The sequence below is a fragment of the Carcharodon carcharias genome, chromosome 7 (assembly GCF_017639515.1).
Source record: "Carcharodon carcharias isolate sCarCar2 chromosome 7, sCarCar2.pri, whole genome shotgun sequence".
NCBI lineage: Eukaryota > Metazoa > Chordata > Chondrichthyes > Lamniformes > Lamnidae > Carcharodon > Carcharodon carcharias.
In genome coordinates, this window is record NC_054473.1 from 109,352,763 (window position 1) to 110,501,084 (window position 1,148,322).

Below are 1,148,322 nucleotides of genomic sequence, written 5' to 3' on the forward strand. Positions count from 1 at the left end.
GCTTTGACACACTAGCCTCTCTATCATTGCTGTCAGCTACAATGTGACACCACTTGTGTCCTTTTAGTCTGTCCCTGCAAGTTACAATGTCCCACATCCAGCTCCAAGATACTTGCTGGGTTGGATGCCTCCCTCCCTTCACAATAGAAAACAGAAATCTCCCCGTCACCCTTGTAATTCAGCAGCCGTGATTATCAAATGCATAACCAATCAGCAGGCAGCATTTCTATTTCTCCGTTCTATTCCTCTCCTGCTGACTAAAGCAAATCAAGAACAATCCTGGGACTCTTAAAACCAGCAATTATAAAAATTCCATCAAAGAGCCTGTCTCACTAAGCCATTAATCCAGCCTCACATGGGAACTTTGGACCTACTCCAACCAGGACTCAAGAGAAAAACAGACCCAAAGCATTTTGAATGTGGAGGAACTAACATGGGATAAAGTGCCATAAAGAATAATAGGTAATACAAGTTTCAGATTAATGCTGTACTAATTGAGAGATTAAATACATTCTTGAAATTTCCTGAGGGAGATCAGCTTTTTCTGAAGCTTTTTGTTCGTTTTTAGATCAGGAGATAATGAGATTGCAGGATTAATTTCAAAACAAGATATTGATGAAAGGTCCAGGCAGGAAGAAAGTTTTAGTCGTTTCAAAAAGGGAAAATTCACCCTGGGAGTGTAACAAAATGAAAGCTGGAGTGAGGTATCTTTCACTGCTGGAGCACGTGAAGTAGCACAAATAGAGTGGGAGACCATGAGGAAATTCTAGGGACATTGGAGTAGATTTTTGACTTGCTGCCTAAAACTGACACCCATGGCTTGCTGGTCCATTATAGGAGTCACCCAATTTCCACTTGCAATTGTGTCCAAATATAGATCAGCTGGTTTCTGTAAACAGCAAGAGCAGGCAGTAAGTTGAAATTAAATCAACTGTGTGCAGGTCTGGTCTCCTTATATAAGGAAGGACATATTGGCCCTAGGGGGCAGTTCAGTAGACTGGTTCCTGGAATGAGGAGATTGTCCTATGAGGAGACACTAAGTAGGCTAGACCTAATTTTCTTGGTGATTAGGAAATGAAAGCTGATCTAATTGAAACACACAAAATTCTTGACTAGGAAATCTCGAACATGGGGTCACAGTATCAGGATAAGGGATCAGCCATTTAGGACTGAGAAACTTCTTCACTCAGAAGGTTGCCATTGTGGTTACTCTTTGTAGCCTATGCAAAGGCTTTTGGCTTGGTCCACCATGCAGAGCTATGGAAAATCCTAAGTGGGGTTGGACTATCACTTCTTCTGGTTCATTCAAAGGGCAGAATTTAAGGTGGAGTGAGTGGGTCCCGTGGGTGGAAGCAGGAGTGGGCGTAACTTCCACTCCTGCCCAGTCCCAACTTCCCCATTTCAATCAAGCACTGGCCGGTCAGTTAATGACTGGTCAGTGGGAATCACGGAAACAGACAGAGCTTGGAGGCGATGATGGGGGTGGGCTCAAGGGCAGGAGATGTTGTCGGCTGGAGGTTGAAAGGGATGTCAACAGTGTCAGTCAGCACAAAAGGGGTCCTGGAGGAGAAGGCCAGGGGACAGTGCAGAAGAAGGCAGTGAAAGGCAATTTGGACAGGGGGTCAGTCCGATTGCTTCCAAATGACTGTGAGCCACTGGAGGCTGAGTATAGAAGATCACACACTGCAAAGGCTTGCAGAGAGTCAACCAAAACCTTCATCCATCAGCAAAGGCAGAGGACCATACATGGACAGCCTCAGGGCTCAAGACTCCCTCCGCACCCTCCTCCAGGGTGTCAGTGAATGGTGGGAGGTTTTCCTCCCATGGGATGGCAAGAGGAGATTTCCTCATCTGACAAGGAAAGCCTGGATGGAGGTGGCAGAAGGTGGTCAGTTGCTGTGGATTCATGCATTGGATCTGGCTACAGTGCAGAGAAAGAGTGAATGATCTTCTGTAAGAGTGAGTGAGGAAGTTGCCAATGCGCCTGCACAACTATTGGAGGGTCTGCATGTAGTTTATGTGGGAGGTGCCCATCAGAGATGTATGGTCCCTGCACGCCCAACTTGCTAACTGAAGTCTCGGCAGCTTCCAGGACTTTGGGGACTGTGGCATGTTGGCTGGGAAGGTTACCTTCAAGTGGAGCAATGCCACAATGTGCAGTGCAGGAGGACCAGAGATAATGGGTTCCTACCTGAGGAGTTGACCCATCCAGATCTGGAAGCCATCAATCACCAGTTGTCACCGAGGAAAAGGAGACCCACAATGCCTGCAAAAGACCGAGACCAGGAGCATCAAACCTGGCAGTGCTGATGAAGGTGGAGGAGGACATCCTGGATCTGAGCAGTCAGCAGGGGCCAGGTTGGTTGGCAGTGGAGAGGCCGGAGTTACTGCTGGAGCTGGTGAGTTTCATAGGGACTCTCTCAGTAATGGGGATGAAGGGTGTAATGGGAGAAGGATTGGGTATGTGTGGAGCAATAGATGGAGATCACCACATCTGAAGCATGTAGAGCATGTTGCATGCCTGTGTCCGAGATGAAATTACTTTTATGCTATGTCCTTTCTCATTGTTGAGTTCTTTCGAAGTCTCAAAAAAGGAATGAAACTGGACAGACCACCTGGCATTAACTGAGGCACCAGAAACAACAATGGCAACTCAGCCCTGTCAACCCTGTAAAGTCCTCCTTACTAACATCTAGGGGCTAGTACCAGAATTGGGAGAGCTGTCTCACAGACTAGTCAAGCAACAGCCTGACATAGTCATCCTCATGAGTTCCTCAGGGTTGCGTCCTCGGCCCAACCATCTTCAATTACAGGTAATGTCTATCGTCAGCATCTCGAGGTATATCCTGCCCTACTGGCAGGACAGACTCAGCAGAGGTGGTGGCACAGTGGCATACAGTCAGGAGGGAGTTGCCCTGGGAGTCCTCAACATCGACTTCGATTCCCCTTGAAGTCTCACGGCATCAGGTCAAACATGGGCAAGGAAACCTCCTGCTGATTACTACGTGCCACCCTCCCTCAGCTGATAAATCAGTGCTCCTCCATGTTGAACATCACTTGGAGGAAGCACTGAGGGTGGCAAGGGCACAGAATGTACTCTGGGTCGGGGACTTAAATGTCCATCACCAAGAGTGGTTCGGTAGCACCACTACTCACCCAGCCGGCTGAGTCCTAAATGATATAGCTGCCAGACTGAGTCTGCAGCAGGTGGTGGAAGAAGCAACAAGAGGGGAAAACTTACTTGATCTCATCCTCACCAATCTGCCTGCCGCAGATGGATCTGTACATGACAGTATCGGTCGGAGTGACAACCGCACAGTCATTGTGGAGACGAAGTCCTGTCTTCACATTGAGGATACCCATTTCGGGTTGTGTGGTACTACCACCATGCTAAATGGGATAGATTTCAAGCAGATCTAGCAACTCAAGACCGGGCATCCATGAAGTGCTGTGGGCCATCAGCAGAGCAGAATTGTACTCGAACACTCGAAAATGAGGTGTCAGCCTGGTGAAGCTATAACCCAGGACTATTTGCGTGTCAAACAGCTTAAGCTGCAAGTGACAGAGCCAAGTGATCTCACAACCAATGGATCAGATCTAAGCTTTGCAGTCCTGCCACATCCAGTTGTGAATGGTGGTGGACAATTAAACAACGCACTTGAGGAGGAAGCTCCACAAGTATCCCCATCCTCAATGATGGAGGAGCCCAGCACATCAGTGCAAAATGTAAGGCTGAAGCATTTGCTACAATCTTCAACAAGAAGTGCTGAGTGGATGATCGATCTTGGCCTCCTCTGGGGGTCCCCAGCATCATAGATGCTAGTCTTCAGCCAATTCAATTCACTCTACGTGATATCAAGAAATGACTGAAGGCACTGGATACTGTAAAGGCTATGGGCCCTGACAAAATATTCCTGCAATAGTACTGAAGACTTGTACTCCAGAACTTGCCGTGCCCCTAGCCAAGCTGTTCCAGTACAGCTACAACACTGGCATCTATTGGCAATGTGGAAAATTGCCTAGGCATGTCCTGTACACAAAAAGTAGGACAACCCCAACCTGGGCCAACTACTGTCCCACCAGTCTACTCTCGATCATCAGTAAAGTAATGGAAGGAGTCATCAACTGTGCTATAAAGTGGCATTTGCTTAGCAATAACCTGCTCACTGATGCCCAGTTTGGGTTCCACCAGGGCCACTCAGCTCCAAACCTCACTACAGCCTTGGTTCAAACATGGACAAAAGAGCTGAACCTCCAAGGCGAGAAGAGAGTGACTGCCCTTGACATCAAGGCCGCATTCAGACCGAATGTGGCATCAAGGAGCCCTAGCAAAACTGGAGTCAATGGGAATCAGGGGGAAAACCACCCCTTGGTTGGATCTATACCTAGCACAAAGGAAGATGGCTGTGGTTGTTGGAGGTCAGTCACCTCAGCTCCAGGACATCGCTGCAGGAGTCCCTCAGGGTGGTGTCCTCGGCCCAAACATCTTCAATTGCTTCCTCAATGACCTTCCTTCCAACATAAGGCAATGACTAACCATTGCCCCTTGACGTTCAATGGCATTGCAATCACTGAATCCCCCACTATCAACATCCTGGGCATTACCATTGACCAGAAACAGAACTAGACTAGCCATAGAAATACAGTGGCTACAAGGGCAGGTCAGAGGCTAGGAATCCTGTGGTGAGTAACTCACCTCCTGACTCCCCAAAGTTTGTCCACCACCTACAAGGCTCAAGTCAGGAATATTCCCAACTTGCCTGGATGAGCGCAGCTCCAACAACACTCAAGAAGCTGGAAACCATCCAGGACAAAGCAGCCCACTTGATTGGCACCACATCCACAAACATTCACTCCCTCTACCACCGACGCACAGTACAAACAGTGTGTACCATTTACAAGATGCACTGCAAGAAATCACCGCGGCTCCTTAGACAACACCATCCAAACCTACAACTGCTACTATCATAGAAGGACAAGGGCAGCAGATAGGTGGGATCACCACCACCTGGAAGTTCCCCTCCAAGTCATTCACCATCCCCACCTGCAAAAATATCACCGTTCCTTCACTGTCACTGGGTCAAAAACCTGGAACTCACTTCGTAACAGCACTATGGGTGTATCTACACCACATGGACTGCAGCACTTCAAGAAGTCAGCTCACCACCACTTTCTCAAGGGCAACTAGGGATGGGCAATAAACACTGGCTCAGCCAGCGAAGCCCATATCCCGTGAACGAATAAAAAAACTCATTTCCTCAACAGGTCACTCAGTGGCCTGAAGGCCCGGTTTTAGCCTCTGAGGAAGAGGAGGGGACCTCAGAGGGTACACCATCCCACCTTTCTTTTGCACCTAGCACCAGCTCAGATATTGGCACCTTGATGGGGATGTGAGTGTCAGTAGAATGTTGGCACCTACTGGTCTGAGCACTGCACAGTCACTGCACCAGCTACTGAAGGCTGTGATAGTCCAGGCCCCTGAGTCTCAGAGGAGTGTGGGAGACCAGGGTTGATGGACCTCAGGAGTCATCCATGTGGCGGAAGGTGCTGGACATCTAGCTGGCTGTGCACAATGATCTGATGGAGATTCCAGGTACCTGTGCCCTGTCAAGGATAGGGGAGTCCAGGCCATGACCACTGCAATCACCCTTGGTAGGCGATTCTCATGGAGAGCCGGATACCTAATGTATTGTGGATAATTATGACATAAGGTTGTGAATCTTTGGAATTTTCTACTCCAGAGAGCTGTTGATGTTCAATCATTGAGTATATTCAAGCCAATGATCAATAGACTTTTGGATACTCAGGGAATAAAGGGATATGGGACAGTGTGGGAAGGTGAAGAACAGCCATTGTTAAATGGTGGAACAGGCTTGATGGGAAGAATGGCCTACTCCTGCTTCTATCTGTTATGTGTTTATGACTCCATCAAGTCCTTAATTATAAAGGTTGAGATTCCAATGAAGAAATACCATGGGATACAATTTATTTGTAAAGCCTAATCTAATGGAAGGAAGTACAGTCCAGGCTAAGAAAAGTTGTTATGTAAATATTGTAAAGGCTGAGTGGTTGGATATTAATTTCTCCATTAGTAGGGGGTGGGGAGGCCTCTGGGACAGATGAATGGTTTTCATCTGTCATGAGGAATGACTGATTCAGATCTACTGTCCTGTCTGTTGGAAATGGAATGATGTAAGTGACTCTGACCTATTCACTAAAACAATGCATTTTCCATTTATATGGCCAGTTCAATGGAAGTCAGTGAGGATCTTTTTAACCTAATGGATTTGAATGCAGTTTTACATTAACTGATTTAATGGAGAGTGAAATAGAGCTGGGTGTAAATCAGTGTTGTACCCAATCCAATCTGTTTCCTGATGGGTAGCTTGGTTAAAATTACATCCAGGGTGTTCAACAGATCAAAGGGGGAAAGACTAGAGAGTCATTTAGTCAGATCCACTTCATGAAAAGAAACTGTTTATTATGAGCAGTTACCAGCCTGATCATGAGCCTTGCTTCCTTTGGAGAAAGAGGGAAATATTCTCACCATAGTGATCATGTCCTAAATATATCACAGAAGGAGGCCACTCAGTCCATTGAGTCCATGTACCAATCGATAGAGTGATCCTGGTGTGAGACTGAGCTGTACCAAACTAGGGGTCTTAAATCTGTGCTGGGTGATGGAGTCAGTGAGAGAGCTGGGCTGTGATGCAGGGAGGTCTGCTGGAGAACTGCAGATGGAGTAAGTAAGCTCCAGGTTATAAAAGGGGGAAAAAAATGAGTCAAAGGTTTTCTCCACTGATCAACATCCAATGATTTCCAATCAACACATATGTATTTGGACACTGCCAGGGCAGGGTCAGACGCAGCTGTGATGACCTCTGCTGTGTACTAACAGCCTGATGACACTGGCTGTCTGGGTTCCCACATGAAGAATGTTGTGTGGAACAGGTAGCAGAGAATTGACCATCAGAACTCATGGAATTGGCAATCCAGAGTCAACACCTTTAGGAAAGGAGGGGAAAGAAGTGCATGTGTGTGTGCATGTGTGTGCATGCATGTGTGCGTGCATGTATATGTGCATATGTGTGTGTGCGTGCATGTGTGCGTGTGTGTTTGTGTGTGTGGTGGTGGGAGGGTGGGGGGAGGTGTGGTGGGAGATGGGGTGCTAATTGAAATTAGCAATGGTCTATCATTCAGGCCAGTTTTGGAGCAGTGTGGCTATGAGATCCTGTGTTTAGCAGCGAGAAATTGAAGACAAGGAATAAGAGCAACTCCCTAGAGGATAGGGAGTGGCTCCAATTTAGCTTTTCCGTGGAAGGACTGAAAGTGAGATTTTGAATTTCAGGATGAAATGAAAAAAAACCTTTGTACTCGACATACAAACCATTCAAATCACAAGGAAACTCCAACTGCTCTTCACAATGCTGCAGTTTCAAACAATTCACTGAATTGAAGCCAATCACATCAGTGAGCTTCTAATTTGCATCCTCCAAGATCCCCAATTCAGGCTACACGGATTGTAAGATCCATGAATATCATTATGGAATCTTCTTCCACCCACCTGAGATATCTCAGTTTAACAGGTCATCCCATGGCACAATTTGAAGAGCAGGGGTTTTTTTTCCCAGTGTCCTGTCCAATATTTATCTCTCAACCACAATCACTAAAAGAGATTAACTGGTCATTGTCTTGGCTGTATGCAAATTGGCTGCTGCATTTCTTATCATTATCATCGAATCATAGAAAGTTTACAGCACAGAAGAAGGCCATTTGGCCCATTATGTCCATGCTGACTCTCTGCTAGGCCAATCCAGCTAATTCCTCTCCCTGTCTTTTCCCCCTAGCCCTGGAATTCTTTTCTTGCAGATACTCATTCAATTCCCCTTTGAAAGCCACAATTAAATCTGCCTCCACCACACTCTAAACCAGTGCATTCCAGATCCTAACCATTCACTGCATAAAAAATATTTTCCTCATGCCATCTTTGGTTCTTTTGTCAATTAACTTAAATCAGCGTCCTCTGGTTCTTAACCCTTCCACCAGTGGGAACAATTTCTCCCTATCTACTCTGTCGCCACACCTCACTATTTTGAACAGGTCGATCAAATCTCCTCTCAACCTTCTCTTCTCAAAGGAAAACAACCCCAGCTTCTCCAGTCTATCCAGGTGTCCACTATAACTGTGGTAAATTTTCAAAAATATGTCATTGGCTGTAAAGTGCCTTGGGGTGTTCTGTGTTTGTGAAAAGTATTATACAAATACAAGTCTTTCTCTATTTATAAAGGCCTTATATATTTGAGAGCCTTTTTATGAAGGCCTCCACAGTTTGGATGCCTCAGCCACCAGTGGTACATATCTGGATTTTCAGACTCCCAGGATTTCCTGATCTGTGGTCTCACTGGGAAAGGTATCTCACCAAGAGCAGCATTCGTAGAGGCTAAATTTCCTATTAGATCCACACCCCATCTGCTGTGACATCAGTGGGCTTTTGGTGGGAAGTCTTTGTATATGTGCAAAGCTATGGCAGCAGGGCAGAAGGCCAAAGGGAATTCACTGCTCCAGCAACAGCCCTGTGAGTTCCTGACACTTTGCACTTATTGACCAATCTATACAATGTGTTATAATGCAGCATGTACGCTCTGGATTTATGTTCTGCAATTTGTCTCAATTACCTCTAGCTGGGGGGGCAGAGGATGGAGGAAGAAAGAAATTTTGTAGAACCACCCCTGAGGAGATGAAGCAAATTGGGAGAACGATTGTGCCAATTGTACACAGTCTGTGGAATGAACAGATGAAATAATCTTAAAAAACACCCTGTGTCTTTCATATGTTTTCAGGTGAAAATGAAGCACATTTGTATCCTCTCTTTAGATTACACATTCTCCATATCGATCCTTTGTTCTGAATAAAACCAATTATTGATTTTAAAAGAAGGGAACTGCAGTCATGATTACACTGAATGGAGAGATGAGTGGCGATTTGGCTGCAGAACTATTATGGGGAGACTGTGCCATTGATTTTTTTCATAATAGAAATTTCAGCTCTGGTTACATTTCAGACTTTAGAGTTATACCTCAAACAGACAGTAATCTGTCTGTAGAGAAGTTAAATGGGGACATAAGCTATTGGTAACAAGGTGAATAGCTGGACTGCAGCATTTGGGTGGGGTACTGACCCTGGCCATTTAAAGCACCGGCTATGAATCTGTATATCTGCACAGAACCATCGGCCACTGGAGGAGCTGGGAAGCAGTCAGTGAATCTTAAAGGAAGATTTGTGTTTGAGACACAGCCAAAGTGTTGTCCTGACTGCTGCCAGCAGGCAGGAACAGGACAGACTTGGGTAGGAAGAAAACAAAAAATGGCGGAAAAGCACAGCAGGTCTGAACAGCATCTGGGAGTGAAAAACAGAGTTAATGTTTCAAGTCCGTTTGACCAGACTTGAAACGTTAACTCTATTTCTCTCTCCACGGATGCTGTCAGACCTGCTGAGTTTTTCCACCATTTTCTGTTTTTCTTTCAGATTTCCAGCATCCGCAGTATTTTGCTTTCATTTTGGGTAGGAGGCATGTTTTATACCACACCTGATTTTACTCTCAATGGAGATTACAATTAAATAGGATACACAATGGGCATCAGACCTGAACCCACCCTGTTCCTGGAAGCACTACGAAATGTATCTGAATCATCCAGAAGAAATCGCAAGAGATTTTGAAGATACCCAAGAACAGATTTATGAAGATTGCCATCCTCTGACTGACACTCACTGTCCAGGCTTGTGCATGGAAGAAAATCACAGGACAGTAACTCGGGCATTTAGCACAGGTCACTGAGGCTGCTTGTGGAATTGGAAAGAGCATTTGAAATGCTTTCAGGGCTGAATATTTATGGGGTGTTTTGACACAGCAGTTGGTAAAGGCCAAGTTGTTTAAATCTCAGAGGGAAACTTGAACAACTATCACAACCTATATTTTCAATTGGTATGTTTGAGATGCAGCTCTGAATTCAGGAATAAAACCACCAAGCCTCAAGAGATTTTTTAATGTAAACTAAATTAAGCATTTATTAATTTAACAAGAAATTAAACACATACACATGTCTAAAAATTACTACCATTATAACTTTTAAACAAATCCCCAAATTAGTCACTCCCGGGTAAACCTTCACCAAGGCAACAATAACCCATAGACTTTAAACAGACACCAGACAAAGCACATTTGACATTATGAATTCAAAATGAGGTCCCTTGCAGTTTGGTTCCTTTGCAGACACAGTTGTAGGGCTTACAGGCTGCTTAGATCTTACATTTTCTGACCTGTAGAAACAAAACTCCTTTCTATTTATACCTAGCCTTCCCTTTGAATGTAACTTCTCATTGTATCACTAGGTCTTCGAACTCCACCTCTCCTAACAATAAAACCCCTTTCATAGCATCAATTTTATTAGTAATATAAACACATTGCTTGGTGTCTCCTAGCTAGGTGCAAGATTTTACTCCCTACTTCTGAATGGTTTATTCAACAAATGCAAATATACTCTTTACCTTCTAGCCTTCTGTTTATCCAATTAACATCTCAAACTACTATACATCAAAGCACCCAGTCTAGCTGGCTTTAATCCAATTAAACTACACACAGACACAGACCCTACTACAATTCCAATTTCAAAATAATTTCCAGTAATATTATACACATTAATATCTCTTCATGACAGGGGACAGAGCTGGATAACAGCCAGAAGCCTGCAGGAAGCTATGAAATTTACAGTACACAGAAGTCCTGCCAAATTTAAATCAGGATTCAATTTGCCTGTTTTTCTTTCATTTCTTGTCTGTCAAATGGTCAGTTTGAGAGGTGGGGGGTGGGGGGGTGTTGGGGTACACAGCTGGGGATCGAAGGAGAGTGAGGGAAGGAGAGAGAGAGAGGCTGCATGGGGGTGGGGGAAATCGTGGTGGGGTGGGGAGAAAGATTGGGGTGGGGGGAGGTTGCAGTCAGGAGATATTGGATTGCAGAGAGGAAGGCAAATGGTGTCAGGTTGAATCAGAAGGCTGGGGAGGGAGAAGTACTCCTCCAGGCCCACAAGCAGCACTGGAAAAGCACTTAGCATGGCTGTAAGTGGTAGTTCTTTCCTCCCTTTATCTGTCAGGTTTCTCAAGCCCTGTGAAGTCTGACCCTCAGCTGTTAAATGAAAATGGCTGTTAAACCTGAATCATGCAGTTTCATTATAATTATTGATCAACCTCTTGAGAGCAGGTTACTCACTCAGAACTCAGTCCAACCAGAAGTCGACACATTCACAACAGTCCATTCTCAAAATTGTAATTTCACAGCATTATATTCTTCATCTCTGAGAACTTGGTGGACAAATGATCAGAAAAACCAAGACCTTGACTCCTAGAATTCCAGGTGGAAGAGCTTTTTGCAATGATCCTTTAAATTGAATATTGGGAGCCTGTGGTCTGTAATACTGACTCTAGTATTCTGCTTTTTGAGTTACACAGATGAATTAATGTAGCAGCAAAGAGGCTATTAACTGGTTTCTGATGCTGGCTTCCCAGAATCTGGTTTAAAAAATCAATATCGAAATTAGAGACAACTAGAATGAACACAGAACAGAGCATTCCTGGTCATCAGCAAGAACCTCAGAGACTGTGACTCTATTGGCTTAATGAATGCTTTTATTACAGGGAATATAACCAAAGTTCTTGTCACAGAGTGGAGTCTCGGATGTAGCTGATACAGTTGTTCTAGGGTGGGGTGGAGGGGTGTTTGTGAGGGCAGGTTGGTCGTTAGCATGCTTTGACCTAGATTATTTTGACCTTCCTTCACTGCTGCAACAAAATAGAAGAGAGCAGACGTTGAATTGCAGAGATAAAAACAAAAAAACTGCGGATGCTGGAAATCCAAAACAAAAACAAAAACAGAATTACTTGGAAAAACTCAGCAGGTCTGGCAGCATCGGCGGAGAAGAAAAGAGTTGACGTTTCGAGTCCTCATGACCCTTCGACAGAACTTGAGTTCGAGTCCAAGAAAGAGTTGAAATATAAGCTGGTTTAAGGTGTGTGTGTGTGTGGGGGGGGGGGGGGGGGGGAGAGAGAGAGAGAGAGAGAGAGAGAAGTGGAGTGGGGGTGTGGTTGTAGGGACAAACAAGCAGTGATAGAAGCAGATCATCAAAAGATGTCAACAACAATAGTACAAAAGAACACGTAGGTGTTAAAGTTAAAGTTGGTGATATTATCTAAACGAATGTGTTAATTAAGAATGGATGGTAGGGCACTCAAGGTATAGCTCTAGTGGGGGTGGGGAGAGCATAAAAGATTTAAAAAAATTTTTTTTAAAAATTTAAAAAAATTTTTTTTTTAAAAAGAATAATGGAAATAGGTGGGAAAAGGAAAATCTTTATAATTTATTGGAAAAATAAAGGAAGGGTAAAACAGAAAGGGGGTGGGTGGGGGAGGGAGCTCACGACCTAAAGTTGTTGAATTCAATATTCAGTCCGGAAGGCTGTAAAGTGCCTAGTCGGAAGATGAGGTGTTGTTCCTCCAGTTTGCGTTGGGCTTCACTGGAACAATGCAGCAAGCCAAGGACAGACATGTGGGCAAGAGAGCAGTGTGGAGTGTTAAAATGGCAAGCAACAGGGAGGTTTGGGTCATTCTTGCGGACAGACCGCAGGTGTTCTGCAAAGCGGTCACCCAGTTTACGTTTGGTCTCTCCAATGTAGAGGAGACCGCATTGGGAGCAATGAATGCAGTAGACTAAGTTGGGGGAAATGCAAGTGAAATGCTGCTTCACTTGAAAGGAGTGTTTGGGTCCTTGGACGGTGAGGAGAGAGGAAGTGAAGGGGCAGGTGTTGCATCTTTTGCGTGGGCATGGGGTGGTGCCATAGGAGGGGGTTGAGGAGTAGGGGATGATGGAGGGGTGGACCAGGGTGTCCCGGAGGGAGCGATCCCTACGGAATGCCGATGGGGGGGGTGAAGGGAGGATGTGTTTGGTGGTGGCATCATGCTGGAGTTGGCGGAAATGGCGGAGGATGATCCTTTGAATGCGGAGGCTGGTGGGGTGATAAGTGAGGACAAGGGGGACCCTATCATGTTTCTGGGAGGGAGGAGAAGGCGTGAGGGCGAATGCGCGGGAGATGGGCCGGACACGGTTGAGGGCCCTGTCAACGACCGTGGGTGGAAACCCTTGGTTAAGGAAGAAGGAGGACATGTCAGAGGAACCGTTTTTGAAGGTAGCATCATCGGAACAGATGCGACGGAGGCAAAGGAACTGAGAGAATGGGATGGAGTCCTTACAGGAAGCGGGGTGTGAGGAGCTGTAGTCGAGATAGCTGTGGGAGTCAGTGAGTTTGTAATGGATATTGGTGGACAGTCTATCACCAGAGATTGAGACAGAGAGGTCAAGGAAGGGAAGGGAAGTGTCAGAGATGGACCACGTGAAAATGATGGAGGGGTGGAGATTGGAAGCAAAATTAATAAATTTTTCCAAGTCCCAACGAGAGCATGAAGCGGCACCGAAGTAATCATCGATGTACCGGAGAAAGAGTCGTGGAAGGGGGCCGGAGTAGGACTGGAACAAGGAATGTTCCACATACCCCATAAAGAGACAGGCATAGCTGGGGCCCATGCGGGTACCCATAGCCACACCTTTTATTTGGAGGAAGTGAGAGGAGTTGAAGGACAAATTGTTCAGCGTGAGAACAAGTTCAGCCAGACGGAGGAGAGTAGTGGTGGATGGGGATTGTTCGGGCCTCTGTTCGAGGAAGAAGCTAAGGCCCCTCAGACCATCCTGGTGGGGGATGGAGGTTTAGAGGGATTGGACGTCCATGGTGAAGAGGAAGCGGTTGGGGCCAGGGAACTGGAAATTGTTGATGTGACGTAAGGTGTCAGAGGAATCACGGATGTAGGTGGGAAGGGACTGGACAAGGGGAGAGAGAAGGGAGTCAAGATAACGAGAAATGAATTCTGTGGGGCAGGAGCAAGCTGAGACGATCGGTCTACTGGGGCAGTTCTGTTTGTGGATTTTGGGTAGGAGATAGAAGCGGGCCGTCCGAGGTTGGGTGACTATCAGGTTGGAAGCTGAATTGCAGTCTGAGCTTCCACTGACAAAGGAAATGTGGTTGGTTGGTGGAGGCACAGTGGGATGACATCTACCAATCACTCATTGTTCACTTATGTATAATTTGGTGGCATCAGTCTAAAAATTTGTCTCTGGTCATTCTCCAGTGCCTCAGTTGGTTCAGGCCTGTAAGTGACGGCTCCCAAACTAATCTTCCGTTCTGAGCAAGGAGTAGTAGCGGGGATGCTGTAATGGATACAGCACCCTGGGCACCTGCTCCTGCCCATTATCCAGTGCCCAGTGCTGAAAAATGCACATGGATGTCAAGCATAAAACAGGATCTGGCTGGACTATGATCCCTTCCATGGGCAAACAGCCAGCGCCCATGGTCTTACCTGTAGGCTACTAATACCCCTGGAGCTCTATCCCGGGCAGGAGGTGAAGTCACTGCTTTTACTCACAGTGTAACATTTCATGGCTCAATTGGTAGCACCCTCACTTCTGAGATACAAGGTTCCAGGTGCAAGTCCTACTCCAGGACTTGAGCATAAAAATCAAGGCTGACAATCCCGTGCAGTACCGATGGAGTACTGCACTGTCAGAGTTGTGCTTTGGATGAGATGTTAAACCAAGACCCCATCTGCCTGTTTGAGTGGATATAAAAGACCCCATGTCACTATTTTGAAGAAGAGCTGAAGGGTTATCCTAGCCAATATTTATCCCTCAACTGCGCAAAAAATAAGGTTACCTGGTTATTATGACAAATACGTGGGAATTTGCTGTCACATTTTCTACGTTGCAACAGTGACTATAGTTCTAAAATACCTCATTGGCTGTAAAGCACTTTGAGATGTCAGTGGTCATGAAAGATGCTATATAAATGCGAGTCTTCCTTTCTTCCATTTGTACTATGCTTTGTGCTGGATTGGCTGGATATTACCTTGTGCCTAAACTGCTCTCTTGTCTTATCTTCACATTTTTGTGGTTCAATCTGAAATAAATAACATTTTATACACACATAAAACAGTCAGTACCTTCTGGGGAGGAAGGCAAAGAAACAGAACAAATCAGCCTCTGCCACACCAGTGCTAGCTGGTTGACAGAAACCTAGACTTTTCTAAATAGTCCACTAATTGTGAAATGATGTTTTCAAATGTTTGTGTTCATAAGGTTGAGGGATGCAAGTGCTGCAGAATAGAGCTCCTGTTTTAGACACAGTACTCCCAGATCAGGAATAGCACATGGCGGTTACATAGTATAGCACTATGCTGCCCCATTGACAACGTATCTCAGCCCCAGGCTGAGAAAATGAACAACAGTTTGATATCCATTTCATTTCCCACACTTGCCATCTATGTGAACTAGTGCCAAATCTGGGGAAGTTTGTGCTCATGAGGAACTACCTTAAGAATTGACCAAACTCATTCCCGATAAGATGCTGATAACTAACCAACCAGAGGAGGCTTTGAATATATTAGTCTGGGTTGTGTTAAAATCCTGATCCCAGAGCAGAAGGACTAGTATTGCTAAAAAAAGAGGCATTTTTTTTGTTGAAGCTGGTGCATTCTCATGGCAACGCCTCGACCAATTAGAGTTCACTTGCCAACCAATCAGCACTTATTTTTTATTCTTTCATAGGATGTGATCGTCATTGGCAAAGCCAGCATTTGTTGCCCATCCCTTATTGCCCTTGACCTGGCTAGGTCATTTCATGGGCAGTTAATAGTCAACCACATTGCTCTGGGTCTGGAGTCACATGTAAGCCAGACCAGGGGCAGAATTTTACCCTTGGCCAGCAGTCTTGGCGAGGGTGGTTGGGAAGCTGCTCACTGCCCGCAATCAGGCCTGGAAGGCAATTTCACGCTGGTGGGCCAATTAAAGCCCACCCAGCATGAAAAGTGAGTGGCAGCGCTGGGAGCTGCCTATGTGGATGTGGGGAGGAGTGCAAGCCAGGCAAACATGAGTGCCGCTACATAATCTCCCTGAGCACAAAGCTGCTTCAGGGAGATGAACTGATTTCAGATAAAAAATTAAGGATCTTACAAATGTTATGAAACATGTCCCCTCGTGTGACTCTTGTCACGTGAGCAGGGATATGTTTTTAATTCAAGTGTAAAATTTTTACGTGGTTTTTAATTTCCTTTAGGAAATCTCATCCTGCCCATGGATGAGGCTTCCTAAAAAACGTAAAGGCCACTTAGCGTTTTTGCCTGCCCACCAACCATTAAGATGGGTGGGTAGTGTAAATTGAATTTAGTTAACTTTTTAATGGTCTTAATAGGTTTTTAATTGTCAGTGGGCGTGCTGCTGACCAAATGAAATATCATGGGGCTGTGCAATGATGTTGGGACACTTGCCTGGGTTGTGCACACACATGCTTGCTGAGTGTAATTTTCTGCCCCAGGTAAAGATGACAAGATTTCCTTCCCTAAAGGACATTAGTGAACCAAATGGATTTTTGTGACAATTGGTGATAGTTCCATAGCCATTATCACTGAGACTAGCTTTCAATTCCAGATTCATTAAGTGAATTCAAATTCCACCAGCTGCCATGGTGGGATTTGAACCCATGTTCCTGGAGCATTAGCCTGGGTTTCCAGATTACAAGTCCAGCAACATTACCACTACACCACCATCTCCCCTCCTCTGCCTCTTCTCTTACAGTATAAATATGTTATTTCCCCTGACATTGGTATTTCCTTGTGAATTGTCTGGGTGAGTACAAGACAAAAATCTTCAACAAAAAATGTCTCTTTTTTCAGCAATACTGAAATGCTGTGCTACCAAACAACTATTAGAAAGGCTAAACTCCAACTCTCTTTCTCCCAATCATATAATTGGGATTGCCTACTGCAAATAAATGTATTCCTGCAGTTCCATCATAGAAAACATAGAAAATAGGAGCAGAAGTTTAGAAACATAAGGGCCAAGGGAACATTTGCATTTATTAAATAAACCAGACTAGATTGTTTTCAAAGGAAGGGTGAAATGTGCCATATAACCAGGTGATGTTTGGAAACAGTGTTTATTTTTCCCCAAGATTACTAGTAAAACTTAGTGCTGTGAGAGGTTTTTATTATCAGGAAGATAAAGTCCAAAGACATAGTGAAACAGTGGCTATTTGCATTCAAAGAGGAAAATATGTATAAAGGAGACAAGACTGTTTGTAAGGGAATGCAGTCTAAGATTCAACAAATGCGAAAAGCCTTCAGTACATATGCCTCAAGCTGCTGCCTCCAGGACTGAAGTTAAGAGAACTCACTTTGCATTCAACTGTTCAGGGTATCGTTTACTTTGTCTGGGTCTTTTAAAATCTATGTGTTTTACTGTTGCCTTAACAAAGGTGTAACTGGGAATCAGATTAACTAGGGGATTTAAAAATTATTGTAGCAGTGTAATTTATAGACATATGTATGTGCTTACAATCTTTTCTTTTATTAATAAATGTCTAATTTAGTTTTACATTTGTTTCCCTCATCCAAATCATTGATATATATTGTGAATAGCTGGGGCCCAAGCACCGATCCCTATGGTACCTCACCAGTCACCAGTGGTTATCGGGGGAGTTGAACTCACTCAAGTTCTGTCGAAGGGTCACGAGGACTCGAAACGTCAACTCTTTTCTTCTCCGCCGATGCTGCCAGACCTGCTGAGTTTTTCCAGGTAATTCTGTTTTTGTTTTGGATTTCCAGCATCCACAGTTTTTTTGTTTTTACCATTGGTTCTCCCCTATCTATTCTATTAGTTACATCCTCAAAAAACTCCAGTACTTTTGTCAAACATGATTTCCCTTTCATAAATCCATACTGACTGTCTAAAACAAAAACAGAACCACAACCACACCCCCCCTCCACTTCTCTCCCCCCACCCAACCCCCCGGCCCCCCCACCCCCCACCTCCCCACACACACACACACACACACACCTTAAACCAGCATATATTTCACCCCTTCCTTGGATTCATCTAGTTCTGTTGAAGGGTCATGAGGACTCGAAACATCAACTCTTTTCTTCTCCGCCGATGCTGCCAGACCTGCTGAGTTTTTCCAGGTAATTCTGTTTTTGTTTTGGATTTCCAGCATCTGCAGTTTTTTGTTTTTATCTGACTGTCTAATCCTGCTGATCTTTTCTAGGTGTCCTGTTATCACATCCTTTATAATAAACTCTAGCATTTTCTCTCCTAGTTAGGTAACTGGTCTGTAATTCTGTTTTCTCCCTCCCTTCTTTTTTAAATAGTGGGGTTACATTTTCCACCCTCCAATCTGCGGGATTGTTCCAGAATCTGCAGAATTTTGGAAGATGACAAACAATGCATCCGCTATTTCAATGGCCACCCCCATTAGTACACTGGGATATAGATTATCAGGCCCTGGGGATTTATCAGCTTTTAGCCCCATTAATTTCTCAAGCACTATTATTTTAGTAATACTAATTTCCTTCAATTCCTCCTCCTCACTCACCCTTGGTTCCCTAGCATTTCTTGGGAATCATTTGTGCCTTCCCTCATGAAGACAGAATTAAAGTAGTTGTTTACTTGCTCTGCCATTTCCTTGTTCTCTATTATAAATTCTCCCATTTCGGACTGTAAGGGACCTACATTCGTCTTCACTAATCTTTTTCTTTTTACATACTTATAGAAGCTTTTACAGTCTGCTTTTATGTTCCTTGCAAGTTTACTCTCATTCTATTTTCCCCCCTTAATCAATCTCTTGATCCACCTCTGCTGAATTCTAAACTGTTCCCAATCCTCAGGTTTGGTACTTTTTTGAGCAACTTTATGTCACTCCTCTTTGGATCCAATATGATCCTTAATTTATTTTGTTAGCCATGGTTGGGCCACTTTTCCTGTTGTGTTTTTGTGCCAGAAAGGAATGTATAACTGTTGCAATGCATACATTTGTTCCTTAAATATTAGTCATTGCTTATCCACTGTCATGCCATTTAATGAAGCTCTCCAATCTATCTTAGCCAATTTATGCCTCATACCTTCGTAGTTTCCTTTGTTTAGATTTAGGATCCTAGTTTTGAATTGTACTTCACTTTTCATCCTAACAAAGAATTCTATCATGTTATGCTCACTGTTCCCTAAAGGATTTCACACAACAACTTGCCCCACACTCCAGCCAATACATCCATCCTTATAAGGCACTGCCTTCCTATGCCAATTGAAAAGCAAAAAGACTCATTATCCAACTGGATGATGTTTGACTGTCAGTCAAACAGCCTTTCTTCCAATTTTAAATATTTTTATATCTGGTAAAGAGAAATGTTCAAAGAAAATGGGGGAAAAATCTTTCTTAATGTCCTGATGATACTTCTCCAAGGTTGTACATGGCTGTGTCCTGAAGATTGATCTTGAATTCCTAGAGACCCCAGGCTAATCCTGGAGGATTGGCAACCTTGCCTATAATGTTTATCCCTGAGGGATTTGCAACTGCAACTGGATAACCTTGTGGTTCACTTGTCAGGCGTCTCCTGTCTGGGTTCTGAACCAGATGGACCAAAGCTCCCAGGTCAGGCCTGCGTCTCCAAACCTCTTGAGAAAAAGTCATCCAGTGAGAATTTCCTCCAGGCTCCTCCTATTTCATAACCTGTGTAAAAGGGGTTTACATTGATGTTACACTGTTAATCAGGAGAAATGTCCCGGAATCACTTTCAAGCAAAAACATATCCTAAAATAGATCGAGCGGTGGAGGGGGTTATGATGATATGTTTCATGGCCTTGCAGAGTAACATTAAGTATAACATCATCAAGTGGGTCCAGAACCTAATCTTGCCAGATTTGCACTAAGTATAGTAGTGGGCAGGAAAAAGAATGTTTCACCCGCTGGCTGTAATGGTGGGTTTTCACGCAGTATCATCCCAATCCCGCCTCATTAATCATGCACTTCCAGGAAACACGCCGTCTTGCTGACGGGCAGCCTCCCATTCGCCTGCCACACAGTCACCACACTGCGTCCTCATGCCGGGCGCTATATTTAAAGTGCAGCTGCATGCACAACTCTCAGTGCTTCTAGGGCAGGACTGCTGCACAGAAGTCATGGCGCCGATTAAGTGATGCATCCCTGGAATGTCTTTTGGAAGCCCTGGAGGGCTGCCGTGATGTCCTCGACCCTCACTTTGGGTGAAGGCCAGCAAGAAAGGTCGGTCACCAGTCTTGCATGAGAGGCAGTGGCAGCATTGGTCAGCACCAACGCCCTGCAAGAGGACAGTCACCCAATGCAGAACGAGGATGAATGATCTCCTCCGTCCCACCAGGGTAAATCACTCTTCTCTTCACTCTCAACTCTCACACTCACAAACCCATCACACATCCACATAGATCTCACACCTCAAGGGACAACACCACTGACTCTCACACACACCCTCACATCTCCATCAGGCTCATATCCTCTGGCGCTTGTGTTCTCTTCCCATCCATGGCTCTGTTCACCACACAAACACTCCATGCCGTGCCATGTGCCCTGCTCACACTCTCTCCATCTGTTTTCATGCAGGTGAAGCTGGCTCATAGCAGCAGGGAGAGGTCCAAGACTAGGGGTGGAGTGGCCCAAATTAGGCTCCTCACTCATTTTGAGGACTGTGCCTGCAGCGACGGTGAGGTCAGCAGCGAACATCCATGTGAGGATCCTGCACTACTCCATCCCTCTCTCAGTGCAAATGTGAGTGCTCTCTCTCTCTCTCTCTCTTTCGACTCTGCTGCCATGCACTAAATATCCCTACTTTGGTTCACAGGGAACTCTGCCAAGCGACCGTCACTCTCAGCCAGACAGTCCTTCAACTCCATCCAGGTCCTCACCTCCACACGTCCATTATTGAAGAGCTGGAAAAAAGCAGCCTGGAAGACCCGTCACAGTGCTTACCCACACCCTCCACCAGCACAGAGACACACACCTCGGTGGGACCTGGATCTAGAGCAGGCTTGGGTTCACAATCTGGTCGTCACCACGCAGACATGTGCCCTCAGCAGGAGGAGGCAGGTTCAGCCGAGCTCCCCAGCACTCGGAGGACTGCTGGGGAAGAGGCGTCTGTGAGGTCCGAGTCAGATGACAAGCCTCTGGATTCAATCTCATAACTCATCGTGGGAAGTCAGTAGAAGGCAGGGGAACATCATGCAGAGCTGTTGGAAGCCCTCAACAGAGCGGCATGCAAGTCAGAGGAGTGTGTCTGCCTACTCTCTGATGAAGTGTGTGTATGGAGATCTCCATGGGAAGGTGGCAGACGCCATGGAGACCCTGGTCCATCAGAACACGGAGATGTGTGCAGACCTGCATTCCATTGTGGTAACCATGGGTGAGTTCCAACGCAAGAGGGAAATGGGGCACCTTGACATCCCTCAGGTGCACCTTCCCCTCAAAGAGTCAGGCCGGGGCCCTTGGGCACCTGAAGAAAGGAGGTGTGGCAGCTAGACACCCGAGTTGGATGCTCACGAATCTCAAAGGCTCTCCTCTCCCTCCGAGCCCCTTTGCCTGTGAGACCCTCAACCTTGTCCTCTGTCACCACAGAGGGAGCAGCTGGCTCACAGGAGGACAGCCAAAGCAAGTCAGGGCCCTCAAGGCTTCGACTCTCCAGAGGACCGATGCCAAAGTCATCAGAGGCAACAGGGCCAACCATTGGACAGGCTGTCTCCACCCCTGCTGCGGATGTCAGGGCAGCACCCTAGAACAAATGGTAGGCCTAGAAAAGTTAAGAATTTCTGATCACAATTGGTTACATGGTTAAACACATTTTGTCACTTAATAATCTGGAAATATATACCCTTTCAATGAAAAGTTTGTAATGGTGTCTTTCAGATTCATTTATAGGCTTCATGAGTCCTCCCCCTGCATTCCCCCGCATCTTCCCTCTCCCCACCCCGCCCTTAGCAGTTCGGTTGAATGCAGCTCGCCCAAGAGCGATTCTGGAGGGAGAGGTGTGTGCATGTGTGTGTTTGTGTGTGTGTGTGTGTGTGGGGCAGGGCCTTTCGGAGCCTCGTGCAAGAACTGTCCCACACATGAGAATCCTTCCTCCAGCACTCTCAGCTCAATGTCCTGAGCATTTTCAATGCTGCATGTTGGGGGTCTCTTTCAGTTGTCTATCTGAGCTGACCTGCATCCACCCATTGATCGCACTCTCATGCAGCACCTGTTCCCGTCCAACACAAGGCTCCTTTCACTTTTGATTTTGCAAAATGGTCCTGGTGAAGAATGTCTTTAGTTCCCCCGTCCTTTCCTCTCCCCCAGTCACCCATGTCCTTTACCCCAACACTGTTGACTCCCCTGGCATCACATTCCACCTCCACACCATCATCTACCAGCCAGAACCCTTTTCTTTCTGGGTTGTCTATGTGAATGTGCATATTCCCTACCTTCCTGAGAATCCCATCCCCATCCACATTGACCGTCTGACCTCCTCCTTCCCATCCCCAGGGTCTTTGTCGGCCTCTGAGGCCCCACCAATCACCCTTGGCATCCTTTCTATTGCTACCATCGCACCGTCACCTTTCCACCATACCGGCCCGCTCTGCTCCCTCTCATTTTTACCATTCCCTCCTACCATACCCATCCTCAGTTTGGTCCCTGGAAGGCAGTCATCGACTCCACAGACTCCTCTCCCTTGCACATGGGCAACCCCACTTACTCCTTCCCCCACCCTTACTCTTTCCTCCCTCTGGACTCCTTCCCCAATGAACTCCTTCCTCCCCACTGCAGTCCTTCCCCACTCTGAACTCCTTCCCCACACCTTCCTCCCCCCCACACCTACCTCCCCAATTGTCACATTCTCCCTTGTTACATCTTCCTCCCCTGTACTCCCTCCCTCTCCCAACCTCAACCCCTGACACCATCATTCCCCCTCCCAACCTTACCCCTTCTGACACCATCGTTCCCTCCCCCAAACTTATCCTGAGAGAATCATTGCCCCCCCCTCCCAACCCCCTACCCACTCCCCTATACACCTTCATCTCCCAGTCAAACCTGGACATTCCTCTCCCAATCCCCCTAGCCCGGTACGCCTTCCTCTCCCATTCACAGCCGGACCTTCCTCTCCATCCCCTCATGGCCAAGACATTGATGTGATCTGAAGCAGACCCTCAATGGTTACCTTCCACCTTCTGTGAGCTGCTTCGCGGCAGAGCCATGTCCATGAAAATCTAGCATGCAATGCACATGTTCCTCCAGGGTCCAGTAGTAGTAGAGCTCCAACATCTTCTGCTCCTTGGATGTCCACAATGTGAGCAAGGCCCTGACGGTAAGTCCTGACTGCTGCACATCACACTTGTCAAGGTGTGTTCTGCACTGGCATGTTTTCCCGCCAACGTGGCCGGTAAATTTGACTTGGGGGAATGGTTCCAGCGAGCAGGGCTTTTAATGATATGCTGATGTGCAGATGTATTAAAATGAATTTCCCGACATCCGGTGGAGGGAAAGGCCATTGACGGGTGGAGCGGGTGATCGCAAACTGGTTTCACTATGTCGTAAAACCGACTTTTGGCTTTCCCACCAAATTGTCCACTCATACCCGCCGTGATGTCCAACACCAACACGGGCATGGAAGTGTTTCACATTTATCATTTGGTTAATGGTCACTATGGAACCCCTAAAGGTGAGGAAGTCATTGCTGTTTTAATATTTAACATTTTGTGTGGTTCTGGAATGCAATTGATTGATTCTTTTAGAAAGACTGTCCAAAATTAAACCCACTACTGTGCGTTAGATGCCGGGAACATGCTGGTGCCCTTTACTTCCAGTGTTGTTATGGTCATAACAACATCACTACACTTATTACTGCAATATTTGAACACATCTGCCAGTTTTGGACCTTTGTGTTCAACGGCTGTCATGGCTTCTGGTCAAACATTGCAGAAGCAATGGCAACTGCCAGTGGCCCACTTCACCAGATGATTTCTCAGGCCCAGCAGTTCCTTCCAGCAGTCCTGTAACAGTGGGGAGCTCTCCTGATCCTTATCTAAAAGTAACTCTCTTCTGAACCAGATTCCCTATCCACAGCATTATTACTAAACTGTTTCAATAAAAGGTATTCAAAGGTTTGGCCATCTGGAGAAGATTTCTTTTGAAGTCTGATGTTTAAAAAAGGGGCGGCCAAAGGCGAGATTCCTCCCCTAAATAATGTTCAAGTAATAGCCTTTATCACAGTGAATCCTTTCCCAGCTACAAGGGATGTGACAGATCTGAGATTTCTGGAGCTAAAAAAACAGAAGCAACAAACACAAAGATGGACTTCAATTTTTTCAGTGCCATTTTCTTCTTCAAATTGATATTTGAGGAAGAATAGGTTTGTTTTATTATTCAATGGGGAAGGGATGGGGAGAACAAATAAAAAATCTACATACAGTATTTTCTAATGTTTCTTTCATTCTTTATGTATAGAAATTATGATAAGCAGGAAGCCTATAAGACACCTAGAATATTGCATTTCTTGTGCCTTGGTGCTGGTGATGTGCTACCTGCGCTGTTTACATTGGGCTAGAAAGCTAAAGTGGTTTATATTGGGTCAGAGCCAGGACTCCCTCCAGGTGTGCACAGAACCCAGGGCTTCTATAGTCCTCTCTGCAGTGCCTTGGTTACGCTAGGCACTGCCGAGAGGAATCTGGAATAACACTCATTACTTTGAGTCTTTGTCCCATTTAGGTAGCCCCAGGATTTCCAGGGGTTTTCCAAATGTGAAGAATAAGGCCAGTACCTGTGAGACATAAGCCCAGTGCTGCCACATTGGTGAGCCAGGAGGAGCATTCCTAGCCCTCATTTCCCATTTTGTTCCCAGTGTAACAATGAAACATCCACTTGCAGTGACATTATGGGAAGCCGCTGCAAAGCTTTGCACGTGAATTCACTCTGCTCAGAGGATTTGAGGGGCTGAAACCCTGGACAAATAGGGCCTTCTAGGTAATCTTTAAATCTCTCCTCAAGGTGCTGGCTGGATCTTCAGCCTGTACCTGCTAATAGCCAGGAGTACTGAGGTCAGCCAGGTCTTTGCACCAACCTCTAATTCCTAGTGCGAGGTTTTTGTGGTGGGGTTTAGGGCTCATATCTTTTGGTGTGTCACAAATCCTCTGGAGGCAGAAATCCAATCTCAAACATTACTGCAAACCCATCAAAGTAACCGTAAAGTACATAACAAATTTCCTATTTCTGGTACAGTTGCCAGGTAGCAGCCAAGATGGCATCCCAAGGGATCCTGGGGAAACAATGTTAAATGGATTCCCACACTCTCTCTGCACCACTCTCTTATTCATTTTACCCACTGCCACCATTCATATTGGAAACCAGAAACATGCAATTCCCATGGCTACAAGCAGCGAATCTGTCATCACACACTTCCGGTTTGATGGAGACTCAAATGTGAGACCCATGAAGACCCAGGTCTCTGTTGCTGTGGAACCATGAAGGCTGTGCTTGGTTCTATTTAAAGTGCTGCTGACAGCAGACAGTTTTACCATTGGTTGTACTTTACACACTGATTTTGTCTCCAGTGACTCAGATCTCAGAGCTCCAATTGTCTGAATCTCAGTCTGAAACTACAAAATGGCATTCAGTAACTACCTGATAAAACAAATCCACAGGAGTTCAACCAAAAGACTGAGCTTTATTCAAACATGCAAAATTTCCCCTTTATCCCCCCCGACCCTAACGCCACCACCACCACCACACCCCCCCCCCCCCCCCGCCCCCCCCACAACCACCCCATCCCCGATCACTATACTTGGGCAATATGTAGTCACATTCGTCCCTAACTTTACCTCTCAACTCAAACATTAAAATTGTCCTTGGCAACACCTAAATTCTCTGATAGTACATTGCATTACTGAGCCAGCTACCCATCAGTCACCAGTTGCTGGTCAGCCATCTTGAAATTGAACCAATGAAGTGATGCCATTTTTGACTTGGTGAACTTTTGAAGGTAATACCAAATTAGCAGCTGTTCTGTTTTCTTCATTCAAGTTCTGTTTGATTTTTCAACATGATAAAAAAAAGTTCACTATATGATTAAGGGGTAATTGTCACATATCCACATGGTGAGGAGAAACAGCAAATTATTGTGAAGTCCACGTCCTCCTCTTAAAAAATATCAACTGCATAATTAACTTTTTTGTCAGTTTCCTCGGAAAACTTTGATTTTTCCAGATTCAGCCAGCAAATTTATTACTTTTGCCTCAAAATCTGCATCATGCACTCCGGTCTTTCGGAATTCTCCAGCGTATCTGTTGTTCTCCCAGTAGTGGTGCCAGTTTCCTCTGCTATCAGCACCAAATCCATACACATTCACCTGTGGAAGCAAACATAAAGGAATTCAATAAGGCCTGTGCCAGACAACTTTCAATCCCTGCAACCTCAATGAATTTCCCCAACCTGCCTGACCAAAGAGGCTGATATTTGATAATCTCTTTTTCACCATATATATGGTGTCCAATCCCACTTGAATAACACAAGCCCGGACAATCAGTCAGAGTAGGAAATGCACTTTGATTCTTCTTTCTGAATGTGAGAGATCTGTGCTTGATGGAACCTAGCCTCCCCCTGATCCATGGGGTACACTGTTGTGTTACGATGGTTGTGAAGAAAGCGGTTTCTGTCCCTCTAAGTTATAGATCTGCTTCCAGCAGTAAAGGTTCTGTGCTGTGGTGTCTCTCTATATATAGAACTGGCCTAATTATACTGTGGGACAGATTATACTGTGGGACAGATTAAGCATTAATAAGATAATTATATATTATTGACTTGGTCATTCTGGATTAGAATCTAAAGGGCCTGTACAGGCCAGTTGTGGTAATAGTGGCATCAGTGGCTTCTACAGATGGGTTGAAATATCATTCAGATTGCTGAATTTAGCAGAACACAGTAGGGTAGGGATTATGGAAATGTATCAGGCTCTTACAACATTGAATTGTGTGTCATTTCTAGGTGGGATCTTTAAAAAATAGTTGTATTGTGCTCTTGTAGGTGAACTTCGCCAGCTGGAATTTCTACTGCACTGTGATTGTAGGGCGCTGAAGTTTTATCAATTATATGTTATGGTATCACTAACTCTTTATAAAACAGACTTGTCTTCAGATTCTTTGTTTACACCTACACCTGGCTGCCTTCTTGGACGCATAGCTCACATGCAGACATGACTTTCTCCTGAGATTAGTCAAACTGCAAATACATTCGTGTTTTTGGAAATTGTGCATATATTAACAGAATGTTAGAACTACGCAGAAAAAGTCAACAAAAAGGAGCAATTATTAATAGCAAAACACATCAATGTGAAAACCGACCAACATATGGAATATAATGGCTTATTTTCCAGCCCTACTGGAACAGATGAATCATTCTCTGTCTCATGTAATCTGAACCTGCCTGTATTTCCTGGTTCAGCTCATTAATATAGCCTCCATGTAGCCTTTGGCACGAGACTGAGCCCAGGATCAAACATGAAATCCAGCAGCTGTTGCAATCCTGATAATATCTGCTGGCTGCTGGATGGTCTCCAGACTCCATAGCCCATGGGAGAATCAATTACTGATTCTGGAGCCTGTCACTTCTCCACTCTTCCAACAGGTGAGGCCAAAACTATTCCCGTATTATACACCAACCTAATGTAACAGCAGGAAAATGAGGCAAGAAGTGCTGCAAGTCCCCTGGACCTGATGACCTGCATTCCTAGGGTTTTAAAAGAAGTGTTTTTTTTATTCATTCACGGGATGTGGACTTTGCTAGCTGGGCCAGCATTTATTGCCCATTCCTAATTGCCCTTGAGAAGGTGGTGATGAGCTGCCTTCTTGAACCGCTGCAGTCCATGTGGTGTAGGTACACCCACAGTGCTGTTAGTGTAGTTGTTAAGTGGTTGCAGAGACAGTGGATGCATTGGTTGTAATCTTCCAAAATTCCCTGGATTCCTGAAAGGTACCAGCAAATTGGAAAACCGCAAATATAATGCCTATATTCAAGAAATTCTTTGGGCACCTAGGAAAGAGAAACTACAACATCTGGTAAAACTGAGGGTAGGGTAGCAGAGCATGAGGGAGACAAAGAAGGAAGTACAACCACAGCTTAAGAAGCAGAACAGGTATAATATTTGAGAGCAACACCAAGATGTTTGCTGTTATCAAGCACTGTGAAAGTTGGAGAACCATGTTTGCTAATGTTATAAAAGGGGACAGAAAGCAGGAAACTAAGGAAGGGATCCCTGATGTCACACAGGACAACAGTCAAAATGCGGGACAATCCATTATAATATGGGACAGTTGGTGCCCCTTAGCCTAACATCTGTCATTGGGAAAATGCTGGAATCCATTGTTAAGGAGAGAGTAGCAGGACTTTTAGATAATCATAATACAATCAAGCAGAGTCATCATGGTTTTGTGAGACCGAAATCGTGTTTGACTAATCTGTTAATCTTTGAGGATGTAACAACCATGGTGGATAAAGGGGAACCAGTAGATGTCGTGTATTCAGATTTCCCAAAAGAAATTTGATAAGGTGCCCCATAGAAGGTTACTGTACAAGATAAGAGCTGGGGTAATATATTTGCATGGATAGAAGATTGACTAACTAATAGGAAACAGAGTCAAGATAAATGGGTAATTTTCAGTTGGCAAACTGTAACCAGTGGAGAGCCACAGGGATCAGTGCTCAACTATTTGCAATCCATATTAATGACTTGGTTGAAGGGATCGAGTGTATTGTAGCCAAATCTGCTGACAATCCAAAGTTAGGTAGAAAAACAAGTTGTAAGGAGGACACAAAGGCTTGGATTTTCGTCCATGAGTTGGTTGCGCAGAGTCCGGAGAATTCCCAGCTCCGTGAACTCTACTTTTAAAAATGGCTGCCTGGACATCAAATTTTCAGTCCTGCGAGGCAGGCTATAATGTATGGTGGGGCGGGCGACCATGGAAGTAGTGAGGCGAGGCTAGGAGGGGAGGTGGGCTGGGTAGAAGGCTTGCCTCGTGGCTCTGGCACTTTGTCCAAAAATTTTTAAAGGAGAATAAAACATAAAACATCCCTCCAGCCCTCACACCCCTTCATCCCCCACACACTCCCCATGCCCAATCCATGCCAACCCATGCCACCTTATTCACTGTACCCACATCCCATGGTCCCTCATATGCTCCATGCCAACCTATGCCCCTGTGTCCACACCCCACGGTCATTTACAATCCCCATGCCAACCTACTGCCAACTCATGCCAACCCATGCCCCATCACCCTTTACCCTTATGCCTATCATGCCAACTCACCCAGTATCCACAATGGGTAGACCTCAGGACCCATGCATAGATGAGATAAAATAAAGTTCTAAGTGTCTGTTAAAGACTTCACTAAACACTGTCATTCATAAAAAGCCATTTACTGCACTTACATTCCTTCAACTACATAAAGCCTTAAAAAACATTTCATTCAAGTGCACAATCCCTTATAACAACAGGCATTGGAAATCATAGTCCCACTTCAAAGAGTATATAACCACTTGTAGCTGTCAATCAAACTGTGAAATGGCAGGCACCTTACTGTGATAATGGATGGTTGTGAAATCAGCCATGCAGCGGTAGTCCAGTAATGGAAACCTTCAAAGGTATGTCAACAGACAGAGTGAAATAGCAAGCAATTTTTTTTAACACTCCAGGCATTTTTTTCAAAGGTTTAAAATGTTGGACTTTTAAATGCCTTGACAGTTTAACAGCATCCTTTGACAGATGCTTTTGACAGTTCCTCTTGCCGATTTTGACAGGTCCTCTTGACAGGTCCTTTTGACAGCTTTAACAATTGATTTTGAAAGGTCTGTTGACAGTTCCAATGAGCTTGACAGTTAATCAGTTTATGCACTTATTACACACATTCATGCCTAATTTTAACAATTCTAAAGGGCACCTTACTTCTCCCAAAGGACACCTGACCTCCCCCAAAGGTGTCCTGGGACCAGATCCAATGGGGTACCTTATCTCTCCAAAGGGATACTCTAGCTATACAAAGAAATGCACAAAGTTCAGACCTCCTCTTACCAGGTCCACTCTGCACACTCCTGGGGCACAAGAATCTGACTTCACTACAGGAAGTTGTTGAGTTAAATGGCCAGCTGCCTCCGTGAACTGCGCAAGTGCGAAACATGAATCGCCCCCATTCCTGCCCCCGCAGAAATGGGAAGTGCTATATTCAGGAGTGGGACTTACCATTTTTGAGCACTTCTGCCATTTTCATCACAATGGAAAGGCTTTCCATTGTGGTGAAAATCTGGGCCAAAGAGTCTACAAAGGGATATTAATAGGTTAAGTGAGTGGGTAAAAAATTGGCAGATGGAGTATACCATGGGAAAATGAGAGGTTGTCCACATTAATGGGAAGAATAGAAAAGCAGAATATTATTTAAATGGAAAAAGACTACAGAATGCTTCAGTACAGAAGAATCTGGGTGTGCTTGTACATGAATCACAAAAGTTTAGGGTGCAAGTAATTAGGAAGGTAAATGGAATGTTGGCCCTTATTGCAGGGGAGTGGAGTATAAAAGTAGGGAAGTCTTGCTACAACTGTACAGGGTGTTGGTGAGACTGTGGCTATAGTACTGCATATGGTCTCCCTACTTAAGGAGGCAGTTCAGAGAAGGTTCACTAGATTAATTCCTGGGATGAAGGAGTAGTCTAACAAGGGAAGGTCAAGCTTGTTGGGCTGATACTCATTGGAGTTTAGAAGAATATAAGATAATCTAATTGAAACATAAGGTTTTGAAGGGGCTTGACAGGGTAGATACATGGAAAATGTTTCCCTCTTGGGGGAATCTAGAACTAGGGGGCTTAGTTTCAAAATAAGGGGTCTCTCATTTAAGACTTAGACGAGGAGGAATTTCTTCTCTCAGAGGGTAGTTAGTGTTTGGAATTCTCTATCCCAGAGAGCAGTGGAGGCTGGGTCATTAAAGTCAAGGCTGAGTTAGACAGATTTTGATGTGCAAGGGAGTCAAGGATTATGGGAGGCAGACAGGAAAGTAGAGTTTTCTCTTTATTCTTTCATGGGATGTGGGTGTTGCTGCACCAGCATTTGTCACCCATCCCAAATTGCCCCAGGACTGAGTGGTTTGATAGGTCATTTCAGAGGGATATGAATCGCCCCCATTCCTGACCCCGCAGAAATGGGAAGTGCTGTGTTCAGGAGTGGAACTTACAATTTCAGGCCATTTCAGAGGGGATCGCAATTAGATTAGCCATGATCTTATTGACTGGCGAGGCTGGCTCAAGGGGCAAAGTGGCCTACTTCTGCTCCTACTTCTTATGTTGAAGGGTTCTCTTGCCTCACTTGTGTAGTTGTCCCATGTTTGAACCTTATCCAGAAATCCCCAGGTAATACAGATGGGGCGGAGCCTGGCTGAGGAGAACGTGTCCTGATTCCCACCCTGCTGTTGCTGTCGTCCCCAAAAGGATTGAGATTAGGAAATTACACAGTGAGATATCATTGGTACAAATCTGCTTTCTACACTCTGGCAGTGTGTGCCAGATTTACAAGTACCACACGGTTGTAAATACAACAATACTTTTGTTTAAAAATATAAATTCTGTTCTTAGCTTGTTAGTCTAACATGACTTGTATTATGTGATATGCTACGTCTGTCAGCAGTGTTTGATTGACCACTGTCCATATCTTTTGCACTGATGTGTTGGGCTCCTCCATCATCGAGGATAGGGATATTTGTGGAGCCTCCTCCTCCAGTGAATTGTTTAATTGTCCACCACCATTCATGCTTGGATGTAGCAGGACTGCAGAGCTTAGATCTGATCTGTTGGTTGTAGGATTGCTTAGCCCTATCAATTGCTGCTTATGCTGTTTGGCATGCAAGTAGTCCTGTGCTATAGCTTCACTACGTTGACACTTCATTTTTAGGTATGCCTGGTGCTGCTCCTGGAATGCCCTCCTGCACTCTTCTTTGAACCAGGGTTGATCCCCTGACTTGATGATAACGGTAGAGTGGGGCATATGGATATAGGTTATGTTCAAGTACAATTCTGCTGCTGCTGATGGCCCACAGTGCCTCAAGGATGCCTAGTCTTGAATTGATAGATTTGTTCGAAGTCTATCCCATTTGGCACGATAGTAGTGCCACATAACACGATGCAGGGTATCCTCAATGTGAAGCCGGGACTTTGTCTCCAAAACATCTGTGCATTGGTCACTCCTACCGATACCGTCATGGACAGATGCATCTGCGGCAGATAGGTTGGTGAGGATGAGGTCAAGTATGCTTTTCCTTCTTGTTAGTTCCCTCACCACCTGCCACAGACCCAGTCTAGCAGCTATGTCATTTAGGACTCGGCCAGCTTGGTCTGTAGTGGTGCTACTGAACCACTCTTGGTGTTGGACATTTAAGTCCCCTACCCAGAGTACATTCTGCGGCCTTGCCACCCTCAGTGCTTCCTCCAAGTGGTGTTCAACTTGGAGGAGAACTGCTTCAACAGCTGAAGGAGGGCGGTATGTGGTAATCAGCAGGAGGTTTCCTTGCCCATGTTTGATCTGATGCCATGAGACTTCATGGAGTCGATGTTGAGAACTCCCAGGGCAAGTCCTTCCCAACTGTTTATCACTGTGCTCCCACCTCTGCCCTGCTGGTGGGACAGGGATGGTGATGGTGGTGGTGTCTGGGACATTATCTGTAAGATATGATTCTGTGAGGATGACTATGTCAGGCTGTTGCTTAACTAATCTGTGAGACAGCTCTCCCAATTCTGGCACTAGCCCCCAGGTGTTAGTAAGGAGGACTTTGCAGTGTTGACAGGGCTGAGACTGCCGGTTGTCGTTTCCGGTGCCTAGGTCGATGCCGGGTGGTCCGTCCAGTTTTATTCCTTTTTTGTGACTTTGTAGTGCTTTGTTACAACTGAACGCTTGCTAGGCCATTTCAGAGGGCATGTAAGAGTCAACCACGTTGCTGTGAAGCTGGAGTCATGTGTAGGCCAGACCAGGTAAGGACGACAGATTTCCTTCCTTGAAGAGTATTAGTGAACCAGATGGGTTTTTACAACAATCGACAATGGTTCCATGGTCGTTGTTAGACTTTTAATTCCAGATTTTTATTGAATTCAAATTCCACCATCTGCCGTGGTGGGATTCGAGTCCCCAGAGCATTACCCTGGGTTTCTGGAACACTAGTTCAGCGCATGCCATAACCTCCCCATAAAGTCTTTTGACATTTCTCTCGGTTCTGAACTGGATACAAGATGAAGTTAGTTACAAAGCAGGCAATCCCTCTCCACTTTAACCCCTCTTCCTCCATCAAGTTTTTCTTGTTATCTTTTATCAAAACTACTTTTCCCACTGATTTGCTGTCTGCTCCTCCTTTGTTTCAGATATATTTTTCCACATATTTTTCTTCCTTTCAGATTGTTGATAGAAACAGTTATCATAATCTTACTTTCATTCATCCCCAGGACTTCAGACTGTGGAACCTCTTACCTGCCTCAGCTTTTTCTTTGAACAGTCTTCAATCTTTAAAATCAAGCTTGTCATCATCTAATCTTCGTCTCCAGATATATCCCTATTCATGTTCAGTATTCACAACAGTGAACTGTGAGGTTAATGACTGAGAGGATGTAACAAAGAGGCCGATTAAACTTAATCCTCTCTCCTCCAATATTAAGGGTGTTGTGCATTTTGGCCTTTGACCCTTCAACTTGGCCTCTCAATTGAAATTACAGTTCCTGCTTTAGACTGCAGCACTTACCTCATCACAGATATGGAGAGCAAAAAACAGGACCAGCATTCCAGTGGACGGATATCTCCCATGATGTTCTGTCCACTTGTCATGGATATACTTGAAAAATGCTGGGTTGTAGATTTGCACCTGAGTGAAGATTGGGGGTCAGACTTTAAACAGCAGTTTTTAAACAGTTTAACCGTTGAAATCGGGGGTCAGACTTTAAACTGCAGTTTTTAACCAATTTAACTAGTGAAGACCCGGGGTCAGATTTTAAACTGCAATTTTTAACCAATTTAACCAGTGAAGATCGGGATCAGATTTTAAACTGCAATTTTTCACCAGTTTAACCAGTGAAGATGGGGGTCAGATTTCAAACTGCAATTTTTAACCAGTTTAACCATTAAGATCAGGGGTCACACTTTAAACTGCAGTTTTTAACCAGTGAAGATCAGGGGTCAGATTTTAAATTGCAATTTTTAACCAGTTTAACCAATGAAGATTGAGGGTCAGACTTTAAACAGCAAATTTTAACCAGTTTAACCAGTGAAGATCAGGGGTCAGGTTTTAAACTGCAGTTTTTAACCAACTTAACCAGTGAAGATCGGGGTCATATTTTAAACCACAGTTTTTAACAAGTGTAATTACTGAAGGATGAATATACTTTTATTTTTCCTTTTTTTTCCCTGCCTTCTCTGAAGTCTGAGTCTCCTGCACGGATGCAGTTCCACAGGTGCTGGTAGCTGTCCAATGCCTTGCCCAAGTCACTCTTCATATGTCAGGTTATTCGCCCAAACAGGGCATCAGAGATGAACTCGATGCTGTCCTCACCTGAAGCCTACACAGGCAGGACACTTTCCATCCGGGATCATTGGATCAGAAGTGGGAACCCTGGCTGGCTTTCAACTCACAGGCATAGTGGTGCGGAGGCCTTCCTGCCATACGCTGAGATCAGATGCCTCAACATAAACTGGGGATGAAACTCTGCTTTAAACAGCTCCACTGAGTGGTGAATTTAGCAGCACACCATCAAATGAAATACTTCATCTTCAGATTGCTGGGCATTACTAAGTCTGGTAATACAGAGTGATTTGCTCACATTTATTGGGGACTAGTGGTACAACAGAGAATGAAACAGTTCCTCAACATCAAGGATCATGATTTCAAGCTAGCTCAAAATGATGGGATGAAAGTTTTGTCTAAGTGCTGTGGGAGATTCTATATGAAATGAGCTTTGGCATTTTCAGCCTAGCTTTTAGATTGTGGACCTAAAGCAAACTTGGCAAACAGGAACTTGGCAATCTATTTCATAGAGGCTGATAATTAAAATGTCGATTTGTGGGGAAATTCAGGCTGATGCAGCAGAGACACTGAGATAACGCTGGAACTAAGACAAAATAAGGTTGATTTTCCACTTATCACCTGGGCATTAAACCAGTACTGTTGATTGGTTCCCTGCTTTTCAACCAACTGATTTGGGTTGTTTCTTTGGGGATGGCCAATTTAATGTGCAGGTGGCAAGCTGAAAGTTGAATCTATGTTGGGAAGAGCAGAGGGAGCTTTGCCCTGCCTTTGGCTTGCAATATAACTGATCAATATGATGGATGGCACACTACCAGCAAGGAAGTATGTGTGCTTAGTCACCTACCTCATTTTGGACACTTTGGCACCCATTTTACACTTTGAAATTTGGTGGTGCGGGGGTGCGGTTGGCACATCAACCAATTTCTAGACCATCTTTTCAAATTCAGCTCAGGTTTCAAAACATTCATTGTCTAAATATCCTATCTGTTGTTTAAAGGTGATAAGCGAAGTCGATTTGGTCAGTGGCAATACAGTTTTGAAGGATGTAAAGGTACTGCTAACATGGCTTTAGATTGTCACTCTCAGAGAAAGCAGCTCAAGGAAATAGTGAAAAGGTACCGTTCAGGGCACTGAATTGTACTGAGGATTAACATTGCCTTTTTGATTCTCTGATCTATGTTTAAATCCAGGCCAGTCGGATAATATGGAATTCTGACCTGCAAGGTGTTTGACGGCTGCCAGTGAAAACGTTTCTGCAAATGCCTTACTAAGGTCAGGAGCTTCCTTTTGTGAGATGAAATTGTTACAAAATCCCCAGCTCTGGGTGTACACTGGGCTGCATGCATTTAGTGGATGGGAATAGAAGCAGATCAAAGTACAGTTTTTTTTAATAAATATAATTGTTCCATTACTAGGTCCTTCACATGTAGATTGTCTCCCAAAATGCTGTTGCCTGTAACTAACCATTCCGTAATACATAGAAATTCATAGACTTAACCATTACTTGCTTAACCAGGATTAGAATCATAGAACGTTAAGGCATACGAGGAGGCCATTCAGTCCATCATGCCTGTGTCACATGAAAAAGAACTATCCAGCCTCATCCCTGTTTCCAGCTCTTGGTCCATAGCCTTCTAGTTTACAATACTTCAATTGCATATCAAAGTACTTTTTAAATGGGCTGTAAATTTCTGCCTCTATCACCCTTTCAGGTAGTGAGTTCCAGACCCCCAACCTCTGGGTGAAAAGATTTCCCCACAACTTCAATCTAATCTTTCTGCCAATTACTTTAAATCTATGCACCCTTGTTACTAACCTCTCTGATAAGAGAAATTGGACCTTCCTACACACTCTGTCTCGATCTATCAACTTTAAACACCTCTATTAAATCTTCCCTCAGCCATCTCTGTTCCAAAGAAAACATATGATGATTAATACTGTGCCTCAGAACTTTTTCCAATAATTTTCCCACCACTGCGGTCAGGCTAACTGACCTGTAATGACTTGGTTTATGCCTTTCTGCCTTTATAAACATTGGTATAACATAAGCATTCCTTTGGTCCTCTGGCACCACACCTTCGGCCAGAGAGGATTGGAAATAACTGCCAGAGTTTCCACCATTTCCTCCCTTGTTTCTTTTAACCGGCTGGGATACATTTAATTCCAGCCTGGCAGTTTAACTATTATCAATGATGTTAAACTGCTTAATATTTTCTTTCTCACTATGTTTATCCCAATGAATATTTCATACTGCTCCTCCTTAGCTACAATGTTTGCATTGTCCCTCTCCTTTCCTGAAGCCTATATTAGATTCAATGAAACCTGGTTATAATCATTCCAAAATTTTCTCTGCTGGCACCAACCATTCGGGTATAGTTTGGAGCCTCAAGTCCTTCCAATAATTACATCCAGCTGCACCTTATTTTTGTCACCCAATGTCCCAATAAAAATGCAATACTAGACTCTGACTCACCTTGTCTTTATCCACCCGTAGAAACTGTTTGACAGGTGCATAGGTGCTGCAAATAAAAGAAACACAGACAGGTCAAGAGAAGCTGAATCCTGAATCTCTGAAGAAGAGGTTTTTATTAAAAAGTGCCCCCAGTTTTCATCATCCTATAAGTGCTGACTATTGTTAGAGCTGTTCTGCTGGAACTACCAGCTCTCTGATACCTTAATCAAGTGGCCATTCTTCATGTGTGGGCTGAGATAATGAGTGTCAGCAGGATATTTGACTGTGGATGGCATCACAGTCAAGTTCAATCTTGTCTTCACCCATTACCTATACACCAGTGTTTCCCACGACAAAGCACTCAGTGCTGACTGGCAATGGAACCTGTGCCCCTCTGGTCCGTGTGACTTCTTGCTATATGCACCAGGTCAGTGGAGGAAGGCACTGTACTGATGCCAAAATATTACTGTTTCCAGTGAAACAGGGGGAATAGAAGATTAACAGCTCTAATTAAATAGGCAGCTTGAGAAAACCAGCAGTATGAATGGAGAGCACTGTTAGGGATAGGAGTCATTTGGAAAAACATACTTGTCTTAGGAGAGCCCGTATGTGAGTCACTGTAGCAATTAAAGCATACAGGCCCTGACAGACAGTATTTGGGTGATTCTGGACCAGATTCAGTCTAGATTTTGAGCGAATTTAAGCCAAGTGCCCACCTCTAGCCTTGATCATGCCTAGTTAGAGGACATAGCAAAAAAATGGCAGGGATTTTCTGGTCCCGTTCGTGGCAGACGTCATGGCAGGTGGAAACAGAAAAGAATGTAATGAATAGGAACAAGAGGAGAGCATTCGGCTCCTCGAGCCTGTTCTGCCATTCAATAAGATCATGGCTGATCTTCTGTTTCAATTTTCACATTGTCATCTAACCTGATAACCTTTGATTCCCTTGCCTAACAAGAATCTCTCCACCTCTGCCTTAAAAAATATTCAGTGACCCCGCTTCCACTACCTTCTGAGGCTGAGAGCTCCAAAGTCGCACAACCCTCTGAGAGAAAAAATTCTCATCTCTGTCCTAAAAGGGCAACTGCTAATTTTAAAACAGGTCTGAACTCACCCACAAGAGGAAACATCCTTTCCACGTCTACCTTGTCAAGGCCATTCAGGATCTTGTATACTTCAATCAAATCACCCCTCACTCTTCTAAACTCCAGTGGAAACAAGCCCAGTCTGTCCAACCTTTCCTCATAAGATAACCCATCCGTTCCAGATACCAATCTAGTAAACTAACGTGAGAATGCCAAAAATTGGTTTTATGTCATTGTAAAACCAGGTCATGATTTTGTGCTCCAGCTTTCAATGGCGGGCCGGGTTACCCACCGTGGCAATTCTGGAATGTAATTTCAATACATTTGCATTTCATTATAAGGACCCCATGCCGGAATAATCTCCCCTCGCTGGATCATCCCGGCACATCGGCATGCAATTAGAATGATGTGTTTCGCAATGGTACATAAGCGACATGAACCTGGCAACCTGCACTTCACTCGTGGCTTTGAGGTTAGTTTGGTGACGCTGCATCACTCACAAGAATCAGCACCAGGATTCGCAGGCAGCACCACATTGCTTTCAGGGGGTTGTCACAGGCAAGTCTCCACCTACCAGACCAGTGGTAAGGCAAGGGTATCTTTTAATGGACTGTAGTGCTACGGCTGTACTGGGGAAGGAGGAAACTGGCCTTAGGCAGGAGAGTGGACTGAAGGGCAAGGGCTCTAACTGGGAGGTATGAGTTGGGAAGATTGCACTCAGACACATGACTGGGGGGAGGATGCTGGGGGGTTAGTGTCCTCAGCACCAGGATGGGGAGAGAGAATGTTACAGATTAACAGAAACCACTTGGGGCCAGAATGGGAGCTGCACTGAGTGAAGAAGCACTTCAGTTTACATTATTGAGCTCGCAAAGACTGTCCTTGTCCTAGTCCAGGGAGAGGGAGGGCATGTCAGGCCAGTCTCAGTCACACCCAGCAGAGTGTTGCTGTAACATTACGCGCCTTGGTCCGTGAGGTTTCTTGCATCACACTGGGCCGCAGGTGGCACACTCAGTCAGGGGAGGCATCTGCAGCCTACAGATGGGGAAAAGGCATTGTGGGGGTATCCAAGGATGCGGCTAATGACGCCTGTGCAGCGGCCTCAGACTCCAGCAGAGAGAAGGTACAACAAAGCTCATGCCGCTACCCGAGCATAGGTGGAGGATACCATAGACATCCTAAAGATGTGATTCCAATGCCTTGCAGATCTAGTGGAGCACTCCAATACAGTCACCAGAGGGTCTCACGGATTACTGTGGCTTTCTGTGTGCTGCATAACCTGGCGCTGCAAAGAGGGGTGGACTTGTCAGATTGGAGAAACTGCACATCTCCTCTAATTAGGAGGACCTCTAAGAGGATGAGGGTGATGAGTTCGAGGAAGTCGAGGCTACAGGGGAAGAGGCCACAAAATGGGCCAGACGAGGCAGGCATGCGCATGAGGCCCTTATTGCCACCAACTTCACCAGGAGGATGACATGTTGTGGGGAGTACCCTCTTGGACAAGTGCCCTCCATCATGGGTCAGAATGAACACCACCGTTGCTATTCCTCTCATTTCACCCATGCACTTCAATATGAAAGTGAATAGTTACACATCAGGCTCACATTGTCCTGATCCTTTGAACGATGATGAACCTTCGGCAGCATGTGTCGAAGCTGAGACGAGGTGCTAACTGGAGAATGGTGACCCGACATCAGGTGTCAGGAGGTGCTGCCTCTTCAAGTGTCTCTCCAGCATCCCAGTCGCAACGGCAGCTTACAAGAGGCAGGAGATGTTGCATGATCCTCAGTGAGCTCATAACTGTATGCCTTCAATCTGACAAGGCTCCTCAAGGAGATCCATCTATTGCAACAGAACAATGCACTCTATGTAATATCAATGGTGAGTTAGATAATTCACACAAGGGACAAGGCAGCCAATGACATTCCGCTGCTGTGGATCCATTTAAAGATGACTCAGGCGCCTGTGCTGCAATCTCCTCAATCCCACTGACACCCGGCACTCTCAGTTAGGGATCCTGGGCTGTATTTATCCTCAACGTAATATGGATGCAGACCACCTGAGCATGATGACATCAAACACTTGCCTTCCAGACATAAAAATGCCTTCTCTTTAATGCAGACATTGTGCCCTCATGACTAGCCCTGGCCCTTGTCAAGTCAAAATGCTCAGGCACCATGAAGCCCTCAAGGGCACATGTCAGTGCTAATAAAGAGCACACTTCAGCTTCAGTACATCCTGGCTCCCATTACTCCTCTCCACATTGTCTAAAGCAATCATGTGCGCTTCCAGAGCATGCTCAAAGGCTCTATTGCCCACCAGAAATCATTATTTGGAATCAGCATCAGTGACCTTGGCGAGTGCTTAGGTGAGGGGATGCACAACGTTGCATCCTGACTTTGTGACGAGAGCCCTGTCCTTGCAATAGACACAACTACAGGGTGAGAGATGCTCAAGGTTAGATGTTTGAGTGCCAGGACAATAATGAGGCAGAGCTTCGTCAACTTGAGGTGGCAAGGTCCTCCTACTTAATGATGAGCTTAGCAGACGTACACTCTGAAAGTGGAAACGCGGTTGGCTGATAGCAGTGCACACAAGCTCTGAATATAGGCTCATAGCATGAAAACACTGCCGAGAGACAGTGAGCACATGGGCCAAAATTTTACATGATCGGGCAGGCGCATTCAGTCCAAATGGACATGAAATTACGCGAAAGGACATTGGGCGTACGCCCTGACATCATTGTGCATGTGAGCAATATTGAGGTCGGTGGCGTGTGCGGGAGTCGGAGCCATGCCTACCGGTAATTAAAGGGCTAATTAAGGCCCTTAAAAACCCTATTGTCCATGATTTTACATTGCCTGTGCGATTTCACACTTGTCGCAAGGGCAAAATGGACAGGCGGACAGCCCGGTTTTAACAAAACCTCATACAAGTGTGGGATGAAATGTCCAGGGTGAAATATAATAGAAGAGATATCTGGGGACCGACGATTTTTGAGTTCTGCTGTCATATGCTTGAATGCGTCGAACAGACACAGTTTGGTGTATTTTTTTCTTGTAATTTAATCTGTCTGCAACAGCTGTCTGCCTTCAGGGAACTCGCTAGAAATGCCCACCTGCACCCTCATTTTTGTTGGTGCCCGCCCTCTTCCCACTCCCCTTGGCAGCACTAATTGGCCAGCCAGCGTGAAATTGCGTTCGAGGGCCGGTCGCGGGTGGAAGCGCATTTTGCATCTGCTTCTGGACCTGCCTACTTGGCATGCACGCCAAGCGTGAAATTCAGGTCATGGAGTTGCACGACATATGATCCTTCTTCATGTATGAACACAACACTTTCATCTTTCATGAATGCAGGTGAGATAGGAGAACACCTCTGCCTCGATCATACACAGCCAAGAATAAACATGACTTGACTCTGCTAAGCACGTGAACGGGGTTTGTTCCAAAGCACACTTGACATTAAAGTTGAGGCATCATTGATATCGAGAATGATCTGGAAAAGGGCCACACACCGTGGTGATATGGAATCACACTACATAGATGAGAGGCCCATGCTAGCGACATTTGCTTAGGCAGCACCTTCCAAACCCACGACCGCTACCACCTAGAAGGTCAAGGGCAGCAGATAAATGGGAACACCACCACCTGGAAGTTCCCCTCCAAGTCATTTACCATCGTGACTTGGAAATATATTGCCATTCCTTCACTGTCGCAGGGTCAAAATTCTGGAACTCCCTCACTAACAGCACTGTGGGTGTACCGGCACCATATGGACTGCAGTAGTTCAAGAAAGCAGCTCACCACCACCTTCAGGGCAACTAGGGATGGACAATAAATGTTGGCCCAGCCAGCGAAGCCCACATCCTGTGAATGAATAAAAAAAAGAATCAGCGATAAGTGTGTGGAGGCACCATGGTATCACACCTAATTGAAAGCAACACAGCTCATCATAAAAAGGAGGCATACACAAGAGATGTGAAATGGGTGCGATTCTACTTACATTTGTGTACATTATATACATGTTGTGAACACCCGTGCTATGATTGTGCTCCTAAATCTTTTTAACTTTCCCTGTTTCCCTGGCATCCACAGTGGAGGTGGAGGCAGCCTGCTGATTGCTATGCCCTATTGTGTGCGATGACTTTGGATGGTGTTCTCTCGAGGGCCGAGAGCTGGAGGGCCCCAGCCTGCTTTGGGTGTCCGGCTGTGGGGGACCCTCCTCAGCTTATGGATCTGGAGGTGATGGGGCCACAGGGGGAGGGGACTTGCATCAGCCAGAGACCCCTGGAGTCACCTGGATGGATGGTCCTGGGGTGTGCAGCTGCTGGTCCTCCTCCCTATTGGTGCTCGAGGGCCCCTGGCTAACTCCTTGAGCAGAAGGGGTAGCTGGTGTGAGATAGAGGTGCCCCGTACCCTGCTTGACCTCACATGGCCACCAAGGGCTACAGTGATGTAGTGCTGCTCCTGCATAGACCATGTCCTGGACCAAGGTCTACATGTCACTCAGCATCCGACCAGTGTTGACTCACTGAGTTGGCATGCCCACACAATCATCTCAGACTGAAGGTGGAAGAACTCCTCATCGTCTGTTGCAATCTGAGGAACGCTTCCATGATGGTCACTGCAGCTCCAGCAACTGATTTAGGATTGGATCCAGAGGCTCATCATCTGACTCGGACTTAGCAGAATCCTGGCCTCCAGCAGTTCTCCGAGTGCTGGCAACCTTGGATATTCCTTCTTCTGCTTGCTGTGGACCAGATCGTGTGCTATGTTCAGTAGATTGTGACCCCGAGCCTGCTCTAGAACTAGGTCAAACCGAGATGTATGTCCTGCGCTGGCGGAGGGTGTGGGTGAGCACTGTGTTGGGTTTTCTGCTGTGGTGTCCTCATGTTCCTCATCCAAAGTGTTGTTGGTGCTGGAGCTGAGAGCCTGGCTTGTGGATGCGCTCGGAGCTTTCCTATGTGAAAGAAAGGAGAGATAATTAGTGCATGGTAGTCGACTCTAAATCAGGACAATGCTCTCACAGTATGGTTGTCTGAAAGCTGAGCTGGTGCAGGATCCCCAGCCACCTCACCATCGGTGCAGGCATGTCCAATGTCCTCTCTAGTTGTCTCTGTGACTTGGTTTTTGAATTGAGAGAGGACCTCGACTTCTAGCACTCAACCCATGATCTGAGAGCTCTCCTTGAGATTATGCATGAGCCTGTCCTGACGAAAGTCAGATGGAGAGAATGTGAGCAAGATGCATGCCAGGGCATATGACAAGGATGCCTGGCATGTGTGGGTGGTAAGTGGAGCCATGGACGGACTGAGGACGCAAGTTCCAGAAGAGATGAGGCCAGATAGAGATGTAAAGGCATGTGTGAGAAAGTGAGTGGTGATAACCTTGAGCTGGCAGTGAGTGAGATGCCAGTGAATATGTGATGGGCTTGTGAGTGTCTGTGTTGAGAGTGATGAGATGGTTGACTTATCCTGGTGACACAGATGAGATCATTCATCCTCTTCCTGCACTGGTTGTCTGTCCTCTTCTGTACTGTGTTGGCACTGACCACTGCTGCCACTGCCTCCCAAGCCGAATTGGTCTCTTTGCCAGACCTCCTGCAGACAGAGTGGGGATAGAGGACATGATGGCGTCCTCGACTGTGCCTTGCAGGTGCTCCAGTGAGGCATCATTGAATTTGGGGACTGCCATCATCTTGGGTTTCAAGGCCACGTTGTCAGTGGAACAGTCCTGTGCTGCAGACATTGAGAAGGCCATGACCAGCTGCAATTTAAACATGGTGCCCGGAGTGAGGAAGCGATGAACTGACAACAGGGCGGATGAATCAGAGATCACCCGCCAGTGGTCCAGTATGTTTCCCATGCCTGCATAATTAATATAGTGGGGAGCAGACGATACAGTGCAGAAAATCACCATTGTCGTTTTTCAGGCCCACTCCTGCACTTAGAGCAATGGGGGGAGAATTCCACCTAATGGCTATCCCTTGCAAACTTCAACCAACCAGGGTTAGACATTAGAATGATAAGGAGTTATGATTTGCTCCCTTGTGATTTCTCCTCCTCTATCCACTCCAGATGCTGACTGTTTCAGGATAGTTCCAGGATGAAATTAGTCTTCCTGCAAGTGGTTATTCCTCCTCTGTGAATGTAGTCTGTCAAATGTTAGTGTGGTGCTAACCCCCATTGTTCCCATCCCCAACAATTGGACCAGTAAGAGCAATCCCCAGGTCTTCACTGCTGCAGCAGCCCATGAAACCACAACCTGGAATCCGTGCCTTTACTTCAGCGATGTCACTTTCTGCTCACATTCACAAACCGACAAGAAGAAGGACTGTTAAAAGGCAGGAGTTTTGATGCTTGGCAGTTAAATCAAATCATTGAAAATGTCCATCTGTTTTGTGTCATTAATTGATATTCATAAATATGCAAATTATGCATTTGGAACGTAGAATTGAGGTACTTGAGCTGAAATATGCAGGAATGAAATGATTTGTGAAGCAACATAAAGTATGAATTTATGCTTAAGTATAATATTTTAATGTTAATTATATGGTGGGCTGTATTGTCTTGTGACAGAAAACAATATTCATGGTACTAATGTTTATTATACAGCCACCTGTAAAGACAGTCACTGTCCTTCTCCATTTTCTCACCTCTTCTCCTCAAGGCACTGAATCTGGATAGGCAACAGACCTCAAGTAGTTTACTAAAATGGTCATGAATTATAGAAGACTCTAAACAGCGAATTTTGATCGGCTGTTTGATTTTGTAAGCATCACGGTCGAGCTGTGCTCACATTAAGGTCTATACATAAGCACTTTCCAGAACGTGATTCTTAATAGTGATTGGCATCAGAAACCCTGGCTGATTTGCTTCTCCCTATTGTAACACCCCAGCTGCTGCCAAGCTAATATGAACCAACTTGAGGGCTGTGGCTCAGTACCACACAGGTTGGCGCATCTGTCCATTGAGTTGCACATTGAAAGCTTAAACATTTAACCTGTTATGGAAATGTTTTTGTGACATCACTAGTGTTGCAAGTGAACTTACTAAAGCAAGGAGACCAAACAAGCCAAGTAAAACTGTCCGTGCACTCAGCCATAATAAGAATAAACATCACAATGGCGTTACATGCAATACTTAACAATCTGGCAAGGTCACTTTTAGTTTAATTATGTATATAAAATTGCACAGAATTTTACAGCGCAGAAGCAGGCCATTCAGCCTAATTGGCCTATACCAGTGTTTATGGTCACAAAAACCTCCTCTCATCCTACCAACATAACCTATTAAATTCTCTCTCATGTACTTAACCAGCTTTCCCTTAAATGTATCTTTGCTATTCACCTCAGCTACACCATGTAGAACTTGTTATCACATTTTGAATAAAGAAGTTATTTGTAAGGAACTTATTCATGGCATTTTGTCTTTCATTTTGTTGATAGAATTCAAAATCCTTCAGGTTAGCAAAGGAAAATTAATTGGCCAGTCAACCTAGTCCATTCTTTGTTTTAGAAGGATAAGAGATGCTGAGGTTGAAATGTCGTCCTGTTCGGAGTTCCCCTAATGACCTTGCCCCATTTCATTTTAAAATTCTCATCCTTGTTTTCAAATCACTACACGGCCTCATCCTTTCCTGTCTCTGTAACCACTTTCAGGCCCACAACCCTCCACAATTTTGCACTCGTCCAATACTGGCTTCTTGTGCATCCCTGATTTCTATTGCTCCACCATTGGTGTCTGTGCCTTCAGTTGTCCAGTTCTTAAGGTCTGCAGTTCCCTTCCTAAATCTCTGCCCCTTTTCTTCCATTGGACACTCTTTAAAACCTACCTTTGTTACCTGTCTTCATGGGCAGGATTTTGTCTTCGGCCACTGGATCCAATGGTGACCCGGAGGCCGGTTTGAAAGTGCCCCAGCCCCTGGAAGGCTGCCATGGAGGACATTCCCTGAGCTAGCACTATGGACCCAAGTGCAGCTGGACACAGCAGGCAGGAGAGCAGGTCGGGTGGGCACTTGGCCCCGTTTCTCTGATGAGTGCCTCGCTGTTCTCCTGGAGGAGGTGGTTGCCAGGAGGGACATCTTTGTCCCAGGGATGGGAGGAGGAGGCCACCACGCCTCACCAAGAGGGCATGGGGAGGAGGTGGCAACATTGGTCAGCACCCATGATATGGTGCAGCGCTCCTCAGTGCAGTGCTGGAAGTGCTTCAATGACCTGCTGTGCTCAGGAAGGGTGAGTACCATGTTGGCATGGGTCAGTGTGCAGTTGTGTTAAGGTCTGGCAGTGCCCCCCCATGACCTCAGGGGTGCTAGAGTCTGAGTGCCAACTGCCATTCATGCAGAAGCTAGCCAAGGGGGTGAGCCAGGTATTCCTCACCAGGGGTTGGCTAGGCTTCAGTGGTGCTGCACGTACAGAGTGGACTAATCAATGCTCCTCTGTTGTTGGAGGAGAAAATGGCCCACAACAATATAGAAAGGTCATGGACCGGCAGAGGTCCCTTTAGCCTCCTAATTCTCTCGAGGTACGAGTAAGACGCCCTAGAGCTCGAGAGCCCCACATGCAACTGGGTGTGGAGAGGGGGCGGTGCCAGGTGAAGATAAGAACGCAGTGCACAAAGGGACACTTGCCTGACGTCTTCGCACAATATTTTACTCCTGTTCAGGTTGGGTGCGCGCCTGCACTCAGGATGAAAAATTCTGCCCCATATTCGTTGGTCAGTATCAAATTTTGTTTGATAACACTCTACTGAGCCATTCTGGAATGGTTCACTATGTTAAAGGCACTATATAAACGCAAGTTGTTGTTGGTAAAAGTTGGAACATAAGTAAGCATTCAGCCCCTGAGCTTGGACTTCCATTTAATGAGATCAAGACTGGTAGGTTCCTTAACTTCATCCACCTGCCTTAATAAATTTAGTCAACAAAGATTTCAGATTTGGCATGATAAATTAGCTAGCATCTACTGCTTTTTGTGGAACAGAGTTCCATACTTTTATCACTCTGCATGAAGTGTTTCCTAACATTATCCTAAATAGTCCAGCTTGGATTGTAAGGTTATCTCCCCTTGTCCGACTCTAGTGGAAAATAATACTCTTTATCTAACCTATTAATCCCTTTCAAGTCTAAAAATTCTCAATTTAATCACCCCTTGACCACCTACATTCTAGTGAATACAAGTATAATTATGTAATCTTTAAATTCTAGCCTTTATAACTAGAGGGCTAACATTCCATTAGCCTTTTTGATTAATTTTTATACCTGATTAATATATTTTAGTGATCTGTGTACCTGGACTTACATTTTTTTGGACATTCACGTCGCCATTTAAATAAAATTCAGGTCAATCCTTCTTTGTTCCAAAGTAGATGATACCACATCTACTTGCAATGAAATCCATCTGCCAGTTTTGTGCACTCACTTAATCCATCAATGTCTCTTTTAAATTTTATGCTGCCGCCCATGCACCATGAATCTATGTGATATTGGCAAAGTTATCCAAGTCATTAATAAATATACATTTATGCAATGACCAGCTGAGTCTCCAGCACAAATCCTTTTGAGGCACAACTAGTCACTTCCTTCCAATTCAAGTTACGTCCTTGTTCTGTCTTCTATTACTTAACCAATCCTCTAAGCAAGTCTGTAATTTTCCTTCAATTCTGTTACTTTAAATTTTAGCCAGCAGTTTCCCATCTGGAGCCTTATCAAATGCCTTCTGGAAGTCCATATAAACACATTCACCGGCATCTCACTCACTGCCATCTCAAGAGACATCACCACTCACTCTTTCACACACACCCTCATATCTCCAACTGACCTCATCTCATCTGGAGACCTACCAGACCAGCCGTAAGGCAGGATGGCTTTTCAACAACTGCAACTAGGCTTTCAACTAGGGTTTGCTTGGGAATGGGTGAGAAGTGGCCTCAGGCAAGGAAAGAGGCTGCAGGACGAGGGCTATATTGGGGAATGGGGGTATCCTCAGATGTGTGTGGGGGAGCATATGTTTATCTGTGCAAGTTGCCTCAAGATGGTGAGGGCTGAGGAGGCAGTCTCCAGAGGAGATGAGGCCAGATAGAGATGTGAGGGTGTGTGTGAAAGAGTGAGTGGTGATGTCTCTTGAGATGGCAGTGAGTGAGATGCCAGTGAATGTGTGATGGTCTTGTGAGTGTGTGAATTTAGAGTGATAAGGTGGTTGTCTTACCCTGGCAGCATGGATTCATCCACTTTCTGCACTGGATGGCCAACCTCTTCTGTGCAGCACTGGCACTGATCATCATTGCCACCACCTCCCAATCAGGAGTGGCGAGATTGCTGACCTCCTGCGGCCAGAGCGGAATGGGGGACATCAAGGCGGGCCTCCAAAAGGCATTCCAGTGATGGGTCACTGAGCTCTTCCTGGCTCTCTGGGCCATGTCTTCACTGGAGCAGTCCTGGGCTGCAAGCATTGAGAACTGAGTGCGCAGCTGCAATTTAGATATGGCACCTGGAATGAGGAAATGGTGAGGTAACAGCATGGTGGGTGGTTCAGAGGCCACCCACCAGTGAGACGGCTTGTTTCCTTTGGTTGCATAATTAATGAGCTAGGAAGTGAACGATACAGTGCGAAACCCCACCATTGCGACCGGCAGGTAAAATGCCATTTTTCACGCCCACTATCGCAACTTAACGCAAATCTGGGGCGATTCCGCCCTATGGTTAAAGATTCTGTAATTTCCTCATCTACTTCCTTTAAAACCCCACGGTGGAAATCATCATGTCCTGAGACTAATCAGTCTTTCATGCCAGTTTTTTTTTCAAATATGGTGTCTTTGAGAGAGAAGTGATTGGAGCCACTCAAGGGGCGACTATTCTTTTACTTCCTATATAACTCTTAACTGCCCACCATCCAGTCAGCAGAATTGCTGAAGGGCTTAATGTTATCTGACCAAGTACATTTCCTGTCTATACACACCAGTACTGCCAATTTTGTTATTGAGCTCGATCTTAAAAAGCAGGGTTAACAATAAATTGAATGAATAATACACGTTTACTTTTAGTAGAGGGGCAGTAAATTCTGCTTTTAATGGAAGAGGAAATGATGGCTGATTGCTATCATGCTATGGTATAATGTAATTAATGTTCTTTGAGGAATTAGTGCCACAGATTAATGTCGCTAATAACAAGGTCTGCATCCAGTTCAAATTGAGAAATCAAATATTTTTATATGAGGGGAGTGTTGCAGAATATGAAGCGTTTGTTATAGAAATTACAATTTTTTTTTACACAGTATCTGACGGATACTCAGAGTGGAGAACCAAGAACTTCTGCCAGATGATGAAATACAGGAAGATTATTACCCTTATAATTAAGATCAATGAAGCTATGCCCTGACTTTTCAGATATAATCAAACAGATTATGCTACCCCACCAACAGGAAAATACGAAGACATCTTACCCCATCTCCATTATCCTGGCTGAGGTCAGCTACCTCAGTAGAATAGGGATAGAGTTCAAAACTTTTCTGGTCTCATGCTGAGCTGTGCTTTATCAGCTGAATGACTGGAGATAGGGGGTAACAGATTGGTTTTCTTTATTGCCTTCAGGCAGGGCTGCAATATTTCATCACTGAACAGATACAAGCTGTGAAATGCCAGCAGTGACATGTAGGGCAACGTGTCTTGGGCACCTCTCCTACATTGTTTCCAATTTGTTTCACTCAGCTTAGATGAGACTCTGTATCCAAGTCAAGGATTTGCAATCCATCAGAGCGATAAGAATAAAAATTGTAAATGTTAGAAATCTAGAAATGAACAGAACGAGTAGTAGGCATGCTCAGCAGGGTCGATCAGCACTGAGAGACAGGTTGAAGTATCAGTTAGAATCCGTCAAGAGCAGTGATGAGTGGAAAAATGTAGGTCAATTTTTATCTTGACTTTGCCTCCTCGATTTCTTTCTGGTTATAAGCCCATTGCCTATCTTTCAGAATGCAAGTTGGGCACTCTGCAAAGGTTGGGGTTATTAGCAAAGAGAACCATAAGGAAAAGAAAATTAATTTACATTTATATTCACATTCACAGGAAATCCCAAAGGATTATTATCAACATCTTGGGGGTTACCATTGACCAGAAACTGAACTGGACTAACCATATAAATACTATGACTACAAGAGCAGGTCAGAGGCTAGGAATCCTGCAGTGAGTAACTCACCTCCTGACTCCTCAAAACCTGTCCACCATCTACAAGGTACAAGTCAGGAGTGTGATGGAATATTCTCCATTTGCCTGATGAGTGCAGTTCCAACAACACTCAAGAAGCTTGCCACCATCCAGGACAAAACAGCCCACTTGATTGGCACCTCTTCCACAAACATTCATTCTCTTCACCACCGACGCACAGTGGCAGCAGTGTGTACCAGTGTACCATCTACAAGATGTACTGCAGGAACTTACCAAGGCTCTTTAGATAGCACCTTCCAAACCACTACCAGTTAGAAGCTCAAGGGCAACAGACACATGGGAACACCACCGCCTGCAAGTTCCCCTCCAATTCCACTCACCTTGGAAATGGAAATATTGGATTTGGAAATATATCGCTATTCCTTCACTGTTGCTGGGTCAAAATCCTGAACCTCCCTCCCTCCCTAAGGCACTGTGGATGCACCTTCACTATGTGGACTGCAGCCGTTCAAGAAGGCAGCTCACCACCACCTTCTCTAGGACAATGAGGGATAGGCAATAAATGCTGGCCCAGTCAGGGAAGCCCACATCCCACAAATGAATAAGAAAAAAATGTTTCAAAAGTCACTGTTGTTTTGTTGGTATATAATGTCATGTTCCTCAGGAATATTGACTGGGACTTCAGCTTTTCGCTATATTTGTCAGTGACTTGAATGGAGAGAGTTTTATCTTGAACTTTGCAAATGACACTCAGTTGGAAGCACAGAAAATTGTCTAGTTTGCAGCAGGAAATTACAAAGAGACACACATAGATTAAATAACTGGAAAAAACTCCAACAGAAGAAGGTCAATGGCCGGATTTTTATCTCCCAATGGAGGTGCGAATCGGGTCACAAAACAATTAATTTAGGTTTTCTTTGCTGGAAAGACAATGTTCCTCTGCCTTCTTGACCCCAGTTCATTTTTCTGTGGCCTTTTGGCAGTTTGGGAGGGGTGCAAAAAGCACACACACCTCTTCCAAGATTGGGGTCCCCATTGTGAGGACCACAGGAAAATTGGATTTCCTGCTGCACACTATTTTTGTATGCTGGTGTGAGTTTTGTAAGCCCTAAAAAAAGTGCCTCCTTAGAGAGCTTATGACCACTGGGGGAAATCTGCTGAGGGGTCACGAACATTCGGAAAGGTAAGTGTAAAATGTTTTGACAACTTCAGATGTCACTATTAGATGCTGTATTGTAATGTAGATGTGTTTTTAATACCATGATCCATCATAGGGTCCTGTCCTGCAAAGGTAAGTTGACCCTTACATTGACCAGTATTGTGTAATTGTTGTCACACATTACAGTACTTTTCCAATTGTAAAAAGTGCCATAATGTATTTTAAAAATGTTAAAAATGCCCTGTCATCCTCTGCTGTCATGTTTTGTGCTGTAATTTAGATTGAGTGACAGCTCTGGCTGTTTATAAAAAAAAAAACCTTGCTTTTGAAAATTGAAAAAAAATCTCCGCACCTGCTACCCTCCATTCATTGACAGGTGCTTTGCTTTGAAATGGAAATGGGACATCATTCTGTCAGTTTCAGGCAATGTAGCTGGGAGCTTCTGTTACGATAGCTGTAGCGATTGTGAATACTTGGCTGGGTTTTAAAAGCTTTAATGGCTTCAGGTCAGCAGGTGGTCTATTAATCCAAGAATAATTGAAACTTTTAATAGGTTGTAATAACACAATATGTCTTTGATGTAGTTTCTTGTTTGTTTACAAACCCAATAGGCACTTAAAGAATTATATTTTTTGAATGAAGTATTTTTTTTGTTTCCCAGTACCATCTTCAGCTTCCACTCAATGCCATATCTCTGGATAAGAACGAAGAGGAAGCTGAAGATGGTACTGGGAAACAAAAAAACACTTCATTCAAAAAATATAATGAAAAGGTTGTCAAATCCAGGACAATTTCTGCATTGACAAATGTCACCGGCCCCTGCATTACCTCTGGCCCTGTATTGTGGAGCTCCTTCCTAGACAACCTTATTCTGCAAGAGAGAGGACTTGATTGTGTGACACTGAGCTTGAGTAATGTACCTGCCATAGCTGATTAACTGCAGCGTGCTGAGGCAGGAAGAGGTGATTGTGATGTTGATAGCATTGGTAGATGGATGTGAGTAAGGTGGAGTATGTGGATTTTAGATGTGAGCCCTGAATGTCAGTGAGTGGTACTGGATGAATGATAGGATTCTGTTGCTTTGAGCAGAGTGAGTGGTTGTTGGTATGGTGGGTATGTTCTATGCATATGGCTAACAGTAAACGATGCATTCATTCACTTTGACCACCCCTTGTACTTATATTGTGCCTTTCACAACCTCAGCATGTCCCAAAGCATTTTACAGCCAATGAAGTACTTTTGAAGTGTAGTTACTGTTGTGGTGTAAGAAACGTGATGGCTAATGTGTGTTCCAAGCTCCCACATTTAATGACTAAAATAAAAGCAAAATACTGTGGATTCTGGAAATCCGAAATAAAAACAGAAAATTTTGGAAAATCTCAGCAGGCCTGGCAGCATTTGTGGAGAGAGAAACAGAGTTAACATTAAGTCCGTATGACTCTTCTTCAGAGCTGACGTTACATCTTGTTTCTCTCTCCACAAATGCTGCCAGACTTGCTGAGTTTTCCAGCATTTTGTTTTATCCCACATTTAGCAAAGTTGGTTTAGGGATAAATATTAACCATTTCCTGCACTTCCACCGTGCCAGACTCCTGGCACTCACCACTCACTGGGCAAAGTGCTCCCATTCCCTCTTCAGGCTGTGTCTTGAGAGCTTCTTTCCCACCTGGGGAAACATCGCCTACTTTCCAGAGTCCAGCTCAGTGACCAGGGCATTCAGTGTGGCGTCACTAAAGTGGGGAGGCCTCTTGCATGCCTGCTGAGACACCCTTCCAATTTTCCAGAATGATTTTTCATTAACCACAATTTCAGGTGTGCATCCTCCCTTCAATAGGCAGAGGGCCTTTAAAAGGAGCAGGCTGCCTGGAGCACATGATTGCCAAACAATGCTGTCGTTCCCCTTTGTTGTGTGCAGACACTGCATGCAGCATGGATAGCAACAGAGCAGAGTAGGAGTTGCTTGGCCCAATTTTATGATTAGCCATATGAGATGGGTAAAGGAAAACTGCGCTCTGCCCACCTCAATTTGAACAGGTGGGGACAGGTCACAAATCACAACCAAAAAAACCAAGGCAGACCAAATTCTAGCCTGTTGTCTTTGGTCAGTTGAAAATGTCGTAATTTCTGTAGCAAGTGGGACATTGGTAGATACAAGTACTAAAGAAGACTCTAATATTGGTAAATGGTTTCATATTAATAATGGATGTAATGAAATTAATAGAAGCCAAGAGAGAGGAAAACCCCAGCTAAGCGAAGGAAGCAGAAGTCAAATCCATAGATAGTCCATCAGGAAGCAGATTTCCCACATGAGATAAACAGTTCAGCCAGTCCCTGTACCAATTTCTACTCCAACAGGAGCTAGAAATACTATAAACAATGGAGGAAAAAGTCAGAAGTATATGTTTTTCATTCATGGAAAGGCAATGTCTGGAGTTCCAGTTACTAGTCAATTGTCAAACCCAATTGCTAGTCAATTGTCAATTATTTGTCAATTGCCAATTGCAAGTGTACACAACCACAGAACTTAGCCTAAATAGCTAAGTGGTTATGGTACTGGGTTTGTAACCCTAAGATCAAGAGTTCAAATCTCACAATGGCAGAGCTATGAAATATCATCAAGAGATCATGAGTTCAAATCTCACAATGGCAAACTATGAAACAATGTAACTTCATCTGAAACAGATGGAAACGGGTTTGTACTTGAAAGAGTTACACAACCACAGAACTTAGCCTAAATAGCCAAGTGGTTATGGTACTGGGTTTGTAACCCCAAGATCAAGAGTTCAAATCTCACAATGGGAAACCATGTAACTTCATCTGAAACAGATGGAAATGGCTTTGTACTCGAAAGAATCAAAAGATTATCAAGAGTTCAAATCTCACCAATGGCAAACTATGTAACTTCATCTGAAACAGATGGAAACGGGTTTGTACTCGAAAGAGTTACTTAGCCTAAATAGCCAAGTGGTTATAGTACTGGGTTTGTAACCTCAAGAGTTCAAATCTCACAATGGCCAATGGCAAACTATGTAACAATATAACTTCATCTGAAATAGATGGAAACAGGTTTGTACTCGAAAGAGTTACACAGTCACAGTAACTTAAATCTGATCATCTTGCAGCAGTGTTCCTGGCTGATGCAATTCAGCATGGCTCAGGGCTGTGCCCACTATTCCCACTCATGCACCAAAAATCAAAGAAAGGGTAGTGATATCTTTAGATAAAGCAAACATTAATGTTTTTAATTGCTCTTCCAAGCACACACTGAACACTGTAGAGATGCAATGCTTCTGGCCCAAATCCTGTTGCTGAAGCTGATTATAAATAATTTATCTGGGCACTGGAAATAAGTATAAAGGAGAACAGTTTTAGAGCAATAAATCAGACTGTTGCCAGATCACAAAGGGTTCATTACTTAAGTCTAAATGGCAAAGAAATGTAGTGTTAATTCGGGATTGTCATTGCTTATTTTAGGGTTGGAGACATAATAATTACCTTCTCATGATTTTAGGTATGAGGGAAGCAGCACAAAAGGCTCAGGAAATTCTGATGTGGCACAAGTCACCTAATCCATAATTTCCTCTTTGTGCCCTATGATGCAGGTATCCCATTACATTAGTGCAAGTTTCCAGGAAATTCTGGGTCAATATTTTAATGAAGTTCCTGCCTGTTTCAGGTCAGGTTAACTTGAGCTACCTTGTAAAACTCTCAAATCAGGCAAAGATAACAAAGTTCAAACTTTAAAGCACCTTTATTGATGAATGAATATTTACTAGCAGGTTAACTGCACTCTCCAAATAAGTTGAATTTTCAGTTCTATTTTGACTGTTGAAAACTTTTCCTGTAGCCCTAGGGGGAATGAGGGTTGCAAGAGGGTCTGCTGTTTTAAGAGGTAGCAATGCGTATTTGAGTAATAGAAGACATTATCCCAAAATAGTGAATAACTCAGGGTGACAACATCACTTCCTCCTCCCATCCACTGCATAAAAATCTGAATACATCCATCAGCACATTCAAAAATAGTAGGTTTGAATTTGACAGATCATTAGCGACGTAGGGAACATCCAGCTTGAGATCAGTGATGGTCTCATCTGCAATTTGTTTATTATGTATAGAAGCAATGCACATATACTGATCCCTGGAGTTTAACATCACACACTGAGCCTTAGCATTCACTGTCACCAGTAACATTCACAATCTTGACACCCAGAGTTAACATCTAATTATCAGTACTAGTGAAAGATCTTCATCATCCAAACTGGAGTTGTGTCTGAAGAGAGGGCTTTGAGATGCATCCTGTTATGGTGAAACACGGATCCAAGTCTGTCACTGGGTGTGGTAATGGTTGGTTTGCAAAGCTTTGGTACTAAGAGACCAAATAGGATCAGTAACAAATACAAATGCATATACGGAAAAGGAAGTCGAAAGTTTAGGGCTATACTCACAATCTGATCTCACCCATTGACAGGGCACTGGTGATCCACAAGAGATCCAAAGTCTTAAAGGGAACCAAGACAAAGCTGATGTTTGCTGGGAGATTTTTTGCACTCTCTGGGTACATGAAGTGATGTGTTGTGCGGCTTCCCACGTCTGCTTCAAAGCCGATTGTTGGAGCTTGGTTCATTCTGTAATAGATGGGCACTTTGAGTTTACTAATAACAACCAGAAATTTGCTCTCAAAAATTCTTTGAATATAAAGCCAGAGGGAGACTAAAGCTGGAGTTAGATAACACAGAATGATTCACATGGAGGTCACATCAAATATATCGTCATGAAACCTTCCATCAGCTAAGTTTGGTTTTGAATCAAGTTTGGGCTCATAAATGGCAAGCAATAATCATGTCACTTAAGTGCCAGGCAATGACCAGCTCTGAATCAACCACCATCAACAACCTGAGGCTCACCATTGACCAGTAACACAACTGTACCAGCCACATAAGCACTGTGGCTACATGTGGAGGTCAGAGGCTGGGAATTCTTCAGTGAATAACTCACCTCCTGACTCCCCAAAGCCTTTCCATCATCTATAAGGCATATGTCAGGAGTGTGATGGGTACTGTCTACTTGCCTGGATGAGTACAGCTCTAACAACAATCAGGAAGCTCGACACCATTCAGAATAAAGCTGCCTGTTTGATTGGCACCCCATCCACAAACATTCGATCCCTCCACCACTGACACACAGTGGAGCAGTGTGTACCATCTAAGAATGGCCACTTGGGCAAAGTGCTCGAGGCCTATTACTGCCCACTGAGTAGAAATATCTGTCTTTTGAACCTCCAGCAGAAAAATAGCCCCCACCCCATTCCAACAGAAAAGCATAATATTCCCCATGTTTACTGAGCAGAAAAGTAGGGCCTTATCTCACACCCAAAAAGTAGAGAAATGTCTGTGATTGAGCCAAAAATTAGACTCTCTTTTCTCTTCCCCTACTGCAGACACAAAACAATCCTTTTCTCTGACCCACAACAACCACTCTCCCCACACCCCATATACACACACAGAATAGCACAATAGTCCCTCTGGTTAGAACCTCCTGTTCCATAGAGTCAAAACTCCAGCTTTGTTGCGACACATTGGATTGTGATAGGGGAGGGAACTCTCTGTAACACTGGCCCTCTCTGCTATGATGAAATTCCTTGCCTGTTCAAGGGAAGGGGATCCCTCCCTCTCTTGAGGTTGTTCCTCAACCTTTGTGCTCCTGTCCCCAACCTGGTCTGCTTCTCCAATTTCTTAACATCCGACTCTTGCCCACTCCTACAGTCTTTTTCTCTCCCCTGCCTTATCCCCCTCCTTCCCATCCTTCTATCTTTCATTCTTCTCTTCTTCGCCTCTTGCCTTTTCCGCATCACTCTTCAACTCTTGGTCTTTTCTTCCACCTACTATCTTCCGTTCAAAGTTCTTTCTTTCCTCCTCCCTGTCTGAAACTCTCCCAGGTATCCATTTTTCTACATATAAATCACCTGAACCCCTTGATTATTTCCAGCCTGTAACTCACTGCCACGTATCCATTATTTTATACATAAACCATTTGAATCTCTCGATTAGATTCCAGCCTGTAACTCACTCCCGGGTATCCATTAGTCTATATATAAACTATCTGAGCTACTTGATTAGATTCCAGTCTGTAACACTCCTGGGTACCCATTAATATATATATAAACCGTCTGAACCCCTTGATTAGATTTCAGTCTCTAACTCATGCCCGGATATCCATTATTCTATATATAAACCATCAGGACCCCTCGATTAGATTTGAGTTAGTAACATACTTTAAGATATCCAGTACTCTATATATAAACCATCTAACCCCTTGATTAGATTCCAGTCTGTAACTCACTCCTGAAGATCCATTATTCTAGATATAAACCTCCAACAGTCCCGCTCCCTCCATTAGATTTCAGCCTGTAACTCACTCTCAGTTATCATTTAAACCATCTGAATCCTTCAATTAGATCCCAGTCTGTAACTCACTCTCAAGAATCATCGTATTTCCATACATAAATCATTTGATCCTCTCAATTATATTCCACCTGGGACTCACTCCTAGATATCTATTATTTCATAACTAAACAATTTGAATCCTTTGATTTGATTCTAACCTGTAGCTCACCCTGGATATCAATTGTTCAATATATGGACCATCTCAACGCCTCAATTAGATTCTGGCCTGGAACTCACTTGAAGCATCTGTTATTCTACATACAAACCACTACACCTCATGGATAAATTTCCAGCTTCAATCACTCCTGGGTACTTATTATTATTCTGTATAAATAAACCATCCTAACATTTTGATTAGATTGCAGCCTGTAACACATGCTGATGTATGTTAATCTACATATTGTTCATCTAAATGCTTCGACTAATTTTCAGCTAGTGACTTATTCCCATGTATCAGTTACTTATAGTCAGAATAATAATACACATTACACTGACATGTCTATACTTTAGCACAAAATGTGAGAATTTGAGCATATTGGTTGAAGAAAACATGAATTCAGCATGACAGTTGCTCGTGTTCCCTTGACAACAGAAATAAAGAGAGAAAAAGAAGAAAAGAACATGACCCTTTGCTGAAATAGGCAGGGAACAGCAACACAGCTGAAACATTAATCTGTCAATTTTCCATTCCTTAAGAGAAATACCGATAACCTAGTTTCCACAGAAACACCTCATCTTGAGAAAAATACATCTGAGCTTGTAAAGACTGCTCTTTGTTGATTTTGAATGATTGGTCTTTATAAATGTTATACACGATGACCTGGTGCAAACTATCTCCGGAACTCTACTCTTAACACAATAATGCAATCTCTGTGATTTACATCATCATTATTTTAAGTTTTCTGAGCATCACCAGAAAAAGCTATCAATTTCCACTATTAGCCCAATATTAGGAAGTGAGTGAGTGAGTGCATGTGAGTGTGTGTGTGTCGTGGTGAGTGTGTGTGTGAGTGTCAGTGTGATTGTGTGTGTGTGTTAATCTGTTTGGATCCCCATCTGTGCCCAAAGTTGAGTCTGGAACAGAGTTTTATGTGACTGGGACTGAGGAATTCTACGTATATGCTTGGAGTCTATTTGCGCTGGAGGATGAAGCTATGATCAGTCTCTTTTCTCCCTGGTGCTGTCACCCTTTGCCCAGTCAAAAAGGGTGGTGCAGATCATGAACATGTATTGAACACATTTATGTTCAACCTGATTACACATGCTTTGACATTAAGAAAGGGGAATAGGGTTGCCAACTCTCCAGAATTGTCCTGAAATCTCCAGGAATTGAAAATTAATTTCCAGGACACAGCTGCGAGCAAACCAGGAGAAAAATCATAGGAGCTTTAAAAATATTCTTGTTCATATTCTTTGAATTCTTTTATTTTATTAATTATAGAAACATTGGAAATGAGGAAAAAGACTGTTTGATTATACAAGGGATGGGAAGTCTCTGGGAATATAACCAAGCAGAGTTTTAACCTTAGGCCAGCATTTTATAAAATGCAGAAATTTGAAACTGTGCTTTTATTGTCCAAACGATTCAACAGACACCCCCGAAATTAAACTGTTGGGTTCAAAATGGGCCAGGAGCTAACACATTTCCCTCCCTCATTTATTTTCTCTTCTCCTCTGCATGTTCCCCTCACTTCACACACCATTTTTTGACAGCCCTGGCATTTAAACTAGTGAGCTGATGCACGAGAGTCAAATGTTGGAACTGCCTTCCCAGATATTCTTTGCTTTTTTCACTTGCAAGAAACGGAAAGGAATAAAGGACTTTCAGTGCTTCTTGTTAATTAGAGCTTTGCAAACAGACTCACATGATGGTATCTCTACCTCAGCAACAACAACCTCAAAGAGACATGTTGCTTTGGTAACAGCTGTTCCCTGAGTGCTTTAGTTGCATCTTAAACAAGTCAAGCAGCTCAGAGAAATGGCCAAGGCTCAATACTTTCAACAACTTGGGAGGAAATTCTGTGTGATTCACCCTTGCTTGTTCTCACATTATTTGCTGCACATGATCCCTGTGTATCATTGCCACTGGTCAACAATTTGAATTGAATTGAATTGAAACTGCAGTAGGACAGTTTCCATAAGCAGACTGAACTCCTTGAAATTTGTACCCTTATACTTGCCATGAGTGAGTATTGTGCTACCAGAATAACGACTGCAAAGAATTACATAAGGATTACAGCACAGAAATAGGTCATTCAGCCCAACTGGATAATTGTGTAGCAACAACATGGAATTCTTGTCATGTAAGGAGATTAACAGAGGCCCTTTGCAAGGATCACTCCTACAAGCTGTAGTGATGCTACTGTGCCATTCTTGGTGATGGACATTTTTCTTATTCACTCATGGGATGGGATGTGGGCATTGCTGGTCAGGCCAGCATTTATGGGCCATCACTAATTGCCCTTGAGAAGGTGATGGTGAGCTGCCTTCTTGAACTGCTGAAGTCCATGTGGTGTAGATACATCCACAGTGCTGTTAGGCAGGGATTCCAGGGTTTTGACCCAGCAACAGTGAAGGAACAGTGTATTTCCAAGTCAGGATGGCTTGGAAGGGAACTTCCAGGTGATGGTGTTCCCATCTATTTGCTGCCCTTGTCCTTTTGGGTGGTAGCAGTCGTGGGTTTGTAAGGTTAAAGCAAAATACTGTGGACACTGGAAATCTGAAATAAAAACAGAAAGTGCTGGAAAAGCTTAGCAGGTCTGGCAGCAAGTATGGAGAGAGAAATAGAGTTAATGTTTTGGGTCCGTATGACTCTACTTCAGAGCTAGGTTTGTAATGTGCTGTTTAAGGAGCCTTGCTGAGTTCCTATAGTGCATCTTGTAGATGATACACACTGCTGCCACTGTGATTCCTCTCTGAACTGCCAACAACGCATGCCTTGTATAACTGACCATTAGTGATGGCCCATAACTGAAGCATAACTTCCCTACTTTTGTATTCAATTCCCCTTGCAATAAATGAGAACATTCTATTAGCTTTCCTAATTGCTTCTGTGCTTTTTGCGATTCACTAGGACACCCAGATCCCTCTGCATCTCAGAACTCTGCAATCTCCCACTATTTAGAAAATATGCTTCTTTTTTATTTTTCCTGACAAAGTGGTCAATTTCACATATTCCCACATTAAGTATAGAAACATAGGGCAAAATTTTTCAGTTGGCCTGCAGGGGTGGGCCGGACACACCAACCTGTAAAATGACACGCGATGACGTCAGGCGTGCGTCCCAATGTCACCATGCACCATTGCGATATTTCATTTAGCGGGCGTGCACAGGAGTCGGCCACGTGCCCGCCAAAATGTAAACGGCCTCTTAAGGCAATTAAGGAATTAATTGAAGCACTTGTGAATGCTGCCCAACCAATTTTAAGGTTGGCAGGCAGGCGAAAACCCCAAGCGGCTTTCGCGTTTTTCAGGAAACCTCATACACGAGCGGGATGAGGTTTCCTGAAGCTTTTATTAAATAAGTAAATAAATTTTCATAAATATAAAAACATGTCCCAACTCAAGTGACACAGTCATGCGCAAAAGAGCGCTGGCCCCGACTCTCCCTCCTCCCCCTGCCCATACAGTTAGCGCTAAGCACTACCGGTTGCATATTACGCTGGGTGGGCCTTAATTGGCCTGCCCACATAAAATGGTAGTGCGGAGCCAATCGCAGGCAGCAATCGGCTCTGCGCCCATCCCTACCCAGCCTGCCTGCCATGTGAAAAATCCTGTCCATAGAAAATAAGAGCAGGAGTAGGTCATTTGGCCCTTTGAGCCTGCTCCGCCACTCAATTTGATCATGGCTAATCCTCTATTTCAACACAGTACCCCTGTGCTCTCTCCACACCCTTTGACACCTTTAGAGTCCAGAAATCTATTTTCTTCTTAAATATATTCAATGACTTGGCCTCCACAGACTTCTGTGGTAGAAATACTCGATGTACCAGTTCTTTACCAACTTACTTAAAATATCTATATCCCTTTGTAGCCTCCTTGTGCCCTCTTCGCATCTTACTTTGCTACCTATCTTTGTGTCATCAGCAAATTTAGCAACCATACCTTCGGTCCCTTCACCCAAGTCATTTATATAAATTGTAAAAAGTTGAGGCCCCAGCACTGATCCCTGTGGCACACTGCTCGTTACATCTTATCAACCAGAAAAAGACCCATTTATGCCTACATCTATTTCTTGTTGGCTAGCCAATCTTCTATGTATGCCAATATGTTACCTACATACCATGGGCTTTTATTTTTTGCAATAACCTTTGTGTGGCACTTATCAAATGCCTTCTGGATGTCTAAATACAGTATATCCAACATTTCCCCATTATCCACAGCATCCTATACTTCTTCAAAGAACTCCAATAAATTGGTTAAACATGATTTCACTTTCACAAACCCACATTGACTCTGCCTGATTATGATTAATTTTTCGAAGTGCCCTATTACATCTTTAATAATAGCTTCTGAAATTTTCCCTATGACAGATGTTAAGCAAACTTGGCCTGTAGTTTCCTGCTTTCTGTCTCCCTCCCTTTTTGATTAAAGAAGTTGCATTCACTATTTTCCAATCTAATGGAACCTTCCCCAAATCTGGGGAATTTTGGAAAATTAAAACCAATGCATCAACTATTTCACATGTCATTTATTTTAAGACTCGAGGGTGAAGTCCATATTATTTATTATTAAAATATTATTTCTTCACTATTATATATTCTTTTTTCAAACTTTAATAAAAAAGAAATTTATAAAAAAGACTAAACTTCACAGCAAATCCATTCCACACAACTGATAAATCTGCAACCAGCTCCTGCTCACTGATGCTCAGTTTGGGTTCTGTTTGGGCCACTCAGCTCCTGACCTCATTACAGCTTTGGTCCAAACAAGGGCAAAAGAGCTGAATTCTGTAGGTGAGGTGACAGTGGCTGCCCTTGACACCAAGGCAGCAATTGACCTAGTGACCATACTCAAGGAGCTCTAGTAAAATTAACGTCAATGGAAATCAGGCAGAAATCTCTCCACTGTTTGGAGTCATAACTAGCACAAAGGAAGATGGTTGTGGTTCTTGGCGGTCAATCATCTCAATCCCAAGACATCACTGCAGGAGTTCTTCAGGGTTGTATCCTAGGCCCAACCAGCTACAGTTGCTTCATCAATGACCTGCCCTCCATCAGAAGTTCATAGTGGGGATGCTTGCTGATGATTGCACAGTGTATAGTCCTATTTTAATTCCTCAGATAATGAAGCAGTCTGTGTTCATATGCAGCATAAAGTTGGACAACATTCAAGCTCAATCTGATAAGTGGTAAGTAACATTTGCGCCATACAAGTACCGGGCAGTGACAATTTCCAACAAGAGATGATCTAACCATCTCTCCTTGCCATTCAACAGCATTGCCATCACCAAATCCTCCACCATCAACAGCCCGGGGTTCGCCATTGATCAAAACCTTAACTGGACTAGCCATATAAATATTGTGGCTACAGGAGCAGGTCAGTCGCTGGGAGTTCTGTGGTGAGTAACTCATCCCTGATTCCCCAAAGACTCTCCACCATCTACAAGGTGAAGTCAGAAGCGTGATAGAATACTCTCCACTTGGCTGAATGAGTACAGCTCCAACAACATTCAACAAGCTCAACACCATACAGCACAAAGCAGCTTGCTTGACTGGCACCCCATTCACCACCATAAACATTCACTCCCTCCATCACTGGCACTCAGTGGTAGCATTGTGTATCATTTACAAGATGTACTGCAATAGCTCACCGAGGCTCCTTCATCAGTAGCTTCCAAACCTGCACCCTCTACTATCAGAAAGACAAGGGTAGCAGTGGCATGGGAACACTACCACCTCCAAGGTCTCCCCCACACACTTTCCTGATTTGGAATTATATCACAGTTTCTTCATTGTCACTGTGTCAAACAGCACCACCTGCTATGGTTCAAGAAGATGGCTCACCACAATCTTTTCAACAGCAATTATGGATGGGTAATCTAGCATTGCCAGCGATGCTCACAATTTTTTCTTCTTTTATGGGATGTGGGCATTGCTGGCCAACATTTCTTACCCATCCCTAAATGGGCTTGAGAAGGTGATGGTGAACCGTCTTCTTGAACTGCTGCAGTCCATCTGGTGTGTATACTCCCACAGTGCTGTTAGCAAAGGGACTTCCAGGTTTTGATCCAGCAACATTGAAGGGATGGCAATATAGTTCCAAGCCAGGATGGTGTGTGGCTTGGAGAGGAATGTGCAGATAATGGTGTTTCCAGGCACCTGCTGCTCTTTTCCTTCTAGGTGGTAGAGGTCGCAGGTTTGGAAGGTGCTGTCGAAGGAGCCTTTGTGAGTTGCTGCAGTGCAGCTTATATATGATACACACTCCTGCCAAAAAAATGTGTACATTGAATGTTTACATTGGTGGATAGAATGCAGACCCAGCAGGCTGATGTTGAGTTTCTTGACAGCTGAGGAGCTGCATTCATCCAGGCAAGTGGAGAGTATTCCATCACACTCCTGACGTATCTTGAAGCCACTGGATAGGCTTTGGCGAGACAGGCGATGAGTTACTCACCTCAGAATTCTAGTCTCTGACATGCTATTGTAGCCACAGTATTTACAAGGCTGGTGCAGTTCAGTTTTTGGGCAATGGGTACACCCAGGGTTTTGATAGTGGGGAATTAAGTGATGGTAATGCATTGAATGTCAAGGGAAGATGGTTAGATTCTGTCTCATTGCAGATGGTTATTGTCTGCACGGCACTTGTGTGATGTGAATATTACTTGCCACTTAGCTGCCCAAGCCTAAATGTTGTGCAGGTCTTGCTGCATATATACATGGGCTTCTTCAGTATCTGAGTAGTGAATGGTACTGAATATTGTCCAATCATCAGTGAATATCCTCAGTTCTGACCTTATGATGGAGGGAAGCAGCAGCTCAAGATGATCTAGGAAACTACCCTGAGGAACTCCTGCAGCAATGCCCTGTGGCTGAGATGATTGGCCTCTAACAACAACAACCACCTTCCTTTGTGCTAGGTATGACTCCAACCAGTGAAGGGTTTCCCCCCCTGATTCCCATTAACTTCAATTTTGCCTGGGGTCCATGATGCCACGCTCAGTCAAATGATGCCTGGATATCAAGGACAGTCACTTTAACTTTGCTCCTGGAGTTCAGCTCTTTTGTCCATGTTTGGACCAAGGCTGTAATGAGATCAGGAGCTGAGTGGCACTGGCGGAACCCAAACTGAGTGTCAGGTTATTGATATATACAAGTAAAGTAATAATGAATAACAAATGAATAAATTAATTAACAAATAAAAAAATCGTGTCACTTTAAGATTGTTGTTTTATTATTTTAATAATTTGTGTATTCAGTCTTTTCTAAGTGGTATTAAATAAGACACGTTGAGACCATTATGTTCAGGCTAACACTGGTACTCGAATTTATTTGCAAGCAGCATGTTATACAGAAAAGTACTACATCTGTGAGCCATTGCCCACAGTTAGTTCAGTGTTTTTTTTAGCCTGGCAACATGTATACCCAGTGTTGTCTTGGTCATCAGATTGCAGTGAGCTATAGATAGTTGGCTCTTGGAATCCAAAAGAAAAATATATAAAAACAGCTTTTGGGATGCCACTGCAGTGTATTTCTGGAATACATTTGGCTTGTCTATCTAAAGTCAGTTAAAAATATAATACAGAAGTCACCCAAATTGCTACATTCCCTAACTACAACTTCATTTCTTAATTTTGACTAGTTAAAGTTCAAACCAATTCGCTCTGGTGAAAAAGTGAATATGCCCCAGTTAAAAACAATGCCATTATATCCAACCCTACACAGGAGGAGACACACATCTCACATGCAGCAGAGGCACAGTCTTATTAGCATAAAATCACTACGCAATCCATTTCAGTCAGAACGGTTTCCACAGGAGAATGAGTAATGGTCTCATTCAGTCAGATAAGCATGATAGCCCTAAAACTGCACTGAGTTGTAAAGTGCAGCTGATAATCCAGTGGACAGGGAAGATTGCACCTGGTTATGAGATATATCCTGCATGCAATAAATGACCATGCTATGTTCAGAGATAACATGTTAATGGATTGCTGTAATTGTCAAGAGGAGTATCAGAGGTACAATTAAGCATGAACCCTTGCAGGCACACGTGCCGGGATGGAAACCCTGCATCTTCCTCGTTGTGAGTCGGGAGTCTGAAAACAGTGGGAGTAGAAAGGCAGTTGGGAGATTGGAAACAGCACAAGTGGAGGGACAGTCAGGAGTCTGAAAAGAGTGCGAGAGGAAAGGCAGTTGGTAGATTGGAAACAGCGCGAGAGGAGAGGCAGTTGGTAGGTTGAAAACAGCGCGAGAGGAAAGGCAGTCAGGAGATTGAAAACAGCTTGAGGGGAGAGGTTGTTAAGAGATTGAAAACAGCGCGAGAATAGATGCTGGCAGGAGATTGAAAACAACGTGAGAGGAGAGGCAGTCTGGAGGTTGAAAGCACCGGGAGTGGAGAGGCAGTCCGGAGGTTGAAAACAGCGTGAGTGGAGAGGCAGTCGGGGGTCTGAAAACAGTGTGAGTGGAGAGGCAGTCGGGAGATTTTTAAAATTAATTTGTGGGATGTAGGCATCACTGGCTAGGCCAGCATTTATTGCCCAACCCTAATTGCCCTTGAGAACGTGTTGGTGAGCTTCCTTCTTGAACTGCTGCAGACCCTGTGCTGTAGGTACACCCACAATGCTTTTAGAGAAGGAATTCCAGGATTTTTGACCCAGCGACAATGAAGGAACAGCGATATATTTCCATGTCAAGATCATGAGTGGCTTGGAGGGGAACTGCCAGGTGGTAATTTTCCCATATTTTTGCTGCCATTGTCCTTCTTGATGGTAGCGGCTGTGGGTTTGGAAGGTGCTGCCTAAGGAGCCTTGGTGAGTTTCTGCAGTGCATCTTGTAGATGGTACATATTGCTGCCACTGTTCATCAATGATAAAGGGAGTGAATGTTTTTGGAAGGGGTGTCAATCAAGCGGGCTGCTTTGTCCTGGATGGTGTTAAGCTTCTTGAATGTTGTTGGAGCTGTACTCATCCAGGCAAGTCAAGAGTATTCCATCACACTCCTGTCTTGAATCTTGCAGATGGTGGACAGGCTTTGGGAAGTCAGCGGGTGCGTTACTCTTCGCAGTATTCCAAGACTCTGACCTGCTCTTGCAGGCACAGTATTTATGTGGTTAGAGCAGTTCCCTTTCTTGTCAATGGTAATCCCAGGATGTTGTTAGCGGGGATTCAGTGATGTTAATGCCATTGACTATCAAGGGGCGATGGTTAGATTCTCGCCTGTTGGGGATGGTCATTAACTGACACTTGTATGACACGAATGTTACTTGCCACTTGTCAGCCCAAGCCTGGATATTGTCCAGGTCTTGCTGCATTTGGACAGAGACTGCTTCAGTATCTGAGGAATTGCAAATGGTGCTGATGTGCAATCATCAGTGAACATCGCCACTTCTGACCTTATGATGGAAGGAAGGTCATTAATGAAGCAGCTGAAGATGGCTGGACCTAGGACACTACCCTGAGGAACTCCTGCAGTGAAGCCCTGGAACTGAGATAATTGACCTCCAACAACAACAACCATCTTCCTTTGTGCTAGGTATGACTCCAACCAGCAGAGAGTTATTCCCCTGATTCCCATTGACTCCAGTTTTACTAGGACTCCTTGATCCACACTTGGTCAAAAGCTGCCTTTACGTCAAGGGCAGTCACTCTCACTTCACCTCTGGAGTTCAGCTCTTTTGTCCATGATTGAACCAAGACTGTGTTGAAGTCAGGAGCTGATTGGCCTTGACAGGGCCCAAACTGGGCAACAGTGAGCAGGTTATTGCTATGCAAGTACCGCTTAATAGCATCATTCATGACCCCTTCCATCATTTTACTGATGATTGGGAGTAGACTGATGGGGTGGTCATTGGTCAGGTAAGATTTGTCCTGTTTTTTGTGTAAAGGACATACCTGGGCAATTTTCCACATTCTTGGGTAGATGCCAGTGTTGCAGCTGTACTGGAACAGCTTGACTTGGGGCACGGCAAGTTCTGGAGCACAAGTCTTCAGTATTATTGCTGGAATGTTGTCAGGGCCCATAGCCTTTGCAGTGTCCAATGACTTCAGCTGCTTCTTGATATCACGTGCAGTGAATTGAATTGACTGAAGACTGGCATCTGTGATGCTGGGGACCTCTGGAGGAGGCCGAGATGGATCATTCACTTGCCACTTATGGCTGAAGATTGCTATGAATGCTTCAACCTTATCTTTTGCACTGATGTGCTGGGCTTCTCCATCATTGAGGATGGAAATATTTTTGCAGCCTCTTCCTCCAGTGATTTTTTTTATCGTCCAACACTATTCATGACTGGATATGGCAGGACTGCAGAGCTTAGATCTGATCCGTTGGTTGTAGAATTGCTTAGCCCTTGCTATCACTTGCTGCTTATGCTGCTAAGCACCCAAGTACTGCTGTGTTGTTAAGCTTCACCAGGTTGACTCCTCATTTTTATGCATGGTTCTGCTCCTCCTGAACTCTTCATTGAACCAAGGTTGATCCCCTGGCTCGGTGGTAATGGTAGAGTGGGGAATTGCACGAGTGGAGAGGCAGTGGGGAGTCTAAAAACACCTGGAGTGGAGAGGCTGTCAGGAGATTGAAAACAGCGTGAGAAAATAAATAGTGGCATCACAGCAAAGAAGCAAATCGATTGGTTGGAGAAGAAGCTAGCTGTTTAGTGAGTATCTGGTGAGTGTCTAGTAAGTGGTTACAGTTTATTCTGTTCCTAGGGTTTAAAATAGTATAGGTACTGTACTTTTGTAAGTTGATAGTAAGTTGATTGGTCAGTAAGTGCTTAGTGTTAGGGACAGTATGTTAATAGCCAGCTTAGGACACAGGGGGCGAAAGTAAATCTATAAATAACAGAGAACTAAAACTTTAAAATTAAAATTAAATAATTGAACAACTAAAACACATACCCGTGTAGTTAAGAAATGTGTAACTTTTAGTTGTCAGTGGTACTAGCAGTTAATAAACACAATAAATTATAGCATACATAGGAAGTACTCTAAGTTATTTAAAAAAGTAATTCAATTAAATTAACTAAATAACATAAATAACAATGGCAGGACAGATGTTATGTTGTAGTTGTAGAATGTGGGTACGTTTGGACACCAAGGCGATCCAGGACAAACAGGTCTGCAGAAAGCGTAAGCAGCTAGAGGAATTCCAGATCAGGATTATTGGTCTGGAAGCCAAACTGCAGACATTGCGCAATATAAGGGAGGGTGAGAAATACCTGAGCACCTTGTTCTAGAAGAGTCACACCTCTTAGAATAGGATTGTCTGTTTTGGTCAGCAGTGAGGGACAGGAGGACGTGACTGTCAGTGAGTCAGGTAAAGGGACTGAGCAGACAGTAGTTGATGAGCCTCAGACTTTGCAATTCTCAAACAGGTTTGAGGTGCTCTCAAACAGGTTTGAGGTGCTCTCAAACAGGTTTGAGGTGCTCTCAAACAGGTTTGAGGTGCTCACAACCTGTGTGCATGAAAGCTAAGGTCTACAAGGTGGATGAACAGACTGGCCATGGCACCATGGTACGGGAAGCCACTCAAGAGGGGTGAGCAGACAGGAATATAGTGGTAGTGGGGCACAGTATAGTGAGGGGGATCGACACTGTTCTCTGAAGACAAGAGCGAGAGTCCAAACGGCTGTGTTGCCTGCCCAGTGCCAGGGTTTGGGACATCTGCTCAGGGCTGGAGAGGGACTTGCAATGGGAGGGGGAGGGTCCAGTCATCGTGGTTCATTTAAGTACCAATGACATAGGTAGGACAAGGAAAGAGGTTCTGCATAGTCAGTATGAGGAGTTAGGTACCAAATTAAGAAGCAGAAGCTCAAAGGTTCTAGATTATTACCTGAGCCACGAGCAAATTGGCAAAGGGCAAAGGGGATTAGAAAGATGAATGCATGGCTCTAAGACTGGTGTGGGAGAAGTGGGTTCTGGTCCGTGGGGCACTGGCACCAGTTCTGGGAGAAAGTGGGGGCTGTACTGTTGGGACGGTCTACACCCCAACCGTGTTGGGGTGAGTGTTCTTTTGAATTGCATTAGGGAAGTAGAAAGGCTTTTAAACTAACTCGTGGGGGCAAGGAATCAAATGTGGAAAGATGTGATAAATTAAAGAGTAGAGGCAAGGTAAGAGTGGGAAATGATAAACAGATCATGACAGGAAGGGACAGAGAATACAAGTCTAAGAGTAAACCAATAGATAAGGCTAGAGGTTACAAAAATAATAAATGGACAAAACTTTAGGCTCTGTATCTGAATGCATGTAACATTTGAAACAAAACTAATGGTGCAAATAGAGATAAGTAAGTACAATATAAGTCATTACAGAGATATGACTTTAGGATGGGATAGACGGGGACCTAAGCATTGAAGGTTTTGTGACTTGTAGGAAGGATAAGAAGTTAGGAAAAGGTGGAGGGGTGGCTCTGTTAATTAAAAATGACATTAACTCATTAGAGAAGGATGGCCTAAGTGCAGGAAACCAGGATATAGAAGTGGTTTGGGTAGAGGTGAGGAATGATAAAGGTGAGGTCGTTTGTGGGAGTGGTGTACAGGCCCCCTAACAGTAATCACACGGCAGGACGAGGTATCAAAGAAGAAATAGTGGGATAAAAGCAGAAAACTGCAGATGCTGGAAATCTAAAACAAAATCAGAAACAGAAATATCTGGAAAAACTCAGCAGATCTGGCAGCATCAGCGGAGAAGAGCACAGTTGTTGAAGGGTCATGGGGACTCGAAACATCAACTGTGCCCTTCTCCGCCAATGCTGCCAATCCTGCTGAGTTTTTCCAAGAAATAGTGGGAGCTTGTCAGAAAGGTACAGCGATTATCATGGGGGATTTTAATCTATATATAGTCTGGAACAACCAGGTGGGTAAAGGTAGCATAGATGAAAAATTAATAGAATGTTTTCAAGACAATTTCTTAGATCAGCACATTCTGCAGCCAACCAGGGAGCAGGCTACACTGGACCTGGTATTGTGCAATGAGATAGGATTAATTAATGACCTCATAGTGAAGGCACCTCTAGGCAGCAGTGATCATAATATGATTGAATTTTACAATCAGTTTGAGGGAGAGGAGACTGGGTCTAACACTAGTGTTTTAAACTTAAATAAGGGCAATTATGTGGGCATGAAAGCAGAGCTAGTGAAACTGAACTGGTAATTTAGGTTAAGGGGTAGGTCAATAGAGATCCAGTGGCAGACAGTTAAGGAGATTTTTCAGAATCATTCCAACAAGAAAGAAAAATTCCAAAGGGAGGATCCACCATCTGTGGTTACCTAAAAAAAGCTAAATATAGTATCAAACTTAAAGAAAAAGCATATAATTGTACAAAGTTGGGTGGCAGATCAGAAGATTGGACAGAATATAAAAAACAGCAAAGAATGACTAAAAGATTAATAAGGAGGGAAAAATTAGAGTACAAGAGAAAGCTAGCTAGAAATACAAAGACAGACGGTAAGAGTTTCATTAGATATTTAAAAAAGAAAAGAGTTAACAAAGTGAACATTTGTCCTATAGACAGTGAGCTTGGGGAATTAATTATGGAAAATAAGAAGATGGAAGGTGAATTGAACAGGTATTTTGCATCTGTCTTCACTATAGAGGGTACATGTAACATTCCAGGAATAGCTGTAAATTAAGAATTGGAAGGGAGGGAAAAACTCATAGAAATTACAATCACCAGCGAAATGTTATTTAGCAAATCATTGGAACTGCGGGTTGACAGGCCCCTGGGTCCTGATGGATTTCCTCCTAGGGTCTTAAAAGAAGTGGCTAATGAAATAGTTAATGTGTTGGTTTTAATTTCCAAAACTCCCTAGATTCAGGGAATATTCCATTAGATTGGAAAATAGCTAATGTAACTTCTTTATTTAAAAAGGGAGGGAGACAGAAAGCAGGAAACCTTAGGCCAGTTAGTTTAACATCTGTCACAGGGAATATGTTAGAAGCTATGATTAAATATGTTTTAACAGAGTACTCAGATAAATTCAAATTAATCAGGCAGAGTCAGCATGGTTTTCTGAAAGGGAAATCATGTTTAACCAAGTTATTGGAATTCTTTGAATAAGTAACGTGTGTTGTGGATAAAGGGGAACTGGTGGATGTACTGTACTTAGGCTTTCAGAAAGCATTTGATAAGGTGCATCATCAAAGGTTATTGCAGAAAATAAAAGCTCATGGTGTAGGGGTTAACATATTGGCATGGATAGAAGATTAGTTAGCTAACAGGAAACAGGAACTAGACATAAACATTTTCTGGTTGGCAGGATGTGATGAGTGCTGTGCCACTGGGATCTGTGCTGCGGCCTCAATTCTTTACAATTTATATAAATGATTTGGATGAAGGGTATGATATGCTAAATTTGCTGATGACACAAAGATAGTTAGAAAAGTAAGTTGTGAAGAGGATGTAAGGAGGCTACCAAAGGTGAATGGGCAAAGATCTGGCAAATGGAGTATAATGTAGGAAAATGTTGGGCTGTCCATTTTGGCTGGATGAATAAAAAAGAGGCATATTATCTAACGGTGAGAGATTGCAGAGCTCTGAGATGCAGAGGGATCTGGGTATCCTAGCGCATGAATTGCAAAAGGTTACTATGTAGGTGTAGCAAATAATTAGCAAAGCTAATAGAATGTTATCGTTTATTGCAAGGGGAATTGAATACAAGAATAGGGAGGTTAAGCTTCAGTTATACAGGGCATTGGTGAGATTACATCTAAAGTACTATGTACAGTATTGGTCTCCTTGTTTAACAAAAGATTTAAATGCATTAGAAGCAGTTCAGAGAAGGTTTACTGGATTAATACCTGGAATGGGCAGGTTTTCTTATGAGAAAAGGCTGGACAGGCTAGGCTTGTATCTGTTGAAGTTCAGAAGAATATGAGGTGACTTGATTGAAACATTTAAGATCTGGAGAGGACTTGACAGGGTGGATGTGTAAAGGATAATCCCTCTTGTGATGAATCTAGAACGCAGGGTCACTTTTTCAATATAAGGGGTTGCCCATTTAGGACAGAGATGAGGAAATTCTTTTTCTTTCAGAGAGTTGTGAGACTTTGGAATTCTCACCCTCAAAAGATGGTTGAAGCAGAGTCCTTGAATTAATTTAAGGCGTAAGTAGATAGATTCATGATAAGCAAGGGAGTGAAAGGTTATTGGGGGTAGGCAGGAATATGAGACTAAAATCAGGTCAGCCATGATCTTACTAAATGGCGGAGCAGGCTTGAGGGGTCAAGTGGGCCATTCCTGCTCCTAATTCGTACATTCCTATGTTTACAAAATACTCTGGTCTCATCTTTCAACCATATGATCTATTTTCTTGGGGTTAGGTGTTGCGAGGGTATTGTTATATCATATTTTATGTACTTGGACAATCAAAAGATAGTTCTAAATGGGATTGCTGCAGTTTTAAATTTCAATACAAAAGTACATAGAAAATGCACAATAGATCTGCCAGTATCTGAATCAAGAAATAACACATTTTTATTAATGAAATGAAACTAAATTAGAATTAATCACAGTACAAATTTTGAGCTGCATGTTCCTTTCAGAAGCTGACAGACCTGCTCTGTATTCCGAACATTTTTATAATACAATTGAAATCATATTAAGCAACATTTTAATAATAAATCTGCTGCCATATGTACAAAATCTTTGCCTGATAGTGTAATAGATGTGTTAACACATTGGTTATAATAGTAGACAAGGGAATTTTATATGGAGCTTTAATACATGCATTACTAATATCACATATGTAATTTCAAACATTAGATTGCATAGGAACAGGGGTTGGCCATTCAGCCTCATGAGCTTGTTTGCTCATTCAATTAGAACATTTCCAATATTTCTATGTCTTTTTAAAAATAACTCTGTGCTAGTTTTAACATCTGTATGATACATTGTCAGAAATTATGATGATCTAAGTACGTTTAGCTTGAATCAGTTCTAATCCCTGAGTCAAAAGATTTTAGGTTCGATCCCCACTCTAGGACTTGAGCACATAATCTTTGCTGTATTTCATGGTAGTGCTGGGGAGAGCTGCACTATCAGAGGCACAATTGTTTGGTTGAATTATTAAACTGGAGGCCCTGTTTTTCTCTTTAGGAGGATTTGGCACTATTGAAGAAGACTAGCAAATCCCCCAAGTGTCCTAACCATCTCTAATCAAATGCCATTAAAAATAGATTAACAGGCTTTTTATTTCATTTATTGGTTATGATAAAATTGGCTGCCACATTTCTCCACATAACAACAGTGATTATACTTCAAAAATAATTGTGAATCATTTTGCAACATGCTGAGAATATAAATATTATAAATTACTCTAGGTTCACAAAATATTACACGATATTATATGCTTAATTATATGCACCAGAAAGTCTTTTTGTCCAAAAGCTTATCTCAAAAGTTACTATTTTTTACATTAGCTAAAATGGCTTGAACAACAAGTAACTTTGACAGATCTAAAGTTTAGTACCTACCACTCAGTCTTTACCAGAGGAGAGTTTCCCTTTTAACAGACACTGAAAGCACATTTTTTCTTTATTCTTTCATTGGGATGTGGCAAGGCCAGCATTTATTATCCATCCCTAATTGTCCTTGAACTGAGTGGTTTGCTACGCTATTTCAAAAGGCAGATAAGAGTCAACCACATTGCTGTGGGTGTGAAGACACATGGAGGCCAGATAGGGTAAGGATGATAGATTTCTTCCCTAAAGGACATTAGTGAACCAGATGTGTGTTTACAACAATCAACAATAGAAGTCATGGTCACTATTAGTGAGACTAATTTTATATTCCATATTTATAAATTCAATTTAACTTCCACCAGCTGCTGTGGTGGGATTTGAACACACGTCCCATGAATATGAGCTTCTGGATTACTCATTACCACTATGCCACTGTCTCCCCAGCTCTAAGCTTTTGGTTAAATATACCAATCAGTGAGGTACTGAACTGTACAGATTAGAAGGTACATCGGGCTACGGTGAGGAATAATGGACTGCAGCGGTTCAAGAAGGCAGCTCACCACCACTTTCGCAAAGGAAACTAGGGATGGGTAATAAAAGCTGGCCCAGCCAGCGAAGCCCACATCCCATGAATAAATTTTTAGAAATCAGCCTGTGGGATACAGGTGATGGCAGCATCATCAGCAAAGATGCTCACATATGAAAGGATGTCACATGGGTGAGCCCTGAGGGTTGTCAATGCCCTTCGAACTGTCTCCTGGGGAGTGCAAGTATTCCTCGGGAAATGAGCTGGGCGAAGGAGAGAAAATCCAGAGTGAGCCATGCCTTGCCACTCTTTGCGGTTTGCGTTATCTTGGTGCAGAAGCATTAGCTAAATGCTGGCTGTCAGCATTGCTGCTCAACAGCACACAGGTGTCAGCTGGCAAGTGACTCGCAGTCTCCAGGGTTGGAAGAGTTAAAGTTACTAAATGATTCTGACAAGAGAAACAAATGGTTTTGAATGTATGCTTGGATCAGAAAGAGCTCTTTGTTACTGACTGATCAAATGGTAATCACTTTCATTTTCTCTCATTACAAGAAATGAAATTTCAGGGCAGCTTTGCATCACTGCTCTCATCAAATGAAAAGAAGCAACCTAAAATTACATTTCACGGAATTTTAGTTAGATTATAAAAACTGACGATGCATATAATTAAGAAGTAATTAACCTGAATTGTTTTTATAAATGGTCAGTGATCTGAGGCCCGAACTGCACTGTTATGTTGAATTAGCCTTTTTAGCTCTGAGATGGGGCTCCTTGGAGGACGTGAAGAATGGAGGAAAGTAATTCGCTCTGTATTAATGCATCAAAAGGTCTTTCTCATGCTATGGTATGGAACGACTGGGTACAGCTTCCACAACTCACACCCACAATTCACCATGACTGACCTGTGCTATGGATGTGTTTAAAGGGAAGCTAGAAAAGTACATGAGAGAGATATACTGATAGGATTAGCTGAAGAGGGATGGGAGAAGGTGCATGTGGAGTATAATCACTGGCATAGACCAGCTGGGCTGAATGGCTTGTTTCTGTGATGTAGATTCTATGTAAGTCAATGGAATATCTTCACGACGAGACAAGTTTACAAAGGTTTCTCGTGGAGAAAAGCAGTGACAGATCTATTTCCTTAAAGATACCTGGCTGCAAAGTGGCAGTTATGAACAGTCCCAAAAACATGAATTCAAAATAGGCTGGGAAACTACAGTTATGCAGAGAGGTTCGAGTTACTGCGATTACTTACACCAGGGCTGAGGAGGCTAAGAGGAGATTTAGTCAAGGTTTTCAAATTAATGAAGGATTTTTATAGAGTGAATAGGAACAATTATTTTTTCTGGTTGGGGAGACAGTTTAAGCTTGACAACAGAAAGAACTGTGGAGAGAGGTTAGGAGAAATTTCTTTACAAAGAGAATTGTTGTGAAATATAGAGTGCTTTGTCAAAAGGAAAAAAAAGACTTACATTTATATTGTGCTTTTCATGACCAATGGGCATTTTAAAGCACTTTACAGCCGATGAAGCACTTTTTGTTGTAATGTAGGAAATGCAGCAGCCAGTTTGCACACAGCAAGAACCCACAAATAACAAGGTGATAATGACCAGATAATATGTCTTTTGATGGATAGCTATTGGCCAGGATATCATGGATAACTCCCCTGCTCTTTTTCAATTAATGCCATGGATTTTTTTATATCCACCCAATGCAGGCATTGGTTTAATGACTCAGCTGAAAGACAGCACCTCTGAGAGTGCAGTACTTCCTTGATTTTTATGCTCAAGTGCTGGAGTGAGACTTGAACCCAGAGCCTTATAATTCAGGGGCAAGAGTGCTACCAACTAAGCCACGGCCAACACATAAGGAGCTTGAATATTGCTATGTAAGGGTCCCCAAAGCCTACCTACAGCAGGAAGCTCCTCTAATGGTCCTGCTAAGCTCAGGAGCTGTAATATTGTTCCATGTTCCATCGTTCCATGGTGCAGTGTTTTAATAAACAATTGGATAAAAATTTAAAGCAGAGAAAGGTGCAGGGCAGAAGAGAAAGTTCGGGGAAGTGGAATGGTTTTGGATTGCTTGAGCAAAAGCCAGTCTACTGGTCTATATCTTTCGTGTCACATCTGGTGGTGCATTTATTTACAGAGCTGTTGGGATCAGACAATACCTCTTAAATGCCAAGTGTTTGAAGAAATAAGAAAGGCTAATGGAGGGATCTAAAGAAGTCAAGTTTCTAAAACTATCAGATCTTCCATTCTAAACTGAAGCAAATGAAAACTGTCACTTTCCTGCATTTGTTTGCTCACAGTATGTGTCACAACATTAAAGTAACATGGCTGAAAACTAATAGATAAGAATTAGAATACAGCCTCTATTAATTATAGTGAGTGAAGGTTTGTTACTCAAAGCTAATTGTCCAGACGTTAGACGGTGACACTTAATTTACCAGTGAGATAAAAGCAAAAAACGGCGGATGCTGGAAATCCAAAACAAAAACAAAAATACCTGGAAAAACTCAGCAGGTCTGGCAGCATCTGTGGAGAGGAACACAGTTAACGTTTCGAGTCCACATGACTCTTCAACAGAACTAAGGAAAAATAGAAAAGGCGTGAAATATAAGCTGGTTTAAGTGGGGTGGGGGGGTTAGGACAAGAAGAGCTGGATAGAGGGCCAGTGATAGGTGGAGATAACCAAAAGATGTCACAGACAAAAGGACAAAGAGGTGTTGAAGGTGATGATATTATCTAAAGGAATGTGCTAATTAAGGGTAGAAAGCAGGACGAGCAAGGTACAGATAGCCCTTGTGGTGGTGGGGTGAGGGAATCGAAAAAGGCTAAAAGGTAGAGATAAAACAATGGATGGAAATACATTTAAAAATAATGGAAATAGGTGCGAAAAGAAAAGTCTATATAAATTATTGGAAAAAACAAAGAGGGGGAGACCAAACACAGACTGGGTGACCGCTTTGCAGAACACCTTCAGTCTGTCCGCAAGCATTACCCAGACCTCCCTGTTGCTTGCCATTTCAACACTCCACCCTGCTCTCATGCCCACATGTCCGTCCTTGGCTTGTTGCATTGTTCCAGTGAAGCTCAACCCAAACTGGAGGAACAACACCTCATCTTCCGACTAGGCACTTTACAGCCTTCCGGACTGAATATTGAGTTCAACAATTTTAGATCATGAACTCTCTCCTCCATCCCCATCCCCTTTCTGATTTTCCCCCTCCTTTTTGTTTTTTCCAATAATTTATATAGATTTTTCTTTTCCCACCTATTTCCATTATTTTTAAATGCATTTCCATCCATTGTTTTATCTCTATCTTTTAGCATTTTTCGATTCCTTCACCCCACCCTCACTAGGGCTATCTGTACCTTGCTCGTCCTGCTTTCTACCCTTAATTAGCACCTTCCTTTAGATAATATCACCACCTTCAACACCTCTTTGTCCTTTTGTCCGTGATAACTTTTGGTTATCTCCACTTATCACTGGCCCTCTATTCAGCTCTTCTTGTCCCAGCCCCACCCCCTCAAACCAGCTTATATTTCACCTCTTTTCTATTTTTCCTTAGTTCTGTTGGTGAGTCATGTGGAATGTTAACTGTGTTCCTCTCCGCAGATGCTGCCCGACCTGCTGAGTTTTTTCAGGTATTTTTGTTTTTGTTCTTAATTTACCAGCATTGAGCCAAATTGACTTCAGAAGATTGTCATAAAAAACACAAGTATTTCAGGAAGTTAGGAGTTCAGAAGTTTTGCAGATTAACAAATGAAACCCCAGGCCTCAAATCTGGGGTTTAACAAAATTTCTCAGCTTTGATGCGACTGGTGCAAAACTCTGAAGATGCTAAATAAAGGCCTGCTTTAGTGGAGATCATTTTCTTCCTCATTGTGGAATGTAATGGAGCAGGCAGAGATCCTCCAATGAGCCAGATGAGGGAATACATTTTTAAAAAGGCATTTTTATTCTTCCAATTTTATCTTTTCTGCTAACAACTCTGAATCTTGCTGGGGTGCCTGACACTGGTGCCGATAATTCATCTCTAGCCCATATTGACAGACTGTTTGGGAGGCATCATAGCTCATCATAAACCTGTCTTCACTTGATGGGCAAAACATTATGGAGGCGACAGGGGTCTCATACGCCAGTTGGAAAGCTAGTGAGCCTCTTTTCGAGAAGACCTGCTGCATCTTGTGCCACTCAGGCACTTAACAGGCCAGCGCTGGACCTTCCCCCAGGATCAAGGACCCCAGGGCCAGACATCCAGCAGGCCCACCAAGAGCTGCCAGCCAATCAGAGGCCTGAAGCTCTTCCGTACACAGCAGCATCACTGGGGCAAGTGGTTGTGGCTGCCAGTGCTATATCCTCTGAGACCTCAGATCAAGGCAGAGCCCAGGCACAAGGGAGTGATGGTGGGAGGGAGGGGTTGTGGGGCAGGGGTCATTGAGGGAGGGGTAAGGGGTGTCGGCAGCAAAGGCTTTCAGCAGGCCCCCATCTTCCTGATGCCAGGTTCCTCAATCAGGCACTGAGTGACTTTGGATGAGATCCTGCCCCCCCCCCACCCCCCAGGAGCCTGTAAGCAAATGCACCAGAGTTTGATTGTCGTGATCCCCGCATGGTAAGTCCCTCGCCTGCTGCTGGGTAACACCAGTGGTGCCCGGATGAGGCCCTTAATTGCTTACTTAAGGCCCTCAGTTGACATTGATGGAGGGAAGGCTGTCCAGGAGCTTTCCTGCCCTGGACTTAATCGGGGTGGAGGCAGGAAGGCCTCCCCGCAACCGAAGTTGCCAGCAGGGCACAAGATACCGCCCAATGTCCACAATATGAAATTTTCAGAAAAAGTCACTGGATAGAGACAGGGAAGTAGGATTGATCTGATTTTGATAGGAAACCATTCATTCCTCTCTTCTAACTGTATCTTGTCATAATTGAATGCATTTCAAAATAAAATGTCTGCCTGGGAACAGCTTTTGAAAGTGTTGAATAATTAAATATCAAAATGTTATCAGCAATTGATCCTGGTTTATATTTTTCTCAAATTAAGCTTGCTGACTATATTTAAAAAAAAATATCTTCCTCTCCCTCCAATATTCATCAAGGTGGTTCAAGCAAAATTGAGGTCAGTGGAGCTCAAAGAGAAAATCATCCAATGGCTAGAGGTTTATCTGACATAAAGGAGGATGGTTGTAGTTGTCTATGGTCAACCAATCTCCAGAAGTTCTTCAAGACAATCCAACTATCTTCAGCTACATCATTTATGAATTTCCTTCCAACATAATGTAAGGAGTAGGCTGCTCACTCAAGATTCCACAGTGTTCAACTCCATTCTCTGCCAGTAATAAAGCAGTCCATACTAGCCTAGTACTAGCCTAGTTACAGAACCTGGGTGACATCCAGGCTTCATTTGACAAGTGGCAAGTCACACGTGTGCCACACGAGTGCCAGGTGGAATCTTCTCCAATAAGAGAAAACCCAAGCACCTCCCCTGGCCTTCAATGAAACCACCCATAATCCGGTCCCCTACCAGCAAAATTATGAGGTCATCATAGATAAGAAGCCAAACTGAACCAATTATACCAACACAGTTACTATAAGAACAGGGCAGGGGAAGAGCACTGTCACAAGCAGTTCACCAGCTGACTCCTCAGAACTACTTTATCTTCCACAAGGCTCAAGTCAAGACTCACCTGTTTCCTAAAACTCCTAACCGGGTCAATAAAGAACAAAGAAAAGTACAGCACAGGAACAGGCCCTTCGGCCCTCCAAGCCTGCGCTGATCATATTGCCTGTCAAACTAAAACATTTTGCACTTCCTGGGTCCGTAGCCCTCTATTCTCATCCTATCCATGTATTTGTCAAGCTGCCTCTTAAACACCACTATCGTACCTGCTTCCACCACCTCCTCTGGCAGCGAATTCCAGACACTCACTACACTCTGCGTAAAAAACTTGCCCCGCACATCTCCTCTAAAGTTTTCTCCTCTCACCTTAAATCTATGTTCCCTAGTAATTGACTCTTCTACCCTGGGAAAAAGCTTCTGACTATCTACTCTGTCCATGCCACTCATAATTTTGTAAATTTCTATCAAGTCGCCCCTCAATCTCCGTTGCTAGTGAGAACAATCCGAGTTTCTTCAACCTCTCCTCATAGCTAATAATCTCCAGACCAGGCAGCATCCTGGTAAACCTCCTCTGCACCCTCTCCAACGCCTCCATATTCTTATGGTAATGTGGCGACCAGAATTGCACACAATATTCCAAGTGTGGCCTAACCAAGGTTCAATACAGCTGCAGCATGACTTCCCAGCTCTTATACTCAATATCCCTGCCAATGAAGGCAAGCATGCCATATGCCTTCCTGACTACCTTATCCACCTGCGTTGCCACTTTCAGTGACCTATGGACCTGTACACCCAGATCCCTCTGCCCGTCAATGCCCTTAAGGGTTCTGCCATTTACTGTATAATTCCTGCCTGTATTAGACCTTCCAAAATGCATCACCTCGCATTTGTCCGGATTAAACTCCATCTGCCATTTCTCCGCCCAAGTCTCCAACCGATCTATATCCCGTTGTATCCCTTGACAATCCTCTTCACTATCTGCAACTCCTCCAATCTTAGTGTCATCTGCAAACTTACTAATTAGCCCAGTTACATTTTCCTCCAAATCATTTACGTATACTACAAACAGCAAAGGACCTAGCACTGATCCCTGCGGAACACCACTAGTCACAGCTCTCCATTCAGAAAAGCACCCTTCCACTGCTACCCTCTGTCTTCTATGACCAAGCCAATTCTGTATCCATCTTGCCAGCTCACCTCTGATCCTGTGCGACTTTACCTTCTGTACCAGTCTGCCATGAGGGACTTTGTCAAAGGCCTTACTGAAATCCATGTATATAACATCCACTGCCCTTCCATCGTTGATCATCTTTGTCACTTCCTTGAAAAACTCGAGGAAGTTAGTGAGACACGACCTCCCCTACACAAAACCATGCTGCCTCTCACTAATACACCCATTTTCTTCCAAATGGTAGTAAATTCTGTCACGTAGAATCTTCTCCAATAATTTCCTTACCACCGACGTAAGGCTCACGAGCCTGTAATTTCCGGGATTATCCCTGCTACCCTTCTTAAACAATGGAACTACACTGGCCATTCATAATTTGCCTTTAATCTCGTGCACTTTAATTGTAGCTAACATTCTATTATGTGAAACATTACTGAATGCATTCTGGAATTCTGTATAAACAACACCAACAGACGATCCCCTGTCTAATACTTGAGTTAGTTCCTCAAAAAATTCAATTACGCTCAGTAGACATGACCTATCGTTTACAAATCCATGTTGGTTCTCTCTAATCAGCTCAAATTTCTCTAAGTGTTCAGTCAGCTTGTCCAATAATTTCCCACACCAGGGGCTGAATTTCTGCCATGGAGATGGGAAACAGGAATTGAGTTTATTTTCAGCTCAGAATCACACCGCCAAGGGCGAAATTGATTGAGATTAAGATTTTCATGTAGGTATGCCCTTAATTGACATGGAGGCGGGTTTCCTGTCTAATTAAGGGAGGCAATGGTCTTATAAGGCTAATCAAAGGCCTTCCAGCTTCAGAGGAGCACCAAACTGTAGTACAAAGTAAGTAATTGGGAATGCGCTTCAGCAAGAAGATGCCCTCTCTTGCACGTTCTGAAAACTTTAATTTAAAAATAGAAAAAGCAGCCAGGCCACCATATCCTTTAAGGGGGGAAACCATTAGGTCCGAGGGATTTGTCAGTTTTTAGTGCCATTATTTTATTATATTTTTCCAATACTGTTTGTTGCTATCGTTAAACTTTGGTTCCTACAAATTCCTTTTATATGAGCACTTTCCAATGCTTCAGTGTACAGTAATAACATCCCTTACTTCAGAATCCCATATAATTCATTGCATCTTCTTGCTATTTATGCATGAATAGTTGTCCTGAATTTGTGTCATGAACAGTTGTCAAAACAATGGTTTTGCCATTGAATTAGAAGTAATTCATCATGTGAAGTACTTTGACCTGTTTCAACAATGTGATAGGGCATTATATTAAGCGAAACACTTAATACTTATAAAAGACTAGAGGGATAGTGTCCATTGAGTGTAAAATGAAAGTTTTATATTGATATCTTAATAAAATTACTCCCAAACAGAGTAAAACATAACCCTAGGCTGTTTGTAACCCTACTTGAGAAAGATATAAAAAGAACAGTGCTTTCACAATGCCCCTCAATTCCATGCCAGGCCGATTTATGAGTCTTATCCTACAAGTTTCTTATATTATTTCAATGTATGAGGAGACTATATTTCAAACTTACAAAGCTAGCTACAGTGAAAATGGCTGTTTTTACACAATTTGAGCAAAGTGCTGTACCAGTTGCATGCTTACTAAGCAGAGCCACATTTTTTTGTAAAAACTGAGATTGATTCATACCTTGCAATGTCTTCAAAAATAGAAAGCTACAAGTTCTTCTTAGGCCTGTGATTTGTGAGGAGGCAGCTCAATGAGATTCATGCTCCTACTAGATTCTGACCACATTTCAAGCCTTGCTAGTGCTGGGGGAATTAAATTTCTATTTTTAGCATGTTTTCAAATCAAATTTGGTTTCTCCTCATCGTCAATGTTATAGTAACTTATGTTCATTATGGCAACCAGCGACTGTAAGCTACTGATATACTTATTTCAAAAGTTTGTTATAGATACTAATATATTTATTTCTTTAAATGGAGGAGGTAGTGGCATAGTGGTATTGTCACTGGACTAGTAATCCAGAGACCCAGAGTAATATTCTGGTGGACCCAGGTTCGAATCACACGACCATAGTGGAATGTGAATTCAATAAAAATCTGGAATTAAAAGTCTAATTATGACCAGGAAACCATTGTTGATTGTTGTTAAAACCCATCTGGTTCACTAATGTCCCTTAAGGAAGGAAATCTACCATCCTTACCTGGTCTAGCCACCAGAAACACAGCAACATGGTTGACTCTTAACTCCCCTCTGAAATGGCCTCGCGAGCCACTCAGTTGTATCAAAGCGCTAAAAAGGAATGGAACTGGATGAACCACCTGGCATCGACCTAGACAGTGGAAACAACAACGGCAAACTCAGCCCCTTGTTGACCCTGCAAAGTCCTCCTTACTAACATCTGGGGGCTTGTGCCAAAATTGGGGGAGCTGACTCACAGACTAGTCAAACAACAGCCTGACAGTCATCCTTAGGGAATCATACCTTACAAATAATGTCCCAGACATCACCATCCCTGGGTATATCCTGATCCACCAGCAGGACAGCAGAGGTGTGGCACAGTGGTGTACAGTCGGGAGGCTGTTTCCAGGGAGTCCTCAACATTGACTCTGGATGCTATGAAGTCTCATGGCACCAGGCCAAACATAGGTAAGAAAACCTCCTGCTGATTATCATGTACTGCTCCCCACCCTGCCTGTTGATGAATCAGGACTCCTCCATATTGAACACCACTTGGAGGAAGCACTGACAGTAGCAAGGGTGCAGAATGTACTCTGGGTGGGGACCTCAATGTCCATTGCCAAGAGTGGCTTGGTAGCACCACTACAGGTCAAGCTGGCTGAGTCCTAAAGGACTCCAATCATCACCCCTCGATGTTCAATGGCTTTACCATCACTGAATCCCCCGTTATCAACATCCTGGGGGTTACCATTGACCAAAAATTGAACTGGACTAGCCATATAAATACTGTGGCTACAAGGGCAGATCAGGGGTGATGAATAACTCCCCTCCTGACTCCCCAAAGCCTGTCCATCACCTACAAGGAGCAAGTCAGGAGCGTGATGGAATACTCTCCACTTGCCTGGATGAGTGCAGCTTCCACAACACTCAAAAAGCTTGACGCCGTCCAGGACAAAGCAGCCCGCTTGATTGGCATTGCATTCACTCCCTCCACCACTGACGCACAGTAGCAGCAGTGTGTACCATCTAAAAGATGCACTGCAGGAATTCACCAAGGCTCCTTTGACAGCATCTTTCATGATCACTACCACCTAGAAGGACAAGAGCAGCAGATAGATGGGAATACCACCACCTGCAAGTTCCCCTCCAAGCCACTCAACATCCTGACTTGGAAATATATCGCTGTTCCTTCACTGTTACTAGGTCAAAATCCTGGAACTCACTTCCTAACAGTATTGTGGGTGTACCTACACCACTGTAGATTTGCATTTGTTAAAAGAAACCATTCAAGACTGTGGGTGAGATCTTACACCTAGCTAGAAGACGCTAAGCAATGTGTTTATTTTTTTCAGCTTACTAATAAAATTGGTAGGATGAAAAGATGTTATTGTTAGAAGAGGTAATGTTAAAAGCCCAGTAATACAATGGAAAATTTACATATAAAAGGGAAAGATATGTATAAAGGAGAAAGGAGATTATGTGTAAGGGGGAGGCATTTTAAGATCCAGCAAGTGTGAGAAACCTCCAGCTTGTAAAGCACAACTTGCTGTCTGCAAAGACCCAAAGCTGAAAGAAACTCATTTTGAATGTGACTGTCCAGGGTGTGCTTTGCCAAAAGGCTGCTATATCTATGAGATTTATTGTTGCCTTAATGGGGGTGTAACTGCGAGTTAGATTAACTGGGGGAATTTTGTAGTTATTATATTAGTAATTTTGTACAAGTATATATGTGTTAACAATCTTTCTTGTATTAATAAATGTTTAATTTAGTTTTATAAAAATCTCTTGAAACTCAGTGGTCTTATTACTACCAAATTCAAAGCCTTCATCTCGAAACATGCAAATTGCAAAAATGGGTTATGACATTTGTTTCAAGTTTCCCTCAGGGGTTTCAACAACTCAGCCTTTACCATCGGCTGTGTCATAATACCATGAGACTATCAGTAGGAACGGCCACTGCACAATCATCGTGGAGACGAAGTCCCATCTTCATATTGACGATACCCTCCATCATGTTGTGTGGCACTACCACCGTGTTAAATGGAATAGATTTTGAACAGATCTAGCAACTCAAGAATGGGCAACCATGAGGCACTGTGGGCCAGCAGCAGCAGAATTATACTCAACCACAATCCTTAACCTAATTGTCCAGCATATCCCCCCACTCTACCATTATCGTCAAGCCAGGGGATCAACCCTAGTTCAATGAAGAATGCAGAAGGGAATGCCAGGAGCAGCATCAGGCATGACTAAAAATGAGGTGTCAACCTGGTGTAGCTACAACACAGGACTATTTGCATGCCAAACAGCATAAGCAGCAAGTGATAGACAGGGCTAGGCGGTTCCACAACCAACGGATCAGATACAAGTTCTGCAGTCCTGCTATATCCAGTTAGGAATGGTGTTGGACAATTGGAGGAGGCTCCACAAATATCCCCATCCTCAATGATGGGGGAGACCTACACATCAGTGCAAAAGATAAGGCTGAAGCATTTGCAACAATCTTCAGCAGGAAGTGCCAAGTGGCTGATCCATTTCAGCCTTCTCCAGAGGTCCCCAGCATCTCAGATGCCAGTCTTCAGCCTTCAATGCACCCCACGGGATATCAAGAAATGCTGAAGCCACTGGATACTGCAAAGGCTATGGGTCCTGACAATATTCTGGCAATAGTACTGATTACTTGGGCTCTAGAACTTGCCAAACCGCTAGCCAAGCTGTTCCAGTGCAGCTACAACACTCAACACTGGCATCTACCCAGCAATGTGGAAAATTGCCCAGGTATGTCCTGTACACAAAAAACAGGACAAATCCAATCGGGCCAACTACCGCCCCATCAGTCTAGTCCTGATCATCAGTAAAGTGGCAGAAGGGATCATCAACAGTGCTATCAAGCAGCAAATACTTAGCAATAACCTGCTCACTGATGCTCAGTTTGGATTCCACCAAGGCCACTTGGATACTGACTTCATTTCAGCTTTGGTCAAACATGGACTAAAGAGCTGAACTCCTCAGGTGAGGTGAGAGTGACTGCCTTTGACATCAAGGCAGTATTTGACCTGGGTGTGGCATCAAGGAACCCTAGCAACACTGGGGTCAATGGGGGAATCAGGGGGAAAACTTTCCACTGGTTGGAGTCATACCGAGCACAACGAAGATGGTTGTGGTTGTTGGGGGTCAGTGATCTCAGTGCCAGGACATCAATACAGGAGTTCCTCAGGGTAGTGTCCTAGGGCCAACCATCTTCAGCTGTTTCATCAATGACTTTCCTTCCATCATTAGATCAGAAGTGGGGATGTTCGCTGGTGATTGCACAATGTTCAGCACCATTCGCAAGTCCTCAGATACTGAAGCAGTCCATGTCCAAATGCAGCAAGACCTGGACAATATCCAGGCTTTGGTTGACAAGTGGGGAGTAACATTCGTGCCACCCAAGTTCCAGGCAATGACCATCTCCAACAAGAGGGAATCTAACCATTGCCCCTTGACATTCCATGCCATTATGATTGCTGAATCACCCACTATCAACATCTTGGGGGTTACCATTGACCAGGAACTGAACTGGACTAGCTATACAAATACTTTGGTTACAAGAACAGGTCAGAGGCTAGGAATCCTACTGCGAGTAACTCACCACCTGACTCCCCAAAGCCTATCCACCATCTACAAGACACAAATCAGGAGTATGATGGAATACTCTAGGTGTCAACCTGCTGAAGCTATAACACAGCTCTGCTTGCGTGGTAAACAGCATAAGCAGCAGGTGATAGAGCTAAGCGATCCCACAACCAACGGATCAGATCTAAGCTCTGCAGTCCTGCTACATCCAGTCGTGAATGCTGGTGGACAATTAGCAACTCACTGGAGGAGGAGGCTCCACAAATATCCCCATCTTCAATGATGGAGGAGCCCAGCACAGCAGTACAAAAGATAAAAGCAAAATATTGCGGATGCTGGAAATCTGAAACAGAAACAAACATAGCTGGAAAAACTCAGCACGTTTGACAGCAACTGTGGAGAGGAATACAGTTAATGTTTCGAGTCTGTATGACTCATCAGAACTAAGGAACTAATTTTGATGAAGAGTCATATGGACTCGAAACGTTAACTGTATTCCTCTCCACAGATGCTGTCAGACCTGCTGAGTGCAAAAGATAAGGTTGAAACATTCGCAACAATCTTCAGCCAGAACTGCCTAGTGGATGATCCATCTCGGCCTTCTCTGGGTGTCCCAGCATCACAGATGCCAGTCTTCAGCCAACTCAATTCACTTCTCGTGATATCAAGAAATGGCTGAAGGCATTGGATACTGCAAAGGCTATGGGCCATGACAATATTCCAGCAATAGTACTGAAGACTTGTGCTCCAGAACTTGCCGCACCCCCTAGCCAAGCCGTTCCAGTACCGCTACAACACTGGCAGCTACCTGGCAATGTGGAAAATTGTCCAGGTATGTCCTGTACACAAAAAGCAGGACAAATCCAACCCAGCCAATTACCGCTCCATCAGTCTACTCTCGGTCATCAGTAAAGTAATAGAAGGGGTCAACAGTGCTATCAAGTGGCACTTGCTTAGCAATGACCTGCTCACTGATGCCCAATTTGGATTCTGCCAGGACCACTCAGCTCCTAACCTCATTACAGCCTTGGTTCAAACATGGGCAAAAGAGATGAACTCCCAAGGTGAGGTGAGAGTGACTGTCCTTGACATCAAGGCAGCATTTGACCAAGTGGGCATTAAGTAGCCCTAGCAAAACTGGAGTCAATGGGAATCAGGGGGAAAACTCTCCACTGCTTGGAGTCATACCTAGCACAAAGGAAGGCGGTTGTGGTTGTTGGAGATCAGTCATCTCAGCTCCAGGACATCACTGCAGGAGTTCCTCAGGGTAATGTCCTAGGGCCAACCATCTTCAGCTGTTTCATCAATGACCTTCCATCATAAGGTCAGAAGAAGGGATGTTCGCTGATGATTGCACAATGTTCAGCACCATTCATGACTCATCAGATACTGGAGGAGTCCATGTCCAAATGCAGCAAGACCTGGCTTGGGATGACAAGTGGCAAGTAACATTCACACGACACAAGAGTCAGGCAATGACTATGTCCAACAAGAGAGAATCTAACCATTGCCCCTTGATGTTCAATGGCATTATCATCACTGAATACCCCATTTTCAACATACTGGGGGTTACCATTGACCAGAAACTGAACTGGACTAGCCATAAAAATACTGTGGCTACAAGATCGGGTCAGAGGCTAGGAATCGTGCGATAAGTAACTTACCTCCTGACTCCCCAAAGCCTATCCACCGTCTACAAGGAGTAAGTCAGGAGCGTGATGGAATACTCTCCACTTGCCTGGATGACTGCAGCTTCCACAACACTCAAGAAGCTGGACACCGTCCAGGACAAAGCAGTCCGTTTGATTGGCACCACATCCACAAACATTCACTCCCTCCACCACCGACGCACAGTAGGAGCAGTGTGTACCATCTACAAGTTGCACTGCAGTTCCTTAGACAGCACCTTACAAACCCAAGTTCACTACCACCTAGAAGCACAAGGGCAGCAGATAGATGGGAACAGCACCACCTGGAAGTTCCCCTCCAAGTCACTCACCATCCTGAGTTAGAAATATATCCGTTCCTTCACTGTTGCTGGGTTAAAAACCTGGAACTCCCTTCCTAACAGCACTGTACGTGTATCTACGCCACATGGGCTGCAGCAGTTCAAGAAGGCAGCTCATCACCACCTTCTCAAGGGCAACTAGGGATGGGCAATAAAAGCTGGCCCAGCCAGTGAAGCCCACATCCTGAGAATGATTAAAAAAGAAACCTCTCCACCTGCCTGGACGAGTGCAGCTTCAAAAGAACTGAAGAAGCTTGACACCACCCAGGACAAAGCAGCTTGCTTGATTGGCACCCCATCCACAAGTATTCACTCCTTACACCACCCTACAGTGGGATTAGATGTTTATGAGTGCTGGATCACATGGGCAAAGTGAAAATCAGCAAATTGGCTGGATTTCCTGCTGAATTGCGGAAAATCAGGCTAGTTCCCATAGGTAGGTGCTCCGATCTGCCCAAGTATACAATACTTGCATTCAGGGATCCAGTGCATCCTGGCCCTGATCCAGGAAAATCTCCCCTCTAATGCATACTGTACACATCTGAAAACTGGTTGAGAAATTGTGTCAACTGTCAATTTGCCCTCCTGTCATGTGCTGGGGAGCTGGTGGAAAATATCAGTAACTGATTTCAGAATAGGAGAATATTAAGATGAAAGACATAACAAAAACCTTAACCCAGAATATTAATATAATTAAAATTGGTCAGCAATTATACGCAGTTACTATCTCAGATTTCCTATGTATATATTGTCGGTGAGAAATCTTACCCAATGTCAGTATATATTGGAAAATCATGGGCATGCTGCCCACAGGTTTGCATCTATTTATCATTCTTACAGTTTCAAATAATATGTTTTCAGCATTAAATTCCAACAAAAAACTAGATTTTCTCCTCCACTCATAAGCATGATGAATTTAATATTCTCCACCTACAGTTATGGTGTATATTATGTGAAATAGAGTGGGATACAGAGACAGATTGATAATTGCATTGGTGTTAGACTTGGCAAATGCTATATTTTAACCTTATCACTCCACATGCATTATACTGGTCTCACCATCAATAATGAGTCATAAGTCTCAGCAAATATTCTCACCCCATTAGATTGAATTTCAATGGACCAAATACCTACATATCCATTTCCATTTACATGGGCAGAATTTTCTGGCTGGCGGGCAGAGTGGCAGTGGGCGCAGGTGGGCGTGGATCGGGCCTGCGCCATCATTTTACATGGGCGGGCCAATAAAGGCCCGCCCAGCTTGAATCACGGCCTCCAAGGATAGTGGGAGTAGATGGGCGGCGGCGGGTCTGCAATGACCCCCGGGTCCAATGGTGACCCAACAGCCTATTTAAAAAAAGCTGCTGCAGCCTTTCAAAGGCTGTCAAACATGGCTACTGGAAGGGCTCCCAACAGTGCTGCTGGTGAACAGACCAAGCTGGAGGGTAGGGCAGGAGGGTAGGGCAGGGGAGAACTGTGCCCCTTGTTTATTGGACGATTGCCTTGCTGCCCTCCTCAAGGAGGTGGCAGCATGGCAGGAGGTCCTCGATCCCCAGGATGGGAGGAGGAGGCCCCACCAAAATGACCAATCATGCCTGGGAGGAGGTGGGGAAGATAGTGAGCTCCCACGACATGGTGAGGCGCAGGTGGATCCAGTGCCGCAAGCACTTCAACGACCTCTTGTGCTCGGGAAGGGTGAGTATCATGTTGGCATTGGTCAACCCAGTAGGTAGGCTTTCCCCCCTGGTGCCCCCCCCCTCCCTTGATTGCATTGAATTATTGATGGCATGTGTCCTTCGCTGGGTGAGCCAACAGATATTGCCCATGCCTAGGTCACCCTGACAGGGTGATGAGATGGGTTCTGCACCCACAGCAAGTGGTACACTGAGACCCACATTACTGTTTTGGGGGCAACCTGCAGGAACTGCACTTAGGCGCAGTGCTGGAACTTGCCCTCTGCACACCACGTGTTTGCGCCTCCTTGCTATGGAAGGTTAGACTGTGTGATGCCAAATGTGATATAGGGCAGCATTTGGCCAAGTTGAGGGGGGACAGGCCTGGCATCTTTGTGTGAATGTTCGGCAGCAGCAGGGTGAGGAGGCACTGGAGCCCTGCAATGTCCCACTCTGGTTGGAGTGGGCCACCCGCGAAAAGAATCCAGGTACTAGGAGCACCAATCAATGCTCTACTCTCCTTTTCAGAGGAAGAATGCACATAATTCAGCAAAGGAGGACCAAGGGATTGATTAAGAAGGGGAAAATAGAGTATGAGAGTAAGCTTGCGGGGAACATAAAAACTGACTGTAAAAGTTTCTTTAGGTATGTGAAGAGAAAAAGACTGGTGAAATCAAATGTAGGTCCCTTACAGTCAGAAGCAGGGGAATTTATAATGGGGAACAAAGAAATGGCTGACCAACTAAATACACACTTTGGTTCTGTCTTCACAAAGAAGGACAAAAATAACATACCGGAAACATTGGGGAACACAGGGTTTAATGAGAGGGAGGAACTGAAAGAAATCAGTATTAGGGAAATGGTGTTGGGGAAATTGATGGGACTGAAGGCCAATAAACCCCCAGGGCTTGATAACCTACATCCCAGAGTACTTAAGGAAGTGGCCCTAGAAGTAGTGGATGCATTGGTGGTCATCTTCCGAGATTCTATAGACTCTGGAACAGTTCCTACAGATTGGAGGGTAGCTAATATAACCCCAATACTTAAAAGGGAGGTAGAGAGAAAACAGGGAATTATAGACCAGTCAGCCTGACATCGGTAGTGGGGAAAATTCTACAGTCTATTATAAAAGGTTTAATAGCTGAGCACATGGAAAACAGTGGCAGAATCGGACAGAGTCAGCATGGATTTACGAAAAGGAAATCATGCTTGACAAATCTACTGGCATTTTTTGAGGATGTAACCAGTAGAGTTGATGAGGGGGAGCCAGTGGATGTGGTTTATTTGGACTTTCAGAAGGCTTTCGACAAAGTCCCACATAAGAGATTAGTGTGTAAAATTAAAGCGCATGGGTTTGGGGGTAGTGTATTGAGATGGATAGAAAACTGGTTGTCAGACAGGAAACAAAGTGTAGGAATAAACGGGTCTTTTTCCAAATGGTAGGCAGTGACTGGTGAGGTACCACAGGGTTCGGTGCTGGGACCCCAGTTATTCATATTCTATATCAATGATTTTGATGAGGGAACTGAATGTAATATCTCCAAATTTGCAGATGACACAAAGCTGGGTGGGAGGGTGAGCTGTGAGGAGGATGCAGAGATGCTTCAGTGTGATTTGGACAAGCTGAGTGAGTGGACTATGCATGGCAAATGCAGTATAATGTGGATAAATGTGAGGTTATCCACTTTGGTAGCAAAAACAGGAAGGCAGATTATTATCTGAATGGCTATAAATTGAGAGAAGGGAATGTGCAACAAGGCCCGGGTGTCCTCGTACACCAGTCGCTGAAGGTAAGCATGCAGGTGCAGCAGGCGGTAAAGAAGGCAAATGATATGTTCGCTTTCATAGCTAGGGGATTTGAGTGCAGGAACAGGGATGTCTTGTGGCAATTGTACAGGGCCTTGGTGAGACCACACCTGGAATATTGTGTGCAATTTTGGTCTCCTTATCTGAGGAAGGATGTTCTTGTAACAGAGGGAGTACAGCAAAGGTTTACCTGACTGATTTCTGGGATGGTGGGACTGATATATGAGAAGAGATTGAGTGAGTTAGGATTATATTCACTGGAGTTCAGAAGAATGAGGGGGGATCTGATAGAAACCTATTAACTTCTAACAGGACTAGAGAGGGTAGATGCAAGAAGGACGTTTCCGATGATGGGGGTGTCCAGAACCAGGGGTCACAGTCTGAGGATAAGGGGTAGATCATTTAGTACTGAAATGAGGAGCCTGTGGAATTCGTTACCACAGAAAGTAGTTGAGGCCAAAACACTGTATATTTTCAAGAATGAGTTAGATATAGCTCTTGGGGCAAAAGGGATCAAAGGATATGGGGAGTAAGTGGGAGCAGGCTATTGAGTTGGATGATCAGCCATGATCATAATTAACGGCGGAGCAGGCTCGAAGGGCCAAATGGCCTACTCCTGCTCCTAGTTTCTATGTTTCTGTGTTTCTAATGCCGCCGAATGAGTGAGTACTGGTGGAGGGCCAGCCCAGATGATGATGCTCAGCTAGTTCAAGCAGGAAGCCCTAGATCTAGAAAGGCGCCATGCACCCAGGTCCACCAGTGTTGGTGAGGCTGGGTTGCCTCAGGCAGGTATGTTTGCCTAGCACTGAGGTCACCATTGTTCTCCCAACAGTAATGGCAGTGCTGAACGTTCAGTGATTGAAGTTTGCAACATGGCTTGACCATTGCTTATGGAAGGATGAGCTGGGAGACAGGGATGCATATTGACATTGTCTCCACATTAACTATTCAAATGTCCTTGTTCTTCCTTTCAGCATCTGCAGAGCAAGGCCAGGAGGAGGAGCAGCAGGGGCCCCCTCTCACATCTGAGGGCCTTGTAGTCTCGGACTCACCAGTGTCACACCATCTTTGCCAGGTAGGCATCAGCGTAGATACTAGCACTTGGCTAGTGTCCGGGGGCACAGCAGTGAGAGCACTTCACAGTCGCTGGAGGAGCTAGCAGAGACAGGGAGTGCCCATGGCGCCAGAAATCGGAGGAATGCAGGGGACCAGGCACATGTTCAGTCAGTGCCTGATGATGTACCTCTGGAGTCGTCCAAGATGTAGCAAACACAGGAAATGCAGCAGGATGTGTAGGACCATCTGGTGGAGAAACATGGGGCTATGCTTTGCTTGGTGTCCATGGTGGAGGAGTCTATCCGGACCATTGCCAATGCAATGAGCCTCATGGCCGAGCACCATGCATCCTCCATGGAGAGAATGGCGACTCTTATGGAGAGGCTCCTCCAGGAGACCAATCAGGGCTTCCTGGGGATGCACTCGGACCAGCAAGCCCTCACATCGGCATTGGCCTCAGCTGGTCAGTGCCAGTGTGGGAGAAGGTCTGGGCACCAAGTTTCCCAGCTCAATGCCCATCCATCCACGATGAGCAGGGAGGTCTGAAACAAGCTTACATTGACGCAGCAGCTGCCTGTTATCGCTGCGAGCTCCTCTCAGGGCGCTCCAGATGAGGGCGGTAGCTCCTCCGCCTCTCTGTCAGTGACTGTTGCATCTGATGAGGCTGCAACGACTGGGGAAATGCCAGCTGCGGAACAGGCAGCTCCCTCCAAGGCGGGGCCAGCACAGGCTCCATGGGCCAGAGGACAGCCGCCAAGGTAATCGAGGCCAACAGGACAGCTGAGTGAGCAAGCTGTCTCAGATGCCAGTCCCAGTGAGGGGCAGCACTAAGACGTAGCAGCCGAAAACTTAAACAAAAGGCACCTTAGGCACACCACGGGTTTATCACTAGTGCTTTTGTGTTGGCCCGCAATGAGGTCTTTATGAGTTGGTGTGATGCTGAACACCTTTGTCATTTTGTTCTCTTAAGTTCCTTTTGTTACATTATTAAATTCAGACATGTCACCTTGGCTGAAGGTGCCCCTTTTCTTCTGCAGGTGGATGGTTACCAATAATGCTATGAGTGATCTGTGGGACATTCAGCTTTATTGACATTAGTTAATGTTCCTATGCAGGCAGATTTTACACTCAGGTATCAAGTATGGAGCCTACAGCCCAGGCTTGTCCTGGAGGTCCATATGTGGTGTGCTAGCTGAAGGTTCATTGGGTTAAAGCCTCATGTGTCCCTGCCTCCCTGGAGTACGCCCAGGTCAGTGTCTACCCCTTCAGCATTTCCCTGTGCGTGTTCATCCTCTGACTCATTGCTGGACTCATCGTGTGCAGCCACAGCCACTGCATCTACATCTTCTTCATCCACAGCGTCCCCCCCTTTCCAGTGCAAGATTGTGGAGAGTGCAGCATGCAACCACTATCAGTGACACACGATCTGGTGGGTACTGGACTGTGCCCCTTAAACGGTCCAGGCATTGGAAGCGCATTTTGAGAAGGCTGATGGCTCTCTCGGCCATAGTCATTGTGGAGGCGTGACTCTTATTATACCACTGCTCAGCTTCTGTTCTTGGATGGTGGAGAGGCATCATGAGCCATCTTCTGAGGGGATAGCCCTTGTCACCCAGCAGCCATCCATCCAGCTGGGCTGGAGCACTGAACAGCCCCGGCACCTGGGAGTGTTTGAGGATGTAGGCGTCATGGGAGCTGCTTGGCTATCTTGCACAGGCTTGTAGAATCAGCATCCTGTGATCACACACTATCTGCACGTTCATGGAGTGGAAGCCCTTCCTGTTGACGAAGGTGCCGGGCTCACCTGCTGGTTCCTTGATGGCCACATGTGTGCAGTCTATTGCACCCTGGACACGGGGAAGACAGCATTGGCTGCGATGCCTCTAGCTCGCTGTGTATGGCTTGCCTGGTCCCAACAGTGAAAGTCAATGCACGTCTGAATAGGGTGTCTGTAACCTGCTTGACACAAGTGTGGACAGCTGATTGGGAGACACCACAAAGATCACCCACCGACCCCCGAAAGGAGCCAGAGGCATAGAAGTTGAGGGCAGCTGTGACCTTTTGACCCATTGGCATGGGGTGTCCACCCACACAGTTAGCAGAGATCTCAGACTCAATCATCTGACAGATATAGTTGATTGTCCCCTTTGAGAGATGGAGCCTCCTTTGGCACTGCACCTCAGACATATTGAGGTAGCTGCTTTGCCACCTGTATACCCTGGCAGCAGGATAGTGGCATCTTCTGCGGCCCCTTTTGCCTTGGACTACCTCTTGGCCCTGCGACCCTTGTGCCTGCGCCTCTCCTCCCAAAGGTGGCTTCCCTGGAGGCTGAATGTGCACACCTGGCCTCCTCCCCCTTCTAGCCCTCGCATCCTCCTCAGAGGAGGTACCTCCAGTGGAGAGTTCAACTCCCATTCCCAGGCTAAAGGAAGGCTTCCTGAAAACCGCGGGCCCAAAAACGATTCTTCACTGCAGAGTACTGACCTGAAGGCTGTGAGTCCAGTCCAAGCAGCTGGTATGCATTTTGAAGTATTGCAGCTCACACAGGCAAGCATCAGTAGCTTTGAAAAATAAATATTTGACAGAGCACACTCGCGACCCCACTGAGCCCTCTTATCCCACCTGTGGATGAAGTTTACACAAATGTCTCCTACCCTGTTGTGCCCATGCGACGACCTGAAGATCACATGGATGCTGAAAAATCGCACTCAATTGGCGTCTCAAGGGCTTTAAGTGGCCCATTAATTAATGGCAGGTGCGCATCAGAGATCATCGTGCGCCCGCCCAAAAAAATATTGCGATGGCGTGCGGTGACGTCGGGATGCTTGCCCGACATCACTGCACGTCATTTTACGTGTCGGCGTGTGGGTCTCGCCCCCGCATGCCAATGGGAAAATTCTGCCCACAGAATTCTGACAAAACCAATTCTGTTCCCATTCGCTCTTATAGCAGTGAATTGCACTGAAACAAATCCCCCCCTCATTCGTTCACATTGTATTGAACTCCAATGGATTTCACTTTCCCATGTAATCAGTGGTACAGAGTTCCAAAGGAACAAACCTGTTCACTCCTGTTTACACAATTTCAACAGGTCAACCCTTTTCTAATTAATTATTATTGTATGGATGGCAAGTGCTTGATGACAGAGACTTTTCCACTTGGATCTGACCAGAGTTGTTTTTTTGCCCCCCCCCACCCCCCACCATGTGTTGGGGTCCAATTAACAGGCTCTAAGATTGGCTTTCAGGGCGTCTTTGTATCTGAGTTTGGGACTTCCAACAGTGCAGGTTCCCATGCTCAGCTGTGTACAGAATACCATCTTTGGTACATAGGAATCCTCGATGCAAACCACATGTTCAACTCAGTGGAGTTGAGCTCTGTTGAGCATGCTCTTGATACCAGCTATGTGGCACCATGCAAGAACTTCAATGTTACAAGTTTTGTCTTGTCACGTCATGTTGCAGGTAGAACCAGAGTAACAAACTTAAAACTGGGGCAGAGTGTAAACGTGTATCTCTGTCTAGATATCCATATATTTACTCACATGGCATTTGCTTAATTACATATTTTTAGTACAATCTTAACCACCTCCCAGATATTAATAAAAAGGTTTGCTCTGAAAAGTAGTTATTTTAAGAAGGAATGCACAGTTGTTGATGCAACGATTTTGTGTCTGCTCTCCTTTCAAAAGGTTGAACTAACAGCACAAAATACTTTCTTTGGTACTTCTGTCAATTCTTTTATATATATATATATATATATTTAGACTGTCTCACTTCAGTAAGCTTTTACAAATTAGTTTTCTGTCAGCAGTTTCACAGCAGCTCCTGTAAGTGGACCATATGCCCTGCGACTATGCTTTTAGCATGGATCTGACCTTTGTCATAAGAATTGCATGACTGAAAGATTAACAAAACACCCTACTTGCTTACTTCAACAAACATAGACTTGTGTTGCACTACAAACTTCACTTCAGATTGGTGGATGTTAAACTGATCTTATTTTACAGGCTAAGACAATTATGATTAGATTTTGCAGGACTTCACACTGCCAGTAGGGAATCACATACAGTGGGTACGATTGAAATAAATTATATACACACACAGCCTGTAATTTTCCATCCATTGATTTTATGGTTGAAGTTTTGTGACCCCCGCTAACTGCATATGAGGCTTGCTGACAACATGTGTATCACAGAATTTACCCCATATTATATTTGCAATTATATAGAAATATAGAGCACGAAATGTTCAGCAGAATGCTACAAGCACAGTGTGAAACACAAATATGGCGAGAAAAACTTGTGAAGGGTATATTAAAAGATAAAAAAGGCTATATTATTTATCGCAAAAACTTTGTTTCTGAAAGACAAATTCCACCCATTTCAAAGTTTCCAGTGCCTGCATAACATTATTAATTGCAACAGGATGTGCATAATGCAGCCTACACATATAGAATGATGCAACACCTCTTGTCCCACCTGATATGGGATCTCAAATCAAAAACAGAATTATCTGGAAAAACTCAGCAGGTCTGGCAGCATCGGCGGAGAAGAAAAGAGTTGACGTTTCGAGTCCTCATGACCCTTCGACAGAACTGTTCTGTCGAAGGGTCATGAGGACTCGAAACGTCAACTCTTTTCTTCTCCGCCGATGCTGCCAGACCTGCTGAGTTTTTCCAGGTAATTCTGTTTTTGTTTTGGATTTCCAGCATCCGCAGTTTTTTTGTTTTTATCTCTGGGATCTCAAATAATTCCCAAATTGAAGTGAACATTTTTTTTTCTTCAACTGATAAAATAGATCATGAGACAAAGTTCACAATATTATCTTCAGATCTTACAATGAAGGATAGTCCCTACAATATATAAGGAAGAGAGATTCTCTAAATGTGATGCTTGACAGGATTCCCACAGGCCATTCTGCAGGAAACTATATGTGTATTTATTAAGAAGCAAACCTCATTAATGAGTTTCCAGCCAAACACATTTTCTGCAAGAATTTCACAATATGGAAGCAATTAGCTCAATCAGATTACAGGAAACACCTGTTAATTACTGCAGTACAGCTATTAGCAAATTAAATCAATGAACCAAACAGGATATATGTTCAAACAATGCTTTTGCTTTCTTTCATTAAATATAAAACTGATGCAGAAATAGAAAATTGTGACTCAATTTCAAGTAGATTGACCTTTCCTTTGCCAAGTTTCTTTTTTCCTCTTCTAAAAGTGTTGACTTTTTGTTGGGGTATAATTGTGTGTGTAAGAGAAAAAGGAGAGAGAGAGAGAGAGTGTATATGTATGTGTGTGTGAAAGTGAGAGCGAAAGAGAGTGAGTATGAGATAGAGAGAGAGAAAGGAGATTGTGTGTGTGTGTGTGTGTGTGTGTGTGTGTGTGTGTGAGAGAGTCCGGCTTACTCCCAGTCTCAAGGTTCTCATTCATCCTCACCTCCACAAACCAACACACACTCATGCACACTCACAATGGGTGAGGGTGAGTGAGCACCCTGAGACTGGAGGTGAGTAGGACACACACTTTCACCATCTCACACTCTAATGGCCATCTTTATACTCATTTTTAAAATGATCAATCCTTTTACATGGTATTTCTTTTCCCCAGCTAGTTGTCTCTTTCCATATCTCAGCTTTATGTTTTTTGAAATTGGTGTTTAATATCGTGCCAAACCTGATCTTTCCAAAATTTGCTCCTTGGCCCCTTGTGTGAGGAAAAGTTGAAATGTGGACCCACGCGAAAAGGTTGGACAAGCCTGTTCGAAATCATTGAGTGTCACACACAATCTCCTCTGTGTAATTGCATGGAGGTTCAAAATTGAGTCAAGGTCAGGAATTCTACAAACATATAAAACATTCCTGGCACCAGTTACAAATCAAGAATTGAAATACTGGAATAAAAACAGAAAATGCTGGAAAAACCCAGCAGGTCTGGGAGCATCTGTGGAGAGAGAAACAGAATTAATGTTTTGAGACGGTATGACTCTTCAGAGTGGAAATACTGCTGCTATTTTCACTTCATAGCCCAAGGCCAATTTGTGGTGCCCTCAATTCTGTTCAAGCTAAGGGTAACTAACTTAGAAATCTTTATTGTACATGGGCAGAGGCATTTACTCAGTAGGGGAGCAAGAGATTAATTTTGTGGGACATGAAAATGTTACATTGCTAGATGTTGATTTCTTGATTTTGAGGAAACAGAAATTAGGAGCAGGAGTAGGCCATTCAGTCTTTCGAGCCTACTCCGCCATTCATTATGATCATGGCAGATCATCCAACTCAATAGCCTGCTCCTGCTTTCTCCCCATATCCTTTGATCCCTTTCACCCCAAAGCTATATCTAACTCCTTCTTGAAAACATACACCGTTTTGGCCTCAACTACTTTCCGTGGTAGCAAATTCCACAGGCTCGCCACTCTCTGGGTGAAGAAATTTTTCCTCATCTCAGTCCTAAATGGTCCACCCTGTTTCCTCAGACTGTGACCCCTCGTTCTGGATTCCCACCATTGGGAATATCCTTCCTGCAACCACCCTGTCTAGTACTGTTAGAAGTTTATAGGTTTCTATGAGATCCCCCCTCAGTCTTCTGAACTCCAGCGAATATAATCCTAACTGACTCAATCTCTCCTCATATGTCAGTCCTACCATCCCAAGAATCAGTCTGGTAAACCTTCGCTGCACTCCCTCTATAACAAGAGCATCCTTCCTCAGATAAGACGACCAGAATTGCACACATTATTCCAGGTGTGGTCTCACCAAGGTCCTGTATAATTGCAGCAAGACATCGCTGCTCCTGTATTCGAATCCTCTCGCACTGAAGGCCAGCATACCATTTGCCTTCTTTAACGCCTGCTGCACCTGCATGCTTACCTTCAGCAACTGGTGTACGAGGACACCCAGATCTTGTTGCACATTCCCCTCTCTCAATTTATATCCATTCAGATAATAATCTGCCTTCCTGTTTTTGTTGCCAAAGTGGATAACCTCACATTTATCCACATTATACTGCATTTGCCATGCATTTGCCCACTCACTCAGTTGTCCAAATCGCACTGAAGCATTTCTGCATCCTCCTCACAGTTCACCCTCCCAGGAACAATGGGCAGAACTGAATAGAAATAAGAAAATAACATTTCAGTCATCCGAGCAGCATGACTTTCCTCTCAAGGCGCACAGAGTAGAAGCTTGTGAATGGGAAAACTACACGATGGAAGTAAATTAAATAAAAAGGGTTGGTGTGGGTTAAGTATTAAATTGTTAAGAAGAGGAAGAACAATTACAGAAATAACTGGAACTTTGAGTTCGGCAGTAATGAAGCTGCCAGCTACCCCACAGGGGCATAGAATTCCGGACTGAATATTGAGTTCAGCAATTTTAGATCATGAACCCTCTCCTCCATCCCCACCCCCTTTCCGATCCCCCCCTTTTTCCAATAATTTATATGGATTTTTCTTTTCCCACATATTTCCATTATTTTTAAGTGTATTTCAATCCATTGTTTTATCTCTACCTTTTAGCCTTTTTCGATCCCTTCCCCCCACCCCACCCCCACTAGGGCTATCTGTACCTTGCTCGTCCTGCTTTCTACCCTTAATGTCACCTATTAGCACATTCCTTAGATAATATCACCACCTTCAACACCTCTTTGTCCTTTTGTCTATGACATCTTTTGACTATCTCCACCTATCACTGGCCCTCTATCCAGCTCTACCTGTCCCACCCACCCGCCCCCCCCCCCCACTTAACCAGCTTATATTTAACCACTTTTCTATTTTTCCTTTGTTTTGTTGAAGAATCATATGGAATCAAAATGTGTTCCTCTCTGCAGATGCTGTCAGACCTGCTGAGTCTTTCCAGGTATTTTTATTTTTGTTTAGGAGATCAGGATGTCAGAGTGGACTCACCTACTGTGGGGAAAGTAAGTTTGAAGATTTTTTTCCGCTATTTTGGCATCCTATTCTTGGGAGTGCAAATCAATTGATATAAAGGCTGCGTTTTTACAGGGGGAGAAGTTTCAAAGAGAAGTTTTTTGAAACCGCCCAAAGAAGCCGGGGATGTAGAAGGAAAGCTATGGAAATTGAACAAGTGTGTTTATGGGTTGAATGATGCGTCAAGTGTATGGTATTTTTCTGTGAGGTCTGTCCTGTTGAAAACAGGTTGCATTCAGTTAGAGGCAGGCCCTGCGATTGTTCTACTGGTACCACAAGGAGAAGCTAGCTGGAATATTTATCATGCATGTTGATGATTTCCTGTGGGGAGGCTCTGTAGAATTTGAACAATGGGTAATCAAGAAGATTAAAGAAGGAATTCAAGGTCGGAAGTCAGGCTTCAGGGGCCTTTGAATACATAGGTTTAAACATTAAACAGAGCAAGTTAGGAGTGACATTGAATCAACAATCTTTTCTAGAAAATGTTAATCATATCCCAACAACTCACAGTGGATCCTACTATTATGGAAGAAACAGAACAGTTGAGAAGTCTGATTGGGCAGTTGAACGGGTTATGCACTCAGACTAGGCCTGACGCTAGTTATGATGTGTTGGAGCTGAATACCATGATGAAACATGCTACAGTTGAGCATGTTCTGAGAACAAATAAAACACTTCAAAAATTAAATTCTGAGGGATGTGCGCTCAAGTTTCCAGCTTTGGGTGAACCAGAAGATATGAGATTGGTAATTTTTAGCGATGTTTCACATGCCAATCTTCTAGCACAGCAGGGTTTGTCATATTCTTGTTGGGAAAGAATGATAAATGTTGCCTGCTGGTTTGAGAGGCTAAGAAAATAAAGGGTAGTGAAAAGCACCTTAGCTGCTGAAACGCTGGCCTTAGTAAAAGCATTAGATATGGAGGTTTACTTATCCAATATACTGACAGAAATATGAGAGAAAAGTTTGCACATAGAATGTTATGTTTATAACCAGTCTCTTTGGGATAATGTTCATTCCAAAAAGTATTGCCGAAAGATGGTTAAGAATAGGCCTAGCCAGCATAAAAGAAATGGTAGAGAAGAGCAATCTCTAAGATACAATGGGTTGACACAAGTCACCAACTATCAGACTTATGAAAAGTGCCTGCTCTAAGAAATTATTAAATGTATTGGAAGAGGGGTGTCTTATGTTATAATGATGCAATGAAAAAAATACTTTAGTGTTTTATAATTGTGTGTATATGTGGAAATATGGGAATTATAGATGTGGAAATACATGACATTATTTCCTTCTGTTTGTTTTAAACAAAAACATTTTTAGGTTTTTCCAGTTTTAATTTAAGCAAAGAGGGGAATCTGTCAATGTATAAATAATCTTACTGCATAACAATCAACTTGTTAAAGACACTTGCTAGTTAAACGGGTGATTGATTATCCCATCTAAATAGAATAAAAAGATACAGCTGGAACACTTTGTGTGGAAGCTACTGGAAGTTAGTAGTATCGAGGCGCTGTCTTGAAAATAAACCAGCTTGGATTAATTCTTCCGCCACAACCTCTTATTGTGAGTAACACTCCGCCAGTGCAGCACCCCCTCAGCACTGCAATGAAGTGTCAGCATAGATTACATACTCAAGCCCTTAGCAATAGAGGTTCTACTAAACCAAGTTGACACTGAGATGAAAGTCTCCACTGTCCGCTGGCTAGAGGGGTCCTTTGTGAAATGAGTTTGGACAGTCTCAACCTAGCTTCTAGTAAACATCAGCCCATAGTACAAAACTGCTCTTTTGTAACAAAACTCCATTTTAACACTAAATTTGTCAGTCTCACTTACAATAGCCACAGGATGGCTGGTGGAGAATAAAAATGCCATACTAGAAAAGTAGAGAGGACCCCTCAGAGATTGAGGTAACACAGCAGAGAGCTTTACTCTGTATTTAACCATTCTTTACCTGACCTGGGACTGCTTGATGCTGACAGGGCTGGATTTTCAATTGTCAGTGGGCTCAATGAAGTGTGGGTGTGATTCCTAGAGGTTGTCTCTGGATCCTGATGCTTCCAGGATGCACTGAGGTTTGATGTGGAATGGGAAACATGCTTACCTCCAATTAACAGTCCATTACACTCTGAGGATTGGGCTGGGGAGAATGAGGACTGGGATTTTTAATGGTCAGTTCAATGAACCCAAACAACTTAGTACCTGTTAGTGCTCATCTGTTGTGTGCATTACAGGGGGAATCTGAAAGTTTGCTTTTAAAAGGTGTCAGCTCATGGGCATCTTGCACTGGGTTGGAGGGCATTACCTTTACTTTGTCTGAATGACCACTTTCCTCTGCCTTAGCACTGCTGGCCCTTTGAGGAGCTTCCTGCTCTTTGGCAGGCGCCATCATGGCTGCCATCTGCCTTGCTGCTTGTTATCTGCAGGCAGCTCCAGCCTTCTGGAGAAGGTAGTGGTGCAGAGCTTGCCTCCTAGCTAATTAGAGTGGTGTGGGGTCAAGACCTGGAATTCATCTGGACATTGGCTTCCTGACCCTGCTTTGAAAATCCAGCCCTGAAATTGCAAGAATTCTATTTCCCTGCACTTTTTTTTAACTTGAGCACAAAATTTGTGGTTTATCATCGGTTTATTCTCTCTCAGACTAGATTTATTTCTAGGCTCTTCAGGTAGATTTGAAGGTGGAGTGTGGTGATTGGGTCATGATAGCAAATAAAAAAAAATAAAAATTGCACAGAATTGTTACAGTACTGCACAGGCCATTCTTCCTGTTGGCTGTGCTAGCTCTCTGAGCAATTCACCTAGTGCTATATTGCTGCCTTCACCCCATAACCCTGCACGTTCTTCCTTTTCAGATAATCGCCCAATTCCCTCTTGAATGCCTCAATTGATCCTGCCTCCCCCACACACTCAGGCACCCCATTCCAGATCTTAACCACTCACTGCGTGATAAAGTTTCTCCACATGTCTCCACCGCTGCTTTTGCCAATTACCTTTAAATTTGTGCCCTCTTGTTCTCGATTCCTCCACCAGTGGGAACCCCTATCTACTTTGTCCAGACCCCTCATGATTTTGAACACCTCTATCAAATCTCTCTCAACCTTATCTTCTCTAAGGAAAACAGTCCCAACTTCTCCAATCTATCTACATAACTGAAGTTCCTCATCCCTGGAACCATTCTTGTGAATCTTTTCTGCAACCTCTCTGTCTTCACATCTTTCTGAAGTGTGGTGCCCAGACTGGAAGCAATGCTCCAGTTTGAGGCCAAATCAGTATACAAATGTAGCATAACTGCCTTGCTTTTGTACTTTGTGCTCCTATTAATACAGCCTAGAATGGTGTATACTCTAACTGCTCTCCCAACCTGTACTGCCACCTTTAATGACTTATGCACATATATACCCAGGTTGCTGTGCTTCTGCACTCTCTATCGACTTGTACCCTTTATTTTATATTGTCTCCTGTGTTCTTCCTACCAAAATATCTTTCGTGACCACTGGATGTTTCAATGCTTTACAGCTAATTGAGTATTTTTGAAGTGTAGCCATTGTTGTAATGTAAGGCAAAAGCCCCAATATGCTGTGCCACAAAAGTAGAAATACTAGATTTACCTCCCAAACTGACAACATTTCAACTTTTCATAGTTGACCTTGTTATTAGTATAGGGCAAGGGGCGTTAGTGGAGGATGAAGCTAATTACAGATTATAACTGGGTGAGGTATAGAGATGTTAACATATATGGAACAGAAGACACACCTTGCAATTGTATAGCATCTTATAACATGCCTAGGATGATTACTTTTCGAAGTGAAGTCACTGTTACCATGAACGTAGACGCAGCAGACCATTTGTGCACAGCAAAGTTGCACTGAAAGCAAACTAATTAATGAGCAGATGACTTGCTTTTAATCATTTTGTCCAAGTTCAGGTCAAAGCCTCCCTGTACATGGACTATGTCGCTGTCTTCTGCTCAGATCCGCTGTCGGTGCGCAGACTGATCCATATCTGCGACCAGTTCGAACTGGCCTCGGGAGCCAAGGAAAATCGTGGGAAGAGCGAGGCCATGTTCTTTGGGAAGTGGGCTGACCGATCCTTTGTCCCCTTCACCGTCAGGGCTAACGGCCTGAAGGTACTGGGGATATGGTTCGGAGGGACAGGGGCATGTGTTAGAAACTGGAAGGAGCGAGTGTCTATGGTGAAAAGAAAACTGGTCATGTGGGAGCGACACTCCCTCTCCACTGGTTATCAGGTGTGAGGCACTCTCGCTGTTGCTGTACGTGGCACAGGTCTGGCCCATTCCAGACTCCTGTGCGATGGCGATCACCCGAGCCATCTTTCGCTTTATCTGGAGGTCGCAAATGGATTGCGTCCGCAGGGACACGATGTACAAGCCTCTAGATAAAGGGGGAAAAAACGTGTCCAACATCGCCCTCATTCTGATGGCCAACTTTGTGTGCGGCTGCATCAAACTGTGCATAGACCCTCGGTACACAAACACCAAGTGTCGCTACGTGCTGAGGTTCTACCTGTCCCCGGTGTTGCGAAGGATGGGCCTGGCCACGCTGCCGCAGAACGCTCCAAGCAGTTGGACTGTGCCATACCACCTGTCCCTTGTGGAAAAATTTATGCAGAGAAACACCTTTGACCACAAGTCCATCAGGCAGTGGTTGGCACATAACGTCTTAGAGGCCCTGTGGGAAAAGGAGAGGGTGGATCCTGTGGGATGGTTCCCCGAACAGACTGTCAAAGTCATTTGGCAGAATGCCTAATTGCCAGAACTTTCCAACAAGTACCAAGACGTAGCTTGGCTCTAGGTGAGAAAGACCCTCCCCATCAGATCCTTCCAACACACCAGGAGTCTCACCCCCTCTGCACGTTGCCCTCGAGGTGGCTGAGGTGGGGATGAGACCATTGTTCACCTCCTTGTGGATTGTGCCTTTGCAAAGAAGGTCTGGAGAGAGATGCAGTGGTCTCTGTCGAGGTTCATCCCGAGCAATTCTGTGACACAGAACTCTGTGCTCTACGGGCTGTTCCCAGGGACACACACCAAGACAAACATCAACTGCAGCTGGAGGAACATCAGCTCATTGAAAGATGCTCTTTGGTCTGCCCGAAACTTGTTGGTCTTTCAGTGCAAAGAGTTGTCCCCAATTGAGTGTTGCAGACTGGCACATTCCAAAGTCCAGGACTACATGCTGAGGGATGCACTAAAGCTTGGGGCAGCCGCCACTAAGGCACAATGGGGAAAGGTCGCTGTCTAAGACGTTTCTGCCACAGTGCACCGAGGGGCTGGGAACTGTTGAGAGCCCCTCGGGCTGTACAGCTCAAAATTAATGTCTGCATTGAATACTAATTGTATTATAAATGTATTGAAGCACCTCAGAGTGCAACATGATGTATGTTGATAACTCCAATACCATTGTCTGCATTGACCATATTGAAATAATGGTAATATTCATTGATTGTATTGATGTACTTTGTGATCCATGTGTAAAAATTGAATCTGATTGTACTTTTGTGATGGTGATTTTGAAATGGTTTGGAATGTTCTTCCAGATATTTTATGAATAAAGTATATTTTTCAAAAAAAAAATGTTGTCCAAGGTCATCACTGCTTAAGACCTTTCTGCCATTATGCACCGAGGGGCTGGGAATTGTTTAGAGTCCCTCGGGCTGTACAGCTCACAATGAATGTATGCACTGAATACTAATGGTATTGAAGCACCTCAAGAGTGCAACATGATGTATGTTGATAACTCCAATACCATTGTCCGTAATGAACATATTGTAATGATTGTAATATTTATTGATTGTATTGAAGCACCTCGTGATCCATGTGTAAAAGTTGAATCTGATTGCACTCTTTGTGATGGCGATTTTAGAAATGTTTTGTAATGTTCTTCCAGATATTTTATGAATAAAGTATATTTTTCCAAAAAAAAATTTTGACCAAGGTAATTATCAATCGGGTCAAGTCTGCTCTGGAGTTGGTGATCCACGCTGACCAGACCTGCGCTGTACCCAGCAGGAAGATCTCTGACAGCCTTGCACTGCCGTACCACCTGTCCCTTGTGGAAAAGTTTATGCAGAGAAATACCTTTTGACCACAAGTCCATCAGGCAGTGGTTGGCACGTAACGTCCTAGAGGCCCTGCGGGGAAAAGGAGATGGTGGATCCTGTCGGATGGTTCCCCAAGCAGACTGTCAGTCATTTCTAGTGATGAGGCATTCTGCCAACTTTCCAACAAGCACCAAGATGTAGCTTGGCTGGTGATGAGAAAGGCCCTCCCTGTCAGATACTTCCTACATGCCAGGGGTCTCGCCCCCTCTGCATGTTGCCCTTGAAGTGGCTGTGGCTGGGAAGAGACCATTGTTCACCTCCATGTGGAATGTGCTTTTGCAAGGAAGGTCTGGAGAGTGGTTTTTGACGAGGTTCATCCTGAGCAAAGCACAGGACACTGTGCTCTATGAGCTGGTCCCAGGGACACAACTGAGACAAGCATCAGCTGGAGGATCATCAACTCTGTGAAAGATGCTCTTTGGTCTGCCCGAAACTTGTTGGTCTTCCAGTGCAAAGAGTTGTCCCCTACCGAGTGTTGCAGACTGGCACATTCCAAGGTCCAGGACTATGTGCTGAGGGATGCACTAAAGCTTGGGGCAGCCGTCGTAATGGGGAAAGGTCACTGTCTAAGACCTTTTCTGCCATAGTGCACCAAGGGGCTCAGAATTGTACAGACCCTTCAGGCTATACAACTCTCAATGAATGTATGCATTGAATAATAAATGCGTTCTAATTGTATTGAAACACCTTTGAGTACAACATGATGTATGTCAATAACTGCAAAACCATTGCACTGTTATGACTATATTGAAATGATCAACATTCATTGATTGTAGAAAGGGCGCCTGGGTGTCTTCGGGCTGGCATGGACAAGTTGGGCCGAATGGCCTCCAACTATGCTGTAACTTTTCTATGGCTCTATTGAAGCGCCTCGTAATTAATGTATAAAAGTGGAATCTGATTGCACTTTTTGTGATGGCCATTTAGAAATGCTTTATAATGTTCTTTCAGATATTTTATAAATAAAAATTTTGATCATAGGGAAAATATTGAAGTGACGTTGGCTGAATATTTTCAGCACTAAAGAGGTGCCCAAAATAGAGGTTATAAGCTGAAAAGCCAGTTTAGTCCACGTTTTAATGTACAGCACCACGTTGGTAAAGGAGTTGACATGCACACTAGGAACGGTTGCCTGAAGACTTGTTAGGGTGCTGATTGACAATTAGTTTGCTTGCGATATCACTCTTTAAAGAGGGTGCATGACATTTTAGTGAATAATGCTTCATTTAACAACCTTCCCTAACAGTGACCTGCTGACTGTGAGTATGCATCATAACTGAGAATTTCTAGCTCGACTTAAAGGTACAGCACCATTTATAGTTCACCTGCTGCTGTGAAACACACCAGGAGATGTTCTGGGACCATTTGTCATGACTTCAACACCTATCAACATTTCTTTTGGTAATTCACTGGTGACTTCACCTAAAAAGAATAAGTGCTGTGCTACTCCACCTTTTTGGTCACCTTTATAAGGGTTACAATAAGAAAGTGCTTGGTCACAGGTATCCTGCTAGGAGTCCTCTTTGCACTGCAAAAAGAATAGGAGGGGGAGATGAAGCACCAGCTGCTGCAGGAGAAAGGGACAGGAGGGTGAAGTGGATTCCTGCCCACCCTCTCATGGTGGACATCCCTCCTCCTCTGGACCTCTGCCAGTACCACGTCTGAGAAGCTATGTGCTTTCTACCTCTGTCCCTGAGCCATCCTGAAACCTGCTGCTGTGTGTCAGCTAGCATACTCCACAGCTTCAGTGGAAGTTGGTGCATGAAGCCCAAATATTCTCCTCCAAAATTTGCTTCCAATCAGCACTTGAGTGCTAAACATGCAGCTTTCTGTATTAGCACCTTTTAAGTTCAAGTTGTTAATTGCCATTTAGGACCAAAATTGTTTGCTGAAATCAGACTTTCAAACAGGTGTGTTTTACTAGCACAGTACTTGTGTACTGCCTATATTCACCCTTTCACCAAAATAACCCCCTTGTTTTGAACAATAGGCAAACTCCTTGCACTGGAGTACCATAGATCATTTATATCCACATCAGCAGCCAGAGAAGATTTTGGTGCCATCTCTAATCCAAAAGACAGCGCTGATAATACACAGGCTCCCATACTGCACTGAAGTGTTAGCTTACATTATGTTTAAGTTCACAACCCACTGATTTGAGGTGAGCGCTACCAATTTAGTCAAGCTGACATGCATACACATGGATGTATATAAGACTGGAACTTCCTGTTCTGGCCCCCTGAGGGAGGTGTGGGGCATGGATGGTGCTCTAACTCCATCCAAAATCCCAAGAAACATTTTTCACACAAGCAGGTCAACTACTTCTATGATATCAAAGGTGGGGTATTGTAGCAGTATTTTCCTGCAGAGTAAATGGATTGGTGGTGTCGACTGAAGATCTTAAAGTATTTGGAAAGGCAACATTTTCAAGCTTGCCAATAGGGAAACTAGCTTTGGAAATTACAGCATTTGAGACAAAGGAGGTGGAACTGGTGAGAATTTCGGTGAGGGTTCCAGTGGATCTGGTTGAAATTCAGATGGATAATGTCTTTGCTTCTTTCTGTGATGCTCACATGGTAAGGGAGTGGGTGCAAGAAGTACCTACCCTCACTCCTAGCTGGAATTTCCAAATCGGATGGGGTATGATCCAGCAAAATCACATGCCTCTCAGATCATTCTCTTGTCTACGTGGATTGCACAATCTTTCTGTCCTCCAGAATGGAGGATTTTCAGGCATTTTAACATCTATTGAGGATTTTGCTTTTCATAAGTTTTTGTCTTTTTTTCCCCCAAATACTATTGTGAACAATTCTCCTCTGAACTCTCCCTGATCTTCCTAAACTGTCCTAAATACTCCTCCTTCTAAGATCAGAACAAATAGGAACAGATGTAGGCCATTTCACCCAATGAACCTTGCTTTAGCTTTCAATAAGTTCATTGCTGATCTGATTGTGGCCTCAACTCCACTTTCCTGCCTGCCCCTTGACAACCTTGTAAGATCAAAAAATCTGTCTAACTCAGCCTTGAATATAATCAATAACCCAGCCTCCACTCCTCTGAGGAAGATAATTCATCAGACTAATGACGGTCTGAGAAGAAATTCCTCCTCATTTCCATCTTAAATGGGAGACAACTTATTTTGAAACTGTGCCCCCTAGCTCTCGATTTCCCCCCATGAGGGGAAACATCCTTTCAGCACCTACCCTGTCAAGCTCCCTCAGGGTCTTTTATGTTTCAATAAGGCACCTTTCATTCTTATAAACTCCAATGACTGCAGACTTAACCTGCTCAACCTTTCCTCAAAAGACAACCTCTTCATTCCAGGAATCAGGCTAGTGAACCTTCTCTGGACTGCTTCCAATGCAAGTATATTAAGTTAGGAGGCCAAAACTGTACACAGTACTCCAGGTGGAGTCTCTCATATATCTTGTACAGATGTAGCAAAACATCCCTACTTTTATACTCTGTCCCCCTTGCAATAAGGGCCAACATTCTATTTGCCTTTCTAATTACTTGCTGTTCCTGCATGCTAACTGGTGATTCTTATACAAGGACAAGCAGGTCCCTCTTGTTCTGTAGCAATCTGGAGTCTCTCTATGTTTAAATAATTTTCTTTTATATTCTTCCTGCCAAAGTGGACAACTTCACATTTTCACATATTGTGCTCCACCTGCCAAATTTTTGCTCACTCACTGTTAAGGGTCTGGCATAGAAAGGGTTAAAATGGGACTGGGTATGGTATTGCCCACACTGTGATGTAAAGGAACACATGATCTGAGTCTAGAGGGCAGTCTTATACTGGACAGAGGCATGTGTAGAGGCAAGCATGGAGTCAGCTCCTAGCTTAGACCTTATACTGTATATATGAATATAGTTATGAGTAGATAAAATACTTACTGTTAAAGCATACAAGACTCAGAACCTCTGTGAGGTCTGCTGAACTGCACACAACATCTTACAACTTGGTGGCAGCTATCAGAACAACCCAGGATCTCACAGAAGCTGGAGAAGAAATTTAAAACTTAGAAGGTTGAAAAAGCAACATTCTGACTTGACAAAGTATCAGGAGCAAAGGTGCAGAAGGAAATTGCCAGAGAAAGCTCCAAATCCAGATTGGAATCAGAAGGCAGAAATAAAACTCTACACTGCAGCAGAAGACTCCGTTGAATCCTGTGGAAGCCCAGTTCCATACCCAAAGACTATAGAGCCAGAAGACCTAGCAGGGGTGAGCTAAAGAACTTAAGTTCTTGGCCAGAATTAGCTTAAAAAAGCTTTTAAGTCAGCAGCAGTTAGAATTGCCATTTTAAAAATGCATCATGAACAGCCCGAGTTGGCATCTGACATTGTGGTGGTCAAGCTTGTGTCAATCAAAAAAAAATTAAATAATTGGCAGTGAAAAAAACCCATCAAAAGCTGGGAATCGACAGTTTCATGACCCAAAAACATTTAGATATTGCGCTGAAGTCTTTAAAAGGTTGATCCAGAGTCGGAAATTGAAGCCATCATTACTGCAGGAACCTGCCAAAACCGTCAAGCACAGAAAACCTTGTGGGGTAGAAGTATACTGCAGTGCCATCATCGATTTCCTAATAGCTTTACACTTTAAGTTTAAACAACCATGGATCAAAAATCCACCTCATCAGACCAGTTTGGACACATCCAAGGCCCAGACCAATCACAAAATTGGGGCCATTGGAGAAAGAGATTCCTTAGATTCGTGATTGTTTGTTTCGGGTCTAGATAAAAAAACAAAAACTGAACAGGTTAACACTGCTTTATTCGTTAGGTCCAAAAGCCAACAGTATAATAGCAAGACAAGGGATTAACGAAACCTTAGCAAAATGTAATGAAGTTTTAAAATCATTTGACACATATTAAATTTGAGTAGTAACAAAATCCTTAACAGCAAAGTTTAACAAACATGTCCAACAGCTGGGAGAACCTGTTCATTAATGAGCTGTATAGAATGGCTGAAGGCTGTGACTACAGTGACCTGAAATCGGAGAAGAATTGTTGTCCGGGTGATGGATGATGCACTCTCAGGCATACTTCAAGCTAAAGAAGATTTGATCCTTGAAAAGACCATTCAAATTATCAGACAATCTGAAATCTGTTTACAGTACAGATCCATCTTAAGAGGAGAAAGCAAGCCATGGTACAGAGCAATCCCCACTGTCCAGCTAGCAAAACAGATGAGCAGGGACACTCCAGGCCAGGGGATGTAATACCCTAATTGACCACTGTGGAGCCAAGCAACCCCACAGCTGTAATCAATGTCTGGCAGTCTCCACATTGTGTTTTAATTGCAACTGCATAGTACACTTCGGAAAGCTATGCAAAGCTAACACGATCAGATGCACAGATGATCCCTAAATGATTCATGAGGTTGAGATACCACACCAAGAGGAAACACACATATGCTTCTTAGTGAGGTCAAAGATCAAGGATTTTTGTTCTGGGACGCAGACATCTTGGTTAATGGTTATTTTTACAAACTTTAGATTGGACACGGGAGCCAGTGTTACGGTTCTCTTGGACAAGGAACCGTGGCTGAGACCTTTGGCTACAACCAACAGATATAGCATGTTATGGGCTCGGAGGAATCTGACTTCCGGTTATAGACATGATTCTGGAATCATTAAGGTAAGGTGGCAAAAAAATCTTTGAAGTCACGTGTGTCATCTGTAACCAGTCTTTTTCCCCTTTGAGCAGAGATACATCTTACAAGCTTCAGAGTTGAAACTGCTTAAAACTGCAGAAGACGTCAAAACAACCTCTGTCGTCAATTACACAAACTGCACACAAGATCTTACAATATCCAAATCTCTTTGGATCTTCCTTACAACTTGCTTTTCTACCTATTTTTCTATTTTCAGCAGATTTGGCTGCAGTACACTCGGTTCCTTCATCCAAGTCACTAATATAGATCATAAATAGTTGAGGTCTGAGCGCTGACCCCTGTGGCAGTCCACTTGTTACAGTTTGCCAACCTGAAAATGATCCATTTATCTTGACTGTTTCCTGTTAACTGCTAATCCTCTATCCATGCTAAAATATCACCCCTAGCACCATGAGCTTTTATCTTGTGCAGTAACTTTTTATTATCGAATGCCTTTTCAAAATTGAAATACACAACATTAACTGGTAACCCCTAATACTTCCTGCTTGTTACATTCTCAAAGAACTCCAATAAATTTGTTAAACACATTTACCTTTCACACAATCAAGCAGATTCAACATGGTTTTATTATGATTTTCTAAAGGCCCTGTTGCTACCTCCTTAATAATGAATTCTAATATTTTCCCAACGACAGATGTTAAGCTAATTGGCCTATAATTTCCTGCTTTCTGTCTCTCTCCTTTCTTGAATAGAGGTGTTTTAACTTCCAGTTTTCCAATCCGCAAGGACCTTTCCAGAATCCAGGGAATTTTGGAAGATGATAACCATTATCTCTGTTGCCATTTCTTTTAAGACCGTAGCATGCAGACTGGCAGGTCTAGGGGACTTATCAGCCCCAGTAGCTTTCTGGTCTCTCTCTGAAACCCCACTGTATTGAAATTCAGACTTATTGGGCAGAATTTTGCCCTCGGGTGGTGGGCGGGCCCCACCAGCTCGGCGGCGGGCGGGAGTTTACTGACAGGTAAGAAAAGTCAAAAAAATAGAGATGGGACATGTTAATAAGAAACACATAAAGTTAATTAATTTTTTAAAAAACGGACATGGAACTTCATCCCGTCAGTGGATGAAGTTTCATGAATAATCTGGAGCCCGCTGGGGCTCCTGGCCTGCCCGCCAACCTTAAGCTTGGACAGGCAGGGTCATTAACAAGGTTAATTGGCCATTGACAGGTTGGCAGGTGGACAGCGAAATCAGCTGTCCGCCCACCTTCCTGAAGATTTAAATTGACTGGGATGATGTCGGGGGTTCCTCCCGATGTCATCCCACGTCATTTTCCCCTCGGCGAGCGGGCTCCACCCCCAAATCGTCGAGGGGAAAATCCTGGCCATTGAATTACCTCTTTCACTCAAAAATGTGAGATAGTATAACTCCCCAGTCTCTCCTTCCTCTACAATCATTGGGCTTTCAGAACCTAAAGATTCAGAACCCTTGGCTTCGCTGAATCACTCTTTCTTGATTTCCATCATCTTCAACCTTGGTTGTGTCCTGCAATGTAGGCCTCAGTACTTCAAATGGTTTTCTCAATTAAAAAGCACAGTCAGTAAAATAAATAAAATGCAGGAAAAAGACCTTTGCTTTTAAATTTGATATCATTTAAAACAGAGTAAAATAACACTTGTTGCTGTCTTTTTCGTCCTAATTAATTACTGCTTTGTAAATCAGACTGGATAATCAGTGACACTATCATCATTGTTATGAGGTGTAGTGTCATGCTTCCCAGAAAATGATTAGCTCCCAGGAATATCCTTCAGTGCAGTGTCAGTTTATAAAGTCCCAGCGGTACCCTACACCCGCACCAAACAATAAGCAAAAACTGTCACTACAGCAACAAAGCAAACCCATAAAACATGGTTACGCTGATTCACAGATATTGTCTGAGACACAGTAGCTGTACCAGTCTCTACAAAGTAAACCACAGGATTGCACAGACATTAATTCTTTTAGAACGCATGTCCAGAGGGCTCTAAACCTCAACATTAATATCCTCCTGATGACATTACAGAATAATACAGCAGTACTCTTTTATGAGTCACCACACATTTGACATAGGGAACACTTCTCCCAGTAGCGTTGCTTACCTTCCAGGGATGTCCTGAAGCCTCCAGGGCAAAAAAAAGACTTACATTTATATAGCAATTTTCACGATCACTGTACATTTCAAAATGCTTTAGAGCCAATTAAGTACTTTTGAAGGGTAGTCACTGTTATAATGTAGGAAACTTGGCAGCCAATATTTGCACAGCAAGCTCTCACAAACAGCAATGTGATAACGAACAGATGATCTGTTTGTGTGGTAAATATTGACCAGGACATTAGGGATAATTCCACTGCTCTTCTTCAAAACAGAGCCATGGGATCTTTCATATCCACCTGATCAGGCAGATGGGGCCCTCAGTTTCACATCGGATCTGAAAGATGGAACGTCTAACAGTGCAGCATTCCCGCAGTTCTGCACTAGAGTGTCAGCCTTGATTTCTGTCCACAAGTTCTGGATGTGATTTGAACCCAGAATCATGTGATTCAGAAGCTGGAATGCTACCAACTGAACCACCACTTAATTAAAGAGTAATTGCTTGGACACTACTGCAAGGGATCAAAGAGAAAAGTTATAGAGGAAGCATTAAAAAAAGTGTTTTTAATCCATTTTCATTGAACAATTTAATTTATAGCTGATTATTAGTTTTGAAGACATTTGAGATGGGAGAAAATAGGCTGTTTGACTGGACAGACAAGTGAAGTTGGGAGTTCATGTGATGAAACTCCAGCAGTATGTCCAATGATAGCTGGTAAGGTTCTCTCACAGTGTCTTTATTGGTAATTGTGTGATTTGTTACTGGCCTATAGAAACCACACAATGTCCCAGGTTCTATTACTGATTTCTGCTGAGCCAGTTGATAGAAGCCCAGAATCATTGGTGTCAACATTGGCCTCAGTGTTCCTGATTCAGAGATAGTCCCCCACTCCTGATTGACATCTTTCACTGGAAATGAAATGGAATGGGTGAAGTCGGTTGAACTCATCTGTATTGCCCTCAACCATCAAAATAGCCTACAACTCATGCTTGTCTGGTCTTTGACATGAAAAATGGCTACTTGAATTGCCTTTGCCCACAGAAACATCCCCAGCAAGAATCAATGCCTTCATAAGAGTGGAAGGATAAAATAGGGATAATAAAAATAATGACAGAGTTGATATCATTACAGATGTAGCAAATATCTAGTTCATAGTTCATGTGTTTCAAAATATAATTTTTAGTTTTAGGAATTAAAGCTTAATTGTATGGGTTAAATGCAACTAAAGCAAATTTGGGCCCAGATTTTTGCCCCTGGGTTGGGAGCGCAGAGACAGGAGTATTTCCAGATCTGTGAACATGATGTTTAAAAATGGCTGGCCACAGGTTGGATTTTCGTTTGGGGGTGGGGGCATGCGTGGACAGACTGGATTGGAAAGCAGGCCTGCTTCCCCCAGAACAAATACAGAGGCTGCCGGGTGCAGAGACAGGCTGGGTGGAAGGCCTGCCTCTGTGCTCCGACATTGTTGAATCAAATATATGAAAAGAATAAAACAAAAAAACAGCCCTCCAGCCCTCACCCCCTCATCTCACACTCCCTCCCAAGCCCCGCACACCCTCTATGGCCCATATTTGCCAACCTATGCCACCTTGTGCCCCTGACCCAGCCCCCATGGCCCCTCATACCACCATGCCAACTTTTATGAATGTCACACTTGGTTCGTTGGAGAGCAGGATGTTGGGAATTCCAAGTCCCAACAGACCTTGGAGTTTCCACACGTGCGCAGACCTCAAGCAGGCTGCAGTAGCGCAGTTCTGTATTTTTAAGTTCTGTGGGCCAAGAATGGACGCCATTCGCATGAGCGAAAAGGGAAAATGGTGCGAACACCCATGTCATGTGACTGGGGAGCAGAGCGCCATTGCAGATAAGTGTCCCAGGGAGAGGTCCCAAAGTGGACAGGGAACAGGGAGAAGTCCCAGGCAGGGGACAGGGATAGGAAAAGGTCCCAGTTTAGTTAAAAAGAGAGGAGCAGAGAATGAGACTCCAATCAGTGAAAGGGCTGCGGTTAACAGACTTTAAGTGAAGAGGGCTTAAGAGAAGCACTGTCAACTGAGGAAGGCTCGGGAGAAGCCCTAAAGATCCAAGAAGGCAGAAGGTTGGTGGCTCTGAGCTGCAGGCCGTTGGGGTGAAGTGTGAAGAGGCGGGGGTCGGGGGGGTGGAGGGGGCTGGTGGGAGAGACATTTTGGAATATCCTGATCAAGCAGGATGGGGAAATTGCCTCAATCAAGTTAGGAATGTGGTAAAATTGTGGCGGGAAGTGGGGTACTCCACTGGTTCTTGTGGGAGGGGGGGTGGTGATCCAATTGTGGTTGGGAGGGGTGTCTACTGGTGGTCAGGGGAAGGTCTCATGGTGTTTGGGGGATTTGATGTTGATCGGGGAGGTCCAATGATGTGGTGGAGGGGATAATAGATGGTGGTTGGTGGCAGGTCCAATTGTCGAGGGCTGGAGGAAAACAGGTGATGGTCTGGACTGGGGCGAGCAGACAGATTGCTGGGGTGTGTGGGGTTTACTGCACAGTGTTACTGCACTCATAATCCAGAAGCTTGGGCTAATGCTCCAAGGACGAGAGTTCAAATCCAAACACTGCAGCTTCACCAATTTAAATTCAATTAATTAGTAAATTTGGAACAAAATGCTAGTTTCATACTGATGATCATGAGAGTAAAAATTCATCTTGTTCACTAATGCCTTTCAGGCGACAACGTCTGCTGAACTTAACCAATCTGGTCTTTATGTGACTCCAGACCCACAGCAATGTGTTTCACTCTTAACTTCCCTCTGAAATGGCCTAACGAGCCACTTGGATGTATCAAATCACTACAGAAAAGTTGAATAAGAATGGACCAGCTAGCATTGACCTAGGTACCAGAAACAACTAAGGCATGCTTTGCCCAGTTGACCTTGAAAAGTCCTCCTCACTAATATTTGGGGAGTCATGCCAAAATTGGAAGAGCTGTCCCACAGAGTAGTTGAGCAACAGCCTGATATAGTCATTGTCACCAAATCCCACCATATAGCCAATAACCCAGACTCTTGCATCACCATCCCTGGATATGTCCTTTCCCACCAGCAGTAGAGATCTAACAGAGGTGGTCAGGGCCTGGAAAAGTGGGGTGCACATGGTGCTAATCACTGGGGACCATGCTCTAGAGGGGGTCCTTACTCATTGGCAGAGTAGCCTATCAATTTGGATGGCCACTGTCCAAAGCAACCAATCAGGTGCAGAGACCATCCTTAGTGACTGGCTACTCAGCCAATGATTGCTCTTGTTCTGAACAGCAGCATTCATTGGCTGAGTAGGAGGTGCCAGATTCCCCAGTACCTGCTTTCTTGCTTGCCTTGTGGAATATTCTGTTTGGGCCTTGTTAGGTGCTGCTTTCTTCAGTCTTCCAAGTTCAGACCTGGCTAGATTGCTGCAGTGCAACAAAATTAGCCTAGTGCTCCATGTTTTGTTAACCCCCACAAGGCCTTTGGGTACCCAAACTCACCTCTGAGACCTCCCTCAGTTGATGGTCTCCGTGGCCCTTGGACCTTCCCTTCCTGACCGATCCATAGTCGCTCAATGGTGGTGCGGCCCTGGTCCTGGCTTCTCCTGTGTGAGTGAGTGGGAGAGTGAGTGTGTGAGAGAGAGAGTGAGTGTGTGTGTGACAGGTTGAACAGGGTCGACCTGTTTTATATAAATTTAGCAAAACATCTTAGCTTTTGTACTCTATGCCTCTATATATAAAGACCCTGGGCAGGATTTTGAGGTTGTCGGATGGGCGCGGTGGGTGGGCCCAGGAGTGGCCGGGATCAGCCCCCAACCGCAATTTCATGTTGGCGGGCCAAATAAGGCCCGCTCAGTATGAAACATGGTTCCACACTGGTCGGGAAAGGCCAAGTGAGGATGGGGGCCTGTCGGCCATTGGGTCCAATGGCACCCCGGAAGGCTGCCATGGATGGACATCTCCTCTGCATTCCCAAACCAAAGTTATGGACATGGCAGGCAGGAGGGCAGATCGGATGGGCACTCGGCCCCCCACTTTTTCAACAAGTGCCTCGCCATCCTCCTGGAGGAGGTGGCTGCCAGGAAGGACACCCTTGTCCCCAGAGATAGAAGGAGGATGCTACTGCACCTCACCATGATGGCATGAGAGGAGGTGGCAGCCTGGGTGAGCAGCCATGATGTGGTGTGGCACACATGGGTGCAGTGCTGGAAGCGCTTCAATGACCTGCTGCACTCAGGAAGGGTGAGTACCGTGTTGGCATGGGTCAATGTGCATGAGCGTTAAGGTGTGGCTGTCCCCCCAGTAGACCTCAGGGATGCTAGAGTCTGAGTGCCAAATGTCAATGACGCCAGAGCTGGCCAAGGGGGTGAGCCCTGGCTGCATGAACTGAGTGCCTTGCAACTTGAAGGCCACTACTTGTATATGCCCTGCGAGGTGTTCCTCAGCTGGGGTTAGCCAGGCTGCAATGGCACTGCAGGTAGAGAGTGGACTAATCAATGCTGCTCTGTCCTTGCAGAAGAAAACAAGCCATAACCAGGCAGAGAGAGCAGCCCAACCTCCTGCTGCTCAGCAGGTTCCAGCAAGGTGCCCTGGAGCTCGAGAGCCTGCACGCTCCCCATGCAACCAGGTGTGGAGAGGCTGAGTTGCCAGACAAAGATAAAAGTGCAGTGCACAGAGGTAAGAGTTTCGGATTGTGCAACCATTCTAGTGTAATCTCTTCATCGATGGGAGCCTCAAACATGGAGTCCCCATCAATCATTGGAAGATGATGGCAAAGTGATACAGATCTCCATTGTTTCACAAGGGTGCCTGGCATGCACAGTGCCAGTGAGATGATTTTAACTAATGACGTGTCCTTGTTCTCCCTTTTAGGAGTGGTTGCTCTGTGGACCTCGAAGGGGCACCCATGACACTGGAGGACCACTGAGCTTCTGTTGCATCTGCGTCACACATGCTCCATGAAGCAGGCACCAGTACAGACACCAGCACCTTGGTGGGCATTAGTTCGGCGACTAGTATCTTGGTGCACGTTGGTGAGGGCACTTTACACTTGTTTGTGGCACAGGAGGAGGCAGAGAGTACCCAGGTTGACAGCAGTCAGAAGACTGCTGGGGACCAAGGACGATACTCAGTGGAAGGCTGATGATGAGCCTCTTGAGTCATCCATTAGGCGACAGATGCCGCATGTCCAGCGAGATGTCCGGGAGGGTCTGATGGTGATCCATGAGGGTATGTGTGCATTATGCAGGAGTTCATGCGGAGCATGAGCACTGCATTGACCCTCATGGCCATGTGCACTGCCTTCTTCGTTGAGAGCATGGCGACTCTCATGGAGAGGCAGTTCTAGAGACAGAATCAGGGGTTCCTGGGATTGCGCTCGGACCTGCAATCCCTTACACAGGTACTGAGCTTAGGTGGTCAATGCCAGTATGGGAGATGGATGAGACACCCAGTAACCCAGCTAGGTGCCCGTACATCAATGGTGAGCAGGGAGGTCCACAGTGACCTCATGTTGGCGCACGAGCTGCCTGTCGTCTCTGTTGGCTCTTCTCTGGGTGCTCTTGGATGATGCCAGCAGCTCCTCCGCCCTTCTGCCAGTGACCGTGGCATCTGATGAGACTGTGATGCCAGCCCTGTTACTGGTTGTTCCCTCCCAGGTGAGGCCAGCACAGGCTCCACTGACCACAGGACGACCAACAAGGTCATCAAGCCCAACAGGATAGCAGAGTCAGCAGGCTGTCTCCAATGCTGGTACCAGCGAGGGTTGGGGGGCACCAAGATGTAGCACTTGCAAATGTAAGTTAAAGGCACCTTGAGCGCAAGAGGGACAGCTCATGGGCAATTTTATGTTCATTTATGATTACTTTATCTATACTGGCCTGGGAATGAAGACCAGAGAAGTTTATATAAACAGTTTGGAATTGTAAAAATGAGATAAATGTTGCTTTTATCATCATGGCCTGAGTATGCTTCACCTTTATATTTTATTGGTGCAAGTTACACCAATGTGTAATGCTCGACGTAAGTGGCTCTGAACTTTATTGCACAGGCACTGGGTGTTCTTTGTGTTCAAATGAAAGGGTCCTTCCAGACATCCAGGATGGAGGCGGCAGCCCTGGCTTGCATTTGAAGCTGATCTTTGGTAGCCTAGCTGAAGAAGGCGTCCCCGGTGTCCCTGCCTCCCTGGAGGTTACTGAGGTCTGCCTCCATGCTCTCAGCATTCTCCTCACCGTGCTCCTCTTCTGACTCACTACTGGACTCACCATCTGTGGACTGTGCAGCTGTGTCAAGATCCTCTTCCTCCAGTGGGTCCCCACTTGCCAGTGCCAGATTGTGGAAGGCACAGCATGCAACCATGATCAGTGACACCCGCTCTGTGGGATATTGTAGTGCACCCCCTGAACGATCCAGGCATCAGAAGCGCATCTTGAGAAGACCTATGGTCCTCTCTACCACAGCCCTTGTGGAGGCATGACTTGTATTGTAATGCTTCTCTGCCGCTGGTCTTGGGTGGCGGAGAGGCGTCATGAGTCACCTCTTCAACAGATAGCCCTTGTCACCCAACAGCCATCTATCCAGTCGTGCTGGAGCACTGAAGAGCCTCGGCACCTGGGAGTGTCTCAGGATGTATGCGTCATGGGGTTTGCCAGGGTACCTTGCACAGACTTGCAGAATCTGCATCCTGTGGTCACACACCATCTGCACGTTCATGGAATGGAATCCCTTCCTGTAAATGAGACACCCAGCTGACCTGGCATCTTGATGGCCACATGTGTGCAGTCGATGGCACCCTGGACGCGGGGGAACCCAGCAATCGCTGCATAGAGCTTCTGTCACCAGCTTGACGCAACTGTGGACAGCTGATTGGGAGACTCCACAAAGATCCCCCGCTGACCCCTCGAAAAAGCCGGAGGCATAGAAATTGAGGGCTGCTGTGACCTTCAAAGTGGACATGGGGTGTCCACCCACACATTTGGAGGTGATCTCAGGCCCAATCATCAGACAAATGGAGGTCATAGCCTCCCTTGAGAGGAAGAACCTCCTTTGGCATTGCACCTCAGGCATATTGAGGTAGCTGCATCGCCACCTGTAAACCCTGGCAGCAGGAGAGTGGCATCTTCTGCGGCCCCTTTGCCTTGGACTTCCTGCTGGCCCTGTGCCCCTTGTGCCTGTGTCTCTCCCCCCACAGGTCCCTCCCCTGGAAGCTGCATTGAGAGACCTGGCCTCCTCTTCCTTCTGTCCCTCTCCTCAGAGGTGATGGGCGTTGATTATCCCATCTAAATAGAATAAAAAGGTACAGCTGGAACACTCTAAGTGGAAGCTACATGGAAGTCAGTAGCACTGAGGAGTTGTCTTGAAAATAAATCAGCTTCAACCAAAAGATGAGCCTGGATTAATTCTTCCACCACAACCTCTTATTGTGAGTAACATGGTAGCAGAGGACGCACTTTAAGCTTTGCTGATTGATTGCTGCGTATGAAGATTTCTGTCTTAATCCTCTGAGGGAAAAGAAGTGTACTGTTGCTGACAATTTAGGTTACGGAATGGCGGATGGATGGTGCAAAATTGCAAGCTTTGACTATCCAACAATTTTTTCTGACTCTGAACCTTATCAGCAACGGAAGGCTGAAGTTGAAATATGGATCTGGGTTACTGCTATACCCCAGAAGAAGCAAGGTATGGCTTTGGCATTATCATTACCTGCCAAAAGTAAGGTAAGGAGTAAGGTATTTTCAGAGTGGAAAGTGGATGATTTGGATCATGAAGAGAGATTAAACCTTCTGTTAAAATTTTTGGATAAGTTTTACAAGAAGGATGAGTTATTGGAAGTGTATGAAGCTTGGACGATCTTTGATAGGTTTAGGAAATCAGATGATCAGTCCATCAAAGAATATATCATGGATTTCAATAAACAGTACAGGAGACTACAGAGATTTGAACTTGAAATTCCAGAATTGGTATTGGCATTTAAATTACTGGACTGTGCTTGCATTTCCCACATTGGTAGTCTTTTGGTACTAACAGGGGTTCAGTTCCGGGGGAGAGGATCTCTTTTAGATCATATGGCTGCTGCCCTAAAAAATTTCTGGGGAAACAGTCATTCCCAGCTACGTTTTTTATTAAATGCGAACAACTATGCTGTAAAACAAAGGATGGAGGATTAAGTGGTGGCTGGATTTTGTGGTCGACCTAATATTAGATGAGGATTCCAATACAAAGATGGGGTTAATGACAAGAGGTCTGAAAATGGTCATAACCCTAGCCAATTTGAAAGTCGGGACAAAAAATATGTCTGGGACGGTGACTGTAGGCGTTTAAACCCAAAAATTGCACTGGGAATGGCTAATCGGTGTTTTCAATGTGATTCCCAATATCGTTATGTGATGAACTGCCCACAGCGAAGGAATCGCGTTTTTGAAGTGACCCACGAGACGGATTCATCTGAAACTGAAAATGATGATGGTGACTGCCATGATGGAATTGTATTGATCACTGAGAGTTTGAATCCAGTGATGAGTATCTTGATGGTAGATTCCTTCAACTGTGCAGTTCTGGACAATGGTTGCACTTCTATGGTGTGCGGCATGGACTGGCTTGACTGCTATCTGGAGCCTCTCGATGAGGCAGACCAGCAGAAGGTCAAGGAGTATGAAAGCTCTGCCTGTTTCAGGTTCGGAGATGACAAGACATTAACATCCTCCAAATGGGTGGTCCTCCCTTGTAAGATAGCAGGGATCAATCTGTTTATCAGTAATGATGTGGTTTCTAGTGAGATACTGCTATTGGTGAATCGATCTGAGATGAAGAAGACTGATATGAAGAAGTCGTGTTTGTGGATCTACATTTAACTCGGTCAGGCCATTACTGCTTGCCATTAAGGAAGCCAGAGATTACTCATCAAAAAGTTCATGAAGTTTTGTTAACTGCTGAGAATAAGAATTTGGTGGACAAAAAGAAGATCATTTGGAAATTACATAGACAGTTTGCACATCCAGTGCCACAGAAGCTGAAGACTCTACTTCAAGATGCGGGAGTGGTCGATAAAGGATATGATGACCTTATTGAACAAATCACTGCTCAGTGTGAAATTTGAGTTAAATATCAAGACACCACCATTCTTGTTGTGACCTTGCCACTAGCCAGGGAATTTAACAATGCAGTGGCAAAGAACTTGAAAGTTTGGGACAAGGACAGGATTTTTTTTTACTACAATTCATAGATATGGCAACCAGATTGAGCCTATCCACTGTGATACATAGTAAAGACAAAAGGACCATTCTGTCGAAGGATCATGAGGACTCGAAACGTCAACTCTTTTCTTCTCCGCCGATGCTGCCAGACCTGCTGAGTTTTTCCAGGTAATTCTGTTTTTGTCCTGAAATGAAGCCTGGAAATGCTATGAATGAAGCCCTGAACAGAGATAAAGCTGCCAAGTACCAATAAGTCACCAGCAGCAAACTATCTACTAAACTGCTCACTAATCACATTGAATGAGGTTTTTGAAAATGTTGGCTGGCTACCTGCTCATTTTGTGATGAACGCAACATCACATGGGCAACAAAAAATCATCGTCAATTGGACTGTTAATGGCCTTAAGTGGCCTGTTAATTAATTTCACTCCCACCGAGTGAAATATCACGTGAGCGCGTGATGACATCAGGTCACTCACCCGACATCATCGCACGCAATTTTATGGCCGATCGGGTTGGGCGTGCACCCACCCACGGGACGTAAAATCCTGCCCTATGTGTGAGAGAGTGCTGAGATTGGGAGACACACACACACACACATAGGTGTGCTTGGAACTTTTAATGGTCATTTTCGAGAATTACTCATTTTTAAAAATTATCATTTTATTGCTTTGACATTGATTTTTTTGTTTGCTCAGCAAGTTTTTTTGTTTTATTCACACTTTGACTTGTTTTTATAAAATTATTTATGCTTAAATGTTGTCCCAAACCAGATCTTGTTCAGCTGCTGCTGGGTTTCTTTCTGAAGGGGAGGCTCACAAGAAATCTTATTGCATTTTGGCGGGCTGGAAAAAGGGCTTATTTTTGCTCCAATAGAAATTGCAAGTGTTGGAAATGCACAGTACATCTGGTGGCATCTGTGTAGAGAGAAACTGAAGTCAAAGACCCTTCATCAGAGCTAGTGCAGATTATGGACCTAAAGGGTTTACTCTGTATCTTTCTCCACAGATGCTGTCTGGCCTGCTGAGGTCTCCAATTATATGCTCCATGCTGGGCATTTGTAAATGTGGTTAGTTTCAATTTAAAATAAGAAAAAATGTATCACTCAATGCAAAGTGTAAATTTTCTGTTAACAAAGCTCACTTGTGTGGATAGAAACAGCACATGATTGCAGGTGAATTGGTTGGTGCTAATTTATTAGAAGATTTTGCCATTTTTAAACTTGAAAGTGAAACCAAGAGTTATGCACCAATAGAATATGTCACTGTTAGTTCAAGATATTCTCATTTGTGTAAGGATTGTTCAAGGTTTTTTGTATATTGCTGTTCGGATATTGTATAAGGCCAGATTAAAGTACCAGAGCTGGTTGCATAATATGAACGACCAAGTTGTGTGTAATTGTCTGACAAAGCCATGTTCTTAAAGTGTATCAAACTGAAACCTGAGCTTTTGATGGGCTTTATATAGAGAAGCACAGAGTACAAAAGCCAGGAAGTTTTGCTAAACCTATATAAAACAGTTCGACGCCACTGTGACTATGATTCCCAACTCTTGGCATCCTAAGGATATGAAATAGTGGGGAGGGAGTTTGGGGTAAATAAGTTGCTCAGAAACAGGAGAAGCATTTCTTTCCCTGGCCCCAGAAGTGGTGGCACTGTGGTATATAGGCAGGAAAGTTGGGAATCCTCAACGTTGACTCCAGACCCCATGAAGTATCACAGCATCAGGTCAAATACCTATTGCTGATGTATCAGTACTGCTCCATATTGAACACTTCTTGGAGAAGCACTGTGGGTAGCAAGGTCACAGAAGGTACTCTGGGCTGGGGACTTTAATGTCCATCACCAAAGGTAGCTTGGCAGCACAGCTACTAACCAATCTGGCTTAGTCCTGAAGGACATATCTGCCAGACTGGGCCTGTGATAGGTAGTGAAATAATCAACAAGAGGGCAAAACCTGATTGATTCATCCTCATCTGTCATAGATGCAGCTGTCCTTGACAGTATTGGTAGGAGTGACCATAGCATAGTTCTTTAGAGACAAAGTCCCATCTTCGCATTGAAGATACCACCCATTATGTTGTGTGGCACTACAGTGTCAAATGTGGTAGATCAGAACAGACCCAGCAACTCAAGCTAGACATCCATGAGGTGCTGTGGGCCATCAGCAGAAGCAGAATAGTATTCAATCACAATTTGTACCCTCATGGTGTGGCATGTCCCCCACTCTACCATTACCATCAAGCCAGGGAATCAACCTGTTCAATGAGTACAGGGGAGGATGCTAGGAGCAGCAACAGACATACCTAAAGATGTAGCACCAACCTGGTAAAGGTACAACATAGGACTACATAAATGCAAAACAGCAGAAACAGCATGCGACAGACAGGGCTAAGCAATTCCACAACCGACGGATCAGATCAAAGCTCTCCAGTCCTCATATCCAGACACGAATGGCCGTGGGAAATTAAACAACTGACCAGAGGAGGAGGAGGCTCTACAAATATCCCCATTCTCACTGATTGGAGAGCCCAGCATGTCAGTTCAAAAGACAAGGCCGAAGCATTTGCAATCACCTTCAGCCAGAAGTGCTGAGTGGATGATCCAGCTCAGCCTCCTCCTAAGGTACCCCATCACAGATGCCAGTCTTCAACCAATTTGATTCACTCCACATCAGGGGACAAATCTGGGTGGCAGAAGATCATCTAAGCACAATAAAGGCCTGGAGCAGTGACCTGATGATAATGTAATATGTATGTATAATGCAAATGTATAATATTCGTCATAAAGGATTTTATCAAACCATCTTTGCCATGCAGTTATTTGAATGAGCAAATAATAAGGATGTTTAATTAGCATGGTTCACATTTTCCTTCAGGTGAGGCAGACTGCTTTGCAAAAATTTAGGAAAATGAGTTTTGCCTGAGTGTCAATACATTACAGGAACATTAATAAAGGTTTAGAAACAGCTCAGGAGGACTGTAGTTCTTGACAGTACAGCCTCAGACTCTGCTCCAAATAGATCAGATTTAGCAGTAGAGGCTGGCAGTGCATAACCACAGTGGCCTGCAATTTCTCCACAATCTTTCACTAGCTAATTACAACAAGCCCATGTTCCGCTGCACTTTCAGTGCAACTACAGGCTTGCTGATGCTTGGCCTAAATAGCCAAGTGGTTATGGTACTGGGTTTTGTAACCCCAAGATCAAGAGATCAAATCTCACAATGGCAAACTATGAAACAATGTAACTTCATCTGAAACAGATGGAAATGTGTTTGTACTTGAAAGAGTTACAGGCTTGCTGATAATTCAAAAGTGTTTTAGCATTAAAAATATTATCCAACAATTTGCATTAGGGAAAGTAAGCAACACAATGGGAATTTCACAATGAGAGTTAAAAACGACAACTGACTGCATAGACAGATGATTGGAACTGTTTGTCAGGTTATTCTGAAGTTGTTTGTCAGTTTATGCTAATTTTTAGATTGATGCCTATATGCATCATACACTGCAAAGTTCTAAAATGTATAGTATATGATGCATGCATATGCTAGTTCAATGTGTTATCGATTTGATAAACATAAATGCTTGGCAAACTTGATATAGATCTTTCTCAATCTTTACTCAATATTTGCAGACATAGTCTGTTCCACAGGATTACTCAAGCATGACTTTTATTAGAAATAGCAACATCCATCCCAACTCCAATCAGGGCTTTCTCAAATTTAATTACTTGCAGCAGCCCAAATAGATGACATGGCTGTTTGACTAAAACACTACTGTGTAGTTTCCAGCAACTGCTGCACTGGTAGGTTGCAACAGTATCATTCAATTTAGAGGACAATGAGCAAGTGATTCAAAGTCTGCTCAATTAGGATTGGAAGGCTAAATTTAAGGAGGGTGGATATAAGCAATGCCAAAAATTTGGGGCATGAGGAAAGGAAACATATTCCTTCAACTCTACCCTCAGATTGCAGCTCTCCCTGGAAGCACACCAACAACTCATTTGACCATTTCATTCAGCAGAATGAGGGTGCAAAGAAAAATAATATGAAGAACAATAGCGACTGATTGTCATATTTCTTACTGAATTCAGTTTACAATGGCCACTATAAGAAATGAAACAATTGTAGGTATGGACGGTAGTTCGCCCTGTAGCTCAGTGGGTGAGGGCATTGCCAGATGTGGTACACAGTCATGCAACATAGATTTGATCCCAAGTTTATGCTGAGTTAGCTCATCTCAGCCGGGCAGAAACGTGGTACTACAGTTGGTCTCAATGTCACTTGGCTAGCCAAGTGAGCAATTGGACAGGATTTCCATGCCTGATTGCTAGAAAGTGCTCAGATGAAATTTTACGGCCCCATCATGGCGGGAACAGGGCAGTAAAATGCAGCAAGCCGTTCAAAAATCCATTGACTTCAGCGGGACCAGAAAATCTCGTTGGCGGGAGGGGCCATAAAATTCCGCTCCATGTGTCAGCCATTGGCTGTGGATCATACCATTCATAGATGAATAGTCTTCCTAGGGTTGCAAATTGAGTGAGATTCTGAAGAGCTGCTACATCTGTGCAAAACCCTTACCAAGGCCTTCCGGAGGAGGAGGAGGGAAAAGGGGGAGAACCCCAAAGATAAACATTTAAATCAGGTAGTAAAAGTCTTATTTCAACAACATTCACCTTAAAATTGAGGTACATATTTTCTAATTTCAGATTCTACAGATATTCTGGTGATAGAAATCATCTGCTTTTAAAAGGACATTAAACGTTTGCCCCCTACTGCTGTTTCTCTAACGATACATCAAAATCCTGTTAAATTCCAGGCACCAGAAACTTGAAATGTTAACTACCAATAGGAATAGTGAAATGTGGGTTCACTGCAGCAGTCCCACTGGGCACAGCTGTATCATTTCTTTTTTAAGAAGAGGACAATTCCATTAACCATTACTACTTATGAAACTACCGAGGAACAGTTCTCTCATCAAAATATCTCTCATCACGGATATAGTCTGCTGATTTCCATTAAGTGCAGAAGCTGTGATTTCGAAAGCATTTTGTTCCCCAATTGTAATATGTACTTTTATTTGCATAGCACCCTTGGAAAGAAAATACATTTCACAACATCAGAGCATCCCAAAGCACTTCACAAAAGTACATTCACTGCTGCTATGTAGGCAAATTCAGCAAGATAAATGTTGGCCAGGTCACTGAAGAGGATCCCCTTCACTCTTTGAGTAATCACAGAATCACAGAATGGCATTCCAGACCTTAACCACTCGCTGTGTGAAAAGGTTTTCTCTCATATCGTCTTTGCTTCTTTTGTCAATTATTTTAAATCTGTGCCCTCTCATTCACAATCCTTTCGTGAGTAGGAACAGTTTTTCCCTATCTACTCTGATTTTGAATACTCTATCAAATCTTCTCTCAGTCTTTTCTTCACCAAGGAAAACAGTCCCAACTTCTCCAATCTATCTTAATAACCAAAGTTCCTCATCTCAGGAACCATTCTTATGAATCATTTCTGCACACTCTCAGGTGCCTTCACGTCCTTCCTAAAGTGCGCACACAGATCTGGACGCAATGCTCCAGCTGAGGCCAAACTAGTGTCTTATACAGATTCAACATAACCTCTTTGCTCTTATACACTATGCCCCTATTAATAAATGCTAGGGGATCCACATTAACAAACAAGATAGGACATCAGTTTAACAGTTCATCTGAAAGACAGTACCTCTCAGTGCTCAAATCTGGGACAGGGACTTGACCCCACAACTATTAACTCAGAGGTAAGTGTGCAATCAGATAACCGCATAGTAAAGCATCCCAAAGCAGTTTGCAAAGGAGACCGATGGCTCGACTTCTGAAAGGAGGTTAGGGAAGTAACTGAAGGCATGTTCAGTGCTAGGGTTTGACTTGGGGTGGAGGAAGGTAAAAAAGGGCAGAGAATTAGGAAGAGAGAAGTGTGAGACCAAGATAACAGAAGGCATTGCCAATAAAGGTAGAGCGCACAAAGAGGTGTGGGGATGGCGGAGAGGGCAATGTTGCAAAGGAGTCTAGGGTTTGGAAAAGTAGATGATTCATGCTGGAACTGATTTTCTATTTCTTTCTCATTCCAGTTTTATGTTTTCATCTCCGGAAGGTACCAATTTTTACTTGTGACAGTTCCATAAGTGCTGGCAGTCACTCAAAAGCATATTCCTTTTTGTGAGAACCAAATCAGTGAGTGTTGGTGGGGTGTTTGATGGTGGGGGCTACGAGTGGCCAGCAGGATTGTTGCCTCACCCACTCATACATTTTCCAGTTCCAGTTCCTGATGATGATCAGGAATGGAAACCCTGGCTGATTTTTAGTCTTTCTAACCTAATGGTTTGTAGGATAATCATACTGTCCTACAGCCACCCTGACTAACATCATCTAACTCTACACAAGTATGGGATCAAACTGGGTCTTTCTGGTCTGTAGGGTGCCACTAACCATTGGTAGAACCTAAATTAAAATTCTTGTCGATTTTTGGTTTATAATCAAAATAGCAGATAGTTCTCCTCAGGTACTGTCACATTCATATTTGTGTGACTCGTTGAAAAAGAGTGTTCCTTACATTCACATGAATAAATCTAGCTCTCTTCTTCTAGCTGTACATTAACATTTAATTTCATCAGCATGGGGAAGTATTGGTCACCCATGGTAAACAAAACAACCAACTGTGCAACAGTGCCTCTAGATTGTCCCTTTAAGCTTGCCTCTACCACAACTGCTCCCACAATATGTACATATAAAAAGAATGGCAGTTGAATTATGTATAACATTGGGCTTCAATCTAGTTTCAAGTAAGCACTTTCTAAATACCAGCAGGATGCCTCCAGCCACATTTTAATCAACCCTTTGATGCTATTCTGGCTCAGCATGTCTGACACAATTAAAGGGGATTAAAAGGAAATAACTATACAAACATTTTTAAGTTCCATTGTTGAGAAACTTCACATACATCTCAGGTTTGCACACTTGACAGAAGCAAACAAGCTGGAAATAAGCTTTATATAGTACAGTAAAACTGAAGCCTTGTCTGCCTTCAATTGGATGCAAAAGATCACATGGCATTACAGTATTCAAAAGAGAGCAGGGAAGTTTTTCCTGGTGTCATGGCCAATATTTATCCCTCAACCAACATTACTAAAATGGATAAAAGCAAAACACTGCGGATGCTGGATATCTGAAACAAAAACAAAAATAGCTGGAAAACTCAGCAGGTTTGACAGCATCTGCGGAGAGGAACACAGTTGACGTTTTGAGTCCGTATGACTCTTCATCAGAACTAAGGAGATTATCTGGTCATTATCATGTTGGTGTGTGTGGGTGCTTGCTGTGCACAAATTGGCTGCTGCTTTTCCTATATTTCAACAGTGCGTAAATTAAAAGTTGGCTACAACATGCTTTGGGATATCCTGAGGTTGTGAGGAGTGCTGTACAAATGTAAGTCTTCTTTCTTTCCATTAATGAGTTTTTGAAACGATCCCTCCTGGAATGTGACTTTTCCTATCTGGTTTGCTAACATTGCAATTGTTAGTAGTGACCCCAGAAGTGGACTATCCAGTTCAAAAGCAATTGGGTAGCCTGGATCAACAAAATAGAACTGCTAAATCCACAGATTTTTTTGGGAATTTAAAGAAACATAACAGCATAATTTCTGAAACTCTGTTCACAGCCTCCAGTTTGGCCTCTGTGACACGTCAAAATATCCCCTTTCTCTCCAGAGACAGGAAACCTTGACATTCGAATCAGACCAGACTGTGGCTAGAAATGAAGTCTCTTGGTAATCTCAGATTGCACAACAATCCTTAAAAGGGAAACAAAAACAGAATTACCTGGAAAAACTCAGCAGGTCTGGCAGCATCGGCGGAGAAGAAAAGAGTTGACGTTTCGAGTCCTCATGACCCTTCGACAGAACTTCACTCAAGTTCTGTCGAAGGGTCATGAGGACTCGAAACGTCAACTCTTTTCTTCTCCGCCGATGCTGCCAGACCTGCTGAGTTTTTCCAGGTAATTCTGTTTTTGTTTTGGATTTCCAGCATCCGCAGTTTTTTTGTTTGTTTTTTTTTTAATCCTTAAAAGGGTCTTGATGATTGAAGGTCCTTTTTAAATTGGAGATCTCCTGCAGTGTCCTTTTAAGTGCTGTTTCATTGTGCATTCCCCTCTCAGTATAGCAGAAAGTACTGAGCCTTACAGAGTAATTTCTTCAGTAGCAAAAGACAGATCAGCTTCAAACATAAAAACTGAAGTAGGCCATTGAGCTCATTGAGCCCATTCTGAGGTGATATGATTGCTGCTTTTATGATTCTAAAGGGGCTAGAAAATACAGACCATGACAAACTGATTCACCTTAACTGTAGAACCTTGAAGGGGAGAAATTCAAAACTAACCCATGGAAACGAATGGCCCAGGATTTGCTGAAAAAATAATGGTGTGTGAACAATATATGTTCTTATTAATGTGAAAACTGGCCAACTAGTGTTGAGATAGCAATATCCTGTGAATTGCAAGTTGCCACAAGTTGCTAGATTGCTCTACTGTTAGTTTCGGGAGAACGGCATCTCACCCTTAATCTTCGCATGATTTTCATGAATTGCTGCATTTGGACATTAATTACCCATGAAACCTGCCAAAGAAAGTTAAGTGTAGTCATTAATATCATAATTGCCCTTAAACAATGACATAATTGTTCATATTTGCCAACCTCTCTGGCCTAGAAAGTGAACCACGAAAAGTATGGAATTTCATTCTTTCAAGCTGTGAGTTATTGGAGATTTTTGAAATATCAAATTTTAAAATGTAATTTTTTTCTCACATTTATTTCTGTCCCTTTTTTCCCTGTTCTTAGTCCGATTTTTCTTTCCCACTATTTATTTCTATACCAGATTTAACAGTGAATTCACCCTCCATGTCAGACCCTCTGTTTACTTCTTAACCCTCAACCCTCATTGGTTAAGGAGATACACCGTTTGTTCCATTGTTCACCATGGTCGCCCGATCCCCCATTGCCATGACCGTTAGGTTGCATTTTTTAGTGCTGCAACACTAGAAGCAGCACTTCTTGCACATGCACAGTTACAGAGATGCAGCAGTTATAGTGTTGAATCTACTGCATGCTCCATCCTAAAAGTATGTATACCTGAAAATAAAGACCAGGATAGCAAAATCATCACAGATTAAGAGGGGAGAATGCCAGTGAGAAAGTAGGGGCAATGCCAGCAACAATAACTGGTTCTCTAGGTGCTCCATCCAAATGCTCCATCCAATGAACGTGTCAGCTACAACATTTCATAATGTAAACCTTATTAGTCAAAGAACTGTGCCCAAACTACCTTGTCCAAAAGTTTTTTGCTCAGTTAATTGAGTACGATTTATTACCTTCTTAGATAAAACATCGAATCAAAAATCATCATACAATTTGGAGCTCGAGACCATGAAAAATTAAGAGTCCCATTAACAACCAACTGAGCTAGCTGGGCTGCACAGGAACTTGCTCCACAAAGCCTTTCCAACTTGGGTGATAGCTCCACCACTCACAGCCCGAAACATTTCAAACTTTTGCCTCCATGCTGGTCTGAACAAGAAACTTTCGGACATGGTAGTTTTTGCACAGTTGTTTGTGGTCTTCAGAATTTCAAGCTTCATCAATTATCCTGCTGCCTGCCGACCAGAAAGGCATTAGATTGGTGTATGTGCCAGTGGCCGCAGTGTAAATATGCAACTGTTCCTGATGTCTTTCCAGTCAATGGCAGGAGTTACCATTGTCAGATCACATGTCCAGCAACCTAATAGGCAAAGATTTTAAAATGTAAAGGTACATAAGCTAGATTAACTAACAAGCAAATTCTGGCCCAATATTTCAGTGAGGGATCAACCTAATGCTCTAAGATCCCTTTCTAAGGAGATGGTGGAAGCAGTTAGTATTGATTCATACAAATGCAAATTAAATTTCTTTCATAAATTAACATTTTGGGAGACAATATGTAAGTAATTTGAGACATAATGTACAGTAAATGTAGCATGTTCGGGCATGTTTCCTCACCTAATGTCTGGGTCTGTTATAGACTCATTGATAGAGACTTATGGCTGTGATTAGTCAATAATTCCATTATCGTTGTATCAGAGTGGTTGAAGATGAATTAAATGGACTGTGTGGATGTTTTCGTATTCTAATACCTATCCTATATGCTGAGAATATGAAACAAAAAGAGAAAATGCTGAAAACACATATCAGTTGAAAGAAAGTGAGTTTCAGGTCAAGAGTATGCACTCAAAAGATGTGTTGTGTTGTGTTTTTCCCTCAAATGCTGACTAACCCGCTTTGTATTCCAATGTTTTCTCTTCTTATTTCAATTTCTTCAGTATCAAACAGTTAACATGGATTCAAACATTATCTTATTCTCACTGGGAAACAGAGACCTGGCATTTAACCAGGAATTTAAAAAAATGCTAGTTATAAAGGATTTCCCACCATAGCCCCTCAGTGTTCTGCAATCTTAGAGTTTACCTCATGATGAAATCATGTGAGTTAATGTCTGCTCCATAATGAGATTGATGTAGATTTCCAGAGTTCCCCACCACTGCACAGCGCCGACAGCGGGAATGGTTCCATGAGCTGTATGGATTCTCTCCGGGCACAATGAGGAAGAGTTTAGACAAAACATCCTTCAGGTTGTGTGGTTTGAACTGTGGCTGAAGCATCTGGAAGGTGCAGGGGAAGAAAAAGACATAATGGGGTTTGAAATAAAGTAGTCAGCGGATGAAAAACCAGACTAATGTGCTTTAGTAAGAGAAGGAAACACCACTTCATTTATCAAACTATCCAGCTGTGATTCAATCCCTATGTCAACCCTCTCATTGTACTCCCAATGTATTTATTTAGCACTCACTTTTTCAGACACACACACACACACAAACACACACGTGCGCGCAGAGGCTTCCATTGTAACAACAGGAACCTTCAGGACAAATACCAAAAGAGCTGTAAAGGGGGAAAATATACTTTTTGATGGTTTTCAATAATTAATCATAAACAGAAACATCTGATTGCAGTAGGACTTCCAGGCACTGGTCTACACTGCAATATAACCCTGTGCATGCATTTACAGTAACATACAGTCAGATCTCCATAATGCACAGTTATTTAGTCCATTCTTATGGGTCTGAATCCAATCCATGGCTTTCGATATAGATAGAAATATGGATACCTGGCAGTAAATCTGATTGATGTGTTCAGATAGTTTATATATAGAGTGATGGATACCCAGGAGTGAGTTACAGACTGGAATCTAATCGAGGTGTTCAGATGGTTTATATATAGAATAATGGCTACCAGAGAGTGAGTTACAGACTGCAATCTAATCGAGGGGGTTCAGGTGGTTTATATATTGAATAATGGATATCTGGGATTGAGTTACAGGCTGGAATCTAATCGAGAGGTTCAGATGGTTTATATGTAGGATAATGGATACCCGGCAGTGAGTTACAGGTTGGAATCTAATTGAGGTGTTCAGATGGTTTATATATTGAATAATGGATACTTGGGAGTGAGTTATAGGTTGTAATCTAATTACATAGAATTTAACAAAAAATATAGCATGAAGGGTTGGACCAATCTGTTTTTGTCTATTCTCCGTATGAGCAGTTGTCCCAAACCTATGTGTCCACCCTTTTCTCATATTCCTTTATACTGCTTCCCTTCAACCACTTATTTAATTTATTCTTAAATGTCACGGTCTTTGGTCCAATCTATAACTTTACTAGTGTAAGCCACAGTCTCACAACCCTATGGGCAGCATGCAGCATTTTCCCATCGGCGAATGGGGAACGGGGCCCGCTCGCCGATGCATAAAATGACGCGTGTTGATGTCGGGCAGGTGTCCTAACGTCACCGCGCGTCATTTAGATTTTCAGTTCGACGGGTGCACAGCCGACTCAGCTGTGTGCCCGCCAAACTGTCAAAGGCCTTATAAAAACTAATTATAACAATTAAATGAGCTTCCCGTGCAACCTTAAGGTTGGCGGGCAGGCAAAGAGCCCAGGCGGCCTTTGCATATTTCATGAAACCTCATCCAAGTGTGGGATGAGGTTTCATGAAGTGTTTAAAAAATCAGTAAAGTTTTTTTTACAAAATTTCATTAACATCTCCCAGCTCATGTGACACTGTCACATGAAGGGGCATGTTGCAAAAGTTTAAAAATCCTTTATTTAATACTTTAGCACTGAAACAAATCTCCCTGAGGAACCTCCATGCCTGAGGGAGATCTTTTGCGCGCATGAGAGTGCATGGAGCCACTCAGGGAAACCACCACCCCCCAGCTCGCACAGAGAGTGCCCAGCACTTCCAGGCACACGTCGCAATGAGTGGGCCTTAATTGGCCCACTCATGTAAAATGGCAGCGCGGACCCAGTCGGGGACACCGAATGGGTACGCACCTGTCCTCGCACAGCTCCCCCCACAACGGGGGGGAAGTTTCTAGCTTATGCATAAAAACATTTCTGCGCTTAGAATCAGACTCATAGAATTGTTACTCTTTGCCCTAAAACTCTTACATTTAGGAGTTCAGATGTCTTATAACAATAGACGCCCCAGTACGGAATCCAATCATAAGAACCACAAGAAGGGCATAAAGGTCATTATGCATCAATATCAAAAAGTCTTCATTTCAATTTTTGCTCACTAAAAACACTTCTAATAGCCTTTTAAATCCAGTACATGGAAGTTGTTGCCCCTCGAATGAAGAAGAAAAAGCTATGCAGTATAAAAATGTCTTAACCTGCAATGCCTCACTGTCAATTTTATTCGAATTTTCTGGACTCTACTGACATCTCTAGTAACCCATTTACCTAATTTACCTCTTTTCAGCCTTGGCAGTGCCCTGAAGGATGGAACTTGGACTTTTGCAAGTTATTAAAAGAAGATTTTTTACAAACTCATTTGCATTTCTACTTGACTCCACCTAAATAAAATGGGGCTCAACAGGTGGAACAGCTCAGCTTGTGTCTATTTGTACATTCTGTGCACAGAGCAGAGACATCTGCCATTGTAACTTTCATTCTATAAGGCAATGAAAAGTAAGCTCAACCCTCTTTCTAGTGGCGTTATGCACACAGATAATCACATTAGGCACATAGCTCATATTATTCAATGTTGAATTTAGCAATCAATCAAGCAACCTGCACCTTCATAACTACAGAAGAATTCTGCTCCAAAATTTACAGGAGAAAAGTAACAATTAATCAAAGTTGGGTGAAAAAACTGATTTAATGATTTATCTCCTAATTTCTAGGGAAAGATGCCTTACACATCCTCAGAATGTTGTAAAGCACTTCACAAACAATTAGATAAAAACAAAAAAACTGCAGATGCTGGAAGTCAAAACAAAAACAGAATTACCTGGAAAAACTCAGCAGGTCTGGCAGCATCGGCGGAGAAGAAAAGAGTTGACGTTTCGAGTCCTCATGACCCTTCAACAGAACTTGAGTTCGAGTCCAAGAAAGAGTTGAAATATAAGCTGGTTTAAGGTGTGTGGGGGGGGGAGAGAGAGAGAGAAGTGGAGGGGGTTGGTGTGGTTGTAGGGACAAACAAGCAGTGATAGAAGCAGATCATCAAAAGATGTCACCAACAATCTTTTGATGATCTGCTTCTATCACTGCTTGTTTGGCCCTACAACCACACCAACCCCCTCCACTTCTCTCTCTCTCTCTCTCTCTCTCTCTCTCTCCACCCCCCCACCCCCCCCCACCCCCCAGACACCTTAAACCAGCTTATATTTCAACTCTTTCTTGGACTCGAACTCAAGTTCTGTCGAAGGGTCATGAGGACTCGAAACGTCAACTCGTTTCTTCTCCGCCGATGCTGCCAGACCTGCTGAGTTTTTCCAGGTAATTCTGTTTTTGTCACAAACAATGAGTTGCTTTTGAAGTCCAGTCACCTTTGTGTAGGCAAAATACAATGGTTATCAGGTCTAATTCTCCATGTTCAACTATTTTCCGCTTGCAAACCACTAATAGCAACAGTGAGTGCATTGAACTTTTCCACTCGTTTAACAGTTTTCAGCTGGGCAACATTCAGATGTAACTCGCTCAGAGAGAAGTAAAGTCAATAACACAGGATCCTTGTTGTTACTTTATCAACTGCTTCTCTGTAAGTGTAGTGCTTTTATTGGGCCAGGTGGCTCAGTCGGTAAAGCACCAGACTTTTAATCTCAGGGTCCAGAGTTCAAGACTCTGTTCAGGTGCTGTGTTTAGGTCCTGGCAGTGGCCAGTCAAGGGGGTTGTCCGACCCAACTATCTGCCCCTTTTCCGTGGCTATGTTCATGGCCGGGTGTCCCCTGAGAGGGATCACGTCGTGTCTACGTGAACTGTCAAGGCCTTTCATGCTTGGTGAGCACGGCGGGGACTTGAATGTTTTAGTGACCCTCTTAATCACATTTTAGTTTAATCTTTGTAAGTTTCCTTTAAATTCTGTCTTTGTTTTTGCAGTTTCCCTTTAAGGGGCTGCTTTTTAATTTGTCTCCAATTTTATTAATTTAGTTTATTTGGTTGATTGAAAAGAGTTACAGCACAGGGAAGACAATAGCTACTGTTTATTGCCTGGGCTGTTAATTTTCTCTTGATGTTTGTTACACTGGCTGATCTCCCATGATGATGCTCATAAATGGTCTTGGAGTCTAGAGCACAGTTGTGACATCTTGATGCTGCAAAAGAGCTGAGTTTGCCCCAGTCTCTCTCTTAAAGATCATAGCTCGAATAAAGCTTTGTGGGTGGTCTAAATAGGCACATGCTAAAGTCAATTAGATCCTAATTGCTGAGGGGTTTTTTCTGTGGACATACAGTAGTTTATAAATACCAGGCTCTGCGTAAGGTCAGGAAAAGCTATAGAAAAGGGTGCCTTTCTTCTTAAACTTTTGATACTTCTGGACGTCTGGAAGTGATTTGTGAAATATTACAGATGGAGCTGGATAAAAGTGCTCAGCTTTTCCTGTACATGGAGCAGGAGATAGAATGTTGACATTTTTTTTGGTGGGTGAGAAGGTTCTGTCAGTGTGCTGCTGAATTCTGCTGGGAGACTCGGAGATGCTCTTCAGAATTTCAAGGCCATTTTGGTTCAGTTGGTAACACTCTCAACCTGTGGGTTCAAGCTCCACTCTGGGTCGTGAACACATAACACAGAGACAATTTCGGAATTGTTGTCCTTTGGATGGGGCACGAAATTGAGGCCATGTTTCTCTGCTCAGGCAGACATTAAAGATCCTGGTGTTGAAAATACAGAATGCCCTCTTGACAGTGTTAGAATCATAGCTCTCAAGACTGAAGTTTTCTTTCACAAAATGGAAGGATTTGGCTTGATCTGGTCATCTGGATGTTAACCTGGGATTTTTTTAAGAAGATTAAAAGTTCACCTTGGAACTGTAAACAAGCAGGCCACTTCCAAGAAATCAGCTATATGGTACTTGAGAAAGAGATGTTTGTTTGTTGAACTGCAAAGGACTTTAATTAATAAAAGCTGGGAAACAAAAAGGCAATCACATGGCAGAGGAAAAAAGCTTAAATTGTGAACCTGCTTGTTTGGAAGGCAGTCTTGTTGGAGAATAAGCTGGGGAAAGAAGGCTACCTTGACTGGCTCCCTTTCTCTCTACCTTGCCTAAAATTGTGTGTGGCTATCAACCTGTAGCCAGAGAACCCTCATCTGAGTGTAACCAATCAGCATTTGCACCTGCAAAGCTGAGACCAGTAGTAAGAACGTCCAGGCATCCACCAGAACCACTGGCTCGTCTTCACATGAGAGCACTCCAGGTTGACAGTGTCAAGACCCTGTGAGCTTTAACCTTTATTTTATAACGCTCATCCTCCAAAGTCCATCTCTGCAGAGAGACTCTATCTGCTTGTCCTTTGTTTGTCTGTGTATGTGCCTGTGTGTGTGCTGGGGGGCTTCTTTAGGAAGAGATAGACAGTTATACTTCCTGATTACAATTGTGTGTTAAAAGAAGTTTTGTTTTAAAATAAACTAATCATTATGAGTTTTTGAAAGAAGCCTGGTCAGAGTCTCTTTACTTCTGGGTACTAGAGGTATAGGTTCGCAATTGGCCATTTTGGTGAGAAAATTAAACATTTAAGTTAATGGTATGGCTTGTGGAGTAGTGGGGCTTGATAATTCGCGCATTCTTCCCATCCCGGTCGTAACAACAAGGTTACATCAGGGTGTGGGCTTCGCCCTCTGGCTGATTAATCCCTATTCCTAGAATCAATGCCATCACAATATTTAAGGAGGCATCTGCATCTGTAGCAGCATCACAGTATTTCTGAAGTATATTTGCAGTTGTAATGGCTCCCCAAAGCCTGTCCACCATCTACAAGGTACAAGTCAGGAGTGTGATAGAATACTCCCCACTTGCCTGGATGAGTGCAGCTCCCACAGCACTCAGGAAGCTTGACACCATCCAGGCCAAAGCAGTCCACTTGATTGGACCCACATCCACAAATATTCATTCCCTGCACCACTGACGCACAGTAACAGCAGTATGTACCATCTACAAGATACACTGCAGCAATTCACCAAGATCCTTAGGCAGCACCTTCCAAACCCACAACCTCTACCACCTAGAAGGACAAGGGCAGCAGATAGATGGGAACACCACCACCTGGAAGTTCCCCTGCAAGTCACTCAACATCCTGACTTAGAAATATATTGCCATTCCTTCACTGTCAGTGGGCCAAAATCCTGGAACTCCCTTCCTCACAGCGCTGTGGGTGTACCTACACCACATAGAATGCAGCGGTTCAAGAAGGCAGCTCACCACCACCTTCTCAAAGACAGCTAGGGATGAGTAATAAATGCTGGCCCAGCCAGCAAAGTCCATATCCCGTGAATGAATAAAAATGTAGGAAATGCGGCAGGTGATTTCAGCAAATACAAGATCCACAAAGATCAGGTAAATAAACAACTGGATCATCTGCTTCAGTGACGTTTGCTGAGGAATAAATGTTGGCCGAAACATTAGAAAAACTTTCCTGTTCTTCTTCAACATAGTATCAAGGGATCCTTAATGTAGACCTGACCAGGCAGATGGTTTTGGTTTTCATGTCTCATGGAAAGACAACAGTACTCTCTCAATACAGCATTGAAGCACCAGTCTGGATTATGGGCTCAAATCTCTGGAATGAGCCTTGAAACCACCTTCTGACTCAGAGGCAAGAAAGAGTGTTACCACTGAGTCAAGACATCCAGACATCCAGGTGTATCCATCTGCCCCCCACCCCGCCCCCCCACTTAATTCTGCTTCTCTCGTTGTAAGATTTGGCAAAGTTGCATGCCCTAGGAATGAGTCAATGAGACTGGTTTAGACATACGTCTTATATGTGCGGGCTTCTTCTACATTGAAACTTTTCTATAGCTGCAGGAAATCAAGACCAAATCTTTCCTTATCTCTTCTCAGTGTGCTGTTTAGGAGCAGTGTGCCAAAGGTAAAGTTGGCATTGCCTAGAACTCCCAATAGTAAAATAAAAAGCTAGAACAAATGAGGCAGAATTTTTTTTGCATCTTCCAAACAGCATCTTCAATATAAGCTGGAACACACATCCATTACAAAGTTCAAGATTCAGTCAACTACTCCCGGAGCTTCCAATTCTTCATGACAGCTATTATGACACTAAGACTATAAACAGCCTTATGAGCATTGATGAAAACAATGCAGTTAGATTTTCATTGAGCTTTGCAAAATTCCATGACCTCATTAAAATTAAAATCTTCCCCAAAAAATAAATGCAACCAGTTCTTTCCGACTGCAGCATGATGAGCCAAATAGCAAGATTCCTTTTCTGGTCTCCCTGGGCTCCAGCTTATTGTGGATTTGTGAGCCTCAAATAGAATCCTACACCTAGCCTCAGAATGGCAGCTCTGAGATGAGTCAGTGGTTCTTGGCGCTGATCTCTGAATAACATTACTTGTATTTATTCAGTTTACAAGCAGTAGGTGGAGGTCAGACTCCTAGCTGAATCCAACCTTCATTCCTTACTATAAATGAGGTATTAGTCAAAGCAGCTAACCAGTAAAAAGGCAAAGACATGGTATCATGTTAACACAGATTTTTCATTGCAACTTGTTGAAAAAGCTAAGGGCTCTCGCTTCCCTGGACGTAACAGAACAGCCTGTGTGCAGAGACTGCTAAATGGGCTGTAGGCAGGAGCCTTTCCATTCTGTGGGTAATTATAGTTCAACTTTAGAAGAGTCCAGTGCCATTTAAAAAGAAAAGCAACAATGCATGTTTTTAATGAACCCTTAATAAAATGTCAGTCGCCATATTTCCTGCACTGGCTGTGAGGATTACTGGTTTATTCAGCAGTATAAGGTTTACATTTGGAGAAAACTGCCTGATGGGCTCTCTCCACAGCAAGGAAGCCAAAATAAGAGGTAACCAATCTGGGGACCATTTGTACATGTGCCAAGAAGCCAGCTGATCAGTGGCACTGGCAAGGAATCAGTTAAGAGATTGCTCTCTCTGGAGATGAATGCATGGAACATGGAGGCATGATAAATAGGGCTGTGTGGGAGGAAACTGACCTTTGTTTAAAAGGGAGGAATTTTATAGAAAGATAATTAAAAGTGCGTGTTGGAGTGCCAGTCCATGCAGGTCATGGATTCACCCTAACGAATCCCCACATGCTTAGCTGAGTGAGCCTGGTGAGATATCCAGGTACTTCACTACAGCAATGGAGGGAAAAATCAAAAGAATAATCACTCTTGATTTTGAAACTTAGATTCTTGGGTAAAATGCCAAGACACCTCATGAGGGACACAAATGAGGATGAAAAGTGTAGGACAGAAATTAGATAAATCAAGAATTAATGATCAGATGGTACCAAGCTTTGCTTTAAAAAATTATGAAGGTTATATGAGGGAAAGAAGGCTAACAGAGGAAAGGGGACATTGTCCTTCTGCATGTTGGCTTAAAATCCCATCGAAAGCTTGATGAGGAGCGTATTTACCTTTTCAGGGAGGTTGCCATCTTCTAGGGGAATTTAGAAGGTTAAATTTGACGCGCTTCCCCCTCCAGAGTATTGATAAATCTTGCCCCACTTTAGGCATCCTGGAAACAAACTCATTCTTCCCAGATCTGATCAGGTTGTCTTTTATAAACACATGTCAGCAGCTGACAACTCAGACTGGCAACCCTCCCACCGTGTGCGTGGCAACAGAGAAGCGGAACTACTGACGGCAGGTGGTGAGATAACTGTCTGTTGAATAAATGCATAGTTTCTGCCTGAAGCTGTTACCCGTCCTCTGACCCTGTCTCCATTTCCGTAATATTGCAATCTGCTACCACAGATCATGTAGTGCTGGAATGAATTAGTATCAGAGTTATTGTTCCACAGATCAATCCTCATGCAACAGCAGTGCCAAAAGAGAAAGTGAAAGTTAGAATACTGGGATGCGAAATGCAAGGAAATAACTGGGTGGGGATTAGGTGCAGGCAGAGCTAGATCAATTAAGTCAGAGTGGCCCATGGATAGGTAGGAGAAATTAACCAGGATTCTTGCTACCCAGTGAACTCTGGTGGAGAGCACGGCATGTGGAGTAGATGAAATCAGGATCAAACAGCCTGTTTGTACTAGCTGTCTCAGTTCACAATGAAGAATGGCTACTTGGTGTGATCTCGGAACTGCATTGGAACTGTATCACAGCAAGGGTCAGCGCTTTCAAGACATTAGAGGAGATAGCAGGGGAAAAATGTACAAAACAACAAAGAAAAACCACAAAACTATTCCAACATCTCCTATAGTCACTTTCCCTTCCTCCAATTGCCTATTACCTTGGTCCCTTTGTCACAATAAACCCAGTAAAATGCCAGCATGAAACAGCACTTAAGCTGCACTGTTATGATTCATTAACGTACAATCAATAACAGCTCACAGCTGCATACCATTCTGTGAATGAGAAACACATAGACCATGCTGTTTGATAAAGGCTTTTTAACTCTGTTCGACTATGAAAGACAGTACCACAGGCTGCCAGCAGACTTCAGCAATTAAAAATTCTTATTCCTACCCCCTCCCATAACCAAGGCAAATTCGATGATCTGATTTGACCTATTGATGCTCCTGCTTTCACATCTTCTCTCAACTATGAAGGGAAACTTTGAGTTGACTGGGTTGAAGGATGGGAAATTTAAGATTTTCCTTTCCAGGTACCCACTGTATGAAGCACTCTCAAAACAGAATCACAATATGCTACATAACAAGTAAAGCTCCCTCCATTTTGGCCCCAAAATGTGGCATGACCTCGGATCAGCACCCATACTGCAACAGGATGACATGCAATATTTTTCTATTTCACATGTCACACACCCTATAGCCCCTCTGATTGAGTTTGCCAGATGAGTGATGATTAGCTTGTGCTATGCAATCAGGTGTGGTTCCAGGGGCACAGTCTCCCTACTTAGTACCTTGTCCAACTGATTGGCCTGTGTGAGCCTAAACAGTGAATTTTTTTTTATTCACTGTGGTAGCCCCCGGGATGTTGACTGTGGGGGCTTCAGCAATGGCAATGTTTTTCAATGTCAGTAGGAGATGGTTAGATTCTCTCTTGTTGGAGACTATCATTGCCTGACACTTGTGTGGGGTGAATGTTACTTGCCAATTATCAGCCCAAGCCTGAATTTTGTCCAGATCTTGCTGCATGTAGGCATGGACTGCTTTATTATTCTAGGAGTTATGAATGGGACTGAACACTGTGCAGTCATCAGTTGACATCTTCACTTCTGACCTTATGTCGGAGGTAAGGTATTGATGAAGCAGCTAAAGATGGTTGGGCCTAGAACACTACCCTAAGGAAATCCGGCAGCCATGTCCTGGGGCTGAGATAATTGGCTTCCGACAACCACAACTGTCTTCCTTTGTGCTAGCTATGATTCCAGCCAGTGGGAAGATTTCCCCCTGATTCCATAGAACCATAGTAAAGTTACAGCACAGAAAGAGGCCATTCTGCCCAAAGTGCCTTCACAGGCCAAAAAAGAAAAAAAAACAGCTGCCTATTCTAACCCCACCTTCCAGCAACTGGTCATTATCCTTCGGGTTACAGCACTTCAGGGGCAGATTCAGGTGCCTTTTAAATGAATTGAGGGCTCCTGCCTCCACCACCAAATCAGATAGCGAATTCCAGACACCCACCACCCTCTGGGTAAAGTTTTTCCTTATGTCCCCTCTAATCCTTCTACCAATCACCTTAAATCTAGGCCTCCTGGTAATTGACTTCTCTGCCAGTGGAAACAGGTCTTTCCTGTCTACTCTATCTAGGCCCCTTCATAATCTTGTACACTTCAACTGAGTCACCTCTTAGCCTCCTCTGTCCCTAGAAAAACAATCCCAGCCTAACCAATCTTTCCTCATAGCTGCAATTTTCAAGCCCTGGCAACATTCTTGTAAATCTCCCCTGTACTGTCTCCAGAGCAATTATGTCCTCCCTGTAATTTGGTGACCAGAACTGTACTCAAAATTCCAGCTGTGGCCTAACCAGCATTTTATACAGTTCCAGTATTACACCCTTGCTTTTGTATTCAATACTTCGTCCAATAAAGGAAAGCAATCCATTTGCTTTCTTCACCACCTTATCTACCTGTCCTGTCACCTTCAAGGGTCTGTGGACCTGCACTCCAAGGTCTCTCATTTCTTCTACACCTCTCAATATCCTCTTGTTTATTGTATATTCCCTTGCTTCGTTTGTCCTCCCCAATACATTACCACATACTTCTCTGGATTGAATTCCATTCCCATTGATTTCAGTTTGACTAGGGTGCCTTGATACCATACTTGGTCAAACACTGCCTTGATGTCGAGGGTATCATCTCATTCACCTCTAGAATTCAGCTCTTTTGTCTATCTTTGGACCAAGTCTGTAATGAGGTCTGTGGCCCAATGGTCATGGCAAAACACAAACTTAGTATCAGGGAGCAGATTATTGCTGAGTAAATGACACTTGATAGCACTGTCAATAACACCTTTCATCACTTTGCTGACGATTGAGAGTAGACTGATTGGGCAGTAATTGGCTGGATTGATTTGTCTTGCTTTTTGTGGATGAGACATATCTGAGTGATTTTCCACATTGTTTGGGAAGATACCAATGCTGTAACTGCATGGCAGCAGTTCAGCTAGGGTGAGGCTAGGTCAGGAGCAGAAGTCTTCAGTACAATTGCCAGGGTGTTGTCAGGCCCCATAGCCTTTGCAGTATCCAGTGGCTTCAGCTATTTCCTGATATCATATTGTGTGAATCAAACTGGCTGAAGACTAGCATCTGGAGGAGGCCGAGATGGATCAGCCATTCAATGCTTCTGAATGAAGATGGTTGCAAATATTTCAACCTTGTCTTTTGCACTGACATGCTGTATTCCACCATCATTAAGGATTAGGATGTTCAAGGAGCCTCCATCTCCCATTAGTTGTTTAATTGTTCACCACCATTCATGACTGGATGTGGCAGGACTGCAGAGCTTAGATCTGATCTGTTGATTGTGGGATTGTTTAGCTCTGTCTATCGTGTCCTCCTTCCATTGTTTAGCATATTGGTAATCTTGTGTTGTAGCTTCAATAAGTTGTTATCTCATTGTTAGGTATGGATGGTGCTGCAGTTGGGATGCTCTCCTGCACTCACCATTGAACCAGACAGCGAATTCCAGACACCCACCACCCTCTGGGTAAAGTTTTTCCTTATGTCCCCTCTAATCCTTCTACCAATCACCTTAAATCCACGCCCCCTGGTAATTGACCTCTCTGCCAGTGGAAACAGGTCTTTCCTGTCTACTCTATCTGGGCCCCTTCATAATCTTGTACACTTCAACTGAGTCACCTCTTAGCCTCCTCTGTCCCTAGAAAAACAATCCCAGCCTAAACTGACTGAAATGGTAGAGTGAGGGATATGTCAAACCATGAGGTTACAGATTGTGTATAATTCTGCTGCTGATGATAACCCATAGTGCCTCATACTCTCTCGCTGGAGATGGTCATTGCCTGGCACTTTTGTGGCGCGAATGTTACTTTCCACTTGTCAGATCAAGCCTGGATATTGTCCAGGTCTTGCTGCATTTGGCCATGGACCGCATCATTATCTGAGGAGTCAAGAATGGTGCTGAACATTGTGCAATCATCAGTGAACATTCCCATTTCTGACTTTATGATGAAAGGAAAGTCATTGATGAAGCAGCTTAAATGGTTGGGCCAAGGACACTACCATGAGGAACTCCTGCAGTGATGTCCTGGAGCTGAGATGACTGATCTCCAACAACCACAATCATCTTCCTTTGTGTTAGGTATGAATCCAAACAGCGGAGAGTTTTCCCCCTGAAAAGTTTTGCTATGCTCCTTGATGCCACACTCAGACAACTATGGCCTTGCTGTCAAGGGCAGTCACTCTCACCTCACCTCGGGAGTTCAGCTCTTTTGTCCATGTTTGAACCAAGGCTGTAATGAGGTCAGGAGCTGAGTGGCCCTGGCGGAACCCAAACCAGGTGCCAGTGAGCTGGTTATTGCTAAGCAAGTGCTGCTTGATAGCACTGTTGATGGCCTCTTCCATTACTTTACTGATGATCGAGAGTAGACTAACAGGTGGTAATTGGCCAGGTTGGATTTGTCTTGCTTTTTGTGTACAGGACATACCTGGGTAATTTTCCACATTGCCTGGTTGATGCCAGTGCTGTAGTTGTACTGGAACAGCTTGGCTATGGTTGCGGCAAGCTCTGGAGCACAAGTCTTCAGTGCTATTGCCGGAATATTGTCCGGGCCCATAGCCTTTGCAGTATCCAGTGCCTTCAGCCGTTTCTTGATATCATGTGGAGTGAATCAAGCTGGCTGAAGACTGGCATCTGTGATGCTGGGCAACTTCCCGAGGAGGCCAAGATGGATCATCAACTTGGCACTTCTGGCTGAAGATTGTAGCAAATGCTTCAGCCGTATCTGAATGCGCATCATTGTGGATGGGGATATTTGTGGAGCCTCCTCCTCCAGTGAGTTGTTTGATTGCCCACCACCATTCACGACTGGATGTGGCAGGACTGCAGAGCTTAGATCTGATCTGTTGGTTATGGGATCGCTTAGCTCTGTCTATCAGTTGCTGCTTATGCTGTTTGGATGCAATTAGTCCTGTGTTATAGCTTCATCAGGTTGACACCTCATTTTAGGTAAACCTGTTGCTGGTCCTGGCATGCCCTCCTGCATTCTTCATTGAACCAGGGTTGATCCCCTGGCTTGATGGTAATGGTAGAGTGGGGGATGTGCTGGACCATGAGTTTACAAATTGTGTTCGAGTATAATTCTACTGCTTCTGGTGGTCCACAGTGCTTCATGGAAGTCCAATCTTGAGTTGCTTGTTTGAAATCTATCCCATTTAGCACAATGTTAGTGCCACAAAACATGATGGAGGGTGTCTTCAATGTGAAGGTGGGACCTCGTCTCTACGATGACTGCGCGGTGGTCACTCATACCGATACTGTCATGGACAGATGCATCTGTGGCAGGCATGGTTTGTTCCCTCACCACCTGCTACAGACTCAGAAGTCCCCCCCACCATGAGTACATGCTGTGCCCTTGCCACCCTCAGTGCTTTTTCCACGTGATGTTCAATGTGAAGCAACACTGAATTCATCAGCTCTCGGGGGGGGCGCGTGGGTGGTGGTACATGGTAATCAGGGGCAGGTTTCCTTGCCCATGTTTGAGCTGATGCCATGAGACTTCATGGGGTCTGGAGTTGATGTAGAGGACTCTCAGGGCAACTCCCTCCCATATACCACTGTGCCGCCACCTCTGTTGGGTCTGCCCCGCCGGTGGGACAGGACAGACCCAGGAATGGTGGTGTCTGGGACATTATTTGTAAGGTATAATTCCATGAGGATAAGCTCTCCCAATTTTGGCACAAGCCCCCAAGTGTTAGTAAGGAGAGCTTTGCAGGGTCAACAGTTTGCCATTGTCTTTTCCAGTGCCTAGGTGCCAGGCGGTCTGTCTGGTTTCATTCCTTTTTTGTGACTTTGTAGCAGTTTTCTACAACTGAGTGGCTTGTAAGGCCATTTCGGAGTCAACCATATTGCCATGGAGTCAGGTAAGGACAGCAGATTTCCTTAGTGGAGCAGATGGGTTTTTACAACAATCGACAATGGTTTCTTTAGACTTTTAATTCAGATTTCTATTGAATTCAGTTCCACCATCCACCATGGCAGGATTCAAACCCAGGTCCCAAGAGCATTACTCTTGAATTACTAGTCCAGTGACAATACCACTATGCCATTACTTCCCCTTAGACACTGAGTATCTTCAGAGACTCCCATGTGCCGAGGCTCTTCAGTACTCCAGCCTGACTGGATGGATAGCTGCTGGGTGACAAGGGCTATCCATTGAAAAGGTGGCTCATGACATCTCTCCACCATCCAAGAACAGAGGTAGAGCAGCGTTATAATAGGAGCCATTCCTCCACCAGGGCGGTGATAGAGAGGACCATAGGTCCTCTGAAGATGCACTTCCAATGCCTGGACTGTTCAGGGGGAGCACTACAATACTCCCCAGAGCGAGTGTCACTGATAGTGGTTGCATGCTGCACTCTCCACAATCTGGCCCCGGCAAAGGGGGACCCACTGAAGGAAGAGGATCCTGAAGCAGCTCCCCAGGCCACAGAAGACGAATCCAGTAGTGAGTCAGAAGAGGAGCATGGTGAGGAGAACTCTGAGGGCACGGAGGCAGACCTCAAGGCTCTTCAAGGAGGCAGGGCACCAGGGACGCCTTGATCCAACACTCCTTCAGCTAGGCTACCAAAGATCTGCTTCCACCTCATGCCACGGCTGCCAGCTCCATCCCATATGTTGGAAAAGGCCCTTTCATTTGAACCAAAAGTCCACTCAGTGCCTGTGCAATAAAGTTTAGAGTCACTCATGTCCAGCATTACATACTGGCATCCCCCATACCAAAAAATAAAAAGGTGAAGCATTCTCAGACCATTATGACAAAAGCAAAATTTATGTCATGTTCACAATCCAAACAAATTAACACAACCTTCTCTAGTCTTCATTCCCAGACCAGTAAACATAAACAAAACATTACAGAAGAGAAGATCACCCGTGACCAGTCCCTCTTGTACTCACCGTGCCTTAAACTTATGTTTATGAGTGCTACATTTTGGTGCCCGCACCCCTCGCTGGCAGCTGCACAGGAGGCAGCTTGCTGACTCTGAGGGCTTGTTGGCCTTGATGACCTTGGCGGTTGTCCTCTGGGCAGTTTAGCCTGTGTTGTCCCCGCCTGGGAGGAAACGGCCAATGCCATGGCTGGCATTTCCCCAATCATTGCAGCCTCATCAAATGCCACAGTCACTGGCAGAGGGATGGAAGACTCATCATCTGGAGCGCCCTGACAGGAGCCCGCAGGGATGACAAGCATCTCGTACGCCAATGTGAGGTCGTTCTGGACCTCGCTGCTCGCCACTGATGGACATGAACCTAGCTGGGATACAGGGGGCTTCATCCACTCCCAACTAGCACTGATCACCTCAGATCATTGCCTGTGTGCAGACTTGCAGGTCCAAGTGCAAACTCAGGAACCTCTGATTCTGTCCCTGCAGCTGCCTCTCCATGAGAGCTGCCACTCTCTCCATGGAGGAGGCAGTGCACTCGGCATGAGGGTCAATGCAGTGCTTATGCTCTGCATGGACTCCTCCACAACAGAGACCATGGCACAGATACCCTTATGGATCTCTGTCAGATCCTCCCACACATCCCGCTGGACATCCAGCATCTGCCATCTAATGGATTGCTCCAGGAGCTCCTCATCTGCCTTTGACTCAGCATCGTCCTGGTCTCCAGAAGTCCTCTGACTGCTGGAGCCCTGGGCACTCACTGCCTCTGCCTGCTCCTCAAGTGAGTGTGATATGCCCTCTGAGCTCCAACATTCTAGCCGAAGATCTAACGCCCACCAAAGTGCTGATATCTGTGCTGGTGCCTGGTTTAGACAGTACGTGTGATGCAGGTGCAGCTGAAGCCCAGCTGTTCTCTGGTGTCAGGGGTGGTGCTTCGGGGTCCTTGAACCTTTTGCAGCCCTGCACCCATGTGTGCTGCACAACATCGAGGCTGCTGACCTGAGCTGCCACCTCCTCCCAAGCTTTTTTTGTCAGGTGCGGTGTCTTCCACCTTCCTTGTCTGGGGATGAGCCTGTGCCTCTTGGCAGCCACCTCCTCGAGGAAGATCATGAGGCACTCGTCCAAAAAACGGGGGGGCCGAGTGCCCACCTGACCTGCCCTCTTGTCTGTGTCTCCAGCCACATTTGAGGCCATAGCTTTGGTCTCTAGCACGCAGAAGAAATGTTCTTCCCTGGTAGCCTTGAAGGAGCTGCCTGTGCCGTTTTTAAACTGGCCGCCGGGTTGCCATTGGACCCAGCGCCCAACAGGCCCCCACCCCACCCAGCCCTTCCCAAACATTGGGAGGACACGTTTCATGCTGGGCGGCCTTAATTGGCCAGCCAGTGTGAAATCGCGGTTGAGTGCTGATCGCGGGTGTGGGCCCGTTTCCCAATCGGTTCCGGGACTGTCGATTGCAAGCACAAGGGTAAAATTCAGGCCAGGGCCAGAATTTTACACTCCTCCACCAGCGGGTTTTTAGGCGGGGGTGGGTGGGGCAGAGTGTCAACTTGAAGGGATGGGATTCTTTCCGGGTTCCCACCTGCCCTGGCTGCGGAGTGATTTTACACTGAGGTAGGCAAGGCCTTGGACAGGAAGCCTGCCCTCGCCCCATTTGAGGCCCTTAAGTGGTTAATTATTGGTCACTTAAGGGCAGTTTCTCACCCAGCCTCAATTTTTAGGCTGATGGGAGGATTGACCTGGCGTGGAGGAAGCCTGAAAATCAACAGGCCTGGATCTTGGGCGAGAATGATGGTAGGTGTCAGGCGGGGTGGAGTGCCTCCATCAGAAGCCCCCTTCTGACTGGGGGCACCCCAACACCCCTCTCCTGAAGAGCTGGTGGCATCTGGACCTCCCTTCCCCTCCTCCCCAGCCTCTCATCCAACACCCCAATCACCCCCTTCACACCCCCCAGGCCTTCCCTACCCTGCCCACCCTAGGATCCCTTAAAATTACCTGGGTCTCCACTCTCCGCAATTAGGCTCTGACGTCTTCCTGAACTTCCTCCTCTTCTGTCCACTGCAGCACTGTTGCTGCAGGGACCAGAGAGCTGCCAGCCAATCTGATTGGTTGGCAGCTCTCTAAGGCAGGACTTCCTCCCCAGTGGGGGGGTGGGGGGGGGGCCCGCCTGCAGCGAAGTGATGCTTATTCAAGTATAAATTGACTGCAGGGCACCTGGAGTCAGCGGGGATGTTTTCCCCGCCGACTCTTCAGATGGCGGGAAGGGAGATCTGCCATCTGAAAAATTCAGGCCATGATTTCCCATTCCCTGTGTAACTGATCCCTACCATGTTGCTGTGGGGATATATTATACAAAGGCCAGCCTCACCTTGCAGGAGAGAGAGAGGGACTGTTACCCAAATCTGCTGCTTTGTGCCTTTCAGAGGCACATCTGCAGAGGCATTAGAGCAGTTTTTCGGCTTCCCCAGTGGAGAGTTTAATTGGATGGGATGTAAAATGGGCATCCAACTCAAACCAATTCACTTCCTGCCCTGTGGATTAGGTTAAAATTCCACCTAAAGTTACCACATTATGAAGTGGGATTGGGTGAGATACTGGAGAGTTGCTGCCACCTATACAGCTGCACCCCAGCAGAGTCGGCAACTTTTATGATTTCTTCTTTCCCTATGGAATTTATCCCTACACTTTCAGTTGTCCTTGAATAACTGAAGTTTCTCCCATTGATTTTTCAAATATTTTACAGAAATATTGAATTAGACACCACATCTGATTTGGACACAATGTCGCTATTGATTTGTGCAATTGCTGTCAGAATTGTTTAATTATATAGCACTATGAAGCCATAGTATCCCTGACTCGCCAGGAATCTGTACTCAATTAGCAGTAACCCACATCGCTAAGAACTGGATCATACAATACAAAGGAACAGTTAATACATAGGAGAATTTTCATCCAGTATGTTTTAGCTGGATAGACATGGTCATTACCTCAATCACTGAAACAATATACCATGCTTGTGCTAGCTTCTACTCAATATATACAGCATCACATTAGTCTCTATTCAAAATATATAGTGCCAATACTTGTCTCTATACAAGGTATATACTGCCAGTACCTGTTTCTATTTGTTATGTAAAGTGCCTGCCTCTAATCAATTCGTACACCATTTATGTTCATCACTATCTAAAACTTCCTGCATGTGAGCTTGGGCAATTGTTTGGGTGCCATGGGTGCTGTTCAGAAAGCAAAATGGCACCCGTTGCATGCGTGCACTCTTACGCCATGAATTGTGCATGTGCCATATTGGCAAAGGCAATCGTATGTGCATAGCTAATGCCGGTAAATTTGTAGAGAAGACAGACCATGATGTCAAACAGTGGACAACACTGATTTGGCCTCATTTTGGAGTCCAACAGTCCAGTGAATGCCCTCATTTAAGCTTGCACAGCTGAACACACATTATGCAGAAGGAAAGGCCTGCATAGCACTATTTGAAGGGATCATCAACAAAATGGGGGACAGAGTTTACGGTCTGAAATTGCTGAACTCAATGTTGAACTAGTCAATTGCCTTGCTCAAATCCTATTACATCTGTAACTTTTTCCAGGTCTGATGAAAGGCTTTTGGCCTGAAACAATAATTCTGTTTCTCTCTCTACAAATGCTACCTGATCTGCTGAGCGTTTCCAACATTTTCTGTTTTTATTTCAGATTTCCAGCATCCACAGTATTCTGCTTTTCAATTAGTGAATAATCTCACACATCCCTACATGATACTCCATCTGCCATCTTGTTGCCTGTTCACTTAAACTGTCTATACCTCTTTGCAGCCTCTCTGTGTCCTCCTCACAACTTACATTTCTACCTAGCTTTGTATTGTAAGAAAACTTAGACACATTACTCTCTGTCTCTTTGTCTAAGTCATTAATATAGATTGTAAATAGCTGAGGCCCCAACACTGATCCTCATGGCACTCCACTAGTCACATGGAAATGCCCCATTTATGCCTATTCTTTGCTTTCTGTCCATTAACCAATCCTCTATCCATGCTAATATATCACCCCAGCTCCATGAGCCTTTATCTAGTCTTACCTTTTGTGTGGCACCTTAATGAATGCCTTTTGGAAATAAGGGAATATGGGAGGTCACTGAGACTCTCTATTTAAAGAGAAATTATGTTCTCTTGTCAGAAACAAGTGGACAGAATTAGCACTAGGGGGTGCTCCAATTGCAGGCTTCAAATGGCAGAGAGCACCATTGACTGCATGTTCCCCAATATAAAACCTGGATGAATGCACTCACAACAAAAATCTATATTTATATAGCACCTTTAACATGATAAAATATCCCAAGGCTCTTCACAGCAGTGTTATAATACAAAGTATAACACCAAGCCACATAAGGAGATATTAGGACAGATAACCACAAGCTTGGTCAAAGGGGTAGCTTTTAAGTACTGTCTTAGGAAAGCGAGGTGGAGAGGTGAAGGGAGAGAATTCCAAAGTTTAGGGGTATAGGCAACTGAAGGCACAGCCATCAACTAAACCCACACAGGTGGGAATCCACATAATTGGGTGGGAGTGGGGACTGGAGGGGGGTGGAGGGGAAGGTGTTTGGGTGGGGCGAAAGGGACAATATTGTCTGTAATGATCACCTTTTTACAACAGTATCCTCTGTCTCTTTCAAAAGGATACTGTAAACAGATGGGAATTGATGGTTCTGTACATCATTTAAAAATGTACAAATGACATTAACCCACTCCTCGGTGTACTCTCTGTGATCTTATGTGAATATTACATCAATTATTGATTGCCCCTTCTAAACCAGGGAGGCTGAGTTATTCACTAGTGATGTTTTCAGACTGAATTTCACTGTATGCTTATGGCAAAATATTAGATCCAGGACATAAGAGTTATCTGTTCAGCCCTTTCACATCTTTTATTGCTGCATGCAATATATTGTCATAGCTAAGAATTGAGTGTTGCAATGGGTTAACAATTTGTCGTTTTGCCCCACACAAGCACACACTGAGGAAAGAAAGATTCCTTTCTGCTGGCTGCTAGAGTCCCATGTGAAAGGAGCATTTTTAACTCAGTAGTTTCAAATTTGGATTCTCATTCAGAAAGGTCTCCAAGATGGTTAGTGCGGAACTAGAAGTGGTGCAGTGGGGGGATTCTTCTGAGGCATGTTGTTGGGGATGGGCAAACCAGAAGGAGTTTTCCTCTGCATCTAGTCATTCTACACTTGTCCTAGGAATGCAACATGCTGGACCTCGATGGCTGAACTGTGGAGGCCCATTCCACAGTACTGACATTCTGGTTGTGAAGAGCAGAATGTTCATGAAAAAGAGAATGTCAGTATTTAAACAGGGATCTATCGTGACCTCTCTTAAAAAGATGGTCATAAAAACATCTAGGATGAACTTTATTCGCCTTACTCTTATTGTTTAGAAACTTTATTCAGTAGGTAGGTGAGCCATACAGAACAGGGTTGACTCTTGGTAAGTGCTGAATTTGTTGCATTTGCAGTTGTGAGTGCTGGGGACAATATAAATTGATTTCTGGTCATGACAACAACAACATGTATCTATATCTGGTTGCTGGAGGAACTCCGGCTCAGAATTGATGAGCTGGAGTCCGAGCTCCCTGAAGCTGTGGCACATCCGGGAGGGGGAGGGTTACCTGGACGCTTTGTATCAGGAGACGGTCACACCCGGTAGATTAAGTACCTCAAGTCCGGTCAGTGGTCAGGGTCAGCAGGGTGTGACTGAAAGTGAGGCAGGTAGAGGGATCCTGTGTTCAGGAACAGAGGAGCCTCAGCTCTTGACCTTGTCCAACAGGTACAAGGTACTTGCTCCCTGTTTGGATGAGGAAGAGGGCTGTAGGGATGATGAGCCAGCTGACCATGGCATCGTGGCACAGGAGGCCATTCAAGAGGGGGCAGCAAAAAGACAAGTGGTAGTTGTAGAGGATTCTATAATTAGGGGAATTGATAGCTTCCTTTGTAAGCAGGATCAAAAGTCCCGCATGGTATGTTGCCTGCCCAGTGCCAGGGTGAGGGACATCTCTGACCGGCTTGAAAGGATATTGGAGAGGGAAGTGGAGGATCCAGTTGTTGTGGTCCATGTCGGGACAAAAAACATAGGTAAGACTAGGAAAGAGAACCCATTTGGGGATTATCAGGAATTAGGAACTAAATTAAAGAACAGGTCCTCAAGGGTTATAATCTCTGGATTACTACCTGAGCCACGTGCAAATTGGCATAGGGACGCGAGAATAAGGGAAGTAAACACGTGGCTAAAGGAGTGGTGCGGAAAAGAGGGGTTCCATTTTGTGGGGCACTGGCATCAGTATTGGAACAAGAGGGATCTGTACCCTTGGGACGGTCTCCAGCTGAACCGATCTGGGACCAATGTTCTAGCGAAAAGGGTAAATAGGGTGGTTAACAGGACTTTAAACTAGAAAGTTGGGGGGGGGAGGGGGAGCAGGGGAGGGAAGGGTAAAACTCCAAGAAATATGACTAATGGGAAACAAAGCAGCAGGTTAGCGTGTGTGTGTGTGTGTGTGTGTGTGTGTTTGGGGTGGGGGGGGGCATTCAACTTCATGGAAAATTATGAAAAAACTGAAAAGAAACGAGAGCCCAAGGGAGGCTATTAAAGTCTCCAGAACACAAAATAGGAGAGAGTATTTGGAAAGGGCCAGGAATCTAACTTTAAGCACATCAGATAAAGGGACGACAATGAGAAAGGGGACGGGAAATACAGGACTGAAGATGTTGTATCTGAATGCACGCAATATACGAAATAAGGTAAATGAGCTTGTGGCGCAGATTGAAATTGGCAGGTATGATGTGGTGGGCATCATGGAGACATGGCTGCAAGGGGATCAGGACTGGGAGCTAAATATCCATGGATATACATCCTATCGAAAAGATAGGCAGGTTGGCAGAGGGGGTGGGGTTGCTTTGTTAGTAAGAAATGAAATTAAATCGATAGCAAGAAATGATGTAGGGTCAGATGATGTAGAATCTGTGTGGGTAGAGTTGAGGAACCGCAAAGGTGAAAAAAACCATAATGAGAGTTATGTACAGGCCTCCGAACAGTAGTCAGGATGTGGGGCACAAGATACACCAGGAGCTAGAAAAGGTGTATAAGAAAGGCAAGATTACAGTGATCATGGGAGATTTCAATATGCAGGTAGACTGGGAAAATCAGGTTGGTAGTGGATCCCAAGAAAAGGAACTTGTGGAATGTCTACGAGATGGCTTTTTGGAGCAGCTTGTGGTGGAGCCCACTAGGGAACAGGCAATTCTAGATTTAGTGATGTGTAATGAGGCAGATTTGATAAGGGAGCTTAAGGTGAAGGAACCCTTAGGAGGAAGTGACCATAATATGATAGAATTTACCCTGCAATTTGAGAAGAGAAAACTAGAATCAGATGTAACGGTATTACAGTTGAATAAAGGCAACTACAGAGGCATGAAGGAGGAGCTGGCCAGAATTGACTGGGAGATGAGCCTAGCAGGAAAGACAGTGGAACAGCAATAGCAGGAGTTTTTGGGAGTAATTTGGGAGACACAGCAAAAATTCATCCCTAGGAAGAAGAAGCATACTAAAGGGAGGACGAAGCAACCATGGCTGACAAGAGAAGTCAGGGACAGCATAAAAGCTAAAGAGAAAGCATAAAATGCGGCGAAGAGCAGTGGGAAACCAGGGGATTGGGATGCCTACAAAGACCAACAGAGGACAACTAAAAAAGAAGAAAGGAGGGAGAACATTAAATATGAGGGTAAACTAGCCAGTAATATAAAAAAAGATTGCAAGAGTTTTTTTTAGATATATAAAGGGTAAGAGAGAAACAAAAGTGGACATTGGGCCACTGGAAAAAGACGCTGGAAAAGTAGTAGTGGGGAACAAAGAAATGGCGGAGGAACTGAATAGGTAATTTGCGTCAGTCTTCACAGTGGAAGACACGAGTGACATCCCCACAGTTCAAGAGAGTCGGCGGGCAGAGGTGAGTATGGTGGCCATTACCAAGGAGAAGGTGCTAGGAAAACTGAAAGGTCTGAAGGTGGATAAATCACCTGGATCAGATGGATTACACCCCAAAGTTCTGAAGGAGATAGCTGAAGAGATAGTGGAGGCGTTAGTGGCGATCTTTCAGGAATCACTGGAGTCAGGGAGAGTCCCAAAGGACTGGAAAATCGCTAATATAACCCCCCTGTTTAAGAAGGGAGTGAGGCAAAAGATGGGAAATTACAGGTCGATTAGCCTGACCTCTATCGCTGGTAAGATTTTAGAGTCCATCATTAAGGATAAGATTTCAGAATACTTGGCAGTTCATGGTAAAATTGGGCAACGTCAGCATGGTTTCATCAAGGGGAGGTCATACCTGACAAATCTGTTAGAATTCTTTGAGGAGGTAACGAGTACGTTAGACAAAGGACAGCCAATGGATGTTATCTACTTGGACTTCCAGAAGGCCTTTGACAAGGTGCCGCACAGGAGGCTGCTCAGTAAGATAAGAGCCCATGGTGTTAGAGGCAAGGTGCTAGCATGGATAGAAAATTGGCTGTCTGGCAGGAGGCAGAGAGTGGGGATAAGGGGGTCCTTCTCAGGATGGCAGCCGGTGACTAGTGGAGTTCCGCAGGGGTCAGTGTTGGGACCACAACTTTTCACTTTATACATTAATGATCTAGATGAAGGAACTGAGGGCATCCTGGCTAAGTTTGCAGATGATACAAAGATAGGTGGAGGGACAGGTAGTATTGAGGAGGTGGGGAGGCTGCAGAAGGATTTGGACAGGTTAGAAGAATGGGCAAAGAAGTGGCAGATGGAATACAACGTGGGGAAGTGTGAGGTCATGCACTTTGGTAGGAAGAATTGAGGCATAGACTATTTTCTAAATGGGGAGAGAATTCAGAAGTCTGGAGTGCAAAGGGACTTGGGAGTCCTAGTTCAGGATTCTCTTAAAGTTAACTTGCAGGTTGAGTCGTTAGTTAGGAAGGCAAATGCAATGTTGGCATTTATTTCGAGAGGACTAGAATATAAAAGCAGGGATGTACTGCTGCGGCTTTATAAGGCTCTGATCAGACCACATATAGAATATTGTGATGAATTTTGGGCCCCCTATCTCAGGAAGGATGTGCTGGTCCTGGAGAGGGTCCAGAGGAGGTTCAAGAGAATGATCCCAGGTATGAAAGGCTTAACATATGAGGAACATTTGAGGACTCTGGGTCTTTACTCGATGGGGTTTAGAAGGATGAGGGGGGATCTGATTGAAACTTACAGAATACTGAAAGGCCTGGATAGAGTGAACGTGGGGAAGATGTTTCCATTAGTAGGAGAGACTAGGACCCGAGGGCACAGCCTCAGAGTAAAGGGAAGACCTTTTAGAACAGAGATGAGGAGAAACTTCTTTAGCCAGAGAGTGATGAATCTATGGAATTCATTGCCACAGAAGGCTGTGGAGTGTATTTAAGACCGAGATAGATAGGTTCTTGATTGGTAAGGGGATCAAAGGTTACGGGGAGAAGGCGGGAGAATGGGGTTGAGAAACTTATGAGCTATGATTGAATGACGGAGCAGACTCGATGGGCTGAATGGCCTCATTTCTGCTCCTATGTCTTATGGTTTTATATAGTGCCTTTAAAATAGTAAAATGTCTCAAGGCACTTCACGGAAGCGTCATCAAACAAAATGCGACACTGAGTTACATGAGATATTAGTGTAGATGACTAAGAGCTTGGTCAAAGAGGTAAGTTTTAAGGAAGTTCGTAAAGGGGGGGCATTGGAGAAGATGAGATATTTAGGAAGAAAATTCCAGAGCTTAGAGAATTAGCAGCTGAAGGTGGGGCCATCAATGGCGGAGTGAGTAAACTAGGGGTTGCTCAAGAGGCCAGAATTTGAGGAGCGCAGTTATCTCGGAGGGTGGTAGGGCTGGAGGAGATTACAGAGATAAGCAGGGGCAAAGCCAAAAAGGAATTTAGAGATAAGTTTGAGAATTTAACCGGGAACCAGTGTAGGTCAATGAGCATAGGGGTGATGGGTGAACAGGACTTAGTACGAGTTAGAACAGGGGCAGCAGGATTTTGGATGACCTCAAGTCTATGGTGCGTAGAATAAGAGAGGTCAGCCAGGAATGCATTGAAATAGTAAAATCTAGAGGTAAACAAAGGCATAATGAGGGCTTCAGCAGCAGGTGAAGTGAGGCACTATCTAATGACCCTTATTGGAACTGTTGGTGTGAGGATATTTGGTCAGGACATTATCAGAGTTGGTTGTGACTTTCCCCATGACATGCTGGTGTTCATTGTTAAGGGTCACACATGAAGGGCACTCAGTGCTAATGCAACTGTACATGGAGTCAACAACTTCAAGAAAGGAGAACTGATGAGAGAGAAGAAAAAAAATCCTCTGTCATTTGTTTCTGTACTTACCCTCCAACAATTTTCTTTGAATAATGTAATTGTGGGGGATGGATCATGGGATTGGTAACAGTTATTAAAAAGGAGTTGAATTCAGATTGTTTGGTGGATAGTGCTCCATAGTTGAGAATGAGATTGTAGCCGTTATTCACCGTGTTTGTGCTTTACAACATTTAACAAGTGGAACTTTTCCATTTTCTTCCATTTTTTTCCCCTCCCCATTCACAAGATATTTTTTGCGCTAATTTGCATTCATGGTTTCATTGTGCCTGTTGGCTTTGCACAAAATATCTCTCTTCTCTCCACATCATCATAAGGGCTTGAATCCCACTTTACTCTGCTTTAGGTTTAATTTCCTCAGTGTTTCTTTCCCTGTCTGATTGGAATTGCAACCGTCTATTACACATTATTAGCACAGAAAATGTTGTATTGTTTTCTCGTGTATTATTTTGATTTTTTTTGGATCCAGATAAGTAGAACCAATATAGCTCAGGCAACCCACACACAAGGTACTGTTAGAAGAACATAGCTGTCTTAATTGGTCTCCTGCTGATCGAATGCTGGTTTCCTGTTCAAATGTGAGCCAGCTTTGCCTTCCAGAGTTTTTAAACTAATTGAACCAGATTCCAATTTCCTGTACACATGTCATTACAATTTGAACAAACTGGGAAGAATATGTGCATCCAAGAGAAAGCCACTACGCTACCAGCTGAGACACTGCTGGGCACTGCTTGTTTAATGTTTAATATGTGTACCCAGAGTTAGAAGTATTTAACAGAGGAGACAGAGCTTGATCCCGGATACTTTTAGTGTAATAAAATATACTGAGTAGCAAATCATTATACATAAGCAATGTGTGGAATTTAATGATGGCGACACCAGTCTCACCTGCCAACTGGGGCCCTGTCTCGCCTTCACTGCGGAGGACCCACCGGAAGTAAGTGCCCTTCAGACACTTAACTAGCCAGCAATGGGCCTTCCTGGCATTTAGGACCCGGCAGCGGGAGCGTCCCCCGAATCTGGAGACGTATTATCGGGCGTGATGGCGTTGGGCGGCGTTCCCGACCTCATCACACCAATTTTGTACACTACAGGCGGGCGGGCTTAAAAGTCGGAACCTTGTCTGCATTATGTAAATATCAATTAAGGGGGTATTTAAAGTTGTTAACAACCAAATTGACTGCCATAATATGGTGTGAATAATACGATAATATGCCTTTAAAGTCAGATTCATGCCGTGTGTTTTTTCCTTTTTTAAGGGAAAGCTTGTTAGGGCGGGTTTAAAAGCTAAAGCTCAGCCCTGAGTCTCAGTTTAGCAGTCAGTAGATCTGTAATTGCCGGAAGTGCTTATTTGAATGAGCAGAGTATCCATTTTAAAATCAGACAAGTTAGAGGCCTTTACTTGGCTACTAAGTGGTCTGCTGAGTGCTATTTTTTGTTCCTGGCTAGAAAGTATCTGAGAGAGATCAGCATTGTGGTCTTGGTGGGAGACACAACCTCCAGTGAGGAGGAGAGGAGGGTGAGGAGGAGGAGGAGGAGGAGGTGAGAGTGGGAGGAAGAATAGCAGAACAGGAGGTCCAGAATGCAGTGGTTGTGCATGAAGGGACCAGAGCTGTGCCAGACCCCAAGGGCCATGAGGGCGTCAGACATACTCAGCGGAGGTGCAGAAAATCTTATGCAGCCCCTCAAGTCTACAGGCAGAGACTGAGGCCAAAGTTTTCCAGCCCCCTTGGCATCGGGCATCATGGCGGGTGGGGGATGGCCAAAAATCGGTTTCATGCTGTCGTGAAACCACTTTGCAACTGTCCGCTCCACCCGTCAATTGTGGGCCGCGTTTCCCACCACCACACATCAGAGACCTAATTTCAATACTTTAGCATCTCATTATAAGTCCTGCTCACCAGAATCACCCCCCATGCTAGATCATCCGGCATGTCGATGTATTCCACCACGGTACATAAGTGATGTGTACCTGGTGAGCTCGGGACTTCGAGGTTTGTTTGCCTACTTTGCTTCAGGCAGCACTCGTGGTCATCTGCACCAGGCTTCGCAGGCAGCATCACATCACTTTTGGAGGGGCTCACGGACAAGTCTCTACCTACCAAACTAGCATAAGGTTTTTTTCAACGGTTGCTGGGTTAGGGCTTGTTTCGAGAAGGAGGAGAAGTGGCTTCAGGCAAGGTAAGAGGCTGCAGGGCGAGGGCAGTACTATGGAAGGGAAGGTATCCCAGGTGTGTGTGGAGGCACATTGATCTATGCAAGTGGCCTCAAGATAGTGTGAGCTGAGGAGGCAGTCGCTGGAGGACATGAGGCCAGATGGAGATGAAAGGGTGTGTGTGAGAGAGTGAATGGTGATGTCCCTTGAACTGAGTAAATATGTGATGGCCTTGTGGGTGTGTGAGTTTAGAGTGATAAGATAGTTGTCTTACCCTGGTGGCAAGGATGAGATCATTCATCAGTTTTCTGCATTGGATGGTTTACCTCTTGTGTGCAGCATTGACACTGAACACCTTTGCCACCACCTCCCAAGTGGTAAGACTGATGGGCCTCCTGTGGCCAGAGTGGGGGACATTGCGACAGGCCTCAACGGTGTCCAGAAGGCAACCCAGGAATGTGTCACTGAATCAGGGGGACAATCCTCTTGGGATTTTGGGGCCTTGTCTTCACTGGAGCATAACTGGGCTGCAAACATTGAGAAATGTGTGTGCGGCTGCAGTTTAAATATGGCGCCTTGCGTGAGGAAGTGGAGAGGTAATGGCCTGGCAGGCAAATCGAAGATTGCCTACCAGCAAGACGATGTGTTCCTGTGGCTGCATAATTAATGAGGCGGGAATGGGACGATATGGCGCGAAAACCCGCCATTGCGGCCAGTAGGTAAAACTACATTTTTCCTCCTGCGACTGCACTTCGTGTAAATCTGGGACAATTCTGCCCTGAGTTAAGTGCAAATATTAGAGACTCAATGTAAGAGAAGGCTTAGGCTATCAAGAGCTGCAGTCACATCACTCTGTGACATGCTTGCAGGAGAGATCTCCTTCAACTGCGTAGGAAGGCACTCAATACCTGTGGCTCTGAAGGTTACTGTTGCACTTAACTTCTTCGTGACAGGATCCTTTCAGGCAATCTAACGCAGCCTGCTGCACACCACTGTATCAAGGTTTTCACTGATGCTATATTTCAATAGGCAGGGAATTACATCACTCACAATGGACGACCAGAGTCAACACGAAATACCCAGAGGGTTTGTGGCAATAACAGCTTTCCCCAGGGCTTAGGGAACCATTGACTGTATGCACATCGCCATAAAGGCCCCTGCTGGACAGCCCTGCACTTTAACAGGAAGGGCTTCCACTTGTTAAACGACCAGCTGGTCTGTGATCATCATTGACAGCTCATGCAGGTATGTGCCAAGTACCCGGGCAGCAGCCACAAATCTTTCATTCTGCGAAACTGACAGGTGACAGACCTATTCAGCGGCCCTGATGCCTGGATTGATGGTTTCTGGGTGACAAGCGTTACCCATTGAAGAGATGGCTCATGTTGCCAGTGATGGCATCCAGAACAGATGCAGAGAGGAGATACAATGACAGCCATGGAACCATTCTTGTAAACCTCTTCTGCACTCTCCCCAATACACTCACATCCTTCCTATAGTGTGGTGCCCAGAACTGTACAGAATACTCCAGCTGAGGTCTAACTAGTGTCTTACATAAATTCAGCATAACCTCCTTGCTCTTGTACTCTATGCCCCTATTAATAAATCCCAAGATACTGTATGCTTTATTAATTGCTCTCTCCACTTGTCCTACCACTTTCAGTGATCTATGCATATATACGCATAGGTCCTTCTGCTCCTGCATACCCTTTAGAGTTGTACCCCTTTTTTTATATTGTCTCTCCATGTTCTTCCTACCAAAATGCATCACCTCACACTTCTCTGCATTGAACTTTATCTTCCATCTATCTGCCCACTCCACTAACTTGTCTATGTCCTCTTGAAGTTCTACACTGTCCTCCTCACAGTTTACAATGCTTCCAAATTTTGTGTCATCTGCAAACTTTGAAACTGTCCCCTGAACACCAAGATGTAGATTATTAATATATATCAAGAAAAGCAAAGGTTCCAATAATGACTGCTGGGGAACTCCACTACAAACCTTCCTCCAGCCTGAAAAATCATTAATCTCTCTTTCCTATAACTCAGCCAATTTTGTATTCACGTTGCTACTGTCCCTTTTATTCCATGAGCTATAACTTTTCTCACAAGTCTGTTATATGTCATTGTATCAAATGCCTTTTGAAAGTCTATGTAAACCACATCAACAGCATTACCCTCATCACCCTCTCTGTTACCTCTTGAGAAAACTCCAGCAAGTTAGTTAAGCGCAACTTTCCCTTAAGAGATCCATATTGGCTGTTTCCAATCAACCCATATTTTTCCATGTGACTATTAATTCTATCCTGAATAATTGTTTCTAGAAGCTTCCCCACCACTGAAGTTAAACTGACTGGTCTGTAATTGCTGGGCTTATCCTTGCAGCCTTTATTGAACAAAGGCATAATATTTGCAATTCTCCATTCCTCTGGCACCTTCCTTTTGTCTAGGGAAGACTGAAAGATTATGGCCAGTGCCCCTGCAATTTCCACTCTCACTTCCTTTAATATCCTTGGGTGCATCTCATCCAGTCCTGGTGCCTTGTCAACTTTCTCTACTGACAGTTTGTCTAACACTTCCTCCTTATCAATTTTGATAGTGACAGAGTTTCCTCCTCTGTCACCATGGCCTCAGCAGCATCTGCTTCCTTGGTAAAGACAGATGCAAAGTATTCATTAACACCTCAGCCATGCCCCCTGCCTCCATGCGTAAATCCCCCTTTTGGTTGTTAATCGGCCCCACTTCTCCTTTTATCACCCTCTTACTATTTATGTGCCTATTGAAGATTTTGGGATTCCCCTTTATGTTGGCTGCCAGTCTTTTCTCATACTTCCTCTTCATTTCTCTAATATGCTTTTTCACCTCCGCTCTGAACTTTCTGTATTCAGCTTGGTGCTCAATTGTATTTTCTACCTGACACCTGTCATAAGCGTAATTTTTCTTCTTGATCTTAGTTTCTATCTCCTTTTTCATCCAGGGAGCTCTGGATGTTTTTGGCCTACCTTTCCCTTTTGAGGGAAAATACCTTGACTGCCTGAACCATTTCTTCTTTAAAGGCAGCCCATTGTTCAGCTACAGTTTTAGTGGTCAACCTCTCATTCCAGTCTATCCAGCCCCATGTTCTTGCCCCACTGAAGTCAGCTCTCCCCCAGTTAACCAACCTTACTCTTGATTGCCTTTTATCCTTTTCTACTGTCATCCTAAACCTTACGATACAATGATCACTGTCTCTTAGTTGGTCTCCCACTGACAATTCATTTCCAAGAACCAGGTTCAACAGTGCGTTCTTGTTGGACTGGATATATACTTCTGTAGAAAATTCTGAACACAATCTAGGAACGCTTGCCTCTCTCTGTCCTTTACACTACCATTGTCCCAGTCTAAATTCAGGTAATTAAAGTCCCCCACTGCTCTATAATGTTTGCACCTCCCTGTAATTTTCCTGCAGATATATTCCTGTACTAGTTGGCAGTCTATAGACTACACCCAGCAATGTAATTACAGCCTTTTTGTTCCTTAGCTCTAGCCAAATTAATTCTGTCCTTGAACTCTCTGGGACATCCTCTTTCTCCAGCACTACAATGCTCTCCTTAACCAATACTGCCATCCCTGCTCCTTTTCTTCCTCTCCTATCTTTTCCAAACACCTTTACCCAGGAATATTTAACACCCAGTCCTGCCCTTTCTTGAGCCAGGTCTCTGTTATCACCACAACATCATATTTCCACATGGCAATCTACGCCTGTAACTCCTCAATCATATTTACTATACTCTGTGCATTCACATACATGCACAGTAACCCGGATTTAGAATCTATGACTTTCTCCCTTACTCCAACTCCACCTATTAACTCACTATTCTCTATACTAGTACTATTTGTCTCTCCCAGTATTTTGTGCAACTTGGTATTCCGGTCTAATATTCTATCCTGGTTCCCGCACCCCTGCTGAGTTAGTTAAAAGCCCTCCCAACAGCACTAACAAAATGCCCGCAAGGAACTCAGACTTGTATAGGTGCCATCTTCCCCAGGGCAAGTCCCAGTGTCCCATGAATCTAAATCCCAACTTCCATCTTTCCAGCCATGCATTCATCTGCCTTATCCTCCTACTTCTGTACTCATTGTCAATAAAATTGCTCACAGTAACATGGTAATGTTTTGGGCAGGGAAGGACTAATGATCCATCTTGGCCACTCTTTTGAATTTCTAACTTGTTCCTTACTTTTTCTAAGTAAGGAACAAGGTAGAAATTTTTAATTCAAGGTGGAGAGCCAAGATAATTCTTTTTAAACTATTAAAACTCTGATTGCCTTAGCTCTATTGTAAAAATTGCAAACTTCCATTTCAGTAATGTTGTCTGAGTCCGATCCTAGCTCAGATCACCTGCTGCTGAAAATGTCACCCATGCCTTTGTTACCTCTAAACTTGACAATTCCAATGCTCTCTATTCCCATCTTCTACCCCGCATAAACCTGTGCTTATCCAAAACTCTGCTGCCTGTATCTTAACTAGCACCAAGTACCGTTCATCCATCAACCTTGTGCTCATTGACCTACATTAGTCCCGCATCTGGCAATGTCTCAGTTTTAAAATTCTCACCCTTGTTTTCAAATCTCTCCATGGTCTCACCCCTCCCTAACTCTTTAATCTCCTCCAATCCTCAAGATATCTGTTCTCCTCCACTTCTGGCATCTTGAATATCCCTGATTTTAGTCAGTCCTCCATTGGTTGCCAGATTTTCAGATGGCTAGACACTAAACTCTCGCATTCCATTTCTAAATCTCTCCACCTCACACTTCTCCTTTATATCCGTTTTGATATCTCCTTTTTCACTAGAGGGGTTATGAGTCTTTGGATTTTGTATCCTAGAGGCCTTTGGATGCTGAATCTATGAGCAGATTCAATATGGAGAGCCAAAGGCTTTTTGGGCATGAAGGAAATCAAAAGATATGGGTATCAGGTGGGAAAATGAAGCTGGAGCTGAAATTCTGCCATGATCTTACTGAATGATGAAGCAGGCTTGATGCACCATATGGCCTATTCCCGCCTCTATTTCTTATATTCTTAGGTTTGGTTTAGTGTTAAATTTTGATTGATAATGCTTTTGTGAAGTGGCTTGGAATGCCTTGCAACCATTAAAGGTGCTATATAAATGCAAATTGTTATTGTTTCACACTCCTGCTGGTAACTTGGTCCACAATTCTATTACCCTTTTACTAAAAACATGGGCTGAAATTCCATGCTGCTGATCTTCTGCCCAATGTAATGCTAGCAGATGCTAACAATACCCCAGAAGAATGACAGAAACCTGGTAACTTGGGTTTCCAGGAGTCTCTAAATTGACTTGTAAATGGCAGAACTTCCAGCTGCCCCTTATTACTCAAATGATGTGCTGGGGCACAGACTCCACAAACTGGGAATTCTCACTCCTATTCCACAGTAGGGGCCCAGCTTTTTGTGTGGCAACCGGTAATGAGAGGTGAGGTGTAACGGACTCCAGCAGGTTGTATAAGCGTCACATCAGGCAGGTTGAAAGTAGTCTGGACCCCCAAGAATTGAATGTTTTTGCATTCTTAAAACATGCTGCACTGTCAGAGGTGCAGTCTTTCAGTTGTGACACTAAGATTAAGACCTGTCTAACATCTCGGGTGGATATAAAAGAACTTGTGGCACCAGTTGAAGAAGAATAGGGGAGTTCACCTTCAACTAACACTTAAAAGCAGATCATCTGGTCATTTATTTCATTCATGTTTGAGGGAGCTTGCTATGCACAAATTGTTTGCAGCATTTCCAAAATTTCAACAATGGCTACACTTCAAAAACACTTAATTGGCTGAGATTGTGAAAGGCACAATATAAATGCAGAGATAAAAACAAAAAAACTGCGGATGCTGGAAATCCAAAACAAAAACAGAATTACCTGGAAAAACTCAGCAGGTCTGGCAGCATCGGCGGAGAAGAAAAGAGTTGACGTTTTGAGTCCTCATGACCCTTCAACAGAACTGAACGTATAATGTGTAATTCATATTTTCACTTCTTCCTAATCTCCTGAGTTTACCATCATTCATGCTGAATTCCATCATGAACATGTAACATATTCAAGTCTCCTTGCATTATTACACATTGGTTAGCACCATTGGCCACTATAACCAATTTGGGGTGATCGAGGTACCTTAGGCAATGTTTTGTTTTCTTTGTTTTCTATAAAAATTATGAACACCAGCAGTCGCAACACCAAATTCTGAGCTCAATGCTTTACACTCTGACACCCCGCGCCCCCATAACAATACCTTTTGGCCACATATCAGTTCTGCCAAGTATTTTGCCATCTCGCTCAGGGACATGGACGGTGGGAGTTGGTCCATTATGTAGAACAATCTCAAATGCCTTACTGGAAACCTGGTAAGCAATGCCCATTGTCTCACTCTTATCCATCAATCTGTAGGCTCCTCGAAGAACTCCAATACACTTATCAGACATGACCTGTCCATACTGAACTGATGCTGGCTTTCTCCAATCAGACCCCATCCTTTCAGACAATCCAGTATGCAATCCTGCATCAAAGTTACAAACATGCAACACTTTTTTTAAAACTACAGTTTGATACATGAAGGGATCAAGAAGCAGCATGAACAACTAGATATGAAAACACTGGGGAATAGAAGAGGCAGGCTTGTTTCCATGCCTTCACCAAATGATTCTTTATTTGAACCATGATATATCATATGGTATACCATGTGTCCTCACAGTGTCACCTCTTTATCCTCAATATAAAATTCATTATTTCTTCCTCAATGTTTCCTCTTCGGTTTATCTGAATTTGCAGGAATGAAGAAACACATTTGTACCAAGTGCCAACAGCCATTCAGTACCTTATCCTTCAAATGTAAACCTCAACAGTGAGCATAAGCATGATACTTGATTGTAGGGAATCACAGCTAAGCCTATTTTTGTAAAAGAAAAGGCCATTAAAAACAGCAAATCAAGCACTAGGCTTCATTTCTAGAGGACTAGAATTGGAAAAGTAGGGCAGGTATGCCAATCTGTCTCGAACCTTGTTTTGGCACAGCTGATGGTAAATGCTGAGTTGTTCCCAGAGGGAAACTTGAAACAACTGCCACAACTTGTTTTGTAATTTATATAAATTTCGAGATATGTGCCTTGAATTCAGTTGTAATAAGACCACCAAGTCTTATGGGTTCTTACAAAACTAGACTAAACATTTATTAACAAGGAAAATGATTTTTAAGCACATACATATGTCTACAAATTACCACTATAATAACTTCTAACCCCCCTACTTAATCTGACTCCCAATTACACTTTTGTTAAGGAAATGGAATTTTCATGCATTCCCAGGAAACACATTGTTTCAATGGCGGGTGAGCTCTCATTTGTCCACCGTGCCATCACGTCACTGCTTCATCACACTGGGCACCATACTTGAAGTGCAGCTGCGCACGCACCTCTCAGTACTTCCAGCCCAGGACTGCTGCAAAGGCAAGAAGACTGCAGCCCCCAGTTTAATTATGCATCCCTTGAGTGCCTTTTGGATGTTGTAGAGGCCTGTCATGACATCCTCCACCCCTGCAGGAGGAGCAGCAACATCACTAGTCCAGCATGGGAGGCGGTGGCGTGGTGGTCAGTGCCAATGCCCTACAAGTGAGGATAGCCACCTGGTGCCGAAAGAGGATGAATGATCTCCTCCATTCCATCAGGGTAAGACACTTCTCTCATCACTCTCAACTCACACACTCATAAACCCATTTCATATCCACAGGGGCCTCACTCATTGCCAGTTCAAGGGACATCACCATTCACTCTCACACACAACTTCAATGCTCTCATTCCGCTCATGGGACAACTCACACATGCCAGGCATGCTTATCATTTGGCCTGGCAGGTGTCCTGCTTACACTCTCTATTTATGCAGGACAAGCTGGCACACAACAACAAGGAGAGGTTGCAGACTGGTGGAGGAATGCCTGGAGTCAAGGTCCTCATGGACTTTGAAAATAGAGCCATCCAGCTGGCTGGGGAGGATCTGGACTGTTCCTGTGCTGACCGTGAGGTCGGCGATGCCCTACCAAATGGGCATCCAGCATTGCAACATCCATCAGACAACCATCTGTGAGTGATGTTTCCTGTTCCGCCGTCCCCTGCCATGCATTAATTATCTCTCCTTGCTTTTGCATGCATATCTGGGAAACAGCCGAGTGAGTCCACAACCCAGGGCCTCCAATCAAGCCCCAAAGAAACCTCAGAAGAGGACTCTGAAGGCGCCCTCATTGAAGACCCATCACAGCACTCACCCACACCTTCCACCAGTGCAGAGACACACTCCTTGGTGGGGCCTAGCTTTAGAGTAGCCTAGGGATCACACTTTGGTGAGGACATTGCACTGTCTGATCCACAGCAGGCAGCGGCAGGCACTCCCCAGGTCTCCGGCACTCGGAGGACTGCTGGTGGCCAAAAATTTGCTGAGTCCGAATCAGATGAAGAGTCTCTGGACTCAGTTATGTCTCAGTTGCTGAAGCTGCAAAGGTAAGCTCAGGAACATCAGGAAGGGATGTCCACTGCAGTCCTCAGATTGCAAGGCACGATGGAGGAGTCCATCTGCCTTCACTCTGAGACGATAGCACCAGCATGCCAACACACCAATTTCAACACTGGTAGGATGGCGGCTGCCATGGAGACCTTGCTCCAGGACATCGGTCCTGCACTGTTCTGTGGGCTGAACTCCATCACTGACACCATAGTTGGCCTCCAACAGTGTGTATGTGAGAGGGGTGCAGGGTAGCTCAATCTCATTCCAGCTACTCCTTCTCCTCAAGGAGTCAGCCAGGGGCCCTTGGGCATCCATAGGGAGGAGGATCAGCAGCTCCACACCCTGGGGCTTCAACCAAAGTGACTCCGGGAGTGTCAGACTCATTCAAATCCCCTCTTCCTGTGACCCCAACAGCTCCAGATTCACAGGTCAAGATGGGTCCCATTGCCACCCAGCAGGATCCCGAAAGCAGGCTGGGCCCTCCATGTCTTGGCCCTCCAGAGGTCTCTCGCTAAGGGCATCACAGACAGGGTGTAGCAGTCAGCAGGCTGCCTCCACCTCTGCTGTGAATGTCGGAAGAGCACCAAGACGTATTGGCCGGATTAGGAAGTTTAAGAAGATGTAATTGCACATCCTGGATATGGGTATTAATCACTTGTACATAATGTTCACTATTGTAAACAAACTCCCAAGAATTTCTCCTTGCCTACGGCTCCTTGTTCTGATGAGCAGTGTTCATGTCACTCAGATGTGCAACCTTGGTCCCTGCACAAATTAAAAGTCTCAGTCCAGGGCCTCTTCCCTGTGCTTTGTGCAACCTTCAGACCAAAGCGATGGTCTGGCTTCACATTCACTGGACACATTACTTGATGCCTGCACCTTTATGGTACTTGTCGTTACTGCTAGAATGTTGTGGGCAGATGTCACAGAGTCCTGTCATTCTCTCTGTGTGCTCTCAGCACCTTTGAGGTGGGACTGGCCCCCATCTTGTCAGCATCTGTGACCGGTGACGCTGTGCTCTTGAAGGGCTCAGGTGCTGAAGGCTAACAAAGGATCAGGTGCATTTAAAGTTTCACAGCTACGTCTCCATGATGTGACCCTGATCACAGAGTGCAAGCAAGCTGCCAATGACCAGACAGGAGTCAGGCATTCAAAGAAGCTATGTGAAAGTCTATGGAGTGTCCTCACTGCATATTGTCATCTTCCTCCTACAATCAAGCAACTATTTGGGCCCCCGCTGCATCTCCATGTATGGCAAGCGTATGTGCACTGCCATCAGCCAGACTGGAGTCAAACATCTACAGATGCAATGTGGGGATCTATGGAGTCTCCTCACAGCATGTCATCATCATCCTCCACAAATCTAGCAGCTATGAGGGCCTCCCAAGTCTGCCTGCCTCGTCTGGCCAGTGCGAGGGCCTCATCGCCATCATCCTTGCCTTCAAGGGCCTCCTCATCCTCATCCTCATTGACGTCCTCCTCATCGGAGGAGATGTCCAGCTCCTCCATCTTCTCCTCAGCCAGCTCCTCTCCGTGTTGCAGCGCCACGTTGTAAAGGGCGCAGCAGGCGATGACGTTGCATGACACTCTCTGTGGACTATATTCTAGAGTTCCACCAGACCAGTCCAGGGCCTGGCACCTCATTTTCAGCATCCTGATGGTTTGCTTCATCAAGTTGCGAATTGCAGCATGAGTCTCGTTATACCTTCACTCTGCTGCAGCCTGAGGCCGCTGCACAGTTGTCATCAGCCATGTCCTCTGCGTCCTCTCCGAGAGCCATCCCTGCAGCCTCTGTGGACCCTGGAAGACATCAGGTATCTGAGACTGACTGAGAGTGTAGGAGTCGTGGACACTTGCTGGGAACCATGTGCAGACCTGCAGGATGCATTTGTGGCGATCGCACACCAGCTGAACATTCAGCAAGTGGAAGCCCTTGCAGTTGTCATAACTGACTGCTTGTTGCCACATAGATCTGAGTGTGAGTGCAGTCAATGGCATCCTGCACCTGTGGAAACCTGAGATCTGGGCAAATCTCATCGCTCTTGCATCCTGGCTTTACTGGTCCCAGGAAAAATACACAAAGTTGTGTGCCTTCGCGAAGATGGCATCCGTGACCTCATGGATGCATTTGTGGGTGGATGCTTATGAGGTCCCATAGAGGTCACCTGTGGAACCCTGAAAGGAGCCACTGGTGTTAAAATTGAGCACCACAGTCATTTTCACGGCCATGGGCAGTGGATACCCTCCATGTCCCTGTGGAGCCAGATCCTGCAACAGGTGGCAGATGTGACTGACCAATTCCCCGGACACGCGCAGTCTTCAGTGACACTGGTTCTCAGTCATCTGCAGGAATGAAAGGCGGTGTCTTTTGACCGTGGGTCTAGCTAGGTGCCCACCAGCAATAGCCCACTGTGGCTCTTCAGCGGTGTGTGCAGGAGCCCCAGCCGCTTCTTCTTCCTGAGGGTGTTGCTCCTCCTCTGACCTGCTAGATGCCTCTGTCACTGTCTTCTCCTTCACCTCCACTCTCTCTAAGCCATGAGGCATACAGCTAGGTCACCAGGCTCCATGCTCCTGATGTAATCCTCCCGCAGGATGAAAGAGAGAGATGTTTGGGTTAGCTTAGGTATTCTAAGAAACTGTCTTGGTTAAGTCTGAAGGCCCCTTAACGTATCCTGGAGAGTGCTGGCCACCACTTGGATGGCCAGAGTTTAGTGCGCTGCATGACTGTTCACCCACCTCTGCCCCGCTCCACCTGACCGAGTGCCGGCAGCTTTGGCCACTGGACTGCAAGCTGTGCTCTCAGCTCAGGCAAAGGCATTCTCCTAACCAGCACTGTAAGGCTGCACTGTTTGGTTGCAACATGGGGGAGACTGGTCCAAACATGAGTGGTGACATTGCAAGGGGCTGTGAGCGCCTCCATCAGTGACTGCTCCATGGCCAGCTAGCAAGGAGATTGTACAATGTGCGCAGCTGACCAATTGTTCTGCAGTCCACTAAAATGCTCATTAGTTTGCAGTCTGTGCCCAAGGGGTAAAAAGCTTTGGAGGATTTGGTGGCAATTTCATGCCTCTGTGTTGCTTGAGTAGACAGATAAGCTACAGGCTGGCTCCAAACATGTCAATTTGGCTGCACCTGGACTATCTCAGCTGTAGAAGGGTGATGACTTTATGCAAGGTTTTCCTAATGCATGGCTGCTTCCCTCCTCCCCACCTCGCATGTGGTTGTGCACTACCATCAACCGCAACAGTGCAGCCCTTGCCCCCCACCCCTGAGTCACCTCAATCACAGGGCAGCCCTTGCCCCCCAACAAGTCACCACAACCACAGTGCATCCCTTGCCTCTTGCCTCCGCCCCTCCCCATGTCACCTCAAAGGCAGTGCAGCCCTTGCCCCAGGACCGCATTGTCAGCTAGCTGGGAAAAAGCGACTTGCTTGTGACCTTGAAAAAACTCAGCAGGTCTGGCAGCATCGGCAGAGAAGAAAAGAGTTGACGTTTCGAGTCCTCATGACCCTTCGACAGAACTTGAGTTCGAGTCCAAGAAAGAGTTGAAATATAAGCTGGTTTAAGGTGTGTGTGGGGGGGGCGGAGTGAGAGAGAGAGAGGTGGAGTGGGGCTGTGGTTGTAGGGACAAACAAGCAGTGATAGAAGCAGATCATCAAAAGATGTCAACAACAATAATACAAAAGAACACATAGCTGTTAAAGTTAAAGTTGGTGATATTATCTAAACGAATGTGCTAATTAAGAATGGATGGTAGGGCACTCAAGGTATAGCTCTAGTAGGGGTGGGGAGAGCATAAAAGATGTAAAAAATAAATAAATAAATAAATAAATAAATAATTTTTTTTTTCCTTTTTCTCTTTTTATAATGGAAATAGGTGGGAAAAGGAAAATCTAGATAATTTATTGGAAAAAAAAGAAAAGGAAGGGGGAAACAGAAAGGGGGTGGGGATGGGGGAGGGAGCTCACGACCTAAAGTTGTTGAATTCAATATTCAGTCCGGATGGCTGTAAAGTGCCTAGTCAGAAGATGAGGTGTTGTTCCTCCAGTTTGTGTTGGGCTTCACTGGAACAATGCAGCAAGCCAAGGACAGACATGTGGGCAAGAAAGCAGGGTGGAGTGTTAAAATGGCAAGCGACAGGGAGGTTTGGGTCATTCTTGCGGACAGACCGCAGGTGTTCTGCAAAGCGGTCGCCCACTTTACATTTGGTCTCTCCAATGTAGAGGAGACCACATTGGGAGCAACGAATGCAGTAGACTAAGTTGGGGGAAATGCAAGTGAAATGCTGCTTCACTTGAAAGGAGTGTTTGGGTCCTTGGACGGTGAGGAGAGAGGAAGTGAAGGGGCAGGTATTGCATCTTTTGCGTGGGCATGGGGTGGTGCCATAGGAGGGGGTTGAGGAGTAGGGGGTGATGGAGGAGTGGACCAGGGTGTCCCGAAGGGAGCGATCCCTACGGAATGCCGATATGGGGGGTGAAGGGAAGATGTGTTTGGTAGTGGCATCATGCTGGAGTTGGCGGAAATGGCGGAGGATGATCCTTTGAATGCGGAGGCTGGTGGGGTGATAAGTGAGGACAAGGGGGACCCTATCATGTTTCTGGGAGGGAGGAGAAGGCGTGAGGGCGGATGCGCAGGAGATGGGCCGGACAGGGTTGAGGGCCCTGTCAACGACCGTGGGTGGAAAACCTCGGTTAAGGAAGAAGGAGGACATGTCAGAGGAACTGTTTTTGAAGGTAGCATCATCGGAACAGATGCGACGGAGGCAAAGGAACTGAGAGAATGGGATGGAGTCCTTACAGGAAGCGGGGTGTGAGGAGCTGTAGTCGAGATAGCTGTGGGAGTCGGTGGGTTTGTAATGGATATTGGTGGACAGTCTATCACCAGAGATTGAGACAGAGAGGTCAAGGAAGGGAAGGGAAGTGTCAGAGATGAACTACGTGAAAATGATGGAGGGGGGAAATTGGAAGCAAAATTAATACATTTTTCCAAGTCCCGACGAAAAAAGCAGTTGGGGCCAGGGAACTGGAAATTGTTGATGTGACGTAAGGTGTCAGAGGAATCACGGATGTAGGTGGGAAGGGACTGGACAAGGGGAGAGAGAAAGGAGTCAAGATAACAAGAAATGAATTCTGTGGGGCAGGAGCAAGCTGAGACGATCGGTCTACCGGTCAACCTCGGACGGCCCGCTTCTATCTCCTACCCAAAATCCACAAACAGAACTGCCCCAGTAGACCGATCGTCTCAGCTTCCTCTGAAACCTTACGTCACATCAACAATTTCCAGTTCCCTGGCCCCAACCGCTTCCTCTTCACCATGGACGTCCAACCCCTCTACACCTCCATCCCCCACCAGGATGGTCTGAGGGCCCTTAGCTTCTTCCTCGAACAGAGGCCCGAACAATCCCCATCCACCACTACTCTCCTCCGTCTGGCTGAACTTGTTCTCACGCTGAACAATTTCTCCTTCAACTCCTCTCACTTCCTCCAAATAAAAGGTGTGGCTATGGGTACCCGCATGGGCCCCAGCTATGCCTGTCTCTTTATGGGGTATGTGGAACATTCCTTGTTCCAGTCCTACTCCGGCCCCCTTCCACAACTCTTTCTCCGGTACATCGATGATTACTTCGGTACCGCTTCATGCTCTCGTTGGGACTTGGAAAAATTTATTAATTTTGCTTCCAATCTCCATCCCTCCATCATTTTCACGTGGTCCATCTCTGACACTTCCCTTCCCTTCCTTGACCTCTCTGTCTCAATCTCTGGTGATAGACTGTCCACCAATATCCATTACAAACCTACCGACTCCCACAGCTATCTCGACTACAGCTCCTCACACCCCGCTTCCTGTAAGGACTCCATCCCATTCTCTCAGTTCCTTCGCCTCCGTCGCATCTGTTCCGATGTTGCTACCTTCAAAAACAGTTCCTCTGACATGTCCTCCTTCTTCTTTAACCGAGGTTTTCCACCCACGGTCGTTGACAGGGCCCTCAACCGTGTCCGGCCCATCACCCGCGCATCCGCCCTCACGCCTTCTCCTCCCTCCCAGAAACATGATAGGGTCCCCCTTGTCCTCACTTATCACCCCACCAGCCTCCGCATTCAAAGGATCATCCTCCGCCATTTCCGCCAACTCCAGCATGATGCCACTACCAAACACATCTTCCCTTCACCCCCCCTATCGGCATTCCGTAGGGATCGCTCCCTCCGGGACACCCTGGTCCACTCCTCCATCACCCCCTACTCCTCAACCCCCTCCTATGGCACCACCCCATGCCCACGCAAAAGATGCAACACCTGCCCCTTCACTTCCTCTCTCCGCACCATCCAAGGACCCAAACACTCCTTTCAAGTGAAGCAGCATTTCACTTGCATTTCCCCCAACTTAGTCTACTGCATTCGTTGCTCCCAATGTGGTCTCCTCTACATTGGAGAGACCAAACGTAAAGTGGGCGACCGCTTTGCAGAACACCTGCGGTCTGTCCGCAAGAATGACCCAAACCTCCCTGTCGCTTGCCATTTTAACACTCCACCCTGCTCTCTTGCCCACATGTCTGTCCTTGGCTTGCTGCATTGTTCCAGTGAAGCCCAACACAAACTGGAGGAACAACACCTCATCTTCTGACTAGGCACTTTACAGCCATCCGGACTGAATATTGAATTCAACAACTTTAGGTCGTGAGCTCCCTCCCCCATCCCCACCCCCTTTCTGTTTCCCCCTTCCTTTTCTTTTTTTTCCAATAAATTATCTAGATTTTCCTTTTCCCACCTATTTCCATTATAAAAAGAAAAAAATAATTATTATTTATTTATTTATTTATTTTACATCTTTTATGCTCTCCCCACCCCCACTAGAGCTATACCTTGAGTGCCCTACCATCCATTCTTAATTAGCACATTCACTTAGATAATATCACCAACTTTAACTTTAACACCTATGTGTTCTTTTGTATTATTGTTGTTGACATCTTTTGATGATCTGCTTCTATCACTGCTTGTTTGTCCCTACAACCACACCCCCACTCCACTTCTCTCTCTCTCTCTCTCACCCCCCCCCCCCCCCCCCCCCACACACACACACACACACCTTAAACCAGCTTATATTTCAACTCTTTCTTGGACTCGAACTCAAGTTCTGTTGAAGGGTCATGAGGACTCGAAACGTCAACTCTTTTCTTCTCCGCCGATGCTGCCAGACCTGCTGAGTTTTTCCAGGTAATTCTGTTTTTGTTTTGTTTTGGATTTCCAGCATCCGCAGTTTTTTTGTTTTTATGCTTGTGCCCTTGCCTGGACACACAGCGGCACTTCCTTGAAGTCCAACAGGTGAACCTCATGAGCGGTGTACAACATTACTGTGCACTCACCTCCGAGTTCCCATTAAAATGCAGCTTGTCAGGTACACGCCTTTTATGTACTGTTGTGAAACACCTCTGTGTGATTGCAGGCGCTTGGATGCTCAGAGGGATGATTCTGGCGAGCTGGGCTCATAATGATATGCAAATCTATTACAATGGAGTTCCCGATATCTGACGGCATGAACCACAGTCCGCCATTGACAGGCAGAGTGGACGATTGCAAACTTGTTTCACGACATTGTGAAACCGATTTTTGGCTTTCTCACCATTTGTCCGCTTACGCCACCAAACATGCCTGATCCAGCAGGCATGGAAAATTCCACCTCAGATAGGGGTCAATTAATGGTGATTTTACCCAAAAACCAGGGATTAAATCTTGGATCTCCTTGGTTATATTGCTCATTGTTGGATTGCTTTCTTCTTCTATTTTCTTTTGTTACTTTAAACAAAGCCGTTAGTTGTAACAACCACAGATTCAGATCTTTGCCTTTAACAAACTCATGCTACATAATCCAACATAAGTACTCAATTAAATCATACAATACAATTCCTATAATTATATGATGCTTTAATATTGAGTTCATGACTCACTATAAGAACTTAGGTTCCATACTTTATAACTCCAGAGTGACTACAGCAAACAGTGGTCTACTCAAAGCACTTATACCAATGGTACCTTTTGAGGCAGAGTCTTCTGCTCCCAACAGTAGCAGGAATCGTGGCGGGCAGGGAAGCAAGATTTGATGGGAGACCAAAAATCAGTTTCCCGACAGCAGGAAATTAGTTTGGAATTTTGTTCTCCCCACTTTATTGGCAGCTTAAAGGCTGGTCAAGTGTCCCATGGAGCTATGTTGGGAACCCTATTTGCATCTCATAAATGCTCATTATTAGGCCTTCATACCAGAAACCTTGTTCCCCCTCCAAATTAAGCGCCCCGCTAGCAAGAATTTATAACATTCACTTTGAAGACTGTACATAAGTGGCATGCACCTTGTGAGGTAGACTTCTTCCTGGACTTTGAGGTCAGTAGATGCTGCTTTCGCTTTCCTTTCATGCCATCACTGAGAGATATTGGCTGCTTGTAGCACAAGTTGCACCAAGGCTGGGCATAAGGGAGGGGTGACGCTGAGACAGGACTGGGGAGGGGGAGTCAAAGAGCAGAGTGAATGGCTGTCAGTGTGCTGTTTAAATGTGGCACCTGGAGGTTGGAATCTATGAGGTAATGGTGGGGCGGGCCACTTCCTGCCCACAAAGCCACGAGATTCGACGCGCTCCTCGCGGATGCATAGTTAATGAGCTGAGCAGTGCAAGATTTCATGTGTTAAGCCACCCGCTCTCCAGCAGAAGTCACTTTGACTTCTGCTCCCGCCACTGGACTTAGTCTTCAAAGCGGAAGATTCCACACTCCCTCTATAACCCATACATATAAAAACTAAACCATAACACATCAAAAACCAAACAATGCAGACTTCAGATAACATGAACCCAAGAAGATACACTCATGATCATCTCAATCTCTCCCACTGATTCTTTTACCATGGTTACATGGTCCACTTTAGCTCTTCAATCACTTTACTTCTACAAACACTGACCAAAAAACATGCCCCAAACTCTCAAGACATGGAAAAGTGACCTGCCCAGATCTTCAGCTTCTCATCCTTTACAAAGCATACCTATTCAGCAGAGCTGAAAACAGTTATAACTCATTGTGTGTTAAACGCACAAACATCCCAAGACATCGAGATACCTGGGTAGTGTGAACCAACTTTCTCACACTCATTACCACTCCTGGGATTTGACGATTGATTTTCTTACATATTTTGCTATTCATAATGAAGCCACTGAGCTGAGTGCTGCCAGCACTGGGAAAAGGGATGTTTTTGGTACCTGTTATCAACTTCAAGCAATCCTACATCAGATACAAACTAATCATTACAATTTTAAAGGGCGTGCAAGAACAGAGAGGTCTAGAGATTTATGCACATACATCTTTGAAGGTGGCAGGACCAGTTAATAAAGCTGTTGTAAAGTAAGTGGGATCATTATAAACAGAGGTATGGAATACAAAAACAAGAAAGTTGTTCTGAATCTTTATAAATCATTTGTTAGGCCTCAGCTTGAATATTGTGTTCATTTGTGGGCATCTCACATTAGAAAGGATGTCAAGGCCTGAATAAGTGTGGAGATGATTTATTAGAATGAGACCAGGAATCAGTGACTTCAGCTGTTTGGAGAGACCAAGGAAGCTGTGGCACTTCGTCTCATCCGACGCCTCAACAAGAAACTTTTTCTCTTTCTCTCAAGTGCTAAGGAGCGCGAGCTCCCGCAACTCATCGACACCAATACCCATCTAGGACACTCCACCCCTGCCTGTCACTCCGTCCCCACCCCATCTTCCAATCCCAGCTCCAGCCGTGTATTCACTATACCCCCTGACCTTCCCCTCTCCGACGCTGAACATTCAGTGCTCAGCAAAGGACTTAGTTTCATACCTTTACGCCCTCACCTCAATGAATTTCGGGCTCGGCACGACGCTGAACTCTTCTTCTGCCGTCTTCATTTCCGGGCTCACTTCTTTGGGCAGGAGTCCTCTCCCCGTTCAACGGATCCTTTTACCCACCTCCAATATTCTACGTCCACCTGGACCCCTCCCTCTGGATTCTTACCTTCTCCTGATCTTTTCATTGAGAACTGTCAGCGCGACATTAGTCGTCTCAATTTCTCTGCTCCTCTCACCCATTCTAATCTGTCTCTCTCTGAACTTACTGCAGTCCGTTCTCTCAGGTCCAACCCTGACATTGTCATCAAACCCGCTGACAAGGGTGGTGCTGTTGTTGTCTGGCGCACTGACCTCTACATCGCGGAGGCTGAGCGTCAACTCGCAGACACTTCCTCCTACCTCTCCCTGGACCATGACCCCAGCCCTGAACATCAAGCCATTGTTTCCAGGACTGTCACTGACCTCATCTCCTCTGGGGATCTTCCTCCCACAGCTTCCAACCTGATAGTCGCCAAACCTCGGACGGCCCGCTTCTAACTCCTACCCAAAATCCACAAACAGAACTGTCCTGGTAGACCGATCGTGTCAGCTTGCTCCTGCCCCACGGAACTCATTTCTCATTATCTTGATTCCCTTCTCTCTCCCCTTGTCCAGTCCCTTCCCACCTACATCCGTGATTCCTCTGAAACCTTACGTCACATCAACAATTTCCAGTTCCTTGGCCCCAACCGCTTCCTCTTCACCATGGACGTCCAATCCCTCTACACCTCCATCCACCACCAGGATGGTCTGAGGGCCCTTAGCTTAATCCTCGAACAGAGGCCCAAACAATCCCCATCCACCACTACTCTCCTCCGTCTGGCTGAACTTGTTCTCACACTGAACAATTTCTCTTTCAATTCTTCTCACTTCCTCCAAATAAAAGGTGTTGCTATGGGTACCCGCATGAGCCCCAGCTATACTTGTCTCTTTATGCGGTATGTGGAACATTCCTTGTTCCAGTCCTACTCCGGCCCCTTTCCACAACTCTTTCTCCGGTACATCGATGATTACTTCGGTGCTGCTTCATGCTCTTGTCGGGACTTGGGAAAATTTATTAATTTTGCTTCCAATCTCCACCCCTCCATCATTTTCACGTGGTCCATCTCTGACACTTCCCTTCCCTTCCTTGACCTCTCTGTCTCAATCTCTGGTGATAGACTGTCCACCAATATCCATTACAAGCCTACCAACTCCCACAGCTACCTCGACTACAGCTCCTCACACCCTGCTTCCTGTAAGGACTCCATCCCATTCTCTCAGTTCCTTCACCTCTGTTGCATCTGTTCCAATGATGCTACCTTCAAAAACAGTTCCTCTGACATGTCCTCCTTCTTCCTTAACCGAGGTTTTCCACCCACGGTCGTTGACAGGGCCCTCAACCGTGTCCAGCCCATCTCCCGCGCATCTGCCCTCACCCCTTCTCTTCCCCACCAGAAACATGATAGGGTCCCCCTTGTCCTCACTTATCACCCCACCAGCCTCCGCATTCAAAGGATCATCCTCCGCCATTTCCGCCAACTCCAGCATGATGCCACCACCAAACACATCTTCCCTTCAGCCCCCCTGTCGGCATTCCGTAGGGATCGTTCCCTCCGGGACACCCTGGTCCACTCCTCCATCACCCCCTACTCCTCAACCCCCACCTATGGCACCTCCCCATGCCCACGCAAAAGATGCAACACCTGCCCCTTCACTTCCTCTCTCCTCACCGTTCAAGGGCCCAAACACTCCTTTCAAGTGAAGCAGCATTTCACTTGCATTTCCCCCAACTTAGTCTACTGCATTCGTTGCACCCAATGCGGTCTCCTCTACATTGGAGAAACCAAACGTAAACTGGGCGACCGCTTTGCAGAACATCTGTGGTCTGTCCACAAGAATGACCCAAACCTCCCTGTCGCTTGCCATCTTAACACTCCACCCTGCTCTCTTGCCCACATGTCTGTCCTTGACCTGTTGCATTGTTCCAGTGAAGCCCAACGCAAACTGGAGGAACAGCACCTCATCTTCCGACTAGGCACTTTACGGCCTTCCGGACTGAATATTGAATTCAACAACTTTCGATCTTGAGCTCCCTCCTCCATCCCCACCCCCTTTCTCTTTCTTCCCCCTTCCTTTTGTTTTTTTTTTCTTTTTTTTCCCCAATAATTTGTATAGATTTTTCTTTTCCTACCTATTTCCATTATTTTTAAATCTTTTATACTCCCCCACCCCAACTAGAGCTGTACCTTGAGTGCCCTACCATCCATTCTTAATTAGCACATTCGTTTAGATAATATCACCAACTTCAACACCTGTGTTCTTTTGTTCTTTTGTCTGTGACATCTTTTGATGATCTGCTCCTATCCTAACACCCCGCGCCTCCACTTCTACCCCACCCCCCCAACACCCGCCCCTCCCCCACCTTAAACCAGCTTATATTTCCCTCTCCTTGTAAAGAAAGATCAGTTCTGTTGAAGGGTCATGAGGACTCGAAACGTCAACTCTTCTTCTCTGCCGATGCTGCCAGACCTGCTGAGTTTTTCCAGGTAATTCTGTTTTTGTTTTAAGCTGTTGCCCATTCTCTTTGGAGCAGAGAAAGTTAAGGGAAACTTAATAGAAGTGTTCAAAATTACTAAGGGTTTAATGGAGTAAATAACGAGAAACTGTTTCTGCTAGCGGGAGGTTTGTTAATCAGAGGGTTTAAAATAATTAGTAAAAGAACCAAATGTGAGGTAAGGAAAATCACTTTGGTGCTAGGTTGTAATCTGAAAAGTGGGAGCAGGGAAGCAGTTACAATCGTAATTTTAAAAAAGGAAATTGGACATATACATGAAAAGGAAGAATTTACTTTAAGGAACAAATCCTCACAGGTTTGATTGGCTGAATGGCCTCCTTCTGTGAGGTCAGATCCAAGATTCGATACACATGGTTAAAATGAGAATAATTTTCCTCTACTTTGTCACAACTGCCTTAAACAAAATCTCAGAATAGCATCTTCAAACACATCAATGTGAGATTTCAATTTCCAATAGAAGGTACCCTTCTGGTCTCTCTGTGTGAGATTGCCAACTTAGCGATTTAGCTGATACCAGCCAGGTAGTGTATGAGATATAATTGGCCTCAATGCTCTCAGAAAAGGGTGAGTGGGCGGAAGGTGAAACCAGCCAGTGTTGCAGCTCCTGATTACTATGCATTTGCGTGGTGTCAAGGCCTTGAAAAAGGTGCAGAGGAGATTTACTAGAATGACACTAGGAATCAATGACAGTTATGTGGAAAGATCAAAGAAACTCTTGGTTGTTCGTGCTGCCTCCATATTCAAATAGCTTGCTGACACTAACTGCCTAGGCTCACACACAAACAATGGCCATTCAGGTGAGAGCCTGGAGTGTTGTCAGCAACATGGATGAGTCAATGCCTTCAGAAGATCAGGGAAAAAAATTGTAAAACATTAATATTTAGATCACAACTCCTTTCAGTTTAAAGATACTCACCACCCACCAGTTGTATACATCGGGGTCCAACTTCATGTTTGCTTTTGTCCAAAGCGGTAGAATATCCTGATCAAAGTGTTTATCAAACCACTGTGACACACCAGGGTCACCCACACAATGATCACAAGCACACGTCTTCTGACCCACAAGATCCTTGCTCAACTTCTGCATGCCCAAGTAGCTGGGCACTAGCTTGACCCGATGGGCATCTTCCACACCCTGGGTCTCCAGGTAGGCCATGTTGGTCACACCTGTCAGCGTGTAGGTGAAAAACAGTGAAGTCAGAAAGGCAACGAGCAGCACAAGGAATAGGATAAATACCCGAAGTGAGCACTTCATTGTCACCCTGATGTACTTTGGGCTTGGACCTTTGGTTGTGACAAGAAGTCCTCGTTGCTGATTCTCATGTATTGTTGAGTGACTTCAGCAGAGAGGGCAGAGGTCAAAAGTGGAAGAATGCCAAAAATCAACTGCACTGTTTATCCCTGTCTAATTTAATGGAGGCTTGCTGTTGGTTTTAATTGGAGATCCACAGAGAATGCTTCAGCTTTTCCACTAAACACTGGCACGAAGCACATAAACATTCTCAACAGAGACTGCTTGCTGGTAATTCCTCTTTCAGTCAGACATTCAGTCTCTGCTTTTACTTACTTCTCTCCTCCCCTTTGCAATCACAGTTGAAGGTTCTGCTAAATCTCCTTTTGCCTCAGATACAGTGACAGTTAAAAAGAAGCTCCACCATCGTTTGGAACAAGCTTGACAGAATCAGACTCCTCGAATCAGTGGCCAGCTCACTCATTAGTTCCTCAGTCCTCAGAGAGATTAAGCAAGCAGCTTGATTTCTCCATGATAGGGTATTCGATTAATTCGGTTAAACTGCTGTTTGATTTAATCTCACACTGTGAGCCACAAACCAAATCTCTCAAAAAGTCTTGTTTTGTATTAACCGGAGCCCAGATATCTGCTTCAGAAATTTATAGCATCTCTTGTGCGTCTCTTATTTTCATGAAGAGGTATGTCTGCGAGAGAGCTGTTGCCAAGGTGACTATTGATATGTGCTCAAAAAAAAAGAGGTAAATCAAGACGTGCAGATGAAAGCACTGTCTGCTCACAAGACCTCCATACGTTCGTAGATGCCATTCAACTTCCTTAATACACTTTCAAGCAAGAGATTACAACAAGGCTAAAAAACATTTTTCTCCTCCATGTGCAGCAGAACTAATTAGACGGATGTGTTCTGCTTTCTAAACCCACGCCAGCTTTTCTTCTGGGTTTTGCTGTTTGGCCAGTTACTCGGGACTTGCTCAGGCAGACAGTGTGTTTCGCTCCACATGAAAAGCCTGGGATAACAAAATAAGAGCAAAAAAAGAGTTCAGTCTACATAGTCCATAAACAAATCAAAACAAAGTGCCCTGCTCTTTTCTCCTGTGAGGTTCAATCAATTCAAAGCCCTGGATTAGGAAACAAACCACAGTTAACTGTATTACTAGGCATTAGTGTCCCTCCTTAATTTGAAAATCACTGTGGCCAAAATAAAATGTTGTCTTCAATCCTCTCCCCTTCTCTCTTAACTCAGGTTTGGATTAAGATTCAGGAGTACCAGCAGCCCTGTGGTATCAAAGCCCAGTGCTCATTCTTTATTTGTGAGTCTGCATAATGGTTGGCACCAGGTTATTCAACTGTGGAGGGCATCAAATAAAACTCAATCCTTGCCTCATCTTACATTCATAACCAAGTACCTTGCAGCAGGGTTCATAAGATAGAAATCAGGGGTCAGATCGTTAGCTAAATTTTAGGTTCGCTAGCCCAGTGGTGCTGAAATCAACTGGCTATCATAGCTGAGACCAGCCTACAGCATAGACCAAGATTGGACTTGGCATCTTCTGGTTTTCGTGGCTCAGTACAGCACCAAATCATACAACATTCAGCACATCACTAAGACAAGGGGCAGGAATAGGCCAGCAGCTCATTCAAGTGCATTTGCATGCAAATCAATGATACAGACCCAGGTTTTCTTGGAGTTGGGGTGACTCTGGAGGTATTTAAAAATAGTGGGTGGGACCCGCTTCCATAATTCCCAGCCCCAACAATTTTTGCCAGCGGGTTATAAGGGTGAGGCAGCAAGCCTGCACTGTGCACTCCAGACCTGGCTGGTTCCATTATGGGGGTAGGCATCTCATACACCCTCTGCAATTTTTATCTGGTTAGCATAGTCGTGAACCAATGGATTTGGAAACCTTTTGAAAGGCAAGTTTAAAAGCTTTTAGTCTTGCCCCCTCATATTGTCCAAGCTTCTTCCATGCCCCCTCATATCACCCATGCCCTCCAATATTTCTCATGTCTTTTCCATGCTCCCCCATATCCTCCATGCCATGGCAAGTGCTCAAATGCTCATGAAAAAATACCCATTCAGAAATCTGCTTTGAAAAAGCTACTGCTCTTGCAACCTTATAAAAGTATCAATCAGACACTGTCATCAATAGTTCCAGTAACAGAAGCTTTACCCCACTCCACGCTTCTTAATCATGTGCAAATAAACATACAGACATTGAAAAATAGATCAAAGAAAAATAACTTTTTATAACCTTATAAAGATTCCAATCAATCAAAACTTACACACCACTTCAGCCTGTTTAGACAGACTCCTGCTGAGCTGATTCCATTAGTGATTCTTGGAGCTCAACTAAGCATTCATAATACGGCCATCTGGAGAAACAGATGTCTGGCCATCTATTTCTGTTGATAGTTGCCAGATGCCCTCATTACACAGGCTGAAGTAGTGTTAGCTTTGATTGGTTGACATCTTTATGAGTAGTAGTTTTTTTCAAAGAAGATTTCTGAATGGATGTTTTTTCATGGGCATTTCAAGACTTGCCATTATTATTATATGGTTCATTGGTTCTGTACATGGTGCTTATTGGGAGGACGCAGACGGGCATGGAAGGTGCACGGAAGATATGAGGGGGAATGGGAGGTATGAGGGAGCATGGATTTGCATGGGGGATATCATGGGGAGCGGCTGAGGGTTGAGTCGGGAAATTTCCCATCTCAAGCTTCCCACCTCGTTAGTAAAAATCCATCCCATAGTATGCTAGAGCACAATCCTTCACAAGCTGGCTGCAAGCTGAATGCACATAGAGGGGTTAATAGTATTTCCTCCATCAGGGAAAGAATGACCTTTTGATGAGCCATATTTTCAGGATTGTCATATTGGAGTGGATTGTTATGAGTGCAAGTCCTAGGGTAGCATAAAATACATTGTTACTTTAAATAATATTTACTCTTGTTGGGGGCGGTGGGGCTGTGGTGGCGGGGGGAGGGAGGGTCACTGCTTTACTGGAACGTTGTGTCTTACGGAATAATTATCACTTCATCAATCATTGTTAATACAGGCAGTAGAAAGATGGAGTGTACAGTTCCAGCAAGGTAATATATTATAACAATTGCTTGAATTTATTATAAAGACACAACTGTCAAGAAGCAGAGAGATACCTGCAGTGGGAGCTCCCACCTAGGCACACTCCATTTCCATGGCAACTGTCCTTTGATTCCAGCACTCAACTAATTAAAAATATAATAAGAACAAAAAAAATGCTTCAGGTGGACTTCTGATCAAGGTACAAGATGGAGTTGAATGAAATTTACAGAATCAATTAATGACATCCTAAGATACTTATTGCAGATGGGAGAATAGATGCACACAGCATGATCTCTAAGAAAAATATCTATTGCTCAAAACCATAGAAGATACAGAAATGACCTGAAATTCAGATGATCAATAATAAAGTTGAATATCATTATCCAAAGGACTAAAGTAGACAGAAGAGATTCAGAGGCATGGAGAAAAGGTAGGTATGTGGCTAGATAAAATGACATCTGAGCTGTTCAAGATACTCCATGATGGGAAAGTTGATTTCAGGGGCCCAATTTTAGAAAGCGTAGACCACACTTTGTTTTACAAACAATCGATTAGAATGGATAAAAGTAGTTGTGAAGCATTGTGTCCAACATCGTAATCTGCTTGCCTAAAATCTTTGATACACATCTAGGTCATTCTTTGCCAAGTACTTTACAGTGGTACCTATCCATGTAAATTATTCTTTGCCTGTGTGACATCTGTGGCAGTGTTTATAATTTTGTAATGTATATGCAATCTCTCATATCTTAAATTGCATAATTTCTTCTCACCTCTACAGGGGGATCTGTCTTAATCAAGCTCCGCCACAACTATCAATGGGATCACACTTAGAAAGGAGGTATTTAGGGTGAAGAATCTACTGGTAATAGAAAAATTATTTATAATAACTGAGCATTCTTTGGCAGGAGTTTTTTTGACAATAATATATAAATCATCATCGGTGGTTTACTTAAGGCATTTTGTAGCTCAATTTACTCTTTGACTTGTGCTTCTCTATTCAAATCTCCAAATCTCCATACAATTTCCCATTCTTCAGATGGTCCCGAAGCTTTCCCCCACTCTTTGTCTTGTTTCTTCTATCCTTCCTTCTAATGCCTCTATCAACACCTTATGCTCTCTCAACACATGCCCAATTCCATTCATTTGTTTTTACCTGATAACCTCAGGCAAACTGCACCCCTCTTGTGCCATTGCCAAAACCTCCCAGTCATTTTTCTTATTCATGGGTTTCCAACCAGCTATCTAGAAGGTTTCTGGGGCCTCCATGATACAGTACTACACCCTATAACAAAACCTTCACTCATCTTTCCTTATTCAGTAATCTAGTCAATATCCTCTACCTTCCATTAAATGGTCTCATTTTCTCATTGTATTTCTAGTTCTGACCTCCTTGGTACATCCGCCATTTTCCGTTGCTATATTTCCCTGATATTTCAGTATTCCCACCTGTTCCAACTATTTCTTGATTATTATAATTCTCACTGTTTCACTTGCACTCCATAGAACCTTGGGTCTGATCCACTTTGACGTTAATTCCATAATCCATTGCTTCAGTATTGGGGTTATCAACCAACAATGTACATTCATGATATCTGCAACCAAAGCTTAGCCATCAGCAAGTTTAACAGCTTTCTCTATCAGACCTCCAAATTTCACTCCTACCTCTACCCAATCAAATTAATCCCTTACCATTGCTGCTATAAACACATTAAACAGCATAAGTGACAAGTAGCACCCTTGTCATGCTCATTTCTAATCACTCTTGGCACTGACTTTTCATCCGACACCCTACGCTTGCATTTCATCTCATATCAAAGTCTTCATCAGGTATTTATCTCTCTAATTTTCCATTGTACCTCTATTAATTGTATTTATTTCACTGTATTGAAGATGTTGAAAACTCCAGAAAGTAAATGTACATTTTTTGATTATGTTCTATTCTCCTCTTACACAGAACTCTTTCTATTCCTTTTGTCTCATTTTTCATATCTTCTATGAAATTCAAATTGATCTTAGCCAAGATCAGCTTTTGCTCCTGCAAGGAATCTGAGCACAATCTTGGAGGCATGTGGAATCAAACTGATACATGAAACTCATCACATTTGCAAGCATTTGGCTCTTTCCTCCCCACCCCAGAGGTATTAGGGCTAATATTTCCATGAAATCGACTGGCCATTCTCCTTTGAAGTACATGACTTTACATAAATCAACAAATTGTCAGCTGCCTTGTCTTCCAAGTTTTTAATTATTACTGCTGGCATCTTACTGTACATTTGGGATTAAAAACCAAATTCATTTGCTGAAAACTGTCCAGCTTGCTTTGACGCAACTGCTGCAGAATATGGACATTGGACCCTGAATTTCATGATCTCATTCCACCACTGTAATTATGGGAGACAGAATTGCACCCCACACCAGTGACCCAAGAGCCTGACCATGTCGAAGTTCCTGGGGTCAGGCCGCTTTTGGCACCCACATGGCATTGTCGCCTCTTGGCACTCTCACCAGAGGGGAAAGAATAAAGCAGTGTTGGATAGTTGCTTGCAGTCTGCCTGGAAAGTGTAGATAACATGTGAAATTGGTCTCTTTACAAAATAGCAGATTTCACTGGAGCAGAAGTTAAGTCTCGAAGTGTTTCGAGAACCTCGACTTACACCATTCCAAAGTTTCTTACGCCTTTAGCTCATCATTGTACAGCACACTGGGGCACAAAAGGAGGGGCCAGTGGGTTTTCCAATGGCTAACATAATTTCACCAGAGCGGATTCCTTACAGTACACCAGTCTACATTCGGCTAATCTCAATTTATGCCAGCCTAGCCCAAGGGGATAACCCACACCAGTTTCTGGAGATCTGGTGTTACTGTGTTTCACTCCATTTTCTGTCCCTAACTGTCCTTGCCCACCTTTTTTTATTAAAATTGGGTGTCTGTCTGAAGTCATTATCCACCAGGAGGGATAGGTAAACTTGTATCCAATGTAATTATATGTCATCATTTTTGTTCACCTATTAATTTACTTGTTAAGAAATCTATTTAACAATTTAGAATTTAAGCTACTATTGGAGGGGTTGAATCTGACCTTGTACAATAGTGTAAACTGGGTGACAGCACATTTGCAGTCAGTTGAAATAAAAATCATGAGAGATGTATAATGGACTGCCATTTCACAATCACACAGTCAAAATCTATCCCAAAGTGCTTATTGTATTTCAATCAAAGTATGTGATACAACTAGCAGCCAAAATACAGTAATGAAGATTTTCTGTCCAATCCCTCGAAATGCTACACATTACCCAGATAGTTTGCAGGTTATGGTATTTTCCTGGTAATAGGGAATGAGGACTCAACTACGGGAGAGGTCTGAGACCCTGAACATGAAAAAAATATTTAGAGTAAGAACTCAAAATTCAACCCACAGTCAGCCACTGAGTGCCAAGATAATTGCAAGATTTGGTTTGCTGAGGCAATGTAGTTTGGTGACATGGTGTGCAAAGACAATCTCAATGTTATCTTCATATTGAAGGTTTCTGGACTATACCCCAGTTTCAACACTGTATTTTTCTCCCATACAGATAGGTTTCAGTTGTACCATCTTATAACATGTGCATTCAGAAAAATGCAAACTCATTGTACAGTGAGTCTTTTGTACATATTCTGAGGTTCACTAAGAGCAATGAGAAAGTTTTATTTTGAAAGAACAATCAGCTGTTGCTTGACTTTGCTGACACTATCCATCTACTTGTTTTCCCCAATGTGTGGAGGAAAAAAATCACCAGAAAATAAACAGAAAAAAATTAAAAAGGACATTAAAGTTAATCCGATTTCTTTGTTACAGTTGAATTTTCTTGAAAGGGTGAAATTTCATCTTTCAAAAGCCAATGATACATATTGTAATCCAGGACACAAATCCTGGATTAGCACACCATGTGATTACACCAGAAGCACTATTTATTCAATAGGCGGAGGAAAGATTATTTATTCCTCTCCTGAGTGAATATCTCTTTCATGTCTGGCATCTATAATTTCACACGGCAGGTGTTCTTGTCATATGCATGGAATTAATGAAAAGGAATCAGAGCTACATCTTTTCCACAGGTTGAAGTAATGTGGGAATGTCTAATTAGCCCCAGTCAGAAACTCCAAACCGGGATGTTTAATGTACACAGAAGAATTCTACAATACATTTCATTAAAATTAATGCCAATATTTACGCCATTTGTTTGTAATTTCTGTTGTTACTTCTTTTATCTGCTGTACACCAATGGGGTTTGCTCCTGTAAACTAGATTGAGAAAGAGGACTAGAGTAGATTTCTCAAAAGTGGGTGGGTTGGTGGGGTGGCGGGGGTGGGTACTGCAACAAGGGGCAGAATTTTCCATGCCGGCTGGCATCGGGCATCATGGCAGGCGTGAGCAGACAATATGACGGGAAGGTCGAAAGTCGGTTTCATGACGTCGTGAAACCAGTTTGCAATTGTCCGCTCTGCCTGTCAATGGCGGGCCACGTTTCCCACTGCCGCACTTCGGGAACTTCATTGTAATATATCTGCATATCATTATAAGCCCAGCTCGCCAGAATCATCCTCCCACGCTGGAACAACTGAGTACGTCGGCGTTCCACAACAGCATTTATAAGGCATGCATCTGACCAGCTGCACTTCGAGGGGAACTCAGAGGTAAGTGCACAGTAATGTTGCACAGCGCTAGCAAGGGTCACCTGTTGGACCTCAGAGTTGAGGTGCTGCGCATTCAGGTAAGGGCACAGGAAAGTCACATTTTCCCAGCAGGCTGACAGTGCAGTGTTGGGGCAAGAGCTGCACTGTGGTTGAGGCGAGTTGGGGAGGAGCAAGGGCTGCACTGCGGTTGAGGCGAGTTGAGGGGGGCAACATAGCACTTGCAGGGTGGTGGGGGGGAGGGAAGTGATCACGCATTAGGGAAACTAAAGTGACCATTCTTCCGCAGCTGAGACAGTCCAGATGCAGTCATTTGACATGCTTGGAGTCAGCCTCTAGCTTATCTGCCCACTCAACCAACGCAATGGCATGAAAGTGCCACCAAATGCTCCAGAGGTTTTCACTCCTCAGGCACAGACTGCAAACTAATAAGCGTTTTAGTCAACTACAGAACAATTGGATGACTGGGCACGTTGTACAATCTCCTTGCAAAGGCTGGCCATGATGCAGTCACTGTTGGAGGCACTCACAGCCCCTTGTAATGTCAACATTCAGGTCTGGACTAGTCTCCCCCATAGTTCAAGTCAACAGTGCAGACTTGCAGTGTTAGTTAGGAAAATGCCTGAGCTTGAGCTGAGAGCACAGCATGCAGTCCAGTGTGAAAAGCTGCCACCAATCGGTCAGGTGGAGTAGAGCGGTGGTGGGTGGGGTTTCAGGCAGCCATGTAGTGCACTAAACTCGCCATCCAAGCCTTGGCAGTCAGCACTCTCTGGGATGCGTTAAGGGGTCTTCAGACTTAACCAAGAGAGGTTCATGGTACACCCAAGCTAACCCACGCATCTCTCTCTATCATCCTACAGGAGGAGCACATCAGGAGCACAGAGCCTGGTGACCTAGCTGTACGCCTCATGGCTTACACAGACTAGAAACAAAGGAGAAGAAAACAACGGAGGCGCCTGCTGGGCAGAGGGAGGAGCAGCACCCTCAGGAAGAAGGGGCGGTGGGGCTCCTGCGCACACTGCTGAAGAGCCACAGCGAGCTGTCGCTGGTCAGTGCCTAGCTAGGCCCAGGGGCTATAGATGGCGCTTCTCATTCCTGCACATGAATGAGAACCAGTGTCACCGAAGACTGCGCATGTCCAGGGAACTGGTCAGTCACATCTGCCACTTGCTGCAGGATTTGGTGCCATGGGGAGATGGAGGGCATCCACTGCCAGTGGCCATGAAAGTGACCATGGCACTCAATTTTTATGCCAATGACTCCTTTCAGAGCTCTACAGGTGACCTCTGTGGGATATCGCAAGCCTCCACGCACAAATGTGCCCATGAGGTCATGGAAGACATCTTTGCAAAGGCACACAACTTTGTGCATTTCACCCAGGACCAGGAATGCCAGGATGCAAGAGTGCTGAGATTTGCCCAGATCTCAGGCTTTGCACAGGTGCAGGGTGCCATCGATTATATTCACATGGAGTTCAGATCTCCGTGGCAACAAGCAGTCAACTACATCAACCGCAAGGGCTTCCACTCACTGAATGTCCAGCTGGTGTGAGACCATCACAAACATATCCTGAAGCTCTGCGTATGGTTCCCAGGGAGTGTCCACAACTGCTACATTCTCAGTAGGCTTCAGATCCCTGGTGTCTTCCAGGCTCCAGAGAAGCTGCAGGGTTGGCTTCTCGGGGGCAAGGGCTACCCACAAAGGGCATGGCTGATGACACCTCTGCAGCGGCCTCAGAGTGCAGCAGAGAGAAGGTACAACAAGACTTATCCTGCAACTCGCACCTTGGTGGAGCAAACCATCGGAATATTGAAAATGAGATTCCAGTGCCTGGACCAGTCTGATGGAGCCCTGCAATACAATCCACAAAGGGTGTCACACATCATCGTAACCTGCTGTGCCCTTTACAAGTTGACGCTGCAATGGGGAGAGGAGCTGGCTGAGGAGGATATGCATGTCTCCTCTGACAAGGTGGACGTTGACAGGGATGAGAGTGAGGAGGTCCTCCAAGGCAAGAATGACAGCGATGAGGCCATTGCACTGGTCAGAAGAGGCAGGCATGCTCAGGAGGCCCTCATAGCTGCTAGATGCATGGAGGATGATGACTCCTGTCTGGTTGATGGCAGTGCACATACCCTCTGTGATAAGGCTCCTGTCATGGAGACGCAGCGGAGGTCCATAGTCCGTACGTTCCTGGAGGACGATGATGACATGCAGTTGGGTACTCCATTCATCCTCACATAGCTTATGTGAATGTCTGACTCCTCTGGCTCATGGTACGTCGCTTGCGCTCTGTGAACAGGGTCATATCCTGGAGATACATCAGGGAAACTCTAATTTCTCCTGATCCTATGGCACCCTTCGTGAGCTGAATCCTTCCACACTATCACCGGACACAGATGCTGATAGAATGGAGGGGTGCCAGCTGCACATCAAAGGTGCTGGAAGCACACAGAGAATGACGGAACTCTGTGCCGCCGGCCCAGGATATTCTGGCAGCAATAATAAGCCCCATCGAGGTGCAAGCATGACTGATGTGACCAGTGACAGAGAAGGCACACCATCATGTGCACAAAGCACAGGGTGGAGGCCCTGGACTGAGACACATGCCTTTGTCTTGTGCAGGGACCAAGGTTTCACATCTGAACGATACAAACACTGCTCATCAGAACAAGGAGCCATAGGCAAGAAGACATACACAGGACTTTATTAACAAAGTAAACATTATGTACAAGTGATTAACACCTTTGTCCAGTCTGTGCAAATACATCTTCTTAACCTTCCTAACACTGCCGCTACGCTTGGTGATCCCCTGACATCCCCAGTGGAGTTGCAGGCAGCCTGCTGACTGCTATGCCTTGTCTTTGATGACCTTGACAGGCTTCCTCTGGAGGACCAAGACCTGGAGGGCCTGCTTTTGGGGTCCCGCTATGTGGCAGTGGCACCTCCTCTGCCTGTGGAGCTGGATTTGCTGGGGTCAGGGAAGAGGGGATTTGGATGTGCCTGATACTTCTGGAGTCACCTGGGTGGATGACCCCGGGGTGTGCACCTGCTGATCCTCCTCCCCATGGGTGCCCAAGGGCCCCTGGCTGACTCTTTGAAGAGAAGGGGAAGCTGCAGCACCCTCCTCTTGTGTTGACGCTGTTGGAAGCCAGTATTCAGCCCACACAACAGTGCAGGACTGGTGGCCTGGACCAAGGTCTTCATGGCATCTGCCATCCCACCAGTTTACTTGTTACAATGGCATACTGGTGCTATCACCTCAGACTGAAGGCAAATGGACTCCTCCATTGTGTCTTGCATTCTGAGGAGTGCAGCGGACATTCCCAGCTGATGTTCCCGAGCTTGCCCTTGCAACTCCAGCAACTGAGGTATGACCGAGGCCAGGGGCTCGTCATCTGACTTGGACTCAGCAGGTTTCTGGTCTCCAGCAGTCCTCCAGGTGCCAGAAATGTGAGGGGTCCCTGCCTCTGCCTGCTGTGGATCAGATAGTGTGATTTGCTCACCAGATTGTGATCTCCAGGCTACTCTAAAGCTTGGTCCCACCGAGGTGTGTGTCTCTGTGCTGGTAGATGGTGTGGGTGAGCGCTATGACGGGACTTAAATGAGAGTTTCAACAGATTCCTCTTCTGAGGTGTCTTTGGGGTTTGAGTCAAGGCCCTGGGTTGTGGACTCCCTCAGCTGTTTCCCAGATGTGCCTGCGAAAGCAAGGAGAGATAATTAGTGCATGGCAGTGGCCTGTGAAGCAGGACACATCACTTACAACATGGTTGTCTGATGGATGTTGCACTGCTGGATCCTCACTTGGTTGAGCACTGCCAACATCACTCTCAACACAGGGATGTCCCAAATCTTCACCGGCCAGCTAGATGACTCTATTTTCAAAGTCCGTGAGGATCTTGATTTCAGGCATTCCTCCTCCAGTCTGTGACCTCTCCCTTTTGTTGTATGCTTTGCTTGTCCTGCATGAATAGAGGTGGAAAGAGTGTAAGCAGGATGCCTGCAAGGCCAGATGATATAATGCTTGGCATGTGTGGTAGTGAGTGGTTCCATGGATGGGATGAGGACAATGAAGGTGTGTGTGAGAGAGTGAATATTGATATTCCTTGAACTGGCAGTGAGTGAGATCCCTGTGGCCATGTGATGGGTTTGTGAATGTGTGGGTTGAGAGTGATGAGAAGAATGACTTACTCTGGTGGAATAGAGGAGATCATTCATGCTCTTTTGGCAATTGGTGGCTGTCCTCTTTTGCAGGGTGTTGGCACTGACCACCACTGCCACCGCCTCCCAAGCCAGATTGGTGATGTTGCTACCCCTCCTGCAGCCAGAGCGAGCATATAGGGCATCACGGCAGGCCTCCATGGTGTCCAAAAGGCATATCAGAGATGTGTCACTGAAACCAGGGGCTGCTGTCTTCTTGCCTTTCAGGGCCAAGTCTCCTGTGCAGCAATCCTGGGCTGGAATCATGAGAGATGTGTGCGCAGCTGCACTTTAAATAGGGCGCCCAGCGTGAGCAAGGTGATGGCATGGTGGGCGAATTGGAGGCAGCCCACCAGTGAAATAGCATGTGTCCCAGGAATGCATGATTAATGTGGCAGGATGTGGCGTGAAAAGCCGCCATTGTGACTGGTGAGTAAAATGTTCTTTTTCCTGCCCACTACTGCATTTAGTGCAAATCTGGGATAATTCTGCCTAAGGACATAATGGCTGTGATACTCCTTTGATCTGTTCCCGCTTTCCAGGCATGAAGTGTCGTGGAGGCTCTGTTTGGTGTTTCAACAGGATTCCTGCCATGCTCTGGCAAAGCAATGCCAGCAAAACAGGAGCAGGTCTGAGGAAGTTGCCAATTATTGAGTTCTAATGATAAAATAGAACTTCATATTAACAATCAAAAATTACCCATTGCCTTTGAGTCTTGTAAATGTTTCACACTGCTGCTACTGTGCGGTGGAGGGAGTGAATGTTTGTAGATGTGGTGTCAGTCAAGTGGGTTGCTTTGTCCTGGATGGTGTCAAGCTTCTTGGGTGTTGTGAGAGCTGCATTCATCCAGGCATGTGGGGAGTATTCCGTTACACTCCTGATTTGCGCCTTGTAGAGTCATAGAGGTCTACAGCACCGAAAAAGACCCTTCGGCCCATCGAGTCTGCGCCGGTCAAACAAGTACCTAACCGTTCTAATCCCATTTTCCAGCACTAGCCCATAGTCTTGTATGCCATGGCATCGCAAGTGCACATCCAAATACTTCTTAAATGTTATGAGAGTTTCTGCCTCTACTGCCCTTTCAGGCAGTGAGTTCCAGATTCCTGCCATCCTCTGGGGAAAAAATTCTTCCTCACATCCCCTCTAAACCTCCTGCCCCTTACCTTAAATCTGTGCCCCCTGGTTATTGATCCCTTCACCAAGGGGAAAATTTCCTTCCTGTCTACCCTATCTATGTCCCTCATCTATATATACCTCAATCTCCTGTGCTCCAGGGAAAATAACCCTAGTCTATCTATCCAATCTCTCCTCAAAACTAAAACTCTCCAGCCCAAGCAATATCCTGGTAAATCTCCTCTGCACTCTCTCTAGTGCAATCACATCCTTCCTGTAATGCGGATTCCAGAACTGCATGCAATACTCTAGCTGTGGCCTAACCAGCATTTTATACAATTCCAGCATAACCTCCCTGCTCTTATATTCTATGCCTCGGCTAACAAAGGCAAGTATCTCATATGCCTTCTTAACTACCTTATCTACTTGTCCCGCTACCTTAAGGGACTGATGGACATGCACACCAAGGTCCCTCTGATCCTCTGATTCCCATCACCCTCTGGGTGAAAAAATTCTTCCTCACATCCCATCTAAGCCTCCTGCCCCTAAGCCTCCTGCCCCTTACCTTAAATCTATGTCCCCTGGTTATTGATCCCTCCACCAAGGGGAAAAGTTCCTTCCAGAGTACTTTCCAGGATCCTGCCATTCATTGTGTATTCCTGTGCCTTGTTTGTCCTGCTCAAGTTCATCACCTCACACTTATCTGGATTAAATTTCATTTGCAACTGATCAGCCCATCTGAACAGCCTGTCTATATCCTCCTCTAATCTAGGCTATCCTCCTCACTATTTACCACCCCACCAATTTTCGTGTCATCTGCGAACTTACTGATCAATCCTCCTACGTTCAAGTCTAAATCGTTTATATATACCACAAACAGCAAGGGATCCAACACCGATCCCTGTGGAACCCCACTGGACATAGGCGTCCAGTCACAAAAACATCCCTCGACCATTATCCTCTGCTTCCTGCCACTCAGCCAATTCTGGGTCCAATTTGCCAAATTGCCTTGCAGTACCTGAGTGAATGAAGACCTCTAATAGCAGTTAACATAGAAACAGGAAGAGGCCATTTGGCCCCTCAAGCCTGCTCCAATTTTCAATTAGACCACGATTTATCTGTATGTCAACTCCATTTACACCCCCCACACCCCTTTAGCTCCATATCCTTTGATACCTCAAACTAACAAAAGCCTATCAATTTCAGTCTTGGAAGCTCCACTCATCCTCTCCAGCGCCCACAGTTTTATTGGGGAGAGAATTCTGGATTTCCACTAAGCTTTGTGTGTGAACTACTTTCTGATTTCACTCCTAAATCGCCTGACTCTAACTTTAATTTTATGCCTCCTGGTTTTTAATTTCTTTACAAGAGGAACTGGCTTCTCTCTATTGGCTCTACTGAATCATTTAATCATTTTCACTACCTCGATCCGGTCATCTTTCAACCTTCTAAGCTGAAAGGTTTCAAGACACAACCATAATTCAACCACGATAACTAACAAATAAATATTAGTTCCCTCCTCACTGCTGCACTTGTCCTATTCTAGAAAAAGCCCATCCCCTAACACAGTCTACAAAAGACATGTGTGGGAAGACTCTTTTGTAGATGGTGGACAGGCTTTGGAGAGTCAGGAGGTGAGCTACTCGTCGCATGATTTCTAGCCTCTGATCTGCTCTTGTAGTCACAGTATTTATATGGCTAGTCCAGTTCAGTTTCTGGTCAATAGTGACCCCCAGGATGTTGATAGTGGGGGATTCAGTGATGGTAATGCCATTGAACATCAAGGGGCAATGGTTGGATTCTCTCCTGTTGGAGATGTTCATTTCCTGACACTTGTGTGGCACGAATGTTACTTGCCATTTGTCAGCCCAAGCCTGGATATTTTTTCCAAGTCTTGCTGCATTTGGACGTGGACTGCTTCAGGATCTGGGGAGTTGCGAATGGTGCTGAACATTGTGCAATCATCAGCGAACATCCTCACTTCTGACCTTATGATGGAAAGAAAGTCATTGATGAAGCAGCTGAAGATGGTTGGGCCTAGGACACAACCCTGAGGAACTCCTGCGGTGATGCCCTGTGACTGAGATGATTGACCTCCAATAATCACAACCATCTTCCTTTGTGCTAGGTATGACTCCAACCAGTGGAGAGTTTTCCCCCTGATTCCCATTGACTCCAGTTTTGCTGGGGTTCCTTGATACCACACACTGTCAAATGTTGCCTTGATGTCAAGGACAGTCACTCTCACCTCACCTCAGGAGTTCAACTCTTTTGTCCATGTTTGAACCAAGGCTGTAATGAGATCAGGAGCTGAGTGGCCCTGGCGAAATCCAAACCAGACATCAGTGAGCAGGTTATTGCTAAGCAAGTGCCACTTGATAGCACTGTTGGTGACCCCTTCCATTACTTTACTGATGATCGAGAGTAGACTGATGGGGCAGTAATTGGCCGGGTTGGGTTCATCCTGCTTCTTGTGTGCAGGACATACCTGGGCAATTTTTCACATAGCTGGGTAGATGCCAATGTTGTGGCTGTACAGGAACAACTTGGCTAGGGGCATGGCAAGTTCTGGAGCACAAGTCTTCAGTACTATTGCCGGAATATTGTCAGGGCCCATAGCCTTTGCAGGAATTTACCAAGGCTCCTTTGACAGCACCGTCCAAACCCACAACCACTCCCATCTAGAAGGACAAGGGCAGCAGATAGATGGAAACATAGCCACCTAGAAGTTTCCCTCCAAGTCACTCACCATCCTGACTTGGAAATATATCGCCATTCCTTCACTGTCACTGGCTCCAAATTCTGGAACTCCTTTCCTAACAGCACTGTGGGTTTACCTACACCACATGGACTGCAGCAGTTCAAGAAGGCAGTTCATCACCACTTTCTCAAGGGCCACTAGGGATGGGCAATAAATGCTGGCCCCGTGAATGAACTTTTAAAAAATTATAAAATCCTTAAGGGGACACTGGGTTATCCTAGCATCATCAGACAAAACTAACAATGTTCTTCATTTTAGAGGGGCACAACTAAGTTACTTAATGGAAGGACAAAGAAAGCTTTTCAAATTAAATAATAATATTGCCACTCGTGTACAATGTGCTCCAGTCTGTGTGGTGTCCACCAGTATTGGAAGGCCTCAAGTGTACCAGGTTCATTACACACTCCTGTTACGAAAGTATAATAATTTTCATAATATTATTCTGGTTTATTGTAAAGTAACTTTATGGTTGTGAGTGTAGATGGTTCTCTTTGTGTGATTTAATTATATTTGGAGTCAGGTGGGCTGCAAGCTTGAAATTATCAAAAGAAGTTAGGTGTAGAAATGTACTTGAAATGCTAATCAGTAAACATGGATGGGGTCTTAGTATGTAAGGTGTGAAGCGAATTTGCATTTTTAGATAAGTGAAGGGGTTGTTTGGATTTCAAAGGGATGTTAGGATGTTTACAATTAGCCAGATAAGCAAGGCTAAGCAGTGTGTTTACTTTTCTCAAAGGCTACTGACAATATTAGCAACATGAAAGATTTTTGTTATGGGAAAGGTAAAGTTCCAAAGACATTTGGAACAATGGAATTTATATATTGAAGAGAGAGAAACATATATAAAGGAGAATGAAAGGCTATGTTGGGGAGCCATGTAAGATCTGACAAGAGTGTGTGAAGCAGCCATCAGAAAGCCTTCAGCCACTTGTGCATACGTCTGCTGTGTCCAGTAACTAAAGTTGGAGACAAGCTGTTGGAATTCCACTGGCAAGTGGGTACTGTGGTGACTTGTTGGCTTTTTTAAAAAAATCTAAAATCTATTTTGGACTTAAAGGAGGTGTGTAATTTAGAGTCAGGTTAATTAGGAATTTTAGGATTTTGTTATAGTATTAAGTAACTGTAGTCTTATGTAATTGCTTGAAATCTTTTCTTTTGTTAATAAATATTTTAATTTAATTTTTAAAACACTCTAAAGATCTTAGTGGACTCATTACTTCTGAATTCAATGTACACATCTTATAATAAATACAAATTGAAAAACCGTTGTGGTAGTGTGGCCAAGTTTCCCTTGTGATTTTGGTCAACCTGGCGCACATCATCTGCCACGTCATAACACTCCTTCTTCACGATCAGCCGAATGCAAAGATGCAGAATAGAGACCAGAGTGACCACTTCCAAGGGCCACTTTAACTTGGACCTGTAGATGGCCAGCTTGGTCAGGACCAAGAGCAAACCCATGAGGACTTCCTCCACCTTTCCCTCCCCTCCATACAGGAAGTGCAAAGATCAGTACCAACAGGCTGAAGTGGAGTCAGAGTTTGAGGAGCAGTCCCTTCAAAGGATGGAAGAGGGGCTGCAATCTCTAATGTTCCCTGTAAATAAGAAGTACTAATTCAGCCAGGGTGCAAACTTACAGGTTGAGATGATGGAAAGATTGGTATTCTGAAACAATGAGATGAAAAGGGCTGAAGAAATCTCTTCATCTGAACCTATTATGTAAACTTGTGGAACTTGTTGCTTAACAATGTGGAAATCCATACAAGTTGTATTTACCTTCCCACAGTGTATTTTTTTATTCTTTCATTCAATGCAGATATCGCTGGCTATGCCAGCATTCATTGCCATCCCTAATTGCCCTTGAGGAGTTGGTGTTGAGCTGCCTTCCTGAACAGCTGCAGTCCCTGTGGTGTAGGTACACCCACAGTACTGTTAGGGAAGGAGTTCAGAAGAAGCATTTTGACCCAGTGACAATGAAGAAACAGGAATATAGTGGCAAGTGTAGCTTGCAGGGAAACTTGCAGGTGGTGGTGTTTCCAGGCATCTGCTGCCTTTGTTTTTCTAGATGGCAGATGTCGCGGGTTTGGGAGGTGCTGTTGAAGGAGCTTTGATGAGTTGTTGCACTGTATCTTGTACATGCCACTTTGCGTTGGTAGTGGATGGAATGAATGTTGAAGGTGGGTGATGGGGTGCCAATCAAGTGGGCTACTTTGTCCTGGATGGTATCGAGCTTCTTGAGTGCTTTTGGAGCTGCACTCTACCAGGCAAGTGGAGAGTACTCCACCACACTCCTGACTTTTGCTTTCTAGATGGTGGGCAGGCTTTGGGGAGTCGGGAGGTGAGTTACTCACCGCAGAATTCCCAGCTTCTGACCTGCTCTTGTAGCTACAGTATTTACATGGCTGGTCCAGTTCAGTTTCTGGTCAATGATAATCCCCAGGATGTCGATAGGGGGGATTCAGCAATTGTAATGCCATTGAATGTCAAGGGAAGATGGTTGGAATCTCTCTTGTTGGAGGTGGTCATTCCCTGGCACTTGTGCGGTGCAATTGTATCTTGCCACTTATCAGCCCAAGCCTGAATATTGTCCAGGTCTTGCTGCATATGGACATGGACTGTTTCAGTTTCTGAGGAGTTGCAAATGGTGCTGAACTGCAACAGTTCAAGAAGGCAGCTCACCACCATCTTCTCAAGGGCAATTAGGGATGGGCAGTAAATGCTGGCCGAGCCAGCGAAACCCACATCCCTTAAATAAATTTTATAAAAATTTTGTGCAATCACCAGCAACATCCCCACTTCTGACCTTAAGACGGAGGGAAGGTCATTTGATGAAGCAACTGAAGATGGTTGGGCCGAGGACACTATCCTGAGGAACCTCTCCAGTGATGTCCTGGGACTAAGATGATTGACCTCCAAGAGCCACAATTATCTTCCTTTGTGATAGGTATGACTATAACCAATGGAAGTTTTCCCCTGAATCCCACTGACTTCAGTTTTGCTTGAGCTCCTTGATGCCACATTCAGTCAAATGCTGCCTTGATGTCTCACCTCACCTTTTAAGTTCAGCTCTTTTGTCCATGTTTGGAAACAGAATGTAATGAGGTCAGGAGCTGAGGGACCCTGGCAGAAGCCAAACTAAGCACCTGTGAGCAGGTTATTGCTGAGTAAGTGCTGCTTGATAGCACTATTGATGATCCCTTCCATTACTTTGCTGATGACCGAGAGTAGACTGATGGGGTGATAATTGGCCGAGTTGGATTTGTCCTGCTTTTTGTGTACAGGACATACCTGGGAAATTTTCCACATTGTCGGGTAGGTGCCAGTGTTGTAGCTGTACTGGAACAGGTTGGCTAGGGGTGTGGCAAGTTCTGGAGCACAAGTTTTCAGTACTATTGCTAGAATTTTTTCAGGGCCCAAAGCCTTTGCAGTAGATGTGGAGTGGATTGGATTGGCTGAAGACTGGCATCTGTGATGCCGGGGGCCTCAGGGGAGGCCGAGATGGATCATCCACTCTGCACTTCTGGCTGAAAATGGTTGCAAATGATTCAGCCTTTTCTTTTGCACTGATGAGCTGGATTCTTCCATCATTGAGGATGGGGATATTTGTGGAGCTTCCTCCTCCTCCTGTTGTTTAATTGTCCACTGCCATTCACTGCTGGATGTGGCAGGACTGCAGAGCTTAGGTCTGATCCGTTGGTTGTGGGATCACTTAGCTCTGTCTTTTGCGCGCTGCTCATGCTATTTGGCACGCAAGCAGTCTTGTGTGTAGTTTCACCAGGTTGACACCTCATTTTTAGGTATGCCTGGTGCTGCTCCTGGCATGCCTTCCTGCTCTCTTCATTGAACAAGGGTTGATGCCCCTAGTTTGATGGTAATGATAGTGTGGGGGACATGCCGGGCCATGAGGTTACAGATTGTGGTTGTGTGCAAATCTGCTGCTGCTGATGGTCCACATCACCTCATGGATGCCCAGTCTTGAGTTGCAAGATCTGTTCAAAATCTATCCATTTAGTACAGTGGTAGGGGACACCACACGATAGAGGGTATCCGCAATGTGAAGATAGGACTTCAGCTTCACAAGGACTGTGGTCACTCCTATCAATATTGTGATGGACAGATGCATCTGTGAGAAGTGGATTGGTCAGGACAAGGTCTGTAGGTCTTTCCCACTTGTTGGTTCCCTCACCACCTGCCCTAAGCCCCGTCAGGCAGCTAAATCCTTTAGTACTCGACCAGCTTGGTCAGTAGTGGTGCTACCGAGCCACTTTTAGTGATGGACATTGATGTCCCCCAACCAGGGTACATTCCATGCCCTTGCCATCTTAGTGCTTTTTCCAAGTAGTGTTCAACATGGAGGAGTACAGATGATGGTGGAGACGTGGTGGTGGCAATCAGCTGGAGGTTTCCTTGCCCATGTTTGACCTGATGCCATGAAACTTCATGGCTTCTGGAGTCAATGTTGAGGACTCCCAGGGCTACTCTTTCCCAGCTGTATACCAGTGTGCTTCCACTTCTGGTGGGTCTGTCCTGTCAGTGGGACAGGACATACCCATGGATGATGGTGGTGGTGTCCGGGACATGATCTATAGGGTATGATTCCATGAGCATGAATATGTCAGGCTGCTGCTTGACTAGTCTGTGAGACAGCTCTCCCAATTTTGGCACAAGCTCCCAGACATTAGTAAGGAAGGCTTTTCAGGGTTGATAGGGCTGCGTGTGCCATTGTTGTTTCCAGGTGGATGACGGGTGGTCCATCCAGTTTCATTCCTTTTTTAAGGCTTCATAGAAGTGACTTGCTGGGACATTTCAGAGGGTGTTTAAGTGTGAAGCACATTGCTGTGGGTCTGGAGCCACTTGTAGGACAGACCAGATAAGGATGGCGGATTTCTTTGCCTAAAGGACATTAGTGAACCAAATGGATTTTTATGACAATCATTTTATGGTCACAATAACTGAAGCTAGCTTTCAATTCCAGATTTATTGACTGAATTTAAATTCCACCAGATGCTGTGGTAGGGTTTGAACCTGTGTCCCCAGAGCTTTAGCCTGGGCCTCTGGATTATTGGTCCAATGACATTACCACTATGTCACTGTCTCCACCGCCTCCCCTGTGTATATGCGCACTATTTTCTTGTCTGCCAACATCAAGTCCTCTGTGCTTCTGTGAGCCACTTATTGTAAATTAACCAGCTGAAATGTGGCTCAACAGATTAATGGTCCAGTAACATGGAATAATGGCCACCAGTTCTGTGTGTCCAGATGCAGAATTTTCAGAGCTTGTTACTTTTAATTGCGAAATAGACAAGTTGGTGGAATGGACAGACACGTGACAGACGAAGTTCAATGCAGAAAAATGTGACGTGATTCATTCTGGTGGGAAGAACATGGTGAAACAATATAAAAGAAAGGTTACAACTCTAAAGTGGGTACAGGAGCAGTGTATATGTGCATAAGTCATTGAAAGTGGCAGATCAGGTTGAGAGAGAGGTGAAAAAAGCATACCGTATCTTAGGCATTATTAATAGGGGCATAAAGTACAAGAGCAAAGGGGCTATGTTGGACTTGTATAAGACACTAGTTTGGCCTCACCTGGAATACTGCATCCAGTTCTGAGAGCCACACTTTAGGAAGGATGTGAAGGCACTGGAGACAGTGCAAAAAAGGTTCACGAGAATGGTTCCAGGAATGAGAAACTTCAGTAATCAAGATAGATTGGAGAAGTTAGGACTGTTTTCCTTGGAGAAAAGAAGACTGAGAGGAGATTTGATAGAGGTATTCAAAACCATAAGGAGTCTGGACAGAGTAGATAGGGAGAAACTATTCCCACACATGAAAGAATCGATAACAAGAGGACAAAGATTTAAAGTAATTGGCAAAAGAAGCAAAAGTGATATGAGAAAAAACCTTTTCACACACCAGGTGGTTAAGGTCTGAAATGCACTGTTTGAGAGTGTGGTGGAGGCAGTTTCAATTAAAGCATTCAAAAGTGAATTAGACTGCTTTCTGAAAATGAAGAATATGCAGGGTTACTGGGAAAAGATAGGAGAATGGCACTTAGTGAATTGCTCATTAGAGGTGACAGTGTAGACACGATGGGCTGAATGGCCTCCTTCTGTGTTGCAACACCTCTGTGATTCTATGAAATCTAGGTGAAGGGCCATGCCCATAGAACTGGCACAATAAAAGTCATTAGCAAACAGGTGACAAAGGGCATAGATTCAGGATTATTAGTAGAGGAATAAAGAAATAAGATAGAATATTTCTTAACATAGAAGGTCATTAGAACACTTCCTAGTACTTTCCAGCAGATAAGGGCTATATGCGTCGCCTGATAAATTGAACACCTGATTTCAATCTTGTACATGTGGACAAACACAGGAGGGAGAACAGTGTATTCTCACAAGGAGGGCAAGTTCTGCCAACACATCTGTCAGGATACTTCCTGGTAGTAGGTTGGGTTTCTGTTGAAAAACCCATCCAACAGTTACTTGTGGAAGTTACACAGAATGGGAGATTTGGGTCAGAACTGCAACAGTATAGAATATAAAACAATACTAGAAGTCCCAGGACTCTTAAGCCATGGACCTTGTGATATGGAGAGTTTTAGCTTAGTTCCATTCTCTTGGTTGTCAGGATTGGTGGGCTGGAAAGACCATACGAAGGTGAAGTGAATGGAAAATGAGCAAATAACAAGTGCCCTTGGTCTTTTCCATTCACAGCTTTACTCCCTGCTATCCAATACATTTTATAAATGTGATCTACAAGAAAAGTCTCATTTTGATTCCATTTATGTTATCGTGTTTATTCGTTTTATGAGTTCAAGAAAGCACTTTTGGTCATATATATAACCTAGATTTTAATAGTTTGCAATCTGCAAAACTCTTAACATCCACCTGCATCATTTTTCTTATACAGTAGTTGTCTATAGGATCCTTTACCTTCATGTATCAGGGAAAATGGTGCTACTGTCTAATGTTTACACTGCCTTGTTCTGGTCTCTTTTGGTCAGGCTTGTCAGACACCAGTTCACTGGGCAGGCCTGAGGAACATAGCATGATAATCCATGCTATTGCAAAGAAACCTACTCAGTGACAGGCCTGCATACAGATCAGATGTGGCTGTCTGACCTTAACAACCAAAATGGACTTTCCATAGGATCCTGGCAAACAGAGAAAATCAAAAGATTGCTTCAAATAAATAGATCAAATTAACAAATGATATGGCAAGTGGAGTAGGGGAAGGGGAGGATATTCCTGCACAGTGAAGATTCTTCCCTCTCTTCCACTGAAAATACTTCTTTTACAAACAGGAAGATATGGTAGGGTTGGATTGAGTATTGTTTCTGTAGTAGGGGGGACTGGTGTATACAGGGTTAATGTGGGGCTGTGTAATAGTACCGCCTGCACAGTGATGTAAGAAGGCACATGACCCAGAGCCAGGGTCAGTCTAGGGATGGACAGAAATGGATAAAAACCTAGAATGAAGTCAACTCCATACCTGTACCCTCTACTGTATATATGTATATAGTTATGAGTTGTTAATAAAGACTTGCTGTTAATACACTCAAGACTACAAAGTCTATTTCATGGTGTCCGAAGCAGGATTCTTCAGTTTCCACCCCACAATTCCATACAATGTTGAGTTCTGAGATTTTAGACATTACATTGAGGAGCTGCAAGGCAGGGGATTAGGCATGTTGTAAAAGCCATGGAGCTAACACTAGAAAGAGAATTGCCCTGGACAACTTCAACAAATTGCATTCATATAGTACCTTTAATGTTGTAAAACATCCCAAGGTGTCTCATAGGGGCATTATCAAACAAAGTTTGACACTGATGGAAATAGGGAAATATTATAGTAGATGACCAAAAGCTTGCTCAAAGAGGCAGGTTTTAAGGAGTATCTTAAAAGAGGAAAAAGTGGTGCAGAGCTTAGGGCTTCAGCAGATGAAGGCATGGTAGAGCAATTAAAATCAGGATTGTGCAAGGGGCCATAATTAAAGGACTGGCCTATAGGACATCCTCCCATCCATCCAGTACTTATTCTGAGAGAAGGTATCATGCAGGAAATTATTATAAATATTAAGTGGAAAAAAGAGAAGGGTTCTTTCTTGACTGAATGGGTAAAGTTGTTATGCCTTAGAAAACCAGGCAATGAACAATAGAACTAGAACCAACATTCACACACTTTTATCAGCATTTATTTACAGAGGTGCAGATTATAACCATGCACCTCCCAACCCAATTACCCCAGTTTATAATTCTTTTGTGAACCCATTACTAATTAAGTGCCCCATTTGAAAGGGACACTACTGACCTATTATAACAAAAACAAACAAAATAAAAATAAACCAAAACTTAAGGAAACTTAATAACTTAAATTAAACTGTTATTCCCAGTGTTGATAATACACTTCTGTCTCCCCGGTGCCCGCCAGTGGCAGAAGGCATCAGGCATACCCCTGGACACTGCGTGCTCCCTCTCCAGGTGCACCTGGGTGCAGATATAACCATTGAAGGGAGACAGGCCATCAGGCCAAATGATCTTCTCAACCACCTGCTGTTGGACCTGTTAATGGCCACCTTGGACAGCCACAGAAGTATTACAACAAAGAGGTCCGCTGATCTGCAAGTCTATATTCATCGGAGTTCAGAAGAATGAAAGGTGATCTTATTGAAACGTATTAAACTCTGAGGGAACTTGACAGGATGGATGCTGGGAGGATGTATCCCATTGTTGGGGTATCTAGAAATAGAGGGCATATTTTAAAAATAAAAATAAAGGGTCTCTTATTTAAGACGGAGATGAACAGAACTTTTTTCTCTCAAGGAATCATGGACTTTGGAATTTTCTTCACCAGAGACCAGTGGAGATTGGGTCATTGAAAACATTGAAGGCAGAGTTAGACAGATTTTTGACCAGTGTGGTATTTTCTCTCCCATTATTTCCCATTAGTCTTTCTGAGATCACCAATAATTAGTGCCAAATAGTGCTGTGAGCCCAAATCTACCAGAAACTTGGTCAAGATTGTCTAAATTCTTCTCACATAAGATGCTTCCATCCAGTGAAGATAGGAAGCTTTCATCTTTAATTAGTCCTTAACAGTATTTAAAACCAACACAAAAGCAAGTTATTTTTGTGATTAGCTAATGAATCTCTGACATCATTGCCCCACCAACCTGCATCTGCAGGGAACAGCACTTTCACCCATAAAGGTAATTTGCTGGTGCATTCAGATAGGTCTGCGGCTATGTACAGCATCATTGAACAAATTAGGAGCAAATTGAATCTCTTAGATCAACTTTTTACATTGCAGGCACCATAGTGTAATCAAACAGTTTGGAGAATGATTTTCTGCAGAGTCTATCATTAATATGCCTACATTACTTTCTACAAGAGTTGACGTTTCGAGTCCTCATGACCCTTCGACAGAACTTGCGTTCTCGCAAGTTCTGTTGAAGGGTCATGAGGACTTGAAACGTCAACTCTTTTCTTCTCCGCCGATGCTGCCAGACCTGCTGAGTTTTTCCAGGTAATTCTGTTTTTGTTTTGGATTTCCAGCATCTGCAGTTTTTTTGTTTTTATTTTTTACTTTCTACAATGTGTTCAGGAAATTACCCAATTAAGATAGTTCCCTGTTGCTGCCATCCATCCCTTCTTGTGCATTTGTTCTTTTTGTTCTTTCACATAGGTTTAGATTAACAACTAATTTCATTGTTTATTTGTATTTAACCTGCAGTGTTACTACTAGGATTTCAAGAAGTGTAATGGTGGATAGGTGAAATCTCTATATGACATGTCTACTAGCACAGTGGAAAATATACAGAAGTAGAACTATAGAATGCTGTCAGTCATTGTCCAGTGGTCAGAAAATTGCAGATTTAAGTCCTACTCCAGAGACTTGAGCACAAAAGTTAGGCTAAGTACTGAGGGGTGCTGCACTGTCAGAAACGCTTTGATGACATGTTAACCGAAGCCCTTCTGCTCTCTCAGGTGGACATAAAATATCTCATGGCACAACATCATTGAAATAAGTTATCCAATTGTGATCTCATTGCTAATTGTGGGACATTGCTATGCACAAATTACCTACCATATTGCCTACATTACAACTGCAAATACACTTAATTGGCTGTAAACTACTTTGGGATGTCCTGAATTTTGGAAAGCACTATATAACTGCAAATTCCTTCTATCATTCTATAGGTTCAGTCTTGGTTTGTGTTTTAGAAAGGCTTTTAAGCTGTATAGCATTAGGATAATATCCTGTGAAACTACACGGCAAAGGCATCAAGAACATGTGATGCTAAATGTACACACCACCTCCTGGGAGCATTGCAACATTTCTTCAACCACCCTGTCAATAAATCACAGCAGAAAAGCCATAAAATAATCAATGATTGAAAAATTAACCACGGTGCAACTGAGCATCGGTAAACATTATTTGGATTTTTATTTTTAAATTTTTAAAATGTATTTGTTCACAGGGATCACTGGTTAGGCCAGTATATTTGCTAATCCCTAAGTACTCTTGAGAAGGTGGTGGTGAGCTGCCTTCCTGAACTGCTGCAGATCATGTGGTGTAGGTACACACACAGTGCTGGTAGGAAGGGAGTTCCAGGATTTTGACCCAGTGACAGTGAAGGAATGGCGATAAATTTCCAAGTCAGGATGGTGTGTGGCTTGGAGGGAATTTCTAGATGATGGCATGCATCTGCTGCTCTTGTCCTTCTAAGTGTTAGAGGTTGCAGGTTTGGAAGGAGCCTTGGTGAGTTACTGCAGTGCATCTTGTCGATGGTACAAACTTCTGCTACTGTGCATCGGTGGTGGAGGGAGTGAATGTTTGTGGATCCAGTGTCAGTGGTGGAGTAAAGCTGCACATAGAGAGAATAGATTCTTAATCGCTAATCCCCCGAACCTTCCTCACTCATAAAATCCACATGGTCTCATTGCACACATCCTGATATAGTGGCCACAAATGCTGCACCCTAACCCTTCTATCTCTATCATTTCATGTTCCCTGGACTTGAAGGAAATAACTTGCAGGGCTGTGGGGATCGAATTGGGGATTGTGACGAACTCTGGATCGCTGTGGGGAGTCAGCATGGAATCGATGGGTTGAATGACCTTCTTCTGTGTCTCAATTGACTCTATAACCTTTGCCTCCATCCCCAGCCACAGAAAAGAAGAGAAGGAGGAGTGTAAAGAAAAAAGCACTGCATCAATCATAGTCACAAGCACTAGCTCAGAGACTGCACATAACAGAGGTTAGGGTAGAGGACAAATCCTCACTTGCATGGTGTTTCAGCTGCCCAGAAATCTGTCCTTTAGCAGATCACTGGCTGAACAGATGCCCTCTAGTGGGAGAGGGCAGTGTGAGAATTAGAATGCAAGAAACTATAGGCCTGCCTCTGATGAGAGCTTCGTCCCCCACCACTCCAACAGTGCCCTTACAGCTACCAGTCAGTCAGTCCAGGCTGCTGAAGCCACTGTTGAGATGGTGGAGTCTGAGGTGGGGCTATCATGGAACAGCCTTTCAGAGCATACAGGAGAACATTTGAACTGCTCTCCATCAAATACCTTTGGGACCAATGACTGCCTCATTATAAAAGCTTTGTGACAGCTCTCTGGATAACAGGTATTTACTTGCATGATACAGTGTCAGTGGTGGCAGACAAGCTGCACAGTGAGAGAGTAGAGCTCCTTTCTGTTTCTGAATAAGTTGGAGTTTGAATTAAGAAAATTAAGAACACATGGCCACATGCGTACAGTGAAAAGCTACCCTGATCCATGGGAAATACTGCAGTATATGTTGAATCCTAAAGCTTTCTGCCTATGGCCTTCTCTGGCCATACAGAATGATAATAGTCATTCCTCAGATAGTATAGAGCCTCAGATGCCTCCCTTATATGTGTAGAAATGTGATATGTGACTGATATCACCTGTGACAGCCTGGGAGGTTCTAGTATCATAAGCAGTCCATATCCAAATGCAGCAAAACCTGGACAATATTCAGGCTTGGGCTGACAAGTAGCAAGTAACCACACAAGTGCCAGGCAATAACCATCTCCAACAAGAGAGAATCTAACCATCACCCCTTGACATATCCTATTTGTCCTTTCTGGTCACCACATTACAGGAAAGCCATAATTGCTCTGGACAGAGTATAGAGGAGACTACAAGAATGTTGCCGGCTTGGCCTAAATAGCCAAGTGGTTATGGTACTGGGTTTGTAACCCCAAGATCAAGAGTTCAAATCTCACAATGGCAAATTATGAAACAATGTAACTTTATCTGAAACAGATGGAAACGGGTTTGTACTCGAAAGAGTTACAAGAATGTTGCCAGGGCTTGAAAATTGCAGCTAAGGGGAAAGATTGAATAGGCTGGGGTTGTTTCTCTTAGAACAGAGGTGACCTAATTCAGGTGTACAAAATTGAGGGGCCTAGATAGGGTAGACAGGAAAGACTTGTTTCCCCTAGCTGAGGGGTCAATTACCAGGGGGAATAGATTTAAGATGATCGGTAGAGGGAACAAGGGAAGAAACATTTTCGCCCAGAGGGTATAGGCATTTGGAATTCACTGCCTAAATTAGTAGGAGAGGTGGAAATGCTCAACTCATTTAAAAGGTACCTGGATCTGCACCTGACATGCTGTAACCTACAAGGCTATGGACCAGATGCTGGAAAGTGGCATTAAAAATGAGCGGCTAGTTTCTTTTTTCTCTTTTTTTGGCTGCGCAGACACGATGGGCTAAATGGCCTCTTTCTGCACTATAACTTTTCTATGGTTCTAAATCACTGAAGATAAAGACCCACTGCTGAATTTTGACTACGGAGATGGGTAGATCAAGTCAGGAAATTTTCTTGGTTAAAAAATTCCCTGGATCTGGAAGTAGACCTTAGGTGGCCACATGGGAAGGTGCATGTCGAGGCAGGTTCAGGTCTCATCTCAGTTCTCTGGGATTTTATCCCAGTTGTTTTAGAAAATTTTAGGCCCTCTAGTCCTCACCCCTCACTCCCCCCACCCCCAACCCAACCTGATGGCTCCTCATACCTTCCATGCCAATTCCATAGCCACTCATCCACGATAAGCAGACCTCAGGAACAATGTGGAAAGGAAAAAACAACAACTCCTAAAAATCTAATATAGTTCTCACTATGCAGATAGTGAAAAAAGCTCCCATTCATGAAAGTATCAAAGCTCTGATAAAAACAAACTTCTGTTCCTACCCCTAGTCCTTTAATAACCTCTTTAAGTTGTCAATCAAACTGTGAACTCAGAGCCCTCAATGAGAATTTTATCTTTTGAAACTCAGCCAAGCATTCATAATGAATAGCCCTTAGGGAGATGTCAACAAAGAACTCTATTGAAACTGCTCAAACAGATGCTACACTAGCTGGCCTGTCAATTGAAGCAGTCCAGAAGGTTTTTTTTAAAACAATCATTGACAGCACAGCCAGTTTTCTTTTACAGTTTAAGAGACAGCGGAATTAAAAAAAATTTCGGATCATGACAGTTAACAGACCTTATTCGCCCTTCAAAAGCATTTACGTCTACTCCATAAATTTGTGACTCTCACCCTGTGGGTTAAGGCCTTTGCAACAGCCAAAATTGGGTCTGTTTGAACTCAGCACTAAGTTCAAACAGTCCTGCTGAGTTCAGGACCTCATTCCCTTTCTGCTACTGGCAAAAATTGGATCTGTCAGAAATGGGGGGTGGGACTTCAGCATCTGGATCCTGCCCACCATTTTTAAAGATCCGTGGAGTCTTCACAACTTCATGAAAAACCAGCCCTCACTCTCAGGACCAAAGATAGCTATGTAACTTGGGCATTAGATAACAATTACGTTAAAGGAGCAATGGGAGAAGTGGAAGTAATGCTGACAGAGGAGAAGGCAGAGAGGCCATGGTGGGGTCTTGGTGATGCCAGTCATGCATCACTGTGATGATTTAGATAAGTAAATTGATGATATAAAGTCCAGTTTTGTCCTAAGGATGTGCTCCAAGACTGGTGTAGTGTTCCTGGGCCAGGCCTCATGGACAGACAGGAATTTTGACTAATATCACAGAATTGTTACAGCACAGGAGGCCATTTGACCTGGTTCCATTCTCCCTCCTTCTCCCCATAACGCTGCACATTCTTTCTTTTCAAATATCAGTCCAATCCCTTTTCAATGTTTCAACTGAAGCTGCCTCCACCAAGCTCTCAGGCGATGCATTCCAAAGCCTAACCACTCGCTGCATGAAAACGTTTTTCCTCACATCACTATTGCTTCTTTTACTAATTACCTTAAATCTGTGCCTTCTCGTTCTCAATCCTTTCACAACTATTTCTCCTTATCTATTCTGGCCAGACTCCTCATGATTTTGAATACCTCTATCAAATCTCCTCTCAACCTTCTCTTCTCAAAGGAAATCAGTCCTAGCTGCTCAAACATATCTTCATAACTGAAGCTCCTCATCCCTGGAACCATTCTCATGAATCTTTTCTGCACTTTCTCCAATGTCTTCACATCCTTCTAAAGTGTAGTGCCCAGAACTGGGCTCAATACTCCAGCTGAGGCCGAAATAGTGATTCATACAAGTTCAACATAACCTTCTTGCTCTTGGACCCTATGCCCCTATTAATAAAATTACTGTATGCTTTATTAACCAATGTCTCAACCTGTCCTGCCACCTTCAGTGACTTATGCACATATACACCCAGGAGCCTCCGCTCTTGCACCCCCTTTGGAGTTGAACCCCCTATTTTATACAGGGTCTCCATATTCTTTCTGCCAAAATGTATCACTTTATATTTCTCTGCATTGAACTTTATTTGCCACCTGTCCACCTATTCCACCAACTTGTCTATGTCCTGTTGATAACTTCTTTTCTTTCTTTTTATTCTGTCTAGTTTCCACATTTCCAATATTATTATCTACCATTTTGAAGATCTTGGTCTTAAATCCCTTTCTTCTTGTCTCCTTTGATTTCCCTTTTATTATTATTCTCTATGATTCTGCATACATGCAGGTGATGATTAGTGCAGATAACATCAATACTAGAGACCATTTGGTGTGAAGCAGTCCATGTCCAAATACAGCATGATCTGGGCTATATCCAGGCATGGGCTGAAAAGTGGCAAGAAACATGTGCGCCACACAAGTGCCAGGCAACGTCCATCTCCATAAAGAGAGAATCTAACCATCACCCCTTGACATTCAATGGCTTACTATCGCTGATTCCTCCATTATCAATATCCTGGGGGTTACCATTGACCAGAACTTGAACTGGACTAGCCAAATAAATACTGTGGCTACAAGAGCAAGTAAGAGGCTAGGAATCCTGCAGCAAATAACTCACTTCCTGACTCCCCAAAGCCTGTCCACCACCTACAAGGCACAAGTCAGGAGTGTGAAGGAATACTCTTCCAGGCAAGTGGAGAGTATTCCATCACACTCCTACCATTTACAAGGCATAAGTCAGGAGTGTGGTGGAATACTCTCCATTTGCCAGGATGAGAGCAACTCCAACAACAATCAAGAAGCTTGTTACCAACCAGGACAAAGCAGCCTGCTTAATTGGCACCCCATCCATTCATACCCTCCACCAACGATGCACAATGACAGTAGTGTGAACCATCTACAAGATGCACTGTCAGAACTAAACAAACCTCCTTAGAAATCACCTCCCAAATCCACGACCGCTACCATCTAGAAGGACAAGAGCAGCAGATGCATGGGAACATCATGACCTGGAAGTTCCCCTTAAAGCCTCCTCTTTTTCCTCCACTCTCACACAGCAAAGCCACCTGTGATGTCACAAACCTGGCTCTGACTGCACTCCTCCAAGGAACCAATGCCCTCACCAGTATCCAAAATGGGAAACCAACTGGCAAACAGGTCCCCAGCGCACCCCTGCACTACCTGCCTAATTCTCTTGAGCAGCCTTGCAGTTACCCATTCCCTTTCTGCTTCCAGGCTCCTGAATTGCGGTGTGACCACCTCTCTGAACATGCTATCAATATAGCTCTCAGCCTCACGGATGCATCCCAGTGACTCCAGCTGCCGCTCAAGCTCCGAAACCCAGAGCTCAAAGTTATGCAGCTGGTGACACTTCCTGCATATGTGATCATCTAGGACACTGGTAGCATCCATGAGTTCCCACATATTACAGGACACGTATTCCTCATGACCGAGCTGTCCTGCCATGGCTTCAACATACTTATGTTAACTTATGTTATTTTGGTTTACTAATACTGCTTTATTTTACCTGGCCTTGACTTTACTTCACTATTGCTTGTGCTTTTTTTAATGAAATCTAAGTAGCTCCTTCTGCTGAAAAGATTTGTTTGTCTAATTTTCAGCTACTGGAAGACCTACCCTAACAACAGTTTCTCATCAACCAATGAACTTAAATTTCTCCTGTGATATCACTCTTGGATGTTTTCAAAATTCAACTCTCTTATGCAGCTTTTCAACTCCAGGTCTTCTGCAGGCTGAGAAAGATCAAGAAAGAGAAAGAAAAGAGCACCTCCCTTTCCTCTGCACCAAACTCAAAATAATTCCACTCTGTACCAGTGCACTCTGCGACAGTGCACTTAACCTCTCTTATTTATATTAATGAGATTCAGATGATCTATCTGGCAGTTACAGAACCAGATTAGGCCAGTTACTTAATTTGCGGATCCCAGCAGCTCTCAAGCAGAGGGCTTGATTTGCTTGATTAGTCCTGCCCATGCCTAAAAGAAACTTAAAACAGTAAATTTAAGTAAAATGCTAAATTACAAGCAATCCGTACTATATTTTATAAAAGATCAACCCTTAAAATTTAAAATTTCACTCCCTTCTCACAAAACCCACAGTAATTCCACTCGGTACCAGTTGCACTCTAAATTCCCCATGACTTCCGTTCCAACTTTTCTGTTCCCCCCGTCTTTATTCACTGTTTACATTTTAAATTTCCCCACCTAAACCCATACTGTACCCTTCAACCTTGCCATTAAGTTTCGATCATGTGCAAGGCCACCTTTTATCAATTCTCCAGCTCCTACACCATCCACAGCTCCCTGAGCTTCTCTAAATTCACTATCCTCACCTTGCATCCTTCAAAAAATTCCTCACACAGCATCCACACCTTCTAACTCCCAGGACAGGGAGCTTTACACTACACCTAGTCATGCTATGCCTGACCTGGGAGTGCCCCATGCTGACTCCAGATATCCAAAATTGAATTTTCCATTCATGAGAAAAGATATTGATAAGGATGAAAAATAGAAAGGGTGACAAAGGAATGAGGAAATAAAAACGGATTCTCAGAGTGCTGTAATTATTCTTCTGGGTGACAATGAGAGTTGAAAGAAAAGAGAAAAAACAAGTGCAAATTTGCAATTCTTGAGCATTTGTTTAAAAAAAGTTATTACACTCCATGGAAACCATTGTGGTGTGGTGACATTTGCTTAATGTGAGGGTTTGTGCCCACTGGAATTTTTCTTTGAAAGCTTTATGTTTAATTCCCAATGCAATGTGACTGTCACAATTTCCAGTGCTAAGATTACATCAACTCATTATTAATAGATAGGTCTATTAATAAATTTCTGGCCATTTCCAGGTCAATTTCATATTTTATTTTAAAAGAAATATCCTTATTTTGCTTGCAGAGTGCAGGCAGCTCATGAGAGGTAAATAACATTTAAAGAATAAGTGATTGCTCATGCTGTGGTGCTTATCATGTACAGTTCACCATGTCTGGCAAAGTGATTGAGACACATTGGGAGTCAGGCATTTGACTTTAAATGCTCCCTTCCTTGTAAAATAAAAGCAGGCCTCGAGGTATATAAAATGCAATGGATTCACAAGCTTCAAATATTCATTAAATGAGTAGCTGTACAAAATTTAAGACTTTAATTAAAGGAGCAGGGGTTTTTCTTTTTTAATTGTCAGACAAGTAGCCTATTTTTCATCACCTCATAGCTGCTTGCTCCTTTCCTATTATCGCCAAATTTCTCCCTCGTACAAGTGAAGGGGGTGACTCCTTGCTTGGGTACAGTGTTCCTCAGTCACCAGGTGCCCTTCACTATCACGTGTGGGCCGAGGAAGCTAGTATCCAAGTTGAGTAGGGAGTGTCACAAATTCAGGCTTGATCCTGTCCCAACACATATACTTATGACAAGACTTACTAAATAATGATGAGGAACCAAAGCTGATTTATCTATCAATAAACTAAGGGTGATGAAGCCTAGTGCATCAGCTAACTCAGCAGAGACCAGGCATTGAATGGTTTAAGCACCATTGGGACAGCACAGTGACACAGTTTTGGCCTGATTGTTCTTAAAAGGATAAAAACCTCTTTCTAAACTAAAGAAGGTTGCCAGGGCTTAGCACAAAAATCAAGGCTGACGTTCAAGCGCAGTACTGATCAAGTGCTGCACTGTTGCTGTTGCCATCTTTTGGGTGAGATGTTAGAAAGATCCCCATCTACCAGTTTGGGTGGCTGGCTGTAAAAGATCCCAAGGCACTATTTCAAAGAAGAGTCATCCCTGATATCCTCCTGGCCAATATTTATTCCTCATTCAGGCTGAGGGATCAAAAACAGATATCTGGCCATTATAACATTGCTGTTTGTGGGAGTTTGCTGCATGCAAATTGGCTGTCATACTTCCTACAGTGTAACAGTGACTATACTTCAAAAATACTCAATTAGTTGCAAAGCACTTTAAGATGTCTGGTGGTAGTGAAAAGTGCAATATAAATTCAAGTCTTCCTTTTTTTCTAATGGATAACTATTCCTGTTACTGTGATAGAATCTGACTCATAGACGTTTACAGCACAGAAGGAGGCCATTCAGCCCATGGTGTCCATGCCAGTCAACAAAGATCTGACTACACTAATTCCATTTTCCAGTGCTTGGCCCATAGTCCTGGAGGCAATGGCAAGGCAAGTGAATATCTAAATACTTCTTAAATGTTACGAAAGTTTCTGACTCAACCACCCTTTCAGGCAGTGAGTTCCAGATTCCCACCACTCTCTCAATGAAAAAATTTCTCAACTCTCCTCTTAGCCTTCTACCTCTTAACTTAAATCTATGCCCCCTAGTTATTGACCCCTCTACTAATGGTAAAAGTGTCTTCCTATCCACCCTATCTATGTCTCTCATAATCTTATACACCTCTATCAGGTCCCTTCTCAACCTTCGCTGCTCCAAGGAAAATAACCCCAGCCTATCCAATCTTTCCTCATAGCTCAGACCCTCCAGCCCAGGCAGCATCCTGGTAAATCTCCTCTGTACCCTCTCCAGTGCAATCAAATCCTTCCTATAATGTGGTGACCAGAACTGCACGCAGTACTCCAGCTGTGGCCTAACCAGCATTTTATACAGTTACAGCATAATCTCCCTGCCCTTGTATTCTATGCCTCGGATAATAAAGGCAAGTATCCCATATGCCTTCTTAACCACCTTGTCTACCTGCCATGCAACCTTCAGGGATCTGTGGATATGCACACCAAGGTCCCTCTGATCTTCGGTACTTTCCAAGGTCTTACCATTCATACAGTAAGCCCTTGCTTTGTTAGCCCTCCCCAAATGCATTAACTCACATTTTCCAGATTGAATTCGATTTGCCACTGCTCTGCCCACCTGACCAGTCCATTGACATCCTCCTGCAGTTTACGGCTATCCTCCTCACTAATAATCACCCTACCAATTTTTGTGTCATCCGCAAACTTCTTGATCATACCCCCTATAATTAAGTCCAAATCATTTATGTGCACCACAAACAGCAAAGGCCCCAGCACCGAGCATTGTGCAACCCCACTGGAAACAGACTTCCAGTCACAGAAACATCCTTCCACCATCACCCTCTGCTTCTTGCTTCTCAACCAATTTTGGATCCAAAGTGCCACTTTGCCTTGGATCCTGTGGGCTCTTACTTTCTTGACCAGTCTGCCAGGAGGGACCTCATCAAAAGCTTTGCTAAAGTCCATGTAAACCACATCAATTGCATTATCCTCATCAACACTCCTGGTTACCTCCTCAAAAAATTCAATCAAATTTGTCAAACACGACCTTTCCTTAACAAATCCATGCTGACTATCCCTGATTAACCCGTGTCTCTCCAATTGCAGATATATTCTGTCCCTCAGAATTCTTTCTAGTAACTTTCACCGCTACTGAGGTTAGATCGACTGGCCTGTAATTTCCTGGTCTATCACTTCCTCCCTTTTTTAATAATGGGACAATGTTAGCAGTCCTCCAGTCCTCTGGCACCTCACCTGTGGCCAGAGAAGATTTGAAAATTACTGCCAGGGCCCCTGATATCTCTTCCCTTGCCTCCCTCAACAGCCTGGAATATATCGCTTCCAGGCCTGCGGATTTATCCACTTTTAAGGCTGGTAAACCCACTAGTACCTTCTCTCTCTCTCTATGTTCATTTCCTTTAATATTTCACAGTCCTCCACCCTAATGTCTATATCTGCATCGTCCTTTTCCATTGTGAATATTGATGCAAAGTATTCATTGAGGACTGTACTCACGTCTTCCGGGTCCACACACAGATTACCATTATGGTCCCTAACTGGCCCTACTCTTTTCCTAGTTATTCTCATGCTCTTTATATATTTAAAAAAAACCTTTTGGGTTTTCCTTCATTCTACCCACCAATGCTTTCTCGTGCACTTTCTTAACTTTCCTAATTTCCTTTTTAAGTTCCCTCCTGCACTTTTATACTCGTCTAGGGACTCTGCCTTATTGAGCCCTTGGTATCTGCCATAAGCTTCTCTTTTTTCTTAATCCTAACCTTTATGTCCCTTGACATCCAGGGGTCTCTGGACTTGGGGCCCCCCTTGTCTTTACAGGAACATATTTGCCCTGTACTCTTGCTATTTCTTCTTTGAATGCCTCCACTGCTCTGATACAGTATTATCTGCAAGTAGCTGTTCCCAGTCCACTTGGGCCAAATTGTATCTCTTAGTAAAATTAGCCTTTCTTTCCCGGCCCAACCTTATGCCTTTTCAAAACTATCCTAAATCTAACTGAGTTATGATTACTATCTCTGAAATGCTCCCCTACTGATACGCCTTCCACCTGCTCAGACTCATTTCCAAATATTAGGACCAGAACCGCCCCCTCCCTTGTTGGACTTTCTACGTACTGGCTAAAAAAGTTATCCTGGATGCAACTTGAGAATTTTGCTCCCTCTCTACCTTGCACACTAAAACTATCCCAGTTAATATTTTGGGTAGTTAAAATCACCTACTGTTACTGCCTTATTATTCTTACACCTCTCTCTCTCCCTGACTGTTTAGGGGCCTATAGTACACACCCAACCGCATGTTTGCCCCTTTTGTGATTTTTACTTCTAACCATATGGCCTCATTTGATGATCCTTCCAAGATATCATCCCTCCTCACTGCTATAATTGATCCCTTGATCAATATTGCGACCCCCCCCCTCCTCTTCTATACCCCTCTCTATCTCGTCTCGTGGAAAACAGTGGCATAATCGGACAGAGTCAGCATGGATTTACGAAAGGGAAATCATGCTTGACAAATCTACTGGAATTTTTGAAGGATGTAACTAGTAGAGTTGATGAGGGGGAGCCAGTGGATATGGTTTATTTGGACTTTCAGAAGGCTTTCAACAAAGTCCCACATGAGAGATTAGTGTGCAAAATTAAAGCACATGGGTTTGGGGGGGTAGTGTATTGAGATAGATAGAAAACTGGTTGGCAGACAGGAAACAAAGAGTAGGAATAAACAGGTTTTTTTCCGAATGGCAGGCAGTGACTAGTGGGATGCCGCAGGGATCGGTGCTGGGACCCTAGCTATTCACAATCTATATTAATGATTTAGATGAGGGAACTAAATGTAATATCTCCAATTTGTAGGTGGCACAAAGCTGGGTGGGAAGGTGAGCTGTGAGGAGGATGCAGAGATGCTTCAGTGTGACTTGGACAAGCTGAATGAGTGGGCAAATACATGGCAGATGCAGTATAATGTGCATAAATGTGAGGTTATCCACTTTGGTAGCAAAAACAGGAAGGCAGATAATTTTCTGAATGGCTATAAATTGAGAGAGGGCAATGTGCGACAAGACCTGGGTGTCCTCGTACACCAGTTGCTAAAGGTAAGCATGCAGGTGCAGCAGGCAATAAAGAAGGCAAATGGTATGTTGGCCTTCATAGCTAGGGGATTTGAGTACAGGAACAGGGATGTCTTGTGGCAATTGTACAAGGCCTTGGTGAGATCACACCTGGAATATTTTGTGCAATTTTGGTCTCCTTATCTGAGGAAGGATGTTCTTGCTATAGAGGGAGTGCAGCAAAGGTTTACCAGACTGATTCCTGGGATGGTAGTACTGACATATGAGGAGAGATTGAGTCAGTTAGGATTATATTTGCTGGAATTCAGAAGAATGAGGGGGGATCTCATAGAAACCTATAAAATTCTAACCGGACTAGATAAGGTAGATGCAGGAAGGATGTTCCTGATGGTGGGGGGAGTCTAGAACCGGGGTCACAGTCTGAGGATCCGGGGTAGACCATTTAGGACTGAGATGAGGAGAAATTTCTTCACCCAGAGAGTGGTGAGCCTGTGGAATTTGCTACCACAAAAAATAGTCGAGACTAAAACATTGTATGTTTTCAAGAAGGTGTTGGATATAGCTCTTGGGGTGAAAGGGATCAAAGGATATGGGGAGAAAGCAGGAGCAGGCTATTGAGTTGGATGATCAGCCATGATCATGATGAATGGCGGAGCAGACTCAAAGGGCTGAATGGCCTACTCCTACTCCTATTTTCTATGTTTCTATGTCTGAATACCCTATAACCAGGAATGTTGAGCTGCCAATCATGTCCTTCTTTTAGCCAAGTCTCGGTCATAGCTACGTGCCTATCTGTGCCCTCAGCTTTCCGTCTTATTCCTCAAGCTCCTTGCATTAAAATATATTCTATTTAGCCTTGCTAAACTCACTTCTTTCTTATCTAGCCTTTGTTTCCTCTGCCTTCCAGACTCACTTACTAGCATTTTAACTTCTAATTCCATCTCAGCTTCTCTCCCCTCTGAACTGCTTTTCAGGATCCCATCCCCTGCCAATTTAGATAAAATCTGCCCCAACAGCATCAGCAAACCTCCCTGCAAGAATGTTGGTCCTATTCCTGTTCAGATGTATCCCGTCCAACTTGTACAGGTCCCACCTTCCCAAAAAACAGTCCCAATGCCCCAGGAATCTAAAACCCTACCTACTGCACCATCTCTCCAACCATGCATTCATCTGCTCTATCCTTCTGTCCCTATACTCACTACTGCGTTGCACCAGGAGTAATCCAGAGATTACTACCTTTGAAGTCCTGCTTTTCAATTTCCAACCTAACTCCCTAAAGTCTGCTTGCAGGACCTCATTTCTCTTTCTTCCTTTCATCCCAACATGGACCATGACCTGTTCACCCTCCCCCTTCAGAACGCCCTGCAGCCATTGCATGACATCCTTGGCCCTGGCAGCTGGGAGGCAACATACTATCCTGGAATCACGTCTATGGCCGCAGGAGCACTTGTCTACTCCCCTCACTAATGAATCCCTAACCACTATTGCCCCTCCAGACTTCTTCCTCCCCCCCAGAGCAGCTGGACCACCCATGGTGCCATGGCCTTGGCTCTGGTTGGCCTCCACAGAGGAACGGTCACTCTCACCATTTTCCAAGGCCAATCAATGGTTTGCGAGCGAGATGCACTAAGGGGATTCCCTCACTATCTGCCTGGTCCCCTTCTCCTGTCTGGCGGTCACCCATTCCCTCTCTGCTTGCGCTTTCTTAAGCTGTGGGGTGACCACGTCCTGAAACATGCTATCCACGGCCCTCTCAGCCTCATGAATGCACTGTAGTGCCCCATGCTGCTGCTCAAGCTCTAAAGCCCAGAGCTCGAGTTGCTCCAGTCAGAGGCACCTCCTGCACACATGGTCATCCAGACTGCCAGGAGTGTCTAGGATTTCCCACATAGCACAGGATGTGCAAATCATGGGACTGAGCTCCCCAGACATATATTAACTAAACAGAATATGGACCCTTGCTCTTGTTTTACCCTTATCCCTGCTTGAGTATAGACTAGATGTTAGATCCTCATGCACTCTCTTCTAGGTGCTACTGACTGCCTGTCCCAGGGCCCTCATCTTGCACTCTCCTCTAGGTGCTGCTGACTGCCTGTCCCAGGGTCCTTCTCATGCACTCTGCTCTAGGTGCTGCTGAGTGCCTGTCCCAGGGTCCTCCTCTTGCACTCTCCTCTGTGGGCAAAGCTTGTATTTTTTGAGACAGACCCTAATTGAAAGGGAAACTGAAAAAGGAAACTGAGAAATGAAACCCTCCAAGTTGCTAAGGAAACTGAAACTAAGATTGGAAACTAAAACTTCTGGTTGTAACTATATCAAAGTTTCTGTAGCCATCAGAGCTCCAGATGATGAGTCCAGTGGTGCACTACAGGTAGGCTCACGAAAAGAGTCTAGATCCAGAAGCTAAGAATACGCAGAGATATAGGCCAGAATTTTCTCGTTGGCATGCGGGGCCCACCCCTGCACGCCAATGCATAAAATGACGCGAGGTGAGGTCAGGCGAGAGTCCTGATGTCACCGCGTGCCATTGCGATATTTAGGTGGGTGGGTGCACGATGTTCTTGGATGCGTGTCAGCCATTAATTAACCAACTAGTTAAGGCCCTTGAGGCAGCAATGGTCTGCAATTTTTCGGGGCCCGTGCGATCTTCAGTATGTCGCATAGGTGCAACGGGCAGGCGGGTAGGAGACATTTGTATAAACCTCATCCACGGGTGGGATAAGAGGGGTGAGTGAGATCGTGAGCAGTATCTGTTAGATATTTAATTGTGAAAGTTACTGATACTTGCCTGTGTGAGCAGGAATACTTCAAAACCCTTCACAGCTGCTTGGACAGGAGTAACAGCCTTCAGGTCAGGACCCAACAGTATAGATCATTTTTGGGGACCTACAGGTTTCAGGAAGCCTTCCCTTAGCCTGGGAATGGGACTTCTGCTATCCACTGGAGGCAGCTCCTCTGAGGAGGAAGGGAGGGCCAGAAGAGGGAACAGGCCAGTCCACATTCAGTCTCCAGGGGAGCCACCTTTGGGAGGAGAGGCGCAGGCACAAGGGGCGCAGGGCCCAAAGGAACTCCAAGGTAGAAGGGGCCGCAGAAGATGTCACTATCCTGCTGCCAGGGTATACAAGCGGCAAAGCAGCTACCTCAATATGTCTGAGGTGCAGTGCCAAAGGAGGCTCTGTCTCTCAAGGGAGACAGTCACCTAAATCTGTCAGATGATAGGCCCGGAGATCTGCGCCAACTGTGTAGGTGGGCACCCCATGCCAGTGGCACTGAAGGTCACGGCTGCCCTCAACATCTACACCTCCGGCTCTTCTCAGGGGTTGGTGGGTGATCTGTGCAGAGTCTCCCAGTCAGCTGTCCACACTTGTGTCAATCAGGTGACAGACACTCTGTTCAGGCGTGTATTGACGTTCATCCACTACCGCTGGGACTAGGCCAGCCAGATAGAGCGAGCCAGAGGCTTTGCAGCGATTGCTGGCTTCCCCCACATCCAGAGTGCAATCAACTGTACATATGTGGCCATCAAGGCGTCAGCAGGTGAGCCTGGTGCCTTCGTCAACAGGAAGGGATTCCACTTCTTGAACGTGCAGATAGTGTGTGATCACAAGATACCAATTCTGCAAGGTACCCAGGCAGCTTCCACGACACTTACATACTCAGACATTCCCAGGTGCCAAGGATCTTCAGTGCTCTAGCACAGCTGGATAGATGGCTGCTGGGTAACAAGGGCTATCCCCTCAAAAGGTGGCTCATGACGCCTCTCCACCATCCAAGAACAGAGGCTGAGCTGCGGTACAATAGGAGCCATGCCGCCACAAAGGCTGTGGTAGAGAGAACTATTGGTCTTCTTAAGATGCACTTCCGATGCCTGGACCATTCAGGGTGCGCACTCCAATAACCCTACAGATCAAGTGTCGCTGATAGTGGTTGCATGCTGCGCTCCCCACAATCTTGTGCTGGAAAGGGGTGATGCAGTGGACAAAGAAGATGTAGACGCAGTTGCTCCGGTTGCACAGGATGAGTTCAGTAGGGAGTACGAGGATGAGCATACACAGGAGAACACTGAGGGGGTAGACGCTGACCTGGGCATACTCCAGGGAGGCAGGGACACCTGGGAGGCTTTAATCCAAAGAACCTTCAGCTAGCCCGCCACAGATGGACCTCCAATACATGCCAGGGCTGCAAGCTCCATACTTGATACCTGAGTGCAAAATCTGCCTGGATAGGAACATTCACTAAGGGCCTTGTCAATAAAGCTCAATGACAAACAAGCCACTCATAACATCATGGGTTCCCTTCCACCTGCAGAAGTAAGGAATCACCCTGCGCCATGCTCACGTATCAAAATATAATGATATAACAAAATGAAGTTTAGAAACAAAAAAGAAAGGGTGTTGCAAATCACACCAAGTGGTCATGAACTAATAGTGGGGCAACATAAAAGCACCAGTGAGAAACCCGTGGTAAGCCTAAGATGCCTTAAATTTACTCTTACGGGTGCTACATCTAGGTGCTCCCCCTCGCTGGCACTGGCATCGGAGACAGCATGCTCACTGTGCTGTCCTGTTGGCTTCACTGACCTTGGCGGCCATCCTATGGCCCGTGGAGCCTTTGATGGCCCCACCTGGGACGGAGCGGCCAGTTCGCCGCAGCCTCATCGGATGCCATGGTCACTGCCCTCATCTGGAACGCCCACAGAGACAGCAGGCAGCTCCTGCGCCGACATGAGTCTGCTTCAGACCTCCCTGTTCACCGTAGATGGATGGGCACCGAGCTGGGATACTTGGTGCCCAAACTATCTCCCACACTGGCACTGACCAGCTGAGGTCAATGCCGCTGTGAGGGTTTGCAGGTCCGAGCACAACCCCAGGAGGCCCTGAATAGTCTCCTGGAGGAGCCTCTCTACGAGAGTTGCCACTCTCTCCATGGAGGAAGCATGACACTCGGCCATGATGCTCATTGCATCGGTGATGCTCCCCATGGACTCCTCCAGCATGGGCACCATGCCACGGATTGCTTCATGTATCTCCGCCAGATCCTCCTGCAAATCCTGCTGCACTTCCAGTGTTTGCTGTCTCACGGACGACTCCAGAGGCACATCATCAGCCACCGACTGAGCATGTGCCTGGTCGCCTGCAGTCCTCCAACTGCTGGCACCATGGGCACTCTCCGTCTCCAGCCACACCTCAAGCAAGTGTGAAGTGCCCTCACCGCTGTGCCCTGGGACACTAGCCGAAGATCTAATTCCCACCATGGTGCTAGTGTCTGCGCTGGTGCCTGCCTGGCTGAGATGGTGTGACACTGGTGAGTCGATATGTTCAGGGCCCTCAGGTGAGAGAGGTGGCCCCCTGCCTCCTCCTCCCAGCCCTGCTCCGGTGATGCTGAAAGGAAGAACAAGGACATTTGATTAAAGTGGAGACAATATTAATGTGCATGCCTGTACCCCGGATCATTATGTGCTCATCCTTCCATAATCAATGATCAATCCATGTTGCAAATTTCAATCGCTGAGCATTCAGCAGTGCCATGGCTTCTGGGACACACATGGTGACCTGAGTGCTCAGCAAACATACCTCCCCGTGGCACCCCAGCCTCACCGCCACTGGTGGACCTGGGCACATGGCGCCTCTCCAGATCCATGGCCTGCTGCTCGATTGAAGTCAAAAAGGCCAACTGGGCCTGGCCTCGGCCAGTCCACCTTCGCCCGGCGGAATTGTGTGCAGTCTTCTCCTGAAATGGAGAGAAGAGCATTGATTAGTCCACCTGTACCTGGATTCCCATCGCATCCCTGCCAACTCAACCAGAGTGGGACACTGCAGGGCTTTAGTTCTTCGTTAGCCTGCAGATGCAGCACACTCACACAAAGAAGTCAGGGCTGACCCTCCCTTGCCCAAATATTGCCTTCACCACATTTGGCAGCACATGGTCTAACCTTGCAAAGCTAGGAGGTACAAGCACATGGAACGCAAAGGCCAGCTGATGGATTGGTGTCCCGCCACCTGGAAGCTCCCCTCCCAGCATGTTAGCATCCTGACTTTGACATGCTTCGCAGTTCCAGCACTATGCCTAGGTGCAGGTCCTTGAGTTTGCCCCCAAACCTATACTCTGGGTGTCAGTGTCACACATGCTGTGGGTGCAGAGGCCATCTCAGCACAACCCTCCCAGGGTGAATTAGGCATGGGCAATATCTGCTGGCCCACCTAGTGAGGGAAACAGGCCGTGAAGGATTCAATGCTGTAACTGCACTCAGAGTTGTTGCGGGAAGGGGTGCCTTGGGAGGAAAGACTGACAGCTGCATTAAGTGAGCTCAGCCAACGTGGTACTCACACTTCCCCAGTGCAGGAGGTCATTGAATCTTTTGCGGCACTGGACCCACGTGCGTTGCACCACATCACAGGAGCGCTCACTCTCAGCCACCTCCTCCCAGGCATGTTTGGTCTGGTGGGGGGAGCCTCCGCCTCCCGTCTTTCGGAAGCAAGATCTCCTGCTGTGCTGCCACCTCCTCCAGGAGGGCAGCTGCGCACTCATCTGAAAAACGAAGGGCACACTGCTCCGCTGGCCTACCCTCCATATTTACCTGCTCACCAGAAGCCCTCTGGTGAGCCTTTCTACCTGCCATTGTGAGCAGCCTTGCAAAGGCTGCCAGCGCTTCATTTAAACAGGCTGCCGGGTCGCCATCGGACCCGGTGGTCAGTGCACTCCCACTGCCACCCGCCCACTCTCGCTATCCTCGGGAATTGAGAAATACCCTGGGCGGGCCTTAATTGGCCCACCTACGTAAAATGGTGGCATGGACCCGTTCGCAGGTGGTAATCGGGTCTGCGCCTGCTCCCGCTTGGCCTGCCTGACATGGGGAAAATTCTCCCCTTAGTTACTGCAGCTGTTTCTGCTAGTTGAAGATTACATTATTGGATCTACGCCATCCAGACCACTGTAAGCAGAGTTGAGGAGGTGCACCATTTTTGGTGAAGACTGCACCTGTGGAGCTCAGGCTGTTTTCGCACTTGTGAAAATATAATAATTCTCATAATGTTATTGTGATTTATTGTAAAAGTAGGTTAATAATGGGGTTTGGATAGTTTCGCTGTGTGTGTGTGGGATTTAATTGAATTCGAGAGAGTAGGTCTGGAAGCTTTGACTCATCAAAAGAACCTAGGTTTGAAATGCTAAAAATGTAAACATGGCTGAAGTCTTAGAATGTAAGGTGAGGAGAATTTGCATTTTTAGATAAATCAGGGCAGTTTGAATTTCAAATAGATTGTAGGATGTTTACACCTAGCCACAGAAGATAGGCTATGCAGTGTATTTATTTTTCCCAAAGGTTACTGACAATGTTAGCTACATGAAAAAATTGATATAATGAGAAAGGTAAAGTTCCAAAGACATATGGGAACAATGGAATTTACATTAAAAGGGAGGAACATGTATAAAGGAGAATGAGGCTATATGTCAGGGGGGGCATTGTAAGATCTACCGGAATTGTGAAAAGCCTCCAGTTTTTGTGCATTAAGCCTGCTGTCTACAGAAACCAAAGCTGAGAGAAGCCACTTTGAATTTTACTATCTACGGTATTATGGTGACATGCCTGGATCTGTTTAAAATCTATTTTTTTTACTGTTGCCTTAATGGGGGCATAACTGCAAGCTAGATTAATTAGGGGTTTTAGGATTTATTATAGTAGTAATTGGTAGACCTATGTATGTGCTTGAAATCTTTTATTTTGTTAATAAATGTTTAATTTAGCTTTTAAAAAAATCTCTGAAGTCTTGGTGGACTTATTACTTCTGAATTCAGGGTTTGCATCTTAAAATAAATACAAATTGCAAAACCGTTGTGATAGCGTGATCAAGTTTCCCTCATGGATTTGATCAACTTGGCACATATCATCTGCCATGTCATAATACACTGCAGTCAGATGAGCATCAAGTTAAATCCCAGAAGAAGAGCCCAAATACTTTGTGAGGAAGACAAAATTTTGAAGAACTTTGTGACTGAAATTGATATCTTATATGCTGAATGGGCTGTTGAGTCTTTCGTAAGATCTGTCTTGGCTATATCTACCATTTAATACATAATCTATAGTTTATAATCGACTGCAAATTGCCTATTGATTTACTGTTAACTTACATTGATTCTGGGTTTTAGGGTATAGGTTGTTACCTAAGATAGTATTTAATGCTTGCTTTGTTTGACTCTTGCACAGACTCTAGTGGCTTCATTCTTTTAGTAAATAAGTGGGATTTTGGATTTCTTTGTCTTTAAAAACTTATGGGTCTTGTCTAGGATTGTAATAAAATTGGGGTCTTGTATGGGATTGTAACATTACAGGTGATGGCATTGTGGTATTGTTGCTAGACTAGCAATCCAGAGACCCTGGGTAATGTTCTGGGGACCCAGGTTCAAATCCCACCATGGCAGATGGTGGAATTTGAATTCAATAAAAAAAAAATCTGGAATTAAAAGTCCAATGATGACCATGAATTGATTGTTGTAAAAACCCATCTGGTTCACTAATATCCTTGAGGGAAGGATACCTGCTGTCCTAACCTGGTCTGGCCTACATGTAATTCCAACCCACAGCAATGTGGCTGGCCCTTAAATGCCCCCCTCTAAAGAAGGGCAATTAGGGATGGGCAATAAATGCTGGCCTAGCCAGCGATGCCCACATCCCATGAATGAATAAAAAAAACAGCCACCAGTCTGGAATGATTTTCTCTCCCTCATTGCAGGAAACCTACATTACACCTTCACTTGGTATTCCTTTATGGTGACATGACGGACAAATGGAAAGTTTTGACGCCAAACCCTGGATACGCAAGATAGGTTCTCATCTACAGCATCACACGGGCAAGGAAAGAGCATGGTGGGGAGGGGGAGGAAAAAAGTGCTGGATATAGAATGATTGGTTTTACATTTCTAGATTTTGTGACCATTTTCCCACAGAAAGCATCTAGATATGGGTTACCTTAAAAATGTTTTATTAAGTAATGCCAATTATACCTAAATCTCTGTACATTCACCTTGCTGTGAAACAAAATAGCTTATGAATGGAACCAAACTTGTTTCATCTAATGTTAACTTGGTCCATCTTCAGAGAGATTGAAACATCAAACACACAAAAGTCATGCATATTTAGTCCAGATAACAAGGGGATTTTCCGGGAGGAAAAAAGTGCTGGATATAGAATGATTGGTTTTACATTTCTAGATTTTGTGACCATTTTCCCACAGAAAGCATCTAGATATGGGTTACCTTAAAAATGTTTTATTAAGTAATGCCAATTATACCTAAATCTCTGTACATTCACCTTGCTGTGAAACAAAATAGCTTATGAATGGAACCAAACTTGTTTCATCTAATGTTAACTTGGTCCATCTTCAGAGAGATTGAAACATCAAACACACAAAAGTCATGCATATTTAGTCCAGATAACAAGGGGATTTTCCAGGCTTACATCGGGTTCTGTCGAAGGGTCATGAGGACTCGAAACGTCAACTCTTTTCTTCTCCGCCGATGCTGCCAGACCTGCTGAGTTTTTCCAGGTAATTCTGTTTTTGTTTTTTTTTTACATCGGGTGGATGCTGGAAGGGGAGCTGCTCCACCTACCAGATGTTATCAGTGGTACACCTGATCAATTTTCACAGTTGGACCTCATTTAAATACAATAGGTAAGCTGCCAGCTCTAATTGAACAGTTTATAAGCAGTTTGTCGCTATTTGGGAAATTTAGAGAGGCCCTACCATTCTTAAAGAAACAATGCACTGTCAGAGGTGGTACATGGAGAGTGCATTACTGAGGCAAAAGGCATCATCCAGGGCCCCTGATTCTTCAGTGCAGCCGTGGAGGTACTTAGGGAGCAAGTGAGAAATAGGGAAGAGGTTCTCTTTTCCTTTGATGCTCAACAAATGTCCCGACCAGAGTGGAGGGAGGTAGATTAGCAGGTCAATGCCACCAGCACAGTTCCAAGGATGTGGCCGTAGCACAGGGAAATTTCATGACCTCACCAGGTCTGTCCAAATGAAAATGACATTGAGGTGGTAACTGGGGTCATTTAATATCTATTTATGTGTGTAAATGAGGCCCCCTGCCTGTTTCAGGCAGGTGCGCATGTTGCCTGAATTGAGGTCTACCCAAAAACCTGAGCTGTGGGGAAAATCACTGGCACTTTCCCTCTCAAGTTTCGCCTCGTTACTGTTGTATTTTTAAGCATAAATAAAATGGTAGTGAGCTACCATGGTAGTTTTCTGGGGTTGAAGGTTTATGTTACTAGTGGAAAAGAACCACCATTCCCATACCATGAGGAGGATATACAGAAAGGAGAGGACATAGGACAGCAAGACCAGCCGCCAGTAGCTAAAATAAGGAGTGCGATTATAGACTAACGCTTTTAATGAACAAAAGGTTGACACTAAATAAAGTCACTGCAGACCTGCCTGTTCCTCCTCCAACCCTACCCTCACAAAGTCCTTCACTAACAAAGAGCTCTGGCTATTCCCTTAATAAGACAGGATTTTAAAATTCAATTGCTACCATTCAACCCCAAAAAGTTGTAAACATACACAGAAATAAGGCCTGAGGTCTTTGTGGTCAAGTCATGTTTACGTTTCAAAACAAATCCATACACCCTAATTCTAACTTCTCACCACTATGTCGGCCCTTTATGCCAGCTACCTCAATTACTTTAGCTCTTAATTTACTACTCTTACGAAGTGTACCCTTAGTGAGAAAAGCTTATGCAGTTGGTAGCTTGAGTTGACTCTTGTCTCAGTGAAGCAACAGTTTCCATAGGGGCATTATTTATGGCAAATCTTGTCAAGCCTTTACCAATCTTCTTTTGCCATTTCACTTCCAATTTTGAGCCTCTCTCAGGACTGCTCCACAGCTCCATTTGGTATATATTGTGTACAAATTTGTATTTTGAAAGCTAGCATGAAAAATAAGGATACCCCAGCTGTATCCATTTATACACACCCATACATCTGATGCCATTTTATGAGGTTTTTATGTTCTCTGGTGTATGATTTTATTGGTCTTGTAATTTATCACAATACTAACAATAATAATGATTTTAAAAAGTGGCAAACTATTCAGACATTAAAACCAAATTCTGACATTCTAATTTCCATTTGGACGCAGATTCAGTTTCCCCACAATTGTTGCATTTCCCAACTGTCAGACGCCACTTTCTGCAACATTGAGGAACTGGGAACGCAAACTTTGGGAATAATTTCTACATGATTTCTGAATTATATTAGCAACATGATCATCAATCATGCACAGCAAGGTAGCAAACCATTTACAAAAGGATTTGTAGGTCCTTAACACTGTACGCCCAGATTTTATCTGCCGATCACAAGCTCATCCATGTTTCTGTGCTTTTCATTCGTAAATAGTGGATGTGCTTCTTACTATGGTTGCTTATCTCTAACATATTCCAAGAGATAACAAGTACACAATCTCCTTACAACCATTGCAGAGTAAGGTGATAAAGCAAAAACAAAAACAGAATTACCTGGAAAAACTCAGCAGGTCTGGCAGCATCGGCGGAGAAGAAAAGAGTTGACGTTTCGAGTCCTCATGACCCTTCGACAGAACTTGAGTTCGAGTCCAAGAAAGAGTTGAAATATAAGCTGGTTTAAGGTGTGTGTGTGGGGGGCGGAGAGAGAGAGAGAGAGAGAGAGGTGGAGTGGGGGTGTGGTTGTAGGGACAAACAAGCAGTGATAGAAGCAGATCATCAAAAGATGTCAACAACAATAATACAAAAGAACACATATGTGTTAAAGTTGGTGATATTATCTAAACGAATGTGCTAATTAAGAATGGATGGTAGGGCACTCAAGGTATAGCTCTAGCAGGGTTGGGGAGAGCATAAAAGATGTAAAAAAAAATAAAATAAATAAATATTTTTTTTTTCTTTTTCTCTTTTTATAATGGAAATAGGTGGGAAAAGGAAAATCTATATAATTTATTGGAAAAAAAAGAAAAGGAAGGAGGAAACAGAAAGGGGGTGGGGACGGGGGAGGGAGCTCACGACCTAAAGTTGTTGAATTCAATATTCAGTCCGGATGGCTGTAAAGTGCCTGGTCGGAAGATGAGGTGTTGTTCCTCCAGTTTGCGTTGGGCTTCACTGGAACAATGCAGCAAGCCAAGGACAGACATGTGGGCAAGAGAGCAGGGTGGAGTGTTAAAATGGCAAGCAACAGGGAGGTTTGGGTCATTCTTGCAGACAGACCGCAGGTGTTCTGCAAAGCGGTCGCCCAGTTTACATTTGGTCTCTCCAATGTACAGGAGACCACATTGGGAGCAACGAATGCAGTAGACTAAGTTGGGGGAAATGCAAGTGAAATGCTGCTTCACTTGAAAGGAGTGTTTGGGTCCTTGGATGGTGAGGAGAGAGGAAGTGAAGGGGCAGGTATTGCATCTTTTGCGTGGGCATGGGGTGGTGCCATAGGAGGGGGTTGAGGAGTAGGGGGCGATGGAGGAGTGGACCAGGGTGTCCCGGAGGGAGCGATCCCTACGGAATGCCGATAGGGGGGGTGAAGGGAAGATGTGTTTGGTGGTGGCATCATGCTGGAGTTGGCGGAAACGGCGGAGGATGATCCTTTGAATGCGGAGGCTGGTGGGGTGATAAGTGAGGACAAGGGGGACCCTATCATGTTTCTGGGAGAGAGGAGAAGGCGTGAGGGCGGACGCGCGGGAGATGGGCCGGACACGGTTGAGGGCCCTGTCAACAACCGTGGGTGGAAAACCTCGGTTAAGGAAGAAGGAGGACATGTCAGAGGAACTGTTTTTGAAGGTAGCATCATCGGAACAGATGCGACGGAGGCGAAGGAACTGAGAGAATGGGATGGAGTCCTTACAGGAAGCGGGGTGTGAGGAGCTGTAGTTGAGATAGCTGTGGGAGTCGGTGGGTTTGTAATGGATATTGGTGGACAGTCTATCACCAGAGATTGAGACAGAGAGGTCAAGGAAGGGAAGGGAAGTGTCAGAGATGGACCACGTGAAAATGATGGAGGGGTGGAGATTGGAAGCAAAATTAATAAATTTTTCCAAGTCCCGACGAGAGCTTGAAGCGGCACCGAAGTAATCATCGATGTACCGGTGAAAGAGTTGTGGAAGGGGGCCGGAGTAGGACTGGAACAAGGAATGTTCCACATACCCCATAAAGAGACAGGCATAGCTGGGGCCCATGCGGGTACCCATTGCCACACCTTTTATTTGGAGGAAGTGAGAGGAGTTGAAGGAGAAATTGTTCAGCGTGAGAACAAGTTCAGCCAGACGGAGGAGAGTAGTGGTGGATGGGGATTGTTCGGGGCTCTGTTCGAGGAAGAAGCTAAGGGCCCTCAGACCATCCTGGTGGGGGATGGAGGTGTAGAGGGATTGGACGTCCATGGTGAAGAGGAAGCGTTGGGGCCAGGGAACTGGAAATTGTTGATGTGACGTAAGGTGTCAGAGGAATCACGGATGTAGGTGGGAAGGGACTGGACAAGGGGAGAGAGAAGGGAGTCAAGATAACGAGAAATGAGTTCTGTGGGGCAGGAGCAAGCTGAGACGATCGGTCTACCGGGGCAGTTCTGTTTGTGGATTTTGGGTAGGAGATAGAAGCGGGCCGTCCGAGGTTGACCGGTAGACCGATCGTCTCAGCTTGCTCCTGCCCCACAGAACTCATTTCTCGTTATCTTGACTCCCTTCTCTCTCCCCTTGTCCAGTCCCTTCCCACCTACATCCGTGATTCCTCTCACACCTTACGTCACATCAACAATTTCCAGTTCCCTGGCCCCAACCGCTTCCTCTTCACCATGGACGTCCAATCCCTCTACACCTCCATTCCCCACCAGGATGGTCTGAGGGCCCTTAGCTTCTTCCTCGAACAGAGCCCCGAACAATCCCCATCCACCACTACTCTCCTCCGTCTGGCTGAACTTGTTCTCACGCTGAACAATTTCTCCTTCAACTCCTCTCACTTCCTCCAAATAAAAGGTGTGGCAATGGGTACCCGCATGGGCCCCAGCTATGCCTGTCTCTTTATGGGGTATGTGGAACATTCCTTGTTCCAGTCCTACTCCGGCCCCCTTCCACAACTCTTTCACCGGTACATCGATGATTACTTCGGTGCCGCTTCATGCTCTCGTCGGGACTTGGAAAAATTTATTAATTTTGCTTCCAATCTCCACCCCTCCATCATTTTCACATGGTCCATCTCTGACACTTCCCTTCCCTTCCTTGACCTCTCTGTCTCAATCTCTGGTGATAGACTGTCCACCAATATCCATTACAAACCCACCGACTCCCACAGCTTTCTCGACTACAGCTCCTCACACCCCGCTTCCTGTAAGGACTCCATCCCATTCTCTCAGTTCCTTCGCCTCCGTCGCATCTGTTCTGATGATGCTACCTTCAAAAACAGTTCCTCTGACATGTCCTCCTTCTTCCTTAACCGAGGTTTTCCACCCACGGTTGTTGACAGGGCCCTCAACCGTGTCCGGCCCATCTCCCGCGCGTCCGCCCTCACGCCTTCTCCTCTCTCCCAGAAACATGATAGGGTCCCCCTTGTCCTCACTTATCACCCCACCAGCCTCCGCATTCAAAGGATCATCCTCCGCCATTTCCGCCAACTCCAGCATGATGCCACCACCAAACACATCTTCCCTTCACCCCCCCTATCGGCATTCCGTAGGGATCGCTCCCTCCGGGACACCCTGGTCCACTCCTCCATCACCCCCTACTCCTCAACCCCCTCCTATGGCACCACCCCATGCCCACGCAAAAGATGCAATACCTGTCCCTTCACTTCCTCTCTCCTCACCATCCAAGGACCCAAACACTCCTTTCAAGTGAAGCAGCATTTCACTTGCATTTCCCCCAACTTAGTCTACTGCATTCGTTGCTCCCAATGTGGTCTCCTCTACATTGGAGAGACCAAACGTAAACTGGGCGACCGCTTTGCAGAACACCTGCGGTCTGTCCGCAAGAATGACCCAAACCTCCCTGTCGCTTGCCATTTTAACACTCCACCCTGCTCTCTTGCCCACATGTCTGTCCTTGGCTTGCTGCATTGTTCCAGTGAAGCCCAACGCAAACTGGAGGAACAACACCTCATCTTCCGACCAGGCACTTTACAGCCATCCGGACTGAATATTGAATTCAACAACTTTAGGTCGTGAGCTCCCTCCCCCGTCCCCACCCCCTTTCTGTTTCCTCCTTCCTTTTCTTTTTTTTCCAATAAATTATATAGATTTTCCTTTTCCCACCTATTTCCATTATAAAAAGAGAAAAAGAAAAAAAAAATATTTATTTATTTTATTTTTTTTTACATCTTTTATGCTCTCCCCAACCCTGCTAGAGCTATACCTTGAGTGCCCTACCATCCATTCTTAATTAGCACATTCGTTTAGATAATATCACCAACTTTAACACATATGTGTTCTTTTGTATTATTGTTGTTGACATCTTTTGATGATCTGCTTCTATCACTGCTTGTTTGTCCCTACAACCACACCCCCACTCCACCTCTCTCTCTCTCTCTCTCTCTCTCCGCCCCCCACACACACACCTTAAACCAGCTTATATTTCAACTCTTTCTTGGACTCGAACTCAAGTTCTGTCGAAGGGTCATGAGGACTCGAAACGTCAACTCTTTTCTTCTCCGCCGATGCTGCCAGACCTGCTGAGTTTTTCCAGGTAATTCTGTTTTTGTTTTTGTTTTTGTTTTGGATTTCCAGCATCCGCAGTTTTTTTGTTTTTATCAAGGTGATAAAGCATGCTGATACAACAATGCTGGTAAGCCTGTAATTCCCCTGTTGTTAGAGGAGGTACAAACCAGACATTAACTGCTTTCTCTCAGAATACTTTGTTGAGCAGGTTGTACAGGTCATTTTCTGTTCATAAGATAATAATGGATAAGGAGAGCCATTCCACAGATCTTAATTTATGTGTTCAAAATGATTCAAATGACCCTCTGGTATAACCAATTCTTGCTTCAATGGTTCCAGGTTCATACTCCATCTGGACATTTGTTCCAGAAGTCCATCATTGTGCGAAGAAAGATTTTCTGGTAATCAGTCCTGAGTTTACCTTTCATGAGTTACTTAGCTCTAACATACTCCAGGAAATACAAGTCACCTAGTTCTACTCCTGTAATTTAATTTGAAGTAATTATCTGGATTTACCTTTTTCATACCCTTAGCCATGTTGTGTAACTTGTTAAGATCACCTGTTAGGCACATCTTATACAATTTGAAAAGCCCAGTCTTCTCCAGTCTCTCCTCATTACGCAGACTCCTACAATGGCTTGTGACTCTTTTCTGCATTGTCTCCAAAGTGTGAATGTCTCCCTTATATTTTTGTAACTCAATGGACATGATACTTCAACTGTGATCTCATCAGAGCATTGTACCATTTGGTCACAGGTCATTCCCATGATTTGAACTCTACTGTTTAGGCGATATGGTGCAACATTCCATTGGCTTTATTGATTGTTGCTCAGCATTGTTGAGTATGTTTGGTATTGAGTTTAATAATAACTCCTATGTCTCTTTCAGCTTCACTCTTAGCTACTTTTTTATTTGTTCTTGGGATGCAAGTGTCATTGGCAAGGCCAGCATTTGCTGTCCATCCCTAATTGTGAGTAGTTGGAATAATTACATAACACAAAGTACCTTGGATGCCTTCCCAGGTGGGTCATCAGATTTATCCAGTGAACAGTTGAAAGCAGGATGGTCTCAGGCATAATATTGGTAAGGATGCTACAGTTCATCTAAATTAGCCATGGTTCCTGCTCCTTACTGCCATTCTGTGACTTCTGTTTGAAAGTGCTTGTGTGTGGATATGAGATCAAGGAATTTACGGGAAGAGCAGAATGAGGCGAAAGAGGTGAGTACATGGAATGGAAGCAGGAGGGAGGGAGAAGAGGCAACAATTCCTTTTTCACCATTCAAGAGCAGCCATCACTCAACATCAATCATTAACTTAAATAAAAGCAAAATACTGCGGATGCTGGAAATCTGAAACAAAAACAGAAAATGCTGGAAAAACTTTACCTTTAAGTGTACCTTTGGGTCATAAGGACTCGAAACATTAACTTTGTTTTTTTACTCTCTCCACAGATGCTGTTAGATCTGCTGAGTTTTTCCAGCATTTTCTGTTTTTGTATCAATCATTAACTCCCTGTCTGAAAGGAAAGATAGCAAGAAGCACAAGGTAGATCAAAGGTGAGAGAAACAAAAGTGAAAAAGAAACAGAGAGGAAGAAGGACAGTGCATGAGAGAAGCATCAGCACAAGGACAAAAGAGAGACTGAGTTATCATGACCAATACCATGGGAGAGTCATTAGTAATATTAGGAAAGAAACTGACTGAGACCCCATAAGCTATTGAAGGTAAGCACTTCTCCTTTGAAGTGACAGAGATGTTGATTATCTAGAGAATCCACTGGGCCCATGCGGTAATTATGGTTTTATCTAATGTGTGGTATACCTTCAAGTAGGATGTTATAAAGGAATAAAAACAAAAAACTGTGGATGTTGGAAATCCAAGATCAGATGATCTTATGTGATCAATAGGGGAGTAGCGCGGGCTACCTCTGTACTCAGTAGTCTGTAGTCAGCAGTATATGGAGATAGAGTTTGAGTTGAAAGCACACAAGTGTGGCTGCTGATTACTTTTGTAAATAAACAGAATGTGTTCCATCTAAGAAGTATCTGCTGATCAACTCTATCTATTGTGCCAACTCTGCCATCCCACAACAAGCATGCAACCTGGATCCATGGGCTGAATCTTTGGCTCGAGCGGGGGCTGGGCCCGCTCGCCGAGGTGTAAAATGACGCATGGTCACGTCAGGTGTGGGTCCCGACGTCATGGCACATCATTCAGACTTTCAGCTCCACAGGTGCACACCCGAATCGGCTGTGTGCCCACCGAACTGTCAAAGGCCTATTAAGGCCATTTAATTCTCAATTAAAGTAATTTATGGAACTGCCCATCCAACCTTAAGGTTGGCGGGCAGGCGAGCCCAGGCGGCCTTCGCATTTTTCATGGAACCTCATCCACGGGCGGGATGAGGTTTTGTGAATGATTTTAAATTTTGATAAAAAATTTTATTGAAATTAATGCACATGCCCCAGCTCAAGTTTCACATGAGGGGACATGTCATAAAATTTTTTTCACCACTTTATTAAAGATTTTGGGCTTAAAACTAATCTCCCTGAGGCACCTTCCGACTCAGGCAACCTCCCCACAGGGCTTCCGGGTGCACGACACGCTGGGCGGGCCTTTAATGGCCCACCCACGTAAAACGGCGGCACGGACCCAATCGGGGGCGCCGATTGGGTCCTTGCCCACCCAGCCTGTGCCCACCCAGCCCACCTGATAGGCAAAAAATTCTGCCCCATAAGTCCCAACAAATTAGTGACTAGGATCCAACAACCCAGGTGCAGAAAGTTGTTTGTTTTCACAATTAAAATTAAAATCAAAAACTCTGCAGATAAAATTTTCTCCTTTCAGACACCACCTCAAAAGTTACAGAGTTGTTGTTATGCTCACTGCTCCTTCTATCTGGCAATAAATGGTGTCTGATGCAACACAAAGCGAAAAATAAACCCATTCCACCTGCTCCCTACAGTTACACAAGCTGTTCTAACTCAAACATAGTTGCACTGTCTAAATCTGCTAAGTTATATACTGCATCAAGTAGTGAACTCCTGAGTCATCTGTAATGCAATTTGTGGGCTGCAATTGGTCTCAATGTTCCAGGGCTCAGAAGGGGAAAAACAGCCAGAATTCCGGATCTTGAATAATTTTGAGTAAATCCTATTGGGAAATGTTTGCGGATCTTGGGCAAGAACCACATCAGATTTTGCTTGATGCATTCTCTGATTGGAAACCAGATAACGCTCAGCATCTGGGCTGACACTAGGAATGGCTGCATTGGTGCAGTACTGAGGGGTCTTGGTTTTCTGCAAGACTATACCCCAGCAGGAATCAGCATTGTCAGGAGAGGGAGGGGGAGAGTAAAAGTAAAAATGGCTCCTGGATTAGAAAATGAAAACTGACAAATCCCAAAAAAGCATGATTTGAAGAATTTTTTGTTGTTAAATGTTGGAAGGAATCCATTTTGGCAGAACAGAGACTGTTTTTGGGAACTACAAGTGTTTATACCCATTAAAAGCACAATTGGCTAATTTTAATATTGACACTAGATCATTGGGAGTTTATGTTCAGTGAATTTATTTTCTACATCTACCTATGATTCTTAATACGAATAAGGTTACATGGATAAAAACAAAAAAACTGCGGATGCTGGAAATCCAAAACAAAAACAGAATTACCTTACATGGACACTGGATTCATACAGGGGTAGTAATCATGGCTGCTGGATTCATACTGGACTAGTTCCCTATGGGTTCCAGAGTCACACTGAAGTAATATTCAATGGATGTTGGGGTAGTGCTGGGGTAGTGCTCCATGGATTCTAGAATTAAATTGGGTCAGGTTTCATGGGCATTGGAGTCATACTGAAATAAGATTCCATGGTTAATGGACAAAATGGGCATAACTGTTGCAGGTGAATTGTAATACAGGCAATAGATGTCATCTATTTTGGGCCAAAAAAGGGATAGGTCTGATTATTTTTTAAATGATGAAATAATTGGAACTGCAGTGGTTCAAAGAGATTTAAGGGCCCAAGTGTATACATCAGGGATAAAAAATAATCAGGCTCAAGGGTCTAAATGGCTATTCCTGTTCCTATCATAGAATGATACAGCACAGAAGGTGGCTATATGTGTCTGTATCAGTTCTTTGTCGAACTCTGCAATTAGTCCCCTTATTTCCTTTCCCCATTTCCCTGGACTGTAACTGTAAATTATTTCCCTACCAGCATTTATCCAACTCCCTTTTGAAAGTTACCACTGAATCTGCTTCCACCACCCTTACAGTGGGGCACACCTGCACACAACATATCGCTGTGTAAAAAAAGTTTCATCTTGTTGCCTCTGCTTCTTTTGCCAATCACCTAAACTCTGTATTCTATCATTGCCAACTTTTCCACCACTCTTCCTTATTTATTTTATCAAGGTAGTTCATGATTTTGAGCACCCCCATTAAGTCTAGTTTTAACCTTCTCTGCCCTGAGAACAAGCACTGCTCCTCCAGTCTCACCACGTAACTGAAGTCCCTCATTCCTTACTATTCTAGTAAATCTCCTCTGCAGCCTTTCTAAGGCTTTGACATCCTTCCTAAAGTGTGTTGCTCAGATTGCTCACAATACTTCAGCTGAGGCCTAACCTGTGGGTGCAAAATTCGGATCCATAGCATCTGTTTTTCAGGGAGTGGCCTTAGAAGTCCAAAATGGTGCTCGCGGTGCATACACATTTGCCTCGTGTAAGTCATGCCAGACTCCTACTGGAGAGAATGTTAGCTCGTGAGCATCGAGTCATCACCAGAAATATGCAGCGAAAGCAGGTAATGACATGCCATTCTGAAGATCAACAACCCAGCCAACTCTGAAGCTTACACAGCTGAACACGCATTCAGCAGTAGCAAGGATTCCCCCCACCACCCTTCTCAATCGGTGCTATTTAAATGGATGATCAACTGCTTGCAGGTTAATTACTGATTGATTTCTAATGGTGTTGCTGCAATTGAACAAGTTTTTGGTGCTTTCTAGAGTTCTTTGACAATGCTAAGGTCTACAACTAGTCATGAGGCAGGTGCCAAAGGACTTTCTCCCAAGTTCAAGGTTCTGCATGAACCACTTGCTCCCAGGTATGGATGCTGTAGCAGATCCTCCCCTTATAATAAAGCATGACTGGGAGAATGAGCAGATGCCATACAAGCAGGACAAGCTGCTAGAAGAGGAAGAGGGAGAAGGATGGGGATAACGACTCTCATGTTAGGGAGGAATTCTCCTACCTGAACTGGGTGAGGTGTGTGAAGTGGATGGTGGGTTGGAGGGTAGCCAGGTCAGGTTGGGAAGGGTTGTCAGGTCAGGGGCTAGTCAGGTTGGGCTTGGTGGAGAGGGTGTGGTGGAGGCTAGTCAGGTCAGGTCAGTGAGGGAGAGTTGGGAACTCAAGGGGTAGCTGGATGGTGGGAGCTAGTCAGGTTGGGTCGGGGGATGGAGTCGTGGGGTCGGGAGGTGGCGGGTGATGGGGGCTAATCAGGTCAGGTTGTCGGGGGGAGTCGGAGGGTCAGGGGGGAGAGTTGGGTGGTGAGAGAAAGTCAGGTTCGGTTGGGAGGATTCAGGGGGGCTCGGGGGAAGTTAGGTAATGGGGAGGTAGTCAGGTCAAGTCAGAGGGGATCAGGCGGCGTGTTGAGTGGTTTGGGCTAGTCGGGTTGGGTGGGGGGGAAATAGTGGGGTTAGGACAGGGGAGTCAGTGGGTTGAGGGGTGCGGGGGACCCAGTTCTGTAGTTATCCAGGAGTTAGACTAGGATCTTTCTGTCTAGCATTTCACAGAATCACACAGTGCAGAAGAAGCCCTTCGGCCCATCAAGTCTGCACCAACACGTTAGAAACATCTGATCTACCTACCTAATTCTATTTACCTGCACTTGGCCCATAGCCTTGAATGTTATGACGTGCCAAGTGCTCATCCAGTTACTTTTTAAATGATGTGAGGCAACCCCCATCCATCACCCTCCCAGGCAGTGCATTCCAGACCGTCACCACCCTCTGGGTAAAAAGGTTTTTCCTCACATCCCCACTAAATCTCCTGCCCCTCACCTTGAACTTATATCCCCTTGTGACTGACCCTTCAACTAAGGGGAACAGCTGCTCCCTATCCACCTTATCCATGCCCCTCAATAATCTTGTACACCTCGATCAGGTCGCCCCTCAGCCTTCTCTGCTCCAACGAAAACAACCCAAGTCTATACAACCTCCCTTCATAACTTAAATGTTTCATCCCAGGCAACATCCTGGTGAATCTCCTCGGCACCCCTTCCAGTACAAGCGCATCCTCCCTAAAATGTGGCGACCAGAACTGTACACAGTACTCCAGCTATGGCCTCATAGGTTATATACAACTCCAACATGACCTTCCTACTTTAGTAATCAATGCCTTGATTGATAAAGGCAAGTGTCCCATATGTCGCCATGTGGACACACACGCCAAGGTCCCTTTGTTCCTCAGAACTTCCTAGTGTCATGCCGTTCATTGAATGCTTCCTTGTCAAGTTACTCCTTCCAAAGTATATCACCTCATACTTTTCAGAGTTAAATTCCATCTGCCACTTATCTGCCCATCTGACCATCCCGTCTATATCTTCCTGTAGCCCAAGACACTCAACCTCACTGTTAACGACCCAGCCAATCTTTGTGTCATTTGTAAACTTACTAATCCTACCCCCCACATAATCATCTATGTCGTTTATATAAATGACAAATAATAGAGGACGCAGCACAGATCCCTGTGGTATGCCACTAGACACTGGCTTCCAGTCACTAAAGCATCCCTCTGTCATCACCCTCTGTCTCCTATAACTAAGCCAATTTTGAATCCACCTTATCAAATTACCCTGTCTCCCATGTGCATTTGCCTTCTTTCTAAGTCTCCCATGTGGGACCTTGTCAAAGGCTTTGCTTAAATCCATATAAACTACATCAACTGCACTACCCCCATCTACACACCTGGTCACCTCCTAAAAAAATCAATCAAATTTGTTGGGCATGACCTCCCTCTGACAAAGCCATACAGACTATCCCTGATCAAACCTTGACTCTCCAAGTGGAGATAGATTCTCTCCTTCAGAATTTTCTCCAATAATTTCCCTACCACTGACATGAGACTCACTGGCCTGTAGCTCCCTAGCTTATTTCTACAACCCTTCTTAAATAGCAGAACCACATTAGCTGTTCTCCATTTCTCTGGCACCTCCCCCGTGGCCAGAGAGGAATTAAAAATTTGAGTCAGAGTCCCTGCGATCTCCTCCCTTGCCTCCCTCAGCAGTCTGGGACACAAATCATCCAGACTTGGAGATTTGTCCACTTTTAAGCTTGCTAACACCTCCAATACCTAGTCATTTTGGAACCAACTAGGGAGGAAGCTATCTTTTAGATCTAGTATTGTGTAATGAAGCAGGGTTAATTAGTAATGTCGTAATAAAAGATCCACTGGGAAATAGTGATCACAAAACCATTGAATTCCAGGTTAAATTGGAAAATGATATACTCCAACCACAAACAGGAATCTTAAACTTAAACAAAGCCAATTACATAGGTATGAGGAGAGAACTAGCTCAGGTAAATTGGGTAGATAGACTAAAAGGTTTGGCCTTAATGAACAATGGCAAACATTTAAAGAAACATTTCAAAATGTTCAACAAAAATACATTCCATGGAAAAACAAAAACTTAGCAAGAAAGACCCATCCATGGCTCACTCAGGAAGTTAGGGATAGAATTAGATTAAAAGAAGAGGATTACAATATTTAAAAAAAAAGTAAAAAGTCTAAGTTTTGGGATTGTTTTAGAAACCAGCAAAAAGAAACCAAAAAGTTGTTAAAAAGGAAAACAAAAATGGAATGGAGTAAACTAGCCAGTAATATAAAAACAGGTTATGAGAGCTTTTATAATACATAAAAAGGAAGAGAGTAGCTAAAGTTAACGTTGGTCCGTTAGAATCAGACACAGGAGAAATTATTATTGGGAATGTGGAAATGACAGAGTCATTGGATAAATATTTTGTATCTGTCTTCACAGTAGAAGGCACAAGTTTCATTCCAGAAACAGGCCGTAAACTAGGGGCTAAAAAGAGTGAGGAAATTAGAGAAATCAATATCAATAGAGAAAAAGTATTAAAGAAACTTAAGGGGCTAAAATACTACAAATCCCCCAGACCTGATGGCCTACAGCCTAGGGTTATAAAGTAGATAGCTGCAGAGATAGTGGATGCACTGGCTGTGATTTTCAGAATTCATTGGATGCAGAAATGGTCCTATCAGGTTTGAAGTTGGCAAATGTTACTCCACTTTTCAAGAAAGGAGGGAGAGAGAAAACAAGGAACTACCGGCTAGTTAGCCTAATATCAGTTGTTGGGAAAATACTGGAATCTATTATTAAGGGAGTGTTAACACTGCACTTAGAAAATCAGAGTCAACTTGGTTTTACGAAAGAGAAATCCTGTTTAACAAGTTTATTGGAGATTTTTGAGGATGTAACTAATAAGGTAGATAAAGGGGAACCAGTAGATGTAGCATACCTGGATTTTCAAAAGGCTTTCGATAAGGTGCCATACAAAGGTTAACAGGAAAGATAAGTGTGCATGAAGTTGTAAGTAATATATTAGCATGGATAGAGGACTGGCTAACAGAAAGGGAGCAGAAAGTGGGCATAAATGTGACTTTTTCAAGTTGGCAGGTAGTGAATAGTGAAGTACCACAAGGGTCAATTCTGGGGCCTCAGCTATTTAGAATCTATATTAGTGACTTCAATGAAGAGATAGAGAGTAATGCATCTAAGTTTGCTGATGATACAAAGCTAGGAAAGGTGAGCTGTGGGGAGGACAAAGAGAGGCTGCAAAAAGATATAAACAGGTTAAGTGAGTGGGCAATAAGATGGCTGAGTGTGCGACCTCAATGGAGTGTGAGAGTTTCATGAGTTGAGGGAAACTTAAATATCTTTTCAAAAATCTAATATTGTTTGTATTTAACATTTAATTGCAAGTACTGTTTAAATTCTACGTCTCATCCAGGGGCCTGAACAGGGAAATAGAAGCTATCCACTGGCTGCAGCTGAAATAGTTAATGAAGGAAAATAGCTTGAACTGATCTTGGTGTACCTGGGCCCAGCTACTCTCTTTGCTTAGAACATATAAATTCAGACATTCTCAGTGCAACCAGAGGGCAGGAGTGCAGGAATATCAGCTTCCGCAATTGTCCAACAAATTTGAGGTCCTTTCAGCTTGTTTGGATGTGAGTAGGAGCTGCAGGATGGATGAGTTGACTGACCATGGCATTGTGATTCAGGAAGTCATTCATGTGGGGCGAGCACAAAGGAGTGTAGTGGTAGTAGGAAACAACATAGTGAGGGGGATTGACACTATTCTCTGTAGCAAGGAACAAGAGTCCAGATGGCTATGTTGCCTGCCCAGTGCCAGGGTTTGGGACATTTGCTCAGGGCTGGAGAGAAACTTGCAGTCGGAGAGGGGAAGTTCCAGTGGTCGTGGTCCATGTGGGTACCAATGACATAGGCAGGATGAGGAAGGAGGTTCTGCATAGTCAGTATGAGAAGCTAGGCACCAAATTAAGAAGCAGAACCTCAAAGGTAATAATTTATTGGCATAGGACAAATTAGATTAGAGAGATGAATGCATGGCTCAAAGACTGGTGTGGGAGAAGGGGTGCCGGTTAGTGGGGCATTAGCACCAGTATTGGGGAAAATGGGATCTGTACTGCTGGGACGGCCTGCACCTGAGCCATGCTGGGGCTGATGTCCTCGTGAACTGAGAGATGTGCACATGGCTGTACTTTAACTATGGCACCTGGCGTGATGAAGCAGCGAGGTGATGCATGGCGGACAAATCTGAGCCCGCCCGCCATGGAAACGGCGTGTTTCCTGGGAAGGCATAATTAATACAGTGCGTTTGGGACAATATGGCGTGAGAATCTCCCATTTCACCTGGCGAGTAAACGTCGTTTCCCCCACCCACTACTGCACTTAGCACAAATCTGAGACGATTCTGGCTGATGTTTCCTCTTGTGGGAAAATCTAGAACTAGAGGTTACTGTTTAAAAATAAGGGGTCGTTCATTTAAGACAGAGATGAGGAGAAATTTTTTCTCTCCAGAAGGTTGTGAGTCTTTGGAACTCTCTTCCTCAAAAGGCGGTGAAAGCAGAGTCTTTGAATGTTTTTAAGGCAGAGCTAGATAGATTCTCAATTAACAAGGGGGTGAATAGTTATCAAGGGTAGACAGGAATGTGGGATTGAGGTTACAATCAGATTAGCCATGATCTTATTGAATGTTGGAGCAGGCTTGAGAAGACGAGTGGCTTCGTATGTTCATATGTATGGCAGATGGATTATAACGTAAGGAAGTGTAAAGTCATTCAAAACAAAAACAGAATTACCTGGAAAAACTCAGCAGGTCTGGCAGCATCGGCGGAGAAGAAAAGAGTTGACGTTTCGAGTCCTCATGACCCTTCGACAGAACTTGAGTTCGAGTCCAAGAAAGAGTTGAAATATAAGCTGGTTTAAGGTGTGTGTGTGTGGGGGGCGGAGAGATAGAGAGACAGAGAGGTGGAGGGGGGTGGGGGGTGTGGTTGTAGGGACAAACAAGCAGTGATAGAAGCAGATCATCAAAAGATGTCAACGACAATAGTACAATAGAACACATAGGTGTTAAAGTTAAAGTTGGTGATATTATCTAAACGAATGTGCTAATTAAGAATAGATGGTAGGGCACTCAAGGTATAGCTCTAGTGGGGTTTTTTTAATTTTTTTTTATAATGGAAATAGGTGGGAAAAGGAAAATCTTTATAATTTATTGGAAAAAAAAAGGAAGGGGGAAACAGAAAGGGGGTGGGGATGGGGGAGGGAGCTCACGACCTAAAGTTGTTGAATTCAATATTCAGCCCGGATGGCTGTAAAGTCCCTAGTCGGAAGATGAGGTGTTGTTCCTCCAGTTTGCGTTGGGCTTCACTGGAACAATGCAGCAAGCCAAGGACAGACATGTGGGCAAGAGAGCAGGGTGGAGTGTTAAAATGGCAAGCGACAGGGAGGTATGGGTCATTCTTGCGGACAGACCGCAGGTGTTCTGCAAAGCGGTCGCCCAGTTTACGTTTGGTCTCTCCAATGTAGAGGAGAGGCACCTTGAGTGCCCTACCATCCATTCTTAATTAGCACATTCGTTTAGATAATATCACCAACTTTAACTTTAACACCTGTGTGTTCTATTGTACTATTGTCGTTGACATCTTTTGATGACCTGCTTCTATCACTGCTTGTTTGTCCCTACAACCACATCCCCCACCCCCCTCCACCTCTCTGTCTCTCTATCTCTCCGCCCCCCACACACACACCTTAAACCAGCTTATATTTCAACTCTTTCTTGGACTCGAACTCAAGTTCTGTCGAAGGGTCATGAGGACTCGAAACGTCAACTCTTTTCTTCTCCGCCGATGCTGCCAGACCTGCTGAGTTTTTCCAGGTAATTCTGTTTTTGTTTTGGATTTCCAGCATCCGCAGTTTTTTTGTTTTTATCTCTGTGTAAAGTCATTCACTTTGGTTGAACGAATAGTAGAGCTGAATATTTTTTTAAAAGTGAGAAACTTGTAGCTGTGGATGTTCAAGAAGAATTGGGTGTGTTCATACAAGGAATGCAAAAAGTTCACGTACAGGTACAGCAAGCAATTAGGGACTCAAAGCATGTTGGCCTTTATTGCAAGGAGATTGGAATGCAGGAATAAAGAGGTCTTGCTTGAATTGTACAGGGTTTTGGTGAGACCAAATCTGGAGTACCGAATGCAGTTTTGGTCTCCACATTTAAGAAAAGATATACTTGCATTGGAGGTGGTACAGCGGAAGTTCACTAAATTGGTCCCTGGAATGAGTGATTTGTCCAATGATGAAAGGCTTGAGAGTCTATTTTCTCTGCAGTTTAGAAAAATAAGACCCCTTCTCATTGAAATACACCAGATTCTGAAGGGGCTTGTTAGGGTAGACGCTGAGAGATTGCTTCTGCGGTCCGGAATCTAAAGCGCAGGGGAATCTAAAACAGTCTCAGGATAAGGAGCCAATCATTTAGGAATGAGATGAGGGGAAATTGCTTCACTCAAAATGTGAATCTTTGGAATTCTCTGCCCAGAGGATTGTGGATGCTCCATCATTGAATACATTTAAGGCTGGGATAGACAGATTTTTGGACTTTCAGAGAAACAAGGGATATGGGGAATGAGCAAGGAAATGGATTTGAAGCTCAAGATTAGCCATGATTGTACTGAATGGCAGAGCAGGCTTGGAGGGCCAAATGGTCTCATCCTGCTCATATTTCTTATGTTCTTGTGTTCAAGCAGACTTCTACCAATTCATTAGACCCATGAAAAAGTGTAAAAGAGAGAGAGAGATATGGAGGGAGAGAGAGAGAGAGGGAGAGCAGGCAGGCGTTGCCATTGAATGTCAAGGGGCGATGATTTAGATTGTCTCTTGTTGGAGATGGTCATTGCTTGCCACTTGTGTGGCGGGAATGTTGCTTACCACTTATCAGCCCAAGCCAAAATGTTGTCATTAATGCTTGCTGCATATAAACACAGACTACTTCAGTATCTGAGGAGTCACGAATGGTGTTGAACATTGTGCAATCATTGGCGAACGTCCCCACTTCTGACCATATGATGGTATGAAATTCACTGATGAAGCAGCTGTAGATGGTTGTGCCTAGAACACTACCCTGAAGAACCCCTGCAGCAATGTCCTGGGGCTGAGATGATTGACTTCCAACAACCACTAACATCTTCCTTTGTGCTGGATATGGATCCAACCAGTGGAAAGTTTTCCCCCTGATTCCCATTGACTCCAGTTTTGCTAGGGCTCCTTGATGCCACACGTGGTCACATACTTCCTTGATGTCAAGGGCAGTCACTCTCACCTCACCCCACCCCACTTCTTCAGTTCAGCTCTTTGGACAAAAAGCATAATCCCCCGTAACGCCCTCACTCCCATGCCCACTCAAGCAATATCTTCTATGTCCAGAACTCTTGAGCCCTATAATATCATTGGAGCCTTCGATATGCTCATAAAACAGTCAAGGTAAACAGTCATTCAAAAACCACTTACATACATTACTCTATAAAAAGGTCATAAAACTGCCAAGGTAAACAAATTCACAACCCCCTTGACAGCTGTATCAACAACCCCTGCTAAATTGAAACCATTAATGGGATTTGGAGCTCTGCCAAGCAATCATAATAATATTCCACTGAATGACCATGTCAGCAATCCCTGCTACACTAAACACATTAGTGGGGTTTGGAACTGAGTCAAGCATTAATAAAGGGATTCCATTGCACAACTGTGTCAACAAAACCTTCAAAGCAGAATACATTAAAGCCTTTGATGTCATTGAAATAGTTCAGCCATCTGTTCAAATTTTTAAACAGTGGAACAAGTGGCTGAGCTGTCAATCAAAGAGCTCAGCCATCTACACAAATGTTAAAGCAGTGGAACAGATGACTGAGCGTTCATTGAATCAAAATAATAAATCAATGGGGACAAATGACACAGTTAAATCTGAATATCACTATTGTTCAATGCAGGGGAACACTTTATCCATTAGATAATGCACTATAATGCAGCTGAACACTTTTCCACTTTCATAATGCTGGTCAATTTAATGGTCACTTACCTTTTAAGAACAAGGCCCTATCATCAATCACTGCATCAAAAACATATTTAACTTAGCATTACATTATAATATGTGAAATTGGCAACACGTTTGAACTTACCTGTCAAAAGGTTCCCAATCCAGATGACAGCTCCCTCATGGTTCACAATGTCTCTGAGTCAGTGTAAACCATGTCGGCATTCAGAAGTAGCCCAAATCCACTGAAATTGCGGGGCATTAAAATTGCCCACTCCACAGCGGAACTAACAAGATTGGGACTGCTGTATGTGGGCTTGAGACCCGGTCCATTTCCCGTGCTGTTCAAAATTACTGGCAATGGGAATGGAGGCGGGATTTCTGCATGTGGAACCCGCCTGCCAGTTTTTCCACCCTCCTGAAGTAGGTTTGCCCTTTGTAGGGACAAAAATCTGGTCCCAGGTAAGAGCACATAATATAACCAGTAAGTCAAATATTGTAACAAAGTTTTCTGTTCAACACCTGGACTCATTATAATTGTATAGATATTAGATATGTAAAGCACACTCTACCTCACAGAGAAGCAGCATTTGTCTTTGATCACAACGAAAATGTCCAAGATAAAAGTCTAAAAGCAGTTAACTCCAGCTTCTTTTTCAAAGATATTAGGATAAATTGCAAAATCGGAGTGTGATTTTGATCGAAATTTCTTATGTCAATGGAAACTTTACATGCACGCAGAGAAATACTGTATACACATACACACAAAGAGTTGTCTGCCTTTTTGCCAATAATATATACTAAATCTTGCAAATTAACCATGGCCTGAATTTTCAACCCAGTGAGTGGGCACAATTGGTGCGTCCGGGAGCAGTCGGGAAACAGACCACTAACCCCAAGATCAGGAGTTCAAATCTCACAATGGCAAACTATGAAACAATGTAACTTCATCTGAAACAGATGGAAACGGGTTTGTACTTGAAACAGTAAAGCACCTGCTCTTTAGGCTTGGCCTAAATAGCCAAGTGGTTATGGTACTGGGTTTGTAACCCGAAGATCAAGAGTTCAAATCTCACAATGGCAAACTATGAAACAATGTAACTTCATCTGAAACAGATAGAAACAGGTTTGTACTCAAAAGAGTTACAATTTCACACTAGCTGGCCAATTAATGGTCAGCCAGCGTGAAGTGCACATTGAAAAGCTCAGTGCTGCAAGGATGGGGCAGGAGGAGGGCGGGTGATGAAGCAGGCAAGCGCTGACAGAAAGCTCCCTGAAAGCAGAGCTGCCTCAGGGAGCTGAAACCCAGGAAATAAAGTTTTTAGAATCAGGAAAAAATGTCCAAGCATCACAATCAGGCACCTGAGCTTGTGGATTATAAAATTGCTGTCCACAGATTTCTATTTTTATTTTATGCAATAACAGAAACCTCATCCCGTTCTTGGATGGGGTTTGATGAAAAATGTAAAGGCCGCCTAGCCGTTTCGCCCATCCACCAAGGTTGGACGGGCTTTGCAAAATGACAGACAATTGCGCCGTTAATGGGCTTAATTGCCCTCTTAATTGTCGGCAGGCACACTTCCGACTTTTGCACGCACCCGCTGACCAAAATATTGTACAAGCAGGATGACGTCGGGGTGCTCACCTGACGTCATCTCACGCGATTTCACACCCGATCGGGTCAGTGCGTGCCTGCCTGATCAGTGTAAAATTAATCCCCATGTATCAATTTCCATCCATACAATGAACAATCTAAATTTTAAAATATTTAAGAATTGGAGAGCATAAAGGTTTGTTGTTTTTCTAGAAAGTGTCACACTAATGACAGTTGTCATTGTCAAGGAGTTCAGTTGAGGAGGCACTTTCTGAGAAAAACCTTGTACTTAATTAAAACATCGATTAAATGTTTTTACCTTTTCCATGCTCCCAGGAGCACTGAAGCATGTGCACTGCTTTGTTACTCGGGGACTTTCAAACTCCACAACAGTTTAATCAGTCACACATGATGATTGTACAAAGGCTGTAAAGAAGGTTACCGATCAATCTTAACCTAATTGGAAAAGCAGAGAAGCCCAAAACTCCTTTGCTGTCTTTGCCAGTATATTTCATTTGTATTCAGTGGCTTAATGATCCAAAGGCTCCAATCTGAAATGCATCAGGAATATCTTTGACTTTCATCAATGATTACTCATTCCGTTTGGTGATTTCTCTTTACTGCAAAAAAAAGAACAGCTCTCAAAATGTAAAGTACTACTCCATCTGGGTTTGAATTAATTTGTCCTGAAGCCATACTAATTGTTGTAAGACTTTGATGGCCTCATTCTGTACTCAGATTCAGTTCCATTGCAACAGTGTGACTCATATGCTGACAAAACAGATGTTTAGAGAGGAGCACTTGGAACAGAAGCACTGTTGAGCTCTAAATTCATTGTGAAACTAAGAGTAGGAGCATGGGAACAGGCGTAGATGATTCAGCCCCTCCAACCTGTTCCAACAATCAATTATACCATGGATGATCTGTGTTAATTGTATATTGCATTTATTTGAATGCAGGTGGTTGATGTCAACTAGGGTTTCAATTGAGCTCCGGTAAAAATAGACACAAGACAAAAACTATGGGAAGTATATCCTTGTACTGTGTAACTCTAAATAAATATAAAATTGTGTAAAGATTGGCTCCAGTTCTATCCTCCATCAACTGCCATGGCACCTCCTGGGAGTTGTAAAATTCCAATTTATGGGTGAAATCCCAAATTGCCTTCTGTGGTCTATGATAGTCACCTTGCTCTAGAATCTACTGCATATAGTTCAATTTTTCTGCACATTTGATGCAGGGAGACAGGCTTTCAGCAGCTGAGGTCTTGGAGAAAACTCAGAGAGTTTTGAGGCATTACATAAAACCATCTAAGATAGAATTTAATCCAGGAGATTTGGTGTATTATAAAGGAGATGATCATAAGTGATGGAAAGGTAATAGGTCATGATAAGACAGCATTTATTGAACATGCAATCAAACTGTTACATCCATTCCTCAAAATTAATCAAAATTGATTACAAAATCTGGGACTCTAAGCAGCTAATAGGAATAAACAAGACTCCTTGTATCTCAGCTGCTCATGCAATCAAGGTCCTGAGGAACAGAATACAGAAGCTCAAGGACTGGATAGTGATAAAATGAGTGTTCATGACATATAGGATAGACCTATCACATCCATAGACTAATAGCCCAGAGTGGGTACTCTACTCCAGAACACTCTAGTGAACGGAGGGATGTGACAATTGTGGGAAATGCAGGAAAAGCTACTGGCAAGTTTAAATATTGGTTGAATGACGGCCAAGAACTGAAGTCCATGAACAGGCAGAATGGGGTGAAAGAGTGCAGTATAAGAAAACACAGTGCAAGTACTGATTGTGGTCCTGTAGTGACTCTATCATCAGAAAACAATCACATGCAAGAGGAAGTAGTCCTGACAGACAATGCAAGTAGAGGTTGCAGCTTGAGTAGATTAAACAATAAAATAAATGCCAAAGAACAGTCCCTGAACAGAATTAGAAGCAGAAATCCTAACGATCATGATGGTGGCTGCCAATAAACTTGAGGCTAAACTAACAACAGTAAAAATGAAGGGAATTAGATAATTGGAGGGAATTTAGAGTTTACTCTGAGATACCAGATAACAGTCAACCAGCTTTATCACATAGATAAAAGCAAAAAATTGCAGATGCTGGAAATCCAAAACAAAAACAAAAATACCTGGAAAAACTCAGCAGGTCTGACAGCATCTGCGGACAGGAACACAGTTAACGTTTCGAGTCCGTATGACTCTTCAACAGAACTGTTCTTTTGAAGAGTCATATGACTCTTCAACAGAACTGTTCTGTTGAAGAGTCATATGGACTCGAAACGTTAACTGTGTTCCTGTCTGCAGATGCTGTCAGACCTGCTGAGCTTTATCACATAAATGGATTTGTACTGAAAAAGTCCTTGTGGAATAAGACTTCTAGGACTAAAGCATGGATAGTGCTAGGTGTTTTGAACATTGACTGAGTGATACAGATATTAGGGTTGATACTTGCAGAACTTGAAAGTAATCTTGAAAATCCTTTTAGGTCTTTGACCACATATCCACAGGGGAGTACAGATCAATTGACATATAAGCTGCATTTCTGCAGGGCAATGTTTTGCAGGCAAAAGTATTCCTAAAATCTTCTAAAGAGATAGCAGCTGTAGAAGGAAATTTTTGGAAACTAAACAAATGATACTTCCAAGGGGTGGTATTTTTCAGTGAGATCTGTTTTGCTGAAAGTAGATTGTGTTGAACCAAAAGCTGATCTCACAATGTTTTGTTGCTATCATTAAAGAAAACTTTAAGGATCTTCATGATGCTTGTTGATGATTTCTTGTGGGGTGGTACTGCAGAATTTAGAAATATGTTATTAATTAGATTATTGTAGAATTTAAAATTGGGTGTTAGGCTTGTGGGGCTTTTAAATATATTGGGCTTAGATATTAAGCAAATTAAGTCTGGAATAATTATAAATCCTATGTAGTGAGTATTACTCCCATCCCAGTTAATCCTGCTAGGTTATCACAAAAAGATTATGTTATATCTAAAGAAGAGACAGAGCAATTGTGAAGCTTGATTGGGCACTGAGAGTAGACTAGATACTAGTTTTTAATATGTTGGAGTTAAGTACCTACAATGGAACACCCTAAAGTAGAGAATGTTTCAATGGTAAATAAAACATTAATGCCTGAATTTTCGCCACGAAGGAAAGCCTCTCTGTTGTGGAGAAAATGGTGGAAGAAGCCCAAATCCAGACATCCCACCCCTGAACATGGCATCTACCATTTTCATGGGAGCAAGAATGGGCCGGTCAGGATTCATGCATTCGCATAGAGGCAGCTTCCCATAGAAATCAGCAGCTTCCTGCACTGGCGCGATTTTGGTGCAAGAGGTGTCTAAAACCTGACATGCACAGATTAGACCTGGGAGGAGCAGGTCTGAACTTTGTGGATTCATTTGGATAGTCAGGGTTACCTTTTAGAGAGGTAAGAAACCCCTTTAGATATGGTCCTGGATCACCTTTGGGGTAGGGTCAGGTGCCCTTTGTGAAGGTCAGGTGCCCTTTGGCAGAAGTCAAGTGCCCTTTGGGGTTTTTAAAATTAGGTATGAATGTGCATAAAAAATGTATGACCTCATCGGAACTGTGAAGCTCATTGAAACTGTCAAAAACAACTGTCAAAAGTGTCAAGATGAACTGTCAAAGAGAGCTGTTAAACTATCAAACTACTTAAAACGCCTGCCCTTTAACTCTTTTGAAAAAACTGTGTTAATTGCTTGCTATTTCAATCTTGTGTTGGCATTAGCCTCAGGGTTTCCATTTCTGGATTAGTGCTGCATGACTGATTTCACAACTGTCCATTATCACAGAAGGTTGCCTAATATTTCACTGTTTGACAGCTCCAAGTGGTTATGAACTCTTTGAAGTAGAACTATGAATCTCAATGCTTGTTTTAGAAGGGATTATGCAATTGAGTTAAAACTTTGTTGTTGTAAAGGATAATGTAGTTTAAAGAATGTAAATGTAGTAAATGAATTTTTATGAATGAAAGCATCTTTTAAAATAAAGTTTGTAATAGATACTTGGAACTATTTTATTTAATCTCAGCATAGATATTGCGGTGGATACTGCATGAGTTGACACGTTAGGTGGAAGGAGAAAGGGTGGTGGGATGGGGGGTATGGGTTGGCACTAAGTTGGTATAGCAGCTATAAAAGGTCATGGGGTTGGCAGAGAGGCAATGTTAGTATGGAGTGTATGAGGGGCCGGGGTAGGCAAATGGGCATGGGTTGGTATGGAAATATGAGGAGACATGGGAGTGGGTAGGTCATGGGTTGGCATGGATGGGGCATGGGGAGTGTGTGGGGGGTGTGAGAGGTGAGGGCTGTTTTATGTTTTTCTGGTCCTTTAAATTCAAATTCAACTCAATGTTGGAGCACCGGGGCTTGTCTCCGCACCCAGCATCCTCTGCTCTCGTTCTAGGGTCTTCTGGCCTGACTCCCAGGCAACCCCACAACCCTAGAACAGAAATCTGAAATTTATTTTTAGAAGTCGGGTTCGCAGAGTCGGGAATCTCCCCAACTCTGTGCACCCAATATGTAGACAAAAATCTAGGCCTAAAAGTTTAAATTTGGAGAAATGCACACTTAAGTTCCAAACCTTGGGTGACCCAAAGAACATGAAAATAGTAATTTTTTTCACAATGCTTAACGTGCTGATAGACGGAGTGCAACAAAGGTTTACCAGACTTGTTTCCAGGATGGCAAGACTGTCCTATGAAGAGAAATTGGGAAAACTGGGCCTGTATTCTCTCGAGTTTCGAAGAATGAGAGGTGGTCTCATTAAAAGCTTCAAAATGCTTAAAGGGACAGACAAGGTTGGGGAGTCTAGAACCAAGAGACATAATTTAAAAATAAGGGGGAAGATACTGAGATGAGGAGAAATCTTTTTACTCAGAGGGTTGCGAATCTTTGGAATTCTCTACCCAAGATGGCTATGGAAGCTCAGACATTGAGTATGTTTAAAGCAGAGATTGACAGATTTCTAAATACCAATGACATAAAGGGATATGGGGATAGTGTGGGAAAAAGGCTTTGAAGTGGATGATCAACCATGATCATATTGAATGGCGGAGCAGGTTCAATGGGATGAATGGCCTCCTCCTGCTCCTATGCTCCTAGGTTCCAGCAGGTTTCATAATATTTCTTATGGGTGAAAATGGGAAATATTGATCTTTAGTCTGGGAGCTAAGAAAATAAAAAAAGTTTGTTGAAAATGCTTCAACAGTAGCAACACTGGCTCTTGTGGAGGCAGTGAATTTTTTTTACTCATTCATGGGATATGGATGTCACTGGCTAGGCCAGTATTTATTGCTTATCCCTATTTGCCCTTGAGAAGGTGGTAGTGAGCTGCCTTCTTGAACACCTACAGTCCATGTGGTGTAGGTACACTCATAGTCCTGTTAGGGAAGGAGTTCCAGAATTTTGACTTAGCCATAGTATTTCCAAGTCAGGATAGTGAGTGGCTTGGAGGGGAACTCCAGGTTGTGGTGTTCCCATGTGTCTGCTGCCCTTGTCCTTCTAGGTGCTAGTCGTTGTGGGTTTGGAAAATGCTGTTGAAAGAACCTTGGGGAGTTCCTATAGTTGGTACATGCTGCTGCCACTGTGCGTCAGTGGTGGAGGAAGTAAATGTTTGTGGATTAGGTGCAAATCAAGCAAGTTGCTTTGTTCTGGATGGTGTCAAGCTTCCTCAGTGTTGCTGGAGCTGTATTCATCCAGGCAAGTGGAGAGTGTTCCACACCCCTCACATCTGTCTGCTCTTGGAACCACAGTATTTCTATGGCTAGTCCAGTTTAATTTCTGGTCAATGTAACCCCCAGGATGTTGATAGTGGGGAATTCAGTGATGGTAATACCATTGAATGTCAAGGAGCGATGGTTACATTCTCTCTTGTTGGAGATGGTCATTGTCTGGCACTTGTGTGGTGCGAATGTTACTTGCCAATTGTCAACCCAAGCCTGGATATTGACCAGGTCTTGTTGCATTTGTTATGGGCTGCTTCAGTATCTGAGGAGTCGCGAACGGTGCTGAACATGTGCATTTATCAGTGAACATCCCCATTTCTGACATTATGATGGAAGGAAGGTCATTGATGATGCAACTGGTTGGGCCAAGGAGACTATGCTGAAGAACTCCTGCAGTGATGTCCTGGAACGGAAAGGATTGACCTCCAATAGTCACAACCACCTTCCTTTGTACTAGGTATGACTCCAGTCAGTGGAGGGTTTCCCCCCCCGATTCCCATTGACTCCAGTTTTGCTAGGGCTCCTTGATGCCACGCTTGGTAAAAGACGGCCTTGATGTCAAGGGCAGTCATTCTCACCTCACCTCTGGAGTTGAGCTCTTTTGTCCATGTTTGAACTAAGGCTGTAATGAGGTCAGGAGCTGAGTGATCCTGGCGGAACCCAAATTGAGCAACGATGAGCAGGTTATTGCTAAGCAAGTGCCACTTGATAGCACTGTTGATGACCCCTTCCATCACTTTACTGATGACTGAGAATAGACTGATGGTAATTGGCTGGGTTGGATTTGTCCTGCTTTTTATATACAAGACATATCTGGGCATTTTTCCATATTGCCGGGTAGACCAGTGTTGTAGCTGAAACAGCTTGGCTAGGGGCGCGGCAAGTTCTGGAGCAGAAATCTTTCATACTATTGCCAGAATATTGTCAGGGCCCATAGCCTTTGCATAGAATTTGCAGGGTATGGAATTCTATTTATCAAATATATTAAGTGAGATTCTGTGCAATGTGTGTACTGCATATAGTATACCATTGGATGCCATGTGGATAATCATTAAAGTAAAACTCCTGAGTATCGATCTATCCTCAGCACTAACCAACCCTTTGTCTGCTGTCTTCCACAGAAAACATAAGGGTTCACTTCAGCTCCCTGTTGTTGCCAATACAATATAATGATACAGGTATAATGCACAGATACTAACAAAGTACACTGACATATACGATAAGCTGATAGAGATATAATATATCCTTTGCAGCTATTATACAAAATACAGGTACAAACCTGCAGATACATGCATTATATACTAATACTGAAGCAATGACTCCTAAGCTCCTGGGATCTGATCCACTACTGTAAGTGCAACTGACTGAAACCCAGCTCTCTCACACAGGGAGCCATAGACCCACCCGAAATCCCATAGTTGTGGCCTAAAGAATTGTATCAGTGGCTTCCGACTCTGGAAGGCACAGCAGCCCAGTGTTCTTCTACCTGGGAACTCCTGAACCCAAAAAGATTGGGAAAAAAATAATTATTTTTCACCCTCTTCTTGAAAAGCAGATCCTGCTTCCAGTCAAGGTGCACTCTGGGATTAATTACCTCAGTCTATTAAAAGTTTGGGGCCTTTAAAAGGCCTCAGGGGATGATGTGAGTTCAGTTGAGGCATTTCAAAGGATAAGATTCTCGACATATTCCTCTGATGATGTGGGTCAGGGATGTGGTGATAGGAAGGGGATGGTTGGTAGTACATTTGGAATTTAAATGGCCAGGGCAAACATGACAGAGGAATTGGGGGTCAGGTCCCTAATCTGATACCCCTCTTCGGGCAGAAGTGAACTGTTCCACCCTCTTCAGCCCCAGGAATTTCAGGGTTGAGATGCTGATACCAATACAAATGGTACTTGGATACTGATACAGAAAAATACCTGGAAGTACAAATTAGAGATTTTGTAACTATAATTGAAGTACAGTAAGTGATTTGAGGGTCATAGACATTAATAACTGCTTTATGTCTTTTTCACATAATGCGATGATCTCAAACTCTTTTCTCTACGATTTTAATGGAGGCATTAACTATTTAAAATAAATAGGTTAACATCGCTGATAAAATAGAAGAGAGATTATTTTAAGTAAAGTCTTATATGGCCTCAGTGTTCCTTGAAGTAGAGGATTAAAGGGTGGTGGGAGGTAACTCCATGATGTAATAATTGTACAGGAGCTTTAGGTTCTATACTTTGTCCTTAAGCCATTGTGAAGAATATTTGGAACCGTATAAGAATTGAATGAAACATATCAGTCGCAGGAGGTGGCAGTGAAAGCAATTTGAATTGATTAGTTAAGCGCATCATAGAGAAAACTCTAGCTAAGGGTGAGTTGCTGATTGCACAGCTCCTCTATGTTCTGTCATGTCCATCCACATACCTGAATGGCATGTCACCTAATGTGCTGCACCCCTTTTCACTCTAGATTTTGTTTAGTACATACATTAAATATCTGCAGTTTTACCTGTGTGATCTCCCACTTTTCAGAGTGCAGCAAACTATTCTGTACTGCTCCACGCTCTATCACTGTTACACCCAGATGGGTGGCTCGGAGCTATCGTTGGGTTAATCAGGGACAAGCCATCTGTATGGCCCTATGGAGAAACAAAGAGAGGGAGAAGAAAATGTCATTTTTCTACATTATGACACTCCTTTGTACAACTTCCTGATATACCTCAGCGCCTCCTTACAGCCTTTGTGTGCTCTGCACTACATGCCTTGCTTCTTCACTTAAGCTTCTCAATTAGACGAAAAACTAAATTTGGAATAAGGACATTGGTATTCAAAGCTGAGTTAAAAAATGTCACTACCTTGGCACTACTGAGAACTTGGCTGCTGCAATTAGCCTTTGAATGTGATAGTTCTGTCCTGTGTGTCATGCCCCTGCCCTACAGTATTCTATTCCTCAGGACCTTCTGATTATCACAAAACATACAGGCATTTGAAATACTAGGAGCCTCATTTATTTCTATTAGCTGCTCAGAATTCAAGATATTGTAATTAATTCTGTATAATCACGAGGAATAAACCTGAACAGCTTGATTGCCATATTTGCTACGTACAGTCTAACCATCATTACCTAACCTGAGCCTTTTCATTCTCTATGATCATCTCTTTTATAATACACCAAATCTCCTTAATTAAGTTCTGTCTCAGATGGTTTTACATGATGCCTCAGAGCTCTCTGAATTTTCTCTGAGACTTTAGCTTTGTCTCCCTGCATGTAATGCACTCAAATGTGCAGAAAGCTGGAACTCATTCTGTTATGTTCTAGAGCAGGAGGGCTATCACACATCATAGAAGGCAATTTGGGATTTATTCCATAAACTAATTGACAGGGACTATACCTTGCAACCATCTACCTATGTCAGGGTAATTGTCAACTTGCAGTCTGGTTGCTCAGCTAAACTTTGATGCAGGATTTCATCAGTCACTGCATGATTCCTTTCACAGAGTCCATTTCTGAAAGGACTTTTAACTGTGGTTTTCATGATTATGATGATCAGGTTTTCACACGTCTCGGAATTCGCAATTGAAAAATTCCCTCCATTATCAATCAGAATCTTCGCTGGTATCCCAGGTCTGGGTCCTATTCATTTCTCTATGATATTATATGAGATAACTCTTTTGACCTTACTATGTACTATTGTAGAAAGACTAAATGTGGTGGCAGATCTACAAAATGTAGAATGAAAATATTTCTGTCTTTGTCCTATACCATTAGATCCATTGCAACTACCTTGTTAAAATCATGTACCAATGGAAAGATTTCACTCGGACATGGCAGCTTTCTCCAATACTTTATACTGATTTCACACTTCTCACTAATCTCTTCTATTAGCTTGTACACACTTTATCAACCACACCTGCAACTCGACAAATAAGGTGAGCAAATTTTCTGTGTAACTTTAAGATAATTTGCTTTTTCTCTGATTCCTATCCCCTGATGTCACTAACACTTGTATAACACGCTGTTGAGAAACATGAGGCTTTGCTAAGGGAATACAATAAAGTCCTGATTGGGTAAACTGCAGATCCACTGAACTTCCAAAAATCATTGCCTGTTATGCTCCATGTCAAATTTCATTTGTGCCTGTTTCATAAAAGGTTTACTCAACAAAATAGGTAGCTTACTATTGAAGGTCCGAATCTTCCACTGGACTCGGGAAAACTTGAAATGTGCACTTTTGCAGCTCACAAACTGCACACCTAACCCATGTGTGACTTCACACGCCATTCTTTTTCACACCAGGGTTGGATCTGCAGTGCAGTTGTGAACCAGTGCTGGAGGAGCGTGGGTGTGGAGAGAGGCTGGTCAGAAGGCCCACCTTGGTTCTCCAACATAGTATCCCAGCTCCCAAAGCTGTTTAAAGGCCCTCCAAAATCTCACACTCCACCTCCCTCAACCCCTATTCATCCTCTTGCAAATCTATGCCCCTTAAGAGCGCCCATGTTAGCCCTACGCCCCCTCCAAGTATCTTCAATGTCCCTTCAGATTACCCATGTCACCTCTTTTCCTCAAATGTATCCTCCAGAGCCACTCACCCAGTATGCATTATGTACAGTTCTCATATTAAATGGAATATCAATGGAAAATATTTTACATTCCTTGGGGAAAAAGGAACCTCTTACCATCTAAAAAAAGCACGCATGTCATTGACAGCGAGAGAAAAATTGAATTCCACCATGTGTCAAAAAATCTTGTACGGCTTGTGTCAACAAACCAGAAATCACATCAAAGGCATAATCTGTTATTACAACCTCTTAAAACTGTCATTCATTGTCAAATGAATGGAACACCTACTTGTGCTGAAACCTATTAGCACTATAAGTTCAGTCAAGCATTGATAATGGCCACAGCTGTCCAAACAATAGACTGCGCTCTAGGAAAAAAAGAACAGGTTTAATTTTAATTTCAAAGCAGAATAGGCAAGCAGATGGTTGGATTTTTCAAGTGTCAAAACCAGACTTTTTTTTTAATTAGCCAGAGCCATTCAAATCACAGTAGAAAAGATGACAACATAAGCTGACAGGATAATTTGATACATTTTTCATTGCATTATGGTGCTTTGGAAGAGCACTTTAATACATGTGAACAAATACACAAGGCAGGTTAATGTAAGGGTCAACATAGCTTTGAAGGAAAGATCCCTAAGATGAATCATTGCATTAAAACAGATCTACATTACAGTTCTGCACTTTGTAGTAACATTTGAAAGTGTGAAAACACTTTACACTTACCTTTCAGAATACAAGAAAACAAGAGACAGCAGCAAGATTCAAAAGGTTCCAGACTCCTCAGTAGGCTTTCCATTTTCTTCACAAACTGTCAAACCTGGTGTGCTTTTAATGAGCTTTCAAAACCCCGCACCACCAGATAAAAATGGAGTGCGGAAGGAAATCTAATTTTTGTCTCCCATTTAAAATGGGAAACCTGACCTCAGTGGTGGCATGTGTGCGTTTTGCACACCTGGCGTTCCTGACTCGCAAAATGGCTAGAGAAAACGGTGCAGGGTCAGGAATGCAGAGGATTCCCTCCAAAATAAACTAAGTGTGGCCATTCGCACACTGAAATACACCTCTGAACCCTGGAAAAAAATTTAGCTCTACCTGATTACTTATAAAATGACTTATTCCAGCTACTCCAGGAATTATATGAAACAGGATGCTCAATATGTTGTCAGTGCCAAGCCTAAAGCAAGTAGTACTTTTTTATTATTTAACTTCGTGTTGATCCTCACTACTTTGTGAATCAGATTTTAACAAATCTGTTCCACATACTGTTGAAGTGCAACACTACCTACACAGTACAGTCAAACGAGTTTGGATTCATCATTATCTTCATTTTCATTTTGAGGACCCCATCTTCCTGCTTTGGGCAGTCCATTGCATAATGATACATTGAGTCACACCTGAAGCACCGGTTAACTTGGGCATTCCTGGAATTCATTCACCGGTCATTGTTGCTCCAGTTTTGTCTTCTACTGCAATAGCCAGATCTGTTAAACGTGCTTTCATCCTCATTCTGCTTACCTTTAATTCTCCCATTTTATTGATGCCACCAACCAGTCATTTCAAAATCTGGCAATCTTTGAGTCCTTTTTTTGTGCCATTGCAGAATGTCCCATCTCTTCCACAAAGGCTGAAAGAAATGACTGGTGCCCCAGGAATATTTTTCAATGCAGCAGACATCCAACAAATTCTCCCTTTCTGAGAGCCGAACACCTATTACAGTAGAACCAGGAGCCTGTCCATGAGACACCTTAGCATAATTCAGCAACTTAAATGATGGTACTAATCCAGGGGTTCCCAAATTGAACTTTGTCAATCTTTTATAAAATCTGTTAAAGCCTATGATATAAAAACAAAATACATGGTTGCTGGAAATCTGAAATAAAAACAGAAAATGCTGAAAAACTCAGCGGGTCTGGCAGCATCTGTGGAGGGAGAAACAGAGTTAACGTTTCAAGTCCGTCTGACTGCTCTGAAGAACAGTCATACAGACTCAAAACGCTAACTCTGTTTCCCTCTCCACAGATGCTGCCAGACCTGCTGAGACTTTCCAGCATTTTCTATTCTTATTTTATATTTATTACTAAAGCCCATGATATGTTCCTTTATGGAATGACCATCTATTTTCCAAAAGTCTATCAATATTTCTAGCATTAGAGTGCCTCTTAGGCATTTAGCAGATTATCTTTCTTGTAAGTTTCATCCAAGAACTCCAAAAGAGATCCAAATGTTTATCATTATCCAACTCAAAAAATGCTTTACTTCTGGTATGGAGCAACAACACCAAGGCCATGGGGAGGTAACATGTTTCCCATATCCACTTCATCCTTTCACTGGTCGTGTGGTTCAGGTTCCAAGCACAGCAGCAACTTACTCTTGCTTTCTGCCATTTTTCACAATGGCTACTGTGGCTGTAGTTTCTTTGTCTGATTTTTTTTTTCCCTCGATTTCCAACCTTCATCTTAAAGCAACCGTTCTCTGTTACCATATTCTTTTCCAGAGAACTAGTTAGTCAACTGGGGCCAATCTTTGCACACTTTTATGTTTAGCCACAGAATTACATATGACTAGCATACACCTCCAATCTCAACCACTAGAGTTTTAAAAACAAAAAACTGCGGATGCTGGAAATCCAAAACAAAAACAGAATTACCTGGAAAAACTCAGCAGGTCTGGCAGCATCGGCGGAGAAGAAAAGAGTTGACGTTTTGAGTCCTCACGACCCTTCAACAGAACTGAGTGAATATTAGGAGAGGGGTGAAATATAAGCTGGTTTAAGGTGGTGGTGTTGGTGGTGGTGTGGTTGTAGGGACAAGCAAGCAGTGTTTTAGTCTGTGTCTATTATAAGTAAGCTCAAGTGAATGCCCAGTTAATGCCCCCGCCTTATTATTGAGTTATTGTTCCTGTTTTACACACTCTGTAACTGTGTTAGTCTGTGAATTACCCACCTTGCATCATTTTGGCACTGATTTTTGTTTACCTTTCTCAGCATTTCTCCACGCTTTTTTTTTGGCAAATGTCTTGTCAGAGGGTGCTAGTCTGTGTCTTCTCCAGGGCCCCAAGGTTAATGAGAATCTGTATTGGCTGAATGTGTGCTCTGGGCTTGGATCAAACTTCCCTCAATTACTGCTTAAAAAGCGTAACGATATTCTTGACAGATAATGAGCTGGATTTTCATCCTAGAAGCAGGTAGCGGGAATTGGGAAATTTCCCGGCTGGGCTTGCCTTGGGAAAAAGTGCCTGCAATGACAGGACTTTTGTTCCAGGGGAGTGGGTACTAACTGGAGCTGGGCCCACTGCCTCCATAAATAGTTCCACGGCAGCCACAGGGGCTGGCAAGTGTCGAAATAGGTTGTTTCAAAGATCCACCTCCGTTCTCTGGGACTTCTTCCCAGTTGCAATAATGACGGCAAAACAAAGAACAGCCCTCTAACCCTCAACCCTCACCCCCCTTATCCCCCACACACTCCCCATGCCCCATCCATGCCAACATATGCCACCTCATGTTCCCTCATTCCCTCTTTGCCAAGCTATGCCTTCCACCCACCCTCCATGGCCCCTCATACACTCCATGCCAAGCTATGCACCTCTGCCCAACCCTCATGGCCTCTCATACTCTCCATGCCAAGCTATGGCACTTCCATGCCCATTCACCCATTGTACACTCCGTACAGAACCAATGAGCCCTATAGTAACAATAGATCATGTGAAAAGGCTTTTAAAAAGTAATTTATTCACAACTTTCTACTTTCTTAAAAAAACTCCTTTCACTACAGACCTATAAATGTTTTAAAGAATCAATAGCTGAAACTGCAAGCACGGAAAGCCTCTTTATCTTGTGTAAATAAATACTGTGCAATTAACAGAATAAATTTCTCAGTCAATCAAGCAATGTTTTCATTGGGGTGTAGCTGCTTGAACAGTATAATGGATGTCTGGGCTCTCAGCCAAGAATGCATGATGAGGCTATGAGGGGTGGGGTGAATGGGGTCATAGCTTGGCATGGAGGGGCCATGTGTGATGTGAGAATCACCAACATTTATTGCCCATCCCTAATTGTCCTTGAGAATGTGGTGGTGAGCCGCCCTCTTGAACCACTGCAGTCCATGTAGTGTAGGTACACCTACAGTGCTGTTAGAGTGGGAGCTCATGATTTTGACCAAGCTACAGTGAAACAATGGCAATATAGTAAAGATGGCGAGTGACCTTGGAGGGGAACTTGCAGGTGATGGTGTTCCTATGAGTCTACTATCCTTGTTCTTCTAGGTGATAGAAGGCATGGAATTGGAAGGTGCTATCAAAGTAGGCTTGATGAGTTGCTATAGTGCAACTTGTAGGTGGTACACAATGCTGCCACTGTGCGTTGGTGGTGGAGGGAGTGAATACTTATGTTGGTGGATGGGGTACAGATCAAGAGGGCTGCTTTATCTTGGGTGGTGTTGAACTTCTTAAGTGGTGTTGGAGCTCATCCAGGCAGGTGGAGAATATTCCATCACATTCCTGACTTGTGCCTTGTGGATGGTGGACAGGCTTTGGGGAGCCAGGAGGTGAATTACTCACCACAGGATTCCCAGCCTCTGACCTGCTCTTGTAGCCACAGTATTCATCTGATCCAGTTCAGTTTCTGGTCAACAGTGACCCCTTGAATGTTGATTCTAAGGGATTTAGCGATGGTAATGCCATTGAATGTCAAGGGGAGATGATTAGGTTCTCTGTTGTTGGAAATGGTCATTGCCTGCACTTGTGTGGCATGATTGTTACTCGTCACTTATAGCCCAAACCTGAATGTTGTCCAGATCTTGCTGCATGTGGGCATGGACTGCTTCAGTATCTGCGGAATTGCATTTATGTCTAGCCATGGGGTTACAGATTTCAGCTGAATATAATTCCGCTGTTGCTCATGGCCTACAGCGCCTCATGGGTGCTTAGCTTTGAGCTATTACTCAAAGAAGAGCAGGGAAGTTCTCCCCAGTGTCCTGGAATATATTTATCCCTCAACCAATATGATGAAAATAGATTATCTGGTCATTATCACATTGCTGTTTGTGGGATCTTGCTGTGTGCAAATTGGCTGCCATGTTTCCTACATTACAACAGTGCTTTATTAGCTATAAAGTGCTTTGGGATAGCCTGAGGACATGGAAGGTGTTATATAAATACCATTTTTTCTTTCTAATCCTTCGTTGTCCCAACATCACACTGGTACATTCCACCAGGGGTCACTGGATGGCAGTCAGGAGCAAGGTGATAGTTCAGGGACATAGTCCCATTGTAACGTCTCTACTGCCACCCTAAATGGGCAAAGGATGCGCATTGGGAGTTGTGCCTTGAATCTTGCTGAGAAAGCCGTTTTATTTAAAATTTTCTTTGAAAGCCTGAAAAATAAAACCAATACTACATACTTCTAGATTGAGAAGGGTTAAATGTTCCATACTAACTGCAGTTTCAGCACAACCTGGGACAATTTACTGCCAAAAGTAGAATCTCAGTCCAAGAATTGCAGCTGAGAATCCTCAGTGGAATCCATTTCAAGAGCAGCTTAGCGGCTTTCCAGGAACAAAATGAAACAGAGCATGATGTGCTCTGCACTGACTTAACATAGTCAGTACCATAAATCAGTGATCCCATGCCTCTACAAGAGACTCACAAGGCACCTAATACAGGGTCGACAGGACTATATATCGATGGGACTGTAGTTGCCTAAAGCGGCTGGGAAAATAGACTAAGGGGAAGGTCGGTGGATGAGCAGTGGCAGACATTTAAGCAGATATTTCATAATGCTCATCAAAAATTTATCCTGTTCAAAAAGAAGAACTTGATCATAAGGATGAACCACTCCAATCAAAATCTAAGGCATACAAAGCAGCGAAAAGTAGTGGTAGGCCAGAGGATTGGGAATTTTTTTTAGGAACCAGCAGCAGATGACTAAAAAGCTAATAAAGAGAGAAAAAATTGATTATGAAAGTAAATTGGCAAGAAATATAAAAACAAACAGCAAGAGCTGCTACAGGTATATAAAAAGAAAGAGAATGGCTAAAGTGAGCGCAGAGGATGCAACTGGAGAATTGATAGGGAAATGGTAAATAATTTAAACCGATATTTTGCATCGGTCTTCATGGTGGAGGATACCATAAACATCCCAAAGATATTAGATAAGCAAGGAGCTAATGGGAGGAAAGGTCTTGTAACAATCTCTATTATGAGGGACAAAGTATTTGACAAACTAATGGGACTAAAGGCAGACAAGTTGCCTGGACCTGATGGCCTGCATCCAAGGGTTTTAAAGGAAGTGGCTGCAGAGATAGTGGAGGCATTGGTCGAAATATTCCAGAACTCACTGGGTACTGGGACGGTCCCAGCAGATTGGAAAACTGCCAATGTGACACCCCTGCTCAAGAAGGGAAGGAGACATAAAGCAGGAAACTATAGGCCAGTCAGCCTAACATCTGTCGTTGGGAAAATACTAGAGTCCATTATTAAGGAAGAAATAGCAGGACATTTAGAAAAGCTTAACACAATTAAACAGAGTCAACATGGTTTTGTGAAAGGGAAATCATGATTGACAAATTTGCTAGAGTTCTTTGAGGATATAATAAGCAGAGTTGATAAAGGGGAATCGGTAGATGTAGTGTATTTGGATTTCCAGAAGGCATTTGATAAATTGCCACACAAAAGGTTATTATACAAGATAGGAGCTCATGATATTGGGGATAATGCATTAGCATGGATTGAGGATTGGTTAACACACAGAAGACAGAGAGGTGGGATTAATGAGTCTTTTTCAGGTTGGAAAGATGTAACTAGTGGAGTGCCACAAGGATCAGTCCTAGGGCCTCAATTATTTACCATCTATATTAATGATTTGGAGGAGGATGCAGAGTGTAATGTATCCAAATTTGCTGACAATACAAAAATAGGTGGGAGGGCATGTTGTGACGAGGACATATGGAATCTGCACGGGGATATAGATAGGTTGAGTAAGTGGGCAAAAACTTGGTAGATGGCGTTCAATGTAGGAAAGTGTGAGGTCATGCACTATGGTAGGAAGAATCAAAAGGCAGACTATTACTTAAATGTAAAGAGACTCCAAAAACGTGCAGCACAGAGGGATCTGAGTGTTCTTGTGCATGAAACACAATAAGTTAGCATGCAGCTGCATCAAGTAATTAAGAAGGCAAATGGAATTTTGGCCCGTATTACTAGGGGATTTTAAGTTTAAAAACAGGGAAGTCTTGGTATGACAATACAGGGTGTTGGTGAGGCCGCACCTGGAGTACTGTGTACAGTTTTGGTCCCCGTATTTAAGAAAGGATGTACTGGCATTGGAGGCTGTTCAAAAGAGATTCACTAGGCTGATTCCTGGGATGAAGGGGTTGACTTATCAAGAACATCTGAACAAGTTAGGCCTTTATTCATTAGAGTTTAGAAGAATGAGGGGTGATCTTATTGAAACGTACAAGATTCTGAGGAGGCTTGACAGGGTAGACGTTGAGAAGATGTTTCCACTGGTGGGAGAATCTCGAACTAGGGGACATAATTACAGAATAAGGGGACAATCATTTAAAACTGAAATGAAAAGAATTTCTTCTCTCAGAGGGTAGTGAATGTCTGTAATTCTCTACCCTAGAGAATTGTGGAGGCTAGATCCCTGAAAGTATTTAAAGAGGAGCTAGGTAGATTTTTGAAATATTGAGGAGCTGAGGGCTATGAGAAGCTAGCACAAAAGCGGAGTTGAGGCCTGGGGCAGATCAACCATGATCTTATTGAATGGCGGAGCAGGCTTGAGGGGCCGAATGGCCTATTCCTGCTCCTATTTCTTGAGTTTTTATGTTCTTATATGCACAACCAAACTCTTTTTGCAAATTGATTGGACGCTGCACTGAAACTCTGATCTTGTGGTATATACAAAACAAGAGAGCATTTAGATACCAATGCCATTTACCAGAATCAGTCATCGAGGTCATCATATTCACCATTACAAAAGGCTGTGTCCAAGGATGCTGCATTACATTCACTCACTTGTAAGTATGTCAGGGCAACGTAATTATTGTTTAACAACTTGTAATTAACCAGTTGCAAATTAACAAAAGTTATGTGGAAACATTTCAAACAATTTCAGGGATTGAGAATATGTTTCAAAGATTATAAAATGTCACACCTCAGGCTCTGCCAGGAAATGTGGTGAGAGAGACGGAGCCAATGCACCCACATGGGTTCCAGCACAGCTCTGATGAAAGGTCATTGACCTGAAATGTTAACTCTATTTCTCCCCACAGATGCTGCCAGACCTGCTGAGTATTTCCATCATTTTCTGTTTTTATTTCAGACTTCCAGCATTCACAGTACTTTGCTTTTGTATTAGGGCCAGAATATCGTTGTGATAAAGAGACTGCATTCACAACATGGACTGGGCCTAAGTGATAGACTTGCACAGGTTAGTTAGACATAAACCGATAGAGAGGCTGGGCCAAATAGTACTCATGCCAGTGTTCTGTGAACTAAAACTGCTCTTCCCAACTGGTCCTTCAGCCACATATTCATTTTCCTATATTTTTGTTGCTATGCAATTAGCACTTGGTTTGGGTGACTTGATGGTCACATTCTCACCTCTGAGTCAGAAGGTCATGGATTTAAGTCCCTCTTCAATGACTTGAACACAAAATCTAGACTAACACTGCAGTCCGTTATGGAGGGAGCTCTACACTGTTGGAGATGCTTTCTTTCCAATGAGATGTTAACTGGAGATCCTCTCTGCCTGCTCAAGTGGATGTACAGGGTAAAACATCCCTAAGCACAATTTGACAAGCAGGAAATTTCTCCCGGTACCCTTTTATCCCAAAACATTTATCCCACAGCTGGACATGAGGCAAAGCTCCAAACTGTTTGGACACACTGCTCAATTTATGTTTCCTTATGCTCCTAGATTTTTACATTGAAATCCAGCCGTTCCTTTCTTACCCAACCTTCTAACTCAGGCTGGGTGAGAACTGTGTAGTGCAGTTATGTCGAGGGTGGGAGAGTTGGAGGTAAGGAAGCCATGCCCCTTTTTTTGCAGCACTGGCCAAGGAGGTTGGGTGGTCAGTGTGGGGATCGGGTGGTTGGGGTGGGAATTAGGTGGCCAGTGGCAGGGGTTGGGCGGTATTGGACGGTGGGGGGTAGGGTTGAGTGGTCAGGGGGTGGACATTGGGTAGTCAGTGGGGGTGTGCAGGTTTAGGGGTCAGGTGGGGGTTTGGGTGATGGGTGGGGAGGGTGTTGGGTGGTTAGTGGTCGGGGGGGGTGGGGTCAGGTGGTTGGGTAGTCAGTGGTGAAGGGCTTGGGTGATCAGTGGTGGACGGTGGTGATCAGTGGGGTGTGGGAGTCAAGTGGTCAGTGAGGGGTGGTCAGTGGGGGCATGGGGGTCAGGTAATCAGGGGGTCAGGTGGTAATGGGTTAGTGGGGGGTGGGGCTGGATGGTCAATAGTAGGAGAGACTTGGTGGTCGGGGGGATCAGTGGGCATGTGGTGAGTGGAAAGGTGGTCAGTTGGAGGGTGGTCATTGTGGGTGTCAGGTGGTCAGGGGGTGGTCAATGAGGGGTCAGGTAGTCAGTGGGGGGTGGTCAGTGGGGGGAGTGGAGTGGGGGGAGTGGCGGGTAGCTGGGAGGGGGTTCCTGTCAGGGGTCAGGGATGTGGGGACATCCCATGGTGGGGGGGGTTGGTGCGACTAGTCAGAGGGTCTCATGAAGGGGTCGGGTGTTTGGGGGAGTCCTGTGGAGTGTTGGGTGGATAGTTGGGAGGGGTCCCATGGGGTGTGGAGAGATGGGGAGAGTCCTGTGGGGGGTTCGAGGTAATGTTGGGGGAGGAGGTAGTAGGGGGTGCTGTGAGGGATTTGGGGGGAGTGGGGGGAGTCCCGCATGGTGTCGGGGTGGATAGTCAGGTGGTCCCTTGGCGGTCGGGGTGAGAGGGGTTGGGGGGGGTTGCTGTGGAGAATCTTCTGGGGGGTCATTTGTAGCCGGCGTGAGGTGCTGGGGGGCTAATGGAGGGGGGGGGTTGGGCAGTAGCCCTTGGGGATGGGGTCCAGCTGGGGGAGGGGCTAGGGATTCCAATGGGGGTGGTCAGTTACCCAGAAGTTTGAAGTGGTTTTAATTTTTCTAATTTTTTCTGGGTAACTATTCCTGTAATGCAGTTGAAACCATCTGAAGTTTGCGATTTATATCATACTTTCGGATGGTTCCCAATGCAGGACAGAAGTTTGAACTTCCTAGACAATTGCCGTGTAATCCTTACATGGGGACTTCTTGGGGGGGCGATGGTGTGCCCAGAGCCTGGAGGTTACAGGCTAATGTGTTTCCTAATGGGATAAATTCAATGCTGCATCTTCAAACGTCAACCACCTAAGGGCATTATATTTACATATGTCACAGACACTAGTATTGCAACATTACAGAGCTACCCATGGTTTCCACTACCAGAATTCTCTGGCCCCCTCTCCACAAAGCGGAATCCGGGCAGATCTCTGTTTTGCCCCACCTGCTGCTTTCTTCCTTCTGTAGCCAGGAAAACACCAGAATATGTTCTCCCTTTCCTGCTGAAGATCGCGCCACCATATCAGTGTGCGGTTCCACAGACTCCAGTCACCTATTGGTTAAATGTCCAAACTGTGAGCCTTGGTACTGTGGTTCGAGTGCAGGTAATGGTGGTGGGAGGGAAATCATTACAGCTGACACTGGCATATGTACATGTTCCAGAAGAAGTCAATGATCAATGCTAGGTACCCAGGCTGATCTTTCTTCTCCTTGTCCTAAGAATGCTGAGGTCAACTGTACAGTCTTTAATACCAACCATGCTGAGATACGTTAACTGAGCATTGCTGGAGGATAGAACCTGGGATTATTCTGATCTTTATTTCAGTCATACCCAGCCCTTGTTCCTCTTCTTATTCACCTAAGATATCGCTGTTCATCTCTAACCATGGCCTGCTCTGCCAATCATTGCTTCCAGATGTTGCTAAGGTATACAAGACAGGGCCCATTCCTGTTGGGAAGTTCTTGGCCTTACCAGAACAAAGTTGGGGAGGATCACAAGCACTAACCCACACCTTAGCATTCTCCAGTGTATTGTTAATTTGAAACTCAATACCATGGTGTTTCTAATTTCAAAACCAATTTATGTTATAATTATAGAATATCTGCTGTGAAACTTCACACATTGCAGCTCCTGCCTGTGGAACTTCACCTGAAAGTCTGCTCTAGGGTTTAAAAGCTGAAAGGTATTTTTGTGACAAGCCTGGGTGAAGGCAAGGCCCAAAATTCAGCAAACATCCATGGGTTGAAATACAGGACACAAGATGATGCAAATCAGATTAAGAAATTTGAAGATAAGCACCAGAGCAGATCAGACAAGCAGAATGGCCTGCTTCTGGGTCAGTAAATTCCAGAGCTCATATGGAAGCTCCATTGACAGATAATGAAGGGGGGTTTCAACTATTCATGACCAACTAACTTTGATATGGAAGAGTCAGGCTGGCTCTATAAGTAGCACTCTTACCTCTGAGTTAGTAGGTATTCTCACCCCACTATATACTTGAATGTATATTCCAGGTTTGCTTAAGTGTAGTTTTTTTAATTTGTTCATGGGGCATGGGAAAGGCCAGTATTTATTGCCTATCCTGAATTGTCCTTGAAAAGAGGTTGTTGAGCTGCGTTCTTGAACCATGGCAGCCCGTATGGTGTAAGTCTTTTGTTGTGGTTTGATGCAGCTGGATGACTTGCGAGACCATTTGAGAGGGTGGTTAAGAGTCAACCACATTGCTGCAGATTTGAGAAGAACAGCAGATTTTCTTCCCTAAAAGACATTAGTGAACTAGATGTGCTTTTATGGCAATCAATAATTTTATAGTCATCATTACTGATATCAGCTTTTTATTCCAATTTTATTTAAATAACTGAATTTAAGTTCCCCAGTTTATGTGGTGGGACTTGAACTCAGATCTCTGGATTACTCAACCAGAAACCTAAACATTTTACTACCGTATCCACTGCTAGACAGTGTTGTATTGTCAGAGGTGCAGCATTTCAGGTGGGACACAAATATGTAGCAGTCTCATAAAGTGGATATAAAACTCCCACAGTAGCACCCAAGTGATGTGGAGATTTCCCGATGTCCTAAACAACATGCTCCCAAAAAACAGATTATCTGGTCATTCATTCAATTGCTTTGCGGGGCCTTGATATGTCCAAATTGGCTGTCTTTTTTGTTTACAAAACACCAAGAACTACAATTTAAAATGGGATGTCCAAGAATGTGATAAGGCATTGTATAAATACAAGCTTGTTCCCCTTTTTAACAGAATGGTACATTTTGCACCTTAAATTATTCAGGATTCAACAGAACATTAAAGACTTGAAAGAAACAAGTTCAAAGTATTCCTTAGGCAATGCCAAGAGCTTCTTTTGAGAAGAAATGAACAAACGATGCAATATATTATTCTTTTGGTCTATTATAACCCTTGTGCAGAATATGGAATGAGGGGTATGTTGCTTGTTATCTCTGTTGCTCCTATTTATCCTATTGAATAAGCCATATTTTACCCATCACTCCAGGTGACTTTACCCCTGTTTACAGAATGAGGTTTTTGGTTTTTACATTGGATATTTTCTCAAATTCAGCATCATCAGCCACTCCATAAGCAGGTACTAGTCTTCCTATGATTTACAGTGCATTTTTAACTGCCCAATATCTAGATCAGTGTTGTCCAAGACAAATCACTGGCTAGCCACACATGTGACTTTCCATAACACTGTTTTAGCCACTTGCACTGATTCTAGTCAAAAAAGCTTCTCACATAGTATAGGTATATGCACTTTAAAACATCTACCACCATTCACCGTGAAACTTTTAGATATTCTCATTCAACAAAGATTTGAGTTCTGGAATAACATTTTCAGACACATCACATCTCAGTACAGTTTCTAGGTTTTTGTCTGGCTGTTGTGAGCAGTAATTTGACCATCAGAGTGATTGCTCTCCTTCCAGACCTGGCTCTCCATCCAGACATTGTTCTCCATCCAAACTTGGTCTTCATCCTGACCCTGATCTCTATCCAGACGAACATGTAAAGAGAACATAAATTGGAGTTGCAGTCTTCAGCCGATTCAATTCACTCCACATGATATCAAGAAATGGCTGAAGGCACTGGATACAGTAAAGGATATGGGTCGTGACAACATCCCAGCAGTAGTACTAAAGACTGATCTAGAATTAGCTGCTCCCTCAGCCAAGTCATTCCAGTACAGCAACAATGCTGACATCTACCTGACAATGTGGAAAATTGCCCAGATAAGTCCTGTCCACAAAAAGAAAGACAAATCCAATCCGGCCAACTACGGCCCCATCAGTCTACTTTCAATCATCAGCAAAGTGATGGAAGGTATCATCGGCAATGTTATCAAGTGGTACTAACTCAGCCATAACCTGCTCACTGATGTTCAGTTTGGGTTCCGCCAGGGCCACTCAGCTCCTGACCTCATTACACCATTGGTCCAAACATGGACTAAAGAGCTGAACTCAAGAGGTGAGGTGAGAGTGACTGCCCTTGACATCTAGGCAGCATTTGACCGAGTGTGGCATCAAGGGGCCCTGCAAAAATTGTTATCAATGGAAATCAGGGAAAAACTCTCCACTAGTTGAAGTCATACCTAGCATAAAAGAAGATAATTGTGCTTGTTGGAGGCCAATCATCTCAGTCCTAGATCATCATTGCAGGAGTTCCTCAGGGTAGTGACCAAGACCCAGCCATCTTCAGCTGTTTCAGCAACAATTTTCACTCCATCATAAAATCAGAAGTGAGGATGTTTGTTGATGATTGCACATTTTCAGTATGATTCGCAACTCAGACACTGAAGCACACCGAGTCCATGTACAGCAAGATCTGGACCACATTCAGGCTTGGCTGATAAGTAGCGAATAACATTCGCACCACAAAAGTGCAGGCAGTGACCATTTGCAAGAAGAGAGAATCCAACCATCTCCCATTGACTGCTATGGCACGGCCAATGTTAAATGCTGAGTTGTTCAAATCCCAAAGGGAAACTTGAAACAACTGCCACAAGTTGTTTTGTAGTTTGTATAAATTTCGAGATATATGCCTTGAATTCAGTAGTAATAAGGCCACCAAGTCTTATAGGTTCTTAACAAAACTAGATTAACATTTATTAATAGAAGAAATGCCTTTAAGTACATACATAGATCTACATATTACTACTATGATAACTTCTAAACCCTCTACTTAATCTGACTCCCAGTTACACTTTCATTAAGGCAACAGTAAGACACATATTTTTTAAAAGATCCAGCCACCGTAAATGATACCCTGGACAGTCAAATTCAAAGTGAGTTCTCTTAACTTCAGTCCCTGGAGGCAGCAGTTTGGTACATACAGGCTGAAGGCGTTTCACGCTTGTTGAATCTCAGACTGCTTTCCCTTGAACACAGCCTTCACTCCTTTATACATATTTTCCCCTTTGAATGCAAATACCCATTGTTTCACTGTGTCTTTGGACTTTACCTTCCTGATAATAAAAATCTCTCCTAGCACTATATTTTAGCAGTAATCGATGGGAAAAATAAATAAACATACTATTTCTTACTACTTCTGCTGGCTAGGTATACATTACATCCCCACTCTTGAATTCAAGCCACAATAGTTCGTCTAAAAATGCAAATTGCCCCCTTTACACTTCACATTCTAAAACTTCCCCTAATTAAAATTTCAAACCTAACTTTTCTTCTTAAATCCAGGCACCCAGACCAGCTGCCTCTAATTCAATTAAGACACACACACACACACACAGGGTCTCTGGGGAGAATACGTCGGCATGCAGGGGCAGGCCTGACAAAGCAACGAGTAAAATGACATGTGGTGATGTCGGACGTGCGTCCTGACGTCACCGCGCGTCATTCAGATCTTTTGTTTGACGGGCACGCGGCAGAAGCGGTTGCGTGCTCACTGAACTGTCAACAGCCTTTTAAGGCCATTAAGAAACCTATTATAGTAATTATCAATACTGCCCATCCAACCTTAAGGTTGGCGGGCAGGCGAAGAGCCTAAGCGGGCTTCGTGTTTTTCAGGAAACCTCATCCATGGGCGGAATGAAGTTTCCTGAAGATTTTCACAAATTAATAAATATTTTTGTCACAATTCATAAAAATGTCCCAGCTCATGTGACAGTGTCACATGAGGGGACATGTCTAAATAAGTTATACCTTTCTTTATTTAAATATTTCAATGTGGACTTAATCTCCCTGAGGCAGCTCCGTGCCTCGGGGAGATTTCTGCACTCTTTCGCACACATGCGCAAAAGAACACAGGCCCCAGCTCTCCCTCCTCCCCTGGCCCGCACAGGTAGCGCTCGCACTACTGGCTGTGCATCACACTGGGCAGGCCTCAATTGGCCTGCCCACATAAAATGGCAGCACGCAGCTGATTAAGGGAGGCGATCAGCTCCGTGCCTGCTCCGCCCACTCTCGACCGGCCTGCCCGACAAGCAGAAAATTCTGCCCTATTTTACAATAAATTCTCATAACATTATGGACATTATTATATCTTCCTGACATTGACATTCAGTGGCATTGTCATCACTGAATCTCTCACTAACAACATCCTGGGGGTTACCATTGAACAGAAACCGAACCAGTCATATAAATACTGTGGCTACAAGAGCAGATCAGAGACTGGGAATTCTGCAGTGGGTGACATACCTCCTTACTCCCTAAATCCTGCCCATCATCTACAAGGTCAGGAGTGTGATAGACTACTCTCCATTTGCCTAGATGAGTGTGGCTCCAATGACACCCAAGTTTCTTGACATCATTCGGGACAAAGCAGCCCACTTGATTGATGCCCCACCCACTAACATAAGTATTCACTCCCTCCATCACTGTGTACCATATACAAAACACACCATAGCAACTCATCAAGGCTCTACTGACAGTATCTTCCAAACCTCCATTTTTATTATCTGGAAGGACAAGGGTAGCAGACACATGGAACACTCTTGGAGTGTCACAAGAATGCCAAAACAGTTTTGCTTTCACGCGAGGAATGTTTGTAGCTCAGAATGATAGCCGGATGCTTGGTAAGCCTCCAGTAGAAAGTAAGGACGAGCATATATATAGTGCCACTCACAACCTCAGAATGTCCCAAAGTGATTTACAGCCAATCAAATATTTTTAAAGAGTAGTCATTGTTGCAAGAAAGGATATGTACCAGCCAACCTTCACACAGAGCAAGAACTCAGCAATGAAATAAATGACTAGGTAATCTGTTTTAGTGATGTTGGTCAAGGGTTAAATGTTGACCAGGACAATTTTAGGAATAGTACTATGTGCTCTCATATATGTTGGTTCCCCTTCAAGCCACACACCATCCTGACTTGGAACTATAATGCTATTCCTTCACTGTCGCTGGATCAAAATCCTATAACTCCACTGGATCAAAATCCTAGAACTCCCTTCCTAATGGAACTGTGAGTGTATCTGCAACAGACAGACTGCAGTGGTTCAAGAAGGTGGCCCACCACCACCTTCTCAAATGCAGTTAGGGATGGGCAACAAATGCTGGCTTTGCCAGCAACACCCACATCTCATGAAAGAATAAAGAAAAAATTAAGATGATTGACAAGGACCAACAGCAACATGAGGAAAAACCTTTTTATGCAACTGGTTAGGATCTGGAATGCACTGCCTGAGAGTATGGTGGAGGCAGATTCAATAATGGCTTTGAAAAGGGAATTGGATAAGCACTTGAAGAGAAAATACTTTCAGAGCTACAGGGAAGGGCATGGAGTGGGATTCGCCGAGTTGCTCTTGCAGAGTGCTAATACTGACATGATGGGCTGAGTGGCCTCCTTCCATGCTGTAACCATTCTATGATTCTCTTTGGTTTTTGCCCTCCTTAATTCTTAACCAGACCAAAGCAACTATAGGGCAACAATGAAGGCAAAAAAGTCAGTCAGAATGGCAAATGCATACCCAGTAAAATCCATCCAGAAGTGACAATTATTCAATGAATTCCCTTTAAATGTCTGCATGATGCCACCCAGCCCCCCATCTTCTTTTTTAAGGCTTTCCTTAAAACCATTTCTTTGACTATGCTTTCAGGCATGTCTCCCAATATCTTGATCCTTTACGCAGTGTCTATTTTTGTCTGGTAAGCCTTTTGTGAAGTACCTTGGGACATTTTTCTACATTATTGGCGCTATAAAGATGCAAAGTGTATTTTGTTAAAAGCAAAGCTAGTGCCCTCGAACATTTGAATTTACAAACTAGACAGGAGTTTTTCCTGCTTTTGCGTTATGGGATGTTTTGTAGTTTTCCACCAATACTGTTCATGGGTGGCTGTCATCTTGTTACGTATGTGTTGTCTTCCCCACCCAACCCCGGCTATGCTGCAGTTAAAACAAAAAAAACTATGTAATTCACTCCTCTAACTCAAACTTGCTTAGTACACACGCACACAAACACACATGTCCTATCAAAACAAAAATCAAATTTTCCCTCTGCTCAACTAACAAAATGATGAGGCAGCTACCTTGTGAGATCAGATAGGTCAGTTCAAAACTGGACAGGTAGTCATAATCTCTATCACTGAGCTCATTCCCTTGTAGAAAGTAGTAACTTACACTTAACTGCAATGTACAGGCCTCCATTCTCTTGTCCCTCTAATGTACCGGTACACTCGTTAAAAAAAAGGTATTTATTTGTGCAGCAATACTAGTGAAAGCACTTCCTACACATGCACAGGTGCAGTGTCAGCCTGTAATTGTTTAAAATGTGAGATGCTTTTCTGCTTTCTGCAGCTCTGCTTTCTGTCGCCGAATTAAGTAATTTTTTGCAAGCTAGTGTCTTATACTGTCTCCTTTACAACAAAATCGGCTAATGGAAAATATTGCAACTACTCAGAGAGCAAACATTTTCATGTCTGTTCAAATAGCTTCAAATAATTATTCAAGTAATGAATATAAGATGTGTGGTAGTGACAGGTAGATATTTCTTCCCCAGCAGTGCTCTTAACTGTGGAGTTTCACCATGGGTAAAATTCAATAAATTAAATACTTAAGAAAAACATCATCATCCAATGTGGGGCTCAAACCCATGATCCTGAGATTAAGAGTCCCAGTATCACAGAATAGTTACAACACAGAAGGAGGCCACTCAGCCTGTCAGAAAGAGTGGAAAAGTCTGGGTAAAGTGATAGGGTGTGATGGGAAGACAGTAATTCTTCAACATGGTAGGCTAACTATTAGGGTACATTCATTTAGGTTAATTGGGATCGATGATAAACTTGCAGAATCTGAGCAACTAATAGAAGATGATGAGGCACCCTGCACTTCACATGCTCAAACACCTCATAGTTATGAAGAGCAGAATATGGTAGATAGAAGGCTGAATAATGATAGACCGATGCAAAAGATAGGGCTATATATCCCAAAGGACAACTGCCGAAAGTCAGCACAATGGTAACGTACATACCAGAAGGGGCCACTGAATGGAGAGATGCGACCAATTTAGGGGGAGCATGTTAAGTCACTGGCAAATTCAAACATTGGCTAAATGTCCAAGCTGATGGGCAAGCCGTAAGATCTATGAATTGGTAAAATGAGGTGAAAGTGTGGAAAACTAGAAAATACAGTGCGAGTTCCCATAGGGGATCTAGAAGTGACTCTGGCCTTAGGGAAAGATCACGTACTGGCAACAGAACCTCTGAGCGCAAGATGGAGAGGTCATGTAGCTGTAGTCCAGAACAATATAGGAGAGAAAATAGAGGCCTTAGTTTGACTCGAACAAGGAATATAGAACAAATTGGGAATGCCACCAGAAGTAAAATTCTTTATGACTGGAAGGTTTTGATGGCTACAAACTAGAAGATATTAGAAGAAATATCAATAAGAAGTGCTGAACAAAAATACTTGGATAGTTGGAAGGAATTTAGTGTAAGATAAAAAGGGAATTTAAGATTGGAAGTCAGGCTTTGGGGGCTTTTAATATCTACGGTTAGGCATTAATCAGATTAGGTTGGGAGTAATCTTGAATCAACAATCATATCTAGAAGGTGTTAATCATATCCTGATAAATTGGGCAGGTCATCACGGAGGGATGATCTTGCATCTAAGGCAAAATAGACTAGTTAAAAACAAAAACAAAAATAGCTGGAAAAACTCAGCAGATCTGACAGCATCTGTGGAAAGAAAGACAGTTAACGTTTCGAGTCCGTATGACTCTTCTTCAGAACCAGTTTAGAAGTTTGATTGGACAGTTAAACTGGCTGTGCATTCAGACATGACCCAATACCAGTTATGACGTATTGTAACAGAGCACAATGATGAAAGACACCATAGATCATGAAGTTCTAATGGCAAATAATACCTTTAAAAAATTAAATTCCGAGAAATGCGCACTCAAGTTTTCAGCCTTGGGTGACCCAAAAGATATGAAGTTAGTCATTTTTAGTGATGCTTCCTATGCCTATCTTCTGGATGGATATTCGAGTATGGCTGCGTTTATCATATCCTTGGTAGGCAAAAATGGAAAGTGTTGCCCTTTGCCTGGGAAGCCAAGAAAATTAAAAGCATGGTTAAAAGCGCCCTAGCTGCAGAAACAGCAGATGGGATAGATATGGGATTGTATTTATCTCACATTTGAAGGACAGCCTATACAAGGGGCATTCTGAGAAAAGTTTGCCCCACAGAATGATATGTGGATAACTGTTCTCTTTGAGATAATGTTCCTTCAACAGTGTCACTGAGAAAAGGTGGGGGATTGACCTCCCTAGAATAAAGGAAATGTTGGAACAAAAAGAGATTTCTAAAATAAAATGGGTCGATGCAACTCACCAACTATAAGACTGTTTTACGAAGAGAAATGCTTGATCCAAGAAATTATTGGATGCCCTAGAAGAAGGCTATCTTGTGGCATGATGAGTGATAAGAATTATGGGAAATGTTTTTTTCTTTGATTGCTTCGTATGTTAAGTATGTCTAAGTATGTTATAAAGTTATTTTGTTAAAAGAAAGGGGAATCTGTTAATGATGTGTTGACTATGTTGTTAAAGATACACAAATGATGGGCAGTGTTTGATTAAGGACTGGAATCACATAGAAAGAGAGTCAGCTGGGACACTGGGAAGTATTTAGCAGAGATCTGTAAGGATGCATATTGTAAATAAACTACTATCAAGGAAAAAAATTGCATCTTGTTTCATCCTTCACCATCTGGATGGGATCCATTTAACAGGAGATACCATAATTCATCTGAGGCAGCACAGGTGTAAACTGTTCAGCAGCTTTTCTTGGCTTGCATAAGTTGTCCATGTCACGCTACTTTAAAGGAGGGTACTGAGAACACAAGCCTGATGCACACAGAACTTTGTATTTTCAGTTAGTTTGCTGTTGACCACATGTGACTTCTCAACTTTAATATGACCGCTGCGGACTTGATAATCCTGGTGCTGATTTCAACATCAAGCGACAGATTGCTGGTAATTGTTCATCTAAGGTATATGAAGCTGTCGGCAACCTCCAAAATGAGGTTGTCAATGTTGGTGAAAGGTGGAGTCTCCATCCTGGCCCATAACTTAGTCCAATCTCCTGCATAATGCCAGGGTCTGCAATCTGGTCAGAGCAGCGCGAGCAATAACCTTCCCCACAATACTTAACAAGGAGATGCCTCGGTAATTGTTGCAGTCACTGTGATCCCCTTTGTTTTTGTAAAAGGTGACATTTTTTGCATCATGCATGTCTTGAGCCACAAATCTTTGCTTCCAACAGAAACCCAAAAGTGCATGGAGATGCTGCAGCAGTGTTGGTTTTCCAAATTTGATGATTTCAGGTGGAATGCCATCATTTCCTGGGGCTTTACCACTGGCAAGATGGTCAATAGTCTTGTTGAACTCTACTATGGTGGGCTTGCTGTCCAGCTCCTCTATGACAGGGAAGTCTAAGAGCTTAAAAGCAAAATACTGTGGATGCTGGAAATCTGAAACAAAAACAAAAAAAGCTGGGAAAACTCAGCAGGACTGACAGCATCTGCAGAGAGGAACACAGTTAACATTTTGAGTCCAGATGACACACCGGACTCGAAACATTAACTGTGTTCCTCTCCGCAGATGCTGTCAGACCTGCCGAGTTTTTCCAGCTTTTTTTGTTTCAGTCTGAGAGCTTCTTCAGTGACAATGTTCTCCAACGCGTAAAGTTCGAGATAGTGTTCCAAACATTTTTCCATCTTCTTGCTAGTTCAGTGATGATCGTGCCAGCATTTGTCTTCAAGGGGGCTGATATGGTTGTTGCTGGGCCTGTTGCTTTCTTGATTCCTTCATGCATCCCTGGATTCAGCAGCAGATTGTACGCTGTTGCAGAGTTTCAACCAGTATTGATTGGCGTAGTTCTGGGCAGTCTGCTGAGACTTGATTCTGGCAGCTCTTAGAGCATCTGGAATTTGTTTGCTAGAGAGTTGTTTGTAGTTCATGAGGGCTCTCCTCTTGGTTGCAGTAACTGGCTCCATTTCAGTCCAATAAGCTTCAAACCAGTCAGCATTCCTCTGATCTCTTTTCCTGTATGCAGTGGGTGCAGAGGTACGGATGGCGTTGTGCAGATGATCCCACTTTGACACCGCCCTCTAGCCTCCAGTGTTTTCTGAAAGAGTCTGATCGAGGATATTGATGAACTCCTGGGTCCTTTCTAGGTCAGCGGTATCATTGTGAGCAGTGATTTTTATTGCAAAACCTGCTCCTTGCTCACATGTTGCCTGTTGGGTTTGCCCCTGCCAGAAGAACAAATAGAGTGCTACCCTTTAAGGAATCCACTTGGAGGGAGCCTAGTTTCCTGCAGCACAGCAATGTCCACAATGAGCCTTGTAAGTTCTTTGTCAATCATAGCTATCTTACATGCATCATCAACCTGCAGAAGGTTGTTGGTAAAGCCAGGATACATGGTCCTTACCTTCCAGCTTGCAAGGTGAAAGACTGGTGTTTTTTTTGTTGAGTTTGTCTTGCCTGGTGCATAGATTAGCGATCCATCTGTCAAGAAATGACTCTAAGCTCAAGAAGGCCATGATGGAACAGCACCTAACTGACTGGGGCTGCCCAGCTTGAAGTGAGCGGTAGCTATCCAATGAGATGCAATGATCTCTCTCACCATTGGAAGTAACCCTTGGCATTCGTGCTCTACGCCATTTGAGCAAGAGCATATAACTGATAACTGTTGCTTCCTGTGTTGTGCCAACGTAAACCATGAAGCTGGAGCATCCTCTCCAGAGCACAGGCCTGGACAAATAGTATGGGAACCCTGAGTTCCCCAAGCATCAGGGACCCCTCTCAGCCTTGCTGGTATTATCTAAAGGCAAGGATGAAATCAGTACTGTATGGTATCAGATCTGCTGCAGGAGCTGCCAGAAAGCTGCCTGAAAGATGACAGATTACTCCCTATGGAACTCCACTCCAGATTTTCTGTCAGGGTTTACTCCCTTAGCCACCTTCTCTCCTGAGACACCCACAATGCAGTGGGGTTATTTACCAATAGCTGGGGGTCTGGTTCGTGGGCACCAGGGTGTAACCACACACCAATGGGCCTTATGCCACACATCTGAGGTCCTCCTCCAAGTCCCCTGTAATTTAGTCTGGGTTCGCGAGGTACCCTGTTTAAGTATGTTGCCATGGGGATTCACTACATAGGGCTTGCTGATGAGGTTATGTACTGGTGGGAGAGGCTTACACACTCTGCTCTCTTCTTGCAATAAATTGCAGTGAAAGCTGAAAGCAAGAGCTGCCAAGAAGACTAACCACTACACACCACCCACTATGCCAACACACTTGACATATTGCAACAACAGGAGACAAACACAAGATCAGTGAAATCTCCAACGAAACAAAATAAAAGACTGAAAACAGATGTTCACACCATTTCCCTGGGGTTGGGGGATGGTGTGTGGGTGAGGGGTGTGGTGTCTTGTGGCCTCCCAAAAGCAGAAGACTTGGAGCCTGCAAAATTTCAGGACCAGTCAAATGTCCTACACATGTGACTGGCTATCACAATCCAATGCTTCCATTAATATTAATCCTTCCTTCTGTCTAATAAATTTTAAAAGTTATAAATATTGATTGACATACATTTACCAGGATCGCTCTTACTGAGCTTGGGCTGAATTTTTTGTTGAGCAGGCAGGCTCGCACCAGACCCGCTTGAGCGTAAAATGACGCGTGATGATGTCGGGCGAGCATCCAGACGTCATTGTGCACTCACGCGATATTTCAGTTGGCGGGCATGCACAGGAATCAGAAGCAAGCCCGCCAACAATTAAAAGGCCTATTAAGGCCATTAACAATGTAATTGATTTAAATTTTTTGCTGCCCGTCCAATCTTATGGTTGGCGGGAAGGCAAAAAGGCCAAGCGGTCTTTGCATTTTTGGCAAAACCTCATCCACAGGCAGGATGAGATTTCAACCAGTCATTAAAAAAAATGTAAACTTTTAACACTTGTATTTAACATATCCTTGCTCATGTGGCAGAATCACATGAGGGGACATGTTTTATAACATTTCAAAAATCTCTATTTTTTATTTTGAAAAATGTTCATCTCCCTGAGGCAGCTCTGTGCCTCTGGGAGATTTTCAAGCACACCTACGCACATGAGAAAAATTCGCGCTTGCCCTCCCCCTCCCCCGCATGTCCAGAGGCTGCCAAAACCTCCATTGGTTTTTTAAAAATTAGTTGAGGTGGTGGCATAGTGATTTTGTCACTGGACTGATAATCCAGAAACCCAGGGTTCAAATCCCACCATGGCAGATGGTAGAATTTGAGCTCAACAAAAATCTGGAATTACAAGCCTACTGATGACTGTGAAACCATTATCGTAAAAACTCATCTGGTTCACTAATGCACTTTACAGAAGGAAATCTGCCGTCCTGGTCTAGCCTACGTGTGACTCCAGACTAGCGATGCCCACATCCCATGAACGAAAATTTTTTTTTAACAGGATGTGGGTGTCGCTGGTTAGGCCAGCATTTATTGCCCATTCCTAATTGCCCTTGAAAAGGTGATCGTGAGCTGCCTTCTTGAACCGCTGCAGCCCATGTGGTGTAAGTACACCCAGAGTGCTGTTAGGGAGGGAGTTCCAGGATTTTGATCCAGTGATAGTGAAGACTTGCGATATATTGATGTGAAACAGTAAAGCTTATTATATTATATTATTTGTGCTGTAGCTCAATAAAGATAGTTGTGTTTTCTTTTTAATGGGGGTTGCATATTTTGTACTGTCCAAAAACCAGATGGGATGGAAGATACAGATAGAATAAACTGTAAAATCTAGGGAGCAAAAACTTCCCCTTAATCGCCGGATTTTAGATAAAAAAATGACTGCGTGTTCGCCCTACCCCTGGAAGAGGACTGTGTGGCTTAAAGCCAGAAAGATGTAAGACCACAATTCAAATTGAGCTTTAATTGAGCTGCTTTTGCAGCCACTGGTAGAAACGAACAGCCAAATAATTCTTTCAGCTGACTGTGATCATATTTTGCCTAGTCCAAAATGAATGGAGACAAGCTAGGCTAAATCCAGATTAAGGATTTAGCCCTAAACACAGCATGAAATTGAGAATTCCTCTCACTAGCCTTCAAATCCGCCTTTAAGCCTAGTTCAACACCCTAAACTAAACATTACAGCTCTATTCAAAAGAAAAAGTTTTGTCATATTATCCATTTAATTTTCAGCTTGATGCAAAACTATCAAACAAGAGGTAATTCAAACAATAGATCATTGAAACACAGACACACTGCTGTAATATATGAGCATCACAAAACAAAATGGGCAATATGAGTTTTCCTTAAACCCACCCAGGCACTATTCTCCTTTTATTTTCCCTAAACACAGCTCATTTAAAGAAATTAACTACAAGGAGCGCTCCTCTTTAAAGTAAGTATACATTAACAAGTAAATGCCAACCATTGCAAGTGGAATCAGCACTTTGGCTGCCTGGTCAGCAGTCCAATGTTTGCTAACGCCACCTTTGGTCATTGGCTTCGTACATAGAGCTTTGGTTCCCAATGTACTAAGGCATCATATAATGATAAAAACAAAAAACTGCGGATGCTAGAAATCCAAAACAAAAACAGAATTACCTGGAAAAACTCAGCAGGTCTGGCAGCATCGGCGGAGAAGAAAAGAGCTGACGTTTCGAGTCCTCATGACCCTTCGATAGAACTAGGTGAATAAGGAAGGGGTGAAATAAAAGCTGGTTTAAGGTGGGTGGGTGGGGGAGGGGGGGGTGGAGAAGTGGAGGGGGGTGGTGTGGTTGTAGGGACAAACAAGCAGTGATAGAGGCAGATCATCAAAAGATGTCACGGACAACAGAACAAAAGAACACATAGCTGTCGAAGTTGGTGATATTACCTAAACGAATGTGCTAATTAAGAATGGATGGTAGGGCACTCAAGGTATAGCTCTAGTGGGGGTGGAGGGAACATAAAAGATTTAAAAATATTTAAAAATAATGGAAATAGATGGGAAAAAGAAAAGTCTATATAATTTATTGGAAAAAAAACAAAAGGAAGGAGGAAGAAACAGAAAGGGGATGGGAATGGAGGAGGGAGGTCAAGACCTAAAGTTGTTGAATTCAATATTCAGTCCGGAAGGCTGTAAAGTGCCTAGTCGGAAGATGAGGTGTTGTTCCTCCAGTTTGTGTTGGGCTTCACTGGAACAATGCAGCAAGCCAAGGACAGACATGTGGGCAAGAGAACAGGGTGGAGTGTTGAAATGACAAGCGACAGGGAGTTTGGGTCATTCTTGCGGACAGACCGCAGGTGTTCTGCAAAGCGGTCGCCCAGTTTACGTTTGGTCTCTCCAATGTAGAGGAGACCGCATTGGGACCAACGAATGCAGTAGACTAAGTTGGGGGAAATGCAAGTTGCTTCACTTGAAAGGAGTGTTTGGGCCCTTGGACGGTGAGGAGAGAGGAAGTGAAGGGGCAGGTGTTACATCTTTTGCGTGGGCATGGGGTGGTGCCATAGGTGGGGGTTGAGGAGTAGGGGGTGATGGAGGAGTGGATGAGGGTGTCCCGGAGGGAACGATCCCTACGGAATGCCGACAGTGGGGGTGAAGGGAAGATGTGTTTGGTAGTGGCATCATGCTGGAGTTGGCAGAAATGGCAGAGGATGATCCTTTGAATGCGGAGGCTGGTGGGGTCACATCTGTTCCGATGATGCTACCTTCAAAAACAGTTCCTCTGACATGTCCTCCTTCTTCCTTAACCGAGGTTTTCCACCCACGGTCGTTGACAGGGCCCTCAACCGTGTCCGGCCCATCTCCCGCGCATCCGCCCTCACGCCTTCTCCTCCCTCCCAGAAACATGATAGGGTCCCCCTTGTCCTCACTTATCACCCCACCAGCCTCCGCATTCAAAGGATCATCCTCTGCCATTTCCACCAACTCCAGCATGATGCCACTACCAAACACATCTTCCCTTCACCCCCACTGTCGGCATTCCGTAGGGATCGTTCCCTCTGGGACACCCTGGTCCACTCCTCCATCACCCCCTACTCCTCAACCCCACCTATGGCACCACCCCATGCCCACGCAAAAGATGTAACACCTGCCCCTTCACTTCCTCTCTCCTCACCGTTCAAGGGCCCAAACACTCCTTTCAAGTGAAGCAACATTTCAGTTGCATTTCCCCCAACTTAGTCTACTGCATTTGTTGCTCCCAATGCAGTCTCCTCTACATTGGAGAGACCAAAAGTAAACTGGGCGACCGCTTTGCAGAACACCTGCGGTCTGTCCGCAAGAATGACCCAAAACTCCCTGTCGCTTGCCATTTCAACACTCCACCCTGCTCTCTTGCCCACATGTCTGTCCTTGGCTTGCTGCATTGTTCCTGTGAAGCCCAACGCAAACTGGAGGAACAACACCTCATCTTCCGACTAGGCACTTTACAGCCTTCCGGACTGAATATTGAATTCAACAACTTTAGGTCTTGACCTCCCTCCTCCATTCCCATCCCCTTTCTGTTTCTTCCTCCTTCCTTTTGTTTTTTTTCCAATAAATTATATAGACTTTTCTTTTTCCCATCTATTTCCATTATTTTTAAATATTTTTAAATCTTTTATGCTCCCCCCACCCCCACTAGAGCTATACTTTGAGTGCCCTACCATCCATTCTTAATTAGCACATTCGTTTAGATAATATCACCAACTTCGACACCTATGTGTTCTTTTGTTCTGTTGTCTGTGACATCTTTTGATGATCTGCCTCTATCACTGCTTGTTTGTCCCTACAACCACACCACCGCAGCACCCCCCCTCCACCCACCTTAAATCAGCCTATATTTCACCCCTTCCTTATTCACCTAGTTCTGTCGAAGGGTCATGAGGACTCGAAACGTCAACTCTTTTCTTCTCTGCCGATGCTGCCAGACCTGCTGAGTTTTTCCAGGTAATTCTGTTTTTGTATCACATAATGATCCCTCAATCAATAACTGGTAGGAACATGGTGATCTCTGTACCAACGTTCCTCTGCAGCTACGAATTTCATACCCTCACTCTGCATTGTCCGGGTTAAAACAGCAGCTAATTAACAAACAAACCCTTTCCCAGCTTTTAGAACATGTGCACATTTACAGCAATGAGAAACACTTATTTTGCTTTACCAACCCAAAGCAGCTGCTGCCCACATGACAGCTTGAAGCAGGGATTAAACCTGATACTTTGTTTCTGGATAGCTCAGTGCTACACTGGGAATGCCTGTTTGAAAGTAGCTTTTTCCATAAAGTTTTTTCTGCTGGGTTTGGGTTTCTCATATGTGCGATCACATCCAGCCCCCTTCCCCAACTGCACCACCCCCTCCACCCCAGAAAAAATAGAATCTATGGGAAGCAGGGGCGTAGCTTCTGGAACCGTGGTCCCAGTGCCATTTTGGCCAAGGCTTAGAGTTTCCATGACTCCATGAGTTTATTCCCTTTCCAATTGGCATTGGGATAACAGTGTGACGAATGTCAGGAGTGGGCAGGTTGAAGCAGAAAATCAGTAATGAAATTGTCAGGAATACACCCAACATAAGTTGCCATCTCTAATTGTAATAGGGAGGATAATTGTAAGCTAAGCTCAAGACTTGTAATAAATATGAAGCATGTATGACAAGTGAATATGAATATGAATAAAAGTGTACAGACGGTAACCAAGACAGCACATGGAGATTCAAAAATGTTTCCGTACCAAGTCTTTGCCTCGACACATGGTCCAGTTTCTTGGGTCAATTTCACTCATGCCCAAGCATTTCTGCTCAGTGTGAATCTTTTTACATTCCATGCCATGTCAGCTGCACTGAAAAGGCAAGGGTTTGTTTAGGGGGTCTCACCCCTGCTGTAATTCTGTATTCTACATATATTATTAAACTGCAGGTGGTCAGTCCTAGGAGTGAACTGACATTGGCTGGGAAACCACACTACAAAACAAATTGCACACTCAGGTTCAGGAGCACAGCTTGTCAACCCCTGTATGCATTGAAATGCTTTTTCCTGGCTTTTAAAGAATGAGCCACAACTCTGCTAAATATCACCATTAAAAAAGATTTCAAATAAAGTGATCCGATACACTTATGATTCTGAATATGAAATACTTGTATCATACAACTACTCCCCTGAGGTCAATTAACTCAGTATAGAATGGGAAACAAACCTGCCTCCCTCTGGTGTGTACTTTGCATACTGAGTTCATGAAGTGGCAAACCTGCTGCGTTAAACACTGCCCAGAGTTGCTTTGTAACTCAGCAGGCCCAACAATGCAAGCCCTGTAAAAAAAGACTCTGTCATTTCTTCTACATTATATGCCCAATTATCTACGTACTGTAATTGTGCAGGTGTCACACACTCCTGATCACGTGAGCCCTGTAAAAGAAATGGTCAGAGCTTTTCCAGCCCTTAACACAAAATAAATCCTCAGTGGTAATCCTTGGAGTGCTGAAATGGAATTCTGTTCCCAGTGGACCAGACTTTATTTTGAAGTCAATATGCTTTCTGAATCACAATATTTGGTATAGTAATGAAGCAGAGGTGTTGAGAACAATTTGTTGCTATAATATTAATTTATATACATAGGGCGAATTTTCTCCCCGTCGGGTGGGGAGCGGGCATGGAGACAATCACCGCCATTTTACGTGGGAGGGCCAATTAAGGCCCACCCAGCATGAAGCGCAGCTCCCAGGATAGCGGGAGTGGGCAGGCGGCGGCGGGAACGCAATGACCTTTGGGTCCAATGGCGACCCAATGGCCTGTCAAAATAGAGCATTGGCAGCCTTGCAAAGGCTGTTCATTATGACCAGTAGAAGAGCTCCCCAGAGCGCTGTGGGAGTGCAGGCCAGACAGGAGGGTAGGCAAGCAGGGCAGTGTGCCCCTTGGTTTTCTGATCAGTGTCTAGCTGCCCTTCTGGAGGAGGTGGCAGCATGTTGGGAGGTCCTCGTTCCGAGGGACAGGAGGCGGAAGCCTCCCCACCTGATCAAACGTGCCTGGGAGAAGGTGGCAGACATCGTCAGCTCCCACGACATGGTGTGACCCATGTGGGTCCAGTGCCTCAAGTGATTCAACGACCTCTTGCACTCAGGAAGGGTGAGTACCATATTGGTACTTAACACAGCAGGTAGGCTTTCCCCGCAAGCTCCGCAACCGCACACCCCCCCCACCCCCCCCAACCCCTCAACAACTCTGAGTGCAGTTAAAGCATTGAATCCTTCACGGCATGTTTCCCTCGCTGGGTAGGCCAGCAGATATTGTCCATGTGTAGTTCACCCTGAGAGGGTAATGCTGAGATGGGTACTGCATCCACAGCATGTATGACACTGACACCTAGAGTACTGTTTTGGGGGAACCCTCAAGGATCTGCACCTAGGTACAGCACTAGAACTGCAAAACATGTTAAAATCAGGGTGCTGACATGCTGTGAGGGGAGCTTCAAGGTGGCGGAGCACGAATCCATCTGCTGCCTTTGGGGTTCCATCTGTTTGTGCCTCCTTGCTTTGCAAGGTTAGATTGTGTGGTGCCAAATGTGACGGAGGCAGCATGTGGGCAAGGGTGGGTCAGCCCTGGCTTCTTGGTGTGAGTGTGTGGTAGCTGTGCGGTGACAAAGAACTGGAGCCCTGCAATGTCCCACTCTGGTTCAGGTGGCAGGGATGCAATGGGAATCCAGGTACAGAGTGGACTAATCAATGCTCTTCTCTTCTTTTCAGGAGAAGATTGCACACAATTCTGCCGAGTGGATGCAGACTGGCGGACATCAGGCCCAGTTGGCCATCATCACCAGATACGAGCAGGAGGCGATGGATCTGGAGAGGCACCATGCGCCCAGGTCTACCTATGGCAGTAAGGCTGGGGTGCCACATGGAAATAAGATTGACAAGCACTGAGGTCACCATCTGTGTCCCTGCAGCCATGGCACTCCTGAATGTTCAGTGATTGAAGTTTACAACATGGGTTGACCATTGATTATGGAAGGATGAGCGCATACTGATCCAGGGACAGGCATGCACAGTGACATTGTCTCCACTTTAACTAATCAAATGTTCTTCCTTTCAGCATCACTGGAGCAGTGCCGGGAGGAGGAGGCAGAGGGGTCACCTCTCACACCTGAGGGCCCTGAACAATTGGACTCACCAGTGTCACACCATCTCTGCCAGGCAGATACCAGCACCGATATTAGCACTTCAGTGGGAATTAGATCATCAGCTAGTGTCCTGGGGCACAGCAGTGAGGGCACTTCACACTTGCTTGAGGTGCGGGCAGAGAGAGAGAGTGCCCATGGCGCCGGCAGTCGGAGGGTATGTGGGAGAATCTGGCGAAGATATATGAGGTAATATGTAGCATGGTGTCCGTGCTGGAAGAGTCCACGCGGGGCATCACAGATGCAATGAGCCTCAAGGTCGAGCGTCATGCTTCCTCCATGGAGAGAGTGGCGACTCTCACGGAGAGGCTCCTCCAGGAGACCAATCAGGGCCTCCTGGGGTTGCGCTCGGACCTGCAAGCCCTCACGGTGGCATTGACCTCAGCTGGTCAGTGCCAGTGTGGGAGATGGTTTGGGCACCAAGTATCCCAGCTCGGTGTCCATCCATCAATGGCGAGCAGGGACGTCTGAAACAAACTCACATTGGCGCAGGAGCTGCCTGTTGTCTCAGCGGGCGCCTCTCAGGGATCTCTGGATGACGGCAGCAGCTCCTCCGCCCCCTGCCAGTGACCATGGGATTCGATGAGGCTGCGGCAACTGGGGAGATGCCAGCTATGGAACTGGCCGCTCCCTCCCAGGTGGGACCATCAAAGGCTCCACAGGCCAGAGGACACCTGCCAAGGTTATTAAAGCCAACAGGACAGCACAGTGAGCAGGCTGTCTCAGATGTCAGTGCCAGTGAGGGGAGAGCACCTAGACGCAGCATCCGGAAATGTAAACTTAAAGCACCTTAGGCACACCACGGGTTTCTCACTGGTGGTTTCATGTTGGCCCGCTATTAGTTGATGACCACTCAGTGTGATGCATAACACCTTTGCAATTATTTTTTTTTTGTGCTTCATTTTGTTACATCATTAAATTTTGATGTCAGTGTGGCTCAGGGTGATTCCTTACATCTGCAGGTGGATGGGAACCCATGATGTTATGAGTGAGTATTTTGACATTGAGCTTTATTGACAAGGCACTTAGTTAATGTTCCTACCCAGGCAGAATTTGCACTCAAGTATCGAGTATGGAGCCTGCAGCCCTGGCTTGTTTTGGAGGTCCATCTGTGGTGTGCTACCTGAAGGGTCGTTGGATTGAAGCGTCCTGGGTGTCCCTGCCTCCCTGGAGGATGCCCGGGTCAGCTTTTACCCCCTCAGCATTCTCATGTGCGTGCTCTTCCTCGGACTCCCTACTGGGCTCATCGTGTGCAGCCGGAGCAACTGCAACAACATCTTCTTCCTCCACTGCGTCGTCTCTTTCCAGCGCAAGATTGTGGAGAGTGCAGCATGAAACCACTATCAGCGACACATGATCTGGGGAGTATTGGAGTGCCCCCTGAATGGTCCAGGCAACAGAAGCGCATCTTGAGAAGACCAATGTTTCTCTCTACCACAGTCCTTGTAGAGACGTGGCTCCTATTGTACCGCTGCTCAGCCTCTGTTCTTGAATGGTGGAGGGGTGTCATGAGCCATCTTTTGAGGATAGCCCTCGTCACCCAGCAGCCATCCATCCACCGGGCTGGAGCACTGAAGAGCTTCGGCACCTGGGAGTGTCTGAGAATGTAAGCGTCGTGGGAGCTGCCTGGATACCTTGCACAGACCTACAGAATCAGCATCCTGTGGTCACACACTATCTACCCATTCAAGGAGTGGAAGTCCTTCCTGTTGACGAAGCACCAGACTCACCCGCTGGTGCCTTGATGGCCACATGTGTGCAGTCAACTGCACCCTGGACGCGGGGGAAGCCAGCAATCGCTGCGAAGCCTCTGGCTCGCTCTGTCTGGCTGGCCTTGTCCCAGCGGTAGTGGATGAAAGTCAATGCACGCCTGAACAAAGCGTCTGTCACCTGCTTGACACAAGTGTGGAAACTCCACAAAGATCACCTAGCGACCCCTGAGAAGAGCTGGAGGCATATAAGTTGAGGGCAGCCGTGACCTTCAACGCCATTGGCATGGGGTCCCACCCACACAGTTGGCGCAGATCTCCAGACCTATCATCTGACAGATGGAGGTGACTGTCTCCCTTGAGAGACAGAGCCTCCTTCAGCACTGCACCTCAGACACATTGAGGTAGCTGCTTTGCCGCCTGTAAACCCTGGCAGCACGATAATGGCGTTTTCTGCGGCCCCTTCCATCTTGGACTTCATGTTGGCCCTGGGTCCTTTGTGCCTGCACGTCTCCTCCTAAAGGTGGCTCCCCTGGAGGCTGAATGTGGACCCCTGGCATCGACCCACTTCTGGCCCTCCCTTCCTCCCCAAAGGAGGTGCCTCCAGTGGATAACACAGCTCCCATTCCCAGGCTAAGGGAATGTTTCCTGAAACTAGCAAGGCCCCAGAAATGATGTTTACTCAGAGTCCTGACTTGAAGGCTGTTTCTCCTGTCCAAGCAGCTGTGAAGAGTTTTGAAGTATTCCTGCTCACACAGGCAAGTATCAGTAACTTTAAGCATTAAATGTCTGACAAATAACACTCCTGACCCCACCCACCCTTCTTATCCCACCCATAGATGAGGTTTATACAAATGTGGCCTACCCGCCTGCCTGTTGCGCCCCTGCGATGACCTGAAGATCGTACGAGGCCTGAAGAATTGTCATTAATTGCCGCCTCAATGGCCTGACCCCGCACACCAACGGGAAAATTCTGGCCTATATTACACAATATATCGCATTAATTTATATTACAAAAGTTATTCGCGGAATATACCATGGGTTGTCTTTCCCTAAGGAAATGCATTTTTAGGAGAGGACAGGTGAGAAAGTTGTCAGCCAGGTGAAGGAAAATGTGTCAAAGTCATTCCTCTTATATGATTAGCCTGAGAAGCATTTCAAGCATTTAGCTTTGCACTGCCTTAACTAATTCTGCTATATATAGGGTTAAAAGGCAGCTTCACTCACAGGAATCATGCCCCAGCTCAACTTGACAAAATGGTGACATAATTAATTTATTTAGACATCAGCCATGTTCAACTGGTAGCACTCGTGACTTTAAGTCAGAAGGTTGTGGGTCAAAGTCCCATTCCAGAGACTTGAGCACAAATGGCAAAGTTGATACTCCTTTGCAGTACTGAGGATGTGCTGTGCTGTCTTTTGGATGAGGCTTAAAAATGAAGACTCGTCTGCCCTCAGAGATGGACTAAAAGATCCTATGATTTCAAAGGAGTGCAGAGGAATTATCCTTAATGCCCTGACCAATTTTTGCATTCAATCAATATCACAAAAAAACAGATTATCTAGCCATTACCACATTGTTGTGGGTAAATTGGCTGCCGGGACTACAGGAGAAAGGGAAGATCAAGGCCTATGGATTCCTGCAGCAGGTAATCTGGGTCTTGGACTGAGGGTTTGGGTAGGTTAGGGAAAAGGGGGGGAGGGGCTGGGTTTAAGGGAGGGAGCGGGTAGAAAGGAAGGAGGCTATTGACCTAAGGGGAGGCAGGGTGGGGACTGCCCGCGAACAACAAAGGACAGCCACCGAACAGCGACCCAACCCCCCTTCCTTAAAGCCCTTAAAGACTTTGATTTTAAAAAATCGGGCTTCCTGCAAACATTTTATGGCATGGGCAGCGTATTTTCAGGATCAATTGGCTTGATAATGAGAATGAATGTTTGTGGATGGGGTGCCTATCAAGCGGGCTGCTTTGTCCTGGATAATGTCAAGCTTCTTGAGTGCTGTTGGAGCTGCACTCATCCAGGCAAGTGGAGAGTATTCCATCACATTCCTGACTTGAGCCTTATAGATTGTGGACAGGCTTTGGGGAGTCAGGAGGTGAGTTACTCACTACAGAATTCCTAGCCTCTGACCTGCTGTTGTAGCCACAGTATTTATATGGCTAGTCCAATTCAGTTTCTAGTCCATTGTAAACCTCAGAATGTTGATAGTGGGGGATTCAGTGATGGTAATGCCATTAAATGTCAAAGGGTGATGGTTAGATTCTCTCTTGTTAGAGATGATCATTGTCTGCCATTTGTGTGGCACAAATGTTACTTCCCACTTGTCAGCCCAAGCCTGGATATTGTCCAGGCCTTGCTGCATTTGGACATGGACTGATTCAGTATCTGAGGAGTCACGAATGGTGCTGAACATTGTGCATTTATCAGCGAACATTCCCATTTCTAACCTTATGATGGCAGGAAGGTCTTTGATGAAGCAACAGAAGGGGCTGGGCCTAAGACACTACTCTGAGGAACTCTTGCAGTGATGTCTTGGAAGTGAGATGATTGACCTCCAACAACCACAGCCATCTTCCTTTGTGCTAAGAATGACTCTAACCAGAGGAGCATTTTCTCCAGATTCCCGTTGACTCCAATTTTGCTAGGGCTCGCTGATGCCATGCTCAGTCAAATGATGCCTTGATGTCAAGGGCAGTCACTCTCACCTTACCTCTGGAGTTCAGCTCTTTTCTCCATGTTTGAACCAAGGCTGTAATGAGGTCAGGAGCTGAGTGATCCTGGCGAAACCCAAACTGAGCGTCAGTGAGCAGGTTATTGCAAAGCAGGTGCCACTTGATAGCACTGTTGATGACCCCTTTCATCACTTTGTTGATGATCGAGAGTGGACTGATGGGGCAGTAACTGGCCAGATTGGATTTGTCCTGCTTTGTGAGTACAGGGCATACCTGGGCACCATTGCTGGAATATTGTCAAGGCCCATAGCCTTTGCAGTATCCTGTGCCTTCAGATATTTCTTGATCTCATGTGGAGTCAATCAAATTGGCTGAAGACTGACATCTGTGATGCTGGGGACCTTCGAAGGAGGCCGAGAAGGATCATCTACTCGGCACTTCTGGCTGTAGATTGTTGCAAATGCTTCAGCCTTATCTTTTGCACTGGCGTGGTGGGCACCCCTATTATTGAGGATGGGGATATTTGTGGAGCCTTCTCCTCCAGTGAGTTGTCCACCACCATTCACAACTAGATGTGGCAGTATTGCAGAGCTTAGATCTGATCGGCTGGTTCTGGGATTGCTTAGCTCTGTTTATAGAATGCTGCTTATGCTGTTTGGCACACAAGTAGTCTTGAGTTGTAGCTTGGCCAGATTGACACATTTAAGGTGTGCCTGGTGCTGCTCCTGGCATGCCCTCCTGCACTCTTCATTGAACCAGGGTTGATCCCCCCAGTTTGATAGTAATGATAGTGTGGGGGATATGCTGGGTCATGAGGTTACAGATTGTGGTTGTGTGCAATTCTGCTGCTGCTGATGAACCACAGCGCCTCATGGATGCCTAGTTTTGAGTTGCTGAATCTATCCCACTTAGCATGGTGACATGCCTCACAACACGATGGAAGGTATCCTTAGTGTGAGGACTATGCGGTGGTCACTTCCACTGATATTGTCCTGGACAGATGCATCTGCAGCTGGCAGATTGGTGAGGATGAGATCAAGTATGTTCTTCTCTCTTGTTGTTTCCCTCACCACCTGCCGCAGACCCAGTCTAGCAGCTACATCCTTTAGGACTCGGCCAGCTCAGTCAGTAGTGGTGCTACCGAGCCACTCTTGGTCATGGACATTGAAGTCCCCCACTAAGAGTAAATTTTGCGCCCTTGCAACCCTCAGTGCTTCCTCCAAGTGGTGTTCAACATGGAGGAGCACAAATTCATCAGCTGAGGGGGAGTGGTACATGGTAATCAGCAGGAGGTTTCTTTGCCCATGTTTGACCTGATGCCATGAGACTTCATGGGATCCAGAGTCAATGTTGACGACTCCCTGGGAAACTCCCTCCTGACTGTATATCACTGTATACCATTATGCTGGGTCTGTCCAGCTGGTCGGACAGCACATACCCAGGGATAGTGATGATGGTGTCTGGAACATTAGCTGTAAGGTATGATTCCATGAGTATAATTATGTCAGCCTGTTGCTTGATTAGTCTGTGGGACAGCTCTCCCAATTTTGGCACAAGCCCTCAGTTTGCCATTGTTATTTTTGGTGTCTGAGTTGATGCCAAGTGATCTGTTCGGTTCCATTCCTTATAGACTTTGTGCCAGTTTGGTACAACTGAGTGGCTTGCTAGGCCATTTCAGAAGGCATTTAAGAGTCAACCATGTTCCTGTAAGCCAGACCAGGTAAGGACATTCATGAATCAGATGGGTTTTTACAATAATTGATTCATGGTCAGAATTAGACTTTTATTTCCAGATTTTTTAAAAATTGAATTCAAATTCCACCACTTGCCAAGACACCAGCTCCCCTGTTAAGGCTCAAAATCATGCATAGAGACATAACAGCATAGAAGGAGGCCATTAGTCCCAATGACTACTCTGAGACATTTAAACCAAAAATGCCTAGAATTAAAATAATTTAAGCTGACACATTGTCAGCACAAAGCAGAAGAAGATAATAATCACCACTTTATACATAATGTGCTAGAGTCTACCGATTGGAAAAATTGTTTGAATCTGGTTCATTAGAAATTTTCTAACTTTTACTCTTCTCCTTTCGAAAACTTTTTTTCCTCTTTATTCTTTCATGGGAGATAGGCATCTCTGACAAGGTCAGCATTTGTTGCCCATCTCTTAATTGCCCTTGTACTGAGTGGCTTGCTAGGCTATTTCTGAGGGCAATTAAAAGCCAATCCATTGCTGTGGGTCTGGAGTCATAAGTAGACTGGACCAGGTAAGGATGACAGATTTCCTTCCCTCAAGGGCATTAGTGAATCAGATAAGTTTTGAATGACAATCAATGATAATTTCATTGTCACCATTACTAAGGCTAGCTTTCAATTCCAGATTTTATTAATTCATCCGCAGCCCTGGTGGAATTTGAATCTATGTTCCCTGGGTATTAGCTTGAGCCACTGAATTACTAATCCAGTGACATTACCACTACACCTCTGTCTCCACACCACCAACTTCAAATGAATGGCACCATTCATTGTCCTTTGTCAGAAGGATGAAATGTTCTAGGATATGAACTAAATTGAATTAGCATAATTCAAATTGGGTAAACAAAATCTTCGTCTCCCCAGTGACCTGATGGTGAAACTCTATGCTTTCATGTAGTTGATAACCCAATGATCTTTGAAACAAGAAATTCACCTTAGAAAGCCTAAAGAGTTTATCTGATCCCAGAGCTCAGGTTGTAACATATGCACCACTCCACCTCTCCTTCCCATCTCAGTGACACTGAAGCCAATTGTAGTGCCCTTACTGCTGCCCTCGCTGAGAACAAGTAATTCAGCACAGCCTGGAAATCAAGTTTAGGATCTTCCTGATCTAAATAGGGACTGCACTGAACATTCCTTCATCCACTGAGCAGTCGGAGGAGCTAAATTGATATTTTGTGGTCCTTGTTATCAGCTACAAATAATGAAACATGTCACACTCTCGATAATGACTTATACATGTTTAAATCCTATTTTCAACCTGCACCAGCCTTTTTGTTCATATTAGTTATTGATAGAAAAGATACCCATAGGTTTGTAAATAGAACAGCTCCATACCAGGTATAACTGGGGGTGGGTGATGCTGGTGCACAAGGTGCAAAACACCAGGTTCCATGCTCTAGGGGGGCCTGGGCTCATTGGCTGAGTGGCCTGTCAATCTAGATGGTCTATATGTCAGATTGGCTGCTTTGAACATTGTCAGTGTACAACAACAACTCTAGATGTGCCAGGAATTTGAGAAAATTCATCCCATATCCCAAGATACCATACTATCACTATAGCAGCAATACAACCAACATTCACTTCCCAGGATTGAACTGTAGGGGTAGGTTTCTGCAGAGATTATGGTTGACAACAATTCCATTACGGAAGTCAAAATTTATCCCTTGACCAAAAACAAATTCATTGGTTATACATCATGGGTTCTGCTTATAGAATCTCACTATGTATAAATTCAACAGCAATTTGGATTTATATAGCACTTTTAACATGGCAAAACTTCCCAAAGCACTTTGAAGAAGTATAATCTGACAAAAATTGGCACAGAAACAAAAAAGGAAACATCAGGATGTTTGACCAACCACTTGATCAAAGAGGTAGTTTTTAAGTAGCATTAAAGAAGGAGAAAAAGAGATGGAGAGGCAAAAAGAGGCCTAGATGGCTGAAGACACAGTAAACTGGTAGAGCGAAGGGATTGGAAAATGCACAAGGTGTTGGAAGAACCCATTGTAGTTGCAGGGATGTAGGGCTGGAAGAAATTCCAGGGAAAGGAATGGGGGATCATGGGGGCATTTGAGCATAAGGATGAGAAATTTAAAATTGAAGTGTTAGACTAAGAGCCAATGTAGGTTAGCAAGCACAGCTATGATGTGGACTCAGCACAAGTTTGTGTGTGGGCAATAGAGTTTTGGATGAACACAAGCTTATAGAGAGTGGAAGAAGAGAGGTCAGCCAGGAGAGCTTTAGAACAATCGAGTCTAGTTCTAATGAAATTATGGACGCATGCTTCAGCAGGAAATAGGTGGGCTTTGTGATGCAGAGGATATGGGTCGGAAGAAAATTTCCGGGTCAAATGGGATGCTGAGGCTGTAAGCAATCTGGTTCAGATTGAGGCATTGGCTGAGGAGGGAGAATGGAATCAGTGGAACGGAGTTTGTGGTGAGGGCCATTCGGGCCTGAGAAAGGGGGGAATGCTCAAGGTGCAAAACAAGTTCTGTGCTCTGGGGCAGCTGGGCTCATTGGCTGAGTAGCATGTCAATCCAAACGGTCTACACGTCAGATTAGCTGTTTTGGACATTGTAAGTGTACAAAACAGCCAATCTGGTGACAAAAACAAAAATACCTGGAAAAACTCAGCAGGTCTGACAGCATCTGTAGAGAGGAACACAGTTAACATTTTGAGTCCGTATGACTCTTCAACAGAACTAAGGAAAAATAGAAAAGAGGTGAAATATAAGCGGGTTTAAGGGGGGGTGGGACAAGTAGAGCTGGATAGAGGGCCAGTGATAGGTGGAGATAAACAAAAGATATCACAGACAAAAGGACAAAGAGGTGTTGAAGGTTGTGATATTATCTAAGGAATGTGCTGATAGGTGACACTAAGGGTAAAAAGCAGGACGAGCAAGGTACAGATAGCCCTAGTGGGGGTGGGGTGGGGGAAAGGGATCAAAATAGGTCCTGGCTCTGGCTTCCCCTATGTGAGAATGTGAATGTGAGAGAATGTATGTGTGTGACAGTGAGTGTGTGAATGAGTGCATGAGTGACTACACCTGAGTGAATGCGAGTGTGCAAGTGCATGTTTATATATGAGTGAGCGTCTGTGAGAGTGTGAGAAAGATAACTCTGGTGACTGGGAGTGACCTGACCACACATACATGCTCTCACTCTCTCGGTGTGGTGCGGGGGAACACTCTCATCCTCCTACTCCCGCCCAAAAACTTATCCACACACTGCCGGGAGAGGAAGAAAACCCAGGCTGAAAGGCAACCCGCTTCTGACCCCCATTTTTCTATGAAATCCGCCGAAGTCAGCTCAGAGTGTGCACCACCATAGGTGAAAACAAGGTCGGTATTAGTTAAGCCCACCTCCTTAGCTTGGCCCTGGTCCCCATCCCCTTTCCAGGTAACCAGGACTTTGGCCTAGTCTGTCTCTCTCTCTCATCAACTCTGCTTCTTAAGTGAAAAAGCAAAAAAAGGTTTTATTAGTTAGCTCTGCTGCTTGGCACTTTTTAATGATCATTTTTATTAGTTACTCATTTTTTAAAATTATCAATTTATTGCTTTGACATTGAGTCTTTTTTCGCTCAGCAAGGTATTTATGTTTTCTTCATACCTTAACTTCTTTTTTGAAATCCAAGTTTAAAGTTGTGCCAAACCCGATCTCAGGCAGCTTTTTAAAAATTAATTCACAGGATGTGGGCTTCACTGGCTGGGCCGGCATTTATTGCCCAACCCTAGTTGTCCTTGAGAAGGTGGTGGTAAGCTACCTTCTTGAACCACTGCAGCCCATGAGGTGTAGGTATGCCCACAGTTCTGTTGGGAAGGGAGTTCCAGGATTTTGACCCAGTGACAGTGAAGGAACAGCAATATATTTCCAAGTCAGGATGGTGAGTGACTTGGAGGGTAACTTCCAGGTGATGGTGTTCCCATCTATCTGCTGCCCTTGTCCTTCTAGATGTGAGTGGTCGTGGGTATGGAATGTGCTAGCTAAGAGCCCTGGTGAATTCCTGCAGTGTATCTTGTAGATGGTACACACTGCTGCTACTGTGCATCGGTAGTGGAGGGGGTGAATGTTTGTGGATAAGGTGCCAATCAAACGGGCTGCTGCTAGGTTTCTTGCTGAAGGGGAATGTAAGGCTCACAAGAGTCTGATTGCTTTTGGGAGGACTGGTAAATGAGGTTATTTTTGCTCCAATAGGAATGCGAAATGTTAGAACTGCTCAGCACATCTGGCGGCATCTGTGCACAGGGAAACAAAGTTCAGTGACCCTTTGTCAGAACTAGTGCAGATTATGGACCTGAAGTACAGATTGTGGACCTGAAGCGTTGGGTACAATTTTCCCATCTGGGACTAAGTCCTGTGGCGGGGACGGAGAAGGGGTGTTTCCTACCACGGAGGCCAATGGAAATTCGCGGGGTATTGCATGCCCCAGCCTCATTAATTATGAAGTCGGGAGTTTCCTCATGTATCACGCAGCAGAGCGGACTGGATGGCGTGCCCTCTGCCATCAGATCTGAACGCCATATTGAAAAGACGCCTGGATAGCAACTTACTAACCAAGTCGATTTGAGATGGCAAGAAGGGGACAAAGACCTTCGGCAACTCCACGCTGGGCATCCACCTTGATGCAGTGGAGGCCAGGCGGGACGCCCTCTACCAAGCTGATGGGAGAAGGAGGCTGAGCAGGGAGACCAGCCCTGCATGGGAGCAGATCTCCAGGACAGTCAAATGCCCAGGGCCTCTAGCACAGGTCAGCCCTCGAATACCACAAGAAAATGAACGACCACATTCGGGCCACCAGGTTAAATGAACCCTCAGCTGCTCACACTAACCACAATGAATGGTACAGGGGATATGGGCCTCAGTGGCAATGAAATAAGGTCATGTCTCATAGCCCCGCTGCAGTCCATCCACTTTGCAGGTGGAGAGGCCACCGTGGCTTCCTCACCCTTCCACACAGAGAGCCCCACATGCTGTCTGGAGGGGGCTGGGGAGGGGAAACCTTTTCCTTACATCTGGTTCACTGCACTGGAGGGTACCAGAACCCTTCTGGACAATCTGTAATCACATGCCAGACAATCCAGCAGGTTATCTCTAAGACTGGAGACAAAAGAAATATATTTGAAATTGCCATGTACAATTGGATGTTAAATACAATTCCTCTCAACCCTGTCTTCTTTGTTCTCTTTGCATAGAAGAAGTTAAGCCATAATTGCTGAGAGAGGGAGAAGACAGGATGGTGTTGGTCACACTTGAAAGAGTAACTGAATTCAAGGAGCAGGCAGCTCAGCTGGTAGGGGTGGTGCGGGACAGGGTCATCAGAGATGGGGATACTGGCTTTGGGCCTTCATCCTGTAAGGATCCATGCATGTCACAGAAACCTCAAGGCCAAGGGTGCCTTCATGTTGGAGGCAGTTCATGCTGTCATTCACTCTCTCTTCTCTCTCTCACTTACAGGTGCTACCAGGAAGAGGGCAAGGGCCAAGCCACAGGAAGCCCTGTCCAGCTCCAACACAAGCCGGGAGAGGAGCAAGAACATCACAGATGACCAAAGTGCACCGGTAGAGGTGACACAACAGGCACCTACACCCTCTACCAGCCCAACGACACTCAGTTCTCAGTGGGTATTAGCTCTTGTGTAGGAACGGTCTTATACACTGGTGGTCATCGCACGGACATATGTCCGTAGCTGGAAGAGGCAGGGTCAGCTGTGCTCACAAGCACTTGGAGGAGTGCTGGGGAAGAGGCTTCTGCTAGGTCCAAATCCGATGACAGGACTCTGGAAGTAGCCTTCCAACTGATGGTGGTGAGTCAGCAAGGGCCGGGGGAACATCAGGCAGGGGTGTCTGAGGCCCACAACAGGGTGGCACGCAAAGCAGAGGAGGCCGTCTGTGGGTTAGCTAATGAAGTGGTGCCAACATATGCACATATTGAAAATCTCCATAGGGGAGGATGGCAGACTCCAGAGGTCCTAGTCCAGCAGATCCTGCTGGAGATGCGCGCATACCTACACTCCATCACGGTAGCCATGGGGAACCTTCTGAAGTGGCTCTGTGAGGGGGGACAGGGCCCCTCGATCTCCCTCCAGGTGCCCCTTCCCCTCAAGGAGTCAGGCAGGGACCTTCGAGCACCTAAAGGGAGGAGGAGCAGAAGCTGAACCCCGGGACCTCCACTCAGGTCTCTCAGAGGTTGTCCAGCCCTTCCAAATCCCCTTTTTCTGTAACCCTTCAACCTTGTCCTCTGTGACCACAACAGGACAGCCAAAGTAAGCCAGGGCCCTCCAATTCTTGGGTCTCCAGAGGATGGCTGCCAAGGTCATCCAAGGCAACCGCTGGCATCGCAGATGATGGGTGTGGGGGGGGGGGGGGGCAGTCGAGCAGGGGTGGGGGGGTGGGGGTGTGGTTGGTGATTCTGGTCAGGCCTTTATCAGCATCCAATTAGTGGGATGCAAATTGGTTTCATGTCAGCCTCTAGTGGGGAACGCGACCTGCCACGGCGGGTGGTAGCAGAAGATCCCGCCGTCATTTTAAGTTGGTGTGAAACTGATTTTTGGACTACCCGTTGACTCTTTCCACAGATGCTGCCTGGCCTGGTGACTATTTCCTGAATTTTCTGTTTATATTTCAGATTTCCAGCATCTGCAGTAGTTTTCCCTCCCATTATATACTCTATGCTGGGCGTTTGTAAATGTAGTTACTTTCAATGTAAAATGAGAAAATATTAATCACTCAATGCAAAGTGTAATTTTTCTGTTAACAAGTGTGTGGATAGAAATAGCACATTATTGTGGGTGAATTGGTTGGTGCTAATTTACTTGAAGCTTTTGCCATTTTTAAACTTGGAAGTGAAGCCAGGAGTCATATGCCAATAGAATATGTCACTGTTAGTTCAAGATATTCTCATTTGTACATGGGATTATTGTTTGCAATGTGAACTTCAAGTCTTTTGGATGTTGGTGTCTGGATATTGCATAGGACCAGGTTCAAAGAAGCAGAGTTGGTTGCAGAATATGAATGAACAAGTTGTGTGTAATTGTCTGACAAACCCGTGGTTGTAAAGTGTATCATATTGAAACCTGATTTTTTGATGCGCTTTATAAATAAAGGCATAGAGTATAAAAGTGGACAGGTTGAGAGAGGGGGTGGTGAGGTAGAATTGGCTATCGGCAAAGTATATATAGAATCTGATGTTGTCCAATAACTCCATAGCAGTATGTAGATGAGAAATAGAATGGGGCCAAGGATAGATCTGTGGGATTAAGTGCTGCATCTGTCTGTAAAATATGATAGCTAGTCCTGATTTTAAAAGTGATTAACTGGCTAGGAACACTGTAGGATAATCTGAACAAGTGGGAGATACAATATTGGGACAAGTTAAGAGTGTCTACATTTCTACAAATCTAACAGTGAGTACATCTCCAAAGATCTAACACATAATAATTTCCAAGCCTGACTCTTCTTCTCCTCTATTCAGCATGTGTTTGCATGTTTGTTGGTCACAAATTGTACTTTAGCAGAATAGATTACTCCAGTAGTAGGTACATAAAGGTTAATGCGGGACTGAGTACAATAGTGCCCACACAGTGATGTAAGATGGCACACGACCCAGATCCAGGGTCAATCTAGAGATGGACAGAAAAGGGTAAAGACCTAGGCTGGAGTCAGCTCCATGCCTTACCCTCTACTGTAAATATGTATGTAGTTACGAGTTGTTAATAAAGACTTGCTGTTAATTTACTCAAGACTACAAAGCCTACTTTATCGTTCCAAAGCTGGAGTCTTCAATTCTCAGGTGCTAAATGTTACCTGAATGTTGCAGAATATTCTGAAGTGTGCTTTGACAACTTAGTATTCAATAGCTACAGCCTACAAAATGGTAAGTAGCAAGAAGTTAAATTACAGAAACACTAGACCTTTTCACTGATCCATAAATAGCCTCAAATTGCTTTATGATGGTGATGTCTTCCAACAATTGAACTAAAAAAGAAACTGGGCAGCCTCAAACTAGGTCAGTTGAAAAATAATGTTGCAAGTCTTGGATTCTATGACCAATGCAGTGTCATGATTGCATCATGTATATCACTGTGGGATTAAGGGGAGGAACAGCATCCCTTTAGCCTAGCATGGCTTCATTACAAAGTGCCATCAGCAGCAGCTCATTCAAGTTGCATACAGTGTCTTGGGTGAATGTTGCTTTTGTTAGAGCACATTATAAAATCCATATCCATTCCCAACAGCCCAGCTGTAAAAACAGGTCAAATACAAGCTGAAATGAACTAAATACTTGGCTCTTTGCAAATTGTTCTTTGGCCAATCCATTATATGAGCATTGTTCTTGGCTCACTTAACTATATAACAAGGTCAAAGACGTATTTCTGGGGGAAAATGTTAATATTTCTAAATGGCCCAACACTGTACCATATAACAAATTTTTTAAGTGAGCCTTCGGGAGAAGTTGAACATCTTAAAGACACACTCTATTCCATGTTCAGTGATGAATATATCTGTTCCCTTGGCTTTTATTTTGTATAAGAGCAATACAGACAAAGAAGGAGAGATGGAAGAGATTCAGGTTCAGGGAGCATGATATTGAAATGTGCTGATAATATAAAAATAGCATCTTGATAATGAGAACAGGGAGGAAAGAAGGAAAAAGAAAGTAAGAAACAAAAAAGAAACAGAAAAATTTGCACTTAAATAGCATTTTGGGATGTGAAAGATGCTACCACAGATAAGTGAAGTACTTTTGCTGTGTAATTACCAATGTACTCTTTTTTTTGGTAGTGTGTTCATGATTATTTAAGTGCATGGACACTTGGAGTTTTTTTGCACCACCACATTCGTACACGCATGGTGACTTAAAGGGGCCAACTTGTGCTGGACTTACACGGGCATTTTCAGATTTCTGCATAACTGTGTGGCTGTGTAGCTCACCCGAAACATTGGTAGTCACAGTTGTAATGTAGGAAATGCAGCAGCCAATTTGCACACAGCAAGCTCCCACAAATGACAATGTGATATTGGCCAGATAATTAGTTTTAGTGATGCTGATTGAGGGCTAAATATGGGTCAGGACACCAGATAGAACACCCCAGTTCCTCTTCAAATCATGCTGTCGGGTCTTTCACATTCACATGAGAGGGAAGTCAGGAGCTAGCTTAATTCCTCATCCAATAGTGCAGCATTCCTTCAGTTTGCATTGAAGTGTTACCCAAATTTTGTACAGTACTCAAGTCTCTGGAGTAAATACTTGAACCTACAACTCTCTGACTCAAAGGTAAGAGTACTAATACTGAACCATGGCATCCTGTGGTTGGGCAGTAACAATGGTTATCAATTTAAAATTGTTGTTATAAGATTAAGGAGAGCAGTTCAGAATAATCTCTTTATGCAGAAAGTTCTCAAAGCGTGGAATGATTTTCCTTAGACAATAATTGAGCAAGGACTATTTTAAAGAAAGAATGGATAAAAATATGAAGTGGAATATGTAGGGCTTTGAGAAGAGAACTGGGCAGTGGAATTAGTCTGTCTATTCCAACAGCGAACAAATACAATGGGCTCAATGCGTTTCCTTCTGTGGTGTAAGTTTCTATGGTTCCATTTTACATTATTCTAAAAAATAGCCTGCTGGGTGGAAAGTACGTAGAGAACGGCATGAATGGTGAACCTACTGATAGAGGATGCTGATATGAATAACATATGTATTGTGTTTTTATAGTTTTGAACAATAGTGTGTCCTCAATTCATTACGGACACCACTGCTAATTCACAAAGATTTCAATAACAGTGAAAATGGAGTACACTGGAAAGTTTGCAGAAAAACCATTATGGTATAATAAATAGAAATCTTAGTCAATTGAGGCACTGCTGTTCAACACTGCCCTATGTGAATAGGTTTATTCTCTGCTCTGATCTATTGCTTCTAACAGTGTTATAGTTCACTTCAAACCTTTTTGTTAGACACTGATAGATCTGCCCTGAATATCCAGCATTTCTATTTTTATTTAGGATTGTAGTGAGATCAAGGTAGTTCAATTTTAAGTAAATCTGTTTCTAGTAACCTTAATTCATATAAATTCATGTAGATTGTAATTCATATTAATTACAAGGTTTAAAAAGAAGTGGAACTCTAAATATAGGGACCTCCTTAAACTTTCACTACCACACATAAATGACAACAGTGGTAATTGTTGAAAAATCCCTGTGCAGTTTAATCTCACACATTTAGTTGAATGGGCAAGGAGGGGGAAATAAATTCTCATCCTTGTTTTCAAATCCCTCCATGGTTTTGCTCCTCCCCTCTAAACTCCTCCTGCCCTATACAGCCATCAGGATATCTGTGCTTTTCCAATTCTTGCCAATTCAGCATCCCCAATTTTATATTATGCCACCAATTGGTAACTGTGCCTCTAGGCCCCATGCTCTGGAATTCCCTTAAACCTCTCAACTGCTCTACACTTAAAGATGTTCATCAAAACCTATGTCTTTGACCAAGCTTTTGGAGAACCCATACTAACATCTTTGGTGATTTGGTGTCAAATCTTGTTTGATAATGCCCCTGTGAAGTACCTTGGAATTTTTAACCATATTAAAAGCACTACATAAATGCAAGCTGCTGTTGTTGTCAAAACTGGCAAGGCCATGTGTTGCTTTATACTGACACGAGTCCCTCTTGTTCCTTTTCCCAGTGGCCATTTGTTATTATGTAAGCCTAGATAGTTTTACACATTCAAATTTGATAAATCTGTTATCCCTGTTTTCTAAAAGACTAATGTAATAAGGTGTAAATGTCAATTTCCTTTTAAGAGTCAGAGGTAAAATAGCTAGAAAATGAAAATGCTGAATTATCCTTTTTCCCCACTGACCTTTTTGTCAATTGAAGGTCAATTTCATCAATTCATTATCGATAACTCATCCCTCTTCTGATATAATTGAACAAATGTTCAATGACTGCACTACTGCAGTAACATTTAAATCACTCTCCTTGAATTAATGCAATGTAAGAATTGAGGAGCTCAAATCTTGTATTTGAATTGCAATGCATTGTCGATCTGACCAGATCGACCACCCCTTTCCAGCTGAAAGTATCATCTTCACACCTTGTTTTCCTGTTTTGAATTTAAAATGTTGAAGTTGCTGTTGGAAAAAGACATTAATTTTCTGTCTGTCTCCTGCTGGTCTTGTAGTGGATCTAGAGCAGATACAGGGGGAAGCTTGTTCAAAGATTCACTCTGCCATGTCGCCATCTCCCACCGTTTCCAGGTGGGCAGATTTGGTGGCCTAAAATATGCCAATAAATGGGCAGATACATAGACATTAGATTGAAATGAGAGAAGCACTTTGTTTAATCCCAAAATAGTCACCGCCATGTTCCTCGATTAAATGCCTGTAAGGTCCTGGCAGCTGGTGTTAAAAGGCTGACCGATGCAGTCTCAGAGGAAGAGCTGTCAGCTGCCACTGCCAGTACTCTTAGACGGTGGCCATGCACAAACCCAGCAATCGCACCCAAAATTTTAAATAGGCAGCTCAGCAGGTGCCTTCCTCTTCCTGAGGACATTACATCCCCAGTCTAATGCAGCACATGGCAGAATCCAGAAAGTCCATCCTCCATATGCATGTGGCATCCCCATTGTCTAGACCACTATTTACTCCTTTAAATAAATGTAATGCTTGGACTGGGTCAGGCACCAAACAGGCACTACAATGAGCCTCAGCTCGCTTGTCTAAGGAAGGAGGCAAAGTAAAATTAGCTAGAATTCCTGGTGCTCACTGCTATCCAGTTACCTCTGCTGCTAAGTGCTTTAATATGGGCATCAGGGGATGAAGTTTTGTCAAGGCTTGGAGGCTGATTTCAATATGTGAATGGCCAAACTCCACATTCCCAACTACACACCATTTCCCGTGGGCTTTTTGCTGGGTCAGGAATGGCTAGCACATCCGCCCCTGTTGAGGCCGGGTTCTCCATTTTAACTAGGGGACGAAAATCAGATTTCCTCCTGCACACGATTTTCATCTGGTGTTGCGGGGTTTTGGAAGCCCCTTAAAAGCATACCAGGTTTGATAGTTCATGAGGAAAATGGAAAGCCTGCTGAGGAGCCTGGAACATTCTGAAAGCTAAGTGTAAAGTGTTTTCACACCTTCAAATGTCATTGTTAGGTCCCAGATTGAAATGTAGATGTAATTTTAATGCAGTAATTCATTATAAGGATATGTCTTTTAAAGTTGACCCTTACATTGACGAGCCTTGTGTATTTGTTTACATGTGTTTCCAATAGAAAAAGTACCATAATCCATCACTCTCAGACAGTGCATTCCAGATCCTACCCACTCACTGTGTGAAAGTTTTTCCTTATGTTGCCATTGCTTCTTTTTCCAATTACCTTAAATCTGTGCCCTCCTCAATCCTTCCACCAATGAGAACACTTTTCCCTATCTGCTCTGTCCAGGCCCCTCATGATTTTGAATACCACTATCAAATCTCCCTCAACACTCTCTTCTCCAAGGAAGACAATCGCAACCTCTCCAATCTACCTACATAACTGAAATTCTTCATCTCTGAAACCATTCTCGTGAATCTCTTCTGCACTCTTTCTAATGCCTTAATATCCTAAAGTGTGGCACCCAGAACTGGGCACAATACTCCAGTTGAGCCCAAAGCAGTGTACTATACATGGAGATGGCATGGGGTGTCATGGGTGATCTGAGGTGGCATGGGCTGGCATTTGGTTGGGTAGGAGGTGAAGTTTAGGAGGCCTTTAAATACTGTTGGGAGATGGGATACTGAGTTGAAGAACAAGGTGAGCCTTCTAATTGGCCCACCTCCACATCCTCAATTTTCCTGCTTGTAAACAGCACTGTGAACCCAAACCCGGTATGAAAAGGAATGGTGTCTGAAGTCCCACCTGGGTTAGGTGTGCAGTTGGCGAGCCATGAATATGCACAGGTCAGGTTTTCCCAAGCCCAGAAGGAGGTTCGGCCCCAAGTAAGCAGAGGATCAGGCTCTGTGTTGATGCTGTCCTCCAGGATAGAATAGCCTGAACGTCCAGCTCAGATGTGACGAAGGGTCATCTGCTTCAGATACTGAAGCACTTGGGTCAATAACTCATCGCAAATCAGTCAGGAAAAAGCGGTTGCTGGGGCCCGAGGGATATGGTGAGAAGATGACATTGATTAAAAAAGGTACAAACATTTGTTATTCCTTTCTCTTGCTAATATTACCCCATGCAGGGGTACCAGGAGTGTCCAAGTTGCCATTATTTATGTCTGAGCTTCAACAGTGAGTATTGGCTGTGGGGGAATCACAGCTAAATTTAATCTGGGACAGCAAAGTTGGACCCAATAATCTTCTGCTATTCCTAATGATTCTACTGTTCGTATTATTCAATAATAAATACTTAACATTCCAGATGCTTGTCTAAAATGCAATACTGTGTTTAGTAGAGTTAAAACTGTTTTATAGCTATTAGCCCAGGATTAAATCTCAATAAAGATTTGATCTTAAATTTATTCAGCTTCATCAACTATACTGTCAACACTTTGAAGTTGGGGAATAAAGACAAAACCTTATGAAAAGTCCATTCTCACATTTTCCCCTCAACATATGCTCCAATTCTGATAAAATAATACTAGTTTGCCAAGAAATGTTCTTTCTGCTTAGTTTAGTTTTTCTAAAATGTAAATAAAAGTGAACCATTTCCTAGTCATTTTCCACAGCTTCCAAAACTAAACAGAGGACACACAAAGTTAATTTTAAATAAAAAGTGATCCAATTGCAAAAATGCAACTATTTGCGTAACAGTTGACAGTAAAAATGGTAAATAACTGCAGAACATTCAGTGTTTTGGATAATCTTAAGTGACCTAAGAATAGGTGCCTGGAGGAGAAATGCCATATAGCTCACAGGTATTTCTTAAATTGTAAGTTTATGGAAAGGGGTTTCTTAAATTGGAATTACCGAGAATAGGTCTGAATGGGAAATTGTTGAATTTGAATTCTGCATCATGGGAGGCAAAAGTGTTAGCTCAAGTGGAATTCACTAAATTTGAAGTGAATGAAGACAGGTTACTACCATTGGAATTCCCTACAATAGTAGTAATGGCAAGGCATTTGGCACATTAGGAGTACCTCCAATGAAAGTGGACTCTTAAACATTGTTTAAAGGCCAAGCATCTTATATAATAAAATGAGGGGTACATTATGTCACATGCCCTAAAAAGCCATAAAAACAGAACATGAAATGTTTCGGAGTCTAGGTTCAGTGATGAAGGACCAGTGGGAAGTTTTGCTTTGGGGTTCTGACTGATTTCACCTTAGACTCACGGGATGAGAGATTGGTTTATGATTCCCTACATGCTGTGTTCTCATTCATGGATGTGTCACTGCAGGGAGTCAAAAACTCTATTATCCAATGTGGGGCGATGAGGTGAAAATTGAGAAACTTGTACTGAGCTACTCTCATGTATCTTGTTTGGGCCAAGGCATCAATCAGGTTCCCGCTTCTGATTACTATCTAGAGATTCCTGCTGGAAAGTGCATTTGTGTTGGGTGAGAATAGTAACAGGCTTGTCTATTATGCTACTCACAGATGAATAGCCTGTCGTGGTCACTGTCTAATCTCATGCATGAAGAATGGCCACATAGGCAAAGTATTGTTACATGAGTTGCAGGAGCTTGGGGAGGGTGGCTAGGGATAGGGAGGGAGGGAAGAAAAATTGAAGAGTGAAGTTTCTGGTGATGGACATTACTCTATTTCTAGCTTTTGAAAACAACCAATTTCTCTGCTGTGCCATTTTTCTGCGATTTGGACATTTCAGCCAATATCCTGGCTAACATTCTTCTCTTAACCAATACCACTACACATATTATCCGCTCAGTCATCCAATTCCTACTTATGGAATCTTGCTATTTGCAAGATGTCTGTTTCATTTCCTTGCACATCAATACTGACCGCAACTCAGATTTTATTCATTAAAGCACTTTGCTACATCCCTCAAAAATGTCTCAATGAACTATATAAATACATGTCCTTAACATCTAAACCTCTCTGCCTTCAGCTCTTGCAAAACAACCTTACCACTCCCCCTCCAAAAAAGTCTCCCAATCTCCAAATCTCTCTCTGGTAACATGACTGCTGCTATAGGCCTGCTCAACAGTTCACAGAATCACAGAATTTTAAGGCACAGAAGGAAGCCATTTGGCCAATCGTGTCTGCAATGCTTTCCAAATGAGAATTATCACCTAATGGCATTGCCCTGCCTTTTCCCTGTACTCCTGCACATAGTTTCTATTCACATAATCATCTAATGCCCTCTTGAATGCCTTGATTGAACCTGCCTTCACCACACATCCAGGCAGTACATTCCAGATCCGAACCAATCATTGTGTGAAAAAACATTTCTCACATCGCATTTGCTTCTTTTGCAAATCACTTTAAATCTGTGCCTTCTCGTTCTTGATCCTTTTATGAGCAGGAACAGCTTCTTCCTATCTACTCTGACCAGCCCCCTCGTGATTTTGAACATCTCTATCAAATCTCCTCTTAGCCTTCTCTCTAAGGAGAACAGTCCCAACCTCTCCAATTTATCCTCACAGCTAAAGTTTCTCATCCATGGAGCCATTCTTGTAAATCTCTTCTGCTCTCTCTCCAACATGTTCACATTCTTCATAAAATGAAGACCCAGTATTGTACACAATACTCCAGCTGGAGTATAGTGAGTGTCTTATATAAATTCAGCATAACCTCCCTGCTCTTGTACTCTATGCCCATTTTAATAAAACCCAGGATAATATCTGCTATATTAACTGCTCTCTCCTCCTGTCCTGCCACCTTCAATGATCTATGCCCATATACACCCAGGTCTTTCTGTTCCTGCGCCCCCTTCAAAATGTCATCCCTCATTTTATATTGTCTGTTCATGTTCTTCCTTCCAAAATGCATCACCTGATACTTCTCTGCATTGAACTTCATCTGCCACCTATCTGCCCACTCCACCAACGTATCTATGTCTTTTTGAAGTTCTACACTGTCCTCCTCGCAGATTACAACACTTCCAAGCTTTGTATCATCTGTAAACTTTGAAATTGTCCCCTGCACACCAAGATCTAGATCATTAATATATATTAGGGAAAGCAAGGGTCCCAATACCTACGCCTGGGGAACTCAACTACAAACCTTCCTCCAGCCCCAAAAATATCCATTGACTCTGTTTCCTATTACTCAGCCAATTTTGTATCCATGTTGCTAATGTCCCTTTTATTCCATGAACTATAACTTTTCTCTCAAGTCTGTTGTGTAACACTGTATCAAATGCCTTTTGAAAGTCCATGTACACCACATCAACAGCATTACCCTCCTCGGCCTTTTCTATTACCTCTTCAAAAAACACCAGCAAGTTAGTTAAACAGGATTTCCCCTTTAGAAATCCTCGCTGGCTCTTCCTTATCAATCCATATTTTTCCATGTGACTACTAATTCTATTCTGAATAATTGTTTCTGGAAGCTTCCCCATCACTGAAGTTAAACTGACTGGTCTGTAATTGCTGGGCTTATCCTTATAACCTTTTTTCAATAAGGGCATCATGTTTGCAATTCTCTAGTCCTCTGGCACATCCCCTGAGTCTAGGGAAGACTGAACAATTATGGCCAGTGCCCCAGCAACTTCTAATCTTGCTTCCTTCAATATCTTTGGATGCATCTCGTCTGGTCCTGGTGCCTTGTCAACTTTAAGTACTGAAAGTCTATTCAACACTTACTTCTTATCAATTTTGAACACTTCCAATGACAGAGTTTCCTTGTCTGTCGCCATGGCATGGGTAGCATCCACCTCTTTGGTAAAGACAGATGCAAAGTATTCATGTGTAAATTCCCTTTTAGGTCCTTAATCGGCCTACTCCTTGTACCACAATTTTACTATTTATATACCTATAGAAGATTTTGGGATTCCCCTTTCTGTTGGCTGCCAGTCTTTTCTAATGATCCCCCTTCGCTTCTCTAATATGCTTTTTCACCTCCCCTCTGAACCATCTGTATTCCTCTTGGTTCTCAATTGTATTTTCTACCTGACATCTGTCACAAGCACACTTTTTCTCCTCTATCTTAATTTCTATATCCTTTCTCATCCAGGGAGCTCCGGGTTTGTTTGCCCTACCTTTCACTTTCGATGGAATATACCTTGACTATGCCCGAAACAATTTTTTTTGAAGGTAGACCATTGTTCAGCTACAGCTTTTCCAGCCAATCTTTTGTTCCAGTCTATCTGGCCCAGCTCCGTTGTTGCCCCATTGGAGTTGGCTCTCGTCCAATTAATTATTCTTACTCTGGACTCCCTATCGTCATTTTCTATCATCATCCTAAGAAGTACAATATAATGATCACTGTCTCCTAAATGTTTCCCCACTGACACTTGGTCTACTTGACCCACCTCATTTCCATGAACCAGGTCCAACAGTGCATCTTTTCTTGTTGGACTGGACACATACTGCTGTAGAAAATTCACCTGAACACAATCTAGGAATCTTTGCCCTCTCCATACTTTACACCACCCACTGTCCCTGTCTACATTCAGGTAATTAAAGTCCCCCATTATAACACTCTATAACGCTTGCATCTCTCTGCAATTTCCCTGCAGATTTGTTCTTCTACATCCTTCCCACTAGTTGGCGGCCTATAGACTACACCCTTTCATTTGGCTTTGTTGCCCTCATCCCTTTTGAGTTCCTCACAGTCCCCTGTTCCACCGTTCTTCCAGCAAAATCTCCAGCTCCGCACTGTTAAATCTGAAGGTCTTGCAACTGGCAAAAGACTTGCCTGGTTGTTCACTGCCAGAAAAGGTTCGATGACCATACGCCATATTTTGTCTCCCTTTCCAAGTTAAAATCCTTTTACCATCCCAGGATTATCCAGGATTATCCGGGATAAAAGATAATCCCCTCCTTCTGCTTTGATGCCAGATGTGCACAACCGGTTCACTATTTTTTAGCTAAAAGACCAAGGGCAAAATCTTCCGCTCTGATGTCTAAGTCCAGTGGTGGGTAAGGAAATCGGAGTGACTTCCTTTAGAGAGCCGGGGGCTGAGCATGCCAGATCTTCCAGATCCCATCATAAAAATGTCCAGGAGAAGACAGCAAACTTAGGCCCCATGGTTCAGCAAGCCTCCCTGGAGATTCTACTACAGATGGTTGAGGAAATGCTGGAGGTCCTTTTTCCGAGGGATAGGAGCAGGAGGCCCTCCCATCTGACCATGCCAGCCCGGGAAGAAGTCGCCATGGAGGTGAGCAGCTGTGAGGTCCAAAGAAGGACCACCCTGCAGGCAGAAAATGGATGAATGATCTCATCCACTCTGCCAGGATGAGTTAAACATCTACTCACTGTCTCATAAGGGCATCAGGCAGTCCAAGGATTACAGTCTTCAGGGATGTCACACTCAATCAGCAGATGACTCATCAGCACTCTGTGTCATAGCCACTTAAAGATCACCATCTCATGTAAGATCCTGCACAAACGGCATCTTAATCCCTTACTGGGGAGGGCTTAGCACACACAACAAGTATGCAAGCTTCTGAACTGCTGTTTCATCTGCAGTGCTCACACTCAATCCATCTGCCTTTATGCAGGACAAGATAGCCCACAACAAGAAAGAGAGATCCCAGGCTGGCGGTGGGACCCTGGAGCTCAGGACCCTTCTTCCATATGAGGAGCAGGCTGCGGAGCTGGCAAGGGAGGATACTGACCATGTATGCACAGAAGGCAAGATCGGCCTCCCTAACAACCCAGTGAGAAAGCATCCATTATACAGTGATAACAGGCGGATGATGATGGTAAATGATGTGTAATGTTTGAGCCTGCCTAGTCAATCACCAATTCTCTCTTTTCTCCATTCCAGGTATCAGCAAGAAGAGGGAGACAACATTGTCCTCCACAATGGGAAGACCCAGGCCATCTCAGAGGAGGAAGGAGAGGATCCTGCGCTTGTACAGCTGTCACTGTGTTCACCTGCACCCTCTACCAGTGCACATGCATTCACCTTGGTGGATCCTAGTTCTAGAGCAGCCTTGAGTTCACAATCTGATGATTACCTCACAGAAATGGGTCTACAGCAGACAGAGACAGTGACAGTCGAGGTCTCTGGCACTCGGAGGACAACTGGAGACCAGGCCCCTGCAGAGTCTGAGTTGAATGACGAGCATCTGGAATCGGCCCTAGGACAAATGTTGGGAGATGCATAGAGGGGCAGGGAAAAAAGGCAGAGTTGTCAGAGGCCATCACCAGGCTGGAACGAAGGATGGAGGAGTCCATCCACGTTCTGTCTGATGTTGTGGCTCCGGCATGCGAGTGCATCCAAGTCTCCATGGGAAGGGTGGTGGCCACCTTGGAGACCCAGGTCCAGCAGTTTCTGCTGGATTTGAGCTTGGACATGTATTCCATCATGGGTGGGATCCAGCACTGGCTATGCAAGAGGGGTTGGGGCATCATGACGTTCCCCAGGGTGCCCCTTCTCAAGGTGTCAGGGAGGAGCCATTGAGCATCCACAAGGAGGAAGAGCTGCAGCCAGGCACCCGGGGGCATCCACACAGGACACTCCAATGGTTCCCTGCTGCTTCAACTCTGTCAGTGACTCCACTGCCTGCAGCAGGTCAGGCCGAGGAGGGCACACCTGCCCCAGAGCAGGAGACCCTGAGTAGGCCATGTCCCTCAAGGCCTTAGGCCTCCAGAGGATGTCTGCCAGTCATCTCAGGCAACAGGCATAGCAGTCAGAAGGCTACCTCCAATTCTACTGTGGATGTCGGGGCTGCATCTAGATGTAGCAATTGGGTTCGCAAAATTAAAAAATTTTGAATGCACATGGGGGGCACGGGTGGAATTCATCATATGTACTTTGTATATATATTCTGTTTTATTCCTTCTCCAAGTCTCATGGATTTGATGGATATTCAAGGGATGCAACATTCCATGCACATTCAGGGGTCAAACATGTCCCCTACTAATTTCCTCCCATCTGGAACTTCAGCTACATTGATTCCCACACAATCTCACAACAGTGAGTAGCCTTTATTTGCACATCGGTGCAATCAGCAAAGGCACATAATATGCGACCAAGATGGCCATTCAATATACCTGTCACCCTTAAATCCTAGAAACACATCATTTGGGCACAGGAGAATTGCTCATCAGGCTCGTTGATTATCCTACTGATGTTGCCCTTTCCAGGTAAATGACATCCTGGAGGACCAGGGATGGATGTTCCTCCTGTTTACACATGGATGCATACGGAAACAATGCATTTTGACCAGGGTGATGACAGCCATGTGCAAGAAGCCTCATGCAAATACTTATCTGCTTGTCTCCACCACCCTCAAAATTATATAGAGGAAGACCACTGCCTTGGCAGCATAGAATACCAACCGCATGATCACTTGTCAGCCATGACTATTCACCTGGGAGGATGAAGGTTTGGAGTCACGAGTTGGATGGCTACCACCAGCCCTGCCCCTTGGAAGTATCCACCTCCCACCCTCCCTTTAACTCTGTGTCTGACTGTAGCTGATGGCAAATAGTTAAGTCTGAACTGCAGCTCCATACCTTGCTGGGATCTTGATGTTCTGAGACCCATGATTTGGAAACGAACCTACTGCTGCGTGGGCTTCACCAGTGACGATCACAACTGAGCATTGATCTTATACGGTTTTTTCATGGTTGTTCGGGTGTCCATTTAGTCGGCCAAATATGTTGACCTTGAACTCCACCCAGCTGAAAAGACCCTCCTCCCACTTCAAAGTATCGCAATTTTACATCAAGGGCGTTGCCTTGCTACTGCTGGAAAAACGAAGCATGTTTCCATTCAAGTCTTGCTCCACCACCTTTTACTCCTCCCTGTAACCCAACAACACTCCGCACCACCCCCCCGCCCCCCCACCCAGCCATTATCATTGACTCACCCGATGTCACCTTTATTGTGCTTCTGTCATCCTTGAAGCCCCCCCTCCCCCCCACCGTTACCCTGGACCCTATCACTACCCACCTCCTCATGCCTTTCCTCCTCTCTGAGCCCACACCTGTTACCATCCCTATGCCCACCTTAACCCTGCTCCCTCCTAATATTCATGACACCTTTCTTGTCCCCCTCCATGACCCATCCAATGACACCTATACCTGCCAGACACACACTGAATCTCCCGCCATACTACATCCCACTTCCCCCTCTGATTGTCAATGTTCCCTCCTCCCACCAGTTCCAAGTTCTTCCCTCCCCCAGGATCCCACCATCAACACCACTAACCCTGCCCTCTAACACATTTCCCTCTCCATCTCACCTTTTCCCGGACACATTCTGCACCCCTTCCCCGGACACACACTCCCCACTTCCAGCCTTCGACTGCCTCCTTGCCCAGCCTCGCCTCCACCCTTCCACCCCCACTTTCAGTCTTCATCTTCCTCCCCTCCCCAGCCTTTACGCCACCCTTCCACCCTCCACCCCCTTTCACCTATGTATCCTTTGTTGCCTTGGTGCAGCTTTGGCTACTGGCACCCAAGAGCGGTCCCCAAGAAGGCAAAAGCAGCGTCAACTGACCTGAAAGTCCAGGAAAGTCCTCGCCAGGTGCAAGCCACTTTTGTACAGTCGTGAAACAGAGCATTCTACATTCCCGCTGGCGGGGCTAAAAATTTGGAGGGGGAGCAAGATTCCACTGTGCTGGCCTTTTAATGAGCATTCATGGGATGCAAATGGAGTTCCTGACATAGCTCCACAGGATACACGACCGGCCTGTAAGCTGCCATGAAAGTCGGGAGAACAAGATTCCAAACTAATTTTCCATCATTGGGAAACTGATTTTTGGCTTTCCGCAAAATCTTGCTCCCCCCAACCACCACAATTCCTGCTGCTGGTGGGAGTGGAAAAGTTTATCCATGCAGTTACTTCAGCCTTTTCCTCCTCTCCTCAATTCCAGTTCATCCTGTCCTGTTTTATTTGTGCTAATCTACATGCTACATCATGGCATAGGGTCATACATATGCTGACAACGTCTAGCTCTATCCCTCCACCGCCACCACCACTTACTCTACATTCACCACTGTGCTGTCCAACTCTTTACACTTCAAGTCAAAAATTAGCAACACCTTTCTCCAAATGAACACAAGCAACACTGAAGAAAATCTGGCTCAGATACCATCAGAAACTTCTCACCCTGGATCAATTCCATTGTCTCCTCAGTTTGCTCAGGCTGAACTTGATGGTCAGTAACTTGTTGGGTGGAATTTTCTGGTCCCGCCAGCAGTGGGCATTATGGTGGGCAGGACTGGAAAATTCAGAGTGTAGTCAAAAGTCAGTTTTCTGCCAGCGTAAAAATGGATTGCAATTTTCCACTCCCGAGTTTCATGGCAAGTTGATTGCCTGCTGTGCCATGTCGGGAACTGCATTTGCATCTCATGCATGCTCATTAAAAGCCCAGCTCGCCAGAACTGCACTCCCCCTCCAGATCAAATGACCACACCATCAGCACCAGTGTGGATCACAACCTGATATAACTGATGTGCACCTGGTGAACTGCATTACATTCGCGACCTCGAGGTCTGTGCGCAGTGGTCACCTATCTTTCACTGCACTGCACTTGCAGTTGTTCCAACTCTGTGCCAAGGCTGCTCAGGCAAGACCAGCGGGAAGGGAAGGGGCTGGAAGGTACATGCTTGACACGGTGGAGAGGGCGGGGTGGGATTGTGAGACAAGACAGAGGCATGGAAAGGGGCTGGAAGACACAGGTTTGACTTGGTGGGGGGTTGTGAGACAAGACCGAGGCAAGGAAAGGGGCTGGAAGGCACACACTTGACTGGGGTAGAGTTGGGGATATTTGCCTGAGGCCTGGGTGGAAAGGGGTGGATAGAGATGCATGACGTTGGGGGGGTGGGGTGCGGTGGTATTTGTTCGGAGCACAGGAGGGAAGGGGTGGGCTGAGACACATGACTGGGGTCTGAAAGGAAGAGGGGGCATAAGTTGGGGCCAGAAAGCAAAGGCAGTCCTGGGGCTGTGCACACCATGCTACATGGCTTTTTAAAAATTCATTCATGGCCTGTGGACATCGCTGGCTAGGCCAGCATTTATTGTCCATCCCTAATTGCCGTTGTTCAGAGGGCATTTAAGAGTCAACCACATTGCTGTGGGTCTGGAGTCACTTGTAGGCCAGACCAGGTAAGGGCAGCAGATTTCCTTCCCTAAAGAACATCAGGCATAGGCTCTGTCTGGCACACCTGTCCTGGTCTCAGTTCAGGGATGGGGAGGGCCTGTCCGTGCTGTGTTAGTCATGCATGGCGTGATGTGCAGGGCGTGGTCAGTCCCTCACACATTTGGGTCCTTGGGGTTGGTGCCTTGGTCCTGGGCCGCAGATGGCACAATCACAGTCAGGGGAAGCATCTGCAGCCTGTAATCGGGGATCAAGTAATTAAGAGCGGGGCACTCAATGGCCTCATGGGGCAAGGAGAGTCTCGGAGGTCACTGTGCATAGAGCCTTAAGATGGGGAGGGCCAACATGGGGCATCAGGACATCCATAGAAAATGGTTCAGGACAGGACAGGGAAATCTACAAGAATTACGATGGGCTCCAGGATGAGAGGGGGAAGCAGGAGAGTGATCGAAGGGAGAGAAACCTCCACATGATGTTCTTCCAGGATGATAGGAAGGTCTTGGATGGTCATGGGGGCGGTCATGGGTTCTACTATGGCCTCATAGTAGAAGCAGAGCAGCACCATTTTGACAGCCAATGGAATGACTCAGTGAAAGATAACCTCGAAAGAAAATCACCTGGAGAGAGATATGAGGGACTCAGAGGTCTTGTGGGAGGAGTCAACTACTGCATTTTTGGGCTAATTGAAGAGGCACCCTAATAATTTCCGCTTCAGGACATGGAGAGCAAGGCTCAGCTGAGGCATGTTAGGAAGACTCAAATGCCAATTAAAGGATTTGGGCACCTTAGCTCATGGTGTGCATTATTGCGAGAATCTATTAAGGCTTGGGACCAAATGTTGATCCCATAGGAATGCGCAAAGGTCAGAAGTATCAACTGTAAAGGGGCAATGGCTAAAGTACATATGCAAAATGCTCCAAAGACCCCTACACATTGCAGGTTCAGGCTTTACACGCCTTAATAATTACAGTCATTACATTAGTACAAGGCTGGGCTCTAGTCTATTCCAAAGGAGGCAGCCTAACAGTGCCCTGACTGAGGCTGACAGTGCCTAGTTGTACTCATCCAGATCCAACCCCCTTTGTGAAAGTGCTGTCATGTCTGGGATGTTGCAGGGGTGGGTGGGTCAGCTTCCAGTGATTCTTAAGGCTGTGCAACAGCTGCAAGGGAGGATCTGGAGATGGAATGCCTGGAATGAGGGCACCCCAAGGACTTCACAATGACTCCCTTGCTTGGCAGTGGAGGGTCATCATTGCAGGGTTACGTTCAATCATGTCTCTATTCAATTTTTTCACAGAGACAAGAAGGAGTGCAGAATAGAGGCAGCAGGCAATGATGTCTTTTTCATGGCTGTCATGCAACTGAGGAGGAGAAGAAGGGCCTGTTGTGTCAGGCAGGGCAAAGGGAAGAGCCGTACCCTGAGGATCATGGCCCAGCGGGGCCCCATGAGGACCCAGAAGCTGAGGTGGAGACACCAATTCCATGGAAGCATTTGGCATGACCCAGAGCGTATCAAAGATATCTCTCATACTTGCAGATGAGTGGGGGACAGTGCCATAGATGCCTTCACTTGTCAAAGACTGTGGTAGCTCACATCTGCCACATTCTTCAAGAAGATCTGATGCCCTACAGCTTGGGAGGCTGTCCATTGCCAGTGGCTCCAAAGGTGATCGCCACACTCAACTTTTTTTGCGAATAGCTTGTTCCAGGAGTCCACTGGGGACCTCTGCAGAATATCACAATCCTCTGCTCATAAATGCATCCGAGAGGTTACCGGCGCCCTATTTAATAGGGCATGCAGTTACATCCAGTTCTCCCTGGTTGAAGCCAGGCAGGCTGTCAGAGCAGTGGGATTTGCAGCGATTTCTGGCTTCTCATGGGTGCAGGGTGCCATCGTCCGCATATATTTGGCATTAAGATCTCCCTGGCAGCAGCCATGATGATTCATCAAAAGAAAAGGCTTCCACTTGCTCAATGTGCAGCTGATCTGTGACCACCAAAGTAAATTATGCAGATCTGTGCAAGATATCCTAGGAGCTTGCATAACATCTACGTCTTGAGTCACGCACAGGTGCCGCAGATCTTCGAGGGCCCTCAGCACATTCAGGATTGGCTCATCGATGATAAAGACTACCCCCAAAAGATTTGACTAATGATGCCCGTCTGGCAGCCACAAAGCGCTTCAGTGGAGTAGTACAATGAGGCTCATTCCACAACACGCTCCTTGATTGACCATTGGCATGTTGAAGAAGCCTTTTCGATGTCTGGACCGATCAGGCTCCAGTACTCTCCCCAGAGTGTGTCCTGCATCATCGTGATCCACTGCGCTCTACACAACCTGGCACTCCAAAGTAGGGGGGGGTGGTGATGATTTCCAGATAGAGAAATGGAAGGGCTGCACATCTCCTTCGATGAGGAGCACGTCAAGAGGGATAAGCTCGATAAGGGACAGAATGTTGAGGCCCAAGATGAAGAGGCCTTGGCACAGGCCAGACATGGCAGATGTGCCCATTAGATCCTTATAGCCACAAGGTTCCAGGACGATGAAGATGACTAGCTCATACAAGCCTCTTTCAACTGTGCCCTCCATACAGGCTCGACATTAGCACCTTCTTTCATATCCTCAGTATCTCAATAAGGGCATCAATATCAGAATGAATAGTCACAATCTTGTGTAATGATGGCCTCATCTTTGGAAGGCTAGGCAGTTTCTGGAGCATGTGGCCATTCTGCTATGAGATAAGAACTCCACCAGTGCGCACTGTGAAGAATTTATACATGGTGCAGTCTTTTGAAGTATCGTGCCAGCATTTCACCACCTATGGCAGCCTTCGAGAGGCAGGAGCAGCACTGCAAACCTCAGCACACTCATGGTAGTATGCCTGGAGCATTGCACGGCACCTCAAGAAGGACAATCATCAATCACTGGTTCTCGCATGAACGTATGAGGACTGATTTGAATCTGGACTGCAGCATCTCTCCACAGGCTGACTCTCATGGAAGAATAATGTTCTGGCCTCATCCTCATACTGAGTTCCCCAACATGAGATCATTCTTTAGGAAGCTCTGATCTGTCACTCTCAGTCATGGATGCGAGCCCGCGAGTCAAGTCACCTTTGTATGCACAGAGAGAGCTTCAGCAGCACCATCGTCTCCAGCCTTCGTCTGGAACTCCCCAAGTTCACTTCAGCATTGGCTTGGCATCCGGGTGTGAGGTGGCCCAATAAATGTCGACACTGCATTGAGGCATTACTTAGTAACTTTGTTGATAATAAAGCACACACATCAGATGTAGTGGAGCTTCATTCTGATCCCATTTGAGGCCTCCATATTTTCATTCCAGCAGTTTCAGATATGCACAAGGAAACCTGGGACACTGATGGCACTGACATGATCAGCTAACCATGTCAATTGCCCATCAGACAGGTAGCTCAGGGATTATCACACTAGCCAGATCTTCAGGTCCAAAGCAGCATCCTCCCATTTCATAGTGTACCATCAGGAGCCTAAACATTCACCTCTAATCTCGGATAGTCGTGGCCATCTAGCAGACATTTCAGGAGTCACCAAGTGCTAGCTAGATCCATAGCTGTGCATCATGCAGGTGGAGAGTGGGAACTGCTATAGGGATGTCCTCTAGCTGTACACACGGTTACAACGTCATGCTACTGGCCACCACGAGTGACTAAAGGCCCCAAATATTACTTGAAATGTAAACCATACCCAAGTCTGAGAGACATCACATGGAGGCCATTGAAGGATGTACCAAGTTAGAACAACTCCAGGTGAGTCGCCATTAAAAACTATAAGATCCACATAGGCCAGTGATCAGTGCAACACCATCAAGAGCATAAACAAAACTGCAAAATCTATACTAATAGGGCCACATGATATGATCCTCTGACTCAAGTCTAAGATATGCATTGCCCAACCACCATGTTGATAGAGCAACAAGCTTTGTTAATATTGCTGCTGTGGACAGAAAGGTGACTCACTATACTGAGATAGTGCACAGACCTGTCGGATATGATGGGAGATAAGTGAGGAGAGGAGGCATCTGTTACAATTGTATGACCTCTGAGCATTGCAACAGATAGAAGAGCCATTCACTATATGAGACTTTCAGAGAAACACAATATATATTTACAGATGTGCAAAATATATACAGTGAGTAAATACCTGTGCCACTATTGTGTTCTCAATATTCTTAATTTTTCTATCCCTATCATTATGTCAGGTGCATCCCCGACATCCGCAGCAGAGATGGAGGCAGCCTGCTGATGCAATGCCCCATTTTCTGTGATAACCTTGGCAGGCGTCCTCTGGAAGGCCTCAGACTGCTTTGGGTTTCCTGCTGTGCGGCAGGTGCACCCTCCTTGGTCTGAGCAGCTGAAGTTGCTGAGGTCACAGGGAGAGGAGATTTGGAGCAGCTAGACAGCCAAGGAGAGTCGTAGGTGGATTGCCCCGGGGTGTCCGGCTGACTCTCCTCCTCCCCACTGTGGATGCCCGAGGCCCCCCCTTGACTTCTTGAGAAGTGGCTCCTGGAGGGAGATAGAGGTGCCCCATACACCTCTCACATAGCCACTGATGGATCCCACTCAGGGATATAGCAATGGTGTGTAGGTCCAAGCGCATTTCCGGGAAAAACTGCCTGATCAAGGTATCAAGTTGCCATCCTTTCAATGGTGACCTCGGTACGCTGGCAAATCGGTGCCATGACATAAGACAGAATGTGGACGGACTCCTCCATCCTCCGTTCTAATCTGCTGACAGCCTCTGACAACCCTGTCTGCTGTACACTTGCTTGTCTTTAGAGCTCCAACATCTCTCTAAGGGCCAATTCTCAAGGCTCGTCAGCAGACTCAAGCTCAGCAGGAGCCTGGCCTCCAGCAGTCCTCAGAGTGTTGGTGATCTTGGCTGTCACTGCCTCCGCCTGCTGTGGAACAAAATCTGTGCTGCGCTCACCAGATGGTGACCCTGAGCCTGCTCTAAAATTAGGTCCCACTGAGGTGTGTCTCTCTGCACTGGTGGAGAGCACAGGTGAATGCAGTGATGGCTCTACATCTAGTGGATCCTCAGGATCCTCATCTGAGGTGAATTAGGGGCTGGGGCTGATGGGCTGACTGGCGGTGTACCTCCTCCTTTTCTTGCTGGTTGCCGTAATGGAAGAGATAATTAGTGATTGGCTGGATCGTCACTTACATTGAAGAGCACTCACACTTTCTCCAGGTGGGTGAAGACTAATGGATGGGGCCACACTGGCTTGTTGGGAGATGTCAATCTTACCTTTGGTACAGGAATGGACCCTGTCCTCACCAGCCAGCTCTGCTCTTCGCTCTTCAAAAGTGGCGAGCGGCCTGAGCTCCAGCATCCCCCCTCCTCTCTGGGATCTCTCAAGTCCTGGGCTGCAGAGACCGAATGTGTATGCAGGTGCTGTTTAAATATGGCATCTGGAAATATGACCCGATAAGGTAACGGTGGGGTGGATGAATCCCTGTCAACCCCACTACGAGATACAATGTGCTGCTCATTCATGTATACATAATGAGGTGAAAAGCAGAAGATCTGGTGCGGCAACCCACCACGTAAGCCAGCGGGAACCACACTGACTTTCCCCCCTGCCATCGCACATAGTCTTCAGAGCAGAAAATTCCACCTGTTATCTTTTTGACTTTAAAATAATAAGAATGAAGAAATAAGAGTACGCCATTTGCCTCTAAAGCATGCTCAATCATTTAATAAGATCATGACTGACCTTCTATCTTAAATCTATATTCCTGCACTGTCCCCATACCCCTTGATTTCTTTCGTGTCCAAAAATCTAGTGATCTCAGTCCTAAAGATTGAGCATGCTCAGTCCTCTGGAGTAGAGAATTCATCAATTGACAACTCTCTGAGTGAAGAAATTTCTCATTATTTCAGTCCTAAATGGCTGACCCTTCATCATGAGACAATAACAATGAAAACAGCCTCTCAGCCTCTATCCTACCAAGTGCCCTAAGGATTTGATACATTTCAATGGATCGTTCATTCTTTTAAACACCAGAAAACATAGGCATAATCTATTAAATTGCTCCTCAAAGAACAAACCTCTGATCCCAGAATGAACCTATTGAGTCTTCATTGCACCCCTCAAAGTCAAGTAAATCCTTCTTTGGGTAAGAAAACTGTACACAGTGCTCCAGATATAGTTTCAATAAAATCCTTTATAAATACATTATTGTTATATTTAAGCCCTACCTTGCAATAAAGGCTAACATGCTGTTTGCTTTCCTAATGGCTTGTTGTACAGGCATACTAACTTTTTGTGATTCATTTACAAAGACATCGAAATCCCTCTGCATAGCAATATTTACAACTTTCTCACTTTTCAAAAGTACTGTAGATCGTGGTGTATAAGTGGACCTTGAATCTTCGAAAAATCTTTCCATAAATAGGGGTCAACTTATATGCTAAGTATAAAATGTGAACTGCTGGCATTGGTGAAGGAGGACCCATGTGCAGTCTGCTCTATGTGGGTGTGTCTTAAACTCCCTCTTCTTGGCAACAAGGCCCATATCACCTGCTTGATCCAATGTGCCAACCTAGAAAATGAATATAACCATAAACATGTATCTCTCAGCTAAAAAAACTGAGTCTGACTCCTAATATGCATATATGCCTAAACATGCATTTATTAGCTGACAAAAGGTCAGTTGAGTATATGCCTAAACATGCAATTTGGTGCCAAAAAAATGGGGTTACCTTATATGCTGGTCACATATATGCCGCGATCTATGATATTCCATGTTTCTATCCATCCTGGCAAAGTGGATAATTCCACATTTTCCCACATTTTTCTCCGTCTGCCACATTCTTGTCCACTCGTTTAACCTGTCCACATCCTTTTGCAGCCTTTTTGTGTCCTCACAGTTTACTTTCCTCCCCACCTCGCTTTATACCATGAGTAAACTTTGATACATTACATTTGGTCCCCTCATCCAAGTCATTGATATAGATTGTAAATGGCCGAGGCCCCAATACGAATACTGTGAACACCACTGGTTACAACCCGCCAACCCTGAAAATTACTCATTTCTTCCTACTCTCTGTTTTCTGTCAGTTAGCCAGTTTTCAATACATGCTAATGTATAACCACCAATCCATGTGTCCCAATCTTGTGTAACAACCTCTTGTATGACAATTTATAAAAATGCCTTTTGAAAATTCAAATATGCAACAGCCACCAAATTCCTTTCCATCTGCTCGTGACACCCTGTTAAAATGTAATAGATTTGTCAAATGTCATGAAGCTATTAATATATATAATATTATTAGAAAATATTTTTCTTTTAAAATAGAGGTTTAGTCTGTGGGTGTGTCTTAATTGGATTAAAGCCAGCTAGTCTGGGTGCTTTGATGTGTACCAGTTGTGATATGTAAGGGAGATAGAGTGCATTTGCAGTTTTTTGAATAGACCATTCAAGAAATGGGGTGAATTCTGGCACTTAGCTAGCAGAGACCAAGCAATGTGTTTATATTACTAATAAAATTGGTATTATGAAAGGGGTTTTATTTATTAGAGAGGTGGAGTTCAAAGTGGCTGGTGATACAATGAGAATTTACATTCAATGGGCTGTGCTAGGTATACCAAGACAACTGTTTTGGGTGTGTAGAGCAGAGGCAATGTGAGATCAAAAGGCAGCTGTAAGCCTCCAATTGTCTCCACAGGAACCAAAGTGAAAAGAACCTCATTTTGAATTCGTAAGGTGAAAATGTTTTGCCTGGTGTCTGGTTAAGTCTGTGGGTTGCTGTTGCCTTAATTGAGATTAGTTTGGGAATTTGGTAAAAGTTATGATCGTGGTAATTTGTAGCCATTTGTATATATTTAACTTGTGTAAATTAATAAAATGTTTCATTTAGCTTAATATAGAACCTCTTGAGAACTGGTGGTATGATTCCTGAATTTAAAGTTGCATCTCAAACATAACACTTAAAATTATAGGTTGTGAAAGTTGCTTAAAGTTTCCCTCTGGGATTTTTAAAAAATAACTCAGCTTTACCAGCTGCTTGGTCATAACAATAACATGATCTTCCTTTCATAAAACAATGTTGACTCTGCCTGATTTTGAGTGCCCATTACCCCACGCCACTAATATTGGGCTCTAACTTAGCTTTGAACTGTACACCCTGGCCACCAACATTCAATTTCTAACTTCCATTTTCATGACATCATATTATTTGATTTTATCTCACTTCCAGTTGCTGCTGAAATGTCATCCAAGGCTTCATCAGGTCCAGCTCTCACTACCCCATGAGTTTCTTCAATGGTCTAATAAAACCTAAGGCATTGTCCCACCTTCACTCAGGCTCCATCCTAGGTAGATATGCTCTTCGAACTCTGGTCTTATATGAATCTCCTCCATTCTAGAACTTTCAGACAAAGTAACCCTACATTCTGGAACACTCTACCTTAACTCTTATCTCTTGCCACCTCTCTCCCCTCTTTGTCAGAAGCCTCCTCAAGGATTTCACTCGCTTCTATCACCGGCAATGGGATGAGGCCCAACTGAGGCCTTAATAGGCCACTTACATGCCTCAGTTGGACTCTGGGTGTGGGTAATCCTGAGAGGGAGAGGGGGAGATTGTTGGGGGGAAGGCCAACCTTGACTTAATCGACAGGAGTCAGGAAGGCAAAGGGCTCTCAGCCCTGCTCCTTGAATGTGCTTTTGCCTCTCAAATCCCTGCCCATCTTTCCTAAAACTCCATGTTTGAATCCCTTCAATCAGGTTTTACCCCTGCCACAGCAACGAAAGAGCTCTTATCAAAGTCATAAGTGACATTGTCTATATCTACGACAAAAGTAAACCACCACTCCTCATCCTTTTTGACCTGTCTACAGCTTTTGATATAGTTGACCATGAGGAGGAGGTTCCACAATATCCCCATTCTCAATGATGGGGGAACCCAGAACATCAGTGCCAAAGACAAGGCTGAAGCATTTGCAACAATTTTCAGCCAGAAGTGCCAAGTGAATGATCCACCTTGGCCTTCTTCAAAGGTCTCCAGCATCACAGATGCCAGTCTTCAGTCAATTCGATTCACTCCACGTGATATTAAGAAATAACTGAAGGCACTGGACACTGCAAAGGCTAAGGGCCCTGACATTATTTCAACAATAGTGCTGAAGATGTGCTCCAGAATGAGCTGTGCCTTTAGCCAAGCTGTTCTCGTACAGTTGCAACCATGGCAACTACTTGGCAATGTGGAAAACTGCCCAGGCCTGTACACAAAAAGCAGGACAAATCAAACCTGGCCAATTACCGCCCCATTGTCTGCTCTCAATCATCAGCAAAGGGATTGAAGGGGTCGTGAACATTGCTTGCTATCCAGTGGCACTTGCACAGCAATAACCTGCTCACTGATGCTCAGTTTGGGTTCTGCCAGGACCATACAGCTCCTGACCTCATTACAGCCTTGGTTCAAATATGGACTTGACATAGAGGCTGCATTTGACTTGAGTGTGGCATCAAGGAGCCCTAGCAAAGATGGAATCAAAGGGAAAATTCTTCACTAGTTGGAGTCATATTAAGCATAAAGGGAGATGGTTGTGGTTGTTGAAGGTTAATCATTTCAGTTTCAGGACATAACTGCAGGAGTCCATCAGGGGAGTGTCCTAGGCCCAACCATCTTCAGCTGCTTCAGCAATGACCTTCCATCCATCATAAGGTCATTATCATCACTGAATCCCCCACTATCAACATCATGGGGGTTATCATTGACCAGAACCTGAACTGGACTAGCCATATAAATACTGTGGCTACAAGAGCAGGTCAGAAGCTAGGAATCCTGCAGTGAGTAACTCACCCCCTAACTCCCCAAAGCCTGTCCACCATCTACAAGGCACAAGTCAGAAGTGCAATGAAATACTTGTCTGTGTGAGTGCAGCTCCAACAACACTCAAGAAGCTTGACACCATCCAGAACAAAGCAACCTGCTTGATTGGTACCCCACCCACAAACATTCAATCCCTCCATCACAGACACCCAGTGGCAGCAGAATGTACCATCTACAAGATGCACTGCAGGAACTCATCAAGCCTCCTCAGACAGCACCTTCTAAACCCATGGCTGCCACCATCTAGAAGGACAAGGGCAGCAGACACATAGGAACACCACTACCTGGAAGTTCCCCTCCAAGCCACTCACCATCCTGACTTGGAAATATATCACTGTTCCTTCACTATCACTGTGTCAAAATCCTGGAACTCCCTCCCTAACAGCGTACCTACACTACGTGGACTCCAGCGCTTCAAGAAGGCTTCTCAAGGGCAGCTAGGGATGGGGAATAAATGTTGCCTCGCCAGCGATGTCCAAATCACATTAAAATGATTTTTTTTAAATTGGCACCTGATCCTTACAGAGACATGTCAGAATGTATGTAGAGTCAAACAATCAAGGGCCACATCTGCTGCTCAGAGGGGGCATAGACCTTACAAGCCTCCATGTTCCCAGCGCACTGGTCATGGCATTCAAGGCACCGTGCTAGCAGTCATGACATAGTGCAAGGATTGGGCATTGGAAATTATCGTCAAGGCCACTGGAGATCAAGCACCAGAAGCCTGACAGTGGATCGTAGGTTTGGGTCTTTTTGACCCTAATTAGGACCTTAGTTGTGAATGTGTAGTCATGTCTGAGGAGAAAGATCAATCACCTGTTGTCCTTCAGAATGATATCATCCTGCATGGAGTGGCATTGGTATAGACTGAGGGCAAGCCAGTGCTAGAGACTGCATTGCTGGCTTGCATATGGTAGGAGACCATTCAAGGGAACTACTATTGACTGTTCAATTTTATCTGTTCACTGGAAGAAGGAGGAGCTGAGAACGCAGGCTGCAGGGCAATGCTGCCTTCTTGATGGCTTTGACTAGGATGAAGAGAAGAAGGGGATGTTGCTGATTAGCACTGCCAAGGGAAGACCATCACCCTGAGGAACAAGAGCCAGCTGGGCCCCAGGATGTCCCAGATGCTGATGAGGAGGGGCCAAATCCATGAAGCCATTGGTGCGGCCAAGGATCTACAGAAGATGCAGCTCATACATGGAGATAAGCAAAAGGTTGTGCCACAGGTGCCTTCCCTTGTCTAGGAATGTGGTACATCATATTTGCAACATTCCCCGTGAGGATCTTACACCACACGAACTTGGGGTGCATCCAATGCCGGTTGCTCTGAAGGTCATCGCCGCACTGAATGTTTTTGCCAATGGCTACTTCCAGGGCTCCACTGGGAACCTTTACCGAATGTCACAATCGGCTACACATGAATGCACAAGGGAGGTGACAGATGCTCTTTTCAGTAAAGCTCATCGTTATGTGCAGTTCCACGTGGAGCAAACCTAGATGCTAGAGCTGTGGGATTTGCTGTGATCTAAGGCTTCCTGCAAGTGGAAGGTGCCATCGACTGCAGACATGTGGCCTTGATAGCTCCCAGGCAGCAGCCTATGAAATTTATTAATAGAAAATTATTTAAATCTCTGAACATTCAGCTCATTTGTGACCACAGGAATTCGATCCAACATGTTTGTGCTAGCTACCAAGGGAGCTCACACAACTCATACAATCTGAGTCACGCCCAGGTGCCAGAGATAGTTGAGGAAGCCCAGCGCATAGGGTTGGTAGAGATATGTTGCCAGAAGTAGATATGGAGGAGCTAGACATCTCCTCAGATGAGGAGGACTTGGAAGGGGATGAATCTGAAGAGCGCCACGATTCAGACGAGGCACATGAGGATGCCATTGCATGGGCATGACGTATGGCAGACATGCCTGTTACAGCATCATAGTTACAAGTTGTCAGGGGGAACAAAGTGAAGAAAAGTTTTCACAATTGAAGTTCTCTTCAGGCTTCGATGCAGGGGAATAACAAAACCTTCACTGTCGGTGTCAATATATCACAAAAGGTCATCAATCTCACAATGACAACAGTGGCAGCATAAGTCATCTTCAAACCTGATGATGGCGACATCCTTGGAAGGCTCAGTAGCCTAGAGAACATTTGGCTGCTGTGGAATGTGATCAGCACTCCACTAGCATGCCTCCTTTAACAACTACACATAGTGTAGTCCTTTCAACCATGGTTTCAACATGTTAATGGGCATGGCATCCTTCAAGTGGCTGAAACGCTATTGCACACATTGGTGCACTCATGTCAGTATGACAGCAGCTTAGCAAGGCAGCTCTAACAGGAAAAACATTCAACGGTTCGGTCTTGAACATCTCAAGAGGGAGCAGCATCAGGACAGCACCATCTCTCCAAATGCCAGCTTTTATGCATGAATAATGCAGAGGCCTAAACTTGCTACTTCAGCCCTAAAATGTCATCTGATATCACGACGCAGTGACCTGTTACTCGACAGCATGCACCCAAAGTTGCGAGTTACATTGGCATTGTCGTCACACAGAGTGGCTCAGCAGGATCCTCGTTTGATTATTGACAAAAACTTACGACCCTGCAATCGTTGGAAGCCTGCCAAGTCTCCATCCTGCATTGCATTGGCATTTGGGAGAAATGTGGCCCAGTCAGTATTGACACAGCAGTGAAAGACAACTTCTTCCCTTCATAGATCCTGCTGGGTACTCAGAAAATGTGCTGAAGCATTGTTTTCATAGTATTACAGTCCTCGACATTGTCCATCTCACAAAGGCCAATCCCTTCCATCTACCTTAAGTCATTGAGTGCACAGTCATGCAATGAATTCCACATCGATTTGCATACTGTGCCTTTCCAGAAGGATTCCGTAATGCACTGCTAGGCAGCCGTTCAGGAGCAAAGTACGATCCTCACAGATAAGTAGGCGGCTTCATCAGGATGAGTACACACCACTGACATCACGCACTCATTCCCCTCGAGCAGACATTTCCAATGTCACTTACATCATTCAGCATTATGCATGAGGAGAGTGGGAACTATGAAAGGAATAACATTCAGTCTTAAATGCGGATACAAAAACACTCTGCAGGGAGGCTCGAAAGGCTATGGTGCTCAACGGTGAGTTATACTTTTCCCAAAAACTCAGTGATATAATAACCACCATTGCAAAGTACACTTGGGAGGAAAGACTCCAGCATTGGTCACAGCAAATACTTGTAGCATCCACAAACCACAGAGTTCAATGCAACAGCATCAGGGTAATCACTAACCTTGATGACCAATTCTCATGAGACCAAATTATGTCTGCCAGAGATGCAAGAGACACATGTATATTGTCTGGTCATCATTTTCACATATGAAGTGCCTTTGTTCATGTCGCAGATGTGGAAATAAAGGCAAATCACTGCGATGAGATTGAGTGTGACTTAATGGAACTTGACATCTCTGTGGATTCTAACCTTTAGACTACCTGATGCCCTTATGAGAGTGAATTTGGAGTGAGAAAAAGTTTCACTTACACTGATGGAGTGCATCAGGTCATTCATTCTTTTCCTGCACTGCAGGGTGGTCCTTTTCTGTTGGCCACGGGCACTGATCTCCCTGGCAACCTCCTCCTGGGCCAGTGTGGTCAAGTGGGGGACATCAGAATCCCATTCCTCGGAAAGAGGACCTCCCACCTTTCCTGGACGACCTGGAGGAGAATCCCCAGGGAGGCCTCACTGAACGGTGGAGGGGAGAGTTTTGTCCTCTTGGGCATCATGGTGAAGCAGGACTATACTACATACCTGGCCTGCAGTGAGTGAATGTCTGTGCGGGTGCAGTTTAAATATGGCGCCAGGACCTTCGAACCATGAGGTAACAGCAGGGCGGACGATACCCTGACCTCCCTGCCAGGCGATTTGACGAGCTCCTCGTTGATGCATAAATAATGAGCTGGAAGGCACAAAATTGGTCAGATAAATCTGACCCGCTGCCATGCAGAAACCACACTGACTTTCTGACGCACCATCCTACTTAGTCTCCAGAAAGGAAAATTCTGTCATAATTCCAAGTCAGGATGCTGTGTGGCTTGGAGGGGAACTTGCAGGTGCTGTTGTTCCCATGCACTTGATGTTCTTGTCCTTCTAGGTAATAAAGGTCGCAGGTTTAGAAAGTGCTTTCGAATGTGTATTGGTGAGTTGTAGCAATGCAACTTGTAGATGGTACATGCTGCCACTGTGTGTTGGTGTAGCGGGGTTGAATGTTGAAAGTGGTGAATGGGGTGCAAATCAGATGGGAGACTTTGTTCTGGATGGTGTTGAACTTCTTGAGTGTTGTTGGAACTGCAGTCATCCAGTCAAGTGGAAAATATTCCATCACACTCCTGACTTATGCTTTGTAAATGTTGGACAGGCTTTGGGGAGCCAGGAAGCAAATTACATACTGCAGAATTCCCAGCCTTTGACCTACTCCTGTAGCTGCAGCATTTATGTGGCCAGTCCTGTTCAGTTTCTGGTCAATGGTAACTCTTTCAAGTACAAACACGTTTCCAACTGTTTTTCAGATGAAGTTACATTGTTTCATAGTTTGCCACTGTGAGATTTGAACTCTTGATCTTGGGGTTACAAACCCAGTACCATAACCACTTGGCTATTCAGGCCAAGCCTGGTCAATGGTAACCCCCAGCATGTTGATAGTAATGATAATGACATTGAATGTTAAAGAGAGATGGTTAGATTCTCTCTTGGTGGAAAAGGTTTAAAAAAAAGTGGAAAGGGCTCCCCCATTTTTAAACCCTGTCTCTTACTTACTCTCCATCAGTCTGCTGGTCCACTCTAGCTAGAAGGCCTCTGATTGGCCTTGCAGCTTTGAGAGCACATCCACTGTCCTTAATGGGCAATTAAGGAGGGGTGCCCCCTTGAAAATTTTAATTAGAGATTGTTTCCCCCTCCCAACAAAGTTTGGGACTTAGAAATAGAGTTGATCTCATTCCCCAACCCTAGAGAGAAAATCCAGCCCATCTTTAGTATTAGCAGGAAGGACTTCTGGATAATCCTATGCTTATGTTGTACAGTCATTATTCCATATGGTAAAAATAAATTATCTTGGGAAAAGTTATTGGTCTAATTTCAAGCACAAGTTCACACTAAAAGGGGATTTCACTGATAATTAAAAGTGTCAAACAAAAACATGCAGCTCGTTTAGTTGAAATCTGTATTTTAAGCCTCATTTGAAAACATACCTGTCAGGTAATGATCCTTTGCTTCTCCTGCAACATGTCCAACCTTTCTGGCATTCGGAACCTGCATGTAAATCAGAAGAATGTCTTATATTACATGAGTACTGCTTCAGCAATCTATCAGAATTGTAAGTATTTCTCTGGACGACAGGAGGATTTACAATAGTCTGCATTCCTTCCTTTGTTTTCATTTTAATTTTTGCAAATTTTGCTGCATCCATCCCTCCCCTTCACGACTATTGCTTTATGCTGGTTTATGTTTCATTACTGCTGACACATTCCTTTATCTCACTGGGTTGTCATTCTTCATGTGTGATCCCAGACAATGACTACAGGCAAGCTATTTAACTGTGGCAGGAGAGCAGCCAAGCTCGATCATGTTCTCAACAAAAACAGAATGACTTGGAAAAACTCAGCAGGTCTGGCAACATCGGCGGAGAAGAAAAAAGTTGACGTTTCGAGTCCTCATGACCCTTCAACAGAACCGAGTAAAAGTAGGAGGAGGTGACATATAAGCTGGTTTAAGGTTGGGGGGGCGGGGGGAGAGAGAAGTGGTGGGGGGGTGGCGGTTGTAGGGACAAGCAAGCAGTGTTAGGAGCAGATAATCAAAAGATGTCACAGACAAAAGAACAAGGAGGTGTTGAAGGTGGTGATACTATCTAAATGAATGTGCAAATTAAGAACGGATGGCAGGACACACAAGATACAGCTCTAGTGGGGGTGGTGTGGAATAAGACTAACAGGGCATACAAGGTATAGATTTTAAAAATAATGGAAATAAGTGGGAGAAGAAAAATCTATATAAATTATTGTAAAAAACAAAAGATGGGGGAAGAAACAGAAAGGGGGTGGGGATGGAGGACGGAGTTCAAGATCTAAAGTTGTTGAATTCAATATCTTAGTCCGGAAGGCTGTAAAGTGCCTAGTCGGAAGATGAGATGCTGTTCATCCAGTTTGCGTTGAGCTTCACTGGAAAAATGCAGCAAGCCAAGGACAGACATGTGGGCAAGAGAGCAGGGTGGAGTGTTAAAATGGCAAGCGACAGGGAGGTTTGGTTCATTCTTGCGGACAGACGCAGGTGTTCTGCAAAGCGGTCGCCCAGTTTGCGTTTGGTCTCCCCAATGTAAAGGAGACTGCATTGGGAGCAACGAATGCAGTAGACTAAGTTGGGGGAAATGCAAGCCAAGGACAGACATGTGGGCAAGAGAGCAGGGTGGAGTGTTAAAATGGCAAGCGACAGGGAGGTTTGGGTCATTCTTGTGGACAGACCGCAGGTGTTCTGCAAAGCAGTCGCCCAGCTTGCGTTTGGTCTCTCCAATGTAGAGGAGACCGCATTGGGAGCAATGAATGCAGTAGACTAAGTTGGGATAATGCAAGTGAAATGCTGCTACACTTGAAAGCAGTGTTTGGGCCCTTGGACGGTGAGGAGAGAGGAAGTGAAGGGGCAGGTGTTACAACTTTTGCGTATGCATGTGGAGGTGCCGTAGGTGGGGGTTGAGGAGTAGGGAGTGATGGAGGAGTGGACCAGGGTGTCCCGGAGGGTAAGATCCCTACGGAATGCCGCCAGGGGGATGAAGGGAAGATGTGTTTGGTGGTTGTCATCATGCTGGAGTTGGCGGAAATGGCGGAGGATGATCCTTTGAATGCGGAGGCTGTTGGGGTGATAAGTGAGGACAACGGGGACCCTATAATGTTTCTGGGAGGGAGGAGAAGGCCTGAGGGCGGATGCGCGGGAGATGGGCCGGACACAGTTGAGGGCCCTGTCAACAACCGTGTGTGGAAAACCTCAGTTAAGGAAGAAGGAGGACATGTCAGAGGAACTTTTTTTGAAGGTAGCATCATCAGAACAGATGCGGCGGAGGCGATGGAACTGAGAGAATGGGATGAAGATCTTACAGGAAGCGGGGTGTGAGGAGCTGTAGTCGAGGTAGCTGTGGGAGTCGGTAGGCTTGTAATGGATATTGGTGGACAGTCTATCACCAGAAATTGAGACAGAGAGGTCAAGGAAGGGAAGGGAAGTGTCAGAGATGGACCATGTGAAAATGATGGAGGGGTGGAGATTGGAAGCAAAATTAATAAATTTTTCCAGGTCCCGACGAGAGCATGAAGCAGCACCGAAGTAATCATCGGTGTACCGCAGAAAGAGTTGTGGGAGACGGCTGGAGTAGGACTGGAACAAGGAATGTTCCACACACCTCATAAAGAGTCAGGCATAGCTGGGACCCATGCGGGTACCCATTGCCACACCTTTAATTTGGAGGAAGTGAGAGGAGTTAAAGGAGAAGTCGTTCAGTGTGAGAACAAGTTCAGCCAGACGGAGGAGAGTAATGGTGGGTGGGGATTGTTTGGGCCTCTGTTCGAGGAAGAAGCTAAGGGCCATCAGACCATCCTGGTGGAGGATGGAGGTGTAGAGGGATTGGACGACCATGGTGAAGAGGAGGCGGTTGGGGCCAGGGAACTGGGAATTGTTGATGTGATGTAAAGTGTCAGAGGAATCACGGATGTAGGTGGGAAGGGACTGGACAAGGGGAGAGAGAAGGGAGTCAAGATAACGGGAAATGAGTTCCGTGGGGCAGGAACAGGCTGACATGATTGGTCTGCCGGGACAGTCCTGTTTGTGGATTTGGGTAGGAGGTAGAAGCGGGCCGTCTGAGGTTGGGCGACTAACAGGTTGGAAGCTGTGGGAGGAAGATCTCCAGAGGAGATGAGGTCAGTGACAGTCCTGGAAACAATGGCTTGATGTTCAGTGGTGGGGTCATGGTCCAGGGAGAGGTAGGAGGAAGAGTCTGCAAGTTGACGCTCAGCCTCCACGAGGTAAAGGTCAGTGCGCCAGACAACAGCACCACCCTTGTCAGCGGGTTTGATGACAATGTCAGTGTTGGACCTGAGTGAACGGAGTGCAGTAAGTTCAGAGAGAGACAGATTAGAATGGGTGAGAGGAGCAGAGAAATTGAGATGACTATTGTCACGCCGACAGTTCTCAATGAAAAGATCAAAAGAAGGTAAGAATCCAGAGGGAAGGGTCCTGGTGGAGGGAGAATATTGGAGGTGGGTAAAAGGATCCTTTGAACGGGGAGAGGACTTCTGCCCAAAGATGTGAGCGCGGAGACGAAGACAGCAGAAGAAGAGTTCAGCATCATGCCGAGCCCAAAATTCATTGAGATGAGGACGTAAGGGTATGAAACTAAGTCCTTTGCTGAGCACTGAACGTTCAGCGTCAGAGAGGGGAAGGTCAGGGGGTATAGTGAATACACGGCCAGGGCTGGGATTGGTAGATGTCCTCACCTGACATTGCTGCATTTTACAGCAGCACTTACTGGACATTCAGTCAGGAACAGGACAACTGGCTGACATTTTCCCTCCTTTTCTCAGGAGCACTGCAATCAATTATAACTCATCTCCACGACGTTGGCTGAGATCAGCTATCTCAGCACCAAGTGGGAGCCGAACCTAGGACTTCCCTTCTCATCGCTCTCACCATCTGAGCCAACAGAGAAGGAAGATTAAAAACAAAAACAAAAATACCTGGAAAAACTCAGCAGGTCTGGCAGCATCTGCGGAGAGGAGCACAGTTAACGTTTCGAGTCCGAATGACCCTTCAACAGAACTAAGTAAAAATAGAAGAGAGGTGAAATATAAGCTGGTTTAAGGGGGGTGGATGGGACAAGTAGAGCTGGGTAAAGTGCCAGTGATAGGTGGAGATAACCAAAAGTTGTCACAGACAAAAGGACAAAGAGGTATTGAAGGTGGTGATATTATCTAAGGAATGTGCTAATTAAGGGTAGATAGCAGGACAAGCAAGTTACAGATAGCCCTAGCGGGGGTGGGGTGAGGCGAAGGAATCGAAAAAGGCTAAAAGGTAGAGATAAAACAATGGATGGAAATACTTTTAAAAATAATGGAAGTAGGTGGGAAAAGAAAAATCTATATAAATTATTGGGAAAAAAGGGGGGGGGATCGGAAAGGGGGTGGGGATGGAGGAGAGAGAGTTCATGATCTAAAATTGTTGAACTCAATATTCAGACCGGAAGACTGTAAGGTGCCTAGTCGGAAGATGAGGTGCTGTTCCTCCAGCTTCATTGGAACAATGCAGCAGGCCAAGGACGGACATGTGCGCATGAGAGCAGGGTGGAGTGTTGAAACTTAGTTTCATACCCTTATGCCCTCATCTCAATGAATTTCGGGCTTAGCACGAAGCTGAACTCTTCTTCTGCTGCCTTTGTCTCCGTGCTGACTTCTTTGGCCTGGAGTCCACTCCCCATTCAACGGATCCTTTTACCCGCCTCCAATATTCTCCCCCCATCTGGACCCCTCCCTCTGGATTCTTACCTTCTCTTGATTTTTTCACAGAGACCTGTCGGCGTGACATTAGTCGTCTCAATTTCTCTGCTCCTCTCACCCACTCTAACCTGTCTTCCTCTGAACTTGCTGCACTCCGTTCTCTCAGGTCCAACCCTGACATTGTCATCAAACCCGCTGACAAGGATGGTGCTGTTGTTGTCTGGCGCACTGACCTCTACCTCGCAGAGGCTGAGCGCCAACTCGCAGACTTTTCCTCCTACCTCTCCCTGGACCATGACCCCACCACTGAACATCAAGCCATTGTTTCCAGGACTGTTACTGACCTCATCTCCTCTGGAGATCTTCCTTCCACAGCTTCCAATCTCATAGTCTCCTAACCTCGGACGGCCCGCTTCTACCTCCTACCCAAAATCCACAAACAGGAATGTCCCGGCAGACCGATCATGTCAGCCTGTTCCTGCCCCACAGAACTCATTTCTTGCTATCTTGACTCCATTCTCTCTCCCCTTGTCCAGTCCCTTCCCACCTACATCCGTGATAACTCTGACACCCTACATCATATCAAAAATTTCCAGTTCCCTGGCCCAACTGCCTCCTTTTCACAATGGATGTCCAATCCCTCTACATCTCCATCCCCCACCGGGATGATCTGATGGTTTTCCACTTCTTCCTCGAACAGAGGCCCGAACAATCCCTATCCACCACTACCCTCCTCCGTCTGGCTGAACTTGTTCTCCCACTGAACAATTTCTCCTTAAACTCCTCTCACTTCCTCCAAATAAAAGGTGTGGCTATGGATACCTGTATTGGCCCCAGCTATGCCTGTCTCTTTATGGGGTATGTGGAACATTCCTTGTTCCAGTCCTGCTCCGGCCCCCTCCCACAACTCTTTCTCCGGTACATCGATGATTACTTCGGTGCTGCTTCATGCTCTCGTCAGGATCTGGAAAAATTTATTCATTTTGCTTCCAATTTCCACCCCTCCATCATTTACACATGGTCCATCTCTGACACTTCCCTTCCCTTCCTTGACCTCTCTGTCTTAATTTCTGGTGATGGACTGTCCACCAATATCCATTTCAAGCCTACCGACAAGCTACCTCGACTACAGCTCCTCACACCCCGCTTCCTGTAAGGACTCCATCCCATTCTCTCAGTTCCTTCGCCTCCGTTGCATCTGTTCTGATGATGCCACTTTCAAAAACAGTTCCTCTGACATGTCTTCCTTCTTCCTTAACCGAGGTTTTCCACCCACGGTGGTTGACAGGGCCCTCAACCGTGTCCGGCCCATCTCCCGTGCATCCGTCCTCACATCTTCCTCTCCCTCCCAGAAATATGATAGGGTCCCCCTTGTCCTCACTTATCACCCCACCAGCCTCCGCATTCAAAGGATCATCCTCCACCATTTCCGCCAACTCCAGCATGATACCACCACCAAACATATCTTCCCATCAACCCCCGGCGGCATTCCGCAGGGATTGTTCCCTCCGGGACACCCTGGTCCACTCCTCCATCACCCCCTACACCTCAACCCCCTCCCACGGCACCTTCCCATGCAATCACAGAAGGTGTAACACCTGCCCCTTCACTTCCCCTCCCCTCACTGTCCTAGGGCCCAAACACTCCCTTCAAGTGAAGCAGCATTTCACTTGCACTTCCCTCAATTTAGTCTACTGCATTCCTTGCTCTCAATACGGTTTCCTCTACATTGGAGAGACCAAACACAGACTGGGTGACCGCTTTGCACAATACCTTCGGTCTGTCCGCAAGCATTACTCAGACTTCCTTTCGCTTGCCATTTCAACACTCCAACCTGCTCTCATGCCCACATGTCCATCCTTGGCTTGCTGCATTGTTCCAGTGAAGCTCAACGCAAACTGGAGGAACAGCACTTCATCTTCCGACTAGGCACTTTACAGCCTTCTGGTCTAAATATTGAGTTCAACAATTTTAGATCATGAACTCTTTCCTCCTTCCCCACCCCCTTTCTGATTTCCCCCCCTTTTTTTTCCAATAATTTATATAGATTTTTCTTTTCCCACCTATTTCCATTATTTTTAAATGTATTTCCATCCATTGTTTTAGCCTTTTTTGATTCCTTCACCCCACCCCACCCTCACTAGGGCTATCTGTACCTTGCTTGTCCTCCTTTCTACCCTTAATTAGCACATTCCTTAGATAATATCACCACCTTCAACATCTCTTTGTCCTTTTGTCTGTGACATCTGTTGGTTATCTCCACCTATCACTGGCCCTTTATCCAGCTCTACTCGTACCACCCACTCCCCCTTAAACCAGTTTATATTTCATCTCTCTTTTATTTTTACTTAAAGGGTCATTCGGACTTGAAACGTTAACTGTGCTCCACTCCGCAGATGCTGCCAGACCTGCTGAGTTTTTCCAGGTATTTTTGTTTTTGTTTTGGATTTCCAACATTCACAGTTTTTTGCTTTTAACTTAGAGGAGGAAGATTGCTTTTGATTTTAATAAACGTTAACTGAGAAACTAATTCAAACCTACAGACTTGAAAATGTACCATTCACAGAATCACAGAATCTTAACGGCACAGAAGGAGGCCATTCAGCCCATCATGTCTGCACCGGCTTTCCAATTAGCATTATAACCTAGTGCCATTGTCCTGCCTTTTCCCTGTACTTCTGCACCTTGTTTCTATTCAAATAATCATCTAATGCCCTCTTGAATGCCTCAATTGAACATTGACCCGAACCATTTGTTGTGTGAAAAAGTTTTTTCTCATGTCACGTTTGCTTCTTTTGCAGATCACTTTAAATCTGTGCCCTCTCGTTCTTGATCTTTTTATGAGTGGGAATGGCTTCTCCCTATCTACTCTGTTCAGCCCCCTCATGATTTTGAAAACTTCTATCAAGTCTCCTCTCAGCCTTCTCCCCTTCAAGGAGAACAGTCCCAACTTCTCCAATCTATCCTCATAGCTGAAGTATCTCATCCCTGGGACCATTCTTGCAAATCTCTTCTGCACTCTCTTCAATGTGTTCACATCCTTCCTATAGTATGGTACCCAGAACTTACACAATATTCCAGCTGAGGTCTAACAAGGGTCTTATATAAATTCAGCAAAACCTCCCTGCTCTGGTACTCTAGGCTCTATTAATAAAGCCAATATGCTTTATTAACTGCTCTCTCCACCTGTCCTGCTACCTTTCTAACAGAATCAAGAACAAGAATCAGCATTCTGGAAAATATGCATTTTTGAAAGATAGAAAGTTTCAGCAATGTCCGATCCAGGAGAAACCCCTGGTATAATTGGGCTTAAAAAGGGTTTGTGCAAACTAACTGGATTTATTACCTGTGAGCCTGGAGTACATCCACATATAGTTACTGGGCTATTTAAAATAAAGAAACTGTGTGCCAGAGTAAGGGGAATTATGTTGAACAGTTCAATGTCACTTGTTCTTTTTGAAACCACATTGAATTGGAACTAATCTTGCTCTTCCCATTCTCTCCTCTTTCACTCATCATTCATTAAAACACACACGTAGTTTTGCCAATAACTGGGGTGTGTCAGCCCCTTTAATTTGGGTATACTGAGCTTCTTCATTAGATGTGTTTGTTAATGAAGGAAATAAAATAAATTAGAATCCCTGATTCCTATTCTTCCTGCAGCATGACCTTTGCCAGTCTGCCTTTCACATTTTGTTTTTCCCAACTGCCCTCATCTTCTGAAAGGGCTGATTATAGCTGCTGTTTGTTTCCTTTGCTCCCGGATATTATGTACTACCCTAGCCAAGGCATACCTCCATCACCCTCCACTCCTCAACCCCCACTTACGGCACCTCCACATGCATACGCAAAAGATGCAACACCTGCCCCTTCACTTCCTCTCTCCTCACTGTCCAAGGGCCCAAACACTCCTTTCAAGTGAAGCAGCATTTCACTTGCATTTCCCCCAACTTAGTCGACTGCATTCGTTGCTCCCAATGCGGTCTCCTCTACATTGGAGAGACCAAACGCAAACTGGGCGACTGCTTTGCAGACCACCTGCAGTCTGTCCACAAGAATGACCCAAAGCTCCCTGTCGCTTGCCATTTTAACACTCCACCCTGCTCTCTTGCCCACATGTCTGTCCTTGGCTTGCTGCATTGATCCAATGAAGCTCAACGCAAACTGGAGGAACAGCACCTCATCTTCCGACTAGGCACTTTACAGCCGTCCGGACTGAATATTGAATTCAACAACTTTAGATCTTGAACTCCCTCTTCCATCCCCACCCCCTTCTAGATCCGCAGTTTTTTGTTTTTATTGCACGCCGACTGAAAAATCCTGCCCCATGTGGCTAACTGTATGAAGTTTGTTTCTTCCTTGAAATTAGCTGATCAATTAAGGATTAAGCTGAAGTGCTGGTTTACAATTTCATAAAGAGCATCCCATTTGACCATATTAGGTTCTGGTTAGAAAATTGGCTAATGATATATTATGATATTGAGGATTGTGGTAGTGGACTCCAGTATTAGGCAATATACGGTACTCTCTAAGAGGAATGGTGTCTCCTGACCTGGTGATTGAAGGTCAGATAGCACAGGTTGGAGCCTGTCTTGATAGAATTCAGTTACTGCAGAGATATGTGTTTATGTTAGGAAAATGCGTTATCAATAAAGTTAGCTCAGCTACAATGTTGACGGCCTGTGTACATTGTTGAAACAAAAAACAAGACAGCAAGTGATAGAGAGTCAGGATAATGGGCAGATACTTTAATAGTAGAATGTGTCTTGCGCTGTCCCACAGGGATCTATGTTGGGTCCTCAAATACATACTGTATTTATTAATGACTTAGATGATGAAATAGAAAGCCACACACTCAGGTCTACCAATGACACAAAGATAGATGGCATTGTAAGCAGTGTAGATGGAAGCATGAAATTACAAAGGGCTATATAGATTCAGTGAATGGGCACAACTGTGATAAATGAATTTCAATATCTGGAAAAGGGAGGTCACCCACTTTGGAACTAGGAAGGTTAAAACAGGTTACTTTCTTAAATGGTGAAAAGTTAGGAACAGTGGAGGTCCAAAGAGACTTGGGAGTCCAAGTACATAGATCATTAAAGTAGCACGAACTGGTTCAGAAAATAATCAAAATGCTAATGGAATGCTGGCCTTTAGATCCAGAGCACTGAAATACAATGGGGGAAAAGTCATGTCTCAGCTATATAAAGCCCTCGCTAGTCCACACTTGGAGTTACTGTGAGCTGTTCTGGACACCACACCTTAGGAAGGATATACTGGCCTTGGAGGGAGTGCAGTTAGATTTATCAGATTGATACCTGGATTCCAAGAGTTAAATTGCAAGGAGATATTACATAAACTAGGGTTGTATTACCTGGAATTTAGTAGGTTAAGTGTTGATCTGATCGAAGTTTTCAAGATATTAAGGGGAATAAGTAGGGTTAATGGAGAGAAACTATTTCCGCTGGTTAGGGAGACTAAGACAGGGAGCACAGTGCAAAAATTAGAACCAGAGCTCTCAGGAATGAAATTAAACATTTCTACATACAATGGGTGGTAGAAATTTAGAACTTCTTCCACAAACAGCTATGACGCTAGATCAATGGTTAAATCAGCAATTGATAGATTTTGATAACCAAAAATATTAAGGTATATGGGCAAAGGCAGGTATGTAAAGTTAGGCCACAGATCAGCCCTGATCTCATTGAATGAGGGAACAGACTTGAGGGGCTAAATGGCCTACTTCTGTGCTTATGTCCCTATAGTTTCCTGTGCCACTTAGTAAGTTGATATATTGGAAGACCAATGACAGTGACACTGACTGATCAAACCTAGTGCTCTGCTGAGTTCCCATTTGATACCTCTGCGGTGCCAGGCAGCTCCAACATCAGAAGAGGAGGGGGAAAATCAAATGGAGGTTTTCCAAAGGATAATTCTTGTGCATCTGCAGGCAGCATCCATTGCTGAGGGCCGGGGGGGTGGGGGGGGTTCGGGATCTGATGGAAAAATGGTGAAGTACCACCAAAAATGAAAACAATGTTCACAAGGTGAATATACAGCAGGAAAGAATGGTCCTTAAATTGGGAATGACTCCTCTGCTCTCTACATTCATGATGTTCAAACTCCTATTATTTCATCCAAGTTAACTTGGCAATAATGTCAAAGGTATTGCTTACTGAAATTTGATAAAGGAGCTGTTTGGATTTGACATCTGATCAAGTTGAAAGTTTATGCTATTCAACACTTTTTAAGCCGTAAAAACAAGAAATGCTGAAAATGCTCAGCAGGCCAGGCAGCATTTGTGGAGAGAAGAAAGGGTTAATCCAATGCCTTTTTTGTCTCTTTCTAAAGATGCTGCTTCACCTGCTGAGTTTTTCCAGTAATTTCCATTTTTATTTAAGACTTTAATCAACTGAAGTATTTCACTCTGCTAAGTTAGATGTTGGAGCAGGGTTCTGTCAGACACTGAAGGGTTTATTTTGCAAATGCCTTTGGCCAAAGTATTTACAAACTTTTGTGTTCCACCCAGAATTTGGTATTTCTTTCCACTTAAGTCTAAGTAGAAATGTACCGAAACTCAAATTAGAGTGAGAACAATGTAAAATGTGCTTTAACTGTTGTGCCACTCGATCTCTGATCGAGAGATTGGATCAAACTGAGAAAAAAGCTTAACATTTTCAATTCACTAGAAGGCTTTATACAACCAATTAAAGTGGGAAAATTTGAAACAATAGATTTAGAAGACATTTTAATTCAATAATTTCCCAAAATTATTGCCCTTTTAAAAAATTGACCGTATTTACTGAACTATAGGCTGCACCTCTATAGCATAAAGTTTTAATATGGACTCTAATTGGACATTGTGAAGGTTATTATTAACTTTTCCTGAGAAAATGGCCTATATGTAGGAAAAACCTATATGCATTTTATAAATTCATTATTAAGATGTGAACATCATTGGCAAGGCCAGCATTTATTGCCCATCCCTAATTGCCCTTGAGAAGGTAGTGGTTAGCCATCTCTTGAACCGATGCTGTGGGTATATTAACATTCAGAGTGTTGTTAAGGAGAAAGTTCCACGATTTTGACTCAGTGGCAGTGAAGGAATGGCAATATAGTTCCAAGTCAGGATGGTATGTGACTTGGAGGAGAACTTACGGGTGCTGGTGGCCCCAAATCTGCAATCCTTGTTCTTCTAGGTGGCTGAGGTCACCAGCTGCCACCAGGTTGTAATGGTGCTGGTAATGAAGTCTTTGTAGTCTTCTGTATGTTAACGGTGAGTCTTTATTAACTACTTGCAATTATATACATATATACAGTAAAGGGTACAGGTAAGAAGCTACCTCCATGTCTAGATCTTAACATGTCTCTGCTCAACACCACACTGATCCTAGGTCTGAGTCATGTGCCTTCTTACATCACTGTGTAGGTAGTACTGTACTCAGTCCCACATTGTTCTATGTTCATTCATAAGTCAGTTCTGCCATATTGCCAAAGCTTCTCATGCAACAGAATCTACTCAGTTAACACTACTTATTTTGAAATGTCATGATAAATCTGTCTTCATCACTTGAGTAGTAATATGGTAAAGCAGATTGTCCACCTTTCTAAAACCTGCCAGTTATAGAACCTACCCAATTTTAATTCAATTGAAATGAACTCTGCAGATTATGGCCTAAGTGAAGATGAAAATATAATCCAAGCTGCTTTATACTGTACTCAGAGATGTCCTCAGTTTCTGTACAGTTGACAGCAACATCAAAGCAATCTTCCATCTCATTCCCACTCTGAACTCTCTATCCTCAACTTCAAACACTGTTTCAACGTTGCTCAATGAAAGTTTGAGGAACAACACTACAGATTTTCCTGCAAGCTTTAGGACCCTGCCAACAGGTTCAAATAAGGGTCAGAAGACTGTATGAGAAGAACATTCACTCATATGTAATTTTCCCTGAATTTGCCAATTAATGGCCAAAAGGCAGGCTCACTGACTTTGTGGGCTCTGTTACGATCCGGTTAGGGACCAGTAACTTTTTGTTTAAAGTAGACGAAGTTTGAAATCCAAGTTACCCACTAGGAGAATATAGCCATAAGATTCCATGGTTTTAACTTAACAAAATAAACTTTATTATACAAAGTCAGAAAATAAAACAATTTACATTATCCATGTTATACTCCAACATTTAGAACTAACATGAGGTAAATCTGAATTAACAGGCAAACTGTAGTCAAACACACGAGCAGCACATTAAATGGCAGCTGTATATCTCAGCACCACCCAGATGTCAGTGACCATTGAAAGTCACAAAATTTCTTTAAAACTCTGTCTCCCTCACAAAAGATTTCAACTCTTCACTTTCAAAGATCTAACCTCTGAATTCCCTCAAAAATCTCTCTGTCTTAGACTGCCCCAATGACTGATCACCTCCCAATGGTTCAACCTCTCCTCTTGAGACGGCGTTTCTCGGGATTCAAAAAGCTGCACTCCAATCTCTAATTATCGGCACAATTCTAACTCTTTCGCAAACTGCTAGCTTCACTAAGATGGCACTGCCCCAGAGTTTCTCTGAAGTTCAGTTTCCCAGCTGTACCAAGGTATAAATGGCTTCCAGGGCTTCTTCCGAGCCCTAATGATGTCCAGCATGGAACCAGTGACCTTCCACCACCTTCTCGGCTTCCCAGGGCTTCTCTGAGCCCTAACGGCCTGGAGCCTGCTACCAGCAACCCTGTGAGCTACAAACCACGTGAACTTCAAACTGCAACCCCAACTGCACTGAATTACTCCCAGGGCTTTACTGAGCCCTAACTTCCTGAGACTGCTAACAACACCTTTTCGGTATGGCCTCTTTCCTTGCTGCAGAACATTCAGATGAACCAGAGAACCTTCTTGGGCTCCACCCATCTCCATGACGACGTAGTCTTTCAGGATTCACTGAATGCTTTTAAACTAATTTAGACCTAACTCCCAAAATAAAACAACTCTGGAAAAAAAAACAGAATTACCGGGAAAAACTCAGCAGGTCTGGCAGCATTGGCGGAGAAGAAAAGAGTTGACATTTAAGGTGAGGGTGGGGGAGAGAGAGAGAAGTGGAGGGGTGGGGGGTGTTGTTGTAGGGACAAGCAAGCAGTGATAGGAGCAGATCATCAAAAGATGTCACAGACAAAGGAACAAAAGAACACAGAGGTGTTGAAGTTGGTGATATTATCTAAACGAACGTGCTAATTAAGAATGGATGGTAGGGCACTCAAGGTATAGCTCTAGTGGGGGTGGGGGGGGCATAAAAGTTTTAAAAATAATGGAAATAGGTTGGAAAAGAAAAATCTATATAAATTATTGGAAAAAAAACAAAAGGAAGGGGGAAGAAACAGGAAGGGGGTGGGGATGGAGGAGGGAGTTCAAGACCTAAAGTTGTTGAATTCAACATTCAGTCTGGAAGGCTGTAAAGTGCCTAGTCGGAAGATGAGGTGCTGTTCCTCCTGTTGGCATTGGGCTTCACTGGAACAATGCAGCAGGTCAAGGACAGACATGTGGGCAAGAGAGCAGGGTGAAGTGTTAAAATGGCAAGCGACAGGGAGGTTTGGGTCATTCTTGTGGACAGACCGTAGGTGTTCTGCAAAGGGATCGCCCAGTTTACGTTTGGTCTCTACAATGTAGAGGAGACCGCATTGGGAGCACTGAATACAGTAGACTAAGTTGGGGGAAATGCAAGTGAAATGCTGCTTCACTTGAAAGGAGTGTTTGGGCCCTTGGACAGTGAGGAGAGACGAAGTGAAGGGGCAGGTGTTACATCTTTTGCGTGGGCATGGGGTGGTGCCATAGGTGGGGGTTGAGGAGTAGGGGGTGATGGAGGAGTGGACCAGGGTGACCCGGAGGGAACGATCCCTATGGAATGCCGACGGGGGGGGGGGGGGTGAGGGATGATGTGTTTGGTGGTGGCATCATGCTGGAGTTGGCGGAAATGGCGGAGGATGATCCTTTGAATGCGGAGGCTGGTGGGGTGATAAGTGAGGACAAGGGGGACCCTATCATGTTTCTGGGAGGGAGGAGAAGGCGTGAGGGCGGATGCGTGGGAGATGGGCCGGACACGGTTGAGGGCCCTGTCAACGACCGTGGGTGGAAAACCTCGGTTAAGGAAGAAGGAAAACATGTCAGAGGAACTGTTTTTGAAGGTAGCATCATCGGAACAGATGCGACGGAGGCGAAGGAACTGAGAGAATGGGATGGAGTCCTTACAGGAAGCAGGATGTGAGGAGCTGTAGTCATTTCTCATTATCTTGACTCCCTTCTCTCTCCCCTTGTCCAGTCCCTTCCCACCTACATCCGTGATTCCTCTGACACCTTACATCATATCAACAATTTCTAGTTCCCTGGCCCCAACCGCTTCCTCTTCACCATGGACGTCCAATCCCTCTACACCTCCATCCCCCACCAGAATGGTCTGAGGGCCCTTAGTTTCTTCCTCGAACAGAGGCCCGAACAATCCCCATCCATCACTACTCTCCTCCGTCTGGCTGAACTTGTTCTCACACTGAACAATTTCTCCTTAAACTCCTCTCACTTCCTCCAAATAAAAGGTGTGGCTATGGGTACCCGCATGGGCCCCAGCTATGCCTGTCTCTTTATGGGGTATGTGGAACATTCCTTGTTCCAGTCCTACTCCGGCCCCCTTCCACAACTCTTTCTCCGGTACATCGATGATTACTTCGGTGCTGCTTCATGCTCTTGTCGGGACTTGGAAAAATTTATTAATTTTGCTTCCAATCTTCACCTCTCCATCATTTTCACATGGTACATCTCTGATACTTCCCTTCCCTTCCTTGACCTCTCTGTCTCAATCTCTGGTGATAGACTGTCCACCAATATCCATTACAAGCCTACCGACTCCCACAGCTACCTCGACTACAGCTCCTCACACCCCGCTTCCTGTAAGGGCTTCAACCCATTCTCGCAGTTCCTTTGCCTCTATCACATCTGTTCTGATGATGCTACCTTCAAAAACAGTTCCTCTGACATGTCCTCCTTCTTCCTTAACCGAGGTTTTCCACCCACGGTCGTTGACAGGGCCCTCAACCGTGTCCGGCCCATCTCCCGTGCATCCGCCCTCACGCCTTCTCCTCCCCCCCAGAAACATGATAGGGTCCCCCTTGTCCTCACTTATCACCCCACCAGCCTCCACATTCAAAGGATCATCCTCCGCCATTTCCGCCAACTCCACATGATGCCACTACCAAACACATCTTCCCTTCAACCCCCTGTCGGCATTCCGTAGGGATCGTTCCCTCTGGGACACCCTGGTCCACTCCTCCATCACCCCCTACTCCTCAACCCCCACCTATGGCACCTCCCCATACCCACACAAAAGATGTAACACCTGCACCTTACCTTCCTCTCTCCTCACCATCTAAGGGCCCAAACACTCCTTTCAAGTGAAGCAGCATTTCACTTACATTTCCCCCAACTTAGTCTGCTGCATTCGTTGCTCCCAATGCGGTCTCCTCTACATTGGAGAGACCAAACGTAAACTGGGCGACCGCTTTGTAGAACACCTGCGGTCTGTCCACAAGAATGACCCAAACCTCCCTGTCGCTTGCCATTTTAACACTTCACCCTGCTCTCTTGCCCACATGTCTGTCCTTGGCATGCTGCATTGTTCCAGTAAAGCCCAACGCAAACTGGAGGAACAGCACCTCATCTTCCGACTAGGCACTTTACAGCCTTCCAGACTGAATATTGAATTCAACAACATTAGGTCTTGAGCTCCCTCCTCCATCCCCACCCCCTTTCTCTTTCTTCCCCCTTCCTTTTGTTTTTTTTTCTTCTTTTTTTTCCCCCAATAATTTATATAGATTTTTCTTTTCCCACCTACTTCCATTATTTTTAAATCTTTTATGCTCCCCCACCCACACTAGAGCTGTACCTTGCATCCATTCTTAATTAGCACATTTGTTTAGATAATATCATCAACTTCAACACCTCTGTGTTCTTTTGTTCTTTTGTCTGTGACATCTTTTGATGATCTGCTCCTATCACTGCTTGCTTGTCCCTACAACAACACCCCCTCTCCACTTCTCTCTACCACCAACCCCCCCATCCCCACCAACCCCCCCCCCACCGCCCCGCCCCCCCAACCTTAAACTAGCTTATATTTCACCCCTCTCATTGTAAAGAAAAATCAGTTCTGTTGAAGGGTCATGAGGACTCGAAACGCCAACTCTTTTCTTCTCTGCCGATGCTGCCAGACCTGCTGAGTTTTTCCAGGTAATTCTGTTGTTGTTTTGGATTTCCAGCATCCGCAGTTTTTTGTTTTTAACTCTGGAAAACATCTTCTTTGCAGCAGTGCAGATATCACATCTCCAGTTCTCCAGCTAAATAAGCCCACCTGCTGTTTTATGTCTCCAGCTCTTCTATTCTGACACTATTAAACAACTATGGGCAACTTTCTGAACTGCCATTTTCTTCTAAGTATTCTGGCAATTTCTAAACCCCAGCATTTTAATACCTTGCCTCCACAACAATAATATTCCCAGAACTAAACATTACTTCTAAAATATTAACATGAACCATGAATAGACATTTATTGCAGCTCCTGAAGCTGGAGGGAGGCCTTCCAGCTTGAAAGCACCAGCATGGCAGGTAACTGAGGGAGAGGGTGTCCCAAAATGGAGGTGTCCTCTCTCCAATTGTTTTAAATATTTAAAAAACTGTTTAAGGTTTATTCTTTCATGGATGAGGGTGTCACTGGAAAAAGCAACATTTGTTGCCCATCCCTAGTTGCCCTTGAACTGAACATTTCAGAGGGCAGTTAAGGACATTGCTATGGGTCTGGAATCACATGTAGGCCAGACCGGGTAAGGACTGCAGATTTCCTTCCCTAAAGGACATTAGTGAACCAGCTGGGTCTTTATGACAATCAATGATAGTTTTGTATTCATCATTACTGAGACTAGCTTTATATTCCAGATTTATTAATTGAATTCAAATTCCACCAACTGTTGTGGTGGGATTTGAACCTATGCCACCAAAGCATTAACCCGGGCCTCTGCATTACTACTAGTCCAGTGATATTACCACTGTGTTTCCATCTCGCCCAAAGGGCTAGAAAATTTGTAGAACCCCTTGGGATGTTTGCCTGACTTTGAATGTACTTTGCAAATATCAAGTGTATTGAAATTGCACTGAGGTACCTCAGAGAGGAACATGCTGTATGAAGGAAAGTTGAATTCTATTGCACTTTCTGTAATTTTTCAATTTGAAATGTTTTTCCCTTAGGTTTTATGCCTGACATGGAATATATATTGTAAATATCAAGGGAATTACAAACGTATGGAGGCACCAAGGACTGGAACATAATGTATGAAGACAAATCGAATTTTATTGCACTTCCTGTAATTTTTAAGTTGAAATGCTTTGTAATGTACTTTTACAAATTTTAAGAATAAAGTTTATTTTTGGGGAAAAATATGCATAATTTCTCTGCTGGCCATCCTTGGCTATGGAATTCCCTAAGTTCCGAAGCAGGTTGCTCTAAATTGTGCCTTTCGCGCTCATTTTGAGCTGGGCCAACTGTTAAAGAAACTTCTTAGTTCATAAAATGAAAACTATATGATCTTTTACATTAACAATAGTTTGTTTTCTGAATATTTCTCAAGTGATTATCACTGTGAATATTGTACTTGTCTGTGTGAAGGAATGCGGGTCAAATAATATGGAACTAATACAGGAAAATTGGGTTAAAAGTTATTTTGGGTTTACTCATAGTAACACATATTTTAACAAGAGTCAATCTAGCTTGCAAACACGATTTGGTTAACTCCTGCAGTGATGTCCTGGAACTGAGATGATTGACTTCCAACAACTGCTACATCTTCCTTTTTACTAGATATGACTTCAACCAGCGGAGAGTTTCCCCCCTGATTCACATTGATTCCACTTTTGTTATGGCTCTTTGATGTCACAATTGGTCAAATGCTGCCTTGATGTCAAGGAAAGACACTCTCACCCCACCTCTGGAGTTTGGCCCTTTAGTCCATGTTTGGTCCAAGGCTGCAATGAGGTCAGGAGCTGAGTAGCCCTTGTGGAACTCAAACTGAATGTGAGTTAGCAGATTATTGTGAAGTAACTGCCACTTGATAGCATTTTTGCTGACACCTTCCATCACTTTACTGATGATCGAGAGTAGGCTGATGGGTAGACTGATTGGCTGGGCTGGATTTGTCCTGCTTTTTGTGTACAGGACATATCTGGGCAATTTTCCACTTTGCCGATAGATGCCAGTGTTGTAGCTGTACTGGAACAGCTTGGTTAGGGGCGTGGCAAGTTCTGGAGCACAAGTCTTCAGTACTATTGCTGGAATATTGTCAGGGCCCCCGTAGCTTTTGCAGAATCCAGTGCCTTCAGCCGTTTCTTGATATCACGTGGCGTCCATCAAATTGGCTGAAGACTGGCATCTGTGATCCAGGGTACGTTGGGAGAGGCCAAGATGAATCATCCACTCAGCACTTCTGGCTGAAGATTGTTGCAAATGCTTCAATCTTAACTTATGCAGTACTGTGCTTGGCTCGCCCATCATTGAGGATGGGGATATTTGTGGAACCTCCTCCTCCAGTGAGTTGTTTAATTGTCCACTATCATTCACGACTGGATGTGGCAGGACTGCAGAGCTTAGATCTGAAGTGCAAGTGAAATTCCCCACCTTCTTTTCTAAAGATGCGACTGTCAAAGTTCCAAAGGTGACAATGCCCTGGTAGCTTTGTCCTGCTATCATTCTTTGTGTAATTGTTACAGCTGGGTCCTATTGTGTTTTCATTAAAGTGTATGGGATTGGGAGTAGTGTATTGAGATGGATAGAAAACTGGTTGGCAGACAGGAAACAAAGAGTAGGAATAAATGGGTCTTTTTCCGAATGGCAGGCAGTGATTAGTGGGGTATCACAGGGATCGGTGCTGGGACCACAGCTATTCACAATACGTTTTAATGGTTTAGATGAGGGAACTAAATGTAATATCTTCAAATTTGCTGATGACACAAAGCTGAGTGGGAGAGTGAGCTGTGAGGAGGATGTAGAGATGCTTCAGCGTAATTTGGACAAGCTGAGTGAGTGGGCAAATGAATGGCAGATGCAGTATAATGTGGATAAATGTTGGGTTATCCACTTTGGTAGCAAAAACAGGAAGGCAGATTATTATCTGAATGGCTATAAATTGAGAGAGGGGAATATGCAACGAGACCTGGGTGTCCTCTTACACCAGTTGCTGAAGGTAAGCAGGTGCAGCAGGCAGTAAAGAAGGCAAATGGTACGTTGGCCTTCATAGTGAGAGGATTCGAGTACAGGAGCAGGGATATCTTGCTGCAATTATAGAGGGCCTTGGTGAGACCACACTCAGAATATTGAGTGCAGTTTTGGTCTCCTTATCTGAAGGATGTTCTTGCTATAGAGGGAGTGCAGCGAAGGTTTACCAGACTGATTCCTGGGATGGCGGGACTGACATTTGGGGAGGTATTGAGTTGGTTAGGATTATATTCGCTGGAGCTCAGAAGAATGAGGGGGAATCTCATAGAAACCTATAAAATTCTAACAGGACTATACAGGATAGATGCAGGAAGGATGATCCCGATGATGGGGAAGTGCAGAACCAGGAGCCACAGTCTGAGGATATGGGGTAGACCATTTAGTACTGAGATGAGGAGAAATTTCTTCATCCAGAGAATGGTGAGCCTGTGGAATTCGCTACCACAAAAAGTAGTTGAGGCCAAAACATTGTACATTTTCAAGAAGGGGTTAGATATAGCTTTTGGGGCGAAGGGGATCAAGGGATATGGGGAGAAAGCAGGAGCAGGCTATTGAGTTGGATGATCAGCCATGATCATAATGAATGGCGGAGCAGGCTCGAAGGGCCGAATGGCCTACTCCTGCTCCTATTTTCTAAGTTTCTATGTTCATCCTGCATCAATGCACACAGATTATTCAACAAGGGTGTTTTTTATTCTTTTTTGGAGTGCGGGTGTCGCTGACTAGGTCTACATTTTTATTGTCTACCCCTAGTTGCCCCTTAGAAGTTGATGGTGACCTATCTTCTTGAACTGCTGCAGTCCATGTGGTGTCGGTACGCCAATGTTCAGCACCATTTGTGACTCCTCAGATACTGAAGGAGTCCGTGTCCAAATGCAACAAGGCTTGGACAATATCCAGGTTTGGGCTAACAAGTGGCAAATAACACTTGCGCCACACGAGTGCCAGGCAATGACCATCTCCAACAAAAGAGAATCTAACCATCGCCCCTTGACAATCAATGGCAGTACCATCGCTGAAGCCCCCACTATCAACATCATGGGGGTTACCATTGACCAGAAACTGAACTGGCCATATAAATACTGTGGCTACAAGAGCAGGTCAGAGGCTAGGAATCTGCAGCGAGTAACTCACCTCCTGACTCCCCAAAGCATGTCAATCATCTACAAGGCACATGTCAAGGAGCGTGATGGAATACTCTCCATTTGCCTGGATGAGTGCAGCTCCAACAAACCCTGGGAGCTTGACACCTTCCAGCACAAAGCAGTCACTTGATTGGCACCTCATCCACAAATATTCACTCCCTCCACCACTGATGCACAGTGGCAGCAGCATGTACCATCTACAAGATGCACTGCAGGAACTCACCAAGCCTCATTAGACAGCACCTTCCAAACCCGCGACTGCTACCATCTAGAAGATCAAGGGCAGCAGACACATGGGAACACCACCACCTGGAAGTTCCCCTCCAAGCTACTCAACATCCTGACTTGGAAATATATCGCCACTCCTTCCAAAGTCCCTGGGTCAAAATCCTGGAACTCCCTCCCTGACAGCACTGTGGGTGTACCGACATCACATGGTCTGCAGCGGTTCAAGAAGGCAGCTCACCACCACCTTCTTAAAGGCTATTAGAGATGGGCAATAAATGTTGGCCTAGCCAGTGATGCCCACATCTCATGAATGAACAAAAAAAAAATTTAGGGTAAATAAACTTTTAACCAAGTTGGACATTTCTTGTCATGTGAACTAAGGTTTGAAATATTCAGAAATAACATCTAAAATCAGTTTTGTTATTATCCAGAAGTTCAAATAATTACTTGTTCTGTCACTGGAAATTCCCCTATCAAGACCTGTCGCCCACCACCTCTCCATCTCTATTTGCAGATGACATCCAGGCATCTTACTGATGGCTATGGAAGCCATTCAACACACCTTGTCAGAACCAGGCCACTGAGAAAAATGAAAACAGAATTACCTGGAAAAACTCAGCAGGTCTGGCAGCATCGGCGGAGAAGAAAAGAGTTGACGTTTCGAGTCTTCATGACCCTTCAACTGAGAAAAATGCCTGTTTCTATTGCAGTTGTCCATTTGGCATAAAAGCATGAATATCCCATAAAATCATTAATTACCACCTTAAAGTGCAGTTGCATCCTATAAAATACCATTAAATTTTTGATTCAATAACTCGTTCCATAGACTATGTGTAATAGAAAGAATGACTTGAACCTGAAACATTTGGTTGAGAGGTGAAAATACTAACAATTCAGTCAAGCTGAAGCCAATGACACTTGAAAGTGAAAAAATAAACATAAATTAGCAAATTTCTCTGTTGCAACCTCATTTAAGGTAGATTGGAAACTTTAAATGCTATATTAAATAGAATATGATTTTTAAAATTAGTTGTCATGTCCATGTACAGAATATGCAGGAAGCACAATATTCCCATTGCTTAACAATGAAGACTCACATTAATTGGGAAACACCTTTAGGCTTGGGGACAGGCGGGCGCATTGTTCAATTGAAATTCTACACATTGGAAAATAACTGAAGGGGTTTGGACTATTTTTATTCTATGCTGGGTCTGTGGAAGGAAAGGTGGGTGGTGGTGGGGAAAATCAGGAGAGAAAAGCCCAGTTGATTTTGCCCTCTAGAAACCACATCACATTAATCGCTTCACTGGCTGAGATCAACCAAATTTTGAATCTGGGTCTTTCCTGCTCTGTGGCTCTCTGCTGTTCACACTGAAAACCTGCTGAGCTATTAAGATGAGTATAAACTTATATAGAAATCAGCTTTTGCCAGTGCTGGAGCTATAGGACACACTGTATAACCACAGATACCTACCTGCTTGCAATGTTCTCATAGACACACAAAGTGGTGCAACATAACTGGAACACTCATGCTATTGTGGTCATTGGGCGACCATTTTTTTAAAAAATTGTATGTAAAACCAATTTTAAACAAATTATGATTAATAAGAAAAGAATGATCTTGTCAACTTATCCATTTGAGTAAGCGCACGGCTTGGTATGGTAGTTAATCACATATAGTTACAAAAATTGTAGACTTATTCTGACTTGAGCTTGATCTCAGACAAGGCAGCAATTTTGGGTGCTATAATTGATCTTAATACCATTAGCCCTTGCAGATTAAAAATCTAAAAAAGAAGAGAACATGAGGAAGGAAGGGAGAAAAAAAGAAAAGAAAATCTTACCTCGAAAGATAATGAGATGTGTGATGCTGAGGTCTCACACAAAAGCAGCCCTCTACAACTATACAGAGAAGGAATTAGGTGGTGTGATGTAAGTAAACACTTTGCAACATGAAGCAGAGCTTCTAAATAGATATTAGAATATGCACAACTGACATTCATTTAAGATGGACTAAATTCCCGATGTGATGCAAACTGCTGCTGGAAGAGACAACGCCTCATTTGCAAAATGCAGCAGTAAAATAATACTGTCTTTGATAACATTGCTGATGCTGCACACATAACCAATACTGATATCCTTGGCTCCAACACATCCTATTCAAAGCCCCCTGAATTGGGCACAGTCACCAGTCTATCTTGTGAACCTTGTATTTTTATTCATTCAAGGGATGTGGGCTTCTCATTTATTGCCCATCCCTAGTTGCCCTTGAGAAGGCAGTGGTGAGCTGCCTTCTTGAACCGCTGCAGTCCATGGAGTGTAGGTATACCAACAGTCCTGTTAGGGAGTTCCAGGATTTTGACCCAGCAACAGTGAAGGAATGACGATATATTTCCAAGTCAGGATGGTGAGTGATTTGCAGGGGAACTTCCAGGTGGTGGTGTTCCCATCTATCTGCTGCCCTTGTCCTTCTAGATGGTAATGGTCATGGGTTTGGAAGTTGCCGTCAAAGGAGCATTGGTGAATTCCTGCAGTTCATCTTGTAGATGGTACACACCGCTGCAACTCTGCGTCGGTGGTGGAGGCAGTGAATGTTTGTGGATGTGGAAATCAAGTGGGCTGCTTTGTTCTGGATGGTGTGAAGCTTCTTGAGTGTTGTGAGAGCTGCACTCATCCAGGCAAGTGGAGAGTATTCCATCACACTCCTGACTTGTGCCTTGTAGATGGTAGACAGGCTTGGGGAGTCAGGAGATGAATCATCATATGATTCCTAGCCTCTGTCCTGCTCCTGTAACCACAATATTCATATGACTAGTCCAGTTCAGTTTCTGGTTAATGGCAATCCCCAGGATGTTGATACTGGGGGATTCAATGATGGTAACGCCATTGGGCATCAAGGGGTGTTCGTTGGATTCCCTCTTGTTGGAGATGGTCATTACCTGACACTTGTGTCGTGCAAATGATACTTGCTACTTGTCAACCTAAGCCTGGATGTAGTCCAGGTCTTGCTGCATTTGGACATGGACTGCTTCAGTATCTGAGGAGTTGCGAATGGTGCTGAACATTGGGCAATCATCAGCGAACATCTCCACTTCTGACCTTATGATGAAAGGAAGGTCATTGATGAAGCAGCTGAAGATGGTTGGGCTGTGGACACTACCCTGAGGAACTCCTGCAGTGATGTCCTGGAGCTGAGATGACTGACCTCCAACAACCACAACCATCTTCATTTGTGTTAGGTATGATTCCAACCAGTGGAATGTTTTCCCCCTGATTCTCATTGACTCCGGTTTTGCTAGGGCTCCTTGCTGCCACACTCGGTCAAATGTGGCCTTGACGTCAAGGGTAGTTGCTCTCACCTCACCTCGGGAGTTCAGCTCTTTTCTCCATGTTTGAACCAAGGCTGTAATGAGGTCAGGAACTGAGTGGCCCTGGCAGAATCCAAACTGGGCTTCAGTGAACAGGTTATTGCTAAGCAAGTGCAGCTTCATAGAACTGTTGATGACCCCTTCCATTACTTTACTGATGAATGATAGTAGACTGATGGAGTGGTTATTGGCCGGGTTGATCCTGTTTTTTGTGTACAGGACATATCTGGGCAATTTTCCACATAGCTGATAGATGCCAGTGTTGCAGCTGTACTGGAACAGCTTGGCTAGGGGCGCAGCAAGTTCTGGAGCACAAGTCTTCAGTACTATTGCCGGAATATTGTCAGGGCCCATAGCCTTTGCAGTATCCAGTGCCTTCAGCCATTTCTTGATGTCACGTGGAGTGAATCAAATTGTCTGAAGACTGGCATTTGTGATGCTGAGACCTCCGCAGGAGGCCGAGATGGATCATCCACTCAGCACTTTTGGCTGAAGATTGTTGCGAATGCTTCAGTCTTATCTTTTGCACTAATGTGCCAGGCTCCTCCATCATTGAGGATCAGGATATTTGTGAAACCTCCTCCTCCAAAGAATTGTCCATCACCATTTGTGACTGGATGTGGCAGGACTGCAGAGCTTAGATCAGATCTGTTTTTTGTGGGATTGCTTAGCTCTGCCTAACACTTGCTGCTTGTGCTGTTTGGCACACAAGTAGTCCTATGTTACAGCTTCACCAAGTTGACACCTGATTTTTAGGTATGCCTGGTGCCGCTCCTGGCATGCCCTCCTGCACTCTTCATTGAACCAATGTTGATCCCCTGGCTTGACGGTAATGTAGAGTAGGGGTTATGCCGGGCCATGAGGTTACAGATTGTGTTCGAGTACAGTTCTGCTGCTGCTGATGGCACAGAACGCCTCGTGGATGCCCAGTCTTGCATTGCTAGATCTGTTCAAAATCTATCCCATTTAGCATGGTGGTAGTGCCACACAACACGATGGAGGGTATCCTCAATGTGAAGGCGGGATTTCACCTCCACAACGACTGTGCAGTGGCCACTCTGACCAATACTGTCATGGGCAAGTCCATCTGCAGCAGGCAGGTTGGTGAGGATGAGGTCAAGTATGTTTTTGCCTCACCACCTGCCGCAGATCCAGTCTTGCGGTTATGCCTTTTAGGGCTCGGCCAGCTTGGTCAGTAGTGGTGCTACCAAGCCACTCTTGGTGATGGACATTGAATTCCCCCACCCAAAGTACATTCTGCACCCTTGCCACTGTCAATGCTTCCTCTAAGTGATGTTCATCATGGAAGAGCACTGATTCATCAGCTGAGGGAGGGTGGTCCGTGGCAATCAGCAGGGGTTTTCCTTGTTTGTATGGGACCTGATGCTATGAGACTTCATGGAGTCCAGAGTTGATGTTGAGGACTCCCAGGACAACTCCCTCCTGACTGTATACCACTGTGCCGCCACGTCTGCTGTGTCTGTCCTCCCAGGGAAGGTAATGGTGGTGTCTGGGACATTATCTGTAAGGTATGATTCCATGAGGGTCACTAGTCTGTGAGACAGCTCTCCCAATATTGGCCTTAGCCCCTAGATGTTAGTAAGGAGGACCTTGCAGGGTCAACAGGGCTGTGAATGCCATTGGCGTTTCCAGTGACTAGGTCAATGCCGGGTGGTCCATCTGGTTTGATTTCTATTTTGTGACTTTGCAGTGGTTTGCTACAACTGAGTGGCTAGGTCATATCAGAGGGCTTTTAAGAATCAACCACATTGCTGTGGGTCTGCAGTCACATGTAGGTAAGTTTGATAGATTTCCTTCCTTAGTGAACTAGATAGGTTTTTATTGTCATCATTAGACTTTTAATTCTAGAATTTTATTCCATTCAAATTCCATCATCTGCCATGGTGGGATTCAAACCCAGGTCCCCAGAACATTACCCTGGGTCTCCAGATTACTAGTCCAGCGACGATTCCACTAGGCCATTGCCTCCACTGCGAGTGTGAATGGATACCTGCAGAGGGGAGACTCCAAATGTTGGGCTCAAGCGAAATAAAGATAATAAATTTAGCAAAGAAAAATATTCCATCAGGCTCTTCGATGGGTCAGTGGGCAAAGACATTGTCAGTTACTACATGTAGGCTGACAACACCCAGCTTCACATTACATCCATTCTTGATCCCTTCGCTCCTCTACGCTCCAACTGTCTAACATTCAGTCCTGGGTGAGCCAAATTTCCTCCAATTAAATAAAAATAGAAAATGCTAGAAATATGCAACAGGTCTGGCAGCGGCTGCGGAGAGAAAAACAGGGTTCACGTTTCGGGTTCTGACAGGTTCTGACTTTTTATCATAACCTGAAACGTTAACTCAGGGCCAAATTTTTGCAGAAATGGAAGGGCTCTGCGCCTTAGCCAAAATTGCAACAGCGCCCCAAATCCAGAAGCCCAGCCTCCATATCTGGCACCCACTATTTTTGATGGTATTTTGTACATGCATAGTTCATAGAGACAGTGGTACATTTAAGAGTGCAGCTGCCTTCACTCAGAAGCAATTTTCATCACCAGGGTTTGTGAAACATGACCAAATGGAATTTATGAATTTGAAGAAAAGGTCTAAAACTACAGGATTCATTGGAGAGGTCAGTTTGGGGAAGTCAGGTACCCTTTTGGAGATCCTTTTGGGACTTTTAAGGGTAGACATTAATGTGCACAAAAGATGGATAAGGTCTGTGGGGTGTTCAAGCTGTTAAGTTATTTAAATCCCCTGCTCTTTAAATTTTGATTTAAAAAAAACCCAGCCGGCTGAGGCTATCAGTTGTTTGCAATTTCAATAGCTGTTTGCTGACATATAACCTGAGGACTATCGTTATAGTATTATTATGGCTTGACCGTTTCCACACCTTTCATTGTTACAGTGTGGGGTTTGTAAGTTCACAGTTTGACTGACAACTCCAATGGGTTATTAAGGGATTATCTGTCTTTGATGTGGGGCTATGTATACAAATGCTGCTTTTATATGGGATTAAATACTTGAAGGGATTTAAATGTATTGAATGGTCTCAATGAGAGTTTCTTTTTATATATAGTGAAGCCTGTAATAGATACTTAGAACTTTATTTTATTTCATCTCAGGATGGCTCCTGAGATCTGTCCATAGTGGATACTGGGTGAATTGGCATGGGGGTGTAAGGCCAATGGGTGTTGGATGGGGACCATGGGTTGACATTAGTTGCCACTTAGTTGACACAGGGGCTATAAGGTGCAATGGAGGGTGGAAAGAGATGCTAGGTTGGCATGGAGGTTATGCGGGGATATGGCGGTGTGGGTTGGTGGCATGAGGTGGCATAAATGGAGCATGGGGAGGGTCTAGCTACTTTTATTACAACTGAGAGGAAGTACTAGGGCACTGAAGCGGGCCTCTTAAAAGCTCTTACTGGCACTTTGCAGCCCCTGAGGCTGTTTTTGCAGTTTCCAGGGGCTGTTGGTCCAGCATGCACTCCCACCCACCACATCCCCCACCCTCGGAGATAAAATCTGGCCATTCGGCGAAGTTTCTTCTGAGTTGGGCTCAGCGAGTTAGGAAATTTCCTAACTCTGCACACTCGACTTGGGAGCGAAAATTCGGGCCTCTGTTTCTCTTTCCATGGATGATGCCGCCCGGCCTGCTGAATGTTTCCAGAATTTTATGTTTTTATTTCAGATTTCCAGCATCCACAGCATTTTGCTTTACCTCCAATTAAACATTAGTCTGAAGCCATTGTCATCAGCTCCTGCCTCAAAATCTGTTCCTTTGCCATTGATTTCAACCTTTTATCCTGACTATTGTCTACGGTTGAACCAGGTTGTTGGCAATCCCAGTATCCTATCTGACTTGGAGCTGACCTTCCAACCCCATATCCATTCCATTACAAAGACTGCAAACACATTTAATATCATTTGTCTCCAGCGCTGATCCAGCCTGTGTGTTGTCAGTACTTGAATCCATACCACTGTTCCCTCTATGCTCAACTATTTCAATGCTTTCCCATGTATATTACTCCAGAAAGCTAGGTGGGGAAGGATGGAACTGGACCCAATCTTTACACACTTTTGTAAACATTTATTTATAGTGTTATACATTACAAATATGGACCTCCTTACTTTGCCACCAATGTCATTTTATTTATTATCAACCTATTTATAAGAACACAAGTGAATCATCAGTTAATACCCACACATGCATACAATTAGGTACGATTAAATTTAACACCATTTACCATCCTCCATTACCTTAAAGCTCATCCAAAACATGCTTTTCCCATTCCAGCTCAAATCAAATCCCATTTATCCATCACCCCATTGCTTGCTGACCAAGATTTGCTCTCAGTCTTGCAACATCTTGAATTTAGAACTTTCATCCTCATGTTCAAATTTCTCCATGGCCACTCTCCTCGCTATTTCTGTAACCTCAGCCAGACTTACAATCTTGCACTTCAAGTGCCGTAACCTGCAGGGCTAAGGAACAAATGCTGGAAAATGACATTGGGCTGGCTGGCTTGTTTTTTCCTGCTGGCGCAGACACATTGGGCCTCTTTCTATGCTGTAAACTTTCTATGACTTTATCATAACCCTTTGAGAACTATTTACTCCTCCAACACTGGCCTCTTGTGCATCTCCCCCACTTTCTTTGCCCTACCTTTAAAGGCCATGCCTTTAACTGCCTAGGCTTAAACTCTGGAATTCCTTCTCTAGATCTTTCTTCCTCTCTGCTTCATGTATATTAGCATGCTTGGAGGACTGGCTAACTAATAGAAGATAGAGAGTTGGGATAGGGGGCATTTTCAGCATGGCAACCTGTAAGTAGTGGAGTGCCACAGGGATCAGTGCTTAGGGCCATAATTATTTACAATATATATTAATGACTTGGATGAGGGAAATGAATGTACTATCGCCAAGTTTGCAGATGATACAAAAATAGGTGGGAAGGCAAGTGGTGAGGATGACACAAAGAGTCTACAGAGGGATATAGACAGGTTAAGTGAGTGGGCAAAAATGTGGTAGATGGAATATAATGTGGGAAAAGGTGAGGTTATGTATTTTGGCAGGAAGAATAGAGAAGCTGAATATTACTTAAATGGAGAAAGAATGAAGAAAGCTGAAGCACAGAGGGATTTGGGGATCCTCATGCATGAATCCCAAAAAGCTAGCATACAAGTTCAACAGGTGAGGCAAATGGAATGTTGGCCTTTATTTCAAAGAAAGTGAAGTATAAGAATAGGGAAGTCTTGCTAAAACTATACAAGCCACTAGTTAGACCACACCTAGAATACTGTGAACAGTTTTGGTCCCCTTATCTAAGGATAAGGCATTGGAGGCAGCCCAGAGAATGTTCACTAGGTTGATCCCAGATATGGAGGGATTTTCTTATGAGGAGAGGTTGAGTAGGTTGGGCCTGTACTCATTGGAGTTTAGAAGATTGAGAGGCGACCTTATCGAAACATATAAGATTCTTAGGGGGCTTGACATGGTAGACACTGAGAGCTTGTTTCCCTTTGTGGGTGAATCTAGGACCAGAGAGCATCTCAGAGTGAGGGGTCGCCCATTTAAGACAGAAATGAGGAGGAATTTCTTCTCTCAGAGGGTTGTTAATCTGTGGAAATCTTTAGTGCGGAAGGCTGCAGAGGCTGGGTCGTTAAGTATATTCAAGGCTCAGCTAGAGAGATTTTTAATAAGGGAATCAAGGGTTACGGGGAAAAGACAGGAAAGTGGAGTTGAGGATTATCAGATCAGCCATGATCTCATTGAATGGTGGAGCAAACTCAATGGTCCAAATGGGCTACTTCTGCTCATAACCCTTATTGTCTTATGGTCCTGTTTTGAAGAGTCAGTCATGATTCCTGCTCCTGACCATGATGTGTGGCTCCTATTAGAAAGCACATACATGTGGCTGTTGGGTGAGAACAGGGTTGAGTTTGTGAGACATCCTTTGAGGTGAAATAGTCTTACAACATTTACTGCCTGGAATAATACATATATAATGGTTATTTTGTAGGTAAGAGTTCAGTTGCATAGATAGATTGATTAGAGAAGCTGGGACCATTCTCCTTGAAAATAAGGTTGAGAGAAGATTTGATAGAGGTATTCATGTGGGGTCTGGACAGAGTAGATAGGGAGAAACTGTTCCCACAGGTGGAAGGATTCAGAACCAAAGGGCAAAGATATAAGGTAATTGGCAAAAAAAGAAATGGCGACATGAGGAAAAGCTTCTTCATGCAGTGAGCAGTTGGAACCTGGAATGCACTGCCTGAGAGTGTAGTGGAGGCAGATTCAATTGAGGCTTTCAAAAGAGAATTGGATCATTATCTGAAATTAAACATTTGTATGGCATTGGGACAAAAACAGGGGCGTGGGACTAGATGAATTGCTACTTCAGAGGGCCAGCACAGACACGATGGGCCAAATGGTCTTTTCCTGTGCTGTAACTATTCCATGATTGAATGAAGAGCGAGTCATCAGCACCATAGAAATGTAGCACTATAAAATTCAGCACTTAAGCAAGAAGAGTTAAAAAGGAGAAGCTTTGTACCTAATGTGTGTTTTAAATGGACTGCTGGATTTAGAATGAAAGTGTAATCACAAGGCAGATTTATCCTGTTTTATGTTGATGTATGTTTAAGATAGGGGCTATAAGTTTCTTGGCTAAAATACTATGTTGACTGGAAAACCTTGAATTGTAGCTGATTTTATAATTATTATTGGAATTTGTCCAACTCAGAAAATAGACTGCACCCAGAGTGTATGTCACTTCTGTATTGAACATTATCTGTTTTGGCTGTTGAGGCTGATTCATAAGTGCAATCCCTTCCACAGCTGATACTGATGAATAGCATTTGCCTGAGATTGAGTGATGTTTTCTCCTGCGGGGTGTTTTCTCTTTTGTGCCACCCGGTCATTTCTTTTGTCCTCTGCTTTTTCCATGCCCTTCCTGACTGTTTGTCTAGCAGTTTATTTGCTATTACCTAATACTAGCAGTTTAGAACCATAGAAACACAGAAAAATTACAGCACAGAAGAGACCCATTCAGCTCACCGTGTCTGCACAGGCCAAAAAAGATAAAATAAAAAAAAACTAGCTGTCCATTCCAATCCCACCTTCCAGCATTTGGTCTGTAGCCTTGCAGGTTACAGCAATTTAGCTGCAGATCCAGGTGCCTTTTAAATGAGTTGAAGGTTTCTGCCTCCACCAAGCCAGGCAGTGAATTCCAAACACACACTATCACCTTGGTGAAGAAGTTTTTCCTCATGTCTCCTCTAATGCTTCCGCCAATCACCTTAAATCTGTGCCCCCTGGTAATTGACATCTCTGCTAGGGGAAACAGGGCATCCCTGTCTACTCTATCTCGGCCCCTCATAATCTTGTACATCTCAATCAGGTCAACCCTCTGTCTCCTCAGTTCCAAGGAATACAACACCAGCCTATCCAATCTTTCCTTATAGCTGCAATTTTCAAGCCCTGGCAACATTCATACATTCTTGTAAATCTTCTCTGTACTCCCTTCGGAGCAATTATGTTCTTCCTGTAATGTGGCGACCGGAACTGCACACAAAAGTCCAGCTGTGGCCTAACCAGCATTTTATACAGCTCCATCATTACACCCCTGCTTTTTTAGTCTATACCTTGCCCAATAAAGGAAAGCATTTCATATCCTTTCTTTACCACCTTATCCACCTGTCCTGCCACATTCAGGGACCGGTGGACATACACACCAAGGTCTCTCACTTCCTATACACATCTCAATATCCTTCCATTTATTGTGCATTCCCGAGCTTTTTTTCCCTCCCCAAATGCATTATCTCACACTTCTCAGAATTGAATTTCAGCTGCCACTTTTCCACCCAGTCAACCAAACCATTGATATCATTCTGGAGACAACAACTATCCTTTTCACTATCAACTACACAGCCAAATTTTGTGTCATCTGCAAATTTCTCAATCATGCCTCCCACATTTAAGTTCAAATCATTATTATATACAACAAACAGCAAGGGACCCAACACTGAGCCCTGTGGCACGCCACTGGAAACTGTTTTCCATTTACAAAAACATTTATCAACCATTAACCTTTAGTTCCTGTCGCTGAGCCAATTTTGAATCCAACTCACCACATTCCCCTGTATCCCATGGGCTTTTACTTTTCTGACCAGTCTGTGATGTGGGACCTTGTCAAATGCCTTACTAAAATCCATGTGGACAAAATCCACTGCACTACTGTCATCAATCCTCCTTGTTACTTTCTCAAAAAATTCAATAGAATTAGTAAGACACAACCTTCCCCTAACAAAACCATGCTGACTATCCCTGATTAATCTATTCCCTTCTAAGTGACAGTTTATCCTGTCTCTCAGAATTGATTCTAATAATTTGCCCGCCACAGAAGTCAGACTGACAGGCCTATAATTATTTGGTCTGTACCACTCAGCCCTTTTAAAAAAATGGTACAACATTCGTAGACTTCCAATCCTCTGGTACCTCACCTGTATCTAATGAAGATTGGAAAATGATCATCGGAGCATTCACTATTTCCTCCCTGGCTTCCTTTAACAGCCTGGGATACAATCCATTGGCCCTGGTGACTTATCCGCCTTCAAGGATGTCAGTCCCTCCAGTACATCTGCTCTCACTATGTTTATTGTATCTAATATTTCACGATCCTCCTCTTTAACTAGAATATCTGCTTAGTGAAGACAGAGACAAAGTACTCACTGAGAACACGGCCCATATCTTCAGCAACAGGGTTTAATGATCTCTTTAAATAAACAATCCCCTGACATCCAGTACAGGGGTGTGTGCGTGTGAGACAGCATGGCTGCTCCCACCCTTTCCATCCTTCCAACCAACTGTGATGCAGGAGATGTGTGCATTTTTAAGTGGCTAGATGTCAACCCTGGGTAATGAGACAACAAGCTGATATTCTGGAAGGAAATAAGCATAACTCCACTCTCCTGTTAACTGGTTGGTCATATGTCTAAACTATCAATTTAAGAAGTTTATAGTTCCAATGAATTCCTGAAAGATAATGACCAATTATGGGAAGAAAGTATACAAAGGAATCATCAGTTACAAAAGCAATCTGACAATGCCACATCTGTAAAAATAATCTGCCTAGGTGATAACGAAATAATACTTGTTCCAGTTGGATAAAGATCCATTAATTTCACCATTTCAGAGTGTTTGTTCTGCAACTTTGCTACAGCATAATGATATAATAGACAGATGTATCAATAATCACATAGGCTGCATTTTTCAGGGTTTAAATAGAAGGGCAGCTTGTAGTTTACTTAAGAGTCTGCTCCACAGGTTATAGATAGCTGACAGTTACAGTTAAGGTGGAACACATTCTGGTGCATTTCAGCTTTTGTAACTATCAATTTGTTTAGTTTCCAAACACAGATTGTTAGATGAAAAACTTGACTGTACAACTGTGATGATGGATTCTTCTGTCACTTTGATGGATGAGATTTCACCAAAAAGATCAGTTGTTCACCATCTAGTTTGGTGTTTTGTTATGTCTGAAGTTAAAACAAATCTTGATTTGCAGGTCCAATTGCAAATATTACATATGAAGTCACTGTTGGAGGGGTGGGTGAAGACACTGGCGTTGTGGAATGTTCACTAGTCCTGTAGGGACCTGACTTTTCTCAAATGTTGGAATTGCTTGATGACAGGGACTTCTCCATTTGGATCTGTCCAGGGTTGTTTTTTTTTCCTATGTGGTGGGCTCCAACTTACAGACTCAGATTGACTTTCAGAATGTCTTTGTATCTGAGTTTGAGATGTCCTATGGTGTGTGTTCCCATGTTCAGCTGTAGAATACCATCTTTGGTATGTGGGAATCTTCCATACGAACCATATGTCCAACCCAAGGAAGCATGCAAGAACTTCAGTGTTAGGGGTTTTGTCCTGCCACTTGATGCTGCTGATAGAACTTAAGCAACAAAGGTGGAATGCTTTTCATAGCTTTATGTGATGCCAGTAGGTTGTCCATGCCTCACAGCCAGAGAGAAGTGATGTGAGATACACTGCCAAGTGGACTTTGATCTTTGTTTTGAGACAAATGCTCTCCATGCTCTCTGAAAAGCTTGTGGATAAACCCACTGAATGTCAAGCTTACTTTTGCCAGGCAATGGGCAATTTCATCATCCAACATTGTATTTGTTGCAGACGAAACTCCCAAGATAGCAGAACTTCTGAACTGAATTGAGGGGTGTATTGTTGACTGTGACTATAGGGATTTGTGGCCAGAGGCAAGTTGTTACAAATCCTCTCTTTTTCAGACTTATTGTAAGGCTGAAGCATTCGGAGGCTTGGGCAAAGCAGTCAACAAAAAGCTGGATGCCCTCTGGAGTGTGTGCTTTGAGAGCACAGTTGTCAACAAACAAGGGCTCACTTAACAGTTGTTCTGTGATTTTTGCACAAGCATTGAGTCTTTGCAGATTGAAGAGATTGCCATCTGTGCTGAACTTAATGTGTATTTCAATGTCGAAATCTTTCAATGCATACAAGAGCATGGCTAGAACGTAGATGGTAAAAGAACTGGTGCCTTTACGCATCATTGCTTGGTGCCACTGGTGACAGGAAAGGCAACTGATGAGGCATCCTACATCAAACTGGCCATCATGAAATGAGTGGATGACCCGAATCATCTTTTCAGGGCAGCCATATTTGTACAGCACCTGTATTGTAGGCCTTGGTAAGGTTGAAGAACACCATGTAGGGGTCCTTGTTCTGTTGGCAAGACTTTTCCTGAATTTGACACACCACAAAGGCCATGTTGACCATTCCTAGTCCAGCATGAAAGCCAAATTGATTTTGGATTCAATGGAATTGTTGCACACTGTAGGTTCTTGGTTTGGGAGATTGTTTAAGTGTTCTGCCCAACAAGAATCTCTTGCCTTTTCATTAGGAGCTGATTGCCATCTGCTGAGAGGACAGGTGTCAAATCATTGGCTTTGGGGCCATAGGCAAATTGGAGACCTTCATGGAAAGTCTTTAGGTCATGCCTATAGACAGCTTCCTGAAGTTCTGTAGCCTTATACTCCCACCATTGGTTTTCATCTCTCTAGTTTGGCATGTAGTATGTTTTGCTTCCTGGTTATGTTGCTGGTGATTTTTTTTGTCAGATGTATTGGACTTGTAAGCATCATGCACATCATCCAATAGCTTGGCTGTATTTTGGTCTTTCCTGTCAAACCAATCTTGTTGCTTCCATTTGACAAATCCAGGAACCTCAGCATGACATTTCTTAACTTCTTCCAAATATCTTCAATGTCTATGTTACCTTCTGGAAAACCAGCAAGCTATACAGCTAATTTTTGTTCCAGTTCTTGTCACTTGGCTGATTCTTTTACTACAGTTATGTCAAGTTTCCTGTGTGTTTTGACTCTGTGTCGTAGTGCTTTAGGTGTTGTTTTCAAGGATCTGATGCTCTTGACAAGTCAACAGTCTAACTACTATTCAGCAAGTCTAAAGAAGTGGGAAGAGCGTTCACCTTTGAGGTCCCTCTGTCTTGCAAAAATGTAGTCCAACATGTGTCAATGTTTAGATCGGGAATGCATCCATGTTGTTTTCAGTTTATCAGCTTGTTGGAAGATTGTGTTTGGTCTGATGAGGTCAAATATTTTTCTTTATTTTTTCATAGGATGTGGGCATCGCTGACAAGGCCAGCATTTGCCCATCCCTAATTGCTCTTGAACTGAGTGGCCTGCTAGGGCATTTCAGAGGACAGTTACAGGTCAACCACATTGCTATATGTCTGGAGTCACACGTAGAGCAGACCGGGTAAGGATAACAGATTTCTTCCCCTAAAGGGCATTAGTGAATTTGATGGGTATTTACAACAATCAATGAACTTCTCATGGTCATCATTACTGAGACTAGCTTTATATTTCAGATTTATTAATTGAATTTAAATTCCACAGGCTACTGTGGTGGAATTTGAACCCGTGTGCCCAGGGCATTAGCCTGGACCTTTGGATTACCAGTCCAGTGATATTACCACAGCGCCATCAATTCACTATACTTAGAGAGAAGAAGCTAGCCTTTAGAGTTTACTCTACCAAGGACATGGTGTGTCAGTAGTCCCCTCCATGGATTAGTCTGTACCAACACAGGCATCGAAATAACCAAGGATGATGAGTTTATCCTGGTGTGGTATTTTTCTGCCGATCTGGCTGAGATCATTATAAAATGCATCTTTGACCCCATCTACACATGTCATTGTTGGTGCATAGGTCCAGAGTAGTATTGCACACTGGCTTCTAGCGAGACTCATTTGAAATACTGTGAGGCAGTCATTGATAGCCTTGGGAAGTGAATCAAGCTTACATGCCAATTCAGATTGAATGGCAAAGCCCACACCTCAATGTCAAGGCTGGTCCTTGGACTTACCAATCCAGTAGAATATGTAGCTTGTGTCTACTTCCTCAAGGTGAGACTGCCCTGCAAACCTTGTTTCACTTAGAGCGGATACATCAATATTGTACCCGCTCAGCATCCTGGCTATGCAGGCCGTTCTGTGCTCTGATCTTGTATTATTGTCTAGAAGTGATCTGACATCCTATGAGTGAATATCATCTGGTAGTTAGCTATCCTTTGAGTTCGAGTTATCTTTATGTTACGACCAAAATGATTGGTGACCCGGCAGGTGCAAGGAGGGCAGGCTGTATGTAGGGTTCTTTTTTTCCTGTTTCCTGAACTGGGGACAGCGAGACTGTGCCTAAAAGGGTCTGCTCTTCGCCTTAGAAGGATACGAGTTCCACATCTGCCCCAGTCTGTGGAGAGCAACCATCACCCTAAGGCTGTCTGTGAGCAGGGTTATGATTAAAGACTGCCAGTAGCATTCGCTACATAGCTCCATCAGAACTTTCTCACTGCCACAGGGCTTGGTAGTATGATATGTTGATTCTGCTGAACAATCTGCACATTGTGTACATTTAAGTGCATGAGGTTTGTACAGAGCCGTGCCACACTTTCAACCGAGACAGCTAATGCTGCACTGGTGTAGCATATGTCACAAGCACAGCAGTTGAAAGGATGCAAGTTTTAATTTTGGAGTGGTCCTTCTGCTAGGTGAGCTGCTAAACAACCCAAAAAGCCTCACCTGCCCTTTCTACATCGCCACCCAGTCTATTGCACTGTAATATTGCATGAATATTATGCTAAATATTACTGTTAGAATCTCATATAATAAATATTCATTCTCATTTAGTATTTAAGTTGAATTATAGTCCATGCATGTTGAATGTTTCATTGAAGTTCTTGAATATAAACAGAAATGATCTTAACAGCTTCTCCAGGAACTCTGATACATTGCGCCATTGATGTGGCATCATGTGTGTGTCTTTAAAAGCTGGGTCAGAGCACATTCATGCAGGCTCACAATCCTTGTAAGTATATTGCACTCCTACAGCCTCACAATCCCTCCAGGTACATCACAGTCTGAGCAGAATCACAATTCCTGCAGGTACATCACGCACCTACAGGTTTGCAATCCCCGCAGATACAGCACAGTCCTACTGACTTTCAATCCCTGCAGGCACATCATACTCCTACAGACTCTCACTCCTGCAGATTCGCAATCCCTGCAGAAGGTGATTTAGTCAAGTTTAAAACTACAGTTTTGAATCCAAACAAAGCAAACCATGTAGGTATGAGAGGCACGTTGGCCAAAGTAGATTGGGAAACTACATGAAGAGATGTGGTGGAAGGTAAGCAAAGAGAAACATTTAAGTTAATTAATAACTTGCAATGAATATTCATTCCCTTAAGTAATAAAAAGCCTGAGAAAAAGTGATCCAACTATGGCTAACAAGAGGACTTAAATCTAATATTGGGCTAATGTTGCCAAAAAGAATAGTAAGCCTGAGGGTTGGGAGGATTTTAGAATTGAACAAAGAATAAGCAAGAAATTAATAAGGGAAGAGAAAAAAGAATATGAGAATAATTTTCCAAGAGACGTAAAGCAGAGTTTCTATGGATATGGATTAGCGAAAGTAAACATGACCCATTAGAGGCACAGACAAGTGAAATTATAAATGGAGAATAAGGAAATGGCAGAGACTTTTTAAATTAATACTTAGAGCTGTATTTTATTCGCCTCCCCAAACCCCACCCACGGCAGGAGTGGATTCCCCACCATCCCCTCCATCCCTAGTTCTCCTCCCCCACTGACATGTTTACCCTAGACTCTCCACATCGCTCACCAGGCACTTCTAAGCTAACCCCCACCTTTACCTTTCACTTCAGCTCCATAGCTCCTCACAATCGGGGGCTAGTTGCAGTCCCAGCAGTAGCCGTCACTCCTGGTAGTATTTCTGGGACCAGACAGCAGGCGGCCATTTCATTGGCCAACTGCTCTCAGGGGTGGGGCTTCATTCCAAGATGGGTTAGAAGTCCTGCCTTAAACCAATGAATGACCCAACAGCTGGGGTGCAACCTGCCAGATGGAGGGGAAACTCAACACCACACCACCACCACCCCCCACCCCCCCACCCTCCACCACTTTTTCACCAGTGGGGCAGGGACACCGGTGCACTGTTAAATCTAATCCTTAGTATGCAGATAATGAACGTTAACCAGACTTCACTGTGTTCCTATAAATATGAACAGACAGAAACTGTGATTAAAGCAAAAAACTACAGATGCTGGAAATCCAAAACAAAAACAAAAATACCTGGAAAAACTCAGCAGGTCTAGCAGCATCTGCGGAGAGGAGCAGTTAATGTTTCGAGTCCAAATGACCCTTCAACAGAACAGACCCTTCTGTTGAAGGGTCATTCGGACTCGAAACGTTAACTGCGCTCCTCTCCGCAGATGCTGCCAGACCTGCTGAGTTTCTCCTAAAGCTGTGATTGTTAGGTTAGGAAGTACATGTTTGTAATGCTTGACTCTATAAATAAATGTTTATAAGATTGCATAAAGATTGGCTGCAGTTCTCGTTCACCATCTGGCTTTCTGGATTAGAACAAGATAGCAGAGAATAGTCGACTAAAGGTGAAGGTTAGAAATTATGAAAAAAAAGGATAAAACACTAAAATCCTAGAGGCTATTTAGGAAAATGGCGGAAAGTAAGTTTAAATAAGGCCATAATACGTAGGAGCAGAAGTAGGCCATTCACGTCTGCTCCGCCATTCTATGAGATCATGGCTGAACTAATAATCCTCAACTCCGCTTTCCTGTCCTTTCCCCATAACCCTTGATTCCCTTACTGATTAAAAATCTCTCTATATCAGCCTTGAATATACTTAACAACCCAGCCTCTACAACCCTCTGGGGTAAAGAATTCCACAGATTCACTACCCTCTGAGAGAAGAAATTCCTCCTCACCTCTGTCTTAAATGGGTGACGCCTTTCTCTGAGATTATGCCCTCTAGTCCTAGACTCTCCCACAAGGGGAAATAACCTCTCAGCATCTACCATGTCAAGCCCCTTAAGAATCTCAAATGTTTCAATAAAGTCACCCCTCATTCTTCTAAATTCCAATGAGTACAGGCCCAACCTACTCAACCTCTCCTCATAAGAAAATCCCTCCATACCCAGGATCAACCTAGTGAACCTTCTCTGGGCTGCCTCCAATGCCAGTATATCTTTCCTTAGATAAGGGGACCAAAACTGTTCACAGTATTCTAGGTGTGGTCTAACTAGTGCCTTGTGTAGTTTTAGCAAGGCTTCCCTATTCTTATAATCCATTCCCTTTGAAATAAAGGCCAACATACCATTTGCCTTCCCTATTACCCTCGCAGTATTGTGACTTATGCACAAGGACCCCAAAATCCCTCCGTGCTGCAGCTTTCTGCAGTCTTGCTCCATTTAAATAATATTCAGCTCCTCTTTTCTTCCTGCCAAAGTACATGACCTCACATTTTCCCACACTATATTCCATCTGCCAAGTTTTTGCCCACTCACTTAACCTGTCTACATCCCTCCATAGACCCTTTGTGTCATCCTCATTACTTGTCTTCCCACCTGTTTTTGTGCCATCCACAAACTTGGCAATAGTACATTCACTTTCCTCATCCAAGTCATTAATATATATTGTAAATAATTGTGGCCCCAGCACTGATCCCTGTGGCACTCCACTACAGGTTGCCATGCTGAAAATGCCCCCCTATCCCAACTCTCTGTCTTCTATTAGTTAGCCAATCCTCTATACATGCTAATATACAACCTCCAATACCATGGGCTCTTGTCTTATTAAGTAGCCTTATGTGCAGTACCTTATCGAACACCTTTTGGAAATCCAAATATATTACGTCTACTGGTTCCCCTTTATCTATCTTGTTTGTTACCTCCTCAAAGAATGCTAATAAATTTGTCAGGCATGATTTCCCCTTCATGAAGCCATGCTGATTCTGCTTGATTATATTTTGCACTTCTAAAAGCTCTGCTATTACATCCTTTATACCAGACTCTAACATTTTCCCAAGGTCTGATGTTAAGTTAACTGGCCTATAGTTACCTGTTTTTTGTCTCCCTCCCTTTTTGAATACAGTTGTTACACTAGCAGTTTTCCAATCCTCTGGACTTTTCCAGAATCTAAGGATTCTTGGAAGATTACTACCAGTACATCCACTATCTCAATAGCTACTTCATTTAATATCCTAAGATGCAACCCATTAGGTCCAGGGTTCTTATTCACCTTTAGCCGCATTAGTTTCCCTGGTATTTTCTCTCTATTAATAATTATTGTATTTATTTCCTCCCCCCCTTTTGCTCCTTAATTATTTAGTATTTTTGAAATGCTATTCATGTCTTCTCCTGTGAAGACTGATGCAATGTATTTATTCAACTCCTCTGCCATTTCCAGATTCCCCATTACTTTTATTTATTCCCCATTATTAAACTGGTGGGGTAGATTTCCCTCCGATGTTGTCAAAGCCTGATCCAATTGAACACTAGAAATCAAGTGGATATGTGGACACAGATTATGTCCTACCATAGAGAAAACAAAACATGGGCTTGGTGTTGTCCCTTACTATAAGGGGTAAATCGGAAGTAAAATATTTTTGGAGATAGATGCCAGTCAGTTGGACAGTGATGAAGGCTTGGACAATGTCAGCCATGGCTCAGTTGGTAGTGCTCTCAGCTCTGAATCAGAAGGTTCTGGGTTCATGTCCAACTCCTGGACTTGAACACAAAAATCAAGGTTGATGGTCTAGTGTAGTACTAAGGGAGTCCTGCGCTGTCAGAAGTGCTGATTTTTGGTGAGATGTTAAACTGAGGTTCTGTTCACTCTCTTAAGCAAGGCTACAAGAACTTAAAGATCTCATAACATTGTTTCTTTGGTAGGGACATAATTTGTGTCCACATAGCCACTTCATTCTTCTAGTGTCCATTTGGTTCAGACTTTGACAACATTGGAGGGAATATTCATTCCTCAATCAATATTACAAATAAAACAGATCATCTGGTCCTGGTCACATTGGGTGGAATCGTCCCAGATTTGCACTAAGTGCGGTACCAGATGGAAAAAGAATGTTTTTCCTGCCGGCCGCAATGGCCGGTTTTTGCGCTATATTGTCCCAATCCCGCCTCGCTAATCATGCATTCCCAGGAAACACACCTTTTCAATGGCAGGCGGGCTCTCATTTGCCCACCACACCATCACTTCGCCGCTTCCTCACAGTGGGCACCATATTTAAAGTGTAGCCACACGCACACCTCTCAGTGCTTCCAGCCCAGGTCTGCTGTACAGTAGACATGGCCCTGAAAGGCAAGAAGAGTGCAGTACCCCGGTTTAATGACACATCCCCCGAGCGCCTTTTGGATACAGTGGAGCCCCGCTGTGATGTCCTCTACCCCCGGCTGGCTGCAGGAGGGTCAGAAACATCACCAATCCAACTCGGGAGGCGTTGCCAGTGGTGGTCAGTGCCAACAGCCTGCCAAAGAGGACAGCCACCCAGTGACGCAAGACGATGAATGATATTCTCCATTCCGCCAGGGTAAGTCACTCCTCTCATCACTTCCAACTCACACACTCACAAACCCATCACACATCCACAGGGATCTCACTCACTGCCAGTTCAAGGACATCACCATTCAATCTCTCACACATATCTTCATTGTCCTCATCCCATCCATGGGACCACTCACCACCCACACATGCCAGGCATACTTATCATCTAGTAGGCATCCCGCTAACTCCCCCCATTTCTATTCATGCAGGACAAGCTGGCGCACAAGGAGGGGTTGCAGACTGGTGGAGGAATGCCTCAAATCCAGGTCCTCACAGGCTTTGAAAATAGAGTCATCCAGCTGACCGGCGAAGATCTGGGCCGTTGCTGCTCTGACGGTGAGGTCGCCGGTGCTATACCAAGTGAGGATCCAGCAGTACAACATCAGACAACCATGCCGTGAGTCATTTCCCCTGTTCTGCAGTCCTCTGCCATACACTATTTATCTTTCCTTGTTTCGCAGGTACATCTGGGAGACAGCCAACAGAGTCCATGGCCCAGAGACTCCAATCAAGCTCTGAAGAAACCTCTGAAGAGGAATCTGAAGGCACCTTGATTGAAGACCCATCACAGCGCTCACCAACACCCTCCAACAGTGCAGAGGCACATACCTTAGTGGGAGCTAGCTTTAGAGTAGCCTTGGGATCACAATCTGGTGAGCACATCGCACTGTCTGATCCACAGCAGACGGCAGCAGGGAATTCCCAGGTCTCCAGCACTTGGAAGACTGCTGGACACCAGAAATCTGCTGAAGCCAAATCAGATGATGTGCCTCTTGACTTGATTATACCTCAGTTGCTGCAGCTGCAAAGGTAAGCTGGGGGAAGATCAGCTGCACTCCTCAGATTGCAATGTACAATGGAGTCCATCCACCTTCAGGCTGAGGTGATAGCACTGGCATGCCAATGCACCGAGGTCAACACTGGTAGGATGGCAGTCGCCATAGAGACCTTGGTCTTGGACATCGGTCCTGCCCAGGCTGAACTTCATCACTAGCACCATAGTTGGCCTCCAATAGTGTGTACACGAGAGGGGTGCAGGGCAGCTCAATCTCACTCCAGCTTCCCTTTCTCCTCAAGGAGTCCGCCAGGGGCCCTCAGGCTCCCATTGGGAGGAGGACCAGCAGCTCGACACCCCAGGGCCATCAAACCAAGTGACTCCAGGAGTGTCAGGCCCATCCAAATCCCCTCTTCCTGTGACCCCAGCAGCTCCAACTTTACAGGCCAACAAGGGTGCCACTGCCACACAGCAGGACACCAAAAGCAGGGTGGGGCCCTCCAGCTCTTGGCCTTCCAGAGGACGCCCACCAAGGTCATCACAAATAGGGCATGGTAGTCAGCAGGCTGTCTCCACCTCTGCTGTGGGTGTCGGGGGAGCACCAAGACATAGCAGCAGGGTTAAGAACGTTAAGAAGATGTAGTTGCGCAGCCTGGGCACGGCTGTTAATCGCTTGTACATAACATTCACTATTGTAAATAAGCTCTCAAGAACATCTCCCTACCTATGGCTCCTTGTTCTGATGAGCAGTATTCATGTCACTCAGATGTGAAACCTTGGTTCCTGCACAAGATAAAGACAGATGTCTCATTCCAGGGCCTCTTCCCTGTGTTCTGTGCAGCCTTCAGACTGCTTTATACTCACTGAACACATTACTGATGCCTGCACCTAGGTAGTGCTTGTCCTTGCTGCTAGAATGTCGCGGGCAGGTGTCATAGTGTTCCATCATTCTCTCTGTGTGCTCTCAGCACCTTTAAGGTGGGGCTGGCACCCATCTCATCAGCATCTGTGACCAGTGATGCTGTGCTCCTGAAGGGGTCAGGTGCTGAACGCTGACAAAGGATCAGGTGCATTTAAAATTTCATGGCTGCGTCTCCATGATATGACCCTGATCACAAAGCGCAAGTGAGCTGTCCTTGGTCAGACAGGTGTCAGGCATTCACAGAGGCTATGTGAAAATCTATGGAGTGTTCTCACTGCACATCATCATCATTCCCTGTGGAATCAAGCGACTATTAGGGTCTCTACAGCATCTCCATGACAGGAGCCTTATCACAGAGGATGTGTACGCTGCCGGCCAGGCTGGAGTCAAACATTCCCAGATGCAATGTGAGGATCTATGGTGTCTCCTCACTCCATGTTGTCATCATTCTCCACAAATCTAGCAGCTATGAGGGCCTCCCGAGTGTGCCTGCCTCATCTGGCCAGTGCAATGGCCTCATCACCTTCATCGTTACCTTCAAGGAACTCCTCACCCTCATTCCTGTCAACGTCTTCAGCATCAGAGAAGACATGCATCTCTTCTATCTCCTCGGACAGCTCCTCTCCCCTTTGCAGCAGCAGGTTGTTAAGGGCACAGCAGGCAATGATGATGCGTGACACCCTCTGTGGACTATATTCTAGAGCTCCATCAGACCAGTCCAGGCACTGGAACTTCATTTTCGGTTGGTTTGCTCTACCAAGGTGCAAGTTGCAGCATGAGCCTCGTTATACCTTCACTCAGCTGCCATCTGTTGTCATCAGCCACGCCCTCTGTGGGTAGCCCTTGTCACCGCGGAGCCAACCCTGCAGCCTCTGTGGACCCTGATAGACATCAGGAACCTGAGACGTGCTAAGGATGTAGGAGCCGTGGACACTCCCTGGGAGCCGTGCACAGACCTGCAGGATGCATTTGTGGCAGCTGTGCACCCGCTGAACATTCAGTGAGTGGAAGCCCTTGTGGTGACATAGTTGACTGCTTGCTGCCATAGAGACCTGAGTGTGAGTGCAGTTGATGGCACCCTGCACCTCTGGGAAACCTGAGATCTGGGCAATTTCCATCGCTCTTGTATCCTGGTTTTCCGGTCCCGGGTGAAATGCACAAACTTGTGTGCCTTCGCGAAGTTGGCATCTGTGACTTCATTGATGCATTTGTGGGTGGAGCCGTGAAAGGAGCCACTGGCATAAAAATTATGCAGTGGATGCCCTCCGTGTCCCTGTGATGCAAAATCTTGCAGCAGGCGGCAGCTGTGACTGACCAGTTCCCTAGACATGCGCAGCCTTAGGTAACACTGGTTCTCAGTCATCAGCAGGAATGAAAGGTGTCATCTATAGACTCTGGGGCAAGCTAGGCGCCAACCTGCGATGACTCACTGTGGCTCTTCAGTAGCATGTGTTGGAGTCCTAGCCACCCCTTCTTACTGAGGGTGCTGCTCCTCCCTCTGCCCAGCAGGCACCTCTGTCGCTCTCTTCTTCTTCGTCTCCGCTCTCTGTACACCACAAGGCATGCAGCTAGGTCACCAGGCTCCATGCTGCTGATGTGCTCCTCCTGCAGGATGAAAGAGAGAGACTTGTGTGTTACCTTGGGTGTACTATGAACCTCTCTTGGTTAAGTCTGAAGACCCCTTAATGCATGCTGGAGATTGCTGGCCACCAGACAGTTGGCCAGAGTTAGTGCCCTGCATGGCCGCCTGAAACCCCACCCCACCTCCACCCCACTCTACCTGACCAATTGGCGGCAGCTTCAGCCACTGGACTGCACTGTGCTCTCAGCTCAGGTGCAGGCATTCTCCAAAACTGCACTGCAAGGCTGCACTGTTAGCTTGAAGCATGGGGGAGACTGGTCCAACCCTAAATGATGACTTTGCAAGGCGCTGTAAACATCTCCACCAGTGACTGCTCCATGGCCAGTTGTCCAATTGTTGTACTGTCCACTAAAAAGTTCATTAGTTTGCAGTCTGTGACCGAGGGGTGAAAAATTCACAAGCATTTGGTGACACTTTCATGCCTCTGTATTGCTTGAATGAGCAGGTATGCTAGAGACCCAACTCCATGCATGTCAAAACAAAAACAGAATTACCTGGAAAAACTCAGCAGGTCTGGCAGCATCGGCGGAGAAGAAAAGAGTTGACGTTTCGAGTCCTCATGACCCTTCGACAGAACTGGGCGGAGAAGAAAAGAGTTGACGTTTCGAGTCCTCATGACCCTTCGACAGACCCACCTGCTGAGTTTTTCCAGGTAATTCTGTTTTTGTTTTGGATTTCCAGCATCCGCAGTTTTTTTGTTTTTATCTCCATGCATGTCAATGTGGCTGCATCTGAACTGTCTCAGCTGCAGAGGAATGGTCACGTTATACAAGGCTTCCGTAATACGTGGCCACTTCCCTTCTCCCCACCCTGCGCGTACTTGTGTTCTACTATCAACTGCAGTGCAGCCCTTACCCCCTCCAAGTTGCCTCCATCTTGAAGCCCAACAGACGACCCTGGTGAGCGCTGTGTAACCTTACAATGCACTGGCCTCTTAGTTCCCCTCATATTGCAGCCTGCCAAGTGCATGCCTTATATATGCTGTTGTGAAACACGTCGGCATGATTGCTCGGATGATCCAGAGTGGGGAGATGATTCCGGCAGGCTGGGCTTATAATGATATACAGATGATTTACTTCTAGGTTCCCGACGCCTGACAGCGGAAGCGCAGCCCACCATTCACCGGCGGAGCGGACAACTGCAAACTGGTTTCACGATGTCGTGAAATTGAATTTTGGCCTTCTCCCTATATTGTCCACTCACGCTTCTGGACACGCCCAATCCCAGCGGGCACGGAAATGTCCCCAATTGTTTTTGTGGGAGCTGGTGGTGTGAAAATTGGCTGCTGTGTTTCCTACATTACAACAGTGACTTCACTTCAAAAATACTACATTTGGCTGTAAAACTCTTTGAGACATCCAGGGGTTGAGCAAGATGCTATATAAATGCAAGTTTTTCTTTTCTTTTTTCATTTAACATTTTTGGATGAAATCAGTAAGAAAGATAACCTGTTAAAAGCCAATGAGGCATTGTCAGAATTTGATATCTTGATACATTTCAGAAAACATATGGTCATTCCATGCACGAATATATCATGGAATTTAACAGATTGTATTAAAGATTGACAAAATTCAATTTGGGGATCACTTGGACAGTACTAGCTTTTAAATTACTGGATTGTACCAAGTTGTCTCATGTGGACAGGCAACTGGTTCTAGGTGGTGTTCTGTTCTTGGTTGAGACCCTAATGGATCAAATGTCTACTGACTTAAAAGTATTCCTGGGGAAACAATCATTTCATTTAGCCTTCATGGAATAAATTCTGCAGTGACACAAAGAATAAAAGACTCAATGATTGCCAGATTTCAAAGTAATCCATATACTGGACGTGGCAGTCAATATAATGGAAGAATTAAAGATAAGCAGAATGAGGAAAAAAGCACTTTTAGCAGGTCTGGCTATTACAGTGGAAAACAGAACTGGATCAGCAATAATATGTGAATGAATCCGAGAAATGCCGAAGGAAGAGTAAATGGGTGCTTCAGTTGTGACTCAAGTGTCTTTGTGCAGTGAACTGTCCCAAGCGAAGAGGCAGGGTCCTCAAAATGACACATGATGCAGGGGATTCTGAGGAAGAGGATGAAAACAATGATAAATCTGAACAAATTGTACTGATGACATGCAGCTTTAGTCCTGTGCTGACTGTTAGTCACAAACTCCTTTAACAGTGCAGTACTAACTTTAATGGTACTTTAAAGCTTGTACTTTAATGGTATGTGGGACAGATTGGTTAAAGTATTACCTTGATTCAAAAAATAGTAAGGATCGATGCAAGGCTAAGGAATATGAAAGTATTACTTTTAAGTTTTGAGATGACAACAAATTGAGTTCACTTAAGAGAGTTGTAATTCCAAGTAAAATAGCTGGAGTAAGCCATTTTATAAATACTAATATACTCTCTAGTGAGATACCTTTGCTGTTGGGTAAATCTTCTCTGAAAAAAGACACAAATGACCACTAGACACAGAGCATGAAAAGGCAATTATTTTTGGGAAGTTAGTTAATCTGTAGTTTATACTGTCAAGGCATTCCTGTATCTCCTCAACAAAACTGATGTTTCAGGGTGTTAGAGAAGTATTAACAGCATTAGGTGATATGAATCAGAGGGAAATAAATTGTCTTCAAGTCATATAGAAAATTTGATCATCCTACTTGACAAAGGTTAAAAATTCTGCTCAAAGATATAGGTGTGGTTGATGAAGAGTATACAAGGCTATTAGAAGAGATTAGTGAGAAGTGTGAAATCTGCCAGAAGTAATGAAGTATGCTGCCATGTTCTGTTGTAAGCCATCCATTGGCATGTGACTTTAACAAGGCAATTGTCATGGATCTAAAGATATGGGGCATATCATTCTACATTTTATTTATTTTTTCTTTATTCTTTCATGGGATGTGGTAAGGCCAGCATTTGTCACCCATCCCTAATTGTCCTTGAACTGACCTTGCTAGGCTATTTCAGGCCAGACTGGGTAAGGATGGCAGATTTCCTTCAAGCACATTTATGAACAAGATGGGTTTTTACAACAATCAATGCTAGTTTCATGGTCACCATTACTGATTCTAGCTTTATATTCCAGATTTATTAACTGAATCTTAAATTCCACCAGCTGCCATGGTGGGATTTGAATCCATGCTCCCAGAGCATTTCTGGATTACTAGTCCAATGGCATTATCACTACACCACCATAGTAACTTAGCAACCAGACACAGGGTGGAATCTTATGGCTCCCGTCACAGCCGGGGTGGGACCATGAACTGCAGCGAGCCATTTAGAAGTCCATTGACTTCAGTGATTCTAGAAAATTCCGCCGATGGGAGGGGCCATAAAATTCCACCCTTGGTCTTTCTACAAAGTAAGAGCAAAAGGGTTATCATAGATAATGAAGGAAAATTTGGCAGTGTCGACTTCAAAGATGAGTATTACGATCCTTGGCCGGACCCCAGGACATGGGAGGAGATCTGGTTAGGGACCAATAATGTTTTTTTTAAAGTAGATAAAGGTTGAGATTCAAGACACCTGCTTTTGGGATAAAGCCACAAAATTCCACAGTTTTGAACAAACAAAAGTTTGTACAAGTTCAGAAAAATTAAACAATTTACAAAACTGTCTTTTCCTCTAACATTCAGGGTAAGTATGAAATCCAATTACATGGATTTCTCAACACCACTTAACATTAGTCCCACTGTGAGTCCACCAAGCTTGCTAAAACGTCGTCTTTCTCACGAGGGTTTCCAATCTCTACCTTTGAAGATCTCTCCTTGGAATTCTCTCCAAAAGTCACTTGCACTCGGATGGCTTTAACAATGACCCACCTCACAGGGTTTCAATCTTGCCTTCTGTGGATTCCCAGGTGCACTCTAACACTAGCTCACAAACACACTTTCAGATCTAAGGCTGTGCCAAGCAGAACACCACTGCTCTAAAGGGGTACCTTTGACCTAAAGGCCCTCTTTATTTAAAGTCTGCTCCCCACAGCCCTTTCTCTAAATTTTTTAACTCAACTTAACTGGGACCTCTGCCTGTCCCTGACTTGTTGGCTGTCAGACTCCCCGAAACTGACTGCCTCAAGAAGAGCTGCTTACTGACTCTTGAACTGCTCTGGTGACCTATCAAAACACACTTAGAGGGTCCCACCCTTTTTACTAGGCAGGAACCAATGTAACATGTATTGGAACATCCTGAACCTTAAATGTCACAATCTTCACAGACTGCTAACTTAACACAAAGGGACACACAAATCAATGGATTTCATGACACATGTGAAAACATGAACATCATGGTCATAAATACTACAGCAGAAAGTCCTTTCAGCAATGGACTCTGTGAAAGGAATCATAAGGTGATCAATGAAATGCTGCATGAAATTTTAGCTGATCAACCAGATATAAGTTAACACCATCCTGACATGGCCTGCTCATGCAAAAAAATTCAGTTCAGATGGTTGAAGGTTATAGTTCCTATCAATTATTACATGGGCAATATCCAAAATTGTCTTCTGTTCTTTGTGATAGTCATCCTGTGCTGGAAGGTGCTACAACTAGTTCAATTTTTTCTGCACATTTCAATGCTTTACTTGTAGGGAGACAGGTTTTCATCAAGGCTGAGAGCACTGAGGCCATCATGTAAGGCCATCTGAGAGATAAACTTTAATTCAGGAGATTTAGTAAACCATAAAAGAAAGGATCATAGGGAATGGAAAGGCCCTGGAAAGGTTTAACATTGTGATAGTAAGGCAGGATTTATCAAACATAGCAATCAAACTGTTAAGTTTCATTCTTCACGATTAATCAGAATTAATGACAAAATCTCAAACTCTGAGCACGCAATAGAAGTAAATGAAGCACCTTGTATCTCAAATGCTCATGTGTTTTCGGGTGAAGGTCATGAGAAACAGAATGCGAATAGACCAAGGGCTGGATAGTGATAAATTGAGTGGTTATGACAGAGCAATTTCATTCACAGGCTAATTGCACAGAGTGGGTGCTGGGGTGACATATGGTTCAGAAGTGCCCAGTGAAAGAATGGCTGCAACCATTATGGGAGGTGCCAGAAAAAACATTGGCAAGTTTAAATATTGGTTGAATGTTTAGGATGATGGTCAAGAATAAGGTCCAGGGACATGCAAAATGTGCTGAAAGAAAGTGCAGTGCAAGCAATGTTAGTGACGCGAAAGTAACTTTTGCGTCAGAAAACTATTATGTACTGGAGGAAGTGCCTCCAATAGTGAGAGGGGGTGATGTTGCAGTTGTAGTCCTGACAGACATAAAAGTGCAAGTAGAGGCCACAGCTTGAGTAGATTGTACAATGAAATAAGAGCCACAGAACAAACTCTAAACAGAACTAAAAGCTGAAGTCCTCATGATTTTGAAGTGGCTGCCGATAAACTAGTTGTGATGTTTTGGAGTTAAGTGCTATGATGAAACACTTTAGAGAATGTTTCATGGGCAAATAAATATCAAAAAAATTAAATCTGGATAAATACATACTTAAGCTCACAGCTTTATGTAACCCAAAGAACATGAAGCTAGTAATTTTTAGTGATGCTTCACATGCTAATCTTCCTGATAGTATTCTAGATTTTTTTTACTCATTCATGGGATGTGAGCATCACTAGCTAGGCCATTTATTGCCCAACCCTAATTGCCCTTGAGAAGGTGGTGATGAGCTGCCTTCTTGAACCACTGCAGTCCATGTAGTGCAGGTGCACCCACTGTGCTGTTAGGGATGAAGTTCCAGGGTTTTCACCCAGAGATAGTGAACAAACGATGATATATTTCCAAGTAGGATGGTGAGTGGCTTGGAGGGGAAGTTCCAGGTGGTGGTATTCCCATGTGTCTGCTGCCCTCGTCCTTCTAGATGGTAGTGGTCGTGGGTTTGGAAGGTGCTTTGGTGAGTTTCTGCAGTGTGTTCTGTAGATGGTACACACTGCTATCACTGTGCGTTGGAGGTGGAGGGAGTTAATGTGTGTGAATGGGGTGCTAATCAAGCGGGCTGCTTTGTCCTGGATGATGTCACGTTTCTTGAGTGTTGTTGGAGCTGCACTCATCGACTCATCTAGTGCAATTGATTTCATTATATTTCTGATAGGCAAGAATGGGAAGTGTTGTTCTTTAGATTGAGAAGCTGAGGAAATAAAATAGGTTATTAAAAGCACTCTAGCTTTTGTTGAGGTAACGGTTTAAAGATTTCATTTGTCAATTATTTTAAGTAAGATTCTGTAACAATGGGCAAACTGAAGATAGTATACCCATTGAATGTTATGTAGTTAATCATTCATTGTGGGATAATCTACGCTCTACGAAAAGTGTGAGTGAGATGAGTTTAACGGATTGATTTTGCTGGCTTGAAACAAATGTGGAAAAGAAAGGAAGTCTTTAGAATAAATGGGTGGCATATACCTTGGACTGTTTTGTGAAACAAATACGAGCATGAAGATACTGTTAGGGATCTTAGTCAAGGGGCAATGTAATGCTTTGCACTGAATATGGAGGTATTTGATTTCATCTGTTCTGAAATTTTGATTGTACTTGTAAACTCCAATTTTTATTTCAAGAGATAAGGAAATCTGTTAACTGTTCATTAGTTGTGATTATTTTTATGCAGGTGGTGGGCAATAACTGAGAATTCACTTTACATATAAATAAGAACAGACTGAAATTGTATTATTGGGTTAGACATTGCATGTTTGTAATGCGTGTCTCTGTAATATTTTTTGTAAATGTGTGTAAAGATTGGTTCCAGTTCTATTCTTCACCACCTGGCTTTCATGATTAAAACAAAAGACACAAAAAAATTCCACAAATAGCAGGGAATTAATGTTTAGTGATAAGGGGGAATCTATTGATATTAGGATTGTTAAAGAAATAGTGCTGGGGAAATTAATGGAACTTAGGGCAGAATCTTATAGCCCCGCCGTGGTGGGGGCGGGGCCGTAAAATGCAGCGAGCCATTCAAAAGTCCATGGACTTCAGCGGGACTGTAAAATCGCGCCGGTGTAAAAATTTGCCCTTAAAGTTGACAAAGCCCCTGGATCTGGTGGTCTAATTGTAAGGTTTTAAAATAAGTAGCTACAGTGATAGTGGATGCTTTAGTTCTGATTTTCCAGAATTGCCTAGATTCCAGAACAGTCTCCATGAATTGGAAGGCAGCTATTGCAACATTGTTATACAAGAAAGAAGACAGAGGGAAAACAGGGAATTATAGGCCAGTTAGCCTGACATCTGTGGAAGAGAAATCTATTATTAGGGATGTGTTAGCAGGACACTTAAAAAATCATAACATGGTTAGACAGAGTGAACATGCATTTATAAAAGGGAAATAGTGCTGGAAAATTTGTTCAGAATTCTTCGAGGTTGTAACCAGCAGGGTAGATGAGGAGGAGCCAGTGGACATAACGTACACGTGGATTTTCATAAAGCATTCAATATGGTGCCTCACAAGAGGTTATTATACAAAAATAGGGCTCATGGAATTGGGGGTTATATATTAGCATGATTGAGGATTGGTTAATGGACAGAAAACAGTGTAGGCAGAAAAAGGTCATTTTCAGGTTGGCAGGCTGTAACAGTGGGGTACCACAAGGGTCAATGCTTGGGCCTCAGCTATTTACAATCTGTGTAAATGGCTTAGATGAGTGGAGTGAGTGTATTGTAACAGGATTTGTTGACAATATGGTGAGAAAGTAAGCCATGGGGAGGACACAAAGAGGTTGTAAAGGTTGAATGAGTGGGCAAGAAAATGGCAGATGGAACAAAATGAGGGGGAGCATGGAGTTATCCACTTTAGTAGGAAAAATAGAAGACAGAGTATTTTGTAAATGATGAGAGACTGGGAAATGTTATTCACAGGGTCCTGAGCACCCTTGTACATGGATCTCAAAAAGTTAGTAGGCAGATGTAGCACACATTTAGGAAGGGAAATTGAGTGTTAGTCTACAAAGGGACTGAAGTATCAGTGTAAAGAAGTCTTAGTACAATTATATAGTGTCTTGGTGGAACTCACATGGAATACTGTGTGCAGTTTGGTCTCCAGTTCAGGAAATCTACAGATAACTTAGAAGGAGTGCAGTGAAGATTCACTTGACTGATTCCTGGAATGAGGGGATTATCCTATTAGGAGAGATTGAGTAGACTAGGCCTACAAGCTCTAGAATTCAGAAGAATGAGAGGTGGTCTAATTGGAACATGTAAAATTCTTCAATGGTTTGACAAGGTTGATGCTAGGAGGATGTTTCCCCTGGCTAAGGAGTTGAAAACCAAGGGTTAAGTAGTCATACAGAATAAGGGGTTGGCCATTTGACACTGAGAAGAGGATAAATTTCCTCACTTAAAGGGTTGTGAATCTTTGGAATTCTGCACCCCAGAAAGCTGTAGATGCTCAATTAAGTATATTCAAGACAGAGATCAATAGATTTTTGAGTATTAGGAAAATTTAAGGATATGGAGATAGTGTAGGAAGGTGCAGTTGAGGTAGATGATCAGCCATGAGCAACAGAGCAGGCTTAAAGAGCCAAATAGCCTCCTCCTGCTCCCACTTCTTATGTCCTTATGACTCACAATCTTTGTAGGTACCTCACATTCCTGCAGATTCATAATCCCTGCAGGTACATCATACTCCTACAGGCTTGCAATCCTACAGGTACATTATTCCCTGACAAGCCCACAATCCTCTGAAGGATAGCATATTCCTGGGAAGCACAATCCTTAGAAGAACAGCTCACACATGAGGTGAACATCTCACAGTCAGAGACAGCACTGCTCTGATCTCTGAAAGTACATAGGAGTGTTCCAGACAATAAATTAGCATTATGTCAGTACCTACTAATATTCTTTGAATAAAGTGTAACAAACACTTTTGTTCCTCAATCGGAGGCTAGGGAGCATGGCTGTCCCACTTCATGCTCCAACAACCCTGATTTAGCAGGAGGTGGGCAAGTTTTTTTCAGCTCTCTCCCAGTTATTGTTTCAAACTTTGCCTTTTACACCCCAAAGTTAAAATGCAGACATAGTATTTGCCCCCAGTATGTAGTACCGCGTTTTAGGATTGATACAGAACATGTAACTCCAACAACTTGTGTTGCAACATCTTAGTTTGGCATTCACTGTCATGAAAGGCAGGTCCCTGAAGCTTTCTATTCTTTGAGAGCTAACTATATGTTATTCTCTCCTGTTCTCTCCTGTCAGAGAGTAGCAGTCGGAATGACAATGTGGTGCAGGATGCCATTGACTCAATGCACAACACTTTGTGGGTGCTGCAGGTCTATTCTTCCCTATAGTGAAACTGAAAGGGATTCCAGACCCTTGATGTCCAGCTGCTGTGTGACACAGAAATCATGCCGATCAATGCACGGTATCCTGGCTGCAGTCCTGATGCCTTCGTTCCCTGGCACTCCACTGTACCAGCTGCATTTGAGTCACCATTACACACTCAAGTGGTTACTAGGCAATAAGGGCCAGCAGTTGAACATATAACTGATGAATTCAGTGTGCAACCTATGCACATGTGCAGCATGCAAACAATGTAAGCCATACTGCCATATGAAATGTGATAGAGCAGACCACTGGCATGCTAAAAAAAACACTTCTACTGCCAGCACCAAGCTGGGGGAGCTCTACGATACTCAACAGAATGGATGTCAAGATTTATAGTGGTCTGCTGTATGCTGCATAACTTCCACCATGCTCCTTGACATTGTGCACATGCTTTCTGGCAGACTTCTTGTTACGGCGAGCAGCTGAGGAGCAGAAGCAGGAGGAGGAAGAGGAAGAGGCAGAGAAGGTAGTGGAGGCAACCTGGACAGGCCTTTTGGACCAGGGAACCTTGAAGAACTCATTCGAGTGCAATACCAATTTCCCATTCACCAACAGCCCCAGACGTCACAATCTCACTGTCATTGACCATCACAGCACCTGCTTGGCCAAATGCAAAAATAAAAGTCACCACAAAATTAACATTCTGGACCAAATTTATAAATGAAAGCATGCCTTATTGTATGCAAAAAGTCAAGTAATTCCCCTTGTGCTTTTCCTTAGTGTCTGTCTTGCAAGTGTCTTTACCTGTCCGAGTGCTATTCCAGTGACTGCCCTATGGCTAGGGGAAGGCTGTTGACTTTCAGTGGGGGAGACTGCAGATGGCCTTGGGGAATGACCTTGAGCAGCTCTGGGCTAACAAGGCCCTATTTTGGACTGCACCATCTTGGCATAACAACAGTAGTCTGGGCTGGCTAACAGACATCAGAAAGGGTACTGACAGAGTGGCAGGAGTGGGTGGATCCAATCTGTTTTTCTGAGAAAGAATAACAGGCTCATGTTCCATGGAGCCACTGCAGCTCCCACACCCCAGAGGCAACTCATCAGCAATCCCACTAATCTGTGGGAGGACAGATTTCTGCACTGCCTCGATAGCCTGCAAGGTCCTCTGCACACTGTAATCCACAGCCATGACAGCACACAGTCTCACCTTGTATGGCAGCAAGCTGCCCTTCCCTGACAATAGTCTGAGCTTTCGCTATAGCACTCAGATGTTGGGTGCCTATTGCTTGTGCTGCAATTGAAGCTGCACCGTCAGGCTTTGCATCATGGATGGGCCCACAAATGTGATGATGGAGTTGGACGCCATACCCTTGCTGGAAAGGATAGGTTCCAAGCTTTGTAAAAAATAATGTGACAAGTTGCTGCCATACTCCACCATGCTCCTTGACATTGTGCACAAGCTTCCTGGCAGACTTCCCGATTCACCAAGCATTGAAAGGAGAAAGGCACAAGGATAAGTTTGTGCTAAGGTGGCGTGGTGGGGTGTTGGGGGGGGCTTACATCAGGATGGGGATTAGGAGAATACTGTCAACTTCAATGATTTAAACCCCACTGCTAGCCACAGCCTTAGCAATGGCTGTCACAATAATGGTCAGACCATCTCCTCCATGGGAGTGAGGACATGCAAACTAACCTACTCCCTCCGGTTAGCTCCAGTTGCCTCTGGTTGTACACCACTTGGCCAGCAAGAGAGAGGCAAGTAAGTCAGTGAATGCCGTGCAATTCATTTAGGTGATGTGGTCAGCATAGATAGATAGCTAGCATTGTGAGTACCCTGTAAAATGGGAGTGTGAGGCTGGCTTCTAGAAGTGCTAAGTATGTGAGGGTGCAGTCAAGCATATGAATGTCATGTATGAGTCCTGATTGAAAGAGATTGTTGGTAGGTGATAGGATTGGGGGGGAGGGGTGGTGGTGCAGTGATGTGGTGGTTGAAAGGATATGGCAATTGCACATGCATTCACTGAACATAACCACTTGTGTCAGGTCATTGAACTTCTCGTGCCACTGCATCCAGGTCCGCGGGGCTTCTCCTGGCGTTGATCTCCATGGTCAGTTGCTTCCAGTGCCTTCTAAATGTTTGTCTGGAAGGCCGCTGGCCCCCTGCAGATAGAGGACATCTCTCTTCCTCTTCATCTCCTCTATCAAGGTCTCTAATGCAGCATCTGTAAACTTTGGAGCCCACACTCCCCCATGCTATGCCATTCTTCAATATTTCCCAGATCAGAGTCACATCCTGCGTGACAGTCAGCAACTACCCCAGCCACATTGCACTTTCCCTTTAACATGTGCAGATTAGTTTTAAATGGTGCTAGCCATCCATGATATTGACCCCCCTATTGAGGTGTATGGACAATTAGCAGCACAATTAGCACTAGTTCAGTGCTGAAATCCTTGAAATGAACAAGCAGTATGAGATTGGTGTGCTTGTACATCAATCAATGGGCATGAGTTAATTGTGCATCATGATTCCCCCTGCACGTTTTTGGCCTAATTTAGTCACCACTTAGTTCTCCCCCACTCTTCCCAGTTCAGAGTGGAACTTTTCTGCTTCAGTTCAAAGTGGCACTGTTCTAGTATCATCTCCTCCCCACCTCCACCCACCATTTTCACATCTGGTTCATGATGTTTTGGAGTTGAGCCTGGAGCAACTCTAAGTTTGATTGATAAATGCACTGTCCTGAAAACACAGATGGTTGGAACGGACACTGATTAATTGAGTGGAGTTTTGCTCCCAATCGTGGATCAAGTAAAGGACTTGGACTTGGGCCATACCTTCTTTCACTTCATGGACCCTATCTGCTCCCTTCATCTACCAGGGTAAATGATATCAGCATATGCAAGGATGGTCATTGCTTTCTGGTTGGGACTTAGGATATAGTTTGCTTAGTCTCTTCCCTGGTGGCCAGTAAGGCACCACCAGGTGCAACAGAGAGCCACACAGACCAGGAGGATCCAGGTTCAGTTCTTGGACTGTTGTGAGTTAGCCGATCTTAATAGAGGCAGCAATAAAAGTGGTACAAATGGCCTCAGTGATACTAGTTCATGGCTATTCACTTTACAGTCACATATGAAGGAAAGTGCACATGTGAACTGTGGATGAGTACCAGCACTTCACAGTCAAACACTTTGTCATTATTTATGGCCTTGATTGAAAATGAAAAATAACCATTCTGATGAAATAACAGAACAGTAACAGGGCCTGTGGAATTTCACAACAGTAAGAATCTGCAACTCCAATGCCAAAATATTCTTTCTGTAGCATAGCAACAAACAGTGTACACTGCTGTATTCTTCAGGGATTTTCCTTCTATTCCTGTGGCTACATTTCCCAGTATTTGTCTAGCTTTCCTTACTGCTGTCACATGTTGTACTGTACTCTCCGCCCATAACCCCAATCAATCTGTATTGTGTCAGTGTCATATTCACACTGATAATTTCCCATTTCTAATTAAATAATATTTTCCACTTATCAGCCAACATTTCCAAACTTTCCTGTGTTTGTTTCTTCCGTACTGGGTCATCTGCAAACTTACACATGCTCATTTCTGCCTCCACCTAAGTACAATAACCTCATCGATGAAGTCTGTAGCACTTAATAGTGATCCTTATGGCCCAGACAATTGAAGGCACAGTTGTTAATGGTGGGGGTGGAGGAAATAGGGGATGACAAGTTTAATCAACATTTAATCCAAGTTTGTCCCCTATTCCATGCCTTCCTACTATTTAGGCTATCACATATTTGGCATAACCTTGCTGAAATATGAATATATCAAATACATTAGGTCCATAGAATTTCATACATGAGTTTTGCAAAATTGGCTACAGAACATTACTTCCAGACTTGCTAGCTGCAGGTTTCTGGTCATCTGGATCCCAGTCCTTTTTCTGTTGAATAGTACTTAATACATTTTCTGCAGAGTCCAACTGAGAGGATACCAGTGCTCTTAGATGTATGCATTGACCCAACATGGTTGTAACTTGTTGAGCCTTAAACTGTCTTGCAATAATCTTAGTTTAAAGTTATTTTGTCCCCATCTGTGTATTACAGTTTACACAATTCTTACACCTGAAAGAGGATATTATATTATTTATTGTAAAGGCATTAAAAATTATCAGCCTTCTAACTGCTTACATACTTTCTTCAATACTTTCACCACCATTTATCCAAAATTATTCTAGTGTGTAATTGTAGCACAGTTACAATCATTGATGTCAGCAATGGGAGACTTGCGTGTTTTGGCTCTCATTTTTATTTGCTTTTTGTTCTTACATTGGACATGAACCTAAAACACAGCAATGCAGCACTTAAGTAATCTGTGGGTTTCATCCGAAAAATAAACCATTTAGGGAACACTGGAACATCCAAATCTGTAAAAACGCTGGGAGGGACAATGGAAGATTTCCAAAACATACCAAGTTTCTGCAGCTTAATTTAAAACACATTGTATAAATTTAAAACTGCCTGTTCTAGCTCATTGTTAACCCTGTCTCCTCAAGGTCATGGCAAGATGAAGAAGAGAAATTATTTCACTCAAAGGGTTGTGAATCTTTGGAATTCTCTACCTCATAGGGTCATGGATGCTGTATTATTAAACATGTTTAAGGCTGGGATAGAGAGATCTTTGGTCTCTCAGGGAATCAAGGGATATGGGGCGTGAACGGGAAAGTGGAGTTGACACCCAACATCAGCCATAATCATATTGAATGGCAGAGCAGGCTTGACAGGACATATGTTTTTTCCTGCTCCTATTTCTTCTACTTTTAAAGAGCTAATGGTGAGATGAAGAAAACTTTCTTACACAACGAGTGGTTAGGAACTGGAATGCTATGCCTGAGTGCCTGGTGGCTTTCATAATGAGGAATTGGATGAGCACTTGATGGGGAAAAAGGTGGGGCTGTGGGACTAACTATGTTGCTCCTGCAGAAAGATGGACATGAAGACGAGGGGTTAAATAGCCTCCTTCTGTGCCATAACCATTCTATGATTCTATTATGGATGTTGGGAATCTGAAATAAAAGCATAAAATGTTGGATATGCTCAGCAGGTCTGGTAGCATCTGTAAAGTTAGAGACAGAGATAATGACCTGAAGCATAAACTGTTTGTGCACAGAGTGCCACGAGACATGCAGATGATTTCCAGCACCTTCTTTATTTAGCCCAATATTCTTACTCTGGTTTCAAGCATATATAATAAATTCAGCAATAAATCATTAATTGCTGCTGTCATCAAGTGATTAAAAGCTTGCATTTATGATAACAAAAACAACAGGATGGCAAATATCAAATTAGTAAGGAAAATGACATACAGGAAGATGAAGAAATATCACAGACCAAATTTTTTTTTGTCAAATAGTCACATCCTTTCCTTAAAGATTTATGATTGATCTGAGGTAGCTCACTGTTAACCTCACAAGCCTAAAGTCAGTAAACTCAAGCAATATTTGCACTCAACTTCCCACCTTGTGAAGATTGCCATTTATAATCAACATGTTCTAGAGCAGAATGTCAGTTCAATTTGCCACATTCACCTGGAATCTCCACATTAAAGGTAGTAAGATACATTGTTGGTTTATCTTGCTCATTCTACATTGGACAGTACATTTTCTCACTGAGCCACAAAGAGACCCAAAAGGGAGGAATTCAGTGACAATGATAGGTGAGATGTTTGTCATTGTTTCATGTCCTTCTATCTGTTGTATTTTGGTAGTCACTTTAGTATTGCCACAATGACAATAAGTCACTTTACATAGATTGCTTCAACAACGGAAATAAAAAAACACCATTCACCAGCATCCACAGCCTTCAATCCTCATTCAGGCCAGGAAATTGCCTTTGCTTGTAAGCTGGTTTATAAAGACAGAGCATCCTTCTTATATGATTATGTTCTGATCATTTTATTCTGTGCATAGTCAATTGAAACAACAGAGGTTTTCAAATAGTTTTTAAAATAGACTTACTTCCATCATCCACTCTTGGCTTAGACCAGGCCATTCAAGTGCCATTTCACCTTCAGCATGTGTGTTGGCCGCTGCAATTGCCCCTGGGAATGGCACTGAATTGCAGAGTTTTGATTCACAGAATGGTGCTAAGTGGAGCTAGCAGATGTGCAAATATTTACAGCAGCCTGGGTGTTGTTCTTGTTCCATGGATGTAAAAGTGAATACCTGAAAGCTTCATGGAGGTAGATTCAAATTTGTTATGGATACTGGATTCGAGGTTCAATGTTACTGAGAGAGTTGGTGCACAGTTGTGCCTTTCATTATTTTATGAACGGAATGCTACTGAGTAAAGACAGGGAAATGGGACTAGGTGAGTTGCTCTGAGAGCCAGCACAGACACAATGGGCTGAATGGCTTCCTTCTGTGGTAACCATCCTATGATTCTGCTCTATGAGCTAAATGTTGTAATCTTACGAAATTTGTCGTTTGATCTTTAATAAACCTGATTCATAGATGACAACTCAAGCTAAGTGATCAATAGAATGATTATCCTTCTGCCAGTTGAAGAATAGACAAGCCTGTGTTAATGTGAGATGGCATAAGAGCTTTGGTTAATGTCACATTGACCAGATATCGTGCACATCAAGGTCAAACATCTGTTTACAGAGAGTGAAAGCTAGTCAAGGGAGCAGTCCTTAGTCAAGAGCAGGAAGGAATAAGTGGGAGTGCTCGAAATATGGAAGATCGAATTATGAGAATTCCGATTTGTCAGCTCCATGCAAACAAGTACCTTGTTCAATAAATCATCAGCAGAGCTCAAAAAGGACAGATTAGGTAGGAGTTTTTATATTCATTTATGGGATGTGGGCATTGCTGGCTAGGTCAGCATTTATTGCCTATCCCTAATTGTCCTTGGGAAGGTGGTGGTGAGTTACCTTCTTGAACTGCTACAGTCCCTGTGCTGTAGGTACACCCATAGTGTTGTTTGGGAGGGAGTTCCAGAATTTTGACCCAGCGACAGTGAAGGAATGGCGATATATTTCCAAGTCAGGATGGTGTCTGGCTTGGAGGGAAACTTCAAGGTGGTGCTTTTCCCATGCATCCACTGCCCTTGTCCTTCTAGGTAATAGCGGTCGTGGATTTGGATGGTGCTGTCTAAGGAGACGTGGTGAGTTGCTGGAGTGCATCTTGTAGATGTACACACTGTTACTATTGTGTGTTGGTATTGGAAGGAGTGAATATTTACGGATGGGGTGCCAATCAAGTGGGCTGCTTTTTCCTGGATGATGTCAAGCTTCTTGAGTGTTGTTGGAGCTGCATTCATCCAGGCAAGTGGAGTATTCCATCACTCCTGACTTGTGCCTTGTAGATGGTGGACAGGCTTTGGGGAGTCAGGAGGTGAGTTACTCACTACAGGATTCCTAGCCTCTGACCTGCTCTTGCAGCCACAGTATTTATATGGCTAGTCCAGTTCAGTTTCTGGTCAATGGTATGCCCTAGGATGTTGACAGTGGGGGAATTCAGCAATGGTAAGGCCATTGAATGTGAAGAGGCGATGGTTGGATTCTCTCTTGTTGGAGGTGGACATTGCCTTGCACTCGTGTGGCACATATGTTACTTGCCACTTGTCAGCCCAAGACTGGATTTGTCCCGGTGTAGCTGCATTTGGGCATGGACTGCTTCAGTATCTGAGGAGTCATGAATGGTGCTGAACATTGTGCAATCATCAGCGAACATCCCCACTTCTGACCTTATGATGGAAGGAATGTCATTGATGAAGCAGCTGAAGATGGTTGGGCTGAGAACACTGCCCTGAGGAACTCCTGCAGTGATGTCCTCGACATCCCAGACTGCTATCATCTAGAAGTGCAAGAGCAGCAAATACAATGGAACAGTACCACCTGAAACTTCCCCTCCAAGCCACTCACCATCCTGACTTGGAAAGATATTGCTGCTCCTTCACTGTTGCTGGGTCAAAATCCTGGAACTCACTCCCTAACAGCACTGTGAGTGTACCTACAGCACAGAGACTGCGGTGATTCAAGAAGGCAGCTCACCATTGACTTCTCAAGGGCAATTAAGAATGGACAATAAATGCTAGCCTGGCCAGTGATGCCCACATCCAATGAATGAATTAAAAAAAAGCTATAACAAAAACAGAATTACCTGGAAAAACTCAGCAGGTCTGGCAGCATCGGCGGAGAAGAAAAGAGTTGACGTTTCGAGGCCTCATGACCCTTCGACAGAACTTGAGTTCGAGTCCAGGAAAGAGCTGAAATATAAGCTGGTTTAAGGTGTGTGTGTGGGGGGCGGAGAGATAGAGAGACAGAGAGGTGGAGGGGGTTGGTGTGGTTGTAGCGACAAACAAGCAGTGATAGAAGCAGATCATCAAAAGATGTCAACAACAATAGTACAATAGAACACATAGGTGTTAAAGTTAAAGTTGGTGATATTATCTAAACGAATGTGCTAATTAAGAATGGATGGTAGGGCACTCAAGGTATAGCTCTAGTGGGTTTTTTTTTTATTTTATATAATGGAAATAGGTGGGAAAAGGAAAATCTTTATAATTTATTGGGAAAAAAAAGAAGGGGGAAACAGAAAGGGGGTGGGGATGGGGGAGGGGACTCACGACCTAAAGTTGTTGAATTCAATATTCAGTCCGGAATTCAATATTCAGTCCATCCATTCTTAATTAGCACATTCGTTTAGATAATATCACCAACTTTAACTTTAACACCTATGTGTTCTATTGTACTATTGTTGTTGACATCTTTTGATGATCTGCTTCTATCACTGCTTGTTTGTCGCTACAACCACACCAACCCCCTCCACCTCTCTGTCTCTCTATCTCTCCGCCCCCCACACACACACCTTAAACCAGCTTATATTTCAGCTCTTTCCTGGACTCGAACTCAAGTTCTGTCGAAGGGTCATGAGGACTCGAAACGTCAACTCTTTTCTTCTCCGCCGATGCTGCCAGACCTGCTGAGTTTTTCCAGGTAATTCTGTTTTTGTTTTGGATTTCCAGCATCCGCAGTTTTTTTGTTTTTAAAAAAAAGCTATGCCTGGTGCTGTTCCTAGCATGCCCTCCTGCACTCTTCATTGAACCAGGGTTGATCCCTCGGGTTGATGGTAACAGTAGAGTGGGGGATATGCTGGGCCATAAGTTTTCAGATTGTGGTTGTACACAATTCTGATGCTGCTGATAGCTCACAGCTCCTGATGGATGCCCAGTTTTGAGCTGCTAGATCTGTTCGAAATCAATCCCATTTAGAATGGTATTAATGCCACACAACATGATGGAGGGTATCCTCAATGTGAGGGCGGATCTTCATAAGGCCATAAGATGTAGGAGCAGAAGTAGTCCATTCAGGCCATTGAGACTGCTCCGCCAATAATGAGATCATGGCTGATCTGGTAATCCTCAACTCCACTTTCCTGCCTTTTCCCCACAGCCCTTGATTCCCTTACTGATTAAAAATCTCTCTATCTCAGCCTTGAATATGCTTAATGACCCAGCCTCTACAGCCCTCTGCGGTAAAGAATTCCACAGATACCTCAGCCCTCTGAGGGAAGAAATTCCTTCTCATCTCTGTCTTAAATGGGTGACCCCTCACTCTGAGATTAGGCCCTCTGGTCCTAAACTCTCCCACAAGGGGAAACAACTTCTCAGTGTCTACCATGTCAAGCCCCCTAAGAATCTTATATGTTTCAATAAGGTCACCTCTCATTCTTCTAAACTCCAATGAGTACAGGCCCAACCTACTCAACCTCTCCTCATAAGAAAATCCCTCCATAACCAGGATCAACCTAGTGAACCATCTCTGGACTGCCTCCAGTGCCTGCATATCTTCCCTTAGATAAGGGGGCCAAAACTGTTCACTGTATTCTAGGTGTGGTCTAACTAGTGGCTTGTATAGTTTAGACAAGACTTCCCTGTTCTTGTACTCTATACCCTTTGAAATAAAGGCCAACATTCCATTTCCCTTCCCTATTACCTGTTGAACACGTATGCTAGTTTTTTTGCGATTCATGCACAAGCACACTCAAATCCCCCTGTGCTGCAGCTTTCTTCAGTCTTTCTCCATTTAAATAATATTCCGCTCCTCTATTCTTCCTGCCAAAGTGCATAACCTCACATTTTCCCACCTTATATTCTATCTGTCATGTTTTTGCCCACTCACTTAACCTGTCTATATCCCTCTGTAGACTCTTTGTGTCATCCTCACCGCTTGCCTTCCCACCTATTTTTGTGTCATCCGCAAACTTGGCGATAGTACATCCATTTCCCTCATCCAAGTCATTAATATATATTGTAAATTGCAGTCCCAGCACTGATCACTGTGGCACTCCACTACTTACAGGTTGCCATCCTGAAAATGCCCACTCGTAACCTAACTGTCTTCTATTAGATAGCCAGTCCTCTATCTATGCTAATATACTACCCCCAACACTATGGGCTCTTATCTTATTAAGTAGTCTTATGTGTGGTACCTTATCGAACGCCTTTTGGAAATCCAAATATATTATACTAGTTCCCCTTAATCTATCCTGCTTGTTACCTCCTCAAAGAATTCTAATAAATTTGTCAGGCATGATTTCCTTTCATAAAGCCATGCTGACCGTCTCCATAAGGATAGTGCGGTGGTCACTCCTACCAATACTGTCATGGACAGATGCATCTGCAACAGGTAGATTGGTGAGGAAGAGGTCAAGTAGGTTTTGCCCCCTTGTTGGCTCCTTCACTACCTGCCACAAACCCAGTCTCTGGTGTCTTGGTCGATGCCGGGTGATCCATCAGGTTTCATTCCTTTTTGTAGATTTCGTAACCATTTCATACAACTGAGTAGCTTCTAGGTCATTTCAGAGGGCATTTAAGAGTCAACCATATTGCTGAGGGTCTGGAGTCACATGTAGGCCAGACCAGGTAAGGACATCAGGGCTAAAGGTTATTAGTATACTAGGTGGGTTTTTACAACAATCAATAATGGTTTCATAATCACTATTATCGAGACTAGTCTTTCAATTTCAGATTTATTAACTGAAATTAAATCCCACCAGCTGCCGTGCTGCGATTCTAAGCCATGTCCCCAAAACATTAGCCTGGGCCTCTGGGTTACTAGTCTGGTGACATGACCACCACGCCACTGTCTCCCCCTACTACCACAAATTCTGGACCAATCTCTTTTTTAAGAAAATGGTTGTGCAAGTAATCATATTGAAACATATCAAGTTGGCAGGTTTCTTTTTCATGGTGAGGTAATTATTTTCACAAAATAAAAAGAAAATGAAGTTTATTGGAAATATTGGAGAACTGAATGGACTGCAAATTTTATACAGGTTTACGCATTGTTTGAGTCATTTTTATGCACAACATGCAGAAGATTGCATTGCCCACAGGCGACATAGCAACAATCGTTGGAAAGATTGTTGACACTTAGGAACGTATGCTGGACTCACCAAGGCCAAAAACCAGGAAAAGTCTTTTTTTATTGGGTCCTCCTGGCAAGTTTACCCTACTGCTGCCACCTGCTGTGTAAGATTCATGCATCAAGAACTGGCAGCACTGACATAGCACCAGTTCTTTGCTTACATTGCCAAACATTGCTTACATTGAAGTCTTGTAAAAAAGAATGAAAGCCAGAAAGGAACAGTGATGCCTAACACTAAAATGATTGACACTCACCGTCCATCTTGCACTTAAAGAATGGCCAGTTAGGTGAGATTCCTTGTTGTTTGAGTATCCAGTAAATGATTTCATCATCTTCTGTGGGTCCTTTCATGATTACAGAGTCTGATGCAGGAGCAAGATAGACTTCCAGGGAACTGGCAGTTTATATCTTCAATGTTGGTGCTTGGGGGAACTTCTGCAGCTGTGCCACCTCTGGCCATGTCAAATGTTGCAAGCTTGGTATGGATGGTCCTCAAACATACTAAACCAAATTTTAGTGCTTGCCTCAACGTGGGCTGGTTGGCTGCATGTTTTCCCAAGAGAGTCTGCAATGCAGTAGTTTGTAAGGTTCTTTTTAGGGTGTCTTTATATCATGTGTGCAAACCACTATTTGCACTGAGACAGTTCCAGTAGAAGATCTGCTTGGGGATTCTGCAATCATCCATGCAAGAGACATGGCCTCCACATCTAAGTTGAATTATCTGGAGAATGGTCTCCTCGTTGTTGAGCCCAGCACGATGGAGGACCTTGTTGTTTGTAATTTTGTCCTGCCGTTGAATTCTAATGATGGACCTCGGGTGTCTTTGGTAGAAACTTTCCAGAGCTTTGATGTGGCTTCTACAGCAAACCCAGGTTTCAGCAGCATACAGCAGGATGGTAAGGACAATAGCCTGGTAGGGTTTGATTGTAGTCTTCATCTTAATGCCATCCTGCTTCCAGATATGATCGTGGTGTTCGCCATAGGCAAAACTTGCTTTCTGGATTCACCTTCAGATATCTTAATCAATAGTGGCATCCTTAGAGGGCACACTACCAAAGTATGAGAAATTCTTGAGTGCTGCCAAAAACTTTGGTCTCCAAATCAGTGTCTCCAAAACAGAGGTTTTGTTTCAACCAGCAACAGGTACATATTATGGGTGAGATACCAGAGAGTGGGGATGGCATCGGTGAAGCTAAACTTCAACAAGACTCAGCCTCTTCAGCTGAAGAGAGGAGGAAAATTGACAACAAAGAGCCAAACTCACTGACAAACCAAGAAAAATCACACTTATTGCACTTTTCAAAGGTACAAAGGAGTTAATATGCTACTGGCACACATAGTGAAATGAACATTACACAGCACACAGCCTTCAGGGTAATAATATTTTCAGGATTAGGATTATGAAAGCACTAAAAGTGGCTGCACAAGTGCAGAAGTTCCGCCAAGCATCAACATTAATCCCAGAAATTCCTTATGCACAATTTAACAATGTGACTGAACCCCAAGCTGGTGCTTGAGGATACATTCAAGAGCGAGATATTCCTGATATATGAAAAGAGGAGAATTTTGTAACATGTTTCCATACTTTTTTTGCTTGTGGTTCCTGCATTTAAATTTGTTTGATATAACAAGCAATATATTGAAATTTACCTGATGGATACTTTGAATGTTATGGAATTTGTACACTGTATTGACACGATCAACCACAATTTCTTCACTTTTCACCATGCTGCTTTCTGTCAGCGAAAGCAAAAGCTTGCCAAAGATGGGGTAATGGTGTCCACTTCCTTCTCCCCCAGTTCCACTTGTACATATAAATTACACAGGGCCACCAAGAAATATTTCACCACAACTGGGAACAGATGGTTCTTGTTGGGAAAAAATGTTTTACAGTGATGTCACTTGATGGCAATTCAGTCGCAATTAATCCTTAAAGCTAACACTGAATTTTGAATTCACTGTAAGCTTAAGCTCATCCAAAACTCTTACTTCTTATATTCTAACTGCCAGTAAGTCCTGTTCATCCATCATGCTGACCTACATTGGCTCCCAGTCTGGTAATGCCTCAATGTAAAAAAATGTTATCTTTGTTTTCATTCATTGGCCCCAACTCTTCCTTTCTCTGCAAGCTCCTCCAGATCTACAGCCCTCCAGGATCTCTGTGCTCTTCTAATTCTGGCCTCTTGTATGCTCCCAATTTTCATTGCTCCACCATTGCCTTCAACTGCTTAGGCCCTAAGTTGTGGAATTTCCTCCTAGTAAATAGTGGAGGCTCTGATCATCATTTTCGAATCCTCTCTGACTACAAGCATGGAGCTAGAGGACTAGGGGGCTGTTAACATTGAACTATTGCTTAAAAAGGGGGAAAAGGAAAGACTAAATGATTCCAAGCTAGACAGTCTAACTTCAGAGGTGGGCAAATTATTGAAAAAAAATTCTGAGGGACAGTGTTGATTTTCAAGTAGAAAGGCATCAATTGATCAAGGACAGTCAACATGGATTTGTTAAGGGGAGGTTGTATCTGACTAACTTGATTCAATTTTTTGAGGAGCTGGCAAGAAGGGTCAAAGAAGGTGGCATGTTTGATATAGGGCGGAATTTTCCATGCCCATTGGTGGCAGGTGTCTTTGGCAGTGTGAGCAGACAATATGGCGAGAAGGCCATAACTCGGTTTCACAACGTCATGAAACAAGTTTGCAATTGTCTGCTCTGCCCGTCAATGGTGGGCCGCGTTCCCCGGACATCAGGAACTTCATTGTAATACATCTGCATATCATTATATGCCTAGCTAACTGGAATTGCCCCCCACCCCACCCCCACGCTGGATCATCTGAGCATGTCGGCTGTACATAAGCAACGTGTACCTGGTAAGCTGCACTTCACTTGGGACTTCGGGGTTTGTTTGCCTACCTTGCTTCGGGCAGCACTCACAGTCATCAGTTCCAGGCTTCACAGACAGCACCACAGCACTTTTAGGGGGGCACATGGGCAGGTCTCTACCTACCAGACCAGCCATAAGGTGGGGGTGGCTTTTCAATGGCTGCAAGGCTAGGGTTTGCTTGGGGAAGGCAAAGAAGTGGCCCCAGGCAAGGGAAGATGCTGCAGGGCAAAGGCTGTACTGGAGAAGGGGGTATCCCAGGGTGTGTGTGTGGGCACAAGTTGATCTGTGCAAGTGGTCTCGAGACGGTGAGGGCTGAGGAGGCAGTCTCCAGAGGAGATAAGGCCAGACAGTGGTGTGAAGGCATGTGTGAGAGAGTGCGTAGTGAGTTAGCAGTGAGTGAGATGCCAGTGAATGTGTGATGGGCTTGAGCGTGTGAAATTTAGAGTGATGGGATGATTGCCTTACCCTGGTAGCACAGATGAGATCATCTATCCTCTTTGTGCATTGGATGACCAACCTCTACAGTGCAGCATTGGCACTGCCATCGCCTACAAAGCTGGAGTGGTGAGATTGCTGGACCTCTTGCAGCCAGAGAGGGGGTAGAGGACATCACAGCAGGCCTCCATGGCATCCAAAAGACGTTCCAGGGATGCACCACTGAATCGGGGGCTGTAGTGTTCTTGCCTTTCAGGGACATGTCTTCTGTGTAGCAGTCCTGGGCTGCAAGCACTGAGAGGTGTGAGTTTGGCTGCACTTTAAATATGGCACCCAGCGTGAAGAAGCGGCAAGGTGACAGCGTGGTGGGCATATGAGAGCCCGCCAAACATCAAAATTGCGTACTTCCCAGGAATGCATGATTAATGAGGTGGGAATGGGATAATACAGTGTGAAAAACTGCCATTGCAGCTGGCGGGTAAAATGTTCTTTTTCCTGTCCGCTACCACACTTGGTGCAAATGGGTGCAAACGATTCCACCCATAGTCTACATGAATTTTAACAGCAGAAAATAGATAGAGCTAAGCCAATGGATCAGATCAAAGCCCTGAAGTCCTGTCACATCCAGTTGTGAATGGTGGTGGAAAATTAAACAACTAACCAGAGGAGGAGGCTCTAAAAACATCCCCAAGCTCAATGGTAGCGCAGCCAAGCACACAAATGCAAAAGACAAAGCTGAAGCATTTTCAACTATCTTCAGCCAAAAGTGCCGAGTGGGTCATCCTCTTGCCCTCTTCCTGAGATCCCCTAAATCATAGATGCCAGTTTTAAGCCAGTCTGATTCACATGATACCAATAAATGGCTGAAGGCACTGGATACAGTAAAGTCTATGAATAACATCCTGGCATTCGTACAAAAGATTTGTGCTCCGGAACTAGTCACTCCCTAGCTAAGCTGTTTCAGTACAGCTACAACACTGGCATCTACCTGACAATGTGGAAAATTACCCAGGTATGTTCACTCCACAAAAAGCAGGACAACCCTATCTGGTCAATTACTGCCCCATCAATCTACTATTGCTCATCAGCAAAATGACAATGCTATCAAGTGGCCATTACATAGCTATAACCTATTGACCAATGCCAAGTATGGGTTCCACCAGGGCCACTTGGTTCATGACCTGGTTACAATCTCGGTTCAAACATGGACAAAAGAGCTGAATTAAAGTGGTGAGGTGAGAGTGACTGCCCTTGACATCAAGGCAACATTTGACTGAATGTGGCATTCAAGGAACCCTAGCAAAATTGAAGTCAATGGGAATCATGGGGAAAATTATTCACAGGTTGGAGTCATATCTACCACAAGGGAAGATCCTTATGGTGATTGAAAGTCAATCATCTCATCCCCAGGACATCATTGCAGGAGTTCCTCAGAGTAGTGTCCAAGATCCAACCATCTCCAGCTGCTTCATCAATGGTCTTCACTCCTTCACAAGATCAGAAGCGTTTCCTGATTATTGCACAGTATTCAGTATCATTCACAACTCCTCAGATACTGAAGCAGTCTGTGTCCTTATCTAACAAGGCCTGGACAACACCTGGTTGAATGTGACTTGAACTGAATGTGAAATTAGGAGTTTGGTGAGTAAGGAAGTTCAGTGAGGGGGGAAGGAGGTGTTTCTTTCTTTTTCTACACTTTTTTACCCTCCAGTATTTGATTCTTTCTTCATGCAGCAGAAGAAGATGATTAGTGTGTAATTGGCAAGTTATTCTACTTATATTAAATAATTTGTAAAGTAAAGGTAAGGCAGGACAGCTCGGCGAATCGCAGGTTGGGGGTATGCAGGCAGGAAGGGAATGGATGACCGCCAGGCAGTCTACGAGAACCAGACAGGTACTGTCGGAGTCCCTTGAGTCTTTCTTATCGGTAACTGCTTTTCCATTTTGGTTCCTCAGAGGAGTGCACTAAAAGCCAAGTCCATATTGCCATGGGTGGCTCAGCTGCACAGGAAGGGAGAAAGAAGAGTGCAAGAGCAATAGTTATAGGGGGTACATTCATTAGGAGAAGAGACAGGCATTTCTGCGGTCATACACATGACTCCGGGATCACAGAATCTCACAGTGCAGAAGAGGCCCTTTGGCTCACTGAGTCTGCACCGACACGTGAGAAACACCTGGACTACCTAGCTAATCCCATTTACCAGCACTTGGCCCATAGCCTTCAATGTTATGATGTGCCAAGTGCTCATCCAGGTACTTTTTAAAGGATCAATCCACCTCCACCACCCTTCCAGGCAGTGCATTCCAGACTGTCACCACCCTCTAGGTAATAAAGTTTTTCCTCACGCCCCCACCAAACCTCCTGCCCCTCACCTTGAACTTATGTCCCCTTGTGACTGACCCTTCAACTAAGGGGAACAGCTGCTCCCTATCCACCCTGTCCACGCCTCTCATAATCTTGTACACCTCAATCAGGTTGCCCCTCAGTCTTCTTGCTCTAACAAAAACAACTCAAGCCTATCTAACCTCGCTTCATAACTTAAATGTTTCATCCCAGGCAACATCCTGATGAATCTCCTCTGCACCCCCTCCAGTGCAATCACATCTTTCCTATAATGTGGTGACCAGAACTGCACACAGTAGTCCAGCTGTGCCCTCACCAAGGTTCTATACAACTCCAATATGACCTTCCTACTTTTGTATTCTATGCCTCGATTGATAAAGGCAAGTGTCCCATATGCCTTTTTCACCACGCCATTAACATGCCCCTCTGCCTTCAGAGATCTATGGACACACACGCTAAGGTCCCTTTGTTCCTCAGAACTTCCTATTGTTATGCCGTTCATTAAATAGTTCCTTGTCAAATTACTCCTTCCAAAGTATATCACCTCACACTTTTCAGGGTTAAATTCCATCTGCCACTTATCTGCCCATTTGACCATCCCGTCTATATCTTCCTGTAGCCCAAGACACTCAACCTCGCTGTTAACCATCCGGCCAATCTTTGTGTCATCCGCAAACTTACTAACCCTACCTCCGACATAGTCATCTATGTTGTTTATATAAATGACAAATAATAGGGGACCCAGCACAGATCCCTGTGGTACGCCACTGGATACTGGCTTCCAGTCACTAAAGCATCCCTCTGTCATCACCCTCTGTCTCCTACAACTAAGCCAATTTTGAATCCACCTTATCAAATTACCCTGTATCCCATGTGCAATTGCCTTCTTTATAAGTCTCCCATGTGGGACCTTGTCAAAGGCTTTGCTTAAATCCATATAAACTACATCAACTGCACTACCCTCAGCTACACAACTAGTCACCTCCTCAAAAAATTCAATCAAATTTGTTAGGCATGACCTCCCTCTGACAAAGCTATGCAGACTATCCCTAATCAAACCTTGCCTCTCCAAGTGGAGATAGATTCTCCCGTTCAGAATTTTCTCCAATAATTTCCCTACCACTGACATGAGACTCACTGGTCTATGGTTCCCTGGCTTATCTCTACAACCCTTCCTAAATAGCAGAACCACATTAGCTGTTCTCCAGTCCTCTGGCACCTCCCCCGTTGCCAGAGAGGAATTAAAAATTTGGGTCAGAGCCCCTGAGATCTCCTCCCCTGCCTCCCTCAGCAGTCTGGGACACAAATCATCTGGACCTGAAGATTTATCCACTTTTAAGCCCGCCAACATCTCCAATACCTTGCCACTCCCTATATCAATTTGCTTAAGAACCTCGCAGTCTCTCTCCCTGAGTTCGATACCTTCATCCTCATTCTCTTGGGTGAAGACGGATGTGAAGTATTCATTCAACACTCTAGCGATGAAATCTGGCTCCACCCATAGATTGCCCCCTTGGTCCCTTATGGGCCCAACTCTTTCCCTGGTTATCCTCTTCCCATTGATATACTTATAGAATACCTTGGGATTTCTCCTACTTTTACCAGCCAGAGCTTTCTCATTACCGCTCTATGCTCTCCTAATTGCTTTCTTAAGCTCCACCCTGCACTTCCTATACTCCACTAATGCCTCCGCTGATTTGCTTCCCTTGTACCTGCTAAAAGCCTCTCTTTTCCTTTTCATCGTAACCTGAATATCTCTGGTCATCCATAGTTCTCTGGGCTTGTTACTCCTTCCTATCATCCTAGAGGGAACATGTTGAGCCTGTACCCTCCCCATTTCCTTTTTGAACGCCCCCCACTGTTCCTCTGCACTGTAGGGTGGTTTGTTGCCTTTCTGGTGCCAGGGTCAAGGATGTCACAGAGAAGCTGCAGAACATTCTTCTGGGGGAGGGTAAACAGCCAGAGGTCATTGTCCACAGTGGTACCAATGACATAGGTAGGAAGAGGGACGAGGTCCTGAAAGCAGATTTTAGGGAGGTAGCAAAGAAGTTGAAAAGCAGCCTCAAAAGTAGTAATCTCAGGATTCCTCCCAGTGCAATGTACTAGTGAGCTTAGGAATAGGAGCACTAAGCGATTGCACAGGTGGCTTAAGAATTGTTGTAGTAGGGAGGGCATCAAATTTCTGAGGCATTGGGACTGGTTCTGGGGCAGGTTCAAGATGGACAGGTTGCATCTTAGCAGCACCTGGTCTAACATGCTCACAGGGAGGTTTGCTAGTGCTCTTGGGAGGGTTTAAACTAGATTGGCAGGGGGTTGGGAACCTCAGAAGGAGCTCAGATTGGAGGGAAGCAAAATTGGTAACAGGAAGACGAAAAATAGTATGCAAAATTAGAAGACAGACAAAACAAAGGTAAGCATCAAATAGGATCAGGATGTGAAACAATATTAAAAAGACAAAGTTAAGTGCACACTATCTAAATGCATGCAGCATTCGCAACAAGGTAGATGATTTGAAGGTGCAAATAGAGGTAAATGGTTATGATTTAATTGCCATTGCAGAGATGTGGTTACAGGGAGACCAGGACAGGGAAATGAATATTCAAGGATGTTTGTCATTTAGGAAGGATAGGTGGAGGGGAAAAGGAGGTGATGTAGCATAGTTAATAAGGGATGAGATCAGTACATTAGTGAGATAGGGATCAAGATGTAGAATCAGTTTGGGTAGAGCTACGAAACAGCAAGGGGCAGCAAACATTGGTGGGAGTTGTTTCCAGCCACCAAACTGTAGGAGTAATGTTGGGCATGGTATAAATCAGGAAATTAGAACTGCATGTAAGATTTTTCTTTATTCTTTCATGGAATGTAGGTGTCATTGGCAAGGCCAGTATTTGTTGCCCATTCCTAATTACCCTTGAACTTGCTGCGCCATTTCAGAGGGCAGTTAAGGGTCAACCACATTCCTGTGTTTCCGGAGTCACAGGTAGGCAAGACCAGCTAAGGATGGCAGATATCCTTCCCTAAAGGACATTAATGAACCAGATGGGCTTTTTTTTACAACAATTGATGGTAGTTTCATGGTCACCATTATTGTTATTTATTGAATTTAAATTCTGTCAACTGACAATGGTGGGATTTGAACCCTTATCCCCAGAAAGTTAGCCTCTGGATTCTTGGTCCAGTGACATTAAAACTACACCACCAACACCCAATGGGTTATAAAATAATAAGGGTGTGTCAAGAAACTATCGTACTTTTCCTGATATTATTGTGGGATATTTGAAAGCAGGCTTGTGTGTGTGTGTGTGTGTGTGTGTGGGGTGGGGGGGGGGCTAATTTAATTAAACTCGCGACGATTAGACTGCAAGGTTTAAATTATCAAAGAAGTGAGGTGTAAAACAGACGTTTGAAAGGAAGAGGAGTAGAGCTAAGGTGAGGTCACCAGATACGGTGTGAATGAAATTTGTATTTTTAGATAAGTGGGAAAGGTGTTTGATTTTCAAAGGGACATGGCAGGATTTTTAAAACTGCAAGATAAATTAGGCAAAGTTATTACGTTGATTTTTCCCAAAAGTGCTGTCCATAATGAAAGCATAAAAAGATTTTTATTTTCTAGGAAAAGTAACTTCCAAAGATAAGTGGAAACAATGGGATTTACAAATCAAAAGGGATAAAATATGTTCAAAGAAGGGTGGAAGGCTTGTGAGGTGTGGCTGTGTGGGATCTTGAAAGGTGACTGTGTGAAACAGACTTGGGGGGAAAAGCCTCTAGCCACCCTGCAGAAGTTTGCTGTTCCAGTAACCAAAGTTGTATTAAAAGCCTTTGCAAGTCCATTGTTCAGTGGGTGCTTGTAGTAAAATTGCTCGATGACTTTATAAATTGGGAATCTATTTGGACTGTTGCCTTAAACCTTAAAGGGGGTGTGTAGTTAGGTGTCTGGTTAGGTAGAAATTTTGAGAACAGTTACAACTGTGTAACTGTAATCTTATATGTGTTTAAGTTCATTCTTCTTTTGTTAATAAATGTTTTAATTTAATCTTTAAAATCTCTAAAGGTGTTAGCGGACTCATTAGTTTCCACTTCAGTGCACAAGCCTTGTCGCATTGCAAAATCGTTGTGATAGCGTGGACAAGTTTCCCTTGTGGATTTGGTCAGCTTGACAAATACCACCTTCCATATCATAACAGGTATCACAGTCATAATGGGCGACTTCAATTTACATATAAACTGGGTAAATCTAATCAGCAGTAATGCTGTGGAGGATGAATTCCTGGAGCGTGTGTAAGAGATGGGGTTCTGGAGCAGTACGTTGAAGAACCAACTACGGATCAGGCTATTTTGGATTTAGTATTATCTAGTAAAAAAGGTGAAATAATAACCTTGCTGTAAAGGTGATATAGTTCATTCTGAAACTGGGAAACTAAATCTGAACAAAGGAAATTATGGGTATGAGGAGAAAGTTGGTATGGTGGATTGGGGAAATACATGAAAAGATTTGATGGTTAACAGACAATGGCTAGTATTTAAAGTGTTACATGGTCTACAACAATATGCGTTTCTCTAAGACACAAAAACCCAACAGGAAAGATGAATCAACAGCAGCCAACAAAAGAAGTTAAAGATTGCATTAGATCAAAGGAAGTGGCTTATAAGGTTGCCAAAAAAAATGGTAAGCCCGAGGATTGGGAGCAATTCAGAATCCAGCAAAGGATGACCAAGAAACTGGAAAAGAAAGTGAAAAGAGAATATGAATGCAAGCTAGTGAGTAACATATGCAAGAGCTTCTTTAGGTATGTGAAAAGGAAAAAATTAGCAAATGTGGGTCTATTACAGGTGGAGACAGGAGAATTTATAATGAAGAATATGGAAATGGCAGAGAAACAAAACAATTACTTTGTGTCTGTCTTCATGGAGGAAGACACAGAAAATCTCTCAGAAATACTTGGGAACCAAAGGGCTAGTTCTTGAAAAATTAATTGGATTAAAGGCTGATAAACCCCCTGGACCAGATGAGCTGCACCCCAGAGTGTTGAAGGAGGTGGCTATGGAGATAGTGGATGCATTGGTGGTTATCTTTCAAAATTCTGTAGACTCTGGAAATGTTCCTTTAGACTGTAAAGTAGCAAATGTAACCCCACTATTTAAGAAGGGAGAGAGAGAGAGAAAACTGAGAACTACAGACCTGTTAGATTGATGTCAGTAATAGGGAAAATGTTAGAATCTATTATAAAGGATGTGATAACTGGACACTTAGAAAATAATGATATGATTGAGCAGAGTCAACAAGGATTTATGAAAGGTGTTATGGACTGGAGGGGGTTTAATTTAAACCGCCCTGATTTCTTCTCTCACCACCTGTTCATAAACAGAAAGGTGTTTTGTTTTTGATTTCCCCCTTTATAAGTGACAGCATATTTCCCATCCCCTCAGTTTTGGTGAGATCCAATTCCTATTAATAACCCCACAGCAAACTTGTGACAGGGTGAACTAAAAGAGTTAGTTTATTTGCACACACAAGATGCAGGAGGAGTGTTGCCACGTAGCCCCCTGTAAGCTCATGCAAGATAAGGGGGATAGGGAAAGAAAGATTTACAGGGCAAAGACAACAGAGAAAAGAATTATTGTTTCACACGTGTCCAGAGTCCAGAATCAAAGTCCAATGGTGTATTACTTCACAAAGGTCAGCAAGCTGAACTGATGCTAGATAATTCACTTTTCCAGTTGAGTTAACTTCCACGATAAGACAGGCACATGGAGATGAATCAGTCTTGTAGCGATGGTACAGAAGTTCCAATAGAAACAGTGTAGGTGAGGCCAGGCATTTAAACTTGGACAGAGCCCCGTTTCTGTGTTGCTGCTTGGAAGATGGAAAGATGGCAGACTAAGCTTTGCAGCTCCAATAGACAATGTTATTAGTTGCACAAGCTAGGGTGGGTCATGTCACATGACTCCCATCTCTTCACTTTGGCTTTTGAGAGTGTTATTGTTCCAACCATTAAGTCTTAAAGGGAGGTTGCGGGGTCCTTTGTCCTAGCAGACAAATTGGCTCCTGGCTTATGAAATGTAGATTGTCTTTGTATAGCTCCCTTTGAATTTGGTCTTTGCAGCCCACAGGCTAGATAGGATCTCTTCAGAGATAGCGAAGTGAAAATTTCTTCGATGCTGCCAAAATGCCCCTTTTGTTCAGGGTCACAGATAGACTACAGATAATTTCAGTCATTTTAAAAAGTCATTGTCCAGTTTTTAAAATTTTAGAAATTAGCCGTGAGGATGTATACATATATTATATATATATTTTATAAAAATATAGAGTGTAAGGTCTCAGCCCCCTGACAAAGGGAAGTCATGTTTGACAAACCTGTTAGGAGTTTTTTGAGGATGTTACTTGTAGCATAAATAAAGGAGAACCAGTACATATGGTGTATTTGGATTGTCAAAAGGTTTTCCATAAGGCCCCACACAGGGGGTTACTAAACAAAAATTAAAGCCCATGGAATTGGGGGTAATATACTACTATGGATTGAGGATTGGTTAACAGACATAAAACAGAGTAGGAATAAATGGGTCATTCTCAGAATGGCAGGCTGTTACTAGTGGGGTACTGCAAGGATCAGTGCCTGGGCCACAGCTGTTCAAAATCTATATAAATGATTTGGATGTGAGGACCAAATGTAATTTTTCCAAATTTGCTGATGACACAAACATAGGTGGGAACGTGAGTTACGACAAGGATGAAAGGGGTTTGGACAGGCTCAGTGAATGGGCAAGAACATGGCAGATGGAATATAATGTGAATAAGTGTGATGTTATCCACTTAGGTAGAAAAACAGAAAGGCAAGGTACTTCTTAAATGGTGAGAAGTTGGGAAGTGCTGATGTCCAAAGGGACCTGGCTGTCTTTTTTCATGAGTCATTAAAGGTTAGCATGCAGGTGCAGCAGGCAATTAGGAAGGCATATGGTACATTGGCCTTTATTGCAAGAGGATTTGAGGACAGGAGTAAAGATGCCTTGCTGTAGTTGTATAGAACCATGGCAAAGACTGCATCTGGAGTACTGCGTACAGTTTTGGCCTCCTTATCTAAGGAAGGATGTACTTGCCATAGAGGGGGTGCAATGGAGGTTCACCAGACTAATCCCTGGGATGGTGAGATTGTCTTATGAGGACAGATTGAGGAAACTGGGCCTGTATTCTCTAGAGTTTCGAAGGGTGAGGGGTGATCTCATCGAAACTTACAAAGTTCTTACAGGGTGTGACAGGGTAGAGGTGGATAGGATGTTTCTCCTGGCTGGTGAGTCTACAACCAGGGGACTCAGTCTCAGAATAAGGGGCAGGCCATTTTAGACCGAGGTGAAGGAGGAATTTCTTCAGTCAGCGGATGGTGAATCTTTGGAATTCTCTATCCCAGAGGACTGTGGAAGCTCAATCATTGAGCATATTCAAGACAGAAAATGATAAATTTCTGGATACTAATGACACCAAGGGATATGGCGATAGTGGGAAAAATGGCATAAGAAATGGATTGTCAGCCATGATCTGTTTGAATGGTGGAGCAACTTGATGGGCCGAATGACCTATTCCCATGGCACACAACCATCTCCAACAATAGAGAATCCAACCATCTCCGCTTGATATTCACCAACATTACTATCATTGAATCACCACAACAATATCCTGGGGGGTTCCCATTGACCAGGAACTTAACTGAACTACCTATCTAAATACTGTGGCTACAAGAGCAACTCAGAGGCTGAGAGTTCTGTGGCGAGTAACTCACCTCCTGACTCCCCAAAGCCTGTCCGGCACCTACAAGGCACAAGTCAGGAGTGTGATGGAATATTCCCAAATTGCCTGGCTGTGTGCAGCTCCAACAACACTCAAAAAGCTTGATATCCCATTTGATTGGTACCCATCCACCACCTTAAACATACATTCTCTCCACCTCCAGTGCATAGTGGCAACAGTGTGTACCGTTTACAAGATACACTGCAGCAACTCACCAAGTCCCCTTCAACAGCACATTCTGAACCCACGACCTCTACAACCTAGAAGAACCAGGGCAGCAAATGCATGGGAACACCACTACCTGCAAGTTCCCCTCCAAGTAACTCACCATTTGAACTTGGAACTATGTCACCGTCTCTTCACAATTGCTGGGTCAAAAACCTGGTACTTCCTCCCTAACAGCACTCTGGATGTACCTACGCCAGATGGACTGCAGCCATTCAAGACAACAGATCACCACCGCCTTCTCTAGAGCAAATAGGGTTGGGTAACAAATACTAGTCTTGCCAGAGACACACACATCCCATGAAAGAATGAAAAAAAAGCAAGGCTTTTGACAAGAGAGGTCCCTACATGGCAGCCTAGTCAGAGTTGTAAAAGCGCATGGGATCCAAGAAATAGTGACAAGTTGGATCCAAAATTGGTTTTATAGCATGAAGCAAAGGGTATTGGTCAATGGATGTTTTGTGATGGAAGACTGTTTCCAGCAGAGTTCCGCAGAGCTCAGTTCTAAGACCTTAGCTTGCTTTTCATGATGTATATCAATGATTTAGACTTAAACGTAAGAGATACGATTAAAACATTTGCAGGCAATTTACAAATTGGCTATGTGGCTTATAGCGAAGAAGAAAGATGTAAGACTGCAGTAGCATATCAATGGGCTGGTCAGGTGGGCAAAAAAGTGGCAAATGGAATTTAATCTGGGGTCGTTTTTGGTAATGCATTTGGCAAGGGAAACAAGGCAAGGGAATACACAATAAATGGTAGGATAATGAAAAATGTAGAGGAACAGAAGGACCTTGGAGCTTATGTCCACAGATCTCTGTAGGTAGCAGGACAGGTAGGTAAAGGTGATTAAAAAGGCATACAAGATACTTTCCTATATTAGTCGAGGCATAGAATACAAGAGCAGAGAGGTTATGTTTGAACTGTATAGAGCACTAGGACACAGCTAGAGCACTGAGTACAGTTCTGGTAGTCGCATTACAGGAAGGATGTGATTGTACCAGAGAAGGTAGAGGGGGGATTTAAAATCATGTTGCCAGGACTGGAGATTCTTGCTAAGAAGAAAGATTGGATATGCTGGGGTTGTTTTCTTTGGAACAGAGGATGCTGAAAGAAGTTTCAATTGAGGAGTATAAAATTATGAGGGGCCTTGGTAGAATGGATAGGAAGGACTTATTTCCTTTAGCAGAGAGGTCAATAACCAGTATTTATAGATTTACACTAATTAGTAGAAGGATGAGGGTGGAATTGTGGAGAAATATTTTCACCCAGAGGGTGGTGGAGGCATGGAACTTAGGCCGGAATTTTCCAGCCCAGTTGGCGTTGGGCATCATGGAAGGCGGTGGAAGGGGGGAAGGGCAATATGGCGAGCAGGCAAAAAATCAGTTTCATGCCATCGTGAAGCCAGTTTACGATCATCTGCTCCATCCATCAATGGCAGGCTGCCTTTCCTGCCACCACACGTTGGGAACCTAATTTCAATACTTTAGTATCTCATTATAAGTCCTGCTCATCGGAATCATACCCCCATGCTGGATCATTTGGGCACGTCGGCGTAATTGCACACTGACTTGTATCAAAACTGTACATAAACAACGTGCACCTAGCAACCTGCACTTCGCTCAGGACTTTGAACCTTATTTGCCTACCATGCTTCGGGTAGCACTCACAGTCAGCAGCGCCAGGCTTCACTGATAGCACCACATCACTTTTAGGGGGCGCACAGGCAGGTCTCTACCTACCAGACCAGCCGTAAGTTGGGGGTGGCTTTTCCACAGCTGCAGGGTGAGGGCTTGCTTGGGGAATGGAGGAGGGAAGTGTCCTGAGGCTGCAGGACGAGTGTTGTACTGGGGAAGTGGGGTATCCAAGGGTGAGTATGGGGGCACATGTTGGTCTGTGCAAGTGGCCTCAAGATGGTGAGGGCTGAGGAGGTAGTCTCCAGAGGAGATGAGGCCAGGTGGACATGAGAGGGTCTGTATGAGAGAGTGAGTGATGATGTCCCTTGAGCTGGCAGTGAGTGAGATGCCAGTGAATGTGTGATGGCCTTGTGAGTCCGTGAGTTTAGAGTGATGAGAAGTTTGCCTTACCCTGGTGGCATGGAGGAGATCATTCATCCTCATTCTGCACTGGATGACCGACTTTTTGTATGCAGCATTGGCACTGGCCACCTCTGCCACCACCTCCCAACCTGAAGTGGTGAGACTGATAGGCCTCCAGTAGCCAGAGTGGGGGTAGAGGACATCGAGGTGGGCCTCCACGGCATCCGGAAGGCGTGCCAGGAATGCGTCACTGAATCAGAGGGCTGCACTCTTATTGGCTTTTGGGGCCGTGTCTTCACCGGAGCAGTCCTGGGCTGCAAGCATTGAGAAGTGTGTGTGTGGCTGCAATTTAAGTATGGCGCCCTGCGTGAGGAAGCGGTGAGATAACGGTGTGGTGGGGAAATCAGAGGCCGTCTGCCAGCGAGACGGTATGTTTCCTGTGGCTGCATAATTAACGAGGCTGGAATGGGACGAAACGGCGTGAAAACCTGCCATTGCAGCCGGTGGATAAAACAACATTTTTCCCCGCCTTCTTTGTGCAAGTTTGGCACGATTAGTCTGAAAAGGTGGTAGAGGCAGAAAAATTTATCACATTTAAAAAGTACTTTGATATGTATTTAAAGTGCCTATAAAGCTCAGGTCAAGAACTGGAAAGTGGGATTTGGCTGGATAGATTTTTTTGGCCAGCACAGACACCATGAGCTGAATGGCTTCCTTCTGTACACTAAGTTTCTATGATTCTAAAGCTCTCTCTCTCTCTGTCTTTCTCTTCTCCTTTAAGATGCTCCTTAAAATCTACCTTCTTGGTCAGGCTTTTTGTCACCTGTCCCAATATTTGTCTCTGTGGCTTTAAGTCAAATTTCATTTGATAACGCTCTTGTTAAAGCACCTTGGGATATTTTACTATCTTAAAGGCATAATATAAATGCAAGTTGTTGTTATTTGAGTTATCAGAATACCTCAGTCATGGGTTATGAATATTCCCCCACAATTCCAAATCAACAGAAGAGGCTGAATAAAGTTTTAATTGAGGTGCATAGAATTAAGAGGGGCCTAGATAGAATAGATAGGGAGAAATTATTTCCTTGGGATATTTCACTATTTTATTGACATCTTACTGCAGTCCTACACTTTAAGCCACACAGCCAATTTGTATATGTAAATGTTTAAATCTTGTATGAAATCTGAATTCCCAATATGTTGCAACGTAGTCACTTGTTTTGTAGTTGGAAGCAAATTGGTAAACCGTGATATTTCCACTATAGTTTTGCCATCACAACCCTGATGCATTATTCTTTCACTCACTGTTAGACTGTGGTCTCCATGTCACTTTCTAGCACACTGCTAATTTTCCATGATTGTGAGAAAATGATTGGTCATCCAGCAACTCTTTGTGGCAGCACAATTGGGATCAAGAACACAGTCAAAGATTATGAGAACATATCCCACTATAAACACACGGGGCTCCAATGTACCATCTTTATTTATCAATTCAATGGCAATATGTTTCCATGGCTAGCTCTTGCTTAGGTGTACAGATTTCTCCATCCATTTTCTTGATGCTTGTGTTGTATTACACAAATGTGAAAACAATAAACTGGCTATGTTTTCTTACTATTTAAAAAAAAAATAATTCCTCCTAGCTGGGACAAGGGGTTCCCAAAAAGCTATTGGTGCCAATTTAATAGCAAGTCCCCTGCATTGAAATAAAGGTGCCCTCTCTTTCCAATGTATATTCAGCAGAGGTACTACCTGATGCAGTAGAGCTATATTGATCAAAAAGAGTGTAACCCAGTGTCAAATAGAATGCTCACATTAATTTGATTACCTTTCCTTGTTTCTAGTAAATTACTCTATGACTCTATGTTTGCGGACACCGATAACCTTTCCTTATCCCTTCTCTTTCAAAATTGCTGTCAGCACCTCCTTAAAAAAGTGACACTTCTTCCATCTGTACTGTCAAACTACCACTCCGTGTCGGACTCCTTTTCCTAAGGAGGAAGAATAGGAATATTTGCAATAAGACAAACTGCAGTGTGCCGAAGAAAAGAAAAACTACCCTGTATATTTGCTGTACCTTTGCAGTACAGAAAAGATAGTCAGCAATGATTTAAATACTCAATATTACACAAATTGCATGGCAGTACTGAAACCTACTAACCATAAGAACTCATCTCAATTCCTGGGATGTGTTAATTTAAAAAGAAAGACTTGCATTTAGATAGCATAGTTCATTACCACCAGACAGCTCAAAGTGCTATACTACCAATGAGTATTTTTTAAAGTGTAGTCACGGTTATATTACTGGAAATGTGGCAGCCAATACACACACAGAAACCTCCAACAAACAGCAATGTGATAATAACCAGATAATCTGCTTTTTGTGATTTTGATTGAGGGATAAACATCGGCCAGGATAACCTAAATAGTACCATGGGATCTTTAACATTCAATGAGCAGGCAGATTGGGCCTCGGTTTAACATCACATCCAAAAGACAATAACTCTGACAGTGCAGCATTCCCTCAGTACCTCACTGGAGTGCCAGATTTGATTTTTGTACTTAAGACCTGGAGTGGGACTGGAGCCCCGGAACCTCGTGACTCAGACGTGAGAGTGCTACCCACTGAGCCATGGCTGACACACTAAATTTATCTGACCTCAGTCGGGACAAACATTAACTTCAATGCCTCTGGACTAGTTGGGTAGGGGAAAAGATAAGTCAGAGTTCCTGATCATGATCCACTGATTCCATCAGGGAAGTGAACACATGTGGACATCAGATCAGAACAGGAAGGTTGGGCTTATCATCAATAATGCCATCCCCAAAACAACAGCCTGTCAAAGTGCTGTTTGAAATGCTGGTCAATGTATAGCTGGTCAATACCGTAGAAGTCCAATAGATGTTAATCAACCACAACTCCTGGATAACCTGCAGGTTTAATTCTCATGAATTTTGGGAAACAGGATTTAAGATAAGATTATATCTGCGTGACATAGCCATCACTACAAGCAGATTTCACTGTATTACATGTTGGGGGAAAAATCAGAGAATAGAAATTAATGATAACATTATCAAAGGAGTGAAAGATTAAAAATATCTCAAGTTACAGATGTTTGAAAGTATTTTTGTAGACGGAGAAGGTTATATGAAGGGCAAAACGGATAATAAGTTTTATATTTAGGGGACACTAAAAACATCAGCAAGAAGGTGATGATTAAATCTGTGCAAGATATGGATGAGATCACAGTTGGAACATTTTTTTCACTTTGGGACATTCCATTTTAGAAATATTGAAACAATGGAAAAGATGCATTGTGGATTTATTAGGGTTATTCCAGAATAAAAGGATAAGTTATGATAAGAGACTTGGTAAAAATAGAACATATTACAGCACAGAATGTTAAGCATGGATCTGGTAGAAGTGCTAAATACTGTAACAATTTGAGAGGTAATAGTGAAACATTATTCTCACAATAAATAGATGATTAGGGACAAAAATCCAGCGATAAAAGCAAAAAGATGTCTGGGTGAAATTTTTCGTGTAAAGGGTTATTAGAATATCAAATACATTTCTCCAAGTGGCCCCCAAAGCTGAGCCAATCGTAGCTTTTTGGATCCACAGATGTTCACAACACAGAAGGCCATTTTATCCATCAAGTCGGTGCCAGCTCTTTGCTGTATCAATCCAAAACTAATCCCACTGCCCTGCTCTTTTCCAATTGTCATGTTTCAAGTATTTATCCCCTTTTCCCTTAAACGGGGCAGTGCTCTCTGTCTTGATAATTTTACAACCAGAGTCTTTACCTAGTCGAACTATTGACTAATTTAAAAAATCTCACCTTAGCCTCCAGTGCTGCAATGGAAACAGTCTCATTATCTCAATGAAGTCTCTCTTCAGATTGGCAGCTTTTCTTTCCTGCTATCAACCTGTTGTAAAAATGGCTTTACTCTCTTTTTTATAATGGGGCATCCATAATGTCACACAATTATGGCTGAAGCATTGCTTTGTATAAGTGCATTCCCCAGTAGTTTCATTGTCTGTGCTATTGTTGGCAGGCCTGATAAGCTGATAAACAGGTTAGAGAGTGATTTATGATGTCTCATTCCCAATATTTCCACATAATAAGAAGGAGAAAAGCAGAAAAAGAGGAGGCACATCTTACTGGAGAAAGATATCCTGCCCATGTGCCCAAAGATACAGATCTTAAAATATTATGGGTTGGATTTTCCGGCCCCGCCTGCCACTGGGATCATCCTGTCCTGTGAAAGTCAAAGGACATTTGGCTGGACCACTGAATCCCCCACAGCGGGTCCTGCCACGAAAGGGTGCCCTCACGCCTTCTCCTCCCTCCCAGAAACATGATAGGATCCCCCTTGTCCTCACTTATCACCCCACCAGCCTCCACATTCAAAGGATCATCCTCCGCCATTTCCACCAACACCAGCATGATGCCACCACCAAACACATCTTCCCTTCCCCCTCCATCCCTCCCCGGCGGCATTCTGTAGGGATCGTTCCCTCCGCGACACCCTGGTCCACCCCTCCATCACCCCCTACTCATCAACCCCCACCTATGGCACCTCCACATGCCCACGCAAAAGATGTAACACCTGCCCCTTCACTTCCTCTCTACTCACTGTCCAAGGGCCCAAACACTCCTTTCAAGTGAAGCAGCATTTCAATTGCATTTCCCCCAACTTAGTCTACTGCATTCGTTGCTCCCAATGTGGTCTCCTCTACATTGGAGAGACCAAACGTAAACTGGGCGACCGCTTTGCAGAACACCTGCGGTCTGTCCGCAAGAATGACCCAAACCTCCCTGTCGCTTGCCATTTTAACACTCCACCCTGCTATCTTGCCCACATGTCTGTCCTTGGCTGGCTGCATTGTTCCAGTGAAGCCCAACGCAAACTGGAGGAACAGCACCTCATCTTCCGACCTTACAGCCTTCTGGACTGAATATTGAATTCAACAACTTTAGATCTTGACCTCCCTCCTCCATCCCCACCCCCTTTCTGTTTCTTCCCCCTTCCTTTTGTTTTTTCCAATAATTTATATAGATTTTTCTTTTCCCACCTATTTCCATTATTTTTAAATATTTTATGCTCCCCACCCCCACTAGAGCTATACCTTGAGTGCCCTACCCTCCATTCTTAATTAGCACATTTGTTTAGATAATATCACCAACTTCAACACCTCTGTGTTCTTTTGTTCTTTTGTCTGTGACATCTTTTGATTATCTGCTCCTATTACTGCTTGCTTGTCCCTACAACCACACCACCCCCCTCCACTTCTCTTCCCAGCCCCCCCCACCCCCCCCACCTTATATTTCACCCCTCTCCTTGGATTCACCTAGTTCTGCTGAAGGGTCATGAGGACTCGAAACTTCAACTCTTTTCTTCTCCGCCGATGCTGCCAGACCTGCTGAGTTTTTCCAGGTAATTCTGTTTTTGTTTTGGATTTCCAGCATCCGCAGTATTTTTGTTTTTATCTTTTTGTTTTTATCTCTTTGGAAAATCCCGGCCTATGTATTTTTGAGCTGGAGTCTCAAACTCACAAGCAAGTCCATTTGTAAAATTCCATGACCAAAGCAACAGTTAAACTCCGAATGACCATAAGTTCTATACAGGTTTGAGGATAGTTAAATTTTATGGCCTTAGAAGGACAATCACACACCTTATTAGCGGAATGATACATTGTGCATTTCATGATGTACCACTTACCTTATAAAGCTGGCTACCATCAAACTACCTGTGAGTGACACTATAAGTTAAAAACAAAAACAGCACATGTAGTATGTGTTTGTCTGTTACATCTGTGTAGAACCCTATTTGCAAATGCCTGTGCCACAGTTATACTTGATTGGCTCAAAGTTTATATTCACAAAACAACAAATCATAACTGACAGCCAGCATACCAACTGCTAGGCCAGAATGAAGTCCAGCAATCATGACATTCAAAACAGTACAAATCAAAAATGGGAAGTCAGCAACAGCTAGCAAAAACGTACATTTAGCTATCATCTTAGGTTCTCAATTAAGCTAAGTGTACTACTGAAGTAAGGCCAGTAACGTTTAAACATTTACAACATTTACAAGAAAATGGACTTCATTTTGCTCTGAGCAATGAAAGTGTAGCACCAGCTGTCCATTAGACTTTCAATTGGCTCTGGCGTGGCAGGTTGCTGTCAGCCAAATGTCTAAAAACTCAGCATCCTCTGCAGGGTATCCAGAACCTGTGTGAACATGGCAAGGAACTGTGCATCACCTCAACAAATCACTGAAGAATCGTTAATGAGCAATGCAGAACCTGAACCGGGAATTATCAGTTAGAATATTGAATTCAATATCAAACCAAGTATAGAAAGTGAAATAAAAAGAGGGAAAGGAAGTTTGGATTAAGAGAAATCAACGAAACAGAAAAAAGTTATAAAGTTGTTAAAAAAATCTCAAACAATAATTAAAAGTTGAAGGAAGGTTGAACTCTTGTAAAGTTAATTTTTCGTGCCAGAAAGGTTATTTGACAGTAGTACCCACATACTATTACAGGTGTACTTAGCCTAGACTGGAATAGCCCAAACATTTTTGGCAAGCAGTCCACAGAACAACTTCACATTGTTCAATACATTTGAATGGTCAGAAGGAGAAATACCATCTACATGTAGTTTTGAAGGAGGACAATCTTGGACACTAATATCTGTAATTCCACACTTAACTGTGCATGCGCAGTCACTGTAAAGTTGCTGGCCAGTTTGCAAATAAACAATAGTTAGTACTATTAGCTTCACCATTAATTTTAAATTTACAATCCCATTCTCTATTGTACCCTGACGCCAACTCATGCCTTCCATCCCTCAGGCACCCTCATACCCTTATGGAATCTCTATGCCAACATATGCCCCTATCTCCCATGACCCTCATAGCCCCCCATGGACCCTCCATACCAGTTCATGCCTCTCACCCACTCCTATTCCCCCTCATATCTTTATGACCCCTCCATGCCAAATCATGACCTCTCCCATGTCCCCCCTTACTCCCTATGGCTGCTCATATCCCCATGCTATTTCCATAGCCATTCACACAGGGTCCACCATGGGCAAACCTCAGCAGCCATGTGGAGATGGATTAAAAAAACCTCTAACATCTAATACTGCTGTCACTCATGCACACTGATAGTGAAAACAATTCCATTCATGAAACCCATTAAAAGATTTTAAGTACCCTCAAGTGGTTAATCTCTCATAAAAACAAACAAACTTGTATTCAGACTCCTTACATCAAATACAGCTAATCCTTTAATAGTCTCTTTTAAACTGTCAATCAAGCTATGAGCTCAGAACCCCCGATGAGGTAATAATCACTTTAAAACTCAGTCAAGCATTTATAATCTTAGAATAATAGCCCTTGGGAAATGTCAACAAAGAGCTCTAATTGAAACTGCACGAACATATGGCAATTTTTTTTTCTAATCTACTGTAGATGGCATATCAATTAAAGCAGTCCAGCAGAAAGTGTTATTTCAACTTTCCCTGACAGCTTCAGCCTGTGTTTATTCACATTTAAAGAGAAGGAGCTTAAAAAATCTTCAGGTCATGACACGTAAATAGACATTCACTCTTCAAGACTGCTTATGTCTACTCTATCAATTCCTGACTCTCACACTGAGAGTTAAGACCCTTGGAACAGCCAAAATGGGATCTGTTTGAACTCAACACTAAGGGAAGACTGCTCCCCTCATCAGGAGGAAAGTGCAGGAGCGGGTGTGGGCAGGCACGCTGATCAGGGGTGCACCGCCAATTTAAGTGGGCGGGCCAATTAAATAATTTCCTCAGCTGGGAGTGCACTCTTTCACGCATGCACATGAAAGAGCACACTGATCGCCCTGAGGCTAAGTGCTGTCTCAGAGAGATCGGCTCGAAATTAAAACAAAAAATTTCCCTGACATGTCCCCTCATGTGACACTATCACATGAGTTGGGACATGTCCATCAATTTAACTCAAACCAACTTTGTAAAAACCCTCATGAAACCTCATCTCACCAGGACTCCCAGCCTGCCCACCAGGTTGGACGGGCAGCCCTGTCAATGACCTAAATTGTTTTATTAATGGCTTCAATAGGCCGTTGACAGGTCGGCGGGCGCACAGCTGACTCGGCTGCGCCCCCGTCGACCTGAAAATGGAAACGACACGGAGCAACGAAATTACTGAGACTGAACCCCCCCCCACTATTTTATGGTGTGGGTCGTGGAAAGCCATTTTTGGAATAATGAAATAAACTGGAGTTTGCTTTTATGCAAAATATCAAACACAAATTAAAGAATGAGCTCAGGTAATTTTTCTGAAGAAACTATACTCAAGCAGTGATTTACAGCATTAGAAACAAATTTTCAACAACACTAAATTTTCAAAATGGAATCTTTAAATGCTGTAATGTATTTTAAGTTTATTTACAGCATCTGCAACTTTGTAACAAAGATATAAAAAAGATAAACTTTACAATAATTTGATTAAAACATGCCTACAATAGAATCATGCATCTGAAATGCCTCCAGCTTCCTCTATCAGGGAAATGTGTCTGTTTGAGAAGCCTGAGTGTAGAGTTTACAGTGTTTCCTGTAGCCTCAGCTGAAAAGATTCAACAAAGTTACTGCTCTCAGAATGCAGTTCAGAACATAACATAAGAACTAGGAGCAGGAGTAGGCAATTCAGCCCCTCGAGCCTGCCCTGCCATTCATTACGATCATGGCTGATCTCATTTTGGCCTCAACTCCAATTTCCTGCCCTCTCCCCATAACCTTTCAACCCATTACTAATTAAAAATCTATCTCCTCCTTAAATTTATTCAGCATTCCGGCATCTACTGCACTCTGAAGTAGTAGATTCCACAGATTCACGATCCTTTGAGAAAAGTGATTCCTCCTCATCTCTGATTTAAATCCATCCCTTAGCCTAAAACGATGGCCTCTCATTCTAGAAAGCCCCACAAGGGAAAACATCTGCTCCATGTCTACTTTGTTTATCCCCTTTAGCATCTTATATAGCTCAATTAGATCACCTCTCATCCTTCTAAACTCTAGCGAGTATAGGCCTAAACTGCTCAATCGCTCCTCATAAAACAAGCCCCGCATCTCTGGAATCAATCTAGTGAACCTCCTCTGAACCGTCTCCAGTGCAACTACATCCTTCCTCAAGTAAGGGGACCAAAACTGTGCACAGTACTCCAGATGTGGTCTCACTAATGCCTTGTACAGTTGCAACAACACTTCCCTATTTTTATACTCTATTCCTTTAGCAATAAATGCCAAAATTCCATTTGCCTTCCTTATTACCTGCTGTACCTGCATACTAGCTTTCAGCGATTCATGCACAAGGACACCCAGATCCCTCTGCATTGAATTATTCTGAAGTTTCTCTCCATTTAAATAATAAGTTGCCTTTTTATTCTTCCGACTAAAATGGATAACCTCACACTTATCCATGTTAAACTCCATCTGCCAAATTTTGGTCTATTCACCTAACTTGTCCATATCCATTTGTAAATTTCTTATTTCTTCATTGCAACTCACTTTCCCACCTATTTTGGTGTCATCTGCAAGTTTAGCTATAGTATCTTCTTTCCCTGAATCCAAGTCATTGATATAGATTGTAAATATTTGGGGCCCAAGGACCGAATCCTGTGGCACCTCACTGGTTACATTTTGCCAGCCAGAAAAAGACCCATTTATCCCGACTCTCTGCTTTCTGTTGGTTAGCCAATCCTCTATCCAAGCTAATATATTAGCCCTAACTCTGTGTGATCTTATCTTATCTTGTGTATTAATCTTTTGTGCAGCACCTTATCAATTGTGACTGCTGCATCCAGATTTTCATTTCTGTTACAATATGCTTTTCCCTCTGGAACTCTCTTCCAAAAATATTCTTCCTTGCTATCTCTCACAGGTTCAAAAGCCTAAAAAAACCTTATTGATACTTTGTTGGTCTCTCTCCTCCCCTCCCCACCACACCACACCTCCTTCCTCCCCCTACCCCTATCCCCCTTCCCCCACCTTCCCCACAATAAACTGCATCACTTCCCACTAGGTATCCACTTCTCCCTCCTTGAGAATCTCTGAGATGGTTGTCTATGTCGGAGTACCATGTAAATGCGAATTGTTGTAATTCTCAGTGCCTGCGTACAGTGGGTTAAACTAGCAATCATTTCCTATTGTTTAGTTTATCAGTCAACTCCACTTACATAAATTTCCTGTCAAGGGAGTGGAAAGTAAAAGTTTGTAGCCCTGATAACACCCATCTGGTTTCACAGCCATAAAATAGAATAATTTTAATCACAAGTTCACTGAATCTGTATCTTTTAGGTCCAGCTTACACACTTGACTAAGTTTACAGTCAAGTATGCACAATGCCATTTCAACAACCTACCAGTAATAGAAGAACTTAACAGTTTATTTTCCAAGCTATTCATGCTACAATTGGAACAAGTGATGTACTTCAAATTGGTGTTTGGTGTTTATTACTTTTACTGCCAATTAAAAATGTAAGTTTCTAGATTATGTATATATATATATATAATATGAAATTCGAAGACTTGCCTTCACATTTATCCATTACCCCGTGCTCATTGGCTCCTAGCTGAGTAACGTCTCAGTTTTAAAATTCTCATCCTTATTTTCAAATCTCCATGGCCTTGTCTCCTCTCTTTTTCTGTAATGTCCTCCAGCCCCACAAGTCTTTGAGATCTCTGCACTTGTCTAATTCTGGCCCTCTAGAACTTCCTGATTGTAAGTGTTTCACCATTGCTGGCTGTGCTTTCAGCTGCCTTGCCCCTATTGAATGCAATGGGACTGAATATCAGTCACAGCGTAAAATGGGTGGCTGATCCAATGTCACCCATTTTGTGTCAAAGCTCAAGATGTACTTCTATTCCTAGAACTTAAGTTGCACTACTTGTGGAGGTACTGGCCATAATCCTTCAATCCTCCTGATATATGGGAGTGGTGCCTTAGACTTGGAGAACTGAAAATGTTACACCTTTCTTCAAAAAAGGGGAGGTAAGGCTAAGCCTAGCCAATACAAGCCAGTCAATTCAACCTTGGTGATGGGAAAGTTTTTAGAAACAATAATCCAGAACAAAATTATCAGTCACTTGGGTGACTGTGAATTAATTAAGAAAATTCAGCATGGATTTGTTAAAGACAAATTGTGTTTAACTGACATGATTGAGTGTTTTTGATGAGGTAGCAGAGATGGGGTAATGCAATTGATGTGGAGTATATGGACTTTTGAAAGACGTTTGATAGGTGCCACATAATAGGCTTTCCAGCAATGTGGAAGCCCATGATTAAAAGGGACATTGGCAGCATGGATATGAAGTTGGCTAAGTGAAAGTAGTGGTGAATGGTTTTTTTTGGACTGGAGTAAGATATATAGTGCAGATTTCAAAAGGAAATAGGATAAGCATCTGAAGAGAAAAAAATTCAGGGCGATGGGGAAAGTGTGGGGGAGTGGGACTAGCTGAGTTGCTCTTGCAGCAAGCTGGCACAGACACAGCAGCCTTCTGTGTTGCATGGCTCTATGATTCCATCTATCTTTTCCACACTATTTGTTATTTTACATTCTATGTAAGGTAATCTCAGTTGCACCCTTCCACAGCTGAAAACTCTAGTTTCTTCAATCTTTCATCATAAAACTGTTTTCTGAGGTTTGGGATCAGAATTGGGTGCCTTGGTTGTGGACCTGGCAATGTTGAGGAGTGATCATTTCAATAAGTTTCCTTTCATGAGATTGTTCTGGGTAAATGTGATGTATACTGTGGTACTGAGCCATGCATGGAAACAACTTGCGTTTATAATACCTTTAACATAACAAAACATCCAAAGCAAGAACTGTACTGAATCCAACAGCCCACGGAACAATGGTTTGTGGTACATTGTCAGGCAGCCCATGCCAATTATCCTGTGTGTTATGGCAGCCTAGGAAGTTGGAACAGTATCTCATCATAATGAAGCACTTTCAAAACAGTGGGGAGAATTAGGGATGGGTAGCAGGTAGATTCACTTGAGCAGTTGTGGGTAACCATATTCTAATGAGTTACCATCTTCAAAAAAGGCAGAAAATTAGAAACAAAAATCTTATAAGTTAAAAAGAAACATATTATCTAGGGGGCATATGGACATTAAATAGGTAATATTTCAAAGATTTTAGCAGTCAAAGCTCTTTTTTAACTCAGTAACATATATAGAACTGTCTTCCAAAAGATAGTCACATCTGAATTCCTTTTCTCTCCCTCGTTCCACCTCCCCTGCCCCGCAAAAAGATTAATAGCATGAAGATGCCACCACGTTCCATCCTGACCTGCTGAATTGAACAGGATTTGATGATACTTGTTGCAATCTTTCGTGATTCTGTTTTGATGCTGTTAGTTACTAGCAATCAATATTTCTCAAAGTGTCACAGTGAGATTGACAGGCAGAAAGGGGTGTGTGCACGTGAGATTACACCTGAGTGAGACATAGATTGAGTGAGGAGTTGGGAATTTGGTTCAGGTGGGAATTAGGGATAGATGGGAAAGAGGCACTCCTTATGCTACTTTTTTTCAGCCTCCAGTGGTTGGTGAATTTCCTTCCTTGCCTCCAAGCTAGGTGAGTGCAGCTTTCTATTGCTTTATTAAATTGTTAACTAGTGGATTAATTAAATAAATAAGGTTGGACAGAAATGGCAGGCCTGGTGATGTGCTGTGACTACAGTATATGGGAACCTGAGGGATGCACTGCAATCCCGTAGAACCATATCTGCTGAAAGTGTCTGCAGCTTAGGCAACTGCGGCTCTGAGTTGCTGAGCTGGAGTCTGAGTTGCGAACATAGCGGGGCATCAGGAAGGGGGAGAGATACCTTTGCACTTTTTTCCAGGAGACAGTCATTCATCTTAGGTTAGGCAGAACTTTACAGTTAGTCAATGGTCAGGACAGGAGGATGTGACTGAAGTCAGGCAGGTAAGGGGAACCAGCATGTAGTGACAGTGGAACTTCAGCCCCTGTCTTTGTCCAGCAGGTATGAGATGCTTGCTAACTGTGTGAATGAGGAGATGGACTTCACGGTGCATGAGTGGGCTGACCATGCACCATGGTAAAGGATGCCATTCAAGTGGGGCGAACAAAGAAGAATGTGATATTGATAGAAGACAGTCTAGTCAGGGGATAGATACTGCAATCAAGAGTGTGAGTCCAAACAGTTATGTTGCTTGCCTGGAGCTCAGGGCTGGAGAAGAATTGCAGTGGGAGGGGGAGGATACAGTGGTTGTGGTCCATGGAGGTATCGGTGACATAGGTAAGACGAGAAAGAGGTTCCGCATAAAGAGAATGAGGAGCTAGGCACTAACTTTTAAAAAAGCAGAACCTCAAAAGGTAATAATCTCTGGGTTATTACCTGAGCCATATGCAAATTGGCAAAGGGTGAATAAAATTAGAGAGATGAATGTGTGGCTCAAAGACTGCTGTGGAAGAAGTGGGTTCCAGTTCGTGGGGCACTGGAACCAGGGGAAAGTGGGGGCTATACTGTTGAGACAGGCTACACCTGAACCATGCTGGGACCAGTATTCTAGTGAGCCACATAACTTAGGAAGTGGAGAAGGTTCTAAACTAAATATGGGGGCAGGGGATCAAATTTGTGAAGATGTGGTAAATCAAGGAGTAGAGACGAGGCAAGAGAGAAAGGTACTAATATGGGAAAGGATACACAGACCATGACAAGAAGGGAAAGTGTACAAATCTAATAGTAAATCAGCAGATAAGGCACGAGGTTACAAAAATAATAAAAGGACAAAACAAAAGGCTCTGTATCTGAATGCATGTAGCGTTCGAATTAAAACAGCGCAAATAGAAATAAATGAGTATGATCCTATAGCCATTACAGAGACATTGCTGCAGGATGACATAGATTGGGTCCTGAATATTGAAGGGTACATGATATTTAGAAAGGACAAGAAGCTAGGAAAAGATAGAGGGGTGGCTCTCTTAATTAATGATGGTATTAGCACAATAAAGAGGGATAACCTAAGTTTAGGAAACCAGGATATAGAAGCAGTTTGGGTAGTGATGAGAAATGATAAAGACAAGAAGTCACTTATGGGAGTGGTGTGCAGGCCCCCTAAGAGTAACCACATGATAGGATGGGGTATAAAGGAAGAAATAATGGGAGCTTGTCAGAAAGGCACGGCAATAATCATGGGGATCTTTAATCTAAATATAGACTGGAAAAATCAGATGGGGAAACGTAGCCTAGATGAGGAATCTCAGAATGTTTTTTGGATAGTTTCTTGGCGCCAACCAGAAAGCAAGCTATACAAGATCTGGTATTGTGCAAGGAGATAGGAATAATTAATGACCTTGTAGTGAAGGCGCCCCTAGATAGCAGTGATCATAATATGATTGAAGTTTACATTCAGTTTGCAAGAGAGAAGAGTGGGTCTAAGACTCGTATTTTAAACTTAAATCAGGGCAATTACGATGACATGAAAGCAGAGCTAGCTAAAGTGAACTGGCAGTTTAGGTTAAGGGATAGGTCAAAGAGATGCAGTGGCAGACATTTAAGGGGATATTTCAGAATACACAGAATATATACATTCCAGCGAGAAAGAAAAAGACATAACGAGTCTACAAAGGGATATAGATTGGTTAGGTGAGTGGGCAAAGAACTGGCAAATAGAGTATAATGTGGGAAAATGTGAAATTGTCCATTTTGGTAGGAAGAATAAAAAAGAAGCATATTATATAAATGGTGAGAGATTGCAGAGCTCTGAGATGCGGAGGGATCTGGGTGTCCTAGAGCATGAATCGCAAAAGGATGTATGCAGGTATAGCAAGTAATTAGGAAAGCTAAGAGAATGTTATTGTTTATTGCAAGAGGAATTGAATACAAAAGTGGAGAGGTTATGTTTCAGTTACACATGGCACTGGTGCGAATACATCAGAAGTACTGTGTACCATAATAATCTCCATATTCAAGGAAGGATGTAAATGCATTGGAAACAGTTCAGAATAAGGTTTACAAGACTAATACCTGTAATGGGCAGGTTGCCTTATGAGGAAATGATGGACAGGCTAGGCTTGAATCCTCTGGAGTTTAGAAGAGTAAGAGGCGACTTGATTGAAATATAAAAGATCTTGAGCGGTCTTGACAGGGTGGATGTGGAAAGGATGTTTCCTCTTGTGGGAGAATCTAGAACTAGGGGTCAATGTTTAAAAGTAAGGGGTTGCAAATTTAAGACTGTGAAAAGGATAATTTTTTTTCTCACAGAGGGCTGAGTCTTTGGAACTCTCTTCCTCAAAGAACAGTGGAAGCAGAGATTTTAAATATTTTTAAGGCAGAGGTAGATCAATTCTTGATAACCAAAGGGGTGAAAGGTTATTAGGGTTAATCAGGAATGTGGATTTGAGGTTACAATCAGATCAGCCATGATCTTATTGAATAGCGAAGCAGGCTTGAGGGGCCAAGTGGTCTACTCCTCGTATGTTCATATATCAGGGCTGGACCGTCACGGTGAGATTGAACGGGTTGGACTGTCACAGTAAGATTGACAGATTTGGACTGTCACAGTGAGATTGACCAGGCTGGACCGTCACAGTGAGATTGACGGGGCTGGACCGTCACAGTGAGATTGAACGGGGCTGGACCGTCACAGTGAGATTGAACGGGACTGGACTGTCACAGTGAGATTGACCGGGCTGGACCGTCACAGTGAGATTGACAGGGCTGGACCGTCACAGTGAGATTGAACGGGGCTGGACTGTCACAGTGAGATTGAACGGGGCTGGACCGTCACAGTGAGACTGAACGGGGCTGGACCATCACAGAGAGATTGACAGGGCTGGGCATCACAGTGAGATTGACAGGGCTGGACTGTCACAGTGAGATCAACAGAGAGCTGGACCATCACAGTGTGACTGACAAGGCTGGACCGTCACAGTTTGATTGACAAGGCTGGACCATCACTGTGAGATTGACAGCACTGGACCGTCACTGTAAGATTGACAGGGCTGGACCGTCACTGTAAGATTGACAGGGCTGGACTAACATAGTCAGATTGACAGAGGTGGACAGGCCTGGGCATGGTGAAATGGGGCAGGGTGGAATGTCATAGTAAGCTTATTCCAAATAAATTAAATGATTGATGTAGATGGTGCGATGGGAATTGTAAGCATTTATGCAGAAGTCAGTTCTGGGTTAGTCACATGCTCATCCCAGATCAAAATCCCAATGAGAAATCATTGCTTACATATACGTACCCATAATTCATTGAGTCTCTCTCCTCACTACCTTTCAAGGCTGTAGCATATACCAGGTTCCTTTCCATTTTGGCTCCTTGTCTAGTAAAATGAGCATATCATACAGCAATGTACCAGTACAGACACAAAAGACTCATTGGTATTGAAGAACAGCTTGAATGAGATATGCAATTTCACGTTTGAACATCTGACACCAGAAGTGCAAAACTGTGCGAAGATAATCAAATTTTGTCTTTATAAAGTAATAACATGCAATTTGCAGGAATATAATTTTCAGAAAAATACAGGAAAATAAAGTACAACAAAAAAGCTTATTAGATTCAAAGTAAATTTCAGGATTTTAATGGTATGTGTATACATCGTATTACATAAGTTTACAAAACACCATGTCCAATTCCAAGTTCTTTTTTCTGGGGAGCTTCCGGAGACTGGATCCATTTTGTTAGTTTACATAAGAGATACAAAATCAAGTCAGAAGGATCCAGTCACCTACATCATTAAAGTCACACTTACTCTATCAACATGCTGTGACTATGTTCTTTCAGTGGAATATGGCAAAACTAAAATGAGGCAGTGTGCCATCACACAATGGAGATAGGAGTTTGCACCTGTGATTACTACAAACGCTTTATGCATGATAACAATTTACATCCTCTAACATATTTGCTGGTCAAAGTGCAGGCCCCTTTATGATGTAGAGTTGGGATCACAGAATGGATAATCACTCTGCCAAACATCTCCAATTGCTTTGTTCAAGATAAACTGACATTTCTGTGCTTGCCACTTCCAATTTCCTCCTTCAGTCCTATCTACATTGTTCCAATCAACACAGCTTTAATGTAATGTGTGATACTCTTAATTCGTTGCTACCTGATGTGGCAGCCCTGTAACCACTGGCATTTCAGATCAGTCTTACACTGATCAAAATGCTCTTTCCAGCCACACCCCAAAGAATGGAAGAAGGGCAAGAAAATTTCATTTACCCACCCACATTACATTTATTGAAAGATAGTCACAACGTTGTTGATGTTCAGGGATGGGATATCCTACCAGTGGTTGAAGTGGACAATGGATGGAGGTCAAAGTGCACTGTTGCACTGTGATTTGACAAAGTGCTGCCCTTTACCGCTCTTTCCTCCATTTTATAATCTGTTGATGCAGTATCTGCCTCTTTATAAAAGCAACCAGCATATCTGTACTCATGACTCCTACCTATTGGGTGATCAGTAAATGGACCTTCCTGTCTGATTCAGAGTCAAGTATGTTAGCAATGAATTAAGGCTAAATAAACCGCCCCCCCCCCCCCCAAACCAGCTTATATTTCATCCCTTTCCTATTTTCACTTAGTTCTATTGAAGGGTCATGAGGACTTGAAACTTCAACTGTGCTCTCCTTCGCCGATGCTGCCAGACCTGCTGAGTTTTTCCAGGTATTTCTGTTTCATTTTTGTAACTGACACATATGTGTGGCACCAACAATAAATAGCAATGGCTTTTGAGAAGGGGACACCTCATGTTACAGGTCAACACAAGCATTAGGAAATAAAAGCAAAAAACTGCGGATGGTGGAAATCCAATACAAAAATAAAAATACCTGGAAAAACTCAGCAGGTCTGACTGCATCTGCGGAGAGGAACACAGTTAACATTTCGAGTCCATATGACTCTTCAACAGAACTAAGGAAAAATAGAAAAGAGGTGAAATTTAAGCTGGTTTAAGGGGGGGTGGGGTGGGACAAGTAGAGCTGGATAGAGGGCCAGTGATAGGTGGAGATAGCCAAAAGATGCCATAGACAAAAGGACAACGAGGTGTTGAGGTTGGTGATATTATCTAAGGAAAATAGGTGGGAAAAGAAAAATCTATATAAATTATTGGAAAAAAGGGGGATCGGAAAGGGGATGGGGATGGAGGAGAGAGTTCACGATCTAAAACTGGTGAACTCAATATTCAGTCCGGAAGGCTGTAAAGTGCCTTGTCGGAAGATGAGGTGCTGTTCCTCCAGTTTCCCTTGAGCTTCACTGGAACATTGCAGCAGGCTAAGGACGGTCACGTGGGCATCAGAGCAGGGTGGAGTGTTGAAATGGCAAGCGACAGGGAGGTTTGGGTTATGCTTGTGGACAGAAGAAGGTATTCTGCAAAGCGGTCACCCAGTCTGCGTTTCGTCTCTCCAATGTAGTGGAAACCGCATTGGAAGCAGCGAATGCAGTAGACTAAATTGAGGGAAGTGCAAGTGAAATGCTGCTTCACTTGAAAGGAGTGTTTGGGTCCTTGGACGGTGAGGAGAGGGGAAGTAAAGGGACAGGTGTTGCACCTTCTGTGGTTGCATGGGAAGGTGCCGTGGGAGGGGGTTGAGGTGTAGGGGGTGAAGGAGGAGTGGACCAGGATGTCCCAGAGGGAACGATCCCTGCGGAATGCCGCCGGGGGGGTGAAGGGAAGATGTGTTTGGTGGTGGCATCATGCTGGAGTTGGTGGAAATAGCGAGGATGATCCTTTGAATGCGGAGGCTGATGGGGTGATAAGTGAGGTCAAGGGGGACCATATCATTGTTCTGGGAGGGAGAGGAAGTTGTGAGGACGGATGCGCGGGAGATGGGCTGGACATGTTTGAGGGCCCTGTCAACCACCGTGGGTGGAAAACCTCGGTTAAGGAAGAAGGAAGATATGCCTTTTGGTGGTGGCATCATGCTGGAGAACCCCCTCCCACGGCATCTTCCCATGCAACCACAGAAGGTGCAACACCTGCCCCTTTACTTCCCCTATTCTCACCATCCAAGGGCACAAACACTCCTTTCAAGTGAAGCAGCATTTCACTTGCACTTCCCTCAATTTAGTCTACTGCATTTGCTGCTCCCAATGCAGTTTCCTCTACATTGGAGAGACTAAACACAGACTGGGTGACCGCTTTGCGGAACACCTTCGGTCTGTCCGCAAGCATGACCCGGGCCTACCATTTCAATACTCCAACCTGCTCTCATGCCCACATGTCCATCCTTGGTATGCTGCAATGTTCCAGTGAAGCTCAACGCAACTGGAGGAACAGCGCCTCATCTTCTGACCAGGCACTTTACAGCCTACTGGACTGAATATTGAGTTCAACAATTTTAGATCATGAACTCTCTCCTCCATCCCCACCTCCCTTCCGATCCCCCTTTTTTCCAATAATTTATATCGATTTTTCTTTTCCTACCTATTTCCATTATTTTAAAATGTATTTCCATCCATTGTTTTATCTCTACCTTTGAGCCTATTTCGATCCCTTCCCCCCACCCTATCCCCACTAGGGCTATCTGTACTTTGCTCATCCTGCTTTCTACCCTTAATGTCACCTATTAGCACGTTCCTTAGATAATATCACCACTTTCAACACCCATTTGTCCTTTTGTCTATGACATCATTTGGCTATCTCCACCTATCAGTGGCCCTCTATCCAGCTTGACTTGTCCCACCTCTCCCTTAAACCAGCTTATATTTCACCTCTTTTCAATTTTTCCTTAGTTTTGTTGAAGAGTCATACGGACTCGAAACATTAACTGTGTTCTTCTCCACAGATGCTGTCAGACCTGCTGAGTTTTTCCAGGTATTTTTATATTTCTTTAGGAAATAAAATCTCCCTGTCTCAGTGACTGTTTCAGACTCAGAACCTACTTTAGACAACCTTCTACCAATGAGAGAGGAAGCAAAAGATGCCCTTGGCCCCTTCCAGCTCTTTATGTTGAGCGTAGCCACAGTCACAGTTGTGGTTGGACAAACAAGGAAAGGTGATTATCTGCTCTGATTTCCAAATCTCTCTCATACCCCATTTGCATTATAGAGCCTTTATATCAATGAGGTGCCTCTGGAGGATGGGACTGCAACTCGTGGTGGTTTCTTCCTCTCACTCCAGAAACAAAGCATGACAGCAATTATAAATCACTGCCATGGCCTTCTTGTCATTGAGTCAAGTTTGAATATTGAGGGAATTAAAATGGCTAACTCACCCCTAAATTCATTTTTTAAATAACTTCTGGGTTATACAGACTCTTGCCCAATATCCACGATGATACTGAGAAGGAACCAGAATCCTAATTGATTTTCATTCCCCAGTCCAAAAGTGCTATGCAGCGGTTCAAATCTGTCTCAGCTGAGATCAGCTAATTGAATACAGATTGGGTATTGTTTTCAGGATCTTACTGCTCTGCATGATGTAACTTCACAATTGACAATGGTTTTAAAAGCTGTACACCCTATGATACTTCAAACAAAACCCCAGAAAACAAAGAAGCCCTGTCAATACAGCTGTATCTGTGCATACCTATACTGCTAGGTTTAGTAACTCCAAGCTAGTTGTCCTAATTTTGTTATCAACAACATTTAGCTCCCCTTAAACAATATTATTAATTTAAAAAGGTGCAAAATCATAATTCACCATAACAACTTGATTCTTGAAAGAGAAAGAAGAGCCATGAAATAGTTTCTTGAATTAGTGAATCTGTTATAAAACAGCATAATGTGAAATTCTGAGATTATGTCCACATGAACTGTGAAAAACACCATGTAGTACAACAATAAATCTTGTAACTTCAAACTTGATGCTTATCTAGCAAGTATTTTGAGTCATATAATACATTTTAAAACATTGTTCATGGGACGGGAGTGTCACATTTATTGCCCATCTCTAATTGCCCTGGAGAAGGTGGTGGTGAGCTGCCTTCGTGAACTGCTGTAATGCATGTGGTGTAGGTACACGTGCGGTGCTGTTAGGGTGGGAGTTCCAGGATATTGATGAAGGGGTAGTGATATAATTCGAAGGCAATATGATTTGGAGGGGAACTTGTAGGTGATGCTGTTCCTGTTCTTCTGGGAAGTAGAGGTCACATGTTTGGAAGTTGCTATCAGAAGAGCCTTGGCAAGTTGCTGCATTGTATCCAGCAGTAGTGCAGCAGTAGTGGAGAGAATGAATGCTTAAGGTGGTGGATGGAGTGCCATCAAAATAAGTTGCTTCGAGATTCTTGAGTATTTTGGAACTGCACTCATCCAGGCAAGTGAAGAGTATTTTCTAATACTCCTGACTTGAGCCTTGTGAGGGGAGGAAAGGCTTAGGGGTGTAATATAATGAGTTGCTCACCATCTCGGCCTCTAACCTGCTCTCATGGTCACAGGACAGAGCATACAGGAATTACTAAATGAGGTATGTAAGAAAGGTACTGCAACAATCCTGGGTGACTTTAATCTACATGTAGATTGGGAGGATTGGTGGCCTGGAAAATGAGTTCATAGAGTGTTTTCGGGACAATTTCTTAGAGCAGTACATTTGAGAGCTAACCAGGGAGCAGGCTATCCTAAACCTGGTAATGTGCAACGAAACAGGATTAATCAATAACCTCAAGGTAAAGGAGCCTCTAAGTGACAGCGATCACATGATAGAATTTCATGTTCATTTTGAAAGCGAGAAGTGTGGGTCCATGAATAGTGTTTCAAACCTAAATAAAGGTAATTATGATGGTATGGAGGCAGGGCTGGCTAAGGTAAACCGGGAAACTCAGTTGAAAGGTAGATAGTAGAGTTGCAGTGGCAGACTTTTAAGGAGATATTTAATAACTCAGCAAAGATTTATCCCAGTGAGAAAGAAAAACTCTGCATCATCCATGGCTAAATAAGGAAGGTTATGATGGTATTAAATTGAAAGAAACACTGTACAAATCTGCAAAGATTAGTGGTAGATCAAAGGATTGGACAGATTTTAGAAATTAGATTTTAGAAAAGACAGAAATAAGGAGGGAGAAGATTAAATATGAGGGTAAACTAGCCAGTAATATAAAAGAAGATTGCAAGAGTTTTTTTAGATATATAAAGGGTAAGAGAGAGGCAAAAGTGGACATTGGGCCGCTGGAAAATGACGCTGGAGAAGTAGTAGTGGGGAACAAAGAAATGGCGGAGGAACTGAATAGGTACTTTACATCAGTCTTCATGGTGGAAGACACGGGTAACATCCCCAAAGTTCAAGAGAGTCGGGGGGCAGAATGAGTATGGTGGCCATTACCAAGGAGAAGGTGCTAGGAAAACTGAAAGGTCTGAAGGTGGATAAATCACCTGGACCAAATGGATTACACCCCAGAGTTCTGAAGGAGATAGCTGAAGAGATAGTGGAGGCATTAGTGGTGATCTTTCAGGAATCACTGGAGTCAGGGAGGGTCCCAGAGGACTGGAAAATCGCTAATGTAACCACCCTGTTTAAGAAGGGAGTGAGGCAAAAGACAGGAAATTACAGGTCGATTAACCTGACCTTGGTCATTGGTAAGATTTTAGAGTCCATTATTAAGGATGAGATTTCAGAATACTTGGAAGTGCATGACAAAATAGGGCAAAGTCAGCATGGTTTCATCAAGGCGAAGTCATGCCTGACAAATCTCTTAGAATTCTTTGAGGAGGTAACAAGTAGGTTAGACAAAGGACAGCCAATGGATGTTATCTACTTGGACTTCCAGAAGGCCTTTGACAAGTGCCGCACAGGAGGCTGTTCAGTAAAATAAGAGCCCATGGTGTTAGAGGCAAGGTACTAGCATGGATAGAAGATTGGCTGTCTGGCAGGAAGCAGAGAGTGGGGATAAGGGGGTCCTTCTCAGGATGGCAGCTGGTGACTAGTGGAGTTCCGCAGGGGTCAGTGTTGGGACCACAACTTTTCACTTTATACATTAATGATCTAGATGAAGGAACTGAGGGCATCCTGGCTAAGTTTGCAGATGATACTAAGATAGGTGGAGGGACAGGTAGTATTGAGGAGGCGGGGAGACCGCAGAAGAATTTGGACAGGTGAGGAGAATGGGCAAAGAAGTGGCAGATGGAATACAACGTGGGGAAGTGTGAGGTCATGCACTTTGGTAGGAAGAATAGAGGCATAAACTATTTTCTAAACGGGGAGAGAATTCAGAAATCTGAAGTGCAAAGGAACTTGGGAGTCCTAGTCCAGGATTCTCTTAAGGTTAACTTGCAGGTTGACGCGGTAGTTAGGAAGGCAAATGCAATGTTGGCATTTATTTCGAGAGGACTAGAATAAAAAAGCAGGGATCTGCTGCTGAGGTTTTATAAGGCTCTGGTCAGACCACATTTAGAATATTGTGAGCAATTTTGGGCCCCGTATCTCAGGAAGGATGTTCTGGCCCTGGAGAGGGTCCAGAGGAGGTTCACGAGAATGATCCCAGGAATGAAAGGCTTAACATATGAGGAACATTTGAGGACACTGGGTCTATACTTGATGGAGTTTAGAAGGATGAGGGGGGATCTGATTGAAACTTACAGAATACTGAAAGGCCTGGATAGAGTGGATGTAGGGAAGATGTTTCCATTAGTAGGACAGACTAGGACCCGAGGGCACAGCCTCAGAGTAAAGGGAAGACCTTTTAGAACAGAGATGAGAAGAAACTTCTTTAGCCAGAGTGTGGTGAATCAATGGAATTCATTGCCACAGAAGGCTGTGGAGGCCAGGTTATTGCGTGTATTTAAGACCGAGATAGATAGGTTCTTTATTGGTAAGGGGATCAAAGGTTACGGGGAGAAGGTGGGAGAATGGGGTTGAGAAAGTTATCAGCCATGATTGAATGGCAGAGCAGACTCAATGGGCCGAATGGCCTAATTTCTGCTCCTATGTCTTATTTTAAGAACCAGCAAATAATGACTAAAAAGATAATAAAAAGGCAGAGAGCAGAGTATAAGAGAAAACTAGTTAGTAATATAAAAACAGATAGTAAGGGTTTCTAGAAGTATTTGAATAGGAAAAGAGTAACTAAAGCTAGTGTTGGCCCTCTAGAGAGTGAGTCTGGGGAATTGATAATGGAAAACAAAGAAATGGTGCAGGTTGAACAGGTATTTTGTGCCCACCTTCATGGTAGAAGACTTAGGGAGGAATTGTCCCAGAATTGTACTAAGTGAAAAACAATGTTTTTGCGCCATGTTGTCCCATTCCCACCTCATTAACTATGCAGCCACAGGAAACACGACGTCTCAATGGCTGGCAGCCTCTGAATCACCCTCACCGTGTCCTCATTCCAGGTGCCATATCTAAACTGCAGCCGTGCACACAGTTCTCAATGCATGCAGCCCAAGACTGCTCCAGTAAAGGCATGGCCCTGAAAGCCAAGAAGAGTTCATTGACCCATCACTGGAATGCTTTTTGGAGGCCCGCCTTGATGTCCCCCACCTCCACTCTGGCTGCAGGAGGTCCAGCAATCTCAACACTCCAGCTTGGGAGCTGGTGGCAGTAGTGGTCAGTGCAACGCTACACAGAAGATATTGGCCATCCAATGCAGAAAGAGGATGAATGATCTCATCCGTGCCACCAGGGTAAGGCAACTGTCTCATTACTCCAAACTCACACACTCACAAGGCCATCAACATTCACTGGCATCTCATTCACTGCCAGCTCAAGGAACATCACCACTCACTCTCACACACCCTCGCATCTCCATATGGCCTCATCTCTGGAGACCACCTCCTCAGCCCTGACCATCTTGAGGCCACTTGAACAGATCAACTTGTGTCTCCATGCATGCCCTGGGATCCCCACCTCCCAAGTACAGCCTGAGGCCACTTCCCCTCCTTCCCCAAGTAAGCCCTCACACCGCAGCCATTAAAAAGCCACCCCCACCTTATGGTTGGTCTGGTGGGTGGAGAGCTGCTCATGAACCCCCCTTGCCTAAAAGTGATGTGGTGCTGCCTGCAAAGCCTCGGGCTGATGACCGAGTGCTGCCTGAAGCAAGGTAGGCAAACAAACCTTCAAGTCCCATGCGAAGTGCAGCTCGCCAGATGTATGTCACTTAAGTACAGTTGTAAAACACATCAGTGTGCAATCGCGCCGATGTGTCTGGACGATCCAGCATGGTGGGGGGGGGGGGGGTTAATTCCAGTGAGCAGGGCTTATAATGAGATGCTAAAGTGTTGAAATGAGGTTCCCGACATGTGGCGGTGGGAAAGGCGGCCTGCCATTGATGGGTGGAGTGGATGATCACAAACAGGTTTCACGATGGCTTAAAACTGAATTTTGGCCTTCTTGCCATATTGTCTGCTCACTCCACCAAACACACCCAACTCCAACGGGAGTGGAAAATTCCACCCTTAGAAAACTTCCCAAAGATAATTGAAAATCAAGAGTTGATAGGGAAGGATGAACTTAAAACAATCACCATCATGACGAAAAGGTAATGGAAAACTATTAGATCTAAAGGCTGCCAAGTCCCCAGGACCGGGTGGCCTGCATCCCAGAGTCTCAAAGAAGTGGTGGCACAGGTAGTAGATGAATTGGTTTTCATCTTCCAAAATTCCTTAGATTCTGGAAGGGTCTCAGAGGATTGGAAAAGAGCTAATTTAAGGAGGAGGGAGAAAGGATGGAGGCAGAAAGCACAGAACTATAGGCTAGTCAGCCTAACGTCTGTCATAGGGAAAGTGCTAGAATCCATTATTAAAGAGGTTATAGCAGGATTCTTAGAAAAGCATGATGTGATCAGATAAAGCCAACATGGCTTTAGGAAAGGGAAATAGTTTTTAGCTAATCCATTTGTTTTTTGACAAAATAACATTCATGGGTGTGGTGTAATTGGATTTCCAAAAGGCTTTTGATAAAATGATACATCAAAGGTTACTATATAAGAGCACATGGTGCAGGGCAGTGATCTTCACTGTTTTTCAAGAAAGTGCCACTATAGGAAAAAAACAGCAATGTGAGCCACATCGACTACTGTAATAGAAGCCATTTCCTGATTCGTTTCTGTTTGCGATAATGCAAAGGAAGAAAAGACATTAATCGAAAAGCAGAATACATTGTTTTTTCAGGGGCAATGCAGGCTTGAAGTGGACTGACTTGGTCACACCTCAGTGCTAGGGTGAGGAATATACCTGCAGAATATGCTTCTCTCTCCTGATGAGCTGGTAGTGCACTCCTGAGTGCCACATCCTACTGTGATGGCAGCTGCCCCTTATAGCCAACTGAAATGCAGCTGGCGCCTCCCCAGGTGAAGGTGCTGTCAGGATCAGTCACTCCTGAAGGAGCGGGCCCATTTCCTGGACAAACAGATCACACATACACACGCACTCACTCTCAGTCACAACACACATAATCAGTCACACACACACACAGTCTCACACACAAGCACTCACTCTCTCACTCCCACAAATAAGCACTCACTCTCACTCCCACTCCCACACACACACTCACTCATACACACACACATACACTCGCTCTCTCACATACACACTCACTCACACACATGCACTCACTCACTCACACAAACACAGTCTCTCACTCCCACGTACACACACAGTCTCTCACTCCCACGTACACACACTCTCTCACTCCCACGTACACACACACTCTCTCACTCCCACGCACACACACACTCTCTCACTCCCACGTACACACACACTCTCTCACTCCCACGTACACACACACTCTCTCACTCCCACGTACACACACTCTCTCACTCCCACGTACACACTTCACTTTCTCACTCCTACATACACACTTCACTCTCTCACTCCCACATACACACTCAGGGCAGGATATGCTCAGCATGCGACCATGCGCCCGACATGCCCGAACGTAAGATGACACGCAATGACGTCGGGCGTGCGCCCCAACGTCATCATGCACTCATGCGATATTTCATTTGGCGGGTGTGTGCCGGAGTCGGCTGAGCACCTGCCGATAATTAAAAGGCCGATTAAAGCCATTAACAATCCAATTAAATTCAAATCTACGTTGCCCGTCTAATATTACAGTTGGCAGTCAGGTGAAAAGGCCAAGCGACCTTTACATTCTTTAGGAAACCTCATCCACGAGCGGGACAAGGTTTTCTGAAGCAAATAAAAATTAAATAAAAACTTTACTTTGGAATTAAAACCATGTTTCATCTCATGTGACAGAGTCACATGAGATGGGACATGTTTTGTTAAATTTTTACTGTCTTTATTAATTTTTTAAACAGTGCTTCAATCTCCCTGAGACAGCTCCATGCCTCAGGGAGATTGAAGCGCTCTTTCACACACATGCATGAATTGCACTCAAGGCCCACTCCCCCTACTCCCACCCGCCCGCACAGGCAGCCGCGATCCACGCAGGGCGGGCCTTAATTGGCCCGCCCGCGTGAAATCGCGGTGCGGAGCCGATCGCAAGCAGAGGTTGGCTTCCCAATCAACCCCGCCCACCCCCACTGAGCAATCATCACCAAGAGCAAAATCCTGCCCTCACTCTCTCACTCCCACACATACTCACTCACTCTTTCACCTAACACACACACACACATTCCCACTCACTCCCACACACATGCACTCACTCCCACACACATGCACTCACTCTCAATCCCACACATGCACTCACTCTCTCTGTCTCACTCACTCCCACACACATACACACTCACTTAATCCCAAATACACACTCATTCTCACTCCCACACACGCACTCAATCTCTTCCACTCATTCATACACACTCGCTCATTCATACACATACACAAACTCACTCGTAGAGTCATATAGAGTCATAGAGATCTACAGCACAGAAAAAGGCCCTTCAGCCCATCAAGTCTGCACTGGTCAAACAAATACCTAACTATTCTAATCCCATTTTCCAGCACCAGGCCCATAGCCTTTTATGCCATGGCATCACCAGGGCATATCCAAATACTTCTTAAACGTTATGAGGGTTTCTGCCTCTACCACCCTTTCAGGCAGTGAATTCCAGATTCCCACCGCCCTCTGGGTGAAAAAATTCTTCCTCACATCCCCTCTAAACCTCCTGCCCCTTACCTTAAATCTATGCCCCCTGGTTATTGATCCCTATACCAAGGGAAAAGTTCCTTCCTGTCTACCCTATCTATGACCCTCATAATTTTATACACTTCAATCATGTCCCCCCTCAATCTCCTCTGCTCCAGGAAAAATAACCCCAGTCTATTCAATCTCTCCTCATAACTAAAACTGTTCAGCCCAGGCAACATCCTGGTAAATCTCCTCTGCACTCTTTCTAGTGCAATCACATCTTTCCTGTCATGCGGATTCTAGAACTGCACGTAATACTCTAGCTGTGGCCTAACCAGCATTGTATACAGTTCCCGCATAACCTCCTTGCTCTTATATTCTATGCCTCTGCTAACAAAGGCAAGTATCCCATATGCCTTCTTAACCACCTTATCTACCTGTCCCGCTACCTTAAGGGACCGGTGGACATGCACGCCAAGGTCCCTCTGATCATTGGTACTTCCCAGGGTCCTACCAAACTCACTCACTGACTCACTCCCACACATACGCATTCACTCTCTCACTCACACACGCACACACACACACACTCTCTCTCACTCCCACACACACTCACTCACTCTCTCATTCCCAAACACACACTCACTCACTCTCTCGCTCCCACACACACACTCTCTCGCTCCCACACAAACATTCACTCTCTCGCTCCCACACACTCACTCACTCTCTCACACCCACACACACACTCACTCTCTCACACCCACACACACACTCACTCTCTCACTCCTACACACACACTCACTCACTCTCTCACTCCTACACACACTCACTCACTCTCTCACTCCTACACACACACTCACTCACTCTCTCACTCCTACACACACACTCACTCACTCTCTCACTCCTACACACACACTCACTCACTCTCTCACTCCTACACACACACTCACTCACTCTCTCACTCCTACACACACACTCACTCATTCTCTCACTCCTACACACACTCACTCACTCTCTCACTCCTACACACACACACTCACTCACTCTCTCACTCCTACACACACACACTCACTCACTCTCTCACTCCTACACACACACTCACTCACTCTCTCACTCCTACACACACACTCACTCACTCTCTCACTCCTACACACACACTCACTCACTCTCTCACTCCTACACACACACACTCACTCTCTCACTCCTACACACACACTCACTCACTCTCTCACTCCTACACACACACTCACTCACTCTCTCACTCCTACACACACACTCACTCACTCTCTCACTCCTACACACACACTCACTCTCTCACTCCTACACACACACTCACTCTCTCACTCCTACACACACACTCACTCTCTCACTCCTACACACACACTCACTCTCTCACTCCTACACACACACTCACTCTCTCACTCCTACACACACACTCACTCTCTCACTCCTACACACACACTCACTCTCTCACTCCTACACATACACTCACTCTCTCACTCCTACACACACACTCACTCTCTCACTCCTACACACACACTCACTCTCTCACTCCTACACACACACTCACTCTCTCACTCCTACAAACACACTTACTCTCTCACTCCTACACACACACTCACTCTCTCACTCCTACACACACTCATTCTCTCACTCCTACACACACTCACTCTGTCTCACTTCCACACACACACTCACTCTGTCTCACTTCCACACAGACACTCACTCTCTCACTCCTACACACACTCACTCACTCTCTCACTCCCACACACTCACTCACTCTCACTCCCACACACACTCACTCTCTCATACAAACACACACTCACTCACAGCCACACACACACTCACTCTCTCACGCTTACACACACACACACTCACTCTCTCACTCCTACACACTCACTTTCTCACTCCTACACACACTCACTCTGTCTCACTTCCACACACGCACTCACTCTCACTCTCACACACACACTCACTCTCTCACTCCTACAATCACACTCACTCTCTCTGACTCCCACACATGCACTCAATCTCTCACTCCCACACACGCACTTACTCTCTCACTCCCACACACACAGTCACTCCCATACGTACACACACAAGCACTCACTCTCATTCCCACAAACACACTCACTACCACACACACACACACACACGCACGCACTCACTTACTCCCACACTACCACAAACTCTCTCTCTCGCTCCTACACATGCACACTCTCTCAGTCCCAAACACACACACACACTAAGAAGTCAGCCTCTTCCTCAACCCTCCCACCCCTCGACATTCCCAGATCTCGCAGGCAGCGTCTCCTTCCCAGGGCCCCAGACGTCGCAGCTAGCCTCTCCTTCCAGAGGCCCCTGACCTCACAGCCAGCCTTTCATTCCTGGGGCCCTGGACCTCACAGCTAGCCTCTTCTTCCCGGGCCCCTGGACCTCGCAACCAGCCTCTCCTCCCAGGACCCCAGAATTCCACTCTGCCATACTCTGCTCTCTGGGCCCTCTTTGGAGGTGCCGGAGCGTGCACCACTGGGCGGGTAGCCACATTTAACATTGATGGGAGCCACCACTGGCTCCTGGGCATTGCAATGAAGAACACTGTTATAGAGGTTAACATATTAGCGTCGATAAGCGATTGGTTAGCTAACAGGAAGCAGAGAGTAGGGAAAACTAGGTCGTTTTTTTAGATTGGCAAGCTGTAACTAGTGGAGGGCCAGAGGGGTCAGTGCTGGGTCCTCAACTTTTTACAATCTATATCAATCACTTAACACAAGAACATAAGAAAAAGGAACAGGAGTCGACCATTCGGCCCCTCGAGCCTGCTCTGCTATTCAATAAGATCATGGATGATCTTCCTGTGTTTCGATTTCCACATTCTCCTCATCTCTATCATAAAAGGGTGACTCCTAATTTTAAAACAGTGCCCCCTAGTGCTGGAAACATCCTTTCAATGTCTACCTTGTCAAGGCTGTTCAAGATCTTGCATACTTCAATCGAATCACCCGTCACTCTTCTAAACTCCAGTGGAAACAAGCCCAGTCTGTCCAACCTTTCCTCATAAGACAACCCACTCATTCCAGGTATCAATCTAGTAAACTTCCTCTGAACCATTTCCAATGTATTTATATCCTTCCTTAAATAAGGAGACCAAAACTGCACATAGTATTCGAGGTGCAGTCTCACCAATGCCCTGTATAACTGAAGCATATCATCCTTATTTTTATGTTCAATCCCTCTCGTAATAAAGGGTAGCATTCCATTAGCCTTCTTAATTACTTGCTGTACCTGCATACTAAATTTTTGTGACTCATGTACTAGAACAGCTAGATCCCTCTGCACCTCAGAATTATGCAGTCCTTCCCCATTTAAGAAATACTCTGCTTTTTTGTTCTTCCTGCCAAAGTGAACAACTTCACATTTTCCCACATTAAACTCAATTTGCCAGATCTTTGCCCACTCACTCAAGCTATCTATATCCATCTGCAACTTCTTCATGTCCTTTGCACAACATATTTTCCTACCTATCTTTGTGTCATCTGCAAATTTAGCTACCTTGTCTTCACTCCCCTCATCTAAGTCATTGATGTAAATAGAAAAAACTTGAAGCCCCAGTACAGACCTCTGAGGGACTCTACTAGTCACATCCTGCCAATCAGAAAAAAAGACCATTTATGCATATTCTCTGCTTTCTGCCAGCCATCCATCTTCTATCCATGCTAATATGTTACCCCCTACACCATGTGCTTTTATTTTCCGTAATAATCTTTGATGTGGCCCCTTATCAAATGCCTTCTGGAGATCCAAGTATAGTTTGTCTACAGGCTCCCCTTTATCCACTGTGTATTTTACTCGTTCAAAAAACTTGAATAAATTGGTTAAACATGATTTTCCTTTCACAAAACCATGCTGATTCTTCCTGATTGCCTTGAGCTCTTCTAAGTGCCCAGCTACAACCTCCCTAATGATCGATTCTAATAACTTCCCCACAGCAGACATCAAGCCAACTGGTCTATAGTTTCCTGCTTTCTCCCTCCCTTCTTGAATAGAGGAGTTATATTTCAATTTGATGGAACTTTTCCAGAATCTAGCAAATTGTGGAAAATTAATACCAGTGCGTCGAGTACCTCATTAGCCACCTCTTTTAAGGCCCTAGGATGTAGTCCATCTGGACGCAGAGACTTGCCAACCCACAGCTCCAACAATTTGCTTAGTACCATTTCTCTAATGATTTTAATTTCACCAAGTTCCTTTCTCCCATTCACCTCCTGATTTGCAGCTATTACTGGAATGATTTTTGTATCCTCTATAGTGAACACAGAAGCAAAATATTTGTTCATTTCTTCCACCATTTCCCTTATTATCTACTATTAACTCTCCACTGTCACTCTCTCGAGAACCAACACGCACTTTACTTACTCTTTTCTTTTTTAAGTGCCTGTAGAAATTTTTGCTGTTCATTTTTACATTTCTGCCGAGCTTCCTCTCATACTCTAATTTATTTCTCCTGATTAACCTTTTAGCCATTCTCTACCATTCTTTATATTCTGTCCAATCATTTGTCCTGCCACTCATCTTTGCAGAGTTATATGCTTTTTCCTTAAGTTTGATGCTTTCCTTAATTTCTTTAGTTAATCACGGATGGAAGGATAAAATTGTTTCCCATGATGGAGAATTCTAGAACCAAGGGACATAGATTCAAGGTAAATGGCAGAAGGTGTAGGGGGGACATGAGGAAGAACTTTTTTACGCAGAGAGCATTGGGTGTCTGAAATTCGCTGCCCAAGCTGGTGGTAGAGGCAGAAACTCTAAACTCTTTTAAAAAGTACCTGAATCTGCACCTTAAGTGCTGTAAGCTGCAGGGCTATGGGCCGGGTGCAGGAAGGTGGGATTAGAAAGGGTACCTGGGTGTCCATGGGCTGGCATGGACAAGATGGGCCGAATGGCATCCATCTGTGCTGTAACTTTTCTATGGTTCTATGGTGGCTCCTCTCCTTAGAATTTTTCTTGATAGTAGGAATGTACTTATGTTAAAAAATCTGAAATAACCCCTTAAATGTCTGCCACTGCTTCTCTATTGATCTATCCTCTAGCCAAGTTTCCCAGTTTACTTCAGCTTGCTCAGATTTCATACCCACATAGTTGTCCTTATTTAAGTTTAAGATACTAGTCTTAGACCCACTCTTCTCCCTTTCAAACCGGATGCAAAATTCAATCATATTGTGGTCGCTGCTACCTAGTGGTGCCTTTACTCTGAGGTCATTAATTAATCCTGTCACGTTACACAATATCAAGTTCAATATAACCTGCTCACTGGTTAGTTCCACGATGTGCTGCTCTAAGAAACTATCTCAAAAGCATTCTAAGAACTCCTCATCCACGCTAATATTGCCAGTCTGATTTTTCCAGTTTATATGCAGATTAAAATCACCCATAGTTATTGCCATCCCCTTATCACAAGCACACAATATTTTCGCTTGAACACTTTGTCCTACATTGTGGCTACTGTTAGGGGGCCTGTAGACCACTCCCACTAATGACTTTTTCCCCCTACTATTCCTCATTTCCACCCAAACCGATTCTATACCCTGATCTCCTGAACCAAGGTCATCTCTAACTATTGCACCACTGCCTTCTTTGATTAACAGTGCTACCCCTCCACATGGATGAAGGGCACCGAATACATGGAGCTAAATCTGCTAATGACACCGAGATAGATTGGAAAGTAAGTTATCAAGAGGAGGTAGAGAGTCTGCAAAGGGACATTGGCAGGTTAAGTGAGTGGGAAAAAACTCGCCGGATGGAGCATAATGTGGGTAAATGTGAACTTATCCATTTTGGCAAAAAGAATAGAAAAGCAGTATACTATTTAAATGGAGAGAGATTGCAGGACTCAGTGGTACAGAGGGATCTGGGTGTTGTCATGACTCAATGGGGAAAGTGCGCTGTAATATGAAGCCCCCCTGTTCCCTAAGTCGTGACAAATGCGAAAAGTTTGACCAAACCACCAGATTGTCCCAATTCTATCCAACTGTTTAACAGAATATGAGCACCAGGTTTGTTAACTTAATAAGTAAAAAAACTGCTTATTAAAAAACTGCTTATTGAACAACTGTTGTTAACCAGTGGCAAAAGAAAGAAATATGAACTGCTAATTTCTAACTCTATGACCTAAACTCTACCTCTTCTTAAATCCCTATTCACACACATACAAGATACATAAGGCACACAAAAATATGGATTTTAAAAGTGGGATAAAACAGTTCAATAGCACCAATTCTGGAGTACAAGATTCAATGGGTTGATTTTGATTGACGTCTTCCAAATTCCTTTCAGTTCTTGTTGACGACACAAGGTGGTCTTCCAGCACTTTCAGTAATTACTGCATTGGTTGAACACTTGACTTTCAATGTCTCCAACAGTGCCTCTTTTTTCCTAGGTCCTATGTAATATTTATGTGGCCAGCCCAGTTAAGCTTTTGGTCAATGCCATGTTTAGATCAAGGCTGTAATGAAGCCTCAAGCTGAGTGGTCCTGACAGAATCCAAACTGAACATCGATGAGCAGGTTACTGCTGTTTTAAGTGCTGCTTGGGGTAAGTACCACTTGATAGCACTGTGGACGACATCTTCAATCACTTTGCTGATGATCAGTAAAGAGGAATGGGACAGTAATTGGCTGGATTGGATTGGCCCTGCTCTTTGTAAACAAGACACACCTGGACAATGTTTCATTTTGTTGGGTAAGTGCCAGTGTTATAAATGTATTGGAACAGCTTGGATAGGTGTGTGGCTAGTTCTGGAGAACAGGTTCTTCGTACTACAGCCAGGATGTTGTCAGGGCTCATAGTTTTTGCTGCAATCAGAGTCTTTAGTTGTTCCTTGATATCATGTAGAGTGAATCAAATTTGCTGAAAAGTGGCATATGTGATGCTGGGGGCCTCAGGAGGAGGTCAAGATGGATGACCATTTGGCTGAAAGTAATTGCAAAGCTTCAGCTTTGTCTTCTGCACTCACATTTTGAGCTACACCATCATTGAGGATGGTGATTTTACAGATTGCAGTGAAGTACAATTTGGATATTATTGATGGCTTACACTGGATGCCCAGTTTTGAGCTGCTGGGTCTGCTCTGAATCTATCTCATTTAGCATAAAGGTAATGCCATGCAACATAATGGAGGGTCTTTTAAGTGTGAAGTGGGATAAATTTCCACAAAGATTGTGAGGTGGTCACTCATCAATACTGTTATGAATAGATGCATCTGTGATAGGTAGATTGACAAGGATGAAGTTAATTAGGTTTTTCCCATCGTCTTCGTTCTATCACCACCTGCCACAGGCCAAATCTGTCAAGACATGGTTAGTTTGGTCAGTGCTACCAAGCCCCCTTGGCGATAGACGCTGAAGATCCCCAACACAGAATACATTCTGTGTCCTTGCCACCCTCAGTACTTTTTCCAAGTGGTGCTCAACACAGACTACTGATTCATCAGCTGAGTGAGGGCAATAGATGGTACTCAACAGGAGGTTTACAACCAATGTTTGACATGGAACTTCATGGGCCTGAAGTCAACATTGAGGACTCCCAGTTCCACTCCCTCCAGATTGCAAACCGCTGTGCAGCTACCTCTGGTGGTTCTGTTCTGTCAGTGGACAGCTCATACCTAGCAATGGTGATGGAGTCAGAGGCATTGGCAGTAAGATCTGAATCTGAGAGAATGGGCTGGATTTTACAGGGTGGTGTGGTCCCTGGCTACCCTCCCACCCACCCCGGTTAAAAAGTCGAGGGGCACCCACCCATGATCTTGAAGGCTGCCTCGCAGCAATTTACCGCTGAGAGCAGCATTAACTGCTTTAAGGCAAGAATACCACCCCTTTCTCAGGAGGAAGTCTCATCTTAGAGAACAGACAGCCAATCAGATTAGCCGGCAGCTCTGTAATACAACAAACACCTCTAGGAACCACTGCTGGGACTACAAGCAGTCTCCAGTGCAGAATAGCCCACACTGGCAGGCAAGTCCAGGATTGAGGGATCACAGCGTGGGGCTGAATGGGGAAGAGGGGGGTGAGTGTGAAAGAGATGGAGGCCTGGGTTCAAGAGACCGGGGGAAGGTTAAAAGTGGGTGGCTGACCTTGGATGAGGTTAGTGGGGGCCGGGGATGCTCCTGATGGGACAAGGTAATGCCAGCCCACACAGCTAAAACTGCTGGGCTTCGCTCATGGCATAAGTCTTCCCCTGCTTGGGACAAAATACTGGCAGCAGTGGAATGAGGCCCTTAAGTGGCTATTAATTGGTCACTTAAGGGCCTCAATTGATCCAAGTATATGTGGATCTTCCAAGCTTGGCCTAAATAGCCAAGTGGTTATGGTACTGGGCTTGTAACCCCAAGATCCAGAGTTCAAATCTCACAATGGCAAACTATGAAACAATGTAACTTCATCTGAAACAGATGGAAACAGGTTTGTACTTGAAAGAGTTGTGGATCTTCCAATCCCTCCCTGACACACCCCTGTAAAACTTCAGACAGGTCAGAGGTGGACAGGTAGGCGGTGGGAAGGCCATCTGCTGGATTTTACACGCTCACCCCCTGCAAATCCATCCACAGGGGGGCATTAAATCCAGCCCTATGACTGTGTCAGGCTGTTGTGCAATTCATCTTTAGGACAGCACCCCAAAATTTGGCACAGGTCCCCACACATTGGACAAGCGCATTTTCCAGTATCAACTAGGCTAGGTGTGCCTTTATTTTCTCCGGTGTCTAGGTTGATGCCAGGTGGTTTGCCCAGTTTTATTCTCATTAGAACTTATTGGTTTGTTAGGTGGTTTCAGACGGCAGTTAAGAGTTAATCACATTGCTGTGGGTTTGAAGTCACATATAGGTCAGACCAGATAAGGGCAGCAAATTTCCTTCCCTAAAGGACATTAGTGAATCAGATTGGTTTTTATGACATTCCGGTAGTTTCATAAACACCTTTACTGAAACCAGCTTATTGAATTAATTGTCAGCACAGCTGTCATTGTGGGTTTTAAACTCGAGTTGTCCTCTGGCTTGCTCATCTAGTAACATAACCATTATAATACTCTACCCCGGGAGTGAGAGATGAGTGAGTTTAGGTCTGTCATTGGTGGTGGCTAGATCTAAGATCATACAAAATTGATAGGCAGGAAAAGGCCAGTTGGTCCATAAAGCCTTACCCATAATCTTAATTATATGCATTAATAATTATCCATGAGAATTCATGGAATTATATTGCACATACAGATTTCTGTCACCTTTTCTATGGTGTACTGGGAACAACACGCTAAATAAACCTGGCGATAAAAGTGAACTACCATTAGCAAATAGAGCTTTAAATTCATAATGAGTTGGAAAAGCACTATGGACAAGTACCACAAAATAATCACTCATCCAAATTAGATTCTACCTGCTCCTGAAATGACAATGGAACAAATAAACCATTTCACATCAAGCTGAACTGCTACCTCCTCAAATCACAATCAATTCTGCTTCAGTCCAATTCAAGTCACAATCCAAACTGCTTCAGTAATCGTCACTATGTTCTGTAATGGATGGAGTACTAAATACATCTCCTGGGACAAGTGAAAATAAATAAGTTTCTTTCTATAATTCAGCTCCAATTCAATATGTTTCTATTTTGTAATTATTTTACATGTGTAATTTATTGACAAATTGTAAAACTACCAACAATAGCTCTCATGATGAGCTAGCGGGTAAATGTACTGTCCAGCATTGTGCTGAACTGCAGAACTGCAGATCCAAAATGTCCGAGGTTGAAAATGTGGCATTACAGCTGACACTTGTGTCCTCAGTCAAACAGGTTAACATCCAACCTATTCTCATCCAACAAGCACAGACAAACTCACTTCTACAAAGAGTCCTTAAAAGAAGACAAACATCTAACCATTTACCCCTCCTCAAATGAGGTTTGCTAAGGGTGAACAAAGTGCCCTAGACATGATCAGTTAACCCAGCACAATTCAGGGACCAACCTGGCATCTTCCTGGTTAGTATAGCAGAATTCCTCATTGTTTTTCTAACTGAAGCAATCTATATTTAACAAAGTTATACGGTAAAATGGAACCAGATAAAAATCAAAAAATTGAGTCTTAAATAGTTATCCTTAAATTTACAAAGTTCTTGATGATTTATTAAAATAATTTTCTGCTACCAACTTGCAAATGGATGACCATTATTTCAGGAAGTATGTAAAATAATATTAACAGCATTTTAAGAAGATAAGCAAACTGTTTGAATGGAGCCATTAGCCTCAAAACTAGTTGTTAAAATGATCTTCCTTGATTAGATTTACTAAAGCTAAAAGATGATCGAGGGAGGATACTTAATAGATATGCACACCACCAGAGTACTTTTATTTTTCTAAGGAGACTGACAATATAATTTATGAGTGAAGTAAACTTGCAGTTAAACTCATGATTAAAGGAACTATATCCAGTTGTATCATGCGTCGAAGGGATCAGCATAACAAAAATGAACATGAAGATCACGATCATCAGGCTTGGTCAGTCAAGCATAAGAGGTCAGAATTTAGAAAGCATGAGCAATTGAAGAAGCTGAAAATAAAATAAGTGAACCACAGAGATAGCCTTTCTAGAGAACCACTCTTCAACACTGTGAGTTGTGATTGAATAATAATTATATTGGAAGTTGACTACTCAAGTGTCATTGTTATATAACCTCCTCCTTATCAGACTATAATTAGGCATAACGAGCCACCAGACATTTATAATGCATATTCATGCATCAAATGAACCTGAAAGGCCTCTCAATGCATCACAATTGGAAAGACATATTTATATTGGAAGCAAAAATCAAAAAAGATAAAGGAAGGCATTTTTCTTTCCTTATTTTCCTCTCTTCCTCACCTGAAGCAACTGAAGACTTGTTGGGATACACAGCCAAGGACACAGGCTGCGCTATGATGTCTCAACCAAATGTCTATTTTTTATGTGCAAGCCAAGATAGTGTGTTAAGAGGATATTTGATTGAGGCTGGCATCACTAGTGAGCCAGTTCCAGTCCTCAGCTGATCAGCACACTTTCTCATGTGAATAACTGGATAGCAACCAGAAACAGGAATTTGGGCTATTTTTTCCCATTTTCAACCCAGGACCATTGGGATGAGCTGCACAACATCAACTGCTGCCCCGGCTGTCATAAACACTGATCTTTACAAGATGGTTATGGTTTGAAATGTACCTTTAATTCAAGGTAAAACAGAAAATTCCAAATAAACTTCTCAGTTCGGATACACGCCCATGTGATCCAGTTGCCACAGATAGAGAAACTCAAACAGAAACCCATTGAAGTGTGATGACCTTTGGCCCAGAAGCAGTAACAATAAGAAAAATTTGTAATTACTTTAAAATGGTTGGGGAATTTGCAATTGCTCTTCTCTATGTTTGAAAAGTACTTTTAAGAGTTTGTATCATGCGTAAAGGGATTCATTATAATTTTTTGGATTATAAATACTGGTTCATATCACCTGCCAACCCTTGAACTGGAAGCAATACCAACAGGAAGAAAGTTAAAATATGGCAGCCATGTGGCTCACAAACAGAAAGATGAACACAAAATTTGTGTGAGAGGAAGCAGACAAAGCTCTCCGTGAAAAGGTCAGTTTTTCTGTTTGGCAGTAAGAAGAAAAATAGAATTTCAGAAGCTTTTGTGGAAGCAATGTATAAATAATTGACAAGGGACTGAATCCTAAAAGCAGTGGGAATAACTCAGTCATGCTTAAGAGGAGAGTGTTTATATCAGAGGACGAGACTGTGAACCAAGTGTTGTTGGTTGGTCAGTTGAAAAGGAACTTTGGAAATCTACACCATCAGGACTGACATGACCCAAATAAGAGAGGGTTCATATATGTGTGCCTTGTCAGTGTAAACTGTATCCGGGGATCTCGAATAGAATATGGCTGTTGTTAAAGGTGACTTGAGGGGGGAAAAGTGATTGAGTGGGTTCATGAGAGGTCCTATGTATTGCAGGCTGAGTTAAAGAAATTTGGAACTGCATGCGGTGCCACAAATGTGTGAGGAACGACGTGGTGCTTGTGGTTTTATAAGACATATCTTTGTTTTATCAACTATTCAAAGTGAAGTTTAGCTTTTTATTTTAAATATAATTTGTATGTTAATTCATGTTTAATTTATGTTAATTCTGATCTGTGTTAAAGTAAAAGTTCCAACAAGCGAAATCCTGGTGGCAATTTCTTCACTTGAGGGTCTTTCATTAAATTTGGTTATTTTGGTTTACAGGTCCCCACTGGGATCATAACAATATTGTATTGCTGTGTCCAGAGTTAAGTTCAGGAAATTCCCTGGCAGTTTCTCTCTCACTTATAAATATTTGTATGCTTGACAGCTGAAAACTGTTATGATGTGAGACCCCTCACAGAACTTCAAGGCTCACATGTTTTGAAGGTTTGTAGTCTTTTTCCAGTTGAACGAATTAAAGGACTTGTGTAAGAAATAGGGTCCTTTAAGAAATGATATATTTTAGAATTGTATAGAACTCACACAACTAGCTGGCACAGCATTTAATCCTCTCTCTCTCTGAAAAAAACATAAACAATGTCAGGGACCAAGACAAGGTAGAGATAAAAATGACAAAGATTGTGCTCCCTGCATTAAGGTCACTAGACTCTACAAGTATTCCTGAACCGACGGCAGAAAGCCTTCTGGCACCCTGCATACTGCAGTGGCGTCAAGCCAGGGTGATGAACAGGAGGGTGGTGACCGCCCTGACATCCTGGATACCTGTCCTATATCCATTGGTCAGAAGGGTTTCAACAGGTGATTGGTCCCTAGAAATAAAGTACGTTAATGAGTCCTCGTCAGGGGGCAGTCATCGTCAAGCAGCTGCCGCCTACATATGGAAGATGGACCAGGGAAGACGGAGGAAGCCCAAGGGAGAGTTCATTAACACTTCGACTAGAGAGTAGAATGCTGCTATCACAAGCTATTGAGATCAATACACCTTGTCCCAACCGTCCATTTGTCCTCTGGGATCAGTGAACTGCTCTCAACTGTCACGGGTTGTATACTTTTCCTGTCTACTTAGCTAATGCCTTATAGCTAAACTGTTAATTTTTAATAAACTACCTTAAAAGTACTTATGAATACTTGACTGCTTATCTCAGATATCTGTAGCCACATTCTAAAGGTGATGACTTCTAGATCAGGTCTGCAGCAGTGGTGAGGAAACCAACGAGAGGGAAAAACCTACTTGACCTTGTACTTACCAATCTACCTGTCACGGATGTATCTGTCCATGACAGTATTGGTAGGAGTGACCACTTCACAGTACTTGTGGAGATGAAATCCGGCCTTCAGATTGAGGATAGCTACCATCGTGTCATGTGGCACTACCACCATCCTAGATGGGATAGATTTCGAACAGATCTATCAGTTCAAAACTGGACATCCATGAGGCTATCAGCATCAGCAGGATTGTATTCGATCACAATCCGTAACCTTATGGTCCAGCATATCCCCCACTCTATCATTACCACCAAGCTAGGGGAATCTACCCTGGTTGAAATGAAGAGGGCAGGAGAAGCACCCCCAGGCATACCTAAAATGAGGCGTCAACCTGGTGAAGCTGCAATACAGACTACTTGCATGCTAAACTGGGCAATTAAACAACGAACAGGAGGAGGCAGCTCCACAAATATCCTCATTCTTAAAGATGGGGGAGCCCAGCACATCAGTGCAAAAGATAAAACTGAAGCACTTGCAACAATATTCAGTCAGAGGTGCCAGGTTGATGATCCACCTTTGCCTCTTCCTGAGAACCCAAGCATCACAGATGCCAGTCTTCAGCCAATTTGATTAATTAACTCCACATGACATCAAGAAACGGCTGAAGGCACTGGATACTGCAAAGGCTATGGGTCCTGATAATATTCCAGCAATAGTACTGAAGACTTGTGCTCCAGAACTAGATGTGTCCTAATCAAGCTGTACCAGTACAGCTACAACACTGGCATCTACCCGGCAATGTGGAAAATTGCTCAGGTATGTCCGGTCCACAAAAACTAGGACCAATCCAACCAGGCCAATTCGTACCCCATCAGTCTACTCTCGATCATCAGAAAAATTATGGAAAGTGTCGTCGACCATGCAATCAAGCAGCATTTACACTGCAATAACCTGCTCACTGACGCTCAGTTTGGGTTCTGCCAGGGCCAGTCAGCTCTCATTACAGTCTTGGTCCAAACATGGACAAAAGAGCTGAACTCTAGAGGTGAGGTTTGAGTGACTGCCCTTAACATCAAGGCTGCATTTGACCAAGTGAGGCATCATGGAGCCCTAGTAAAACTAAATCAATGGGAATCAGGGGGGGAAACTCTCTACTTAGCATAAAGGAAGATGGTTGTGGTTATTGGAAGTCAATCATCTCAGCTCCAGGATATTGCTGCAGGAATTCCTAGGTCGTGTCCAACCATTTTCAGCTGCTTCGTCAATGATCTTCCCTCCGTCATAAGGTCAAAAGTAGGGATGTTCGCTGATTGTTCAGCACCATTCATGGCTCCTCAGATACTGAAGCATTCTGTGTCCATATGCAGCAAGATCCAGACAACATTCAGGCTTGGGCTGATAAGTGGAAAGTAACAATTGTACCACATACAAGTGCCAGACAATGACCATCTCCAACAAGAGATCCATCTCCCTTTGACATTCAATGGCATTACCATCGCTGAATCCCCCACTATCAACATCCTGGGAGTTACCATTTACCATGAACTGAACTAGCCATATAAATACTGTGGCTACAAGAGCAGGTCAGAGGCTTATTCACTGCAGTGAATAACTCGCCTCCTGACTCCCCAAAGCCTATCCACCATCTACAAGACACAAGTCAGGAGTGTGATGGAATACTCCCCACTTGCCTGGATGAGTGCAACTCCAACAACACAAGAAGCTTGACACCATCCAGGACAAAGCAGCCCGCTTGATTGGCACACCATCCAGGACAAAGCAGCCCGCTTGATTGGCACCCCATCCACAAACATTCACTCCCTCCAATACCAACACACAGTAGCAACAGTGTGTACATCTACAAGGTGCACTGCAGCAACTCACCAAGGTCCCTTCAACAGCACCTTCCAAACCTGTGATCACTATTGTTTAGAAGGACAAGAGCAACAGATGGGTGGGAATACCACCACCTGCAAGTTCCCCTCCAAGCCAAATACCATCCTGACTTGGAAATATATTGCCGTACTTTCACTGTTGCTGGGTCAAAATCCTGGAACTCCCCTTCCTAACAGCACTGTGGGTGTACCTACAACACATGCACTCAGCGGTTCAAGAAGGCAGCTCACCACCACCTTCTCAAGGGCAATAAATGCTGATCTAGCCAGTGATGCTCACATCCCATAAATGAATAATTAAAAAAAAAATCTGTTGTAGGGTTGGATGAGTGATAACTATAGGCCAGGACACTCTCTAGTCTTCGAATAGTATAAGAGGATCTGTTACTTTTACCTGATAGAGGAGAAAAGTGTCTGTTTAATGTCTCATCTGAAAGATGGGGTATTATTAACTGAGTTTAATGGGAACACAAGGAATAGGAGCCCAAGCAGGCCCCAAACCTGATCCACCGGTTAGTAAGATGGTGGCTGATCTTTGACCTCAACTCCATTTTCCCACCCAATTCTTCATAAGGCTTAATAAACGCCACATGGTATCAGAATGGAAATAATTAACCCTTGCTCTATCAGAATGTTTTAAAGGCGATGCAGAAATAAAAGTATTTGAAGCCATGAACACATTTTCATCGGAAGCATGTACTTTCAGCTAAATATATAAATTGAAAATATTCAGACCCTATATTAGTTTTGCAAGACAATATGCTATTTTGTATTTCCAAAATGGAAAATTAATATGCTTATTTTAACAGGATACTGATTAGTTAATGTTTCAAATGTATTAAGCAAAATGTACCATTCTCAGCCAAACTAGAAATGACTAGTAATCTACCCAGTGATTGGAAAAGCTTTAAAAGTAAGTGCAGGAATAATGAGATTCATCAGATCTCATTAAGCTGTCAAAATATATCAGACCTACTATATTAATTACCTTTTTGAGACAAAGAGCATTGAAAATAATAATGGCCTTCAGAGTAAGACTGATGAGGGATCATACAGGACTCTGATATACAAGAAATGTTGGATAGCACCTGAAATAAGTCTTCATGGTAGAAAATGTTATGTCAGAGAGAGAAAAGGTCTGCTTTGATTGGGGACAAAGCTGCAATAGATGTAGAGAAATTTTTCTTAGCCCAATCTTCAAAGTATGGAACAGTCAAACCACTGGCAAATAATATAGTTGAAGACAATTGTGACATTTTCTTACTTGAGGTTGTTGGATCAACAGCAGACAAGTATGCTCATAAACAACACTAAAAATAACTAACTCACAGTAGTATTAAAGTTCTTTTACTGTTTCATTACTTAACCACCCACAAAAAGATCTTGGAAGTTCTGACATGAATATTACAACATATAAAGTATGAATGGTCTTGAAGTTAAAAATATTACAGTGCAATAGAGACAAAACTCAATGATGTGTCATAACTGCTTATGGATACACCTAATTAGCAATGACAAGCTTATTTTCCCAACCAAGTTGTACAGTATACTCTTTACTAGTGAGGCTTGTAGAAATCCAAGATGACAAGGAAAGCTGCTTCACTGTTTGCTCTCTCTTCCACATAATTTTATCTTCTTAACAATCCTTCTTTGATCCTGGCAGCATCATCTCCTGGGGTATAGCAATCTTTAGCTATCTTAAAACTTGTTCTTGGGATGTGGGTGTCACTAGCAAGGCTGCATTTATTGCCTATCCCAAGATTCTCTGAGAAGCTGATGGTGGGTCTTGAACGATTGCAGTCCTAGTGCTGATGGTGCGCCCACCATGGTGTTAAGTAGGGAATTCCAGACTACTGGGTCAATATTTAAAATATGTCAAAGTTAGAATGAAGGGATTTGGAGGTGATGGCATTCTCACAAATTTTCTACTCTTTCCTTCTTGGTGGCAGAGGTTGCAGGGGAAAGACACGCTGCCAAAATAATCCTGATGAGTTGCTGCAGTGCATCCTGTACGTTGTAAATATTGTGCTATCAAGCGACACTTACTTATTAATAACATGCTCACTGACGCTCAGTTTGGGTTCGGCCAGGATCAATCAGCTCCTGACCTCATTACAGCCTTGTTTCAAACATGGACAAAAGAGCTGAACTCCCGAGGTGAGGTGTGAGTGACTGCCCTTGACATCAAGGCAGCATTTGACCAAGTGTGGCATCGAGGTGTCCTAGCAAAACTGGAGTCAATGGAATCAGGGGGAAAACTCTCTGCTGGTTAGTCATACTTACCACAGAGGAAGATGGTTGTGGTTGCTGGGGGTCGATTATCTCAGTTCCAGGACATCACTGCAGGAGTTCCTCAGGATAGTATCCAAGGCCCAGCCATCTTCTGCTGCTTCATCACTGACCTTTCTTCCATCATAAGATCAGAAACGGGATGTTCACTGCTGATTATGTAAGGAACATTTTATTTTCTGTTGGACTGTGGATTAGAGTTACAATGGCTGCAGGTTGAAAGACATGCCCACTGGAACAGGATGAGAGATATATACAATGTTGTAGTGCTTGACCAGAGAGTGCCATGAAAGACAGGATGATGCCAGAAAGGAGTCCTGGACCAAGGGAGCTGCCTGACAACAGCATTTTAATTGGCTCCTGACCAGGTGACCAAGGTTTTTTGTGAAGAGCAGGGCAGCACAAAGCTCCTGGTCTGCAAAGAGAAAATATCTAAAATCTCTCTTCCTCATATATCTCCAAAACTCGCTCTCGCTTTGAGGAAACCCTTGTAAAAAGGGAAAATCACTGTTAGAGACATTGACAAGCAAGTTCAGTTCTCAACCAGTGAACTAAATACTAAAAGTGGTGGAAGACCACCTCGTGTCATCAAGGATTGAAAAGAATTTGGAAGCCATCGATCAAAATCAACCCATCGAATCCTGTAGTCTGGAATTGGTGCTTTGAACTGTTTTATCCCACCCTCAAAATCCATGTTTTTATGTGTCTTATGTGTCTTGTAGGTGTGTTGTATGAGCATTTAAGAAGGGGTAGAGTTAAGGTTATAGAGTTAGAAATTAGCAGTTCATATTTCTTTATTTTGCCACTGGTTAATGACAGCTTGATCAATAAATAGTTTTTTACTTATTAAGTTTACAAAGCTGGTGCTCATATTCTGTTAACCTAAATTAAACAGTTAGGTAGAATTGGGGCAATCTGGTGGTTTGGTCAAACTTTTTCACATTTGTTGTGGCTCAGGGAACAGTGGGGCTTGATATTACAGCGCACTATTCCCATTGAGTCATGACAATTGTGCAATGTTGTGCAACACCTTGTTTCAGATACTGAAGCAGTCCATGTCCAATTGCAACAAGGCCTGGACAATACCCAGGCTTGGGCTGACAAGTGGCAAGTAACATTCGCACCATACAAGTGCCAGGCAATAACCAGCTCCAACAAGAGAGAATCTAACTATTGCTCCTTGACATTTAATGGCATTACCATCGCTGAATCTTCCACTATCAACATCCTAGGGGTTACCATTGACCAGACTCTGAACCAAACAAGCCATATAGGCTACAAGAGCAGGTCAGAGGATGGGAATTCTGCAGTGAGTAACTCGTCTCCTGACTCCCCAAAGCCTGTCCACCATCTACATGGCACATGTCAGGAGTGTGATGGAATATTCTCTACTTGTCTAGATGAGTACAGCTCCAACAATGCTCCAGAAGCTTGACACCATCCAGGACAAAGCAGCCTGCTTGATTGACACCCCATCCACAGACATTCACTCTCTCCACCACAGATGCACAGTGGCAGCAATGTGTACCATCAATAAAATGCACTGCAGAAACTCACCAAGGCTCCTTAGACAGCAACTTCCAAACCCACAACTGCTACCAGATAGAAGGCAGCAGATGCATAGGAAAACCTCCACTTGGAAGTTACCCTCCAAATCACACACCATCCTGACTTGGAAATATGTCGCCATTCCTTCACTTTCACTGAGCCAAAATCCTGGATCTCCCTCCCTAACAGCACTGTCAGTGTACTTACACCACATGGACTGCAGCAGTTCAAGAATGCAGCTCACCACCACCTTCTCAAATGCAATTAGGGATGGGCAATAAAAGCCTAGCCAGCGACACTTGCATCCCAATGTGTCAATGATAGAGCAGCGAGGCAAATATTGGGTCCAGTGCCAATCAAGTAATCTGTTCTGTCCTGGATAGTGTTCTGATAGAGCTTCCTCACTGTTGTTGCAGTTCCATCCATTCGGACAAATGAGGAGTATTTCATCACACTCCTGACTGATGGTGAGGAGGTTTTAAGAGGCTCAGTGCCAACGAAGATATGGGGAATTTTGCCTAGAGCTGAACATTAGAATTGTCAGCAAACAGGCCTGTTCTTGAATTTATGATAGAGGGAAGGTTTTTGATGAAGCAGCTAAAAATGGGTGGGCCAAGGATGCTACCCTGAATCCCTACAGCATGTTCTGGGGCCGTGACTTTTGGCTTCATTTGGCCAGGTATCCCATTCAGGTGGCCAGTCTTCATACATAAACCAAAATAGTGACATTTGGAAGTGTCAACAATAATATTCATTTATTTAGGCGGAACGAACTAGAGAATGGGCTATTTTAGATCTAATATTATATAGCAAAAAAGGGCTAATTAATAATCTTTGGGATGAGTGATCATAATATGATAAAATTTAACATTAGGTTTGAAAGTGAGCTAGTTCAATCTGAAGCCAGGGTGTTAAATTTGAACAAAGGGAATTATGAAGGTATGAGGGGCAAATTGGCTGAGGTAGATTGGGAAAATACGTTAAAAGATATGACAGTACATAGGCATTGGATAGTCTTTACAGAATGATTACATGATTTACAGCAATTATACATTCCTTTAAGGCACAAAAACCCAAAAAGAAAAGTCAGTCAACTATGGCTAACAAAGGGAAATTAAGAATTGTATAAAATTAAAAGAAAAGGCCTAATAAAGTTGCCAGAAATAGTAGTAAACCTAAGGATTGGGAGGTTTTTATACTACAGCAAAGGAGGACCAAGAAACTGATAAAGAAAGGAAGAATAGAATATGAATGCAAATTAGCAAAAAAACAGGCAGTAAAAGCTTCTATAGATATGTAAAAAGAAAACATTTGGCTATGACAAATGTGGGTCAATTACAGAGTCAGCAGAATTTATAATGGAGATTAGAGAAATTGCTGAGAAGCTAAATGATTACTTTGTGTCTGTCTTCACTAAGATACAAGAAATCTCCCAGATTGAGATCTCCAAGGGACTGGGGAGTTGAGGAGTTGAAGGAAATTAGTATTCATAAAAAGGTTGTATTGGAGAAATTAATGGGACTGAAGGTTGATAAGTTCCCAGGACCTGATATTCTACATCCCAGCGTGTTGAAAGCGGTAGCTATGAAAATAGTGGGTGCATTGGTGATCATTTTCCAAAATTCTATAAACTCTGGAACAGTTCCTGCAGACTGAAAGGTAGCAAATATCACCCCACTATTTAAGAAGGGAGGGAGAGAAAAAACAGGGAACTATAAACCTGTCAGTTAGCCATGCATCAGTAGTAGGGAAAATGCTAGAAGCTATTATAAAGGATGTGATAAATGGACACCTTTGATAATAATAGTCTGATAGTCAACATGGATTTACGAATGCGAAATCATGTTTGACCAACCTGTTGGAGTTTTTTGAGGATGTTACTAACAGAATTGATAAAGGGGAGTCAGTGGATTTTCAGAAGGCTTTTGATAAAACCCCCACAGGAGGTTGGTTAGCAAAATTAAAGCACATGAGATAAGAGGTAATATATTGGGATGGATTAAGGATTGGCTAACAGGCAAAAAACAGAGTAGGAATAAATGGGTCATTCTCGCATTGGCAGGCTATGACTAGTGGCATACTGTAAGAATCAGTATTTGGGCCCCAGCTGTTCACAATATATATCAATAAGTTGGATGTGGGGACCAAAATGTAATATTTTCAAGTGCACGGATGACACAAAACTAAATCGGAATGTGCATTGTGAAGAAGATGCAAAGCGGCTTCAGGAGGATTTGGGTAGACTTAGTGAGTGGGCAAGAACATGGCAGATGGAATATAATGTGGAAAAATGTGAGGTTATCCACTTTTTTGTAAGAGGGACAGATGTGCAGAGTATTTCTTAAATGGTAAGAGATTAGAAAGTGTAGATATATAAAGGGACTTGGGTGTCCTCGTCAATAAGTCACTGAAAGCTAACAGGTAGGTGCAGCAGACAATTAAGGAGGCTAATGATATGTTAGCCTTTATTGCAAGAGGATTTGAGTAGCAAAGTCTTGCTTTAATTGTATAGAACCTTGGTTAGATCATACCTGGAGTAGTGTGTACAGTTTTGGTCCCCTTACCGTAAGAAGGATACTATTGCCATCAAGGGAGTACAACAAAGGTTCATCATACTTGTTCCTGGGATGGTGGGACTGGGGAAACTGGGCCTGTATTCTCTAGAGCTTTGAAGAATGAGAGGTAATCTCACTGAAACCTACAAAATACTTAAAGGGATAGACAGTGTAGGTGTAGGTAAGATGTTTCCCCTAGTTGGGGAGTCTAGAACCATAGGACACGATTTCAAAATAAGCGGAAAGCCACTCAGGACCGAGATGAGGAGAACTTTGTTTACTCAGAGGGTCGTGAATCTTTGGAATTCTCCACCCCAGAGGACATTGGAAGCTCAGTCATTAAGCATGTTTAAAGCAGATTGGCAGATTCCTAAATACCAATGATATAAAGGGATATGGGGAGAGTGTGGGGATAAAGTTAGCTATGAATGTATTGAATGGTGGAGCAGCTCAAAGGGCTGAATGGCCTACTCTTGCTCCTAAATCCTATATTCTTGTGTTATAGCACCTTGAAAGAAGCATTAGAATTAAATGACCAAAGATCAAAGCATTGATGAAAAAACTGATCAGAGGTGACTTAATTTTTTTTATAAGCTTAATGTATGGTTGGGAAAGAATGCTAGGAAATGCTTTTCACTGATTGGGTGAAGGGTGGGTGAGGCACAATAGGCCAGTCAGAGAAATGGAGATTTCAAGTGAAGGCTGGGAGTTGGGGCATGGTTAAAGTTGAAGGAAGCTACAGAGATAGGGAAGGCAAGGCCATGGAGAGATTTAAGTAAAAAGGTAAGAATTTTATATCTCAGATGATGGGGGTCCGATCTGATGAATGAATGAGGTTTGTTAAGAGATAGGTGAAAGCTATGGAAAGCAGTAGGATAGGATACAGGCATTAGAACAATCCTATCATTTATCATCAATTTTCTTCCTTTCTCTGCTGAAGTTTGAACGAGATTCATTCCTGGGCTATGGATTTTTAGGGATTTCCATTATATGTGTTGTTACAAGTATGTTACAAGGCTGTTGTTACGAGAATGAGCTGACTAGTACATGGCAGTGGTTTATTCAGTAATGGAGGGCATCATATAGCCATGCCCAATCTTGCCCTCACAATACATCTATTCTTGTATGGAATTAGATAACAATCTAGGATGGGCACCATAACTAATTTTCTATTGTCCAATCTAGAGACAAAAGTAAACTATAATACCCCATTCATCACCTCCAATTGGGGCAGATTAATTCAGCACCAACCCAGGTTTGGACCTGTATAGCTCAGCATTACACAAGGATTGATGTACTTTCTGGACTGTCAATGAAACTCTGTCAGCCTTTCTGTCGCAGAAGTATTACTCTTGCTTCGCTGGATTCCCAAGCTTTGTATTAGTCTCACTAATAATAATATGTATTAATACTAAAGGTCCTCAACTTCCTGATCAGATAAGCGGTAATTTAGCTTAGTTGGTAGCACTTGCCTATGGAGAGAAAATTCAGAAAATCAGTAACCAAACACCTTAAAACCATCCAAGAGTCACACTGACAGAAACATGAGCATAATTTGTTTTCCCCCCTCCCTCAACTAGTTCATGGATCAGCAAAATGACAATGAGGAGAAAGAGAAACAAAGCTTTAAAGGAAAAAGGTAACTCAGTTATTACAACTTTGGCTGAAATAGTTCTTATGATACAAAGAGGCCAAACTATCTAAGCAATAAAGTTATGATTCAGATTCTGTATTCTGAACACTGTGGTGCAACTATAGCATGGTATCAATACATTACAGGGGGAAAATAAGTCATTTAAACTAATGTACTTTCATGTGACATGCTTAAATGTGGTATATTCCTTAATCCAGAAACCAAGTTCTACCACCTCCACAACCAACTGTGATAAACTTGTAGTGTTCCACTATCATTATATGGCCCAAAATATTCTGAGGTGCTGGTGGTTGTATGTCTATCACATGTGGTCACAGACACGAGAAGAATTTAAAGTGATGAATTAAGATGAATGCACAAAATAAGAATTTGTTCAACATCGAAGTATGTTCGCTGATGTCTTTTTTCCACTGTAGTATAATGGTACTGATACATTAAATAAGTTGAGCAATATCACCAGTGGTGCATTTTATTTACATTTATTAGGTATCAAATAGTGCTATCAACTCACCAGATCCTTCATATCTATCATCATATATATCAGCATTGAAATTGAAAATGCATCAGTCTAACTTAGGAGTGAATATGTGAACTGGATACGTTTTTATCCAACTTTCTATAAAAGTGAATAGCTTTAATTAAAAAGAATGCTGAAAGTGGATTTCAGTGAAATTCCTATTTTCACTTAGTCTGAAAAACATCCAGCAGTACAAATGGCAATTTTGGCTTCCCAAACTTGAGTTTTGCTGGAGAAAGCTTTTGAGAGCTCAAGAAAGTGGTGAAAATTTGGAACACTGCCATATGAAGTAGCTGAAGATGCATTTAAGGGAAAGCTAGATAAATACATGAGGATGAAAGAAATAGAAAGCCAAGTTAATAGGATGAGATGACATAAGGTAGAAGGAGGCTGATGAGCATAAACACTTGCCAAATAACCTGTTTATGTGCTGTAAATTCTAGACAAGGCATTTTTGTATAATACTAAACTACAGTCCTCGCCTGTCACTGGTAGAACTGGGAGCAATTGGACATGTTGAACAGTACTGCCAAAACGGTATTCCAAAGTTGAAGTGTATTGACTTCAACACTTTTTTTTTTAGTGATGTATTGGGACCAACATACTCAACATACCTAGTTACAGCATTACACAAGATTCTCTACAAAGTCAAACAATACTTGTACAATAGATGTGACCACAGGGACAGTATGATACACATGGGCTAATCTGCAATAAACGCTGTGAGGACACAGTGGAGGCACAAGCAATCAGATGAGCTGCCACTGATGGATAGATAGCTTTGGCACACAGCATTGCACTTTCACATTTAAATCAACAGGTTCATTTTCGTCCCAAACCAGATAGACACATTGACAGATGGGGCAGTCTCCAGGGCATAGGGAATTTCGACCCACTGATTTACTTAAGTTTTATTTATTTAATTGACATTTTTTGAATTTAAATGATTGAGATTTTTACAGGAGTGCCCTCTCATTGGGCGAAACTCCATTCCAAAGGCCTGAGGCAGGCTCTGCTGAGCTGAGACTGGCCAGCAGAGGATAGATCCTTGGACAAGAAAAAATAGCTGGAAAAACTTAGCAGGTCCGACAGCATCTGCGGAGAGGAACACAGTTAATGTTTCGAGTCCGTATGACTCTTCATCAGAACTAAGGAAAAATAGAAACGAGGTGAAATATAAGCTGGCTGAGGGGGGCAGGACTGGTAGAGCTGGATAGAGGGCCAGTGATAGGTGGAGGTAAAGGAGAGATTGCCAAAGATGTCATAGGCAAAAGGACAAAGGGGTGTTGACGGTGGTAATATTAGCTAAAGAATGTGCTAATGGTGACATTAAGGGTAGAAAGCAGGACGAGCAAGTGACAGATAGCCCTAATGGGGGTGAGGTGGGGGGATGGGATCAAAATAGGCTAAAAGGTGGAGATAAAACAAGGCTGTTTTGGAAGGGCAGTAGTGGCAGCAGAGTGCAAGTCATTGAAAAAGTAAGACAAGTACACATAACTGCAACTATCCATGTCTCTGCTCTTTTGGGAAAGAAAATTAACTAAAAATCTTCAAATAAAAAGAAAACTTAACAGGACAGTGATTTGCCTAGTTAAGCTGACAAGCAGCTTTAAACTTCAGTGCCAAGTGAGATCTATTAGAAGCATTGCTTGCCTGTTATGGTAATTGTCACATCGCCCCAGCGGGAAAACAAAAAGAGCAGTGTGTGCAGGAGCACACTTGCTCATTACTTGTGCAAGTGGCAAAAGGCTGTTTTCCATGAGAGAGAGCAATTAAGTCATTGTGCTTTTACACTGGATGAAATTGTAAAAAGCTGGAAAATATCAATAGGTTTGTGATTTTACCACTAGAATTATTTATTTTTTAAATCAATTTATTAGGTTAGAAATATTTATCTTTTGGGGAATATAATGGGATTTGAAAGGAAAGGGCAGACAACTGGTTTAGTTGCTCATTGCTAGATATGGCTGGATTATATAAAGCACTGAGGTTCTCGTCTTCTAAGACTGCTCACTATTTCAGGATCATCCTGGAATGTAAAGATAACCCCTTGCTTTTGTTCTCTACTTCAAACCCCTCTCTCCAACAATCAGGCTGAAGAGTTCATATATTTCATTGGCATGAAGACTGAGAGCATGCCATCAGCTGCCTCTGCTATTTCCCACTGTTCCATTTGGCCAAAGTTCCTCTAAAGTTCTCCCACCCTAGCTCTGAATTTGAATAATTCTCTAGTTTCTCTCCAGTCTCCCCCAATGCCCTCCCTGAGCTCTTGCGTCCATGAAACCAACCTCCTGTTCCCTTGACCTTAATCCCATTAAACTGATAACCATCCTACTTCCCTTCCTGTCCCGTTAGCTGATATTAATGGTTCTCTTCTTCAAATCTTCCATCATCACTCCTCTCCTCAAAAATACCAACCCCTAACCCCACTGTCCTTGAAAACTGCCACCCCATCTCCAATCTCCTTTTTCTTTCCAAAGACTTGATTTCCCAAGTCCCTGTCCAACTTTCCTGGAACTCCATGTTTGAATCCTTCCAATCAGTTTTCCACACCGCCACAGTACCTTAACAAAGTCGAAAATTATATCCTATGTGACTGACAGTTAAACTATCCCTCCTTGTTCTTCTCAACTTGTCTGCAGCCTTTTGATCCAGTTGACCACACCATCCTCCTCCAATGTCTTTCGATTGTCCAGCTGGGTGAGACTACTCTTACCCAGTTCCATTCTTATCTATCTAATTTTAGTCAGAGTATCATATGCAATGGCTTCCTTTCCCATTCATGCAATGTTTCCACTGATGCCCTGACCCCTCCTATTTCTCATCATCATGCTGACCCTTGACGATATCATCCAAAAACAGTGTTAGTTTTCAAATGTACTCTGACCCCACCACCACCTCTCTTGAATCCTCAACTCTTACGGAATTATCAGACTGCTCATCCAACATTAGGTATTGGATGAGCAGAAATTTCTCCAATTAAATATTCGGAAGACAGAAGCTATTGTCTTTGGTTCTTGCCAAAAAATTAATTTCCTAGCTACTGACTCTGTCCCCATCTCTGGTAAACGTCTGAGGCTGAGCCAGACACTTTGCAACCTTGGTGTCATATTTAAACCCTTGATGAGCTTCCAACCACACATCCACAATATCACGAAGACTGCCTATTTCAGTCACCATAAAACTGTCTCACTTCACCCTGTCTCAGCTCACCTGCTGCCAAAACCTTCATGCGTGCCTTTGTTACCTCTGAATTTGACTAATTCCAATACATGCCTGGTCAGCATCCCACACTCTATCCTAAGTAAACTTATGATTATCCAAAACTCTGTTAGCCTTGTCCTTCCTTGCACCAACTCCCATTTCACCCATTACCCTGGCGCTAACTGACCTACATTAGCTGCTGGTCAAGCAATTCCGAGATTTTAAAATTCTCATCCTATTTTTCAAATTCCGCCTTGGCCTCACCCCTTCCTCTCTCTGTAATCTTCTCCAGCCCCACAGCTCTGAGATATCTGCAGTCATCCAACTCTGACCACTTGACCCAATTTTAATCGCTTCACCATTGGTGTCTGTGCTTTCAGCTGCCAAGGCCCCTAAGCTCTGGAATTCTACCTCGCACCCCATACCACTCTGTCTCTCATTCCTCCTTAAAACATTCCTTAAATCTCACCTTTTTTACCAAGCCTTTTGGTCATCTGCCCTAACATCACCTTATGTAGCTCAGTGCCAAATTCTGACTTATAATGTCTCTTGGGACGTTGTCTCAGTGAGGACCTTTCATATTTGGCTGTATCTCAGTCTTTTTTTTGCTGCAGTATGATTGGGGGGGATTTTGCTTTGGTAGAACAAAATGCGAAGTATCTTATGTGGATAGATTATCATTGGTGAAGTAGCAAAAACAGGATAATTAGAAAGGAGAAAAATACACACCCCTCCATCATTTTCACAAGATCCATCTCTGACATTTCCCTTCCCTTCCTTGACCTCTCTGTCTCAATTTATGGTGATAGACTGTCCATCAATATCCTACCGGCTCCCACAGCTACCTCGCCTACAGCTCTGCACACCCCGCTTCCTGTAAGGACTCCATCCCATTCTCTCAGTTCCTTCGCCTCCTTCGCATCTGTTCTGATGATGCCACTTTCAAAAACAGTTCCTCTGACATGTCCTCCTCCTTCTTCTTCCTTAACCGAGGTTTTCCACCCACAGTGGTTGACAGGGCCCTCAACCGTGTCCGGCCCATCTCCCGCGCATCCACCCTCACACCTTCTTCTCCCTCCCAGAAACATGATGGGGTCCCCCTTGTCCTCACTTATCACCCCACCAGCCTCCGCATTCAAAGGATCATCCTCCGCCATTTCCGCCAACTCCAGCATGATGCCACCACCAAACACATCTTCCCTTCACCCCACCGGCGGCATTCCGCAGGGATCGTTCCCTCTGGGACACCCTGGTCCACTCCTCCATCACCCCCTACACCTCAACCGCCTCCCATGGCACCTTCCCATGCAACCGCAGAAGGTGTAACAACTGCCCCTTTACCTCCCCTCTCCTCACCGTCCAAGGGCCCAAACACTCCTTTCAAGTGAAGCAGCATTTCACTTGCACTTCCCTCAATTTAGTCTACTGCATTCGTTGCTCCCAATGCGGTTTCCTCTACATTGGAGAGACCAAACGCAGACTGGGTGACCGCTTTGCAGAACACCTTCAGTCTGTCTGCAAGCATTACCCAGACCTCCCTGTCGTTTGCTATTTCAACACTCCACCCTGCTCTCATGCCCACATGTCCGTCCTTGGCTTGCTTCATTGTTCCAGTGAAGTTCAATGCAAACTGGAGGAACAGCGCCTCATCTTCCGACTAGGCACTTTACAGCCTTCCACACTGAATATTGAGTTCAACAATTTTAGATCATGAACTCTCTCCTCCATCCCCACCCCCTTTCCAATTTCCCCCCTCCCCTTTCCAATAATTTATATAGATTTTTCTTTTCCCACCTTCCATTATTTTTAAATGTATTTCCATCCATTGTTTTACCTCTACCTTTTAGCCTTTTTTGATTGCTTCACTCCACCCCACCCCCACCAGGGCTATCTGTAACTTGCTTGTCCTGCTTTCAACCTTAATTAGCACATTCCTTAGCCAATATCATGAGCTTCAACAGCTCTTTGTCCTTTTGTCTGTGATATCTTTTGGTTATCTCCACCTATTACTGGCCCTCTATCCAGCTCTACTTGTCCCACTTGAACCAGCTTATATTTCACCCGCTTCTATTTTTACTTAGTTCTGTTGAAGGGTCATTCGGACTCAAAACATTAACTGTGCTCCTCTCCGCAGGTGCTGCCAGACCTGCTGAGTTTTTCCAGGTATAAAAAGATCATCTTGACTTAAGAGTCAGGCACCATTAAGCACAGATTTTGAGTAAGTGAGAAAAAGCTTACACAAGTTCAGAGCGGGTTGAGATCTCCACGAACCATAGGTTTATTTCAGCATTTTCGCTATTAGGAAAAAAAATTTAATGCAATCATGAAAAACAGAAAGCAGAAGTCCAAACTATTGTCATAACTCACTAAGGATAATGCACGCTAATATCAAACCCCACTGTTCCACGAGCCACAACAAATGTGAAAAAGTTTGGCCAAACCACCACATTGCCCCAATTCTAACTGTTTAATTTAGGTTAACAGAATACAAGCACCAGGTTTGTAAACTTAAGTAAAAAACTGCTTATTGAACAAACTGTCATTAACCAGTGGCGAAAGAAATAAGTATGAACTGCTAATTTCTAACTCTATAACCTAAACTCTACCCCTTCTTAAATCCCTATATATAGACACATAAGACACAAAAAAGTGGATTTTAAGGATGGGATGAAAACAGTTCAATAGCACCAATTCTGGAATACATGATTCGATGGGTTGATTTTGATCGATGTCTTCCAAATTCCTTTCAGTTCTTGCTGATGACATGGGGTGGTCTTTTAGCACTTTCAGTATTTAGTTCACTGGTTGAGCACTTGCCTTTCAATTTCTCTAACAGTGATTTTCCCCTTTGCCTCTTGATAGGGGTTTTCAGAGAGAGAGCAGGTTATGGATATATGAGAGAAAACCAGCTAGCTATTATTGTGGAATTACTGGAATCTTCCACACACAGGAGAAAGAGGTTTTAGGTCTTGTTCCTTTCAGGCTAGGAGCTATTCTGCTGCACTGCTCTTAAAAAAACCTGCTCAGGAGCTAATTAAAATGTTGTTGCCAGGCAGCTCCCTTGGTCCAGGACTCTCTTCCGGCACCATCCTGTCTTTCATGGCACACTCTTTTTTCCAGGACTACAACATTGAAATATATATCATCCTGTTACAGTGGACATGTCTTTCAAACTGCAGCCAATGTAATTTTAATCCACAGTCCAATAGAAAATAAAAAGATATGTTCCTTACATTATTATGACAGATGGAGATTCACCAGCATGATATCTCAGATGTGCACAAAGAGAACACTAATCCTACTATAGATTTTTAATATATCCAGTGGACTGGCTATTCAAATCTGTAACTTGTCAGCTTTACACAGGGCAATCTAAACTAATCTTGTTTACTGTGTCAATTTTGAACTTAAGTTACTGTGTTATACTTGAACAGTCTTTGCAACCTTATGATGAGTATTAATAAAAGAAATGTTATTTCATGACTTCATAGTTTGACTTCCACTTTGATGATTTTGGCAAGAAAACAAAAAATTACATGCAAGGGCTAGTAAGCTATCTTTACACTGACAAATATGAGGCCGTGGAGTGCGCTGCCAGGTTTGGTGATTGAAACAGTGATCCTATCAACATTTAAGAATAAGTGAGACAGCTGGTTGAAGGAAAGGAGATGAAGATATGGGCAAACAGGACAGGCACATCGAATTAAAATGACTGCTTCCTGTGCAGCATAAATACCAAAATAGACTGGTGGGGCCAAATGGCCAGTTTATATGGATTAATCATAAATTGGTAGTGTAAATGTCAGCAATAATTTGAACCAGGTGATGCCATTCAGTTCAATGAAGCCAAATTCTGGCACCTTGTATTTTTCAGATATTGTTAATGCTTTTCAAGATGGTTCTAAGACAAGGATTTATGGTGTGGAGTATGGAATCATTGGTGTTCTTGGTTAATATTCCATGTTAGGCTTCTTGGTTTAATAATCCCAGTGTTTTTACATTTATTGAGGTCTTGTGTCTGTGATTTGAATGTTAAATATTCATCTGGGTGTTATTAAACTGGGATTATCTTTTAAGATATGATTTAATTTGATGCCATTGTAAGTAGCTAAAAATCAATTGAGTGAATTGTGAAAAAAAACTAAGAGTTTGTAAATTTTTGAAGTTTTTTTTTGTTTGCTTATATGCTAATAGGTTATCCAAGTCAGAAGACCAAAGGGTTATTCAAGTTAGCACTCGGCAGAAATGTCTGTTTGGAAAAAAAATGAAACTAGTTGAACTGAATAATGAGCTAGTCATTGGTGAGTTGGCAATGCCAGATGGGATATTGATAACTTCTTCTATCATGTTGCTGAGAAATAAGAGGAAACCATTAGTGAGACAACTGACTAGGTCAGCATTGAAGTGAATATTTTAGGAGGTTTAGTAAAATAGCTTTTGAGCTAAATTTTGGACAAAGGTTACATGCAGTTAGGTTTTCTAAAGCATCCCATCGAACAACACAAATTTGAAATTATACTTGATACAAAGAGTTGGCACCTGTGTTGAAAGTATTCAAATATTTTATATGCAAACTAATTTACTATTTGCTGTAACATAATACACAACCTCCTCAAGCCCTTGTATTTGGAGACAAGTGTTATTTAGGTTTGTGTGGCCAAGTAGAGTGTCTCAGCATTCCAGTGGATCAGCTGGACCAGGGCAAAGTAGCCATGTTAATACATTTTATTCCTCCCAGAAATTATGACAAGCTGAAGGAAAATGTTAATCTTCAAAGTACTAACAATGTAATCTGGCCTCACTTGAATATTTCAATCTGAGTAACAGATCATTTATCACAAAATATAGGTGCCTTAAATTCCCATCACTTAATCTTAAAACTAAAATATGGTAAGATTCAAAAAATGACAACATAGATATTTCCAGGTTTTAGGTGACTGAAATCTAAAACAAAAACAAAAATTGATAGAAAAGCTCAGCAGGTCTGACAGCATCTGTGGAGAGGAAGACAGAGTTAACGTTTTGAATCCGTATGATTCTTCTTCAGAACTAGAGGGATAGAAATGTGGTGAAATATAAGCTGTTTAAGGGGGGTGGGACAGGTGGAGCTGGATAGAGGGCCAGTGATAGGTGGAGGCAAAGGAGAGATTGTCAAAGATGTCATAAACAAAAGGACAAAGGGGTGTTGACGGTGGTGATATTAGCTAAAGGATGTGCTAATGTTGACATTAAGGGTAGAAAGCAGGATGAGAAAATGACATGGCCTTAGTGGGGGTGGGGTGGAGGGAAGGGATATGAAAGGAACATTCAATCTGTTGTAACTCGTATGAATCAAGGGATTTTTCTTTAAATTCAGAAGCACATGAACAAAATAAATATGGGTCCCAGGAACGAAGGGAGAGAAATACAAATGAAGAATGCCAATTAGCCCACCTTTGTTCATCCAGCCAAAGGCCCTGTACATTCTTCCGTTACAGCATCAGGGTTTTACATAAATGATTCCAGGGTTTTCACCTTCAGTACTCTGCTAACAAGTCCTTCTCATACATTAATCACAGTTTGAATATCTTCCAAACATCACTCCTAAATTTGCCCTTTCCAAGTCTTTGTTGGTATGCACACAGTACTTTACAATTCTCCTTCATCTGACATTGCTCTCCCCACTTACATATTTTCTTCAACTGACTTTTTAATTTTTAAGCCAATGCTTCAGAATGAAATCCCTGTCCTGATATGAAAATTTGAGCAATTTGCAATAGGTTTATGAATCCAATTCGTTTAAGTAATATAGAAACAGCACGACTCTTAATATCAATCTCTGGAACCACCACTAGGCACTGCCACCCCACTTCAGAGAAAAATGTTACTTTCAGTCAATTTCTTGCCCATTCCAAATACATGCCCTGAATTGCCACAGCTTTGAGTACATATTATCTTCCCACAAAAGTCAGACGTTGGTCAGACAGGATCTTCCACCTCTGAATCCAGGTCGACATCTGATTATTAGGTAATCATTGTACACATAATGCTCAACTATAATCTGGATAATTGATTGCATTATTTTAAACAAGATTAAAGTTAGAGAAATTTATTAGCTTGCATCTATTTTGTCACCCTTTTGAACATGGGTACCACCAAAACTTGTTTCCTGTCTCCTGATACCTAGTCAGAATTCATTAATTCCCTCAATCATTTCACAAATTTTTTTTATATATGTTTATTTTTTTTTCTTTTCCCACCTATTTCTATTATTATTTTAAAAATTTATTTCCATCCATTGTTTCATCTCCACCTTTTAGCCTATTTCGATCCCTTCCCTCCACCCCACCCCCACTAAGGCCATCTGTCATTTTCTCATCCTGCTTTCTACCCTTAATGTCAACATTAGCACATCCTTTAGCTAATATCACCACCGTCAACACCCCTTTGTCCTTTTGTTTATGACATCTTTGACAATCTCTCCACCTATCACTGGCCCTCTATCCAGCTCCACCTGTCCCACCCCCCTTAAACAGCTTATATTTCACCACATTTCTATTCTTCTAGTTCTGATGAAGAATCATACGGATTCAAAACGTTAACTCTGTCTTCCTCTCCACAGATGCTGTCAGACCTGCTGAGCTTTTCTATCAATTTTTGCTTTTGTTTTAGATTTCCAGCATCCGCAGTATTTTGCTTTGATCACAAATCTCTTCCTTTGTTTCCGTTCTGTTCAATAAGTATAATCAATTGATTGGGTGATTGTAAAGAAATTATTTGTTAAACTTAATTTGAACAGTAACCTCCTCAGATTTAAAGTTCTGAATATATAAAAATTCACTTTGTTGAATAATTCGGAAGACATGAACAGGATTTGGCCATTCAACTCTTCGAGCCTTTTCTACCATTCAATTAGATTGTGACTGATCTATATTTTAACTCCATCTTGATTCTGTAACCATTAATATCCTCAGTTTTGACATTTTCAATTAACCCAGCTTCAACAGCTTTCTGGGTCACAGAGTTTCAGATTTCTAACAGAAACCTTTCTACCCATCTTATGTTATCCATCCAGAAAGAGTTCCATAATCACAACATTCAACTGCTCCTTAAGCAATTCAATGATTTTACCCCAATACTCCAGCTGGAAAACCATTTTAAGTGCTGGTTCCTCTGAGAAGAATTTCCCAACATTTTCCTTTTACTACCTTGAATCAGTGTCTTCCTTGCCTTATCACAGTGATTTTGAAGCATGATTCCAGATCTACCTTTTCTACACCATTTATTATATTATACACTTCATAAGATAATCTCCTGGTTGGCTTTTCCAAACTTAAAATCTGAGTTCCTAGCCCTTTCTTCAAAATTCAGTCCTCTGATGCTCAGGGTCAATCTTCTTCTTTCCACGTGACATTACTAATTCTCTTGGAACTTCATGAACAGAAATGGACATTAACAATACTCTTGGGAGTTGGTAACCAGAAACGATGAAGGTCTGAGAAAAGAGCTTTAATTTTTGACATAAAAGCAAAATGCTACAGGTACTAGAAATCTGAAATAAAAACAAAATGCTGGAAATACTCAGCAGGTCAGGCAGAATAAGTGGGGAGAGAAACAGAAGTAACATTTCAGTTCGGTGAGCTTTCATTATAACTGGAAAAAGTAGAGATGTAACTGGTTTTAAGCCAGTTTAGAGGCGGGGGGTGGGACGGTCGCAGAGGGGAGCTTGGGGGAAAAAAGCAAAGGTCTATCACAGAGTGTAAGGCAGGAGAGATTAAATGACAGATGAGATACTGGTGTAAGATAACAGGAAATGGTAATAGGTCAAATAAAGAGACAAAAAGTAAGTCTTCAAGAAGTGTAGATAGGCAAGGCATTACCAACAACTGCAGTCTGTAAAAATGGCGGGTGGGGAGAATAATTGTGACCTGAAATTGTTGAACTCAATATTGAGTCCAAGAGGCTATAAAGTGGCCAATCAAAAAATGAGCTGCTGTTTCTCAAGCTTATGTCGAGCTTTGTTGGAACAGTAGAAGGGTTGGAGGAAAGGAAGACCAGAGGAGGAGTAGGATGGATTATTAAAATGACAACCAACTGAAAGCTCAGTGTCACCTGCGGATTGAATGGAGGCGTTTCACGTTGTGGTCACCCAGTCTGCATTTTGTCTCCCCAGTGTAGAGCAGACCATACCATAAGCAGCGAATACTGTATACTTAATTGAAAGTACAAGTAAATCACAGTTCGACTTGGATGGAGTACTCCATAGTTTCAACATGACTTCTTGCAACATGTTCTCCATTGTTCTGACTACACAGTTCAACATTTTATATGCTTTGCTGATGGTTGCACTGGAATGATTGAACATGTCAAAAGTTGAACCTTCCAAATCCTTTGGATGCTTTCAACTTCACCCTTAAATAGTTCAACACCATTAATGGATATTTATTTCACCCTATTTTGTTTCCTAAGTGTATCACTTCAGTATATTAAATGTAATCTCTTTTGATCTGTCCACTTGCATGTAGTGTCTAGATCATTTTCTAGTCCCCAACGTGCCTTTTCAGGTTCAACTACCTCTCCTAGTTTTTTTTGATATCTGTGAATTTGAGCAGTTTGGCAGAAACCAAATCGCTAATGTATAATGTAGGATACTGCAGAATCCAAATATGCAATTGTAAAGACACTCCTATATGATTGGTTCCCCAACCTTATATGAAATGCGTTTGAAAAGTTGAGAAACTAAACACGATCATAAGATTCTGGGTTATTTGCACAGAAGCTTCCTTTAGAAAACCGTTCTGTGGGACAGAAAAAGTCGATACAGTAATTCTAAAATTGCTGTTACAGTTTACCACATAGCCTTATACTCCAATAATTGGTTATCAATTTTCCTTTTACTAGGAGGCACTCGTTAATTTTCTTAATAAACAAAATTATTAAATAAAATGCCCAAATTAGATTTCGCTCATTTTATGAACTCTTTAGAAAACAAATCCAATACTCTCAATATACAAAAACGTTTATAAACTGCTGAACGTGTATATGCTGCAACGGTAAACTTGAGATTCCATCATTTGAAGGCTGTAAATGCGGTACCTCCAGTTGTATTTTTATCGCCGTTGCAGAGCAGGACCCGATGTTACAGAAGTCGTTAAAACGATCATATTAATGCAAAAAGATGGTACATATTTTCTTTTGTACGCGCTTGGCGTTAGATGGAAAGTCTGAAGGCAGCTGTAACTAAAGATTAACCGACCAGGCATTTGGCTTGCCTTAATTTGCAGCTGATGGGGAGTGGGAGAAAGTTGCTGCTCGGAGTTCATTTTAATTAGTATCATTTTATTATTGTGCTTTCTACAATAACAAACCTTATGGAGGAGAAAATCTCATCCAACAGCATATAAAGCGCTAAAGTTGAACATTTACGGTATGATAGGCAGATATATATAAACATGTAATAAATGAAGTCCAGATTACATTTGCAAATCACATCGCTTGTGTCAGAGGAAGAAACTATAAATAAAATGCTTATTTAATGAAAAAGCCGAACGCAGCAACGTCTTGATGTTGCCCGGTACTGGAAAGAAACTCTACAGTTTTTATGACTGAGCCCCGTACATAAGCACTTACCCTTCTGGAGTGCTTCAGTTAACAAAGCCAAATGTGCAATGTGTCACTGAGTTGGAGGATGATGGTGTTGTTCGCAGCTGGTCTCTGCGATTTCTGCAGCCTGACTCTCTTTCTAATCACTGCTGTTAGCTGTGGTGATGATGGTGATAAGACTCCATGGTGAGAAGGGGCTTCCTTCGTTCACTCTTTTTCTCTCGCTGATTATCCTGCAGCTAGCTCCTGACAGTCTGATGAAGCTGAATCTCTCTCTCCCCCGTAATGGTTTGTCTCTACTACCCCCTGAACCACAACCCCTGTCATCATCACCAGTGCAAAGGGGGGCACACAGCACACACATCCACACAGCAGTTTGAATGAGCCGCAAGGCCTCCTGGGAGTTGTAGTTCTTACCCCCGACTCTTCCATTCCCTTTCATTGGATTCACCGTTTCCAAGGAACTACAACTCCCGTCGGACCTAGCGAAGTCAGCGCACGCGCAGTGGTGGTGACGTTTTCCACTATGTATCGAGCAGTTTTTTTTGACTCCTTTCTGTGGGGTTTGTCTTTTTTTTGGGAGGAAAATGTAATAACCTCTCATTATTCTGTAGTTTTGCTACGAAGCAAGACAGATAACAAACACATTTTACTTCAGATAACGTGCAAGGGAGACCCTTAGCGGTCTCTTAAGAAAGAACTGCGTTAGGTTTAAGACACACTAAAGCTATTCTCCTTTATATGTAGACGGCTGGAAGGGAGAGGAGGACAAGTTTCATTTATTGTTTGAAGGAGGGCAAAATTCATTTCGGAAAAGAAGGAAGCGGTCTGCGGTCTTGTCATTTGTGGGGGTGGCGATTTGAAGCGGCTGCAGTTCCTCTGGAAGCCCAGGGAGGCTCGAGCTGCTCAACGGCTGAAAATCCGTTAAAGGCGCCAGACGCTGGAAAATCGCTCGCGAACGCAGCCGCTGCGCAGTACTCGCCTCCCGCCTGCGTTTGGTCGCCGTGAAACACATGTTGCACATGCGCAGTTTGCTCCCTCAGCTGACTCCAACCTCTGGAAAGAGGGCGGCCCAGAGCGTAAACTCCGTCGTGATGACGGAGGTTTCCGGGGAAGGGTGAAAGGTCAATGTTGTGTTGGGAAAAACTGATGTATGTCTGGTTAATTGTGCATTCACATTATAGAGTGATGGACAGGTAAGGTCAGAACGATTGTAATTTGCAGTGGAATGGGGGAAAAAGCTTTTTCTGTTGCTTTAAACCATTCTATGATCCTATGAAATTACCTAAAAGCACTTTATTACAGGCTATGTATAGTTAAATTGTCCTTAACAGCTGTATGTAGCTTGGAGGCAGAAAGTCTACTCATACTGCGCGTAGCAGCAGTCAGAGCTGACTGTGTAAAGCACTAAGCGTTTGGGATCAATAAAATGCACATCCTCCCAAGGTACAAGGAAGCAAATTAGGAAGATGTGGATACCTTATTGATTGATGTGTCTGTGTAAGACAGGAGCCAAAAATCAAGTACCTTCAAGTTGTGTATTGTTTAAATGGGAGGTTTGCAAGTGTTTGTGACCTGCAAATTAAACTTAAATTGGTTCCTTCAAAGGGGCAGTGCCTTCATGTTGATAATTGTCTGTCAAACCTTGTTTTGGGGAGCCAGAAGAATCCTGAATAATGTTTGTTCTGGTGCCATTATGTGCCAATGATTTATTTCAACACAGTTTAGCTTTTTTTTAAATCTTGAATCTGGTAAAAAAATTTTGTTATCTTTAATGCAATATTTTCATAAATATGTCTTATTGGCTAAAATAAAAGTAAAACTCTGCAGATGCTGGAAATCTGAAATAAAAACAGAAAATGCTGAAAAATCAGGTCTGGCAGCATCTGTGGAGAGAGAAATGGAGTAACATTTCGAATACATGTGACTCCTCTTCAATGCCTTATTGGCTGTTTGGTTTCTTCCTCAAGTCATTGACTTAAGTTGCATCTCAATTTAGTGGGTGCTTTCCACAAAGTGGCTAATTTTCATGGGAAACAGAAGCAACAGTGTTGTGGAGGCATTACAATTTTTTTTGTTCATTCATGCGATGTGGGCATCACTGGCTAGGCCAAATTTATTGTGCATCCCTAATTGTCCTTGAGAAGGTGGTGGTGAGCTGCTTTCTTGAACAATTGCAGTCCACGTGATTTGTGTATACCCACAATGCTGTTAGGGACGGAGTTCCAGGATTTTGACCCAGAAATAGTGAAGGAGTGCCGATATATTTCCAAGTCAAGATGTTGTGTGGCTTGAAGGGGAACTTGCAGCTGGTGGTATTCCTATGTGTCTGCTGTCCTCGTCCTTCTAGATGGTAGCAGTCATAGGTTTGGAAGGTGCTTTCTAAGGAGCCTTGTTGAGTTCCTGCAGTGCATTTTGTAGATGGTACATACTGCTCCCACTGTACATCGGTGATGGGGAGAATGAACATTTGTGGATGGGGTGCCAATCAAACAGGCTGCATTGTCCTGGACAGTGTTAAGCTTCTTCAGTGCTGTTGGAACTGCACTCATCCAGGCAAGTGGAGAGTATTCCATCACGCTCATGAGTTGTGCCTTGTAGATGGTGGACAAGCTTTGGGGAGTCAGGAGGTGGGTTACTCATCGTAGTATTCCTAGCCTCTGAACTGCTCTTGTAGCCACGTTATTTATATGGCTAATCCAGTTCAGTTTTTGATCAATGGTAAGCCTCAGGATGTTGATAGTGGAAGATTCAGCTATGGTAATGCCATTGAATGTCAAGGGGAGATAGTTAGATTCTGTCTTGTTGGAGATGGTTATTGCCTGGCACTTGTGTGGCACAAATGTTACTTGCTGCTTATCAGCCCAAGCCTAAATATTGTCCAGGTCTTGCTGCATATGGGCACGGACTACTTCAGTATCTGAGGAGTCACGAATGGTGCTCAACATTGTGCAATCATCAGAGAACATCCCCGCTTTGACGTTTTGATGGAGCAGCTGAAGGTGGTTGGGCCGAGGACACTAACTCTGAGGAACACCTGCAGTGATGAGCTGGAACTGAGATGATTGACCTCCCACGACCACAATATCTTCCTTTGTGCTAGGTATGATTCCAACCAGTGGAGAGTTTTCCCCCTATTCCCATTGACTGCAGTTTCACTAGGGCTACTTGATGCCACACCCTGTCAAAAGCTGCCTTGATGTCAAGGGCAGTCACTCTCACCTCACTTCTGAAGTTCAGCTCTTTTGTCCATGTTTGAATCAAGGCTGTAATAAGGTCAGGAGCTGAGTGATTCTGGCGGAACCCAAACTGAGTGTCTGTGAGCAGGTTATTGCTAAGCAAGTGCTGCTTGATAGCACTGTTGATGATCTCTTCCATTACTTTACTGATGACTGGGAGTAGACTGATGGGGCTGTAATTGGCCGGGTTGGATTTGTCCTGCTTTTTGTGTACAGGACGTACCTGGGCAATTTTCCACATTGCTCTGTAGATGCCAGCGTTGTAGCTGTACTGGAACAACTTGGCTAGGGGCGTGGCAAGCTCTGGAGCACAAGTCTTCAGCACTATATTCAGTAATATTGTCAGGGCCCATAGCCTTTGTAGTATCCCAGGTCCTTCAGATATCATGTGGAGTGAATTGAATTGGCTGAAGACTGGCCTCTGTGATGCTGGGGACCTCCAGAGAAGGCCGAGATGGATTATCCACTCGGCACTTCTGGCTGAAGATTGTTGCAAATGCTTCAGCCTAATGTTTTGCACTGATATGCTGGGCTCCCCCATCATTAAGGATGGGCATATTTGTGGACCATCCTCTTCCAGTGACGTGCTTAATTTTTCACCACCATTCACAATTGGATGTGGCAGGACTGCAGAGCTCAGATCTAATCCATTGGTTGTGGAAATGCTTAGCTCTGTCTATCACATGCTGCTTTTGCTGTTTGGCATGTAAGTAGTCCTGTGTTGTAGCTTCACCAGGTTGACATCTCATTTTTAGGTACACTTATAGGGCTGCTCCTGGCATGCCCTCCTGCACTCTTCATTGAACCAGGGTAGATTCCCTGGCTTGATGGTAATGGTAGAGTAGGAGATATGCTGGGCCGTGAAGTTACACATTGTGATTGAGTAGAATCATACTGATGGCCCATAGCGCCCTGTGGATGTCCGCTTTTGAGTTGATAGATGTGTTTGAAATCTAACCCTCCTAGGACAGTGATAGTGTCTTACAAAGTCTTGGAGGATATCGTCAGTGTGAAGATAGGACTTCGTGTCCACAAGGACTGTGGGGTGGCAAGTCCTACCAATGCTGTCATGAACAGATGCATCTACAGCAGGCAGATTGGTGAGTGAAGTCAAGTAATTTTTTTCCCTCTTGTTGGTTCCCTCACCACCTGCTGCAGACCCAGTCTAGCAGCAATGTCCTTTAGGACTTGGTCAGTAGTGGTGCTACTGAGCCGCTCTAGGTGATGGGCATTGAAGTCCCTCATCCAGAGTACATTCTGTGTCATTGCCGCCCACAGTGGTTCCTCCAAGTGGTGTTCAACATGGAGGAGCACTGTTTCATCAGCTGAGGGGGGGGGAATGATCCATGGTAATCAGCAGGAGATTTCTTTGTCCATGTTTGACCTGATGCCATCAGACTTTATGGGGCCCTGAGTCAATGTTGAGGTCTCCCAGGGTAACCCCTTCCTGACTGTATACCACTGTGCTGCCACCTCTGCTGGGTTGTCCAGCTGGTGGGACAGGACATACCAGGATGGTGATGTTGGTGTCTGGGACATTACCCACAAGGTATAATTCCGTGAGTATGACTGTGTCAAGCTGTTGCTTGACTAGCCTGTGACTTAACACTCCCAATTTTGGCACAAACCCCCAGATGTTAGTTAGGAGGCCTTTGCAGGATCAACAGGGTTGAGTTTGCCATTGTAGTTTCCGGTGCCTAAGTCGATGCCCAGTGGTTTGTCTGGTTTCATTTCATATAGGCTTCTTGGTGGTTTGATACAATTGAGTGGCTTGCTTGGCCATTTCAGAGTCAACCACGTTGCTTGGGTCTGGAGGTCAGTCTAGGTAAAGATGGCAGATTACCTTCCCTAAAGGACATTCGTGAACCAGATGCATTTTTACAACAATCGACAATGGTTTCATGGTCATCATTAGACTTCTAATTCCAGATTTTTATTGAATTCAAATACTACCATCTGCTGAGGTAGGATTCAAACTCGGGTGAGATTCTATCCTGGGCCCCCAGAGCATTTCCACTGGATTACTTGTCCAATGACAATACCACTGTGCCACCACCTCCCCCCAAGCCAATTGAGCCTGATCCTGGTCTCCTTGGTGCCAGGTGACACCTGTACCTTCCAGCAGAAGTCAGTCAATGGTGGTTGTGGGCAGGAACCTTGACTGATAATTCTCTCCTGCTGAGTGCAGGTCTACACCTAAATGAATATCCTAGCTAAAAGCGGTTAAGTTATTGTGGACAAGGAATTTAACCTTGCATCTTTTGTATAGCTTAATATTGCATCATGCAGCATTCTTCAGTTGCATTTTTCCACTCTCTTGAGCTTGTAGCTTGTTTACAGAGGTGAAAGAAACATAAATGATGGGAATATGAAACAAAAATATTGGAAATATTTAACCAGATGGTTTGCATCTGAAAGAAAAGATTGTTTAATGTTTCAGTCTCTTTACCAGCATCCATGATTGACTTGCACAATGACAATCAGGAAAATAATTTACACATACAACTTTCTCAGTCTCTTGGAGATTCTGGAATGGGGATTTTCTGCTTTGGTTCTCCTGGTGCACCTGAAAAAGTTACCCTAGTGTTTCTACCTGTGTAAGCAAATGGATGATGCAGTTTAGGTTATCTGGAATTGCTAACATTGGTGTGTGTTTGGAGTGCAGAGGATAGGGTAGCTGTATCAGGGACGTACATGGGAGGTGCAGGGTGGGCTAACTGTAGTTTAATATCAGAGGATGTATATAGAGGGTACAGGGTGGGGTAGCTATTATCAAGGGCTGGCTATGGAGAATATACATGTGGTAACTCAGATTTCAAATATCGTGGATTGTATATGGAGTGTACAAAGTACATCAGTGCCTTTTTAAAGGGAATCGCATTTGTTATCAATCTTTTTTCTTCTTCATCCTGAACGTATTGACATACAGTCCATTTGAAAATCACCCAGTGATATTTGTAATGAAATTGAGAATACTTGAGTTTAATTGTGCATTTTGTTCTGAAACCAAATTGTTAGTTATTTGAAAGCAACGGTCAGCTTGTTGAGAAACGTCCTAGGGACTCTATTTCTGTTAATCACACAGGGTAAATCAGAAATTCTTTAGGTATCTATCTGTGTGTTACAGACGGTAGCATCATCAGACTACTCACTTGATGCAAATCACTGCCAAGCTTATGTAATTTTTAGTTGATATCCAAACATTTGCAATGATGAGCACGTCTCTGGATAGTGCTAAGGAATGAGTCCCTTTCCAAAGGGTTCTGAGATCAATTGTAATGACTTGTAGTATTGGAAACCAGTTAATATTGCATGTTTCATTGAGCAAGGCCACAGGTTAGACACTTTTGGCTGAAGGAAGTGTTCCAAGGAACGTCCTCCAGATGTCAACTAGGATGAGTTTGAGTGTGCAAATATCTCGAGGGAAAAGGTCATCAATTAGCCTGGATACAAGGTTGCAGTGAGACTGTGATAGGGGTGAGGGAGAATAAAGAACATGTCAGGTGCCCTTGGACCAATACTAAATCTTTAGCAATTGAAAGCCGATTGTTATTTCTGTCTGTTAATCAATGATCACTTTTTAGTTTTACAAGAATTGTTCCTAAAATGTTGCCATTCAATAGAATCAAGGCCAATTCTGGTTTTTTTGTTCAAAACATGAATGATGGTCATGTTGAAAACCACTTTGAACTCTGGAGTATAGTTTGGAACAGTGGCCTGATGATCGCACTGCTTTTGTTTGCAATATTACTAAATTGCCACCAGCTCAGCAGTGAAGGTGAGGCTGAATCTTTGCTTGTAATACAATTGAAAATACTTGAGTTTAATTGTCTATTTTCTTCTTAAAATCAAATTGCCAGAGTTGTGGTACTCAGTTACTTGAAAGCAAAGGTCAGCTTGTTGAGGAGTGTCCTTTCTATGAATCACAGTGCAGTCTTCAATGCTTAGTTGCCATATGCAGTTAGGGCCTACAATTGATTTCAACACATTTAGTCTATGGAAAGGAAAAGTCAACCAGGGTTCTTGCTATCAGGTAACCCCTCAGGAATGCATCTATATGCAACTGGTTGAGGACACCATCAGTCTTGGCAATGACATCCCTAGATGCCCACATAGAGAAAAAAAGACTTGCATTTATATAGCACCTTTCATGTCCTCAGGAAGTCCCAAAGCACTTTGGCTAATGAAGTACTTTTGAAGTGTTATCACTGTTTTAAGTAGGAAATGCAGCAACCAGTTTGTGCAGAGCAAGCAACCAGTTTGTGCAGAGCAAGCTCCCACAAACGACAATGTGATAATGACCAGTTAATCTGTTTGTGTTGTTGATTGAGGGATAAATATTGATCAGGACACTGGAGATAACTGCCTTTTTTTTTCAAAACTGTGTCATGCGATCTCTTATAACCACCTGAGATGGCAGACGCGGCCTCACTTTAGCATCTCACCCAAAAGACAGCACCTCTGACAGTGCAGCACTCCTTCAGAAACGCACTAGAGTGTGAACTGAGAGTTTTGTGCTCAAGTCCTGAAGTGGGACTTGAACCCCACAACCTTCTGACTCAGGGGCAAAAGTGTTACTCATTGATCCGTGGCTGACACTGACTTTCATTGGCTGCTTGATTCTAAAGAATAGATGAATGGGCAAGATACTTCAATTGTGCTGATGTCCATGGTTTCCTACTTTGGCAAGGTGGGAGTGAGGAAGGGTAGATTGGAAAAATCTAACTGATCACCAGTCATTTAACTATTATTTGATCATTTCTGTATTAAATATTTTTCAAGTCATTGAAATTTAGTAATGTATTATGAATTTAAGCTTCTTTTGAGGCAAGTTTGTGTTGTGGCAATACCACAACAGCCCAGTTTCTTATGGGTGTAAATATGCAGCACAGGGCTCCCCATTGTTCAGCATTAAATTGGTGATCTCATTCGGAAGATTGCTGCTGTGTGAAATGGAAATTCTGTGGAATTGCAGTAGGGAATTCTCCCCTGAGGCAGTAAGCCTGCACACAGCAGATGGAGCTTTATTCTACATCAAAGCGTAGTATTCCTGACACTGCTTGATGCTGACACGAAACCTAAAATATTGGAAAATTCTGCATCCCTAATACTAACATACTCAAGTTAATCAGTGTCAGAATTCACTTCCTCCAACTCTGCTTAAAAAAAATGTGCTGAGTGATTCTTTGTGCAAAGAGCAAGGCCATTATTAAGAGTCTTTTGAGAAATCTAACCATTACCAATGGCCACCTGTCCATAATATCTTCGAATTTTTTTAAAGAATATTTATGATTAAGAAGTGAAATCCTGTGGCTTCATTCTTAAAGAGCAGTGTGTTCTCCCAGTGTCCTGGCCACCTCCAACCGGCATAACCCCAAACACATACGTTGCTCGTTCATCTCATTGCTGTTTGTGAGATGCTGCTGTGCACTCCTCTGTGAAGTATTTAGAGATGTAATGAGGCGCTGTATAAATTGAAACCTTTCTTTTACTGATGACAGTATTTTGGAGTTCTTTCTTGCAAGGCTTTACTGTACCTAGTCTCTAGTCTTATTTCTACTTGCATTAATCTGGTAGCAACTTTGAACATTTTTAAATGGAACAAATTGTTTTCGATATGACTGAGGGGGTCAGTATGGTGTCATGGTCTTGGTGATCTTGAAGATGACAACCCTTTAAAATAAATCTTGATGACTTTTTTTTTCTCATTTTCTCATTCGTTCAGCAAGGGGAAAATATCTTACAAAAACAGATTTAAGTGACATTGGTTTGTGACAAGCCATTTGCACTGTATGAACTGTCAGTTGATGCTTGGACAATTTTCCAACCCAAGAGAAATGGCAAACTTTGGAATGCAGCCCATCAGTATCCGTGGAGAATTTCTGAGTGTCCTATTCCTTTTGGCACAGCTGTACCTGTTGCAGCCAGTGAATCTATGATCACACATGCTAAGTTAGAGTTCCCTATGTGAGTGAACTGGTATGGCACATTGAAGGAAGAAAGTACTCATGTACTATAGCACACCCACATAGGGGCCAAGTTCTCAATTTCACGTGGACTATCACATGGAGGTACTAGTTGCCCCAGGAGAAATAATAAGAGCTGATCCCATGGAGCTATTTTGAAACATTGCCTACCAGCCATTTTTAGCAGTTTTGGCAGAGGTGAGGGAACAGAAGGCCTCACTTCTCACTTACCCAGTGAATGGTGGTTGATATAGGGAGAGTTTAACGTTGTCTTCACAGAATGAGTACATAAGCTTCAGCTGGATGTTGAGTATAAGCAGTCAGCTGCAACATGCTGTATATATGAAAACTGAATCTTGTGTGAAAGAAAAAGATGTCTTTCAGCACTGTACATAAAACACTTTGGTGCAGTATTCTTGTGTATGGTAAAGACAAATGCTGAGTAACTTTTGAATTGTGTTCAGTCAATCAGATGATTTCTGAAAATATCAAGTTAACTATTTCAGTGAAGTCTTGGTGTTAAATCTGCAAAATAGTTTTAATATAAGAAGTACAATAGATGATAGAGTGATATCATCTTGTAGTACAATAGGATGGGCATAATGAACCCTGGTGTATTACGTTACATGACTTAGTGAGGTTTCTTGATTTAGAAACAGTGATATAGGTGGCAAATATATTCCAAACAAATGGAGCAGTGTTATAAGTTTTTTTTAAAAATGCAGTGAGACATACAAAGAAATACATACTGTCCTTTTAAAAAAAAATCCAGCAAAACATTGGGCTCTGAGTTGATGGGTTTACACTGTGGCACTAGAAACTAGGAGTGATTTCCTCTATATGTCTCATTTTTCTGATTCTTGTCTTTTTTTCTCCCTTTTAATAAATTACATGAGAATAGGAACAAAAATAGGCTATTCGGCCCTGCACACCCACTCCACCCATTCAGTACGATCATGGCTGATCTGTGATCTGAACTCCACCTTCCTGCGCTACCCCCAATTTCTTTAAACTGCTTAGTATCCAAAAATCTATCAATCTGTCTTGAATCTGCTCTAATTGAGCATCCTCAGCTCTCTGGGGTAGAGAACTCCAAAGACCCACAACCCTCTTGAGTGAAGAAATTTCTCTTCATCTCTGTCCTAAACAGGTGACCCCTTATTTTGGGACTATAGCCCCTTGTTCTAGATTTCCCAACTAGGGAAAATATCCTCCCATCATCTACCCTGTTATGGTACTTCAAGATTTTAATATGTTTCAATGAGATCATCCCTCGTTATTCTAAAACCTAGGGGGTAGGCCTAGTATACTTTCCTCATGGGACACTCCCCTCATTCCAGGAATCAGTTCAATGAACATTTGCGTTCCCTCCAAGGTATGTATACCCTTAAGTGAGGAGGCCAAAATTGTAAACTGCACTGCAGGCGTTGTCTCACCAAGGCTCTATAAATTGCAGTAAGACTTTTTGGCTCTTATACTCCAATCCTTTTGGATAATAAAGGCTAACATGCCATTTGTGTTCCCAATTGCTTGTTATACCTGCATGTTAAATTTCTGTGATTTGTGTACAAGGACACCCACAACCCTCTAAACACCAACATTTCCAAGTCTGTCACCATTTAATAAGTATTTTGCTTTTCTCTTTTTCCTTCCATAGGTGGATAACTTCACATTTCCCCACACACTTCCCCACACTATATTCCATCTCCCTTGTTCTTGTGTACTCATTTACCCTGTCTGTATCCCTGCTTTATCGTTTATTTTCTTAATGTACTTTTAAGATTATTTTAGTTTTGCTGAGTCACTTTTTTCCCCTGTTCTGCTTCCCTGAATCTGAAGGAGAAGTGTTATTTTCTCCTTTCCATTTATTCTGTTGTAAACAGTACTATTCCCATTGCAGATATGGTTTGCAAGGTTTGCAGACTTGGCCCTTTGATTGATAGAAATTACTGAGAGCATACAAACTCAGTGACGTAATTACTTCAGCCTTTTGTAACCTGCAATATATAAGGGGAATATGTTATTGTTATGCTGTTGTTACTTGACTGCTTCGTCAATGAACTTTCCTCCAACATAAGGTGAGAAGTGGGGTGTTTGTAGATGATTGCAGTGTTCAGTTACATTCACGATTCCTGAGATCAGGAAACAGTCCCTGCCCACATACGGAAAGACCTGGATAGTATCCAGACTCAGGATGATGTATGGCATGTCACATTCATGCCACACAAGCACCAGGCACTGATAATCTCCCACAAGAGAGTCTAACCACCTCCCTTTGATGTTCAATGGCATTACCATTGTTGAATCTTGCAGCATAAACACCCTAGTGGGTTACCATTTAATCAGCCACATAGATCATAAGAAATAGGAGCAAGAGTAGGCCCATTGAGCCTGCTGTGTCATTCAATAAGATCATGGCTGATCTGAATGTGGCCTTAACTCCATTTTCCTGCCTGCCCTGCATAACCTTGGCTTCCTTGTCAATCAAAAATCTGTCAACTCAGCTTTGATTATATTCAATGACCCAGCCTGAACTTCTCTCTGTGGCAGAGAATTCCAAAGACTAACGACCCTCTGAGAAGAAAACAAATCCACCTCATCTCCATTTTGAATAAGAGACCCCTTATTTTTAAACTGTGCCCCCTAGTTCTAGATTCCCTGACGAGGGGAACCACCCTCTGAGGATCAACCCTGTTGAGTCCTCTCAGCATCTTTTATGTTTCAGTCAGATCAACTCTCATTCTTCTTAACTCCAATGAGTATAGTCCCAAGCTGCTTAACCTTTCCTCATAAGACAACCCCTTCATTCAGGAATAAGCCTAGTGAACTCTGAACTACTTCCATTATAAATATATCCCTCCTCTCACCAATGTCCTGTACAATTACAGCAAAACTTCTGACTTTTGTACTCCATTCGCCTGGCAAGCTCAGCATTCCATTTGCCTTCCTAATTACTTGCTGTACCTGCATGCTAACTTTTTGTGATTCATGTATATGGACACCCAGATACCCCTGTACTGCAGCATTCTGTAGTCTCTCTTCATATAAAATATTTTGTGTTTCTATTCCTCCTGCCAAAGAGGACAACCTCACATTTTCCCATGTTATACTACTTTTGCCAATTTTTTGCCAACGCACTACTTCACTAAACCTACCTATATATCTTTGCTGACTCTTTGTATCATCTTCACAACTTGCTTTCCTACCTATCTTTGTATCATCATCAAGTTTGGCTATAATACAGTCCCTTCATCCATGTCATTAATATAGTTCATAAATGGTTGAGGCCCAGCACTGAACCAGTTACAGTTTGCCAGCCTGATAATGATCCATTTATTCTGTCTCTCTTGTTTCCTGTTAGCCAATCCTCTATATATCGTAATATATCACACCTGACACCATGGGCTCTTATCTTGTCTGAGACAATATGCTGCTTCTTTATCCTTCTTGCCAAAGTGGACAAGTTCCCATTTTCCTACATTATACTCCATCTGCCAATTTTTTCCCCACTCCACCTATCTATGTCCCTTTACCTCCCCTTGACAACTTACTTTCCTACCTATTTTGGTGTAATCGGTCCCTTTATTCAAGTCATTGATATAGATTGTAAATAGTTGAGGCCCCAACACTGATCCCTGTGGCACTCCACTAGTTATAGCTTGCAAACCAGAAAAAGACCAATGTATCCCTACTCTCTGCTTCCTGTTAGCTAACCAATCCTCTATCCATGCTAATATGTTCTCTCCACACTTATTTTGTGTAGCAACCTTTGATGTGGCACCTTATCAAATGCCTTTTGGAAATCCAAGTATTCCACATTTACAGGTTCCCCTTTATTGCTTGTTAATAGTCTGATAAATTAATAGTCATTTGGAAGGACAGAACTTGAGTATTGCTGAAAGAAAAGACATGTCAAAGCTTTTGTCTTGTACTCATCAGGACACTTCACAGAGAACACAAAATAAGGAGAAAACAACGATTTATACTGTATAAGAGAGTTCTGATTGGTTGGCAAGTGACTCTAGTAGAGGTGTTGCCATGGAGAATGCACTAATTGGTGACTGACAGCTGCCAAACATTGTTTGAAATTTCAAACAGGCAGCTTGATCTTGATTGGTCAAGGCATTGTCCTGAGGAATGAGTCAGCGAATGGCTGTCACTTATTTTGTTTAGCTGAAACAGGCGTAATGTATGTACATGTTCTTTCTGTCTGCAAGGAACAGAGCCCTGTGTATTAATATATATATACCTTCCAGTACATACAAATGTGCCACACTGCCAGCGCAACTGACAATCTTAAATTGGTAGTCAGCGTAATTCTTAGCACATTGCAGATTATTTAACAAATGCTGTCCAATCATGGAATCACACCTAATCTTGGACACTGTGTTTTGAGTTATACTAGAATGGGCTAGTTGGGTACCTTGCCTGTTGCGAACAGCAGCTGGGACATGCTGTTTGATACGATCTTGCCAATCTTTGAGACGTACAGCCTGCATACGTAGCATCACACTGGCACTGAAATTCATATACCACTTTACTCATTCGTGTGATAGGCAGCTTGACGGCGGCATCCTGTTAGTAGCGAATATCACTTGTATTGTTACTGCACAGTGTGAAACAGCTAGCTTCAACTGCTGCTCGAATTTTTGAGATACCTTGCCCTTCCAGATAATCTACGGAAGAGTGGCACTTTTCAGGGCCGGAGGTGACGGCCTTAGGCCTATTCATGACATTACATTATACTCTACCTGCATGATATACGGTGCAACATGATCTGATCAGGGTAGCCATTTGCCCACAGGATGTCTTTGATGCATCAAGCTTGCATGGTGAGCAAATGGCTCGAGCCCTATTTACAACCTCCATTAGTGCACTGAATTCGCTCAGTTACTAACATTTCGCAGTTAAGGACTACGTCTCACTGCCCTCAATCTTGAGCTGCACCCATGTGATACTGTGGCTATAAAAGTAGTTCAGAGGCTCAGTATTCAGTGGTGAATGACTTAAGCCGTGACTGCCCAAAGGCTTTCTACCAACTTCATGGCATATGTCTAGAGTGTGATGGAATATTTTCCAGTTGGCTGCGTGAGTGTAACTCCAACAGCATTCAAGAAGTTTGATAATTCAAGACAAAGCAGTCCACTTGATTCACCACCTTAAAAATCCTCTCCCTCCCTATTGGTACATTGTGACAGCAGTGTGTACTGCCTACAAGATACACTGCATCAACACTCAAAACCATGAGCTCTATCACTCGGAAGAAGAAGGAGAGCAGGCATATGGGAAAACTATCACCTTCCAAGTTTCCCTCCAATCTCACACCATCCTGACTTGGAAATATAGTACCACTCCTTCACCTGAGCTGGGGCAAAATGCTGAAACTTCCTCCTTCATAGCACTCTGGATGTATCTTCACCATACAGACTGCAGCATTTCAAGAAGGCAATTCACCACCACCACCTTGAGGGTAATTAGGGAAGGACAATAAATGCTGACCTTACCAGTCACAACCTTTTCCTGTGAATTAAAATATAAGTTAATTAAACCTTTTTACTAAAAGAATGATGCACTGGTGGTTTGACAGTGATAGCTTAACAATGGCTCCTTTTAATGCCAGTAATAAGAAAAACAAGAATTACTATTAATCATTGAAGAATGGTCTTCAAAACATGTCCACTGTGAAATAAAATTCAATTATTTTATATAAGCTGTTCATGTTGGTATTGTCCAGTTTGCCACGTTGAATTGCTAGCTTGAGTTCAACAGAGTCTGGACCAGATCCTGAACTGAAAGCTTAATCCAGGGACCTAGAAAGAATCTGGTTTTTCCTGTCTCAGCCAGGTAATTGTGCTGGGAGGAAAAACTCAGCCAGAGGATAATATGGTTGGGTGCACCATGAAGGTGATGCAAGAATGAGTGTCACTGATTGCCTTCCTCATGCTGGGTTAGACACTCTTCCAATTGTTAGTCTTTGTTGGGGGAGAAGCAAATTATAACATAAATGTTACTGGTAAAAACAAAAAAACTGCGGATGCTGGAAATCCAAAACAAAAACAAAAACAGAATTACCTGGAAAAACTCAGCAGGTCTGGCAGCATCGGCGGAGAAGAAAAGAGTTGATGTTTCGAGTCCTCATGACCCTTCGACAGAAATTGAGTTCGAGTCCAAGAAAGAGTTGAAATATAAGCTGGTTTAAGGTGTGTGTGTGGGGGCGGAGAGAGAGAGAGAAGTGGAGTGGGGGTGTGGTTGTAGGGACAAACAAGCAGTGATAGAAGCAGATCATCAAAAGATGTCAACAACAATAGAACAAAAGAACACATAGGAGTTAACGTTGGTGATGTTATCTAAACGAATGTGCTAATTAAGAATGGATGGCAGGGCACTCAAGGTATAGCTCTAGTGGGGGTGGGGAGAGCATAAAAGATTTTATAAAAATTTTTTTTTAAAAATAATGGAAATAGGTGGGAAAAGGAAAATCTATATAATTTATTGGAAAAAAAAGGAAGGGGGAAACAGAAAGGGGGTGGGGATGGGGGAGGGAGCTCACGACCTAAAGTTGTTGAATTCAATATTCAGTCCGGAAGGCTGTAAAGTGCCTAGTCGGAAGATGAGGTGTTGTTCCTCCAGTTTGCGTTGGGCTTCACTGGGACTGTTTTGATTCACAGGGTCACTGGCTAAAGATCAGGAGCAGGAAGTCTGTCTGATTTTCAGTCCCCATCCCATTAGCTCCAGAGCACTGACATCAATAGTGCCTAGTACCCTACTGCCTTCAGGAGCTAATTTGATGGTAGCGAATGGGGGTCAGTGTTGCTGCCTTTTTGGCTTCAGTGGCACCAGTCTCTCCCATAAGGGTTAAGTGTCTTTCTTTTTATGTGAGTTGACCCATATTCTCCTATATCTACTAGTACAATAGCTGGACTCATGAGTGTAGCAATGAAACCTTCTCGTAGAAGCAGATGTCTTTTTGCACATGTATTCATCAATCTCTCCAACAGTCAACCAAGTTAACATTAGATGAAATGAGACATGGTTTGAATTGTTAAGCAGCTTTATTCTACAGCAAAATGCACAGAGCAAAAGTTACGATCATTATACCTTAGATCCACATAATAGCATAAAAATAATGAACATGCCAACCACCCACTTTATTGATTTAGACAGACTAACTCCCCTTCATTCTTTGCTTCAAGCCAAGACAGAACTTCTCTGCCTTATGCAGTCCTTTGTCACCTGACTTTTTTTTTGTGTATCTTTATTCTCCAAGGGAGAAGAGTATAGTGTGGAGTGTTGGAAGGATTTTGCAGGCTGATTAATAACATGCTTTGAACCATGTGAATGCTCCTTCTATGGCCAAGTCCTGCAGTGGAATTTGAACCTGTGCCTTCCAGTTCAGAGGCTGGAGTGCTACCAATCACAAACACTTGCACTCCCCTGCCATCTGACTGCTTGTGCAGCATCCTGTTTCTGAAAGCTTTGGGCTCTTTAATCCCTACCTGTGAAACAAAGGAATTAAGAGTTTTCCAACACATGGATAAAGGGTGCTTTTCTGATTGCTCACAAAATCTAACAAATCATTTATTATTTGGCCCCTGGGGATAAAACAACTTCCATCTAGCACATCAGCAATCCTTTGTCTGGGACCTTTCTTAAAAAAAGACATAAAAATACACTGAAACAAAAGTCAAATACTGCAGATGCTGGGAATCTGAAATAAAAACAGAAAATGCCAGAGACATTTAGGTCAGACAACTTCTGTGGAATGAGAAAAAAGAACTATTGACTGGGATTTTGTGGGCAGTGACAAAGGAACAATAATTGTTAATAGCTGCCCATAAAGATTTAATAGGTTTTAAGAGTGGAGACATCCTGTCATGAGGCATCTGTTCCTGTGTGACATCCTGTGCAGGAAATGTGTGGCATGTGTGAACAGGGCTAGAAACAGCAAGGCCTTTAGCCAGTCAGATTGAAGAAACCTCTGAACTAGGCAGTGATAGCAGGAAATATAAATTATTTTTAAATTTAAGTATAGAAATTGAAATGAAGATTAGGAATTACAGATGGGATTATTGGAGAGAGAGAGAGAAGGGACAGGCAGAAAAAGTAAAAAGGAAGTATTTTGTTTTTAAAATCTCTAACACTAATTTCTGTCTGAAGGAAGGAGACTTCATACTTGTAACTTAATTTTTCAGCGTCAGAGAAGTTATTCAGCATTAAAAACTCATATCCATGCATCAACCCTAACGTTTTCAGCCACCTTTAGTGTGGAATTAGTGGGAAAGTGCACCAAGTTCAGCCATTTCAATGTGAGCCTAGCGTCGAGGACCGCAACAGCGCATGCTGTGGAGGAAAAGGGACGTCCATCAACAACTTCTGGACTTGTGCATTTAACTGTCCGTATAATGAATGCTAGAATTTGCTGTCTGATTACCCCATAAAAATGATGAGCACTGATGGCCTTGCCTTACTATTACAGCAAAATCCAGGCTCGTGTTTTAGGTCCGCTTCTGACAAAAGGCCATCAACCTTGATTATTAACCCTGAAACTCTGTTTTTCTCACTCTACAAATGTTGCTTGTAGTGCTGTGTTTCCAGCAGTGCTGAGTGTTTCCAGCATTTGTGTTTTTATTTCACATGGATATGTGCTGCTTTTAAAATGCCAGCATTAAACAAATTATTTTCCAAAAATTCTGAAGCCTGGAAATGATCAATCATGATCATGATCATGAAATATGCCAATTGACAAATGTATTACAGATAGGAATCAAACCTGAGGCCTTTGTGTGTTAGTGTGTTAAGTTTTAATATCAGTGTGGTCAATAACTTTTTAAAAAGTAAACAATATTTGCAGAGGCATAGAGGTGATTGAACATTGCATCTGTAGTTTATTCTACCCAGTAACAGAACTAACGAAACAGCATGAATTCTGCGATCCCACAATGCACTGGCTTGCAAATTCAGTAAGCCAAACAGGACATTCAATACATAGCATATTCCCCCTCCCTTATCAGTTAACAAAACATTCCCTGAACTAGGGAAAGAGGGTAGACTGCCTCTATTTCCGCTGAATCCATCTCAAGTCTCTGACTTTATAAATTAAGCCGTTCAGGAGGTCCTCTCTCCCGGTGTGGGTTATAGCGGACTTCTGGTACTTTTACAGGGTCACGTTCGTCAGAGACTGATGGTAATTTAGGACTTGTTGCCGAATCTGAAGTTGTGTCTAATGCAGGTGAAGGTGAGGCAACTTCTACTTCAGTCGAGCTAGACTGAGGAGGTGGGACTGGAGTCAGCATTCCTTGACTTGGAGATGGCTCTTCCATAAGATGTGTATCCTTAGATGATGCTTGACTTGGAAACAGTTGGTCAACATGACTCAACCAGGTGAGTTTGGATTTTGTGCGAAACAGATTCCTGTCTGAGCAATCACTGTAGCAGGAACTAATGTAGCATAATTACAGTTTAGAATTTCTTGCCCAGAAAAGAAAATTCTTGGCTTTGACCTTTGTGCTCTTCTCTCTATTTGGTCATACTCTTGATCTTGCACAACTTGTTGTGTTTTGTTGGTCTCAGCAGATCAAAGCAAGTGTGCAGTTGCCATCCCATTAGTAGGAACGCTGGAGATGCTTTAATCGTAGCATGTGGCGTGTTTTGGTATGTTAGCAGAAATGTGTTCAGACACTTTTGAATGGAGGAGTGTCCTCGTGCTGAACTTAAAGCGTGTTTCATGGTTTGAACAAATCTCTCAGCTGACCCATTATTGAATGGGTGATATGGTGCTGAAGTGATGTGATGAATTCTGTTACTTATCGAAATTCTCAAACTCCTGCGAGACAAACTGAGGTCCATTGTAGGTCACAAGTTGTTCTGGTAATTCATAAGGACTGAACATTTCTCTTAGCCTTTGAATTGTACTCTCAGCTGTAGCAGAGGACATCACTGAAACTTCTGCCATTTGAAATGAGCACCCACAACCACCATGAGCATTGGTCTTGCGAAATTGACGTGAAGGCTCTGCCAAGGGTTTTCTGGCGAATCCCATGGATGCAGGAGTGCCAATTGAGGCATGTTTCTCTCACAATGACACGAAGGACAAGATCTTGCCTTGGCTTCAATGTCTTGGTACAGACCAAAAGTATCTTCTTGCAATCTCTTTCATTCAAACTATTTCACAATGTCCAGAATGCAGTTGGTCCAACACTGGTTTCCTCAATGTTGGTGGAGTAATAATTTGCATGCCCTAAAGCAAACATCCTGAAGTGACTGATAACTCCATCCTCCTGGAAGCATAAGGATGAAGATCAGGTGAGACTCAGAAGTTTGGGAAAGAGTTGCCATGCATCACAAGATCCATGTCTTTGGACAATGTTGGGTCCACTCGAGTGCCCTTCTTGATTTGGACTGAAGTGATGGGTGTGTTCTCCACGTGTGCAAAGTAGAAAATGTCTTTGTGCAGTGTCCACTTGGCTAATTGGTAGCAGCAGCTTCAAAAGGCCAGCTACGTTGCCATACAAGGTAAATTTACAATATTTGATGTCATATGTGTGAACACCCAACATCCATGCCCAACTCTGCATTCTGCTTGCAGCTAAAGGGCTACCTGTGTGTGGACCGAATATTGAAGTGAGTGGTCAATCATCCGTCAGCAGTGTGAATTTCTGTCCAAATGGGTACTGGTGAAATTTCTGGATTCCAAAAATGATTCGCACGCTTTGCGTCCGATTTGAGCGTAACAGCTGTCTGCTTTGTTTAAAGTCTCCACATCTGAGGGCATTATGTGTGAAACAACGGCCCCAACTCTATAAGGCGATGCATCACATGCTAGTCAAAGTACTTCAGTACCTCGGAATCTGTTAGCACTGCTTTAGCCTTCTTGAACACAGCGTCACAGGTTTCTGTCTATTTCCAGGCTTTGTTCTGACACACAAGCTCACGCAGGGTCTTCAGCAAGGTTGCCAGCTGAGGAATAAATCTCCTGTAATAATTCAACAGCCCTAAGAACTGGCTGGTATTCTGAGAAGCTGGAGCATCCACAATAGCTTTGACCTTGGAGGGTGCTATGTGAAGCCCAGCAGCATCAATGACTGGCCCCAAAAATTCCACTGAAAAAACTCGCATTTGTCTTTGTGAACCCATAGGCTATCCTCCTCTAGCCTTTGTAGGGTGGCAACCAAATTTTGAGATGATCCTCATCAGTCTTGCACATTACCAAGATGTCATCAAGGTAGCACTGAATTCCAAGCAAGCCATTCAGGATCTGGTCCATGACCCTCTGAAACAAGACTGGAGCTGATGTTATTCCCAAAGGCAAATGGCAGTATTGGTACAGTCTCCCCTTTGTGTTTTGATGGTCAGATATTCTTCTGACTTCTCATCAAAGTGCATTTGTAAGTAGGCCTGGGATAGATCTATTTTGCTGAATTTCTGTCCACCAGCCAGGCCAGCAAAAAGTCCCCCAATATGGGGAAATGGATATTGTTCAGCACACAACAGAGTTAACAGTAATATTGAAATCTCCACAGACATGTATGGAGCTATCTTTCTGGAGCACTGGAATGATTGGTGTTGCCCATTTGCTGTTGGAGACAGGCACCAAGACTCCTATCTTGACCAGATGCTCCAGGTCATCTTCAGCTTTTGGTTGTGTGGCATAAGGCTCAGTTCTGGCCTTCAGAAATTTTGGTTGAGAGTCAGCTTTGAATATTCAATTTTATGGTGAGTCCCTTCATGCTTCCCAAATCTCCTTTCAAAACAACAGCATTTTTAAATAACAGCTGTCAGACCAGTTTCTTCTTTTGCAATGCTGTGTACTCCTACCCAGTTTAACTTGATCTTCTCAAGCCATGACCATCCAACTAAAGCTGGGTAGATGCCTTTCACCACAAGCAGTGGTGGCTAAGCAGTCTGGGCATTTAGTTCCACTTTAACTTCCGTTCTGCCCTATCTTCCGTTCTGCCCATCATAGGAATAGATTCTCCTGTATATGTTTTCAGGATGATTTTTGCAAGCATCAAGGGAAGAAGTTTAAGTTTCTCCTTATGCACAGTACTCGGAACCAGAAAAACTGCTGCCCCTGTATCCAGTTCCATACACATTGGTTGGCCCTCCAGCAGTGGCATTACCCAGTAGCCCTGTGAACCACCTGCCACTGACAAGAAGTGGAGGGGCCCTTCTTCTTTGGACTCGGTGTCACTCTGGTCCACCGGTTCCTGCTTTCTGACATGTAGATATTTCTTCTCGCAATGTCAGACATTGAATTCCTTTTTCTCTGGTTTGGCTTTCTGATTCACTGCTACTTTTTAGTTTTTTTCAGGGATGCTCAATATGTCTCTTGCCACACTGATGGCATTCAAGGTCTCTGCACCAACGTTCAGATGACTAAGCTTTCCACAAATGTAACATTCTCGGCCTTTTGCTATCTTGTACGTACACTCAACTGTCACGTTATTCTCTTGAGTTGATGCATTCAGCTGCTGTGCTTCTTTTGGAGCCAGCTCCATGGAAACTGCAATCTCTACAGCTTTCTGCAAAGTGAGGTTAGCTTCTGACAGGAGGCGTTTCTGGATTGGTTCACTACAAAGCACAGACCACACATGGAGGGTCTCGTTCAGTACCCTCTTGAATTCACAATGTTCAAATGAGCTTTTTAAGTACAGCAGCACAGTGCGCAATTGTTTCCCACTTTTCTTGGGTTTCTTTTGTGAAACCTAAATCTTTCTGCTATGATAAGTGGCTCCAGAGAAAAATGCATCTCCAGGACTTTTACAAAGTCCTCATACAATTTTGTGCCACGTTTGCCAGGTTGCACCAAGCTTCTTAATAAGCCAAAGGTTTAAGCTCCCATCACATTTAAGAAAGTTGCCACCTTTCTATAATTTTCAATTCCATTTGCAAGGACAAAAATTCTCAAAGCGTTCAGTGTAGGAGCTCCACTGTTCCACAGTCTTATCGAAATGTCCCATAAGTCTGGTGAGTGTAGTCATTTTCTCCCTTTTTATTTTCTCTCCTTCGTCAGTTACATTTTGTTTAATGCCTTTTTTTTGTAGTTACCACTTTAAATGCTGTTACTGCTTTAAGACAGTAACCAATTTTTCAACTCAGGCTTTCAGTGGCTGCCGGTTATGTCTGTGTTTTTTCCTGCGCATTTTGGGTTTTTGGTGAGCTCTGCAGCAATTATGGAGTTTCCCTTTCTGTAACCGTTTACACTTTTTTAAAAACTGCAACACATTCTTCTCTCTGTCTTCTTTCTGAACCCTGCATGTCCTGTATATTTGGAACATCAGAGGCTGTCTGCAGCCGGTGGCCCTGTCACTGTATTTTTCCCACACTTTTTCAGGATCCCTGCAAACTTGGGTCTCTTTTTTTCTCTCTGCAGACGTGGCTGCTTCACTTTTTTTTTCTGTAAGCTTTTTTTTCTAAACTTCTTTAATGTTGAGAAAAGCACAGCGATTTCTTCCCTTTTTGTCTTTTTATCTTCACCTTGCAGAACCCTTTTGCCTGAACTTCAGGAGCACTCCAGGAGAGTAGGTGTGTTTTTTTTTAAACCAGTGATTTCCTTTTACTAGCTGTTTCATTTTGAGCAGCCTTACCGCAAAGGTCCATTGTCCTCATCACCAATTTATGTTTTAATATCGGTACGGTCAATGACTTTTAAAAGACTAAACAATACTCTAAGAGGCGCAGAGGTAATTGAACATTGCAGCTCTCATTTATTCTACTGCAGTAACAGAACGAACACAACAACATGGATTCTGCAATCCCACAATGCACTGGCTTGCACAGTATGGGAAGCCAAACAAGACATTCAATACATAACTGTGTGTGTTTGGTATAAGTTTAAAAATGGGTGTTTTAATATTTTAGACTGTTCCAGTTTAGCTGTGCATGACCTAAAACTGGAACTCAGATTGCCATTTTAAACCATTTGAATTCAACAGAGATATAAGCATCAGGCAAAGATTCAGACACCAAATTAGTGAATGATATCAAAGTTTATTGTTTTATAAGCAAATTTTAGAAACTTCTCAACTAACTAACAGAGGCAGAATATGGTTAAAGTATATTATCAATGAAACTACCAACTCCACACTTTCAAATGGTTGATCAATCCAAGGGAAGTGGGCAACAATTTGAACTCCTCGCGCTGACAGAGAAACTGTCACTGCCACTGAGAAGCACGCCTTCCTGGGATTTCGACTGGCAGGGAATCTGTCACCAAACCAGTCCTAGTACTAACTACACCCAATACTCATCTGCCTCTGAAGTTTATTGGAAACTATCATTGTGCTGATGGGAGGACACTCGCATACCCCCAAAGATCTAAACCGGTTCTTCCACACTTGATGTACACACACATGGTTCCAGCAACCCCTTTTTATATACTCAAAAGATGTTGTAAGCCCACTTTAGCCAAGTTGTTGGAAATGACTGCTTGGTCTATAATTTGTCAAAAATGAGTTGAGTTAACTCTATTGGTTCTAGCTAATTATGCACATTATCTTAAACTTGGGATGATGCCTTCCTTTAAGCTATAGCTGTTATCCTGCTGTCTTTACAGGAGTCCTATTCATTAAGATAGACTCAGCAGGCAAGGACGGTGTAATTTCCTGATAGGGAAGGAGTCCAAAGCTTGGGCTACTTCACTCCCAGCTGCTACACCACTTTACTCCTCTCATAAGAAATGCTAACTGTTATGATCCCCAACTGAGCTTACCACTGGACAAGCCTGATTCCAGGTTGGAACCCCGCTTTATAGATCCTAACTTTTATTTGTTTATCATTATACATGGAGAGGGGCTACTGAACAAAGTCACTGGAGTCAGCTAATGAACTTTTAACAAAAGCATAAAACATTTATTAAACAAGAAAAGATGAACTATAATACAATACCCCTTCACTGACAGACATACCTTTACAGCTATATACAGATTTGTAAGGATAACACAAGTTACAAAAGCTATCTTGTACTCTAATGTTCACAGTAAGTACAGTCCATGTAAACCAATTAGCAACCTGTGGTTGGACACACCACATTCTGAAACCAAGTGACAGATGCAACCTCAATCAAATGCAATGGATCTCTCATCAACTCCCTCCAGACACTTGTCCCAACCTGAGCCAACTGGTCTCACTGCACTCCATCTTTCGCACATAGGTTTCCAATCTCTACTCTGCAAGAACGTGTTTTGGAATCTTCTTCCAAACTGACACTTTCTCTCAGACATCTTCTGCAAGGGTTTATCTCCAGGGTTTTGAACTTTCCTTCTGATGTTCCTTTCCCCTGGGTCACCACATGCATTCAGGCTGTCTTCCATGCACTCTCTCTCACTGACTCAGCCATCAATAGTACACCACTGCTTTACATGCCCATAGCAAAGAATTATAGACCTTCATCTGTCTCTTTGGACCTTCTGGCCTCTCACTTTAAATCTGCTTCCTTTAAGCTTGAAGTGTGGAGCCTTACTTTCTACTCCTTACTTTCACTTCCACACAACAGGACCTTTTCCATGTTCTTGACCTTCCTTTGACTGAAGGTCTGCTTGGGACTTCCCCCTGTTCCACTCCCCTGGATTTTGGGACTTTCCTTTAGCTTGGGACTGGCTGTCTGACCCCTTTGCTCCACTCTCTCCTGGCAGCTACTTTCAAAACCAACTGAACTCAAACAGCTTCAAAATCAAACTGCTGTTTCTAGTTTCTTCTGTGGGAGGGACCCTCCTCTCTGGACCCCTGTTGCTAGGCAACAGCCCAGTTTCTCTACTCTTGTTTGTTTAACTTAGCTGCCATAGTCATAAAACACTCATTAGAAATGCAGGCATCTTTTAAAGTGAAACTAAAACTCACTTTGATCATTTTCTTTACACATCAGATACAGAAAAACAAATCAAACTTAAACATTAAAGCTAAAACTTATTCCTAACACCAACAAATACAAAATATAAGTTACTTAAACTATCCCTATTTCCTAACATAATTGAAAAATACAGAAATAACAAAGTGACTTCTGGGTTACCACTGATTGGTAATTGAAGGATAAGTAATTAATAGAGTAATTGAAGTACTTCCTCCTAATGAAATCATCTGTTGCAAGTCAGCCACTGCTTCGTAATACTATAATGGGTTATTTTGTTGTAAAAGGTTAACAACGTCAAAATGACTTCTTATCTCAGTGTTATCACAAAATGGCGTTTTGACCTTTCATTGTAATGACTATAATTTAAATTAACCTGAAAATGATTGGGTTGCAGTAAAATCCAGTACCCAGCCTTGCTTACAGTGTGAGAGAGTATGTGTTTTTGATGCTAATGTTCAGTTCTCAAAAAGTTGAATTTTAAAGCCAACAAATTATCAATCTCTACTTGTGTTTTGTTGACAGTTAAGAAGGCTCAATGCTAATGGCTTACATCTGTGAAACATATGTCCTAATTTCTAATACATGAGGTTGAGGAGAGTGAGAAATAGACAGTCAGAGAGAAAGGCAAACAGTTTCTTTCTTCAACCTAATTTATTTATTTTAAAGTTGAATTTGAGAGAAGCAGACTGAAAAGGAAGGGAGAAAAGAGAAGCATCGAGAGAGGAAGGAAGGGTAGAGACAAACATCGAGAGAGGAAGGAAGGGTAGAATCAGAGTGAGAAAATGAGGGACAGTAGTGAAGAACACAGGAAAAAAGGGGAAAAGAAGTGGGAAAGGGGGTTATAAATATAATCTGATGTGTTTATATTGGATGTTTCCATTCTAAATGTAGACCTAGGAATTTGTAATGGAAATTAAAAAAGGATAAAATGCGTGACTACAAAATGGAGGCTGAATTACATTTCTGTGCATTGGTCAAGTTAAACCCACCCTCTAACTTCACTTCATTTGAAGGTTACATCGATTCCCGCTTCCAATAGCATGGGAGATTGACTGTTGTGTGGGACACTAGAACTAGAGGACAGAGTAAGAGGTCCCCCTTTTAAGACGGAGATGAGGAGAATTTATTTTTCTGAGGGTGCTTGGTATGTGCAGTTCTCTGCTCCATAAAACAGTGGAGGCCAGACATTGAATTTATTCAAGGCAGAGTGAGATAGGTTATTGATAGACAAGGGAGTGAAGGGTTATGGGGGGCAGACAAGAGAATGGAGTTGAGGCCACAATCAGATCAGCCAAAATCTTATTGAATGGTAGAGCAGGTTAGAAGGGCTGATTGGCCTACTCTTGCTCCTAAGTTCTATGTGATATATTAAAATCTGTACAGAGAGGACTTCTGTCGACATATGTCCACGTTTGTAATGAAAATTGTCTATGAAAATTTGTCACTTTTGTACTCTTGCTCCAATGGGTGTGCTGCAGTGCTATCACTGGCAGGAGAGTATAATTACAACATGACACGTTTATAGAGGAAATTTCCATTATCAATATGGACCTAAGAATTTAAGACCAGAATATGGGACTTAAAGCTGGTGGACTGAAGTACATATTCATGTTTTTGTCCTGTTATTCTTTTCTCACTAACTCCATTTCAGTTCAATGTTACAATTGGGACTTGACACTTCTTATGTTGGTGGTTCTGAAACTGGGGTTCCGTAGAGATCTTCCAGGAATTCCATGAAATAATATGAAGTGTGAGTTGAGAGGTGGGAGAGGAATGCGGCCGCTGCATGTGCATCTCAGTGTGGATGGCTGCCTCTCCTACGAGGGTAGCATACAAGGTTAGAGACAGGCTCTGCAGTAAGAAGCACTCATATCCATCTCACTGGTATCTGTACATAAATCGTGGTTTCTTAAAAGCATTCTTTACATGCAGCATTTTCATAATATGAGTAATGTATAATCTTAACATTTAGATGGAGGGGTCTGTGGGGGATAAATAATCCATTTAGAAAAGGGTCTTTCAACCAAGGGTCTTTTGAGAACTATTTCTCTATGCAATACCATAGATCAACAGATAATAATTAAGTTACTATGTTTCTAGGAAGCAATATGGTGTTTTTGAAAAACAACTGTATGGCATAAGTTGAAGAAATCTAAAGGAATGGCAAGCAAAGCTGACAAACAACATGTTGAGACTTTGGCAGCAGAGCAGCAGAACTTTGGCAACCAACCCAAAGGAGTGGACTGGACTGTCATTGCCCTCACCTGCCAGTGCAAGGATAGCATTTATGCCTTCCAAAGAGGTATGTGGTACAAGGCCAACAGGGAAAATCTAGACATGAGCAGGTTATCTGGCCATCAGATAATATCTCATCCTGTTAATTGGAAACTGTATCCATTCTGTAATAGCATTTAAATAAGGTTATTATACTTGTGATCAATATACTTTGTCATCTTGACTTGCAAGGTGCCCACTGTGAATTGAAAATTATTTTTTCACAGCAAGGTCAGGTATGCTGCTGCTGGAGAATTTGCAGCTCTTTTGCAGCTATTATTATAACCAACCATTCTCAAGTATAACATGGATAGTAAATGAAGAAACATTTATAAAGTACTTGTCCACAAAATGCTGACTTGTCATTGTGATAATGTAGGGAAATGTGGCAGCCACATTGTGCAGAGCGGAATCCCACAAGCAACCTCCCTTTCCAATGTCCTTCAACGTGTTACTGCTTCCCATAAAATGCCCATCTTCCCCTGCACACCATGTCTGAGTTCTTCCAACAAATTTCCGCCCCTGCTTCAGATCCAAAACAGCTTTTATCAAAATGTGACAGCGACGAAGGTAAACAATCCCTCCTTGTTCTCCTCGACCTGTCTGCACCCTTTGACATGATTGACAACATTGACCTGCCTCTCTACAGCCGCCCAGCTGGATGGATCTGCCTTTGCCTGCTTTTGTTCTCATCTATCCAGTCCTTGCCAGACATCCAGCTGCAATGGCTTCTCTTTCTACCCCCCACCACCCCCATTTGTGGGGGAATCCAAAACTTGGGCCATAAATATAAAATAGTCATTGAAAACTCCAATAGAGAATTCAGGAGAAACTTTTTTATCCAGAGTGTGATGAAATGTGGGACTCATTACCATATGGAGTGGTTGAGGTGACTGACATTGCTGCATTTTTGGGGAAGTTATATATGTACATGAGAGAGAAAGCAATGGAAGGTTATGTGGATAGGAGTAGATGAAGAAACTTATGAGGTGTAAATACTCACACAGGTGAGATGGGCCTGATGGCCCGTTTCTGTGCTGTAAAATCAATGTAAATCACTTTATTAGATTGTATTTGTGCTTTTCAACCTTCTGATTTTTGTAAAGACACAAAAATTCATTTGCTACATTACCTGGAACATGTAATAGTGGGTCTACGTTACCTGTTGTCTTAATGATACAACAATAGTCACTAGTGCCATGAACTTTCCTACTCCCGACATTCTTTGATTTGAAATTAGGACTCATTGTTCAGTCATGTCCTAAAGCTCATTCTTACCTTGACTCTCAAATAAGTGGGGCTTATTTGTTACTGCTTGGGCTTTTCATGTTCAGAGCTACACTGCCACAGTTTCCTTAAGCTGCATTCTTATTCTAGGTCATGAACAGATCAGAACACTCATGTGTAAAGGTTACTCCAAACTACTGTAGCTCTTAATGGAGAACATGTCAGATCCTATAGTGTTCTCTCAGCACCTCCAGAAGTTGAAGTTATGGGGGTGAAATTGGTCTTTGGCTATAGCACAAAACAGCCAATAGCAAAGTAACAAAGCGTTTTACATTGCACCTGATTTCTTTCTTCCAGTGACTTCAATTGAAAATACGTTAGGGAGGGTTCAGCATTGCCTATTTTGCGTGTTGCTGAAGACAAATTTCATCTCTGATCTGCCTCTGAAATTAGTGCCTGCAGAATAAACTGCTTGGTCAGATTCAGTTGAATACGAATTGATGCACATATAGAAAGACATGTCAAGATTTTGAAGCAGTGCAATGCGGAAATATACATTGAGCTGCTCTGACTGAAAACAAATGTGACAATCTGAAATTCTCGGTGCTTTTTTTAGCAAGTTGTTCCTGCTATAGTCTTTGGATGTGAGGCATTCTTGTGGAGTTCCAATTCTATAATAGCTTTTGTAAGGTTTAGGTAAAATTAAAGTTTATAGTGAGGGAGCACAAGATGGCCTTTGGATTATAAGGGTGTCCTTCTGATGTAAAAGCATGTTTTGCAGATTGGCTGTTAAGTACACATCAAAGCAAGAAATGCATGAAAAATTAGGAAATGGATCACTTCTCAGTAGCCCTCACATCTTTCTAAAATATAATTTAGTGTCTTTAAACCAGGTCCACAATGTGCTTGCCTGTTTCAGGCTATAAATTAGAGGTGCAGGTCAAAAGCACCCAACAATTTAAGATTGTCTTGGATCTGTACCAGTACAGAATCTGAAGTGTGATTTCTGTGCGTGCTGCTGTTAAACAGTTAATATAACTCTTCCTCTTGAGTTCTAAGACAGAAGGCAGGTTCTTGGCAATTATTCGTCATTCCATGTGCCACGATATTCTTACAACAGGTAGAATTAGGAGGAAGATCCCAAGTCTGCCTCATCCAGAATAGGGATTGAACCTTGTGTTGTTGGCATTAATCTCAGCTACAGCTAACTGTCTAACCAACTGAGTCAACTGTCCCCCTCTTAATTAATTATCAACCAGTAAATTAATCAAATATGGTATGTTATGAGGCTCATGGAAACCTGATATGTAAACATTTCCTATGAATTTTACCATGTTAAAACATCAATACTTAACTATTTATCTGTCATCGTTAACTGCAACACCACTAGGTAGCACTATAATAGGAATTCCAATGTGACATTATGCGATTGACCACTAAAGATTGCATGGCACATCACTAAGTGATGTAGTATTAATGTTTTCCCGTAAATCACTTGAGGTTTTCTGAAAAATTATGTCTGATGTTTTTCTTCCCCTCTAAGTGGGAATAAGGCATTAAGTAAATTTCTAAAAATATAGTAACATTAATACAAATTGTAAAAAGTGTATTAAGGTGCACTTAATATATTGTATTTGCACTGTTAAGTGTTTCTTTCCTTATCTTAATTTGAGTTCAATGTTCAAAAAACATGCTTGAGGTGAACAGTCCTTAATTAGTAGCACTTGTGGAAAGGAGAGACAAAACAGATGTGTTTCCTCCTGATTTCAGTACTTTTAAAAAAGATAAGTAGGTTAAAAGTTATAAGTTAATGTAAGAATGGAGAAGGAGGGGAGACAGAAAACCAGTCGGGGATAAAAGCTAGAGCCACTTACTGAGCTTTACCATGGTTATGTAGGAGTGAAGGGGAATGGATAGAGGGTAAAGGGTAGTTAAGTGGCTCTGATGGGAGGGGAGAAACACAATGCAGCAAGTCATTAAAAGAGGAAGTGAGAGGGCAAGGGAAATGACTGAATAGGGAGGTGATTGGAAGGGAACAATTGATGGCTTTGGACCAAATTTACTGCAGCCGCTGCCACCAACCTACAATTTTCAGCAGCTCTTTTCCCTTCTAGTGCACACCATGTCAACCATCCAAAAAGGAAAGTGATGAAAATAAAATTAGATGAGAACATAAAAAAGCAAAAAGATTGGAGAGATGGAAACAAAGGGAAGTGGGGAGAGAGAGAGATGCATAATCAAAGAGCAATAGGAATATGAGGGCTTTGGACAGGTAAAAGAAAGGTCTAATTTTCTGACTTACCAACAGGCAAAACCATTGAACGTTCACTAGCATAACATATGTTGTTATACATGACAGACTGAAAATTTGTTTTATTTCACTCATCTTCCTTTCTCGTGCAAGTAGAACTGTTTTAAAGTGCCAAAAGCCAAATACTGCAGATACTGGAAACCTGAAATAAAAACAGAAAATGCTGGAAAAACTGAGCAAGTCTGGCAGCATCTGTGGAGAGAGAAACAGAGTTAATGTTTTGAGTCCGTATGAAGAAGAGTTTCTCTCTTCACAGAGATAAAAACAAAAAACTGCGGATGCTGGAAACCTGCTGAGTTTTTCCAGGTAATTCTGTTTTTGTTTCTCTCTTCACAGATGTTGCAAGACCTGCTGAGGTTTCCCAACATTTTTATGTATTTATTATGTTTTATTTTAATTCATTTATTAGATATATGCGATGATGGCAAAGCCACATTTAATGCTTACCTCTAGTTTCCCTCATGGTAGTGGTGGGCCATATCCTTGAACCACTGCAATCTTTGGGATGATAGTGTTCCCACAATGGTATTTTCTAGGCAATTCCAGCGTAACCTTCATTGATGACGAAGGAACAGCAGTATATGTTCAAATCAGGATGGTAGATGACTTGAAGGTGATGGTGTTCGAACAACATTGCTGCTCACCTCCTTTCCAGCCTTTTGTGTGTGGCTTAGAGGTGATGGCATGTCCACGATATTTCTGTTTGGTGGAACTGATTGCAAGGGAGGGAGGGTTCTAGTAAGTAGTCTTGGTGAGTTGCTCCAGTGCATGCTGAAGATTGTACATACTGCAGTCACTGTGTGTCAGTGCTGGAGGGAGTGAAAATTGATTCCAGGAGCAGAAGCACTGATCAAGCGACTAGCTCTGTCCCGGAATATGTTGAGTTTCTTGAGTTGAAGTTGCGTCAGTTCGGTAAACTAATGACTATTTTGTCCCACTCCTGACTTGAGCCTTATAAATGGTGAAAAGTCAATGAGGGGCCAGAGCAGAGCAGCCAGTTGCTGCTCTGCTCTTACAGCTGGTCCAATTCAATTTTTAACAAATGATGGCCCTGGGAGGATGGCACCAGCAGGTATGAATAACTCCAGTCAGTGGAGATGTTCTCTTTGAACCCCCTCACCCATTGACTTCAGTTTTGATTAACTTCTTGATGCTTGTTCAAATACTGTCATGATGCTGCGGATGGTTATTCTTTGGAGCTGAATGGTTCTCGTGAAACTCGAGTTAAGCAATGGTCAGAAGATTATTGGTGGGGTAAGGATCATGTGACCGCATTACCGTTGGCGGGAGACTGATAGAGCTTTAATTATCTTGTTTAGATTATCTTGTTTTGTGGATGGGACAAACTCATAATCTTCCATGTTGTCTGGATGGGCTATAAATACTAACCTTATCAGCACCAGCTACATTTTTAGAATTATTATTTTTAAAAAGCAGGGATGTTGCGATGGCACTAAGCCTTGGATGTGTGTAATTAATGATTCAAAGTTGCTGGACATGTAGAGAAGGTCAAGGAGAATCATCCACTTGGCAATTTTGGCTAAAGCCACTTGCAAACCCTTAAACCATGTTTTGCACTCCTGTTGGCACCATGGTTCATGTTGCCTCCTCCTCTGCAGCTCCCTGGTCATCCCTCACCAATGTCAACTGGATGTGGTAGGGCCACAGAACTTTGACCTGTTGGTTCAGCCTATTGCATATTGCTTTTGATGTTTAGAATGCAGGTAGCCCTTTTCTAGTAGCTTTACCAGGTTGGTAGGATATAAGGTTATTATAAGGCATGAACCCTGCCATAACATTCAAGGGAGCTGGAGTCAATGTTTAAAGTGAAAGGCCACTCCCAGCTGGCTCTGTATTTCACTGTGCCCTCTACTTTGGTTGGTTTATGCTGGCTGTGTGGAAACTGATATATTTATATATTGCCCAAATGTAGGTGAGGACTTTGTAGTGTTGACTGGCCTGAAATTATATAGTCTCTTCCTGGTACATTACCTGAGCTTTTGAAGATAGGTCTGTCCAATTTTCTCATAATATTGAATTTGTTACAGTCACCACTTCTGATGAAAAGTCCCCAACCTGAAAAGTTAACTCAGTTTCTCTCTCTGCAGATGCTGCCAGACCCACTAAGGATTTCTAGCATTTTCTGTTTTTAATTATATGAGATGAACAGCTGGTTAATCTTTTTTTTGAGTGGTTTTGATTGAGAGGTGAACTACCACTTCTACTACTGGATTCTAATGAAAGGCCATGTTGACCTGAGACATTAACTATGTTTCTCTCCAGAAATACTACCTGACCTGCTGAGTATTTCCAGTATTTTTTGGTTTTATCTTAAATTGGAGAACTACCTATTCTTTGAACCATGACATGAGATCTTTCTGCAACCAATACAGAAGGTAGACAGTCTTACGATCCCAGTTAATGTTAATACTGGACAAGTCAGATCCCAGAGTGAAAGCTGGCTTGGTAAATCCTAACATTCTTTTTTAGAATCCGTGGAGGTCAGTTATTGAACACATTCACAAGAGTCTGTCAGTATAATTTTAACATACAGAATAAAACGTTTACTAAACAAGTAAAAAAATGAACTATATTCCACTAGAGAAAAAGGTTGGAAAGATTTCAATACAGGTACCAGAAAATAATTCAAACTCCCTATTCCTTTTATCCCAGCAACCCTTAAAGACACAAAACCTCAGTGAAGATTTACCACTGTCTCAACAACAAGGTTCCTTGCTTGGGTTAGTTCACTTTCAAACAATTTTCTTCCAGCAGACTTCTGAGCATTCACTAGATGTTTTTCTTCAGCTGGCATCGCTCCCTGAGACACCCAAAAGCAGCAATCTAAATTCACAATTACTTCAACTTCACAGCAAACACATGAGGTTCCTAAATTCATTTCCCCAGCAGGCTTGAAGGATCTCTTACTGGAGAGATTAGACCATCTGTCTGTGCTCTCTGGTATACACACACTAACTGACCTTCTGTGTGTCTCTGGACCCCTGCCGCTATGCAATAGCACAGTTTTATCTACTCTTTTTTTAACTTTGCTAAATTACTAACTCCTAGGCAACCCATTGCTTTACTTCAAGTTGTAAAATTAAAAATGCAGGTATGTAAACGGCCCCAGACTTCCCAGTACCGAGCTCACAAAAACCTCTAAATGAAACTAAAAGCAGGTTTCATCCTTCTTAACACCCACATACAAAATATAAACTCAACTTAAAGCTATACATTGATCCTAACAACAGGATCTGTGTTTAGTATCCTATCAAGGGCAATACTTCTATCAATGCAACACGCTCCTTGCACTGTGTAGTGCATGTGCCAAGATTAAGAGAAAGAAAGAACATGCATCTATGTAGTTCCTTTCACAATCCTGGGATGTCCCAAAGTATTTTGCAGCCAATTAATACTTTTTTGAAGTGTAGTCAATAGTTCAGTTACTATATTGCAATAGCCAATTTTGTGCACAGCAAGTTCCCACAATCATCAATTAAATAATTTGGGTTTTCTTATGCTTTTTGTGAGATAAACTTGAGCAGGTTGTGGGGAGAAGTTTTCCGCTCATCTTCAAATAGTAGTGATGAATCTTTAGTTAACCTGAGAAGATAGAAGGGGCATTGGTTTATTGTTTCATTGAGATATGGCAGCTCCAACAGTGCAGCACTCCAGTCAACCTGGCTGATTATGTACTCAAATCTCAGATTAGCACTCAAGCTTGCTATTTTGGATGTGAAGACTACTGACTGGTCCAAACTCACACATATTGAACATGACAATAGATCTTCTTGGACGAGCTGAGGTAGTAGTACCACTCTCACAGGCAATGCCTATATCTGTGGATGGATTGGATGTGATTGACAAATGCTGTTTTTACTTTTGTGTCTCTCGCTTTTATTTTCACTCCTTTAAACAGTCTTACTTTTCCTTTCAGCCTTGATGGTGCCATCAAGACAGTGACATTTGGAAAATGTTAGCAATGAAACCTTTTAAACAGTGAGAAATTAAGTCATTTAGATGTAATGTGATGTGGAGCTGAATTTTTAAACAGTATAATGCACAAAAATAAGTGGCCACTTAGTCCAAAATGAGTGAGAAACTCAAAACAAATGAGAATGGATAGATCTGCGTGCTCTACTAGGTGGTTCTTCATCTGGATTTCTCACTTTGTAAAAAAAGTTTTCATTGTCTTTCAGCCAATGCATGCCCTCCATTTAGCTTCTCTCTCAGGGCTGCTAATTAGTTGCAAAGCATTAATCGGCAGAAAGCCACAAGATGTATCTCCCAATGGACCGTGATATGCTATGTTATTTTCATTCAGGATACTGTCTCTGTATTTGGGTATTATTCAAGTTCAGGTATCCATTCTGGCAAGTTCTGCAGTACTACATCTGGTTCAGCGTTTTAGTTTGTTAAATAGATTTCTGCTTGGGCCAGTACCCCTCTAGGGCTCTTCATAGATTGGAAATGAAGCATAATGAACTTGAGAGATAGGAGAGGTTATTTAGAACAGACGCCTTCACTTCAGAAGACCAGGCAGTTTCCATGGAAATTTGATTTGCTGCCATTCTTGCTACATGATATTGTCAGTGTGGCCATGTGGAAAACATCCTTATTTAATAGATTTTTGCTGTGATTAATCGTGAGAGGAGAGTGGCCTATTTTTGGCATACCCTCGGGCTAAAGGACTTTGAGATCTGTGCACTAATGTTGCTGACTGCTCCCTTGTGAGTATTGATAGCAGTCAGATTTTGTAGTGGGTGGATGCTGCAGTTACACTTGAAATGTTCTTTAACCCTTTGCAGAGTCTAGCGTGATTTTATATAAAAATAAAATGCATGTGTACTTGAAGCTTTGACTTTTGGCTTGGCTCCATTGCTGGCACTCCTGCCTCTGATTGAGAAGATTATGAGATGAGCCCCATACCAAGAGTTTAAGATTAGACAGGTACCCCTTTTAATATTTTAATAGCATGCATTCATTTTAGTTTGTAAATTAGGGACATTCCCTGAGTAGCACTGCTTCTCTCCCTGACCCTTCTGCTCGCTGCTTTCCGCCACTGCCATCGGCGAGGGGGAGGTCGGTGAGCCGGAGAGTCAGGGAGAGGGGTTGGTGAGCAGGAGAGTCGGGGAGAGGGGATCGGCGAGCAGGAGGGTCAGGCAGGGGGGTGTCGGAGAGTGGGAAGAGGCGAGTTGGAGGCGGAAAGTGGAGAGGATTTTTGGGCCAGTTACATTCAAGGCAGCCAATAGGTTTTTAATGTAACATTACAGGTCAGGAATGTAGCCCACTCTTATTACATATTTTCTTATGGGAAAGTGGTTTTTGTTTAGCCTGCTGATTTTTTTAAGGAACTCATTAGGAGCACTAAATGAGGGATTGCTGCAATCTAAATTGATACATCAGTACAGTACTCATGGAGTGCTGCAATGTTGCAGGTACCTGTCTTAGTTGAAGGTTCAAGTGGTATTAAAAATTCCATGGCACTATTTGAAGAGCAAGGAATTGTCCAGGCATCAAAAGCAAATTACCAGTTTTTCATCTCTCTGCTGTTTGTGGGATCTTCTCAGTGCAAAAAATACTTGCCATGTTTCATGCTTGTCTACTTAACAGTCCCTGTACTCAGTATTTAATTCATTGTATGTGAAAATTCATTGTAAATTAATTCATTGTATGTATTGGAGGCAATGGCGTAGTGGTATTATCGCTGGATTAGTAATCCCAGGTTCGAATCCTGCCATAGCAGATGGTGGAATTTGAGTTCAATAAAAAACCTGGAATTAAAAAGTCTAATGATGACCATGAAACCATTGTTGATTGTTGTAAAAACCCATCAGGTTCACTAATGTCCTTTAGGGGAAGGAATCTGCTGTCCTTACCTGGTCTGGCCTACATGTGACTCCCGACCCACAGCAATGTGGTTGACTCTTAAAAAGGGCCTCTGAGCAAGAGCAGTTCGGTATGGGCAATAAATGCTGGCCTGGCCAGCGATGCCCACATCCCATGAACGAATAAATAAAAAAATCCTTGGGACATTATAGAAATGTGTGATAAGGTTGGAGATAAATGCAATACATTTAAAACGTGTACACTAAAACTCTCTTAATGGACAATGTAATGAGGGAAAACAAAAACAGAATTACCTGGAAAAACTCAGCAGGTCTGGCAGCATCGGCAGAGAAGAGCAAAGTTGACGTTTCGAGTCCTCATGACCCTTCAACAGAACTGAGTAAAAATAGGAGAGGGGTGAAATATAAGCTGGTTTAAGGTGGATGGGGGGTGGGAGGAGAGAAGTGGGGGGTGGTTGTAGGGACAAGCAAGCAGCGATAGGAGCAGATAATCAAAAGATGTCACAGACAAAAGAACAAAGAGGTGTTGAAGGTGTTGATGTTATCTAAGAGAATGTGCTAATTAAGAATGGATGGCAGGACACACAAGGTACAGCTCTAGTGGGGATGGTGTGAAATGAGACTAACAGGGCATAAGGGGTATAGATTTAAAAATAATGGAAATAGGTGGGAAAAGAAAAATCTATATAAATTATTGGAAAAAACAAAAAAAGGGAGGGGGAAGAAACGGAAAGGGGGTGGGGATGGAGGAGGGAGTTCAAGATCTAAAGTTGTTGAATTCAATATTCAGTCTGGAAAGCTGTAAAGTGCCTAGTCGGAAGATGAGGTGCTGTTCCTCCAGTTTGCGTTGAGCTTCACTGGAACAATACAGCAAGCATTGAATTTTGTGCTCGGCACAATGCTGAACTCTTCTTCCGCTGCCTTCGTCTCCTTGCTCACATCTTTGGGCAGGAGTTCTTTCCACGTTCAACGGATCCTTTAACCCACCTCCAATATTCTCCCTCCACCTGGACCCCTCCCTCTGGATTCTTACCTTCTCTTGATCTTTTCATTGAGAACTGTCGGCGTGACATTAGTCGTCTCAATTTCACTGCTCCTCTCACCCATTCTAATCTGTCTATCACTGAACTTACTGCACTCCATTCGCTCAGGTCCAACCCCAACATTGTCATCAAACCAGCTGACAAGGGTGGTGCAGTTGTTGTCTGGTGCACTGACCTGTACCTCGCGGAGGCTGAGCGTCAACTCGCAGACAATTCCTCCTACCTCTCCCTGGCCATGACCCCACCACTGAACATCAAGCCATTGTTTCCAGGACTGTCACTGACCTCATCTCCTCTGGAGATCTTCCTCCCACGGCTTCCAACCTGATAGTCGCCCTACCTCGGACGGCCTGCTTCTACCTCCTACTCAAAATCCACAAACAGGACTGTCCCGGCAGACCAATCGTGTCAGCCTGTTCCTGCCCCACGGAACTCATTTCTCGTTATCTTGATTCCCTTCTTTCTCCCCTTGTCCAGTCCCTTCCCACCTACATCCATGATTCCTCTGACACCTTATGTCATATCAACAATTTCCAGTTCCCTGGCCCCAACCGCCTCCTCTTCACCATGGACGTCCAATCCCTCTACACCTCCATCCCCCAGCAGGATGGTCTGAGGGCCCTTGGCTTCTTCCTCGAACAGAGGCCTGAACAATCCCCATCCACCACTACTCTCCTCTGTCTGGCTGAACTTGTTCTCGCACTGAACAATTTCTACTTTAACTCCTCTCACTTCCTCCAAAAAAAAGGTGTGGCTATGGGTACCCACATGGGCCCAGCTATGCCTGTCTCTTTATGGGGTATGTGGAACATTCCTTGTTCCAGTCCTACTCTGGCCCCCTCCCACAACCCTTTCTTCGGTACATCGATGATTACTTCGGTGCTGCTTCATGCTCTCGTCGGGACCTGGAAAAATTTATTAATTTTGCTTCCAATCTCCACCCCTCCATCATTTTCACATGGTCCATCTCAGACACTTCCCTTCCCTTCCTTGACCTCTCTGTCTCAATTTCTGGTGATAGACTGTCCACCAATATTCATTACAAGCCTACCGACTCCCACAGCTACCTCGACTACAGCTCCTCACACCTGCTTCCTGTAAGGACTCCATCCCATTCTCTCAGTTCCTTTGCCTCCGTTGCATCTGTTCTGATGATGCTACCTTCAAAACCAGTTCCTCTGACATGTCCTCCTTCTTCCTTAACCGAGGTTTTCCACCCACGGTGGTTGACAGGGCCCGCAACCATGTCCAGCCCATCTCCCGCGCATCCACCCTCACGCCTTCTCCTCCCTCCCAGAAACATGATAGGGTCCCCCTTGTCCTCACTTATCAATCCACCAGCCTCTGCATTCAAAGGATCATCCTCCGCCATTTCCGCCAACTCCAGCATGATGCCACCACCAAACATATCTTCCCTTCAACCCCCCCCGGCGGCAATCCGTAGGGATCGTTCCCTCCCAGACCCCCTGGTCCACTCCTCCATCACCCCCTACTCCTCAACCCCCACCTACGGCACCTCCCCATGCATATGCAAAAGATGCAACACCTGCCCCTTCACTTCCTCTCTCCTCACCGTCCAAGGGCCCAAACACTCCTTTCAAGTGAAGCAGCATTTCACTTGCATTTCCCCCAACTTAGTCTACTGCATTCATTGCTCCCAATGCGGTCTCCTCTACATTGGAGAGACCAAACACAAACTGGGCGACCGCTTTGCAGAACACCTGCGGTCTGTCCACAAGAATGACCCAAACCTCCCTGTTGCTTGCCATTTTAACACTCCACTCTGCTCTCTTGCCCACATGTCTGTCCTTGGCTTGCTGCATTGTTCCAGCGAAGCTTAACGCAAACTGGAGGAACAGCACCTCATCTTCGGACTAGGCACTTTACAGCCTTCCAGACTGAATATTGAATTCAACAACTTTAGATCTTGAACTCCATCCCCACCCGCTCTCTGTTTCTTCCCCCTCCCTTTTGGTTTTTCCAATAATTTATATAGATTTTTCTTTTTCCACCTATTTCCATTATTTTTAAATCTATACCTCTTATGCCCTATTAGTCTCATTTCACCCCACCCCCACTAGAGCTATACCTTGTGTGTCCTGCCATCCATTCTTAATTAGCACATTCTCTTAGATAATATCACCACCTTCAACACCTCTTTGTTCTTTTGTCTGTGACATCTTTTGATTATCTGCTCCTTTCAGTGCTTGCTTGTCCCTACAACCACCACCCCCCCACTTCCCACCCCCCACCCCCCATCCACCTTAAACCAGCTAATATTTCACCCCTCTCTTAATTTTACTCAGTTCTGTTGAAGTGTCATGAGGACTCAAAACGTCAACTTTGCTCTTCTCTGCCGATGCTGCCAGACCTGCTGAGTTTTTACAGGTAATTCTGTTTTTGTTTTGGATTTCCAGCATCTGTAGTTTTTTGTTTTTATTAATGCAATGAGGGAAGCTGTTTGCATCCTTTTTGAGAGGAAATTGGATGATTTTGGAAGAGAGAGAAAAAAAACAGGAATACAAATGCTAAAACTGTTGCCTTAAAGCAGAAAATGGTGGAAATACACAGTAAGTTAGTCAGCCCCTGAAGAAACCCATCAATTCATGTTTTTCAGTGCAGGCTCGTACATCAGGCTCGTCACTCACTGTCATGAAGAGATATTAATGTACATAATGTTATTGGAAATTATTTTGTTTTAAATAGAGGTTTAGTCTGTAGGTGTCTTAATTGGATTAAAGACAGCTAGTCTGGGTGCTTTGATATTTAGTTTTGAGATGTAAACAGTAAGATAAAGGGTGCATTTGCATTTTGTTGAATAAGCTATTCAAAGACCAGAGGTGAAATCTTGCACCTGGCTAGGAGACACTACGCAATGTTTAAATTACTAATAAAATTGGTACTATGAAAGGGGTTCAAAGGGCCTGGTGGTACAATGGAAATTTACATTCAAAGGGAAAGGCTGGGTATAACAGAAAGGAGTTTGTGTGCGCAGGTCAGAGGTATGTAAGATCTAAGCCTGTAAGCCAACCACTGTGTCCACGAAGGAACAAATTGAAAGGAACCTCATTTTGAATTTGTAAGGTGAAAAATGCTTTGCCTGGTCTCTGTTTAAGTCTATTGGTTATTGTTGCCTTAGTGGAGATTAATTTGGCAATTTGTTAAAAGTTATGATAGTAGTAATTTGTAACCATGTGTATGTGTTTAATTTGTTGTAAATTAATAAATGTTTTATTTAGTTTGATATAAAAACCTCTCGAGAACTGATGGTCTTATTCCTGAATTTAGAGCTGCAGCTCAAAACATACCAATTAAAAATATAGTTATGACAGTTGTTTAAAGTTTCCCACTGGGATTTTAAATAACTCAGCCTTTTCAAACTGCTGTGTCATAACACTCATTCAACCTGAAGAATTGGCCTGTGTATCTTTTCTGGATACTAAATAACTTTGACACACAGTGAAGCAGCCAACATATTATTTGTCCATTGATAGTGAGCTTGGTTGCATGACCAAGCACATTGGACAGATAGAATTCTGCTGCCTCAGGCTACAGTTTTATTTACCATTTTTGTTTAATTACAAACAGTTTGCTTAGATCCAATGCCGTTCTCATCTTTACCAGTAACATACTGTTGCAACTGATGTCTGCTGTTGACACTATTTTTCTCATGTGAGAAACTAGCAACGACAGATTCACTGCAGATGGTAAGGACACATTTGACAGTACTCAAACAAATGGTGTGTCATGTTGATTACTGTGCTGGCTAACTTATTAAATCTGGTGGGAGGAAGAATCTTGACTTTAATATTGCCCATTCAGTCTGACAAAAAAGAATGTCAACATCTCTTCAGTTGGAAATCTTCAGAGTTAATCACATTCAAGGTATGTTGAGTAAACAAAAGATTGGAAGAACTTTTAGAATAACAGAAGCTGTTGAGAAAGCTCTGACACACTCATCAGCAACATTAGTGCTCTACAAAGCCTAGACCTGCCAAATTATGGAGTACTGGAATCTTAAGCAAAATACTGTAGATGCTGGAATCTGAAATTAAAACAAAATGTTGGAAACACTCAGCACTCAGGTCAGACAGGATCTGTGGAGAGAAAAGCAGAGTTAACGTTTCATCAGTATTGAAATGTTGCCTGGCATGTGGCGGAGAAAGCCTATTTTTTGCTTATGGATTGGCTTTAGTAATTTTGGATCATACATTTGATTAGATAAAGCTGATTTCCATATCAGGTCACAGAGGTCATGGCCTGAGACACTAACATTAAAGATGCTGCTAGACCTCCTGAATATTTCCAGCATTTTTAGTTTTTATTTAGATTTCTAGCTACTGCAGTATTTTGTTTTTGTATTAATTTTTAATTCATTGCCACCTCTCTTCCAGGAATGTCCATTTTAAAGAAGTTCTGCTCTTCTCTCCAATGGGAGTTCTGTTTGTCTCTTCCCCTTTTGTTAATCAATCCTGCCCTCCACCCAATCACAAACCTTCCCTTTTGTTCTTTTCTCACCTACCCCTCCCTTACACTTGTTCAAATCCTATTACATTTCTAATTTTTCCCATTTCCCATTTTTGATGAAAAGTCACCAGACCTTAAACATTACCAGATCTGCTGAGTATTTCCAGTATTTTCTGTTCTTACTCCTGAACAGACTTCAATTCTGTATGTTGGACCATTCCTTCCTTACTCTTTTAACACATTCAAAGCTGGAGACAGTAATATGTTTGATAATTCTCTACATTTATTATTGAGGAAACAGTACCTCGTATCTAACGGATACGAGGATTTCATGAGGAACCCTGAAAATGACTTCTCCATGCCTGTCCATGCCACCATGTAGCAGAATGTCTTTCTAACTAAATAAAAACATTGCATCTCTTATACCATTTTCTTTATGGTCTACGCTCTGTCGAACGCAAAACTGCCTGACCACCCAGTTCAAACAAATTGCCAAGCAGATGAGGCCTCGTGTCTTTTCATACCATACAGTTACTTGCTATCAGTGCTTTGCCCCTGAGCCATAGTCTGGTTGTACAAATCCCTTTGACGTTGGCACTAAGCTACATATTGTTTTTCACATTACAGCAATCTCCTTCTCTTACAATATACCCTGATGTGGTGAAAAGTCAGTGTTTTAAAAACCTGTGTGTTTCAATCTTTACAGCAGCTAAAACTTAATATTATACCTAGTTTATTTAAATATCTAAATCTGCCCACATTTACAGTACAATGTGTCCAGTCCTGAAATTCATCCTATAATGTTAGCAGTGTCATTGAAGGGATAGGATAGGATCTTTGAGAGCATGATTGAAATCAATTCAGTCAGGGAAGGTCTGTGATTGGTTGGAGGGCAGGATTGATTAACAAAAGGGGAAGTGACAAACAGAACTCCCATTGGAGAGAAGAGCAGGACTTTAAAATGGACATTCCTGGAAGAGAGCTTTTCTACCTCTGCTCTGCAATACAATCTATATTCTTATACTGTACACCATTGAGGTGATCTGGTGGAGCTGTCATAGCTCTTCAATTTATGGCTGGAAAAGCACCACCACAGTTGGTGGTAATAGAGATTGGTCTTGACAAACCTAGAGCTGCTGCAGTTTCACTACAACATTTGATATCGATCCTAAACATTGGCATAGATTATTAGAGGCAGAACTTTACACATTGCTGCTTTTGTCATGGAACTTTCTGTCAAACAGTCATCACCTGGAATTTCCTTGCATATTCAAAGATGTTGGAATTGGTTGCGTGCACACATGGCTCATTAATATGTTTGCATGATTTGTCTGTAGGCACTTACCTTCCTGATGATTACTGTTACAGAATGGGTGTTCCTCATAAGTTACTCCTCAAAATAATTGGATTCAAAAGATTTATTCATAGAAATTAAGCGTATAACTAATATTGAAAATTTATTATACCCTTAACAGCATACTTATGGTGATATTTTGCCAATTCAAAAACAGTGGGCTTTTGTGGCCTCTTTCTGTGCCATAACTTTTCTATGGTTCTAATTCAAATGCATCACAATGTTGAGCTTGGTTTTCAAGACCTCGTCAAATTCTGAAGTTCCTTTCCCAAAATCCACCTTTAATTTTTTTGCAGAGCCTGCATAGAAAGAGCATGCACATGCACTGCACCTGTTTCAGCTAAACAAAATAAGCGACAGCATCTGCTGATTCATTCCTCAGGGCAATGGCTTGACCAATGAGGGTCAAGCTGCCTGGTTTAAATTTCAAACAATGTTTGGCAGGTAACTGTCAGTCACCATCAGTGGTGCATTCTCCATGGCGATGCCACTTCCTAACCAATCAGCACTCTCTTCACATATAGTGGTTTTCCCCCTTATACTGGCATTCATATGAGTGTCTTGATAAGTGTAAGATGAAAAGCTTAGAAATGTCTCCTTTTTTGAGCAATACTCAAGATCTGTACTACCAAACACCCTTTGCAATTCCTGTATTTTCTTCTTCTTCATCACTTTGCCTCTATTTATCCCTGATTTTGAGAAGAAAATGGCTGAATTTCTACAATTCAATTTTCCAATGGTTTTGGTTTGGATGGGACAGCATAGTATAAGGTTTGCTTCAATTGCATGGCTTTTCTCCTCTTTCTATCTGAATCAGAAGGTCAAGTGTTCAAGTCCCACCCCAGAGCTCTCAATCCAGGCTGGCACTCCAGTGGAATATTGAGAGAGTGTTGCACTATCAGAGGTATCGTCTTTTGAAGCGATGTTAAAAGAAGGCCCCATTTGCCACCTCAGGTGGAGATAAAGGTTCCCATGGCACTCATCAATACAATGCTTAATATTTACCCCTCAATCATTAATACAACAGATTATCTGGCCATTATCACATTGTGCACAGCCAGGCCCCACAAACACCAAATTGGCTGCCACCTTTCCTGAGATTAAGAAAGGCACTAAATAAATGCAAGTCTTCCTTTCTTTTCCCTGTGTGGAATTCTCTCACGGTTTTTCATGTTGAAAGCTGGAGATTTAGTATTGGTTATGACTCCCATAACATCTCACAGTACCCTAGTAGGCCTTGGCCATGAGAGGAAGCTGTGGTCCTCCACTTTTCAGGCTTCTGATTTTCCTGTTGCTCTCATGGATGCACTTTTTATCGAAACCAGTACGTTCCACTACATGGAAGATTTTGAGATTTGTACCCTGGGCTTTGAATTTGCCTGACTCTCTTTTCTCCAGTTCTTCTGCTGTTTCAGCTGCACTCCTGTGGTTGGTCATGCATAGTTAGCGTAAGAATTTGAAGCACCTAGATGTCTCCCGTTGCGTGTTCTTCTGATGCCATTGTGATGGTGTGTAACATAGAAATGCCTCAGCCTGCTGTGTTAGTGACATTGGGGACTTACAACCTTCCTAGCTGTATCCTCCTGTTTCCATTTGTTCTCACACTGGAGCATGAAACACTTTTATAGAGCTGCATTTTGTGTTCAGTCCTGCAACATCCAGCGATAAATGGTGGTGGACAATTAAACAATTAACAGAAGGAGGAAGCTCCACAAATATCCCCTGCCTTGATAATGGTGGAATCCAGCATTTGAATGTAAACAAGGCTGAAGCATTTGTAACCGTCCTCAGCCAGAAATACCAAGTGGAGGATTCATCTTGACCTTCACCTGAGGCCTCTACCATCACAGATGCTGGTACTAAACCAGTTTGACTCACTCCACATGACATCAAGAAACCGTTGAACGTCTTGTGTACGGGACTGATTATCGGCCCCTGGCTGGCAGCAAGCCAACTGTAACTTTCGAGTACAAACACATTTCCATCTGTTCCTATTCAGATGAAGTTACATTGTTTCGCCATTGTGAGATTTGAACTCTTGATCTTGGGGTTATAAGCCCAGTACCATAACCACTTGGCTATTTGTCCTGGGCCAGCAAACCAGCTGTAACTCTTTTTCAAGTACAAACACGTTTCCATCTGTATTCAGATGAAGTTACATTGTTTCATAGTTTGCCATTGTGAGATTTGAACTCTTGATACTCTTTTGAGTAAACCTGTTTCCATCTGTTTCAGATGAAGTTACATTGTTTCATAGTTTGCCATTGTGAGATTTGAACCCTTGATCATCTATGCTTTTGTAACTCGTTTGAGTACAAACACATTTCCATCTGTTCCTATTCAGATGAAGTTACATTGTTTCATAGTTTGCCATGGTGAGATTTGAACTCTTGATCTTGGGGTTATAAGCCCAGTACCATAACCACTTGGCTATTTAGGCCAAGCTAAAGTAATCCTATGAGTGGTAGCCAGAGGCAGGAGTGGATGGCAGATGTGCAGCGCAGAATGGGCTGGCTATCTTGTGTAACTCTTTCAAGTACAAACCTGTTTCCATCTATTTCAGATGAAGTTACATTGTTTCATAGTTTGCCATTGTGAGATTTGAACTCTTGCTCTTGGGGTTACAAACCCAGTACCATAACCACTTGGCTATTTAGGCCAAGCCCTTAAGGATGGCTTGTTGGCTCCTGGAGGTTGTAACTCTTTTGAGTACTAACATGTTTCCATCTGTTTCAGACAAAGTTACATTGTTTCATGGTTTGCCATTGTGAGATTTGAACCCTTGATACTCTTTCGAGTACAAACCTGTTTCCATCTGTTTCAGATGAAGTCACATTGTTCCATAGTTTGCCATTGTGAGATTTGAACCCTTGATCTTGCCGTTACAAACCCAGTACCATAACCACTTGGCTATTCGTCCCAGGCCAGCAAATCAGCTGTAGTGCTGAAGACTAGCTTTGCCTCTAAACAAGCTGTTCCAGTACAGGTGCAACACTGTTATCTGGAAAATTGCCCAGATCTGTCCTGTCCTATTGACAGAAAAAGGACCAGTCCAATCCAGCCAATTACCCTATCAGTCTACTCTCATCAACAAAGTGATGATAGGTGTGCCATCAAGTGGCACTTATTCACCTGCTCACTGATTCACAGTTTGGATTCCATCAGGGCCACTCAGTGTCTGACTTCCTTACAGCCTTTGTCCAAATGTAGGCAAAAAAGCTGAATTCCAGAGGTGAGGTGAGAGTTACTGCAGTTGACATCAATGCAGCATTTGGCCAAGTGTGACATCAAAGAGCCTTAGTAAAATTGAAGTCAATGGGAATTGAGGAAAACTCTTCTCCATTGGCTGGAGTCATACCTAGTACAAAGGTTGTTGCTGTTGGAGGTCAATCATCTCAGCATAAGGACAATGTTGCAGGAGTTCCTCAGGGCAGTGTCCTTGACCAAACCATCTTCAGTTGCTTCATCAATGACCTTCCCTGATTCAGAAGTCGGGATATTGGCTGATGATTGCAGCGTTCGGTTCCATTCACAACTCCTCAGTTAATGAAACAGTTTGTGCCTGTATGCAGCAAGACTTGGACAAAATTCTAGCTTGGGCTGGTAAGTGGCAAATAACACTCCTTCTTCACAGGCACCAGGTAGTGACCATTTCCATCAAGAGAGAATCGAACCCCTCTCATGACATTCACCTGCGTTGCCATCACTTAATCCTGCACCATCAACATCCTGGAGGTCAAAATTGATTAAAGACTTAACTGGAACGGCCACATAAACACTGCCTACATGAACAGGCTAGAGGCTGGAAATTCACTGGTGAGTAACTCAACTGCTGATTCCCCAAAGCTTTTCCACCATCTGTGTGTTAGCCATGGTTCAGTTGATAGTACTCTCGCAGCTGAGTTAGAAGTTTGTGGGGTTCAGTCTCACTCCAAGACTTGAACACAAAAATCAAGGCTGACACTCCAGTGTAGTGCTGAGGGAATATTGCACTATATGAGGTGTCACCTTTCAGATGAGATGTCAAACCGAGACCCCTTCTGCTGCCTCAGCTGGACAAAAAAGATCCTATGGTCCTATTTCTAAGAAGAGTAGGGGCATTCTTCTCGGTGTCTTGGCCAATATCTACCCCTCAGTTGCCACCACAAAAATAGATTATCTGGTAATTTTCACATTGCTGCTTCTGGGAGTTTGTTGTGCGCAAACTAACTGACACATTTCCTACATTACAATGATGTCCACGCTTTGAAAGTACTTTATGGGCTGTAAATTGCTTTGGAATATCCTGTGGTCATGAAAGATCTATATAAATGCAAATCTTTTTTTCCTTATAAGGCACAAATCAGAATTGTGCCAGAAAACTCTCCATTTGTTGTTTTCAAATCTCTCCTTGGCCTCCCCTCTTACCTCTGTAACCCTTTCAAGCCCTTACAGTCCTCCAGGATCTCTGTTCTTCAATTCTAGCCTCATGTGCCTTTCAGATTTTTCTCACACCACTATTCGGAGCTGTGCCTTCAGCTGCCAAGGCCCAAAGCTGCAGAATTCCCCCTCTCAACCTCTCGACACCTGTCTCTTCTTTTAAGATGCTCCTTAAAAAAACTACCTCTCAGCTTTCCTAATACCTAATGTGACTTGGTGTCAAGTTTTGTTTGGTAATGCTGCTGTAAAGCACATTCAGATATTTTAGTATGTTAAAAGTGATATATAACATAAGTTTCGTTGTAGTACATGACGTGCTTATACAGTCACTAGGGACAGGGCAAGACCCGCCAATGATTAAAGCATGAGTGTTGGGAACCCACCATATTATCAGTTATTATTCGGGGCACAAAGAAGATATTTAATCCTTGGTAAAACCAGCACTCCCTTATTTCTACTAAATACAGGCAACCTGTGGTCATCCTTACAAATGGATTGTGCAGGGCTGTTACCTCAAGTGGCTAGAGGCACTAAACTACTGTAAAGCACCTTCGGTCTGTCCGCATGACCCAGACCTCCCTGTCGCTTGCCATTTCAACACTCCATCCTGCCCTCATGCCCACGTGCCCATCCTTGGCCTGCTGCAATGTTCCAGTGAAGCTCAACGCAAACTTGAGGAATAGCACCTCATCTTCCGACTAGGCACTTTACAGCCTTCTGGACTGAATATTGAGTTCAACAATTTTAGATCCTCCATCCCCACTCTCTTTCTGATCCCCCTTTTTTCCAATAATTTATATAGATTTTTCTTTTCCCACCTATTTCCATTATTATTTTTAAATGTATTTCTATCCATTGTTTTATCTCTACCTTTTAGCCTATTTCGATCCCTTCCCCTCACCCCACCCCCACTAGGGCTATCTGTACCTTGCTCGTTCTGCTTTCTACCCTTAATGTCACCTCTTAGCACATTCCTTAGATAATATCACCACCTTCAACACCTCTTTGTCCTTTTGTCTATGACATCTTTTGACTATCTCCACCTGTCACTGGCCCTCTATCCAGCTCTACTTGTCCCACCACCCCCTCCAACCTGAAACCAGCTTATATTTCACCTCTCTTCTATTTTTCCTTAGTTCTGTTGAAGAGTCATACGGACTCGAAACGTTAACTGTGTTCCTCTCTACAGATGCTGTCAGACCTGCTGAGTTATTCCAGGTATTTTTATTTTTGTTTTGGATATCCAGCATCCGCAGTTTTTTGCTTTTATCCAGTAATCACTAACCCATTTTGAACAGGCTGAAGAGTTTCTATGAAGGAACAACATCATTCAGGCAACAGCTAAAGTGTGGCTGAGCAGGTGTTCATTTGCTGGAGATTGCCTTGATGTGGGATCAGACTAGGGACCCAAATTTTTGGGGAAAAATAAGAGCAATTTCTGTGTGCCCTGATAATTAAAAAAGTAGTTACATATCAGTTACCACCCTCGGTTCCTGGTGCAAGTGGAAAAGGGTAAATTGGACCCCGAAAATGTTGCTGCATATGTTTGTAAGCAATAATAGAAAAGACTGAGTCATTAAACTACCCTCAGAGCTACTACACCGCTCCACAAATTGCTGTTGCTTTGAGGTTATGAACCGTTGGTCAAGAACTGAAGTTTTCTCTTGGGGTCAAATTATTTTCCTCCTCCTCTCCTGAAGGTAAGCCTATTCATATTGGAGTACATCGCCACAGGTGATGATAACCATCTGGTCCCACACAAAGCACATGTGAGACATCATAGTGATGGTTATTAAGTTATTTGATCATGGGGGTCATCCTACCCTTGGTAAGCTCCATGCATTAATGCCTTCTGGTGCAGACAAGATCCTGGCTGTTTTTGACCTGATTGATCTCAGTTAACACAGCCTAAACTGGTGATAGCAACTAGAATCTTCCTATTTAATATAATAAACTGTCATGTAACTTAATCTATTAATTTATCAGGGGATCAAGTGTTAGATTGTTGAGACACCTTTTTTTGCTGGAATGGCACCTCTTTGTTTACGTGGTTTATAAATTATTTTATTTTTTGCCACAGTAAACATAAGGAAAAAAATAAAAATATTGGACACAGCGGTTTAACCAGCATCTGTGAAGAGAAAAACAGAGTTAAAGTTTTAGGTGGATGACTTCTCATCATAACTGGAAAATGTTACCTATTTAACAGCTTTCAAACATTTGTAGAGCTAGGGGAAAATAGAGGCCTGGGATGGGGGTGAGAGTTGGAGGATGAAAGAACAGCTTGAAGCATGTATGATAGCGTGAAGGCTAAGAGGGATTAAATGACAAGCTGGATGATGATGCAAGGCAAAAGGAAGGAGTAATGAGACAAGTAAAGAAACAAAAGATGGGATAGAGTAGGTGTAAATGGCGAGCACATGCTGTCTAAGAAAATGGGAGCAATGGTTATGATCTAATGCTGTTGAACTAAAACCTGGGCCCATTATCCAGAAATTGGCCTGGCTTCTCCAGGATAAGCAGCTGAAAATTTAGATGGGTCGTCCAAATGGATATCAGTGGGGAACATTGTGTAATCATTTGGCAATGATTTCTGTTGAAATAATAGGCCAATTTCATATGCTAATATTGAGGCACTGCAAAGACATTAAGTTCTGCTATTTGATAGTGTTCCTAATCTCGCTGTTAAGATGTTCTAATTATCTCTGTTTTAAATTGAGAGCAGACATCCGATGTTATTGACAGAATTTAATCCAGCTAAGGAACATGCAGTTTATTTGTTAATGGGCTTTGTGCATTATCAGACTATTTAGAATGTTTTTTAGGTGGTTAACTAGCTCAGAAGTCAGTCTACAGGGCTAACGAAGAAACTGGGCTAGATGGACTCTAGATGGACTCCATAACCGTGGTAGTGCTTTGCCACAGAAGTGAGCAAACATTTTGAAATACAGCATTTGAAGACTCTTATCTATATGATAGTGGGTTAGAATCAACTTGCTCCAAGTAATACAGCATGTTTTAACTTATATCTCCACTCACTAGTTAATTTTATTGGCGATTTACAGTGTGAATGGTAAAGAAAAAAAGCCAAACTTGCATTGTTATAGCACCTTTCAGGCCCTGAGTACGTCCCAAAGTGCGTTACAGCCAACAAAATACTTTTTGGCTGTGTTGTAATAAAGGAAACACAACAAGCAATTTATGCACAACAACAATGGTAATCTCTTTCAGTTATATTGATTGTGAGATAAAGATTGGTAGTACACACTGAAGAACTCCCTGTTCTTCGAATCTGTTGTATGATCTTTTGCATCTACCTGAGTGGGAAGACTGGGATCTCCATTTAACAGAAGTACAAACAGAAGATGTTGGAAGTAGCCAGCAGGTCAGGTAGCATATTTGGAGAGAGAAACAGAGTTAACGTTTCAGATGCTTTTTAAGAGAGCGCCTCCAATAGTGCTCTTCTTCCTAATAATAAAGTGTTAGCCTAGATTATCTGCTCAAATCACTGGAGTGGGGTGTGAACCCATAACCTGTTGACTCAAGCGAGAGTGCTACTACTACTAGTCCACAGCTGACACCGCCTAGTGCTGTTTTTGAATGTTATCGCTTTTTAACAGTGGTAAGACTTCAGGATTTAGACTGTAAGCTATCAATGTAGAAGGTCTTTATTTTTAATCACTATGAATGGAAGATGCTTTTGTCCACACATAGACTTGGGCAGGAGATATTTTTCTGAGTCAGAAAGACTAGACCTGTGGTATTCCAACGGGCACTGCTCATAACTATAGACAGATCCAGCTGGCTGGCTTGAAAATGAGTTTTCACCCAGAACAACAGCAGAGAAACATTTTTATTTATTTCAAGGGAAAAGGAGGTAGAGGAAATTGTTGGGTTTCGTTGCTGAAATTGTATTTTGTTCATTCAAATATTTATATAAAATAAACCAGTCAGTTTAAAATTGTACTTTGTCTGCTGGAGTGTTTTCAGTCCGTCACCCTTAAAGGCAGTTGAAAGCACATTGCAACACCTATCTGGTAACAATGCAATAGCCAGTATGCACAATCAGGGATTCTGTGCTACAATCTCTAGGTCGCACAGTTGTTTAACTAGAAAATGGCAGATAAGCGCATTCCATATTATATGAAGTCCACTATGGGAATGTTGGGATATCTAGTGTAAAACCTGCAAAATTCAATTTTATATTGAGATAGCTCAGGGGAAGTGTATGTTTTGATGTATTGTGAAGAATAGCAATTTGTAAATTACTGTAATTACAGTCTTGTAGTAAATACTGTTCAATGACCTGTTCTTTCCAGCATGATGAACAGCCAAAGGTTGAATCGGAAAAGTACAGTGTTTAGTGGCTGAACAGAACAGTGGGTTACAAAATAATCTTCAAAGTGACCATAGAGAAACCAGAGACAGCTATGAAACTGATTCAGAGCAACTTCAGTTTTTACATCTTCCTTTGAAAAGAGGTGGAGGCATACCTTATGGTTTTTCACTGTTATGACCATAGCCGATGTTATTTGCTGAGCAAGCCAAATCCCAGAGGGAAATGTGCCTACTGACCATAACCTTTTTTTGTATTTTGAAAATAAGGGAAAGAATTACTGATCCCAGAAGCATAGAATCCCATTAATTATAATTATTTTATCATTAAAAGATTTATTAACAGGAAGGAAGAATACTTAAGTGTAGAAGATTAAAGTTACACTGTTAGACAGTCTTACAATACATCCCCACCCCCCCCCCAAAAATCCCACTTGGTCAGAACACACAAGTAAACTACTTGGCAACAGCTCCCTTATAGATTTTTAACCATAAAAATTCAGTAATATTACACTAGGCAAAAACTGTTGTTACTTTTGTAAAGGTATACCACAAAACTTCTCACTCGCTTACACACTGCTGTGGAGATCCAAGAGAGTTCAGAAAACAAACTGCTTTCTGAGGCAAAGACTTTTTTGGTTTGACTGGATGGCTGTTTCAGATTTCGTATCTTTTCTCAGCACGGAGCTGGCCTCAGGACATCTCTCCCTCACAGCCAATCCAACTCAACTAAACATCTTTCCTTAATTATCGTTTTTCCCTTTCATCTTAGATTCCATTGTTCTCAAATACCTCTTTGAACTCAACTTTTCCACAATATAAAAATCTTTCAATTGCCTCCACTTCTGGGTCAAATAAAATTTAATAATCTTTCCTTGTTTACTTATGAAAGCTTTGTAAGTTGTAAAATCCCTCATCACTTCTAAACTCCCCATTGAAATTTAACAGCTGAAAAGTCGTCCCTAACACTTAGTGCAAATTTTAAAATCCAACCTTGTAAATCCACTTCACCAGAGACTTTCATTACCAATGCATGCATCTAGTGCATTTACCTTTTTATCTCTGTTCCCACAGACAAGCTGTCTTTACTAACCTTCCCCCAGTTTAATTAATCATGGATGCACACACGCTCACTCTTTACAGAATACCACCATATTCCCAAAAGCATTAAAAATAATCCATCTTCACTGTCACTCAGGAATTCAGCCACAAAGCAGCTGAATGGCTGTGGGGTGGACCTCAGAGCAACTCACTGCTCGTGGCCAACATATGATGCTAGCTCTGAGGGTCCCAACCCAACACACCAAAAAAAATGCCCTCATTTCACAAATAAGCAGAGGGGAAATGCAGCCTCCAAGAAACTTGAAAAATAGACTTTTGCACAGGTAGCTGCATCAAATAAATCAATTGCAGCATCTTCTGAAACCAGAAAACAGCATTGCAAGCAGCGTTAATAGCAGCAAAAGGGAAAGAAACCAACTTAATTCCTCACAATGGGTCTCTGCCAATACAGATTTGGAAGTGCTATTCAGTGATAGGGTGACCAAGTGATAGGCATGTTGCCATTCATTAAGCAACAGGATATCACATTTATAGAGAGTCTTTAAATATATTGTCCCAGGTGCTTCACAAGAGCATTAGCAAAAATCATTGGACACACTAGGACAGGTGAACAAAAGCTTGGTTGAAGAGGTTTTTAAGGAATGTCTTAGAGGAGAGAGAAGTGGAGAGGCAAAGGAGTTTGGGGAGGAAATTCTAGAACCTAGGATCTAGATGGCAGATGGTTTGGCCACCAAGCCATTATGGCGTTAAATATCCAGTCAGGACAACATGCGGCTTGGAGTTGATGGCCTTCCCATGAACCTGCTGCCTTGTCCTTCTAGATGGTGGAGGAGATGCTGTTGAAAAAGCCTTGGTGGCTCACAGCTGTGCATCCAATAAGTGTGCACACTGGAGCCACAGTACACCAGAGTGGATTGCCTTATCCTGGATAGTGTGGGGCAAAGGATGGGAGAACATGCCTCCCCATTAAGAAAATATTCCAATCTATATTTCTCTGATTCAGTGAATACTCTCTAGCTGTCTTGATGAGTACAGTTGCAACAAAACTAAAGAAAAAGATTACTATCCAAGATAAAATACAAGATACAAGACATGTTTATGTTTTGCATGAAATGAACAAAATTATGCCATTCAAACCCCAAAACACCATAAGAATCCCAGGATACCATAAAATAAAAATGGATTTTTATTTATGTAATGCTTGTAACTCAGTGGCTCTGATGTTATCCCCTGATATTATGTGACATAAACACCCCTATTATTATAAAACAGTGAATCCTCTGACTCACTGTGAGCAATCCCATAGTAGATCCGCTAGTATTAAACAAGTGGTCCATTAGTTTAGAGCACACACTCAGTCTGATGCTGTGTCTTTTCAGTCCACGTGATGAATCATGAGAGGGCATGTGATGCATTCCAATAAGCAGATGTAAGTGGTAAGAGTTCTCTGATCTCTGGGTCTCGCTGGCCTTTACCTACAGTTTGGGCAGGTGAAGATACATTCTAGATTATAGGAGAAGCAAGGTCGACTTTATTAGAATATCTAGTGTTAAACCCAAAAGTGTAAAAGTAGAGAAGCTGATTTTTTTCATAAAATTTTTGGTGGCCTGAGTTATAAACAGTATCCTCAGAATCAGATCATCTCTTAAATTTCAAGTGAAGCTCAGTTCTTCTAATGGCTAAATTATTCATATGCAATTAAACAATTCTAATTCTGCTTAATGAAATATAAACCAATACATAGTGAACAGGAATGGAAAAAATACAAACTGGGCAATTACTCTTGCAGAACAAGATTATTACCAACAGGTATATCTTGACAGGAGTAGCATCCTTCTCAAAACTGAAATAGGCAACCCCTTAAGTGGATGTCTGTGTCGATAAAATCTCAGCACACTTAACCCAAGGGAAATTGCACTCCCTAATCCTGGACTGCTGACTGCAGGCCAAAGACCTGCCACTGGCAATAAATAACAAAAGAAATAAATTGTCCGCAGTAAGTCAAGACAGTCATTAGATGCCACACTTTCCAATCCCCAGTGTTGACCCCGTCACTTGAACATGCTGTCTTGTTCCCTATAAGTTGTCATTGTCACATTTTGCTTTCCAAAACTGGACAGGGAGTGGGATCATTACTTGAGTTCCATTGTTTGCTTTCTTGCTAATAAAAATATATTGACAATGTTAGTGACTTTAATAGATAATGGCTCTGCATCAAGTATCACAGAAGTAAGTGTACAATGCCTGAAAGAGTGGTGGAAGCAGATTCAATACTAACTTATGATTTGGTACTAATTATTGTGAAGGGAATTGGATAAATACTTGAAAAAGAAAAGATTTGCAGGGTTATGGGGAAAGAGGAGGAGCAGGGCTAATTTGATTGTTCTTTCACTGAATGGTACAGGCTTGATAGGTCATATTGCTGCCTCCTATGCTGTACAATTTGCTGATGGAACTGGAAAAAAGAAGCAAATTTTGTTTTCAAAATTGTACTTCTAGTACCTGGTCCTGATTATAACATCTCCAGATGAACTCCTTAAATACTAGCCCTACATAAGTTATTGGACAATTAGTAGCCCTACTTTCAAGGGCTAAGTCACAAACTGATTTTTCCCTTTATTAGCCAAGGGCAAAACGGCCAACTGCAGTCTCCTGGTTTAACTTGGCACAGGTGGGGGATCAAAGCCAGGCGCCATGAATGATCCAGTATCCAGCACCACACTGTTTGGTGTGTTTAACCATGAAGCAGTTGAAAAAGCAGAACAGCATGGTATATCTTTAGATGCACCACACCCATGAGAATGCCACATGCGATGTGAGCTTTTATAATGCTAATACAGGGAGAAAACTGCCTCGTGTATGTTGTGGGTTCCATTTAGGGCAAAGTCAGATAGGATTTTTGTTGCAATCAGATGGTGATATAATGGCCAGAAGTATGTTAACATGAACATTGCTAGGTCATATATACAAGCTTTCTATGTAACTCACTAGTTTGCTGTCTCAACCTGCCATTTGTAGGCTTATATACACCATTCTACAACAATGATTTCCTATTCCTATCAGCAGCAGGAAGACACAAAGTGGAGACCCAGTGGTGCACTGCAGGAAGGCAAACCAAAAGTATCTCACCCAGTGTTCCCAATCCTCCAGGAGTGCCCAGGAGTCTCCAGGAATTAAAGACTAATCTTCAGGATACCTGCTCCAAGTAACCCAGAGGAAAATTGTAGAGGCAATAAATTTTATTCGAACACTTTTATTTACTAATTATAAAAATATTGACCATGAGAAAAATGGCTGTTTGACAATGAAGAACCCTCCAAGTGCATAATGAATGCTTTCCAGTTGGTGTGGGAGATGTTCACACCATGAGAATAGACGTATTTTGGGTGACCTTTGGCAGGAGTATAGAAGGCAAGTTTGAGATGCTAAGTCATGTGGTGACACCTCCAGGAATATCTCCAATGAGGACTAGGAACCCTATGCTCACTATTCACCTTTCATACACAACCGGGCCACCATTAGCAGAGATGTGGGAGCAGATCATCTGCCCGATCTGGAAGCCAGGAAATGCCGAGTGATGTTTCAGAATTTAAAGTGATGGATATGGGAAGACTAAACTTTATTGGACTTGTGCATAATACTTTCAATTATGCTATAATTATTTTTCCTGTTCAGATATAAATGAGTAATTAAAATGCAGATTTGATTTGGTACCAATTTCAATGATCTCAGACAGTGGTGATTAATAATGGATGTCCCTGAAACCATTGCATACTAAGAACAGTGATTGCGCGTACATTGGTTTAACTCAAACACTGTCTGTGTTGATGAAATACAAAAGAACATTCTTTCTCTGTTAGAATGTCACTTATCCGTTATACTGAGCAAGTTTTTAATGTATTTTATGTTTCTGTCATTCTATATGGAACATCCAAAATTATAATGTCTCCAGCATGGTGTGTTGGAAGGAATGAAGTTGGTGGTTATATTGTCTTGCTACATTTTGTCCTTTTGCTCTCTTTATCCTATTGAATTGTGTTGCTTCCTTGTCTTCCTATGGTTGAATAGATCAGCCTTGTGTTAAAATTGCACTAAAGAATTAGAGAGGCACCTCCTCATCCCTTTTGTTGACTTTTTCTCTCTTCCTTGCTTTTCTGCTCATCTGAACCCTGCTGTTCTACACAGACAGCAATCACTCTCCAATACCTCACCTTATTGATAATTCTTCATGCATGAGTATTGTCAACTTATTTGACAACCAGGTGCATCAAATAAAAGTGTTCGAATAAAATTTATTGCCTCTACAATTTAAACCTATTCTCATCTTCCATTGGAGAGCACGTACCTGGATTTTGCGCAAGTTCTGATCCAAAATATTAAGCCATCCTACCTCTCTCTGGACTTCGCAGCCTTACTGTGTGCTTGAACATTTTCTACTTCTAGGTTAGATTTCCAATATATGTAGTTATTTCTCTTTATCAGTATTTCCCCCTACTAAAGATAATGATCAGCTGATGTCTCCTGAACCCTGAAATACTGCAGTGAAATGTGGTTCCTAAACTGCCTCCTGCCTCCGTTAAACCAACTTATTACAGACCAGGGACATCATTGATCTGTTTGACAAAGTTAAATCACTTTGTAACAAGCTAAATCCATTGAACAATACAGAAAGTCTGCCTTTAAGGCAAAGGCAAGAATGTTTCGTTGGATATTTTTATACTGCGAGTTTACCATCAATGAAACGTAATCTCTACTTCAAATTAACATTGTTCTTGCAGTGCAAATCCAGAGTCAGAGTCCAATCTGATTCTGTAGTGAAGAGGAATGAGACTGCCAGGAGAAATATATATGCAACGTGGTGTGAAACTTTGTTAGGAGGGTCCCCTGGGGGATTGGATGTGAATTTATAATAATCAAAGCTGACAGACCAGGGATTCTTCCTTTACATCATGAGCCCCCTCCCCAGTCTCTACCTCTAAACACTTACATTTATAACTGGTAGGAGAAAGCTCAGTGTGTAATCTGACAAGTACAGGGCACCATCCTGAGTGTAACAATTAGTGCCAGCCAAGCTGGAGCCAAGCAGCAGAAACTTGGCATTGCCCAACCAGGATCGGAACTGCGGCTTTATCTTTAGGTTGCAGTGTAGTTACATCCTTAAGTGATCCAGACAAAAATAAAGGTGAATCAAAGGTGAAAATTTCCAGAGATTACAGAAACTGTTTCCTCTGACCAGGAAGTCAAGAAGAAGGGGACCTTAAAAGTGGAGGTAGGCTTTTCAGGGATGATGTCAGGAAAAATTTCTTCACACAAACATGGAATCTCTCCCACCAAAGACTGTTGAGGCTACAGGTCAATTGTAAATTTTAAAATTGAGATTAATAAATCTTCATTGGATAATAATAGCATTTTGTTCAATAAGCACATTTGCTGCCTGAAGGCTGAATTGCTTTGTAACTTGCATTGAAAAATTAATATATAGGCCAAGTAATCAGGTTAAAAACATGCAAACAAATAAAAATCATATATATTGCTGAAAAAGAGACTTGTAGAAGCTTTTTGTTATGCACTCATCAGGACAACACAAGAACACAATTATAAGGGAAAACAACAATTTATACTGTGTACAGAGAGTGCTCATTGGTTGGTAAGTGAACTCTGGTAGAGGCGTTGCCATGGAGAATCCATTATGGTAACTGACAGTTAACTACCAAGCATTGTTTGAAATTTAAACCAGGCAGCTCAACCCTTATTGGTCAAGGCATCGCCCTGAGGAATGGGTCAGCAAATGCTGTCACTTATTTTATTTAACGCAATGCGCGTACATGTTCGTTCTGCCTGAAAAGAACAGGGCCTTGTGTATCAATATATGTAGCTTCCAGCACACACACATGCGCCACACTGCGAGTCCAAATGACTATCTTAAATTAGTTGTTAGTGTAATTCTTAGCACACTGAGGATTATTTTTAGCAAATGTCCAACTGCAGAATCACATCTAATGTTGGACACTGTGTTTTGAGTTTTGCAAGCACAGGCTGGCTGGATATGGTCTGTACCTTGCCCGTTGCGAACAGCTGTTTGATACATTACGCCAGTCTTTGGGGCATACAGCCTACATACCTAGCATCACACTGGTACTGAAGTTCATATACCACGTTACTCATTTGTTTGATAGGCATAGAGTCTTTTTGGCTTGACAGCAGCATCCTGTTAGGGGCAAGTATCACTCGTATTACTAATGCATAGTAGCAGTATAAACAGCTAGCTTCACCTGTTGCTCAGATTTTGGGCGGTCATTGATTGTGTTGCCATGGGATCTCCTCTAGGCCCGGCTCTCTCAAACATCTTTGTTGGGTTCCATGAGAAAAATGTATTCGATGGAATAGCACCTAATCTCCTATACTTCTGATATCTGGATGATATGTTTGCTATGTCTAAATCCGCAGCTGCATGTAATAATTTCCTTACAAATCGTAATGGGTTCCATCCTGCGCTCAAATTCACCTTTGAAATGGAGTAGTCGAATGAACTCTCCTTGCTTGACGTACTAGTTGAGAAATCTGCTAGGGGGTTCTCTACCACGGTCTACCACAAGCCTACCTTCCAGTCAGTACATACAGTTTAGATTCTTACATTTCCACATGCTATAAGATTGGTCTTATCGGCAACCTTGTAAATAAGGCCTGAGCCATTTGCTCACTATGCAAACTTGATGCTGAAATAGGGCACATCAAAAGCATCCTGATCAGATCATTTCACGCTGTATATCGCGCAAACTCATGAATGGGCCTAAGGCCGCCACTTTTGGCCCTGAAAAGTACCCAGTCCACCTCAGATTACCTGGGAAGGGCAAGGCATTTCAAAAATTTGAGCAACAGATGAGGCTCGGTGTTTCATGCTGCTACTACTGTACCCAACCAGCCTGCTTGCAAAACCCAAAATACCATGCCCAATATTAGATGTGATTCTGCAATTGGGCAACATTTGTTAAATAATCCTCAGTCTGCTAAGAATTACGCCAACAACCAATTTAAGATAGTCAGTCGGGCTCGCAGTGTGGCACATTTGTGTGTACTGGAAGCTACATATATTAATACACAGGGCCCTGTTCTTTTCAGACAGAAAGAACACGTACACACCTTGCACCTGTTTCAGCTAAACAAAATAAGTGACATCCGTTCGCTGATTCATTCCTCAGGGCAATGCCTTAACCAATCAGAGTCAAGATGCCTGGTTTAAATTTCAAACAATGCTTGGCAGTTAACTGTCAGTCACCATCACTGGTGCATTCTCCATGGCAACGCATCTACCAATCAGAATCTACTTGCCAACAAATCAGCACTATCTCTCGTACGGTATAAATTGTGGTTTTCCCCTTGTATTGGCATTCTTGAAAATTGTCCTGATGAGCGCATGTCTCTTCTTTCAAAAATTATGTAGACAAAAATCAAGAACAAATTCAGCAGGTGGACAGGATATTTTCTAAAAGGGTAAATCAAATTAAAATTGTGTTAAAATTACAAACCAATACACTATTCCTACATTTCAGGCACTGAAGTATATATTTAAATTTTAATACATCATCAATGCCCTCAAGCATGTAAGGAATAGGGCTGCATCAGTAGTACCTTTCTGTCATGCATCTTACAGGATTGAATTTAGCCAAACTTCTGGGTTGCCTTGATTGCTCTGGGCATGGCAAGGGTAACCAGTTCTGAAATTAGGTAGATTACATAAGGGATTTTACAAACTTAGTACAAATATTAACCCTTGTTGGTGGAGTTTTGAGCTATGTCACATGAAGGGCACTGTTGTACGACTGATATTCAAGGCCTAAGTCCAATTTCATCGCACACTCTATTCTTTCGTTCTGGGTGGTTTCTGCATGTGTGAGATCAGGGTGCCGCATTGGCACAGCATATTTGACCAAGGGATGGATGTAGCCAGTGTAGATTAACAACAGGTCATGGACAGAAAGTCTGAAAGGGGTGTTTACCCCACACCATTCTTCAGGACATCAAAATTTTCCTGAATCTCACTGACCCCACCCCACAGCCTACACTCAATGACTGTCATATCGTCCACATGTTTCCGGTATTTAAGGCCAGACAAAGATGGAGCATCATTAGCAAAGATTGGGAAAAGAATCGGCTCTAACCATGTGCCTTCGACACATCTGCTGTTAACTGAACACTTTCAGAAAGAGAACCATGGCATCTGATGACAGTGTGTTAAGTGAGGAGGTCAGCAATGCATTGGATAAGCACTTCATGAACATTTAACTTTTATCAACTTTATAACCACAACCATATGTTCAACCCTGAAAAATACTTTAAAAAAATCTGTTGTAATAATAGTTAAGGTCATTCCAAGCTTATTGTCCTTTTTACAAAGGAAGTTCACAACATCAACCACATGATGGGTTGTGGATCTTCCAGCCAAGCTACCGACTGAAGACAATCATGTAGAGGATTAAACCACATCGTCAATAAGTATGTTAATGGTTACAAAACCAAGGTGCTTTGATGGAATTAAGATGTATCTCAAACATGATCTAATTGTATGGTAGAACAGGCTCAAGGGGCTGAATGGCCTTCTACTGTTCCTGTGTTTTGTTTCCTTCCCTCCCCCAATTCTTATAACAAGATTAATTATCCTTCCTCCAGTATTTGTTTTTTATTGACTTTGTCATATCCCTAAGACATGAAAGATATCATAAACTGTTTAAATCAAACCTTTTTTGCTTATTTAAAAAGTGGACTTCGCTAAACCAAAAGATGCCTATTACAGGTCACATGATTCACAAGTTGGCTATAGTTTCCAGAAATTTCCAACAGCAGTTACAGGATAAAAGCTCAACCCTCATCCTTGTGGAATCTCACACCTGTTATTTGTGAGGACACATTGCAATCAGCAAAACCAGGGACCAGTAGATGATCTGTCAGAGCCATCGAAACTCATTATACCTGCAGACACACTAATTGCCAGCACTTGTCTCCTTGTGACCAGAGGCATTGAAACTGCTTGTTAGCTTGCAACTGACTCATTAATGAACAGCACCACATGACCTAAGCTTTTGGCCTTTGGAAAGTTTTAGTATTATATTACTAGACTTGCAACTCAGCCTACGGTTTAACCTCAGCAGGACTCCAGGCTGACCAACAGCCTGCATCAAGTCCAGTTTGTCTCAAAGCCTGTTTCTCTGGAAGATTCCTGCAATCGCCTGCTGAACAGACCAAGTCTCTGCATAACCACCTTAATTCTCACTGTGCCATCATCAACTTTAAAGGAATTCTGCAACTCCTGGTTCAGATAGCTGAACCTACCTGAACTGTAACTCCTCCATGAAGGAACCCTCACTGGACTCAAGCTTTCTGGACTCCGGCAATCACGTGAACTGATATCCATACCTGCAGCTCTTTCTTTATTAAATTATTCATAATTGCAAAGACTCCACTATCCTATCTTATTGTGTGTTTGTGTGTGTGCATGAAGTTGCAACCATCCCCAGGGTTTGAATGCATGAATAAACTATACTGCTGATTTAACTCTAAAGAGAATTTGTTGTGAGTCATGTCAAACTTGACTTCACAAACAGGGTTTGGGAAAACATGCCACAGCCTATTTCAAAAATTAAAACACCTCTGCTTATGGACAAATGGCAAGAAAATAAAGGAGTTCAGGTTTGTCACACACCCCCTGTCTGTAACAGATCTATTGAAGTAAGTTTCAGTGTGCTCAACTTGATTTTAAAAAAAAATAATTTCCAAACGAGCTTCCTCCCACCCTCTGTTCAGCAGGGATTTTTTTTGTGTCAGCCATGACTCAGTTGATAGCACTTTTGCCCCTGAGTCCGAAGGTTGTGGCTTCTATCCCATTCCAAGAATTGAACACAAACATCAAGGCTTATACTCCAATGCAGCACTGAGGGATTCCCGCATTTTCAGTAATGCTTTTTATCAGATGAGACATTAAGCTGAGGCCATATCTGTCCCTTCAGGTGGATGGAAAGGATCCCAAGACACAACTTCAAAAAAGAGCTCAGGTGTGCTCCTCAGTGTCCTGGTCAATTGGTCAATATTTATCCGTCAACGATTACTAAAATGGGTTAGCTGATCACTATCATATTGCTTCTCGTGAGAAGCTTGCTGTGTATACACTGGCTGCTGCACTTCTTACATTACAACAGTGATTACACTTTAAAAGCACTTCATTGGCTTTGTTCTTTAAGGGGACTCGCTTGAGAGATTGTGCTCTATCTCTCAACTGTATTGGCAAATCCAGGTTTTACACATCCTGCCTCTGTTACTGGACAGCAAGAGAAAACATTGCTGAATCCTACATTGAAAGAGAGAAAAAGAAGTAAGTGACAGGAGAAAGCAACTTCATTGCCATTTGACTTGTGTGGGCTTGTGACATGCAGCTTACTGCTTTAGACTCAGCTCATTCGCAGAGGACAGGGCAAAGAATGGAATGGTGGAAAAGGGTGACACTAGGAGTGGAGTGAGAGGAAAGGATGAGGCTAAGAGGAGAGCAAGAGAAAGTGCTGAGGCTGAGAGTGGAACAGTAGAAAAGAGTGAGGCTGAGAGCAGAGCAAGAGGAAAGGGTGAGGCTGGAGCAGAGTGGAGGCATTCTCTGAGTGGCACCAGAGAAAAATTGGAAAGTTACATCACAGCACAAAAAAAGAACTTGATAGGGAAGATACCACTGCTTTCTGGCGAAGAGAATTCCAGATACTTACGACCCTCAGAGAAACATTTCTCCTCACCTTCACCTTAAAGGGAGAGACCTTTAATTCTTAAACTATGTCCCCTAGTTCTAGCCTCCACCACAAATGGAAACATCCTCCTGGTATCTACCCTATCAAGCCCCTCGGGATCCTATATGTTTCAGTAAGATCACCTCTCATTCTTCTAAACTCCAATGAGTATAGGCCTAGTGGGTGGTTAGGGACAGGAGAGTGTGACCGAGAGTCAGGCAGGTAAGTGCAATCAAGGTCCAGTGCTGAAGGAGCCTCAGCCTTTGCCCATATCAGCAGATACAAGGTCCTGGCTACCTTTATGGAAGAGGGCAAAGAGTACGTTATGGATGAGCAGACTGGCTTTTGCATCCTGGAACAGGAGGCCATACAGGTGGGGGAGTGAAAAGGAATGTGGTGGTGATAGGATTCAGTATAGTCAGGGGGATAGATACTGTTCAGCTGCGACTGTGAGTTCTGACCGGTTACCTGTCTGGTGCCAGGGTTAAGAACATCTCCTCATAGCTGGAGAAGAACTTGGAAGTGGGGGTAGGGGGATGAAGGATTCAATTATCATAGTTCTTGTCATAAGTGGAACCAAGAATGACATTCTGTTGAGAGAGTTTGAGGAGCTAGAGTCGAAAGTAAAACGCAGACCTGACGGGTAATCTCTAGGTTGCTATCTGAGCTCAGCACCAATTGGTGTAGGGATAAACGATTAGATGGGTAAATGCGTGGCTGGAAGAGTGATCCATGAGACAGGGGTTTCAATTCATGGGATACTGGCATCAATTCTGGGGAAAAGAAGGAGTTGTTGCATTGGGATGGGCTCTACTTAAACTGGGCTGAGACCGGTGTCCTGGCTAAGTAAAGAACTAGGGAGGATAGACAGGGTATTAAATTAATGGAGGAGGAGGTAACTGTATTCAGGAAAGAAATTCAAAAGCAGTTAAGTAAAAAAGTTAAGGCTGTACATCAGAGTAGTGATTTTTTTTTCAGGTAAAAATACATAGCGTGGACCGGGAAGGGTCAGAGAGCATGAAAGTTAGAGGGTATTAGAGATTAAGGTGACACCAGGGAAAATAGAGAAAGCTAAAGTTACTATATCTAAAGGCTGGAAGCATTCACAACAAAATAGATGAGTTAATAGCAGAAATGGTATTAACAGCAAAGATAGTATTTAAGGATAGAAGCTGGTAATGCTGCCAAAAAGATTAGTAAGCCTGAGGGTTGGGAGGATTTTCAAATTCAGTAGAGGATAACCAAGAAATTGATAGAGAAAATAGAATATAAGAGTAAACTGCCTGAGACAGAAAACAGATTGTATAAGTTCCTATATGTATGCAAAAAGGAAGAGATTAGCGAGAGGAAACGTGTCAGTTACAGGTAGAGACAAGAGAAATTATAATGGGGAATAAGGAAAAGACAGAGACAAACTAATTCTTTATATCTTTCTTCATGGTAAAAAACACAAAAGACATTCCAGAAAAAGTGGGGAACCAACAGTCCAGTGAGAATAAGAAACTTAAACAAATTATTTTAATAAACTAAGAGTACTAAAAGAAAAAAATACTTGCATTTATAGAGAGCCTTTCATGACTTCAGGGTGTCCCTGAGTGCTTCCTGGCCAACTAACTACTTTAAAAATGTAAGCACTTTTATAATGTAGAGAATGTAGAAGCCAATTTGCACACAGCAAGATCCCACAAACAGCAATGTGATAACAACTAGATAATCTGTTTTTATGATGGTAATTGAGGGATAAAAATTAGCCAAGGCACCAGGGATAACTCCCCTGTTCTTTTGCAAAATAATGCCATGGGATCTTATATGTCCATCTGACAAAGCAGGCGGAGCTTCAGTTTAATGTCATCTGAAAGATTGAGGAATTAATGGAACTAAAATCTGACCAATACCCTGAGCATAATTGCATATCCTGAGGTTTTAAAAAAAATGGCTACACAAATAGTAGATGCTTTCGTCTTGATCTCCCAAGGTTTTGGATTAGACCCCGCAGATTGGAAGGTAGCAAATATAACCCCGCTATTCAACAAAGGAGAGTAAGAGAAAATAGCCTGGTATGAATGGTAGGGAAAATGCTAGAATCTATTATTAGAGATATGGTAACAGGGCACTTAGCAAATCATAACACAATTGGCCAGAGTCATCAAGGATTTATGAAAGGGAAGTAATGTTTGACAATTATGTTAGAATTTTCTGAGATTGTAACTAGCTGGGTAAATAAAGGGAGTTCAGTGGAAGTAGTATATTTGGATTTTCAAAAAGCATTTGATAAGGTGCCACACAGGAGGTTATGACACAAAATTAGTGTTCTTTGAATTGAGGGTAATAGACTAGCATGGAATGAGGATTGGTTAACGAACAAAAGAACAAAGGTATAAACAGGTAATTTTCAGCTTGGCAGGCTGTAACTAGGGTACCTTAAGGATCAGTGCTGAGGCCTCAGCTCTTTACAATCTATGTCAATGACTTGGATGTGGAAAACAAATGTAATGTATCCAAGTTGGCTGACGATACAAAGCTAAGAGGCATAGTAAGTATGAGGAGGACACAGTCTGCCAAAGGATATAGACAGCACTCATGAGTAGGCAAGGACATAGAAATATGAAATTAATCATCTTGGTAGGAAAATTAGGAAAGCAAAATGTTATTTAAAAGGTGAGAGACTGGGAAACGTTGCTGTTCAGAGTGACCTGGATATCCTTATACACAAATCACAGAAAGTTAACATGTAGTACAGCAAATAATTAGGAAAGCAGATAATATGTTAGCCTTTTTTTACAAAGGAATTGGCGTATAAGAATGAGGAAGTCCTACTACAATTATATAGGACCTTGGTGAGACCGCACTTGGTGTACTGTGTACAGTTTTGAAACCCTTGCCTAATGAAGGATGTATTTGTCTTAGAGTGTAGTGAAGGTTCACTAGATTGACTCCTGGGATGGGGGTATCATACTATGAGGAGAGATTAAGTAGACCAGGCCTACGTTCTCTAGAGTTTAGAAGAATGAGGAGTAATCTCATTGAACCATATACAATCCTCAAGGGGCTAGACTGCGTTGATGCTGGCAGGATGTTTCCCCTGGCTGGGGAGTCTAAGACTAAGGGGTCACAGCCTCAAGATAAGGAGTCAGTCATTTACATTGAGCTGAGGAGAAATTTCTTCATTTCAGAATGTGGTGCATCTTTGGAGTTCTCTAACCCAGAGGGCTGTAGATAGTCACTGCATATGTTCAAGTTGGGGATCAATAGACCTTTGGGTGTTAAGATAATCAAGGGATGGGGTGGGAGGGGGAAGTTAGGCCTGATCTTATTGAATGATGGAGTGGCTAGTAGGGCCAAATGGTCTCCAATGCCTGTTTTGTAGGTCTTTGGAGTGAGTTGGCATCTCGGGTATACGGCTTTCAACTGGAATTATCTCACTGGGATTTGTCCAATGTTGACAGCTCCAGTCACAAACACGCCCATGTTCAGTGCAGGTACATGAGTATCACAGTTGCACAGTTTGGTGTTTTTTATGCTTTCCTTTGTCCAATATATAAAAATAAATTGGCAATAGATCAAAGCTATTACATCAATGCTTCGCGCCAGTGATTAAGGCATATCAGACAGTTGGGACGTATTAAAAGGTTAATATTGAGCTGGAATAGCAAGTTAATCCTGCCACTTTATAATTTATTGGTGTATCCATGCTTAGAATACTGTGTACAGTTTTGGTCATTGAGATACAGAAAGGATATTCCAGCTATTGAAAGGATACAGAAGAAAGCAACTAGAATATTGAGCCTGGATTATATTGAGACCGGATTATATGGAACAATAATGTAAATCAGGCATGTTCTCAAAAGGGAAGGTTGAGAAGTGACATGATTGCAGTTTTTAGGATTCTGAGGGTATGGGATAATGTAGACCATGACAAGCTACTTTACCTTGTCTAGAATAGTAGAACCAGAGGACACAGCCTGCACTTGCACTGGTATGGTCATTTTCAGATCAAGGTAACCATTGTATGAGCTGTTCACTGCAATACACAATGTTGTGATGTACCGTATAATGTCCTTTGCTTGCTGCAACCCTTGCTTTTCCATGTGTTACTGTTTGTTGTGTTTCTGTAGAATATTTGTCATGGTTATGGTTTTGGTTAGATGGCTTCTCATTCCTGAGATTTGTGCAACCTATTTCTATTCTGTATCTTGGACTTTATTTAACTTGTTTTGTGTTTTAATGGCAATGGTGAGATTTATTACTTCCTGTGACCTTTCATACTTTATTCTCCTATGTAATTTAACTCAAATAATAAGTTCTCCCATTTTACATACCCAATGTCTCCTTGTGAATCAGGAAGATCAATGCAGTTGTACACATCTGTGGAGCATCAATGTGATGAAGTACTCCAAGAGGAGCCCAAACAGCTAATTATTTTGTAAAGTCCGAGCATTAGTTACCTGAGCCTGGTACTTTGTTGGCTTTTGTGGACTGAATTGAAGATCTATGTCTGCTGTTCACCTTTTCCATTTTCGAAGATATAAGTGGATATCCTGCCTTGTTCTTTGCATTCCGACCAGAATAATGTTTTTTGGTGAATGATGTTCATTCTTCCAATGGTTAGTTTTTGTACTTGAGCATTTTGTCTATGAATGAAAACATTGCAGAGAAATGAACAAATCCCATCATAACTGGCTGGCTATTATTGACCTCTAATGGCCTTGTGAAGTTAGGAGGCAGTACCTCCTCTTCTCAGATATTTGTAAAAAGGTATGAGAGTTTGAGTGAGAGTTCATGACCACCAGTTTTATAGAATTCTGCAGGAATGTTGTCTGGACCACACACCTTGATATTCTTCAACTGTTGGATAGCTTTCTGTACCTCAAATTTGATCTCCCAAGCTGCTGATGGATCGTGTTGATGGCTTTGCCTAATACTGTTGACTCCTGATTTGGAAGGAGCACTGCTGAATCCTTCTCACAGTCTTGGAAAGCTGCATCATCTTTGAGAAGAGTATTGCCGCCTAGTGTACAGAGGGAGGAGGGACCATTTGTCTTTGGCCTGGAGATGGTCTTGGCGGCCTGAAAGAAGCTGCGCATGTCATGCAGGCCTGTGTAGCGTTGGATTTCATTGACTTTCTCTGCCCACCACTTATTTGTGATGATGCATGTTCTCTGAGCTTCAGATTTGAGTAGTAAGTATTCTTCTTATTTCTGCAGTGATATATTGTGATTTTGATAAGTAACAAAGACTTGGCATTTCTGACCAAGAAGTTTGTGTATTTCTTTATCATTCTCGTCAAACCAGTCCACTGAAGGCACCTCTGGGTGCTCAAGAATTTCCACCAATGGTGTCTCTGCAGGATACGCAAAGCCAAGTGAGAAGATCGGCGAACAGACTCCGGCATCCGCACCAAAGCCAATTCCTCCCAGCATTGCAATCATGATCATGCGAAATCAGCTCTCTTGGTCTGGACACTGTATCTGAATGCCACAAAATTGGCTTCTAAAGCAGATCCTCTTTTCACAACTTAAGGATAGCTCCTGATCTTGAGGAGGACCGATAAAACATTTTAAGGACACTGGGAAGGCCTCATCGAAAAGGGGTCCAATTTGCATCGGTGCATGGGAGTAATTTGCCCTAAATTATGCCATGTGGCAGCACCTCATACGACAAACCACGACAGAGTTGGAAAATGATGGCATAAACTCTTTCATCGCTTCTCTACAACAAAAGCAGAGGGAGAGCAGAATCTTGGCTCGAGAACTCGCTTCTTCAGGGCAATTCTTGTCCTCTCTGCCCAAAGCCCGTGGCATCAGGATTGGCCTGCTAAGTCACCTGAGAACACACGAATCATGAAGCCTGGCAGACATCCTCCTCATTTAGGGGGACTGACAAAGACAATGATTAACGTCCTCCAGTTTCAGTTTTGTTTACCGAGAAATGAATCCTCTTGTCATGCTAGACAGAATTCTAATTGCACATGCTCCAGGGATTCTATCACATAACCACCTGCCTCCAGCAGTCTGGACAATTAGATATTGGGAAGGCTAAAGCCATTGTATTTATCTATCCCTCTCTCTGGCCACTATCTGAAGCTGAACCTGTTTGTTATCTTGGAGTTTGATTTGACCCTGACCTGAGCTCCCAATCTCCATCACAACCTGATTCCACCTCTGTAATATTGCCACTTGTATCCACTCCCAACTCAGCTCATGTGCTGCTGAAAGAATTATTGATGCTTTTGTTATCTCTAGACTTCACTATTCCAATGCTTTCCTGGCTAGCCTCCCAACTCGCACAGCCCTTAAATTGAGCTCATCGGAACTCTATCATAACTTGGACCAAGTCCCATTTTCCCATCACCCTTATGCCCGCTGACCCACATTGGCTCCTAGTAAAGCAATGCCTTGATTTTAAAATTGCTCCGTGGCCTTGTCCCTCCCTATCTATGGAACCTCCTCCAGCCCTACAACCCTCAGATCTTTGCACTCATCCAATCCTGCCATTCTGCACATCTCCAATTTCCTTCTCTCCACCCTTCTTTTCAGCTGCTTAGGCCTTAAACACTGAATTTCCCACTTAAACTTCTCTGCCTCTCTCTCTCTCTTTCTTTTAAGATGCTCCTTAAAAGCTAACTTTTTGGCCAAGCTTTGGGTTACCTCTCCTAATATCTCCTTACGTGACAAACAATGTATTGGTGTACAGCCAAAAGATAGCACTGAACAGATTACAGTTATATGTGAATAGATTTATCAAAAATGTTTAATGCTATGTCAATTAACTCCACCAAAATGGAATTGGATGAAAAATATCTGTTTAAGCACAACTACAGACATTCAGAAATGAGCACTTTGAACACTAGCACTCACTCAGTAATGCACTGAAGTCTGGGCCTACATAATATGCTCATCTCTGAAGTGGGATTTGAGCCCACAATTTTCCAACGCAGACGAGAGTGTTACCGCTGAGTTGAAGCTGACTCTTAATACTACGATTATATAGTTCTTGACTATCAGTTAAAAGATGTTTTTCCCATCTTCAACTTTTTAAAATGCCCATATAATTTTTTTCCTAGATTGTCAGCTGCAGACATATTAAGCTTTAATTTCTTGATGCTCCATAGTGATCATGCTCTGAGCTCTGGCACTCTGTTTCTGACACAGTGAAGTGGGGCACACTGACATTTTACAGAATGAGCTTCCAGATCAAGATGGACCACTGCAACTTCCTGAGTCTTGTTGCTTTGTGCCAAGTTCTGAGTCATGACCTTGTGTTTTATGATACTGCTGAAGTTTCCATTCCCTCCAAGATTTCTGGGATTAAGTTCTTAGACTTGCTCCCATTAGAGACGTGTGGCAATCAGAACTGGATTCCTGAATGGCTTGGCTGTTGATCTTGATTATTTTTGAACAGATCAAATCCACAACCAAAGTATTTAATTAAGAGCATAGAATTTGAATCTTCAACTGCATAATGGTTCAAACTCCTTTTCCTGTGGAAATTAATTTTAAACTTGTAGAAAAAAACAGAATTGAGTAATAACCTGAAGAGAAAAAAAATTGCAGTGAGATGGAAAAAGGCAGGGTAGTGGGACAAGCTGAATTGCTGTTAGAACCAGCACAGACATGACAGGCCAAATGATGATCTTCTGTAAGATAAAAGCAAAATACTGTGGATACTGGAAATCATATGGACCAGAAACATTGACTGTTTCTCTCTCCACAGATGTTGCCAGACTTGCTGAGTTCTTCCAGCATTTCCTGTTTTTATTTATGATTATCTTCTGTGCTGTATTCATTTTATGATTCTATGAAAAAGTCCAGACCCTTGGTGTTGGTCACAACTAGAGGAAACTTCAGTTATTTGTAACTCGGGCAGCATGTTTCATCTGTGATGTGGTTTAAGTGGTTCTCTATCCACACCTGAAATTCTTACCGAATAGAAAATCAAAATTTTATCTGGCCCATGAGGTCACTGTCATACTTAGCTCATCTCAAGTATGGCTGGGAAAGCATGTTTCGTCATTTGAATGATGAAGAAATGGCTGTTAAATGGATGGGACTGTGCAGTGTTTAAAGTATTGAATGGAATTGTAAGATTGTTTAACTTAAACTGTGATCACAGAGCTGGAGAATTTCTGTGCAAAATTGGCAAGCCTCGAGCAAGATTAGTGATAAGTTTTTTTTCCTTACAGAGTGCAGTTTTATTAGAATAGGTTTCGCAAAATAGTTAATGCTGTGTCAGTTAACTCCACCAAAATGGAACTGGATAAAAATATCTGTTTAAGATTAATGACAGACATAAAGCAATGAAGACTTGAACACTGAACATCTTTGGGATGTAATAATGAATTGCTGCTGGTGAGGCTTGTTGGATGTTGATTTTAAAATTTCCTGTGATTCCACTGAATTAACTTCTGGAAGGAAACGGTCAGAGAGAAAAGTTTTACTTTTGGTCATTGTATGTCTTACATGATTAGCAAAATTATCTAGAGTATACCACAGTGCAAGTCAAATGCAATCTGCTGGATAAAGATGTTTGCCTCAACAGATGTTTGTATCTCAACATACATTTTGTAGGACTGCATGAATGCTCATGACTGATTGATTGAATAAAAGACTGAATGACTGAATTGGTTCATTGGCACGTGTTATAGGGTCCAGCAGTGTAGTGGTTTTGTTATTGCCATTTTGGCTTGGGAATCCTTCCTAAACTGCACTCTTAGCTCTTTTTCTCCTGTTCTACCCTTTGGAACAAATGAATGTAAGTCTCCGAAATACATTTTTATATTTAATATTGAGTTTTCAACTATTTTGTTTCAGAAGTTACCAGTGTCTTCCTTTTGAGTGACTTGAGCCTCGATTTTTGCTAATCCATATTAGCTGATCGTGATCAACATTTATTATCTTTGATCTTGCCAACTGATTTTGGATTGATGTCACCTGGTTTTAAGATCTGTGACAAATTACAAAGAGATATTTATAGATTATGTGAAAGGACAAGATTATTGTAAATGGATTTCAATGTAAGAAAATACGAGGTCATCCACTTTAAAAAGGATGGCGAAAAGTTACAGACAGTGGAGGTCTGCACAGACTTTGCAGGGGGGTGGGGAGGGAGGTAGGATCCAAGTACATAGAGCAATTAAAATGTCAGTGGCAGTTATAGAAAACAATCAAAAGGAAACAAATTTCCATTAATTGCCTGTTAATGGCAGGTGTTAAGTCTTTTTAAAATATACCCTAAAGGTGGCTAAATACTCCGTCCCCGCCTCAGCTCACCTGCTGATGTCCGTGCCTTTTTTGCTTCTAGACTTGACTATTTCGACACACTGCTGGTCGGCCTTCCAGTTTCCACCCTGCAAAAACTTGAGTTCATCCAAAATGCTGCTGTCTGTATCCTATCTTCACCATCACCCCTGTGCTCATTGACCTACATTGGTTCTCGGTCTGGCATTGACTGAGTTTTAAAATTTTCATCCTTGTTTCCAAGTCTGTCCTTGGCCTCACCCCTCTCAATCTCTAATCTCCACCAGCTCTACAATCCCCTGAGATATCTGCATTCCTCCAGTTCTGACTTTTTGCACATCTCTGATTTTTAATTACTTCACCATTGGTGGTTGTGTCTTCAGTTGCCTGGGCCCTAAGCTCTGGCATTTCCTCCCTAAACCTCTCCATCTTTCTGCCTCTCTCCTTTTGAGGCATTCCTTACAACCTACCTCTTTGACCAAGCTTTAGGCCATCTGTCCTAATATCTCCCTATATGGCTCAGTATCAAATTTTGTTTGATAATGCTCATGTGAAGCACTGGAGAGAGTGCAGAGAAGAGACAGGAGGTTTAGAGAGGATTTGAGGAAAACCTTTTTCACCTGAGGGAGGTTGGAATCTGGAACACTGCCTGAGGGGGTGGTAGAGGCAGGAACCCTCACAACATTTAAGAAGTATTTAGATGAGCACTTGAAACGCCGTAGCATAGAGGGCTAAGGGCCAAGTGCTGGAAAATAGGATTAGAATAGATATGTGCTTGATGGCCGGCACGATGGGCTGAAGGGCCTGTTTCTGTGCTGTATAACTTTATGACTCTATGAAAAGAGCTAGTGGAATGTTACAATACAAGGGGGGAGTGGGAGGGTGGTGTAGAAGTTTGTGTCAGTTCTACAAAGCCATGGTTAGATAACAACGGAGTTCTGGACACCACATCTCCGGAAAAATTCATTGGCCTTGGAGGGTGTGCAGAATGATATCTGGGCCTGGATTTTTGCTCCCGAGTTGGTTAGAGCGAGTTGGGAAATCTCTTGGCTCACCGCACCCACCTCTGGGGAAACTCATCTGAATAGCGGGATCTTTGCCCCAGGAGGGGTGGATGTAGGATAGAGTTGGGCCCACTGTGGCCCTTTATATCTCTCATGTCAGCTTAATGCCAACTTATTCCAATGCACCCAGCACCCTTTACCCTTATACTATCCATGCCAACTCACCCAGTATCCAGCATGGGCTTACCTCAAAGATCATGTTGAGATGAAATACAATGAAGTTCTAATTATCTATTACACTCTCACTATATTAAAATAAAAACACTCCCATTCATGAAAGCTCATTCAAAACATTTCAATCCCCTCAAACACTTAATCCCTTACGAAAACAGATTTGTATTCATAGCCCCACATCAAAGAGAGCTAATCCTTTAATAGTCTCTCTGAGCTGCAAATCAAGCTGTGAATTTAGGATCCCCCTATTGAGATAATGATAGGTTGTAGAAAGCAGCCATGCTATCATAATGACATAATGATAGCTGTTGTTGAGATGACCCCAAAGGCTATTGCAATTGCTACAACAGATTTTTTTTCAACTCTTACTGACACAGGCAATTAATTTTTAATAGCTGGGAATTTAAATGACTTCACAGCTTGACAATCCTACAGACATTATCCACCCTTCAAGATCATTTACGACTACTCTAAAAATTTGTAACTCCTACATTGTGTGTTAAGGTCCTTGTTACAGTGAAAATGGGGTCGGTTTGAACTCAGCAGCAGATTCAAATTAGCCCTCTTGAGTTCAATGATTCCTTGGTGAATCATGTCCCACCCCCTTTCCCCTACTGGTGAAAATGGGATCTGCCCTAAATGGGGTTGGGACTTCTGGATCTGGGGTTTGTCTGCCATTTTGGAGTCTGCACAACTCCATGCAAATCCAAGCCCTGGACTCCAAGGGTTAACCTCCGAGGAGAGATTACACAAACTGAGGTTGTACCTGCTGGAGCTTCGAAGTTTATGCGTGGTTTGATCTAAGTTTTCAAGGTGGTAAGAAGAGCACATAAGGTAGATAGGAATATTTCAGCTGGTTGGGGAGTAGGTGACAAAGTCTAAAAATTAGAGTCTGACCTTTCAGTAAGATCGACAACAACTTGTATTCATGTGGAGCTTTAAATATAATAAAACTTACTGAGGTGCTTCACCTAAGCATTAAGAAGTAAAATTGGACTCCAAGCCACAAGGCTGTATTAGGGCAGATGGCCACATTCAGGAGTGAAATTTGGAAACAGTATTATGTGCAAAAGCTGCCAGACATTTGGAATTCTCTTTTACAAAGGGCAATGATACTAGATGAGGTCTGTCTACCTGGCAGCCCATGGGCCACATCCGGCCCCCAAAGCCGCTCCCCTTGAGCCAGTTTTCAAAATGCTGGTCAAAAGGTAAGTTGGACTGGAAGATTCTGCAAGTAGCTGCTCCGGGTGTGGGAAAGAGGCTGGCGTGGGGAATAGGCTGGTTGGTGCGTGAATGTGTATGGGAGTGAGCGACTGAGTGCATTGGTGTGGGAGTGAGAGGGTAAGGGTCAAGGTGAGTGTGTGTCTACTTTAGTCTCAGTCTCTGGTTTCTCGCTCAGTCTGACCACCACATGACACGTGCTTACACCCACACTCACCATGGGTGAGTGTGTGAGTAAGTGAGCACCCTGAGACTCGGAGTGAGCTGAGAACACACACTGACCCTCTCAAAAAAACCAGTGGCTTTCCACCCACACTGGTTGACAGGGCCCTCAACGGTGTCTGGCCCATCTCCTGTGCATCCGCCCTCACACCTTCCTCTCCCTCCCAGAACCATACTAGAGTCTCCCTTGTCCTCACTTATCATCCCACCAACCCCCGCATTCAAAGGATCATCCTCCGCCATCTCTGCCAACTCCAGCATGATGCCACCACCAAACACACCTTCCCTTCAACCCCCCTGGCGGCTTTCCACAGCGATCATTACCTCTGGGACACCCTGGTCCACTCCTCCATCACCCCCTACACCTCAACCCCCTCCCATGGCACCTTCCCATGCAACCGCAGAAGGTGCAACACCTGCCCCTTTACTTCCCCCCTCCTCACTGTCCAAGGGCCCAAACAATCCTCTCAAGTGAAGAAGCATTTCACTTGCACTTCCCTCAATTTAGTCCACTGCATTCATTGCTCCCAATGCGGTCTCTGCATTGGAGAGACCAAACACAGACTGGGTGACCGCTTTGCGGAACACCTTCAGTCTGTCCACAAGCATAACCCAGACCTCCCTGTCGCTTGCTATTTCAACACACCACCCTGTTCTCATGCCCACATGTCCGTCCTTGGCTTGCTGCATTGTTCCAGTGAAGCTCAACGCAAACTGGAGGAACAGCACCTCATCTTCCGACTAGGCACTTTACAGCCTTCTGGACTTAATATTGAGTTTAACAACTTCAGATCATGAACTCTCTCCTCCATCCCCACCCCCTTTCCGATCCCCCCTTTTCCAATAATTTATAATTTTCCTTTTTTTTGTATATATTTATCTTCTCGCACCTATTTCCATTTTTAAGAAAATATATTTCCATCCATTGTTTTATCTCTACCTTTTAGCCTATTTCGATCCCTTCTCCCCACCCCACCCCCACTAGGGCTATCTGTCACTTGCTCGTCCTGCTTTCTACCCTTAATGTCACCGTAGCACATTCCTTAGATAATATCACCACTTTTACCTATGACATCTTTGGCAATCTCTTCTTTGCCTCCACCTATCACTGGCCCTCTATCCAGCTGTACCTGTCCCACCCCCTCAACCAGCTTATATTTCACCTCATTTCTATATTTCTTAGTTCTAATGAAGAGTCATACGGACTCGAAACGTTAAATGTCTTTCCCTCCGCAGATGCTGTCAGACCTGCTGAGTTTTTTCAGCTATTTTTGTTTTTGTTTCTGACCCTCTCACACTCTGGTCATTTTTATTAATTACTCTTTTTTAACTTACCAATTTATTGCTTTGACATTGCTTTATTTTTGCTCAGCAAGTTGTTTCCTTTAATACCATATAAAAAAAATTCAGTTTAACTTTGTGGCAAACCTTATCTTTCCTATATTTGCTCATGGAGCTTATGTTGGTGCATGGTGGCGAGAGTGAGTGAAAAACTTGAGACTGGGAGTAGGGCAGACATGCACTTTCCCTCACTCACACTGTCTCTCTCTCTCTGTCTCTGTGTATCTCACACACTCTTTTTCATTCCCCCTGCACACACACACTTCCACTTATGCACCCTCCCTCAGACACCCACCCTTGTGTGCCCACCCGCCCTCTCCTTCAGGCGCCTGCCCTCCCTCCTTCACGTGTGCCATTGCGCCCTCTGACTCCTGCTCGCCATTGCGCCCTCCGACTCCTGCTCGCCATTGCGCCCTCCGACTCCTGCTCGCCATTGCGCCCTCCGACTCCTGCTCGCCATTGCGCCCTCCGACTCCTGCTCGCCATCGCGCCCTCCGACTCGCGTGCGCCATCGCGCCTTCCGACTCACGTGCGACATCGCGCCCTCCAACTCCTGCTCACCATCGCGCCCTCCGACTCCTGCTCGCTATCGCGCCCTCCGACTCCTGCTCGCTATCGCGCCCTCCGACTCCTGCGCGCCATCGCGCTCTCCGACTCGTGTGCGCCATCGCGCCCTCCGACTCGCGTGCGCCATTGTGCCCTCCGACTCGCGTGTGCCATCGCGCCCTCCAACTCCTGATCGCCATCGCGCCCTCCGACTCGCGTGCGCCATCGCGCCCTCCGACTCACGTGCGCCATCGCGCCCTCCGACTCGCGCACGCCATCGCGCCTTCCGACTCGCGTGCGCCATCGCGCCTTCTGACTCGCGTGCGCCATCGTGCCCTCCGACTCGTGTGCGCCATCGTGCCCTCCGACTCGTGTGCGCCATCGCACCCTCCGACTCGCGTGTGCCATCGCGCCCTCCGACTCGCGTGCGCAATCGCGCCCTCCGACTCGCGTGCGCCATCGCACCCTCCGACTCGCGTGCGCCATTGTGCCCTCCCTCTCTCGCGCCCTCTCTTGTGCCCTCCTCGTTCTCTCGGGCCCTCCCTCTCTCACACCCTCCCTCTCCCTCTCCCTCGCGCCCTCCTCTCTCTTGCACGTGAGATGCCAGTGAATGTTTGATGGGCTGGTGAGCATTAGAGTTTAGAGTGATGAGATGGTTAACTTACCCTGGAGGCATAGATGACATGAGGTCATTCATCCTCATCCTACTTTGTGTGATGGACCACTGCTGCCACCACCTACCAAGCCAGAGAGTGAGGTTTATGGACCTCCTCAGGCCATCCCGAGGATAGAAGATATTGCGGCGGGATTCGACTGCGTCCACTGGGCATTCTAGGGAGGCGACATTGAATTTGGGTGCCACTGTCTTCTTCCCTTTTGGGCCCATCTCTCTCATCTTTGGCAGTCCTGGGCTGCAGACATCGTCAAATCTCTGCACAGGTGCTGTTTAAATATGGTGCCCTGAGTGAGGAAGCAGTGAGCTTACAGCGGGGCAAGTGAATCAGTGGCTGCCTGCCTGCGATCCAGCTTGCTTCCTGTGCATGCATAATTAGTATGATAGGGAGTGGGCAATACAGCACAAAAACCAGCCATTGCTGCTGGCGGGTAGAACGCCGTTTCTCATGCCCAATGTTGCATTGTTGCAAGGAGGGGAAAATCTCACCCAGAGCGTGTGTGTGAAGCATGAGAGGGGGAGCACGAGGGAGAGAGCACGAGAGGGAGAGCACACACGTTCGCTTGCTCTCACGCTCTCTCTCTCTCATACACACACACATACACACACACACACACACAGGTTCTTTCACTCCCCACATTACTCACTCCCCACTCACTTACACGATCCTCGCCACACACACACATCTACCCTTGCACTTCCCCCCATGTGCTCCCTCCCACACTCACTCTCTCACTCACTCCCCACTCACTCACTCACTCCTCTCCCACATTTGCTCACTCCCCTTGCTCACTTACCCCTTCAGTCACTTACCCCCTCGCTCACTCACTCCCCCTCACTCACTCACTCCCCCTCACTCACTCAATCCCCCTCACTCTCCCTCAATCACTCCCCCTCGCTCACTCCCCCTCGCTCACTCCCCCTCGCTCACTCCCCCTCGCTCACTCCCCCTCGCTCACTCCCCCTCGCTCACTCCCCCTCGCTCACTCCCCCTCGCTCACTCCCCCTCGCTCACTCCCCCTCGCTCACTCACTCTCGCTCACTCACTCGCTCCGCCTCGCTCACTCACTCCCCCGGACAATATCCAGGCTTGTGCTGACAAGTGTCATGTAACATTCACACCGCACAAGTGTCAGACAATGACCATCTCCAGCAAGAGAGAATCTAGCCATTGTCCCTTGTCATTCAATGGCATTACTATCACTGAATTCCCCCTTCCCAGGTAATCCTGGGGGTTACCATTGACCAGGATCTGAACTGGACTAACCATAGAAATATTGTGGCTACAAGAGCACATCAGTGGCTAGGAACTCTGTGGCAGGTAACTCCCTTCCTGACTCCCCAAAGCGTGTCCACCATCTGCAAGGCAACAAGTCAGGAGGCTGATGGAATACTCTCCGCTTGCCTGGATGAGTGCAGCTCCAACAACACTCAAGAAGCTTGACACCATCCAGAAGAAAGCAACAAAGCAGCCCGCTTGATTGGCACCCCTTCCACACACATTCACTCCCTCCACCACCGACGCACAGTAGCAGCAGTGTGTACCATCTACAAGATGCAATGCAGAAACTCACCAAGGCTCCTTAGACAGCACCTTCCAAACCCATGATCACTACCATCTAGCAGGACAAGGGCAGCCACCACCTGGAAGTTCCCCTCCAAACCACTCACCATCCTGACATGGAAATATATCACTGTTGCTTCACTATGGCTGGGAGAGGAATGGTCTGTGATTGAGGAGTAGTTCCTTGCAGAATCTTGCATTCCAACTTACCTGTTTAACAGCATTTTGAAAACTGGCTGTTGGGCCTGCATAGAGGGGCTTTGGAGGCCGGCTGCAGGTTAGACAAGCCTGGGTTAGAATGTGGAACTTGCTACCACATGGAATAGTTGAGCAAAATAGCATTTAAGATGCATTTAAGTGAAAATTAGCTAAGCACACAAGGGAAAAAGAAATAGAAAGTTATGTAATTCTCTGTAAAAAGTACAATAAAGTTGTCAAGTACTGCAGAGGGCTAACTCCTTAATTTATTCGCGTTGATCTCCTGTGGCACTATACATGGGAAGTCACAATCGAGTGTGTTTAAGAAACTCAGATTGAGAAGGCACATAGACATATTTCAGTCCCCATTGTAAAGTCTTGCATGTTGTTTTTATTATTATATTTATAATGTCAACTAAAAAGAAGAACTTGCATTTGTATATTGCCTTTTATGATCCAAGGATGTCCCAAAGTACTTCACAGCTATTGAGATTTTTTCTTAAATGTCGGTGTTGTAATGCAGGAAGATGTAGTAAGGTCCTACAAACAGCAGTAAGATTAATTGGGGAAGATAGCTTGACAACTTCTTTGAAAAACGGCATGGAATCGTTTGTGCACACCTGATAGGGCAAATGAGGTTTAAGTTTAACAATTCATTCAAAAAATTACGCCTTTGTCAGTACATCACACCCTCAGTACCATATTGAAATTCCATCCTAGGTTGTCCTCAAGTTTCTGGAGAGGAGTTTGGATCCATAACCTCCTGACTCAGAGATGAGACAGCTAACACGTATATAATCTTGTCATGTTGCAATTGCACAATCCCACCAGAAGTCAAGATAGCTGTGCAGGAAACGCATGCTGTAATAAGATTGTTAATGTAGATAGATTGCGTTCCTGAGAGTTTTAGTCCCTGCTGTATACAACTTGCATGTCCCCAGGACTTCAGAAGGCTGTTTACTGGTGATTTCTTTTCCTACTTTAGAGTACAGTAGGCTCGTTAGCTTCTGAAGGAGTAAGGCATGTTAATATTTCAACGGGCATCCCCCCACAATGTTTTTTGTTATTCATTCATGGGATGTGGGTGTCGCTGGCTAGGTCAGCATTTATTGCCCATCCCTAATTGTCCTTAAGAAGGTGGTGGTGAGTCATCTCCTTGAACCGCTGCAGTCCAGGTATTGTAGGAACACCCACAATGCTGTTAGGGAGGGAGTTCCAGGATTTCAATCCAGTGGCAGGAATGGGCGATATAGTTCCAAGTCAGGATGGGGTGTGACTTGGAGGGGAACTTGCAGGTGGTGGTGTTCCCATGCATCTGTTGCCCTTGTCCTTCTCAGTGGTAGAGGTCACAGGTTTGGAAGTAGCTGTCTAAGGGGCCTTGGTGAATGTGGAATCTACTCTCTCATTTCAGATGCTGACTGACTTTCTGTGCTGTTCCCATTTCTCCTGCCTTTATTTCAGATTTCCAACATTTATGTTTCTCATTTTATTAAAGCTCCATACTTAGCTTTTCATTGCTGTTTTCCATCTGTCTAATCAATACTCCAAGAACGAAGAATTCATTAAACCAATGGAGTCCATCGAAGGCTTTGAGAGGATTACAGCTGCATAGTATGATTTCTTTTATCATTGAAAGCCAAAGCAACTCCGCTTTCAGGTGTATATGTCAAAAGAAATCTTTCAGTTTGATATAATTCTAGTTTATGTCACTTTAATTCTGCTTCCTGAACTTGCTGAAATAAAATAAATAAAACCTTCAAAATACACTGTAAATGTAAAGAGCATGAACTTTCATGATGTTTACATTGAGTCAGTGGATCATTTTAAATATTAATCTGTTGGAATTTGCACTGTAGTGAAAGAAAGACTTGTAGTTACATCGCTCTTGATGACCTCAGGATGTCCCAAAGTACATTGCAGCTATTAAGTATTCCTGAAGTGTAGTTGCTGTTTAGTGTAGGGATAGATAGCAGTCCATTTGTGCCCAACAAGTTCCCACAGACATAAATGGGATAATGACGACATAATCTGAATGTTAAAAGCAAAAAACTGCGGATGCTGGAAATCCAAAACAAAAACAAAAATACCTGGAAAAACTCAGCAGGTCTGGCAGCATCGGCAGAGAGGAACACAGTTAACGTTTCGGGTCTGTATGACTCTTCAACAGAACAAAGGAAAAATAGAAAAGAGGTAAAATATAAGCTGGTTTAAGGGGGGTGGGACAGGTAGAGCTGGATAGAGGGCCAGTGATAGGTGGAGATAACCAAAAGATGTCATAGACAAAAGAACAAAGAGGTGTTGAAGCTGGTGATATTATCTAAGGAATGTGATAATAAAGGTACAGATAGCCCTAGTGGGGGTGGGGTAGGGGGAAGGGATCGAAATAGACTAAAAGGCAGAGATAAAACAATGGATGGAAATACATTTAAAAATAATGAAAATAGGTGGGAAAAGAAAAATCGATATAAATTATTGGAAAGATGGGGATGGAGGAGAGAGTTCATGATCTAAAATTGTTGAACTCAATATTCAGTCCAGAAGGCTGTAAAGTGGCTAGTCGGAAGATGAGGTGCTGTTCCTTCAGATTTCGTTGAGCTTAACTGGAAAATGCAGCAGGCCAAGGACGGACATGTGGGCATAAGAACAGGGTGGAGTATTGAAATGGCAAGTGACAGGGAGGTCTGGGTCATCCTTGCGGACAGACCGAAGGTGTTCCGCAAAGCGGTCACCCAGTCTGTGTTTGGTCTCTCCAATGTAGAGGAAACCGCATTGGGAGCAGCGAATGCAGTAGATTAAATTGAAGGAAGTGCAAGTGAAATGTTGCTTTACTAGTACTGAGAGAAGGTGTGAAATCTGAACCCGCCATCCAGTCAAACCAGCAGTTTCACCTTGGGGTAATATTACTGGAATTTTTTAGTTAAAAATCTATGAGGGAGTTGTTGCCAAGTAGTTTTCTTGTATGTTCTGACCAAGTGGGTTTTCTTTGGAGGTTGTTTTGTGAGACTGGTAAACCATCGAAGTTTTATTCATGAAAGCAAAATACTGCGGATGCTGGGAATCTGAATGAATTAAAAGCAGAAAATGCTGGAAAAACTCAGTGGGCAGAATTTTATGTATGACATGCGGTTGGTGGACCCCGCATGTCAGCGCTTAAAATGTCACGCACTGACGTCGGGTGAGCACGCCGACTTCAGCGTGCGCCATCTCGATATTTAGCTGGGCAGGTGCGCGATGAAGCGCAACGCACACCTGCCTTAATTAAAGGCCTTGTTAAGGCCCTTAACTCGGCAATTGACGCTGATTTTGAGGCGCCCGTGCGATCTTCGGTTTGCTGCACGTGCGCAACGGGCAGATGGGTAAGTGACTTTTTAACAAACCTCATCCACAGGTGGGATATGTGGGCTCAGAGGGGTTGTTAATGTTCTATCTGAAGTATTTATTTCAGAAAGTGTTTTAAACTTGCCAGTGTGATTGTTAGCAGTTCAGATCGATTTCCAACAGCTTTCTCTGTAATTTGAAGCTTCAGCTCACCAGTCTGCAGACAGTAATCTTTATCGGGCCTGCAGCTTTCTGGAGGCCTCCATTTAGCCTGGGGGTATGGGTTCTGTCATATCCACTGGAGGCAGCTCCTCTGAGGAGGAAGGGAGGGCTAGAATAAGGAGGAGGCCAGGAGTGGACAATCAGCCTCCAAGGGAGCCACCTTTGGGAGGCCAGGCGCAGGCACTAGGGGCACAGGGCCAAGAGGTTGTCCAAGGCAGAAGGGGCCGCAGAAGACGCCACTATCCTGCTGCCAGGGTATACAGGCGGCGAAGCAGCTACCTCAATATGACTGAGGTACAGTGCCGAAGGAGTGTCCGACTGTCAAGGGGGACAGTGAACTATATTTGTCAGATGATTGGTCCTGAGATCTCCCCTAACTGTGTGGGTGGACACCCCTTGCCAGCGGCTCTGAAGGTCACAGAGTTGCCCTCCACTTCTATGCATCTGGCTCCTTCCAGGGCTCGGTGGGTGATCTTTGCGGTGTCTCCCAATCAGCTGTCCACACTTGTGTCAAGCAGGTTACAGACGTTCTGTTCAGACGTGCATTGACCTTCATCCACTTCCGCTGCGACCAGGCAAGTCAGGCATAGCGAGCCAGAGGCTTCGCAGTCTTCCCCACGTCCAGGGTGCTATAGACTGCACATGTGTGGCCATCAAGGCGCCAGCAGGTGAGCCCGGTGCCTTCGTCAACAGGAAGAGCTTCCGCTCCATGAACGTGCAGGTAGTGTGTGATCACAGGATGCTGATTCTACAAGTCTATGCAAGGTACCCAGGCACCTCCCATGACACCTACATCATCAGACACTCCTAGGTGCCGGGGCTCTTCAGTGCTCCGGCTTGGCTGGATGGTTGGCTGGTGGGTGATAAGGGCTATCCCCTTAGAAAGTGACTCATGACGCCTCTCCGCCATCCAAGAACAGAAGCTGAGGAGCGCTACAATAGGAGCCACAGCACCACAAGGGCTGTGGTGGAGAGAGCCATCGGTCTTCTCAAGTTGCGCTTCCGATGCCTGGACTGTTCAGGGGGCGCACTCCAGTACCCCCCAGATCGCGTCTCTGTGATAGTGGTAGCATGCTGCACTCTGCAAAATCTTGCGCTGGAAAAGGGGGATGTAGTTGACGATGAAGACCTTGACACAGTGGATGAGGCTGCACATGGTGTATCCAGCAGTGGCTCAGAGGATGAGGAAGCACAGGGCAATGATGAGGGGCAGCACCCCGACCCACTACTATGCCAAGGAGGCAGGGACATCCAGGACACTTTAATCCAACAAACCTTCAGCTAGCTCCACACACATGGATCTGCAGGACCAGCATTGCCTGGCGCTTCCACACGTGGCACTTAGGTGTTACATCTTCTACCTCATCAGCTGCAACTAAGGGCTTAGTAAACATTAATGTCCACTCAGACACTCATGATATGTCTATGAAACAGACAAATGCAACACAAAGGAGACGTCCCCAACCAAGGTCACAAATGTGGACTTTATTGCCACCAAAAAAATGAATCAACGTCGCTCTGACTCCTTCGGCATTGCACCTCAGTCATGTTGAGGTAGCTGCTTCACCGCCTGTATACCCTGGCCGCAGGTTAGTGGCGTCTTCTGCGGCCCCTTCCGCTTTGGACAACCTCTTGGCTCTGCGCCCCTTGTGCCTGCGCCTGGCTTCCCAAAGGTGGCTCCCCTGGAGGCTGATTGTCCACTCCTGGCCTCCTCCTTATTCTAGCCCTCCCTTCCTCCTCAGAGGAGCTGCCTCCAGTGGAGATGTCAGAACCCATATATCCTCAGACACTCCAAGGTGCCGGGGCTGTTCAGTGCTCCGCCTCGGCTGGATGGTTGGCTGGTGGATGATAAGGGCTATCCCCTCAGAAGGTGGCTCATGACGCCTCTCCGCCATCCAAGAACAGAGAATCAAACATTCCCTAATCTAAGGCCAACACAAAATCGTCAGTGACAAACCCATGGAGTGCCTAACATGCTTTATGCTTACCTTTGCAGGTGCTATGTCTTGGTGCCGCCCCAGCGCTTGGAGTGGCTTGTGAGACAGCCTGCTGACTGGCTGTCCTGTTGGCCTTGATGACTTTGGCTGCCGTCGTCTAGCCCATGGAGCCTGGGTGGGAGTGGCCAGTTCCAGAACTGGCACCTCCCCAGTTGTTGCAGCTTCACCGGATGCAACGGTCACTGGCAGAGGGGCGGAGGAACTGCTGCCCTCATCCGGAGCGCCCTGAGAGGAACTCGCAGCGATGACAGGCAGCTGTTGTGCCATCGTGAGGTCACATTGGACCTCCCTGCTCACCGCAGATGGATGGGCATCGAGCTGGGACACTTGGTGCCCAGAACATCTCCCACGTTGCCAATGACCACCTGTGGCCATTAGCGCTGTGAGGGCTTGCAGGTCAGAGCGTAACCCAATCAGATGATTATCAATCTGTTGGAAGCCCCTCTCCATGAGAGTCGCCAATCTCTCAATGGAGGAAGCCGGAAGCTTCCTGAGGTTCATGCCATCACTGACACTCTGCCTGGATTCCTCAACCACAGAGACCAAGTGAAGCACGCCCTCATGTAACTCTGCCAGATGCGCCCGCGCACCCTGCCACTCGTCCTGCAGCTGCTGCATGGCAGACATCTCCAGAAGCACATCATCACTGCCCAACTCAGCATGTGCCTGGTCCCCTGCAGACCTCCGGCTGCTGGCGCCATCGGCACACTCTGTCCGTGCTATCTGCTCCAGCGATTGTGAAGTACTCTATCCACTGTGCCCCAGGACACTAGCCAATGTTATAATCCCCACCGATGTGGTAGTCGCTGCGCTGGTACCTGGCTCGCTGAAGTGATGTGACACAAGTTGCAAGTGACGCCCCTCAGGTGTGGAGGGGGGCTCTGCACTTGGTGCTGGCGGCCATGCGGTGGTGAGCTGAAATTAACAACAAGGACAGTGCATCAATTAGCGTTCAGTCAGTAACACCATTCATCCCTTTCCCCCCCACCGCCCCAGGCTCATAATGCGCAAAACCTTCAAGAACCTAAGGAGGCCAACATTGGTGGGGTGGTAAATAGTCAAGAGGAGGCCCAAACATTACACACACATACAGACAGGCTGATCAGATGGCCTAGGGAATGCCACATGGAATGTTATGTGGATAAGTGTGTGGTTAAGCAGGGGGCAAGACAGACAAGGTACGGGAATACATGAGTATTCATGACCATGGAAAGTCACGACGATTACAGGGACCTTGCTGGGCAGACCCATTAAGGTCGCAGAACAGGAACATAAGGCATTTAACAAGGTCAAAGCCAGACTTGCCTTTATTAGCCAAGGAATAGAATGTAGGAAAAGGGAAGTCATGTTGCAAATGCAGAAAACGCTGTCGAGGCCACAGCTACACTTCTGCATTCAGTTGTGACCTGCGCTTCATGGGAGGGATGGCATTAGAGTGGGGAGAGTGCACAGGTTCCTGACCTGGATGCATGCTGGCCTGGAGAGTTGGAGTTATGAGGAAACATTGCATACACTTGCGACATTTCCTGTGGAGCACAGGAGATTGACAGGTCATATTATTGGTCTTCATACCATTGTGAGGGGCATACAGTGGGTGGACAGAAGGCAACATTTCCCCTTGGCGCAGGGATAACTAACGTGGTGGCATTTATTTAAGTTGAGTGCATTGAGGTTGAGAGGTGAGGTGCTGAGGACCTCTTCGACAGAGTAATGTGGGACACAGTGGCTGAAAGGGTGGTGGAGGTACAAACCCTCCTAAGATGCAGTAAGTCTTTGGATGAGCAGCAGCGATGCCATGGCATGTTAGGCCATGGGGAAAGTGGTCACAAATGGGATAAGGCGACTTTGGAAGGTGCTAGAGATGAGCATCCTCAAAGGGCCGAGGGACCTTTGTGTATGACCCACACATCTGACTATATCAGTCTGTGAATGAGCAGTGTTGCTATATTAACGATTGCAGCAATCATCAGTGCTTTGGATGGTGGGGAGACAGAGTGGATGGGACTGTGGGCCTCAAATAACTGGCCGCTGCACCCCAGCCTCACCGACACCTGCTGACCTGGCCGCTGCCTCTTCCCCAACTCCATGGCCTGCTCCTCAAAGGTGGTGACATGCTGCAGCACAGCGTGCCCACCACCAGTCCGCAAACACTCCCGGCTATTGTGTTCTGTTTTTGCCTGCAGAACAGAGAAGAGCATTTATTGGGGCTGATTGCTCATGTAGTCTGCACGCACACACAGCACCCCAACTACAGTGACCCATCTGAGGCCTCCAGCAGCTCCCACCCACACTACTGATGAGCAGTCACCAGAAGATAGTACAGCTGCTCCCAACCCCCTCCCCCAGCGGCCACCTTGGACACATTTGGCGGCCATCACTTTGAATAACACATGCGTCTTAGCGCCCATGGCAAGGAGGCGCAACTAGGTACGGTGCCGAGGCCAGCAGATCGCTCTTGGCCACGACACCTTGAGGCTCCCCTTCCACCATCTCATCACCATCAATAAGACATGTGTTGGAGTTCTGAGTATGTGCCTAGCTGCCTCCCCTGCAGGTTGCCCCCAGACTACTTAAATGCATCAAACACCAACATATGCTGCGGGGAGAACCCATCTTCTCCTCAACCACTAAGGTTGATATAAGCATGGTCACTATCTGTTTGCCCACCCAGCGTGCACCAAATGCTCCATGCAGTAATGACCCTAAGAAGTGATGTGGGGGGTGGGGAGGGGGCCTGAAAGGCTAAGGCTACCTGCTGGGTTAAATGGCCAAGGCCGACATGGTATTCACCCTTCCAGAGCGCAACAAATCATTGAAGCGTTTGTGGCACTGAGTTCCTGTGCGCTGCATAGCATCTTGAGAGCTCACTACCTCCGCCACCTCCTGCCATGCCTGCTTGGTAACGTAGGGGGCCTTCCTCCTTCTATCCTTGGGAAACAACACCTCCCAACGACGTGACACCTCTTCGAGGAGGGCAGCAAGGCAGGCATCAGAGATCCGAGGGGCACATTGACAGCCTGCCCCCTCCTCCTCTGCCCTGCCCTCCTCTAGAGCCCGCTATGCAGATTGGTCGCTGGCCATGGTGAACAGCCTAAAGGAGGCTGCCTGGTCTTTCTTTATAAAAACTGCCAGTTCCCCAATGAAACCAGTGGTCTGTACACGCCCAACGCACATTTGAAATTCTCGCTGTACCCGGAGTCTGCAACACGCTGGGTGGGCCTTAATTGGCCCACTCACGCAAAATGGTGGCGCAGCCCATTTCGCCAGCGAAGATCAGCTACGTGCCCACCGCCGTATGGGTCGGGCCCGCCTGCCCGACAAACATGAAATTCTGCCCAGCAGGTCTGGCAGCACCTGTGGAGAGACAGTGTTATGATACAGCAGGTAATATTTGCCAGGCTGACCAAACCCACAAGGGAAACTTGGCCACGCTATGACAACTGTTTTGCAATTTGTATTTATTACAAGAAGGTTTGTGCACAGAATTCAGAAGTAATGAATCCACTAGCACCTTTAGAGATTTTAAAAATTAAATTAAAACATTAACAAAAGAAAATAGTGAAACACATACACAAGTTTACAGTTACGCAGTTACTTAATATTATAACCATTCCAAAAATTCCTAATTAACCAGACTCCCAACTACACACCCCCTTTAAGGCAAAAGTCCAAAATAAATTTTAAATTTATAGAGATAATCCATCAAGGTTACCACAAGCATCCGCTAGATAGTGGAATTCCAAAGGTTTTTAACATAACTTTGGTTACTGGAACAGCAGACTTCTGTAAAGTGGCTAAAGGCTTTTCCCTCTAGAGGCTGTTTCACACAGCATACCTTTCAGATCTCACACGGCCACACCCCACACTCCATCCTTCTTTAAATATATTTCTCCTTCTTTGATTTGTAAATCCCATTATTTCCCCATGTCTTTGGAATTTGCTTTTCCCTTAATATAAAAATCCTTTATGTTGTCATTATGGTCAACATTTTTTGGGAAAAAAAATCAATGGAATAACCTTGCCCTATTTATCTTGCCAGTCGTAAAACCTTATCATGCCACTTTGAAAATCCAACAACTTTTCCCCTTAGCTAAAAATGCAAATTTCATTCACACCCTATCTGCTGACTTTACTAGTAGTAGCTCACTCATTAGCATTTCAAATGCCTTTTTACACCTAACTCTTTTGATAATTTAGATCTTGCAGTCTATCCATCTCTGATTTAATTAAATCAGCCACACACACAACCACACACACACAAACCTACTTTACAATATCCCACAATGATATTATGAAAAATATGATAGTTTTGTGACAAGAAACAGAGTTAACGTTTCAAGTCCATATGACTCTTCAGAGCCTGAAGAGTCTGCTCTAAAGAAGAGTCATATGGATTTGAGCCATTAACTTTGTTTCTCTCTCCAAAGATGCTGCCAAACATCCTGAGCTTTTTCAGCATTTGCAGTTTCATTCATAGTCGGTTTATCACAAAAACCGTAAGTGCCTGTTCCTTCACTTGTGAGTAATCTGATTTTAATTCACTGAAATGACTTAGAAAAAACTATACTGAACCATTTATTAATTTCATTGGTGTACACTGGTCAGTTTCTTTGTAAATTAAATACTTTTTCATATATAGCAGCTTTTAAAATGTGCCTACTAATGCCTGTGCACCCAAGAGAATTAGCATAATTTGAAGAGCTTTCACAAACCAGCACAATCAACAAAAACTCGCAAGTTATCTGTGGGAGTGACCAGGTTTATGGGCAAAGCCAAATTGAATCTTAAACCATTGGAAAAGTTCGCGCTGGTTTGGCCAGATGTGTTGAAATCTAACAGAGACTCAGTTCCAAGATGTTTTATGCAGAGGCTCTTAATACCCAGGAAGTCCTAGGTCCCATTAAGTCATGGCTTATTATAGTAAGTAACTGCTGTGCCCTGAATCTGTACATTTCATTTTACTTTGAGACATGGAGAGTGATAAGAATGACTGACTGGATTTATTTATTTCACTTTATTAATTTCAACTCTGTTGGTTTTGTTTTCCTAACAATTTTCTCCCCATCACTCCTGAAGGTTCTGACTCTCTCAGGCGGAACCTGCCCACTTCCCCCACCAATACTTTGCAAAGTGAATATTTCTCATGTAAGTCTAGAGTGCCTGTGCAAGTGTAAGTGCCTGTTGGCTCTTTGACCTCTGAGGGCATCACTTCCAAGCCCAATCCTGTTCCTACATTACAACAATAACTACACTTCAAAAGTACTTAATTGGCTGTAAAGTGCTTTGAGATGTACGGTGATAAGGAAAAGCGCTATATAAAAGCGAGTCTTTTTTTTACTTGTCCAGTGCCTAACAATGCACACTTCTGAGCAAGTTAAGCAAGAGAAATCAGTAGTGGGATTCTTAGCTGACTTTGCTTCCTCTCTCCCTAGCCCAACTGAGACCAATTGTAAGGTCCCAAGTGTTGCCCTGATCAAGATCAGCTATCTCAGCGCAGGCCAGAAAGAAAAGAAAGACTTGCATTTATATGGCACTTTTCATGACCAACAGATGCCTCAAAGCACTTTACAGCCAATGAAGAATCCTATGGAGTGTAGTCGCTGTAGTGCAGAAAATTGAGCTTAGGCATTTCAATCTGCATGGCTCAACACCATAGCATTCAATGCAATTACCAAATAAGCCAGACTTACTTTTAATAATTCAATATTTGACCACCTGCTAAAGTTCAAACAAAGGCAATGAAATATTGGGTCCAGCTGAGTTATAACTCTTTGTTGAGTCAAACAATTAAACTAAATTAACAAAATTGGGATAAATCAGGCACAGCCCCTAATTCAGGTCAGCTGTAAAACCAAGAACAAAGTTTAAAGGAAACTTACAAACTTAAAACCAAAATGTGATTAAAGGGGTCAATAAAGCACCAAGTCCCCGTGGTGTCCACCGAGCACGGAAGGCCTCGAGAGTGCCGGCAGACACCGTGTCCAGCTGAGTTATAACTCTTTCGAGTACAAACACATTTCCATCTGTTCCTATTCAGATGAAGTTACATTATTTCATAGTTTGCCATTGTGAGATTTGAACTCTTGATACTCTTTTGAGTAAACCTGTTTCCATCTGTTTCAGATGAAGTTACATTGTTTCATAGTTTGCCATTGTGAGATTTGAACTCTTGATCTTGGGGTTACAAGCCCAGTACCATAACCACTTGGCTATTTAGGCCAAGCTTTGAACTCTTGATCTTGGGGTTACAAGCCCAGTACCATAACCACTTGGCTATTTAGGCCAAGCCTCCAGCTGAATTATAATTGGACTGATTTCAATCTGTTATTAACAAAGTGCCAAATGACTTGTTTCGTTATTGAGCTAAAAGTTGTGGTCCAAAATCAAAGTGCTATTTTTTAGCTGTCTGTGCCGCTTGCAGAATAATGGATAGTTCAGCTTCATTTAATGACATTGTCCAGTGTAATTAGGAAGACTTGTAGTGTCACCAGGAAATGGGAGGACAATAATCATCCAACACTTGCTTGGAATCTGTAGTTTACTCCAGTCAGGCTGTAGACTCACATTCCTGCATTGATGTTCTCTGCATCAGTGATTCTCAAACTGGGACCATGGACTCCTGGGAGTCTTTAGAGACTATGCAGGAGGGTCTGCGAAGTACTGTGAACATGCTCACCCCGCAGGGCTGGCGTTATAGGTGGGTGACTGCCCATGGCACTATGGTCACAAATAAGCTTCTGGCTGTGTAAGCCACAGCCAGAAGCAGGCTTGGCACATGCTGGAATGGTGGGGGGGTGGGTGATGGTGGGCGAATGTGACACAGAAAACACCATACCAAGGCTAGACAGACTCTGCAGTGACAACCAAGCACCCCCATCTCACTGATATCTGTAAGTAAATACATGATTTCTTAAAAACATTGTTAAAATAATCTTTAAGTGCAGCAACTTCATATTATGAATATTATAATGTTGTTATAATTTCGATAGGAGGGTCTGTGATCCCTAGTCCATTTGAAAAGGGGCCCTCCGATAAAAAAATGCTTCAGAACCATTGCCCTAGATTGCTAAGTTCAATGTATATTTTGATCCAGCCATCGTCCGGCAGGCGACAGTGCATCAGAATGGATTGGAATTATTTTGGATATGTAATCTAGTTTGTTGATGAGGATAAGGTGTTGTAGATATTCTAAAATTTGACTTTCGGAAAGAAAATCATACAGTGTGTGGAGGAAAAATGCAGCTAAAGTTCCTGTGACTATTCAGAGTGAAGTTGTACATTTGATTCATTGCCAGAGGGTCTTTGCAGAGCTACTTGGGCTAACAATTGAGTTGCTAAAGGGAAAAAGCAGCCAGAGTTCCCATCCCTGATCACTATCCAGCAATCCCTGCTAGAAATGCATGTTTGTCAAGTGAGGATCGAATTGTGTTTAGCTATAAGTTTTCTCTCCACCTGTTTGCTCCATGGTCAAATACCAATATTTAGGCTTGTGCATAACATATGTTTTTTTTGCATGGGTACTGGAAGTCTGATTGTGGAACTGTACCTGAGGAAAAGGGAGTGCCTTCAGGGGAGGAGAAGAGATAATTGGAACAATGATGATGTTCAGAATTTTACTGTTGGTCAGCACTGATAATCCTTTGAATTAAGAGTGACCACACAATCAAATGAGGAGAACATTTAGTAAGATACATCAGAATTTGGGTTTGCACGTTATCTAAACATTGTCTGATTTTTGGCATATCAGGAATTCCCAAAGCAAACAGGAAGTTAGGATCTGTAAGTAGAGATATACAGTTCACATATGAACTTTTTGAAACAGAAAACATCCATTAAGTCCTTTTTTCATAGCTTAACCCTATCTGCTTGCTTCTGCACCATAGTGCTCAAATCTTTCTTGAAAGATTTGAAAATCAACAACCGTGTACATTTCAATGACCTTCAATGATAACCATCTGTTAAATGTTTTTCTTGATTTCCATTCTTCTCAATTCCTAATTGATAACCTGTGCCCTCGGGTATTTGAAGTATACTTACTTTATGAATGGTTGCCTCAATCAAATCTGTCCTGCCCTTCGTAATCTTGAAAATTTTGGGTCATTTTCAAGTTTGTCTTTTCTTCCCCCCCCCCACCCCCAGAAAAAGAATGATTTCTACATTAAGATTTCTAAATCTAACATTATGCTTGCCTCTGTATCTTGTCAAGGGCAATATCATTCCTGTGATTAAGTACCAGAACTGTATGTAGACAAAACCAACTTTTTAAAATTTTGTACACTGCATCACTTGTAAGCCTACTCTGTGACTTGCTTGCAATTTTTACTGCCCTAACAGCCTCGGAAGGGAATATGATATATGAGAGGTAAAACTGTTTCAAGCTAGTCAGACTGAGGGAACTTGTTTTTAAGAGAGCATAGCAAAGGAGTGGGCCGTTCTGGACTTTGAGCCTTCTCCGCCATTCAGTTAAATTGTGGCCAGTCTGTATCTGCTGTCCTTACCTAGTCTGGCCTACATGTGACCCTAGACTCACCCACAGCAATATGGTTGACTCCTAAATGCGCTCTGAACAAGGGCAATTAGGGATGGGCAATAAATGCTGGTCTAGCCAGTGACACCCAGATCCTATAAATGAATGAAAAAAAATTTGCATTGATACGTCTACTCTTGAAATTTCTTTTCTGTCTTTTGATGTCTTCATTAAAGTTGTTACTTAAAGGCATCAGCCTGGTCCAGACATAGATGTGATATTAATGTTCAGAACGGTAACTCCATTAGCTGAATTTGGATTGTGTAGCTTGAGCATATGCAATGTCTTAAATTCCCGGGAGGCAACAGTACCATTTAGTCAGCCGAAGGGCTGAAATATTTTTCTTTGTAATTTAAAAAAAATTGTTCTTAGGATGCATGTGGCACAGGCATATCTGCATTAATTGCCTACCTCTTTGCCCAGAGAAGCTGATGGGCCAAAGCCTGTTCAGAGGGCATTAAGAGTCAACTGTGTAGGTCTTGACTCATTTGGTCCCTGTAAATCAATGGCCCTAATTTATTTTATTTATTCTTGAGATATAGGCATCACTAGCAAGGTTGCATTGATTGCACACATGTGGTTACCCTGAGAAGATGATGGTGGGTGTTCTTCTCGAACCGCTGCAGTCCATTTGGTAAAGATGCTCCCACAGTGCTATTAGGCAGGGAGTTCCAGGATTTTGGCCCAACAGCGATAAAGAAACAGCAATATGTGTGCAAGCCATGATGGAACATGACTTGGAGAGGAATTTGGAGGTGATGATGTACTCATGCTGATGGAAGTTGTGTGTTTGGGTGGTGCTGTCAATGAAACCTTGAAGCGTTGCTGCAGTGCACCCTGTAGATAGTGCATATTGCAGCCATGGTGTGCTGGTGGTGGAGAGAATAGATGTTTAAGGTGATGAATGGGCTTGTCAGTGTTATCTCTCATGTGATGTAAACACCCTTTGTTATGAAATGGCATTACCACTGATGTACCATGAACAGGGAAATTTAATAATACTTTATTAATCTTGCTTATAGCCCACACCATTTGTAAAATCCACATCGATCGTATTAATGTGTACCTGCTGATTTTGCTCAGCTGAGTCTTCCACACTTGCTCTCTAAAGTAGGTGATGATGGTGCCAATTTACCATAGATTGGGGCATATAAATTGACCTGGCATATAGGATGACCCCATTTTATCGGCATCAAAATGCATGTTTAGACTTATACCCAGTGTATAAGTTAACCTCCACCCCCCTCATTTTTCAGCTAATAAATGCATGTTGAGGCCTATCCTCTCATTAGGAATCTGCCTAATTTTTCAGCTCAGAAATAGATGTTTAGGGTGATACTTACCTTATAGGTTTGCTGTGGAACAAAAGCCACTAGGAGTCTGGAGTAAACTGAAGTCAAAGCCTTTATTACAAGCATGCAAGGGAAGAGGCTTCAGGGGACAGAAGTATCCCAAAAACCATCAGTTATAGCAGGGCTATTCATACAGCAGCTTATTGGGAAGTGTTTCTATATATAATCACACGTGTCCTTTGTATAATCACATTTGTTTCGTACACACAGATAAGCACACCCATAGCTTGTGATGAAAAGGTACAGAGAGAAAAAACAACTTTAGCAGTGTGAACTCTAGTAACCCTTCACTTTCCACATTGTGTCCCTCCTGTTGGCCCTTGGACAGATTGTATCTGATCCAGGTGGGCACAACCTACTAGTAGAATTCTCAGCCAACAAAGTTGCCCAGTGATCCGACTGGACTCCTGTGGGCATCAAATCATTTATAATTTGGAATTCTCTTACAACTTTGTCAGTCATTCTAGTGATGTCCGGCTAGGCTTGGAATATGCTGAATCAAATTATTTACTATAGATGGTTCCCCTTCTCTGGAGGTGGTTTCAGGAAGGTTGATATCCCCAGTTGAACATCATTACCATCTGCACAGCATGTGAAATCATCAATTTTTGGTAACAGCAAATACATGGACTGATGATCAAGATGAGTACTGAAGCGACAGTGGCAGCCATTCTGCCTTTTTCCCACCAATTGTATTGCATATGGCAGCCTTGGTACTGACACTGGCCGAGACCCCCAATACCTTAGCGGTCGCCTTGGTTAAGTTCACCACCCTTCCTCGTGTGGTGGCCTGCCCAACTCTGATCAACATGATGTGTGGCTGTAGCCAAAGCCCTTTTGACTGCTTCTTGGGCCACCTTTCTGAGTGCACCATCTGCGTTCAGCTTATCATCCCACCAAGGGCCAAAGACCAGACCTGCCAGGGTCCTTCCTGCCAGGTGAAAGCCTCCCAAGTTGAATGAGCCTGTAACTTGGAGACAGAACATGTGATTGGCAAATACCAATCCTCCATAGAGGTAACTCTTCTCATCAATCAGGAAACACCACTGGGTTGGGGGACACCTGAACTGCCTTGAGAGCACCATGTATGGGCTCAACCGTAACCACTGCCACAGAATTGCCATCTATACATCTTAAAGAGTTACATGTGCACACTGTAATGTGATTCAGTACAGCGCTCGTCCATGGTCATGAGCAAGGTGCTATTAGTACCTTGTCACTTATCCATGTGAGCCCACCCTATATACCGATTCAGTCTCAACCACTCCCAGAGATTCTGTTCGACATCGCCATGGATATGTACCATCCTTGGTGCCTGTGGCATTACCAGCCAAAAATTGAGCTTGTTTTCCCTACCACCACTAGTTGGTTCGCGTTACTAGTAATTCTTCTCTACCTGGTTCCAAATTAATCAAACTCAGACCACTAACCTCCCTAGTGCATGTCTGGGCACGATACCGAATTGACTGTCCTCAGTATCCAATTCTACATTGCGAACTAAGTCTTGAGCCAGTAGATCACAGGCCTGTTCCTTGAACTGTGAATCAATTGAATTCATTGTAGCTTCTCCCAACAGAGTTAACCTTTTTACTAACCCTGTTCCTCGCAGATCTGTGGCTGTGAATGCATATTCCGTCCCTTGGACTGCAAATTACAGGCCTTTAGCGCTCTCTTGCACCACCCACAAGGTGTAATCATTTATACTGGAGATTTGCCCTGAATTTAGGATTGCATTGGCACTATCAAATAGGCAACCACATCCCCAAATATGCTTCATCTTTACCTGCTCCTGGAGCTTCCTACTTCAGGCGCTATGCACTTCTGATGATCGCTGATTAGCTGCTGTAACTTGTGCTCTACCCAAGCAACTGATCTCAGGTGATCACTATAATCAACCTTTAGCACTGGGCTTATGCTACTTAGATTATATGTCACCACTAAAGTGACTATGGTAATGTCATGCAACAACATATTTGGATTCCCTATCCTAATCATGCTGTCATCAGGGCAGCACAGTATCTTACATCAGTACATCCTAACTGGTTAATAACATGAGTACACAATTCTTGGCAATATTGTCCTTCAAGTCTTGGCTCCCATATGAATGGGGTCAAGTTGGTCCATCCGGATTGTATCTCAACTGGTTAGGACCGTCCATTCCTGGCACAGCTTCCTTTGCACTTGTCATGGTACTTTCCTAGACCAGAGTCACTGTTGTACAAGCCCTTTATGTCCACTGACCCGTCTGAGGTAATGCTGAGAGAGACTTTGGCTCCTCCTGAATGTTCCCCCGTTAATTTACAATTGGGCATATCATACATCATTAACCCTGCTCCCTGTCAAGTTCCATGAAATATATCCTCGCATGCCTGGGATATGAGAACCATCCAATTGGGCTGCCCGTACCTGCGGCCTTGTTGCATCTGGGGTTCCTCAGGCTTGGTGTCAAGCCAGGTCAATTTAAAGAAATTTTTGATATCCTTAGCTGTACCTGAGTTTGGTCCCATGGGGACTATGACTGTGCAGGTTGCATGCGAACATGAAGTAATCATATCTGAGATCCACATATTGAGTTTCTTTATCAATTTTCCTTTCTATTGCCCAGGATGCAGGCAGGTGCTCCGATTAATGTGCACAGTCCCATGCTGCTGCAGTTGTCAGGAGGGCAATCATTTTCACTGTTGTCCACCTGGCTACCATTGCTCCAGTGTTTACCTAAAACAAAATAATGTAAGAGACCTGCTGCTAGCCCTCCTGTTGGCAGAAACAGAAAGTGAGTCATACGGTTTAACTTGCGCAGTGTTTGCATATACTCCCCGACCCTGCCCAGGCATATCTAAACATGCACATGTATGGCTAGTCATCAGGGAAGAGGCAGTGACATAGTGGTATTGTCACTGGACTAGTATTCCAGAGAATTAGAGATGGGTAATAAATGCTGGCCTAGCCAGCGATGCCCACATCCCATGAGCGAATTAAAAAAAGGACCGTATAGGGTCCTTTCCAGTGGGGCGATAGCCCTGCTTTAGATGGCACTACCTTTACCATTACTCTGACACCTACCTCTGGGAACTCAGGCGGCTTAAGCTTGGGTCCCTGTCTATCACTGTCAGCAACTTCTTGCCACTGCTTCACATCTGCTTTTATTCCTTGGAGCTGCTTGCGGAGTTCCATCATATAGCATGTAATTCATAAGACCATAAGACATAGGAGCAGGAATTAGGCCAATCAGCCCATCGAGTCTGCTCCGCCATTCAATCATGGCTAATTCACAGGAATTCACCAAGGCTCCTTTGACAGCACGTTCCAAACCCATGACCGCTACCATCTAGAAGGACAAGGGCAGCACATAGATGGGAACAACACAAAAGATCCCCTCCAAGTTACTCACCATCCTGACTTGGAAATATATCGCCGCTCCTTCACTGTCGCTGGGTCAAAATCCTAGAGCTCCCTGCCTAACAGCACTGTGGGTATACCTACACCACATGGACTGCAGCGGCTCAAGAAGGCAGCCCACCTTCTCAAGAGCAACTAGGGGTGGGCAATAAATGCTGGTCCAGCCAGCGAAGCCCACATCCCATGAATGAATAATTGTTAAATAAATTCTGTCTCTCAGGGTCCCGTTTCACTTTTCCCAGTTATAAGTCTTTCAGGCAGTCTCACAGCCCTTCCGGCCATTAGCTCGGTTAGGAGTGGCCTGTAGCCTCATCAGTGGTGCTGGGAGTACATCTACTCAATTATTCCCTATGCTTGCAATTCATTTTGATATAGTAGTTTTTAAAGTTTGATTCATACACTACACCATCCCTGAGCTGGGCAAACGGAGTGCAGCTGAGGAAACTGAGTGCAGTCTTGGAGTTTGGTGAGTGGGGCAGTTTAAAGTATTAATTTTGTTCTTAAATGTTGCTCTTAAAATCTAATCTAGTCTCTAATTAGCAGTAACTGGAAAGTACTGTGTAAGCAGGCTAAGTTCTTTTGTGCAGTTTAGACAGGGTAAACTGATTCTCAGCTGCGGGAGCTGAGTAGTTAATTAGCTAACTGGTTACTGTAACCCCAGTTCTTTCGTGCAGACAAGGCAAACCGAGTGCAGCTGAGGAAACTGAGTGCAGACTTGGAATTTGGTGAATGGGGGAGTTTAATGAGACAGGGGAGGAGGTGGTCATTTCCTTTGTCTATCTTCCTGACCCTGTAGGAATTGGTACTTACTCCATTACTGTTTAGTGAGTACCTGGTAAGTGAGTAAGCTCTATTTTACCCCTAAGTTTAAAATAGTACACAAATTGGTGGTAAAGTTAATAAAACATATAAAAAAGTAATATAAGTAAGTGATTAATATAATTAAGTAATGAATTAAAACACATTAAGGATGGCAGGACAAGTGATGTGACAAGGCTACAGCATGTGGGAGTTCATTGTGATCCAGGGCAAACACGTCTGCAGTAAGTGTTTGCAGCTTGAGGAACTTTGGCTCAGAGTCACTAAGCTGGAGGCTGAGCTGCAGACTCAGTAACGCATCAGGGAGGGGGAAATTTACCTGATGCTTTGTACCAGGAGGAAGTCACACCACTTAGGATAGGGTCTTCTGATTTTGTCAGTGGTTAGGGGTAGGAGGGTGTGAGGCAGGCAATGGGACCCAGAGGGCAGGAGTGTGAGCCTCAGCAATTGTCCAGTAGGTTTGAGGTTCACTCAGCTTGTTTGGATTAGAGCGGGTGCTGCAAGGTGGATGAGAAAATTGACCATGGCACCGTGGCACAAGAAGTCATTTAAGCGGTGGGAGCAAAAGGATCGTAGGGGTAGCAGGGAACAGTATATTGGCACTGTTCTCCGCAGAAAAGAGCAAGAGTCCAGACGGCTGTGTTGCCTGCCCAGTGCCAGGGTCAGGACATCTGCTCAGGGTTGGAGAGGAACCTGCAGTGGAAGGGGGAGGATGAGAGGAGCCAGTTGTCATGGCCCATGTAGATACCAACAGCATAGATAGAACTAAGAAAGCAGTTCTGCGTAGAGATTATGAGGAGCTAGGCATTACATTGAAAAGCAGAACCTCAAAGGCTATAATCTCTGGATTATTACCTGAGCCGTGTGCAAATTGACATTGAGTGCATAAAATTAGAAAGATGAATACGTGGCTCAAAGACTGGTGTGGGAGAAGTGGGTTCTGGTTTGTGGCGCACTGGCACCAGCTTTGGGGAAAGCGGGGACTGTACCGTTGGGATAGTCTACACCTGAACCGTGCTGGGACCAGTGTTCTTATGAACTGCAAAACTAGGGAACTAGAGAGAATTTTAAACTAAATTGTGGGGCAAAGGATCAAATGTGGAAAGATGTGGTATATCAAAGAGTAGAGACAAGATAAAGGAAAATAGTAATATGGTAAATGAGGGTCGGAAAATGGCAGGAATGGACAGAGAGATAAACCTGAGAATGCACAAAGAATCAAGACTAGATATTACAAAGATGACAAAAAGACTAAACTTAAAGGCTCTGTATCTGAATGCATGTAGAATTCATAACAAAGTAAACAAATTGATAGCTCATTTTGAAATAAATAAATATGATTTGATGATCCATTACAGAGACATGGCTGCAGGATGACATGGATTGGATCCTGAATATTGAGGGATATATGACCTTCAAGAAGAATAGGAAGCTAGGTAAAGGTGGAGGGGTAGCACTGTTAATCATGGTAATCATTGTGCAATAGCTAGAGATGACCTTGGTTCAGGAGATGAAGGTGTAGAATTGGTTTGGGTGGAGATGAGGAATAGTGGGGGAAATAAGTCACTAGTGGGAGTGGTCTACAGGCCCACTAACAGTAACCACAATGTAGGATAAAGTATACAGAAGAAATATTGAGCACCTATGATAGAGGGACGGCAATAATCATGGGTGACATTAATCTACATATAAACTGGAAAAATCAGATTGGCAGTAGTAGCCTGGCTGGGGAGTTCATAGAATACTTTCGAGTTGGTTTCTTAGAGCAGCATGTCCTGGAACCAGCCAGAGAGCAGGTTGTATTAGACTTGGTGTTGTTTAATATGACAGGATTAATTAATTAAAGTAAAGGCACCCCTAAGTAACAACGACCACAATATGATTGAATTTTACATCCCATTTGAAAGGGAGAAAAGTGGTCTAAAACTAGTATTTTAAACTTAAATAAGGGCAACTATGTGGGTATGAAAGCTGAGCCAGTTGATAACTGGGATACTAGGCTAGAGGATAGATCGATAGAGAAGCAGTGGCAGACCTTTAAGGGGATATTTCAGAATACACAGAATAAGTCTATTCCTACTATAAGAAAAATTCTAAAGGGAGGATCTACCATCCATGGTTAATGAAAGAAGTTAGGGAAAGCATCAGACTTATAGAAAAAGCATATAACTGCGCAAAGATGAGAGGCATGTCAGATTATTGGTCAGAATATAAAGAATAGCAGAGGATGACTAAAAAGTTAATCGGGAGAAATAAATTAGAGTGAGAGGAAGCTAGTTAGAAATGTAAAAACAGATAGCGAGAGTTTCTACAGATACTTAAAACAGGAAAAGAGTAGATATAGTGAATGTTGGTCCTCAAGAGGCATGAGAGAATGTGGACTGAACATTCCTGGGCAATTTTCCACATTGCCGAGTAGACACCAGTGTGTTAGCTGTACTGGAACAGCTTGGCTAGCAGCACGGCTAGTTCTGGAGCATAAGTCTTCAATTGCCTGAATGCTGTCAGGTCCATAGACTTTGCCATATCCAGTGGCTTCAGCCCTTTCTTGATATCATATGGAGTGAATTGAATCGGCTGAATTCAATTGGCTGAAGACTGGCACCTGTGATGCTGGGGACCTTAGCAGGAGGCCAAGATGGATCATCTACTTGGAACTTCTGACTGAAGATTGTTGTAAATGATTCAGCCTTGTGTTTTGCACTGAAGTGCTGGGCTCCCCCATCATTGAGGATGGGGCTATTTGTGGAGCTGCCTCCTCCAGTGAATTGTTTAACTGTCCACTGCCATTCACGACTGGATGTGGCAGAACTGCAGAGCTTAAATCTGGTCCATTGGTTTTGGCATCGTTTAGCTCTGTCTAACCCAAGCTGCTTCTGCTGTTTGGTATGCAAGTAGTCCTGTGTTGTAGCTTCATCAAGTTGACACCTCATTTTTACATATGCCTGGTGCTGCACTTGGCATGCCCTGCTGCACTCTTCAATGAACCAGGGTTGATCCCCTGGCTTGATGATAATGGTAGAGTGGGAGATATGTCAAGCCATGAGGTTACAGATTGTGGTTGTATGCAATTATGCTGCTGATGGCCCACAATGCCTTTTGGATGCCTAGTCTTAAGTTGCTAGATCATTCGAAATCTATCCCATTTCGCATGGCGGTAGTGCCACATGACACCATGATAGGCTGTAATGTATGAGGTAGTGTAGTCGAGGTAGCTGTGGGAGTCTGTGGGCTTATCATGAGTATTAGTTGATAGCCTATCACCAGAAATGGAGACAGAGAATACTAGGAAGGAAAGGGAAGAGCCGGAGATGATCCATGTGAAACTGAGAGAGAGGTGGAAATTGGAAGCAAAGACAAAAGTTTTCCAGTTCAGGGCAAGAACAAGGCAGAGCACCAGTGCAGTCATCAATGTTCCGGAAAAAGAGTTGAGTAGGTTTGGGACAAGAAATACAGTGTTTGACATATCGTGCAAAAGGCAGGCATAGCTAGGACCCATGCGGGTACCCATAGCAATACCTGTTCTTTTTCTTACCTTTTCAAAGAATTCAAGGAGTTTTATAAAGCAAGACTCTCCCTTTTGAAATCTATACTGACTATTCATTATTATATGTTTGGTTTCTAGATGTTCTATTTTCTCCTTTAGTTGGATTCCATTGCTTTTCCAATTACTGATGTTAAGGCCTATAGTTGGACATATTCTATCTTCCTTCTTAAGTATGGGTATAACATTAGCTATCTACCAGACCTCTGGCTCTATACCTTTTTCACACAAATTATTGAATACTTGTAATGCTCTCTTATCTCTTCCCTAGATTTGTCTAAAACGCATTGGTGCAATTTGTCCATTCCAGGGGTTTTTATCATCTTTGAGTTTGATTAATTTTTAAAAATTCTTTGATGAAGCAGCTGAAGATGGTTGGGCCGAGGATTAAATTTATTGGTGGTTCTCTTTTTATTTTAAATGCAGTTATCTCATTACTAATCTCATCTCCCAATATCATGACCACTTAATGCATCTCTTTGGTAAATACTGAGACAAAATAATTATTCAATATTTCTGCCATTTCATTATCAGTCCCTGTGATTTTATGCCAATAATACTAAATTTCCCTCAAAGGGTACATGATGTGATTTTTTTTAAAATCACTAGTAAACTCTCCCAGCCACAGTCCTTTTTGCATTTATTTGTCTGTTTTATTTAATTTATGTTACGCTTAATTTCCATAGATTTTGTTGATTATTTGGATAGTTTTTAAAAGAGCGAACTTTAGGAAGACTTACTTTAGAGTTGTGAATGAAATGACAAAACAGAAATAAGTTGTTTAGTGTTGATGCACTATAGCTGAGTATTTAGCCAGTAATGAATTTCACCAGCTCTGTTTTGTGAAAAAAGCTACGCTTGGAGCTTTGAGCAGAGGCTGAAGGGAGGATCAAGTGAGAAGCAGAGCTAGAAAATAAAACAGAAGAAAAACAAATCCTCTTAAAGAAAGTAGAAAGCCTCTATGAAAAAGTGGAGAAATCTAGCAAAGTTAGTAGCTAGATAAAGAGATTAGAGCTAACCTCATGGTCTAGCAGAAATGTTTTCAAAGCAACAGGGAAGTAAAGAGTAATGAGGGTTGGGAATTGTTGAAGAAAGCAGGAAGCGGAATCCAAGGAAATTGTGAACTACAGATGATGCCCCTAAAGTCAATTAGGAGCCTTGGAGAATTGGTTGGAAATATAATACAGAGCCAGAGAATGGCACATGTTACATGTTTTACAGCAGTCTCAGGAATGGAAACTACTCACTTTATTCAGATTTTGTAAATGTGGTTGAAGACCACACAAAGGTGAGGTGCAGGCCACATGGAAATGGGTAAAAATCACTTCGATGGTGCTATCACTTAGATTAGGTGTTAAGCTGAGACTCCATCTGGCCTCTAAGTTAGACACAAAAGATCCAGTAACACTTTATGAAGAAGGACAGGAGTTCCCCTCAGTGCTGCCACCAGCCAACATCATTAAAATACATTATTTGGTCATTATCTTATTGCTGTTTGTGGGAGCCTCCTGTGCGCACGTTTCTTACATTATTAGTACAGTGACTGCACTTCAAAATTATTTCATTGGCTGTAAGGTATGTTGGAACATCTAGAGGTCATTAAGGATGCCAAATAAGGCAATGTATTGCACTTTTTCGACATTAAACATTAAGGTTGGCTGTATGGGTCGAGGCCCTGCCCATGTTGTTCTAATCCAAATGGAGAAATTGCAGGGTTCATTCTCTGACCTCAACTCAAGCAACAGTAGCCAACAACAACTTTTATTTGTGCTTCACAGCAGCATTATCAGAAAAAGATATCACTGAGCCACATAAAAAGACATTGGGATAGCTGACTGAAAGCTTGGTCAAGGAAGTAGGTTTTAAGGGGTGTCTTAAAGGAGAGGAGGAGAGATTTGGGGAAGGAATTCCAGAGCTGTTATGACCTATGCAGCTGACTGCACTATCATGATAGAGTGATGAAAATCAGGATTGTTTCCCGGGGCCATAATTAGAGGAGCACTGCCACCTCTGAGGGATGTAGGCTTGGAAGAGATTGTAGAGATAAGGAGGGGTAAGGCCACGAGTGATTTGAAATCAAGGATGACAATTTTAAAATTGAGGCACTGCAGGAATAGGAAGTACTGTAGGCCAGTGAGTACAGGGTTTACAATTGGCTTCAGGGCCCCTGGCTAGGCAGTGAAAAAAAAAACAGATTTCCAATATTCATTGCCTCCAGAAGAACGTACAAGCATTCTGTGTCTAATTATGACAGCATCATACTCAGTATTTTCCTCTTTGCATTGAATAGTTTGGCGACTTTCACGCTCTTGACTCATCCATGATGAATAATTGCATTGTCGAGATGCTGGCGACTGATTGTATAATCAAACCGAAACAAGTGCTTGCTCTTTCTGGAGAGAAGGGGTAAAATTAGGACAGGGGACAGGAGACTCCAGGTACTTTTAATAATCTTGTTAATTCTAACCACACTTGTTAATTCATCTCCATTAAACTGAAGACTAATAACTGCTCGCAGACAGTTTATGCTGATAATGTTACCAGATTAGCTCATACCAAAATATTGAGGAATAGACAGAAAAAAATAATAGGGTTCTAAAATATATTCATCATTCATTTGGAATTGATTTGTGATTGTGACCCCCCTTATGAGCTGAAGGTGAGTTTATACTAGCTGTCAACAAGTCATTTTCAATATTCCAATGGTGGCACAAAAGCAAAATACTGCAGATGCTGGATATCTGAAATAAAAACAGAAAACGCTGGGAACCTTCAGCAGGTCAGAACAGACAAAAGGGTCATCAACCTGAAACTTTAATTAGGTTTCCTACTCCAGATATGCTGCCAGATCTGCTGAGTATTTCCAACTTTGTCAGCGTTTATTGCAGTGGTGGCCCTGCAGCCATACCACGCTTCCTGTATTGAGAAGTACAAAAGGATGATTGATAATACAAGTATCTAACATTGGCATTTTCTGACTGTACTCAAGAACATTTATGGAGGGTGAAGTTGAACTATGGCAGGGGCACAAAATAGATGGCAGTGGATTGCTGCCCCTTCGATACACCTACCTGATGTTCATTTCTATTGAAGATAAATAGTAAAGCTTTGATCTTGATGAGGTTTACTTGGAGGAAGTTCGAGCTTATCCACAAATTTTTGTAATGCAGGCAGTTGGATAGCAAAGCAGAGAGTGGTGATGGAAAGGTAAAGCTGGGTTGTGTAAGCATACATAAGGGAGCTCACCTTATCTGATCGATGATATATTTTAGAGGCAGCGAGGAGTATGCGGGGGCCAGGGATGAAATTTTGAGCCAGCCAGGATGATTATGGAGGAAAAGCAGCCAATGTAGATGGCTATATCGTGACATGTTGGAATGTAACCTTTTTATGGCATTAGACCACCCAGGAGAGGGGATGGAGTGGTCAACCAAATTGAAGGCTGTAGGAGTTCAGGAAGAACAAAAGGAAATGATGGTCACAGTCACACAGGATAGCATTGACTTTAACCAGGGAGAGTACTTTCAGTGGGGTGAAAATGGGACTGAGTGACCTTGAGTAGGGAATAGTGAGAGATTGATGCAAAGTTGGTTGGTGATGTTGATGCATTTATGGACCTAGAGAGGATTTAAAAGGTGTGAGGAGAATCAACTGGCCTCTGCTTGGTGTATTTACTAGGAGATGCAGCTGTGATCAGTAACACAACAACATTGGGAGGGTATCATAGATGCAAGCACACCTTCCTTAACATGATCTCCAAAATGCTTACTAACTCCACTCGTGGTTCATTGGCAAACACATTGCGATAGTGTACACACAGATTGAAAGTCCTAGATGAGATCCTCATTCTATGCTAAGTTACAAATGGTCTCATTGACTATGGATTGAAGGAAAAGAAATACCGTTCAAGATCCCTGCCCTTCAGTAGTATTCAGTAACCTTGCTGGAGTTTGCATGCATGGGCATCTGGTGAAAATTGCTTAGGAATTGGCTGTGATGCCAACTGTGGTTGAAAGCCTTCCCGTACTCATTTGCCTAGACTTGCATGAGAAGAATGTATCCTATGTGAGATACTGGAGCATCATGTTCAACCAGAGTAAAGTCAGCTCCTTCAGATCACTGAATCTTTACAGTGCAGAAGGAGGGCTTTCAGCCCTTCCAGTCTGCAATGGCTCTCTGAAAGAGCATTCTACCTAGTCCCAGTCCCCTGCCTTATTCCCGTAACCCTGCACGTTCTCCCTTTTCAGGTAGCAATCCAATTGCCTTTTGAATACCTTGATCAAACCTGCCTACACCACCCTCTCAGGAAGTTCATTCTAGACTCCAATCACCCTCTGGGTGAAAATTTTTTTCTCACATCACTTTTACTCCTTTTACCAATTATTTTGAATTTTGAATCTGTGCTTTATAGTTTTTGATGCTCTCTTGAGCTTCTCACTCTTTAACCTGTCCATACCCCTCAGGATCTTGAATACCTCTATCAAGTCTCCTCTCAGCCTTTTTTTCTCCAAGGAAAACAGTCCCAACCTCTCCAATATCCTCATAGCTACAATTCTTTATCCCTGGAATCATTCTTGTGAAATCTTCTCTGTACTCCCTCCAATACCTTCATATCCTTCCTCAAGTATGGCGCCCAGAACTGGACACAGTTCTCCAGATGAGGCCCAACTAGCATCTTATACAAGTTCAACATGACTTCCTTACTCTTGTTCTTAATGTCTCTGTTAATAAAACTCAAGATACTATATGCTTTATTATCCGAGCTCTCAACATGCCTTATCATCTTCAGTGACTTATGTACATGGATACAGAGGTACCTTTGTTCCTGCACCTCCTTTAGAGTTTCTCCCTTTATTTTATACTGTCTCTCCATATTCCTGCTGCCAAAATGAATCACCTCACATTTCCTGCACTGAGCTGCATCTGCTGCTTGTCTGCCCAATCCACCAACATGTCTGTGTCCTTTTGAAGTTCAAGACTATCCTCATCACATTTGACAATGTTTCCAATCTTCATATCATCTGCAAATTTTGAATCATGCCCTGAACACTACAGTCTAGATCATTACAAAAAGCAGGAAGAGCAACGGTCCTAAAACTGACCCCTGGCAAACTCCACTGTAGACCTTCCTCCAATCTGAAAAACAACTATATATCACTACTCTGTTTCCTGTCACTCGGCCAATTTCTTATCCAAATGTCTGTTTTTCCTTTTATTCCATGAGCTAGAATTTTGCTTACAAGTCTGTTGTGTGGCACTGTTTCAAATGCCTTTTAAAAATCCATGTATACCACATCAACAGCATCAACCTTCTCTTACCTCAAAAAATTTCCAGCAAGTTGGTTAAACATGGTTTTCCCTTAATGAATCCATGCTGGCTTTCCTTAATTATCCTGCACTTGTCTAAGTGATTATTGATTTTGTTCTGAACTATAGTTTCCAGAAGTTTGCCCGCCACTGAAATCAAACTGTTTAGTTGCTGGCTTTATCCTTGCACCCCTTTTTGAACCAGGGTGTAACATTCACAATTCTCCAGTCCTTTGGCACCACCCCTGTGTCTAAAGAATACTTGAAGATCATCACTAGTGCCCCTGCAATTTCCACTCTCACTTCACTCAGTACCCTTGGATGCATTTCATCTGGTCCTGGTACCTTATTTATTTTAAGTGAAGATAGCCTTTTTAACATCTCTTTCTCAATTGTAAATTCTTCTAGTATACCAGTTACCTCCTCTCTCATCTCAGCCTTGGCAGCATCTTCTTCCTTTATAAAGACAGATGCAAAGTACTCGTTTAATACCTCTGCTATTTCTCCTGCCCCCACGTGCAAGTCCCCTTTTTTAACCTCTAATCGGTCCCACTCTTTCTTTTACCATCCTTTTATTATTTATATGCTTATATAAGACCTTGGGATCCCCTTTTACATTAGCTGCCAGCCTCTTTTCTTGTTCTCTCCTTGCTCTCCTTATTAGTTTTTTCACTTCCCCTCTGGTCCTTCTATATTCAGCCTGATTCTCCATTGTATTTTCTGCCTGACACCTGTCAGCGGTGCACTTCTCCCTTTTCATCTTCATTTCTATCTCTCTTGCCATCTAGGGTGCTCTGGATATAGTTGTCCTACCTTTCCCCTTCAAGGGAATATATCTTGACATTGCCTTTTTCTTTGAAGGTTGCCCATTATTCAGCCAGCATCTTTTCTGCCAGCATTTGATTCCAACTCACTCGACTCAGATGCATTCTCATCCATCAAAGTTGGCTTTCCCCAATTAATTATCCCTGCTCTGGATTGTTCCTTGTCCTTTTCCATAGCCAACCTTATGATATAATGGTCACTGCCCCCTAAATGCTCTTCCACTGATATTTGATCCACTTGGGCCAGCTCATTCCCCAGAACCAGGTCCAACAGTGCCTGTCCTATCATTGAACCGGAAACATACTGCTGCAGAAAATTATCTTGAACACATTTGAGAAACTCTCACCCCTTTTGCCCCTATGCACTACATCTATCCCAGTCTATATTTGGATAATTGAAGTCCCCCATTATAATTACTCTATAATTCTTGCACCAACTGTAATTTCTTTGCAAATGCGTTTTTCTACATCCCTTCCACTGCTCTTCTTTGAGCCAGGTCTCTGTTATAGCAATAATATCATAATTCTATTTGTCAGCTTGTACCTTTAGTTCACCAATCTTATTAACCACACTCCGTGCATTCACATACATGCACATTCAACCTGATTTAGGCTTTTTTACTTTCCCCTTTACTCTGACCCCATCTAATGACTTAATATTGTGTTCTCTAATTCTATCAAACTCTCTTAAGTAATCTGTTAACTTTGGTACCACTCTCTGGTGTATCTTCCTTATCAGTTAATACTTCTCTACTCCCCACTACCAGTTTTTCTCCTCTCCGCTCTGAATTTCCCCTCAGATCCCCAACCCCTTGTCAATCTAGTTTAAACCCTCCCCAACAGGACAAGCAAACTTCCCCCTGAGGACATTAGCCCCAGTCCTGTTGAGGTGTAACCCATCCTCCTTGTACAGGTCCCAACTGCCACAGTACTGGCCCCAATGCATCAGAAACCAAAAGCCCTCCTTCATACTTCACTTTGCCAGCTCAATCTTCCTATTCTTATGCTCATTAGCATAAGGCACTGGGAATAAACCTGCGATTACTGTACTTGAGATCCTGTTTTTTAATTCCCTTCCTAACTCCCTAAAATCTGCTTTCAGGACCTCATCCCTTTTTCTCCCTATGCTATTGGTCCCAAATGGACCATAACCTCTGGCTGCTCACCTTCCCCCAAAATGATGTCCTGCAGCCACTCTGTAACATCCTTGATCCTGGCACCAGGGAAGCACCATACCATCCTGGAGTCACACCTACGGCCACAAAACGCCTGTCTGCTCCCCTAACTATGGAATACCCTATCTCTATAGCACTTCCACTCTTCCTCCTACTCCCCTCACCCGTCCTGTGCAGCTGAGCCACCTGTGGTGTCATGAACTTGGATCTTGCAACATCACTCTGAGGAACCATCTTACTGACCAGTATCCAAAATAGAAAAGCAATTAGAGAGCAAAATAACCTCAGGGGATTCCTGCACTACCTGCATGTTTCTCTTGGATACTCTGGCAGTCACCCATTCTCTCTCTCTGCCTGTGAACTTCTTAGCTGTGGTGTGAGCACCTCTCTAAACATGCTATCCACGTGATACTCAGCCTTGCGGGTGCACCACAATGACACCAGCCGCTGCTTGAATTCTGCAACCCAGAGCTCAAGTTTCTGTAGCTGGTGACACTTCCTGCGGATGTAGTCATTGAGGGCACTTTGTGCCTGCACAACTTCCCGCATCCCTCGGAATGCCCATTTCACACGGCCAAGTTGCGCTGACATATCTTAAACTTTATATAAAGTGTTTACTACAAAATCATCTTTGCTGAGTCCAAAGAAGCTGAAATTTTCCAACCAATTAACTTATGGGACTCCTGTGATGTCACTTTTAGATTTAATCTTTGAACTCCCAGTTCTCTCTCTCTTTCTCTGCTTTATGGGCTCTCTCTCTCCAAGCTCCTGCTACTTTATGGGCTTCCCCTGTAGCAAAGTAACAGCCAGCTGCTGAGTACTGAGGAAAGGTTAAAATAAATGAAAGGATCACCTCTTTCCCTCTTCACCAAACTCTTTCACTCATCAAACTCCAATTTAAACTCTCCAATGCACACAAAGCAGCACCAAGATGAAGAGGAAGGAAAGACTTTTACGAATTTATTGTACACTTCAAGTTGGGAAGACTGAGTATAAAAAGAATCGTTTTACAGAGGCAAAGAACCTGGGAAAGCAGCAGATATAATTTTTGCAGTAAATAAACACTCCAAATCACAGAGCTTAAGTAAGCTGAGATGTTATATATGACCGGTCATTTCTCATTTGAGTGACTGTGTTCTTGGCCTGTGAGGTGAAGTTGATGATGAACCATTGCTCCCATAATGCATCATGCTGCAAACCAGAGTTCAGCTTTACACATTCAGTTGAGACAGGTGACATATCTTATCCAGCATGAATCTTTGTAGTGGAAATAAATCATGAAAGCCAACAGCTGCGCTCTTTCAATGTGCCTGAGAGGGAATCACATTTCAATAAAGCCAGGTGCCAACCAGTTCCTAAGATTAGATTGCTTTCTCCAATGTAATCTTTTCACTGCCACAAACTCATGTTTGCACTGACCGCTCCCCCACCCCACCACCCCGCCGCCCCCCCATGCAAGAGCACAACCTGTTAGACCATTTACTCAATTTGGCTTGAGAATGTGCTGCACATTGTTCAAAGAATTTACCAAGAGAGTTGTATCAAACCGCTAGAAAGTCAATGAGGAATGAAACTGGATGGACCACCTGGCATCAACCTAGGCCCTGGAAACGACAATGGCAAACTCAGTCTTGCCAACCCTGCAAAGCTCTTCTTGCTAACTTCTGGGGGCTAGTGCCAAAACTGAGAGAGGTGTCTCACAGACCAGTTGAACAACAGCCTGACATAGTCATATTCACGGAATCACACCTTCCAGATAATATCTCAGACACCACTATCACCATCCCTGGGTATGTCCTGTCCCACCGTCAGACCAAGCAGAGATGGCAGCACAGTGGTATACAGTCAGGAGGATGTTGCCCTGAGAGTCCTCAACATCGACTGCAGACCCCATGGAGTCTCATGGCATCAAGTCAAACATGGGCTAGGAAACCTCATGATGATTATCACATACAGGCCTCCCCCCTCCTTCAGCTGATGAATCAGCACTCCTCCATGTTGAACACCACTTGGAAGAGGCACTGAGGATGGCAAAGGCACAGAATGTAGTCTGGATAGGGGTCTTCAATGTCCATCACCAAAAGTGACTTGGTAGCACCAATACAGACCGAGCTGGCTAAATCCTAAAGGACATAAGTGCTATCCTGGGCTTATGGCAAGTAGGGAGAAAGCCAACAAGAGGGAAAAACATACTTGACCTCATTCTCACCAATCTGCCTGCTGTAGATGTATCTGTCCATGACGGTGTTGGGTAGGAGTGTTCTTGTGGAGACGAAGTCCTGTTTTAACAATGAGGATACCCTCTATCATGTTGTGTGGCCCTACCACTGTGCTAAATAAGATGGATTTTGAACAGATCTAGCAACGCAAGACTGGGCAACCATGAGGCTCTGTGGGCCATCAGCAGCAGCAGAATTATACTTGATCACAATCTGTAACCTCATGGCCCACCATAGCCCCCACTCTACCACTACCATCAAGCCAGGTGATCAACCCTGGTTTAATGAAGAGTGCAGGAGAGTATGCCAGGAGCATCACCAGCCATACCTAAAAATGAGGTGTCAACCTGGTGAAGCAATGATGCAGGATTATTGCGTGCCAAACAGCATAAGCAGCAAGCGATAGACAGAGCTAAACAATTTCATAACCAACAGACCAGATCCAAACTCTGCAGTTCTGCCACATCCAGTCATAAATGGTGGGGGACAATTAAACAACTCACTGGAGGAGGACGCTCCACAAATATCTCCATCCTCAATGATGGGGGATCCCAGCACATCAGTGCAAAAGATAAGGTTGAAGCATCTGCACCAATCTTTAGCCAGTAGTGCTGAGTGGATGATCCATCTTGGTCTCTTCCAGAGGTCCCAGCATCACAGACGCTAGTCTTCAGCCAATTCAATTCATTCCACATGATATCAAGAAACAGTTGAAGGCACTGGATACTGCAAAGGTTATGGGCCCTCACAATATTCTGGCAATAGCACTGAAGACCTTGTGCTCTAGAACTTGCCGTGCCCCTAGCCATCCTGTTCCAGTACAGCTACAACACTGGCATCTACCCAGCTATGTGGAAAATTGCCTAGATATGTCCTGTACGCAAAAACCAGGATAAATCCAACCCGGCCAATTACCAGACCCTTAAGTCTATTCTCAACCATCAGTAAAGTAATGGAAGGGGTCATCCACAGTGCTATCAAGTGGCACTTGCCTAGCAATAACCTGCTTACTGACGCTCAGTTTGGGTTCCGCTGGGGCCACTCAGCTTCTGATCTCATAACAGTATTGTTTCAAACATGGGCAAAAGAGACTAACTCGTGAGGTGAGAGTGACTGCCCTTGACATCAAGGCAGTAATTGATCAAGTATGGCATCAAGGATCCTTGCAAAACTGGAGTCAATGAGAATCGGGGAAAACTCTCCGCTGGTTGAAGTCACACTAGCGCAGGAATGGTGATATATTTCCAAGTCAGAATGGCCCCATCCTGAGGGTCAAAGGTTTAATTGCTGGTTGATGCCGAGTTGGCTGAGCTCAGTCAGGATGGTAGTTGGGCTGCCTGGATTAGGAAGGGAAAAGTTGATCAGTCTTTCTCCTCCTGATAAGTAATGAACACTCCCTGGAGAGAGAGAGGGAGAGAGAGTGTGTCTGCATGTGCATGTGTGTGTACGTGTATGTGCGCGTTGGCATAGGATGCTGAAGCGGCAAACACTTCCATTTGGAGCAGTGTATGGCGAGGGGGATGAAATAGTTGGAAATAGAATTTGTAGTGGGGGCTTTCACCTTCCCAGTGTTTTACTGGAGGAAATTATAGCTCATTCAAGATTGAATGTTGGACAATTAGTGTGACATCTGAGCTGGTGTTGAACTTGTGAACACATATATGCTGCAGTTTGATATTCCTTCAATAATGAGCCCTCCTCCAATCAATGAGAACCAACGCAGACTCAAGTAAGCTGTTGAATGCAGGATTGTATGAGGATAGAACTGGCCTTGGCTTTGATTTTTCTCTATGCCGCAATTGGATACCAACGCTGTTGAAGCTCATAAGTGAAAAGTGACCACTTGGGGAGGGTGCAGCCATACGTCAGCAGGAGTCGGTGACTTCAGGAGAGGAGGGAAAACAAGAGACAAGTATTCCATTAAAAAGACACAAATCTGGTCATTTCCACAAAGAACACCACCAAATTAGTGAGGCAAGACCAATGTTTCATGAAAATAACAAACTCTCCCAAGTGATCATTAATCACACCCTATTTCCTATATATTTATTTCATAATGCAAGCAAAAACATAGAAAATAATCAAAATAACCAGATTGTCCAGTACCTGAAAAAGAGACAATATTTTGGCTGGGGGAAATGGAGCGCCAGTGTTTGCAGCTATTGATCTGATCATACAACAGACACCCTGCCAGCTGAAGGAATATGCACAGAAGGTTAAATGATTACTTTATAAAAATGACATTCTGTAGATCATTCTGTTCTGTGGCGCTATCATCTTTACCTGGTGAAAAATAGGAAATCCAGAGAGGAATTGCACTTCCATCATGTTTTAAGATATTGATCTCCCCATTTCTTTATCAGTCCTTTCTAATCCAGCACTCCGCTATAGGTATTCTGTGAGCCATCACTTATCACCATTAGTCCTCTGTGCTCTATCATCTCAATCAGAAGGCCATGGATTCGATTCCTCATCTGTTCATAATTAAGCTTTCTCAGCCAAGGTGAGATTTAAATACTGCATGCCTGGTGCTGGGGGATAGAATCAATTATGGCTTTTCTTTCTGCACACTGTAAAGTTATTGTTGGAATGTGCTGCTATGTATACAGCTGCTGAGATCAGGATGGGATTCAGCAACTTTCGTTGTCCAGGCTCCCATGCCTGAAGAATGGCCATTTGACTGAGGTACTGCAGGGCTGCCAGGATCCATGAAATTGCACCCTATCTTTATTTTTTGGTCTCTCCCAGGAGAGATTAGGGGATTAGGATTGCAGCATCCTGTCTGGATAAGAACATAAGAAATAGGAGCAGGTGAAGGTCATACATAAATTGAACATGCTCTGCCATTCAATATGATCACAGCTGATCTTGGTATTCAACCCCACTTTCCCGCTCCCTTATCCCTTGATTCCCTGAGAGACCAAAAATCCGTCTATCCCAGCCTTAAATATATTCAACGATGGAGCATCCATGACCTTCTGGAGGAGAGGATTTTAAAGATTCACAACTCTTTGAATGAAGAAATTTCTTCTCATCTCCGTTCTAAATGATCGACCCTTTATCCTAAGATTATAACCCCATGTTTTAGATTCCCCAGCCTGGGGAAGCAACCTCATAGTCAACCCTGTTAATCCCCTCCTGAATCTTGATTGAATGTTTCAACGAGATTACCTCGCATTCTTCTAAACTCCAGAGAAGATAGACCCAATTTACTCAGCCTCTCATCATAGAACAGCCCTCTCATCCCAGGGACCAATCTAGTGAGCCTTCACTGTATTGCCTCCAGTGAGAATATATCCTTCCTTAAATATGAGACGAAAAGTGCACACAGTATTCCTGGTGTTGTTTCACCAAAGGCCTGTACAATTGTAGCAAGACTTTGTTATCCTCGATCTCCAGTTGCCTTGCGATAAAAGCCAACATGCCATTTGCCTTCCTAATTGCTTGCTGCACCTGCATGCTAACTTTGAGTTCTTTGTACAAGCACACCCAAGTCCTTTTAAACATCAACATCTCCAAGTTTCACATTTTTAAAAAATACTCTGCTTTTCCATTCTCACAACCAAATTGAATGAGCTCACACTTCCCCACATTATACTCCATCTGCCACCTTGTTGCCGCTCACTTGACCTTTTTGCAACCTCTTTGTGTCCTCCACAGCTTCCATTCCCACCTAGCTTTCTATTATCAGCAAATTTAGATACAGGTAGAGCAGTGGTGCAGTGCCCAATTTTGAGGTACAGGAGCTCTAAGAAAATGTGTTGGTCGTATCATTTCTAAATCTATCATTATGTTATTTTCCTATGTATTAATCATTTGAGTCCCCAAACGTCAATGAAACTGTACTTTTTAAGTGAAAACTATTAGTGCTGGTAGGCATTTTATTTCGAACGATGTGGCATTTTGAATCGTTGGTCTTTAGCATAGCTAGAATTTTATTATGCAACAGTTTAATTACTTAATTCATGTTTTTAATAGGTTTGAATTACAGAAAAGTTGACTTACTTCTGACTGGGGATGGTAGAGGGGCCACTGCTTTTCTTGATTTATAATTACCACCTAGACCTGGGTGTACAGGGCACAATTTCGAAATTCGAAGATGATGCAAGACTTGAAGTATTGTGAACTGTGAGGAAGATAGTGATAGACTTCAAGAGGATATAGACAGGCTGGTGGAATTTAATGTAGGGAAGTGTGAAGTGATACACTTTGGTTAGGAGAATGAGGAGAGATGACATAAAATAAAGGGTACAATTCTAAAGGAAATGCAGGAGCAGGGGGACTTGGGTGCATATGTGCATAAATCATTGAAGGTGGCAGGGCAGGTTGAGAAAGCAGTTAATAAATTAAATTGTACTGAATATTGGGTTTTATGGATTGGGGCACAGTACAAAAGCAAGTAAGTTGTCAACCATCATGAAACTCTGGTTCAGCCTTAATGGAAAAGATGTGAAGGTTTTAGAAAGGGTACAGAAAAGATTTAAGAGAATAGTCCCAAAGATGATAGAGTTCAGTCATGTGGATAGTTTGTCAAAGCTGGGGCTATTCTTCTTGGAGAAGGGAAGGTTGAGAGGCAATTTGATAGACATGTTCAAAATCATGAGAGGTCTGAATAGCGTAAATGGGGACGAACTGTTCACATCAGCAGAACGTCAAGAACCCTAAGGTGATTAACAAAAGAACCAAAAGCGACATGAGGGAAAACCTCAATGCATCAAGTGATTTGAATCTGGAATGCACTGCCTGAGCATGTGTTGAAGACAGAATCAATTGCAGTTTTCAAAAGGGGACTGGATAATTACCTGAAGAGAAAAGATTTTACAGGGCTACGAGGAAAAGTTCAAGGAGTGGGACTAGCTGAGTTGCTGTTGCAGAGAACTGGCACAAAGACAGTGTGCTGAATGGCCTCTTTCTGTGTTGTAACCATTCTATAATTCTAGCATAGATACATTCAAGGAAATTGATAAACATGAAGAAGAAAGAAGCTGAAGGTTACCCTGATAGTGTGATCAAGAAGGATGGGAGGAGACTTGTTGGAACATAAACACCAGGATAGATGGGGCGGGCCAAATGGCCTGTTTCTATGCTGCAAATTCCATGTAAAACTGCCAGCAAGGATTACAAACACTATACCAGGCAATCACAATCAAGGAGCTAACCTGACTTGCTCTCTCCCCACATACTGTCTCTCCCCTCCCCACACACTCTCTCTCCCCCACTCCCTCACACTTCCTCCACTCACCCCCCACTCTCTCTCCCTGCTCCTTCACAGGCAGCTCACCACCACCATCTGAAGGGCAACTGGGGATGGGCAATAAATGCTGGCCCAGCTAGATATGCCCCAAATTCTGTGAATGAATAAAAAAAAACACTCACTCTCCCCACCCCTCACATTCTCTCTACCGCTACCCCCCTCATACTCTCTCTACCCCCACCCCCTCACAGTTTCTCTAACACAGTCTTCAGTCACTCACTTACTCAGACGATGGTGGAGCCCGTTCTGGCTGCATCATCCTGGCTCACCTGGGTCATGCTCAGTCTCACTTGGGACCCGCTCTGGCCCAGCTGCCTTGCAGTCTGTTCAGGCTCCCCTGAGCCCTGCTGCTCCAGCTGCTTCACACTCTGCTTGGGCTCCCCTAGTTTTCAGGGGAGAAAAGTCAGAACCCCTTAATTCAGTGAATAGGGGACATAGGAAAACTAAATGACATGATTGCAAAGCGCTTTAGGTTAATGGTCATGTTGCTGCTGATATTAATTCACTTCTCATGCATTGGATTTAATAACTCTTTCATGCTTCCCCCACTTACCTACATCAGCACACACTGTTTAAAATGAGAAGAGATCAATCAAACTGAAATGATGTCAAAAATAACCTGTAGTTGTAACGTATTTGATTTTTATTCACTCAAGATTGTACAGTGCTCTTTGATAACTCTCTTTGAACTGACATGGGCCTGCTGCAGGAAGGCGCTCCTATGTGAGTCGGGTTGAGCGGATCAGTCCGAGCTGGGTCAGGTGGGGTCAAGGTTCTCTAAGCCACCCGTGTACGAGAAACGTCATACATGCAAAGCCACTCAGTGCTTGGCATGCCACCTTGCCCATGCAGCAACTCCCTGACCTTTCCAAGCTGGCTCATGTGGAATCGAGGTTTGCTAAGCCACTTGGACTGCGGTTTTCAGCAACTGTCGGCTTTTGGATAGCTGGATTTGATATACTCTATCTGTACATTACTTCCTGTTTCTTTCAATATCAATTGTAAATAGCTGAGGCCCCAACACTGATCCTTGTGGCACGCCACTAGTCACAGCCTGCCAACTTGAAAATGCCCCATTTAACCCTACGCTTTGCTTCAATCCTCTATCCATGCTAATATATTATGCCCAACTCCATGAGCCCTTAACTTGGATATTAACCTTTTGTGTGGCACCTTTCCAAATGCCTTTTGGAACTCCAAGTATACTACATCTACTGGTTCCCCTTTATCTACCTAACTATTACATCTTCAAAAAATTCTAATAAATTTGTGAAGCACGTTTTCCCTTTCATAACACCATGTTGGCTTTGATTGTACTATGATTTTTTACATGCAAATTAAGAGTTCCTCAATAATAGATTCCAGCACTTTCCTGATGATTGATGCCAGGCTAACCTGGCCTGTAGTTCTCTGTTTTCTTTCTGCTTCCTTTCTTGAACAACGGTGTTTTTTACTGACTTCTACTCTGCTGGGACCATTCCAGAATCTAGGAAATTTTGGAAGATCAGAGCCATTGCATCCACTATCTCTGCAGCTAACTCTTTTAGGCACTGGGGATTTGTCAGATTTTAGTCCCACAAGCTTCTCCAATACTTTATCTTTGCTGATATTAATCACCTTATAGCCTTGTTTCTTTATCTCTCTTTGTAACCACTAGGTTACCTTCTATTTCTGGTATGTAATTTGTGTCTTCTACTGTGAAGGCAGAAAGAAAATACTTGTTCAATGCCTCTGCAATTTTCTCATTCCCCATGATAATTTCTCCTGCCTGCTTCTTAAGGGGCCAATATTTACTTTAGCTACTCTCTTCCTTTTTTATAAACATGTAAAAGCTCTTACAATCTGTTTTTATATTCTTAGCTCGTTTACTTTCATATTCTGTTTTTTCCTTTTTTATCCGTTTTTTGGTGGCCCTTTGCTGGTTTCTAAAACATTCCCAATCCTCAGACTTAGTACTATTCTTTGCAACATTAGAAGCCTCTTCTTTTAATCTAATAATATCTTTAACCTTCTTGGTAAGTCATGGATGGATCTTTCTTGACAAGTTTTTGTTTTTCAATGGAATATATTTTTGTTGAACATTTTCAATTGTTTCTTTAAATGTTTCCCACTGTTTATAAACCGCCATACCTTTTAGTCTACCTACCCAAGCAACATTAGTCAGTTCTGCTTTCATACCTATGTAATTGGCTTCGTTTAAGTTTAAGATTCTTGTTTGGTTCTCGCATTTTCACTCTCAAACTTAATATGTATTATTATGATGTATTATGATCACTATTTCCCAGTGGATCTTTTACTATGAAATTACTAAATAACCCTGAGTCATTACATACTAGATCTAAAATAGCCTTATCCCTAGTTGGTTCTACAATATATTGCTCCAGGAAATTGTCATGAAAGCATTCTACAAGCTCACCTTCTTAACCACCTTTGCCAATTTGATTGATCCAGTATATATAAAGATTAAAGTCACCTGCAATATGACATTGCCTTTGCTATATGCTCTAATACTTTCTTGTTAAATGTCCAATGGTATAATTACTGTTAAGGGGCCTATGAACTACTCACACCAGCATTCCTAATCTCTACCCAGTGTCATGAAGAGATATTAATGTCTATAATATTATTGGAAATTATTTTTAAAATGGAATTGTAGTAAGATCTGTGTCTATGTGTGTGTTTGTGTATGTCTTAATTGGAATTAAGCCAGATAGTCTAGGTGCTTTGTATAGTAGTTTGAGATGTTAATTAGGTAAACAGTAAGCTTTTATTTATTACTCATTCACGGGATGTGGGCTTTGCTGGCTGGGCCAGCATTTATTGCCCATCCCTAGTTGCCCTTGAGAAGGTGATGCTTGAGCTGCTTTCTTTTCCACGATTTTGACCCAGCGACAATGAAGCAACAGTGATACATTTCCAAGTCAGGATGGTGAGTGACTGGGAGGGGAAATTCAAGGTGGTGGTGTTTCCATCTATCTGCTGCCCATGTTCTTCTAGATGGTAGTGGGCGTGGGTTGGGAAGGTTCTATCAAAGGAGCCATGGTGAATTCCTGCAGTCCATCTTGTAGATGGTACACACTGCTGCTCCTGTGCGACAGTGTGGAGGGAGTGAATGTTTGTGGATGTGGTGCCAATCAAGTGGGCTGCTTTGTCCTGGATGGTGTCAAGCTTCTTGACTGTTGTGGGAGCTGCAATCATCCAGGCAAGGGTCATGCTTGCGGACAGACCGAAGGTTTTCCACAGAGCGGTCACCCAGTCTGCGTTTGGTGTCTCCAATGTAGAGGAGACTGCATTGGGAGCAGCGAATGCAGTTGACTAAATTGAGGGAAGTACAATTGAAGTGCTGCGTCACTTGAAAGGAGTGTTTGGGTCCTTGGACGTTGAGGAGGGAGGAAGTAAAGGGGCAGGTGTTACACCTTCTGCCGTTGCATGGGAAGGAGCTGTGGGAGGAGGTTGAGGTGTAGGGGGTGATGGAGGAATGGACCAGGGTGTCCCGGAGGGAATGGTCCCTATGGAATGCCGACGGGCGGGGTGAAGGGAAGATGTGTTTGGTGGTGGCATCATGCTGGAGTTGGCGGAAATGATGGAGGATGATCCTTTGAATGCGGAGGCTGTTGGGGTGATAAGTGAGGACAAGAGGGACCCTATCTTGGTTCTGGGAGGGAGAGGAAGATGTGAGGGCGGATGCGCGGGAGATGGGCCAGACACAGTTGAGGGCCCTGTTATATATTTTTTTATATATATATCTTTCTTTTCCCACCTATTTCTATGATTATTTTAAAAATTTATTTCCATCCATTGTTTTATCTCCACCCTTCAGCCTATTTTGATCCCTTCCCCCCTCCCCACCCCCACTAGGGCTTGCACATCCTGCTTTCTACCCTTACTGTCACCACTAGCACATTCTTTAGCTAATATAACTACCGTAAGACCCCTTTGTCCTTTTGTTTATGACATCTTTGGCAATCTCTCCTTTGCCTCCCCCTATCACTAGCCCTCTATCCAGCTCCACCTGTTCCCCCCCCACACCCCCCGCTTAAACAGCTTATATTTCACCACATTTCTGTGCCTCTTTAGTTCTGATGAAGAGTCATACAGACTCAAAACTTTAACTCTGTCTTCCTCTTCGTAGATGCTGTCAGATCTGCTGAGCTTTTCCAGCAATTTTTGTTTTTGTTTCAGATTTCCAGCATCCGCTGTATTTTGCTTTTATTCTTATGCCCTAATGTCCTTTACTATTAGGGCTAGCCCTCCTCCTTTCCCCTTCTGCCTGTGTTTTTGAAATATTGTATACCCTTGAATATTTATTTCCCAAATTTGGTCATTTTGTAACTGTTGCATCATTACCATTAGGCTCTCTATCCCTTCTGTCCTTCTGCTTTTCCTGACGCACATCGCTATTCTGTTCTATTGCCTCAATATTTCTCTTTGGATTTCTACTTCTCCCTACCCTCTCCCCACCCCTGTTAGTTTAAAGCCCTATCCACATCCCTTGTTATATGATTTGCCAGGAAACTGGTCCTAGCCTAATTTAAATGGAACCCATCCCAACAATACAGTTCCTCTTTCCTGAGTCCTCATCCCAGTGCCTCATCAATCAAAACCCCTTCCTGCCACACCACTCTTTGAGCCATGTGTCTAAATCTCTAAACTGCTTGATCCTGTGCCAGTTGGTGAGTGGCTCAGATAACAACCCAGAGATTATAACCCTAACTCCTCAAGCTCTCTTAGCAGAACATAACTCCTAGTTCTACCTATGTCATTGGTTCCTATGTGGACCACAATAATTGGATTCCACACCACCCCCCCCCCCACCTCCAAGTTTTCCCCAGCCGCAAGGAGATGCCCTTATCATTGGCACTGCGCAATCAACACAGCCTTAGAAACACCCGGTGGAAGCTGCAGAGAACATGGCTGTTAGCTAGCTGAAGAATAGCTATGGGGCCGCTCAGCCACTAGACCCTGTTCCACCATTGAATTAAAGCAAATTAATTTCAAAATTTAATTAAAAAAATTAAAATCTTGCATTCTTGCTTCACTGGGGCGACAGTTGTTCAAACATGTTGGAATACTGCGTTATATTCCGGAAAGCCAGTTGGTGAAGGATAGAACAGTTCTTGCATACTTCTATGAGCATTTATTTACAGAGGCTTCTCAAGGACAATTAGGGATGGGCAATCAATGATAGCATAGCCAGCAATGCCCAAATCCCATGAATGAATGAAAAAAAATGCACATTACATACATGGCCCTCCTAACCCAGTTTAAGTCTCCTATTTTTAGGGGCACAAGTGAACTCCTAGTTGCTCACTCCTTGTATACAATTAAATTCAATCAATATTAACTCCTATTTAAGAAGATGAAGAATTTCTTCTCATTAACATTTGGAACTCTTGCCCCCAGCAAGCAGTGGAGGCTGGATCATTGAATTCATTCAAGGCTGAGTTAGACAAACTTTTGTAGAAGAGTCAAGGGTTATTGGGGCACAGGCAGGAAAGTGCAGTTAAGGACACATCAGATCAGCCATAATCTTATTGACTGGTCGAGCAGGCTCGTGGGATTGAATGGCTTATCCCCGTTCATATTTCTTATGTTCTGAATATACAATTAACATGCTGCACCTGTGCTGTCTGCTTGATATTTCATATTCTGTGTCGGGCAAAGAAACCCTAGAACTTATGTTTTCTTTAAACTATTCAGTTAGATTATGGCTGATCTGTCCCTCAACTTCATTTACCACCTTGGTTCCGTTTAGCTTATGCTATTGCTTAACAAAAAATAGTTTAATGGAATAGATGGTTTTCTCCTGGGTTTTTGTATGTTGTTATATCTGAGTCAGGAGAGGAAAAATTGAAGAAGAGAAATGAAGAGTTAAATCTGCTGATCTTGTGGCCACTCCTGAGCTGTCCATCAAAACCACTCAGTTGAATTACTGCCTTATAACTTGGTGCACTGTGTTTATTTTCCTGTATTTGCACAACTGTGCTAATCGCAGGGAAGTGTGTATATGTATATGCCACTACAGGACTCAGCATTCCACAAGGAAATAAAAGCTCGCCTTCTTGCTCCAATGGGGCCACGGTTGCTCAAACATGTTGGAATGCTGCACTTGTGCTGTCTGCTGTATGGTTCTCATATTCTGTATCAGCCAGGAAATTCCTAGAAAGTGTGTTATCAATCTCAGTAACTTCTGTGATGCACTTAAATCTGACCTGTACCGAAAACCAAACAATACAAGGAAAAGTCAGCCTTGTTCTTTTAAATTGCTGTTGTTCTTTGGTTGCAACCAATTGTGCTTACTCATTGTGTGGTGCTTGTTATTTGAATGGTAGAACATGCTCTAGCTGCTTGATGTATGAAGCATATAGGATGATGTTGTTGACATGTGGACCAGGAACAAGAATGTTTCCTGGTTCAGATTCAGTAGTACTAAATTAAATAAGCTGCTGCTCTGTCTGACAGCTCAGTGGAATGCTCCAATGTTTTGTGGGATTTGGGGGGCTGAGCAGAAAGAGATGAATGTCCTTGTTTAATTGGATATGAATGCATAGTGCTGCTGAACAGTGGGACATAGGCAATTGTTTCCCACATGTTGCTGATTTCACTCTTGCCAATAAAGGGAGGCTGGAAACTCTGCCCAGTGCTTCCCCACTGACAGGGAAAATCAGAGCCAGATCTGCCATCAAGCTGTTCTTCCACACTTTCTGGTGGCTGGCTGTAGAGAGCCAAGAGCCTAGCAGTAGGTTTTCTGTTCCCCTCAAACACTGACTGAGTATTTCCAGAAGACAAGGAGGAGGAGCATCACAAAAAGCTAGCATACAAGTTCAGCAGGTAATAGGGAAGGCAGAGATGAGGAGGAATTTCTTCTCTCAGAGGACGGTGAATCTGTGGAATTTACTGCAGAGGGCTGTAGCAACTGAGTCGTTAAGTATATTCAAGGTTGAGATAGACAGATTTTTAATCAGTAACGGAATCAAGGGCCATGGGGGAAAGGCAGGAAAGTGGAGTTGAGGAATGTCAGATCAACCGTGATCTCATTGAATGGCAGAGTGGACTCGAAGGGCCAAATGGCCTACTTCTGCTCCTACGTCTTATGGTCTTATGATCAGAGGGCAGGTAATGAAAAGGCAACATAACCCTCATATAAGTGTTCATTCCAGTGATGTGGCTTTCAGAGAAGTCTGGTTAGAGACTCAATGCATTGAGCAGATTGAAGTGTTTGTCAGTGAATTACAGATCACCCCCTTTGGAGGATTGAAACAATCTTCAGTTACAACCAAAGTGGAATGAGCAAAGAAGCAAAAAACACATACACAGTCCTGACAAAGCAAAAATAGGTTAATGTTTTGGGTGTAGACTCATTATCAGCAGAGAGTATGGGATCACTTCAAATTATTGGCTTTTTAATTCCTGGCATCGTTTTGTGTTGTTGTGCCCACTATTCCTACGAGGTGAATTTCCAGATTTCTGCTATAAATCTTTGAAGAAGCAGCAAGCAGAAAGCTGATGTTTTGTCCACCCTGCCTCCTTCATCACAAAGGTGGAGAGAAGTTTGGAGGACAAGTTATCCAGAACTCTTGTGCACCCCTTGCCAGAAATCTGCAAGCTATCACCTTTACCTGAATGGTATACGGTGAAGAAAGAAGAGGATTAATTGGGGGGATAAATACCCATGAAACCAAAAATCTGACAATTATACAGGCCTAACATGTTAGAGCAGACTTTTGATTGTTGAGAAAGAGGATAAGGCCAACAGAACCATTCTCTGATGGACACTATTGACCTAGAAACAGGTTTTTCAGTAAGTAAAAAGTTTAATACAGAAGTTTTATATTGTGCGGATAGAGCCTCAAACTGACATCTCAACCAAAAGACGAAACCTCCAACAGTGCAGCCCGCTCAATATTGCATTGAGGAACAGCCTAGCTTTGTGTGCTCAATTATCTGAAACAGGACTTAAATCCACAACCTTCTGACTCAGAAGTGAGGATGTTACCACTGAGCCAAGACCGACAAAGTCAGACACCAAGGTGTAACAAAGGCGGCAAGGCTAGTCTGGTATTTTCAAAACAGAGTTTTGTGAATGCAGGCAGGTCCAGCAAAGAATACTAGAATTAGGTACAGAAGTAGGCAACCCAGCCCCTCGAGTCTGCTCTGTCAGCTGACACGATCGTGGCCTCAACTCCACTTTCCTGTCTGCCTCCCATAACCCTTAGCTCCCTTGTCGATCAAAAATCAGCCTAACTCTGCCTTGAATATATTTAGCCTCCTCTGCTCTCTGGGGTAGAGAATTCCACAGACTAACAACCCTCTGCGAGAGAAAAATTCTCCTCATCTCAGTCTTAAATGGGGGAGCCCTAATTTTTAAACTCTGCTCCCTAGTTCTATATTCTCCAACAAGAGGGTGCATTCTCTCAGGATCCACCCTGTGAAGCCCCCTCAGGATCTTATATGTTTCAGTAAGATCACCTCTCATTCTTCTAAATTCCAAAGGGTATGGCCAGCCTACTGAAAAGGCTGCAAGAAAGCTAGAATGCAGGAGAAAAGATTGGAGATATTTTGTTTAATCATGGAAAGTGACCCAGCGATGTGTGGAAGTATTGTGTGTTCATTATTCTGTTTTATTATGTGAAGACAAGTTGTGCTGATTGAACTAAGTGATCTAAGCTGTTGCCCTGTATGTTCACTCGCAGTGAAATAAAGCTACCTAACCATTCATATCTGACCTCATCTTACCGAGTGTTTTCTCAGTTTACCTTCCAAAGAAACACATAGGTAAAAAGCTCAAATATTCAGCTCAAATTGCAAAGCATACCATTGTTTCACCCCAGGTTACACTATCGTGTAGTTAAATATTGAACATTATGAAAGTGATCACCACTGCTGTTTCTGAAAGTTTAGAGTTCTGTGTTGGATATTATAACAGTGCAGTTTCTGTTTCTAACCTTGGTTATACTCACCTTGGTTCTCTGCCCAGAATATTATTTCCACTGAACTGACTGCAGAAACAGATCGTCATTATTCATGCCTAATAATATACTTAAGGATAGATTGGAGAACACGTAATCTGAAAATCATAAGTTGTTTTTGATTTATTTTTAATTGGTGCAACATCTTCTTTTGCATTCATAGCTTGTAAATTCGGTAGGTTGTGAGCTCTCACTCAACCAGGATAAGAAAATATTGGAAACAAAAACAGAATTACCTGGAAAAACTCAGCAGGTCTGGCAGCATCGGCAGAGAAGAAAAGAGTTGACGTTTCAAGTCCTCATGACCCTTCGACAGAACTGCGTTTTTGTTTTGGATTTCCAGCATCCGCAGTTTTTTTGTTTTTAAGAAAATATTGGTCTGTTCTTGCCATATACTATGTTGCAGCATACTAACTTTAAGCATGAGCATTGATGTATGATTGGGAGGACTGTGAGAAAGGAAGTCACAACTGGGGTATGGTATATTTTACTGTCTCATAAAGTGAAGTGTTGGCTGCTGATGTGACTGATCAGGAGACTGATGTGTCAAGACATTGCAGCCATATTCCATCGATAGATTTTGACAGCCAGGTTAAAATGCAGCAGAGAGGGCAGTAAACCAACCAAAAGTAATTTTCTTTCGATGGGAAATGCTTATGCTCAAAAGTATTTGTTTCCAAATCTCTATTTTTGCAGATTGACAGCCATCACAATTAATAGCTTGGTCTGGAGATCATATCCCATTAATTACTGCAGGCTTATTAGGAAAGAAAGACTTGCATTTATATAGCACCTTTCACAACCTCTGGACATCCCAAAGTGCTTCTAAGCCAGTGAAGTTCTTTTGAAGTGTGGTAATGTAGGAAGCATGGCAGTCAATTGCATACACCAGCTTCCACGAACAGTGCTATGGTAATGACCAGATCATCTGTTTTAGTGATGTCAACAAATATTGACAGGACACCAGAGAACTCCCCTGTTCTTCTTCAAAATAATGCCAAGGGGTCTTTTCTGCCTACCCTGAGAAGGCAGATGGGGCCTCAGTTTAATATCCTGAATGAAAGAAGGCATCTCTGACTACTTAACACTCCTTCAGGTCACCACCTACTGTATAATTGATTTCAATTCTGGAAGCACAGTGTCTTGTGATCTAGTCCTTATCATTTCTGCTTTTGAATTTGTTTACTGTAGATCGGTAACAGACTCATGTCCTAGTTTCCCTGCTCTTATGAGTCTGCTGTGGAGCTACAGAGAGCTCGTGGATGTTGGACATCCGAGTTAGAGTGGAAGCAACTTTAAGAATGAAAAGCAGAGAGCTGCTGAGAAAGCTCTCATTGTAAGCTGAGATATCGTCGAAGACTGAAAGGTTTGCCCAAAGGTCAGGATTGTTTTAGAAGATGTAAAGTAAATTTACAATTCATGGTCCCAATCCATTTATTATACAGTTGTTGAGTTATCCCTAGAGTAACACAGTTTACAGTAATTGCTGTCGGAAACCACTTACAAATTTGTCATACATTTTTTCAATAAACATGAGTGCAAAACAGTGATGAAATCATATGTATTATATTAAATGCATCATTATGCCTCTGTAAATGCCCCTGAAAACATTACAGCTGGTTTTCTGCTTGAAGTACCCGGCATCTGAGCTGTGATTTGGGTTTCAGGTCATTATCCTCGACCCCAATTTCCTCTTGACTAGTCCTTATATTTAAAGTGGAAGGAAAGCCAACCCCCCAGCCTGCAGCATCAACAATGGCTGGGGCTCTGGGACCTGTGGACCCCAAAGCTGACAAAAAAAATCAAGTAAAAAGCTTCCAGTCCCACATCTACACAGATAATCAAGAAGAAACATAAGAAATAAGACCAGGAATAGGCCATTTAGCCCCTCAAACCTGCTTCTCCATTCAGTAAAATCATGGCTGATCTGCTTGGGTTTCGAATTTCACATTCCCATCTACACCCCACCTCTCTCCCAATAACCTTTGATTTCCCCCCCACCCCGATAATCTTTGATTCCCTTGCCTAACAAGAATCTATCTACCTCCGCCTTAAAAAATATTTAATGACCCTGTCTCCACTGCCTTCTAAGGCAGAGAGTTTCAAAGTCGCACAACGCTCTGAGAGAAAAAAATTCTCCTCATGTCTGCCCTAAAAGAGTAACCCCTAATTTTAAAACAGTGTCCCTAGTTCTGGACTCACCCACAAGAGGAAGCATTCTTTCCCCATCCACCTTGTCAAGACCATTCAGGATCTTATATACTTCAAACAAGTCACCCCTTACTCTTCTAAACTCCAGTGGAAACAAGCCCAGTGTGTCCAGGCTTTCCTTATAAGACAACCCACTGATTCCAGGTATTAATCCAATAAACTTCTTCTGTACCACCTCCAACGCATTTAAATTCTTCCTTAAATAAGGGGACCAAAATTGCACACAGTATTCGAGATTTGGTGTCACCAATGCACTGTGTAATTGAAGTATAACATCCTTACTTTTATGTTCAATTCCTCTTGTATTAAAGGATAGCATTCCATTAGTCATCTTAATTACTTGCTGTACCTGCATACTAACTTTTTGTGCCTCATGTACTAGAAAACTGACATCCCTCAGCACGTCAGGATTTTGCAGTTTTTCTCCGTTTTAGTAATATTCTTCTTTTATTATTCTTCCTGCCAAAGTGAGCAACTTCACATTTTCCCACATTATATTCCATTTGCCAGATCTTTGCCCAGTCACTCAATCTATCTATATCTGTCTGCACCCTCCTTATATCCTCTTCACAACATACCTTCCTACTTATCTTTGTGTTATCTGCAAATTTAGCTACCATGCCATCACTCCCCTCATCTAAGTCATTGATGTAAATTGTAAAAAGTTGAGGCCCCAGCACAGGACTCCACTCATCACATCCTGCCATTCAGAAAAAGACCCATTTATGCATACTCTGTTTTGTGCCAGCCAGCCAATCTTCTATCCTTGCTAATATGCTACCTCCTACACCATGAGCTTTTATTTTCTGCAATAACATTTCATGTGGCACCTTATCAAATGCCTTCTGGAAATCCAAGCACAGTGTGTCTGCAGACACCCCTTTATTCATGGCACACGTTACTCCTTCAAAAATCTCCAATAAATTGGTTACACATAATTCCCCTTTCACAAAGCCATGCTGACTCTTCCCGATTACCTTGAATTTTTCTAGGTGCCCAGCTAGCACCTCTTTAATGATCAATTCTAACAACTTCCCCATGACAGATGTCAAGCTAACTGGCCTATAGTTTCCTGTTTTCTGCCTCCCTCTGTTGAATAGAGGGGTTATGTTTGCTACTTTCCAACACGTTATTGTCCTTTAGGATCTGACCAGCAGCCCCTTCTCAAAATGGAGGATCTAAGCTGGTTCAGTACCAGGAGTAAGACCCACCATCCATGCGCACAGTTCCCTTCCAGCCTTAAACATGTGAAGATCTAGAAATATGAGGTGGGAGGCATGGTAACCTCACTTTCATCTCATTAATAAAAGATTAGTTTGTTTGTAGCTGCTCCAGAAATAAGCACTCTACAACACCCATACCCGGCCCCAGAAAACTTTGGAAATCTTTGATCAACAGAAAGGGGGACAGAGACTGAGCATTGTGGTTGTTTGCCTCTTTTACCACTGTTTCCCACCTGAGGAATAATCACAACCTTCCAGAAAATTTTTTCCTTCAAATGTGCTAAAAAACTGCTGCAATCGGGGTGGTGGATTGGGCGGGCAGGGGTGTGCTGCACTAGTTATAGGTTATGAAGCAAAACATAAAATAAGCTTGTCACAATATATATGTTAAAACAGAGTCTACTGGTTCTAAAATTTGCTCAGTTTTAGAATGTTTGAAACTATAGAAATTCAGAAATATGGAGGATAAACTCTATGATTGTTTTCATATACATATGAGCATATGAATTAGGAGCAGCCCCTCGGGCCTGCTCTGCCATTCAATAAGATCATGGCTGATCTGATTGTGGCCTCAACTCCACATTCCACCTACCCCAGATAACCTTTGATTCTCTTATTAGTCAAGAATCTATCTACCTCTGGCTTAAAAATATTCATTGACACTGCCTCCACCACTCTCTGGCGAAAAGAGTTCGAAAGATTCACAAAGCTCTCAGAGAAAATATTTCTTCTCGTGTTCATCTTAAATGGGAGACCCCTTATTTTCTAACTGTGTCCCCTAGTTCTAATCTCTTCACAAGAGGAAACATCCTTCCAGCATCCACCCAGTCAAGCCCCCTCAGGATCTTATATGTTTTGATAAGATCACCTCTCAATCTTCTAAACTCCAGTGGATACAGGCCCAGCTCTTACAACCTTTCTTCATTAGGTAACCCTACCATCCTATGCATTAGTCAAGTGAACCTTCTCTGAGCTGCTTCTAATGCACTTATATCCTTTCTTAAATGAGGAGACTAAAACCGTACACGGTACACCAGATGTGGTCTCACCTGTACAACTGTAGCAAAACATCCCTAGTTTTATTTTCCATTTCCCTTGGAATAAGCGACAACATTCCATTTGCCTTCCTAATCACTTGCTGTACCTGCATACTAACATTTCCTGATTCATGTGCCAGAACATCCAAATCCCTCTGTGTCACCAAGTTCTGCAATCTCTTACCATTTAAATAATACGCTGCTCTCCTTTCTTCCTGCCAAAGTGGACAAGTTCACATTTTCCCACATTGTACTCCATCTGTCAAATTTTTGCCCACTCACTTATCCTATCTATGTCCCTTTGCAGACTGCTTATGTCCTCTTCACAACTTACTTACCTAACTATCTTTGTGTCATCAGCAAATTTAGCAACCATACATTTGGTCCCTTCACCCAAGTCTTGATTTAAATTGCAAGTACTTGGGGCCCCAGCACTGATCCCTGAGGAACTCCACTCATCACATCTTGCCAACCTGAAAAAGACCCATGTATCTCTACTCTCTGCTTCTTGCTACCAATTCTCTATCCATGCTAATATGTTACCCCCCTCCTCCACCATGAACTCTTATTTTGCGTCGTAACCTTTGATGTGATACCTTGTCAAATGCCTTTTGGAAATCTAAGTACATCACATCCACAGGTTCCCCCAAATCCACGCTGCTTGTTACTTCCTCTAAGAACTCCAATAAATTAGCCACACGTGATTTCCCTTTCACAAAACCATGCTAAATCTGCTTGATTGCATTGAGATTTCCTAAGTGCCCCGTCATAACATCCTTAATAATATGTTCCAGCAATTTCCCTACGACAGAGGTTAAGCTAACTGGCCTGTAGTTCCCTGCTTTCTGTCTCCTTCCTTTCTTGAATAGAGGAGTCTCATTTGCTATCTTCCAATCTGATGAGACCTGTCCAGAATCGAGGAAATTTTGGAAAATTAAAACCAATTCACTTTCTATCTCATCAGCCACTTCTTTTAAGACCCTAGGATGAAGTCCATCTGGTCCTGGGAGCTTATCATCTTTTAGTTCTAAGAATTTTCTCAGTACCCTTTTCCTGGTGATTGTAATTGTTTTAAGTTCCTCTCTCTCTCTCTCCCTCTTTCATCTCCTGGTTCACAATTATTTCTGGGATGTTATTTGTATAATCAATAGTGAAGACAGATGCAGAATATTTGTACAATTCATCTGCTATTTCCTTATTTTCCACTACTAATTCCCCATTCTCACTCTCAAGAGGACCAATACTCACTTTACATTTTTCCTTTTTAAATACCTGTAGAAAATCTTACCATGTGTTTTCATAATTCTAGCTAGTTTTCTCTCTTCCTCTAATTTCTCCCTCCTTATTAATCTTTCTTTGCTTTCCTTTCTATTCTACCCAATCTGCTGACCTACCACTCATCTTTGTGGAATTATACTCTTTTTCATTAAATTTTAAACTTTATCTTCTTTAGTTAGCCACAGATGGTGTATCCTTCCTTTATAGTCATTCTTTCTCACTGGGATGTACCTTTTCTGAATATTCTGAAATATTCCTTAAATGTCTGCCATTACATCTATACTGACCTATCCCATAACCTAATTTCCCAGTTTACTTTAGCCAGCTCTGTCTTCATGCCCTCATAATTGTCCTTATTTAAGTTTAAAACACTAGTCTTAGATACGCTCCTCTCCCCCTCAAACTGAATGTGAAATTCAATCCTATTATGATCACCACTGCCTAGGGACGCCTTCACTATGAGGTCATTAATAAATCCTGTTTCATTGTACATTACCAGATCTAGTATAGCCTGCTCTCTTGATGGTGCTAAAACGCCCTGCCCTAAGGAACTGTCCCAAAAACACTATATGAACTCATCATCCAGACTACCTTTGACAATCTGATTTGTCCAATCTATATGTAGTTTAAAATCACCCATGATTAGCACCGTACTTTCTCTCAAGCCCGCACTATTTCTTCCTGTATACCCTGTCCTACAGTGTGGTTACTGCTGGGAGCCTATAAACCACTCATCTTACCTTAACTATTTCCCATCTCTACCCAAATTAATTCTGCGCCTTGACATCCAGAACCACGGCCATCTCTCTATTGTACCAATGTGATCCCTAATCAATAGAGCTACCCCTCTGGTATCAGAATGCTTAAAGTAAGTAACTTTGCTAATCACAAATGTTTGACCACTGTGGTTTGATGGCAGTTGATGGCAATGATGTCAGTTGATCATTACTTGCAGTGATTGGTTTTGAGTGCACTTGATGTCAAATGAACACTGTTGAACTCAAACAATGTCAAAATTTCTAGTAGGGAAAGCAGAGGCATCACTCTCTGTTAACACTGCTTGCTCATTTACTCTCGTCATTATGGCCCAGTGTTCCAGATTCATCCCCCAGTCTATTCTGACTTAGCTGGTCGCAGTTATGTTGGCATCAGGGGTTCTTAGATTCAGCTCGAGTGTCTCTGAGATACTGGTGATTGTTCAAAGTCTGTCATTAGTTGTGGAAGCAATTTGAAGTTTTGAATTAAGAGTATCACATAAGAATAGCAGCACAAAAAAGGGAATCTAATTGCACAAACCTATTGGATGCACACAATCAGTAACTTTTAGACAATAATGAACCAATGTTCAAATCTTCAAAGAACAGGCCAACATTCTCGTGGTCGAACAGACTCGAAACGTTAACTCTGTCTTCCTCTCCACAGATGCTGTCAGACCTGCTGAGTTTTTCCAGCTATTTTTGTTTTTGTTTAAGATTTCCAGTATCCATAGTATTTTGCTTATATTCTTGTCTTCCTGTTGAATCTGCAAAAAGTACCCTTTTTGCACATTACAAATTACACACCGAGTTGGTTGTACTCTTGCCTTTGAATCAGGGGATGTGGTTTCAAGCCTCATTCCGGGACCGGGGCACACAACCTACACTGCAATTCAGTGTAACACTGAGGGAGTGCTGGAATGATTATCTGCGGGGGATGTTAATTCAATGTGAAAGCAAAATACTGCGGTGTTGGAAATTTGAAATAAAAACAAAAATGCTGGAAAAACTCAACAAAACTGGCAGCATCTGTGGAGAGAGAAACAGAGTTAACACTTAGAGTTCGTATGACCCTTCAGAGCTAAAGAGAAGTAGAAATGTGATGAATTTTATAATGTGTAGGAGGAGGTGGAGCAAGATAGAAGGTCAGGGATAGGTGGGAGAGATTGACAAAGATGTCATGGACACAACACAAAAGGAGTGTTAACGTTAGTGATAAAGACTAAAAAATGGTGCTGATAGAGGCATAAAGGAAAGCGCAAAATGTGTTAATAGCAGAACAAGGGTCAGCGTTCTGTAAAAGCACAATGTACAAACAAGTGACAGATGTCCCTGTGGCGGTGGGGGGGTCTGGTGTTTGGAGAAAAGGGATAAAAAAATGAATATAGATCAATTAAATTAAATTAATCACCAAAAAATTGGATTAAAAAGGGGGTAAAGATGGAGGCAAGAGTCCATGGCCTGGAGTTGTTGAAGTCAATGTTAAGTCCAGAAGGCTGAAAAGTACCTATTCATAAGATGAGGTGCTGTTCCTCCAGTTTGCTTTGGGCTTTGCTGGAACTTTGCAGCAGGTCAAGGATGGACATATGGGCACACAAGCAAGATAGTGTGTTGAAATGGCAAGCAACAGGAAGGTCTGGGTCATGCTTGTGGAATGAGCGAAGGTGTTCTGAAAAGGGGTCACCCAGTCTGCGATTAGTCTCCCCAATGTAGAGGAGACCGCATTGGGAACAGCAAATACGGTAGGCTAAATTAAAGGAGTTGCAAGTGAAGTGCTGCTTCACCTGAAAGGAGTGTTTGAGGCCTTGGACGGTGAAGAGGAAGGAGGTAAAGGGACAGATGTTGCACCTTCTGCGATTGCATGGGAAGGTGCTGTGGGAAGGGAATGAGGAGTGGACCAGGGTGTCCTGAAGGGAACAGTCCCTACAGAATGCTGACAGGGGGGTGTGACGGGAAGATGTGTTTAGTGGTGGCAGCGTGCTGGAGTTGGTGGAAATGGCAGAAGATGATCCTTTGAATGCGGAGGCTGGTGGGGCGAAAATTGAGGACAAGGGGGTCCCAGCATAGTTCTAGGAGGGGGCAGAAGGGGTGAAGGCAGAGGTGCGGGAAATGGATCAGGCACAATTGAGGACCCTGTCAACCACAGTGGGATGGAACCTCAATTAAGGAACAAGGAAGACATGTCAGAAGCACCATTTGGAAAGGTGGCATCATTGGAACAGGTGCAATGGAGGCGGAAGAACTGAAAGAATGGGATGGAGTCCTTACAGGAATCAGGGAGTGAGGAGCTGTAGTCAAGGTAGCTGTGGGAATCGGTGGGCTTGCAGTAAATATTGGTGGACAGTCTATCACCAGAAATGGAGACAGAGAGATCAAGGAAGGGAAGAGAAGTGTCGGAGATGGACCATGTGAAGGTGATAGAGGGGTGGAAATTGGAAACAAAATTGATCAATTTTTCCAGGTCCAGACGAGAGCAGGAAGTGGCACCGATGCAGTCATCGATGTACCAAATAAAGAGTTGTGGGAGGGAGCCTTAGTAGGACAAGAACAAGGAATGTTCCACATACCCCACAAAGAGACAGGTGTAGCTGGGGCCCATGCAGGCACCCATAGCCACATCTTTTATTTGGAGGAAGTGAGACAAGTTAAAGGAGAAATTATTCAGTGAGAGAACAAGTTCAGCCCGACAGAGGAGAGTGGTGATGGATAGGGATTGTTCGGGCCTTTGTTCAAGGAAGAAGTGGAGGGCCCTCAGACCACCCCGGTGGGGTTGGAGATGTAGAAGAATTGAACGTCCATGGTGAAGAGGATGCAGTTAGGGCCAGGAAACTGGAAATTGTTGATATGATGTAGGGCATCAGAGGAATCGTGAATGTAGGTGGGAAGAGACTGGACAAAGGGAGAGCAAATGGAGTCAAGACAGGAAGAAATGAATTCCGTGGGGCAGGAATAGGCTGACATGATGGTTCTACCGGGGCAGTCTTGTTTGTGGATTTGGGGAAGGAAGTAGAAGCAGGCTGTGTAGGTTTGGGAGACTATGAGGTTGTAAGCTGTGGAGGGAAGATCTCCAGAGGAGACAAGGTCAGTGACAGTCCTGGAAACAATGGCTTGATGTTCGGTGGTGGGGCCATAGTCCAAGGGGAGGCAGGAAGAAGTGTCTGAGAGTTGGCACTCAGCTTCTACAAGGTAGAGGTCAATACGCCAGACAAGAACAGCACCACCCTTGTCGGCAGGTTTGATGACAAAGTCACAGTTGGATCTGAGAGAACTGAGTGTGGCAAACTCAGAAAGAGACAGGTTGGAGTGGGTGAGAGGAGCAGAAAAATTAAGATGGCTGACATCAAACCAATGGTTCTCAATGAAAAGATCAAGAGCAGGTAAGAGGCCAGAGGGAGGGGTCCAGTGTGAGGGAGTACACTGGAGGCAGGTGAAAGGATCAGTTGAATGGGGAGAGAACTCCAGACCAAAGAAGTGAGTACGGAGACAAAGGCAATGGAAGAAAAGTTCAGCATCATGCCAAACCTAAAATTCATTGAGGTGAGGGTATAAGGGGATGGAACTGAGTCCTTTGCTGAGTACAGAACGTTCAGCATCAGAGAGGGGAAGGTTGTGGGTATGGTGAATACATGGAAAGGCATTGGATTAGAAGAAGGCATGAGGTAAGAGAGACGGGAAGGGTTAGAGGCCCCTGGATGGTCTTTGGTATCAATATGTTGTTGGAGCTTATGTTCTTCAACACCTGAGAGTAAAAGAAAAAGTTTCCTGTTAAGGTATCGGATGAGATGAAGAATAAAATGAAACTGAGGATAAGGACATCTTTGAGATAGGGTGAGTCGGTGCTGCTGGAGAGAGAGGCCGAGTGTGTTCATATGGCGGCGCATATGACTGAGTATGGAACTCAGGATGCGGTGAGAACAGTAGTCCAAGGAACGTTGTATGTCCTGGAGATACCTGTAATCCTGGGTGGTTTCAAAACATGAGGGATGGAACTTCAGTTGGAATCCACGTGGGGTAAGCCAATGGGGAGAATTTTCTCCCTGTCCGGCGAGCTGGGTGGGAGTACAGCCGATTGCCACCCATGGTCGGCTGCACGCCGCCATTTTACGTGGGCAGGCCAGTTAAGGCCCACCCAGCGTGTCGCGCACCTGGAAGCGCTGAGCGCTACCTGTGCAGGCGGGGGAGAAGGGAGAGTCGGAGCCTGTGCATGAAAGAGCGCAGAAATTACCGTGCCTCAGGGAGATTAATTTAAGAATAAAGCATTGCGAAAAAGAGAAAAAAAAACTCAGACATGTCCCCTCGTGACAGCGTCACATGAGCTGAGGCATGTTGATGTATTTCAGTGAAAATTTTTATTTAATTTATAAAGCCTTCATGAAACCTCATGCCCCCTGTGGATGAGGTTTCATGAGAAATGCGAAGGTTGCCTGAGCTCTTTGCCTGCCTGCCAACTTTAAGCCCAGACAATCAGCTCAATTAGTTGATAAATGGCCTTAATGGGCCTTTGACAGTTCAGCGGGCGCGCACCGGAGTTGGCTGCGTGCCTGCCGAACTGAAGATCGGAATGACCCGTGGTGACATTGGGACACATGTCCGACATCAACGCGTGTCATTTTACGAGTCGGCGAGCAGGGCCTGCCCCCGCAAGCCGACCAGAAGATTCAGGCCAATGTCTTGCCTGACCGACAGGGTGGATATAAAATAAAATTCCCGTTGTACTATGTGAGATGTTTTAGCCAACTTTCTTCCCAAGACCATCCAGCCAACCCCACCAAAATTGGATCAGCTGGACTGTTTTCGGCCCAGCTTTACTGATAAAGAACATAACACACAGGCCAAACATTCTGACAGACACACTATTTGGAAAGTGTGGATTGGCTAACTTCCCAGCCTCGCAAGACTATGAAATGTTTGACACTCAAGTACTTTGCACTCTTGATCTGGCAATCAAGCCCTTATATTATCTAGAATTGCTTTGAGAAACCAGTCCCTCAACACAGACATAATCCATTTAAATCATTTACATTCTCCCCATCTTTCTTTATTCTTCCATGGGACAGGAAGGTCACTGGCAAGGCCAGCATTTATTGCCCATCCTAATTGCCGTCAAGAAGGTGGTGGTGAACCGACTTCTTGAACCACTGCAGTCCATCTGGTGTTATGTATACCCACCGTGCTGTTAGGGAGGAAGTTCCAGGATTTTGGCCCGGTGACAGTGAAGGAACAGTGATATAGTTCCAAGCCAGGATGGTTTGTCGCTTGGATAGGAACTTGTGAGTGGTTATGTTCCCATGCGTCTGCTGTCCTTGTCCTTCTAGATGGTAGAGGTTGTGTGTTTGGAAGGTGCTGTCGAAGGAGCCTTGGTGAGTTGTTGTGGTGCATCTTGTAGGTGGTACACACTGCTGCCAGTATGCATTGGTGATGGAGGGAAGTGCATGTTTAAGGTGGTGAATGGAGACAGGCTGCTTTGCCCTGGATTATATTGTTGGAGCTGCTCTTATCCAGGCAAGTGGATAGCATTCGATCAGACTCTGGACTTGTACCTTGTAGATGGTGGACAGGCTTTGGGGAGTCAGGAGTTGAGTTACTTGCTGCAGAATTCCCAGCCTCTGACCTGCCCTTGCAGTCACAGCATTTATATGGCTGGTCCAGTTCAGTTTCTGGTCAATGGTAATCCCCAGGATGTTGATCGTCGGGGATTCAACAATGGGAATGCCATTGAATGTCAAGGGCAGGAGTTAGATTCTCTGTTGTTAGAGGTGGTCATTGCCTGGCACTTGTGTGGCGCAAATGTTACTTGCCATTATCAGCCCAAGTCTGAATGTTGTCCATGCCTTGCAGCATATGGACATGAACTGCTTCAGTATCTGAGGAGTTGTGAATGGTATTGAAATGGAGATCTGTTGGCAGATCGTTATTATTTTAAGGACAGCTAGATAAGCACATAAGGAAGAGAGGAATAGAAGGTTATGTTGATAGGCTTAGATGTAAAGGGGTGGGAGGAGGCTCGTGTGGAGAAAAAACATTGACATAGATCACTTGGCCTGAAGGGCCTGTTTTTGTGTATAAATTCTATGTATATAAATCCATTCATGCCATTCTTCCTTATTAAGTGTCAAACTGGATTGAACAAAATTAATGCTATACAATATTATGGGCTAGATCAGTGGTACTGTCATCTGACTCACTGAAGAAATTCTTTATCTGCCAGTTCAACTGCATTACTGCTCCACATCCTTTACCTCTACCTTAAATTTATGACTCAAACCACCATTGTTTGAATCAGTTAACACTTTTAATTTCCATTATAGTCAATTTTAATGGAATATTTTTGTCCATCCAAGAGGACAAAAGTGCTGTAGGGTTAATGTCTCATCTGAAAGATGTCACGTCCCCCCAACAGAGACCTGCTCCCTCAGTACTACTTTGGAACCTGGAATATCAGCCTAGTTTTTGCGTCGAAGTCTCCGGAGTGAAACATGAATCCATTGCCTTCTGAAACAGAGGCAAGTGTGCTACCACCTGATTGTAATGTACATTCCTTACAGTTCGACGAATCAGCTTACTGTGTACTGTGACTGGCAGGCGAGAATTCAATATATAAAAGAAAACCCCATGATGGACAAAGTTACTGCATTTTTCTCACCAAACTGTATAAAGCAAGGTCTTTATTTCTATAATTATACCCTTTAATAACCTATTGGTACCAATATGTTAAATAAGCCTCATGCCAACAGTGCTTTAAACAGGTTGGAGGGCCTATTATTTCAAAGCTGTTTATTTCCTGTGTACTGCTCAGTTACTATGTTTTTGCAGGATATTTTCAATCAAGCCACTTAATAAAAAATTAATTCTTGTAATATGAGCATTGTTAGCAAGGCAGTAATTATTGTCCATCCCTAGGGTGAATTTTCCATACGTCGGGCGGGCGCGGACCCGATCGCCACCGGTAATCGGGGCCACGCTACCATTTTACATGGGCGAGCCAATTAAGGCCCACTCACTGTGACGTCCGCACAGAAGCGCTATGCGCTCTCTGTGCGGGTGGAGGGGAATCCCTAAAATTGAGAGTGTGCTCTTTCATGCATGTGCACGAAAGAGCGCACTCATCTCCCTGAGGCTAAGTGCTGCCTCAGGGAGATCACCTCTACTGTCAACAATATTAAAAATAGAGAAAAAAAATTCCCTTACATATCCCCTCATGTGACAATGTCACATGAGTTGGGACATGTTCGTAATTTCCATAACAGGTTTATTTAAATTTTTTAAATCCTACGTGAAACCTCATCCCGCCAGTGGATGAGGTTTCATATTTTTTCTAGCTGCCGTCGGGTCTCCTGGCCTGCCCGCCAACCTTAAAGTTGGATGGGCAAGTCCACTAAATACTTTAATTGATCTGTCAATGGCCTCAATTGGTCATTGACAAGTCGACGGGTGCACAGCTGATTTTGCTGCGCCTCCGCCTTCCTGAAAATTTAAATGGGGCGGGGTGACGTTGGGAGTTCTGCCCGACATCATCCCACATCAATTTATGTGTTGGCAAGCGGGCCCCACCCCCGCTCACTGACGGTAAAATCCTGCCCTTAGTTTCTCTTGAAAATGTGGTGGACCTTCTCTTTGAATCACTGCAGTCAGTGTGGTGAAGGTAGCGCCAATGCACTATTCAGTCAGAACTTCCAAGATATTGACCCAGTGATGAAGAAGGAAGGCAATAAATGTCCAACAAAGGATTAATGTGGGACTTGGAGGAGAACTTGGGGATAGTGGTGTTTGCAGGCACTTGCTACCCTTGTCCTTTAAGGGTGTTAGAGTTCATGGTTTCGGAGATGCTGTCAAAGCAGTCTTACTGCAGTGCATCTTGTAGATGGTGCACACTCCACCACTAGCACAGCTTGGCTTCAGAGAATGAATGTTGAAGGTGATGGATAAGGTGGTGGATGAGGTGCCAATCGAGCAGACCGCTTTGCCCTAGATGGTCATAGTCATAGAGATCTACAGCACAAAAAAAGGCCCTTTGGCCCATCGGATCTGTGCCGGTCAAACAAGCACCTAACCATTCTAATCCCATTTTCCAGCACTAGGCCCATAGCCTTGTATGCCATGGCATTGCAAGTGCACATCCAAATACTACTTAAATGTTTTGAGAGTTTCTGCCTCTACCACCCTTTCAGGCAGTGAGTTCCAGATTCCCACCACCCTCTAGGTGAAAAAATGCTTCCTCACATCCCCTCTAAGCCTCCAGCCCCTTACCTTAAATCTATGCCCCCGGTTATTGATCCCTCCACCAAGGGGAAAAAGTTCCTTCCTGTCTACCCTATCTGTGCCCCTCATAATTTTATACACTTCAATTATGTCCCCCTCAATCTCCTCTGCTCCAAGGAAAATAACCCCAGTTTATCCAATCTCTTCTCATAACTAAAACTCTCCAGCCCAGGCAACATCCTGGTAAATCTCCTCTGCACTCTCTCAAGTGCAATCACATCCTTCCTATAATGCGGATTCCAGAACTGCACGCAATACTCTAACTGCGGCCTAACCAGCGTTTTATACAGTTCCAGCATAAACTCCCTGCTCTTATATTCTATGCCTCGGCTAATAAAGGCAAGTATCTCACATGCCATCTTAACCACCTTATCTATCTGTCCCACTACCTTAAGGGATCGGTGGGCATGCACACCAAGGTCCCTCTGATCCTTGCTACTTCCCAGTGTCCTACCATTCATAATGTATTCCCATGCCTTGTTTGTCCTGCCCAAGTGCATCACTTCACACTTATCTGGATTAAATTCCATTTGCCACTGATCAGCCAATCTGACCAGCCCATCTATATCCTCCTGTAATCTAAGGCTAAAATCCTCAATATTTACCACCCCACCAATTTTCGTGTCATCCGCGAACTTACTGATCAACCCTCCTACATTCAAGTCTAAATCGTTTATATATACCACAAATAGCAACACCGATCCCTGTGGAACCCCACTGGACACAGGCATCCAGTCACAAAAACACCCCTTGACCATCACCCTCTGCTTCCTGCCACTCAACCAATTCTGGATCCAATTTGCCAAATTGCCTTGGATTCCATGAGCTCTTATCTTTGTTATCAGTCTCCCATGCAGGACCTTATCAAAAGCATTGCTGAAGTCCAAGTAGACTACGTCAAATGCATTACCCTCATCTACACACCTGGTCACCTGTTCGAAAAATTCAATCAAATTTGTCAGACATGACTTCCCCTTAACAAAACCATGCTGACAGTCCTTGATTAATCCCTGCCTCTCCAAGTGTAGATTAATTCTGTCCCTCAGAATTGATTCCAATCGTTTCCCCACCACTGAGGATAGACTGACTGGCCTGTAGTTCCCTGGTTTATCCCTTCCTCCCTTTTTGAATAATGGTACCACGTTGACTGTCCTCCAGTCCTCTGGCACCTCTCCTATAGCCAGAGAGGTATTGAAAATTATTGCCAGCATGCCTGCTATCTCCTCCCTTGCCTCACTCAACAGCCTGGGAAACATTCCATCCTGGCCTGGAGATTTATCTACTTTTAAGTCTGCCAGACCACTTAGAACCTCCTTCCTTTCTATGCTAATTTCTTTAATTATATCACAGTCCTTCTGCCTTATTTCCATACCCACGTCATCCCTCTCACTTATGAACACCGACACAAAGCATTCATTTAGAACCCTACCTACGTCTTCTGGCTCCATGCACAAATTACCACTATGGTCCTTAATCGGTCCTTCTCTTTCCCTAGTTGTCCTCTTACCCTTTATTTACTTGTAAAATAACTTTGGATTTTCCTTTATTTTAGCTACCAATGTATTTTCATGCCCCCTTTTTGCTCTCCTAATTTCCCTTTTAAGTTCCCCCTACACATTCTGTACTCCTCTAGGGCTTCCACTGTTTTGAGCCCTCGGTGTTGAGCTTCTTGGATGTGGCAGCTGCATTCATCCATGGAAATGGAGAGTATTTCATTACACATCTAACTTCTGCCTTCTAGACCGTGATCAAGCATTGGGGAGTAGGAGGTGAATCACTCCCTGTAGAATCACAACTGGAAAAAGACAAGGAATGAAAGCCAATACTGTAATGCTAGATAAAGAATATTGTTACTATCATTGATGGCTCGCCTAATCCAACATTCTCACTTGATTCTCATCCCTTTTTCTTTCAGAACTTGAAATCCGCCAACACAAAGGATCCATTGCTCCTGGCGTAGTCCTACTCACGGTTGAGGATCCAGAGACTTGTGTTGGTAGTGGTGGAGCCACCCTTAATGCATTGCTGGTAGCTGCAGAACATCTCAGTGCCAAGGCTGGATATACGGTATGCACAGTTGCTTTTGTGGTGATGGCAGTTTTACAGCTTATAGATCACAGAATATTACAATACCATTTGTACCAATTAGTCCAACACCACCTACTCTTAACTCATAAGCATGACAATTCTTCCTTTAAAAATATATACCCAATTCCCCTTTGAAAATTGTTAGTGAATCTGCTTCTGCCACACCCTCAGGCATTGCCTTCTAGATCGGGAAAACAAATTCTGCTCTTCTCCCCTCTGGTTCTTTTACCAATTATCTTAAATCTGTGTCCTCTGGTTACCAACCTTCCTCCCAGTGGAAGCATTTTCTCCTTATTTACTCATCAAAACTCCTTTATAATTTTGAACACTGCTATTAAACTGTCAGATTCCCCAATGGCTCAATGTTTAATGCATTGAATAGTGTGTTGTTAAGTTGTATAAACCAGATTCAAGTCTCAACTTCTAGTCTGTTATAAGTTAACTGATCTTAGCCAGTGTCAGTTGTGATACTGTGGTCGGCCTCAGTACTTTTGGATTAGTGAAAGGATAAATCAAGAAAGAAAGACTTGCATTGATACAGAACCTTTCAAGACCTCAGAATGTCCCAGAGCACTTTATTGCTAAGGAAGTACTTTTCAAGTATAGTTGCCATTGTAATGTAGGAAATAAAGCAGCCCTACTTGAGCCTGCCCCTGCCTCCCTGGAGCAAAAATTGCATGTGACAGGGCCCTTTATATTGAGGCAGTTCTGCGAAGTTTGGAAATTTCATAACTCAAGCTACTGTCCTCGGTAGCAAAAATCCGGACCATAGTCACAGGAATTCATTGATGACAAGATATAATGTAATTAAAGGTTAAGCCCACCCAGCATTAAATTCTCCTTTCTGATGACACTTTGTGCACTTCAAGCAGGAAATGATTATTATAGATTATAAAGCCTTGCTAGCGACTTGGGTACTGAAATATTAATTTGCAACCTTACCACCATCAGAAATATGTTATAATTAAATTTCTGGAGCTTTCAGAGAGACCAAAACACTGCTTATCATCAACACTTCTTCCTGATTTAATTAATTTTTCAGTGTATGTGTCTTACAATCTGTACAAAGTGTTGCAGAGAGGATATGCCTGCAAAACAGTTCTTAAATACTGCAGGACAGAAGAGCTATTTTAAACGGATATAAATGAAATGGTGCAATCTGCATGGGCTCTCTTTAATTGCTTTGAGAAATAAAAGAAACCCCACAACTGGCAACTCCGCAAAACCAGTGATATTATAATATAGATTGTTACCGCAGATTCTTACTCTTCTTTTTCCACCTCCAGAAGCTCATTGATCCAGTTCCACAGTTTGTCCCAGCCACATATATTTGAACATGTGTGCTTAATACCATGAAGAAAATACACAACCAGACATACTGTCAAGCAGAGCACTGAAAGAATCAAATGGTTGCACAAAAAAAAACACAACATTAGCAATTTGGCAAAATATATATCATCTGATATAACCAAGCCTGTTTGTGTTCTCACCCAATAGCCACATGTGCTTTTCCTCTAGGATCTAAGAATCCAGCTTAATTAGTGTTAACATACCTCACATAAAGTAAGATGGTTGTGGTTTTTGGAAGTTTTTGTAGTGTCCAAAGCCTAAGCTGCTTCATCAATGACCTTCCTGCCATCATAAGGTGGAATGTTCACTGATGATTGCACAACGTTCAGCAATATTCGTGACTCCTGAGATACTGAAGCAGTCCATGTCCAAATGCAGCAAGGTCTAGACAATATCCAGGCTTGGACTGACAAGTGGCAAGTAGCATTCATGCCACACAAGTGCCATGCAATGACCATCTCCAACAAGAGAGTATCTAACCATTGCCCTTGACATTCAGTGTCATTACCATTGCTGAATCCCGCACTATCAACAGTCTGGGGTTACCATTGACCAGAAACTGAACCGGACTAACTACTGTGGCTACAAGTTCAGGTCAGAGGCTAGGAGTCCTGCGACAACTAGCTCACCTCCTGACTCCCCAAAGCCTGTCTACCATCTACAAGGCAAAAGTCAGGAGTGTGATGAAATACTCTCCACTTGCCTGGATGAGTGCAGCTCCAACAACACTTAAGAAGCTTGACACTATCCAGGACAAACCAGCCCGCTTGATTGGCACTCCCTCCACCACCGATGAACAGTGGCAGCAGTGTTTACATCTACAAGATGCACTGCAGAAACTCATTAAGCCTCCTTAGGTAGCACCTTCCAAACCCATGCCTGCTACCATCCAGAAGGGTAGGGCAGCAGAAACAGGAGAACACCACCACCTGGAAGCTCCCCTTGAAGCCACTCCACTGACTTGGAAATGTATCGTCGTTCCTTCACTGTCACTGGGTCAAAATCCTGGTTCTCCATCCCTAACAGCATTGAGGGTGTACCTACACCACAGGAACTGCAGCGGTTCAAGAAGGCAGCTCACCACCATCTTCTCAATGGCAGCTAGGGATGGGTAATAAATGCTGGCCTAACCAGTGGTGCCCACATCATGTAAAATGAATTAAACAAAAGTGACTCAGTGGTAGCACTCTCGCCTCACTTCTAGGTGGCCTGGCCTATACTTATTCCTCAGCCAGCAACACTCAAACAGTTATCTGATCATTATCTCATTATCTTTTGTAGGAACTTAGTGTGCATGTGGAAGCATATTGGAGGCAGCCACAGGAGCAAGGGTGTGCCGAGGCGGGCTGGTTAGAAGACCCATCTCGGTCCTCTGGGACTTTGCCCCAGATGTTTTAAGAGCTTTTAGGCCCTCTAACCCTCACCCCTAAACCTTCTCACCATCTTCCCACCTACTCTCCATGCCCTCACATGTCCCCTTTTACCCATGCCACCTTTATGCCAACTCATACCCCATGCCACCTCATATCACCCTTGCCACCTCCATAACCACTCACCCAGTATCCACTATGGACAGACCTCAGGAGCCATGTACAGATGAAAAAAATTTAAACTCCTAACAATCTAATAGAACTCATACATTCTTAACCCAGAATAAAAGTGCTCATTTGTGAAACCTATTCCAAGATTTTAAATCCCCTCAGGCAGTCAATCTGTTATAAAAACAAACATACTTCTATGTAGTAACCATATCAAAGACTAATCATTTAATAGCCTATTTAAATTGTCAATAAAGGTGTGAACTCAGCATCCCCAACTGAGATAACTGTGTTTGGAGCTTTTGAAATTCAACCAAGCATTCATAATGATGTCAGTTGTAATAATAGACCTTGTGAAAGGTCAACAATGAACTTTGTTGAAACTGTAGGAACAGCTGGTAATGTTTCTTTCTAAACTATACCAGATAGCCTGTCAATCAAACAGTCTAGCATAGGGTGTTTTTTTAAAAATTCTAAACCTGGGAAAAAGCAGGCTGCACTTTGAGGATTTAAGTAACTTAAGATCATGACTCAAACAGACTTTATCTGCCTTTCAGGATCTTTTATATCTACTCCATAAATTCATGACTACCGAACTGCAGGCTAAGGCCAAACAACAAACTCAGGGTTTGTTTGAACTCAGCACTGATTTCAAATTGCCCTACTGAGTTCATGTTTCCCACCTGTGATTCACACACCACCCCTTCCCCCTGTTGGCAAAAATGGGACCTGTTGGAAACGGGGACAGGACCTCTGCATCTGGGTCTCATCTTCCATTTTTAAAGGTCTCCAATACTGCGAAAATCTGTCCCTATATCTCAGCTTTTTCCATTTATTTCATTTTCTTCATTTTTAAATGTGCTTTATTTTAGATTATAAAAGCAGCTGTTGAAATAAACCTTAGCAACCCTGGGTTGTGGAGACAAAAAATCTTGAGCCTGAGACCCTGCCAATGACCTATACCAATTGATCAGGGCTACCAGTGTCAGTGGTTAAACCAGTCAAATTATATTTTTGTTAGCAGAGATTTTTCTGGGCTGTTTCCAGTCACAACACAATCCTCCTTTCAATAGAAACAGAAATTAGAGGTCTTGATCATGGATGGAATGTTCAAGAGTTCATGAGGTGGGAAAAGGATTAGGCTTGGTTAGATGTATGCCCAACTGTGATGGTCTGTATGGTAGAATAGCCCAGTGATACTCATTTTTGAGCTTAAAGAATGGCTAGTTGAACAATGTTCCAGAGAGCTTCTAATGTCCCTGAACCTCAACAAGATTCGGCACAGGAAATAGGAGGGAAAAGAGGAGTAAATTGGAAATAAAATGGCCAATGAAAAATAGTACCAGAATCCCAGTGTGTCAACAACAGCTAATGATGGGATTTTGATATGTCTGTGTTGTCAGAAGCAAGACATTCTCCACTTAACTTCCTGTTGATCACTAGTTATAAAAGATGCTACACTGAACATCAAGACTGATCATTGAAATTTAAAATAAAATAGAATATAACATAGACCTTGGAACATGAAACATTAAACACTATGTGGAAGAGTAAGTTTCTAAAGATCTGTTTTGAATTGTGTGTTCAAAAAACCTGTACAACTGCACATAATTGCAAGCTTTCATAACGTCAGCAAATGCATTGTTAAGGCAGCCCAAGGTGATGACAAGGTTACTGTTCATACTGTAGTAATCTTTTAAAAATTGCTTTTCTTCCTGTGATTTCCTGCTCTTATCCGCATTGCTTTGATTCATGCTGAGGCGCAATTACACGAATATCTCACTCGGGTGTACGCACATGGACAGTGAGCGCAACCGAGTCTGTTGGTATATTCCCTTACTCACTGTTTAGTAATCCATTATCACGCCCCTCAGCACACTCTGGATTCCCTACCCTGGGAAAAGAGGCTAATTGTTACACCCAGTTCACTCCTTAACAAAGACTGCTAACTCAGCATAGATTATGAATCAAAGCTGAAACTTCCTGATGTGTGATTAGCAATTTTAAAACTCACTAGTCAATTTCCTGTGGCATTGCTGTTGATAATTTGGAAAATATGTTTTTTCTTGTCTGCTTGCTGTCTTTTTGTTACTGTTTTTCTACCTTTTTCTCTTTTGCTTTTGTCTCCTTGACAGTGAGCAAAGCAAAAAGGGTTGTCTTCTTATGCCTTCCTCATAAATTGCTCAAAGCACTTTCTAAGGATGTTTCATTTCCCACTTCAACACCACAGCACGCAGCCCCGGCTCTCCCCCCTCCGCCCACTGAATTTGCTAAAATTTCTGATATCCAAAATGCAGTTTCGTATAAAATAAAACATTCAAAAAAATACATAGTAAATTTATTCAGCCCATGTTATTGAATATCTTTAGGGGGATGTTCAAATCTCAAAAAATGAAGCTATTTTGCTCACATGCATTTTTCAGTTAAAAAGGTAAATGGCAACAGCTGTGAGAGAGATATTATAATTACAAATACCTCTGAGTAACAGAGACAAAAAGACACAGGCACAACAGTCTCACCTCATTCTAATTTGATATATCTTTTAAATTTTTAAAGCTTCACTGTTCCTCGCCTCATCCTTTAACCCTGTATCCAATTACTTTTGGGCAATTTGTGAGGAAGTGTCACCCAGTGGTCAGATTGTGCAAATACTGGTGATGAGTTTACACTGGCAAAGTCCATTGTAAATGTTTACATGGAAATTTATAATTGGCAAAGTTGACACAAAAACAAAATAGAAATGTAACAGCAAGAAATAAATTCTTATGCTCAGGAAATGTCCATAGGCTGAAGTTTAAAAAATATAAGATTAATCTACAATAGCCGATCTCCTGCAGTGTTATTCATTGGGATTTGACATAAATGTAGACTTTGGGTGAGGCAAGGCTAGAGATCAGGAAATCAGTGTATCAGCACATGTCAGTGTAATTCAGTCTCCATTATTCAGTCCATAGTTTTATCATATGTTGTTTTAATTACACTTCAAGAGTGACAGTTTAAGGCCAAATATTTCGCAAGCCTGTTTCTGTAACACTCAAAACATCTTTGGATTAAATAGCAGACTTTGATCCACTCTAATAATCTCTTTGGTTTGGGATGAGGCGCAGTTGTATTGAGAACCCTTGGCCTTTTTACCTTGCCAGAGCTCCAACGGATAAAAAAACTTATCCCAGCTTTTAAAGAGAGAGTCATGGCAGTAATCTCAATACAATTTAATCCACTTCAATTGATTGCTGTTGAATTTGCTGTACAGATAAATGTGTGACTGTTCTGGCAGCTTGTTAATGGTTTGAGTTTGAAATAAAGTTTACTGTTAGCTCAGTGGAGTGGGATCTCTATGAGGTCTGCTTTGCTTCTGCTCAGCACTACCAGGCTCTCCTGGCAAAAGAGAGGAAAAATCAACCAGGCTTTCCTTTACACCATGTGGAGTTGGACGGTATCCCTTGCCAGTGGCTTTGAAGGTGACCGCTGAACTCAATTTCTTGGCATCTGGTTCTTTCCAAGGGTCAACTGGCAACTTGTGTGGCATCTCTTAGCCCGCAACGCATTGATGCATAAAGGACGTCAAAGATGCCTTTAACAGGAAGGCCCAACATTATGTCTGGTTTGTTCTGGATGAAGATAGCCAGGTTTCAAGATTCACTGGCTTCGCCTCCATCTCAATGCAGGGTGCAATAAACTGTACCCAGATGGCTATACAGCCTCCATGGCAGCAGCTTATAAACTGCAAGGGCTATCATTCCATCAGTGTACAGCTAGTGTGTGATCATCGGAAGCACATACTGCATGTGCCCTGGGCATTGCCATGACTTCTACATCCTGAGTCATTCCCAGGTGCCTGAGATTTTCAAGTGGCCATTATGTCTGCAGGGATGGCTGCTTGGTGATAAGGGCTACCCACTGAAGTGCTGGTTGATGACACTGGTATGCTGCCCTCAGTCGTTCCGAGGAGAGGTACAACACTGCTGACAGATCCACATGCTCCCTAATAGAACAGACCATAGGACTTCTGAAGATGTTTGGACTTCTCAGGTGGCTCACTCCACTAAACTCCTGACAGGATTTCCCACATCATTGCGGTGTGTTGCACCCTTCACAATCTGGCTATGCAAAGAAGTGACCCCCTGCCAGAGGATGACCAAGAGGAGGATGAGAACTTTGAACTGTGTAAGTAATTGCACAGGTTCCTCATGCAACTCACAGATTGTTACCTGAGCACACACTATTGTTTAAAATTACCCAGCACTGTTAGAATGCACAGTTTTAGAGCATGCCTCAAATCCCACATCAGCTTTGCTGTTCCATTTTATTCCTCCAATATTTTTGGCCATGAAACTGCAGAGCACACAGAGAATTACAATAGCTAGTTTCTGTGTTGTATAAACTCTTTGGCCCAATTGGTCCCTGTCGGTGTTTATGCTTTCCATAAGCTTCCTCTCACCCTTCTTCACCTAACTCTGAAAACGTAATCTATTCTTTCTCTCTCATGTATGCTTTTTAACTTCTCCTTAAATGCATCTGGGCTATTCACCTCAACTACTCTATGATGTTGTGAGTTCCGCATTCTAATCACTCTCTGGATGAAGAAGTTTCTTCTGAATTCCTTATTGAATTTATTAGTGACTGTCTTATATTTTTGGTCACCCCCACAAGTGAAACCTCTTTTCCAAGTCTACATTTACCCTATCACATCCTTTCAAAATGTAAAGATCTCTATCAGGTTAACCCTTAACCTTCTCTTTTCTAGCTATGTTTCATCAGTTGTCATGGAAAGCTCAGATTAAATCTCCAAACGTTAGACATCAATCAATAGAACTTTACCAATACATTTTGGGGATATCTAGGTAGCAGGAACTCATAACAATGGAGCAATCATTTGTCAAAGTTGTGAGCGCAAATTTCGTTGTTATATTTTCTTGTGAATCTAATTGTTGTTTGAAGAAGGGACTTCAGATTCAGATCATTCTTTTCACTACATAATGCTGGTTCCAACTATCTGAATTGGAATTTTTCCACTGAGCAGTGGTATTGTAACTTGTTATACCTGCACACCATGACATTCAACTCTCATGCAATGTGATATAATCAAGATTTATCCCAAGTATAATCCTCTGGAGTTTTGGATTTCTGGAGCCTCCAATAGTTATGGCACTGTAGATTTGGTGAACAGAGTCTGCCACATGGTTCCTTCACAAAAGAGCAAACATAAGAATAGGAGCTGAAGTAGACCATTTGGCCCTTCAAGCCTGCTCTGCCATTCGTAAGATCATAGCTGATCTTCTTCCTCAACCTTCCCACATATTCCTTAATTCCTTTGGTGCCAAAAATAGGAATGTAAGTACAACAGATGAGACTCCCATCTCAAGATTGATTTGTCCAAGGGTCAAGAAAATCAGGCCTAAAAGGCAATCAACAAGCTAGTTTTTAAAATGTACCTACTTTAATGTGGAACACCATAGAGGCCCTGGTGGTCATTGTTTGCACTTCCTCTGCCTCCACACCCCCTCCAAACCCCAGCCACCATTCTCCTTCCCCCTGACCAGCACCTCTCCCCCCCCACCCTGGGCAACTCTGCTCCCTGAAAGCTGTTCATGCTTCCCTGCCCTGGGCACCCCTTCCCCAATAACTGTTTATTACGCCCATTCCCCCACCCCCCTTCCCCCTTTCCCAGGCCTCTTCTTGTCCCTGGACATCACTTGTGCTCCACCCTAACCACCCGCTTGAGCCCCTCTTCACAACCACAGGCACCTATCCTCCCAGGAAACCAATTCCAGCCACCCCTCCATCCCATTCACCAGACACCCCTTACCACTATTTATAAAACCTAGGATCCTATATAATTTTTACAGCTTCACCAACATGTCCTTCCACTCTGTCTGCCTGTAGCTTACCAACCTTAACAGTTTCTAAAAACCCTGCCAGTGAAGATGCCATGAAGTTGAGGGAAAGGAAAATGATAGCCATGAACCTCTTGGTTAAACATTTCTATGGCTGAGGTTGGAGTGATTTTGGTTTTGGATTGGAGGCAGCTTGGGTTGAACAGTTTCCCGTCTGTTCTATAAATTATCTCCATGCCTATGAGTAATTTGCTTGAGCTAAGGTGCTGTATTGCAAGGAGGAAAGTGGAGAAGAGGGTTGGTGCAATGACTCTGCCTTGTTTGACCTGTTCTTACTGAGATAGGGTCTGTGGTGGTTTCTTTAGTGAGAATCATGGCATACATGTCATCATGGAGTAGGCGAAGGATGGTGACAAATTTCTTAAAGCAGCCAAATTTGAGGAGGATAGCCTATAAGCCTTCCAGTTACAGCAATCATCCCGGCACTCCAATGTGCTTCAGATACTTACAGGCATCTCAAAGCACTCCAGAAGTACCACCAGCAGTGCCTTTGCAAGGTCCTCCAAATCCAGCGGCGAGAAAGGCAGTCCAACAGCAGTGTCCTCTCCCAAGCCAACCTGCCCAGCATTGAGGCGCTAATCACACAAAACCAGCTCTGCTGGTTGAGAGATGCCTGACACCAGACTCTTGAAACAACTGCTCTACTCGGAACTTGGTCACCGCAGGAGACTCCCAGGAGGGCAGCAGAACTGCTTCAGGGATGTCCATAAAGCATCCCCAAAGAGATCAAACACACTCGCTGGCTTGTAACTGACTAAAATAGAGAAGGCTCATTTGGGAAGGCATTGAACATATCGAGAGAACAGGAACATGCAGAGATGAAGTTGATACATCAGAGAGGGTGCACAAACCTCCAAACAACTGATCTACCCAATCCTACAAGCACCACATGCCCAGCATGTGGCAGAGTCTGCAGATAACATTGGAATTATCAACCATTTCAGAACCCATCAAATCAAAGCGGAAGCAAGAAATTCTCGATCCGGAGGGATTGGTCAAGAAGAAAAAGACGAAGGTGCTTATAAGTTTCTTAATGCAATCATACTTCTGGAGTATTTTTATGATTATAATTAATGAGCTATGAAGAAAGCATATTTGTTTCATTTTTTTCCCTAACTTTCAATGTTTACTTATGCTTTCTGCAGGAAAGATTACTTCCAAAATGCTTTATTCATTGGGCGTTTATTGAACCTGTTGTTTGACCCCAAAATCCAGGAACTCTGCACTTCTTTTAATTTGTTCATAGGTTGTGAGCATCGCTGCCCTTGAGAAAGTGATGGTGAGCTGTCTTCTTGACAGCTGAATGGCTTGCTAGGTCATTTCAGAGGGCAAGTAAGAGTCAGCCCCATTGCTGAGCCTAGAGTCACATGGGCCAGACCAAGTAAGGGTGGCAGATTTCCTTCTCTACAGGGCATTGCTGAACCAGATGGATTGTTATGACATTATGATAGTTATATAGTGAGCATTACTGATGCTAACTTTTTATTCCAGATTTATTCAATTAAAATTAAAGAAAGAATATGCAAGGTTACGGGGACAAGGCAGGGAAGTGGGACTAGGCGGAATACTCTTTCAAAGAACCAGTGCAGACTCGATGGGCTGAAAAGCCATCACTGTAAAGATACTGTGAAATAAATTTAAATTCCCCCAGCTGCTGTGGTGGGATTTGAATTCATGTCTCCAAATCATTACTCCGGGCCTCTGGATCACTAATATGCCATGTGATTTAAAGAAGCAAGACAACAAAACTGCTCAAACTTCACTTAGAAGATGAACTTTGGACTTTCGACTAACATTAAATTTTAACTGGCCTAATAGTGCCAGGGAGGAGAGTTCTACACCTGAATGCAAGCAGTGATTTAGGAAACTGTGTTATCTCTGACCTAACAGAAATATGTGATTTCGTTGTCAGCTGTGGCTCAGTGGTAATATGAGTCAGAAGGTTGTGTGGTCCACTCTAGAGACTGTTAGAGGTACCGTCTTTTGGATGAAATGTTGACCAAGGCCCCACCTGCCTTCTCAGGTGGCCATAAAAGATCCCATTCATTTTTTCAAAGGCAATCAGGAGCGTTCTGTTCGGTATCCTGATCAATATTTATCCTCAAAGAGCATCACTAAAAACAGATCATCTGGACTTAATCACATTGCTGTTTGTAGAAGCTGCTGTACACAAATTGGCTGGCCCGTTTCTTGCATAACTGTGGCTACACTTCAGAAGTACTTTACTGGATGCCCTGTGGTTGTGAAAGGCGCAATATAAATGCAAGTCTGTCTTTGATAGCATAACTCAGGACTGTTAGGCCTTGTCACTCTAAATGCTAAACAGGTACTAGTCTCCAACTGTTAATATATTTGCACATTTCATAGTGTTGAGTTATAATGACCCCCCCCCCCAGAGCTGGGAATAAAATGCTTGTTGTTTGAGATTTTCTCATTTTAGGTCAAGTCTGCGAAATTAACCAAGTGCAGATAATCTTTAATAGCCTCACTTGTGAAGATGGTGAATTGTAAAATTTAAATTCTTCTGCTGAAAGGCAAAACCTGTACTTCCCATTAGGGATAATTGCTTACTGCCTTAGGCCATAATTTTCCGCTCCCTTTGGTGGCGGGGGCCTTTGGTGGTGTGAGCGGACAATATGACGAGATGGCCAAGATCATTTTTACACCGTCGTGAAACCAGTTTGCAATTGTCCGCACCGCCAGTCAGTGGCTGGTCACGTTCCCCACCACCACATGTCGGAACCTAATTTCAATACGTTAGCATCTCATTATAAGCCCTGCTCACTGGAATCATCCCCCCACACTGGATCATCCAGGCATCACGCCGACATGTTTCACAACCGTACATCAACGACATGCACCTGGTGAGCTGCACTTCACTCAGGGCTTCGAAGTCTGTTTACCTACCTTGCTTTGGGCAGCACTCATGGTCATCAGCGCCAGGCTTCGCAGGCAGCACCACATCACTTTTAGGGTAGACTCATGGGCAGGTTTCTACCTACTAGACCAGCCCTACGGCAGGGGTGGCTTTTCAACGACTGCAGGGCAAGGGCTTGCTTGGGAAAGCAGGAGAAGTGGCCTCAGGGAAAGGAAGAGGGCTGTACTGTGGAAGGGGGTTATCCCAGGTGTGTCAGGGATCTGTGCAAGTGGTCTCAAGATGGTGAGGGCTGAGGAGGCAGTCTCCAGAGGAGATGAGGCTAGATGGAGATGTGAGGGTTTGTGTGAGAGAGTGAGCGGTGATGTCCCTTTGAGCTGGCAGTGAGTGAGATGCCAGTGAATGTGTGATGGCCTTGTGGGTGTGTGAGTTTACAATGATGAGTTGGTTGCCTTACCGTGGCGGCACAGGTGAGATCATTTGTTCTCTTTCTGCACTGGATGGCCAACCTCTTCTGTGCAGCATTGGCACTGATCACCACTGCCACTGCCTCCCATGCCGGAGTGGTGAGATTGCTGGACCTCCTGTGGCCAAGAGCAGGATGGAGGACATCACAGCAGGCCTCCAAAAGGCATTTCACTGATGGGTCACTGAACTCTTCTTGGCTTTAAGGGTCATGTCTTCACTGGAGCAGCCCTGAGCTGCAAGCATTGAGAACTGTGTGCATGGCTGCAGTTTAGATATGGCACCCAGAGTGAGGATCCATAGAGGGAATGGCATGGTGGATGATTCAGAGGCCACCTGCCAGCAAGATGGTGTGTTTCCTGTGGCAGCACAATTAATGAGGGGAAGCAGATGATACAGTGCAAAAACCCGCCATTGCGGCTAACGTGTAAAATGTTGTTTTTCTCACCTGCTACCGCACTTAGTGCAATTCTGGGACGATTCCACCCTTAGTCTTTGTCCAGCACGGGACCGGAGAAACTATGGGCAGGAAGATTTCATCACCAGCCCCAGTCCATTGCAATCTCTTTCACCCCAGCTCAGGTGGTGTCCTGGTCTTGAAGATTCTCTTCAAATGTACTTCACCAAGTCTTCTTTGGCCAGCCCACCTTCTTTATCCATCTGGTGGTGTCCATTCTACTGCCAGTCTGGCAGCGTGTACATCCGGGAAACAAAATGTGTTCAGCTGGTCTCAGTCATCTCTCAGCTTGGTTGAAAAAGGACAAGGGTTGGGCATGGGGCTAGCACCCTCAACCTGTAAAAACCCATTACCCCTACAGAAGCAAGGATAATTAGCAAGCAGATATATGGCCTTAGTGGGCAGGGCAGCTGAGCTTGACCTTCTTAAATGCCACATCATGTGATTTTATTTCTGCATGTGACACCGAGAATTGCTTTAACGTGTGTGTGCCATTAAAATATCAATTGGGGATAAAAGAAATCTGTGGGAATGAACTTGGTCTTCAACATTAGCACAAAATGGTCGCTAGCGAATTAGCAGCCCTTTTATACCCTGCCCAATTTTTTTCTACATTGATTTTAACGGGATGAGGTGTAAAAATGGGCTGCCAGTTCAGAACTACTGTCCAAGATGAGTTCACCCTACTTTGTACTTTAGACATATCTTGACATGATATGCAGCTGTCACACATGTAAGGTAAAGGAATTAATTAGGGAGTGAGGAACAATTGCGATTAATCAGGTCACAAGGTGTTCCTATTATTAGATCCCTGGGTTCAATGTATAGTTCAATATTGGGCTGAATCTGAGATGATATTGAAGGCATATCCGAAACTTCTAACATCAGCAATGGAATTGTGCATCATCTGGCCCATATGGTTCAGTACAAGACTATTTGGTGACTTACTCAGTAACCCTCTGGGCAAGCACCTTGATTTTCCCTAATAGGAAGATTGTAATTTTATGACAACTTTTACGAGAAAATTACCCTCTGCTGCAAAAAGGAACACATAACAGGGAATGATAGAAACTTTGAAATATGAAGTGTCAGAGCTGCCCCAATAACGGTGAGGCACTACAAAGAAACATAGAAATGGAAAGATTTATGACATAGAAGGGAGGCCATTAGGCCCATCATGTCCATTCTGAAAAAGAGCTATCCAACCTAATCCCACCCTCTAGCTCCTGGTCCATAGCCCTATGGGTTGCAGCACTCCAAGTGATCTTTAAACGTGATGTGATGTCTGCCTCTACTACCCTTTCAAGCAATGGGTTCCAGAACCCCATACCCTCTGGGTGAAAAATTTACTCCTTAACTCCTCTCTCATCTTTCTATCAATTATTTTAAATCTATGCCCCCTGGTTATTGCCCTATCTGCTGATGGAAATCGGTCTTTGCTATACACTATACCTAGATTCCTCATAATCTTATACACCTCAATTAAATCTCCCTTCACATCCACCTTTCGAAAGAAAACAATTCCATACGATCCAGCCTTGGCTCATTGTGAAAATTCTTCATTCCTGGCAACATGCTCATAAATCTCCTCTCTGCCATCTCTGCCGCAATCATATCCTGTGTATAATGGAGTGACCTTTAAGGACCTGTGGACATACAGTCCACAGTCTATCTGGTTGTCTGCACTTCAGAATTCTGTCTTTATTGTATATTGCATTCATTTGTTCGTCCTCCCAAAATTCATTATCTCACACAGTAAATTTGCATTTATTGTATTTCTACTCACCTGCCCAGTCCATTGATATCATCCTGCAGTCTACATCTTCCTGATTATCAACCACACAGGCAACTTTTGTATCATCTGCTAACTTCTTAATCACGTCCCCAACATATAAGTCTAACTAAAATATTCACGTAGAGCAAGAGGGACCCAGTTCTGAGCCCTGTGGAACCCGACTGGAAAAAGCCTTCCAATTACAAAAACACCAGTTGATCGTTACCCTTCCTGCCACAGAGCCTATTTTAGATCCAACATTCCACTTTCTCTTGGATCACAGGACCTTCTAATTTTCTAAATACTTTTCTGGTACGTTTATTCTTATTGGTTTTGGGATGTGAATATAGCTGTCAAGGCAGGCATTTATTGCCCATCCCTAATTGCCCTTGAGAAGGTGGTGGTGAGCCACTGCAATCCATCTGGCATTGGTAAACCCACTGTGCTGTTAGGAAGGGAGTTCCAGGATTTTTGACCCAGCAACAATGAAGGAACGGCGATGTATTTCCAAGTAGGATGGTGAGTGACTTGGAGAGGAACTTCCAGGTGGTGGTGTTCCCATCTATCTGCTGCCCTTGTCCTTCTAGATGGTAGTGGTCACGGGTTTGGAAGGTGCTGTCAAAGGAGCCTTGAAGAATCCCGGCAGTGCATCTTGTAGATGGTACACACTGCTGCTACTGTGCGCCGGTGACGGAGGAAGTGAATGTTTGTGGATGTGGTACCAATCAAGTGGCTGCTTTGTCCTGGATGGTGTCAAGCTTCTTGAGTGTTGTTGGAGCTGCACTCATCCATGCAAGTGGAGAGTATTCCATCACACTCCTGACTTGGTGGACAGGCTTTGGGTAGTTCGGAGGTGAGTTAATCATCACAGGATTCCTAGCCTTTGACCTGCTCTTGTAGCCACAGTATTTATATGGCTAGTCCAGTTCAGTTTCTGATCAATGGTAACCCCCCCCCCCCACCCCCAGGATGTTGATGACAGGGGATTCAGTGATAGTAATGCCATTGAGCATCAAGGGGCGATAGTTAAATTCTCTCTTGTTGAAGATGGTCATTGCCTCACACTTGTGCGGTGAGAATGTTACTTGTCAGCCCAAGCCTGGATCTTGTCCAGGTCTTGTTGCATTTGGACATGGACTGCTTTAGTATGTGAGGAGTCGTGAATGGTGCTGAACATTGTGCAATCATCAGTGAACATCCCCACTTCTGACCTTATGATCGAAGGAAGGTTGCTGATGCAGCAGCCGAAGATGGTTGGGCCTAGGACACTACCCTGAGGAACTCCTGCCGTGATATCCTAGAGCTGAGATGACTGAACTGTAACAACCACAACCATCTTCCTTTGTGCTAGATATGACTCCAACCAGTGGAGACCTTTCCCCCTGATTCCCATTGACCCCAATTTTGCTAGGATTCCTTGATGCCACACCCAGTTAAATGCTGCCTTGATGTCAAGCGCAGTCACTCTCACCTCACCTCAGGAGTTCAACTCTTTTGCCCATGTTTGAACCAAAACTGTATTGAGGTCAGAAGGTGAGTGACCCTGGCGGAACCCAAATTGAACTTCAGTGAGTAGGTTATTGCTAAGCAAGTGCCACTCGATAGCAATGTTGATGATCCCTTCCATCACTTTACTGATGATCAAGAGTGGATTGATGGGGCAGTAATTAGCTGGGTTGAATTTGTCCTGCTTTTTGTATACAGGACATACTTGGGCAATTTTCCACATAGCCGGGTAGATGCCAGTGTTGTAGCTGTACTGAAACAGGTTGGCTAAGGGCGCGGCAAGTTCTGGAGCACAAGTCTTCAGCACTATTGCCGGAATATTGCCAGAGCCCATAGCCTTTGCAGTATCCATTGCCTTCAGCCATATCTTGATATCACATGGAGTGAATCGAATTGGCTGCAGACTGGCATCTGTGATGCTGGGGACCTCTGGAGGAGGCTGAGTGGATCATCCACTCGGCACTTCTGGCTGAAGATTGTAGCAAATGCTTCAACCTTATCTTTTGCATTCTTGTGCTGGGTTCCTCCATCATTGCAGATGGGCATATTTATGGAGCCTCCTTCTCCAGTGAGTTGTTTAATTGTCCATCACCATTCGCAACTGGATGTGGCAGGACTGCAGAGCTTAGATCTGAGCCGTTGGTTGTGGGATCACTTAGTTCTATCACTTGCTGCTTATGCTGTTTGGCATGCAAGTTGCCCTGTGTTATAGCTGCATCAGGTTGACACCTCATTTTTAGGTATGCCTTGTGCTGCTCCTGGCATGCCCTCCTGCACTCTTCATTGAACCAGGGTTGATCCCCTGGCTTGATGGTAATGGTAGAGTCAGGTGTATGCTGGGCCATGAGGTTACACATTGTGTTAGAGTACAATTCTGCTGCTGCTGGTGGTCCACAGGTCCTCATGGATGCCCAGATGGTGATGGCCATTGAAGTCCCTCACCCAGTATGTTCTCTGCCATTGCCACCCTCAGTGCTTCCTCCAATATGGAGGAGCACTGATTTATCAATTGAGGGAGGGCGGTACGTGGCAATCGGCAGGAGGTTTCCTTGCCCATGTTTGACCTGATGCCATGAGATTTCATGGGGTCCGGAGTTGATGTTGAGGACTCCCAGCAACTCCCTCCCGACTGTATACCACTGTGCCGCCACCTCTGCTGTGCCTGCCCTGCCAGTGGGACAGGACATACCCAGGGATGGTGATGGTGGTGTCTGGGACATTATTTGTAAGACACGATTCCGTGAAGATGACTATGTCAGGCTTGACTAGTCTATGAGGCAGCTCTCCCAATTTTGGCACTCGCTCCCAGATGTTAGTAAGGAGGACTTTGCAGGGTCGATAGGGCTGAGTTTGCCATTGTTGTTTCCAGTGCCTAGGTTGATACCAGGTGATCCATCCTTATTTTCTTGTGACTTTGTAGCAGTTTGTGGTTTGCCAAGCATTGCTGTGGGCCTGGAGTCACATGTAGGTCAGACCAGGTAAGGATGACAGATGGGCTTTTACAACAATCGACAATGGTCATCATTAGACTTTTAATTCCAGATTTTGATTGAATTCAAATTCCACCATCTGCCGTGGCAGGATTCGAACCCAGGTCCCTAGAGCATTACCCTGGGTCTCTGGATTAATAGTCCAGTGACAATACTGCTATGCCATCACCTCCCCATTTATGGTAGGTTTTAAAGAGGAGAAAGATGTGTAGAATTTTAGAGAGGGAATTTCAGAGTTTAGGGTCTAGGCAGCTGAAGGCACTGCTAGCACTGGTTAGGCAAAATAAATTGGAGGTGTGCAAGAGGCCACAATTTGGGAAACACGGAGCACTTGGCGTATTGTAGGAGGTCCCTTTGGTTTTATGAGAAGTAAACTAATCCTTCTGTTTTGGCATCTCCAAATCTGAACACCACTCCCTCTAGGCCTATACCCAAATTTTTGATCAGCACATTGAGAAGACATGGCTCTAGAACTGAATTCTGAGGGAGACCACTAACTGCTTCCAACCACTCTGAAAGGTTGACTTTAACTCCTATTCTCTGTTTTCTCCCAGCTAACCAATTTTCAGTCCAATTTGCTGCCCATCCCCAATCCAATACCCCTTATTCATCTCTAGTTGTGTTACATGTATCAAAGGCTTTGCTAAATTCTATGTAAATCACACAAACTGCATTTCCCCATCTACCTTTTGAAATCTGTGCTGGCTATTTCGAGCTACTTTCTCTATAACTATGTGATAATTTCGTCTTTAAACTTTTATCTATGACAGATGTTTAGTTAATTGGCAGGTAAATACCTGGATTAATCTGTCTCCTTTTCTAAAATAGGTGCCATGTTAGCCACTCTCCAGTACTCTGGAACATATCCACACTCAATAGGATTCTGAAATATAATCTCTGGGGCATTTTAAATCCCAGTCTCAGGATCCTAGAATGAATCTCATCAGGTGCTGGTGTTTTGTCTTCCTTTAGCCCCATTGACTTGTCTAAAAATTTAGTCTAATCCATTAAAATATTGCTCATCTCGACTACTTCATGACTTACCTCCCGTTTCATGTGATGAGTTCCACAGGTTGGAGAGTTTACAAGTGCAGGTGAGTGGTGAGGCCGGGGCTGAGGCTGGGCTGCAGATAGAGGTTGAATGGTGGTGGCATTGACATGGGAGTGGGTCGCCGCTAGCGTAGCCATGATCCGCATTGGTTGTTGCAGAGATGCCATTTCTGACAGTTCATTCACTTACTGGTTGATGACCAGTTGCCACCTCCTGCTTTTGCTGTGGCACCCCGACTGGTCCACTGAGGACCTACCTACTGCCCAAACTGTATTGCGGTTCTTTGCCTGATGCATCTCTGGGAGCTGGAGTCTACATTGACAAAACGAGCCCACATGCCCCAGTGCTGCGAAGGAACTGTGCCCCACGTGACTAGGGTCTTCAGTAGAAGAAGAGAAGAATGTCATGGCTCAGCTGAAAGACCAAAGAAGATCCCAGTTGTGTCCCAGACCTGCGGAGTAAAGCTTTTGTCAGATAGGACATGGTAGCTAAAGCCTTGAAGAATAGGAGCTGGAGTTTAGCCTCAGAAAGTTCAGAGTTTTGAAGGACTTAATTTGTATTTGGAATTGATGCCATATATGCTAAGTGGATTGCTAGTAAGCCCATGAGATCTATCTTTGTTGTCTCTGCTGTCTAAAATGTAATTTATAGTTTATATTGACTTCATTTGCCTGTTAATTCATGTTTAATTAATGTTGATTTTAGTTAGGTTATTAAAATCAAAAAGGTGAAATCTTGCCATTGTTTTTCTTTGTTGGGATCATTCGGTAAATTTGGTTCTTTTAATTTTTTGGTCTTCACGAGAATCATAATAAAATTGGGGGCACATCTGAGATCTGAACCAAATTAGGCTGTGAAATGGGTTCGCTGGAATTTTCCAGAATTTGAACAAATAAGATTTCACATTTACTTTTGCTGTATTCATTTGGGAATTAAAATGAGTACTTTTGATGCTCAGGCCTTTGTAGAAAGGAAGGATTTGTCTCTTAGTGCCTTGAAACAGTTGACAACAGATAATTTGAAGGCAGTAGCAGAGCAATTGAGGGTTCATTTAAAATCAGGATCTACAAAGACGGAAATCATTGAAGAATTGATTCATCACTTGTAGATTGAAGAAAAAATGTTCCAGAAAGTACTCGAGTAGGACTACCTACAAATAGAAAAAGAAAAGTTAACATTCAAAAGAGAAAAAGAAAGGGAAATGAGACAACTCAACATAGAGAGGATGAAATTGGAAGAGAAGCAAAAGAAAGAGACAGATACATGGAACAACTTTAATTCTAAAGAGAAAGAGGAAAGATTAGAATGGGAGAAGTTAGAAAGAGAGAAAAGAAATAAAGAAAAAGATAGAGAACTGGAAAGAGAAAGACCCCGATTACATGAATGTGCATTGACAGTGAAAGGTGAGTATGACCAAGAGCAAACCCCTCCTAGATTTGATTTGGCAAATGATATTCACTCGGTACTAAATTTATTGAGGAACGAATAGACATGTGTTCTGTGTCATTCTAGAAAATTGTCATGAATCAGAAGTGGCCTAAACCATGTTGGACCATGCTCCTATAGAGTGTTTTTGTAGGGAAAGCTTTGGAGGTGTACGTATCTATTTTAGAAGAGAACTCCAGTGACTATGACATTGTAAAGACTGTAAAGGAAACAGGAAAACTTTATGGAAACTGGTAGAGAGAAGGAAATGGTGTTTGCTAGGTAGTATAGATTAATTAAATTTGCACATGGCTGAGAACCTTAGGGGTGTAATTCTGATGGAAGAATTCAAAAATTGTGTCCCTTTGGGAATAAGCCTGTAGTATTTGCATGGCCACATGCCGTCTGTTATGATCCCAGCTGAGGTTATCCCTGGAAAAGCCTGATCCCAGGGTGGAACCCAGCTTGATGGATCCTAACTTTTACTTTTGTTTGTTTAGATAAGTGGACAGTAGCTACGGACCAGAGGCATAGGAGTCAGCTGATGAATAAACATTTATTCAATACGAAAAGATGAACCATATTACAATACTCCTTCACCCACAACTATGATGTATATGATGTAAAAGCTGTATACAGATTTGTAAGAATAACACAAGTTACAAAAACTATCTTATACTCTAATGTTCACAGTAAGTACACAATCCATGTAAACCTATGGCACTCTGTGGTCAGACACATCACACTCTGAAACCAAGTGACAAATGCCACCTCAAACAGATGCTATGGATTGCTCCTCAACTCCCCTCAGATGCTTGTCATACCGTAGCAAACCAGTCTCACTGAATTCTGTCCTTCACTCAAGGGTTTCCAACCTCCGCTCCCCAAGACCTCACCTTGGAATCTTCTCCCAAACTGATGTTTTCTCTCAGACACCTTCCACAAGGGTTCACCTCCAGGGTTTCGAACTCTCCTTCTGATGTTCGTCTTCCCTGGGTCAACACATGCACTCAAGCTGCACTCTCTCTCTCTTACCAACTCAGCCTTAACAGTATACCACTGCTTCACATGCCCATAGCAAAAAATTACAGACTTTCCGTTGTCTCTTTGAACCTTCTTGCAAGCTGTTCTCACTTTAAATCTTAGGCTTGGAGCCTTTCTCTCAGCCCCTCACTCTTAACTTCACTTAACTGGACCTTTTCCCAAGTTCCTGTCCTTCCTTTAACTAGAAGGTCTTCTTTGGACTTTTTCTTCTTCCACTCCCTTGGACTTATGGGCTTTTTCTTAGCTTGGAATTGCTATCTGTCCCCTTTTAGGCTGCTTCTGCTCCACAACTGCCTTTAAGCCAACTGAATTCAAAACAAAACTGCTGTCTTTCTTTTTCTGTGTGTGTGTCTGTGGGAGGAATCTGCCTATCTGGGCCCCTGTTGCTAGGCAACAGTACTGTTCTTCCTACTCTTGTGTGTTTACTTTCATTTTAAATGAGTCGTAAACATCTCACTAGAAATGCAAGCAGCCTTTTAAAGTGAAACTGAAACTCCATGTGCCCGTTCTTAACACACAGATACAGAAATACAAATCAAACTTAAACTTTAAAGCTAAACTCATTCCTAACATCCACAAATACAAGTATAACTTACTTAAGCTATCTCTATTTCCTAACACCATCCCTCCAGAAAATGCTGTCCTAGCGGGTAATGGTGACTTCAAGCAGATAATTTCTCTAATGTTTACCGATACAGCAATTCAGGCTGCAGGAAGCTATAGAAGTTGTCTGTTTGGCGGTAAAGTCATCCCACATTTGTCCAGTGAAGCAGTCAAGTCAATTGTTATCCTTAGATATTACAGGCACAGCTCAGTCACTGATGTTGGCATACAACATGATTTTCCCTCCAGGTAGCTAATTCAATACGAAGATATCATTGCAGGGTATTAATGGTTTATTGATTTACTAGTTCCCTTGTGTAAGGTTAATTTAAAATGTGACTTAGTCACTGGTCCTATTACAGTCATTCCTAGTTTGCAGATTTGGCTAGTAGACTTCACAATGTTCAACACCATTCACAACTCCTCAGATACTGAAGCAGTCCAGGTCAAAATGCAGTGAAACATGGACAACGTCTAGGCTTGGACTAACAAGTGGCAAATAACACTCACACCACACAAGTGCCAGGCAATGACCATCTCCAACAAGACAGAATCCAACTATCGCCCCTTGAAATTCAATGGCATTACAGTCGCTAAATCCCCCATCACCAACATCCTGGAAGTTACTATTGATGAGAAACTGAACTGGACTAGCTATATAAATACTGTGGCTACAAGTGCTGCTCAAAAGCTAGGAATCCTGAGGTGAGTAATTCACCTCCTGACTCCCCGGAGCCTGTCCACCATTTACAAGGCACAAGTTAGGACTGTGATGAAATACTCTTCACATGCCTGAATGAGTGCAGCTCCAACAACACTCAAGAAGCTTGACACTATCCAGTATAAAGCAGCTCACTTGATTGGCATCTCTTCCACAAACATTCACTCCCTCCACCACTGACAAACATTGGCTGCAGTGTGTACTGTCTACAAGATGTACTGCAGAAACTCACCAAGGCAACTCAGGCAGCAGCTCCCAAACCTTCTAGATGCTACCATCTAGAAGGACAAGCGCAGCAGATACATGCGAACACCACCATCTGGAAGTTCCCCTCCAAGCCATTCACCATCCTGACCTGGAAATATATTGCAGTTTCTTCACTGTCACTAGGTTATAATCCTGGAACTCCCTTCGTAACAGCACTGTGAGTGTACCTACACCACACGGACTGCAGCGGTTCAAGAAGTCAGCTCACCACCATCTTCTCAAAGGCAACTAGGAATGGACAATGTTGATTCAGCCAGCGACACCCACATCCTCTAAATGAATTTTTAAAAAGTGGCTTCAAGAAAGCTCTCCAAGGCTGCTGAAACAAAGGTTTTACAGGAAAAGTTGGCTGACTTAAAGGAACACATTACTTTTCAGGAATTGGGTACTAAGATTGATGTTCTTATTAAAGATATACCAGAAGAGTTAGAAACTCAACTTGCTGGTTTCAAAATGACAGTGGTACATGAAGCTCAGAAGGAACAAAATAATGGCAGTTGGAGAGGGCTTACAACAGCTTGAACTAAAACTACAGAAAAAGCATGAACAGGTTGTGGCAAAGCAGCTAGCAACAATACTCAAAGCAAATGATAAAAAATAGAAGAAACATGTTTTGAGAGAAGTTGAGAAAGCTGGGTCCAGTGTTAAAACTGCAGAGCGATATGATTGAGAAGTTCTCCTTAGGTTGCAGTTATAACAACCAATACTCAGAAGTCAGAGGGAGCCAGCAATCAGCAATGTTGTTCTTGATAAGATTAACCAGACCAAACAACTTGCAAGACCCTTGGACTCCTCATGAATGCTTTCTCTGGACCCAGACTTGACACCACCTTATGCAGATTTTGGAAAGCAGACATGACGTGGTCAAACAGGAGCAGTGCTAAATGTGGACCAAGGGGTAACAGCACAGACAAAAGGGAAAACCAAGGAAGATTATAACAAATATAATCATAAATTATTATATAGAGCTGAACAAGTCCAAGAATACATGAAAAGAATCTGAAAGGCAACGTTAGGAGTATAAAATTAAACACCAAGCACAGAAATTCCAACAGAAGGTTTGCAGCTCAAAGAAAATCTGGAGAAAATGTGTAAGCTGCTTCAGCACATTGTTCAGGAACATAAAGCTGAAGTACAACATCTTACAGAAGAACATGAAAGAACTATAAAGATTATGCAAATAAAAAGGGAGATCTTTTGAGAAGACTAAAAGTGAATCAACAACAGTATAGAATCGAATACCTTAGATTGATTAAAAGCAAAATACGGCGGATGCTGGAAACCTAGAACAAAAATATCTGGAAAAACTTAAGTCTGACAGCATCTGCGGAGAGGGATACAGTTGACGTTTCGAGTCCATATGATCCTTCATCAGAACTGAGACATATAGAAATGAGATGAAATATAAGCTGATAGAGGGGGGTGGGAGGGACAGGTAGAGCTCAGTGGGGGGCCAGTGATAGACAAAAGGACAAAGGGGTGTTGAAGGTAGTGATGTTATCTAAAAATGTGCTAATGGGGGCATTAAGGGTAGAAAGCAGGACGAACAAGTGGCAGATGGCCCTAGTGGGTGAGGGGTGGGGGGAAGGGATCGAAATGGGCTAAAAGGCGGAGATGAAACAATAGGTCAAAATAAATTTAAAAATAGGAGGGAAAAGAAAAATATTTGTAAAAAAAATTTTTTTAAATTATTGTAAAAAGGGGGATCGGAAAGGGGGAGGGGATGGAGGAGAGAGTTCATGGTCTGAAGCTGTTGAACTCAATATTAAGTCCGGAAGGCTGTAAAGTGCCTAGTCGGAAGATGAGGTGTTGTTCCTCCAGTTGCGTTGAGCTTCACTGGAACATTGCAGCAGGCCAAGAACAGACATGTGGGCATGAGAGCCGGGTGGTGTGTTGAAATGGCAAGCGACAAGGAGGTCTGGGTCATGCTTGCGGACATACCGAAGGTGTTGTCTTAATTAATGTCCCCATTAGCACATCCTTTAGATAATATCACCACCATCAAAACGCCTTTGTCCTTTTGTCTATGACATCTTTGGCAATCTCTTCTTGGCCTCCACCTATCACTGGCCCTCTATCGAGCTCTACCTGTCCCTCCCACCCCCCTCTACCAGCTAATATTTCATATCATTTCTATATTTTTTAGTTCTGAAGAAGGGTCATTTGGACTTGAAACGTCAACCGTTTCCCTCTCCGCTGATGCTGTCAGACCTGCTGAGTTTTTCCAGGTATTTTTGTTCTTGTTATCTTAGCTTGATTAATGGTTCAGCCTGAGAGCCTGAGGATATTACAGGAACTATTTTAGTTAAGTTGCAATAGGCAGGCAGATTTCCCTCATCAATATTTGTCTTGAAGAATTTGCTCTGTGCTGATTTAGCCCACTTCAGCAGGAATTTGCCTAACAATAATCTTCCTTCATGTCCTATGACCTAAGGAGGTGAAAAATCAGCCAAGGTTCCCTGAACTGATTGCAGTTCATTGATCCCTACCGACTGGCATATGATCATCTGGTGAAAGATGATCATGCTCAACTGTGATATTATCTGTAGTTGAATAGCTTGCCAGCACTATCTGCTGATGCCCTTTGGAGATGGTCCACTGGGATGAGAGCTGTAGCATGTGGAACCCTGCCACAGTGATAACAATGCCTTCAGGAGGTAACGAGGGAATGCAAATGACAGAGGGAAAAAACTTTTGCTTCCCATATCGACAATGCTCTATTAAGACGAGTGCTTATTCTGGGTCTCCTATCAATATAACTCTTGAACATAAATCAGCAGCAGACCTGGCTGACTGTCTTCAGCTGCCTCTTTTTCAATTGGTGTGTGGGACATCCAATATTAATGAAGGCAGCAGGCCGTGGCTACATGCACTATCAGAATGATTGATAAAGGTATTGGTCCAAGGAGAAGATTACAACCAGATTTCTGTTGTGATAATAGTCTGCAACCGCATGAGCCATTGGGCAGATTGAGAGATTTATTTTCTGTCAATCAAATGACGACACTCTTCAGTTAATAGCTATTGGCATAGGACATCCGCACATCATCATCAGGGCAAGAAGACAGTGCAGAAGTGTAGAGAGAACCACTTTTGCAATTGTCTTAGTTGCTTCAAGCTTAGCAGTCAGCCTGCACCAGGAAAGCTGGATTTTTGAAGTAACACAATTATAAATTGAAAAGCAATCCAAGAGGGAGACAGAATAGGAAGAAAGTATGTTCATTAACTCTTTCTATACTAAGGGTAAGTAGACACTCAGTTTTGTTTGACTTTGAGCTGATCCTCATACCCTGTACTCTCCCTACAACTGAAGTTATTTACTTTAGCTACAGAACATAGCGTGCCTCCACTCTTATCTCACCACTGAAATTCTTATACCTGACATTGCCAACGGCAGACTTGACTACCCAATGCTGTCCTGACTGGTTCACCATCATCCATCTCCATAGACTTCAATGATATACAAGCAAAATACTGTGGATGCTGGACATCTAGAACAAAAACAAGAATACCTGGAAAAACTCAGCAGGTCTGACAGCATCTGCGGAGAGGAATACAGTTAATGTTTCAAATCTGAATGACTCAGAACTAAGGAAAAATAGAAAAGAGGTGAAATATAAGCTGGTTTAAGGAGGGGGTGGGACAAGTGGAGCTGGACAGAGGGCCAGTGATAGGTTGAGATTGCCAAAAGATGTCATAGACAAAAGGACAGAGATATTGACGGTGGTGATATTAGCTAAGAAATGTGCCAAGGGGGATATTAAGGGTGGAAAGCAGGTCGAGCAGGGGACAGATAGCCCTATAGGAAGTGGGGTGGGTGGGGAATCGAAATAGGCTAAAAGGTAGAGATAAAACAATGGATGGAAATACATTTAAAAATTATGGAAATATGTGGGAAAAGAGAAATATATATAAGTTATTGGTAAAAGGGAGACCGGAAAGGGGGTGGGGATGGAGGAGAGAATTCATGATCTAAACTTGTTGAACTCAATATTCAGTCCGGAAGGCTGTAAAGTACCTAGTCGGAAGATGAGGTGCTGTTCCTCCTGTTTGCGTTGAGCTTCACTGGAATGTTGCAGCAGGCCAAGAACAGACATGTGGGCATGAGAGCAGGGTGGTGTGTTGAAATGACAAGCAAAGGGAGGTCTGGGTCATGCTTGCGGACAGACCGAAGGTGTTCCGCAAAGCGGTCACCCAGTCTGCATTTGGTCTCTCCAATTTAGAGGAAACCACATTGGGAACAGCAGATGCAGTAAATTAAGTTGAGGGAAGTGCAAGTGAAATGCTGCTTCACTTGAAAGGAGTGTTTGGGTCCTTGGACAGTGAGGAGAGGGGAAGTAAAGGGGCAGGTGTTGCATCTTCTGCGGTTGCATGGGAAGGTGCCTTGGGAGGAGGTTGAGGAGTAGGGAATGTTGGAGGAGTGGACCAGGGTGTCCCGGAGGGAACGATCCCGCAAAATGCCGCCGGGGTGGTGAAGGGAAGATGTATTTGGTGGTGGTATCGTGCTGGAGTTGGCGGAAATGGCGGAGGATGATCCTTTGAATGCGGAGGCTGGTGGGGTGATAAGTGAGGACAAGGGGGACCCTATCATGGTTCTGGGAGGGAGAGGAAGGTTTGAGGGCGGATGCGCGGGAGATGGGCTGGACACTCTTGAGGGCCCTGTCAACCATTGTGGGTGGAAAACCTCAGTTAAGGAAGAAAGAGGACATGTCAGAGGAACTGTTTTTGAAAGTGGCATCATCAGAACTGATGCGGCGGAGGCGAAGGAACTGAGAGAATGGGATGGAGTCCTTACAGGAAGCGGGGTGTGAAGAGCTGTAGTCAAGGTAGCTGTGGGAGTTGGTAGGTTTGTAATGAATATTGGTGGATCGTCTATCACCAGAAATTAAGACTGAGAGGTCAAGGAAGGGAAGGACCACGTGAAAATGATGGAGGGGTGGAAATTGGAAGCAAAATTCATAAATTTTTCCAGATCCAGACGAGAGCATGAAGCGGCACCGAAGCAGACATCGATGTACTGGGGAAAGAGTTGTGGAAGGGAACCTGAGTAGGGCTGGAACAAGGAATGTTCCACATACCCCATAAAGAGACAGGCATAACTGGGGCCCATGAGGGTACCCATAAGCACACCTTTTATTTGGAGGAAGTGAGATGAGTTTAAGGAGAAATTGTTTAGTGAGAGAACAAGCTCAGCCAGACGGAGAGTAGTGGTGGATGGGGATTGTTCGGGCCTCTGTTCGAGGAGGAAGCGGAGAACCCTCAGACCATCCTGGTGGGGGATGGAGGTGTAAAGGGATTGGACGTCCATGGTGAAGAGGAGGCGGTTGGGGCCAGGGAACTGCAAATTGTTGATATGATGTGGGGTGTGAGAGGAATCGCACTTGTAGGTTGGAAGAGACTGGACAAGGGGAGAGGGAATGGAGTCAAGATAACAAGAAATGAGTTCCATGGGGCAGGAACAGGCTGACACGATCGGTTTGCTGGGACAGTCATGTTTGTGGATTTTGGGTAGGAGGTAGAAGTGGGCCGTCCAAGGTTGAGAGACTATGAGGTTGGAAGCTGTTGAGGGAAGATCTCCATAGACTTCAACTTGGCCAACCTGCTCCACCCTTCAATATGATCATGGTTAATCTGATTGTTAACTCCACTTTCCTGCCTGCCCCCCATAGCCATAGAACCATATAAAAGTGACAACACAGAAAGAAGCTTTTCAGCCAATGGGTCTGCGCTGGCCAAAAATGGAAAAAAAATTAGCCACCCAGTCTAATCACACCTTCCAGCATTTTCGGTGTTGATCCAGATACCTTTTAAATGAGTTGGGGGTTTCTGCCTCCACCACCAAACCAGGCAGCAAATTCCAGACACCTACCACCCTCCAGATGAAGAAGTTTTTCATCATGTCTCTTCAATTCCTTATACCAATCACCTTAATTACCTGTGCCCCCAGGTAATTGACTTCTCCACTGGGGGAAACAGGTCTTTCCTGTCTACTCTATCTAGGCCCCTCATAATCTTGTACACCTCAATTAAGTCGCCCCTCAGCCTCCTCTGTACAAGGAAAACAATCCCAGCCTATCCAGTCTTTGCTCATAGCTGCAATTTTCAAGCCCGGGCAGCATTCTTATAAATCTCCTCTGCACTTTCTCCAGAGCAGTTATATCCTCCCTGTAATGTGGTGACCAGAACTGTACACAAAATTCCAGCTGTGGCCTAGCCAGAGTTTTATACAGTTCCATTATTACATCCCTGCTTTTGTATTCCATATCTTGTCCAATAAAGGAAAGCATTCCATATGCTTTCTTTACCAACTTTCCTGCCACCTTCAGGGACCTGTGGACATACGCTCCAAGGTCTCTCACTTCCTCTACCCCTCTCGATATCCCCTTGTTTATTCAGTACTCCCTTGCTTAATTTGCCCTCTCCAAAGTGGGTGTGGGGGTGGTTAGGCCTCGCCGTGGGGATAGGGGTTGAAAGGAGTGAGGGGTTTGGCCTTTTGGGGGGGATTTTGGGCCTTTGCAGGGGGGTGGTGGTAGGGCCTCAAAGGGGTGGGGGGTGTTGGAAGGGGTTAGGGGTTTGGATCTCATGGGGGCAGAGTGTCCGTGGGAGGTGGGGGTGTGGGGGGTTCAAGCCTCGGAGGGGTGATGTCAGGTCAGGCCTTGGGGTGTGGAGGGGGTGGTTGGGGAGTTGGCCTGGTCATGCCTTGGGTGGAGGAGGTGGGGTATCAGGTCGGGTTGGGCCTCACGTGCAGAGTGGGGGTGAGACTTGGGCCTGTGGGGGCGTAGCCTGGGGTGGAGTGGGGTGGGGTTGGGTTGGGGGGGGTAGTGGGAGCGGCGGAAGCCCTCTGAGATATCAGGGGCTGTCCCGTGGGCGAGGTGTAGGAGTCCCCTGGAGGGTTGGGAGGGTGGGACAATCACCTAGGAGTTTGTGGGTGGGGAGGTAGTCCTGTGGGAGGGGGGTCAGTGTGGGTCTGTACAATAGTTAATTAGAAGTTAGAAGAGGTTTTATTTCTTCTAACTTTTTCTAGGTAACTATTGATGTAACATATTCGGAACTATCTGAAGTTTGCAATTTAAATCCCGTTTTTCGGATGGTTTTCAATGCACGGCAATTGCCCAGAGGGAAGTTTGCAATCCCGGGCAATAGCGGTGTAAACCCTACCTGGGAACATCCAAAAAAGATTTCCTTGCGCATCTTTGGGGTACTGTGACCCCTCACCCCGGCCCCAACAATACAACACTCTGGAGCTCGGAAATTACAGCTCATAATTTCCTAAGTGCCTTGCCCATACCTCCTTAATATCAGATTCTACCGTTTACCCAATGACAGATGTTAGGCTAACTGGGCAATAGTTTCCTACTTTCGCCCTCCCTCCTTTCTTGAACAGAGATTTGCAGTCTTCCAATCTGCTGGGACCTTTGTAAAATCTAAGAAATTTTGCAGTGGGAGGTGGTAGCATAGTGGTATTGTCACTGGTCCGGTAATCCAGAGATCCATGGTAATGCTCTGGGGACCGGGGTTCGAATCCCACCACAGCAGATGGTGGGTTTCAAACATTGACTCCGGCCCCATGGAGTCTCATGGCATCAGGTCATGGGCAAGGAAACCTCCTGCTGATCACCATGTACCACCACCTCGCCACCCCCCACCCCACCCCCCTCAGCTGAATCAGTACTCCTCCATGTTGAACACCAGTTGAAGGAAGCATCGAGGATCGCAAGGGCACAGAATGTATGATGGGGTGGGGGGAATGGGGGGTAGTGGGAGACTTCAGTGTCTGTCTCCAAGAGTGGCTCAGTAGCACCACTGAGTCCTAAAGGGCGTAGCTGTTAAGACTGGGTTTGCAGCAGGTGGTGAGGGAATGAACGAGAGAGAAAAACATACTTGACCTCAACCTCATCAATCTGCCTGCTGCAGATGCATCTGTCCATGACAGTATCAGCAGAAGTCACCAAAGTTCCATCCTCACATTGAGGATATCCTCCATCATGTTGGGATGCATTACCATCATGCTGAATTGGATAGGTTTCAAACAGAACTAGCAGCTCGACTGGGCACCCATGAGGTGCTATGGGCCATCAGCAACAGAATTGTACTCAACCACAATCTGTAACTTTATGGCCTGATGTATCCCCCGCTCTACCATTACTACCAAGCCACGGAATGAAGAATGAAGGAGGGCGTGCCAGGAGCAGCACCAGGCATACCTAAAAATAAAGTGACAACCCAATGAAGATACAACACAGGAAAACTTGTGTGCCAAATAGCATAAGCAGCAAGTTATAGACAGAGCTAAGCAATTCCACAACCAATGGATCAGATCTAAACTCTGCAGTCCTGCCATATCCAGTTGTGAACTCACTGGAGGAGGAGGATCCCCATCCTCAATGATGGAGGAGCCCAGCACATCAGTGCAGAAGCAGCCGCAACAATCTTCAGCTGAATGGATGATCCACCCGGAGGCCCCCCGCAAGACAGGTGCCAGTCTTCAGCCAATTTGATTCACTCCACATGATATCACAAAAAGGCAATGGATACTGCAAAGGCTATGGGCCCTGACAATATTCCAGCAATAATGCTGAAGACTTGTACTCCCAGAACTTGCCGCACCCCTACCAAGCTGTTCCAGTACAGCTACAACACTGACATCTACCCAGCAATGTGGAAAATTGCCCAGGTATGTCCTGTACACAAAAAGCAGGGCAAATCCAACCCAGCCAATTACTGCCTCATCAATTTACTCTCAATCATCAGTAAAGTGATGGAAGGGGTCATCAACAGTGCTGTCAAGCAGCACTTGCTTAGCAAAACCTGCTCACTGACGTTCAGTTTGGGTTCCACCAGGGTCGCTCACCTTCTGACTTCATTACAGCTGCGGTTCAAACATGGATGAAAGAGCTGAACTCCAGAGGCCCGGTGAGAGTGACTGCCTTTCACATCAAGGCAGCATTTGACCAAGTGTGGCATCAAGGAGTCCTAGCAAAACTGGAGTCAATGGAAATCTGGGGTAAACTCTCTGCTGGTTGGAGTCATACTTATCACAAAGCAAGATACATGTGGTTGATGGAGGTCAATCATCTCAGGACATCACTGCAGAAGCTCCTCAGGACAGTGTCCTAGGTCCAACCATCCTCAGCTGCTTCATCATCAATGACCTTCCATCATATAGTCAGAAGTGGGGATGTTCGCTGATGATTGCACAATGTTCCGCACCATTCACTACTCCTCGTGATACTGTAGCAGTCCATGTCCAAATGTAGCAAGACCTGGACAATATCCAGGCTTGGCTGACAAGTGGCAAGTAACATTTGCACCACACAAGTGCCAGGCAATGACCACCTCCAACAAGAGAGAATCTAACCATCGCCCCTTGTTATTCAATGGCATTACCGTCACTGAATCCCCCACTTTCAACATCCTGGGGGTTACATTGACCAGAAACTGAACTGGACTAGCCAAATAAATACTCTGGCTACAAGAGCAGGTCAGAGGCTAGGAATCCTGTGGTGAGTAACTCATCTCCTAACTTGCCAAAGCCTGTCCAGCATCTACAAGGCACAAGTCAGGAAAGTGATGAGATACTCTCCGCTTGCCTGGATGAGTGCAGCTCCAACAACACTCAAGAAGCTTGACACCATCCAGGACAAAGTAGCTTGTTTGATTGCACGCGCCCCCCCCCCCCCCCCCCCCCCCCCCCCCCACCGCCTCTACTTTCCACCCTGCCTCCACCTTCCACAAACATTATTTCTCTCCACCACAGATGAACAGTGGCAGCAGTATGTACCATCTATAAGATGCACTGCAGAAACTCTCACCAAGGCTGCTTAGGCAGCACCTTCCAAACCCACAACCACTACCATCTAGACGGACAAGGGCAGCAGAGACATGGGAGCACTACCACCTGGAAGTTCCCACCATCCTGACTTGGAAATATATTGCTGTTCCTTCACTGTCACTGTGTCAAAATCCATTAACTCCCTCCCTAACAGCACTTTGGGTGTATCTACACCACATGGACTGCAGCGATTCAAGAAGGCAGCTTACCACCACCTTCTCAAGGGCAATTAGGGATGAGTAATAAATGCAGGCCTAGTTGGCGATGTCCATTTCCCATAAATGAATAAAACAAAAATCAGTGCATCTCCTATCTCTGCAGCCACTTCTTTTAAGGGCCTAGGATGCAGGCCATCAGGTACAGAGGACTTGTGAACCTTTAGTCCCATTAGATATTCCAGTACTTTTTCCCTTGTGATTGTGATCGTTTTAAGTCATCCATCCCTTTCACCTCCTGATAGAAACAGCTGTCTGTTTTTGCATTTACACATCGTGTGTGTGTCTGTGCGTATACAGTGTTTGTGTGTATATCTTTCTATTTATGTGCAGATATTTCCTGTGACGTTACACACAGTAAATCAGATGCCATGTCTTATGACATAATACCCAGTGTATTATTCTGCTGCTACGCTGACCCATTAATGTTGCAAAGAAAACTTAAAGACAGGCTAATGGCACTTTGAATTTAATTGTTTCATCAGCCAAATTTGCAGATTGAAATGTGATTATCAGTTTCAATTTGCAGCTCAGGATCATCCAGCATTTAAAGATTGTCTTGCATCTGTATCAGATTATGATGTTCGACATGTGTGGGGGTGTGTGTGTGATTGACACTCTATTTGTTACATATATTTTCATTTTCCCTTTCCTTCTTGAAGATGTTGAGTCTTCCTGGGGTACAGTTCCAAAAATGCCAAATGCTCCCTGGCACGTCAGCCAGATGGCCATTCTTCATGTATGTGAATGGACATTGAGTGTCTGTTCCTCCATAGATATTACAGCTGAGTTCAATCCTAGTTTAACATCCAAGTGCATTTTTTTCCAGCATTGGTTGGGTACCCTGGATTCTGATACCATTTGTGACCTCTTTACACTGTGCTGGCTGAGATCAGCTAAGAACATAAGAAATAGAAGCAGGAGTAAACCATACGAGCCTCCGCTGCCATTCCATTCGAATATGGCTGATCTTCTTCCACTTTTCTACCTCTCCTCATATCCTTTGATTGTCTGAGAGATCAAAAATCTGTCTATCTCAGCCTTAAATATACATAATGATGGAACACACATTTCCCTCTGGGGAAGACAATTCCAAAATTTCACAACCCTCTGAGTGAAGACATTTTTCCTCACTTCATTGCTGAATGGAACAACCCCTTACTCTAAGACTCTACCCCTCTGTTCTAGATTCTAGACTGGCAACTAAACCTTGAACTTACTGGTCTTTATAATTACATTATCGGCCACTGAGCAGGTGTAGATTAATGTGCAGGACAACAGGGCCTATGCCTAGGTATCCCAGTCCCAGTCAAATATGTGAGGCCATTAAAATGCATTTGTGTTTCAATGGTGCCCAGCCCCCCACGAATTCCTAATGCAGCTCTGCCAGTGAGGCAGCACGGAAGCTGTAATGATTCCTCATCACAAGGACGAAAGGTATGTTTGAATGAGGGAGGCCATGTGGCCTAACTAACTCCTCTGTCCATGGTATCACATGACAATCATCCCACCTCCACCCCATCCATCTATTTACTTCATAGGATTCCAGACTTTTTTTCCTTCACTAGTTTATCATTCCAGATCTTCTAAGACATGCTGCCCAAAAGTTCCAGATTGCCATTCGCTAGTATCTTGTATTTTTCAGTAAGATCCCACACATTCACCTCCTCTCAAGACTGGTGAGTTCTGTAATCTTTCACCAGTCTTCTGACACCAGGGGTGAAGATTAATCTTGGCAAGGGGGTGCTCCGGCGAGAGTTCCGCGTTATCTTTGTTGTCAGGGATGGATTGCTGGCTGGGAGGGGGGAGGAAAAAGGGACAGGAATGGTTTTCATAGGTCTCTCCCTTCCGAATGCTGGGTCTCTCGATCAGGCACTAAGTGCTTTTGAATGAGGAACCTGCCATTGGAGGCCACAAGCAAACCCATCAGGGTTGGTCTCCCCGCATGACGTGTCGTTCCCCCACCCCACCCACCCACCCACCCACCCAACTTAAGGGCTTCAGTTTGTGTCTGGGTGGACAGGCCATTCATGAGCCTTTCACCCTGGACTTAATCGGTTGTCGGCGGGGTGGCAGCAGGGTACCCACCCCACACCCTTCTGCCTGGTCACATGAACCACTGCCTCCAAACTCATCTCCAGGGGAAGCATTAAATGCCGCTCTAGCGGTAACCTTTTCTGTGTCACTCCCAGAATTTGGAGGTATTAATTATGCCTCTGTGACTAGAACAGAGGTATCCAAGCTATGGTCTGACTTAAATCCTATAAAGATTCAATGTGATGAATCAGATTAATACTCTGCTGATTTTGCCATTTAGTTCAGCATCCTGTTTACTTTGTTGATTGCGGCTCTGCACTGACTGACCCTGGCCAATGTTAAGTCCACTAATATGTTTGGACCTCTTCCAGTTTTTCCTATATATGGTTCAACACAATTCATTAAGGACGTCTCCCATTTTTTCCCGTTAATACTGTACTATGTGGTGTGTTATGATATGGCAGGTGCTATTTGCCAGGCTGACATATCGACACGGCAACCTTGGCCGCTCTATCACAACAGTTTTGCAATTTGTACTTAATACGAGAAGGCTTGTGCACTGAAGTCAGAAGTAATGAGTCCACTACCACCTTTAGAAATGTTAAAGATTAAACTAAAACATTTATTAACAAAAGAAGAAAAATCTTAACACACACAAGATTGCAGTTATAATAGTTCCTAAAAGTTCTATTTAACCAGACTCCCAACTGCATGCCCCCTTTAAGGCAACAATCCAAATAGATTCCAAATTTAAAATGTCATCCAGCAATTTTACCACAAGCACCTACTGGATAATAGACTTCCGAAGGCTTTTAACACAACTTTGGTTGCCAGAACAGCAAACTTCTGCAGGGTGGCTAGAGGCTTTGGCCCCCAATTCTGTTTCTCACAGTCACCTTTCAAGATCTAACATGGCCTTCCATCCTCCTTTAAATATATTTTATCCCTTTGGATTTGTAAATCCCATTGTTCAACTTGTCTTTAGAAGTTATTTTTCCCAGAATATAAAAATCATTCATGTCATCATTATGGCCAATACTTTTGGGAAAAATGGACGTAACCACTTTGCCTTATTTATCTTGCCAGTTGTAAACATCTTCCATGTCCCTTTGAAATCAAACACTTCTCCACTTATCTAAAAATGCAAATTCCATTCATACCATATCTGCTGATCTCACCCTAGCTTTACTCATCTCCATTTCAAACGCCTGTTTTACACCTCACGTTTTTGATAATTTAAAGTTTACAGTGTAATTGCCTCTAGTTCAAAACACACAGACACACACACACACACGTCTGCTTTAAAATATCCCACAATAATATTAGGAAAAATTTGATAGTTTCTTGACCCCCTGACTACACCCCCCCCCCCCCAACCCATGGGACTACCCCATCCCCTCCAAGGGACTCCCTCAACCCCAACCACCCCACCCTGACTACCACTCAATCCACTCCCCACTCCCCACTCCCAAGGGACTACACCCCCAATGAGAATTCCCCAATCCACGGGATTCCCCCATTGCCACAGGGAGTCTTTTCCCTCACCCCTCCTCCATCTGCCCCTGACCAGGTGAAACTATAACCCCTTCACCTCCCTCCACCCCCACCCCCCTCAGCCAGGCCTGACATTTACCCCCTCCCCCCTACCGGGCCCAACTCTCACTCCCTCCCCCCAGCAGGCCCAACTCTCACCCCACTCCCTCCTCCAAGGCGGAACTTGACTTGACAGTGCCCTCCGCAACATCTGACACAGCCTCCCTCCAAAACCCAACCTACCCCTCCCCAAACCAAATCCGACCCCACCCCCCAAGGCCCAACCTGACCACCCCTCTCAAAGCTAGATCCGACCCTACACCCAAAAGACCAACCACCCCCAAACCCCCCCCAAAAAAGCCCAACCCGATCTGACCCAAAGCCTGACCCAACACCCCCCCCCCCCCAACCCCTCAAGGGCCTGACCCAACTTGCTCCCCCCCCCCACAGTCCCAATCTGTCCCCACCCCAGGGCCTGGCCCGACTCGACCATCCACCCAAGGCCCAATACAACCCGCCTCCCTGCAAGGTCCAGCCTGACCCTACCCCACTCCCTAAGATACAACCCAGCCTGACCTGACAGCTCCCCCCCCCCCCACAACCCCATAAGGCCTGATCTGACCTGGCGCACCCCCAATCCCGGCCTGAAGCGACCACACTCAAAGGCCCGATTTGACCGCCCCTCCAGTCCAAATGTGACTCCACCCCCCCCACACCAAGTCCTTACCCGAACCCCAGCATTCCCCCAATCCTACCCACTTACCTTATACCCTTGCCATGTCAATGACCTTTATACCGGGCTGGACCTTTAAATTTATATGGTTTACAGGGCTAGTGCTGCACAAAAGGGGGCGGGGTTTACTTACCTACAACTCTACAGCCTTCGTGCGAGGTCCCGAGGACACGCCTTGCCTGGGTCAGAAGGTTGGGTGAGATAGGGTCACCTGGATTTCCAGCTAGGAGCTTTCCAGCAGAATGGCAATGTGACTCAATTGCCACTTCATTAAAAGTTATTGAAGCCTATTGAATAGTTTCCTGCAATTGCCTGACCTCTGCCAAGAGGAATAGCTAAGATCCGTTGACAGCTTAAGATAAACTTCTCTCAACAGGAGCATCTAGCTGCTGATTGATTTGAGGATGTGCCTGATTAGAGGGCTTTCCACAGACAGGAGTTGAGAAACGACCTTAAAGGGTTGAGCTAAGTTTAACACAGTTCCAACTTAGCAGCATTACAGGGGATGTGGCTTCAGTTGTCTAGACCCAAGCTCTGAAATTCCATCCCTCACTCCCCTCCAGTAACACATTCCTTAAAACCTACCACTTTTGACCAGATTTTTGGTTACCTGTCCTGTTATCTCCTTTTGTGGCTTAGTATCAGATGTTGTCTGATAACGCTGCAGTCTTTCAGTTTACTGACATATGTTACTCCTTGATTTAAAAGAAAGAAAAAAAAACTTTTCATTACCTCAGGGTTTCCCAAAGTGACAGCCAATGACATCTAGGAATAGTTTACAATGTTAAAAGCATTATATATATGCAAGTTGTTGTTGCTGTATTGCTTTTAGCTAGACCCTGTCTCGTCTATGTTGGGCGGTAAGAGCAGAGAGTTTCGTGGCCAGCCAGACTTATGTGGGCAACAGCATACCCACACTTCTACACACAAGCTCTTGCCACAGGTTCCATGTCAAGCATCCTCCTTGCTTTCAGGGACTGTGAGAGAAAGAGAGACCCTGTCTGTGCCAGGGATGCGGCACAGTGCGCTGGAATATTTTCCCACACACTTATCTCCTAATATTTAGAAGATAATGGGACCGATGGGCATTTAATTTGCACGAGGCATGTGAACTTAGTAGCTGCATTAAGATTTGAACTCTTGATGTTGTTTCATAGTTTGCCATTGTGAGATTTGAACTCTTGATCTTGGGGTTACAAACCCAGTACCATAACCACTTGGCTATGTAGTTGCTAGTAGCTGCATTAATGCTTACCTGACTGGCTGTGAGTTCAATAATGATTGACAGTCTTGGCTTCCAGTTTATATCTTGCATATCAAGCCTATTTGCAGATGGTACGTTATTTATATCAAAGTGCTTCTAATGGAAAATCTGCCCTCCTCAGAAAATACAGTCACCTTTATCATTTAATGTGGGAAGTTCAAGCAGGCAATTAACCACAACCTGATGCGGCAGATTGTGACTAACAGGAAAATGCACTTTTATTTACATTTTCTTTACATTAAATTGTCAGAATTCTAATGGAAGCTATCCTCCCTCACTAAGGTTTAACATGGAGAACTAGGGTCAGGTTGTCTGCAAGAGCCAGGCAAGATTGATTGATTGGAAAATTAATCAAGTTGAGGGGACTTTGATCTTGGTACAAATTGAATTGTGTGTGGATGGAGCATTAGCAGATATTCAGGACCCAGGTAATGTGAAATTGGTCATTAGCATTCTGTACAAAAATCCCTCCCTATTGTGCCCTGATCATAAATGATTGACAGCACTGGGGTCAGAGGCCCTTAAACTAACAATAATTTAAGGATTTTCCGGTGGTTTTTAATTCAACCATACAAGCAATGAGAGGTATTAGCAAACTAGAACTCATTCTACACAGAGATAAAAACAAAAAAACTGCGGATGCTGGAAATCCAAAACAAAAACAGAATTACCTGGAACCTGCGGTCTGTCCGCAAGAATGACCCAAACCTCCCTGTCGCTTGCCATTTTAACACTCCACCCTGCTCTCTTGCCCACATGTCTGTCCTTGGCTTGCTGCATTGTTCCAATGAAGCCCAACGCAAACTGGAGGAACAACACCTCATCTTCCGACTAGGCACTTTACAACCTTCCAGACTGAATATTGAATTCAACAACTTTAGGTCTTGAGCTCCCTCCTCCATCCCCACCCCCTTTCTGTTTCCCCCTTCCTTTTTTTCCCAATAAATTATATAGATTTTTCTTTTCCCACCTATTTCCATTATTTTTAAATATTTTAAAATCTTTTATGCTCCCTCCACCCCCACTAGAGCTATACCTTGAGTGCCCTACCATCCATTCTTAATTAGCACATTCGTTTAGATAATATCACCAACTTTAACACCTATGTGTTCTTTTGTTCTATTGTTGTTGACATCTTTTGATGATCTGCTTCTATCACTGCTTGTTTGTCCCTACAACCAAACCCCCCCCTCCACTTCTCTCTCTCTTCTCCGCCCCCCCCACACACCTTAAGCCAGCTTATATTTCAACTCTTTCTTGGACTCGAACTCAAGTTCTGTCGAAGGGTCATGAGGACTCGAAACGTCAACTCTTTTCTTCTCCGCCGATGCTGCCAGACCTGCTGAGTTTTTCCAGGTAATTCTGTTTTTGTTTTAGAACTCATTCTGTCTGCCTGCAATGTTACACGTTTGAAGGTTTACTAACAAGACAATTCTGACTCTTCCCTTCAAAAGTTCTGCTGTTTTCCAGAGTCTTTGGAAACTGAATTCTGAAAATAATATTTTAACTCCTTGGGAACAGATCCTACTTAGATTAATTTGTGTTGTGCCATTTGGTATCTCTGCTTCCATGTATTATTCATGCTCTAAATAAATTTATTAAAGTGTCTTCACCCCATCTTCTTACCACTTCAAAAGCCCTGCAAAGCAAATTTTTGTTCTTCTGGTTCTGACCAAATGTAATATCTTAGAACAGCATTTATCGTCAGGCTTTCAAACTTCTTTGAAGAAGTATTGCAAATCTGAAAATAGACAATTAATGACTTGAATGTGGAACTCTTATCATAGGATTGTTGTGATGCCATTTCCTTCAAAAAAAACATTTTTGTTGCATCTAGCCACTATTCATAGATATTTTTTAAAATTACTGCAATGGTCTTTCACTTTACTGGCATATGTCACTCTTTGATTTAAAAGAAAGAAAAAAACTTGCATTTATTAGCACCTTTCACTACCTCAGGATGTCCATAAATGCTTTACAGCTAATGACCATACTCCTGAAGTAGAATTATAGTTGTAATGTAGAAAAATGGAGCAACCAATCTGCACACAGCAAAATCCTGCAATTAACAATTAGATTCTGACCAGATGATCTGTTTTTAGTGATTAGCACTCAAGGGGCAACTACCTTCCTCTTCTTCAAAACAGTATCATAGATCTTATACATGCACCTCTGAATCGGAAGAACAGAAAATCTATCTTTTTAGAAATACCATAACAACATAAGAAATAGGAACAGGAGTAGACTATTCAGCCCCTCAAGCCTGCTCTGCCATTCAATAAGATCATGGCTGACCTTCTGCTTCGATCTCCACATTCCCATCTAACCCCAATAACCTTTGATTCCCTTGCCTAACAAGAGTCTATCTACTTCTGCTTAAAAATATTCAATGATCCAGCCTACACCATCTTCCAAGGTAGAGAATTCCAAAATCGCACAGCCCTCTGAGAGAAAAAAATCTCTCCTCAGCTCTGTCCTAAAACGGTGACCTTTAATTTTAAAACAGTGCTCCCTAGTTCTGGACTCACCCACAAGAGGAAACATCCTTTTGATGTCCACCTTGTCAAGGCCATTCAGGATCTTGTATACTTCAATCAAATCATATCTTACTCTTCTAAACTTCAGTAGTAACAAGTCCAGTCTGTCCAACTTTTCCTCATAAGATAACCCACTCATTCCAGGTATCAGTCTAGTAAACCTCCTTTGAACAGCCTCCAATGCACTTATATCCTTCCTTAAATAAGGAGACCAAGACTGCACAGTGTTTGAGGCGCAGCCTCACCAATGCCCTGTATAACTGAAGCATAACATCTTTACTTTTATGTTCAATCCCTCTTGTAATAAAGAATAGCATTCCTTTAGCCTTCTTAATTTCTTGCTGTACCTGCATACTAATTTTTTGTGACTCGTACTGGAACACCTAGATCCCTCTGCACCTCATAATTATGCAGCCCTTTTCCATTTAAGTAATATTCGGCTTTTTTGTTCTTCCTGTCAAAGTGAACAACTTCACATTTTCTCACATTAAACTCCAATTGCCAGATCTTTGCCCACTCACTCAAACTATCTATATCCATCTGCAACCTCCCCATGTCCTCTTCGCAACATACTTTCCTACCTATCTTTGTGTCATCTGCAAATTTAGCTGCCACGTCTTCACTCCCCTCATCTAAGTCATTGATGTAAATCATAAAAATTTGAGGTGCCAGTACAGACCTCTGTGGGACTCCACTCGTCACATCCTGCCAATCAGAAAAAGACCCATTTATGCATACTCTCTGCATTCTGCCAGCCAGCCAATCTTCTATCCATGCTAATATGTTACCCATTACACCTTGCACTTTTATTTTCCATAATAATCTTTGATATGGTACCTTGTCAAATGCCTTCTGGAAATCCAAATACAGTATGTCTACAGGCTCCCCATTATCCACCGCACATGTTACTCCTTCAAAAAGCTCCAATGAATTGGTTAAACATGATTCTCTTTTCACAAAACCATGCTGACTCTTCTCTATTGTTTTGAGTTCTTCTAAGTGCCCTAATAACCTCCTTAATGATCAATTCTAATAACATCCCCATGACTAACAGCAAGAGCTTGGCCTAAATAGCCAAGTGGTTATGGTACTGGGTTTGTAACCCTAAGATCAAGAGTTCAAATCTCACAATGGTAAACTATGAAACAATGTAACTTCATCAAGAGTTCAAATCTCACAATGGCAAAACTATGACTGACAGCAAGCTAGCTGGCCTATAGTTTCCTGTTTTCTGCCTCCCTCCCTTCTTGAATAGAGGGGATATATTTGCTACTTTCCAATCTGATGGAACCTTTCCAGAATCTAGCAAATTTTGGAAAATTAACACCAGCGCTTTGACTGCCTCATTAGCCACTTCTTTTAAGACCCTAGGATGTAGTCCATCAGGACCTGGAGACTTGCAAGCCTGAAGCTTAATCAATTTGCTCAGTACTGTTTCCCTGGTGATTTCAATTTCACCAAGTTCCTTCTCCTGTTCACCTCCTGATTTGCAGCTAATACTGAAATGTTTTTTGTATCCTCTATGGTGAAAACAAAAGCAAAATATTTGTTCATTTTTTTGTGCCATTTCCTTATTATCTACTATTAACTCCCCACTGTCATTCTCCAGAGGACCAACACTTACTTTACTTACTCTTTTCCTTTTTAAATACCTATGGAAATTCTTGCTATCCATTTTTACATTTATACCTAGCTTCCTCTCGTACTCTAATTTCTTTCTCCTGATTAACCTTTTAGTCATTCTCTGTTGTTCTTTATATTCTGACCAATCATCTGTCCTGCCACTCATTTGCGGAGTTGTATGCTTTTTCCTTAAGTTTGATGCCTTCCTTAACATCTTTACTTAACCACGGATGGTGAGTCCTCCCCTTAGAATTGTTATTTAAAGTAGGAATATAATTATTCTGAATACTCTGAAATATCCCCTTAAATAAAAGCAAAAAACAGCGGATGCTGGAAATCCAAAACAAAAACAGAAACAGAAATACCTGGAAAAACTCAGCAGGTCTGGCAGCATTGGCAGAGGAGAGTACAGTTGACCTTTCAAGTCCTCATGACCCTTCAACAGAACTAAGTAAAAATAGGAAAGGGGTGAAATATAAGCTGGTTTGGGCGGGGGTGGGGGGGGGGGGTGGGGTGGGGGTTTGTTGGGAGAAGCAGCCAGTAATAGGTCGAGATAACCAAAAGGTGTCACAGACAAAAGAGCAAAGAGGTGTTGAAGGTGGTGATATTATCTAAATGAATGTGCTAATTAAAAGTAGAGGGCAGGATAGACAAGGTACAGATAGCTCTAGTGGGGGTGGGGGAATACTAAAAGGTAGAGATAAACAATGGGTGGAAATACATTTAAAAATAATGGAAAAAGGTGGGAAAAGAAAAACCTATATAAATTATTGGAAAAAACCAAAAGGAGGGGGGAGAAATTGAAAGGGGGTGGGGATGGAGGAGAGAGTTCAAGATCTAAAATTGTTGAACTCAGTATTCAGTCCGGAAGGCTGTAAAGTGCCTAGTCGGAAGATGAGGTGCTGTTCCTCCAGTTTGCATTGAGCTTCACTGGAACAATGCAGCAAGCCAAGAACAGACATGTGGGCAAGAGAACAGGGTGGAGTGTTGAAATGGCAAGCGACAGGGAGGTCTAGGTAATGCTTGCGGACAGACCGAAGGTGTTCTGCAAAGCGGTCATCCAGTCTGCGTTTGGTCTCTCCAATGTAGAGGAAACCGCATTGGGAGCAACGAATGCAGTAGTCTAAGTTGAAGGAAGTGCAAGTGAAAAGCTGCTTCACTTGAAAGGAGTGTTTGGGCCTTTGGACGGTGAGGAGAGAGGAAGTGAAGGGGCAGGTGTTGCATCTTCTGCGTTCGCATGTGAAGGTGCCGTAGGAGGGGGTTGAGGAGTAGGGGGTGATGGAGGAGTGGACCAGGCTGTCACGGAGGGAACGATCCCTGCGGAATGCTGTGGGGGGCGGGGGGGTGAAGGGAAGATATGTTTGGTGGTGGCATCATGCTGGAGTTGGCAGAAAGGGCGGAGGATGATCCTTTGAATGCGGAGGCTGGTGGTGTGATAAGTGAGGACAAGGGGGACCCTATCATGTTTCTGGGAGGGAGGAGAAGGCGTGAGGGCGGATGCGCGGGAGATGGGCCAGACGCGGTTGAGGGCCCTGTCAACCACCGTGGGTGGAAAACTTCGGTCAAGGAAGGAAGAAGACATGTCAGAGGAACTGTTTTTGAAAGTGGCATCACCAGAACAGATGCAGCGGAGGCGAAGGAACTGAGAGAATGGGATGGAGTCCTTACAGGAAGCGGGGTGTGAGGAGCTGTAGTCGAGGTAGCTGTGGGAGTTGGTAGGTTTGTAATGGATATTGGTGGACAGTCTATCACCAGAGATTGAGAGAGAGAGGTCAAGGAAGGGAAGGGAAGGGTCAGAGATGAACCATGTGAAAATGATGGAGGGGTGGAGATTGGAAGCAAAATTAATAAATTTTTCCAGATCCTGACGAGAGCATGAAGCAGCACCGAAGTAATCATCGATGTACCGGAGAAAGAGTTGTGGGAGGGGGCCGGAGTAGGACCGGAACAAGGAATGTTCCACATACCCCATAAAGAGACAGGCATAGCTGGGGCCCATGCAGGTACCCATAGCCACACCTTTTATTTGGAGGAAGTGAGAGGAGTTGAAGGAGAAATTGTTCAGTGTGAGAACAAGTTCAGCCAGATGGAGAAGAGTAGTGGTGGATGGAGATTGTTCAGGCCTCTGTTCGAGGAAGAAGCTAAGGGCCCTCAGACTATCCTGGTGGGGGATGGAGGTGTAGAGGGATTGGACGTCCATGGTGAAGAGGAGGTGGTTGGGGCCAGGGAACTGGAAATTGTTGATGTGATGTAAGATGTCAGAGGAATCACGGATGTAGGTGGGAAGAGACTGGAAAAGGGGAGAGAGAAGGGAGTCAAGATAGCGTGAAATGAGTTCTGTGGGGCAGGAACAGGCTGACACAATCAGTCTGCCGGGACAGTCCTGTTTGTGGATTTTGGGTAGGAGGTAGAAGCGGGCCGTCCAATGTTGGGCGACTATCAGGTTGGAAGCTGTGGAAGGAAGATCTCCAGAGGAGGTGAGGTCAGTGACAGTCCTGGAAACAATGGCTAATATCTCCTTAAATGTCTGCCACTGCTTCTCTATTGATCTATCCTCTAGCCTAGTTTCCCAGTTCACTTCAGCTAACTCAGCTTTCATCCCCACATACTCGCCCTTATTTGAGTTTAAGATACTAGTCTTAGACCCGCTCTTCTCCTTTTCAAACTGGATGTAATATTCAATCGTATTGTGGTCGCTGCTACCTACCGATGCCTTTAGCCTGAGGTCATTGACTAACCCTATCAATTTACACAACACTAAGTCCAATATAACCTGCTCTCTGGTTGGTTCCAGAACTTGCTGCTGTAAGAAACTTCCTCAAAAGCATTCTAAGAACTCCTCATCCAGGCTACTACTGCCAACCTGATCTTTCCAGTCTATGTGTAGATTAAAATCAACCATGATTATAGTCATCCCTTTATCATAAACGCACAATATTTTCTCTTGAATACTTTGTCGTACACTTTGGCTACTATTAGGGGGCCTGTAGCCCACTCCCACTAATAACTTTTTCTCCCTTCTATTTCTCATCTCCATCCAAATCGATTCTATATCCTGATCTCCTGAACCAAGGTCATCTCTAACTATTGCACCAATGCCCTCTTTGATTAACAGTGCTACCCCTCCGCCCCTACCTAGTTTCGTATTCTTCTTGAATGTCATATACCCTTCAATATTAAGGATCCAACCTTTGTCATCCTGCAGCCACGTTTCCATAATTGCTATCAGCTTTATTTATTTATTTACTTCAATGTGGGCCATCAATTCTTTTACTTTGTTATGAATGCTACATGCATTCAGATTGAGAGCCTTCAGTTTTGTCTTTTTGTTACCTTTGTAAAATCTAGTCTTGACTGTCAATGTATTCTCAGGTTTTTCCTCTCTGTCCCTTCCTGCCATCCCCTGACCCTCAATTCTCATATTACTATTTTGCTCTCCTTTCTTGACTCTACACCTTGAATTACTACCTCTACCCAAGCATGATCCCTCACCCCTCTTGTTTAGTTTAAAGCCCTCTCTACTTCTCTAATTATGCGATTTGCGAGGATACTCGTCCCAGCATAGTTCAAGTGTTAACCGCCCCAACGACACAGGCCCCGCTTTCCCCAGTGCTGATGCCAGTGCCCCACAAACCGGAACCCACTTCTCCCACACCAGTCTTTGAGCCACACATTTGTCTTTCTAATCTTATTTGCCCTATGCCAATTTGCACATGGCACAGGTAATAATCCAGAGATTATTATTCAGTTTTACCTTTTTTTATTTGTTCATGGGATGTGGGCATCTCTGGCTAGGCCAGCTTTTATTACTCATCCCTAATTGCCCTTGAGAAAGTGATGGTGAGCTGCCTTCTTAAACCTCTGCAGTTCATGTAGGAACATCCACAGTGCTGTTAGGAAGGGAGTTCCAGGATTCAGAATCATCTACAGTATATAGCAAGGGTTTGAAAACTGGGTTGCGACCCCCACTGGTGCCGTGGAATCAGCAGTTGAGGTCATGAGCTTGCTCTCTTCTGTGGCAGCAATGGTGGCCATGAAGTGCAGACTTAGATGGCACAGTCCTGGGATTAGCTCCGAGGCTGCTTGATATGCATGTGCACGATTTTATTCTTGCTTTGGTCTAGAGACCTGATTGCTGCCTTCAACAGAGCCTGCAAAATGGTAGGTGAAAGAAATGTTACTGCCTAATCTCCAACCCTCCCCCACTCTCTCAGCTCTTTCTCCCGTCACCACTGCGACCACACCTGCCCTTCCATTCTGAAAACCTCCTCCCCATCCTCACAACCTCCCTCTCTCACCCCCCAACTTTGTAGGTGGCTGGAAGTAATGTTTTCATCCCTGTTAGTTGGTTTGTCTGTTTGTAGACAACATATGTCAAAAACTTGTGGAAAGATTTCAACAAAACTTGGTACACTGGTAGAGTTTGGCCAAGGAAGAATTGCTTAGTTTTTGGCAAAGACATGGATTGGGATCCTGGAATTTTTTTAAAAGATCCATTAACAATGGGAGATAGGGCAAATTGACTTTTTTTAGAATGTTGTAACTCTTTCGAGTACAAACCCGTTTCTATCTGTTTCAGATGAAGTTACATTGTTTCATAGTTTGCCATTGTGAGATTTGAACTCTTGATACTCTTTCGAGTACAAACCTGTTTCCATCTGTTTCAGATGAAGTCACATTGTTCCATAGTTTGCCATTGTGAGATTTGAACTCTTGATCTTGGGGTTACAAACCCAGTGCCATAACCACTTGGCTATTTAAGCCAGAATGTTGTAACTCTTTCGAGTACAAACCCGTTTCTATCTGTTTCAGATGAAGTTACATTGTTTCATAGTTTGCCATTGTGAGATTTGAACTCTTGATACTCTTTCGAGTACAAACCTGTTTCCATCTGTTTCAGATGAAGTCACATTGTTCCATAGTTTGCCATTGTGAGATTTGAACTCTTGATAATCTTTTAAATGAAAACCAAATCAACAAAATTGGGATAAATCAGGCACAGCCCCTAATTCAGGTCAGCTGTAAAACCAAGAAAAAAGTTTAAAGGAAACTTACAAATTTTAAATCAAAATGTGATTGAAGGGGTCAGCAAAACACCCCAGTCCCCGCGGTGCCCACCGAGCACGGAAGGCCTCGAGAGTGCCAGCAGACACCGCGTGCTCCTTCTCCAGGGACATCCGGCAGCGAACGTAGCCGCGGAAGAGGGACAAACAATCGGGCGGGACTCCCCCGTCGATCGCCCGCTGCCTGGACCAGTTAATGGCCAACTTGGCCAGGCCCAGGAGCAGGTTCACGAGGAGGTCCTCCTCCTTCCCGACCCCCTTCCGCACCGGGTTAAAGGAGAAATTGGCACAGGCAGTAACTCTTTCCAGTACAAACCCGTTTCCATCTGTTTATACAGATGAAGTTACATTGTTTCATAGTTTGCCATTGTGAGATTTGAACCCTTGATCTTGGGGTTACAAACCCAGTACCATAACCACTTGGCTATTTAGGCCAAGCCAAATTAGCAGGCAACTGTAACTCTTTCGAGTACAAACCCGTTTCCATCTGTTTCAGATGAAGTTACATTGTTTTCATAGTTTGCCATTGTGAGATTTGAACTCTTGATACTCTTTTTTGAGTAAACCTGTTTCCATCTGTTTCAGATGAAGTTACATTGTTTCATAGTTTGCCATTGTGAGATTTGAACTCTTGATCTTGGGGTTACAAACCCAGTACCATAACCACTTGGCTATTTAGGCCAAGCCTTAATGTAACTCTTTCGAGTACAAACCCGTTTCCATCTGTTTCAGATGAAGTTACATTGTTAGATTTGAACTCTTGATAATCTTTTAAAAGTCCATGTTCCACAGCAACTCAGGCTCCCTGAGTAACTAACTGTAACTCTTTCAAGTACAAATCTGTTTCAGATGAAGTTACATTGTTTGCCATTGTGAGATTTGAACTCTCAATTTTGGGGTTACAAACCCAGTACCATAACCACTTGGCTATTTAAGCCAAGCTTTAGAATGTTGTAGATTGGTTTATTTAGAATGCTGTTGATTGTTTTAGAATGTTGTGGATGTCTCAGCTGTTGTGTTGGAATTTGTTACAGGTGTCAAAATGTGAACAGGATTTCCAGAGCAGATTGTTAGATGTGAATTGGCCTTAAGTCTCCTCAAAAAGCTGGAAGGTTTTAATAAAACGACCATCAGACCATCAGTAATATATCTGGAACAGTGAAGAACAGCTGATTGTAAATTCAATCGGCATGTTTTATGGGACAGAAGATCAGCCGGAAGCGTATAAATGTTATAATTTAGTTCAGTGTTGAGTTATACACAGCAGAGTTATGTGCTCTGCTGAGTGCCCTCTTCACTTGTTGAACAGCTGAGTCTGTCCAAAATAGTCAGCCCACTTAATATGCTGTAAGCAATTTTGTAATTGACTACTATGGTAATGAAAAAGGGTTATGGGAAATTGGCTGCCTGTGGTAAGCATGGATGGTACAAGTGATGGGGATTGTACTTCAAAATGTCTGGAGACTAAGGGAAATATGTGCTATTGTTAAGACCACTTATTTCTACCTCTGTAACATCAGCTGATTTTACCTCTGCCTCAGCTCAGCTGCTGTTGAAACTCTCATCCGAGGTCCTAACTTGCACGAAGTCCATTCACCCATCACCCCTATGCTTGCTGACCTAACATTGGGTCCTGGTTACTCACTCCCCAATTTTAAAATTCCCACTCCTGTTTTCAAATCCCTCCATGCCCTCATCCCACCTTTCTCTGAAATTTCCTCCAGCCCCACAATTCTCCAAGATATCTTATGCTTCTCTAATTCTGGCCTTTTGAGCATCCCTGATTTTTATCATCCCATCATAGGTGTCCCTGCCTTTAGCTGCCAAAGGCCTAAACTCTGGGATTCCCTCCCTGAACTTCATCACTTCTCTACTTTTCTTTCCTACTTTACAATGTTCCACAATGCTCCTTCAACCAAGCTTTTGGTCACCTGCTTTCTGGTCCCCTTGTGTGGCTTGGTATCAAATTTTGTTTTATCGACCCCCCCGTGAAGTGCTTTAGAATGTTTCATTATGTTAAAGTTAAAGGTGCTAAATAAATACAGATTGTTGTTGGTGCTGGCGGTGTTGTTGGTACAAAGTACAACATCTTCAGCACATGCCAGAATAAAATTTGTGAGACATCACCCAGGTTAGAGTTGTCTTAGCTTGAACCTATTTGTCTGTGTTGTGCTGCAGAACTTGGGGCCTTCTGGTTTGTATGGTGCCATACAACGGTAGTCAGTGCCTTGTCTATAAGACAACAGGCCAGCATTTTCATCTGATTAGAGGCTCAGCATTTTGGAGAACGCTAAAATAATGATGGGTCATTAGAGGCAAGTTGTAATTCATTGCAAATGATGCAGAGTGTGACTTTCCAATCAGTTTAACATACTGCCAGATTCTTAAACCAGCAGTCTAATGAGGAATAGGGTTCTTCACATTTTAACAGAGCCAGAGCCTGGGCGATGTTGAGAGAGAAATGAAATGTCTTGCCACGAGTTCTGATGGTAAACCTCTGCATGCTGATATACAATTGGTCTCTCAGCAGAAGTTATACTGACCATCATAAATGTTAATTGAATTCAAACCAGATGGTGAAATTTGAAGCCAAACACAGGTCTTTTTCTTGATGGCAGTTTTATTCATAGAATGCTGCATTACATAATTCTGCCTCTTACCTACCAACTCCCAGTGACGCAGCAGTCCCTTTTTATGTGTGCTCAAGGTACTCATTCAATACCCTCCACCTGTTTATCCTTAACCTTAACAGTATAATCAACATAACATTAACAATGAAGTGCTCTTTGTTTCCCTACTGTTTTCCTCCCTCTCTGTCCTCCTCTCTTAAAGAAGCTGATATTTACCTTGACAGCCATAGGGCTGCCTGCTCTCATTGACAATATTTCTGGAAGTCTGGCCAAATCACAGAATTTTAACGGCATGGCAAGAGACCATTCAGCCCATCGTGTCTGCACTGGCTCTCCAAATGAGCATTATGAACTCGTGCCATTGCCCTGCCTTTTTCCCATACCCCTGCACATTGTTTCTATTCAAATAATCACCTAATGCCCTCTTGAATGCCTAGATTGAACCTGCCTCCACCACACTTCCAGGCGGTGCGTTCCAGACCCGAACCACTCATGTGAAAACATTTTTTCTCATGTCATATTTGCTGCTTTTGCAAATGATTTTAAATCTGTGCCCTCTCATTCTTGATCCTTTTACGAGTGGGAACAGCTCCTCCCTATCTACTCTGTCAAGCCCCCTCATGATTTTGAGCGTCTCTATCAAATCTCCTCTTAGCATCCATCTCTCTGAGAACAGTCCCAACCTCTCCAATCTACCATCGTTACTGAAGTTTCTCATCCCTGGAACCATTCCTGTAAACCTCTTCTGCATTCCCTCCAATGTGTTCACATCCTTCCTACAATGTGGCACCCAGAACTCCAGCTGAGGTCTAACGAGTGTCTTATATAAATTTAGCAACTCTATGATTCTATTAACAAAGCCCAGGATACTATATGCTTTATTAACTGCTCTCTCCACCTGTTCTGCCACCTTCAATGATCTGTGCATATATACACCCAGGTCTTTCTGCTGCTGCGCCCCCTTCAAAGTTTCACCCCTTATTTTGTATTGTCTGCCCATGTTCTTCCTACCAAAATGCATCACCTCACACTCATCCACATTGAACTTCATCTGCCATCTATCTGCCCACTCCACCAACTTCTCTATGTCCTCTTGAACTTCTACACTGTCCTCCTCGCAGTTTGTAACACTCCCAAGCTTCGTATCATCCGCAAACTTTGACATTGTCCCCTGCACACCAAGATCTAGATCATTACTATGTATCAGGAAAAGCAAGAGCCCCAATGCCGACTCCCAGGGAACTCCACTACAAACTTTCCTTCAGCCCAAAAAATATCCATTGACCTTAACTGCTTCCTATTTTTCTGCCAATTTTGTATCCACTTTGCTCCTATTCCTTTTATTCCATGAGCAAGAACTTTTCTCACAGGTCTGTTGTGTGGCATTGTATCAAATGTCTTTTGAAAGCCCGTGTACACCACATCAACAGCATTACTCTCATCGACCTTTTCTGTTACCTCTTCAAAAAACTCCAGCAAGTTAGTTAAATATGATTTCCCCTTTAGAAATCTATGCTGGCTCTTCCTTATGAACCCATATTTTTCCATGTGACTACTAATTCTATCACGAATAATTGTTTCTAAAATCTTGCCCACCACTGAAATTAAACTGACTGGCCTGTAACTGGGCTTATCCTTACACCTGTTTTGAACAAGGGCATAATATTTGTAATTCTCCAACCCTCTGGCACCTCTCCTGAGTCTAGGGAAGACTGAAAAATTCTGGCCAGTGCCCCTGCAATTTCTACTCTCGCCTCCTTCAATATTCTTGGATACATCTCATCCGCTCTAGGTGCCTTGTCAGTTTTAAGTACCGAGAGTCTATTCAACACTTACTCCTTATCAATTTTGAATCATGTGACATCTGATAGCAAAAGCTGCAGGGTTGCAATGGCTGTTCTTGCCTGGTGAGGCTAAAACAGCCTTCCTGCTCACGTAAACTTTCAGTTTGCCTCCCAGTCTTCCTTAGAGATCAGTCCTCCATTCCAGGAGAATTCCAGACAACCGGGAAGGGTTGACAACCCTAGGTAGCCCCGTGCTGCCTCACCCCAATGCTCATTCCTCAGTTGTGTACTAGGGTACCAAGTTCAGGCAGTAATGGCTAAGGTGAATTTTGTTAAAAGGGTTTCTGATCCCCCTGTCCTGTATAACCTTTGACCTTCCACATAACCCTAAAATTTCCACTCCAGTAATTTTTATTATGATGAGAAAACTTCTTGATCTTCTGTAGGAAAATGTCAGTATTTTGTAACTCAAATTCCAAAGAATGCACTTTTCTATTGTAATAATATCATAAAGGTGGTCTGGATTTCTTCCTTCTCTCAGTGTTAGTTCTCAAACTACCTTCTGTGCTCCACTGGTAGGAAGCGTGGTCTGCCCAGGTGGGTTGTGACAAGGGACCTGACTGCAAATCTACCACTCCACCATCCGCCTGTAATTGTTCTTGCCAAGCTCTCACCCAACTTTCCCGGCCAGTCATTACTTGCAAATGACTGGAATATTTTTCTCCATGGCATTTATTTATGGGCTAAACTTAATGGTCTATAAATGCAGTGGCTCATCACATGGCAGGTATAGTTTGAGTTTTAAGAACCATTGGGCTAAAATAAGTTTTAAATTAATGCATTAGCATGGAAGTGGCTTTTTCCCATTCAAGTCAGGATATTCTCCCCTATCCAGGAATGAGAATTACTGCAATGATTAATGTTCCTTTTTTTTTATTTTGACTGCACAAATGAGCAGCATCCTTCTCAAGTAGTGTCACTTGGGACTCGGATTATGTCTAGTAGATGCAAATATAAAAGAAGAAAGAGAGCAATGAGACAGCTTGTGTATTGACAAATAACTTGTGTTTCCTTCACTTTATAATGAGTGGCAAATACAGCAGGAAATAGGGGAACAAGAGAAAGTTTTAAAAAAACTGAAGAGATATAGAGGAGCATAAGAAAGGTAGAACACAAGTGAAAAGGGAAGGAGGGAGAAACAAATAGAGGGTATAATGAGACAGTGTGGAAAAGAGAAATGGAGTGAGGAAGAGGTGGAACAGGAGAGCAGAAATGGAGGTAGAAGACATAGAAGTAAAGGTGGAAAGGGAGAAGAAGAACCAGAAATGGAAAGGGAGGAGAAATAAACTGAAATATAGAGTTAGACTGCTGACGACATAAATGTTGCAGACATTTCTTTGCTGATTTACTGGGTGATGAAAGACTGAGAATGATAGTAATGCTTTAGAGTGGAAGTGGCTTATATTCATGGGGCCTAGTTTGAAAGTGTTTGGGAAGCACCATTCTAAATTTTCACTTGTGGTGAATGTGTTTGCAATAAATGCAAGCAGCTTTGCTCCAAGGTCTCTTCCAATTAGTCAATCAGTAATGCATTTTGCTACAAAATGCACAATAATGATTAGAAAAAGGGGATGACAATAAATGGGAAACATTTGAAGAAGCAACTGAGTATGATTTTTGAGGGTCGTTCCCACAGTCAAATGGTCCAAGTATTTACATTGACAAATAGTGTGAACCAAGTGGATGTGGGTTAGTTTATTTAAATGTAACAAAGAAATAATAGGATTTACATTTATATGGCACCTTTCACTACCTCAAGAAGTATCAAAGAGCTTTGCATCCAATGAAATACTTTTGAGATATATTCACTGTTGTAATATAGGAAATATACAACAATCTCCCAGAACAGCATGTGATAATGACCAGATCATCTGTTTTAGTGATGTTCGTTGAGGGCATGGATACCAGGGATAACTCTTCTAATAGTGCTGTTGGATCTTTTACGTTCACCTGAGAGGGGCTCAGCTTAACATTTTTTTAAATTCATTTGCAGGGGGCTGAATTTTGTCGTCGGCGAGCAGGGGGCGGGGCCCGCTCACCGACACATAAAATGTCGTGGGCTGACATTGGGGGGAACCCCCGACGTAATCCCTCCCCATTTAAATTTTCAGGAAGACAGACCCGCAGCAAAATCAGCTGCGCGCCCCCTGACCTGTCAATGGCCAATTGAGGCCATTGACAGGATCATTGAAACAATTAAAGGACCTGCCTGTCCAACCTTAAGGTTGGCGGGTTGGCCAGGAACCCCAGCGGGCAATAAAAAAAACATGAAACCTCATCTACCGGCAGGATGAGATTTCATGTAGGGATTTAAAAAGTTTAATAAAGTTTTAGTGTAATTTATGAACATGTCCCATCTCATGTGACATTGTCACATGAGGGGGACATGTTAAGGATTTTTTAAAATTTCTATTTTTAACGTTTTTAAAACTGTCAGCGATCTCCCTGAGGCAGCACTTAGCCTCAGGGAGATGTGTGCTCTTTCGTACACACTCTCGTTTTGAGGAATTTCCCCCCCGCCCGCCCACACAGGAAACGCATAGCACGCCCACGTAAAATGGCGGTGGGGCCTACTTCTCCGGCAAGGATCGGCTCTCCGCCCACCCGGCAGGCAGAAAATTCTGCCCAGGGTGTGGGCATCGCCAGGTAGGCCAGCATTTATTGCCCATCCCTAATTGCCCTTGAGAAGGTGATAGTGGGCTGACTTCTTGAACCACTGCAGGCCATGTGGTGTAGGTATACCCACAGTGCTATTTGGGAGGGAGTTCTAGGATTTTGACCCAGTGAGAGTGAAGAAATTATGATATATTTCCAAGTCAGGATGGTAAGTGGCTTGGAGGGGAACTTCCAGGTGGTAGTGTTTCAATATATCTGCTGCCTTAGTCTTTTAGGTGGTAGTAGTTGTGGGTGCTGCCTAAGGAACCTTGGTGAGTTTCTGCAGTGCATCTTGTAGATGGTGCACATTGCTACCACTGTTCGCTGGTGTTGCAGGGAGTCAATGTTTGTGGAAGAGGTGCCAATCAAGTGGGCTGCTTTGTCCTGGATGGTGTCAAGCTTTTTGAGTGTTGTTGGAGCTGCACTCGTCCAGGCAAGTGGAGAATATTCCATCACACTCCTGACTTGTGCCTTGTAGATGGTGGACAAGCTTTGGGGAGTCAGGAGGTGAGTTACTCGCCACAGGAGTCCTAGCCTCTGACCTGTTCTTGTAGCCACAGTATTTATATGGCTAGTCTAGTTCAGTTTCTGGTCAATGGCAAACCCCCAAGATGTTGATAGTGGGGATATTCAGCGATGGGGATAATGTTAAGGGGTGATAGTTCGATTCTTTCTTGTTGGAGATGGCCATTGCCTAGCACTTGTGTGGCGTGAATGTTACTTACCACTTGTCAGCCCAAGCCTGGAATTTTCCCAGGCATTTGGACATGGACTGCTTCAGTATCTGAGGAGTCGCGAATGGTGCTGAATATTATGCAACCATCAGCAAACACCCCCACTTCTGACCTTATAATGGAAGGAAGGTCATTGATGAAGCAACTGAAGGTGGTTGGGCCTAGGACACTACCCTGAGGAACTTCATCCAAAAGACAGTTCTTCCAACAGTGCAGCACTCCCTTAGTGCAGCACTGGAGTGTTAGTCTAGATTTTGGAGCGGGACCTGTACGAGTGACCTTCTGACTCAGAAGGGCGAGTCCTACCATCGAGCCAAGGTTGCCGCCAAGTAAAAAGGAAAGGATAAGCCAGGAAATCTAAGGCTAGTTAGGTTCAGCTCAGTCTGGGTACATACCTAGTGTTCATAATACAGAATGAAACTAGTGAGAACTTGGAGATGTATGGGCTAACTAGGGATAGTCAGTGTGTTAAGAGCAGGTTTTGCTTCACCAATTTAGCATATCTTTTGAGCAGGTTAGAGATTACAGGTGGAAAAAATGCAGGAAGTCGTCACTAGGTTAGCAGGTTATGGGCAGGATTTTTAGCTCAGTGGGTGGGCGCACGCCCGACCCAATCGAGCGCAAAATGACTTGGGATGACATCAGCTGAGCGTGCCGAAGTCAATATGCAGTCGCGCGATAGTGCAGTCGAAGCTGGCAGAGCGCCCAACGACAATTAAAAGGCCTATTAAGGCCATTAAGTTATCAATTGTTCTGAATTTTTCACTGCCCCTTCAGTGGCCACGGGCGGAGTGCAGTTACCAAAATCAAAAACAAATGAATTAAAACTTTAATTTTTAATTAAAAACATAGAGTCACATAAGGGGACATGTTTCATTATTATTTTCTACTCTTTATTATTTTTAAAAATATCTCTTCACCTCCCTGAGGTAGCTCCGTGCCGCAGAGAGACTATTCTGCGCTCTCTCATGCACATGCGTGAAGTTTAGCGCTAGGCCTGCTCACCCGCCCCACCCTGCCCGCACAGGCAGTGCTCAGTGCTACCACTTGCGTATCATGCTGGGCGGGCCTTACTTGGCCTGCCTGTGTAAAATCATGGAGTGCTGCTGATCGCGGGCCTCAGTCAGCTTCCCAACCACCCCTGCCGATCCTGCACGCCAAGAGCAAAATTCTTCCCTATGGCTTGATACGTGACATTTACAGTTCAATGCTGGGAAATGTGAGGTACACTTCAGACTGACCTGAAGTATACTCTGAATGGCAAGACTCTCAATGGAGGTTCACAAGAATGATACCAAGGAAGAAGAGATTATTGCTATGAAGGAAGGCTTGGAAAAATTGAAAATTTTGCTGTGGAATAGAGAAGGCTGAGGAGAGTATCCAATAGAAGTTTACAAAAATTACAAAAGGTCGTGAGAGGGGAAATAGTGAAAAATTGTTTCTACTGATTGGCGAATCATTGACAAGGGAACACAGACTGAAGATGATCACAGAAAAATCAGAGGGGAGGTTAAAAGAGATGTTTGTACATGGTTATTAGAATATTTTGTCATGAAGTGTCAATGAAGATAGATGCAACTACATCATTTAAAAAAAGTAGTAAATAGTTGAAAGAAAGAGCAAGGAACTGGGATTAGAATAGATAGTTCCACTAGTGTTGGTAGAAAGGCTGGAATGACCTCCCCCTGTGCTGTAATTTCTATGTTTCCATATTTGGCATTAAACAAATTGCTGTTATATGAGATGCCAAGAATTGCATGTGAAATGTAATTACGAAGAATCTACAATAATGAATTTCCATCCAAAATAAATCTTAGACCCTTATGCTGTCACCATAAATATTCAGACGGTTTCACTTAATTAAATTCAAGTAGAGGCAGCAGTAATGGAAATAAGCATGAAAAGGCAAGACTATTTTATGAGTAGATGCCTATTTACAGGGAGGTGAGGCCAAGGATGTGGGGTAGCACAGGAGAAAAGCAAGAGCACCAAAGTGGAGGTCCTGCTGAATTTAATGGCAGGACTTTGTTATAATTTTTTACTTCCCTTTTTGCTCATCAGCCAATAAATTGCCAGGCTGGAGCACTTAAATCTGTCAACCCTCTCAGATGAATGTTAAAGACATAGTATTTCAGAGAAGAGCTGGGGAGTTCCTTAGCCAACATCATTAAACCAGATTATCTAGTCATTATAACATTGCCATCTGTAGGTGTTTGCTGTGCACAAACTGACTGCTGCATTTCCTACATTACAACAGTGACAATATTTCAAAAGTATTTAATTAATTGTAAAACACGTCAGGATATCATGAGGTCATGAAAGATGCTATATAAATGCAAGTGTGTCTTTCCTTCCTTTTTTCCCTTCCTTCCTTTCTTAGTCCTTTCCTTGTAGCTTACCTCAATACTCAACCAGTACTTCTGGTTTAATTTGCCACTTTCAGATGCCAAAAGCATCTCAGCTCAAGAGCTCACCATTGCCAGTGAACATCCCTTGAGAGACTGAATTGAATAGCCTGTGATATAAAGATAAACTGTTCCACTGATGTGTTTTCTCTCAGTTGCTTGGATTCATTTTCATTACAGAAAATAAAAGCTTCTGATGGGGAAGGTACTGATTGATTCTGCCTCTTTCCTGAAAAGCATACTGCTGTTTTTCCATCTAAGGTGAACAAGAATTGTTTATGGAGAAAATTGCTCCATCTACTTCTGCACATCATCTGTTTTGTGAACACTTAGTCTCGTAATATTTTAATAGGAAAGCAGGCGTCTTAAACATTAACTTTCCCTTAGATCTGTTTGCCACCCCAAATTGCAGAGCTGTTTGTTCTTGAGATTTGAGCATTGCTAGCAATGACAGCATTTATTGCCCATCCGTAGTTGCTCATGAGAAGGTGCTTTCTTGAACCCCAGCAGTCCATGTGGTGTAGGTGCACCCATGGTGCTGTTAGGGAGGGAGTGCCAGGATTTGCCAGAATGTGGTTCAGTAGAGTCAACCATGGCTCAGTTGGCAGCATTTTCACCTCTGAGTCAGAACTTGTGGGTTCAAGTTCAATTCTCAGAGACTTAAGCCCAAAATCTAGGCCGATACCCTACTGCAATATTGAGGGATTGATGCACTGTTAGAGGTGCTGTCTTTCAGATGAGACATTTAACTGAGGTAAAAGCAAAGTACTGCGGATGCTGGAAATCTAGAACAAAAACAAAAATACCTGGAAAAACTCAGCAGGTCTGACAGCATCTGTGGAAGGAACACAACTGACGTTTCGAGTCCGTATGACCCTTCATCAGAACTAAAAAACATAGAAATGAGATGAAATATAAGCTGATAGAGGAGGGGTGGGAGGGACAGGTAAAGCTCAATAGGGGGCCAGTGATAGGTGGAGGCCAAGAAGAGACTGCCAAAGATGTCATAGACAAAAGTACAAAGGGGTGTTGACGGTGGTGATATTATCTAAAGGATGTGCTAATGGGGACATTAAGGGTAGCAAGCAGGACAAGCTAGTGGCAGATGGTCCTAGTGGGGGTGGGGTGGGGGGAGGGGATCGGATTGGAATGGGCTAAAAGGTGAAGATGAAACAATAGATTGAAATAAATTTAAAAATAGGTGGGAAAAGAAAAATATATTTGTAAAAAAATTATAAATTATTGGAAAGAGGGGCATCAGAAAGGGGGTGGGGATGGCGGGGAGAGTTCATGATCTGAAACTGTTGAACTCAATATTAAGCCCGGAAGACTGTAACGTACCTAGTCGGAAGATGAGGTGACCTCCAGTTTGCGTTGAGCTTCACTGGAACATTGCAGCAGGCCAAGGATGGACATGTGGGTATGAGAGTAGGGTGGTGTGTTGAAATGGCAAGCAACAGGGAGGTCTGTGTCATGATTGCAGACAAAGTGAAGGTGTTCCACAAAGCGGTCACCCAGTCTGCATTTGGTCTCTCCAATGTAGAGGAGGCCGCATTGGAAGCAGTGAATGCAGTAGACTAAATTGAGGGAAGTGCAAGTAAAGTGCAGGAAAGTTGCGCAGCAAAGCTAAAAGCTGGATGTAGTCATTGTGAGATAATTGTGTTCTTAGAATAGAGTTGACCCCACTCTGGTACAATGTTATTTGTTGTCAGTCTTTGTGCTAGAGTTAACTATTGCAAGTGTATTAAACTTCAAAAAAGTATTACAGAGGGGGTGGAAGTTAATAAAAATGTCTTTACATAGTAGATGGTTATAAGATAGAATATTTTCACACTGTTGTTGAAGCAGAGTCCGTCAATTCTTTCAAAATGGCATCGAATAGTCAGCTGCAGCAGAGGCATGTTATGGAAAGGTATGGGGAGTAAGTAGGGGAATGAGATCTTATTATATGGCTCTTTTGGAAAAACAGCAATTCAAGCTCCATGGGCCAAATGGCCTGTCTGTGCTGTAATGCTCCGCAATCTGTTTAATTGTCACCTGTGTAAAGAAAATTACCATCAATCCACTGGCTAAAAATCACTGGGAAGCATTGAGGGATTTGGAGTACTGGCACATGAATCAAGCTAAAGCTAAGGGTAGTCTGATTAACATTGAACTATTTCAGAGGCAAAGTCCACATGGCAATAAAGTCAATGCAATACTGACCTATAGTACCAACTGATGGGTCAAGACCTGCCCAGCTGTAACCTTACCATAACACTGCATAGCTGTGCCACTGAGGCAAGTTGAATTGCATAATTCTATGATGCCTGATATATAGTTAAGTAGCCTGCTAACATTCATTGTCTAGGCTCCCAAAAATTGACCACTCTGATATGGTGCCCAAGGGTTTCCATCCACTGAGGATGAAGGTCCCAGCAAAACAAAGCACTCTCAAGGATTCTCAAAAGACCAGAAGAAGGGAAGAAAGGTTTTATGTTTTTGCTGCCAGTGTTCTGAGACAGCAAGATCCATTATGTTCTGGCGTCTTTTATGTAATGAGATTTAGAAGCTCTGTCTAATGGACATGTATTTTTGAAAGATTTTAAGCGTGCAGGTTTGTGTTTATTGAGTTTGAGATTGATAGATCCATTAATGTAAACCTAAGAATGCGCATCAAGGCTTTTCTGCATTAAGCCTGGTGCTTTTAAGCAAATATATTAATCAGCTCTTCAGATATGTTGCAAATACAGAGGGTGAAACCAATGGGAAACCGGAACAGGGGGATGTTTCGCCTGCACAAAGCCACATCCAGCAGATGCCGTACAGACTATCTATTTACTCCCTTGGCAAAGCATCTTTAGCTTCATGTCTGGACCTCCTTTGAAGGTTGATTTGGTAAAGCAACCGAGGAGAATAGGCAGTGGTGCACCAATCTTCTGGTTCAGTTGGGAAAGTCCCAAGTTTTGCACAAGCCAGCTTATTGTTTGGATTTCAGCAGTTTTCTCTTTATCTGTTTTAACATCATGCTCCCCAGCTCCATTTAAAGTTACATTTGCCAACTGATTGAGAGATCCACCTAGTTCCCTCACCTTCCCCAAGCTACTGGCCATTCACTTTATTCAGGAGCTTCAACAGTGGAGGAAATTGAGGGAAAAGGAAGACAGAAGGAATAAAGTAAAGTGAGAAGAAAGAGGAGACAGAAATGAGGAAGGTGAGGAACAGCAAGTATAGAAGCATAAGTGAGGGAAGAAAGAGATGAAAATGATACAAGATGAGTGAAAGAACAATGTGGAGGTGAGGAGAAAAACACTTTGAAAGTCTAGAAGGAGGAACACGAAAATTGGGGAGAGAGGAAAAGGTAGGTGAAGGAAGAGTGTGAGAAACAGATGCGGAGAGTGAGAAACTATTGGAAGAGAGAAAAACACAAGTGAACTAACATTGAGAAATAAAGCAGAAGAGAACGAAACAGGTAAGAGAAAACTAGAATAGGGAGAGAGCAACAAGAGAGGGGGAGAAAAAGCAACAGAGCTGAAAGAGTAGAGAGCGGAACAGACAGGTAGAGAGGAAGGAAAGGGAGAGAAATAAGTGGATAAAAGAGAGGAAAAGAAGTGAAAGACTTGAGACAGTAAGAGAAGTGAAGGAGGATGTGGGAAAGTGGCATTGTAGAAGTAGGAGTATTGAACCACGCACAACAAATTTGTCTCAGGCGGTTTAATGGGGGATGGGGTTGTTCCCAGAAATTTAGATTTTTGACACTTTGTTGCATTTAATGGTAAAATATGTGTAAGTATTTTCTGATGTTGGCCGCCCAGCAAACCAGAAGGTACCATGCAGACTACTCACAAATTGGTCACACAAGAGAATTAAAAGTTACTGCACACTTAAATTAACAGGAGCACAACAAAAACAATTAGAGGGGATTTTGGTGGCTATCCATCATTAACAATTTTTATTCTGAAAAGAAAATGGGATGGGGCATGAAAGGGGTTGCAGTTCACTGTCGCCTGTTTTGTTTAACCCCACAAGACTAAATCCCAATCCCCCACCTCCCCCCACTTTCAGGCAGGATTTATGTATAATTTTTTATAATGTACAGGTTTTTTAATGCAGGTTTAGTTTTAACTTTATCTTTTCACCCTTTTTTTTTAAGTGTTTTGTTCCTGTTCGGGATCCTATCTCCTCTCTCTGAGAGTTAATGGAGTTCCTGCCTGCTCCAGCTGAACTATTCCTCTCCAACTCCTGGGGCCTCTCCTTTAAAATGTAACTAATAAAAGACATAACACACATGGGAACCATAAGAGAATTTTTAATGCATAAAAATACACATTTTAATAACTCCATCATTGCCTTCCCTCTCACTGTGACACAGTGAGTTCCCCTACCTGAAAACCAGCAGGCTGCTGGTTTAAACATGGTGTGACCTGCCCTCCGCCCAACCATCTGTTATATATGTAGGCCCGCCCCCACTAACCCCACAGAAAAGATGTGCAGCTGTCTTCCCTCCCTGAAATATGTGCGTGGCTCTGTCAAATTATTTAAGTGGTAGATAAAGCTTGCTCTTGTGATTTAAAAGAATTGTAAGCTTGAAGCCATCAGCCTGTTGGTATCTTCCACTTAGCTCAGAGATAGCATCTCTGGACCTGCCTAGTATGCACTAGCCCTGTTATTTCCCACTGATATTTCTCTCACTCCTCCTGCTGCTATCTTTCACGCCCTTACCACTGGTCCTGATAATTCTCTATTTTTTGTTAAATATTCAGAGATGGCTGCTTTTTATGAAAGGAAAACCAATTTACTGAAACATGGATTTTTTTCTGTGAAGCAACATTTGGCCTTAATGCCACCCTTTCACCTTTTCCCATCTTTCTCTTTCTCCATCCTTTCCTTATCCTCTCCTTCCTTCCCTGTTCTTTAGTCCTCCTTCCCTTTCCCCCTCCTTTCCATTCATCTCTCTGTCTTCCCACTCCCTTGCCTTCCTACTCTCTCTCCCCCCCTCTCTCTCTTCACGTCCTCCACTCCCAAAGCATACTGCTAATTCCAAATTCAGTACAGGGTCACAGCTAATATCAAATCCAAGCATGAGCATATGAGAGTGAACAAGGTCTTCAAGTTAAAACTTTATGTAGGATTCAGAAGATATAAAAGACAGTTCACTGGATAAATGTAATCATTTTCTGATGAAAAGTGGGGTGGAATTTATTGCTCTTCCCCCGTGGCAAGTTTGGTGGTGAGGGCATTTAATCAAATGGGGGAGGAGGGACTCCGCCGCCTCTGCCACGATTAAGTCTGGAAGTTGTGGTCGGCCTTCCCGGGGCAGATGAACCTATGTAGACAATTAATGCTGCCAGTGCTGGTATTCACAGAGTGGCCAGTAGGAGACTCGACATGCAGGGAACCCAAAAAGCAAACCCTATCAGGGTTACTTACAAACTCCCAAGGGGATCCCTCATTCAAAGCACTCAGTGCCTGATTGAGGGACCCAGCATCAGGAAGGGGAAGGGGGATTGCTGAAAGCCACATGCCCTGCCCTTGCTGCTGACACCCCTGCCACCCATCACCGCATCCCTCATCCAGCCATCACTTACTTGTGGCCTTAAGTGGGTGCAATACCAGCAGCAGCCATTGCACCCCCCCCCCACCTCTGCAAGCACTGCTGAGCAATGCACAGCTGTCAGCCTCTAATTGACTGGCAGCTCTTGGCAAGTGGGATTTCTGCCCCCAGGATCCTTGATTCCAGAAAAGGCCCATGCTGCTCAGTATTGGCACTTAATTCAGCAGGCCTTGAAAAGTAATTGATGCAGAGCTCTCACTAGCTTTCCAACTGGCAGATGAGATCCCCGTCACCTCCATTAAATACTGCCCATGGTAATTTCTTGGTATTTTTTCTATGTTTGTGTTCAAATCCCTTCATGGCCTTGCCTCCTCACTATCTCTTTAACCCCTTCTAGTCCGACAACTCTCCGAGAACTCCATGTCCCTCAAAGTCTAGCCTCTATGCAACCTCCAACTTCCTTTGCTCCACCATTGACAGCTTTGCCGCTTTCAGCTGCTTTGGCCCTAAGCTCTGGAATTCCCTTCCTAAACCCCTTAGCCTCTATAGTTGTCTCTCTCTCTCTCTGCCCCTTTAAAATGATACTTAAAGCCTGCCTCTTTAACCAAGTATTGACTGTCTGTCATGACTTCTTTGGCTCAGTATCAAATTTTGTCTGATTATGTTTCTGTGAAGCATCTTGGGATGTTTTGCAATGTTAAAGGCACTATATAAATGTAAGTTTTTATTTTATTTATTTGGACACAAAAATTACAGAGGAAAAATATCAAGTAAAAATGCTTCACCATTTGATTCACACAACTGGCATCTCACCGTATGCCTCTCAGTTAGTTTCTAAAATTTGCTGGATTTGCATATTAGTTGCCCATTAAACTAGAAGCAAAAAGTTAAGGATCAGACTTAATAGCCTAAGAACCTTTTTAATGGCAATAATTGTTAATGCGATGCCACCCAACCTCGGGCCCAGAAAGGGAAAAAAATGTTAAGCTGTGGAGTCTAATTCCTGCGTGTGATAAATTCTTTTAAGAGATTTTTAAAATTTAACATTTTTAATTTTTACATTATTTTTCCGCTGTCTCTTTTTGTAGCCCCTCTCTCTCTCTCTCTCACATACATTCAATCCAATCTTTTCTCTTCCTCTCTGCTTCTCTTCCTACACTTGATTTCAACTGCAGGAGTGGTTGAAGCGAATATTATAGATGTATTTAAGAGGACGTTAGATAAGCATTTGAGGGAGAAGAGAATCCAGAGGGTTCTGCTGATAATGTTAAATGAGGAAAGCTGGAAATAGGTTTGTGTGGAACACAAGCATGATTGGTCGGGCCAAATGGCCTGTTTCTCTGTTGTATATTCTATGTAACCCTAGGTATGTGAATTTCCTCTTTCTTACCCTTCTTCTCTGTCATTTCTCTGTTTCTCTCTCAATCCCTAAATCTCATTTGTTAAGGTGATACCCTGTTGGTACCCTCATTTGCTGAGGTCCCAGATACTCAGCTGTCCCCGCTGTGCTGTTATCAGTATATTTTTGAACTGAAGGGTGCCTGAAAAAGTCTGTCTAATGGTGCATGTCACAAGATGCCCCACTCCAGCAAGATTTGGTTCAATTATATCTGACTTAAATATAATTACATTCTGAGAGAATTCACTTGGTCTGCTCTGTTGGTTAATTGAGTTAACTCTTCCATTAAAATAGCCAACATTGACATAACCCATGGATACCGTAAACATTTATCTGCTAATGTTACTGGCTGTAATTTCTGGACTTTGACCCCAAATGATTAATTGATCTTATAATAGTATAATTCTAAAAACCTTTCATGACTAGAACTTTTGTGCCATCTGAGTCATTGTCTGAAACCATTCATAAGGCTATCACACAAGATGTCCCTCTTTGGATGTCATAGGGAGAAATGGTTCACTCAGGTTTCCAATCTGAAACTTGCCATGTTTGAGATGAGGAATGCTGTTCTCTTTATTCTTCAGCAAACTGTAATTATTCTTTCATTAAGTATGAATTTTCAAAATCAGGCCTTAACTAAAATTAAAAGTAAATTAATGATCTCATTCAGATAGTGATTCATCTGCAAAGTCTACAGTTAGAGCTTAGCATTCCAGAAAGGGCTGACATGGTCATTAATTAGATGCCAGGTCTGAGCAATAGGTGGGTGATAAATCAATGTGTGGGACACAAGCCATTCTTAGTTATTAATTTACTAGAAGGTGGTATTTATCAGGCCACATTAATAACAAAAGCAAAATACTGTGGCTGCTGGAAATCTGAAATGAAAACAGAAAATTCTGGAAATACACTGGTTCTGAAGAATCTGATTCTGAATACCAGTTCTGATGAAAAGTCATTGACGTGAAACATTGCGGAGAATTTTCTCTCCATCAGGCGGACTGGTCGGGAGCGGGCGCGGTCGGGCACGGAACCGATCGCTGTCTGCGATTGGCTGCGCACCGCCATTTTACGTGGGTGGGCCAATTAAGGCCCGCCCAGTGTGATATGCACCCAGAAGCGCTCAGCACTACCTGTGCGGGCAAGGGGTGGAGGGAGAGTCGAGGCCTGCACACAGAAATCTCCTTGAGACAGCTCCGTGCCTCAAGGAGATTAAGTTCAGTTCAAAAGCTGTTTAAAATAAAAAAATAAATTATTCAGACATGTCTCCTCATGACAGTATCACATGAGCTGGGACATGTTTATGAATTTTAATAAAAATTTTTATTTAATTTCTAAATCCTTCATGAAACCCCATCCCGCCTGTGGATGAGGTTTCATGAGAAATGCAAAGGCAGCCTGGGCTCTTCGCCTGCCTGCCAACCTTAAGGTTGGTTGGGCAGCCCTGACAATCACTTTAATTAGGTAATTAATGGCCTTAACAGGCCTTTGACAGTTTGGCGGGTGCGCAGCTGACTCCGGTGCGCGCCTGTCAAACAGAAGATCGGAATGATGTGTGGTGACATCAGGACACACACCTGACCTCAACACGCTTCATTTTATACGACCGGCCCCTGCATGCCGAACAGAAGATTCTGGCCATTAACTCGGTTTTTCTCTCTCCACTGACACTGCCAGACTTGTGTTTTCTGTTTATATTTCACATTAGTAATATGATTTATGAAGGAGAAGAAGATTAGGTCATGAAAATATGGGAAGTAATATGAGTTGGGAATACATGTAATGGCAATGAGGCTGTATGTAAACATGGGTAATGGTGATCAGGGATGATTGAAGATTAAACAATGTTTAAATTATGTGGAAGTTATGTTGATGGAGGACTAAGTTTGACACGGCACATTTTTCTCCACCCGTGTGAATCAAGTCTAAATGGTTAAGAAAGCCTACCCCCACCTGAATGGGATTGTGGCAGTAACAATCACATGTCTCAGATCAGTTGATTTGCAAAATGATTCACAGATCCAGGTGTAGAGTTGGAGGAAGTGGGGTTTGAGCAGAGAATTGCAATAAAGTGAAAAGAAATGAGAACAATTGGAGGAAGTGTCACTTTTGGGAGAGGAGTGACAACGATTTTAAGAAGACTCAAAAAAACGCCTTGACCCATGTGTGGATATCGCGTAAGGACAGAATTCATGACTAACTAGCACACCAGCACTCCCTATCTGAGTTCACGCAAGAATGAAGGTAATGGAGGGGGAGCTGGTACAGGTTTGACCATCCACCAGCAATAGTCTGTCAGTATCTTCAGTAGCAGAGAAGGAAATTGGCAAAAGGAGACTGTTTCAGAAAAGTCTTACAATTTGATCATTGTTGGTGTTTGTATTCTCCACAAACACACGTAAACAATCATCAAGCTGGCAGAGGAGAAGCTATTAAATAAGGTGCTAAAACTGAGAGAGGGTAATTAATAATCTCCTCAAACTTTAAACTGAGACTACCTGAATTCAATTTATTCATAATTCTCAACAGTCACTACCAAAAGAAGTTGCTTCCAAAATCCGTTTTCTTCCCTTGTGTTTTTATAACCACTGCATCAGTCTAACATTTTCACCCCTGTTTAAATCTAAACCCAAGGTTGTGTGAGAGTCATAGGCAGATGGAGGTTAGAGAGGGGCACTTCGGGCAAAATAAAGGAAAATTACCCCTCACCTTTGCTATTTCTGCCCTCGAAGTGCTTTTTACTGATATTGAGTCAAAAAGTAGGGAAATGATTTATTCCTTAGCATTGGTGTCCATCAAAAGCCGAAAATCCTGGATACACACACAGATCAGCAGTATCTATGGAAAGAACAGCAGAGGTAATGTTTTGGGTATGTGCATTTGCCCAAACTGGAGGGTTTTGAAGAAGAGTAGCATTTAAGATGAAACAGAAGAAAGGGAAGGGGGAGGGAACACTGATACAGGAATACAATAAAATGCTCAATTGGAAAACGGGATGTTCAAATGGTGCAAGTGATGTTAGATTTAAACTAAGTTAAATGACAGACATCAAAGAAATTAAAGACATGTAGGAGACACAGAGAGTGTGTAAGCAGCAGAAGGAGGTGGTCGGGTGAGGCAGTTGGAAGCGTTCATCCCTTCACCCCACTCCAGAATATACATCCTAGATGATTTTTGCTATCAATAACCCTCACCTTCATTATCAAAAAAATAATATTTTGGAAAGAAACAAACAACTTGAATCCTGATAGCTCCTTCATAACCACAGGACATTATAGCCAAGTGTTGTCAGTGTTGTAGGAAACACAGCACCCAATTTGCACACAGCAAGGCCCCACAAATAGCAATGTCACAAAGATAATTTGTTGTAGTGGTTCTGGTTGCAGGATATCCAGGAGAACTCTATTACTCTTATACAAAGTGGAATCTTTTGCATTCACCTGAGGAGGGAAGCAGGGCCTCGATTTAATATATAATCTAAAGACAGCACCTCTGGCAGTGCAGCATCCCTTCAGTATTGCATGGAAGTGTTAGCCCAAATCATGTGCTCAAGACTCTGGAGTGGGGCTTGATCCTAAGATTTTCTGATTCCACAGGCAAAAGAGCTGCCACTAAGCCAAGGCCGTCACAATGCTTTTGCCTGTGTTTAAGTCCTAATTTTCGCTGAGATGAACTTTGTTCTCCAAATGAAACGGGGAGGTAGTGCTTCTGAGCTGGGAGAAATTAGTTCTCAGACCAAGGAGCAAAGCCAGCTCAGTTCTTCCAAACACTGATGCTTTCTGTGGGTTGGTCTGGAATTTGGATGCACCCAGAAATAAATATATTTTTAGTTAATAAAACACTGGTTAGGCTACAGCTAAAATAGTGTGTCCAATTCTACATCACATTTTAGGTACAATGTCAAAGGCCTTAAAGAGGGCATAGAAGAGATTTACTAGAATGGTACCAAGGATGTGGGACTTCAGTTACATAGAGAGCCTGGAGAATCTGGAGTTTTTCTCCTTTAAATAAAGTAGGTTGCGAGGAGATCTGAAAGAGATGTTCCAAATCATGTTTGGTTTTGATAGAGTAAATAAGCAGAAACTGTTTCCTGTGGCAGATGGGTCAGTGACCAGAGGACAGAGATGTAAGGTAACCAGCAAAAGAACCAGAGATTTCATTATTTTATTTTACATTATTTTGTTTTTTGTTTTTTATTTTAACAGTGAGTTGTTGTCATCTGGAATGTACTGTCTGAAATGGTGGTGTAAATAGATTCAATAATAACTTCCAAAGAGAATTGGAAGGGAAGAAATTTACAGTGCTAAGGGGAAAGAGCAAAGGAGTGAGATTAATTAGAAAGTTCTACCAAAAAGCAGGCACAGGCACAATGAACCAAATAGCCGTCTTCTGTACTGTAAATCTGTGATTCTGATTAAAAAGGTGTTTTGTATTTATTTTTAGAATGCTTTTTGATGCCAAGTTTATATCTGTTTAATCTATTAAAAAGAATGTTGAAAATGGAGCTATCATTGTTCAACATTTAAGGATCCTTTTTATAATACATTACTTGGCTTCAAAAAATAGACCCATATATAAAAATACTTGTGTCAAAGTTGTTTGCTGGAAAATTGGCTTTTTTTTGAGCTGTGACTAATTTTTTCATGGGATTTGGGCGTCACTGGCAACGTCAGCTTTTGTTGCCCATCCCTAACTGCCCTTGAACTGAGTGTCTTGCTGGGTCAATGTTGTGGGTCTGGAATCACATGTAGGCCATACCAGGTAAGCATGGTTTTTACATTGGTTTCATAGCCACCATTACTGATTCTCATTCCAGACTTTTTTTGATTAATTAAATTTAAATTCCACCAGCTGCTGGGTGGGATTTGAACCTGCGTCCCCAGAGCATTAGCCTGAGCCTCTGGATTATTCATCTAGTGATATTACAACTGTGCCGCTGTCTCCCCACCTTCTTAGAAGAGGCCAAATCAGGACAATGTCCTGAATCACCAACATGAATAAAGCATCAGAAAGCTGCAAACAATGAATTTATCATCAATTTCAAACAAATCACAGGTGACTGTCAGTATTTGTTTGTACAGTAGAAAGAGAAAATGCTGGAAACACTCAGCAGGCCAGGCAGCATCTATTCAAGCCAATGATCTTTTATCAGAACTGAAGCATTAATCCTACATTTCTCTCTCTGTCTCTCTCTGCAGATGTTACCTGACCTGCTGAGTACTTCCAGCATTTCTTGCCTTTATTTTAGAATTCCAGCTTTCTCAATACACATTTTGCTTTTGTTCCTTTTTGCTGTTTTGAAATTATTGCATTTTGTTTGAGGTTGTTTTCAATAGCTGTCTTTTAAGAGATGAGCATATATTTCAAAATGTTTTATGAATATAAGGATGAGACACATGATATAGCAATTAGTTATGGCTCTAATCCAAATTCGGAAGATGTGGAGGACATTGATCACAGAATGATTACAGTACAGAAGGAGACCATTCAGCTCATCAAGTTCACACCAATTCTCTACAAGAATAACTTAGCTAGTCCCACTTCCCCACCCTTTCCCAATAGCCCTGCAAAAAAAATTCCTTCAGGTGCTTATCCAGTGCCTTTTTGAAAACCAACATTTCAGGCAGTGCATTCTGAATTGTAAACACTTTGCAAGCCTCATGTCACCTTTGGCTCTTTGTCAATCACTTTAAATCTGAGCCATCTAGTTCTCCGCCCATCTGCCAATGGGAACATTTCTCTTTACATAAGATGTCTGGACCCCACATGATTTTAAACATCTCTATCAAATATCCTCTCAACCTTCTCTAGAGAGAAAACCCACAACTTCTCCAATCTATCCACATAGCTGAAGTCCCTCATCCGTTGAACCATTCCTGTTAATCTTTTCTGTGACCTCTCTAAAGCCTTCACACGTTTACTAAAGTGCAGTGTTCAGTTGAGCCAAAACCGGAGCTTTATAAATTTCTACATAACTTCCTTGCTTTTATACTTCATGCCTCTATTTATAAAGCCCAGGGTCTCACATTAGGTGCGATTCCGCGATTGGACATTTGCTAAATAACCCTCAGTGTGCTAAAAATTACACTGACCACCAATTTAAGATTGTCAGTCGGGCTTGTGCTGTGGCGCATTTGCATGTACTGGAAGCTACATATATTAATACACAGGGCACCGTTCTTTGCAGACAGAAAGAACAGGTACACACATTGTGCCAGTTTGAGCTAAACAAAATAAGTGATAGCTATTCACTGGTTCATTCCACACAGCAATGCCTTGACCAATCAGAGGCAAGCTGCCTGTTTAAAGTTCAAACAATAATTGGCAGTTAACTGTCAGTCACCATTAACTGGTGCATTCTTCATGGCAACACTTGTACCAATCAGTCCAGAGCCCACTTGCCAACCAGTCAGCACTGCCTTCTCATTAAAGTATCAAATTGTTGTTTCCTCTGACATTGGTATTTTTGCAATTATCCTGATCAGTACAAGACGAAAAGCTTCAACAAATGTCTTTTTTCAGCAATATTCAAGTTCTGTACTATTTGAAAACTTCTTTCATTGGCTCCTTATTGCTCACAGCTTAAATAGTTAAATACATTCTGATCTGGAAAAGGCATATCCTCGTGAAAAAGAAACTCAAAACTTTGTTGTGACCAGCTGAGGAGATTGAATGGAGGGGAGCCAGTTCACCCCTTCACACCTGGTCGTAACAAGCTCCCAAGAATTTACTTATGTTCATTTTCTTTCTTAGCCTGATGACTTTCAACCTGAAGGACAAGTTATATGATCTCTTCATTTTACCCTAAATTTAAAGGCACAGTCTCAAAAAATTAATATCTTATAAACCTCCTAACTGTAACACCATTACATTACAATCCCAGTCCATATTAGGATAATTAAAGGCTTCATCAGTGTTCATGATCAGGAATCAACTCTTTCTTCTCAATCTCAATTAATTGGAAATAAAGCAATAACAGAGCACCCACTAATTCCAAGAAATATATAGGAACAAGGGGTTTCAAATTGCCAAGCAGGATCTGGCAAGTTTTTATCTGGGAAGAAAGGAACTCAGTTCTTTAGTTTGTCTGTTTAATTTGTTCATGAGCTAAAAGCTGCCGTATGGTTTGATAATTGGCTTTAACTGTTCATACTGTAAATTACTACCTGTGAATAAACAGGTTTGGTAAGTTAGACATTTACCAAAGTGTCTGATGACTGATGGTGAAATCATTCTTGGAAGTGATTTGCACCCTATGTATAAATTGGCAGATATCTGTTCAGCTAGGGCACACTATCTTAGATTGCTGTCTGCATGTAATCATCCTTTGGATCACTGGGACTAAGCCTGCTGCTTGTGGGAGTTGACTTGCATACTGGGCTTGGTAAACATGTTTGCTCAGAGCATGAACCATTGCACCGCTGCTGTTCCCCTTGGTTGCTTACCCCAAGGTGTGAAAAATAAATATTTGAGCCTGTGCCTGTATGAGCGCTCACACATTTTAATTTCAAGATCTTGATTAATGTAAAGGTTGATTTCCCCCCCACACCAGACCCCGAGTCTACATTAGCATTTTCTGTTCGAGAAAAATTTACCCCTCCCTTTTTGCATCACAAGATTACTTGCCATTCCTGTTCTTACACAAAACTTTGTTAGTATTCAGAGTCAGAAAGCAATTCTTTCTTTTGCTACAGTCTCAATTAGTTGTATGCAAAGCAATGACATTTTGAAGATTGTGCTTTCTTTGCCTTTGTGGCAATCAGTTGGGATGATCTGAATTCTTCATTTCAGTTTCTGAAGTGTAAGTGTTATTCAGTTATCTGAAGAATTTTAAAATTCTCACGCTTGTGTTCCAATCCCAACATGTTCACTCCTCCCTGTAACCTCCTCAAGTCCTGGTAACCACCCCCCTAAGATTTTCCAATTCTGGCCTCTTGCATGTACTCCAATTCCTTCACCTCACCGTTGGTGACTTTGCCTTCAGCTGCCTAGGCCCCAGGCTCTGGCATTCCTTCCATGAACCTCTCCAAGAGTCCTACCATTGAGCCATGGCTGAGGCCTTTTAATAAGACACTGTTATCTTACTAGCAGGGTGCCAGGAGGACAATTTTTAACTGACCTCTGTGTGCTGCTTTTCCTGTTGAACCAACATCACAGCCAGTCACTACTGTTTACAAAGGAGTTGTCCTGAAGTTTGATTCCATTTATTAAGAGCTCCTGGCTACACCACCAGAGTCTGGAGGAGATGGTAATGTGAATTACCATCACATTTGATCACGAGTGAAAGAGTTCAGGATATTGTTGAGCTACACAAGCAGTAGTGTAACACAAACGTACAGATGCCCTTAACCCAGCAACAGACTGCGAGACCATTAATAGCCTGGGGTCATTGCAAGTTTCGTGAATGTCAGAGAGTGCTGTTAACAGTAAGGGAGCTATGCACCTACTATTGATAGCAGTTCTTCTGGGGAATAGCTCTGAGCTATGCACCTACTATTGATAGCAGTTCTTCTGGGGAATAGCTCTGAGCTAATTTTAGGATTTAATTTGTTTTATTAGGATGAGTAGAAAATGTGTTCATGCACAACAATGGCACTGCTGTCCTCAGACTGGGGTTCAAGTTCTGTTCTCTGCCTGGCTGGGATGTGTTGATGTGTCCCTTTCTGCAGCTCAGTCATTCAACATTTTCACTGACAGAACTATCAATTCTCACTTATTTGAAGTGAGATTCATTTTGGTATAAAAGCGTCTCCAATTTTGATATACCTCACCCTTATAAATAAATGATGGGCGGAATCGCCCCAGATTTGCACTAAGTGTGGTAGCGAGCAGATAAAATGATGTTTTATCCGCCAGTCACAATAGCGGGTTGTCACACCATATCTTCCTAAACCCGCCGCATTATTTATGCATTCCCGGAAAATATGCTGTTTCCATGGTGGGCTCCGATTCACCTGCCATACCAACACCTCACCGCTTCATCATGCCAGGCACTACGTTTAAAGTACAGTCGCATTCAGTGCTTTCAGCCTGGGACTGCAGCAAAGAAGACATGGCCCTGACAGGCAAGAAGACTGCAGCCCTCGAGTGCCCTTTGGATGCTGTGGAGGCCTGCTGTGATGTCCTCTACCCCCGCTCTGGCCACAGGAGGGGCATCAACATTACCACTACCGATTTGTAGACGATGGCAGTGCTGATCAGTGCCGATGCTAGAGGTTGGCCATCCAATGCAGATAGAGGATGAATGATCTCATCCATGCTGCCAGGGTGCGGAAAACATCAATTCAGCACTAAATTCACACATTCAAGCCCATCACATGTTCACTGGCATCTCACTCCCTGCCAGCTGAAGGGACATCACCACCTATTCTCCCATGTCCATCTCCTCTGGAGACTGCCTGCTCAGGCATTATCATCTTGAGGCCACTTGCACAGATCAATATGTGCCCCCACACGCATCCTGGGTTAGCCTCCTACCCCAGTACAGCCCTCGTCCTGCAGCCTCTTCCCTTGCCTGAGGCCACTTCTCCCCCTTCACCAAGCAAGCCCTAGCTCTGCAGCCACTGAAAAGCCACTCACATATGGCTGATCTGACAGGTAAAGACCTGCTGTGAGCCCCCCTAAAAGTGATGTGGTGGTGCTGTCTGTGAAGCCTGGTGCTGATGACTGCGAGTGCTGACCAAAGCAAGGTAAACAAAAAAACTTTGAAGTACCGAGCTAAGTGCAGCCCGCCAAGTGCACCTTGCTTATCTGCTGTTGTGAAACACGTCGACGTGTTTTCTCACCAACGTGGACGGACAATCCAGCAGAGGGGGACAATTCCAGCGGGCAGACCTAATAATGATATGCTGATCCATTACAATGAGGTTCCCAATGTCCAATGTGGGGAACATGGCCTGCCATCGGTGGGCTGAGCAGACGATCGCAAACTGGTTTCATGCAGTCATGAAACCGATCGCGCCACATTGTCCGCTCACACCGCCGAACACGCCCAATGCCGGCGGGCACGGAAAATCCCGGCCCACGTTTAAATGAATTTAGAAGCTATCTCTCTTATCCTGATTGCCAATCCCACTCTTAATATTTTCCAACGTTATCAACCCTCCTTAGTGAGTGCAAGTATTATTGTACCTTTATTGCAGGACAACTTCTCATGCTGTCATGTATTGTTATCAGTGCTGTCCAGTTCCACTTTGCAAGATTACTTGTAGAAAGAAAAACTTGCAGCTATACAGCACCTTTCACAAAATCAGGATGTCCAAAAACACTTCTCAACCGTTGGAGTATTTCTGAAGTGTGGTCACTGTTGTGATGATGTAGGAAGTGCAGCAGCCAATTTGCACACAGTAAAGTCCCACAGTAGCAATGAAATAATGACTAGATAATCGATTTTAGTGATATTGATTGAGGGATAAATCTTGGCCAGGTTACTAGGGAGACCTCCTCTGCCTTTCTTTGAATAATGCCATGGAATCTTTTACGTCCACCTGAGAGAGGAGATGTGGCTTGGTTCAGCATCTCATTCGAAAGGCGACACCTCTGACAGTGCAGTCCTTCCTCAGCACTGCAGTAGAGTATCAGCACAGATTATGTACTTAACTCTCTGGAATGTGACTTGTACCAGCTGCATTCCAGTGTTTCATCATCTGCGCTAGTTGGTCCTGGTGGCCCACTGTCTTCTGAATCGAGATTATTGCCCTACTAGGACCATTCTTCCAATGATATGAAATCTCATTTAGTAGCTCAGCTGGTGTCTGTGCATAAGGTTTGGATAGCAGATGCAATTAGAACAGACCTCTCACAACAGGGTAGCTCACCCTCATTAGAAGTTGCTAATTGAGACCCAGCTAAATAATGTTTTCTAATGAGTGGCTGGTATAATGAGAGTTCCACTTTTTGCTTGGCCTAAATAGCCAAGTGGTTATGGTACTGGGTTTGTAACCCCAAGATCAAGAGTTCAAATCTCACAATGGCAAACTATGAAACAATGTAACTTCATCTGAAACAGATGGAAACGGGTTTGTACTCGAAAGAGTTACTGCCATCAGCAGATGTGAGTGCAGCATTTGGCTGCCACTTTGTCATGTCTATGTTGCTGTGCTGGACTCATTATTCAATGTTCAGTTTGTATACTGCTGTATAACATAGCAATTGCAGCATTTCACACTTCTAACATTTCCAGCACGTTCCAAAGAACTAGTTTTCATTTTGTTACAGCTATTCACAGTGTCTCTCTGATCACTTGCTCTGACAAATCTCTCAGATCTTGCTTCTGTCTGACCTTTTTTTCTAAGACTTTGTGCTTTTTGGGGGATTTGCCCCCTCAACCTTACTCATGGATCTTTCTGCCTCTTGCAATTGGGTCTTATTCTGTAAACTGACTCTCTGTCAGGTCATTCTCAAATCTTTGAAATTAATCTATCACGTTTATCAAGGCCGCATGTATCTTGCTGTTTCTTGGATTTTTTACTGACTTCTCTCATAATGCAGTTTTGCTTGGACTCTGGCTGCCATGTTTCCTGCATTACAAAAACTTTTGAATAGCAAGATCCCACAAACAGCAATTAAAAAAGACCAGATCTATCGATTTTAGTTGATAGAGGGATAAATACTGCACTGGAGTGTCACCCTGAATTATGTGCTCAAGTGTCTGGTTTATGACTTGAACCCATGATCGAGGGCAGAATGCTACCAACTAAGTCAAAGCTGACACCCAATGCAGTGCCCCTCAGGAGACAAGGAAAGGTGACAAATTATATACGGTAATCAATTGACCTACATGTCTCTCTCATCTGATTGACAAGAGACTCTAGAGCTCTGCCCTTGCCACACTGTGCTCACGATAGAATTTCCTGATGAGAGGTTATAAATGATACTCAAATGCTGCCTCAGTATGCTGCTGTCTTTCTTTCTTTCTTTCCTATCTGGGGCTCCAGCTAGCTGATTACCTATACGTCGGTCTGTTTGTACAGTCACCTCTTGCTTTGCTGTTAACTGAAGCTGAGGAATTTATATTAGCCCAAGCCACACTTCTGCAGGTTGATGTATCTTTTGGAGAAGCCTTATCTTCCTGCTTTTGATTCACATCAATGTGCATGTCATCTTCATCACTAGTCAGGGACCGCTGTACTGTCATATTCTAAAAACTATTGGGCAAACTTGATTTTCTTTCATCAATATTCAGTTGCTAACTCTTAATGGGAGACTGCGCAAGGTGGCAATAGAGAGAGAAAGAGATGGATATTCTGGGCAAGGTCATCTTAGGGGGCAAGGGGACTGGACTGGGAAATTAAAGTGAGATAAATGGGAGACCAGGTTGGGATGGGAGCCTGAGTTGGAGAAAAGCAAATACTCAGGAGATGCTTAAGAATCGGAGCTCCATTCTGGCAAATTCAGCCACTGACTGAAGAGGTGCCCAACAAGATCCTCCACACTCACTCTTGCAGCACATGCACTCATGCAGCCCACTCTGAGGCGACGATGGTGGTGAAGTGGTAATGTCACTAAACAAGTAACCAAGAGGGCCCAGATAATATCCTGGAGACATGGGTTCAAACCCCACCATGGCAGCTGGTGGAATTTGAATTCAAGAAGTAAACCTGGAATATAAAGCTAGCTCAGCAATTGTCATAAAACCCCATCTGGCTCACTAATATCCTTTAGGGAGGGAAATCTGCCATCTTTACCTGGCCTGTCCTACATGTGACTCCAGATCCACAGCATTGTAGCTGACTCTTAACTGCTCTCTGAAATGGCCCAGCAAGCCACTCAGTTCAGGGGCAATTAGGGATGGGCAACAAATGCTGGCCCTGCCAGTGATGCCCACATCCCATGAAAGAATAAAAAAAACTCACAGAGCACACTGACACACACACACACACACACACACACACACACAGCACACTGATACACACTTACAGATGGCACATTCACACACTCTGAGTACCCTCACTCTCAGATATGGAGCACAATCTCACATTTCTCACATACGTGGCTAACTCGCGTACATTCATGCTTGGCACATTCACACTCAAAACATGCACATGCAGGGCAAGTTCACATATCTCACATCCACAGAACACACCTACACATAGGGCTCATGCAATGTTTTAGGTTATTTAACTCAGTTAAATAACCTACCCTACAAGGTTAATTGTGATTCCTTTGTTAAAATGTATATTCCGCCACCTTTTTTTTTCCCTCTCTCCATTCCAAGTGCATCAGCAACTATGTGCTGGGTTTTCATGTCTCTTTCAGTGTCGAGGCAAAGGCGGGGTGATTTTAAAAATGGCAAGCAGACCCAATTCTGGGATTCTCGCTCCCATTCTTGACATGTGAGAATTTTATGGCCCTGGATAGGCTGTGGACAGTGAGCTCGCAAGCAACAATCCCACCCTTGCCTATTCCATTGTAGGGTGGGTTTTTTATCCCTCCACCACCCCCTATTCCAATGGAGCCAGGAGACATGGTTCACGGCAGCTCAGACATGGATAGTCTGGATAGGAACCTTTTGAAATAAATAGATGCTGTATGGTAAGTTAAATATGTTTTTAATGCAGTGATTGATCACAGGGCTCTAACCTTAAAAAGTAAGTGACCATTAAATTGACCTACATTGCATAAGTGTTCAGATGCATTAGAGTATTTTCTCCAATGGATAAGGTATTCTTCTGCATTCGACAGTATTGAGAATCAAAAATTAATGTTGATTTAAATTAATCACCTGAACATATTTTTCATTCATTTAATGTTCAGACATTTGTTGAGCCTTTGAAATAGCTGAACAGATCCCTGATTTCTTTGATTGAAAAACCATCTATTGAGCTTTTGAGAAAAAAACAAGCAAATGGCCATCTGTTCAGGCAACTTCAAAGGCACCATTGTATTGAGCTCTGGAGGGTTTGCTTATTCAGTTGTGCGATGGTATCTCCAAATGAATGCTTGGCTGAGTTCCAAAACCCAATAATAGATTTAGCTCAGCACAGAATTTTTATAAGTTGTGAAGGGGACTGTTAGCTTTGTTTAATTGACAGTTTTATGCACAATGCATAGGATTAAAAAAGGCTTGTCCAACCTTTTTGCTCAGGGTGGGGTGCACATTTCAAAATTTTTCTCACTCAAGGGGCCGATGAGCAAATTTCAGAAGGAAAATCTTTGGCACAACAATAAACATGAATCTCAAAATAAAACTGAAGTATGAAAATAAACAACTTGCTGAGCAAAAAAAAGCAGTGATAACAGATTGAGTGTGCGTTTGTGTGTCTGACTTATTCCCACACTACGGGTGCTCACTCACTCACCCTCACACTGTGAGAGTGGATGAGAGTTAATGATGACGTGTGTGAGTGAAGGTGAATGAGAACCCTGATACTGGGGGCGAGACAGACTTATGGACATATTCTGCACCCGCACGCACACTCCCCCACACTCTCTCCCTCTCCCCTCATACTCTCTCTCACACTCTCAGCACCTCCTACACTCTCACACACCCTGCACATTCTCTCACACACACCATACCCTCTCACACAAACCTACACTCACACATATCCACACTCTCTCACAACAACCCCATACTCTCTCCCAGCAACCCCACTCATGCTCACCCCTCCCCACTCACGCTCACCCCTCCCCACTCATGCTCACCCCTCCCCTCTCGCGCTCACCCCCCCCACATATGCTGACCCCTCCCCAGAAATGCTTAGCCCTCTTCCCACATGCTCGCTCTCCCAGCGCATATACTCTCTCCTCCCTCACACACTCTCTCAATTCCCCCTCACACTCTCTCGCAACCCTCCCACACTCCCAACCCCCATCACACTCTCACCCCCGACACTCACTCTCAACCCACTTCAAACTCTAACTCAACACTTCACACACTCTCAACCCCTGCCCCCACACTCTCTTCCCCCTCACAAACTTTCAACCTCCCCCCACAATCTCTCCCAAACCTCTCTCACACTCTCTCCTGACCCCTCTCACACTCTACCCCGACCCCCCCCCCACATTCTCTCCCGACCCCCCCTACACTCTCTCTCGACCCCCACCTCTCAATCTCTCCCAATCCCCCCTCACACTCTCTCTCTCAACACCCCTTCACACTGTCTCCTACGCCCTCCTCACACTGTCTCTGTCCTGATCCCTCAACACGCTCTCTCTCACACTCAGTCTCCAGGCGCTCACTCTCTCAGATGCCATTGGGCACTGCTCCAGCTGCCTTGTGTTCCGCTTCAGCCTGCCTGGGTCCAGCTGTGGACAGTTGAGCCCTGCTGTGGATGCCTGGCGGCCACTCCGGGCCACCTATGCCTCGCTGTGGGCCTCTGGGGTGCCGCTCAGGCCCTGCTCCCTGGCACCGCCACTGCCTGGGCCCCACTCTGGCCATCTCACATCCCACTCCTCAGCACCTCAGTTCCCTTGTCCACACTCCCAGGCACCTCCATTACCTTGTCCACGCCCCTTGAAACCGCCACTCCCCAGGGCCCGGACTCACTGCTGCTGGTGTTCGCTGGTCTTCCAATCATAGGCCTTTTCTCTCCCGTGTTTGCTGCTGCTAGGCTCACTAGTGCAGCTCCATGCAGAATCTTCTATTCAAACTTACTTGTTTGACCGGCATTTTGAAAACTACCTCCGGGGGCCACATAGAGGGGGAGCCGGCGGGCCATATGGTGGGCAAGCCTGGATTAAAGTGTTTTGAAGAGGTTTTTGACTGGCTGTTTGTTTATTCTGACAGATAAACACTTAAAAGTGAGTTTTCTCAAGCAAACGTTGAATGGCTTTGTGCTTGATTGATAGTTTTATGACCTAAGAGGAGTACATTTTTTCAAGTGAAATTTGAATGGAGATTGTTTATTTTTTATTCCATGAGCATTTCAAAGATTTCCCATTGTTATTATGTGGCTCATAAGTCCTGTCCACAGTGGATACTGGGTGACTGGGTATGGAGGGAGCATGGGAGGTATGGAGGGAGCATCGGAGGTATGGAGAGTACATGGGACAAATGAGGGGGCATAGGGTGGGTGAGGACTGATGAGAGGAGCGAGGACTACAGTACCTAACACTAATTTACAGAACTGGGCTGTTGTACCAGTGAATGGAGGAGGGCCTTCTAACCTGCCGGCCTCAGCATCTACCTGCCACTGTTCCTGCCTTGTGCCTGCTTTGGGAGGTAGTAGCCCTGACTCCACCCTGACCCCGACTCCCCATCATGAAAATAGCCTGGGCAGTCACTGTCTGGCAGGAGGCAGGATCGCAATATCAGGAAATGTTCAATTAATCTAACATCTGTCATTGTGAAAATGTTAGAATCCAATATTAAGGAGGGGCGGGACCTTTAGAAAATCATTATACAATCAGCAGAGTTAACATGATTTTATGAAAAGGAAATCATATTTGACAAATTTATTAAAGCTCTTTGAGGATTAATAAGCAGGCTGGATAAAAGAGAACCAGTAGGTATAGTGTATTTGGAATTCTAAAAGGCATTCCAAAAAGTGCCAGACAAAAGGCTACTGCAGAAGATAAGAGCTCATGGTGTTGAGTGTGATATATTAGTATGGATAGAGGATTGACTAACTAGCCAAAATAGAATTGGGATAAATGGGTCACTTCAGCTTAGCTGGAATGGAATGCTGAGGTGTCTCAACTATTTATGATATATTAATCACTTGGATGAAGGGACTGACTGTATTGTAGCCATAACAAAAACAGAAATACTTGGAAAAACTCAGCAGGTCTGGCAGCATCGGCGGAGAAGAGCAAAGTTGACGTTTCGAGTCCTCATGACCTTTCAACAGAACTAGACCAGACCTGCTGAGTTTTTCCAGGTATTTCTGTTTTTGTTTTGGATTTCCAGCATCCACAGTTTTTTGTTTTTATCTCTGTATTGTAGCCATATTCGTTGACAATACAAAGATAAGTAGGAGAGCAAGTTGAGAGGAGGTTACAAAGAATCTGCAAAGAGATATAGATAGGTTGAATGACTGGGCAAAAATTTGGCAGACGGAGTATAATATGGGAAAATGTGAACTTGTCCACTTTGACAGGAAGATTGGAAACACAAAATATTATTTAAATGGAGGGAGACTGCAGAATTCTACAATGCAGAAGGATCTGTTTGTCCTTGTGCATGAGTCACAAAAAGCAGGTACAGTAAGTAATTAGGAAGGCAAATGGAATGTTGGCCTTTATTGCAAGGGGGATGGAGTATACAAGTGAGGAAATCTTGCTACAACTGTACAAGACATTGGTGAGACTGCACCTGGAGTACTGTGTATAGTTTTGATTTCCTTAGTTAAGGAGGGATATTCTTGCTTTGGAAGCAATTCAGAGAATGTTGAGTTGGCCTATTTCTGGGGTAAAGGGATTGTCTTGTGAGGAAATGTTGAGAAGGTTGGGCCTATACCTATTGGAGTTTAGAAGGATGAGAAGTGATCTTATTGAAATATATAAGGGTAGATGCTGAGAGGTTGTTTCCCTTCATGCGGGAATCTAGAACCAGGAGGCACAATTTAAAAATAAGGGGTCTCCTATTTAAGACAGAGATGAGGAATTTCTTCTCTCAGAGGGTCGTTAGTCTATTGAATTCTCTTTCCCAGAGAGGAGTAGTGGCTGGGTCACTGAATATATTCAAGGCTGAGTTAGATAGATTTTTGATTGACAAGGGAGCCAAGGGTTATAGGGGACAGGCTGGAAAGAGGAGTTGAGGTCACAGTCAGATTCTCTATGATCTTATTGAATGACCAAGCAGGTTCAATGGGCCAAATAGCCTACTCCTGCTCCTATGTCTTACGATCTCATGACTCCCGATTCCCACCTCAGGGATGAAAACCTGGGCCCCGGTACTCAGAGTGTGAGATACTGTTGGGGGGAGGTTGTATTTAAAGTCGGGGCTCAACATTATTAGAATTTCCTTCTCCCTATCACAGTTTGAGATACTGTAGGGGGTGTGAGGCTTAGGAAGGAGGCTATAGAACATTGAAGCATCCCTTTCCCAACTTGGCATGCTGCATTACTGCTTTAAAACAAAATCCTAATTTTAAATCAATTACTGCAGAAGTTTACCAAGTTTAATTTCTGTGTTAGTCACCCTGTCAGATGTTGCATCATGGCACTAACAATATTCTGGATTTATGTGATATTTGTGAGCAGAGCTCTGTATTCAGGTCATTAGTGTCAGCATGAATGCTGCCATCTAACAGGAGACTGCTGCAGAGATCACTCCCTAATTGGAGTCAGTGGAAGCTGCATTACTCATCCTGTGGTTCTGTCACCGGCAGCCACTTGGGTCAACAACTAGAAGTCTGCGCATCGAACTGTGACCTAGCAGAAAACAGGAACCTCCAGAAAAGTGGGGGAGAAACATTGGGAGCTGGGTGTATTTATTTGTATTCTCTTGTTATCTTGACAGGTCTATCATATTTAGATCATTGTCGATTGTCGTAAAAACCCATCTGGTTCACTAATGTCCTTTAGGGAAGGTAATCTGCCATCCTTACCCAGTCTGGACTACATGTGACTCCAGACCCACAGCAATGTGGTTGACTCTTAAATGCTCTCTGAAAGGCACTCAGTTCTCAAGGGTAATTAGGGATGGGCAATAAATGTTGGCCTAGCCAGCAATGCCCACACCCCATGAGCGAATAAAAAAAAAGTTCAGATGAGACCAAGCATAAGAGTCACCATCTTGATCCTTAATTCCTGCTTTACATATTCCAGACGATCATCCTTTAATTATCTTCCCAATTTGCCGGAGACTTTGGTAGTTCAGAGGAATCCCCTCTATAATTCAGAAGGCATCAGCAAGGTCCCACAAACAACAAAGTGAGAATGACCAGATAACCTGTTACATTTTGTTTGTGTCATAAATATTGGCTAGGGAACTGGGGAGAACTCCCTTGCTCTTCTTTGAATAGTGCAAGAGATCTTTTGTGTTTACACGAGAGGGCAGACTTATTACATCCAAAAGACGCACCTACGATAGTGCAGCAGTTCCTCAAGCCTGTACTGAAGTTTCAGGTTGCAGGCTTAAGGCCCTGGAGTGGGACTTGAACCCACAACCTTCTGACTCCACTGAGCCAAAGATGATAGCTCAGAAGTGGTCTGCTCTACCTTAAAGGGATATGCGTGCACACAGTATTCAATGTAGTGATATCTGTTACATTGACCTGGGAACATATTTGGGCTGAAATTGTTTTCTGGCAGTAGTGCACAATTGATCATTGACAGTTTGTTTTTAAACCCCACACAATTTTCTTTTCACTGTCATTGAATTCAACGTAAGGTTTATTGAACAGGCTCAGGCGCTCTGGGAGTCAGGAATGGATTGGAAGACCCAGCAGAGAAAGGGTCTCTGCTACCCCAGGATTTACAATTTCAGTTTACCTCTGTGGTGTCACTATTCTTCCTTTTAGGATTGGCTTTTAACCTGCTCTTAAAAGTTGCGGGGCTGCCCTGAATATCTTCCAAACCTGCAACCTTTACGATCTAGAAGGACAAAGGCAGAAGGCGCATGGAAACAACACCACCCTCCCAAGTTCATTCCAAGTCACACGCCAATCTGACAAGGAAATGTATCATTATTCCTTCATTGTTGCAGGGTCATAATCCTGGAACTCCCTTCCTAACAGCATTGTGGGAGTACCTACATCACACAGAAAGCAACTGGCAGCGACCTTCTCAAGGGCAACTAGGGATGGGCAACACAATGCCCATATCCTGAAGAAATACTTTTGCGGCCAGCAGTGAGGCATGGGTGTAGCCACTGACCACGAGGTGAATTTCGCTGAGAGATCAGGCTGTCTGTCTGGCGAGAATTTCTCCCTGCAGTGGGACTGTAACTGATTGCAGTGTTCTTTACTGGAGAATTCCCAGCATGGAGCAGCAGTGATGTCATCAGGCTACCCAAGCAGCCAGTCACATTAAAGAATTTTCCCAGACACCAAAAACAGGAAACCTAAAGCAGTAAACTAAAATCACTTTTAAAAATGTTTGCACAGAGCAAATTAAAGATTGCTATATACGCGTGGGGTGAAGGTAGAAGGTAAATATTCTGAGAAAGCTTTTTATTTAAAAAATATTAAAATTAAACTTAAAAATCTGCTAATTAATTAATTAATAGCACTCCAAGATTATTTCCAGAGACTTTGGTAGTTCAGAGGAATCCCCTCTAGAATTCAGAATGCATCAGCAAGGTCCCACAAAATTTTTTTTTTTTTTTTAAGCATCAGTTCTGTTTTTCATCAAGTTTTATTAATCACTTTGCGTTACAACCCCAGTTACGTCCATTTGAACAAGGTGTAAATTTTTAATGGGTTTCAAACAGCGATATGAGAATGGGGAAGTTGAAATTCTCACTGATTTCAGTGACTGCCAATTATGGGGGAGCCACAGCGCAGCCTGTCGGAACTCTGAGTGACAGACTCTAAGTTCAGGATTTCTCCACTAAACTGTGGTCAGTTTCAGAGGGGTAATGGCGATGCAAGCTCACAGTTAGCTGTCAGTACCCCCACCCAACCCTGTCACAACCCCTGCCCTGCAAAATCCAGGCCTTTAAGTTTAAAAAACACCCTAAGCAGAGTTTCACATTGGCAGTAGCCCATTTTATTTATTTTCCCTTGTCATGATGGCCTTGGTCTGTACTGGAGTGCTATTTTTGGCTGCAGTAGAGAGCTTCAGTTGGAGTCGGTGACTAAGGGAGTTTGGTGGGAAGGGAGGAGGTGTTCCTTTCTTTTTCTACCTTTGCTCAGAAAAAAGAGTGGCAGCCTTGGTAAGTAGGAACTGGTGAGTAAGTTAGAAAAGTGTAATATTTTTAAAGTTCCTATACTTGACTTTAACTGCGAAATGCCAAGAATAAGGGAAATGTAAGGCTAATATAATGAAGTAATATAAATAATTCAAAGTATAATAAAGTTAACGTAAGGGAAGTAGAGTTAAGACATGGCGGGGTAGCTCAGTCAGGTGGAATATGTGTCCTGTAATATGTGCAAAGTCATGGACACTACAGGTGTCCTAGCTAACCACGTGTGCAGGAAGTGCTGGCAGTTGCAGAAAATTGAGCTTCGGGTTTCAGAGCTCGAGCGGCAGCTGGAGTCACTGTGGCACATCCGTGAGTCTGAGAACTATGTGGATAGCACTTTCAGAGAGGTGGTCACACCGCAGCTTAAGAGCCTGGAGACAGAGAGGGAACGGGTGACTACCAGGCAGTCCAAGAGAAGTAGGCAGGTAGTCAGGAGTCCCCTGGGGTCCCGCTCAAAATCGGTTTTCTGTCTTGGAAGCTGGTGAGGCGCTGGTTCCTCAGAGGAGTGCAGTCAGAGCCAAGTTTGTGGCATCACGAGCGGCTCGGCTGTACAGGAGGAGAAGAAGAAAGGAAGAACTATAGTGATAGGAGATTCATTGGTTAGGGGAACAGACAGGCATTTCTGTGGCTGTAGAAATGACTCCAGGATGCTATGTTGCCTCCTTGGTGCCAGGTGCAAGGATGTCAGAGCAGCTGCAGGACATTCTTCTGGGGGAGGGTGATCAGTCAGAGGTCGTGATCCACAATGGTACCAATGACTTAGGTAGGAAGGGGGATGTGGTCCTGCAATCAGAATTTAGGGAGCTAGGTAGAAAATTAGCAAGCAGGACCTCTAATGTAGTAATCTCCAGACTGCTCCCAGTGTCACATGCCAGTTAGTGCAGAAAAAGGAGGATAAGGCAGATAAATGCGTGGCTGGAAAGACGGTGCAGAAGGGAGGGCTTTAGATTCCTGGGACACTGGGACTGGCTCTGGGGGAGATGGCACCTATACAAGACGGACAGGTTGCACCTGAACACAGGTGGGACTTGAGTTCCTCGCGGGGCATTTTGCTAGTGCTGTTAGGAGGGCTTTAAGCTAACTCGGCAGGGGTGTGGGAACCAAGAAAAAATATTAGAGAGGAATACCAGGATGCACAAAATATTGGGAGGGACAGATAGCATTTGTATAGAGAATAATAAGTTAATAGATAAAGTCGAGGTAAGGGAGAAAGTAACAAAATCTAAACCAGGGTTACTATGCATGTATGTGAATGCATGGAGTATAGTAAATAAGATTGGGGAGTTACAGGCACAGATAGCCATATGGAAATTTGATGTTGTGGTGATAACAGAGACCTGGCTCAAAGAAGGGCAAAACTGGGATTAAATATTCCTGGGTACAAGGTATTCACAAGAGATAAGAAGGAAAGGAGGGGGGTTGGCGGTATTGGTTAAGGAGAGCATTGCAATGCTGGAGAAAGAGGATGTTCCAGAGAGTTCAAGGACAGAATCAGTTTGGCTAAAGCTAAGGAACAAAAAAGGTGCAATTACATTGCTCAGTGTAGTCTATAGACCATCTAATAGTGAGAAGAACATAGAAGGCCAAATCTGCAGGGAAATTACAGAGAGATGCAGGCATTATAGTGTAGTTATAATGGGGAACTTTAATTACCCGAATGTAGATTGAGACAGTTGTAATCTAAAGGGCGGGGAGGGGCAGAAATTCCTAGATTGTGTTCAGGAGAACTTTCTACAGCAACATGTGTCCAATCCAACAAGAAAAGATGCACTGTTGGACCTGATTTTTGGAAATGAGCCGGGTCAAGTAGATCAAATGCCAGTGGGGGAACATTTAGGAGACATTGTATTGTACATTTCAGGATGATGATAGAAAAGGACAACAGGCAATCCAGAGTAAAAATAATTAACTGGGCAAGAGCCGACTTTGATGGGGCAAGAACAGAGCTGGGCCATATAGTTTGGGATGAATGATTGGCAGGAAAAACTGTAGCTGAACAATGGGCTGCCTTCAATAAAGAATTGGGTCGGGCGCAGTCAAGGTATATTCCATTGAAAGGGAAAGGTAGGACAAACAAACCCAGAGCTCCTTGGATGAAAAAGAAGATTGAAATTAAAATAAAGAAGAAAAAGTGCGCTTATGACAGGTGTCAGGTAGAAAATAGAAATCAGAACCATGAGGAATACAGAAGATTCAGAGGGGAGGTGAAAAAGCATTTTAGAGAAGCAAAGAGGGGTTTTGAGAAAAGACTGGCAGCCAACATAAAGGGGAATTCCAAAGTTTTCTGTAGACATATAAATAATAAAAGGGTGGTAAAGGGAGGAGTAGGGCCAATGAGGGATCTAAAGGGAATTTACACATGCGTGAAAGGGCCATGGCAAGGTATTAAATGAAAAATATGCATCCGTCTTTGCCAAGGAAAGACATGGTGACAACAAGGAAACTCTGTCACTAGAAGGGTTAAAAATTGATAAGGAGGAAGTGTTGAATAGATTGGCAGTACTTAAATTTGATAAGACACCAGGGCCAGATGAAATGCATCCAAGGATATTCAAGGAAACGAGAGTAGAATTTGCAGGGGAACTGGCCATAATCTTTCAGTCTTCCCTAGACTCAGTGGTGATGCCAAAGGACTGGAGAATTACAAACATGACGCCCTTGTTCAAAAAAGATTGTAAGGATAAGCCCTGCAATTACAGACCAGTCCGTTTAACTTCAGGGGTGGACAAGATTCTAGAAACAATTATTTAGGATAGAATTAGTAGTCACATGGAAAAATATGGATTGATAAGGAAGAGCCAGCATGGATTTCTAAAGGGGAAATCATGTTTAACTAACTTGCTGGAGTTTTTTGAAGAGGTTACAAAAAGGTCAATCAGGGTAATGCTGTTGATGTGGTGTACATGGACTTTCAAAAGGCATTTGACACAGTGCCACACAACTGATTTGAGAAAAGTTATTATTCATGGAATATAAGGAATAGTAGCAACGTGGATGAAAAATTGGCTGAAAAATAGGTAGCAGAGAGTGATGGCCAATGGATATTTTTCGGGCTGGAGGAAGGTTTGTAGTGGAGCTCCCCAGGGGCCAGTATTGGGACCCTTTCTGTTCCTGATATATTTTAATGATCTAGATCTTGGTGCACAGGGGAAAATTTCAAAGTTTACAGATGATATGAAGCTTGGGAGTGTTGTGAACTACAAAGAGGACAGAACTTCAAGAGGACATAGACAAGTTGATGGAGTGGGCAGATAGGTGGCAGATGAAGTTCAATGCGGAGAAGTGTGAGGTGATGCATTTTGGTAGGAAGAACATGGACAGACAATATAAAATAAGGAGTGAAATTTTGAAGGGGGTGCAGGAGCGGAAAGAGTTGGGTGTATATGTGCATAGATCATTGAAGGTGGCAGGACAGGTGGAGAGAGCAGTTAATAAAGCATATAGTATCCTGGGCTTTATTAGTGAGGGCATAGAGTACAAGTGCAAGGAGGTTATGCTGAATTAATATAAGACACGCGTTAGACCTCAGCTAGAATATTGTGTACAGTTCTGGTCACCATGTTATAAGAAGGATGTGAACACATTGGAGAGAGTGCAGAAGAGGTTTACAAGAATGGTTCCAGGGATGAGAAACTTCAGCTATGAGGATAGATTGGAGAGGTTGATACTGTTCTCCTTAGAGAGAAGAAAGCTGAGAGGAGATTTGATAGCGATGTTCAAAATCATGAGGGGGCTAGACAGAGTAGATGAGGAGAAGATGTTCCCACTCCTAAAAGGATCAAGAACGAAAGGGCACAGATTTAAAGTGATTTGCAAAAGAACTAAGTGTGACATGAGAAAACACGTTTTCACACAACGAGTGGTTTGGGTCTGGAATACACTGTCTGGAAGTGTGTTGGAGGCAGGTTCAATGGAGGCATCCAAGAGGACATTAGATGACAATTTGAATAGAAACAATGTGCAAGGGTAAGGGAAAAGGCAGGGCAATGGTACTAGGCCAGAATGCTCATTTGGAGAGCCAGTGCAGACATGATGGGCCAAATGGCCTCTTTCTGTGCCGTTAAGATTCTGAGAGTCTGGATGGCCCACACAAGCCAGTATCCCTTGTGGACGCTGTTCCGATGAGCTTAGCCCTTGAGTGCCCTAGTGTGATTGGAAGGAGGTGGGAGAGCAACATAGCTGACCACGCTACAAGTGCATTTTCTGTCAGAGGTTGCAGGTTAGTGGTCAGAGTGTATCACTGAAAGTAATTTGTCTTGTGGGAACCTTCAATTGCAGACCTGTTGTGTGAAACACATGAATGTGTGATAGTTTGGCAAGAAGAATAGAAAAATAGTGTATTATTTGAATGGAGAGAGACCGCAAAAGTCTACCCAGAGGCATCTGGGTATTCTGGTATATGAATCACAAAATGTTGATATGCAGGTGTACCATGTTATTGACAAATGGAATGTTGGCATTTATTGCAAGGGGAATGAAGTATAAAAGTAGGAAAGTGTTGCTGCAGCTTTATGGGGCCTTAGATCATATCTGGAGTACTGCATACATTTTTGGTATCCTTACTTAAGAAATGATATAATTGCGTTAGAAGCAGCTCAGAGAAGATTCACTGGATTCATTCCTCTTATTATGAAAGGTTGAGCAGGTTGTGACTATACCTGTTGAAGTTTTGAAGAATGAGAGGTGACCTTATTGAAACATACATGATCCTGAGGGGACTTGACAAAGTCGATGCTGAGAGGATGTTTCCTCTCGTGGGGGAATCTAGAACATTTTTTTCTTCTTCCATGGGATGTGGGCATCGCTGGCAAAGCCAACATTTGTTGCCCATCCCTAATTATTGTGGAACAGAGTACCTAGCAATGCCATTTCAGAGGGTAGTTAAGAGTCAACCACATTGCTTTGGATCTGGATTCACTTTTAGGCAGACCAGGTAAGGATGGCAGATTTCCTTCCCTAAAGGACATTAGTGAACCAGATAGACTTTTACAATAATTGATCATAGTTTCAAATTCCGGACTTATTAATTGAATTCAAATTCCACAAGCTGCCATGGTAAGATTTGAACCCATGTTGTTATGACCGTAACCGCTGTCAATTGCTACGCAAATAAAATCCCAGAGGGAAACTTGGCTTACGGGCCATACCTTTTTTTGCATTCTGAAAACGAGAAGGGGATGTACTGATCTCAGCAGTAAGAAGTCCAGTAACACTTCTGTGATTTTAAAATCTATAAGTAAAAGTCTTGTTAATAAGAACAAATGAAAATTTAAGCATACAAGATTATAGGTTCACAGTTAAACTTAGTTTTACAATGCATTCCTCCAAAATATCTTTCTACTTGGTCAGACGCACAAGTAAACATCACCCGGGCAACATTCCCTTATAGATGTTTCACTTTAAAAAAAGCCAGTAATATTACCCAAGGCAAACTGCTGTAGCTTCAATAAAGGCATACCACATGATCTTTACGGTCTTCCACTCTGCTGTGAAAATTTAAACTTCAGAATAAAACTGCTTTTTAAAGCCCAAGACATTTCTGGCTTGACAAGTACATTAAGAGTAAGAAGATAACTAGGGAAAGAGTAGGACCCATTAACGACCATAGTAGTAATTTGTGTATGGAGCTGGAAGACATAAGAAGGGCCCTATATGAATACTTTGTGTCGGTGTTCGCAAGTGAGATGGACAATGTGGGTATGGAAATCAGACAGAAGGATATAATTAAAGAAATTAGCATAGAAAGGGAGGAGGTTCTAAGTGGCCTGGCTTAAAAGTCGATAAATCTCCAGGCCCGGATGAAATTATCTCAGGCTGTTGAGTGAGGCAAGAGAGGAGATAACAGGGGCGCTGGCAATAATTTTCAATATGTCTCTGCCATATGAGAGGTGCCAGAGGACTGGAGGACAGCCAATGTGGTACCGTTATTCAAGAAGGGAGGAAGGAATAAACCAGGGAACTACAGGCCCGTCAGTCTAACCTCAGTGGTGGGGAAGCTATTAGAAGCAATTCTGAGGGACAGAATTAATCTACACTTGGAGAGGCAGAGATTAATCAAGGACAGTCAGCATGGTTTTGTCAAGGGAAGGTCATGTCTGACCAATTTGATTGAATTTTTTGAAGAGCTGACCAGGTGTGTAGATGAGGGCAATGCATTTGACGAAGTCTACTTGGACTTCAGCAGGCTTTTGATAAGGTCCCTCCTGGGAGGTTGATAATGAAGGTAAGAGCCCATGGGATCAAAGGCAGTTTGACAAATTGGATCCAGAACTGGCTGAGTGACAGGAAGCAGAGGGTGATGGTCAGAGGTTGTTTTTGTGACTGGATGCCTGTGTCCAATGGGGTTCCACAGGGATTGGTGTTGGGTCCCTTGCTCTTTGTGGTATATATAAATGATTTAGACTTGAATGTAGGAGGGTTGATCAGTAAGTCTGTGGATGACATGAAAATTGGTGGGGTGGTAAATAGTGAGGAGGATAGCCTGAGATTACAGGAGGATATAGACGGGCTGGTCAGATGGGCTGATCAGTGGCAAATGGGATTTAATCCGGATAAGTGTGAGGTGATGCACTTCGGCAGGACAAACGAGGCACAGGAATACACGATGAATGGTAGGACCCTGGGAAGTACTGAGGATCAGAGGGACCTTGGTGTGCATGTCCACTGGTCCCTTAAGGTAGCAGGACAGGTAGATAAGGTGGTTAAGAAGGCATAAGGGATATTTGCCTTTATTAGCCAAGACATAGAATATAAGAGCAGGGAGGTTATGCTGGAACTGTATAAAACGTTGGTTAGACCACAGCTAGAGTATTGCGTACAGTTCTGGAATCCGCATTATAAGAAGGATTTGATTGCACTAGAGAGAATGCAGAGGAAGTTTACCAGGATGTTGCCTGGGCTGGAGAGTTTTGTTTATGAGAAGAGATTAGATAGACTGGGTTTTTTTTCCCTGGAGCAGAGGAGATTGAGGCATGTAAAATTATGAGGGGCATAGATAGGGTGGACAGGAAGGAACTTCTCCCCTTGGTCAAGGGATCAATAACCAGGAGGCATAGATTTAAGGTAAGGGGCAGGAGATTTAGAGGGGATATGAGGAAGAATTCTTTCACCCAGAGTGTGGTGGGAATCTGGAACTTACTACCTGGAAGGGTGGTAGAGGCAGAAACCCTCATAACATTTAAGAAGTATTTGGATGTGCACTTGCAATGTCATGGCATACAAGGCTATAGGCCTGGTGCTGGAAAGTGGGATTAGAATAGTTAGGTACTTGTTTTACTGGCACAGAACCGATGGGCCAAAGGGCCTTTTTCTGTGCTGTAGACCTCTATGACTCTATGACTGCATGGTTGATTCAAACTGCATCCTCTCTCAGCCACAGCTCCAGCTATAGCTCCAGCTGCTACATTTCATACCTCCAGCTCAGCAGCTACCCCAATCTCTCCACGATAACTCTAAAATACTTTTTTTCCCTTTCATCTCGAGTTCCATTGTTTTCACATCTCTTTGAAACTCAAATCCTTCCAAATATAAGATCTTTCATGTTTGCATCTTGTCTTTGCTATTGGGTCAATAAAATATAACATCCCCACTTCTATTTACCTATGCCTATTTACCTATTAAACTCCTGCAAGATGCAAACATGTCTCTTTGCTCCTCTGACTCCCCTTTGATATTCAGATAAACTCTCCACTTATCTAAAAATGCAAATATTAGACCTAATCTATTCGCTTGTGCCTCAAACCAAACACTATCCTTTTCATGTTTTACACTCCCCAACAACCTGTCTCCTATTATTCTCTGCCCAGCTTAATTAAATCATACACACATGGCCCTTTTCACAGAATAACACAATATTTCCCCCAAAATATAAAAAAAATCCATTTCTCACAAGGTCCCTAGGGCATTAACCCCTGGGCCTCTGGATTAATGATCCACTGACATTACCACTATACCACCACCTCCCCGTTAAAGGTGCAGTTTAAAACTGAGCGGTCTCCCACTTAAGACGTAGATAAGGAGACATTTCTTACCTCGGGTCATTAGTGTTTGGAATTCTCTTCCTCAGAGACCAGTGGAGGCTGCGTCATTTAATATATTCAAAGCTGAGTTAAACAGATTTTTGATCTACATGGGAGTCAAAGGTTATGGGGACAGGAAGGAAAGTTGAGTTAAAATCACATTAGATCAGCCATGAACTTATCAAGTGGCAAAGCAGGCTCAAGGGGCTGAATGGCCTACTCCTCCTAGTTCTTGTGTAATATGAAGATGAGCGATTTTAACTGGGGAAGACCTTCTTTCTATCCACCACTTAGACTGCTTATTTCCTCTGTGCCATCACTCTTATCTTGTCCATTATATTGTTGAGTACTTGTCTAAGCCTTTAGCCCCTCCAGACTTGACTTACATGGTGTTCTTATTTGTCAGCTATGGCTCAATGATGGCACTATCACTTCTGAATTACGAGGTTGTGGGCTTATGCCCCACTCCTTCCCAGATGGACATAAAAGATCCAGTTGCACTTTGTCAAAAGAAGAACAGGAGAATTCTTCCCTTTGCCCTGGCTATTATTTAGCACTCGACCCACATCACTTGAAAAAAACAGATTATCTGGTAGTTTATCTCAATGTTCTTTGTGGGATCTGACAGTGAACAAATTGGCTGCCACGTTTCCTACAGCAACTAGACTACACTACATTGACTGCACTGCCACTCAATTAGATTGTGGCCATAAAGTATAGATGCTTGGATGAAGCAATGGAGGACTATCCAGCACCTGAAGAGGCAGCACTTTCAGCAAAGGAGAGAGCTGTAGATAAAAATTATTGTTTTTCAGAGATGGTCTCAACATATGTGGAACTTACTACAGAATATATTATTTCATCCATGTGTTTGTATTTTGGGCAGAACTGTGTCTGGTTAACTTTTAGGCCGGAATTATCCGTCCCCGTTGGCTTCGAGCTTCATGAGCGGACAATATGGCAGGAAGGCCAAAAATCATTTCACACCATCGTGAAACTAGTTCACGATCATTCATTCTGTCTATTAATACATCTGCATATCATTATTAGCCCTGCTTGCCGGAATCGCCCACATCAAATATATCGCCCAGGTTGGTGGGAAAGCACGCCGGTGCAGAACACATCTCAACAAGTGTGACATGCAGAAGTCAGGATTTAGCATCAAGGCCTTGCTCACATCATGGGCATTCGAGGAGCTACCGGATCCTGGAGGAACTCGTGCATCGCATGCTGGGTGGATTTATATGGACATGGCTCCGCCGTAAAGCAGCGCACAGAAGGTGGAAGATCACTGTTGAGGGTCAGTGGGGTGAGGTTGGCAGGGGGGTAACGATGGTGTCAGAGAGGGTGAGGGGGGCAACAATGGTGTCGGGGGAGGGTGAGGTTAAGAGTGGGGGAGGGGAATACAGGGGGAGGAGAGTGTAACGGGGAGAATGCGGCAACTGAGGAGGTACGTGTAAGGGGACAGGAAGATGTAAGGGAGGAAGAAGGTGTAAGGGAAGGAGTTCAGAGGGAGGGGAAGGAGTTCGGAGGGCGAGGAAGGAATCCAGGAGGAGCAAGGAGTTTGGAGGGGGAGAAGGACCCCAGGAGGAGGAAGGAGTTCAGAGGGAGGGAGGAGCCCAGGGGGAGGAAGGAGTAAGGGGAAAGGAAGGAGTAAGGCAAGGATTTCCAGGGGAATGTGCAAGGGAGGGGCCTGTGGAGTCGAAATAAAGGTGGACATGTAGGAGGAACTGGTGTGAATGACCAAGGACAGAGTGAGCTGATAGGGTAGGAGGGTGAGGGTGCCACGGTAACAGTCGAAGGAATGGCGAGAGTGTTGGTGGGGACTTGGAGGCAAATACGGTCCCTGGGGGTGGAAAGGAGGAGGTTGGGGAGGGCAATGTGGATGGGGTGGGATTCTCAGGAAGATAGGGAATGTGCACGTACACCTGGATATCCTAGAAAGAAAAGGTTTCTGGCTGGTAGGTAATGGTGGGGAGGTGGAAGGTGATGCTGGGGGATGAACAGTGATGGGGGAAAGAACTTGGGTAACTGGGGGAGGGGAAAGGACAGGCAAGCTGAAGACATACTTCACTAAAACCATCTTGCAAAATCGAAAGTGAAAGGAGCCTCGTGTTGGATGGGAACAGGTACAGCATGGGAGTACAATCGATGGGTGGATGGAGATGCAGGTTAGCTCAGATGGACAACTGAAAGACATCTCCCCAGCAGGCAGCATTGAAAATGCTCGGGACATTGGGATGAATGTAAAGAAGGAAGGATCCTCGTGTGTGGGAGAGTGCTTGCACGAAGCTCCAAAAGGCCCTACCACACACACACTTCTCCCTCCAGAATCACTCATAGGCTGGTTGCGTGCAGCTGAACTGCTAGTTGGAGGGGGTGGTTGCAGGCAGAAGACTTGTGAAGCCTGAAAATGAAGCTGAAAGACATCATTACACATTATTCAGTGAATGTGAATATATTTTCTGATTATAAAGTGACAATGTTCACCTGTGCAACCACTTGTGATCAGAAATTCTTAACTTTTCCAGACCTACCACTTCTTCTAGGTGCTGCCCCGACATCCACAGCATGCAAGGAGACAGCCTGTGCAGTGGTTGGCCCTGTTGCCCCTGATGAGTTCAGCATGGGTCTTCAGGAGAGCCAAGGCCTTGGGGGTCCTGACTTGCTTTGGCTAGCCTCTTGTAGACCTGCTGCTCCCTCCGTGGTGACAGAGGACGAGGTTGAGGGAATCACAGGCAAAGGGGACTCCGAGGGAAAGGACTGCCTCTGAGATTCCTGAGTGGAGCACCCAGGGGTGTCCAGTTGCCGCTCCTCCTCCCTTCGGGTGCCCGAGTACCCCAGCCTGACTCCTTGAGGGGAATGAGCACCTAGAGAGATGTCAAGGTGCCCCGTTTCCCTCTCACATTGTCACTGTAGGAACTTACCAATGGCTACCGTGATGGTGTACAGGCCTGCGTGCACCCCCGCATTCTGCTGGAGCAGGGTCTTCATGGTGTCCACCATCCTCCCCATGGAGACCTCCATATGCACACATGTGGGCACCACTACATCAGAGAGCAGACGGATGCACTTCGCCCACTCTTTAGGGCTTCCAGCAGCTCTGCATGATGTTCCCCCGCCTCCTGTTGACTCTCCACGATAAGTTGGAAGGCTGAATCCAGAATCTCATCATCTGACTCAGGACTTCATGGATGCCTGTTTCCCAGCATTCTTTGACATGCCAGGGAGTTCGGCTGAACTTGCCTCCTCCTGCTGCAGACATGTGTCTATGCAGTGACCATCAGATTGTGAGCCTGAATGTGCTCTAGATGTAGGTCCCACCAAGGTGTGTGTCTCTGTGCTGATGGAGGGTGTGGGTTAGCACTGTGACGGGTTTTCCAGGCTGCTTATTTCCAATTCTTCAATGGAGGAGATGACCTCTTAGCTGGAAGTGAGGACGTGAATGGAGCTGAGGGACGGGCTGGCCAAGGGTGTCAGTCGCTTGGGACTGACTAGCCAAGGGTGTCAGTCGCTTGGCAGAGCACCCTGTGAACCAAAGTAGAGATGACCAGTGCATGGCAGCATAGTCAAAAGCAGGAGAGAGAGAGAGAGAGCACTCACAGTTGAGAGAGGAATGATGTGGTGCAGGATTGTCACATGGGTTTTCGCCGCTGACCTCACCATCACTGTAGGTATGGTCCATTTCCACAGTCAGCGTGATGGCATTTTTTACCTCAAAGTGAGTGAGGGGCCTAATGTGGGCCACTCCACCCGCAGTCTTGAACTTCTCTCTGCTGTTGTGAGCCAGCTTCTCCTGCATGAAAACAGATGGAGATAGTGTACACATGGCATTGCATGAAATGTTTGTGTGGTGAGCGGAGACTTGGACGGGATGAGGACACAAGCTCCAGAGGGTATGTGCTTATGGAGATGTGAGGGTGTGTCTGAGAGTTAGTGGTGTTGTCCCTTGAGGTGTGAGATCTCTATATTTGTGTGATGGGCTTGTGAGTGTGTGAGTTTAGAATGATGAGATGGTTGACCTACCTTGATGGCACGGATGAGGTTGTTCATTCTCTTCCTGCACTGCATGACCGACCTCTTGTTGGTAACATTGGCACTGACCACCACTGCCACCACCTCCCAATCTGGATTGGTGATGTTGCTGCCCTTCCTGTGGCCAAAGCGTGGGTAGAGGACATCATGGCAGGCTGCCATGGTGTCCAGCAGCTGGTCCAGGGATGCTTCACTGAATCGGCGGCTGCAATCTTCTTTCGGGGCCATGTCTGGAAGTACTGAGAGGTGTGTGCGAGACTGTACTTTAAATATGGTACCCTGTGTGAGGAAGGGCAAGATGACGGCATGGCAGGCGAAGCAGAGGCCTCTTGCCTGCGAAATGGCATGTGCCCTGAGAATGCATGATTAATGAAGTGAGATTGGGATGATACACCATGAAAACCTGCTATTGCAGCCAGTGGGTAAAACGCCTTTCTCCCTGCCCGCTACCGTACTTAATGCAAATCTGGGATGATTCCACACTTTTTTGCATTCATTTAAAGCTGCTATTAAATGTGACCATTAGAATTTTATGATCAACAGGCAATTACATTACCTGTAAAGTCAAACCCATTCCAGTGTTATAATTATTATCCTGGTTATTCATAACAGTCAAACACATCCATTTCAAACTTGCAGTTTGTTAATGCAGGCTGGTGAAAATTATAGCAGTAATCAAACAAAATTGGATGGAAGGATGGCTCAACATATCACATTGAGATTCAGCACCAAACATAGGGATGAGTTCAATCAATTGTAATTTATTTTTAATAAAGTAAAAGATTAAAGGAAATGAACATAAGCTACTGAGTTTAACAAATCAGAAAATAGAGTAATTGATGCCAAGAAGTGAATTGCTATCAGATTGATCCCATCTCTCAATTTGGTTATAGCTATAATTAGCTCTGACTTCGTTCCCCTAGTGAGGTACCGACTTGGCTATTGAGGTCTGACTTGCCCATCTCCAGCTTCACCCTTTCCCTTTTTCACTGCTGATTCTTTATGGGTGTTTGAAGGATGATTCTTGAAGTCAGGGACAACGTTCAATCCTTCCTCACCTCAAAGTACCCCTCCAACCTCTGCCCTCAGCTTGTGCATTGAAGCGTAAATTTTACAAATGCAAGTTCCTTACTGCATTAGTTAATGGATGGAAAATTAAGGAAAGTGTGCACACAGTTTCATGAGGTGTGCTCCCAGCAGGTTAGGCATTACAGTTGGATCACATAATTTCGATACTTACAGCCAAATGCAAGGAACTAATGGACCCCTTGTCTGGAATTGAGGCCAGCTACTCAACTACCCCACTCACTCCCAACAAAACCACCTCCTCCTCCAGAATCCATACATGACCCTCCGTCTTGCATTGAGCTCCTCTTGTTCATGAAGTCCATTTTCTCCAGTATCCATTCCTGATCCTCTTCTTTCCCTCCTCATTGTCCTGCTTTCTAACATCAGTGGGATGTAGAAGCCATGGAGAAGGTGCAAAAATGATTTACAAGGATAATACCAGAACCGAGAGGTTACAACCAGAACTAGCAGGGGCTCTTTTCCCCAGAAAAGAGACTGAGAGATGGCCTAATAAAGGTCTTTAAAATTATGAAAGGTTTCAATAGGGTAGACATAGAGAGGATATCTCCACTTGTTTCGGAGTCCTAATTTAGAGCTTCAATTATAAGGTAGGCATATTAAGAAATTCAGGAAACACTGGAAACGTTCAGCAGGTCCGGCAGTACCTGAGAAACAGAATTAACTTCTCAGGCCAATGTCCTTCTATCAGAACTAAACCTGAAATGGTAACACGTTGCCTGTTTTTATTTCCAGTTTCAAGAATTTTGCTTTTGATTGATGGTCTTGCAGTGGTTGTTACTCGATTAGTCAACCAGAAGCCTGGATGAATAACCCAGGGAACATGAATTTGAATTCTACAATGGCAGTTTGATATTTTGAATTTTAGAAACCAAAGCCTGGAAATAAATAACTCATGCCAATAAAAGTGACCATGGAACCTCTGGATTGTCATTAAAAACTCAGCTGGTTTGCTAATGCCCTTTTAGGAAGGAAATCTGCCCAGTCTGGCCTACATGTGACTCCAGTCCCACATCAACTATAACTACCCTCTGAATTGGCCTAGCAAACCATTCAATTGTATCAAACTGCTAATTGAATATATATGCTTTTCTTGCCAGTGACACCCACAACCTAAGGATGAACAAGTAGAAAATGCATTAAGTGGAAAACCACTCAGTCATACCAAATCATTACAATTTAGTGGTTCACACTGCCTTCTCAAGGACAATTAGTGGTGGGCTATCAATGCCGGTCTTGCCCATACCCTGAGAATGACTAAAACAATACAAATTGCTCAAAATGCTGCTTAAATTTTCTTTCAGTCTGACATTTGCGAGTAATTGAAATTTCTAAGGTCTGGATAGGTGTTTAAATGAAATTAAAAATAGATATCTAACAATAACATTAAATGTCAGCCTTTGTTCAGTTCGTAGCACTCTTGCCTCTGAGGCACAAGATTCTGGGTTCAAATCCCACTCCAGGACACAAAATTCAAGGTTCACGCTCCATAGCAGTACAGTGAGAGTTCTGTACTGTCAGAGATGCCATCTTTTGGATGAGATATTAAACTGAAGCCCTGTCTGCCCCCTCAGGTGGAGTAAAAGATCTCATGGCACTATCTGAAAGAAGAGCAGGCCAATTATCATTTGCGTTCTGGCCAGTATTATCTTTCAATCAACATCACAAAAACATCCCAAAAGCATGGACTGGACCTGATATTTTTGCCCAGAACTTATTCTGAGTTGTGTATGGATTATGCAATCTGGATAAGTATAATGCTCAGTTAGCTGCACTGATGGAATACTTCTTTTTGGTTTCTAACAGTTCCCCAGCATTGCTTTTCTTTAAATATTTTAAAATAATAATAATAAATAATCACACCTAGCACAAAGGAAGATGGAAGTCAATCATCTCAGTCCCAGGACATTGCTACAGGTGTTCCTCAGGATAGCGTCCAAGCCTCAACTATTTTCAGCTGCTTCAGCAATGAGCTGCCCTCCATCATAAGAGCAGAAGTGGGATGTTCGCTGATGATTACACGATGTTAAATACCATTCGCAATTTCTCAGATAATGTAGCAGACTTTGTCCATATGCAGTAAGACCTAGACCACATTCAGGCTTCGGCTGGTAATTGGCAAGAAAATTTGCACCACACAAGTGCCAGGCGATGACCATCTCCAACAAGAAAGAATCTAACCATCGTTCCTTGATATTCAAAAGCATTACCATCGCTGAATCTCCCACTATCAACATCCTGGGGGTTACCATTGACCAGAAACTCAACTGGACCAATTATATAAATACTGTGGCTACAAGGACAGGTCAGAGTCTGGGAATTCTGCAGCGAGTAACTCATGTCCTGACCACCACCACCCCCATCCCCTCCCCCAAAGCCTGTCCACTACCTACAAGACACAAATCAGCAGTGTGATGGAAGGGCGCTCTAACAGCACTCAGGAAGCTCAACACCATCTAGGACAGTGCAGCCTGCTAGATTGGCCCCCCATCCACCACCTTAAAAAACATACACTGCTTCCACCACCAACACACAGTAGCAGTAGTGTGTACCATCTATAAGATGCAGCAACTCACCAAGGCCCCTTTGACAGCACCTTCCAAACCCATGACCTCTACAACCTAGAAAGACAGGGCAGCAGATACACAGGAACACTACCACCTGCAAGTTCCCCTCCAAGTCACACAACATGGAACTATATCGCTGTTTCTTCACTGTCACTGGGTCAAAATCCTGGAACTCCGTTCCTAACAACACTGTGTATGTACCTACACCACATGGACTGCTACGGTTCAAGAAGGCAACTCACCACCACCTTCTCAAGGCTAATTAGGGATGGGCAATAAATGCTGGCCTAGCCAGTGCACCCACATCCTGTGAAAATATAAAAATACATTTAAAAAGTGGAAATTTATTGGGGTAAAATACATGGTGTAATAACAGAGATTGCCTTTGAGAGAATATATATTACATACTTGTTTTAGCTTTTCTTTTATGTTCTATAAGCTTTAAATGGCATATTAAGCTGAATACGAAAGGAAGAGACTGGGGTTAGAGAAAAACATGATAAGATTCGACTAGAGAGGAGTTGAATTCTGAAGCCAACTGACCTGTGCTTTGTTAACAGTTAAAAACATAATAGTTAATTCCTTTCCCTGAAAAATTAGCCCAGGTTCCCACTAATACTCACCAATGGTCCATGCTGGCATTTCATTGTATAGATGTCAGTCGAGGACTGATTCAAACTTGAATGTGATGTTCCCCCACAGTGGATTCTAGTGACACTTCCAGTCCAGTCTTGCACAAGAAATAGTAATTCGCAAGAGTTCTACGGAGAATACTTTAGCTGTAAAACAGCACCCCAGTATCAGCCAGCCAGCACTTTCAGGAGAGATGGAGGGAAAGTAAGCAGGAAACAAAGTTGAGACAGATCAGTTGCAGCATATACCCTAACATTGTCTCACCTCTTTGTTTCAGGTTGTCACCTCCGATGTACTGCAGACAGCAAGAATACTGATCCTGCACATGGTGAGTCGTCAGAGTCCAACCTTTAGCTAATGTGATAACCATAAGGAGGGAGGTGGATCACAAAGGGTTGGTGCAGATTTCACTGTGATTAGAAGCTGGAAGGAGCAATAAACACCAAACGCATCTCTTGCTAACCCTTTCATTTAGATTTTCTCTGCAGATTTCTGTGAAGGTCATTGGCAGACTCTTCCTTTCTCCAGGATGAACATATTTCTGTCGTGCTGAGTTCACTCAGTACTTCCCACAGTTGTTCCTGTAATTAGTGTAGCAGCTCCTGAGACTGAGTGAGCTAGGATGTCTCTGTGTAGCTTTCATAGTCTCATTAAGAAAGAAAGAGCTTGCATTTATTTCATAACCGCAAAACGTCCTTCAGTGTTTTCCAGTCAATGAAATACATTTAAAGTGCAGTTAGTGTTGTAATATGGCAAATGCTTCAGCCAATTTTACACAGCAAGCTCCCACAAAGAGGAATGTGATAATGACCAGATAATCTTTTGTTTTTTAGCAACATTGGTTGAAGGATATTGGCCAGGACACTGGGCAAACTCTTCAGCTCTTATTGAAATAGTGCCATGAGATTTTTACATTAACCTTAGAGCGAAGGTGGGGCCTCAGGTGGCACCTCCAATAGTTCACCTGCTTAGTGTTGGATTGTCAACCTGGTTTATAGGTTCACGTCTATAGAATGGACCATGAAAACACAACTTCTTGCTTTAGAGGTGAATGCTACCAGTGAACCACAGTTCACACATAAGATGAAATAAAGCATTGATAACAAAAGAAACAAAAACAAAAATTGCTGGGAAAATTCAGCAGATCTGGTGGAGAGAAAGACAGAGTTAACATTTTAAGTCTGTATGACTCTTCTTCAGAACTAAGAGGAGAAGTAGAAATATGGTGAAATATATACTCTTTAAGGGGGTGGGACGGGTAAAGCTGGATAGAAGGCCAGTGATAGGGGGAGGCAAAGGAGAGATTGCAAAAGATGTCATAAACAAAAAGTCGAAAGGGTGTTAATAGTGGTGATACTGGCTAAAGGAGGTGCTAATGCTGACATTAAGAGTAGAAAGCAGGATGAGCAAGTGACAGATGGCCCTAGTCGGGGTGGGGTGGGGGGAGGGGATGGTGTGGGTGAAAAGATCAAAATAGGCTAAAAGGTGGGGATGAAACAATGAATGGAAATAAATGGACCATGTGAAAGTGATGGAGGGGTGGAAAATGGAAGCAAAATTAATTAATTTTTCCAGGTCCAGATGAGAGCATGAAGCGGCATCGAAACAGCCATCAATGTGCCAGAAAAAGAGCTGTGGGAGGGGGCCTGAGTAGGACTGGAACAAGGAATATTCCACATACCCCATAAAGAGACAGGCATAACTGGGGCCCATGCGGGTACCCACAGCCACACCTTTTATTTGGAGGAAGTGAGATGAGTTTAAAGAGAAATTGTTCAGTGAGAGAATAAGTTCAGCCAGATGGAGGAGAGGGGTGGTAGATGGGGATTGTTCAGGCCTCTGGTCGAGGAAGAAGCAGAGAGCCCTCAGACCATCCTGGTGGGGGATGGAGGTGTAATGGGATTGGATGTCCATGGTGAAGAGGAGGCGGTTGGGGCCAGGGAACTGGAAATTGTTGATATGATGTATGGCATCAGAGGAATCACGGATGTAGGTGGGAAGAGACTGGACAAAGGGAGAGAGAATGGAGTCAAGAAAGGAATAAATGAGTTCCATGGGGCAGGAACAGGCTGACCAGGACAGTCCTGTTTGTGGATTTTGGGGAGGAGGTAGAAGCGGGCCGTCCGAGGTTGGGAGACTATGAGGTTGGAAGCTGTGGAGGGAAGATCTCCAGAGGAGATGAGGTCAGTGACAGTCCTGGAAACAATGGCTTGATGTTCGGTGATGGGGTCATATTTCAGATTTCCAGCATCCGTAGTATTTTGCTTTTATATTGATAATAAAAGCACTGGAGAGAGAGGACTCAATGGCTTGCTGCAGAACTTTACTGCCCAGTGTTCTACACACTGGGATGATCCCAAACTTAAGCCCAATCCTGCAATCAATTTGCTGATCTCACCTGGGGCAACCATAGGATCTAAAGTTGGCGTTAATGGTGGTAGATTCTGGAGGAATAAAAATTAACCAGGTCTCCTGTTTAATATCCTGTACTTTCTACAGGAAAATGAATGTTGGGTGAGGATAGGGTCAGATTTTGCAATATTAAACCACATTCCCAACCCCAACAATCTAGTCACCTGCTGTCACTCAGTGTCTGACCATTGGGGAAGCTGTGCCCTGGGACTCTATCCTCCAGAGAGCCTGTACCAGATTGGCTGGTGTAATTGCCCTTTAAACTGGGGACTGGCGGAACAGGTTTCTGATTCATGCGGCGAAAGCTGATTTGAATCGGCTTTCTATCAAGCAAGAGCTGGACCTGTTTCTGGCTGGGGAGAGATCACCTCATACAATAGGTGATTTGTATCCTGTGATGTAAGTCATGGCCAAAGTGACCTCCTAGACTAAATTTGATCGCCTGAGGGAGTTGGAGAGGAATTTTCCAGTTTTTTTCTCTCTAATTGGCCTGTTTTTTTTTATCTGTTTTGCTCCTTTCTCCGAAATGACAAGGCTCTGGGTAGGTGAAGAGTGGACAGGGCATTGTAACTGGACGAAAAAGACTGGATCTTTTCCTGTCCACTCTGTTTGTGTGTTTGCACAGAGGCCATTCTTAAAATATGAGGACAAATTTGGGAAGAGAAATTGAATAAAGCATACCTTTTCATTTTAAAGTGACTACATTGAGGCTTAGGCTGATAAATGACAGGTAACATTTGTGCCAGTCAAGTGACAGACAATGACTATCTCCAACAAGAGGTAAACATCTCCCCTTGACATTCAGCAGCATTATCATTGCTGAATCACCCATTGCCAGCATCCTGGGAATCAGCATTGACCAGAAACTGAACTGGACCAGCCACATAAGTACTGTGGCTACAGCAACAGGTCAGAGGTTGGGTATTTTGTGGAGAGAACTCACATCCTGACTCCCCAAAGCCTGTTCATTATCTGCAAGGCGCAAGGCAGGAGGATGATGGAATGCTCTCCACTTGCCTAGATGAGTTCAACTCCAACAACACTCAAGAATCTCAACATCACCCAGGATAAAGCAACCTGCTTGATTGGCACCCCATCTACCACCTTAAACATTCACTCCCTCGACCATTGATGCACCATGGCTGTAAGGTGAACCATTGACATGATGCATTGCAATTACTCACCAAGGCCTTCCAAACCTGTGACCTCTATCACCTAAATAAACAAGGGCAGCAGGCACTTGGGAACACCACCACTTTCAAGTTCCCCACCAATTCTCGTACCATCCCGTCTGGGAAATATATTCACGTCGCTGGGTCAAAATCCTGGAACTCTCTTCCTAACAGCACTGTGGGTGCACCTACACCACAGAGACTGCAGTGGTTCAAGAAGGTGACTCACCACCACCACCTCAGGGCAATTAAGGATGGGTAATAAATACTGGTCATGCCAGCAACACCCACATTCCATGAATAAGTAAAGAAAACATTTACTGTATGTACCAGAGGAATTCTGGAGGTTACTTAAGTATAAAACCATTTTCCATGTTGCGCTATATTTGCTTTTCATAAAAAGAAAAAAACAAAATAAAATAATGCTGGAAAGTAACCTGGGAGAAAATTGGAAGCAAAAAGATAACTTGATGGAAGAATAATAATTTCTTCTGGAATGTCCTTAATAGACAGCATATTGAAGAATGGGACTGGAAGGGTGCATGGATGGAAGAGGATTAAATGAGACAATGGCTAAATTTTGAATTATTTGAATTAGTTTTAACAGTGAAAGAGAAAAAATTAACTTGCATTTATATAAATCTTCCATGACCTCAGGATGTCCTCAAGTTTTAAAGCTAATGAAGTACTCCTGAAGTGTAGGCACTGTTGTATTATAGGAAATGCAGTAGCTAATTTGCACAGAGCAAGATCCCACAAACAGCAATATGATAATGAGCCGATAATCTGTTTTATTGGCACTGAGTTAGATATATGCATTGGTCAGGAAATAAGGAAAATTTCCCACTCTTCTTTGAAATAGTGCTATGGGATCTTTAATGTCCATCTGAGAGGGCGGACAGTGCTTCAGTTTAACACAGAGATAAAAACAAAAAAACTGCGGATGCTGGAAATCCAAAACAAAAACAGAATTACCTGGAAAAACTCAGCAGGTCTGGCAGCATCGGCGGCATCTCCGAGCCTCACACACACACCTTAAACCAGCTTATATTTCAACTCTTTCTTGGACTCGATCTCAAGTTCTGTCGAAGGGCCATGAGGACTCGAACCGTCAACTCTTTTCTTCTCCGCCGATGCTGCCAGACCTGCTGAGTTTTTCCAGGTAATTCTGTTTTTGCTTCAGTTTAACATCCCATTCTGAATACGGCACCTCCTACAGTGCAGCACTCTCTCACCACTGCACTTGAGTATCAGCCTGAATTATGTTATTAATGTGCTCACGTGGGCCTTGAAGCTATGACCAGAATCCACAATCTTCTGCCTCAGAGGCCAGAATGCTACCCAGTGAACCATGGGTGACACCTCAGGACTGCTCTTAATCCTCTCTCCTAATTGCTAAGTGACAATTTAGGCAAAATATGAAATGGACCTTTCTCTGATGGCCCATAACCCAAGGCAACACATTCAACCACTGAATGTGTTGCCTTGGGTTATGTTGAGCTATACATAGCAAGAAGTCTGTTCCCTGATCTATGCAGTGTTAGCTGATCTTAACCAGAGTGGATGTAGTTGGATGGATTAGAGTTGACTTCACCATTTCTGGCTGAGCTATGTCAGTTGAGCTGTGCTGATTATAAACCTCCAGGAGAGGAGGGGAGAATATGAAAAACAAGGTTTAAACAGACTAAAGATAAGAAGAACATTGGTAGCTAGGATATAGCAACTGGGAAATTGATATGCCAATATTATACTGTCAGCAGTACAAACTCGGCAGTCTGGATATCTGAGGTCAGAGAAAATAACTGCAGTGTAACTCAAAAGCAGCAAATCATAGCCAGCTGAGGCTCAGAGGCTGACCAAGCTATACCAATTTACTTTCAGATGTATCTGAGGTAATGGCGGATATTAATGTCCTTGGTATTATATATCTCAACTTCAGGAAACAGCTTTCACAGGAGGCTTATAGCTAGGAGGACATTGTAAATTGGGTAATAAATCATCTTAACAGGAAGCAGAAAGAAGCCATCTATATTTTTTCCAGATTTTTTATCCTTCACTTTCTACCCAACTGTTCCTAAAGGTACTGAGATCTGGTTCCAAGAGCAGAAAACCATGCTACGCATTTGATATTGGTCAAAGCTATAGGTGAGAAAGCAAACTAATGGTCCCCAGTGGCTCAGAGCAAAGGACAAGAGTCACAGTTTCAAACTAGTAAAAGTGCTTTTTCATGACAATTTGAATGAATTGACAAAAACCCATGAATCATTAAAGGAATGGTTGGATGTCACGATCCCAAACCAGTATGAGTCAGCACACATGGTATCTGCATTCACTTAATTTCCCACACTTACCTCTTCAAAGAGTTCTGTGAGATTTGTCAATCACGTTTGGCCCTTTAGAAAACCGTGTTCACTGCAGTATTTCTTTATCCTTATCTCCATTTCTTAAGGTGTTGTCAGGGGACTAGTAGCTAAATGGATAACAAAGAGCAGGAATTAATGGTAGTTATTTGGACTGGCAAAACATGGGAGGGTGGTATTCCACAAGGATCGGAGCTGGGACCACTGGTGTTCACCATTTACATAAACAATTTGTACTTGGGGAATCGAAAGTCCAGTTTCAAAATTTGCGGATGACACTCAAGTTGCTGGGCCTAGTAAATCCTGCAGAGGACTATGACAAAATACAGGAAGACATTGATGAACTTGTAGTATGGGCATTTAATTGGCAAATAAATTTCTAAACAGGTATGTGTGATTTGGTACATTTTGGTAGGAGGAATAAGGAAGCTGCTTGCAAAGTAAGTGTCTAAATAGAGTAGAGCAGCAGAAGGATCTGGGTATACTGATGCACAAATCACTAAAAGTACCAACACAATTTGATTAGGCCATAAAACCGCAAACAAAGCACTTGCATTTATATTTAGATGATAGAATTGAAAAGCAAAGAAGATAAGTTAAAATTGTACAGAACCTTGGTTAGACACACTTGAAGTACTGTGAACAGTTAGGTACAACCATCTTCAGCTGTTTCATAAATAACCTTCCCTCCATCATAAGTTCAGAAATGGGAATGTTCACAGATGATTTCACAATGTTCAGCACCATTCGTGACTCCTCAGACACTGAAGCAGTCCATGTCCATATGCAGCAAGACAATATTCAGGTTTGGGCTGATAAGTGACAAGTAACATTCATGCCACACAAGTGCCAGACAATGGCCACCTCAACAAGAAAGAGTCTAACCATCCCTCCTTGACATTCAATGGAATTACCATCACTGAATTCCCCACTATCATTACCATTCTGGGGTTACCATTGACCAGAAACTGAACTGGACCAGACATTTAAATACAGTGACTACAAGAGCAGATCAGAGGCTGGGAATTCTGCAGAGAATAACCCACCTCCTGACTCCACAATGCCTGCCTGCCGTCTATAAGTCACAAGTCACGAGTGTGATGGAATACTCTCCACTTGCCTAGATGAGTACAGCTCTAACAACACTCGGGATGCTCGACACCATCCAGGACAAAGCAGCCTGTTTGATTGGTACCCCATCCACTAGCTGAAACATTCACCCCCTCCACCACAGATGCACAGTGACTGCAGTGTGTGCCATCTACAACATGCATTGCAGCCACTGACCAAGCCTCCTTCGACAACACCTTCCAAATCCGCGACCTCTCCCACCTAGAAGGACAAGGGCAGTAGATGCATGGGAACACCACCAGCTCCAAGTTCCCTTATTCTGATTTGACCTACATCACCATTCCTTCACTGTCATTGAGTCAAAATTCTGGAACTCCCTAACATCACTGTGGGCGTTCCTACAACACATGAACTGCAGCGGTTCATGAAGGCAGTTTACCACCACCTTCTCAAGGACAATTAAGGATGGGCAATAAACGCTGGCATGGCCAGCGAAGCCCACATCCCATGAATGAATAAAAAAAAGCTCTGGCCTCCATATTATGAAAAGAATATAGAGACACTGGAGAAGGTAATAAAAAAGATTTACTAGAACGATACCAGAATTGAGTGGTTAATCTTCCAGGAAAGATTGAACAGGTTGGGACTACTTTTTCTCAAAAAGAGAAGGGGTGATTTTATAGAAGTCTTTAAGATTATGGAAGGGTTTGATAGGGTAGACGTAATGAAGATGTTTCCACTTACAGGGCAGACCAGGACGAGGAACCATGAAAATAAGATCGACACTAATAAATCCAATAGGGAATTCAGGAGAAATTTCTTTACTCAGAGAGGGGTTGCAATATGGAACTCACTACCATGGAGGGTTGTTGAGCCTTTAAGGCGAAGCTAGATAAACATATGAAGGGGAAAGGAATATAAGGAGATATTATTGGGGTGAGATGAAGAGAGTTTGGAGGAGGCTCATGTGGAGCATAAACACTAACATGAACTGTTGGGCTGAATGGCCTGTTTCTGAACTGGAAATACTGTATAATTCTATGTAATGTAATCTGTGGTAATGTCATCCTTCTTCAGAAATTTCAAGATTAAGCTGAATGGCCTGTAGTTATTAGGGTCAACTCCTCTGGTGTGCCAGCATACACCCACTATTATTGACCTTAGTCCCCCTGGAGGAAGGAGAGAGAAGAAACCTGTCAGGGTTCCAGTGATACTCTGCCACCAGACTGCATGACCAAAGGCTAAGACAAGATTGGGATCACCTGAGATGACCTCCAAGGTCGACTAGCCTGCTGACTTTCACTACCTAGGATCTGGGTTCAGACTTAGATGAGGTACTGCAGGAGAGAGAAGAGATAAAGCCTTCAGCTAGCAAATCACACTGAACTTCCAGTCAGCACAAAAAATTAACACAAGATAAATACTTAGCTTCAGGCATAAATCTCCATAGTAAGGTACACAAGAAAGTCATCATACAAAGGAGGGACACAGAGAGAGAGACCCTGAGAAAGAATAGTGTCAGAGTTCCACATTCAAAAGTGGCAGTGAGGAATCAAAAGGGGCCAGACCAAATCTGACATAGAACACTGCTGGAGATCCATAGTTATAAGTAGCAAAGGGGAGTCAAAAGGAGATAGAGTGAGCAAGTTTAAAAGAAAAGAGGAAAAATATCAGTGTAATCTTAAAGGAAAGCAAATAAGTGGCTGGTTGGTGAGTATTTTTCACTTTTTCTCCCTCTAAGGCATTCATTTGAACTAGGGGCTGGGAAATTAAATTTTCAATCAGGGTAAGTATAACAGTAAGTAAATTAATAAGAATATTAACACAGAGCAGGCCAAGAGGCATTAATTAAAATTAGAAGTTTAAACAAGATACACACTAGTTTCTAAAAGAGGGAATGGAGATTAATTAGATCATGCCTGGGCAGTTGAGACATGTTGCTTGCAATTCTGGCACCATGTGGGAACTTCAGGTCACTTCATGTGTTTGAAAGACTATGTGTAGAGGAAGCACCTCCAGCTGCTTCAGCTTCTCCACTTTCCTGGCTGCACTTGCTGTTTCCAAGTGTCAAACCAGTTCAGAGATAGCAGTCCAGCCTCAGAGAGAAAATTGAGGATCAAACCTCACTGGATTTTGTATGTAACCCAGGCTTGAGCAGTACGAGGGAGTGCAGCGCTTCCGTCTGGAGTGCCATCTTTTGGGTGAGATTTTATACTGAGGCCCCTTCTAACAATCCACGAGATGATTTGAAAAGAGTTCTCCCATGTCCTGGCCAGCATTTATTCCTCAACCAAAACAGATAGATAAACTACCAATCAGTAATACTGTTTGTGGGACCTCCTGTGTATAAATTGGTTGTTATATTTGCTGATCTAAGAACAATGATTACGGCCAGGATTTTCTAGCCCCATCATGGTGGAACCTGCCGCAGGAGATTCAGTGGCCCAGCCAAAAGTCCATTGACTTTTGGCGGGACCAGATGATCGAAGCAGTGGATGGGGCTGGAAAATCCCGCCCTACAGTTCAGAAACACTTCATTGGTTATACAGTGCACTGGGACATCTGGATGTGAAAGTTCCTATATAAATTAAAGTTTGTTCATTCTTTCTTTGAGAGAACTGTTGAGATTGTGATGTGGGAAGGCATCAGAACTGCACGCTAATGGCTTGGGGTAATTTCAGATTTATTCTTTATTGTTCATTCCCTCCATCAGTGGAGTTGTAATTTGCCCTGCAGAGGGTGGTTTTATAATCTGTGGAATAATATTACTGAAGAATTATAGCTGACACTGTTGCAAAAAGGAAAATGTTCTTCCTCCAGAGCCACCCTCTGGTGAAAATTACCAGCCTGCTTTCTTTATCATATTTTCAATTAGATGTGGCAACAGTCTGAAAATCCCAAAGGCTTGTGATTGTGCTGTCATTCTTAACTGTGAGATATAAGGTTAAAGGTTGCACGAATCTGCATGCAACCAGTCCACATGCCAAAATCACATGCGCACTAATATCTGGTGGCTATGTGCAAGCTCGAGGGTTGCTACCTCCATTTGGAGATATTCCTGGAGGTTTTGTCACATGGTCTCTTGCCTCCTAATGCCCCATCCAGTCAAACAGCCTTTTTCCTCCAGCTCCAAAAAATATATAACAAGTAAATGCAAGTGTTCAAAGAAAATGAAAAAAGCACAACTTCTTTAATGCCCCTTAGATTTTTTTCTCACAGGATGCTCACAGCACTGTACTGGAAATTAATCTTTAATTCCTGAAGGCTGAGGGCCAACCCTGGAGACTTGGTAACCCTACTGAGATTCTAGCTTAAGTATGAGACCTCAAAAAGTACCCTGTAAAATAAATGATTGGCTGGCTGATGATACAAGGGTTTCTAAACCGGCCAGGGCGTAGTACAGTAAATGCATTGAAAACGAAATGTATTCAACTTTGCTGCAGTCTTTTTTTGCATGTTCCCCATGGGCCTGCTCTTCACTATCCATTGCACTGTCATTCAAATGCCTGCAGACCCATTGATTTGCCCCTCTTGGTAAATTTTGGATTTAAAAAGGCAACCGTCTTTTTTGTGTTAGCCATGTTTCGATGAGTAGCTCTGCTATCTTTGAGTCTAAAGGTTGTGGGTTCAAGTCTCACTCTGGAGACTTTAGCCCATAATCTAGGTTGACACTTCATTGAAGTACTGTGGATGTGCTGCACTGTCAGAGGTACCACCTTTGGATGAGACGTTAAACCTCTCTGAGGTAAAAGATCCCATGACATTCTCCCCAGTGTCCTTATGAACATTCATCCTTCAACCTTGTAAGCATTGGAGAGATGTGATTTTCTGGGTCCCCTGGATTGCTCTCCATCTCCACTTAACTGTCACTTGTAAACTTTATCAAGAAGCGGTTGCAGTGTTCAATATATACAGTGGAAGGTGCATACACACATCTGAATTATAATTTAATGTGCCTTTAGAAAATTAGACTTTCACTTCTGGTGCCCAGAGTGGGAACCAGCCAGGTTAAGAGATGAAAGTTTTAACTCTGCCAACTGGAAATGAGTCTGGGGCAGTCTCAATTCACTTTAGTAAATTGCTAATACAAAACAGTTTATTGTTTTGCACCAATTAACAATTTTATTAAACAAAGCTGCAGGGATGCTTTGCTTAGGAGATATCACACTGGAGCCCAGAACGAAAAAACAGTAAAAGCTGGGAAATAAGTATACTGGTCCAAACTGGTCTTGTATACCTTAAAATGAAACGCTAGTAAAAACTGGGAAATAAGAGTACTGGCCCAAACTGTTTTTTTCCTACTGGGAAGCCTCAGGTGAACCTGAGCTGAGAGTGCTTGATGCTGATCTGTATGCTAAAAGTATAAAATGTTCATTTCCCAATGCTAACAAACATCATCAAGGTGAGCACAAAATTCAAATAAAAAAAAGTTAAAGGGAACCTTTCATTCTCTCCACCTCACTTTCTCTAACTCTATATTTCTATCTGTACCTCTATATGTATCTGGTTCTATACAGTACAGTCAATCCTCCATGATGTTGCATAACAAGAGTAAAGACCAAATGTCTTCCGGTGAAGTGGGGTTATCAGATAGGGGAACAATTAGACCATTCTGGTGGAATTCAGCCCTTATTTTAAAATCTTACATTCTGTCTTTATTTTAATAAAATACTTTGACTTTGTATTATTATCTGCCGGCAGTAAGACTTGCAGCAAGAAGCGAAGTAGAACTAGCTACCGTGTAGGGGGTTTTCTGCAGTACAGAGCCAGAATCTGGGAGACATGAAGACAAGGTATTACAGCGTCCCCTCTGATGAGATGTTGTAATTACAGGGTGGCACATTCACATCGGCAATTCTCATTATAAATGGGTTTAGAGAATTTACAATGGGAACTATTGACAGAGAAGCATGATAAAGCACAGCATAATGTAAGGATTTGTAAACAGGAAGCCTGTGCAGGTGTAAGATTATAATTACATTTATAGATATACTCCTAGATCAATGTGTTTAATTTTTATCTCATATCAGTTGGAAATAATTATCTGGCATTTTGCATAACTGGGGAGGGCAATGGGGTTCGCAGCACTGGGGGTGATCCTGGGCTTTGGTAGCACTGCTTGAAGAATCCTGTTTTCTCCTGCAATGTCAAAGTGGAACCTGGGGGTTGGCAAAAAATTGTGGGGTGAAATGTGTGGTGGATTTCTGGGACTTGTCAACAATAAAGTTGTGTAGCATGAAAAAGAAACTTATTGAGTCTGTCAGCAATTTTTGTTTTCTTTCATGAGATGGGGGTGTTGCTTGAACTGACCTTGCTGGGTCATTTCAGAGGGCAGTTAAGAGCCAACCACATTGCTGTGGGTCTGGAGTCACATGTAGGCCAGACCAGGAAAGGATGGCAGATTTCCTTCCCTCAAGGGCATTAGTGAACCAGATGGATTTTTACAACAATCAATGATAGTTTCATTGTCATCATTACTGAGACTAGCTTTATATTCCAGATTTATAACTGAATTCAGATTCCATCAGCTGCTGTGGTGGGACTTGAACCCATGTCCTCAGAGCATTAACCTTGGGCTCTGGATTAATACTCCAGTGACATTACCATTACGCCACCATCTTCCCTATTAGTTTATATGTTTCTAAGAGATTGTTACAGACATTGAATTCAGTGTTTGTGGTTAGCCTCTGGACACACAGTCCTTTATCTTACTACGTCTTACTCACACAGGCACACACACATATACACACATACACATATACCCACTCACACACTCTCTCTTGATCTCTCTTTCTCGCTCTTGCTCTCCCTCATGCTTGCTCTTGCTCTTGCTCTCGCGCTCGCTCTGTCTCTCCCACACATGTATCCATTACTAATTAGATTGCTTCCATTTTCTATGTATGTATTCACAAAACATAGTAAAACCTTTCCATTTGCCAGAGAAATTTTCAAAATTTGATTTATTGGCTCATTATGTAGGGAAAAGAAAATAACTCAAATTATTATGAGGAAAGACATTACTTTTCTCTCCATCTGCCTGTCTCCTTCTCGCTCTTTAGATGGAGATTTCTCTGTACCCTTCCCTTTCTGCCTCCCCGCTTGACATCTTTCTGAAATAAAAGCGAATACTTAAACATTTAGAAGCAAACCACTCTCACTCACTCACAGAAATACACTTTTAATAAAGCATTTGAAATTAGTTGTTTAGCTTTGGTTTTCCATTTTGACCTTGTTGGACATTGATGTGAAGCATTGGGCCAGATATTGTGGTACAAACAGTGATTGGGGTTAACATCACTCACCATTAATTATGTTGAAATCAGAAAGCAACTTCCAGTGACTGCACATGTGCAATTAAGCGTGGAAATCAAGAAACTATTGTCCAAGATGCATGCTCCTCAGTGTGATAATGACATCTCACGCAGAGACTCCCCATTCAAATACATTGATGTGAACTTGCTGTACTTACCTAATATATATGAACTAAACTCACTGGAAAATTTTAGGACTTGACCATTCCAGTGTAAGTATTCTTAATGGTCTGTAAGTCTTATTTACCACCAAACAACCTCCCTGAAAATTAACTTTTACACATGTGGAGTCTCATTCTTTCAGATTTTAATTATTGTAGGAGATTTTAAAAATTAAAAAGTTTAATTATTTTTTATTTTGCCTCCTTTATCTCTGCTTTAATCTAATGATTCTTTCTCTCTCTTTATTTCACATTCTTTACTTGATTTGACACTGAAATCACTATTATAGTTTCAGCCATGACTTAGTTGGTAACAATCTCACTCCTGAGTCACAGGTTCCAAGTTCTAGTCCCACTCTTGAACTAGAGCCCAAAGATAAAGAATGACGCTCCAGTGCAATACTGTGGGAGTACTGACTTTTCAATGAGACGTTAAACCAAAGCCCTGCCCATCCTCTCAGGTGGACATAAGAGATCCCATGGCACTATTTCGAAGTAAAGGAGTTATCTCCAGTGCCCTGGCCAATAGGTGTCCCTCAGTCAACACTGCAAAAGCAGATCTTGTTGTTATCACATTGCTGTTTGTGGGAGCTTGCTGTGCATAAATTGACTGCCACTTTTCCTACATTACAACAGTGACTACATTTCAAAAAATACTTCATTGGCTGTAAGATGCTTTGAGATGTTTGGTGGTCATGAAAGATGCTACATAAAAGCAAGTCTTTCTTTTCTTTTTCCTATCTGACACCTCCCAGTTCAAACCCTGAACTACTCATTAACAATTGTTCAATGTGATTAGCTAAGAAGATGCACAGCTACTTGGTCTGCTCACACAGGTCCCAGATGCACTGTAGAAAGTGCTGTGCTTTTAGTAGTTATCAGGAACTTGCGGTGCAAAATCCCAAAGAAAGTCTATGGTTTTGTGTAATTTTAATGAACGACTGCATGGTTCATTTGCCACTGAATGTAAAGTGCAACCCTTAATATCAATTGACTGATTAAATGATGCTGCTGCACCTCACAACATTGGGAATACTGAACATGATCAAATTGCAGGATCTACCTTCAATTAATAAACTCCAAACACATTTTTCAAGATCAAGCTTATGCTTCTGGGAAAGGCTGAGACTTTTAAGTACAAAAATTAATGAAGCTATGCAAAGATAACTTAGCTAAATTTATCATGTTTTATTATGTTGCAAACCTTATTTGAACCATTAGAAATATTAGTTCATGGGGGAAAACAGCCCCAGTGCATTATCTATTCTTGGAAACAGTTCTGTAATTACAAAGAGAAGGATAACTCTGCTTTGCCTTTGAGGAGCAGTACTTAAAAGCGAGTGTTTTGCAGGAAATTCATGGCCAAACAGACTGATTTTCTATCCATTCATTTTAAAATCCCAGGCTGTTTACCCAGACATTCCCACTCAGTGCTCAACCTGTGGTTACTGTGACATAGAATCACAAAATCTTACAGGGAGAAGGAGGCTATTCAGTCCACCGTGCCTCTGCCAGGTCTTTGAATAATTGGAACAGCTCTTTTATACTCCTCTGCTCTTTCTCTTTGGCCCTGCAAATATTTCCTTTTCAAGTATTTATCCAATTTCCTTTTGAAAGTTACTCATTCCAGTCGTTATCCTTAGATTGTGGACTCCAAGCAATGAATGTTAAAGACAGAAAGAAAGATCTTGCTTTTATATAACTACTTTCAGGACATCCCAAAGTGTTTTACAGTCAAATAAGTACTTTTGAAGCAAAGTCACTGTTGTAATACAGGAAACATGGCAGCCAATTTGTGCATAACAAGGTCCCACAAACAGCAATGTGATAATGACCAGATAATGTTTTTACTGATGTTGATTAAGGAATAAATATTGGACACTACACTGGAGAGCACATCCCAGCTTGTCCTTGAATATGATGGAAGTGGAGCAATCACTGGTCTCACAAAGAAGTTGGATAGACTCTTTAGAGGAATAAACTTGCAGTTCTACGTATATAGAATAGGGGAATGGGACTAATTGGATTGCTCCAGAAAGAGCCATTATTGACTTAATGGGCCGAATGGCCTCTTTGTGTCATAATAGTGACTCATGAATAATGCAAAAGGATCTTTGATGTCCACCTGAGAGGGTAGGCAGTGCCTTGGTTTAATGCCTCACCCAAAAAAGGACATCTCAGACACGGTAGCGCTCCCTCAGTGCTGCACTAGAGCGTCGATCTAGATTATGTGCTAATATTTCCGGGGTTAACAGGAAATTCACCTTAGGGAAACTTCTCCCATGTTGTACCCATCTCCCAGTAGTAGAGCAATTAGCATTGGGAATCTAGGTTGGTGGTTTTCCTCCTCTGTGTCATGAAGCTATTTATATAGATAATATTATTGGAAAATATTTTTCTTTTAAAATACAAGTTTAGTCTGTGGATTTAATTGGATTAAAGCCAGCTAGTCTGGGTGTTTTGATGTGTACTAGTTTAGAGATGTAAGAGAGGTAGAATGCATTTGAATTTTTTGAATAAAGCATCCAAGATGTGGGGCTAGCAGTCCAAGCAATATGTTTATATTAGTAATAAAATTGGTACCGTGAAAGGTGTTTTATTGTCAGAAGAGGCTGCTGATACAATAAGAATTTACATTCAGTGAGCTGCGCTAGGTATAAGGATAGTTGTTTTGTGTGTGCGGGGCAAAGGCAATTTAAGATCAAAGCAGCTGTTAACCTCCAACTGTCTCCACAGGAACCAAAGTGAAAGGAACCTCATTTTGAATTCGTAAGGTGCATATGCTTAGCCTGGTGCCTGGTTAAGTCTATGGGTCGCTATTGCCTTAATGGAGATTAGTTTAGGAATTTGTTAAAAGTTATGATGGTAGTAAGTTGTAGCCATGTGTATATATTTAACTTGTGTAAATTAATAAATGTCTCATGTATTTTGATATAAATCCTTTATAGAACTAGTGGCCTGATTCCTGAATTTAGAGTTGCATCTCAAACCTACCACTTAAAAATATAGGTTATGACAGTTGTTTAAAGTTTCTCTGGGATTTTTAAATAATTCGGCTTTACCAAACTGCTGTCTCATAACACTCTGTGTCTCCTTCCAATGTAAATGGCTGTGCAGGATGGCCGCTGAAACCCATCTGCGTGCATGCACTGGTCCACATGAGCAGAAACCCAATGACATGCACACATCAGTTTACCCAGCACAACTCATTTTGCTTTCTAATTCAATTATTGCAATATGCCCTTTGTTTGTGGATTCCATGGATCCCACACATCACTTAATCGGCAGGTTGCTTGGAATATTTAGCTCACAAGCATTTTATTGACACTTGTAGAAAATGTTACAGTATTTTACAAGGAGTGACAGGGACAATCCAGAACTTTCAACTCACTTTAATGATTTTTGTTGTCTTGCAATTTATAAGCACTGTGAGCATATATTGCTAAATATTCAGTGATCCGAAACATTCAGCCAAGACAGGAAAGAAAACAGTTGCACTGAACTCACTAATTCATTTAGCGAAGGGCAGTATCCTGCCTTAAAACATCTAAATGTTCTGTCACATTCTCAAATCTCTTCAGTTTAAGAAGGATCAGTGAATTAATGACATTGCATAACTAAATATGATCTTACAAATTACTGACAGCCACTTTACTTCGATGCATGGTACATAGTTCTTGAAAGTAAGCAAGCTGGGTTCATGTCACACATTTCCCCCTATAAAGATGGCGACCATCAATGCACCCTGCTGTACATTGCCCCCTATAAAGATGGTGGCCGCGCATACAGCTGCACATGTACAGCATTGGCAGCAAATGCAGCTTTGTTCCCCTCTCTGCTTCCGAGTGCTGAGGCCAATTGGAGTACCCTCCTACTGCCATGCTGTGTGGCATGGATAGAAACTGGGGTCTGCCCTGGTCTGTATGACTCAGGTGTCACAGCACATGATACGCTTACCCACTGAGATATTGGGAAGCAAGAAATGTAGTTTACTAATAAGCTTCCTCTTATTCATTTGACACTTGTCTTACTCCTTTTGGACAGACTTTTTAAACATTTCAATAAACTCATTTGAGAGACTGATATTTTACATTGGCCACTATGCAGTAAATGTCGAGTACATGTCTCATTAATGCTGAGCAATGGATATTTCTGTTTGGCAGCTACCCAGTTTAATAAAGTGACTCTGTTAAATGTGCTCCTTGTGAGAGTCAGCAAACTCCAAACTACTGCATCAACAGCTGTAGTCAGTTATTGGCTCAGTTAATCAGAAGCAGCCCAATCACTCAGGACAATGAGTGCTCAGTGTTCCACATGACCATCAGAATCAGCAATTTTCTTTTTCATTACTGTGGAATCGTTTCACTCTGAAAGCTCATTAAAGTTGTTTAAATTAAATTTAAATTAAAGTCTGCCAGTGGCTAAGTGGATAAAGATGCTACCATATAGTACTGGACCATAAGAAATAATATGCTTTCATATTGGGCCTTTCAAAATCTCAGGATGTCCCAAAGCGCTTTAGCGTCAGATAAATACTTTTGAAATGCTGACACTTTTGTAATGTAGGGAAATGTGGCAGCCATTTTGTGCACTGCAAGCTTCCACAAACTGCCATGGGATGAATGAAAATGCTTCAGTGATGTTGGTTGAGAGATAAATGTTGCCTGGATATCAAGAAAACTCCCCTGTTTTTCGAATGGTGCCACTGGAATTTTTTTATGTCTACCTGAGTAGGCAGGGCTTCAGTCTAATGTTGCATCTGAAAGATTGCAGCTCTGACAGTGCAGCACTCCCTCAGCACTGAGGTCTCAGCATAGATTTTGTGCTCCTGCTTCTGGAGTGGGATTTGAACCTATGACCTTCTGACTCTGATTTGGAAATACTACCATTGAGCTACAGCTGGCACCATATAGCACAGAAGGTCCTTGGTCTCTACTGGGCTAGCTTATATCCTTTGGGGTAGAGTTATCACAGTTGGTTTCCGCTACACTGAGGGAAGGGGAAGAGTCTACCAGAATTCCTGTTCCTGGTCATTATCCTGCAGTGACCGGTGGAAAGTGGAAAACCAAATCAGCCTCTGGTGCTCTCTCCCCTGCCTCTGACACTGCCTTCTGGCCCCATCCTTGCCCCGACCCTCTCCCAAACTGCTCCTGCCCGTTTCCCTGACCTCTGTCTCTGCCCTACACCTATATTCATGCGTGCCCTGCCCCTGTCACTGACATCAACCCATTCTGCCATTAATACCACTTCTATCTTTTGGCCCTACTTTTTCCTCTGGCTGTACCCTCACCTGTACCCCTGCCCCTCTCCATGCTGCCATCCATGGACTACACCTGCCCTTGTCCATGTCCTTGCTTCCACCACTGCCTTCTGTTTCAGTCCCCATCTATGCCCTACTCCTGCACCTTGTCCATGCCTTGCATCAAGCCCCATCTATGTCCTCACTCCTGCATCTGCCCACCTCTGCCTCTGTTCTTGTTTGGCTTGTGCCCTACTTCCTAACACTGCCTCTGCCCATGTTGAGAGTCACAAATGAAGACTGACCGCTTGGATAAGAAATTGAAATGTCCCTGCATCTGTGGGGATTATGCCCACAGCTAGTGCTTTCCAGGAGACAGTAAGATATAAATGTTATAAAAAGTTTATTTTCTTCCCTGTTGTCATGCATAGGGTCGAGACTTTCCCTTTGATGACTGTGGCCGTTCATTTACCTGCCTGCCAATGGAAAATCCAGACAGCAAAGCAGAGGCCCTTGTTTGCAACATCGATGTTCTGCTGCACAACATGACATACAAGGTCAGTTATTCATGAGTGACCTCCATAGACGTGGGGAAGAGTCAGGTCATTCACTTTTGGATCGAATCACTGGTTGGAATCCCACAGCCAAGAGGCTATCCAGCTGCAATGAAACATGTACATTATGCTAGAATTCTGATCTATTGCAGTCTAATTTTTCCTTCCAATTATGCCACCATTGTAAGACAGAGTTTGTACCTACAAGGAATTGACTTCAGTGACAACATTTTGTACTGAGAGTATCTTTGATGTAAAACAACCCAAGGCACTTCATTGGAGCACAATTAAGTAAAATTTGATGCAGAGCAACATAGAGTTATTAGATAGATGGCCAAAAGCATGGGGAGATTTAGAGCGGGAATTTCCAAGCTTAGGGACTGGGTATTTGGCAATTGTGGTACAATTAAAATGGGGAATGCAGAAAAGGCCAGAATTGGAGGAGGGCAGAGATGTTGGAGGGTTGTAGGACAGGAGGAGGTTACAGAGATAGAAAGGGGTGAGACCGAATGGAAAGATTTGAAAACAAGGATGAGAATTTTAAATTCAAGGTGTTGCTGGACAGGGAGCCAATGTAGGTCAGTAAGTTAAGGAAGATGTCCCACAGGTTTGTTGCAAGGGATCACATTACATCACATTTGTCCAGATCATGTACAAAGACAAAGGATGTTGTGAGGTAGAATATGAAATGCATCACTGATGAGTCTTTTCTGTTTTTGCGTTTTACAGTTGGGACCAGGCTGTACACCAGGCGTGTGGGTCTGCAGCACGGATATGATCCTGACTGTCCCCTCCTACCCAGGTAATGTGCCTCAAAGGTATTGTAGAAAGGGAACACAAGTAATTGCAGCATTTTGCAGTGTAAAGGATCACATGGGTGTGGCTTTATACACACCATTGGCACACTCACCCAACATATTCTCTGCCTGTGAGCTTAAGCTGTATGTATTGGATGTATATTTTATCTTGAGTGTACCACAGCTGCTGTCTTTACAGAGCATGCAGGGCTCAGTGAGAATGGAAATGTTGGTTAGATTTCCCTTCTCCAACACCAGCTAACCTCAGCAGAAACTAGGACTGGAACGTGGTCAGTAATATTCTGGGTTAGATACATCTTCTATTGCTCTATAACAGGGTATCTGGTGTATTTATCTCTGAAATAATTAGAGAATTTGTAATTATTTTTACCTATAGCTTTGCCTCGTTTTACATTGAATAGGGGCCTGAGATCCAGCTGTGTGGAGTTCAGAAAATCTATTTGGTCATTTTGTTTTTATAGCATACTTTGGAGGATCGTGTAAACCAGTGGAAGGATTCTCCAGCTAGTTTGACAGTCTTACCAGGCTATTGTTACGATCCCCGAAAAGACTGATAACTTTTTAAAAGGAATTCCCCCACCACGCCAAAAGAAATTACTGAAGGACAAGATTTTACTCTTTAAAACTTTTACAGTAACAAACAAACCAAAAGCCACATAATTCAAACATTAGTTAACAAGCAAATGATACTTCAAATGAAAAGGTAAATTTCACTTCAATTAGTTGATCCAACACAGGTATGTCTTACAGGACCACAAGCACCTGTCAATCCCTGCACACTTGGCACAGCAAGTAGTTCCAATGTTCTCTAACCCTGCTTCTGGTATGTAGGATCGCTTGCATACCCGCTCAATCGATTCAGCCCTCAAATTGCTTTTGCCAGCAGCCTTATTCTACCCAAAGTTCCCAAATATGGTCAACATTGGTAGAACCGCCTTAGCTAGTTTCACAACAGTCTTGAGGCACAGAAACTCCAGAGACTCCCTTCTACACTTTTAAGTGACCTGGTTGGCTCTGGAAAATCTGAAACAGCAGCAATAGTCTTAGCCAATAAACAATTTCTGCTCTCCCTGTCTTCATCTTTTTGTCTTTTTTACTCTATTACACACACAGCTCTTTGTAAAAGATGCATTCTCTGTTCCCCTCAACTGCAGGTTCTGTTCTACACCAAGATATCTGTCTGTTTGTGTTTTGATACGAGCTGTAAACCTATATCCAATTAACAGTCTACTTAACAAAAACAGAATTACCTGGAAAAACTCAGCAGGTCTGGCAGCATCGGCGGAGAAGAAAAGAGTTGACGTTTCGAGTACTCATGACCCTTCGACAGAACTTGAGTTCGAGTCCAAGAAAGAGTTGAAATATAAGCTGGTTTAAGGTGTGTGGGGGGGGGCAGAGAGAGAGAGCGAGAGAGAGAAGTGGAGGGGGGGGGTGTGGTTGTAGGGACAAACAAGCAATGATAGAAGCAGATCATCAAAAGGTGTCAACAACAATAGAACAAAAGAACACATAGGTGTTAAAGTTGGTGATATTATCTAAACGAACGTGCTAATTAAGAATGGATGGTAGGGCACTCAAGGTATAGCTCTAGTGGGGGTGGGGAGAGCATAAAAGATTTTAAGATATTTAAAAATAATGGAAATAGGTGGGAAAAGAAAAATCTATATAATTTATTGGAAAAAAAAGGAAGGGGGAAACAGAAAGGGGGTGGGGATGGGGGAGGGCGCTCACGACCTAAAGTTGTTGAATTCAATATTCAGTCCGGAAGGCTGTAAAGTGCCTAGTCGGAAGATGAGGCGTTGTTCCTCCAGTTTGCGTTGGGCTTCACTGGAACAATGCAGCAAGCCAAGGACAGACATGTGGGCAAGAGAGCAGGGTGGAGTGTTAAAATGGCAAGCGACAGGGAGGTTTGGGTCATTCTTGCGGACAGACTGCAGGTGTTCTGCAAAGCGGTCGCCCAGTTTACGTTTGGTCTCTCCAATGTAGAGGAGACCACATTGGGAGCAACGAATGCAGTAGACTAAGTTGGGGGAAATGCAAGTGAAATGCTGCTTCACTTGAAAGGAGTGTTTGGGCCCATGGACGGTGAGGAGAGAGGAAATGAAGGGGCAGGTGTTGCATCTTTTGCGTGGGCATGGGGTGGTGCCATAGGAGGGGGTTGAGGAGTAGGGGGTGATGGAGGAGTGGACCAGGGTGTCCCGGAGGGAGCGATCCCTACGGAATGCCGATAGGGGGGGTGAAGGGAAGATGTGTTTGCTGGTGGCATCATGCTGGAGTTGGCGGAAATGGCGGAGGATGATCCTTTGAATGCGGAGGCTGCTGGGGTGATAAGTGAGGACAAGGGGGACCCTATCATGTTTCTGGGAGGGAGGAGAAGGCGTGAGGGCGGATGCGTGGGAGATGGGCCGGACACGGTTGAGGGCCCTGTCAACGACCGTGGGTGGAAAACCTCGGTTAAGGAAGAAGGAGGACATGTCAGAGGAACTGTTTTTGAAGGTAGCATCATCGGAACAGATGCGACGGAGGCGAAGGAACTGAGAGAATGGGATGGAGTCCTTACAGGAAGCGGGGTGTGAGGAGCTGTAGTCGAGGTAGCTGTGGGAGTCGGTGGGTTTGTAATGGATATTGGTGGACAGTCTATCACCAGAGATTGAGACAGAGAGGTCAAGGAAGGGAAGGGAAGTGTCAGAGATGGACCATGTGAAAATGATGGAGGGGTGGAGATTGGAAGCAAAATTAATAAATTTTTCCAAGTCCCGACGAGAGCATGAAGCGGCACCGAAGTAATCATCGATGTACCGGAGAAAGAGTTGTGGAAGGGGGCCGGAGTAGGACTGGAACAAGGAATGTTCCACATACCCCATAAAGAGACAGGCATAGCTGGGGCCCATGCAGGTACCCATAGCCACACCTTTTATTTGGAGGAAGTGAGAGGAGTTGAAGGAGAAATTGTTCAGCGTGAGAACAAGTTCAGCCAGACGGAGGAGAGTAGTGGTGGATGGGGATTGTTCCGGCCTCTGTTCGAGGAAGAAGCTAAGGGCCCTCAGACCATCCTGGTGGGGGATGGAGGTGTAGAGGGATTGGACGTCCATGGTGAAGAGGAAGCGGTTGGGGCCAGGGAACTGGAAATTGTTGATGTGACGTAAGGTGTCAGAGGAATCACGGATGTAGGTGGGAAGGGACTGGACAAGGGGAGAGAGAAGGGAATCAAGATAACAAGAAATGAGTTCTGTGGGGCAGGAGCAAGCTGAAACGATCGGTCTAACGGGGCAGTTCTGTTTGTGGATTTTGGGTAGGAGATAGAAGCGGTCCGTCCGAGGTTGGGCGACTATCAGGTTGGAAGCTGTGGGAGGAAGATCCCCAGAGGAGATGAGGTCAGTGACAGTCCTGGAAACAATGGCTTGATGTTCAGTGGTGGGGTCATGGTCCAGGGAGAGGTAGGAGGAAGTGTCTGCGAGTTGACGCTCAGCCTCCGCGAGGTAGAGGTCAGTGCGCCAGACAACAACAGCACCACCCTTGTCAGTGGGTTTGATGACAATGTCAGGGTTGGACCTGAGAGAATGGAGTGCAGTAAGTTCAGAGAGAGACAGGTTAGAATGGGTGAGAGGAGCAGAGAAATTGAGACGACTAATGTCGCGCCGACATTTCTCAATGAAAAGATCAAGAGAAGGTAAGAATCCAGAGGGAGGGGTCCAGGTGGAGGGAGAATATTGGAGATGGGTAAAAGAATCCGTTGAACTGGGAGAGGACTCCTGCCCAAAGAAGTGAGCCCGGAGACGAAGACGGCGGAAGAAGAGTTCAGCATCATGCCGAGCCCGAAATTAATTGAGGTGAGGGCGTAAGGGTATGAAACTAAGTCCTTTGCTGAGCACTGAACGTTCAGCATCAGAGAGGGGAAGGTCAGGGGGTATAGTGAATACATGGCTGGGGTTGGGATTGGAAGATGGGATGGGGACGGAGGGACGGGCAGGGGTGGAGGGTCCTAGATGGGTATTGGTGTCGATGAGTTGTTGGAGCTTGCGTTCCTTAGCACTTGAGAGAAAGAGAAAAAGTTTCTTGTTGAGACTTCGGATGAGCCGAAGAATAAAATGAAACTGGGTGCACGCGCAGCTTTGAAAAAGGGTACGGCGGTGCTGCTGGAGGGAGAGGTCGAGTGTGGTCATATGGCGGCGCATGGCACTGAGTGTGGATTTCAGAATGTGACGGGAACAGCAATCCGAGAAACGTTTTATGTCCCGGAGATACCTGTAATCCTGGGTGGCGTCGAAACATGAGGGGTGGAATTTCAGTTGAAATCCACGTGGGGTAAGTCGGAGACGGAGACAGTCACTGAGAAAGGAGATATGGCTGTGAAAGCGGGTTTTAGTAAACACCTTGTCAAACACCAGGAGGGAAATGGAAAGCAATGAAGGTGAGCAAGGCAAAAGAGAGGAACGGAAATCTTGTCGCAGAAAAGAACAGAACTTCTTCAAGGAGGTAGGCATTTCTTGAAGAGCAGTGGCAGTCAATTAAACACAGAGATAAAGACAAAAAAACTGCGGATGCTGGAAATCCAAAACAAAAACAGAATTACCTGGAAAAACTCAGCAGGTCTGGCAGCATCGGCGGAGAAGCCACTGCTCTTCAAGAAATGCCTACCTCCTTGAAGAAGTTCTGTTCTTTTCTGCGACAAGATTTCCGTTCCTCTCTTTTGCCTTGCTCACCTTCATTGCTTTCCATTTCCCTCCTGGTGTTTGACAAGGTGTTTACTAAAACCCGCTTTCACAGCCATATCTCCTTTCTCAATGACTGTCTCCGTCTCCGACTTACCCCACGTGGATTTCGACTGAAATTCCACCCCTCATGTTTCGAACCCACCCAGGATTACAGGTATCTCCGGGACATAAAACATTTCTCGGACTGCTGTTCCCGTCACATTCTGAAATCCACACTCAGTGCCATGCGCCGCCATATGAACCTCTCCCTCCAGCAGCACCGCCGTACCCTTTTTCAAAGCTGCGCGTGCCCCCAGTTTCATTTTATTCTTCGGCTCATCCAACGCCTCAACAAGAAACTTTTTCTCTTTCTCTCAAGTGCTAAGGAACGCAAGCTCCAACAACTCATCGACACCAACATCCATCTAGGACCCTCCACCCCTGCCCGTCCCTCCGTCCCCACCCCATCTTCCAATCCCAACCCCAGCCATGTATTCACTATACCCCCTGACCTTCCCCTCTCCGATGCTGAACATTCAGTGCTCAGCAAAGGACTTAGTTTCATACCCTTACGCCCTCACCTCAATTAATTTCGGGCTCGGCATGATGCTGAACTCTTCTTCCGCCGTCTTCGTCTCCGGGCTCACTTCTTTGGGCAGGAGTCCTCTCCCAGTTCAACGGATCCTTTTACCCATCTCCAATATTCTCCCTCCACCTGGACCCCTCCCTCTGGATTCTTACCTTCTCTTGATCTTTTCATTGAGAAATGTCGGCGCGACATTAGTCGTCTCAATTTCTCTGCTCCTCTCACCCATTCTAACCTGTCTCTCTCTGAACTTACTGCACTCCATTCTCTCAGGTCCAACCCTGACATTGTCATCAAACCCACTGACAAGGGTGGTGCTGTTGTTGTCTGGCGCACTGACCTCTACCTCGCGGAGGCTGAGCGTCAACTCGCAGACACCTCCTCCTACCTCTCCCTGGACCATGACCCCACCACTGAACATCAAGCCATTGTTTCCAGGACTGTCACTGACCTCATCTCCTCTGGGGATCTTCCTCCCACAGCTTCCAACCTGATAGTCGCCCAACCTCGGACGGTCCGCTTCTATCTCCTACCCAAAATCCACAAACAGAACTGCCCCGTTAGACCGATCGTCTCAGCTTGCTCCTGCCCCTCAGAACTCATTTCTCGTTATCTTGACTCCCTTCTCTCTCCCCTTGTCCAGTCCCTTCCCACCTACATCCGTGATTCCTCTGACTCCTTACGTCACATCAACAATTTCCAGTTCCCTGGCCCCAACCGCTTCCTCTTCACCATGGACGTCCAATCCCTCTACACCTCCATCCCCCACCAGGATGGTCTGAGGGCCCTTAGCTTCTTCCTCGAACAGAGGCCGGAACAATCCCCATCCACCACTACTCTCCTCCGTCTGGTTGAACTTGTTCTCACGCTGAACAATTTCTCCTTCAGCTCCTCTCACTTCCTCCAAATAAAAGGTGTGGCTATGGGTACCCGCATGGGCCCCAGCTATGCCTGTCTCTTTATGGGGTATGTGGAACATTCCTTGTTCCAGTCCTACTCCGGCCCCCCTCCACAACTCTTTCTCCGGTACATCGATGATTACTTCGGTGCCACTTCATGCTCTCGTCGGGACTTGGAAAAATTTATTAATTTTGCTTCCAATCTCCACCCCTCCATCATTTTCACGTGGTCCATCTCTGACACTTCCCTTCCCTTCCTTGACCTCTCTGTCTCAATCTCTGGTGATAGACTGTCCACCAATATCCATTACAAACCCACCGACTCCCACAGCTACCTCGACTACAGCTCCTTACACCCCGCTTCCTGTAAGGACTCCATCCCATTCTCTCAGTTCTTTCGCCTCCGTCGCATCTGTTCCGATGATGCCACCTTCAAAACCAGTTCCTCTGACATGTCCTCCTTTCTTAACCGAGGTTTTCCACCCACGGTCTTTGACAGGGCCCTCAACCGTGTCCGGCCCATCTCCCACGCATCCGCCCTCACGCCTTCTCCCTCCCAGAAACATGATAGGGTCCCCCTTGTCCTCACCTATCACCCCAGCAGCCTCCGCATTCAAAGGATCATCCTCCGCCATTTCCGCCAACTCCAGCATGATGCCACCACCAAACGCATCTTCCCTTCACCCCCACTATCGGCATTCCGTAGGTATCGCTCCCTCCGGGACACCCTGGTCCACTCCTCCATCACCCCCTACTCCTCAACCCCCTCCTATGGCACCACCCCATGCCCACACAAAAGATGCAATACCTGCCCCTTCACTTCCTCTCTCCTCACTGTCCAAGGGCCCAAACACTCCTTTCAAGTGAAGCAGCTTTTCACTTGCATTTCCCCCAACTTAGTCTACTGCATTCGTTGCTCCCAATGTGGTCTCCTCTACATTGGAGAGACCAAACGTAAACTGGGCGACCGCTTTGCAGAACACCTGCAGTCTGTCCGCAAGAATGACCCAAACCTCCCTGTCGCTTGCCATTTTAACACTCCACCCTGCTCTCTTGCCCACATGTCTGTCCTTGGCTTGCTGCATTGTTCCAGTGAAGCCCAACGCAAACTGGAGGAACAACACCTCATCTTCCGACTAGGCACTTTACAGCCTTCCGGACTGAATATTGAATTCAACAACTTTAGGTCGTGAGCTCCCTCCCCCATCCCCACCCCCTTTCTGTTTCCCCCTTCCTTTTTTTTCCAATAAATTATATAGATTTTTCTTTTCCCACCTATTTCCATTATTTTTAAATATCTTAAAATCTTTTATGCTCTTCCCACCCCTACTAGAGCTATACCTTGAGTGCCCTACCATCCATTCTTAATTAGCACATTCATTTAGATAATATCACCAACTTTAACACCTATGTGTTCTTTTGTTCTATTGTTGTTGACATCTTTTGATGATCTGCTTCTATCATTGCTTGTTTGTCCCTACAACCACACCCCCCCCTCCACTTCTCTCTCTCACTCTCTCTCTGCCCCCCCTACACACCTTAAACCAGCTTATATTTCAACTCTTTCTTGGACTCGAACTCAGGTTCTTTCGAAGGGTCATGAGTACTCGAAACGTCAACTCTTTTCTTCTCCGCCGATGCTGCCAGACCTGCTGAGTTTTTCTAGGTAATTCTGTTTTTGTTTTGGATTTCCAGCATCCGCTGTTTTTTTGTTTTTATAACAGTCTACTTATCTTATTCTTAGCTGCATAACAACCTAGATCACTAGAGTACTTCTTAGAAGTCTAAGGGCACATTGCCAGAATTATCTTAGTTTCACTTTAAACTTTAAGGGACCTTCCCAATTGAAAATACAGGCTTTTCTCCAAAGCACAAGGGCCACCACACCAACGCTGAATGCTCATTCTATGGTGTAACTAACTTTGTAGCAGCCAGTAGGGACTTTACAACCTCAGCAGAAACTTGGAATGGAACGTGGTCAGTAATATTCTGGGTTAGATACATCTTCTATTGCTCTATAACAGAGTATCTGGTGTATTTATCTCTGAAACAATTAGAGAATTTGTAATTATTTTTACCTATAGCTTTGTCTCGTTTTACATTGAATAAGGCCCCCACAATCGATTCAGTGAGGTGGGAGACATCAACACCCAGCAGACATGAGTATCCTTCTAAATGTCAACCCAGAATTCTGAGCCAGAGTTCCAGTCTCCACTTGTTGGAACTGTCTGGAGCAGGGTTTGAACCCTGCACCTTCTGTCTCGGATGGAATGCTACCAACAAAGCCAAAGGCGCTCTTCTATATTTCCAGTGAATATATCCTCACCAAACCAACTGAGTGCTACAGCAGAAGGCAATTCCCCGGCAGTTCTCCAGTACCCTGTGATTGCTATTATGTGGATACCAACCCAATCATAAGAATTTTATCTTTTCAGTAATTTTAAGAACTTAAAGCTATTTGCGGAAAGATCTTGCATTTCTTCCTTGAATCATTGGAATTCACAGCACAGAAGGAGGCCATTTGGCCCATCATGCCCACACCAGCCAAAAAGTAGCCATTTTCCCCCAAAAATTAACTTGAAAATTACAGAAAGTGCAATAAGATTCAATTTGTCTCCATACAGTATGTTCCAGTCCTAGGTGCCTCTATACATTCTATTTACAATGTATATTCCCTGTCAGACATACAGCCTGAGGGCAAAAACGTTCCAAATTGAAACATTACAAAGTGCAATAGAATTCAACTTTCTTTCATACAGCATGTTCCTCTCTGAGGTGCCTCAATACAAGTTCAATACTCTTGATATTCACAAAGTACACTCAATGTCGGGAAAACAGCCCAATGGGTTATACAAATTTTCCAACCCCTCAGTGCACTGTAGCTGAAAGGCCTTAGACAGCAACTTTTCCCATTGTACCTCTGCAGCAGTTGCCCCAAGTTTTAACGCATCCCTCGGCATGTAGTCCTGGAGTCCTGGATCTTGAAATGTGCCAGTCCACAACACTTGGTCAAGGTTAACTCTTGGAAAACCAGCAAGCTTTGGGCAGACCAAAGTACATCTTTCACCGAGTTGATGATCCTCCAGCTGCAATTGATGTTTATCTCAATGTGCATCTCTGAGAACAGCCCAGAGGCTGGTCGGCCGTACCAGCCGACAAGTAGCCACCCAGCCTAATCCTATTTTCCAACTGTTAGTCCATAGCCTTTAGCATCTTTGAAGACCTCAGGATACCCTAAGCACTTTACAATCAATGAAGTACTTTTAAAGTGCAGACACCATTGCAATGTAGGAAACATTTACTGCATGCATGCATCAAGGTCCCATAAAAGGCATTGAAATCATGACTGCCCAAATAATTTGTTTTTTTAATTACGTTGATTGAGGGATATATATTAACTAGGACACCAGGGATAATTCACTCCCCTGCTTGTCTTCCAATACTGCCATGGAATCTTTTACATCCAACTGAGAGTCCAAATGGGGCCACTGTTTAACGTGTCATCCGAAAGTCGGCACCTCCGACTATGCAGCACACTCTCAAAATTGCACAATGAATGTTAGCCTAGGTTTTCTCCTCACAATGTTCTGACTGAGGCAATAGTGTGTTACCACTTGTTTAACATCTTTCAAAATGTTTAAAAGTCTGTGGCTTTTAAATCAAAAAATAGTCTAATTCATTCAGATTCCTCTCCTGTGGAGTAGCAATGCTGAACAAAAATGATTTGCCAGTGCTCATTAAATATTTCAGTAGCCCTGTGAAGGATTGTAAAGTTGTGCTTAATAGTGCGAGGAGCAGATGTGCAGAATGGACGTGGAACAACCTCCATGATTATTAATAAACGTTTAAAAGCAGATTCCTCTCTGTGTACAAATAGGAATGGCACATGTATTTACATGTCTGGAAAGCTTATGTGGAAAAATGCTCACCTCTCCATGCTGTTATCACACACACTGACGTACTTTACTTCAATAACAACAACAGTTTGCTTTTATAAAGCGCCTTTATCTAGTAAAATATCGCAAAATATTTACAGGAGTCCAATCAGATAAAAATTAACACCAAACCAAAGAACATGACATTAGGACAGGTTTAAGAAATATCTTAATGGAGGAGAGTGAGATGGAGAGGCCGAGAAGTTCAGTGAAGAAATTCCAGAGATTAGGGCCCAGCCAACTAAAGACACAGCTAATAATGGTGGGACAAAAGGAATGGGGGATGGACAAGACGCCAGAATTGGGAAAAACTGAAAATTCTTGGAGAGTTGTAAGAATGATGGAGGTTACAGAGATAGGATGGGGGTACCAGAGGCCCAAGTAGCACATGCTCCAGTACCTCTCCCATCATAAGGTCCTTCATGTGTGAATATGGATTGTGTTGGAAGGCTATTTGGCAGTAGTGAAACTGGATTCTGTCCTTGCATAATACACATGCTGAAGAACATACACTTTTGTGGGGTATTTCTGTGCTGCTGCTACCTGAGGAAATATGAGAAGCAACAATCTGTCCTTTCAATGTTGAGTAATGTTACAGACAGGAGGGGTTTAATTTAGGCAGCCCTGATTTCTCCTCTCACCACCCATCTGTAAACAGCAAATTGTTTTTTGATTTTCCCCCTTTATATGTGGTGGCGTATTTTCCAACCCCTCAGTTTTAGCGTGATCCAATTCTCAATTAACATTCCCACAGCAAACTGGAGCCAGGATGAACTAAAAGGGTTAGTTTATATTACACACACTCAAAACGTGGGAGTGAGTGTTGCTACGTAGCCACCAGTATATTCATACAATAAAAGAGGGATAAAGGAAAGAAAGAGGTACAGGGCAAAGACCACAGAGAAGATAAGAATTATTGTTTCATGCGCGTCCAGGTCAGAAGTCCAATGGTGTATTCTTTCAGAGCCGGCAGGTTGAAGACGGATGCTGGGTAATCCACTTTTCCATAGAGATGACTACCCTGATGGGATAAGCGCATAGAGATGAATTAGTCTTTTGGTGCTGGTAGTGAAGTTCAGAAATTCCAGTAGAAAGCAGTGTAAGTGGAGAGCCAGGTATTCAAAAACCTGGACTGAGCCTTTTCCTGCTGCTACCTGCCAGCTGGAAAATAGCAGTTGTCTTCAGGCAATATTACAGGGTGGTGGGGGGGCGTTGGGGGGGGGGGGGGTGTTGTGGTGGGTGAGCGCAGGGATGTCATGTTATATGACTCCCATTTCTCCAACTTGATTTGGACAAGGTCAGGATTTTTGAGATGGTTGCTGTTTCAGCTATTAATAAGTTCAACAGAGGTTTTAGGGTCCTTTTGTCCTCACAGACGGATCATCTCTGTTGGCCAGGGGACTGGTTTTAGAAATGTATAAGAGTCTTTGTACGATTCCTTGGGATTTGATCTATGCAGTCACAGGGACATTAGTGCCTCTTTAGAAATAACAAGGTTGCTGGTCTGAAGGCCAGAAATTCCTTTATCATGGCTTCCTTCAGTTTAAGCCTTTGTCCAGTTTTAAAAAAAATATATAGGTTAACCAGGATGATATATATATTTAATAAAAATATAGAATGAGGTCTTAGCCCCCTGACAGTGGAAAGGAATTTTTTGGGAGGAGTGGAAGTAAAAATATTACTTCTACATCCAACTTGCAGATGCATCATAAATGTTATCATATAGTACATGGCAAATATTTCCTTGCTGCTGGATTGCCCCTTTACTATGTTGTTTCTGTTCTCCGTTTGCCCAATTGCATTTCCATCAGTATTCATCGACTTTCTTTTCTGATTGGTACCTTCATGTTGCAGAGGAAATTGTCCTAAATTTCTTCCAGTTTAAAAATGTTCAGGGAATATAGTAGCCAGAATTTCTATATCGTCTTATATGCAAAAACAGAGATGAACAAAACCTGGGAATTATAAGCCACTCAGCTCGCCGTCAATAATAGAAAGCATCATAGAAATTTACAGCATGGAAGGAGGCCATTTACCTCATCATGTTAACGCCGGCCAACAAGTAGCCCATCTAGCTTAATCCCACTTTCCAGCTCTTGGTCCATAGCCATGTAGATTGCAACGCTTCACATACATATTGTTACGAATGCAAAGTTTATAAGATGGTTATCTTTTGGGACTGTCTCTTTAATTTAAGGTAAAATGGAGTAGTGGAAGGGGTCAATGGGACCTACTCCAAATTCTGCCTGACAACAAGCTTAGTTGCTTGGTTGCTATGGGGAAAGTGGGGCCCAGGTTGATTTAGTGATAAGAAGGTGCAAGATGTCCAATGGCAAGAGCAGTTGTGCCGACTGTGGGTAGACTGTTAGTCTCCAAGTCTCACAAGGCGTTAGGACTGTCAGGTTTTATAAGTGGTCTGTTTAATTCCAAGGTAGAATGGATTTGAGGTTGTGGAAGATAGCTAATTAGCATTTCTACCTGGATACAAGGCCCAGTCAGTACTCTGCCTATCGTGAACTGCTGAATGGACATGCTTTTTGATATGATCCGCCAGTCTTTGAGACATATAGTGTACATACCTGGCATCGCACTGGTACTGAAATTCATATACCACAGTAATCATTTGTGTGATAGGCAGAATTGTCTTTTTGGCTTAACAGCAACATCCTGTTAGTGGAAAACACCACTTGTGCACAGTAGAAGTGCGAAACTGCTAGCTTTACCTGTTGCTCAAATTTTTTGAGTTATCTTAACTTTCCAATATATTATGAGGTAGACTGGGCCGAAAAGTCAGAAATTGCTGGCCTTCAGTCCCTTCATGAATGTGCACGACAAAAAATCAACAATGATTTGATCAGGGTAGTAACAAACCCATTAGCAGATTTCTCAGCTGGCAAGTTGGTGAAAGGGAGCTTATTAAACTGCACCATTTCAAAGGTGAATTTGAGTGCAGGATGGAGCTCATTAAGGTGTGTAAAGAAATTCCTACATGCAGCTCTAGATTCAGATTTAACAAACGTATCATATACGTATCAGAAATATACAAGGAATGGTAGGATGCTATGGGTCATTCATGAAAAATGCATTTCTCTTGCAAACCGGCAGAAATGTTAGTGAGAACTGGCCCTAGAGAGTAGCAACACCATATATTTGGGCATACATAGTGTCATTAAAGCTGAATTCAGCTGTGCGAGTTGCTAAGTTCATAACTTCGATGAATACAAATTTAGAACATGGTGACACATCTAGATTGTCATGACATAATGACGCTGCATGATATAATGACGGCTTCCTTGAACAGCACTTTAGCGAATATGCTCACAGTGTCGATCAAGCACATAGACACGAAATTGCTGATGATATGCAGATCGTATATAGTCTTTGCAAAAGTGAAGGAATCCATCACTGCATATGTGGAATACTCAGAACTGGCTGCAGCAATTTGTTCAACCATTTGGTCAATTCATGTTGTGCAAACCAGTCACAGATGAGACAGTGTGAAATGGGACATCACTTTTGTTTGTCTTGGGCAGCCTGTACAAAAGTGGACATAGGATTTGCTCTCATGGTTCACTATCATATACATCACAAGATAGCTCGTTAATTACGCATGTTACTAAAAATTTTTTTTCGTAATTTGCTTTTTAGCAGGGCAGTGCAATCATGCTTGGCGGCGGGTCCAATGGATATGAATTTGGATCTGTCATGAAGAACGGTGTGCATTTTGTGAATATAGTTGTGCTTGTTAAGAATGACTATTCCAGTCTCTTTATTCGGCTTGCAAATATTATGGGTGGAATCATCCGGTCCTGTTGGTGGCGGGCATCGTGGTGGGTGAGGGGGAAATAATTCCACAAGAGGGGCAAAAAATCGGTTTCACACTTGTGTGAAAGCACAGCGAGACCTTCCGATGGTGTCCATCATGGCAGAACATGAATCCCACTGGAGGCCGGCATGAACCCAATTTCGTCTGGTTAATGGGATGCAAAGTAAGGCCCGAGCAGAATCGTGCCCCCATTCCTAATTTATCATTACGCCAGTGGGAAAACACACCAGCCCAGAACACATCTGGACAAGTGTGACGTGCTATTAGGGACTTACTATTAGGGCCTTGTTCAGATCGTGAACATCCAAGGAGAAGATGATGCTGGAGCCCCTACAGCGACCAGACCCTGAGAAACACGTGGGAAGCAGCTCATGGAAAGTGGGAGGACTCCACTGGTGATTTGAGTCTGCTTTGGAACATCACAGTCTTGACCATGAGCCGCTACAGATGATCGGCAAGTTCTAGGTGTGACTGGGAGAGAAAGGTGTTCTGAGTGGGGGTGAGGTTGGGAGGGGGGATGGGGTGAGGTTGGGAGGTGGGGACGAAGGTGTCGGGGTGGGGTGTGTGATGTTGGGAGGAGCAGGAATGAAGGTTTTTGGTGGGGTGAGGTTGGGAGCGGGGAGGATGGAGTATGGGGTGAGGGGATGTAACAGGGGAGAATGCAGCAGGTGAGGAGAAAGATGTAAGGGCGGGAGTTCGGAGGGGGGATGTTGTCCGGGAGAAGGAGGGAGTTCAGAGGGGTGAAGTTGTCCAAGGGGAGGAGGGAGTTCGGGGAGTGGGGAGGAAGATGTCCGGGGGGAAGAGGGATTAAGGTGGGGGGATGGGGGATGTCCAGGTGAAGGTGCTAGGCAGGGGCCTGTGGAATCAATGACTGCCTCCTGGGGAGCAAACTGAGGGTACGTGTGATCGGAGTATGAGAGGGGCAGAGGGAGCCAGTAGGATTGGGGTGTGAGGGTGCGGTGGTAGCGGTAGAAGGGGCAGCAGGGGTGGTGAGGACTTGGAGGCAGACATGGTCCCTAGTGGTAGGAAAGGAGGAGGCCGGGGAGGTCACTGTGGGTGGCGGTGGGGTTCTCAGGAACGTAGGGAATGTGCACGTTCATCTGGACATCCTAGAAAGACAAGGGTTCCGGTTGGTAGGCGACGGTGGGGAGGTGGCGGAAGGTGATGCCAGATGGGTCAGCGATGATGGGGGAAGGGACATGGGTGTTTGTGGGAGGTGAAAAGATGGGGAAGCTTACGAAAAACTTGACTATGACCATTTTTTTCAAATCGAAAATGAATGGAGCTTCGTGTTGGACGGACACAGATGCTGCATGGGAGTGCAATCACTGGGTGGGCAGAGATGCAGGTCAGCTCAGATGGACAACTGAAAGCAAAATGCTTGGGACAATGGGATGAGTATGACGGATGAAGCCTCCATGTCCGTGAGAGAGTGCTTTCATGATGCTCCGAAAGGCCCTGACACACACACACACTCACTCACTCACTCACTCACTCACTCACTCACTCACTCACACTCTCACACACATTTCTCCCTCCAGAATCACTCATGCGCCGGCTGTGTGCAACTGAACTGCTAGTTGGGATGGTATGCAGCGGGAGGACTCACAAAGCCTGTCAGTGAAGCTGAAAGATATTACTCAATATTCAGTGAAAGTGAATACAAATTGTGTTCACCTGTGCAACCACTTGTGATCAGAATTTCTTAACTTTTCCAGGCCTACCATTTCTTCTAGGTGCTGCCCTGATATTTGCAGCTTAGATGGAGACAGCTTGTGCAATAGTTGGCCCCATTGCCTCTGATGATTTAGATGTGCGTCCTCTGGAGACCCAAGGCCTTGAGGGTCCCGACTTGCTTTGGCTGTCCTCCTGTGGGCCAGCTGCTCCCTCTGCAGTGACAGAAGATGAGGTTGAGGGGTCACAGGCAAAGGGGACTCAGAGAGGGCAGACAGACTCTGAGATTCCTGAATGGATGACTCATGGCTGTCCAGTTGCCGCTCCTCCTCCCTCTGGGTGCCCGAATGCCCCGGCCTGACTCCTTCAGGGGAAGGAGCACCTGAAAGGACATCGAAGTGCTCCATTTCCACTTGCTTTACCACTGCGGGAACTCACCCATGGCTACCACAGCGGAGTGCAGGTCTGTGTGCATCTCCACATTATGCTGGAGCAAGGTCTCCGTGGCTTCCGCCATCCTTTCCTTGGAGACCTCCATGCACACACACTTCATCAGAGAGTAGGTGGATGCACCCCTCCAACTTGTGTGTCACTTTGTTGAGAGCTTCCAACACTCTGTGTGATGTTCCCAGCCTCCTGCTGACTCTCCACAATGGGAGGCTGAATTCAGAGGCTCGTCATCTGCCTTGGTCCTCACACTTGCTTCTTCCCCAGCAGTCCACCGAGTGCTGGGGAGCTTGGCTAAACCTGCCTCCTCCTGAGGACATGTGTCCATGCAGTGACCACCAAATTGTGAACCTGAGCCTGTTCTAGATCTAGGGCCCACCGAGGTCTGTGTTTCTGCATGGGTGGAGGGTGTGGGTAAGCGCTGTGATGGATCTTCCAGGCTGCTTATTTCCAGCTCTTCAGCAGAAGAGTTGTCCTCTTGGCTGGAGGTGAGGATGTGGATGGAGCTGAGGGACTGGCTGGCTGAGGACATTGGTCATTTGGAAGAGCTCCCTGTGAACCAAAAGAGAGGTAATTATTGCATGGCAGCAGAGTCAAAAACGGGAGAGCACTCACAGTTGCGTTCAGAGAGAGATGATGTGGTGTAAGACCCTCAGGTGGATGGTTGCTGCCAACCTCACCATCGCTGCAGGCATAATCCACATTCTCACCAGTCAATGCGATGGCACAGTCCTCAAAGTGAGTGAGGTGCCTAATGTGGGCTACTCCACCCCGGTCTGGGACCTCTCCCTGTTATGAGCAGACTTCTCCTGCATGAAAACAGACGGAGAGAGTGCGAGCAGGACACATGGCACTGTGTGGAATGTTTGTGCGATGAGTGGAGCCATGGATGGGATGAGACCGCGAGCTCCAGAGGATATGAGCCTGATGGAACTGTGAGGGTGTGTGTGAGAGTTAGTGGTGTTGTCCCTCAAGGTGTGAGATCCCTATGGATGTGTGAGGGTTTGGAACTGTGTGAGTTGCAAGTGATGAGATGGTTGACTTACCCTGGCAGAACGGATGAAATCATTCATCTCCTTCCTGCACTGGATGGCTGACATCCCCTGTGCTCTGGTGGCACTGACTGTCACTGCCACTGCTTCCCAGGTCAGATTGGTGGCTCTGGTGGACCTCCTGTGGCCAGAGCAGGATGTAGAGGACATCACGGCAGCTTTCTACTGTCAAGAACTTCCTTCAAAAGAAGAAAACGAAAAGAAAGACTTGCATTTATATAGCGCATTTCACCACCTCAGGACATCCCAAGGTGCTTTACAGCCAATTAAGTAGTTTTGAAGTGTAGTTCCCCTCCAAGACACTCACCATCCTGACTTGGAAATACATCGCCGTTCTTTCACTGTCACCAGATCAAAATCCTGGAATTCCCTTCCTAACAACATTGTGGGTGACAGTAGTTCAAGAAGGCGGCTCACCATCACCTTCTCAAAGGCATAGGAATAAGCATTCCAGCGATGCTCATATCCCATGAAAGAATAAAAAGAAAATGACTGTTAAACCTCAGATACTGAAGCAGTCCATGTCCAAATGCAGAAAGACCTGGACATTATTCAGGCTTAGGCTGACAAGTGGCAAGTAACATTCGCGCCACACAAGTGCCAGGCCATAACCATCTCCAACAAAAGTCAATCTATCCATCGCCCCTTGACATTCAATGGCATTACCATCATTGAATCCCTCACTATCAACTACCTGGAGGCTTACCAATGATCAGAAACTGAACTGGACTAGCCATACAAATACTCTGACTAAACGAGGAATCTAAGGATAGGAATCCTGCAGCGCATAACTCACTTCCTGACTCCCCAAAACCTATTTGCCATCTACAAGGCACAAGCCAGGAGTGTGATGGAACACTTTCCACTTGCCCAGATAAGTGCAGCTCCAACAACACTCAAGAAGCCCGACGCCATCCAGGACAAAGCAGCCTGCTTGATTGGCACCCTATTCATAAACATTCACTCCCTCCACCAACGACGCACAGTGGCAGCAGTGTGTACCATCTACACGATGCACTGCAGGAACTCACCAAGCCTCCTTAGACAGCGCCTTGCAAACCCATGACCACTACCATCTAGAAAGACAAGGGCAGCTGACAGATGGAGACACCATCACCTGGAAGTTCCCCTCCAAGTCACCCACCATCCTGACTTGGAAATATAACACATTTCCTTCGCTGTCACTGAGTCAAAATCCTGGAATGCTGTCCCTAACAGCACTGTGGGTGTACCTACACCACATGGACTTGCAGTGGTTCAAGAAGGCAGCTCACCACCACCTTCTCAAGGACAACTAGGGATGGACAATAAATGCTGGTCTAACCAGTGATGCTCACATCCCATGAATGGATAAAAACAAATAATGTAGGAAACAGTGCACCCACAGTAAGATCCCTTGAACTGCAACAAAATAATGACCAGATAATAAGTTTTAGTGATGGTGATGAAGAGGTAAAGATTGCCCAGGGTTCTTTGAAACAGTGCTAGGGGATCTTTCACTCCCACCCGACAAAACAGGCTTGGTTTAACATCTCATCCGAAAGATGACACCACTCTCCTCAGTACCACACTTGAGTTCATCCTAGATGAAGCCGTGTTTCCCAACTTTCTGCACTGTCTGTTTGATTCCAATCACAGTAGCATAGACTTTCAGCTCTCTAATTTGAAGGGGAAAGTGGAATCGAAGGCACAAACTGTCGTCAGTCTTTTTTCCTTCAGTAAATCTTCTCACTCAGACACGTGACACGAAGCATTTTAAGTTGTGTACATTATCAGCTTTTTCATGACAGGCAGCAATTTGATAAAGGTGCCCTTCTAATCAAATTCTGCTCTTTAATCTCGCTCAGTTTGAAGGTTTCCTGGGACCTAATTCAAAGCTCCTGATCACATGCAGCTCAGTAAGCTGTATCAGGATGCTGATGATGTCCATTCCCTATCTAATTCTCTGGAGAACAGCGCACTGTTTAATCAGCTCTGCTTTTCGTTTACCAAGATTGATAAGTTCCATTCAGTGAAAGATGCTGTGTGATGGTCTGGCTGTCTCCAAAGTCCCAATGTAGTCCGTCTTAGCTCCCCCAAGAGATGGTTGATTGGCTTCCAGTTTGAAGGAGAATTCAAGTTAGCCTGTTTATCACCTACAACACTTTCTGATAATTCAGCAAGCTTTTTAACTGGGAGATTTGTCTCTGAGTTAGACAAAGGTCTTCAGCATTCATCTTGCAAACAGCAACACCATTAGGCTGAAAGACGAAGATGCATTGCTTCCAAATATATCCAGAGAACCATTGATCAAGCTTAAGGTTAAAGTTTTCCATCAATTTGCAGGTACTCTATCTAGGAGAAAGTTGAATCTAAAGTAAACACTTGTGAAAAGTGTTTGACTAGTTAATGAAAATCATTAAGACAAACAATGATTTTTGACCAATTAAGGGCCAATAAATAACATGATGATACCAAGGGAGAAGGAACCTGCTGCCTGACTGACAGCCGTGTGACCAACATGCTCCTGCTCTGACACTATCTGTACACTGTTTGATAAATCTGACCCTGACATCCAATGGATGGTGATAATTCTTTATTGTGATAATCAAACCAAGCACAAATTAGGGTAATTACAGTGCTTGACCCATAGTTTAAAGAACAAAAGATTAATGTTAAACTATTTCCTGCTTGAATAGGATTGTAACGTGACTGGTATTTTTTCCATTGTAAATTCAGCCCTTATACTGGCCTGAAATCAGCGCTAACCTTGCACGTGGAGCTTCAAGGTTTTTTTCAATGTAACGACGTCAGGAAGATACGGTTGAATGGTTATTTTCAGATTGTTAAGTTTAGGCTGGAGGAGTAACAAGGCCACTCAGGAATGAGCGATTCATCTGAACAGGCTAAATTTGTTAAGAGACAGGACTTTGCCCAGAGTACAGTTGTCACGGTAATGCTAGTCAACTATTAGCATTTTACCCCAATAAAGCATTATTAAGTCGCTTGGTAGTGCCAAACTTGAAAAGAGAGACGCTTTGCTAAAGCTTTTTATCTTGTACTCATCAGGACTAAACACCAAATTTCAAATGATCACAGCAATTTATACTATGGGAGAAATAGTAGTATTTCTATTACTATGAATGAATGTCGCTTTAGCAAACTTAAGTAAGCCACCTTACAAGCTCGACTGATTATCTTAAATTGATTGTTAGTGTAGCTATTAGCACACTCAGGATTGTTCAGCGACTGTTAGATGTGATTTCACAATTGGACAGCACTTGGCAATCAATCAGCACCTACTCCTGTTTATATATTCTTGCATTACCTAGGACTACAGTAGCTAAGCTAATCACAGGTTATTGCAGCACTCCATTTTTAACTGTTTCACTGCCAGGCAGCATAATTAAAATTATAGATATCCCATGTACTCATGGGCTCTTGCTTGTATCGCCCTTGACCTGTCCATTCTTACAACTGTAATTCAATGGGTGCTATCTTCTCAACTCTACTATCTCTGTCCTCTAAAGAAAGAAAAGGCATTTATATAGCACCTTTCATAACCTCAGGGCCTCCTTTTATATGCAGCCAATGAAGTACTTTTGAAGTATAATCACTGTATTAATTTAGAAAATGCAGGAGCCAAATAGGACACAGCAAGCTCCCACAAACAGCAGTGAAATATGGATGGCCTCAGGGCTCTCTGCTTCTTCTTTGAACAGAGGCCCGAACAATCCCCATCCGCCACCACTCTCCTCTGCCTGGCTGAACTTGTTCTCTCAATGAACAATTTCTCCTTAAACTTGTCTCACTTCCTCCAAATAAAAGGTGTGGCTATGGGTATCTGTATGGGCCCCAGTTATGCCTCTGTCTTTATAGGGTATGTGGAACATTCCTTGTTCCAGTCCTACTCAGGCCCCCTCCCACAACTCTTTTCTCGGTACATCGATGACTGCATCGGTGCCGCTTCATGCTCTTGTATCAATTTCCACCCCTCTATCACCTTCACGTGGTCCATCTCCGACACTTCCCTTCCCTTCCTTGACCTCTCTGTCTCCATTTCTGGTGATAAAGACTGTCCACCAATATTCATTACAAGCCCACCGACTCCCACAGCTACCTCAACTACAGCTCCTCACACCCTGCTTCCTGTAAGGACACCATCCCATTCTCTCAGTTCCTTTGCCTCCATCGCATCTGTTCCCGCGATGCCACTTTCCAAATGGCATATCTTCCTTATTCCTTTAATCGAGGTTCCCCATCACCACCACGCACACCACCACCCCCCCCCCACCCACTGTGGTTGACAAGGCCCTCAGCCATGTCCAACCCATCTCCTGCACCTCTGCCGTCACACCTCACACCTTCTCCTTCCCCCCAGAACCATGATAGGGTCTCCCTTGTCCTCACTTTTCACCCCACCAGCCTCCTTTCAAAGGATCATCGTCGGCCATTTCCGCCACCTCCAGTATGATGCCACCACCAAACACATCTTCCCCTCACCGCCCCCTCTCAGCATTCCGTAGGGACCATTCCCTCCGGGACACCCTGGTCCACTCCTCCATCAACCCCAACACCTCACCCCCTTCCCACGACACCTTCCCATGCAATCGCAGAAGGTGCAACACCTGCCCCTTTACCTCCTCCCTCCTCACCATCCAAGGGCCCAAACACTCCTTTCAGGTGAAGTAGTGTTTCACTTGCACCTCCTTCAATTTGAACATCCGCTGTTCCCAATATGGTATCCTCTACATCAGGGAGACCGAACACAGACTGGGTGACCGCTTTGCAGAATACCCCCAGTCTGACCACAAGCATGACCCAGACCTTCCTGTCGCTTGCCATTTCAGTACACCATCCTGCTCTTATACCCACATGTCCATCCTTGGCCTGCTGCAATGTTCCAGTGAAGCCCAACACAAACTGGAGGAACAGCACCTCATCTTCTGATCAGGCACTTTACAGCTTTCTGGACTTAATATTGAGTTCAACAACTTCAGACCATGAACTCGCTCCTCCATCCTCACCCCCTTTTTCTAATCCCCTTTTTTCTACATTCATTTTTATTTTTTATCCACTTATTTGTATTTTTATTCATTTATCTGTGGTTTTATTCCTCTTTTTGTCCCATTTTCTATCCTTTTTTTAATCCCACCATCGCCCCCCTCCCCCCACCCCATCCCGTACAGGGCCATCTGTTTCTTGTTCCATGTTGTTCTTTCACACAATGCTAGCCTTGTTCTGCTATTATCATATTCTGCTTTCTTATCTTTATGCCATTATCAGCACTTTTTTTTTAGCACTAACCACTACCATTAACACTCCCTTTGTCCTTTAGTTCATGACATCTTTGTCAGTCCCTCATTTGTCCCCACCTATTGCTGGCCCTCTATCCATCTCCACCTGCCCCACCCCCCCTTAAAGTGTAAATTTCATCACATTTCCACTTCCCTTCAGATCTGAAGAAGGGTCATACGGACTTGAAAGGTTAACACTGTTTCTCTCTACAGATGCTGCTAGATCTGCTGAGTTTTTCCAGTATTTTCTGTTTTTGTTTCAGATTTTCAGCATCACACAGTATTTTGCTTTTAGCAATGAAATAATGATCAGGTAATCTGTTTTAGTTCTGAAGAAGGGTCATATTGGACTCAAAATGTTAACTCTGTTTCTCTCTCCACAGATGCTACCAGACCTGCTGAGTTTTTCCAACATTTTCTGTTTTTATATCTGTTTTGGTGATGTTGTTTAAGAATAATTCTTGGCCAGTAGCACTCTGCTACTCTTCTTCGAAATAATACTATGGAATCTTTTGTGTCTATCTAAGAGGGTAGACAGCGGCCTGTTTTACTGTCTTATCCAAAACATAGTACCTCTGACAGTGCAGCACTCCCTTGGTACTGCACTGGACTGTAAGCCTGGAGTGGGACTTGAACACAATCTTCTGACTCAGAGGCGAGAGTGTTACCACTGAACCACGGCTGACACCTGGGTTATATGTTACTGTGTTGGTGTTTGAGTGTTAGCGAGAGATGCCCACATCCCATAAACAAAAAACAAGTAAATTGCACTGGATGCTGCCCAGGGCTTCTGACAGCATACTGCTCTTCCAGGCTACAGTAAACAAAGAGGAACATATGTTAATTTGCTGGTTCAAGAGACGCTCTTCCATAGAACTTGCTAAATACTTTGTGTGGCGTTTTTGTGCTTGTGTGTGTGCCAGAATGTTGTCAAGGCGCAGGACATAACTGGAACACAAACAAAAATACCTGGAAAAACCCAGCAGGTCTGGCAGCATCTGTGGAGAGGAGTACAGTTAACGTTTCGAGTCCACATGACTCTTCAACAGAACTAAGGAAAAATAGATAAGGGGTGAAATATAAGCTGGTTTAAGGGGGGGTTGGGACAGGAAGAGCTGGATAGAGGGCCAGTGATAGGTGGAGATAATCAAAAGATGTCACAGACAAAAGGACAAAGAGGTGTTGAAGGTGGTGATGTTATCTAAAGGAATGTGCTAATTAAGGGTAGAAAGCAGGACGAGCAGGATAGCCCTAGTGGGGGTGGGGTGAGGTGAAGGAATCGAAAAAGGCTAAAGGGTAGAGATAAAACAATGGATGGAAAATTTAAAAATAATGGAAATAGGTGGGATAAGAAAAATCTACATAAATTACTGGAAAAAACAAAAAGGAGGGAGAAAATCGGAAAGGGGGTGGGGATAGAGGAGAGAGTTCATGATCCAAAGTTGTTGAACTCAATATTCAGTCCGGAAGGCTGTAAAGTGCCTAGTCGGAAGATGAGGTGCTGTTCATCCAGTTTGCGTTGAGCTTCACTGGAACAATGCAGCAAGCCAAGGACAGACATGTGGGCATGAGAGCAGGGTGGAGTGTTGAAACGGCAAGTGACAGGGAGGTCTGGGTAATGTTTGCGGACAGACCGAAGGTTTGGTCTCCCAATGTAGAGGAAACCGCATTGGGAGCAATGAATGCTGTAAACTAAGCTGAGCGAAGTGCAAGTGAAATGCTGCTTCACTTGAAATGAGTGTTTGGGCCCTTGGACGGTGAGGAGAGGGGAATAGAAGGGGCAGGTGTTGCATCTTCTGTGGTTGCAAGGGAAGGTGCCGTGGGATGGAGTTGAGGTGTAGGGGGTGATGGAGGAGTGGACCAGGGTGTCACGGAGGGAACAATCCCTACGGAATGCCGCCAGGGGGATGAAGGGAAGATGTGTTTGGTGGTGGCATCATGCTGGAGTTGGCGGAAATGGCGGAGGATGATCCATTGAATGCGGAAGCTGGTAGGGTGATAAGTGAGGACAAGGGGGACCCAATCATGTTTCTGGGAGGGAGAAGAAGGTGTGAGGGCAGATGATAACTGGAGTCAGATTGTGCTAGCTCCCAGCTTGGGAGAGACCTCAAGGTTGTCCAGGGAGTCAGAAACCTGTATTTGTGGGCATTGCTCCAAATTTGGTCTTGACCCTTTTATTATGTCTTACAAATAGAGAAGTAATCTTGAGATTCTGCAAATTAAAGGAGCACTTACAATGCACCCCCATCCTGTTTGTTCGTAAATGGACACACATCATGCAGCTAAGATATGTTGAAAGGATTTGTTTGGTGGATGCCTGTTAAGATATGTGTGACAATAGTTTTAGATGTAACTTGTAACCTTTATGTGTGCCATACATGCTAAGTACTGAAAGGATTGTTAGGCTAAATGTAGCCTTGGAGAAGTAAGCAGGAAATGTTCCGAGGTGTATGTCAGGTTCCATGAATGTATGTCAGAACAGATACTACTGAAGAATGACCTGACCTTGGTGTTTTAGCACAGGCCTATATTTAGATAGTGCCTTTAATGTAGTAAAGCATCCTAAAGTGCTTAGATAAAAGCAAAATACTGCAGATGCCGGAAATCTGAAACAAAAACAGAAAATGCTGGGAAAACTCAGCAGGTCTGACAGCATCTGTGGAGAGAAAAACAGAGTTAACGTTTCGAGTCTGTATAATTCTTCTTCAGAGTGAAGAAGAGTCATACAGGAAATTATGAAACAAAATCTTCTTTCATATTTGCAGCCTGAATATTGCAATTCTGAGCATCACATTTTAAGAAACATGTCAAGGCTTTGGAAAGGCTGCAGTCAAAATTTATGAGAATGATGTCAGGTTTCAATTATCTGGAGAATCTAGGATTGTTCTTAGAATAGAGAAGGATTCGGCCTTCAAAATTGAGAGATTTTAACAGAGTATATAGGGATAAACTGTTTCTACTGGTAGGAGAACTGGCACAGGCAGGTTAGGCTGAACTGCCTCCTGTGTTGTACAAGTCTAAGTAACAAACAAGGAATCCCCCTCCACAAGGAGTGGGAACATAAGTCTCATTTCCTTCCTCCCAAGGGCACACCAAGGCCAATACTGCCTGCATAGGCCTGTTGAGCTGAATGCTCCATGTACCGCCCTGTTCAAGATTATCTAACTTAGCGCACGATGGGTATAAAGGCCTAAACCCTACCAGGTAGTTTGGCTTGTGCCGTATCCTATGATGGCTGCTGAGTCATAAATGTTTGAGACCAAAACTTAACTGCGTTGCTACATTCATTTAATGAAATGTATTTTATCTAGATTGCTGGACCAGTAATGTTTAATTTTAATGGTCCATAAATGTTCTGGTTCTTTTTCTAGATATTTGCTGGGAAGGATTCAGTGGTGTCAAAGTGGTGTCCGTCCCCGGCACAGTAAGTTATGCCAGGGATCATGGCGTCTACTTCATTGATCAGGAGGTAAGAATCCTCAATGCACACTGCTCCAAGCATAATAAAACTTTACAACCCAACTCCTCCTCTGCGTCTTAACTCCAACCAAATATCGAGTCTACAGGTACAGAGCATTCAGCCCATCGGATCTATGCAGGCATTTATGCTCCACATGAGTATTCTATCCTTCTTCAGCGCACCCTATCAGCAAACCTTTCTATTCTTTCCACTCTTGCATTTATCTGGCTTCCCCATAAATACATCTATGTTATTTGCCTCAACTATTTCATGTGGCACCATACGAAATAGGAACAGAAGTAAGCCATTTGGCCCCTCGAGCCTGCTCCGCCATTCAATAAGATCATGGCTGATCTGTTTGTGTTTTGAGTTCTATATTCCCATCTAACCCCGATAACCTTTGATTCCCTTGCCTAACAAGAATCTATCTACCTGTGCCTTCAAAATATTCAATGATGCCGCTTCCACTGCTTCCTGAGGCAGAGAGTTCCAAAGTCACACAACCCTCTGAGAGAAAACATTTCTCCTCATCTCTGTGCTATAAGGGCGACCCCTAATTTTAAAACAGTGCCCCCTAGTTCGAATCAACATTCTTGCTACTCTTTACTTGAAGAAGTTTCTTCTGAATTTCCTATTTGATTTATTAGTAACTGTCTTATATTTATGGTCGCAAAGCTTGGTCTCCATAGCAAATAGAAACATTTTCTCCACGTCTATCCTATCTAACCTTTTTGTTATCTTAAAAACCTCTATCAGGTCACCCTTTAGTCTTTTCTTTTCTAGAATAAAGAGCTCCAGCCTGTTCAGTCTTACCTGATAGTACAATGCCTCAGTTCTGCTATCATCCTTTTCAGTCTTTTTTACACTTTCTCCAGTGCCTCTATATCCCTTTTGTAATATGGAGACCAGAAGTGTTCACAGTACTCCAAGTGTGGTTTAAGACTATAAGACGTAGGAGCAGAAGTAGGTCATTTGGCCCATCGAGTCTGCTCCGCCATTCAATAAGATCATGGCTGATCTGATAATCCTTAACTCCACTTTCCTGCCTTTCCCCATAACCTTCAATGCACACTGATTAAAAATCTGTCTATCTCAGCCTTGAATATACTTAATGACCCAGCCTCTACAGCCCTCTGTGGTAAAGAATTCCACAGATTAACAACCCTCTGAGAGAAGACATTTCTCCTCACCCCTTTCTTAAATGGGTGACCCCTTACTCTGATATTATGCCCTCTGGTCCTAGACTCTCCCACAAGGGGAAACAACCTCTCAGCATCTACCCTATCAAACTCCCTAAGAATCTTATATGTTTCAATAAGGTCGCCTCTCATTCTTCTATATCCAATGAGTACAGGCCCAACCCACTTAACCTCTCCTCATAAGAAAATCCCTCCATACCCAGGATCAACCTAGTGAACCTTCTCTGGACTGCCTCCAATGCCAGTACATCTTTCCTTAGATAAAGGGACCAAAACAGTTCTCAGTACTCTAGGTGCGGTCTAACTAGTGCCTTGTATAGTTTTAGCAAGACTTCCCTATTTTTATACTCTATTCCCTTTGAAATAAAGGCCAACATATTTCCATTTGTCCTACCTATTACCTGCTGAACTTGTATGCCAGCTTTTTGGGATTCATGCACGAGGACCCCCAAATCCCTCTGTGCTGCAGCTTTCTGAAGTCTTTCTCCATTTAAATAATATTTAGCTCTTCTATTCTTCATTATAAATTATACATTACACCACACTGTCAACAGATATGTAGTCTTGTGTTTAAAGTCCCAATCTCTTCCAGGCTTTAACAGGATTTCTTCTCCCTGCCCCACCACAGTGAATCTTCTGATGTCCATTTTAAACAAAATCCCCATCACTCAATCTTCGAGACATACTCAAATCCACTTTTGTAGCACTCTGGTGACTTTTTGGACTTTAATTCTGCACAAGCTTCATTTCTTTGTCCTCACCAGCACTCTGCTTGGTGGTTAACCTGGAAACTGTTCTTTTTTCTCTACCTGGCATAGCAGCACCTGTTGTGGGCCTTCTTCCCCAAATCCCTCTGGCTGACACTCTCAGAGTCTATGAGTCTGTACACAGCAAGACAAGCTGTGTCCCTCCTTTGTGTTCAGATGTTAAAACTTGCACCTTACTTCCAATAAGTTTTGACCTGGGCCCCTGTCCCCATGACAACCAGGTCACATGGACGTGGCTCAGGGCAGATTTCATAGGAGGTCACATTGTCCCCTCCAAACTACTCCATTCTACCTTGAATTAAAGGAGACAGTTTAAAACATACGTCATGCCCAGAAGACATGAAGGAAAATATATATATGTGGGGCCGAGGCAGTGGCGTAGTGGTATTGTCACTGGACTGGTAATCCAAAGACCCAGGGTAATGCTCTAGGGATCCGGAATTTGAAAATTAGAAAAGAATCTGGAATTAAAAGTCTAATGATGACCATGAAACCATTGTCGATTGTCGTAAAAAGCCATCTGGTTCACTAATGTCCTTTAGGGAAAAAAATCTGCTGTCCATACCTTGTCTGGCCTGCATGTGAATCTATATCCAAAATATGTGGTTGACTCTAAAATGAAGTAGCCTAGCAAGCCACTCAGTTGTATCAAAACACTACAAAGTCAATGAAACCGGGCAGACCACCCAGCACCGACCTAGGCACCGGAAACGACAACGGCAAATTCAGCCCTGTTGACCCTGCAAAGCCCTCTTTACTAACATCTGGAGGCTTATGCTAAAATTGGGAGAGTTGTCTCACAGACTAGTCAAGCAAAAGCTGACATAGTCATATTCACAGCATCGTATCTTACAGATCATGTCCTAGACACCACCATCACCATCCCTGGGTATGTCCTGTCCCACCAGCAAACCCAGCAGAGTTGGCGGCACAGTGGTATACATTGGGAGGGCGTTGCCCTGGAGGTCCTCAACATTGACTCCGGCCCCCATGAAGTCTCATGGCATCAGGTTAAACATGGGCAAGGAAATCTCCTGCTGATTACCACGCCCCCCCACCTCAGCTGATGAATCAGTACCCCTCCATGTTGAACACCACTTGGAAGAAACACTGAGGGTGGCAAGGGCGCAGAATGTACTCTGGGTGGGGGACTTCAATGTCCATCCAAGTCCTATAGAACATAGCTGCTAGACTGGGTCTATGGCAGGTGGTAAGGGAACCAACAAGAAGGAAAAAATACTTGACCTCGTCCTCACCAACCTGGCGGCCTCAGATGCATCTGATATCATCCATGACAGTATCAGTAGGAGTGACCACTGCATGGTTCTTGAAGATACCCTCCACTGTGTGGCACTACAGTGTACTAAATGGGTTAGATTTTGAACATATCCAGTCACTCAAGACTGGGCATCCATGAGCACTGTGGGTCATCAGCAGCAGCAGAATTGTATTCAACCACAATCTATAATCTCATGTCCTGGCATAGCCCCACTCTACCATTACCATCAAACCAGGGGATCAATCCTGCTTCAATGAAGAGTGCAGGAGGGCATTCCAGGAGCAGTGCCAGGCCTACCTAAAAATGAGGTGTCAACCTGGTGAAGCTACAAAACAGGATTACTTGTGTGACAAACAGCATAAGTAGCAAGTGGTAGACAAAGCTAAGCAATCCCACAATAAACGAATCAGATTAAGCTCTGCAGTCCTGCCACATCCAGTTGTGAATGGTGCTGGACAATTAAACAACTCACTTGAGGAGGAGGCTCCACAAATATCCCCATCCTCAATGATGGAGGAGCCCAGGACATCAGTGCAAAAGATAAGGATGAAACATTTGCAACAATCTTCAGCCAGAGGTGCCGAGTGGATGATTCATCTCGGCCTCCTTCAGATGCCCCCAGCATCACAGATGCCAGTCTTCAGCCAATTCAATTCATTCCACGTGCTATCAAAACGCGGCTGGAGGCACTGGATACTGCCTTGGCTGGGCATTCCTCACTTGTAGCGGCCTCATTAGATGCCACGGTCACCAGCAGAGGGAAGGAGGAGCTTCTGTCTTCACCTGGAACACCCTGAAAAGAGCTCACAGACGCGACACGTAGCTGGTCCACCAGCGTGAAATTGTTTTGAACCTCCCCGCTCACCATTGATGGACGGTGATGGCCTAGCAGAGTGATTAGGTGCCTCATCCATCTCTCACACTGGCAGTGACCTCCTGAGGTCACTGCCTGTCTGTGGACTTGCAGATCTGGGCACAGCCCTGGTAACCTCTGATTCTGTTCCTGGAGCTGCCTTCCATGAGAGTCGCCACCCTGTCATTGGAGGAGGCTGTGCGCCTGGAGCAATGCAATGCTCATGCTTCATGTGGACTCTTCCAAGACAGAGACCATGACATGCAGACCCCCAGGGATTTCTGCCAAGTCTTCACACGCATCTTGCTGGACAACAAGCAGCTGCCACCTGATGGGCAGCTCCAGAGGCTCATCATCTGCCTCAGACTCAGCATGGTCCTGGTCTCCAGCAGTCCTCTGCCTTCACCAGCTCCTCAAGCGAGTGTGATGTGCACTTGCCACAGTGCACTCCAAATGGAGCCTATGTGCTATAGCCCACCAACATGCCTGTATCTGCACTGGTGCTTGGTGAAGAGAGTGGATGTGATGCAGGTGCATCAGTCAGCGGTTCTTCCTCGGTTGTCAAGTTGGGGCGGCGGTGGGGGGGTTGGGGGGGTCCTTGTGGTCAGCGGTGAATTGTGAGGACGGCGCTTCTGAGGGAGGAACAGAATATGTCCGTTAGGAATATCATAACTAAGTGGCTGTGCAAGCACAGTTGCTTGCCAAAACAGACACATGTATCACTGAGGCATTGTGATTGGGCAAGCAATGGATACTCTGGATTTGAACTTCTCATTGGGGATGCCACAACCCTGCCTTTCTTGCACACTACCCCAGTCACTCATCTGCCCACTGGACTGTTGCTGTGCTCCGAAACCCCTGCCACTCCGAGACCTGGAGACCTTACTCCTTGCTTGCATATCATGTCCAGAGTGTCCATCCCAAACCTGGAGAGGATCAAGATGTTGGGCACCCCACCACCTGTTTGTGCGCGCTGCAGCGCGGTATGGCTTCTCTTCCGTACAGACACAAGTGCATTCATTAGAGCATCCTCTACCTGCAAACCATGACCCAGGAAAACCAGCTTGAGGTACCTGTCAGATTGGCACTTGTCACCCTTCTATAAACACAAGGTACGCAGGTACATCAACCACCCTTGGCAGTGGCATTTGGCACTATGCATCTCACACTGCTGAGCGCCACGAGTAACAGCCACCCTCAAACACATCTATACTCGGTTCCATGCCAACTTGGTACTCACCCTTGCGGAACGCAGAAGATCATTGAACCGTTTCCGGCACTGGATCCAGGTGCAGCGCACAACGTCATGCCCATTCACTTGGGCAGCCACCTCCGTCCAGGCCTCCTTTGTCTGCTGGGTTGGCCCCCTCTTGCCATCCCGCGGCATGAATATTGCAGGCTGGGCACTCTGCCTCCAATAGAGCACACAGGCACTCGTCTGAGAATCATGTAGCAGAATGACCACCAGCATTGGCATCCCACCTGCCTTGACCATCGGGTGCCGAGGCCAGTACTGCTGCTAAATATTTGAGTCTCTCGTGGACAGCTCCCTGAGGCTCCTTCCTAACTCCTGGCAAAACTCTTTTTATACCCCTCTCCAGGTCACCATTCAACCCAGTGCCAACCAGCCTCCCGCCCCAATGTCCGGGCGCGTTTCATGCTAGCCAGCCCTTAATTGGCCAGCCAGATTGAAATCATGTGTCAAATGCAATCACGGCCAGATGTGGATATCGTGTCCGCCAACCGTGCGCAACGAGCGCAAAATTTGGCCTATGTGTCTGTAGAATACTATTTCTTTTTATATTCCTTGATATTTTAGTTCCATAGTTCTGCTTTGTTTTCTTAACTTTTTTGCTTCTTTCCTAACTTCTATATCCCTTTTATCATCCTCTCCTCTATTGTTTATATACTCAGTGTATGCCTCCTGCCTTAGGTTCAACTTTACCAGTATCTCTCTATCATTTTATTTCACGGTGGTGTATTATCATTGGCTGGTTTGTTCTTGTTTTATAAAGGAATGTATATCTCCTGAACTCTATTGATCACTGACTTAAATGCTTACAGGTTTAAAGACCTGGCAGCAGATTTGGGCTCTGTAGTGCCCCATTCGACATTATGGCCAGAATTTCACAGTGCTCCACCAGGCAGTGCCCAGCCCGAACGTGTATAAAATTGTGCGAGATGATGTCAGGCATGTGTCCCGATGTCACTGTGCGTGCGTGTATTATTGAGGCTGGCGGGCTCGCACAGGAGTCAGAGCCGCGCCTGCCGACCATTGAAGGACCAATTACAGCCATTATCAAGCCTATTAACACAGATTTTAGGTTGCCCATGCAATTTTGCGCTTGTCGCATCGGCAAAAAGAGCAGGCGGGCATTATGTTTTTATCAATTTGTCATCCAAGGGTGGGATAAAAGGCCACTGGGCTACAAGCACTTTCATTTTATTTGTGATTTTGCTGCTGTCATATTTCTAAGTTTTGCCAGATTTCCTTTTCATTGTGTTAGCTTTCTAAGCTGGTTCACCTACAAATCTGTGCCAAAGTTCTAATAAAATAAATCAGTCTGCACAAACCATGGGGAACATTAACTTTTTCAAAAGATATTGGCCTTGAAAATCCATTGCCGTTTGGTATATCGCCTGTGTAATTATATGGGGAGTTGGGGGTAGTTGAGCTGAGGGTAGGGGCTCTCTGAACATCAGACTCCCTGTGACCCAGGCCTTCATTATGACTCAGCAGACAGAAACTGCAGCTTTGTCATTGGAGGTGTCCTAGCTGACCCAGCAGTAGATGTAGAATTTGACCAGATCCCTGCATAATTAAAAACATTTGTTAAGAAGGATTCCCCTACAAAAGGGAACAACCACACTTCGTTTGCAGGCCCCAGCACCTCCTACCTCACTTCGCTTCCCCCGCCCCCCCGACTATGGCCACTAGCCCTAGTTGCACTATCTCAGCCAGGCAGTCCAGAGTTGCTGCAATAGCAAGTAGACCAGATGCACCAATGATGCTATGGGTGTCTACCACGTTGGAGCATTCTGCTCTCTGAAGTTCAGTAGGTTATGGGTTCAAGTCCCACTCCAGAGGGTTGAGCACGTGGGCATACAGCCTCAGTGCAATCCTGAGCGAGTGTTGCACTGTCTGTGGTGCCAGTGTTCAGGTGAGATGTTAATCTGAGACCACATCTACCCTCTCAGATGGATGTAAAACATCCAACATCACTTTCCTTGGGAGCTTGCTGTGTGCAATTTGGCTGGCTGGCACATTTCCCACATTTTAGCAGTGACCACGCTTAAAAAGCAGTGAGGCACTCTGGGATGTCCTGAAGTCATGAAAGGTGCTGGAGAAATGCTTATTCATTATTTTCTCTTTTCACTGATGTAATTAGATGAAGGGAACCCCCTCCTCAACTATTCCCCCACCTACAGCTTTCTCACTGCTGCCACAAAGTTTAGTTGGATCAGTGACAGATGCTGGGCAGGACCTGCAGATTTTAAAGGCAGAGCTACTATTGTTATGACACAGCAGCTGGTAAAGACTGATTTGTTTAAGTCCCAGAGGGAAACTTGAACAACTGTCATCACCTATATTTTCAGTTGGTATGTTTGAGATGCAGCTCTCAATTCAGGAATAAAACCACCAAGCCTCAAGAGCGTTTTTATATAAAACTAAATTAAACATTTATTAATTTAACAAGAAATTAAACACATATACATGTCTACAAATTACTACCATAATAATTTTTAAAGAAATCCCCAAATTAATCACTCCCAGGTAAATCTTCACCAAGGCAACAATAACCCATAGACTTTAAATAGCCCCAGGCAAAGCACATTTGACCTTACGAATTCAAAATGAGGACCCTTGCAATTTGGTTCCTTTGCAGACACAGTTGTAGGCTGGTTAGATGTTAAATGTCCCTGACCTGCACATACAATCTCCTTTCTGATTATACCTAGCTTTCCCTTTGAATATAAATTTTCTATTGTGTCCTAGGCTTTTAACGTCACATCTTCTAACAATAATCCTTTCATTTCACCAATTTTATTAGTAATGTAAGCACATTGCTTGGTTTCTTTCAGTCAGGTGCAAGATTTTACTCTTGAAGGCTTTATTCAACAAATGCAAATGTACACTTTACCTTTTCCGCCTTACGTTTATCTAATTAACATCTCAAACTACTATACATCAAAGCACACAGATTAGCTGGCTTTAATCCAATTAAATCACACACAGACCCTACTACAATTCCAATTGTAAAATAATTTCCAATATCATTATAGACAATCTCTTTATGACATCCCCCTCCCTATCGAAAAATGAACAGTCATAATTTTAAAAGACGGCTTCATTTTTAATAACCCAATTCACACTATCTCCTATATTTATTACACTATTACATTACCAGATGCATGCATTAACATAACTATACATATAGACACACAAACAAGTTCTTGGTATCAACAGAAATCACTCCAGTTCAGTGTTCAGATTATTTTTAAAGGTCCAATCTTCCCTTTAAGCTTCAAACTCTTGATAATGCATCTGCAAACAGATTTTCTCTACCAGCAACATATATAATCCGTAGATTGAATGGTTGTAATAATAGACTCCACCTGAAAAGTCTTGCACTTTTGTCTTGAAATTTGTCCAAAAACTTCAAAGGAATGTGGTCTGTATAAACAATTGTTTCTAATGAATTGTTTGCAACATAAAGTTCAAAATGCTGCAATGCTAACACCAAATCCAAGGTCTCCTTTTCAATCATTAAATATCTTCTCTGCTGTATATTCAGCCTCCGTGAAAAATACCCTTTCGGTTTTTTAATTCCAGTGTCATCTTGTAACAGTACGGCCCAAATGCCTCTATCGCTTACATCAATGGCCACTTAAATTGCTTGGCATAGTTGGGTAATGCCAAAACTGGTATCATAGTCAATACAGCTTTCAAACTATCAAATGACATCTGACACTCCAGTGCCCATCAAAATTTCTTGTCCCTTTTTAATAGTTCAGTCAGTGGAGCAACCACACTGCAAAAATTTGGTACAAATTTCTGGTAAAACCCACTCATGCCCAGAAATCTCAAAACTTCTCATTTTGTTGTAAGCAATGGGAAATCGACGATAGCCTTGACTTTCACATCTCTCGGAGCCATCTTACCATGTCCAATAGTATGGTTTAGATATGTAACTTGTGCTTTTGCAAATTCACTTTTAGCTAAGTTCATCACCAAATTAGCTTCTTGTAATCGAAAAAAAAAATTCTTCCAGATGCTGTAAATGCTCCTCCCATGTCTGACTAAAAACTATCAGATCATCAATATAAACAGCACAATTGCTTAGACCCGCAATTACTTTGTTCATCAGTCTTTGAAATGTCACAAGTGCATTCTTCATACCAAATGGCATGACTTCAAACTGACTAGTCCACTTGGCGTCACAAAAGCCAATATCTCCTTTGCTCTCTCCGACAACGGTACCTGCCAATATCCTTTTAGTAAGTCAATCTTTGTGATAAATTCAATTGTTCCACTTTCTCAATACAATCCTCCAACTTTGGTATAGAATAGGAATCTGCTTTTGTCACCGCATTCACCTTTTGATAGTCCTCACCCAGTCTTTGTGTTCCATCCAGTTTCAGTACCAGCACAATAGGTGAACTCTAGTTACTGCAACTAGACTCAGTGATATCATTTTGAAGCATGAAATCAATTTTATTTTGTACTTGTGATAACTTTGCTGGATTTAATCTATAAGGATGTTGTCTAATTGAAGATGAAACTTGTACAGACACATCACGTATAGCTAAACCTGGCTTCCCCAATTTATTCCCACAAATAGGTTTGTGAGACAGCAATAGCTTTTCCACATCACTTTGACACTTGTTTGGAAGGTAACTCAATATTTCATGTAAATTTTCAAGCACCCCCTCATTATCCAATTTGATAAGAGGAAAATCAATTTCAAGAGTCTTGCATTTCTACCTCTTTCTCATCATCCACCATCACTAATACCTCTTTTTGTTCCTCTTCCCTGTCAAAGTACTTTTTAAGCATGTTTACATGACACACTCTCTGGTTCTTTCTTCTTTCTGGAGTATTTATTAAATAATTTATTTCACTCAATTTCTTTTCAACCTTGTAAGGTCCATTAAACCTTGCATTTAATGAATCACCTGGTACTGGTAACAGAACTAGTACTTTTTCCCCAGCAACAAAACTGCAAGCCTTAGCTTTCTTATCTGCCTTCACTTTTATTACTTGCTCTGATATCTTTAACTGCTCCCTAGCCAACTCATATGGTCTATTCAATCTTCCCAGACTAACTGGCTTTAATCCAATTAAGCCACACACAGACAAACACACACATAGACACAGATCCTACTACAATTCCAATTTAAAAATAATTTCCAATAACATTGTGGACATTAATCTCTTCATGACGCTACATACAAATACATTGGGGAGGTTGGATAGGAGCGGGCGCAGGGGGCGCGTAGCCAATCGCCACCGTGATCGGCTGGGTGGCGCCATTTTATGTGGGCAGGCCAATTAAGGCCCGCCCAGCATGACGCACACCCAGAAGTGCTGTGTGCTCTCTGTGTGGGTGGTGGGAGTAGGCTAAATCGGGGCCTGCGCACTTTCACGCATGTGCGCGAAAGAGTGCAGAAATCTCCCTGAGGCACAGAGCTGCCTCAGGGAGATCAGTTTAATTTTTGAAAATTTTAATAAAGAAGAAAAAATAATTTTAAGACATGTCCCCTCATGTGACAGTGTCTTTTGAGCTGGGATATGTCAATGAATTTTATTATAAATTTTTATTAAACTTTAAAAACCTTCATGAAACTTCATCCTGCCCGTGGATGAGGTTTCATGATAAATGCGAAGGCCGCCTGGGCTCTTCACCTGCTCACCAACCTTAAGGTTGGACGGACAGCTCAGTTAATTAGTTTAATTGCTATTTGAATGGCCTTAATAGGCCTTTGACAGTTTGGCGGGCGCGCAGCCAACTCCGGTGCGCGCCTGCCAAACTCAAGATCTGAATGACACGCGGTGACGTCGGGACGCAGACTTGAATTGAATATATACTAAAGATTCTGCCCATTGAGTCAGTGAAGATTTTAGTCAAGATCAGTTCATAGCTGAAAAGCCACAGTATTAACATCATGTCGTAGGACCTATCTGTTTTTCCAATGGAAGTTTAACTGAAGTTACCAAAGTCCTGGGGGATATCATTGAATCTGGTGCCTGTCTCGTTCCCACCTCTGCCTTCACTGTCAGGTCAACCAGATTAGCAACCCAGCTTGAAATCACGCTGAGAACGTGATCTCGCCCAGGAGTGGATTCTACATCCGCCTCCGGACCAGCTGACTTTGCATGCATGCCAAGAGTGAAATTCAGGCCTATGTGTGTCACTTTGATACGATAATGGCACTCATGCTGTACACTTCTTGGCTGGATTTTCAGTACGGGGTCAAGAACCTGACGCCCAGTTAATTTTCAGGTTCTGACCCCATGCTGCAACTGTCTTGTTCACCTGACACAACCTAATTGGGCAGTGAACTTGGCACCTATTAATGGCTTTGAGTATTACTGAAAGGTGGGAGCTGCCTGTGGAGCGCAATCCTCAACAGCAAAGGCTGCCATGATGGGACCTGCTGCTGCCTTGCGGAAGAGGAGGCAGCATCTGAGAGGGCCAGCAACTTCAGTGAGCACAAAAGTGGCCAAATGGCCAACTGAAAGGTACTGCAGCCAGTCCAAAACAAACTCCCCTAGTGGCAATGATTTTTCATCATAAAAATAACCTAATTGAACCCAACAGCTGTGCACTAATGTGCACCAGATGCCAGACTGGTCAAGTTTGGTGATTTTTGTTTTAAAAATTGTCTTCTGGCCCTTCCTGGCCCATTAACAAGCTCCTTCAGTTACTTAATGGGCCATTAATTGGAGATGAGCAGGTCCTCAAGTGCAGCCAACTCCCCCGCCCCCCACCCGCCCTCACTTTGAAAATTCCAGCATGTCCCGGAGGCATCAGGACACTGACATGCCATCCAGGAGCACTATTTTCAAAGCACACCTGCTCCTGTTCTCACCCTCCCAATGATGATTGGTAATTCCTGCCCTGGTACGTGCCTGCCATTTGCCACCTTGGTATAGATGTTAACACAGACATTAGGCGTATACACTGGAAGTCTGCAGAGTAGGCAGATCGTGACCATTCAAAACGTAATGGTGATTCGATGCCAGCGGTGTCATTTTTCAACCTCAATGCTCCAGCAAATACCCTCTCTTAACATATACAGCTTACTATGCATTCAACCAGGCCCTGACCCCACGCTGCAATTGCATTGCTCACCCGACACAATCTTCAGAAGTAGTTGCAGAAGAGGAAAGAATCAATGAAAATGTCTGTGATAGGGTGGAAAGCAGAAGAGAATGAATGATGAAAAGAATGACGGTGCAAAGCGAAAGCGGATGCTAATGGGACAAGAAAAGAAACCAAAGATGAGTCTATAGAAGAACTTGCTGTCCAAAAGAAATAGGAGGAGTGGTTGTGATCAGGCTTTATTGATCTCAGTGTTGAGTTCAGAAGGCTGTTAAATGCCGAATCGAATGCTTACTTTCAGCGTCTTTGTAGGAGGTGTAGGAGGCTATGGACAGAGTTGTTAGAGTGGTAGTGGGGCAGAGAATTAAATTGACAGGCAGTCAGAAGCTTGGGGTCACCTTTGCAGACTAAACTGGAGTGCTGCTTTGGACTGCAGTAGAGTGCTTAAGTTGGAGGTTGGTGACTGAGGGAGTTTAGTGAGGAGGGAATGAGGTGATCCTTTGAGTACCGTGAGTACAGTCGGGTAAGTATTTACTACTTTTTTCACTTATAGTTCTTAAGGTCTTATTTTGTGGTTCATCGTTTGTAAGGGCTATATTCTGTAACAACGAGGAGCAAGAAAGAAGGGCCCAGGGTGCTCCTCCTGCTCTATGTGGGAAGCCGGGCACATTTCCAGTGCCTGGGGCCAGCATGTGTGGGGGAAGTGTCTCCAGCTGCAGCTCTTGGAAGCCCGGGTTTCAGAGCTGGAGCGGTGGCTGGGGACACTGTGGAGCATCCACGAGGCGGAGAGTATCATGAATAGCACGTATAGAGCGGTGGCCACACCGCAGTCTAAGAGTCCATAGGCATGAAGGGAATGGGTGACCGCCAGGCAGAGCAAGAGGACTAGGCAGGCAGTGCAGCAATCTCCTGTGGCTATTCCCCTGCAAAACAGATATACTGCTTTGGATTCTGTTGAGGGGAATGAGCTCTCAGGGGAAAGCAGCAACAGCCAAATTCGTTGCACCACTGTTGGCTCTGCTGCACAGGGGAGGAGTAAAAAGTCTGGGAATGCAATAGTTATAGGGGATTCAATTGTAAGGGGAATAGGTGCTTTTGTGGCCCCAAACGAGACTCCAGGATGGTATGTTGCCTCCCTGGTGCTGGGTCAAGGATGTTTCAGAGTGGCTACAGGGCATTCTGAAGGGGGAGGGTGAACAGCCAGTGGTCGTGGTACACATTGGTACAAACATAGGTAAAAAAAAAAGGGATGAAGTCCTAAAAGCAGAATATGGGGAGTTAGGAAGGAAAAGTAGAACCTCAAAGGTAGTGATCTCAGGATTACTACCAGTGCCACATGTTAGTCAGAGTAGAAATGGCAGGATATATTGAATGAATATGTGGCTGAAGAGATGGTATGAGGGGGAGGGTTTCAGATCCCTGGGACATTGGGACCGGTTCTGGGAGAGGTGGGACCTGTACAAACTGGACGTGTTACACCTGGGCAGGACCGGGACTGATGTCCTAGGGGAATATTTGCTAGAGTGGTTGGTGAGGGTTTAAGCTAAAATGGCAGGGGGCTGGGAACCTATGCAAGGAGTCAGAGGAGGGGGAAATCAAGGACAAGAACAAAAGACAGAAAGAGGAATAAGAAAAGTGATAGGCAGAGCAATCAAGGGCAAGAATCAAACAGGGCCTCAGCGAAAAATAGTGGGAATGGAGTAAGTAATGCTAAAAAGACAAACCTTAAGACTTTCTGCCTTAATGCAAGGAGCATTCGCAATAAAGTGGATGAATTAACAGCGCAAATAGATGGAAACTGGTATGACATAGTCGGGATTACGGAGATATGGCTGCAGCATAACCAGGGATGGAAATTGAACATCCAGGGATAGTCAGTATTTCAGAAGGATAGACAAAAAGGAAAAGGCGGTGGAGTTGCATTGCTGGTCCAAGAGGAAACTAACGTAATAGTGAGGAAAGATATTAGCTCTGATGATGTGGAATCTGCATGGTAGAGCTGAGAAACACTAAGGGGCAAAAAACATTAGTAGGGGTTGTATATAGAACCCCCAAACTGTGGTGGTGATGTTGGGAATGGCATTAAACAGGAAATTAGAGACGCATGCAGTAAAGGAACATATGTAATTATGGGTGACTTTAATTTGCATATAGATTGGGTAAATCAAATTAGTAACAATACCGTAGAGGAGGAATTCCTGGAGTGTATACGGGATGGTTTTCTGGACCAATACGTTGAGGAACCAACTAGAGAACAAGCCATCCTAGACTGGGTATTGTGTAATGAGAAAGGAATAATTGGCAATCTAGTTGTGCGAGGCCCCTTGGGGATGAGCAACCATAATATGATAGAATTCTTCATCAAGATGGAGATTGACATAGTTGATTCTGAGACGAGGGTCCTGAATCTTAATTAAGGAAACTACGGTGGTATGAGGCGCGAGTTGGCCATAATGGATTGGGAAACGTTACTTAAAGGAATGACAATGGATAGGCAATGGCAAACATTCAAAGTGCCCATGGGTGAACTGCAACAATTGTTTATTCCTGTCTGATGCAAAAGTAAAACAGGAAAGGTGGCCAAACCATGGCTTACAAGGGAAATTAGAGATAGTATTAGATCCAAGGAAGAGGCATACAAATTGGCCAGAAAAGACAACAGACCTGAGGATTGGGAGCAGTTTAGAATTCAGCAAAGGAGGACCAAGGGATTGATTAAGAAGGGAAAAATGGAGTATGAGAGTAAGCTTGCGGGGAACGTAAAAACTGACTGTATAAGTTTCTGCAGGTATGTGAAGAGAAAAAGATTGGTGAAGACAAATGTAGGTCCCTTACAGTCAGAAACAGGGAAATTTATAATGGGGAACAAAGAAATGGCTGACCAACTAAATATATAATTTGGTTCTGTCTTCACAAAGGAGGACACAAATAACATACCAGAAATGTTGGGGAACACAGGGTTTAGTGAGAGGGAGGAACTGAAAGAAATCAGTATTATTAGGGAAATAGTGTTGGGGAAATTGATGGGATTGAAGGCCGATAAATCCCCAGGACATGATAATCTACATCCCAGAGTACTTAAGAAAGTGGCCCTAGAAATAGTGGATGCATTTGGTGGTCATCTTCCGAGATTCTATAGACCCTGGAACAGTTCCTACAGGTTGGAGGGTAACTAATGTAACCCCACTATTTAAAAAGGGAGGTAGAGAGAAAACAGGGAATTATAGACTAGTCAGCCTGACGTCGGTAGTGGGGAAAATTCTAGCATCCATTATAAAAGATTTAATAGCTGAGCACATGGAAAACAGTGGCAGAATCGGACAGTCAGCATGGATTTACGAAAGGGAAATCGTGCTTGACAATTCGACTGGAATTTTTTGAGGATGTAACCAGTAGAGTTGATGAGGGGGAGCCAGTGAATGTGGTTTATTTGGACTTTCAGAAGGTTTTCGACAAAGTCCTGCATAAGAGGTTAGTGTATGAAATTAAAGCACATGGGATTGGGAGTAATGTATTGAGATGGATAGAAAACTGGTTGGCAGACAGGAAACAAAGAGTGGGAATAAATGTGTCTTTTTCCGAATGGCAGGCAGTGACTAGTGGGGTACCACAGGGATCAGTGCTGGGAACCCAGCTATTCACAATCTATATTAATGATTTAGATGAGGGAACTAAATGTAATATCTCCAAATTTACAGATGACACAAAGCTGAGTGGGAGGGTGAGCTGTGAGAAGGATGCAGAGATGCTTCAGTGTGATTTGGACAAGCAAAGCATGGCAAATGCAATATAATATGGATAAATGTGAGGTTATCCACTTTGGTAGCAAAAACAGGAAGGCAGATTATTATCTGAATGGCTATAAATTGAGAGAGGGGAATGTGCAAAGAGACCTGAGTGTCGTCATACATCAGTCGCTGAAGGTAAGCGTGCAGGTGCCGCAAGCGGTAAAAAAGGTAAATGGTATGTTGGCCTTCATAATGAGAGGATTCGAGTACAGGAACAGGGATGTCTTGCTGCAATTATACGGGACCTTGGTGAGACCACACCTGGAATATTGTGTGCAGTTTCGGTCTCCTTATCTGAGGAAGGATGTTCTTGTTATAGAAGGAGTGCAGCGAAGCTTTATCAGACTGATTCCTGGGATGGCAGGACTGACATATGAGGAGAGATTGAGTCGGTTAGGATTATATTCACTGGAGTTCAGAAGAATGGGGGGGGGGATCTCATAGAAACCTATAAAATTCTAACAGGACTAGACAGAGTGGATGCAGGAAGGATGTTTCCAATGATGGGGGAGTCCAGAACTAGAGGTCACAGTCTGAGGCTATGTGGTAGACCATTTAGGACTGAGTTGAGGAGAAATTTCTTCACCCAGAGAGTGGTGAGCCTATGGAATTCGCTACCACAGAAAGTAGTTGAGGCCAAAACATTGTATGTTTTCAAGTAGGAGTTAGATATAGCTGTTGGGGCAAAAGGGTTCAAAGGATATGGGGAGAAAGTGGGAGCAGGCTATTGAGTTGGATGATCAGCCATAATCATAATATATGGTGGAGCAGGGCCAAATGGCCTACTCCTGCTCCTATTTTCTATGTTTCTATGTTAAACAAAGCTATCCTGCGAAGCAACTCTCCAATCTACTTTTGTCTCCTCAGAGGAGACTATATTCTGTGCAGTAAATACAGTAAACTAAGTTGAAAGAAGTACAAGTAAATCGCTATTTCACCTGGAATAAGAGATTGGAAGCCCTGGGCGGTAGAAAGCGAGGAGGTGAAAGGACAGGGTTCATCTCCTGAGCTTGCATAGGAAGGTGCCATGGGAAGCAGTGGTTGGGAGTGATTGAAAAGTAGACTAAGGTGTCATGGAGCAGAATGCTGAAAGGGGAGAAGAGGGGAAGAGTAATTGGTGGTGGCATCAGATTGGAGGTGGTGGAAATACAGCATGATCTATTGAACGTGGAGGGTAGTAGGGTCAAAGGTGGAGGCAAGGGGTACCCTATTATCTTGAAAGGGAGGGGACGATGTGAGGAGGTTTTGGAAATGGAACAAGCACAGTTGAGTGCTGTGCCATACAATGTGGAAGGGAATCCTCCGTTGAGCAAAAAAAAATATAGGAAGCACTGGTGTTTCCACACTATCATTATAACGGATGTGATGGAGATGCATTGGACCCCTTACAGGAAGCAAGGTGGGATGAAGAGCAATTAAGGTAGCTGTCAATGGCTTATAACAAATGACAGCCTATCCCTAAAAATGGAAGTATAGATATTAAGGACAAGGGGAAAAAAAAGAGTCAAGATAAGAAGAATACTGAAGCAGCACAAGGTCAAATGCAGCAAGACCTGGACAATATCCATGCTTGGGCTAACAAGTGCAAAGTAACATTTGTGCCTCACAAGTGCCAGGTAATGACCATCTCCAACAAGAGAGAATCTAACAATTGTCCCTTGAATTCAATGGCATTACCATCACTGAATCCCCAACTATCAAAATTCTGGGGATTACTATTGACCAGAAGCCGAACTGGACTAGCCAAATAAATACTGTGACTACAAGAGCAGGTCAGAGGCTAGGAATCCTGTGGCAAGTAACTCACCTTCTGACTCCCCAAAGCCTGTCTGCCATCTACAATGCACAAATCAGGAGTGTGATAAAAGATTCTCCACTTGCCTGAATGATTGTAGCTCCAACAACACTGAAGAAGCTTGACACCATCCAAGACAAAGCAGCCCACTTGATTGGCACCCCTTCCACAAACATTCACTCCCTCCACCACTGATGAACAGTAGCAGCAGTGTGTACCGGCTACAAGATGCACTGTAGAAATTCACCAAGGCTCGTTAGGCAACACCTTCCAAACCCACGACCGCTACCATCTGGAAGGACAAAGGCAGCAGATACATGGGAACGCTACCAGCTGGAAGTTCTACTCCAAGCCAATCACCATCCTGACTTGGAAATATATTGGCATTCCTTTACTGTCGCTGGGTCAAAATCCTGGAACCTCCTCCATAACAGCACTGTAGGTGTACGCAGGCACTCCAGCAGTTCAAGAAGGCAGCTCACCACCACCTTCTCATGCGCAAATGGGATGGGCAATAAATGCTGGCATAGCCAGCGATGCCCACACCCCGTAAATTATTTTTTTAAAAATCAGTTTAGTGAGCAAGAAAAGGCTGAAGCAATGGGTCCAACTTGGCAGTCCTGTTTGTGGATCCTGGGAAAGAAGTAGAAGTTGGCTGTGCAGTTTCAATGGACTATGGAGGCTGTGGGAGAAATATCGCCAGATGAGGTCAATGACAGTTTGGGATACGATGGCTTAATGTTTGGTAGTGGGATCATGGTCCAGGGAGGTGGATGGAGGTGTCAGGGAGTTGGCAATCAATCTCTGCTAGATAGAAGTCGGTTCATCAAACAACAACCCTGCCATACTTGTCAGCAGGTTTAATGACAATGTTAGGGTTGGACTTGAGAAGTCAGGGTGCTGCAAGTTCAGACAGAGACAGGCTAGAGTGAGTGAGGGGAGCAGAGAAATTGAGGTGTCTGATGTCCCACCAGCAGTTCCCAATGAAAAGATATGAAAAAGTGAGAGGAAGGGGTCCAGGCGTTATGAAAATTTTGAAGACAGGAGAAAGGATCCACTGTGTGGAATAAGTTTCCTGGCCAAACAAGGTGGGGGCAGAGGGAGGGCAAGGAAGAAGAGCTCAACATTGTGCTGAGCTCAGTTCCTTGAGGTGGGAGAGTGAGGGGATGAAGCTGTGACCTTTGCTGGGGCCTGAGGTTCGAGGTCAGAGAGGGCAAGGTTTTACTCTGAAAAATCAGTACTGGGAGCTGGTCCATGGCATTGCTCCCTTTTCCATGCCTCAGGATCGTAGAGTCAGTTTTCCATGCCAGAGCTGTAAGCTCTGTGCTGGTCCACAGCCTCTTGATATCTGAAGTTAAATGGTGCTGGTACGAGAGTGGCTTCTGTACATAAGTGGCTGTAACTGTGACTGGGTTGTGTGGTAATGGATTTCGCTTCTCTTTCCAGGGTTACGTCTGTGATATTATCTACAAAGGGACAGAAGAGAGGATAAAGGAATGTGCACTACAGGATGGCAGAGTTCCACTGGTATGTGAGAAGAACTTCTTATTCTCTTCATTATCCTTCTCCCCTTACATTGATTGACATTATACAATGATAGAATAACACAGTACAGAAAGAGGCCATTTGGCTCATCAAGTCTGCACCAGCTCTGCCAAAGAGCAATCCATTGTTCTTTTCCCCAGCTTTTTCTCCAAGTTTTTATTCTGTTCTCTTTTGAAAACTGTAATTGAATGTGTATTCACCAAGCTATCAGGTAGTGCATTCCGAATTCTATCCACACGTTGCCTATAAAGATTTCCCTCATGTCTCTGTCCTGTGAAAGTCCATCCCACTGATAACTTCTCACTTTGCTCAACACAAAAATTAACTAGGAGTATGTTTTAAAAAGTTAATCTGCTGGCTTCACAAGTCTGAAAGATTAAAGAAGCAGAAGAATAGAAAGAGCGAGCAAGAAAGATGGGCAAGAGAAAAGAAAGACAAAAAGGGGCAGAGTTGTAGCCCCGTTGGTTTGGAGGGAACACAATGAAGGGGACCTGTGGAAGATTATTCCGTGCCAGTGATTTTTTTTTTAAACGTTCATTTTCCGAATTGAAAATAGCAGAGGTGACATGTTAATCTTTTGAAGTTGTGACAGCAGGCACTGAGTTTAACTGTAATGTGAGTATGTAACTGAAGTACTTGCAACAGCCACAGAACCTAAATTTCCACCCAGGCCAGTTATGAGATTTCCCACATTATGAACCAAAGCACAAACAGAGAATTAAAGGCAAGCACACTAGAAAAAGAATGTTAAGGTGCATGAAGAAGACTGCCAAGATGCCAGAGAGCATGAAGGAAAATGGGAAAAATTTTAGATAATTACAGATATTCATTCTTCAATAATAGGCCTTTGTATCTTTGTACTATTAATAAAGATGCAGAGATGGCAAGCAAATTCCTTCGGATTGTTCTCAAAGAAAGGTTAGTACTTAACAACTTAAAACAGAATTCCATTAATCTCATTGGAGCTGTACATCAGGGTTATGCTTTGTTCTGTAAAAAGAAATGCTTCTCTTTTATCGATAGTTCACGATTTATGCTGGGGCCGCAGAACTTCAAAATTTTGTAATGAGCCTATAACTCATTGACAGATTTTCAAATTGATTGCAAAATAAACACACGAATCGGCATGTGGAAGGCAGAGAGATAACCTAACTGAGTCTAATGTTAACTGTTTCTTAAACCATGTAATGTCAAAGGGATGTGACTCCAATATGTTGTTCTGTCAAGTTTTCTTGAGAGTTTTGACAAATAACAACATCAGTAATGGACAGTTTCCTCACACACAGAGTTAAGGAATAAATGAAAAGCTACAGTCAATTTTTGACAGCTAGAATATTGTCTCATAATAAGTTTTCCTTCCAATTGTGTATTTTTTTTTTGCATTACCTTTCCACCTTTCCACAGAAAGTGATGACTGTTTCTTGGCATGTGGTTCCATGGCATTCATAACCTTCGGTACCTTGGCCAAGTGGCTGCCCTTCACTTCTGGCATCAATGGTTAGAAAGCTATTCAGCTTTGGAGGATTTCAAAGCTGTACTTTATCTCTTCACCTGATCACACATGTGGCTACTGTCCAGGAGGGGTGCTGATACCAATTTCAGTGGCCCTGCCTTTGCCATCCTGGCCACTGTTGAGAATAGAATCTTATAAATTTAAATTTAAAAGTTTCATACTTGCTTTCGAGTCCCTCCATGGCCTCGCCCCTCCCTTTCTCTGTAATCTCCTCCAGCTTTACAACCCTCCTGAGAACTCGGTGCCCCTCCAATTCAGGCCTCTTAAGCATCCCCAATTTCCTTCATTCGACCATTGGTGGCTGTGCCTTCAGTTACGTAGGCTCTAGAGTCTGGAGTTCATTCCCTCCACCTCTTTGCCCCTCTCTCCTCCTTTAAAACACTATTCAAAACCAACCTCTTTGGTCACCATTCCTAATGTCTCTTTATGTGGCTCAGTGTCCGATTACACTCATAGAGTCATAGAGGTCTACAGCATAGAAAAAGGCCCTTCGGTCCATCGAGTCTGCACCGGTCGAACAAGTACCTAACTATTCTAATCCCATTTTCCAGCACCAGGCCCATAGCCTTGTATGCATCGCAAGTGCACATCCAAATATTTCTTAAATGTTACGAGGGTTTCTGCATCTACCACCCTTTCAGGCTGTGAGTTCCAGATTCCCACCACCTCTGGGTGAAAAAATTCTTCCTCACATCCCCTCTACACCTGCTGCCCCTTACCTTAAATCTATGCCCCCTGGTTATTGATCCCTCTACCAAGGGGAAAAGTTTCTTCCTGTCTACCCTATTTATGCCCCTCATAATTTTATATACCTCAATCATGTCCACTCTCAATCTCCTCTGCTCCAGGGAAAATAACCCCAGTCTATTCAATCTCTCCTCATAACGAAAACTCTCCAGCCCAGGCAATATCCTGGTAAATCTCCTCTGTACCCTCTCTTATGCAATCACATCCTTCCTATAATGCAGATTCCAGAACTGCACACAATACTCTAGCTATGGCCTAACCAGTGTGTTATACAGTTCCAGTATAACCTCCCTGATGTTATATTCTATGCCTCAGCTAATGAGGGCAAGTATCCCATATGCCTTCCTAACCACCTTATCTACCTGTCCCGCTACCTTAAGGGACCTGTGGACATGCACACTAAAGTCCCTCTGATCCTCGGTACTTCCCAGGATCCTACCATTTATAGTGTATTCCCGTGCCTCGTTTGTCCTGCCCAAGTGCATCAACTTACACTTATCCGGATTAAATTGCATTTGCCACTGATCAGCCCATCGGACCAGCCCGTCTATATCCTCCTGTAATCTAAGGCTATTCTCATCACTATTTACCACTCCACCAATTTTCGTGTCATCCGTGAACTTACTGATCAGCCCTCTTACATTCAAATCTAAATCATTTATTTGTACCACAAACAGCAAAGGACCCAACACCAATCTCTGTGGAACCCCACTGGACACTGGCATCCAGTCACAAAAACATCTCTCGACCATCCCCTTCTGCTTCCTGCCACTCAGCCAGTTCTGGATCCAATTTGCCAAATTGCCTTGGATCCCATGGGTCCTTACCTTCGTTATCAGTCTTCCATGCGGGACCTTATCAAAATCCTTGCTGAAGTCCAAGTAGACTGCGTCAAATGCATTGCCCTCATCTAAACACCTGGTCACCTGTTTGAAAAATTCAATCAAATTTGTCATACATGACCTCCCCTTAACAAAACCAAACTGACTGTCCTTGATTAATCCCTGCCTCTCCAAGTGTAGATTAATTCTGTCCCTCAGAATTGCTTCCAATCGTTTCCCCACCACTGAGGTTAGACTGAGTGGCCCATAGTTCCCTTGTTTATCCCTTCCTCCCTTCTTGAATAACGGTACCACATTGGCTGTCTTCCAGTCCTCTGACACCCCTCCTGTGGCCAGAGAGGTATTGAAAATTATTGCCATCTCCTCCCCTGCCTCACTCACTTTCCTGGGATACATTTCATCCGGGCCTGTAAATTTATCTACTTTTAGACCACTTAGAAATGCCTTCCTTTCTATGCTAATTTCTTTAATTAATCAATTATATCACAGTCCTTCAGCCTGATTTCCATACCCACGTCGTCCCTCTCACAACACAAAGTATTCATTTAGAATGCTACCTACGTCTTCTGGCTCCACACACAAATTACCACTATGGTCCTTAATTGGCCCTATTCTTTCCCTGGTTATCCTCTTACTCTTAATGTACTTGTAAAATAACTTTGGATTTTCCATTATCTGCCAATATTTTTTCATGCCTCCCTTTTTGCTCTCCTAGTTTCCTTTTTAAGTTCCCCCCTATACATTCTATACTCCTGTAGGGCTTCTGCTGTTTTGAGCCCTTGGTATCTGCCATAAGCCTCCTTTTTTCTCTTTATCCAATTCTATATATCCCTCAACATCCAGGGTTCCTTGGATTTGTTGGTCCCACCCTTTGTCTTTACTGGAATATGTTGGCCCTGTACTCTCCCTATTTCCTTCTTGAATGAGTCCCACTGCTCTGATGCAGATTTACCTAAAAGTAGTTGCTCCCAGTCCATTCTTACCAAAACATATCTGCTCTTCTATTTCTCTCTGACTATTTTGGGGCCTATAGTACACTCCCAGCAATGTGATTGCTTCTTTTTTGTTTTTCAGTTCTACCCATATGGCTTCATTTGAGGAGCCTTCTAAGATGTCATCCCCCCTTACTGCTGTAATTGATTCCTTGATCAATATTGCAATATTGCAATACCCCCTCCTCTTTTACCTCTTTCCCTGTCTCGCCTGAAGACCCTATATCCTGGAATATTGAGCTGCCAATCCTGCCCCTCTCTCAACCAAGTCTCTGTGACAGCAATGACATCATACTTCCATGTGTTAATTTGTGCCCTCAGTTCTTCTGTCTTATTCATCAGACTCCTTGCATTAAAATAAACACCATCCAACCTTGCCAAACTCCCTTGTGCCTTAACTGGCCATAAGACCATAAGACATAGGAGCAGAAATTAGGCCATTCAGCCCATCGAGTCTGCTCTGCCATTCAATCATGGCTGATAAGTTTCTCAACCCCATTGTCCCGCCTTCTCCCCGTAACCTTTGATTCCCTTACCAGTCAAGAACCTATCTATCTTGGTCTTAAATACACTCAATGACCTGGCCTCCACAGCCTTCTGTGGCAATGAATTCCATAGATTCACCACTCTCTGGCTAAAGAAGTTTCTCCTCATCTCTGTTCTAAAAGGTCTTCCCTCTACTCTGAGGCTGTGCCTTCGGGTCCTAGTCTCTCTTACTAATGGAAACATCTTCCCCACATCCACTCTATCCAGGCCTTTCAGTATTCTGTAAGTTTCAATCAGATCCCCCATCATCCTTCTAAACTCCATCGAGTATAGACCCAGAGTCCTCAAACGTTCCTCATATGTTAAGCCTTTCATTCCTGGGATCATTCTCGCGAACCTCCTCTGGACCCTCTCCAGGGCCAGTACATCCTTCCTGAGATACGGGGCCCAAAATTCATCACAATATTTTAAATGTGGTCTGACCATAGCCTTATAAAGCCTCAGCAGCACATCACTGATTTTATATTCTAGTCCTCTCGAAATAAATGCCAACATTGCATTTGCCTTCCTAACTACCGCGTCAACCTGCAAGTTAACCTTAAGAGAATCCTGGAATAGGAATCCCAAATCCCTTTGCACTCCAGATTTCTGAATCCTCTCCCCATTTAGAAAATAGTTTATGCCTCTATTCTTTCTACCAAAGTTCATGACTTCACACTTCCCCACATTGTATTCCATCTGCCACTTCTTTGCCCATTCTCCTAACCTGTCCAAATCCTTCTGCAGCCTCCTCGCCTCCTCAATACTACCTGTCCCTCCACCTATCTTTGTATCATCTGCAAACTTAACCAGGATGCCTTCAGTTCCTTCATCTAGATCATTAATGTATAAAGTGAAAAGTTGTGGTCCCAACACTGACCCCTGCGGAACTCCACTAGCCACCGGCCGCTATCCTGAGAAGGACCCCCTTGTCCCCACTTTCTGCCTCCTGCCAGACAGCCAATCTTCTATCCATGCTAGTACCTTGCCTCTAACACCATGGGCTCTTATCTTACTGAGCAGCCTCCTGTGCGGCACCTTGTCAAAGGCCTTCTGGAAGTCCAAGTAGATAACATCCATTGGCTCTCCTTTGTCTAACCTATTCATTACCTCCTCAAAGAATTCTAAGAGATTTGTCAGGCATGACCTCCCCTTGATGAAACCATGCTGACTTTGCCCGATTTTACCATGAACTTCCAAGTATTCTGAAATCTCATCCTTAATAATGGACTCTAAAATCTTACCAACAACCGAGGTCAGGCTAATTGGCCTGTAATTTCCTGTCTTTTGCTTCACTCCCTTCTTAAACAGGGTGGTTACATTAGCGATTTTCCAGTCCTCTGGGACCCTCCCTGACTCCTGTGATTCCTGAAAGATCACCACTAACGCCCTCCACTATCTCTTCAGCTATCTCCTTCAGAACTCTGGGGTGTAATCCATCTGGTCCAGGTGATTTATCCACCTTCAGACCTTTCAGTTTTCCTAGCACCTTCTCTTTGGTAATGGCCACCATATCCCTATTATTTCTATGCCTTCCAGACTCACTTGCTCTCTCTTCTAATTTTGGCTGTGCATCTCCCCTTGCTGAACCTCCTCTCAGGATCCCACCCCGCTACCAAGTTAGTTTAAACCTTCCCCAACAGCACCAGCAAACTTCCCCGCAAGGATGTTGGTCCCATTCCGGTTCAGGTGCAACCTGTCCGCCTCGTACAGGTCCCACCCACCCCCAGAAATGATCCCAATGTCCCAGAAATCTAAAGCCCTCCCTCCTGCACCATCTTGCCAGCCACGCATTCATCTGGACTAATCTCCTATTTCTATACTCACTAGCGTGTGGCACCGGAGTAATCCAGAGATTACTATCTTTGAGGTCCTGTTTTTTAATCTGCTTCCTAACTCCTGTGAAATACCTTGGGCCATTTTACCTCATTAAAGGCAAAATTTAAATAAAAGTTGTTATTGTGGTTGTATGCCTTGCTCATCAAGGTAGTGCTTTGAAAGAGTTATGTAAATTGGTAACTATACAATTCTAGGGAAATTAAGCCCTACTTGAAAAGGAGACATCAGAAACCTAATTCACAAACAAATGGTACAGATTTTCCATTTTAGTAACAGGAGCCTGAACACCTTTTTGTGAACTTCTTTAGCACTCAGATTCAGCAGTGAATTTTGCATTGAAACTTGACAAACCCACCATCACTGTGGCAATTATTGCATTTCATTTCCCTTATTAAGAAACTAGCAGTGATGCCAATGGTGCCAATACTCCAACTCTGCATACCTTTGCTCTTTAATTTATATACGTTTCATGGCATACTGATTGCCTGTATCTGCTAGGGGTCATTGCAAAAGAATTATTGATGCACAATTAAATCGCCCTCTGTATAAAATCTCCAGTCTCCACTGAATCTCAGCATGGTATGGAAATAAACAGGAGATACCTCCACTTTTGGAAGGACCAACTTAATGCACTACCATCTCTACATCACAGAGCTTTACAAGAAGATTGTTATAGATTAAGAGTTAGCCAAGTCTTCATCTTAATGTCTGCACTCTTGCTTCTGTTATGTGTCTGTCCTTATTAAATAGCCATGTTCAAAAACTGCAAATGTGGAAGCAGGCTAAGGAAATATATTTTCCTAGATGTCAGGTTGGGATTTGATTTAAGAGTGAGCCTGTGGAAATACTACAGCTGCTTGTCATGGGGAATCATTGGCTAAATCCATTTGTTTAAAATAATAAGAACATTAGAAACAGGATTAGGTCAGTGAGCCCCATGAGCCTTCTCCGCCATTCAGTTAGATCGCAGCTGATATGTTCCTCAACTACATTTAGCCGCCTTAACTCCTATCCTTTAATATCCTTACATAATAAATGTCTACCATCTGAAAAGCTACAATTGACTCCCAGCAATAACAGACATTTGAGAGAGAGAGAGAGTAGATCACTCCTTACATTTGTGTGAAAAGTGCTTCCTGATTTCTCTCTGGAACAGCATAGCTCTAATGTTAAGATTACGCCTTTTGTTCTGTATTCCCCACCTCAGGACATCATTTATCTCAATCTGTTGAATCCTTTGATAAACACCTCAATTAGGTCACCCCTCAACTTTCTAAACTCATAGGACTGGAAACCAAATGTATTGCAACCTGTCCTTATAATTTAACCCTGTCAGCCCCAGTATCATTTTGATGAATCTTCACTACAGTCCCTTAAGGTCACTATTTATCTTTCCTGAGGTGCAGTACCCAGAACTGAGTACTGTAATCCAGATGGGGATGTGGCTTTGTACGATATAAATGGCTGCTTTGACTTTCCTGAGAGAAGAATTTGCTATGGGTGCGGTAAGTATTTGTGCGAGTACTTTAGTTGTAATTTCTACCCTTGTATGACTTCATATCTGAACTGAACTGTACTGTTGGGGCCTCTGAACAAATCTCTTGATGTATAATAAATGAATGTCCTATTTTGATAGTAGTCCTGTTGATAGTAGAGGCATACAACTGGGATTAGAAATAGGAAAAATCAGCCATGGCTCCTATTCCTGATTACTATCCAGCGATCTTTGCTGAAGAGAGGGTGTGTGAATATTAGAAGACCAATATTGTGATTGGAAGTGTCCAAAATAATTTGGAGGTAAGTTGATGCAACCTGAAGCACTTGGACCTGTACCTACACTGGGAATAAGGCTCATCAAAGCTCTGCTTATTTTGGACAGTTCAATGAAGCTTTCATTGAACCTTACAGTGCTAGTGTGCTGAATATCCTTAGTGAAAGTGTGTGCTGTATTTCCTATTGTTTTATAACTGTGTACTCCTATTTCCACTGCTGAGAGAATGCAGAACATAGGACATGACCTTAAGGCTAGAGCCAGGTCATTTAGGACTGAAATCAAGAAACACTGTTTAACACAAAGGGTAGTGAATAGTAGTGGGTACCTGGATCTCAATCCTCCAGAAGGCTGTGGATGCTGGGGGTCAACTGAAACTTGCAAGACTGAGATTGAAGCATTCTCTTTGCTCTGGTGGGGCAGATAGGTGCAGATCAATAAAGATACTATTCAGGGATGTTTGCACATTTACATTGCCTTTTGCAGCTCAGGAACAGTCTTCCTCACACCTGCTCCCAAGTTTGAGCCACAGATGAAACAGCATTTATGGGCTCTGTTACCTCCATTTTACGTTGGCAGTGAGCGATTTATAGCAGGATGTCCCTCCACTCCAAATAGGACTACTCCTCACATTATGGAGTAGTGCCAGCCATTTATCCCCATGGTCTCTACTCTGCATCTCAAGTTGGACAGTGGTGGTGCTCCCCTGGGTGTCAATTCCCTTAATTTGCAGGTGGAGAATGGCCATTTGGCACCAGCAAGGAGAGCAACCATTGACTAAGGAACCAGACATTAGAATGAGTAAAGGCCTCACGACAGGAGAGTAGAGGGTTTCTGCACCCAACACCCAAATCGTTCATAAATTGCTCAGATTCTGTGAAGCTGCAATTTAGGAAAGAATAAAGTTTCATCTCCATCAATTGTTGCTTCATGTTCCTCCAGGTATCGGGTATCGTGTTCTTCTCATGGGAGACTGCTGAGAAACTCTTGGCTACACATGTCACTCCTCCTCTGGACTCTTGCACCTATATGGGTCTGGACTCAGGGACTCGTCCTGTTCAGGTACTGTCAAAGTCATAGGAGCCCAGTGAGTCTTTCTTAAACAGAAGAGCTGCAGCAGTGCAAGGATAAGGCCCAACACTATCTTCTCAGGGCAACTGGAAAAGAGTAATAAATGCTGGCATTGTCAATATCACCATCATCCTACGAACAACTAAATGACAAGAGTGTCTTTCAGTCACATCTGATACTGTGAAAGTGTTGACTCCTATACCAGGCTAGAGTACACTAAATGAGCTGAACTTGCATCCAACTGAGAGACCATTTTGTGTATCATCTGAAAGACAGGACCTCCCCATAGTGCAGCATCGCCTCACTACTGCACTGGAGTGTCAGCCTAGATTATGGGCTTAAGCCCCTGGAGTGGGAGTTGGTCCCACAACCTCTGACTCAGGTATGATTGCTACCCACTGAGCCATGGCTGAGGAGCCTGCAGGGATTTACCAGTGCTCGGCACTGTGTTGCAGGGTCCAGACTCAACTGAAGCATGAGCATCATGACAGAAGGTGAACAGGAGGTTTATACTCCAACATGACTCTGTCCCTCAAGAAGAGGAAATGTCAGACATATTGGGACTTGGCATAAAATGTAAAAGGGTTTTTGCTGCGCGCCGACTATAAGTTGTGGTTCTATTGCTTGTTACGTATTACTTCCTCCCAATAGTTGTCCATTTTCTTTGACATCTTGCTGTGCATGGCACGCCATACTCGTGAAGATGTCTTTGTGAACAGAGCAAATAAGATTCTGCAGAGCAGCGACATCACTAAGCCCACCAGGGCTGACAGCAGTGACATGGCCATCATGAGGAGTGCCAGAGCTGTGCTGTGGCAGGAGCTCCGAGGGATTCCTGTCACCATGGGTGAGTCATGCATCTTGTGTTTGAATTTGTCTCTATAATTACTCCACTACAGTTTGACTTTTCAAGTATTGCTTCTCCACAGCTACATATGAACATAGAAAAATATCTATATGGTTCAATTCCACTCTTGGCCAATCCTAGTTTGTATGGTTCAGCTCAACCCTGGATCTGTCCTTGTCTGTATGGTTCACCTCCAGTATGGACCTGTCCCTTGTCTGTATGGTTCACCTCCAGTATGGACCTGTTCCTTGTCTGTATGGTTCAACTCCAGTATGGACCTGTCCGTTGTCTGTATGGTTCACCTCCAGTATGGACCTGTTCCTTGTCTGTATGGTTCAACTCCAGTATGGACCTGTCCCTTGTCTGTATAGTTCAACTCCACTCCGGGTCTCTCCTAGTCTGCATGGTTCAATTCCACCCTCGGCCTGTCCTTGTCTGTATGGTTCAGCTCCATTCTAAGCCTGTCCTGGTCTGTATGATTCACCTCCACTCTGGGCATGTCCTGGTCTGTATAATTCAACTCCTCTCTGGGCCTGTCCTGGTCTGTATGGTCCAGCTCCACTCTGGGCATGTCCTTGTCTGTATGATTCAGCTCCACTCTGGGCCTGTCCTGGTCTGTATGATTCAATTCCACTCTGGGCCTGTCCTGGTCTGTATGGTCCAGCTCCATTCTGGGCATGTCCTTGTCTGTATGGTTCAGCTCCATGCTGGGCCTGTCCTTGTCTCTATGGTCCAGCTCCTCTCTGGTCCTGTCCTGGCCTTTATGATTCAGCTCTACATTTACTAAAGTCTCTGGAATGGGACTTCAGCTCATTGCCTTCTGATTCAAGAGGCAAGGGCGCAAGCAAGTTAGCCAAAGCTGACGTAGTAATGTTTGTTGTACTTTGCAGCCTACATAGCAGATGGTTGCTATGACTACATGACCTTGTCGGCAGATGATCACATACGGAACCTGACACGGAGGGGAAGCATGTCGAGCTGTTTTGTGGTCCATCACATTGTTCATTCTGAGCTGACTGTACGTAACACCCACCTCTTTATTAAAGAACCTGACAACTACATATCCTCCCCTCCTTCCCATTCACCCTCTGGCAGGAGTACAGGTACCTTCTGCTATTAGGGTAAATAGCCCAAACCCACGAACCAATAATCCCGCTCCCCCCACCACAGCTCAGTAAGTAGCTGTCCACAGTGTGGTACTGCACCATAGGAACAGGAGTAGGTCTTTTAATCCATTGAGCTGGTTCTGCCATTCAGTTAAATCATGGCTGATCTATATCTCAACTTCATTTACCCCACTGCCCCCCTCAACCATTTTGATCCATTTCCCTTGATACCCTGAACCAACACTAATCTGTTAATCTCAAATATGAAAATTTCAATTGACCCAGCATCCACAGCCGGTTAGGGAAGAGAGTTTCGACATTCCATTTCCCTTTGTGTGAAAATGTTTTTTATTTCATTCTTCAATGGCCTGGCTCTAATAAAATTGTATCTCTTTGTTCTGGATTCTCTCACCAGTGTAAATAGTTTCTTTATTTCTGCCATATCAGTTCCCTTTTATCATTTTAAACACTTCAATTGGATCACACTTCAATCTTCTAAACTCAAGGGAATACAAACCAAGTTTATGTAACCTGTCTTCAAGTTCCAGTTTAATAATTGAGGCTTTACTCCCCCTAAGACCAATGTATCGATATCTATTATGAAGGGTGGTGCCCACAGCTCAATGCAGTATTCCACATGGGGTCTGACCAACGATCTATACAACTGAAATATCACTTCAGTCCCTTTGAATTCCTTTGTGATAAAGGCCAACATTCCATTAACTTTTTGATTATTTGTACCTATGCTGTAGCTTTTATTTATTTATCTGTGTAGCCCCCTAAATAACTTTATGCCTCCACAGCTCCTGGTCTCTCAGCATTAAGAAAATTTCGATTTGTCTTTCTTGGATCCAAAGCGATCACAAACTTCCCCACTGAACCCCATCCACCACAGTTTTGCTCATTCACTTAATCTTGTCTTTGTCCCTTTGTAACTTCCTGTTCCTGCCTATATCGCCAAATGTGCTTCCTAATTTTATGTCATCTGCAATCTTGGATGTACAGCTCTATTCCTTTATCTAAATCATTAATATATCTAGCGAAAAATTGAGGCCCCAGTGCAGATTGCAGGTAAACACCACATTTTGCCTATAATAATAAAAACAGAAAACGCTGGAAAAACTTGGGTCTGGCAGCATCTGTGGAGAGAGAAACAGAGTAAACATTTCAAGTCCGCATGACTCTTCTTCACTCTGAAGAAGAGTCATACGGACTTGAAATGTTAACTATTTCTCTCTCCACAGATGCTGCCAGATCTGCTGAGTTTTTCCAGCATTTTCTGTTTATATTCCAGATTTCCAGCATCCACAGTATTTTGCTTTTACCACATTCCACCAATCAGACAAACTCTTTTATCCTTCTCTCTGTTTCCTATCTCTCAACCTGTTATCACCTTAGTCATAAGGTAGCCTTCAATTTTATGTATTTTCGTTTTTGATAAATAATCTCTTGTACAGAAACTTATTGATTGCTTCCTACATGCTCCTGTCCATCATGTTTATGGCATCTTCAAATAATTCAATAAGATTAATTGGACACAACCTTCCAGAGTCGTAGCAGCTCTCTTTAATCAACTGATAATGTCCGGGATTTTTGCCAAGTCGAGAATGGTGGGTGGGACCCGATTCCAGGATTTCTGCCCTATTTCTGTTTCCAGCAGTTTTCGCTGGCACAAGATAAGGGTGTGGGTAGCAAGCCCACATGCACCATTCCTGCCCCTTCTGGCTCCATTACGGTGGTGAACATTTCAAAACCCCACCTTTCCCACAGAGTCCATTCTGTTGTTCATGGCACCTCAAAGGAGTCACAAACCAAGAAGATTCCTAGTCCTGAGTGGGGAACCACAAAAATCAGCCATTCAACATACACATTGAAATAAATTGCCCCTCTTATCTTGCATCAGAGATATGAGTGGGTTTGGGTGGGGTGAGGACTTGAGGGCCTGACGATGATGATTTACAACTGGCCCAGCATCGCAGTAAATTGAGGCAGGCCTGCCTGCCTGCCTGCCTCCATTGCCACCAAAGGAAGCCCGACTCCATGCAGCCCCCAGCTCCCCAGAATGAAAATATGGCAGGCAAGGGCATCCTTAACAGAGGTGGGTTTGTGGAATTCGGAACTTCCCTGACTCAGGCTTCCCATCTCCTTCACAGAAATCTGGCCCCAAGTATTCAGTCAGCCAGTCCATGATGGTTGATTCCAGTAACCTCCCCACAACTGATGTTAAACAGACATATCTGTGATTTTTTTGGTTTCACTCTCATTGTCTTCTTAAAGAACGGAGTTACACTTAGGGCAGGATTTTTCAACTGAAGTGGGTAGCTCGAGTTGGGAACTTTGCTGATCGCCGGACCCCCACCTCAGTGAAAAGTGCCCCAAACTAAGAGATTTTTTTCCTTCAAGTGTGGGATGGGGAGTGGGTAAAATATGCAGTTGGGCCCACCAATCCCAGAATCAGGATAGAAGGCCCACCTGGGTTCTCTGGGACTTGGTCCCAGTTATTTTAGAAGATATTTACTAGCCTTCACCCCTCACCCCTCATTCCCTCCATACCAATTCATGCACTCCACCAGCCCCTCATATCCCCCATTCTAACTTGATGCCAAATCATCCAGTATCCACCATGGGCAGATCTCAGGAGCCATGTGGAGATGAAAGAAATACACTTCTAAGCATCAAATACAGCTGTCGCTACACAGACTTGATGGTGAAAAAAATCCCATTCATGAAAGCATCAAAGCTTTGAGATCTCAAGTGTTTAACCTCTTAACTCTGTTCATACCCTAATCCATTACTAGCTCCCTTAAGCTATCAATCAAACTGTGAACTCAGAACCATCACTGACATAATTGTAGCTTTTGAAACTCAGCCAAGCATTCATAACAGCCCTTGTGGAAATGTCAATAAATAACTATTGAAACTGCTCGAACAGATGCTATACTAGCTGGCTTGTCAATCAAAGTAGTCTCGTAGTATTTTTTAACAGCTGCAGCTAGTATTTTTACAGTTTAAAGAGTGCAAGATTTTTTTTTTAAATTTCAGATCATGACTGTTAAACAGACCTTATCCACACTTGAAGAGCATTTACATCTGCTCCATCAATTCGTGACTTCCATATTGTGTGTTAAGGCCCTTACAACAGCCAAAATAGTTTGAACAGCGCAAAATTCAAATGACCCTGCTGAGTTTGGGTTTCCCACCTGTGTGATTCATGCTCTGCCCCCTTTCCCCTATCACCAAAAATGTGGTCTGTTGGAAATGAGGCAGGACATCTGGGCCCCATCCACCATTTTTAGGTCTGCAGAGCTTTCCCACCTCTGCAAAACTCTGGCAATTAGAAAGCAGAAGGGCCCAAAATCTTATTCCCAGTCCATCTGTGCTATGTTTGCAGTCTCCAATTCTACATGCCATCTATGACTAAGAACGTGATTTGAGCACCTGTTGTTCTATAGAAGCCTGAGGTGATCAATCCCTCAATCATCTTTCCCTCCCACTGGGGACAAGTTGTACCTCAGTATTGTTATTGCAGACGATGACAAAATGTGGTTTATTCCATGATTGAAATTAAGCAACCAAAAATTGAACAATTTTTTATTTTAATTTTTGTATCTGCTTCAAAATACAAAAAATCCAAACCCACCATCCCCCCCCCCAACACACAGACACACACCCCACCACCACCACCTCCACATCCTTTCTGCTTGTCACCAGAGAGGAGGAAACCAGGGAAGCCAGGCTATTCAGTATTCAGATAACAACAAATAATCTTGCCCCATCCTCCCCCAGAGTTAGCCTGATATCTCTGTACCACTGGTAGTCAAGACCTGAACTCTGGAATTTACTCGAAACCTCTCCACTTCTCTCTCTTTTTTAAGAAGTTTCTTAAAACCTACCTCATCTACCACACTTTTGGTCATCTGACCTAATATCTCCTTCTGTGGATTATGCTGCTGTGAAGTGCCTTGGGATGTTTCACTGCATTATTAAAAGCACTATATAAATGCAAATTGTTATTGATGTTGATAACTGCTAAAATTCAAGCTGTGTTTGGGATACATCATAAAGTTCAGAGCTGGCATGTTTAGCTTGATGCAAAACAAAAAGATAAAGTTTATGATCTTCTGTGATCTGTTTGGTTTTTGTTTAAGCATCCTGCTATGTTGAACGAGGACTGTTCTGTCATCAATAGCCTGCTAGATGGGGAGATCACAGTCGAGCCAAATAGTGTTGTCCAACACTGCCACCTACAGGTAAAACTGTGGCTGTGACTGAGTCACTCTGCTTGGCCATCAGAGAAAAATGTTCCTGTGTATTCTTTTATAACTCACCAATGATTTCACTCTGTATTTAGTCATATATATTTAAATTACGTAGAATTTACAGCATAGCAACAGGCCATTCAGCCGAACAGGCTTCTGCTCCAAAAAAACAAAGCCCCAACTTGCTTCTTCACCGTATCCTCTCATTCCTTTCTCACCCATGTACTTATCCAGCTTCCTCTTAACTGCATCTATTATATTTTCCTCATGTGATAGTGAATTCTACCTTATAACCACTTTGGGTAAAGAAGTTTCTCCTGAATTCCTGATTGGATTATACAGATCTTTTCTTTATGACCCCTAGTTTTGGACTCCCCAAAAGTGGGAACATTTTCTTCATGTTGACCCTAACAAACCCCTTCAAACTTTTAAATACTTCTATCGGGTCACCCCTCAACCTCCTGTTTTCTAGAGAAAAGAGCCCTAGCCTGTTCATTTGTTCCTGATGGTTGGATGTCTTAGTTCTGGTATCAGTCCTATAATTTTTTTTTTTGCATTTTCCTCAGTGTTTCTATGGCCAGAATTTTATGCTTCCCCCATCAGTAGGTTCTCAGGCGGTGGGGGGAGCATGAATTGCATGGATGGGATTCCTTCTGAGATCCTGCCAGCCCCAACCTGGTCACAATTTTATGGTGGAGCGGGCATGGCCTCGAAGGGGAAGCCGGTTCTTACCCCAGTTAAACCCCTTAAGTGGCCACTTACAGGCCTTTTCCCGTCCAGCCTCAATTTTTAGGCTAGCAGGTGGATGACAGATCAGTGGGGGGAGGCTGCTAATAAATTGAGTTCAACCTCCTCAGGTGGTGGTGGTGGGGGGGGGGTGCGGGGGTGCGCCTCCATCAGAAGCCCCCTTCTGACTAGGGACAGCCTCTACTTAAGGCCCAGTGACCTCCAGATCTCCTTCTCACCCCGGCCTATCCACTTGGACCCCAATTGCCATCCTCGTGACCCCCCCGAGGGCTTCCCTACCCTGGGACCCTGCCACTGACCTGTCCTCCAATTCCAGGGAGTTAATTCTATGCAGCCCCTTACAGTGCCTCTTCCAGCCACTGCAGCGCTGTTTCTGGGGGGACGTGATTGGCTGGCAGCTCTCCAAGGCGGGACTTCCTCCTGGTGACGGTGGAAGTCCTGCCTTATGCCAATCAAAGCTTGTTAGAGACTGAAATGGCATTGGGCCTGCTGGACTTAGCAGGGCCGCGTTCCCCGCCAACTCTTCAGATGGCAGGGGCTGAGCCCCACCTTCCTGAAAATTCAAGCCAATATATTTTTTGTAATATGGAGACGAGATATGTTAAATGAAAGATACATCAAAGAAAATGTGGGAGGAATAAGGTTTTGTTAATATTTTCGTGAAATAGGACTTACTGGTGCAGTTAGTTAGTCAATTAACTTTTCACCTCTGATACAGCATCAGTCCAGCCTGCACTCTAAGGAAGCTAGTTTATCCTGTCATTGCTGGCAGTAAGGGGCAATCGATCTGGGAGCCTGATTTGAAGGATTTGCTGTGAATGTATCCAGTCATTAGCTGAATGGTACAGACCAGGAAGTGCTTAGATTTCACCCATTGATTTGTGCTCAGGTGGATGGCCTCAGACAGAGACTAACCATTCTGTATTACTCCTGGTTTGAAATGAAAATCGTCCAGAGTTTCTGGTGCCAATTCCAATATGCTCAGGAAAATGCAAGTGTGAGAGCATTGAGTGAAGGGAAGAGGGATGTCAGCTGTGAAGACGGTTGTCTGCCCTCTCAGTTGGAAGTAAAAAATCCCATAACATTATTAGAAGATGAGCAGGGGATTATCACTGGTGTCCTAGTCAATGTCTATCCTTCGACCAACATCACTGAAGCAGATTATCTGGTCTTCATCACATTTCTGTTTGTGGGAGCTTGCTGTGTGTAAATTGGCTGCAGTGTTTCCTACTTTACAGCAGTGACTACTTTTCAAAAGAGTATTTAATTGCCTGTGAAGCACTTTGGGATGCCCTGAGTTGTGATAGGCATTATATACATGCAAGTTTTCTGTTTTTTCCACAAGAGAAAATTGACAAGGAATAAAGTTCAAAGCTCAGAATTAGTCTTTAATGAACGGGCACCCCTGTTGTTTGAGTAGCATCACAAGAGATTCAGGATCTTGAGTTATGAACACTTCGCATCCCCTTGAAACAATCTCCCGCATTTCTCTACATCTGTTGTTACCTTCCATTTTCAGTAGCTGGCCTCCAACAATAGAAGTATTATAGCCAGTGACCAGCCTCCTAGGCCTGCCTTCTGTGCAAACTGAGACTGGCAGGAATTCAAGCAAACCCTTATTCCATCCATGACACAATATTGCGGCAAGATCAGAATCCAGTAGGGGATTCACCCATACTAGTACAGCTCCACCCAGAGCTTTGTACAAAATGGGGAAGCAGACCATTGAGAAGTCAGCCTGTTGACCAGATCCAGGTCCTCAAGGGAAGGTCAGCCCACAAAAGCAATTTTAAAGTGTATCCACCAGTTACACAAGTATTACCCTGTGCTGGTGTGGTGCCTTGATCAGGATTAGTATAATGAAGCAGATGTTCCCAAGTTCATTTGGGACAGACACCATCAAAGTACTATATACGTGTAATGGTTAAGTAAGTGCACATGTTTGATTTCATACCATATAAATGAAATGTCCTAGTGTTGATCATGGAAGAGCAAGCAGTCAATTGCCATTTTGATTGTAAATGATACAAGGCACAGGGAATCTCAGAGGGTAAAGAGAATAATTTATAATATTGGGGAGGTGGTGGCATAGTGGTGGACTAGTATTCCAGAGACCCAGGGTAATGCTCTAGGGAGCCGGTATCAAATCCCACCATAGAAGATGGTGAAATTCAATTTTAAAAAACCTGGAATTAAAGTCTGATCATGACCACAAAACCATTGTCGATTGATGTAAAGACCCATCTGGTTCACTAATGTCCTTTAGGGAAAGAAATCCTTACCCAGTCTGGCCTACAAGTGACTCCAGACCCACGGCAGTGTGGTTGACTCTTAAATGCCCCTGAACGAATCAATAAAAAAGGTGGGAGGAGGGTAGGATGTTAATAGTCATGTTGTTGCAGCCATCATGAGGTGTGGGGCAGGCTGGATGGGTCAGCTGCAGTCAGGATGAGAATAGAAAGAAAGACTTGCATTTATTTAGCACCTTTCCCAACCTTGAGATATCTCAAAGCACTTCACAGCCAAAGAAGTACTTTTAAAACATAAACACTGTTGTAATATAGGATACACAGGCCAGCACACCAGGGAGAACTGCCCTGCTTTTCTTCAACATCTCTTATGTCCAAGTGAGGGCAAACTTAGTTTAACAGCTCATCTGAAAGACAGCATCTCTGGCAATACAGTACTTCTTCTGTACTAAACTGAAATGTCAGCCTAGATTTTGTGCTCAGCTCTTTGGATCAGGACATGAACCCACAGCTTTTCTAAAGGTGTCACAGTTGGTATCAGTATCTGGGCTCCTTGACCCCTACTGATGCCCATTGGCTCCTGCTAAAGGTATGTGAAGACAGGGTGAGGCATAATTGCGAGCTTCCCTGTCCTCTCTCCCTGAGATCAGGAAGCTAGTAAATTCTCAGTGCTCGAGCTCGCACGTGGAGAATGATCATGTTGGTGAAGTGCTGGGATGCTGGTAGAACGCGCAGAAATGTTTCACAGTGTGATTCAGCACTTCAAGGAAACAAGAAACAGCAAGGAGAGGAACTCAGGTAATAAAAAGCAAAAATCATGAAACAAGCGCATTAAAAATACGGGGCTGTTTGAGACTGGTGTGGAAGTTATGATATTGAGACTAGTTTTCATTGGATTCCTGAAAGATATTCCTTGCTCTTGTTATTTGTTTTTGCCAGGGGTCCATTCATATAAGCTCAGGTTGTCTTCTTTCGGGAGTGGACTTGATGTCGTCGGCTGTACTCTGCCAATATCAGCTCTGTGATATTATCATCCAGGGACACCACATCAGGCTGAGGGACCTGAAACTGAAGATTTTCAGCATCACAGGACGGCAGGACGATCTGCAGGTTTAACATGTACTACTCAATTAATTGGACCTTGAAGAATTCAGCAATGTTTGGGGGTGAAGGATGTTAGCGTTTATAACATTCATTATCAAAGAGCATATGAATGCAGAGCAAAGCTCCCTCTACTCTTTCCAACAATCAGCCACATCCTCAATCTCAGGAGATTTCCCCCTACTGCAGCAAAGGTCACTTTTTCCAATTTTTGCACTCATGTACCCATTTAGTGCCAAATACTCTCGCACTTGAGCCCATGTGCCCATATTGTTTGAGGACAGCATTGTGATGCTGTCAGCTGGTGTGCCAGCACTCGCTTTCCGGGTCATATGTGGATAAGGTTTAGAGAGCTCCCACATCAGTAAGCCAACAGTCCAGCAAACATGTGGCACCTTCAGGGGGCAGAGGGGATAAATTCTGAGTGGAAAGAATCCTGCCTGTACATATCACATGGTTCCAGATTCCCTCCACATCAAAGCTCTATTGTATATCTCACACACGGTGGGCTGAATTTTGCTGAAAAAATAATGTGTTAATGGTGCACACTGTTAATAATGTGCACCAATGAATTTGGGAGATTGAGCAAGACATCATGAGTTGTGAATCTCCAAAACTTGCAGGTCCCCTCCATTATTTTTGAGCATTTGCTAGTTTTGCACATTAATTGCCCATTAAACTTGCCTTAGAAATTTAGGACTCATATTAACAGCATCAAGTCCCTTTTAATGAATAATTGTTAAGGCAAACCAATTCTATCTCTCCAGGCCAGAAAAGGATTTGTTTAATCTTAGGAGTCTCATTCCTACATGTAGTAAATTATTGGAGGTTTTAAAAATGTCAAATTTTACATTTTTTTGCATCTTTTTTCTTACTTTTCCTTTGATCTTTTTCTCTCTCTCTTCATCCAATCTTTTCTTCACCCCTCTCTATCTCACTTTATGTAGCTGGTTAGACTCTAATTTACCCTCCTTCTCTGTCATTCCATTGTTTCTTTTTCAGTTCTAAATCTCATCATTTAAGGAGAAGCCCTGTTTGTCCGATTGTTCACTCTCTCCCTGATGCCACATTGCCCTCGCTGTGTCATTATCAGCTCACACTTCCAGCAAATTATGGTGCAAAACAGTTTTGAGCTGAAGGGTTCTGAAACAAGTCCAACTGATGGGACTATGCATGAGATGGCTTGCTGCATCCTGCCTAAAGTGCTAACTTGCATCTTTTTATGTTTGTTCATTTAATTTGAGGAAAATGGTGATGTCATTGGACTAGTAATCCAGAGGCCCAGGCTAATGCTCTGCTGAGATGGGTTCAAATCCCACCACAGCAGCTGATGGAATTTAAATTCGATTATTAAATCTGGAATTAAAGCTATCTCAGTAATGGTAAACATGAAACTATGTTCAATTTGTTGTGAAGCCCATCTGTCCTTTAGGGAAGGAAATCTGCTGTCCTTACATGTGACTCCAGACCCACAGCATTGTGGTTGACTCTTAACTGTCCTCTGAAGTGGCCCCGCAAGCCACTCAGTTCAAGGGCAATTAGGGATGGGCAACAAATACTGGCCTTGCCAGCAACACCACAAACCATGAAAGAATAAAGAAAAAAAAATTTCCAATGCCAGCTGCAAAAACTTGCCCACAATGCAACCCCTCTCATTCTGATCAGTGGAAGGCCCTGAGGGCAATTAAAACAGCTGCTTATTGGGAGCAGGAACTTTTATCGGTTTTCAACCAGTTTGAGCCCTTTTTTGTCCTTTCTTGTTACAGCCTCCACAGCCTAGTGCATGCTCCTTCTCACGTACCTGGCCAGCCCATCTCAGTGCTCCACTTTAGGACCAATCTACTGTAAATATTACATTGTCCAGCTTTATTTGTAGGTTACCCCTCACCCCTTTTCCCCTGCTGTCCTGAAGGAGCCACTGCTCACTAGTGCACAGTTCCGTAGATGCCAGTTGCTGCATGGAACCTCGCTCAGATTTGTCTTGCCAGAACGAAAACAGTGAAAGTAAGCATGCCGTTCAGCTATAAAGGACATCACAGACAAGCCCAACCCTGTCCTTTTGCAACATGCTCAGTTATTACAATCAGGATGTCAGCGTGCTGTCACTTGATAATTACAAGGAGAGGAAATGTTGGAAAGTTTTATTTTTCCTCATCCCCATCCTGATGTATCTCAGGTGTAATCAGCTAACTAAGAACAGATCTGGGATCAAATGCTGCATTCTTCTGTATGGTTTTAGTACCACACGAGGTGCATTTATGCAGCAGGCCATTGGGAGCATCCCTCTCTCATCCAACTTATCACAAAGCAGGGACACGTAGAGCTGTGTCATTTTACATCTGCAGCCTGTTAATCAAGACACACATTTGACTACTTAAAAAGTTCACTATAGAACATTAGTCAGTCTGTCTAGCTTTAAACTGGACCATAAGAGGGTGAAATTGGTTTTTTTGGAGGTAGAACAAAGCAGACAATAGTGACTTGGCAGCCTATTTTACACATCCAACGATTCACAATTGCCTAGTCCTACCCCCTTTGATTTTAGAGCTATCTGAAGAAATTGCAAGTTTTTGAAATAGAAGTCAGATCTTTTCCTTACCTCTGTGACTTGTTTTAAACTAGAAGTCCATTTTTCTTTTGTGACGTGAAGGAGTTAATTACTGATATTTCAAATCATTTTCACAAGCAGAGAAGAAAATTTGGAGGGACCTATTTCTAGTACAGTGGCTAAAGCATTCCCCTCAAATTTACTAGCTGTCATGAACCTGAAATGTAAATAGTAAGATGCTAAGGAGAGTGATAATAGTGTGGAATGGAGCTTTCACTCCTGGATCTGAAGCTAGATTACTGTAGTTTTGGATATGGCTAAATGTGCTGCTTATATCAGTACTTCTCAAACATTTTCCCACTGCGACCCTACTTCAGGGCTTGAAGATTGTCGTGATCTGTGGGATTTGCAAATGTATCGTGGACCATAAGTAGACTGGTTTGCCCACAGGGTGTGTAGTAGGCAAAGCATTTAATCTTCAAGGATTTTTAAAAAGTGATCGCCCTTTGTGTTCTTCTCTAACAGGTGCCTTTCACCACTGATTCCTCGACCTTCCTGAACGTTCCATGGGCTGAGTTCTTTGAAAGGACAGGAATAAAGTAAGGCTGTCCCATGCATTCCCTTGCCTGCTGTGCACTGTTGAAAAGAGGGTAGGAAGTTCTGGGAGTAGAATCATCGAATCGTTCAGCACATAAAGAGGCCATTCGGCCCATCATGCGTATGCTTTAACAGAGTCTCGCTGCCATGCTGGTTCCCTATATAGCTGCTTACTTTTCCTGTTCATGTATTTCTTCAATTCTCTTTTGAAAGTTACTGTTTAATTTGAACCCACCACCCTTTTGGGCAGTTCATTCCAGAATCCTACAACTCAATGTTAAAATAAGTTCTAGGATTTGAGCCAGTGACGATGAAAGGATGGACATACCCATCCAAATCATTAGAGGGGAACTAGGAGGGTGGTGTGTTCATTGGCACCAGCTGCCTTTGTCCTTCTAGGTGGTGGAAGTTGCACCTTTATCAGAGACCTGAAACTGATACACAAAATTCCTGAGTTATCATTCTCTTCCCATTCAGGACTAAGCCTGACAACCTGACTAATGAAGCCAGCATTCCCTACCAAGAGAGAAGCTAGGTGCCACCATTGAGAAAGACTCACTTAAATTTGACTCCCACTGGCATGGGCCAGGAAAAGGATTCACTGACCACTGAACTTTTTTCTTCCCTCTGGACAAATCCGCTTTCCTCCTCATGCCCCTTCCATTCCTAAACTTTGTTGGCTCCTTGGTGGAGTGCAGTTTCACAGGTGCCCACTGGTACCTCACATAATTAACCATTGTATATGTGTGGTCCAAGGCCATAGTGGGCGTCGACGCTGGTCCTCGTTCTCACCCACATATTCACTCATTCCACCAGGAGTTACTGGATAGCGATTAACAGGAGGTCCTAGGTTATGTTTGCCCCCTTGATCGTGAGACTCTTAGGCCTTTGTCCACCCCTTACTGCCTCTTGGCTGAGATCAGTGCAGACTGGGGCTCAAAAATTCCTGATCTGTACAGCTCAACTACTCACTGATACAGTGAATCATTGGGACTGGAGGCCTATTTGATTTAGTGTAAAAGATTTTCTTTGTGTTGGCTAGAAGATGGGTATTAATTCATCAGGTATTCTCAGTATGCTTTGCCGATATATAAATATATCCTTGGACCCCTCGATTACAGAGAGGGTGCCCAATAAGAAAATGTGGGTTCAATCACTCACTCTGCTGAGTTCCCTATCTTGCCCATGCTACATTGGTGACGTGTACAGTGAAAGCCAGGCATGTTCACCGAGGCAGGAGGAGAGATCAGAGAGGGATATTTGCAGCTTCCCGCATGTACATCCCGGTGTTTAGTTCTGATGGACCCTGGTGGGGACTTGGTATTGGGTAGGGGAGCTAGCCTGGTTATTGGATAAATGACCAGACGAAACTAAAAAGATCATTTTAGTAAAATAAGGAATTTATCTTCAATGTTAAAGAGTGGAGAAAGGCATCTGTTATTTCACTGTGCTTTAAGACCAGTGCAATTCCTCGCTGAGATGCTGCAATGGGCTATATAGGGATTCTAGAACATTTAGAGCTGGGCCCTTTGGAGGTGATGTCAGGAAGCACTTCTTCACACACAGGATAGTGGCCAGGCAACATGTCCATTGTTCCACCCCAGAGCCAGCATGAGAGTGGGTGTTAGGGAGAAATGGAAGACCGTGACTCAGTGGCCTCTGCTTTTCATAGGAAAGAGGAGGTGTGGGGTCCTGGCATTCTTGAAGAGGAGCAGTGCCTGCTGAATGCTCAGCTCTTCCCAGTCTTCCATGTGACAGAACCCATCGGGATGGAGGACGTGCTGTGGTTCCTGGGACTGGAGAGAGGACGGTTCCTGAGGAAGTGGCAGTTGGCCTGGCGCCTGTCAATAAGGGAAGTCTTGAGCTGCCTGGATCAGCAGGCCGAGCTTGTCTGGCGACAGCAGCTCTTCCTCAGCCAGGCTCAACGTAAAGTACAGACTACACTGCTGGCTCGCAAAGACACCAGCCTCTGGCCTCTGATCAGGGCAGCTGTCTGTGAGGGGAATGAACAACAGATACTCAACACTCTCGATGCAGGTAAGAGCCATATTCATATGGGGCAGTGAACTGATTTGCAGCTTGTAGATTTTCTTTTGCCGATTGGTCGTGGGTTCATGGCCCATCTCAGAGACTTGAGTCCATAATTTAGGCTGGCACTCAAATGCAGCACTAAGGGAGTGCTTCACTCTCAAAGGTATTGTTTTTTAGATGATAGGCCCTGTCTGCCCTCTCAGTTAGATGTAAAATATCCCATGGTATTATCCAAAAAAGAGCAGGGGAGTTCTCCCTGCTGACTGACCATCAGTTGTCCCTCAACCACCAACAGTTATCCCTCAACCACCAACTGTGAAAACAGATTATCTGGTCATTTTCCTCAATGCTGTTTGTGTGATCTTCCTGTGTGCAAATTGGCTGATGGGTTTCCTACATCATAACACTTCAAAAGTACTTTGGGATGTTCTGAAGTCATGTGTTAAGATGCTAGATAAATGCAAGGATTTTTTTTGTTTCATTCAGAAGTTTTTCCCAGTTACATGAAAGGAATATCCTGGAGAAGCATCAATCAAAATAACAACTCGTTTTTAAAATATAAAAGTGTATGTTTTTCCCCTCTCAATGCCTTCAGAAAGTGCTGACTTCCACTGGGGGGTGCAGCAGCAGGTGCCATTCACCCAAGAGATTCTTCCACTTGTGTAAGCCCAGGCAACAAGTGAGTGACCAAAAAGGATTGATATCCAAACTCCCTCACCCATACCAACATACACACAAAGTAGCCTGGGGCTTTCCTCCCTCCCTAACTCAGTGTTCCAGATTAATTTTAGTGGCATATTGGCCTATGCCAGTGGCATAGTGGTATTGTCGCATAGTGGTATTGTGGCGTAGTGACATCAGTTTAAGGTGGCACATAAAAGGGGAGGCGATGGCATAGTGTATTGTCACTGGAGTAGTAATCCAGCATCCCAGGGAAATGCTCTGGGGACCCAGGTTAAAATCCCACCACAGCAGATAGTGAGCTTTGAATTCAATAAAAATCTGGAATTAAAAATTAAACCATTGACAATTGTTGTAAAAATTAATGCGCTTTAGGGAAGGAAATCTGCCGCCCTTAGCTGGTCTGGCCTACATGTGACTCCAGACTTACAGCCTCTGAAATGGCCTGGCAAGCCACTAAAAAGTCTTAAAAAAGGAATGAAAGTGGATGGACCTCCCCGCATCGACCTAGGCAGCAGAAACGAGAATGGCAAGCTCAGCCCTGTCAACCCTGCAAAGTTCTCCTTACTAACTGGAGAGAGCTGTCTCACAGACTAGTCAAGCAACAGCCTTACATAGTCTTACTCGTGGAAACATACCTACAGACAGCGTCAATGTCCCAGACAACATCATCATCATTCCTGGGTATGTCCTGGCGGCACAGTGGTGTACAATAAGGAGAGAGTTGCCTAGGAGTACTCAACATCAACTCCAGATGCCATGAAGTCTCATGGCATCAGGCCAAACATGGGCAAGGAAACCTCCTGCTGATTACCACAACCACCCTCCCTCAGCTGATGAATCAGTGCTCCTCCATGTTGAACAACACTTCGAGGAAGCACTGAGGATGGCAAGGGCACAGAATTGGAGTAAAAGAAAGGGGAGAAAAAAAGGGAACGAAACCTGACGGACCACCCGGCATCGACCTAGGCACCGGAAACAACAACAGCAATCTCAGCCCTGTCAACCCTGCAAAGTGCTCTTTACTAACATCTGGGGACTAGTGCCAAAATTGGGAGATCTGTCTCACAGACTCGTCAAGCAACAGCCTGACATAGTGATCCTCGTGGAATCATACCTTACAAATAATGTCCCAGACTCCACCATCACTATCCCTGGGTATGTCCTGCCCCACCAACTGAACAGACCCAGCAGAGGTTGCGGCACAGTGGTATACAGTTGGGAGGGAGTTGCCCTGGAAGCCCACAACATTGACTCCGGACCCCATGAAGTTTCACGGCATCAGGTCAAACATGGGCAAGGAAACCAGCTGATTACCATGTACTGCCCTCTCTCAACTGATGAATCAGTGCTCCTCCATGTTGAACACCACTTGGAGGAAGCACTGAGGGTGGCAAGAGCACAGAATGTACTCTGGGTAGCGAACTTCAATGTCCGTCACCAAGAGTAACTTGGTAGCACCACCACTGACCAAGCTGTACGAATCCTAAAGGATATAGCTGCTGGATTGGGTCTGCAGCAGGTGGTGAGGGAACCAACCGAGAGAAAAACATGTTTGACCTCATCCTCACCAACCTGCCTGCCTCAGACGAATCTGTCCATGATAGTATCGGCAGGATTGACCACCACACAGTCCTTGTGGAGGTGAAGTCCCGTCTTCACATTAAGGATACCCTCCATTGTGTTATGTGGCACTACTACTGTGCTAAATGGGATAGATTTCAAACAGATCTAACAACTCAAGACTGGGCCACAATGAGGCACTGTGGGCCATCAACAGCTGCAGAATTTTACTCAATCACAATCTGTTACGCCATGCCCAGCATATCCCCCGCTGTACCATTAATCAAGCCGGGGATCAACCCCGGTTCAATGAAGAGTGCTGGAGGGCATGCCAAGAGCAACATCAGGCATACCTAAAAATGAGGTGTTAACCTGGTGAAACCACAACACAGGACTACTTCCATATCAAACGGCATAAACAGCAAGCGATAGACAGAGCTAACCAATTCCACAACCAACAGATCAGATCTAAGCTCTGCAGTCCTGCCACATCCAGTTGTGAATGGTGGTGGACAATTAAACAACTCACTGGAGGAGGGGGCTCCACACATATCCCCATCCCCAATGATGTTGGAGCCCAGCACATCAATGCAAAAGATAAGGCTGAAGCATTTGCAACAATCTTCAGCCAGAAGTGCTGAGTGTTTGATCCATCTCAGTCTCATCAGGTGATCCCCAGCATCACAGATGCCAGTCTTCAGCCAATTTGATTCACTCCACGTGATGTCAAGAAATGGCTGAAGGCGCTGGATACTGCAAAGGCTATAGGCCCTGACAATATTCCAGTAATAGTACTGAAGACTTATGCTCCAGAACTTGCCACACCCTTAGCTGTCAAGTGGCATTTGCTTAGCAGTAACCTGCTCACTGACAGTCAGTTTGGGTTCTGCCAGGACCACTCAGCTCCAGTACAGCTACAGCACTGGCATCTACCCAGCAATGTGAAAAATTGCCCAGGTACACCAGGTCATGTGCACAAAAAGCAGGACAAATCGAACCCAGCCAATTACTGCCACATCTGTCTACTCTCCATCATCAGTAAAGTGATGGAAGGGGTCATCAACAGTGCTATCATGTGGCACTTGCTTAGCAATAACCTGCTCACTGATGCTCAGTTTGGGTTCTGCCAGGGCCACTTAGCTCCTGACCTTATTACAGCCTTGGTTCAAATATGGGCAAAAGAGCTGAACTCCCGAGGTGAGGTGAGAGTGACTGCCCTTGACAGCAAGGCAGCAATTGACCAGGTGTGGCATCAAGGAACCCTAGCAAAACTGGAGTCAATGGGAATCAGGGGGAAAACTCTCTGTTGGTTTGAGTCATATCTAGCACAAAGGAAGATGGTTGTGGTTGTTGGGGTCAATCATCTCAGCTCCAGGTATCACTGCAGGAGTTCCTCAGGGTAGTGTCCTTGGTCCAGCAATCTTCGGTTGCTTCATCAGTGACCTTCCTTCGATCATAAGGTCAGAAGTGAGGATGTTCGCTGATGATTGCAAAATGTTCAGCACTATTCGCGACACCTCAGATACTGAAGCAGTCCGTGTCTATATGCAGCAAGACCTAGCCAATATCCAGGCTTGGGCTGACAAGTGGCAAGTAACATTCACGCCACACTATGCCAGGCATGACCGTTCCAACAAGAGAGAATCTAACCATCACCCCTTGACATTCAATGGCATTACCATCACAGAATCTCTCACTATTCTGGGGGTTACCATTGACCAGAAACTGTACTGGACTAGCCATATAAATACTGTGGCTCCAAGAGCAGATCAGAAACTAGAAATCCTGTGGTGAGTAACTCACCTCCTGACTCCTCAACTACTGTCCACCAAGGCACAAGTCAGGAGTGTGATGGAATACTATCCACTTGCCTGGATGAGTGCAACTCTGACAACACCCAAGAAGCTTGACACCATCCAGGATAAAGCAGCCTGCTTGATTGGCACCCCATCCACAAACATTCACTCCCTCCACCACCGACGCACAGTAGCAGCAGCAAGCTTGTTAGACAGCACCTCCCAAACCCACAACCACCACCATCTAGAAGGACAAGGGCAGCAGATAGATGGGAACACCACCACCTGGAAGTTCCACTCCAAGCCAATCACCATCCTGACTTGGAAATATATATTCCTTCACTGTCGCTGGATCAAAATCCTGGAACTCCCTCCCTAATAGCACATGGGCTGCAGCAGTTCAAGAAGGCAGCTCACCACCATCCTCTCAAGGGCAATTAGAGGTGGGCAATAAATGCTGGCCCAGCCAGCGGCACATACATCCCATGAATGAATTTTTAAAAAATGAAGGAACAGCACCTCTGGCAACTCAGTACTACACTCTTGTACCTGCCTAGAATGCTCATTCAAGTCTGCTTCAACACACAACCTTCTATACAGGGTGAGAGGGATTCAAACTTAGCCAAGCAGATGTTAGTAAATCAATCACCAATTGAACTGCACCCAGGTGACTTGGTTAGCAAGTGTGTGAGGAAGCAAATTATTTTTGTCAACCTTTTGGGTATTTTCCAGACTTAGTGGGTGTTGAGTACAACTACAGTAGGTCAAGCAACAGCTGGGTTGAGGATTAGCCACCTGTTATAAGTGCTGCCGGGATGGTGTGTAAGGGTGAGGTGTATCACAGGTGGGTGTGTTTTTTTTTGTTCTTTCATGAGTTGTAAGCGTCGCAAGCAAGGTGGACATTTGTTGCCCATCCTAATTGCCCTCGAACTGAGTGGCTTGCTGGCCCATTTCCAAGAGCAGTCAAGAGTCAACCGCATGGCTGTGGATCTGGAGTCACATTTAGGCCAGACCAGGTTTGACTGGGGAATTTCCTTCCTGAAATGGCATCAGTGAACTAGATGGGTTTTTACAACAATCAGTGATAGTTTCAGGGTCACCATTACTGTGGCTAATTGTCAATTCCAGATTTATTAATTGAATTTAAATTCCACCAACTGTCGTGGTGGGATTTGAACCCATTACCCAGAGCATTAGCCTGGCCCTCTGGGTTCCTAGTCCAATGACATTACACCACCATCCCCCCATCCCAGGCAGATATGTTTAATGAATGGATGTTTCACAGGCAGCATGTATCAAGAGCAGAAGTGGGTGAGGGGCCGGGTGTGTGAGGGGAGAGGGGATGCTGAATGCGTAACCGGTGAGCATCCATGTTGGGTGGCTGTGCAATGGGTGGCTCTTTGATGGGAGGGTGTAAAATTGGTGAGTGTCTACTTGACAGATCATTCGCTTTTCGCATCACCGTCCAGTTGATTTTCAGCCCCGGTGAAGAATCGCTGGAGGTTTTTGTTGAGTTGAAGCTAACCTGTTCTCTTGATTTATAGTAGCTACCGCCACTGTGGACCTGGGGATTGCAGCCCGCACCCTCGCCTGTGTTGCTGATGTCTTGGGTTGCATGGCTGGAGGGCAGGGAGGGCTCCGCAGTGGACCTGCTGCCAATCCAGCATGGATTGATGCCTTCCAGCTGCTGGAAAAGGGGAACGTGGTGCTCGGAGTGAAGAGGCTGACGGAGGAGCGGGGTAAATGGCTGAACAGGTGAGGACGAAGCTTCTTCCTGGATTAATAAATTACTGGATAATTGATAACCATAGTTTTTTGAGCAACAGCTGATTCTACTGCTGTCTCTTTCATTTAGAAAACCCCTGTACCACAGTACATGAGAGCTTTCTGCTACTGTGCACTGTACCTGACCAGCCCCAGAAGTGTAGGGCTGTGAGCTCCATTGTAATGCCAACACAGTTGAATAATCTGCTAATATTAATGTTTACTTTGAATTTACAGCACAGAAATAGGCCATTTGGCCCAACTGTTCAATATTTATGCTCCACAGGAGCCTCCGCCCAACCTAAGCTTCTACCCACTCTATCATCATATCCTTCTAAGTTTAAACTCACACATGAATGTTGTTGGTGCATGTGGGACAGGACCTCAGCACAAGGCTTATCACGTGGAGAATTCCTCCATTGCAAAAACTGTACACTCTTGAGCAAACGTGCCCAAGGTCCATTGAAACTCCCCTATACACAGGGAATGTCGATTGAATGAGAATGGAGTTTAGCTTGGAGTCTGAGGAGGAAGAGCCACTGTCTACCAAGTTTTGGACAGATAAATGATTGCAATGTGAACCTATGCTAAGAATCCATTTTCATGTGCTCCTTTAGTGCAAATTGATACATGGACAATCACAGGTACCAGAGGGTACAGCCAAGCTTTGGTACCTTTTGGCCTCAGGAATGAAAAATTAGCCAGGATGCCTGCTCTTGATTACTGATGGCTGTGCGGTGTGTTTTGATGTGTGTACATCTGTCAGCCTGTGTGTCTGTCTGTCTGTGTGAGTCTGAATGCCTGTGCACAAGTGTCTGTCTGCCTGTTTGTTTGTATGTGTGTTTGTGTGTCAGTGTCTCTGTGTGTGTTTGTCTATGTTGTCTGTGTGCATATAAACGTGTCTGCATGTGCGCTTGTGTTTTGTCTATCTATGTGTCTATCCATGTGTCTGTGCTTTTGTCTGCTGATCTGTGTGTGCGCACGCAAAAGCTGGGTGATAACATACTCTGGCTTGACTGTGATTCCTCCTGTTTTTGAATGTCTTGGTTGCACTTGCTATCTGGCTCGCACATAAAAAATGGCTTTTTGAGTGATATACCGGCGGACTGTCACTGCCCATGAACCTATCCCAGGGAAAGGGGACAGTTGAGTGGAGGAGTGAGGCTATTCTAATTAGCAATTGTGCTGCTTTCAGCCCAAGTGAAGATTGGCAGAGAGTTAAATCAATGGCCTGAATTTTACCCTTGGCGGGCGCTCATGATCGGCCCGGGAGCAGGGAAACGGACCCCCGACTGCGATCAGCCTCCAACCGTGATTTCACGCTAGCTGGCCAATTAATGGCCAGCCAGCGTGAAATGCACGCTGAAAAGCTCAGCGCTGCCAGGGTGAGGGCGGGAAGAGGGGGGACGATGACGTCATTGCGGATGCAGCTGAGCATTGTGAGTGAGCTCGCTGAAGGCAGACAGCTGCCTCAGGGAGCTGCAGACCTGCAAATGGTTAAATAAAGGTTCAAAAAGCTGGAAAAAATGTCCATGCCTCACAATCAAGCACCTGAAAGCATACCTCATAAAAATGCTGTCCACAGATATTTTTATTTTATTTCATAACGGAAGTTTCATCCCGTCTTTGGATGACGTTTAATGAAAAATGTAAAGGCTACCTGGCTGATTCACCTGTCCGCCAACTGTCAGGTTGGATGGGCCACAGAAAATCGGAGACAATTGCACCGTTAATGGGCTTAATTGCCCTCTTAATTGTCGATGGGCGCACTTCTGACTTTTGCGCACGCCCGCTGAGCAAAATATCACGCAAGTGCACGATGACGTTGGGACACTCGCCCAACATCATCTCGCGTGATTTTATGCCCGATCGGGTCGGGCGCATGCCCGCCCCAGGACGTAAAATTCTGCCTAATGTGTGGGAGAATATTTAATTACTACTTAGGACTCCTTGTCCTAACATCCAACCGACTGGCAGCTACTCCAAGGAAGACAGTGATGTCATTTAAAAAAAACTTCCAGCTTTATTAGTTTACAGCAACAAAATAGAAATCAATATTTTATATAGAATTCTGGAGATGCTATACATGGCTGCAGAGGGATAGAAGCCTGAGGGCCTGACAAAATCCTGTTTGAAAACCCATCTTGAAGGTTGCCAGGTGTTCATTTCAGGCTTACCAAGCCTTTGATGCAGTTTTCTGTCTTGTGTATTGCAGACCAGACCTTCTGGTGAGGGCTGCCCGTCACTATGAGGGGGCGGAGCAGATCCTGATCCGACGGGCCGTGATGTCAGCACGAGAGTTCATCTCCATGGGACAGGTGGAGCTTCCGCCCATGAATCAGTGGGTGGTGGCTGAGTGTCCTGCCCGTATCGATATCTCAGGTAATTGTGCTGCTCTTGCTGTTAGAGCTTACTGACTACACTTCGTTTGAGTATCTTAAGGTCAGGTTACGATTTAATCTACAGCTTGAGAGGATACGCTAGTCTTGTTAACCATGGCTTGGTTGATAGCAGCTCCGAAAGCTGTGGATTCAAGTCTCTGTCCAGAAACTTGAGCATAGAATTTAGGTTGACTCTCCAATGAAGATCCAAGAGAACACATTTATTGTAGTGCAACCCAAGGTGCTTCACGGGAGTGTTATCAATCAACTTTTGAACACCGAGCCATTTTAACACATAATAGGACAGGTGACCAAAATCTTGATTAAAGAAGTATGTTTTAAGAGCAATTTAAAAGAGGAGAGAGACACAGAGAATTTTAGGGAGGGAGTTCCAGGGCTTAGGGCCTAAGCAACTGAAGCCGCCAATTGTTGAGCTGTGGAAATCGGGAATGTTCAGGAGGCCAGAATTGGAGGGATGCAGAGATCTTGGAGTGTTATAGTGCTGGTAGAGGTTACAGTGACAGGGAGAGGTGAGACCTTGGAGGAATTTGAAAACAAGGATGAGAATGATGAGCACACACATTTTGTGCTGTACCTTCTGCCAGGTGTGTGGAATCCCATAGCATGTTTGACCTGAAGTTCCAAATGGCACTTGGTTAAAAAAAAAAGTCCGAAAGGAAGCGGACTCAGTGCTGTGGAAGAGCGGTGGGATTTTGGGTTACAGCGTCACAGGATATAAGGCAGCACCTTAGATTGATTGTGTTGTAAAAAACCTCATGGAATTCTAGGTCTTACCTCCTTAGGTATTAAATATGAAAGAGCTATTGATGAACTCCTATTAAAATATTAAACAGACCTCAGTTACAATACCATGTGTAGTAGTGAATTCTACTCAACAGGAAGAGATTTAAGAGACTACAAACAGATTCAACAGGATTCTGTCAGGTATGAAGAAATACAAATGAAAAAAACTTTTTTTGTTAGATTACAGAACATTATAATAAAGATAAAAACAAAAAAACTGCGGATGCTGGAAATCCAAAACAAAAACAAAAACAGAATTACCTGGAAAAACTCAGCAGGTCTGGCAGCATCGGCGGAGAAGAAAAGAGTTTTCCTTTTCCCACCTATTTCCATTATAAAAAGAGAAAAAGAAAAAAAAAAATATTTATTTATTTATTTTTTACATCTTTTATGCTCTCCCCACCCCCACTAGAGCTATACCTTGAGTGCCCTGCCATCCATTCTTAAGTAGCACATTCGTTTAGATAATATCACCAACTTTAACTTTAACACCTGTGTGTTCTTTTGTTTTATTGTTGTTGACATCTTTTGATGATCTGCTTCTATCACTGTTTGTTTGTCCCTACAACCACACCAACCCCCTCCACTTCTCTCCCTCTCTCCGCCCCCCCACACACACACCTTAAACCAGCTTATATTTCAACTCTTTCTTGGACTCGAACTCAAGTTCTGTCGAAGGGTCATGAGGACTCGAAACGTCAACTCTTTTCTTCTCCGCCGATGCTGCCAGACCTGCTGAGTTTTTCCAGGTAATTCTGTTTTTGTTTTTGTTTTGGATTATAATAAAGATGTTTAACATTATGAGTAGATATGATGGAATAGAGAGAAGCAAACTGTTACCAGTGGATAATGGATCAGGAATGTGAGACCATCGATATAAGATTGAATGTTAAGAGATTCAAAACAGAGGACAAGAGAAACCTCTTCATGCACAGAGAGTTGTGAGGCTGTGGAATTCACTCGAGACAATTAGTGACTGAGGCAGAAACTCTGAACATTCTGTAATAGATCGGACAGGACGATGAAGCAAAAAGTTTGAAGGATATGGATCAGGGTGAGTAAATTTGATTAGGATTGTATGCTCATGTGGAGAGTAAAATCTAACATAGGTTGGGCTGAACTGTAACTTGTATGTTGTAACCTCTGTCAGCATTTGACACAGTTCCCCCAGCAGAAATTAAGATGCTACTTTTCAGAAGATGCAGCTTTCCTGCTCAGCTGATCAATGAAGGTTTTCCAACACCTTAATACAAACAGGTTGGACTATTGTCCCATATAAGGGGGAAGAACAGAAGAAATGTTACTTTGAAGAATTAAATTTACTCTTGCTGTGGGGAACCGTATCCATAAGGAGCACAGGTTAGATCTGAGGCTCCGGCATTGTAATTCTATCTGTGAAACTGTAAGAGTGAGACCCAGCTTGGAAGTGTGGTTTTCAGTCTTAAATCTGTCTGTGTTGTCTCATCCTGAGAGTTTGCTGCAGGAATCATTTCTAAAGTTTATTAGAAATTTTATCCCTTGATCCCTCTCAACTCGGTGCACAAGCTTTAAGATATGTATCTCCCTCCCACAGGTGGCTGGAGTGACACGCCTCCAATAACATATGAGCACGGGGGAGCGGTGCTGGATATCGCCGTTCTAGTGGACAAGCGCAAACCAATTGGCGCGAAGGTGCGTCGCATCGCAGAGCCTAAACTGCACTTAGTCCTGAACAGTGGAGGCAGAGAGCAGAGAATGGCCATGGAAATAGTGTGTCAGAGTCTGGAGGATCTGCAGGACTACTGTCAGCCACGTGCACCAGGTATCTTCAAGGCGAGGGTGGTAGATAGACTGCCTATTGCATAGAGAGCTGAAAAGTCACAGGGTCTATCCCCACTCCATATTGAGTTGGCTTAATCACAGCCAAGGTGGAAGAAAGCACATTACAAACCGGCCTCAGATTAAGGTGAGAAAATGTCCATAGGAATTGCTTGATGAAATAAAGATCACGGTCTATCGAGTTCACCACCTAGCATCCTCAGTTAGTCTACAACAAACACAGACATGAAGTAAGCTAAACCACAGTGGTAGAGAGCTTTGGGAAACATAGGCCCAAATTGACCTCTTCATTCCAAATATGCTACACCTACCACACCTCATGTCTCAAATTATTCGTACGCTGTAATCTGAGATGGTATTTTGTGAAAGTAATCAATCTAATTTACATTTGAATGAATCAAAATTACTTTCACTGTCTCCCGAGAGAGCCTGTTCCAAGACGTAGGATTGGATTTATACATAAAAAGGTAAAATTTTCAGCTCCATGGGGAAAAGAACAGGGGAGTGGAACTAATTTTCAAAGAGCCAGGCTGAATGACCTCTTTCTGTGCTGTAAGATTGTAAGATGATTCCAGGGGATAGCAATTTCCTTTAGGAAGAAAGTGCCAGTGTAGGAACTGGATGTGAGGTGCAAAATGACTCAATGGCCTATTTCTTCACTTTAAACTGGGCTGGAAAATAAGAGTATCAAAGCCAGTGGGTTGAAATGCACCAGCATGACACATTTACGTAGATTTTTTTTGATGTAAAATGACTGTTATCTGAAAAAGAACAACATGCAAGATTAAGGGGAGAAGGCGAGATAATGGCACTAAATAAATTGTTTATTGGGAGAGCTGGTGCAGACACAATGAGCTGTAAAAACCTTGAGATGCCATGAAACAAACCTATCAGAGACTATTATTATAGAACATTGTTGTATTTGTTCTGTTCTTTAATACATGTACTATCTGTTGACAGGAGCCTTGTTGAAAGCAGCCTTTATCTGCACAGAAATTATCCACTACCCTTCCCATGTATCGTTACGGGATCAGTTAATGACAGGCTTTGGTGGTGGCTTTGAGCTTCACACTTGGTCCAGTCTCCCACATGGATCTGGCCTGGGTGAGTAACAATAAGATAAACCTGGGAGTAACAGTATCTGCTACTTCCAAAATATAAATTCTATTTCCTTCGCCGTTTGCATTCCAGTTTGTCCCTTCCCTTGCCAAATTCCCACCCTTTGACACAGTTACTGCTGATTCACTAGGAGGCACTCTTCTGCCACAGTTACCCTGTTATACTCTATATTTTCCCATCTTTAAAATTCTCCTTGTTGAAATCAAGACTCATTGTACCATCTTGCACTCTTCGTTCCTTCTTTCACAGCAACTTCTTACCTCCCTTCCTCTTTTAACTATCAGGCATGCAAAACCCAAGCTTGTCACCTAATCACACCTTCCTCATTTATCTTGTCTTCTCTTTTACTCTAGTGATGTCTTGCACTAGGTCTTTGGCTCTACACCTGAGGTTCTCATTTGAAATGTGTGACTCCTACACACACACACACACACATATTCCTGCACTTACCCACATGCTTGCACGCAGACTCTTGTGCGTACTCGCACACTCGCACACACACATTCTCACACACACACGTACATTCACATTCACACACATGCACGCACACACACACTTGCACATACACACACAAACATACTTCTTTCTAGTGTCAGTTGATAAGTGCAGGAACTCTGACTGATGTTTAGATAAAGTAGATAATTAATGGTTAAAGGCCATAACAAAAACATTGCTGTGGTGTTTGGGATTGTTTATTGTTTGTTGTTGTTATTTTAGGTACAAGCAGCATCCTGGCAGGGGCCGTGATGGCAGCGCTGATTACAGCAGCTGGGAAGTCCTCCGACACCTCTTCCCTGATCCATGCTGTTCTTCACCTGGAGCAAATGCTGACGACAGGTAACCATAGGGACCATTCCAGATCCAAGATTGTCAAGAGAATTGATTTGGGCAAATGGTTTAAAGTAGTGAAGAAATCCAACTCCAGGAGACACAAGTTGACAATTAGGAAAAGGGAGGGGATTTAGAGAATATATTCATCCAGAGAGTTGTGGAACATGTTAAAAGCAAAATACTGCAGATGCTGGAAATCTGAAACAAAAACAAAAATAGCTGGAAAAACTCAGCAGGTCTGACAGCATCTGTGGTCTGTCTTCCTCTCCACAAACTCTGTCTTCCTCTCCACAGATGCTGTCAGACCTGCTGAGTTTTTCCAGTTATTTTTGTTTTTGTTGTGGAACAAGTTAGCTGGGGAGAGAAGTTGATGGGATCAAGAGACAATATGATGTAGATAATTTCACATTTTCCCATGTTATACTCTGTCTGCAACCTTATTTCCCTATCACTTATTTAGTCTGTATTCTCTTTGCAAGCTCTTTGTGTCCTCCTCACAGCTTACTTTCCCACCTAGCTTTGTATCATCAGCAAATTGGATACATACACTCGGTCCCTTCATCTAATTCGTTAATACAGAATCCCAGTAATAGCCTATTTATTCCCACGCTTTTTTCTGTCCATTAATCAATACTGAATTCATGCTAATATATTACCAGCAATCTCATTCTTCATGGGATATAATCCTCACCTACTGTCCATGAACGAGCGCTACCAACAGGAGCCATTAGATAGCGAATCTTATCCCATTCTAACCCAGGGGTGCTGAGGCCAATTATGTAATTGTACTTGCTGTCCAAGCAGAGATCATTAATATAAGTACAAAGTAGAGATAAAACCAGGCACCTTCTTGTCTGTGTGGCTTGATAATAGACTGCCCAGTGCCCCTGCACACATGGTCTCTGGTGTGTAGCCTGTCAAAGGGAAATGTATTTTACCGAGTTGCTCAATAATTTTAAATATAATGAGGATATCTGAAGGACTTTTCTAAGCTGGCAATTGTTGCTACTGTGTGATTAACCAAATGAGGATGTTCTTGTTGTGAAGTGGAGGGGAGGGCAGTCAGTGTTTCCCCTACCTGAGGAGTGTTCTGTTATAGTACAGTGCACCTGAAAACTGAGGGACTCTCAACCGCACCCTCCTCTCTCGATCTGCAGCTCTTTAAAACCCAAACTTGGTGCCATCTTACCATTTGTACCCTTTCAACCTGAATGTTATCCTGCATTATGGGTCTTTACTGAGGTCCCTTAATTAAAAAATAAATCTTGAGGCAAACCATTCCCCAAGGCAGGTAAAGCTCATTCTCACTGTGAAGATGGTTGAATGCCTCACGGTTGTCCACTGTTTGTTGAGAAAATTGAAGCCTCCAATGGCCTCATTGGCTGTTTAGCTGTGGCTCAATGGGCAGCACTCTCACCCCGAGTCAAAAGCCCCACTCAAGAGACATGAACCCCTCTTCTAGGCTGACATCTCAGCGAGCTACTGAGGAAATGCTGCATTGTCTTTCAGATGAGATGTTAAAACCAAGGTCCCCCTCTCAGGTGGAGATAAAAGATCCTGTGACACTACAGGAAGTGGAACAGGATAATTCTCCCCAGTTTCATGGCTGCGGGTAGTGAAGGAGGTGTTGGGGGTAATTGAGAAATAGACCAGAATTTTGAGGAGGGGAATTTGTGCGCAAATTAGTTCCTGTGTTTCCTACATTACAACAGTGACTACATTTCAAAAATACGACATTAGCTGTAAAGCTCTTTGGGATGCCCTGTTGTCATGAAAGGTTTCTGGATAGATGCAAGTCTTTCTTTGTCTTTATTAAAGTTCCACACTTTTCTAGGTGGAGGCTGGCAGGATCAAGTCGGGGGTCTGGTGCCTGGTATCAAGATCGGTCGGTCCAAACCCCAGTTGCCCCTGCGAGTAGACGTTGAGCGCATTGCAGTGACGGATGAATTTGTGAAGACCCTGAATGACCACCTGCTGCTGGTGTACACAGGGAAAACACGACTTGCACGTAACCTTCTACAGGTTAGGCCACTCGTCACATAATGTTGGTGCCTCAGGAGCAACCTGAGGTGACTTTATCAAGTCCCAAATGCTCCTCTATTGCAGGCGTAGCACAATACTTTTTGCCCTGAGAGAACTCAGCAGAAAATATCGTGGGAATCCTAAAATTACTGTTAGGGAATTAATTAAGTTCACAGAGATAGAATCTCCCAATTGTACATTTGAGCTGAACTATAACACCAGGAGTATCCCAGGTACAATTCTCATGCTGTGCTGAGTTGGCGTGGTGTGTAGCACTGTCACCTCTGAGTCAGAGATGATGGTCCTATTCCACGGGTTGAGCATAATCCACTTCTCTTAGCACTGCACTGCTAGAGGTGAATTCTTTCAAATGAGACATTAAATTGAGACTCTCTTAGGTGGATGTCAAAGATCCTTTGAGTTAGTTGATCTTCACAGGGAGGATATTCTAGGAACTTCATTGAGGCAACCCAACTCCTGTAGGACTCTGAGAGCTTATACAGAGAGACTTTCCACCCAATTCTGGCTGAACTCAAACTCAGATCTCAAAGCTGAGAGTGCTTCCCAAAAGTGTAAAATATGATTCTATTTGGGCTTTATAAATAGTGGCATAGAATACGAAAACAAGGAAGTTTTGATCAACCTGTGTAAAACACTGGTTCAGCCTCAACTGGAGTATTGTGTCCAGTTTAGGGCAACACAGTTCAAGAAAAATGTGAAGGCATTAGAGAGAGTGCAGAAAAGATTCATGAGAATGGTTCCAGATATGAGGAACTTTAGTTATGTGGATAGATTGGTGAAGTGGGGGCTGTTCTTCTTGGAGAAGAGAAGATTAAAGGAGATTTGATAGAGGTATTCAAAATCATGAGTTATCTGGATATAGTAGACAGGGAGAAAATGTTCCCATTGGCAGAAGGATCCAGAATCAGAGGATACCGATTTAAGGCAATTGACAATAGAAGCAATGGCACCATGGGGAAAATCATTTTTACATAGCAAGTGGTTAGAATCTGGAATGGCTGCCAGTGAGTATGGTGTAGGCAGATTCAGTCAAGAGGGAATTGGATAATTATCTGGAAAGAACATATTTGCAAGGCTATGGGAAAAAGTTGGGGAGTGGCACTAACTGAGTTGCTCTTGCAGAGAGCCAGCACAGACACGATGGGCCAAATGACCTCCTGTGCTGTAGCCATTCTATGATATATTGATGTTGTGGATACTGGGTCAATTGAAAATTCAAGACTGAGATCAATAGATTTCTTTTAGTAAGAGAACAAAGGTGGATAAATGGAGTTGAGATAGAAATCAGCCATGACCTGATTGGATTAAGGAAGAGGCTCAAGGTATTGAGTTGCCTACTGCTATTCCTATTTGGTTTCCTGGTTGATTTTTCTCTTACTTACAAAAACAAATGTCTAATATCCAAGTGACTCTCCATCCATATTGAGGTAAATGAGCTTGAGTGCTCGTAGCAAATCTTATCACATGTCAGATGTGTATGAAAGTAAAGACAGCAACCTGTGACTCACTCAATGAGGTTCCTTCCTGACCAGATTATTAGAAGGGACACCCCCATGACCTAAAATTAGAGGCAGACCGTTTAGGCCAAAATCAGGAAGCATGTTTTCACGCAATAGGTAATGAAACTGTAGGATTCTCTCCCCCAAAAGGCTGTGAATGCTGGGAGCGGATTAAAAGATTCTAGATAGTTCTTTGTTAGGCAAGGGCATCAAGGGAAATAAAAACAAGACAGGTAAACGGAGTTCAGGTACAGATCAGGCGTGGTCCAGTTGAATTGCAGATAGGTTCAAGGGGCTGAATGGCTTCCTACTGTCCTAGTCTGTACGGTACCATAATGGTTATGTTTCTGAACTAGTCATCTATACTGGATGAGTAACTAGTAAGTCTGGACAAATGATCCGGAGACATGGGGCTGAATTCAGCTCGGCTGGTGGGCATGATCGTAATCGGGCCTGGGAGTGGCCGGGAAACAGGCCCCTGACTGCGATCGGCCCACAACTGCAATTTCCCGCTGACAGGCCAATTAAGGCCCGCCCAGCGTGAAATGCAGCCTCCCAATGGTCGGGAAGGGCCAGACGAGGGCCTGTCAGCCACCGGGTCCAATGGCAACTCAGCGGCTAGTCTAAAAACGGCACAGGCAGCTCCATGAAGGCTTCCAGTGATGAAGCATGCAGTCTACGTTGCAGAGACAGTACTGAGGACCTCGGCAGCGGCTGGAGATGCCAGGCGGGAGGGCAGGTCAGGTGGGCACTCAGCCCCTCTTTTTTTGGACGAGCGCCTCATGGTCCTCCTGGAAGAGATGGCTGTCAGGAGGGACACCCTTGTACCAAGGGACAGAAGGAGGAGGCCACCCCACCACCCTTGATGAAGAAAGCCTAGGAGGAGTGGCAGCCCAGGTCAGCAGCCATGACATTGTGTGGCACACATGGGTGCAGTGCTGCAAGAGGTCCAATGACCTGCTATGCTCAGGAAGGGTGAGTACCATGTTGGCATGGATCAGCGTGGTGAACTGTTAAGGGCTGGTTGTCCCCACTCTGGGGGGTATTGTAGTGCACCTCATGAATGGTCCAGGCATTGGAAGTGCAACTTCAGAAGACCTATGGTCCTCTCTATCACTGCCCTTGTGGAGTCATGACCCCTATTATAATGCTGCTCTGCCTCTGTTTTTGGGTGGTGGAGAGGTATCATAAGCCACCTTTTCAATGGATAAACCTTGTTGCCCAGCAGCCAACCGAGCGGGAGCACTGAAGAGCCTGGCACATGGGAGTGTGTGAGGATGTAAATGTCATGGGACCTTGCACAGATTTGCAGAATATGTGTCTTGTGGTCACAAACTACCTGCATGTTATTGGAGTGGAATCTCTTCCTGTTGACGAAGGCATCTGGCTGACCCACTGGCGATTTGATGGCCACGTGTGCAGTCGATTGCACCCTGGATGCGGGGGAACTCAGCAATCGCTGCAACGCCTCTGGCCTTGTCTGTCCAGAAATGAATAAATGTCATGACCCCACTGAACAAAGCTTCTGTCACCAGCTTGTCACAAGTGTGGGCAGCTGATTGGGACACTCCACACAGATCCACCACTGAATTCTGGAAAGAGCCAGAGGCATAGAAGTTGAGGGCCACTGTGAACTTCAGAGCCACTGGCTTTGCGTGTCCACCCACTCAGTCAGAGGTGATCTCAGGCCCAATCATGTGACAAATGGAGGTTGCAGTCTCCCTGGAGAGGTGGAGCCTCCTTCAGCATTGCACCTCGGACTAGAGGTAACTGCATCGCCGCCTGTAAACCCTGGCAGCAAGACAGTGGTTTTTTGTGCGGCCCATTCTGCTTTGGTCTACCTGCTGGCCCTGCGCCCCTTGTGCCTGCACCTCTCCTCCCACAGGTTGCTCCCCTGGAAGCTGCATAGGGACACCTGGCCTCTTCTCCCTTCTGCCCCTCTCTTCTTCCTCAGAGGAGGTGCCACCAGCGGAGATCACAGCCCCAATTACCTGGATAAAAGAGGGCTGTCTGATACCTGGAAGGATCCACACAGTCAAAATCCTCCGGGGACCTTGGAGACACCAATAAGTCCTCACGTGCGGCCTGGAAATGTTAACAATGAAGCCCCAAACAGAGATGAAGCTGCAAGTACCAATAAGCAATCAGCAGCAAACTATCACCAAAACTCCTCATTACTCACACTGGCAATGCTGCTGACCCTTTTTATCCCGCCCGTGGATGAGGTTTTACAAAATGCCAGCTTCCTGCCTGCCCATTTTGCCCGTGTGACGAGCGCAAAATCACACAGGCGACGTGAAATCTTGGTCAATTGCCTTTTTAATGGCCTTAAGTGCCCTTTTAATTGATGGTGGGCGTGGCTCCGACACCCGCACCCATCTGCGGACCGCAATATCGCACGAGTGCGGGATGATGTCGGGATGCTCGCCCAACGTGATCTCACACGATTTCACGCCCAATCGAGTCGGGTGCGCACCCGCCCAATCAGCGTAAAATTCAGCTCATGAGTTAAAATCCCACCACAAAATTTAAATTTAGTTAATTTAATACATCTAGATTATTAAAAAATAGCTAGTATCAGTAATGGTAATTGTCTAAAAACCCATCAGGTTCAGTAATATCCTTTCGGGAAGGAAATCTGGCATCCTTACCCAGTCTGACCTATATGTGACTCTAGTCCAACAGCAATGTGGGTAATTCTTAACTGCCTCTGAAGTGACCAAGCAAATCGTTCAGTTGTATCAAAATAGCTTTGAAAAGCAATGAGAATAAACCAGACGGAGCACCCAGCATTGAACTGGGCACTTGAACATGACAAACGCACAACCAGACCCTGCAAATCCTCCTCACTAATGTCAGAGGATTTGTGCCAAAAATGGGGAAGCTGTCCCACAGACTAGTTAAGCAATAGCCTGACATAATCATACTCACCAAATCATACCTTGCAGCCAAGGTCCAAGACTCCTCCTGCATCCAGTGGTATTCACTCAGGGAGGAATGGCCCTGGGAGTCATGTACTCCAGACCCCATGAAGTTTCATGACACCAGGTCAAACATGGGCAACCTGCTCTTGATTACAACCTACCACCTCTCAACTGATGAATCGGTGCTCTTCCATGTTGAACAAGATAGCAGAAACAAGGACACAGAATGTACTTTGGGTGGGGCACTTCAATGCCCAAGACTGGCTCATTGCACCACTTCTGATCGAGCTGGCCAAGTCCTGAAGGACATATCTGCCAGACTGTGATATCTGCAGCAGGTGATGAGAGAACCAACAAGAGAGAAAAGCAGACATGACCAAGGCCTCATTGATCAACCTGTCACACAGGCATCTGTCCATGACAGTATTTGTAGGACTGCACAGTCCTTGTGGAGATGATAGAGTTTTGTGGGTCATGACCGCCGTGCTTATAGGAATAGATACAGAAAAACAACTTAAAACTGGGCACCCATGAGACATAGTGGGCCATCAGCAGCAGCAGAATTGTATCCAACCGCAATCTGTAATTTCACAGTCTGGCATATCCATTACCACCAAGCCAAGAGATCAACCCTGATTCAAAGAGGAGCATAGGAGGGCATATCAGGAGCAGCACCAAGCATACCTAAAAATGAGGTGCCAACCTGATGAAACTACAACAGGACATGCATGCTAAATAACAGAAGCAGTGTGCTATAAACTTAGCTGAGCGATCACACAACAAACTGATCAGGTCAAACTTCTGTCACATTAGTCATGAATGGTGGTGGACAATTAAACAACTAACTGGAGGAAGAGGCTGCATAAGTATTCAGAACCCAACACGTCAGTGCAAAAGATAAAGATAAAGCATTTGCAACAGTCTTCAGCCAGAAGTGCTAAGTGGATGATCAATGGAGGTCCCCAACATCACAGATGCCAGTCTTCAGCCAATTCGATTCACTCCATATGATATCAAGAAGCGGCTGGATGCTGCAAAGGCTATGGGCCCTGACAATATTCCGGCAATAGTACTGAAGAATTGTGCTCCAGAACAAGCTGCACCCCTAGCCAAGCTGTTCCAGTACAGCTACAACACTGGCATTTACTCTACAACGTGGAAAATTGTCCAGGTATGTCCTGTCCACAAAAAGTAGGACAAATCCAACCCGACCAGTTACCAACCCATCAGTCTACTGTCAATCAGCAGCAAAGTGATGGAAAATGTGGCCGACAATCTTATCAAGTGGCACTTACTCACTAATAACCTGCTCGCTGATGCTCAGCTTGATTTCCATCAGGACCACCTGATTGCAGCGTTGGTCCAAACAGGGACAAAAGAGCTGAATTCCAGAGGTGAGATGGGTGTGACTGTCCTTAACATCAAGGTAGCATTTGACCAAGTGTGACATATAGGACCCTAGCAAAATTGAAGTTGATGGGAATCCAGGCAAAACTTTCTCCTGGTTGGAGTTACTTCAGAGGCTGGAGATTTTGTGGTGAGTAACTCGCCTTCTGATTCCCCAAAGCCTGTCCAGCATCTACATGGCACAAATCAGGAGTGTGATAGAATACTGTCCATTTCCCTGCATGAGTACAGCTCCAACAACTCTCAAGAAGCTCAGCACTATTCAAGACAAAGTAGCCCACTTGATTGAAACGCCATCCACCACCCTCAACATTCATTTCCTCCACCACTGACACACAGTAGCAGCAGTGAGCACCATCTACAAGATGCACTGCAGCAACTTGCACGCCTCCTTTGACAGCACCTTCCAGACCCCTGACCTCCACCACCTAGGAGGTACAAGGACAGCAGACAAATGGGAACACAACCACTTGCAAGTTCCCCTCCAAGCCACTCACCATCCTGACTCGGAACTATATCGCCGTTCCTTCACTGTCGCTGGGTCAAAATTCTGGAATTCCCTTTCTAACAGCACTGTGCATGTACCTACACTGCAGCGGTTCAAGAAAACAGCTCACCACCACCTTCTCAAGGGCAATTAGGAATAAGCATTAAATGCTGACCTTCTGTGCATCAGCCATATCTGGTGAAGAGATAAAACATTTTGTTGAGGAAGTTCCACTGGAACGCTTTTCTCAGACAGAGGAAGTTGGAAAGAAGGTTGACTGGATACTCACAGCTTCCAGTCACCAGTGAGCGAGTGGCATCAGCAGAAGTCAGTGAACAGCTCCTGCTATTAGACCATTGGAAGCGAGCAATCAGAAAGAAGTACTGATCCCAGTTCCTGAAACTGTTTTGGTTGTTTTGCAGGATGTGCTGAGGAATTGGTACGCTAGACTGCCTAGTATTGTGGAGAACGCTGATGCATTGGTCAGGAACACAGAGGAATGTGCCCAAGCTTTTCTCAAAGGTAAGCAAGGCTGCAGAAGGACCAGCTGCCATCTGCACAATCACTGACTTTCCCTGTGGGAAAGGCACTACCTTGTGTAGTACAGACCAGAAAGCTGAAGGCAAGATTCCAGATAAAGCCACTTCCCACAGTGATACTAAATTACACAGACCAGGATGTCCCTGATTTAATCTCCGACCTGGACTGGGGTAGATTCAGTCTCGGGCCTGGGTGAGTAATTCTGCGGCAAGTAACTCACCGCCTGACTCCCCAAAGCCTTCACACCATCTACAACGCTCAAGTCAGGAGTGTGATGGAATACTCTCCACTTGTCTGGATGAGTGCAGCTCCAACAACATTCAAGTAGTTTAACACCATCCAGGACCAAGCAGCCCGCTTGACTGGCAGCCGACCTATCACTTTCAGCATTCACTCCCTCCACCTTCAGCATTCACTCCCTCCACCACCAAACACAGTGGCAGCAGTGTGTACAATCTACAAGATGCACTGCTGCAACTTACCAGGCTCCTTCAACAACACCTTCCAAACCCACAACCTCTACCACCTTGAAACACAAGGGCAGCAGCCAAATGGGAACACCACCACCTGCAACTTCCCATCCAAGCCACACACCATCCTGACATTGCCATTCCTTCACTGTGGCAGGGTCAAAATCATGGAACTTCTCCCTGACAGCACTGTGAGTGTACCTGTGCAACATGGCCTGCAGCAGTTCAAGAAGGTGGCTCACCACCACCTTTTTGAGGACAATTAAGGATGGTCAATAAAGGCAGCTACATCCACACCCAGTGAAAGAATAATAAAAAAACGGATTCAGACTCCAACCTGGACTGGGTTAGCTTCAGTCTCTGGCCTGGGCTGGGTTAGATTCAGACTCTGACCTGGAGTGGGTTAGATTCAGACTCTGGCCTGGGCTAGGTTAGGTTCAGACTCTGGCCTGGACTGCGTTAGATTCAAATTCTGGCCTGGATTGGGTTAGATTCAGACTCTGGTCTGGATTGTGTTAGATTCAGACTCTGATGTGGACTGGGTTGGATTCAGTCGCTGGTCTGGAGTAGGTTAGATTCATATTCTGGCCTGGACTGGATTAGATTCAGACTCTGGCCTGGATTGTGTTAGATTCAGACTCTGATGTGGACTGGGTTAGATTCAGTCACTGGTCTGGAGTAGGTTAGATTCAGACACTGGCCTGGACTGGGTTAGATTCAGGCTGTGATGTGGACTGGGTTAGATTCAGTCTCCTGGCTGGGCTGGGTTAATTTCAGACTCTGAACTGGGCTGGGTTAGATTCAGACTCTGGTTCTGCTAATTTAGCCCAGACAGTAGTCTTTCAGCCTTCATTAAGTGCTCTCAATTCAAATTAATTGATGGTTCTATTCCTCTTTTGCACTGGATTCCCACTTTGCCATTGTCACTTATCTTGTTCAATTGAAACTATTGAATAATTTTTAAAAACCCACTTTGAATGAATGTTATGATCGATGCAGTTGGTAAACCGGAGTTATTTAGAAATCCCAGAGGGAAACTTTAAACAATTGTCATAACCTATAATTTTAAATGTTATGTTTGAGATGAGACTCTAAATTCAGAAATCAGACCACCAGTTCTCAAGGTTCTACATTAAATTAAATGAAACATTTTATTAATTTACATAGGTTAAAATATATATACACATGGCTTCAAATTGCTACTATCATAACTTTTAACAAATTCCCAAACTAATCTCCATTAAGGCAACAGCAACCCATAGACTTAACCAAACACCAAGCAAAGCATTTTCACTTTACGAATTCAAAGTGAGGTTTTTTTCACTTTGGTTCCTGTGGAGCCAGTTGGAGGCTTACAGCTGACTTTTGATCTCACATTGCCTCTGCTCTACACACCTAAAATGGTTGTCTTGTTATACCTACCATTGCCCATTGAATGTAAATTCTCATTGCATGAACAACCTCTGAACGAAACCTCTCTAACAATAAAACCTCTTTCACAGTACCAATTTTATTAGTAATATAAACATATTGCTTGGTAGCTGCTAGATAGGTATCATTTTCACCCCACTTCTTGAATGCTCTATTCAAAAAATGCAAATGCACGCTATCTCTCTTATATCTCAAACTAGTACACATCAAAACATCCAGACTAGTTGGCTTTAATCCAATTAAGACACACCCACAGACTAAACCTTTATTTTAAAAGAAAAATACTTTCCAAAACCTGATAAACATTAATAGCTTCATGACAGTTACCAAGAGTAGACTGATTGGAGCTACAACTGGTCTTTGTTTCCCAAACTAAATAAATTTATTGTTTTTTTTTGCCTAATTGCTCTTCACTGACCCCTGCTGGAAAATGTGTGCATGGTCATTTGTTAAGGACAAGTTCCAACCACGACTCTGTAGGTCAACAGACTGCCTGATACTTCCTACTTGTGCTCAGAAATGAAGAATGGCCACTTGGGTAAGATACAGGTGGCTAGCCTGTGCCTGGGTATCCATAACTGAACCTCTGGTCTTCACGGCTTCGTGTCGCTATGGGCCAGTGACTTTACCCCAGATTAAGCTATCAATGGGGCTCAGTGTGCAATTGCCATTGTTACTACAGTTTATGCTGGTGTCAGCCTTGGCTTCCTGGCAGCAGATCACAGGCTCAAGCCCCATTCCAGAGACTTGAGCACATCATATAGACTGATACAGGACTGAGGGAGTACTGTGGGAGAGATGCTGTCTTTTGGATGAGACATTAAACTGAGGCTGGGTGGATGTAAAAGGTCCCATATCACTATTTCTAGGAGCTTACCGGTGTCCTGCTGAACATTTATCCTGCAAGCAATATCCCAAAACATTTATCTCATTGCTGTTTGTTGAATCTTGCTGGGTGCAAACTGCTGTGTTTTCTGAGACTACAACAGTAGTGACACTTCGGTAGTACCTCAGTAACTGTGAAGTGCTTCAGGATGTTCTGAGGATATAAGAAGTGCTACATAATTTTCTTTTAAATGCAGCTAGGGTCAGCAGCTATAGGAGAGGAAGAATCATTAAACTCATAGAATGGTTACAGTACAGATGGAGGCCATTCAGCCTGTCATTTCTATGCTGGCTCTCTGCAAGAGCAATTCAGTTAGTCCTGCTCCCCTGCCCTTTCCCTGCAGCCGCACAGATTTTATCCCTTCAGATAATTATCCAATTCCCTTTTGAAAGCCACAGTTGAATCTTCTCTCCCCACTGACACCCTCCCCCACCAAACACACTCTGAGACAGTGCATTCCAGATCCTAAACACTCATTGCGTAAAAATGTTTTTCCTCACGTTGCCTTTGGTTCTTTTGCCAATCAGTGTCCTCTGGTTCTTGATGCTTCCGCTAATGGGAATAGTATCTCCCTCTCTCTACTCTGTCCAGACCCCTCATGATTTTGAACATCTCAATCAAATCTCCTCTCAGCCTTCTCTTCTCTAAGGAAAACAATCCCCAGCTTCTCCAATCTATCCAGGAAACTGAAGTCTCTCATCCCTGGAAGATCTTTCATAAATCTTTTCTGCACCCTCTCCAGTGCCTTCATATCCTTCCAAAAGTGCAGTGCCCAGAATTAGACAAATCAGTATAGAGGTCGATCAGTGTTTTCTAAAGGTTCACTATAACTCCCTTGCATTTGTACTGTATGCCTCTGCTTATTAGGCCCAGGATCCAGTATGCCTTATTATCTAGTTTCTCAACTTGTCCTTCCACCTTCCACAATTTGTGCACATAAACCCCGGAGTCCGTCTACTCCTGCACACCTTTTAGAATTGTACCCTTTATGTTATATTGCCTTTCCACGTTCTTGCATCAAAATGTGTCACTTCACACTTCTCCACTAAATTTCATCTGTCACATGTCCAGCCACTCCACCAGCCCGTCTGTGTCCTTTTGAAGTCTTCTCTATCCTCCTCACAGTTCACAATACTTCCAAGTTCATGTTCAATATAGATAAAGAAAATAATTGGACTTAGTATGACCCCTAGGGAACCCCACAGCATACCTGTCTCCAGTCTAAAAAAAATTGGTCACCACTATGGCTAAACCCTGGTTTAACCCTCCTAATCTGTTCCTAAAGGGCGCAGTGCTAAACAAAAATTACTTTCCCATAAGAAACCATGTAATAAGGGTGCGTTACATTCCTGACCTGTAATGTTTACATTAAAAACTATTGGCTACCGTGAACCTAACTGGCCTGAAAATCCTCTTACTAATTAATAACTCTTACTAACTCAGTAACTCTAACTTGCCACTTCTGACTCCTGCTCACCGACACTCGCTCCCTCCCTCTTGTCGCTTCCTTCTCCTGATCCTCTCCCAACCCCTTCACTGCTTCCTTCTTGTCACCCCTCTCCTGAGCCCTCACAGCGAGAGGGGAGGAGGCAGCAAGTAGGCAACTACGTTACGAGCTCGACTGATTATCTTAAATTGGTTGTTAGTGTAGCTATTAATGCACTCAGGATTGTTCAACAAGTATTGCCCAATCATGGAATCACATCTAACAGTGGACGTTTGGTTTTGGGTTTTGAAAGTAGGGCTGCGACAGGATTGGGAGAGGGAAGTGGCAAGAGGAACGGTGAGGGGGATGGAGCGAGGTCAGTTGAAGGAAGCGGAGATCGAGAGGGCTGGGAGGAGAAAGAGGTGAGCGGGAGGGAGAAGCGAAGAGGAGAGGGGGCAGCAAGTGGGAGGGAGTCAGGCAGGGAAGCATCAAGCAAAGGGGTAAGGAAAGGGAAGCAGCGAGTGGGAAGGAGTGAGGGGCTCAGTTAAAGGAAGCAGTGAGCAGGGATCGGTAGAACAAAGAGGTGAGTGGGATGAAATGAGGGGTTGGGAGAAGGAAGCAGTGAGTGAGGGGGTCGGAAGAGGGGCAGCGAGTGAGAAGGAACAAAGGATCAGGAAAGGGGAGGCAAACAAGAAGGAGCGAGCAAGGCGGTGAGAGAGGCAGCAAGTGGGAGGGAGCAAGCAGTTGGGAGCAAGGAGGTCGGGATAGTGAACAAACAAGTGTGTTTACAAAAGCAAAATGAGCATGTGCAGTAACCACACTAAAACGAAAATGGAGGCAGCATTATTCAGGTAATTTACATTAGTTATTTACAAACCGTGCTAAAACAAAACAGGCTATTAGAACACGCTTTAAACAGGGTTATCTAAACACTATTTCCTATCATTCAGCAAATTTCAAATCCATGCTACCACTGTTCCTTTTACTTCATGGGTTTTAACTTTACTGACAAGCCTGTTATGTGGAACTTTATCAAATGCCTTTTGGAAGTCCATGTACACCACATCAATAGCATTACCCTGATCAACCCAGTCTGTCACCTTGTCAAAAAACTCAATCAAGTTAGTTAAATACTACTTAAAGAATTCAATACCAGCTTTCCTTAATTAACCCACATTCATCCAATTGGCATTTAACTTTGTCCCAGATAATTGTTGTTAAAAGCTTTCCCACCACCAAGGCTAAACTGACTAGCCTTTAGTTGCTGGGCTTATCTTTAATACCCTTGTTGAAAAAAGGTGCACTTTTGCAAGTCTCAAGTTCTCTGGCACCATCCCTGTATCTAAGAAGGATTGGAAGATTATGGCCATTCCTTCATAATTTCCACTCCTACATCCCTCAGTTTCCTCTGAATGCATCCCATCCAACCCTGGAGATATATCAACTTTAAGCACTGTCTTAATGCCTCTATCAACTTTCAGCCTATTCTGTGCCTCAACTATCTCCTCTTTCACTATGACTTTAGCTGTATCTTATTCCTTGTTAAGAATAGATACAACATATTAATTTATTCCCTCAGCTATGCCCTCTGCGTAAATCTCCTCTTTGGTTCCTAAAGGCCCCATCTCTCCTTCACTACCATTTTACTATTTGCATGCCTGTCGAAGACGGAGAGAAAATGTGTAATTTAAAATGAATAATCTGTGCATTTGACAGGTGACCTCTCCCAGATTGGCCAGTGCCTGAACACCTATTGGCAGCAGAAGAAGTACATGGCTCCTGGATGTGAGCCATCTGCCGTCCGACAGATAATGGCAGTCCTACGCCCCCACGTACACGGGCAGAGCTTGGCTGGGGCGGGTGGTGGTGGCTTCCTTTACCTCCTGACCAAGAAACCTCGACAGAAAGAGGCACTCGAGAGGATACTGAAAGCGAGTGAGGTAGACCCTCCCACATTGCACCATCACTTGTATCTCTGTTTCCCAATAAGCTCCGATCATAGTAGAATCCCAAAATACTTCAATCTTTTGAGAATTCAGTCACACATTCCCAATGCTAAGATGTTGGGATTCAGAGTGCAGGAATTTTGATGTGACCATTTACAGTAGGGTGATCTAAACCCAATCCACATATACTTTGATGAGAAAGATTGTAGATATTGTGGGATATAAGGGAGAGAGTGAAATTAATTTTTGCCATTGGTGCAAAATGGGCTCCAGCAAATCGGGAGCCTAATTTACTACCCAGCCTGATTTTTCATTGAAGTAGATCAATTTCACCCCAAGGCTTTGGGAATGCCATTGTTGAAGATACATCTACTGTTTTCTTTTAATGTGTGGGTTTTTCCCTCTCCCCAGTGATATCCCATACCCAAGTCAGACCAGGACACTGCTAAGCCCCAGTCTGCCTCACTAATGAGACCTGGTGGCAGACCTGTCACTGCAGGGGAATAGGATTCTTCCTACTTGTCTCCTGATAACTGACCAAGCGCTAGCAAGCTTTAGTGCCATGTTCTAGTAAACTGTTTAAACTCCAGCAGTACCCCTGTGCACACTAGGCGTCCATTAACCTTAGTCTTTACACAATTTGCAGCTTGGATAATGTGGGTCTGTCCCTCCATGGAGAGTCTGGCCCCTCTATACCAAACAAGCAACAGTTTATCCATGGAGATTCTCTGTAACTTAGTTTGCTGAATATCTGCAGTGGTGATGGTTTCTGTACATTCAGATCCCCAACTGCCCAAACAAAGGAAGGTATTAGATTTTTTTTGCTCCTGAAGGCATGGGCCCTGGCTGGAGACAGCTCTGAAGGTCTACAGATCTAGTACCTTGTCCAAGTCATGCGCAAACTCCAAGGTACAAGTTGGCAGGCTCCTCAACTGTGAGTGGCATCACAGCTGAGCCCGAACTTGTCCTCAACTGACCATTCAGAAATGTTGCACTTCCAATGACTGGATAGTGGCAGGAGTGGAACCCTGGTCAACTTTTCCTCTTCCCTAGTCTCCCTGCTGCTATCTTGGATAGACCACTTAACTCAGCATAATCTGGAATAGTCTGCTTTGAATGACTCAGTACCACATCAGGTGATGTCTTTACCACTGAGCCGTTGAGGCAATCTATGATTCTTGAACCTTTTATAGTCACTTTAAAGTTCCTTTCCCAATCCTCGACCCCTGTAATTCCTCTCTTCAGTTGGCTGATAGATGGTGTAAATTGGAAATATTCTCCCTGTTGCTGGCAGGGAAACATGACTCCTGACTTCACCACCTTCCTGTAGGGCAAAGACAACATGGATGGGGCAGCAGAAATTCACCAATGATACTGGAGCTAAAAAGGTTAAAGTATAAGGGCGAGACTAGACTTGTATTGCCTTGAGTATAGAGCATTGAGGGGTAATTGTGGGGTGATCAAATTGCAATTATGGGTTGATAGAGTGGATGGAGAGAAATGATTTCCTCTGGCAAGTGAGTCCAGAACAAATGGTCATAACCTTAAAATTAGAGCTAAACTGTTCAGGGGTAATAATCAGAAAGCATTTCTTCACAAAACAAAAGCGGAAATCTGGTACTCTATCCCCCCTAAAATACTGCAGATGCTGGAAACCTGAAGTCAAAACAGAAAGTGCTGGAAAAACTCAGCAGGTGTGTGTCAGTGTCTGTGTAGAAAGAAACAGAGTTAACGTTTCGAGTCGAATCAGAACTGACTCTTCTTGTGTCTTATTCGACTCAAAACGTTAACTCTGTTTCACCACAGATGCTGACAGACCTGCTGAGTTTTTCCAGCACGTTCTGTTTTGATCCCCCAAAAAATCTGTTGATGCTGGGAGTCAATTGTATATTTCAAAACAGACTGAAAGATTTTTTTGGGGTCAGAGAATTAAAGGTCATGGAACCAAGATGTGTAAATGGAGCTAAGATACAGATTGTTCATGATCTCATTAAATGGTGGAACAGACTTGAGGGGCTGAATGGCCTCCTCATGATCCTATGGAATTGATACGGGCATTGCCTGTAAAACAGAGCTGGAAGTGCAGGGGGAGCATCTCCCTGTGTAGTTAATAGAAAAGGTAATTTCCCATCTTTTAGGAGCTCTCTTGACCCGCTCTGTTAATTGGTGACACCCTTAATTTCCAGTGCGGTCCGCTCCTCACCCTTTCATACTGATACATTTGAATGGTTGCCCGGAAATTTCTAAAACATTACATAAATGCCAAAGCCTGTCTTTATAAAATAACCTGTGTTTCTCCACCTCCTCCTGCTCTCCAGCCAATTATCATTGAGGTTAAGAAGGGTCTCAGTGAATGTTTATCTTTGGCAAGAGAAATACCAGACTTTGTGTCAAGTTCCCTATCTCATCCCGGCCAAAATCCCAGTTCTCTCCAGGGAGCTATTAGTCTAGTGTTGGGAAGATGAGTGCAAGGTTATAACAGATCTGAATTCTGACCTTCTTACAGGGTTTGGGGAACTTCAATGTCCATGAGGTGGAAGTAGACGAGACTGGAATCGCTGTGCGTCTCAGTGAAACAGAAGGAGAATGAATCCTACACGGATTATTTAACACGCCAGCTCCTGCCTGATGAAATAACATTTGGTTAAACCAGAATCATGCACAAACCTTGGATTAATGCGGATAAATCAGAGAGGAATCACTGGGTATAATGATAACATTTAAGAGAATTTCGAATCATTTTGGTATTAACTTCTTTGACAGTAAAGTTTATTTTTGTGAAGCCAAGTGGATCCAAATGATTCCAGTATTACAGGCATCAAATCACATTGGCATTGACATGTAACAATTAATTCCTCAAAAATTCAGATGATATTGCGATTGACAGAATGATGTCTGAGTGATTGATTCACACTCCATGATTAGGTTGCTGCCTATGGTGGTACTTTGAAATTTTTTTAGTCAGTTGCTTTTCTTTGGAAGGGTGTGGGAAATTAGAACTTTTTCGTTACTATTATTCATTGGGCATCACAGGCAGGGTCAGCATTAATTGCCCATCCCTAGTTGCCCTGGTCGGATATAACATTGAAGTGGCCTAAGCAAACAACAAAGGGAAGTTAAGAGTCATCCACATTGATGTGAGACTGGAATCACATATATCACACATAAAAGCAGATAATCTGGTTATTATCAAATCACTGTTTGTGGGAGCTTGCTGTGTGCAAATTGCCTGCTGCATTTCCGACATTAAAAAAATTGGCTACACTTCAAAAGTGCTTCATTGGCTGTAAAGCATTTTGAGACATCTGTGGATCGTGAAAGGCACTATATAAATGCAAGTTTTTATTCTTTCATTATCTGTTATGAAGGCCACTGGGATTAGTATTGTATTGCTCTTGCAGAAGAGCCAGCACAAGCACAATGGGCCAAGTGGCCTTAGTATTGTTCTGTGGGATTGATGATTATCTACTGAGACTGTGATAATTGTGGCACAATTAAAATGACCAAATAAAGTGGTTTGATCACCTATTGACTGAAGATTTCTTTTGATAGTGAGATGATACTGTTAGCAGAGCAGAACTTAATATGATGCTAGCTCTCACACTCCCTAAGCAATAATTTAAAATTGTTCAAATGCCTTTTTTATTAAAACAAAAGCTATTTCCTTTTTTAGGAAAATTTAAAAGCTCTTCCCAGTATCAAGGGATTTACATGGACAGAAGCTTGCCACATCAAGTAAAATAACCATTCATCAATACAAAAACAGAATTACCTGGAAAAACTCAGCAGGTCTGGCAGCATCGGCGGAGAAGAAAAGAGTTGACGTTTCGAGCCCTCATGACCCTTCGACAGAACTGTCGAAGTTCTGTCGAAGGGTCATGAGGACTCGAAACGTCAACTCTTTTCTTCTCCGCCGATGCTGCCAGACCTGCTGAGTTTTTCCAGGTAATTCTGTTTTTGTTTTGGATTTCCAGCATCCGCAGTTTTTTTGTTTGTATTCATCACTACTCTGTTTCCTGTCTTTCAGCCAACTTCGTATTCACGCTGCCATTGTCACTTTTACTCCATGGGCTTCATCTTTGCTGACAAGGCTGTTATGTGACATTTTACCAAACACCTGTTGATCTACACAAAGTAAGAGCTCATGGTGTAAAGGGTAATATATTAGTGTGGAAAGGGCATCGGTTAGCTAACAGAAGCAGAGAGTTTTTTCAGGTTGGCAAGCTGTTACTAGTGGAGTGTCACAGGGATCAGTGCTGTGGCCTCAACTATTTACAATCTACATCAATAACTTGAATGAAGGGACCAAATGTATGATTGCTAAATTTGCTGATGACACAAAGGTCAGAAAGCAAGTTGTGAAGAGGACATAAAAGGTCTACAAAGGGATATAGATAGGTTTAAGTATGCAAAATATTTGGCAGATGGAGTATAATGTGAGAAAATGTGTACTTGTTCACTTGGCAGGAAGAATAGAAAAGCAGTATATTTAAATAGAGAGAGATTATAGAATATATGTCATAGAAGTCTACAGCACAGAAAAGGCCGTTCGGCCCATCGAGTCTGCACCAGTCAAACAAGTACCTAAATATTCTAATCCATTTTCCAGCACTAGGCCCATAGACTTGTATGCCATGGCAAGTGCACATCCAAATACTTCTTAAATGTTATGAGAGTTTCTGCCTCTTACCACCCATTCAGGCAGTGAGTTCCAGATTCCCAACAGCCTCTGGGTGAAAAAATTCTTCCTCACATCCCCTCTAAACCTCCTACCCCTTACCTTAAATCTATGCCCCCTGGTTATTGATCCCTCCAACAAGGGGAAAAATTCCTTCCAGTCTACCCTTTCTATGCCACTCATAATTTTATACACCTCAATCATGTCCCCCCTCAATCTCCTCTGCTCCAAGGAAAATAACCCCAGTCTATCCAATCTCTCCTCATAACTAAAACTCTCCAGCCCAGGCAACGTCTTGGTAAATCTCCTCTGCACTCTCTCAAGTGCAATCACATCCTTCCTATAATGTGGATTCCAGAACTGCACGCAATACTCTTAACTGTGTGGTACAGAGGGATCTAGGTGTCCTGGTCCATGAATTACAAAAAGTTACTATGTAGGAACAGCAAGTTTCTTAACATAATTTCTAAAAGCATCTCCACCTACAAGGTTAAATTGACTGGCCTGTAGTTGCTGAGTTTATCCTAACACCCCTTTTTGAACAAGGGTGTAATGTTTGCCTACGGAGGATTAGAAGATTATGGCCAGTGCCTCTGCAATTTCCACCCATATTTCCCTCATTATCCTCGGATGCATCCCATCCAGCTCTGGTGATTTTTCAACTTTAAGTTTGGCCAACCTAAGATAGAAATGGCAGAGTGCCCTCCACAGGGCATCTGGAATCTAGGGGCAGAATTTTGCCGTCGCCGTGTTGGGTGGGCCCAACACACTGACGAGGAAAATGACGCGTGATGACGTCGGGCGTGTGTCCTGACGTCAGTGTGCGTCATTTCGATATTTTGTTTGGCGGGCAGGCACCAGAGGCGGCTGCGCACCCGTCGAACTGTCAACGGCCTATTAAGTCCATTAACAAAGTAATTAAGCTTGTTAAGAATGCTGCCCATCCAACCTTAAGGTTGGGAGGGGGCAAGCGATAAGCCCAAGCGGCCTTCACATTTTTCACAAACCCTTATCCACAGGTTAGATTAGGTTTCCTGAAAGTTTTATAAAACAATTAAATTTTCCTAACTTCATAAACATGTCCCAGCTCATGTGACACTCACATGAGGGGACATGTTTAAATAAATTTTAACTTTATTTATTAAAAAGTTCTGTAACCCATTCAATCTCTCTGAGGCAGCTCTGTGCCTCAGGGAGATTGCTGCGCTCTTTCATGCACATGCGTGAAAGAGCACAGGCCCTGACTCTCCCTCCTTCCCCCGCCCGCACAGGTAGTGCTGAGCGCTACTGGCCGCGCATTATGCTGGACAGACCTTAATTGGCCTGCCTGCGTAAAATGGTGGCATACAGCCGATTGTGGCCCCCGCCCACCATAGGAAAAATTCTCCCCTAGGTGTACAGGCCAAACAAGAATGCATCTCATGGGTTGCCGAACTGCGGTTTGCAACCTTAATTGGGGTGACAGACACAGCAAATGAGATCGCAAGAAATAATTATATACAAACCATTCTAATATAGAAACAAGGAGGAGCAAATCGTTAATAGGCCGAGAAACTAGATGGGTAGAAAATAATAAAATCAAATTTTTCATTTCCCCAGGATACCAATTGCTACACAACTGTAGAGATCTCTCTCTCCATTGGACTCTAAAATAAACTCGTAGACTTTGTTCTGCAGGCAGGTCCGAGGGAAGGCCAGAGGTGCAGTTCACTTCAAGATTCATAGCAGTCTAAGCTCTCAAACTTTGCTGGGTTGTCTAGTAGTGGTACTGATTAGAAACACTCACCAAGAAATGGGAGATTGAAAATTGAATCGACCTGGATTTCTGTCCCTCACCTGCCAGTTTGATGGAGGCGTTAGTGATGAGCTCCAAGTCTCAGGCACCCTGTGTTGCCAAGTGTCTGTGGTGAAAGCAGGGAAGACAAGGGATGTAAATTTAAATTAAAAGGTACGGTTCCTGAACTGGAAATCTGGGGGAAATTAAACTGTTTTGTCTTTGCTGTATTGGTATCAGTGTGTGTGGCCTGAACTACGGTAAGATTTCGCAGTGAATTCCCTAGCCCTGAAATTAAACTGGTCATGCCAGTAGCTCCATAAGTGACCCTAACCCCACAGGGTGTACAAATTGTGAGTGGGCACAAGTCTTTCATGTGGAATCAAGGCATTGATAAAAGCAAATGACATACACCCTAATATAAATTGATACAATGCCCAGCAGGAAGGGAGGAAGAAAAAGTTGGGAAGAAAAATAGTTAGTTGGCAAGTTGGCATCTGGGGGTCATGTTAATTTCTCAAGCGTTATAATGGGTTGTATTGGGAAGCACTGGTCTATCTCCTTAACCAGACAGAAGGATCATCAAATTAACAGCACAAGGACTGAGAAAGAGCAAATTAGAGTGGGTGAATTTAATGTCAAATCAAGTACAGAAATAAATAATTGGAGAGAGAGAAATGACAAAAAAATCTAAAACCTGATGAAAAACCACACCTTAGTAATTAATTTTCAGTGCCAGAGAGGTAATTAATGCTCATCGTTAAAAACAGTACTTAGATTCAAATGACTTGACAACTTTCTGTTGTAAGTTTACTTTGTACCTATCGTAAAAGTACAGGAACTTCACACAGACAGCAAGATGCTATTCTCACAAAGCTAACTGAAAAGCAGAGCATCTCTGTCGGTGCAGACACAATGGGCCAAATGGCCTCCTTCTACACTGTAACAATTCTGTGATTCTGCAATTAATCAATTTCCATATTCAACTGCTCATTTGCCCTCACCTGAAGTTGCTGTGGAATCTGCACATAAATAAAAACACTGGGGAGATGGTGGAGTAGTGGTAATGTCACTGGCCTAGTAATCCAGAGGCTAATGCTCAGGCATAAGAGTTCAAATCCCACCATGGCAGGTGGAGTTCAAATTTGATAATGACAAGTCCTATCAGCCTCATCACAATAGTTCAGGTCAATGATAAACTGATAAATGGTCATCAACCTGAAACAATAACTCTGTTCCTCACTCCACAGCTACGTCCTGACCAGATGAGTGTTTCCAGCATTTTCTGTTCTTATGCTAGTTAACACTGAGACGCTTTACATTTGTGTCTGCAATAATTTAAACTGTCATTTAATATATACCCATATACTTTGGGCACTGCTCAATGCATAACATTGCAATAGTGTTCTATATGTGATCACAGATGATATTAATTGAAGTAATGTTAGTTGATACATCTGTGTTGGACTTCGTCTGTGATGTTTCTGACATGTAGGAATTAACTGCAACTCACCCAATGTCACAGTGCTTCACTGCAATGATTCAATCTCCTGGTATAACAAGTAATATAATTTGGATTAGGTTATGTGTCAACTGTGGCTCAGTGAACAGAACTCTCGCCTTGGCATCAGAATGTGGTGAGTTCACAGTACACTCCAGACACTAGGGCACAAAATCAAAGCTGACAGTACACTGCAGTATTGTGGGAGTGCAGCACTGTTAGGAATGCCGCCTTTCAAATGGAACACTAAATCAAAGCTCCATTTGCCCTCTCAGGTGGATGTAAATGAACAGCACTAGCATTCTCTGTGTCCTGACCAATATTTACCCCTCAACCACCATCTAAAAGCAGGTTATCTGGTAATTTCTTCCATTGTTATTTGTTTTACTGTGTGCAAATTAGCTGCCATGTTTCCTACATTACAACAGAGACTGCACTTTGAAGTATTTTATTGGTTGTAAAGTATTTAGGGCAACTTAAAGTCACAAAAGGCACTATAGAAATCTAAGTCGATCTTTGTGGTCCAAAGTTGAGCTAATTTAGGCAATTTACAAACCTTGAACACAATATATCTCCATCTAATTCTCCGACGTGAAAGTGTAGGGAAAGGAGAAAAACTTAAACTCTTCACCATGACCAATTTGCTCCATAGGATACCTCCACACCTTGGATCTTCCCTTTTCGTTTGTCTCCATACCAAAAAGTTCCTGCTCCAGAGCCCCAAGGTCACAGTAAAGATCATTGTAATTTTGTAAATATGAGGAATTTTTTGGGAAGAATGAAGTAATTTGGAGATGTTCTCGAGATGGCTGTACCAGAGAGGTGATTTTATGAACACTCAAAATGGCAACATTCCAAATGTATTGTTGCAACAAGAATGAACCAACAGTAGATTCACATTCAAATTGAGCCAATCTCGCAGGAGAGAGAGAGAGAACTGAGCATGCAAATCAGTAGGCCCAAGGGAAGATAAAGGACTTTAATTATTGCTGGATAGCATTAACCCCATCACAGTCTGCTGCTTCGTCTCACTTTCCAGCAAATTAAAACAGTCAAATCCCACAGCCAATGAGGAAAGAAAGGGATCCACAGAACAATTCAACAGATTTCCTACAATACAATGGTTGCACTTCACAAGTGGTTCATTGGCTATAAAATGCTTTATCCCTCCCTCCCCCTCATAATCTGTAATATAAACTTATACAGCACAGTCTAAGTGTAATGAAGTAATAACCTTTATTCCAGGAGCAGGATGTGAATATATTGTATGGTTCCGAACCTGTCCCAGAAGCACTGATGCTGGATATGTTCAGATTATCTGTCAATTAATGTACATCAATCCTTGCGGACAACAGCAGAAAAGCATGAACGTCATTCCCACTGCACTGCAGACCATGTCAATGAAGTGTTTTCAAATGCTAGACAAGGCCCCACTGCCTGAAGATGCATAAGTCAATATCTTGCTGCCCATGAGGAATGATAACAAGTGATTCGCTGAAGAGTGCCCAAGCATAGATGCTACAAGCGAAGCCTCTTGATGTCCTCGCTACGAAAATCATTCCGCAGTGCGAGCACCTGACGCACCTCTGCAGGCGTAAGGCGCCAGGTGAGTGGCCCAGAGTTCTGTCCCCAGTAATCTAAAATTTCAGTGACCTGCGGAAACAGAAAGTGATATGAGATATATGCTGCAAACCCACACGTTATATAGAGATTGAAGTACCTTACTGCGGAATTATTCACCGAGAGATGGATATTGACCTGGTAGAGTAGCACGTGGAAACAAGTATCAGGAAATGTTTGCCCATCAACAGAAAGGATCTCCTGTGGCAGAGGCTGAACAGGGAGAGGATCAGACCTCGGAATAGTTATCAATGTGAGACAGTTATCAATATAGGATATTAAGAGGGCATTGGATTAAAAAACAAAGCAAATGATACTGACACTGTACCCACCAATGATATGACCAATTCTGGAATATGATGAGCAGTTTCGGTCATCAGAAACATATAGTTACATTAGAAAGAGTTCAGGGAAGAGTGGCAGGAAACCCTGGCTTTAGAGGCTAAGTTGGAAGGAAGGTACAGTAGATAAACGTGTTTTCATTGAAGAAAAAAACTGACAGGAGACATAACACAGCTCATTCAAATAATGAAATGTTAAAGAAAGCAGGTATTTAGTTTAGAATGTGAGTAACAACAACACAATTCAGAAGTTTCATGCAAGGTTAACCAGAGTACAAATTTTCCATAGAGACTCCCCAAGAAGCAAGTTGATCCATGATCAACCAGCACCGTTAGAAGGATCAATATGTTCCATGAATTGGGAAGTCAACAGCTGTTGATGGGAGGGGAACTTATTATATTCTCTGGATGGAGGGGACTTGCCCAATTTTCTCTCAAAAGCTACAGCAAATGTGTTGTTGCAACCAGTGCATTGCTTTAGTTTGACTCTGAACCACACTGTGTTGCCTTGTAGCTAGCTTCTCCCCATTTTGTTTGAAGCCACCCAGTCAGGCTGCTGCCCCATCCACAGCATCAGTAAAGGATGGGTCAGTCACCATCCTATGGGATGTGACTGTCGCTCACTAATCCCTTCGTCCTCCTCAATCACTCCATTCCCTCCAATACTCATCCACTCCACCCTCCTCAATCACTCAAAATACTGCAGATGCTGGAAATCTGAAACAAAAACAGAAAATGCTGGAAATACTCAGCAGGTCAGGCACATCTGTGAAGAGGGGAGCAGAGTTAAAGTTTCAGGTTGGGGCCCTCCATCAGAGAGAGTACTTAGAGATGTAACACGTTTTAAATAAAGGCAGAGAAAGAGGTGGATGAAAGGACAAAAGGGAAGGTTGTGATAGGGTGAAAGGAGGAGAGATTAAATGACAAAAGGGAGGATGGTGCAAGGCAAAAGGAGATGGTAATAGGACAGGTAAAGAAACAAAAGATAGGTCTAGAGGAGGTGTAAATGTGAAAAGCAGAATTATCAATAGCTGCTGTCCAAAAGAAAATGGGGGCAAAGGTTATGATCTGAAATTGTTGAACTCAGTGTTGAGACCAGAAGGCTGTGAAGTGTCCAGTTAAAAGATCGAGTACTGTTTCTCAAGTTTCAATCTTGAGCTTCAACGGAACAGTGTCAGAGGCTGTGGACAGACAAGTCAGAGTGGAAGTGGAGCAAAGGATTAAAGTGACAGGCGACTGGAAGCTTGGGATCACACTTGCAGACTCTATGGGGGTGTTCTACATAGCGGTCACCCAAACTGTATTTAGTCTCCCCGATGGAGGAGATCACATTGTAAGTAGCAAATACAGTGTAATAAATTGAAAGAAGTACAAGTAAGTCACTGTTTCCATTGGAAGGAGCGCATGGAACCTTGGATGATGAGGAACAAGGAGAAAAAAGGACAGGTGTAGCATCCCTCGTGGTACCGCTGTTGGAAGGGGACGCGGTATTGGGGGTGAATAAGGAATGGGCCAGGCTGTCGTGAAGGGAATATTCCCCTTGGAATGCTGGCAGGGGAGGGGAAGATGTGTTTGGTGGTGCTATCACACTGGATGTGACGAAGGTGAGGACAAGGGAAGCATTTTATGATTCTGCGAGCGAGGGAAAGGTGTGAAAGCGGAAGTGCAGAAATGGAACGGACACAGTCATAGGCCCTGTCAACCATGGTGGTGGGGGATTCCTGGGTTGGGGATAAAGGAGGATGTATATGATAAAATTGTTACTGAAGATTGCATTGTCAGAACAAATGCAGAGGAACTGGGAGAATGGAACAGAGCCCTGAGAGGAACTGGGAAATTTGAATAGAGCCCTGAGAGGAACTGGGAGAATGGAACAGAGCCCTGACAACAACTGGGGTGTGAGCAAGTTCAATCAAGGTAGCTATGAGAGTCAGTGGACTTATAGCTCTTCCCTCCAACCACCACCTCCCATTAAACCCCTTTCCTTGCACACTTAAAAAGTGTCCCATCTCCAAGCACTTTCAGTTCTGACAAAGGGTCGTTGACCTGAAATGTTAACTCTGATTTTCTCTCTCTGCGGATGCTACCAGACCTGCTGAGTATTTCCAGTGTTTTCTGTTTTTATTACATTATCTCAAATGGTTTCTCCTCCCATGTCCACATCTCAAGGGTTCCATCTATTCCTCACCATTTACAAGCTGCCCTTGGTGAGGTCATTGTATACATAGGGTCACCTTTCACCTGTACACCAACAATCTAGCTTTACCTCACTACCTCCTCCACCAATCTTGTGACTGTTACATATCTCTAGTAATTGTCTATTTTATTAAAAGCTTCCTCCAGCTTTAGGATACAAAATCCAAAGAAGTGCACATCAGCTCCTGTGGATATTGACTCAATCTTCTTTCCTGCTACAAGCTCAGCCCAGAGATCTGGAACCCTGGTTATTGTGTTCAATCTCAACTGCAGCTTCATAATCAACCTGTTTCAAAGGTTCCTCTTTCACTTCTACAACACTCTGCCTCCATCTTCACTTCTCCTCTACCGTTACTGAAATCCCTCTTCTTCTTCATGGGGATGCTTCTCTGGACAACTTTCTCATCAGCCTTCCTGTTTAAATTCTAATATTTACTTGTAGATCCATCTGTGATCTCACCCCTCTCTATCTCACATTCTCCAGCCTGCGCCCGTGAGTACACTCTCCATTCCTTAAACACCACCCTATTAGTTGTTCCTGTGCTCCACTATCAGCAGTTGCTCATTCAGCCATCTTACCTCCACCCTCAATCTCCCTGTTTCACTCAGCATCTCCACCTTACTGACTCCCTTACCCTGAAAACCTCCTCAAGAGCCTTTTTAAAAAGCAAAATACTGCAGATGCTGGAAATCTGAAATAAAAACAGAAAATACTGGAAAAACTCGGCAGGTCTGGCAGCATCTGTGGAGAGAGAAACAGAGTTAACGTTTCGAGTCCATATGACCCTTCTTCAGAACTCTGAAGAAGTCATAGGAACTCAAAACATTAACTCTGTTTCCCTCTCCACAGATGCTGCCAGACCTGCTAAGCTTTTCCAGCATTTTCTGTTTTACCTCCTCAAGAGTCTACTCTTCAACTGCTGTTTTTCCATCTTGGCCCTCTTCCTCCCGCACCGCCTATCCTCTTCTTACCCCCGCCAACGAGCCCCCCAGCCGCCAACTCCCACTGACCCCACCATTCACTATCCAGGCTATGTCCATACATAGTATGTTGCTTCAAAACACATCATTCAGACCTCTCTCAAACATGCTGGCTGCAGAACCAATGTTTGTTCTGACAGACAAATGTCCTGTCACCTCCTGTTTTAGGAGCTACATAAAATTACAGTTCAAAATCAAGCCACTCAACCCAACAAATCTATTCTGGTTTACTACATTACAACAGTGCCTATACTTCAAAAGTATTTCATTGGCTGTAAAGCACTTCGGGATGTCCTCAGGTTGTGAAAGGAGTTGTATAAATACAAGTCTTCCTTCTTTATGCTCCCCACAAGCCTCCTCCCACTCTCTTTACTTCAACCTACTCTACGCACTCACCCTTTCCAGATTCAGTATAGTTGCCATCTGAGAGAGGCGAGCAAACTTGTCACGAATGGTCCACGTGATCACTGACGTCAGGTACGCAATAAGCGATCGGAGTTCCTTGTCAAACTGCAACCCGCCAAGCTGAAAAGTTAACAAAGGAGGTCAGGAGGAGATACTGCAAAGCTGTTTTTGAAGAGGCAAATGAATGTTAACGAAGATAGGAGATCCCCACTGGCTAGGTGAGAAAATTTAAATAAATGCAGAAACAAACCTCATTCAAACCCATTTTGTATTTTGAGTGTTTCTCCAGCCCCCACCCCCACCCCCGCCCCTTCCTCCTATTTTAATCCAACAGCCTTGTGGACAAATGCATCGCCTGACATGATGCTAAACTGTGTAACTATGAAAGTCTTACTCCGTGCTGAATAAGTTACTCCCTTTTTAGTTGAGAGCTGTAGAGTTATTGTCTATCCTTAGTGTGCCTGGGCTACAGATCGGGGGGAAGAGAAAATAATCCCAGATCCAGGTTGCTATCCAGTGACCTTAGCTCCTATCAGGATTCAGAAGAGGGAGAGTGGGGAAGAGGGGGTTACTGGAGAACACCCTGATCCCTGCGTGGATTCAGCATCTTCAGGAAAACAGCTGAACCCTAAATAAAGTGGAAGGTGAGATTCATTTTGCAGTGTGATTTGTGCCAAAGACCTTTCATATGCTTCCAAGTGCTAAGGAATATCACTGCAGTTTATTCAGATGACTTAAAAATAGAAGCTTTAGCTAAAACGTGTATGTACATTCAGCATCTTACCATGACTTGCAGTTTCTATGGAATATCTCTCCCAACTTTTGCAGTTTCCGCCTTTTACTTGTCTATACTAGATACAGTCTGTGGTTCTTGGTACTGATTGAATCAGGAACCCTGGACAGTTTTTCCCCTGCCTAGCCCAGGGTTGCTGACGTGACCTAATGCCAAGCTAGGTGAGGTCAGTTCACATAGCACAGCCAAGGACTGAGCCTACGATCATACCAACTTAGGAACAAGAGTAGCTTCGAGCCATTCAATCAGATCTTGGCTAGTCTGTCCCTCGACCTCAATTACTGCCTTGGTTCCAATAAACAGGAATCTTTTGTTTTTCAACTGACACTCAGTCCCAATAATTTTTGGAGGAAATAGAGTTCTAGATTTTCTGTGGCCTTTGTGTGAAGAAGTGCTTTCTGACATCGCCTCTAATAGCCTAGTAATAACTTTAAGGTGATTCCCCCTTGTCTGGACTCCCCCACTTGAGATAAAGAGAAACTATTAAATCTGCTAATCATTTTAAGCATTCAATTAGATCACTTCTTAATCTTCTACACTCGATGGAATACAAGCCTAATCTGTGCAACCTGTCCTCAGAATTTAATCCTTTTACCCATCTGCATAGTTCAGTAGCACACGAGTGGCACCTTCACCCAATAAATCATCAGTTCAGCTTGTTTCAGGACATGTATGAAATGCTAAAGTATTCGTGACCTTTTCCACTCATACCCGGCTGAATGTCGACTTGAGAACCACCTTCTCCAGTTCAATCGCAATCAAGCTCGTCATCAGACTGGTGAGGTTATCATAGATCACCTGGGACAATCCAACCTAAAGAACACAGACACAGTCACATATTGAAACAAGTGGACGTTCTCTTCCACCCCCTCAACACCTAGAGTGAATGAAAAAACAAATCATAAATACTGGACAGTTGAAACAAAAACAGAAAACACCAGTAACACTGTGATAGGCAATAAATTCTACCTTGCCAGTGTTCTGAGAACTAATGAAATAGAAGCAGTGAGCATCTGATTGTCTTATGTGCGTTTCAGTGAGCACTGCACAAGCAGGACAGGGAGCTTTATTTTCACTCCTTTTCCCCTTGCTACTCAAGGAGCCGAGTCTTGCAGGGGTCTAGTTCTATAGCGCTTGTTAGTCATCCTGCCAGGTCCATGTGGCCAGTGAGACCAAGACAGTAATCAGGCGATTCACCAGTGGGTGGCATCACAGTTAAACTGGACTCTGTCCTTATTTGATGCCTACACACATACACTGACCAGTGAGAGTCATGGGACACAGTCATAATTGGAAACTAGTTAAATTTTACCCTCACTGAGATCAGCTAACAGCACTAATTGAACCTGGGACCTGTCATGAAGCTATTAATGTATATGATATTAATGGAAAATATTTTTCTTTTAAAAATAGAGGGTTAGTCTGTAGATGTGTCTTAATTGGATAAAAGCCAGCTAGTCTGGGTACTGTGATGTATACTGGTTTTGAGATGTAAGAGAGGTAGAATGCATTTGCAATTTTTGAATAGATCATTCAAGAAGGTGAGTGAAATCTGACACCTAGCTAGCAGAGACCAAGCAATATGTTTATATTACTAATAAAATTGGTACTATGAAAGGGGTTTTATTGTTAGAAGAGGCTGGTGATACAATGAGAATTTACATTCAATAAGCTGTGCTAGGTATAACTTCAGCAGTTTTGTGTGGGCAGAGCAGAGGCAATGTAAGATCAAAGTAGCTGTAAGCCTACAACTGTCTCCACAGGAATCAAAGTGAGAGGAACCTCAATTTGAATTTGTAAGGTGAAAATGCTTTGCCTAGTGTCTGGTTAAAATCTATGGGTTGCTGTTGGCTTGATGGAGATTAGTTTGGAAATTTGTTAAAAGTTATGATAGTAGTAATTTGTAGCTATGTGTATATATTTAACTTGTGTAAATTAATAAAGTGTTTCCTTTAGTTTAATATAAAACCTCTCAAGAACTGGTGGTCTGATTCTTGAATTTAGAGGTACAACTCAAACATACTACTTAAAAAATATAGGTTATGATAGTCGTTTAAAGTTTTCCTCTGGGCTGTTTCATAACGGGACCTCCTGTCCATATGCCTCAGTTACACCTTACAGAGTGCTTTGATCCATTGAGCAAACAGGCCTGCTCCAGACACTACTCAATCCAAGGATTCAGTTTGCTGGTAAACTGCACAAGTTTCAATCTCCATACCCAAGTGGGACTCCTTTAGTTCAAGAACAGAACTGAGTGGTTATGAGACCAGAGAGCTGCTCTACACCCAGTTTTGAGGGAGAATACTAGATGGTGAAAGGTGAGGGGCTTTCATTTACTTTTTCATCACACCTAATCCATTATGAATAATAATGGCCTCTGAAATTATAAGTAGAGTAGACTCCGGAGAGGTTTCTATTACAAAATACTATTATGACACATCTTCTCACTTGTGCATGCACTCCACTCTGCCGGCTGGTTAACATCTAAAGTTATCTCACTATTATTTCAAACACAGAAACAGATAATGGCCCAAGATCTTAGTACCAGAACTGCTCAAGTTGAAAAGAGATGGCAACATAATTGAATGTGTAGTCATTAGGTGACATTTTACAGAGCTAAAAATTGCAGGAAAACTGAAAACCGGGGTGTGAAGTAAAGAGTTTCATCGCCTTGAAAATTTTGGAAAAGAACAATTAAAAGATGATGTGATTCCTCATTGTTGCTGCCAGTTTATAATTTAGGATCCGAGGTTAGGGAAGCTGCACTTCTTGCCCAGGACCTCAATTTCATTGGAACTTTATGGACTTTAAGCAAACCTTGCACACACACCTTGAATTCTGTCATTAGTTGCTCCAGGTTGAGAATGAATTGTTGGACCCAGGGGTCATTGGCTTCATAATCATTAAACTCCTCCTGGAATAAAATAAAATAGTGTAAAGCAAACAGATGTCAAGTGGACAGCTTGGGGATACAACACATCAGGAATTTGCTCCCTTGTTAAATGATTATTTAGGGCCAATTGTCTGTGCATCACTACTTTGCCTGTTTTACGAACTTTAAGATTGCTTCCACTACAAATTACACTGAACACACAGAGTATCAGAAGATGGTTAGTATTGGTCTATTATTGGATTTAATGCTTGTCTGCAATTGATGAGGCCTTTAGGCCATTGCATCTCGATGCTACTGTTATATAAATCCATATCTCATGTGCTGGGACCTCAGTTAATAACAATGCTGTTTGCGGGTATTTTCTGTTTCTTGGTTGCGTTTTGGATGCAACAATGACTCAACTGTTGATTTGCTGATTGCCCAAAGGTGCCCGATGACCCAAGAGTTTTTAATGCTGTGATCTGGGCTGAGGAAAAGGTGGAGAGGTTCTGATGGTTTGTTTATGGTTTTAACAGCAGTGGTTATGTTAGATGTATAGCTGTGGAAAGGATAACAAAGATATTTCACTGTTGTATAGATTGCAAATGTTACAGTGAACAGAAGATCTAACATAAGGTAAGTAGTGACATTGTTGTAAGGCAGTAAGACACTGGGTTTATACGTGGTGGGATGTAGACTATGTACTAGGGACAGGGCGGCAATACAGGGCGACTGTGGGATACATAAATGTGTAAGCTGGGCTCTGGGAAAGTGAAATACAGGGTTTAACGCTGATGTGCTCCATACTAAATCAAGTAACTTTAACTCTGAGGGCTGTATGCATTTGCGAGACGCAGTGACATGAGCAAATTTCTGAAGTTGGAGATGTCTGTAATCATGTTCAGTAACTTGCTTTTTGCTTGCATATCGTTAAATGCTCTCACCTCCTCAATGTTGTGTGAGATGGAGAGGAACCCAGTTATCCAGGGCTTAATCTGCGGCTTGATAGCTGTTGTGTTGAGTTCTGCTAAACCTTCCTGTAAGACAAAACATAAACTATTAACGTAATCAGAAACAGACTGGGCATTGTAATAGCAAACGTACTCTGGTTTGGGCTTTTCAACTGCGCAAGGAATCTGTGTTGTACAAAGTCCCAGTTCAACATCTCATCCAAAGGACTACATTTCCGACCATGTAGACCTCCCTCAGTAACGTGACTGGTGATATCAGCCATGGCTCAGTGGTAGCAATCTCTCGCCTCAGAGTCAGCAGGCCATGGATTCAAATTGCACTCGAGGCCTGAGCACATGATCTAGACTGATATTTCAGTGCAGTACTGAGGAAGTGTTACACTGTCAGAGGTACTGCCTATCAGATGAGATGTTAAACTGAAGGCCCATCTGCCCTCCCAGTTAAGAGACCCCCTGGCACTATTCAAGAATATGTTCTGGTTAATACCTTATGCCTCAAACCAATAATGAAATAAAACAGATGAACTGATCATTATAACATTGTTTGTAGGACTTGCTCGGTGTAAAATGGCTGCTGTGTTTCCTATACTGAATATCGTGGCATCTACTGAATAGTGTGGCATGAACTGAATTGTGTGACATATACTGAATAGTATGACATGTACTGAGTAGTGTGACATGTAATGAATAGTGTGACAATGCACTGAATAGTGTAGCATATACAGAGTAGTGTGACATGCAGTGAATAGTGTGGCATGTAGTGAAGACCGTCACATACACTGAATAGTATGGCATGTACGGAATAATGTGACACATACAGAATAATGTGGCATGTGCTGAATATGTGACATGAACAGCATACTGCAACATGTACTGAATAGTGTGACATGTACTGACTAGTATGACATGAACAGAATAGTGGAGCAAGTGCTGAATAGTGTGACATGTACTGAATAGTATGACACGTACAATATAGTGTGGCATGTCCTGAAAATTGTGACATGTAGTGAATAGTGGGCCATTTACTGAATAGTGGGGCATGTACTGAATAGTGGGACATGTACTGAATAGTGGGACATGTACTGAATAGTGACGACAATTTAAAAGTACGTCACCGGCTGTGAAACACTTTGGGACATCCCAAGGGCATGAAAGGTGCTATATAAATGCAAGTTATTTCTTAGAAAATCCATTTTTGTGCTCATGTCCTAGTGGACAACATTTTACTATTCCATTCCCCTTCAATCACATTTTAAATGATAAGGAAGGGAATCCACCCTCAACATCACTCCTAATTTGAAGGTATGGGAGATGTTGTTTCTTGTGTTCTATACTTAACCCTTGCAATGGGGAAACCCATCACCATATCTTACATCCTAGCAGTATGTCTAAGTGTGCTAAGTATATGTCAGGCCGATTGAAGTGGCTCTCTCTGGTGCACCAGCTCTCCTGGGACTTAACTTGTAAAAGCCACCCAATATTTTAAATTCTTCAATCAGATCATTTAAGCTGAAATTTTGCAATGGTTAAATGTGGGTATTTTGTGAAGTTGCTGGTTTGCTATTAATGCCAGTAATTGGTACTCTGGATGTCCTGACTTGGCTATATGCTCCCAGGACCCATATCAGTTTAAGGGATTCAGCAATTCATTTGCTTTTGGTCCCTGCGGCAACAAGAGGTTTCACCTACATAAACTGCTGAGCCTATTAGCGTGGGGTACTGGTTCATCCTGGTTTTAAACTGGGTCTCTTTGAGGTGGTGGGATTTGAATCAAAGTACGTGGGGGAGGGCTGCCAGATTGAGAGCTGGACAGGCTGATATTCAGCTCTTTCTGAGTTAGTCAGTGTCATGGGTTAGAAGAAATAGCATAATAATTCTATATCATAAGAGATGTCAGTATCATCACTGCTCTCTCTCACTCCCTGATTCTAGTGTTGGTCACTCAGTGATCACATTCCGTCCAGAAGAAATGTTGCTGATATTTTCCAATTCCAAGCAGTTGCTGTGCCATCAAGTCACAGCTGGACACGTTCCTCAGCCCGTAGAATCTAGAGAAAGCTATGGCCCTGATATCCAGGTAAAACACGGGCAAGTTCAAAACCTGTTACATTTTTGATTCAGTTTGTTTCAGGTAGTTTTTCTAAATGTGAAAGCACTGAGCTTGAATGGTTTGCATTAATTTTGGGGGTCTGCAATTAACTCATCAAAAAACAAAATTAGCCAAAGCTTGATTCTGACTAACTCACCTGCAGGAGATCCTTAAATTTGTTGGATATGGCAGCCAAGTCCGACAGGCAGCTGTCAATCTTTGCTTGTGCCTGCTCTGCTCCCAGACCTTGGCTGAACAGTTTTGTACAGTCACTCTGTGGAGAAACATACACCACTTCATTCAACAATTACAGTTTACAATCCTGCTTCCACCACAGTGAAAGACTGGAACTTCCGGGACACTGTTCCAAGTATGAAGCAGCACCTTCATGGGGAGAGGAGAAAACTGGCAAAAAAACAAAACCATTTCCATGCTGTGGCCCAGTGAGATTTGCTCATTTGGCCAGGAGAGGGATTGAAAGAGGGAGAAGGAAGCAGAATTTGAAAGTCTGCTGAGGCTTGATTTGACATTATTGCCTTCAAAACTAGAGTGCAGCCTTCAAACACTACAGCTGCTGCACACCCCCATTCTCAAATAGCAGACATGTATAACTGAGTACTGTACCCTTAGAGAGTAATTGTAAATACAAGGGGATAAATAGTAATTGTGCAGCAAGAAAACAGTTATCAACTTGGCTTCAATCCTCAATACGAGTGCAGGGTAGTGACCATCAGCAAGTGTGCAGTTGCTGGCTGGTGACAGATCGAGCAACATCACAGATAAGTCTTGAAACATCTTAAACGCACAATGATAAAGCTGACTATGTAATGAAGGGCCATTCAGGTCAGATACTGGTGTATTGCCCCAGGACTGTACCTTAACAGCTATCTGGTCCTTCCATGAGTGGAGAAAAATCAAAAAACATTAATCCTGTAGCAAATGTCTGTCCTTGGAATTGGATATTCTCATACCTCCAAGGTCTTTTTCAACGTCAGAAGATTTTCACTGCACATTTCCACATTATTCAGAGTCACCTAAATGAAACAAGAGAGTTTAACAGCACATAAGCAAATTAGCACAATGAGTAGGACAGATACACAACACCCATCAAATAATGAGAGAGTCTGTAATCAGGCTTATGATAAGAGTTCAGAAAGCTCATTTCTGGGACTGGCTGTTGCTGGGTAAGACAATGGAGGTTCAACCGTGGGCACAAACCAAGCCCAGATCTTTGGAAGTCCAATATAAAATAAGTTCAGCAAGCCTCAATATAATATGCACCCACAGCACAAAACTGCACCAAACCAGCAGTTACATTAGGGTGAATAAGTGGAGAAGGGATGTTACACTGGTCCAGTTGAATGTACAGAGATTAGGTACAAGCCACATTGTTAAGGCAGGGAAGAGCAGAGTGAGCTTTACTCTACAGGTAATTATGTTATACCTGACCAAGGAGTACTCCATGCCAACACAGGGTGTCTGAAGGGAAAGTGATCTGCTCTAGCCACCTAAACACAATCACAAGCCTGTGAAGGGGGGAAGTCGGCAACCCTGAAAAGGTGTAGGGTCCTGGCCAATGTCAAGCCATTGTTTAGCAACTACAATGAACTTTCACAAAGCTTGTGACAATGGTGTCTGGTAACAACTAGAGTTTAGAGGCACCTCATGCTTGGATGGGGTGTGCAAAGTGAAAAATGATTAATTCCTAAGCTCAGCACAAAATCCACATCTAAAAAGGTCATCCCTGTTGGCGAGTGATGCTTTGCAAGGATGTGGAACCAAACCAGTGATGCTCTACAGGATGATTTCTCAATGGCAGCCTGCTGGCAGGTGAGGGAGACATTACACAACAGGCAAACAGCTTCCCAAGTAGAGGGAAGCATATATAGAACACATACCAAAAAGGATTGCTTGGCTTCATCTGTGCTTTCAATTCCCTTGGTGTCAAATTTGCCCTGCTGCAGGCTGGATTGCATGATATTCACAGCACTGGTTACACCACGTTGTATGTCCTGAAAGGTCGTGGCAGGGAATCCCATCCGCAGCTTGTTATAAAGCACCTCCCTGAACAACAGAAACAGATAGAAACAGCTCAAAACGCTTTACTGCAAGAGAATCTGTTACGTGACTTTATACATTCACCAATGCAACAGACGTAAAGGCTGGCTATGAACTCAAAGTAAATGAGTGAGCTATGGACTGCCAGGACCTCATGCCAGGTTTTACCCCTAAGCAAGAGACAAAACTCTGTTGTAAACAGCTATTTGTGGCTGACACATTCTTCTTATTCCTTACCTATAGATTCCTCCTGTACCATCACAGATCCAGAGATTCCTCCTGTACCATCACTGACCCAGAGATTCCTCCTGTACCATCACTGACCCATAGATTCATTCTGTACCATCAGAGACCCATAGATTCCTCCTGTACCATCACTGACCCATAGATTCCTCCTGTACCATCAGAGACCCATAGATTCCTCCTGTACCATCACTGACCCATTGATTCCAACTGTACCATCATTGACCCCTAGATTCCTCCTGTACCATCAGAGACCATAGATTCCTCCTGTACCATCACTGACCCATAGATTCCTCCTGTATCATCAAAGACCACAGATTCATCCTGTACCATCATTGACCCAGAGATTCCTCCTGTGCCATCACTGACATTTTTTTCTGAATTCACTCATAAGATGTGGGCATCACTGCCAATTTATTACCAATCCCTAATTGCCCTTGATAAGTTGGTGGCTAGCCATCTACTTGAATTGCAGCAGTCCATGTGGCATAGGTGCACCCACTCTGCTATTAAGAAGGAAGATCATTGCCTGGCACTTGTGTGGCACAGATATTACTTTCCATTTATAAGCCCAAGCCTAAATGTTGTCCAGGTCTTTCTGCATATGGATATGGACTGCTTCAGTAGCTGGGTAGTTGCAAATGGTATTGAACACTTTGTAACCATCAATGAACATCCCCACTTCTGATCTTAAGATGATGAATTGTTGAAGCAGCTGAACATGGTTGGGCCCAGTACACTACCCTGAGGAACTCTCACAGTGATATCTTGGACTGAGATGATTAGCCTCCAACAACCACAACCAACTTCTTTTGTGCTAGGTACGACTCCAACCAGAAGAGAGCTTTCCCCCTAATTCCCTTTGACTCCAGTTTTGCTAGGGTTCCTTGATGCTACACTTGGTCAAATGCTGTCTTGATGTCAAGGCTAGTCACTCTCAGCTCACCTCTGGAGTTCAGCTCTTTTGTCCATGTTTGGACCAAGGCTGTAATGAAGTGAGGGGTGGAGTGGCCCTAGCAGAAACCAAACTGAGCTTCAGTAAGTGCTGCATGGAGCACTGTCTACAACACCTTCTATTATTTTGCTCATTATTGAGAATAGACGGATGGGGCAGTAACTGGATGGGTTGGATTTGTCCTGCTTTCTGTGGACAGGACATACCTGGGCAATTTGCACATTGCTGGGTAGATGCGAGTGTTATATCTGTAATGGAACAGCTAGACTAGGGACACGGCTAGTTCTGGAGCACAATAATCCAGTACTATTGCCAGAATGTTGTCAGGGCCCATAGCCTTTACAGTATCCAATGCCTTCAGTTGTTCCTTGATATCACGTAGAGTGAATCGAATTGGCTGAAGACTGGCAGCTGTGATACTGGGATCCTCCGAAGAAGGCCAAGATGGATCATCCGCTTGGCACTTCTAGCTGAAGATGGTTGCAAATGCTTCAACCTTGTCTTTTGCACTAATGTGCTGGGCTCCCTCGTCATTGAAGATGGGTTATTTGTGGAGCCTCCTCCTCCAGTTAAATTGTCCACCACCATTCACAACTAGATGTGGCAAGACTGCAGAGCTTGGATCTGATCCTTTGGCTGTGCAATCACATAGCTCCATTTATTGTATGCCACCTCCCCTGTTTGGCACAGAAGTAGTCCTGTGCTGTAGCTTCACCAATTTGGCACCCCATTTGTAGGTATGCCTCGTGTGGCTCCTGGCATGCCCTCTTGCACTCTTCGTTGAACCAGGGTTGATCCACGACTTGATGGTAATGGTACAGTGGGGAATATGCCAGGCCATGAGGTTACAAATTGTGGTTGAATATAATTCTGCTGATGCTGATGGCCCCAGCACCTCGTGGATGCTCAGTTTTAAGTTGCTAGACCAGTTTGAAATCTATCCCAATTAACATGGTGGTAGTGCCACACAACACGATTGTGGGTATCCTCAATGTGAAGGCGGGACTTCGTCACCACAAGGACTGTGCGGTGGTTACTCCTAACAATACTGTTATGGACAAATACATCCATGACAGGTAGATTGGTAAGGACGAGGTCAAGTAGATTTTTCCCTCTTATTTATTCCCTCATCAATTGCCGCAGTCCCAATCTAGCAGCTATGTGCTTTAGGACTTGACCAGCCCGGTCAGTAGTGGAACTACTGAGCCACTCTTGGTGATAGACACTGAGTCCACACCCATAGTACATTCTATGCCCTTGCCACACTCAGTGCTTCCTCTAAGTGGTGTTCATCAGCCAAGGCAATGGTAATCAGCATGAGGTTTCCTTGCCCACGTTTGACTTGATGCCATGAGACTTTATGGAATCTGGAGTCAATGTCGAGGACTCCCAGAGCAACTCCCTCCTGACTGTATACCACTGTGCCGCCACCTCTGGTGGATCTGTCCTGCTGGTGGAACAGGACATACCCAGGGATGGTGATGACGGTACCTCAGTCATTGTATGATTCGGTGAGTATGACTAGGTCAGGCTGTTGCTTTTGGCACAAGCTCCCACATGTTACTAAGGAGGACATTGCAAGGTCAACAGGGTTAGGTTTGCAGTTGTGATTTCTGGTTTTAGGGCGATGCCGGTTGGTCCATCTGGTTTCATTCCTTTTAGACTTTGTAGCAGCTTGCTACAATGAGAGACTTGCTAGGCCATTTCAGAAGGCATTTACATATGAACATAGGAACATGGGACTTAGGACAGGAGTAAGCCATTTGGCCCTTCGAGCCTGCTTCGCCATTCAATATGATCATGGCTGATCTGGCTGTGGTCTCAGCTCCATTTTTCTGTCTGCCCCTCATAACCCTTGACTCCCTTGTCTATCGAAAATCTATCTAACTCAGCCTTGATTAAATTTAAAGACTCAGCCTCCACTACCTTCTGGGGAAAAGAATTCCACACACTAATGACCCTCTAAGAGAAAAAAATTCTCTTCATCCCTGTCTTAAAAGGCAGACCTCTTATTCTTAAACTATGTCCCCAAGTTTGAGTTTCCCCCACAAGTAGAAACATCCTCTGGGTATTCACCCACTAAGTCCCCTCAAAATCTGATATGTCTCAATAAGATCACCTCTCATTCTTCTAAACTACCATGAGTATTGGCCTAACCTGTTCAACCTTTCTTCATAAGATAATCCCTTCATCCCAGGAATGAGTTGAGTGAACCTGCTCTGAAGCAGTTATTTCTTTTTTCAAATTAAGAGACCAAAACTGTGCACACTACTCCAGATGTGATCTCACCAACTCCTTGTACAGCTGCTGTAAAACTTCCCTACTTTTATATTCCATTCCTCTTGCAATAAGTGCCAACATTCCATTTGCCTTTCTAATCGCTTGCTGTATCTGCATACTAATTTTGTGATTCATGTACCAGGACACCCAGATCCCTCTGTACCACCGATTACTGCAATCACTCCATTTAAATAGAATACTGTTATTTTATTCTTCCTACCAAAGTGAAGAAGTTCACATTTACCCACATTAACTCCATCTGCCAATTTTTTGCCCACTCACTTAACCTGTCTATATCCCTTTGCAGACTCTCTACCTCCTCTTGATAACTTACTTTCCGACCTTTCTTGGTGTCATCAGCAAATTTAGCTCCATACATTCAGTTCCTTCACCTATTGATATAGATTGTAAAAAGTTGATTAGCATTGATCCTGGTGGCACTCAACTAATTACAGCTTGTCAATCCAAAAAAGACCCATTTATTCCTACACTCTGCTTCCTGTTAGCTAATCAATCCTTTATCCATGCTAATATGTTATCCCCTAAGCCCTGTGCTCTTATCTTGTGTAGTAACCTTTGATGTGAGACCCTATCAAACGCCTTTTGGAAATCTAAGTACATCACATCTACCGGTTCCCCTTTATCCACCTTGAATGTTACTTTGTCAAAAAACTTTAATGGATTAGTTAAACACTATTTCCCTTTCTTAAAGAAATGTTGGCTCTGCCTGATCACATTGTGATTTTCTAAGTAAATTGCTATACCCTCCTTAATAATGGATTCCAGCACTTTCCCTATGACAGATGTTAGGCTAACCAGTCTATAGTTTCCTGCTTTCTGCCTCCCTCCTTTCTTGAACAAAGGTGTTACATTAGCAATTTTCCAATCCATTCCTGAATCTAAGGAATTTTGGAAGATAACCAATGCATCTACTATCTCGTAGATGCATTGGTTATCTTCTTATAAGACCCTAGGATGCAGGGCATCCAGTCCTGGGGACTTGTCAGCCTCTAGGTCTAATAGTTTCCTAGCACCTTTTCCCTGGCAATCGTGATTGTTTTAAGTTCATCCAACCCTAGCAGCTCTTAATTAAGTCTTCTACCTTGAAGACAGACACAAAATACCTGTTCAATGCCTCCACCATTTCTTTGTTTTCCATTATCAATTCCCCAGACTCTCTCTCTAGAGGACAAACACAATAGCCTTAGTTACTCTTTTCCTATTTAAATATTTGTAGAAACTGTCACCATCTATTTTCATATGACCAGCTAGCTTTCTCTCATACTCTGCCTCTGCATTATCTTTTTATTCATTCTTTGCTGGTTCTTAAAACCTGTCTAATCCTTTGCAGATTTGTACAGTGTTTCTTTCAACTTAATACTACCCTTAACTTTCTTATTTAGCCACGGATGATGCATCTTTCTCAGAGTTTTCTTTTTCACCAGGATAAATATTTGCTGAGTTATTAAATATCTCCTTAAAAATCTGCCACTGGAACTCTACTGTCCTATATTTTAAACTAGTTTCCCAGTTCACCTTAGCCAGCTTTGCCGTCATACCCTCATAGTTACCTTTACTTAGGTTTAAAACACTAGTCATGGACCGACACTTCCCCCTTTCAAACTGAACATCAAGTTCTATCATGTTGTGAACGCTGTTACCTAGATGCTCCTTTACCATGATGTTATTGATTAATCCTATTCATTGCACATTACCAGGTCTAGGATAGCCTGCTCCCTGGTTGGCTCTAGAACGTACTGCTCTAAGAAATTGTCCCGAAAATACCCTTATGAACTCATTTTCCAGGCTACCTTTGCCAATTTGAATTGCTCAATCTACATACAGATTAAAGTCACCTATGATTATTACTGCATCTTTCTTACACACCCTATTTATTTCCTCCTGTATGCTCTGTCCTACACAGTGTTGCTACTTTTAGGGGGCCTATAAACTACTCCCAGAAGTGACCTCTTACCTTTACTGTTTCTTATCTATACCCAACTAATTCTACATCTTGGTCTTTCAAATTACAGTCACCTCTCAATACTGAACTAATGTCATCCTTAATTAACAGAGCTTCCCCACCACCTTATCCTAGCTTCCTGTCCTTCCGATATGTCAAATACCCTTCAACATTCAGGTCCCAACCTTGGTCACCTTTCAGCCACGTCTCTGTAATACTATAAGGTCATACATATTTATCTCTATCTGTGCTAACAATTCATCCTTTTTGTTACAAATACTGTGTGCATTTAGGTACAGGGTCTTTTTTTTCACCATCTTTGCAATCTCTGGCCTTATCTAGTGATGCACTCTTACAATTATATGTCCTGTCCCTTATTGTCACACTCTGGAGCTCATTACCCAAATTGCTGCCCTGCTCTCTTACTTTGTTATTTCCCTTTACCATATTTCCTCTCACATGATCCATTCCCCCACTATTTAGTTTAAAGCTCTCTCTACCGCCTTAGTTATACAATTCACCAGAACAACAGTCCCAGTACTATTCAGGTGCAGGTTGACCCAACAGTACAGCTCACACTCTCCTCAGTGCTGGTGCCCCATGAATAGAAACTCATTTCTCCCACAAAAATCTTTTGAGCCACACATTCATCTCTCTAATCTTATTTATCCCATGCCAATTTGCTCATGGCTCAGGTAATAATCCAGAGATTATTACCCTTGAGGCTCTGCTTTTTAGTTTAGCCCCTAGCTGCACATACTCCCTCAGCAGGATCTCTTTCCTAGTTCTACCTCTGTTGTTGGTACCTACTGGACCACAACAACTGGATCTTACCCCTCCCACTGCAAGTTCCTCTCCAGCCCTGAGCAGATGTCTAGAACCCTGGCAACAGGTAGAGATCACAGACTCTCACTCTCAGCTGCAGAGAACTTTAAGAGTCAACCACATTGCTATGGGTCTGGAGTTAACTGTAGGCCATACAAATTAAGGACGGCAGATTTCCTTTCCTAAAAGACATTAGTAAACTAAATGCGTTGTTACAACAAATGACAATGGTTTCATGGTCACCATTACTGAGACAAGTTTTTAATTCCAGATTTATTAATTGAATTTAAATTCAGTTAGTATTAACCTTCTAAGAGCATTAGCCTGGGCCGCCTGATTACTGGTCCAGTGACATTACCACTATGCCACCACCTCCCTCCTACTGACCCTTAGATTTCTCCTGTACCTCACTGATACTGATCCATAGATTCCTCCTGTATTGTCACTGTTAGCAAATGACTTACAGTTCTTCCCACACTAAAAACTATTTGGTCTTTAGCCATAGAGCAGAGCTGGGATTTGAAATGACTTCGTCGGTGGTCACCTAAGGTACAGACATTCCTCAGCAAGAGAAAACAATATTCAGTAGCCTTAAAGAGATGGATCATGAGGTGTTTATCCCATCTCCTTTCAATTTTCTCCCCTCATTTCTTATAGTGTGTCCTTATGCTCGTAGTAAGGATTACAAGATGTTTGCAGTTCTCCATATCTATCTTAGTGCCAGGTTATTCCATTGTGAAGAACATCAGAGCTAACCCATTCCTTGCCTGACCTTTACATATACTCACTCTCCAGCAGATGTCAAAAGGCAACACTCAATCTGGCTGATTTGTGCTCCCTAGTTTAGGACTGCTGAGGGCAACTGCACTCTAGTCCTAGCTGAAAGCAGATAACACAACGGAGAGTGGGGATTGTTCTAGGAAACTTCTGATTTTATGACACTATTCTTTATTCAAGAGGTGCATTATATAGGTTTTGCAGAGTGTTCACTGTTACAATGTCCATAGAGGCCAATAATTTTAAAAAAGAAATTCAAATTTCCAGTTAATAGCTAGAAAGGATGACACAGCAAGTTTTCACGTTTTAAGACATTTACTGTAACAAATGACTAAAAGACTTTTAATTAAACACCATCTTTGTAGGCAACTTATATTTTAAACCACAGAACAGAATAACATCCCCCCCACACCCCCCACTCCTATTCATATTCTTAGCCTAACCAAAAAAACACACTTCAAAGGTATACTTTACACTGTCTTTTATGGTAGACACTTTCCCAAAATCAATCCAAAGTGATTCTTAGCTTCTCAGAATTTATTTCTGTTCTTTTCTTTTCTCAGCCTGGTAATTTGCAATCTTAGATAAATCTTCCACATTGTGGTTTTCTTTTCCCAGAGACTCTCCCTTTAGCCCAAGCTAGGCAACTCTTCCAGCCTTGTTTTAACCCATGAATTTGGTCTTTCCAATCCGAGCCATGAGCTCCCACCCACACTCCTGTGCAGCGAACCACAGAAATGTTTTGGTTTCTAGCTGCTCTCTCTCTCTCCTGAACCCAGGCAGACTCAAAACACTCTGATAATCAGTGATATTCTAGGAAAGCGTGTAACTTAATCTTTACAATGGCTTCCTCTGAATCCACCCCATAGTCAGTGAATCAAATAGGTCTTGTATCCAGGTAGAAATGCTAAGTAGCTATCCTTGAGAGTCGAACTCTCTAACATAACTGTTTACAACCTGACATTCTCAACACTTTCCTGGGACTTTGGAGACTCTTGGTCTCCACTGTTAACACACAGACTGCTGCCATTGTCTCCAAGCATAAATATCTTGTACCTTCCTCCCAGTAATACAACATAAGCCTTTCTTTGATCGCTAACAATCAAACCACCCAGACTTACTGTCAGGCAGACTTCAGAACAGGTCACATGACCCCTTCCATTTTTATCTTAAATTTAAAGAGACAGTCCCCAAATAGAATAACCTTGTCAACCTCAACATTTGTAACATAGCTATTAGTTTGATATATATAGCTTGTAATATATGAGGGTGAAGTTAGATCATAAAGAATACAGTATAAGCTGTACAAATGTACCATGTGGATCCTGAGGGTTCCTGTTAGCTGTGTGGCAGTCAGCAAATAGAAAAAACAATACATTGAGGATTACTGGAATATTGCAGCTGCAACGGGCCAACACATAACATTATAGTAGGTGGAAAACATGGGCTCAATTCCCCAAAGCATCAATTATCAATCTCAAAAGAGCTCCTCCGAGAGGATCAGGAAAGGTCAAATTCAAAGAAAGCCGCACTTCTAAGTTGCAGCATATCTCTGAAAAGGGAATATGCAGCACATCTAGCACATAGCTCAGAGATGCTATTTTCAGCAGGTATTAATAGTTAAATAGCCCAATGTTGCATTGTTACAGCTTCCACAAATGGAAGGTGCTAGAAATCAGACATGAAATCAGAATATGCTGGAACCACTCAGCAGATCAGGCAGCCTCTGTGGAGAGAGAAAGTTGAGTTAATGTTTCAAGTCAACAACATTCTGTCAGAACCCATGAAAGTCATCACCTTGAGAAATTAACCCTCCCTTCCTGTCTCCACAGATGCTGCCTGACCTGCTGAGTGTTTCCAGAATTTACTATTTCAATCTGAAGTACAGGAGGTTCAGTGCTTGTGGGTGGTCGAGTAACATTTTATTTTGAAGGTACACATTTAGACTTTACACTATGCACTATCAAGCAGAATAAGTTATTAATCTCACTACTAAAAAGGATGAGGGAATAGAACAGATTGACATACCTTAGGGGTTGCAATAGCTACAGGAACATGTTAACATTCGTGACGAGGAGCACGCACAGTGTCATTGCCTAGATTACCTGAAATCTGACTCCAGTACAGTGGTGGAATGGTTGATCATGGCACACAGGCAGTCAATGTTTGAGCTCGCCAGAGCACGACCAATGCACTTCTTCACAATGAAAAACACGTCATCCACCATGCTGGATGTCAACTGGCCCTTCTCACAGACATCCATCGCAACAGCCTGTAATCAAACATTGCAACCTTTAAATGCCTCAGCAAGATTATTTAATGAATAGCTCAGCCATACAAACCGAGAAAATCCCAAATTGTATCAGTAATTTATTGCCCATTTTAACAGCCTCCTCCAAACATGCTTTTTAAAGCATCCACACCTTCAGGCACCTCCACTCATGCTCTGCATCAGCTTTATCTTACCTGAAGCTCACTAATTCAAGATGCTGTATAAATCTAAGTTGTTGCTCTGAGGTATCTGATCACCGGGGTGGGGGGGGGTGGGGGGGGGGGGGGGTGTCAACCTCATTTGTGCAGAGCTAGAGTCACATACAGGCCAGACCTGATAAGGATGGTAGATTTTCCTCCATAAAGCACAATAGTGAATCAGTTAATTTTTTTTTACAATATAACAGCTTCATGGTCACTTTTAACGAAAACAGCTTTTTATTTCCAGAATTATTATTTTAATAAAAGCAACCCACATTTTCAAACTGCCATGGTGAGATTTGAAATCACATTCTTTAGATGATTGATTCAGGCCTCTGGATAACATAACCACCACACTACCATATGCCTTGCTGAGATAATGGGGATCAGCGTACTATAGATATGTGTACGTATGACGCAGAAACCATGGTGAAGTCGGTTTTAGAAGCAGGATTAATTCAAGGCCTTTTGCAACACTGTACACATGGGCTGGGAGCACATCAGATGGTTAACTTAGCCACGGCAGTGTTCAGGTAAGTCCCAGTTCAATCATAGTATGTGCTGAGACAGCAGATACAGAAACAAAAACTGTTGAAATACACAAATCAGTCAGTACCTGAAAAGAGAATGTTAGTGGTTTGGATGGGATCCTCCACTGGAAACGGATGCAACGCTAAACCTCATCAGATTACCTTCTGACATCTGAATCTAAATCATACTATACTGCCTTGGAATTACAACTAGGCACCTAGAATTCTTCATAATAGATCCTATGGTCATGGTGTTAAAATGTTTCCAGTAGTTTCCTCCTTGTTGGAATGAAACTGAGCCAAACAGGCCAAGAAGGTCTCAATTTCTTGAGGTAATTTGCTCAACCACTTTCCCCCTTCTCTACATGTAGAGAGGCCAGGCCTCCACCTAATGTCAAGAATTGATGCCATGTCATTTAATCTGAGTGCAAGGAGTTAACAAACATTCTGTTTTCATAATCATCAGTACGCCTTTCTCTCCTGTAGATGCTGGTTCTTGGTATGATCAATCCCTCAGGTACCTTATCCAATAGTCATTTCCACACAGGGACCTAGACAGCCAGAAAGCAGAAAGCCATTTGACATTGAGGGGGAAATCACAGGCTCATCCCTTGTCTCTGGGACTGTTAGCAGTGGTCAGGACAGGAACCCAGGCTGATTTTTCTCTCCTTAGCGTTATGAAGGTGAGCCTGCACTGCGATAATCATGGCTTCTCAGATGCATGTGAGAGAAGTTGACACCATTATACAGTTACCTTGTTGACCATCTCTCTCATGAAGTACTCTTCCATGGTGATGTAATATCCAATTAGCTCCTGCATATTCCGGCTCAGCAAACAGAGGTTACTCAGCTTATCCAGTGCCTTCTGATGCTCTGGGTAACAAGTAATTAAATCACAGAAACAGGTCAACAAATTATTCAGTATCTTTGCAGTTAGCAATACACAAAGAGAAATTGCAACTAGCACATTAGTATAATAGCAATTAATTAGTATCAAATTTACAGTGCAAACACATATCAATCATCTGTTGTTTTAGCTCTATAACAGCCTCGTCCCATCTTACTTTATCTGGCCATTTCAACATATCTTTCTGTTCCTTTCTCCCTCATGTTTATCTAGCTTCCCCTTAAATGCTTCTATACTATTCACCTCAACCACTCCATGTGGTAGTGAGTGCCACATTCTAATCGCTCTCTGGCTAAGGAAGTTTCTCCTGAATTCCCTACTGGGCTTGTTAGTAACTGTCTTATATTTATTAAACTAATTTTGGGCTCCATTAAGTTACCCATAAAATGTAACACTGTATCCCAAACCATTACAAACGGCTTAGATTAAGTCGTATATTGAATGTTGTAATCAAATTATTAGAAGTACAGTCCTGTTATTTCTAGTTATCCATTATCTCTAACTTTCACATCCTGCTTCAACACAACTACTCAAATACAGCACTGCTGCATGAGGTGGGGTAGGGGTCGAGCAGCCTTCCAGCTCCTGGGGTCATTATCCACTAACTCCTGCTGCAAAGTCTGCACGGTTGGACACTGGCCAAGAACTGGCTCAGGTTCCATTCCAATGGCCTCTGGGCTAAATAGCCTCCCACAATTCACCATCCAGGATCAATTACTGTAGGGCACCCAGATATCCTACGGTGGCAGCACGAAGAGCAGGGGAGAAACAAGGCAACAAAAGAAGAAAGCATGGCAGAGCATCATGCAGTGACTGGGGGCTAGTGCAATTCCACCTCTCTGTTTAAGTGTCAGTTGAGCATCTCCCCAACAGGATGGAGAAGCTGTAAGCAGCTCATCCACTCACCTGCCCTCCTGACAGCAAAGATTTTCAGACAAGAGAGACTGGACTGAGAGAGGAAGGATGAAATACCAAAAAATACCTCTGAAACAATTTTAATTAAACACAACAATTCTAAAGTTGGATGGAAATTCCACCATTTACAGCAAGGAGATGTTTGTACCCTGCTTCACTTCTTCAGAGGCTACTGCATCGCAAACCTCAAAATCAGCAGTGATCCTTCTCTTGATGAAACGCAGGTACAGCTCCGCGCGAGCATTCATCAATGTAACCTCCGCTAAAATAGTGTCCAATTCTCTGAAAATCAAAAATAAATTCTTATAAGTATAAAAAGTGTTCATCCATATCTTGGCCCATGCATAACAGGACAGCAACCCATTCCTCCTAATGCTTTAAGTACATTGCCTGCTGTAGTATTAAACTGCGCAGACCAGAAGGTCTCAGGTTTCATCCTTGGTCAAGTAGCTGATATCGGTCAGGCAAGTTTTTTTTAAGTGCTTTGGGCTAGAGAGAGCAAACATCAGCAAGAGTTTGATTGCTGGTCATTATCCAGCGAATCTTGTAGGACAGAGGGGTGGATGAAGAGGAGTGTTTGGGGGTGGGTGCTGTTGGCAAAGAAAGGGGGAGAGAGAAGAGAGAGAGATAAAGGAAAAATCGGCCTTGGTTCAATTCCTAATCATTATCTAGTGACACAGAAAGAGGAGAAAGCAAATAGAGAATGAATATATGTATGTGTAGAGGAAAAGGCTGCCAATGTAATTGTAAAGGATGAGACAGTGGCGATACTGTAAAGGATAAAAATAGATGAAGAGGGGGCACTCAAAAGGGTGGCAGTCCTCAAAGCAGAAAAGCCACGAATACATCCCAGGTTACTGGGGGAAGTAAGCCAGGAGTGTGATGGACTACTCCCCACTTGCCTAGGTGAGTTCAGCTCCCACAACACTCAAGGAACTTGACGCCGTCCAGGACAAAGCAGCTCACTTGATTGGCACCACTTCCACAAATCTTCACTCCCTCCACCACCGATGCACAGTAGCAACAGCGTGTACCATCTACAAGATGCACTACAGGAATTCACCAAGGCTCCTTCAACAGCATCTTCCAAACCCATGACCACTACCATCTAGAAGGCCAAGGCAGCAGATGGATGGGAACACCACTACCTGGAATTTCCCCTCCAAGTCACCCACCATCCTGACTTGGAAATATATCGCCATTCCTTCACTGTCGCTGGGTCAAAATCCTGGAACTCCCTTCCTAACCACACTGTGGGTGTACCTACACTACATGGACTGCAGTGGTGCAAGAAGTTAGCTCACCACCACCTTTTCAAGGGCAACAAGGGATGGGCAATAAATGCTGGCCCAGCCAGCGAAGCCCACATCCCATGAATGAAAAAAAAAGCATAGTAGTTGCAGATGCTCTGGCCACAATCTTCCATTATCCTTGGACATGGGGATGGTGCCAGAGGATTGGAGGATTGCAAAAGTTACATCCCTGTTTAAGAAAAGGAGAAATGGATAAAGCTGGCAATTACAGACCAATCAGCCTAACAGCAGTGGTGAAGAAAATTTTAGAGACAATAATCGGGGACAAAATTAATTAGAATTTTGAAAAGTATGTGCCAGTAAAATTTGCTCATTTGTTATATTTATTAACAGTAGATCGTGTTTTACTAACTTCATCGAGTTCTTTGATGAAGTAATGGAGAGTGTAGTGAGGATACTGCAGCTGTTTACATGGACTTTCAAAAAGCATTTAACAAAGTACACATAATAGACTTACCAGTAGAATTAAAATCCACAGAATGAAAGGGTCTTGACAGCATGGATACAAAATTAGCCAAGGGGCAGGAAGCAAAGAGTTGTGGTGAATAGTTGTTTAATTGGAGAGAAGCACACAGGGCAGCAGACACATGGGAACACCACCAGCTGCAAGTTCCACTTCAAGTGACACAGCATCATGACTTGGAACTATATCACCATTCATTCACTGTAAATGGGTCAAAAAGCCTTTCTAAAGCACTGTGGGTATACCTAAACCACAAGGACTACAGCAGTTCAAGAAAGTATCTCACCAGACGAAGGTGGTGGTGAGCCACCTTCTTGAACCGCTGCAGTCCATGTGTTGTAGGTACACCCAGAGTGCTGTTAGGGAGACAGTTGCAGGATTTTGACCCTGCAACAGTGAATATAGTTACAAGTCAGGATGTTTGTGACTTGGAGGGAAACTTGCATCTGTTGCCTTTGGTAAAGGTCAGGTTTGGAAGGTGCTGTCGAAGGAGCCTTGATGAGTTGCTGCAGTGTATCTTGTATACATGCTGCTGCCATTGTACATCGGTGGTGGAAGGAGTGAATGTTTAAGTTGGTGGATGGGGTGCCAATCAAGCAGACTGCTTTGTCCTGAATGGTGTTGAGCTTCTTGAGTGTTGTTGCACTGCACTTATCCAGGCAAGTGGAGAGTATTCCATCACACTCCTGACTTGTGCCCTGTAGATATGGGCAGTCTTTGGGGAGTCAGGAGGTGAGTTACTCACCTCAGAATTCCCAGTGTCTGACCCTGCCCTTTCAGCCACAGTATTTATATGGTTGGTCCAGTTCAGATTCTGGTCAATGTTAACCCCTAGGATGTTGATAGTAAAGAGATTCAGCAATAATGGTGCCATTTAATATCATGGGGAGATGGTTAGATTCTCTCTTGTAGATAGTCATTGCCTGGCACTTTTGTGGTGTGAATGTTACTTGCCACTTATTAGCCCAAGCCTGGCATTGCTGCATATGGACACAGACTGCTTCAGTATCCGAGGAGTTGCGAATGGTGTTGAACATTGTGCAATCATCAGCAAACATCCCCACTTCTAAACCTGTGATGGAGGGAAGGTCATTGATGAAGCACCTGAAGGTGGTTTGGCGTAGGACAGTACCCTGTGGAACTCCTGCAGTGATGTCCTCGAGCTGAGATGACTGGTTTCAACAACCACAATCATCTACCTATGACTCAAACCAGTGGTGAGTTTTCCCCCAATTCTCATTGATTCCAGCGTGGCTCATTGATGCCACACTCGGTCAAATGCTGCCTTGATTGCAAGGGCAGTACCTCTCACCTTCCCTCTTGAATTCAGCTCTTTTGTCTGTTTGGATCCAGGCTGTAATGAGGGCAGAACCCAAATTGAGTGTCAATGAGCAGGTTATTGCTGTATAAGTATTGCTTGATTGCACTGTTGACAACACTTTCCGCCACTTTACTGGTGATTGAGAGCAGACAGGTGGGGCGGTAATTTGCCAGATTAGATTTGTCCTGCTTTTTGTGGATAGGGCATATCTGGGCAATGTACCACATTGTCAGGTAGATGCCAGCGTTGTAGCTGTACTCATAGAATCATAGAGTTATACAGCACAGAAACAGGCCCTTCGGCCCATCATGTCCATGCCGGCCATCAAGCACCTATCTATTCTAATCCCATTTTCCAGCACTTCATTCATAGCGCTGTATGCTATGGCGTTTCAAGTGCTCATCCAAATACCTCTTAAATGTTTTGAGGATTCCTGCCTCTAACACCCCCTCAGGCAGTGTGTTCCAAATTCTAACCACCCTCTGGGTGAAAAAATTTTTCCTCAAATCCTCTCTAAACCTCCTGCCCCTTACTTTAAATTTATGCCCCCTGGTTATTGATACCTCCGCTAAGAGGAAAAGTCACTTCCTATCTACCCCCCTCATAATTTTGTATACTTCTATCAGGTCTGCCCTCAGCCTTCTCTGCTCTAAGGAAAACAGCCCAAGCCTAAATAGTCTCTCTTCACAGCTGAAACACTCCAGCCCAGGTAACATCCTGATGAATCTCTTCTGCACCCTCTCCAGTGCAATCACACCTTTCCTATAGTGTAGTGACCAGCTGGAACAGCTTGGCTAAGATTGCAGCTACTTCTAAAGCACAAGTCTTCAGTGGTATTGCTTCATGTTGTCAGGGCCCATAGCCTTTGCAGTAACCGATGCCCTCAGTCATTTCTTGATATCATGTGGAACAAATCGAAAAGGCTGAAGGCTGGTGTCTGTGATGCTGGAGGCCGCAGGAGGAGCCTAGGTGTCTGGGACATCGGCTGTAAGGTATGATTCCATGAGTGTGACTGAGGCTGTTGATGCAACATCAACATCAACATCACTGTCACCATCCCTGTGCATTTCCTGTCCCACGGACAGGAAAGAACCCGCAGAGACGGTGGCGGCATAGTTGTATGCAGTCAGGAGGGAGTTTCCCTGGGAGTCCTCAGCATTGACTTTGGATTGTATGAAGTCTCCTGTCATCAGATCATTCATGGGCAAGGAAACCTACTGTTTACCACCTACCACCCTTCCTCAGTTGATGAATCAGTACTCCTCCATGTTGAACACCATTTGGAGGAAACACTGAGGGTGGCATAGGCACAGAACGTACTCTGGGTGGGGGACTTCAATATCCATCACCAAGAGTAGCTCAGTAGCAGCACTACGGACCAAACTGGCCTTGTCCTGAAGGACCTATCTACCAGATGCAGAGAAGATATATAAGAATCTTACCAGAGATGAGGGACTTCAATTATGCAGAGACTGGAGAAGCCTGGGTTGTTTTCCTTAGAGCACAGAAGGCAAAGAGGGGTTTCGAGTGAGATGTTCAAAACCATGAAGGGTTTGATAGCATAAATAAGGGGAAACTGTTTCCAGTGGCAGAAGGATCAGTAACCAGAGGGCACAGATTTAAGATGATTAGCAAAATAACCAATGGGGATAAGAAAACATTTTTTCACATTGAGCAGCTGTGATTTGTAATGCACTGCTGAAAGATGGAAGCAGATGCAATGATAATAGTCGAAAGAGAATTGGAAAATAATGGAGGGAATTTTTTTATAGGGCTTTGGGGAAGAGCAGGAGTGTGGTATTAATTGCGTGGCTAACAAAGATCTGACACGGTCACATTAGGCTGAATGGCCTCCTTCTGTGCCTTCAATGGTCAAATACACTGTCAACACTTGCTACCTGGGTGCATAACTGAAGAATAAGGTAGTGGACTGTATCAGTAGTCCAGGAATCGTGCCTACAGAAGAGATGCAGAGCCATTATTTTTTTTTTAAAAAGTGCAGATAATAAACAACCAACAATTTAATTGTGTTACTACTGAACAAAAGCAGAATACACAACAGTTTATAGCTACTCAGAGTACATTCATACCTGGGCTCTATCTTATCCATCGTTAAGCTCCTCATCATACTGTTCTGCACTCGTTGGAACTGCAAAGCCACAAAATGAATGAAGTCAATGTTTGTTTTGCATGTAACACAGGTGTTTACAGTAAAGATCCAATTGCAAATAGTAACTGCAGAACCAGAATTAGCACCAGGCCATTGATTCACCACATTGCTGTGCCGATAAGAGTTAGATGTAGCTTTATCCTCACAATTCTACAGAAAGGGACTGCCAGGCTACTGCCACTGTTAGTTGTCTTTCCATGGGATTGAAAACAATGCAAGTAAAAATAGGTCAGGCCACACACACAAACTTCCCTGCAGATATTTTACAAGGTGTCCCCACCAGCAGGAGTGAACATGTAGCAATTAGAAGTAGCATCCCATATGAACAGTGACCTCTTTGAGCAAGGTTTTGTAATGTTGACAATGCCTGTGAAATCACACTCAGGAGAAGAGGAGAGAAAACTGAGGAGGGCAAAATGACTGTCACTCTCTGGCCTTAATGTTTCTGCTTATGGTCAACTGATTGAAATAAAGTGAAAAAAAATTGAGCTATCCAATTTGAATGTGTGTTTTTGTTGTTTCCAGCAGTAACATTTTTCACACCACTTACATCAGAACAGACCTTCTGGAAATGGACAGAATGACTCAAATAACGGAGACAATTTTTCTTCAGCCACAAAGTCAAGGTTCAGAATTTGGGATTTGACGAAGAAAATTATACTTTAAGCAAGGGAAGTAGATGGTCGGTTTAAACAAAGAAAGAATCCTCACTCCTAGACACTGGGCTGCATCTTTCGGTCGGCAAGCGGGATTGGGGGGGGCATGCGAAACAGTGCACCCCCGGCTAAGGGAATCCCTCCCGGCTGCACGGGGAGTGCACAGCACTCCCAGGTGGATATCAGGCTGGGCAGGTCTTAATTGGCCTGCCCACGTACAATGGCAGCGCACCCCCAACTGGGGGTGCCGATAGGGAACCTAGCCGCTTGCGCCCACTCCTGCACAACCTCCCCAACAGGGCGGGGGGGACATCCTGCCCATTGTTTACTCACAGAGTGTGGTTTCCAATCTTTCATGAAATCTAACTGAGACTCAGATCTGTACCTCACCCCCACAGGTGCTGTTCACTGACCTGCTGCTACCCCTCAACACTCAACTACTGAGACTTGACTTTCGCCAGCACTGTGTTACAATCATGGTTGATCTAGTTTTGAATTTTCAAAGGTGAGAGGATGAGGAAATTTTGTTTAGTGCAGCAGGTTTTTACTTTGGAATCCACTGTTTGAAAAGGTGGTTGAAGATTAATTCAATAATAACTTTCAAAATGGAATTGGATAAACACTGGAAGGGAAACCATTTGTACAGCTTTTCAGAAGTAACAGGGATATGTGATTAATTGGATAGCTCTTTCAAAGAGGTGCGATGGGCTGAAGGGCCTCCTTTTCAGTTGTATCAATTTACGATTACTTCCTTACAGGGTCAACAGCGGGCAAACAAGGCACCCTGCAAAATAACACGAGTCAAAAATTAGTTTATACAAAAATACAGGAGCTCTGATTTACCTTTCTGTGGTAATCTCTCTGCTGAATGAACTTATCCACTACTTTTTCAGCTTGTTGATCACACTCCACCTGTAGGTACTTAATAAGTGTGTACAACCGCCCAGGCCCATAGTACGTTTCAACGATGGGTTGATGAGTCTCCACTATACGAGCGATCCCTGTGAAAGATTTCAAACAATACAAACTCTGTACCGTCAAAATCACCCCTCCAAGTTCTGAATCCCTTTTACAGTTTAAATAGAAAGTAATCCTTCCTCTACTCCACATCAACATTGTGCCTCAGCCTCAAGCTCAGAGAGGTAATGCACCAATGTGGCATTGTTCAATTCCCATACCAGCCATCGTGTAACCTCACCAAGTGATGCTGCCATTTCAGTGCTTAGTGGCAAATAGGCTGTTATAGGTCCAACATCCTAGAAATTTGGGTGGCTAAGTAGCAAGTGATATTTGTGCCATACAAGTGCCAGGCAATTATGTCTCCAAAAAGAATCTAACTATGGCACCTTGATGTTCAACGGCATTCAACTGAATCCCCCATCACAAACGTCCTGGAGGTTACCAAATGGCCAGAAACTGAACTAGACCAACCACATAAATAACTGCGGCTGCAAGAGGCTGGGAACTCTCTGGAGAGTGACTCACCTCCTGACTCCCCAAAGCCTACCCACCATCTACAAGGCACAAGTCAGGAGTGTGATGGAACAGTCTCCACATGCTTGTATGAGTGCAGCTCCAACAACACTCAAGGGGCTCAACACCATCCAGGACAATGCACCCCATGTACCACCTTAAACATTCACTCCCTCCATTACCAGTGCACCATGGCTGCAGTGTGTGCCATCTATAAGACACACTGCAGCAACTCAGCAAGGGTCCTTCAACAGCATCTTCTAAACTCACAATGTGTGTCATCTAGAAGGACAAGGGCAGCAGACACACAGGAACACCACCACCTGCAAGTTCCCCTCCAAGACAGACACCATCCTGACTTGGAATTAAATTGTTGTTCCTCCACTGTCACTGGAACTCCCTCCCTCAACAATGGGGTGTACCTACCTGCAGTGGTTCTGGGTGGCAGGTCACCTCTACTTTCTCAAGGGCAATTATGAATAGGCAATAAATACTGGCCTTGTCAGAGATGCCCACATCCCAAGCACAAATAAAAAAACAATCTGAGCTGAAAGGTGCACACAGGACCCAAACAGTCAGCAAAAGGGAACATTCTGCAACTTTCTGAATACATCTATTTTACCTGTAACCAATTATTAACTAGAAGTGTGTAAAGTTACTGCTTAGTTTGATACTCCATCCCAGCAAGAAAAGGCAAAAAACTGAAAGAGAAATGCTGCAGAAAGTATCCGAAATTTAACAGTGGGAATGGTAGCAACACCGGTGTGGCGTATGCCCTCATTCAGCAGGAGCGCTGTCATTGTGCCATGTCAACGTGTCATTAAAAATCAGAGTAAAGAAGGAAACCTGCTGTCCTTATCCAGTCTGGCACAAATGTGACTCCAGACCCATAGTAACACAGCTGACTCTGAACTACCTAGTGAACTGCCTCAACAAGCCATTCAGTTATGTGAACCTAGTACCAGTGGGTCATGAAGGCAGCCCCAACACCATCTTCACAGGTCAACTAGGAATGAGCATTAACTGTTGGCCTTGCCATTGGTGCTCACAACTCAAATGATTTTTTTTTTTAATCTCCCCGCTCAAGCACACTAATTCTACAAGAGGTGTAGTTCGTTAGGCTGGTAAAGCAGCAAGAGAAGTGACTTTCATGCGATAGAACAGATTGGATTCAAACTCAGGGTGAGGAAGTGGCAGACCACTGTTCTAACCCCTTGTGGCCAGCCTGTCATTGCAACTATTAGACTCACTGAGACAGTCCTACCTTCAAAGAGCAGCGTGAGGGTGTCAGCAAAGGTAACAGCCGCCCTGCGATCACTCATTTCAGTGCTCAGTGCCAGGTGAAGGTTTTCTTCAGCTTTGTTTGCAATCTTCAGTAACAGAAAATAGATCAGGCTGGCAACTAAAATTCAACTAAAGTACATTTATATCCAAAGCAAAAATACACCAACAAGTTTCATACAAACATACAAATTAGGAGCAGTAGGCCATTCACCCCCTCCCAGCCTGTTCCGCCATTCAATAAGATCATGGCTGATCTGATTATGGCCTCAACTCCACATTCCCACCTACCCCCGATAAGCTTTGACTCCCTTGTTTGTCAAGAATCTATGTACCTCAACCTTAAAAATATTCAATGATCCTGCCACTAGGGAAGAGGGCTCCACAGATTCATGACTCTCTGAAAGAAAAAAATTCTCCTCATCTCCGTCTTAAATGGGAGACCCCTTATTTTAAACTATATTCCCTAGTTCTGGTCTCTCCCATAAGGGGAAATATCCTCTCAGCACCCACTCTGTCAAGTCCCTTCAGAATCTTATATGTTTCAATAAGATTACCTCTCATTCTTCTACACTCCAATGCACAGACCCAACCTATCCAACGTTACCCTCAGTTCTGCAATCTCTCTCCATTTAGATGTTGGCTGCATTTGATGCCAACAACATGCATGCACAGTTGAATGCTGACAGTAGACCCAGGTTAGAGGTTGCCATCTTTATAGAGGGCAAATTGCAGCAGGGCCCATTCACGGTCATCACTGTCCCTGTCAGCAGGAGGAGGAAATGTTGTGAATTTCTATCCTGGACTGACAGTGATGGATTTTAGAAACTTGTTTTACAGTAGGTTGGAAATGAAAGATTTACACACAGCAAAATCAAACCAAGGGAAATGTTTGTATCTTCTGAATTTCTATCTTGGACTAACAGTGAAGGATTTTGGAAACTACTTTTACAGGCAGTTAGAAGGGAATGACTTGCAGATGGGAAACTAAAATCTTTTCCTTGTTGGATATTCTACTGTAGTCATATCGGTCAGTGTTTCTTTTTTTTAAATTTATTTATGAAATGTGGGCTTCACTGGCTCGGGCCAGCATTTATTGCCTATCCCTAGTTACCCTTGAGAAGGTGGTGATGAGCTGCTTGAACCACTGCAATCGTGTGGTGTAGGTACAACCTCAGTGGTGTTAGGGAGGGAGTTCCAGGATATTGATCCAGCGACAGTGAAGGAATGGTGATATATTTCCAAGTCAGGATGGTGAGTGGCTGGGAGGGGAACTTCCAATTGGTGGCATTCCCATGTGTCTGCTGCCTTTGTCCTCCTAAATGATAGTGGTGACGCGTTTGGAAAGTGTTGTCGAAATAGCCTTGGTGAATTCCTGAAGTGCATCTTGTAGATAGTACACACTGCTGATACTGTACATCGGTGGTGGAGTGGGGTGAATGTTTGTGGAAGGGATGCCAATCAAGTGGGCTGCTTTGTCCTGGATGGTGTCAAGCTTTGAGTGTTGTGGGAGTTGCACTCATCCAGGCAAGTGGGGAATATTCCATCACACTCCTGACTTGTGCCTTGTGGATGGTGGACAGGCTTTGGGGAATCAGGAGATGAGTTACTCATTGCACGATTTCCAGCCTCTGACCTGCTCTTGTAGCCACAGTATTTATATGGCTAGTCCAGTTCAGTTTCTGGTCAATGGTAACCCCCAGGATGTTGATAGTGGAGGATTCAGTGATGGTAATGCCATTGAACATCAAGGGACGATGATTGGATTCTCTCTTATTGGAGATGGTCGTTGCCTGGCTTGTGCGGCGCGAATGTTACTTGCCACTTGTCAGCCCAAGCCTGGATATTGTCTAGGTCTTGCTGTATTTGGACATGGGCTGCTTCAGTATCTGAGGAGTTGCGAATGGTGCAGAACATGTGCAATCATCCCCACTTCTGATCTTATGATGGAAGGAAGGTCATTGATGAAGTAGCTAAAGATGGTTGGGCCGAGGTTGGAACTCCTGCAGTGATGTCCTAGAGCTGAGATGACTGACCTCCAACAACTACAACTATCTTCCTTTGTGCTAGGTATGATTCCAACCAGTGGACAGTTTTCCCCCTGATTCCCATTGACTCCAGTTTTGCTAGGGCTCTGTGATGCCACACTTGGTCAAATGCTGCCTTGATGTCAAGGGCAGTCACTCTCACCTCACCTCGGGAGTTCAGCTCTTTTGCCCATGTTCGAGCCAAGGCTGTAATGAGGTCAGGAGCTGAGTGGCCCTGGCGGAGCCCAAACTGGGTATCAGTGAGCAGATTATTGCTAAGTAAATGCCGCTTGAAAGCACTGTTGATGACCCCTTCCATTACTGATGATCGAGAGTAGACTGATGGGGCGGTAATTGGCCGGGTTGGATTTGTCCTGCTTTTTCGGTCTCACTATCCCAGTAATGTATTGGATTGTAGGCTGTTGTGATTGTTAAGACTATATTGCCTCTCCTCATTTTTCCCCCTTCTGACCCACCGAGTTCCAGGCTACAGGCTCCAGCAGTGATTTCATTGGATTTCTGCACATGCATGCAATAGTGTGCATGCGCAGACGCATATTAGTGGCCATATTGTGTTGGAAGGAGACATAGTGTTGGATAATATGCTGCTTTTCTATTCTTCCTGCCAAAGTGGACAAGTTCGCATCTTCCCACATTATACTACATTTGTCAAACTTTTGCCCAATCACTTAATCTATCTATATCCCTTGGCAGACTCTTTATGTCCTCTTCTCTCAGTTTCAGTACCATCTGTAATCTCTTACCCTCACCAGCGTGGCCAAGCCAATTAGACGTAAACTCCTTTTCTTTAACACCCATGAGAAAGAAACCTTACATTTGGATAGAAACTCATACAATCGCAGAACGTTCTCACAGATCATTAAAGCCAATGGATTACTTTTGAAGCTTGCTTCCCATTTTAAGGTACAAAACACACAACCAATTTATGCACAGCAAGAACCCATGAATAACAATGAGACAAATGACCAGATAATCTGTATTTCTAGTTACGTTGGTTGACAGATAAATATTGCCCAGGACATTAGGGAGAATTCCCCTGTTCTTCTTTGAATAGTGCCACGGAATCTCTGATGCCCACCTGAAAGAGCAGATGGGGCCTCAGTTAAACATCTCATCCATAATATGGCACATCCAACATTGTAACATTCCCTCAATACGGCACAGGCATTTTCAGCCTAGATTTTGTGCTCAAGTCTCTTGAGTAAGATTTGAACAACAAATTTCTGACCCAAATGAGAGCGCCAGGGCCGGTATGGATTTTTAATCAGGAAAAAAACTTTAGTGAATTGCTCCCAATCCATCACTTTCTCTTAAGAATTTAAATTCTTCGAGAACCAAAAAGCAAATGTATTTCTCATGGGGGCTTAAATAATGGCTCAGGCACAGGTCCATTTCTCTCACAGCTCTCTATCCAATGAATAATTTTTTTATTATATAGGCAATTGTTGCACCATAGCAGCAAAGAATAAATTACCAGTTGACTTTGTGTTTTATGTTACTACTGATTGAGGAAGCATAGATGTCCAGGACACCAGGAGGACACCCTGCCCTGCTTCAAATGGTGCCATGCAATCTTGAACATCTGCCTATTAATTTAAGGTCTCGAGCATTGCAAGTGAGCCTCAGTTTATAGATTGTAGAACTTGAACCCACAATTTTCTAAGCCAAATGCCAGAGTGCTATTAACTAAACCAAGCTGACATGGGCTGGGGAATGAAATTGGTCTTGAGCAAGAATGTGAAACAAATCAGCAGCCAGTTTATACTGCACCCAATTCTCTTTTCCATTAAACAGAAAAGAAAAATCGGGCATGGAATATAAATGGGCTGCTGATTCGCTAGGAGTTTGTTGCAAGTGAATTTTTTCTTTACTCTTTCCTGGGATGTGGACTTCCCCAAGGTAGCATTTGTTACCCATCCCTAACTGTCCTTGAACTGAGTGGTTTGCTAGGCCATTACAGAGGGCAGTTATGAGTAAACCACATTGCTGTGGGTCTGGAGTCACGTGTAAGCCAGACCGAGAAAGGAATGCAGATTTCCATCCCTAAAGGGCATTAGTGACACAAAGATAGGTAGGAAAGTGTGTTGTGAAGAGGACATAAGGATGTTGCAGATGGATATAGATAGGTTGAGAGAGTGGGCAAAAATATGACAGATGGAGAATAATGTGGGAAAATGTGAAGTTGTTCACTTAGGCAGGAAGAATAAAAGAAGAAGAGTATTACTTAAATGGAGAACGGCGGCAGAATTCCAAGGTGCAGAGGGATCTAGATGTTCTTGTGTATGAGTCACAAAAAGTTAGTATACAGGTACAACAAGTAATTAAAAAGGCTAATGGAATGCTATCCTTTATTATGAGAGGAACTGAACATAAAAATAATGATCAAAAACAAAAATAGCTGGAAGAACTTAGCAGGTCTGACAGCATCTGTGGAGAGGAATACAGTTAACGTTTCGAGTCTGTATGACTCTTCATCAGAACTAAGAAATATAGAAATGAGATGAAATATAAGCTGGTTGAGGGGGGGTGAGACAGGTAGAACTGGATAGAGGGCCAGTGATAGGTGGAGGCAAAGAAGAGATTGCCAAAGATGTCATAGACAAAAGGACAAAGGGATGTTAATGGTGGTGATATTAGCTAAGGAATGTGCTAATGATGACATTAAGGGTGGAAAGCAGGACGAGCAAGGTACAGATAGCCCTAGTGGGTTTGGGGCAGGGGGAAGCGGTCGAAATAGGCTCAAAGGTAGAGATAAAACAATGGATGGAAATACATTTAAAAATAATGGAAATAGGTGGGAAAAGAAAAAATATATTAAAAAAAATTATAAATTATTGGAAAAGTGGGGATTGGAAAGGGGGTGGGGATGGAGCAGAGAGTTCACGATCTGAAGTCGTTGAACTCAATATTCAGTCCGGAAGGCAGTAAAGTGCCTACTCGGAAGATGAGATGCTGTTCCTCCCGTTTGCATTGAGCTTCACTGGAACATTGCAGCAGGCCAAGGACAGACATGTGGGCATGAGAGCAGGGTAGTGTGTTGAAATGGAAAGCGACAGGGAGATTTGGGTCATGCTTGTGGACAGACCGAAGGTGTTCCGCAAAGCGGTCACCCAGTCTGCGTTTGGTCTCTCCAATGTAGAGGAGAATGCCTTTGGGAGCAGCGAATGCAATGGACTAAATTGAGGGAAGTGCAAATGAAGTGCTGCTTCACTTGAAAGGAATATTTGGGCCCTTGGACGGTGAGGAGGGGGGGAAGTAAAGGGGCAGGTGTTGCACCTTCTGCGGTTGCATGGGAAGGTGCCTTGGGAGGGGGTTGAGGTGTAGGGGATAATGGAGTAGTAGACCAGGGAGTCCCGGGGAGAACGATCCCTGCGGAATGCCACTGGGGAGGTGAAGGGAAGATGTGTTTGGTGGTGGCATCATGCTGGAGTTGGCGGAAATGGCGGAGGATGCTCCTTTGAATGCGGAGGCTGGTGGGGTGATAAGTGAGGACAAGGGGGACCCTATCATGGTTCTGGGAGGGTGAAGAAGGTGGGAGGGCGGATGCACGGGAGATGGGCCGGACACGCTTGAGGGTCCCGTCAACCACCGTGGGTGGAAAAGCTTGGTTAAGGAAGAAAGAAGATATGTCAGAGGAACTGTTTTGGAAAGTGGTATCATCAGAACAGATGCGACGGAGGCTAAGGAACTGCAAGAATGGGATGGAGTCCTTACAGGAAGCCGGGTGTGAGGAGCTGTAGTCGAGGTCGCTGTGGGAATCAGTAGGCTTGAAATGAATACTGGTGGACAGTCTATCACCAGAAATTGAGGCAGAGAGGTCAAGGAAGGGAAGGGAAGTGTCAGTGATGGACCATGTGAAAATGATGGAGGGGTGGAAATTGGAAGCAAAATTAATAAATTTTTCCAGTCCAGATGAGAGCATGAAGCGGCACCGAAGCAGTCATCAATGTACCGGAGAGAGAGTTGTGGGAGGGGGCCGGAGTAGGACTGAAACAAGGAATGTTCCACGTACCCCATAAAGAGACAGGCATAACTGGAGCCCATGCTGGTACCCATAGCCACACCTTTTATTTGGAGGAAGTGAGAAGAGTTTAAGGAGAAATTGTTCAGCGAGAGAACAAGTTCAGCCAGATGGAAGAGAGTAGTGATGGATGAGGATTGTTCGGGCCTCTGTTCAAGGAAGAAGCGGAGAGCCCTCAGACCACCTCCATGAACTCTCTCCTTCATCCCCACCTCTTTTCCAATCCGCCTTTTTCCAATAATTTATTATTTTTTTTAGATATATTTTTCTTTTCCCATCTATTTCCATTATTTTTAAATGTATTTCCATGCATTGTTTTATCTCTACATTTTAGCCTATTTCAATCCCTTCCCCCCACCCCACCCCCACTAGGGCCATCTGGCACTTGCATGTCCTGCTTTCTACTCTTAATGTCATCATTAGCACATTCCTTAGCTAATATCACCACCATCAACACCCCTTTGTCCTTTTGTCTTATCTCTTCTTTGCCTCCACCTATCACTGGCCCTCTATCCAGCTCTACCTGTCCCACCCCCCTGAACCAGCTTATATTTCACCTCATTTCTATATTTCTTAGTTCTGATGAAGAGTCATACGGACTCAAAACGTTAACTGTATTCCTCTCCGCAGACGCTGTCAGACCTGCTGAGTTTTTCCAGCTATTTTTGTTTTTGTTTCAGATTTCCAGCATCCGCAGTACTTTGCTTTTATAAAAATAAGGATGTTATGCTTCAGTAATCCAGGGCATTGGTGAGACCACAACTCAGATATTGTGTGCAGTTTTGGTCGCCTTATTTAAGCAAGGATCTAAACGCATTGGAGGCGGTTCAAAGGAGGTTTACTAGATTGATAACTGGAATGAGCGGGTTGTCTTATGGGGAAAGGTTAAACAGACTGGACTTGTTTCCCCTGGAGTTTAGATAAGTGAGGAGTGATTACATTGAAGTATATAAGATTCTGAACGGTATTGACAAGGTGGACGTGGAAAGGATGTTTCCTCTTGTGGGTGAATCCAGAACTAGGGGGCATTGTTTTAAAATTAGGGGTCGCCCTTTTAGGACAGAGATTAGGAGAATTTTTTTCTCTCAGAGGGTTGTGTGCGACTTTGCAACTCTCTACCTCAGAAGGCAGTGGAGGCAGGGTCACTCAATATTTTTAAGGTGGAGGGAGGTTGATTTCCTTGCCTAAAAAGAATCTAAGATTATCAGGGGATAGATGGGAATGTGGAATTCAAAACACAAACAGATTAGCCATGGTCTTGATGAATGGAGAAGCAAGCTCAAGAGGTCAGATGGCCTACTTTTGCTCCTATTTTGTATGTTTATATGTAATGAACCAGATGGGTTTTTACAACAATCAATGATAGTTTCATAGCCACCATTACTGAGACTAGCTTTATATTCCAGATTTATTAACTGAGTTTAAATTCCACCCCCCTCCTCACCTGGCCCCTACCTTGGTGGGATTTGAGCATTCGTCTGAACTTCTGGATTACTAGTCTAGTGACGTTACTACTGTAGGTGTATATTAATTTCACCTAGAGTTTAAAAGTCTGATGATTTTTGGATGATGGATCAGAAAAGTTCCATAGTTTTCTATTCTAGCAAAAAGCGTGTTGGAGCAGGAGTCAATGTGATGAGTCTTGATTTCAGCACAGGGAAGAGAAAGTAGGACAACAACATGCCATACAGGGGATGATAGGCCTGAAGCTTGATGCATATGCTCAACTGAAAAGGAAAATCAACCCCAATACCATAAATTGAACAGAGACAACCCTTCTGCCTTCCTGATCTCCTTACCTGCTTACAGAGGTACTCAGAAAACTTGCTCAGCCCTTCTTCATGTAATCCCAACAATGGAAAGATCTTGAAGAAGCGCTCCACCTGTGGCAGGTCACCTTCTGTGATGGCTATGTCAAACTTTTCAGCAACAATTACTCTTAACCGCTGCTCTGCCTCTTGCAAAAGGTTTAGGTTTGCATCAATGATATTGGCTGTTGGGAGATTTAGCTACAATTAGCTGAGGAAGGGCCCATGATGTCTATTTCACATTTAGTCAATCACACCCATTTTTTAAAAAATGCTTCCCAGCTGGCGTTCTTGTCTGATTGGAAGAACTTGCCACTGATGGCAATGAGTCTTCCATGTTCATCAATCAAGATAATTGCATAATTCCAAGTCATGCATAGACAATCGTTCTTGTGCCTAACACTCATTAAAGCTGCCTTTCTTGAGCCACCACACTCAAAATGAACATATAAGAACTGACAGGAATGGAGCTAAACTTCCAGAGATTTCGGAACCCATTCACATAGATAACCTAGAGGTTAAATAGCGCAATACTCCACAATATAGACCAGGAGAGTGCCAAATTTGCTCCCTGGTCAGTGCAGAAATATCGGACCTCAGGCAGGGCAGCATTAATAGTATTGTCACTTGGCTTATTTAGTGAACTGATACCAATACATTTCAGGAAAATAAATCACAATTACTTCAATAGGTTTTTGTGTTATACATCATTCTTTGTATGATAGTCTTAATCAACACCTACCAAAGTAGCCATTTGAAAATTCTACTCAAAATGCTTTCTCCAGCCGCAAGCCTGAGCTTCAAGTGAAATTTGTAACTATACTATAACTCAAGCAGATATAGTAGAAACATGTCAACCAAGTATATTACAGTTTCAATCATGGTGACAGTACAGGGTTGGTAAGCTGCTTCCAAGCTTTTCTCTCTGCTGTTTTTACAAAGCTGAGCTCAGTGGTTGGCCATAGTAGCACAGTGATGTTAGCTAGTGCAATAGTTAACCTCCATCACTGCACTTTCATTGAAGGAGGTTTAAGTGAGTCTTCATCTTCCTTGGCCTGCAGCGCAATTGCAGGGTGCATACTGTACAAGTTCCTGATATTTTTAGTTTCTTCATATCATAAACAAATGGAAATTATGTCTTGTTATCTCACAAGTACAGTCGCACATTTGGAAAAAATAAAATGAGTGCACAGAGGTTCAATTCTCTTCATGCATATTCACTGCTGATTAAGGACTGTGTTTGCCTTCTGGAATTTATCAAGTATAAGAGGTTTTTGTTGCCTATACAAGACTTCAGGGACATGCAGCATAAAAGCTGTTATGTTCTCATTTTTTTCTGCATCACAGCACCAAAGTTCATTTCCATAAGCAAGCCCTTGTTCCTTTCAGGCTGGAAAATGCCTTTACCTTCACTTGCCTGGTAGCTACACAGCTTTGGGACCAACATTAGGAGCTGGGCTCATGCTGCACAAAACCATTTCATGTTTAAAGAAAATGTATGGGGAAGGGGATTTATATCCAATCTGTTTGAGCAAGATTCTAACCAGAGGTTAGAAGCTCTAACCCATTGCAGTTTCAATACTGGGGGCTTTAAGTGAGCCAGGATTTTTAAGTCCTCACCTTCCTTGCCCTGTCTGCTGAGTTCAATTACAGATTTGTCGAGTGATAGGTAGCGATGGATGTGTGCTGCTGCCTGCTCATAGTCCTCATTGTGCAGAGCTGTCTGTACTCCATCAGTGCAAAATTTCAGATCCAGGATGTCATCTGCTCGCTGAATGGCCTGATAAATCCGGTTCTGCAAGATACAGATAAGACCACAATTACCACACTGAGTCTGCTGGTCATCTTTCACTTTCCCTCCCTTTCTCCTCTGGCCCTGATCATCTCTGAATTAAACACAGCCCCCTGACCCAAAGGTAGTCAAACAAGCTCACTTCCCGGGCCTCTACCAACAAAGGCTATCAACAAAGAAATCAAAGGTTATAGGGGGTAGATGGGAATGTTGAATTCGAAACACAAACAAGATCAGGCACGATCTTAATGAATGGCAGACCAGGCTTGAGTATGAGGTTTTAGTTGGTTCTACAAGACTTCAGGGACATGCAGCATAAAAGCTGTTATGTTCTCATTTTTTCTGCATCACAGCACCAAAGTCCATGGAGTAGGCCTACTTCTGCTACTAGTTCGTATGTTCATGTGTAACGCTATGATTGGGACCACAACTTTTCACTTTATACATTAATGATCTAGATGAAGGAACTGAGGGCATCCTGGCTAAGTTTGCAGATGATACAAAGATAGGTGGAGGGACAGGTAGTATTGAGGAGGCGGGGAGGCTGCAGAAGGATTTGGACAGGTTAGGAGAATGGACAAAGAAGTGGCAGATGAAATACAATGTGGGGAAGTGTGAGGTCATGCACTTTGGTAGGAAGAATAGAGGCATAGACTATTTTCTATTCAGGGAGAGAATTCAGAAATCTGGAGTACAAAGGGACTTGGGAGTCCTAGTCCAGGATTCTCTTAAGGTTAACTTGCAGGTTGACGCAGTAGTTAGGAAGGCAAATGCAATGTTGGCATTTATTTCGAGAAGACTAGAATATAAAATCAGGGATGTGCGCTGAAGCTTTATAAGGCTATGGTCAGACCACATTTAGAATATTGGGAGCAATTTTGGGCCCCGTACCTCAGGAAGAATGTGCTGGCCCTGGAGAGGGTCCAGAGGAGGTTCACGAAAATGATCCCAGGAATGAAAGGCTTAACATATGAGGAACGTTTGAGGACTCTGGGTCTATACTCGATGGAGTTTAGAAGGATGAGGGGGGATCTGATTGAAACTTACAGAATACCGAAAGGCCTGGATAGAGTGGACGTGGGGAAGATGTTTCCATTAGTAGGAGAGACTAGGACCCGAGGGCACAGCCTCAGAGTAAAGGGAAGACCTTTTAGAACAGAGATGAGGAGAAATTTCTTTAGCCAGAGAGTGGTGAATCTATGGAATTCATTGCCACAGAAGGCTGTGGAGGCCAGGTCATTGAGTGTATTTAAGACCAAGATAGATAGGTTCTTGATTGGTAAGGGGATCAAAGGTTACGGGGAGAAGGCGAGAGAATGGGGTTGAGAAACTTATCAGCCATGATTGAATGGCGGAGCAGACTCAATGGGCCGAATGGCCTAATTTCTGCTCCTTTGTCTTACGGTCTTATGGATTGAATCTGCAACCTGTGATACTGCAAAGATGTTAGCTCTTAATGGGATTCAGAGCTTGATATTCACCTCCTTATACTTTTGACGTTATTTTGGAACTAATAAAGTAGCTCCTGAGAATTCTCACTACCTAGTAGCATGGCCTGATGTGGTACTGGGCCACACAGATCAGGAAAGTTCCAAGTGGATTCCCAATGTATGGATCTTAGCTGGGTTGGAGATTTGTGTAGCTGAGGTGCTGCAATTTACCTCAACACTCCCGGGCAAGGAAAGGCACTGAAAGAAACCAACCAACATTTCCACTCACGATTGGTGTTCCAAATACAGAAAGTATATACACATAAGTGTCAGGGAAGGCTCCAGGACTAAATGTCTGATAGCATTCATAGAGCTTATGAAAGCTGTCCATGCCTGTGGAACAGTGCTTCAGGAAGACTCAATGTCCTCACAGTAGAAAGTAATAAATCAAAGTATTTGTGTCAGAACAAGATTATGTTATAATTTTTTATAAAATCATTATTCAATTCCTAAAATATTAAATGGATGCAAGAGCTAATTTTTGTTGTCAGCCTTGTTAGGTTTCCCAGCAGAAAATTATTTTTAAATTTACCTACTCCAAAAGGGGGGCTGTGGGGTAGGTGACCAGATGGCTCAGTTGGCTAGAAGTCTAGCATGTGGTTCAGAGTAACGCCAACAGCACAAGTTCAATTCCTTTCCTGGCTGAAGTAGACTTGGGACCTGCCTCCTCAACTAGTCCATAAGTGATGCAGAGTGGTGCTCCTCAAGCTATATAACCAATTCTCTCTCTCTAATGGAAAGAAACATAGTCCACTGGGGACCGCAAGCATCTCTGTTTCTCTCCCTCTGATAGAGATACCTACAGTCCCTCATGGACAATGGCTAATTACCTACCTACTCCTTGTAAGGCTATGTTCTATAGCAAGGTCCATATACATTGTTCCTTTTCCATCCCTTATTGAAGGCAACTGAAGATTAAAATCTTGCAGATGAGGTCAGTGATTTCTGGTTTTCACCAAACCCAACTTCTAAAATACCAGTAAAAGTTTTTAAACCTGTGTAATAAAAACTGATTCAATCAGTGCAAATGAATGGTTTTGTGTACACAAAGCATATATAAGAGGTTTCATGATCCGACATGATTTGTAAATCCTGTAATAATTAGTTCAGTGTTCAGCACTACGCCGAATGGTACAGCTCACACTTTTTAGTCAGTGTGTTGGTGTTAACATGAGTTCGACAATAAAACCAAAAGGCAAAATAACCATGAAGCAGTATTTTTTTAAAAAGCCCAGAAATTGCACTTAGAGACTGCCTCTCCAAATTGTAATATCCAGACTCTTATCACTGGGAGATTTTACTCTACATAAAGACTGGAAAGTCAGATGGGCAAAGGTAGCCTAAATGAGGGGTTCATAAAATGTTTCCGGGATAGTTTCTTAGAAAAGCATGTTCAGGAGCCAGCCAGAGAGCAGGCTATACTAGACCTGATATTATACAACGAGATGGAATTAATTAATCATCTCATAGTGAAGACACCCCTAGGTAGCAACGACCATAACATGATTGAATTTTACATTCAGTCTGAGGGAGAGAGGAGTGGGTCCAAGGCTATATTTGTATCTGCTGGAGTTTAGAAGAGTAAGAGGCAACTTGATTGAAACATATAAGCTCCTGAAGGGTCTTGACAGGGTGGATGTGGAAAAGATGTTTCCTCTTGTGAGAGAATCTAAAACTCAGGGTCACTGTTTAAAAATAAGGCGTTGCCCTTTTAAAACGGAGATGAGGCAAAATTTTTCTCTCAGAGGGTTGTGAGTCTTTGGAGCTCTCTTCCTGAAAAGGCGGTGGAAGCAGAGTCTTTGAATATTTTTAAGGCAGAGGCAGATAGCTACTTGGTAAGCAAGGGGTTATAAGTTATTGGGGTAGGCAGGATGTAGGTTTGAGGTTACCATCAGATCAACCATGATCTTATTGAATGGCAGAGCAAACTCAAGGGGCCAAATGACCTACTCCTGCTCCTTGTTCGTATGTACTAAGATAACCGGACTTGAAGACCAAACTTTGTCAGAAATCAGAGCACTTAGTAAACGGCGAAGCAGGCTCGAGGGGACCAAATGGCCTTCTCCTGCTCCTAATTCATATGTTCCTATTAATTGCTAAACACAGGATAATAACTTGTTAAACTTCCTGCAAAAGCTGGCCTGCTTAATACATTACAAGCAATGCCTTTGTAATTGACATTGTTTGTTTCTTTACTTGCCCCATTACCGCCCCCTTTGTCCGACACTACCACTACCTTTGTCATTTAATCATTTCTGTCCTCCATGCTAACATCCCTCACCCACTCACCCCTTTCTCTGCCACTGTTCTTGCTGAAAACTTGTTGCATCTCTAACGTTTGCCAATTCTACGAAAGGTCATCAACCTGAAACATTAACCTTGCTTCTCCCACCAATGATGTTGCCAGGCCTGCTGATTATTTAAAGCATTTTTCCTGTTTTTCCAACAGAAAGATTCATTTCAGGTTGAATAATATCGGAAGGTGTTGACAGTGCAACAGTTACATCAGCATATCATTCTATTGCTTTGCCCCTCATGTATTTATCCAGCTTCCCCTTAAATTTATTTACACTATTCACCAAAATCACTCCATGTGGTAGCAAGTTCCGCATTCTAATATTCTCTGGGTAAAGACCAATAAACAGTTCATAAATATTTAAAAGCAATCCAAAAAATCATCCATAATGAATTAAAATACCATTTTGGGGGGTATATTTCTTGTGCTCATTTATCTTATTTCTTCTATAGACACTTCAGATTCAACTGTGGGTAATGAGGATTTCTCAGCCCACCTCCAGAGTTTAGATCTTTGGCTATAACTAAAGCCAGTGCAACTATTCCCCAAGCTTGAACAGTCCAATAGGCTACAGAGCCATATTTCCCCAACAACCCTGACTCAAGATAGATAAATATCATCTTCATCTTGTATACCTGCTAATTTTTTGACCATATGATTAGCTGCTGTAGTCTGACCAATTTCAAATCAACCAACCTAGCCTGGTCCCATAGACAATTCATCTCAATATTGAAATTGAGTATGCAAAGACAGTTTCCATATTAAACTTAATTTCAAAAATGTATGCGATATCCTAAATACCATATATAAGTCTATTCTTTTCAAAAATAAATTCGAATCTATGTTTCTGTCCCTGGTCACTATCCAGTAACTCCAGCTTGGAATTGTGAAAATGTAGATGGCTATGATATCCTTCATTGTGAATATTCTGTCAAAACACTCTATCTAAGCTTGCACACAAGTAATGGACAATTGGCCAAGATCCCAGGAATGCCCAATGCACATGGTGCCCATATCCTAACATGAGTTAACGCCTTCAGCGGGCAGAAAACTGGGATAAATAAACTCAAGTGTAAGCCCACGCCTGGTACTCCAGAGAGCAGAATGTCCACTGTAACTACTGGTGCATATGGCAGGATTTCAAAAACTGGGACTATCAGATAACAGGAAAAAAACTTTTCGACAACTGACACTGTCCCTTTACCATGTAAGAATGAAGAATATAATAGCTGTACTTTTTACAGTAGTTGCACTTGGGTTACAAAGCGATTGCTGTACCTTGGCCAGGTCAAGCTGCCGAACCTTGCTGCTGACATTTTCAGCCAAATTGCACGTAAACGTGATCATCCCCGCAAGCTGTTTGGCATCCCCCTCGATCAGCTGCAAGTTCGGACTGGGGAAGAAAGCAAGAAAGGACAAAGATAAAGGAACAATGCAAATACCATGAAGTGCATACAGAATGAAGGACATTGGACTATTCCATATTACACACAGAAAGCTCTGGAAATACACAGCAGGTCAGACAGCATCGGTAAAAAAAAAGTTTCAGCTTTTTCCTTTCAGAAAACCCAAAAGCTAAAGATAAACGAGCACTTTATTTTTACAATGGGTTGATATTATTGCTATAACAGGGGCCTGGCTCAAAGAAGGGCAGGACTGGGTGTTAAACATTGCTGGGTACAAGATATTTAGGAGAGACAGGAAAGGAAGAAAAAGGGGCAGGGGCATGTGGCAGTATTGATTAAAGATTGCATTACAATAATGGAGAGACAGGATGTTTCAAAGGGATCAAGGACAGAATCTCTTTGGCTAGAGGTAAGGAATGAAAAAGGTGCAATAACATTGATTGGTGTAGTATACAGACCACCAACTAGTGGAAGGGATGTAGAGAAACAAATCTGCAAAGAAATTACAGAGAGATGCAAGAATTATAGAGTCATTATAATAAGGGACTTCAATTATCCAAGTACAGACTGGGATAGGAATAATGCAAAGGGGTCAGAGCTCCTGGAATGTGTTCAAGATAGTTTTCCGCAGCAGTATGTTTCCAGTCCAATAAGAGGTCAAGCACTGTTGCACCTGATTCTATGGAATGAGTTGGCCCAAGTGGATCAAATAACAGTGGGAGAACATTTAGGAGGCATTGACCATGGCATCACAAGGTTTAGGTTGGCCATGGAAAAGGAAGAGGAACAATCCAGAGCAGGGATATTTAATTGGGGGAAAGCCAACTTCAATGGGATGAGAATGCATCTGAGTCGAGTGAGTTGGAATCAAATGTTGACAGAAAAGACGGTGGCTGAACAATGGGCCACCTTCAAAGAAAAAGTATAGCAGGCATGTCAAGGTATATTCCCTTGAAGGGGTAGGGTGGGACAAATAAATCCAAAGCACCCTGGATGATGAGAGAGATAGAAGTGAAGATGGAGAGAAAGAAGTGCACGTATGACAGATGTCAGGTAGAAAATACAATGGAGAATCAGGCTGAATATAGAAGGACCAGAGGAGAAGTGAAAAAATTAATAAGAAAAGCAAGGAAGAGCATGAAAAGAGACTGGCAGCTAACGTAAAAAGGAATTCCAAGATCTTTTATAAGCATATAAATAATAAAAGTGTGGTATAAGAAAGAGTAGGACCAATTAGAGATAAAAAAGAGGACTCACACGTGGAGGCTGGAAAAGTAGGGGAGGTATTAAACGAGTATTTTGCAAAGGAAGAAGATATTATCCAGGCCGAGGTGAGAGAGGAGGTAACTGGCATATTAGAAGAACTTACAATTGAGAAGGAGAGGTGTTAGACCGAGTATCTTTACTTGAAGTAGATAAGGTACCAGGACCAGATGAGATACATCCAAGAGTACTGAGGGAAGTGAGATTGGAAATTGCAGAGGCACTAGCGATAATCTTCTTTAGACACAGGGGTTGTGCCAGAGGGTTGGAGAATTGCAAACATTATGCCCTTGATCAGGAAGGGATGCAAGCATAAAGCTGGCAACTACACATCAGTCAGTTTGACTTTCGTGGTAGGGAAACTGCTGGAAACTATGGGACAAAATCAATAGTCACTTAGGCAAGTACAGGGTAATTAAGGAAAGCCAGCATGGATTCATTAAGGGAAAATCATGTTTAACTCTGGAATTTTTTGAGGAGGTAACAGAGAAAGTTGATGCTGTTGATGTGGCATATATGGATTTTCAAGAGGCATTTGATACAGTGCCACACAACAGACTTGTGAGCAAAATTCTAGCTCATGGAATAAAAGGAAAAGTAGGCACTTGGATAAGAAATTGGCTGAGTGACAGGAAACAGAGTAGTGATAATTTTTTTTTCAGATTGGAGGAAGGTGTATAGTGGAGTTCCCCAGGTGTCAGTGTTGGGACCCTTGCTCTTCTTGATATATATTAATGACCTAAATTGTGGTGTTCAGGGCATGATTTCAAAATTTGCAGATGATATGAAGATTGGAATATTGTCAACTGTGATGAGGTAGTCTTGAACTTCAAAAGGACATAGACATGTTGGGCATTGGCAGACAAGTGGCAGATGAAGTTCAATTCAGAGAATTGTGAAGTGATTCATTTTGGCAGGAGGAATATGGAGAGATAATACAAAATAAGGGGAGGAACAGAAGGACCTTGATGTATATGTACATATCATTGAAGGTGACAGGGCAAGTTGAGAGAGCAGTTAAGAAAGCATATAGTATGTTAAGCTTTATTAATAGGGGCATTGAGCACGTGACTAAGGAGGTCATGTTCAACTTGTATAAGACACTAGTTAGGCCTCATCTGGAGGACTGCGTCCAGTTCTGGGTGCCATACTTGAGAAATGATGTGAAGGCATTGGAAAGAGTACAGAGGAGATTCACAAGAATGATTCCAGGGATAAAGAACTGTAGCTATGAGGATAGATTGGAGAGGTTGGGACTGTTTTCCTTGGAGAAAAGACAGCTGAGCGGATACTTGACAGAGGTATTCAAGATCCTGAGGGGTATGGACAGGGTAAATATTGAGAAACTGTTCCCACTCAAGAGAGCATCAAGAACTAGAGGGCACTGATTCAAAATAAGTGGCAAAAGAAGTAAAAGTGAGGCGAGGAAAAAAACTACACCCAGAAGGTGGTTGGAGTCTGGAACGAACTTCCTGAGAGGGCGGTGGAGGCAGGTTCAATCAAGGTATTCAAAAAGGAATTGGATTGCTATCTGAAAAGAAAGAATGCAAGTTACAAGGATGAGGTAAGGGACTGGGACTCAGTAGAATGCCCTTTCAGAGAGCCACTGCAGACTTGATGGGCCAAATGGCCTTCTTCTGCACTGTAAAGATTCTGTGGAACCCTCATATAACATCAGCTTTCTCTGCTGTTTAATGCCATAATCAAACATTCCAAAACACACATAAAACAATTAGAATTACATTTACTGAATGAGTAGATTATTGTACTAATTTTGAGATCAAAGGAAAGGGATATCACCATCAGGGAACGAAATATGTTGCATTTCAGAAACTCAGTGTCAACATCAAGCTGTCTGTCCTCCAGGCTGGCTAACTGGAATTCCATCAGTTCCTCACAAACATGCACCAACACTGTCGGCTATGATAACACAGTGCCTCAAATCAGCAAACACAGACATCTGAAGCTTCCTGAAAGCCATGGCATGGTACTTTATAGGTTTCTCCATTTGCAACATTGTCACTAGGATTCAGTAAAGCATAGTGGTGTGCAAATATAAGCATATAGAATTGGGATGTGTCTGGAGAGACTATTTTAAACTGTACAACACCAAGATGTTTATACTGGTGATAGGAACAACTTGAAGGGATGAACTTCAAGTGTCATAGAATCATACTGCACAGTATGAGGCCATTCAGCCCATGAAGTCTGTGCTGACTCTTTGAAAGAGCTACGCAATTGGTCTCACTCCCCTATTCCCTCCTGGCCCTCAAAAATTTCTCTATTTCAGGGTTATATCCAACTCCCTTCTGAAAGTTACCATTGAATCTTCTTCCACCACCCTTTCAGGTAATGTATTCCAGATCTTAACAGCCAATCACATTAAAAAATATCTTGCCCCTTGCTCTTTCCCTTATTTTTCATTTTAGGCAACAATCTTAAAGCTGTGTCCTCTGGTAAGCAGCCCTCCTGCCAGTGGAAATAGTTTCTCCAGGTCTACTTTATCAAAACCTCTCAATTTTGATCACCCCTATTAATTAACTATTTCTGATGTAAAGAAAACAATCCCAGCTTCTGGAGTCTCTCCATATAACTGAAGTCCATCATCCCTTTACCATTCTGGTAAATCTCCTGTGCACCCTCTTCCTGAAGTGTGGTGCACAGAATTGAACACAATACTGAAGCTGAAGTCGAGCTGTGATTTCTAATAACTTACCATAACTTCAACATATAAGAAAATTACATAGACTTACAGATAACCTACAACGTAGAAACAGGCCACTCAGCCCAACAAGACCATATTGGTATTTACCCTCCACGTGAGCAATAGCCATGTACATCATTAAAGCTTATTAGCTCAAATGCAGTGTATTGGTACTAGTACATGAAACAGACCCAAGGACAAATCTGCAAAGCATGCTGCTTAGAAACAATTTGGAATGGAATATAAAAGCAGGGTGTTTTGCGGCAGTTGTACAGGGCATTGGTAAGACCACAGCTAGAGAACTGTGTACAGATTTAGTCTCCTTATTTAAGAAATGACAATTGTATTAGAAGCAGTTCAGAAAAGGTTCAAAACAAAAACAGAAATACCGGATAAAACTCAGCAGGTCTGGCAGCATCGGCGGAGAAGAGCAAAGTTGACGTTTCGAGAACTTTGCTTTTCTCCGCCGATGTTGCCAGACCTGCTGAGTTTTTCCAGGTATTTGTTTTTGTTTTGGATTTCCAGCATCCGCAGTTTTTTGATTTTATCAGAAAAGGTTCACTTGGCTGACTCCTAGGATGGGGCCAAGGGGGTTATCCTATGGAGGAAGGTTGGACAGGCTGGGTCTGTATCCATTGGAGTTTAGAAGAATGAGAGGCGATCTTATTGAAACATATAACATACTTAAGGGACTTGACAGAGTGGATGCTAAGAGAATGTTTTCCCTTGCAGGAGAGACCAGAGCTCGGGAACATAGTTTAAAAAAAAAGGGATCCCCCATTTAAGATGGAGATGAGAAGAGCTTTTTTTCTCTCTCAGAGGGTCGTGAGTCTGGGGAACTCTCTTCCCCAAAGACCGGTGGATGCAGGATCATTGAATATTTTTAAACTATAGGTCGACAGATTCTTGACTAACAAGCTATTGGGGGTAGACAGGGAAGTGTCTTTCTTTGAGGCCACAATCAGATCAACCGTGACCTTATTGAACGGTGGAGCAGGCTCGAGGGACCAAATGGCCTACTGTTGCTCCTAATTCATATATAACTTGTTCTACATAATGGCTGCGGATGTAATCAGTGAAATTGAGAACCTGATCAAAAAATAAATCAGCCTTTGACAGTCATCTGTTACAATTCAGTTCTTTAATCACTGCTTCTCCAGATTAGTACCTACCCCATGCGGTGGAGAGCCACCATCTTACTGTCCAGACTGCTCTGCTGCCCAATGAGAGCCTCGAGCTCTGCTTCAACCTCCTTCTGCAGAAAGAGCAGAGGAAAATAAAATAAACACAGTATATACACACCTGACAGATGTGCACCGATTACAGATATGCTCATACCTTACAGACGAAGAATTCTTTCCAAATGCACAAAAATACACAACTCTCCTCACTGGGTGAAGATGCCCAGTTACACTCTACCACCGAAGGTCTACTTTTATCTCAAAATGCACTAAGTTTTGCTCGAGTCAGTTACACAGAGAACAGCTAATCTCTGGCACTTTATTTAAGTAAGCATTCTGCAGTGGTAATTCTAGACAGTGTCAGTAAGCTGTTAAATGACCATAATATCACAGTAAGACCAATCACGTTCTCACCCAACATTGACACTGAACTGCAGCATCATTAATTAAATAAGCACAGAGCAGGAACTGAACTAAGCATCTGATGGAACTAATGGTCTCCTTGAGGCTTAGGAGGTTTATTCAGTGAGTACTTGAGCTATACAAACCAGGCAGGCCTTGGGTTTGATTCCACCTCTGTGCTGAGTTATGTGATTTCAGCGATAACTGGATTGCTACAATTAAATTGCAGGGGTTTTTTAAATTCATTCTTGGGATCTGAGCATCACTGGCAAGGAAGGCTAGCATTTTTTTGTCCATCCCTAATTGCCTTTGAGCGGTTGGTGGTGAACCACCTACAACTGAGTGGCTTACCCTGCCATCTCAGAGGGTAGTTAAGAATCAACCACATTGCTGTGGGTCTGGAGTCTCATGTAGGCCAGACCAGGTAAGGATGGCAGAATTCCTTCCCTGAAGGACGTTAATGAACCAGATGGGTTTTTACAACAACCCGATAGCTTTATGATCATTATTAATGAGATGAGCATTTTATTCCGGATTTATTAATTAAATTTAAATTCCCACAACTATTGTGGTGGTATTTGAATTTATTTCTCCAGAGCATTAATCCAGGCCTCTGGATTACTAGTCCAGTAACATTACCATTACGTCATGGTTCCCCTGCTTGCTCCTGATCATCATGTATTAGCCCCTGTTGAAAAGTGCAGGTGTGTGAACATTATATGCATTCGGGATCAGGTGCAATTATGATGCTCTCAGTGGTAAAACAGCCTGCTGCCAGCTACTGTCACACTACTTGTCTGAAATAATCGCCACTCAGCTGAGCTGTTACAAGAGGGTTTTGGAACAAAGAAAAACCATCAAAAGAAAGTCGTACATTTCTATAGTGCCTTTCACAACCAATGAAGTATATTTGAAGTGTAGGCACTGCTGTAAAGTATAAAACGTGACAGCCAATTTGCGCACAGCAAGTTCCCACAAACAAGCAATGTAGTAATGATCAGGTAATCTGTTCTTGTGTTGTTGGTTGAGGGATAAAACTTAGCCTGGACACCAAGGAGAACTCACCTGCTCATCTTCAAAAAAGTGCCATGGGATCTTTTATGTCCATCGGAGGGGGGCCTTCGAGCCTGCTCTGCCATTCAATAACATCATGGCTGATGTGGTTGTCGCCTCAACTCCAATTTGCCATTTAATTTTTAACTTCTAGTTAATTTTTAACTTTGACTTTAATTTTATTTTTTTAAGACTTTAACCTCTCATCCAAAAGGCAGCACCTCGAACAGTGCAGCAATCCCTCAGTACTGCACGAGTGTCAGCTTGAACTTGAACCTTCTGATTCCGAGACAAGGCTGACACGGTAGGAGAGGAAGGTATAAAAGAAAATTGGAGGGGAGAAAAATATTTATATAAAATGTGTAACACAAATATGTGCTCAATTTTAGAAACACAAACATAAACATATATGTTCCCATTGGTCAACCCAGCAACAACGATGGGGCAAAACGAATTCACTCCATTGTTGTCTGTTCCAGCCGCTTCAGTCACCTGTATCGCTTCCCACAACATTGTCCATCCAGCACTTCCTAAACCTTCCTCGTCTTCTTATACCGTAGGGTCATGAGAGGCACTCTAGCTGTGAAATGTACCCAAACTGTGGATCTACCATATAAACACTGTATTGTTTGGACAAGAGACAATGTTTATACAGAGGCTTCTGAATTCAAGCCCCACACCACGGACCTGAACCCGTAACCCAGGTTAACAATCTGTACTGAGAGACAGCCACACTGTCAGAGTCTTTTTGATATGGCATTAAACCGTATCTGCCCCATCACACTGTTCAAAGAAGAAGGGTGGAATTCACCCTAGCACCCTGGCTAACATTTAACTCTCAACCAACATCTAAAACAAATGTTGTTTGTGGGTGCTTGCTGTATGAATTGGCTGCCACATTTTTTATATTGCAACACTTTCTAAAATACTTAATTGTGTGTGACATGCTTTGGTCCTGAGGTCATAAAAGGTGTGAGACATGTCTATGTTTTGGGGGCGGTGTGGAGGCAGTTAGCTCAGTTGGCTCACACATTATTCAGAATAACGCCAAAAGCACGGGTTCAATTCCTGTTCCAGCTGAGGTAGACCTGCCTCCTCACCAGGCCCCTGAGGGTAGAAGGCAATAGCAAACCACCACTGACAAAAAAACTGCCAAGAAAACACCTCAGAATGAAACATCAGCAGACAGTGAGCCTAGAACCTGCCTCTGGGCAGAGCACACATACCATATATTCATGTTATACACATTTATTCCAAAGTAGCATTGATATATCCATGATTGTGTTTACATGCGTATATATACAATTGCATGTTTGGACCAAGATAGTAATGTAATGGTATATTATATGACAGAGATATGATTGGAGTGATAATATGTATGCGGTTGTAGTGACATATTATATATAATATATATGTGTGTGTTTGTGATTGGAGTGATATATATATGTATATGCTTGTGTGATTGGAGTGATATATTATATGGTGTATATGCAATTGGAGTGATATATTGTATGATGTAAGTGCGACTGGAGTGAATTTTATATGATGTATATGTGATTGGAGTGATTATATAACGTATATGTGATTGGAGTGATATATTGTATTGAGCTTGGGAAGAGTGTCCTGCAGTCAGCATCACAGTGAAGCAATCTGGGAAAGAGTGTCCTGCAGTCAGCATCACAGTGAAGCAGTCTGGGAAGATTGTCCTGCAGTCAGCATCACGGTGAAGCAGTCTGGCAAGAGTGTCCTGCAGTCAGCATTGCGGTGAAGCAGTCTAGGAAGAGTGTCCTGCAGTTCTTTTTGATAATAACAAGAGTGACATTATTCTGAATCTGATTGCACTTTTTGTGATGGCAATTTAGAAATGTTTGGTAATGTTCTTCCAGATATTTTATGCATAAAGTATATTTTTCAAATAAATAACAATAGTGACATCACAAGACAACGCAAGAGAGTGGCAGGGAGATTAGAACCAGCATGAGTGCAGTGAAGCTTCAAAAAGTGACATCAGCACAAAAGTGAGAGTCGGTTGGTGACTAGTGGCTAAGTGTTTTTCTCCAGTTTTTTCTCCAGTTTGAAATAGATTAAGCTAAAGAAAGGTAAGGGCTCTAGTTTTTATTTAAAATACATAAATAACAACATTTTTTTTTACTGTATTTAACTTAAAGTAAGGTTTTTTTTTCAACTACAGTCATGGCAGGGCAGCTCAGTCCCGTGTTATGTACCGCCTGCAACATGTGGGAAGTCCTAGACGCTCCTTGCACTCTGACCGATCACATGTGCAGGAAGTGCCACCAGCTGCAGCTACTTGAGCTCCAAGTTTTGGAGCTTAAGCGGCAGGTGGAGGCACTGAGGTACATCCATCAGGCTGGGAGTTTTGTGGATACCACGGTTTTAGACGTGGTCACCCCACAGCTTACTGAAGAGCAGACAGAGAGGGAATGGGTGACCATCAGTCAGAAGAAAGGTGTCAGGCAGGTAGTCAGGAAATCCCCAGGGTGCAGCTCGCTTGAGAACCATTTTTCTGTGTTGGAAAGCGATGAGAGTGACAGTCCCTCTGGGGAGTGCAGCCACACTCATGGCACTGTGAGCGGCTCTGCTGCGCGGGGGGGCAGTGGGGGAGGAAAAAGAGGGAAAGAGCAATAGTGCTAGGAGATTCAATAGTAAGGGGAATAGACAGGCATTTCTGCGGCTGTAGACATGACTCCAGGATAGTATGTTGCCTCCCTGGTGCCAGGGTCAAGGATATCACTGAACGGCTGCAGGACATTCTAAAGGGGGAGGGCAAACAGACAGAGATTGTGGTACATATTGGTACCAACGACATTGGTAGAAAGAGGGGTGAGGCCCTGGAAGCAAAATTTAGGGAGCTAAGAAACAGATTAAAAAACAGGACCTCAAAGGTAGTAATCTCTGGATTACTTCATCTGCCACCTGCTAGTGAGTATAGAAATAGGAGGTTAGTCCAGATGAATGCGTGGCTGGAGAGTTGGTGCAAGAGAGAGGGCTTTAGATTTCTGGGACATTGGGACTGTTTCGGGGGGGGGTGGGACTGTACAAGGCAAACGGGTTGCACCTGAACCGGAATGGGACCAACATCCTTGCGGGGAGGTTTGCTCGTACTGTTGGGGATGGTTTAAGCTAACTTGGCAAGGGGATGGGATCCTGAGAGGAGGTTCAGCAGGGGGAGATGCACAGCCAAAATTAGATGAGAGAGCAAGTGAATCTGGAAGGCATAGAAATAATAGGCCAGTTAAAGCATAAGGGAGTTTGGCAATGTTGGATGGTATTTATTTTAATGCAAGGAGTCTGACAAATAAGGCAGATGAGTTGAGGGCACAAAGTAACACGTGGAAGTATGATGTCATTGCTGTCACAGAAACATGGTTGAGAGAGGGGCAGGATTGGCAGCTCAATATTCCAGGATATAGAATATTCAGGTGAGATAGGGAAGGAGGCAAAAGAGGAGGGGGTATTGCAATATTGATCAAGGAATCAATTACAGCAGTAAGGAGGGTTGACATCTTAGAAGCCTCCTCAAATGAAGCCATATGGGTAGAATTGAAAAACAAAAAAAGGAGCAATCACATTGCTGGAAGTGTACTATAGGCCCCCAAACAGTTAGTCATAGTGTGATAGGTTTAGAGGGAGCAGAATTCTTAAAATGCATCCAGAAGAGCTCTTTAAGCCAGTACGTAGAAGGTCCTACAAGAGAGGGGGCGTTCCTGGACTTAATTTTAGGGAATGAAGCTGGGCAAGTGGTAGAGGTATCAGTGGGGAAGCATTTTGCAGATAGTGATCATAACCCCGTTGGACTCAAGGTTGAAAAGGACAAGAATGGGCCAGAAATCAGAGTTCTATACTGGGGGAAGGCCGATTTTAATAAAATCAGCTATGATTTGGCCAGAGTAGACTGGGAGAAGCTACTTTTAGGTAAATCTGCATCAGAGCAGTGGTACTCGTTCAAGAAGGAAATAGGGAGAGTACAGAGCCAACATATTCCAGTAAAGACAAAAGGTGGGACCAACAAATCCAAGGAACCCTGGATGTCAAAGGATATGCAGGATTGGATAAAGAGAAAAAGGAAGGCTTATGACAAAAACAGAGGGCTCAAAACAGTGGAAGCCCTAGAGCAATATAGAATGTGTAGGGGGGAACTTAAAAAAAGGAAGTTAAGAGAGCAAAAAGGGGGCATAAAAAAACATTGGCGGGTAAAATAAAGGAAAATCCAAAGTTATTTTACAAGTGCATTAAGAGTAAGAGGATAACTAGGGAAAGAGTAGGGCCCATTAAGGACCATAGTGGTAATGTGTGTGATAGCAGGGGCGCTGGCAATAATTTTCAGTACCTCAATGCCAGAGGACTGGAGGACAGCCAATGTGGTACCGTTATTCAAGAAGGGAGGAAGGGATAAACCAGGGAACTACAGGCCAGTCAGTCTAACCTTAGTGGTGGGGAAACTATCGGAAGCAATTCTGAGGGACAGAATTAACCTACACTTGGAGAGGCAGGGATTAACCAAGGCCAGTCAGCATGGTTTTGTTAAGGGGAGGTCATGTCAGACCAATTTGATTGAATTTTTCTGAGGTGACCAGGTGTGTAGATGAGGGCAATGCATTTGATGTAGTCTACTTGGACTTCAGCAAGGCTTTTGTTAAGGTCCAGCATGGGAGACTGTTAACGAAGTTAATAGCCCATGGGATCCAAGGCAATTTGGATCCAGAACTGGCTGAGTGGCAGGAAGCAGAGGGTGATGGTCAAGGAGTGTTTTTGTAATTAGATGCCTGTGTCCAGTGGGGTTACGCAAGGATCGATGTTGGGTCGCTTGCTGTTTGTGGTATATATAAACGATTTAGACTTGAATGTAGGAGGGTTGATCAGTAAGTTCACGGATGACACGAAAATTGGTGGGCGGTAAATAGTGAGGAGGATAGCCTTAGATTACAGGAGGATATAGACGGGTTGATCAGTGGCAAATGAAATTTAATTCGTATAAGTGTGAGGTGATGCACTTGGGCAGGACCAACAAAGCACGGGAATGCGCAATTTTTTTAGGGTAGGATCCTGGGAAGTACCGAGGATCAGAAGCACCTTGTGCATGTCCACCGGTCCCTTAAGGTAGTGGGACAGGTAGATAAGTGTTTAAGAAGGCATATGAGATACTTGCCTTTATTAGCCAAGGCATAGAATACAGGAGCAGGGAGGATATGCTGGAACTGTATAAAACGCTGGTTAGGCCACAGCTAGAGTATTGCATGCAGTTCTGAAATCAGCATTATAGGAAGGATGTGATTGCACTAGAGAGAGTGCAGAGGAGATTTACCAGGATGTTGCCTGGGCTGGAGAGTTTTAGTCATGAGGAGAGATTGGATATGATGTATATGTGATTGAAGTGATATATTGTATGATGTAAATATATGATTGAAGTGATATATTGTATGATGATACAAATATATGATTGAAGTGATATATTGTATGATGTAAATATATGATTGAAGTGATATATTGTATGATGTAAATAAATACGTGATTGAAGTGATATATTTTACGATGTAAATATGATTGAAGTCATATATTGTATGATGATATAAATATATGATTGAAGTGATATATTGTGTGATGATGTAAATATATGATTGAAGTGATTTATTGTTATGATGTAAATATATGATTGAAGTGATATATTGTATGATGTAAATATATGATTGAAGTGATATATTGTATGATGATACAAATATATGATTGAAGTGATATACTGTACGATGTAAATAAGTGATTGAAGTGATATATTGTACGATGTAAATATATGATTGAAGTGATATATTGTACAATATAAATATGTGATTGAAGTGTTATATTGTACGATGTAAATATATGATTGAAGTGATATACTGTGCGATGTAAATATATGATTGAAGTGATATATTGCACGATGTAAATATGTGATTGAAGTGATATATTGTATGATATAAATATGTGATTGAAGTGATATATTGTATGATGATTGTAAATATATGATTGAAGTAATATATTGTATGATGTAAATATGTGATTGAAGTGATATATTGTGATGATGTAAATATTTGAAGTGATATATTGTATGATGATGTAAATATATGATTGGTGTGATATATTGTATGATGATGTAAATATATGATTGAAGTGATATATTGTATGATGTAAATATATGATTGAAGTGATATATTGTATGATGATGTAAATATATGATTGAAGTGATATATTGTATGATGTAAGTATATGATTGGAGTGATATATTGTATGATGATGTAAATATATGATTGAAGTGATATATTGTATGATGATGTAAATATATGATTGATGTGATATATTGTATGATGATGTAAATATATGATTGATGTGATATATTGTATGATTATGTAAATATATGATTGAAGTGATATATTGTATGATGTAAATATGTGATTGAAGTAATATACTGTACAATGTAAATATATGATTGAAGTGATACTGTACAACGTAAATGTAATTGAAGTGATATATTGTATGATGATGTAAATATATGATTGATGTGATATATTGTATGATGATGTAAATATATGATTGATGTGATATATTGTACGATGTAAATATGTGATTGAAGTAATATACTGCACAATGTAAATATGTGATTGATGTGATATACTGTACAATGTAAATGTGATTGAAGTGATAATGTATGATGATGTAAATATATGATTGATGTGATATATTGTACGATGTAAATATGTGATTGAAGTGATATATTGTATGATGTAAATATGTGATTGAAATGATATATTGTATGATGATATAAATATATGATTGAAGTGATATATTGTATGATGATGTAAATATATGATTGAAGTGATATATTGTATGATGATGTAAATATATGGTTGAAGTGATATATTGTGTGATGATATAAATATATGGTTGAAATGATATATTGTATGATGATGTAAATATATGGTTGAAGTGATATATTGTATGATGTAAATATATGAATTGAAGTGATATATTGTATGATGATGTAAATATATGAATTGAAGTGATATATTGTATGATGATGTAAATATATTGAAGTGATATATTGTATGATGTAAATATATGATCGAAATGATATATTGTATGATGATGTAAATATATGATTGATGTGATATATTGTATGATGTAAATATGTGATTGAAGTAATATACTGTACAATGTAAATATGTGATTGAAGTGATATACTGTACAATGTAAATATGTGATTGAAGTGATATACTGTACAATGTAAATGTGATTGAAGTGATATTGTATGGTGATGTAAATATATGATTGATGTGATATACTGTACAATGTAAATGTGATTGAAGTGATAATGTATGATGATGTAAATATATGATTGATGTGATATATTGTACGATGTAAATATGTGATTGAAGTGATATATTGTATGATGTAAATATGTGATTGAAATGATATATTGTATGATGATATAAATATGATTGAAGTGATATATTGTATGATGATGTAAATATATGATTGAAGTGATATATTGTATGATGATGTAAATATATGGTTGAAGTGATATATTGTGTGATGATATAAATATATGGTTGAAATGATATATTGTATGATGATGTAAATATATGGTTGAAGTGATATATTGTATGATGTAAATATATGAATTGAAGTGATATATTGTATGATGATGTAAATATATGAATTGAAGTGATATATTGTATGATGATGTAAATATATTGAAGTGATATATTGTATGATGTAAATATATGATCGAAATGATATATTGTATAATGATGTAAATATATGATTGATGTGATATATTGTATGATGTAAATATGTGATTGAAGTGCTATATTATATGATGTAAATATGTGATTGAAATGATATATTGTATGATGATGTAAATATATGATTGATGTGATATATTGTATGATGTAAATATGTGATTGAAGTGATATATTGTATGATGTAAATATGTGATTGAAATGATATATTGTATGATGATATAAATATGATTGAAGTGATATATTGTATGATGTAAATATATGATCGAAGTGATATATTGTATGATGATATAAATATATGATTGAAGTGATATATTGTATGATAATGTAAATATATGATTGAAGTGATATATTGTATGATAATGTAAATATATGATCGAAGTGATATATTGTATGATGATGTAAATATATGATTGGAGTGCTTCAGTCTCCGCCAGCAGACACTCTATCCCTCTCGGTCTAACCCCCCGCCGCCCCAGCCGCACCTCCTCGCTGCACAGTTTGCTGTAGGCCTCTTGCAACTCGGCGATCTCCGTCAGCCCCTCCAAAAGCTCCATGGTCAGACTCGAGCAGCAATTGCTCCGGCCAACACCGCCCGACATGGAAGCGACTGCCATCTTCACCGTCACCCCGGGCAACCACTTCCGGGTTAACTACTTCTGGCGGTGTCCGCCCCGCCCCCGAGCCAAGATGGCCTCGAGAGCAGGGCAGGGGGAAGGATATTGAACTGACTCTTTCCAACCCAGAAACAATCTATATGTACAAAAACACACAAATTGGGCCCCCTGATACTGCACAAATCAACTGCAGCTTTTCAGCTTTGATCAAGTGACCCAAATACTGACTTTTTCTTTTCTAGGTATCACTTTTTAGAGTTCTTTTTGCTCTTGCAACAAGCACTCCTTAACTTATCATTTTTAATACTTTTATTGCATTTTTATTAACTACTTTGTTATTATTTCTTGTTTTTTTGCAGACCTGTAGTGTTTCCATTAGCATTAACACTATTAATGCCTTTGCTCTCATCCCTTTTTTTAATCTTTAGACTGTTTGTATTTCTGCCTTAATCCCATCCACCCCCCCCCCCCCCCCACCCCCCCACTTACCCTCTTTACCACACCAATACTTTAGCCGTGGCCGGGATTTTCTGTGCCCGCCCTGTGTTGGGTGTGTTTGGTGTCATAAGCGGACAATATGGCCCAATCGGTTTCATGACAGCGTGAAACCAGTTTGTGATTGTCCTCTCAGCCCACCAACGGTGGGCCATGTTTCCCACCATCAGACATAGGGAACCTCATTGTAATACATCTGCATACCATTATTATGCCTGCCCGCCGGAATCACTCCCCACCCCACTCCTATCTGGATTGTCCGCAAACGTCGGCAGGTTTTCCTGCCAACGTGTTTCACAATAGTATATAAAAGGCATGCACGTGGCAGGCTGCATTTTGAGGGGAACCGGGAGGTGAGTACGCAGTCACGTTGCGCAGAGCTCACCAGGGTCGCCTGTTGGACTTCAAGCTTGAGGAGTATTCGGGGTTGGGAGGGGGAAGGGCAGCCCTGGGGTTGAGGTGACATGGCGGGGGTGGAGGGGTGGTGGGCAAGGGCAGCTCTGTGGCTGAAGTGTCTTGGGGGGGGGGGGGTGCATGAGGGCTGCAATGTGGTTGAGGTGGCTTGAGGGGAGTGTTAGGGCTACCCTGCAGTTGAATGTAATGCACAAGCATTCTGGGTGGGGGAGGGGTGGGTGAGAGAAGCAGTCACTCATTAGGGATACCTTATATAAAGTGACCTTTCCTCTGCAACTGAGACAGTTCAGGTGCAGCCAATGATATGTTTGGAGTCAGGCTTCTAACTTATCTGCCCACCCAAGAAATGCAGAGGCATCAAAGTGCCACCAAGTGCTCCAGAGCTTTTGACCCCTTGGGCACAGACTGCAAAGTAATGAGCATTTTAGTGGACTGCAGAATAGTTGGATGACTGGACACTTTGTGCAATCTCCTTGCTAAAGCTGGCCAAGGAGCAGTCACTGGTGGGGGCACTCACAGCCCCTTGCAATGTCATCATTCAGGTCTGGACCAGTCTCCCCAATGGTTCAAGCTAACAGTGCAGTGCAGGTGAGGAGAATGCTTGTGTCTGAGCTGAGAGCCAGCATGCAGTCCAGTGGCCGAAGCTCCCACCAATCGGCCAGGTGGAGTGGGGCGGATGTGGGTGGGGTTTCGGGCAGCCATGCAGTGCACTAAACTCTGATCATCCAAGTGATGGCTAGCACTCTCCAGGATGCGTTAAGGCTCCTGTCATGGAAGGCCTAATAGTTGCTCGATTGCAAGGGGATGATGACGACATGCAGTGAGGACACTCCATAGGTCTTCACATAGCCTCTGAGAATGTCTGACTCATGTCTGGCCGAGGGCAGCTCACTTGGGCTCTGTGATCAGGGTCATATCATAGAGATGCAGCCATGAAACTTCAGAAGCACCTGATCCTTTGTCCGCCTTCAGAACCTGGCCCCTTCAGAAGCACAGTGTCACTGGTCACAGATGCTGAAGAGATGGGGGGGCCAGCCCCACCTTTAAGGTGCCAAGAACACACAGAGAGAATGACGGAACTCTGTGACACCTACCCATGACATTCTGGCAGCAATGATGAGCACCATCAAGTTGCAGGCATCAGTAATGTGTCCAGGGAGTGTGAGGCTGGACCATCACTTTGGTCTGAAGGCTGCACAAAGCACAGGGAAGAAGCCCTGGACTGAGACACTTGCCTTTACCCTGTGCAGAAAGGTTTCGCATCTGTGTGACATGAACACTGCTCATCAGAACAAGGAGCCATAGGCAGTGAGATATTCTTGGGAGTGTATTGATTTATTGACAATAGTGAACAAGTGATTAACACACATACCCAGGCTGTGCTTGTGCTTGATTTGTCCTTCATTTTGTTAATTTAGTTTAATTGTTTAACTCCAAAAAGAGTTACATCTTCTTAACTTATGTAATCCTGCCACTACGTCTTGGTGCTCCCTGGCCATCCACAGTGGAGTGGCAGGCATCCTGCTGACTGTCATTACCTTGGCAGGTATCCTCTGGTGGTCTGAGACCTGGAGGGCACCAGCCTGCTTTCAGGGACCTGCTGTGTGGCAGTGACACCCTCCTCGAGCTGTGGAGATGGAGCTGCTGAGGCCACAGGAAGAGGAGATTCGAATGGGCCGGACACTCCTGGAGTCACCTGGATGGATGGCCCAGGGGAGTATACCTGCTGATCCTCCACCCTATGGCGGCCCGAGGGCCCCAGCCTGACTCCTTGAGGAAAAGGGGTAGCTGAAGTGAGATTGAGCTGCTTCATACCCTTCTCATATATACACTGTTGGAGGCTAACTATGGCAACAGTGATAGAATTGAGCCCGTGTAACAGTGCAGGAGCGACGTCCTGGACCAAGGTCTCCATGGTGGCCACCATCCTACCATTGTTGACCTCAGTTTGAAGATGGGTGGACTCCTCCATCATGCCTTGCAATCTGAAGAGTGCAGCAGACATCCCTTACAGATGTTTCCAACTTTGCCTTTGCAGCTTCAGCAACTGTGACATGACTAAGTCCAGAGGCTCATCATCAAATTTCTGGCCTCCAGAATCCTCTGAGTGCCAGACAACTGGCATGTCCCTGCTGCCGCCTGCTGTGGATCAGACAGTGCAACGTGCTCACCAGATTGTGATCCTGAGGTTATTCTAAAGCTAGGTCCCACCAAGGTTTGTGTCTCTGCACTGGTAGAGGGTGTGGGTGAGCGCTATGACAGGACTTCAAGGAGAGTGCCTTCAGATTCCTCTTCAGAGGTTTCTTCAGGGCTTGATTGAAGGCCCTGAGTCGTGGACTCTGTCAGCTGTTTCCCACATGTGCCTGCGGAAGCAAGGAAAAATAATTAATGCAAGGCAGTGACCTGTGAAACCGGACACATCACTCATAGAATGGTTGTCTGATGGATGTTGCATTGCTGGACCCTCACTTGGTAGAGCACCACCAACCTCATTAACAGCTTAGGACTGGTCCAGGTCATCGCTGGCCAGCTGGATGGCTCTGTTTTCAAAGTCTGTGAGGTCCTTGATTTTAGGCATTCCTCTACCAGTCTGCAACTTCTCCAACTTGTGTGCCAGATTATCCTACATGAATAGAAATGGAGACAGTGTAAGCAGGACACCTGCCAGGCCAGATGATATGTAAGCCTGGCATATGTGGGTGATGAGTGGTCCCATGGACAGGATGAGGACAATAAAAATGTGTATGAGAGAGTGAATGGTGATGTCCCTTGAACTGGCAGTGAGTGAGATCCCTGTGAATGTGTGATGGGTTTGTGAGTGTGTGAGTTGACAGTGTGAGTAGAATGACTTACCCTGGCAGAATGGAGGAGATCATTCATTCTCTTGCAGTACCAAGTAGCTGTCCTCTTTTGCAGGGCATTGGCGCTGACCAGAGCTGCCACCGCCTTCCAAGCCTAGCTGGTCACGCCACTGCCCATCCTGCCACCAGATAGAGGACATCATGGCAGGCCTCCACAGCATCCAAAAGGCTTTCCAGTGACCTGTTGCTAAACATTGGGGCTGCAGTCTTTCTGTCTTTTGCGGACATCTTCCCCTAAGCAGTTGTGGGCTGGAAGCACTGAGATGTATGCGTGTAGCTGGACTTTAAATATGACCTCCAGCATAATGAAGCAGCGAGGTGACAGCATGGCGGACGAATGAAAGCCCTCCTGCCATGGAAACAGTGTCTTTCCCAGGCATGTATAAGTAATGCAGCAGGTTTGAGACGACAAGGCGTGAAAACCCACCTTTGCATTTACCTGCCCGCTACCACATTAGTGCAAATCTGAGGCAATTCCGCCCCATGTGTTTACTTTCCTAATCTACTTGTCCCAATGCCGATTTGCTTGTGGCTCAAGTAACAACCCCAGATTTTAAAAACGAAAAAACTGCGGATGCTGGAAATCCAAAACAAAAACAGAAATACCTGGATAAACTCAGCAGGTCTGGCAGCATCGGCGGAGAAGAAAAGAGTTGACGTTTCGAGTCCTCATGACCCTTCGACAGAACTTGAGTTCGAGTCCGAGTCCAAGAAAGAGTTGGTGACATCTTTTGATGATCTGCTTCTATCACTGCTTGTTTGTCCCTACAACCACACCAACCCCATCCACTTCTCTCTCTAACTCTCTCTCCGCCCCCCCCAAACACCTTAAACCAGCTTATATTTCAACTCTTTCTTGGACTTGAACTCAAATTCTGTCGAAGGGTAATGAGGACTCGAAAAGTCAACCCCAGATTTTACCCATGAGGACCTGCCTTTTAATTTAGCTCCTATCTCTTGGGCTTCCTCCCTCTTCTTTCCAATGTCATTCACCCCAATATGAACACCAAGAACTGTATCCTTCCTTTCCCTTCCCAAATTCCTTTCAGTTTTTAAAAATTTATTCTTTCATGGGAAGTGCACATCACTGGCTGGGTCAGCATTCATTCCCCATTTCTACTTGCCCTTGAGAAGGTGCTGCTAAGCCGCCTTCTTGAACTGCTACAGTCTATGTCATATAGGTACACCCATAGTGAAGGGAGTTCCAGGATTTTGACCTACTGACAGTGAAGGAATGGCAATATAGTTCCAAGTCAGGATGTTGAGTGGCTTGGAGGGGAACACACAGGTAGTGGTGTTCCCATGCATCTGCTGCTTCTAGATGATAGATGCCACAGGTTTGGAAGGTGCTGTTGAAGGAGCCTTAGTGAGTTGCTGCAGTGCATCTTGGATATCTTGCGTCAAGATAGGCCTTGCCTCTTGTTTCAGATATCTGCATAGGCCAAAGGCCTAATGAGTGGAAACAGGAAACCCTTTTTAATTTTAATTTGGTAATTGGAGTGGTTTTAACTGATTAAACCCCAATAGTACCCTGGTTCACATTTAGAAGGCCTCTCCTCTGCCAATTTGCTTTTGCCACCTCCAGACTCAATTGCTCCAATGCTTTCCTGGATAATTTCTCATCCTTCAGCCTCTGTACTCTTACCCAAATTCTGCTTCATGTATCCTATCCTGAACCAAGCCCCACTCAACATCATAACTGTTTTTGCTGATCTGCACTGGTCCCCAGTCCCTCAACGTATTGGTTTTGAAATTCTCATTCCTGTGTTTAAATGCCTTATTTGTTATGCCTCTCCCTGTCTCTATAAACTTTGACAATTTATCATCTCTCATCCCCAAAACTGTCCTCTGACTTTAGTGTATTGTGGATCCTTCTCTCCCTCAAACCTACGATTAGTTGCATTCCAGTTAGCCAAGGTCTCACCTGGTCAGTCCCACTCCAGAGACTGAGCACATAATCCAGATTGACAATTTAGTGCAGCACTGAGGAGTTCTGCATTATCAGATGTGCTATCTTTCAGATGACGTGTTAAAGCAAGTCCCATTTTCCTCCACAGATGAATATGAGCAACAAATTCTACTTATACAGCCCCTTTAAGGCAATAAAACGCCCGAAGGCTTTAGACAGAAGCATTATAAAACACAAGTCAGTTTAACTTCAGTGGTGAGCAAGATCCTAGAAACAATTATTCGGGATAGAATTAGTAGTCGCATGGAAAACATGGGTTGATAAGGAAGAGCCAGATTTGTAAAGGGGAACTCGTGTTTAACTAACTTGTTGGAGTTTTTTGAAGAGGTAGCAGAAAAGGTGGATGAGGGTAATGCTGTTGATGTGGTGTACAAGGACTTTCAAAAGGCATTTGACACAGTGCCACACAACAGGCTTATGAGAAAACTTATTGTTCATGGAATAAAAGGGACAGTAGCAATGTGGATACAAAATTGGCTGAAAAACAGGAAGCAGAGAATAATGGTCAATGGGCATTTGTCGGGCTGGAGGAAGGTTTGTAGTAAAGTTCCCTATGGATTGGTATTGGGACCTTGCTAAAGGGTGAAATTTTGAAGGGGGTGCAGGATCAGAAAGGCTTGGGTGTATATGTGCATAGATTATTGAAGGTGGCAGGACAAGTGGAGAGAGCAGTTAATAAAGCATATAGTATCCTGGGTTTTATTAATAGGGCCTAGATTACAAGAGCAAGGAGGTTATGCTGAATTTATGTAAGACACTCGTTAGACCTCAGCTGGAATATTGTGTACAGTTCTGAGCACCACTTTATAGAAAGGACATGAACACATTGTCGAGAGTGCAGAAGAGGCTTACAAGAATGGTTCCAGGGATGAGAAACTTCAGCTATGAGGATAGATTGGAGAGGTTGCGACTGTTCTCCTTGGAGAGAAGAAGGCTAAGAAGGGATTTGATAGAGATGTTCAAAATCATGGGGGGTCTGGACAAAGTAGATAGGGAGAAGCTGTTCCTGCTCGTAAAAGGATCAAGAATGAGAGGGCACAGATTTAAAGTGATTTGCAAAAGAAGCAAGTGTGATGTGAGAAAAAACTTTTTCACACAACAAGTGGCTTGGGCCGGGAATGCACTGCCTGGAAGTGTGGTGGAGGCAGGTTCAATTGAGGCATTCAAGAGGGCATTAGATGATTATTTGAATAGAAACAATGCGCAAGGGCATGGGGAAAAGGCAGGGCAATGGCACTAGGTCATAATGCTCAGTTGGAGAACTGGTGCAGACATGATGGGCCGAATGGCCTCCTTCTGTGCTGTTAAAATTCTGTGACAATTTGACACCAAAAGCCACTTAAGAAATATATAGGGCAGAGGAACAAAACCTTGGTCAAAGTAGGAGGTTTTCAGCAGTGTCTTAACAGAGGAAAGGGACTTAGAGAAGGAGAGGAGTTTAAGGAGGGAATCCCAGAGTTTAGGGCCTTGGCAGCTAAAATTATGACCATCAATGATGAAGCAATTGAAATTAGTGGTGGTCAAGAGGCCAGGATTTGAGAAGAGCAGGTACCTCAGAGGGTTCTGGGCTGAAAGAGATTGCAGAGCTAGGAAGGGACGAGGCTGGGGGTGGGGGTTTGATAAAGGATGAGAATTTAAAAATCGAGACGTTGCTTCATTTGGAGCCAATGTAGTTCAATGAGCATATAGGTGATGGGTGATCAGGACTTGGTGCGAGTTAAGATACGGGCAGCAGTGTTTTGGATGAGCTCAAGTTTATGGAGGATATGGGAGACCAGCCAGGAGTTCATTGGAATAAGGCAAGTCTAGAGGTAACAAACGCACAGACAGGGGTTTCAGCAACAAATGAGCTGAGGCAGGTATGAAGTTGAGCAATGTTATTGAGGTAGAAATAGGCGGTCTTAGTAGTGACACGGATCTGTAGTCAGAAGCATGTCTTGGGGTCAAATATGACATCAAGATTGAGAACAGTCCTTTGAGAGGGATGGAGTTGATGGCAAGGGAACAGACTTTCTAGCAGGGACTGATGACAATGGCTTAGGTCCTCCCAATATTTAATAAATGAAATTCTGTTTGTCCAGCTCCTGATGTTAGACAAAGTAGTCTGATAATTTGGGGGCAGTGGTGGGGTTGAGAGAGGGTTATGGTGAGATAGAGCTGGATGTCATCAGCATGCATGTGGAAACTGACACTATGCTTTTGGATGATCTCAGCAGGATCCTTTGGCACTATTCAAAATAAACAGAGGATTTTTCCCTGGTGTGTGGGCCAATATTTCGCTCTCAAGCAGACCAGATGATGTCACATTATCTCATTACTGTTTGTGTGACCTTGCTGTGTGCAAATTGGCTATCACATTTCCTAGCTAACAACAGTAACTAGGCATTGAAAGTACTTTGAACGTGTTTGCCACTAGCTTGTTCTGCTTGCTACCCTTAATGTCCCCATTAGCACATTCCTTAGATAATATCATCACCATCAGCACCCCTTTGTCCTTTTGTCTGTGACATCTTTGGCAATCTCTTCTTTGCCTTCACCTATCACTGGCCCCATATCCAGCCCCACCTGTCCCACCTGCCTCTACCAGCTTATATTTCCCTTCATTTCTCTATTTCCTTAGTTCTGATGAAGAGTCATTTGGACTCGAAACGTCAACTGTATTCCTCTCCGCAGATGCTGTCAGACCTGCTGAGTTTTTGCAGGTATTTTTGTTTTAGTTTGAAAGTGCTTTGTTGGCCGTTAATACTTTGGATCATCCTGAGGTCCTGAAAGGCGCTTTATAAATGTAAGTCTTTTAAAACTTGCTTTTCCTTCAGTCACTTAGACACCATGCTCTGAAATTCCCAGCCTACACTGCTTTCCTTCTCAAAGAATCTCCTTAAACCCATTTCTTTAGCCAGTCTTTTTCATCAACCCTTATAACTTAATGTTGGGGGATTTCTCAATTGCACTTCTTGAGGTCTATTAATTTGCTGAGGGCTTCCTGTTGAATTAGTGTGGCCTAGAGAAAACAAGAGAAAGCCCCGAGACCCTGACTGGAGGCGAAGACACAGTTGATTTTATTATCGTTGCAACAAGAGATGTGGAATACACCAGAGTCACATCTAATGAATACAAGCATGTATCCAGTTTTTATAGTAAGACAGTTTCATTCATTGCTATGGCTAACAATACAGCGGAGATAGTAAACAATATGTGGAGATTGCTTCCCATTTCATATTAAGGATTGTACAGTCAAGTTCATGCTACAATACAGCCGGAAGTAAAATCTGATAAGTATTGTATTATAAGTATTGATAACCTGTTAACAATTGGAGGTGAACTCCGACGAATATTGATGGTCTATTATCACCTTCCCATCCAACCGTGGAAGGTGCAACACCTGCCCCTTTACTTCCCCCCTCCTACTGCCCAAGGACCTAAACACTCCTTTCAAGTGAAGCAGCAATTCACTTGCACTTCCCTCAATTTAGTCTACTGCATTCGCTGCTCCCGATGTGGTCTCTTCTACATTGGAGAGACCAAACGCAGACTGGGTGACCGCTTTGCAGAACACCTTCAATCTGTCTGCAAGCATGACCCAGACCTTCCTGTTGCTTGCCTTTTCAACACACCACCCTACTCTCGTGCCCACATGTCCATCCTTGGCCTGCTGCAATGTTCCTGTGAAGTTCAACGCAAACTGGAGGAACAGCACCTCATCTTCTGATACAGCCTTCCGGACTGAATATTGAGTTCAACAACTTCAGATCATGAACTCTCTCCTCCATCCTCACCCTCTTTTTGATCCCTTTTTCTAATAATTATTATATATTTTTTCATATATATATTTTTCTTTTCCCACCTATTTCTATTATTATTTAAAAAAAATTATTTCCATCCATTGTTTTATCTCCAACTTTTAGCCTATTTCAATCCCTTCCCCCCACCCCACACCCACTAGGGCCATGTCACTTGCTCATCCTGCTTTCTACCCTTAATGTCACCATTAGCAAATCCTTTAGCTAATATCACTACCGTCAACACCCCTTTGTCCTTTTGTTTATGACATCTTTGGCTATCTCTCCTTTGCCTTCACCCATCATTGGCCCTCTATCCAGCTCCGCCTGTGCCACCCCCCCTAAACAGCTTATATTTCACCTCATTTCTTATTCCTCTTTAGCTCTGATGAAGAGTCATACGGACTCGAAACGTTAACTCTGTCTTCCTCTCCACAGATGCTGTCAGATCTGCTGAGTTTTTTTTCCAGCAATTTTTGTTTTTGTTTCAGATTTCCAGCATCTGCAGTATTTCGCTTTTATTTTGATAGTCTACTATTGTCTACTTACAGACATCCATCTCTCTTTAACTGCCCTCCTGTAACAAGGTTATGGGTGTTCACAATGCCCAGATGATTCCGATTATTTTAAACACACAAAATACACATATAATCCACATCAACGTCTGTCCCTATCTTTCACAGATTTACATTATTAACTAGCTCAGCTAATTACTTTTGTTCTCAACTGACCCAGTTGCTCACGAGCAGCAGGGATCCGAGCACTGGCACAAAGGAGTTGTCCTTACATACCTTTTCGTCTAGCTAATGTCGGGGGGAACCACCACACAGCCAAGGAACCATGTTCCCTGACTGAAAATTCCCCCAAACACTTAATATCAGATTTAATTCAGCTTTTTGATACATTTTCTTCATTTAACTGTTTTACAGTGTTGTGCAAGTTGTGTTGACTTAATTTCTGTTCTTTGCCTTCAGGTCATCTACAAGGGGTTTCTACTTACCTACCAGGATTGATGGAAAGCTAAAAGCAAAAGCTGTTCAGCCCTGCTCACCTGAGATCTAAGCTGCACTGATGATGCTGCATTCCATACTGAGGAACACCTTCAGTGGCAAAATGGACAAATTCTCTCACATCTGTAAAGAGTTTGGTCGAATCATCGGTATCAGGAAGACGAATGTCATTGCCCAGGATGTTACATCTATCAGCATTGACAATGCTGGATGTTGTTGATAGTTTCATGTGTCTAGGTTCCATAATCACCAGCAATTTGTCACCTGATGCTGAAATCGTGCATTGCAGCTATTATGTCCAAGCTGAGTAAGAGAGTGTGGAACAATAGCAACCTGACTGAGAACATCAAACAGTGAGTCTACTAATTTTATTTGTTCTTGGGATGTGGGCATCACTGGCTGGGCCAGCATTTATTGCCCATCCCTTGTTCAAAGGGCATTTTAAGAGTCAATCACATTGCTGTGGGTCTAGAGTCACATGTAGGCCAGGACAACACATTTCCTTCCCTAAAGGACATTAGTGAGTTTTTATGACAATTAGCAATGGTTTCATGGTCATCATAGACTCTTAATTCCAGATTTTTATTGAATTAAAACCATCTGCCATTGTGGGATTCGATCCCCAGAGAATTACCCTGGGTCTGTGGATTACCAGTCCGGTGACAATACCACTATTCCACTGCCTCCCCTCTATCCTCAGTGCACTCCTCTTCATTGGTGAGACCTGGACAACATATACTGGCAGACTTAATGTTTTGAGTCCAATTTTTTGTCCTTTTCCCTTCATGGAATGTGGGTGTCACTGGCCATCCCTAAGTGCCCTTGAACTGAGTGGCTTGCTAGGCCATTTCAGAGGGCAGTTAAAAGTCAATCACATTGCCATGGCTAGACCAGGTAAGGATGAAACACATTGGTTTTTATGACAATTGATGATAGTTTCATGGTCACCATTGCTGAGACTTGTTTTCAATTCCAGACTTTATTCATTGAATTTAATTCAAATTCCATTAGTTGTCATGGTGGGATTTGAACTCATGTTCCTGGGCATTAGCTTGGAGCTTCTGGATTATTAGTCTGGTGAAATTATCACCATGCCACCATCTCTCCCTAAATAAGATAACTCTTCTACAGAACCCATCAGATGTAAACCTGCCTTAATTTTCAACTCAGGAGAAAACAGTTCCCAATTCGATTTTTATATTCTATGACTATAAACAAGTCACAAGGCAAAAGCTGCTTTTATATTCCAATAAATCCATGTTTGTACACATGGGCAGCTTTATGTATAGGATCCAAAATAATAAATTTAGATTCTGTTGAAGTATTCGGTGAAAGAATAATTTGAAATCCTGTAGTTAAAGCAGTACTGTTGCAATAAAGATATTAGAGTAAATTGACAACAAATGTTTTGAGGACCTCTGCTAGTTTGATATAAAACTTTTTATATATGATGTAACAGCAAGCAATAAAGAGACCTGCATAGGGAAAACGGGTGCCTGAAAATATATTACACAGTAATCTGTCTTGAAAACGTGTTGATATTTGTAAAACTGGTTCTTAAATATAACTTTTTAATGTTTGATGTCCAATGTTTTTCCAGTCGGAGTCGCTGGCCGCTCCGCGCATGCGCGCCCTGAACTCAGGCCCGTACCGGCCACCTATCTGTGTAGCGAGGACCCTGGGCTGACGGCAGCCTGGGAGCTGTGGGGTCAGCGAAACGGAGAAAGATGGAGCGTAGCATCTGAGGAGATATCGGTGGCATCCTGCGTCCCACGGCGGGTACAGCGGCTTTTCACGACTCCGGGAGCTGTGGCAGCGCCAATCATTCCAATATTGCCGCTGGATGCGGCTCTGAGCGGTCGCGCTGCGGCGGCTCGTTTGGTGAGCCGCGGATGGCGGGCAGGCTTTGCGGCCTACAGAGCGGGGGTGGTGGTGGTGGCAGCGGCGGCGGCAACAGAGCATCCTGCTCGTTTTGCTCAGGCGGGAGGTCGGTGAGGCCTCTTGAAGGAGGGGAAATTAGGCTTAGAGCAAGGGGCTGGCGGCTGTATTTTTAAAAAGTCGCTTTAAAAAAGGCGGCCAATTGATCGTGGCCTTGCGCATGCGCGGTTCAGCTGGCAGCGAGTTAGAGCTGCCGGAAAAACCTGCTTGAGAATCGATCAAAAATGAGGTGGAACTGCGGCCTCAGCTTGATAGAAAACCCTCAGGGTTCATCACACCTTGTGCACCACCCACCCCGATGATAATTTCTGGAGGAAAACAAAATGCTGCGGATACTGGAGACCTGAAATCAAAGTACAAAATGCTGGAAATATTGCAGGTCTAGCAGCACCTGTGGAGAGAGAAAGAGTTACCGTTTCGAGCTTAATATGACCTCTCCAAAGGAGAGTCATATTGGACTTGAAACATTAAACCTGTTCTCTGCATACAGATACTGCCAGACCTGACTTTTTCCACCATTTCCTGTTTTTAAAAAACTTTTTGAGGATGTGGATTTGTGAAATGCTGGGAAGGGGCTCCTGTCAGGCAGGTATCTGTTATGAGCCACAATCTGAACTATGGCCTTGAAATCATTTCCTTAAATCATAGCGTGCATCTTTTCCACTTCCTTATGCTCGGTCTGGTTGTTCGGGGGAAGGAAGGTTCAGGGTTTGTTAACCTCATTCCTGTTTCTGCCGTTAAGCTGGTTGATCTACCAGGAGATGGACTTAAAGAATGGTCACACTCCCATCCTTGCTAATTTTTCCTCTTGGCTCTTGGGCCCTGCTGCCCCTTTGAGATAGAGAAGGACCAAATTTGACTTTTTATACAGCAGCTGTCTCAGTTTGGATTTGGGGCTACCAGACAGTTGCCAACAAACTGGTTCAGTGAATCTGCTGTTGGAATAAGGGAGCTGGATGTAGCAGTGTGGACATTGGGCTCAAAGGCCAGACTCCTTGAACTCAAACTAAAATGGAATTAGTATACGCATATCTCTTTGGGTCTGCTCTGCCATTCAGCAAAATTATGACTGATCTACCTCAACTGCACCTTCCCATATTCCCTTAGTACCCAAAAATCTATTGACCTCGATCTTCAATGCACTCACTGACTGAGCAAGTACCATTTGGGGTAGAGAATTCCAGAGATTCACAACCTGAGTGAAGAATTTGCTCCCCATCTTAGCCCTAAATGGCTGAGCCATTCTCTTGAGACTCACCCCATGTTCTAGATTCCCCAGTCAGAGGAAACATGTTCTCCCTGGAAATGCCCTGTCAGGCTACTTTTGAATTTTATGTTTCAATTATATCACCTCCCATTCTTGTAAACTTGTACGAATAGTCTACTCAAAACTGTCTTCATATAAGATGTAGGATTTCTTATCTCATTTATATTACCAGTTGAAGGTTAGAATAGAACAGTGGATCTGTTAAGACTTGTCACACATTGTATAAACTGTATAAATTGTGACCTTTATGCTGCAGATTAGTTGTGGACTGAAATGGATTTGTAGACAACATATTGTAAAAGTAGGGGAAATACAGGTTCCCCTACTTCCTTCCTGTAATTGTATATTAACATAGGAAGAATTTTTGATTTTATGCACAGTACATTTAGATAGTGAAATCTGTACTTGAACTGCAGGAACTTTAGGAACAATGAAACTGTTACCTTGCAAATAGAACACTTTTATTAAAATAGTGATCATAACAAATAAATGATTTGCCAAACAAGGTGTGTTGTAGCTGCCAGCTTCCCTCTTGACACGTGTGCAATTAGTTCATTTTACAATTAACCTTGGATGGGCAATTATACTTAAACATCTGGATTTTTGAATCCCTGTTGAGAGCCACAGTACATTTACCTCTGGATGCTCTTTCAGGCAAAGCTTAATTGTAGCCCCATTTACATAGATTTTTGGGAGCCTGCAGAGCAGTGAGTTTTGGCAGCTTGTCTGGTGGTTGTGCAGCTGTAATTGTTTCTTTGTGAGTTTAGTTTGGTAACGAGAATTTTTTTTTAGTATATGTTCAGTTGCTTGAAGTTGTTGCATATTTGTTCTTACTTTCTGATGGAGCCAGTTATGTAATGTTCCACTGCGTCTCTCACTATTCTTGTGCCACCAACACTTAACTCTGATGAACAATTTACCCAAGGCTGTTTCAAAAGTCCCAGCTGTTGGTCATCAGACAGTCTCGCTTCCAGAGGAAGCACCTGGTGATTCGTTCTGAACTGAGGAACTTGATAGGTTAGAGATTTTAATGTTCAGAACTTGAAACTTGCCATTTGGTGTGGCAGTTCATTAACTTGTTGTAAAACCAGCAGTTCAGGTCTCACTCCCAAGCCAACCCTTCCAACTGGCACTTTATTGTTCTTGCCTGAAGCTGTATCAAGTCTGCCTGTAGTTCCATGCTCATCTTCTGTTCCCTGGCCTTTTACCATGTGAGAGTTTTTGAGGGAGCCTGCTTCTTCACTATCCCAATGGTCCTTTCCAGTGGGAGTGATTTGAATGTGAATCAGGAATTTGCAGACTGTTGTATTTTCCTTTCCATACCCAGGAACACTTGCTTGTTTGTTGCTCTGGCTGGGACCAGTCAATTCAGCATAGAAACAGCATTTCAAACTTTAAGTACTTTAAAGAGGAAGAGTCGGTGGTTTGAAATACAGGATGAGTATAGAAATTCGATCATTTTTGTGCTGACAGCTTTTGTTTGATTCTTCCTGTTTTAGTAGAATGTTTTAGGGTGAATTTTCTACAAGTGAAAATTGTTCACTGACAAGGAATGACATTGCCGTGCATTTTTAAAAGCTAAGTACTTTCAGTTTTGAGGGTCCACTATAATTGGAAATTAAAGCTGGAGAACCATTTTGCTGTCTGTCTATTGGTTGCAAAAACATGTTCCAGCTGATGAAGAAGTGTGTGTGTGTGGGAACTGACCCAAATTTTGAAAAGGGGGGTCTCAGCAGTCAAGCATCCCAGTTGCCTTTTGGCTGTTTTTGTTACATCTCTGTTGATTTTATGATTCCAGCATTTATATAGTTGCTCAGTTCAATTTTCTTTCTTTCTCTCTGCAGCCAGTCTTTAAAGAACTGGAAGTTGGATGTGACCTTTCATACTTGGTGATAACAGAAGCACTGCAATCATGTTTTTGTATAACCTAACCCTTCAGAGAGCAACTGGCATATCGCATGCCATTCATGGAAACTTTTCAGGTGAGGATCTCTAATTGGGCTGCTTTCGTTTAGCTTCTGTTGTTAACAGTTCAACTTATGAACCTAAAGCCTATTTAGATTTTTTTCTTCCTAGTTTTCTCCTATCCTCTTCGGAGTCAGTGCACTGACCCATGCAGGGAAATGGCTCAGTTGGTGGTGGCAGACCTCCCGAGCTCACTCTTAGCCTAGGCAGTTGAGACAATCTGGCTACTAGGACTTGCACAAAAGACCACGTCAAAATAATCTCTTATGGTCCTATGATTCCACTGTTGTAGGAAGTGTGGCAGCTGATTTGCACACAGCAAGTTCCCACAAACAGCAATGTGAAAATGACTGGGTAGCTGTTTTAATGGTATTGGTTGAGGGATAAATATTGACTAGAACCACCAAGAAGAACTCCCCTGACCTTCGAACATAGTGCCATCGGGTGAGGTGACAGATGGGGCTTTGGTTTAACATCCAAAACAGCACCTTCACCAGTGCAGCATTCCTTCAGCACTGCACCAAAGTGCTAACCTGGACTACGCACTTAAATGTCTGGAGTGGATCTGGAATCCACAAGCTTCTGAGTCGAGCAGGAATGCTATCACTGAACCAAGACTGACTTCTATTATGTTGACATGACCTCATCTACTCCGTCTATAAGATTAGAAGTTTCTGAAAATGTGTTTTTTTTTTTGCTGTTGTGGATCTGTGCTTTGAGCAGATTCATATAACACGTGATTGGCAGGTATTGATGTTTATGCTTGCTGAATAATTGAGGTTATTTTCTTCAAACATATGGGTCAGATCTGATTTAGCATGTATCCATTTTATTAGAAATTAAAGTAAGCGGTCAGGGGAAATACTTTCTTTTTGCCTCACACTTGCTGAAAAAAGATACTAATTACACTCCTTTCTCTGGCACTGATGATGGAAATATATAGGCCAGAGCAACTAAAGGGAACAGGGGCTGGAAACACTACAGTCTTTTTTTTATATATTAAAAAAGTCGCTGTTTGAAATGTAAAATTATCATGCAGTGCATAGTCACCAGAATCATGAAGAGAAAACCATTTGGTCTATCACATCTTTGAAAGAGCTATCTAATTAGTTCCACACCACCCTGTTCTCTTCCCCAAATCTGTGCAAATGTTTCCTCTTCAAGTCCTTAGCCAATTCTCTTTTGAAAGTTACTGAATCTGCTTCCAGCACCCTTTTTTCAAATCATAAATTCTAGATCATAAATTGTTGCATATCAAAAAATTTCTCACCATCCCATTAGTTCAGGTGAAGGTGGGGGTAAACTACTGAAATCCCTCAATTTTGAGCATCTCTAGAGAAGCTTACAAGGAGATTAAATAAAGAGCATAGGAGCAGGAGAAGGCCATTCAGCCCATCAGGTCTGCTTCGCCATTCAGTTCGATCATGGCTGATTGAACACTTCAATGCCTTTTACCCACACTATCCCCATAACCCTTTACATCATTGTTAATCAGAAGTCTTATCAATCTCTACCTTAAAGAAACTCAATAACTGAGCTTCCATGGCCCTCTGAGGTAGAGAATGCCAAAGATTCACAACCCTCTGAGTAAAGAAATTTCTCCTCATCTTGGTCCTAAGTGGCTTCCTCCTTATTTTGGAATTGTGTCCCCTGGTTCTGGACTCCCTGCACCTACCCTGTCTATTCTTTTAAGCATTTTGTAGCTCTCATTCTTTGAAACTCTAGAGAATACAGGCCCAGTTTCCCCAATCTCTCTTCATAAGACAGTCCCGCCATCCACAGAACAAGCCTGGTGAACCTCCGTTGCACTCCCTCTATGCAGTAATATCCTTTCTGAGATAAGGGGACCAAAACTGCACACAGTATTCCAGGTGTGGTCTAACCAAGCTTCTATAAACTTGAAGCAAGATTTCACTACTCCTGCACTCTCATCTTCTTGCGATAAAGGCTAACATTCCATTAGCTTTCCCAATTGCCTGCTGCACCTGTATGTTATCTTTCAGTGACTTATGAACAAGGTCACCCATGTCCCTTTGCACATCTACACTTTCTAATCTCTTACCATTTAGAATATACTCTGCACATCTGTTCTTTCTACCAAAGTGGATAATCTCAATTTTTCCACATTATATTCCATCTGTCATGTTCTTGTCCACTCACTAAGTCTGTCTAAATCCTCCGTTAGCTGCTTTACATCTTCTTCACAGCACACATTCCTGCGTAGCTTTGTATCATCCGTGAACTTGGAAATATTACATTTGCTCCCCACATCCAAATCACTGATGTGCATTGTGAACAGCTGGGGTCCAAGTACTGATCCTTGCAGTACCCCACTAGTCACAGCCTGCCAACGCGAGAATGACCTGTTTATTCCTACACTCTGTTTTCTACCTGTTAGCCAATACTGAATCCATGCCAGTATGTTACCTCCTATCTCGTGCTTTTATTTTGCTAATCAACCTGCTGTGGGGGACTTTATCAAAAACCTGCTGAAAATCCAAGTATACCAAGTTCTTTGACTTTGCGTTATCAATTTTGTTAGTAACATCCTCAAAAAAAACTCCCAACACGTTCGTCAAACATGATTTCCCATTCGCAGATCCATGCTGGCTATGCCCAATCAGATCATGATTATCCAAGTGTCTATTTATCACTTCCTTTATAATAGATTCTAGCATTTTCCCTACTACTGATGTAAGGCTAACAGGTCTGTAGTTCCCTGTTTTCTCTCTCTCCCTCCCTTCTTAAATAGAGGGGTGACATTTGCTATAGCACTCGCAGCCTCTCTAGCCTCTCCACAGTACTGAAGTCCCTCATTCCTGGTACCATTCTAGTAAACCTCTAAAACTTCCTAAAGTATGATGCCCAGAATTGGGAATATTATTCTAGCTGAGGCTTAACCAGTGAAGCATAAACTCCTTACTTCTGTACTTTTTAAACCACTTATGATTTATACAAAATAAACTTGAGTTCCAGCACCATCAGTCGTTTGCCATTTAGGGCACTCCTTATCCCAGTGGATTATTTGCAAAGCCAGTGCAAGTCAAATCCTCCGTAACTTTCAATGGCAGTTTTATGGAGTGGGAAATATCAGTGTGGTTTGAAATGCTGTCCTCATTGACACTCGTGCATTTATTGTAGGCACCAAAATGCAGGAGATTGTTGTTTCCAGGGGGAAGATCTTGGAGTTGCTCCGCCCAGATGCAAATACTGGGAAGGTACATACGCTGCTGACAGTGGAGGCCTTCGGGATAATTCGATCTCTAATGGCCTTCCGGTTAACTGGAGGTACCAAAGGTAAGAACTTTAGAAATGTGAGTTTACCTATGTTAGTTATTTCAGCAAATTAAAATTTCCCCATCTGCTTCCATTTTCTTCCCTGTTGTCAAAAGTAACCCTAGGGTATGGTTCCATGAGCTTATGTAGCCCTCAAGTGGCCATTCTTCATGTGCAAACCTGGACAGTAAATGGCAGAAGGCTATTTAACCATGAAGGGAATCACAGCTGGTGCTGATCCTCTCCTTGACTCTATATACATACATTTTTCCTGCATAATCAAGCACAAGAACACTGGGTTTTAAAATTGATATTATTTCTAATTCAAGTTGGTAGAGGTCTGATGCAGTGCTCCAGTGGGTGTTATGGTTGAGATCAGTTAATTTTGCTCTGCTTTAGGGGGTGGAATCAGACCCCTGCTGGTCATGTATATCTTTAGGATTGTACTGGTCAGTGACTTTACTCATCATTGTGTAGTGGATTAGAGGTTTGTCCCCCAGGGACATTTCCACCAATGGCTGGTTTTGGTGCACCACAATCAGTTAGTTAATTGCAGCTTTGTGCATTTACAATTAGTCAAACAAATGCAACTGTCGGTGAGACTGGTTTTCCAGTTGCTTTTTACCGATTAGCACAAAGGGATGCTGAGATAAGTTAGCTTTGCGAGAATCCATGAAAATGTTTGAAAACTTGATCAGTGCTATCAGATTGTTTAACAGGGGAGAGTTGGGTAATGGAATTTGAAGCAAATAAATTGTGGGTGCTTTCTAACTAGGCTGGACACCAGTCAGAATTATTTGGGTCTATTAATTTATGGACAAATTTTTAATTCCCTAACATGCCAACTAGAAAAATCTTTAATGTAATATTTTGGCCGGGATTTTCCGGCCCCACCACGGGTGAGGCGGCACCCCGGCCAGAAGTCCATTGACCTGTGGCGGGACCAGAAGATCCCGGCGGCGGGTGGATGAGGAGCATCCTACCCTTTGTAATTATAAGTGTTACAGTCCAAAGTCTTTTAGAACATTGGTTCTTGATTGGTAAGGGGATCAAAGGTTACGGGAAGAGGCGGGAGAATGGGGTTGAGAAACTTATCAGCCATGATTGAATGGCGGAGCAGACTCGATGGGCCGAATGGCCTTATTTCTGGTCCTATGTCTTATGGTCTTATTCCAAAAAAAGTACATAATCTGGTAAATAATATCTCTCTAGGTGGTGGCATTAATATTTAAACTTGCCCTTATTTATGTTGCTTTTAGTATTCCAGCAGCCATTTTGAATGTCCTGCTTGTCACAACCTCTGGCCCCTGCACTCAGTTTCAAAGCACTGTAGTGGAATGTACGAAAGCTTGATAAAGTCAGAGAGTTGCTAGGACAGTTAATTGGAGGAATAAAATTAAATTGGATTTGCATCTCAGGTTCAATGTGGCCTGTGGGGTTTGTGTGTTTGTTGTGACTTTTCCAATGGGCAGGGTAGGTTGAGATGGGGAAAGCTTAGAATTGTATATTTGTCATTGTGATTTCACAGGAAGTGGCTCACTTTTATTCTTTCCTGGGATGTATACATCACTGGCAAGACCAGCATTTATTGCTCATCCCTTGTTGCCTTTGGGAAGGTGGTGGTGTCCAGAGTTATTTCAAAGGACAGTTAATAGTCCACCATGTTGGTATGAGACTTGAGTCACAAATAAAGCAGACCAGCTAATAATGACCGGTTTCCTTTCCTGAAGTACATTAGTGAACCATAGAAATATTACGGTGTAGAAAGAGGCCATTCAGCCCATTGTGTCTGTGTCGGCCAAAAAGAAAAAAGAAACTAGCTGCTCATTTTAATCCCACTTTCCAGCATCTGGTCTGTAGCCATGCAGGTTACCCCCCGCACTCTTCGTTGAACCAGGGTTGATCCCCTGGGTTGATGGTAATGGCCTTTGCCACCCTCAGTGCTTCCTCCAAGTGGTGTTCAACATAGAGGAGCACTGATTCTTTAGCTGAGGGAGGGTAATCAGCAGGAGGTTTTCTTTCCCAAGTTTGACCTAATGCCTTGAGACTTCATGGGGTGCAGATTCGATGTTGAGGGCTCCCAGGGCAACTCCATCCTGACTGCACACCACTGTGCCACCACCTTTGCTGGGACTGCCCTGCCAATGGGACAGGACATACCCAGGGAGGGTAGCGTCTGACACATTCTGTAAGATATGATTCCGTGACGATGACTATATCAGGCTGTTTCTTGACTACTCTGAGACAGCTCTCCCAATTTTGGCACTAGGCCCCAGATGTCAGAAGGAGGACTTTGCAGGGTCGACAGCTGAGTTTGCCATTGTTGTTTCCGGTGCCTGGGTCGGTACCAGGTGGTCCTTCCAGTTTCATTCCTTTTTACCTCCCATTACCTCACACTTTTCCGCATTGAATTCCATTTGTCACCTCTCTGCCCACTCGGCCAAACCATTTATATCGTTCTGGAATTGACAGCTATCTTCTTTGCTATGAAGTACATGGCGAATTTTTGTGTCATCTGCAAATTCCCCAATCATGCCTTCCACATTTAAGTCTAAATCATTAGTATATGCAACAAACAGCAAGAGCCCCAACATGGCACTATTCCACGTGTACAGTTATCTACCATGCCTTTGGGATGCTCTATATCTGTATAAGGAGCAAATTGCTGGATCAAAATACTGAAACTCCCTAACACCACTGGGAAACTATTTGCCATTTGCAAAAGCATTCATTGATCATTACCCTTTGCTTCTTGTCACTGAGCCAATTTTGGATTCAATTTGGTTTTTATGCCAATCTGAGAGCTTCATGGTCATGTTTACTACTAACAGTTTTTTATTTCTAAATTATTAAAATTGAATTCAAATTCTGAAACTGCTGTGATGGGATTTTGAAACCTTGTTTAGTAGTTCAGCCCTCTGGATTTCTCATCCTGTAGCATTGCCAGTACATGACTACAGTATTTAATTCATAGATCAAATCTCTTATTAACTGCATTGTTCCTATAACTGCAGTTGTCTTTGGATTGATAATTTCAGTTTATTTGGTAAAAATATTGCAAGCAATTTCCAATGAACTCATTTTCTGTTGTCCACAGATTACATCGTAGTGGGTAGTGACTCTGGTAGGATTGTTATCTTGGAATATCAACCATCCAAGAATATTTTTGATAAAGTCCACCAGGAAACCTTTGGGAAGAGTGGATGCCGCCGTATTGTACCTGGGCAGTACCTGGCAGTTGACCCAAAAGGCCGTGCTGTTATGATAGGTGAGTGGTAATGTACGTAAGGACAGGAACAGGCCATTCACTGACTTGAGGCTGTTCCACCATTCATTTAGTTTGTGGCTGATGTGTATTTTAACTCCTTTTTAACCTGCTGTTGCCCCACTTGGGCTCTGGAATCCTGGATAATTTCTTCTTGCCACCTGGCTCCCCTTAACTTTGGGAACAGTGAGGGCACCAGTATTAATGGCATGGAACAGATATCTGCATTTGCTAGTATGTGTGGCTTAGCACTATTCCAGGTGTGCAGTTACCTACCATGCCTTTGGGATGCTCTATATCTGTATAAGGAGCAAATTGTTGGCTCAAAATACTGAAACTCCCTAACAGTACTGTAGGTGTACCTACACCACATGGACTGCAGCAGTTCAAGAAGGCAGCTCACCACCACCTTCTCAGGGGCGACTAGGGATGGTCAATAAATGCTGGCCCAGCCAGCGAAGCCCACATCCTGTGAATGAATAAAAAAATTGTTGTGCCCTGTGGTTCTGTGACTTAAATAATTTGTTTGTTATCAGGTGCCATCGAGAAGCAAAAGCTGGTTTATATTCTGAACAGAGATGCTGCTGCTCGTCTCACCATCTCCTCACCGCTGGAAGCACACAAAGCAAACACACTGGTGTATCATGTAGTTGGTGTGGACGTGGGCTTTGAGAATCCTATGTTTGCTTGTCTTGAGATGGACTATGAGGTATTTACTTAGCTTTGGGTACAATTAGTGCAACATTCTAAAATGATTCTTAAATAGAGACATTCGTGCCGGCTAATTAAATTGTTTGGAGTTCTATGGATCAGGAGTCTGAGGCATTGCGGCAAATTATTGGAGCTGGTTGAGATTACCCATCTGAAACAGACTTGAGTTGAACCTGAGATCTATAGTTTGATCCAATATTAAACTAGGTATTTTTACTCCAGAAGCTATTGCTTGAAGTTTTTAATCTAAGCCAGATGGCAAATCCTACAATTCCAACGGTTGAATCAAGGCCTCCACTCCTGATAGTAGTTCAGTGACTCCTCCTGTGTCCTGTGTAATAGTGACTAGTGAGGAAAGGACTAGTGAATCATGTCTCTTCTCCGAAAAATATTTGGGAAGCTCTAATTCTCTGATCCAGCAGTCCCTGAGCTTATCATTGCCTAAGACTTTTCACACTGCTTGTATGTTTTGATCATAAATTTCCTCCATTTAGAATACCGAAGCCATTGTCTTTGGTCATGTCTCAAACTCCGTTGCTCAGACTCCATTCCCCTCCTTGACTACTGACTGAGTCTGAATCAGATTGTTGTCAATCTGTGGCCTCTATGACCTGCAAACTGAATTAGCAACCTCATCATCCTCCCCATCACCAAGACTTCCTACTTATACTTTTTGTGCCACTTTCTGTCTCCATTCCCTGCCTTAGCCCACCTGTGGCTAAAACCCTCATTCATTCTTCTGTTACCTTCAGACTCAATTATTCCAATGTTCTGCTGACCAGCCTCCGATCTTCTAGTCTTCATAAACTTGAGTTCACACAAAGCCTGTATCCTCTGCTTCACCTGCCTTGCTCACCCATCATCTCTTGTGCTGGCTGAGTTACATTGGCTCTAGGCCTCTGAACACCTCATATTTGAAATTTCCATCTCCTGTTTGAATCTCTTTGAAGTCTTGCTCTTCCCCAGCCCTGTAACGCCCTACCCTTTGAGAACTCAACGTTTTCCAGCTTTGACCACTTTGCTCACTCATTTTTCACTGTGCCTTCAGTTATGTAGTCTCTACACTTTGGAGTTCTCTCCTTAAATGTATCAGCTTCCTTCTTTACCTTTAAAACCCCCCATTCTCTGCCCAAACTTTTAATTACCCCATTAATGTCGCCTTATTTTGACAATTTTTGTCTGATTATGCTTCTGTAATGTTCTTGACATGTTTCTTTACATCAGAGGCTTCTGAAGAAGAGTGATATTGGACTCGAAATGTTCACTCTGTTTCTGTCTGCACTGATGCTGCCAGACCTGCTGAATTTTTCCAGTATTTTGTTTTTATTTCAGATCTTCAGCAACAGTATTTTGCTACCTTAGTGTCATATTTAACCCCAAGATTAGCTTCCAATCACGTGTGCCATCACTAGCACCGCCTGTTTCAACCTCCAGAACTTTGTCTGACCTCACCCTTGATTTATGTCATCTGCTGCTGAAATCCTCATCCATTCCTTTGTTACCTCTAGTCTTGACTATTCCAGCATAGTTCTGTCTGGTCTCCCACATTCTGCCCTCCATAAACTTGACATCAAACAAAACTCTGCAGCTCATCTTGCTTCACACCAAGTCCCATTCATCCTCAGCCTTCTGCTTGCTGACCTACGCGGGTTCCCAGTTAAACAACTTGCTGCTTATGAGGTTATGAGGAAGTGATGAATAGTTTCAAAAGGAAATTGAATGGTCAATTAATGGAAATAAACCTGCAAGGTTATAAGGATGAAGCGGGGGAATGGGACTGATTGGATTGCTCTACAGAGAGCTGACATGGACCCGATGGGCTGAATGACCTCTTTGTGCTGTTAGGACTTCAGTCCACATTTATCCAAATGACTGTTAGTTTTGTCCCGGATTATTGTTTCTAAAACTGCTGTCACCTATGGGCTAAGAGTAGCTGAGAAATTGGAAAGGGCCAGGAATAAATCTTTGGTGACTCTGATGGTAATGGAGTGGGAAGAGAAGCCTTTGCAGCTGATTCTCTGACAATTTGATAAGAATGGGGAACCAAGCAAGGACAGTCCCACCCAACTGCATGATGGAGGAGAGCTGCTGGAGGAGGATGGTGTGGTCACCTCTGTCAAAGGCTGTAGGCAAGTTGAGAAGGCTGAGCAAGTTCACCATGGTCACAGTCATAAAGACTGTCATTTGTGACTTTGCTAATATCTGTTTCAGTACAGTGGCTACCCGGAAACCTGATTGAAAGGACTCAAATATGGAATTGTGGGAAGATGAGCATGGGTTTGGGAGGTGACAACATGTTCAAGGACTTAGGGGAAAAAAAACTGCTACAATTAAAAGGAATGGACTTCCCCTCTGGCCCTTATATAATTGTGCCATTATCTTAATGATTCAGTTATAAGCACAGGATCACAAATTGGGTTTTCTGTTTGCCTGTCATTGTGATATCAACACTGAGTATAGAGTGCCTGGCCAGCGGTTGTCCTGTACTGAAGAAAGAGCCAGCACAAGTCCGATGGTGCAACTAGGTTCTTATCTATGCTGTAAACTTCTGTGGTTTTAAGGGAGCATTGGAACTAGGTGCTTTGGGAATGTCTCTGTTAATCTATTTGCTAAAAACACCACCTAGCATATTACGTTACTGTACTGATGAGGAAGATCCCGAATTTGATTTGCCTATTCCTGGTGGCTATCCGTTAACCAGCATGGGATGGAGAGTGTGTCAGTATGATCGGGTACATGTGCAATGTCTTCGGCTTATCAAGTTTGCAGGTTCAGAAATGGATGGTGGTGTGTGCGTTGAATGGAGGAGGGAAGTACATCTTATTTCAGTGGCTGGATTCCAGATTAAAATTCAGCAGGTTAATGGCTGCATAATAAGAAATCATTCTTTGTATCTTGAATGATAAAATTCTGAGAATTAAAAGTATGGGTGAGTTAAATTGTTAAGAGCATGCATTTCTTGCTTGAAAGTTTCCCTCTGTATTTGTAGGAGGCAGACAGCGATCCTACTGGTGAAGCAGCTGCTAACACTCAACAGACATTGACATTTTACGAGTTGGACTTGGGCCTGAATCATGTTGTAAGAAAGTACAGTGAACCTCTGGAGGAACATGGCAACTTCCTAATTACAGGTATACTGCGAGTGCTGCTGGTGGATTTCAACTGGAATGTGCAACTAACTCGCATTTGGTTGGTCAAAGCAAACTACTGTTTAATAGGTGTATGTTGTCGTTTGTGTTTGTACATTTTAGTTTGCATTGGCATGATGAAATTAGAGTTAATGTAGGGCGACTGGCTGGGACAGTTGGTCAGTCACTGATCTTTCATCTCGGTGTTTAAATTTACCCAGCTGGTGGGATAAAAGACTTCTCTGGTTGCCATCTTGGCAATTTTAACTCTTTCTGTTTATCCTGGGCAATAAAAAAAACTTCTAATTTGGCATTAAATTGTTAATTTTACAAAGGCCACTTTTGCAAGAAATGAAAAATGTTACAGTGATGTGGTAAGAAGTGTCAATATGAAGTCATGGTTGACAAATATTTTTCAGAGTTTGGGAAGCTTTGTGCCCTGTGTCTAAATCTACACTATACCAAAGTGGAGTGGACTTGATATTGACACTGTCCTGGAAAGAATTTCATTAACAGCTCTAGCATCCACTACCTAAATTGGGAGGCTGATATCTAAATGGATAAGGAAACTACAGTGGTGGGAGTGTGTGGGGAGAACAATTGTATGCACCTCAAGTCATATTACATGTTGCCTGACTGAGAGCAGGCGGACTATTAACTCGCTGAGAAAATGGATCAGAGTGACTTCAACACTGTCTCCTGTATCCCCTGTTTTGTGCCTTGCTGTGCTTGGCACTTTCCTAAAAGGACTCCCAACAACTTAAAGGATAAAACATTGGAAAATGGGCTTAATAATTTCTGTCTACCATACTGAGCTTTGTAACTCCCTGGTTTCTATAATTCTAATGATTTTGTAGAAGAACTTGTTCATTTGAGCAGCGGCGAGCCTGATATTCATATCGGGCAGGGTCTTATCTTTGGGCCGATTCATAATTATTAATGGTTTGAGTGAAGGTTGTTATGTTTAGCAAGACTTAGTTGAAGGTGAGGCTTGGGAGGGTGGATGTAGGGAGGGAGGGAAGTCTGTTTGAGCATTTTGACAATGAGAGGGGGAGAAACCTAATCTAGCTCTACTGAATGCGATGGGCCATTTCTATTGGGTCTAACAGAAAGACAGACTCTGTCCCTCACTGAGCAACATCATGGAATGTATAAATATTTAGGAATTGAAATTCAGAAATTGAATGAATGGGTTGCTACTCCCAGACTATCCCCAAAAGCGATCGTGAGTTCAGCTGTTTCTTGCTTCTGGACTTAGCTGCGCTTCGCAGCCAGGTCTTCACATATTCAGCGCTCACTGGTTATTTTGAAGTGCACAGGCAAAATAGCTCAGCTCAAAGTTACATTGAGATTTGTGAGTTAAGAATAGAAAATATTGGAAAAGCATTGGCCCGCTGGCATAAGGGGATTTAAAAAAGTCAATGTTTCAGCAGGAAATGTCCAAATTCTGGCACACAGCCTCTACTCACAGCATTAACTAATTCTTTTGGAAACTAACAGGACTGCTGTGTGTTTTTAAGAGTTTCTGTATTAATTTCTTAGCTATTCCTCTTAAATTTCTTACTTTATTTCAGTTAGTGATGCAACTTAAAAAAAGTTTCCTTACTCTCTGCCTACTTTGAACCTTCAAAAATGTTCTCGCTTTGGAACATTAAATTGAAATATTTCTCTACTCCAGTTCCAGGAGGCTCTGATGGACCGAGTGGTGTACTAATCTGTTCTGAAAACTATATCACTTATAAAAATTTTGGGGACCAGCCAGACATCCGATGCCCCATTCCCAGGAGGAGGGTAAGAAATTTGTTAACTTCATGCATCAATGCAGATTGGCAGGAAAATAGCATTCATGGTTAAAGTACAAAGACATTTCTTTTGCTTGTATCTAATTTGAATACTAAAAACTAGCTGAGGATCCTATAGAAATAATTTGCATTTAATTATCACACTTCTCATACCCTCATGATGCCCTGAAGCATTTCACAGTCAGTGAGTTACTTTTAAAGTGTCAAAACTTGTGTCCTCATGAAGTGCAGCAGTTCATTTGTGCATAGCAAAGTTCCACAAACTGTAGGTGAGGTGTTAATGAACAGATGATTTGTTTATTTGTGACATTGGACCAAGGAGGACTGTTGCCAGGGCAGCAGAAGAACTTGCTGCTCTTCATGTTCTTTCACACCTGCTTCAATGGATAAATGTTTCCTGTCTTGTCCAAAGGTCAGCAGGTGTAACATTGCTGTACTGTATTGAAATGTCAGGCTACATTATGTGCTCCTTCGGTAGGGTTTGAATCTAGAATCTCCTGACTTGGGTGAGCTAAACTGACAACTTTAATCAACTTTGAGCACTATTTCAGGATGATTGGAACTTTTTGGGAATACTTGAATTGATTATGTTGTGTTTGGTCAATCATGTTCCTATGTTGAGGGAGGGAGTGGCTAAATGTCATATGTATATGTATGTTAGTTTTTCAATATTTTTAGCACCTCCTGTAATGTCCTGCTGGCTAAGTATCCTTTCATATAGTCCATGAAGTTGCCAGGTTCAATCACCAGCCTGTGCTGAGGTTGTGTTTCATTTAACTTCCAATTCCCTGAGCTAAGGAGGGGTAAATTATCGATGCTGCATCTGATCACGATGATAGAAGTGCGTGCATGTGGACATGGTTTGGTTTTGGCTCTGTTTGCCCCCTTGGACTAACCTAACACTGCTCACAGCTGAAAAATGGTCACTTTGGTAAGGTACTAGAGGATTGTTCTAACCTGTGAAACTGCTGTCGAGCATGAGTCAGTGATTTGAGAGATAGGATAGGCAACCGGTGGCGGGGGGGTGGGGGGGGGTGGGGGGGGTGGTGGGGGGAAACAGGCAAATGAGACTAAACTGTTATATTTTATGAACGTTAACCTGTAATGAAATTCAGCGGATTGATTTCAGTATAAACATGGTATATATGGCACTTTAACGATGGCTGTTTTCTCTTCCAGAATGACCTGGATGATCCCGAGCGAGGAATGATCTTTGTCTGCTCTGCCACACATAAAACAAAATCCATGTTCTTCTTTCTGGCACAGACTGAACAAGGAGATATCTTCAAAATTACACTGGAAACAGACGAGGACATGGTAAGCAGACCCTCAGATTAGAAATTCCAATTAGGTGATTCAAGGATCATAAGTAAAATTTATGTAGACAAAATACAACTCTGCAAACCTTTTTATGTTTTAGATATCTATGGTTTCAAGTTGCACATTAATATTTATTATTGGCATCCTCCCATCTCAGCGCTTGTAAATTGTTAGAGTATATGTCACTTCGGGATTGAACATCATCTGTTGTAGCTGTAGTGGCAGCCCCTTCCGCAGCTGGCACAAATGAATGGCTTGAGGTCAGTTGATGTTTTTTCCTTCTGGCAGGCTGTCTTTTCCACCATCTGTTCATTTCTTTTGCCCTGTGCTTTTTCCACACTCTTCCTGACTGCTTGTCTCCAGGCACTCCAGTCAGCATCAAGGACTTCCATGCATCGATCCTGACCCCACTTATAGGCACCCTTGTATTGCAGATGTAGGTGACCTGTTGGTCTCGTGCTGATAGCAAGTTCGCTGTAGAACATGCCTTTGGGGATGCAGCCATCATCCATTCGGCTCCCATTACCCAGCCAGCAGGGTCACCACTGATTCGAGGGTGAACGTGCTGGGGTCCCTGCACAGTGGAGTACTTCTGTATTAGGACTCTGTCTTGCCAGGAAACACCCCAGTATTTGTCTGAGACAGCAGAGGTAGAAGCTGTTCTGCTTTTTTTTGGCTTGCTTAAGCTGTGCATGTCTCATACCATAAAGAAGGGTGCATAGAGCAAGCCTGGTACACACAGAGCTTTGTATTATCGGTTAGTTTCCTGTTGGTCCATCCTGGTGCCAATTTTGACATCAAGGGACGTGTTGCTGGTGATTGCTGATACAAGGTTGTTTGAACCTGTCAACGACCTCCAGAGTGCAGTTGTCAATGTTGATGGAAGGTCAAGTCTCAATGTCCTGGCCCATAACTTTGATCTTCTTGACACTGATTGTGAGTCCAAACTCCTTGCAGGCCTGGGAAAACTGATCTACCAGCTGTTGCAAATGAGCTTCAGTATGCGATGCCAGCACGGCATCATTGGCAAACAGCAACTCACGAACTAGGATATGACACCCTTTGGTCTTGGTGCACAGCCTTGCCAAGTTGAACCTCTTGCTGTCAACTCTGGCATGCAGGTTGACTGCCTGATTTGAGTTGCCAAAAGTGTGCAATAGCAGCATGGAGCAAATTATGCCAAAGAGAGTTGTTGCCAGGATGCAGCCCTGCTTTATCCTGCTGCTGATCTCAACAACCTCTGATATTGCTCCATTGTAACTGATTATGATATTGTAACTGTGCATGTTCTTGCGGAAAGAAGAAATGATGTCCAGGCGGATAGCCATTTTCCGCAGCGGTTTCAAGAGCCCGTGTCTGCTGACAAGGTCAGAAGCTTTGGTGAGGTAAATTAAAGCAATGTAGAGTGGTCTGCGCAGTTTCCTGTAACTGCTGAAGTAAAAAAATCATGTCAATTATTAATCTGCTTGCACTGAGACTGGGCAGAAGTGTGGTGCTAGGGTCTGCAATCTGGTCAGAGCAACGCAAGCCTAGACCTTCCCCACAATACTTAACAAGGGGATGCCTCGGTAATTGTTCCAGTCACTGTGATCCCCTTTGTTTTTGTACAAGTTGATTATTTTTGCATCACGCTGAAACCTTTCCTTCCAGGAGAGAGACAAAAGTGCATGGAGATGCTGCAGCAGTGTTGGTTTTCGAGTTTTGATGATTTCAGCTGGAATGTCATTGTTTCCTGGAGTTTTACCACTGGCAAGATGGCCAGTGGCCTTGCTGAGCTCTACTGTCTTGTCATGGAGGAGCTGGATTGCAAAGTCTGGAATGGTGCTGAGATCTTCTTTAGTGACAATGTTATCTGCTGTATAGAGTTTGAGATAGTACTGCATCTACCTTCTCTTATGCTATGTCAGTGATAACCAAGCTGTCTTTGCCTTCAAGGGGGCTGATTTGGTTGTTGCTGGGCCTGTCTCTTTCATGATCCCTTCATACATGCATCTAGCATCCCTGGATTCAGCAGCAGATTGTATGCCATTGCAGAATTTCAACCAGTATTGATTGGTGTAGTTCCGGGCAGTCTGCTGAGACTTGATTCCGGCAGCTCTGAGAGCGTCTGGATTTTGTTTGTTAGGGAGTTGTTTGTAGTTCATGAGGGCCCTCCTCTTGGTTGCAGTAACTGGCTCTATTTCAGTCCAATAAACTTCAAACCAGTAAACATTCTTCTGGATCTCTTTGCCTGTATGCAGTGAGTGCAGAGATATGGATATTGTTGTGCAGATGATCCCACTTTAACACTGTCCTCTGGCCTCAGGTGACGTTTTCCAAAAGAGTCTGATTGCGGATGTTGACGGAACTCCTGGGTCCTTTCTAGGTCAGTGGTACAGCCAGTGTTGACCTGAGGGCGACCTTTCTTCTTGGAGTTTCCTTGGCTGAAGGCCTGACCTTGCTACATGCCAGGGAGTGGTCAGTGTCACAGTCAGCACTGTGATAGCTACGAGTAATAACAACATTGCTGAGGGTGGTACGCTTGGTGATGATAAGATCTAGCTGTTGCCAGTGGTATGCTTTCAGATGTCTCCAGGACACCTTGTGGCACACCTTGGTTTGGAAGTAGCTGTTCACCATACAGTCCATGGTGAAAGCATAGTTTCAGCAACCTCTGCCCATTTTCCTTCATTTTGCTGATTCCCTGGTGCCCGATGTACTTTGGCCAAGCTATGGAGCCGGTACCCACCCTTGTGTTGAAGTCCCCTAGAAGGTAGAGTTCCTCAGTGCTGGAAATTCTGCTGATGGCCTCATAAAATTGATCCTTGACATCTGGGGTGGAGGTGAGTGTTGAGCATAAATGCGCATGAGGTTAAGCAGGCCTGCACTTGTTGACAAGCGAAGATTAAGAAGCCCCTCTCAGCCTTCTGTGGCGGGGGGGGGGGGGCAGTTTCAATCATTGTGAGTAGAGTGATTTTTATTCCAAAACCCACTCCATGCTCACATGTTGCCTTATGAGTATTCCCCTGCCAGCAATGTTCATATTGAGCCTTGTAAATTCCTTGTCGATCGCAGTTGTCTTGTGTGTGTCATCAACCTGCAGAAGTTTGTGGGCCAGAACACATGGTCCTTACCTTCCAGCTTGCTAAACGCGAAAGACTGGTGCCTTCTTTGATGAATTCATCTTGCCTGGCGCATTGATTAGCAACCCGCCTGTCGAGGGGTGACTCAGTAAGCTCCAAGCACCCCTTAAAGCAAGCAGACCGTGATGGAACAGCACCTAACGGATTGGGGGTTGCCCAGCTTGAAGTGGGCGGTAGTGACCCAATGACAGGTGATGAGCTCTCCCACCATCGGAAGTAACCCCTGGGTCTCGTGCTCCATGCCAGTCAAGCAAGAGCTTAAATCAATAACCGTTTCTTCCTGTGTTTTGCCAACGTAAACCACGAATCTGGAGTGTCCTCTCCAGGGTGCAGACCTGGGCAAATAGTGTGTGGAGACCCTGAGTTGCCCAAGCATTAGGACCCCACTTTCGGCATTGTCCAAAGGAAAGGATGAGACCAGTACTGTTTGGTACCAGCTCTGCTGCAGGAGTTGCTGGGAAGCTGCCTAACAGATGAAATGTCACTGTCTACAGGACTCCACTGCAGATTTTCTGTCATGGTTTACTCCCTTAGCTGCCTCCTCTCCAGAGACCTCCACGAGGCAGTGGTGCTATTTGCTGGGGGTCTGGTTTGTGGGCACCCAGAGTGTAGCCACATGCTGGTGACTTTGTTGCCATGGGCCTCGGGGCTAGGCTTCCTCTGGCTCCCCTGTAGTTCAGTCTGTCCATGAGGTACACAGTTTGCATATGTCGCCACAGGGAGGCACTACATAGGCTTTGCTAATGAAGAGGCTATATGTTGCCAGCCTGTGGTGACAACTGAAAACAAGAGGTTCCAAGCAGGCTGGCCATTACGCACCACCCACTACACTAACACACTTGACACGTTGCATCAATCAGAGACGCAAGTTAATGTAGTATATATATTTAATTGAGGGCTTGGGTGTGTACTGACCTATTATAGTGTGCTAAGAACAGTATCCAGGTCTGGAATGGTTCACTGTGATGTCAGTTAATCAAAGATGAAAGTAAATTTGTCACTCAACTCTTAGTTAGAAGACACTGGATCATACAAGCACCTGTTGCAGCAAATGGGAATTTCTTTTGGAAACAAGAATTAATGATTTCTCATTCTTTGTAAAATACAAGAATGAGTAAACCTTTGACAATGCGTTTCATCTTTCCCTAAAGGAATGATGCACACTTTTAATATTGTTGATTTTAAAGCTTTGTTTCTGTTTTCTTGCCAGAAGCTTGTTTCCGTGACAAATTATTCTATAAAGCCCAATTGTGTAAAGACTTGAAACACTGCTGATGTCTAGAGAGAATATTAATGCCTTGCGCTATGCTAGACAGGGTGCATTAAAAAAACTGACGCTGGTTCCTTTTGTTTCTGGTCTCTGTCATATGTATCATTGTCTCTCTGCCCACACCCCTCCTTACCTCCCTTTTCTCTGATCGAATTTATGTCCTATTTTCTAAAGCCATGCTCTTTGTTTATTGATAGGTGACTGAAATCAGGCTGAAGTATTTTGACACTGTTCCTGTGTCAACTGCCATGTGTGTCCTGAAGACTGGGTTCCTCTTTGTTGCATCAGAGTTTGGCAATCAGTGAGTGTGGAGTGTTTTACTGTTATTCACAGTGGATATTACAACAATTAAATAGCTGTTTTATTTATATTTTTTATATCTCTCCCTCTCTATTCATGACCAAGGTGATGAATAATTTGTTGCTTAAAGGCATATCACAGTTTAGCTCTGTTAATGAAAGTGGCTAAGTGTTTGAATCCCTTGAAGAGCATCCAAAAGTGCTATATATCATGTGGGTCTCATAGATGCATATTATGGAGCCTTGGGGCTTACTCACAAAAGTTTAACCCAGCTTCCCATCAATTAGCATACCGTCTAAAGTAGAACAGGTTGCCTGAGCTTTGTTTCTGAGATTTCTGGGCCTTAGGCAGCACATGGCCCATGGGAATCAGTTTTGGTGCCAGTGGTAAAGGAACTAGCATTGTGGCCAATCAGTATATTTGTGGCATTGAATGATACAGCATAGAAGGGGGGGGCAGGCCTTATTCGATCCATTATGCCTGTGTTGCCTTTGAAAGAGCTAACCAGTTAGTCTCTCACCCCTACTCTTTCACCATAGTTTTGCAGAATTTTCCCCATCAAGTAGTTGTATAATTTCCTTTTGAAAGTTGTTATTGAATCTGCTTCCACCTCCTTTCAGGCTGTGCATTGGCGGTCACTAACTTGCTGCATGATTTTTTTTCCTCATGGAATGTTTCTGCCAACTACTTTGGTGGAGCACCAGTATTATTATAGTTCATGAGTATGTCTTCCTTTGTGTATCACAAGATTAGAAGTAGGTTATTCAGCCCTTTGTTCCTGTTTCACCATTCAGTCATATCATATGACTCACCCATACTTAATTCCTTTTGCCTCTCTTTACTCCGTATCTTTTGTTATCCTTACCCAACAATAATTTACCTGTTAGTCTTTAAAATTTCAACTGACCTAGCATCCATAGGTTTCTGCACAATTTCCATGAAGGGATTCTGAAATTTCAAATTCAGTTCAAACAAGAATTGTTGGTGTGATTTAAAAAAAAATGAATAGTCTTCAGAAAGCTTTTGTTATGCAGATCAGTAAGTGCTGCCTCTTTCATGTTCCAGTTACCTTTATCAGATTGCACATCTAGGAGATGATGACGATGAGCCAGAGTTCTCCTCAGCCATGCCCTTGGAAGAAGGAGATACCTTTTTCTTTCAGCCACGACCTCTCAAGAACTTGGTCCTAGTGGATGAGCTGGACAGCCTTTCACCAATTTTGACATGCCAGGTATAAAATAATTCATCCAAAATCCTTTATTTTGCAGGCGCTCTTAAATGGAGCTGGACTCTTATTTGTTTCACCAGCTATCAGATCGCCTGGATTGTGTAGACTTGCAGGTTTTGGTTGTGTGCTTTATTTTGACACAATTAATGACCACTGTGTAAGATGCTGATTAAATGATGTGAATCATGTCTCTTCTCTGAAAAGTATTTGAGGAAAGTTTTATTTCTCTGATTCAGCCATCCGTGGGTTGTCACGGCAGTTATGTTTGCCACCGATGTTTAGCTATTGCTTTTATTTTTAACTGCAGATTGCTGATCTGGCCAATGAAGACACGCCTCAACTATATGTTGCCTGTGGGAGAGGGCCGCGGTCATCATTGAGAGTCCTGAGGCATGGTCTTGAGGTATGATATCCTTGGAATTATTTTGGGTTGTACCAGGCTGAGTCGCCAAGGCGCCAGTGACTGTATTTTTAATTAGCCACTGTGAGATTCCCTGAGACCTAATTTGGTAGAAGCAGCCTGTAATTGAGCCACACTGACTAGAAGGTCCCAGGTTTCATCTGTGCTGTTTAGTTAGCTTATCTCAGTTGGGAAGCTAGCTTTAGTATTTCGGGGCTTGAGGGAGGGGACAGTGGAGAGAAATTGGTCAAGGTTTTAATTCCTGATGGCAGTTCAGTGACCCCCACTGTGCCTGGTCAGGAAAGGATCAAGCTTGGTTGAGCACAGTTTGTACTGCTGATTAAATGATGTGAATCATGTCTCTTCTCCGAAAAATATTTGGGGAAAGTTTTTAATTCTCTGATTCAGCAGTCCATGAGCTCTCCATTACCTATGATTTATCGCACTGCTTATGTTAGGAAAGCTGAAGTTTCTTCCAATTAAATATTAGGAAGACTGAAACCATTATCTTCTGTATCTCCTCTGTTCCCTAGCCACATTCTTCATTCCCCATCAGTGTTGGATAGGACCTCCTTGTACTGATGCAAGGTGTTTGAACCGTCTTTTAAAATAGGCAATTATTTTTATAAAATAATGTAGAGGGCACGTGCTCAGTTTCTCCCCTCATTCTTTGACAGGTATCAGAAATGGCTGTCTCAGAGCTGCCCGGTAACCCTAATGCCGTATGGACTGTAAGAAGACACGTGGAAGGTATGACCTGAATAATGTGTGGAGCAGAAACTTGTTTGGCCACAGTACAGTAATGTTCACCTAACCGTGTCCAGCAAATTTGTGGTGCTGGCAACTGATTCTCCAAAAATAATATTCTTTGAAGAAAGCAATAATTCTTATCTCTCAAATATCTCTCATTGCATAGTTGAACATGCACTCTGTTTAACACATTGGGGGGTTACAATCCTTTGGTGTTACAGATTTAATTTTAAACAATTTTTCTGCAGTCCTTTTTTCATAAAACAACCCTGTGCAACAACCCTGAAATAAAACGTATATAAAACAAACATAGAGATACAGCTGGAAAAGGGGGGTTTTGTTCTGTGAAGGATCCTGTCCCAAAATGTTCACTGATGTATAAAATCTTTCCGGTTTCCTGTATTTGCCATTCTTTTACTTTCCTTACATTCCTGTAAATACATATTTTGCCAGCATTGTCCTGGTTCCAAAATTCAGTAATGGCTGAAGAGTTAAACACTTATAAACTACAGAATAGATCAAATTCATAGATGTCAAAAGTATTGTTGAAAGTAATGGATGGGATTAAACTGAGTCACATTCATCTGACAGTGAAACACAGTTTATTTAAAGTTGCGATTATTTTTCACATGAAAGCTTCACACTTTCGAAGGAGATCATGAATACAGTCTAGTTCATTTACATGCACTCATGTTTACTTTCAAAGTCTCACATTGATTCTAATTTTAGTGTTTTTAATCCTGTTTTTCTCTTCCCTTTCCAAGTGGTGTTGGCTCATACTAGCATATGGTTCAGTTCCACAGACCCTGTCAATCCTCAACTATCTTGCCTACGTGGCCATTATTCATGCGCCAGCCTAGATAGATATCAACAGTCTGTGCGACTGGGAGGTATTGCAGTTGAACTTGGTCCTATCTTCATCCGAAATCTGTGCACTTGCACTTTCCAGCTACTGCCACTAGATGACGAACATGAGTGAACCATCGGATGACTTTCCCATTCTAGCCCAGTGTATTTCTCTTGGTTATTCTCTTCAGTTACCTAGGCTGAGGTTAGGTAATGGAGCATAAATTGGAGTTAATATGGGAAGGCATGCTATAATTTCTGCCATTGTATTTCTTGTAATTTGTGAAAGATGTACAGATGTGAAAACTGCAATAATGATCTCGGGCTGGGCACATCCAGTAAATGATAAAACCCAGTAGTTCAGAGTGGCCTCGATTACATTTACAAATTGGAATGCATGATAATCACAACCCAGGAATATCTAGAAAACAGATAGGAAATTTATGCGTATGGCAAAAATATTCTGAGATTTAATTGGGAGGCATTAAGTTTGGAATTTTAATGCTGGTAGATGCTAAAGTAATAGAAAGGCTGAAGTGATGACTTGTTAATGAGAATATATTCCTTTTTCAAATTGGACTTGAAGATGCCCATTATAAGCCATAATTTGTAGCTCATCGCTGATTGCTCTTGAGAAAGTAGTGGCATTACAGTCTCCATTGCTTCACAGCAGTGTGTTTACATGCACCAGTTTGGTCATTGGGTTTCCCATAATTTTAGAATCATGGTTGCTTTATTGATATTGATTTTGCCTAGCCCAGGTGATCTTTTTGTTGTTGCAGTTTGTACCCTGGTTGTCCTCTTTTGAGTCTGAAGAGCAGTACTAACCAAGGCTGGTATGTGGTGGCTTAATCTCTACCAATACCAAGCCTCTGTTTCTCTCCCACAGGTGGCCGGGGAAGGTGCTACTCACTCTAGGTGCGTACCCGCTGATAGGGCCTCTTGGATACTGGTTTAGGACAGACATTGTAAAGAACGGTCCTAACCAGTGATTTCGTGAAGCAAAGTACTGCCGATGCAGATATTCTACACTAAACGATGTTGACTGGATAATTGTGACATCCCCCTTCCACCCTAACAATAGAATTTTACAAGGATCAGCAATGAATAGTATCAGTGTTGTCATTAGGCTTATGTAGTTCATTTATATCAATACGCAAAAAATGCCCTCTAATGTTGCAATGTTTCGTTCTTCTGAGAGTTCTTATCATTTCAAATTGCAACTGCTTCTTGGAACCACCACAACTTTAACCTTAATATGCTGCTCAAAATTCCCTCACTAGACGTAATTCAAGTCTGGAAAAGCAGGATTTATTATTGTACTGCACAGTTCAAATTGACATGGACATTCCTTTTGGCCTTAATTGTATCTGAAATCCTAGTGACAACACTAAATTTGACGTTGAGGGAGTTAAGGGGATGCTTATGTTGTTTTAACATCTGTATATACAAAGCAATATTTGTTCTGATTTGATGTGGGAAATTTGACTATTTCAGATATTGGGGCTTATTTGGGGAATTTTGTTAAGCAGTGATGCAATTAGTTATTACAGCATTTGTTATGTCAAAGCTTTGGTTCATACAACAGAGCATGGTTACTTCTGAGACTCACCGTTCGGCTTTATGATGTGGAATAGTGGAAATGTAGATTTGCAGGGTTTGTAGAATTAGCCAGGGAAGTACAAGGAATCCCCAAATGTAGTACAGGATTAGTTTAGGAAGCCCCAGATTATGACGTGAGGTTAAATTAGTTTTATCTTGCTGATGCTCTGATAGGATTTGTTATAAAACAGTTTAGCAACATACTTGTTACTGTTCGAAGATGTCACCTTCCTGTCCCCACAGTGAACAGCCACTGGGAGTTCCCCACGAAAATGTTTCCAGGTCCTGATTCGGAAACTTTTTAATTTTGGCTGTTTTGCCTGCTAGTCTCAAGTCACTGTGGTCTCTGTTCTGGTTACTTGTGTCCCTTTGCTTTGGCCTTCAGTTAATGGTCCCACATTTAAATACTGGTTGTATTCTGGTGAAAATAGCTCCCTATCTGACTCTTTCACTTTACAAGCATTGTTTAGGCTTTTCTTTGCTATGGCACTTTTTGCTGGGAAAAACGCAAATGTTTCTTTTAATCACATTGTCGTCCCCCGCCCCCCGCCAACCCCCATCATCTCTTAGTAGAGAAAAACAAAATAGGACTGAATACTGAAAGGGGCAGTTTAATTCCATTCAGTGAAAGTATGAGTGTCCTCAGTAGTTTTAAACTGGAGCTAATATTTTGAGGTGGGGCGGGAGTATACATTTGGGCAACAAATAAAACGCACATAATACAATAATGAATTGCAGTTTAAAATGTCCTTAATTAGATGAAAAGTAGATGCATTTAAAGATTAAATGGGGTGAAAATGTATGGGTGGGATGTACTAGAAAGACTGGCTATGCTTAAGAGTAAATAACTCAAGTGTTCTCGAGGGCTTGCATCCTAGGTTGTTAAGGGAACCGGAGGTGACGATAGCTGAAGAGCTTGCTGTAATCTCCCAATGTTCCTGAGACATAGGTGCCTGAGGTTTGGAGAGTGGCAAATGTGACACCTTTGTTCAGGAAAGGATGTAAGGACATTCCTAGCAACTACTAGCCAGTCAGTTTAACATCTGTGTTAGGTAAGGTTTTAGAAACAATAAACAGGGGAAAAAAATAAAATCAATAGGAGAGGTTTGAGGCAATTAAGGAGAGCCAGCATGGATTTGTAAAAGTAAGATTGTTTGACTAATCCAATTGAATGTTTTGATGGGAGTAACGAGAAGGTTGATGAAGGGAATATATGGATATTGTCTATGTGGATTGTAAGAAAATTTCTTGACCAAAGTACCACACAAAAAGCTGGTTTACAAAATTGGGGCTCATGGAATAGGACGGTCAGCGTCAACTTGAATTTTTAAAAATTGGCTTAAGGATAAAAACAGCAAGTTGTAAATGGTTTTTAAGACATGAGGATGGTTCCCAAGGGTCAGAGGGAGGACCACTGCTTTATAAATGACTTGGATTTTAGGATAGAGTAAAATTTCAAAGTTTGCTTATGATAACTAACTTGTAGGTTTAGCAAACAGTGAAGATTATACCAATTGATTGTAACAGGTCATAGGCTAGTAGAATGGCCAGGCAAGTGACAGATGGAATTTTACACAGAGAAGTGTGCAGTAATGCGGGATGCGGAGAGGCAATAATGAGTTAATGGCACAGTTCTAAAGTGTGTAAGGGACAGAGAGGCGTGTGGGTTCATGTGCATAGACTTTTAAAGGTCAGCAGTTAGCAAAACATATGGGAACTTGGGCTTCTTAAATAGAGGAATGGAGTACAAAAGCAGGGAGGGTAGGCTGAACCTTTTTGAAGCTCTGGGGGGCTACAAGTAGAACATTGTATCCAGTTCTGGTCACCATACTTTCAGAAGAATGTGAAGGTCCTTGAGAGGATGCAGAGGAGACTTAGCAGAATGGTACTAGGGTTGAGAGATTTTAGCTGCAAGGTTAAGTTGGGCAAGATTGAGTGGAGATTTGATAGGATTGTGCAAGGTTATGACAGGTTTAGATGAAGTAGACAAAAAGCTGTTCCCATTAGCTGATGGTACAAAAACCAGGGGCACAGATTTAAAGTTTTAGGCAAGAGATGCAAAGAAATGTGAGAAATAACTTGTTTACACAGCGAGTGGATTTTGATCTTGCTGCTTACGAGGATGGTCCAAGTGGAGATGATGAATGATTTCAAAAGGAAGTTGGATGTGCACGCTAGGAAAATAAACTTGTAAGGCTATGGAGATAGAGTGGGGAAATGAGACTGACTGGATTGCTGTACAGAGTTCGCATGGACTTGATGGGCTGAATGACCAGTGTTGTAAATGACTCAAATTTTTTTAATCTCATAATTGAATTTGCCGGTAATACACTTTTTCATAGTGTTGAATGTTAACCTGCAAGTGTATTTTGCACCTTTCTTTTGTGTGTGTTTAGATGAGTATGATGCATACATCATTGTGTCTTTCGTGAATGCCACGCTGGTACTGTCTATTGGTGAGACCGTAGAGGAAGTGACGGACTCTGGATTTCTGGGTACCACCCCCACCCTTTCCTGCTCCTTGCTTGGTGAGGATGCACTGGTCCAGGTAGGGGTATAGAATTTGATTTGGTTTGATGAAGTACCACATTCAGCTGTATTTGAGTTCCCATTGCTCCTTTAATTTTCTGCTCCTGCCTATAATGCTTGCATTGTTAAAATAAGCCCTTTAAATGTAATTTTTCACCAGTTTACAGTAAGACCTATAGGTAAGATGCACCTTCATAAGTGTTGTAACTAGTTGTGTTTGGTGAACTGGTATGGCTTCATTTACTTGGTTCCCATAAAATAGCTGAGCTGAATCGCAATGTTTTAAGTTTTGCATACCTATCTGCCTTTATTTCAGTGCAGTTTGCAGCTTGTCACCTGAAGAATATGTAGTATGCAATTTATAGATTTTGGGCCATTATTTTTTTGAAAATGGCACCAGGAGGAGTACTTGTTTTGTTTTAGTGTAGAGTCTCAAACTCAAAAGCTTTAGGCGAGATATGTTTAATTGGTCATCTCAATTTGTTTCTCTGCCTTCCACCAGCACGGATCCACCAATCACTACTACTTCCCCCCGTTTTTGACGACTCAAAATACTTCAGGGTGACCGAACGGAATCTATATAGTTGTACAACTGGTTTTCTTTAACGCTGCAGTCCTTAAGTATAAAATTATTGCATTCTCAGTAGTGTGTGTGTGCTAAAATCTTAGTGAAAATGGGAAGTTTACACTTGGGTGCAGTGATAGTTTCACAGTCCTGTTTTGGTATTTTGCTAAAACACCTGATTTCCCCTGTATTAATTGAAGCACTGCTACAGTATCAGTTGAATAATTAAAAAGACTAATAAAATATTTGTCTTTATCTCGAGCAGTTTGGAATGCAAAGGGGTCATACAGTTATCTGAAGCTATGGTTAGACCTTGTTTAGAGTACTGTATTCAGTTCTGGCCACTACACTTCAAAGGATAGATTGGTCTTGGAGGGAGGATACAGTGACAAACTCAGAATAATGCTTTGGCAGAAAGGGTTAAATTGCAAGGGCAGGTTCTGTAGACTAGAATTGTATATTTTTGAGTATAGAAGATTAAAAAGTGATGTATTTAAAGTGTTATACACTTGAGATAAGTTTATGGTGGGAGGGAGTGCAGAACAACAGGGTATAACCTTAAAATTAGAGCTAGGTGGCTCAGAGGTGATACCAGGCGTCAGTTCTTTGCCTAAAGGGTAATGGACGTCTGGAATTTCCCCATCCCCTGCTAAAACAAACCTGTTGAGATTAAGTCAGTTGAAAATTTAAAACTGAGATTGGCAGATTGTTGGTAGGTCAGGGTATTAAAAGTTACGGAACCAAGTCAGAATGATGGAATTAAAATACGGACCAGCGATAATCTAATTGTCTGGTGGTGCCAGTTCAAGCATCCCAATGGCTTGCTGTTCCAATGCATGCAAGAACATTACTTGATTTATTGAAGAGGAGTTTCTTTAGGAAGAAAAGGCGCATTTTAAATGTGGAGTTGATTTTGCTTTCCCATACGGTCCAAAATGCATTCAATTGAACAGCTGTTTAATAGTTAAAATAACATAATAGATTTTTCTTTGGAGCATTATCTTTCTTTTCCAATCACTCTTCCTCTTCCCAACCATTGTTGTTTTTTTGTCTTTGTTATCCTTAGTAAGTTTTTAATCTCAGCAAAAACTTTGTTGAAGAAGCCCCTTTCCTCTGAAGGGAATATGGAGCTGAACTTGGTCAGAGGTTTTTAGTGTAAAAATAGTGAAAGATGCTTCTCACCAATTGACAAATTCTTAACCAAATTAGACCTGGATTATCACTGGAGGAACAATAGGGATATTACATTTTTTAAAATTATCTAGATATATATTAAAACATAGCTATTGGCCAGAATTTTCCTGTTGGCGATTTGGGGGCGGGGCCTGCTCACCAATGAGAAAATGTCGCGGGATGACGTTGGGAGTAACCACAGACGTCATTCCGGCCCCTTTAAATTTTCAGGAATGCGGGCGGACAGCGAAATTAGCTGTCCGCCTGCCGACCTGTCAATGGCCAATTGAGGCCATTGACAGGGTACTTAAAGTAATTAAAGGACCTGCCTGTCCAACCTTAAGGCTTGGGGGTAGGCCAGGAGCCCCAGCTGGCTTCTGATAATACATGAAACCTCATCCACTGGCGGGATGAGGTTTCATGTTCCTTTTTAAAATCTTCAATAAATGTAATGTTTTATTTATTAACATGTCCCATCTCATGTGACATTGTCATATGAGGGGGACATGTTATCATATCATATTTTTATTTTTCTATTTTTTAAGTTTTTTAAACTGTCACTAATCTCCCTGAGACAGCACTTAGTCTCAGGGAGCAGTGCGCTCTTTGACAGCTGGGGATTCCCTCCTCCCCCTTGCACAGGAAGCACATAGCACTTTCTGTTGGGCAATCCGCTGGGCGGGCCTTAACTGGCCCGCCCAATCAAAATGCGGTGGGGCCCACACACCCACCAAGGGCAAAATTCTGCCCATTGAAGCAGGAACTCTAATATTTAAGGAAATCAGAAATATTTGAAAAGAATTATACAAGATAAAGTTGAATTAGAGTAATTAGCTTCCACTGAATGCTGTAATTTTATGATAAACCAGACTGCACTCATCAGATCTCTTGCTGTGATTGATCGTCCAAAATAAGAGGCAGAAGACTTGAGAACATTTTTCTTAATGCATTCTTTAAAGGATATTGTGCTTTGGTGCAATGTAAGCCTTTTATAAATTGGGGTTTTTGGATTGCATTTAAGAGCCAATGTAAGGTGGATCTGAACGTGTGCATCATAAGGTAGCCCAAGGAAAACCCAGCTCCCTTTGTAATTTTTAGGTGTACCCTGATGGGATCCGTCACATCCGTGCTGATAAGAGAGTCAACGAGTGGAAGACCCCTGGTAAAAAGACGATTGTGAAATGTGCTGTGAACCAGCGGCAGGTGGTGATCGCTCTGACAGGCGGGGAACTGGTCTACTTTGAGATGGATCCGGTGAGTAAGGCATTAATACATCAGATAAAGAATTAGAAATTCCTGCTCTTGATATAAAATGGCAAGCATCTGGGTGGGCATCTCATTTTATTTAAAAGTTGTCCCTTTCGAAATTTGTGGCCTGCTCCTCGGCTGTCATCGGTGCTTTCTAAAGCCCGCAACCAGGAGGTGCCAGAGACTCCCCAGCAGTAGCAGTACTTATCTCTACATTCTGAAACATGGTATAGCTTTAGATTCAAGACCCATTTTTGAAAATTTTTCTCACTTCAAAGTGGCTACTGGGAGTCAAGAGGAAGAGGAAAGCAGATTAGAAAAAGATTGAATGTTTAGAAGACATTGATTAGGTTATATCAGGTAGTGAGGTAAATTCTAGAATGGGGGGACAAGAAAAGAGAATGGAGGGGAAGGTGGGTGACCAGAATTTTAACATTCATATTTTTGAATTAATTTGTATCTAGTCGTTAGTTAACGTTACAATCGTAAGCTTGTTCCTGTTATGTATGTTTTTCACTTGTTATGTTTGCAAAATTTTATTTGTAGTCTGGACAACTGAATGAGTACACGGAGCGGAAAGAGATGTCAACTGATGTGGTCTGCATGAGTTTAGCAAATGTACCTCCAGGGGAGCAGCGTTCTCGATTTCTGGCTGTTGGTCTCATAGACAACACGGTCAGAATTATTTCTCTGGACCCTTCGGTAAGTTTTACCCATTTGCTTTTTGATAAAGCTGGTTAAATGTAATGGGTAGTAGTTCTTACTGCACTGTTACCCCCTTTCCTTTTAAAATAATTCTCTAAAACTTTTTTTTGGTCATGGGATGTGGACATTGCTGGCAAAGCCAGCATATATTCCCCATCCCTAGTTTCTTTTGAGAAAGTGGTGGTGACTCACCTACTTAAATCGCTGCAGTCTGTATGGTGTAGGTACACCCACAATGCTGTTTGGGAGAGGAGGTCCAGGATTTTGACAGTGAAGAAATGGCAATGTGTTTCCAAGTCAGGATGTTATGTGACTTGGAGAACTTGTAAGTGGTGGTGTTCCCATGTCTCTGATGCCCTTGATATGTTAAGCGGTAGAGGTTGGAGGTTTAGAAAGTGCTTCTAGCAAGCCTGTCCCTGGTTTGGCCACAGAAGCACATAAAACTGGTAATCAGTTGAGTCTGGTATTTAGTGTAGCCTGTGAAACCTAGATCATAAGGCAGGTTTGACAATATAAATAAGCCCTCCACTCCCTTGTTTGGCGGGTGGGGAGCCTTCCAGGAAGCTGAACGGGAGCCCTTCTAATTTAGGGCTGGAACACTTCAGTCAGAATATGAAGTGGGGATTTCTTTGAGTCTGTTAGTTGAATAATAACCCCACAAGAGACAGCACCTTTGAGAGGCGAGAGTAGATTCTGCTTGGAGCTTGCTGTTGTACGATTGCATTCCTACCACTAAATACCAAAATGATAGAAATATGGAGACAAACTACACTACTGAGGTTGTTCTTCCTCTGAAGAGCTGTTAACTTAATTACTCCCTTTTAGTGAAATGGTGCACAAAAGAACTGGTGAGCATTCAGAATCGCCTTTTCAGATTAATCTTTTCACTGAATAGCCTCGACCTTTTGTGTTTGGTTCCAATATTGTGTCTCTTATTTATCAACATTATTTGATCCCACTTTCTCTAACTTAATGTGACACAACCTCTAAAACTACCTTAGTGACTCTCCTTGCCGAATATGTCTTTTTCACTCACCGCCTTCCAACTAAAACCCGCACACGCTGGGCAGAAATAATGCTCTCATATTTGCGGAAGCTTTTATAATACTTCTTGCACAAGAAAAATTTGTCTTTTTTTTTCCCCCTTTCATCTCTAGCCTTCAGTCCCTCTGCATTTTAATTTTTGTCCAGTCTTCCTCTATTTTATTGGCTACTACTATGATCAAGACTCTTATGCCCTCTTTTTCACCAAGCTAAGTGTATATTTTATTGTCTTAGTTCTGTCCTCATGCACAATGATGTGATGAAGATCTGTTGGCCCTCAGCTCCCTTCTCTCACTGAACCCACTAACCACTGTTTGTTCTAGCTGTGCAGTGCAACAGACAAGCTGCACACAACCAATTTTCCCATTAAGATTGCGCATGTTCACAAGAATGCAATAATCTTAAAGGGACAATCAGCAGTGCAACAAACAAGGAAAATTAGTGGGAACATTAGTAACCCCACTAGACTAACTTTGCACTCTACCTCTAATGGATGTTAAAACATTTGGATGAGGAGTCAGTCTGTCACGTTCAAACTCTTGCTAAAGTTATAGGAATATTTAACACTGCTGATTACACAAACCATAGACTGAACCTGAGGCTTTCCTGGTCCACGTTGCAGATACTACACCAATTATCCTATTTTAGGGAGCTATATTAACCTTGTTGTCTTTGTCGTTCTCAGGACTGCCTGCAGCCTCTCAGTATGCAAGCTCTTCCCGCACAGCCTGAATCTCTCTGTATAGTTGAGATGGGGGGTGCAGAAAAACAGGATGAACTGGGAGAGAAGGGTTCCATTGGCTTCTTGTACTTAAACATTGGTTTACAGGTGAGTAAACTCAACAGCTATGTGTTAGGGAATGTTACTCCGTATGAGTTGTGTAACATTCTTGGTTTGATAACCCCTAGGAATAGGCTTTGCGGTATAATTCTAAGTTCTGTTGGACCCTAAATATGTGATGATATTTGCCAAAGCTAATCATTCACTGAGGGACCCCATTGTGCTGCAGTTACATGAGAAATCTTGCAGCCTGTCAGTGGTGATCCCTGCTACTAGCAAACTGAAACCAATTTTCCTCCACCATTTAAAAGTCATGGATTTTACGACTCTTTCTAGAAATGCGGAGACCGGAGGGTGAATTGATGGAGGCTTTTAAAAATATGAAAGAGTTTGATAAGTTAGGTGTAGAGAAGATGTTTCCACTTGTGGGGGGAATCCAAAACTAGGACTGTAAATATAAAAAGTACAAATAAATCCAGTAAGGAATTGAGGAGAAACATCTTTAATCAGAGTGGTAAGACTGTGGAATTTGTATTACACCGGATATATAGAGTGAGAGGGGACTCTGTAGTAGATAAACACAGGTTTAGACCAGTCGTACCAAGTGACTTATGTGCTGTTAATTCTATGCAAGGCTATAATCTAAGGGTTCAAATGATATAATAACCCACTCGATTTTATGGCTTAGGGGTGCTGGAGCTCCTTGATTAGATTATGGAGCAGCACCAGATGAGCAGTCAACGCATTAAAGAGGACGGGTAGGCAAATTGCTTCTCATTTCTCTTAAAACGATCCGTAACCTACTGCTTGGAGATGCACATGAATGACTTGTTAACTCTTTGGTTCTTCCTTTTCTGTTCACTGTGGACTGAGTCCCTGGCATCTGCTCCACACCTTTGTGTCATTGCCATGCCCGAGAAGCACAGCTGAAATCAGGGCTTTGCTGTGTGAGGGCCCTGACTCTATCACATTGTGTCAGGATTCACTGTGTAACTCAGTGTTGCCGCCCAGGTCTAGGGGCTGCTTTATTTATGCAAGTGGCACCGACCGCAAGTATAAGTGTGAATTCTGGATGTGCTGCTGCATTTCTTTGTGCCTTGTTCCTAGCTGAGTATCTGTTTCCTGGTGTTGTGTATTCTAAGAATTTTCTATGGTTGTCTTAGAACGGAGTATTATTAAGGACGGTGTTGGACCCAGTCACTGGAGACTTGTCTGATACTAGGACCAGGTATCTCGGATCACGACCCGTCAAGCTTTTCAGGGTCAGAATGCAAGGGCAAGAAGCGGTGAGTGTGCACAATTAGATCCCCGACCTTCACAAACTGATGGGTTGGACTATAAAGACATGAAATTGTGAGTGTCACTTTTGGCAGCATGCAGAGGCCAAGAGTTCAAGCTGATCATGGGCTGTAATATTAAGCAAAAAATTGTCAAAAATCTAATAGCGAATCTTGCAGCCTGGAGGGAAATGTTTGGGAGCAGGAACATGTCAGGGTTATTTCTGTCAATGACATTAGCATTTCTTCTCCACGATTTTCCTTTGCATTAAACTTTCCTCAAAGTTTGATCAATTGTTCACTGTTTCCTTCCCAGTCACTTTTCTTATTTTATGTCTTTCTTTGAAGGATTTCACCCTATCCCAATGTTTTAAAAATGCTCGGAGCTGAAACCATTTGTTAGCTGTCCCGTGTATCTGTGAAAAGTAATTTCTGTACACAGCGTGTACCTTCAGCTGTCTGGATTTGCCTTTGTGCTTCTGGACTGGATATTTAAAAGTAGTTTTACCAAATTAGGGTCCCAGGAGCACTTTTTTGAGTGATCTTGGATTCTTGTGAAAGAGAGAAGTGTGGAAACAGCCCTGTAATGTTACAAAATTTCTAGGGATGTTGCAGTTTGGTGTCCAGTGAAGTTATGATTGTCCAATCTTCGAAAGTGAACTTTAAAATGATGATACATTCAGTCCGTGTTTCACCTGATAACTTATGATTACTGCAATGTTTCTGATTTAAAGTTGGCTTGTTACTGACCTTGAGCAGTGCTTTCTCTCATTGGTATTGGCTATTTTGATTCTATATTTGTTTTCTTTATCCCATGTAGGTTTTGGCCATGTCCAGCAGGTCATGGCTGAGCTACTCATACCAATCTCGCTTTCACCTGACACCTCTGTCCTATGAAACTCTAGAGTATGCATCTGGCTTTGCATCTGAGCAGTGTCCTGAGGGTATTGTGGCAATCTCCACCAACACGCTGAGGTAGGTTTCACAAAAAGAATCCGACCTGAACAATGAAATGGTGGAACAATTCCATGGTGGCTTGAATGATAGAATATGGAGACAATTCCATCTCCTTCCCCCTTAGCGTCAAGCAAGGACAAGAGCATCATTCTTCAGTGTTTTGTTTGACACTTTTCATGGCTTTCAATAATTTCAAAATAAGATCCAAAATCAGATTCAAGACTGAGAGGCAGCACTTCAGCCTTAAGAGTACAAGCCCAAGCAAAGGTACTGGAGGAATTTGTATTTGCCGCTGATTGTAATCTTATGATGGCTCATTCTTGATATGTAATGCAATTAATCACAAACCATCTTGCAACAGCTTCCCTGAAACCTGTCATGACTAATAACCCTAATGAAGATGGTGGTAACTCTTCCAACCAGCCCCAGACAAAAGATTGCAACCCATTAATAATCACTATTGGTGAGCACTCTTAAGGCTATGAGCAGATTCATGTACTTGGGCAGCATCCTGTCTAGAAAAGTTTATATTGATTGATGCAGAAGTATCTTGGAGAATTGACAAAACCAGACCATCTTTAAGCAACCTTCACAGTGCCTCTGGACAAGAGAGGCATCAGACTGTAGACCAAGCTCCAAGTGTACAGGCCCCTGAACTGATGATACTGTTTTATGGCTGTGAAACTTGGGACAGTATATTATGCCACATGAAGAATCTGGACTGTTTTCAACTAAGATGTTTGAGACAACTATTGATGACCAGATGGCAGAATGAGATCCCTGGCATATATTTTATATAATTTAAATTCTATAACTTAAAGAAAAACTGCCATGCTAAGCATGGATGCTCTGATCATGAAGGTACGGTCATGAATAAATTCCAGGGAAGCTGTTTTATGTTGCACTGACATACCTTAGGTTACTTGACAAGATGGAATCTTTGTAACAACAATTTAATAAGTTGCATTGGGAATTGGCTTCAATCTCATGGCCATATAGTAGCAGTTACAAGTGTGGATCAACCTTCAAGCATGCTGCTAGTTGTGACCCCAGTGATCCTTCCTTAGTCTGCTCTTGTTCATTCTTTATTAATGACCTAGGTAATGGCATTGAGAGTATGCTGAGTAAGTTTCCAGATGATACCAAAATCTATGCATGGGTTGGGACAGTAGAGGAGTGCAATCACATGCAGAGATTTAGATGTGCAAGGGGAATGGCAAGTGGAATTTAACCTTGATAATTGTCGTGTCAGCAAAGAATAAAAAGTGACCCACTTTTAAAATGATGATACATTCAGTCCGTGTTTCACCTGATATCTTGTGATTACTGCAATGTTTCTGATTAAAAGTTGGCTCATTTCTGTTCTCAAGCTGGTTTCAAAGCTCTTCAATATTTTAATTCTATATTCTGCATGTCCTTTGAGGTGTAAGTTTTGGGCAGGCCCAGTAGGCTACGGCTAAGCTACATCTGGTTGTAGAGAGTGCATCTAACAATGTGCTAGTGTGAAGACCCTTATCAAAGGTTTTCTGAAAGTCCAAGTAAACAACATATCCTGAATTTCCCATATCCATTCAAATCAAATTTGTAAGACACAAAATAAACTTCTCCAGAAACTGTGTTGTATTTCTGACGGCCCCATTCCTTTCCTATAAATATAAAGGGCATCTCATTTAACTCTTGCATAGCTCCTGCAATTGGCAAGATTGGGAAGCGGTTTATTTATCTGTTTATTCTTCTAGAGAATAGTGTAAACATCAGATTCCCAAAAACAGGTTTCATTCTCATGTATTTAGGGTGACTCCATAAATCAGATTATCATGGCTCAGTGCTTTTAAGTTGATGTATGATTGTGTGAGTGTAGTGATGGAGAAGCAGAGTTATGTGCTGTAGATTTATTTTTTTTCTTTTGATTTCTTTCCAGAATCTTGGCTCTCGAGAAGCTGGGAGCAGTGTTCAACCAAGTTTCCTTCTCTCTGCAATATACCCCAAGGAAATTTGTCATTCACCCAGAGAGCAACAACATCATTGCCATTGAGACCGATCACAATGCCTACACAGAGGCCACCAAAGCCCAGCGTAAACAGCAAATGGCCGAGGTAACTTGCTAGTTGTTGATTACAACTCCACAGCTTAGCACCGTATAACACAAAAAGGGAATAGACATACTAGCTCTTGTTGCACAATATGTGCTGAAAGACATAACCTGATTCTAAAATACATTATTGAATGTCAACAGGAAATTTGCTGTTTAGAATATTTCTGATTTGTTGACCCTTTGCAACAATGCAGTCGTTTTAACTTAGAGAATTGGAGCGTGAAGAACTCTTCTTATATGTTGACACTTGTGTATTTAAGAACAGAAAATGCTGGATGTGCGTATTTTGGAGTAAGATCGATTAGGAATATTAACACGTCATCAGGATGTTAATGCTACTGTTTTATCTGTTGCTAAGGAAATGGTGGAAGCAGCTGGAGAGGACGAGCGAGAATTGGCAGCAGAGATGGCAGCTGCCTTCTTGAACGAGAACTTGCCTGAATCCATTTTTGGATCCCCTAAGGCAGGGAGTGGACAATGGGCATCTGTTGTTCGAGTTATGAACCCCATTCAGGGCAACGTGTATGATCAGATCCAGTTGGAACAGAATGAAGCCGCATTCAGGTATAATAGGGGAGTTGGTGGCTTGGTAGTACTATCACTGGGCTAATAATCCGTTGCCCAGGCTAATGCTGTGGGGATTCAGGTTCAAATCCCAGCATGGCAGCTGGTGGAATTTAAATTCAATTAAAATCTGGAATTGAAAGCTAGTCTCAGTAATGGTAACATGAAACTATCATCGATTGTCGTAAAAACCCATCTAGTTTGCTTATGTCCTTAAGGGATGGAAATCTGCCATCCTTATCTGCTGCAGCAATATATGATCATACGAAGTAAGAGCAGGAGTAGGCCACTCAGCCCTTCGAGCCTGCTCCACCATTCAATAAGATCATGGCTAATTTGATTGTAACCTCAACTCCCACATTCCTGCCTACCCCTGGTAACCTTTCACCCCCTTGTTTGTCAAAAATCTCTCTAGCTCTGCCTTAAAAGTATACAAAGACTCTGTTTCCACTGCCTTTTGAGGAAGAGCGTTCCAAAGACACTCAACCCTCTGAGAGAAAAAATTGCTCCTGACCTCTGTCTTAAATGGGTGACCCCTTACTTTTAAACAGTGGCCCCTAGTTCCAGATTCTCCCACAAAAGGAAACATCCTCTTAACATTGACCCTGTCAAGACCCCTCAGGATCTTATATGTTTCAATCAAGTTGCTTCTTATTCTTCTAAACTCCAGTGGATACAAGCCTAGCCTGTCCAACCTTTCCTCGTAAGACACAAAAAGTGAATAGAACCCGCCCAATCCCGATATTAGTCTAGTAAACCGAATCAGTTCCTACGCAATTACATTCTTCCTTAAATAAGGAAACCAACACTGTACACAGTATTCCAGATATGGTCTCACCAATGCTCTGTATAACTAAAGCATAACCTCCCTACTCTTGTATTCAATTCCCCTTGCAATCAATGATGACATTCTATTAGCTTTCCTAATTACTTGCTGTACTTGCATACTAGCCTTTTGTGATTCATACACTAGGACACCCAGATCCCTCTGCATCTCGGAGCTCTGCAATCTCTCACTATTTAGATAGCATGCTTTTTTATTTTTCCTGTCAAAATGGGCAAATTCACATTTTCGCACATTATACTCCATTTGTCAGGTCTTTGCCCACTCAATTAACCTATGTATGTCCCTTTGTAACCTCCTTGTGTCCTCTGCACATCTTATTATCCTACCTATCTTTGCATCATCAACAAATTTAACAAACATTTTTCAACCAAGTCACTTACATAAATTGCAGAAGTTGAGGCCCCAGCACTGATCCCTGTGTCACAGCAGTTGTTACATCTTGCCAACCAGAAAAAGACCCATTTATGTCTACCATCTGGCCATGCCAATATGTTACCCCCTATACCATGAGCTTTTATTTTTTACAATAACCTTTGATGTGGTACGTTTTTGAATGCTTTCTAGAAATCTAAACACAGTACATCCACCAGTTCCCCTTTATCCACAGCATGTGGCTACTTCAAAGAACTCCAATAAATTGGTTAAACATGATTTCCCTTTCACAAAATTATGTCCACTCAGATTACCCCAAATTTTTCCAAGTGCCCTAACGCCTTTGATAATAGTTTCTAACATTGTCTTTGTGACAGATGGTAAGCTAACTGGCTTGACTCTTAACTGTTCTCAAGGGATGGATAATAAATGTTTTCCTTGCCAGCCCACATTGGAAAACCCACATTCCAATAATGAATAACACAAGGGTTTAGCAAGCCAGTTGTAGTGATAAACGGCACATGCTTTAGGTAACATGACCAATGGCATTTTTTCCAGATATGTACGCACTTAATCAGAGTTCTTCCAAAAGGGAACACAGTCTATTGGCTTAGTATTCGTCTGTAGCGCCTGTCTCTGCATCTGTACTTATAGCTGGAAGCTGTGATCTATGTGACAATCCAGCTTGTCCTAATATAAATCTTGGCTCTTTGGGTGTCAGTAGGTCACAAGTTTAATATTACTGAGAAGGTATCTCTTAAATATGAGCCTTTTGGATCACTTATAAAAGCCTTTTTGACAAGAGTTAGCTTCTGAGGAAGAGAGTGTAGCATCAATAACAAGAAACACCTTTTCACGATAAAATGCGATGTTCGAAGATTTTGGCTATAATCATAGATTGTGGCTGATGTGCTTTCATAATTATTTCTTCATTATACTTGCACATTGATTTGAACTGTTCACGTGTTGGGTATTTGTTGAAGCCGTTAGGTTGTACTAACGTAGGTGTATTGTGTTCCCAGTATTGCTGTTTGCAAATTTGGCAATGGTGGTGATGATTGGTACGTGCTGGTAGGAGTTGGCAAGGACTTGATCCTCAATCCTCGTTCAGTTGGAGGTGGATACATTTACACCTACAAGCTAATCAACAATGGAGAGAAGCTAGAATTCGTGCACAAGGTGAGACAATGGTATCAATGGGAGGTAGCAGGTGTTGGATTGTTGACCCGTTTTATTCTTTGCTGTTTTACGACCCCGGGTTTCCTGTGTGCTTATACAGTAATCCTAACACAGCTTGAAAGAGCTGTTGGTGTATTTAATTTTTGTGGTTGTCCAATTTACATCCCTCTGCCTTTCTCCACCCAGTAGCTCACTCCAGTGGTCATTCCAAATGGGTGAGCCTAATGTGTATAGCAGGGTCTCACACCTGGAGCTAATCCTGCCTCATCTGCACACTCTGCATGTGCATCTTCAGCTACTGGCTAATGATGAGCAGGAATCCAGGCTGATTTGCCCCTTCCTTTGTTAGAGTAGTGTCTTTTAAGAGGCAGTCAGATGCTTAGATAGAGCATTAGTTTTTTTCAATGAGTTAATTATCACAACTTATTCTAGGGGTCTGTTCCACACATCTATCATTCTGCAAAGCAAAGGAATTCTAATCTACCAACTGACTTCATATAATTCATTTGGATCTCAGAGTTCAAATCACCTGCTTATACTTCTTACAGCATCTGTTGGAGGAATGGGGGCCAATGAATTTAATTAACTTGGATTATGTAGCATAAAAGGGGCTGATTTGCCCCTTCCTTTGTTAGAGTACTGAAGACAATTGTAGCACTGTCCACTGCTACATTGCCTGAGATCAATTAATGACATGGACTAACAGTCAGTCCTGGACACTTGTGGTCTGTGTGGTCATATTTAAGCTTTATCAAATGGTGAGCTACACCACTTCCCATTAGATCTGCCTTGGATCCTATCATACTTTTCAGTGAGTTTAACTGGGCTGAATAAAAACTGCTTTTAATGATATTTTTATGGTTTATTTCTAAACCCAAAATTACTGACACTCCTGTTAAATAAAATGAGCAATCGGTGCAGCAGGCAGATCGTTTATTGATGGGGATGGATCTTGGTAGCAAGCCTATAGAGTCAGTTAGAGATAGTTCAAAATCTCAGTAACTTGACTGTTTTCCACAGAGAGAGTTGGGGAAAGGGCTGCATTTAAATGCTGGGTTTTCAAAAAAAAGCTAAGTTCATAGACTTAAAAGGGATTGAAACAAAAAGGTCATTAAACGTGGGGGATTTGCTAGGCATTGAAGTGTCTTTCCCAATTAGTTATCTGATTTAGATAAGTGATGAATATCTCATGTATATTTTTCCTCACATTGTGAATTCAGGAAAACAGAGGCAGAAATGTACCGTAACAGTCAGATTTTTAATTAGAAAGGTGTCCGCTAAGATTTTACCTAGCTGAGAAGGTTGGAATGCAGGAGGGGTAGATAAAAGTTACTTAGTTCAAGTTCGGCAAGATGACTTACTGATGCTGGCAAACGTGTTACGGTGTAGATAAGTTGAACTGAAATCAGTGAACTTGACCATAAATCTTGCTCTATATCTTCACTTTGTGAAATAAAGCAGATTAATAATGTCTGATCTTTTACCAAATATTTTCTTAACCTGCCTTCAGAAAGATTGGAGAAGCAGACATGGGGCTACAGCTGAAAGATGTGAATAGCTGGTTCAGATCACACTCTTAGGTTATGTGACGAATTTAGATATTGGGCAGTATGGGCACAGCCCTAATTGCAAAAAACTTAGAAGTTACAGGAGTGACTAGTGGTGCTGTATTGGAGAGAATATCTAAGACAGAGCCGAAACTTGTAACAGACCTATACTGATAAGGGGGGGTGGGGCATTGGTTAAATACACTGCACCAATGCTCATCAATCAATCTATTATAGTTTGGCACTGGCATCAAACATCGAATATGCTTGACTATGTGAATCTTAATTGCAATTGTGGTATCAGTCCAAGACAAACATGTAGATTTGTAGAATTTAACATTTGGCATTTTAAACAACTTGAGTAATTCATTAACTACTATAAATGAGATTGTTCTGTTTGTGTCCCCCTCACCCCATCCACCACCACTAACAGACATCCATTGAAGATGTTCCTACAGCCATTGCCCCTTTCCAGGGCCGTGTTTTGGTCGGACTGGGAAAACTCCTGCGCATCTATGACCTCGGGAAGAAGAAACTATTGAGGAAATGTGAAAATAAGGTAGAGTTGTCAATGCTTTCTGAAGGCAGCCTAGGGAATGGCTGTACAGGGAAAGAGTGGAAGGAAAAGGAAGCAACAAAATAGAGGTGTGGTTTTAAAAAGTACAATGAAATCTAAAAAAAAATTAAAAATTAACAAGTACAATAAATGGTATTCCCATAAAACAGGCACTTATTTGAGAGACTGAAAAACTTTCATAGTAAAATTTTCCTGACAATATCAGAGTTTGAATCTCTTCTGTAATGTTCCTGCCACCTCCCAAATAAAATCTCCTTGTATGTTTCTGATACTTCCAATTATTTGGTACTTTAGAGAGGGATGCTGATCGAATGCTAGGAACTTCACCACTCTCGCTCCATTGTCAAAAATGTTGGGGGGCAGGTGGAAGTAGGAGAGACAGAGGAATCAGAGACCCCTCAAACACTGTTTCACGAGGTGTGGTGTTATGCCAATTGCAATGCAACCCACATCATCTGTGTTTCCAGGAAAGAGGGATGGTAGGTGGCAAACACTAGGATATTAAATCAGGTTTACATAAAGGATCTTATTATGAATTGAATATCTGTTGTAACTTCCTGTGGTTTACTTTCTTCAGCACATTCCAAATTTCATCGTGGCGATCCACACCATTGGACACAGAGTCATTGTCTCAGATGTCCAGGAAAGCTTCTTCTGGATTCGTTATAAGCGAAATGAGAACCAACTTATCATCTTCGCTGATGACACGTTGCCCCGTTGGATCACCACGGCTTGTCTGTTGGACTATGAAACCATGGCCGGTGCTGATAAATTTGGCAACATTAGTGTGGTAGGTAATATACAGGGCTTTGCCTACCCCTACAATTTTTGCAGCCAGCTGAGATGTGACTCTCAGTTGTGTGCTTGCTGTTTTTGGGCACAGTATGGTCTAAATGTGGTGTCATTTGATTCCCCTGATTGAGGATGGAACCACGGTAATGGAATGAACTGGTTGAGAAGAATTTTTAAAACATTTTTTTTTGGGATGTGTGCCTCACTGGCGAGCCCAGCATCTATTGCCCATGCCCAAGGACGGAGTCTGGGTCATTGGCTGTAAGGTATGATTTGTGAGTGTGGCTATGCAGACTAGTCGTTTGACTTGTCTGTGGGACAGCCCTCCCAGTTTTAGCATAAGTCTTCATATGCTAGTAAGCAAGACTCTGCAGGGTCAGCTGGATAGGGTATGCCTTAGTTGATTCTAAATTGTCCATCCAGTTAAGAGTCAACCATGTTGCTGTGGGTCTGGCCAGACTGGCAAATTTCCTTCCCTAAAGGACATGAGTGAACCAGTTTTTTATGACAGTCCAGTAGTTTCATGGTCACCCCATTACTAAGACTAGCTTTTTAATTCCAGATTTATTAATTAATTGAATTTAAATTCCACCAGCTGCTGGGTTCAATAACAACAATAATGACAGCTGTCTCTATTTATAAAGCATTGTTAATGTATTGAAATGTCCCAAGGTGCTTCAGCGTTACCTGCTGAACCACGTATGGAAATATATGGGCAGAGAAGTGGGTTTTAATGAGCATCTTAAGGAGAAAAGAGAGGTTTTGGGGGAATTTCCAGAGCTAATGGCCTCAGCAGGTGAAAGCAATGCTGTCAATGATAGAGCGATTAAAATTGAGGATGTACAAGAGGTCAGAGGCTTGGCCTAAATAGCCAAGTGGTTATGGTACTGGGTTTGTAACCCAAAGATCAAGAGTTCAAATCTCACAATGGCAAACTATGAAACAATGTAACTTTATGGGCTTGGCCTAAGTAGCCAAGTGGTTATGGTACTGGGTTTGTAACCCCATGATCAAGAGTTCAAATCTCACAATGGCAAACTATGAAACAATGTAACTTCATCTGAAACAGATGGAAACAGGTTTACTCAAAAAGAGTATCAAGAGTTCAAATCTCACAATGGCAAACTATGAAACAATGTAACTTCATCTGAAACAGATGGAAACAGGTTTACTCAAAAGAGTATCAAGAGTTCAAATCTCACAATGGCAAACCAGGAAAAACAATGACTGTTATGTGCACACCATAGATTCTCACAAAGCAGCCATCTTACCTGTCTTTATCAAGAGTTCAAATCTTACAGTGGCAAACTATGAAACAATGTAACTTCATCTGAAAACAGATGGAAACGTGTTTGTACTCAAAAGAATTACAAGAGGCCAGAATTGGAGGTGTGCGGACTATCAAAAATATAGGCCAATTGCTTTGGTTTTGTTAACATTTAGTGCCTGAAGGGAATAACTGTGTTTAAATAATGTCTGTCAGCTAGCCCCTACTGTTAAATGTTATTGCTGTCTTGCTTTGTAAGTGATGATCTCAACACGTGTGGAATCTGTTTTCTGCCTATCTCTCCAAATTCCATTCTAACTCTTTTTATCAGCTGGAGAAGTAATTGAGAGATTAAGAATCTAAAACCTCTTGTCAGGTCTGGAAAACGTACACAGATTTACTGTGAATGAGACCTATTTCTGCCTGAAATAACCGGACTGCTTAAGATTCCAAAACTGACAACTTAATTGATGTTAATGAAAATGGATAATAGATAATTGCTAATTTTAAACATGGGCGTCTTAAGTGGCGGGAACTGTATTATAAATGATCAGACCTCTATTTATACAATCAGAACTGCTAATATCATTTCAAACTACTTGATAAACTAGTTGCAAGTAAATGTCATTGTGATATATAGTAACTGTCACTATTTCACTAGTTTTTTTTTGCAATTGACAATTTGCCATGGTTGCTTAGATTAGGGACATCTGCCAAGCTATGAAGTGCTTCGATCAATGTCCCTAGTTGTGCCTTTTTGAGAGGCAGCATGGTAGTATACAGGAACCAATTATTAAGAATCAACTTTGACTGTTGCAGGTGAGATTACCTCCAAACACAAGTGACGATGTTGATGAGGATCCCACTGGGAACAAAGCATTATGGGATAGAGGTCTGCTTAATGGAGCTTCCCAGAAGGTAAGGGAGTGTTTTTCAAAGTAGAAAAATGATTTCTGGGCATTGACCTACAGCACAACATTGGCAATATAGCTAAGGAAACAGCACTGGACAGCTGGTGCCAAAACTGGGAAGAAGCCTCAGTGGCTTACTTTGAGAGATCTGAGTAGAGCGAAATAGTTTTCCTTTCTCCAAAAAGGTAGCCCCTCTTAATGTGATGAACACACAGATTCAGGAGGAGAAGCCAGTTACTGTTTCTGTGACCATGCTACTATGATGAAGGGACTTATTGTTTAGTCACATTTTGCACTGTCCAGACAGTTCAGACTGATATCATATGCAGTAAATTGACGAGGTAGAATACTTATGGTCATGAGACTTATCCTCATTCTGGCTTTTAATTAGCAAAAATTATCTGTACGCATTCATATTTACAGTGATAAAGTTACTCAACTTTAGTCCTGGGGTAGAGACCCAACCAGTGACCTGTATCAGGGCCACTCTGCACCATATCGAAATGAGATGTGAGCTGGTGTCTAATGGAGTAAGGTGGCTTTTCCCATAGCAGGAGATGGGTAAAAGGGCTAACATGTTTATTGTAACAACTCCCATGCCACACTGCATGTTAGCTGAGATAGCCATGCTTCTGAATAGCTCTTGCTGAAATATGAAAGGCACTGTCAACATCCTGAGGCTAGACCAGGCCATGTCTAAATGGAAATGCACATTGCAGAAAGTGTGCTAAGAACCATGGGTAGAGTTGGGATATGCTGCAAAAATCATATATTGTGTACCGGTGCAGTAATAAATTATTATTAGGCTGATACATGCATAAGGACCTGCCCGTCTAACCTTAAGGTTGGCAGGTCGGCCAGGAGCCTTGGTGGCAAATAGAGAAAACATGAAACCTCACCCAGCGGCAGAATGAGGTTTCATGCAGGGTTTTAAAAATTGTAATAAAGCTGCTCTGTAAATTCTGAACATGTCCCAGCTCATGTGACATTGTCACATGAGGGGACATGTAAGGTAAGTTTCTTTTCCATTTTTAATATTTTTCAAAGTCCAGGCGATCTCCTTGAGGCTGCACTTAGCCTCAGGGAGATGCGCGAAAGAGCGCAGTCTTGATTTCAGGGATTTCCACCCACCCCCCCCTCCCCCCGCTTGCACAGGGAGTGCATAGCCTTAATAGGGCCTTAATTGGCTTGCCCACGTAAAATGGTGGTGCAGCCCGCTTCGCTGGCGGTGATTGGCTCTGCACCTGCCATCGATTGGGTCAGGCCCGCCTGACAGGCAGAAAATTCTGCCCCAAGTCTCCATGCAGGTGTAACTTGTACTTCAATTTTACAATGTTTGGCTTCTGTAATTCTCTGTTTGCCTCTTCCTCCTGTTGCCGCCTCCATCGAGGGTGATATGTTGATAATGTTGGCATTAGCTTCTGTTATTTTAGATTCCATAGAAACTTAAACCAGCACACTTCAATGTTGTACCAATCTTCTTTTTGCATAGTGTTAATTCATTGTCTCAAATTAGCCCTGTCAGCACCTGTGACAGGCCTGTAACCATTGGCTTCACCCTAAGGTTCAGATATTCTCATAGCCCAAATTTAGTAGGACAGCACCTACATTTGAGCTGCCAAACATTTTTTAAACTCCTAAGTGGGCACAGTGTGATCCACCAGTAGCCTTCATGGCACCGCTAGAAATCGGGCAACACTCCCATTATTTTATTCGGAGCTTCTGAAAACCACAAGAAACTGGAAGCTGCCAGTGTGGGGAAATCATAGAAATGTATTTATGCTGGACTCAGTATGGGGTTGGTTACTTGTGAGTCTTCAATGTGAGATCAGGGCCCAAGTAAGAGGAGACAATCTTTGTGTAATTGTGATTGTGTGTTCTTTGGTCAGGCTGAGATCATTGTTAATTATCACGTGGGAGAATCAGTCCTTTCACTGCAGAAGACCACATTAATTCCTGGTGGTTCAGAATCGCTTGTGTACACAACACTGTCTGGAGGCATCGGGATCCTGGTCCCATTCACATCACATGAGGTGGGTCTGATATTCTTGTTATCATTATTAGCTTTCCTTTGGAGTTTAGTTGCTGAGATGCCTGTTTGCTGTTGCGATCTCAATTTTTTCCTTTCTTGAGGATGAGGACTGTTACTGGGGTACAGTTCCATGTAGAATTGCCTATGAGCCTAAATAATTATCACCGACCTATCTGGCCTTGCATCGCATCACCTATCAACAGAGTTTGCTTAATGGCGATCAGTGGCAATGACTTTGGCTGTTTCCCCCCCACCTCACCTAAGGGATTCATGTTCAATGGATGTAGCAGTCAGCTGCTGTGCTGGTTGAGATCAGCATACTCGGTTCAAACCTGGCACATTACTGGCGTATATGGCTCAGTTCCACAATGCTGTTACTAAATAAACCACTGAAGAAAGCTCAGTGTTCCCATATGTAACCACTTATAAACGGCACTATTAGCTAATTTTTTATTTAGTTTTTTAGATATATTGGATTCCCAAGTTGCTTGATTTCAGTGTATCTAGTGATTCAACTTACTGAGTGAGCTTTGCTCTGAAGACTGCAGCTCTATGTTGGCAGCCCAAGTAACAGACAGCAGGTTAAAATAAATGCTATCCAATTCAACATGGCACTAAATCCATTTTGAATGGCTTCCTGAGCACTGGGCTTGGATACAGTCTTGTGCCCATACTGGTGAACTTAGTGAGCAGACTCATGTTTCCCATTGCTTTTTGTTTCTAACCGGTGATCGATCTGTTTTGTTTTCCACAGGATCATGATTTCTTCCAACACCTGGAGATGCACATGAGATCAGAACATCCTCCGCTTTGTGGGCGCGACCACCTTAGTTTTCGCTGTTACTACTTCCCTGTGAAGGTAGGCACCCTTTCAGCTGCCATCGCCGCTGGTACTCGCTTTAAGGACTGAATTACTGCACACTAAAAATATAACTGCTTCCTTCTGCACTAACTACATATGTTCAGCAATAAAGGTTCTAGAAGTTCTAAATTAAGGTGGGTAACTGAGTGTCTGATACATGGCTGTAAAGCATCAGATTCAGATCTGTAATTAAGGCAGTGTCCGGACTTTTTGTTAGGTTGCATAGATGCACATTATGGAGCCAAGGGACCTCAACTAAAGTTTTAAACGCATGTTCCCATTCATTTACACAGATTTCAAATCACTGATACCCTGATGTTCTGATTTTGTTATAAAAGCAAAATACTGCAGTTGCTGGAAATCTGAAATAAAAACAAAATGCTAGTAAAGCTCAGCTGGCCTGGAGAGAGAAACAGAGTTAACAAAACTTTAGTTCTGAAGAAGAGTCGTATGGACGTTTGGACTCAAAAAGGTAGTCTGTTTCTCTTTCCACTGATGCTGCCAGACCTGCATTTTCTGTTTTTATTTCAGATTTTATTATTTATCCATCAATGAATGCCAAAAACACCTCTTTGCAAACCTGCAAGTCCATACAAAATCTGAACGGGACGAACCAGTGATGAAAATAGAAGCACAAATGAAACTTAGTTGCCAACATTTTGTCAGCTAAATTGTTAGGCCACATGTGGCTCTACTGTAAGCCTGAAAGCACATCATCATAAATTTGTGATTACAGTCTAGAAGTGCACTTATTTGTTTGCATGCATTATAAAAGTCCTACTGTTAAATATACTGAAACCTCTCCAGTTCAATGCTACAAACACACTGTAGGTTAATACCTGTGACACTGTAGGTTAATACCTGTGTGTACACAAAAATTGATCAAAATAGGGGATGAGTTTGAGGAAATAACACATTCCTGTATCTATATCACCACGGGATACCCTTAGTGTTGTGTTCAGAGTTTTTACTCACATTAAAAACTTCCACAAAATTTTAGCACCTTTTCATTCTGTTGATCTATTATGCATTTATGGACTTCTCATTTGTGTAAATATAATTACATTTAATTATTTTAAATTGTCCATTTTTTGAAAAATTGTTTTGTTGGTTTGTTTTTTCCTCCCCCCTCACCTCTTTTCCAAAATATGAACTGACTCCACTTCACTTAAGTATCCTGCATGGGTGCATGTGGATATTTTCATGGACAGAAACTTGGAGAAACAATAGAAATCGCTATTTTTGTTGTTCTCTAGATTTCTGCTGGTTACAGAGAACCCCCTTTGGAAATTCTACCCTTGTGTGTTGGGCAGGCTATTTGCCTATACATCCATAGTCACTGAGCTTGATCCAGACTTCACCTGGTGTAGACTTTCCAGCTGGTATCACTGGGTGTCCAAGCTGACCTCTCCCTCCCAGCCCTAGTCTGCATAGGGGCAGTGCAGCCAAACGCAGCAGCTCTTGCCGTTTCCTTTCCTGCAGTCAACCAGCTCAGTGTGGACTAGGTGGCCATATCTGGGACTGTCCAGTCTGTGAGTTTTGGCTACATGCAGCTTGGGTGGTGCTTAACAAAAAACCCAGGAAAACGCTTTTGTCTTCTTTCCTTTATATGAATAGTTATATTCAATATAGATGATGAATAAACAGACAGTATGAAATTCATTCAGAGAGCAATAAAGCTGGAAAATTATGCCTGAATGTGGTGCAAAATGTATTTTCAAAGGTTTAAAAGTGAGTATTAATACCCAGAGGAGCTGCAGTCCCTTGTGAAGGATTTGTCCGTAGGGCATTTTGTAATTACTGGGATGTCCAACTTCAGGGAGTGAAAGAAAACACACCCTTTTCAAACGTAAATGGTTTGTGACTGATTATATCTAGTCAAAAATCTTAGATAGAAATGATTGAAACTAGCATTGTGGCAGATGTATTGGCACAGTTGCAATATAAATAGTTTATGATGATGACTGTTAAGGATGCCTGTGGCTGCTTCTCCCCTCTCCACATCTCCCGTCCCAATCACATGGGTAAAACTAATTGACCACGAGAGAATAAGCACTTTTTTATAATGAGGCTCTTGCCTGGGGAAAAACAAAAATCTGTTTGATATCTAGCTAAGTCTTCCAAGTATCTACAGGTTTTTTTTGTAGCACAGTTTTAAGTTGGAAGGAGGGGCGTGGAATTGGTGGGAAAAGAGATGTTTGGCTTAGGAATGATCTTGTCCCTGTTCCATGTTTCCCTAGTGTAGTACTACTGGATTGATTAGTTCTTGAGGTTCGCAACAAAACTTCAGCTCATGTTCTGTGTTTTATTCCAAGTCCATGGTCTTAGCTTACAGAAATAATGATAGTGCAGCTAATGTGTTTACTTCTCTTCTAGAACGTAATTGATGGTGACTTGTGTGAACAGTTCAACTCGATGGATCCCATCAAACAGAAAAGCGTGGCAGAGGAGCTTGACAGAACACCAGCTGAAGTGTCCAAAAAACTGGAAGATATCCGAACCCGTTACGCATTCTAGGAACGTGTAAACAACACCCCTGCCCCATATTTGGGAATCAATGCCGCGTTCACTTTTACCTGCACTATTGGCGTTGTACTGTGCCAGAACGTGCCTGTAGCAGCGTGTGGTCACACTGACACGCCCACTGTTCACTCAGTCAAACTCCTTTCATTGTTTGAAAGGATTGGAACTTTCTCTTGTAAATATAGTTTTGTACATTAAAATGTTTAAAGGTTTTGTTGGGAGGGAGGGTTGGGGCATGCATAGAATGGTTTTGCAAGCGCTTTTGAGAGACACTGCTGTGTGAATAGCACCCACTTTAAAAAAAAAACAGACCAGACCTTGGTGCTTTTGTTGTGAGTACAGCAGAATAAAAGTCCTTGTTTTAATAAATCTGTTGTTTGCTTTGTCCCGTTTCCAAGCTGCAAACCAGTTTCTAACTAAACAGATCCCTGGTCTGCACAACTGCTGTAAAGGCAAATGACATGTCAGTCACATATTGGCACAGCTGGAGGCCCCTCGTGGTCCTTCCGGGAGGGTACAATGAGAGGAAGAAGAGTTTCAGGATGCCGAACATTTTGTCAGCCTCTCCTTCATTTGAAGAACCGTATTTGATCATGTTATATCATCAAGTCCAAGTTCAGTGCCCACACAATCTCACTGAATTGCAATAAGAGGCAACCCTGGTCGTTGCCCTCCACCTCACCTATTCTAGCCCACCAAGTCTCAAGGCTGACTGTAGCACAAGGGCTGCCCTGGAAGCTGGGATCAGATAACAGACACAAACCATCAGGTATGGCTCTTTTATGATCTTTGCAACATGTTCCACATTGAGTGAAGATGGCACTCAGGTTCACGTAAGGCACCTAGAAGCTTAACACACTTTAGGTCAGGAACATGTCATCCATTTAATGTCATGCTTTTATGTGATTTTAAATTCCTCACTTTGAGAAGACTCAGTCTGGATGGTGGTTGGCTTATTTGTTTATTAAATACATTAGGCTGCATCTAGCTACATGGCCTAGTGGAATTATATCTTTGCTGACCTTCGGTTTTTATTCCCATCCTCACTTGGGGTTTACAGGTGCTTACAACTCTTCCATAAACGTACTCAATCAGCCACTGATTCGTTAGTGAATCTGGGCTCTGAGTATTGGTTGCCTAATCAATCAGGTAAATCATTAAGCTGCACCATGTGCGCACACAAGCACTTTTCCAGCGGAATGCTCACTTTTTTGCCCCCTCACCCCTTCTCTACTGCAACAACCATTAATTCGAAATAAAACTTGGGACTTTCCAGATTGAATGACAGATTCCTATGCAGATATTTTAATCTAGATCTGATGGTTCCAGATAGTGGAGGTGTTGCTGCTTCTATGTTTCCAGTTTACATTCAGATATTGAATGAATGAGGAAGAAAGCTAGATAATATATTATTCAGATTCCTAAAAGCAAAATACTGCAGATGCTGGAAATCTGAAACAAAAACGGAAAATGCTGGAAAAACTCAGCAGCTCTAACAGCATCTGTGGAGAGAAAAAAAAGTTAATGTTTTGAGTCCTTATGACTCTTCAGATCTGAAGAAGTCATAAGGAGTTGAAATGTTAACTGTGTGATTGAGTTTCCTCATTCTTTTGAGTATATTTCTTCCTGTATATTCTGTTCAGGGGAGTGCATATTTTTAATCTGTTTATTTGTCACTTTGGTTCATTAATACCTTTCTAGACTTGAAGCAAAAACAAGCAGCAGTTGCCTTGATACCTTACCTTGGAAAGAGTACGTTTTCCCATTGTGCAGAGGTGTCTTGGGTGACCACGTGTAGGAAATATCTCCAGCTCAGCTCAGGATTTTCGAGCCTGTGGGGCAGGTGGAGTCACTGCGCAACATCAGGAAAGATGTGACGTTTCGAGTCCTCATGACCCTTCAACAGAACTGATTTTTCTTCACAAGGAGAGGAGTGAAATATAAGCTGGTTTAAGGTGGGTGGTGGGGGGAGAAGTGGAGTGGGGTGGTGTGGTTGTATGGACAAGCAAGCAGTGATAGGAGCAGATAATCAAAAGATGTCACAGACAAAAGAACACAGGTGTTGAAGTTGGTGATATTATCTAAATGAATGTGCTAATTAAGAATGGATGGTAGGCACTCAAAGTATAGCTCTAGTGGGGGCTCGGCCTAAATAGCCAAGTGGTTATGGTACTGGGTTTGTAACCCCAAGATCAAGAGTTCAAATCTCACAATAGCAAACTATGAAACAATGTAACTTCACCTGAAACAGATGGAAACGGGTTTGTACTCGAAAGAGTTATAGCTCTAGTGGGGGCTTAGCCTAAATAGCCAAGTGGTTATAGGTACTGGGTTTGTAACCCCAAGATCAAGAGTTCAAATCTCACCATGGCAAACTATGAAACAATGTAACTTTATCTGAAACAGATGGAAACATGTTTGTACTCAAAAGAGTTACACATAAAATGAATACTTCATTGACTGTAAGGTGCTATCCTGCAGCCACGAAAAGCACTATTTGGCTTGGCCTAAATAGCCAAGTGGTTATGGTACTGGGTTTGTAACCCCAAGATCAAGAGTTCAAATCTCACAATAGCAAACTATGAAACAATGTAACTTAATCTGAATAGGAACAGATGGAAACGTGTTTGTACTCAAAAGAGTTATAGCTCTAGTGGGGGTGGGGGTGCATAAAAGATTTAAAAATAATGGAAATAGGTGGGAAAAAAATCTATATAAATTATTAGAAAAAACAAAAGGAAGGGGGAAGAAACAGAAAGGGGGTGGGGATGGAGGAGGGAGCTCAAGACCTAAAGTTGTTGAATTCAGTCTGGAAGGCTGTAAAGTGTCTAGTCGGAGGATGAGGTGTTGTTCCTCCAGTTTGCGTTGGGCTTCACTGGAACAATGCAGCAAGCCAAGGACAGACATGTGGGCAAGAGAGCAGGGTGGAGTGTTAAAATGGCAAGCGACAGGGAGGTTTGGGTCATTCTTGCGGACAGACCGCAGTTGTTCTGCAAAGCGGTTGCCCAGTTTACGTTTGGTCCCTCCAATGTAGAGGAGACTGCATTGGGAGCAACGAATACAGTAGACTAAGTTGGGGGAAATGCTGCTTCACTTGAAAGGAGTGTTTGGGCCCTTGGACGGTGAGGAGAGAGGAAGTGAAGGGGCAGGTGTTACATCTTTTGTGTGGGCATGGGGAGGTGCCATGGGGGGGGGGGTTGATGAGTAGGGGGTGATGGAAGAGCGGACGAGGGTGTCCCAGAGGGAACAATCCCTACGGAATGCCGCTGGGGGGGTGAAGGGAAGATGTGTTTGGTGGTGGCATCATGTTGGAGTTGGCAGAAATGGCAGAGGATGATCCTTTGAATGCGGAGTCTGGTGGGGTGATAAGCGAGGACAAGGGGGACCCTATCATGTTTCTGGGAGGGAGGTGAGGGCGGATGCGCGGGAGATGGGCCGGACACGGTTGGCCCTGTCAACGACCGTGGGTGGAAAGCCTCGGTTAAGGAAGAAGGAGGCCATGTCAGAGGAACTGTTTTTGAAGGTAGGATCATCAGAACAGATGCGATGGAGGTGAAGGAACTGAGAGAATGGGATGGAGTCCTTACAGGAAGCGGGGTGTAAGGAGCTGTAGTCGAGGTAGCTGTGGGAGTCGGTAGGCTTGTAATGGATATTGGTGGACAGTCTATCACCAGAGATTGAGACAGGTCAAGGAAGGGAAGGGAAGTGTCAGATGGACCATGTGAAAATGATGGAGGGGTGGAGATTGGAAGCAAAATTAATACATTTTTCCAAGTCCCGACGAGAGCATGAAGCAGCACTGAAGTAATCATCGATGTACCGGAGAAAGAGTTGTGGAAGGGGGCCGGAGTAGGACTGGAACAAGGAATGTTCCATATACCCCATAAAGAGACAGGCATAGCTGGGGCCCATGCGGGTACCCATAGCCACACCTTTTATTTGGAGGAAGTGAGAGGAGTTGAAGGAGAAATTGTTCAGCGTGAGAACAAGTTCAGCCAGACGGAGGAGAGTAGTGGTGGATGGGGATTGTTCGGGCCTCTGTTCGAGGAAGAAGCTAAGGGCCCTCAGACCATCCTGGTGTGGGATGGAGGTGTAGAGGGATTGGACATCCATGGTGAAGAGGAAGCGGTTGGGGCCAGGGAACTGGAAATTGTTGATATGACGTAAGGTGTCAGAGGAATCACGGATGTAGGTGGGAAGGGACTGGACAAGGGGAGAGAGAAGGGAGTCAAGATAACAGGAAATGAGTTCCGTGGGGCAGGAGCAAGCTGACACGATCGGTCTACCGGGAGAGTTCTGTTTGTGGATTTTGTGTAGGAGGTAGAAGCGGGCCGTCCGAGGTTGGGCGACTGTCAGGTTGGAAGCTGTGGGAGGAAGATCCCCAGAGGAGATGAGGTTAGTGACAGTCCTGGAAACAATGGCTTGATGTTCAGTGGTGGGGTCATGGTCCAGGGAGAAGTAGGAGGAAATGTCTGCGAGTTGACGCTCAGCCTCCGCGATGTAGAGGTCAGTGTGCCAGACAACCACAGCACCACCCTTGTCAGCGGGTTTGATGACAATGTCAGGGTTGGACCTGAGAGAACGGAGTGCAGTAAGTTCAGAGAGAGAGAGAGAGAGAGATTAGAATGGGTGAGAGGAGCAGAGAAATTGAGACGACTAATGTCGCGCCGACAGTTCTCAATGAAAAGATCAAGAAAAGGTAAGAATCCAGAGGCAGGGGTCCAGGTGGAGGGAGAATATTGGAGGTGGGTAAAAGGATCCGTTGAATGGGGAGAGGACTCCTGCCCAAAGAAGGGAGCACGGAGACGAAGACGGCGGAAGAAGAGTTCAGCATCGTGCCAAGCCCGAAATTCATTGAGATGAGGACATAAGGGTATGAAACTAAGTCCTTTGCTAAGCACTGAACGTTCAGCGTCGGAGAGGGGAAGGTCAGGGGGTATAGTGAATACACAGCTGGGGCTGGGATTGGAAGATGGGGTGGGGACGGAAGGACAGGCAGGGGTGGAGGGTCCTAGATGTGTGTCGATGAGTTGTTGGAGCTTGCGTTCCTTAGCACTTGAGCGAAAGAGAAATAGTTTCTTGTTGAGGTGTCGGATGAGATGAAGAATAAAATGAAACTGGGGGCACCCGCAGCTTTGAAAAAGGGTACAGCGGTGCTGCTGGAGGGAGAGGTCGAGTGTGTTCATATGGCGGCGCATGGCACTGAGTGTGGATCTCAGAACGTGACAGGAACAGCAGTCCGAGAAACATTTTATGTCCCGGAGATATCTAATCCTGGGTGGGTTCGAAACGAGGGGTGGAATTTCAGTTGAAATCCACGTGGGGTAAGTTGGAGACGGAGGCAGTCACTGAGCAAGGAGATATGGCTATGAAAGCGGGTTTTAGTAAACACCTTGTCAAACACCAGGAGAGAAATGGAAAGCAATGAAGGTGAACAAGGCAAAAGAGAGATACGGAAATCTTGTCGCAGAGATGAACAAAACTTCTTCAAGGTAGGCATTTCTTGAAGAGCAGTGGCAGTCAATTAAAAACAGAGATAAAAACAAAAAACTGCGGATGCCGGAAATTCAAAACAAAACAAAAACAGAATTACCTGGAAAAACTCAGCAGGTTTGGCAGCATCGGCGGAGAAGAAAAGAGTTGACGTTTCGAGTCCTCATGACCCTTCAACAGAACTGATGTTTCTTTACAAGCAGAGGGGTGAAATATAAGCTGGTTTAAGGTGGGTGGTGGGGTGGGGGGAGAGAAGTGGAGTGGGATGGTGTGGTTGTAGGGACAAGCAAGCAGTGATAGGAGCAGATAATCAAAAGATGTCAGACAAAAGAACACAGGTGTTGAAGTTGGTGATATTATCTAAATGAATGTGCTAATTAAGAATGGATGGTAGGCACTCAAAGTATAGCTCTGGGGGGGGGGGCTTGGCCTAAATAGCCAAGTGGTTATGGTACTGGGTTTGTAACCCCAAGATCAAGAGTTCAAATCTCACAATGGCAAAACTATGAAACAATGTAACTTCATCTGAAACAGATGGAAACAGGTTTACTCAAAAGAGTATCAAGAGTTCAAATCTCACAATGGGCTTGGCCTAAATAGCCAAGTGGTTATGGTACTGGGTTTGTAACCCTAAGATCAAGAGTTCAAATCTCACAATGGGCTTGGCCTAAATAGCCAAGTGGTTATGGTACTGGGTTTGTAACCCTAAGATCAGGAGTTCAAATCTCACAATGGGCTTGGCCTAAATAGCCAAGTGGTTATGGTACTGGGTTTGTAACCCCAAGATCAAGAGTTCAAATCTCTCAATGGCAAACTGTGAAACAATGTAACTTCATCTGAATAGGAACAGATGTACTCAAAAGAGTTATAGCTCTAGTGGGGGTGGCAAAAAAGATTTAAAAATAATGGAAATAGGTGGGAAAAGAAAAATCTATATAAATTATTGGAAAAAACAGAAGGAAGGGGGAAGAAACATAAAGGGGGTGGGGATGGAGGAGTTTGATGGTGGGGATGGATAGTGTTTGAGAAGGTGTTTACAAAAACCCACTTTCACAGCCATATCTCCTTTCTCCATGACTGTCTCCATCTCCAACTTACCCCATGTGGATTTCAACTGAAATTCCACCCCTCGTGTTTCGAACACACCCAGGATTACAGGTATCTTCGGGACTTAAAACGTTTCTCGAACTGCTGTTCCCGTCACGTTCTGAGATCCATACTCAGTGCCATGCGCCGCCATATGAACACACTCGACCTCTCCCTCCAGCAGCACCGCCGTACCCTTTTTCAAAGCTGCGCGTGCACCCAGTTTCATTTTATTCTTCGTCTCTTCCAACACCTCAACAAGAAACTTTTTCTCTTTCTCTCAAGTGCTAAGGAACGCAAGCTCCAACAACTCATTGACATCAACACCCATCTAGGACCCTCCACCCCTGCCTGTCCCGCTGTCCCCACCCCATCTTCCAATCCCAGCCCCAGCTGTGTATTCACTATACCCCCTGACCTTCCCCTCTCCGATGCTGAACGCTCAGTGCTCAGCAAAGGACTTAGTTTCATACCCTTACGTCCTCATCTCAATGAATTTCGGGCTCGGCACGATGCTGAACTCTTCTTCCGCCCTCTTCGTCTCCATGCTCACTTCTTTGGGCAGCAGTCCTCTCCCCATTCAACGGATTCTTTTACTCACCTCCAATATTCTCCCTCCACCTGGACCCCTCCCTCTGGATTCTTACCTTTTCTTGATCTGTTCATTGAGAACTGTCGGCGCGACATTAGTCGTCTCAATTTCTCTGCTCCTCTTACCCATTCTAATCTCTGTCTCTCTGAACTTACTGCACTCCGTTCTCTCAGGTCCAACTCTGACATTGTCATCAAACCCACTGACAAGGGTGGTGCTGTGGTTGTCTGACCTCTACATCGCGGAGGCTGAAGGTCAACTCACAGACACTTCCTCCTACCTCTCCCTGGACCATGACCCCAGCACTGAACATCAAGCCATTGTTTCCAGGACTGTCACTAACCTCATCTCCTCTGGGGATCTTCCTTCCACAGCTTCCAACCTGATAGTCGCCCAACCTCGGATGGCCCGCTTCTACCTCATACACAAAATCCACAAACAGAACTCTCCCAGTAGACCGATCATGTCAGCTTGCTCCTGCCCCGTGGAACTCATTTCTCGTTATCTTGACTCCCTTCTCTCCCCTTGTCCAGTCCCTTCCCACCTACATCCGTGATTCCTCTGACACCTTACGTCAGATCAACAATTTCCAGTTCCCTGGCCCCAACCGCTTCCTCTTCACTATGGACGTCCAATCCCTCTACACCTCCATCCCACACCAGGATTGTCTGAGGGCCCTTAGCTTCTTCCTCAAACAGAGGGCCGAACAATCCCCATCCACCATTACTCTCCTCCGTCTGGCTGAACTTGTTCTCACACTGAACAATTTCTCCTTCAACTCCTCTCACTTCCTCCAAATAAAAGGTGTGTCTATGGGTACCCGCATGGGCCCCAGCTATGCCTGTCTCTTTATGGGGTATGTGGAACATTCCTTGTTCCAGTCCTATTCCGGCCCCCTTCCACAACTCTTTCTCCGGTACATCGATGATTACTTCAGTGCTGCTTCATGCTCTCGTCGGGACTTGGAAAAATGTATTAATTTTGCTTCCAATCTCCACCCCTCCATCATTTTCACGTGGTCCATCTCTGACGCTTCCCTGCCCTTCCTTGACCTCTCTGTCTCAATCTCTGGTGATAGACTGTCCACCAATATCCATTACAAGCCTACCGACTCCCACAGCTACCTTGACTAAAGCTCCTCACACCCCACTTCCTGTAAGGACTCCATCCCATTCTCTCAGTTACTTCGCCTCCATCGCATCTGTTCTGATGAGGCTACCTTCAAAAACAGTTCCTCTGACATGTCCTCCTTCTTCCTTAACCGATGTTTTCCACCCACAGTCGTTGACAGGGCCCTCAACCGTGTCTGGCCCATCTCCCGCGCATCTGCCCTCACGCCTTCTCCTCTCTCCCAGAAACATGATAGGGTCCCCCTTGTCCTCACTTATCACCCCACCAGCCTCCGCATTCAAAGGATCATCCTCCGCCTTTTCCGCTAACTCCAAATTGATGCCACCACCAAACACATCTTCCCTTCACCCCCCCGGTGGCATTCCATAGGGATTGTTCCTTCCGGGACACACTCGTGCACTCCTCCATCACCGCCTACTCATCAACCCCCACCTATGGCACCTCCCCATGCCCATGCAAAAGATGTAACACCTGCCCCTTCACTTCCTCTCTCCTCACTGTCCAAGGGCCCAAACACTCCTTTCAAGTGAAGCAGCAATTCACTTGCATTTCCCCCAACTTAGTTTACTGCATTCGTTGCTCCCAATGCGGTCTCCTCTACATTGGAGAGACCAAACGTAAACTGGGCGACCGCTTTGCAGAACACCTGCGGTCTGTCCGCAAGAATGACCCCAAACCTCCCTGTCGCTTGCCATTTTAACATTCCACCCTGCTCTCTTGCCCACATGTCTGTCCTTGGCTTGCTGCATTGTTCCAGTGAAGCCCAACGCAAACTGGAGGAACAGCACCTCATCTTCCGACTAGGCACTTTACAGCCTTCCAGACTGAATATTGAATTCAACAACTTTAGGTCTTGAGCTCCCTCCTCCATCCCCACCCCCTTTCTGTTTCTTCCCCCTTCCTTTTGTTTTTTCCAATAATTTATATAGATTTTTCTTTTCCCCCTATTTCCATTATTTTTAAATCTTTTATGCCCCCCCCACCCCCACTAGAGCTATACCTTGAGTGCCCTACCATCCATTCTTAATTAGCACATTCGTTTAGATAATATCACCAACTTCAACACCTGTGTTCTTTTGTCCGTGACATCTTTTGATTATCTGCTCCTTTCACTGCTTGCTTGTCCCTACAACCACACCACCCCCTCCACTTCTCTCCCCCCACCCAACCCCCACCTTAAACCAGCTTATATTTCACCCCCCCGCCCTTGTAAAGAAAAATCAGTTCTGTTGAAGGGTCATGAGGACTCGAAACGTCAACTCTTTTCTTCTCCGCTGATGCTGCCAGAACTGCTGAGTTTTTCCAGGTAATTTGGTTTTTGTTTTGTTTTGGATTTCCAGCATCCGCAGTTTTTTGTTTTTATATCAGGAAAGATGTGTTCCCTAGGTTATGGCCACCTCACAGGGTTGTAGGTGGTGGCCATCCAGAAGAGTAGGAAGAGGCAGATAGTATAGGAGTCTTTGGAATGTGTACCACTCTCAAACAGGAACTTAGAGACTGCTGGGAATGATGATGCCCTAAAGGAGTGTAGCTCAGATCATGATGCCAATGGGCAATGGGTCTGCACTGGAGGAAACAGCAAAGCATAGCAATGCAGTTGTTATAGGAGATTTCACAGTTGAGGGGGGTGGGGGGCAGACAGACAATTTTGTAACCATCATTGAGAACCCCACATGTTGTATTGCCTCCCTGATGCCAGGTGAAGTACATAACAGAAGGATGCAGGTTATTCTGCCCGGGGTGGGGGGATTGACACCAACAACATAGGGCACTGAAGTCCAATGGTGAGATTTTCAGGAGCTAAGGAGGAAGTTAGAATGTAGGACCTTGACATTAGTAATCTTTGGATTACTCCCAATGCCACAAACTAGCCAGATAGAAATAGGAAGATGGGATCAATGTTTGACTTGAAGCATGGTGCAGAAGGGAGGGCTTCAGATTCTTGGGGCTGAAGGAACAGAAGGAACCTATTCAAAAGGGACAGGTTGCACCTTAACAGGACTGGGACCAAAGTCCTCTCAAGGAGGTTCACTGGTGTAGTTGGGGAGGCCTTAAACTAAATTGGCAGGGCAATGGATAGAAGTAGAAAAAGGAGTAAAGTACATAAAATAAGTATGTTGGACAGTACTAGAGAAGGAAGTAGTGCCATATTGGGAGCAGACAGAAGGACTACGAGAAATGCAAAGACAGGATCACAATACATGTACATAACTCTCAAAGTGGTGAATAAGGTTGCTGAGCTACAAGCATAAATAGTGTGGGAATATGATATTGTGGCAATAACAAACTTGGCTTAAAAATGGTGAGGACTGGGCACTTAATATACAAAGATATAAAATGTTCAGAAAAGTTAGAAGGGAAAAGGGGAGGTGGAGTGGCAGTACTGATTAAGGAAAACATTGCAGTGATATAAAGAGGGGATGTCCTGGAGGGGGCAAGAGCAGTGTCCATTTGGTTAGACTTTAGAAGCGAAAAAGGGAAGATCACGCTACTGGGGTATTCTATTGGCCTCCAAATAGTAAGAGAGAGGGAGGAGCAAATCTGTAGGGAAATCAGATGTGCAAAAGTGTAAGGTGGTAAAGCTGAAGAATTTTAATCACCCGAATATCTCTTGGGATAATGGTGGAGTAAAGGATAAGGGGGGAAAGAATTTCTGATGTGTTCAGAACTTCCTTGATCTCAGTTCAACTAGAAAGGAGACAGTGGTGCTAGGAAATGAGGTAGGCCAAGTGTTTTTGGGGGAACATTTGGGTAAGAGTGATCATTGTATCATAAGACCATAAGACATAGGAGCAGAAATTAGGCCATTTGCCCATCGAGTCTTCTCCACCATTCAATCATGGCTGATAAGTTTCTCAACCCCATTCTCCTGCCTTCTCCCTGTAACCTTTGATCCCCAAATCATAAGGTTTAGATTTGTAATGGAGAAGAGCAAGGGATAGTCTAATATAGACCTTCTAAATTGGAAGAGGGCTAATTTCAATGTGATGAGAAGGGATCTAGCCAGGGTAAAGTGGAACCAGAGACTGTCCGCCATCTACAAGGCACAAGTCAGGAGTGTGATGGAACAGTCTCCACATGCCTGTATGAGTGCATCTCCAACAACACTCAAGAAGCTTGACACCATCCAGGACAAAGCAGCCCACTTGATTTGCAACACACACACAAACATTCACTACTGGGATGCACGGTAGCAGCAGTGTGTACCATCTACGAGTTACACTGCAGAAATTCACCAAGGCTCCTTCAACAGCACTTTCCAAACCCACGACCATTACCATCTAGAAGGACTAGGACAGCAGATAGATGGGAACACCACCACCTGGAAGTTCCCCTCCAAGTCACTGACCATCCTGACTTGGAAATATATCGCTGTTCCTTCGCTGTTGCTGGGTCAAAATCCTAGAACTCCCTTCCTAACAGCACTGAGGGTGTACCTACACCAAATGAACTGCAATGGTTCAAGAAGGCAGCTCGCCACCACCTTCTCAAGGGCAACTGGGGATGGGTAATAAATGCTGGTCCAGCCAGTGAAGCCCACATCCTGTGAATGAATAAAAAAAACTGACAGTGACAAAACAATGGGTGACCTTTAAGGAAGAGATGCTTCAGGTACAGGCTGGGTACATTCCAACAAAGATGAGAGGCAAGGGAAATGGAGATTATAATAAAACAAAGGAGGAGTGTGAATGATTTATGTCAAGTGAATTCTTCAAGTGAGAACCAAATAAAATAGGTTGAGAGGGGATGTGAAGAAGTAAATTAGACTGGCAAGGAGCACAAGGGAATAGAATGGCAGTCAACGTAAAAAGGAACCCAAACATCTACCAGCATATAAATAGTAACAGTTGGAGTGGGCCGTGTTAGAGACAGAGGTTAATGTATGCTTAGTGGTGCATGGCAAGGCTAGAATGCTTAATGAATTCTTTGTATCAATGTTTACAAAGGAAGAGGTATCTGACAAAAAATATTGGTAGAAGAAATAGTTCAGACAGTGCATAGTGTGAAAATTGAAAGGAAGCACTGGAAAGGCTGGCTATGCTTGGGAAAGATAATTCAGCTGGTCTGGATGTTTTGTACCCAAGTTGCTAAAGGAAGTTTGGGTGGAGATAGCATATTTCAATCTAGAAATAGATATGAGGAAGTTGCCAAAGGATTGGAGAGTGGGAAATGAGATACCCAAAGAAAGGGTTCAAGGACAGTCCTAGCAGTGAAACGCCAGTCAGGTTAACATCAGTGATGGTTAAGGTTTGAAATCCATAATCAGGGAAATTATCCATAGGTACTTGGAGAGGTTGCAGCACGGATTTGAAACAGGCAGATTGTGCTTGACTAATTGAACTTTTTGATGAAGTAACAGAGAAGGTTGATGAAGGGAATGCAGTGAACGTTGTCTGTATGTATTTTAAGAAAGAGTTTGACAAGGAACCACATAAAAAGGTTGGTTAACAAATGAGGCATATAAAATAGGAGGGTCATTGTCCAATTTGATGAAAAATTTTGACTTATGGGCAGCAGCGAATCATGGTAGACGGTTGTTGTTCACATTGGAGGCTGGTAGACACTGATGTTCCCTAAGTGTCAGTGTTCGGACCATTGCTTTTCTTTTATAGAAAAGACTTGGAATAAGAAGTAATATTTCAAAGTTTGCTAATGATACCAAACTTGGTGGAGTGGCAAAACAGTGAGGATGAGTTGCCTGCAGTAGCACATAAGCTGGCAGAATGAGTAGACAAGTGGCAGAGGGAATTTAATGCAGGGAAGTGTGAGGTGAAGCATTTTGGCAGAGGGGATAGGGAGACGCAATCTAGACTTAATGCACAATTCTAAAGCATGTGCAGGGACAGAGGGACCTAGGGTGCATGTGCATCAATCTTTGAAGGTGGCAGGACAAATTGAGAGTGGTTAGGAAAGCAAACAGGATCTTGGATTTAAAAAGTAGAGGTATTGAGTACAAAAGCATGGAAGTTACTCTAACCTTTATAAATCTCTGGCTAGGCCCCAGATTGAGTATTGTGTCCAGCTCTGGTCACCACTTTGCTACGATCAGATGAGGAGGGGTTGAATAGCTCCCCTCTTTACCCACTCCTTGTTTGATCGTAACAAGAGTTTTTTTAATTTAAAAGAATGTACTTGGTAATCCTGTAATTGTTTCCTTGCTTATGCACTGTGATAACCAATCGGACAAGTTTCCTGGGTTTGACAAAGAAAGAGGTTTGTTTTACTGTACTTACACTGATCTGGGTAAAATAATACAATATGCACCAACTTTCTCTCACACACAAACTCACCCAGTCAGTCACTCTCAAAGGGCCCAGCCACACATACAGATTACAGAATGAAGAAGGATAGGTTGATCAGAGTCCATAAGTAAGAGGACTGGTGGCTTGGTGACTCTTGTTGGTCACACATTCCTTTGGTGGCCCTGATGTTTTGATTGAAGCAATTGAATTTGGTTGGTCCTCTGGAGACAGTGATGTTGAGCAGAGTTTCTATTTAAAAAGGTCTCTATGCAGTAGGTATACCTCTGGTTGGTCTCGATCAGCAAACAGGGCTCACAGTTTACGGGATTAAGAGCTTCAGCTGCTTGTTCTCGGTTCATCAGCAGAGGAGAGTGTGAGAGGAGGACCCTGTGACAGGCAGTCAGCAGCACCTAGAGGAGAGTGCGAGAGGAGAACCCTGGGACAGGCAGTCAGCAGCACCTAGAGCAGAGTGCGAGAGGAGCTGAAACATAGATGTTTCTATGTGTCAGTGCTGAAGTGTGACGTCAAAGGAAAACAGGTAGGTGATTGGTGGGTATCTCTTCCGTGTCTCTTCTGATTGGCCAATCAGGAGACGTTATGACAGCTGAAGAGTACAGTTAAGAAATTCACTGCTAAAATATCTAACATCCAAATTAATTAATTAAATGGACTAGAGTTGGCTGGACAGGTGATGTGTTGCAGCTGTAGTATGTGGGATCTGGTGGATGCCTATGTGATTCACGGTGAACACATCTGAAGCAAGTGTTGGCTGCTCGAGGAACTTTGGCTCAGAACTGATGAGCTGGGGTCTGATCTGTGGCCACTGTGACACATTGGGGAGGGGGAGAGTTACCTGGACACTGTGTTTCAGGAGACAGTCACACCCCTTAGATTAATTACATCAAATTTGAACCGTGGTCAGGGACAGGAGGGCATGACTGCGAGTGAGGCAGGTATGGGGATCCAAAATTTAGCTTTTGAGGAGCCTCAGCCAGAGACCTTGCCCAATCGGCATGAGGTTCTTGCTCCTGGTGTGGACAAAGGCTCAGGCAGCAGGGAGGATGAGTGAACTGGCCACAGCACTATGGCACAGCGTACCTTTCAAGTGGTGGGAGAAAAGACAAATGTAGTAGTAATAGGGGATAGCATAGTTACGGGTATAGATACTGTTCCCTGCAGCAAAGACAGAGAGCCCCGTAGGCTGACATCTCTTCTGGACTGGAGAAGAACTTGGAATAGGAGGCAAAGATCCAGTTGTTTTGGTCCACATAGGTACCAACGACATAAGTAGGACTTGGAAAGAGGTTCTGCTGAGGGACCATGAGCAGCTAAATTACAAAGCAGAACCACAAAGGTAATAATCTTTAGATTACTATCTGAGCTACGTGTATACTGGCATAGGGTGAATAAGGTTAGAGAGATAAATGTGTGGCTCAAAGATTGGTGTAGAGAAATGGGTTCCGATTCATGGGGCACTAGCACCAGTACTGAGGAAAGAGAGAAATAGACTGGGAAAATAGACTAAGTGGAAGGTCGGTGGATGAGAAGTGGCAGACATTTAAGCAGATATTTTATAACGCTCAGCAAAAATTTATCCCAGTGAAAAAGAAGGACTTGATGAGAAGGATGAATCCCGTGGTTAACAAAGCTGGTCAGCAGAGTATCCAATCAAAATCTAAGGCATACAAAGCGGTGAAAACTAGTGGTAGGCCAGGGGATTGGGAATTTTCTAAGAACCAGCAGAGGATGATTAAAAAGCTGATAGAGAAAAAATTGATCATGAAAGTAAATTGGCAAGAAATATAAAAACAAACAGCAAGAGGTTCTACGGGTATTTAAAAAGAAAGAGAGTGTCCAAAGTGAGCGTGGGACCCTTGGAGGATGCGACTGGAGAATTGATAATGGGGAACAGGGAAATGGCAGATAATTTAAACTGGTATTTTGCATCAGTCTTCATGGTGGAGGAAGCTATAAACATCCCAAAAATATCAGATAAGCAAGGAGCTAATGGGAGGAAAGATCTTGTAACATCCTCTATCACGAAGGACAAAGCATTTGACAAACAAATGGGACTAAAGGCAGGCAAGTCGCCAGGACCTGATGGCCTGCATCCAAGGGTTTTAAAGGAAGCGGTGGAAGAGATAGTGGAGGGATTGGTTAAAATATTCCAGAACTCAGTGGATTCTGGAACGGTCCCAGTGGATTGGAAAACCGCTAATATGACACCCCTGTTCAAGAAGGGAGGGAGATAAAAAGCAGGAAACTATAGGCCAGTCAGCCTAACATCTGTCATTGGGAAAATGCTGGAATCCATTATTAATGAAGAAATAGCAGGACATTTAGAAAAGTTTAACACAATCAAACAGAGTCAACAGGGTTTTGTGAAAGGGAAATCATGTTTGACAAATTTGCTAGAGTTCTTTGAGAATATAACAAGCAGAGTTGATAGAGGGGAGCTGGTAGATGTAGTGTATTTGGATTTCCAGAAGGCATTCAATAAGATGCCACATAAAAGGTTATTGCACAAGATAGGAGCTCACGCTATTGGGAGTAATGTATTAGTATGGACTGAGGATTGGTTAACACACAAGACAGAGAGTCGGGATTAATGGGTCTTTTTTAGGTTGGAAAGACGTAACTAGTGGAGAGCCACAAGGATCAATCCTAGGGCCTCCATTATTTACTATCTATATTAATGACTTGGGGGAGGGGGAAAAATATAATGTATCCAAATTTGCTGACATTACAAAAATAGGTGGGAGGACAAGTTGTGATGAGGACATATGGAATCTACAAGGGGGTACAGACAGATTGAGTGACTGGGCAAAAACTTGGCAGATGGAGTTTAATGTAGGAAAGTGTGAGGTCATGCACTTTGGTAAGAAAAATCAAAAGGCAGACTATTACTTAAATGGAGAGACTACAAAAAGATGCAGCACAGAGGGATCTGGGTGTTCTTGTACATGAAATACAATTAGTTAGCATGCAGGTGCAGCAAATGGAATTTTGGCCTGTATTGCTAGGGGGTTGGAGTTAAAAAATAGGGAAGTCTTGTTACAGCTGTACATGGTGTAGGTGAGGCCGCACCTGGAGTACTGTGTGCAGGTTTGGTCCCTGTATTTAAGAAAGGGTAAACTGGTATTGGAGGCAGTTCAAAAGAGATTCATTAGGCTCATTCCTGGGATGAAGGAGTTGACTTATCAAGAATGGCTAAACAGGTTAGGCCTTAATCATTCGAGTTTAGGAGAATGAGGGGTGGTCTTATTGAAATGTACAAGATTCTGAGGGGGCTTGACAGGGTAGATGTTGAGAAGATGTTTCCACTAGTGGGGGAATCACGAACCATGGGACATAGTTACAGAATAAAGGGATGCTCATTTAAAACTGTGATGCAAAGGAATTTCTCCTCTCAGAGGATAATGAATGTTTGGAATTCTCTAGAGAGTTGTGGAGGCTAGATCATTGAAAGTACTTATAGAGGTGCTGGCATGAAAGAGGAGTTGTGGTCTGGGGCAGATCAGCCATGATCTTATTGAATAGCGGGACAGGCTTGAGGGGCTGAATGGCCTATTCCTCCTATTTCTTATGTTCTTATCTCAGCATCAACTCCGCCAATTGTGTCTTTTTTAACCACACAATGTGTGGTCCACATGCTGGTCATGTGACTTGCTCTCTACTCTGTTGGAGGGGGGAATCCAAATAAGGCTGTTGTTTGTGTATTCCAAAAGGTAGTTTGATTAGATCATGTCTGAAAAGTTACCTTAGCCATAGTCTTAAGGCCCAAGCGATTGGATTTAATGTCCCATCTCCAACAGTTGAATCTCAGGTGCTTGGCCTTGTTAATGGCATGGGAGATAGGGTCTTTCACATTCCTCAGGGGTTTATTATCTCTGATGGGGTCTTCGCAGACCCAGCGCTTCCATTCCAATGAAGCGGAATGTGGAATGCATAGTGGTGCAAATTGGGGCAGCCATATTTTTGGATGTGATTTCGAGTCATTCTCTTCTACCTGTTGTTTTAAATTGTCTGTTCTTAAAAGTTCAAGTACAAATTTCCAGCCAGTGGATTAAAAATCCCTGTTTAAAATAAGCACATCTTCATGACACCTCTGCACCACGCAGAGTGAAATATGATGTCAGGAAATGTTTGACAAGACTGTGAATAAAAAAGAAACACACGTCAATTCTCAAACATTCACATCTCCATCGTACACTGTTGTAGCCATGCTCTGTTTGATTTTTGTCTGGAATATTTCTGTGTTTTATTAAACCCTAGATAATGTATCAGCTATCATTGTTCTTCCCCACAATGTGGGTGTTCTTTAGGTAGTGATGTTATAAGAGCAGGTTCCATCAAAATAGCCTCACATTCTGCATTTTGAATTCTCTATAAACATCAAGGGGTTGTGGTCTGTAAACTGAGGCCTCACTATATCCATTTTGGACATATACTTCGAGGCGCTTGAGAGCCAGTATTAATCCCAGAGTTTCTTTGTCCATAGCGGAGTATCTCTTTTGATGCTTGCTTAATTTTCTTTGAGAACCACCCATTTGGTCTCTTGATGCCTGACTCATCATCATGGAGTAAGACGGCCCCTGCCCCAAGGTCACAGGAGTCAATGTCTACTTTAAATGGCTTGTTCCAAAAGTTTGGAGCTGCCAACACCTGTTTGTTGGTTAAGACTGGCTTTTAGCTTCTTGAAAACTTTCTGACACCTTCCTGGCCACACTACCTTCACTCTTTTCTGTAACAAGTCTGTTATTGAAGTAGCTATTGGTGCTGAAGTTTGGGTCTCTTGAGATAGAAACTGCACATCCTTAAAAAATCTCATTGTTTCCCATTTTGTCATGGAGGCAGTAACAACCACTAATACTTGTACCTTTGCAGCTCTGAGCAGCACTCGACCTTGGCCCACAACAAGCCCCAGATAGATTAGCTGAGCTTCAGCGAACTCCTCTCTGCGAGAGTTACCACAGTCTGTACCACTGTAATTTTCAAAAGAGGGCTTTTGGTTGGTCTAATTGGTGGTCCAGGTATCACTGTACACTTGCAGGTCATCCAGATACACTAAACAATTAGGTAGGTCAGCCACTACCTGGTTCATCAGCCTTTGGAAGGTGGCTGGGGTATTTCTTAATCTGAAGGGCATGACTCGTCACTGGAATAAACTGTCTGGGGTAAAGAAAACCGAGATCTATAGCTCGAGTGGTTAAGGGAACTTGCCAGCATCCCTTTATCTGCCTGCTTTTTCATAGCTGTCTGGGAGGTTTTAAGGTGCTCCTGAGCTACAGCACAGGCTCTCGTGAGCCACTCATTGAGCATATGGATATGTAATCTAGCATGGAAGTTTTGTTATAAACTGGTCGCAAACAGGAGGAACCCCAGTCTTTTGTCCCAGTCATTGGGGTGCTCATAGAAGTGTGCTCTGATCATTGCCTTTAGGGTCTGGTGGTAGCATTATAAAACGCCTTCTGCCTGTGTATGGTAGGCTGGGAACTTGAGCTGGGTTATGCACAGATTACCCATGACTTGCTGAATACTTTTGGACATACGATGTGTGCCCTGATCCAACTGAACACACACACACACACACAAAAGAATGAGAAAGGATAGGTTTATCAAATTTGAGTGCAAAACTCTGCTGGTCAGACACACCTTTGGTGGTCCAGATGTTTCAATTTTGAGTTGCACTGGTTAATTTGGTTGTTTCTCTGGCGACAGCGTTGTTGAGTAGAATTTCTGTTTTAAAAGATCTCTGTTTGCAGTAGGTATGACCAGCAAACGGGGTTCAAAGCTTACCAGGAAGGATGGAGAAAGAGCAAGGCTCAAGAGCTTCAGATGCTTGACCTCAGTTGATCAACACCTCAGCAAGAAAGTGTCTTTTTTACCACACGGAAGGGGTTTTCTGGTCATATGACCGGTTCTCGCCATTGTCAGAGGGGGAATCCAAGTAAGGCTGTTGTTTGTATATCCCAAAAGGTAGCTTGATTAGTTCATGTCTGCAAAGTTTCCTTAGTCATTGTCTTATGCCCAAATGATTAGATTTAATACCCCATCTCCAACAGTTGAATCTCAATTGCTTGTCTTAATGCCTTGTTAATGGCAAGGAAATAGGGTCTTTCACATTCCCCCGGGGTTTTTGCAGTCTCCTTCCCAATGAAGTGGAATGTGAAGTACATCATGATGCAAATCGGGGCAGCCTTCTTATTGGCTGTGATGTCCAGTCATCCTCTTTCACCTGTTGTTTAAAAAAGTCTTTTCTTAAAAGTTCAAGTCCAAGTTTCCAGCCAGTGGGTTAAAAATGTTTGAAATAAGCATATCTTCATGACGACACTTTAAGAAGAATGTAAGGGCCCTTGAGAGGGTGCAGAGGAGATTTGGTGGCAGGGTTGGGGAAGCTGTTCAGGTTGGGAAGGCTGAGATTGTTCCTCTTGAAATGAAGGAGATTGAGGAGAGATTTGATAGAGGTGTACAAAAATTTGGCAGGCTTAGATAAGATAGACAAAGAATAGCTGTTCCCATTAGCTGATGGTACAAGGGCTAGAGGACACAGATTTAAGATTTTGGGCATGAGATGCAGGGGAAATGTGAGGAAGAACTTTTTTACACACGAGTTGTAATGGCCTGGAGCTTGCTGCCCTTGAGGGTGGCAGAAGTAGAAACAATTAATGATTTTGAACAAAGTTGGATGGGCATCTGAAGTAAATAAACTTGCAGGGCTCTGGGGATCAAGCAGGCCAATGGGACTGACCGGATTGCTCTGCAGGGAGCAGGCATTGGCTCAATGGGCTGATTGGCCTTTTTCTGTCATGTAAATGACTTTATGACACCCAGCAGCTGTATCATTGCCTTTGAAAATAAATTACATGGGATAGAGTTGGTAAAGATCTTTTAAACTACCTGAGGACACATTTGAGACTATCTCCTGCACCTCTGTAGCAATCTTCAGTTTGGGCAGGGTTGGCTAAACCCTTGGTGCAAGCTAATTCACAGGACATGATTGCCTTATTTATTCTAAATGAATTGATGGTTATGGTCAGAGGCCAGGAATGGAAATGTGAAGTAAGGAGCATTGTTCTAAGGTTGTGGCTATGGCTAAGACAAATGTCTTGGATCAGAAAAAATTGCAGCCTAGTTTTATAGCAAATATCTAAAAGTTATGGGCCACACTTACCTTGTAAGTTATTCCTCTCATTTGTGTTTTATCTTGGCTTGTTGTTGAAGGGCCCATATTCTGCTATCAGCGAAAGGTTTCAGGCGAGTTCTCTGTTGTTAGAACTCTGCTGTGGTCACCTGCATCATTTAAAATTTGAGTCTGAATCCAACTGCTGCTGTGTCAGGCGGAGTGTGCATTAAGTTTATAAAACCAGCTGCTTCCTGTAATATTTAAGATTGGATATTAATCAATTTTGTAAAGGAACACTTCCTCATGTCAATCCTCAACATGTCTTTTACTGACTTGCACACTGAGTTCTTTTTCCTGCAGCTCTGTTTATTTTGAAGTGGTCCTCTTGATTAACTTTTATTGAATTCCCTTAACATCTGAGTAAGTGGGGCTCCTTCTTATTCATCTTTCAAGGCTGAAGAGTGTGAATCTTTTTTTAACCATCTGTGTAACTCTTTCACTGACACTGGGGAATCACCAACCCTTCTCAGCACAACTTCAACATCTTAAATAATTCCCTGAACAAAACTGGGTGTTGCATCCAAGGTGCAGGTTGACCAGGGAGCTATATACTTTCAACACGACAATTTCAGTTTTTTTATAGCACTGCAATGTTAGTGATTCCAGCAACTGATTATTATACCTGCATCTACTATCACTCTGAAAGCACTCTCCAACTCCACTCTCAGTATTTAAAAAAAATTCCTTCATGGTATTTTGGTGTCATTGGCTAGGCCAATGTTGCCCATCTCCACTTGCCCTTGAACTGAGTGGCTTCCTAGATAGTTAAGCATCATGGTTCGGGGTCACATGTAGGCCAGACCAGGTAAGAATAGCAGATTACATTCCCAAAAGAACATTAGTAAACCAGATGGGTTTATACAACAATCGATGATAGTTTCATGATCACCATTGCTAAGACTAGCTTTATAATTTCAGAACAAAAACAGAAACAGAAATACCTCGAAAAACTCAGCAGGTCTGGCAGCATCGGCGGAGAAGAGCACAGCTGATGTTTCGAGTCCTCATGAAAAGATGATAAAGCTACAGAAAGGCGATCAGTACATAGGTGCAGACACAAAAAGAAAGTGAACAAAGATGGAAAAAGGAACACAATTATTGTGAGAAGCAATCAGATTTTATTAATTGAATTTAAATTCCACCAGCTGCCATGGTGGGATTTGAACCCATGCCCCCCAGAGTATTAGCCCAGGCCACCAGACTGGTGATTTTGCCACCATACCATCATCTCATCCGTCAAGTTAACATCATTCATTAATCATGTACAAGTACACCATAAAGTAAACTAATAACTGAGTGAGTTGGAAAAAAGAGTCAGAATGTTCCTTCCTAAATGGAAATTTGGCTAGGGTTGGAATTAGGAAGAGAAGCCAAATCATAACTGAAATCTTAAGTAGATAAAGAACATAAACGTAATTATAACAACTTCTATTTATAGAAAGAATAACAGCACAGAAAGAGATGATGATGTGCAGTTCCTGCAAGATGTGGGAGTTTTGAGTAGCAGGTATTGATTTCGGGACAAACACATCTGTGGGAAGTATCTCCAGTTGAAACTGCTGAGCTCAAAGATCTTGTAATCTGAGATAGAGTTGAGGAAAATACAAGACATTGGGGAGGATGAGGGGATTTTGGAGCAGGAGTTTCAGAGGGAAGTCGGCCCACTGTGGGAGAGGAAGCTATACTGGCAGTGCATGGCGCATAGGAGATTATGGGTTGGGGAAAGCGGAGTTTATATCAGAACATGCAGAGTAAGGTATCCTCATCAAGTTAGAAGCACCTGGGGAGAATCATGACTTTGGACTCTGAAACAAGTTGCAATGCCACCATGAAGATATGACTCGGTGGGAGGGGTTGTATGGGGTGGGAGGGTTGACAGCGATGGCTGGGAAAATTAAAAATTCAACTAAGAAGTAATAGTGATAGACTGGATAGAGGGATGGATACTCTTGTAGTCCAAACTGAGTCATGGTTATTTCATTGCTTTCCAGGTGTTAGGGTGAGGGATGTTTCAGAGACAGGAGGAAAAGCTATGGAAGGGCGTGAAAGGCAAACTACTACAGTTGAGGCAAAAACAGAATTACTTGGAAAAACTCAGCAGGTCTGGCAGTATCGGCGGAGAAGAACAAAGTTGATGTTTCAAGTCCTCATGACCCTTCAACAGAACTGAGTAAAAATAGGAGAGGGGTGAAATATAAGCTGGTTTAAGGTGGGGGGGTGGGGTGCATCCGCAGTTTTTTGTTTTTATTATTTTAGTACAGCTGAGGAACTGAGCGCAGACCTAAGAGCTTGGTGAGTAGAGGGCTTCATTGAGGAGGGGAAGGAGATGTTCATTTCCTTATGCTTTTTCTACATTTCTCACTATATAGAAATTGGTTCTTACTATACTACAGGGTAAAGAGCCAACTGTTTGCTGAGTATCTGGTAAGTGGTTAAGGTCTGCTCCACTCCTAAGGTTTAAAATGGTATACACATTGGTGGTAAAGTTAAATATATAATTAAGTATAATTAAAACAATTAAGGATGGCAGGACAGGTGATGTGTCAAGGCTGCTGCATGTGGGAGCTCCTGGATGCCGGTGTGATCCAGGGAAAGCACGTCTACAATAAGTGTTTGCAGCTCGAGGAGCTACAGCTGAACTGGAGGCTGAGCTGCAGACTCTGCGACACATCAGGGAGGGGGAAAGTTACCTGGATGCTTTGTACCAGGAGTGAGTCACACCACTTAGGATAGTGTCTTCTGATTTGGTCAGTGGCCAGGGAACAGGAGGGTGTGGCTTCAAGTAAGGCAGGTAAGGGGACAGGCAGATGGAATGTAATGTGGGAAAATGTGAGGTTATGAACTTTGGCAGGAAATATAGAGGAGCTGAATATTATTTAAATGGAGAAAGACTGAAGAAGGCTGCAGCACAGAAGGATTTGGGAGTCCTTGTGCATGAATCCCAAAAAGCTAACATACAAGTTCAACAGGTAATAGGGAAGGCAAATGGAATGTTGGCCTTTATTTCAAAAGGAATGGAGTATAAAAATAGGGAAGTCTTGCTAAAACTATACAAGGCACTAGGTAAGCCAGACATAGAATACTGTGAACAGTTTTGGTCTCCTTATCTAAGGAAAGATATACTGGCATTGGAGGTAGTCCAGGGAAGGTTCACTAGGTTGATCCCGGGTATGGAGGGATTTTCTTACGAGGAGAGGTTGAGTAGGTTGGGCCTGTACTCATTGAAGTTTAGAAGAAACATATAAGATTCTTAGGGAGCTTGACACGGTAAATGCTGAGAGGTTGTTTCCCTTGTGGGAGAGTCTAGGACCAGAGGGCATAATCTCAAAGTGAGGGGTCACCCATTTAAAACAGAGATGAGGCGGAAGTTCATCTCTCAGAGGGTAGTCAATTTGTGGAATTCTTTACTGCAGAGAGCTGTAGAGGCTGGGTTGATAAGCATATTAAAGGCTGAGATAGACAGATTTTTAATCAGTAAGGGAACCATGGGATATGGGGAAAAAGCAGGAAAGTGGAGTTGAGAATTATCAGAACAGCCATGATCTCATCGAATGGTGGAGCAGATGGGCCAAATGGCCTTCTTCTGCTCTTACATCTTATGGGGTCCAGAGGGCAGGAGTGTCAGCCTCTGCAATTGTCCAATAGGTCTGAGGTTCTCTCAGCTTTTTTGGATGATAGCAGGGGCTGCAGGGTGGATGAGCAAACTGACCATGGTGCTGTGGTGCATAAAGCCATTTAAGTTGGGGGAACAAAAAGGAATGTAGTGAAAGTAGGGGACAGTAAAGTGAGGGGGGATTCACACTGTTCTCTACAGCAAAGAGTGAATCCAGACGGCTATGTTGCCTGCCCAGTGTCAGGGTTCGGGTCTTCTGCTCAGTGCTGGAGAGGAACTTGCAATGGGAAGGGGAGGATCCAATTGTCATGGTCCATGTAGGTACCAGCGACATAGCTAGAACTAGGATTTTTGCATAGACAGTATGAGGAGATGGGCACTAACTTAAGAAGCAAAGCCTCAAAGGTTATAATCTATGGATTATTACATGAACCACGTACAAATTGGCATAGGGAAAATCAGATTAGAGAGGTGAATACACGGCTCAAAGATTGGTGTGGGAGAAGTGGGTTCAGGTTTGTGTGGCACTAGCACCAATAGTGGGGAAAGTGGGGGCTGTACCATTAGGATGGCCTACACCTGACCCATGCTGGAATCAGTGTCCTTGCAAACTGCATAACTAGGGAACTAGAGAGGGTTTAAAACTAAATAGTGGAGTGAAGGGATCAAATGTGGGCAGATGTGGTATATCAAGGAATAGAGACAAGGGAAAAGAGGAAGGTATTAATGTAGGTAATGATAAACATATCGTGACAGGAAGAGACAGAGAGTACATGTCTAAGAGTAAGTCAACAGATAAAGCTAGAGGTTACAAAAATAATAAAAGGACAAAACTTAAGGCTCTGTATCTGATTGCATGTAGCATTTGAAACAAAACAGGTGAACTGATAATGCAAATAGAGATTAATAAGTACGACCTAATAGCCATTACTGAGTCATGGTTGCAGCATGGCATAGATTGGGCCCTGAATATTAAAGGGTATGTGGCTTTTAGGAAGGATAGGAATTTAGGAAAAGGTGGTGGGTTGGTTCTGTTAATTAAAGACAACATTAGCAGAATAGATGACTAAGTTCTGGAAACCAGGGTACCAACGTGGTTTGGGTTGAGATGAGGAATGATAAAAGCAAGAAGTCACTTGTGGGAGCGGTGTACAGGCCTCTAACAGTATTCACATGATAGGATGGGGTATTAAAGAAGAAATAGTGGGATCATGTCAAAAAGGTGCAGCGATTAACATGGGGGATTTTAATCTACATAGATTGGAATAATCAGATGGGCAAAAATAGAGTGGATGATGAATTCATACAATGTTTTTAGAATAATTTCTCAGATCAGCATGTTCTGGAGCCAACTATAAGAGCAGGCTATACCAGATCTGATATTGTGCAATGAGATTTGATTAATTAATGACCTAATAGTGAACGTGCCCCTAGGTAGCAGCGATCAGAAAATTATTGAATTTTACATTCAGTTTGAGGGAGAGAAGAGCGGGTTTAAGACTAATATTTTTAACACAAATAAGGGCATGAAAGTAGAGCTAGTGAAAGTGAACTGGCAATTTAGTTCAAGGGATAGGTTGACAGAAATGCAATGGCAGACATTTAAGAAGATATTTCAGAATACAAAGAATGATTACATTCCAATAAGAAAGAAAAATTCCAAGGGGAGGACCCACTATCCATGGTTAACTAAAAAAGTTAAAGATAGTATCAAACTTAAAGAAAAAGCGCATAGGGCAGAATCGTCCATGCCCACTGTCTGTGATAACTTTGGCAGGCCTCCACTGGAGGGCTGAGACCTGGAGGCTTTCGGTGCCCTGCTGTGTGGCAGTGGCACCCTCCTCGGCCTGTGGAGCTGAAGCTGCTGAGGTCACAGGAAAAGGGGATTTGGATGGGCTGGACACTCCTGGAGTCACCTGGATGAATGACCCAGTGGGGTATACCTGCTGATCCTCCTCCGTAAGGTTGCCCAAGGGTCCCTGGCTGATTCCTTGAGAAGAAGGGGTAGCTGAAGTGAGATCGGTTTGCCCCACACCCCTCTTGTGTACACACCTTTGAAGGCCAACCATAGCATTGGCGATGAAGTTCAGCCTGGGCAATAGTGCAGGAGCGACGTCCTGGGCCAAGGTCTCCATAGCGGCCACCATCCTACCAGTGTTGACCTCGGTGCGTTGCAGTGCTGGTGCTATCACCTCAGCCTGAAGGTGGATGGACTCCTCCATCGTCCTTGCAATCTGAGGAGTACAGCAGACATCCCTCCCTGATATTCCCGAACTTGCCTTTGCAGCTCCAGCAACTGTGACATGACCAAGTCCAGAGGTTTGTCACCTGACTCGGACTCAGCAAATTTCTGGCCTCCGAGTGCCGGACATCTCAGACGTTCTTGCTGCCGCCTGCTGTGAATCAGATGGTGCAATGTGCTCACCAAATTGTGATCCCAAGGCTATTCTAAAGCTAGGTCCCACCGAGCAGTGTGTCTCTGCACTGGTGGAGGGTGTGGGTGAGCTCTGTAATGGGTCTATGGAAAGGGTTTCAGCGAATTCCTCTTCTGAGATTCCCTCAGGGCTTGATTAGAGGCCCTGGGTTGTGGACTCTGTCAGCTGTTTCCCAGATGTGCATGGCAATGGCCTGTGAAACAGGGCACATCACTCACAGCATGGCTGTCTGATGGATGCTGCACCGTGATGTCCTTGCTCTGGCCACAGAATGGGCAGCAACATCACCAATCCGGCTTCAGAGACGGTGGCAGTGGTGGTCAGCGCCAAAGCCCTTCAAAACAGGACAGCCACCCAGTACTGCAAGAGGATGAATGAGCTCCTCTGGTTCCCCTGGGGTAAGTCACTCTTCTTATCACTCTCAACTCACACACTCACAAACCCATCACATATCCACAGGGCCCTCACTCACTGCCAGTTCAAGGGGCATCGCCATTAACTCTCTCATACACACCTTCATTGTCCTCATCCTGTCCATGGGACCACTCATCACACACACACATGCCAGGTATTATTATCATTTGGCCTGGCAGGCATCCTGTTTACACTCTATATCTCTATTCATGCAGGACTAGCTGGCACACAAGAGGGAGAGGTCGCAAACTGCTGGAGGATGCCTGAAAACAAGGTCCTCACGGACTTTGAAAACACACCCTTCCACAGGCCAGTGTCAATCTGGACCGGTCCTGTGCCGACGGTGAGGTCGGCGGTGCTCTACGTGTCATTGAACCTGGGGGCTGCAGTCTTCTTGCCTTTTGGAGCCATGTCTTCCAGGCAGCAATTGTAGGCTGGAAGCACTGAGAGGTGTGCGCATGGTTGCACTTTAAATATGGTGCCTGGCATGGTGAAGCTGTGAGGTGATGGAGTGGTGAGCCTGCCCACCATGGAAACGACGTGTTTCCAGGAATGCATAGTTAATATGGCAGGTTTGGGACGATACATTGTGAGAAGCTGCCATTTTGGCCAGTGGATAAAACATCATTTTATCTGCCCACTAACACACTTAGTGCAAATCTGGGATGATTCCATCCATAATTGCACAAAGGTGGGTCAGAAGATTGGACAAAATATTAAAGAAACGGCAAAGAATGACTAAAAATCTGATAAGGAGGGACGAGTTAGAGTATGCAAGAAAGCTAGCTAGAAATGTAAAGACAAAAATAAGAGCTTCGATGGATATTTTTTAAAAAAGTTAACAAATTTGAGCATTGTCATGTAGAAAGTGAGTCTGGGGAATTAATAATGGAAAATAAGGTGATGGTAGATGAATTGAACAGATATTTTGCATTGGTCTTCACTCCTGAGGATACAAGCAGCATCTTAGAAATAGCTGTAAATCAGGAATTGGAAGGGAGGGAGGAATTCAAGAAAATTACAATCACCAGGGAAGTGGTACTGAGTAAATTGCTGGAGCTGTGGGGCTGACAAGCCCCAGGTCCTGACAGACTTCATCCTAGGGTCCTAAAAGAAGTGTCTAGTGAGATAGCCACTTGGTTGTGCTGGTTTTAATCTTCTAAAGTTCCCTAGATTCGGAGGAGGTTCCATTAGATTGGAAAATAACTAATGTAACCCCGTTATTCAAAAAGGGAGACAGAAAGCAGGAAACCACAGAACAGTCAGCTTAACATCTGTCACACGGAAAATGTTAGAAGCTATTATTAAAGATGACATAACAGGGCACTTTGATAAATTCAAGGTAATCAGGCAGGGTTAACATGGCTTTGTGAAAGGGAAATCATGTTTAATCAATTTATTGGAGTTACTTGAAGAGGTAACAGATGCTGCAGATGTACTGTACTTAGATTTCCAGAAGGCATTTGGTAAGGTTCCTCATCAAAGGTTATTGCAGAAAATAAAAGCTCATGGTATAGGGAGTAACATTGACATGGATAGAAGATTGGCTAGCTAACAGAAAGCAGAGAGTTGACATGAATGGATCATTTTCTGGTTGACAAGATATGACAAGTGGTGCACCACAGAGATCAGTGCTGGGACCTCAACTCTTTACAATTTATATAAATGATTTGGATGAAGGGACCGGTGGTACGATTGCTAAATTTGCTGATGACACAAAGATAGGAAGGAAAGTAAGTTGTGAAGAGGACATATGGAGGCTGCAAAAGGATATAGATAGGTTAAGTGAGTGGGCAAAGACCTGGCAAATGGAGCATAATGTGGGAAAATGTGAGGTTATCCAACTTGGCAGGACGAATAAAAAAATACATATTATCTAAATAGTGAGAGATTGCGGAGCTCTGAGATGCAGAGGGATCTGAGTGGCTTCGTGCATAAACCACAAAAGGTTAGTATGCAGGTGAAACAAGTAATGCGGAAAGCAAAGTGAATGTTATTTATCACTTATTGTGAGGAGGTTATGCCTCAGTTATTCAGGGCATTGATGAGAGCATTTCTGGAGTACTGTGTACAGTATTGGTCTCCTTATTTAAAGAAAGATGTAAATATGTTAGAAGCAGTTCAGAGAAGGTTTACTAGATTAATACTTGGAATGGGCAGGTTGTCTTATGAGGAAAGTTTGGACAGACTAGGCTTGTATTCACTAGAGTTTAGAAGAGTAAGAAGTGACTTGATTGAAACACATAAGATCCTGAGGGGGCTTGACAGGGTGGATGTGGAGAGGATGTTTCCTCTTGTGGAAGAATCTAGAACTAGGGGTCACTGTTTAAAAATAAAAGGTCACCCATTTCAGACAGAGATGAAGAACATTTTTTTCTCTTAGGGGGTTGTGAGACTTTATAATTCTCTTCCTCAAAAGGTGGTTGAGGCAAGAGTCTTAGAATATCTTTAAGGCAGCAGTAGATAGGTTCTTGATAAGCAAGAGGTGAAAGGTTATTGGGGGCAGGCAGGACTGTGGGGTTGAGATTAAAATTGGATCAGCCATGATCTTATTGAATGGTGGAGCAGGCTCCAAGCGATGAGTGGCCTCCTCCTGCTCCTAATTTATATGTTCGTATGTAGGTTTGTATATTCGAGAGAAGAGCAGCCATCATCATGGTCAATATGGGAACCAATGATATTGGTAAAGAAAACCTGACATCTTTCAAAGGGAATCCAGGAGAATGAATGCAGTCTTAACAGGACTTCCAAGGTAGTAACCTCTGGATAACTCCCCCAGGCATATACTAGAATAGAGAAAGTTACAAAGCCCATTACAGTCTAAAGAGATGGTGTCAAGAAGAAAGTTTTTGTTTTAAGAGGTTTTGGTACTAAGTTATGGGAAAGATGAAAAGCTATACCATGAGCACGGTCAACATCTGAACAAGCAAAGTTAATGAATTTGTAAAATAATGACTAGGTCAATGAAGAGTCATTTAAACTAAGAAGGAAGGTAGCACAGAAAATAAAAAGTACAGGTAGATAAAGTAGAGATAGATGAAAATACAAATTTAAACAGCACGCAGAATCAATAAGGAGGAAAATCAAATTGATCAGTTATTAGGAGGGAAAAGACTGAATGAGGGAGAGGCATTAGCATGGAGTTTTTAAAAAAGCATGGATAAAAGTTAGGCTTTAAATACCTGCTGTTAAGAAGAGATAAAGCGCATGGATTGCATCAGTGTGAGAAATAAACTGGGGAATTGGAAGCAGTTTCATCGCAGGAAAATATAGATTTAATAGCTCTTTAAGAAACTTGGCTGCAAACTGGGCAGGAGTGGAAAATAAACATCAGGATTATAATAGTTTCAGGAATAGGTAAGAATGAAGGAGGAATGTCAACACTGCTGAAGGAGGGAGTACATGCTGTAGATGGCTGATGTACACAAGGAGCTTCCGACAGTCAATATGGTTAAAGGGTTGTTACATTAATGGGATGCATGACAGAATCCCTAAATGGAAACAGAGGGAAATAGAAGAAAATAACATTCACTTGGATCAGTGAGAGGAGTGAGGGTAACAAAATCTTTGTTCTATTGGATTTTCATTGCCCACTCAATGGAATTCCTAAATTGTGAGCAGGGCCCTTGAGCCCACAAGGGGAGAGATGTTGCTAGATCCCGTTACAAGAAACAATATCTTTCATGGAGGCGTGTTAAATAGGGGAGAAGCTCAGAAGTAGTGACTGTGATACAATGAAGATTGAAGTTCACATAGAAACAGGATAAGTTGGGGAGATGATTACGTAGTGGTAACATCACTGGGCTAGTAATCCAGTGGCCCAGGCTAATGTTCTGTGGGCATGGTTTCAAATCCCACCACAGCAGCTTGTGAAATTTAAATTCAATTAATAAATCTGGAATATAAAGCTAGCCTTAGTAATGGTGACCATGAAACTATCATTGATTGTTGTAAAACCCATCTGGTTCACTAATATCCTTTAGGGAAGGAAATCTGTGGTCCTTACCTGGTCTGGCCTACATGTGACTCCAGACCCACAGCAATATGGCTGACTCTTAACTGCCCTCTGAAATTGCCAAGCAAACCACTCAGTTTAAGCACAATTAGGGATGGGCAACAAATGCTGGTCTTGCCAGCAACACCCACATCCCATAGAAGAATAATGAAAATAAACAAGGGCATCAGATTGGAATAGGGCAGATTTTAGAAAGGTGTGGGGTGAGGTGGTGTCAGGAAGATATGATAATTTTCATAATGTTATTGGAATTTATTGTAAAGTGGAGTAATAGTGGGGTCTGAGTCTATGGAGGGGGGGGGTGACTTAATTGAATGAAAGGCAGTTGGTCTGAAGGATTTGATGTATCAGAAGTTAAGCTTAGTTTGAAATGCAAAGTATGTAAACATGGGTGAAATTTTAGAATGTGGGGAGTAAAGGGAACATTTGTATTTTTAAATAAACCAGACTAGCTTGAATTCAAAGAAGTCGGCGGGGGTGGGTGGGGTTGGGGGGGGGTGGGGGTGTGTGTGTGTGTGTGTGTGTGTGTGTGTGTGTGTGTGTGTGTGTGTGTGTAATGTTTCACATGGCCAGAAGAAGTTAAGAAACAGTGGCCAGAATTTTCCGGCTGATGTGCAGGTAGCGGAGCCCGCACGTCAGCGCTTAAAATGTTGTGCGCGTGCCAATGTCACTGCGCGGCATTGCGATATTTCAGTCGATGGGTGCGCTCAGCAGCGGAATGCTCGCCCGCCATTAACTGAAGGCCTCGTTAAGGCCCGTAACTTGAGAGGTCTGTGTGAACTTCGGTTCGGAGCACGGCCCAACGGGCAGGCGGGTAGGAGATTTTTTAATAAAACTCATGCACTGGCGGGATATGTGGACTCAGAGGGGTTGTTCATGTTTTCCATGAAGTTCTAATTGCAGAAAGCGTTTTAAAGTTGCCTGTGTGATTGTTAGCAGTTCTCATCGATTTCCAAGAGTTTTTAGTGTACTTTGAAACCAATCTGCAGACAGAAATCTTTCTCGGGCCTGCAGCTTTCCAGAGGCCTCCATTTAGCCTGGGGGTATGAGTTCTGATATCGCCACTGGAGACAGCTCCCCTGAGGAGGAAGGGAGGGATAGAATAAGGAGAGGCCAGGACTGGACAATCAGTTTCCAGGGGAGTCACCTTTGGGAGGCCATGCATAGGCACAAGGGGCACAGGGCCAAGAGGTTGTCCAAGGTGCATGGGGCCACAGAAGACGCCACTATCCTGTTGCCAGTGTATACAGGCGGCTAATCAGCTACCTCAATATGACTGAGGTGCAGTGCCAAAGGAGGCTCTGACTCTCAAGGGAGACAGTCAACTATATCTGTTAGATGATTGGCCCTGAGATCTCCCCTAACTGTGTGGGTAGACACCCCATGCCAGTGGCTCTGAAGCTCACAGTTGCCCTCAACTTCTATGCCTCTGGCTCCTTCCAGGGCTCGGTGGGTGATCTTTGCGGTGTGTCCCAATCAGCTGTTCACACTTGTGTCAAGCAGGTTACAGACGCTCTGTTCAGACGCGTATTGACCTTCATCCACTTCCGCTGCAACCAGGCACAGCGAACCAGAGGCTTCGCGGCCATTGCTGGCTTCCCCCGTGTCCAGGGTGCAAAAGACTGCACACATGTGACCGTCAAGGCGCCAGCAGGTGAGCCCGGTGCCTTCGTCAACAGGAAGAGCTTCCGCTCCATGAACGTGCAGATAGTGTGATCACAGGATGCTGATTCTACAAGTCTATGCAAGGTACCCTGGCAGCTCCCACAACGCCTACATCCTCAGACACTCCCAGGTGCCAGGGCTCTTCAGTGCTCCAGCTCAGCTGGTCGGATGGCTGCTGCGTGACAAGGGCTATCCCCTCAGAAGGTGGCTCATGACTCTCCGCTGTCCAAGAACAGAAGCTGAGCAGCGCTACAATAGGAGCCACGGCACCACAAAGGCTGTGGTGGAGAGAACCATTGGTCTTCTCAAGATACGCTTCCGATGCCTGGACTACTTAAGGGGCGCACTCCAGTACCCCCCAGCTTGCGTCTCTGTGATAGTGGTAGCATGCTGCACCCTGCACAATCTTGCGCTGGAAAGGGGGGATGCAGTTGACGATGAAGACCTTGACGCCCTGGATGAGGCTGCACATGATGAATCCAGCAGTGGTTCAGAGGATGAGGAAGCACAGGGTGATGATGAGGGGCAGAAAGCCGACCCGCTATTACACCAAGGAGGCAGGGACATCCGGGACAAGTTAATCCAAAGAACCTTCAGCCAGCTCCACACACATGGATCAGCAGGAACAGCGTTGCCTGGCGCTTCCACATGTGGCACTTAGGTGCTAATTCTTCCACCTCATCAGCTGCAACTAAGGGCTTAATACAGAAACATCAATGTCCACTCAAACACTCATGATATGTCTGCGAAAAAGAAAAATGCACCACAAAGGAAACACCCTCAGCCATGGTCAGAAAAGTGGATTTTATTATGTCCAAAAAAAGTACACATACTTCTCCATTCCAATAAGAAGAATTTTGTTCCATATTCTAAGGCCAACACAAAATCACCAGTGACATACCCGTTGAGTGCCTAGCGTGCCTCATGCTTACGTTTGTGGGTGCTACGTCTAGGGCTGCCCCATCAGTCGGAGTGGCTTGAGAGAAGCCTGTTGACTCTGCTGTCCTGTTTGCCTCGATGACCTTGGTGGGCATCCTATGGCCCGTGGAGCCTGTCATGGCTCCTCCTGGGACGGAGTGGCCAGTTCCTGAACTGGCACCTCCTCAGTTGTCGCAGCCTCGATGGAAGCAACGTTGACTGGCAGAGAGGTGGAGGAGCTGCTGCCCTCATCCGGAGTGCCCTGAGAGGAGCTTGCAGTGAAGACATGCAGCTGCTGCGCTGACATGAGGTCCCTTTCAACCTCCCTGCTCACCGCAGATGCATTGGCACCGAGTGTCGACGCCTGGTGCCCACAACATCTTCCACATGGGGAATGACCACCCATGGCCAGCACCGCTGTGAGGGCTTGCAGGTCAAAGCGTAACCCAGTCAGAAGAATTTCCATCCGATTGAACCCCCCTCTCCATGAGAGTCACGAATCTCTCAGTGGAGGAAGCCTGAAGCTCTGCCCTGAGGTTCATGCCTTCACGTGCACTCTGCCTGGACTCCTCCATCACAGAAACCAACTGAATTATACTCTCATGCAACCCTGCCAGATGCAAACGCACTTCCTGCTGCCTGTCCTACAGCTGCAGCATTGGTGACAAGTCCAGAGGCACGTCATCAGTGCCGGACTCAGCATGTGCCTCGTCCCCTGCAGCCCTCCAGCTGCTGGTGCCATCGGCATTCTCTGTCCCTATCATCTCCTCCACCGATTGTGAAGTGCCCTATCCACTGTGACCCGGGACACTAGCCGACGGTAAATCCCCCACCGAGGTGTTTGTGCCTGCGCTGGTGCCTGGCTGGCAGAAATGATGTGCCACAAGTTGCACACGTTGGGCCTCAGGTGTGGAGGGGGGGATGAGGTGTCTTTGGGTGTGGCCATGTGGTGGTGATGTTGAAATTAACAACAAGGACAGTGCATCAGTTAGCGTTTAGTCAGTTCAACCTTTCATCCCTTTCCCCCCCAGCCTCACAAGTCGCTCACCCTTCAAGACCCTATGGAGAGGAACATTGGTGAGGTGGAAAAGAGTCAAGAGGAGTCCCAACCATTAAACGCACATGCAGACAGGCTGGTCAGATGGCCTCACGAATGCCACGTGGCATGTTATGTACCATTGGAGCGGGGAGAGTGCAGAGGTATCTGACCTGGATGCATGATGGCCTGGAGAGTTGGGGGGCTGAGGAAACATCACAAACACTTGCGACATTTGCTGTGGATCACAGGAGATTGAGAGGTCACATTATTAACCTTCATTCCATTAGGAGGGGCATAGACCGGGTGGGCAGAAGGCAACATTTCCGCTTGGTGCAGGGATGAGTAATGTGGTGGCATTTATCTAAGTTGAGTGTATGAGGTTCACAGTTGAGGTGCTGAGGACCTTTTGGACAAAGTAATGTGGGGTGCACTGGCTGAAAGGGTGGTGGAGGTCCCAAACCCCCTGTGCAGCAGCGATGCCATGGCATGTTAGACCATGGGGATAGTGGTCACAAATGGGATAAGGTGACTCTGGAGGTTGGTGGAGATGCAAATCCTCAAAGGGACGAGGGACCTTTGTGTATGACCCACACGTCAGAGTGTCTCAGTCTGTGAACGAGCAGTGTTTCAGCATTAATGATTACAGCAACCATCAGTGGTTTGGATGGTGGGTGGACAGAGTGGATGGGACTGTGGACCTCAAATACCTGGCTGCTGGACCCCAGCCTCGCCACCCCCGGCCGCCCTGGCCTCCTGCCTCCTCTCCAGCTCCATGGCCTGCTCTTCAAATGTGGTGAGCCACTGGAGCAGGGCGTGCCCACCTCCAGTCCTCTGGTGCTCCCATGAATTGTGCTGCCTTTTTGCCTGTAAGACAAAGAGGATTTACTGGGGCTGCTCACTCATGTACTCTGCACGCACACACAGCACCCCAACCTCAGTGGCCCATCTGAGGCCTTCAGTGGCTCCTATGCACACTACTGGTGATCAGTCCCCAGATGATAGCACGGCTGGTCCCAACCCCCTCCCCCAACCGCCACCTTGGACACATTCGGCGTCCATCACTTTGAATAGCACACGGGTCTTAGCGCCCACGGCAAGGAGGCGCAACTAGGTGCGGTGCCGATACCAGCAGATGGCACTTGGCTACAACACCTTGAGGCACCCCTTGCACCATCTCATCACCATCAATAGGACATGTGTTGGAGTTCCGAATATGTGCCTAGCTGCCTCCCCTGCAGGTTGCCCCCAGACTACTCAAATGCCACAAACACCAACATATGCTGCGGGGAGAACCCTTCTTCTCCTCAACCACTAAGGCTGATGTAAGCATGGTCACTATCTGTTTGCCCACCCAGCGTGCGCCAAATGCCCAATGCAGTAACGACAGCAAGACATGGTGGGCATGCTCAAAGGCTAAGGCTAGCTTCTGGGTCAAATGGCCAAGGCCGACATGGAACTCACCCATGCCGGGGTGCAGCAAATCATTGAATCTTTTTTGGCACTGGGTGCCAGTGCGCCACATGTCATCATGGGCATTGACAGCATCACCCATCTTCTTCCACTCCTGGCTGGTGACATGGGGTCCCTCCTCCTCCCATCCTCCAGATACAGCAGGTGCCGATAGATGGATACCTCTTGGAGGAGGACAGCAAGGCGTGCATCAGATAATCGGGGGACACAGTGGCCCCCCCACTGGCCTCTCCTGCAGTCTGCCCCCCTCGTGCTCATGCTCTTGTGCATGCAGACCTCCTTTCCTCTCTCCACAAGTGGCCATGGTGCACTGCCTCAAGCAGGCTACCTGGCCACTCTTTATATTGACTGCAGGCACCCCATTGGAACCGGCAGTCTGAGGCTGCCCGCCCCTGCGACTATGTTCCCGTTCTCCACGGGAGTCGCTAACCCGCTGGGCGGGCCTTTATTGGCCAGCCCGCGGAAAATAGTGGTGCGGCCCGTTTCGGCAGCGGCAATCAGCTGCCCGCTCGTTGCTGAGTCGGTTGGACCCGCCCGACCGGCAAACAGAAAATTCTGCCTAGTGTGTTTATTTTTCTCAAAGATTACTGGTAAAATTTGTACTATGATAGATTTTTATTATTAGAGAGGTAAAGTCCAAAGACATAGTGAAACAATGGGAATTTGCATTCAAAGGGGAAGTCTGTATAAAGGAGATGAGGTTGTGTGTGACAAGGAAAGAATTCTAAGATCTAACAAGTGTGAAAAGCCACTGGCCTCTAAGCCTCAAACTGCTGTCTGCAAGAACTGAAGTAAAGAAAACTCACTTTGAATTCTACTGTTCAAGGTATCGTGCTACTTTGCCTGGGTCTTTTAAAATCAATGGGCAGAATCTTCTGGCTGGCGTGCGGGGAGAGACCCCGCACACCGACGCGTAAATGACACACGGTGATGTCGGGCATGCGTCCTGACGTCACCGCGTGTCATTCCGATCTTCAGTTAAAGTTGGCAGGCAGCTAAATAACCCAGGTGGCCTTTGCATTTTTCATGGAACCTCATCTATGGGTGGGATGAGGTTTCATGAAGGGTTTATTAATTTAATAAAATGTTTCATATAAATTCATAAACGTGTCCCAGCTCATGTGGGACATGTCCAAATAATTATTTTCTTTTATTTTTCAAATCTTTATGACTTTTCTTAATCTCCCTGAGGCATCTCCGTGCCTCAGGGAGATTGCTGCGCTCTTTCGCATGTATGCGTGAAAGAGCGCAGGCCCCAACTCTCCCCCCTCCCCCCACCCACACAGGTAGCGCTGAGTGCTTCTGGGTGCGCACCACGCTGGACAGGCCTTAGTTGGCCCACCCACGTAAAATGGCGGCGCGCAGCCGATTGCGGGCTGTGATCAGCTGCGCACTTGCCCACGCCCGCTCCCGCCCAGCCTGCCCAACGGGGAGAAAATTCTCTCCTATGCGTTTTACTGCTGCCTTAACGGAGGTGTAACTGGGAGTTAGATTAACTAGGGGAGCTAGAAGTTATCATAGTAATAATTTGTAAACCTTTGTATGTGCTTAAAATCATTTTTTTTCTATTCAATAAAGGTTAGTTTAGTTTTGTAAGAAACTTATAAGACTCAGTGGTCCTATTGCTACTGAATTCAAAGCACGCATCTCGAAATATACACAAATTGCAAAACATATTGTGGCAGTTGTTTCAAGTTACCCTTTGGAATTTGAGCAACTCAGCATTTACCATCAGCTGTGCCATAACAGGTGGAAAGAGAAATTCTCACATAGGAATGTAGATCACCAATGTAACATTATTAAAAAGCAAGTTGCAATGTTGCACAATAAATATGTATCATTAAAAAGTAAACTAACATTTCAGAATAAATAGACAAAATTAAAATTAGCTAAAATTGAAGACAAATGCCAAAAATAAAATACTTTGAAAGTATGGAAAGAGCTTAAGAGAGAGATAAAGACAATGTAGCAAGAGAGTTTGAAAACATTGAAAAAAGAAACACAAATACATGTCTCAGTAAAGTGAGAATTAAATAAACGTGAGGCAGGACATCTGAATGGAGAGATAGTGAGTTTGTAGATGATAAGCAGAAATCGTGGGAGAAATACCTGATAATTCATCGAAGTATTATACTCTTGTTAAGTTGGAGTTTAAATTGGCCTGCCCCTTAAGGCCAGAAAGTTGAATTATTTTGAGTAAACGTAGAGATTGGCCCACAACTTAATTCTTTGGTCAATGAAATTTTCAGCTTGAAATGTGTTGTTGGTTTCTGATTTCCCAGTGTTTTAAAGTAATTTTGATGGCTTTTAATGGAATCAGAGGCAGATGGAAAACTAAGCTGATGCCTGATGTAACCCCAAAGAAAAATGCAGCCTGCAACTGCTGCTGGACTTCTTTATTCACCATGCTGTGCCGTGGCACTGACTGCCTGCCACCCAAATGAATAAAGCATACTTTAAAGAGAAACAAACCTACAGAAGCGGTATTTTTGATACAATGGGATAGAAGTTCTGTGGGGGCTCTCCTGATTATCAGCTATCACTTGGAACATGTGAACAATTTTCACCTCCAAATTATGAGAAGATTATAGAGAGACTGGAAAGGTGCAAAAAAGATTTACTAGAATAATACCAGAGCTGAGAGGTTATACCCATTGGAGAGGTTGAACTGGCTGGGGCTCTTTTCTCTAGAAAGGAGAAGCCTGAGGGATTAGCTGATGGAGGTTTTCAAAATTATGAAAAGGTATCTGAACAATGGGCTGACTTTAGAGAAGAGATAGCTCAGGCACAGACAAAGTATGTTCTCACGAAGTGGAAAGGCAGGGCGAATAAACCCTGGATGACAAAAGATATAGAGAGTAAGATGAAGAATAGAAAGTGTACTTATGATAGATGTCAGGTGGACAATTCAACCAAGAACCAGGCTGAATATAGAAAGTTGAGAGGTAAGTGATAGAGCATAGAAGAGAAGCAAAGAGAGTGTATGAAAAGAGACTGTCAGCTGACATAAAAGGGAAACTAAAGTCTTCTATAGATAAATCAATAGTAAAAGGGTGGTTGTAGGAGGATTGGGACCAACATGGGACCAATTTATGTATGGAGGCAGGGGGTACAGCTGAGGTACTAAATGAATACTTTGCATCTGCTTGTAATAAGGAAGACGATACTGTGCAAGTCATGGTGAAAGAGGTGGTAATTCATAACTTGAAGGGTTTAAAATTGATAAGGAGGAGATATTTGAAAGTCCATCTGTACTTAAAGTTGATAAGGCACCAGGATCGGATGAGATGCATCCAAGGATACTGAGGGAAATGAGAAGGGAAATTTCAGAGGCACTAGCTATAATTTTGCAGATTTCCTTGGACTCAGGTGCTGCCAAGGGGCTGGAGAATTGCAAATGTTACACCCTTATTAAAAAAAGGGTGCAAAGATAACCCAGTAACTATAGGCCAGTTAGTTTAACCTTGGTGGTGGGAAGTTTCTAGAAACAATAATTCAGGTCAAAATTAACATTCACATATGCAAATGTGGGTTAATTAAGGAAAACCATTTCAATTTTGTTCAAGACAAATCGTGTTTAAATTGCTGGAGTTTTTTGATGAGGTAACGTAGAAGGTTGATGAGGGTAATGCTGTTGATGTGGCGTACATGGACTTCCAAAAGGCATTTGATAAAGTGCCACACAACAGACTTGTGAGCAATATCATAGCTCATGGAATAAAAGGACAGTTCCAACTTGGATACAAAATTGGCTAAGTGACAGGAAACAGAGAGTAGTATTTAACGAATGCTTTTTGGACAAGAGGAGGGTTTGTAATGGTGTTCCCCAGGAGTCAGTGTCAGGGCCAGGAAGAGAAATCAGGGCCCTGGTGCTTCTCCTGTTTCTTAGCCCCTTATTCCCCCAAGCCACCCCACCCCACCCCTCCACATCAACCATACATGATATTTTTTCCCCATTCAAGATTCACCAATCAATTCACCAAGAATCACAGAACGGCCCTAGTAAAATTATAACATCCATTGTTGGCATCTGGTTACAAATATACAAATAAATATGCAGAATGGGTCAGTAAGCTTAAGAGCAGTGTTAGTTTGTGTGCACCCTATAGGTGATCCCACCGCAACTATTAAACAAACCAGAGAGTACAAATGTTACTTTAACAGCATTGTGCAATATTGTAATATGACAGGAAAATATCCCATTGGTTATTTATAACACGGTGCAGCTGATAACAGTGATTTCAGTGGCTGCCTCAGCCATCATCAACACCTTCTGCACATTGTAACATATGGACACGCTGACAATAAATTCATATTTTGGGGAAAGATTCAATACTTGCAACCCAGATAAACTGCAGAAGATCTTTTCCATTCTGTAGAAGATGTAGAAGACTTTCCCCTGCCTGGGTGCATGATATTATTTAATATAATTATTTCATACAAGAGGGTGCAATTGGATTTTATTTTATCAGTAATCTCACAGAGTAGGAAGATCAAATGACCCCTGAAGAACAAAGTAGCAACTTAGATCGTCACTGTCAGTGAGAAGCATTGAACCCCTCAGGTATCTCTGTGCGACACAAATTTTTAAGTTGCCAGAGGACAAAGATTGAGTGGTTCACAATTGTATCTGCGTTTTCTTGATCAGCAAGTCCAAAGACTCTGCTGATTGCTGATTCTTACTACAATATATTTTCATTATCTACAATGCAACATAACTTTATCACAATGTTTCAATACCTCAAAAAACTCATAAAAGCACCAAGATAGAGCAGGATAATAGATAAGCAGATAAAAGGACATGATCAAAGTCAATGGAAAAGACTCTTGAGAATCAGGTGCAGTGTAAAACAGGTTACTGATTCACTATGAGCCCATTAAACACTGGCAATTTCACCCTACAAAACCTGCTGACAGTAAACTTTAATTAGCAACAAAATAATCCAGCTACGATTCCACCCTCTGTTCGCATGATAACTATGGATGACAAAAGCCATCTAGCCCAGCTTATCTCATCCATCCAGAATGACATATGAATATACCTATTAGGAGCAGAAGTAGGCCTTTCAGCCCCTCGAACCTGCTCCTTCATTTGATAACATTGCCTACCTTATACGAGTGACTATGACCTGGATTTCCACCGAATTGGGATGACTCGGGAGCCATTTTAAAATGGCAGCGGGTCCCAATTCCCAGATTCCTGACCCCTTTCCCAGGCTGTCTGATTTTCAGGATTGCCTTTAAGGGGTATGTGCTGATTCCTGTCAAAAGTCTGCATATGGCACTCCTGACCTGGCCGACTCCATTGCAGGGATAAGGATGTTCCACTCCTCCACAATTTTGATGGAGTTGGGCAGGTTTTTAAAGCGTTGTGGTTCATGGCCCTTCAGAGGGATTGTGAATCCGAGCATGCATGAGGGGACCTTTTAAAAAGTAAGTTCAAAAAGTGCTCCTCATGCCCCCATGCCAAGCTATGACACTTCCATGCCCACTGACCCACAATATGCTGTATACAACCAATGAACCCTATAGTGATAGTAGGATGTGTTTTTAAAAAAAGCTTTTAAAAAAAAAATTCATAACGTTCCACTATGTTGAAAAAAGTAATTTTACTACAGGGAAATAAATGTGTCAGTCATCCAGACCCTTTAAAGTATCAATATCAAAAACCACAAACCCTTGAAACTACTTAACATTGCGTAAATAAATATTGTGAAATTGACAGCAGAGATCAGAGAGCCTGAACTCTCAATTAAACAATGTTTTGTCTGGATCAAAAACAAAAATACCTGGAAAAACTCAGCAGGTCTGACAGCATCTGTGGAGAGGGATACGAAAGGATCATACGAGTTGACGTTTCAAGTCCGTACGACCCTTCATCAGAACTAAAAAATATAGAAATGAGATGAAATATAAGCTGGTAGAGGGGGGTGGGAGGGACAGGTAGAGCTCGATAGGGGGCTAGTGATAGGTGGAGGCCAAGAAAAGACTGCCAAAGATGTCATAGACAAAAGGACAAAGGGGTGTTTACGGTGGTGATATTATCTAAAGGATGTGCTAATGGGGACATTAAGGGTAGCAAGCAGGACAAGCTAGTGGCAGGTAGTCCTAGTGGGGGTGGGGGGAGGGGATCGGAATGGGCTAAAAGGTGAAGATGAAACAATAGATTGAAATAAATTTAAAAATAGGTAGGAAAAGAAAATATATTTGTAAAAAAATTATAAATTATTGGAAAAAGGGGCATCGGAAAGGAGGTGGGGATGGAGGGGAGAGTTCATGGTCTGAAATTGCTGAACTCAACATTAAACCCGGAAGACTGTAAAGAGCCTAGTTGGAAGATGAGGTGCTGTTCTTCCAGTTTGCGTTGAGCTTCACTGGAACATTGCAGCAGGCCAAGGATGGACATCTGGGCATGACAGTAGGATGGTGTGTTGAAATGGCAAGCAACAGGGAGGTCACGGTCATGCTTGTGGACAGACCGAAGGTGTTCCGCAAAGTGGTCACCCGGTCTGCGTTTGGTCTCTCCAATGTAGAGGAGACCACATTGGGAGCAATGAATGCTAAATTGAGGGAAATGCAATTGAAATGCTGCTTCACTTGAAAGGAGTGTTTTGGCCCTTCGACGGTGAGGAGGGGGGAAGTAAAGAGGTAGGTGTTGCACCTTCTGCGATTGCAAGGGAAGATGCCGTGGGAGGGGGTTGAGGTGTAGGGGGTGATGGAGGAGTGCACCAGGATGTCCCGGAGAGAACGATCCCTGTGGAAATCTGCCGGGGGGTGAAGGGAAGATGTGTTTGGTGGTGGCATCATGCTGGAGTTGGCGGAGGATGATCCTTTGAACACAGAGGCTGGTGGCGTGATAAGTGAGGATAAGGGGGACCCTATCATGTTTCTGGGAGGGAGAGGAAGGTGTGAGGGCAGATGCGCGGAGATGGGCTGGACATGCTTGAGGGCCCTGTCAACCTCCGTGGGTGGAAAACCTCGGTTAAGGAAGAAGGAAGACATGTCAGAGGAATTGTTTTGGAAAGTGACATAATCAGAACTGATGCAACAGAGGCAAAGGAACTGAGAGAATGGGATGGAGTCCTTACAGGAAGCGGGGTGTAAGGAGCTGTAGTCGAGGTAGCTGTGGGAGTCGGTAGGCTTGTAATGAATATTGGTGGACAGTCTATCACCAGAAATTGAGACAGAGAGGTCAAGGAAGAGAAGGGAAGCGTCAGAGATGGACCATGTGAAAATGATGGAGGGGTGGAAATTGAGAGCAAAATGAATAAATTTTTCCAGATCCAGATGAAAGCATGAAGCAGCACCGAAGCAATCATCGATGTACCGGAGAAAGAGTTGTAGGAGGGGGCCTGGGTAGGACTGGAACAAGGAATGTTCCACATACCCCATAAAGAGACAGGCATAACTGGGGCCCATGTGAGTACCCATAGCCATACCTTTTATTTAGAGGAAGTGAGACGAGTTTAAGGAGAAGTTGTTCAGTGAGAGAACAAGTTCAGCCAGATAGAGGAGAGTGGTGGTGGATGGGAATTGTTCGGGCCTTTGTTCGAGGAAGAAGCGGAGAGCCCTCAGACCATCCTGGTGGGGGATGGAGGTGTAGAGGGATTGTACGTCCATGGTGAAGAGGAGGCGGTTGGGGCCAGGGAACTGGAAATTGTTGATATGATGTAGGGTGTCAGAGGAATCACGGATGTAGGTGGGAAGAGACTGGACAAGGGGAGAGAGAATGGAGTCAAGATACCAAGAAATGAGTTCCGTGGGGCAGGAACAGGCTGACACGATTGGTCTGCTGAGACAGTCCTGTTTTGGATTTTGGGTAAGAGGTAGAAGTGGGCCGTCCGAGGTTGGGAGGCCATGAGGTTGAAAGCTGTGGAGGGACAGTGAGGTCTTCGATCTTTCAGAGGAGATGAGGTCAGTGACAGTCCTGGAAACAATGGCTTGATATTCGGTAGTGCGGTCATAGTCCAGGGGGAGGTAGAAGGAAGCATCTGCGAGTTGACGCTCAGCCTCTGTGAGGTAGAGGTCAGTGCACCAGACAACAACAGCACCACCCTTGTCAGCGGGTTTGATGACAAAGTCAGGGTTGGACCTGAGAGAACGGAGCGCGGCAAGTTCAGAAAGAGACAGGTTAGAGTGGGTGAGAGGAGCAGAGAAATTGAGACTACTGATGTCATGCTGACACTTCTCAATGAAAAGATCAAGGGCAGGTAAAAATCAAGAGGTAGGGAACCAGGTGGAGGGAGAATATTGGAGGCAGGTAAAAGGATCCGTTGAACGGGGAGAAGACTCTTTGCCCAAAGAAGTGACCACGGAGATGAAGGCGGCGGAAGAAGAGTTCAGCATCGTGCCGAGCCTGAAATTCATTGGTGAGGACGTAAGGGTTTTGTCTGGGGTGTAGCTGTTTCAACAGGAGTAATGGTTGTCTGGGCTCTCAGCCAAGCCTCATTATGCATGCTTTAGGGAGTTACTCTCCACAGAGTTCCCACCTCTGACCTGCTCTCGTAGCCCCACGGTGTTTATATGGCTGGTCCAGTTCAGTTTCTGGCCAATGGTAACCTCCGGGATGTTGATAGTGGGAGACTCAGTGATGGGAATGCCACTGAATGTCAAGGGGATATAGTTGGATTGTCTCTTGTTGGTGGTGGTCATTGCTGGCATTTGTGTGGCACAAATGTTACTTGCCAGTGAAGCGCAGCACCTCCAGGAGCTACCCCTGAATCCGGAGGACTGCCAGGCTCCAGAAGCACCTGCATCATACCCGCTCTCTAAGTCAGGCACTAGCGCAGATACCAGCATCTTGGTGGGCATTAGTGTGGCAGTTATACCTTGGTGCACATTGATGTGGGCACTTCACACTTGCTTGAGGTGCAGGCAGAGGCAGAGAGTGCCCAGTCGGAGGACTGCTGAAGACCAGGACAATGCTCAATCAAAGGCTGATGGTGAGTCCCTGGAGTCATCCATTAGGCAGCAGATGCTGGATGTCCAGCAGGGTGTGTGGGAGGATCTGGTGGAGATCCAAGAGGCAATGCATGCCATGGTGTCTGTTGTGGAGGAGTCCATGCAGAGCATGAGCACTGCGTTGACCCTCATGGCTGAGTGCAATGCCTCCTCCATGGAGGGAGTGGCGACTCTCATGGAGAGGTAGCTTCAGGGACAGAATCAGGGGTTCCTGGGGTTGCGCTCGGACCTGTGAGCCCTCACACAGGCACTGACCTCAGGTGGTCAGTGTCCGTGTGTGAGATGGATGGGGTACCCAATATCCCAGCTAGGTGCCCATCCATCAATGGTGAGCAGGGAGATCCAAAGCGACCTCATGTTGGCACACGAGCTGTTTGTTGTCTCTGCGGGCTCCTCTCAGGGTGCCCAGATGATTGCAGCAGCTCCTCCGCTGCTCTGACAGTGACCGTGGCATCTGATGGGGCTGCAATGATTGGGGAGATGCCAGCTGTGGCACTGACCGCTCCCTCCCAGGCGGGGCCAGCACAGGCTCCACTGGCCAGAGGACGACTGCCAAGGTCATCAAGGCCAACAAGACAGCAGGGTCACAAGGCTGTCTCCAACGTCGTTGCCAGTGAGGGGGCAGCACCAAGACGTAGCACCCGTAAAGGTAAGTTTAAGCACAAGAGGGACTGGTCACGGGTGATCCTTTGTTCCCCCTTTTTGTTTTCCATTATTTAATAGAGTGACCACCAACACAGGATATTGTTCTGTTTAATGTATGTTCCAACATTAAATTACATTTGCTTTTGTGTTACTAGCCTGAGTATGCTTTATTTATTTCGCAGGTGCAGGGTAGGCCAATATGTAACGCTGGACGTGGGTGGCTCGAACCTTTATTGTACAGGCATTGAGTGTATCTTGGGGACCAAGGAAAGGGTCATTTCTGCGATCCAGGATGGTGGCAGCAGCCCTGGCATGAGGTGGTAGTTCTTATTTGGCACCCTAGCTGAAGAAGCGTTGGATCAAGGAGTCCCTGCCTCCCTGGAGATTACCAAGGTCTGGCTCCATGCCCTCAGCATTCTCCTCACCGTGCTCCTCTTCTGACTCACTACTGGATTCATCATCTGTGGCCTGTGCAGCTGTGTTGAGATCCTCTTCCTCCAGTGGGTCCCCCCTTGCCAGTGCCAGATTGTGGAGAGCGCAGCATGCAACCACTATCAGTGACACCCACTCTGGGGGGTATTGCAATGCGCCCAAAGAATGGTCCAGGCATCGGAAGTGTATCTTGAGAGAACCTATGGCTCTCTTTACCACCGACCTTGTGGAGGCATGGCTCCTGCTGTACTGCTGCTCTGCCTCTGTTCTTGGATGGCGGAGGGACATCATGAACCACCTTTTCAAGGGATAGCTCTAGTCACCCAGCAGCCATCCATCCAGTCGGGCTAGAGCATTGAAGAACATGGGCACCTGGGAGTGACTCAGGATGTAAGTGCCATGGGAACTACCAGGTTACCCTGCACAGACTTGCAGAATCTGCACCTGTGGTCACACACTATCTGCATGTTCATGGAGTGGAATCCCTTTCTGTTAACAGAGGCACCTGGCTCACCCGCTAACGCCTTGATGGCCACATGCGTACAGTCGCTGCCACCCTGGATGCCAACCAGCAATCACTGCAAAGCCTCTGGCTTGCTCAGCATGGCTGGTCTCGTCTGTACCAAAATGATTGAAAGTTAATACCCACTTGAACTGAGCTTCTGTCACCAGCTTGACACACCTATGTACAGCTGATTAGGAGACTCCACGCAATCCCCCACTGACCCTTGAAAAAGCCGGGGGCATATAAGTTGAGGGCCACTGTGACCTTCAGAGCTACTGGCATGGGGTGTCCACCCACACAGTCGGAGCTGATCTCAGGTCCAATCATCAAATGACAAATGGAGGTCACTGTCTCCCTGGAGAGGAGGAGCCTCCTTCAGCATTGCACCTCCGACATGCCTGTAAACCATGGCAGCAGGACAGTGGCATCTTCTGAGACCCCTTCCGCCTTGGATTACCTGTTGGCCCTGTGCCCCTTGTGCCCGTGCCTCTACTCCCACGGGTCGATCCCCTGGAAGCTGCATTGGGACATGTGACCTCCTCTCCCTTCTGCCCCTCGATTCCTTCTCAGAGGAGGTGCCTGCAGCAGAGACCACAATCCCCATTACCAGGGCAAGGGAAGGCTGTCTGATACCTGGAAGGGTCCACACGGTCTGAATCCTCAGGGGGCCTTGAAGACACCAATTAGTCCTGAAATGATGTGTGGAAATGCTAACAATGAAGCCCCAATAAGAGATTAAGCTGAAAAGAACCAATGAGCAATCAGCAGCAAGTTATCTTCAAATCTCCTCACTACTCACATTGGCAATGCTGCTGACCCTTCGTATCCCACCCGTGGATGAGGTTTTGCAAATTGTGGGCTGCCCGTGTGACGAGTGAAAAATCTCACGGGCAACGTTAAATCACCGTCAATTGGGTTGTCAAGGGCCTTAACTGGCCTCTTAATTAATGACCGCCACGCGCGCCCGCTGACCGAAATATCGCATGATGACGTTGGGACGCTCGCCCGACATCATCGTGCGTCATTTTACACTCGTTCGGCTTGGGTGCGCACCCGCCCGGCGAGCGGAAAATCCTGCCCATAAGATTCTGAGGCGTGGCCTGACAGCGAAGGTGATGAGAGGATGTTTCCTCTTGTGGGGGAATCTGAAAATGAGGGGCACAGTTTCAAAATAAGCGGGCTCCCAGTTAAGACAGAGATGACAAGGAATGTTTTTTTTTCCCAGAAGGTTGGAATTCTCGAGCCTAGACAGCAGTGGAGGCTGGGTCATTGAATATATTCAAGGCCGAGTTAGGCAGATTTTTGACAAGGGAGTCGAGGGTTATGTGGGGCAGACAAGAAAGTGAAGTTACAATCAGATCAGCCAAGACCTTAGGTGCGAGGGGCTGAATAGCCTATCCTACTCCTATTTCTAATGTTCGTATGTTCTTTTGCAATGGGTGTAGGCAATGAGAAGGGTTAGATTTTAGGAATTATTAATTTTCACAGAGTCACTGGCTTCTGGAATAGATTACTGAAGTGTGCAACCAGTATGGATTCTCAGCCATCAAATCCGAGCCAGATAAACTTGTGAGAGCAGGAGACAACACTGATTTGATGGCCAAACAACTTGCTAAAGCGTTTCAATTTCTGTGTACCCCAAGTTATAAAAGGCAGGTTGCTGGGCAGCAGGGAATAGGGAATAGCCTTTGTTATAATGGTCTCCTGGAGTTTGTTTGATTACTTTAAACTTTTTTGTCAAATTGGCCACAGGGTTTTTTGTTCTCAAGCTTCGCCTCTCCTGGGAGATTACAGGGCTAAAAATGGCGCACATGGGGAATAGAACAGTTGGATAGTATATGAGGTTACATCATGGGTAAAATGGATTTAATGGGTGATATAACTTTTACCTATTTGTATGCCAACATCAAGTGACAGGACAAAATCTCCAATACCGAGGTTCTTGCAAAATGTTGTATACCTGGCTTTGAGAGCATACTAATCAGAGCTCAGTTTTGCTGGGCTGGTCATGTGGTTTGCGTGGAGGATTCACACATACCAAAGGCAGTACCCTACAGCCAGCTGAGCACAGGAACACGCACCACAGGACACCCCGATCTCAGATATAAAGGCAATCTGGAAGCCAAACTCAGAGCTTGCAAGCTGGATCCCAACACGCGGTGAAAAGCAACCTTGGACAGACCCAAATGGGGAAGTTACTGATCAAGCGATTTTGACATTTGAGAACAGAGTCAAATGCCTTCCGGCCAAGTGAGCGCGGCGCAAAGCCAATACCTCCATCCATCCCTCTAACACTGACTTCATGTGCAGTATTTACAATTGGTTAAGCAAATCGACACATGGCCCAATGGCACACATGAGTCCACAGCAACCAAGACTGTAAACCAGTCTTTTTCTTACTTGCTGAACACTTATCCGGCAAAGCGATGGGAGAATCCATCACCTTCTTTGGAACTTCCACAGAAAAGTAATTTTGGACTCAAAACGTTAACTCTTTTTCTCTCTCCACAGATGCTGTGGAGGCCTGCTGAGATTGTCCAGCATTTTCTGTTTTTAATTAAGTTCCATTGTGTTGTGTTTACGTATGGAAGCTATGGTTACTTTATTCTCAGTGTACAAACTGGATCACTTACACAGAAGTGTAAATTTAAAAGAATCTCATTATTCAACCCAACAATTAAACACATTTACATTTCTCTCAAGTTATCAGTCAGCAATAATTAAAGGACTGGGTGTTACATCTCTGTGTAGTTGACAGCCTTCTGAACTAGCTGTTGATGTCTATGATTGATCATTTGTTATACTGTTCAGGGAATCATGAATTAAACAGGTCAAACAGGCTTTGGTGACTCACCTGAGACTCACTGAACTTGTTGATAGAATGGGAGGACTTGCATCCTATTGTGTTGTTGCTAATTTTGACTGTGCAAATAATGCTTTCAGCACAGAAAGAAATATTTGCACTTCTATAGCATCTTTCACAATCTCAGAATGTCCCCAAAGTAGTTTACAGTCAATTAAGTACTTTTGAAGCGTAAACACTTGTAACAGTGGAAATGCACAGCAAGCTCCCACAAAAAGCAATGTAATAATGATTAGATAGATTTGTCTTTTGTGATAAAAAACAAAAACAGAATTACCTGGAAAAACTCAGCAGGTCTGGCAGCATCGGCGGAGAAGAAAAGAGTTGACGTTTCGAGTCCTCATGACCCTTCGACAGAACTGTAGGAGATAGAAGCGGGCCGTCCGAGGTTGGGCGACTATCAGGTTGGAAGCTGTGGGAGGGAGATCCCCAGAGGAGATGAGGTCAGTGACAGTCCTGGAAACAATGGCTTGATGTTCAGTGGTGGGGTCATGGTCCAGGGAGAGGTAGGAGGAAGTGTCTGCGAGTTGACGCTCAGCCTCCGCGAGGTAGAGGTCAGTGCGCCAAACAACAGCACCACCCTTGTCAGCGGGTTTGATGACAATGTCAGGGTTGGACCTGAGAGAATGGAGTGCAGTAAGTTCAGAGAGAGACAGGTTAGAATGGGTGAGAGGAGCAGAGAAATTGAGACGACTAATGTCGCGCCGACAGTTCTCAATGAAAAGATCGAGAGAAGGTAAGAATCCAGAGGGAGGGGTCCAGGTGGAGGGAGAATATTGGAGATGGGTAAAAGGATCCGTTGAACTGGGAGAGGACTCCTGCCCAAAGAAGTGAGCCCGGAGACGAAGACGGCGGAAGAAGAGTTCAGTATCATGCCGAGCCCGAAATTCATTGAGGTGAGGGCGTAAGGGTATGAAACCAAGTCCTTTGCTGAGCACCGAATGTTCAGCATCGGAGAGGGGAAGGTTAGGGGGTATAGCGAACACACGGCTGGGGTTGGGATTGGAAGAAAGGGTGGGGACGGGGGAACAGGCAGGGGTGGGGGGTCCTAGATGGGTGTTGGTGTCGATGAGTTGTTGTAGCTTGCGTTCCTTAGCACTTGAGAGAAAGAGAAAAAGTTTCTTGTTGAGGCTTCGGATGAGCCGAAGGATAAAATGAAACTGGGGGCACGCGCAGCTTTGAAAAAGGGTACGACGGTGCTGCTGGAGGGAGAGGTCGAGTGTGTTCATATGGCGGCGCATGGCACTGAGTGTGGATTTCAGAATGTGATGGGAACAGTAGTCCGAGAAACGTTTTATGTCCCGGAGATACCTGTAATCCTGGGTGGGTTCGAAACATGAGGGGTGGAATTTCAGTTGAAATCCACGTGGGGTAAGTCGGAGACGGAGACAGTCACTGAGAAAGGAGATATGGCTGTGAAAGCGGGTTTTAGTAAACACCTTGTCAAACACTAGGAGGGAAATGGAAAGCAAAGAAGGTGAGCAAGACAACAGAGAGACACGGAAATCTTGTCGCAGAGAGGAATAGAACTTCTACAAGGAGGTAGGCATTTCTTGAAGAGCAGTGGCAGTCAATTAAACACAGAGATAAAAACAAAAAAACTGCGGATGCTGGAAATCCAAAACAAAAACAAAATTACCTGGAAAAACTCAGCAGGTCTGGCAGTATCGGCGGAGAAGAAAAGAGTTGACGTTTCGAGTCCTCATGACCCTTCGACAAAACTCTGTCTTTTGTGTTGTTGATTGAGGTTTTAGCTAGGGGAAACATCCTTCCTGAATCTACCCTGTCGAGCCCTGTAAGAATTTTGTATGCTTCAATGAAATCACTTCTCATTGTTCTAAACACTAGAGAATACAGGCTCAGCCTCCTCATTGGACAATCCCGCCATCCCAGGGATCAGTCCATTCTATGCACTTGGTTGCACTCTCTCTATGGCAAGTATGTCCTTCCTGAGGTAAGGAGGCCAAAACTGCACATGCTCCAGGTGTGGTCTCACCAAGGCTCTATACAATTGCAGCAAGACTTCTTTACTCCTGTGCTCAAATCCTCTTGCAGTAGAGGTCAACATATCATTTGCCTTCCTAGTTGCTTGTTGTGCCTGTATGTTAGCTTTCTGTGACTTGTGAACAAGAGCTGGGTGCCCCTTTGGACATCAACACTTCCCAATCTCTCACCATTTAAGAAATGCTCTGCATTTCTGTCTTTCCTACCAAAGTGGATAACTTCACATTCTTCCAGATTATATTCCATCTGCCATGTTATTGTCCACTTGTTTAGTTCATCCAAACCCCCTTGAAGCATCTTTGCATCCTCCACGCAAAACACATTGCCACCTAGTTTTGTGTCATCAGCAAACTTAGAAATATTGTATTTGGTTCCTGCATCCAAATTATTGATATAGATTGTGAATAACTGAGGCCCAAGGACAGATCCTTGTGGCACCCCACTAGTCACAACCTGTCATCTTGAGAATGACCTGTTTATTCCTACTCTCTGTTTTCTGTCTGTTAACCAATTCTCAATCTGTGCCCACATATTACCCCCAATCCCATGCCCTCTAATTTTGTTTACTAACCTCTTGTGTGGGACCTTATTGAAAATCTTCTGAAGAGCCAAATACTCAACATCCTCTGGTTCCCCCTTATCTATTCTGCTAGTTACATCCTCAAAAAATTCCAACATGTTTGTCAAGCATTATTTCCCTTTCATAAATCCATCAAGGGCAACTAAGGATGGGCAATACATGCTGGCCCAGCTAGCAAAGCCCACATCCCATGAATTAATTAAAAAAAAATGTTCACTCTGTCCAATCCTACCATTATTTTCTAAGCATCCAGTTGTCATATCCTTTATAACAGATTCCAGCATTTTCCCTACTACTGACATCAGGCTAACAGGTCTGCAGTTCCTGTTTCTCTCCCCCTCCTTTCTTAAACAGTGGGATGGCATTTGCTACCTTCCAATCTGCAGGAACCATTTCAGAATCAATAGGATTTTAGAAGATGCAACCACTATCTCCATACACTCTGGGATGTAGATCATCAAGTCCAAGGGATTTATCAACTTTCAGTCCCATTCATTTCTCCAGTACTATCTTTTTAATAATACTAATTTCGTTTAGTTTCTCATTCTCGCTAGTCCCCCCTTCTCCACACCCTCTTCTTCCTTGTCCTCTTGCCTTTCCCTCCTCCTATTCCCCTTCCCCATCTTATCCTCTGCCACTTTCTACTCCCCTCTGATGGAACTTGTGTACTCTAGTGCTCTCCCTGGCCCTGTTAGCTGCTGAACTGTAAACAGTTAAAGCAGGAAATGGTTGATTGATCAGCCTCTAACCCAATGTACTGCTCGGATTCTCCTCCACGTCAGGCTGCTAAGAATGCAAGCGGGTCTTAATTTTTAAGATTTCCTTCAACTCCAGTCACCCAGAGCACTGCTGCCCAACACTGGCTAGCAGTTTAAACAACCCACACACTTGGAATACTGAACTGAAATAAAAGCAGTTGAACGTTCTTTGCAGCTCACTGGGAGGAATCGAGTGTGCAGTTAATTGATCTGCTATTTGTGGTCAACTCCTTATAGCAGAGAATAGCAGTACATAGAATCAGATCAGTTTTACAGCACAGAAACAGGCCTTTCAGTCCAACAGATCAATGCAAGGCTTATATTTCCACACCAGCCACCTCCCACTCGAATTCCTTCACCTCACCCTATCAATATATCTTTCTCTTCATTTTTCCTTCATCTACTTATCTAGATTCCCCTCAAATGCATCCATACTATTTGCCTCAACCACTCCACTTGCTAGCGAATTCCTCATTCACACAAATCTATGGATAAAGGAGTTCCCTATTGGATTTGTTAGAGACTATCTTATATTTATGGCCCCAATTTTGAGCTCCTCTTGTAATCGTCAGTCAGTTACAGCAACCATTGCTTCTGTTTGGTCACTAAAATTGGTTTCAGTTTGTAGCCATTTTGGACTTTTCCAATTGTCTGAAGCTAATGTCATATTGGTCACAGGGGTAGCTTTTATTTGTAATAAGTAGGATTTAACATATTAGAGCATTTGAGCAGCAGTTTATAAGTTGCAGTTGAGAATTATATTACCCTGGCATTCCTTGGGTAGATGTTGTGACATCCTGTTCATTATTCTGTGTACAGTTCATCCTAGTTCATTCTCCAGATGCTCACTGAGAGTGGTCAAAAAGCTCTGGTTACACTACACTACTGAAGGGAGTGAGATCACGTCTCATATGACCAGGGAGTTAGGGGTGTAGAATGACAGGAATAAGACATGTGTACAATGTGCTCCAGTATGTGTGCTCGTATATACATTCAGGTTCAAGTTACAACGAATCTATGTATTTGCTGTATAATGTTTGTATTCCTGTGACTCCCATGTCAGTCACACACAAAAAGAGCAGTGATGACAGTGATGGATTTTTGTGGAACAACACATACAAAGGTTTGACAGCACTGGAGAAATTCTGAACACCAAGTACAATAAAGTGTCAGCTGATTGCTTCCCTAGACTTGCTGAAGATACCTCGGAAGTTCAGCAGTACCAAGGACCCCAAGATAGACAAGAGCCTGGGAGGCTGAAGAGCTGGGTGTGTACCACAGCCACAGAGCAGCTATCAGTGGTAAAGGGGAAAGCCAAATAGCCATAGGATCAGTGTGCTCATTTGATCTGGCAACAGGCCAGAAATCAGGGAAAACAGCGTGCCACCATTGCTGCGTGTGGATACCCACACTAATTCGCTTTGTGGTGGGGGCTATTCTGAAAACATGGGAGTGGCCCCACGGCAAAATCTGGTTGTGGCTGCAGCACCTTATAACTAAACAGAGCTTTAAAAAAACAGAAGCTTTAAAAAAAGCACTAGAACCCAAAAAAACGGAGCTTCTAAAAAAAATACTCCAACCTTCAAAGAAGAAACCCTAATGAAAAAGGCAAGCCTGTGGAAACACTGTGCCTGTAAAAGGAAAACCTGCAAAGAAGCTAGCATTTTTAAAGCAGCTGGCACATCAAGAAAATGGCAGTTAAATGCCCACTTATAAATTGGAAGACATCAGATATATTCAAATTATTTCACCAATGGATGGAGCTATGTTTCCTGGATCAAGAGGTCAATGAACCAGTGAAACAGGCTGCAAAAGTCAAGATCACACAGGGCAATGAGGTACTACTATGGATCAACACGTCAGGGGTGATGGGTGAGGATCAGAAGGATCCTAGTAAAATATGGACACTCCTGGAAGATCAACTCAAAGTAAAGGTCAACTTCCAAATACATAGGTTAGGGCTAATGACAGATTAGCATTGACAAGATGAGACCAGGAGTGTGACTTTTTAGATATCAAATTGTCGGTATGGATTTTGGAACTAGTCATCATGACTACCCCACTGCAAAACTGTTAAAAACACCTACTAGAGAAGAAGAAAGGAAAAAGCATTGACCCATCGCTTAATGATGGTAGGAAATCTGAAGCCACTGCGGCTGAATGCCGACAACTACAAGAGTTGGGGGTGGTTACGACATAAGCATGCTAACCAAGGCAAAGAATTCCTGCCAAGCCTTGTGGTAAATGTGGTCTGACTCACACAATTTACAACTGTCCGGCATACCAGGGCCTGAGTAAAGTGTGTGACATGTGTGGACATTGGGCAAGGCAATGCAGGAGGCCAAGCTCAGAGCAAGCATCTATAAAGCTGATAGCCCACATGCAGAGGAAAAGCATGCAAGACACAGTGGCAACCACAGTCAAAGGTATGTCAACATCTAAGAAAATATGATCAAAAACAGAATTACCTGGAAAAAATCAGCAGGTCTGGCAACATCGGCAGCTAAGAGCAAAATTGACGTTTCGAGTCCTCATGACCCTTCAACAGAACTGAGTAAAATTAGGAGAGGGGTGAAATATAAGCTGGTTTAAGGTGGGGTGGGTGGGGGGAGAGAAGTGGGGGGGGTGGTGGTTGTAGGGACAAGCAAGCAGTGATAGGAGCAGATAATCAAAAGATGTCACAGACAAAAGAACAAAGAGGTGTTGAAGGTAGTGATATTATCTAAGAGAATGTGCTAATTAAGAATGGATGGCAGGACACACAAGGTACAGCTCTACTGGGGGTGTGGTGAGATAAGACTAAGGGCATAAGAGGTATAAATTTAAAAATAATGGAAATAGGTGGGAAAAGAAAAATCTACATAAATTATTGGAAAAAACAAAAGGGAGGGGGAAGAAACAGAAAGGGGGTGGGGATGGAGGAGGGAGTTCAAGATCTAAAGTTGTTGAGTTCAATATTCAGTCCGGAAGGCTGTAAAGTGCCTAGTCGGAAGATGAGGTGCTGTTCCTCCAGTTTGCGTTGAGCTTCACTGGAACAATGCAGCAAGCCAAGGACAGACATGTGAGCAAGAGAGCAGGGTGGAGTATTAAAATGGCAAGTGAGGGGGAGGTTTGGGTCTTTCTTGCGGACAGACCGCAAGTGATCTGCAAAATGGTCGCCCAGGTTGCGTTTGTCTCTCCAATGTAGTGGAGACCGCATTGGCAGCAACGAATGCAGTAGCCTAAGCTGGGGAAAATGCAAGTGAAAAGCTGCTTCACTTGAAAGGAGTGTTTGGGCCCTTGGATGGTGAGGAGAGAGGAAGTGAAGGGGCAGGTGTTGCATCTTTTGCGTGGGCATGGGTATGTGCCATAGGTAGGGGTTGAGGAGTAGGGGGTGATGGAGGAGTGGACCAGGGTGTCCCGGAGGCGGAATGCCGCCGGGGGCGGGGTGGGGGGGGGGGGTGAAGGGAAGATGCGTTTGGTGGTGGCATCATGTTGGAGTTGGTGGAAATGGCGGAGGATGATCCTTTGAATGTGGAGGCTGGTGGGGTGATAAGTGAGGACAAGGGGGACTGTTTCTGGGAGAGAGGAGAAGGCGTGAGGGCGGATGCGCGGGAGATGGGCTGGACACGGTTGAGGGCCCAGTCAACGACTGTGGGTGGAAAACTTCGGTTAAGGAAGATGGAGGACATGTCAGAGGAACTGTTTTGGAAGGTAGCATCATCATAACAGATGCGACGGAGGCAAAGGAACTGAGAGAATGGGATGGAGTCCTTACAGGAAGCGGGTGTGAGGAGCTGTAGTCGAGGTGGCTGTGGGAGTCGGTAGGCTTGTAATGGATATTGGTGGACAGTCTATTACCAGAAATTGAGACAGAGAGGTCAAGGAAGGGAAGGGAAGCATCATAGATGGACCAAGTGAAAATGATGGAGGGGTGGAGATTGGAAGCAAAATTAATAAATTTTTCCAGGTCCCGACGAGAGCAGCGCTGAAGTAATCATCGATGTACCGGAGAAAGAGTTGTGAGAGGGGACCGGAGTAGGACTGGAACAAGGACTGTTCCACATACCCCATAAAGAGACAGGCATAGCTGGGGCCCATGCGGGTACCCATAGCCACACCTTTATTTGGAGGAAGTGAGAGGAGTTAAAGAAGAAATTGTTCAGGGTGAGAACAAGTTCAGCGTGAGAACAAGTTCAGCCAGACAGAAGAGAGTAGTGGTGGATGGGGATTGTTTGGGCCTCTGTTCGAGGAAGAAGCTAAGGGCCCTCAGACCATCCTGGTGGGGGATGGAGGTGTAGAGGGATTGGACGTCCATGGTGAAGAGGAAGCGGTTGGGGCCAGGGAACTGGAAATTGTAGATGTGACGTAAGGTGTCAGAGGAATCATGGATGTAGGTGGGAAGGGACTGGACAAGGGGAGAGAGAAGGGAGTCAAGATAACGTGAAATGAGTTCCGTGGGGCAGGAACAGGCTGACACGATCAGTCTGCCGGGACAATCCTGTTTGTGGATTTTGGGTAGGAGATAAAAGTGGGCCGTCCGAGGTTGGGCAACTATAAGGTTGGAAGCTGTGGGAGGAAGATCTCCAGAGGAGATGAGGTCAGTGACAGTCCTGGAAACAATGGCTTGATGTTCAGTGGTGGGGTCATGGTCCAGGGAGAGGTAGGAGGAAGTGTCTCAACCGTGTCTGGCCCATCTCCCGCGCATCCGCCCTCACGCCTTCTCCTCCCTCCCAGTAACATGATAGGGTCCCCCTTGTCCTCACTTATCACCCCAACAGCCTCCGCATGCAAAGGATCATCCTTCGCTATTTCCGCCAACTCCACCATGATGCCACCATCAAACACATCTTCCCTTCACCCCCCTGGCGGCATTCTGTAGGGATCGTTCCCTCTGGGACACCCTGGTCCACTCCTCCATCATTGCCTACTCCTCAACCCCCTCCTACGGCACTTCCCGATGCATATGCAAAAGATGCAACACCTGTCCCTTCACTTCCTCTCTCCTCACCGTCCAAGGGCCCAAACACTCCTTTCAAGTGGAGCAGCATTTCACTTGCATTTCCCCCAACTTAGTCTACTGCATTCGTTGCTCCCAATGCGGTCTCCTCTACATTGGATAGACCAAACACAAACTGGGCGACCGCTTTGCAGAACACCTGCGGTCTGTCCGCAATAATGTCCCAAAACTCCCTCTCGCTTGCCATTTTAACACTCCACCCTGCTCTCTTGCCCACATGTCTGTCCTTGGCTTGCTGCATTGTTCCAGTGAAGCTCAACGCAAACTGGAGGTACAACACCTCATCTTCCGACTAGGCACTTTACAGCCTTCCGGACTGAATATTGAATTCAACAACTTCAGATCTTGAACTCCCTCCTCCATCCCCACCCCATTTCCGTTTCTTCCCCCTCCCTTTTGTTTTTTCCAATAATTTATGTAGATTTTTCTTTTCCCACCTATTTCCATTATTTTTAAATTTATACCTCTTATGCCCTTAGTCTTATCTCACCACACCCCCAGTAGAGCTGTACCTTGTGTGTCCTGCCATCCATTCTTAATTAGCACATTCTCTTAGATAATATCACTACCTTCAACACCTCTTTGTTCTTTTGTCTGTGACATCTTTTGATTATCTGCTCCTATCACCGCTTGCTTGTCCCTACAACCACCCCCCCTCGCCCCCACTTCTCTCCCCCCACCCACCCCACCTTAAACCAGCTTATATTTCACCCCTCTCTTAAGTTTACTCAGTTCTGTTGAAGGGTCATGAGGACTCGAAACGTCAACTTTGCTCTTCTCCGCCGATGCTGCCAGAGCTGCTGAGTTTTTCCAGGTAATTCTGTTTTTGTTTTGGATTTCCAGCATCCGCAGTTTTTTGTTTTTATCTCTAAGAAAATATACCAGGTTGGTGAGGAAGTAAAATATGAAGAGGATCTGAACGAGAAACATGTTTAGCTGCCAGTTGAATAAGTGTTCCATATGGCCAATGTGAATCGAAATGTTGATGCTATTACACAGTCTTGGGATTGTATGTCCACAGAAGAGTAATAAGCATTTGCTTAATGTTAAAATCGGCATGGGAGCACGTGCTAATATATTGCCCCTCAGTATGCTGAAGGCTATGTTTGTAGACAATTGGGAATCTATGGTAATGCCCCACCCCATCTAGGCTGACTGCCTATAATGGCTCACTAATCATGTGCATTGGAATGATAACTGATAAGCTATGGGAAGTCGGAACAGGACCACAACTGCTTTAAATTGTAGACACAGCTGGACCAGTCGTACCAGGACTTCAAATATGCCAAGATTTACAGATCATCACAATACATGAGATCAGCACCACACCAAAAGGTACAGAAGGTTGCAGCATGGATTGCTGAAATTGCTGTATCTGGACAGGTTTGATGCAATTGAAGATACTGTGGAGCGATTAAGACTAGATTGCAAAAAGATTCGGTGGCAGCTTATAGAATTAGAGGCTGCCAATGGAGATTTTCACTTGTAACTTGTATGAAATGCTGATTTTGGCCAGATACAGGGGTGTCATTACTCGGTGGTTTGTGAGAACAAAGGCTTAGCAAACCAGTATGTTGATATGCAGTTAAATAGTACAGCTACAGTAAATGAGCAAATGCTCAGTGTATTGGTCAAACTGGAGAAAAAGATAAGGGTGGTGCTTGTTCAATTTAGCCAAGATCAAAACATAAGAAATAAATTGGAACTGCTAAGAAATGAAATGTAGTTTACCAAGGCTTGATATTATAATCTAATTAAAGAGGTTGTAACTTGGACAAATGAACATGAATGAGATAGGACACATGGCTGTGGCTGGGGAGGTAAATGGAGATAGAGAGTTTTAATCTTTAAGGTTTCTCCTTTGCTCTTTTCAGTAACAGAATACTCATTCATCTAGGAAAGTGTATTTGCAGTTGTAGCAGGTAAGGTGGATCCACTGTTGCTAGTAAGGCTGCAATTTTTAATTCTTTCAGCCTTTCCTTACAATCTTGGCCTTGTGGGGAGAAACCTTCTCACTCGGTCTCATCTTTTGCTCCCTTGTAAAAGGCCTGCTTATTCCAAATTGGAAGCACACTGGTTAAGACCCCTAAACGTATTTTTAAGCAACACTTCATGACTGTTATAAATATGTTATTATAACTTGGTCTATCATAGAGCACAAACACATGGTGCAATTCCATGGTGCTGTGTTTCAGATGAGATATTAAATCAAGGCCTTGTCTGCCCTCTCAAATAGACATATGAGATCCCGTGGCACTATCCGGAAGAATAGAAGGGGAGTTTTCCCTCGTGTCCTGACCAATATTTAATCACATCACAAAACAAATTATCTCTTCATTAACACATTACTATGCATTTACACCCTCCATATTTCTGAAGTCTAGTGATGAGGTTACCTCAGGAAGTCATGGCCATGTTGAGTTTTCCTTCCATTGAGACTGAGCCTCCTTGGTGCGTCTTGGACATTTGATCATTGACACCAGTCATTTTTTGCCAACCCTTCGAGGGCAGTAATGTTTTCTGCAGGTCATACAAAATTGGTAAGCATTCTACAAAGCCTTGAACCACGAGTGCAAGGTCCTAAATTAAAAGGGCTGAATGTTGTCACACCAGTTGTGATTGTATTGGTGCCCTATTTACCTATTCACACCAGGAGCAGAATTTTGCCCTCGTCGGGGTGAGCGGGAGGGGTTGGGAAGCCAATTGCTGCCTGCAATTGGGCGGCGACTATGATTTCACGCTGGCGGGCCAATTAAAGCCCGCCCAGTGTGAGCGCCTGCTGCAGAATGTTCGAGAAGGGGCAGGCGGGGGTGGGGGCCTGTCGGGCACCAGGTCTGACAAAAATGGAGCAAGCGGCGTGTCGGAGTTGCTGCCATGCCGTGGCTGCAAATGAAGATGTAGACACCAGGTGGGAGGTGAGGTCGGCTGGGCACTTGGCCCCCCTGTTTTTCCGGTGAGTGCCTCCCCACACTCCTGGAGGATGTGGCCGCCAGAAGGGACACCCTTGTCCCCAGATATGGGAGGAGGAAGCCACTGCACCTCACCAAGAGGGCATGGGAGGAGGTGGCAGTCCAGGTGAGCAGCCATGACGTGGCACGGCGCAGCTGGGTGCAGTGCCGGAAGAGGTTTAATGACCTGCTGCACTCAGGAAGGGTGAGAACCATGTTGGCATGGGTCAGTGTGTTGAATTGTTTTGGGCTGGCCGTCCCCCTGTGGAGCTCAGGGGTGTTAGACAGGGCAACTGTCAATCATGCTGGAGCTAGCCAAGAGAGTGAGCTCTGGCTGCTTTGACTGAGTGCTTTGTGGCCCGAGGGCCACGACTCGGATGTGCCCTGCAAGGTGCTCCTCAGCTGGGGCTGGTCAGGCTGCAATGGTGCTTCAGGTAGAGAATGGATTAATCAATGCTGCTCTGTCCTGACAGGAGAAGACATCCCATAACAATATTGAGAGGTCACAGACTGGAAGAGGTCCCCTACACCTCCTAATCCTTTCCAGATACAAGCAGGAGGCTTTGGAGCTTGAGAGACACCACGGATCTCGCACTATCTGCACGTTCATGGAATGGAATCCCTGCCTGTTAACAACCCGCTGGCGCCTTGATGGCCCCATGTGTGGAGTCGATGGCATCCTGGATGCAGGGGAACCCAGCAAGCACTGTAAAGCCTCTGGCTCGCTCAGCCTGGTTGGCCTTGTCCGTATGGAAACGAAGGAAAGTCAATATTTGCCTGAACAAAGCTTTTGTCACCAGTTTGATGCAACTGTGGACAGCTGATTGGGACACTCCACAAAGATCCCCCACTGACCCTTGGAAAGAGATGGAGGCATAGCTGTTGAGGGCCACTGTGATCTTCAAAGCCACTGGCATGGGGTGTCCACCCACACAGTTGGAACTGATCTCAGGCCTGGTCATCTGACAAATGGAGGTCACAGTCTCCGTGGAGAGACGGAGCCTCCTTCGCAGCTCAGAGATGTCGAGGTAGCTGCATCGCTGCCTGTAAACCCTGGCAGCAGGATAGTGGCATCTTTTGCAGCCCCTTCCTGCTGACCCTGCGCTCCTCATGCCTGCACCTCTCCTCCCACAGGTCCCTCCCCTGGAAGCTGCATAGGGACACCTGGCCCCCTCTCTTCCTCTTCAGAGGAGGTGCCTTCAGTGGAGACCACAATCCCCACTGCCAGGGTAAGGGAAGGCTTTCTGATACCTGGAAGGGTCCATACGGTCTGAATCCTCAGGGTGCCTTGGAGGCAGCAATAAATCCTGAAATGATGCGTGGAAACGCTAAGAATGAAGCTCTGAACAGAGATGGAGCTGCCAAGTACCGAGAAGCAACCAGCTGCAAGCTATCTCCAAAACTCCTCCCTACTCACACTGGTAATGCTGCTGACACTTTTTTATCCCGACCTAGGATGAGGTTTTGCAAGTTGTGGGCTGCCCGCCTGTCTGTTTTGCCCATGTTACAAGTGAAAAATTGCACGGTCAACATTAAATCACCATCGATTGGGTTATTAAGGGCCTTAACTGGCCTCTTAATTAATGGTGGGCATGGCTCCGACTCCCGCATGTGCCCGCCGACCGACATATCGCACGAGTGCGCAATGACATCGGGACACTCAGCCAACATCATCGTGCATCATTTTACGTTTGTTTGGGTTGGGTGTGGGCCCGCCCAACAAGTGGAAAATTCTGCCCCTGGTTAAATTTATTCCCACTCAAATACTACTTCAGTAAGTAAGATGTACATGCTTATGACTAGAATCATTGACACAATGTGAAACGATGCATTATTACTAAATGGAGGTTTTGTTTGTTTCTTTTTAATAATAGTGCTGAATTGGTAACAGAAAATATTTCCAATGCAGTGTTGAAAATAAAATTCCTATATTTCATTAAGTCAGTTGTAACTAATTTGATAATTAAGAGCCAGATTTACCCATCAAATGTGGCAATTACACGATCAAAGCAGATTAATACGGTCTGCTAAACCTGTTTCAAGGATCACTGCATTACTCAACCTCGTGCTACTGAATTGTGTTTCTTACCAAATATCTATTACCCCCTTGGATATCACAACATTGGTTGTGAAATGATTGCATGTTCCACGGCAGAAATAGGCCATTTGGCCCATCAAATCCGTGCCAGTGTTTTTCTCCTTATGAGCTACATCATTGAATGCTACTCCACTGCTTGCCCAATCATATTTTCAGTATTACACTTTTTAAAATAGCAGGATTGACTGGAACATTGGTATTATTCTCTAATTGGTTTCAATGGAGAATAAAATATCGGAAAGAGTTCACCTGCTCTTCGAAATAGTGCCATGGGATCTTTTATATTCACTTGGGATGAGACCTTAGTTTAAAGTCTCATTTGAAAGGCAGCACCTTTGCCAGTGGCGCGCTCCATTAGTACTGCACTAGAATGTCAGCCTTGATTTTTGTGCTCATGTCTCTGGAGTGGAACTTGGATCCAGAGCCTTCTGACTCAGAGGTGAGAATGCTACCAAATCAGCCACAGCCTCAAAACATTTTGTATAGTCCAGATGGAATTTCATTGACCAGACCAATCCATTGTTTGTACTTTAAAATTGATGTTGAAAAATTTTATGCTTATCCCAATTGTTATTAAGTGAAGACTCTTTAACCAGAAGGTTGTGAAAACTTTGGGTACTTTGATGCATGAACTGGCCAGTATTTAACAAAATAAGATTTACATAATGATAAAATTGAGGGTAGGGAGGATTATAGGAAGCTATAAAATGAGACCAAGAAAAATAAAAGGCAAGGGAAAAAACAGAAGTATGAAAAATAATTCAGATCATATCAAGGACAATGATAAAAGATCTAAAAGAACTAAGAAAAAGGAGAGTAGATAAGGAGAAAATAAGCTCTTTAATATGTTGAACACCAGACCTGACTATGTCCTTAAGAATTTGGCTCCACTGCCAATTCTTAATTTCAACAGGCATAAGTTTCTTTAATTATCAAGAAATGTTTAATAACGTTATTAATGTTATAAGCAATTTCCCTATCTCTGTCTACAATAAATACATAGTGGAAGTGTTAAACAATATTTTGCTTCAATCTTTACAGTAGAAAAGGATGTCACAACACCAATGGCACTGGGAAGGCTGGTGTAGGGAAGCAACTCATTCCAATCAAATAATCAATATAAAAGTGGTAAATAATGGAACTAAAGCTGAGCAAATCTTAAGGCACAAATAATTTCACCCTAAGACATTAAAACCAATAGCTATATGATTGGAATTCATTAGATAATGTGATTTCCTGGACAGTTTTCGATCACCTGAGAGTTGGAGAGACATGTTTTGTTTTCACCTTGGGTTTTTTTTTGATTTTCCTGTCACATGCGGAGTGTGTGCGGGTGGAATGGGATGTTAGGAAGAGTCAGATCATGATGCTTCTGCGCATCATTTTTATATGTTCATACAATCTTTCAATGCCTGCTGGATTCAGATACAGTGCTGGCAGAGTGGGTGATAACAGAAGTTCCACTGTTGGTCTGAAAAGGAAAGGGCCACCGAGTTATTCTAGGCGAGTGACTTCCTCACTACTAATTTGCCAATTAGTAGGATTTTGGACAGATAAAGTAGCTCGGAAGACTCGTGTGCTTTTATCACCCCTGAACGGGACCGCATGCGCGCGAAAGAGCGCAGATTAGTTTTAAGTGGCGAGAAAATTTTTATGACATGTCCCCTCATGTGAAACTCTCACATGAGCTGGGACACACGCATTAATTTCAATCAAAGTTTTTTTCAAAATTTAAAATCATTCATGAAGCCTCATCCCGCTTATGGATGAGTTTCCATGAAAATGGTGGAGGCCGCCTGGGCTCTTTGCGTGCCTGCCAACCTTAAGGTTGGACAGGTAGCTCCGTTAATTATTTTAATTGAGAGTTATATGGTCTTAATAGGCTTTTGACAGTTTGGCGGGCGTGCAGCCGACTTGGGCGCGCGCCCACTGAACTGAAAGTCTGAATGACACGCCGTGACTTTGGGATGCACGCCTGACGTTACCATATGTCATTTTACGCCTCCCGCTCACCGAGCCGAAGATTCAGCCCATGAATTCTTAGAAGACTTCTAGGCTCTACCTAAAGGATTGCTTGCTGAAATTAAGGTGCCCTGGAATTAGATATAGCCTCATGACATGAATAGAAAAATGGCTGGTGTTGTGCTTTATGCCTTGGAGGTACGCAGAGATGACACACTAGTTTCTATATCTGAACACTGGTTTTATTCAATGCTTTAAAATGCCAGTTGCAGCCACAAGCTTCCAGAATCTTTCACTGAATTTCTCTTTCCAGCACCCAGGCTATCTGGTTGTAGCTGCTGCTATACATAAAAAAAATCAGAGCTTCAAACAACAAACTGCAGCCTGTGAAGAAGAAAGCCTAACAGAAAAGGCAAGCCCGTGGAAACACTGTGCCTGTAAAAGGAAAACCTATGAAGGAGCCAGTATTTTTAAAGCAGCTGGCACGTCAAGAAAATAGCATTTAAATACCCACTTATAAATTGGAAGACATCACATGACTTCAATTTATTTCACAAATGGCTGCAGCTGTGTTTCCTGGATGAAGAGGTGAGTGAGCCAGGGAAAAAAGCTGTAAAAATAAATATCGCACTGTGCAATGTGATATTGCAATGAATCAATGCATCAGGATTGACGGTTGAGGATCAGAGAAAGATATGGGCACTCCTGGAAGATCAACTCAAAATAAAGGTCAAATTCCAGATCCATAGGTTAGGGCTGATTGCAGACCGGCACCGACAGGATGAGCCCATTGACCAGTTTGAGGCAAGGTGCTGAAACAAAGCCCAGGAGTGTGACTTTTTAAATACTGAAATGTCGGTATGGATTTTGGATCTAGTCGTCGTGTCTACCCCAATACAGACCTTTCAAAAAGACCTACTAGTGAAGAAAAAAGGATACAACATCATTGCATTACTTGGTGATGGAAGGAAATTTGAAGCTACAGTGGCTGGCAGCCAACAGAGTGGTAAGCATTAAAATTAAAATCGACAAGGGAGCAAGAGCTGATAGCTTGCTTCTTCATATGTTGAGGGCTATGAGTTTAGAGAAATGGGAGTCTATAGTACGACCCACCACAGCTAGGCTGACTACCTATAATGACATGCCAGTCAAGTGCATTGGAATGATAACCTTGCAGTGCAGCTATGGGAAGTAACAACTGGATCAGTTGTACCAGGGGGATTTTGACAGGGAGAGGTGGTGGCCTACTGGTATTGTCACCAGACTAGTAATCCAGAGACGCAGGGCCATGAAATCATGTTGATTGTTGTAAAAACCCATCTGGTTCACTGATGCCCTTTAGGGAAGGAGATTTGCCGTCCTTAACTGGTCTGGCCTACACGTGACTCCAGCACTACAGCAATGTGGTTGACTCTTAGATGCCCTCCAAAGAGGCCTAGCAAGACACTTAGTTGTATCAAACCGCTAAAAACAAGTCAATAAGGAATGAAACCAGATGGACCAACCGGCATCGACCCAGGCACCGGAAATGACAACGGAAAACTCAGCCCTGTCGACCATGCAAATTCCTCCTTACAAACACCTGGGGGCTCGTGCCAAAATTGGGAAAGCTGTCTTACAGACTAATCAAGCAACAGTCTGACATAGTCATCCTCATGGATTCATATCTTACAGATATGAATGTCCCAGACACCACCATCACCATCCCTGGGTATGTCCTGTCCCACAGGCAGGATAGACCCAGCAGAGGTGGCGGCACAATGGTATAAAGTCAGGAAGGAGTTTTCCTGGAGTCCTCAACATCAACTCCTGACTCCATGAAGTCTCAAGGCATCAGGTCAAACATGGGCAAGGAAACCTCCTGCTGATTACCATGTACTGTCGGACCCTCAGCTGATGAATCAGTGCTCCTCCATGTTGAACACCACTTGGAGGAAGCACTGAGGGTGGCAAGGGCGCAGAATGCACTCTGGGTGGAGGAGTTCAAAGTCCATCACCAAGAGTGGCTCGGTAGCACTACTGCTGACCAAGCTAGCCAAGTCCCAAATGACATAGCTGCTAGCCTGGGTCTGCAGCAGGTGGTGAGGGAATCAACAAGAGAGAAAAACATACTTGACCTCATCATCACTAACCTGCCTGCCACAGATGCATCTGTTCATGACAGCAGTAGTAGGAGTGACCACTGCACAGTCATTGTGGAGATGAAGTCCCAGCTTCACACTGAAGATAACTTCCATTGTGTTGAATGCTAAGTGGGAATTTCAAACAGATCTTGCAAATCAAGGTTGGGCAACCATGAGGTGCTGTAGGCCATCGGCAGCAGCAGAATTGTACTCAACCACAGTCTGTAACCTCATAGCCTGGCATATCTCCCTTTTCTATTACCACTAAGCCAGGAGATCAACCCTGGTTCAATGAAGAGTGCAGGAAGGCATGCAAGGAGCAGCACCATGCATTCCTAAAAATGAGGTGTCAACCTGGTGAAGCCACAACACAGGACTACCTGTGTGCCAAATAGCATATGCAGCATGCGATAGACAGAGCTAGGCGATTCCACAACCAACGGATCAGATCTAAGCTCTGCAGTCCTGCCACATCCAGTCGTGAATGGTGGTGAACAGTTAAATAACTCACTGGAGGAGGAGGATCCATAAATATCCCCATCCTCAATGATGGGGGAGCCCAGCACATCAGTGCAAAAGATAAGGCTGTAGTATTCATAACAATCTTCAGCCAGAAGTGCCGAGTGGATGATCCATCTCAACCTCCTCCGGGGGTCCCCAGCATCACAGATGGCAGTCTTCAGTTAATTCAATTCACTCCACTTGATATCAAGAAACAGCTGAAGGCACTGGATAGTGCAAAGGTTATTGGCCCTGACAACATTCCGGCAAATTTGTGCTCCAAAACTAGCCGCATCCCTAACCAAGCTGTTCCAGTATAGCTACAACACTGGCCTCTACCTGGCAATGTGGAAAATTGCCCAGGTATGTCTTGTACACTACCTTCTCAAAGGTAATTAGGGTTGGGCAATAGGTGCTGGCCTAGCCAACAATGTACACATCCCATAAATGATTTAAAAAAAGCAGGACAAATCCAACCCAGCCAATTACCGCCCCATCAGTCTACGCTCCATCATCAGTAAAGTAATGGAAGGGGTCATCAACAGTGCTATCAAGTGGCACTTGCTGAGAAGTAACCTGCTCACTGATGCTCAGTTTGGGTTCCGCCAGGTTCACTCAGCTTGTGACCTCATTACAGCCTTGGTTCAAACATGGACAAAAGAGTGACTGCCCTTGACATCAAAGCAGCATTTGATCAAGTATGGTGTCAAGGGCAGCACTTGCATGGGAACACCACCACCTGGAAGTTCCCCTCCAAGCCACACACCATTCTGGCTTGGAAATGTATCACCGTTCCTTCACTGTCACTGGGTCAAAATCTTGGAACTCCCTTCCTAACAGCACTGTGGGTGTACCTACATAATATGGGCTACAGCGGTTCAAGAAGGCAGCTCCCCACCACCTTCTCAACGGCAATTAGGGATGAGCAATAAATGTTGGCCTAGCCAGCGATGCCCACATCTCATGAATGAAACAAAAATTGAAAATACTGTAGAGACGGCTAAGATTAGGGGTGGAATTTTCTGCACCCACTGGCATGGGCCATCATGGAGGGCGTGAGCAGACAATATGGCAGGAAGGCCAAAAATTCGTTTCACGTTGTCTTGAAATCAGTTTGCGATCGTCTGCTCCGCCTGTTGATGGCAAGCCTCGTTTCTCACCAACGCATGTCGGGAACTTCATTTTCATACATCTGCATATCATTACAAGCCCTGCTCACTAGCATCATCCCCACATGTCAAATTTATCACCCACGTCGGTGGGAAAACACGCCGATGCAGAACACATCTTGACACGTGTGATGTGCAGAAGTCAGGTATTACCATCAGGGCCTTGCTCACATTGCGGACATCCAAGAGCAGAAGATGCTGGAGCCCTACACCAACCAGGCCCTGGAGGAATGTGCATGAAATGATGGTGTCGGTGGGGGACTGGTTGGAGGCGGGGAGGTGGAATGACGGTGTTGGGTGGGATGCTGAGGTTGGGAGGGGGGCAACAATGGTGTCGGGGGGGTGAGGTTGGGAGTGGGGCAAACAATGGTGTTGGGGAGGTTGAGGTTGGGAGGGGGGAAGGCGTGCAGGGGGAAGAGGATGTAATGGGAAGAATACAGTAACTGGGGAGGTAGATGTAAGAGGGAGTTTGGAGGGGAGAAGGACTTCAGAGTGACCAAGGACTTTGAGGGAAGGAAAGAGTTTGTGGAGGGCAGGACTTTGGTGAGAGGGAGGAGTCCAGGGAGAGGAAGCAGTTCAGATTGAGGGAAGGAGTCCAGGGGAGGTAGGAGTAAAGGTGGAGGAAGGAGTCTGGGTGGAGAAAGGAGCAATGGGGTGATGTCCAGGTGAACTTGCAAGGGAGGGGCCTGTCAAGTCCATGGCTGCCTCCTGGGGAGCGAAATGAGGGTAGGTGTTGAAGGAGGGAATGGTGAAAATGAGAGAGGGCAGAGTGAGCCGGTAGGGTGGGGGTGGTGGTGGTGGTGGTGATGGTGGGGGTGGGATGAGAATGCCATGGTAGCAGTAGAAAAGGAACGGCGAGGGTAGTTGTTGGGGACTCAGAGGCCGACATGGACCCTCGGGGGTGGGAAAGAGGAGGTTGAGGAGGTTGGGGAGGTCAATATGGATGGGGGTGGGATTCTCAGGAAGGTAGGCAATGCACATGTTCATCTGGACAACCCGGAAAGAAAAGGGTTCTGGCTGGCAGGTGGCAGTGGGGAGGTGGATTGTGTTGTCAGGTGGTCGGGGGGGCGAAACTGATGGGGTAAAGGATAATGGGTGACTAGGGGAGGGGAAAGGGTACAGGGGAGTTAAAGACAAACTTCACCAGTACCATGCTTCTAAAACCGAAAGTGAGGGGAGCCTCGTGTTGGACGGGCACTGGTGCTGCATGGGAGTGTGATCAGTGGGTGGGCGGAGATGCAGGGCAGCTCAGATGGACAACTGACAGAGAATCCCAGCAGGCAGCATTGAAAATGCTCAGGACATTGAGATGAGTGGATGTGGGAAGGATCTGCATGCGGTGGTCAGCTTCCCAACCACTCCCGCCGATCCGCCTGCCCCCACGGAGCCTGCCCAACAAGGGCAAAATTCTCCCCCATGTATTTGTTATATACCGTTTATATTCCTATGATTCCCAGATCAATCACACACTAAAGGAGCAACAAATAAATAATAAATATTATAAATAATATAACAGAACCTGCAGCAGAATTTGTTCAGTCACCTTTTCTCCCAAACATCCCTGCTCCCCCATCCCAAACTCCCCAGTCATATGGACAATATGTATATGTTCAGGTACAGATGGTGTTTGGGTCCCACTTCTCTGTCTTCAGCCTCATCCACTGTTGCTAGCAAGGTTGCATTTTTAATTCTTTCAGCCTAGTTTCCCTATATATTGTACATTCTAAATCCACATTTCCTTACAACCCTGGCCTTGAGGGGAGAAACCATCTCACTCAGTCTCATCTTTTGCTCTCTTGTAAAAAGCCTGCTTGTTCTAGATTGGATGTACACCGGTTAAGACCCCTAAACACATTTTTTAACTAACAGGATTATTAAAGTATATATTATTATGACTTGGTCTATCACAGAGCACAAAGACATGGCTTGTTTGAAGGTGGGTGGCCTCATGAAATCTAACCTGTGTCCCATTTTCCAGGGGGCAGAGAAGCTGCTGGTTGTCAGCCTGCCCTTGGGCCTACTGAGTCCCTCAACCCGCTCCTGCCAATATTTTACTAATGGCAGGTCTTTCAGATGAGACATTAAATCAAGGCCCTGCCTGCCCTCTCTGGTAGACATTAAAAGTCCCACGTCACTATATAGAAGAAAAGCAGGGGAGTTCTCCCCCATGTCCTGACCAATATTTATATCTCAACCAGCATCACAAAACAGGTTATCTCTTCATCAACACATTACTATTTTTACACCCTCCATATTTCTGGAATCTAGTGATGATACCTCAAGAACTTATAGCCATCTTGAGTTCTTCTTTCATTGAGACTGAGCCTCCTTGGTGCTTCTTGGACCTTTGATCATTGACACCAGCCTTTTTCTGCCGCTCCTTTGAGGGTTGTAATGTGTTTTCTGCAGGTCAGACAAATTTGGCGAGCAGTCTATAAAGGGTGCATGGTCCTAAACTACAAGGGCCTAACAGAGTCCTAGTCCAGGATTCTCTTAAGGTTAAGTTGCAGGTTGAGTTGGTAGTTAGGAAGGCAAATGCAATGTTGGCATTTATTTTGAGAGGACTAGCTTACAGAGAGAAGGCGGGAGAATGGGGTTGAGAAACTTATCAGCCATGATTGAATGGCGGAGCAGACTCGATGGGCCAAATGGCCTAATTTCTGCTCCTATGTCTTATGATCAAAAGTTGTCACACTGGCTGTGCTTATATTAGTGCCCTATTTACATGGACACACCAGGTTAAACTCATTCCCACTCAAATACTACTTGAGGAAGTAAGATGTAAATGCTTATGTCTGGAATTGTTGACACAATGTGAAAGGGTACACTATTATTATATGGAAGTTTTGGTTTTGTTATCTTAACATAGGGCTGAATTATCAAGAGAACACATCTTGGAACATAATATTCCATCCAATGTGTTGAAAATATAATTCCTGTATTTCATTAAGTTATTCTTAATTAATTCCGTTAACTAGTAGCTGAATATATCCATCAAATGTAGCAATTACAAGATAAAAACAGACCAATACATTCTGCCAAACCTGTTCCAAGGTTCAAGAAATATCTTGCATTACTCAATCACGAACCATTGAATTGTGTTCCTGACTGAATATCTTGTTTCCCCTTGGATATCAGGACACTGTTCATGAAATGATTGAATGTTCCAGGACTGAAACAGGCCATTCAGTCCATAAAGTCTGTGCCTCTGTTTTACTCCTCGTGAGCCAAATTCATCAAATGATACTCCACTGTTCGCCCAGTCATATTTTCAGTATTCCACTTTTTAAAATGGTGAGATTGAGTGGAACGTTGGTCTTACTCTTTAATTGATTTTAATGAAGAGTAAAATCAGTTGTCATTGGATGCAAACCTATCAGCTTCCTGGCAAGAAGATAAGGTTAAAATTGCACTCCCCACTGACCTTCTATTCAGTACAACAATGCAATAATCTACAGTCAATGTAGTACTCAATTGTTCAGTGATGTTTTGGAGAAATGCAAGCAGCCCCTAGCAATCAATGTTTTTTGTTTGTTGTTCATGATCTACACAGCAAATGGCTGGAAATCACTACAACAAATTCCATAATCACCACTTCCGTCATTGAAATTTTAGGTAAGTTGGGCTAGATTTTAGCTGAGTCGGGGTGACGTATGAGCCCATTAAAGATGGCTGTTGGGTCTCAATCTGGAATTTCTAACCCCATTCCCAGGGTTTCTGCTTTTTGGGAATGCCTTTCAAGGGTGCAGGCTGGTTTGGGTCACGAGCCCACAACCTGTACTCCTGACCTGGCCGGTTCCATTGCAGCATAGGCATGTCCTCGTCCTCTACAATTTTCATGGAGTTGGGCCAGCTTTTCAAAGGGTCATGGTTCACGACACCTCAGAGATACTGTGAACCATAGTTTGCATGAAGGAACCTTTTAAAAGGTAAGTTCAAGAAGTTGTCCTCATGCAACCCCATGCCAAATTATGCCCTCCACCCACACCCACGGTCCCTAATATCTCACATGCCATGCTATGCCCCCATCCACTCCCATGGCCTTCATGCCCCCATGCCAAGTTATGCACCCCAAACAACCCCTATAACTCATCATCCCCCCTATGCCAAGCTACAGCACTTCCATGCCCATTCACCCACTCTGCACTGAATAGAATCAATGAACCCTATCCTGACATTGGATGTGTAAAAAACGCTCAAAAAAAGTCATTCATTGATAATTTCCACTTTCTTAAAAAAAACTCCTTTTTAATTAAAGCCCTTTAAAAGTGTCAATTATTTAAAGCATCAATAGCTGAAACTGAAAGCACTTGAAAACTCTTCATCTTGTATAAATAAACAATGTGAAATTGACAGCATAGATCAGAAGGCCATGTTTATCAATCAAGCAACCTTCTTCTTGGGACTCACGTGTTTCAACAGAGGTTGATTCTGTAAGACAAGCAGTGGAGATAGCTGATGATTGTAAGTTAGTTCATAGAGCTAAACCTATTTTTCCATCACGCTTTCAAATTGGAAATGGATAATAAGTGGGATGGTGAAAGGAAGGCAGGTAGTCAAAGAGAAGGAAGAGCTGGAAGTTCCCAGGAAGTTTTTTCTCAGAATAAAAGGAAGGAACTAAAAGGAGAAGTGACATTCGAAAATTGAGTTGTTTTTATTGTAATAAAGTGGGGCACACGAATTCAGTGTGTTGAAGATTGCAAGTAAAATCTGTAGGAATTAGAGGGGTACAGAAAAGCTCTGGAAGTAAAAGTACTGTGGGTTCTGAGGTTCAGGCACAAGAGAAACCAGTGGTTTGTGTACAGAAGAAATGGGGAATCAGTGCAAAGTAAAGAAGTGAGAATGTGTTCAGAGTTTACTCAAGAGAATTCTGAGGAGCAGGTTGCAGAAATGTTTAAAGATTTTGTATATGAAGGGAAAGTCTTTTCATGTGTACAGGGTGGAGTAGGTAAAGATGTTAGAGCTTTAAGAGGCACAGGGGCTAGTCAATCTTTAATGTTGTGGGATAGTGATATTTGTTGTTTAGAGGGAATGTTGCAGGAGAAGTGGGGTTCATGGAAATGCTAAATCTATTCCATTGTGGAAGATAAATTTAAAGAGCAAATGGAAATCAGGTGAAGTTATAGTTGGAGTGGTGGAAAAATTGCCCATTGCAGAGGTTCAATTTATTCTGGGTAATTATATAGCTGGATTGCAAATGTGGGTATGGTAGTTGAGCAGACTGCAGAAGTGTTTTCAACAAAAGTGCTACAGAAGGAACATCCTGGATTGTTTCTTGATTGTGTTATAATGAGATCAAAGGCCCATAGGGAAGAACAAGACAAACAAGATAAGCAGGTAGTTCAAAGGCAAAAAGAAGGTGTTGAAATACAATTAGCTGGCATTGTATTTGATAACATTGTTCAGGAGGAAGGAATGCAGGACAATTCAGTTGGAGTGTTTAACTCAAAGAGGTTAGTGGAGTTACAGAAAAATGATTTGCAATTAAAATAGTTATATCAGAAAGCTTATTCAGAAACCAAAGCAAAATATATTCCAGTGTGTAATTATCTTTACGGGAATATTTTTTGAGATAGTGGCGGTCAGATCAAGTCTCAGCAAATAAAAGCTGGAGGGAGGTGCATTAGATTGTTATTCCATTAGGGTATAGAAATGAGATTCTGTGGATTGCTCATGAAATTCCAATGGGGGGATATTTAGGAATTAGGAAAACACAGGAAAAGATGCACAGGTTTTTTTTTGGCCAGGATTACATGGTGATGTAGTCAAATTCTGTAGAACCTGTCAGATATGTCAAGTAGCAGGAAAACTACAGGCAATGATTAAGCCGGTGTCTTTAATCCCAATACCAGCATTTGAAGAACCTTTTACCAGGGTCATGATTGAATGTGCAGGACTCCTCCCTAAGGCTAAAAGTGGAAATTGGTATTTATTAACACTAATGGATGTGTCTACCAGGTTTCCTGAAGCGATACGTTTAAGAAACATTACAACTAAGAATATTGTGGAGGAGTTAATTAAATTGTGTTTTACAAAATATGGTTTACCTAAAGAAATACAATCAGATCAAGAGTCAAATTTCATGTCACAGCTGTTTAAGGAAGTAATGAACAGATTGGGGATAAAACAGTTTAAGTCAACAGCTTATCATCCAAAGTCACGAGGAGCTTTGGAAAGATGGCATCAAACTTTAAAAACAATAATGAGAGCGTACTATCAGAATTATGCACAGGATTGGGATACAGGAATCCCATTTTTGTTATTTGCTATTAGAGACGCTCCTAATTCATTGACTGGTTTTAGCCCTTTTGAACTAGTTTATGGTCATGAGGTAAGGGGACCACTGACATTGATTCATGAGAAATTGGTGTGTCAAAATTCAGAAACTACTTTCCTGGATTACGTATCCAGTTTCAGGAAAAGATTGAACAGAGCATGTGAGTTGGCTAGCGAACATTTAAAGACATCACAGCAAGTGATGAAAGTGAAAGCAGATAAGAAAGCTAAAATTCACAGTTTTGTTTCTGGAGAGACGGTACTAGTTTTGTTACCAGTTCTAGGGGATTCATTAAATGCAAGATTTAGTGGGCCTTACAGGATTGAAAAGAAATTGAGTGAAGTAAATTACTTAATAAATACTCCAGATAGAAGAAAGAAGCAGAGGGTGTGTCATATAAATATGCTTAAAAAGTACTTTGACAGGGATGAGGAACAAAAAGAAGTGTTAGTGATGGTGGATGATGAGAAAGAGGTAGAAGTGCAAGACTCTGAAATTGATTTTCCTCTCATCAAATTGGTAATGAGACGGCGCTTGAAAATTAAATGAAATATTGAGTTACCTTCCAACCAAGTGTCAAAGTGATTTGGAAAAGCTATTTCAGTCACACAAACCTATTTGTGGAAATAAGTTGAGAAAGACACATTTAGCTTCATATAATGTATGTATTGGAATATCATCTTCAATAAGGCAACAACCGTATAAATTAAATCCAGTAAAGTTATCACAAGTACAAAAAGACATTGATTTCATGCTTCAAAATGATATCATTGAGTCTAGTTGCAGTAACTAGAGCTTGCCTGTTGCACTGGTACCGAAACCGGATGGAACACAAAGAACACAAATGGAATATCGAAAGGCGAATGCAGTGACAAAAGTGGATTTATATCCCATACCACGGTTGGAGGATTGCATTGAGAAAGTGGGACAATCGAAATTTATCACAAAGATTGACTTGCTAAAAGCATATTGGCAGGTACTGTTGTCAGAGAGAGCAAAGGAGACATCAGTGCCAAGTGGACTATACCAGTTTAAAATCATGCCAATTGGTATGAAGAATGTACCTGCGACATCTCAAAGATTGACAAAGTAATTGTGGGTCAAAGAAATTGAGCGGTTATATTGATGACCTAATTGTTTTCAGTCAGACGTGGAAGGAGCAGCATTTACAGCATCTGGAAGAATTATTTACTCGACTACAAAAAGCTAATTTGATGAACTTAGCTAAAAGTGAATTTGCAAAAGCAGCAATTACATATCTGGACATGGTAAGATAGCTCCAAGATATGCGAAAGTCAAGGCTATCATGGATTTCCCAGTGCTGACAACAAAACGAGAAGTTTTGAGATTTCTGGGCATGAGTGCGTTTTACTGGAAATTTGTACCAAATTTCAGCCAAGTGGTTGCTCCACTGACTGAACTATTGAAAAAAGAACAAGAAATTTCAATGGACACTGGAGCGTCAGAAGTCATTCGATAGTTTAAAAACTGTATTAACAACGACACCAGTTGGCAGTACCCAATTACACCAAGCAATTCAAACTGACCGTTGATGCAAGTGATATAGGCATTTGGGCCGTACTGTTACAAGAAGATGACACTGGAATTGAAAAACTGATAGGGTATTGTTCACGGAAGCTGAATGTACAACAGAGAAGATATTCAACGATCAAAAAAGAGACTTTGAGTTTGGTGTTAGCATTGCAGCATTTTGAAATTTATGTTGCAAACAATTAATCAGAAACAGTTGTTTATACAGACCATAATCCTTTGAAGTTTTTGGACAAATTTCGTGACAAAAGTGCAAGGCTTTTCAGATGGAGTCTATTGTTACAATCATTTAATCTACATATTATACATATTGCTGAAAGAGAAAATCCGTTCGCAGATGCTTTATTGAGAGTTTGAAGCTTAAAGGAAAATAGGACATTTAAAAAAAAACCTGGACACTGAACTGGAGTGATTTCTATTGATACCAAGGACTTGTGTATGTATATTGTTATGTTAATGCATGCATCCGGTAATGTAATAGTGTAATAAGTATAGGAGATAGTGTGAGATGGATTATTAAAATGAAGTCATCTTTTAGAATTATGATGATTCGTTTTTCAATAAGAAAGGTATGTCATAAAGCTATTAAAGTATATATTTTTGGAAAATATTTTTCTTTTAAGTAGAGGTTTAGTCTGTGGGTGTGTCTTAATTGGATTAAAGCCAGTTAGTCTGGGTGCTTTGATATGTACTATTTTTGATATATAAGAGAGATAACATGCTTTTGCATTTTTTGAATAGAGTATTCAAGAAGTGGGGTGAAAACTTGATGCCTATCTAGCAGCTACCAAGCAATATGTTAACATTACTAATAAAATTGGTACTATGAAAGGGGTTTTATTGGTAAAAGGTAGAGTTCAAAGAGGCTGGTGAGACAATGAGAATTTACATTTAATCAGTGATGGTAGGTATAACAAGAAAACCGTTTTGGGTGTGCAGAGCAAAGGCAATGTGAGATCAAAAGGCAGCTGTAAGCCTCCAACTGGCTCCACAGGAACCAAAGAGAAAAGAACCTCATTTGAATTTGTAAGGTGAAGATGCTTTGCTCGGTGTTTGGTTAAGTCTATGGGTTGGTGTTGCCTTAATGGAGATTAGTTTGATAATTTGTTAAAAATTATGATAGTAGCAATTTGAAGCCATGTGTATATATATTTTAACCTGTGTAAATTAATAAAATATTTCATTTGGTTTCATGTAGAACCTTAAGAACTGGTGCAAAAACAGAATTACCTGGAAAAACTCAGCAGGTCTGGCAGCATCGGCGGAGAAGAAAAGAGTTGACGTTTCGAGTCCTCATGACCCTTCAACAAAACTGGCTGAATCCAAGGAGAGGGGTGAAATATAAGCTGGTTTAAGGTGTGTGGAGGGTGGGGGGGGGGTTCGTGCGCGGTTGGGTGGGGGGAGAGAAGTGGAGGGGGTGGTGTGGTTGTAGGGACAAGCAAGCAGTGATAGGAGCAGATAATCAAAAGATGTCACAGACAAAAGAACACAGAGGTGTTGAAGTTGGTGATATTATCTAAACGAATGTGCTAATTAAGAATGGATGGGAGGGCGCTCAAGGTACAGCTCTAGTAGGGGTGGGGGGGCATAAAAGATTTAAAAATAATGGAAATAGGTGGGAAAAGAAAAATCTATATTAATTATTGGAAAAAACAAAAGGAAGGGGGAAGAAACAGAAAGGGGGTGGGGATGGAGGAGGGAGTTCAAGATCTAAAGTTGTTGAATTCAATATTCAGTCCGGAAGGCTGTAAAATGTCTGGTCGGAAGATGAGGTGCTGTTCCTCCAGTTTGCGTTGGGCTTCACTGGAACAATGCAGCAAGCCAAGGACAGACATGTGGGCAAGAGAGCAGGGTGGAGTGTTAAAATGGCAAGCGACAGGGAGGTTTGGGTTATTCTTGTGGACAGACCGCAGGTGTTATGCAAAGCGGTCGCCCAATTTACGTTTGGTCTCTTCAATGTAGAGGAGACCGCATTGGGAGCAACGAATGCAGTAGACTAAGATGGGGGAAATGCAAGTGAAATGCTGCTCACTTGAAAGGAATGTTTGGGCCGTTGAACGGTGAGAAGAGAGGAAGTGAAGGGGCAGGTGTTGCATCTTTTGCGTGGGCATGGGGAGGTGCCATAGGTGGGGGTTGAGGAGTAGGGGGTGATGGAGGAGTGGACTAGAATGTCCCAGAGGTTACGATCCCTATGGAATGCTGACGGGGGGGGGGGGGTGGTGGTAGAAGGGAAGATGTGTTTGGTGGTGGCATCATGCTGGAGTTGGCGGAAATGGCAGAGGATGATCCTTTGAATGCGAAGGCTGGTGGGGTGATAAGTGAGGACAAGGGGGACCCTATCATGTTTCTGGGAGGGAGGAGAAGGCGTGAGGGCAGATGCGCGGGAGATGGGCTGGACACGGTTGAGGGCCCTGTCAACGACCATGGGTGGAAAACCTCGGTTAAGGAAGAAGGAGGAACTGTTTTCCAAGGTAGCATCATCAGAACAGATGCGACAGAGGCGAAGGAACTGAGAGAATGGGATGGAGTCCTTACAGGAAGCGGGGTGTGAGGAGCTGTAGTCGAGGTAGCTGTGGGAGTCGGTAGGCTTGTAATGGATATTGGTGGACAGTCTATCACCAGAGATTGAGACAGAGAGGTCAAGGAAGGGAAGGGAAGTGTCAGAGATGGACCACGTGAAACTGATGGAGGGGTGGAGATTAGAAGCAAAATTAATAAATTTTTCCAAGTCCCAACGAGAGCATGAAGCAGCACTGAAGTAATCATCGACGTACCGGGGAAAGAGTTGTGGAAGGGGACCGGAGTAGGACTGGAACAAGGAATATTCCACATACCCCATAAAGAGACAGGCATAGCTGGGGCCCATGCGGGTACCCATAGCCACACCTTTTATTTGGAGGAAGTGAGAGGAGTTGAAGGAGAAATTGTTCAGTGTGAGAACAAGTTCAGCCAGACGGAGGAGAGTAGTGGTGGATTGGGATTGTTCAGGCCTCTGTTCAAGGAAGAAGCTAAGGGCCCTCAGACCATCCTGGTGGGGGATGGAGGTGTAGAGGGATTGTACGTCCATGGTGAAGAGGAAGCGGTTGGGGCCAGGGAACTGAAAATTGTTGATTTTATGTAAGGTGTCAGAGGAATCACGGATGTAGGTGGGAAGGGACTGGACTTGGGGAGAGAGAAGGGAGTCAAGATATCGAGAAATGAGTTCCATGGGGCAGGAGTAAGCTGACACGATCGGTCTACCGGGACAGTTCTGTTTGTGGATTTTGGGTAGGAGGTAGAAGCGGGCTGTCTGAGGTTGGGCGACTATCAGGTTGGAAGCTGTGAGAGGAAGATCTCCAGAGGAGATGAGGTCAGTGACAGTCCTGGAAACAATGGCTTGATGTTCAATGGTGGGGTCATGGTCCAGGGAGAGGTAGGAGGAAGTGTCTGCGAGTTGACGCTCAGCCTCTGCAAGGTAGAGGTCAGTGCCATCTCCTGCGCATCTGCCCTCACGCCTTCTCCTCCCTCCCAGAAACATGATAGGGTCCCCCTTGTCCTCACTTATCACCCCATCAGCCTCCGCATTCAAAGGATCATCCTCCGCCATTTCTGCCAACTCCAGCATGATGCCACCACCAAACACATCTTCCCTTCACCCCCCACTGGCGGCATTCTGTAGGGATCGTTCCCTCCGGGACACCCTGGTCCACTCCCCATCACCCCCTATTCCTCAACCCCAACCTATGGCACCTCCCCATGCCCACGCAAAAGATGCAACACCTGCCCCTTCACTTCCACTCTCCTCACCGTCCAAGGGCCCAAACACTCCTTTCAAGTGAAGCAGCATTTCACTTGCATTTCCCCCATCTTAGTCTACTGCATTCGTTGCTAACAATGCGGTCTCCTCTACATTGGAGAGACTAAACGTAAACTGGGCGACTGTTTTGCAGAACACTTGCGGTCTGTCCGCAAGAATGACCCAAACCTCCCTGTTGCTTGCCATTTTAACACTCCACCCTGCTCTCTTGCCCACATGTCTGTGCTTGGCTTGCTGCATTGTTCCAGTGAAGCCCAACGCAAACTAGAGGAACAGCACCTCATCTTCCGACTAGGCATTTTACAGCCTTCCGGACTGAATATTGAATTCAACAACTTTAGATCTTGAACTCCCTCCTCCATCCTCACCCCCTTTCTGTTTCTTCCCCCTTCCTTTTGTTTTTTCCAATAATTTATATAGATTTTTTTCCAATTTCCATTATTTTTAAATCTTTTATGCCCCCCCACCCCCACTAGAGCTGTACCTTGAGTGCCCTACCATCCATTCTTAATTAGCACATTCGTTTAGATAATATCACCAACTTCAACACCTCTGTGTTCTTTTGTCTGTGACATCTTTTGATTATCTGCTCCTATCACTGCTTGCTTGTCCCTACAACCACACCACCCCCTCCACTTTTCTCCCCCCACCCAACCCCCACCCCCCCACCTTAAACCAGCTTATATTTCACCCCTCTCCTTGGATTCACCCAGTTCTGTTGAAGGGTCATGAGGACTTGAAACGTTAACTCTTTTCTTTTCCGCCGATGCTGCCAGACCTGCTGAGTTATTCCAGGTAATTCTGTTTTTGTTTTGGATTTCCAACATCCGCAGTTTTTTGTTTTTATCTCTTAAGGACTGGTGGTCTGATTCCTGAATTTAGAGCTGCATCTCAAACATAATGTAAAATTATATGTTATGACAGTTATTCCCTCTGGGATCTTTAAATAATTCCGCTTTACCAATTGCATCAGTGATAACAACAGGCTAATGGATTCCTGGCTCTTAGCCAAGCCTCATTAGGTATTCTTGGCTGAGAGCCCAGAAATCCATCAGAGTGTACAACAGTCAGATGGCAATATTGGAGCAAAAACAGATAAGGAGGTGGTGGCATTTATATGCATTTGCTCACCTTGTCCTAGCAGGTAGACATCACAGGCTTGGAGGGTGCTGTCGATGGAGGGCTTAGTGAGTTGCTGCAGTGCTCTTTGTATATGGTATACACTGCTGCCACTGTGTGTCGGTGGTGGAGAGAGCAAATGTTTAAGGTGGCAGATGGCGAGTCCATCAGGTGGGTGCTTGTCTGGATAGTGTCAAATTTCTTGAGCGTTTTGGAATACCATTCATTCAGGCATTGGAAATGATGTGAAAGGTTGCTTATTGTTATAGGCAGTTTTAAGGTGGGATTTTCTGGTCCTGTCCACTGCCAGGAACTTCCAGTCCTGCCGAAATGGACTTTTGGCTAGGCCATTGAATCTCCTGCGGCAGGTCCTGTCATGACGGGGCCGGAAACTCCCAGTCATTGTTTTTGTTGTTTCAATAATAGTATTGAATTGCCAACTGAAAACAATGGTTTGAAAATGTAATTCCTGCATTTCATTAATGAATAGCTGAATCAATCCAGCAAATGTTGTGAATACAGGACCAAAACAGGTCAACACAGCCTGCCAAGCCAGTTTCCAGGTACAACTCCTGACTTAGAATAACAGAATAGTCACAGAACAGAGGTAGGCCATTTAGCCCAGTGTGTCCATGCCAGCTCTCTGTAAGAAGAACTCAGCTAGTACTACACCCCTTCCTTTTCCCCATAGCCCTGCAATTCTTATCTCTTCAGATAATTATTCAATTCTGTTTTGAAAGCCAGGATTGAATCTGCTTCCACCACACTTTCAGACAGCACATTCCAGATCCTAACGACTCACTGTGTAAAAACGTTTCCCTCATGTTGTTGTTGGTTCTTTTGACAATTGCCTTCAATGTCCTTACAACCCTTCAAATGGGAACAATTTCTCTTTGTCTACTCTGTCAAGACCGCTCTTTGAACACCAGTATCGTATCTCCTCTCAACCTGCCCTTCTCCAAGAACAGCCCTAACTTCTCCAATTTACGAAACTGAAGTCCCCATCCTGGGAAATGTTTTCATAAATACTTTTTCCACCCTCTTTCATGTTTTCACGTCCTTCCTAAAGGACGTGAAGTATTGGATACAATACTCCAATTTATAAACCAGTGTTTATAAAGATTTAGCATAACTTCTTGATTTAGTATTCTCTGCCTCTGTTTAAGAAGCCTGTATCACTTTCTCAACCTGCCACCATCAGCAATTTGTGAACATAGACCCTCAGGTCCCTCTGCTCCTGCACCCCTTTTAGAATATTTTAGTACCTCAGCCATGCCACCTGCTTACATGTGTAAATCCGCTTTTTCGGTTCCTAATCAGTTCCACTTCTTTTAATGCCCTTTTACTATGCCTATAGAAGACTTTTGGATTCCCTTTTATGTTCACTGGCAGTCTCTTCTCATCCTCTCTCTTTGCTTCTCATATTTCTTTTTTGACTTGCCCTCTGAGTTTTCTATATTTGGCCTGCCTCTCACTTCTATTGCCAACTTGACATCTGTCATAAGCACACTTTTTTTCTTTATCTCTTTCATTATCCAAAGAGTTCTGCCATTATTTCTCTTACCTTTCCCCTTTATAGGAATGTACCTCAACTGTACCCAATCCATCTCTTCTTTAAAGGCAGACCATTGCTCTATTCAGTTTTTGCCTGTCAATCTTTAATTCCAATTTATTTGGGCCATATCCACCTCACCCTCCCCCAATTAATTATTCTTACTCTTGCTTGCCACTTGTTTTTTTTTCCATAGCTAACCTAAACCTTATGACACCAAGATCACTGTTCCTTAAATGCTCCCCTTGTGACATTTGATCCATCTCATTCCCCAGAGCCAGATCCAGCAATGCCTCCTTCTTGGTTGGACAGAAACATATTGATTTAGAAAATTTTCCAGAACATGCTTCATAAACTCCTCCCCCCACTACTATTACTATCAACTCTATATTGGGATAATTAAAGTTCCCCATTATAACAAATCAATAATTCTTCCACCTCTCTAATTTCTTGGCAAATTTGTTCCCCTATATCTTTCCCATTAGTTGGAGACCTAAATAAACATCCAGTAGTGTAACGCTATCATTAAGATTTCTTAGCTCTAACCAAACAGATTCTGTTTGGGCAGACTCTGCTAGGGCATTATATCTCTCCAGAGCTATAGGGGAGAATTTTCCCCTCCGTCGGGTGAGGGGTTGTGCAGCGCCCCCGATCGGGTCGTGCGGCGCCCCCAAATGGGTCCACACCACCATTTTACGAGGGCAGGTTAATTAAGGCCTGCCCAGCGTGACACACGCCTGGAAGCACTGAGCGCTCCTTGTGCGGGCAGTGGGGGGTTCCCTGAATTGGGACACAGAGCTGCCTCTGGGAGATTAGTTTAAGTTTTAAAAAGCTAAATTAAAAAGAATTTTAAGACATGTCCCCCTCATGTGACAGTGTCACATGAGCTGGGACATGTCAATGAATTAAAAAAAATTTAAAATCTAATTTATAAACACTTCATGAAACCTCATCCCGCCCGTGGATGAGGTTCTATGAAAAATGTGGAGGCCGCCTGGGCTCTTCACCTGCCCACCAACCTTAAGGTTGGATGAGCAGCTCAGTTTATTGGTTTAATTAGTTTTGAAATGGCCTTAATAGGTCTTTGACAAATCTAAATGACGGGACCTGATGTCACCCCGTGTCATTTTATGCCTTGGCGAGTGGGCCCCATCCCCGCTCGCCAGAAATTCTGGCCATAATGTTCTCCTTAATCAACATTAATACCCCTACTCCTTCCTTTGAGGTCTTGTGCTGCAGTGGGTAGTGTCCCTGCTCCTGAGCCAGAAGCTCTGGGTGCCAGTCCAACTTCAGGACTTGATGACCACGGAAGATATGTTCAAAATGTGGCCAAACAGGTTGAGTATCAGTCTGCAAGTCCTTCCAGCACAGGCCAATGGCAGGCGGTAAGATTGGGAAAGATTCCTGGTCAGCCATGTGATGGAAAGAAAATTGGAGCCTTACCATCACTGTGTATAACTTCAGACTACAACACGCATGTAAAAGTGCATATTGCCACAGAAACTAGGACTCACCGCCCCTCCTGCTTTCTTTCCTTCCCAATGCCTTGTATCCAGGAATATTTAATACTCAATCCTGTTCTTTTTGAAACAAAAACAAAAATAGCTGGGAAAACTCAGCAGGCCTGACAGCATCTGTGGAGAGGAAGACAGTTAACGTTTCGAGTCCATATGACTCTGCATCAGAACTAAGGAAAAATAAAAGAGAGGTGAATATAAGCTGGTTGAGGGGGAGGCGCGGGACAGGTAGAGCTGGATAGAGGGCCAGTGATAGGTGGAGGCAAAGAAGAGATTACCAAAGATGTCATAGCCAAAAGCACAAAGAGGTGTTGACAGTGGTGATTTTAGCTAAGGAATGTGCTAATGGTGACATTAAGGGTAGAAACCAGGACAAGCAAGTGACAGATAGCCCTAGTCGGGGGTGGGGTGGGGGGAAGGGATCGAAATAGGCTAAAAAGTGGAGGGACATTAAACAATGGATGGAAATAAATTTAAAAATAATAGAAATAGGTGGGAAAAGAAGAATATATAAGCCAGGTCTCCGTTTTTGAGCCAGGTCTCCGTTATTGCCACAACATCATACTCCCCTATGGCTATCTGTGTATGCACCTCTGTTATGGCACAGCTGATGGTAAATGCTGAGTTGTTCAAATCCCAAAGGGAAACTTGAAATAACTGCCACAACTTACTTTGCAGTTTGTATAAATTTTGAGATGGGTGCCTTGAATTCAGTAGCAATAAGACCACCAAGTCTTATAGGTTTTACGAAACTATATTAAACATTTATTAATAAGAGAAATTATTTTTAAATACATACATAGATCAACAAATTACTACTATGGTAACTTCTAAATCCCCTAACTGACCTAACTCCCAGTTACACTTTCGTTAAGGCAACAGTAAGACACATAGATTTTAAAAGACCCAGGCAAAGTAATATGATAAAAACAAAATTATCTGGAAAAACTCAGCAGGTCTGGCAGAATCAGCGGAGAAGAAAAGAGTTGACGTTTCGAGTCCTCATGACCCTTCGACAGAACTAGGTGAATCCCAGGAAGGGTTGAAATATAAGCTGGTTTAAGGTGGGGGGGGTGGTTTGGGTGGGGGGAGAGGGAGAGAAGTGGAGGGGGGGTGGTGTGGTTGTAGGCAAAAGCAGTGATAGAAGCAGATCATCAAAAGATGTCACAGACGGCAGAACAAAAGAACACATAGGTGTCGAAGTTGGTGATATTATCTAAACGAATGTGCTAATTAAGAATGGATGGTAGGGCACTCAAGGTATAGCTCTAGTGGGGGTGGAGGAGCATAAAAGATTTAAAAATATTTAAAAATAATGGAAATAGGAGGGAAAAAGAAAAATCTATATAATTTATTGGAAAAAAAACAAAAGGAAGGGGGAAGAAACAGAAGGGGGGTGGGGATGGAGGAGGGAGTTCAAGACCTAAAGTTGTTGAATTCAATATTCAATCCGGAAGGCTGTAAAGTGTCTAGTCGGAAGATGAGGTGTTGTTCCTCCAGTTTGCGTTGGGGTTCACTGGAATAATGCAGCAAGCCAAGGACAGACATGTGGGTAAGAGAGCAGGGTGGAGTGTTGAAATGACAAGCGACAGGGAGGTTTGGGTCATTCTTGCGGACAGACCGCAGGTGTTCTGCAAAGCGGTTGCCCAGTTTACGTTTAGTCTCTTCAATGTAGAGGAGACCGCATTCCTCTACATTGGAGAGACCAAACGTAAACTGGGCGACCACTTTGCAGAACACCTGCGGTCTGTCCGCAAGAATAACCCAAACCTCCCTGTCGCTTGCCATTTCAACACTCCACCCTGCTCTCTTACCAACATGTCTGTCCTTGGCTTGCTGCATTGTTCCAGTGAAGCCCAACGCAAACTGGAGGAACAACACCTCATCTTCCGACTAGGCACTTTACAGCCTTCCGGACTGAATATTGAATTCAACAACTTTAGGTCTTGACCTCCCTCCTCCATCCCCACCCCCCTTCTATTTCTTCCCCCTTCCTTTTGTTTTTTTTTTCCAATAAATTATATAGATCTGTCTTTTTCCCTCCTATTTCCATTATTTTTAAATATTTTTAAATCTTTTATGCTCCCCCCACCCCCACTAGAGCTATACCTTGAGTGCCCTACCATCCATTCTTAATTAGCACATTCGTTTAGATAATATCACCAACTTCGACACCTATGTGTTCTTTTGTTCTGCCGTCTGTGACAGCTTTTGATGATCTGCTTCTATCACTGCTTTTGCCTACAACCACACCACCCCCCTCCACTTCTCTCCCTCTCCCCCCACCCAACACCGCCCCCCCCCACCCACCTTAAACCAGCTTATATTTCAACCCTTCCTGGGATTCACCTAGTTCTGTCGAAGGGTTATGAGGACTCAAAACTTCAACTCTTTTCTTCTCCGCCAATGCTGCCAGACCTGCTGAGTTTTTCCAGGTAATTTTGTTTTTGTTTTGGATTTCCAGCATCTGCAGTTTTTTGTTTTTATCAAAGTAACATGATACACTGAATAAGTCGAATTCAAAGTTTTCTTAACTTCAGTCCTTTGGAGACAGCAGCTTGAGGCATATATACTGAAGGCTTTTTATGCTTATAAGATCTTAAAATGCCTACCCTTACATGCAGCCTTCACTCTTTTATATATATTTTCCAATTTGAGTGCAAATACCCATTGTTTCACTATGTCTTTGGACTTTATCTTCCTGATAATAAACACCTCTCATTGCACTAAGTTTTACCAGTAATCATTAGGAAAAATAAACATACTCTTTCTATGCTTCACCTGGCTAGGTGACACATTTCACTCCCTCTTTTGAAAACAATCTAGTCTGGTTTATTTAAAAATGCAAATGTTCCCTTGACACCTATGTTCCTAAACTTCCCCGTGTTCACCTAATTAACATTTCATACCTAACTTCTCTTACATAAAAGCACCTGGACTAACTACCTCTAATTCAATCAAGTTTCATATGCACACACACACAGAAATTATAGACACATGGACATATCCCACTATTACTCTATTTTACAATAAATTCCAATAACATTATGAAAATTATTATATCTTCCTGGCAACCTCACCAACCTTATTTATCCCAGTGTGTGCATTCACATACATGCATTGTAAAACTCATTCAAATGTTACCACATTCCCTCTCACTCTGACCCTACCAAATATGTACTCTTGGTGATATTTGTCTCTCCCATTTTTTTGTGCTCTTTGTTTTTCCTCTTTAATATTACCTCATGGCTCCCAAACCCCTGCCAAGTGTACTCTCATGATTTCTCTGTAGGAAAGAGGATGTGCAGACACCAGCTAAAATTTTTTTACAAGTTGATTCAAAATTATTTCAGATCACACAGCTAATTTACCTCCTGGTAGCAAGCCTTAATCTGAGTTATCACATAAAATGTTACATCACTGCAACTGGCCATTCAGCTCATCCAGCCTGTTCTTTAACTGAGCCACAACATTATCTTCCTGTTGCTGGGTTTCATGACCAATGCAAGACTATGTGCTGAATGTGTTAAAGGAAGGATTTCGAGTTAAAGGAACCCTGGCAGGGTGCAGAATGGTTGAACTGTACATAGATATGTGAGGCTTCAGCAACTGCAGGAATGGAGAGGACACCTGGGAATGCTGCTTCCAGCATCTCTTAATCTTACCTGGAGGTCCTGCTGAGAGATCTGACAGGCAGGAGTGAGGTGAGCTCTCCCTAAAATGGGAGGAAGAGGCTTGCCTCTCATCCAAGCATGAGTGCTTTGAAGTGACTGGGGAAGCTGGCAGCAGGAGTGTGGTTCCTCCAAGCTGAAACAGTGCCCTAAGAGGATCCAGGACCTTGGGGGGCAGGAAAGGAAACATTACATTTTTAGATGCCAAGCTCCACACTCTGACTTCTCCAACATTCTCCAGTATGGCACTCCTCGGACCAACATACCCTGCAGCTCCACTCATTCCTCTTTCTCCAGGCACCTCCTCAAATCCCTGTCTGAACAGCCAGCGCTCACTCTCACTCTCACCTTTGTGCCGCCTCACATCCAAGCCTCACAGTCATCCTCTGCAAACATTACTCATCTCTTCTCACTACACAATCCAATTCTCACACTCACTAATCTCTGCTTTCTCTCCCTGCAGAAGAGAGCGCGGAATTTCAGGGAGAGGTACAGAACCAGGAACTGGGGGTGGCTGGAGCAGAGAGGAGTGTCTCCAGTGATAGCCACCTTGACAGCTACTGGCAATGCATGCCCACCTGCTCCACTGGGAAGGAGGTCCTGCTCCAGAAGGCTTCTAATGTCAGCAATGACCTGCAGTGACAACCTGAGCCTCCTGAGACACTGCTGCTCAGACATATCAACAGAGCTGATCCTCTCCCTGTGCAGCCTGTGTCAGGGGTCTTGCCTTCTTCCAGTTGGATCTCTGAGTCGATCTCCCCTGTCCTGTGCAGCAGCATGTGGCTGAGGAGAAAGCAGGTGGTGCTGGTGATGCTCCTGCTGGTGCTGCTGCTGTTGTTGATGTTCTTCATCACAGGTCCAGGGTGGAGCTGCATAAGCTGCTCCCATGCTGCAGTGAAGGCTGGCATCATGGTTGTGCAGATCAAGGTGAGTGAAGTGCAATATACTCACTTACAAGAAGTTAGCAATCACCTGCCGAGCACTGAGAGCACCATCTCAGAGAGGGAGGGCTGTGAGCAGCAGCCTCTCACCTGACCATGGCTGGAACTCTTCAGTTTCACTGATTAAAGGCTTCCCAGCCTGACAATTTCATTGAAGAATCTCTTCCCGCTGTACATTTACCTCAGTGACCCTGGTGAACTCTACACAGCTTGCAAAACCTGTGCTCAGGCTGTTAAAGGCAGAATGCTGGGTTAAATCCTGAGTTAATTGCTTCTTTGAATATTTTAATTACTTACCTAACAGCTCTAGCAGGGTTCCCCACTTGTCTGCAAGCCCGTCTGGGTGACAGCCAGAAGTGGGCGGGTTCCCAACTCAACGCCATTTTTTGGGGCTTCAATGCCCTGCCCACACCTGAACCTGTTCCCCCATGGCAGTTAAAATTCTGCCCCTGATGTCTGCTTTCAGCTTTTCATAGCATTATGTGATTGGTGTGCAGGGATCGAAATTCCCTGATGTGTCATTCAGCACAGCTAGGCCACAGCTAGGTGGTTGGACTGAATCTGCAGAAACTGATGCTGTAAGTTGAGTGCGAGATGAACAGGGAGCTTGATTAATGGTGCAAGACTTACATCACACTGTTGCAGAAATTTCCAGACCCATCAACACAGTTTCCTGCCTCCACCCTTATTGTAGAACCCTGAACAAGAAGGGGAGGAAAGACATTTGATAGTGCCTTTCACAATCTCAGACCCTCCTAATGCACTTTCCAGCCAATGAAATGTTTTTGAAGTGTAGTCATTGTAGTAATGTAAGAAATGTGCAGCCAATTTGCGCACAAGAAGATCACACATGCAGCAATGTGATAATGATAAGCCAATCTGCGTTTTTGTGCTGTTGATTGAATAATGAATATTGGCCAGGATATTGAGGTGAACTTCCCTGCTTTTCCTTGATATAATGCCATGGGATCTTTTACATGCACCTCAGACGGAAAACAGAGTGTTGGGTTAACACTAGAAGTAAAACAGTTTCTCTGCATCTACTCTATCAAATCCTTTCATCATTTTGACACCTTAATTAGATCACCCTTAAGCTTCTAAAGTCAAAGGAATACAACCTAAAGTTATGCAATCTGTCCTCATAATGTAACCCTCCCCGAGTCCCGATATTGTTCTACTGAATCTGTACTGTAGCTATTCCAGGGGAATAGAATCATAAAATGGTTCCAGCACAGAAGCAGGCCACTCAGTCTGTCATGTCAGTGCTGGCTTTCTGCAAGGGCATTTCAACCAGTCCTCCCCAACTTTTCCCTGTAGCCCTGTGGATTCTAACTCTTCAGATAATGATCGAATTCTCTTTTGAATGCCATGATTGAATGTGCCTCCATCACACTCTCACGCAGTGCATTCCAGATCCTAACCACTCGCCGTGTTAAAAAGCTTTTCCTCATGCCGCCATTGCTTCTATTGCCAATTATCTTAAATCTGTGTCCTCTGGTTCTCAACCCTTCCACAGTTTCTCCCCATCTGTTCAGATCGCTCATAATTTTGAACAGCACTATCAAATGTCCTTTCAACCTTCTCTTCTCCAAAGAGAACAGCCCCAACCTCTCCAACCTCTTTCCCTGGCTGAAGTTCCACATCCCTCTACCCATTCTACTGAATCTTTGCTGCATAATCTCTAATGCATACACATCCTTCTTAAAGTATGGTTCTCAGAATGCAATACTCTGTTGAGGCCAGAGCAGTGTTTTATACAGATTTATTAGAAATTTCTTGCTTTTGTACTCTATGCCCTGGTTGATAAAGCCCAAAATCCTGTATGTTAGTAACTGCACACACCATCTGCCCTGCCACCTTCAATGATTTATGCACATATACTCCCAATTCGCTCTGCTCCTGCAACCCCTTTGGAACAGTACACTTTATATTGTGTTGCCTCATCTTGTTTTCCCTACCAAATGAATCACTTCACACTTTTCTATACTAAATTACATCTGCCACTTGTTTGCCCTTCCACCAACTTGTCTATGTTCTTTGGAAGTTTAACATTATCCTCCTCCGAGGTCACAGAATGCTTCCAAATTTTGCGTGAGCTGCAAATTTTGAAATGAGTGTCATCAACAGATGAAAATTTCAATTATGTGTCCAGCTCTGGTCAGACTGCACCTTGTGTAATGTGTTGGGCTCTGGTCAGACTGCACGTTGAGTGCTGTTTCCAGCTCAGGTCAGACTGTGCCTTAAGTGCTGTGTATAGTCTGGTCAGACTGCACCTTAAGGAATATGTTCAGCTGTGGTCAGAATGCTCCTTGTGTGCTGTGTCCAGCATTGCTCAGGCTGCACCTTGACGGCTGTGTCTAGCTCTGGTCAGACTGAATCTTGAGTGATATTTCCAGTTCTGTCCAGAGTGAACCTTGAGTACTGTGCCACGCGCTGCTCAGACTGCACCTATACTGCTGTTTCCAGGTCTGGCCAGGCTGCACCTTGAGGGCTGTGTCCAACTGTGGTCAGACTGCAGCTTCAGTTCAGTTTCCAGCTCTGGTCAGACAGCACCATGAATACTCTGTTCAGCTCTGGTCAGACTGTAGCCTGAGTACTGTGTCCAGCTGTGGTCAGACTGCACCTTGAATACTGTGTACAGCTCTGGTCAGACTGCACCTTGAATACTGTGTCCAGCTCTGGTCAGGCTGCACCTTTAGTGCTGTGTCCATCTCTAGTCAGACTGCACTTTGAGTGCTGTTTCCAGCTCTGGTCAGACTGCACCTTGAATACTGTGTACAGCTCTGGTCAGACCGCACCTTGAATACTGTGTACAGCTCTGGTCAGACTGCAGCTTTAGTGATGTTTCCTGCACTGGTCAGACTGCACCTTGAATACTGTGTCCAGCTCTGGTCAGACTGCCTTTTGGCTGCTGTTTCCAGCACTGGTCAGACTGTGCATTAAGTTCTGTGTCCTGCTCTGGTCTGACAGCACCTTGTCTGCTGTTTCCAGGTCTGGCCAGACTGCACCTTGAGTACTGTTTCCAGGTAAATTAAAGATAAGTATCCCATGTGCCTTCTTATTCACCTTATCTACCTGTGCTGCTGCCTTCAGGGATGTATGGACATGTACACCAAGGTCCGTCTGATTCTCTGCATTACCCAAGATCTTATCATTCATCGTGCATTCCCTTGCCGTGTTAGTCCTCCCAAAATGCATCACCTCACCCTTCTAATGATTAATTTCAATTTGCCACCGCTCTGCCGTTTTTACCAGCCCATCTGTTCTGTCCAGTTCTGGCCAGACTACACCTTGGGTGCTGTGCCTAGCTCTGGTCAGATTGCACCTTGAATACTCTGTACAGCTCTGGACAGAAAGCAGCTTTAGTGTTGTGTCCATCTCTGGTCAGACTGCACCTTGAGAGCTATTTCCAGCACTGGTCAGACTGGATCTTGAGAAATACTTCCACTCTGGTCAGACTGCACCTTAAGCCCTGTGTCTACCTCTGGTCAGACTGCACCTGGAGAGCTAGTTCCAGCTCTAGTCAGACTGCACCTTGAGTGCTCTGTCTAGCTCTGGTCAGACGCACCTTGAGTGTGGTGTCCAGCTCTGGTCTGACTGCACCTTGAGTGCTGTTTCCAGGTCTGGCCAGACTTCAGCATGGGCGCTGTTTCCAGCTGTGGTCAGCATGCACCTTGAGTGCTGTTTCCAGCTCTAGTCAGTCTGCAGCTTAACTGCTGGTCACAGCTTCACATCTCTGGTCAGACCGCACCTTCAGTGTTGTGTCCAGCTCTGGTCAGGCTGCACCTTGAGTGCTGTGTCCAGCTCTGGTCAGTCTGCATCTTTACTGCTACGTCCATCTCTGGTCAGACTGCACCTTCAGTGCTGTGTCCAGCTCTGGTCAGGCTGCACCTTGAATGCTGTGTCCAGCTATGGGCAGAATGCTCCTTGTGTACTGTGTCCAGCTATGGTCAAACTGCACCTTGAGGGCTGTTTCCCTCTCTGGTCGTACTGCACCTTGGGAGCTATTTGCAGCACTGGTCAGACTGCAGCGTGTGTACTGTTTCCAGCCCTGGTCAGCCTGCACCTTGGCAGCTGTTTCCAGCTCTGGTGAGGGTGCACCTTCACCACTATGCCCAGCTCTGGTCAAACTGCACCTTGAGTACTGTGTCCAGCTCTGGTCAGACTGCAGCTTGAGTTTTGTGTCCAGCTCTGGTCAGACTGCACCTTGAGTATTATTTCCAGCTCTGGTCAAACTGCACCTTGAGTGCTCTTTCAAGCTGCAGTCAGAATGCACCTTGTGTGCTGTTGCCAGCTCTGGTCAGAATGCAGCTTGAGTTCTGTGTCCAGCTCTGGTCAGATGGCAGGTTGAGTGCTGTTTTCAGCTCTGGTCAGACTGCAGCTTGAGCACTTTTCCCAGCTCTGATCAGACTGCACCTTGTGTGCTGTGTCAAGCTCTTGTTAGACTTCAGCTTTAGTGCTGTGTCCAGCTCTGGTCAGACTTCATCTTGAGCACTGTGTCCAGCTGGGTCAGAATGGACCTTGTGTGCTGTGTCCACTTATGGTTAGACTGCACCTTGGGTTCTGTTTCTAGCTGTGGTCAGACCACACCTTGAGTACTGTGTCCAGCTGTGGTCAGACTGCAGCTTGTCTACTGTGTCCAGCTTTGGTCAGACTGCACCTTGAGTGCTGTTTCCATATCCAGTCAGACTGCAACGTTGATTGCTGTTTGCAGTTCTGGTCAGATTGCACCTTCAGTGCTGTGTCCAGCTGTGGTTAGACTGGAAAAACTCAGCATGTTTGACATGTTCTGCGAAGAGGATTACAGTTCACGTTTCGAGTCATTGATGAAGAGTCATATCGACTCAAAATGTCAACTGTATTCCTCTCCACAGATGCTGTCAGACCTGCTGAGTTTTTCCAGGTATTTTTGTTTTTGTTTCAGATTTCCAGCATCTGCAATATTTTGCTTTTATCTATGGTTAGACTGTATTTGAGTATTTTGTCCAGCTCTGTTCACTGAAAATCAAGGGATACTTTCAGGGAATGTCGTTTGTAGAGAAGAGAACCACAAGCTTTGATCACCAGTGACAGAAGTGCACCAAGGTATGAGGAATAACTCGAGAGGCTGGACCTTTTCAGCCTGGAAAGGAGGAGCTGAGAGGTGATATTTTAAAAGGCAGAGGGGGTCGGGGTGTTCATATAATGATTGGTATGGAGTAGATTGGTTCAAAAGATTACTGTTGGTTAAAGAATAGGGGTAGCGAAAGGGGACACAGGTTCAAAAGAGGCAGAGCAACCTTTGGATTGATATCAGGAGATGCTTCCCATGGAGAGTGATCAACATGTGGCCAGAGTGCTGGAGATGAAAAACCCTGGAATCGTTTAAGAAACAATTAAGTGCAGCCATGGGGAGAGTATAGAATCAAACTGAATGCATAAATCCAGATTGGCACAGTGGCCTTCCTCATGCAGAGGTATTTTATAGGCCTTGTGCTTCTAAAAGTTTAAACCAGATAGCTAAAGTTGGTGTGTATTATTAAATCCCAACATCCACTGCCTTTGCCCTCCCTTCTCTTTTCAATGTGACTTTACCACATTACAGCTCTACAGCACTGACTGCCTGTTTCCTCACACAAGTGTCACTCATTGGCTGGGATTTTACCAGCTGTCTGGAAGTGGGCTGTGAGGCAAGAGGGATGGTAAAACGGTGGTGGGGGGGCACTGGGAGGGGATCCTGATTTGTTCCCACCGACACGGGATATTATCAAAGACGGGAACAGCAGTGGCTTGGCTGCCCACCAACTGGAGGTGGGCACCGATTAAGGTAAATAATTGGCCTCTTGGCAGCAATTTTTCTAAGCTGTCAGGTTTTTTACCAGCATCAAAATGGCCCCCTGCCATGTGGTGAGACTGCCAGCTACACCGACATAGCTTCCCCATCACCGGGGCTTGCCTGCCTTGCCCTGGCCAAAAAAAATTTTATTTACTTGTGATGGTGCCTCCATACTGAGGACACTCTCCTTCTTCCTGCAGCCTCAGCAATGGCCACCTCCAATGGTGACCTGGCAGCTCAGAGGCAGGCCACTTTCCTTAACTAGATGGTTGTCTTGATGGCATCTCTCGATAAAATCCCCTCTGCGGTCCTGCTTGCATGGACTTGGGACCTGCAGTGGTTCCCAGCAGTGAAGCCCATGGCATGCCAGTCAAATTCGAGCTTTTTTGTCAGCTCTGAAATTGGTTGGTTTCTGGCCAATTGCTCATGCGACATCATTGAGTTCTCTCTTGGCATGGACTCTCCAGCAGGAGGCTGTGAGATCCCAAGAGGACTTGGAAATCTAATCATCAGAGATGAGTCATTCAGACCTGATGTGGCACTCCAACTAATGACCATCCGTCCCGAGGTGAGACAACTCAGTATGGAAACTGAACAAATGATATTTTGCCTCCGTACAACACCAGGCAGCGAATTAACCCACAGGAGCATGGTCAGCAGTAAACTAAATCATTCAACAGGTATTTGGTTGCCATTAATTAAACTTACTTTTGGAACAACTTGGATTCTTGCAGTGAAGGGGAAAAAAAGCATTCATTGCATTGAGAATTGCAGACCACGACCAAATCTGATGATTCACAACTTTTGATGATTCATTTCTTGGAACTAAAAAGCCTACAGGTGCTTGAAGCCTCAGGCAATCGGAGTGAAAATGTGTTTTTTGCTTTAGAATCATAGAACCATAGAAAAGTAACAGCACAGAAGTAGGCCATTCAGCCCATCTTGTCCATGCCAGCCTGAGGACATCCAGGTGCCCTTTCTAATCCCACCTTCCTGCACCCGGCCCATAGCCCTGCAGCTTACAGCACTTTAGGTGCAGATCCAGGCACTTTTTAAAATAGTTTAAAGTTTCTGCCTCTACCACCAACTTGGGCAATGAATTCCAGACACCCACCACCCTCTGCGTAAAAATGTTCTTCCTCATGTCCCCCCTTCACTTTCTGCCACTTATCTTGAATCTATGTCCCCGGTTCCAGAATTCTCCATCAAGGGAAACAATTTTATCCTGTCCACTCTATCTATTCCCCTCATAATTCTGTACACCTCAATCAAGTCATCTCTCAGCCTTCTTTGTTCTAAGGAAAATAACCCCAACCCATCCAATCTCTCCTCATAGCTACACTTTTCTAACCCTGGCAACATTCTTGTAAACCTCCTCTGCACTCTCTCCAGATCTATTATGTCCTTCCTGTAATGTGGTGACCAGAACTGCACACCATACTCCAGTTGTGTCCTCACCAGTATTTTATACAATTCCAACATTATATCCTTACTTTTATATTCTATACCTCTGCCAATGAAGGAGAGCATTCCATATGCCTTCTTTACAACCTTGTCTACTTGAACTGCTGCCGTCAGGGACCTGTGTACTTGTACGCCAAGATTTCTCACTTCATCTACCCCTCTTAGTATATTCCCATTTATTTTGTGATCCCTGCAACTGTTTGACCTCCCTAAATGTATGACCTCACACTTCTCTATGTTAAAATCCATCTGCCACTTTACCGCCCACTCCACCAACCCATCCATATCGTTTTGGAGATTATGGCTATCCTCTACACTATCCACTACTCGGCCAATCCTTGTGTCATCTGCAAATTTCCCAATCGTGCCCCCAACGTTCACATCCAAATCGTTAATATATAACACAAACAGCAAGGGTCCCAACACCGAGCCCTGTGGAACACCACTTAAGACAACTTTCCATTCGCAAGGGCATCCATCGACCATTACCCTTTGTTTCCTGTTACAAAGCCAACCTTTTATCCAGTTTGCCACATTATCCTGAATCCCATGGGCTTTTACTTTCCTGACCAATCTACCATGTGGGACCTAGTCAAATGCCTTGCTAAAATCCATGAACACAACATGCGCTGCACTACCTTCATCAACCCAACTTATCACTTCCTCAAAGAATTCAATCAAATTTGTGAGGCAAGACCTTCCTTTAACAAATCCATTCTGACCATCCCTGACTAGTTCATGCCTTTCCACATGACAGTTAATCCTATCTCTCAGGATTGATTCTACTGATTTGCTCACCACTGATGTAAGACTAACTGGCCTATAATTGTTTGGCATTTCCTTTGATCCCTTTTTAAACAATGGAACTACATTTGCATTCCTCCAGTCCTCTGGTACCTCCCCTGTACCTAGTGAAGATCGGAAAATCATCCTCAGAGCATCTGCTATCTCCTCCCTGACTTCCTTCAGCAGCCTCGGAAACAATCCATCTGGTCCTGGTGACTTATTAATTTTCAAGGATTTCAACCTTTTGAGTACTTCCTCTCTCTTTATGACTATCCCGTCCAATATCTTGCAGTGTTCCTCCTGGACTACTACATCTACATCCTCCCTTTTCTTTGTAAACACGGAGACAAAATATTCATTCAAAACCCTTCCCATCTACACACAAGTTTCCATCTTCATCTCTGATAGGTCCTACTTTTTTCTTAACTAACCTTTTAGCATTAATGTATTGGTAAAACATCTTTGGGTTACCTTTAACTTTACTTGCTAATCTTTTTTCATACCCTCTCTTTGATTTCCTTATTTCCTTTTTTACTTTGTCCCTGCACTTCCTATATTCGTCTAGGCTATCTGCAGTGCTTAGTTCTTTGTGCCTATCGTACGCTTTCTTTTTCTGTTTGATCTTCCCCTGTATTCCTCTAGACAACCAGGGGGGTCTAGATTTGGTAGTACCACTCTTATTTTTGTAGGGGACATGTCTACTTTGTACAATTAGGATCTCGCTTTTTAGTGTTTCCCTCTGGTTTTCCACTGTTTTATCCTCCAGCAGTGCTATCCAGTCCACCTCAGCCAAGTCCCTTCTCATTTCTGCAAAATTTGCCTTCCCCTAGTTCAAGACTTTTACTCCTGCCTTATCTCTGTTCTTTTCCATGGTAATGCTAAATCTAACTGAATTGTGATCACTGTCCCCGATATGGTCGCCAACTGTCATTTCACCCACTTGCCCTTCTTCGTTCCCCAAGACTAGGTCTAGAATTGCATCTCCTCTCGTTGGGTTTGTCACTAATTGGTTGAAAAAATTTTCCTAGACACACTGTATGAATTTTTCTCCCTCAGTGCCCCTTATATTGTTTGAATCCCAGTTGATATTAGGATAGTTGAAGTCTCCTACTATTATTGCCCTCTTGTTCTTACAAGCAGAAATTTGCCTACATATTTATTCTTCTATCTCCCTTTTACTATTTGGGGGTCTGTAGTATAATCCCAGTAATGTGACTGCCCCTCTTTTATTTCTAAGCTCAATCCATAAAGCCTCATTTGTTGACCCATTGAGTATATCATCCCTTCTTACAACTGGAATTGATTCTTTAACCATTAGTGCTAACCCCCACCTCCTTTTTTATCTCCTACTCTATTGTGTCTGATGATTCTATAACCAGGGATATTAAGCTGCCAGATTTGTTCCTCCTTTAGCCAGGTCTCCGTTATAGCAATGACATCCTGCTGCCATGTGTCTACCTGCACCCTTAACTTATCTACCTTGTTTGTAATACTCCTTGCATTGAAGTATAAACAGTTTAACCCTGTCAATTTCCCTTGCTGGACACTTTTTAAACTTTGCTTCTCCTGTAACTCCATGTCTATCACAACGTCCCTAGCTAATGTTTTACCTCATTTTTCTGATCTGAATCTGACCTATCTGATCCTACTCTTGGGATCCCAATCCCCTGCCACACTAGCTTAAATACTCCCCAACAGAACTAGCAAAAGCCCCCGCAAGGACACTGGTCCCAGCTCTGCCTGGGTGCAGCCTGTCCGGTTTGTAACGGTCCCACTTTCCCCAGAACTGGTCCCAGTGCCTCAAGAATCTGAATCTCACCTGGCTACACCATCTCTCCAGCCATGTGTTCATTTGGTCTATCCTCTTATTCCTGCTCTCGCTAACACGTGGAACTGGGAGTAATCCTGAAATTAGTACATTTGAGGTCCTGCATTTTAATTTATCTCCTATCTCCTTGTACTGAGCTTGCAGGTCCTCATCCCTTAGTTTACCTATGTCGTTGGTACCAATGTTTACCACGACCACTGGCTGCTTACCTTCCCTCCCCAAATGTCCTGCAACCGCTTCGTGACATCCCGGACCCTGGCTCCAGGGAGGCAACATACCATCCTTGATTCACGTTTGCGGCCACAGAAGCGTCTGTCTGTGCCCCTAAATATTGAATCCCTTAACACTATAGCCCTGCCACTTGTTTTCCTCCCACCCCTCTGAGCAGCAGAGCCACCCACGGTGCCGTGAACTTGGCTGTTGCTGCTTTCACCTGAGAGAATAACTCTTTAGGCAATGCTCTCAGCTCATGAACTCAAAATTACTTCTCAGGGCTGTGAGGAAATCATCCAGGGTTTCAGCTGCAGATAAGTTAAGGCAGCATGGAAAAAAGCAAAATACTGTGGATGCTGGAAATCTGAAACAAAAAAAAATAGCTGGGAAAACTCAGCAGGTCTGACAGCATCTGTGGAGAGGAATACAGTTAACGTTTCGAGTCTGTATGATTCTTCATCAGAACTAAGGAAAAATAGAAATGAGATGAAATATAAGCTGGTTGAGGGGGGTGGGACAGGTAGAGCTGGATAGGGAGCCAGTGATAGGTGGAGGCAAAGAAGAGATTGCCAAAGATGTCATAGACAAAAGGACAAAGGGGTGTTGATGGTGGTGATATTAGCTAAGGAATGTGTTAATGGTGACATTAAGGGTAGAAAGCAGGACGAGCAAGGTACAGATAGCCCTAGTGGGGGTGGGGTGGGGGGAAGGGATCAAAATAGGCTAAAAAGTTGGAGTTAAAACAAATAATGGAAATAAATTTAAAAATAATAGAAATAGGTGGGAAAAGAAAAATATATATAAAAAATATATATTTTAAAAAATTATAAATTATTGGAAAAAGAGGGATCTCCTCTGTCTGGCTGAACTTGTTCTCCCACTGAACAATTTTTCTTTAAACTCGTCTCACTTCCTCAAAATAAAAGGTGTGGCTATGGGTACCTGCATGGGCCTCAGTTATGCCTGTCTCTTTATGGGGTATGTGGAACATTCCTTGTTTCAGTCCTACTCCGGCCCCCTCCCACAACTCTTTCTCCGGTATATCGATGACTGTTTCGGTGCCGCTTCATGCTCTCATCTGGACCTGGAAAAATTTATTAATTTTGCTTCCAATTTCCAACCCGCCATCATTTTCACATGGTCCATCACTGACACTTCCCTTCCCTTCCTTGACCTCTCTGTCTCAATTTCTGGTGATAGACTGTCTACCAATATTCATTACAAGCCTACCGATTCCCATGGCGATCTCAGCTACAGCTCCTCACACCCTGCTTCCTGTAAGGACTCCATCCCATTCTCTCAGTTCCTTCACTTCCATCGCATCAGTTCTGATGATGCCACTTTGCAAAACAATTCCTCTGACATGTCTTCCTTCTTCCTAACCGAGGTTTTCCACCCACGGTGGTTGACAGGGCCCTCAAGCGTGTCAGGCCCATCTCCCGCGCATCCGCCCTCACACCTTCTTCTCCCTCCCAGAACCATGATAGGATCCCCCTTGGCCTCACATCACCCCACCAGCCTCCGCATTCAAAGGATCATCCTCTGCCATTTCTGCCAACTCCAGCATGATGCCACCACCAAACACATCTTCCCTTCACCCCCACCCGTCGGCATTCTGTCGGGACCGTTCCCTCTGGGATACCCTGGTCCACTCCTCCATCACCCCTACACCTCAACCCCCTCCCATGATACCTTCCCATACAACCGCAGAAGGTGCAACACCTGCCCTTTTACCTCCTCCTTCCTCACCGTCCAAGGGCCCAAACACTCATTTCAAGTGAAACATCAATTTACTTGCACATCCCTCAATTTAGTCTACTGCATTCGCTGTTCCCAATGCGGTCTCCTCTACATTGGAGAGACCAAACGCAGACTGGGTGACCGCTTTGTGAAACACCTTCGGTCTGTCCGCAAGCATGACCCAGACCTCCCTGTCGCTTGCCATTTCAACACACCACCCTGCTCTCATGCCCACATGTCCGTCCTTGGCCTGCTGCAATGTTCCAGTGAAGCTCAACGCAAACTGGAGGAATAGCACCACATCTTCCAACTAGGCACTTTACAGCCTTCTGGACTTAACATTGAGTTCAACAACCTCAGATGATGAACTCTTGCCTCCATCCCCAACCCCTTTCCGATCCCCTTTTATACTTTTCTTTTCCCACCTATTTCTATTATTTTTAAATTTATTTCCATTCTTTGTTTTATCTCCACCTTTTAGCCTATTTTGATCCCTTCCCCCCACCCCACCCCCAACCAGGGCTATCTGTCACTTGCTCGTCCTGGTTTCTACCCTTAATGTCACCAATAGCACATTCCTTAGCTAATATCACCACCATTAACACTCCTTTGTCCTTTTACCTATGACATCTTTGGCAATCTCTTCTTTGCCTCTACCTATCACTGGCTCCCTATCCAGCTCTACCTGTCCCACCCCCCTCAACTAGTTTATATTTCACCTCAGTTCTATTTTTCCTTAGTTCTGATGAAGCGACATATGGACTCAAAATGTTAACTGTCTTCCTCTCCACAGATGTTGTCAGACCTGCTGAGTTTTTCCAGCTATTTTTGTAAGGCAGCATGGAGATGGGTGATGTTACAGAGGTCGAGGTTGGTGGCGTGGTGAAGGATCTGATATGTGGCCAGAAGCTCAACTCAGGGTCAGGTGGGATGCCAAGATTGTAAAAGGTCTGGTTCAGCCTCAGACACTGACCAGGGAACAGAGTTTATTTTTAATTCTTTCATGGGATGTGAGCATTGCTGGCAAGGCCATCATTTATGGCCCATCTCTGAATTACCCTTGAGAAGGTGGTGGCGGTGAGCCGACTTCTCGAACTGCTGCAGTTATATGGTCCACAGTACTGTTAGGGACGGAGTTCCAGGACACCCAGTGACCATGAAGACAATAAACCCTTTTAGGAAGGAAATCTGCTGTTCTTATCTGGTCTGGCCTACATGTGATCCCAGATCCACAGCAATGTGGTTGACTCTTAAATGCCCTCTGAAATGGCCTAGCAAGACACTCAGTTGTATCAAACCTTAACAAAGTCTCAAAAAAGGAATGAAACCGGATGGACCATCCAGCATTGACCTAAGCACCGGAACCTTTACTGTTGCTGGGTCAATATCACAGAATCACACAGAACACAGAGTGCAGAAGAGGCCCTTCGGCCTATCCATTCTACACCGACATGTGAGAAACACCTGACCTACCTACCTAATCCCATTTACCAGCACTTGGCCCATAGCCTTGAATGTTATGACATGCCAAGTGCTCATCCAGGTACTTTTTAAAGGATGTGAGGCAACCCGCCTCCACCACCCTCCCAGGCAGCGCTTTCCAGACCATCACCACCCTCTGGGTAAAAAAGTTTTTCCTCACATCCCCCCTAAACCTTCTGCCCCTCACCTTGAACTTGTGTCCCCTCGTGACTGACCCTTCAACTAAGGGGAACAGCTGCTCCCTATCCACCTATCCATGCCCCTCATAATCTTGTACACCTCGATCAGGTCACCCCTCAGTCTTCTCTGCTCCAACGAAAACAACCCAAGTCTATCCAACCTCTCTTCATAAATTAAATGTTTCATCCCAGGCAACATCCTGGTGAATCTCCTCTGCACCCCCTCCAGTGCAATCACATCCTTCCTATAATGTGGTGACCAGAACTGCACACAGTACTCGTGCTGTGGCCTCACCAAGGTTCTATTCAACTCCAACACGACCTCCCTACTTTTGTCATCTATGCCTTGATTGATAAAGGCAAGTGTCCCATATGCCTTTTTCACCACCCCACTAACATGCCCCTCCGCCTTCAGAGATCTATGGACACATGCGCCAAGGTCCCTTTGTTCTTCAGAACATCCTAGTGTCATGCCGTTCGTTGAATGCTTCCTTGTCAAAATCCTGGAACTCCCTCCCTAACAACTCTGTGGGTGTACCTACACCACATGGACTGCAGCAGTTCAAGAAGGTAGCTCACTTCCACCTTCTCAAGGGCAACTAGGGATGGGCAACAAATGCTGACCCAGCCGGCGAAGCCCACATCCCACGAATTAATAAAAAGTATATAGTTCCAAGTCAGAATGATGTTTGGCTTTGAGGAAAACGTGCAGGTGGTCGAGTTTCCATACTTCTGTTGCCCTTGCTGTTCTAGCTGGTAGAGCTCACAGCTTTGGAAGGTACTGTCGAAGGAGCCTTGATGAGTTAGTGCAATGCGTCTTGTAGAAGATACAAACTGCTGCCGCTGTGTTTCGGCATCGAAGGGAGTTCTTGGTGGATTGGGTGCTGATCAAGCAAGTTGTTTTGTCCTGAATGGTGTCCAGTTTTATGAGTGTTGTTGGAGCTGCATTCAGCAAGTGGGGAGTATTCCATCACAGTCCTGACTTAGGCTTTGTAGACAGTTTGGGGAGTCAGGAGGTGAATTATTCATTACAGAATTCCCAGCCTCTGACCTGCTCTTATAGCCACAATATTTATATGGCTGGTCCAGCTCTGTTTCTGGTCTGTGGTAAGCTTCCAACATGTTGACAGTGAGGCACTAAATGATGGTAATACCCTTGAATGTCAGGAGGAGATGGTTAGACTCTCTCTATGTTTGAGTTGGTCATTAACTTGTGTGAGGTGAATGTTGCTTGCCACTACAATTGCCATCACTTGAGAAAAAGTACTGAGTATTGGGATTAAAGGGTGACAAGTCCCCAGGATCTGATGGCCTACATCCTAGGGTCTTAAAGGGAGTGGTAGCAGAGATAGTAGATGCATTGGCTATAATATGCCAAAATTCCCTGGATTCTGGAAAGGTTCCAGTGGATTGGAAAAATGCTAATATAATGCCCTTATTCAAAAAGGGCGGGAGGCAGCAAACAGGAAACTATAGACCAGTTAGTTTAACGTCTGTCGTTGGGAAATTGTTGGAATCCATTATTAAGGAAGTAGTAATGGGGCATTTGGAAAGTCAAAATGCAATCCATCAGAGTCAGCATGGTTTTATGAAGAGTAAATCGTGTTTGACTAATTTGCTAGAGTTCTTTGAAGATGTGACAAGCAAAGTGGATAATGGGGATCCTGTAGATGTAGTATATCCGGATTTCCAGAAGGCCTTTGATAAGGTGCCACACAAAAGATTAATACACAAGATAAGATCACACAGAGCTAGGGGTAATATATTAACTTGGATAGATGATTGGCTAACCAAAAGAAAGCAGAGAGTCGGGATAAATGGGTCTTTTTCTGGATGGCAAGCTGTAACTAGTGGGGTGCCACAGGGCTTGGTCCTTGGGCCCCAACTATTTACAATCTATATTAATGACTTGGATTCAGGGTTATAAGGTACTATAGCTAAATTTGCAGATGACACCAAAATAGGTGGGAAAGTAAGTTGCAATGAAAAAATAAGAAATTTACAAATGGATATGGACAGGTTAGGTGAATGGGCCAAAATTTGGCAGATGGAGTTTAACGTGGATAAGTGTGAGGTTATCCATTTTGGTCAGAAGAATAAAAAGGCGACTTATTATTTAAATGGAGTAAAACTTCTGAATGCTTCAGTGCAGAGGGATCTGGGTGTCCTCGTGCATGAATCGATGAAAGCTAGAATGCAGGTACAGCAGGTAATAAGGAAGGCAAATTGAATTTTGGCATTTATTGCTAAAGGAATAAAGTATAAAAATAGGGAAGTGTTGTTGCAATTGTACAAGACATTGGTGGGACCTCACCTGGAGTACTGTGCACAGTTTTGGTCCCCTTACTTGAGGAAGGATGTATTTGCATTGGAGGCACTTCAGAGGAGGTTCACTAGATTGATTCCAGAGATGTGGGGATTGTCGTAAGAGGAGAGATTGAGCAGTTTAGGCCTGTACTTGCTCGAGTTTAGAAGAATGAGAGGAGATCTAATTGAGGTATATAAGATGCTAAAGGGGATAGATAAAGTAGACATGGAGCGGATGTTTCTCCTTGTGGGGCATTCTAAAACGAGAGGCCATAGTTTTAGGCTAAGAGGTGGTAGATTTAAATCAGAGATGAGGAGGAATTTCTCAAGGGGTCATGAATCTGTGGAATTCACTATCTCAGAGTGCTGGGATGCTGGGACGCTGAATAAATTTAAGGAGGAGATAGACAGATTTTTAATTAGTAACTGGTTGAAAGGTTATGGGGAGAGGGCGGGAAATTGAAGTAGAAGCCGAAATGAGATCAGCCTTGATCGTATTGAATGGCGGGGCAGGCTTGAGGGGCTGAGTTACCTACTCCTGCTCCTAGTTCTTATGTTATGTCATGTTAATCAGCTCAGGCCTGAATGTTGTCCAGGTTCTGCTGCACAAGGAAATGGACTGCTTCAGTGTCTAAGGAGTCACTAATGGTGCTGAACATTGTGCAATTATTCACGAACAACCTCACTTTACGAGGTAGAAAAGGTCATTGATGAAGCAGCTGAAGATGGTTGGGCCTAGAACGCCAGCCTGAGGAATTCCTGCAGCAACATCCAGGGACTGAGGTGACTGGCTTCCAACAACCAAAATCATCTTTCTTTGAGTTAGGTATGACAAGTACTCCTTAACTACACATTGCGGTTTATTGAAGGTATGACTCCAACCAGTGGAGAGTTTTCTCCCTGATTCCCAGTGACTTCAATTTTGCTTGGGCTCCTTGATACCACACTTGGTCACATGCTGCCTGGATGTCAAGGGCAATCACTCTCATTTCACCTCTTGAATTTAGCTCTTTTGTCCATGTTTGAACCAAGGCTGTAATGAGGTCGGGATCCCAGTGGCCTTGGTGGAACACAAACTAAACATTTTTGAGCACTTCCTCACGTTATATTTCATCTACTACCTTATTGTTCATGCAATTAACCTGTCTTTATCTCTATGCAGCCTCGTGTATCCTCCTCATAGCTTACATTCCCATCTAGCTTTGTGTCGTCAGCAAACTTGTTTACTTTACTTTCACCCATGTCATTGCTGTTGTAAATTTGGTGACTGCACTTTTGAATGTAAAAGTAATTGATTGTGAAACATTCTGAGAGATTTCTGAAGGATGAGGAACTGTTTAAATATAAAGCACTTCCTTTAATGGGACAGTATGTAGTCTGAAGCGGGTGAGGGAATTACTTCAAGGGAAAAAAAGGGTTGAACTCTTATTTTTCCATATATTAAATAATAGGAAACATATGGATTTTGAATGCTGCAAGGAAGCTGAGTCAGAGTGCCAACACTAAGTTAGGCTTTACAGATATACAATGGTCCTTGAAATGCAGCATTCCATTTACAGATATGGAAATATTTTCATGAGTGTCATAGCAGCATGGTATTCAACAGCCTCAAGCAAGTTATATCTGTAACTATAAATTATATCCATTTATTTATGAAAAGGAATGCAATGCTTCCTTTAGTGCGAATGTTATTTCAAGACTATCTTTCTCTTAACTTTTATTTTTGATCCCCTTCTCTCTATTCATGGGCAGCCAGTATCGTGTTCCCTCTTGTTACCTGAGGCAAGATTAACTATCTGAATGAAGGTTGAACTACTGGAACTTCTGGTCTCCAAGATTCATTTACACATTGGGTAAACTTTCACATTAGATACTTTCTGGCACAGCATTCTCTGACGTGAACGCCTATCGGGAGGTCACAGGTGGACAGCCCATGACTTTCCACCTATTTGCTCCCAATGGATGAGACTTCAATCCGAATGTTCCGGCAATCAGAAAATTTACCAATCTGATATTTGCTCTGTCAAGCCGAAGAAAATTTATTTTCTTAATGAGAGCGCAACTATTTTGTTAGTTCTGGGCAAGATGTTTCAAATGACAATGTGAGGGAGGGGCATAAGATAAACATATCAGGGGAGACAATTAGCGCGTCACCCCAATGGATGGAAACAGCTAATGTGAAGTAAACAAGGTCTAGATTTTTAAATGTCCATCCTTGTTTTCAAATCCCTCCATGGCCTTGCCCCTTCCTATCTCCGTAATCTCCTTCAACCCTATAACCCTCCGAGATATCTGCACTCCTCTAATTCTGGCCTCTTGTGTATCACCAAATATAATTGCTCCACCATTGGTGCCTGTGTCTTCAGTTGCCTAGGCCCCAAGCTCTGGAATTTCATCTGTACACCTCTTAATCTCTACCTCACTTTCCTCCTTTAAGATACTCCTTAAAATCCACCTTTTTGACCAAGCTTTTAGCCACCTGACTTAATATCTTCTTATGTGGCTCGGTGTCATATTTTGTTCTATAATGTTCCTGTGAAGTGCTGGATATTTCGTTATGTTAAAGGAACTACATAACTATAAGTTGTTGCTGTTGGTTTTTGTGGTTGCAGAGCATTACATTGGTTTCCAAGCTCTGCATTATTCTTGCACAGCATCTGCAGCAAAACACACTGACACTTTGATGAGAATTCTTTTGGTCACCCTGTTCTCTGACCCATTTGTGAAAATTGGGGGGAGAACAAGGTAATATTCAGGCAATCAAATCCACCTTAAAACTCCAAGTGGGATTTCCCTCCTCTGACCGCCATCATCCAACCCTTCTCTAACCACCCTATATGTTCTCTTCTTGTGGTACCTGTAGTTGATGGCAGTATTCCCCCATCTCCCTCTTTAGATTTGCATTATGGATTTGGCAGTGTGGGGAAGGTGTGTATGTCAGGAAGGGGGTGGTGGTTGTGGAGAAGGGAAGAATCTTGTTGTGTAGGCCTCCAGGAAGATGCTTAGACAGTTTGTGATCTATCCAGCCTAAAATGGAAAGCTACATGTCATTCTCTCCTGGATATGTAGGAGGGGGAAGGATTATCACATGTTCTGTGAGCCACACAATTAAAAACCCATCCCGCCCAGTAGAAGCAAGTAAAAATGAGAAGACTTGCATTTATACGGCAGTGTTCCTATCCTCTGGGCGTCCCAAAGCTCTTTACAGCCAATGGAGTACTTTTGAAGTGTAGTCACTATTGTAATGTACAAAGCACAGCAGCCAAACCAAGTTATGCACAGCAAGCTCCCACAAATAGCAATGTGATAATGATAATACATTCTTATGATGTTGGTTGAAAGTTGCATATTGTCCAGTAGGGAGAACTCCCTGGCTCTTTGTTCGAAACATGCCATGCAAACCTTTATATCCTTCTGAAAGGGCAGACAAGGCCTTGGCTTAACATAGTGAAGGCAGAATGCAACTTTCCCTCAGTACCACACTGTAGTGTCAGCCTAGGCTTTGTGCTTGGGTTTTTGGAGTTGGACTAGAACCCAAAACCTTCTGCCTAAGAAACAAGCATGCTACTCACTGAGCCACTGTAGCACCGCTGGGCAGTTTGCCCCAAATGTTGGCATTGGCTTTGTGTGTAACTGTAAGCTTCACACTAACTATTGTTGCATAATTAGTTACAAAGAGTAAAAGCTGCAAGGTGAGAATAATGTTGAGCATCAACAACAAGAAATTGCAGCTATGAGGAAAGATTGGATAAGCTGGGGTTGTTTTACTTGGAACTGAGGAGGCTGAGGGGTGACCTGATTGAAGTGTACAAGATTATGAGGGGCTGAGATAGAGTAGATAGGGATGCCCTGTTTCCCCTAGCAGAGAGGTCAATTACCAGGGGGCACAGATTTAATGTGATTGGTAGAAGGATTAGAGGGGACATGAGGAAAAACCTCTTCGCCCAGAGGGTGACGGGTGTTTGGGATTCACTGTCTGGTTTGGTGGTGGGGCAGAAATCCTCAGCTCATTTAAAAGGTACATGGATCTGCACCTAAAGTGCTGTAACCTGCAAGGGTACAGACCAGGTGCTAGAAGGTGGGATTAAAATTGGCAGCTAGTTTCTTTTTTCTTTTTCAGCCAGCGCAGACACAATGGACTGAATGGCCTCTTTCTGTGCTGTAATTTTTCTATGGTTCTAAGTTGCATTTGTATAGCCCCTTCAACATAGTAAACCATCCCAAGGTGCTTCACAGGAGAGTTATCAAACAAAATGTGACTCCGAGCTAAATAAGGGGACATTAGGTTAAATGACCAAAAGTTTGGTCAAAGAGGTAAGTTTTAAGTAGTGTCTTAACGGAGGGGAGTGAGGTAGAGTGGTGACGTGGTTTGGATCATACAATCTGGAGACCCCAAACTTAATCTGTTCATGGGCCACCGCTCCTCTGTACCTCAAGGAGAATGAGAAGTAGAGTGGCAGAGAGATGTAGGGAGGGAATTTCAACGCTTAAGTGCCCTGGCAGCTGAAGACATGGATGCCAATGGTGGAGTGATTAAAATCAGGGAAACAAAAATGGAGAGCAGGTATCTCGAGAGCTGTGGGGCTGCAGGAGATTACAGAGACAGGGAGGGGAGAGGCTTTGGAGGAATTTGAAAATAGTGATGAGAATTTTAAAATCCAGACATTACTTAGCCAGGAACCAACATAGGTCAGTGAACACAGTGGAAATGGGTGAACAGGACTTGGTATGAGTTAGGACACGGGCAGCTGAGATTTGGATTGAGCACAATTTTACAGATGACAATTAAAGTAGTGGAATTGCTGAACTGAGAGTTTGGCATGGTCCTCCTGCCATATCATTACACCACGTGGACATCTGCAAAATGTTCACCATTCTCTAACTCAACTCCAATCAATCCTGCGGGTGGGAAATGGCTGGATTACTGCAAGCCTCAATGCTTGAAATCCCACATATTGATAGGAGGAATACATTGCTCAGCCCAGTCGTACGAGTTGAGATAAATACATGTGGGGCATCTCAAACATTCAAACTGCTCTGGATAGCAACAAGGGCCAAATACAACCAGCAGACATTTGCCAGAATGAAAACTCATTCCATTGTGCGAATCTCTCCCTTGGAATGTAACAAATTGGCACGAGGTTAGATGCAGTTCATTAGAAGTAAAACTAAAGTATTTTCCTTTGAACAACATGCCAAACTGGAAACTCCCTTTCTAATTCCTGAATGCTGCTTGTCTGCTCCTATTTCACATTTCTCATTAATTTGTTTCTCAACCAGTTTGGTTTGAAAGGTTGTAAAGGCTAATTAGTTGTTTAACATTGATTCTTGCTCTGGGAACTGATTAGGAAGGGCAGAATTCTAAATGTTATTTCTTGTTTAAGGCAAATGTTTGGGGTCCAGTTCCAAGTGAGGTGTCTGTAACCCTCTGGTACCTCACCAAAGTAGCTATTGTTTATCCCTGAATCTGAGTGAATGTTGGCAGACTATTTGAGCAGAAGGGCTTCGCAGTCTTGACCAACGCCCAATGAGTGTCCAGACAGCAACTGCACAGCAACTGGGGAGTAGGAATTCTGGCTACTTTTCTCCCCTCTCAATCTCAAAAACTCCAACAAGTTGCCCATCTGAGACCAGCTAATTCAGCACAGAGCAAGAACTGACCTCATGACCTTCTGGTGTGCGTGGCTCAGTTCAAAAGATCATCTGCAACATCCTCCACAGCCTCACATTTGAAGGATGCAGCCACAACTAGCTGGCATACAGAGGCCACCTTGAGAGGACAAGGAAGAGGATGAGGAGGAGACAAGGAGGAGATATCTGGGACCCCTTCACTTGAGATGGGCTGACCATGAGCACCTACTGAGAATCTGGCTTCCTTAGCTTGTCATCCCTTCACTTCCCATCATCCCATCCATCTGCCAAGACCCATCAGAGCCAAAATTCTGAAATAAAAGCCACCAACAAAAACATTTCCAGAACATCATCCATCAATAAATCCACCAATGCAAACAAAATTAACAATTCCTCCCTCTGCATTACTCTCTTCTTTGTGTCTTTGCCTGGCCTAATGTTCCTATGCAGTGCTCCCCCAGTGGTTGCAGCACGATTAACGGAAGGCTGCCAACTCTCAGTGGGTGGCCTTGCAGGGCGACTTCAAGCAGCTCTGGACCCTGAGGGCCTGGTTCTAGGCTGCACCATCGTGACATGGGTGGCAGCAGTCTGGGCTGGATGGATGACAGGCACCAGCAAAGGCACTGATGGAGTGGCAGTGGTGGAAGCACAAATGCTGTCATCCTGAGAGAGGGCAGTGGGTTCACGCTCCACAGAGCCACTTCCATTCTCTCAAGGCGAGACCTCAGCAATCCTCATAATCTGTCTAAGGACAGATTGCTGCACTGCTGTGGGAGCAGGGTTGTTCGCCCTCCCGGAATGACTGGGAGACAACTGGATTCACCATTAATCTATTAAAAGTAATCCGGGAGATTTTAAAATGATAATACTGTGATTACACTCTGCAATTCGTAGTCCCCGGCCATAGTCTTTTCATGAATGTTGATGATTGCGTTCACAGCAGCCGTGCAGGTGTAGCATGATGACATAGACGTGACCGATGCGACTGTGCGTGTGTACTGCGCTCATAAATGTTGTTGCTGCTGGTGCCTGTTGTTTTTTTCTGTCGGCACTGTTTGAGTCTAGAGCTGACCTCTACATGTGGCTGAAGGAAAGCACTGGGACCTGAGGCAAGAGGGAGTGCTGCTGTGCTAGAAAAATTACATTAATTAAAAAGGCCTAAAAGGGTCACTTGTCTTAACACAGAGTAATCGGTGAAACTGCTGATTTAGCAACTTTTTGTTTGTGAAATTGCATTAATTTTGTTGAAAACGTGTTCGACTCGGTAACTTGTTAGGCACTAGAGCTGCAATGATATTGTGGCGACCGAGGAGAAATCACGACCTAGGCCCTGCTTAAAGCCTGAGCCTTTCTTGCGCCTGCATTAGTCATTAAGGTTTGAGCACATTACTTAAACCCCGACAAGACAGTGGATGGGAGCGTTGCCGATTTTTAATGCAGTGTTGATTTATTTGTTTTCTTCTTAACTTGGGATACTGAACACATCGGGTAGCCAGATTTAAACATTTATAAGATCTCAAGATGGTTGTTGGAGGGGTGAGAAAGGAAAAAAACCAAAAAGAGAAATAAATGTCAAAAAACTGAGACTGGGAGAGTGGCCAAGGGAAGTGGGTAAGATGGCGGGGTGAATGAGAAATTGGGCTAGTGAAGATGTTCACCTGTTTATGCCATGGCTTTCCATGACATCACTTCTGCTGACATCTCCCAGAATATGTCCACTCGAGTTGGCAAGTCTTTGTGAGAGCCTGCTAGCCCCTTTGCACACTGGCATCCACGGCCAACAGCAGCCTGGGCCTGCATGGCAACAAGCATGGATCTCTCGACATCCACCTGAACTTCCATATAAACGCTGAAGGGTTGCACTGGAAGCTGAGATGTGATTCATGGTTGTATATGTAAATGCTTCCTGGAGTTAGTCATCATTTCTACTCTGGAAAGAATAGGCTCCAAGCTCTGTGCGAAGCCCTGTGCCAAGTTGGAACTAGACTCCCCGTGGCTCCTTGACACGTCACTGTACATCATCATCAGCATTCCCCTCTAGGCTGCCACATCAAATTCCTCATCTGAGTTCTCCGTAGTAGAACACATCTGTAAACCTCAGCCTCCAGAGAACTGGCAAACCAACTGTTCTTTTTTCCTGTCCTGGCTGCAGCCCACTCATGCCCAGTGAATTACTACTTTTGGATCCCGGCTCTGCATCACCCTCTGACTTATGTGTAGTGCCAGTATCTGAGCTGGTGGCTATGGCTGTCAGATCAAGTGACAGATCTGAGATCTGGTGAAGCTCTCACTCTTCCTCCTGAATTGCAGTGACTGCTGAGATAGCGGCTCTTGGGAATCTGAAAGCGTAAATGCAGAAGGAGAGGGTTGGAGTGAGGGAAGGGACTTGGAAGGAAAGCAAGAGGTCCATAGTCACATCATGTACAGCTTTCACTTCGTGTCAGATAGCAGGATGATGAGAAGGGAGTTGAGAAGGGGGTAAGACAGGAACACACCGTCAACCTGAATGGTCTCAGTGATGCTGAATGCAATGGACTATGTCACAGTTGGCCCCATGATGCAGAGCACCGTCTCCTCCAAAGGATGCAGGTGCCTGTCTCCCTCTGGGTCTGGCCTTCTCTCTGCATTTACAGGCTACCTCATCCTCCAAGAGTGGTGAGGGAAGAATATCAGTGATTGCATTGCATTGCGTTTAGGTGATGCAGCTGCCATGGTTGAATAGCTGGAGGTATGTGGAAGCAGCAGGAATTGAGTTTGAGGGTGAGGTGAAGCATCTAACTTTAAGCCTGAGTCCTGTTAGGTGAGTGATGGGCATGTGTTGCATTGGGCAGCCTGAGGGATTGGTGGTATGGCGGGTAGGAGATAACATGTGAAAATGCATTCATGACCTTGACTACCCATGTGAGGTCATTGAACTAATTGCAGCACTGCTGACAAATCTTCAGGGCCAGATTCCAAGAACTGACCTGTGGCCACCAGCTTCCATTCCTATCTCAGGGCATTCCTTGAGGGCCTCATGCAGAAACATGGCTTCTCTCCTCCTGTTGACCTCCTCTACAAAGACTCCCAGTGACACATCCAAGAACATGGGAGCCCTCTCTCTTTCCTGTTGTTCCATTTGGGATGTTTCTCTTCGCAGCCAATTCCCACAGAAACAGTCAGATCAGTTTCCTTACACTCAGTGCCACTCCCCTTTAAGAGAGACAGGCAGGAACACATGCTATCCACAGACACTACTGGGTCCCCTGGCAAGCATTCAGCCAGCCAACAGTTCGGGCCATACTTACATAGAAACATAGAAACTAGGAGTAGGAGAAGGCCATTCGGCCCTTCGAACCTGTTCCACTATTCATTATGATCATGGCTGATCATCCAACTTAATAGCCTGCTCCTGCTTTCTCCCCATACCCTTTGATCCCTTTCGCCCCAAGAGCTATATCTAACTCCTTCTTGAAAGCATACAATGTTTTGGTCTCAACTACTTTCTGTGGTAACGAATTCCATTGGCTCACCATTCTCTGGGTGAAGAATTTCTCCTCATCTCACTCCTAAATGGTCTACCCCATATCCTCAGACTGTGACCCCTGGTTCTGGACTCCCCCACCATTGGGAACATCCTTCCTGCATCCACTCTGTCTAGTCCTGTTAGAATTTTATAGGTTTCTATGAGATCCCCCCTCATTCTTCTGAACTCCAGTGAATATAATCCTAATCGACTCAATCTCTCCTCATATGTCAATCCTGCCATCCCAGGAATCAGTCTGGCAAACCTTCACTGCACTCCCTCTATAACAAGAACATCCTTCCTCAGATAAGAAGATCAAAACGGCACACAATATTCCAGGTGTGATCTCACCAAGGCCCTGTACAATTGCAGCAAGACATTCCTGTTCCTATACTCGAATCCTCTTGCTATGAAGGCCAACAGACCATTTGCTTTCTTTATCGCCTGCTGTACCTGTATGCTTAGCTGAATGCTGCAATCATGGAAATGAGGAGGCAGAACCATGAGTCATGAACCACCTCCCCCCGCACCCCCAAAAAAAGCACAAACCAGTTCAAGCCTAACAAAAGTTATTAATCCTAGCATCACTGGTCTGACTCACTTAGGAGGAGTTTGCAATCACAGTGAGCCATAAGACCATAAGACATAGGAGCAGAAATTAGGCCATTCGGCCTATCGAGTCTGCTCCGCCATTCAATCGTGGCTGATAAGTTTCTCAACCCCATTCTCCCGCCTTCTCCCCATAACCTTTGATCCCCTTACCAATCAAGAACCAATGTTCTAAAAGACTTTGGACTGTAACACTTATAATTACAAAGGGTAGGATGTTCCTCACCCGCCCGCTGCTGGGATCTTCTGGTCCTGCCACAAGTCAATGGACTTCTGGCCGGGGTGCCGCCTCACCCGTGGTGGGGCCGGAAAATCCCGGCCAAAATGTTACATTAAAGATTTTTCTAGTTAGCACATTAGGCAATTAAAAATTTGTCTATAAATTAATAGACCCAAATAATTCTGACTGGTGTCCAGCCTAGTTAGAAAGCACCCACAATTTATTTGCTTCAAATTCCGTCACCCGACTCTCCCGTTAAACAATCTGTTAGTACCGATCTAGTTTTCAAATATTTTCATGGATTCTCGCAAAGCTAACCTATCTCAGCATCCCTTTGTGCTAATCGGTAAAGAGCAATTGGAAATCCAGCCTCACCGACAGTTGCATTTGTTTGACTAATTGTAAATGCACAAAGCTGCAATTAAATAACTGATTGTGCTGCACCAAAACCAGCCATTGGTGGACATGCCCCTTGGACAAACCTCTAATCCACTACACAATGATGAGTAAAGTCACTGACCAGTACAATCCTAAAGATATACATGACCAGCAGGGGTCTGATTCCACCCCCTAAAGCAGAGCAAAATTAACTGATCTCAACCATAACACCCACTGGAGCACTGCATCAGACCTCTACCAACTTGAATTAGAAATAATATCAATTTTAAAACCCAGTGTTCTTGTGCTTGATTATGCAGGAAAAATCTATGTATATAGAGTCAAGGAGAGGATCAGGACCAGCTGTGATACCCTTCATGGTTAAATAGCCTTCTGCCATATACTGGCCAGGTTGCACATGAAGAAAGGCCACTTGAGGGCTACATAAGCTCATGGAACCATACCCTAGGGTTACTTTGACAACAGGGAAGAAAATAGAAGCAGATGGGGGAATTTTAATTTGCTGAAATAACTAACTTAGGTAAGCCCACATTTCTAAAGTTCTTACCTTTGGTACCTCCAGTTAACCGGAAGGCCATTAGAGATCGAATTATCCCGAAGGCCTCCACTGTCAGCAGTGTATGTACCTTCCCAGTATTTGCATCTGGGCGGAGCAACTCCAAGATCTTCCCCCTGGAAACAACAATCTCCTGAATTTTGGTGCCTACAATAAATGCCCAATGTCATGTCACACCTTTCACAGAATCACAGAAATTTTTACAGCGCAGGAGGCCATTTGGCCCATTGGCTCTCCAATTGAGCAATTCACCTAGTACCATTTCCCTGCTTTCTCCCCGTGACCCTGCACACTCTTCCTTTTCGGATGACAGTTTAATTCCCTTTTGAATGCTTCAGTTGAACCTGCCTCAACCACACTCTCAGATAGTGCATTCCAAACCCTAACCATTCGCTGCATAAAAAAAGTTTCTCCTCATATCGCTTTTGCTTTTTTTATTACTTACTTTAAATCTGTGCCCTCCCATTCTCAATCCTTTCATAAGTGGGAGCAGTTTCGCTCGATCTACTCTGTCCAGATCCCTCATGATTTTGAACATCTCTATCAAATTTCCTCTCAACCTTCTTTTCTCTAAGGAAAATAGTCCTAACTTCTCCAATCTATTTTCCTAACTAAAGTTCCTCATCCCTGGAACCATTCTTATGAATCTTTTCTGCACCCGCTCGATGTCTTCTCATCATTCCTAAAGTCCAGCACCCAGAACTAGATGCAATACTCCAGCTGAGGCCAAACTAGTGTTTTATACAATTTCAACACAACCTCCTTGTCCTTGTAATCTATGGCCTTATTAATAAAGCAGAGAAGACTGTATGCTTTATTCACCACTCTCAACCTGTCCTGCCACCTCCAATGATTTATGCACATTTATGCCCAGGTCCCTCTGCTCCTGCACCCACTTTAGAGTTGTACCCTTTATTTTATATTGCCTCTCCATGTTCTTCCTACAAAATGAATCACCTCACACTTCTCTGCATTGAACTTCATCTGTTACCTGTCTGCCCATTTCACCAACTTGTCTATATCCCTTTGAAGTTCTAAACTATGCTCCTCATGGTTGACAATGCTTCCAACTAATGGATCATCTGCAATCTTTTAAATTGTGCCCTGCACACCAAGGTCTAGGTCATTAATATATATCAGGAAATAAAGCAAGGGATCCCACACTGACCCCAGGGAAACTTCATTACAAATCTTCCTCCAGCAGGAAAAACATCCATTATCCACTACTCTCTGTTTCCTGTTACTCAGTCAATTTTGTATCCATGTTGCTACTGACCCTTTTATTCCATGAGTAATAACTTTGCTCACAAGTCTGTTCTGTGGCACTGTATCAAAAGCCTTTTGAAAGTCCATATACACCACATCAACAGCATTATCAACCCTCTCTGTTATCTCCTCAAAAAACTCCAGCAAGTTAGTCAAACATGATTTTCCCTTAAGAAATCCATGCTGGCTTTACTTAATTAACCCACATTTGTTCATGTAATTACTAATTTTGTCTCAAATTATTATTTCTAGAAATTGCCCAACCAAAGTTAAACTGACTGGCCTGTTGTTGCTGGGCCTATCTTTACACCCTTTTTTGAACAAGGGTGTAAAGTTTGCAATTCATCAGTCCTCTGGCACCAGCCGAGTTTAAGGAAGACTGAAAAATTATGGCCAGTGCCTCTGCAATTTCCACTCTCACTTCCCTCAGTATCCTTGGATGCAGGTTTCAGTGCTTCAACAACTTTAAGTACAGATAACCTATGCCATACCTCCTCCTTTTCAATTTTAAACCCTTCTAACGTCTGAAATACCTCATGTTTTACAATGGCCTGGGTAGCACCTTCTTCCTTGGTAAAGACAGATGCAGATATTTGTTTAGTATTTCAGCTATGCCCTCTGCCTCCATGTGCAAATCTCCTTTTTGGTCCCTAATAGGCTTTACTCCTTTTTTTAACCACCTTTTTGCTTTTTATATGTCTAAAGAAAACTTTGGGATTCCCTGTTATGCTCACTGCCGGAACCTTTTAAGATTCCTTCTTTGCTTCTTTTATTTGCTTCTTCACCTCTTCTCTGAATCTTCTGTATTCAGCTTGGTTTGCTACCTGACACCTGTCATAAACACATCTATTTTTTCTTTATCCTAATTTCTACTTCCTTTTTTTGTCCAGGGAGCTCTGTTCTGATGAAGAGCCATATGGACTCAAAATGTTAACTGTCATCCTCTCTGCAGATGCTGTCAGACCTGCTAAGTTTCTCCAGCTATTTTTGTTTCAGATTTCCAGCATCTGCAGTATTTTGCTTTTAGCTCTGGATTTCTTTGCATTGTAAACTGCATTCTGGATTGAATCGTCAGTTCTTTATATCCGTCTACGAAGCACTTAAGGGCAAGAGCAGCATTGTCAGGGTAACACCGTCAAGTTTTGAATTCAACAACAACTTGCAGCTAGTGTATTTAATGTAGTAGAAGATTAAGTAAGTGGACAAGCGGGTGGCACATGGAATATTGTGTGAGTAAATAGAAAAGCAGAATGCTTTTAAAAGGCATGAAACTTGTAAATGTTGATGTTCAGAGAGACTTGGGTGTGCTCATACAAGGAACATAAAAGTTAGCAAAGGATCATCCTCCACCATTTCTGTTAGCTCTGGCCTGATGGCACCACCAAAAACATCTTCCCTTCCCCTCTCCTGTCAGTATTCCAAAGGGACCGTTCCCTCTGCAACACCCTGGTCCACTCCTCAGTCGCCCTGAACACCTCGTTCTCTTCCTGCAGAACCATTCCATGCAATCACAGGAGGTGTAGCACATGCCCTTTTACCTTCCCTCTCCTCATCATCCAAGGCCTCAAACATTCCTTCCAGGTGAAGCAGCACTTGTACTTCTTTCAATTTGGTATGTTGTATTCGTTGAATGTACTTAAGCTGAGATAGGCAGGTTTTTAGTCTCCCAGGGTATTAAGAGATATGGGAAGCAGGCAGGAAAGTGGAGTTGAGATAGAAAATTAGCTACGATCTTTTTGAATAGTGCAGCAGGCTTGGGAGCTATGTAGCCTGCATAGTTCCTATTTCATATGTTCTAATGAAATGAGTTTCCTCGATAAACACTTGTCTTCTGTCCAGCCACAAATAGGCACAGTCCTAATAGAAATTCCATCTCTAATGCCCATCCTCATTTCGGGGAAAGCAGTGACGTAGTGGTCTTGTCACTGGACTAGTCATTCAGAGACCCAGGGTAATGTTCTAGGGACCTGGATTCGAATCCCACCATGGCAGTTGGTGAAATTTGAATCCAATAAAAATCTGGAATTAAAAGTCTGATGATGACCACGAAACCATTGCCAAATGTTGCAAAAACCTATCTGGTTCACTAATGTCCTTTAGGGAAGGAAATCTGCCATCCTTACCTGGTCTGGCTTGGCCTACATGTGACTCCAGACCCACAGCAATGTGTTTGTCTCTTAAATGCCCTCTGAACAAGGGCAATTAGGGATGGGCAATAAATGCATGAACAAATAAAAAAAAATCCTGCCAGATGGAGAATTGCCAGTTGGACGAGAGACTAGGTTGGTGCCTGTCAAACTTTGGCAGTTATATTCCTTCTGCACACCACTGCACAAGTCGTTGCATGGTGCAAACAGATGCCAGAATAGTGACCATGGAGGATAGTGCACCCTTTAGGCATTAGTGGATGGAGAGTTGTGGTGTGGGGTGGGGTGGGGGCGGTACACTGCTCTATTCTCTACACCAGGATTCTGAGATGCATTCCTGGTTTGTGATGCTCCCCACTGGGACTGAAAAAAAAGAAAAGAGGGCTTGCATTTATATAGCACCTTTCAATACCAACAGACATCCCAAAGTGCATCACAGCTAATTAAGTACTTTTTGGCCTAGATTTTCACCACAACAGACAGATTCTCTTTTCTTTAACTCATCCATGGGATGTGGCATTGCTGACTAGGCCAGCATTTATTGCCCATCTCTAACTGCCCTGGAGAAGGTGGTGGTGAGCTGCCTTCTTGAGCCGCTGCTGTCCATGCAGTCCGTCGTGGCAAAAATGGCAGATAAGCTGGAAATCCTAAGTTCTGCCCCTGAGCACGGCATTTCCTATTTTCGCAGGGCAGGATTGGAGTTGGGCCGAGGGTCATGCATGCACAGTTTACGGAGGCAGCAGGCCATTTAAACCATCAGTTGCCTCCACTGAAGTAGCATTTTGGTAGGCCGGGTGTGTGAAACCTGGTGTGTGCCGATTAGGCCTGGTAAGAGCTGGTCTGAACTTGGTGGATTTGTTTGGATAGCCAGGGTACCCCTTTGGAGGGGTAAGGTAGCTCTTTGGATATGGTGCCGGGACACCTTTGGGAGAGGTAAAACACCCTTTAAGACAGGTAAGGCACCCTTTGGGATTGTTGAAAGCAAACATGATTGTGCATAAAATATGCATGAACTCACTGGAACTGTCAAGCTGTCAAAGAACTGTCAAAGTCATCGCTGAACTTTCAAGCTGTCAAAGCTCATTGGAACTGTCAAAGCTGTCAATGGAATTAACTCTGCTGGGCTTTAGATTTTAAAAAAAGTCTAGAGTTAAAAAAACTCAGTGCTAATCAGGACTAATTCTGTCTGCTGGCTTAAGCCTGAGGGTTGTTATTAAAGGATTTGTGCAACAATGACTGATTTTACAAACTAACATTATCAGGGTAGAGTGCTGTTAAGTGAGGAGTTTGATTGACAATTCAATGTGGTTATAGAATAGAATTGCTTGTTTTCATAATAGATTAGTCAAGGAGTTTCTATGCATTGAACTTTTTTTAGTCAGAGCTTTTTTTTGTTTAAAATAGTGATATCATCAATAGACAATTTATTTTATGTTAACATGGCATGTGCCTGAGGTTTGCCCATTGTGGGCACTAAGTGAGATGACAAGGAGGGGGTAAGGGCAAAAGGTGGTAGGTGGGGTCATGAGCTGGCACTAAGTTGCCATATAGGGGCTATGAGGGGCCATGGGGATTGGTTAGAGGTGCATGTGTTGGCATAGGAAATATGAGAGGCCATTGGGTTGATTGGGGGCATGAAGTGGCATAGGATGACATGGATATGGCATGGGGAGTTTGTGGGTGGATGATGGGTGAGAGCTGGAGGGCTGTTTTTTGTTTTAATTAATTTTTTTAATGAATTCAACAAAGTGCCAAAGCACAGAGGCAAGCCTTCCACACAGCCTGCCTCCCCACCTGGCAGCCTCCGTACTTGTTTTAGGGTTGGTGGGTCCTAATCCAGCCTGTCCTCCCAGAAGGTAAATTGGAACTGCAGGCTGCCATTTTTAAAGGTCGGATTCATGGAGCTGGGAATCCTCCTGTCTCTGCGCACCTAATGTGAGAGCAAAAATCTGGGCCTTTGTTTTGAAGTACATTCGCTTTTGTAAAGTAGGAAACAAGGCAACCATTTTGGGCACAGCAAAGTCCCACAGAGAACAATGTGATAATAATCAGGAAATCTGTTTTTTTGATGGTGATTAAGAGATAAATATTGGACAGGACACCATGGAGAAGCCAGAGGATTGGGAAAGTTTTAAAAACCAACAAAAGGTGACCAAAAAAAAGGGAGAAAATAAACTTTGAGGGTAAACTAGCAAGTAATACAAAACGGACAGTAAAAGCTTCTTTAAATATATAAAGAGGAAGAGAGAGGCCAAAATGAACATACGCCCTTTAGAGAATGAAGCTGGGGAAATAATAATGGGGAACCAGGAAATGGCAGAGGAGTTGAATAAATACTTTGCATCGGTCTTCATGGTAGAAAACACTAATAGCATTCCAAAAATACTAAATAATCAAGAGGCAAAAGGGCGGCGGCGGGGGGAGGGGTGGGGGGTAAGTGAGAAAATAAATACAATAACTATTACTAGAGAGAAAGTACTAGGGAAACTAATAGGAGTAAAGGCCAATAAGTCCCCTGGACCTGATGTGTTGCATCCTAGGATATTAAAGGAAGTAGCTACATAGATAGTGAATGCACTGGTAGTAATCTTCCAAGAATCCTTACATTCTGGCAAAGTTCCTAAGGATTGGAAAACTGCCAATGTAACAGCATTATTCAAACATGGAAGGAGACAAAAAACAGGTAACTATAGGCCAGATGGTTTAACATCCGTCATTGGAAAATATTCGAGTCTAGTAAAAAGGATGTAATAGCAGAGCATTTAGAAATACGTTATATAATCAAACAGAGTCAGCATGGCTTCATGAAGGGGAAATCATGCCTGACAAATTACTAAGAACGCTTTGAGGGGGTAACAAGCAGGATAGATAAAGGGGAACCAGTAGATGTAATATATTTGGATTTCCAAAAGGTGCTCAATAAGGTACCGCACATAAGGCTACTTAATAAGATAAGAGCCCATGGTGTTGGGGGTAATGTATTTGCATGGATAGAAGATTGGCTAACTAATAGAAGACAGAGAGTTGGGATAAGGGGGCATTTTCAGGATGGCAACCCGTAATTAGTGGAGTGCCACAGGGATCAGTGCTGGGGCCACAATTATTTACAATAGATATTAATGACTTAGATGAGGGAAGTGAATGTACTATTGCCAAGTTTGTGGATGACATATAAATAGGTGGGAAGGCAAGCGGTGAGGATGACACAAAGTCTACAGGGAAATTTGGACAGGTTAAGTGAGTGGGCAAATATTTGGCAGATGGAATATAATGTGGGAAAATGTGAGGTTAGGCACTTTAGCAGGAAGAATAGAGGAGTTGAATATTATTTAAATGGTGAAAGGCTGCAGAAAGCTGCAGCACAGAGGGATTTGGGAGTCCTCGTGCATGAATCACAAAAGCCAACATACAAGCTCAGCAGGTAATAGGGAAGGCAAATGAAATGTTGTCCTTTATTTCAAAGGGAGTGGAGAACAAAATTAGGGAAGTCTTGCTAAAACTATACAAGGTACCAGTTAGACCACGCCTAGAATACTGTGAACAGTTTTGCTCCCTTTATCTAAGGAAAGATGTACTGGCATTGGAGGCAGCCCAGAGAAGTTCGCTAGGCTGATCCCGGGTACGGAGGGATATTCTTATAAGGAGAGGTTGAGTAGGTTGGGCCTGTACTCATTGGAGTTTAGAAGAATGAGAGGCGACCTTATTGAAACATATAGGGGGCTTGACAGGGTAGATGCTGAGAGGTCGTTTCCCCTTATGGGAGTGTTTAGGACCAGAGGGCATAATCTCAGAATAAGGGGTCACCCATTCAAGACAGAGAAGAGGAGGAATTTCTTCTCTCAGAGGGTCGTGAAGCTGTGGAATTCTTTACCGCAGAGGGCTGTAGAGGCTGGGTCATTAAGTATATTCAAGGCTGAGATAGACAGATTTTTAATGTAAGGCAATCAAGGGTTATGGGGAAAAGACAGGAAAGTGGAATTGTGGATTATCAGATCAGCCATGATATCATTGACTGGCAGAGCAGATTCGACGGGCTGAATGGCCTACTTCTGCTCCTAAGTCTTATAGAACTCCCCTGTTCTTCTTCAAAATAGTGCCATGAGATTTTTCACATCTAGCTGAAGGGGGTCAGTTTAATGTCTCATCAAATCATGGCACCTCTAACAGTGCAGCACTTCCTCAATACTGCACTGGAGTGTCAACCTTGACTTTTGTGCTCAATAGCTGCAGTTAGACTTGAATTCACAGTCCTCTGACTCAAAGGTGAGAGTGCTACCAATCAAGTCACAGCTGACAACGCAAAAAGCCAAAAACATTTGCTTGTATATCAGCATATGTTAGCTCTTTCGAAGAAAGAAAAAAGTGGTGTAGCTTAATAGAAAGATTGGTAAACGAGTGAGAATTGTCAAAGGACCATGGGGTAAGTTTTCATCTCGACTACCTCGATGGTAACCGAGTGGAATGGGTAGTCCGCTCCTTATAGAGCCCTCCCCTCCAAACATTAATTCCAAGACAGAGCTCTAATAAACTTTGTTTTGGTTCTCAGATTATAGTTCTTCTTGCTAGATTGGATATGAGAACAGTCAATTCAATAAGGTGCGATGAGCTCATGCTGGGACTCAGCTTCTGTGATTGTTTTTCTGTCATTTAACCCCATCAATGTACAAAATATTGCAGCTTTCAGGAGATTTTTTTTTTATTCATTCACGGCATTTGGGCTTCGCTGGCTAGGCCAGCATTTATTGCCCAACCCAAGTTGCCCTTGAGAAGGTGGTGGTGAGCTGCCTTTTTGAACCGCTGCAGTCCATGGAGTGTAGGTACACCTACAGTGCTGTTAGGGAGGGAGTTCCAGGATTTTGACCCAGCGACAGTGAAGGAACGGCAATATACTTCCAAGTCAGGATGCTGAGTGACTTGGAGGGGAATTTCCAGATGGTGGTGTTCCCATGTGTCTGCCGCTCTTGTCCTTCTAGGTGGTAGTGGTCGTGGGTTTGGAAGGTGCTGTCCAAGGAGTCTTGGTGAATTCCAGCAGTGCATCTTATAGATGGTATACACTGCTGCTACTGTGCATCAGTGGTGGAGGGAGTGAATGTTTGTGGATGTGGTGCCAATCAAGTGGGCTGCTTTGTCCTGGATGGTGTCAAGCTTCTTAACTGTTGTTTGGAGCTGCCATGATCCAGGCAAATGGGGAATATTCCATCACACACCTGACTTGTGCCTTGTGGATGGTGGACAAGCTTTGGGGAGTCAGGAAGTGAGTTACTCTTCACAGGCTTCCTAGCCTCTAACCTGCTCTTGTAGCCACAGTGTTTATATAGCTAGTCCAGTTCAGTTCAGATTGAGGATAAATCAAATGTTTGTTAAACCCAATATTCTGGGAGAGGCAGTGGCATAGTACTAGTAATCCAGAGACCCAGGTGGGTTTGAATCCCACCACGGCAGATGGTGAAATTTGAATTCAATCAATAAAATCTGTAATTAAAAGTCTAATTATGACCATGAAACCATTGTCGAATGTAGTAAAAACCCACCTGGCTGCCTAATACTCCTTTAGGGAAGGAAATCCGCCATCCTTACCTGGTCTGGCCTACATGTGACTCCAGACCCGCAGCAATGTGGGTGACTTTAAGTGCCCTCTGAAATGGCCTAGCTGCCACTCAGTTGTATCAACAATACTAGAAAGCCTATAAAGAATGAAATGGACAGACTCAGCATCAACCTAGGCACCGGAAATGACAATGGCAAACTCAAACCCAGCCTTGTTGACTCTGCAAAGTCCTCCTTACTAACAGCTGGGGGTTTGTGCCAAAATTGGGAGAGCTGTCTCACAGACTCATCAAGCAAAAGCCTGACATAGTCATACTCAAGGAATCATACCTTACAGATCATGTCCCATACACCACCATCACCATCCCTGGGTATGCCCTGTCCCACCAACCGGACAGAGCCAGCACAGGTGGCAACACAGTGGAATACAGTTGGGAGGGAGTGCCCTGGGAGTCCTCAACATCGACTCCGGACCCCATGAAGTTTCATGGCAACAGGATAAAGGTGGGCAAGGAAACCTTGCTGATTATCATTTGCTAGGGCCCCCCTCCCCCCACCTCAGCTGATGAGTCAGTGCTCCTCCATGATGAACACCACCCGGAGGAAGCACTGAGATTTACAGAATGTACTCTGGGTGGGGGACTTCAATGTCCATCATCAGGAGTGGCTGAGTAGCACCACTACTGACCCTGCTGGCCGAGTCCTAAAGGACATAGCTGCCAGACTGGGTCTGCAGGTGGTGAGGGAACCAACAAGACATACATACCAAATATACTTGACTTCATCCTCACCAACCTGCCTGCCGCAGGTGCATCTATCCATGACAGTATCGGTAGGAGTGACCACTGCACAGTCCATGTGGAGACCAAGTCCCACTGTGCTAAATGCAATAGATTTCGAACAGATCTAGCCACTCAAGACTGGGCAACCATGAGTCGCTGCAGGCCATCAGCAGCAGCAGAATTGTACTCAACCACAATCTGTAACCTCATGGTCTGGCATATCCCCATCAAATCAGGGGATCAACCTTGGTTCAAAGAAGAATGTAGGAGGACATGCCAGGAGCAGCACCAAGGCATACTTAAAAATGAGATGTCAACCATGGTCCAACAGGGTAAATCGCTGTACCTCTTCCCAAGGGCAGACATGAATACCACATATTGTCTGGTGTCAAGAAAGTAGAAATATCAGAAGGTTGTGGGTTGAATGTCATCTGGGATGACATTCCACTGTTGTACTAAAGGACTGCTACCCTGTTAGAGATGCTGTCTTTCTGATGAGACATAATATCAAGGCCACATGTGCCCTTTCAGCTAGTGGTAAAAGATCCCATGACACTATTTCATTGAGGAGCAGAGGAGTTCTCCCTTGTGTCCTGGCCAATATTTATCGCTCATCTGACATCACTAAATAAACAAATTACCTGGTCATTGTCTCATTGATGTATGTGGGAGCTTGCTGTGCACAAATTCGCTGCACTGTTTCCTGCATTACAACAGTGCCCACACTGCAAAGCACGTAATTCGCTGTAAAGTGCTTTGGGGTATCCAGAGAGAGTGAAGGTGCTATAGAAATGGCAGAGGTAAGTTTAGTGATAGTATTCAGAAGGGAGTTGAGCTGATTCAGAACAGCAGTAACATTGGCTGCAGCAGCACACTTGGTTCTCATATGGCTCTTGAGCTAGTAACCAGGTCCTAGGGCATGGAAGAAAGAAAGGTTTGCTATAGCACTTTTCAAAATCTTCGGCCACTGAGGCCTGGCCTGCAGATGTCAAAAATAGGCATACAATTTTGAGCTCCATACTTAAGGAAGGATATACAGTACTTTTATTTGAGGCAGTTTGGAGAAGATTCATTAGACTGATTCCTGGGATGAAGTTCCTTCCTCTTATGAGGAAAGGTTGAGCAGGTTGGGCCATACTCATTGGAGTTTAGAAAAATGAGAGGTGATCTTATTGAAACTTGTAAGATTCTGAAAGGGCTTTACAGGGTAGATGCTGACAGGATGCTTCTCCTCTTGGGGAAATCTAGGACTAAGCGGCACAGTTTCAAAATAAGGTGTCTTCCATTTAACACAGAGGGAAGGAATTTCTTCTCTCAGAGGGTCACTCGTCTTTGGAATTCTCTTCCTCAGATAGCACTGGAGGCTACATCAGGGAATATATTCAGGGCTGATGGACAGATTTTTCAATGATAAGGGAATCAAGGGTTATGCTGGGCAGGCAGGAAAATGGAGTTAAGGCCACAGTCAGATCAGTCGTGATCTTATTGAATGGTGAAGCAGGCTCAAGGAGACGAATGATGGCCTATCTCTGCTCCTATTTCTTATATTCTTATGTTCTTAAAATTTAAGTTAACTTGAAGGCACAAGCTAACTTGGATATATTGGTGACCAACACACCTCCTGAGGGTGAATTGGTCATTTGGCACCCCCCACCCAACTTTCCTCTGTTAAAACTGCAAGTGGTTGGGCTGGGGTCAATCTGCCCATTTTAGAACTTCTAACCCTCCTTCATCTACCCTGGAGCATTTAAGCTCCACCCAACGTATGTGTTCTCTTTCTAATTAGTGTGGGATGGCAGTATATGCAGAGGATGAACCACTAACTCGATTATGGAGATGGGGAAAGTGCATGTAATGAAACCTCCTGGAGTTGGCAACCCTATTCCTCCCTGCCACCTTGTGGGACCACCATGTCAGTTTTCACATCCACATATGTTCCACTGATCCCACCACTGTTACCATGTTTCTCACTTACAGGTGGTGGTTCAATGGATAGCCTCTGAGTTAATCCACCTCCCTCTGCTTAAAAGGCATCCTTAAGATTCTCATCTTTGTGTCACCTCCATCCCTGGCCTTCTTCCTTATCCCCCTGTTGTCCACAACTCTCTCATGGCCTATAAAGCATTCCTAAACCTCACAAGAGGTGCATGTAAAGATGTTGTTAAAAGTTCCCATGTTCCTAACTTTAGGAATGTTTTCTACTTCAGTGCTCCTGGAGGAAACCAAGGGCGCAGTTCAGTAAATCCTGATACCCCAATGTGACAGCCCAATGATAGAGGTTGTGGTCTATAATTTCACAGAACAACTCAAATGGGAAATTACTCTTCAATATCCAGCAGCTGTTGCCAGTTGAAAGAATTCTTGGCTTTTCAACAAACTTTTAAAATTATATTCAGTGAGACATTTGAAAACTCTGGTTTCCTCTGTGTATTGACATTAGACACCATTTTCCATTCCTCGCAGCCTGTGTGCAGCTCAGAAAAATGTGCATAGGTCAAGAGTTACAGTTCTGATAGTTAAGCTTGTGGAATAATGTAGTAACAGTCTCCTGCTGTCTATCAGGGGACACGTGATGTTCTGGAGGCTCTAACCAATGAGCCCTAAGCGTGGGCAATCTGGGGGGGTGGAGCTTCCTGACGAGAGTCCAGATCGAGCATGTAGCACCTGAAAAGCTCTCTGTAATAAAGTTATCTGTTTCTTGTTGAAACCTGTCCACCCTGTCAAGTCATTGCATTTGATGACGAGGGTAAAATAGCTCTGACGCTGCACCTCGCCTGGTTACTGTGAGTACATTGAATCTTAAGAAATAAAAAGGACTACTCACTCACCAGTCATGACACTCTCTGGCAGAATTGATCCTTATGATGCGACTATGGGAGACGAGCCAATATGTAGAGCGCCTCGAGTTTTATTTTGTAGCCAACTAAATTACCATGGAGGAAAAGCAGAAAGCCATTCTTTTGAGTGCCTGAGGCAGTAAGACATAAAATTTAATTCACAACCTGATGGCCCCGAGCGCCCAATTCTAAGTCCTATGATGAATTGGTGGACCTCGTGAAAATGCACTTTCAGCTGAAGCCATCTGTAATAATGCAGCATTTTAAATTTAATTCCAGAGCTAGGGCCCCTGGAGAGTCTATCACAACCTACGTAGCGAACCTTAAGCAGTTGACAGCGACTAGGGGACACATTAAATGATATGCTGTGGGACCGATTAGTTTGTGGAATTCAGGAAGATGCCATTCAGTGCTGTTTACTCGCTGAGGTCGACATCAACTTTCAGCTAGGAATCTCATTCGCCATGGAATGCACTGCGAAAGACTCACAGGCTTTACAACACATACAACATGGCGCTGTTCCTCATGTGGGGTGGGAACCTACTGCTGAGCGTGGCGCGAAAACCAGGCCCACAGCAACAAAACGAGATGCAATGTCCGCTGTTAGAAACAGGAAAAGGCCTAGTAGAAACACCTCAGCAGCAACTCCAAGAGTGAGTTGTTATAGATGTGGAGGTGACCACGGACCGAACACCTCTAAATTTAAGGAGGCAGAATGCCATTACTGCTATAAGAAAAGTCACGTAGTAAGGCAATGTAGGGCGATGTCGAAATAGCACATAAAGAAGCAAACTAGCATGATTGAATTAAAGAATGCAGCAGAACCTGAAGCTGCTGACACAGACATTTATTCCCTGTATAACATAACCAGAATCACAGAATTTTAACCGCACAGAAGGAGGCCATTTGGCCTATCATGTCTGCACCGGCTCTCCAAATGAGCATCATGACCTAATGCCGCTGTGCTGTCTTTTCCCTGTACCTCTGCCCTTGTTTCATCTAATGCCCTCTTGAATGCCTTGATTGAACCTGCCTCCACCAAACCTTCCAGGCAGTGCATTCCAGACCTGAACCACTCGTTGTTTGAAAAAGTTTTTTCTCACATCACATTTGCTTCTTTTGCAAATCACTTTAACTCTGTGCCTCTAATTCTTGATCCTTTTATGAGAGGGAACAGCTCCTCCCTATCTACTCTGTCCAGTCCCGTCATGATTTTGAACATCTCTATCAAATGTCCTCTTAGCCTTCTTCTCTTCAAGGAGAACAGTCCCAACCTCTCCAATCTATCCTCATAGCTGAAGTTTCTCATCCCTGGAACCATTCTTATAAATCTCTTCTGCACTCTCTTCAATGTGTTCACATCCTTCATATAATGTGGCACCCTGTACTGTACACAATACTCCAGCTGAGGTCTAACTAGTGTCTTATATAAATTCAGCATAACCTCCCTGCTCTTGTACTTTATGCCCCCATTAATAAAGCCCAGGATACTATATGCTTTATTAACTGCTCTCTCCACCTATCCTGCCACCGTCAATGATCTATGCACATATACACCCAGGTCTTTCTGCTCCTACAGTCCCTTCAAAATTCCAATCCTTATTTTATATTGTCTGTTCATGTTCTTCCTACCAAAATACAACACCTCACACTTCTCCGCATTGAACTTCATCTGCCACCTATCTGCCCACTCCACCAACTTGCCTATGCCCTCTTGAAGTTCCACACCATCCTCCTCGCAGCTCACAACACTCCCAAGCTTCGTATCATCCGCAAACTTTGAAACTGTCCCCTGCACACCAAGATCTAGATCATTAATATATATCAGGAAAAGCAAGCGACCCAATAACAATCCCCGGGGAACTCCACTACAAACCTTTCTCCAGCCTGAAAAATATCCATTGACCATAACTCTCTGCTTCCCATTTTTCAGCCAATTTTATATTCATGTTGCTACTGTCCCTTTTATTCCATGAGCAATAACTTTTCTCACCAACTTGTTATATGGCACTGTATCAAATGCCTTCTGAATGTACATGTACTCCACATCAACAGCTTTACCCTCAACAACCTTTTCTATTACTACTTCAAAAAACTCCAACAAGTTTAGTTAAACATGATTTCCCCTTTAGAAATCCATGCTGGCTCTTCCATACCAATGCATATTTTTCCATGTGATTACTAATTCTATCCTGAATAATTGTTTCTAGAATCTTGCCCACCACAAAAGTTAAACTGTCTGGTCTGTGATTGCTGGGCTTATCCTTACAACCTTTTTTCAACAAGGGCATAATGTTTGCAATTCTCCAGTCGTCAGGCACTACCCCTGAGTCTAGGGAAAGATTATGGCCAGTGCCCCTGCAATTTCTACTCTCACTTCCTTCAATAGCCTTGGATGCATCTCATTTGGTCTCGGTGCCTTGTCAACTTTAAGTACCAACACTTACTTCTTATCAATTCTGAACCCTTCTAGTGACAGAGTTTCCTTGTCTGTCACCATGGCCTGGGTAGCATCTACCTCCTTGGTAAAGACGGATGAAAAATGTTCATTTAATACTTCAGCCATGGCCCCTTCATCCACGTGTAAATTCCCTTTTAGGTCCCTAATTGGCCCTACTCCTCCTTTTACCACTCTTTTACTATTTATATGCCTATAGAAGACTTTGGGATTCCCCTTTATGTTGGCTTTTCTCATAATCCCTCTTATCTTCTCTAATATGCTTTTTCACCTCCCCTCTGAACCTTCTGTATTCCTCTTGGTTTGTAGTTGTATTTTCTACCTGACATCTGTAATTAGCACACTTTTTTATCTTTATCTTAATTTCTATCTCCTTTATCATCCAGGGAGTTCTAGGTTTGTTTGCCCTACCTTTCCCTTTCAGTGGAATATACCTTGACTGTGCCCGAACCAAATCTTTTTTGAGGTAGCCCATTGTTCAGCTACAGTTTTTCCTGCCAATCTTTCGTTCCAGTCTATCTGACCCAGCTCCATTCTTGCCCCACTGAAGTTGGCTCTCGTCCAGTTAATTATTCTTACTCTGGATTGCCTATTGCTCTTTTCCATCATCATCCTAAAACATACAATACAATGATCACTGCCTCCTAAATGTTCCCTGCTGTAAGAACTGAACCTATCACTGTCACAATCCAAGCTAATGAGAAGCTACTAATAATGGAGGTGGATATGGGTACCTCAACTACAATGGAGGGAGAGAACATCTTCAAATACCTTAACAAAGGTAGAAAGCCAGTAAACCTAGGGCAGACAACCACTAAATTAAAGACATACGCTGGAGAATCTATTCAGGTAAAAGGCATAGTACCAGTGTCTTACAGACAACAGGTAGCCCAGCTGCCTATGATAATAATGCAAGAAGAAGGACCCAGTCTTTTAGGGCGAGACTAGTTACAGAAGGCCAAACTTGGCTGGTCTGAGATACTTCACCTGAAAACAGGAGGAGTTCCCAAAATGCTAAGGAAATACAATATGGTATTTCAGGATGAATTAGGGAAGTTAAAGGTTGTGCAGGCCAAGACATATGTGGATCCTCAGGCGACACCACATTTCTTTAAGGCCACACTGTGCTTTATGTGTTGAAGGAGAAGGTGGATACAGAGCTGCGCCAGTTAGAAAAACTGGGCATCATCCAACCTGTCCAATTCTCAGAATGGGCAGCACCCACTAGTGGTTAAGCCTGACCAAACCATATGCATTTGTGGGGACTATAAATTGACCGTAAGAAAGGCAACAAAACTAGACAAGTACCACATTCCAAGGATGGACAACTTATATGCAAAGCTAGCTGGAGGCAAGTCCTATACAAAACTGGATATGAGTTATGCCTACTAACAATTAGAACTGGATAGCACGTCAAGAGAATACGTGACTCTTAACACACAAAAGGGACTTTATCAGTTAACTCGCCTTTCCTTTGGAATATCGTTTACATCTGCTATGTTCCAGAGAAAATGGAGAGCCTTTTCCAAGGGCTTCCCTGAGTGGTAGTATACCGAGATAATGTTCTAATCACAGGGTCAACTGAGACTGAACACTTGGCCAACCCGGAGGAGGTGGTAAGAGGGTTCATGGAAGCCAGCATTCGGCTGAAGAAGGAAAAATGCAAATTTTAAGCATCAGAAATTACTTACTGGGGTCACAAGGTGGACGAAATGGGTTTGCATCCAATAGAAGATAAAGTTCGGGCAATAAAAGATACACCCTCACCATCCAACGTAACCAAACTCAAGTCCTTCCTGGGTATGATCAACTATTATAGCCTCTTCTTGCCTAACTTATCAACTGTATTGGCACCATTATACTTGTTAAAAAAGAATCACCGTTATCATGGAATTCAAAACAGGAAGAGGCCTTTGTGAAAGTAAAGAAGCTGTTGCGTTCGTTGTGTTTATTGGTACATTACGGCCCATCGTAAGAGTTGGTAGTAACATGTGATGCCTCTCCTTATGGTGTAGGAGCCATGTTATCACATAGAATGGAAAATGGATCAGAAAGGCCCATTGGATATGTCTCGAAAACCCTCTCCACAGCCAAGAAGGGTTATTCTCAGCTAGAAAAGGAAAGTTTAACGGTGGTATTCAGAATGAAGAAATTCCACCAGTATCTACATGGACGACATTTCACTATTGTGTCAGACCATAAACCATTAATGGGTTTATTCAGTGAGGATAAGGCCATTCCGTCAATAGCATCAGCAAGAATACAATGTTGGCCTTTGATATTATCTGTGTATGAGTATAGTTTTATGTACCACCCTGGCTTACACACTGCAAATGTGGATGCATTCAGTCATCTCCCTTTACCAGATAGAATTGTACATGCTCCTGTTCCACGAGAAGTTGTGTTATTGAATTTCCTGGACTCTCCGTCTGTGTGCACAAAGCAAATTAGAAATTGGACGAACAGAGATCCAATATTGTCAAAAGTCAGAGGCCTTGTTTTACAAGGATGGTCAAATTCGCCTTGAGACCACTCCATGGCAGAAACACAGAGTTAAGTTGTCAAGATGGAATTTGGTTGTGGGGATCAAGAGTTGTCATCCGATCACAAGGAAGAGAACCACTCTTGACAGAGCTTCACAGTGTGCACATCCAGAACATATCCAAGATGAAAATGTTTGAGTGAAGCTATGTCTGGTGGTCAGGCATTGACAATGACATTGAAAGAATGATCAAGCACTGTCTCCATTGTCAGCAACAACTGAAATTGCCTGTTTCAGCTCCACTGCATCCGTGGGAGTGGCCTGGTTGACTCTGGGTTAGACTACATATTGATTATGTAGGACCAGATCTAAGCTCTGCAGTCCTGCCACGTCCAGTTGTGAATGGTGGTGAACAATTAAACAACTCACTGGAAAAGGAGGCTCTGCAAATATCCCCATCCTCAATGATGGAGGAGCCCAGCACATCAGTACAAAAGATAAGGCTGAAGCATTCGCAACAATCTTCAGCCAGAAGTGCCGAGTGGATGATCCATCTTGGCCTCCTCCGGAGGTCCCCAGCATCACAGACGCCAGTCTTCAGCCAAATCGATTCACTCCATGTGATATCAAGAAATAGCTGGAGGCACTGAATACTGCAAAGGATATGGGCCCTGACAATATTCTGGCAATAATACTGAAGACTTGTGCTCCAGAACTTACCGTGCCCCTAGCCAAGGGGTTTTCTGATGGAGGCAACAACAACACACAAGAAGCGTGACACAATCCAGGAAAAAGCAGCCTGCTTAATCAGCACCCCATCCACCAACTTAAACATTCACTTTTACCACCACTGGCGGACCACAGCTGCATTGTGTAGAATCAAAAGTATAACACCAAAGTTCCTTCACCAGCACATTATAAACTCTCAACCTCCACCACAGGGAAAAAACAAGGGCAGCAGATGCATGGGAACACTACCACCTGAAAATTCTCCTCCAAGCCACACAGTCCTCTGACTTGGAACTATATTGCCGTTCCTTCATCGTTGCTGGATCAAAATCATGAACTCCCTCCCTAGTAGCACTGTAAGTGTACTTATACCACATGGCCTTCAGCTGTTCAAGAAGGCGCCTCACCACCACCTTGTCAAGGGAAGTTAGGGATTGACAACAAATGCCAGCCTTGTCAGCTGCACCCACATTCCATGAGCGAATAAATAAAAGTTGATTGCTCGTACATGAGCACTAAAAGAGTGAGTTACAGCCTATACATTGTTACACAGGAGCCAACAGTGTTGAACAGGCCAACTAGGGGCTTCAGGCCACAATATAGAGCCATGTTCCCACTGACACATTTTTTCTTGAATGTTTAATGAGGCTAAGCAGCTGCCAGGCGCACTTGCCGTCAGCACTGAAGGTACAACCTTATTGTATTTTTTGACATTTTGTTTTGATGGTTGGTGAGTTGCTGAAGTGCATCTTGTAGATGGTACACACTGCTGCCACTGTGCACCAGTGATGGAAGGGGTGAATGTTTAAGGTGGTGGATGGGGTGCCAATCAAGCAGGCCTGGATGGTGTCGAGCCTCTTGAGTGTTGTTGGAGTGGTACTCATCCAGGCAAGTGGACAATATTCCATCACACTCCTGACTTATGGATAGTGGAAAGGCTTTGGGGAGTTAGGAGGTCAGTTACTCGCCACAGAATTCCATGTCTTTGATATGCCCCTGTAACCACAGTACTTATATGGCTGGTCCAGTTCAGTTTCTGGTCAATGGTAGCCCTCAGGATGTTGAGGTGGGGGATTCAACAATGATAATGCCTTGAATGTCAAGAGGTTGGATTCTCTCTTGTTGAAGATGGGTACTGCTTGGCACTTGTTTGATGTGAATGTTACTTGAAACTTAACAGCCCAAGCCTGAATGTTGTCCAGGTCTTCCTGCATATGGACCCAAATTGCTTCAGTATCTGAGGAGTTGCAAATGATATTGAACACTGCAATCATCAGTGAACAGCTCCATCTCTAACCTTATGATGGAGAGAAAGCCATTGATGAAGCAGTTGAAGATTGTTGGGCTGAGGAATCTGCCCTGAGGAACTCCTGCAGTGATGTCTCAGGGCTGAGATGATTGACCTCCAATAACCACAACCATCCTCCTTTGTGCTAGTTATGACTCCAACCAGTGGAAAGTTTTTCCAATTTAACCAATCTGTGCAATCAGAATGCACTATAGTGTCTGTCCCCATCACTGGGTTTACATGTGCCCAATGCAGGGCTGCACGGGTCTGTGACCATCATCGTCCAGATTATATCATACAATCATACAACACAGAAGTGGGTCATTTAGCTCTCTATGCCTTTGCTGGCTCTCTGACACAGCTACCCAATTCGTCCCACTCTGCAGCTCTTTCCCAATAATTCTGAAAATGTATCCTTTTCAAGTATTTAAGTCCCTTCAGAAAGTTACCACTTAATCAACTCTACCACCCTTTCAGTCCTTACATTCCTAGCCAGATCATAACTACTCACTCTGTGCAAATAATTCTCCTCATTGTCCACTTTCTTTAGCCAGTTATCTTAAATATTTTGTTTCTTTACTTGTCCTGTTATTATCCCCTTTTGCCATGCACTATCACCTCTTTTGTTCTTTAATCTTTTCCTGTCTTCCACCCTATCAGACCTCTCCTTTTGTTCTCCCACCACCTGCCTCCTTTCCCTGCCTATGTACTTGTTTAAAGCCTGTTACATCTCCAACGTTTTCCAGTTCTGATGAAAGGTCACAGACCTGTAACATTAGCTTGTGTTTCTCTCCACATATGCTGCCAGACCTGCTGAGTATTTCCAGGATTTTTGATTTATATTTCAGATTTCCAGCATTTGCAGCATTTTTCTTCTTTATCTTAAATCTATGCTCTCTGGCTGCCGAACCTCCTGTTATTCCTTTATCCACATGGTAGGGAATGTTGGACTACATATTTTCCCTTCTAAACACAGTCAGAAATTCACCCCCACGCATTCTATCTGTAACCTAAAAGATTCTGGCTACAGTTTCCAGCTCATTCTTCACCTACCAGTTCTGTTGCACTCTCAGCGATTTTTGGTTGAGACTATGAAGAGATTTTAGAAATGTCTGCAAGTAAATAGTACACTGTGCTGAACTACATCTTCATTTAAATTGTGGCTCTAACAAAGTAAAACATTCCAAGGTGCTTTACAGAAGAGTTATCAAACAAAATTTGCCAGTCATTCTTCTTTATTCTTTCATGGGATGTGGATGTCGCTGGCAAGGCCATTATTTATTGCTCGTTGCTAATTACTCTTGAACTCAGTGGCTTGCCAGACTATTTCAGAGGGCAGTTAAGAGTCAACCAAATTGCTGTGGGTCTGGAGTTGTATGTGGGCCAGGCCAGAACAGATAAGGATGGCGTACATTATACACATTAGTGAATGATGGGTTCTTTAGAACAGTCAGCAATGGTTGCCATGGTCATAATTACTGAGACTAGTTTATATTCGGCAGTTGTTTAATGGACAAGGATGTCACCCATGTGGCAAATTGTGCCTTTCAGACCTCGCAAGATAGTAGACATGGTTCGCCAAAATCTTCAGGTGCTGTTGTTATGCCAAAAGGCAAACAATTAAAGCAAAACCTGCTGAATGGGGTAATAAAGGTTATCAATGATTTAGATTTTTCATCTAATGGTACTTGCCAGAAGTTGCGTTAGCACAAAGTTTGTACTCTTGAAAAGCTTGGGCAAGCTGTCACCCATTGAGGACATCAGGTGACATTCCCTCGCTACAGCCTTGTTGAGTTGAGTCAGGTCAACGCAGATGCGAAAGGACATGTTTGGTTCAGGAGCACCGTTCTGTTGGCTTTGAGACGGGGAAGGTGACTCCCATCTTGGTCATCTCGTCAAGGTGCAGTTGGATCTGTTTCATAAATACATGCGGTGTCTTCCTCGGTGTGAAATGACACACAGGTTTAGCATCTTTTCTTAGAATTCTGCTGTATTCAGTCTTCAGTCGCCCCAGCCCAGTAAATAGTATTGGAAAATCCTTTTTGAAGATGGACTCAGATCCTTGCTGGTTCCTCGATCTCCTCAATCTTTTGGATAGAGTTGAGGTCAACACAAGCTTTCCTGCTCAGAAGGGAGAATTCTTGGTTGTGAAGCCCATATAATGTTTCCCATATCTATTTGTTCTCATATTAGAGCATTACTTGCAACATACCTTTGACTTAGAGCTTGATTCCTCCTGGCCCATATAACTGGACTGTAGTTGGTTTCAGGTGTTGTTTTACTAGCCACGGTTCTTCATTGGACAGGACTGTCTCACCTGCTCCTGTATCTAATTTGAAATTAGCGATGTGTCCATTGACACAAATATCCGCATTCCAGAAATTATATCTTGGATCTTTGACCTCACCTAGGAAACACTGTTATTCCTCTTTTTGGTGAGACTCCTCCATTTCATTGATGGCCTTGTGAGCCAAGGTCCTCTTGTGATCCTCTTTAGTTCTGCACATGTTTCCGAAGTATCCCAACCTTTTACAATGGAAGCATTCTGCGGTGCTTGCAGGACACAGTTTAAGCCTGTGAGGCTTTGTGACACCTCAGTGCTGGCATGGTTTACTGGCACCTTGAGGTTTTGTTCCATTTGGTTTTTTTTTTGCCCCAGAATGTCTTTTGACATTCTTTTGTTTAATAAGCTGTCCCGTCTTTGGGGTTTTCTGAACCACTGTTTGTCTTCCCCTGTTAGTATGGCACTATTTTGCTGATGGACCTCTGTCTGGCTAACTGTATTGCTTTCTCCAAAGTCAAATCTTCTTTGGATTGCAGTAGGTCAGAAAGGGTATCATCAGTCATCCGACTACAATGTGGTCTCGTATCACTTCAGATTTAAGATCACCATTGTGGTAAAGTGGAGTAACATGTACCTTTAAGAGAATGCAAGTGGACTAACCACGTAACAGTACTGACCGGTCACTGTGCAGCACAGGCTACTGGTTAACTGTAAGTCCAGAGCTGGAGGTGGTTGTGGGAGCAGGTAAGGATTTAGTGCTCTGCCTTCTGTTACAATAAACAATCAGTTTGTTCTTACGTTGGTCTCTCTCCGTTATTGATAGAGAGCATCAACTAACAAGTGTATATGAAGGTGTGCAATTGGAGTTCACTTGACTAGTGAACTCATAGACTCAAGACATAAAACTGGTGATGAGGATGAAAATAGCAAATTTGCAAGACCCCTGAGTGAGAATCCACAAGACGGGTGAGCAAAACATTAGAAAGAGAATCTGTACTTTGTTGTAAAATCGACGGCAATCAGGGCAGAAAGCAGTGCACAGGTCTTAACTTTGAGAAAGAGAAAAGACCCTGCAGAATCGCGATCACGGAGATCCTGCCAAAACTTGAAAAGGGCGTGAAACACGGCAGAGAAACTGACAGCTGCAGAGACGGAATTGGAAAAAAGGTGACTGCTCTTATAGCATCAATACATTTAAAGAGGTACGTGCAAGAAAAATGGCTATGGACAGAAAGTTATAAGAGACTCCAGAGAGAGGGCAACTCTGTGAAAGGCAAAACACGAATCGATCGAAGGCAATCAAGAAAGCTGCGGTAAGCCAAACACCTGAATTCATCATTAACTGGGAAGCCATCGGAAGTGCAGTCCCCTTGCAGTCATTCGCAATGTCGCAGTATGGGCATGTTGATCCATTCGACCCCATTTCAGATGACTGGTCTCATTATGTCAAACGCCTAGTGTTCTTTTTTACCGCTAACGACATCACGGGGTAGGAAAAGAAGAGGGCGATTCTTTTGTCCACATGTGGGAGCAAAATGTACAGGCTGATCCACAGCTTCGTGACACCTGACACTCCCGACTCGAAGACTTTCGATGAGTTAATAAAAATTGTACAAAACTACCTGAGACCAAAGGCCTCAGTCACTATGCAGCGCTTCAAGTTCAATTCAAGGAACAGGATTCCAGAGGAGACAACAGCTACCTATGCTGCCATTTTAAAGGTATTAACTGAACATTACGAATTCAGAACATCCATTAGTGACATGTTGAGAGACTGGCTGATATGTGGGATCGGAGATGATAGCATTCAAAGGCGTTTGCTAGCCAAAGCTAATCTAGACTTCAGTAAGGCATTAGAATTAGCCACAGGCATGGAGGGTGCAGTTAGAAATTCAAAAGCTATAAGAGATGCACAAAATGGCACCATCCATCTGGTAGGGTGGGACAGACTGACAACAAAAGGTGCAAAAACATCGGACCCCACAGAAAGGTGGGAAACGCTCCCTATATACAGATCAGTAAAACACAGCAGTACTGCAGTGAAAATCCACAAATTGAATGAGAGAAATGCATCCAGGCATCCAGTGGGCGATCGACAATTCAAACAAGTCGAATGCTTTTTCTGCCATCGCTATAGTCACATAATGCGGCACTGCAGAGATAGGCTGAGACAGTATTTTAAAGACAAAGGGAGAAATCGTGACATATGTCCCATGGAAGAACCAGAAAAAATAGGATCAGACATCCATTCATTATATAACCAAAAAGTGGGTAGAACCGAGCCAATCCAAGTAATCATTATAGTCAATGGACAACCCATTAAGATGGAAGTTGACACTAGAGCATCGATGCCTGTCACTGGAGAACATACATTCAGATGCTTGAATAAAGGAACCCATCCTTTATGACTGGAAGTTTTGGACACTAAACTGAAAACATAAACGGGTGAAGAAATAAGACCGAAAGGGAAATGTCAAGGTGCAGTATGAGGAACAGTCTGTAAAATTACCCTTATTTGTAATGTCAGGCAGGGGACCGATTCTTCTCAGAAGGAACTGACTGGGAGAGATAAACCTTGAGGGCTCACAAAGTTTCCAATTTGAAACCAGAAGTGTTACTCAGGAAAAAATGAGTGTGCAAAGACCCAACAGGAGAAGCCCGTAGAAGTGGGACAGAGTTCAAGCTGAAGTCAGCAACCTTAGAAAAGAAAATGGAAAGAAAACCTAATAAAGGACTTTCGTCCGCTACAAAATTCAATCATTTGTGCCACTGAAAAGTATGAAGAAGAAAAAGAAGAGCTAAACCTGTCTCTGGCCAAGTTAAGGAATAAATTAGCTGAGAAGGGGCAATGATATGAGATTTTGCAGGGAACTATTAATGAGAATAGGAAAGAATTGAAAGAGCTGAAGCAGCAGCTGTGTAAAAGCCCTGAAGTTTTAAAACTAGAAGGCCCTGATTTCTCAGAACAGCTGTCGGAAAACCCAACTATTGAGCTCGCTCACATTCAGCTCACATCTGAGTCTAGTCCAGCCAATAGCAAAATTAAAGAGAAGACAGAGATATGAGTCAGTGCTACCAAAAAAAGGACATGCAGGAAGAAGAAGAGGAATTATTGACAATCCTCAGAAAAAAAAAAATTTTTTTTCTCTGTGTTGCTTTGCGCTTGTTGCCCTTTATCTGTTTCAGCTAAGGGGGGAGGGGCAGCAGGAGTGAATGTAACCACATCTGGAAGATGGTGAAACCATCCACTGAGGAACCTAGTGGACAACTGTTCCCTGAAAAGGAGGTCTCGAAAAAACCAGCAGAGGTTATTGAGCCGCGACACTCAACACATCTGAGAAAGCCTCCTGAGAGACTTGATTTGTAAATAGTTATAACTGTAAATAATTCATGTTATTAAGTTTGTCAACTGTATTTTTTAAGGTGGGGGGGGCAATATGGTAAAGTGGAATACCATGTGCCTTTAAGAGAATGCAGGTGGACTAACCATGTGTCAGTATTGACCAATCACTGTGCAGCACGGGCTACTGGTTAACTGTAAGTTTAGAGTTGGAGGTGGTTGTGGGAGCACCCAAGGATTTAGTGCTCTGACTTCTGTTGCAATAAACAGTTTGTTCTTATGTTGTTCTCTCTCTGTTATTGAAAGCAAGAATCAACTACCAAGCGTATACGAAGGTGTGCAACTTGAGTTTACTCAAATAGTGAACTCGTAGACTCAAGACATAAAAACCATATTCACAACCTTCAGCCAGTTTATATAGGTCATTGATAAAGTTGGTTCACCTAGTTTCTGGACCCTTTTATTAAACTTGGCTCTTTCTAATATCTTGTTACTTCATAAATTAAAATAATTATCAAAAGTTTTAAAGACTTCTTCCAATTTGTCTGATGTTTCATTAATGCCTTGTCTTGCTATCACAACATCAGCAATTGCTCCAATAGAGTACAACAATGTAAACTTATTCAGCATCTGACTTATTGGTCAATCCGAATGCAATTCTGTATCTCAAACATCTCCTTCTCCACAGTGCTGTGTTTGGTCTGGCCCTTCCATGTGCCCGAACCAGCCTGGCAAGGTGAATTGGGAATCCATTAGCTGTTTTAAGCTCCTAGGAGGTTTGCCTGGACTTTTCTGAACCTCTGTTTCAGTAATGGACTTTACCCATGCTGATCAGGCCTTCACTGATACCCACTGCAATCACTGTCCCTCTTTGACAGTCATTCATGAACTTAGCAAAATGTTGAAATTAATCGCTGGAAGTAATTATTAAGCCCAGTTCACTGCTTTCCTCCCGTTGGAGAATCATTTTGACCACCTTTTTTTTTTCCAATTGCTGCCTTGTGGTCATCATGTGTAATGCTGCTGACCTCAGACCATGGCTGCGAGGCATATTGAAACCCACGCTCGTTAAAATGGAATTCTCCCAATGCTGCCTGCTTATTGCACAGTTGATTTGAAGCTTTTAATTATTTTTCATGGTTTGCTCGCCCTTCCTCAATTGCCTCCTGGTTCTTTGACTTTGCTGCTGGATTGGAATTTTTCATAGGCCACCACATGCTATGGTGTACCCCCTAGTAAGCTGAACAGTTGATATCTTCTCTGCCTCTCAGCCCCCATGTCTTCTATCAAGCTCTTTTGGTGATTTTTAACTGTCTTATCGATGTCTTCAGCTTTGGCGCCTTTTTTCAGATCAGGCTTGCAAACTTTTTTAAAGTTGAGTTTTGGAAATTTCAGGGTTCTTCACTGCTGCCACCATGTTGTATGTTGATTGTAACTGACTAGGGAATAGTTGCGGAAACAGAGATATGTCTGAACAATAACTGGTTTATTGTATGAACATAATTATTTACAGATATACAAGACTACTTTCTCTTACATCATCATCTGGGTGGTACCGTTTCTCCAGTCCCACACATTAACCATTTCAGCTCTGAACACCTTAATTCTACAACAACTTATCTTTAACTCAAATAAAAGGTGTTTCTATGGGAACTTAAATGGATGCTAGCTATTCCTATTCCTGCCTTTTGTGCGGTGTGTGGAACATTCCTTGTTACAGTTCTATTCAGGGCCCCCTCCTTCAGTTCTTTTTTCATTACATTGTTGACTGTATCGATGCTGTTTCCTACCCTCGCCCCAAAGTGAAAAACTACATCAACTTTGCTTCCAATTTCCATCCATCTCTCACCTTCACATGATTCATCTACAACATTTTCCTTCTTTTTCTCAACTTCATTGTCTACATTTCTGGAGATAATCCATTGACAAATATTTATTATATGTCCATTGACACCCACAACTACCTCAGCTACACCTCCTCACATCCTGCTTCCTCTAAGGACTCCATTCCATTCTCCCAGTTGTTCTATCTCCATTGCATCTGTTCTGATGATACAACCTTTGAATAAGTATTGTCCCCACAACCGTGGTTGACAGAGCCCTCGGTCCTCCCATTTCCCTCATCTTTGCTTTCACCCCTTACCCTCCCTCCCAGAGCCATGATAGGATTCCCCTTGTCCTCATTTTCCACCAAAATTCCCTCCATATACAACGGATCATCCTGTTCCATTTTCTTCAGCTCCTGTTGATGTCACCACCACATCTTCCCCTCCCCTCCCTTTTCAGCATTCCAAAGGGATTGTTCCCTTCATGATATTCTGGTCCACTCATCAATCACTCCCAGCATCCCCTGCCTTTCCACTAGCACCTTTTCATGTGAGTATAGGAAATACAAGCCTTTTACTTCATCTCTCCTCACCATTCAGGGCCCCAAACACTCCTTCCAGAAGTAGTTCTTTATGTGTATTTCTTCCAATTTAGTCTACTGTATTCCCTGCTCACAATGCAGTCTGCTCTACATTGGAGAGACCAAACACGGACTGAGTGACCAGCTTGTGGAACACCTCCATTCAGTCTGCAAGTGTTACCTTGAGCTTCCAGTCACTTGTCATTTTAATTCTCAAGCTGACATCTCTGTCCTTGACCTCTGAAGCTCAATGTAAGCTTGAGGAACAGCATCTCATCTTTCAATTAGGCACTTTAAAGCCTTCTGGGCTCAACTTTAATTTCAACATTTTCAGGCTGTAATCTCTGCTCCCATTTTGTTTCCTAGTCTTTGAAGGTTTCGATTTTAACTAATTTCTCCCTTGTTTCTGCTTCTGGATGGCAACTGTTCATCATTCTGCCATTCACACCTCCTCTAGATACATCTTCTGTTTTTTATTTAAATTATCCCATTACCACTCCCTTCGGACCTGCACCACCAAGCCTTTTGTCTTTTAATTTCTCCTGCCCTTCACCCTATCACAGACCTTCGCTTATGTTCTTTTTCCACCCTCCCTGCCTAGAACCTGTTACATTTCTAACTTTTCACAGTTCTGATGAAAGATCATCGACCTGAAGCGTTCACTGATTCCCTTTTAACAGCTACTGCCAGACCGGCTGAGCATTTCCAGCATTTTCTGTTTTTATTTCAGATTTCCAGCATCTGCAGTATTTTGCTTTTGTGTAAGTGTTAAGGGGCATCTTAAAGGAGGAGAGAGGTGAAGAGGGAATTTCAGAGTTTAGGGCTTAGATAGCTGAAAGCACAGCTGCCACTGGTGGTGTAATTCAAATTGGGGATGTACAAGAGGCCAGAATTAGAGCAATACAAATATTGCGAAGGACTGTGGTGCTAGAGGAGATTACCGAGGTAGGGAAGAGTAAGGCAATGGAGGGATCTGAAGACAAGAATGTGAATTTTAATATCGACATGATGGGTTGAAACACCAAGGGTTGATAATTTTACAACTAGGCAGTGAGGAGTACAAGGAAGATTTCCCATCAGAATACTTCACGTACACATCTTGGGAATTGTAAACTCCCAGCTCCATTAATCTTAATGGATCAAAAATTCCCAGCTGCAGTTTCTGCCGGGATCACCAAAGTGGAAAATATCCTTAAATTATGCAGGAATTGTTGAAGCAAAAGGCAGTTGAGATTTAGATTAGGTTACTGGGGAAGGGTTTGGAACTAGACAGTATAAATGGATTCAAGAGACAATTTAACTTGTTTCTGTAAAGAGGGATTTAGGAATATGGTAATAGGGCAATGCTTGTCCAAACTTCTTCATCTGCACTACAATAGTCTCGCTACCAATGCCCTGCCCTTGTTACCCTCCAGTATCTCTGTTTCCCTGTCCCAAGAGCATCCTTATTTACAGGTCCTTCCACGGCCTCACCTCACCTCTGACTTTGTAACATCTTCCAATACATTCTGACCCATTATCCTTTAGTTTTCTAACTAAATCTGTGCAAACCCTCTCTGTCTCTCCCACTCAACTATCAGAAGAGCAGTCAGGATGTTTCAGCCCACCCTCTGAGACTCTTTTCCTAGACCCCTTGACCTTTCTGCCTCTCTCTGCACCTTTAACCTCTCCTTAGGACCTTTCTTTTTTGAAATGCTTTCAGTCACCTTTCTTAACTCTTTTTCCATCAAGCTTTGCTTTTTGTGAATATGAAATAAACATTCTTCTAGGGGGTGGGGTTAGTCTACTAAAAAGGATGAAGGTAGGCTTGATTTCTTTTCTTCCTCCTTGAGATTATTACGCTTGGCATGACCTGCCTTTCATAAACTCACTGCGACAGATTTATTTTCTCTACTTTTCTTGAGTGCTTTTCAGTTGTTTGCTTTGTAACAGACTCCACTTTGTCTGCTGGTCTAGATGTCTTGCAGATTTTGGGCATGATCCATAATTGGCAGGATTTTATTTGCAACCTTTGTTAAAAATAAAAACTGAGAGGGCAATCCATTTCGGCATGATGTAGAACTCTCAATCCATCAATCAAATGCAAGCTCGGCCTTCCTTCTCTCTCAAGATGAAAAGGAAAGGAACAACATATAAATGAGAGAGAGATTCAAACCTCAATAGAGAAATAGTACCGTCCAGACTATTCCAGAAGGGTGGGGTACAACATTGTCAAACGTGCTGTTGTTCCAGCGCAGGTTCTTAACCTCAGCATAGCTCTCGAGCAGCACTGTTATACAAATACTGCACACAAACCAATTGTACCACTGGAGCCACACAAGCCAAGTATAGAGGCATTGGTAATCTCACACCAGCTGAGATTGACAGGATATATCATCAGAATGCCCAATGCAAGGCTGCCCAAGCAGATCTTCTATTCAGAGCTACACCAGGGTGTCCATTCATGTGAGGGGGCCAATGGAAATATTTCAAAGACACTCTCAAAGCTCTACTAACGTCAACACACGGGAAGCAAATGCCCAATCACGAACAAAACGTCAATATGTCATCAAAAATGGTGTCAACATTTTTCAATCAACAATGGCAGTCACTGAGAGATAACAGTGAGAGAGATAGAAAGAGGGCAGCTGCTCCAGCCAACAATCCATCACCATCTCTACCAGCTGACAACCAATCTTAAGGTTAAGATAGGGATCATAAGCCACCTGCGAACCCAAGACAGCACTGGCATGTCACTTAAACCCAGCAATTCACAAGAAAGAATCATCCTCAACACGAGGGATTGTCGGTGATAATGATGTCCACCTGATCAAATGGATGTTTAGCATCCCAGAATGCTATTCAAAGATCAGAACAAGCTCTCCTGATACCCTGGCCAACTCTTAACCAATCCTGAGAAAAATAAATTCTCATTGCTGTCCATTTAACCCATCAGTGGTCCAGGGTCAATGTTGAGGACTCCCAGTGTGACACCCTCCCATCTGTATATCCCGTGTACCCCCACCTCTGGTGGGGTCTCCTAATGGTGAGACAGGTCATACCTAGGAATGGTGATGGAAGAGTCAGGGATATTGGTTTGCATGGTATGATTTTGATTATGACTATGTCAGGCTACTGCCTGACTAGTCTGTGGAAAAACTTTCCCAATTTGGGCGCCACTCCTCAGATGTTAGTGAGGACTTTGCAGGGCCGACAGGCTGTATCAAGTCCTGATTCAATGTCTGTAATGTAGCCAGGTTGTCCGTCCAGTTTTATGTTTATTACTGTACTCTTTAAATTAGTTTGATACAACTGAAGGGTCTTCCTATACGTTACTTTGGGGGGGGGAGGGGCTAATTTTATTGGGTGGGTTGGGACTAATGTGACTTTAAGGCCAGAGCGGATAAGGATCACAGGGGTCCTTCCCCAAATGACTCCAGTGAACCAGTTGTTTTTTTTACTTTAATCCGACAGCTTCATGGTCACTTTTATTGATACCAACCTTTTATTGTCAATATTTTTCAAAAACCGAGTTCAAGTTCATAGCTGTCTTGGTGGGATTTGAATTCCTATTTTCAGGATCATTGGTCCAGGCTTCTAGGTTACTAATTCAGTCACAAAACAACCGAACTTAGAATTACCAACTGTCAAGAATTATCCTAGAGGCTCTGAGATGTAATAATTAGTACCCTATTGCAAGTGACACAGGAAAATGTCGTAGGAATATTTAAAAAAAATTGTGGTCTGAAATTGGTCCATGCCACTTTTTGGTTACGGAGTTGCAATTTAAGACCTCTCCACACCTATTACCATGGAGGTAGGCAGCAGGCAAATTTAGTGCTGCTTCTGCATTTAAATGATTGAAGGGTGCAGCACAGCACAACCCATGCTGCTGGCTGGCAGCACTTACAACATGGGGCCCTGCAGCGTCTGAAGCTATAGCCCATGTTACAGCCAGCTTTCAGTTCTTAAAGGCAGACTGTCCCTCCTAAAGAGGAGCGGTACTAGATTTCAGAAGGCTGGTGCAGACTGATACTGGAGCAAATCTGCACAAGGAAAATGGGCCAGGCGAGGGAGCGGGTTCCCAGGATCCCAGGTGCGGCACTGAAGGCATTAGTGACTGAGAGGTTGAGAGACTGTGAGAGGCTGTGGGGGCCAGGGCTGGAGGAAGGTGAAAAGGAAGCCCTCAAGGCAGACATAACGAAGGGATTAGGAGCTGGTGGCAAGGGAAGTCAATGCCAGGATGGTGACCATGAGGTTCTGGATGGAGTGCCAGAATAAGTTTAATGAGCTCACATGTAAAATCAAGGTTAGTGACTGCAGCTTCATATCACTTCTGATACTCACCGACCAACCCTTACTGTGCACCGCTAAAAAGCATCACACCCCTTTCACTCACCCAGTAGCACTCAATAACATTCAGGACTCGTGCCTAACATTTACATACTCCACCTCACCCTCAATACACCTTTCAATGATGCCAGCCTCACACCCACCTCTCACTGCCTTCCACATATCTCCATCTACTTGGCAATGGCAGAGATTTCACCTAAACACAACGCAAGACAATCATTCACAGTCTGCCCTCTCGGGTCAGGTCAAGGTCACCCTTAACGGAAGGGAGCAGCAGGGAATTGGTGGGGGCTGGCATGGCTCCATTCATTCAGCCTAATGGAGGAGATGGCTTAGCATCATGGGGCTGACTGTGACAGAGCCCAGGGCATTTGTGGCACCTTATACTCCTTCTCAACTACTTCCTGACCTTCAGGCTGCTATTTGACATGAAGTACAAGATGCAGATGGTGTGACCATGGACTTCCTGAGTTCCTCTCCATCCTCTCCGCCCCCTGCAGCTCAACCCTCCCCTTCTGTTCTTACGCTTTCAGATACCCAAGAACTGCTGCCTGGCCAGTTGCAGAAGACTCAGGAGGAAGAGAGAGAGAGCAACCTACACCAGTGATGAGGAAGCACCATCGCTTCAGCTGACACCTGCAGTCATCAGCTGAGATACTGCCATTGTGTGTAACTTAGAGACTATTATAGAGTCGGGATCTGCACACGTTGAGTCATCAGGTGCGAGTGGGCTGCAGCCAGCCAAGGGGGAAATGATAGATCATGTGCCAGATCATGAGTGAGCAAGGTCGCAGACGTGGGGTGGCACAGGGAAGAGCACACACTGAGGTGCTGGGTGCATTGGCAGGCGTGACAAACAGCCTCCTGTCATTGTGAAGGAGCATGGAGGAGTACTCCAACATATCATAGGGCATTGCACAGTGCTTTCCAATGTTGAAGTAGTAGCTAGCTCCATGTCAGCACTAACAGACGTACCTGTGGTGCAGCATCTGATGGCAGCTGTCTCATCTTCCACTGCAGCACAGGCAGAAACTACCCAACATGTCAGTGCTGCAGTGGAAGCTCAGGCTGTGTTCATGAGACCTCTGCTGGTTGCCATGCAGACTCAGACTGCTGCCATCATGGCTGTGGATCCCTGTGATCAAAGAAGATAACTAGGATTGCTGAGGTCCTGCCCCTTGAGAGTGGCAGGGGCTCCACAGAGCACAAACTTGCTGTCCTCTCCCAGGATGACAACGTTCATGCTCCCACCACTCCCAGTGTCCCTGTCAACCAGTCCAGTCTTGCCCCTATTGTGGGGTGTTGGTTACAATTTGGTAGGACTGAAGAGGTCTTCGTAGTCATACATAGGTTAACTGTAAGTCTTTACTGACTCTTACAGCTATTTACAAACATACAGTAAAAGGTACAAGCCAGGAGTTGTCTCCATGCTTAGGACTGAACGCAGCTCTGTGCAACATTGCACTGATCTCTAGGTGTGGGTCATGTGTTCTCTTACATCACTGTGTGGGCGGTACAATACTCAGTCCCACATTAACCCTATATGTGTCATACCCTTATACTACACCTCCCCCAAGTCTTTATCCAATGTATTTAGTGTTATACTAGTTTATTTCATGTCTTACATTGTTATCATTACATTCTCAGTTTAGCTACTTTATCATTACCCAAGCTCCTCCCTTCAAGTCTTGAATCAAAGGTTCAGGCAGCCTGGAGATTTATAACCCTTCCATATCTCGTTCACACTTCTGTCGAAGGAGTGGCTGGCTCTGTCGTTGCTTCTTATTTCTGTTGGTTTGGAGGTTGAGCTGGCATCTGGGTACCTTTTCGTCCTTATCTTCCATTCCTTTGTGTTGAAAAACACTTGGTCAGTTCGGCTGTTGCGTTGATCGATGGTGATTACTCTAACTCGTTTCTTGCGGGGTGGATGAACATTATGTTCATCTCCTTGTCGCTTCTTTCACTTTTTCTGTTGTCGTGTGGGTCATCTTTAATCCTCTGTGGCTGAGGAAGAACATGCCCATGATGAACGAGGTTTTGTGGTATATTCACCTCTGCATCTCGCTTTTGGCAATGGATGGCTGCTACCAGGTTCCTGCATCTTTTATGGCTTTTGCATGCTGGCTGGTAGTTGCAGCGTATGTTCGGTGATTGCAGTGTTGACCTGCTGTACTGTTGTCGGAGCAGGAGGTTGAGGTTCATCGGACTGCTAGTCACTCTATTTACATCCTCCACTGGCGGTGTTGTGGTTACCTCATGGGTGGTTGGCTCGTCTGACCATTGAAGGTTTTCTGGAACCTGTAATGAGAATGGATAAACACACAGTAAAGATAGTTCAGAGCTGAAGTCCCAGTCAGGATACTCTTTTTTGTTTGAGTACTCAGGAACTTGCAGCTCCATATAACTAATGACAATGATTATCTTGACACCTTTTGAGGGGGTCCAGAGCTACAAAGGCATTTCTGCTCAAGAGAAAGGCTGGTTACGGATGACAGGCATCAGCTTGAAGGTTTGTTTGCTGCCATACCTTAGTTGTTCAAGGATCATGCCTAAGATTGGAAGTTGGATTCCTCCGGATCCAAAGAGGGCTATGTCTGTTCTTCGAAGTTAGAGGTATTTTAGCCACGGTTCTTTGTCTGACAGGACTGTTACACTGGCTTCTTTGTCTAATTTAAAACTTGTTAAATGTCCATTGACTGAAATGTCCGCATTCCAAAATGAGAAACCACGATCTCTGACCTCACCCAAGAAGCATGGCTGTGTCTTCCAAGCTTGCAGTCTTGACCTTGTGGATAATCTTTGGACCTTCTGTGTATTTCAGAGATTTTGCCCTGCACAGTTTGTCATAGTGTGCTGTTGCACTGAAAGCCATAGGCTGAAATCGCAGGTCATGGATCTCACCTCTGGGGGTGCTTTGCTCCACAGCGTTGGCCAGTTCATTTATTGCTTTCATTCATCAATGATCTGACTTAGAGTGTCTCCATGTTTTCATTGCTTAACTAACTGATCTGTGGCTGGCCTCTGCACCATGGTTTATTTTCTTCCCTTAAAATGTTTCAGTGCTGTTCACACAGTTCTGACGACGAAAGCTATCTGGATTGCCTTTTCCAGAGTTAGATCTTCCTTTGCTTGCAGGAGGTCAGAGAATGCATCATCTATTATTCCTACCACTATTCTGTCTCTGATGAGTTCTGATTTAAATCTCTGTACTCACAACCCTCTGCCATTTTGTACAGATCGTTGATAAATGAATCAACAGGTTCTCCTGGCTGTTGGAATCTTTTATTGTATTTATCTCTTTTGAGTATTTTACTGCTTCTTAGACTAAAATAAATGTTGAATGATTTTAGTACCTCTTTGAATTTTGTGGATGATTCATTAATTCCCTGTCTTGCAATAATGTTGTCCACAAATGGGCCTACCAAGTAAAGCAACATGTTCACCTGCTCTTCTTCTGACTTTTTATTTAAATGCGAACTGATGCTGTATCTTAAGACCTTTACCTCTAAAGCCCCCAATGTTTTGACTGATCTGGGCCTTGGATTGGTCTGAATTGACTTGGAAATGTGGAATTCTGATCCATGTTCAAAATTTTAAAAGTGTACCTTGTGCTTTTGAGAGCTACCTGAATTTCAAGATGACATCACCGTTCACTAGGAAACAAAAGGATTTCCTGCAATTTCCTGTTTTGGCGGGATCTGCCAAAATTATGTGTACATAATCAGCTTGAAAATTCTTTTTAAACAATGGTTGTCTGGATCAGCTGCCTGCTGATTTCTTTTATTCAGCATTTTACTTTTTTGACTCGCAAGTCCATCTGCTTGCCTTTTACTGAGTTGAACAGTTGCGATGTTCCCAAAATATTTAACTAACTCTTTCTCTTTTCTGATGAGCTCCAATTCAGGATTGAGTTTTAGCATAGGATTTCTCATAAATTGTACTTTTGACTGAATTACTTTTAAGATTTCTCAGGACTTGCTGCAGCCTGAATTTTAAAAGACTTAGCTCACCATGGCAAGTTCTGCCGACTCTGCAGTCTGAAGCTGGACTTCCAAAGTAGATTCAATGGAGTCTTCTGCTGCTATAAGGAATTTTAAATTTCTGCCTTCAACTTCCAAGCCTTTCTTTGGAGATTTTTTTTTTCCTGGCTATTTTACCTCTGTGCCTCTACGTCTGGAGCTTTTTTTCAGGTCAGAATACTTTTTTGAATTTTTCCTCAGTCTTCCAGCATTTTGGTTTGTCTCTGTATTTTAGTGGGGTTTTGGGTTTTATCCACAAGCTGCCACCACGTTTTAGGGTGTTGGTTACAGTTTGGAAGGTCTGAAGAAGTCTTCATAGTTATAAGTAAGTTAACTGTAAATCTTTATTGACTCTTAGAACTGTTAGCAAGTATACAGTAAAGATTACAAACTAGGAGCTGTCTCCATGCTTAGGTCTACTTGCGGCTCTGTCCACCATTACACTGACCCTTAGGTGCAGATCATGTGTTCTCTTACATCACTGTGTGGGCAATACTATACTCAGTCCCACATTAACCCTATATGTGCCAGATCCTTATACTACAACTGCCACCTATGCTGAGGTGATGCATTCTGAAGCAGGATCCTCTGGACCCAGAGCTGCTCTAGGTCTTCCTCCAAGTCTATCTGGGGTCACACTAATGAAAGTCAGCAACCTTCCACCAGCCATGCTGTAGCCACTAGGGTAGCAATATGTAGCACAGGCAGTGTCAGCGAGAAGACAGGCACTAAGAAATTGCACAACATTGAATAGTTAATTCTTGTTTGTATGATTGGATGTGTAGTTCAATAAAGGTATAAATGAGAAGACTTTTTTTGGTGGGTTTATTGGCAGATGGTAGCCAAGGAGGTGATGTGATGGGATGTCTCAGATGGATGTAACACTGGGGAATGGTGGGTCCAAGGTAGTCAGGGGAAATGGTTTTACTGAAAACAGATTTGAGAACGTGCTCTCTGACAGCATGTCTAGAGTGACGGGAGGCCTCCTGCCTCCTCCTGTTGAATGGCTGTACCTTCATAACAGGGATATTGTGGAGAACGCAGCATCGCGAGCTTTAAGGCCTATTCTGGTGCATACAGTAGTGGTCAACACAACCGAACCAATGTTTCAGCAATGCTCAATGATTTTTTGTGTGGTTTTCATTGTACACATAATTTCCACGCATTGTGGGATAATATAGGGAAGATCAGCAGCAATTTAGTGTCTGGCCTTTTGAATAACAACAGTTCTGGGTCCCTCTTGCAGCTGAACACAGGTTCTTTAGTGAGTGACAAGTGAATGGACTTCCAATTGCACACACAGAGTGACAAATCAGCTGGTAGGATTGAGTGACATCATGGCGGCACCAGTTCAGGGACAATTTATACAGTCCTATGTATTTTGATACTTTCAGTAAAGGTTTTGCCTGCAGTTTTTAAAATTTATTTTTGTTCACGGAATGTGGGTGTAACTGGCAAGGCCAGCATTTGTTACCCATTCCTAATTGCCCTTGAGAATGTGGTGGTGGGCCTCATTCTTTAACCACAGCAGTCCATGTGTGTCGGTGTACCCACAGCACTGTTCGGAAGGGAGTTCCAGGATTTTGACCCAGAAATTTTGATCTCAGGCCCTTTGAAAATGCAGGCCTCTGATCAGGTATTTTCCCGATAATTACAAGCCTGGGCTAGGCTGCAACAAATGTCCATTGACTGTGAAGAATTTTCAGATGTCCTGAGACTGTGAAAGGTGTAACATAAATCCAAGTGCTTTTCTATTACCTCACAACATCTGTGCACCCTGAATGTGAGCCGTTTTCAGAATTTCCCATTGTTGGTGGGGGTTGAATCTTCTGTGGGGTCGGGGGGGTGGGGTGGTGGTTTAAGAGTTTCTTTTGCTATTTTTTCTTCAGATGTTGAAAGAAGCCGTAGATTTCAATCCTCAAAGCTTTTATTTCAAGCGAGCAATGCCATTTCTATAAATGTTTTAACAGCTGTGCTTCCCTCAGATAAACAAGCAACAGTGAGAGGCACCTTCTGCTAACTTCACCACCTTGTTATTGTGAGGCTTTTTTTTGTTGAGGGCAGTAGATTGGTCCTAACATTCTGCAAGGATTCTCCCTTTTTCCTGCTGTGGCTCCCATGTGAGACTAGTGTAAACTCCCTGAGAAACAGTGAATCAATGGACTGTCAGCCCCCAGATGCAGTTTTTCTGGGGTCCTGTGATGTTAAGGCCAGAGATCAATTATAGCCACAAACTGCAGAAAATACTGATTTATCTCTGTTGAAAGTCCCTTTTTTGACCTTATTTTGAGGGTTAAAGAATTGTGTTTATACATATATGAAAGCTTGTAAACTAGCGGAAATTTGGAAATTTCATGAAGTCAGTTTTGTCCGTCAATGGAAATTTGTTTTTTTCAGGATTGTACACTGGCAAAATCTGTTAGCTCATTATAGGGTAAAGTTTTTGTTTGAGTACTGCTAATGCATCAGTTCGCACGTTTTTTAATTTTTTCATGGGGTGTGGGTGTCGTTGGCAAGGCCAGCATTTGTTGTCCTTCTGTAATTACCCTTGAACTGAGCTTGTTAGGCCACTTCAAAGGGCAGTTAAGAGTCAGCCACATTGCTATGGGTCTGGAGTCACATGCAGGTCAAACAGATTTCCTTTGCTGAAGACATCAGTGAACCAGATGGGTTTTTACAACAATCGATGATGACTGTCATGGTCACCATTAATGAGCCTACCTTTATATTCCAGAATTTATTAACTAAATTTAAATTTCACCAGCTTCCATGGTGGGACTTGAACCCTTGTGCCAGAGCATGAGTCTAGGCCCGGGACGTTAACACTACGCTACCGTTTCCTCCTGAAAGTGCATGTTCAGCCGTTAATTTTTTTAAAAATTTGCGATGTCAGCGTCACTGACAAGGCCAGCATTTATTGCCCATCCCTAACTGCCCTTGAGAAGGTGGTGGTAAGCTGCCTTCTTGAGCCGCTGCAGTCCATGTGTTGTAGATGCACCCACAGTGCTGTTAGGGAGGAAATTCCAGGATTTTGACCCAGTGACGAATAAGGAACCAGGGCGGTATATATCAGGATGATGAATAAGTGGAGAGAGACTTGGAGGTGATGGTGTTCCTATGAACTTGCAGTCCTATCCTTCTAGGTGCTAGATGTACTGGCTTTTTGGAGATTTACCATCTATTCACTCGAAGGAGCAGAAAACTGACACTTACATGCTGTAAAGTTGGAACATAAAGATTGAAACTGGCTTACAAAAGGGAAAATAGTAATATGAGATGTCACGGGGCAAGAGAGACTGCAGGTAAGATAGTGAAGGTGGCAGATAGTTGGAAAAGTGTTTTGGTAGGGGTTTGAAGCTTGATGGTTCAAGAGGGGCCACGTAAGTTTGTATTCCATTTTGCTGACCTCCTTCCCCAAGAGACTGAGAGATCGTACTTCTTCCAAGACTGCTGGACCCCAACCTTCCCCGCACTCCAATAATGCTGGAGTCAAGCCCACCATTTATCCAAATTCCAGAATGCAGACATCTGAAAAAACATTCAGTTTTCACACAGAATCAGGATCATTGCACCAATCAGATAGAAGGATGTGACTGGAAACATTCCAACTTGCTGGAAGTTCGTTCAACTGACGAATGCCTCAGAGGTTTTGAATATGTGCCGGGGGCTCCCCCTGGAAGCCACTACCTGGAAAATATGTTTTATTCATATCCACACACATACGGTGATGTGATTTCAGTGTATCACCAGTGTAGTTTCTGCTAAATACACAACAAAGTGAATATAGGAACAGGAGTAGGCCATTCAGCCCCTCGAGCCTGCTCTGTCATTCAACTAGACGATGGTTGATCTGTATCTCAAATTCACTGCACCCCCCACCCACCCCACCACCCAACCTCTTGCTTCCTATCCCTGGCACCTTATTGAAAAAAAAAATCTATTGGTCTCAATCCTGAAAGCTCCAGTTGACCCCCAGTATCCACAGCCCTTTGGGGGAGAGAATTCCAGATTTCCATTACCCTTTTTGTGAAAACGTGTTTTCTGATTACACTCAAGAACAACTTCCATTTATATGGCACCATTCACAATCACCAGATGCCCCAACGTGCTCTACAGCCAATGGAGTACATTTGAAGTGTAGTCACTTTAATAATGTAGGAAACACAGCAGCTAACTTGGGCACGCACAGCAAACCCCCACAAACAGCAAAGTAATAATCTGTTTTTTCTGATGTTGATGGAGGAATAGTTGGCCACGGCATTGGGAGATAACTCTTCTGCTTTTCTTCGAAACAGCGTCCACCTGAGATGGGACAGATGAGCCTTGGTTTAATGACTCATAATGTATTAAAGCATCTCAAGGTGATTCACAGGAGTGTTAGCAGTCAAAATTTGTTTGATCATAGCAAGCACCAGTTTGGCCTAGTTCTGATTTTAAGGTCATGCGCTCTCCTTTTTAATTCTCCTTTGCCCCCTCATCGAGGTGAACTAGTTTCTTCATATCTTTCCCATCGAATCCTTTTAATCTTTTAAATACTATCAGATCAAGCATCAACTTCTAAAGTCAAGAAAAAAAGGCCACGATTATGCAACTGTCCTCATAAACAATGTACAGAAATGCACACACATACCGTTGTCAGGTTGATAACACAAATGAGAACCAGGCTGAATATAAAAAGTTTAGGGGGAAAATGATAAAAGAAATGAGAGACAAAGAGAGTCTATGGGAAGAGACTGGCAGCCAACATAAAAGGGAATCCAAGCAATTTATATAGGTATATAAGTAATACAAGAATAGTAAGAGGAATAGGGCCGATTGTGGGCTCAAAAGGCAATCCATGCATGGAGGCAGAGGGCTCACTGAGGTACTAAAGGAATACTTTGCACCTTTCATTACCAAGGAAGAAAATGCGGCCAAGGTCAAAGTGAAAGAGGAGGTAGTTGAGATACAGGATGGGCTAAAAATTTGATAGTTGAGGTGTTGGAAAGATTGCCTGTATGTCAAGTTGATAAGTCACCAGGTTTAGTTGAATGTATCCAAGGATACTGAAGGAAGTAAAGGTAGAAACTGCAGCTGCACTGACCATAATCCTCCAATCCTCCTTAGTCTCAGGGATGGTGCCAGAGGATTGGAGAATTGCAAATGTTACACTCTTGTTCAAAAAAGGATGTAAAGATAAACTATCAACTACAGGCCGGTCATTCTAACCACGGTGGTGGGAAGCTTTTAGAGATGATAATTTGAGACAAAATTAACAGTCACTCAGAAAAGTATGGATTATTTAAAGAAATACAGCACATAATAGACATATTCCATACCTTGGCAGCCACCTCTCTCAAAAGACCACCATTGACGAGGAATTCCAACGCTGGATCATCCGTACCTGTTGAGCCTTCTACAAACTATGGCAGCATGTACTTGATAACAGAGACCTCCGCAAGTCAACAAAGGTGCTAGTATATAGAGCAGTTGTCATCACCACACTCCTGTATTGTACTGAGACCTGGACTATGTATCAGTGACACATAACAGTGCCAGAGAAATTTCATCAGCAATGCCTCTGCCACATCTTCCAGATTCAATAAGATACTGTTGAACAAAAACTAATGTTCTTCTTGAAGCCAGGTCCACCAGCATTCAGGCAAAAGGCCTACAAAAGCAAGTTTGATGGACTGTTGGTCAGTGTGTTCGGATGGCTGAAAACTGTCTCCCCCTCAAGTCCTGTTTTCTCAACTCTCAAATGGCCGACATTCCAGGGAAGGACAAAGAAAACACTTCAAACACATTCTGAAACTTTCCATGAAGTGCAGCAGCAGTGCAGGAGCTTGCTACCAATTGTTGAGAATGGTGACAACTTGTCCATCAAGCTACATTATGCTTCGAGTCTCAAAATCTTAATGATGAGGCAGAGCAGCAGCAGAGAAGGAAAGAAAAGGAAAATCCTGCACTCTGGATCCCACTGTGATATCCTGCCCCATGTGCCCTGTTCAGTCACATGAAGACCCATGGCAGAAACTCACAACCCAAGACCCAGTCTTCAAAATGATGGACAGCCAATGGCAAATAAGCTTATCAGCAAAGTTGAAGCCCACTGGAATAAAAGGGACAGTGTCAGCATGGATACGAAGTGAGAGGAGACAGAGATAGTGGTGAAAGGTTGTTTTTCAGAGGGAAATATCCAGTGGGGATCCCAAGCGGTCAGTACTGGGACCACTGCTTTTCTTAATACGTATTAAGAACCTAAACTTAAATGGACAGGGCACAATTTCAAAATTTCCAAAACACAAAACTTTGAAGTATTGTAAACTGTGAGGATAGCGGTAAACCTCAAGAGGACATAAATAGGCTGGTGGCTTGGGCGGACATATGGCAGATGAAATTTAATGCAGAAAATTGTGAAGTGAAACATTTTGGTAGGGAGAACAATGAGAGAAAATATAAAATAATGTGGGTGCAGGGACATAGAGGCTGCACAAATTATTGAAGGTGGCAAGGCAGGTTGAATAAATAGTTAAAAGGCATACTGGATCCTGGGCTTTATAAATAGAGGCATGAAGTACAAAAGCAGTATGGTGAACTTTTACAAAACACTGGTTTAGCCTCAACTGGAGTATTGTATCCAATTGTGTCACTTTAGGAAGAATGTGAAGGAATTGGAAAGCAGGGTGACAACCACTCCCCCTCCCCTTCATTCTATGGGATTGTCCCTTATCTGAGTCCACTGTCCTGTGTCCTGGGCTGAATGGTGCTGGGATGCTGTTTGTCCCATAATTTGGACCTTTAAACTTCGTACATGCACAGTACCTGCTCTCGTCCCATTTGCCAGCAAACTACTCTCCCCAACTCGTATGGACCCACGGGGCTGGCTGTCCCTTCATTTTCTCCGCCAGAGTTGGTAACTCTGTTGCAAAGGTGCAGAATGCATTTATGAGAATGGTTCCAGGAATGAGGGGCTCAGTTATGTCGTTAGATTGGAGAAGCTGGTGTTGTTCTCCTTAGAGAAGAGGATGTTGAGATGAGATCTGATAGATTTGTTCAAAATCATGCAAGGTCTAGACAGAGCAGATAGAAACTGATCTCATTGGCCGAAGGGTCAAGAACCAGACAGCAGTGATTTAAGTGATTGGCAAAAGAATGAAAGGTGACATGAGGAAAAGTTATTTTACACACCGAGTGGTTAGTATCTTAACTGCACTGCCTGACAGTGTGATGGAGGCAGGTTCAATTGTGGTTTTTCACAATGGAATTGGACAAATGCTTGGAGAGATAAGATTTGCAGGGCTCCAGGGAAAGGGCCAGGGAACAGAACTAACTAAATTGCCCTTGTAGAAAGCCAACATTGGGTAAATGACTTCCATCTTGACTGTAACCAGTATACTCCAGTGCAGTACTTAATAAGTGCTAAACTGTCAGAGGCCCTGGCTTTCAGTTGATACATTAAATTGAAGCTCTTTAGTGGAATTAAAAGATCCCCTGGCATTAACTGAAGAGGTGCAAGAGACTCTGCTTGAAGTCCAGGCCAATATTTATTCCTTAACCTTCAGAAAAGCAGATTATCTGGTCATCATCTCATTGCTATTTCTGGGGGCTTGCTGCATGTATATTGATTTGCCCATTACAACAGTGACTGTAATTCACAAATACTCCATTAGGTTGCAAAAGACTTCATAGCATCCTGATCTCATGAAAGTTTCTCATTACTGAGACCTCTGCTTATTTTTAGAACCATAAGACATAGGAGCAGAAGTAGGCCATTTGGCCCATTGAGTCTGCTCCGCCACTCCATGAGATCCTTAACTCCCCTTTTCTGCCTTTTCCCCATAACCCTTGATTCTCTTACTGATTAAAAATTTGTCTATCTCAGCCTTGAATATACTTAATGACCTAGCCTCTACAGCCCTCTGCGGTAAAGAATTCCACAGATTCACTGCCCGCTGAGAGAAGAAATTCCTCTTCATCTCTGCTTTAAATGGGCGCCCCCTTACTCTGAGATTAAGCCCTCTGGTACTAGACTCTCCCACAAGGGGAAACAACTTCTTAGCATCTACCCTGTCAAGCCCTCTAAGAATCCTATATGTTTTGATAAGGTCGCCTTTCATTCTTCTAAACTCCAATGAGTACAGGCCCTACCTACTCAACTCCTCCTCATAAGAAAATCCCTCCATACCCAGGATCAACCAATGAATCTCCTATGGACTGCATCCAATGCCAGTAGATCTTTCCTTAGATAAGGGGACCAAAATTATTCACAGTATTCTAGGTGTGGTCTAACTAGTGCCTTGTATAGTTTTAGCAAGACTTCCCTATTTTTATACTCTATTCTCTTTGAAATAAAGCCCAACATTCCCTTTGCCTTCCCTATTATCTTCTGAACTTGTATGCTAGCTTTTGTGATACATGTATGAGGACCCCCAAATCCCTCTGTGCTGCAGCTTTCTGCAGTTTTTCTCCATTTAAATAATATTCAGCTCCTCCGGTTTTCCTGCCAAAGTACATAACCTCACAATTTCCCACATTATATTCAATCTGCCAAG

General features: G+C 43.7%; 4 protein-coding genes and 1 non-coding gene across 12 annotated transcripts; 2 read left to right on the plus strand and 3 right to left on the minus strand.

Annotated features, from left to right (window-relative positions):
- Nucleotides 1-25,731: 25,731 nt before the first annotated feature.
- st3gal2 (ST3 beta-galactoside alpha-2,3-sialyltransferase 2) lies at nt 25,732-486,995 on the minus strand. 4 transcript variants are annotated; one of them, XM_041191556.1, is made up of 9 exons: nt 486,733-486,995; nt 340,192-340,252; nt 263,046-263,175; nt 185,649-186,988; nt 135,568-135,761; nt 55,806-55,985; nt 36,981-37,026; nt 33,731-33,850; nt 25,732-26,322 (listed from the first exon to the last, which is right to left on the minus strand). In XM_041191556.1, exons 4-9 carry the CDS (start codon nt 185,985-185,987, stop codon nt 26,149-26,151), a joined length of 1,053 nt encoding a protein of 350 aa, XP_041047490.1. In that variant the 5' UTR covers nt 185,988-186,988; nt 263,046-263,175; nt 340,192-340,252; nt 486,733-486,995; the 3' UTR covers nt 25,732-26,148. The 4 variants fall into 4 exon arrangements, with proteins under 4 accessions (XP_041047490.1, XP_041047491.1, XP_041047492.1 ...); XM_041191557.1 differs by lacking the exon at nt 486,733-486,995 and adding an exon at nt 426,066-426,153; XM_041191558.1 differs by lacking the exon at nt 263,046-263,175.
- Nucleotides 135,992-136,052, minus strand: LOC121280601. The gene has a single exon (XR_005943654.1). It is a non-coding gene; the product is annotated as a U7 small nuclear RNA (small nuclear RNA).
- LOC121279952 (L-fucose kinase) lies at nt 461,831-854,131 on the plus strand. Of its 4 annotated transcripts, none has more exons than XM_041191550.1 (24): nt 487,823-487,901; nt 513,858-514,059; nt 630,702-630,853; nt 732,782-732,832; nt 751,662-751,787; nt 752,514-752,586; nt 778,363-778,460; nt 797,906-797,986; nt 807,176-807,295; nt 807,956-808,151; nt 809,042-809,169; nt 813,406-813,507; nt 817,452-817,622; nt 820,687-820,760; nt 822,431-822,795; nt 828,374-828,584; nt 830,809-830,975; nt 833,352-833,579; nt 834,557-834,700; nt 835,433-835,552; nt 837,381-837,568; nt 844,329-844,428; nt 850,376-850,599; nt 853,112-854,131. In XM_041191550.1, exons 2-24 carry the CDS (start codon nt 513,918-513,920, stop codon nt 853,193-853,195), a joined length of 3,345 nt encoding a protein of 1,114 aa, XP_041047484.1. In that variant the 5' UTR covers nt 487,823-487,901; nt 513,858-513,917; the 3' UTR covers nt 853,196-854,131. The 4 variants fall into 4 exon arrangements, with proteins under 4 accessions (XP_041047487.1, XP_041047484.1, XP_041047486.1 ...); XM_041191552.1 differs by having other exon boundaries at nt 828,377-828,584; XM_041191553.1 differs by lacking the exons at nt 487,823-487,901; nt 513,858-514,059 and adding an exon at nt 461,831-461,874.
- A 4,859-nt stretch (nt 854,132-858,990) lies between these two features.
- cog4 (component of oligomeric golgi complex 4) lies at nt 858,991-923,312 on the minus strand. The gene is made up of 19 exons (XM_041191555.1): nt 923,168-923,312; nt 913,429-913,511; nt 908,162-908,276; nt 902,926-903,100; nt 901,297-901,490; nt 893,412-893,517; nt 891,518-891,675; nt 889,939-889,997; nt 884,900-885,033; nt 883,684-883,802; nt 882,033-882,199; nt 872,725-872,890; nt 871,798-871,860; nt 870,984-871,100; nt 868,711-868,803; nt 867,725-867,808; nt 865,606-865,707; nt 864,093-864,221; nt 858,991-860,211 (listed from the first exon to the last, which is right to left on the minus strand). The coding sequence occupies exons 1-19, from the start codon at nt 923,297-923,299 to the stop codon at nt 860,077-860,079; spliced, it is 2,331 nt and encodes a 776-aa protein (XP_041047489.1). The 5' UTR covers nt 923,300-923,312; the 3' UTR covers nt 858,991-860,076.
- A 12,155-nt stretch (nt 923,313-935,467) lies between these two features.
- On the plus strand, nt 935,468-988,229 carry sf3b3 (splicing factor 3b, subunit 3). Of its 2 annotated transcripts, none has more exons than XM_041191289.1 (27): nt 935,468-935,606; nt 938,877-939,014; nt 942,139-942,294; nt 945,371-945,541; nt 946,075-946,247; nt 949,239-949,380; nt 951,056-951,168; nt 952,359-952,496; nt 957,089-957,192; nt 958,257-958,422; nt 958,727-958,822; nt 959,497-959,569; nt 964,414-964,565; nt 967,383-967,538; nt 968,079-968,234; nt 969,967-970,110; nt 971,226-971,348; nt 972,160-972,314; nt 974,218-974,392; nt 974,750-974,955; nt 977,197-977,353; nt 979,334-979,459; nt 980,055-980,267; nt 982,356-982,454; nt 984,337-984,480; nt 985,234-985,338; nt 987,718-988,229. In XM_041191289.1, the coding sequence occupies exons 2-27, from the start codon at nt 938,945-938,947 to the stop codon at nt 987,856-987,858; spliced, it is 3,654 nt and encodes a 1,217-aa protein (XP_041047223.1). In that variant the 5' UTR covers nt 935,468-935,606; nt 938,877-938,944; the 3' UTR covers nt 987,859-988,229. The 2 variants fall into 2 exon arrangements, with proteins under 2 accessions (XP_041047223.1, XP_041047224.1); XM_041191290.1 differs by having other exon boundaries at nt 935,492-935,708.
- The last annotated feature ends 160,093 nt before the right edge of the window (nt 988,230-1,148,322 follow it).

Excerpts from the sequence above, each read along its gene's own strand:
- st3gal2 (XM_041191558.1), bottom strand. The coding sequence starts at position 185,987 with ATGAAGTGCTCACTTCGGGTATTTATCCTATTCCTTGTGCTGCTCGTT. Across the intron at positions 55,986-135,567 it reads TCACATGATTTCATCATGAG|AATGAACCAAGCTCCAACAA; the intron begins GTAAACTCTAAG and ends CATCTATTACAG. Across the intron at positions 37,027-55,805 it reads TCAATGGGTGAGATCAGATT|CACCTATGCACCTGTCAAAC; the intron begins GTGAGTATAGCC and ends TTTTATTTGCAG.
- cog4 (XM_041191555.1), bottom strand. The coding sequence starts at position 923,299 with ATGGCAGTCGCTTCCATGTCGGGCGGTGTTGGCCGGAGCAATTGCTGC. Across the intron at positions 872,891-882,032 it reads GTACTGGAGTCAGATTTCAG|GGAGGTGCTTTATAACAAGC; the intron begins GTAATCTAGGCA and ends TCTGTTGTTCAG. Across the intron at positions 864,222-865,605 it reads TCAAGTCGACATTCAGCCGG|CTTGGCGGGTTGCAGTTTGA; the intron begins GTATGAGTGGAA and ends TTAACTTTTCAG.
- sf3b3 (XM_041191289.1), top strand. The coding sequence starts at position 938,945 with ATGTTTTTGTATAACCTAACCCTTCAGAGAGCAACTGGCATATCGCAT. Across the intron at positions 974,393-974,749 it reads GTAAACAGCAAATGGCCGAG|GAAATGGTGGAAGCAGCTGG; the intron begins GTAACTTGCTAG and ends TCTGTTGCTAAG. Across the intron at positions 974,956-977,196 it reads CAGAATGAAGCCGCATTCAG|TATTGCTGTTTGCAAATTTG; the intron begins GTATAATAGGGG and ends TTGTGTTCCCAG.
- LOC121279952 (XM_041191550.1), top strand. The coding sequence starts at position 513,918 with ATGGCAAGCAAAGCTGACAAACAACATGTTGAGACTTTGGCAGCAGAG. Across the intron at positions 807,296-807,955 it reads CAGGGACTCGTCCTGTTCAG|TTGTCCATTTTCTTTGACAT; the intron begins GTACTGTCAAAG and ends TCCTCCCAATAG. Across the intron at positions 828,585-830,808 it reads CGGGGTAAATGGCTGAACAG|ACCAGACCTTCTGGTGAGGG; the intron begins GTGAGGACGAAG and ends TGTGTATTGCAG.